Raw genomic sequence first — 1,153,433 nt, 5'->3', positions numbered from 1 at the left:
TTTAAAGTGTGGTAGACCTTTGCAAAATGATTTTCCATCATTTTGGGTTTCCTAAAGTGAAATAATTAAAAAAAGTTAATGGAAAGAAGAATTCTATTCCTGAAAGTTCCGTTATAAGTACTTTTAAATTGGAGTAATTTATTAATTTCTAAATGTCTTCCATCCTTCCCTTTAAAATTTGTATAACACTAATTTTTACAAGTTGTTTTTTGGTAAAATATCTGATGTGGACAACACATGACTTCCTTGTACACCTATTAAATTACATGCACACATTTAAAAAAAATGAAAGTACATAAAATTTTATTTCATTAATAACTTCTGATATTTTTAATATATATTTTTTTTTAATTGTTATTATTGAAAAATTTATTGTAATTTTTTTTATAATCAGAGGTTAATAATTATTAATAAAGCAATATATTTAAATTAAAAAAAAAAAATGTTAAAAAAAGAAAAAGGAAATGAGTCTGATTCGAACCAATGTGCCTTCCCCTTGTAAGATCCAAATATTTCATTAATTAAAATTTTATTTGGCTATAACACTGGAACCAATGAAAATAAGTACAGTTTATGATATATCGTTGAAAAGTTCTCAATGATGGCTTATTACTGCAGTTAAGAAAAAGTAAAATATCCAAATTTTTGGATTTTGGGCTTTTTTGAAACTTTTGGTCAAGTCGATTGCAATCAAAAAGGGAGGTGCCCAACTAGATTTTATAACAGTCCTAAATCCAAAATTTCAACATTCTACGGCTAATCGTTTTTGAGTTATGCGAAATATATACGTACATACATACAGAATTCACGGCGAAACTAGCCAAAATGGATTCAGGGGTAGTCAAAATAGATATTTCCGTTGAAATTTGGAATTTTGCGATCACAATACTTTACTTCGTACAAGGAAGTAATTAAAAAACTTCTCTCTCTCTTCCCTTCTCCCTCTTCTCTCTCTCTCTCTCTCTCTCTCTCTCTCTCTCTCTCTCTCTCTCTCTATATATATATATATATATATATATATATATATATGTATGTTTACAGAGTGATTCACGAGGAAAGAGAAATAATTTGGGAACTGATTCTTGAAATTGGAATAAGGAAAAGGTTTATACGAACATATGTCCGAAAACGCTCTGTTATTATGGTTTTTGATTTAAGAAATTGAATAAAAGTAGTCTCACACCTCTATATCACTTAGGTTTAAAAAAAAAACGGGGTAAAACAAGAAAACGTTTTGTCAGAAATACACTTTTTTAGGTTAGGAATAAAATAAATTTGTTAATTTAAAAGTAAACAAATAAAAATTTCTAGCTAATTTTGTAGAGAATTCGGTTCTCAGAAAAGTGATGTAAATGAAATTTATTAAAATTACACATAAATTTGAAAAATTCAATTTCAGTTAGAAACAAAACACGCAAACTGAATTAGAAAAGTGATACGATTTTAAACAGAACAATTTATATACATATGCTAAAAGTTATAAGAATAAATTTGAAAAACATCCTTTAACCGTTATACGGTACCGTTATCTAACCACCATTATAGATACAGATTTATGTAAAAGCAACTTGTCTTCTCCTTTTTTCTGTTTAGCCTCTGGAACCACCGGAAGGCAGTGTTTCTCAGCTTGTGGGGTCGCGCTCCCCTAGGGCTGCGTGATAACACTAAATTTGGGGCGCAAGAATATCGAAAAGAAAATATTATTAAAAAAAATTATTAATTTACTGAGTGGAAAACAAAACAAAATACATTCTGACATAATAAATAAAAAAATACACATTTACACTGATATAATACACTTATAAATATGACTATATCAGTACTGCACAAAGTATTTTATAATTAACTTACCAATACTAAATTAAAAACAAGTTTAGTAATTATTAGTGACTCCCTTGGGCTTGTCTGGCAAAGCAAAGTTTTTCGAATTAAGGTTTAATATTAGAAATAGACACTCTGAGTTATTTTTCTATATTCAGCTGAGATCTATATTTTGTCTTCAAAGCAGCCACCACAAAAAATCCGGTTTCACAAAGGTAGGATGTTGAAAATGGTAATAGTAAACGAAATGTTCTTAGTTTCAGTGCAGAAAACTCATCATTTACCCTTGCCCAATTTAGAGTGATTTATTACTAAATTGTCTTTTCATTTTGCCAACTGCCATGAAGTCTATGAAGATTTCTTCTTCGGCAGTTGAGTGCCCTTCGAGAGTACATTGAAATGGATCCCAAACCCACTCGTAACTTACTACCAAGTTGTCGTCAGCCGAAAATACTTTTTAAAATTCTTTGCCGGCATGGCTAAATGATTTTCAATGGTTATAAAAACAACTTCCACATGTTGTTCTTCAGCCTTGTAAATTTTAACACATTCATCCACATTTGTAAACATTTTAGGTTTTTCTGCTTTAAATTTCCGCTCCACAATTCCAATTTTCTACAAAAAGCATTAACTTTATCACTCGTATCCAACATATATGTATTTGCTCCTTGGAGTTGAAGATTGAAGGAATTTCTCGAATATGTCGACAAGTAGCTCAATTCCATCACAAATAAACCATCTCAAAACTTCTCGGCTTTCGGTCGGTTTTCTTCTTCTAGAAAAGGGCGATAATCTCTTAATTCATAAACATGTTGCAAAAATTTCCCCAATGATAACCATCTTGCCTCACAATAAAATAGTAACGCTGAATGTACTGCATCCATGTCTTTACGAAGTGCAGAAAAGATTCTCGATTTTAGGGTCTCATCTTTATGAAAGTTACTACGGTTACAACCGTAGTTAGAACAATATTCAGATCAGGACTCATTTCTTTGGAAGCCAGAGTTTATCTGTGGATCATGCAATGTGTCTAGGCACACTTTTGGGATTTTTGTTCCAAAAGTGCTTGTATACTTTGGAATCTTTTAGACATGAACAGTACTATCGGTGCATATTCCGACGAAATTTTTCCACTCTATGTTTGCCTCGTTTATAAAATCATTTAAGATAACAAATAATGTGAGTGCTGTTGGTTTGCTGAAAAGTAGTTCTTCTACTGCTGACATACCATCACAAAATCGAACATAGACAATGAAATGAGCATCTTTATTGCTATCTGTTGCCTCATCAAGCTGAATTGAAAACAAATTTTCACGCAGCTTCCCGAAAAAAATGATGCTGTACATCTTCAGTAAATCACTAATTGGACAGGCAACGGTATCATTTGATAGAAATATGGACTGCAATTGTTTGGCAAAATTATATCCGAACATGGTTTCTACAATCTCAATTGCAGCTGGCAAAATAAGCTCTTCACCAATGGTGCGAAGCTTTTTACATCTGACTATTTTAAGTGAAACTTTGTTAAGAGGCAAGTAAAGCTATTTCATTTACAGAAAAGTTTTAAAAAAAATAATGTTTGCTTTTCATATGACTAATTTTATTCGAAGAATTCTTGGGGTTTGTTAACGTACTTAGTATGAAACGTTTCCAAATTCGTTTAGGCTTATTAGGTTTTATGCTGTCTGATGCCAAATGATTTGAGCAAATGACATACAGAGGCCTTTCTTTTTCACTTACTTCATCACTGATAAACTCAAAATTTAAGTATTCTTGAGAATATTTTCTTGATTTTATTTTCGGAACCACGCTCGTCTGTGCACTTGTTGTCTAATGCTCGTAGTGCCAAACAATGTTGTCTTCATTATAGTCTATTGCTCGCTTTCGCCCACTTAAAAATCTATTCATGATTCTGTATAAATCTACTGCCGTGAATATTTAATACCGTGAATTGCAATTAACACGTAAATTACAACATACACATTCACGATAGATTCCATAGCGTTAGAAGGATGGACTGGACTGAGACTGGCTGGAATTGAACGAGGTGCAGTATTTATAGACGTTTGCGCAGACGTTCCAGAATGTTCAAGATAAATCGGAACTTTTCGCGAAGCCCGAGAATGTCCGATGTGGTGGATGTAAGACAGAGAGCAATAGAGAGGCATCGATTCTGGTTTTGTTAATGCAGCGGAACGGGGCTGCCGAATATCAATATATTTACTTTTCCTTGGTAATTTGAACGGTTTGTAATTAAGATCATAGTGTAGTTTTAGCGTCAAAATACATTATTATTATTATTATATGAGAGGGGGGCGCGATGAAAATTATTATTGAAAATCGGTCGCAAATACTGAAAGATTGAAAAACGCTGCTATAAGGTATTACTTCGGAGGATATATATGAATGTAAATGAAATGTAATCTTGTAAAAGTCTCAGGTCGACCATTTATGAGATGTGTGGTTAATTGAAACCCACCCACCAAAGAACACTGGTATCCACGATCTAGTATTCCGCTCCGTATAAAAGTAACTGCTTTTCTAGGATAAAGTAACTTATCCTAACTGATTGATTCATCAACCCAGCAATAACTACTGAATATAAATTGATGAAAATTTGTACGCACTTTTTTATTACGGTGTAAGCACAGACTTAGAAAGTATTTTTTGAAATTCTCAGTTTAAAGGGTTAATATGGAGTAATAATGGAATTTACTGTTTATTGAATTTCTCGATTACAAATGAAGATGTCTTGATTTTTGGTGTGTGTAATCTTCATATGAATATATAAAACCTACTTCTAGATGTTTTTATATTAGACCTTGAACGTGGTGAAGAAAGGTAAAAAAAATTTGAATAACGATTGCATATTTTTCCTATTTCCGACTACACTAAACGAGATATTTACTAGATTGGGGCTTCCAAATATTCTTCATATAAATATCTAAAAACCACATTTTTTTTTTAATTTCGATACTGTATGTACTAAGCGACTGACTGTAATTGCCTCCGGTTGAATAAAAAACATAAAAGTAATTAAAAAATTAAAAAAATGAGAAACGATGTACGGTCATGTCTTAGTGATGTTTGTCGGGTAACGGTAAGAGCCGGACAAAATACATTTTTATCAGTACGAAGAGATTAAAATACACCGATTTTTTTATAAATTGAACAGGCTTTAATTTTTATTTATCATTATTATTTTCACGAGAATGGGCTTAATGAACACAGTGGAGCCCAAGGAAGCACAGCTCTCTAGCTAGACAGGAAGGGCGAGCAAAGCGAGCCATGACGAAAGATGAGAAAGAAATAGAATATATGGTACGCAAGTTGATCGAAGAGTATGACAACAGGGATTATATATTAATTTGATAAAATTAAATTTATGGTGGTTGGGGATGAAGAAGTGACATATAACAAATAAGGGATCAATAATTAGTAAAAGATAACAAATATCTTAGTATTTTTTTAACAGTGGATGGTTTGAATGAACCTATTTCTTTTAAATAGAATGAAAATGGGAAGAACTGTACGAATATTGGTATGGATATTCTGTGGAACGATATCTAGAAAGGTGACGGGTCGATTGTTTGGTAGATTCGTTGAGAGTATTTTCATACATGCCCCAGAAGTTTGAATTTTGCCGTCTAAAATTAGTCGAAGGATCATGTCTAAGGGGATACGATTTTTGAGAATAGTGTGTGTATGAAATGAAGATATTCTAAATATAATTAGTATCACAAAGTCATTATTAGACTATTCAAGAACCATAGGTATTCTGGTATAGCCACTTGTAAAGAACATCCTATGAAAGAATTCCTAAGCAGTTTTGGATATGGATCTCAACTTGGCATAGAAAGCGTGGAAGACCTAGAAAGAAATCGGTGGATATTATTAATTTATTCATAGAAATGAGGATTTACCCATTGAAGATGTTTTTTTATAAATACAAATAGTGGTTTGGGAGGCGGTATATGACTAACGCTGTACTTTAACAACAACGATAATAGTAATAATAATAATTGTTTTTTTTTTTTTTACTTTTTGGCTGCGCCCATGATGCCGGAACGAAAGGAGCTCTATACGGCGTTGGAGTAAGTCTCTCCGAACAATATTGTCCAGTCAATGTTGACGGATAAGGAGGTTGGTGATTCGGCAATTGGCTTATTTCGAACGGGTCTTGAGACGTAAAAAGGAGAAGGGGTGCTTATCGGATCCCTACAGGGCTAGGAAGGTGGTATGAACAGGAGGATTACTCTAACTCAACAAAAAGCACGTCTCGTATAATCAGGAATAATCGGAACAATTCAGTTTATTTCAGGGACAAACGTTTTTGTCCCTGAAAAGTATAGAATCGAAGTTTGTTGAAATGTACGACTCGATCAAAATGCGAATATCATTTATCTGTTTTATTTAATTTTTTTATTTTAGATATTAATGTATTTTTTTCGATAATTAATGTTAATCTAATTTATCATTTCACTCATGAAGTAAATTTAACATGATATAATTCTGTTAATAAACATTTAAAAAAAAGAAAGATGTCCATCACATTAAACAGTTTAACTTTTGCAACTGACTAGTTTGTATCTCCTACGTAATACGAAAAGCTGCAGAATAACAATCAATGTATGCATAGACGCCTAAGGATTATATATTCTGACGCAAGCACAAACCTAATACATTTTTGAGTTTCTACCGATCTCTGTATTTTTTAGTTTGCTCAACTCCGCTTTTTTACTCAACTTTCAAACGAGGCAATAGTAATAATAATAATAATAATAATAATAATAATAATAATAATAATAATAATAATACACAAAAAGATCACATGACCATGAAGAAAATTTCTTTCAGCACAATTCTCTCAAATAATAATAATAATAAAATCGTTTTATATAAACTAATTTTTTCATAGCAAATGAGATGAAAATTTTTACGGCTTACATTTCATTTTTTACTTAAAAAATGAACGACTCAAGTATGTATTCAAACGAATTTATAAGATGTAAAATTACCATTAAGCAATAATAATAAATAAGACAATAAATAGGACGCGTATATTTTGATTCAAATAGTAAAATAATTGTACCATTTCTTTTTATGTGCTGGTCAAAAATCTGGATGTAAAAGTAGATTAAAATAATAATCATCTCATATTATTCGGAAAACAAAAATTGTGGTAAAACAGCTTTTATATTTTTATTACTTTACTGTTAATGATCATAAACGACTAGTTCACTTTTACGATTCATTAGCTGCACCATTAATTTAAAATTATAAAACCTTGTTTCTATCAATAAACGAGTTGGCAAGTTTTATGTGACATAACAGCACAATTTTTTCAACTCGAGTATTTCTTTTTTTGTAGTAGTAAATAATTATTCATTATTAACCAAGTTGTTATGAGGATCTATGTGATTCACGTTCTTCAATGGTATTCATAAAAAATTGTACCATTAGACTCATTTTTAACTCACATGAATTGCGTTTTAGTTTAATTCCTCTAATAAAAATGGTTATTAAAAATACTTATGTTATTAATTATCTTGGGTAATTAACTAAATTAATTAACTAAAATAAATATAATGAAAAAGGCTTATCCGTTCGTTAAAGGTGAAAGTAAATAAATAGAAACAAATAAAATTATTTTATTTACTTATACAGTTTCACATCTATAGGCTAGCATCCAAATTAATTTTCAGATAAGACGTACTGGATATCGTAACGTGTAAAAAATTACAAGTTCTGACCAGAATTCGAGCTCAGAATCTTTCATTATTAACGTAATATATTCACAGTGAAGAAAATTCACTTAACAACTTTGATTAGATGAATGATTACAATATTTTTTTATTTCTTTGATTTTTATCATGAATTTTTTATTTTATTATTTTCCAAATGTGTACGGTGCAAACTATTCAACTAGTGAATATTAAGCAACCCCCCCTCCCATGACCCAATGAGATGAGGATGATATGAATGACATGTAAATGAGGTGTAGTCTTGTACGTACTCAGGTCGACTATTTTTGATAAGTGTCGTTAACTGAATCCCTACCATCAAAGTACACCGGTATCCACTGTCTAGTATTCAAATCCGTATAAAAGCAACTAACCTTTACCAGGATTTGAACATCAGAACCTTCGACTTAGAAAATTAACTGTTAAACAACTGATTTGCAACGACAAATTAACCACAGACCAGCTTGCAATTCTTATCATGAATTTTGACAAGAATTCTTTTTTAAAGAATAGATTAATTGAACTGAATTTATATCTCAATATTAGGCTTTACAGAAGGTCTAATAAAAGATTAGTAAGGTATCCATTTTTATCTTATTTGAATAATACAATTCCAGTATACATTTTAACTTGTTCAATTTCATCAGTTCATTTAAACAATAAAACAAATTACAACAGTCTCCTTTTCCGATTTGGGAATAGATATAAATAACGGAAGAAAAGCATTGGGTAGAATATTGGAAGACGGACGATATAACATTGGATTATGATTTTAATAAATAAAGGTGATCATTATTCCTAAAATGTTAGAAAAACCCATGATGATGGGTTGGAGGTATCTCTCTTGGCGAAAAACTATCAATAACGGAAAAACCATCAATAATTTGTGATTTGCTGACAATACCAATATTATTACCGAGACTGGACATGAACTTACTGACTTATTAGCAAGAATCATGGATACTAGTCTGGCGTGTGGACTAGGTATCAGTATCAGGAAGACTAAACTTATGATAATTGATAGAACAAGTCCGACTCACAGATCGATTAGGGGAGCTAGAGGTAGTACACAATTTCATTTATCTTGGGTCAACTATCTGTGACAAGAGCTTCGGAAGAAGGGAGAAGGCAGATAAATCTAGGACAAAATGACACGAAGAAGCTCACGAGGATCTGGCAGAGCAATTACTTATAATACGAAGGTCCGTTTTGTTGAAACGTTTGTGTTTTCTGTCTTCTTTTATGGATGTGAAACTTGAATCCTCAAGGCCAGAGATTATCGATGGTTTTAGATATGGTGTTGGCGCAGAATGCCATGGATATCATGGATAGAAAAAGGAAATAATGCGTCAGTTGTTGAAGAACTTAACATCTCAAAAAGACTTTATTCCCGTGTCGATCAGAAAATCCTTCAGTTCTTTCCCCATATTATGAGAAGAGACGGGAAGAACATTGTAAAAGAAAAGATCAAAGGCGCCAGGCCACGAGGAAGAACAGAAAGCGCATGGATAGACAAAATCAAGAAAGTCATCGGTTTATCTTTCCAACAGGCTTTGAGGCGAGCTGAAAGTCGTGCAGGATAGTCAATGGGGGTCATGACGCTCAGTAATGACTAAAACGACTGATAGTTATACAAATACAGTATTACATTAGGTTCAAATTTATAAGATTTGATTTTAGTTTCTTTTAGTAAATATTAAAACTGTTGGAAGCTACTACAAACATAAGCTGATATCAATTCATTAACTTAATTGTCCGAATTGATTGTTTTTTATTAGGGTTTAAATCCGTTAACACCTACTGATGAATCAAAGTTGTAGTAAAAACTATTCTACGAGTTTTAGAAAAATATATTCTTGTCTGGATAAAAGCGACAGGGTTTTTCTTTAAACGAGACCTAAATTTCATGAAAATTCATCACAACATAGGGTTATTTTTTTTTTTTTTTAACTGAATTTTTACGGGCATCGACTGCTAAGGTCATTAGCCCTCGTCACATTCTTTAAAAGAAATTATTATCTCCATCAGGATCGTCATATGTAAGGGTGTAAAGGGCCCTTACATTTTATTTAAAAACACAAACTTCACAATAAACATTAAAACATGAAAGACAAGGACAATCACAAACACTTACGGGGTGTAAAGGGCCCCAATATTAAAATTTGAGATAGGTTCTCAAAAGACCATGAACTTAAAATTAAAATTAAACTAATCAATACCATATCTTTCTTTCTTCTACAAAGTCTCATTTATAGTTTGCTTAAGCACTCTCGGGGCGACCAGAACCGCCGTTGAGCAGTATATCAGTCGTGCCAGGGTGCCGTGGCAGTTGAATCCTTCTTATATCAGGCCATAGGCATGCACGGCGTACACCTATAGCCTCGCGCACTCAATCCACCCTTGAGGGTCCCCCATGCCATCATCGGACACACCCCGACTCACTGCTCTTGAATGCGCAGGTGAGCCAAAATGGCCTAGGCAAGAGGGCTACCTCCCGTCACTATACGTGCCACGCTTCGAGACTCCCTTATATGTATATATAAAACTACCGCTTAGAGTATCTCTTACCACAGCTTTAAACTTCCACTTTATAGACTTTTAAGAAGTCCACTGGCGTGTAAAAATGCAACTATATTTTCTTCATTTCCATTATCCAGATCAGCACTAATATTATTTGTAAGACGGAACCTCTTTCTGAGGCCCTCATATATGGTATACTCTTCTATTAGATGCTTGATTGTCAGTGTTTTATTACAAACACCGCACATGGTCTCACTTCGCCCGTTAACAAATATAAATTTATTATTCGCGTGTGACCGATTCTAAGTCTGGTCACCGCTACTTGTTCACGGCGAGTCAACTTAAAGTCGCTTTTCTATTTATAAGGAGAAGTTTTAACAGAGTTTAATTTTGTATTTAAACTCCTCCATTCAGCGTTCCACTTGTTTCTTACTATGTTTGTTAGACGGTTTTTAACATCTGCCATTCTTACAGGAAATGCATCCAAGTCATCGCAGACTATGGCGGTATTTCTCTAGTAGAAATTGCCAATGTATCTGGAATGGCAATTTCATATTTATTTCTTAATTCGTGGTACCTAATTCCGGCTGGTCTGGAATAGGTAGCACGACGTTCGTATAATGCAGCCATGGGATGATTCGTAAACAATTTATTATTTATATGAGCAGGGAAAGCCCATATATTTGCTGCATATCTTAACAAGAGGATCTCTCTTCTATAATGTAGTGGCATTATTCCGGCTTCAGACATCAGACTAGCCGCCGGACTTGTGCGGAAAGCACCTGTTGCATATCTTATTCCGCTATTATGAACTACGTCTAACTATCTTAAGTGCGACTTTCTAGCGGATGAATATACGATACATCCGTAGTCTAGTTTAGATTGAACCAATGCTTTATACAATCTCAATAATGTCTCTTTTTCTGAGCCCCAATTTAAGTTCGATAAACATTTTATAATGTTTAGGGCCCTTTTGCATCTATCACTCAAGTCCTGTATATGTAATCCCCATGTAAGGGATTTATCCAATACTAGTCCTAAATATCTTACGCTGTCTTTATATTGTATTGGATTATCATCAATTGTCAACGCAGGACTTTGATGAGGAATTCTCTTCCTACAAATGTGTACACAGCACGTTTTTTCTGGTGAGAATTGGAATCCATTATTCCTTGCAACTTCATTTAGAGCATTGATCGCTCGTTGCAATTTGTACCTCACCATAGCAGTCTTGTTGCTGGCATATACGATTGCCAGATCATCAACATAGACGCTTTTGCTGATTTCTACTGGAATGGCTAATATCAATTTATTAATGGCAATGGTAAACAAGGTACCGCTCAACGGCGAACCTTGCGGTATGCCATTTTCCAAAATTCTTTCACATGAATATTCATTGTTGACGCGTACTTGGAAGGTACGGTCATTCATGTAGTTGCTGAGCTGTATAGGCAGATTGCCACGAATGCCCCATTCATGTAACTGGAGCATTATACCATGACGCCAGGTCATATCGAAAGCCTTCTGAAGATCAAAGAAGACTCCGACACAATATTTCCTTGTAATAAAGCTGTTATATATAATGTCCTCTAAGCTGATCATTTGATCAGTGGTAGAATGGTATTGTCGAAAACCTGCTTGATCCGTCGTTTAAAATAATAAGTTCTGAATTCATCAGGAACCCTTCCAGTTTTCTTCCACGGGGATCTACTCGATCTGATCCCCAAAGAGAATTATGACCATTAAAGTCTCCCACCAGTAAAACAGGTGGGGGAAGCTCGGAAATTAGTCTTGCTATGTCATCCTTATTCCAATCTAAATACGGCAAGTATATGCTGCAGACAGTGACCTGGAGCGGACGCTTCATTCTAATGGCGACCGCTTGTAGGTTTGTGTTTAGAACAACCGCTTCGGTGGTAGCTCTAGTCGATGTTAATATAGCTACTCCACCTCTAACTCTTACATTTGGCGGTTGATCTCGCCGAAATATATCGAATCCTTTTAATTTAAAATTTTCATTTTGGCGGAAATGCGTTTCTTGCAGACATATACAAATGGGTTCTACGTCATGTACCAAGCGTTGGAGCTCATGGATGTTTGAAAAACATCCATTGATGTTCCATTGTACAATCGACTCGCTAATTTTTAATTAAATTATTGTCTGGGTTTTCCTTTCGGCCATCCCTTTTTCCTTTTCTTCTCCATCCTACGAACAGCATCGTGTTCGCGGAGAAGGTCGTCGCCTGTAAGGCTTCCGGTCTCCGTATCGGAGACCACCGAAGCCGCCGACGACGACGGGCATGGATCGGCGCCGGTTTCAGGCGCCGATTGAGAGGCGGCAACCTGGCCGCTCCCCAACACGGGGGTCGCACCGGTCACCGCCTGCGGGAGGGGGGACACTCGCCCCCCTGTGTGATTTTTTGTGGCCTCTGAGGCTTAGAGGCCACTTCAGTTACAGGAGGCTTGGGAGCCTCCATAACAGTCTCTGTAGGTATCACCTTTTTCTTTTCATCAAGAATCTCGCTGAGACGGACTTGACATTCTGGTTTGGTGTCCGTTTTCTTTTCTGGAGGAGCAACTTTCACTTTTATCGACTTATCTTCAGCAGGCTGTACCACTATCTTTGGCTTAAAAAATTCTTTATTGCCAAAAGGTTTCATCTTGTTTTCGATGATCCTCTCAATCATGTTAGCCAAAGTAGGCGCAAGTTTTTTTATAATTTGAGCCTCATCTACACAATCGGAGCAGGAGCAGGAACAGTAGTCGCAGCCTGAGCATAAGATGTTGTTGCTCTAGGTTTGCGGGCGTTAACAATCTTTTTGGCTTCGATGTAGCTGACTTTCTGCAGGGTTTTAACTTCCTGCACAGCTACTTCTTCTTTGTAGACAGGACAATTCCTGGATCTACATGAATGCTGTCCCTTGCAATTGATGCATGTAGGGGGCTCTTTACACGGCTCTCCCTCATGCACCTCTTCGCCGCACACGCATATTTGCGTTCTCTCACATTTGATAGCGGTGTTGCCAAAACGTTGGCACTTGAAGCATCGCATAGGTTGCGGGATAAATGCCCGCACATCCAATCGATGTATCCCCGCTCTAATCTTCTCCGGCAAGGTAGGCCGGTTAAATGTGAGAACATGAGAGGCTGAAGGTAGGACTTCGCCATTCCTCCTCATGTTCAATCGGCGACACTCAATTACTCCCTGTGATGACAACTTCTCAACAATTTCTTGCTCCGTGCAATTTAGAAGATCCCGACAGACGACCACACCTCTTGAGGTGTTGAGCGTACTGTGGGGATCGACATGTACAGCCAGTTCTCCAATCTTTTTAAGCCCCAAAATCTTTTGAGACTGGACTTCATTTACAGTCTCAACATGAAGTCCCATGAAGGTCTTCCTTATTTCTTTTACAGGTCTACCAGCGCATTTGGTTATCTCCCGAGCGATGAGAAAAGGACTCACCCTCGTGAAATTTCCATCCTCCTTTGTAATGACCAAATATTTGGGTTTCGGTACATTACTACTTTAAAAAAAAACTTTTTGTAAGCTTTTTCTAGCCTCAATCTCAATCCTTTTAGTTTCCGCACTTTTTCTCCGTTTTGCTTCGGGCGAAACGGCCGGTTCTAAACGAGGGTGTTTGCGTGAACCCTCTGCCACGTTTAGTTGTTCAGTTTCCATGAACAAATAATCCCTTCTGTAGTAAGGCTAGCCGCCGGGGTACACCCCCACTCCAGGGCTACCAACCCTGGAGGTCCGTTCCGGTACTCCGGTGGAACCGGCATATGTCCTGGCATTGAGCGGATGCGCAGTCTCTGCACTGACTCCAGGCCCCTACACACCGAAGCTTTCAGGGCTCCCATGCTCCGAACATGGGCACCTTAACTACATGCTTGCCATCGCGGGGGGCATGTGGACGACGAAAGGTCTCCGTTACACCTGCAAATAACTTTGACCGTGGCCGCCACATCGCCAGCTCTAAGTTTGGTATATGTCCACATCCTAATCAACAAATTGTTCATATCCTGCAGGTAGCCGAAAAATCCATTCCATGAGGGGACCTGAAGGTGGAAAACGGTCCAAAGAAAAGCATATCCGAGGAATTTACTCGGAGCCCCGTTAGCCAGCTATATGTATTGTACATAAGTACGGCTGTTACCGCCCTGGACGTGGAACGTAGATGTTGTGTTCCGGACGTGGGGATTACCTACCTCAGGGCATAGGGTTATTTCTGATATATATATATATATATATATATATATATATATATATATTCTGCCGGTACAATATAATTAGATTAAAATATATAGTAAAGCTGTTCAACCGTAATAAAGAGACGAGTAATTAGGGTTATATCAGTTCGACAGTATACTATTGTTAATTGTTAAGAGAAACAGTTTGAAATAATATATTCCGTTCTACTTGTCTAAGTCGAATCTAATCCACATTACATTCACCTCATTTACATAATATTCGATTTCAAGACCCCAAAGATTAGTGTTATAAATTTAAATGGAAATCGAGTGCAAGAGAAGAAGCTGAACATTTCTGCATACACAATTATATTTCCCTAACTACAGTTCATAAAATTTAATAAAGCAATAGCATTTGAGAAGTATACAGAGTTGCCAGCTCTCATACTGTTATTGTGCGATAGGGTGTAGAAGAAGAATAAATGTGTGTTAGTGAAAATAAGTACAGGAATCTACTGATATTTCTTTTATACTGATATAAAATTTCTTATACTGGAATAGATGAATGATAATCAGTCATGGACAACGAAAAAATCCTTAATTTACATGTTCTCCTGCAAGCCTGTGGATAGCGATAACCTTGGAAGTATCACCATGGTAACGACCTATGTATCTACGAACAATAACTTGAGCAGCATTCCCCTCCACTATGTTTAATCACAAAATTAGTTTTAAGTTAGGGAGAATATAAGGACCTGAAGGACCTGCCAGTGACTTATGCTTATAAATTACGTTGGGGGGGGGGGGGAGTAATGTACTGCCTTCTCTTAATATCTTTCATCGGTCTCGCTCACACTTTTCATTGTATCCCTGCCCCTCCTCTCGACAGAGATCCCTAGCTTTAATGGTTTCCAGCTCGCATGAAGTACGTCATTACAACATATTCGAGAGGGGGTTGGTCGAAAGCTGATACTCGACACTAAACATTCTCACGGCCCGAAGGGAAGATAAGGGGGATTTATTCTCCCCTGTACTTTTTCCACCATCTTCGTACGGATAATCTTCCCCATCTTCGCGGACGACGTGAGCCACGTTCGTTTGGTCGGCGTCATAGTCCCATGCTATTATATTTCTTGATGTTATCTGGAGAAAGCACGTTAAATTCCCTCCAGTATGGTTCCCTGTGCTGCAGGAACCGATTTAACACTTTGTGTTTTGCGATGTCCTCCTTCCCGCAATAGTTGCATTCCGCAGAGGGTTTCAAATTTTTGCGCGCGCAAGTATGCTTTGTAGCATCTATGACAAATAAGAATTGGATGAACTCGCATCCCAATTCCCTGTGCTTGCGGTCCAGCAGTATCTGGAGTTCCGGAAACTGCCTGTTGGTCCATCTACCCTTCGACGACTGATCCCAACTGCCCGTATATTAGGAAGCTCAAGTTTAAGGGTAATAAATTGCAATTATTTACCATATTCCCTGGTTCTTTGAATTATTCAAGATTTTTAAAATCATTGTGATTACCTAATGTTATATACCCATTTTTGATTTTTTCAAATTGAAATATCCATTATAAACCGGTATAAAATTATTTTTATTTGTAATTTCAAAGTTAGGAAAGATAACATAATTCAGTTTTCCTACTTTAACATTATGTACTTGTGTTACCTATAAATTCATTCAAATAAGTTTTCCACTCAACACCTGTGCAATTTTCTATTCTGTGTTTAGTCATCCTGACACAACAGCCCTTCTCAGGGCTACCTCGCAAAACCCACAAACGGCCGTTTACCGGATTATCACTCCACAAACCTCAAATAGCCCTTTTCAGGGCTACCACAAAGTTCTAAGATGACATGTGTTATCAAAGTCATTCGGCGACAATTTAAATAATCACGATTGGTGTATCGTTTTCTTGTAATTTCACTTTGTTTCTGAACGTAATAGACAACCAGCAAATTTCCAATAAAAATATGATAGTTGAAATGAGTGAAACCAATATTAAGATATGGAAGCAGATCGTACATCATAATGCTCTACTGAATAATTTCAAATGTTAAATTATATAAAGTGTGAAATTATTTGTCAATGATACTAAATAGGATTGATATGGCAAACATTTATAAACGATTCACTCTAAAATTAATGTAATGTTTTCAGCCTACGGACCTTTCATACTTAATCATAATTTTGTTCATTGGAGTTCCAGTAGCGTTGTTGGGAGAATTCCACTGCAATATGTGGTAATCATTAGCTCCAAACGGTCTTTGAAAGAAAACGACCCATTAATTTGAAAGTGAAATGTTTATATATTTTTTTTTAAATTTTCAAGTTGACATGCTGTTTGACGAATTATGATGAATTAATTACAAGGCTATTAATGGCTAATTATTGTAACAAAAATTTTTTATTTTTACTATCTCAAAATCTCTGTGTTACAATCTTCTTTTAATATGCTTAGAGGATTGTCCAATATATTTTGTGAATGCAAAAGTCTAATGAAATTATTTCTATGATGATTCCTTTTGCAATGAAAGTCTTCTTAGTGTATTATCATTGCGTCAATACTATATATAAAATTGAAAGTTTGGTTTGTTTGTTTATTTGCAACATCACGCGAGAATTAATGGACCGAACCTTTTCAAATTTGCAGGATACATACATATTATCCCAGGGAAGGTTTTAAACAATAGACCGAGGGCCTAGTATCTTGGGGTTGAAGTTGTAAACTAATGATATTCATTAAAGAAATAAAAGATTGTTATTTATCAGTATTATTTTTACAAACATGAGGGTAACTAATATTACAGGGGTCCAGAGGGCGGAGGCCTCTGGTTAGATGGGGATGGCGAGCCAAGCGAGCTCTGTGGCCCTAGGGTAGGCCTCCTGATCTCGGGGTCGGAGCCGACTTAGAAGCTCCTCGAGCCTTTAAGTCGGCTCCGGGGTTTGCCTTGGCCAATCTTGGCCGATCGTCAAGCTAGAAGGCTCTTCACCCTAGGCCCTCAACGCGTTCGTTATCCTCATATTAATGGAATATTAAATATTTTTAAAATATTCAATTAAGAAAAAAGATTTTATTCAATTACATTTCTGTTGCCATGGTGACAGAAATATAATGAAGTAGAAGGATTAAATTTTCTTTATTTTATGAATATTATTTCGAAAATTATTAAGTTTCGTGAGAAATATCAATTGGTGACATTTGGTCATTTTTGGTCTCCTGTTAGAATAGAGGACCAAAAATTACCTGAAATTGACTTATAATTCAATTTCATATTAGCGTTACGCGCGCGCGCGCGCGCACACACACACACACACTTTTTTAATAGTGCAGACTAAAAATTATAAAATAAGGTTATTTAAATTACATTCTAACATTAACCTTTCCAACTGAAATGAAGAAAAAATATTAAAAAACGTAGTATCTCTTTCAATTCTGAATAAAATATTAAAAAAAGTATTATCTTACATGAAAAGTAAAAAAAAGAAAACCCATGTTTTCTTTGAGAGGATATTTCACGATAAGTATTATCGATATACATTGAGTGTACGTAGGAGATAAAATATAGATACTGTATTATAAATTTAATATAAAAGTTTTAAAAGAACTTTGATCTCAAAGAGCACTACAACTGAAATGAAAAGAAAAAGAACGTTATATACTTAATACTCTGTACAGGTTTTATCACTGGTAAAGTAAAAACTAATTAGGTGATCGAAATGAAATAATGGAAAATAATTAAAAGCAATTAGAATGAGGCCTATTAAAAAATAAAATTAAAAGAAATTGTTGATTTTTGATGTTAAAAAAAAAATTAAAAGACATTGTTACATTTATACAAACGAATGAATACTCTGAACCCAACGATTTGGGTTCATTCTGTCAGTCTGTTGCCTGCAGGAAAAATTCGTAAAACTCATTTCATTTTAACAGAACGTTTGACTTTTTTTCCGGAATATCTCTTTTCATTAATAATATGATTTTAATATTTTTATTTAACTTTGATTTCATAAGAGAAGTATTCCATATTATTTATTTTTCAAAAAATTAATAGAAAATAATATATTTTGTCATAGTAAATGAACAGATCACCCTGGTGAAATATAGCATTCTATCCTATCATTCGGAAAGTCCCAGGTTTGATTCTGGACAGGCAATGTATTTTTTATAAACTAATAATTATCCACAGTACATTGTCATGAATCAAGCGCTGACCTTACGCGATAAATTGTTTACAAACAAAATAAAATAGATTTTGTATTGCAGTTTATTTATTTATTATTTTTTTTGTTTATTTTATTATCCATTTTTTTTTCTCTTTTCCGTCATAACTCATTGTAAAACAACGTTATTGTCAAAATTCTGATTTTTATTCCATTATTTCATACAAAATTAGAACAAGAGAAAAAATTAATATCATCTAACAGCATTAAATAATTTAAAAGGTAATCTAGTTTTCTTTGAAATTTGATGGATAATTTTATTTTAATAGAACCTCAAACTGAGTGTACATACTTCTACGTCAGTAGCAGATTCTTCTTCATAATTGCAAAAGTAAACAAAAATATGTTAGCGTTTCATCGGTTAACTTGACATATTTTTAATATTGATATATACTAATTTTCAAAACATATTTACATATATTTAATGAAATTATCCACAAGCTACGTATATAGAATTTGTTAATAACAAATATATTTAAAATTAATACCATATATATACTTGATGCGTTCATCATATTCTAAAATGTTATGTGTGTTTATAAATTAAAATACTGATATGTAAAGTTATTTTTAAAGAAAAAGCTCACCTTTGAATTCCAATGTTCCATTATGTCTTTCACAAAAACATGTTCCATATCATTTCATAAAAACATGAAATTCATGTTTTTGTGAATTGTTTTCCATAATTTTATAGGCAAGTAAAATAATAAAAACATTAAAACGTTGTTAAAAAATAAAGTCAACTATGCAAAAAAATTAAGAAATGTAACCCTGATACAGTAACCCTCTCGGTAACTCTCCACTAATTCATAGCCTGAGGCGGAAATACATTTCCCGTACTCCTTTTTTATCTCCAACGAACGAAACAGAAATTTTGAACGTTATTAAATATCTTCTGGCATTGATAAGATAAGCAATAAATGTTTGAAAATTATTTCCCCTTACAGTGCAATAATACTTTTGAAAAGTCTGATATGGAAACCATATAGTCTGAATACCATATAGTATCGATATAGTCTGGTATGGACAGTCTGATATGAAAATAATCTATTAATGTATTTATGTATTGCATAATAATATATTTATATATTAAATTATATATATACTTTTTTTAAATGAAAAGTACATAAAATGCTATTTCATTAATAACTTCTGATATTTTTTCATATTTTTTATTTTTATTTTTTATTGTTATTATTGAATTATTATTTATCGAAATTTTTTTTTACAATGAAGGGTTAATAATTATTAATAAATCAATATATTTACGACATATCGTTGAAAAGGTCTAAATGAGGGCTTATTACTGCAGTTAAGAAAAAGTGTTCTTTTTGGACACTTTTGGTTCAGTCGATTGCAATCAAAGGGGGAGGTGCACAACTAGATATTACAACAGTTCTAAATCCAAAATGTCAACATCCTACGGCTAATTGTTTTTGAGTTATGCGAGGTACATACGTACATACAGACGTCCCGCTGAATGGATTCAGGGGTGGTCAAAATGGATATTTCCGTTGAAATTTAAAATCCGAAATTTTTCACTGTCACAATAACTTTATTTCGTACAAGGAAGTAATAAAAAAATGTTTTGTCGAAAGATATTTTCCCGAACAATTCAAAATTGCAAAGTCTGTTAAGCTGTTTTTCTAAAGTTATAGAATAAATAATAAAACTTATTGAATATTTAAATAACAACAATAATATACATAGAAATCAGTACGGCTTTCAAGCAAATAAAAGTACCCACAAAATTATATCCAATAATTTCAACAATATTCTTTATCAGCTTCCCTGGAGCTAACTAAAACTTTCGATACCATCTCGCATTCCATACTTTTACAAAAATTGGAACGAGATTAATTAGTATTAATAAATCAATATATTTAAATTAAAAATTTAAAAAAAAGAGTGAAGTCGGATTAGGACAGATGTGCCTTCTCCTTGTAAGATCCAAATATTTCAAAAATTTAAAATATAAAAATTTTATTTGGCTATAACACTGGAACCAATGAAAATAAGTACCACTATGATATATCGTTGAAATAAGCCCTGAATGAGGGCTTATTACTGCAGTGCAAAAGTGGCCTGTTTTATATATTTCTTAAAGATTATGTGATAAAAGTGCATTTCCACACCACCCTGGAAGTAGCAACTATGGCACGTTGAGGTTTTTTTTTACGAGTGAAACCGCTTCCCCCATAGGCCTACATAAAACACTCAAATCTTTTTTTACATATTTATTCTTAAATCATCAGTGCCGTCGGTATTCCATGATATTATCCATGATATTAAATTGATCATTATTAATAATTTTTTTAATTTTTTTTTAATTTTTTTAATTTATTTATTTTTTAATTTTTTTTTATTTTTTTTTAATTTTTTAAATTTTTTGTTTATTTTTTATTTTTTTAATTTTTTTTTCATTTTTTATTTTTACAAAAATTGTTTAATTTTTATTTTTAAAATAATTTTTTTTCAATAATTTTTTTTTATTTCTCTATCTTCAAATCAATAATAACTTATCCAGTTTAGAATTTAATATATCCATTTTTATTTTTAAATCTTTAAAAATAAAGATCTTTTTAATCTTTTTAATATTTTAAATGTTTTAATGTTTTAAAAACATACTATCTTTGGATATATTTGACGTACAAAGATATTCCTAACAAATGTAAAATGTATATTTAGCAATACCTTTAATCAAATATCATATTGATCAATTTAAAATAATTATGAAGCTGTAAAATAATAATAAACCCTGTTCGTGTTTCCAGGTCATCTAGATTTAATGTTATACGGGTTTAGAAAGCAAATAACTTAAAAATGTTTAAAGAATACGATCTGAAATCTCATTAGTGATGATAAGGCAATAGATTCAACACTCTTAAACCCACCCTCTTAACAAATTAAAAAAAGATGATCAATATTCCTCACGTAGAAATATATGTTTTTTTCCTATTTAGCCTCCGGGAATCACCGTCAGGTATTACTTCAGGGGATGAATGAGGACGATATGTATGAATGTAAGTAAAATGTAGTCTTGTACATTCTCAGGTCGACTATTTCTGAGATGTGTGGTAAGTTTGAAACACAACTAATAAAGAAATATTTGAGCCAAATTTAAAAAAAAATTGTTGCGGTCAATTCTGAGCTATAAGGCCAAAAGCAGTGCGTCACACATGTGTACGCATATATACATATATATATATATATATATGCATATGGTTTTTGGTCTAGATGAACTGGAAACTAAAACGTAAGGATTTGCAAAAAACTCGATATCCCATTTTTAATATACTCACCATACTCTCCCGTTTAATACAGCTATTCTAGCTATATTCGATGGGAAATAATAATGAACATTTCAAACTTGGTACATCGTATCGTTAAAAATAAAAATAAAAAAAACAAATTGGAGAAATTTATTCACTACTATTTTGAACACAAAGCGTTCGGTGTACAATCTATAAATTACAACCATCCTCTAAAATCTTAAGGACTCCTTGATTTATAGATTTTATTTTTACAGATAAATAAATGATTCTGAGCTTATTGTAGTCTTTTTACAACGCCCAGAAAATGATATAAAACCATTAACAATGTACAGAAACCAATAGAATTTTAAAATAAATAATTAAATAAAAAGTTATTTTGGGCAACAAAAGAATTGAAGGAAACATTAGAGAAAAGAATTATATTTATGAAAAGAAAACAAAGATGTTAAGCTTTTTGTTTATATTATTCTTTTATCTGTACTTTAAAATCGGGTTGAGAAATTATTGAATGATATAAATTCATTGCCAGGAGAGAAATTCACTTTACAAATAAAGAAGAGAAAACAGAATTAATGAAATGTGAAAAATATCGATAAAGTTTCGATGTAGAAGTAGTATTCCATATGCTGGTATTTTCTCCGTAAATTACAAATGGTAAACGAAGTAAGGAAGACATGAAAAGCGAGTTTAGCACATTCAAAAGGAGCTTTCATGTAACAAATCTACTAGTATCAAACAAAAATGGAAGTAACATACAAATCTTACAAATATCTGTTAATTAGTCAAACAAATATTTTAAGTGAACAGTTTTTAAGAGGTATTTGAAAAAAGTTATAGCTTTGGCCAAAAATTAGTAGAATTATATAAGACGATCTATATCTTTACGGATGAGTTTGAAGGTTAATAAATCACTTCATATTAAAGATAAAAGTTATCGGTTGTATTACTTATCCAATTATTTTTTTTAGCAATTTTTCAATTTAATTCCATTAATATTTTTTTTTTAAATTGAAGAAAAAGTAAAGAAACTTAACCTTTCTTACTGATTTTTAACTTCTTAAATGGAATAAAAAAGCTGAAAAAATATCTTATAAAGATAATCTTTTCTTTACCTCCGGGACCACGGTTAGGTATTGCTTCAGAGGATGAGGTGAATGACAATTTTTGTAGCGTGTGAAAATGCTATGCCTGATCGGGATTCGAACCCGAGACATCCGGATGAAAGGCCGAGACGCCACCACTCGCGCCACTGAGGCCGGGGTTGTATACACTTTCTTATTACGCTGTAGTGCACACCAAGTAAGGATTGTTTGAAATTCTCAGCTTAAATTGTTATGATGGAGTAATAATGGAATTTATTGTTTATTGAATTACTTGATTCTTGGTGTGTGTATATTCTTCATGTGAATATATAAAAATTCATTTCTAGATTTTATGATATTCCGAATTTAAAGAGTTAAAATGGATTTTTGAATTTTTTTGAAACTAGAGTATTTTTTGAATTCTTCAGTAACAAATGGAGATAGTATCAACTTAGTTTTTGGTAAATGTAATCTTCATGCAAATATCCAAAAACAAATTACAAAATTTTTGGAAATTTGACCTTAAAAGGGGTGAAGATAGGTAAAACATATTTTGAACAATGATTGCAGATTTTCCTCCTATTTTCGGTTATATTAAAGAAAATATTCAGAGATTTGTACTTGCAAGTGATCTTCATATAAATATCTAAAAACAATTTTCGGGTTTTTTTGAATTTCGATTTTATAAGAGAGGGGGTGACGGTGTATAGCGCGGCGGCTCAACCAAAACATCTACTGCCACTGTCAATATATGTACGACGAGATTTGTAGCACCTTCCTCCCGATACTTGACTATATACTAATATTTTTAAGAAGATGGAAACCGACCGTTTTGAAACCCACATTCTTAGATCGCTCAAAGTTTTGGGTCCTGAACTGACCAAACTGTTGCTTTGAAGAAATTATTGTACGCTGATATATTTTTTAAAAATTGAACAGGCTTTAACTCTTATTCATGGCCAAAAATTCTTATTCATGGTTTTCCACGCCTGGTTTAGTAACTGCTGAGTTAGTAAATGATGTTAAAAAACTTAGTATTTTACTCTCCGTAGCAGTAAATTTTCAGTCATTTAAAAAAAATTATTTTCTTTAAATTCATCCCATCTTAGTAATAATAATAATGGTAGATTACTTTTAATTACTCTAAGCATCTGATTACTCATATTAATAAAACGAATACGTAAAACAATTCTTTGATTTTAATAATAACCATTTTAATTAATTTATATATTATTTGAAAAAAATGGATTAATTGAAAATTATTGGTTCAAAAGCTGGCAAACTGTGGGAGGACAAATAGGAATGATTGGTTATTATGAAGTTAATTGGCCATATTTTGAATTATTTTTGGCGTATTTTACAGTGGCGTAAAAACAAGCTAAAATAAATAGATATTTATTAGAGAAAAATTTCGGTAATAAAAATGGAATTTCAAAATTGAAATTGGTATGAAATTGGATAGGTTAGAAGACAAAGAATTGCAGAGAGAAATAAATTCAAATCCGATCACTTACAGTTATAAAATGTATTATTAAACAAAGTATTTTTGAACTTTTTATTTCATCAAAAATATAATGCATTAAATGCAAACCTCAGGAGATTAGAGAAGGTGTAGATTAGAAAACAGTAATCAGGGAGAGAGGTAAACAGTAAACGCTTTACTTTTCCTCCATCACAGCTATTTCGTCTTAACATACATTTTAAAAAGCATCGAGGTGTACGAAGAATAAAAAAATCCCTTTCGGTACCCCGGAAGACGGACGTAGATTTCAACGGTGCTAAGTAGGGGATAAAAAAGATTTCCACCTAAAAGTTAAGAAAAACTTACAATTTACTACGACAATGGTTGTATGTGAAAAAAAGTTTCACATGTTTAGCATACAAGCACCACCTTCTTACAATTCCAGCAAAATTTTGATCATCTCTTGCCGTAAGGGTTGGTCATATCAAAAATTGTTTCAGACAAACGTTTTAGGCAATGTTTAGAAGACTAACGACCACTTTAAACCGATTCGATATTGTGCATATTAAGGGAAGTATGATTTTTTTTTATGTCTTTTAAACCCCATTTTCTCCAACCCCCCCTGGGCCAATGGATGGTGATATCAAAAAACTTACTTAGGTAAGTTTTAGGCCCTTATCCAAAGAATAGTAGGAATTTTAATACTTAATAAGAAAGTTATAGCGATATTTTTTTTCGAAAAAGCCTTCCCATTTTCACCTCCATGATCCGATTTTGCCCATTAACGAACTTAACCAAGAGTTTGGGTCGTTATATTTTATGTAATTTGAAAGTGATTGGCGCCAAATTAACGGCAGTTATCGTCTCCACAAGAAGGTATATATATATATATATATATATATATAAAGATATATGTATAAATGTATATTTAAAATTTTGAGCTGACATTGGTTTTGGGGTCTGGGAGATGTGAAACGCGAAGATATATCGGAATTTTCCGGAAGTCGAATCATGGTACTTATTACAATAGTTAGCTCTTTTATGAAATCTACCTAAAAATAATACCGTAATGACAGCTCATATTTTGTAATAATCCTTCATTGATTAGGAGTGAACATGCGCAGAGGAAATGAGTAGATGCTCATAAGGCTTACTGATCTACACTTACTCTGCGTTAGATAAATTATTTGCACTCACTACGAAGAATAACCTATTTGTGTGTTCTTACACACTTCTGCTGAGAGCGCAACCTTGGAGTATCACCATGGTAACGGTCCTTAAACAGCCGCCAGTGTTTTCCATCTCCACTACGTTGTTACAAAAATAAATGTCGATCATCTTTTCCAGAATAAAGTACTCTTGAATTTTGCTTATAAATATTAATGACGTAAAGGGATGTAACATACCACCTTCTACCATTCTTTCTCTCTGATTTTCATTCATACGTATTGTTGTATAGTACTCGTACACGCTACCATTCCCTCAAAAGTACACGTCAAAGACTTCTGTTTACTTTCAGTGGGGAGGGACGTAATATACCGTCTTTTATAATTTTTTCTTTGATGTTCAATCATATGCATGTTAAAACGAAAAATAATAAATGCAGCATCCGTATAAAAAGAGCCTTAATTATGAAGTACACCACTGCGCTGACGTAACGAAAAAAACACCTAACTCTTATTGGCAGTCCTTCTTTTTTCTGTTTATCCTCCGGTAATTACCTCTTCGATAATACTTCAAAGGATGAATTAGGATATGAGTGTATCAGGATGATATGATATATGAAAATGTATAAGTGTAAATGAAGTGCAGTCTTGCACAGTCATAGTTCGACCATTCCTGAGATATGTCATTAATTGAAAAAACCCAACCACCAAAAAACACCGGTATCCACGATCTAGTATTCAAATCCGTGTAAAAATAACTGACTTTACTAGGACTTGAACGCTGGAACTCGCGAATTCCAGCTGTTACGCAGTCCGGTGGACTTCAACGCTGTGACGGGTTTTGTGTCGGGAATACTTCAAATGAAATATCGGGAAGCCAGGGGATGAGGGACAGCTTCGTACTGAACTGCCATTCCCCGTGTTTGCACGAGTAGGCGGTGGTGATGACGTGTGGGGACTCTCGAGCCCCTGAGTTAAAAGACTGAGCCCCGGCGGGGCCGAACCTTCGGGGATATCCTCGTTAGAGAAGAAGAACAAAGGACCGAGTCCTGGTTGCTGGATGATGGAAACCGGGAACGGCATAGTCGGGCCTGGCGTTTCCCTTAACTGGTGGGTAGAGGCAAAGGCACCTCTCGGAACCGTGTTTATGCTTAATTGAGGGTCTGGTTCCGGGAAGCAGGGTTAAAAAAAAACTGTTATTGCCTTAAAAAAACTGTTAATATATCTAAGTTTATTAACATGTTACAGGAAAACAATAAGAAAAGACTAAGTAAATAAAAGGTAATTGAAGATATTATTAAAAAATAAAGTAGTTTAAATAAAGACCAGTAGAAAATAAAAAAGAATAATGTGTATTTAACAAGCGCAGAGACAATACGATAATAATAATAAAAATAAAATATGACTATTTAAACGATAATAAAAGAAATTCAATTCTGTAACAATATTTCAGTTTTAAAGAAGTAATATAAGGTTGTTAAATGCATATAAATCAGGTTCAACAGATATTGTTTGTTTTTTCACAACAATATTGAAAGAGTGAATTTCAAATTTCCATATATATCACTAAAAGGAGAAAATATATAAGTTGAGAAAAGGAAAAAAACCATTGAATAGAGAAGTTATATTCACTTACAAAAAATAGTAAAAAAAACGTTTTCAAATTATTTCCCTCAGAACGTGCTCTTAGCTATGGTGATGGTAGTAATACGACTATATTTTTTTTGAAGTAGAAAGAAATAAGGAAAATATTTCTCTTGAGTATGCCGACAGTCTACTCCGTATATAAACCCTCTTTCATTTTACTGAACGTGTTATTCTGTTTTTCATCAACAGTTAGAATACTGTATAAGCGTAACATGTTGTCACCGTTGTCGTCGTCCTCGTCCTCACACAGGATTAAAATTTGATTTAATTTTCCATTTTCAAGTTCTTTTCTTAACTTGTACTTTTTCGGATAAAATATTTTACACACAAAAAAAATTATTAAAAAAGAAGGTAACAAATTCCTGAACCCAAAATTGTTTAAAATAATTTATTTTGTGTATGGGCTAATTATAATTAATAAAATTGAAAGAAATAAGTTAAGAAAATAATTAAAAATAGTTTAAAAATTGAAAATTAATTATAATTGAATTTTTAAGTAAATAAATATGATTTTAATTTAACTATGGTTATTTTATATAGGTAACATAAAAAGTTCTCAATGTGTATCAATATCTTTAAATATCACAGAAAGATGTTATCTAATAGACACATTGCATTTTGTTATAAATGATTACAATGTAAGAAGAAAAACAATACAATTTTGTAATAATTTATATTAAGGTTTTTACATTTTATTCATTCATATTGTTCTCCAATCAGGGCAGGCCTGTCAAGTCTGCTGCTCTCTAACATTCTATCCTTTGCTAACCTCTTTGATTCTGCATATTTTTCCTTTTCCATTCTCCCATCCGTCATTTGAAATTTCTTCCTTTCTTTTCCTTACCTTCCATTCACCAAACCTTCTAAGGTATCCACTAATAAACATCAACCAATGTTCTAGCCAGTTCCTTTTCCTTCATTCAGTCACTTTAGGATTTTCCTATTTTCTCCGATTCTTCTTAATACTGCCATTTGTTACGTAGTCTTGCTAAAGCCTCAATTCATTTTCTATCTGCCTTTCTGATTGACCATGTTTCAGATCCATAGAGCATCATACTCCAAATAAAACATTTCATTAATCTCAAGTTAAATAACGCTGTTTAACTTTCCAGATAGCAGTCTCCTCTTCTTATTAAATACCTGTTTACATCTTGATATTCTTGTTGTAATTTCTACTGTGCAAGTCAAGTTATCAGTTCTAAAACTCCCTAAGTACAGACATTTTTTCTCCTGCTCTAAAACTTCATTTTCTATCTTAATATTCTCTTCTTGTTCACCTAATGCCAAACATTTTGTCTTCTTTTTGTTTATCCTCATACCCTGATTTTCACACGTTTTTTTTTTTTTCATAAAGCATTCCATTTATTTTACTTGGACTCTCCGCCAGTACCGTCTTATCATCAGCATAATGTATACATTCTATTATTTTTCTCCCGATTTTTATTTCGGTTTTCCCATTTAGACAACATTTAATTATTTCTTTCAGATATATACTAAACAGTATTAGTGACACGCAGCATCCCTGCCTCACTCCCCTTCCAATCCCTATGTTTTCTGTATTTTGTTTCCTACCGTCACTTTTATTTTCTGGTTATACGAGTGTGCCTTCCCTTGTAAAATAACTCATTAATTAAAATTTTATTTGGCTATAAGTCTGGAACCAATGAAAATAAGTACCACTTATAATATATCGTTGAAAAGCTCTCAATGAGGGCTTATTACTGAAGTTATGAAAACGTCCAAAATCTATTTTTTCTGGGGATTTTTTTTTTGAGCTATTTTCGTTCATTCGATTGCAGTCAAAAGGAGAGGTGCACAATTAAATATTACAACGGTCCTAAATCCAAAATTTCAACATCATACGGTTCATCTTTTTTTAGTTATGAGAGATACATACGTACGTACGTACAGATGTCACGCCGAAACTAGTCAGAATGGATTCAGAGATGACCAAAATGTATATTTCCGTTGATATCTGAAAACCGGAATTTTTTGCGATCACAATACTTCCTTTATTTCGTACAAGGAAGTAAAAAGAAAGTCCAGTGAAATTAGGTACTGAAAATAGTGTATTTTTGAAAGTTGATTATTTTCTGAAAGGTTTGTTTCTTACTAATTTAATATTTAATTAGATTTATGATCTAAAAAACTTTTTTGTCAAATGTTTTCTAAATTTTAAATTGTTAATTGTTTTAATTGCTAATTTTAATTGCATGTTTTTTAACAAATTAATTTGATTTAAAAATATAATTTTTGTTTTTAGAAAAATTAATGATTTTTTAAAAAATTATTTATTATACGTATTTTTCATTTTACAAAATTTGTTAAACATACTGAATATAATAATAGTCTTCACAGAACAGTCTTAATAGTCTTTAGTCATAATCATTATGATAACTGGGACAACAGTAACGTTATCTTAATCTTTGCTGTCATTTTCACTCACAGTCACCAGATTGACTCTATTTGATCTCAGTAATTATATTCGATCATTACCATTGTATGAAATTACATTTATAGACGAGTGATAACATCACCAGCTGTAATAAAATCTTCCATTGATTTTTAAAATTAACAGAATTTTAAAAATCGTTCTTCTAAACTTTACTGATTGAAATTAATCGACAAAAAGAAAACGATGAAAAAATACAAAAAAAAAAAAATTACTCTAATATGTATGTCTAATAATCTATAATGATATTAAATATAAACTGCATTTGTTATTTATTTGTTTATTTCTCTATTGCCTTTGAATTTTACCATCAGTTTTGCGGTATGTAGAATTTTACGTTAAACTGAAAAATTTCATTTTTAAAAAATATAAAAACATTTGATAAAATCATAAATTTAACGTTACTGTTGAACATCTGGAAAAATGGTTTTTATCCACGGAAATACTAAAAATAAAACTATACCCATCAAAAAAATATATCTATTAATTTATTTATTGACATTAACTCCAATTTAAAATTCGTAAGACGAATTAATAGCAAATTAAAATTAAACTGAGAAATCAAATTATAAAAATTTTATGGAAGACCAGAGAAAAATAGCTGAAGTACAACAATTCTTAGAAATAAAATTAATTTATTAAAAACGATAATTTAAAAAATTTCGGCAAACGATTACAAAAATTTCCCGGCGCCGACCCTAATTTTCAATAAAAATTTAGAATGGAAAATAATAAAATTAATTTTATTTTAAATAAAAATTGTAAATATTATTCACCTTTGCACAAATGCAAAAACCAAACAATATTAAGCGTTATGAAGCCAAATAATTTGATTAAATCACAAAAGTGAAAACATGTGAATATTATTATTAAAAGTAACTTATTCAATATTCTTAATAATAGTGAAAATAGAGTTTCTATTAGTTTGGCCGACTGGGTACAGGAAGCACATTTAAGCCATAATTGCAAAAAAAGATCAAAATGTTCAGTAAAAAATTTAATTCCGATTCAATTCTCTTGATCAAATGTCATTTTTACCATAAAAATTAAACGATATTAAAAATTAAAATTAAAAAAAAAATTGGATTACATTTAATCTCACTGTTTGATAACTAGTTCATATTCGAGTAATATTTGTAAATAGTGTATTATTGTAAAAATTCAAACCAACTTTTAAATTCTTAAGTCGGGTTCCATGGGAACTCCTTAAAAAAAAAAAAAAAATTGACCATGTTGTCTACATTAATACTAAATACAGTTAGATTTTCAATCTTGAAAACTGAAGTTAAAAAAATTGATAGTGTAGTATAGAACCCATTTATTTCCCCGGTTTTTTGGAGTAATTTTATTCACTTAAATAAATCGTCCCAATTTGGTGTAATGTTATTCAACAAGGGTAAAAATTTATAGTTTACCAAAAATATGTGGGTACCGTGACGTACTTTTTAATCCGATGAGATCGAAATATATGAAGGGTAGAGCAGAGAAAACGCATATTTTTCACTACTGAATAAATTCGGTTGTTTTAATTATAGAAAAAAAAAAATTACGTTAAATAATAATATTTTTATTGCATCTTTGAAATCAATATACCTTAATTTGGTTTGGATAATGTCAGCTGACGACGTCCTTCTTGTCGGACACAAATTCGAAGCCTATCCTCAAAGCTCATCACGGCTTTCTCCAACATTTCATTCGACACAACTTCAATTTTTTGGCGAATGGAAATTTTCAGGTCTTCGATTGAGTGGCTTGTTCACGTACACTGTTTATTTCAGGTAGCCCCACAAGAAGAAATCACAAATCGATAGATCAGGAGAGCGTGGGGGACAAGAAACATCGCTGAATCGTGACAAGCCATGTCCAGGAGACATGTGTCGTACCACTTCAATCGATGCTCTCGTCGTGTGAGCTGCGGAACTATCCTGTTGGAACCCCAATTCTCTCATGTTCCCCAGATGTCTTTCCAGTTCTGGACGCAAGAAGTTGTTTAAAATGTCGATGTAGCTCGCTGATGTCACTTTAATTTCGGTTTCCTCCTATTCAAAAAAGTAAGGACTAACAATCCCTATCTTGGAGACAATGCACTACACTGTTACTTTGAGCTATGGAGAGGTTTTTGATGTAGTTCACATGGGTTCTCAGGCGGCCAGTACCGACAGTTCTGTCCATTAACTTGGCCATCTAGATGAAAATGTCATTCATCATTATTAGGGCGTTTACATCTTCCGTAAGAATAGCGTTCATTATACCACAAAATTCTTTGCGTTGCATAAAATCCCTTTCAGTTAGCTGCTGGACGATCATTATTTTATGTGGTGAAATTTGAGATCACCGTGTACGACGCGATGAAGCGAACAACGTGACATACCCAGCACTACAGTCTGTTGCCTAGCGGATCGTTTCGGACTAGCAAGAACTGCCCTTCTCGCTCTGTCTACGTTTTCCAGAATTTGGACTGAACGGGGAAGGCCAGGTGGTTTTATCTTCATCACAGATCCAGTACTTCTAAATGCCTCAACTGATCGGAATATGGTGTTTTGATCTTGAACTACACCTCGACGTTCGAAATCAAAATTTCGACACAAAATACGTGAAACTGTGACCACAGAATCATTGTTTCTAAAAAACTGCACACGATATTCTATGCTCCAACGCTCCATAGCAACAGAAACTGCGTAGTGTGCATTTTTACTGAGCATCTAGCATAAATGGTAAACAATTTTTACCGGTGTTTAACATTCAGTATTATACTCAGAAACTAAAGAAAATACTATGAATTTGTAGTTTGCGTTTAATTAAAATAATGGACAATTAATTTATAACGGTTTAAATTGGTGGTTTAGGTCTTTAACAAATTTTAAAACTAAATTTATATTTTTTTTTTTTGTCTTCAGTCATTTGACTTTTTCTTTTTCTTTTTCCTGTTTAGCCTCCGGCAACTACCGTTTAGATAATACTTCAGAGGATGAATGAGGATGATATGTATGAGTGTGAATGAAGTGTAGTCTTGTACATTCTCAGTTCGACCATACCTGAGATGTGTGGTTAATTGAAACCCAACCACCAAAGAACACCGGTATCCACGATCTAGTATTCAAGTCCGTGTAAAAATAGCTGGCTTTACTAGGACTTGAACGCTGTAACTCTCGACTTCCAAATAAGCCGATTTGGGAAGACGCGTTAACCACTAGACCAACCCGGTGGGTTCAGTCATTTGACTGGTTTGATGCAGCTCTCCAAGATTCCCTATCTAGTGCTAGTCGTTTCATTTCAGTATACCCTTTACATCCTACATCCCTAACAATTTGTTTTACATATTCCAAACGTGGCCTGCCTACACAATTTTTTCCTTCTACCTATGCTTCCAATATTAAAGCGACTATTTCAGGATGCCTTAGTATGTGGCCTATAAGTCTGTCTCTTCTTTTAACTATTTTTTACAAATGCTTCTTTCTTAATTTATTTGCCGCAATACCTCTTCATTTGTCACTTTATACGATGTATAAAATAACAATAGTTTGTATTATAATAGTTTTACCCCTAAATAATGTTTGTCAATTAATATTTTGTATTATTATTTTACTTTTTCATTTATTTATTTTTTTTTCTTTTCGTTCCGACCACTATCGATCGCGTTTGTCTAGTTTTGACTTCTTTTACTTTTCCCTAAAGGTTTTCATTCTTTTACTCTGTTGTCGCCTTTCTTCTGTCCATCTATTTAGGTTTATATACTTCTTTTCCTTTCTCTCTGATAACTTAGATTCTCGAATCACTTTCCTTAGAAATGTTTAATGTTTTTAAATCTGTTTTTATTTCTTTAAACCAGTTGGTCTTTGTGGCTCTGTTTATGCAGAAATTAAATATTTTGCTTTTATAAATTCAAATAATTTAACAAAAGAAACATTTGTTATATAATTTGGTTGTTTTGTTAAACCAAATCCTTTGGTTATTCAATCTGCATAAATGTCTATAAAACTGTAATATTTTTTCCCGGATTAAGTTCCCTATTTTTTCTGTATATTTGTAAATTTTTTTTCACTTTTCAGTTTGTAAATTCCATCTTTATATTTTGGTCCATCAATTTTTTTTAAATTTAAAAAAAATTATCAATATTATTATTGTAATTTTATTTTTCCGCAGTATCCACTGATGATGATTTTAAAAAATCGAAATAAATATCTAGATTTAAGCTTTTAAGTAAAACAAATTGTAAGTAGTATTACAAACTTTATAAATCAATATTTAATAAGAATCCTTTAAATACTTCCTTAATGTAACCGAACAAAATTTTCCTCGGATTTGGTTTATCATTACTTTTAACCACGTTATTAATCAATAATTATTTTGAAAACGGTAATAATAATGTATAAAAGTAAATTTTAATTAAAATATTTTCTCTTTTTTGAATAAAAAATTGAGAACTAACAGATAAATACACGTAATAAACAACTAAAATTCTAATTTCAAAATTCCAGTTAGAAGTTTTACATCATACCCGAGCAACATTTTTCCACGTTTACAATTTTGATGGTTAGATTATGCAGGAAAGTTTAATGAACCGCATTAAATTTTAATTCCTAAAAATAATAATAAAATTAAACTTTCACTAAGCTGATCTATTTAACTTAATAACACATTGTGGTACGCGTAATACACCTTTACACCTCAGGCGAATGTGTGTTTTCAAACTCGTGGCTCTCCGGGTGGAAGAAGTTAATTCAACTCTAATATCATGAAAATAAAGTAAGTTAGATGTAGCATGCAGAATGTAAACGGTTACCTTCAGGGAATAAAGTATTTTCAAATAAACGGGACGGATTCTCATGTGTGTGTGTGTGTGTGTATATATATATAAAACTATCAAAAACAGAAACATCAGAAACAAATGAATCTACCGTACATAAAATTTTATTTTATTTTCAGAAGTCAGGTATGTCTTAGTTGTAATTTATCTTCGTATATCACTAACACCTAACTCTTACAGAATATAAAATTATACATTTTTAAAAATAAATCAAATATGTAATATGTAATATATATATATAAATAAAAAGCTGATGTGGAACCACATGAATTCCTTGTACGTTTATTAAGTTACATACACACATTTTTGCTGCACTTCATTTAAACTTATTTCATTTGAAAATGAGATACGATCTTCCAATTCTTTAATAAAAGAAGACAGACAGTTGCTAAAATATTAGTTTTTATTAACATCAAATATTTATACAATTATTAATTCAACAATCTTACCTGAAATATTAGGTTACAGTAAAAGGTCCCTTGATTACTCTTTAAATAAACTGTTTACCAAATAATTCAATAAAAAACTGATTATTCTATACCGTAAGGTCAAGGAGTTCATTAAACTGAATAGCTTAATTATTATTAACTTTTATTTATACGACACACCAGAAATCCTGTGTATATTACGCACAAGTGAAAAAAAATTTCAACAGTCATTGTAGATTGAATACAATTCAAAAATGTATTTTATTTTTGTCAAATAATTAAATACAACGATATTTTTTAAATTAATATATACCATTTTTATAAGAATTTAAGAAAATTCAAAAATAATACGATTCTAAACTATAATTTTAAATAATATAAAATAATCAGATGTTTCACAAAATTTATTACATATATACATATGCAATGCCTATTAAATTACATTTACACATTTTTAAAAGTACGAAAAATTTTATTTTATTAATAATTTTTTCATTTTTTTTATTATCGTTGAAATATCCACGAGATATCCCTTGTTTATTTATAAATCAATTTGAGAAAAATCTTATAGAAAAAAATGTTCATCTTTTTAAAAGGCTTGCACGAGAAAAATTTTTATTACTTCCAATATAACCCGATATGTGAGCCCTAACTGTCTTAACTCCCGCCCTTTTGACACTTCATTCATTATATCATTGGTTCATGTACATAAGTCACCATGATATAAAAATTATAAGTAGAAAAAATTCAGTTATTAATTAACCCCAAGTAGAAGTCAATACACAGACATGCGCACCCACACGAGTCAAAGAATAGATTCACCACTTTTTTATATTTCTTAAAAAACAAAACAAAAAAAAATGGAAAGGTGTTTTTTATTTTTAAGATACCTTAACAGCCCTTATTGTAATAATTAAAGTGAAAATAAAAAGGCACGATTATAAAATATTATAACTGTATAAACAATGTAAAAAAGTAATCAAAATATTCTGTAGAATGATTTAAAAATAAATTCATCGTATAAATTTAACAATATTTTGTTCTTTTAAATTTACCATGAGAATTTTGTAGCTGATAAAAAATGCCGGGATTTGAATCCAGAACTTTACTAATGAAATGCAGTCTCTACCATTAAGCCACAGTGATGTATATCTCTCTTTTCATCCAAATTTAAGACAATATGAAATATTTTTCGGTTCATTTACCGGTAATCTACTATTTATTTATTTTTTCGTTTGTTAAACTCAAGCATATTTTATGTAACAGAAGATTCAAATTCCATTATTAGATAAATCTTTACCTACTTAATTAAATAAGGAATTACTTATGATAAAAATAGATAGGAACTGAAAAAAATAGATTCTGTTTTACTTAAATAAAAACCTTTTTTATTTATTAATTTTATTTTTATTTCAGAAACTTTGAATAATATAAGTACTCATTCAAATTAAAAATCTTTGAATTTCAATTTGTATATTTATATTTTGTTTATAAAAAAAATACACTCAAAATATTATTTTTACGCGTTTGTCCCTTATATGGATAAAAAAATAACTTTCACAGAAAACTAATCGCCTCGGTGGCACAAACGATAGCGTGTTTTCGTGCTAAACCAATGCACATTCGATTGATTCCATGTGGGTATGAAAAATTCTGTTCAAACAAAAAAATAAAAATAAAAATATTGACACTTTGTTCTTTCGTAAAAATAAAATAAAAAGCGGCTAATTGAAAATTACTTTTACAATTTATCATTAGGGAAAGATTAAATATTAAACTGTTGCCGGCCTCCGTGGCGCGAGTGGTAGCGTCTCGGCCTTTCATCCGGAGGTCTCGGGTTCGAATTCCGGTCAGGCATGTCATTTTTACACACGCTACAAATCATTCATCTTCATCCTCTGATGAATGCCTAACGGTGGATCCGGAGGTTAAAAAAAAACTCTTAGCAAATGTTAGTTAAAATCGTTACTAGCTCATTTTGTCTTTTAAAGAGTTAGGTCCGGTAAAGAGTTAAAATAAAAATACACCTACTTAGATCTCTACTTTAAATACACTACTGGATATTTAAATATTAATGATTTTATTATTTTTACTTATAATCAATCAAATAAATTATGAAATACAAATAGGAAACGATCTTGGAAACCGATTTTAGAAACCAATTTAGTAAACAACTTTAGAAATCGGTTTTTACAGCGTGTTCATTGAAGTTCTGGAGATATTTTACTAAATGGTACCGAAAAGGTATTTCAACCGCGAAGCTACTTCATGTCAAAGCTCGTTGTATAATTCCCTTAAAAGGAAATATTTTAATTAAATATTGCACGTTAATATAAATTCTGTTTAATGATATTAAAAGAAAGCTAAAATATGTGAAATCCTGTACCACCTTACTCATTTATCTATAGAGGTCCAAACTAGAAATTATGCACACTAAAATAATTATAAATGTTTTCTTGCATAATTTTTGCTTTCCGCTTTCAAAAATTTCGATTACATCGCACCTGTTTATCAAAGATTTGAATGAATTAGGTATCATTTTTTTTCACAATAATAGATTTAACAATTTATCTAATATAACATTATTGGATTAAACTAATATTTAGGAACTACTAATGATTAAAAATTTAAGTGGCCGGATACATGAAGTCCCGGATACATTCCGGGGTTTCCTGTCATGGAAAAATAAAACAAAAATAAAAAAAAAAATATATGAATAACGTGATGTCCCCTTGTTCGAGCCAAATGGCAATCTTGGTGGTTGACGATAGCTTAAAAAACGCCTCGAAGAAATTAAAATCTGCACTGGACACCATCAGCGTTTGGCTGTATAAATGGAGAATAAAGGTAAATTCGACAAAGTCCAGCCTCGTAAAGTTCACGATAGGAAGAGAAGATTAACCTGAAGAAGTTTATTTAAACGGTGTCAGAATACCTTATGCCAGTAAGGTAAGGTACAGGGGCTCCTATCTTGATTGCCGTTTAACTTGAAGATATCATGTAAGGGAGAAAAGGAAGTTGCTTGACATTGAGTTCAAAAATATGTACTGGATATTGGGTAAGGTATCTCAACTTTCTTTATCCAACAAGATTTTGCTTTACATGGCTTTCTTGAAGCCGGTATGGACTTACAGAATTGAATTCTGGGACACAACCAGTAACAGAAATGTGGAGATCATTCAACGGTTCCAGAATAAAATACTACGTAACATAACCCCAATCGCAGTGTTTCGCGAGGAATACTGAGATCCACAGTTACATAGGCATTCCATACATTGGTGAAGAGGTAGAATACCTAGTTTCGAGATAAGTATCTAGGTTTGAGAAGCATGTTAATCATCTAGCTTTGTATTTACGTGACAACAGTAAAGGATAGAGGACACATTGGGAGGCTGAAAAGACTCCTTGTTCTGGTTGATGGACGGTTATGAGCCGGTTTGTTGGAGATAACATTTCTTATAATTATTTTTGTTTTATTTTCGGTTATTCAAATTTATGGTTGCTTACCGTTTATTATTTATTTATGGTTATCTTCTACTTAAAGTTAATGTTTAATTTATTTTGTTCTCTTTACGTACCCGACTTGATTAATGGCGTGAAGACATTTAACTATATCCAAAGACATTAGAAAATATTACGTTATTTCATAGTTACTAGTGTTTATTAAAAATATTTATCTTGTATTTATTCATATTGATTGTTTTTATACTCGTTGAGGATTATCATTGGTAAAAAATAAAATTAACGTTTTTAGATAAAGCGTTTTTGAGATGAGGTGAAAATTGTTTAGAAATGATGCTGAACACCCCTCATTCCGATTGATTTAAAATTTTGGAATTTTAAATAACTTAGTATGTACGTTTAAATTAAACCTTAATTTTCTACTATCACTATACAAAAAGTCAAATATTGAAAATGACGAAAAATATTTGTCCCTTATTTTTTTTTTTCAAAATATAATGTATGTATTCTCCATGTATAGAATCTTTTGATTCATATCCTTGATTCATATCTTTTGATTCATATATAAGTATTTATATTGAACCATTCCGAAGATATTAATAAAAATAGAGCCCCGACACGCGTGTGCGTGAATGAACACATCCTCTGGAAATTTTAGTCTTTTTTTACATTTTTTGGATTTAAGGGATTGTGAACGTCGAAATTCGTCGTAAAACACCCGACATAAAATCTTTGTACTGATCTGTATACTTTCGCTTTACAGCTATATATAGAAATAGTAGAACTATAAACGGTAACAGATCTAAAATAACACCCGGAAAAGAGAATGCTAAAAAAAAAACAAAAATTCTTAAAAATTTATTTTTAAACTTTGACCTTTTTAAGTTAATATAATACTAAACGATCATATTATTTTGGTTAATTATAGAGATTAGCCAGTATATGCATGCATTCAGTATAGAGGCTATAATGAAAATTTGATTTAAAATTAAACGCAATCATGAATAATTTTTTTTATGATTTACTATTTATTATGACAAATAATTTTCACTTTTAGGATATAAAATAAACAATAATATCATATAAAATCAGCACAGAAGTTTCGTTAATTATCAATATCATCCGAGATACTAGTGTAACGTTTAATATAACCACGTAATAAATCTACTTTATTTTTACATAATTGAGCAGTAAATTTTAAACATTGTATTTCTGAAAATGGAGAAAAGCACAGCATATAGGGAACGTAGGCGCAGTTTTAGGGAGTAGAACAAAACGAAACGGACCGACTAATTTGTATAATAATGTTTCAGGACAAGGGAGGAACGGATATCGTGACATAAATTAAACGCTGGTTGTTTTTGCGTATCATAATTCAGTCGGGTATGTTGGCAGCAGTGAAGCTAGCCGCTAATTACTGCCCCTTGTTGTGGCACCACTGATCTGCTTCTCCCGGTTTTAATAAATTATATATTATAAATTATATTTTAATTCGTTATATCCACTTCAATTCGTCTACGTCACTTGAGAGTTAAAGAAATGTATTTACATTAAATACATATATGTTAATTAATTATACTTTAATTAGAATAATTATTAAACGATTCATTTAATAATTATATTTATGTAAGCTAATTAAATTGATAAATTTTTTTTGACAATGATCTACGAATTATCCAAGGATTAACATTTTTATTAAAATTAAATTAACTTTTTGCGAAATATGATTAAATAATCATTCCGGGACTCGGTCGTTTAAGTTGCCATGCCTCTATCCGGTGCCCCCTCCGTGAGGGAGGGCTCCAGCTGGGACTACGGTCTTTCATTTCCCCAGAGCAAGAGGAGTCCTAGGTCACTATGGCACCCAAAAATAACTTCTATGGCATTAAAAAATAACTTAATCAATCTTATTTATGATTATAAAAATTTAAAATTTATTATCGTCTATCACAAGTTGAACACACAAATTTACAGAATGCGTTACCAATTTACGAGCTTGCGTGATAACAGTAAGTATCCTACATAAAGGCATTCTCTCCGCGCTTGATAATTCCTGTTGTTAAATAAATAATTAAACATTTTAAAATTTAATTATGATTAATCGTAGAATCAAATGATAGTATTGCTTTTTAAAGATTAATTTAAAGGTTTATTTTAAAGGTAAGATGATTTTGTTTGCTGTTAATGTCCTTTACTTAACATTATCTCCCAACAAATAATGTATGACGTTAAAGGCTATAAAAAAAAAAATAAAAAAAAAATCTTTGAAAATACTGTAAAAATAATAAAAATAAATTACAGATAGAACTAAACGTAAAATGTAAATACATTATAAATAAACCTACCGGGTTGGTCTAATGGTTAACTCGTTGTCGCTAATCAGTTAACATTTTTGAAGTCGAAGGTTTTGAGTTTCTAATCCTAGTAAAAATTAGTTGCTTTTATAAGGATTTTGAATAGTAATCGTGGTATACAGGTGTGCAATGGAGATTTTTTTTTCTGCCTTTACCACTGAGGTTGGTAGTGTGCCAGAGTATTGCGCAGCCTGAGCGGATGCCATGGTTTCTAATTCTCTAGCCCCCGCCCGCAGGATGACCCCATGAGATCTGGCTATGTCATGATCTCAGTCGGGTTGATCCAGGGAGGATCACCCGTTGGTCGGAACTCGGTCCTTTAAGTTGCCATGGCTCTATCCGGTGCCCCCTCCGTGAGGGAGGGCTCCAGCCGGGACTACGGTCTTTCATTTCCCCAGAGCAAGAGGAGTCCTCGGTCACTCATCAAAAGCGACCCGATCAGTGAGCCGCCTTCTCCTGAGCAAGGCTGCCCTTAAAGTCCTTACCTATCATACGCCGTACCACTCCCTTGAATCTTGATCTTTAGTTTTGAGGATGCGTTTTGCTAAATTCACGACTGACTCCCACTCTCCTTCCCCTAAGCATATACTCACAAGTCAATTCAGGGGTAAGCCGACTCAACCACAGACTCTGTTGGACAACGTCCCACCTATTACACCGATAGATAGAATGTTCACATGTGTCTATATACTGCAGTTCCTGCACTCTGGGATTTTTGCATATCAAAGCGATGGAGGTAGACTAAAAAACCTCATGTTCAATCAAAAGCTTGGAAAGGTAAAACTCCCAAGGTACTTTGGAGGTTGGAATTCAGTTAACCACACGTCTCAAGAATAGTCGACCTGAATCTGTACAAGACTAGATTACGGCATACGTCATACATATCATCCTTATCTTAATGGATCGTGGGGGAGGGATTGATTATTCTTCACTAGTTGAACTGACTGCAAAGTGCTCATTATTCAAAGATTGATTATAAACATAAAATTTGTTACAGATTATGTAACTTTATAAACCGATAAATTTTTTACCTAAGAGGAAGAGAAATTATGGTAATAATTACGATTTTATAATATTTATAATTAAATTATAAATTTATAAAATTTTAAATAAATAATTTATAAATCTTTAAGAAGCCGGCAAAGAAATACGTAACTTTTCCGGCTAAATTCTGGCTACTAAGAGTTTTTTCCTTGACGGATTACTAAGTAGAAGGAAACATAAGTAGAACAAAAGAAAAGTAATGATACAAGCAAAGAATTATATAAAAAACTGACCAACAGGTAATGAAATTAAAATATTATAAAATATAATGTGTAATATATATTGTTAAATAATATAAAATATTTAATATTGAAATTAAAATATTAATTATTAAAATACTGCTTCTTGACCAATAGTAACAAATAAATGTTATATGACATCAATAACCCATATTCAGAAATCATCATACAAAATTTCATAAAAATCGTTTAATCTGAAGATATTAAACAAAACGATAACTGCTGAAAAAGTACACAAAATTAAGACTTATTATCCCCTACTTGTGACTGAAATTGACCAAATACATAACCAATACGCTGTACTAATTTAATAGCATCATTTAATTACGAGAAGTATGTGACTTTGAGTCTCAAAACGGTAAAAAATAAAAAATAATTTTTTGTCTGGAACCATTAATGAGCTTTAGAAAGATCAAGAAATAGCAGAAAGTATCTTAGCTACCTAAGGGCTTTAAACATTTAATGTCGTAAAAATTTAACTATTCTTATAAGTTCCGTATTTCCCTGCCCCTTGTTGATTTTAACTAGAATGAAATGGAATGAATGCGATATATACAGAAATCATCGTGCCGAATTTCATACAAATCGGTCCATCCAGTCTGGAGATATCAGGTAAAAGTAAGGCCTCATAATTTACAAACGTCAAGATCTTTTTCTTTATTTGAGCATTCTGACCCCATAGGTAAAGAAACCGACGATTCCAGTCGCCATCCCCCCTGTTCGTAGATTGAACCTTAAAGTTAAAGAAAAACTTCAAATTTACTCAATACGATAGTGGTTGCATGTGAAAAAAATGTTCACATGTTTAGCCTACTACAAGCCCCATCTTCTTACAATTCCAGCAATATTTTGGTCATCCCATCCCGTAGGGTTGGTTATATCAAAAATTGTTTTCGACAAAAGTTTTAGAGGATTAACGACCACTTTAAACCGATTCGATACTGTACCTATTAAGGGAGGTATGAATTTTTTATCTTCGAAACCCCATTTTTCCACCCCTCTGGGCCAATAAATGGATGATATAAAATACTTTATTTAGATAAGTTTTAAGTAAAAAGTTAAAACGATATTTTTTTTCAAAAAGCCCCAATTTCCACCCCTAAGGTGGAAATCGACCGAGATTTTGGGTCATTATATTTTATGCATCAATTTGAAAGTCACTGGCGCAAAATTACGGCAGTTATCGTGACCACAAAAAGTATATATATAAACCTTTAAACTGACGGTGGTTATGGGGTCTGGAGGTTGTGAAACGCTAAAATATGTCGAAATTTTCCGGAAGTCGAATCACAGTACCTATTACAATAGGCAGCTTTCTTATGAAATCTAACTAAAAGAGGAAATCAGCAATTTTACTTTTTGTATAACTAGGAAAAATAAAACAAATAGGAATTAATCGATATATCATTTTATTATATTTCTGATTATCGAAAAATAAACTTAAAAAAAGAAAAATGAGATATATTTGGAAGGACATATATAATTTTGGTCAACATTGTTCTTTCTTGATAATCATTCGTAAAAATAAAATTCATATGAAATAATACAATTTTTACTTTTTATTTAAATTTACTAAATCTATAAAAAAGTCCTTCCTTTAAAAAAAAACCCACGTAGCAATACCACTGTGATATTAAACAGATAAGAGTGACAAATGAAAATAATTAAAAATTCATATGAAAAATGAAAAGATCTTTTTCTCTTTTTTTTTTCATTAATGGCAGATTTCTTTACATAAATCTACAAAACAAATGCGGGTTGTTCTTTTGTTCCATATCGAGTTAACTGAATACAACTGCAGACGTTAAATTCATACGACGTAGCGTTAGCGTCACATGCACAAAGGATTCAACTATTGCGGAGTGACAGGATCGAATTGTGACGATGATATTACGTAGGAGTAAAGGATGGGAACACGTTCCATGCGTATAATGATCAACCGCATTCACCTACCTAAGCATTCACCCTACTTAGAATCGGATGTATATATGCGACGTGGTGAGCTTATGAATAGGCGCATACCCTTTTTGATAATGAATACTGGAGGTTTTGTGAATTTATAACAAAAATAATTCATTATAATGGTTAACGAATTTCTATTTTGTAATCTATTTACCATTTTTATATATAAAAAAAGAAAAATCCGTTTGTAAAACAAGTGAATTAATAATTATAATCTTTTTAGAATATACTCAATTATGTTGGATATACCGCTCTCGGCACCCTTTCAAATGAAGTTCAAAACACGCCTTCATCTACAACTACTATTATTATTATTACTTCTGCTAATAATCCATTTCCAAGATAAATAAATCTGCGCCGTAATAACACACCATTCATACATATATTTACAAAAGTCTTCTATCACACACATACACATACCCAAAATATTCTTTATATCATTTTATCATACATACAAAAATATACAAATAAAATTTTCATACGATGAAAATCCTTATGTCGAATCCTCATTAATATGACATTATTCCCTAATCTCTTTCATAAAATAGTTATCCAAAAATATGCGTATAAGGTTTTTATTATTATTATTATTCTGAATACAATAAACACTGAGATTATACATAGTAGAGGATGGAATTTTTTTGTACAGATCCTGAAATAAGGTAATATATAAAAGGAGATTTTACGATCGATATCAATCTTTGATATTCCTTAGAATGTTTAATTATACGTTTGAATAAATTGAAACAAGAATATAACAAAATATGATCTTTTTAAATAATAGTTATCCTGTTCCTTTCCTGGTATCATATCTCTAGATATATGGTGAAAAGTATGGTAATCAGTCAAAAAATGGGGTATGGATTTTTTAAAATTTCATAACGGTTCATGACCCAGACACTCCAGGGACTTGGATAGTTTGCACACATAACCTCACTTTATAATTAGGTTAAAATCCTAGTAACAATCCTACTAAACTTTTATAGGAATTTAAATACTCGTGGATACCGGTGTTTTTTGGTGGTTGGGTTTCAGTTAACCACACATCTCAGGAATGATCGACCTGAGACTGTATTGTAAAATACTGAACTTTCTTTTACATTCATATATATCATCCTCTGAAGTAACACCTTACGGTGGTTTCAGAGGCTGAACAGAAAAAGGGTATATACGCATATATATGCGTGTATGCTTATCTTACCATTTAAACATAAAATTCGTCCCCTTACCCAAAAATGGACAAAGCCTACCTTTTTATTTATTGGATCTTTTGTAACCGATTTAAAAAAAAAATAGACGTAGTAGAAGTGTAAGTAAACTATAAAAAAAAAAAAAATACTTTGGAAAAATACTGAGGGTGAAAGAGCCAAAAAGTTTTAAATTTTAATTTTTTCTTTAATTTTTAAAATTTCTTTTAGTTTATTTTCATGCATCATTATTTTTCGATTATATAAGAATAAATAACCAATGCTAGGAAAGTAAAAGAACTTTGTTACTGGTTTTTTTTTTAGAATATTTTTACACAGAAATATTTTTTATATTTATTTTTAGATCTATAAAGAAATATTATTTATAAATATTACAAACAAAATTATTTATGAAACAAGTTGGATATTAAAACCTGATAAAAAAAAACCCGTACAAAAAATTTAAGTTATACTGGAAGGATACTAATTTCTCAAGGGGGATTTTCTATTACTACATTGTTATAAAGAAAAAATTAAATAATTGCGACAATATCATTAGATATAACCCGAATTTTTCATAATTTTGTTTGATTTAATCTTCTTTAGATATATGGTTAGCGAAGTATTTAATTAAAACTGTATCATTGCATATAAAAATTGGGAAATAATGAAATTGTTCTTTCGTTTTTATTATAATCTCGTTGAAGCCCTTACTTCAATCAATTCTTTCTTTCTACCTTTTATGAATAAATTTTAAGTGTTTATGTGTCAACTATTGTATAAAAAACTTTTTCTCTACGTAGCTCAACGTTGTAAAGAAAATAAAATGTTCCAGGAAGAAAGATAACTAATTATAGTAATGATCAGCAAGTCGGCCTCCGTGGTGCGAGTGGTAACGTCTCGGTTTTTCACCCGGAGGTCCTGGGTTCGAATCCCGGTCAGGAATGGCATTTTTCACACACGTTACAAAACATTCATCTCTGCGGAAAGAATTGCTTGACTGCGGACCCGGATGTAAAAACGAATAAAACTTTATAATGGTTCATAAAAAAATAAACTTAATTTTCTTGGTAAATAACCCGAGATATTTGTTCTCATCACCATATTCTTTTGAGACGACATGAAACTTACATTTATCAATTTTCTATGTAGAGAAGTTGCTATCCGCCAAACTAAAGACTTTTGGTGTAACCAATATCGAATAATTAATCCAAATAGTCCTCAACTCAAATACACATTCGAAAAGAATATATTCACATAATTGCATTTCTCCTGAGTCTAAAAACTAAAAACGTTATTTTTGGCACGATTATCGTACTTCACTCTTTATAATAAATAGCTACTATAATTCAAATGCAAGAAAACTTGATGAAAATAAACGGACCCGCAATGGTTAGCTTCTTTCATGAAACCCAAACCTTTATAAATTGAGATAATAATTCTCCAAATCATTGACATAATCTTGATAATTACAAGTACTGTAATACTTTAGTTAGGATAAAAATATCCGTGATCTTTTCACTTAGCAGCCATTTGTAACTATAAGTAGTAAGAATATAGTAATGTATTAAGGAACTTTGAAATTGCACTACCACAAAGACACATAAAAAACGGTACGTAGTATATGCGTATTTAATATGCATAGTGAGTTGCCCACCTACGCAGTTAACGCAGGCAGAGAGCAAACAGAAAAACGTCCTTTGTATACTTTTGTCCTAAAATCCTATACACACCATCCCAAGAGTCCTTGTTCCCCTGTTCACTAACAAAGGAATTCCTAGTCGTGTGGAACTTATGGAAATAATGAGATCTTCGATCTCTACACTCCGCAACTAGGACTATCCGCCGTTCCGGATCACCCCCACACACTTTCCGTAAATAATAGACAGCCTGTTTCAGATCTATTAATTCCTTATTCTACTATGGTGCAAGCCTCTCTCGACCAGTACTTCGGGAATCGAATGCTCAAAACTGTCAATGAAAGCCAGTGACTACCTCTTTGTCAGGTCCTCTAAACTCAATGTTTCTAGACTCCGATCAAAATACGAAGCCTGGTCAACAGAAATTCAACAAAATTCCTCAAAAATTTACCTGCAGTCAACAATCTTCCAACAATATACGTGTGTGAGCAAAAGAAAAAGATACGCAGGTAACGTAGATGGGCGTGAGTTTGGTGGAACGAACATCGATGTCATTTTTGGAAGGTTTATTCCTGCCAGTGTTAGTGACTGGAAGGTGGTTGGTGGTTGATGATTGCTCAAGTGGTCATCGATTGATTGATTATGAGAGACTGTTGGTAGCTTGAGTGAGTGCTACCGATGTAACGTTCCAGTAAACAGGATCGTTTTCTGCACAGGTATGAAGACTGGAGAAAGTTTGTTAAAAAAACCCCTTAAAAGAAAGATTGTTAATCTTTGTTATTAAAAAAAACCCTTAATTTTATATTATTAAAAATATAAAGCATATGACAAAATTTGTGATAATATTTTCACTGTTATTCGGGTATTATAATGCATTCAGAAAGTGAGTAGTCTGAGAATTCTATGTACAAAATCATATAGTATGAAACTTGTTTTACATTCAAACGATTATGTTTTATTCTATTTTATATTCAAGATTCATACCTTTAAAATTTAAAAGCTAAAAATTACGACTGTAAGCTTGGAAATAAAAATATTTCTTACTCCGAATAAAAATCAGAGAAATATGAAAAACTGTAGTGGAAATAAAAAATTATTTTTTCCATTTTACAATAGAATTTTTTTTTAGTCAAATACAAAAAAAAATTCTGTATACAACGTGTACATCATAAAAATTATTATCATAGAATTTTAATAATGCTCAAATCAATTTTCAGTCAAAGCATTAATATTAACACTTACAATAAAGGAGGCTGCTTGCTTTTCTTGTGACTTGTATGGGAACTGGTAAAAGTTATTGTGAGTAAATTCAAAGAACCAAACTAATTAATTTTACAATATAATTAACATAGTAATAATTTTCATCGAAAACGTCTTACATTTTACCATGTTAATTATTTTACATCCGCCTAATAAAAATAAAGGTTAGCGTCTAAAAACAAACAAACTTATATGTACAGAAATTATTATTAGCTTATCATGATGTAATTAATTAATTTTATGCTTTAATGTCTTAATTTAAAGAGATATAGAAATAAATATTAAAAGCAGCTAAATTGTAAGAACTTAAAACAAGAAAAATACAAAAAAGCATATCAATAAAGAGAAAGTATTGCGATCAGGCTTATTGTGTATCACGGTTTCAAAATTTAGACGTTTCAAGAACCCCTTTTTTTTAAACGAACACAAAAAATTATTGTAATTCCCAGGAGATGTACGCACCTAGTGTACATGTGTGATCTGTATTTGGATTTAATATCTCCGAACTGTCCCAACATAAATTATTTAAAAACGGCTCAAAACGTTTCGATATATACAACATTAATGGCACTTAATTTTTGAGAAGGGGAAGATAGTTTTTTGCCATTTAGATTTTTTGTTTAGTAATTGTAAGTAATGAATATATTTAAATTCTTTAAAAATAGAAGGTTTTAAGTCGGTCGGATTTAGGGTTGAAAGATATAATACATTATTTTCAAACAGCCTTTGACTCGAAAACTCACTGAATAAAAAAATTTAAATTTTGCTATATAGATCTCAGTTTTGGTCTGGTTTTCGACTGCTATCGGAAAGGGGGCATTACGGTACTTACTTTTTTTTTCTATAAAGTATAATTTCTTTTAGCCTTGTTGAATAACACTGCATAAAATCGAGAGACTGACAACTAAATAATTACTCCAATAAATAAACTTTTAAGCCCCCCAAAAAACAAAACAAATGGGTTTAATGCGACCCATACTTATAATATAAATTTTTTAAACCTTAATTTTCAAGATCAAAAATCAAAGTGTATATATTATTAATGCAGACGACATGGACACTTTTGAAAATAAAGGAAATCTACAGAGGCTAGACTTAAAAATTAAACAAAAATATTTTTGAATCTTTTATAATATCTGATCCTTTATCGGCTTTTCTATTGTAACTTATTAAAAATGTACTATGAAGCAGCTGTCGATAAAGTAAGTGAAATGGGACCCAAATTTTTTTTGCTAAATGTTGGTTTTCTTTAAAAAACCTAAAAAGAAAAAATTAAAAGTAAGAATAATTTTAATGATAAAAACATAATTTGGTCAAGGGGGATCAACTGGGACTCAAAGTATTTTCCTAAAATTTTTAAGTTTTTCTTTTTATACTACATAATTTTTAAGGTAAAAAATATCATTTGATCAAGGGTTAAACGTCCCCAAATATCTTTTACTTATATAAAACATAAATTGAGGTAAAATTTTATTATAGTATAGTGTATTTTTATATCGCCGAAAATTACACAGAAAAATTATTTTTATCATATTTTGACCTCTGTTTAGTGTGATCTGTTCGTAGTATTCTATTTTATTGTTAATAGTTTTTCGTAGCATAGAGGCTATCCATTTATATACGTTTCACTATTATATTTAAGAATAAAAAAATAGTAGATCAGTTCTCTTTTAACTATATGATAATTAGTGAAAAGACACTGTAATTTAAATTAAGGTTTCTATAATGGAAGTTTTAAAATACAGATCTCTAATTTAAATTTTTTTTCTAGTAAACAATTTATTAAAATAAAAAAGTTAATATGTTAATTTTCCTCAATAAAACACTCTCTCATAACACACCCACACACCCAAACACACACACACACACACACGTGCACAAAATAATTATCAAAACAAAGTAATTTGGTCGCGTAAAATCATGTTATAGAAACCATGAAAGCATGCCAAAAAGAGAAATGAATAAAGCTGGAGTGGGTCATAGATGAGGATGTAATATAGTATTAGTAATGGGAGGAGGAATTTGGATTATACTCTTACTGCTCACCCGTATAGCTATGTGAAACGAAAGGGAGTGGTAGAAAAAGACAGAAAGCGAGTGAGAAAATCCTTGAGTAAAAGAGATAGAATGAGAGAACAAAAGTGGAAAATAGAAGGTAAAAGAGATCGAAAATGGAGTTTTAGACCTGTTAATTTCATGCAAGAGCAGAATAGATTCTAAACTATATAGAAAAGAGACATTCTCTCAAGCGATACAAGGATCTTTCTGTTTAATACTTAGCCTCTGTACGTTTCTTATTCAGATTTTTCCTATCCATGTTTTCTCCTTTATACCAACATTTCTAAGTAACACACACACACACACACACACACACACACACACACACACACACACACACACACACACACACACACACACACACACACACACAAACACACACACCGACACACACACACACAAACACACACACCGACACACACACACACACACACACACACACACACACACACACACACACACACACACACACTATCCGCTAATGCATTTATTATTAACAGAGTGAATCGAAGTCTTTGTAATTATATAGACTTGTCTCTAAATTCCGCGTTTATGTATATGACTTTTTGAATAGCTGTAAGGGTTTCATACTTGAAGCTTTTAAACACTTTTATTTAAACTCTGGAAGGAAATAAAGTTTAATGGGAAGGAAAGTGGTTAATTAATATGACTATATACAATAAATCATGATTTTCGGTTTGTTAATTTCAATTTAATACCTTTATTCCAGCTTACATAAAAATAATCGGTGTAAAACTGATAAATTATTATTAAATAAGCTACAAAATTTATATATATATATATATATATATATATATATATAATTTTTTTTGTCTTCAGCCATTTGACTGGTTTGATGGAGCTCTCCAAGATTCCCTATCAAGTGCGAGTTGTTTCATTTCAGTATACCCCCTAACAATTTCATCCTACATCCCTAACAATTTGTTTTACATATTCCAAACGTTGCCTGCCTGCACAATTTTTTCCTTCTACCTGACCCTCCAATATTAAAGCGCTATTCCAGGATGCCTTAATATGTGGCCTATAAGTCGATCTCTTATTTTAAATGTATTTTTCCAAATGGTTCTTTCTTCATCAATTTTCCGCAATACCTCTTTATTTGTCACTTTATCCACCCATCTGATTTTTAACATAATCTTTTCTTCTCAAAATAAAAAACCAATAAAATTGATTAATATAGAGCTGGGTTTTTTTAAACCGAATTTATATTTTCCAAACACGACATATTTTTACTTCGACAATTATTCGGACAAGAAGGTAGTTTTTTTTTTAAATCTTCGTCAAGCTAAATATTTTTCTTTTAAAGCCGTGTAATAAAATTGAATTTAAAATAAGAAATCAATAAAATTGATTAATATCAAGCTGGGTTTTTATAAACCGCATTTATATTTTCAAAACACGACATATTCTTACTAAGTCAATTATTCAGACAAGAACGTAGTTTTTTTTTTAAATCGTCGTCAAACTAAATCCTTTTCTCTTAAAGCTGTGTAATATAATGGAATTTAAAATAAAAAAAACTATAAAATTGATTAATATCAAGCTTGGTTTTTTAAAACCGCATTTATATTTTCAAAACACGACACATTCTTACTACGTCAATTATTCAGACAAGAACGTAGTTTTTTTTGTAAATCTTTGTCAAACTAAATATTTTTCACTTAACGCTGTGTTATATAATTGAACTAAATATTTTTCTCTTAACGCTGTGTTATATAATTGAATTGAAAATAAAAAATTAATAAAATTGATTAATATAAAGCTGGGTTTTTTAAACCGCATTTATATTTTCAAAACACGACATATTCTTACTACGTCAATTATTCAGACAAGAAGGTAGTTTTTTTTGTAAATCTTCGTCAAACTAAATATTTTTCTCTTAACGCTGTGTAATATATTTGAATTTAAAATAAAAAATCAATAAAATTGATTAATATCAAGCTGGGTTTTTTTAAACCGCATTTAAATTTCAAAACACGACATATTCTTACTACGTCAATTATTCGGACGAGAAGTTAGTTTTTTTTTAAATCTTCGTCAAACTAAATATTTTTCTCTTAAAGCTGTGTAATATAATTGAATTTAAAATAATAAACCAATAAAATCGATGAATATCAAGCTGGTTTTTTTAAAACCGCATTTATATTTTCAAAACACGACATATTCTTACTACGTCAATTATTCGGATCATCCAAGTTTTACTTCCGTATAAAGATACGCTCCAAATATATACTTTCAAAAATGCTTTCCTGACGTTTAAATTAATTTTTGATGTAAAATTATATTTCTGACTGAAGGCTCGTTTCGCCTGTGCTATTCGGCATTTTACTCCTGCTTCGTCCATCTTTAGTAATTTTACTTCCCAAATAACAAAATTCTTCTACCTCTATAATCTTTTCTCCTCCTATTTTTACATTCAGTGGTGGATCTTCGTTATTTCTACTACATTTCATTACTTTCGTGTTGATATATATATTTAATGAGTTGTTTTGATGTTATAATCAATAGTAATCAAAATTATGTGAAAAAAAAAAGCTTATCAGTGAAATACATTTAACTACTTTAGCTAAAAGAAAAAAAAATGTTATAAATTGTTTTAACACTATTGATACTTAACTCTACCAGGAAAAAGACAAAAAAGAGTTGACTGTATAAAAACTTTACTGGCTTAGTATACTAACAATTACCTAACACTGCATGCAGAAATCCACCGCCGTCTTCTAATAAAATCATGTTTTGTGTAATATGTATGCAATATGAATTTTAATACTCTGCTGTTATTACTAATAATCTATAATAATGTAAAAATATAACCTCACAAGATAATAGGGAATTATTTCTGAAACTTGTCTTTACACTAAGACAGATTTTTAAAACAAATTGACAAATAAAACAATTTTTAAAAAATTGACAAAAATTGTTAAATGATTTTATGTATTTAAAATGAAATTGTAGTAAAATTTTTCAAACATTTACCTTTAGATTAAGAAACGTAATTGAAAGAGATTACACTTTTAATATAACAATGATGAATTAATTACACTGTTCTACAAAAAAAAAGTCTGTTTCTGTTATTCATGTATGTATGTTTTGCACTGATTTCAAGTCTGCAAACAAACATTGTTACATCTCGATACGCTGGCTTAACGAAGGGTGTTCACATTGTATACTTGTACAGAAAAACTGTGAAAATGACTCTCATTTTATTTGTGATTCAATACGTGGCGTAAGTGGCAACAATGTTACTACTAAACATAAGATAATATGAACAACAGATTTATATTAGGTATTAATATTTTTAGTTTATTGTTGCCACGTTAGACGTAAACAAACTTTTCGTGAAACGAGTTTTTGTTGTACGTTACAAAAATATGATACTAATTACGAGCAACGTTGTGGAATCAAGTTCTGCATTAAAGTCGGTCTGAATGCTGCTGAAACTTCTTCAAAATTGAAAAGGGCGATGGAGATGAGCTCTGTCACGAATCTAAGTTTTTAGGTGGTTTAAAACATTTTCAGATGGCCTGGAATCAAGTGCGGATGATCAACGCTCTGGAAGATCGTTACTTCAAAATGTGACGACAGTTTTGAACGAATCAGAGACTTGATACGGTATAATCGGCGAGTAACTGTCAAAATGATTGAATTTGAACCGTACCACAGTCCATCAAATTTTGACAAACGAACTGAACATGAAAAAAATATGTTCAAAATTGATCCCAAAAAACTCGCTGTTGAACAAAAAAACAACAGGGTAGAAGTGTGACGCGATCTTCTAGGGCGAATTGAAACTGAAAGTGGTTTAGGTGCCTACTGGTTTGGAAACCAGGCAATAATTAGGGGCCTGTGCCCATAAACAATCAATTTTCTTATTATTATATATTAATCCCTTAAAAACGGATAATCTATATTAATCTGTGAAAAGGATTTTTTGTCCATGGTTGCGCTAAAAATTGAATATAGGAATCGTCTTTATCGCTTGAAAAAATTTGTTTTAGTGTGTTTCTAACAAATATTCACTTATGGAGAAACTTTTAAGTGAAAAACAAACGCAACGGCCTCATTAATTTATTTTCTTTACATGTATACTTATAAATTTATAAGTAAAATCTTTTCCTCGTAATATGATTGCATAATTGTTTACGTGTAAAGTTGTAGATTAATTTCGTGACCTCCCTTTTCATATCACCGCGACTCCCAGGTTGAGAAATGCTGAATATAACCCTTTTTAATGTTAGATAACGAATGAGTCATCTATACACTATTTCAATTAAGCAGGGAAACGTTACGCTAAAAATCACATGATAACTAATAATGAGGACAAATAAATTAGTTAAAGTAAACAATAATCAAAATTTATAAACCCTTGTTTTTCAGTTGTTAACAAAAAGTTTGAATTACAAAAAAAAAAATCGTATTAATTATTTATATATTTAGTGCGTTTTTGAAGATAGTTTTTTGTTTTTGGACATTTTTCTAGGTAGTAATAAAAAACTAATTTAATAAGCATTTGGCACCGTTGGTATTCATACAATTGTATAAAATAAAGTTCCACTCCAATGATTTTAAAAGTATATATCCGAGTACTTTCGGAGCCGTTACTTCTTAATCAGGGATTTCCCAAGAGATGTTAATTCAAATTCAAATGTATAATTGAATTGCTACGTCCATAATAGTCACAAACATGACGTTACGGTCTTATTGACGTACAATTTAATTTTATTTCTTGACGACCGACTATTATGAACATAAAAGTTTTAATTTAAATACAATTATACATTTGAATTTGAATTAACATCTTTTGGGAAATCCCTGATGATTGAGTAACGGCTTCAAAACTACTCGGATACATCTTTTAAAATCTTATACTACTCGGATAAGTGGATCTTTATTTTATACAATAGAACTATTTTTTTTTGTTTTGTTATAGATGAGTCTGAGAAATGCCATTTACGCACCCCCCTTAAATGGGGGAGTGTCGGACTCGCACGGGTTCGGCTAGATGTTATTAAGAGCCTATGTGTACCCGCACCCTACCGACTAAATCTCACCTTTTCTACTCCTCCGGGGTCGGTCCTGCAGTTTAAGCATTGCGCGGGCCCAGAAGGTGCCTTTAGGGTCCAGGGGTCTAGAGTCCCCGTGCTTCATCACTGTCGCCCATCCGCACAAGTGCAGACGCACGACGGGGCTGTCTTCTCCCCTTCACCTTCAAGTCACATTCTTCGCTTGAGTCTCAGGTCTTTTGTACGGAACTCTGATTCCTTGCTGGATAATCTTCAGTCCTCTTACTGATCTGGGTCCTAAATCAGGCTCTATCCCATTCTCTAGATTCTCTCGCTTTTTTCAGGATTCAAGTGTACTACCTTGTCCCATTCCGTTCTTCCTGTCAACATGTACGGAACTGTTTCCTCCGGAGAAAGCCAGCTTAGCCCGACATCTTGCCTTACCACATCCCACCGCTGGCATTGGTAGATGTTGTGCTCAACGGTATCCTCAAGATCACAGTTCTATACAATAGAACTAGTTTTTCAGAAAGAAATAATTACAAGTTTTTTTTTTTAATTCAAAAATTAATAAATAATATTCAAAATTTTTACTGAATAAATTAACGTTTTTAAAGGAAAAAAATAGTATTATGAATTTTTATCCAATAATTCTTATAAAAAAAATGATTCTCTCATTAAATATATCTCAATTCTGAATAGGCAGTTTTTAACATGTGGAAAAAATTCCAAAGAAAAAGCCGAATCGCAAAAATATAATTTTTAAGACTTATGAAAAAATGAACTGTTAATTTTAATGGTTGAGATAATAATACAATATTATCAACATTAAAAAAAATTACGATCAATTTTTTTATATTTTTTAATGAATTACGTTATAGTGTATCCTAATTGTTACTTTTCCTTTTTGGTTAGAAGATAAAATTTTAAATTTTAAATATCATTCATCAATTTAACTTAAAAGATATTTAAATTTCTGGTCACGTACTGGTTACGACACATTTGAATATAGTAATATCAGAACTCAGATTTAGTGTTTTCTACATATTCTCTAACTTAATATTGGCTTAAAATATCTCTTTTTTTCCCTTTTATTTAATTTTGTTTATACTTCATTCTTCGTTTTATAATTTATATAATTCATTTAGTTTAGATCGTATATGTTATGTATATTTAAATATGTATACATATGTGAAACGTACTATATTGTGAAGTTCGATGATAAATGCACAGATTAAAGTAAATTGAAAATATAAGTGGTGACGAGGAAAGCAAATTGAAAGAGGTTGGTGCTGAAGGTCACACTATCTCCCTCTTTTTATATCTTTCTCTTTTACTCACTCACATGTTCACTATTTACCTCTCTGTCTTTCACGTTGAGTCTCATTAATCTTTCCATAGAAATATTGTCGAGTAAGTTTACATTTGTGAGCAAAACAGAGAGAGGGTTTCCTCGACTGCTCGACATGTACATCAGCAACAGCATGCCAATTTGAATCCCAGTTCACGTTCCGCATGATCAACATTCTTCTTTTTCATGTCACATTTAAAATGAAATATAATGTAGCATAATGAAATGAGCTGAAATGAAATGACTCGCTAAATATTTTACTTTAAATTATTTAAATAAAATATTTTACCTTTTTTTATCTATTTTTCTTTAATGAAAAAATAAATAACGCAGTAAACAGTCATAATAAAAGTAATTTAAAAAAAATATATTATAGAATTTTCATACTAAAAGAAAACATATATATATATATATATATATATATATATATATATATATATATATCAAATAATTTATTTTTAAACTGCTAATTATTAAAAATTAATTATTCTATTTCAAAATATTAATTAAAAATAAAAATATAATAGTATCAGAAAATACATTTACGTAATGATCTAATTAATGATAAATGGATTTATTTTTGTGAATAAATCAACGACTATCCGATACATTTTGGCAAGGATCTTTTGTTAGACTTAGTTAGTTTGGATTCCATGATTATTTCGGTTGCAGATCTCAAATGAATATGGAAAATAAAAAAATAATTTTATTTCAAAATTTAACTATTTAGAAACGCTTTAGGCTTTTAAAAAAGCCGATAGTTTCTTATTCAAATAAATATGCAAAGGCTTTTTTATCAAATTTTTCAGGTATCCTGACCCCTATAGGGGAAGACACCCTCCACCACTCACTCCATTCCGAGCCCTGATGGGCTTTACCGGAGGTCATCTTTGAAACCTCGACTTTTGACATATTCCAGTCCACCTCGGCCAGCATGCTACCGATGCGAATGCCATGAGTGGCATTCTCATCGGTGTACTACTATTTAATAAACTTAAAAACACATCTCACAGAGTCTTAAGTAAGTCTGAAAGGACGTAACTAAATAAAGGAATTGAACTACCTACTCATAGAAGGTAAAAATGAGTTCAACACACAACACGAAACATAAAAATATTACACGACTGTAATATTGAAACAAAACAAAGGACAAAAACATAATTTAATAACAGAATACAAGGGAAATCTAAGCAGAGCTTTAGATCCGGCCTGGATCCCCCCCCTCACCCCCCCCCCCCCCAACAGTTTACACGGAGATCCGACGCCGACCTGATAAGATCACGCCGACAGATGGTCTCCGTACGCATTAACTAGTACTTCGAACACTCAAAGAACATTTTTCAGGTTTATAGAATCTCTTTCGATTAAAAATTATTATACACTTCTCTTTAATCATGAATAAATTGAATGTTGTAGCATGCGAGAACCTCGAGCCAATTCGGTGTTCGGCTGGAGAAGCTTCCAAGTGTAATTCAGAGGTGCTACTATTAGTCTTGTCACACATTTTATGTTAAATAAATTATTAAATTTCTTTAAAATTCATTAAGATAATTGTAAGTATGGACATTTTTTTTACGGATATATGTATGTAACATAATAGATAGAAAAAAACAGTATGAAATCAAGATCAGCTTATAAATAGATACAGGCTGTTGAAATATTTTTACTTTCTAGTGAAAATATTAGGGTTTTCTGGAAAGAAAAAATCTACTTTGTAATATAAGTTTCTCCTTAAGGTATATATCAAAGGTATATATCCTAAGGTATATATCTAAAGGTATATATCTTAAGGTATATATCCTTAAGGTATATTTCAAAGGGAGTTTCAAATTGGTAGATTTTAGAGAGAGAGAGAGAAAGTGACTGCAAGAATTACATCTGGTAACGCAGGTGTGACGTTAAGGTTAATCAACCGTACGTATTTATATACAAAAACTTCAGTTCTCCGTCCGTATCTACTGAAAAAAAAACTGATATCAAGGTTGTAGTAATTTTCTGGAATTGGTTGGTTATTGTTATATAGTGGAAAAATTATGATACATGAAAAAAGTTACCAAAGATTTATTTTTTGGGGTGGAGGTAATTTATGATGAAGTTTTATTGTAAAATTTTCATTGTATGTTTAAATAAACCAAAAAAAGTTTTAATAATCAATATAATTATGCCTTTTAAGCGGTTACCCAATCAATATATTTTTACAAGATAAGCAGTTACCCCATTCCCAATATTGCTCCCAAAATATTTTTATTAGGTCACTTTTACTACTACTATGTCTAGGAACATACAAAAAACGTTCATTAAAAAATATACAATAAATAAAAAGATAGCTTTTTATTTTATCTATTAGCGTGCATGTTTATCTTTTTAAAAGATAAACATGCACGCGTGTACTGAGTTTAATATAAAGTGAGGTTTGAAAAATTTTGAGAAATTTGATCCAAAAAACTATCTACTCACCCCTTGGCGATATTGACCCCATAATTTTACCAATTAACTGCCCCATTTACACGAGTTTCTGTACAAAATTTCATCAAAATTATATTATTTAGTCAAAATTTATTATCTTCAAACATGTACATACGTACATACAAACATCAACCCCACTTTTTTTTTGTTTTTTGGATTCCTGAGCCGTGAGACGTCGAGAAATACAAAAAAACCTTTATTCTTTGACTGATTACCATACTTTTCTTCTTGCAGCATTTGCTATACAGTTATGATACATTAATTTTAATTGATTTTTAATTTTTTTCTAATTACAAAAATTAAAAATTAAAGAAATCCCATTTCATTGGAATTTATCAACATTCACCTTTCATCCAAATTTAAATATTGCTGTAATTAAGGTTTAATCTAAATACTAATGATTATAATTGTGTATTCAAAATTTTAATAAATGTAGATAAAAAAAAATTGTTAAAAGTAAACCTCAACCAAAATTTCTCATTTAATACTTTAATTTTTTTTTTTAAATAGAAGAAAAACAACAGAGACAAATTAAGAAGTGTATTTTTTATCCTACACTGTATCTCTAATAAGAAGTCAACTCAGTTAATTCTAGATTTGGTCAATCAATTTAAAACACAGCAGTTAGTTTTTGATGAAATATCAAATTACAATGAAAATGTTCATATAAAATTCCAATTAAAAGTAATTACATCCTCAGCTTGATTTGAACCCAGATTATTTAGAATTACATAGGAGCTATGATTTCATAAATTAAATTGTATTACATATATGAATTTTAATTTTGTATATGTGCATACAATAAATACATACATACATACAAAATGCTGTAGCTTCCTTCCATTTTTCACGATCTCTCCAATCTCCCTCCTCCAGTTCATCCTTGATCCATATCCAAAGGTATTTGGATATTTCTTAGCCTTTTTCTACCTCTAGTTCTTGCTGGTTGCCATTTCCGGGCTCTCAGCGGTGTCCTATCTTTATTCATACATCGCATGTGTCCAAACCGGACTAATTTCTTATTGGAAATGGAGTCGATCAGGGAATCTTCTATACCTATTCTTCCCTTATTTCCTCTATGGATATGTTGATATCGACTCGCATTACAGTTCCTTCTCCACTAGACCATTTCTAAGCTCTGTAGACAACAATCTAAATCTTCTAATCTTCTAAATCAATCGTCTAAATCTTTTTATACAAGTCCCCATTTATGCAGCTCCCAAGAAAAGTCTTTTACATTTTTCTGTTCATTTTTATAATATTTTTTTCCTACATAACTGGATATAATGCTTCAATGATAGCTGTTCCCTTTCCTTTCTCTGCCGTCCGATGAAAGGATCACTCCCAAAAATATGGTCTGGAGATTTATAAGCCATATATCCTGTTTAATATAGTCTACCTCCAAATCTAAGTGTCTGTATTTAAAATATTTGTATTACATAACATTATTAATTCTCAAATTTGGAATGTTGTTTTGAAACAGCTGCGATAATCAGTTTTAATTTAAAATAAAAAATAAACTTGACAAAACTGGAAAATAATAAACAATTATAGGAAAACACAGCTAATTAAATTACGTTTGTCATGGATAAAAATTTTTAATTTAATATTTACATGTAAAACTGGCCAATAATTACCTTTTTGAGGTTAGAATAGAGTTCATGGTATTTAGGCGTGTTTCTTTCAACTCCGTGCTAGTGTTCGTTTTTACGTTATTTCGGTTTACTGTGCTTGTTTTTGTTTGTTTTATGATTTTGTTCCCGTTTTTATTGTTTTATTAATTTAATTAAACTTTATTTACATCTGAGTTGTTTACCATAGCAACGTAGGTTAACAGTGACTATTTCTGTTTCTGTTCTTTATATTTTGTTGTGTTGGGTGTTATTTATTTATATTTATATTTATTATAAATATTTACGTCTACTGTAGTTGGTAAAACTATATATTTACAAAGTTAGTTTACAACAACTGTTCGCTATTTCTTTACAGTTGGCGTTGGAAGATTATCCTGTTCGTTTCTTCTGAAGTCCGATTTCGAAGATCCGAAAAGTGAAGAGGACTGCCGTCCGGTTTTGAGGGGAGCGGGGAGGCCGTTGCGAGGTCTACAACCTCGCAAACGTTCGTCTGGTGACTCTGAGTCTGGTCTCTCAGTGAGAGGCACTGGTTTACCTTCTAGGAAGGGTCACCGCTCGAGCCCGTTGAAGGTGGTATCGGAGGATAACAGTCGGAAGACGCATTTTAAGCGGAAGGAAGATAGGGTTACTCAGTTGGAAACCCGCCGGATGGCCGTAGCGGAGTACGCTGGTTCAGACTTTTCTTCGGCGGATGACAGTCCCGATTTCATGGACCGTTGTATAGTTAAATGGAAGAGTGTTTTGTGGTGGAAGGCAAATCTTTAATGCTTTAAGCGACAGAAATCGCTGTCTCCGCCGGCAACGTCCTCGCCTGCCGTCAAGCAGAGATAGTGTCCAGATGATGGTAGTTCTATGACTTTGACTGCCGAGTCCGGTGGTGATTCTGGTCCTGATCTCCAGAACTTTGGGGCTCAGAAGGTGTGCTCGGAGCTTCTAACCACGGGATTTGCAGCTGTCCTGGAAGATCTATGTTCTCGAGCTGAGCTGTTAGATTCTCTCGTCAAACCGTGTTCCGAGGTTAAGCTCACCACGGAGTCGTCGCTCGTTGATCACCCCCTGGGGACGCCTTCCGGTCATACGGATTCGGATAGTAGAATCATGCAGGCGCTGTACATACCGGCCCCTGCATGAGAGGTGGGGGGAGGGTTTTTAGCGGGTGAGAGCCGCGCACTGCCGTCAGTGCGGGCCTGACGGCGGCTGGCAGAGCTTTTTCCTCTCCCTACGGAAAGAAAGGGGAGATTACCTTTTCTGCTATAAAAAAAATTCTTTAATAAATATCACGTTTAACAATATAAGTACTCGATATAGATGAAAGCGCCTGTTTAGTATGAAATACACTTACTATACGAATACCTTAGTTAAATTTCCAACCTACTGTACAATGTAATAAGTCAAACAGTTGCAAACCGATAGCTTCAAGCTGTTTGAAACCGACCTCGACTGTTTGAACGAAGTATGTAGTACACAAAATTATGTTACAATGAAAATCTTTAATAAATGATAATGAAAACCTTGTGCTTTACGTGACAAATAGATATGTATATTTTTTCCTAAAAGTTTATTTATGGTATGACTATATTTATTAAACAATTAATTCTGTTAAAATTACTATCCTAATTAATTTTATACTTCCTTGAAAATTGATATTAACTTTATTGGTATAGTTTTAGGCTTTAATGAAATGGACAAATTTCTGAGTTAATAACTGGAACTAATTGGCTCTGTTGTAGATAATGTAAATTTATTAATTAAACAATCGGATTTAATCGATACACACAATTTATATTATACAATAACAATTTATTAATTCAGACTAAATGATGAGAGAACCTGACGTGAATTATTTACATATTTTTTACAGTATGTTTTAAAATATCTGATTATAAAATAAAAGTTAAAAAAAAAAATACTGGAGTAAAGACTGAAGAAAGAAAAAAAATTGTCAAAATATTTATAAATTTCAATTTGTAAAAGTTGTGGAAATTTAAAAGGCAATTACTAGTAACCTACGAAGTCACTAAATTGGAAAAAAATATAAAAATATTAAAATTGGGTATTTTGGCTTTGGTTAAAAGCTTTAATCGATAAACGTTACACACAATTTATATTAATTTTCTTATCACATAGTTTTGTTATACAATAACAATTTATTAATTCAGACTAAATGATATTCAGAGAGGAACTGATTTCTGGTAGGTTCTACCATTAAATATCTACTTTTCCTTTCAAATGGGAAATAAAAATATATTGGATAGGTCAGCTTTGCCAACAAATCTTACTGCAAATCCTTGACTCGATCCCTAGGCAATGCATGACGCATGTGGCTTTGGAAGAGAGCTCCTGAGATTTCCTCAACCTTTTCAGCTAAAGGAACGAAATCCCTGACAGAATAACTCTGATCCTTTAGTTTGGTGGTTGGGAGTAGAGATAAAAGTCCCACCCTGTAAAAGAACGATTGTCATAGGAAAGATACTTTTAAAGAGAATATTTAAAATTAAGAAGTTAGTGAAATAAATGTTATTATGAGTTCAAATTGCAATGTAATTTCATATGAGTTATTATATCTCGTTTCATCAGAGGTAAACAATTCAAAACTACTACTTATAACAGAAAAAAAAAAGTTTTACAAATATTTTAAGTTATAATTTTTGTTTTTAGAGGATTATAAATAAGCAAAAAATGTGCTAGTTTTTATTTAAAACATAATATAATAATACAATAAAATATGATATAATAAAATAATATTGATTTTTATTTAAAAAAAAAAAAAACGACTGCGTCTTTGATGGTTCAAGATAACGTTTATGCAGTATACACAAATGATAATTTTTTTATTTTTATTAATAGGAAATATTTACTAGTAACCTAAAATATGAGAACAACCCAATAAGAATAAATAGAATTTAAAGATTAACCAGCAATTAAAATGAAATAAACAACAAACCCAACTATAAAAACAAAACAAAAAAAATGAAACAAAAACAAACAAACAATAAAAGGTTGGCTAGAAAATGTAGAAGAAGAATGGGAGAATGTTAAAAAGGAAATTCTTAAATCAGCAGAAGCGAACTTAACGGAACAAAGAGAACTGGTAGAAAACCTTGTATTTCAGAGGATATATTGCAGCTGATTGTAGAATTACTAAAGATGGACGAAGCAGGAGCGATATAAAATGCCGAATAGAACAGGTGAAATGAGCCTTCATTCAGAAATATAATTTGTTTATATTAATCAAAAATTAATTTAAACGTCAGGAAAAGTGTTTATAGTATAAAGTATATATTTAAGTATATTTTTTGAAAGTATATGTAAGGAGCGTTGCTTTATGTGGAAGTGAAACTTGGACGATAGGAGTACCTGAAAAGAAAAGATTAGAAGATTTTGAAATGTGGTGCTATAGGAGAATGTTAAAAATCAGATGGGTGGATAAAGTGACAAATGAAGAGGCGTTGCAGCAAATTGGTGAAGAAAGAAGCATTTGGAAAAATATAATTAAAAGAAGAAATAGACTTTTAGGCCACATATTAAGGCATCCTGGAATAGCGCTTTAATATTGGCGGGACAGATAGAAGGAAAATATTGTGGAGGCAGGCGGGTTTGGAATATGTAAAACAAATTGTTAGGGATATAGGATGTAGGGGGTACACTGAAATGAAACGAGTAGCATTAGATAGTGAATCTTGGAGAGTAGCATTAAACCAGTCAAATGACTGAAGACAAAAGAAGAAGAGAAGAAATATGAATTAACTATTAAGTACATATATTATAAAAAAATATTTATATATATATATTTATTTCACATTGTATAATACAAAGAATGTATCGGTTATTAAAATAAAAATAACAAGTACGGTGGTGATCAAAAACCGTTCACAAATAGTAACAGTATAATTCTTTGATCACGATTCTTGTATTAAGTGTGTGTTATAAGCTAGCGCGTGACGCTTTTTCGTGACGTTCTTAGTTGACACCCCATCCCGAAGTCTACGTTAAAAATCTTCACTTCAAAAATATTTTTCTTAGGAAAATATAAAACAAGATAATTGTAAAAATTTTAACCAGAAATGAAGATTACGGGAAATTCGATTGCATTTGCTCTTTTTAAATTATTAAATTTATCAATTTAAAAAAAATATGAAACAGAAAAAAATAAATACATTAATACAAAGTAACTCACGGAATAAGCTTTCAACTCCCTACCGGTCCTCTTCAAAAGCCACGTGTATCTAGAATGCGTTTGAAAATCGTGTAGGACTTCAATCGTATCTATTCCTTTAGTAAAACGTAGTTGTGTGTTATACACTTCGTATTGTTCGAGTATGTTAACGTTCATGTGGCCTTTTGTTGTGTTTGTTTAGAATACCCAAGTTGTTGCTTTGTGAAGGTAGATTTGTGATTTGGATCGATGAAATGGTTGGCAAATGTCGACTATATGTCACTATAGAGGGGGTTTTAATTGTTAATTGTATACTTTTTAGAAGCCGTGTCGCGTTTGACGTATGTTTATCATTGTGCAGATGAAGCAGTTCAGTTGATTTATTCTAGAAATTGTATTTATTGTTACGTTTAGTGTATAATGATTTGTTCTATTTATTATTCTGAGGGATATATACTGTATCAAGATTTTTTAAAGCTTTTTTAAATTTTGTAAAGCTATTTTTCAAGCCAATTTTTATTCCAAAATTTTTGTTTATATATGTTAATGTAATATATTTTTTGACTCGTTAATCTTTCGATTTGTTTTTATTTCGTATATAGGAGTGTTTGAATGATTTTAAATATACATATTTCTCTGGGCGGTAGATATTTTATATTGTTTTAAAATTTCCGTATTTTTTCTATAGAGGATTGGGGTTGAAAAGGACATCTAGTTGTAAAATTCCTATCAGATCCCTACCGTCAATAAAAGTACAAAAAAAAGGGTAAAATAAATAATTATTTCTTATAACTTCAATGGCATTTTTATTTCATTTTAAATTATTTATCACAGATTTGTTTAATGAACTTCATATTTTCTATTTAATAAAAATCAATTTCAAATAGATTTAAAATGTTTTTATTAATATTTAGTTAGACGATCTTTCCAGTAAATAAAGCATATATTTTTATACTATCTTTAAAACATAATATTAGTTTTTATGTTGCGATGAACTTTAAATATTTATTTCTTTGAAATTATTTTATTTTCCTTCTAAAAAATCTTTGATGTATTGACAATCGGATTGGTTTTCCCGTTTAATCCATCTGGCTTTCCCATTTAAGACTTATGAGCTGGCTAATAAATCCCCTGTTGCGATATAGGCGATGCATGTTAGTAATAAATGTTGCTTATAGCGTACTGAGCACATAAATATATCATAGAAAGAAAGAGAGAAGTAAAAGAAAGATAGAACCACAGAACTCTCTCTCCTTGTCCCTTTACTAAACAACTAGCTCTCTCTTTATTAAGTAACTTAGTACTAGTTGGATATTATTAAATGTAAAACTTGGATGAATGTTTTTTATTTGATTATTTGGAAATAAAATTAGGAATTAATAAAATTTAACTAAAATTTTAATAATATACTATAAAAATTAGCAGAGAAATTAAATTGAAAAATATCTCCTATATGTTATTTGTGTCTTCAAGGGAGATGACTTTTCAATTGAGTTTCCATGTCCTTTATGAGTGTCAAAAACATAAATAAAATCATTTGGATCGGATGACATAAATACTAAGATGCCACCAAATCAAACAGCACGTTTTATTACTTTAGATTTCTACAGTTAATAAAACTATGCTAGAAAATAGTGGTGTCAGGAAAAATCAAACGGTTTGAGTAAATTACTGTTTCTCAGAAAATAAACAAACTATTGTTTTACTTCGGTTCGAACTGTTTTTTTTTCCGCTTACAGTAGTAAAAAACACGATTAATAACGAGAGTTATCTGCTCATTCTAACGAAAGTTAAGTTAACATTAATGGTATTTGCTGGTTTCAAACGAAACATCCTGCAGCCAGCAGCCAATGTGTTGAGAAAAACGATAAAATGAAACTATAATTTTTAAACGCAAATAATAACGGGTTTAACAATGTAATGGAAAAATTATGCTTGAACATTAAGGATTAATAATTCAGCTTGTTTCTTCCCATCGATTAGTGCAAACGGATTTTTTTCAACAAAATGTTTGTTTTTAGAAAAAACAAACTGTCACCTTTACTGGAAAACCATTATAGTATCCTAGGAATGGAAAACTGAAAAAAAAAATTCACTTCTTAATCTAATTTATTTGCAGAGGAGTAGGCTGTTTTCTGTACGGGACGTCTGGTTTGGTTGATGAAAATCCTTTTTATAATAAAAAGGATTATTGAAATAAAAATAAATTTAAGTTTATGTCTAAATATTTATGTTTAAATTAAAATTTAATAAGTTTATGTCCGAGTAAATCAAGCTAAAATTTACAAACTAAGTGCTCAAAGGTATATCATTCATTTGATTGAAGGAATGTGTAAGAATTGATTATTAAACGATCGAAATATTTTTTGGTCTCTAGAAATATCTCTGTTAAACAATATTTATGAAACGGTTGCAGCTTGTCGCCAAAATTATTTTATACCTATTCAGTTGATTTGAGTGGAAAATCAAGTTGGTCTATGGAAATAATTTTATGAGGAAACATTTTAAAATGTATATATATATATATATATATATATATATATATATATATTTACTAGCAGACCCGGCATTTATATATATAGCGAAGCATTAATGTAATGTTCGTATATATATATATATATATATATATATATATATACGAACGTTTGGTTAAACATTAAAAAGATTAACATTACGGAACTTCATAAAATTTAACCTTTCACTTTATCTCTTTTTCCCTAGTTCCCTCCTTCCCTTCTTCCCTTTCAACTCTTCTGTTTTTACCTTTCCCTTTTACCTTCTTATCTTTTCCTTATTTCCCTGTTCTTTTTTTTTCCCCATTTCCCCGCTTTCCTTTTAAATCGGACCAGAAGCGTAAATCGGTCTAGTAGTTTTTTAGTCTATAGCAAACACACATACGAACAATGCCTTTTATATCTATAGAAGAAGAAAGTCAGTATATTTCTTTGTTTCGTAAATATCTCGACAGCGGCACCACCTAGCGGGTCTATTTTTTGCAGAGGTATTTCTTTCCATGTATTCTGAATATGAGCCAAATCGCTACTGCATATACTGTTATAGGACCTATTTTATTAGGTCCTATAACATTTTTGACCAGAAGGTCAAAAATCATAAGAAATCACTTATTCTATCCCTTAACGTTTAACAAATTTAATTTCACCGGGGTAGCTGAAATCCGAGCGAAATCTTTTACTAGCCATAACTCGCAAACAAAGCATTTTTGGATATATGTTTTTGAACTTTTTCCATTATTTTCAGGAATCGAATAAATTATGAAAGTTTCGGGAGAACTTCGTGATATATTTTGTACATATACGTATTTTCAGACGGTTATACAATAAAAAAACATTTGGTTAAATAGAAGACGTCTATTTATAAACATTTTTAACGAAGAATATATGATCGTTTTTTATATAAAAAATACAGCATATAACCTCTAAATAAAATAATCATGGATAAATCTTGAAACAGGTTAACTATATCTAGAGCGTATATATCTTAAGCTATATCTAGAGCGTGATTTCGCTTATGATTATGATAGATATCGAAATTAAATGTAACAGGTTTAGACTTATATATGGTAATATCTATCCTTCTCATACAATTTACAGTTTCAAATAAAACTATAAAAGATATGGAGGTAAGCTACATTTTCAGTTTGAGTTGAAAACTGATTGATGAAATAACGTTTATTACCTTGAGGGGAAGGTATACACCAAGTGTGGTATTCTGAAAAAAAAAACTTAAATGTGACTTAAACGTTATTTCTATTACTTAAATATTTGGTAAAAGAAAATATAAATAACAAATTAAAAAATAATAGTTTCCTAATGATAGGGGACAAGATAAGATAAAGATAAAGATAAATAAATAGGGTAAGATAAAGATAAAGATAGGGTAGATAGGAAAGGTATAGGGTAAGATATGATAGGGTACCATGACAAGATAAAGAAATTTTTCTGAAACAGCCTAAAGCACATCTAAGAAGTGCGGTAATAAGATACAATGTCAAACCAGATTTAAATGCTCAGTCTACTAGTTAGGCAACTTGAAAAATTACCTCATAACAACCCCACCCACTTACTCATTTTCTGTCTCTGTCCATTCTATCTTACTTCATAATATCAAAAATAAGTTTGTCCAATGGAAGTTGACGTTTAATAAGTTTTTAACAGCGAACAATTCATGAATGATAATATTGGAGAATAGATGTGATGGCGACAATTGTACTACGCATGCGTGAATTGACAGTCCAACAAAGCTCTACGGGAGAGGAATTTGAGGAGAAATAGGCAAAATTTTCCTTCTTTCATTAAAATATGTTGGTTTTTTAATCTCGGTTATTTTAATTATTTTTAAAAGGAGGAAAAAATGAAACAAATTCTTTTATTTTATGATTCGAATAATTTTGATTTATCATCATAATTTTTTTAATAATATCATTTAAAAAAAGATCATTAGATAATTGAGACGAGAAGTTTGATTGCAATTTCAAGAAAAGTAACTGTTCAATTATGTTTTGAGTTATCGGGGTACAAATTAAAAAATCATTAGCATGGAGTTACTCCTTGTGTATTTAGTTAGGATAAACATTATTTTTTTTTACTTAAAGAGAAATGCAACTACTTTAAGGAATCTTTATAAAATATCTGGAATAGTTTGGAATTAAGTCGGCTGATTTAAGCAAAAAAGTAAAAACAAGGAAAGAAGTGATATTTACATGATATATTTCGAATACTGATTTAACAAAGAGAAAACATTTTATTCAATTTAACTAAATTGGATTTATTTTGCGATATTAAAGAAAAATAGTAAAGTGTTTTATAGAGATAGTTTCTGTTAAAGTATGGAAATGATCAGTTGCTTTTCCATCCAATGTTTTAAAATCAGTAACATTATACACCAATAAATAAATTCAAAATTTATGTAGTGGAATTTAGACTTTATTTTACAAAATTCACATTAATCATAACAGTATTCCTTGATTAGATAAAAATATTTACATTAGGAAATCTATTTGGAATTTAAATTTAAAACACAGTCACCTATTTTTTATTTACTCTCCGAGTATTATTATTATTATAAAATAATATACTAAGTTCAGTGATCATGTATACCAACATTACACAGAAAATGTGCGCTAATGTTTTACAGAAAATCCGTTGTGAATTATACTTAAGGCGTTGTACTGAAAATCAATAATCTGACAACGTAAGTTCATTAGAGAATATAACTGTTCAATGGTATTTAGTACAATATAAAGCGAGAGTATAAAGCAGTGTAATCCCCTTCGGTAAGTATCTGTATTAAAAATTAACTCGAGCTGAAGCAACAAATATACTATGAAAACTATATGTATTTTCTATACCTGAATTAATGTTATTAAAAAAGTAACCCTTCAGAGGAAATGAAAAATTTCAGTTAATTAATCTGCCTGAGTGATAGAAATCTTCTTACATTGCTTGTTTTCCTTTTCAAATAGTCTAAAACAAGGTAGTTTCCAATAAATCATGCTAAGTAAAATCATTTGTAAATATAAAGGCACAGATTTTTTTGTCTTCCATGTGTATTTGCCCAAGTTTTTTATATCTCATTTTAAAATTCACATTTATTAGGTGTGAAGAAATCGAGATCTGCATCTGAGATTGACATTAAGCGAAAGAATAAAATTTTTATATTTTTATAAATAACCATAAACATGAACATTTTTATATTAAAATAGTCTGATTTTTACGCAGATTAATAAGTAGAAACTTTTAAATTTAATTTTAAAATTCACATTTATTAGGTGTGAAGAAGTCGAGATCGGCATGCGAGATCCATATTGAGCGAAACCATAAAAATATAATGTTTTTAATATCATTAAATTTCAACATTTTTCTTCGGAAAATACTTATTTCTATATAAATTAACATTAACCAATCGATAATAATTAGAAAATTTACATCAAGTTATAAAATCACACTTAATCGGTTTACGGAAATTGAGATCGGCATCCGAGAGCGACATTGCGAAACCATAAAAATGTTATGTTTTTAATATCATTAAATTTCAACATTTTTCTTCGGAAATTACTTATTTTTATATAAATTACATTAACCAATCGATAATAATTAGAAAATTTACATCAAATTATAAAATCACACTTAATCGGTTTAAGGAAATTGAGATAGGCATCCGAGACGGACTTTGAGCGAAACCATAAGAAACTTATATTGTTTTAAATAATTGTTAAATTTCAACAACTTTCTTCTAACACAATTGTTTTTTCTTAAATTACGTTAATCAAACGATACATTTCAGAAAATTTTCATAAAATTTTTATATTCACATTTTTTGGGGCAGAAGAAGTGATTAAGTGAAAAGTTGAATTGGCATCCACATCCCATTTTGAGCGAAAAAATAGAAATTTTGTATTTTTTAAAATAAACATTAATTTACAACATTCTCTTTTTAAAACAATTTTTTTTTACTTTAATTACATTAATCAATCGATAAACAGTTAGAAACCATTACATCAAATTTTAAAATTCACATTTATTGGTCTGATGAAGTCGAGATTGTCATATTACATCGTCATCGAATGAAACAAAAAAAAGGGTACAGTAAAATTTCCTTATTCGCGAGGGTTAGAGATCGTAAAAATTCCGCGAATACAGAAAACGGCGAAAATAGAACGGCACTAATACTCATTTATGAAAGAATGGTTAGGTTTTATGTAAAATGAAAAAATCATACGTACTTACTTAAGGCGGTGTTACTGATGAAATACAGACGGCAATATTAATAAGCATTGGTTTAGTATACTACATCGGTACAGTACACAAAAAATATTTAACAAAATACAGTACATTTAATAATTTACTCGTAAGCACTTACCGAACTGTTTGATTTAAACTCACTACAGTAACAGTACATTTCCTAATTTACTCTTAAGCACTTACCGAACTGTTTGATTTAAAAACTCATTACAGTATATACTGTATTAAAAAATGGTATTACATGTTCAAATCGTACTCGGTAATCGCCTTAAAAAGTTAAGAAAACAGCACTACATTACTACGTACACTAAAACTAAAATTACTGTAAAGGAAATTTACAAAACTAATCTACAATATTTTGAATTGCATTTACAAAAATTTGTAATTTTTCCTTTTCTCGCTCTTGTTTTTAAATCCGTGTGAAGTTTTGTGTATTCTTGCATGGTATCTTCAATTTCTCGCTTAAAGATTAAGGTTCTATTCAAAGATGGATCAGCATCTATAAAAACTGGATAAGATCATGGACTAGTTAAGTGCTTTCGAAAACATTAACTGTTTTCCAGGAATCGTATCTTCTACCTCTTCACGTTCATACTTTACATGCGCCACTAAATCTTTTTATTTTATTTTTTAATGTCACTACATAATGTAATGTACACGAATACGGAGAATTTTAGCCGTGGATATAGAAAAGACATCGATCGCAAAATACTGCACCGCGAATAATGAAATCGCGAATACTGGAAGCGCAAATAAGGAAATTTCAGAGTGTGTTTTTTACTTAAATTACGTTAATCAATCGATAATAATTAGACATTTTTTTCTTTCATTTAAATGAAAGACCTAATTCACATTTATTAGATCTGAAAATTCGAGATAGGCAGCCAAGATAAACACTGAGCAACTTTTATACTCTTGGAGTCTGGTAAGTGTCCTTTCGTCAACGGGTGTTGTAAGTAACGAAGCAATGTGTGTTTTTCTCATGCCGGTAGCAACGGCGATCTGAAGAAGTCGATATTGGCATCTAGTGTACTCACATTAATCATAAGTTGATTTTTTTTTTTTTAAGTAAGCGTTAAATGTCAACATTTTTCAAATTCAAATTCTTTGTCTTTCACTTTTACAAAATTAATAATTAATGGAGTAATCCTAATGCTAATTATAATTGTACTCTAAGGTTATCTACTCATAGTCTAGAACCAATATTAATTAACATTGTTTTATAATACAATTTAATATTCGTTACTTAATTTAATCATACTTAATTTAACACTTAATTCACATGATTTATAATCGGAAGTGAGGTTTGTAAAAGATGAAAGATTAGGTGTTTACAAGGGTCTTGCCCGTTTTGTGGTATCATCTCTTTTATATTAATCTGTTTAGTTAGAGTAAGGGGACAGTTTTATCTTATATAGGAGAATTAGGTTTGGTTTGTTTTTCTTGGAATATATTTTGTTTTTATATAAGTTACATTAATCAATAGATAACAATTTGAAACTTTTATATCTCAGTTTAAAATTTTCATTTATTAGGTCTTAAAGTCGAGACCGGCATCGTAGATCCGTATTGGGCGAATTCTTTGAATTTTTTTTTATAAATAACAGCTAAATTTCGATACTTTTCTTCTAATATAGTATGTTTTTATTTAAATTACGTGAATAAATTGATAATACATAGAACCTTTTACATCACATTTTATTATTCAAATATGTTTGAAGAATGCGAGATCGTCATTTATGTTCGACATTGAGCGAAAGCATAAAAATTTTATATTTTTCTAAGTAAACGTTATTTGAACATTATTTACTAAAACAATTTGTTTTTACATCACTTACGATAATCAATCGATAATAATTAGAAACGTTACATCATATTTTTAAATTCACTTTTATTTGGTCTGAAGTAGAGTTTGGTATCGGAGTTCGACATTATGCGTAATAACTGAAATTTTATATTTTTTAAATAGTCATTGAAATGTAAGTCCAGTGAAATGTAAATAGTCGTTTCGTATTTGTTCGTTATTGTCGGATATTGCTGTTTGTCGGTTATTTGATTTGGCCATGCCCAAGTCCTTGTCAGTTTCGATAGTTTGTCTATCTTTATTATTAGATTGTTGAATATTCCCTGAAATGTCGGTGAGGTGTCCATCTACTTCTGCGAGTTCTTCCTTGTATTCTCTATATAGTCCGTCTTTAAATTCGTCGTAGATTCTTGGTTGATTGAAAAACTCTTGTACGAAGTTTCTTTTGTATTCTATGTTTTTTTTCTTACCGGCGTAAACCGCCCGACGCCTATTGATCCTTATTACCACAATATACGCAATTACACAATATTTCACCGTGTTAGCAATCTTCGTGTATTATACAATCTGGCTTCTTTGTTGATCATGCTGTTCAAAACTGGTTTATCGGAACGGAACGCAAAAATGGCGGGAGTTTTATAAATTCTCCCTTTGAGTCGCAGAGCTTGGACAGTGTCCCTTGCTGCTGTATGATTCTGTTAATCGGGCGTGTTTCAAGGTTTATTTTAATGTCGGATCTAAGTTTCAAGTTTTGTTATAATTTATGGACGGATGGTTTATCGTGGTTCGTTTTGCCCTATTTATACTATTTCGGAGTGTCGGATAAGGAAAATAAGCGAATAGTTGTAGAGGGGTATCACCTGTTTGATATGTGGTTCTTCCGAAGAGTTATTGGCCTATTAATTTCCTATTCCTATCGTCCTATACAAAGTTGCTTATTGTCAGTAATCCGGAAAAAAAAATTATATATTGCTTAATCCCTCCTGTTTCTATTTTTTTTAGCTTCTTCGTAACTGTGTCTAATAGACACACGAAGAAGCCAAATATGGTTACTTAGTTACTTCACCCGTTCTATATGGTTACTTGTATTACCTGTCGCGGTCAATATTTTATTTTATTTTATGTTTTTTTATCAAGTAACCGGAGGCAGGTGAAACCAGTCGCGCCGCCAGCCGCAGTATCCCTTAAAAATCAAAATGAAAAAAAAAAAAAAAAATTGTGTTTTGATATTTACCTGAAGAGTATTTGCAAGCTAAATTTAATGAATACATCGTTTAGTATAGTCAGAATGAAATATTTTCAATTATTATTCAAAACATTTTATACATTTCTTCACCTCTTTCGAGGTCGAAAATCTAGAGATCGGTTTTTAAATATTCACATCAAAATTATACACACCAAAAATCAAAACTGATATCTTTATTTGTTACCAAGAAACCAAAAAAAAGTAAAATTAATTGTTACCCCATTTTAATCCTTTAAACTCAGAATTTCAAAATCTCCTTTTCTTAGAGTGCAATTACACCGTAAGAAGAATGTATATAAACATTTTCATAATTTATCTTCAATAGTTTTTGCTGGGCGTTGAATATCATTCAGTCAGAACTTTTTTTTATAGTAATAGATACGTTTACAGTATACGTAAATAACCGGGAACGTAAATATTTTTTCTTTGTTTTAGTTAATTTTTAATTTATCATTTTAATCAACTGGTTTACTTTTTGAACTGTAATTTTAAAAAAATCTCGAAATTAGTTTTCCACAACTCAAAAATCGCTATCTCGAAAACTCTTTAACATAAAATCAGTTTCTTTCTCCCTTATTTCGACATACGGTGTTTCGAATGTATTTACCGTTCATTTAAAGCAGATTTAACTTAATAGTACATTATTTATTTTTATTTAAGCTATGGAAACGAGTTGATGATATGAAGTTACATGGGATATGCAGGTGGCTGGTAGAATAGAAACGGTAGAAACCGGCGTTCGTTTATGTTTAACTTTCTATGTTTGCTCTTCTGCGCTACGGTGTGCTGATACCGTACTAGCTGGTATTTAGTTTTACATCACTACCAGCTACCCCCTACACTTTCCCTGCTGCTGAAACACACTGAACCTAAGTGCTGTTGTAAAGCACGACAACAGCGCGTTTGTTTACTTTACCACTATTTTAGCAACGGTTACAGTAAAGTGAGATTTTTCGTATTTATTATCATGATGAAATATTATTAAAACTAGATTTCTCTCTACCTCTGTATTTCATAATCACTGAATAATTTACAGAATATAATTTAAACAATTTTACTAACTGTATATGAAGATTATTATAATATTTGCTAATAAATCGCCTGAATAATCAAAAAGGAATTTTATTTTATCTAAAATAAATTTTATAGTAAATAAAAACATCTCACCATGTCAATTTATTCCGTTTTTTCTGCTGTAAAAAATACGTGCAAATATCTGCTAAAGTACGTGTATGTTTTTTTATTAAGGGTTTTAGGTGTATTCTAAAAAACTGAAAAAACTGCCCTTTCAATCTCAGTAGGCACACACTTAAACAAATATACATGCAAAAAAACTGATTTTACGCGTTTATTTCCTTTCTCCTTTGCTGTGCTTATCAAGTTGAAACTTAATACACATCATACTTTTTCATTACAGAAAAGTATAATCTGTTGTTTTATTTTGTCTCAGTATTTCATTTAGTTGTTACGTATTTAATGATTGTTTTAATTGTAATGATGAACAATACACATCCAGTCCCTATTGTGAACGGTATGAAGGTGTCACTTGTAGAGCTAAATTTCTTCGTATTTCGGCGTGTTTAAATTGTTGATGTGTTAAATTATATATATTCTTTAACACATCATCAATTAAACCCATCAACATCAATTTTTTTTTCTTGTTGAAGAATTCAACGGGAAATAACTTCCCCTAGAAAAAACTGACATGGGATGACGCCTATTCTTAGGAGTAGGCGTGATTATTTTTGTGAGGGACTTTTGGCTTGTGTCAAATCGTTTAGGATCGTTCTGATGTTAGAATTTACGTACATACACACATTTATTCTTTTTAGTACTTATAACTTATTTCTTAATAAATAAAGTTGCTTATTTAAATGACGGGAAATAAGACATGATATTTTAGCGAATGGAAAGATTCAACTCTGATGGGTTCTCAGAAAATAACAAAAATATTGTTTATATATCTTCGGCAAGAACTGATTCAACAGCTTTCTTTTCATTTTGTTTAATTTCATGAGTCTTTACTGCTGTTTGTGCTTGAGAAATTTTTCTACAAGATAAATTAATTGTGATGTTTGTTTGCTTCCGTTTTAAAAATACAGAAAAATTGAATGAATTCAGACAGACATTTTAAATGTAGACTATTTAGCTAATGTTCACAAATTATCCCAAAATTATCAATCCTATTCTGACAAAAATAATCTCTTGAAAAATAAAAAAAAAGTAATTAGTTTATTTTTACGAATTAAATATCCGTTCCGGACTTGGAAATTAGGGAATATGTATTATTTTATATCAAAATTTGTAAAGCTAATTTTCATAATTTTTTCTTTGCGAGAATATCAAAATAATCTAAACATTACGGTAAATATTCAAATATTAATTAAGTAATAATAATTAATAAAATCAATAAAAACTACAAATTAATTATAATAATAAAAAAGTGGAAAATATTATCAAATCGTCTATTTAAAAAATGTAACAATTCTCTTTTAAAGTGTTTTTCTACGTAAGTTATATTTTCCCAACTATAGCTCTATTGCTGTTACAACAGCATATCATACAAAGCATATAGGGAAAATATAGCTATCGATCGCAATTTTGGTATCGTGATTTTTGAAAATGTTGTCGTTTGATGATCTCTGATGGCCGTTACAAACATGGATTTTTCCCTGATGTGAGAAGTATGCTGGTAGTAGTTAGGTTGATTTCCATCAATCAGCGTATTACACAGTTTCTTTCTGGACATGGTGTTTTACGAGATATGTTGGCCAGATTTGGTTTGATTAATCAGGCTTGTGTCCGGAGTGTAGGGCCACTGATGATGGTCGTCATATTTTATATGTCTGTCCCAGGTACGAAACTGAACGTACCAAAGTCGCCAGAGAGATTGTGAGGATCAATTGTAGTTATTTAATAATAAAAAAAAAATATCCCATCCGGTTGTCAATTTAATGGCAAATTAATTGGAAAACCGAAAGGAAAGGGAAGATAGTTTCTTGCTTCCTTAGATTCTTAGCCTTACGGAGGATGACTGAGGGGGTCTGATGTTGTTATAGATGTATAGATAGAATAGCAACTCGGATGGCTAGGATATCCCGACTGGGTGCTTAGTTCGCCATGACAGGCGTTTTGGCATCGAGCCCCGGTTAGCTTAGATATTTGCTGTTAGAATGAAATAAATATATGGAGAACTTTATGATAGAGCTGAGGTTTGGGAGGCTGTATGCATTGACCTGGCTACTGAAAGCGCACCAGAGCAGAAATAGATAGGGTATGTTTTCGTTAGAAGCTTATTAAATTTGTGAATCTGTTTCTTGATTTTTAATTAAATCAAGAGGATTTTAAGTAACTGAATTGTAGGACAAAATTGTTCTTGTTGCGATCAAAAATTGTTTCGTTGGTTTGAGGATACTTTTTAGGTGTTTAAAGACGCAATCAAGTAATGGGAATGTTTTCATTAGCGGGTTATTAAATTTGTGAACTTGTTTTATGATTCTTAAGTGAGTCAATTGGACTTTGAATAAATTGAATTGTAGGATCAAATTGTCGTTGCGATCAATACATGTCTTGTTTATATGAGTATAGTATTTTTTATTTATAAAGATTCAGTCAATTAATGATCTGAGTTATAATTTATTCGAAAATGAACATATATGAATCATTGAGAGCATTAAAATTTGGAAAAATTAGAAAAAAGAGGAATAATATTTTTTTGCCATTTTTAATCTTTAACTTTTTTTATAATAGTCGTAGACTATTACGACGTACTTAACTTTAGTACTTTGTAAGTACATATTATGTTATTTAAAATTCCAAAGAGCATTAAGTTGGATTAAGAGATGGAAGGATATTTAAAATTATTTTTAAAAGTCTTTGCTTCATATCTCGAAAATCCATTGACCAAAAAGTTAAAATTTGGCACAAAAATATATCCCAGCTTTTACTTAGTTTTCGACTCTAACGTTCAAGAGGGTATAAAAAACCTATGTTTTTCTTTATTTTAAAAATAAATTATAATTTTTTAGCCTTGTTGAATATGCTTGCCCAAATCGGGCTAATTTATTGAAATAGAAAATTTTTCCAATAAATTAACTTTAAAGCCCCCAAAGACATGGGGCTGAACAGATGCCGTACTTAAAACATAGATTTTTTAAAATTTTAAATTTCAAGATAGAAAATCCAACTGTATCTAGCATTAATTTAATCGACACCGGAACATTTCTTAAAAAAGGGGTCCCATGGGACTTAAAATGTTTTAAAATGTTTTTTTTTTTTTGTAATTACTAATACTTAATAGAGTTTTCGTTATTAAAAATATTATATGAAATAGATGTGCAGCAAGGAGTCAAAAAAAATCCGAATTATTTTATTAATAATTTTGATTTTTTAGCAGTTGTACTTATTTTCCTAGTGTTTAAGTTGCAATTTGTTAAATTAGTGAATAACAAACCCCCCCCCCCCCCCAAGGCCGAATAATATGAGGATGATATGTATTACATGGAAATAAGGTGTACTTTTGTACAGACTCAGGTCGACCATTCCTGAGATGTTTAGTTAATTGAAACCCAACCACCAAAGAATATCGATATTCACGATCTAGTATTCAAATCCGAATAAAAGTAACTCCCTTACTAATATATTAACGTTGGAACCCTCGTCTTCGAAATCAGCTGACTTGCGAAGACGCGTTCACCACTGGACCAAACCGGTGAGTACATTATTATAACCTAACCAGACATAACCTATGCTCGCTAACCTCGTCTAATTAACACTAAATATACAAATTATATATGTTATTCTCCAAAATTGGAGGCTAACAGTAATGTTTTGATTATTTAAATAATAAATTCAGTAATTATTGCTGAAGAAGATAAGATCCATCTGTAATTACTGATGGAGAAATGACGGGTATATTTAATAAGTTGCTACATATTTATTAAATTCTCAAATATTGGAGGCGATTGATCAAATTTATCGGTAATTATGCATAATCACCTGATTAATCAGTCAAATTTACCGTAACACATATATGGTTCATTTTGTAATCCTAAATAAAAATCCATGGAAAAAACAAATTAAAAAGAAATTTCTTTAGTATATATTGTATCTTGTAATTTTATATTAATTTCACAAAGACAGCACACCACCAGTCTTTTTTTGAAAATAGTTGATTTAAAAATTCTTTTGTTGTACGAAATTCTTTTGTTATTCAATATTTATGGTAATTATATTTTTAAGTCACTTTAAAATAAAAATTAAAAAATCCCATTATTTCTTAATTCATAAAATAAAGGATAAAAAAGTATGTCTTTATTTCAAGTACGGATTATTAGTATACTTACTTATACTTATGAACATACTTTAAACTAAGAGTACGGAGATACTCTAAATATGCGTACAAAGTATACCTATAGTTATGAAATGTATTTGTATGTTTGTGCGTTCCCGTAATAAGAAGTTTATCCAGTATTAAACTGTTCAGGAACCACAACAGGAACTAAAGGATGGAGTGGATTATTCAGGAAGTAGGTGTGGAGTACTAATAGTAAACATTATATCTCATTTCCTTTAGTAGCCACTAACAATTTAGATGCATATGTGTGCGCGCGTGCACGAGTGCGTATGTGTGTGTGCGCGAGTGCGCGTTTGTATGTATATATATATATGTATATATATATATATATATATATATAAATAATACACAATTAAATTAAGCATTGGGGAATTTTTTTAAACCATATTACGAAAAAAGTTAGCAATAAACTTATAATTTATTTATTATTTACAAGATGAATTTTCAGTGTTCTGTCAAAAATTAACTGAAGTGGAAAATTATTCCTTTTCAACAAGTTTTAAGAATTCGAGTTTGTTTCATATTTAATTACATTTTTTATAATATTTCACAATAAAAACGAATCATTAAATTAAGCATTTTTATTACTTTTATTGATTTTATATATTTAGAAAGAGCACGGAACAAAAATCTTATTTTTTTACTATAATTAAAAGTAATCTGTAAACAATTTTTTTAAATTTTACTTGTAATATATTAGTTTTCATCTCTGAATAGTAATAAAACATCAAATTTGCAATATAAACGTTCTTTGTTTAATTTATTTCTCATTAATAAAATTAATTATGACCATGTATGTGTTTGCCTGAAGCATCAGTTTTGATAAATCCCAGTTATAATTAATATCAGCTTTGTTAATTTTACTTTAATTTCAGGAATATTTTGGTTGATGAATTATTTCAGCAGCTAAAATTTGCTATTGACCGTTTAACAGGTAATAATTAAATTGAGTGGGTTTTTTTGTTTTTCTGGGCGAATTAAAAATTATTTTAATTTATTTAAGTTGATTTTTTGAATTTTACCTATTCCTATTGAAACGGTTTAACAGAACAGTTTTTAAAAACGGTTCTTGTTCTAGTATAATTTACGCAAGGGACTGACCATATTTGGTCTTAACCTGTCCGCCGTTTGTTACTTCAATTTTACAGTTGACGTGTATATTTAATCTATAAGTAACATTAAAAATTTACTTAAGCATTCATTAAAAATGTGCGACTACCTACTTCCTAACTTTTAGATCTTTTTGATCAAACTGTCCCAACGAAATTTACATCATGTAAAATTTTAATTTCTACTCATATTTAAAACACATTCATTTAGCAATTAAATGAACGAGGTTGGACTGATGGGAAAGGATTTGTTGAAAATATTTGATGCGTTGCTGTACAATAACCGAGAAATTATTAGTTACTATTCATTCAATGTTAGTGTACGTCAATAAGCAGAATTTTTGGTATTGGTCAATCGAAAATCCGTGTCTGCTTAACCAAAATCCTCTTCATTGTGGTCTTATAACTATTAGTTATAATACTTATTTATTACTTTCATTCATGATTTCTACTTTGCTTGATGAAATAAGGGCGTTTAATGGTAAAAGTCGAGTGATATTTAATACTTACAATTTTCACTAATATCTTACAGTTGAATAAAATATAACACAAAAAAAAATTTTTAATAGCTTGAAATTTAGGGATTAATTTTTATAAGCAAATCGTGGTAATATATAAATAATTCATGGTGTTACAACCAACTGCTGCTTGATTTCCTAGTTCCAGAACCGACTAGATTTAGCATAGATGCAAGTACGGTACAGTTAAAAAAGAATGTTCGACCAAGCACAAAGAAATAACTGAATGAATATCTGTTATAAAGAAAAACTTTTCTGGGGGTATCAACTCTCAACGTAGTAATATTTCATAGCCTTTTGGGTCCCAAGATCTGATTTCTTTCCCTGGGGTTATCCTAGTAGTAAAATTGTCATTAAAAAGATTCTAGCACCGCTGATGGACTGAAAGCCAATACTCAAAACAAAATTCAAGAGAAAGATGAACAACATAAAATTATAATTCAGGATTTAAGACTTTGTTTTGCAAATCGTGTAGTTTTTCTTCTTAAGTTGTATACAAATTTTGTAACAATTCAAATTTGGCTTATCTTTTATAACAATTGCAATATCCCATTTAATATCGATAAATTAAAAACTGGAAATTTTTAAATTAAAAACCAATATATATTTTAATAAAATCCACCGGGATGGTCTAATAGTTAACTCGTTGTTGAAAATCAGTTGTTTAGGACTGATTTTCAAAGTCGAAGTTTCTGAGTTTCAAATTCTAGTAAAGGTTAATGCTTTTATACAGATTTGAATATTAGACAGTGAATACCGGTGTACTTTGGTGGTTGGGATTCAATTAATTACACATCTCAGGATGGTCGGCCTGAGTCTGTAAAAATTAAATAATTATTGGACGAAAATTGGACTCGATATACAACTAAATTTACCTTGCAAAATCAATTAACTGTAAAAAAAAAAAAACGGTTGTGGTCTTTAACTGTCAAATAAAATGCGAAATGAGAAAATTATAAAGTTCAGGAATAATCAGATGAGCTAAGAAATAGTCAGAAAAACTTTAAAATGCGAGATTCACTTAATTTTTAAAAAACAAAGAAAAAACCATTACATAAAGGATTAATTTTATAAAAAATCTTTTTTTTAAATTAAAAAAAAAATCTATAAATTCTGGAAGACAAATCTTAAAAAATGTAACTTTTAAAAATATTAAATATTTTACCATTATTAACTTTCTATCAAAAATTAAGCTTTCATAATCAAAAATTAAGTCTAGAATAAACATTAAATGATAAAAATAAAGTTAAATATTTTTCAAAGCACATATGTATTATGATAGGATTTAATTCGATTATCTTAAGCTTTTACCTGTCATGATTCAATCAAATGGAGATTGTGGCCCAAACAGTGTAATACTTCTTTAATAAAGATAAAATTAAAATCACAGTATTAAAACTAAATTAAAAATGTTAAATAAAACGGGCAAAATAGATATTTAAATTATGAAAATATTATTAATTATTATCACTAATAAATGTATAACTTATCTATAAATAACTGTAATAATTTGCATAATTAAAACAATATATATATATATATATATATATATAAACTATTAAACTTATTTTTAGTCTGACAAATAATTTTTAGATTTATATATAATATATAGAAAAAAATATATATATAAAATATTATATTTATTATATATAAAATATATATGTATATACATCTTTCCCCCGCATTTTATAAAATAAAGACTTGTTTCGATACTAATTTTTTCTTCGGCCTTCTCAAATCTCATTATCTTATGGCTATAGTTCAGGGTATAAAATCGATCTTCGGGGAATTCATTTAAGATGATTTTTATAAATAAAATAACCGATTTTCAAACAGGAAAAAATGGAACAAAAAAGAACTGATAAGTCCTTAAACGTAATAGAAATTACTAACTAATTATCTTTATTCATCTAGTATAAAAGAATAAATAAAAAATTTATTAGGAATGACATGAAAAAAATTGTAATATTTATAATAGAGAAATTAATATAGATGTGAAATAGCTGTTAGGGAGTCCAAAAATAAGATATATTTCAAGTTTTCTAAACGATAATTTTACATCCTTGTACGAGGTAAAGGAAGTATTGTGATCACGAAATTTTCGGTTTTCAGATTTCAATGGAACTATCCATTTTGACTAGTTTCGGCGTAACGTCTGTGCGTATGTACGTATGAATCTCATATAACTTAAGAACGATTAGCCATAGGATGTTGAAATTTTGGATTTAGAGATGTTGTAACATCTCAAATTTTTTTCACCTCTTTTTTTTATTGGAATCAACCGGACCAAAAGTATCCAAAAAATCCCAAAATCTGGATTTTGGACTTTTTCTGAATTGCAGTAATAGGACTTTATTGAAAGCTTTTCTTTTTTATTAGATTTATTTTTATTAATTTAAAATGTTGCTGAGCAACAAGATTTTAACTTTGAATTTATTTTTCATTATTATTTTACTACCTTCAGCCGCATTATATCCTACACGTATTTAACGATATATTCGTTTTTGTTTGATTATAATCATGTGGAAAAGATGTTTTCCTTGTATATTTTCGAAAAATACATCAGAAGAACCAAACGTCACATCTAACGAAGAAATTCCTGACGACCGCTCAGAAGACCTTGACATTGAATTAGATTTGATTGAATTAAAAAAAATTGAAGAACATTATAATAGCCATGCGAAAAACGAAGAAGATTATAAAGTAAAAATGGAAATATTACATTCTAAACTGGAGGAGTTATTATTGATTTAAAGAGAATATATCATCATTCATTTTAAAAAAATTAAAAATAAATATAAAAAAAAAATTATAAAAAAAAAAATTATAAAAAAAAATATAAAAAACAAAAATTATAAAAAAAAATTAAAAAAAATAAAAAATAAAAAAAAATTATAAAAAAAAAAAAATATATAAAAAAAATTAAAAAAAAAAAATTATAAAAAAAATAAATAAAAAAAATTATAAAAAAAAATTATTAAAAAAAAATAAAAAAAATATAAAAATAAAATAAAAAAAAATAAAAATAAAAATAATAAAATTTTTAACAATGATCTGTTCAATTAGGCATCGTTTCACTCACCAGAAACGTCGTAGTTACTGCTGTTCAAACGTTACTTTTACGGCACAAGCGATATTAAAGTATGGAAACGGCTACATATTTCAAAACTGAGGGATAATAAGAAGTTGAAAGAAGTTCGTATCTACACAGTTACAAGATTATTACTTTATGGTGTGTTTGAAATTTATATTTGCCCTCTTGGATCCGCCATATTGAATTAAAATTTTTTTAAACAGGAAGCGTTACTCTTACGGCACAAGCGATATTAAAGTATGGAAACGGCTACATATTTCAAAACTGAGGGATAATAAGAGGTTGAAAGAAGTTCGGATCTACACAGTTACAAGATTATTACTTTATGGTGTGTTTGAAATTTATATTTGCCCTCTTGGATCCGCCATATTGAATTAATTTTTTTTTTAAACAGGAAGCGGTACGTGAATAAATAATTTGAGTATAATATTTTACTAGAAAATCAAAACGTTAAAATAAAACTGTTTTCGTTGGCGGAAAAACCGTTTTTCGATAAACCTCTTCGTTTTCCAGTTATCAGGGGTCGAAGTTGCCAAAAAATCGCGGTAATAATACATCATGGTAAAACGTTCCTAATAACTTTTTTACTTTGTATTACCTTCAGAATTTCATTCAGTAACAAACTTCAAACAGTTAATGTTGTAATTAATGTATTAATAATAACATAATATTTGCTATAACATAGCACATTATTAATGAAATAATTATAAAATATAATGTAATATAATGAGGGACGCCTTGCACTTTTATATTCGTGATAAAAAATGTAAAATAATTTTGTTAATAAATTCATTCAATACTCGTATGCATTATTATAATTAAATGTAGCTGATAAATGTAATAAATGTTCACTTAAAATTACATTCACTACCGTGAATAGAAAACAGATATATAGAGCTTCATTTTCAATATAAAATGTTATTTGAATTTAATTTAATCAAAGAATTTATTTCATAAACATTTATTTTTGATATTTAATAAAAAAGTGAAATAAAATTTATTTTTTTGCTGCATGTTAAAATATATTTGTATTGGAAAGTTTTTCCCAAAGATTTATATTGTAATTCAGTAATTTCCAAGTAGTGAAATTTTGTTACTGTTTTGTAATTTTTTTCATTACTTAAAAGAGTATTTTATGTAAAAAAAAAAAAAATTATTTTTTTGTTAATTTATTAGGTCGACGATGACCTAACAGTGTTCTCAGATAAATTACAGTCTGAACTGAATCAAATCAAGAATGGTTAACTAATGGTTATGGTTAATTAAGAAAATTAAAGTAAATCCAACGAAGTCTAGTCATGCATTGGTTATTATAATAAGGTCTCAGTTATCGTTGTCAACCAAACAACTGTTGTACAAAATACTTCTGAAACTGAAATGGACGTACGGTATCCAGCTTTGGAGTAAAAGTAAAAGCAAGGTTGAAATTATCCAGTGGTTTCAGAATATATTAATTAGGATCAAAACGAGGCACCTGTTTGCAAGGAACAGCGAAGTCCATGAATATTTGGGTAGCTGTACGTTCTTGAAACAATTCAACGATTTAGTTCGGGATATAAATTATGTTTTAACAACCATGAAAACCATTTTGCTGTGAATTTGCTAAATAGTGAGGTTTATTAGACGCTTGAAAAATCTTTATGTCTTGGTTCTGGGAGATAATGTGTGGAGTCTGAGATGTAGAAGTTCTTCCGTCAAGTATTGTTGTCTTTCATTTCATCAATGTATTTTCAAAATTATTGAGTTTTGTTGTGTTCTTTTCATATATTATTATTTTTTTAGTTTATCTCCCTATACGATATATTTTTCACACATAACTTATATCATTGCTTACATGGATTCTTTTTTGAGAAGCTTCATTGGTAACTTTCTCATTCAAGGTATTTAATTTACGCATCTTATTTACTTATATATTTTATAAATAAAACTGATTGTAAATTTGTTGTAACTTTTCGTCGAAACTTTACACAAAAAATAAATTTTTATTAATTAGTTTTTTTAAAAATAATTTCCTTTGTCAATTTATTAATAAGTTTATAAAATAAAATAATTAAATAAACTTACAAATTGATGAAAAAGAAGATTTTTGTGTTGAGATATTACGTACATTATTATTCTTCAATTTTCAGTTAATTCCTTTTTTATTTTTTCCCAATCTGCAACATTTTTATATAAAAGTTAATTAAACAATCTAGTTTTATTGTTACTCAGTGAATTTTATACAATATTTTAGAAAGAAACTCATCAAAAAAATCTTTAATCTTTCTAATAAAAGTATTTTACATTTCTATTTATAATAACTAATCCCTAAAGCAAGTGTAATATCTAAAAGTATTATGTTCACATAACAACTTTAATATAAAACTACTAAAATGGTTTATTAAATCCTATTTCATAATATTATTAAAGTTTAAAACAATTTAAAAACTATTTAAAAAAAAATTAAGTTTAGTATACTAGCCCGTATACTATCCCCGTCGCTGCTTCTCCCGTTCAATACGTTTATTTGCGTTTTCCGTCGAGATCAATTTTTTACTCCCTTGTACAAAGTAAAGGAAGTATTGTGATCGCGAAAAATCTCGGTTTTCAGATTTCAATGGAAGTATCCATGTTGACCATCCCTGAATCCATTTTGACTAGTTTCGGCGTGACGTCTGTACATATATGTTATGTATCTCGCATAAAAACGATTTGCCATAAGATGTTGAAATGTTGGATTTAGGACTGTGGTAACATTTAATTGTGCACCTACCGTTTTGAATGAAATCGATTGGACAAAAAAAGCCCAAAATCCAAAACATTTGGATTTTGGACTTTTTCTAAACTGCAGTAATAATCCCTCACTGAGAGCTTTTCAATGATATATCTATCTATCGTAAATGGTACTTATTCTCATTGGCTTCAGAGTTATAGCCAAATAAAAGTTTAATTAATGAAATATTTGAATCTTACAAGGAAAGGTACATCGGTTCAAATTCGATTTCATCTCCTTTTTTTCTTTTTTGTTTCAACTTTTTTCTTTTTAATTTAAATATACTGATTTATTAATAATTATTAACCTCTGATTGTAAAATAAATGTTTACAATAAGCAATAATAACAATAAAACAAAATATATATAAAAAATATCAGAAGTTATTAATGAAATAAAATTTTACGTACTTTTCATTTAAAAAAAATGTGTATATGTAAAATTATGGGCGTATAGGGTGTCCACATCAAATTTTTTTCTTGAAAAGACAACATGTTACATGTTTTTTTAACTTAAAATTTTTTCCAAAATTATTTGTAAGTTACAAACCGGTGGTTAACCAGTAAGTCACTTGTTTTAACCGTACCGGTTGTAGGGGCTGACATGAGTAATCGTCAAAAAACAACGCAGCCATTATCAAGAATAACAAGCGTCATATCCCGTTAACATATTCACTTAACCGAAGATACTAATACATGTCAGGCCCGGCCCCCCGAAAGTCATGTTATATTCAGACTTACATGTGACAGTTTCATTCATCTTCTATTTTTAACTTTTTTTTTTTTAATTTAGGTATATTGATTTAATAATAATTATTAACCTCTGATTGTAAAAAACTTTTACAATAAGTAATTATTCAATAATAGGAATTATATATATATATAGATCAGAAGTTATTAATGAAATACAATTTTATGTACATTTCATTTAAAAAAAAAAAAAAAAAACGTGTATATGTGATTTAATAAGGCGTACAAGGAAATTATGTTGAGTACACATCAGATTTTTTTTTATGTATGTTTTTTATTCAAGTAACCGGAGGCAGGTGCAGACAGTCGTGTCCCACGTACGAAAACAGTAGTAGGACTATGTTGGTAGAGCCGCCGCACTATTCACCCTTGCACCTCATAAAAATCGAGATTCAAAAAAACCTGAAAATCTTCTTTTTTTATATATTTGGGTTTGCAGATACTCTGAAGATGATCTACAGTATCAAATTACCCAAATATCTCGTTTAATATAGTCGAAAATGGGAAAAATTGGCAATCATTTTTGGAAATTTTTTTACTTTCCTCCACACCATTCAAGGTCGAGTTAAAAAAAATTAGAAAATTGTTTTTGGATATACATGAAGATTACAAACATCAAAAATCAAGTTGATATTTTCATTTGTTACCGAGAGATTCAAAAAATAGTCGGGTTTAAAAAAAATTTCAAAATTCCATTTTAATCTTTTAAACTCGGAATTTCAAAAAATCTAGAAATTTGTTTTTAGATATTCAATGGAAATTACATTCACCAAAAATCAAGTTGATATCTGCATTTGTTACAGAGAAATTAAAAAAAATTGTGGTTTCTCTATTTTAACCTTTTTAAACTCGGCTTACTCAGTAAGAAAAACGTGTATACAATTTTCATCAATTTTTTACCTTTGCCAGTTTGTGCTGGGCAGTGATTTTGAATGAATCATGAGAAGTTATTTTATACATATATAATAATATTTTTATATAATTTAACTATTTAATTTTAAAAATCCTATCGTTTAATTAATTAAATGTTTTTATAACTTTTTTTTTTTTTAATATATCAATCTAATATTCCCTTAATATGAGAAGGAATATACAAAATTGAAAAGTGAAATGTCATATATTTATTTTTTTCGAGTTAACTAAATTTTGAGTTAAACAAAAAAGAGAAAGGAAATAATACAAAAGAAAATAAAATGAGAAAGAGGGCACATGAGAGAACATGAAAAAAATAAACTCTATTATAAGGAAAAATAATTCAATAAACAATTGGCTTATGTATTTAGTATGCATACGAGTATACTTTTATAAGACGGATTTATATCATCTTCTGGTTTTAATTTTTACGGTTAACGATCAGTTTTTTCTCTAGTTAACAATGTACTTTTTAATTTCACAAAGTTGTTTTATATTATAATTATACATAACAACGAAAGCCTATTGGTAGAGGCTGAAAACAAATTTCTGAAGTGATTATTTCTAATCTCAAGTACATCAGAACTTTCACAGTTAAAAACTTTGCACTGAATTTGGTTGTTAAGTTCTTGTTAAAAATCTCGTACTCAGTTTGAGCTGCTGAAACATTTTGTTCAACAGATAAGTAATTAAAAATTTCGATGAGTTTAATTTCATTTTAATTAATTTTAATTTTCTTCGGTAGTTGAACTCTTTCACTGCTGAGTTGAAGTCATGTATAAATATATATATATATATAAAACACATTGTTATAAAGCAATATTATAACGCATTGTTTCATTAAAGAAAATGGTAAATTATTATGTTCCTTTACACAGAGGAAAATTTCTGGATTTTTTTATTAGATGATACATTTTTATGGGATGATGAAATTGATATTGTTTGCAACAAAAACAAACCGTATTGTTTTCCTTTAAAGAAACTTATAAAACGAGAGCTTGTCATAATTATTACGTACTTATTATGCTTATGTAAATTTCCTTATTATGCTTAATATGCTTAACCCTAAAGTATAATATAATCTTTCTAAAAAAAAGTCATAAGGAGTTTGCAAGGTACAAAAATGGATTGTCAGGTAATTTCTTCGTGCCCTTAAGTGTAATCATGTAGCCCGATATTTATAAAAGTAAAATATGTAAACATATCCTGGTGTTTCCAATTATCAATGTTTGCTGATAATAATAATCCTTATTAAAAAAAAAAAATAATAAATAAAAATAGTATTCACATTTATTAAAAGATATTCTGTTACAGTAAGTGTGTCAGAAAGGCGGATTTCCAGTTTTATTTAAGAATAATAAGACATTGCACAGTTGAAAAGCTTTTTGAACATACTATTGCTATGTTTTTTTTGATTTCATGTTAAGTTAATAACATGAAATGTTATTAAGCAAAAAATATGATTTTGGTTTCAAACGTGATATTTTTTAATCATTACGAAACCAGCTCGCAAATGGTAGAGTTTGCAAAATCTGATTTGGGGTACAACTTGATATTTTGGAACTATCAGGAAACCAGTTTGCATCTGGTGGTGGTCGCAGAAATCTAATTTTGGGTTTTTAACGTGTTACTCTTCATGTTACATCATGAAAACCTTGAAAACTACCAAAAACTCAAGTTTGCCTCTAACTTCGATTCCTGTTAACCGATCCGCTTGAAACTCAGTACGGTTCTATTTTTACTACATTTACATCCAATTTATCAAGTTTTATCAAAGAAGGTTAAAGATAGAGTGTAGTACAAACGAAACGAAAATTTACTCCAAAACTCCTTTTTGTCTCTTCCTCTCGGTTCCTGTGAATTGATCCACTTGAAAATAGAAAGGGTTCTATTCCCAATAGGTTTACATCACCCCCAACAAGTTTCGGAAAAATCGGTTAAGATTTGCGTCCGTAGAACGGACGGAAAAAAATGTATATATATGTATGTAAACATTGCAGAATCATGTTCAAGAGGCTGTAAAACGTAAAGAAAAGTTGGTCGTCCTCCCAACGACATCCCCTTAGAAAATCTGACCGGATGCAGTAGCGATTTCTACAAAATTAACTGGAAATCTACTAAACACAACATGATTCTTTTCGTGAAACTCAACACATTATTTCGGCATACAATCTTTACACCAATTTCTTTAAAATGCAATTAAAAACTTTTCTTCACAGAATCAATATTACTCTCTAGATCACTTTTTAAATAATATTAATTATAAAATATGAAAAAAAGGCAGAATTTTCTACATTCTGTTCAATGTGTACACAAATATTTGCTTAAATAATTTTCATTAATTTCTTCTGAATTGTGAAATATTTTTTATATTTAGTATCTTCATATATTTTTACCTTAAAATTATTTTATACGTTTATACTTTATTAGTTAATATCTCAATTTTTAATTTTTTAATTGACTATCAATTTTAATAATAATTATTATCTAACGTAAAAATATTTACTCCACGCTCGAGAAACTCTGTTTCCAAATTTCGATGTAAAACTGTTTCTGTTTCGATGTAAAAAGAAAAAAAAAAGAAAGAAAGTCATATACGATTAGTATCACTTTGTAAACATTAGTTTTCAATGGTTATACTAATAATAAAGAGGACTGAACGTAATGTTAATGACCTTCAATAAAAGTTAACTTCAAAAAAATAAATAAAACGTTATTATAAAAAAAAATTAAATCAACTTAAAAAAAAAAATATTGTACAGAAAACGAAAAAATAATTTTTCCATTACGTCTTCAATACAATTTTTGAAATTTATTTCTTGAAGGTAGCGCCAAATTTTAAATAAATTACGAATGTACGAAATACAAATACAATATTTATTTGTACGATTTAATCTAATGCACAATCAAATACAGTTTTGGGACATATAAGTAACATATAACATATAAGTAGTAGTAAATCCAAACACACAGTGACATACACTAATTTAACGTCGTTATATGACCAGTACCTCATGGTGTGGATTAACTTGTACCGCATCCTCTCTCACATGTAACTTTACAAGGGATTCATTTTTAGAAGATGAATCAGAATATGAAGTATGCGCTAAAGTCTGATATGAGGAGCAAGATGATCCATGCATTTAAATCAGAATCCTCTTTTTGTGAATCTCATTTGATAAATCCACGTAAATTAAACAACCTTTTCAGAATTTGAACTGGTCGAAGAAACAAGCTGAACTTTTGGAATTTAGGTTGAAAGGCTGGAATCATCTTCATACTAACACAGAAGTGTGTTTCTTTTGTCGAGAAGAATTTCAGAATTAATATTCTGAAGAGAACAATATAGTGTACTGTAACGATATTTTCTTTTGGCATTGATGCATTTCATCATTTAGTGAATAGAATGAAAACTATTCATCGATTTTTCGAAAACTAGTTTAAAGGCTTTTCCACAATGGTAACAAATTACATTCTGTGCCGTTAGCTTATGAATCTACGACGGTTATTTTTTTCAAGGTCCGATCGGTCGCGAAATAAAAACCCGCGACAAAATCGGATGAACCTTTGCGTATATGTGTTGCGCAGCGTCTCTAGTATGGCCTTCAATCACGCCGCGTCACTTCGTTCAGTTCTGAACACGCAGATAGCACGTAAATATGTCCACAACAATAGCATCTCCTTAGCGGGAGATGCTATTGTGTGATGTGCGTGCGGTAATTCGATTTCTTTAGGCTGAGGGGTGTAATGCAGCTGAAATTCATCGACGAATAAGTAATGTGTACGGTGAAACTGCAATGAGTGACAGCAAAGTACGACAATGGTGCAGGAACTTTAAAGCAGGACGTACAGATGTTCATGATGCAGGCGGTCAGGGAAGGAAGTGAGTATCAACCGATGAACTCGTTGAGCGAGTGGATGAGGCAATTCGAGAAAATCGTCGGTTCACAATTTCTGTATTGAGTGATTCATTTCCTGAAATTTCAAGGTCAGCTCTCTACACCATTGCGAGTGAGAAACTTCAGTACCGCAAACTGTGTGCGAGATGGGTTCCCAAGATGCTGTCCGACCATCACAAAACAATGAGAATGGACGCCTTCCTAACGTTTATCCAGCGCTACCACAATGAAGGAGAAGATTTTTTAAAGAAAATTGTCACAGGGGACGAGACATGGGTCCATTTCGAAACTGAAGAAACAAAAGAACAATCCAAACAGTGATGCATTCTCATTCTTCCAGTAAACCAAAGAAGTTCAAGCGAACCTTCTCCAACAGGAAGTTATGGCTACTGTGTTCTGGGATCGGAATGGAGTTCTCTTGGTGGAATTCATGGAACGTGGCACGACCATCACTGCAACCTCATACTGCGTGACTATTCAACGTCTACGAAGGGTAATTCAGAATAAGTGGAGAGGAATGTGGTCATCAGGCATTGTCTTCCTCCATGTGAATGCTCGGCCGCACACTGCAGCTGTAACAAAGAAGCTCCTGCAGCGTTTTCGTTGAGAAGTGTTTGATCACCCACCATACAGCCCGGACTTGGCTCCATCCGATTTTCACCTCTTTGCTCACATGAAACGCTGGCTAGGAGGACAACATTTTGGCACAGACATCGAACTGCAGGCCAGCGTAGAAACATGGCTGAAAACACAGGCGGCTCCGTTCTATGACGAGGGTATTGGAAAGTTGGTACCACGCTACGAAAAATGTCTAAATCGGAGTGGCGACTATGTAGAGAAATAGCGTAACTATGTAAGTACTTGTTACAAATAAAAAAAATTTTTATTTTCACTGTGGTTTTAATTTCGTGACCGATCGGACCTTGAAAGAAAAATAACCCTCATAACATGAAAGAAACATGAAAATCCTATTAAAAAAAATTGAGTACAACGCGCACCGTTAGACATATAAGTTATAATTTGAAGGTTATTCCGTAATTAATGTTTTACAGGTTGGTTTCATCAAATTCTGTTGCTTTTTGTGCGAAAGAACAAGACAAATCATTATATCAGGAAAGAATCACCGAGGAATGAAACATTTATGCCTGGAAAGAAAAATATTGTTCGTCTCCTACTAGTTAACTCGGAAATGATCCTTCTACCTCTATTCCAAAAATTAGTGGTTTCAAAAACTTTGTTACAGCGATGAATAAAAATGGTGCTGGATTTCATTATTTGAAAGAAAAATTTCCTTGTGTCAGTGATATTAAAATCAAGAAAGAAATTTCTGTGGGTCCCCAAATAAGAACAAAAATCAGTGTGGAGGAAAATCAGTGTCTAGGTCATTAAAAAGTATTATGCAAACCTTTTTTAGGAAATCATAAATTCCCAATTACCATGATATTGTGGGTGAATTATTAGTCATTCAAACATATGAGTATGGAATATATCCATATTGGTACATAATATATATATATATACTTCAAAAATACGTTTCAAAGATTGTATTGAGGTCATAGTGGAAAAATAATTTTTTTCCTTATTGTTCCCTTTCAATTCTTTTTTTTTAAAAGTTTGTAATTTTATTCCTTTTAGTTTTATAATTTCGTCGAAGCGGAAATATGCGCAGGCCCACTAAAGAGGTTGCTCATAAGAGAAAAAAAAAAATGTACTTGAAACAAAATAAACAGGCTTATTGATCAGTGTATCGTAATGATCATACGTGACAAACTTAATAAATATTAATAAATGCTTAGATAGAAGTTTTTCGCTCAATACGGGTTTTTTTAACGTTCCAGTACCAATCGGTAGTCGTTAGGGATCTCCTTAGGATCATTCTGTATTGTTTGTTAAAGGTTCATCTACATTTCTGCATACGTAAAAACTTGTGTCCGAACAAACAAACAAAAAATTATATACGGGTTGAGTTAAGAAAATCTTCCTTTTTGAAGTAGGTTAAAAAACAAAACAAGACTTTAAAAATATTATAAATCTAGTACAAAGAATAGTAGAAGGAAGATTAAAGAAAAACAAACCAACATACTTGGCGTTTATAGACCTAGAAAAGGCTTTCGATAACGTAGACTGGAATAAAATGTTCAGCATTTAAAAAAAAATTAGGGTTCAAATACAGAGATAGAAGAACAATTGCTAACATGTACAGGAACCAAACAGCAACAATAACAATTGAAGAACATAAGAAAGAAGCCCTAATAAGAAAGGGAGTCCGACAAGGATGTTCCCTATCTCCGTTACTTTTTAATCTTTACATGGAACTAGCAGTTAATGATGTTAAAGAACAATTTAGATTCGGAGTAACAGTACAAGGTGAAAATATAAAGATGCTACGATTTGCTGATGATATAGTAATTCTAGCCGAGAGTAAAAAGGATTTAGAAGAAACAATGAACGGCATAGATGAAGTCCTACGCAAGAACTATCGCATGAAAATAAACAAGAACAAAACAAAAGTAATGAAATGTAGTAGAAATAACAAAGATGGACCGCCGAATGTGAAAATAGGAGGAGAAAAGATTATGGAGGTAGAAGAATTTTGTTATTTGGGAAGTAAAATTACTAAAGATGGACGAAGCAGGAGCGATATAAAATGCCGAATAGCACAAGCTAAACGAGCCTTCAGTAAGAAATATAATTTGTTTACATCAAAAATTAATTTAAATCTCAGGAAAAGATTTTTGAAAGTGTATGTTTGGAGTGTCGCTTTATATGGAAGTGAAACTTGGACGATCGGAGTATCTGAGAAGAAAAGATTAGAAGCTTTTGAAATGTGGTGCTATAGGAGAATGTTAAAAATGAGATGGGTGGATAAAGTGACAAATGAAGAGGTATTGCGGCAAATAGATGAAGAAAGAAGCATTTGGAAAAATATAGTTAAAAGAAGAGACAGACTTATAGGCCACATACTAAGGCATCCTGGAATAGTCGCTTTAATATTGGAAGGACAGGTAGAAGGGAAAAATTGTGTAGGCAGGCCACGTTTGGAGTATGTAAAACAAATTGTTGGGGATGTAGGATGTAGAGGGTATACTGAAATGAAACGACTAGCACTAGATAGGGAATCTTGGAGAGCTGCATCAAACCAGTCAAATGACTGAAGACAAAAAAAAAAAAAAAAAGTACAAAGAAATGATAAACAAAACTCTTCTTCTCTTTTTAATTACAGGGATTAGGTTGTCTAGACCTGTTCCGGTACTCATAGTTTCCTCGGTCTCCCCACATCTCTTCTTCCCACAGGTTGATAAGATAAGATCCTTTCTCGCGTCATCCTTCTGAAGTGGTTGCACCACTTTTGTCCGTTTTGTTTTATTCTATTGTATAAAATTTGTACTGTAAGCTTCCTTCACATATCTTCATTGTTGATCCTATCTCTCCGTGCGCAACACGGATGTGTGCAGACATAATAATGTTGGGTAAGTATCTTATAAACCGTCATATACATTTAACAATGATGAAGCAAAATGAAATTTGAGATTGACAATTTCGATTTCATAAAATTATATTTAGATTATAAATAATTTACGAATAATTAATTAATAGACCGACTATTGATAAATAATTAATTAAAATAATAATTAGCAATTAACATCAAAATTTCTGAGATTACCGGTATACTTGTATTACATTGATAAATAGGCTAATCTTCCAAACTTGTAAATTACTGGCGCAAACTGTAAGTAGTTATTCTTTTAAATTAATTAATGATTTTTATAAAATACAAAAAAAAAATAATTTTCATTAAAAGCCCTATAAATTTCTTTAAACATGACAGTGATATTAAAAAAAGGGATATTTTTCGTTCTATGTTCGGAGGATTGTTTATAGCCTCGCGTCAGGGTTCCACTTAATTGTGTAAACGATAGAGCTCACCTACGTCTTTCTATGTTTCCCATCAATTAACACTACTGGTCTCGCGCTGTACGCATTTACCATTAATAAACAATTAAATCTTATTGTTTATCACACCAAATGTATTTATAATATTTATTTAATATTAATAATAAGTATTAGATATTCACAATTTTATGATTATTAATGCAATTTACAATAGTGTTCTAAATTAAAATCCGAAGTTGCAGTAACATTACCGAATAACACAATATTAATAATATATGAGTACTCGAATAAAATAAGTGATTGGAGGAGTGCTTGGGAATACTTAAACCGAGTTTCCCGCCGAACCAAAACGAATGAACGGTAAATAATTTTTTTCACAGTTCTAACGATGTCAAATAGGAATGATTTGCAATATTATATCTTGTCCGTTGTCACAAACGGTAACGATTATGTCATCAGTTTTCTATTTTATAAAAATCTCACAGCATCTTCTTCGGTTTTGATAAATTCAGCTAACACAAGAAAATTTATATTCAATTAACGTATAACAAATAAAAAAAAAAGAACAAAAAAAAAAGGAGATGAACAGATTAATGCTCATATACGTGAATAAAAAATAAAAAGGAGTTTATCTTTTCGGTTTACGATTTGATGACACTATGGCAACGAAACAGTATGGTGAAAATAATTATACACAAAATTAATACTGTTCTTATAAAAACACAATAAATTTGGGCAAATGTGTAATCATTTATTTGGGTCAGTAAAGCGGTACCCTATTTTGAGGGTATAAATAAACATGTTAAACCGAAAAAAAAACAAAGTAACGTAATTACGCAATAAAAAATATTTTATGAGGGGAGAATTTTTTTGAATGGATAATATAATTCTTAGGTTTTTAGCAAGATGTTCTTAATTAGCGAACAATTTATTAACTAATTTATTAATATAATATAATTAATAATTTATTGGCTTATATTCCGTTATAGAAAGCTACATAACGGGTTAATAAACGTATATTTTTGTGTGTAGTTTATTTAACTGACCGCTTATACATGTATTTTTAAAACAGTTTGTATTTCATACCGTTGAAAATATAATGGGTAGGCTGTTTTAATGTTAATTCCTATAAAACAGCTACAAGAGTGATTATTTTATCGTGATATCCAGCATCATAATAGTTTCTGAAACGATGAATAATCAGGCGGGTCCAGTTTATTACATCCAGTTATGTACTCGGTGAATAATCAATTTTGATCAGTGAAAGTTAAAAAATATACAAAATTAAATTTTATTCGGCATTATTATTCTTTTAATGTTACTGTATGTCAGTATTTTCATATAAATATTTTACGTATAGTATACGTAAAAGTATGTCAGGAAAAGATTTTTGAAAGTGTATGTTTGGAGTGTAGCTTTATATGGAAGTGAAACTTGGACATTCCGAGTATCTGAGAAGAAAAGATTAGAAGCTTTTGAAATGTGGTGCTATAGGAGAATGTTAAAAATCGGATGGGTGGATAAAGTGACAAATGAAGAGGTATTGCGGCAAATAGATGAAGAAAGTAGCATTTGGAAAAATATAGTTAAAAGAAGAGACAGACTTATAGGCCACATACTAAGGCATCCTGGAATAGTCGCTTTAATATTGGAAGGACAGGTAGAAGGGAAAAACTGTGTAGGCAGGCCACGTTTGGAGTATGTAAAACAAATTGTTGGGGATGTAGGATGTAGAGGGTATACTGAAATGAAACAACTAGCACTAGATAGGGAATCTTGGAGAGCTGCATCAAACCAGTCAAATGACTGAAGACAAAAAAAAAAACGTAAAAGTGTGTATTTTATGAATAGTATTTATGTAGATAAAATCTTAAAGATTTGGAAACATCAGGATGACTCAGGGATTAGGCTTTATGATGGTACTTACTTAAATTCTTTATTGTGTGTAGAGGACACCGTAATTATTTCTGATAGCGAGGATAAGTTACAACTTGCAATTTATATCCTAAATCAAAAAGTAAGCAACTGGGTACGGAAATCTCTCCTGCGAAATCAAGTATTATAGATTTTAAAGGTAATTTAGCCAGTATGCTCGAAAATAATCTTTGAAGGGCAGATCTTGGAACAAATACGACTTTTTAATTATTTTGGTTGTGATCTATCATACGACAGGAATACAGATGTCGATAAGAAGCTGAGCCGATTTGGGGGAATCTGTGGTTTAATGCGCAGGACGTTAGGGAAACAGGCCAGACAGGAGACTCAGTTAAGATTTTACAAAATAATGGCTATGCCTATTCTTACTTATGGTAGTGAAGTTTGGGTTTTGCGGAGTTGGGATGAGTCACGTATTCAGGCTGCTGAGATGAGATTTTTGAGAGCGGTCAAAGGATGTACTCGAGTAGACCGAATAAGGAATGAGGAGATAAGAAGACAGCTAAGTGTGATGCCACTTTTGGGTACACTAAAGGAATATCGTAAAAGATGGAGTGATCATTTGATGCGCATGCCGCTTTGCATGCAGACTTCCTTCTCAAGTATGGAGATACAAACCGAGGGGGAGAAGAGATACAGAACACCCAAGAAAGCGATGATTTCGGAACAGGCAAATGAGCCTAATCCATGACGGATATTGATGATGATGTATAGTAAACGATAAAATCTCACTTTCAATGAGATGCGTTATGAACAGTGAACTCTCGTGTACTTTTAACTCACGCATAACAATGCATTTATGATGGTGTTTAACAGTCTATTAGATTCATTGCAGAAACAGTAGGAAAAAGCACTTAACGTCATTCATTTTCCTCAATGAACCTGGTATAGGATGGTTGTTATTACTGAGATTGATTAATGATGTTCTTGGGAATAACTAGTGTTACACATCATATTAACGATTATTATTCCATTAACCAAATTTTTGGTAGTCAACTCTACCATATATAAGTATAATTAAAATTTAACAATTTTTTATTATTCTCAAATCAGAATGTTCTCAAACATCTACTGGATACTTATGAAAAAATAATAAATTAAAAAGTAAACAAAAAAATCATATTACTCCGAATTACTAAAAACGATGAAAGAGTAGAAATTAAATGACAAGAAAAAACAAACGCACAGAGCTAACCCTTACAAAATCAACAGTTACATTGATACAATGTAGCTAACAGTTAGTTAGATACAATATCAACAGTTAAATTCAGAGGACGTCTAAGTATTCCCTTCGAAATTAAAACAGAATTAAGAAAATAAGACGGTTTATCTCCCCTGATCTTCAACCTCATCCTGGACAAACTAATATCGGAGAAGAACGAAAAATGATTAAAGAAAGGAGCAAAAATCAGTGGTACCCAAGTCAGATGTCAGGCCTTTGCGAATGACATAGATTTGCTAACAGAAACAGAGGAAGAATTGATTCAACAGAATCAAAAACAGGTGGCTAGAGAGCAGGCCTAAATATATCCTTTGAAAAATCAAGTCATAATTCTCACATCAAACACTTAAAATAAAAAAATTGGTACAAAATATGGAAATCGTAAAGTGATGTCTAGTTTCAAATATCTAGGGGAATAATTAAATACAACAGTACTGATAGAATAGCAAGAGAACGGAAAGAAAGAAATCAGATAAATTATGTTTTCTGATCAAAGTTATTTAGAATAAAAAGAACCTTTCAAAAAGGTCAAACTCAGACATTATGCTGTGAGACCAATGGTACTAAACAGAACTAAAAATTTACACCCAATCCACCTGAAACCTTTAAAGAAATGAAGGATGAACACAGAAAACATCCTAGACCCTAAGAAAAAAACAGAAGGATATATACTGAAATCCAAAGAAAAACTGTGTTAAGAAATACAGGATATCAAAACATCGACAAGAAGAAATAAATTTCGGGCCTTATCTACAGAATAGACGAACAAAATAAACAAATATTCATTAACAAAATTTGGGAACAAAATAGCAACCACGAAGAAAGAATTCCGAAGGATCAAATAAGAGGAAATAAAAGTTAGAAAGCTATTCAGGCAAAAGATACACAAAGTTGGGTTTGAAATAGTGAAGAAATCAAAGGATCATATCAAAATGGAATGGTCGGAAAAAATAAACACATAGAAAGAACGAAAGATTATTGAGAGAAAAGAAAAAGAAACTAAAAGAAATTATATTTGCTTGCCCCATAGTTAGCCTAACCGCAAAAAAGTAAATAATAAAAAGGTAAATATTTACTCAGTTTAAAGTTATCTTGAACAAAATTTAAATTCCAAAACCATACATATTTTTTGGATTTCATACTGTTTAATATATTACTCTAGGCCAACAGAAAATGTTTTCTTTAGAATTTAGAAACTAGACGCCACTTTAAGAATTTAATATTCTACGCTAATTTTTCTTTTTAGGGTAGCTTTTGATGCTGAGCATTATGTCGTTTTTTTAAAGGATATCTATAGGCCTGCTTTCTAGCCACGGGTTTTAAATCCTGTTGAATCGTTTCTTCTTTTGTTTCTACTAGCAAAGCCAGATAATCCGTAAAGGCCATCCGTCTGACTTGACTACTGCTATTCTTTTTCCCTATCTTTTTTCAGTTTTTGTTCTTTTCCCAGAAGGGCTTTATATCTCCTTGTTTTAATCCTGTTTTAATTTCGAAGGGAGCACTTAGATCTCCTTTGAATTTAACTTTTGAAACTCAAAAACAGTTTAACATTCGAAAATTATTTTCAAATCAACTGCTTAAGAAATATTTGATTGAGACGTCTACTTGCTGTTACTGAGAGAGTAGTTTAATATGAATAACTGCAGTTTTTTGATAAAATGAGAAGTATTAAAATTTTAAAAAAATATATATTTTTTAATTTAGATTTGAACCTATTCTGCAGCATGAATCATTTATCAATTCCTGATATCTCATGTGGTAAGCAGTTTCAAAATAAATGGATGGATTATTTTAAATTAATTAAAAATTATGTTTGTGGCAGTATTTCTAATTATTACTTAAAAAAAATAGTTTTTATTTCTAAAATCAATAAATAAATCTACACTCATAAAATAACTTAAGAAATTTCAATTATTTACGTAAATATTTTTAACAGTTTTATCGCTAAATAATAACACATTTTATAAAGTGCAGTATTCAAAATTGAATGTATTATACAATATCACAAAATTTTTCATATCTAGAAAACTGTTATAGCCAACAACCAGCGACAATAAAAAAACTTCCCATCCAAATTTAGCGCCGTTCTTCGTAAGTTACAATGCGAGTTGTTACGAACAAAAAAGAACTTTTGATACTGAAGTAAAATGTTACCATATTATTTTCTGGCAGATGACGTCTTTTTTTCGCATAAATATTATATGTCATCATTCAAAATCCCTTCTCTACTCCCAGAATATTTCACAAATAGCTTTTCTTTCTTTCATTTTTTAAATATATTTTTTTAATTCTATGATATTTTAACACACACATACACACACACACACACCCACACACACCACACACACAGAGAGAGGGCGAGAGCGAGAGAGAGAGAGAGCGCGAGAGAGATAGAGAGAGAGAGAGTGAGAGAGAGAGTGAGGAGGGAGTGAGTGAGTAAGCGAGTGAGAAAAAAAAATTGTATATAATTTTATACAAGTTTTTATTTATATATTTTTTTTTCATTAAAGTTCATAACTGGATACTGTTTTTTTGTATAAGTTAACTATTTATATTTTGGAGTGTTCAGAACTTTTTTAAAATAAATTTTTTTTTTTTACAATTCACTACTATTTTAAAATGTTATTGTTTACAAAAAAAAAAAAAAAATCATAAAAGGGATGATTCAAATATTGAAACAAACGAATATTAAAATCCTTCAATAAATTGTTTACACCTGTAAATTATTACATAAAAATAAAAATAGAAAATAATTTTTTGTATGAAGTTTTTTACAGAAATTACTGAATTTACGATACACATACATTTTAGTATCTAGCACCACTAAAAAAATAATGAATAAATAAAATAAATTTTTTAAATTTATAAATTAAAATAACGGGTTTCACAGATGGGACGTCCTTTATACAACTAAACAAATCCATATAGATCTCAATTATTGAAATAGGATTTTTGTCGTATTGTAAACAGTGAAACAAACAGCTGATTTCCATATTTACAATACTTTTTATTTCTATAGCGATTGAAACTTTTGTTACCAGCAGAGTGAGAATGATTTTAACATTTGAAACTTGCATTTTTTATTTAATTGAGAATATGTTTCATTATGGTGGTGAGTACACAGAATTCGTAAAGAAAATGTTTCATCAAAGGTTTCCAGCCGTCAATATTCCACATCGCAATGCAGTATGAAACTTGATCAAAAATTTCCAAGAAACTAGATCTATTAAAGACACGCCCAAACCCGGAAGACATCTATCCTGAAAAAATCAGCTTGTATTTCTGATCACACAAAAATGTCCAAAAAACAATTACAACAAAGTGGTTATATTTTTTTGGCATTGGTTATTTATTCTTGTTTACTTAACAAATAATGATAGGTGAAAAAGTTTAAATCATTCCAAAATTTTAATATTTTTTTCTTTTTTACTTTCTACTTCTTCCACCGGAAAATTACCTTCAAAGAAATTTTTTTGATTTTTCTAGGTTTATTATGTTAAATGGAAGAAACTAAAAAACTTCCACTGAAAGATATACAACAAATAAAACCTTACCTAAGATTTCTTTTTTGCGGATGGGAAGAATTATATTAAAATACTGAAATATTATTAAATTAAAAAAAAAATAATAAAAATAAAAAGTGTTTCTTTAATTCCAAAAATTAATATTGTTTAAACTTTGATTGGCTCCTCCACCCCTACATTACTTTTTTTTGCAACTATGTTGAAAAATAGTCAAAAGCTGTTATAGTTTTAAGTTGTACATAATAAAATATCTTTTATCTATGCAGGTTTTTTATTTATAGCCTAACGGAGGTTACTTTCCGAACCGCCCTTATATATAAAAATATATATTTTAGTTTTCTTTTGGTATTCATAATTTCCCGGTCCAAATTGTCCTTTGTATACTGATAATGACTGTTTAACAATCATAATGCGCATAGACATTTTTATTTTACAAAACAATTTGGTATTCTTTTCTTTTTTTCTTTTAGGTAATATTATTATACGTCAAAGAATGATGAAATTTTCTTTCCATAATGATCAAAAAGAAAGAGAGAGGAAAAACGAAAAATGACAAGTTAAAAACTAATCTATAAATTATATATATTTATTTTTATTTTACTTTGAGACGAAAAAAAAACACAAGATGAAAGTAAAACTTTATACATTAAAAAGTTTAATATTAAACTAAATGATGAAAAACTGGGTCGCAGAATAACAAGTTACAAGTATTAAAAATTCGATTAAAGTGCATTTATTCTTGATTCAATATCATCATTATTAAAATAAAATTAAAAGTTTTTATATATATAAAAATAGGAAAACTTTCACTAATCTACAATTAAAGTTATATAGAATTATAATTTTAATTTATAAAACCGCTCACAAACATTTATCAATAGTAATACACGTTCTTGCGCTTTCAGAAAATTATTTCCATCTTCAGGAACGTAAGGTAGTTATGTATGTAATAATATTTACTTAACATATTAATTAAGTTATATAAATAAAATAATACTTGTATAAATAAAACAATTGATCGTCAAAATTATTAAAATTAAGTCCTACGTAATTCATCTGGTCATTATGGTGGTCTTAATTGTTATCTATAACAATAGAGACCACCATATTGACAAAACGAATTACATATGACTTAATTTAAATAATTTTGACGATCAATTTTTATATTTATACTAATATTATTTTATTTATATAACTTAATTACTATGTGGGGTAAATATTATTAGATATGTAACTAACTACCGTGCGTTCCTTAAGATGGAAATAATTTTCTGAAAGCGCTAGAACTTACTGATAATTGTTGGTAAACGGTTTTATAAATTATAATTATATATATTATACATAGCAACGGACTATGTTAAACAAAATTAATTTAAGTTATATTTATTTATTAAAAAAATTAAATAAATAAACAACCAGCTTTATTTAGAGAGTTTTTTCTAATTCATTTATTAATCAGGTTTAACAATTTTTATGTTTCTCTAAACTTTTATGCTTTTACGATAGATCTAGCGGTAAATTTAATAGTGCCAAGCAATTCATTTTCAAGGCCTTAGTTTAGTAAGCGGGTGGTGTTGATTAATACATTTTTCTCTCGGTTTGGCAAGCTCAGTATTTCTTTAATCTCAAGTAAAAAAGATAAAAATACTGGCTTCGAGTGCTTGATTCTTGGATAATACTACTCAGAAGAAAAATTCAATTTAAAACTAAAAAAATAAATATGAAAATAATAAATTATATAAAAAAAAGTTGTTTTCCTCTGTAAGGAAAATTTTGAGATAAGAGATCCATGGTGATCGTATCTCCCTGCCTCTTTTGACCAATGCTATCCAAAATTACCATTAATTCCCTAATTCTTTAGCAGACTGTGACCAAAATAAATTATATAAATGATCAAAATACAGAAATTATCATGCAAACCTCTTCTCAGTCCATCCATTCGGTAAATATCACGCACAAAACAGGGTAACGTACACATTACGTATGTATGTGCATGTATCGTTTTGAAAATTTTCATTACTAAAAATATTTTTTTTTGGGGGTCATGAAACCAAAATTTTTGAAAAAATTCCTACATACAAAAAATTTGATCCTATTAGCATAATTTCCATTGTATAGATTAATGATGGGGTAATTTTTTACAAATTCCTCCTGCCTCTAAACTCTTTGATGGTGAGTTATTTTAAAAACACATAATATGCAAAACCTTAAAAGCTGTTTTTCAGAAGAAGATTTAGAATTATGTGTAGGAGGCTGTATATCTGGTTATTTTAGGTATGTTACTGTAGACTCAGAATTTTGTAAAGCTACCCTACTTCTTTCGCACAAGATAAACGAGCCTTCAGTAAGAAATATAATTTGTTTACATCAAAAATTAATTTAAATGTCAGGAAAAGATTTTTGAAAGTGTATGTTTGGAGTGTCGCTTTATATGGAAGTGAAACTTGGACAATCGGAGTATCTGATAAGAAAAGATTAGAAGCTTTTGAAATGTGGTGCTGTAGGAGAAATGTTAAAAATCAGATGGGTGGATAAAGTGACAAATGAAGAGGTATTGCGGCAAATAGATGAAGAAAGAAGCATTTGGAAAAATATAGTTAAAAGAAGAGACAGACTTATAGGCCACATACTAAGGCATCCTGGAATAGTCACTTTAATATTGGAAGGACAGGTAGAAGGGAAAAATTGTGTAGGCAGGCCACGTTTGGAATGTGTAAAACAAATTGTTAGGGATGTAGGATGTAGAGGGTATACTGAAATGAAACGACTAGCACTAGATAGGGAATCTTGGAGAGCTGCATCAAACCAGTCAAATGACTGAAGACAAAAAAAAAACCCTAATTCTTTGAACATAGGGCGTGGATTCGCGATTTATAATCGCATTGAGCCAGTGAAACGTGAATTCAACCAGATTGCCGACTAAATGGTGACCGAACATCACGTCTCATTCTTTCTATCTTTGCGCATGAGCTCCAGTGTTCCTTTAATAACGTTTACCGAATATTTAACTATTTCCTTGTTATAACTTTTGAATTGCAAACAATTATAACACCTCCATCAGTTACTAATGATGTAGTGTCGGGCATAATGTACTGTTTGATTACTGGTAAGAAAATTCTACTTCCTCTTGTTGGAGGTGGAACAAAAAATACTTTATACGCCATGGTCATTACCTCCGAATATCCAGTTATCTCTATTAGGTTATCTACCTCGGTTACAGCCGTAGTCTAGCTCTTTACATTTTATATAATCTATTTTTGTTTCGTTTATTTCTAGTTACGTCTACATCACCAATCACTGAATATTACTATGATACTGCGTAAACACAAATTTCACGAAGGTGTGAACTTCAGTCCAATACAATTACTAGAAGATATGCCGATCTCGTTACAAACGAAATTTTGATGCAGTAGTTTTACTGCAGTACAAATCGAGAACTGGGTTTTGGTAAAATTATGATAGAAAAACCAATTGTTTTTTTATTTTGAGAGACTGATTTGTCCCACTTTTTTGTAAATATTTTCTAGTGAGAATCTACTGTATTAATTCTTTTGTAACAACGAAACACTTCCTTTCTTTATTTATTTTCATTTGATTCCCGCAATTCGGACATTTAAACATTTTTGTAAAACACAGAGGTCATAAAAAACCTACGCAAGGATTCACTATCTTCTGATAAACAGTTCTCCCCTCAAATTTGATAATGTGAACTCGCATACTCGCTTCAACTGCACGAAATAGCCTGATCATATGAACATGATGAAACCATACGCAACTGAATTACACAATGCTCGAGCGTTGACCATCAGAAATGTGATAAGCGGGTTTACTACCCGAGAGCGATCATCATCTAATTAAAGCGTGGCCAGTAGTTTTTGCCTCCGGGCCGAATTGGAAAGAAAACTTTTTCCACGGGCCGAACGAAATATTAAAATTAAAAAAATATTAAAAACCAAAACGATTCATTTAAGTAAACATAATTCTATTATGGAATTTGTTTATGAATAAATGTAAGTAATTTAGTACAACAAATTAACAAAAAAAAAGACCTAAAAAAACTAATGTGACCTGTTAAGTTTTTAAATTTCCGTATTTTCCATTATTAAATCTCGTATAAAAAAGCTAATATTGGAAAAATTTTAACAAGTACAACATTGCGGTAAACCGCAATGTAGAACTTAATATTAGATTCGGTAATAACGTTCACTCTCTACTTATGATACGCTTCTCTGGTGGTTTATCTGACTGGTCATTTTGAAGTATACGAACTCTTACCGTTAACTGACAACCAACATTTGACAGCGTCATCTGTTACTAAAGCAACATCTAGAAAACGACGGACGAAATTACGTAGATGCTTCGTAAAAAAGCGGCTTATTCATTCTAGCACCACACAAAATAATGCCAATATAGTTTATAAGGAAGTCCTGAAATAAAAATACGTCAAACAGCACATTTCAGCACTACATTCTAAATAGGCTCTTATCAGGGCTGTATATATTTAAGCGTTGGGCAGCAATTCGTGGTTTATCGTTTATTCCTTCTACGTGTTTAATAAAAATATTTCATTTATCACTTTATCAGGATTTAATGAAAATCTAAAAAAAAATTATTCTTGATTAAATAATTTTTATCTGTACATAAATAAACAAGTTTGCTATTAAAAAAAAAAAAAAAATTAAAATGTTTGCTATTATTAAAATATAAAAAAAAATAACATTTTACCAGATAATTCTGAACTTTGATTTCGTAGAAATTTTACTACTGTATCCTCACTAAGGATTTCTCACCTTGCGTTAGATTTCTAGAGGGTGTCAGTTTTAACAACGTATTGACACACATAAAAAATTTAATTTTTTTTTATATAACATACTTAAAAAATTTCTCCTTTTAGTTATAATATCAGAAAATCTTTTTGTACCTACGTAGCAGATGTAATAGATTTTTTCAATTCTTGAAATAATAATGTACTTCTCATGTTTGTTTTTTATAAATAAAATATTTTTGTTTTATATATAAAAAAGAAAAAAAAAACAAAACTTTTTTATGGTTATGAAATACATTTATAAATCTAAATAGCTTTCTGTCAGTAAAATGTAGTATGCGATTTGAATTTCATGTCTAGCACAATTATACGTTTTGACAGTTTGGAACTGTTATGTTCTTACACTTTGATTCGGACTACATCTGCTACTTTGTGAGAGAAAAATACGCTATTTCTTATTCTAAATATTCCATATTTTGGGAGCAGGTATATATTTAACTCATATTGTTATTCAGCTAAGAAACCGTTTGAAAAAATTAAAAAAAGAAAATCGGTGATTTTACTAAATTCATCCGAAAATTATTTAATTATAATTATTTATTTTAAATTTTTAAAAAATTTGTCCAAATTTACCTATAAAACAATAATTTATCCTGAGATATTTTTAAAAAAGGTAAAAAGTCGTTTTTATTTTTTTATTATACTTTGTCTATTTGAACAGAATTTATTTTTTTTTGAAAATTAGTCAATTTAACTGCTACATATACGAAAAAGACTGAAAAATATGCTAACTTCAATATTGCCTTAAAAAAAAATAAAATTTTTTATTTAATCTGTAAAACATAACTGCGGTAGGTAAAAATTGCTTACAACTGTGAACATTTAAAAATAAAATACAGATGCTTTTACAGGAAAATGAAAATTAACTCAACTTCTATAATAAAGATTGAAAAATTTATTCACAGTGCATAACACCTAATATAAAGAAAAATAATTTAAAAAATCAAATCAAAGACTAGAAACAAAAAAATGTAGAAAATTTTAGGGACGGTGGCAAATTTCAACAACTGCTTTGAAAAAAAATAGAAAAATATTCCTATTCTAATAACACCTCGTTTATATAATTTGAAAATTATATAAAAATCAAACGTTATAAAGTTTAAAATATTAATCGTTTTATAACTAAAAAATCTGATGTGGACACCACATGACTTCCTTGCACGCCTATTAAATTACATATACACATTTTTTTTCTTAAATAAAATATAAAAAATAAATATATAAAATTTTATTTCATTAATAACTTCTGATATTTTTTCATATTTTTTATTTTTATTATTATTGAATTATTATTTATCGTAATTTTTTTTTTCCAAACAGAGGTTAATAATTATTAATAAATCGATACATCCAAATTAAAAAAAAAAAGTTAAAAAAAGAAGATAGTCTGACTCGAACCGATAAGCCTTATAAGATCCAAATATTTCATTAATTAAAATTTCATTTGGCTTTAATTCTGGAACCAATGAAAATAAGAACCACATATAATATATCGTTGAAAATCTGTCAATGAAATCTTATTACTGCAGTAAAGAAAAGTCTAAAAACCGAATTTTTTGGATTTTGGGCTTTTTTGGACACTATTTTCTAGTCGATTGCAATCAAAAAGGAAGGTACATAACTAGATGTTACAACAGTCCTAAATCCATTTCAACATCCTACGGCTAATCGTGTTTTAATTATGCGAAATACATACGTACGTACGTACAAACGTCACACCGAAACTAGTTAGAATGGATTCAGGAATGGTCAAAATGAATATTTCCACTGAAATCTGGAAACCGAAATTTTTCGCGATCACAATACTGCGTTCTAGGAAGTAAAAATACATGATTAAACGTTTAATTAAACCACCCACCTTTGAGATATAATATCCTTTCATCTAATAAAGAAAAAAATTGAATTGGAATAAACAAGCTCAAATATCAAATTTTATGAATGTAGTTTTATGAACTACTCCGAGAAATAAAAAAATAAAATAATCAACAATATAAATACTTATTAAAAGATAGAATTCTGTATGCCAGGTACGCGTATATAAATTTATAATCAAAATTTAAGTATTTTTATACTTACTGAACCATCAACTCAGTTCTCTATTTTTTGCTATTTTTCTAAATAATTTACATGAGGTGTTGGGGGGGGGGGAGGTTTACTGGTGGGAGGAAAAAGGATAACGGTAATATTATACGCGAATGACATATATTTTAGCAAATAACATAAATTTTGATAAAACTAATATTTATGAAGATGTAACGGATTGAAAAATAAACATGGCCGCCATTTTGTAATTTTCGAAGGTATTTAAGTCCTGATTTTTTTCTAATTTTAAAACTTTATTACCAAGACGCTTACCAAATATTAATGTGATTCGTCTATCGGAACTTGTGATATAAATTATTATATACGAATAACAAAATTACGGACAGTGTGAGAACGTAGGATAAATTGCAATTCTCTCTAAGGATATTTTTTGTTTAATTTTACAAGTAGAATCCAAAAAAGTATAGTCAGCGAACTACTTTAGAAACATTCTGTATATTATAATTATTTTTTGTAAATAATGTATTTTAAAAAAGAAATATTGGTATAGAACATTATTATTAATTATACAAAATTCAGGTAGGTAGCATTTTTATTTATAAAAATGTTATCAATATATTATGTACTAAAACATAAGAGGAAGTAAACATACAGAAGGTTAGAAGTACTGCATTTTTACTATAATCCGTAAGTTATACTTATTTTTTTATTTATATTTTAAACTGTTTATCAAATAGATGGATTTTTTTATCATTTTTACTTATCATTTTTCACTTTCTTGCGGACACGATAACTACCGTAATTTTGTGCCACCCACTTTCAAATTGAAACGTAAAATATAACGATCCAGAATCTCAGTCGAGTTCGTTAATGGGCAAAATCGAACCATGAGGGTGGAATAGGGGGCTTTTTCGAAAAAAAAAATTACTATAACTTTCTTATTAAGTAAAATATCGAATTCATTTAAAGTTCCTACTATTCTTTGGATAAGGGCCTAAAATTTATCTAAGTAAAGTTTTTTGATATCACCAAATATTGGCCCAGGAGGTGGAAAAAATGGGTTTTGAAGACAAAACAATCATACCTCCCTTAATAGGAACAGTATCGAATCGGTTTAAAGTGATCGTTAGTCCTCTAAAAGATTACCTAAAACTTTTGTCTGAAACAATTTTTGATGTGACTAACCCTTACGGCAAGGGATGACCAAAATATTGCTGGAATTGTAAGAAGATGGAGCTTGTCTTATGCTAAACATGTGAAACTTTTTTCGCATGCAACCATTGTCGTATTGAGTAAATTTGAAGTTTTTCTTTAATTTAAGGTGGAGGTCTTTTTATCCCCTACTTAGCACCGGTGAAAGCCACCTCTTATTTCCGGCCTGCAGAAAGGATTTTTTTAATTTAGCATCTATTTTTAAAAGTTAAAATTTAAAGAAAAATTGAGATAATACCATTTTTTTATTTTTGTGAATTTTGTCTTATTGTTAGTATTTTAACTTCCTGTAAAAAAAAAAAATATATAAATATCACGATTTTATAAATTTTATACGAGAGATTTATATTAAAGTTCAGTGATAGTGTAGTACTATTTTAAATTTTGAAAACTGGATATTAATATTTTGATCTGCATAATAAAATGTAGTGAAATTAAAAAAGGTAAATTTAAATTTGAGTAATTGTATACATTTGCCTAAAAATGTTCTTGAGAAAACGTGATTAATATTTATAAAGGAAAAAAAAATTTTAATTAACAAAAGGAAAAAGATTCGCGAAATATATATATATATATATATATATATATATATATATATATATATAATATTTTAGTTAATACATTTTTCTTTTATTTAAATTATACTGATGGTATTAAGTATTTGATAATTTCAATTTAACTAAATATCTTCAACTGTGCTTTAGAAAAAAATAAAAAATAAAAATAAACGAGCATTTTATTGTTTTTAGATGATAAGGTTCATACAGAGGTAAACGATATTAGAATGGTGTTTGAAAAGGGTTTTTGGTGGTACGTTTGTGGGGAGTATCAGTGTTTGATTGACCCCAGGGTTGAACAATAGATTACCTGCCATTACCAGAAGTGTTCTACACAGTACAACCCCTCTTTGTTTCTGCTAACACACTTTTCAAAGTTCACCGATAAAATGTTCCATAAGCACCTTCCACTCATAGTGAATTTTGAACAACGCAGTGTGTATGTATGCACAAGGATACGAGGAGGATGTCTCTCTATCTCTCTCTGTGTGTGTGTGTGTGCGCGCGCGCTTTATGAGTACATACAAACGTATTGGTTTAGGTAGTTCTAATGTGGATCTCTCATCCTATAACATACGAGAATACGTCTATATTGTCGATGAACCGGCATAGAAGCGAAAAGCCCAGCACTTTGTTTTTACTGCTTCAGTACTTTCAAAGCTCAATATATTCTAGGGCCAAAAATCGCAAAAACGATCAAGTTTTGAGGATAGAAAAATATAATAAATATTTACATTTTATTTTCGGTAGAACTACAATTTTTTTTTGTTTTTATTTTATTATACCTCTTACATAAAAAGAGATGAACTCTTTCATATAAAAGAATTGTTACGATTTCGCAAGGAAGAAATCGTAACAATTCTATATAATTTTTCTTTTATTTTCTAACAAAATAGATAATGGTATCAATAAGAAATTATTACTCAGTACAAAATCATGAGGCTGCTATTGAAAATATCCAATCCATTGTTTGGCTTTTATGTATCAGGGCAATGAAAATTTAAAAAAGTTTTAGATATATTAATAATTTTTCTTTCTTGAAACTTGAAAAGTTTACTAAAATAAAAATATAACATTACTGGCTAAAATAATTAAATATAGAGAGTTTAATACAAAAAAGAGCTTTTTACACTAAATTAAAATAAACTGGATAATAAGAAAGAGAGCAAAAATTATTTCAAAACACAAAAACTATCTAAAAGAAGATGGTTATTTTGATTATTTAACAATCATCATTATAATCTGACGAAATAATACATATATAAATAAAATTTATTACTTAAAGAAATTCAAAAAAATTAATAGATAAGTATTAATTAGTAAATAAATTATACTTTATAAATAAAAATTTTTTTGGACTTGGCATCTGCTGTAAAAGAAATCAGCCTTTATTTAATCTGTTATTTAACAATTTCTTTCAAATTTTTCTTTATTTATAGATTCATATAATCACTCTCTCATGTATACTCTGTCTTATGTACACATATCACACACACTCAAAACACGTTCGTGCACTTAATAATAATTCATTGTCAAATAAGTAAGACTTATGAATTACTGTACCTAATAATTATATTTAATGGCGCTCACAAGAAAGTAAGTTTAGTTTTCACAAATTTATAGTTTTATGTTTGTTTTGAAGGACTTCTGTCCTTCAAACATAAAGGATTGACAGAAGTCATTGTTATGACTTTTTTTATTTTGGGATTTGATAGTTGTCACTTTTAACAAATTTCAGAAGCAAATTGCGCGTTATTTCCAGCTGTTAGTATATGGTTAGTTTTTACATGGAGTGCAAAAGTGAACATGTTTGATGTATTTTATTTTTTTATTTTCATAAAGGTAAGAAAGTTGCTAAGGCTCATAAATAAATACGTAAAGTTTACGGTGTTGATTGCCTAAAAGAACGCGCGTGTGAGAATGGGTTTAAAAAATTCCGTTCCGGAAATTACTCATTCTAAGATGACCAACATTCTGGTCGACCTACTGAAGTCGATGAAGACCAACACAAAGCCCTAATTGTACTAGATCGTCATATGAGTGTGTGAGAGATTGAAGATTGGTTAAATACACACAAAAATGTTTTGAACTTTTTAAGAAGATCGATATTTGGGTTCCATTTTAATTGAAAGATTCATTTTACACAACGAATCGAAATTTGCGATATGCATCTCAAACGCAATGAAGTCGACGCTTTTTTGAAACAAATCTCACGTAATGAAAAATGAATTGTCTACAATGACATCGATCAAAAACCATCATAATCCTAGCGTGCTGAACCGGAATAAGCCACTTCGAAATCTGATTCGCAGTAAACATTATCCTGTCAATTTGGTGGGATTACAAAGATGTTGTGTATTTTGAGCTGCTTCCAAGGAACCAAACGATCGGTTCAGATGTTTACTGTCTACAAATAATGAAATTGGAGGAAGCAATCAAAGAAAAACGGCCAGTTAAGCAAGTTGGAAAGGAATTGTGTTCCACCAAGACAATGCAAGGCCTCACACATCTATGATAACTCATGGAAAATTTCTGGAGCTTGATTAGTTAGTGATGTCTCATCATCCCCTATATAGTTCTGATCCTGTACCACCAAATTGTCATTTATTTAGTAGTTTATAAAAATCACTGAGCGGTAAAGGTTTCATTAATGTTGATGACTTGAAATTGCAAATGGTTCAGTTTTTTTGCTGATAAGGACCAGAAATTCCATGAGCTTGGGATTATGAAGTTGCCAGAAAGATGGCAAAAAGTTATCGGAATAAATGGAAAATAAATAATTGATTAAAGTTCATTCTTTGTATAAAAAAAGTTTTATTTTTTATTAAAGAACCCAAATTTCTTGCCAACTCAGTATTATTACATTTACAATTTTCTCATTTTTTAATTAATCAATTTTTTATGAATTTACTTCCATTTTTTCTTAATAATACATCCATTTTTTATCTGATATAATCAGCTACTAAATAATTATCTACAGTATATAGTATTAGAGTGTATATATATACATATATATACTATAAAATTGGTATACGATATTGTATATAGTACAGGATATAGCATTTATAGTACTATACCTATACTAAATAATCTGACCCATTTGGTGGGCGATGTATTAAAGAATATCGATTAGATTTTTTCTACTAATCATATTAATGGCGTGGGAATATGGCGATTCAGTCACCCAGTATTTTGCCATTACAGTCGACCTGCCGAATAATTCCCTGATAAGAGGTCTACACAATGTCGATTCTTGACAGCTTCTATGGAGAGCAGCTGGGTGAATAAGAGTTAAGTTACTATCTTATCTTTCAGTCTGTAAAGGTTGTAAAATTCTACAACAAAAAAAAATCTTTTTTGTTATAAATAATTTTAATTAAGAATACTATTTTTCTTAAATTTTACCATTTTAATTTGTAAGGAATTTTATCTGTTCGATTATGTCATCTATTTATTAAATATGGATTTTTTATAACTTCTCTTATGTAGATAGAAGGCTATTCGTTTATATTTGAGTGAAACCTCGAATATATGGGTTTCTAATCTATACTTGTCATTTGTTTAATTTTAGTTTTATATATTTTTATAATAAAATGATAAAAAAATTAATGTTTATTAATAAACTAGCCTCCCCGTCGCGTCGCACATACAGTAAAACTGGCAATGGTTGTGTTCATTGAGCCGTCGCGGCGTACAAACTACCCCCTCTTAAAAAATAGAAATTTAAAAAATCCGAAAGTGGATGTTAAATATTTGTCTGAAGAGTTCGAGCCAAAATCTAATGAATATCTCTTTTAGTGCAGTAGGGAATGGGTAAAATTTGAAATATAAGTCCAAGATTGTTTTAACTTTCTTCCCTTTTAACGAAAATTTCAAAAGATTTAGAAATTGGTTTTTAGATATACTAAAAATCAAGCTATCTTCATTTTTTACCGAGGGATAAAAAAATAGTAAATTTCATTGATACTCCAGTTTAAACGTTTAAACCTTTTATCTAAAAAAAAATCGTTTCTTCATATGCTTTTATACCGAAATAAGAACGAGTATACAAATTTTCATCAATTTATCTTCAGTAGTTTTTGCTGAGCGTTGATTATGACGACATATATCACTGACGAAATGTTCTTTTATATGATATAGATTTAGATTTAATATAGATATAATCACATATAAATGCCGTACCATATCACATAGTTTAATACAAAAATAAGGTAAGTCATTTAAAGTGGTTTTAAATTTTAAATAGAATAAAATAACAATGAATCTTTAACTAAAATAAAGGTTTGACATTTTTCGTAGCTACGTTAGTACGTATCAACTATGCATAAAATAAGATGTATAATTTAAAAAAAGAACCAAATAAATGGAATGATTTATATATTCTTTCACCTTTAAAATGGAATAGAATAAAATATATGTAAGTTATAATAAGAAAGAAAAGAAGAAAAAAAGGGTAAGAATTTTGTGTGTGGAAAGATTATTTCCGTAGTCTATATATCAAGTATTGGTTAACGTAGCCTGTATTACACAGAAAATGTAGATACACTTTTTTCCCACTAAAGAAAGCAGTTTTTTTTAAACGTCTCAATATTCCATTGAGCTGAAGATTTGCCGGTTGGTTTGTTACTGTTATAAAAATATTCATATATATTAAATTATAAATCTATAGAAATATCATTCATGAATAATTTTAGATAAAAAAAGTTATTCTCATTTAATAAATATTTATTCAAAAAAAGAAAAAAAAATTATTTATTTTGCTCCTCAGTCATTGTGAATTCCAATCATTCTGGAAAAAACAACTGAAAATCTATTTTTTTAATAATTTAGACAAAATTATTTATGGTAAAAAAATACTATTTTTGTTTTTTTCGATCACTGACCTGCAAGACTTAGTGAGGTTTAAATATTTTAAATATATAAATGTTATGTTTTTTCTATATGTTATACGAAAAGAAATATTTTCTAGAATTAAATTTTGGAAAAGTACTAGTATTTTTATTTCTAATGTTAAGAAATCTCTAAATATTGCTAAAAGCTCATCTTTTGTTAAAATTAATGGCATTTATTATTAAAAAATAACTTTATCAAACCAGATAATGGAACTGTTTTTGGATAACTCAACACAATATTTTCGGCTTACGAGATAGATCCTTATCATGCTTTCGTTGCATATTTAATAAATTCACGAACCAGTTGAAAAAAATCTTTCCACCAATTTATTTAAAATATAAAAATTAAGGGTACTTACGTATTAACGCCACCGCAACTACAGCTTTATTTAAAAACAAAGTAGTCAATCGGATTTCGATGGAAAATGGGCCGAAACAGATTCAAAACAGAATATAAATGGTTATTTATATTTATTTATTTTATAAATATAATTTAACCAAACTTAACCTACGCTCGCTTCGCTCGCTAACCTTGACTAATTAACACCGTAATTTTTTGAGTATTTATTTAATAAATTCAGTAATTACAATTATTTATTATTTAAATAATCAAATTGCAATAATTACTGAATTTATTAAATAAATACTCAAAAAATTACGGTGTTAATTAGTCAAGGTTAGCGAACGAAGCGAGCGTAGGTTAAGTTTGGTTAAATTATATTTATAAAATAAATATTTATTTATTTATGTTAAACTCTATATCGGCCCATTTTCCACGAAATCCGATTGACTACTTTGTTTATAAATAAAGCTGTAGCTGCGGTGGCGTTAATACGTAAGTACCAAATTAAGATATTTTCTTTTACGGAAACGATATTATTCTATCGATGAATTTAAAAAAAAACAACCACCATTTATTGGCATACCATGCAACATTAATTTTCAACAGCAACTTGTGAATTATTTTGTAGTAATTTTTTATTTTTTAATGTACTTAAAATTAACATTATTTCATATATTTGTGTTTCAATGATCTAAACACATAATTTTTTTAACATTTTTTATCTGTTTTTATCTTCGTATTTGTAGTTTCTCTTATATTGCTGTGATTTATATAACGTATTTTTACCAGAATAAAGATATTTGTTTAATTTATTTATTTACTACCTAAGAAGTGATAACGAAAAACAGGTAGGACGGGTACCATGAGACCCCACATTTTTTTTTAAATTAGAAAAAAATAATTCGGTTTTCTAAATCAGCATTTCTCAACCTGGGGGTGCGATGTTTACGGTGGTCGCAATATATCTACGTGGGTCGCGGTGATATGAAAGGTGGATTGCGAAATTAGCTTATAACTTTACAAGTAAACAATAATGAAATCATTTTATGAGAAATATGATCATTTATTATAAATATTTTACTTACATTTTTTTATAAGTACAAATACATGTAAAGTAAAAAAAAAAAAAACAAATAATAAATTGGTTGCGTTTTTTTTTCATTTAAAAGTTACTTCATACATGAATCTATGTTAAAAAAACACACAAAAGTAGATTGTTGTTTTCAAGTGATAAAAAATAAATCCTATATTTAGATTTTAGCGAAACCATAGAAGAAAATCCATTTTCACTGAGATAAGACGTAGCTAACGGGATTATTATTGTTAATGCTTTTGTGATTAAATTTCCATATTCATTTCGACGAGCAAGCCAAAACGTATCTAAATCTTCAGATGTGAATTGTAGTTGTAATGTTTTATCTACAGATATTTCGATGAGCTGGTCGTGACTCTCAACTGGTATTCAGTAGTTGCAAAAACCTTTTCATTAAATGGATTTAATATTCATCTCTTCATCTCTACGATGAATTAGTTTTATCTTCCGGGAAATACTACGCCAACAAAATTTTTAGCTCACACAAATGGATCTTCATGCTATTCAAACTGTGGTGAATAATAGTGTCTTCATCCAACGTTTTCTCAATATAATCAGAAGGAAGAGTGGAAACACACCAAAATCTTTGCTTTGAAGGCGAATAATCTAGATATCAAGCTTTTTAATGAGAGTATGAACTTTGTCTATCATTAATAAAATCTCTTTTCATGTCCTTGTAAATTTACATTCAAGCCGTTCAAATGTCAAAATACATCAGCTTAGTTAACTAACAACAACATATACTGATTATTTGTAAAAAGAATTGAGAGTGGCGTTTGTTTAGCGTGGATAAATATTATTAATTCATCTCAAAATTCCAATTACCTGGTTAACACTTTCCCCTGTGATAATCATCTGACTTTTGTATATAAAAGAAGAGATTTGTCTTTTCACCTACTTCATGGCATAGTTTAGCAAATAGCCGCAACTAAATAGTTTTATCTAGGTTTCATTGGGTTGGTGTAGAGGGATCGCGAAATATTCATTATGTATTTTTTATTTATTTATTGAAGGTTGTGGAGCTAAATGTTTGAGAATCGCTGTTCTATACTAACACTAGATAGGTTAAACTAACTAGTTTTTTAATCATGATTTTTAATTAGGATTTAAAAAAATTGATATTCTAAATACGGATCCCATTTGTCTCCCATGGTTTTTTGGACTTAAAACTTAATTTAAGGAAGAAATTATTTACTTTAATAAATCGTTCTAATTCGGGTTAAACAAATTATACTTTACTAAAGAAAAAAACAATTTGTATTTTCACACACACACACACACACACACACACACACACACACACACACACACATACACACATATATATATATATATATATATATATATATATATACTCACACACACATATTTTTGTAAAATTTCATCTTATAAATATCTCTCTAAATCCGATCGACGTAAAAAATTTGACATTTTAAATAAATTAATCAGTAATTAAACCTCATTTTTCTACAACCATTTCAAAAATATTCAAAACAGCAAAAATATCCCATTTTACCTAAAATTTAATGTAATCAATGTCTGATGTATAGCCATTTTTGAAAAATTTATGTTGAGCAGGACTGGAGATGATAATCAAAATACAGGCCAGCATACATATATTTTCCGGAAGTTTGTATAATCTTTTTTTTGTGTTTTGAGGACTAAGAGAGACATGAAACGTCAACATTTTGTGCTCCCAAATTGTGTGTTCTGCCACACACCTTTTTTGAATGTGCACGTTGGGAGAATCTAAAAGCAAGATATATCATAGAAGAGATTATCCCGGAAACTACAACAAAGTATATGTTGAGAGGTAAAGAGAAATGGTTGACAATAAGAGAGATTCGTGGCAGAGGTTATACGACCAAAGAAAGTGGATTACAAGAAGTGGGGGAAAAAACAATACGACCGAGACCCGGCTGCTGAGGCAGGGCCCGGGAACGGCATAGCCGGCCCGGTGTTCCTGGCCTTAGCGATTAGAGGCAGAGGCAAGATAAAAATAAGTCAAAGTTCCGGAACCGGTGAGCCGACTTGCCATACCGGACGTACTGTCGGTAAGCGGGGAGGCTCATTAGAGTCGCAAGGACACTCCTCTGGGCTGAGTAATACATAATTGTTGATCCGGCCCAGGGGAGCAGGAAACAAACACCAAAAAAAATAAAATAAAAAAATAAACCGAGAAAGTGAAAACTGTTGCCTAAAAAACTTTAAAATTATACTGAAATACAGGTAAAATCTGCTTTAAATTATAAAGAAAAACAAACTCAAGTAAAAGTTTAGGGTATCCTTATTATACAAAACTTTATTTACTGTTGTAATACGATCGTAAAAGAAATATAACAAACGGTGTATACAGCAAACAGTATCATTTTTCAAACAAAAATGTTACAATAATATTTTTAAGAAATGTAAATCAAAGCTTTCAGCATCAAACGTATCATTATTAATATAAAATAACTATCAACCATATCTTATAGTAAAATGATAACAGTATCGATTATTTCTTTAATTTATTTTCTAGGTAAATTGAACTACCTTCAATTTCACTATATATTAATAAATTACTGTTCATAGTTGTATTCGGTTTCGATAGAGTAGCTACTTCAATTTGGATTTCCGTTCAATATTTTATATATTCTAATTTTAAACACATCTGAAAATATTACTTTTGTGAGCAACTTCATACTGGGATATAAAAACAAGGCATATAAAACGTTCTTTACGAAAAATGTTTTCTGATCTGGTACGGTTAAAACTTTAAGCTCAAACATATTTTTGGAAAATGTTTTTTAGTAATTTCAATAAATAACAAATAATTTAATTCTAGTCACTTGAAATCTTTACTATGAGTTTACCTAAACAGACGGTCGTATTGTAATTTTAAAATCCTCTTCGATGAAGGAAAAATTATTTTAATAAAATTATTTGAATTGACAAAATGTAATAGGAATCAATCGATTGATTGTATTAAAAAAGAATAATTTTCATATTTGAAATACAAAATCAGTGTAACTATTCTACTGGTATTTTAAATTTGATGCAAATTTTCTTAATCTAATCTTCTTCCTTTATATTTCTTACTCAAACCATTTATTTTATTCTGAAATATATATAATAATAATAATTCCATGGATAGTTTTTGTACTCTTTTCTAGTTTTGTACTCGGAAAAAAAGTTTGCTATTGCTATTGTTATTTAAACCACCACGTTTACCGTAAAATAACTTTCATGATTTGATATTATCAATAACGGAAAATTGGATACATTTTATTCAATAATTACGGAAGTTGGTTTTTATACTTTAAGAATAATAATTGACGTTTATTTGGTACTGATATATTGCAGCTGATGGATGAACGTAGAAAATATAAGAATGTTAGTGATGAAGAAAGTAAAAGGAACTATCGGAAATTAAGAAATGCTATAAACAAGAAGTGCAAACTGGTGAAAGAAGAGTGGATTAAAGAAAAGTGTTCAGAAGTGGAAAGAGAAATGAACATGGGTAAAATAGACGGAGCATACAGGAAAGTTAAGGAAAATTTTGGGGTACATAAATTAAAATCTAATAATGTGTTAAACAAAGATGGTACACCAATATATAATACGAAAGGTAAAGTCGATAGATGGGTGGAATATATTGAAGAGTTATACGGAGGAAATGAATTAGAAAATGGTGTTATAGAGGAAGAAGAGGAAGTTGAGGAGGATGAAATGGGAGAAACAATACTGAGATCTGAATTTAAGAGAGCATTAAAAGATTTAAATGGCAGAAAGGCTCCTGGAATAGACGGAATACCTGTAGAATTACTGCGCAGTGCAGGTGAGGAAGCGATCGATAGATTATACAAACTGGTGTGTAATATTTATGAAAATGGGGAATTTCCATCAGACTTCAAAAAAAGTGTTATAGTTATGATACCAAAGAAAGCAGGGGCAGATAAATGTGAAGAATACAGAACAATTAGTTTACCTAGTCATGCATCAAAAATCTTAACTAGAATTTTATACAGAAGAATTGAGAGGAGAGTGGAAGAAGTGTTAGGAGACGACCAATTTGGTTTCAGGAAAAGTATAGGGACAAGGGAAGCAATTTTAGGCCTCAGATTAATAGTAGAAGGAAGATTAAAGAAAAACAAACCAACATACTTGGCGTTTATAGACCTAGAAAAGGCTTTCGATAACGTAGATTGGAATAAAATGTTCAGCATTTTAAAAAAATTAGGGTTCAAATACAGAGATAGAAGAACAATTGCTAACATGTACAGGAACCAAACAGCAACAATAACAATTGAAGAACATAAGAAAGAAGCCCTAATAAGAAAGGGAGTCCGACAAGGATGTTCCCTATCTCCGTTACTTTTTAATCTTTACATGGAACTAGCAGTTAATGATGTCAAAGAACAATTTAGATTCGGAGTAACAGTACAAGGTGAAAAGATAAAGATGCTACGATTTGCTGATGATATAGTAATTCTAGCCGAGAGTAAAAAGGATTTAGAAGAAACAATGAACGGCATAGATGAAGTCCTACGCAAGAACTATCGCATGAAAATAAACAAGAACAAAACAAAAGTAATGAAATGTAGTAGAAATAACAAAGATGGACCGCTGAATGTGAAAATAGGAGGAGAAAAGATTATGGAGGTAGAAGAATTTTGTTATTTGGGAAGTAAAATTACTAAAGATGGACGAAGCAGGAGCGATATAAAATGCCGAATAGCACAAGCTAAACGAGCCTTCAGTAAGAAATATAATTTGTTTACATCAAAAATTAATTTAAATGTCAGGAAAAGATTTTTGAAAGTGTATGTTTGGAGTGTCGCTTTATATGGAAGTGAAACTTGGACAATCGGAGTATCTGATAAGAAAAGATTAGAAGCTTTTGAAATGTGGTGCTATAGGAGAATGTTAAAAATCAGATGGGTGGATAAAGTGACAAATGAAGAGGTATTGCGGCAAATTGATGAAGAAAGAAGCATTTGGAAAAATATAGTTAAAAGAAGAGACAGACTTCTAGGCCACATACTAAGGCATCCTGGAATAGTCACTTTAATATTGGAAGGACAGGTAGAAGGGAAAAATTGTGTAGGCAGGCCACGTTTGGAGTATGTAAAACAAATTGTTGGGGATGTAGGATGTAGAGGGTATACTGAAATGAAACGACTAGCACTAGATAGGGAATCTTGGAGAGCTGCATCAAACCAGTCAAATGACTGAAGACAAAAAAAAATTTGGTACTGAACCTGTGGGTTCAAGAATTAGATATGTGCTCCTAGGCATATACTATATTATACTACTGAAAAGTTAACGTTATTATATACTCATAAGATTTTTACAAAAGATCAGGAATAAATGAATAAAATTTTTTACCGAGCTAAAAAGTGCTGAGTGATGAAAATTCGTCGATGAACTGTACGTTGCTTTCGAATATATTATCCTTGCAAAATTTAAAACGAATCGGTTAATACTTAACCGAGATGCAATATGACACAGTGCCATCCCACATTGTTTTTTATTCTGCTATTTAACTGAGCTCATAAAAATTCGATATTCTGTGTGATATACTTCGATTTTGAAATCTAAAAAATTATACAAGTGACTGACCGCCTTATGTATGAAACCTGTCGCCTCCATTTCGTCGTGATTGTACTTATCAGAAGTCAAAGTAAATTTTAGAGCTATCTTTTATTCTATAAAAATTCTTAGTAAGTGAGTAGAATTTTGTAGATTTTAACCACCATTTTTCCTGGGTATTAACTTTTATGCCCACCTAAATAACAAAATTATTCTAAAAACCAAATTTATTCTGTAAAAATCAACTATTATTTTATAAAAATAATGTAAAACATATAATTTAAAAAAAATTACATAGTAACGTTAGAATGAGGCAATTCACAAAAAAATGTTATTATACCACTGGAATCGTAATTTGCTCTAATACAGTTTGACATTATGTTCTGATAAATGAAACTCAACAAATGATTTTCCTTAGCAGTTGCAAATTATTATTACAGTAAGACATCAAAACGGGTCACATACACCCATCTACGTATTTAACTTAAGACTTAGAATCAGAACTTGTAGCAGTCAACCTGTTAAAATAAAAAAAATAAAAATTATGTTTACTTTCAGAAGGGGTTAGTACGTAAATAACGACTAAGTAAAAAAAAAAACTTAAATATGACATTAAAAAAAGATTTTTTAATTTAAAAAAAAAAAATTTTAAATCGCAAGGAGACCGACTTTTCGTTTCCAACGACCTAAATATTTCGCAGTCAAAAACGTACTGATTTTCAGAGCACAATGGATTAGATACGTTCAATTAACGAGTAGACCCTACACACAAGCATAGAGTTTAAACTCGCTCACCTCTGTGTGTCACTACATAAGCGCTTATGAAAAATACACAACTATACAGTCAACATAATCTCAAATTGAGTTTAGGTTGTCTAATATTGGTCATAAATTGAGCGTGACTCCAGAAAAACTCAACCAATCTTCATAAAATTTCACATACACAGTTTCAGAAATATGCTATTACAGAATGTCTAAATTTCAATGAAATTCATCAAGTAGTTTTGGAGATTTTCGAGCCATAGAATTTATACATAGGCATATTTTACATAAAAATATTCTCTTTATTAACCAATCAACTATGAATTAGAATTCAATAAGAATTATCTAAGCTTCCTCAGATGACAATACACATTCATACACAGATACAAAATTCTCTTACATACTATATGTACGAGACTGTATTCTCTTACAGTTTGTAAGTGAAATATAGTGCATTTAATATAATTTAAGTTTGTATATTGATTGGTTAACCCAAGAGATTAATAAAGATAATATTTTAAAATAAAATATGTGTTATTATTATAATTAATTCTATCCAATCAAAAGGAAAATAAACTTAACTAAATTACAATTAAGTTAATATATATATTAACTACATTTTAACTCAAATGTACGAGTATTTTTGTACTTCTTATACCTCGAAACGTAAACAAAAATTCAATTTCACCCCTTAATCCCACCATGCGACCAAACGTAATATCATACCTTTCTTCGAAAAGTCGGCAAAAATTAATGAATGACGTATATAAATAATTAAAAAAAAAAAAATTTGACCGATTTTTTTTTTAAAGATTTCAGTACAAAAAATCAACCACTCAAAAAAATTTGCGTTTCATGAGCTGTTGGTAAATTTAAAGCCATTGATATAAGTTTAATAAATTATCACGAAGAGATGTGATGTGTAATCAGATAATGTCCCAACAGGCGTTTGCAATTGTAAGAAACATATTTATTTTTTAAAAATATTTTTTAAATCCTGTCACCCGTATCCCAAATCGAGAGATTAAATAATTCGACGTTTTGCAAATGAAATGGTAGAAATATGTTACTATTATTATTTAATAATAATAATAATAATAATTTTTTTTCGGAGGGAGGTGGAAATGTATTTACACACTGAGTGTCGGGCTCCCGCAGATAGTATTATCCAATCACTGTCAGCAGACTACCGACCACAGCCACCATCCTTTCTACCAGGACTCGACCCGGCACATTACTTCCGGTCGAGTTCTCTCTTTTTGGTCCTAAGAATGTTGCTGACGAATCGGGCTACACTTTCCCAGCTGCTCAGATTACGGGGCATCATCGCAACCACATTGTGGGGGCTCAGTGCTCCGATATCCGCTTCTAGTGTCCCTCGATCTAGCGCCCGCCGAGCACATTTGAAAAAGGTGTGCTCAGCGTCATCCCGTACACCGGGGTAGTAGAGACAGTCAGGGGACGGCGCTTTCCCTATGACATGGAGGTAAGCGCGGAAGTACCCGTGACCCGTTAAAAATTGTCTCGTGGTCCCAGGTCTCTTGCCATGTTAGGAACGTGCGAGTGCGTTCCTCGTTGACAATGATCTCCCGGTCTTCGCCTGCCCGTCGCCTCCTGTAGATGATCTGGCGCTCCCTTGCCAAAATAGCAATGGGTATGACGTCGGTGACCGCCAGTTATGCAGGCTTGGAGTCCGTCCTATACGCGGAAGCGATTCGCAAGGCTGCGGTGCGTTGCACCTGCAAGAGCCGCTTCCGGTTTCTTGCAGTTCTTAATGCCTGAGCCCACACTTCCGATGTATATCTATCTTAATATATCTATCTTAATAATAGATGTATGATATATATAATTTGGAGTTATTTTTGATCGGCAAAAGAAAAAAAAACCTTTTCAGAATTAAGAAAGTACCCGCGACTCCAATATACTTGCAAACCGATTTATCTCAAACATTTTGCCAAAATGAAATTCTTGTAAAAATTGTACGCAATGTTAAGAATTGATAAAAGTTCTAAAAAATAGAATTTTAACATAATTCATTTAGTAATTTAGTGTTACTAAGAAATTAAACTTACCAGTAAGCTGCTTTTAAGGATTTTGTCACTAGATAAACGTGGGAAAATAACTTTTTAATTTTTTAAAATTTTAATACTGTAATTTCAAATCAAAATGAAATCATCATTTCAGCTCAGGATAAAATTTAAATAGTAAGCAACCCAATAAAATTTTATTTTAATAATTCAGGGAGAGAATGTAAATATTTGTGTTCGGGTGTGCAAAATACTCTAACTACAGAACTTTTTAAGGTTAAACAATTTATCTTTCTTAATGTGTTTTCCTTATTACATAGATTGTTGAAGGGTGAACAGCAGCTTTCTCTAAAGAAAAAAAAGAATGTTTGTTTAATTTGATTCATTTCTGGTAAACCAAAATATATCAATCCATGTTTTTGAACTCGATTCAATAAATTGAACTACAGTGTAATATCCAACTCCGTGAAGGGGGGTGTTCAAGCGTTAGATAGATAAAGAGAGCATATAAACATAGTCATATATTATAAATACTATAAATATTTTCTGATAAATTGAGAGATGTTAGTGTATAGCAAAATAGAAACAAAATACAATAATTTCTTTTTACAAAGAACAGTCCGTTTAACAAATGTTTTAAGTAAGAAACTACTGTTACAGTTAAAATTTTAAATTGCCTAACATAAACAAGCGTTGTAATAAAAACTGGATTAAATAAGATATATGATGGATGAAGCACTCTCTCTTTTCTTATAATACAATTTTGGCACGTTTCTCATTTACATATTGTTTTATATTATGCAAATAAAGTGGAATCTGGTTAAATGCAGGAAAGTTTTCAAGTATATTTATTTAAATAATCAACGAAAAAATGTGTTATTCTGTCTTCTTAAAACAAATTGTGAATATAGATAATTTATTGTGCATACCTTATTGAAACATTGAAGTTCATGATAAACCCAATATATTTTTTAAATCTAATCATTAACGTTTTTATAAAAGTTATGTGTGTGTGTGTGTGTGTGTGCCCTTAAATAATGTGTAGTGTATGTTTAAGGTAACCCTTAAATAATTTTTCAAAAGTCAAACAGAAAATGAAATCAATCAAATTCTTTTACCTTGAAAAAAATTTAGTTTTTGATAAATAAATCATTTAATTCTAAAGTATGCCAAACAAAAATTTTAAATGCAAATGTTAGGGTTTTGAACATTTTAAAGGGTAATAAAAAAAAATTGTAAAAAACTTCGTACTGGAATATGCATAACATAACCAAAGTAGCAGTCGCCATTTAATATATTTCATAGTTTTTTCAAAAGTAGTCTACAGTATATCACAAGTAGTAATGATCTCTTAACAATAAATAAATGTTTTTAGGAAAGAACATTTGATATTTTAAAAATGTTTAATTGTTTCATTGTTTACAGCTATTTAAGCAAATGATACTGCAAACCAATTTTTAAATTAGGTGTGTAAAACATTAAATAGCCGGGATGTCATAGTCCGAACGTTTTACGTCAAATTTTTCGCCCCAATTTCCTTGAAAATGATTCATCATCAACCCTTTCCTTTTCTTTTAAAATATTTGAGTTTTCCTAACCAGTGTGCTTGGGATGTGATATTCTTATACTGAAAGAGAGAGAGAGAGAGAGAGAGAGAGAGAGAGAGAGAGAGAGAGAGAGAGAGAGAGAGAGAGAGAGAGAGATACAGATAGAGATAGAGATAGAGATACAGATAGAGAGAGAGAGAGAAAAGATACGAAATTTAAGAGCAAAATATTTCCGGGTTAGAATTTTTTTAAAAGTGAAAAATATTATATGTGACAGGCTCGAAATAACATAATATTTCATAGAACAATTAAAATAATGAAGATTTTTAAATATTAACAATAATAGATACCGCAGATAAATGTCAACGTTCCAACTCATAGCATTATAATGAAGCCACGCTTCTAATTTGCCCCGAAAAAATTCTTTCGACATTAAATTGAGCGTAACTTAAGAACGACTCAATCAATTTTCACCAAATTTTCACATACGGAACTTCAGATAAACTACTACAGCATATCTAAATTTCAGTGAAATTGATTTAGTAATTTTGGATATTTCATGCTACAAAATTTTATACATAGGCCTATAGTTTGTATACGAGTATATATATATATATATATATATATATATATACTGAATAAATGCATACAGAACCCCAATTTAAGTGAATGATATTTGTACTTCCTTGTGTGAAGTAAAGGAAGTATTGTGATCGCAAAAAATTTAGATTTTCAGATTTCAACGGAAATATCCATTTTGACCATCCCTGAATTCATTTTGATAAATTTCAGCGTGACGTCAGTACGTACGTATGTATCTCGCACAACTCAAAAACGATTAGCCGTAGAATGTTAAAATGTTGGATTTACGATTTTTGACATCTAGTTGCACACCTTCCCTTTTGTTTGCAATCGAGTAAACCAAAAGTGTCCAAAAAACCCAAAATCCAAAAAATTAGATTTTGGGATTTTTCTTAACTGCAGTAATAAGTCCCCATTGAGAGCTTTTAAACGATGTACCACAAGTAGTACTTATTTCTATTGGTTCCAGAGTTATAACCTTATAAAACTTTAATTAATGAAATATTTGGATCTTACAAGAAGGCACATCGGTTCAAATCCGACTTCATCTCCTTTTTTTTTTAACTTTCTTTTTTAAATTTAAATTTGATTTATTAATAATTATTAGCCTATGAAACCCAATTGTTAATTAAATAACAACCACTCAGAAAAGAGTTTAATTAAACCCTAATAAGATATAAATAAATAAATAGATAATTAAATGAAATTTATAATAATTTATATTAAATTATAAATTAAAACAACAGATTTTTACGATAAATAATAGTTCAATAACAATAAAAAAATAATGAAAAAAATATCAGAAGTTATTAATGAAATAAAATTTTACGTAGTTTTCATTTTAAAAATGTGATTATATGTATTATAATAGGCGTACAAGGACGTCATGTGGTGTCCACAGCATATTTTACGTAGATTTCATAAGAAAGCTACCTATTGTAATGGGTACCATGGTCCGACTTCCGGAAAATTTCGACATATCTTCGCGTTTCACATCCCTCAGACCCCAAAACCACCATCAGTTTAAACGTTTATATACACATTCATATGTATATATTTCACTTTCGTGTGGACACAATAACTAAGGTAATTTTGCACCAATCATTTTCAAATAGATACATAACATACTCGTAAACATAACTCGTATAATCTCGTATCTAAAATACTCGTAAAATCTCAGTTGAGTTCGTTAATGAGCAAACTCGGACAGTGGGGGGCTTTTTCGAAAATATAAAATATCGATACGACTTTCTTATTAGTAAAATATCGAATTCGTTTAAAGTTCCTACTATATTTTTTTTGGATAAGGGCCTTAAACTTATGTAAGTAATGGTTTTTGATATCACCAACCACTGGCTCAGGGAATGGAAAAATGGGGTTTCGAAGACAAAAACTATCAATACCTCCCTTAATAGGTACGGTATCGAATCGGTTTAAAGTGTTCGTTAGTACTCTAAACATTACCTAAAACTTTTGTGTGACACAATTTTGAATATGACCAACTCTTACGGCTAGAGATGACCAAAATATTGCTGGAATTGCAAGAAGGTGAGGCTTGTATGCTAAAAATATGAAAGTTTTTTTCATATGCAACCATTGTCGTATTGAGTAAATCTGAAGTTTTTCTTAACTTTATGGTCGAAATATTTTTTATTCTCTACTTAGCACCGGTGAAATCTACCTCTTTTAAAGAAGGGTTCGTCGAGTATTGTTAGTATATGTCCTTATACCACTAATAGCCTTATAGATAATAGCCTTAAAAGTTTGATAGCTGTGTTGGGGGCAGTGAGATATATCAACGTTCAACTAACGACAAACCCATAAACTTTGTGATACTTGGAGAAGGCCGCGAAATGTTTACTCGTACTGCACCGAGTTTTATTACTTTTAAACTTTCAATGGAATAACAATAAAAATAATAATCTTTATTATATTCTCGAGTTCCATTGGTTTCGTTGTAAAAATAATTATTTAATTATTTTTAATAAACAAAATTACTTTAAAAAATATATAAAAAAGATAAATAAATATCATTATATTACACGTAATTTTAAATATACGTAATTGAGAGATATATACTTTAAACTCGTCAAACTTTACTAATAGACATAACCTATAGCTCTTTAAATACCACGGGTACACTGTACTCTTAAACATAGTACAATATATTTTTACTTTAATATCGTTATGCTATCTTTTATTCAACTAATACCTTACCTAAACTACAAAGGTTTAAATTTAACATTACAGGGAACAAGAACTTACAAATAATCTCTTAAGTGAAAACAATTTAATTAATATCAACTGAAATAAAGCAGCATATCTTTCATTAGTTTATTTTGTTTATGTTGCGTGTTTGGTTTATCTCATGTGCTACTAGACGACTTATGTTAAATATATAAACTGTTTTATTCCATATTTAACGTTATTAATCATATTTTAATACAACTTACATTAAGTTAAATGAAATCGAAATTAATGAACTTTGTCATATAAATTTTCCTTAGTACTAGAGAGTTTTACAAAAGAAAAAAGAAACGGGGTTTTGTCCTTTCTTTGTCAACTAAGTTCTAATTATTAAGAGGTATAAATTATTTCGTTATAAATAAAGTGATGAATATAAATATTTTATCTTAATACAAACGATGAAGCAGATGTAAATAATAAAGATTAAAGAGGTAATACTCCGGCATCACATCTTTTGTTATTGGAAAAGCTCAAGTGTTAACTATTACGCACAAGCAAGCGAACACAACGTTAGTTTAAAAAAAAACCTACGATATATTGGCAGCATTGATTAGACAATATAGTTGATAAAATCACCATTTTATCATCAATTTGATAAAATTAATTTTTGATTGCGAATAATGAAAAGTTTTAGAAAGAATAATCAGTACATTTTTTTTTTTTTAATTTTAGAGATTAATTACATGCAATAATAATTTACAAAGTTTAAAAAATATATTATTTAGTAATAATTATTTATCATTATCTTCCTCTTTGAAAAATAAATCTAAATGGAAATTTAAGATAACTTTGTAACTGCATTTTGGGTATTCTATTTAATTGCTTTCAACAAATGAATAGTTCGTTATTGAATTCAAATTGTATGTATGTGTGAATACATTTTGTCTCGGATTTTGATTTTGATTTCATATTCGGATTAAGCATCATCGTTAAGCAACTTAGAGGATTACAAAAATACACGAATGATCGCGATCGGCCATCGGGTTCACCTCAAAATGGCCGCAAATATTAAAATTTTTGTAATAATCATTACGTAATAACGCTGTAAACTATCATGCTGCATCAAACTCAGTAATGTAAGGTTTACTAAAATTTATAAAATATATAAATATAAATTTTTTAAATCAAGTATAAGATCCCCAAACGGGAAATTAAAATTTTTAATAACTGAAAAAAAAGCCATAAAGCCGTTATAACACGAGATAAACAAATTATATTAATTTAGCGATTAATATTAATTAAAATAAAAATATTAATTTAGCGATTCTATAAGTAGAAGTTAGATATAAGATTATTAGAAATGAGTTAATTGAAAAAACAGTAATGATATTAATCATAATGTTCCTTTGGAGAAACCGGTTTTACTAGACTTTTCATTGATAACTGGTCTTAATAATTATCAAATTGACCCATTACATGATTTTTATGTACAGTAAATTCATCTGTTAAACGAACGTTTTCAAATTTTTCCAGGTAAGTTATATATTTCTTAAAAGAAAATTATATTCTGTATACATACGATTTGAAGTTATTTTTTTCATTTAGTTATAACCATCATTGCTTATCACAAAAAAGTCATAAAATATAAAAAAATTAAAAATTATTTTGCAATGAAAACTTTATATATAAGAAGAATAAATTAATATTTTCATACTCTAGAACAGCGTTTCTCAACTAGGGGAATCGCGGTGATATAAAAGAGGTCGCAAAATTAGCCTACAAATAGCCTACACTTAAACAATAATAAAATCTTTTTATGAAAAAAAAATTATTATAAACATTTTACATATAAGTAAACATGTAAAGAAAATAAATTAACGAGATAATTGCATTTTTAAAAAAAATTAAAAGCATCTTTATACTTGAACCTACGTTAGAAATACACAAAAGAAAATTGATTTCAAGTGATAAAAGACGATTCCTATATTTAGTTTTTAGCGCAACCATAGACAAAAATCCTTTTCACAGAGATAAGACGTGGCAAAAGGAATTAATATTTTTAATGTCTCTGTGACAAAATTTCCATATTCACTTCGACGAGGGAGCCGAAAATGTATCTAAATCTTCAGATTTTAATTGCAGTGGTAACGTTTTATCGGCAGATATTTCGATGAGCTGGTCGTGAATCTCAACTTGTAACTTAGTATCTACAGCAACGTTTTTACGAATTGGATTCAGTACACATCTCTTCGAGGAATCATTTTTATCTTCCGGGAAATATTCTGCCAACAGAATTTTTAGCTCACACAAATGTGTCTTCATGCTATTCAAACAGCGGTGAATAATAGTATCTTCTTTATTCAATTTTTTTTTTAATATAATCGGAAGTGAGTGGAAACATATCAAAATTTTTGCTTTATAGATGAATAATTCAGATATCAAGTTTACTAATGAAACTATTAACTTTGTGTGTCATTAATAAAATATTTTTATCACGTATTTATAAACTGATATTCAAGTCGTCTAAATGCGAAAAATACATCAGCTCAGTAAGCCAACAGCAACATATACTTATAATTTGTAAAATAACATTAAGAATGGCGTTTACTTATCGTGGAAAAATATTATTAATTCATCCCGAAATTCCAATAATCGGTTAATATTTCCCCCCGCGATAACAATCTGATTTCTGTACGGATAAGAAGAAATGTTTTGTTTTCGCTCATTTAATTGCATAGTTTAGTAAGAAGCCTATTTGATAATGGTCGATATTTAATCAAATTAACCATTTTTACAGCTTTACAAAGAATTTGTTTGAGATTTTCTGCCATATATTTTGCGGGAAGAGCATGTCTATGAAAGAAGCAGCGCATTTATTCCGCTCATTTAATGACCTTTTAATTTTTTTCAGAAATGCAGTATTCTTTCCTCTTATTGCCTTTGCATCATCACTACATACTGCAATACATTTTGCCCAATCTAAAGATTTTAGTAGCTTCATAAGAAATATAAAAAAAAAAAAACATTTTCCTGTTGCATGACCAGATATCGATTTGCAGAACAACATATTATCTTTGATTTATCTGTCACTATCGCATTCATATCTCACAAAATATAAGAACTGAGAAATGTTTGCCACATGTGTAGATTCATCAAACTGAATGCTATAAAATTCACTTGAACTCACTTGCTGAGTAATCTGATCACTAACATCGGCAGCTATGTCATAGTTTCGCCTTGATACTGTGTCAATAGAATGCGGATAATTTTCTATTTTTTTTTTTTTGCTTCTTTCACGCCTATCAAAACACTGACTATATCAATTGCAGCAAGCATTATAAGGTTTTCTGCGATTGTATGGGGTTTGGACATCTTGACAAATTTTTATTGATATGAGATAAGTAACTTCAAGTAAACTTTTATCAGTATGGCTTGATTTGTAAACGATTGTTTATTTCTCAAAGTAAATTTTCTTTCCAAAAATTCCAAGGGTTTGTTTTTATGATCCGGATGTTTAGTCCCCAAGGGTCGAATTAATTTTGATAAAGCATGAAACCAGAGATGACATGAAAAAGCAAACAACACACTGTGATTTTCTATCAAATGAGACAAAACCATAATTTAAATTAGTCATTGTACAATCTTGTATTTTAACCAATAGATTCACTGGATGAAGATGACTCGTTTCGATTTTCATAAATTTATCCATTTTGTATAAAAATGTAATTGTTAAAAAAAAAAAACATTTACACCGTTTGACCGCGCACTAAAAAACCGAAACCTAAATTATTATTATTTTCAATGAAACTTCGCTTTTAAAAACTTAACTAAGGTTTTGGACCCACACTTCACATTCGAAACTAAACTGACGTTCTGCAATCCATTTCGCCTCTTTTATACTGCTGAAAGTACGACGTGTTTAAACGTACCAGGTGCATGTGCGAACATGACGTTCTCATAGCGAATGTTATGCAAGCAGACTAAATTTCAAAGAGCACGTATACATCAAGTTTAAACCTGTAAATTACTCATTTTTGTACATTTCATATATGCATGTTCATATCTGTCGCTGTCAAGGAAGCTAAGTAGTTTTAACAAGGTTTCATTGGGTTATGTTTGACGGGTCGCGAAATATTCATTATATATATTTTTTTACTTTTGGGGGTCGTAGAGCTAAAAATGTTGATAATCAATGCTCTAGAGACATAGATTACACTTGGTTGAAAACTCGTTACGTCATCTTTTCATTTATATATTTTTTTATTCATATTTCCGGACTTTACTATATTTTGCAAACAGTTTTTTTTTCATACATGATTTTTTTACAGATCTATCTATTTAGAAAAAAACAAAAACCATTAAAATAAAAAATATTTAATAAAAAGATTAACAAACACAATCCAAACAAGGAAAATTTCTCTTACTTATTTCTTAAAATCTTCAATTTAGGTATATTTCATAAGAAAGCTATCTATTGTAATGGGTCCATAATTCGACTTCCGGAAAATTTCAACTTATCTTCGCGTTTTACATCTCCCCAAAACTACCGTCAGTTCAAAAGTTAATATATATATATATTAACTATAAATATATATAAATATTAACTAATATATAAATATATATATATATATATATATATATATATATATATATATATATATATATATATATATATATATATATATATTATATATTATCTTTCTCTCTCTACATATATATATATTTTTTTAATTAATTTTTTTTTTCACTTTCTTGTGGACACGATAACTACCGTAATTTTTCGCCAATCACTTTCAAATTGATCATAAAATATAACAAACCAAAATCTCAGTCGAGGTCGTTAATGAGCAAAAACTGGACTGGGGGATTGGAAATTGGGGGTGGCTTTTTCGAAAAAAAAATACCGCTATAACTTTATTATTAAGTAAAATATCGAATTCGTTTAAAATTCCTACTATTCTTTGAATAAGGTACTAAAACTTATTTCAGTAAATTTTTTTGATATCACTAACCGTTGGCTCAGAGGGGTGGAAAAAATGGGATTTTGAAGACAAAAGAAATCATACTTCCCTTAATAGGCACAGTATCGAATCGGTTTTATGTGGTCGACAGTCCTCTATACATTACCTAAAATTTTTATCGGAAACAATTTTTGTTTGACCAACCCTTATGGCAAGGGATGACCAAAGTGTTGTTGGAATTGTAAGAAGATGGAACTTCTCGTATGCTAAACATGTGAAACTTTTTTTCACATGCAACCATTGTATTGAGTGAATTTGAAATTTTTCTTAACTTTAAGGTGGAAATCTTTTTATTCCCTACCTAGCACCGGTAAAATCTACCTCCCCCTTCTGGCGTCCCGAAAGAGAATTTTTTTGTAGTCCAGGGCCAAATATATTAATTTTTAGATCGGGTTGTATTTAATTTCGTTTTTCTTTACTTAAAAACGTTTATTTTTCTGTTTTTAATAAATAAATTTTATATTTTATAATTTAGTTAGTTTTTATTTGATATTTAGTTTAATAAAATAAATATTTATAATTAATTTATTTATGAAATTTTTGAATTTATTACCTATCCAAGGTATATTGTAAGTTACTAGATTTTGATTGTTCACTACAAAATAAAAATAAAAGTTTTTTTAATAATATTTTTGTAATAACAAAAAGAATAAAATTATATTCCGTTTAAAGTGATGGTACCATAATTTTTAGAAAATTATATTTTAAAAGTCAATTATAATTAATTAGTTATTTTTTTGAACTAGAATTTACAAAACTCCATAAAATTTTATAAAAAATTGGTTACATAATGAAGTGAATTTTTAATTATTTTTTATTTAAAATAACACACACACACACACACACACACACACACACACACACACACACACACATATATATATATATATATATATATATATATATATATATATATATATATATATATATATACATACACATACACATACACATACACACACACACACACACACACACACAATACTCAGTTTTATAAAATCTGCTTGACCTTTCAAATCCCTCGTTTTTAGTAAGATTAAAACAAAAGTTGCGTTGAAGCTTTTAAAACGCATCAAAAAAAAAAAATCAATATACACACAAGCACATATTCAAACACATTAGTTATAAATATATTACTACTAAAATGCATACACCCACTTATATGAACATCATCGTGCTGAATTGAAACACTTTTGGTGTAATATTTTACTTTGAAGTGCTAATAAAATGAAAGAGGTACTCATTTTTCTTTTATGTACGTTTATACATATAGTACTTTATTTTTATATTCATTTTAAGTATCGTACAATTCAGAAAAAAAATAGTTAATTATAAATTATGTAAATATAAAAATTATTACATATGTTATTTGAGAATACACTTAACTTTTTTAAAAGCGATTTATTAAATTGGATTAAAGCATCACTATGTATTCAGCACTAATTATCATATATTATGTATTCTACATAATTTAAAAATATTTTCTTCACATATTCTAATATATTTAGTTTTAACCTTTTATAATCCCTTCTACCAAATAATTAATTAATTCTAGATTGGTAAAAAAACTTCTTCTATTTCACAATACCTTAAAATAATTTTATTCTCTTCGTTAAACTATTTAAAAAAAATCTTTTTCTTTTAAATTAAATCAATCCAACTTATTTTTCACATTTTTCTGTAATAAATATAAAAAAGGTGAAAAATAGTTTTGTTAAATATCAATATCAATAATCTTTAAAAAATTTTCTAAAATCGATACCAAATAGTAAAAAGCACTCTCAAGATAAACGTTGAGTCGTAGATATGTGATAACGGAAGACTCAAGGTAACTAATGTTTCATTTTAGTATTATATAAAATTATAAGATTTCGAAACACTAATTTTTTTAAATTTTTGTGATCTGGCGTCAAGTTAAAAAAAAAATTAATAAAGTTTCCGGATAACAAAATTTCTTAGTTTTTAGTATTTTTTTGAAAAGTTTATACTTTTCCATTTTTCAATTATCAGTCTATTCATTTTAATTAAAACTAACTAAAAGATTAATTAATAACAATTTAATTAAATATATTTAAAAAAAAAGAACTGGACTATCAAACACTCTTATCGTTTGGGAAAACAACGTGAAGAAGAAACGAAAAATGATAGGAAGACCAAAAATCTGAAAAAAATTTTAAATGTTTAATATAAATGTGTAATCTTTAAAAAATATTATAAAGTAGATACCTAATTTTAAATGTAAGAAAATGTTAAGCTGTTACTGCTGAACAATGGACTTACCAAAAATCTTAATAGCCTACCAAAGGAACTAGCTGTGTAAAAAAAAAGAAGAATCATTGAAATCAATCCTGCCGATCCTAAAATAAATGTGTCAGAAATATAATCTTTTACGTACAGTATGTACGTAGAAGAGAATTATGATACATATAATTTTTGACGGTACTGGCGATGACTGATTAAAAATACTGTGAGATTACCCCAGAGCCCATCTAATCAAAAAAAAAAACCATTAAAATTTGTCAAGTCGTTTCTGATAAATTGACACATATGTGGAAATTTAGGTAAACATATGAAAAACGTTTTCGTTGTTCATTCAATACTACCAGAATATTGACATGACACCAAATGTTATGTGTTCTATTTAAAATTAACCTATATTAAATTATAAAGATTGATCAAAAATATCCTTAAAAAATATGGGTTGAATTGTGAACCTCTTTATTTTTGGAAGAGGTTAAAAAATTAAAAAGAAAAACGTTGTTACGAAATTGATTGGTGCTTTTAAAAGAAAAAAAAAATATTTATTACACAATTGAGCGAATAGATGGTAAGTAATAAAATAAATAAAACAAATGAAAAGATGGAAATGTAATAAAAGCAAGTAAATACGACGGAAAGCTAACTACGTTTCATGATCACAAATTCAAATTAACATAATTCATTAGACTGGAAAATAATGACTCAATTAGGTTACGTTTATTGAATTTCAATTAAAAACAATGTAGTAATAATTATAATAATGATTTCAGTACAACATCTATGCGAACATAAACAAAATATTATATTCATGTTATTTCACATAATTACCTTACCTTAAATAGACAAGAAAATAATATTTTATTAAAAATAACTAATAATGTTTTTTTAATTATGGCAATAATTGGACTGAGTATGGAATATTAATTAATTATAAAAGAAATTTGACAACAAAGTTGTAGTAGTAATTTTCTGACATATAATTTAATAATGAACATGAAAATAAACCAATCAAGGTTTTAATAAATACAAAAAAATCGATATTTTTAAACTTTGATCGACTTCCTCTCCATCACCAATATTGATCTCAAAGTAATTTTTTGAGTCATTACTTATACTTCTTTTATGCTTAGGAAGACATAAATAAAAATTCTTTTAAAAAGTATGCAATAAATAAAAATATAAATTTTTATTTTTGGAAAGGGGGAAGTTTTGGGCAATTAAAAAAAAAAATGGTAAGATAAACATGCACACACGTGCTCAGCTTAATATAAAGTGGGGATGCGTTTGAAAAATATTGAAAAAATTGACTCCAAAAATTTATTTACCGCACCTAGAGATATTATTGATCCCAAACATTTACCAACAAATTTCCCCATATCGAGTTTCTATACAAAATATTATTAAAATCGGTTTACCCAGTACGTACGTACGAACATCACCCCCTTCCCACTTTTTTTTTGTTTTTTTGAGGTCCTTGGATCATGAAATGTCGAGAAATGAAAACAAACCATACCCCATTTTTTGACTGATTACCTACGTTCCTTCTTGAAGCATAGCTATAGAACTGTAAGGAAACTAATAATAAAAAATTACATAAAAAATGTAACTTAAAACATTACACACTCTACATATATGCCAATTAATTTGATGCTTAATAAACTCGTTTTAAAACTAACTTTAATTTATTATCCAATCATTTATACATGAAAATACATAAGAAATATACTGGTCGAGTTGAGAAATTCCTCCCTTTTGAACTTCGTTACATACTCAGTTCTTCATCTTCATTTGCTTTAGATTTATTGATGTTTCACTACGTTGTTATAAATAATATTTTTTTTGAGAGCTTCTAAATAATTTTTACTTAACTGCACAAAGAGATGGGTATTTTTTGGTAGTATGTTCTTTCTGCTCCTGTAATTTTAGAACGACTGAAAGACTATACAAAACTTATAGTGTAATGAAACTATACTACATACTTTTTGTTAAGGTTTTATAAAACATATCATACTCTTCCGTCCTTGACAGTGAATTACTTCATAAATCATACATTGACGTCCTTTTACTGATCTTCGTTTTCCATAAAATACTCATTCCATAATTTATTTTTTTGAGATAATTAATTCACCATATACATAATGTGGAAGCTTGTGCACAAAAATATTAAATAGAAATTCTGTAGCGTATGAAAAATGCCATGTCTGAACGGGATTCAAACCCGGGACTTCCAATAGGCCAAGACGCTACCACTCTGCCACGGAGATCGGCAGGAAATCGGAAACCAATAAGGTGATCCAATGGACCCACAATCTTCATTCATTCGTTACATATGCTTGGTTTTTTAATTTTTAACGATAAATTATTTTTAATTACAAAAATATTTTTTGAAAAGTTTTCAAGAATTCGAAAACTGTTATAAAAATACCCAAATTTGGCGAGGTGAATGAAAAAACGAATACTTATTAGTTTAGTTTTCGTGTTTCGCAAGGACTTAAAAGTAGTCAAAAAGGGTATTTTCTTAAGGAATTCTTTAATTTCTGAAAGAAAATTTTCGGTAATAAAATGAATAATATTAATCTTTAAAATCAAAGAAAAAGATATAACACAACATTTATAGGAAAAAACAAAGAAGTCTTAAGTTCTTAAGGATTCTTTTGATTATTATTAAAAAAAATCATCATTTATAAATATGAAGATATACTTTTAAAAAAAAAATATATATATATATATATATATATATATATATATATATTATTATTATATTATTATGCTTTTACGACCAACATGGGACCACTTAAGTCAATTTTAGTTGGATCTTTTCTGAGAAAAGCGTGTTATTTTACTCTTTCGAGCTGCCCAGTATTTCTTCATCCGTTCAGATCTTGCTTTCTTTTCTTCATCCGTAAACACCCTCTTCGTTGTATTTTGTCGTTTGTCTGTCTTTTGTTTAAATCTAATGCTTTTATCTTTTAGCTTTGTAATTTTTCCAGTTTTATTCTGTAGGTCAGTCAGGGAAATTCCCAATTCTTTCATATCTTCTCTAATTTCTTTGATCCATCCTACTTCTAGCTTTTGGAACCAGAGCTTTTCAATGATATTTCTTGACAGTCTTGTTTGCGGTGTCCTTATGAGATGACCGAAGAAAGAGATTCTTTTTTTCCGCATAGTATCAGTAACAGGCTCTATTTCTCGATACACCACCTCATTTGGCACAATTCACCATTGGCCTTCTTTTTGGTGTTTTTTATTGATACACGTTCTGACAATTCTCCTCTCTATTTTCAGAATTTTTTCAATTCGGTTTTTCTGAGTGATTTTGAAAAGTGTCTCGCTTCCGTAGGTGACTTCTGGCTGTACTACAGTTTTATAATGTTTAAGTTTTGTTTTAGCAGAAAAGCATTTTTTGTTATATGTTGACCAAGTTAATTTTTGGGATTTAATCATTTTATTTGTCCTGTTTTGCCATGTCACTTTTTCATTTAAATTATAAGTTATTATTTCCCCTAGATATTTAAATTGTTTTACTATTTTAATTTTCTGATTGTTTACCGTAATGTGCTCTATTACCAGAGGATCTATGGCCATTAGTTCAGTTTTTTCGAAAGAGATATGAAGCCCTATCTTTTGTGCTAGGTTTTGAAGGCTCATGATTTGTGTTTTGGCTTCTTGAATATTATTTGCTAAAAGAGCGAGGTCATCTGCAAATCCTAGGCAATTTAGTGTGATGGAGTTTTTCTTAGTACCCATTTTTATATTTTTGGGATTTATTTCATACCATTTTCTCATGACAAATTCAAGGGCGCAGTTAAAAAGGAGTGATGAGAGGCCGTCTCCTTGCCTCAATCCAGTTTTTATGTAGAAGGGTTGAGAGAGTTCGCCTCTGAATTTCACTCTGGACTGGGTATTGGTTAAAGTTAATTTTATCATGTTTACGAGTTTAGGGTGAAGGCCCAGGTTTCTCAGAATATTCAGCATGGATGGTCGGTGTATACAATCATAGGCCCTTTTAAAGTCGACGAAGGTGATTATTAGTTGTTTTTTCCGTCTTTTATATAAGTCCATCATAAGTTTTAAGGATATTATTTGCTCCGGGCAACCTCTCCATGGCCTAAATCCCCCTTGGTATTCCCCAAGTTCCAGTTCAAGTTGGTCTTTGCATATATATATATATATATATATATATATATATATAAAACTGTATCAGCAGATTATTACGAGAAATAGTCAGAAAATTGTAATGAAAAAAAAAAATAAGAACAGACGTTATAAATTAATAAATAGATTTGGAAAACCGATTTTAACTTAAAAATAATTTCATAACAAGGATAAAAATTACATTTGTCTACATTCGATGAATGATGTAGATACATAAAAAATCTGAAAAAAAGTTTTATTTTTTAAAGTTTGATATATTTAACGTTGAAAAAGGCTTGTTGATATTTAATTAATGGTTTAAATAAACGGAAAGGGAGAGAGAAAGTTTCATCTTAAAACCAGAATACAAAAATGACCAAGAAAAACTGATCAGGCAGCGACTCGGCATTTCGTGTGGAGGTCCCGGATTCGAATCCCGGTCAGGTATAGCATCTTTTCATAAGCTAACAATTTTCAACGAGCTAATGACCATAGTTGTTGATGTCGCTGTTTTTGAGGGCATATTATCCACTCCATTCTACCATTAGTACCTAAAACCCTACTTCAGTTACTCCTAATTTTGCGCATTTTTATGTTCTCGTTTTTTGAACTTCGAAAAGTAACAGTTATATTTTTCTATTACAACTTTTTGGGGATCTTTTTCGGAATTCCTCCCCCCAAAAAAAACCAGTTAAATTTTTAACCAATTGCCAAAAAATCGATGTATTTTTAATATCCAGTAAGAATTAGGTGGGAATATACACGATTCAAAATAGCAGGTAATAACTAAAAATGGCAGGAAATATTGATATTAATAATAATTAGGTTGGAAAAATAGCCCGATAACATACTAACATTTTGTTTTATCCGATCATTTTATACATTCTACATATTAACATATTTCACATATTTAAAATATAAGTATATGTTCTTATAATTATAGGTATAAATTATAAATATAATCAACGAAACTTAACCTACAATCGCTTTGATCGCTAACGTCGACTAATTAACAGGAATGTTTTGATTATTTAAGTAATAAATAATTTAAATAATTACTGAATTTATTAATCTAACCAAATTTAACCTACACACACTTCGCTCGCTAACCTCGATTAATTAATTAACAGTAATGTTTTGATTATTTAAATAATAAATAATTGGATTAATTATTGAATTTATTATTTAAATATTCAAAATATTACTGTTAATTAGTAAGGTTAGCGAGCGAAGCGAGCTTAGGTTAAGTTGGGTTAGAGTATATTTATAAAACCTACCCGGTTGGTCTAGTGGTGAACGCGTCTTCCCAAATCAGCTGATGTCGAAGTCGAGCGTTCCAGTTCAAGTCCTAGTAAAGGCAGTTACTTTTATACGGATTTGAATATTAGATCGTAGATACCGGTGTTCTTTGGTGGCTGGGTTTCAATTAACCACACATCTCAGGTATGGTCAAACTGAGACTGTACAGGACTACACTTCATTTACCCTCATACATATCATCCTCATTCATCCTCTGAAGTAATACCTGAACGGTAATTCCCGGAGGCTAAACAGGAAAAAGAAAGGAAGATTATATTTATAAAATAAGTAAATATAAATGGTTATAAGAATGGTAATGGAAATGGTTATATCTGATTGGATTATTTCTCCACTTGGTTAATGTTAATATCGATATTCCTTGCTATTTTCAGTTATCTCTAGGAAAAAAACTGGCAAACCTTTGGGGGGAAGAAACGAAAAACTACAAATTTGTATTTTTTATTTTGAAACATCCATATTACCACACAATTCTTATTGGATATTAAAAATACAACGATTTTTGGCAGATTGATGAAAAGTTGTGTTTTTTCTTGGAGGGGGAATTGGGAAAAAGATACTTTTCTGAAAAAGTAAACTTTTGATTCCCTAATTTTGCTAACGAAATAACCAAATATACAACTAAATTGCAATTTCTGAGGTTATATTTTATTTTTTTAAGGCATAGTTTTTCATCTTATAACGTTTTTAACCTCTAATTTAATTTTTAATTGAATTTTTCTTCTATGAATTTTATTAATACATTATTATAACAATTTTAATTATAAGTTAAGGTAAATTAAATATTTGTTTTAGAATTTTACTTTAATTAATTAAAATGGGTTAATTTATCATTATTTATATTAACACGTAACATAATAAAAAAAATTGAAAAAATTATTAAAAACATTTTGTAATCATTGAAGGAAGATGAAAAATCACTCTATCACGCTTACAATGAAAGTAACTTGAGATTGAACGGTATGACACTGTAAATTTAGTAATAAATGAAGTCTACACAATGACTGTGTTATTAACAAAGAGTTAATAACCCTCAAGAAATTTCATTACAATTCTCTCTTATTTGTTCATGTAAGTACGCTACGACAACTAAGTAGAATGTAAAGACAGTGTCCTAAGGAAGCTAGCATCTTTTACTTTTATAGTAGACTAAAAAGAGTTTAATTAACAAATTGATTCTTCTGTACTTATCAAACAATGGGGAATATATAAAGTAGATTAAACTATATTACACAAGTTACATTAAAATAAAATAATACTATAGTGAACATAATTATATTATTAATTGAATATTTTTATTTAAATGATTTAACAATGAAACGTTTTTCAAAGGTTAAACTGCTATTCAAGTAGTGATCTCATACCGAAATAAAGATCGTTTGGAGAAATGATTATTTGCTAAATTTCCTTTCTTTAATGGTTCACTGTTGTACAGTTATTTCAGAAGTATTTAGATCACTTCTGAATGAAAATATTGCATGACATTCAAAGTCAAGTCATACGATACCTTGCGCAGCTGATAGCAAAACCTTTTCGGCGTCACCGAAGGAAATCTTTTTTTTTCAAAGAATATTTTTGCACTTTAATTATTAAAAGTCTTGTTTTTATAATAAAATTAATATAAGTAACGAAAAGAAATTCGGAATTTTTTTTTTTTAATTCTGGGGCGCCCATAATGGTATTTTTAAACCGATTTTAATGATTCCAAAACAAAATCTAAGCAAAAATATTTCCAAATTTCAATTAAAAATTTTGATTTCCAAGGCTCCCTTAATCTGTGGGAACAATTTCTTAAAGATTCTTTTATAAAGAACTGATCCTTAACGAAAAAAAACGATAAAAAAAGAGTTGTTTAAATGTAATGAAAAAATAAAGTTAACTTTTATGACAGAAATGGAAAATATTATTTCTTATTTTGGATTTGGTGTGTATTATAAGGACCAAAACTACTTAAATTTAATTGCCCTTAAAGTAAAAAAGAAAAATAAATAATAAATTAAAGAGTTAGTTAAAAAAAAAGAAAGAATATTTTATTTTTTAGAAGGGAGAAATATATATAAAAAAAAACTTTTTCTAAAAATATTCATATGTAGGTTAAAATTAACAAATTTGCTTAAGTTATGTTTTACTTAAATCTATCACATCCTTCAATAAAGGCTGAAAGAAGAACGTAAACATTTTCGAAAGAAACTTTTCTGTGTTTAAGATCCAGGATTTATAGTTATGGAAAATTTTAGGTATTTTTGGATAGCTCTATATATGACAAATAAAATACAAAAAAACATCTAATCAAAGGGAGGGAGATAAAACAAAGGAACAAAAAAAAAATGAAAATTGTTTTTTCGCGATATTCCCACCCCTGAACGAATTTTGAAGAAAAATTAATATGAAAAATGCCTCAAACGAGGTGTGTTCAAAAAGTAAAGAGAATTATGAAATTTCGCTGGATGTATTAATCCGATTCTCGGGATTTTTTCGTTGTTATGTTGGTAATTATGTCTGAAAGGTAACTGTAAATTTTTAGTCATATTGGATGTTTAGTCTGTTGTCAGCTGTCAAAAGGATAACGCGTGTTTTGGAACGATCATCGAGTATTTATTTGTATAAATAATGGATCAGAGAATTTGTATTAAATTTTGCCTGGAATAAAGTGTAGCAATGTTTTAAAAATGTTAAATATTGCTTTTGGTGAGGATGCTATGAGTAAAGCAAGGTTTTACGAGTGGTATAAGCGTTTCCAAGAAGGTCGTGAAAACGTTGAAAATGACGAGCGCCCCGGACGTCCCAGCACATCAACAACCGATGAAAATGTGGAAAAAGTGAAAGAAATGATTATGAATGATCGTCGAATTACAATCAGAGAAGTCACTTATGATATTGGATCATGCCATGAAGTTTTTTGGATGTTTTGGGTATGAAACGTGTGACAGCAAAATTTGTTCCAAAATTGTTGAATTTCGAAAAACAGCGGCGAATGAAAGTTGCTCAGGAGTAGCTAAATGAAGTCAACAACGATGCAGAACTACTGAAACCGTGTCATAACAGGTGATAAAAAATGCGTTTACGGATATGATGTTGAAACTAAGGCTCAATCGTCCCAGCGGAAGCATTCTGAATCATTAAGACCGAGAAAAGCTCGACAAGTACAGTCGGATGTGAAGGTTATGCTCACTGTGTTCTTCGATTTTTACAGCATAGTGCATCATGAGTTCTTGCCAGAAAATCAAACGATCAATAAGAAGAATAACCTACTAGTTCAACGCCGTTTGCGTGAAGCAATCCGAAAAAAACGCTCGGATTTTTGGCGAACAATTCATGGCTTTTGCACCACGATAATGCGCCTGTTCACACTTCATTACTTTTTCGTCAATTTTAACGAAAATAATGATTCTCCAGCCGCTAGATTCGCCAGACATGGCCCCGTGTGACCTTTTACTACTTCCAAAAATAAAAACCTTTAAGGGCCGTCGTTTTACAAGCACAGATGGGATTAAAAGGGAATAGCTGAAAGAGCTAAACACTATTCCAAAGGTCGAGTTCCAGAAGTGTTTCGGGGATTGGAAAAAGCGCTGGCATAAGTGTATAATATGTAATGGGGACTACTTTGAAGGGAATAACATTAATGTAGACGAATAAATAAAATTTTTTCCAAAAAAAAAACCAAAAATTCTCATAACTTTTTGTGCACACCTCATATACAAAAACATCTGATGCATATTTGAAGGAAATCGGTTTGATCAATCCTGAGATATAAGACCAAAATGTGAGTGAAGTGAGATAAAAAGGAAATGGAAAAGTTTCAATCAGGGATTTCAGTTTTAATTTTCATGAACAAAAAGGTGTGGCAGTAATGGAGTAAGTATGCTGATAAATAAGAAACTGGTAGAAAAATTATTAAAGGTTAAGTATGTTGATGAAAGGGTGATGATGATGTGGATGAAGGAAGAAGATAAAGATATTAAAATAATTCAAGTGTACATGCCAACCACTCAGCACGCAGGTGAGGAAGCAGAATAGTGTTACAAAAAGAATTAATTAGGAAAGAAAAGAACGGGACACATGTAGTGATATTAGATGATTGGAATGCTGTAATAGGAGAGGGAAGGGAAGACAAGACAGTGAGAAAATATCATCTAAGAATTAAAAATCAAAGAGGAAAAAGACCAGTTAGAGTCTGTATGGAGAAAGAATTAGTGTTGGGAAATACCATGTTTGAAAATCATAAAAGAAGAATATGTATATGGGTATCGCAAATGAACAGATAATATATCAAATTGATTGTATTATGATACATCAAAGATTTAGAAATTTTTTAAAGAATTCTACGGCTTATACAGGTACAAATATAAATTCAGATCACAAGCTAGTTGTGGCAGAAGTGAACATTAGGCTCAAGAAAATTGGGAGTGGCAAGAGAAGAGATAAGTGTGATTTGGAGAAGCTACGGGATCAAAACAATACAGGAAATGGAAGAAGTGACGCTGGAAAAAATGAAAATGGGAAATAAACTGAATAATGCAGATGATAAGTTTAAAGGAAATAGCAAAAGAGATGAAAGGGATTAAAAACAGGAATAGATTATGAAAAGAGTGGGTTACAAGTGATGTGTTAGACAAGATGAATAAAAGGAAAAACTGGAAAAATGTACAAACAAAAGAAGGCAAAAGGAAATAAAGAAAATTGAATAATGAACTAAGAAGGGAAACAGAAAGCTAAGAAACTGACTTCAGGAAAAATATGCATTAATAGAAAATTTGGAAAAGAAGGAAAATATGAGCTGATATATAAAGAAGCTTCAGAAATAGTTTTTAAAAAGAAGTGAGTGGTTGATGTTCTGCCTGTCTTTGGGTTCAGCATGCTCTGTTGCGAGCGGCTGGCAAGTTACATACTCGGTAAGAGGAGGTCGATGTATATGTATCATATAGTGTTTGTGGTGTAGACTTACAAGGACTTCGGCTCAGCGCCTTTCCCTTTAACGGGTCATATCAAAATAGTCATTAATTCATTCTTATAATTAATTAGTTTTGTTATCATTAGTATGTTTTTATGTTTAATAGAGTATTGTTGTTGTAAATAAAATATCATTTGATTCACGCATCCAGTGATCATTTACCACTACCTATACAGTCCACTTAGACATTTAAGTTATGATCGTTCAGTGAGGAAAGAAAAAGTATCAGATAGGTGTAATGGATGAGGAAACACTAATGAAAAGGAGGAAACAGAAAGGAGATGGGAATAATACATTGTAGATTTATATGCTTTAGAAGAAAAGCCAAGAGAAATAGATATGTGAGTGGAAGAAGAGTACAAAGTACATGAAATCAAAAAAGGTACAGTATATTAAAAAGTGAATTAAATGAGGTAAAATGGTGGGAAAAGGAAAAGTCGAGGGATGTGATGAAATAACAATTGAACTGTTTATAGCATTAGGAGAGGAAGGAAAGTTATTATTATTATATCTACGCAATGGAATACTTGAAGAAAGAAAGTGGCCAAAGGAGTTCCAGGACAATAAGGGTACTAATAGAAAAAAAAATACAAACAAGTGTGAAGAACATAGAATGAGCATAATATCTCATGCAGACAAAGTACTAAATAATAATTATTAATATTAATACCCTTAATATTAATGTTAATTATTAATATTAATATATAGTATATTAATTATTAAGGGTACTACATAATAAGAGGCTATACAATAAATTGGATGGCAGTAGTGAGGAAGAACAGTATGGGTTTAATGAGGTGTTGGGACGCTATAGGACTGATAAGAGTAATAGATGACAGATACATAGAAATGAGGGGGAGAGTGTGTGTTGCACTTGTTGAACTAGAAAAGGCATTTGATCCCTAGATGGAATGCTTAATAATGAGCTGTACTATTACAAAAAAAAAAATTTAGAGTAGGAAATGAAATGACAGAAAGATTAGGTATTGGAATGGGAAGGAAACAGAGATGCTGCATGTCATCGACACTGTTCACTACATATCTGTCAGAAATAATTAAATGCTGTATGAATGAAAAAGAAGAATAAGATTGGGGGGGGATATATGTTTTTCTGATGATATGGCAGTAGGGGCAAAGCCAGTAAACTAAATGAAATGCTTGGTGACTTAAATAAAGCTTGCGAAAGTCGGGATATAAGGATCAACCAAAAGAAGGCAAAATGTACGGTATTAAGTGGAAAAGAGGAAAGAATTGGGATTAAAATAGGAAATGAAGTTTTAGAGCAGGTGAAGAAATTCCAGTACTTAGGAAGCTATATAACAAATAATCTGACTTGTACAGTAGAAATTAAAATAAGAATATCAAAAAGGCATTTAATAAGAAGGTAAGACTGCTGAATGGAAAGTTAAACTTAGTGTCATGGAATAAATAAATGAGATGTTTTATTTGAAGTGTAATGCTCTATGTAGCTGAAACAGGAATGATGAGAAAGGCAGACAGAAAACAAATGAGACATTTGAGGTGGGGTGTAGTGCAGAATGATAAACGTCAGGTGGTAAGATCATGTCACAAATGAGGAAGTATTAAGGAGAATCAGAGAGAATAGGAAAATGCTAAATGTGATTGAATATAGGAAAAGGAACTGGCTAAGGCAATGTATGAAAATGAATTTATTAGTGGATGCGATAGAAGGCTTGGTGAATGGAAGGAAAGGAAGATATTTCAAATGAAGAGAGGGATTACTGAAAAGGGAAAATATGCTGAGACAAAGAGGGTAGCAAAGGATAGAGTTAGGTGGATAGCAAAAGCCATGACAGGACCTGTCCTAACGACAGAAAACAATAAATGAATGAAAATATTAAAAAAAAGAATATGAGGTAATGTGATGTTCTACTCTGATGAGTAGAAAATCATCTTCCCAAATCAGCTGATTTGGAAGTCGAGAGTTCCAGCGTTCAAGTCCTAGTAAAGCCAGCTATTTTTACACGGAATTGAATACTAGATCGTGGATCGCGGTGTTCTTTGGTGGTTGGGTTTCAATTAACCACACATCTCAGGTATGGTCGAACTGAGAATGTACAAGACTACACTTCATTGACACTCATACATATCATCCTCATTCATCCTCTGAAGTATTATCTAAACGGCAGTTACCGGAGGCTAAACAGGAAAAAGAAAAGAAAGAGTAGAAAATCATGCTGAAGCTATGTATCAAAATTAGCTTTTTTGGTCAATGGCTTACGTAAATTTGATGCAAAAACGTTTTAGAAACAATATTGAATATTTCCCACTTCTATACCTGATCTACTTATATCTTTTAAATTGTAAATAACTTAAAAAGTATTTTCATTATACTAAAGCTCAATTTTTGACGATCACTATATAATAAGTAAAGAATTAAAAATTGCGAATACTACCCCTCTCTCTCTTTTTTTTAGTTTTGTTCATAATTTAATGCCATCAATTTACCCGAAAATGTTTTTGAGTCGTTTTGGAAGAATTTTGAGCCAATTTGGAAGTATTATTAAAAATACAGGCCAACACAATGCATATATTTTCTTTTTATCCATACTTAAATAACTTTTTTAATATTTTGTGGACTAGACAAGTTTTGTGAGGTCATGAATTGTTGACATTTGCAAAAAATCCAGATACTGAAAATTATGGCCGATCACTATACTTTCCCTATACAGCTAATCTACTGCAGCTGCAATAGCTGAAAAAATAAAAATTCAGCTCAGAAATTTTCTGTAAACTATACCTTTTAATGAACTTTCAATGAATTATAAATTTCTGTAATTTAAAAGTATACTTCTTGTGCTGGCTTAGACAAGTCAATTAATTTTTTAATCAGAGTTACTATTTAGTCTGTCCGGATTTGTTAAAAAGAAATCTTTTCGAATATTTGCATGATTCAATTAAGGACAGTTCAATGCAAAGAAGCAAGTCATACACGTGCGCACACGCGCACGCTAGCGCGAACACACACACACACACACACTTACAAAATCTTACATATGTAGTTTTATGACCACTTTATGTTTAAGATAAGTAGTACCTTTTATAAAGTTTATACCAAGTCAGTGATTCCCAAACTCTGCGGCGCGACGCCCCGCCTCTTCACAGGGGCGCCGCGAAGTATTAAAAGATTCATAATTAATTGAACCAACACATATATAATTATTAATTTAACGTTAATAAAGTAAAAAAAAAAAATATTGAAGATATACGAGTTTTATTTATTTTTATTTCTTATTTACGAGTAGTCATACTTTTACTTAGGATAGGGCGCCATGGAAAACTTTTTATTGAAAAAGGGCGCCGCGACTCAGAAAAGTTTGGGAACCGCTGTACTAAGTGATTTTATTTATTTATTTTTATTTGATATGTTTAGTTTATCTTAAAATGTATTTTAATACAAACAAATTTTGTTAGATCAGTTTTTTCGATCAATCGCATAAATATTCGAATCGAAAATCAAATATGTTCTTGATAATTAAGTAAAAAAATGATAATTTCAGTACATAAGGTTTAAGCATATTCAGAAGTGAGACATTTTTTGACTGTAATCTATCATTAAAATACGTAGAAAAAGTTATATGCGCGTAAAACAAATCTGAAATATATATATTTAACAAAAAATACAAGAAAACACACGTACATATACATTATATACGCATATATATTTGCGTACGTAAATACATTATTTGGAGATATCTATACTATTTTGTGTTTTTTGCACTTAGGGCGTCCTTGGAAATTAGACAATTGCAAAAACAGCGATAAACAAAAATTTGGCATCGCTATATTTTCTCTATCGCTATTTTTATATATATTCGACATCATTTCTTGTTATAATAAAGGGAGAGGCGTTGACTAACCTTATATAAAGGCTAACAAAAATTTAAAAGTACAAGTGCAATAAGTTTTAACAATGAAGTTATTCCGAAACACGTCAACGTATGATGAAAGAATGAAGCTAGGTTAATAATATTCATCAACATAGAAATCATAATGTTCTTAGCAGAAACGATAATAGTAATTATTATTATCATAATAACAAGAATAGTTTTTATACCTGTAAAGAACAAAGGACTATTACCGTTAAGAAATGTTTCACAGTTTCAAGATGATGGTCGTTTTAATGATAATTAAAACCGGATTATATAACCGGTAATAAAAACCGGATTATGTTCCTTGTCGATATTCAACATTACTATGGCCAAATGACCATACTGTTAATAAACAGAATTCAGAAATCATTTGCAGTATTTTAAATTAAATTTTATGCAAAAAAAAAGGTATTTGTCTTTTTCAATATATATTTCGGTTATTGATAGAACCTTTAAAGGTGCGACTGTGTATGGAGTAAATTCCTTTAGACTTTCTCTTCACTTTTAAGCGCTTCCAGTTTTCCCTTAAGGTTACTTTTTTTTGTTGACAATAAATAAGTCACAATGGTAGACGCTTCAAATGGCTGGTCTCCACTTGGAGAATCAATGATTCTCGCATGATTACTATATGGGGCTTGTTCCAGAGTCTATTTTTTTTCCTGTTTAGACTCCGGAAATCATTATCAGCTATTACTTCAAAGGATGATATATATGAGTGTTAGTGAAGTGTAGTCTTGTAAAGCCTCAGGTCATCCATTTCTGGATGTATGGTTAGTTGAAACCCAGCCACCAAAGAACACCGGTATCCACGATCTGGTATTCAAATCCGTATAAAAGTAGCTGCCTTTACTCGGATTTGAACACTCTCGACTTCGAAATCAGCTGATTTGCGAAGACGCGTTCACCACTAGATCAACCCGGTGGGGTGAACCTGAGTCTATTAAACACAGTCTACGAACAATCTGTATGTACATGCATGTATAAAAGACCATTATGCAGATAATGTTGTTCAGAAACTGTTCCACAAAAACAGAAAAAAAATTAAAATATAAATAAAATAAAAAAAAACCCAAAAAAAGATGAAACAAAGTATGATCAACTTCTCGTGGTGTTTGTCTAGTAAACGCTAAGAACTATGTAAAATACTTTTTTACCCAGTTGAAGGATGGGCAACCAGCTATAACTACTATTTTTAAGATGGGTTCCGACTATTCTGAGACCCGATTACTTCTGAAAGTTCTGTTTTGACAAAATTGATGTTCTGAGAAAATTAAAATACACTGATAGTTTTTAAGAATTGAAGAGGCTTTAAGTGTTATTTATCATTATTATTCTCTCAAGCATGAGCATAATGAACACAATGGGGTTCCTTTGTAGACGGGAAGGGCGAGAGAAGCGAGCTCTAACCGGCTAGTAATTAGCATAATTGTGAATTTTTGATAAGCATTTACATAACAGATTACTATAAACTCCTGAAACTAGGAAAATTATTCATCTAAATGAGTTTTAACCTCTATTAAATTTTGAATTTGATTCGACGGAGTACGGGATTTACCCAAAATAATGTTTTTATTTTTAGATGTTGCTTAATCTCTGAACCTAATTGAACATTAAGAACCAAATTAGGACAAAGTATTTCTATGAATGAGATCTTAATTGTAATAAGTTTTAGTAATATACAGACAAATAAGTAAGGAAAATGTAATTAAAGTGTTACCTTACAAAGCATTCATGAAATGAGATATTAATTTTTACATAAGGAAAACGTTACTACATTCGGCGTCCTCTATTACTTAGTGAAATATCGCTAAAATCTTTGGAAACATCCTTAGAACTCGATTTCCGAAATCGTTTTTCTTTCTTTTTTTTGTAATCGATCTTAAGTAATAGTAATAAAGTTATTAATAATTATTTTATCATTTTTACTTCCTTGTACGAAGTAAATACTTCCTTTACTTGTACGAAGTAAAGGAAGTATTGTGATCGCGTAAAATCTCGGTTTTCAGATTTCAAGAGAAAAATCCATTTCGACTAGTTTTAGCGCGATGTCCGTACGTACGTACGTACGTATGTGCATATTATCTCGCATTACTCAAAAATTATTTGCCGTAAGATGTTGAAATTTTGGATTTAGGACTACTGTAACATCTAATTCTGCACCTCCCCTTTTGAATGCAGTAGACTGAACCAAATGTATCCAAAAAAGCCCAAAATCCAAAACCTTTTAGATTTTAGAGTTTTTCTTAACTGTAGTAATAAGCCCTAATAGTTTTTCAACGATGTACCATAAGTGTTACTTATTTTCATTGGTTCCAGAGTTATAGCCAAATGACATTTTAATTACTGAAATACTTGGACTTATATTAAGAAGGCATATCGGTTCGAATCAGACTTCATTTCCTTTTTTTTTAATCTAAATATATTGATTTATTAATAATTATTAACCTCAGATTGTAAAAAAAAAAAATTACCATAAATAATAATTCAATAACAATAAAAAAAAGAAAAAATATCAGAAGTTATTAAGAAGTAAAAGTTTTTTATACTTTTCATTTAAAAAAAAAAAAACAAAAAAAAAATGTGTACATGTAATTTAATAGGCGTACAAGTATGTGATGTGGAATCCACATCAGATTTTGTGAAATATATTACGAGTATTTATTTGTTTTTGATTATTCGTTATTTGTTTATGCGTTTATTATTTCATTATTCTTTTTTGTTTTAATTTTGTAGATGGTTGCATCATAATAATTAAGGAAAACATAGTGTTAGATAGATATAAGACATATATTTATTTAAAGAGTAGTAAAGGAACTTTTACTTTGTCCTAATATTTCAGGTATGATTGTTGAATTAATAATTATATAAATATTTGATGCTAATAATTAATATTTTAGCAATTGTGTAAACTGTCCATTTTATTAAAAAATTGAAGGATTGTATCTCACTTGCAAATGAAATAAGTTTAAATGAAGTGCAGCAAAAAATATGTACATGTAATTTAATAGGCGTACAAGGAAGTCATTTAGTATCCACATCAGATCTTTTTGAATCCAAAGACATTAAAAACTCATAAATTTGGAAACTTAATTGGTTAATTACAAAATTAAAAGGGTTAGAAAATATGATATAAGTTACCCTTTTGGAGTAGAGAGGATATTGCTCAATTAAATTTAAATTTTCATAAAAATTTTTAAACGATAATATATTTGCTTATATCACTGTGTTAATAATTTAGAAATCATTAGTAAAATAATCACGATAGAAATTTGTTCTTATTGAATTTAAACAAACTTACCGAAAAAGTTGTAAAATTGTATAGAAGTGCAACTCAATAAGGAAATTTGATCGTAATAGAAAGTAAGATGGGTGAAAAGTAATTTCAGTTGCATTGGCAAAAAACCAAAAAGAGTGTTCCAGTGTTATTTTCTTTATTTTTTTTTCTTTTACTATTTAATATCAAAGAAGAAAATAGTCTTGTTATTAAGCAAGGACAATTGTTGTCGTCTTTCTAAAGAATCCACCTTAACAACTGCTTAGAATGCGCATAAATTTCACGGAAGAAATGTTTTTCGTATAAAACTTTAAACTGTACCATTCCGTGTAGTTTACAGTTAATTTAAATGAAATATATCTACCTTAATTTAAAACAATAAAATTAACGATAAATTTAATAATTAATACTATGTAATTTATTCAGTTAAAACATTACATTAAAAGATTTACTTCTTATACTATAAAGATATAACTGGCAACATTAAAAAGGCAACGAAATGACCATATTAATTATTAAAAAAATTTAAAAGCTTCTATTTGAGAAAATTTTTTTATCTATATATCTAAGTTTTTTGTACCTTAAAAATCACTTAATAGAAAAAATTGTTTAATACATTTTTCTTTTCGGCATTATCTCTAAAAGACTTTGTTCATTTAAAGAAAACTAGGGAAAAAAGGGATCAAGTTTTTTGATGATTTTGTTTCTATGTAAACTTTTTTTTACACTATTGTTAAAATAATATAGTTCTATAGTTCCGTTTAAATACTTAGTACATATTGTTCCGTAAAATAATTTACTTTTGTGTATGTAGTTCTAAGGAAATTTTCGAACCGGAATAACCGAAATAAAATTTTTGTTATATAAAATAAATGTTATACAGAAACCAAGTATAGTAGAAATTGATAAGCTTTTAAATAATATATTAAGCTTTCTCTTAATAAATATACTTAACTATTCTTTAGCATTATTTTTTATATAATTTTATAGGATTATAAAAGTAAAATTTTCACTACCTCAAAAATGGATGAAAAACAGAATACATTTTATACCTGATTTTTAGTACTCTTTTTCTAAATTTTAGTACTCTTTTCCCATCAAATAGATGGTAAGTGATAATAATATGATGATTTATACAGAAAATGTTTTAGAATATTTTATCAAAATTGGTACATAATACATTGGATATATATTGTCAGGCGTGGGTGACATGGTATTTCACGAATAAAATTAAAAAAAACTATCCAAGAATTTCTGAGGAAGGATTAAGGGAATTTCGCAGTAAAATTTTGATCAGAGTATGTTCACAAAATATACAATTAATTATGAAATAAAAAATAAAAGTGGTTAAGGAAAATATTAATAATTTAAAATACAAATACATTAAATAATATTAAAGTGATTACGTGAAAGTAAAATAATATACGGGTACGTATAAAATTCAAAATAAATAATAGTATAGAATTCGTTGGTGATAATTTATTTAAGTCTATATTTATTTAAATAGCCCACTGGGGTGGTCTAGTGGTTAACTCGTCGTCGCAAATCAATTGTTTAACAGCTTATTTTAAAGTCGAAGGTTCTGAGGTTTAAATTCTAGTAGGAAAATTGATGATATTAGGTTTATTATTGTGAGGAAATTACTTAATTTGATACTAATTTACAATACTAGAATTAACAATAAAGAAAAACAATATTTAATCGAATTGAACGTAAAGTGTAGGACATGAAAAATACGTAATTACAACATCAATTTTCTGCCATAATTCGGTTATTTGTCAACAGATTTTAAAAATTAAAATGTCATTTTGTTCAAAATAAAAGGCTTAATATTTTAGTAAAAACATATATTTTGATAGAATTAATATTTATGGAGATTAGCGGAATGAAAACTAAACATGGCCGCCATTTTTTCATTTGAGATGGTATTTAAGTCCTGAGGTTTTGCTAATTTAAAAATTTTATTACCAAGACGCTTACCAAATATTAACGTGATTCGTCTATCCGAACTTCAGATATAGATTATTATATAAAAATAACAAAATGGCGGACTATGAGAGACCGTAGGGTAAATTGCCATTTTTTCATAAGGATATTTTTTGTTTAGTTTTACAAGTAGAATCCGAAAAAAATGTGTATATATCCAATATACAATAGATATACAATATATCCAGCCCACCATTTTAGAAACACTCTGTATATATAATACTTATACAGTGATGGATTAGGAATTTTTGGTGACTATATTGTGTTACTTTCATGAGACGTAACACAGGTAAAAGGCTTTTCCGACAAATAATTTCAATTATAACGAATAACTTTGGCCCTAAATAAGGTATATTCAAAATTTCATCAAAATCAAAGGCGAATCTTAACTGTATATAATTACCTAAATATTTTATAATGGTGACAAGCTTACCGCTTAATTAAAACATATCAAAGAATACATTATAATCTAATTTTGTTGTAAATATTAATTATACTGTTTTAATGAATTTCACCGATATATCCTACATTAGAAGTTTATTACTACTGCTCGTGCTATCATGGTATCAGGTGTGGGTATCACAGAGATACTGTCGGTGGTAAACGTTTGCCTTTGACTGGTTCCATACAAAGCTTTTTTACATTTTTCTCTAAAATATTATAAAATAGAATTTCTTCGCTCACACACTTTTTTATAAGTATATACATTATTCAGATCAGATGCCAATATCCATCAAATAAATATCGACAGAACCGGTTCGTTTTGCTGAACAATGGATATCAAAACGGAACTGTTCCAGTATTATTGCCTCAAAATATTTTAAAGAAAACAACATGGATAAACTTTTAGCGTTTGTTACTTGTAATTACTTGTACAGAAATTAAAACTGGAATAATATAATATTTTGATATACTGTTTCATAATTCTTATATAAATATTTACAAAACAAAGCTTTTAAAAAGTAGGACTATTTTTGTAATCGTTTAAGTAAATGTTATAAATATTTCTTAACATATTTATATATCATCTGTTAAAGAAGTTTTAAAAACCCGATTCTCTTTTTCTATAAATATATCAATCAGAAAAATTTTAAATAGAAACGTTAAATATATTGTAATGTATAATAAAATTACTGTTTAATGCCGTTTGTGACATTTCATCATCTTTTTAGAAAATGTTTTGATTAATTTAACTTTATGAATTTATATGAAATAGTAGATAATAAAAATATAACTTACTGTAACAATTAAAACGCATTAAAGTAAAACAATTATTACTTATAGAATATTAAATCCGCTGTTACTAATTATACAACAAAACGGAAAATTTAATTTCTATTATGTTATATAAAATCTAAATGAGTTAATTTTTTCTAAACATCATAAAACACAAACTCACACAAGTTATAGAAATACTCCTCCTTGTTGTTTATCGATGCACACAACTGACCGGTTGATCACGTCTTATGATATAGCAAACAACTAACTGCGCGCGCCGATTCGTAAGACGCAAGAGCTTGACACACTGAACTGACACGATGTTTGCTTTCGTAGTAAACAGATGTCATTCTATTCTATTTTATTTTTATATTATAATAAAATTTTATATTTATTTTATTTCTACATTTTGCAAAAATTGTCACTAACTTTAAACAATAAATCATTAATCATAAATAACATTTGCATTTCTTCTGTTACATTTAATCTTGAAAATCTATCCTGTTGTTTATTTGCAATAGTTTGAATGAAAACGCGAGTAGTTAAAAAAATGAACATGTATTTTAAATTAACATACAGAATAGTAACTAATGCAACTATACAAATAATTAATTACAAATATACCATAGAAAGCAAATATTTGTAAAATATTAACAAATATATTTTTTAATAACTTTTACTATTTGTACTCATTCGGAATTTTTCCCAAAATTTTTTCTATATTTTTTATTCACTAAAAATTTGCATTTAATTTAATGATTAGATAAAATCATTTTGGAGAAACGAAAGAATAATTAAAAATTCATATAATATATTTTTAAATATAAAATTTATCATAATTACAATTACTTTTATAAACACAAAACAATATTTATTTTATTAACCGATAATTATACTACAGGATGAACCTCACTAATACAGTGGTTCCCAAATTTTTCCGAGTGGCGGCACCCTTTTTCATTTAAAATTTTTCCGTGGCACCCTACCTTAAGAAAAAGCATGACTACTCGTAAGTAAGAGATAAAAATAAATAAAACTCGTGTATCTTCATTATTTTTTTATTTTATTAACATTATATTTTAATTTTTATTATATTAATAATTAATCTCTTAGTTCAATTAATTATGAAGCTTCTACATAAATTCGCGGTGCCCCTGTGAAAAGGCCGTGGCTCACAGTTTGGGAATCACTGCACTAATATGTTGAAGTAACAAATTGAACAAATTTTCCTCACCCTTATGTCGGTGATGCTATAGAAAGAAATTTGCATAAATAATAATCCAACAAACTCTATTAGCCATCATTAAAGATTATATCATTGTTGTATATAATTTGTATATTTAACGTTAATTAGACGAGGTTAACGAGCGAAGCGGGCGTAATTTATTTTTGGTTAAGTTAAGTTAATATGTAGGTTTGTCATATAGCGTTAAAAAATATAGAAAAAATTTTGGGAAAAATTCCGAATGAGTACAAATAGTAAAAGTTATTAAAAAATATGTTTGTTAATATTTTACAAATATTTGCTTTCTATGGTATATTTGTAATTAATTATTTGTATAGTTGCATTAGTTACTATTCTGTATGTTAATTTAATATTCTTTCGTTTCTCCAAAATGATTTTATCTAATCATTAAATTAAATGCAAATTTTTAATGAATTATGATATTGTACAATATTAAAAATATATATCGTTAAAAAAAATTAAAAAAATGGGGGGAAATTCCAAAAGAGTGCCATTTATATAGTTTATAAATATGTACAATTTAATTTAATTTTAATAAAATAAAATTTAATAATCAGCGATTTGGTACCTTAATCCGCTTTGATTGAAGACGACAATCACTTTGGTCCTCAAATTCAGTCACTCGCAATGTGTTATCGTGTGTCCACATTTATTGAAGACAAGCGTTCAAGTTGATCGTCAGATTCAGCCGCCCGCAATGTTCTGGCCGATGAATCCCGATGAATCTGAAGCTGTTGTTGTTGATGATGATTTGTTTTGTCTGCTTGCAAAAGCTTTGCTTTCTTCGCGCTCGGTTGAATTTAACCAATGTCCCTATCATCAAATCACTATTCTAAAGTTTACACACTTGTCAATGATATAGTGTTCGATACTTTACTAAAGAGTATGGTCTAAATTCACTCACTATCATGAAACTAAGTTTTATACTCACACTTCAATCTTAACTTAAGCAATTTTAAGTTCAAACTAAAGTAACACGTCTCACACCTCTTTTGAGAACTTTTGAGATCTTATTTATTGCAGAAATGCTCTAGAATGTTCTATAAACATTACGAAAATTCCAAACTGGTCTAGAAGTTCCAGTTAAAAAATATTCTATAATGTTGCAGAATGCTCCAAAATGTTGCAGAAACTTTTAGGAAATTCTAGAAATTTCCAAAATGTAAGTGTTAAAAAAAAATAATAATAATGTTCTTACCACTCACCCTTCCCGCAGCGGTTAAGGAAGGGATGTGTAACACCCACAGTATTTTTTCTCAGTGAGTAAATAATAAATGTCCCAAGTTTGATTAAAATCGGTTCTGTGGTTTAAGAATAAATACGGGATAAACATACCCACACACACGCACACGCACGAGCGCACACATACACACATAATTATACATATACAATACATTTTATTTATATTAAAATGAATAGATAACTATTTCATATTAAAATACAAAAATATAAATTAAAACTAGACCTAAACTATATGACTCAGTGATATTCGAGATTTCAAATTATTTAAAATCGACCACGATGGAGGAATTTCAATGTCTTTTTTATTCCTGGGTTCGAATCCCGTTCAGAATTGGAATTTATTATAGGTTATTGTTTTACATCATATTTCAACCCATAATCTACATGCTCATGTGATGGTTTTATCACAGAAAAGTTTTATACTGATATATTGTTATTAAAATTATTACTTCCTTGTACAAAGTAAAGGAAGTAGTGTGATCGTGAAAAATTTCGGTTTTCAGATTACAACGGGAATATCCATTTTCATCATCCCTGAATTCATTTTGACTAGTTTCGGCGTGACGTCTGTACATATGTATGTATTTCGCATAACACAAAAACGATTTGCCGTAGGATGTTGAAATTTTGGATTTAGGATTGTTGTAACATCTAGTTGCACATCTTCCCTTTTGATTGCAATCGAGTAAACCAAAAGTGTCCAAAAAACCCAAAATCCCCAAAAATTAGATTTTGGACTGTTTCTTAACTGCAGTATTAAGCCTTCATTGAGAGATTTTCAACTATATATCGTAAGTGATATTTTTTTTCATTGGTTCTAGAGTTATAGCCAAATAAAATTCTAATTAATGGAATATTTGGATTTTACAAGGCACATCGGATCGAATCAAACTTCTACTTTTTTCTTTTAATTTAAATATATTGATTTATAAATAATTATTAATCTCTGATTGCAAAAAAATATTTACGATAATTCAATAATAACAATAAAAAAATATCAGAAGTTATTAATGAAAAAAAATTTTATGTATTTTTCAATTAAAAAGAATGTATATATGTAATTTAAAAGGCGTACAAGGAAGTTATGTGGTGTCCACATCAGATGTTTTTTATACCAGTCTAATAAGCAGTTGCATATATGTTTAGTCTTAATGTAAGATTAATAAAATTAAAAATATGTAAATGTAACTATGTATTTTATTATTTGACAAAATAAATGATTATTTAATATAAATTCCGATTAAGACAATGTAAAATAAGGTTTTTCACCTTTTCAGGAAGAGTAGGATTGCGTAACAAACTTTTAAAATAACTTTTTCAAATATAAAGAACCTTAACTAATAAAGTGAAAACAGATTTAATTAACTTAATAAAAGTTTCCCTCGTCTGACGACTAGAGGCAAAGGCACCTCCCGGAACCGTGTTCATGCTTAATTGGGGGGTCTGGTTCCGGGAGGTATGGAAAAAACTTAATAAAAGTTACTTAATTTGATTAATTAAAGTTAAATCAAATATCAATGCTGATTTATAAATCTAAAGAATTCTGGGATCTAACAGTAGAACTAGATAAAATTATTTAATGTTTCTGAGAGTCTAAATTTACGATTTTGAATAAATACATAAGATTTTAAATAAAATCTTACAAACGCGATCTCACACAATCAGATTTGTTTTGTTTGATCCTCTCAAAGAATTCTTTACGTGATATTAGGTTTGATAGCAATGAGCGGGTCAAAAATGTGGTCAAACACCAAGGTTAACAATTCTTTACTACTAGAATAAGAATGCTCACAAAAAGTTGAGACCAAGTGCTTAAATGTAGCTGTTTATTATGTTAAAAAGTAGCGAAAGTTTCATTGAAATTGAATAAAAAATAATTTTTCTAGTTATATGTCCCTTTAATTTTTAAACAATCCTCTCGTGTATATTAAATGTGTATTGTTTGGACTATGTCCAAATAGAAGTTGGTAATTAAAAATATCAGAAAAAGGATGTAAAAGTTATGTTCTTTGAAGTTATTAAAATCTAAACAAAATTACTGCTGTTGCATCTGTGTTTACACTTTGTAAAGTATAATATATATATATATATATGTATTTTGTTTTATAAAATAATAACAAATTCAGGAATTTATTTCGTTAATCCTTCAATTTTTAAATTTTAAATTTTATCTCGTTAACTGCTTCAAAATAAAATAATCAATGTTAAAAGACTTTTGGTTTCCAAATGTTAAAATTGATGTACAGAAAAGAGAAGGAGCATGTATATATTTTAATATCCGTATTTTACTTATTTTATTTATTATTATTGTAATACACTATTTAGATGTGTAATGATGATTAACAGAAATTCATTTTGAAGATCGATTAATTACAGATCGATTAATTACAGATCTATCATTATAAAACTAAGAATTTTTTAAAATCATTAAACCTTTAAGCCTAATTTAGGTAATTCATCGTACAAGGAATGCATTCTATAGTTATATAGAATAAACACTTATTATCAAAGCTATATCGGCGACAAAGCACGAATTCAAGAGATTCCGATGCTGTTCTATTCAATGCCTTTTGGTACCATCCAGAACAGTCAAAGCCTTTAACCCACTATAAGTCGGCTCAATTCTGATAAAACAGTCAATAGAGTACTAAAATATCCTTTGTATCATCAAAGGACTTACGTTATGTTATCTCTTGAGCCACCCTCATGTTATACACGCTATAAGGTCCCATTCAATTTACGTTAACAATCCGTGCAATATTGTATCAAACAACAAAAAAAAAAAATAATAATAATTCACTTTAAAATCCTGCTTGAGGTTAATTTTAAAGGAAGTACATTATCACATCTTAGCACATCATAATCGATTTGGTTGTTGAGATTTTACTTTTAATTGGTAAATTTGATTGGCACGTTGCAAACTCCACTCTTTTCTGATTTATGATAACAGGTATATAATATGATTTTTTTCTCTTATCACATCGGTTGCATCATAATCAGTAACTGATAAAGATAAAAATTAAAAAGAGAAAAAAAGTTTATCATAAAAAGTTTAACACATTCATATTCGCAGTATACCAAATTACGTAACGCAGAATTTTTTAAATTATTATCAATCGATTTATTTATCCATTCAGGTAATATATATAATTTTAATCATTAGTGATTTGACATGTTTGATGCTGCGAATGGGGTGTAGGGAGAAAAAAAAAGGTTATCTATTTTATATAAATTTAAATTTTTATCTTCCTCAATAGTTTTTACTTTTCCGTCTGTATAGTTATACTATATTGTTATACAATATACTATACAAGGGAAAAATTGCGTCAAACTTTGTATATCGGGGTTTCTACAGATTTTCACGTTTCATGACCTCCCTGATAACAAAAAAAAACTCAACAATTTTAGCATTAAAAAACCGGAAGTATGTACATACGAATGTATGTATGTCAACCAGTTTTCTGCGTGATATCACCAGGCTGGATGGACCAAATTGAATGAAATTTAGCACAAGAATTTCCGTTTGTAGAGAATGCCATTTAGTTTTGGTCATAATAGATCAAGGGGACACCGATTCCCGTATCTCAAAATTTTGTTTAAAGGTTAGATAAATATTTTCACAAAATCCAATGCTTCTTATATAGTTAATGTACTGATGTTTCCTTGATTTTATTCAAACATCCATCATGGGATCGGGGACCAAAAATCCTTTCATCTTTTTTTTTGTAATTTCTGGACTCAAGTAAATTCTGGATGTAAGTTACATTCTTATACTAATTAAATAACTCCATTAGATTAGTAGGTCAATTTGGTTATATATTCCGGGATTTCACTTATGGGTAGGGGTATAATAAGCCCAATGTTTTTTTTTGTTTTTTTTTGCTAGTTATCATTTCGCTTAATATCTTTAGACTGGAATAACGAATTTTTATGAAATTTTGTACAGTGATTTCTGAATATGTCTCATTAATGTCTTAGAGTTTTGGTTACAACTGGACAAGGGTTGGAGGAGATACGACTACCATTAGTGCGGTATCTCAATATTTTACTCAAAGAGTACAATAACATTTTTTACATAAATTTTAACTTGCCATATTTACATAATTTAAAGTTCTACTTAATTTTCATCGAAAGTACTAGTCTGTCAAAGTCGAAGCCCTTGGTAGTCTGAGCCAACGATCAACTTTGCCAGCGATCAGGGTTCACACTTTACAAATCACTCTTCTACTAAATTAACTAATTTGTATTGGATGGCCTGTATATATCCCATAACGAAAATATGGTTCTGCTACAAATTTATTTACTTTACTATTCACCTCACGACCTCTTTATGAGAATTTTGTCGACTCATCTGGTTTTCTAGATCTTTTGTAACAGTATATTTCAAAGGTCTTTTGCTTTATTTTTTCCCATTATCAGTCTTTTACAACCGTAAGGCATAAAAGTTTTTAAGACTTTTTTTCTTAATTCTTAAACAGACATTTGATACTAACAGACTTCTTTAAATTTACATAAATTTTCTTGGTCTGAGTCAGCGTACTTTTGATGTTTGCCTTACTTCGTTTATTCATCCTTCACATATTTATTACCTGAATAACATAATATTGTAACTTAAAATAGATCAAATTTCCCTGTTTTAATGTTTAATTTTTTATTACTCTATCAAATTTAATTAATTATTTTTATTATTAATTATTTTCAAATTGAATTAATCTTTTTTATTAAATCCCTGCTATTTGATTTTTAATCTAATTGCTAACAGTTGCTAAAAAAAAAAAAAAAAAATATTATTTTTAACTCCAGATCTTTTTCAGAATTCCCCCCAAAAATACTTAATTTTTTAACCAATGGGCCAGTTTTTCGTTTCTCACCTCCAAACGTTTACAAGTTTGTCACCTAAAAATAACTGAAAATAGCAAGCAATATTGATATTAACAATAACCAGGTTGGAGAAATAACCCAATAACGAGACGTAACCATTTATATTAACATTCTTATAACCATTTACATTTATTTATTTTATAAATATAATCTAACCAAACTTAGCCTACGCTCGCTTCGCTCGCTAACCTTAGTAATTAACAGTAATGTTTTCAATATTTAAATAATAAATTCAGTAATTATTGCAATTATTTATTATTTAAATAATAAAACATTACTGTTAATTAGTCGAGGTTTGCGATCGAAGCGAGCGTAGGTTAAGTTTGGTTAGATTAATACATTTTTAATAAATTCAGTAATTATTGTAATTATTTATTTAAATAATTAAAGCATTACTATAAATTAGTCGAGGTTAGCGATCGAAGCGAGTGTAGGTTAAGTTTAGTTGATTATATTTATAATTTATATCTATAATTATAAGAAATAATGCTTATGTTTTAAATATATTAATATGTAGAATGTTTAAAATGACCGGGCAAAAAGAGCATGTTAGTGTGTTATTTCTTCAACCTGGTTATTGTTAATATCAATATTTGCTGTTATTTTAAACATGCATATTCCCACTTAATTCTTATTGGATATTAAAAATTCATCGATTTTGGGGAAGCGGGAATTCCGAAAAATTCCTTAACTCCAACTAATAACTGAGATTTTCATAGAAGAGATGAGAAATTATTAACAATCTGAATTGATATTAACGGACGAACTTCTCTTTTGTTCAAAATAAACTGAAAAAAAATTTTGTTTGTTTTTTGCGACAAGCAAATTTTCTGTGCACTTTTATTTAATTCACTTCTCGTGTCTATCGTTCTATTGGCGGCGTGACAGTCAAAATGTTAGAGATATTTGAGCCATAAATGTTATACATAGGCTTAAATTATATATATATATATATAAGGAAATTACATTATATTTAAGTATCTGTTATTTTCATACTCCTCGTACCTAAAAACGTAAAGAGAATTTAACTTCAACCCCGCCAAACCAATCGTATGAATAAAAGTAATACCGTACGTTTCTTTGAAAATTCAATAAGAAATTGACTGTGGCGTAATGTTTTTTCTGATACTTTTATGTTAAAACTACTTATATTTATTTCATTATTGAAATTAAAAAAAAAAAAAAAACAATTGTTGCACAACTACCGGCTTTACAGATATAAATTTCTATCACTATTTTCAAAAATGGCTTACGTACTGTACCTAGCGTAGCACAAAATAACAAAGCATTGATATCAAGAAGAACTACCAAGAAATTCTTTTCTGTTAACTTGAAGCTGTCACCTGTCACACAAAGTATGTGTTCAGATAACAGCACAACATTCCTTTTCCCCCTCCTTCTCAATACCTCCTCGCCAATCACTCACTCACTCTCTCTCTCTTTCTCTCTCTCTCTCTCTCTCTATATATATATATATATATATATATATATAGAGAGAGAGAGAGAGAGAGAGAGTGAGAGAGAAAGTCTCTCTCAGCCAACTTTGAATATATATATATATATATATATATATATTTGAAATCGTATTTATTTAAAACAGCTGACTTTCTATTGAAAACAATTTACTCGTGAAAGATATTTATACTACTTTGCATTGGCGTCCATAATGAATCCATATTAAATATCCATAATGAATATGTATGCCAATTTTGATCTCGTTAGCTTTTCTGAAAATAGGTTAAAATTCTATTCCAAAATTTTTACTATCACGCCGCTGACAGAACGATTGAAACGAAGAGTGAATTAAATAAAAGCGTATAGAAAATCTGATTGTTGCAAAAAACATTAAATTTTTTTTCAGTTTATTTTGAAAAAAAAAACAATTCGTCCGTTAATATCAATTCAGATTACGTTAATAGTTTCTCATCTCTTGTATAAAAATCTCAATTATTGGTGGGAGTTAAGGATCTTTTTTGGAATTTCCCTCGCCCCCCCCAAAAAAAAACACTTAATATTTTAACCAATCTGTAAATATCGATGTATTTTTAATATTCAATAAGAATTAGGTGGGAATATTCATGTTTCAAAATAAAAGTTTTGAGTTTATCCTGCTACTTTGAAACATGCATATTCCCACCTAATTGTTACTGGATATTAGAAATACATCGATTTTTGGCCCATTGGTTAAAAAATTAAGTGTTTTTTTGGGGGGGGGGGGAGGAGAATTCCAAATAGAATCCGTAAGTTGAAACTTGATGCTTGTGATTTAGATCTGTTCGTTAATCGAACGTATGTACGAATAGTGCGTTGTAAGCTGAAAATCAGTCCGTTTCTGAGTGTTAATTAGTGAGTGGTTCAGAAACTAAAAGTCAGTCTTGCGCAGAACTGCAGAAGAATGTTTTTAATATTTATTATAAAAGAAGTTATTAAACTTCAAACTTATTGCCAAAAAAAACGATACTTGTATAATGTTTTTTTTTTTTTTTTTTGTTACAAAAAACAGAGTCTTATTCTATGATGCAGAAAATCAACAATAATGAATTATCGTTTAATAATATTTTATAATTTATAAGTAATAAAACTTAATCTTTATTTAATTATAAAACTTAATAACGTTTGCATATATAATTATGTTTAACGCATAAGATAAAAGATATTGTTTAAGTTTCAGGATATTATATTCACCATTAGAAGGAAATTATACTACTTATGTAATAGTATACTAATTTAATATCTACCTAACTTAAGTTAACTGTAATTTCATGGGATTTGACGACTTTAGTTACAGAAACAAAGGCTATGAACACGTGTAAGTTCATGAAGATATAAAGAGCTTGCTTAATTTTTACAGTCTGACAAAACTTTTATTAATTATTATTAATCTTAAACAGAGCCTGGTAAAGATTTCTATAAATAGATTTACATATCTGTCTAATTCATTATAATAATTTAACATGAGTTTCAGTTATAAGTTGAAAAATTTAACCATAAACCTATAAATTATATTTCATCATAAAAGCTTTATTAAAAAAAATTGATAGCTAAGTAAAGAAGCCGCAAAGAGGTGAATGATTCCTTTAGCCTGATTACACAACTTTGGTCACATACGGCTTCCCTTCGACAGATTACTATTTTGGAGGAAATTCCAAAATTATGTATATATGCAAGTAAAGAATTATGTAAAAAAAAAATCATTCTAGTCATTAGTAAAATTTTGAGTTACAGGAATAAGGATGACCTATCCTCTCACTCCTTTGATCAATTTCAGTTAAAATTAAACAAAGTTAAATTAAATTAAACAACATTTGCGACCCATATTTAGAAATCATTGTACACAATTTCAGAAAAATCAGTTTATCCAGTCTGAAGATACATAAAAAAAAAAAAAAAAAAATTGATGAAAAACATCTGATGTGGACACCACCTGATTTCCATGTACGCCTATTAAATTACATATACACATTTTTTTAAAAATCAAAGTACATAAAATTTTATTACATTAATAATTTCTGATCTCTTTTCATTTTTTTTTTTTGATTGTTATTATTGAATTATTATTTATTGTAAATTTTTTTACAATCAGAAGTTAACAAAATACAATAAATCAATATATTTAAATTTAAAAAAGAAAAGGTAAAAAAGAAAAAAATGAGATGAAATCTGATTCGAACCGACGTGCTCTCCCCTTGTAAGATCCAATTATTTTATTGATTAAAATTTAATTTGGCTATAACTGTGTAACCAATGAAAATAAGTACTTTTTATGATATATCGTTAAAAAAACTCTCTATGAGGGCTTATTACTTAGGTTAAGAAAAAGTCCAAAATCCAAACTGTTTTGGATATTGGGCTTTTTTAGACACTTTTGGTTCAGTCTATTGCAATCAAAAGTAAAGGTGCACAGCTAGATGTTACAACAGTCCTAAACTCAACATTTCAATATCCTACGACTAATCGTTTTTAGTTACGCAAGATACATACGAGCGTACGTACGTATGTTCAGACGTCATGCCAAAACTTGTCAAAATGGATATTTCCGTTGAAATGTGAAAACCGAAATTTTTCACGTTTATAATACTTCCTTTACTTAGTACAAGGAAGTTTAAAAAACAGAAATATTTGACTTATTATCTAGGAGGCGCTCGTAAAGCTAACTACGAAAGGTTAAACTAAAGGTAAAGCTCCATAAGAAATTTTTTGAAGGAGACTAAGGGCATTTTTAAAAAAGTCATTACGAAGTTTTCAAATACAAAAATAGACTCCGAGATCATTATCAGGCGCCTATAAGTGTCTATCGTATATACCTGTATTTAGGAAAATAGATATATAAATTTATTTTCGTGTTTAAATTTATGAATATGCAATCTTTGTTAAATAGAATGGTCACTATTGGATTATTATTATTATTATTATAATATAATTAATTATAATAATAATAGTGGGTATTATTATTGAAACAATAATAATACCCACCTTTACCAAAGCAGAAGTCTTTTCACAAACTCAACAGAATACTTCGGCTTATGAGAAAGAGCCTTATTATATTTCGGTTGGCATTTTCAATAAATTACCAAACCAATTAAAGGATTTTCCCACCACGTTACTTAAAATACAACTAACAGATTCTCTTTTACTGCTGACTGTACCATCGGAGTCGGTATCATCTGATGCCGGCAGCAGGAGATCATCCGTGGTTTAGCGCGGAACATCGGAAGAATCCATCTCCGAAGCCTCTGATACCCTGAAATTCGTTATCGAGGCCTTCATGAGATAGAAAAACGGAGAAAAAAAGAATGGCCTCAGGGAAAATCAATGCGATACAACAAATTATTGAGATAGGTTTTTTATGAATTCTTGAAGAATTTTAATCAATGAAAAGTATTTAATTTCTTTAGTTTGCCAGTGAATTTATTTTCATAGTATTGCCAACATTCGTTAGAAATGGAATGAGCTTTTTTTTAAGTGTTTTAATGTGGTTTTCAAGCGTTTTTGTATGTTATTTTTTATTTTTATTTTTTTGTTAAGTGGCAAGGGCCCTTTATACTCTTGTCATGTTGTGTTTCTTTTTTGGATTTTTTTTTTATATCCGTTGACAAGTCTATTTCTGGGTGATCTATTATTACAAGACTAGTCTACTGATTATGTCGCTAGTGTTTTTAACAGGGAGGGGAAAGAATTTTTTTTTGTTTTTGATGTGGAAAGGTCTAATAACCACAGCAGTCGGTGCCCCTGAAACTTAAAAAAATATATAAACTAATAATAGTAATAATAATAATGACTATAATTATGACATAAAAAATAATAATTTAAATAAGGACAAGATTTGTTTAAAGACAGTTAAATTATAAAAACCAGTATACAGTCCAAGTTATTAAAAACTTCATCCTTACATCCTTTTAATTTATATTAAATTATTACATTAATATTAATTTTATATTAATATTATTAATTTATAAGTATTTATATTATAATATTGATACGTAATATTGAATTAACAACAAGATAACACTAGAAAAGTCTTAAGTTCATACTATTCAATTTCTGCAAATATTATTACGTTTACTGTTTGCAATTGAATTAACCTACAATTTATGAATGAATACCGCCATTTATATACTGTCATTTTATTATCATTTATACTGTCACTTTTACTATTGCTTACCAATAACTCAACAAACAACTTTTTATATTCGCCCACTGTCAACAAAGGAATGCTTGTGACGTACTCTTCACTCGCTGTTACCACACGCTTACTAATGTCATCGTCACTGCTACCGCGTCGAACTCGGGCTCGTGGAACTACTCTGTCACTTGTTATCACAACTGCGCTGAACTACTGCCTCGCAGAACTACTGACTCTTTCCGGTGGTCCCTAGCAGTATTTATATTCCCTGGCCTGCAGAACCAGTACCCGCCTCATCCCTTTAATTGTTGAATAGTAATAACTTTCATTATCTGCGTCTTTACGATTTTCTATAAATTCTTATTCCGGTCCGGTAACCCTTCTAGTCGAACAACAGCTTTTGAAAGTTTGTTTTTTTTAAGGATTTTTGGATGGTGTATTTCTTTGTCTGTATATTCTTTGTCTGTTTTACAAAGAATAGATTGTTAAACGGATTTGTTAAGACTGAGAAAAAAATCCCTTTTAGTTCTATCTAGATTCTTCTTTTCATTATTATTTTCTCATTCTATCTTCTAATTGGAAGAACTCCGATACCCTGGCTTGTTATATTGGTCCTGTTACAAAACTTAAAATATTTAAAAAAAATCTAATTTAATTTTTGATTTTGTGGAACGTGAACTTTTATGTACCCAAAATAATTTTAAATAGCAGATTCTTAAGTACGAAATATTTTTTAGTAATTTTTTATTTTTAATGTATTTACCTTGACACATTATTTCATGTGTTTGTATTTATATAATTAATACTGAATTTAAACACATCTGCTATTTATCTTATAATTTGTTTTTATATTTATAAACTATAATATATTAACGTGGTCTATATAATGTATTATTATGTTCCGATCAGAATAAAGATTTTTTTTTATTTAATAAACAAAAAAATCATTTATATTTCAAGGAAATAATATTTGATATTTCTATTTTGGGACACGTATTAGACCTAAATTCTCGTAGGAGGTCACAGGTGTAAATTCGTTCACTTAAGCCGTTCCTAACAGTTATACATACCACAACTTATGAATTTCTAAATTAATTCATAACACTTTTGAGAGCAGGCTAGTGTTTTAATAAGGTAATTTTACTGTAACTTATTTCATTAAGAACAGCAGATACAAACAACGATGTTCGTAAATAAAAGAAAAAAGGCAGTTATTTAATTTAAATAATGACAATAACATATGAAAACAAAAATCGTTAAAATTAATAAATATTAGATATTAATTAATATTCGATATTTTTCATTGTGATACAAGAAACGATTTTTTATATTGGCTTTATTAGAAATACATCAAATTAAGGTGTTTCGTTTTCTTATTTAATTTAATTAGTCAAATTTTAATTTAAGATATGTTAATATAAATTATAGTAATAAAAACAGGTCTGAATAACTTACAACGTTTGTATAATTCACTTTTACTACATTATCAGAAATATTCAAATATTTGTAGAAAGACACTTCGTACTGGAATGTTAATACATTCAGAACAAAGACTAACTTTTGAAAGGAGACCAATATTTTCTTTTAAAATTGCTGAAAGATGGTAATTAAAAAGTACCTACAACAGAAAAGGAAAATAGCTAAAGACAAACATTAACGTAAGTTCTTTTGTTGAAATATTCTGGAGACAAAATTAACAAAAGCATCAGGTATTTCAGAATAATGTAGGGAAAATTTAGTTAATAACCAAGATATTTTTTTTTTTATACAAATAGTAAAAATCAGTTAAAAGATATTTAGATGTAACAATATTTAAATAAAAAATCAAAAAACTATGATCTAAGACTTTTATAATTACTGTGTGTGTGTGTATATATATATATATATATATATATATATATATATATATATATATATATATATATTTTTAATGAAAGAACGGGCATCAACAGCTGTCATAACAGCTATGGTCATTAACCCGGTTGAAATTGGTAGCGTATGAAAAGGTACTGTTCCTGACCTGGATTCAAACCCGGAACTTCCACATGAAATGCCGAGACGCTATCTACTCAGCCTTGACGCAAAACCTACTCAAAAAAAGATTACGAAAATTTTAAACCCACAAACTAAAAACTACCATCCATCACAGTAAGATATTAGTGAAATTTACTTAATAAGGGTGTAGTTTTATTATAAATAATTTTTTTCTTCTGAAATATCTAAAATCTGTCCCTTTGGAATTATGTATAAGGCTGTATTGAACGCTTACAATGGACTTAGAGGAGAGAAAGGCCAACTACTCCTCCTCTGTATTTCACTTTACTCCTCTGTATTTCATTTTATTCTTGCTGGCACACTGAAATAGCTTGCCATGGATGGATGATAATGCAATTTTTTTTATAGCCTGTAATTAATATATTAAAAATAATTTTATAATTTTAACTACAAGATTAATTTAAGATTAATCCTATAATTTATATTAAGATTAACATATTTTCTATTAAATTGAGATTAATTAAAAATAAAAATAAAAACTAAACACCAAATGATGTGTGCTAATAAATACCGATTTAAAAAAAGTAGCTTTATATATGATAATGAAAAATATAAATTATAAATTTAGAATTTAATATTACCTGACCACGATTCGTACCCATAACCTCTGGATGAAAAGCAGAGATTCTACCACTTCGCGACGGAAATCGGAATAAATAAATAAACAAACAAACGTTTTTGTAATTAATAAAAAAAAAAAAAAAAAAAAAATGAATCAATAAATGTAGTGAAATATTATTATTTTACATTTAAAAACTATAAAAACCTCGAACAAATTATTTTAAATGCCCTTAATATTCATTGTTAAACAATCAAAATCATGTGATACTATGAAATTACCATCAAAAGCAACTAATAACTGGAAATAAAAATAAAAATTAATTATAGCAATAATAATTATAAATAATAACGAAAAAACATTACATTTAAAAATGTAACAAAACATCGACTTAACAAAACATTTAAAAATAAGTATTTTTACCTTTGTTTATAAAAGTAAATAGGTTTGTAAACTGTATGTTACGTTCCACATTGCCGTCGGGTTCTGCTACCTAGCGAGAGCTGGAGTCCCCACGACAAGCTTGGTCAGGCGATCTGAACACGCCATGTCCTACGTCATAATGCCGCAGGGAGTGGTCATAATGAGGTAGCGACTTATTCATTCGGCGCTCGCCAAGGCGGTCACGTCATACTCTTAGTCCGGATGGACTCCATTCTTTGTTCGGATGAACGTTAGCTTCAATGTTGTATTTAATTTTATATTTTTTATTTTTATATGTCAAGTTATACGTTATGATACAATTCATTTCATTAACTGACAAGACGACAATTCATTAAATCATTATTCAACAAGCAACAAGGCGTTGTCTTCATTCATCACCTATGAACATACAGTCCAACCTCGCTCGAAAATCTACCACAACGTGTTAACGGTCTTCAGGCAAGATCGTTCGTAACATTGTATGGTAAGAGTCTCGCAGATAATATTTCTTCCGTTCAATTTGTAACACAGGCGGAGTACCCTTAGGGATACTAAAAATGAAACTAAATTTATATATTCACGATAATTTATGAAGGAATTGTGCTACTGCGTCTTCATTTTCTTATCCAGAATGATTAGCTTGAAATGATGTTTTAGCTTGATAAAGGATTTTACAGTGTTAAATTAATCATGTGAAAATAACTCGTGTAAATGTTTTGTAATCCAAATCATCTAAAAAAAGTTCTTATTCTTAACTTATAAATAAATGCATACATACATGTATATGTGTGTGTGTGTGAGCGCGCGGAGGGTGTAGGCGTTACACAAAACGTGCGCAGTGCATGCATATACCCACAGATGCCATCTCTTCTAAAATTGTACGATGTAGTGTTGTTTACTTAAATTTGTAAAACTTAAAACAGAATCATTAATATGTTAATACTAATTCTGATTTTAGTTTGAGAAATGAACATATAGGACATGTTAATTACTAAATTCTGATATTTTTATAACTCCTTGAAATAAAATAATTGAAACATTTCTCAACAATAAAAAAAAATTAATTTTGTTGCTACGGAAATATTATTAATAAATTTTCATTTTTGTAATAGGAGTCAGAGATATCACACGTAGAACTGCTTTTGTCTTTGGAAGGAATTTTAAGTTGATTTTACTGAGGGTACCTCCACTTCGATCCTGCTATTATGCCAGAAACATAACACAAACAATTAGTTTCACGAAGACGGGTGCGGTTTTTTCGCGCTTTATAAATATTATTTTTTTATGAAGTGTACATAGGCTCGTGTTAACTCACTTTTCTGTTGTAGGTAGACTCAATCACATTTTCATGTATACACCGTTATATGTTCGCGTCGATAGGTGGGTTTTTAATCACAGATCATGCGTGCACTTCGGTAGGGAAGGGAAGGAAAGAAAAAAGCTACGAAGTTTCTGTGGAACTTTGTACTACAAAGTAGGTTCGCGCCTGGCCCGTCTTATACATGCAGATTAACACATTTCACCATGAAAAAAAAATTCTGAGTTAAAATTACACTAAAGTACTACAGGGTTGTGAGACGGGAGAGTATCGACTATACTTTACACTTATATGGTGGGATACAATAACACACAAGTAGGGACTCACACGTAGGGGCTCTCCTGTCAAATTAAGGTAGATACCAAGTGTGTATTAGCAGGAAGAAGTGGACGTATCCCTCATAATAATAATAATAATAATAATTTATATTTTGTTTCTAGAAACAAAACCAATTAACAGAAAAATATTTAAAGAGAATAATAGAATTGCAGTAATGTGTAATTGCAATTATAACGGTTAAAACGATAAAATAAATCTTTTATTAAAATTATTCAAAATAAATCTATAAAAATAAATTTACCGTAAACATGAGAATTTTTTTTATTCACTATACAATAAAATAAAAAATAAAAAAATCTTCATTTTTCAAATATTTCTTTTTGTTACTAAAAACAATTACTCATGAAAAGCACACGCTTTACATATGAGTAAAATTTTACAGAAAGTGTATACTGTATTCATTTAACTTGTGTAGAATGAAGAATAACCAAGCGTAGCGTTTGTTTTAGAAAATTCGTCATGTTTCTACTGAGTTACGTCCCTTGTATCACTGCCGATTCACAACGCAGCCGTATCTATATACAATACAAAATCATTACTCCTATTAGTCACTGTATAATTAAATAGTCATACAGTACTCATGCAATCAAAAGTTTATAAATTTAAATTATGTCTTTCAGTTCTATTAAAACTCTTGACCTTTTCATATGATCACTCTTTTGTTCTCGTGTTCAATTTTGTGATGATTGTGAATCGACCGCCTGAACACTCGTACGCCCAGTTTATTCACTTCAACTCTATAAGCAAACTGAATTTGGTATAATATAAATGTGTATCGCAAGAAACGCCTTCCTCTCACAGCTAAGCCTGTACAATCGAACCTCTATATAACGAACCTCCATATTACGAAAACCACAATTTTACAAATTTTTTACTGCACCGTGACATTTTAATAAAACTACGTATAAATTTCCCTCTATTTGATATATTCATACCTCTACATAACGAAATTTTGACAATGTATATTAACATAATACACTATATAGTAACATGCAGTAATATATACGAAATGTTTTTTTTTTAAATTACGACATTAAATTTAGTATTTAGCACATCTCTGTGAGTTTAAAGATAGTTATTATTTTGATTTCCGTAACTAAATTGTACCTTTATACAAACACATTGTATTCTTGGAACAGTAAAGAGTGACAGATTATTTTTATTATACTGATAAAGCAAAAATTCCCAAGATTTTCTTATAACTCATTAACAATAAAAATCTATCAAAAGAATTAATCACGTGTTCTGCACTTACTTTCTGCCTGTACATTAAAGTAACGGAATTTCCCGAAATCCATTAACTAACGCAGAGCACTAAAATTATTGCACAAACTTTTATTCATTTATCTAAACGAGACATTTATCTACAGTACATAGATATAAGAAAAATAATTCTTAGAAAACATTTAACCATACTCCCTCTATTTTTCAGTATATACATACAGTTCAGCAATAATTTTTACTGGAATTAATTCGGTTGGTCTCTGTCTTTCGATTATGTTACACGAGTTATACAGTACTGAACTGCATTGTTCTTTAGTGTGCCGTACACAATTTTAAAACGGAAGTGCCTTAGTGTTTCGGAAAAAATAGAAGTTATACACGAAGTTGACAAAGGGGTAAAAAAAAAGATATTGTGCAAAAATTTGGAATCCCACCAAGTTTATTGCCAACAATTTAAAAAAAATGGTTTATTGAGGGGATTCTATGGGAAAATCCTTCATCCAGTTCTTATTTTAAATTTTATTTACTTATGATTCCTTCTTGGAACTGATTGTAAATAAATGAATTATGCTAAAAAAACTATAAAAAATTGGTGCATATCATTTTTTAACTATGCAGTTTTCCATTCATTATTTTTAAATTAAATTTTCTATCCAAGTCATCTTTTTATTTTAGACAACTTTTTTTAAATTTTAATTTAAAACCCATACTCAATTTTTCTGATCGATTTCCTTCTTGGAACATAGCACTAGAGTTATGATACCAGGAAAGTAAAAATTGTAACTATTTTTGAAAAGAAATATTTTTTTTTTTAATTTTAACTGAATGGTTCTTTTCGTTCTAAATTAGATAAATTAGAACTGATACCTCTTAGTAGTTTTAACAAACTAAAGAACGTTGATAAAATCGTTTAGTTTGCTATACATAAATTTTTAAAATGTTGAATGTAAATTTCTCCTCAGCAAAATGATATTCCAATTCGAGTATTTAATCATGATTGGGTAAAACTAATGATTTTTACTAATTATATTTACAAAATCTGAAATTTATATTTTTACCATAAAGAACTACATTCTTAAAAAAAAAAAAAAAAAAAACATTACCAAGAAAATGTCCCAGATGTTATTATCGAAGATAAAATGAGAGGACATCTGCATAGGAGCTTCTAACGCTATAAATTACGTGTCTGTGTAGAATATAAAAGCATTTTATGTTATATCTGTAATTTATTATGATAATAACTCATGTCTTTGTTAATTTTCTGCAATATTCTAGTTTTGACTTAATAATACCAAAAAAAAAAAATTATTTATGTTAAATGATTTGGAGGTCATAAGTTTGATTCGAAGTACAAATATTGCACATTTAAAATCTAAGATGCAGTAATTTTTGTTTAGATAATATTTGAAACAGCTATTTTTGTAACATTATTATTTTATATTATCAATTACTATCTGAAAGTAAATAGCCTAATAAAAAAAATTGATGTACTCTTTATGTATCATATGTACATTATTTAAGAAAATAATTGTTAAAGTGTGCTGCTAAGTGTCCTCTAAGAGCCTTGCAGCTAATAGGTTTGGCCGGCTACAGAGTAAAATTTCATTTATTAACAAGGTACTCTACCGAAAAATATGGTAAACATAGCGAAAATGTGTATCATCACTAGGTTTTAAGGAAAATATGCAATAATCGGTGAGAATGGGCTTAATATGCAAATGCATATAATCCGGTCTCTACATATTAATCTGAAGAGTATTTGCAAATCGAATGGATAATTTAGTATAGTCTGAAATGGAGAAAATTTACAAACATTGTTCAAAATTCTTCACCCCTTTCAAGGTTGAATTTCAAAAAATCTACAAATTTATTTTTAGATGTTCACATGATTATTACAAATACCAAAATTGAAGTTTATATCTTCATTTGTTACCGAGAAATTAAGAAAATAGTAAAATAATTTTAAAAAATTACTAAAATTTAATGTTTTCATTTTAACCCTTTAAACTCGGCGTATCAGAAATTGGTTTTTAGATATTGACATTAAAATTATACACACTAAAGATTAAGTTGACATCTTTCATCTTTCATTTGTTATTGAAAAATTCAGAAAATAATCAACTTTATTGTTACTCCATTTTAACCCTTTAAAATCGGATTTTAGTGTGCACTTACACCGTATAAACACGTATACAAATTTTAATTTATTTATATTCGGTAGTTTTGCTCGGCATTCATGATGAATCACTCATGATATGTTGTTTTACATATATATGTATATAATGGATGTTTTTTTAGAATGATACAACTTTGAATTGAAATGAAACACATAAAAAATTAAGTTTGAAGCCAAGTTTGTTTTTGTCTGAAAGATAACGTTCTGATATTTAATTTCTGAAATATATCCACCACGACTTGCTTTGATGGACCGGATTCGATCAGTCCAATTTTGATCCACTTTTTCAAGTAATTGGGGACGTATTTCGTTAATAACACTAGTTATGTTTGCTTTCAAAGCGTCAATTGTTGCTGGTTTATTAGCATAAACCAGAGACTTCACATTACCCCAAAAAAAATCCACTGGCATTAGGTCACAGTTGATGTCATGCAAATTTAGAAACAAATAATCACTGATCATTGATCTGTCATGATCACCATTGACAGTAACATGCGCTTCGGCCTAATTTTTAAAGAAATAAAGAAGGACGATGCCTCCAGCATGTAACCAACCTACACTATACAGTTCATTTTTCAAGATGCGATGGAGGTTCGTAAATTTCCCGAGGATTGATCTTACTTCATATACGGTAATTGGGATTGTTGAGATAATCATTTAACCAGAGAAGAGCTTCATCATAAAAATATCAATAAAAATGTGGATCAGTTTCTAATTGATTTAGGCAACATTCACCAAAGAAACGACGCTTATTATGGTCTTTCGGCTTTAGTTATTGCACCAATTACATCTTGTATGGATGTAGACTAAGTTCTTTAGGTAACATTTTCCATGTAGTGGATGGACAAAGTCTAAGTTGTTGAGAACGGCGACGAATAGACACATTCCGATCTTCTTCAACATTATCACTGATAGCACCGATATTTTCGTCTGTACCTACAGATCTTTTTGTCTTGTTATTGATTTTTCATTGAGTAGAGTAAATTTTTTTCGAAACTGTATCAATACTTCGACGAATAAGTTGTTTTGATGGACGATTATATGCACCATAAAAATTACGAAGTGATCTACGTTACGCGAACAGAACATTGATTTTGAAAATATATTTCCACAATTTGTAAACGTTGTTGCGGAGTCAGTTTTGCCATGATCATTTGCAAATGCTAACTGATTTGAAATGATAAAACAAAATGTTATCAAAACAGAACAAATGACAGCTACCTCAATCAAAAGTTCTATCGCTTTAAAAAAAAATACCCGGTACATAGAGGTATACCAAATATTTACAAAGTATGGCAACCCTTAAAAAACGTTTTAAACGTTAAATGTAAAAAAATAAAATTTTATAAATAATTCTACACCGAAATGAACTTTTTGGTATGAAATCACCACATCACGTATGCTGCCCTGGCGAAAATTGTAAACTTTTAAATGGAAAGGATAGAGTTATAACAAACACATCATACCCAACCTCGTAGGAGAAGTCACCCACCTTATGGCGATTTCGATCGCCACACCAACCCCTTCGTTCCGAGCCCTAAGGGCTTTTACCGGAGGATGTCTTCAGACCGTCTAACTGATTACATCTCACAGTCATCAGCCAGGCCTCAGTCGGGATGCCACCGATGAAAACGCCTCGGCAGACATTTACATCAATAAAAATTATTATCTCAGCCAACGCCTTCGCTTTAGGCTTCTTTCGGACATCTTCCCCCTTCTTTTCCTACAATATTACCCTCTGAACAAGCTAACCGAGTCTGTGGAAGCGCAAACCCCGCGCCTAGTCTAGTTTTAATACCATCGCTTGTGACTGCAAATGCCTCAACCATCGAATAAGTAACGAGTCAACACAGTGCTAAATTCATACCGTTCAAAATGTGTTATACGTAACAACGAAATTCAGTCCTACATCCCATCACCCAGTATGAACATCATACCTGAAGACCGTCTAGGCAAGATAGTGCCACACCTCACAGCTACCATGCCCTCAGTAGCAGTCGACCCCAGCGGACAGCGGCTCCTCCACCCAACTTTAGCAACTATTGCTCTAAATTAACCGCGTGACATTTACAGAGAACTGAGAAAAAAAGTGAAAATATAACTTTCAAGCTATAATTGAAAACTGAAAAAAGTTTTATGTTCTTAGCAAAATGGTGGCCGTTATACATTTTTAATAGCTAGTTACAGAAATGTCGTGTGATACACCCAAAAAATGAATTAGTTTCAATATATGTCATTTTAAGATAACAGAAATTATTACATTAAATTTATTTTAGTGTTTAATTGAACAGTTATATAAGAGGAATATATTCCAATTTTAAAATAAGCCGTGAAAAATTAAAAGGCAACAATTTTAGTTACGTGTTGTCGTACCCAGAAGTAATTTACGTCGAAATTATTATTTTTCAATTTCTTTTAAAATGATATCACTACTTTATTCTTTCTATTAAAGATAAGTTTTTGAATTACCCCAAGTGGAGGACCTCATTGGTGCTTGTAGTGTGGTGGTCTCATATGAAAACATGTATCATTTCTATGTAGTAGTATTTGCTAAATTTTAAATTATCTATGTTTAATTTTAGAAAAAAAATTTAAGTTTGCTATACTTTGTTAACACCCGGTATTATTATTATTATTATTATTATTATTATAAGGTTCAAACATTATGCTTGTAAGCCTTAGACAAGGAAACGTGCAAAAGAAGAAAACAAAATTTAACTCAATACACCAATGAGAATGACAACTAAATAACACAGCAATAAAGAAACACAAATATTACAGTCGATCGGTAGTGATATCCTACAATATCTTATCCAATCGACTCTTAAAACAGCACCAACAGATGAAGCACTACAAAGCCTTCAGGCAGTAGGTTCCAAAGATTAACCACTCTTATAAAAACGAAATGCGCTTTATTTTTGAATGAAATCTTTCCTTAATAAGCTGAAACATGTAACCACGAGCCCGACTGTCAAAATTTCTTATAAAGAATGGTATTTAAGCTGAATAGTATCCATTTAAAATCTTAAAAGTTTCAACGAGATCTCGAAGACAACGTCTATATGCCAATGTGGAAAAATCCATGGAACGAAGGCGATCCTCACATGGCATTTGTTTCAAAGTGGGAATAAGTATAGTTGCGTGCCAGCATATATATATATATATATATTTTCCTCAAGGTGAATTACTGCAATATTATGCTATTTTGCATGAAATTTGAAGGATCTAGTTTTTCATAAACAAATTTAAAGACTCTTTATGATAAAAGCTAAAGACAGTGTGTGTGTGTGTGTGTGTGTGTGTGTGTGTGTGTGTGTGTGTTATTTTTTCATAAGGTACATTTTTAACCCGTGAAGAATATCCTAAAGGTCATTTATTTTTATTTATTTTTTTTTTTACTTTAAAAATAATAAAACCATACATAAATTTCAAATAAAATGATTTACGCATAAGGATTCAAAATTTGATTAAAAATGCGTTTTAAACACGTAAAAATTATTCAGGCTATGGACTCTATCTTTAGAGTTTACTCATGTTTCTAGTTCATAAAAATCTTTTCGTTTTGTAATTTAAATATACAAACGACGGCAATAAAGTTAAGAGTTTTTTAAAATAAATTTGGAAAAATCGTTATTTTTATTATGTAGATTTTTTTCAGTAATATCATTTCGTAATATTATGCCTGGAATACTAAAAATATAAGGATGCAAAAATGAATATGAAAAAAAGGATTTTCCGTTTTTATAAAATAAACATTTCGGTTTTGATGCAGGTTATCAGAAACCTATCTTTTTTTTTTTTTTGTCTTCAGTCATTTGACTGGTTTGATGCAGCTCTCCAAGATTCCCTATCTAGTGCTAGTCGTTTCATTTCAGTATACCCTCTACATCCTACATCCCTAACAATTTGTTTTACATATTCCAAACGTGGCCTGCCTACACAATTTTTCCCTTCTACCTGTCCTTCCAAAATTAAAGCGACTATTCCAGGATGCCTTGCCTTAGTATGTGGCCTATAAGTCTGTCTCTTCTTTTAACTATATTTTTCCAAATGCTTCTTTCTTCATCTATTTGCCGCAATACCTCCTCATTTGTCACTTTATCCACCCATCTGATTTTTAACATTCTCCTATAGCACCACATTTCAAAAGCTTCTAATCTTTTCTTCTCAGATACTCCGATTGTCCAAGTTTCACTTCCATATAAAGCGACACTCCAAACATACACTTTCAAAAATCTTTTCCTGACATTTAAATTAATTTTTGATGTAAACAACTTATATTTCTTACTGAAGGCTCGTTTAGCTTGTGCTATTCGGCATTTTATATCGCTCCTGCTTCGTCCATCTTTAGTAATTCTACTTCCCAAATAACAAAAATCTTCTACCTCCATAATCTTTTCTCCTCCTATTTTCACATTCAGTGGTCCATCTTTGTTATTTCTACTACATTTCATTACTTTTGTTTTGTTCTTGTTTATTTTCATGCGATAGTTCTTGCGTAGGACTTCATCTATGCCGTTCATTGTTTCTTCTAAATCCTTTTTATTCTCGGCTAGAATTACTATATCATCAGCAAATCGTAGCATCTTTATCTTTTCACCTTGTACTGTTACTCCGAATCTAAATTGTTCTTTAACATCATTAACTGCTAGTTCCATGTAAAGATTAAAAAGTAACGGAGATAGAGAACATCCTTGTCGGACTCCCTTTCTTATTATGGCTTCTTTCTTATGTTCTTCAATTGCTACTGTTGCTGTTTGGTTCCTGTACATGTTAGCAATTGTTCTTCTATCTCTGTATTTGAACCCTAATTTTTTTAAAATGCTATCAAAAAAAAATGCTAATTTATTAAAATGCAGAAACCTATCTATTGGATAAATATTTGTACGTATGTGTGAATTATTTAAATAGTTAATTCGTATTATAAACTTGATTATTGTGCGTGGAAATACGATATCTAAAGTATGAAAAATATTAAGCGGGATCGTGATTCGAAACCAAAACCTCCGGACAGAAGGTGAGAGATTATATATTTTTAATTCATATTAACAAACTTAAACTTTATTTTGAATTCTTTTTTATTTTTTTACTTTTCATGGCAGTCCTTTAACAAAGTATTATTTTAAAATCTTAGTTTTTCTCTATCTCTGTCTCATTCTAACTCTATATCTATCTATCTTTGCTATGAAATGGATTAGAGAGTAATGGACTAGAGATTACACTAGAATCGATTTTAATGAAACGTGAAGGATTGGAATTTAAACTGCTATTTGAACTGCTATAGAATTTAATCTTGGAATATTCTTCTTAAGATTACACTTCAACTTATTTAGAATAGAACACGTATTTAGAACTACACGAGCACGTATATTTATTTTGTACCTTACTATAAAAAATATAATTTTTCACATAATTCGTTCGTTGTTTCTAAAGTGGAAAATTTGTTTCGTTCATTAAAACTCCTGTCATTAGTATATTTTAAGTTTACTATAATTTAAAAAAGAAATGTACTCGAATATCAACTACTATGGAAATTTGGTCAATAAATCGTTTAACCATTGACAATAATAATTTAGTTTTTTGGCATGATGTGTAGGTTTCGGTTCTTGAATATACATTACTTTGTAAGGGAAAGTTCCAGTTCTCTTTTTACAGCTTCATGCACGGTAGCATGTTCGATACTTTTTTGCTGTGCTAATTACGTATTGACTTTGATGGACTTTCGGCCATAGCATCTGAAATATCAAGCAGCTTCTCATCCTTTAGTTTAACTAAAGGTTTGATTGTAACTGTATTACAGTTACAATCGTACAATTGTAACTGTATTAGTGTGTCTATTAGACACACAATCAAACCAAAAATGTGGAGTGAGGAGGATTAAGGAGGAAGAGGAATAAGTATATATTTTCTTTTATTGGATTATTGACAATAAGTAACTCACTAAAGGATTATATATATTCAACATTACAAAGGATTACTCGGAACCGGATATTAACAGGATAAACATCTCGGACGTACCCACGTGAACATACCATGATACATCCACACCCGAGAACTTTAGTCCACTAATCTCCTACTCCATCCTCCAGATAGTATAAATAGAGAACACACTGACCAAATCAATCAGTACAGCAGCAATGATCAATGGTGAAGTATTGGATTGTATAATACACGAAGACTGCGAACAGGGTGAACGCCTCTGTAATTGTATATATTGTGGCAACAAAGACGAACAGTGTATAGGGTGGTTAACGAAATTATCCGAGGAAGACTACAAGAAAGACTACGTCGACAACTTCTGGAAAACAAACGAAAACAGTGCATACGACGAACATAACCACGACACCTACAAAAGATATAAAGAGGAACTGGAAGGACTGGACAGCGGAAGACTTCAAGAAGAAGATCGAACAAATTGCACAAACGATGGACAGACTGACACAACTGAACAAACCATGGGCGTAGCCAAACCAGATGACGGAAAAACAACAATACCCGACAATACAGAACAAATGGGGAACGTCAATCTACATTGCTCCATCGTTGTCACTTCGATCAACGTCTTCAACAGAAACTGTTGCCCGAACTTTTTATTTAAGAGTTCGAACTGCATTGCGGTGAGGAACAGGCGTATTTGGAAACTTTTCAAAAAACTTGTGCTATACTAAATCAGTATAGTTGTTACCTTCACGAAATACTTGTTCAACGAGAAAAATGCGTTCCTTTACCGAAAGAACCATTTCGTTTCTCGCAAATATCAATTCCGATAAACGAAAAAAAATGAAGCCGTTCTATCACAACTTAAAAAATAACGTTCTGGTTTATTACTGAGCAATGCCCAACGAACCCACAGGGCAACCAACCTAACGCCGAAAGAACAGAATGCACCACGTAATTCTAAAGATACTGCACGGCAACTTTTCGAACGCACTGTCGATTATACATACTAAATGGTAACTGATTTACTGGAATAATAGAGAAATAATTTATCTTTTTTACGAACTAATAAATATCGAAATAATTGTTATATATATTGTTCAAAGTTACATTGAGAGAAAACTTCGAAATAATCAGCTAGTTATATGAAATGACTAAATAATGTACATTATTGAATAATATCCAGTATCAAAGTTCACTGGAAAATAAAAAATACTTAGTCTAATAAAAACGAAAAATGTATTAATTTTTTAATTAAAATTTCCTTTAAACTAATATAATCCTCACAATTAATTTTTTATTTATTTATTTTTTAATAAAACATCTACAGTTATCTGTTATCATGATATGGCGACATAAGTGAATGACTGAATGTTTATAGTCTAAAATAATGCAGAGATAGTTCGTTTTTTATGGCGTCTTACTTCCTACCCGGAGACCATATATTCTCCTTTTGTACGTCTAAATTTTAACGTAACATTTCGCGTAGGGCATCCACCATCTCCTATAATTTCATACAGCACTGCGTATAATTTCATAATTAATTAGATTACTTTCATTCTGTCTAAAAAATATCAATTGTTATTTAATATAAACCAAAGGATTAAAAGTTTTACATATTATTTATATTATATATAATTTTTTATATTGTAAACTAGTAATGAGTTAATAAAAATATTATGAAATATAACACATTAAAAAAGGCAAGGAGGCACAGTAAAACCAATAAAATTGGGCAAGCTACTTCTTAAAACCGAAGCGCTACAGACTAAACACTGTTGCGACGCGTAAAATGTTATGACGGAAATGAAAAAAAAACGTAGATTAAAATAAATTCTGTATTTAAAAAAGCAAAAGTTTATATGTTTACCATACTTCTACAAAAGATGTTTGAAGTAAGCGCCCTGCACAACGATGTACTTTCGTACTCGAGTAATATATCACCTGACGCAAAAAAGTTGTCAATGGCGTCGATTTTTTAATGAGTTCTTGCTTTCAATTCATCCAGAGTACAGGGATTCGATTCATAACTTCTATCTTTCAAATAGTCCCGAAGGAAAAAATCACAACTAGAGAAATCAGGGGAACGCGGAAGCCACCCCTCTCTCCTTACATAATCAATAGAACGAACTGAAAGGCCGAGACGTTACCATTCTGCCGATTGTCGGAATTCTTATTTTCTCCATTTTATAATTTACTAATTTCTATTTTCCATTTCTTCATGGCAAAGTGTTAGCGTCTCAACTTTTCATTCGGAGACCCCGGGTTCGAATCCCGGTAAGGCATGGTATTTTTCATATGCTACAAAATTTCATTTCCGTATAACCACGTACAAGCTACTCTGTAAAATTTTGTGGTAAATTAATCATCAAGCACAAAAAAAGCCGCATGAATCCGCGCCAGTGTGAATTGTTTGATTTATGTAACATTGCTCGTATTATTTGAAGAAGTCCATACTCTTCTTTACGATTTGTTAACCGAACGTAAATTCGTCAAAAATTGTACAGTACACTTCTGTATTGACAGTCCGGTCAAAAAATATTTGTTACGCTATACGATTACTAGAAACAGCACATCAATTTTCTCAACATGAAGTGAGTACTCAAACATCAGGTGAGGATTTTTAGTCATTCGATATCTGGTTTTATGCGAATTAACATGCCCAGATGTACGTAATTATGCTCACATGGCTCATGTGACATGAAATACAGCACTGGGTTATCTGTCCATTGAAAATGTTTTTTAAAGGCTATTCGCTATAGAGACGTTTCAGTTGGTCTATTATTTTTAATTTTTGCAAAGTTGTCCTACGATACGTTTCGAAATTTGTATTATGAAGAATCTTACAAGATGTGTATTTTACATAGATTTGTTGTAATAACGAATAGATTTTTTCGGACCGACAGTAATTATTCTTTGAATATGCTTGTAGAGTTATAACCAAAGGTCACCTGTTTCGTTGTACATTTGAAACTTACTCCCTTATTGGCTGAATTTAACCAAATTGTGTATGCTACTCTTTGCTGGGATACTGGCATACGGGAAAATTTCCGCGAATATTTGACGCGTATTTTAAAAGGATCCAAAATGCATATAGGCTTCCACTATAACAACAGTGTATTTCCTCGATTGAATAAGGAATCTTAGATAAAAGCAATTGATAAAAACGAGAGTAGCAACATTTAAAACCAGTAGCGGAAGCGTTAAAGATGGATGATACGCAAGCAACTACGTTCGGTTTTAAGTAGTTCATTTGGTATTACATTAAATTATTTATATACGTATAAATTTTATGTATTGTTTAGAAGGTTTATAAAGTCTGGAATATATGTTTTTATCTCGACTTCTAATTGATGTAGGAAGGTCTTTGACAGCTGCTAGCAAGCTCCTCATTATTGCTGTATGTGGGGAAAATTAACAAATTTTAGTGTTTTTAAATGTCGGTATATAACTTGTTTCTTTTTTTTTTGTAATTTAAGGTAACCCTCATTACAACGGTAGTTTTGATTGACAATAGTAATATTATTAATTAAATTAATAATATTACTATTGTAATATTATTATATATTGTAATATTGTAATATTATATTAATTAATTATTATTATTATAATTAACTGTAATTACAAACTGATTTGTAAATAACTGAATTTTATGAATTCATAATGCTATTGCGTTGTCTTATTTGATCCTAGAAACTCCCTCGACCGAAAATTAAAAAGCTATTTACCAAATCTTGTATATAATTCCAAAAGTTTGTTTATTTGTTTACAACAGCATCGCACGAGAACCAACTAATCGCTTTCAAATTTGCAGTATACATTTGTGCTTTCCCAGTAAAGTTTTAAGCCATAGATCGAGACCATAGATCCCCTCGGTGGTGAAGTGTTAAATTAAAGATATTCATTAAAGGAAAAAATAATATCCTTCATTATTATATTTCTTTCACCATGGCAACAGAAATAGGTTATGGATTTTTTCTCGTCAAAGTTTTGTTTATTTTATTTACCATAACTCTTCTGTCTTTCGTAATTTAGTTTCTTGTTCAGGTTTCTGTAAAGCCTGAATGATTTATTTATTTATTTTTGTTTAACTTTCGGCACCTTAGGTATTGCTTCATAGGATGAAATGAATGACATGTAACGTGTGAAAATGCCATGCCTGACCGGGATTCGAACCCGGGATCTTCAGATGAAAGGTCGAGATGCTACCACACGCGCAAATTAATTGTTATTTATGAGTATTACTCTCACAACTATGATGGTAATGAACAATGCGGGGGTCTAGGGGGTGTAGCCCTCTGCTAATGTTTTAATAAGATTATATAAAACATAGATCTCATGTATAGTATTAAAGAAACATATATACAATCTAACAAATATTTTCAACATTTAGACGTTAAAATCCTTTACTTCAAAGTTGTTTCGAGGGTTAAGAGACAGGGTAAGAAGAATATGCAATAAAATTGAAAAAATTGAGTCTAAATTTTCTTTTTCTCTCTCTAAACTGTTACAGATCCAACTCTCTGGATTTGGAATACAAAATATTTTAATTGTTTATTAAAAATTTTGCACTTTTGATCCAGACAAAATGTTATCCTTTAATAAAAAAGTTTTATTTTTTAAATGAATTTTTTTCATTTACATAATTTTGTTAAGTTGGAACAAAAAGTGAGGTACGGGTTTTTTTTTCAATTTCTCGACGTTTAATAACCCAGGGAATGCATAAAACAAAAATAAAACATTTAGGGAAATGTTCATACGTACGATATACACACGTGTTGGCATTTTTGAAGCTTAATAACATTTGACTGAATAAATCGATTTTTATGAAGTTTGTACAGGTCTCGTGTACATGGGAAAATTAGTTCATAAAATTTTGGGGTTAGTTTTCTCAAAATTTTGTAAACATAACCCCCCACTTTATATTAAGCTCAATACATACGGGCATGTTTATCTTACCATTAAAAAAAAAACAATTTACCTTAAAATTTCCCCTTCCACAAAAAAACAAAAAAAATGGTTTTTATTTATTGCATACTTTTAACCGAATTTTTTTAATGTTTTCCTAGGCATAGTAGTAGTGCAAGTGACTCTGAAAAAAAATACCTTGGGACAACATTGGGGTTGGAGAAGCCGATCAAATTTTAAAAATATAAATTTTTTGCCTTTTTTTATATTCTTTTGCTTTATTTTCATGGATCATTATTTTTCCAAAATATAAGAAAAAAAACCAGTGTCTGGAAATTATTAAAACTTTGTTGTCAGTTTTTTTATACTGAACACGGCTTTCTTCAACACAGGGTCTAAGTTATATTTAATCCTACTAAAAGATCTGGTAAATAACTTTAATTAAATTTCTATCGATTGAGTATTTATGATGAAATATGATAACATATTAATAATATCATGAATTGAAAAAAATTCGCCTACTTATAAACTGTTTTTAACTCAAATAAAACATAATTATTTTAATCTAAACATTTGTTGTAATCTGGACTATTTGAAATAACAAATACAAATATGCTTAAATTAAAAAAAAAAAAAGTTGTATTTTGATAATTTTCTAAACATTTCGGTATTTTAATATACTTTCATTACACTTCTGATTATATTTCTAAAGAAAATCTTTCCAATGCCGCGTCAAACACCTCCCAATATCAATAGAAGCCGAGATAAAACGTATATTCCAGACTTTTTCCCAGCTCAATATATACGGCAATACAAAACGAATCATGATATATTAATTCAATTTGAACTGCTCTCAATAGCTATTTTATTTTTTGTAATATTCAATAAAATTTTGCATTATTTGGCTTAATATTACTTATATGGTTGTAAATTATTCTTTTTTTTTTAGAGTGGACTTTTTGATGTATATTAAGAGAAAAAACATATAACAGGGAGGAAACAGTAAAGAGAGCATAGTAAAGTGGACATCTGTATAAACAGTGAATATGTGTACGTAAATATAAATAGCTTATAAAAAATAGAGTGAGGTATCAATCAAAAAGAAAAAAGGATAGAAATGTGAACTTTGTTATTTACTTATTTATCTGTTTATAAATTCATTTTAGTATTTTAATTGAACTTTATTAAGTATTAATTTTTTTCCATTTTCAAAACGATAAGGGATTATATGTAACATTTTTCAATATGAATAAAGAAATATAAAAAAAAAGGTGAATATTTAGTCGATTATTTTAAAAATTTCAACCACTCCACAATAATTTAGTATTATTTTAAGATTGTAATTTAATTAATTTTTATTTTGTTTTAACAATATTCCCAATTATTTGCCAATAGTAATAGAGTAAATCTCTATAATTTTTTATAATATAATTGATAACAAAATATGTGGAGGAACAAAAGCAAATAGATAATTATTCAGTATTTAATAATTAACTTACAAATTAATACCTACACTAGGTTAATATTAGTAATTACATCATACATTATTAAAATTTAATTAATTCTTGATGAAATAATTTAAATTTAATTCCTCAACTAATAATATAACAAGTTATACATAAATTCGTAGTGTTTTACATAAAGTGATTCGGGAAGAAAAGGAAAAAATTTGGAAACTGATTCTAGAGCTTGAAATAACGAAAAAAGTTTATGAAAACAAATATATTCGAAAATGTTTTATTATTAAATTACGGCTAGCAAAAAATTTCGCCCAGATTTCAGTTCCCCGGTGAAATGAGATCATACTAAATTTTTTAAGGCGTAACATAAAGGAGTAAACTTGATGGTTTCTTATGTTTTTCCAAAAAATCGAATGAAATAGTTCCCAGAACTGTACCCCTCGTATTTTTCATGATATCCAATGTAAAACAGAAACATTCGTTGACGAAAAACAGGTTTTTTTTTAAGTTTGAACTACAATAACTTTGTTAAACGACTGTTCATTTTCGGTTGATGTTATTGTAGACGATCCATTTTTTATTTACCAGTGTTGATTCATTTCACAAAAAGGTCGACTTCGTTGCGTTTGGGATGTATATCACAAATATCAATTCGTTGTTTTAAGTAAATCTCTTTCAGTTCATTTGGAACCCAAATATCGAGCTTCTTAACGAGTCCAATACGTTTGGTGTAATATTTAATTGTTGTGCATGATAAAATTAACTTCTTTGCAATCTTTCGCGCAGTTATATGACGATTTGATTCAATTACGGCTTTAATTTGCTCTTCATCAACAACAACAAAAAATCTCCAGAATGTGATTTTTTAAAGAAATTCTGACACATGTATTTTGTTAAGCGATCAACACCTTTAACTTCACATATTTCTTTGTTAGCCTCAGCAGCTTTCTTCATTTCCGGAAATAAAAATTAAAATATGTCAAAAATGTTATTTTTTTGGAATCCATGAGAAACTAACAGGTGGGGACATAATTAAGCGCAATTTATTTCTAAATAATGCTAAAAGTACAGCTATCAAATGCCATAAGAAAAAAAATCATAACATTGACAGTAGTCCTTCAAAACAAACATAATGATATCTATTTGATAAAACCGAAACTATTTTCTTGTCAACCACAATATATACTTTATTTCGTAACTCTTATATTTTGTTCATGATAATTCTTTTATTTCATTAGTTAAATATAAATTATACAGAGGGAATAAAGCTGACAGCTACTTTGGATCAAGACATTTAAAGAAATTTTTATTTTTATTATAAAAAGTGTTAATAATTCTGGAAACCCTGAAATAAATTTTTAATGGTTAATCATACAAAGAATTAAATTAAGCAAATGCTCCTACCTCAAAAAAATCTATTTTTCAATGTAAGACAACTACATCCTAAACACCAATGGGCACCAGGGGCAACAAATAAAGGTTTTAAATAGAAAAGGTAATATTATGAAATCTCTTTAAAAGGAGATGAAAAAAAAAATGAATGTAAAATTTTCAGCACATTGTTTAGAATTTTCATTGCCAGAAATTTTTTAAGTCGAAGGTTTTTCTCAATTTTCTATAAAATGATGTGTCACAACTTATCATTAAAATTTTTCAGTTGCCTTCATTGTGGCAGGGGGTGTGTGGTGGTTTATATCTCAAAACAGATCGTTTTGAGATAGAAATATTTTCTAAATTAAGTATGTCTTTAAGTGTTGAAAATTAATTTAGGGCTTCTCATACTTTATTAAAACTGTATATATATATATATATATATATTTTTTTATTTATTTATTTATTTTATTAGATCAACCAAAGTACAAAATAAATAAAGTAGGATGACTTACTTTATTCCACTATATATGCAGGAACGCTTTTGCGATTTGCTTGCATCATCAGCTGCATTATATATTCATCTCAAATTACATTATAAACTTCGTAAAATATATATTATGAATTTTTTATTTTATTTAAAATTTAAAACCTTTAATCTTTTTATTTTATACTTTTATTCGGTTAAATTAAAAATTAAAACAATATCTAAAAGTATGAAAAATTAATTAAAAATAAAATTGATATTAAAAATTAAATTGTAAAAATTTTTAAATATGTAAAAATATGACGTCAAGGCATAAAATCAAATTAAAATTAAAAATTCGAATATTTAAAAATTTTTAATTTAACTGAATAAAAGTTTAAAATAAGAAAATAGAAAGATTAAAGGTATACTATTAAAGTCTTCGATTTGCTTCATTACAGATTATAAAAAAGTAGCAAAAACTAATGAAAAAAAAAAAGCATCAAAAGCATTATTAATGCAGTGCTTGAAGCAAGTTTGGACGATAAGGATTGAATTTCAAATACTTTAATATTCTTTTCACGTTTCTTAACTCTACATTTAATTCAAAAGATCCAGTATGAGATGACTTAGGATTTTTCTTCTTTTTTTTTAAATACTCGTACTGCTGAAATAAAATGTTACATAGTACAGAACGAGTCACACTGAATCATCCGTGGCCATCGTACATCAATCATTTGTACATGAAACTCAATGTTTAATTTTTCTCCATAAGCTGCCAAATTTGCTAATATGTGATTCAGAAATTTACAATTAAATTCACTGAAAAGTTTGAAAGTTCTTTAAAAAATAGATTACAAATCTAGAAAAATTATATTTAGGAAATCTCTTGAAAAAATGTATTTTTCAGTATGAACTACCAATAACTAAACACCCATAGAGAGAAATTCAAAAGTTTTATATAAAAAAGGTAGGGTTGTAGCATATTATTTTAAAGAACATTGGAAAAAAAATTGACGTTTTACATAATTAAGCTACGACAAGTTAACAAAATAAGGTAATTTACTCGTAATATTTTAAACAGCTGGTTTCAAACGTGTTCTACAGTACCTCTTAAATAATTGCTCACCAGTGAAACGTTAAAAACATTAATTTATCAATTAATCTTCATTTAAACAATTTATTTTTTCGGTGTGAGACCACATACTCATGCAAAGAAAGCATATTCATAAATCTACAAGATCCATATTTATGGTCGACAAATAGTTTGAGAACCCATTAATTTATTGTAGAACCCATTATATACAACCCATTATATTTTGTATATTTTAAACTTGTTCTGATCTTTTGAGGGAGTCCCAAGAGATGATATAAATTTGAAACGGGAATATAAATAAGTATAATAAATGATTAAAAAGGATGTAAAGCTAATAATTATTAAGGCGCTTCAAAACAAAAAAGGACGGTTTGATTTTGTTGCAAATGGAATCAATTTAATCATTTTAAAAAAAAATTTATCTAACAAAACACCCAAACGTTTCTTTTTATGGTCAGAAGATATATTTTTTCTATCATTAATGGGAAGGAAACAATCCATGCAATTTCGTTTAATTGAGAAGCATAGTGCGATGATTTTATTCATATTTAAATTTATATGATTGCAAACTATTTAATGAATAATTATTTGAACTGTTAAAAAAATAGAATTTTTAATAAGTATTTTTAAATAATTTTTTCTTCAGATGCAGATACAGTTGTGTGTTTGTAAAAACAGTAACAATGAGCGGTTCAAGATTTTGAAGGCAGATAATTAATAAAATATTACAACCATGTAATAATTTTTAAAAATTATTAAAGTTTTACCTTAACATTTTTATTCAAAGAGTTCTTTAATAAAATATCTATTAGAATAAAAAAAAAGTCGACAAATGATTGAAACATTTTCACGGCGCTGTGACTTAAATTCAACAAAATTTTTAAATGGAAATAAAACAAGAAAATTAAGTTGTAAAGTAAAATTAATTTGATTTTAAATAAAAAAACGTAAATAATATTAATACGAGTATTATTCAGCTTTTACGAATAAGAAACTCAAACAATATTTATTGCTATAAAGATAATAATTTTTTACATAAAATAAATGAAATTAAAATAGATAATTTCGAAAAATTCGACTTTCTAAAAATTAGGAGGCTCATGCATCAAGAGAATTTTTTTAATGATTAAAATATTATAATCGATTTCAAATAAATATAAATTTGAAAAACGTTTTTAGGTTTAAAAAAAAAATTATTAGCTCTCTATTAGGGGAGGGTTATTAATATACCTTAAGGACTAAAACAGGTTATTTTAAGGTTGAAATATGAAAGGTATATAAATAAAAAAAAACTAGGTAGTAGATAATATAGAGATAGATGATATTAATGAAAGTGTGACACTAGATAAACATTTTTAGGTAGACAAAATGAGAAGTCTGTCTCAAAAGGAATTTTTGGACAGAAACACAACTCCACTTGTTATGAATTTTATAATGAACTCTTGTTAATGAATTTTATAATGAAAATAAATAGGGGTATTTTAATGTTTAAAAAAATACGTTTTGAGTATTAAAAATTTGAAACCGAGAACATTTTTTTCATTTTCGGGCTTATATTCTCAAGAGGAAGTTCGGGTAAAATTAATTAAAAAAAAAAAAATCCGTAACTGGTAATGCTAAATTTAGAAAGGGAACTTTTTAAAATTGTATAGCCACAATTCTAAATAAAAAAGGATGTAATTTTTTACGTGAAAAAACTTAATTAATTTTTATTTCCTTGTACGAAGTAAAGGAAGGTATTGTGATCGCGAAAAAACTTGGTTTTTAGATTTCAACAGAAATATCCATTTTGACCATCCCTGAATCCAATTCGACTATTTTTGGCGTGATGTCTGTACGTACGTAGTACGTAGGTACACACATATGTGCGTATATATCTCGCATAATTCAAAAGCCATTAACCGTGGAATGTTGAAATTTTGGATTTAGGACTGTTGTAAGATCTTATTGTGCACAGCCCCTTTTGACTGAAATCGACTGGACCAAAAGTTTCCAAAAAAGCCCAAAATCTAAAAATTTGAGTTTTGGACTTTTTTTTAACTGCAGTTATTTTAGCCATCATTGAGAACTTTTCAACAATATATCATAAGTGGTACTTATTTTCATTGGTTTTAGAGTTATAGCCAAATAAAATTTTAATTAATGGAATATTTGGATCTTAAGAAGAGGAAGGCACATCGCTTTGAATCCGACTTCATTTCCTTTTTTTTTTTTTGAATTTAAATATATTGCTTTATTAATAATTATTAGCCTCTGATTACAAAAAAAATTACAATAAATAATTCAATAATTACAATTAAAAAAAATATGAAAAAATATCAGAAGTTAATAATGAAATAAAATTTTATGTACGAGGGTAAGTTAATTATTATCCGCAATGTAGTTATAACTTTTATTGCAGTACAAAGAGGAAACTTACATGTACATCATTTTTCAACATAGTCCCCTTGCATTTCAACGCACTTCGTCCATCGTTGTACAAGCATCCTGATGCCCTCATAAAAAAAGGTTTTCGGTTGAGCTCCTGCGAGCCAGGAATGCACCGCTTCTTTCACCGTTTCATCCGAGGAATCGACGGCCCCTTAATCCCTCTTTGAGTGAACCAAACAAGTGGTCAGAAGGAGTAAGATGAGAACCATACGGAGGATGAGCCAGTACTTCAAAGTTGAGTTTCTGGAGCGTTTCAGCAATGTGGTCAGCAGTATGTGGACGGGCATTGTCGTACAACAACGCAACACCTTTCGACAGCAGTCCTTGGCGTTTGCTTCGAATTGCAGGCTTCAGCTTGGCAATAAGTATCTCGCTCTTAACGCGCACTGTTTGTTGTCGTGCCCCTTTCCTCATAATGTCCAGTACTGGGCCTTGTTAGTCCCAAAAATCCATAAGCATCAGTTTTTCTGCAGACGGTTGGGGTCTTGAACTTTATTTTGCACGGCGAATTTGGATGTTTCCATTCCACACTCCGCCGTTTACTCTCCGGCTCGTAATGATGAATCCGTGTTTCGTCACCGGTGATGATTCTGTCTAAGATGATGTCCCGTTCGTTACCATAATGATCCAAATGTTTTTAGCAGATGTCCAAGCGCGTTTGTTTATGCAACTGTGTGAATTGTTTTGGGACCCATCTTGCACAGACTTTATGAAACCCAAGTCTGTTGTGGATGATTTCGTAGGCAGAACCGTGACTAATTTGCAGACGATGTGCCACTTCATCAATAGTTACTCGTCTGCCTAAAAAAACCATGTCACGTGCACGCTCAATGTTTTCCTCATTTGTGGTGGTAAACGGTCGTCCGGCTCCTTTGTAGTGCGTAACACTTGTGCGACCGTTTTAGAACTTTTCAATCCGTTCGTAGACACTCTGTTGCGGCAACACACTGTTCCCGTACTGTACCGAAAGTTTCGATGAATTTCGTCCCCTGATACACCTTCCGACCACAAAAAAAGGATCACTGAACAGAAAGCGGAGCAGCCATGGTTAACGGCAGGGCAGCGGTAATGGAACTAACCTAGCAGCATCAATCCTGTACAGACATAACAACAATTAAACCACGCATGCGTCATCTACGCAACACGACAGTACCAACATAAACAAAAATATAACTAAATTGCGGATAATAATTGATTTACCCTCGTATTTTTCATTTAAAATATATATGTAATTTAATTGACTTACAAGGTAGTCTTGAGTTATACACATCAAATTTTTTCAAGAAATCGTAAATACTCTGGGCCATCAAAAAATTAAGATTTTTACATTTTAAATCGAATGGGTAAATTTCAAGATGGGTTTAAATTTAAAAGAATATTATTAAAATTTAAAAAAATGATTTTAAATGTTATCACAGACCATTGGAATTATATGACCGCAACATTTTAAAAGTGATTTGAAGGTCTATTAATGAAGAAAATATAAATGAAAAAACCACATTAACTCCTTTTCTGAGGCAAGATACAGCTAAACACAAAAAGATATATAATTATTCTTGGGAACTTTTGGTAATTTGTGTTCTTATTAAAAAGATTCAACTTCTGTGAAACTTTTTTTTATAAAGATTTTAAACTTTATTTCGGCTAAAACACCCTGTGTTCTTTTTCCAATTTTTACAAAAAAAATCGTATATTCTTTTACATCAAACGTCCTGTCTACTAAGTTTGAAGAAAATCGATCAACGGATTCTAAAATTATAATCCCATAACCGGTAGGTAACAAGTTGTAATTAAATATATGTTGTAAGAACTAATTTACATTATCATTAAATTAATACAATTAATTATTCATTAAACTGATTACTGAAATTATATTGAATAAAATAAAAATAATGATTTTATTTCATCATTAATTTAGAAAATTATGAAGTGGTTTCTTTGAAATAATGATTAAGTACAAAAACCAATTAAAAAACACATAAATTGATATAAAACCTATGATCTTATGAATTATAAACCATTATAATAATAATGAACCCATTAAATAATAATTAATACAGCTAATTTGTATACAGTAATTTCGCTGGACGATATACTCTAGCTATTGATTATTTTTTATACATTCCTTTTTTTACTTCAGTAAAACCTAATTGTGTTACTTATAATTACAATTATAATTAATTTACAGTTAAAAACCTAACTATTTTTCAAATTTTGATATTATATTAATTAAATTTTTTAAGTTGAAAATGCTTTTCAGATAAGGTATGACAAATTAAAGAGATAATCTGAATTAAAAAGTAAAAAATAGGATAAGGTAGAGTAATAAACATTACATTGGATGAAATACAAAACAGAAAGAAAAACTGAGGTTGGTATTGAATTAGAAAAGATTGTTTACTCTTGAATTGCATTGAGTGCAACGTTGAAATGTTGAAATATAAAAGGTATACAAATAAAAATAAACTAAGAGGTATACAATATAAAAGTAGATGATATTAATGAAAGTGTGACAATGGATAAAGAGAAATGGATAGGCGACTAGGGAAGGCAAAATGAGAAATCTGTATCAAAAGGAATCTTTGGACAGAGACACTAATGATATTTAAAATCCACTTTATGGATTTTATTATAACAGTAATAATTATCATCTTTTTTTTGTAAAACAATTTTAATCTAGTATTTTTTAAATAACTTTATGGATAACTCTCTATATGAGTAACACAATGAAATTTGGCAAAGTTTTTCATTAAAAATCTTCTCAATAATAATAAAATATTACACTATTTATTATTACCTAATTTAAATTTAAATATCCCTTCATATTTATAAAGGAAGGAAAGCATACACTTTCCTCTCTTTATAAAGCTAGGAAAGGCTTATTTTTTTTTTTGTAACATAGTAAAATGTAATAAAATTAAAGATATGAATTAAATTTAAAATGTATTCTATTTGTAAAAAGCTTTTCATTCATAGACGGTGATAATTTGAATAAATTATTACTTTCTTATTATTAATGAATATTCATTTCATTAAAAGTATAACTTTTATAATTTCTGGTAGAAATGTAATGAGTTATCAGTACGAATAGATACTTTTTGCATAAAGATTCAATTATATTTTGAGAGACTTTTTACTGAATTCCTTTATTTACAATCAGTTTCTATATTGAAGCTTCTTTACATATAACTAGCAGTTAATGATGTTAAAGAACAATTTAGATTTGAAGTAACAGTACAAGGTGAATAAAGATGCTACGATTTGCTGATGTGATAGCAATTTTACCTGAGAGTAAAAAAAGATTTAGAAGAAACAATGAACGGTATGAGTGAAGTCCTACGCAAGAACTACCGCATAATAAACAAGAACAAAATAAACAAAAAACGAAAATAAACAAGAACAAAACGAAAGTAATGAAATTTAGTAGAAATAATGAAGATGGGCCACTGAATTTAAAAATAGGAAAAGAAAAGATTATGAAGGTAGAAGAATTTTGTTATTTGGGAAGTAGAATTACTAAAGATGGACGAAGCAGCAGTGATGTAAAATGCCGAATGGCACAGGCGAAACGAGCCTTCAATCAGAAATATAATTTAATTACATCAAAAATTAATTTAAACTTCAGGAAAAAATTTTTGAAAGTATATGTCTGGAGCGTACATTTATATGGAAGTGAAACTTGGACGATCGGAGTACCTGTGAAGAAAGGATTAGAAGCTTTTGAAATGTTGTGCTACAGGAGATTGTTAAAAATCAGATGGGTGGATAAATGAAAAATGAAGAGGTGTTGCGGCAAATTGATGAAGAAAGAAGTATTTGAAAGTATAATTAAAAGAAGAGACAGACTTATAGGCCACATATTAAGGCATCCTGGAATAGTCGCTTTAATATTGGAGGGACATGTAGAAGGAAATAATTGTGCATGCAGGCAACGTTTGGAATATGTAAAAAAAATTGTTAGGGATGTAGGATGTAGGGGGTATACCGAAATGAAACGACTGGCACTAATCTAATCTAATCTTGGAGAGCTGCATCAAACCAGTCAAATGACTGAAGACAAAAAAAAATATTGAAGCTATAAGTAAGTCGTATGATAGACTATCACTTGAAATAGAGTCATCCAATGATAATCCTCAACGAGTACAAAAACAATTAAAATGATAAATACAATAAATAAATACTATTTATTAAAGATTAAACAAATTAAAGATTTCACAATTATTAGCATTTCAAATTTTTTGCCGTTATTCTGAAGCCAAAAATTATAGAATTAAAAAATAAATTTTTTCCTTTCAATTTTTGATGTGTTTTTCTTATGAAGTAAGCTTAATAATTTATTCAAGTTTACATTATTACATTTTCATATCAACATTTTGCCTCCCTAAATTATATAATCAATTTGGTTAATTATTAATTTCGTACAACTCTATTCAGAAATATTAATGATTTTATCTTCCTCTATATAGAGATTTCATCTAAATCAAATTTCAAACTTTTTTGCTCACTTTATTTACCAGATTGTAAAATAATTTTTTATTTATTGTAAAAAAGTAAATAAATAAGAAATAATTATTTTTATTTATTGCCAACTTCCGTGGCGAAGTGAAAGCTTTTCAATTTTTGTGGGAAAGGTCCTGGTTTTGAATCCCGGTCGGGCATGACAATTTTTATACACTACTAAGTTTCCATTTCACACCGTCATACAAATTTCAAACTTTACTATTGAATTAATCATTAAAAATACCGGGATAAAAAATTTTTTAAGAAAACGTATAACATACAAACTTTACGTACGTAGAAAAAATTAATTTCAGTTACCGATAACTGAACGGCTGCTGTGAGTTGGTGACTGACTGGGTCCCTTACAGTTAAAACAATCGTAGACTGTATCAGGGGCAGAGAGGTGAAACGGATACTCCAGCGCAAAGCCAGGGAAGATGGGGGCAGCGAGTGGTTGAGGGACAGCCCCGTGCGGAGCTGCCGTTCGTTTGTGCTTGCACGGATGGGCGGCAGTGATGAGGTTCTGGGACCCCTCATCCCTTCACGAAAAAGACCGAGACCCGGTGTGAGTGCCTTACACAGAGTTCTCTCACTAGAGGCATTAGCGTCAAGAACGAACCCTGGCTTCTGTGGTGGAGTCCAGGAACGACATAGTCGGGCTTGGATACCCAGCCCTAGAGGTAAGAGGCAGGCAATGAAACGATGTAACCGGCGGGCTGACCTGTCGGACTAGACTTATGGGCGGCAGACGGAGAGGCTCATTTGAATAGACAACCCCCTGGGCTTGCTTTGCTTTGTTGTGAATCCGGTCCGCGGGGTAGGGTGAAAAAAAGTTATCGATGATTGTAATGTTCGATCACGTGATCTCACTTAAAAATCGATTTCAGTTAATAGAAAAATGTGAAAGAAGAACTAATACATGGAACTAATATTCCAATATGAAATTAAAGTATTAATAAAACGGTTAAATAAGGAGTGATGTTAGATGGTTTTTTTTTTTACTAGAAAAAAGAAGCTGATGATTTTAAAAATCTCACAGATATATTTAGAAAAGACTCATCCTTTTATAATTATCAGAATATAAATTATCAAATATAAATTTATTTCCAGGATGCTGGAAATAATTTAGATGGAATTAATGTTTTTCCTCATAAGAGGAATAAAACCTATTCATGAGCAAACCCCTGAAGCCTAAAATACTAAAAAAAATCCATCAACACCCAACGTAGTAAAATGTTTTTACTTTTAATATTTTCAATAAATTTTATATTTTATACTGTATAGTTATACAGATTAAGGATAAAACCCTTATTACATTACGTTTGATTAGTTTTAATCCTACTTAAATTACAAAATACACGGTACGACAACGCTAAGCCAAACTTCCTCATAGGTATTAACATAGTTTACTCTTAAACCACATCCTAAATACTTAATCTCATGAAAACAGCGTAGTTAAATTAATCTAAAAAAATTATTCTTATGAAAAAACTAAAACAAAAAAGTAACAAAAAAAGAATAAATTAAATAAATATTGAAGGTTTTTGTTTAAATATACAAACACAAAAATCCAGAATGAGATTTTATCAGGTATTCCACTTAACAAACTGTAAAATCGATAAATTAAAGAGGTACTGATACTTTGATGGGACGTTAAAAACGAAACGATATCAATTCAGTGCTTTAGCACCTAATTCAGCATGAATTTATTTTTACGATTTTTATTTTTACCTTGTTTTATTTTCACAGAAACAGAATTCGTCTATAAAAGGTAAAAAATGTTTTAATACCTTAAACGTTTAACAATAGTTAATATACAATAAGCACTCGTAGGATACTGAAAATAATAATCTAAGGCTGGATTTTTGAAAATACAAATGCTGGATTCAATTTTATTAAATTACGTCAATAAATTTGCTAATAAAATATTGAATGTATTATTTGTCACAGAAAGGGGAAGAAAAACTATATAATGTCTAACGTTAGAATCTCGTAAATAAAAATGACGGAGAGACTTCTAGCAAAATAATATCATTAGAAAATTTATTTCAAAAAACCTAAATCCGGACGTCATTCATAGGATTGAGTTAAAGAGTTTGTGGATCAGATACAGCAACCGAAATGGTTTTCAAGTACCGGACATTACATTTATGTTACTTTTGACACTGCTACAACCATTTTTAAGATACTCAGCATCTCGGTCTCACTAAACAGAGTGAGAAACAAAGTGGTTTCCGTTTGTCTACCTCACTGGGCCAAACATATTGTAGTACATATACATGAACTTGTACAGTTATACAAACTAATCGTTATTTAATTAAATATCAATGAAAATAAATTAAAAATGTGGCAACTTGAAAAATGTTTAAAAGTTTCCAATACTGATTTAGAAAAAAAAACATTGAAATTTTTCAATAAAAATAGATTCTTAAAAACGTTGTAGTAAATTTCCTGTTTATACCTCATGGCTGGTTTAACTAATAAAAATAATAGCCAAATCTAAAGGAGAGAGAATAGGATTTGATCTCATCTAGGACAAACCACAATTCAGTTGATGAAGACGGTAACTTCTGTTCGACGTGTGACCAAAAAGTATCTGACCTTAACTGATAAAAATAAAAATAATTGACTTATTTAGTTCAATGACATATCCCCTTCAGAATAGATCTCTTCTTATGCAATAAACATATCCAGCAATTTTTTCATCTTTGGAAGCAGTTTTCATAGATTTAATGAGTCTTTTTATATCTTCTATGCTTTTAAATATCTATCTCTTAAGCGGAATTTAATACTCAGGGAAGAAAAAATATAACCATGTCTGATGAGTAAGAATCTGCTAAAGTTATTCGTTCCTATGTTTTGTAAATAATCCACAAGTTGTGATACATGGACTGGAGCGTTGCCGTGATGAATTTTCCACTCGGCATTTTTCCAAAGCTATAGTCTTGCGTCGAACAGCATCTCTTAGCCGACAAAGAAGAGTTATGTTGTACTCTTTATTGAGAGCTTATCCTTGAGGAGCATACTTGTGATGAACCATTCCTTGATAATCAAAAGAATATCAGCATGACCTTCATGCTATCATAAAAATTACGAAAACGCATTAGTTCATTTATTACAGCTTATCCAGAAATTTTGGGAAAACAGGGATTGAAAAATTTGAGCAGGCTCCATACTCACCAGAGATGGCTTGCAGCAAATTTTGGTTCTTGCCTAAGCTTAAAATTTCGATTAGAGAAAGAGATTTGAAGACAGAAACGACATCAAAAGAAATGCGACAAGAGGAGTTATGGTGATCACTAAAACTTTGTAAAATGCTTCCAACAATGGAAAAATCGCTGGAATATTGGATATTGCATCAGAAGAGGCCTATTTTGAAGGGGACAAGGGATTGAATTAAATAACTTAATTGTTTTTGTTTTTATGAGCCATGGTCAAATACTTTTTGGTCATACCATGAATTCGTTAAATAGGATTTGAAAATCTTCACTCGCATTATCATAATGTCTGTTTTAATTAAATAAAATAATTAAAATGAAAAAAATATATACCAACTATCTTATTAATTTGTGATTAATAATAGTTTTATAAACAAATAAGATTTATTTGTTTAAAAAAAGATTTAAAGATAGTTAAAAAAAAGATATTCATTGCTGTTATCAATCAAGTAAATATATACCAATTATTACTAAAATAGTATTGTACAATTGTAATAGTATTGTAAAAAGGAAAAAGGCCAAATCCAAAGGCATAATCAATTAATTTTATAAAACGATAAAAATGATGTTTTAAAAATTAACAAGTTTTTAGAAAAATAAAAATTTGAAATTTTCCTTTCTTACATTCATTAACATAAAGTAAATGATAATGATCTGCTGAATGAAGCAGTGTATGAAGGGCTATAATTTCTCTAAATTATGAAAACCTACGTACAACGTAATAAAAAATGCGGTGTTGAATAAGTATTGTACTTGGTCATCATGTTTAATATTAATAAAAAGGAAAACTTATTTATCCATATTAGTTCAGTGATACGACATGAGAATTTCGTATATTAAATTAAAAAGAAAAAATAATAATAAAAATTCTAGCGCAGTTCTGCACAAGAAGGCCAACTTTTCGTAATTCTACTTCATTTTAAAGTTATCAACTCTTTCTAATCTAAAATTTTACAAAAAAATAAGAAAAATAAAAGGTACACATAATTTGTTTTTTATATTAGAATATATTTTCTGTTTATAACAAAATTAAATTATTATATCCGTAATTTAATGGAATAATAAAAACAAAATTTATTTTATTCTCTTATATAAAATAAATACGATATTTAAAATGATTTATTCAAATATTTATGTTTAAAATTGTGTTTTATTAATTAACAATCTTGTGCTACTATCTATTGGCAAATATATAAAACATTTACATAAAGAAACGTCAACGTTCAAACTTCCAGCATTAAAAAGCAAAAAAAATCACAATTCTAATTTATCCCGTTCAAATATTTTGACCTTAAATTGAGTGTTTTAAGCCTGTATAGCAGACTAGGCAGTCGACCATCTCGAATGCTTGTTGTATCTATAAAAAGGGAGCCGAACCGAACTTTTTCTCCTCCAAGTAGTTGGTGACAACACGAGTGATCGTAAGTGTCTGTTCCACCAAACTGGAGGTTAGGAAGAACTTGTCTCTCCTCTAATACATGCCACAATCTCTCAAGGAATACCAATCGAATACCTTAGACAGGTAGGCTAGGGCCTTAGACCTTAAGCTAGGGAAAGGTGAAGCTGACTAGCGGCTTTCACCTTTCCTTTCATTCTTGTCTCTAGGGGGTTGAGCGCCAGGTTGCTTCTTTTAATAAAGCAAGGTCCTTATAGGAGTTGCGCATAATTTATATCAGGCAAACATTTCAAATCAATGAATATGATCATTCTCGATACAACTCCTATAAGACTCTCAATCTGTCCTGTTTTTGTGTAGCATAGGGGGATTTTGTCTATGTAATTACCACAGTAACCCGGAGATAAATCCAGATGCAAGTTCATGATGCGTCCTTTAAAGCTTCATCTTAGTTGTTATAAGTTGTGTAACCCAATGAAGCAGTCAGTTTAATGTTTAGCAGTCCAGTTCCCATGCACGATGAAGCGCAGGCGTAATGTAAAATACTCACAGAATGATCCACTCGAGATCGTCTGGAGAGGAGGACAGTAAACTGCTGACAACATAAGAGGCCCGATCGCAAGTAACATTACTATCACAAATAACGGCTTAACTTATCCGCTGTTATTTGGACGGATGCTTCAAACCTGTCATTTGGACCTGATTAAATAAAAGGATGAGTTATCTGAATATTTTGATACTTCCTCGGGTGTTCTTCAGGGGTCAGTGTTGGGACCTATACTGCACTGGGGACCTATCAGTCACAGACAATTCCATTATTGTATCGTTAACCGACAACAAAATCGTGGCTGTCGATGACTATCCAACTCAAGCCTCGACTAAGTTGCAGTCTGGGTTAGATATTCTAGCCGATTGTTTGAAGAAATGAAAAATAATGTTCAATCAAGTGAAATAGACTTGCATGATACTCGCGATGAGAAAAGATGACCGCCCAGGTATCATTTAGATGGAGGTTACATTACGCGAGCTGAAAGTTTTCGCTATTTACGTACCTAGATCGCCGTCTAACATGGAAGAGTTCACATTAAAGTAAAAAGGAAACAGCTAAAACCGCTGCCCTGCCCATAGGGGTCCTTCCTTGTTCATTGAGACATCATGACAACTGTATCCACTTGTCCCGATGTCTCTCTTCAGAAGGGCTGCCCTTCCCGACCCTATATCCTAATCAGAGTTCGGGTATGCACCCCACGCATACCCTTTCGAATCGCGCGCTCCCCTCACATAGCTTGAGGGTTCATAGTGCGTCATCGGAGCGCCCCGCTTGCTACGACTTACTAAGTATAAACAGATTAACGTTAGTAAAAGAGAAGATAATATTTTTGAATTTTTATCATTCAGAGAAAGGACTTTCTCTTTAAATTATTTATATTTCAAAATAATTATGGTAATTGTAAATCAATTAGCAATTGCAGTAGAAAAGAGAGGCGCACAACTAAATCTTACAACAGTCCTAAATTCAAAATTTCAACAACCTACGGCTAATCGTTTTTGAGTTACGCGAGATGTACACGCACAATCATACGTACGTACGTACAGACGTCACGCCAAAACTATTCAAAATACATTCAGAGATGGTCAAAATGTATGTTTCCATTGAACTTTGAAAACCGAAATTTTTCACGATCACAATATTTCCTTTACTTCGTACAAGGAAGTAAAAAAAAAATTGTTTCCCATGATACCTGTCTTACATATTAGAATTTTTATTATTTCTGATACTCTATCAATTTTTCAAGTTGTGGTTTTTAATAAAAATGTTATATGAGGTAGCCCTTGCACGAGAAGATAAAATGGAATCCAAATATTTTATTAAATACTTTGGATTGTATTACCAGTTTTAATCAAAATAAAGTTCAATTTTAATGATATAAAAGATCATTTGGTCTAGGGTCAACAAGGACCACGGATTATTTTACTGACAATTTTCTCAAGTATAATAGCTGCAAAATTTTTGAATCGTAAATTCGCGTAATACTGTAAAACAGTAAGGTGGTCAAATCGGAACCTTATTTCTTGACTGAATATTTTGATTTTTTTCTGCAATTGTATTTTAAATATTTCATAATTTAAACACTAATATTTAAAAATTCTATGAGATATTTGAAATAAATTGGTGAAGGGCAAATTCAGAAAAATCATACAACCTGTAACAATTCTTTTTACTTCCTTGTACGAGCTAAAGGAAGTATTGTGATCGTGAAAAATTTCGGTTCTCAGATTTCAACGGAAATATCCATTATGATCATCCCTGAATGCATTTGACTAGTTCGGTGTGACGGCTGTACGTACGTACGTACATATGTATCCTTCATAACTCAAAAACAATTAGCCGAAGGATGTTGAAATGTTGGATTTAGTACTGTTGTAACATCTAGTTGTGGTCCACACCTTTTGATTGCAATCGACTGGACCAAAGGTGTCCAAAGAAGCCCAACATAAAAAAAACTTGGATTTTGGACTTTTTGTTTACTGCAGTAATAAGCCCTCATTGAGAGCTTTTCAACGATATATCATAAGTAGCACTTATTTTCAAAGGTTTCAGAGTTTGGACACATAAAAGTTTAATTAATGAAATATTGGGATCTTGGAAGGGGAGAAGGCATATCGGTTCAAATCCGACTTCATCTTCTTTTTTTAACTTTTTTTTTTTAATTTAAATATATTGCTTTATTAATAATTATTAAGTTATGATTGTAAAAAAATTTACAATTCATAATAATTCAATAATAACAATAAAAAAAATCAGAAGTTATTAATGAAATAAAATTTTAAGTACTTTTCATTTTAAAAACACGTGTATATGTAATTTAATAGGCGTGTAAGGAAGTCATGTAGTGTCCACATTAGATTTTTTATTATAATCTAATAACAAAATCATGGAATTTTTCATGTGTTATTATTCTCTAATTCCTATAAGACTTTTTCTTAATAAACCCTGAAGAATAAAGAAAGAAGAAAAATATAACATATTTTAGATTGTAAACGTATATCATTAAACTTAATCTTTATCAACTGGTAGCTCGTAAAGATATAAATTTAAGACAAGCTCTTTTGTGATGATGACGGCGATTAATATAATGAATTTACAGTGTTATAAACATAAACAGATAGAAAATGTCGATTATATTAGTCTCCTTCCGCATTCGAACAAAAAATATGTAAGTCTAAACATTCATTATTTGTTATTAATCTACCAAGAAGATATCAATTTTACATATATAAAAAAATATACATATAAAAATATCATTGAAGTTTTTCAATGATAAATAACTTGTTCTAGCCTGCCGGAAATGTAATCCAATTAAAAAAAAACTATGTATATACATATTTTACATTACATTTTTTCATTAACAACTCCTGTAAAAACAACAATAATAAAAAAATAAAGCAAACATTTATAAATTAGTCCGCAATTAAAAAATTGTTAAAATTTTTAAAAAAGTTATTAAAAGACAGAAATTTCTAATCTAATAAATTCATTCATAGTATTCTACCATTAGGGCAGGCCCTGTCATGTCTGCTGCTCTCCACCTTCTTCTATCCTTTACTAACCTCTTTGTTTCTGCATATTTTTCCTTTTCCATTCTCCCATCCGTCATTTGAAATTTCTTTCTTTTTTTCCTTTCCTTCAATTCAGCAAATCTTCTAAACTATCCACTAATAAACATCTTTTTCTCATACAATGTCCTACCCAGTTCCATTTCCTATATTAAATCACTTTAGGATTTCCTGTTCTCTCCGATTCTAATTAATACTTTTTCATTAGTTACGTGGTCTTGTCATCTGGCATTTATCATTTTGCGCCACACCCACATTTCAAAATTTTCTGTCTGCCTTTCTGATTGTCCATGTTTCAGCTCCATAGAACGTCACACTCAAAATAAAACATTTCATTAATCTCATTCTTAACGCTAAGTTTAACTTTCTACACAACAATCTCCCCTTCTTATTAAATGCCTGTTTACATCTTGATATTCGTGTTTTAATTTCTACTGTACAAGTCAGGATATCAATTATAAAGTTCCTTAAGTACTGAAATTTCTTCACCTGCTTTAAAACTTCATTTCCTATCTTAATCCTAATTCTCTCTTCTTTTCCAGTAATCCCATACATTTTGTCTTCTTTTTGTTTATCCTCATATCCTGAATTTTGCAAGCTTCTTTTATGTCATCAAACATTTGAACTCTCCAATATATATTCTATTATTTTCCCCCAATCTTTATTCCTGTTTTCCCATTTAGACAGCATTTAATTATTTCTTTCAAATACATACTAAACAGTATTGGTGATATGCAGCATCCCTGCCTCATCCCCCTTTCAATTCCTATTCTTCCTGCCATTTCGTCTTTTACTCTAACTTTTATTATCTGGTTATAGTACAGCTCTATTATTAGGCGCCTTTCTTTCCAGTCAACTCCCTTCTTTTCCAAAATCAGCAGTAATTTATCCCATCTACTTCTAACGAATACCTTTTTTAGGTCGACAAATGCAACAAACACTCTCCCCCTGCTTTCTATATATCTCATACATATTATTACTATTAGCAGCCCTACAGCATCCCTTCTTTCCCTCTTGTAAACCCATACTGTTCTTCCTCAATATTTCCAACCAATTTATTGTATATCCTCTGTAGTAGTACCGTAGTATTACCTTATTTAGAACCCTTAATCTAATTCCAACTATCAAGATATTAAAAATAAATAAAAAAATTAAAAACTGGCATAAAAAATAAAATTAATTACGTTGATAAAATAAATAATCAACAAAAAAATAATGAAAAAGCAAAAGTTTATATATTTATCTGAGATATTTCAAACATGTCAGTGACAAAAAATGCCTAAAAGAATTAAAAATAAAAATTTTTTCATTCTTTACAGAAAAATTCTCACTTAATTAGAACAATATTTTATTTTTGAAAAAATATCATAATCCAATATAAACAGATAATAAAATTCTGCAATACATTTTGCCTAGAATCTTTTATAGTTAAGATACCTACAATAAAATATTAAAATCAATAATACGAAATGCGTGCACACACAATATAAGACTAATATATATTAAAAAAAACAATCCTTATTATTCCAACTGCTTAACTAAAATATAATTTAAACAAAAAGGAGATTGTTGGAATCTTTCTTCAATATGTTAATATGGAATATATTTCCTAATATTTAAGTTTTATAAGAAGCTTAAATTCTGCAAAATAACAGCATTTTCTTTTAGTTATATAGTTAGATTATATTATACTTTCATAGCTAGCGTCTCTAAATGAATTAACAAGAGTAGATGATTAGCTGGTAGCTATAAAACTGACTGAAAGATATATCAAATAAATTTAGAAAATTAAATCCGTACGATTTTTTTTAATATTAAGAATTAAATAATACTACTAATAAAATTGAGTAGATTAAATTAATTAAAGAATTAATACCGATATAAGTGGAGTATTATTTTCATTAAAGTAATTTTACAACACGTTAAAAGTGTAACTAAAAGAAGCACTTGAGTTTCTCATTTACACTTTAAACGGAATAAATTCTATTCAACCGTATTTTAAGTATTGCTATATACTGAAAATGTAAACGGCAATTTAAATTTTATTTAAAATTTCTAGTTTCCTTTGTTCGTAATGTATAAATTATGTAGTATTATTCAATTTGATATTTATCTAATCAGAACAAATTATATTATATATAAATATATAAAAAATAAAACAAGAATAAATAATTTTATTAAAAAAAGAATTTCATATACAGTAAAAAAATAATTACAAAGGGTTTTTATCGTATGTTTTAAAAACATATTCGTTACAAATTATTTAAATTAAAAAATATTTTTTTTGGAAGATAATTAATTATACACGTTCAATAATTTAAAAAAATAATCCATATTTTAATTAACAACAGAAAACACCTTAGTTGGGAGATTAAATATTTAAAAAAAAACCTTTCAGAAAATTAGCATTTAAAATTAAACCCCTATTTTATAAAAAAAACTTCATTTACTTAATTAAAAATTTATCATTCATACTTTTTTAAAGGAAATCCGCAGAAGATTACATCTTTGAATCGTTTTTATTCGAATATATCAGAAACAAAGTATTGTCTTTATGGTGTGCTTATGGCTTTGTAACAACAGATCAGCTGACTTGTTTTCAAAAAGCAAGTATCAAAAAATACGCTTCAATTACGTAAATGGATCATCACTTAGGTATGAGATCACAAATCACAATCTTATTCCATTCAAGGTGACAATGAAAAGCCTATAGAACAGTGCTGGATGTTTTATATGAACATATGCAAAGAATTTCAGAAAAACATAACTTTCGAAATGCTACAAGATGATGTATTTCGATAAATCGCTGAATGATTTATTTGCAGCAGATAAATTCTTATAAACGCCATATTGAACGCTATTAACATAATCACCATCTGTAAATAAATAACTTTCGATTTTAATGGCTCCTAAAATGATTTCCTGACTTTTGGTCCATCCGTGTTATAGCATAATATTATGCAAAAATTACATTAGGTAAAATAGCTATAAAAATTGGAAGAAATAAATAATTTACTAAAAATAATGAAGTAGAAAATTATTCGCTCGAAGTTCAGAAAGTTCATCTGACTTGTAGGGTGGGGATGAATTATCAGACCGAATGATAGACGGGAGAAATATCAACATAAAAACATGAAACAAAGAAACTAATTCTTATTACCTACGGCAACCTGTCATAGACACTATATTAATAGCAGTGCCAACACTACTTTAGACAGCCCATGTAAATTAGGCCAGGCTAGATACTTTAGTGTACTAGTAAAGCCAGTTATTTTTACATGGATTTGAATAGTAGATCGTGGATACCGGTGTTCTTTGGTGGTTGGGTTTCAATTAACCACACATCTCAGTAGTGGTCGAACTGAGAATGTACAAGACTACACTTCATTTACACTCATACATATCATCCTCTGAAGAATTATCTAAACGGTAGTTACCGGAGGTTAAACAGGAAAAAGAAGAAGATACTTTAGTGTAAATATGTGTTTACGCTTTCAAAACTTTGATGAATAACAATTAATAATATAACAAATATAAAGAGCATTTAAATATATATGAACTGGTAATCCAATTTTTTTTTCTCTTTTGAGTTGACAATGCTTTGGTCATTTTGCTCAATGAAAATGGAAATTTTTAGCGTATGAAAAATGCTATGCCTGACCGGGATTCGAACCAAGGACCTCCGGATGAAAGGCTGAAACATTACTACTCCGCCTCGGAGATCAGCTAAAGAAATTTAAATCTAATCAATGGAAATATTTTAGAAAAGAAATAGGGTTAAAAATAATAAAAAAGTCTTAAATTAATGCAGGGTGGTATTTTCAAAAGTTAGCAGTGGATAAATTTCAAAATTACAAGTTAAAATGGAATTCTACGAAAAGTTATAAAATAACACTAGTTACAAACTTATCTTTTCAATTTAAAAAAAAAATTTACAAAATTAAACTCTTCTATATTTTATTATTTCAAAGTAACCTATACACAAATTCACCATCAAATCTATAAATTTCTATGAAGCATAATGAATTTTATATCAGTTGTGAAGAGGGCAACAAACAGAGTGCTTCTGATTAAAGACGACATTATTACACTTTTTTTTGAGAGAATTAATAAAATGATATAACTTTAGCATTTTTCTCAGCAGAACGTGTCAGTATCAAAGACTAGGAAATGTACTAGTCTTTGATATTCTCGAATAAATGTAAGAAAGATTTAATCAAGCAAGTAAGGACTACCCAAATATGCAACGTGTAAACATGACATAACCAAAATATTTGAAAAAGATGACAAGTGATTTATCAACTTTCATAAAAATTTCACCTCTTGAAGATGTCATAAAGATAATTCAGTGAAATTTAACGTACTAAAAATTAAAAATATAAACGAATGATTCACTAATAAAAATAATCTTAAAGAAAGTATTTTATTTATTATCCATCTAAAAAATATATTTTAAAGATTTTTTTATATTACAAGAGCAAGAGTGAAAAATCTTGTAAAAAATCTATTTAATCTACCGGGCGATTCAAAAAGGACTTCACAAGTTTAAACGCATATAAATATTTATTTAGCTAACTTTTTAGATTCCGTTGAGGTCTCATTTATAATAAAACATATCAAGTATTGATTCGCGTAGTTTGTTAGTAGCAAATTTGGTCACCAGCGCCAAATTTGCACTAGTTTTAACTAGTGCAAATAGATACAACTAGTGTTGTTAAAAATAGATACATTTACTGATGTGGAACGTGCTCGCTGTGTATTTTGGTTTCACGATTTGCAATCAGCAACTGTAGTTCAACAAAATTTTCGTAGAGAGTACAGTAGGGAGTCTCCTAGTAGGCATACAATTTACTTTTGGTACCAAAACTTTGTTAAGACTAGCTGTTCTGTTAAACATACAAAAGCAACAGGACGCCCACGCATCCCTGAACTTGCTGAGGAAAAACTAAGAGGAAGCTTTGCACGTAGTCGGAAGAAATCAATTCGACGTGAGTCACTTGAGACTAACATTCCTTAAACAATGGTTTGGCGCGTTACGTAAACGATTGCATTTCAATTCGTACAAACTAATAGTGATTCAACATATTGCAGATGACGAAAACGTTCCTCGGTTGCAGTTTTGTGTGGAAATGATGGGTAGTATTGCAGACAACGATACAATTAAAAAAAAATCTAATTTATAGTGATGAGTCAACATTTCACATCAGCGGCAAGGTGGATACACACATAACTGCCGAATATGGAGTAGCGAAAACCTTCATGAAAATTTGCAGCCCATTCTGTGACAACTATAAGGTTAGTTTTCTTATGGTCTAAGCAAATAAAGACTTTACGGTCCGTTCTGCTTCCAGGAGACAACCGTAAATGATATAGTTTATCTGAACATGTTTCAAAAACTTCTAATTCCTCAGTTAAACGTCGATGACCAAGTTGGACGCCATTACTATCAGAAAGAGGGGGCACCAACTCACTATCGCCTAGAAGTTCGAAATTTTCTTGATACTCGAGTCCCAGGTCGGTGGATTGGTCGTGAAGGTTCAACTGCATGGATATCTCGCTCCCCAAATTTGACTTCGCTAGATTTTTTCTTGTAAGATTTCATTAAAGATCAGGTTTATGTACTACTACCATTGCCTTCTGATCTTGTTAAGTTCAAATTAACGCCTCAGCTGCAACGGTAACGCTCGATTTGCTGGCTACAGTCTGGATCGAAACACAAACTGTACATAGACTGTACACAGTACAGTCTGGACTTCATGTGTATATCATATTACAAACAGAAGCCAATATCGAAACAAAGTGAAAAATGCATGACAAGCTTGAAGTATTTTTCTATGAAATCAAATCTCAACCGAATCTGTAAGTTATCTCAATAAATTTTTATATGCTTTTAAAATTACCCATATTTCATCTTTGTTTTGCGTGTAATTTCATGTAACCAGCATTAAAAATCTGTAACACTCAACGTCCGAAAATGGTAAAAGTAATCTTATTTTAGATAAATTTTTTTCTATAGATTTAATAATCAATTTCGTACTCTACGAATAGATATGAGTTTTACAAGTATTTCTTTAACTACAAAAAAGAAGGTAGATATGAAAATGAACTGAAGATGAAAAAAATCCTTATGGCAATAAAAAAGATTCATATGCATAAGTTTCACAATTTTAAGTATTGAGATATTGTGATCCAGAGTTACTTGTTACACTTTCAATTGATTTCGGAAACAGTTTTAGTATTGCGAAAACTACCATAAAAGCAAGTCTTATAGTAAACATTTTTATTTACAGAACTTTTAGATTGTACATGGAACATTAAAAACGTTTCTAATTGTTGAGAACCGTTTTCTAAAATGATTTAAACAGATTGTATAAAAAGCGTATCATTGTTTTCAAATTATAAATGACAGAATTCAGCTAAGTTACATTAGTATTCAGATGTGAGAAAAGTGACACAAAAATAGAGAACTACACGATTGTTTTGCAATCTTAAACGGCTCCAGTGTATGTAGACGTACTCAAATATTACTTTCATATTAAGAAGTGCAGGTCACTTCATAAATCTATTTCATATAAATTGTTTGGAAATTTAGAGAAGATTTCTAAGTGACATTAAATGATATGTAATCCTAATGAATATTTTGAAATAATTAAAAAAAAAATAATACATTAATCCAGAGAAAATTCCAAAAAGCTTACAAAAAATCTTTAAACTCTCTTGTAAGACATTTTAAACTGTCTACTTCAGAAAAAATAAATAAAATTTTACCAAAAAGACAATACACAAATTTTAATTAAAAGTGAAATGTTTTATAAATGTAAGAAAGTATATTGAAAATTTATTTTCAAGAAAAATTGTACAGTACATTTTATGTAAAGTAAACGGAGATAATAAATTAAAAAGTTAAAAAAATCTTCTGAAGACTACTATAAAAGAATATTGTGAAAAAATGACCTTGTGTAGGATTTTATTGCATTAGTTTCAGTAGAGTATAAGAGAAAAATCACAATGTGAACGTATGAAAAAATAAAATAGCTCTGTAAATTTAAGGTAACAAATTTTATTCATAATTCTGGTTTTTGTATGTATGCGTTGTGTTTATGTATTTTTTTTCAGTAAGATCTATTTGATGTGTGCATTATAAACAATCTGATGTGGACACCACATGTCTTCCTTGTACGCCAATTAAATTACATATACACATTTTTTTTTAAATGAAAAGTACGTAAACTTTTATTTCATTAATAACTTCTGCTTTTTTCATATTTTGTTTTTATGTTATTAATGAATTCTGTATTTATTGTAATTTTTTTTTTACAATCAAAGGTTAATAATTATTAATAAATCAAAATATTTAAATTTAAAAAAAAGGAGATGAAGTCGGATTTGAACCGATGTGTCTTACCTTGTAAGATATTTCTTTAATTAAAATTTTATTTGGCTATAACTCTGGAACCAGCGAAAATAAGTACCACTTAAGATATATCGTTGGAAAGCTCTCAATGAGGGCTTATTTCTGCAGTAAATAAAAAGCCCAAAATCCAATTTATTGGGAATTTTGGGCTTTTTTGGTTCAGTCAATTGCAATCATAAGGGGAGGTTTGGTTTGTCTGGCATTTGTCCCACCCCTACTCCATTCGGTTGCCCGAAAGCATAAGACCGAATGTCCGTATAACAAACGGCTACTGTTCCTCTAAACGATTTAGCGACCAATATTCTAATTAGCTCCTAGAGCTTACCTAACTGTGTGAGCGGAATAAGCGTGTTGCCCTACAGCACTCGCTTGCGTGTCCCATCGCTCACTTGTCATATATCACTAAAATGGGTAGGCGCACCCCCTATACATACTAAAATATATGATTTGTCAATAAATTAAAATTTATTCTGTCAAGGACAGCAATTTGTTGCCACGCCTTGGTCGCTGAATGCCAGCAAGTACCTGTCCACCATATAATAGCGCTTGGAACTATATTTGACCGATTGCCAGCCATTTCTCGAGGGTAGCTTCCTACGGCTAGCGGTAGGAGTCTTATATCCCTTAAATTACTGATGCCGGTTGAACAAAGCAACGGCATCAAGGACTCCCACACGGTCCGACAATGCAGTTCACGCCACATTGACTCGCCGCGTATGAGTGGCCAATTTTCTCCTTGACCTCTAAGTTACAGGGCGGTAATGTCATCAATAAATTCAAAATTTCAACATTCTACGGCTAATCATTTTTGAGTTGTGCGAGATACGTACTTAAGTGCAGAGTCACGCCGAAACTATTCAAAATGGATTCAGGGATGTTAAAATAGGATATTTCCGCAAACATTTTTCGTAGTCACAATACATCCTTTACTTCGTACAAGGAAGTAAAAAGTCGGTATTATTATTTTTTTTTAATATAAACACAGAATGTAAACAAAATTCATCCGATTTGAAAAGGCTTTACTTTTTAAACGATTGAAGAAATAACCTTGCGGGAGATTATAAAATATTTGTTTTGCAAAAGAAGTAAAATTTATTTTAGAGATCGTTTTGTAAATACTATATTTTAATTTATTTTACTTTCATTTATAATATTGCAAATGACATGCTTTTAGTGGAAAATAATTGAAAAAATTCTTATAAAACCGCTGAAAAGAACCTTATGAAAGAAAAATTCTATACGTCAAGGAAAAAAATGATGCCTTTGAAACTTCTTACATTCGATACCAATTTAAATAATTTCGCCATCAGACATTACATGGCGAGATCCATAAATAATGTTTAATTTTGCTCACTTCCTCTTTCAAATGCAAAAATTTAAATCTTTCATTTGATTATTAAAAAAATAAATAAATAAAATAGTTACACTAATAACAGGTTTTTAAATCACACATCTCTCGGTAAAAATTATTTCAATAACAGTTCCACTACTTTCATAAAACGACGTATAAAAATACGTCACTTAAAATATATGAAAATGGATTTTTATCTTTAATATCAGATGAAATCTTATATATTAAAAAATATAGGGTGAAAACCTATTTCTAGTCCGTATGGGCGTTTTACTCGTCGGATCTGGCCGATTACTTTATTCTGCTCAGAATGACCCACAGATATGTCATCAAGCGTCATCGGATTCCAAACTTGTCTCCTCTGAAAATTCCTCAAAAAAATTCTCTTTTATTATTTAACTGAGGAACTTTTGGTTATTATTCACAGAAAATTCACTATGAATGTCTATCGATGCTTGATGACATATCTGCGGACCATTACGAGCAAAATAAAAAAAATAAAAATTAGCCCGATCCGTCCAGTAGAATCTGAACGGTCTGGAAATGTATTTGGAGCACGCAACTTACATGTTGTAGGAAAGGAAAACGGAAAACATTAGGGTAGAAGATGTTGTAAATGTTGTGATCTAGACGGTACCCGTCTAGATCACGTGTAGATAGCGCTACAACAGAGCTATGGCACTAGAAGGGAAAGTATTGTAATCGGTCCAACTTAGGCATATGCGGTTTTCACCGGATCTTGATTTTTTGGCACCTAGGAAACCCAAAAAACCAGATGAAATCCGGTTACACGTACATTTTTAGGATGTTAATGTACGTGTGTGTGTGTGTGTTCGATGTTGCCTCTAGATCACCTTTTACACCTCCAGAACTACTGGACATATTTTGACCAAATTTAGTCAGATTAGATATAGATTGATGCCATTAAATTTTCAAATTAAAAGGTCAAGGGATGAGGCTGTAGAGCAAGGTCACCCTCAGTATCTCGATATTTATCCTAATTAAGATCACGTGTGTTAACAAATAAAAAATAACAATTTTTTCAAAAAAAAACTTTTGCAAAATCGTATCCCTGCCCCAAATAATGCTCTAACCTATTGCTACGTTGTGACACCATAGGTGACTGATAGAATTAAATAAATGAATAATATTTAAAGAGTAAAAAAAGTTACACGGTCTCGATCACCCGGTCGACTCGGTAACTAGTGGGTTAAGTACACCAGTCTGCTGACAGTACAAGCGAAATTTGTTCTATGTAATTTGTGAAATTACATTACTTTAGTTAGTGCTGAGCATCGCTGTTAGTACCGCCACACCTGCGCGAATTAAATACGGTATGCCCGCGCGTTTTAGTTAGAATAATTAAATTAAAGGAAAAAAATAATTATTTAAATAAAATGATAAATTAAGTTATGACTCTATGTAAGCCGTGCATCAGAAATAACCCGCAGTTTTGGAATTCCCCGGAACATGGCTTTATTCGCGTGACGGGAGAGTCCTACATCAGTGTTGTCAACTTTAAAAATAAAATAAAAGTCGTTTCAGAAAAAAGTAGTAAAATTTTAATAATAATACTTTATCATACTTGTTTTTTTTAAATTTAACCTATTTTAAGTCTTTACTATAATAAAAGCAAATACTTTTAAGAATTAAACACAAATTAATAGCGATTTTTTTTTTGAAGGAATATAGAAATTTTATTATAGCCGATTTTTAAATAAATTTTATTTTTATTTTGTAATTTTCATGTAAATTTTTATTGAAAGTAGGGATAAATTTATAAATATTCTTTGTATTGATAAAAATAAGAAAAATAATACAGGGGAATGATTTAAAGAGATGATTCAAAGGAACATGAATTAAAATAAATGTCTCTCAAATATTACAATATTATTATTACTCATCAAAGATTAGAAAGCTAATTTCACGCTTAGGATGGGAATGAATTACTGAACAGGCAACTGGCTTATTGCTTTCTACGACATCCACGGTTTACTATCCCCTTAACTGTACTATTAGCATTTTCAGATATCCTTAGTAGAACGCACAAATGTTTCTATGTTTTCTAAAATTTGTAATGTGATAAAAGTAATATTTTATCTAAATTTTCCTGCATTTTTTGTTGAATTTTCAACTGAAATTATTTTGAATATCAGATAAAGAAGTACACAAATAGGATTTTGAGTTTATTAGATAATCTTTTCAACAATTTTCGTTCTTAAAACAACTAATATGGACACCACATGACTTCCTTGTACGCCTAGTAAATTACATATATTTTTTTCCATATTTTTGAGGGTTATTATTGAATTATTATTTACTGTAATTTTTTTTTACAATCAAACGTTATTATTAATAAATTAATATATTTAAATTTAAAAAAAAGTTAAAAAAAAGGTAATGAAGTCGGATTCGAACCTATATGCCTTGCCTTTGCAAGGTCCAAATATTTCATTAATTGAAATTTTATTGAGCTGTAACTCTGAAACCAATGAAAATAAGTACCACTTATGATAAATCATTCAAAAGCTCTCGATGAGGGCTTATTTCTGCAATTAAAAAAAGTCCAAAATCCAAATGTTTTGGATTTTGAGCTTTTTTAGATACTCCATATGTATATTTTTGGTCCAGTCGATTGCAATCAAAAGGAGAGGTGATAGATTAGATGTTACAACATTCCTAAATCCAAAATTTCAACATTTTACGGCTAATCGTTTTTGAGTAATGCGAGATACGCACGTATGTACAGACGTCAAGCTGAAACTAGTCAAAATGGATTCAGAGATGATGAAAATTGATATTTCCTTTGAAATCTGAAAACCGAAATTTTTCGCGATTACAATACTTCCTTGCACGAAGTAAAAACGGTAAAAAACTTAATTCTCTGTTCTTAATTATCAAATCCGTATAAATTTTTTCATAAAATAAAAAAAAATTAAATAAAAATCGTTTTTAAAAACGTTTACAGGTTTTCTCTTATCCAATTAAAAATAATAATGATAAAATTATAATTGATAATTTCTAAAAATAAGTCAACATAGAAAGTTATTCAATTAATTTAGTTAGAAATATAAAGACAGCAATAGAATTTTCTCAAAACTGCCTGAATAGTCTAAATAGATAAGAAAAATAATGATTATATGTATGTATATATATTCATCAATTTATATAGTTATAACTAAAATTGAATTTAAGAAGTTAACGAATGTTTATAAAATCTAATTTTATCACAAGTAAAAGAATTTCACCGTATAAAAGCTTAAGAAAAATAAAATGAAGTCAAACAAGTTTTTTTTTTTTTTTAATATAAAGTTAATAGTAAAAATAATTCTATAAGATTATCTAAATTAAAATAATATAATGATAGCAAATAAAATATATTAAATTTGTTTACCTACAAACCGGTAGATTAAAAATAACAACAACAAAAAAAGTTACACCTTCCATAACGCCACTTTTCATTATAAAACATATAAAAATAAAAGATTAGAAGAAAAATGTTTCTATTTTTTTGTAAAAAAAAGTTTGACAAAATATAACGTAACACAGTTTCATTGGAAAATATATAAATACTTTTTTTTTTTTATTTCGCTCGTAAGTATATTGTTCGTTTTTACTGGTTTGGCCCTGAAGGTTCACTAACTAAGTTACATTGAGTTTTTTGTGTCTGAAACTTTTTATTGCTTTTGTATGTAGGTTTTACTTTTTTTATGTTCGATAAAAATTATTACTTACATCCCGTTGCTAATAATAATTATTTAAGTTTTGTAAGAATATCCATTAGATAAAAAATGAACGTCTATAGTTATCGTAAACATTTACGCATACCAGTTATAAAGAAAACCTGGTATAGTAGTTGTTGTTGAGCAAACAATTCTCAACAATGCTCAACAACAACTACTATGTTGTTGAGCAAACAATTCTTCCGTCATCTTAAAAATTCCATTTACATTAAACAGTGTCTAATTATTAAAGAATACTTAATAGATAAGTAATCTCTTTATAGAATAAATACTTAATTTTTTTTAAGTTAATAGAGAAGGAAGTGAATTCATTGGATCACGAGTTGAAGAGAGTAAAATCTCAGACGTTAACTTACAAGAGTATACAGAATTCCTACTGCGGTGGCACCAGGATAAGTTACACGGACTATTATCTACGGAGTGTAGGGAAATTGGTATGCATTGGTATACCAGTATTTTCATCAACCAGTTTTTGTTATTCTTTAAAACTTATGAAATTCAGTTGATGAATTGAGTGAGAACTGCTCGCTGGACCAGCGACTGGCTTGGATCTACGACTTCCTGTCACGGTATACTATCACATCCACTGTACTATTAGAGGTCAACACTATTTCAGTAACCCCGGGCATAATTACTACGTATCTACGTGTTAATGCTTTATAAAATTTGACGAGTAATATTTATTCTTAAAAATAACAACATCCAGTTTAAACAGAAATATTTTCGTGTAATTCAGCACAATAGTCAGTGTATGAGAAAATAAACCTTGTTATGAATCCATTATTTTTAATATTATCGCCTTTTTTTACAGAAGCTTCTCAAGTTTATATCTAAAATAGAATAAAAATATATTCTTTTATACAATCAATGTTATTCTATGGATGGTTTTTTAATTCAAAGAAATTGAAATTAATAAAAAAAATGTATCTAAATTTTTTTCATCCAAACATATACAAATATTATATATATATATATATATATATATATCTTCGCACGCTCGCGAAGATTTCTGAATAAGTTTGGACCAGCTAGGCGACGCTGGGGTCGAGATATTTCGAAAAATTGTATTTACGCTCCGATATGGATCATATTCAGAATATTCTTAGCTTACATGCAAAGAAATACCTCTGAAAATAATGGACCCGCTAGATGGCTCTGGGGTTGAGATGTTTGGAAAAATTGCACTTATGATCCCATTTGGCTCATATTCAAAACATATATTAGTTATGCAAAATAAAAAATTTTGGCAAAACTATACTCGCTAGGTGGCGCCGGTATCGAGATATTTACGAAACAAACAAACAAATATACAAACTTTCTTCTATATATATAAAAAGCAATGTTCGTATATGTGTGCCCGCTATAGACTAAAAGATTACTGGGCCGATTTAAGCGCGGGAAAAAGGGGAAAAATAATAAAGGCAAATAGGGAAAAAGGGAATAATAAAAAATGGGGAATAATGAAATAAAGGGAAATAACGAAAAGGGTAAAGGTCAAATAGGAAAAAGGGGAAAAAGATAGAAAGGAAAGGATGAAGTAATGGAAAAGAGAAAAAACGGAAATAGAGAAAAGGGGGAAAAGGGATAAAGTGAAAGGTTAAATTTTGTGAACTTCCGTAATATTTTATCAAACTATCAATTGTGTTCATTTAATCTATATATATATATATATATATATATATATATATATATATATACTCAAATTTAGCAATAACGAAGCACTGCCGGGTCTGCTAGAATACTTATATATGCATATATGCTCAAATAATTTTCATTATTGCCTTTTGAATTGTTATAGTTAATTATTAGACAAATTCGAAGTTTGAACGTGGGAATGTGAAAAGGAAATTTTCTTAACAAATGAAAAATGTTGTGCCCGACCGGTATTCGAACCTGCGACATTCCGGAGAAAGGTTGAGAGTTTACCACTCCGCTAAAGAGGTCGGAAAATATTTAAGTTTTATAGATGTATTATTAATATATCATATTGATCCACAACCCTATTATATTTCCATAGAATTTGTTACTAAGTTTTATTTGATAATTGGAATTTAACGAAGATTTTTTTGTCTTTGTGATTTTCTAAAAAAAAATAAAAAATAAAATTCTGAGAACCACTTAATAAAATAATTTTCAGGTCAAATAAAGTAAAAATGTATATTTTTTTATTATAACTGGTGTACAAATAATTTTTTTTAGTACTGCATTATATTAACTTCGGAGTAAAATGCAGGTAGAATGATTTCGGCAGTTATAACTGAAAAACAAAGTATTTACATCTGAGTTCATATGACATTTTCTTAATTTTAACTCTAGAATCATCTCCCGAAATAGTGTCGTTTTCTACTGGAACATAAGATGTTCTGATTGGTAGGATGTTCGTTATATATCTTTATGCATATACTGTATAATTAATTGTGTATTTTGTAACTTTGCTATATGATTAAGAGTTTCCCATATTTTTATTGAACCATACAGGGAAATTCTGGGAAATATCCTGAAAATAAAAATTTTTTGTCCACGGAATAGCACATCTACCCATTCATGATGTGGTGTTTAATGAATGACATATTATAACTGATCAAAATTAAATATTTATTTTTGTTTTTTAATTTGCATTAAAATCAGGATTAGCAGTCTATAGCTGACATAAAAATTAATTAGTGGATTTATTTTTTGTATCGTAATACAAATATTTAATTTGTATTTATGTTTATTTTATGAATTACAGTATATTTACATTAAATATACGATTAATGTAATTTTTGATAGTGAACAGTACAACTTTTCTCTAAGCGTACTCAAAATTAGAAATGTACGGCGGAAATTAAGCTATTCGTAACTATCACGTAACGTTAAAAAAAAAACGATTCATTCATGATAATCTCCTAAATGCAAAACAAGAGTTGTATGACTACTTTGTACCATGATGAATGTTAACTTCTTCAACCATATTGTTTCTCAAAATTAACATTTTTCAATATTAAATATAAAAAAATGTTTTTTATAATAGGGCTTACATTTTTCAAATACTTGTCTTATAGTACGAAAAGTTTGCCCCACAAACCACTTCAATTAGAGAAAGGATTAAAGATTTTGACCCTTAAATAATCCTTAATTTAATAATGTAATAATTTAACCTTTAATTTATAATGTAGAGTTCAGTACAGTGATAATTTTACAAAAATTATTTTTAACTGCAACATGATTAAAATTAGAACGAAATATCTGTGATAAAAACGGATTAGTGTTGCCACGGAACATGACCTATATTAATACGTAATTTTTTTAAATTAATCAGCTTTATTTTAAAACTAAATAAACAACTTTGTTAATATATTATTAAAAAAAATTACAATTAGTAAACCGTACTGTAAGAGTCACGCAGATATCATTTCTTCCGCTAAAAAAACAAACATTTTTCTAATATGAATAAAACTGTTTTTAACAAAACGATACGATATCAAAAAAGGTAAGATTATATTTCTGTTATCAAAATCTGTTACTAAGTTACAATTTTCTTTAAAAAAAAATACATTTTAAATGTATGTAATAGACAATAGATGTACATTAATAGATAATAAATAATGTTTACTCGTTGTAATCAACGAATAATCATAACAATTGTATTATTTCTGTAAATTTGATGTGTATTATTCGTTGTTTAATAAATGAAATCGGACTGGTAAGAGGTTTTTAACAAAATTTTCTTATTATATGGAACGCTTAAACATTGTTTATTATCTATTATTGTATATCTATTGTTTATTACATATATTTAACGTGTTTTTTTTTAAACAAAATTCTAAATTAATTACAGATTTTGATAACAAAATACTGTTGATATCAGTATCGTTTTGTTAAAAACAGTTTTATTTATATTATAGAATGTTTTGTTTTTTGAGCGGATGCGAGAATCTTACCGTACATTTTACAATTTCATTGTAATTTTTTTTTGGATATCACTGTTTTGTTAGATTATTCTTTTATTTTTTTATGAATTATTGATTTTTACCTTATGGATTTATTATTAAAATTTATGGCGTTTCTAGAACGAACAAAGTGAATTTCACGGCCATATATGATAGTCATATCATTCCCTTCATAGCATATTTTTCTTTTTTTTAATAAACTAATATAATGATCTTTACAAATTGAAGATCCGTGATGTAATATTGTACTTATTACTTTGTAAGTGTAACTCTCGATTTTTATCGTTAAATTCGATTTTAGCAATCTAATTTATTTCTGTTTTATTTATTCCTTTTTTAATAAAACTGGTATAAACTCTTGCAAACTAATACTTTTATTTTTTTTTTAAAGAAGTGATGGGAATTTAAAAAAATGTTTCATCTTTCATTTACATAAGAGCATTTACTATTAAAAAAAGCTGCAGTAAATTTTCTTTTAAATTTTATTATATCAAGTAGCTTATAAAGTTTATGTGCGCTACCTAGTACATCAAGTACTGCTATCTAGCGGCGCGATTCGTAAAGGTAGATTAAAAAAAAAAAAAAATTAATAAAATGACATATTCGCGTCCCGGAGTTCATCAAATGGAAAAATAACGTTATCAAACAAAATTCAAGGTATTTTTTGAAAATATTCTTTATTAAAAATCTAATTGAACTGAAATATATTTTCAAGCTTATTTTATTTTTTCTCCTTTTTACTTCACTGTTAGGTTAGGTCATGTTTAGAACTGTAAACGTAGTTCATTGACTTCGTCGCCTCTTATCGATGAAGTTCTAACGAACTCTGTGAATATAGTATTTCTAAAATTAACAAAAACCTACAGCGAGAAGCAGCTACATTTTATTGATCTGTCTGTACTTTTCTGAACAGAAAAACTAAATATTTAACTAAATTAAAAAAAATAATTAATCAACAGATTGCGAAATACTAATTAAAAATTTATCACAGAGTATAATTGAAAATATAAAAGGAGTAACGAATAAAGTACATGATAAAATTTAATCTAATATTATTTGTCAAAGTTTAAAAAGCGCAAACGTATGTAAATACGCATTAGTTATACCTGAAGTAGTATCGGTACTAATAATCAGTTTTGCTAAAAAGATATTACTTGTAACTAAAAAATAACAACATTCACTTTTGGTAAAAGCGGACAAGGAACGTTTTCTTATAACTAAACACAATTCTTCGGCTTAGAAGAAAGGGTCTTATTAAGCTACTGTTGCCACTTTTAATAAATTACCGAACCAGGTAATTTAATTTTTAAATCTTCTCACTAATTTATTTAAACTATGATTAGAAAATTTTCTTTAACAGAAAGAATATTATTATTTTATTGATGAAAAAATAAATTATATATTTACATCCCGTTCAACGTGTTTAAATGATTATAAATATATGCTGAAAATAATTCTAATTGCATTTTGTGATTTACTTTTTAGAATTTTTTTAAATATTTAATGTATTTGTCTAACAACGTTTCATGTGTTAATAATTAAATAATTAATTTTGTGTTTAAACACACATAATTTTTATGTTGTAATTATTTTTTCATATTTTTAATTTTTCTTAAATTGAGGTGATTTATGTTACGTAGATTTCATAAGAAGCTACGTACTGTAATGGGTACCATGATTTTACTTCCGGAAAATTTCGACAATCTTTGCGTTTCACATCCCCAGACCCCAAAACCAACGTTAAATCAAAAGTTTACGTATATATTTATTTCACCTTCTTGTGGACACGATAACTGCCGTAATTTTGCGCCAATCATTTTTAAATTGATACATAAAATATAAAGACAAAAAATCTTGGTTGAGTTCATTAATCGAAAAAATCGAATTATGGGGGTGGAAATGGGGAGAGGCTTTTTCGAAAAAAATTACTATAATTTTGTTATTAAGTAAAATATCGAATTCGTTTAAAGTTCCTACTATTCTTTGGATAAGGGCACCCTTATCCAAAGATAAGTTTTAGATCATTTTTAATAAGTTTTAGAATTTAAAGTCTTTGGATATCACCAACCATTGGCCCAAGGGGTGGAAAAAATGGGGTTTTGAAGACAAAAAAAAATTATACCTCTCTTAATAGGCACAGTATTGAATCGGTTTAAAATAGTCCTCTAAACAATACATAAAAATTTTTTCTGAAGGGATGACCAAAATACTGCTGGAATTGTAAGAAGATGGGGTTTGTTGTATGCTAAACATGTGAAATTTTTTCAAATGAAACCGTTGTTATTATTGAGTAACTTTGAAGTTTTTCTTAAATTAAAGGCGGAAATCGTTTTTATTCCCTACTTAACACCGGTGAAATTTACCTCCGCCTTCCAGCGTGCCGAAAGGGATTTTTTTGTATTTATATATACCCATTAATTTAAAAATGTATTTATTTAATAGTACAGTGATGCGGATTTTTTACTTTGACTATACAATTGTCAGTCCCAGAATCCGTCCAATCCTAAGCATCATCTGAACTTTCTAAATTTTGACAAGTAATAATTAAGCCTGTGGCAACACGTCAATACCTTTATCATAGTATCAAAATAATATTAGGATGTAAATATAAAAAAAAAGCTACGGTCGCTCTTTATAATTTTAAGTAGTTTACGGCTTTGTTAACAAAATGCGTCAGTTGGACAATAACTCAATGTCCCCAATGGTCGAGATTATTCTAAATTTGGTAAGACAATTTTATAGTTTAATGAATAACATAACAAAATTAAATAAGAAAATCTTTCGCTAAACAAGAAATAATAACACCTTATTACTTCTTTGTAGAAGTAAAGGAAGTACTGTGATAGCGAAAAATTTCGGTTTTCATATTCCAACGGAAATATTCATTTTGACCATTCTTGAATCCATTTTGACTTCGGCGTGACGTCTGTACGTACATACGTATGTATCTCGCATAACTGGTGTTAAAATCTTGGATTTAAGACTGTTGTAACGTGTAGTTGTGCACTTCCTCTTTTGATTGCAATTGACTGGACCAAATATGTCCAAAAAAGCCCAAATTACCAAAATATTTGGATTTTGTACTTTTTCTTAACTGCAGTAATAAGACCTCATTGAGATCTCTTCAACGGTATATCATAAGTGGTACTTATTTTCATTGGTTTCATAGTTATAGTCAAAAAAATTTTAATTAATGAAATATTTGGATGTTACAAGGGGAAGGCACATCGGTTTGAATCAGACATCTCCTTCTTTTTAACTTTTTTTCTTTTAATTTAAATGTATTGATTTATGAATAATATTAATATTAACCTCTCATTGTAAAAAGGTTTTTACGACAAATAATAATTCAATAATAATGATACAAAAAAATATTTAAAAAATAAGAAAAAACATCAGAAGTTATTTATCAAATAAAATTTTATGTACTTTTCATTTTAAAAAAATGTGTATTTGTCATTTAATAGGCGGACAAGGAAGTCACGTAGTGCCCACCTCAGATTTTATATTTATATATACACGTGTATATATAGAATAACATGTCGTGGGTCATTCAGAATCAAAAGAAGCAAAAAAATTACTAAGGATAAATTGATGACGATTTACATTCTTACGTTCACACGTTTTTCTTACGGTTAGGTGCCCATTAAGAAAAAACTTTTTGAAATTCTGATTTTAAAGGTGTAAAATAGACTAAAAATGAAATTTACCATTATTTTAATTTCTCAGTAATAGACGTAGATATAACAACTTGATTTTTGTGTATGTGATTATTTAAAAAGTAATTTTAGATTTTATGAAATTCTACCTTGAAAAGGATGAAACAAAGTGGTAAAAAAAATTTATTACAAATTTTCCTCCGAATATAATAAACGAGATATTCAGTAAATCTGGGTTTAAGAATACTCTTCAGATAAATATTTAAAAACATTTTTGAATTTTTCTGAAGGGGTGCAACAGTGTACAGGTTAGCGGCTCAACTAACACAGCCATTTTACTGTTAGTGTATGTTCAACGCGACTGGCTGCCCCTGCCTCCGGTTACATAACCAAAAAAAAAAAAAAAAAATTGACCTCGATGGGAAACGCAAGTAACAATATAGAGCAGGCAAAGCTGCGACGGGGATGCTAATATATATTCTAACAGGTGTTCTGCCCTGATCGTAACACCTAACATAGACAACCTATTAGTAAAATGTTAAAGAACACATTATTTTGAAATTTTGACTTCTTTATTTAAAAACTGATGAAATGACTGATAAAATGTTTATCAAATTATAAAGTACTTATAAATGTTTCTTAATTTAACTTTGCGATTTGAATTTTCAAAAAATAAAATAGTCATTTAATGTTTTCAATATATTAACGTAATTTAATTTTTTCCCATACCATCTTATTTAATAATCTATGAAAAAATCAAAATCAATTTGAACCAAGTTTTTAATTATTTATTTAAATACCATACGTATCATTTCAACTATTAATAGAACACAAAGTAACAGAATAAACTCGACAACAAAAAAAATTATTTTGTTAAAAACAGCTGGTTGTTTTAAAACTATTTGATTTTAGGTGATACGAATATAATAATTAATTTAAAATTCTGAAACCCTGAACTCAATTGTGAGAAGGATTTACTTTAATTTTTTATTTTTATTTCTGGATACTCAATGAAAAATCTATTGATAAGTTTATATTGTTGAATTTATTTTTGTAACGGTCAGTATTTTTTTTAATAAATTTAAAATTAACATGATATTGATAAGTTGCTTTTTGAGTAAAAAGAGGAAAAAAGTATAATGGGCAGAGTTAAAAGGTAAATGATCTTTTCAAAGACTGTCCAATATGAAGAAATGAATATTTTATAGAAACCTTTTTAAAAACTTGGTAAAATTAAAAAAAAAAAAAAAAAAAAAATATATAAATTTTTCATAATTAGTTGTTTTAAATAAATTAATATTTAAACAATTTAATATTAAATATGAAAATAAAAGAAAACAGAGATAAAACGTTTGATATTTTGGAATTTTAAAGCCGTAAATCATAAAAGGGAAGAAATGTACACAACAGGGAAATTTTGTTCTATGGTTCAGATAATAGATACATCACTGATTTTATTCAGTCTTCGCGGGTTCCTTTAACCGTATGTTTGTGCATACCATATACGTACAATCGACGTTTTATTTACCGCAGTGTTTCGTAACTTTTATATTTAATATAAAACAGTAATTAATAGTGATAAATTTATTTATATGAAACTTAAATATACCCCAAAATATAGAGAAAAAGTGTTTAAGTTAAGTGGATAATAATTTAATAATTGTGTTAATACTGACGTCGTATTACGGAAGAAAAAAGTAATTTGAAGTAAAGAAACTTTGAATATTTTTATTAAAACTAAACGTATACAACGAATGAACTTAGTTACATATTAATGTAAGCATATTTATGCAATTAAATTTAGCTGTATATGTATTAATGCCTAAAGTTGGGTGTAGTGAATTATTATTCTTTTAAATATATTTTACCGACATATACATTAAAAAAATTTAGCTGTATATGTATTAATGCCTAAAGTTGGGTGTAGTGAATTATTATTCTTTTAAATATATTTTACCGACATATACATTAAAAAATAAGCAATTTTTCTAGAGAAAAAAAAATCTATATAAAAACTGGACTCGACGGGATTCAAACCACATAATTATCTATTTATAAATAATTTTGTATACCACTACTTAGTTTTCTAAGAAAACGAGTTTCCATATAGTGAGTTGAATTTATTTATAGTGAAAATTCGTTTTGATTAGATTATTGGCTTAAATTTCTATTAAATCATCAATTAATTCAATGAAGATTTTTGTTCGGCTAGAAAATATAAAATTATTATTTTACTGTTTTATATATGTGTTTGGAAAATACGAAAAACGTAATAAATTAGCGTAAAAATTATACACAAAGAAGAAAAATTAAAGGTTAAATATAATAAAAAAAAGAAAATTATACAAAGTTTTTTTACCATATTAATTTGAAGTTTGTGCATAGGAAGAAGGAATAAGTTGTACAAATTTTTTATTGTATAAAAAATGAAGCTGATCAGGATTCGAACCCAGAACTTATTAATTTAAAAAAATAATTATCATGTACGTACTAGAAATCTATATAGATCTTATTAACTGAAATAAGTAGTTATTCGATTTCGTTATTAAAGTTGTCCTAAAATCTATCTAGTTTGAATATTTCAGATAATATATATAATTACATATAATTATTTTTCTACAATATTTTTTTTTCAGAAAAAAAATTATTATTTTTTGGATAAAATAATGCTTCAATAAAATGTTATGCTACGTTTGATGTATGCTTCCATCGATTTTTAAAAATATTATTTTTTATAAAATGAAAAAAAAAAAATTAAATTTTTAGTTAAATGTTTCTTACAAATTTTAGCAAGAGCGTTTATTTTTCAAAAGCAAAATAGTAATTTTTTTCCTATACAGTTACTAATTATATTTAATTTTTTAAACAACAATTTTCTTTATGTATATAAATTTATATATTTTTTTTTAGTTTTATTAAATTATATTCATTTTATATACTCTTCCTATAACAAAATTAAGTTTTGTTTAAATTTTTAGGACATGATAAAATTATTTTATTCTCATCCAAAAGAGTGAAATAACCGATTGAACGTTGTAGTTTAATTATTTCAGCGTAAGCGTAACAGTTTTTCCCCGTATTACATACATTCTTAGAATTAATTATTTAAAAAAAGCAGTTTTGATGAAATAAAAAATGAATTAAAATAATTTTACTTCAAAATTATGTAAATTATTAAGTATTTTAATTAGTTTTTATTATAATAAACATCAATTTTCGTTGAAAAGTCCAGTAAAGAATTGTTGAATCAAAACAGCTTATAAAAAATAAAAATAATTGATGAATATTTTTTTTTAATTATAATTTTTTGAAGTCATAAAGTTAAATTATAAAAATCTATTCTTTTTGAAATATTTAAAGTGGTGTCAAAAATCATATTTTGTGCTTTTTTAAATATATTGCAGTTATCCGCAACTTTAGGCTACCAGAACAAAAGATAAAAAATAAATAAATAAAATGAAAAAAAGATTTCCCATTTTATTTTCTCAATCAAAAGCCATAAAAAAGTATATATATATATATATGATTTCTTATATTACTATTAGTAATAATTTATACATAAATGTGATTTTTTTAAATTATTTAACCGCGAATTTTTTTTTTCATAATTCAAAACAATCTTTCTAGATATATATTTTTAACACAGAAATTCAAAATAATAAATTCAAATGAAATGAACCGTCTTTTTTATAATTTATAAAAATAATTCGGTTCAAATTGTGAAAAATAAAAAAAAAATTACATTTTTAAATTTTTGGAAGATTTTATGTTAATCAAATTAATTAAATTTTAATTTAACAGTAAAAACTTCACAAAAGATAAATAAAAATGTTATATTTTGAAAATAACTAATGATGAAAATAGTATATTAATTTAGTTATATTTATTAATTATATTTATATTTCATAATAAAAAACAAGAAATAGACGAATAAATTAAGCTTTATATTAAAAAAGTTTTATTGATTTACATTATGATAAACAAACGTATAAATGCCGACCTCCATGATTGAGTAGGTAACCAATACTAATTTACCGATACTTATTTTTTTTTAAAATTATTAATAAACTCTATTTTTAATGTATTAGTTTTTCTTTATATGAATATCGTATTTCCACCTTTAAATAAGTATTAGCTACCATGGTATTACTTCCATGGTTGAGTAGTTTTGAATCCCGGTCAGGGATGGCATCTTTTCATACGCTACCAATTTTCACCGAGCTAATAACCATAGCTATTATTGATGCCCACTCTCATAAAAAAAAAAAAAAAAAATGTATAAATGATCGACTTGAATATCTGTATAAATTATTCAAATTTAATAATGAAAAAAAAGAGAAAAAACATCCACCTTTAAAATTGAAATAAGCTCTTGATTTCTGCACCCCGAAATTATGAACCCATTTCATCTCATCCTCTGAAGCAATACCTAACGATAGTCCCGGAGGCTAAAATAAAAATAATAATAAATTATGAAAAATAAAAATATTTAAACAATTCTAAATTAAAAATTATAATAGGAGTTCCTCTTTTTAACACTAAAAAAAAACAAAAAACGTTATGGTACCCAGGCATATAAATCAATATTAAATTATTTTAATCATTTCTTAGAAGGTTTAATTTCCAGTAAAAAATTAAGCACTAAATATAAAAAACTAAAATTACTAATAAAAATTAAAAATACTTTTTATATAATTAAAAAAACTATAACGTAAATTGTCTTGTGCTATTTACTGTCGCTCAAAAATTTTTTTGTCCTTGGTGAAAGAATCTGTACTAAATTACTTTCAAATCATTTTGTTGATTTACAGCTACTACGAGGCCTCATTAAATTATATTTACACACACACGCGCGCGCGCATGAAAACTCGCATACATATCTAAGCCCGCATTCTATGTATAAAAAACGAAAAAAGAAACAAAATTCATTAAAATAAATTCAAAGGGTATTAATTAACGCATTTAAGAACCACAAATAATAATAAACTACCTTTTTTTTATTATTAATAAATTCTATTTTTAATGCACTATTTTATCTTTATATGAATATCGTATTTCCACCTTAAAATAAGTATTAGAATAATACTAGAATTGTTTACGTGAGATCCGTTTACGACTTACTGTGTGCACAGTGAAAAAAGTTTAGTGGTAATGTTTCAATATTCGTTATTCATGTACCAGTTCATTATCTAATATTTGACAAATGATTGTTATAGTTGATGCGATTTTAAACAAACGATGGGAGGAAAAATATATATAAAAAATAAATAAATAAAAAAGTAGTTTTTTAACAAAAAAATTACAAAATAATTTTATTAAAAATAAATTTAGTAGGCCCCATTTTTGATTTATTTATATTTTTATTTATAACCGCATCAACATTTAAAGTCATTAGCGACTTATTAGTGTAATATAACTGTACCGGTAACAAACACAGACTGATCATTCCCGAGACGTGTGGTTGAAACCTAACTATCAAACTATTGCCGGCCTCTATTGCGCAATTAGTAGCGTCTCGGCCTTTAATCCGGCGGCACCAGGTTCAAATACCGATCAGGCCTGGTATTTTCATACACGCTACAAATTATTCATATCATCCTCTGAAACAATACCTAACGGTGTTCTCGGAGGTTATACAAAAAAAAAATAAAAAATAACCACCAAGCACACCGGTATCCACGATCTAATATTCAAATCCGAATAAAAGCAACTACTTTATTTGCATTTAAATTTGAGAATTTTCATCTTCTAAATCAAGGCCTCATTTTTTTAATTCAATAATTATATTTAAATAACTCTTATGATTTTAAAATTTATTTTTTAATTACCGATCTTCCCGTTGGCAATTTAAAATTTGAATTAAAATAAATTTTCAATTAAAAAAACAAAAAAAAACATGAAAAATCTGTTAGTAGATTATAATAAAGTGATTAAAATTTACTTGGAAAAATGATTTATTTTTTTTCTTTTAAAAGAATTTATTTTGTTGTAAAAATAACAAAATATATTCTTTCCATCTCTTTTTAGATTAACCATCTCTCTTTTTCTAACCGATACCAAATCTAGAAATACTTTGACTAATGCATTCTCATGCATTCTGTTGACATGCTCATTCCACAGTTCTGTCCAATATCCGTTCGTTTATGTTAGCTACTTGGTATTTTACTCTTACGTTATTATTCCACATGATATATTACCTATTTTTCCTTCTTATACATCTTAAAACCCTTATTTCAATGAATTCCATTTGTCTTTTAGCTGTTGATAGACTTACTTCAGCGATATAATCCTTATAAATCTCACAACAGTTATGTAGATTATTTCCATCTCTTATGAAAATGTTTTTGTTGTATATCTAAATCTTCATATATATACTTCATTAGTTTTCAAAATATCTTCTTCTATTTTTCCTTCTACTTACTCAAAAATTATGATTGAATGACTCACATAGATGAAATAGGCAAGTTCCTGAGCAGTTCCCATTATCAACTTTTCAGTTTTATTCCAAACGTCAATAATTTGTATCATTTATAAAATTCATGAATAAGTGTTTGTAAATTATTTTTATTATTTTTTTTTTTTTTTTTTTTAGCACTTCATCTCTTCGTAACATATATCCTTTTCCTTTTCAAAAACATTGTCTCCTGCTTTAGCTTTATTAAAAATAAATATTTTGAATCACTCTTTTATTGATCTTTAATATCAGTATAATTGAAACATATCATATTCTTAATGGTTTTTATCTTCCTCTAAAGTGTTTAATCACTACATATCTCTCTATCATCAAATTAATTAAACTTGATTGTCTTAATATATGACCTATTAACTAATTTGTCACTTTTAAAAGATTCTGTTACAAATTTCTCTCCTTTCTTATTAATTATAAAACCTATCCATTTCTAATTTTATATACCCATCTAATTTTCATAATTCTCTTATAAAACCATATTTTCAAGTCTCTTATTATTTTTATTGTTTTCTGTACCGTCCAAGTCTCACTAATACAAGATTTTAACAGATATTTTGAATAAAATTTTTCCAGGGTTCAGGTATGTACGAGTATATATTACTAGCGACTTGTTTTCAGCTCAATAATTTTCTTGTCCCAGTCTGCTTTAATCTATACCTTACTTCATTTATCCTTTCTGATTTACTTCCTAATAAAAATAATTCTGTATCTTCGGGATATAGTATGTAAATCTATCTTAATATTTTATTTCTCTTTATTATCCTTTATTGTTATATTTTTATCCTCATTAAACATACCCTGGTACGTAAGCAATAGGCTCATATATAATGATCTTACGTTGCGAACAGTTAGGCAGGAAATCTCTCTGGTCAGCCTACAGTATCTTTTAGATCGGCACCCAATTATTTGGCGGTTAATTTATTGGATAACACGATCCGTGATTTTTCAAGATTGCTAAAGAACAATATTCTTGGTTAGCCTTTTCGTTTCACTTAGGTGACTTTATGGTCTGCCTGTACAGAATACTCTTCTATTTCATTTTTTTAACTTCGTTTTTATCGTTAAGTTACCAGCCGCTATGTCTGTGATTACTTAATGTTAGTTCAAATATAGATTTACTTATTGTTCAATTATCTTGCTGAACATAGTGAAACGTTGTTATGTCATTATAATAAAAAAAAACAAAAAAATATTATCCTTTCTGCCTTATTTTACTACTTTTAATTTTTATTCGTATATATTTCAAACTGAATTTCCCTCCTAGCAATAAATACAAATCTTTCAGAATTTCTTCTAACATACTAGTATTTTTGATTTCTAACAAAAGAACAATCTCATGGGTAAATCCTTAATATTTCTTCTTCCTTCTTGAAAAAAATTTTGCTATCTCTTAATAAACTTAATAACCTGACCCATAACTGTGATGGAGTTAAGGAGGAATAGAGTATCGCTAACATATTCCCTTAAGCACATCTATCTTCTGATAAATTTGACATTAAGTTTAGCTTTTACTGACATAAATGCTACGAAATTCAAATAAATTATAACATATTGATTTTTTTATTGAATATATAAAACAAATATCATATTTATCTAAATTTATGTAGTAGAAAGTGTAATAACTAATACGAGTGTAACATAAACAAATAAAAGATATAACCTCAATTCTAGATGACAAAAATAATATTTAAATTGAAGTAAAGGTAAACATGGATTAAAATACAAACAGATTATTAATCTTATTATGTTCAGATTTTAAGGATTTTAATTGAAACTATGTACATTAAAGATGCATATACGTACATTTGTAGTACATATGTTACGGTAAATTTGATTAATTCAATGATTATGCATAATTACCGGTTAATACGTATAATTTCCTCCAAGGTTTAGAGAATATATATATATATATATATAATTTATAAATGTAACGTTAATTAGACGAAGTTAGCGAGTGAAGCGGATGTAGATTATGTTGATATACTTACGATTCGTCAGTACTGAATCAACATAAGCTAACCAACCATAACAAACGCTCGCTTCGCTCGCTAATCTTGACTAATTAACAATAATATTTTGATTATTTAAATAATAAATTCAATAATTACTGCTTATAGTCAAGTTGTTATTTTAATATGGAGAATATGTAAGATGACCGGTACATTTAATTTTTTTTTGTCTTCAGTTATTTGACTGGTTTGATGCAGCTCTCCGAGATTCCCTATCTAGTGCTAGTTGTTCCATTTCAGTGTACCCCCTACATCCTACATCCCTAACAATTTGTTTTACTTATTCCAAACGTTGCCTGCCTGCACAATTTTTCCCAACTACGTGTCCCTCCAATATTAAAGCGACTATTCCAGGATGCCTTAATATGTGGCCTATGATTCTGTTTCTACTTTTAATTATATTTTTCCAAATGCTTCTTTCTTCTTCAATTTTCTGCAACACTTCTTCATTTGTTACTTTATTCACCCATCTGATTTTTAACATTCTCCTGTAGCATCACATTTCAAATGCTTCTAATCTTTTCTTCTCGGTTACTCCGATCGTCCAAGCTTCACTTCTATATAAAGCGACGCTCCAAACATATACTCTCAAAAATTTTCCTGACGATTAAATTAATTTTTGATGTAAATAAATTATATTTCTGACTGAAGACTCGTTTTGACGGTGTTATTCGGCATTTTATATCGCTTCTGCTTTTTCCATCTTTAGTAATTCTACTTCCCAAATAACTAAATTCTTCTACTTCCGTAAACTCTTCTCTTCCTATTTTTATATTCAGTGGTCCTTCTTCATTAGTTTTACGACATTTCATTCCTTTCATTTTATTTTAGTTTATTTTCATGAGGTTGTTTCTGCGTAGGACTTTATCTATGCCGATCATTGTTTCTTCTAAATCTTTTTTACTCTCGGCTAGAATTACTATATCATCAGCAAATCGTAGCATCTTTATCTTTTCACCTTGAACTGATACTCCGGATCTAAATTGTTCTTCAACATCATTAATTGCTAATTCTATGTAAAGTTTAAAAGTAACGGGGGATAGGGAACATCCTTGTCGGACTCCCTTTTTTATTACGACTTATTCTTATGTTCTTCAATTATTATTGTTGCTGTTTGGTTCCTGTAAATGTTAGCATTTAAATTGTTCTTCTATCTTTGTATTTGAACCCTAATTTTTTTTAAAATGCAGAAATTTTATTCCTGTCTACTATATCGAATGCCTTTTCTAGGTCTATAAATGCCAAGTATGATGGTTTGTTTTTCTTTAATCTTCCTTCTACTATTTATCTAAGCGCTAAACTTGCTTCCCTTGTCCCTTTACTTTCTTTGTACATTTAATAAATTGTTATATCTTTAATAAATTTTCCAATATCGGAGGCGATTATACATATTAACCGGTAGTTAAACATAAACACCGGAATAATCAAATTTACCGTAACATATATATATATATTTCTTTCCCGGTGAATACAAATAGAATAAATATATTAAAGGGAAAATTATGGAGATCATATCAAAAATGGGATATCAGATTTTCTGCAAATCTTACGTTTTAGGATCCAACTAGTTTATTTAGGCAAAAAATACTTGTATGTATGTGAATACACATGTGTGTCAAACTGCACAAACACTTATCATATCTGATTCATATCAAATATTATCATTTGATGTCATGAATTGTCCATCCTGAGATTTTCCTCAAATTTGACTAAAATCTCTATATATGGGACATTGATCACTTTCATTTTTACCAAAAAAAAAACAGTTTCGATTTTCTTCAGAAGCAATTGAGATAAAACTTTCTTTATTAGAGCAAATTTTATTTATTTATAAATAAATAAAAAATTAAATCAACCCGCCTGTTAAAATTAAAGTATATGTTTTTTGTTCTTTTGCTTCATCTCCCTTCGGTTAAAATGTTTTTCACGAATTTTTTAAAAGTTTATATTTCATATATATATACTTGATCAGTGTAGACTTGAACGTTACGCAATATTTTGCCAACTTTTATATATAAATAATTCTTTTGTAAGTAATATTAACACATAAGAATATAAATGACAATTTTTTTTATGGATTATTAAGATACTTTTTAATTAATAGAAAATAAAAAAACAATAAATCTACGACAAATACTAGTATATTTATCTTCCTTTTCGAAAAACAAACCAAACTTCCATCTAGTTAATGTTTACAGTTTACAATTTACAGTTTAAAGATAAATTTTTAACGGAGAAAAATCCTTTGTTTCTGATTAAGAAATTTTTTCTAAAATATTTCAACATAATTTTAATGGACGTCATTTATTATATATTACATTATTATTAAATAAATTAATATTTTTTTTGAAAATAATGGTCCGTGTATTTGAAAATTGTTTTTTAACTTTATTAATAAAATATTAGGACATCAGCTATGATGAGTATGATCTAGAAATCATATTAATGTAACCAAACACAGCAAATATTATTTTTTACCAGATTATAACAAGAGTCCTAGGGTTTATATATTTATCGGACTGTGTATAGATCTTTATATCTGTTAAACTCTCAAGCCGATATATAATTTTTATAAATACTGATTCGATTTAACTTTAAATATAGTTAAAATAGTTTTGTTGTACTTCCCATTAATAAATAACAAAAGTGCTAATACCATGGGTCTAATTCATATTAATGATAACGACAATATTTCTGTTTCCATAAAAAAAAAAATTCTGAGCGTTTTATTTGATAAGAAACTTTGCGCAGTGACCAATTTTTTTTGTTTTTTTTCTGCAAAAAATCAAACTGTTCTCTTTTACTTGGAAGTACCTTAATAAAACGCATGTAATAATAATTAAATTATTTATGAAATTAAATTAAATTTTTGTGAGAAGTATAAAATTAAAATTCCGGTTTTCTGAAAAAGTCACGACGAGATTTTAAAATACATTAATGGGCTATCAGATCATCGTTTGACGATTATAATTATTAATCATATAAGCCAATATTAAGAAAATTAATATTATTAACTTATTCTTGTGTTTAAATTTATTAATGTAAAATCATTGCTAAAACGAATACTCATTACTCTTTAAAAAAAAATAAAAACTACTTCTATCAAACCAGACAATAGAACTGTTTTCGTGTAACTCAACACAATACTCCAGATTAAGAGAAAGAGGCTTATGCTTCAATAGGCGTTTTTAATAGATAACAGAACCTTTTAAAAAATTCTCTTACTAATTAATTTAAAATAGAATTAAATGATTTTCTATTACATAAAAACAATATTTCTCAGTCGATGAATTTTTATATAGTACTAATTTAACAATTTAAAGAAAAACCCCTGAATTTTATGCATCCCACTTAATGTGTAGTGTGTATATTTTAAATACTTAATATTTGCTTTAATTACATTTATTACTTCCTTCTACTAGTAAAGGAAATATTATGATAGTGAAAATTTCGATTTTCAGATTTCAACGGAAATATCCATTTTGACCATTCCTGAATACATTTTGACAAGTTTCGGTACGATATCTGTACGTACGTATGTACGTACGTATCTCGCATAACTCCAGAACGATTAGTCGTAAGATGTTGAAATCTTGGATTTAGGACTGTTTTTTTGTTTTGTTTTTAGTTGTGCACCTCTCTTTTTGATTGCAAATAACCCAAACAAAAATGCCCAAAAAAGCCCAAAATCCAAACAATTTTGATTTTGGACTTTTTCTTAACTGCAGTAATAAGCCCTCATTGAGAGCTTTTCTCCAAAATTAATAAGTGGTGCTTATTTCTTTTGGTTCCAGAGTTATAATTAAATTTTAATTAATGAAATATTTGGGCCTTACAAGGGAAGGCACATCGGTTTATATCCGACTTCTTTTTTTATTTTTAACTTTTTTTTATAATTTAGATATATTGATTTATTAATAATTATTAACCTCTGACTGTAAAAAAAATTATAATAAATAATAATTCAATAATAATAAAAAAAATTTCAGAAGTTATTAATCAAATAAAATTTTATGTATTCTTCATTTAAAAAAAATGGGAATAGTAATTTAATAGGCGTAATAGGATGTCATCTGTTGTCCACACCAGATTTTTTTTTTTATTTCATAATAATTACTTGTGTATTTTATGATGATGTTTTGATCAAATATTATCACGTTTACCCTATATTTATTCTGAAAAATGCTACAGAAGTTAACGTTTTTTATCCATGAAGTAGCACACCTAACCATTCCAGACGTGATTTGTATAATGTAATATTACGTAATCATCAGAAAAAAAGTTTCATGTATTTTAATTTTATTTAAAAAAAAAATTCTTCTCAATCAAACAAGTAATAAAACGTATTTGTCGATTTAACATAAACAAAATGGCGGAAAGAAAGCACAGCGTTAAAGAAAAACAAAACTGTTTAATTAAAAAACACTAAAAAGTAATGAAATTATGTAAAATATTTGATTTAAAATATATGTAATACAAAAGCATATCATGTTTATTTTTATGACTAATTCTAATAATTAGTCATAAAAATAAACAAACATAATTCAGATAAGTCTGAAGATTATTAATTATTACATTAAAGAAATATTCAATTAATTCAAACTATTATCTTTTGCAATTTTATTATTTTTTATAAATTAATTATTTTTAAGTTATATTTTTCTAAAATTGAGCTTAAAACTTTTTTTTTGTTAGAAATTTTAGGGCTTTACGATTCCATTAGTTATTTATTATTATACTTTTAGGCTTTTTTAATTTAATTCCCCGTATAAGCACGGACTTTATGCGTGGGAATATGGAATGGAAAATTTGTAACAGATAAAAAGCTTCACGCTTGACTAAGAATCAAACCTGGTAGATCCCGTACGAAAAGCGAAAAGGTAAGACTCCACCATACTTTTTTTTCTACTTCCCACGCTTCGACCCCTTTTTAAATTATAATTTCGTCACACATACGTGAGTGCACCTCACCCTACTTCTGTAAAACAAAAAAAAAAAACTTAAAAAAAATAAATTAAAATCCCCTTGATCGCAGCGTCGTCAAGCATCGCATGGCTGTTACTTCCTTAAAACAAGAATTCCTCATCAAGTCCTGTTCCTAGCCTCGCACAGTCGCCTCCCCGAGTCTGCCCACTCTCTTCCTTCGTACCTAGAATTCTGCCGACCATTTACTCCACGGTGTTCCATTACCTTCTCCTGCCAAGGAGCATGTACCCCACGATGTTATCTGGGGTGAGCCACGCCAGTCTCATCTGTACCCTGACGTGATCCCACAGTTAATACTCCGCCGTAAAAAATAGCGAATCGATTCATTACTTCTAATACTTTTTTTTTGTAATATACACTGCTGCTAGTTTAATTTTGAAAAAAAAAGAACTTTAATCTATTGAGTGCCACGTTTTGGCAGTTGGAATTCATAACGGTTAAATTTTCAAGACGTTCTAAGAAAATTCAGTTTACTAAACTATTAAGTTAAATAATTTCATAGTTTTGATGTACGTATTGGATTTTAATATCCTGAACTAGTTCATCGAACTATATAGCTTTTTTATTAACTTACACTTTCATTCTTTTATAAAAGAAGCCTAGCAAAGTATTGAAAACTTTCCTACTAGTACTGTTAATAATGTTCAATAAATTTTTAGAATAGAAATAATACAATAAAATTAAGTTGGTAAATGAAATTATCATAATTTTAAATTAAAGTTTAAATATTATTATTGTTGGAATTTTAAGAATGTAAAAATTGAACAATGTTTAGTGCCAAGAAGTTAATAAATTTTATTGAATAAAGTTGTGAATATTATTAATAAATATAAGTTATTAATGATTTTTTTTGTGCGTTTTATGGGTATCGATCTCTAAGGTCATTAGCCCTCGTCATATTCTTTAAAAGGGGTGTAAATCACCATCAGGTTTGTCATATGTAAGGGTGTAAAGGGCCCTTAAATTTTATTTACAAACACCAAAAATAACACAAAACATTTAGATACTTACATATATTGACAACACTGTGAATACTTACAGGATGACTCCCGATATTAAAATGAAAAAAAAATAAGAATGGAAAAGAATGTCTTCCCAATACCAATTTTTCTTTTTTTAAGCACCCTCGGGGGAAGTGAACCGCCGTTAAGCATTACACTGGTCGCCCCAGGATGCTATGGCAGTTAACCATCCTACTTTAAATCGACCCGTAGGACTTAACCCATCGGGGTCCCCCACGCGGCATAGAAGCAATTCGATCATCTGTTCAGGACAGCCAAAGAAACACTCGGCGGGGAGGCTGCTCTTCGCGGTCCTAACCTATCTGGCTCCAGGCATGCCTTGCGCATACTCTTTGCTCCACGCTCTCAGTCCACCTACGAGGTTCTCCCATGCCATCATCGTATACGCGCCCACTCCCCCATTCTTGCATGCAGGCGAGCTCGGGCGTCCTAGGCTAGAGGACTAACTCCCGGTCCTATAAGTGCCACGCTTCAAGAGTCCCCTTTTATCACGGGATTAAATTACTTCATTTACAGGTTCCTTAACACAACTTGAATTTACTTACAAGTCTTGTTAGTAGTCTATTGTCGTGTAGATAAGCAACTATTTTTTCTTCTTTTCTACTTTCCGAACCAGCAGCAATATTGTTTATTAGCCCGAACCTCTTTTTGAGGTCCTCATATATGGTACTATTTCCCATTACATGTTTGACTGTATTAGGTGCTTGTTATTATTATTCATTAAAATAGCGAAAATAGGACTTTTATTTATTTTTCTGATCGGGAACAGGGAGAAAATTTCACCCACAATTTAGAAAAAGATCAAATTAATCCCCTTCACAAAATAATGTTTTCATCCTCAAAATTTTACAATATTTTTAGTACAACTGCTTAAAATGTTTGGATCTTATCTGTTTCCCCGTTGGTCAACGGCTTCCTCGTATAATATTTTTAATAACATACACAATAATAACATACACGGTCGAAGTATACTTTATTTGTAGACAAAGTTTTACATGCTTGTTTATTCTGTAAAATAAAAACAGACTGTTTCCGTTAGTTTTGCTGTATAGTTTCTATAATTAATATTTGGTTACTTCATAAAATTAATATCCATAAATATTCAGATACGAATTAAGAGCCTCACCGGCGGGGGTACCACCGGCATAGGCATTATTAAAAAATTATAATTAATTGCCCAAGCCGGAAGGCTGCATGGAAATAAAATAAGACCTAACAAATATAGCATTGCAAACGCATTTGTTCTTAAGTACAACTACTTCACTTTTGAGAAGTTTCAAATTAATGCACAATAATTAACGTAAATAATAAAATTCTTAAAAAAAACTGTCCTTAAAATATGAGTTAAAAAGTAATTTTTTTTTGTCTTCAGTCATTTGACTGGTTTGATGCAGCTCTCCCAAGATTCCCTATCTAGTGGTAGTCGTTTCATTTCGGTATACCCCCGACATCCCACATCCCTAACAATTTGTTTTACATATTCCAAACGTTGCCTGCCAGTAAAATTTTTTCCTTCTACCTGTCCCTCCAGTATTAAAGCGACTATTCCAGGATGCCTTAATATGTGGCCTATAAGTCTGTCTCTTCTTTTAACTATATTTTTCCAAATGCTTCTTTCTACATCGATTTGCCGCAACACCTCTCATTTGTCACTTTATTCACCCACCTGATTTTTAACATTCTCCTATTGCACCATATTTCAAAAACTTCTAATCTTTTCTTCTCAGGTACTCCGATCGTCCAAGCTCCACTTCCGTATAAAGCGACGCTCCAAACATATACTTTCAAAAATCTTTTCCTGACATTTAAATTAATTTTTGATGTAAACAAATTATATTTCTGACTGAAATCTCGTTTCGCCTGTGCTATTCGGCATTTTATGTCATTCCTGCTTCGTCCATCTTTAGTAATGCTACTTCCCAAATAACAAAATTCTTCTACCTCCATAATCTTTTCTCTTCCTATATTCACACATTCAGTAGTACATCTTCGTTATTTTTATTACATTTCATTATTTTCGTTTTGTTCTTGTTTATTTTCATGCGGTATTTCTTGCGAAGTACTTCACCCATGCCGTTCATTGTATCTTCTAAATCCTTTTTATTCTCAGTTAGAATTACTATATCAGCAAAATATAATAATAATTTCAATTTCTGAGCAGAAATGATTAAAAATTATTATTTAAATATTATTATTTAAATTAATTTTTTGTTACGTTTAATAACGATTAGTAATAGTCAAGTAACAATAAACTGTACTACTAATAGCCAGGATACAACTATGCGCAGTACTTGATTTGTAATAGAATTTTATTTTATTTTAATCCTTTTTTTTATATCACAATTAGAATAAAAATAATTATAAATTTTTTAAACAAAATAACACATTTCTTGTTTATACAGGAAAATAATTATTATATAATTTTATGGTTAATTATTTTTATTATTTATAATAAAATTAAGAATTAAATAATAAGTAATCCTTAGTTTAAGTATAAAATTATACATAATAACAACTTACAAAGTACACCTCTTTATATTCTACTTTAATTACAGATATATTGTAACAAACAAGCGGATTTAGTTGCTTTCAATGAAAAACATTTTTAAAAGAAACAAAAAAACAAAATTTTATTAAAGAGTTATTTTAATCATATAAAAGAGAACCTTCAGAGAGAGCCTGATGTAAACTCGATATTTTAAAATAAATTGTAACGTAATAGCTTTATAAGATATTATTTAAAAAAAAAATAAAGAAATAAAGAAAAAAGTGTTATTGATGCCTGAGGGTACTATTTCAAGTCTGTATCAGTATAGGGATATTGAGAGAAAATCAATATAAAAATACTTTTACCTAGAAGTAAAACATTTTACATAAATATAGTTTATATTTTATCATACGTCATTGTAATCATGCTGGGTTTAATATGACTGTTATATTTTTTAAATTAAATATAAAGTATATTATACATATATTAAAATAAATAAAAATGCTGGAATTCATATCGAATGTACCAAATTATTTTAATTTTCTTATAACACATTTCAAATTAACGTCATCATCAGGAATATTTTACCTTACTACTTTCCCATCTATATAGGGTTATAGCAGAGCTAGAAGGGGAAAGTATTGTAATAGGTCCGATTTGGTCATTTGCTGTTTTCACTGAATCATGATATTTTGACCCCTTAGAAACCCAAAAAAACCGTATGCAAATTTTCCAGATGTTTTTGTTCGAATGTACGTGATTGTGTTCGGTATCGGCCTCTAAATCACCTTATATTTCCATACCTACTGGACCGATTTTCACCAAACTTGGTCTGATTACTTCTATATATAAGGATTGATGTTATTAAATTTTCGACTTAAAAGGTGAAGGGGGTGAAGTTGTAGAGCAAGGTCAACCTCATTATCATGAGATTTCACTTAATTTAGGTCATATTTTTCTTAGGCACATTTGTTACCAATTAAAAAATAACAATATTTGCAAAATCCCACCGTACACCTCAAAAAATTGTCTAAACTATTGGCTAAGTAGGGATACTGCGTCAATAGTATCGCCTGTTACCACAAGGAGCGCTAGTGTCGCAGTCTGCTATGTTGGATTATCCCTTTTTTCCTGTGGGAAATTCTCTTTCCCTTCGTTTTCCTGGACCGGAAAATTTTATTTTCCTCAGGGTGCCAACAAATTTTTTTTTTACACTTTAAATATTAATTATTTATTTTATTTTTTAAAATTCATATTTCAAAGGTCGGTAGCACTGATCTAGACAGCTTTTGTAGTCGGTTGCTGTGCTGTGACGTCACAGGTGACCGGTAGAATTAAATAAATCAATAATATTTAAAGTTTAAAAAAGTAACACGGTTTGACTGGGTCTCGAACTCGATCGCTCGGTTAAATTGGTATTTGGTGCGTTAAACATTGCGGCTACACCAGTCTGCCGACCGTACAACCGAAATTTGTTCTATGTAAGTTGAAAAATTACATTATTTAGTTAGTGCTGACCGTCACCACTAATACCGCCACACGCGCGCGAATTAAATACGAATTCAATACGATATGGTATTTAGTACGCACGGTTTAGTAAGTAATTAACCGTTGAATTAAATTAACGAAATATTATATTTAAATAAAGTTATAAATATTTTAAATTAAGTTGTTTGTGGTAAGCCATGCATAAAAACAACCCACACTTGTAGGACTTTCTCAGAACGCGGCATTAGCCTCGTGACTGGAAAGTCCCACAATCCATTGTATTGTAAGCTTTTACTTTTATGGTTATAAGTTCACCGGATTATATTTTATTTCGTAATATATTACATTTTTAATAAACTTTTTTTTGTCTACCTGTTAGCATTTACAATCTGTACCACATAAGTGACCATAAGTAATTTGATTAATCATAACATCAAGAAGAGAGGTCACTGACAAAACACCCCCTTAAAGCATATAATGCCTCAAAGCATATAAAAAAAAGTACTTGTATAAGTGATCCAAGTAAAGTTTAATACTTAACATAGTACAAAAAAATAAATCCCTGGTAGAAAAAATAAAAACAGTGTCATCAATACCAATATACGAAAAGAAAACTATAGACCAAACAAATATTTGTCGGTAAATAGCAATAGCTGTAATTTGTAGACTATCAAAGTGATGTTCACTACGCTTTGACAGACTAATCCTGTGTTCCTACTCACAGGTTCCTTCTCCAGGTCACTACTCTGGTTAGATCGCCTAGGTCCAGCACATAGAAACGATTTAGTCACCTAATGTCATCGATATTATCCAATAGATTTACTGCCAGATAATTTACATGACTGTCTAACTTCTTTTTGTACCGCAAGCTAATTTTTTGCTGCTCTTTATAAACAGAAGATAATCTTAGATAGTTATGAATTCTTTTACCCTTAACAAACCACGGCGCCTCTGTTATGATTCTCACGAGTGTATTTTGGAATCGGTAAATTATATCAATGTTGCTGTTATTTTTCGTACCCATAGCTGGATGTTATGGTCCAGATAGGTTTAAAGCTAAGTCTGTAGATCAAAAGTTTTTTAGGTAACGATAACTATGAGTTTCTACCCAAGCAACCTGTTTAGTTTCTTACACTTGATGTTAAGCTGTTTCCTCTTTTCTACCACATGGCCCTTCCATGTCAGGCGACTTCAAGTATAAGCAAAGATATCGTACCCGATTCGTGTAAAAGTGTATTCTCCATTCTGATGGACGTGGACAACCAATTGTTCACATCGTAAATGTCACATGGTTCGATTTGTTCTGATTCACCCCATTTTCCATTTCATCAGTCACATGCCGATATCTTATAACTCAGAGTATAGTTTAGCAAAGGTTTAATTCAAGTTTAAAAATTTCTATTTATTAATTTTTTCATTTTTGAAGTCATAATATCTTATAAGGCTATTTACAATTCGGTTGTTAGTTTTTTCCAGCTAAGATAGATCATAATTTAAACATGTTATTCAAGATCAAATTAACAGTGCGTTGGGACCTGATCGGCACATGAGTGCAATTAACATCAATCTACAGCACAACCAACTTAGCTTTACATACGGAAAAATATAAACTGAAGTAAATGAAGTAGTTTATTTGTTAGTTTTCTTAATCAAATTATTTAATAACATTGCTGATAATATTTCTACCTTCGTTATAACAATACGGTTTTCTCATATTTGGGGACTTGTCTTTTTACGATCATAACCAATGCAAAAAATTAAGAAAATAATAAAAAAAATAAATAAAAATAAAATGAAAAAATAAAATAAACAATAAAAATAAATTAATAATAACTGAAAATCCAGTAAATAAAAAACAAAAAAATTAAATCATAATATTCTCATGGAATAAAAATGTTAATAATAACAAATTATTATACATTTATTGTAATTATAAAATAAAATAATAATTTTTAATAAATGTATTTACGGTCCATGAAAAGCTGAAGAAGACACGGAACCCTTCGGTACTTGAAACTAGATATGTCTGTTCAGTCAATTGGTCAATTGGTTCAGTCAACTAGACTTCTAAAAGTCTAGTTCGCATAATTTTCCAAATGCAATGGAAACTTAATCAAACAGTACTTATTTTAAATACAAATTAATACTTTTAAAAAACTGTCAGTGTGTTGCATAATTTGTATAAAAAAATTATCCTATTCTTTGAATAAAATTTTGAGATACGGAATCCAGGGTGACTCATCTTATCTCCCCATTCGTTGACCAATTTTAAGCAAAATTAAATGGCATCAATGGCCGATATCCAAAAGTAATAGTATGAAATTTTAGGAAACCAACGTTAATTGGTTGTGCTATTAATTGTTACTATTATCAACTGAATTGATTAATAAAAAAATGTATTATTAAAATTCTACAAGATATTAAAATGAATTGAAATTAATTTTCTGCAACGTATAATTATTGTTGACCTACATGTATTTATACTAAAAATATTTGATAACTATGGAATCGGTTAGTTGTTTATCTCCCCTAAATACATGGTAATTCTTAAAGTGTGTTTTTAATAACCTGATAGTTACTCAGCACCTGAGAAGCCTCTGAGAGTAGCATTCTGAAAGATGAATTGTTTGAAGTTAAGTGAAATGTAATCGGGCCAAATTTACGTTTAAATAACAGGTTTACCTCCATAACCTAAATTCAGAACTAAAACCTAATTACAGTTTTTTGAATGGTTTTTTTTTGCTACCTTTTAGTGGCTAAAGACTATATTAGTCAATAAGATAAAAAAAATAAAAAAAATGTTTTAAATACTATTATTTCATAAATATCACGTTCGTCTTCGAATATAACCTGAATAATTTTCCCAATTTTTATCATATTTACAATTATTTGTGTGCATATATATATATATATATATATGCATACAGAGTGTTTCATTTTAATCTCCAAAGGCGATTTTCTCGTAAACTACGCTCAATACAAAATAAAGACTGTTAGGGGACAGACACCTCAGGGTGACCTTGTATTTAACCTTGAGCCTGACCCTGATCTTATTTCATGGTTAACACAATTTTTTTTAAATAACCTATTTTTAACCCCGTCAATGAAAAGAGGAGAAAACTTTACATTAAAATATGTGGTCATACATACGATCTTGGATCTTTTTTGAAAGTCATGCGGCTAACCACATAGATAGTGTTATACGATAGTTTTTTTCATTTTTCTCCCAACACCCCTTGATAAGATCTGCAGTCCAGCATGACTCAGTCCAGGGGTGTGTCCATGCGACTCTAACGACTCTGCCGGCAGTAGGTCCTGCATGGCAGGTTGGCCCACCGACCCACAATATAAGCAAAATATATATGATAGTTTAAAATAATTTTTATGCTCTTTTTTATAGTTTGCGGGATGAATACCCTGGAATATAAATATTCCAGGAATATTACCTTTAAAAATTTGTAACTCGTATAACACTACCTCCTTATACTACTATCAACCGTATAACACTATCTCTGATAGTTACCCGTATGAAACACTCTCTAAATATATATATTTATATAAATATGAGAAGACAATACTCTATATGCAGTTAATGTAGTAAACGTTTACTCACGTACGTAAGGTAATTGGAATCAATTTGTATTTTCTTTCTTATACAGTTCTTTATAAAGTGTTCACGATTCAAGTTCATTAAAAAATTGATTTAAAAAGAAATATTTTTTCCAAATGTTATTTGTTATGGTTCATCTAATAATAATATCTTATTTTTTATTAATGATGAATGATACATATATAACCTTTTATAGTGAATATTTATCTTAGATTTACCAAATAAATTTACAATTTTCTCTTTTTTAAAGCAGTTTTCACAGCATGACTGGTTGTACAACCGTGATTTCTGCATTTATTTAAGTTTATTTATTTATAAATTATGCCATGGGGGAAAAATTAACCTACAATCAAAAAACTTAATGATCAATAAAAAATGAATTTATTTAATTACCTGTGCTACACTTTAAGTTGAGTTATGTTAAAAATAATCTATTAATAACTGGAAGTTTGAGAATCAAAGTATGAAGTAATAAATAATTAATCATTTTTCCGGGACTCAAAATTAGACATTATGATTATAGAATTTAAAGATTAAATCGTATTATTACTTCATATTTCTATTGCTACGTAGATCGATGGTAATATTGATACAATATAAATTCATTGTAGCTATGTAACAGCAACGATAAAGGGTCTGAAAATCCTTTATTTCAGTTTTTTTCATGATACACCACAGAAAATTGTGCGTGAGAATATGAAAATAGAAATTTGTAACTTATGAAAAATATTATTCCTAACCAGGATTCGAACACTGGACCCCCGAATAAAAGGGCGAACCACCACGGAGCTCGGAATAGCGGAGTTTTTATTAGCTAACATTTTAATTTTATATATATATATATATATATATATATATATATTATCTCGTCCTTTATCTAGCTATAGATCGGTCCAAAAGTTTTTTGTGAATGTGTCGTTTCACAACTGAATAAAAAAAAACAAAAAAAAGCGGGTAAATATTCCAACAAACGTACGGACAAGCGAGTGTTAGCCTGTATTTTGATTAATATTTCCCAACTGACGCAACATAAATTCTTCGAAAATGGCTGAAAAGATTTTTATTTATTGGGGATAAATGCTATTAAATTTTGGACAGAATTAAAAGTGAGCAAAGATTATTTTCAGTATTTTTTATTTATTTATTTTTTTTTAATTTTTAGTAATCCTCATAGAAAATTGAGCTTTAGTACAATAAAAGTATTTACTAACTTATTTAATACTCCGTAGTTTTAAACCAATCAGATTTAAAGGTGGGGGATATTCAACATTACTTTTAAACAATTATTTGTCCCATAACTTAACAACTCGTAGACCAAAAGTGTTGAAATTTGGTACAAATATTTGGCAATATATATTCAAAATTTAGCTTGGATTTCCACTTCATCGAACAAGGGGGCATCACGGAAACTATATTATTTTATCTGATTATTAGCAAATAAAATAAATTTTTTTTTATCATTTAATATTTTCTCTTCAAGTAAAGACTTCCGATCAAGATCAACAACACATAATTACATAAAAATAACTGTAATAAATTAAATATTAATTCAAATTAAACAAAACTAGATATTCCCCTCTTTAGCCACATAATTCATTATTAAAAATAATTTTACCTGCAAATAAAAAAAAAATAAATAAATCTTTTTTCTCGCATAGTAGAAAATTTAAAAGGTATTTTAATGCATCATGAACATAATATTTCTACAATTCTTTAAACGACTTGGTAAGCTGTTAAAAATCTTAGGTTTACGTAAAATAAAATCTTTTAAAACAACCCCCTCGGTTTACACAACATAAAATTCCCTTATATCTTAATACCTACTCAACTTGCATCACCAGTCCAAAGTTATAAAATACCAAGCACTTTATAAAAATACAAATGCCTTACAGGAAGCATGCTTTTTTAAGCTGCTTAAAAAGTGAATATGTTTGAATTTTAATCGGAATTTTCTAGACATCATAGTATAAGATGTTTTTGACTCAGCAAATGGGTTTGAATGCTGTTGTAGTATGTAGTATGCCTTAATATTTTAGTATGTAGTATTACCATGATGTAGTTTCAACCAATGCAGTATAAATCTTTTACAAAACATCAGTAGAACAAAACTTTTTTAAGTAATAAGATTTCCTTAGATTTCCCTAGATCAGATTAACCTCAGGTTTACATTTCATTCCGTAAAATATTATTAATTCAGAGATCAATATTAAATTGAATATTAAACATAAATGACTAATTTACGAATAATTAAATTTAAAGTTAATTGAGAATGACGGTAGATTTCTTTTATGTAAGCTTAAAATAATAAAAATTTTATAAAGTCGTTTATATTTGTAATATTTTAAATAATATTAAAAATTACGTAAAATGAAAAGCAAAAAATATTTTTTATTTTATATCAATATACATTTATTTATTTTCATACATTTTAAGAAAAACCGTTGATTTTATCTTTTTCAAAAAAAAAAAATACACAATAGATTCTTTGTTTTTAATGACGATTGATTTTTATTCTACATGTACTCAATTTTGAAAAATAAACTTCGTAAAAAAAAAAGTTTGATCATTTTTCAAAAAATACTATGAAATTTGTTCAAGTTAAATTGTAGATAATTAATTACACTTTTTTTTTGTTTATTTTGGCCTCTTTATGACAACGTTTAAATCCATTTTTTCCTTCTTCTTTGCTGTTTTCTCTTTACCACTTCATTATCTTTATACATTATACAGTTTCATTTTAGAATTCTCTTTCCGAGTCTATTCTTCTTGGAAACCTTCTAATATCATAATATTAATTTAATTATCTTTTAAAAGTTTTTAAATTTTAAATATTTTTAACCAATCTCAAAAAAGGAGATTACGTATTCGACCCATATATTTTTTTTATACTTGTTAGCGCATAACGTTTTTCCTATTAATCCGACTGAAATAAATCTTGCTGCAATCGATGCAGCTGCTTTTCGCAGTGGTAGCATGTACTTTAAAAACTTTTTCGACACAAAAAATCGTTCTGAAAATTGATAAAACTTTTTTTTCGCCGTCCGGCGGGTAGGTAGGTACAGTGGGAATACTGATATTCTATCTGTATTCGTCACGTTAGATGATATTATAGTCTTCTCTAGGGCAGGTAATGTGAGTTTCTGTACAAGATATGTAGCACCGTTATTAAAATCATCAAAAAAACGAGATAGCTCGTTATAAACCTTTCAGACTCAATATACATTATATAGAATATACAGCATCGGTAGGGACAATAGGAATCTTATAATTCTATGAATGTGCATCATATTACATGGTTTTGATGTCGGTTCTAAACTTTAATCCAGTTCATTTTTGTTTTGATATTATTAAATAAATTTATTTATTTAAAAAGGTTACTGATTATCGTAATGAATTTTGTGACATACAAAAAATTCTTTGCTTGACCGAGACTCAAATCCGAAAGTTCCCATTGAAAAGCAAACACACTAATTAAATCCACCTTGGAGTTAATATTAACAATCAAACGTACATTTAATTAATTATGTATCATAATTTTGTGAAATCACATTATTTGTATAAACATAAATTACCTTCAACCTTTTTTAATAATTGTAGCTATTTATTAAAGTTAATCCTTAACCAGAATAACTTAAAAACTTAACTTTTTATATACTCTATTCTGAAAAAACCTCCTGATATAAGAAGTTTTAATAGGCACAGAAATTCTCATAACTTTAGTATATGATGCAATTATGTGAAAACTAACAATCGCGGTTTAAGTAATAAATTTAATGTTTATGAATGTTAAAAATATTGAATTTACTTATCTGGTTAATATAGCGTGCTTCAAAATGAATGTAGGGGATTTAAAACAACGTAGTATTTCTCTACTTTCACGTACGTTGATTAAATTGTACATGAAATGAAACAGCAACTCCAAGGGTTTTAGCGTGCAAGCTCATAAACTGTTTCCTGTACCTTTCACTTGAAAGACCTAATAGCAAAGATGGCAAACCTCCCAACAGCAAGCGTTCTGTGTTTTGCAATTTGCAAAGTGTAAATCTATAATTACCGTTCAACATGCGTTTCTTTTGAAGTTCCGTTGTAATCCCCCGATTGACAATAACATTCGTAGATGATATTAAGAAACCAATATATTGGTAGTGGTAATTTGAAACCATTGGCTGTATTTATAAATGGAAGAGTAAAGGGTGACCGAATGTATGCAAAGACAATTTTAAACGGGTAAGGGATCTTTTGTGTGTAGTCCTAGAAAATCCATTAGGAAGGCTAGCCGTAAATTTACAACGCCTTTGTGGAGGGTTTTCAGGAAACATATCAAGTGCATCCATATCGTTTGCAGCTGTTACAAGCTCTAAAGCCTACAGATTATGATTTACGTGCAAGCTTCACAAATGAAATTATGAACCGTGACGATGAAATTTTTTTATCGTGTCGTATTCAGTAACGAATAAACATTTCATGTTGATGGAAAAGTAAACACTAAAAAACTCATAACATACGTATGTGGGAATCAGAAAATTCTCACGAAATATTGCAATGTGAATGAGGCTGCCTAAAACTGAATGTTTTTTGTGCCGTATCCCTACGGAAAGTTTACAGGCCATTCTTTTACGCAGAAGCAAGTGTGTCTGGCATGAACTATCTTGATTTGCTACAACTATTCCTCTTTCCTCAACTGTAATACGAACCGCAGAACCTTATTTTGCAATAAGGTGTTGCGTCTCCTCACTGGCATAACGCTGTATGTAATTGGTTGAATGAAATTCTCCCCGACCGCTGGATCTGTACCCGGAAATCGGATGACAGGGCTTATTGGCCGTAGCCTCCATGCTCATCCTCCGTGGGAGTTTTTTCTTTGGGGCTCTATATAGTATCAAGTGTATATGCCACCGTTACCAGCTGACCTACCCGACTTGAGACACAGGATTGAAGTAGTTGTCGCATCATTTACTCCAGACTTGTTTTTATGGTATGAATTCTATCGGCTATGCCGTATGACGAATGATGTTCGTATTGAACCCTTATAGGAAAATTTGTTTGACTTTCTCTTTCATTTCATGTATAATTTATTAATGTAAATAAAATTTAATAAATTTTACATAACTTTAAAATCCCGGTATTCATTTTAAAACACACATTAAAAAAAAATAATAATTTGTTTATATATAAATGTAAGGACGCATTGCAAAAATAAGAAAATTGATTGTACGCTTAGATTAATTTAATAATACATACTTCTAAACCATATTTATGTTAAGTATAATTAATAAGAAAAATATAAAATGATGGTCCAGTAACACGTTTTATTCTTATTAATTTTTTTTTCAAATTGTATTCCTTACTGGTGAATCAAATATTAGAAAATCTACTTTTGCCCCAGTAATTTTGAGTAAAAACTTTGGTAATATTATTCTGTTAAAAAACTTTGAAAAGAAAACCATTTTATTATTCAGAAATTGCAATTTTTTTTAATAATCTTTTTCCCTTTTATTAATAAATTTATAGATTTTAAAATTACAGATTATACTAATATTATAAATTAAAAGGAATAATATATATTTTCAAAATTTCATGATGATCTCTCCTTTATATAACTGAAGAGAAAAAGTACTGTTTAAAAAAAAAATTAACATTATTTGTAATGGAAAATGCCTAAGTGACCTTGTCCCTTTTTTTAGTCATACCACTTTTAAACATGTAAATTAAAACTAAAATCATGGTACTTTTTTTTAAATTTAGTACTCTATATTTTACCCTATATTATTACGACTCTTAAAAATAGCAAAGTTATATGTTTATATACATACATATATATATATATATATATATATATATATATATATATATATATATACAGATCCATTTAACAAAGCCTATCCGTGAATAAATGTAAAATATTACTATTTCCATAACACCAGAAAAATTCAACCGACTGTGAAACTGATAACCAGTTTTTATTCCTACTGAAAAAAAAAAAACTTACCGTAATTGCTTACATTGATGCTACCATCTATATGATATATTTTGAAGGAACGTTTTTTTTTATTATTTAAACATTTCCAAAAAATAAAAAAATATATAAATATTTATACATATACATATATGAATTTGGAAATACATATATAAAAAAAGAAACTTTTTATTTTCAAGTAATAAAAATTAGAAAAAATTGATATTAATTTAAAAAAAAGTTATTTAATTAACGAAAAAGGATGTAGAAAAATTGTAATGAAAAAACTTAATTAGCAACTAAAATAAAAATTAACATCACTTCATTTAAATACAAATACAATTAAGGTTTGATTTACACAAATATGTTGTCATAAATAATTTAAAACACACTTATTAACGAATATTTGTTCGTATTTTCGATGTAAATAATTGATTAACTGTAAATATAATTTCCATTCTATAAAATCTAAGTTAAATTAACAGTTAAACGTTTAAAAAATGATAAATTTAAATTATGTGTATGTATATACATGTAGTTAATGATTCTATTAATTCATTTTTTTAAGTGTAGAATGGGGAAGTCTTAAATGAAGGTTATATTATCTTGATAAGATTTGAATTTTAAAATAATATTACTACTGCAAGGTTTTAAGTCGATTGAAAAAAATATCAAGTTTGTTTTTAAATACTTTTTTACTGTTTCATCCAGTCGGGTGAAACGTCATACGTTGATTGAATGAAAACATAAAGGTTTTCGATATAATACAATTTGACGAATCCAATTTTTGATGAAAATTATGCGGCCATCGGAGTTAATATTTTTTTTTACATTTATATCATTAGTGGTTTTATTTTAATGAAAATAAAGTAACAGAAAAAAACAAGAAAAATAGTATACACTAATAATAGTATTAAGAAAAAAATACGTTATCCAAAATATTTTTAAAAATTAAAAAAAAGTAGTATATTTTTCTAAATGAACTGCTATCAAAATGGTTAAATTAAAAACAATTCCAGCTTCTAGCCCCTTTCAAGTCCTAGTAAAGCCAGATATTTTTACATGGATTTGAATACTAGATCGTGGATACCGGTGTTCTTTGGTGGTTGGGTTTCAATTAACCACACATCTCAGGAATGGTCGAACCGAGAATGTACAAGACTAACACTTCATTTACACTCATACATATCATCCTCATTCATCCTCTGAAGAATTATCTAAACGGTAGTTACCGGAGGCTAAACAGGAAAAAGAAGCAAGCTTCTAGCCCCTAGGTAGAAAATATTTTTTTTTTAATATTCATTTTTGTTTAAAATAATGAAGATTTTATTATTTTAAGTATTTTTTTTTTTACGTTTTATAATATCTTTAACGGTTATTTTAATACAGGAACAAATTTTAATTATTTTTTTGCGCTGGATTACCAAATCAATATAAAATTGTTTTTACTTTCATTTTCCCGTTTAGATAACGCTACAGCTTTAGAAGGAAAAGTACTGTAATCGGGTTAATTTGGACATATGCGGTTTCACCGGATCTTGATATTTTAACACCTAAGAACGCAAAAAACCGGAAGTGAAATTTTCCGAATGTTAATGTTCTTATGTACCTGTGTGTGCGGTGTTGGCCTCTAAATCACCTTATATCTCCAGAACTAAAGAACCGATTTTGACCAAATTTGGTCAGATTACTTCTATATATGGAACATTAATGCTATTAAATTTTTAAATTAAAAGCTCAAAGGAGTGAGACTATAGAGCGAGGTCACCCTCGGTATCTCAAGTATTTGCCTAATTAAGATCATATTTTTATTAATTATATGTTAACAATTAAAAAATAACAATATTTGCAAAAAAACGTTTTGCAAAATCGCATCCCAACCCCCAAAAATGCTCTAAAGTACTATGTTATGGCGTCACAGCTGACCGGTAGAATTAAATAAATGAATAATATATATATAGTGTAAAAAAGTAACCCGGTCTGGTTGGCTCTCGAACACGATCGCCAGTTGATTCAGTACCTGGTGCGTTAAGCTTTGCGACTGCACCAGTCTGCCGATCGTACAAGAGAAATTTGTTCTATGTAAATAGTAAAATTACATTAGTTTAATTAGTGCCGACCGTCGCCGCTAGTATCGCCACACCTGCCCGAATTAAATAATCATTGAATTAAATAAACGAATAAATATTATATTTAAATAAAATTGTAATATTTTTAATTAAGTTGTGTGTGTGCGCCTTGCATCAGAAACAACCCACTGTTGTAGTTATTAAAAACTAAAAATATATATATTTCTAAATGAACTGTTATCGAAAAGACAAAAGCATCAGAGGAGAATGGACTGAAGAAAACAGCAATACAGTCGTAAAGAATGAAGAACTTCTGGAAGAAAAAAGAAAGAAACTACATGAAATGATTTTTGCCTCATTCTTGAAGGCCTACCCGCGGAGAAAAATTGGGAGATTCTGCCGATCTCTATGGTGGAGTGGTAGCGTATCTGTTTTTCATCCGGATGTTATTGGTTCTAGTCCCGGTCCGGCTTACGATATTTTTTTTACATGCTACAAACTCATTCCCAACCAATTGCTGGTATAATTATAGCACATTGGTTGTTCAAAAAAACTCAGCAACATCATTGCCAGAATTCTTTCTTGCATTCCATAAAATTTTACCGAGTACAAATTAGGAATTTATATAAATAATACAAACATGTTTTATGATAAATTAAAAGGATATTTGACTGTTGTGAGATTTAATCCATTTATTATTTACTTTTTTTTATACGTAGATTACATAAACATATTACTAATTTTATACAAACATTTTTTATTTATAAAAAAATGAAGTTTTAAATTTGTAAAAAGTAAGAAACAAGTATATATTTTTTTCAATACTTTTTTTATATTCGCATCAAAATTTAGACATTAGAGACTTATCAGTATAATGTAACTGTACCGGTAAACGTGTAGTCTTGCACAAACTCAGGCTGACAATTCCTGAGACGTATGGTTAACTGAAACCCAACCACCAAACTACCTCCGAAAATTCGGAGGTCCCGTGTTCGAATCCCAGTCAAGCATGGCATTTTCACACGCTACAAAAATTGTCATTCATCTCATCCTCTGAAGCAATACCTAACGGTGGTCCCGCAGGGTACAAAAAAACAACAAAGAACCCCGGTATTCACGACCCAGTATTCAAAGTCGAATAAAAGCCTTTATTAGGATTTGAACCTGAAAACTTTGAAGTTTTTGATTTCGACTTTGACTTTTTTTGGTTTTGACGCTGATTAAGGACGACGAGTTTACCACTAGACTAATACGGTGGATTAATATAAATTTTAATTGTCCGGTTTTTTTTTAGTCTTCAGTCATTTGATTGGTTTGATGCAGCTCTCCAAGATTCCCTATCTAATTGTACAGTTAAGAAATGTATATAATTCAAAATAAAGTTTTATTAACGAAAGAAATACTGTCAAAATTTTACACGTTTCAATACGTTTATATTGTCAATCTCTCAAGTCGCTTAGTACTAGAAGTATTTTGTCTGTCCTGTTTAACTGTAAAGCGGAAATTGCTATGTCTTTTACAATTTTTATAATGATTAAGTTAAGGAATTCCTTGAAATTCATTCCCAGGAAATTAGAAAACAAAATTCCACCATTAATCCATAATCATTTCATCAAATTTGACCCATAGATTTCACAATTACTTTTTTTTAAATCTCCCACCGACACCTTTTCCCTTGTTGAGGCTGAACTTACAATAATTTATGTAGCACAGTGTACCGGAAGTGACCGGGTGACTAAGCTATTAATAATGCACCCGGTGTAACATGAAACATCAGTGTGCCTAGATACATGTTGCTGCGAAGCGGTTCCAAATTGTGGTTTATATGTTGCTAGCGATTGTTGTCCGATCTGTACTGACAGCGTTGTAGTAAATTATTACTTTATAACACTACTTATGCCATAAAAATAATTTTTCAAGAAAAAATTACATAAGACTGATATCCGAGCAGAAAAGTATTCAAAGCGATTAGTGATTAAAAATTAACAAAATTTTTTTTTACGGTTTTAAAATTAATTTTTTTTGTTTCGTTTTCAATTATCCCAAGTCATTAGTAGCTAAACTGAAATACTATATTAAGGGGTTGTATTGCAAATGTTTGTGAGAACTCTCAATTGATAATAAAGTTACAAAAAGTGGTATTATTTAATAAAATAAAAGTATTTACCAATAAATTAAAACAAAATATTTGTACTTTAAAAATCCATAAATTGAATCTAATGTAGATTTTACGATTAAGCTCATTTAAGACTATGAAAATTACTTGGAGGTGTTTCTTTGCCTTATTTTGTGCCCATATTCTTTCATTCTTCTGTTATGAGACTCTTTTCTCTCTTTAGACCACGTTGTTCTGGCATTCTTCTTTGGTCTATCCTCTTAGTCAAATCTCTTTGTAAACAAATAATAAAATAAAAATAATGTTTAAAATTTATTTCAGCATAAAAATAATTATACAGAACCTTATTTAAAACAATAACATCACAATTTACTAAATTATTTAAAACTTGTAATATATATTTTATTTAATCTAAAAAAGTTTATTAAATTTTTTTTACTTCGTTTTAAACTTATCTAGCCTGAACTTGTCTTATAAAAATATTGAGTCTGCTCCAAAAATATTGACTTTTTTCTTTTTACATTTGTATTTTCCCCGTACCCCGGAGCCGAATCTGCAACCAAGCATAAATTCAGTTCCGGAGGGTGTCATCGCCTCAAGCTACCTCGGTAGAAACAAAATCTCCCACCCAGTTAGTCGGACTTTATTTGTAAGCCACTCCATGATGGGGACCCCACCGGTCTTTACTCCCCGCCTTTAATGAGGAACCTCCAAAGGGATCCTCCACTGAAACTACGGTGTTGCATTCCCTCCCCAAAGGTGCTGCGAAGGAATCCCCGGCAAATCATTGATGGTGGGACGCCGGAGCCAACCACCCCCTCCTGGACGGGGCTTTCCTCCACACACCCAACAGCGCTAAGCACACGCCGCATCTTAAGGCGCAGATCCACATCTGCATCCACGTCTTACATCCACGTCCCCCGAGTGCATGCCCATGCAACCTGCAGGAAAAACACCGAGCCTCCCGACGGCAGTCCTTCCGCAGGTGACGGCCGTCCTTCCACAGGTGATGGCCTTGCCACAAGTAAAGGAGTGCCCACTACGGTCTGGCCCAGTACAGAAATTGGCTTTATGGCTCGACTTCCAGCAGCGGAAACAAAGGTCGTCAACTGAGCGCCTCATGATTCTGCAAGCCACCCAACCAATACGGATACATCCGTCAGCTAGTAATTTGTTCACCAGGATGGATGGCACGGCCACAGTGACCAACTGCATCTCACCAGAAGCCGATCGTATGGACAGAATGTCTATCGATACTGACTCCCCTGTAACCTTTCGAAGTTCCATCACGAACTCATCCTGAGTAGTTAGAACATCCACGTCCTCGACAAGGACGTGAACCCTCCTGACACCCCTCCCTGTCAGGGCCGTAGTGGTGCCCTCGACTCGCGGAAATATCCTTATTAATTCGTTCAGCTGCACCACTATCGGCCCGCACCCGGAAATGAAGGTCCTCTTCTTGACCCTTACGTGGGGAGAGGACCCCGACTTCCCCTGGCGACACAGCTCGTTTCCTTGAGTAGAGGCGATCGGCGTAAGTCTCCCATCCGCTTTAACTACCACTGTCGTCGTCGGCGGACCTACCAGTCGTTTCGTGACGTTTGCGTTGACACCAACAGGTGCGCAAGATAACTATTCCCAACCCGTCGACAGAAGTACTCCGCTGAGCGACGCAAAAGTTGACAAAAATATTGACTTAGGAACAAATTAATGTTATTTTTTAAGTTAAACACTCTTTCCTTAAAATAATATTGTACCTAATAACCAGTGTTAGGTGTCTTAAATTGCTTGCGATTGCTGCGCAACTCGTCCTAAGAAGACAGTCGAGGAGGTTATAAAATGTTTTCCCATCCATAGCTATTTTTTCTGATATCCTTATAAAACAAATTTTATATCTTCTGAAATATTTTTAGCACGTGATGTGTCATGGTCTTTCTCGAGCTATCATATCATCTTTGTTAAAACTTACTCCTTATATATGTTCCATGGATACCTGTCTTCATTTCAAACTACTCCGCAAATCTAGTGGAATGGTATTGCTCGAATAATATTATTCATTGTGAACGACGTAATTTAAATTGTAGTGGGAAGAAAAGAATGTAAACCTTGTTGCAATGACAACTATATGATTATCTTTGACGAGGACATTCCTCGGTCCAATTCAGTGTATAGAGCTTTGGTATTTGGAAATATCCGGAGATATAAATTTTTTAATCAACTCTTTACAGAAACTCATTTTTATAGGTAGCAGTCTATTCATTGCTTGAAATAAATCTTTAATTTACGGAACAATACTGATTTTCTTCTCTTGCTAAATTTAAATGTATTAATTAAAACTTTGATTTAACCAATTAACCTGTTATGTTAACTAAATTTCAAGAGTAAAAGCAACACACCAGTTATTTATTATTTCTACTTTAGATTTTAATAATTAAATTAATTTTGACAAAAAAAAAACAGATTTATATATTTTTTTAAAAATTTATTTATAATTTTAGTCGCATGGAAATTGTTATGTATACCACGTGGAATGATTCCGAGTACCACAGTTGGTAGTAATCGTATTACAATTTGGGTACTATTATTATTATTGTTATTATATATTAATTATGTTAAAACAAGGTACATGTTATCTATTTTGGTGTATTGGCTATTTGCATGTATAATCGTCATACAGACATGAATCCTATATTGTTTTAATACAAAGCAATATTACTTCAGATTCAATTGATATTGTTTGCAATAAATTAAACTGGTGTACGATGCTACGACATTATATTAAAGTTTTACCAAAGATAAATTGATATTTTTATTTAGGTGAAATAGTAACAAAAGAAAATCATGATATGTGAATATATACTTCCATACCTTCAGAGCGTACTTACTGGCCGAAGGTATTTATTAATAATTCCTTATTTTTTTAAAGATGCAAAATTTATTACAATTTAGTTCAGAAAGTAAAAACTATAAACTTAAACTAAAATTATAACTTTATGAATACATAACTCCAAGGACAACACTTAAAGAAAATTCATAAATTTGAATTTTCTTTAAGTGAAATAATAATAATACATTTCAGCTGATGTTCATATTTAGTTACATATTGGAATCATTAAAATACAATAATTTTTCTTTATATATGTTAACGTCACATCCTTTTTTAAAAATCAGACGAGACATTTTTTATAACAGATATATTTCATATCACGAAAATACAACTATTATATAACGTAATACATCTCATATTACGTACAACTTTTAAACTGGAATTATTATTATTATTTATATTACTCGTAGTTTTAACTTTTACGTGGACTTCATAAGAAAGCTACCTATTGTAATGGGTACGATGATTCGACTTCCAGAAAATTTCGACAAATCTTTGCGTTTCACATCCCCCAGACCCCAAAAGCACTGTCAGATCATAAGTTTATATATATATATATATATATATAAATGAATTTCACTTTCTTGTGGACAAGATAACTGTCGTAATTTTGCGCCAATCACTTTCAAATTGATAAATAAGATATAACGACCCAAAATCTCGGTCGAGTTAATGGGCAAAATCGGAATATTGGGGTGGAAATGGGGGGAGGGGCTTTATTGAAAAAATAAATCTTGCTATAATTCTCTTATTAAGTAAAATATCGAATTCGTTTAACGGACTGTGAGGGTGGAAATGGGTAGGCTTTTTCGAAAAAAACAAATTATGCAATAATTCTTTAATTAACGAATTTGTTTAAAGTTTATGCTATTGTTTGAATAAGGACCTAAAACTTATCTATGTAAAGTTTTTTGATATCACCAAGCATTGGCCCAAGGGATGAAAAAAATGGGTTTTTGAAGACAAAAAATCATACCGCTCTTAATAGGCATAGTATCGACTCGGTTTAAAGTGGTCGTTATTCCTCTAAACATTACCTAAAACCTTTGACTGAAACAATTTTTGGTATGACCAACCCTTACGGCAAGGGATGACCAAAGGTTTTCTGGAATTGTAAGAAAATGGGGCTTGTCGTATGCTAAACATGTGAAACTTTTATTCAATTGCAACCATTGTTGTATTGAGTAAATTTGAAGTTTTTCTTAACTTTAAGGTGGAAATCTTTTTTATTCCCTACTTAGTACCGGTAAAATCTACCTCCACCTTCCGGCGTAACGAAAGGGATTTTTATATAAATTTATTGATTTTTTTAAAAATATAAATGAATTCAGTATTAAATAAGCATAAATAAATAACAGGTTTTATTGTTTTATTTAAGTTACTAATTTTTTTACATTTTTAGTTTAAATACAAACAATTATGCTTCAGATCATTTTAGTTATATAATTAAATTATAATTTCGTAGTTATTGAAATAAGGTATAATTTAAGAACGTAGAAAGTTATTCTGTGAAGGAGGCAAGTATAGGAAGTAAAAAATTAATTATTACTACAGAGGAGGAGCACGGATTTTTCTAAAATATGTATTATTAATTCGAAAGTTTTTAACTTTAGTAAAAATATAAGAAAACAACAATTTTTAAAAAAGCACTTTGCTTCAAAAATTACAAAAACGGATTTTTCCCTAAGACCAAGGAGTCTAGAGAACGCGATGTGAGACACAAGAGAAAGAGAGAGAGAGAGAGAGAGAGAGAGAGAGAGAGAGAGAGAGAGCGAGAGCGCGCGCACACGCACACACACACACACACACACACACACACACACACTCTCACTCATTTACTTGTATAATAATAGCGTATGTACAATAAATGTCATCTTGTTTAAATACCATGCATGAACGATTTATCCGTTTTTTAATGATACTGAAGTGGTTGATTTAGCCTAGCTTCTGATTCAAAATCAGGTTAAATATTATTTTTAAATTATACAAAGAGATGGATACAATTCTAGTACTCTTGAATTTTATTAAAACAAAAACGTAATTTGAATACACAAGAATAAATTTCATAAAAAAAATAATTGTCTATACATTTCAATTGGTTTTCCAATTATTAATATTTTATTACAGCAGAGTGAACACATAGCTGTCTAATGTAATTGACTTTTAACAATTTGCTGAACATATCAACCTAATGGTTAAATAAAATGTTACGTTTTATTTGTAAGGAAATAGAAAATTGTTTGATTTATGAGAAATGAATACCACAGATCGGTAGTAGTAACAGGGGATTCACAATTTTATTGAAATTTTTTTTTTATGTTTTAAGAAAAAAGATGCTATATTTATGAACATGTTTAAAACGTTTTAACAATTTTATTTACATCAATAAGACTGTTATCTCAATTACTTTTCATGGTATTAGGAAATTCGGATTTACTCGAAAGCTTAATTAAATGCTCTACTGGACAAGCTCTTCAGTCCCAAGTTAGAAATTCTGTTCAGCCACGTACAAGACAAAATCTCTAAGTGGATTTATATAACTCAAAAGTTCTTTATACCCTTTACAGAAAACCATGTGGGGAAATGACAAAGAGGAGTGTACGAAGATAAGAGGGAGAATCCATTCATTAGTAATTACTAATGCAGAATAAAAAAATCATCTCCTAAAGAAATACCTAAACGTTCTCTAAGAAGTGTCAATTCCTAAAATTTAGATTCCTTCAATCTACAATTTCTAAGGTGTTCATAGATGCAACAGGTAAAACGTCTTTTTTCCAGTTACGAACAGAACATTACTGATAAATAATATTTAGTTGACAGCTGAAATGTATCATCACAACCTCAACGAATTATATCTGCAGATTAAATTTAAAAAAAATTATATCAGAATTAAATTGATAAATTTTTTTACCATTTTTTTGGATGACTGTTATTTTATCTGCTAACTGCTCTACGTTGCCACATTTACTTCGGTAGCTGATTCTGAATCATTCGATCTGCATGCTAGTTGTAATTGTCTCTGTATTCAAGAATAATTTAATGTATTCTCGAAATTTTAATTCTTCCCAAATAGATTCATTGCCCTGTTGCTCAAATATAGAATACCCAGACTCTATCTTTTGTTTGTGATTCGATGAACTATTTCAACATTCTGATCCTTAATTACTATGCTAAATGCATCGCTTTATGAAATGATTTTTTTTTCGACCTCGTTAGAATCATGTTTTTTCTTTTCCAAAATTCTTTCATTGTTTCCCTTAATTTTTCTCTCCTTTCTTAAGTCAATTCATTGTGTTTCCTTTTCTTTTTCTTTGGAAATTTAAATTCATCCATTAATTTTCAAAAAGATCGTCTACAAAAATTTATATGTTTGAAAATATTTAATAATTTTAGGTCTTTTTCTATTTCTATGAACCAGATTACTTTAGTTTTCCTTTTTTTTTAAATTACATTTGTTTTGTTAATCTAGTTTCATCCATTTTATAAAAGTGACTATAAAATTTGCGCCTTCTTTTTCATTCTATGGTTATTTTTTTTTTAATTTTGCTATTAATTTTATTTTCTAAATTTATAAATATAATTCTTTGAGTTTTGTGCCGTAGATTTAAAAAAAAAAAATATTTTTTACAGCTTTTACTAGATTTTCCCTGAGAAATTCTGTACGCTTTCCAAAAAATAACAATACAATAAAAAATACAATAAAAATAATACAATTTTTTATAGTAAAAATTATGGTTTTATAGTGTCTTAATTTAGGGGGTGTTTGGATAAGGATTTATTATTATTTTTGATATAATTAAATCTTTTCTGACCTTATTCTTCAAAACTCCTCTTATTTTACCAGTAAGCCTTTGAAATTTATGCAACTTTGGATTTACATTAATTTATTAGCAAATATAACACAAGAGGACCAAGTTAATTTAATTCCTTAATTTATTCAGGATGTGAATATCTATGATTGTTTTTGTTTTATCTACCCTAATCCGACAAACTCTATAATTTTGATTTTATCAACAGGTGTAAAAAACTTATACTCTAATAGAACTGTGTGTTTAGAAAGAAACTGCAATAACAACATCATCGAAAAACACCAATTCAAACATAAATTGCAACTAATAATAACGTAGCACAAAAATCAGGGTGAAATCTTACAGCAGCTGTAACTCGAGAACAAAGCACTTCCGAATTTATGTTTGTATTAAAAATTCTTTCATATTATTTTTAACTCTTGAGTCACCTTCCGTAAGAGAATCTATTCCTGATGGAACACAATGTATATGCTATACAACAAATTGATTTTTCACTAGATACAAAAAGAGCCACCTGAGCCTCGTTCAAGATTTCTTAAGGAAAAGATTCGCCCATCCCTAAAAATATGTAGCAAATGGACGATTCCAAATGAACTATAAATAATATTCCCTGATTCGTATTGCAGAAATATTGAACGATATTTAAAAAATAATTTTCCGTAATTCAGTTTATATTAATCTTTGTTTAATATTTTCCATCATAACATATTGATTTATATTTATATTTATATGTATTTGTTTTTTATTTTATATTTAATTTATAATTTTATATTCAAATATATTTCTATTTATTAAATATTTTAACATTATTTAATTCTAATTGGTTCACTATCAAATTAATGAAACCTTTTTCTTAAAAAAAGGCAATATTTTTTTCAAAAGACCTTTCTAAGCTAACAATATTGCTTATTCTTCAATTGTATAGCTGAGAGAATTATTCTAATGACGCTCATCGTAAAATAAGTTACGAGAAAGTTTAGGTTATTTAAGAAGAAGGTGATAATTAGCTCCGAGAGACTAAGAAAGAAAATGTTCCATTAATTACAAAGTATGTCGTTTAATATTTAATTAATCACATTTTGTAACGTTGTTCAAAGATATAAAAAACATATTTCTATAAAAATTTTCATGATTATTTTAACTGAATCTTATAGACTATATTAAAAAACAAATTATAAAAAAAAAAAACAGTAATTTTTAATAATCAATTTATAATTTATGAGTTTATAATAATTTGTCAATGAAAGGATAACGAAATAAAAAAAAAAAAAAAATTTTATAAGTATTCTGAATGCTACTTTCTAAATAATGAAAATTATTTGAAACTATAACTTTTGAAATAAAAATAACGAATTAAATTTTATAAACATTTTTGTGCGTAATTTGGGATCTTGTTGTGCTTAGAATTTGCTATGTTTTTGTCAATAATGCAAATTTAAAAAAAAATTGGTAAGGTTTGTTGTTTCTAATATTCATAACTATAAATAATAATCTTAACGCATTATTTTGTTACTCAACCGTATTATAAGTTGTATACTCTATATGAACAAGAATATAAATGTTCATTTGTTCAAAATCTTAAATCTCCGAAAGTTCTTCACCGATTACTTTGAAATTTTGAAACAACATTGCATTAGAATACGCGCGTGTTTTTATATACCTGCTATTTATATACCTTAGATGTCACACCAGTGACAGGTAAAAACATATTTTTTTAAAAACAGCGCTATCCATTGGACGTAAAAGCAGCACAAACTATACTAAATATTTTACGATTCTATTTCAGTGTTTCCGATATTTGTGTCCGCAAAAGCCTAAAAAACTACTACACCGATTTACGCGTGGGATAAAAAGAAGAAAAGGAAAAATCGGAAAAGGGAAATAGGGAAAATCGGGAAAGGGAAAAATCAAAAAGTTAAAAGGGAACAAGGTAAAAAGGGAAGAAGGGGAAAACGGGAAAAGGAAATGGAAAGCGGAAAGGAGAAAAATGATAATGGAAACGGGGGAAAGAAATGGAGGAACTGTGGAAAAGGAACTGGGAAATGTGGGGAGGGAAAGGGAATACTATAAAAATGAAAATGGGAAAAGGAAATGTGGAAAAGGGAAAGGGAAACATAAAATTTTGTGAAGTTCCGTAACATTCATTTTGTTAATGTTTCATCAAACTTTCAATTGTGTTCAACTCAAATCTAGCAATGGCGAAGCATTGGTGGGTCTAATAATATTTATATAAATTCACTTTCAAAATCTTTTACATAATATCCAAATATATAATTTCAAAACAACAGGAAAAAAGTAAGTAAAGTTAAAAAGATAATTCAATAATAATTACTATTGTGTTAATTTTTGATCAACACAAAATTTATTTTCTGAGGATCTGGCCGAAGCAGCATGTAATAATTAATGATAATATTTTTATACGAGCATATTTATTCGTATATGTTTTTTTGTCGTCAGTCATTTAACTGGTTTGATGCAGCTCTCCAAGATTCCCTATCTAGTGCCAGTCGTTTCATTTCGCTATACCCTTACATCCTACATCCCTAACAATTTGTTTTACAAATTCCAAACATTGCCTGCCCGCACAATTTTTTCATTCTACCTGTCCCTCCAATATTAAAGCAATATAATATCTTTATAATATTCTTTAATATTAAATTAAAGAATTCTTCTTTAACTATATTTTTCCAAATGCTTCTTCTTCATCAACTTTCCGCATTACCTCTTCATTTGTCACTTTATCCACCTATCTGATTTTTAAAATTTTTATATATAAGGTATTTTTATTATTATTATTATACATCCATATAGAATAATTAAAAATAAGGATGTTTTTACGTTAATTTGGCTCATAAATTAGGTAGCTTATTTTGAAGCAAAACTTTCATATAATATTTTCTGTTCGGAGTAGAGAATTAACGTGTGTAAAAACAAAGAAGTAAGTTACGTTAGTCGCCAAGTAAACTTCAAGTTACTAAGTTAAGTAAATACGCAACTAAGCACTAAAGTATCGAAAATTAAAGATTTTTCTTCAAATCACAGATGGTGCAGTGTGTAAATTTAACTTAGAAATAGAATACGAACTGCGTTTTCTCTTTCAATAAAAATTACCCGACATAGAAATGCTTTTATTGCCGATACTGAATTTACTGCAGTTTCTATTTTGGCACAAATCCAGTAAATAATGATAAAATCTATACTTACTGAAATATACTCGGTGAACGTTAAAAATAATAAAATTTATTATTTTTTATTCTTTTAATTCACTATCAACCAAAAAAAAAGGCAACGCATTTTTATAGTCAATGTATTAAAAACGAGGAAAACATTCATTATTTTTCTTTATCACCATAAAATAAATTCCAACCGTTGAATTTTTAAACTGAAAGACTGTCATTACTTGTGTGCGTACTGAGTTTAACTTAAATTACAATAATTTTTATCTATTACAAGCAGACATAAATAAACACGCACGCGCACACATATTAGACACACACATATAATTTAAAAAAACTAGTATGCAATAAAATACAAACTAAAATTTTTAGTTTTCTTATACGCTAAGAATGAATCCTTCATTTTTCAATGATTAAGTAACTAAAGAGAACAAAAGTAATAATATTAAAAACTTTCATATACTGATAGTTATGGTTGACTCATTGATAAAGTTCTTGTTTTTGGCAGAACTTGATGAACTTTTTAAGTTCTTATATTTTTCTTACCATTTCATCATATTGATGGAAACTTTAAACAGACGGTAATGTTCCTATTTTATATTTCAGTTATGATGAAAATTAATATTAAAAATAAAATACAAAACAAATTAGGAGATTTTAAATCTCATCTGCATTAGTTTTGGTCTAAATTAAAAAAAAAAAAAAAAAATTAAAAAATTGAGAAATTTTCTCCTTAAGTTTTTAAAAAAATCACATGAACGGATAAATTTTTAAACGAAAAATTATATAATATATTTAGAATATTTGAAGATAATTACTTTCCCGGCGAATATAGCTAGAATAGCTTGATTAAAGGGGAAATTATGGTGATCATATAAAATATGAGGTACTGGATTTTTTGTAAATCATTATATTTCAGGATCCAAAGAGTTCATCTAAACCAAAACAAAGCATACGCACATAGGTATGTGAGTCGCACTGATTTTGGCCTTATATTTCAAGATTAATCAAAAAGATTTACTTCAAATTTGGCCTAAATATTTTTATATATGGGATATTGATTATATTCATTTTTTCAAGATTCAGTAAGGGGTATCGGGAAAACCCCAATTTCGATATTCTTCAGAGGCATTTATGAGAAAACCTTTTGAGAGCAAATATGTATTTATAAATAATCAAAAAAGTTTCTATTATACAATAATTCTTAAATTTAAACTATTTTCACATGAATTTTAAATTAATTGGAAAACTAAAAAATAGGAATTTAAAGTTTTCCAGTTACTGCCGGGTCTGGGTTGTGTATGTGTGTGTGTGTGTGTGTGTGTGTGTGTGTGTGTGTGTGTGTGTGTGTGTGTGTGTGTATAGGTTAATGCAATTACTGCTCTCGGCTTGCCAGTAGAATCTTATTATGTTAAAAGTAGAGTAATGGAAACTAAGGAAACATCGAATAAAAACAGAATTTCCTTGCGTCAAAGAGAATTGCTTTGATAACAAGAAAATACCTGTTAAAAAGTTTAATCTGGAATATTTACCTCTGATACTGACCTCTAAGAAAAACGGAAAATGATAAATTTGAAACTTTTAAGATGTTATTTTGGAGAAGAAATTTGGGGAGATTTAGTGGAAAACGAGGAGATATTAACAAAGTTAGTGAACTTTAGCAAGAGACTTATATAGACGATAAATTTTTCTTTTCATGACTTAAAATCAAAAATAGTAAATGATTTCATGTCTATGTTGTGTTCATACTTGTTAAAAACAAATAAAATTAATAGTTTACTCTTAGTAACGTTTTTAAAATCGCTCGATTCACTATCGCACTTTGTAAAATCTAGCATAAAAATAATATCCTTTCTTTTAGCTATACTTAATCTATCAAAATATTATTATTATTATTAGCACTATTTTATATAATATAATATATAAAATATTTTAACATTTTAAGAGATGATTATTTTTTTAAATCCTCTTAGAAATATCTTTTATTACTCTTTTTTTATAAATGCTCTGTTAATCTACATTTTCCTTCCCTACTTTTTTCTTTTCTTTAATTTCTTTTTTCTTTAAAAAAGAGACCATTTAAGATTTATTATTGGTAAAAAGAAAAGAATCATTAGTTAACTAGGGATAAAAGAAAACTTAGAAAAAAGTAGAAGAATTTTTAAACTTTTTCTTATATAAATATATACTGTATGTATTAAAATGTCCAATCGTCTTAATCAGTTTTTATTTTTTAAATTTTATTTATTAAATTTATATTATTGGGTAGGTATTCACCCAACCAGCTACAACGGGGTCTCTAAAATCAAATCTTTTTTTATATACATGAAACTTAATTGAAATTTAAACTAAGGTTGCTTCTTTCAATAAGATTCGTAATATCAAAGAGATACCGATCAAATACAAAGGGCATACGAAGAGAGGCACATGAAGACTATTAACTAATAGAATCATTTCAAGGAAACATTCATTCTTATACACAAACATAAATATTCGTTAGGTGTGGCAACAATGGGGCCACGTCCTGATCTTTTAGTATGATTTATTTTTATCACACTTCTAAATAGGATAATGCATTAAACAATTTATTATGCATGAATTTATGTATGTAGCATCAGTTTTCTAAAGCTGGTGTACAAATTTTGAACCAACCATATGTCCATCTTAATTGCACGAATAAAATTATTTACATGGTAATTGTAAAATACGAAAGGCAATTAGTATAGCCCAATTTTCAAAACTTTAAAATCACTGTTTTTTTTTTTGTTGAATAAACAGTGCATTGAATTTGAAATGAAAAAGAAGATTTTGTGTTTGATCAGGAGTTTTTATTTAATTCTTATATTTAATCGAGCTATTCAAAACTGTAATTAATAATAATAATATTTATCTTATAAATTGGGAAAAATAATGTAAACGAATATATGTAAAACTGTGACATGTGATATATTAGAAATTAATTGTTTAATTAATAACGAATATGCTATCTCTGCTAAATAAAACATTATATTTATTCCAATAAAAAATATTTTCTGTTAAATAATAGAAGAGAAACTAAACTATTTTTACACGACTGCCCATAAAGGAGGGTAATGTATTTAGGGTGTATGTATGTATCTTCCACCGCTGCAGTACAACGACTGAACCGATTTAGATGTATGACATCGCATTGTTGTAATCCTTACGTTACCGGAAATGTCATAGGCTATATCGATGTGTGTATATAATATTTTATTTTTCTAAAATCGATCCTTTCGGGAATCATATTCCTCTGTACTATACAAATTATATTAATCCGATCAACCCAAGTACAGAATTAATAAAATAAAATAAAATAGATATACATTATATATAATATACAGCATCGGTAAGGACAGTGGAAATCTTATAATTCTATCCACGAATATTTCAATAAATGGTTTTGATGTCGGTTTCATTCACAACAAAAAATAATTATTCGGATTTTAATACTAAATCGTGGATATTGTTGTTCTTTGGTGTTTTTTTTTTAACCTCCGGGACCAATGTTAAGTATTGCTTCAGAGGATGAGATGAATGACAACAGCGTGTGAAAAAGTCGTCCATGACCGGGATTCAAACCCGGGACCTCTGGGTGAAAGGCAGAGACGCTACCACTCGCGTCACAGAAGCCGGTTTTCTTTGGTACTTGGATTTCAATAAACCAAACGTCTCAGGAAAGGACGGCCTGAGTCTGTTCAAGACTATACGTTTATCGGTATGTTCACACAGATATTGATAAGATGCTAATAACTTTAATTGTTGATGAATCTATAAAAAAATAACAAAAAACAAATGTAATACAACTTCAATTAGTGTGTTTTTGGAACATCAATTAACTTCTTTTTTTGGAATTTATTATGTCCCATGGGACTATAATCAAACGTTTACTTAGTTATTATTACATATATAGAGTGTCCTATAAGTTTCCATAGAAGAATACATAAAAAGGAATAATAATAGTAATAAATAGAAAATTATCTTCATAAAAAAAATGTTTATTTTTTCCTATTTCTGGAAACTTTGCGACACCAGAATTTATTACTGATATTTTTTATATAGACATTACTAGATTTTTCTTTTCCATTTTGGTCATTTAAAGGATACGTATCAACTTCCTTCACTAATTTCTTCATTATTCGTTTTGCTCTTCCCAAAAATTCTTTATTTTTTTAATATATTTTTTCAATTTTTAATATTGTAATCGTGTAAACCACTTTGCAATTAATCTATTCGATAACAGCAGAGACGTCCGACGGTTAAAACGAGCCCATGTACTCGACTTAGGGTCTGCGTAACAGTTTGGATTCTAACACCGTCAAGTTTAGTGCTGTCGTATCTATTTTCATGTTACTTCTCTTACTTTTTCTTTTTTATTTGTTATTAATGTTTGTTTTGTGGAATATATGGTGCTGAAATTAATGGTTTGTGATTTATGACTGAGCTTGAAATTTCATATTTGACTTTAAATTTGCTTACAATTGTTTATTGTGTATTATTTATTTTGAGGGTTCCTTAAGGGCCTTCTTATCACGTGCTTTTTTCAGGAAACTTCCTTATGGCTCCGCAGGCGAGCCGATTGTAATTATTTTTTAATATTTTTTAACTTCTTTAAACGAACAGATAATTTCTTTTTTCCTGTTATTAAAAAAACAATGATTTTTTAGTTAACATGTTTTTATTCATTCTGACAAAAGAAAAGAAAATTATTCTTTGCTTTTTTCATTATATCCATCATTCTTTTTTCTATTTTGGTATGAAAGTACTCATTTAAATGTATTTTTATCCAATACGAAACTTAATATTTTTCTATTTAATCCCCTTTCTTCTTTTCTATATTTTCCAGATTTGTGTTAATTTTTAGTCACTTACGCGCATATAAATCCTCTTGGTTTATTAATGTATTTTTAAAATTTTTGATAAACATTTTTTATTAACTTGTATGTATTTTGATTTAGTAATTTTTTTCAATTTTTGAAACTCTATTGCTGATTACTCTGCATACGTTCATGTAGATATCTGATTTCTTTCATTACTACTATGAGTACTTTTCCTACTTTTGTTTCATGTATTTTTGTGTGATTTAATGTTTATCATTTTTTCGTTCTGACTACTAAGGATAACGTTTACAGAGTTTGGTTTTTTTCTTTAATTTTTCCAAAAGGTTTTCATTCTTTCCCTCAATTATCATTTTCATTCTTCTATTCCGGTATGTACGTTTCTTTTTCACTCTGGAAAATTAGATTCTTGTATCAATTCTCTAAGTTCATCTCTGTCTTCAAACAAATCTTTAGAGATGTTCAAGTCTTTAAATCTTTTTTTATTTCTTTAAATCACGTGGTTTTTGTGGTACTGTTTTCGTAAAAATCAAATATTTGTTTTGTCAATCTGTTATTCATTCAATAAGATGATCATAAAATCTTAATTTTCTTTTTCCAATTAAATAACTAACTTTTTTCTCATCATTTTAAATTTCTTTTTCATTTTGTAAATTCCACCTTCATAATTATAATTATTTTACAAAAGTAGTATAAAATTATTTTTACAAATAATTTTGTATTTTTTAATGCTGCTCTGATCAAAGTTTTACCGTAGTTTCTCTTAATCTGACCGGGCAAATGCTAGGAAGGTTTTTTGTCTACTTATCATTCCTGATATTATTTATAAAATATGAATTCTATTATAAGAAAAATATTTATTTGTAATAATAATAAAATTAAACTACATCTATGTGTGTATATATATATATATATATATATATATAACTTTTAGTTTAAAAAAGAAAGTCTTGTTAGTGACCAGCAAAAAAGTGTTATTAATTTGTTACGTAAGACTATTGGCATAGTTTTCTTAGTGATAAAATGATTTAAAATATTCGAGATAAGGTCGACAAAAGTTTAACTTGCTTCTTCTTAAAGTAAAGATGTCTTTTAGACGGGTTAATTCCAGAGGTGAACAAAACGAATGGTCCCTTGTAAGACTGCCATATACCTAAATTTCTGTGGCCTTGAATCTTCTTCAAAATCAGCTATTAAATAACTGTTTTTGCCACGATGATTTAACCACAGATCAGCCCAGTGAGCTGATTGTCGAAGTCAAAAGTTCTACGGTTCAAACCCTTGTAAAAGTTAATAATTACTTTAATACGAATTTAAATACTAGACAGGTACAAGATACCGGTGTATTTACTGATTGGGGTTCAATTAACCGCAAGTCTCAGGAATGATCAGTCTGAGTCTATACAAGATTACACCTCATTTATATATCATGTCCATTTCACTGACCGTTGAGGGATTGCTTACTATTCACTAGTTAAACAGATTGCAACGTACACATTAAAAAAAAAAAAAAATTAATTTAATAATATAATTTGTAACCTGTAATTTTCATTAATATTAAATTAACCAACTGTTATCCTTGGAAATAATAAAAGTGCCTTGAAATAAAGAAACGATATTGTATAAAGAGTATATTTTTGTGATTTATCTGAAACCAATTCAAAATTTTTATTGAAAAATGAAGTATTAGATTAAAATTAATCTAATACTCTTTTCAGCTAGTTAACGTTTATGGAAATTGAAAAATATTATGTTATTAATTTATTACTATGGAGATGAATATCAATATTTCCTTAAGCATTTCCTTTTATTTAATTAAATTTCTTTTAAAAAAGGTAACATTAATAAAACCTACTTATATACGTACATTTAACTTTATTAAAAATACAGAGGAAAAAATAATGAAGAAAATCTTATCTTTTATGCGTATAAATTATTAATAAACACTGTTATAACATTTATAAATATATTTTTAAAAAAATTAGGAAGTAAAATTTTATATTACAAATTCATTTTTAATTTTATTTACTTTTTAACACATTTTTTAGATTATTACTTTTTTTCTTAGAAACTATGGAGTTATACCATAGTTTGGTATTTTAAACATGTTAGGTGCCACGCAAAAATTCTTTTATGTGTAACAATAAAAATTAAATAAATAAATAAACTGATAAAGTAAGATTACGATGAAAGATAGATGTGTCAAAATCTCTCGAATCAACATTTGAATAGCTTCTAATATCGTATGAAAACTAGAAGGCTGCCTCCTTACTGAAAGCTTAACTTATATTTTCTACCATACGTAATATTACTCACTATTTATTGTACATTATTCTCCAAAATAATTGAACTAAATTGGGCCTTTATATTCCCAAAACACCGTCAGCAGCACTTCACCGGCCTGCGAAGTTTTTTAATTTTTTTCCTTTTGGGCAAACTTGGATGGCTCCATTCCATAATCTGACTCCGGTTTAAAATTATGAATCTAAGATTCATATTATGCGATCTAAAAAACCATTAGTCTATTACCTTTTACTAAAAACAGTTGTTTAAGTTCCTTACGAATATGAATTGGATTCCTTTGTGATCTTGAGTCGACCGTCTCAAAACTCCCTTGGACATTTTTTGCCAGATCTATCTTTGCAGTAATCCAGCTTATCATGAATAATACGTTTTTAGAAAGCGTAATATGCAACTGTGCTACTATGAAAATCGGTGAATCGGCTTGTTTTATCCGATTAAAACTGTTCCATCTATTTACAAAAATTTACATGATCGATACACTTTTTACCGTATGCGTGAACTACGTCCGGTTTTACACTTCAGAAAATAAAAATCTTATCACATTATGTTTTCTATCATACCATTTGGTTTGATAGAAACCAAATTTGGTGGGAAGCCCCATTTGGTTTGAAACCAAAATGGTTTCAAGCGAAGCTGAAATTTTGAAAAAAAAAAATTATAATAATGAAAATTTTGTAGTTGAGTTTTTTGTCAGGTATCCAGCTTAGATGTCTCTATTAATTAGTTTTCCCAAGGTTACAGTTTTTCTCTTTAATAATTAAAAGGTTCTTCATATTGAAATGAGACTTCTATTCATTATTATAATATCTGTTCTTTATCTACTGATAACGATTGTTTACTAATCAAAACGGTCATATAATTTTAAATTTAAATCAATTTTTACAAAGGATCTTTCAGCAATTCTTGGTTTCAAATTTATTTCAGCAAGATCTATCTTTGCATAAACACAATATTTTTTTCTATCCATTTATCATTTACACAATGAAAACAAAATATACAAATAATTTTATTATAAAATAGAATTTCAGTTAATTTATACATAAAACAATATATATTAACTATTAAAGATTTTAAGAAAACATTGGACATTATATTTTATAATTTATCAATAAATAAAATGCATTTTTATATTTGAAAGAGAGAATTCTGCTTTTAATTCAATCAAATAAATTACAAAACAGTACTCTGTTGTGGTTACTGCAAGGGGAACTGTTCAATCATTTGGTCTAACAAATGGGATACCTCATAAACCTAATATAGGACAAGCGGTTAGTACTGAAATTCAATTTTAAATTGTTAAAATTTTAAGAGAAAATTATCGGTACCTTTTTATTTATTTTCTATTTTTCTTTATTTATTACATTATAAGACCTAAATAAAATTTAAGGTATAATTTATAATATTTTTATACTACTACAATCAACAATAAATAAGATTTAAAATGTTTTCCAGTCCAGAGGAACAACACAGTTGAGCATATGTCAACTTTTTAAGTCCTCTTCGTTTTTCAAATAATTAATTTATTCAAAAATTTACTAGCTATTTTCTAATTAAACAACAGTGATGAAAGAATATAAAGTAAAAAGCATTTAAAAAAATGAAATCAGAGTGATATATATTTAAATTGTTAATATCACCTTATAATATGTATTTGTAAAATAAATACCTTGTAAAATAAAACAATTTACTAATGAATTATACAGTGCATGGTTGCTGAATTTGGAATAATAGGGCCATATATTTTTGAGGAATAAAGGCAACTGTTAACAGTAATTTCTAAACTTTAGTTAAAATGGTACGCTACTTCTTGTTACAAAGACTTAATGAACTCGAAAATCGAGCTGAAAATTTATGGATTCAAAAAGAAGGGGGACCAATGATCACACAGCACGACAATCAATGAATTTCTTCAGAGAAATGTTTCCCGGATGTCTTATTTCACGAGAAGTATCCCTTGGCCTGCACGGTCACTTGATCTTGCAGCACTTCAGGGAAAAGTTAAAGACGTGGATAGATAGTAAAGATCGGCATATGAAGGACATAATTTTTAAAAATTAATAAAAGGTATGTGAAAATAAATAGCAAACATTGTTCTTTCAGAATATATTTATCTTTTGTATAATTTTGTTATAATGTCGATTTTAGAGTTATTTCTGCCGGATTTTATATTAAAAGTATGGTATGAACTAAAGAATAGAAAAGGATGTATATTAAAAAAAAAAAAAATTATATATAATAAAACACAAATTTTTCAAGTAATTTTAAAGAAAATATTTGCACACAATACAGTAACTTTGATAACTAAAATCTAAACGTAACGGCCTTTTCCATTTTCAAGTAATTATCAGTTGTAGAAACACTGCGGAAAAATTATTAAGCGAAAAAATTAGAAATATTTATTGAAAATTAAACAGTTTTAAAAAAACGTTATAATATAGCTTTTTTAATAAAACAAATTTTTCAGGTAATTCCAAAAAAAAAATAAAACTAGTTTTAACTTATAATTACCTACACCATTTAAATTTTCAGTTTAGACTGCGTATTATAGCGGGCAGAGTATTATTTTATTTTTATTTATTTATTTTTTTTATTATCCCTTTCGCCTGGGCCGGACTACAGCTAAATATATGTCAGTCCAGGGGAGTCTGACATATATTAGGTCTGTCCGCCGGTTGGATCTTTTATACCGTGTTAGCCTCTAACTCTCAGCGAGGAGACTCCGGATCCAGCAATGCTGCAACCTTTATCCCCCCCCCCCCACCGACACGCGGGCAGGGCCGGGTCTCGGTCTTGTCTGTGCCGTATTCCTCAAAGAGGGGTCTCCAACAGGATCCCCCACCGGGACTCTGGTCTTAACTCCCCTTATTGGATGTTGGATTCTGAAGATCGTCATCACGACAGAGAACTGTCATAGCAGTACACGGCATGTACAGAGTCCTCATCTGATCATCGGGGCTGGTCCTCACAGCTGAGGGTGTCCAACGCCTCCCGCTAGAAGCCCCTTCTCGGCGTTTTGCTGTGCACATTGGCTAACGGCTGGCTTACCGTGGTATTAACTATCCTGAACAACTCTGACAATGTACTGCATTCTTTGTAAGTATACGGTGCTATACAAGATGGTTTTGTAAAAGAATGACTATCAGCCTTTCCACCCACCCTGATGCTCTCTCGCTCGCACGCAATGTTCACAGCTGTACACCGCCCGCTATACGACTAAATACACTATCTTTAATAGGTTGAACAGACAAAACGTATCTCTTGAAAAATAAAGATTTACCATAATTCTTATCAGAATGGGTGGGTGAAATATACCCACCCATTCATGATGAAAATTTAAGGCAAAAATAACCGTTTCATTTTATTATGATCGAACATTTTTACAAAGGAATTAAATCAATTTAAAATTTAAAAAACCTTTTTAAATATTAGTGTCGCATAATTTTTCAAAAACGAAGTTTCTACACCACCACTAATAAAGTAAGTTTTCCAACTACCTTATTCCTGTTTCATACATACCTACTACAACCGGATATTTTGTAACAACTAAATTTTAATTTTGTGACCAATTTCCAGGTAATACTGACCTACAATCGATTTCTTTGGTTTTTTATATTTAAAATCAGCCAAACCCTCATTAATTCTAATTTTAATTTTTTTTCGCCTTACGTATCCTAATTTGCAATTATTGTCTCTTCAAATCAATTAATAAATACCCACTTTTTTACCGGATTTACTTTAATTTTTACCGTTTCATAAGCTAGAGGCCAGTCTTTTAGACATAGCCATGAAAAAGTTAAAGTTATAATATTTTTTTATCTAAGAACTACTAACAATTAACAAACGGTTAGAAAAACAATTTTACTTCAAAACTATAAAGAAGAGGAGAACAGACCTAGCTATTCTTTAATGTTAAAGATAACATTAATGGTAAGGAGTTGAATAATTAATATTTAATTGGTTATTATGTCGGTTTTACTGATTTAATTTGGCGGTACAGTTAATTAGGTTCAATAAATAATAATCGTTTTGAAAGAAAGTCATGTTATCCGTTGTTTTATTTTTCGATCAGAGCTACAGAGGAGGATCACGAAAATATTCACTTTCAATTTCTTCTATTCTGATTTTCCCTCTTTCTTCTCTAGAATTCTTTCATTATGAAATGTTTTTCGTTCTTCTGTCCACTACATGCGCGCTCTATTCTTTTTGGGAGTCACAAGAAGCTCTGCAGATTTTTTTCTCTAATTTTTTTTCTACTTTGACAATCTTTTATTTCTATTTTATTTTATTTAGGTCTTCCTTTACTTGTTTTATGTATGGGGGTGGAGTTTTATATTTCAAAAATTTATCAAAGAGTCTTTTGTTCAATCTATCTGAATCTGTTCCAATCATATGTTCCATAAAATGTAGTTCTCTTTTTGGATTATATATTCTAAATCTTCAAAATTCTTATTATTTTTTCTTATTTTTTTCTTTCATTTTATTATTTTGTGTATTTTATTTCATTCTATATACGACTTTCCTTTTTCTTGGGCTACGCATTGTTCTTAAAATTTTCCTTTTAGTTTTTAAAAGTGATTCTAGATTTGTTATATTGGAGGTTTCTGTCCCATAGAAGATTATTGGTTTCACTACTGTTATAGCAACTCATCTTAGTTTGATTATTCGTTTTTGAAATTTTGAAATATTCATTATTCGGTAACATGGCTCATTAAGGATAGATCCTACTTGACCGAACCTTATTCAATCAATGAAAAAGTGTATAATACAAATTATATACTGGTCTTTGCGGCGGATTGTTGGTGTCTCGACCTATCATCAGAAGGTCCCGGGTCCGGTCGGGTATGACATTTTTCATACGCTACAAAATTCCATCGACCTATCTCACACACAACCTTCAAGCTTATGCAGCGATATCATAATAAAAATATGTGAATGAAACATGGAAGATAATCATTATTGCGACACATTACACATTTTTATTAAGAATTAATATTGTAGAAAGTAATATAAGCAGCTATTATTGTTTTTTACAAATTTTAATTTTGTTATAAATAATATTAAATGACCCAATTCAAATAGAAATAATTAAAAAAAATTAAATAAAATTATTTTATATTAAATTATAATTATAAATTATATTATATTATAAGTATAATAAAATTATAATTAATTAAAAAGGAAAAATCTAAATCCTATTAGAAAACCACAATTCCGATTAAAACAATGATTCTTATGGCATACATTAATATTATTACGTTTTAGGTAAAATAGTTACAATAGCTGATAACCCGTGCTATATAATAGCTAGAATAACTGAATAAAGGGGTAAAGTATGGTAGTCATGTCAAAAATTGGGTATAAGGTTGTTTTGGAAATCTTTACGTCTTAGGGTCCAAATAGTTAATCTCGAGCAAAAAACATAAGTATGTGTAGCACTGCTTTTGACGTTATCTCAAAATTGTCCCGACTGATTTCTTAAAATTTGGCTCAAATATTTCAATATATGGGCATTTATCATATTTTTTTTTTAAATTGGTTTTAGGGTTGGGGGATATCACAAAAAAAAACAATTTCGATTTTCTTTAGAGGCATTTTAGAGACAACTTTATTAAAATAAAATTTGTTACCTAAAATGCGTATAAAAATAATCAAATTTTTTTTTCAAAAGAATCAATCCTCTTCTCTTGAAATTGAAATATATATTTTTTCTCTCTGTTCGGTTTTAATATTAATAAATATTTTGTTATTTTATGCAGCAGCTCGTATTTATGGCTATCCAAAAATGTCTATAATTTTCCAAAATTATAAACTCGGAAAAGTTTTTTGAAAATCTTTACATTCTTGTTTTAGCTTTTGTTGCAGGCGAGTATTAGATTTAGAGAAAACTTTACTTAAGAAAATTTGTTAAGAAAAGTTTCCCTTAAAATTTATTCCCCATCTCTAAAAAAAAAAACAAAAAAAAAACACTTTTTTTCTGTCTTTAACGCTTTTAATTTGAATTATTAAATTTTTTTCTTCATCACCTAAATGGATATTAAAATTAAAGTAGCTTTGGCACCATTACTATATCCGGATCCAAAATGAAAATACATTTTTTCCACAATTTTCATGAAAGTTATACTTTCAATATTTTTAAAAATATTCTCTTTTAAATTAACTTTTTTTTTGTTAGCGATTACTTCTTTATTAAATGTTTCCTAATTTTTTTCGATAGAATGAAACCGTTAAATCTAAAATTTTTTATTTGAAATTTGGGAACTTTGATGCTTAAATTTTTTTCTGGTAATCTTAATGATCAATAAAAAACCTCCTGTTAGTTAAATTACCAAATTTTAAAAAATCGGAAATTTTCTTAGGTTTCTGATCTCAACGGTTTATAAAACTAATTTTCGTGATTATTAGCGTTATTGAAAGAATCTTTTTAATGAGGTAAAGATGTGAAGAATATATAATTTTTAAGGCTATTTTACTTTAAAAATTCGTAGGATTTTTACGATTTTATTTTTTAATGATTTTAGAAATTTTTAGAATTTTTAAGTTATTACAATTCTTGATCGGTGAAACCAGAAAAATTATGATATATTTTGTTAGCTTTTATTTAAATCTCTTTGAAATAGATAATGACTTGAGTAGGAAGAATATACTGGCTAATCAAATAGAGATATTTAATTGCTGTGAGAATTAAAAAGGGAAATATCAGATTGCTCCTTTTCCCTTTTCAAGAGACAGATATAAAGTAGGTAATTAGGAGGGATTAATTTACACTACATCAATGACCTGTTATCATGAAAGCTTAACTACTTTCAACACAAAACCACGTCAAATAAGCAAATAAAAGTTTTATTTTGAACGGTATATAATAATATAATATATAATATAATATAAATCACGTCAATAATGGCTATTCTACAGATAAAAAATAGGAACTCCATTTGCCTGGAAGGATTAAGAGAAACCTTGATCTGAGCAGCACCACAGAAAACACAATTATAATATGAAAGATAAATATGATTAAAGTACATTTTAATTATTTAAAATATAAAAATATGAAATTATTAATGTAAATAATGGAAGACACTAAATATAAAATATACAAAAAAAAAAAAAAAATAAATATAGAAGTCTTAAAAATAAATCATGTTTACATAACTTTCGATTTCACTAACCACATTGTCCCACCTTTGAAAATTAATTACCACATGCATAACTATCAAGGATAAATTTCTCGATTTATAGAACGATATCTACTGTATTTGTAACAAACATTGTGTATTTTACAGTTGGAAATTATCTTTTGAGCTTTTTTTTTAAATAGCATTTTTAGATTTCGTTTTAGCACTTATTTGATTAATAAAACCTGAATTTAATTTATTATTACTAATGACAGAACAGCAGTTTAATTTTATGTTGTATAATAGAGGAAAATATAAAGGAGTTGATGGTTTTTTTCCCTCTCCAGTTAAGGACTGTTTCAGAGAAATAATAAAACACAGACAGATATGAAAAACGACAAACATTTTGTTAAATAATGCAGTATTTCATTGCAATTAGTAATGGATGTCAGTCATGACACTGAATTATTTAAAATACTATATTATATATGCTCTAAATTTATTTTTATTTCTTTCATCCTGTTTGTCTATGTTATTTATTTTTCTATTTTATGTAGTACTGTGTTTAAATCGCATATAGCAGTAAAATAAATCTACTTTAATGAATCATTACAATGCAGACATTAAAAAGAAGAAAGAATGAATATACAGCGATTTATTATTTTTTATAAAAAAATTTCTTTTCTCTACAATAATTTTTATGTTTATCTACAAATATAACAATTTATAAATATAAACTTTCTCTTGTTCTTTTTAACAAAAATTTAAATTTTAAAATTCTTTTAATACGTTAAATATAATTTTAAAATTTAAATAAGAAGAAAATTGTATTTGTACATTTTTTAAATTGTAAATACACTTTAAAGACTGAAATTTTTTTCTAAATAAATATTTATCAAAAAAAAGTAAAATAAGCAAAAGAATCATATGTGATATTATCTCTTGTGCAATAATATATCTTGTTATTGGAAGTGTAAAAGTAAAATACAGTGACCATTACTTTTAAACAATAAACTATATAATGTTAGTTGCCGAGAAATACGGTATCCTTCAAATTCCGAAAAATAAAAGAGCGGATATATTTTATTATAAATGTTAAAACCATTCTTGCGTGAAGATAAACGTTCGGTAATTGTTTTCGTTTTAAACATTAAATGGCTACTCTTAATAAAATAAGGGGTAAGACAATTTAGCCAAAAATAAAAGCATTTGTGACAAGAAAGATAAAAAAAAATTAAATATGATTTTATAAAAGAGAGAGAGAGAGAGAGAGAGAGAGAGAGAGAGAGAGAGAGAGAGAGAGAGAGAGAGAGAGAGAGAGAGAGAGAGAGAGAGAGAGAGAGAGAGAGAGAGAGAGAGAGAGAGAGAGAGAGAGAGAGAGAGAGAGAGAGAGAGAGAGAATGAAAATTAATGAACTAAGCTTAATCATGTTTTGTCAGTTTGACATGGCTTTCTTAGCTTTTGGCTTTTTCACCTCCCTAAATAAATGAATATAATATTTACATAAAAAAAATCTTAAGAAGAAATTGCCATTTTTTTAAGTTTTGTGCCTTAAGGAGAATTTATTTTATTTTTTTTTGCCTCTCTATTAGCAATACAATCGTTATCTCATAGTGGACCTAAATAAATTTTATTAATTATAATCACGTGAAGAGAGGGTTCCCACGAAACTTCTCATTAAAGCATACAAAGGTACAACACCTCATATGTAGTGTCCAAGTAAAGTTTAATCTTAACATAGCACTAGAAATAAATCACAGGTTGAAAAGAACAAAAATAAAAACAATGTTATCGATACCAATAAATGAAAACAATACCTTAGACAAAACAAATATTCGTTAGTAATAGAAATAGCTGTAATTTGTAGACTATCAAAATGACGTTCAATACACAACGATAAACTCCTCACGAGTTCCCACTCGTAGGTTCCTTCTCCCGGTCACTATGAGGAGTCATTTTAAAATGATTTAACAAAAAAAAGAAACATTTAAATAAATAAATTAAAGTTTATTTAAATAAATTTAAATTGTAAAATAAATATTTAAATAGTAAATTATAATATGCAGAGTGTATCAAGAAATTGTTCCGGAACTTTCATAACCTATTGTTCTCGTGAAAATAATGGATAAAGGTCACATAAACATACTAGTGTGTCTTAAAATGTTTCGTTTGCAAGTTACGACTAGTGAAAAATTTACTCGGATTTCACCTATATCGGTGAAATAAAATCGTACTGAAATTTTTAGAATTAATTAATTTTTAGGACTAATTCTGCTCCTTAATTAAGGAGCATAATTAGTGATTTCTTATGGTTTTTGATCTGAAAATTCTAATAAAATAATTTTCAGAACCACACCTGCAGTAGTTTTTGAGAAATCTGGGGTGAAAATCAATAAATTGGGATAATAACCCTTGTTTTTTATGTTTGACGTACAATAACTCTCTTAAACAGGTAATAAAAGACATAAAGCTTAGAAAGGAAGTAGTCAGGTTTAAGGTATACCTTCAACCCCTGACCTTTGAGGGGGGGGAGAGGAGAATGCATTAAAGTTTTACAGAAATTGGAGACAGGATTTAAGGGTGTATTGGCCGAAATAAAATTTCATATTTTTACGGGGAAACATCAGCAAAACATTTATTATACAAACGTTAAAGTTTCTTTTTATCATAAGTTAAGTTGTGATAAAAATAAGTTTATCAAGATCACAACTTACCAAATTTTTTCATGTAATATTCATCCTCTCCCCAAATGAAAAACATTCAATATTTTTCTTTTCTTAGCTATTTCTTGTTTTAGAAAAAAGAGTTAATCGAAGTTATTGCATATATACTTTTTTACATCAACAGGCCATTTATCAATTTTTTTTTATGGTTCAAATCACCATAAAAATGTTTACCCTTTCCACTCCAATAGTCTGTGGTAATAAAAAATATTTTTTTACTTAAAAAATAATTTTTAATTTATTTTAAATTTAAATCATCTTAGAAGTTATCCATTGGATTTAAAACTCAAAAATGTTAATTTCTTGATAGCCCTTACTCTTTCGTATTTCTTGAAAAAAAAATAAATAGCCAAAAACTTTCTCCCCCTTCCTAGAAAATATAACATTTTGTTTAAAATTAAGGCTGTTCCTTTGTATTTTTGAACACTTTTAAAGGGTTATTTTTTTACATTTATTATCATCACTTAAGAATTATTTTCTTAAAAATTAATTTTATCCAAATGCTTCCCCCTTGAGTATGGAAGCCGTCAAAATGTAAAAAGAATTGATTTTATTTTATTTTTTTAAAAATTATTTTGTTCAAAATGTATTTTGTTAAACAAAAAAGACACTATAAAAGTTAATACCCTCCCCTAATGGATGGTAAACAGTTAAAAAAAAAAATCGAATTTTTTTAAAAATTTATTTAAAATTAATTTTAGTATATATTTTAATCATTAAAAAATCTGATTTGGACACTACATGACTTCCTTGTACGCCAATTAAATTACATATACACATTTTTTAAAACATGAAAAGTACATAAAACTTTATTTCATTAATAACTTCTGATATGTTTTCTATTTTTTTTTAATTTTTTTTATTATTGAATTATTATTTATAGTAAAAATCAGAGGTTAATAATTAATTATTAATAAATCAATATAGTTAAATTAAAAAAAAAGTTAAAAAAAGGAAATGAAGTCGAATTCAAACCGATGTGCCTTCCCCTTGAAGAATCAAAACATTTCATTCTTTAAAATTTTGTTTGGCTATAACTCTGGAACCAATGAAAATAAGAACCACTTATGATATAAAAAGCTCTCGATGAGGGCTAATTACTGCACTTAAGAAAAAGTCCAAAATCCATAGTTTTAGGATTTAGAGCTATTTTGGATATTTTTGGTCAAGTCGATTACAATCTAAAGAAGATGTGTAAAACTAGATGTTACAATAGTCCTAAATCCATAATTTCAACATCCTACAGCTAATCGTTTTTGAGTAATGCGTGATATATTCGTACATACGTACGTATTTACTGACGTCACGCCGAAACTAGTCAAAAGGGATTCAGGGATGGTTAAAATGGATATTTCCGTTGAAATCTGAAATTCAACATTTTTCGCTATTACAATACTTCCTGTACTTCGTACGAAGAAGTAAAAATCGCAGTGAAAAATTGAAAAGCTTGTTTAATAATTTTTTTTCGTTTTTCACAATTATTCTCAATAGGTTTGTAAAATTATTAATGGGTTTTTTGTTTTTTAATAATATTTTCATATATGTTTTAGGTAATTTTAGGTAGATTTCTTAAGAAAGCTACTTATTGTAATGGGTACCATGATTCATTCGACTTCCGGAAAACCCCAAAACCACTGTCAGTTCAAATTTATATATATATTCATATATATTTCATTTTTTTGTGGACACGATAACGTAACTTTGCGCCAATCACTTTCAAATTGATACATAAAATATAACTACCCAAAATCTCGGTCGAGTTCGTTAATGGGCTAAGTCAAACTATGGAGATGAAAATGGAGGAGGATTTAAAAAAAAAAAAAATCTCTATAACATTCTTATTGATAAAATATCGAATTCGTTTAAAGTTCTTTCCGTTCTTGGATAAGGGCTTAAAACTTACCTACGTAAAGCTTTTTGATATCACCAACGATTGGCCCAAGGGGTGAAAAAAATGGGGTTTCAAAAACAAAAAATAAATCATACTTCCCTTAATAGGAACAGTATCGAATAGGTTTAAAGTGTTCGTTAGTCTTCTAAACATTACATAAAACCTTTGTCTGAAACAATTTTTGATACGACCAACCCTTACGGCAAGGGATGACCAAATTATTGCTGGAGTTGTAAGATGGGGTTTTTCGTATGCTAAACAGGTGAAGCTTTTATCACGTTTTGAGTAAACTTGGAAGTTTTTCTTAACTTTAAGTTGGAAATCTTTTTTGTCACGTTCTTAGCACCGGTGAAATCTACCTCCGCGTGCCGAAAGGGATTTTTTGAAATATTATAAAGTAAGTTATTTAATAAGAGAAGTAGTTCTGTTGTAATATTTAAATTGTTACCGACCGATCACCAAGTAAGATTATATATCTCGATCCTGATGGTCCTGTTTTATAAACGTACCGTGATTAGTGATCACTTGGTCGGGCTCTGTTAGCGGCCTTGTTGTAAAATCTCCCGGTAATATTTCGTACTTCTCACGATTCAATAGTAAAAACTAAATACTCTGTCGTATAATACTGTAAAATCTGCAAAGTTTACTTTTTTGTGATATGACCTCCTGTATCGATTAACTTTCCTTTCCGGTAAACCACACAAATTATATATGCCATTAGGTTTTTCGACTCAAAAAACAAGTAGGTGAAATGAAAAATAAATATGTAAATTTAATTTCCAATTCCGAGAAATTACATATTCTGTTCTCTGTTATTCTGTGCAAGTATTACTGTTGCGTTTAAAAGTACATAAAAATTAAACTGCTATAAGTTTATTTATCGCCCACAAACTTTCTTTGGTTTCTTTGGTTGGATCTTTTAAAAAGTACTACGTCTATAGAAATACATCTTTCAAATGTTAAATTGAAAGCTTACAATATATGTATAGAGTGGGTTTTATATTCATATTGAATAATAAATGGATTTGAATTGGTTAAAAAAAAAGAAAACAAAAGAAAAAAACTTATTTGATAAAATAATGGTGATAATTCTCTATCTTTTTTTTAGCGAAAATTAATTGTTGTCTGGATGGTTCTCAGTCTGTACGTCTGAAAAAATGAAAAGTTTTGTGAAAATATACGATGTAGCGTTAACTCTATTTAGGGACAGTACCTATTTTATCGGTCAAAATTCGTTGTATTCCAACTGATAAGTTTTATTTATGATGTATTAAAAAACAGATTTTTTTTAACCTCCGGATCCACCGTTAGGCATTCTTCAGAGGATGAAGATGAATGATTTGTAGCGTGTGTGAAAATGCCATGCCTGACCGGGATTCGAACCCGGGACCTCTGGGCGAAAGGCCGAGACGCTACCACTCGCGTCACGGAGGCCGGCAACGATAATGATTGGTTGGAATTTACTGCTTTATAATTGGTCAGTTCCTATTATAGTTTTGATTGGTGTAAATTAGTGACTTTTTTATTGGTCAACCGTTTACGTATTGTGATTGATTAGATAAATATTGTATTCTGATTAGTTAGTTCCTGAAGTAATCTTGGGAGTGAAAAAATTTAATTTTAATCTTCGATATGCAAATAATGTAGAATTGTGTTTAGGTCATATTTCATTTTTTTAATGCATGAAAAGTTGCTGTTATATTTTAAAGTAAATTTTAACCAAATTTCAATATTATTTAAAAAACTAGTGAGTGACTCCCGGTATCTTAATCGTTGACATTTCTTATATTACCGTCAACCACTAAAAGTTTCATACAAAATATTAACTTTGTACGATGCAATTTTACGATTAGACATTAAAATATACCTCCATTTTAACAGGATAATGATATAACCTATCTTGAAACGTTACTTGTTTGGACATTTTAAACGGATTGAATATTTACTGTGGAATTTTATTAATTTCTAAAAGTTTCATCAAATTTATTTCAGTTTATGACTTTCAGAACATACCGTGCAATTTATTTCACCTTTGTTTTGAAATAAATACCATAACATTTTCAAAGTGATTTGTGGTTTTTAAATAAAAATACATGAGGTAGTTTTACTGTATTTACAATGATGTCCATGTGGGTTAGTTATTAAAACAATAATATTAGACCTAGTAATTTATAATGCAAACAAATTTATATTCTTTTCTTCAATTGCATAACGATATCTTGCCTTAATTCTTCTGTGGTATGACTAATTCTTTCAAGAGAAACACTACCAAAACCTTGCTCATGCGTTTAGCTATTAAATTATTCAGATTTCTGGCAAAATTAGAATGCAGTAGAACAGTGATCCCAAACCTTTCCAAGTCACGCGGTCCTTTCCGATTCGCGACGCCCTTTTTCAATTAAAATTATTCCATGTCGCCTTACCCTAAGTAAAAAGAATGACTAAGTAAAAGTAAGTAAGAGATAAAAATAAATAAAACTCGTGTATCATCATTATTTTTTTACTTTATTAACCTTAAATTTATAATTATAAATGTCTTGGATCAATTAATTATGAAGCTTTTACAATATTTCGCGGCGCCTCTGTGAAGAGACCGCGGATCCCTGGGGCGCCGCGGCGCACAGTTTGAGTCACTGCAGTAGAAAATAAAAAGAGAACGAACGATATAGTACATCGTAATAATCTCGGTATAAAAAAAAATTAAAGATAAAAAAGGAGAAATTAAAGTCGAAAATCATAGATATTGATATTTAACAAAATCTTTTACCATGAAAATATATAAACATTTTTTACTATAATTTCGTCAATTTTAATGCCTAAAATACATTATAATAAACTATTATCCACTAGAAAAACTAAAAAAAAATTATACAATACCGATTAACATCCACATATTTTTATTCAGATTCATACATTAAAATCCAGAAATTGTCATACCAAAATTCAATTAAATCAGCTCATCAGCTCATATATATATATATATACAAAGACTTACAAAAACGTACGCACATACATCTTTTGAAATGACAAAATTATATTTTTTTGATAGAGGTGGATCATGAAACTCCAAGTTGGAAAAACAGACATGAAATTTTTGTTTTTGATTAGCATACATTTACATAATAATAATTATGCAAAAATACTATACAGCCGGAAAAGTAAAAAATAGCATTTCCAGAATATAATTAGCCACTGTAATTCCATAAAGATCGCCTAATAAGAGTCATTTTTAATATTATTACAAGTTTTGTCATGTTGTTCAATGAGATTAAAGAGTAACAGTTTTAGCTGGTAAGCAATGATAAAAAGTAATACAACTCTTTCTCCCATTACCCTAAATAGAAAAAAAAAATAATTTACTAGATTTATTTCAATTCTTGAAAACGCATCAGTTAAGAAACTTGATTTTGGAATTGTCCAATCAATTTATCATTGATAGTGTAAAATCTATGTTAATTGTAAAAAAAATATTAACCTCTTAAGACATAAATTAATTACTGTTTTAGTTGTTACAGACTCATCCGGAGAGTAAATTTTTCTTTATCGACATACACATTTAACATATATAATTAAAAAAATAATGAAAGTAGTTGTAGATAAATCAAGAAATCAATTATAAAAGATAATTCCTCAAAAAAGTACTTGATTTTATGTAACTAGATTTATACTCAATTTAATTATTTCATTTATAATATTTTTTTATTCTACAGGGTCGTGATATATATTAAAATTAAAAAAAGTAAATTTTTACTGCGGTACAAATACTTTAATTTTTATATAAAATAGGGAAATTTAATTAACAAGTCATTTTTATATTTAGATTGATAAATAGAGATAAAAAATATTAGTCATCAATGAACTCAAAAGTTTTTATTTTAAAATAACAAAACCACATTCCGTACGAAATATTCATTTAATTTTCTACCGCTGTTCAGATAAAAACAAAACAAGAAAATATTGGGTTCTTTTTAACATAAGATCTATAAAAATAAATAATATAATGAAATAAAAGTTAAATAAAAAGAAAGTTTTCAAAAGTTGTTGAAACGTGTTGCCTTTAGACATTATTCGACATGTAGTCTAAAAAAAAAAAAATAATCTGAAATATCTGGAAATCTATATCTTTCTATCTGTAATAAAAACAATCTGTTATTCTTTCATTTTATTGTTAAAGTTTGACAGAAAACATTCGCGCATATTTTCACCAAAATTCTTTTACCGAAAAACATACTAAGTTTTTTTTTTTTTATATAACATACACATGTAATATGACGATAGCTTTGTCATATAACTTCCTCTATTAAATATTTTTCTAAAAATGTGAAATATAATTGATACTTTTTATTTATTGAAATTATTATTTTATTGAAAAACCTTACAATTACAACCGATTTATATTTTTTTTTTGTTTGTTTCTTTTATTAATATAATAGTTAATTTATAATAAGTTAAATTAATTTGTTCATAATTAATGTTTAAATAAAATTCTTACTCTACTTTAAAATTTAAAATGTACCCTTTCATCTTTTCTTTGAATATGTAGGCTGCTACATTCCTCTGAGCAACATATAGTCCGTTTGTAATGAAATAAAACATTTTGTAAGGTAATGTTAAACCTAAAATTATTATATAATAATAATCTCATATTTAATAATGAGATGACAAAGTGCTAAAAGATTGTTCTGAAGCAGAAATACAAATTAAAGAATTATTGAAACAGTCTCAGCCAAAGTAGGGTTCTCCTACTTTGTAGAATTTTTTTCCTACAAGAAAATTAAGATATTATTAAAAACTCCCCCAAAAATTTGGAAGTTAATAATTAGAAAATCGAAGGAGTAGAACACTTTCAATATTTATATGAATGGATCAGTTGAAACACATTACAAAAGAAAAAATGGAACTACCATTTCTAATAACCAAAACCACATATAACAAGTCGCTAACATAGAACTCAAAGATTAGACACTATAAAACAGTAATAAAATCAGAGGCCCTATACGCAGCTGAAACCTTAATGCTAAGTAATAAAGACATTCTAAATAATCTATAAAAGAAAAATAATAAGGTAAATATTAGGCCCAACATTTTAAAATAACGATATAAAATTAATCCCCAATAAAAATATATAATTAAAAATTAAATAAGAGGAAAAAGATAAGATAAGATAAGAAGTATGATGTACCGGGTATACCGAAATGAAACGACTAGCACTAGATAGGGAATCTTGGAGAGCTGCATCAAACCAGTCAAATGACTGAAGACAAAAAAAAATGTTTAAATTGAAAATTTCTCAGTCATCATGAGAATAAGTTCTCTTTAGAATGATAATGACAGACTTACAAAAATATTTGAGCTCTTTTAAAATAGAAACACTAAGAGAAAATGGTTCAAATAAATTTAAGTAGACTTAATTAAATATTATGTATGAATTAATTGTAAATAGAACCTGTCTCAGAAATTCTAAAAGATAAACACAAATTATTCCTAGAAGAACCAAAATCCAAAAGAGAGGAAAAAGTTTTAGAAGAAAAGATAAAGCAACCTCAGAATGAATACTGGATGAAACGGAAAGCAGCCAAAAAAATAAAAGATTATTAGATCCAAGGTACCCCAAAGTGGGTATTTCTAAAGAAAACACTTTATCAATATCATAAAAAATCAGTTAAAATACGAAATAATTTTTTTCATACTTTTAAATATTAATTTCGTAATCATTGAGTCTAATTGGATGTCTGTTTTATCGAGTTGGATAACAAATAAAATATACATTATATTTCATTTATCAATCACTAGTGATTGGATATTTTACGCTCAGTGATGTACATTTCTATGTCAAGAAATTCGGCCGATAGGTAAAATTGTTCCTTTATGTAACCTATATCTTGTTTTCTAATCGATTTATAATTTCTTAACGAAAACCAACAATCTCGTTTCATATTAGATTTAAAGCTTTTCAATATAAAATCCTTTATTGATAGTGCTGCTCCTATTTTTGAAAAATAATTCCTCAATCTCCCTAAGAATTTTTGGCAGATTTAAGGCTTACTACCTGGAAAAGGTTTTTCCTAAGCGAGGTTGTTATCTCAGATGTATTTCCTTTCAATTACATTTATTTATTCTAGATCCTTTTTTCCGTTTTAGGTTTTATAAGTTTATGTCTGGATCTACCAATTTTTCGAATTTTTGGATATGTAGAGCTGGTGCATCATTAGTATGATTTGGCGTAGTGGGGTTCCATATGGACCAATTAGGGGAACTTATTTTCCGTTCGGATGTAATCAACCTATTGGTTGAATTCCTAATCTAGTAAAGTAGCTTTCTCCCAATCCTTCGTATGATGTAAATACAATAGGGAGCGAACCCAATAACGATTATTGTAAATTTATTATACAGATAAAAATGCAAGAAGTTTATGTTCATGTTCTTTACATTTCATATGTTACGTTTTATATCAGTCATGGCATTCGACACTATATTTTCGCTTACGAGAAAGGGCCTATCATACTTCTATTTCCATTTTAAATAAACTGCTGAACCATTTAAAATAAAAGTAAAAAAATGCCCTTTTACAGAAAAAATATTCTTTTTGACGAAATTTTAATACTAATAAAATTAAAAAAAAAAAACAAAATAAACAATTACTTTATAAATTTAGTACTTTCATATTCGAGTATATTTACCTTAATATTATTTCATGTTTTTAACAATTAATATGGACTTTCTTCGTATCTAATTTTCATTTTATAATTGTGTATTTTATGATGCTGCTTCGATCAAGGGTTTTATTGATCGATCCAAGAAATTGCTGAAACAGTTCTTTTTTTAATCAGTGGAGTAGTCTTCCTTATAAATTCCTGACGAAATTTTTATAATATGTTGTTATATTTGTTATATACTGATCAGAATATGTTGTTTAATTAATGATCTGAACATTATAATTTATTGGCTATTTTATAAGAGTTCTTTCTTTTATTATTTAAAATAATAGATTTTATAATTAAATCCATTAATAGAATATATTAATAATATTTATATTAATAGTTTCACTTTCTTCTATTTTTTGTCATATTTTATCATTCAGAATGAATTTTAAAAGAAAATTTAGAAAATAAAAAAAGTAAATAATAAGAATTCAATTTTAAAACATTTTTTCAAAAATAGTTTTGTCAAAATTAAATTTCCATATAAGTATTTAATATTATAACGAACAATATTTTATAAATAAATTGGTCTATCCTTGAAAGTAATTCTATTTGTCAAAGAATTTTTTCTTCAATCTGCACTTTATAACTACGGCATTATTATATAATAGAGGAGATTAAAGAACCAACAGAATATGTTAAACAGAGAGGAGGGATTATGCTTGTTTCTCCGTCAATTCTTCCCCCATCCAGCTCTGCGCTAAACTGCCAATTTAAGCGTCTGTAGTCGTTTGCGCTGTCTTCTCACTCTTACCACTATTCATCAATACTATCATTCATAATGAATTCAAGTCAAATGCTTATAAAGAACAGAATGACCACTTAGAATTATGGAGAAGAAAGGAAGAGAAGGAATGATTTAGTGGGTTGGGCAATTTTGTGATGATAGTATTCTCTTTGAGATGGCAAACGATGAGAATAAACTGACGCAGGAGTTTAATTGGTTTTGGCTTGGTTCTTTTATATCATACACTTAAGTTTAAAATAGTCAATATTTTTATTTAATATACTATAATTTCTGTTTGCTTATTATCGGATAAGGATTGGATTTTTAATAGTAATACTGCAAATAAGTAGTAAAACCGTGTAATGGTTCCCTTCATTGGATTTCTATAGTTCATAGATATGTAAGCGATATTAGTTATTTGCAGTTTTCATAATATATTATCCCCACCGGGTTTGTCTAGTGGTGAACGCGTCTTCCCTAATCAGCTGATTTGGAAGTCGAGAGTTCCAGCGTTCCAGTCCTAGCAAAGGCAGTTACTTTTATACGGATTTGAATACTAAATCGTGGATACCGGTGTTCTTTGGTGGTTTGGTTTTCAATTAACCACACATCTCAGAAATGATCGAACTGAGACTGTACAAAACTACACTTCATTTAAACTCATACATATCATCCTCTGAAATAATACCGGAACGGTAATTCCTAGAGACTAAACAGGAAAAATAAAAGTTTTCATAATATCAGAAACAAAACGAAACCTTACATCTCATCTGTTTCTACGTTCCCTACAAATCTATAAAAAGTTCACACAATTTCATTGAATAGTGTTTATATAACAGGAATTCTCAATAAGAAATGTCTTACAGTGAAATATTTTACTGTACTATTGACATAACTATGAAATTCATATTCACGATATAGGAATCTAATATTTTTATTAGTTTAGATTCACTTATCAAAATTTATGTAATAAATTGTTTTAATTTAAAATTTTTCCATGAAGAAAAATAGCGTAAGTAGAATTTTCTAGTTCAGAATGTATAAAAAAAGTATAATAAGAATAAGATGGATACACTCTGAATAAAACATTCCGAAAGGTTTAAATTGACTATGATTAAAAATTTAAAAAAATATGTACTGAGTGAACAAAAATACCAGGGGGTAACTTTAATTTACAGTTATGGATAAGAAAAAAATTAAATCGTAACTCTAAGTTTAGCAAGTTTCTTGACAAGTGTTAAAAGTGAGCTTTCTGTTCCCATAGGGGAGGTCATCCGCCTCGTGGCGATTCCGGGCGCTACAACATTCTTTTCGTTCCTAGCCCGATGGGCTTTAATGGAGGTCATCTGTCAGGCCCTATAAACTTGATAACAACAAGTCGGATAACACACAACGTCCGCCCACTACCTCATCGCATCCGGCCTGCCGCAAAGCATTGCCATGTTGTTCAATTTCCCAGACGTTAACTTACGTAACTTCTTGACAACATAATACTGTTTCCTCTGTGACGCAAGCGTATCTATCGGTTTCACGCCCGCAGTCAACAAGAAAAGTAACGTCGCTGTCAGGCGAAATTTCCAAAACAAGGTAACAAGGACACTTACGGAACGCCATGGCTCATACGGAAGATAATAGCAAATCAGCTGGTATCAAAGGTACAAGTTCTAAGGTTCAAATCTTAGTAAAGGCAGCTACTTTTGTACGGATTTGAATACTAGATCGTGGATACCGGTGTTCTTTGGCGATTGGGTTTCAATTAACCACACATCTCAGGAATGATCACCTGAGACTGTACAAGACTACTTTTCATACTTCATTCATGTATAATATCATCCTCTGAAGTAATGCCTTACCGTGGTTCCGGAAGCTTAACAGCTTTTATTATTATCCGTAATATTATTATTGTTTAGTTATTTATTCTTTTAATTGTTACGTGTTACTGTCTACAATGTAACGTGTCTATTGTTTCCCCAACGTGATTTTTTGAGTATACTATGTACGAGTGTACATAAGTATTTATTCTTTGTTTTTAATCGTTTATGTTTTTGATTATATTTTGTTTATTATTTATTTTTTTGAACATACACGAAGTGAATGCGGATATAGTCTTGTACTTAACAACTCGACTTATTGATAACTTTAGTTATTTTTTTTTTATTCTTAGATAATGGTTGAATTATTATCGAGTTCAATAAGAAATTCGTATCATGTGATTATTATTATACAATTTACTTATGGTTCCACTTTAGGAACCGATTGTAAATAAAACTATTTGTGGAACAAAATTTTGAGCAAAATAAATTTTATTTAAAAAATATATACAAATAAAAATTATATTATAAAACAGTTAATTAAATAAAAATTTAATTTTATAATATATTTATTTTAAAAGATAGTAAAAGACCGTTAAAAATAAAAATCTATTACAGGAAAAACTCAGAATTACGGGTGAATGAATTCTTATGCAATTTACTAAATAAGATAAAAATGGTAATTAGGAGTATCTGTTTATTTTATTATAAAACAAAAGAAAAATTAGATTAGATTATTTCTTTTATTTAATTTCCTTTTGAGTGCTAAACTATGATATACTCGTATACAGCTTTATTTAACTAAAGTACTAGCAGTACGGTATTTGTTTTACAAAGAGAAACGTTTTAAGTTAAGCTGTGAAGTTTTATTAAACAATACAATTACAAATATAAATAAAATGTAACTGTTGCCTCTTTCATACAAGTTACACAAGTAAAAAAATATAATAATAAATTTATATTGTCTCTTATATATCTCTTTCATTTCAAAAGTTTAATATACTAGTTATTTTAATTGAATTCCATCCACAATTTTATGTTTACTTATTAAGGTACTTGGATATATAGATAATTAACTTGGGAAATGTGAACATACGAATATAAATAAAAAAATATAGAAACTATTTAAATAAAACAATTAGGGAACGACCCACGTAAAGCAGTGTTGGTTCTTTAATGGAATAATTGAAAATCTTAGGAACTGAATCTATCATCTTTTCCTATACAGAAAAGCTGAGGTTAAGCCATCTGTATTACTGATTTAATTTGATTTTTTTAAAAATATTTTCGTGAACTATTTTAGGCAATTTTCAAATGAGAATTTAGAACAAAAAACTACATTTTTAAAGATACTCTTTCAGCAATGTAGTTGTGAGAAGTAAGATTATAAGGAAGTTTTTTTTTCTGTTTAGCATCTGGAACCACCGTAAAATATTAATTCAGAGAATGAATAAGGATGATATGTATGAATGTAAATGAAGTGTTGTCTTGTACAGTCTCAGGTCAATCATTCCTGAGATGTGTAGTTAATTGAAACCGAACCACCAAAGAACACGAGTATCCACGATCTAGTATTCAAATTCGTGTACTAGTAACTGACTTTACTAGGATTTGAATGGTGGAACTCTCGACTCCGAAATAAGCTGATTTGCGTTGACGAGTTCACCACTAGATCGAACCGAATAAGAAAGTCAGAAAGGATAAAGTCTAACGATGTGATTAAATAAAAATATTCTAAAAATAAAAAAAAAAAATAGATAAGCATGTAATAGTTTTAACTAAAAAAATAAACTAGAAAATAAAGTAATTTAGTAAAATCAACTAAATAAAAAATAAAGATATCAACAAAATAAACTAGGTTCGTATGTTACGTACAAATAGGCACCCGACACCTTCAAAAATTTTACTCTTAACAAAGTAACCCACCAGGTTGGTCTACTAGCAAACTTGTCATTGCAAATCAACTGATTTTGAAATCGAGAGTTTTAAGGTTCAAATCCTAGTAAAGGCAGTTATTTTTATACGAATTTGAATACTAAATCGTGGATACCCGTGTGCTTTGCTGATTAGGTTTCAATTAACATATTGGGTTTCAATTAACATACATCTCAGGAGTGGTCGACCTGAGAGTGTACAAGATTACAATTCATTTACTTTCATATGTGTCATCCTCTTTCATCCTCTGAAGTAATGCCTTACGACTTAAATGAAAGTGTAGTTCCGGAGGCTAAAACAGAAAAAAACGAGAGACAGTCTTAACAAATTAGAGACCACTAATGTCACAATCTCATATAGTCTACACAGGCACTAGACTACAACGTAAAATAAACTGATATGGACACCACATGATTTCCTTGTACACCTATAAAATTAATATACACATTTTTAAAGTACTTGAAATTTATTTCAATAATAATTCCTTTTTTTTTATTGTTATTATTGAATTATTATTTATTGTGTTTTTTTTTTTTAAATTACAGGTTAATAATTATTAATAAATCAATATTTAAATTTAAAAAAAGGAAATGAAGTCTAATTCGAACCAATGTGCCTTACCCTTGTAGGATCAAAATATTTCTTTATTTAAACTTTTAGTTGGCTATAATTCTGGAACCAATGAAACTAAGTACTACTTATGACACATCGTTGAAAAACTCTCAATGATAGCTTATTACTGCAGTAAAGAAAAAGTTAAAAATTCACATTTTTTTTTATTTAGGGCTTTATTAGATAGTTTTGGTCACTTCGATTGCAATCAAAAGAGGAGGTGTCAACTGGATGTTAAAATAGTCCTAAATCCAAAATTTCAACATCCTACGGCTAATAGTTTTTGAATTATGCGAGGTACGTTCGTACATGCGTACATACGTACAGACGTCACGCCGAAACTAGTCAAAATGGATTCAGGGATAGTCAAAATGGATATTTCTGTTGAAATCTGAAAATTAACATTTTTCCTATCACAATACTTTCTTTACTTCGTACAAGGAAGTAAAAATGCCAGTAAAAAAAATAAAAGCTATTTAACAATTTTTTATTCATTTTCATAATTTATTCTCAGTATATATGTAACATTATTAATCGGGTTTTTTGTGTGTTAATAATTATTTTATTTAACGCTTTCTTTTTGGTCATCTGTTCATTAAAATAATTATTATTTATCTACTCAAACGTTTTACACATTATAGATTGCTTCAATCAATATGGTACAGTATTATTAGATAAATGAAAGTGAATCATACGTACTAGATAACGGTAAATGAAGTTTGTTATTACAGTTACCATATTAATGATAAATGAATTCTGTAACGTGTGAAAAATGCCATATCTGACCGATATTCGAACCCGGGACCTCCGGATGAAAGATTGAGACGCTAGTACTCTGCTATGGTGATCGCAAATAATAATAATGACAATTCAATACAGTAATTACAGAATAAATAATTACAGCGTGAATAATCTCAAAATCTCAGTACAGGAAGAATAAAATAAAAACAGTGATTGAAGCTCGGAAATACACGCTACATTATTTTAATTAAATTCAATATTTAACGAAAGGTAGGGATATCGCACAAATTCTAACTTGTCGTATAGTGATAATAAGTAGAGATATCGCGCACAGGTTCTGACTTGTCATATTTCATCATTAAATGAGATGCAATGCAACGCAAACCCGGCAACATACAGCTCTCAAGCAGGTGTTAGCAGCAATGTATACCTGTTTCCTTTTGTTGAGCACATTTTTTACTTATATTTTAGAAAATAATGAATTTCTCGAAAAAAAAAAGAGCCAAGAAGTGTTTATTTTAACCTTTAATGGAATACTATCATTAAAATTTGAAAATAACTTAAATTTAAAATTTTGTCTCTCAGTGTAGCGTCCCCATTTCTAGATAAGACAATTTAAGATAGCTTATGATACTTCCAGACCGAAGACCTATTACTATCCAAAAGTTGGTTGTAATTAGTTGGATCTGGTCAACTACAGAAGGGAACAAAAAAATATAAATAGCAGTTAAATTATACATTACCACTCCTCCTATGTACAAAGTCGAGTAAAAAATGTGTATCTCTTATAAATATCGAAAAATATTTACCAGTTAAATAAAGCCAAATTTAAAAAATAAAAAAATAATAAATCTTCTAAATTAAAAATGTAAAATTGTATAACAGTATGTAAAATCTGTTTATAATGGTGGGTTATATATATATATATATATAACCCCATAATAAGGTTGAAAAATATTTTTATCCAATGATGTTTTATATACAAAATATATTTAAAAAAGAAAACTTCACATTATTAGATTTAAAATAAGCAATAGAATTTTAAAGTTTTTATCTTAAATAATTATTCTAAAAGTATTCTAAATAATTATTCTAAATTATTCTTAAATAGTTGTTCTAAAATAACTTTAATAAAACTAATCTTTATTCTTAGTTTATCATTAAAAACACAAATGGTACAATTCAGCCATGTTGCACTAGTTGTGAGCGTCAGAGCAATTATGTGGTCAGCCCATAGCTCTTCAACCACATAACCTAATGATCATTTCCACGTTATAGAATTACTTAATCAGAGTTTAAATGATTTTTCCATTAATTTCTTATGTAATAAAACTAATAGATATTATTAATTATATTTGTAATATATAACTTGTTTTAATATTATGGCATTAATTACATTTTTTATAAATACAGTTTTTAATACTGTTTTTCATTAAAAAAAGAGAAGGTTCTTAACTCAAACTGTTTTATACATTATTTTAACCTACGTTCAAACCTTAATGTTCACAAAATAGATTAATTTAAATAATTAACTTTTATTTTGTACTAAACGTTCCTTAAATGGCATTCAACATAGGTTTTTCCATAAAATTACCGAACTAAAAACGGATAAGTTAAATATCATAAAAACTTTTAAAAAAACATGATATTTTCTTTGTCATCATTTATTTCTTCCTGCTTAGCCTCCGGAAATCACCGTCAGGTATTACTTCAGAGATTTAATGAGGATGATATCTATGAATGTAAATGAAGTGTAGTCTTGTCCAGTCTCGACCATTTCTGAGATGTGTGGTTAAAACTCAACCACCAAAGATCACCGGTATCCACGATATAGTATTCAAATCTGTATAAAAGTAACTGCCTTTACTAGGATTTGAATGTTGGAACTCTCGACTTCGAAATCAGCTGATTTGCGAAGACGCGTTCACCACTAGACCAACCCGGTGGGTTCATCGTTTTAAATTGGGTTGTTTTAACGTAACATTGTATAGTCTAAGTCTTCTGATGCTGTACTCACATAAGGACACCGGACAAGGACATTCGAGGTATTTTCATGCAAAATTTCGAAAAATATTTTGGTAAATTACATAGAAAAAGTATATACTCTTATATTAACGCATTCCAAACAGACTTGGCTCACATTCAGTAGCAATCTCGTTACATTATTTATCTTCATCTTGATTCCACTTCTTAATTTCATTTAATGTAGATTCTTATTTTTGTGTTTTCTGAAAGGTCGAACTATTCTTCTGAGCTAAACCATATTTAAGAATTTAAAAAATCTACCATTCCGTCAATTTCCCTGGCGAAGTTATAGTGCCTCGCTTTTTCATCCGGATTGTTACGAGTTCGAATCCCGGGAATTTTTCATACGCTACAAAATTTCCATTTTGTATTTCCAAGCACAAGCTTTGAATTTACGTGGTGAATTAATCGTCAAAAAATATAATACACACGTTAAAGATAAAAAATAATATTTGAAAAGTCTTATTAAATTAAGAAAACTGACGCCTAGAAAATATTAGTAGGTTGCCCTTTAGTGATTTTTTTTTTCATTTGGCACGTAATTTTAAATTTAAATGGTGCTTAATATTGAAGCTGAAGCTTAATATTTGAAAAACTGTTACTTTTAATTTTTAGTGTTTTTTAACGGTATAACTTCTACAGTTAAAATTTCGTTTAAAATGTTTATTTTATTTTCAGTTTTTTTAACGACAAATCAAACCAATTTTTATAAATTCAACATTTTTATTAATCTATTTCAAAATTTTTTCATTATTCCTAGAGATAATCATCAATGATTGGGACTGTTGTTTTCATCCTGGTGTCAGTTAATATTGTTGTTAGGTTTATTTTTTTATTAGTGGACATGTATTTAAAATGAAATCGAAAAGTAAGTGTCATTTGAACTGAGTCTGTTCATATAGTATATCGTTCTTATGTGTTTTATATAAATATATATATGAAGTATATGTATATATATTTCATAAATTTCGTGCTGTTCTCAAAATATTTTACACATATGAATCGAAAGAAAATTTAAAACGGAACAAATCATTATATCCTTGAACATTACGAAAATTTTTCTATACGTTTAAAATAATTGGAGAGTTCCCCAACCATAATAACTGGACTGGACGGATTTCGCGAATTTTTTTTTTAAATGGAAACTTATGAGATTATGAAGTATGTTATTAATTGCCTATCTGCCCCCGTTATTTTTGAGAGATATCACAAAAAAAACTACTTCACTGTACATTTGCGTAAAACCAGAATACTGAAAATGTATCTGAACAGAAATACTAGAGTAATAAATTATATAAAAAATTAATCTGCTTAAAAAAAAATTTCTCCCTCCTCCCACCAGTCCTCACCTACAATCATTCTCCACCACTAAATATAGTATACCTCATGAAAGAAATAACAACGAAAAATCTCGCGAAACGAGATCTAGGGTGAGTGCTCGTTTGTACAAAAATATAACAGTATTTTAAATAAATAAAAACAAACGAAATCCGATACTTTTCTCGACCCTCTTTCTAAGTAATTGTCTATTTAATTAACCAAAAACACAACGTAACTAACCTTAGGTGATAATAGCAGCATTCTTCAATGAAGCTGTTTACAAGGATAATAAAAACGATTTTAAGCAATTAAAAAAACAATCGTATTTATAAAATCTGATTTCGATTGTTATTTTAAAGATTTATTTATATTTTTAAATAAATTTTTCACCGATCGTCATAGGTAAATAAAGCTTATTTTTTTAAAAATTGCTTTTAAAATTTGAAGGTCAAGTTATTTTTCTTTTTAAAAATTTTTATTAATTTTTAACGTCAAATGTTTGTTTTTTTTGAATTTCCTAGTTTATAATAAATTATTTTCATCATTTGCCTAGTATCTGCACTTTATGGTACACTAAACAAGCAGTTAAAACTTGAGAAATACCAAAGTACCGAATATCAAGAAATAATGAGAAACAACTAAGTTATTATTTAATACGATAAGTTAAATTATGGGCAATAGAAATTTATTGAGCGTCAACGCTATAATTTTATCCTATGAATTAGTACCTTGTTACTTCAGACTCTTGTTTATTATGTTAATAAGTTTAAATTAAAATTGTTCTTGTATTATGTTCACGCCAAAATTATATAACATAACCTATATAGTAATTTTGCTATTAATATTCCTATAAAGTGTAACATGTCTGTAATTTATTTGGTAAACAAACTTCATTTCACAATTGAGTAATTGGACATACGTTATTTTAGGGTTAATGTTCAAGGAGAAATTAGAAGTTAGGTAATTCAAAACTTCATGTTACTACTGAATTGTTGGGTATCGGTTTTAAGTCTGAACTGGAGGATAAGACTTTAGTATAAAGAGTAGAGTAACTTTTACGAACACTCATTCCTTTAAGTTAAAATAAGTAACGTTAAGCAAGTATTTTAAAGGAAAAAATATAAAGCTATTACAACAATATAAAAGTATATATAGTATTTATAGATTCGTTTTAAAGAAATTTAAATGACTTTGAAAGGAATAACTTATCGCTATTATTTCATCATTAATACCACATCAAGGTCCCCAATTAAACGAAAAAAAAGGATTATAAAACTACTTATCAAACAGTTAAATATATTTATATGTGTATAAAATAAAATATTCTGACTGACTCACTAACGCACAACTCAAACCTTAATTTAGGTGGGATTTTAATTCGTAATTTAATCTTAATTTAGAAGGTATTTTGTTTTTGCAACGTAGGTTCTCAATAACGAAAGATTTTACAATATTCTGTTTATAAGGGCGTGAAAAAAGGCCAAATATTCAAATAAGTAATCTACATATTACGAACAAAAGGTATTATACTATGAAAATTGGTGTTTAAACTCTTCGTTTTTTGACTTCTCAAATTTCAATACTTTTTAAAAGTCTAATTTATAGGAAAGCCATTGATTTAATCCCATTTTCGTATAAATAATTTTACTATGTAAATAAAAAAAATCTGTAAAGTTAATAAATTGTTTTCTTCCACCTGAATATTTAATTCAATTTTTTTTCCAATTCAATTATATAATTATTCTTGTATATTTTTAATTGGATTTTTAATAAGCAATTATATAAATTTTATTCGTATTAAAATTAAATTTTTATTCTATTTTCAAACCTAATAATTCAAAAATTAACGAGTTAAATTATTTTAAATTAGCTAATAAATGGTAAAATAGTTTATCTTATAAGATTATATCAGTTATTTAGAAACCATAATTTTACTTAGAAACAAATTTCCATTACATCTGCATTATTTCATGTTATATACCTACATTTAATTAGTACAAATGAATCAGCATCGCATTAGGATATTATATTATATTTACATTACTACACATTTGAATTTCATTAATTGAGATAAAATTATAGTGTATTATAGTACTAGATTACGTAATTACATTTGAATAGATGTAGCATACGTTCTCATATTATACTACTTAATCTAAATAAATATTTGAAATAATATTGAAGCTGTTTAAATTTTAAATGATTTAATTAAAAAATTATTATTTATACGAGTATGTATATATAAAATAATAAAATATATCATTTATTATCGTTTTAAACTCAAAACCTTTGCTTATCAGTAGATCATAACTTATGGAGAAGCTCTGTTACTATTTATTAAAAAAGAAAGAAAGAAAATAAATTAATGAAGGAGAAACAATTAAAATGGTTAAAAGCAAATTTTACAAAGTAATCTCTTTAAAAATTTAAAATATTTAACGTCGTTGTCCAGTTAAGAGTATGTATCGTATATTTAATTTGACATCAAATTCAAAAATACACAAGGATTGAATTTTTTTTAATATTTCAAATAAGAAAAAAATGCTGCCGATTTGTAAAGAAAAGAAAACGGCTTTATTAAAATTATTTGAGCACATGATTATGTGTACTATGGGATACAAAAAAAATCAGGTTTCTTATAAGAAAAAAATAATTTATCACATATTTTTGTCATGACTGAATATGCTCTACTGTTTAAAACGAATAAGTTATTTAAACAATACATGTAAAAGAATTTATTAATTGATAAAGATGAAGAATATTACTAGACCATAGGACTCTTGGAAAAATTTAAACCAATATCATGTCTCTACAAAAATGTTTCACTGCTTTTGGCGTGGTTAGGAGGTCTATAAACCTTTGTTCGTATAAACTTTACATAAGAATTTTTGTGAAATCTTTATTAAATATATTCTTATATATATATATGTTTGTTTTATTATGCGTAAATAAAAAACTTTTCTTACAGTGCTTTATCAAGAAAAAGTTTTATTCTTTTATATTAAATCTGTTCTTTCTTTTAGTTTTTTATGTATCAAAATTTTACTTAAAAAAAAATTAGTAAACTGAAGTAGATAAAAGATCATAATATTAAAAAGAAGCGAATTTGATTTATAATTAATATTTTAATTTATTATTATTATTAATATAACAGTATTTAAATTTGTTTAATCCGTAAAATCATGTTTTTTTTAAGGCTGATATAACTCCTATATTCCATAATTAAAAACAATTTAAAAATGTTCTTAAAAATTTACTTTGTTATACTTTCTTAAAATTTTTTATTTCTGAGTAACTACGCAAACACACACACACACGCGCGCGCACGCACATATATACACCGCGCACGCACGCTCTCTCTCTCTCTCTCTCTCTCTCTCCCCCTGTTTTTCTCTCTCACTCACATACGTGTAAGAAAAAAATTATACTTAAAGGGTTATGTAAAGTTTAAGAATGAGACAAAATGAAATTGTGCCACGGGTAACAAGTTTCAGATTTACTCAACTAAGGAACATAGAAAAAATGTCTATTTACAGAAAATAAAATCGTTTTCAAGTTATGATTGAAGGATTGGAAATAAATAAAAATTTTATTTACGTACGGTAACTGTTCTGATAGGATCTGATGGTCTGGATTGGGTAGTGATTACGAATTACGAATTATTGAAAATAAAAACTCAACAGCAGATCAACATTAACGTTAATTAAATTTATATTTGTAACAGAATAATTAAATTAGAATAAGCGAATATATAGTTCTTACTTCACAATAAAATAGAGGATAAGAATTCAAACATATAAACAAATCAATTACAACAATAAGCTCATTTTAATAGTTTACATTAAATCCAAAAATACGGAAACAACTGCTAGCAATAAGTAAATAATAAATATGATCTTTGTAAAATGTAAGTTTGTAAAGAGTTTCACACCACAATATATTGTCAATAACAAAAAACACAATTTTCACAACACCGAGACTACCACGCCCGACGCAAGACACAGCTGACTGGCTACATACGTACACAGCTCAGAACAATAATAATAAAAAAACTTGGGTTATGTTGTACACCATTCACTGTTTTTGTTGACAAACCCAGTCCGAAATCATCAAAACTGAACAGTAACAGTTGTATATATTAGAATTTATATATGCATATAAGTGTGTGTGCGCGCGCGCGCGAGTGTTTATGTATTGTATACGCAATTTATTTACAGAACATGTTTAAAAGAAAAAAAAATTAATAAATAACATATTTTTTTAAATATATATATTCACGATAATACAAAGCAATCAGGAAAGTTTAAATGCTGTTTTTCCAGCTAAGCGTTTATCTAAGTCTAATCGATTTTATTAAAAACAAATTCATTTTTGAAGTACATAAGAAAAAAAATATATATATTTAAAAATTATATTTTTATTGTGTCCGTTTCAAGCTGATAGTTGAATCTCACAAGTGGTAGTGTAATGTAGTCTTTTTTATTTAATATGAATTATTTTTTATAGGGTTGATGTATATATGTTTTCTATTCATATAATAATGTATTTTCGAAGTAAAAATTTATTTAATTTTGATATATTTAATATATTCTACATCCTCTCTCGCTAATAATTCATTTATCAGGATGATTTACAACATCGGGAAACATTAAAAAAGATTTAATTGTACAAAATTGAGACCAATAAAATTAAATGGTTGAGAAGACCTTTTTTTAACCTCCGGGACCACCGTTAGATATTACTCAGAGGATGAGATGAATGACAATTTTTGTAGCGTGTGAAAATGCCATACCTGACCGGGAATCGAACCCGGGATCTCCGGGTGAAAATACCTATGGTTGAGAATACACCTATCTTATGTTACCATTTAACTTCCCAACGGTTACTTTTCAAATTGTTTGTATCTTGTTAGGTTTATATTTTTATTCTTTGTATTTTATACTGTACTACACTGTACTTAGTCGTACTAATATAAACTGTATTTAATCGCATATTTGCGTATTTAATCGCGTATTTATCGCAACTGTAATTAATCGAAACAGAATATAATTGACAAAATTTTCGCAAAGAAAATTTCTTATTCTTAATCTTTCTACTCGTCTCTAGAAAAATAAACTTTTTTTATCAATTATACTTAAGAAATGGATGTAGCTGGAAAAAATTTGAGGGATAATAATATGATCACAGGGATTTTAATATACAAAGTTTTACTGAAGCACAGGAATTTTTAAAAAAATGTTATCCGTTAAAAATAGAAAAATTTAATTACTTACTAAATGCTTCTGTTTCAAAATAATCTAGTTTTTGGTATGAGACCATCAGTTTCCCAACCTCCCACGAAAGGTAACTCGAAGAAGACTGTCATGAAAAGGAAATACTGCTCTTCCTAAAACTGGAAGCACAGAAATATATCCGATCATTTTAAAGGTCATTAAATAACAAGTATTTTCATTCTACAAACTTTAGGCTACCACAATTCTAATCAAACAGGTGGCCATTGAATATTTTTCACAGTTACTTCCAAAAGTGACGAAGTACATCTCACCCAGTAGATGTTTCATACTGAAAACTAGATCACTGAACAAAAAAAAAAGTAAATAAAATAAAAACATATATATATATGTATATATATTAAGAATATTTAGAGTGTACCTATCAAACAAAAAAAAAAAAATCCCAATAAACCTCCAGAGACGATATATTCTAATCAATGAGGTACGATTTTATTTTTTATATATGACAGTCTAAGAGTAATTTAAATGTTCCCCTACTTTGTTAACACTTTATATGTATAGAGCAGCTCTAAGTTCTACTGGTTGAAAAATGTCAATATATTCGCTAGGAATGGTATATAATATTAAAAAGTATATATACGCGATAAGAAGTAAAACAAAATTTTAGACAATTTTTATGGAGGTTATTATTTGACTTTTTATTTATTACCAGAGAAGAAATGTTTCCGATATAACATGATAAAAAATGACGGTCAGATTATCACCGGATAATAGCTCACTCGTACATAAAAATAATTCTTAACTAATGCAATTATTGTTTTTATTAATTTCACGTTGTAAGAAATTAAAACGAATCGATACTTATAAATAAAAATATACATTTAAGTTTAATTTAATTAATTATAAAACAATACACAACTAGTAGTAATTTACTGAAAGTTTATAATAGTCAACTTCAAAAATAACAGATTATGAAGGATTACGAAATGAATAATATAACTCAACAAAACTAACCGTTTATCCAGACAAGGATGTAGCAGTGGTTTTGTTAACGGTATCTACAGAAAAAAAAGATTGTGTGATAGATAATGATACAGTAGTTTTTACTGTATGTATGTGATTATGTTATAATATACATCGTTGTAATATACCACGAGTTACCAAAATTGTAATAATAAATTAAAATCTTTATTCGTAATAAAAAAATCAACGACTTTGCTTTACTGAATGCATAATTTAATTTATTTGGTTGAATTTATGATTAATAAATTTTAAATTACACTAATTATTATACGTACGTAGTAAAATATACACCAATATATAATAACGAAAGGTAAAGTCGATAGATGGGTGGAATATATTGACGAGTTATACGGAGGAAATGAATTAGAAAATGGTGTTATAGAGGAAGAAGAAGAAGTTGAGGAGGATGAAATGGGAGAAACAATACTGAAATCTGAATTTAAGAGAGCATTAAACGATTTAATTGGCAGAAAGGCTCCTGGAATAGACGGAATACCTGTAGAATTACTGCGCAGTGCAGGTGAGGAAGCGATTGATAGATTATACAAACTGGTGTGTAATATTTATGAAAAAGGCGAATTTCCGTCAGACTTCAAAAAAAGTGTTATAGTCATGATACCAAAGAAAGGAGGGGCAGATAAATGTGAAGAATACAGAACAATTAGTTTAACTAGTCATGCATCAAAAATCTTAACTAGAATTCTATACAGAAGAATTGACAGGAGAGTGGAAGAAGTGTTAGGAGAAGATCAATTTGGTTTCAGGAAAAGTATAGGGACAAGGGAAGCAATTTTAGGCCTCAGATTAATAGTAGAAGGAAGATTAAAGGAAAACAAACCAACATATTTGGCGTTTATAGACCTAGAAAAGGCATTCGATAACGTAGACTGGATTAAAATGTTCAGCATTTTAAAAAAGTTGGGTTCAAATACAGAGATAGAAGTACAATTGCTAACATGTACAGGAACCAAACAGCAACAGTAATAATTGAAGAACATAAGAAAGAAGCCGTAATAAGAAAGGGAGTCCGACAAGGATGTTCCCTATCTCCGTTACTTTTTAATCTTTACATGGATCTAACAGTTAATGATGTTAAAGAACAATTTAGATTCGGAGTAACAGTACAAGGTGAAAAGATAAAGATGCTACGATTTGTTGATGATATAGTAATTCTAGCCGAGAATAAAAAGGATTTAGAAGAAACAATGAACGGCATAGATGAAGTCCTACGCAAGAACTATCGCATGAAAACAAACAAGAAGAATACAAAAGTAATGAAATGTAGTAGAAATAACAAAGATGATTATAACCACTGAATGTGAAAATAGGAGGAGAAAAGTTTATGGAGGTAGAAGAATTTTGTTATTTGGGAAGTAGAATTACTAAAGATGGACGAAGCAGGAGCGATATAAAATGCCGAATAGCACAAGCGAAACGAGCCTTCAGTCAGAAATATAATTTGTTTACATCAAAAATTAATTTAAACATTGGTTTGATGACTGGTTTGATGCAGCTCTCCAAGAGCTGCATCAAACCAGTCAAATGACTGAAGACAAAAAAAAAGAAAGTAAAATATACATTTTACGCTAAAAAAATAACGAAAAAAATAACGACATAAGGTATAGAATTGTTTTACAAAAAATACGGTAATAAATCCTATACACTCGTAAATTCAATAAATTAAATTATATGTAATTTAATTTTTATGAAGCGTTTATTTAAAGTAATAATTAATAACACATAATTAAATTTCTGAATATTAAATAAACATGAAAGAAATCACACATAAAAATACTTTGAAGTATACTAGAGTTCATTTTGAGAGTTTCTGTGATCTGAAAGCGTAATATGAAACTTTCTTAGTTATTACTTTGTATTTTTATTTCATTATTTTATAGAAACGGATATTAAAATAATTGGAATAGTTTATAAAAGGTGTTGAAAATGACCTCCAACAACAATACAACACTGAACACATTTCAATTTGCTTTGTAATACTTTAATCAGATGGTGTACTGGAATGTTTAATAACTGCTGTATTGCGGTTTTTAGTTCATGTATTGTCTGTTGTGATACACTGCTCGTTTCGCAGCTCCCATAGAAAGTAATCTCGAAATGATTCGTTCATCAAAGACATTTAGACATTTCGTAAAAAAATTCATTGACCTGTAAGCTGTGCGTTGTGAAGCTATCTTGTTCGAACCAACTGTGATTGATTTCCACTTCTGTTTACTGACTAATGACTTTTGTTAAAATAGCACAATAACGAACACTATTAACAGTATTTTCAGAAATGTTTGGATCCACAATCCGTGTTCTACTCACACCGACCAAGACTCCAATTTTTATAAAGATTGTTCTTGTAATTTATGAAAGTTACTTGTCAAACACAGTAGTATTTTGTGAATTAATTTACCCTTCCTTAAGAAACCACGCTTCATCTGTAAAAAAAAAGCAATGTCGAGAAAACTTACAGAATTTTAGCTAACAAATTATCCAAATCATTGAAAATAATTTAATATTTTGGCATGATCTGTAGGTAAAAGTTCTTGAACACACATTACTATGTAGGTGAAAAGTTTCAGTTCTTTTCTTACAGCGTTATGTGCGGTAGCAACTGCGATATCTTGCTGCTGTGCTAACTTACCTGTTGACTTTTATGGACTTCCGGCTATAGCATTCGAAATTTCAAGCATCTTCTGTTCGTTTAGTTTAGGTGTTTTACTTCGATAAGCGTCTTCAGCCGAGCCTTTTGCCTGAAATTATTCGATAAGAATTTGACCTGCATTACAGTGAGAAACAGGAGTATTTGGAAGCTTTTCAAAAATTTGATCTTAACTGAATCAGTATATTTGCCATCTTCACGAAAGACGTGTTCGACAATAAAAATTCGTTTCTCTACCGAATGAACCATTACGTTTCTTAAAATATTGATTCCTTTAAACAAAACGAATCACGTTCGATTACAACTCAATAACTGTCGTCTTGATTTATTACTGAGCAATGCCCAACGAACCTACAGTGCAATCAACCTAACGCCGATAAAATAGAATGCATCACGTAATTGTAAATAATATTGCACAGCAACTTTCTGAACGCACCGTTTTAACATGAAAATAGATTGTACTAGTACGGTCATATTAATGTAAATAAGACTAGTTTTTAAACAGCTAACATTTAAATATCATATAATTATTAATGTTATTATTATATTAATATTATGTTATACCATAATAAGCTAGCTTTTTCGATTGTATATAGATCTAAATTATAGAGCAGAATTTTGTCCTTGACTGGTCACTATATCTGCAATAAGATTTTTTAATTGTGTTGCTATGGGAACAAATAAAGGAAACACTACATGAAATACTCAAATACCATGTTTGAAATGAAAGATATAATAAAAGTAAAGAATACCTTTGATGAATAGACTACTGGTATAAACTAACAATCTCTGAACTAAAGATATCTTTCGTTATTATTGTTATTTTTTTATTTATTAATACTTAACTGTTAATGAACCTTCGTATCATTGTATAAAATATCATGTATAAGAAGTTGAAATAATAATAATAATACAATAAAGGATAAGAGTAAATAATGTCTACAATAGAAGAATATAACAAAAATAAAAAGAAATAAAAAAAGTAAAGCTGGGGGTAACTTGGACTAGTACGTCCTGACAGCAGAATGAGACTTAAGAGATAGAATAGTATACTGCAGTTCTTCAGCAACCTAGTTTATCATTTCTAATTCTTCTTCTTATCCTGCTTTAGTTTTCATTGTTCCATTTTCCATTCTTTTCTGACAAGTTTTACTCAACTCACCTTAATGTTACATCCAGTTGTCTTTCTTTTTTTTTTTAAAAAAATCTTCAAAACCTTTTACTTGTTCTGACTTAAGAAGTTTCTTTTGTAAGAATTATATGTATATATAAAATCTTCTTATTCTTTGTATTTTAAATACATTGTTGTTTACTACAACATAACATTATTTTTTATTTTACTTTAAATATATTTAAAACATTCATAAATCTTTTACTTTCAAATGGTTGAGTTTAATTCTTCTAACTTAGACTTATTCTTTTTTGGAATTATTAATAAGTATGTTAAAAAATGTTTTTTTTCTTCTTAGATAAAATAAACCTCCATTTTATATATTAAAGTTTTTATTATTATATATATGTTTTTAGAATGAAATTTCTAATTTAAAGATGCATTGTAATTATTTTAATTTGAAGATATATATTACAAATTGTTTTATAGATATAGACGTTTTAACTATATTTTTTATAAAAGGAAAATAATTTTATATAGAGTTTGGCAGTTAATATTTTCTAAGAGGAAAAAGCTACTCCTACAAAAATCTACTACTACCTTTAGAGTATTATATTAAAATTCATAAGCCATTGGAACAGCATATATGATTATAGAGGCATCAAAAATATTAGTTATAATGAAAATTAAACATTTTCGTGTGTGTATAAACGAGCGCGTGTGGGCGTGTGTGAGTTTAATTTTATATATATATATATATATATATATATATATATACTACAGAGTGTTGACAAAGTAAAAAGAAAGAGTTAAACCCTTAAAAAACTTCTCAATAATTATATTTAAAAAAAATGAAATTTATTAAATTTTACTATTTGAAACAATCTATTTTTCATTATTAGATCACGACATTAAAAGCCATCATAAGGGAACAACTCAAAAAAGTGTAATGACAGGATAGGGTTGTGACGTACTATTTCAAAGGAGGTCTACTTCTTCATTACAAGGATTAGGTTGTCTAAACCTGGTTTAGGTATCCATAGTTTCCATCCTTAAAAGGAGATTTGAAAATAAATATTTTGATTTAAACAAAAGGTCTTTTAATATATTTCATAGACATCGTGCATCTCAAAAAAATACTTTAGCTTACGAGAAAAGGGCTTTATAATAATTCCAGTTGTTATTACTAATAAATTACCGAACCATTTAAAATAAATAATCTTTCTACCAATTTATTTAAAATATAACTAAAAATTTTCTTTTTTACAAAAACACTTATTTTGTTGAATTTTTTATAACACTGATAAAACCAAGTTTACAAAAATTGAATTTTCTTCACCTCTGTTCATATTTACGTGTAAATATGATCTCAATTTTCATTAACACTTTCTAAATTTAAAATTACTAAATAGTAACTTTTTTATTTTTAGTATGTTTATGTAAATACATACTTAATGTTATTTCATGTATTTACATTTAAAATAATTACGATGGATTTAAATACACGTATATTTTATTTTATATATTTTAAGCCTCCGGTACCACCGTTAGGTATTGCTGCAGACGATGAGATGAACTGACAATTTTTTAGTGTGTGAAAATACCATGCCTGACCGGGATTCGAACCCGGCACCACCAGATGAAAGGCCAAGATGCTACGACTCACCACACGGAGACCAGCATATATACTCATTTTTACGTGACCTATAAGCATATTATTATTATGTATCGATAAAAATAAAATATTTATTATTTATAAATAAAAACCGGCACGAAATCATTTTATAATTTTGGGCCGACTCACAGTAACCTTTTACATTATAACTCGGCTGTTTTTAGCCCAATTTAAAAAAAATAATAATTCTTTCGTTGTGAAATGCTTAAAATTTTATTTAATATTAAAATCACATTATACTGTTGTTTTTTGTGATAACGAAGACAGAATAATTAACATGATAATTTTTAAATCTACGAGCATTTACAAAAAAAAATCATCTTTATCTATTTAACAAAAAATATTAGTTTAAAAAGATATGCTAAATTTCATTACAATAAGTCAAACCGTACTAAAGACATAAATTTCTATTTAATAAAACAAAATGGCCGACAAAATAATAAAAAAAGCCGGCCATAATGAATTTTATGGCCCAGTACTGAACTGTTTGCTAATAGCCCAATAAAGTTTTAAAATTTTATACTGCCTTAACGCCTCCAACCCTTTTTCAAAACTTGAAAAAAAAAATTTTTTTTCTCTCCGAGGGTAATACCTGTTTACTAAGTTTGAAGATAGTCGGTGATTGGATCCAAAGTAATAAGACCAAATACAGGCCATACATACAAACAACAGTCTAACAAAAATAGACTTTTTGAACTTTGAGCATTGGAATGAAAAAGTTGTTCACATTATTGTAAATTTATTTAATGTATTTATTTGTTAAAAAATAAATAAAAAAATCTCCTTAAGGCACAAAATTTAAAAAAGACTAATCTTTTTTTACCGATCTACAGTATATTATTTCCAGTTATTGTTATAACTATAAAAAAATGCACTTTTAAACTATAGTTTAGGAATTGGTCTTACATGATCTCAGGGGCAACTTTATCAGTATGGCTATATGTATTGGAAGTGTTTCAAATTATAATTTTCAGTTTAAATGAGTTATTTTATTATTTAATCAAATTATGTAAAAACTTTTGCATCCTTTGTTGAATTATTGTGACAAAACATAATTTTCATGTACAAATTTTTCAGTCGGGAATAAAAATATTCAGCTCTTAATGAATAATAGATTTAATAATTAACTGTAATAAATAATATAAATGGAATTTTTCTTTCAAATTTTTTTAAGAAAAGTTCTTGAAAAATTTACTGCGGTTTTAAAAGTTCACTGAACTTTTATCAGAAAACATTTTATCAAAACAGATTCAGTTTTTAAGAACCAGGATGAAGCCAGTTTTATACCTCAAAAGAAAAAAAAAACGTATACTATAAATGACAGTCAATAATTAAACACAACAGTACAATAAAAGCGGATATATGATATGGATCTGTGGGTTGTACAGTTCATTCTATTATCAGTCTACATTACAGTACACAAAATTTTATACAAAGGACATAATTTGTTTAATTAATTTACAGCCCAATTAAATTGCTCCGCGTAGTGCTGGTAATTGAGTCATGAAATAATAATTGATACGTTGTGATCTCCCAGTCGATATACTTTGTGGTCTCCCAGTCGATATACTTTGATGCTCGATTGATACATACAGTACACGGCTAATTATATTTAATTAAACGATAAAAATATCAACAGAATAACAACCTTCCCTTTGTCATTTCGATGCAATTAATCCAAAAATAGCTCCTGCAATCCTGCAGTTATTTGTATACTTCTATTTTCGGACAGTTAAAGTAATAAAATGAACGTAAAATATGTTTTTTATTATTTCGATCTTTTATACTATAATACAATATATTAGAAAGAGGTGGTTAACTGAAATGAGATCTTCCATAAATATATATATATATATATATATATAAGCCTATAATGGTGGACTGGGCATATATTTTCCGATTCTACATTTTAAAATGAACAAAATGTTTCTTATAAAAAAATGTCAATTTCCCCTTCGGTTTCCTTTCCTACATCACTTTGTGTTTATTAATGAAAACATAGTTTCGCAGTCATACTGAGAAATCAGAAAAATGTTTGGTACACTTTCTACACCAACGTCGTCCAATAAAAAAAAATATTGCAGTATAAACACGTTCACAAAATTGCGGTCATGTCAGCTTTTAAATTCTATATATCTCAGTAATCTTTAATTTTATCATATTACCTTATATCAATTTTATATAATTTATTGTGAACAAAATGATACCTTAGTTTTGAAAATTGGTTGAAAATTAACCAACTTATGATAGAAAACGTATGACATAATTTTCTACCAGACTTCATTTCCTTCTCTATTTGTCTGCAACTAGTTTAAAAGAAAGATTATTGAAGAACTTTTCTTTTACACCAGCATTTAATTCACAGATAAAGCTTGTTTCAGTAGGAATGTATAAACCTGCATAAAACAGGATATTTGGATCGAGAAGAATCCTCATATTTTTTTCCAAAGCAGCCATCAACAATCTTTCCAAAACATATCGGCAATCATTGTTAACGACTAATTTATCCATTGGTTTTACCAAACCGTCTAAATTTGAGAAATTATCTCAAATATTTAATAAAATATCTTCTAGATTTGTTGGAAGACTCTATCTCTGGAAATAAGAGTAAATAGAGTAAAAGAGTAAAAAAGCACTATAATGGTGCTTCGGTAAATTTCAGTCGGTAGGTAACAGATTTTTTTTTAACCTCCGGATCCATCCACCGTTAAGCGTTCTTCAGAGGATGAGATGATGATTTGTAGCGTGTGTGAAAATGCTATGCCTGACCGGGATTCAAACCCGGGATCTCGGGATGAAAGGCCGAGACGATATCACTCGCGCCATGGAGGCCGGTAATAGGTAACAGATTATCTGCATGAAACTTTTCCTGAAAAATGGATAAGTCGCGTAATGTCAGTGCTGTGGACTGTCAGATCACCCGACTTAAACGCTCTGACTTCTACCACTGGGGTAATTAAAAAGATATTTTTTTATTCTACTTTAGTTCTCAGTACTGAAGACTTAAACCTGAATATCCTGAATAATAAGAGATATTCCAGGAATTTTACAGCGAGTACGATTGTCTCTCGAAAGAAGAATACAAACTTGGGAAATTTCGATGATGATCACTTTGAAAATCTCATTTGATTGACTTTTGAAACAATCATAATAATTACTATTATTTTAAAAATAAAAGTTAATTATCTTGAAGTGATCTTAATTTTTGTTAATTTGATAGTAAAACTGTTGGATTATCTCAGGTGATTATTATTTTTTGTTTTACTTTTATCTTAAAAAAAGTTATTACGTAATTTAAAACTAATTAAAGAAATAATATTAACCGCATTAATAATAAGTAAAAATAATTAATAGTAAGTCAATTATTAGCATAATATATCAAATAGCTCTTTTATAGAGAAGATGATTATGATATAATTATATCATAATATTTTCTGCCAGAAATTGGTTATTAATCTACCAATTTTTAAAACTAAGGTCGCATTTTGTTCACAAAAAAATGCTTAAAATCTTTGCAATAAAATGTAAGATGATAAAACTAAGGATTCCCGAGATTAAATGATTGACAAATTGAATGGCCCCATTTTTAAATTTGAGAATATTTTTAAACTATAATTTTTTATTTATTTGACAACTTTGAATAAATGTATGTACCAAATATTATTGTGATTCCTAAATCTGATCTCGAGATATCAATTTTTATTAAGAAACATAAGATGATGGACAGAAGGAAAACGGAGGAGAAGTCGAATATTTTTTCGTAGGAAATATTTTTTTCATTTTGACACATAGAATCCGAAAATTTATAGTCTCTTAAATAAAATGTATACTGACTTAAACCGAGAGTTACGTCACTCCTGAAAATATCATAGCCCTCCCCAAGTTAACAAGTACCTCATGCTTTACGTTTTTTTTTTCTTTTTACCGAATTCAGTGCTTCGTATCCAGAAACGTTTCGTTCCTTGAGATGAAACGAATGTTTCATCCAAAGTTCATTGAATTATAAACGTTCAGCTACACAAATGATATCTTCAGTTTACAAATACCCTTAGTATCTGATTTTATAGTGAAAATCAATTGATTTAAAAATGAATAAAAATATTTAAACATAAAATATTTAAACTATATATATATATATTATAATATTGGAAGACCCAGTAAACATATAGAATTCATATTACATTATTATTCATATTGGCAGATTCTGCATATATATATATATATATATCTTATATAAAAGAGAATGTCTTGACTGATTCACTGACTCATAATCAACGTACAACCAAAACTATTACAATTAGAGACTTGACATTTTCAGGGTACCTTGGTATCTTTAAGAAGGCGTGGACTAAGAAAGGATTTTGCAAAATTTTGATTTAAAGGGGTTCAAATCAACAAAAAACTAAATTTCGTGTTAACAGCACTATCTGTTGAACGTAAAAGCAACATCCGCTATACTAAATATTTTACGATTCCATTGGAATGTTTCCGATATGTGTGTCCGCTATAGACTAAAAAACTACTGGACCGATTTACTCGCGGCAAAAAAGGGAGAAAGTGAAAAATCGGGAAAAAGAAATAGGGAAAGATCGAAAAGATAAAACGGAAGAAGGTAAAAAGGAAAGAAGGGGAAAATTTAAAAAAGAAAAAAGAGGAAAAGAAAATGGAAAGGGAAAAGGAAATGGTAAGGGAAAAAAGAGAAAAAAGAAAAGAGGAAAGAGGAAGGGGGAAAGGAAATTGGGGAAGAGGAAGGGGATTAAATAAATTTAATTAAAATTAAATAAAATAATATTAAATTGAATTTAAAATAAATAAATAATTAAATTAAAATGGAATTACAAAATTAGAATATGTGAAGCAAATAATTAAAGATGCAGATACAAAAAAATGGTTGAGATTAAAAGCGTAGGTAAAGCATGGAAATGAAGTAATTCATTACACCTGTCAAATAAGTTATATTAATACATCGTGTGCGCGAGCAAAGCGACAGAATGAATGTGTGAGTGCTCCAGTGCTTCCAGTGAAAGCCGTTATATTTTACAGCTGTATTTTCTGTACAAAATAATGAAAAAAGTTCATAATAAACTTGTGTTCCGAAAAGGCTTTGTTTTTAAATTAGGAATAACAAAGAATTTTACCATGATTTCTGCTTAGCGGCAAAACGAACCTAAATCGAAATTCATCGAAAACCAACTGGAATCAAAAACCGGAGATGAAGGGAGAAAGGGAAAATCGGAAAAGGGAAATAGGGAAAAATCGAAAAAGGAAAAAGGGTAAAAAAGGAAGGGGAAAATGAAAAAAGAAAAAAGGGGAAAACGGGGAAAAGGAAAAACGGGAAAAGGAAATGGAAAGGGAAACGAGAAAAAAGAAAATAGGAAAGAGGAAGAGTAAAAGAGGTATGGGTGAAAGGAAGGGGAAAGAGAAACGGGAGAAAATGGAAAGGGAAAGCGAAGCGAGCCACGACCCTCTGATCGTGAAGGGAAGCTCAAGTAACCATAGAGCACGGGCGAAGCCGCGATGCGGATTTTCGATTACAGATTGTAATAAATTTTTTGTTTATCTTTATTGAACTTTCATATTGAACTATTTTAATTCATTCATAAAATGGATTGGTCTAACAAATATTGTTCAATTTTCTTATCTTCCTCTTTTTGTTTCCTTTATTTAAGTTTTGCACATTAATTCATTGTTTATCGTATATTCCTTCCGTATTTTTCATAAAAATTATTATTTACCGTTTTATCAGGATTTAATGAAAATCTAAATATAATATTGTTGATTAAATATTTTTATTCATAAAAAAAATAAGTTTACTATTCAAAAAGTATTGCGAGTGAAGCTACATCTATATGGTGCGCGAAGTCGTGACGGGGTACGCTAGTATATATACATATATATGTATATAAAGGCCATTAATAATATTTGAAAATCTATAAGCTAACATTCAACCGTTAAATATAAGAAAATTAAATTTAGTAAATACTAATCGAAAAATTCTCAAAATTATCGGTATGGCACCATCATACCCTAAGCACTCAGAGGGCACCCATGGGAGGACAATTCAAGTATTATGGATGGACAGGATAGGAATTTGAAAAACACTTTAAATGACATGAAAAACAAAAATTTTGACATAAAAAACTTTCAGATTTTTGTTAAAAAAACCATTGGCCGGTGGCCATTTGATTGATATTTTTCACAGTTAGTTTCTGCAGTGGCTACAGTATATCCCAAATAGTGATTTCACGCCGGCCTCCGTGGTGCGAGTGGTAGCGTCTCGGCCTTTCATCCGGAGTTCCCGGGTTCAAATCCCGGTAAGGCATTGAATTTTCACACACGCTACAAATTGTTCATCTCGTCTTCTGAAGCAATACCTACCGGTGGTCCCGGAGGTTAAAAAAAAAAAAAGTAGTGATCTCATACCGAAAGACAACTTGTTTCAAGGAGGAGCATTTAGTAAATTTTATTTTTGTTTGTTCAACGGTTGAAAAGTTTTTCAAAGGTTCCAACACTTTGTTAACATCCTTTGTGTGTATGTATGTTTATGTTGTGTGTATTTATATATATATATATATATATATATATATATACATAAAATGAAAACTGTAAAATTAACCCATCGCGTTGGTCTAGTGGTAAACTCGTCGTCGTAAATCAGCTGATTTCGAAGTCGAAGTTATCAGGTTCAAATCCTAATAAAGGTAGTTATATATAATACCTTTATAACTACTTGTAGTTTTTTATAACTACAAGTAGTTATATAGTTAAAGGTAGTTCTTTATTCGGATTTAAATAATAGATCGTGGATATCGGTGTTCTTTGGTGGTTGGGTTTCAATTAACCACACATCTCAGGATTGGTCGACCTCAATTTGTTCAAGACTAAAAATTTTACCGTAGTTATATTACACTGATAAGTCGCTAATAAATAAGTCGCTAATAAATAAGTCGCTAATAAATAAAAGTATTAAAAAAAAAATTGTAAATTTAAATTTTCCCACAGTAACTTATATTTTTTATCTATTTCACATTGTCGCAGAATTTACTGCTTTCATATTCTGTACAAAATGAGAAAAAAGTGAAGAGAAAAAAACAAAAAACACTTGCTTAATTCTGAACAATAAGACCAACTTTTCTGAAACGAAAAGTTAATAATATAAATGTTAAAATATAGTTTGTCTTCTTGCTCAATTCTGAGAAAAAAGACAAAATTTTAGTTTTCGACACCCTTACCATATCGTAGTCAGAAAAGCACAGATTTTCAGAGTACAATGCACTACACTAAGTTCGATTAATGAATAGACCCTTAACTCAAGCACCAAGTTTCAACTCGCTCATCATTGTGACTCACTGCATAAGGACTATGAAAAATGCACCAATAGAAAGTCACCGTAACCTTAAATTGAGGTAATGTTGTCTGATGTCGATCTTAAATTGAGTGTAACTGAAGAATGACTTAACCAATCTTCATTAAATTTTCACAAAAAACAACAGATACACTACTATTACAGATCTAAATTTCAATGAAATTGATTCCGTAGTTGTAGAGATTTTCGAGCAACGAATGTTTATATATATATAAACATCAAATATTATAAACATATATATATATATATATATATATAAACATCAATTCTACTCGTAAAAATAATGAAAAAAGTTCATATAAACATATGTCCTAAAATGCTTCGTTTGCGAGTTTTGGTTAGTGAAATATTTTGCTCAGATTTCAGCTATCCCGGTAAATTGAGTTCATATTGAAATATATAGGACGTTAATTAAGGGGCAAAATTATTGATTTATTATGCTTTCTAATCTGAAAAATTTAATAAAATACCTCCGAGAACCGTATCTGCAGTAGGTTTTGAGAAATCTGGGATGAAATTCAATAAATTTGTTTAAAAACCTTGTTTTATACGTACCGGAATAAACGTTGTCATGACGATATATAACGGAATGCCATTTCAAATAAATTATATTTTTGTACTCCTCATAACTACAAACGTAAAGAAAATTAATTTTCACCCCCGTCCCCCCCAAATCCATCGTGTAATCGAAATTAATACCGTACGTTTTTTCGTAAAGTCGGTAAACATAAATAATTTAAAAAATAATATATTTATAAAAATTTTAATAAAATTGTTTATTTTCTAAACTGTATTTAGGTATACACACAAAAATAATCACATATATAAAAAACAAGGTTATTAAAGTAATATACTGAAATGAAAGACACATTTCTTTAACAAATTTTATTTTTTGTAGTTAAAGTATGCATAAGAATCGACATTTCAAAAGATATTGGATACTTTAAAACAATTACTTTTGTTGTTTTAGAATCTCATCCAAAGTCCAAAGTCAATATAGTTTTCTCAAATCTACTTTTATTATCCTACATTTAGGTTCTGTTTGTACATTCTATTACGTATTTTTTGCACGATATTATCTCTCATTGGGTTTCCATTTTGCTTTTATTTATTTCTTTTGGAAAAGCATTCCAGAAGAAATAATTTAGTAAAAATATCATTAAAAAAACTGAATTTCAAATTTATTAAATAGAGCAAAGATGTATGCTAAATAACTCTTAGGTTGAAAAAAATAAAATTATTTTTTTGATTAGAATAACATTACTTCTAAAAAGAAAAACGTATTTTTATACGACCGAAATTTATTCCGACATTTAAAAATTAAAAATGTGATCTTTTTTTCAGTTTGAATGTAATACAGAACTTTAAAAGGATTTTGCACGATTCTCGTTTATTTTTTATTTTATCAAATATGTTGTATTACTCCAACAAGTCTCCGAAGATTAAAATAATAATGAATATTAGGTTAATAAAAAATAAGTTAATAGATTTATAAAAGTAGATTCATCCATTGTATAAACAATATTGATTTTTTATTAACAAATTTATAACAAAATTAACTACGTACAACCTATGAAATCAAACAAGTATGGAAATATTGTTTTTTTCGAAAATATTAAATATGTTTTATTCACGTAAACATATTAAGCACAAAACATTCTTTTTAATAAGAATAATACAAGGGACTTGGCTAAAGTTCAATCATTTCAACATTATTATTGATACAATATTTTTAAATTATTATAATAATTAATTATTCTACATTAATTTTTTAAAGGAATTAATACGGCTCACTTTCTAATTGTTGGAAGTTTTGTTTTCAAATCTTTTAGAAGATTATTATTAAACACCTTCACCTTCACAGGTTGAGTCAAACAATGGTTCCTAAAGGGGAAATTATGAAAGCACAATGACAGAGAGAAAATAGATAAATACTTTAATAAAGCAATAATATATATATATATATATATATATATATATATATATATATATATATATAATGTATATACAATCATTAGTAATGAATTTGAAAACTAATTAAAAAAATATATATTCTGGTTAAAGTTGTGCATAAAATTCTGGTTTAATTTTTTTTATTCAAAAACTATCACAAAACTATCAACAGGTTAATATGATTTCAGATAAAAGGAATTTTTAAATTTTAAATATATTATTAGGAAGATCTTTTAAGCGATTAAAAGAAATAAAAACTAAAGTATAGGTATAAGTATTGTATAACTCGAAAAAATTTCTGCTGTTTTTCCTAAAAAAGAAACATAGATTACTGTAAGATAGTTTGTCCAAGAATTAATTACTAAGGATTTAAAATTTCTTAAACACTAAAGACGAGACTAGAAAATGTTTAACAAAATTATCGGTTTGAATAATCAGAAAAATTAAAAACAAAGGTTCATAATCTGAATTATTTACTCTCCTCAAATTAATTTGTTATATCTGTATTCTGTATTACATATCGACAGCCAGAATAGCGTGAACAAATGAAACAATGGTGATATGGTCCGCAGTCGGAAGTTCCGCCGGAAAGATTGATATAGCACAGGTTTCATAAGTGAGCGTTGGGGTATGCATGATTTAGTATCGAAGAACATAGACAGTTCCTGACCATACTTTATCTGGGAAAATCGTCCGTCCAGGTAGTTAAGCAGAACTAGGCAATAAGGATGAGGGAAATACCTGTACAGTAGGCCAGGCAGCTATGCCCTATCAAAGGCCTGCTGGACATCCAGAAAAGTAGCCGAACGGTATTTTTAGAAGGCGCTTGCTTATGATCTTAACAAGTCTATGCGTCTGCTCAACAGTGGAGTGGCCGCAACGAAAGCGAAATTGTGGACCAGGAATGGCAAGACCTTCTTCTTGATTAGGACATAGCCTCCGAAGAAACAATCTTTTAAATATCTTTGACAACATACGTAACAGACTTAATGACCTTATGATGTTACGTCACCGGCTATCCAGCTTTGGGACCATTTGCCGCAACTTCCATTCCATCGGAAAATACGTCAATCATAGTATTCCATTAAATAGAGACGTTGCGTACCGGATGGCTTTGGGAGCAAGCATCCTAAGAGGTAATGAAGACAATTTTTGAAATTAACTGTTAAAGCTGCCATTTTGGTTACCAATGTCATAGTCCAAAATTGTTTTTAAATGTTCTTTAAAATTATTTTCATAAGCTTTCCCTTCCCCTTTTCGTTTAAAATGAAGTTTCCTCCTCCTGTGGGAGTTCTTGGGGTGCATGAAATTCGAGGTCCAAACTGCAAAATAGATCATTTTAAGAAAGGAAAATATGATAAATTTCATTTTTCTATGTTTAACAGTTAACAATTTGTTTAAAAATTGCTTAACTTTTATGAAAATTCTATATACAGTAGTGCAAGTCGGATCATGTAATTTATTAACTGTACGTTCACTAAGATGTGCTACATTAAATATATTTTCTGAAAAGTGTTGGGAAAGCCCTTTTAAAAAATTTGAAAGCCCTTTTAAACTTTTTGAGTTTGACTTGCCAATTATCACAACAAATAAAAACATTTTCATAAATTTTCCAAAAATTGCAACTTTATTTTATATAAAATTAAATAGGTATTTCAGTTCCGATGGAATCAACTTCAGTAGTAACCATCAGTATTATTGAAATATCAAAAGGAGAGCATGTAGCTTCTGCGAGATCTGCATGTGGTCTGATTTAGATTGAAGATGGTTTCATTGGAACTGAAATTGCAATAAAGTCTTTTTACGTCTCAACAAAACCTGTTTTCTTACTAAAAATGTTTAATAATTTATTTTTAAATAAATGATTATATTACAACTATAAAAGAGAAAGAATATTAACTGGGTCAAATTATATAATTATATTCTTGAGTTTGTTTTGTTTTCTTATTTGATAATGATTGTTGAAAAATACAAATACGCTTTAAGTTCTTTAAGAAAAATAGACGAACATTTTTCTTCATATTAAATTTTATTTTATTAAAATATATATAATAAATCAGAAGAAAGAAAAAATTATAATATTAAAAATTTTAATTTAATTTAATATGTCTTTTATCCTACTTCCGTAAAGTGTTGCAAAATAATTAAAATACAATTTGTTAAATATTTTTTATAAAATAAATCAAACTGAAGCTCTGTTTAAACTAAATTAAATGGTCTAAGTTTATATCTAGTTAGAGGTAAACATTAATCAATCATGTAATAGTTGTGTATAAATCACATGGTGTAGAGTGGCGAAGGGGAAGTAGTTGTTTGAGAAGAGATAGAATGCAAGAGTTTACTTAGACCGAGATACTATTAAGGGGAACAGCTAAAGGACATTGACTGTATAAACTTTTCTAACTTGTAATAGATTTTGGATAGCCAAATAGCTTTTAACAATGAACATACTGATTGTTGATAGAGAATTAATATTTAATGACGTTAAAATCTTTAATATATTTTACGAATAAATAAACCTCCTACTCAATATCGATTACCTTCAGTATCGATTGTTACCGACTAATATACGAGTATATTAATTAAATTATATTTTTCATCATTATTATTACAAACCTGATCATTGCAGTTTGTTCGATAACACTGATCTACGATTAAATACAGTAATACCAGTGAAATTAGAATCCCCGGGATGTATAGTTTAAGATGATTGCAAGAAATAAGAATAATTAGTGCTATGAGTGCTCCAGCATAAGATTATCTCTTAACTGATGCTAAATTATATGTCGGAAGTACGATATTCTGTAATTGGATGTCGTTCATCAATTCACAGTTTTTGGAAACTTAGATGTAAATGCTTCTTGTTATAGCGTATATAATGTCTACTTCTTAGATAAATATCAATATGCACCTCAAGGTGCATGTATGTCTTTAAGGATATCGTAAATCTTTCTTGATAAATTATGTGTAAATGTAATAAAATGGCTTCGTTGACCTTCATTTTCTTTTATCCAATAATTTCTGCAGAATATTTAAAAAGATTTGAAGTCTTTCTGATGCAGTAACTGAACAATATCTATCAATATTAGTAATAAATGTTTTGTGGTCATACAATAACAAAGTTTGTACTATTATGTCGTGTTGAATAATGATTAATATAATTTATTTCAAACCAATCTTGTAGATTGATAACAACGGAGAGAATTTTTTTTTCGGTTGGAAACACGTCCAAGGCAACCAGTTCGGCAATTAAGCATCACTCAGTCACCTTAGGGTGTCGTGGCAGCAGCCTGCTCTCGCCGTTTTGCTCTCTGTAGGGGCATCCCACCGAGATCTCCCTAGCGTCATCAGGACACGCCGACTTCTTCTTCTGGATAGCCAGCTCATCCCTCAGCTGGAAAGCTACTCTTCTCCGTTCCTAACCTTTCTTTTTTCTTTTTCTATTTAGCCTCCGGAACCACCGTAAGGTGGACGACTGTAGAAAGAATACTGCAGAGGATGATGAATGTGTGAATATAAATGAAGTATAACCTTATACATCTCAGGTTGACTTTACAATATTGTGAGAACGAGACTGCTGTCTTTGGAGAGGCCGTTGACAATTGGGGTGGCGCGGTCGTACCGAACTGTTTCGGCGGAAGCAATTTTAGTAATAGCGGCCATGCCACCTTTACATCTGATAGCGGAGGAGATAGTGGTGAGATCGGCGAGTGTGCCATAAGGTCAAGCTAAGCGAGATACACTGATGAAGTGGCAGCACCGTTGGGAAAGGGCGCAGGTAGGAAGCTGGACGACAAGGCTGATCCCTCAGATCAAACCATGGTTGGGCAGAAGGTATGTCGAGTTAACCTATGAGATGACGCAGTTACTGTCCGGTCATGACTGCTTCAACAAATCGGGAGGTTAGAGGCAAAGACACCCTTGGGATTGAGTCGTGCTTTGCCGATCTAGGTCCAGTCCCAAGGGGAAGGGGATGAAAAAAAGAAAAAAAAGGTTGACTTTACAAATATTAGATCTTAGTTAAAAAATTTATGTTTGATGATTAGAAAAAATTGTTTAATTGGTTGGATTCAATACTTTAAAACCTAATTTTATTAATAGTATTTAAGTATTATTTTCCAAACATTTACAGTAAAAATAATTTAATAAACAGATTATCAGTGTGTGTACGCCAATCGTATGTTAAATTAAGCTTGACTGGTTGAAACCACTCGTTAGTTCCCGACTAGAAGTAAAAATGAGGGTGGAATATACGTAAAGATCTTATCAAGGTCACCTAATCGAGTTACCGACTAAATATGATTGGTGGATGCTAGCGCTGGAGGGAGATAAACCAATCACATTTTAATACAAATTTTTATTGTTATAACTAAATAAAATATACAATATACATGTAACATTGTAACCACTTACTTATGCCATAAATAGTTACGCTGTCACCGGGAATAATTCAACGGAGCGCAGCCTCAGGTGCTCCCTAAGCGCTACATGTCAAACCAAGTGAGGTTAATTCGAACAATGATGTCATAAATGCATTAACTTTAAGAGGAATTAAGGAATTTTATAAAAATGTCATTTTAAGAAAAAAATAATAATCCTTGTGATAAAATGTAAATTTAAAATTGTTTTTCGCGACGGTAAGCTTAAAAAGAAGTAGTTTCTCAGCTGGGAAAAATTATTGCCCATTCTGAAATTTCTTTCTCCTGAAAATATTTTTTCAATCCAACCACGGAACTTAGTTTTGCAACTTAAAATAATATTTTGATATTTATTAGATATATATAAATTAATATTTTTTATTTACTAATAAAAATTCAAGAAAAATTAATTTTTAATTTTTATTTTTACAGGTTTTACCGGAAATTTACTGTAGCATGATTGCCAATTAGTTTCAACATATAGCTGATGAACATGATTCATTATTAACAATGACTGACAAAACGTTATGTGTAAATAAATTTTGTAAAATATACATGTAGGATAAAATGAAGATGTGTGTAATTAACACAATATTAAAATGAATATTAGAGAATCATCCAATGTATGTATAATTTATAATATCTTATGCCAAAATTGTGTTAAAATTAAACGTAACTGTGATTCAATACAATAAAAAAGAAAAAATACTTCTGTGATTACAATGACAAAGTTGAATAATTTACAACAATGTTTTTGTTTAATACTCGTCTGCCTTCTAATTGTTGGAGACACAATTGTTGTTCATGGTAAGTGAATTTTTATTATTAATTTTTAATCTAATAAATATTTTAAAACAAATTTTTGTTCACTTTTATATTATCAGCAAAGGAATAATTTCAAAAATTATTAAAAAGAATAAAAATTTCAAAAAATATAAATGGATTTATGAATTTCCAAGATTAAATTACGTATAATAATAAGTGGCAAAGATAAAAAATTTATATAGCTTCTTCAAGCTAGAAATATATTATGTTTTCTCTCCTTCTTGAGATAAACTTTTACCTTACTTTATATAAGCGTACTAGAAAACAGTTGTAGTCAATTCAAGTGGAGAGTTAAAGTGGTTCAGACTGTAATTTAAGCTAACCCTTTTCGTTTAACGTGAAATTACGAAAGCGAGACAATTTTTATTACAATAAAAAAAGCAGCCTCATTAAAGTTCTAGGAATCTCCATTGACTCCTTACTTAGATGGAGCGACTAAATTTAATAAAAAAAATGGGAAAGGAGGTCCTATATCCAGAATCTGCATGTTATATATAATTAGAATAATTATATAGTTTATTTGCAATTAAAAATTTTAAGGATTGTTAATTTTGCCTGTGTCCCATCTACGAGTATTTACACCTACAATATAATCTTTTAGGTAATGCAGACAAATGGATCTCAACAAATATTTTAAATTCCAAAAATGGTCCCTGAAGATTATGTTGGGTTTGCATTATTTGCGTTGTCCGTTTTGTACTCTTACAAATTTTAATAATTTTTCTCTTTTTATCTACGAATATTGAAAATGATTTTTTTGATTTTATAAATAACTCTTTTCTTACGTAACCAAACGCAATATACAAGCAACATGATTCATATGAATTTATTTAAGAAAAAGCCCACATGTACTACTGTACGTGGGTTTTAACAGTTTTTGCCTCATATCTTAAAACCACGTTTACAAAAAAAAAAAATTATATATATATATATATATATATAATCAGCTTCATCCCAACGGATAAGGAGGTATTAGTTTATCCCTACTTTTTTTTAACAACCTTGTTGAAAACATTGCCTCTAAATGGAGAAAATTATTGAAATAAATAATTACTCCTATAAATAAACTTTAAAACTCCAAAAAACATGAGGACTGATGGAACCTGTATATAAAATATCAATTTCTATCTTTAATTTTGAATAATGAAAATCGAGCTGTGTCTAGTACTAAAGTAGCTGATATGGGGAACTTTACGAATAACGCGGATTTCTTGGTACCCTGTTTAAAAATTAAAAAAAATTATTTGAATTTTATAATTTACGATACCTTATTTGTTTTTCAAATTGTGATTTTATTAAAATTGTTAATGAGGTACTGACTAGCAAGCGGTCAAATCAGATCCAAATTTTCTTACGAAATATTTTGATATTTTTTTGCAGTTTTACTCTTGCATAATTAAGTATTCACATTTCAAACTCTTATAATAAATTTAAAACAAAAATTTGTCAAGACAATACCGGGAAAGTTATGCAACCAAATTTTAAATATAAATAAATATTTGTGTCAAATTTCAAATTTTTGTTGGTAAACGGGTTTTGGAGATATAAGGCGAAAACTGTTTAGAAATAATATTGAATATCCCAACCACTAAAGCCGATTGTTTTTAATCTTTTGTATTTTAAATAACTCATTGAATACTTTTAAAAACTATAGCTTACTTTTTTAAAACCACTATACAAAAATTGAAGATAATAAAAAAAATTTTTTTCATTTTTAAATTTTGTCCAAAAATTTAATGCCATCAATACCAGACATATATATATGTACATTATATTTACATTTGTAATTTATCTTATATTGACTGATCTTGAATGCCATATGATATATATATATATATAATTTTTTATATAATGATTCATGTTTTAAAAAATCTGATGTGGACACCGCACAATTTTTAAGGGATGTGAAGGTGTACAGCGCAGCGGCTCCTCAAGCAACACAGCTACTGCTACTGTTCTGTAAGTGCGACGAGATTTGCTTAACCTGCCTCCGGTTACTTGACTAAAAAATTTGATGTGAACACCACATGACTTCCTTGTACGCCTATTAAATTACATATAAACATTTTTTTTAAATGAAAAGAACATCAAATTTTATTTCATTAATAACTTCTGATATTTTTTCATATTTTTCTTTTTATGATTGAATTATTATTTATTGTAAAACAAATTTTAAATTCAGAGGTTAATTATTAATAAATCAATATATTTAAATTTAAAAAAATTAAAAAAAGGGGATAAAGCCGGATTCAAACCGATGTGCCTTTCCTTTGTAAGATCCAAATATTTCATTAATTAAAATTCTATTTGGCTATAACTCTGGAACCAATTTATGGTTTTATAACAAAGTACCAATTATGATATAAAAAACTCTCAATGAATGCATTCCATATTTACGTCAGATAAATGCTATGCACTAACATATATATATATAAATTTTGCTAGCAATATTTGAAGCATTTAATTTGAGCCAGTCCGGAGGTTTAGTACGAAAATACAGACCAACTAAAGGACATTCACCTTCTAGAATTTTCTATACTTTTTTGTGTATTTTTGACTTAGGGCCCTTCCCTTAATGTTATAAATAATTTTATAAAATTATTTATAGTTATGATGCTACAGGGCAATCGACACATACTCGGGAAAGTAAAAATTAATTGAAATTTATAAGTGCATATGTTAATCACAGTATTCCATTACCGGAGTAAAATTACAAAAAAAAAAAATAAAAAGATTCTATATATTAGATAATTCAAGCCCAGTTATTTAATATTAATTACATTATTGACGATTTAATTTTTTCTTAAATTTTGTTGAAATTGTTACTTTTTAACAGTGTAAAGAATTTAAATATATATATCATTTAGTATTTAAAATATTTGAAAAAAAAATTTCTAAAACATAATTATGTTCTACTCCATTCTAGTCCAAGACGTTTGAAGAAACGTCAAACGTGAAGTTTGAAGAAACGTCAAACGTGAAGTTTGAAGAAACTTCAAACGTGAAGTTTGAAGAAACTTCAAATAGCTATTTAATCAGCGTGCACCTTGGTCATAAAAAATCATTCCAGCTCTTCGGTATCACGAGTTTTCTAGGACATCACATGTTATGCAAAATACATTAGGCCAATGATTAAATTTGTTATATAGGTTGGATTTTAGACTAAACTATGCTATATAATCTACATAGCAAAAGGAAGGCCTGGCAAAGATTTTTGAATAAATAATTTTCCCAATAAAAAAAATATAAAAAATCGAAATTATTGACCAGCCGCTTTGAAATTTTATATATATGGAAAAACAGTTGACCATGTCTAATGGTATAAAACATTGGAAATAATATAAATCCGTTGGAATATTATTACAAAGTAGACTGGAAATACAGTAAAATTAATTAAATAATAAAAAAACATTTATGAATAAAGGCAAATACAAACCGAATGGTTTCATCTAGGAAGAGGAGGCAAGGGTATTACTTATTACCGTGTGATAAGCAATCGGGTTGTTATTTACATTATGATGAAAAATATTATAAAAGAGAATGAAGAAACAGTGTAGGATGAAGGTAAATACACTTATGAAACATGCAAAATGAAATGATATTTTAAATATTAGAGAAAATATCCCGTAAGATGATTTCAACCTCAGATGATATTAAACCAAAATATAGCATGAAAACGAGTAGTAAAAAAGATACGAAGATAAAAGAAAATAAATCATTGAATATCTATGCAGAAGAAAAATTGAACAAGTTAAACAAGTTAGGTAATAATTTGAAAAGAAAATTGTAAAACTGAAAACGAAACAAAAAAGAAGAACAGCAATGGTGAATAAGCAATTAACAGAAAGAAACAATTATTATTTATTAGATGGAGTTAAATGCGAAGAGGCTTGTGAGATGTTACGATTTGAACATACCTCATCAGGTTGTACATGAAATAAAGAAACTAAGAAATAAGGAAAAAGAAAGATAGGAGATATTTGAAATATGGACATGTAGAAGATTGAAAGAAGTGAATGTATTTAGGAAAATTTACAGAATAGAACTTTAATCACATTTAAGAATATAAATGGTAACTGGCAGAGATATAATACGATGAAGGATTAATTGCTAAAAAATTTTACAAATTTAGTTGAGTGTACAAAAAAGAGAGGCCAAAGGAGAGTAGCAATGATAAACGGTCAAAACAGGAGTTACCAACAAGTCAAAAGTTCACCGCCAAGTGTAAGGAATTTGCCTCAAGTTTTATAATTATATAAAAATATGAATAGTATACATGATAATGTAACCGTAATTTGGAGTGAGACTGCCCATACACACACTATATATATATATATATATATATATATATATATATAGAGAGAGAGAGGGGGGGGAAGAGGGAGAGAGAGAGAGGGGGAAGAGGGAGAGAGAGCGTGAGAGGAGAGAGAGAGAGTGAGCGTGTGAGGAGAGTGTGTGTGTGCGCGCGCGCGTGTGTGTATATGCAGGGTGTTCCGTAACGTATTCGCCAAACTTCAGGTATTGATTCAGGACACCAAAATGAATAAAAATGTACATATCGACAAAGTCGTACTTCGCTCTGTTTTTGTTCTAGACCAGAGGTTCCCATACTTACTTTTCTCATAGACCACTTTCAAAATTTTTCTGGTTCCAGTGGACCCCCTGCAACTACATTTCTACCAAATGTGAAGATTAGATCTAACTATGAAAATTTGCGTTACGGCTGAGTTCCACGAACTAACAGCTTCCGAAAAAAAAGTGAGAATTGATTAGTTAATTTTTGATTGACTGTGCTGTTAGTGGATGTCAAAAAGTAAAGTTGGCCAATCAAAAAACATTCTTCCATCCAACTTTACATTTTTGACATCTATCACAGCACAAGAAAGCAATCAATTCTCACTTATTTTATTTAGAAAACTTCCCATTCAGAGTGGTAAAAAGTAAAAAAAAATAGTATATTTTTTGTGTTGCATTTATTCAAATATGTAATCATTACACTATTATTATTGTTATCATATTGCAATGTAATATAATAAAATGTCGTAATATAATTAAAATTAAACATTAATAACGTAATGTAACTTCTACAATGACAATCACAAAATAGTTACAATTTTAATGGGAGGGATGTACTAGATTGATACGCAAAGTCAAACAAACATTTTAGTTCTTCACTATCGAAACCAGATGAATTTTCGTGGACCCCCGCTTACGAATTGTGAACCCCCATTTTTTTGTCACGCCAACGTAGACCCCCGTCGAGTCTCCCGTGGACCCCTGGGGGTCCACCTGGACCACTTTGGGAATCAATGTTCTAGACGAAATTTGGGATTTAAAAAAAAATATGTCAGGTACGTATAACCTACTTTAATTAAATTCGGGAAATCTATGACTACAAAATTTATTCTACAAAATAAAGAATTTTGAAGTCACCTTCAAAAATTTCAAAATGGCGGCCATCTTAATCATTTAATCTTCAATATCTTTGTAATTATTTGTATGATCAAGTTTTATTTATTAAAAAATCTATAAAGCATTTTATTTTGAAAAAAAATGACACCTGACTTGAAAAAATCCGTTGACAAACAATCGAGTTATTGCAAACAATTAACCTGGCTGTACGCTTGCACACCGTAATGCAAGCTGATAATTTTTTGCCTGTTTTTACTTCTTTCCCTAAATTATTAAAAATAAAATATCTTAGATTTGTTAAATTTAATTAATGTAGGTTACCCGTTCCTGAGAAAAATGTTTTCTTAGGAATTTTTATTTTTTTTGAAAATCACAAAATGGCGACCAGAAGGAAATAAAGGCAAAATAGGGCTTAAGTCGATATGAACTTTTTTCTCATTTTGGTGTCTTGAATCAGTACCTGAGGTTCGGCAAATTAATCCGGTGATTATGCATAATTACAATTGTGTTGGAAAATTTAATAAATATATAGCAATTCATTAAATATAGCGGTCATTTTGCATATTAAAATAACTCGACTATAAGCAGTAATATACTGAATATATTATTTAAATAATCAAGATATAACTGTTAATTAGTCGAGGTTAGCGAGCAAAGCGAGCGTAGGTTATGTTTGGTTTAAGTTATGTTGATATATATATATATATAACCTCCGGAGCACCGTAAGGTATTATTTCATAGGATGAATGAGAATTATATGCATGAATGTGAATGAAGTGTAGTCTTGTACAATCTCAGGTCGACCACTCCTGAGAAGTGTGCTTAATTGAAATCCAACTACCAACTAAGTGGTAAAGTACACAGAATCAACATAATCTAACCAAACATAAGTTACGCTCGCTAACCTTGTCTAATTAACATTAAAATTATATATGTTATTTTCCAACACTGGAGGATTATTTTCCAATAATAATCAAATTCACCGGAAACTTACTGTAACATATATATATAAGAAAAATATAATAATTTATTTTTATGTCGTAATAATTATAAATTATTACAAATCTACTCAATATATAGGTTATATGAACAACTTTTTTGTGCTGAATACTAATCTGTAATTAATGTTTGCATTTTTAGTTAACTCAATGCTGTGAAAATAATTAAGGAATACCAGAATCGATCTCTTCCAATTGATATTCATAGGAATAATATTAAATATATATCGATAATGAAATATTTTTTAGAAAAATATCTAATATATAAAATTATATTACCGATTTTGAGCGAATCTATATTATCAACTTTGATTATACAGAATGAAACAGTACTCTGATATTCCAATTGTTAAAAAATATTAATAATTAAACGATAAACTGTTGGTTAAATTTTAAGTTACATAGGCTATTTAATTTTCAATTAGGAACAAATAAAACATACTTTAACATGAAATTTCTATTCTTATATCAGAATTTTATAGATATATTATGAAATGGTACATCGAGAAATGGTATTAAATGAGTTGGGTTGGTTATATAAAAAGTTCTGGAGGGTATATTGTTTTGCGATATTGCCAGATGGTAACCTACGGATAGAATTCCATATTATATCCTTCACTTTGGTCAATTTTGTTTCATTTATCTCAACCTACCTACCTAGCTAACTTAAAAACAATATGAAGTTCCTTACCTAGAAGTATGGTAGTATTAATAATATTATTATAATATTACTTTCATGAAAAAGTAAAATAATTTAAGATATTTCAAATTTATTATAGGGTATAAATGATTTAATAAATTCACATTGTTTTTTATTATTTTATAAATAAGTGAATAATTATCATACATCACGATCTGTATTTATTTTTTTTTAAGAAATAGTAATATATTATTTTTGTATAAAAGTAAACTAATTAAGTTCAATAACTTCAGTATTATTTAAAACCACATTTATTACTGTTGCCATGAAATAAAAAAAATTAACTATAAAAAAATTCTAATAAAATAAAAATAAAGGAAAAGATAATTTGATACAACCATCCAGTATAGGAATTTCATTAAAAAGACACAAATTTTTTACTTAATACCATTATTTTGCTATAATATTATAATTTGTTTAAACCCAATATGAATAAAATGGCCATAACATTCATATTTTATAAGAATTCTAAACTGAATAAAATGCTGTGCAACGTATATAAAGAAAAATAATAGCGTGTAAATAAATAAAGTACGAAACTAAAATTCCTATAACTTAAATTATTGGGTATTTAAACTTTCATGTGTATTAGTTATTAAATGACAGAGCTAACTGATCAACTTGATGCTAGACAAATTAAATTTGTTTAAATTAATCAGATGACAATAACATCTTCTTGTGATGAACAAAACACTACAGGATTAGTGATATGTGATATATTTTAATAAATTCTAACATTTATAGTTAATTATTTTATGATATTTTCAGATGGGAGTTGTCTGATGGGGACAATAAAAGGCCTGATAAGACAAGAAATATACAATAAGAATATGATTCCTCTCTGCTTGGACCATATTAATAATATAAGACACCCCTTGAATAATTATGTTTAATTTGTGTTATTATGTTTTAATTGTGTTTGGTTGGAATGTTTCTGATCATTATATGATTGTATTATTCTTAATGGCAGGAATATAATAAAAATCAAATAAAACAAATAACAACAGAATTCATTATTACAAAAGAGTTTAATGAAGGCATTCAGGCTGAAAATAGGTGGCCTATTCTTGATATCACTAATCTAGAACATGTATATGAAGAAATGGTAAAAGAAATTAAAAATATATTTGATAAATCCAAAATAAGTAGGAAAATATAATTATATAATTATTATAACCCCTGGATAAATGATGAAATGCATACAACTAATTAAAGAGTTAATTTTGTGTAAACTTAAGAAAGATAAAAATAACATAAACCTTAAAAATAGTTTTAGAATAATAGATAATCAAATGACAAGTAAAACTGAACTTACCAAGAGGAATTTATTACTTTCCGATATTTTCTCAAAATGAAAATAACACAAAAAAATCCTGGGAAATAATTAATAAATTTCTTCATTTGAAGCAAAAACCTACAATTTTAAAGAGTATTATAAACAACATTCAACTGGAGAAGGAAGATGGGATTTGTGATGTAGTTGAGTTTTTTAGCGAAACATATAATAAAATACAATCAGAAATACAGTATCATAAAATTAAGTTGGCTGGAGATTTTCAAACAGAAAGAACTAACCAAGATAAATATATTAATATGTATTTTTATAAAATGAATGAAAAATCACTGTTAAATCTGATAAATAAACTTAACATTGTTTCATCTACTTGGCTTGATAGGATTAGGGGTAAAGAAATAAAGAATAATTTTTCATATCTAAAGCTGGTCCTGAAATATCTAATAAATAAAATTATAGAAAGAGTTGTTATTACTAAAACAATGAAAATAAGACATTTGAAGCCTGTTTACAAGAATGGGTTAATGTCCAATTATAATAATTATTGTCTCATAGGATCTAAATATAATTATAGAATTACTTGAACAGAATATATATATAATCAATTGAAAAGAGATATTATTAAGTTCAGATTAATAAATAACAATAATAATGGTTTTATTCCAGATAAAAGCTTGATAAATTTTGTTGAGAATATTACTGTTTCTGTATACACAGCTTTGAATGATAATAAATTTGTGGTGGAAGTCACCTTAAATTTAAGTAAAGATTTTGATCATATAAAATATGATGTGATGATAAATAAATTAAAAAACATGGGAATTCAAGATAAATTACTGAATTTAATGGTTGATCATTTTAAATATAGAATAATTAATGTTATTGTGTTAAACTTTATTAGCAGACTAGTACAATTTTTGGTCTTGTCCAAGGAAGTATTCTATCTCCAATGTTTTTTCAATATATATGTGAATTATTTTGCGGATTTAGCTGTTAATGGTAATATTTTACATGCTGATGATATTCAATTGTTTACTGTACATAAGGATATAAATACACTAATACATCAGACGTAGAGGATTCTTGATTTAAACATAGAGTACTTTTCAATGACTCAATAAAGATTAATAACAATTAAACTAAAATTCATCATATTTAAGAATCTTAATACAAATACTCACACAAATTATTACAATGCCACAGTTACAAACTATCTAAAAGAAATACTGACCTGTAAATTGTAAACCTAACCTTTCATAACTATATTAAACTTTTATGGATATACTTAGATGCAGATATAAAATACACATATTCTCACTTAACAAATATTCTCAGAATCATACTTACAAAAATCTATAAAGAAGAAGATTGTTTTCCAGTACATATAAAAAGGGTTATTTATTTTGCATTAGTTTAAAGTATTATAAATTACAGTATAACATGTATTATTTAGCCCCAGAATATATTCTGCAACAACTCAAAAGAGTTTTAAGGAAAATACTTAAAATAATGTTTAGTAATATCTCCATAGAATTGTTAGGAATAATGTCATTTAACACTTTGGCTAGATGCACTAATATAAAGATGAATTATCTTAACTGTAAATATTAAGTCATTCATCATGTTGAATATAATTTTAGACCATATAAATACCTAACTATGAGATGCAACAATAAATATGGTAAGTTGGTGCCAGAATATAGAAATTACAAAATTATTAAATGAAAAATACCAACACCAAAGTAAATAAGTATTTAAAAACATCATTTTTAAGAAATATTACTCAATAGCATTTATCAGCAATACAGCTTAAAACGGAAAACTATATAATTACATAATAGGATGAAATGTAGTACACTTTAATCACCAGGGGGAGGTTAACTGATCAGTGAACATCAGTTAAAATTTCTAAAATAACAAAATAATTGAACACATATAAAAGCTGCTATTATGACTACGTTGATTATCATATTCCACTTTCTCTACATTGTTTATCAGTATAATATATTTAAGTTTGCAATCAGATGTAATAGATTAATTACATTTTATAAAAGATTAATTGATAGAGATTTGTTTTTTACAATTAAAATTCAACAAATAAACCGATCAGTTTGATTGATGGATTGTCTATACAATCTATACAAATTAACTGGCATTTATGTAATAAATGCTTTATATAGTGATATTGTATTATATATAATGTAGGTACTTTTTATTTTTTATTATTTATAATAGTAGTTATGATTTTTTCTAATTATTGTAGGAATTTTTTATTTTTTTATTTAATGTTATCTACCTCGATTAGTTAAATATGGCGAGAGGTAGGAAAATATATATCAAATATTTAATAATGGCTATAATTATTATTATTGAATAACTTCATATGTATTTTTTTAGTTTTTTTTTTTTTTAGTATGTGGGCATTGACTACTTTGGTAATTGGCCCTTGTCACAAATTGAAACTTTCCAACATTCATTAAAATAAGTGACTAAGTCAAAAACCAAATTTATCAAGTAAATCATCTAGACAAACAGACATCATAAAACAATCAAACCTCAGAAAAACACAAGATGATAAGGGTATATAAGGCACTTGCCACTTAAAAACATATAATCCATTCCTTTAGAAATTTCATCAAAACTATATTGCAGGCTCTTTACTAAGTGTAAAGAGCCCACAATTATTAAAAAAACATATTTAAGAATTTAGTCTAAACACAAAAACACAGATAAACAAAACATTAACAAGTAATTATCCTAATATGAAAAGCATTAAATGTTAAAATATATGTCTCTTCTTTTATCATTATATGATAAATCAATCGCCAAATTCTGGTTAATTTTAGCCTCATTTTGAAGTCTCTGTATAACATGCACTCTTCTATTACACGTCCACTGTGAGGTATGAATCTTAGCTTTCACATATTGCTCTCTGTTCTCCTGCTAACATGTACAATGAACTAAGTCTAGTATGACCTACTCTAGTAAAGGCAGTTACTTTTATACAGATTTGAATGCTAGATCGTGGATACCCGGTGTTCTTTGGTGGTTGGATTTCAATTAACCACACATCGACCTGAGACTGTTCATGACTACACTTCATTTACTTCGATACATATCATCTTCATTCATGCTCTGAAGTAATACCTTACGGCAGTTCTGGAGGTTAATCAGAAAAAGATAGTATGACTTACTCAAAGTTTTTTTTCAGGGGAACTTGTTCTGAATATGGAAGAAATGTCTATTTGAATCAGTTTGTCAGTTATCAAAGTCAAGAAATTCTCTTATCATAATCAAAAAAATTAAATAAAGTAGTCAGTCACTTATAAAGGAAGCAATTTGTAAGAATTTGAAATTGTAAAGTAACAAGTAATCTTCATGTGCTGATTTGTTAATGCTACGCTTAAGATTGGATCAAAAGGATATCAGGAGATACTTGTCCCCTTCATTTTTAGTTTAATGAAAGATGGGATACTCTTAATAGAATTAAGGACTGTTGTATGCATTATTATATAAGGTGTCTATCTTATTAAAAGAGAAACATCTTAAAAGAAAGATTTTTTTAAATTAAAAGTACCTTCTTGACTAACTGTCAATGAACTTTTTAATTGTAAGTGATCAGATTTAACTGTCATTGTATCAGAATCATCTACCAATAGCAGTTGATTCCAATAAAATAAAGGCGGTTTACTTTTATATAGAGTTGAACACTAGATTGTAGATAGTGGTGTTCTTTGATGGTTAGGTTTCAATTAACCACACATCTCACAAATGGTCGACCTGAGACTGTACTAGACTACACATCAATTACATTCATATATACCATCCTCATTCATCCTCTGAATGACCACCTTACAGTGGTTTGGGAGGTTAAACAGAAAAAAAAGAAAGGTTACTACAATAACTGACAAACTGACTCAAACAAATAGTTTCATATCTTTACATATTTTAATTATGAAGATTATCTAATTATTGGAAATGATAGGCAAAATGAAAACTTTCATCTTTTCCATTACTTCCAGTAAATATTTTAGTATTAAATTTTATCAAACAGTAATGTTTTAAACAGGATTACTTTTAGTTTTTGAAAAAAAAATGTTTAGTCAGGACATAAAAGACTATAGTTGAATCTTAATCAAGAAATTAAATAAACTAGTCAATCACTTATAAAGGAAGCAATTTTGTAAGAATTTGGAAGTGTAAAGTAACAAGTAATTGTTGTGTGATGCTGTGCTTCAGATCGGATCACAGGGGTATCAGGGGATATTTATCGCCATACTAATCGCAGGGCCTGGACATCGGTCCCTTGCTGCAGGGTCTTTCTAATTATCAGGCGGGTTATTTAATGATGGTTATATATTTAATTTTAGTTTTTTAAGATCGATGGAGTTGGAGTTGGGGATTGCAAACTATTTCTTGTAGACTGGGGTTTGAATGGTATTTTTTCTTAGGTTATTCCTTGAAAAATTAGTAAGATATTTGCGTCCTTCTCCCGACAAGATTCTCCATCAGTCAATCCACTTATGGTGCTTCTTCTATCTAGTGGTGCTATATATATATGTATATGTATATGTGTATATGGTGCTATCTTCTGTCTAGCAGGTTTGCACCTGATGGGATCCCTAATTAGTGGAGGCTGCAATGCACTTCCTTTGCAGAGGGAGTTGCATATGCTGTCAGTTGCTGCACTTGGAAGAGCGGTAGTATGGCTATAATCAATCTAAATTGAGCATTTGTGACAGGTTGATCCACCACACAATATAAAAAAATGGATGCACCTCCATTTTTATATTATGAATATGGCAAAGAGTACATAAATACATACTAAGATTTTATAGAATGGACAAAAAGTGACCAATTAGTTTTTTATTTCTAAACATTTATATATATATAAATATCTGTAAATGAAGGCAATGATACCATCTAATTTTGGTCTATATTGGTTTAAGGACTGGTTGAATACAGGCCAATGGTCCCTATCACAAGATTTTACTCAAAAGGTAGGCAAATGTTTTGCGTAACTAAATGTCCTTAGGTAGCTAAGATAATTTGGTCATAATGAAACCTTCATAAAGGGGTGGCAGAAAAATCACTTTTTTTGTTGTAATTTCTGAACTCAAATTAATATTCTTGTGGTAATTAGATGATTCCATTACATTAGAATGACACTTTGATTATGTATTCAAACAATTTCATTCAAGAGGGAATAGTTTGAATAGGATTCTTGATTGAATTCACCTCCCATAGGATGAAAAAAAAGCATATATATATATATATATTTATATATATGTATCAGTGTGCACGCGCATGTTGTGTAGTAAGGGTGATGAATTGGAGCAATCACCTAAAATTTTTCTTAAAATTATTTTGACTTTGAATTCTCTTAAAATAATTTCCACTTTAAAATAATATTGACTTTAGTGTTCACATCTTTTTTATTCCACTTTAAATTATTTCAATGGACTGCAGAACATTAAAATCCTTTACCTGATAATTGTAACAAAACCATGCATATTCAATTTTAGTCTCTCCAAGGTAAGGTATCAATTATTCCCTCCCTATTTTTTAGTACCATCCTTTTATTGTAATCAAACTGAAACTTCTTCGTGATCTTTTTATTTGTAAGATATTTAATCTTGACTTCTCTTGTTATTTGATTATAAGTTACAGCTGTAGGTTCAGTTTCTCTTTCAATCATTTTATAAATAAAATTCAGATTTATAATATTTTCACACCTTAACGCTCCAACTACCAAGATTTCATATACCTTTCAGCTTTACTCATTGACATTCAATAACTCTAAGTTTTGCAGGATATACCTAACACCTTTTATCTTTGTAACTAACACTTACCTTTAAATTAAAAAAAAGAAGTACTATATAAAAATAAAAGTAGTTGGAAAATATAATTACATCTAGTGAAAAAAGTTACAAGAAAAAACTTTTCTCTAAGTGTATTATGCGGTAGAAAGAAATTAGAGGATTAATTAGAGAATTAATTTTATAAAATTTGAATACTCTATAAAGTAGCCTGTTAATAATGTTTTTAAACCATTAACTGGACCTGATTACAAAGACATATTTATATATAGAATTTTTTGAACTGTGAAAATGAATAATAACCTGGAAAATTTTTAGTTAAAAAAGATATTTGTAGCAGGCTAAACAGGTGTTTAAGAGGATAGTTTTCTAAATTTAAATAATCTGGAGCCGGAATAAATGTTAAGAGACTGATGTTGTTGGAGACCAAACTAGTACAAATTAAGAAGATGGCAGAATTAAAAGAGATTAATACAAGATTTAAAAAACCAGTTGTTTTAACTTTTAAAACAGAACTTGCAGATGATACTTTAAATGATTTACTTAAGGCGTTTCCAACAATTTTAAAAGATTTAAACAAGAATTTTGTTTTATTTGGCTGATTTAGATGTAACCAAAGTTTTTAAAGGATTTTTTTTATTAAAGGAAGGTGGAACAATATATGATTAACAATTTTTGATTCTTATTTTTCTGCAAAAGAAGATTGTAATATTATTGCGGGAAATGACCATACAGTTGTTATAAAATTTTTGAATTGGTTGTATAAAAATGTAAGAGCAAAAATTTACAAAATAATGTTCTTCTACTAATTAGATGAGATAATTACATTAGTATGATACTTTGATTGTATTCATTTAGGACGGAATAGCTTGAATAGGATTCTTGACTGACTGTTATCTCTCACAGGCTGAAAGAAAAAAAAAAATATATATACCAGTTAACTTTTGGGGGTGTAGTAAACATAGTTTACCATGTTACCATGTAATGGTAACTATCTTTACCATTGCATGATATTAAGTTTTAACATTTAAATAGAACTTACACGCTATAAATAATTCATCTCATCCTCTGAAGCAATACCTAACGGTGTTGGTTAAACAAAGACCCGGAGGTTTTTGTTAAAGGTTAAACAAAAAAAAAACTTGGAGAAAACGAGATATATTAAATCAAACGCACTTTCACCAGCCTCTGGTGTCTAATTCAAGTTTTAATAGGCGATTTGATTGTTAAAATGAAAGAAAAAACCTTGTTAAGCAAACAATTTTGTATGTTAAAAAATCAAGTTCGGAGATAGATTAAAAAAAATATTTTCCCATATGTTTGTTGTGTCAGACTGACACCGGATGGCTTTGGTCAAAGGATAATGCAGTTTAAAGATTATGTAGAGGTATCGTATCCGAATTTGCGATGTAGGTACGAAATAGTAAAAATGAATAATGACAATATAATGCTTTTGGTAAAATATTAATTTAACTGTAAATAAAATGAAGAATAGATAAGCACAGCAAAGATACAGTAAACAGAAATATCAATCATAATCAAAGATATACTGCTAAGTAAATAATTAAAATCAAAATTTAAAACAATAAAACAAAATTAACATAGGCAACGAGTTGGAAGAACTAAAAGGTTTAAGATCTTCCGTATTTCAATACTCATAAGAACTGAGTTTAAGTATACTTGCCTTATTTTAACAAATTATATTTTAAACTACCATTTAATAATAATAATTTTTTAATAATAATAATCAATAATACTTATCTCTCAACTATGATTGTAGTGTCCCCATTATTTAAGCTCTAAACCAGTAAAAATATTTTAACATAATACATCAGTAAACCATTAATATAGCAAAGACTAAAAATCAAATGTTAATTACTGATTTGAAAATCTAGTCTTTTAATGAGATCTGCAAAACAAGATTTAATATTAGAATTTCACAATTAACATTCGAACACTACTATCCGTTTTATTATTTAAACTTTAAAATCTTATCGTATTTTACCTTTAAACAACTTTCACGATAATTAAATTTAACTACAACGGTCCTACGAAGAACAGCGTACTTCAACGAAAGCGTTCTTAAGGATACCTCTGCAAACAGAAGAGAATCCTTCTTTGGCTGTTAGGTATAAATACCAGCACACTCGCCGTCAGTCAATTCTGTCTAATCTTGTGTCACAATGTTTCCGATAAGGGAAACTTTAGGCCATTCGCTTGAAATCACGTTAAGATGAATAAAACCGATAGAAGAATAAGTTTAATTAAAATTTCTGGAACTTTTAATGGTTCCCAACCAATCAGGAGTCGAAACGAATGATTTTCCTTTCCAAAAGAATTGTCATATTCACTTACGTAAGTAATTTTCAATATTTGCGTTACACTTTAGAATCTTCTAGAAACCGTTCGTGCAGTATCACCTCTCTTACGTCCGGCCAATATGGAACACTCATTCGTATAACTTTGATTGTTCTGCTAACGTTTTATAAAATTTTCACCTGTCGGACGTTCTTGGGGTAAGCAGGTGTTCTGTTTACTCGCATGGGAAACTCTAGTGATAAGAGTTTTCTTAATATTTGTATAATATTATAAATTATAATATTTGTATAATGCAATAAAAACAAATGTTTTTATTACATTTCATTTAGGTTAGTAATTTTTAGGCGTATGATTACACAATTAGTAATTTATATTTGTATAATCATACTTAAAAAAATTCTAAAATCATAAAAGCCCTTAAATTTTCCAAAAATCGTAAATATACCTAACAATTTTTACTTGTAGAGATTTATTTTCAAATATTGCGTTTCAATATTTGTTTTTACATGTCTTTAAATCAATCTAAGATGATAAAATTTGACAAAACGATTCCCGTAAAAACACAATATTGTTTTCACTTTGTAAATTGTTTAAGGTGCGTAATTAAATGATGATAATAAATATTGGTAATTTAAAAATTTAATGCAACAAACTATTACTCAAATATATATAATTCGTAAATTAAAAAATATATAGTCAAAATTCAAAATTATTCTAGTCTGTGACTATAAGTTAATACTCTATTAAAATAAAAAATTAATATCAGTTTATTTAAACTGCTGCCACATAGATGTTGTGCTGTGCTTCAAATCTGCAAGCGCGAGGCTAACCATTAAAATGTCAGCGGAAGTACAGTATACCTACCCGCCTACTGAAGCACTCCTCTACATCAAGCCAGCTATCTGCGCATCTCTCCCACAATAGTGGCGCAACGGCCCCACTACTTGCAGGCGAGTACATAACAAGCGAGTACAATAGGGCACGACACAGCGAGATGTTATTCCTCGTCGACCACCAGCTGGAGAACAAGTAGAAGAAGACAGAAGTCCCTGACCGACCCAACATGGGACCTCCCGGCGGATATCAACATGCCTGCCGGAGCAACAGGCCTGAGGGAGCTACTGAGCGCGAACACTACCTTCCCGGTCCAGCTTGACGGGCTTCAAGTACCCTGGCCTGTGGGCCTACCAGCAGGAGCCGGCCCATCGTCGGAGACCAGCTTCCAAGCCTAACAGCAGGGCAACCTCTCAAAAAAGGTCCTTTTCAGGACCAGCATAGGGAAAGCCTCAAACAACCCTTTTCAGGGCTACCATAAGGTTCTAAAGTGCCAGGTGCCGTCGAAGCCATTTGGTAACAAAACATACTTTTTTTCTTGGCGCTTGTTAAATTTTTTGTACTATTAGCGATGTACTATTTATTTATGTTGTCGCCAATTTAATTTTTTTTTCGAATAACCGTGGCCAACCCATTTTTTTTATTCGTCTTTTGAAATTCATTACACTGAAACAACCACCCAGAGCTACAAGATATTTTCAGCGATGTTCTTCAAGAATTTTACAATTGTTAATGATTTGTTCTATTACCTTTTATTGGACAGTTTTTCTTTTTTTTCATTGTTCACTATTTTGTTTCAACAGTTTCATTCTACAATAAATGAAATATCGTGTCTGTTTTCAAATTGTATATCTAGGCGCCTCATGACACCATCTACCTTTATTGCTATCTGATATTGACGTTTAATTTATGGATGAGTAATGAAAATAGATGACATTCGAAAGACTCTTCATTTTTGGATTACAGCTCAACCGAACAAGAATATTCTTGAAATTTGTAAAAATTGTTTCAAATACCTCATTATTATAATTTAATTTTGAAACATCATCAATAATATTCTTTATTAATCGACCATATTAGATTCCAATCTGAAGTGTCTTTACAAATTATTATATATCATCGACTTCATTTCATCTTTTATTTCGTTATTTGGCAATGTAAGTGTAACAATATCCTCAAAACGCGAGTCGGTTTTGTAAGTTATATAACCGAGTTTCAACAGAAGGTTAAGGACTAATCTACGTATATCAGTCGCAGTAGCATCAATTTTGTGGTGAATTTTGTTGCGTAGACCTAAAATATGTTCTCTTGACAAACTCTCATCGTACTTTACGATGATATTGCCGTTTTCCATTAGAATTATGATATCATTCACGACATTATCAGAATAAAGTAGAGGAATTAATGATGTAAAAAAATTCGGTTTGGCCCAGTAGGATTTTAGGGCTTTTGAACCAAGAGACTTCCTGTTTTTTAAATATTTCAACACGCTTAAAATGTTGTAATGGTTTGGCATTTCCCCAAGTACCACATATCCACCGTAGTAGGCTTTTACTTCAGTTTTTAGATTTTCAGTTTCCCTTTCGTCGGTCGTATATCTCTTGAGTAAGTTTACCAGTTCGCGTTCGTTAAGGCCGTAATAGTCTGTATACATATGGTTGTGTAAAAACGCGTAGACTGCTATGTCTCGATCAAAAGGAGAAAACCCAGTCCCAGTGATATGCATTATACCTGTCGCGAAAACTTTAGCTATGTAATCGGATCCGTACCTTAGAATGTCACAGTTTATTCCTTCGAAAATATTAATAATTTCGTCTACGTCGGTCACTGTGTTTTTGAAAATAATGTTGTTGACAAAAGCATCGTATTCGTCGATTAATACAATGACCTTTCTTTTGAAGTGCCTGTACAAGACTTCACTAAGAAAAAGTATACCATTCTTTATGTCATATTCACAAAGATATTTATTAAGATTTGGAATAGTAAAGTTTTTAAAGTAATTAACGTGTAGAACTTCAGTCCATATATCTTCAACACGTAACAAGTAACTATGTTGTTTAAAAGTATCTAAAAAAACAAGCCTTATTTGTTCTAGCATAGTTTGGTAGTTTTTTATGTTGGTGAGTTTTTCATAATTTAAGTAGATGATTGGATATTGTCCGAAAGTTTGGTTAAAAAAACTCTTGTTTTTATATATGTTTAATTTTCTGAATACATCGTAGTTTGAAGTTTTTGTTTTTTCCAATATTTCATTACCGTTTTCATCGACGTCAATTTCAAAGTAATGTTTCAACATTTGAATATTTAATGTCTTCCCAAAATTATGTGGAGCTGTGGTAAACACAACATACTCACTATCATCAAAAAATGTTTTCACTAGAAGAGTTTTGTCAATGTAGATCCCACTATATACAGTTTTTTTGAAATTTGGTAAACCGAACTTAAATTTTAAATTATCAGATCCCTGCAAGAAAAAGTTTTAATTAGCTATTTAACCGACTGAAAATCACAGAAAAAATAAATTATAGTTTCAATAATTACTTTGTACAAATCTGTACAAAATCTGTATAACGTTAAACGTTTAATAAATGGTAATAATAATGCCAAACGTTAGTTCTAAAGGCTCGATCAACGTCAAAAGTTAATTGTTTACCTAAGAATTATTTTTTAATTAGCATTTAACGTTACCTTAAAGATTAATTAACTTTTAAATTACATCAAACATTAATAATAATCGTTTAATTGGCGATAAGAATTCTATTTACGTGTAGCATGGATTAAGCTCTACGGCTCTTCAGATGAAAAGGTAGTGCCTAATTCCTGTTTGTTTATGACTTTATTAATACAGTAAAATCTCCTTATTTGGGGGGGGGGGGGGGTTAGAGACCGTAAAAGTGCCGCGAATTCAGAAAATCGCGAATATAAAACGAAACTAATACCCATTTAATGAAGAACGATTAGGTTCCTTGTAAAATGAAAAAAAATTCATGCTTACTTATTTTGGGCGATGTTATTGATGAAATACTGACGGCAACAATTATTATAAGCACTGGTTTAGTACAGTACATAGGTACACTACACAAATAATATTTAACAAAATATAGTAAATACCTAATTTACTCGTAAGCACTTACCAAACTTTGATTTAAAAACTAACTACAGAATGCACTGTATTAGAAAACAGTACTACATGTTCAAATCCTCAGTAATTGCCTTAAAAATTCAAGAAAACAGCACTACAGTACTTTGTACACTAAAACTAAAATTACTGTAAAGTAAATTTACAAAACTAACCTATAGTATTTCGGATTACATTTACAAAAATTTGTAATTTTTTCTTATGTCGCTCTTTTATTTTTAAATCCGTGAAGTTCTGTGTATTCTTGCATGGCATCTTAAATTTTCCGCTTAAGATTAAGCTTCAATTCAAAGATGGATCAGCATCTATAAAAACTAGATAAGATCATGGAATAGTTTAATGCCTTCGGTAAGCGATTTGATAATAAACTCTTTTCCATGGATCGTATCTTCTACCTCTTCTCATTCATATTCTATCAGCGCTATTAAATCTTTAAATATTTTTATTTATTTTCACTACATAATGTAATATACGCGAATACGGAAAATTTTAGCCGCAAATATAGAAAAGACATCGCAAAATATTGCACTGCGAATAAAAGAATCGCGAATACGGGAAGCGCGAATATGGAGATTTCATTGTACTTCTCGCGTATACTTAAGAAAACAGATGGTTTGAAATTACCTACAGTAGATCTTTATCAAACAGAAAAAAATTGATGATGTGCAAGTTTAATTTTAGGGTGATAAAGTATTTTTTGTTTAAAATGGTTTACCATAGAAAGGAATTATTATTATTATTATTATTATTTTATTCTTGGAGGAAAAATGGTAGGATTTTATATAAGATCATTAAAAAATGCGTACAATTTGGTATTTGCTCCACTACTCGATCAGAGCGTTAACTAAGTCCCAAGTCTACGCTTCGAGAACACTTCTCTTTATCACTTCAAAACAGTTTATACTGTTAATTAATATTTACCATTTTAACAAAGGATTTGAGTATCTTAAAAACTTCTTTGAAAGTTGCAGACAAAAACTTAAATTTTGGATACTCGTTGACCAATTTACTAAGTATTCTCAACTACCGGGCGTATCGTTCAATAATGCCAGAATTATTTTATATATGAGTTTTCTAAGATTCATATAATAATATTTAATTGCATTTCCACGGAATGGTCAAAAGCGGCATACATAAAAAGGTTTTTAGTTTAAAATTTTTCTGGTGCAATTAATCTTGCATAAAAATGAAAATATACTATTCGTAATTTTTTAACCGGGTTAAGTTGGTTCTCATTCTACCTAATACGGGATACCAAAAAATAACTAAATTTGACTTTATTTTTTCTGGAAAATATTTACTTATTTTTTTCTTTTTAATTTCGTATCAGCTTAGAGAAACCAAATTTTGGAGGTTGGGAAAAACAATACTGCTGTTTTAAAATTTTTTCTTTCACCGTTTCCCGTCGTCATTCACAATCATATTTAAAACATTTAAACGGTCTTTATAGAAGATTTTATGTCTATTTGATTTGTAATGAAAACTTTAGTGAAATTTTGATTTTAGTGAAAATTTTCGTCGAAGGCTAAGTGCAGAAATATTTCATATGTTTCACTTATACTGTATGAACCAGATTTGCTTCTAAAATTACCATCTGCTTACTGATAGTGTGTGCAGTGTACAATGCATACGCTATCAAACTGAAGGTGACGTAATTATTCTACGCCTGGTTTTCCTTGTATTTAATTATTAATCTACAATAATAACACTAATCTATTTACATAATCACGATGCAAGTTTAATTAATGTATTTTAAATGTTTGAACGTAAAAGTTGTTTAATTTCTTTTAAATTCTGTTTGTAAAAAAAAAAATGTGCATTTAAAACTGAAAATATATGATTTTTGTCGAGAAAACAAAGATCGACTGACTAAAAATTAAAAGTTTTATTACTTTTCAGTCGACTAGATTATTATAAAAACTTCATGTACATGCTAATTCACTTGGACTGGGCGTATGAATAAGTATTCTTTAAAATATTTTATCATCTCAATTTTTACAACTGCTGTATAAAAAACAAGTTAGCAAAAAGATCTTACCTGATGGCATATGACCCAAGAGAAGGAAGAAAAAATAATTAGTATAATTAAATTTAATTTCATCGTCTAAAAATCTTTTTCTTAAAAATGTTTATAACTATAATGTCTTGATTAATAAGTGTGTATATGTTTTTGTTGCTGTTTAATCTAGTTTAATTTAACAAATAACATAAATTTCAAAATTGTTGCAAAATTATCCGCAATAGAAATTTTAACTGTTATGAATCAGTTTTATAAAAATTCATTAGGCTACCAAATATGATATGATAATAGCTTATAAGGAAATAATGGATGGTGATATCTCATCTCACGTGTTTATTTGATTTTCTTATAAAAGATAAGAAATCTATAACTATTTTAATGTTTTTTTATTAGGCTATAAATTATAAATATATGTTTAGATAAGTATTTTTATGTGTGCTAAAATATTTAAAAATATATTTAATATCGTAAAAGTTTCATTTAGTACAGGCAATTTGTCATCAAAATAGGCTGTATTTGAAAATCCTTACCTACCGATTGATCTTTTGTCCATGCGTTAGTGGTGATGAGGGAAGCTTAACTCCAGATTTTTAACACCCCCTCCCATAGGTCTTCGAAAAACTCGAAAAACTCTAAAAGTTTTTGAAATGCGTTTTTCTCTGAATCTGTGCATTTTAGAGAAAAGTTTTAGAAATAAAAAATGTAGAGGACATTTTCCTCTACAATTAATGTTTAAGAAGTTATGACGTATAATTTGAAATTGAAATACTAGGTGGCGCTGAAGTTGTAAAAAACTTGTAAACGAGTAGACCGGTTTCAAACACGTGCCCAATTCACAACTTTCACACTTTCACAAGCTACAGCTCCGAAACTGTAAGTCGTATAAGAAAATTGTTAAAATAAAAGTTGTCTGTTTTTTAAGATTAACAACTTTTTCAAATGCAATACAGATGAAAACAATTTTTTTCCGGTGAAAAACCGAAAAAAAAATTTTGTATTTCAATACAAAAATAAATCAACAATTAAGAACAATAAAAGATCCGTTAAAAAAACGGTGTATGTTTATCTGCAGGATATAATCAAAACGAAAAGTTCAACATGTAATTTTAATACTTTATCTAGTTCATGAAAAAATATATATAAATTTAAAAAATATCCTGCACGTCTTCAACCAAATATTGAAGGTTAATAAAATACTAAATAAAGTAAATTAACTAGATAAAGATTCTATAGATACTTCTAAATTAAAAAATAATATGCATCTATGATTTAAATTTAATAGATAATATTAAAATGGGTGAAAAATATATGGTGACAGAAATGAAGCATAAGGTAAAATTTTAGGTAAATTATATTCTTTAATTATAAATTAATTGTCCAACTAATCGTGAAAAATTGAAACGTATGAAACAATGCATGTACTTAAGAAGAAAAAATATGTAGAGAATGGTCCAGAATGACAGATAAATTTTTAAATAATAATTTAAAAATAGAATTGCGCAATAAAAATTTATTCCCCGAAGATTGCAAATGTTTAAATAGAAAACATAAAAAAACAATTTAAAAACTCAGCAATAAAGTTCTATAATTATGACTTTTATTGCTGGTATCTTTCCGGTTCCAATTTTAATGATTATTACGTTTTGTGGCTGATTTACAATCAACGTCCAGAAAAAACTCCTGAAGATAAGTTGAGGTAAATTTGTAAATATCTTTTTCTTACTGTGTAAGAAACACATTAAAGAAAGGAGTTTTTGAAATTCCAACTTTAAAGCGTAAAACTGGAGTAACAATGAATTAACTCTTTTTTTTTGGGTAACAAATGAAAATATCAACTAGATTTTTGATGTCTGTAATCTTCATGTAAATATCTAAAAACAAATTTCTAAATTTTTTGAAATTCTGAGTTTAAAGGGTTAAAATGGATTCAAACAATAGACTTTTTTTAGCAATCCATGCACAAGCTTACTAAAAAGATAAGGAGTAAAGTGGTCTCTCATCACTCCTCATCATCATTCTATGCCTATCGGAATGTGATGTTCAGTTTTATAAATCACCACTGGAAACTGCAATCATCATTATTCTTAAGAAAAAGCAATCAGATAAATGTAATTTTTACCTAAGATAATTTACAATCATCTAAATCATATTAATAATTATGATTAGTAATTTAAGTATATATACCATATATATCAATAACATTTTCAAATAAATGTTAATATTTTTTTTTCATAGAAATAAAATTTATAAAATTATCTAATATACATTTTACGTGTTACGCAGAAATGTAACCTTTTGTAGAAAATTTAAAACTTCTTTAAAAATTTAATTTATATTATTAAAAAAAAAAAAAGGAAACAATGAATGGCATAGATGAAGTCCTACGCAAGAACTATCTCATGAAACAAGTACAAAACAAAAGTAATGAAATGTAGTAGAAATAACAAAGATGAACCACTGAATATGAAAATAGGAGGAGAAAAGATTATGAAGGTAGAAGAATTTTGTTATTTGGGAAGTAGAATTACTAAAGATGGACGAAGCAGGAGCGATATTAAATGCCGAATAGCACAAGCAAAACGAGCCTTCAGTCAGAAATATAATTTGTTTACTTCAAAAATTAATTTAAATGTCAGGAAAAGATTTTTGAAAGTACGAGTATATGTTTGGAGCGTCGCTTTATATGGAAGTGAAACTTGGACAATCGGAGTATCTGAGAAGAAAAGATTAGAAGCTTTTGAAATGTGGTGCTATAGGAGAATATTAAAAATCAGATGGGTGGATAGTGACAAATGAAGAGGTGTTGCGGCAAATAGATGAAGAAAATAAATAAATAATAAAAAAAAAAATAACGTTTGTTTTTTTTTCTGAGGTTAATTGTTTAAACTAAAATTGTTTAAACTAGGCCATTGTTTAAACTAAAATTAAATTTGATGTAAAAAAATTGATAATTACATATCCTATTTTTGTATTATCCGAGTATGTACAAGTAAAAATTAAATCATCAAAAAAAAAAAAATATCTTTCGTGGTAATCTAAACTTCTTGATATTTAAATCAATTTTTTTTTTAAATCTATCGAACAGAGATTGTAGAGCATTGATATATATATATATATATATATATATATTATATATATAATCAAAGAAAACAGTAAAGGTTTTAAACTAATGTTATGTAAAATATTATAATTTTTTCCTTATAAAAGCAAAACACAAAGCGATACAAAATTAAAAAAAATAATAAAAAATAAACATAGGTAAATGAAATATTTAAACATAACAGGTGGTCTGTAATCGTTATTCTTGTTTTTTTTTTTTTTTTAATATTTTATTTTCACAGCTGCTCTCATGTATTTTTTTTAATTATGTTCTTTTTTAAAATAGATTAATTAATTTTGTGATGTTGATTAATTTCATATTTTCAGTGAATTATAACTGTAACAACTATACGCTTTGTAACGAATTAACGTTACATAAAGGCCTGTGATTGTATATAAACGTATTGTAGGAGTATTACAGGTGGCTGTTACTACATAACACAGTTTTGCATACTGCATTGTCAATTAAGGACTTTTTTTTAATAATTGTTTTATCACAAACACTAGGTATTATGGTATCATTTTAACACCATATCGATACTGTTATAGTCTATCTTATTTAATTCAAACTTCAATGTTTTAATAATTTTCTTTTACTAAAGGGTTATTTGTCCATTGAGCACACAAAAAATAAAAAAAAAAAAATAAAATTGAGTGAACATTTATTAATTTAATTCATTCACTTCATATATATTTAATATTTATTATATTTTATTGTAAAAAGAATATGCAACCAAAGATATTTCGTACTTACAACATTTCCACATATCCATTTTCCCCAAACATTTATGGATTTATGTGCAAATATATGTTTAATATCAGAATGGAAATTGTAAACCTAGTTCTATATTTTTATGTAATATGAAGAGTATATTAACAAAATTAAATAACTTATCAGTTATTAAAAAAATAAATAAAAAAAAAATACATTGTTTAGTAAATTCTACCTGAAAACGATTTTTGCCGCACGAGATCACCGCACCCTAAAGTCCCATACTGAACAGCTCAAAGTACGAAGGGTTAGTAGTACAAAGGGTAAGTAAAAAGGGTTAACCCACCGGGTTGGTCTAGTAGTAAACGCGTCTTCCCAAATCAGCTGATTTGGAAGTGGAGAGTTCCAGCGTTCAAGTCCTAGTAAAGTCAGTTATTTTTACACGGATTTGAATACCAGATCGTGGATACTGGTGTTCTTTGGTGGGGTTGGGTTTTCAATTAACCACACATCTCAGGAATGGTCGAACTGAGACCTCTGAAGTATTATCTGAAAGGTAATTACTTAAACAGGAAAAAGAAAGTACAAAGGGTTGAGTTGGTAACATCATTTAATGAAGGGAATTAAAAAATACGAATTTTGACTCAAAAATATTCTAATTCCTACGACTGTAACGAAAATGGTAATCTTAATACTTTTTACAGCTAGTTTCAAAAATGGTTTACGGTAACTATTAAATAATTTCTCAAATAATGAAACACAAAAAAAAAAAAATAGCAAATGCTCTTACCTTAAAACTATAATTTTTTAGTAATTGGAATAAATTGTTGTCCTCTTTTGAAACTATCAGTAAAAAATCTTAAATGACCATAATTTTGATTATCATCATAATTTGAAGATTTTTACATTCAAATTTTTTCCCTCACTGCCCTTTAAAATGACTGGAACATAATAATACCTTATATTGATCATTTAATGTTGTATATACCATTATTATAGCATATCCATCTATTCCGTCTATTCCATCTAAATCAGGAATGGATAGATATGCTAAACTATAGATAGAAAAAAGAACTACTTCATATTTGAACAGATGGATCTAAAAACATCGTGATAAAACCTAATTCGCAAACTATACAATTATAAAATAAAAAACGCTGACAAAAAAGTTGTTGTACTTTCCTAGCATTGTTTATTTATTCTTACGTATTGGAAAAATATTGGTACATAAAAGTTAAAAAAAAAAAAATTCAAGCAATCGATACTTTTTAAAATAGTATCAGTTCCCCATCCCGCAAAATTGCCCCAAAGTATTTTTGATTGGTCATTTGCATTACTATTATGCATAGGAAGACATAAAAAATATTCTGGTAAAAATGTACAATAAATAAGATTTTTTGATTTTTCGGGAAAGGGAAAAATTATGTGAAAAAACCTTTTTAAATGTTAAGATAAGCATGTACATGAGCACTGTGCTTAATATAAAGTAAGATTATATTGCCAAATTTTTGAGAAAATTGACTCCAGAGATACAATCTACCTCATGTCCTGGAAATATTGACCCCAAACTTTTACCAACAAATTGTTCCATACTCGCAGGTTTATGTGCCACATTTCATCAAAATCGATTTATCCAGTCAAACGTTATTAAGCATCAGACACGCTAACATAAATATATTCATACTTATGAACATTACTCCCTACTTTTTTTGGATCTCTGTGTTATAAAACGTCGAAAAATAAAAAATAAAAACCATACCTCTTACTATCCTTTTCTTCTTGTAGCATATCTCTAGAGTTATGATGCCTGAAAACTAAAATAGATACGATTAAAATCTACATCAGTTATTTAAAATACAAACACGTGAAATAATATTAAAGTTATATATGAAAATACTAAATTTATTAAATAATTCACAATTCATAAAATTCACAAATTCATAGAATTCACATTTATATTTTTATTTGAAGTAGATTGGTGAAGAGACCTTTTAAATTGTTCGGCAATTTATTAAAAAAGGCAAAAAGAGTATAAAAAGGTCCTATCTTAAACCGATGTATTATACTGAATTACACAAAATAGATAACTGGTTTGATAGAAGTAAATATTATTATTATCTTTAAGTGACTTTTATTTTTGCTAAGATATGGTACAATCATGTAAACGTATTGTAGAGAAATTCTAAAACTGTATATAAAAATTTATACTATATTGTCGTAGCCGAATATATTTAGGTAAAAACGTTTATTTTCAATGTATTTTAAAATAATGTCTCAACCCTACTCCTTCCATTTATGTGTTGCTTGCCATGAGTTAATCGAGGACTGGTGGCCTCCTACGAAAAATGGGTCGTTTTGTCATAGGAAAATTTGATAATTTAATTTCATACGTTCTGTGGAAACATAGATCTCTGCGAGTTTGCTTAATTTAGAGTAAAGAAAAAGAAAACCCGCGCGCATGCACACAACACATACACATTCTCATGTTATGTAACTGAAGCAATCTTTTCAAATACTTCAAAAAGGAAGTCAGAGCACGAAAATATAAAAAAAATTATAAAAAATATATAAAATTAATAATATAAATATATAAAAAATAAATAATATTAATTCTTAAATAAATAAAAACAGTATACACTCATAAATAAATCCAACCATTAAAAAATAAAATAATAAGTACAATTTACCTTTACAAATTAACTTTACTTATTATTAAAGAATATTTAACGTTTTAACAACGTTAAATATTTAATGTTAGTCAGTCAACATGAATCTCTCTTAATATTATCACTAAATTTAAAAAAAATGAATTTATAGATTTTCTTCTGTCATGCAAAACGTTTCACAGCAGGTATTTAGTTACTCCAGTTACAACTCATTGTATTATGATCTACCTTTTTGTAATACATAATAATGTTAATTTTACACGATCTTCATCGAAAGAGAATTTATCTAACCAGCCTAAATCATTTATGAGTACATTTATAACAAAACTTAAGTATTACTTTTGGACCTGAGATTTCATTTTTTCAACATTTTTTTTAAGAGTGCTGTAAAGGGCTTCGGTTAAAATAGATCTTTTAATTCGTTTATTGGAAGCCTTTATCTCTTCTAGATCATCTAGAGTTACGTTATTAATTTCTAATCTTGAAAGATGACATCAAAGATTTTCTGAATCACTTTCTTTCCATTTTCTTTAAGCGTGTTCATAAAACTTTACTGTTGAATCTTTATATTAGGGAGAGACTTTCTTTGTTCTAAACTTTAATTGCACGTGCTATAAAGAACATTAAATTAAAAGTGTCGTCGATTTAAAGTTAACCACAAGTTAAAGTGACGTCGTTGATAGTTAACAGCCAAGAATCAATATTAATAGATTTTTGTAATTACGTGAAATAAATTACTGCATACAGGTATATAAACGAGGTATTTTATATTTATAATACATACGCATAAAGAACATTCATAAATACTGCCATCGTTAAATAACCTTTCAATCATTAGATATAAAAAAATTAAATTTAGCAAATTCTCCACGAGGGGACTCCCAAGAGGGGGAAAAAATAAAAATATTAAAAGTAAAGATTTAGTGCTATGGCACATCATTTTAAAGGACACTGAAAAAAACTGACGTAAAAGAATTTAGATTAGCGACCACTTAATACATTTCACAACTAGTTTCGTAAGTAATCTGCAGTTTGCTCATCAATCCAAAAATGAACTTTTTCCTACCTCAAAACGATCTGTTGATTGGTATCAGACATCGCGCCATAAAGTTAACGTACAGGAGGAACTCAAAAATTTGAATTACAAGGGTAGCTGGATAATAATAGATCACTTAAAGGGCGATGAAAAAGCAAATAAGTGACGAAAAAGATATCCGGGCTATGCATAATCTAACCAAAATGGTGGACGTTTAATATTTTTCACGGCTAGTTTTCATGGTGTCCTACAGTTCATCTCAAGTAGTGGTCGCATACCAAAAAATAAATCATTTCGAGTTAGGAAAATTTAAAAAACTTTTTTTATGATTTTTATTGTTGAAAAATTATTTAAGGCTTGTCTATTCTCTAAGTATATATACATATAATGAGGTTGGGAGAATATATATTAGTTTGTTTAAAAATTTTTGCGTCTTGAAAATGAATAAAAATAAAAAAATAAATTCAGTGAATTTTGAAATTTTGTTACAAAAACAGGCATGAATGCAATTCACGCTGTTAAAAAAAAATTGTTTATTGATATGATGTGGTTGTTAGTATGTGTGGCCAAAGATGGTTCAGATCTAATCAATCTGGATGTCAATTAGACACCTCACTCTGGTCGGCCAATGGTTGAAAAAACTAATGAAATCGTGGAAAAAATTGAGCAAGACCAATACATTAGCGATTGTAATATCATTGACGAACTAAACATTTTTTTTTGACATGCGAAATAGTTTTAAACCGTTTGAAAAAGGCTAGATACAAGAAAAACCACCATTTTATGTTGCCACATGATTTAACAATAAATAATTTAACGAATCTAATTTCCATCTGCAAATTTTTGTTAAAAGGAACCAAAATTGAACCATTTTTGAAAAGGCTCATTAAGATAGATGAAAACTGGATCATGTACGACAATAAAGGACCGATAACGGGCAGAAAATATAGTAATTGAAGCAAGATGAAGCTCCACAAAGGTTGCAAAGCCAGAGGATTGACGCTAAGAAAAGTGATGTTTTGTATGTGGGATGATTCTTCACTATGAGTGGCAGCCAACATGTACTGTAAAAAATTAGAAAGATCACGCCATGCGAATGAGGTAAAACGACTAGAATTTATCAATAGAAAAGGTTATCCACACACCTTCGGTAGCTGTCGTATAGTCCATACCTGGATCGTCAGACTAAATTTTTCTTTGGATCTCTACAGATCTCTCTGTTAATGGAATAAAGTTGGCTTCAAAAGAAACCTGTGAAAAATACTTATCAAAGTTTTCCGTTCAGAAAACACAGACGTTTTATAGTGATGGGATTGAGATTTTACCCCAAAAATTGTAAACGTTGGTCGATCAAAAAGGCGCATATAATTACGTATTTGGTTTAATACTTAAACCAATTTGGTTTAATACACGTCATTTGAAATATAAAAAAAAAATTATTTTTGCATTAGAATACAAAGAAAGTTTTTCCCCAACCCAAATATACAATGACTGAGAAGGGAGAATTTATATAAATGGATTTACAATAAAATTTTAATAAAACATGTTCTTTAAAAAACCTTTGTAAGGAATATATTATTTAACAAATCGGTGATCTTAACGTACACCTTATACTGTATCAATTTCTTTAATATTTTATCCTGTTTAAATATGTAGAAATATAAATAACTAAAATTAAATTTTTACATTTTTTTGTATGGAAATAATAAATTCTTAATATTATGTAATCCGTGTTACCATCTATTATTCCATTTAAACACACCTACAACACAAACAAAATAACAAATATTAAAATTTTAATCTAAATTTTAATTTAAATTTTATATCTTTATTTCCTTTCCTTGGTTTTTTCATAAAGATCTATTTAATATTATTCTTATATGTTTTTAATAAATATTTCAATTATATATACATATAATAATATTGGTTAATGAAAATCAGGTTTGTTAAACTGATCATTCATTCCGCAGTACAACAATGGTTACAAAAAAATTTGTTGAATTACTTTTAAAAATAGAAAATTCATTATTTAAAAATACTGTTTTTTATTAGTCTTGTCTTTTATTTGTTATTGTATAAAAATATAACTTATTCTTTATATTAAAGAAGATAAAAATGCAGGCGAACTAAAAGAATTTATATGAAAATGAGAAGAAATAAATCAACATAAAATCACTAGTTTGAATTACTATTGTCTTTTAACAACAATTGTTCAGCCTAAAGTCTAAATTTAACTTCGTATAACCAAAAGAACTTTAAAAGCTTTTTAGAAATAGTTCTATTTTTTCTCTAATGTCAAAGATAAGAAGAAGTACTTGATCAATTTGTTTTATAACATAATTTAGTTCTGTTAAAATTGCTTAAAGTTAAAAAAAAACACTTTTTTAGTAAAACTACAATGTTTTCATCATTTAAAACAATTTTAAAGAATAGAAAGAAATAAAAAGATTGTAATTAATATTATATTCGTGCCTATTGTACGATATCCGTTTCGTAATTTTGTAGTTGTGTTATTGCATTATATAATTGAAAACTTTAGCAAGATGCTCTGCGAAATGGTGTTTCCGTTTAATTCAAGGTTGTCTCAACCGGATTTCGTTCCGTAACTTCTCAATAGTCTATTTGTGAGCACCGATCTCTTGTTCTATGAAGTTATTTGTGATTGACAGATGAACAAAACCCTGCACATTTGTACACGTATACGAACGCCAATATTCACTAATTATTATGTTGACGTCAATATTTTTCTTATTAATGATAAATAATATCTCGGTACCTCGATTTGGTAAAAAGACATTAAAAAATTTCATATTCCATGAATTTCATATTTCATAACCGGAATTATTATTCCTAGATTAAATATTTTTTGTCGAATTTTGCCTCATCTATTTGAACTATCTTACTGAGATCAATTATACACTCTTTTGCATGACGCTGTGGATACAAACTTTATATAGGTAAGAACTCCTATTTACACAAACCGACTAGTGTATTTTTAATTCACGTACAAAAATTATCCTGTGAGGTGTTCGCAAGAGAATCTAAACTGGTAAAATCTGACATTTTTTTTGCTTGATAAATTGTGATTTTCAAGCTGCGAACGTATGAAATAACAATGTATCGAAAAGTTTTTCGTTTTTAATTTATAATTGTTACGAGTTTCTTACAGTGAAACTTGCAATTTACTGCTTCAATTTGGTTACTGCATTTCACGCCGTTCTACTTAGAAGATGTAATTTGATGTATCTTTAGTTTCAATTCATCTGGAAAAATGCTATAAAATTACTTATAATAAAATCAAAAACAGGGTCATAGCTACACAAAGCCATCTCTCGATACAGAATGAAAATTGTACCAGGTGTAAAAGTAATTAGAATGAATTTGTCGATAAAGCTAATTAATTATTAGCTAACTTGTCGATAAAAAACTAATTTATCTTTCTGATTTTTTAAATGTTAAATACATTTAATTTTAAAGAGATTTATAACATATATTTGATTTATAAATGAATCAGAAACGAGTACATAATAGCAGACGATAAGCATTGTTTCCTATTTTAATGATTATAATTTTTATGTTAAAAATAATAATACTTTATCATGTTTAAAAAAAAAATAGCAAGGAGCTTAGTACAAAACAACATTAATTTATCAATATTTAATATTTGAAATGAAATAAATAAAAAAAAAAATTAATAATAATAATAAGCAAACCCATGAGTTGCACATTTGTAGATTTCAAAAAACCTACGACTCCGTAGACAGACAATCTTTTTTCCAAAGTCTAACAGAGAGAGGACTAGATCAGAAAACTCGAAGATTAATAGAACAAACATTAACTGGGACTAAATCTTAAATAAAATTTATGGGCGAAATCTCAGAACCCTTTGAAATTAAGACGGGAGTGAGACAAGGAGATGGACTCTCCCCCCTGCTTTTAACATCACATTGGACAAAGTGATGAAAGAGTGGGAAGATACACTCAAACAACAAAAATACTGGAAACCGATTTCATTGGGATTCGCGAAATTAAATTTAAGTATCCCTTACCTGGCATTTGCAGACGATATGTCAATCCTTGCAAAAGACGAACGAGCTGCGATAAAACAAATAGAAACACTCAAGGAATATGCAGAAAAAGTGGGACTAAAAATTTGGTTTGAAAATACAGTGTTCATCTGCTCCAGAATATAAATCCCAAATTTAAACACAAAATATGTAGTAATAAATAAAGTCCTTCACTTTAAGTACCATGGAGAATTTATTACGCCGAACAGCTCTGAGAAACCAAGTCGACTGTTTGCATGTCACGAAAGCTGTAGGTTTAGTGCAAAATCTCTACAACAAGAAATCTCTCTCGCACCAAACGAAAATCCGGCATTACAAAACAGTTATTAAACCCACAGCATTATATGCCAGTGAATCATTGAACTCAAATAGGAAAAACCGAAATAGAAGAAATAAAGGTACAGGAAAGGAAGATTATAAGGAAAATATTGGTACCGAGACTGAAGAAGGATACAAATTACAACCGAACGAAATTGTTGACATACTATAATATCGAAACTGACATAAGGAAAAGACGAATGAAATTCTTCGGGCACCTTTGCAGGCTGCCGGAAAACCGACTGACCAAAAGAATAATCGCATACTTAAAATCATTAAAAGTTGCAATCCCCTGGCTCGCAGAAACACGAAAAGATTTAGAACACGCCGGAATTACACTGGAGGGAATCATAGACAGAAACACAAAAATAAAATAGATAAATGGGAAGTTAAAACAGAAGCGCTGAAGCCTAAACAACATCGTCCGAAATGGTCTGAAGAACGGAAGAAGGGCTTTTCTGAAAGAATGAAAGAATTTTGTAGGAAAAAGTAGAATGCCAAGCGAAAGAAATATGAATCATGAATACTTAACGTTTTCTATTGGGAAGCTCTCGACTTAATAATAATAATAATAATTAAATAATATTATAATTTTTTTCTAAATTATTAAAAAAATATTAATTATTTTGCTAAAAAAAAGGGAATATAATTTTATTAAAATCATACATTATTTAATGAGAGTTTGATTCCATTACGGTCATTATACCCTGACGAAAGATTTAGACAGATAGCGTAGACGGCATTGTAATTCATGGAAATTGAATAACCTTGATTTGCTTACTACACATGCCACAAATGATAGAGCATCCTGGTATTTTTTTCAAAACTTCTACTACACTAATTATAATATTGCATCATATTAATTTAATTTTAATTTTGACTGTTGTATCACATAATTTAATTTATGATACATAATACCTAAACGGTCTTACATAAGATCTACAAGGTTAGAATTAGCCTAATCTCTCAGCTTATATGATAAGTTGTGTTTATCGGAAATTTAATACCTAAAATAATTTGAAATTACACAGCTAATTATAAAAGATAATAGCAATTTTAAACCATAACTAAATATTAAACAATCAATTCTCTCAGAATAATGAATTGATGTGGGGAAGCAGAGAAAGACCAACCGCAATTAACTAATTAACTCCTTTATATTCCATTTATTCTGGCTGGCACACTGTAATAGTAACCGAATCAACTATTTGTAGCAGGTGCCATGCTTGACCGGTAATCGAACACAGAAGCACCAGAAGGAAAGAAAATACGCTATTACACCGTTAGAGAAATCAACAGGATTAATAATAATAATTATATATATATTGTAATAAGACCGGTATAACGGACCTGAGTCACGATTCCTACCAATTAATAACAAAGTAGTAGAAAATATAGTAACATGAAGATTCCAGAAAGGGATTAAAATAACCCTTTTAGTAAAGGCAACAGGTCCGTTTAACAATGTCCTTTGTAATCAGTTTAACAAGGTCCTTTGTAATTACTGCCTACTGAAACACTAAACACAATCGTTTTGTGAGAAGAGTTATCAGACTAAGGCTTGGAATTTCATGGTAAAATATAAGGGCGGTAGGTCATTCCCATGCTTCGAGTTGGGTCCAGTCCGGCAGGTAAAGAGAATAGGAGTATAAATACTCCGGGGAAGACAGTTAAAAATCAGTTCCGCGAGGAGAGCGCGATGCCAGTCTGCGAGATGTGTAATCTGCGAGGAGGTCAGTGAAAGAGCGAATTTCGAGTGCAGGTTCGATGAAACTAAGGTGACGCCACGAGTAACTCCTGTACGTGAAAACGGTCGGTTAGTTACTATAAGACTATACCAGAAAGAGATAATGCACTAAATTTCATTCATAAACTGTTAGGGTAGTTTTATTTGTGAACATCAAAGTTATTTGCAGTAAAAGAACTTTATACTTGTCTTATTTATTGTACTAGCCCTTGTATTAACAACAGTTAATACAAGGGAATAATAAGGGAATAACAAGGGAATAATAGGGCTTTTAACCACTAGCCCTTGTATTAACAACAGTTAATACAAGGGCTAGTGGTTAAAAGTGTTATAACTAGCGGTCATGCTAATGTCTTTTGTCAATGGAACTGAATTCTACTTTTCCATTCCATTTATCTACCTGTGAATAAATCCTGAAGAATACTTTAAATTCTGTTTTTTATGTAATCTCTGTTTATTATTATTATTATTGACATTTATGATTGTTTGTTATTGAAGTTTAATATTATTATTGTTTACTGTTGCCATTATTGTCATTTCGCAAAATACTATTGTGAGGTTTTTTTTATTTGAATTTTTACGGGCATCGACTGCTAAGGTCATTAGCCCTCGTCACATTCTTTAAAAGAAAATACTATCACCATCTGGATCGTCATATGTAAGGGTGTAAAGGGCCCTTACATTTTATTTAAAAACACAAATTTCACAATAAACATTAAGACATAAAAGACAAGGACAATCACAAATACTTACGGGGTGTAAAAGGCCCCAATATTAAAATTTGAGATGAGGTTCTCAAAAGACCATGAAATTAAAATTAAAATTAAACTTAAGATTAGAGATTCTTTAGTCACAGCTTTAAACTTTCATTTTATAGACTTTTAAGAAGTCGACTGGCGTCTAAAAATGCAACTATATTTTCTTCATTTCCATTATCCAGATCAGCTCTAATATTATTTATAAGACGGAACCTCTTTCTGAGGTCCTCATATATGGTACACTCTTCTATTAGATGCTTGATTTTCAGTGTTTTATTACAAACACCGCACATTGGTCTCACTTCGCCGGTTAACATTATGTTAACCGGAAAAACGTTATGTATATTTACAAATAAGTATTTCTGATCGAGGTTTAAAATGCGTAAAAACACAATATACCAATCAATAGAGCTCAAAAAGGTCTGAGTTAGTGACAAAATTGTTACCCGGAAACCGATTGTTGGATATTTTGAAGTACGTTTCGTAGATTAGAATGTCTTTGTGCAAAAAAAAAATTAATACTAACAATTTTGGTGGTGTGATGAGAAAGGGGATGAAAATGTGTTCAGAAAATTTCAAAGTGATTTAGATAGACCTATTTTAGGTATTGTTTGTTCAGCCCACATTGTACACAGTTCAGTACAAATGGCATATGATTCTCTACCCCTGGACATAGAGGTTATTGTAATAAACATGTATACTGAAAGATTAAACTTAAAGAGTTCTGTGAATTTATGGAAACATATTACAAAAATGTATTACTTTATAGCAGCACAATGTCCTTAGTTTGTTGTTACCTTCTATAGAAAGAATTATTTTCTTTTTTATGGTCTAAAATTATACTTCTCTTGTGACAAATGCACAAAATTGTTTGATTTTTTGAAAATCTGAAAAATGAACTATTTTTGAAATTTTTCTATAGTACTCTACAGTTATTTAATAATGTAGTTCAGAAATTGGAAGCTAATTCTATCACAGCAACAGAAGCATTTCAAACATATTCTTAATTTATCAACTTCAGGAAAGAAAAAGCCACAAATTTATACCATCTTTTGTCAAACAATTGCTATGGACTCTAAAAGAAAATGTTCAGGAACAAAAATTCTTCTCAAGCGTAGAAAATTTTTATAATTCTAGTATCCAATACTAAGAGTTGAGAAGAACCAGTTTTGATAAAGTTAGTAAATTTCAGTGGATAAAATCTACGAAATGAAATTGCCTGGTCTGATCTAGAAGAAAGTGCACAAGTTGTTAATGAAATTATAAAAGATTCCATAAATATTAATGACCTATTTGATGAACGTACATTGTTGAACCGGGTAATTCAAAACCAAAGGGTAGGTTGTGGTTCAAGTTCTGAAAAAGTACAAGATACTATTGAAGAGAAGTGGAATGCATATTTTAAGGCGTTTCAAGACTTATTTCATGTTGCAATATTTCTAAAATGGTTGAGTTTGCAATGTCTTTGCCTGGGACATCTGCTCTAGTTGAGAGTTTTTTCAATTATGGGGAACATTTGGTCTGCAGAAAGGGGTCAACTTTCAGTCTACTGTTAAACATCTGCTAAATGTTAAAATTAATTCAGAACTTACTTGTGAATTTTATGTTGTAATTAAAACAAACAAACCATTTCTGAAAAAAGTCATATCTAATGAAAAATGCAACTGAATAAATAGTTTAATGTTTCACTAAACTGTTAAGACTTTAAAGTAATTTTAAAAATATATCCCGAGTTGGACCCAGAAAAATACGATAAGCCTATTTAAGTTTATTTAAATTATCAGATTTAGTTTAAATAAGTTTTAATTTTTCCATTTTCTCTAATATAATGTACATACCACAACTTGACCGTACATACCACAACCAGACTGTTCTTCACAATCATAATTAGCTATTCTTCAGAAAGGATCTACGATTCTTCAGGAAAATTCTTCAGAAAAAAGCTTCTTTTTCTGTATTCACTAAGCTCAGGAATCTACATTCTTTACCATTTGTTTGGATACATTTCCACACCACAATAGAAAGAAAATTTCATGTTGTAGCATCCATGGCGCGTTGAGATTTTTTTTTGTTGAGTGGAAATCTCTCCCCTGGAGGCCTACAAAACACTCAAAACTGTTGTGATAATGACGACCGTGATCGACATTATCACAACAGTAAGGGATCAACATTATGGGAATTTACTAAGAAATTCCCATAGGGAGTGGAAAAGGGTAGTTTTTCAACCAATCTGCAATTCGATCCCTTACACAGTCGTTTTAATTATACATGGCAACAGTATTATTTTATTATTTAATATTCAAGTACACGAAACCTTGAGTCCTATTTTATTAAAAAACCTTTGAGACCGAAAATAAATCTCCAAGTACATGAACAACTCAATGTTGCTCTTTCAAGACCGATCAGTTGTTCAATTGAGACTTATCCTTCGCCAATATTCGTCGACGACGACCTATTAGAAAACGCACATCGAAATCGTACGTGGATCGATTCACCGCACTCTCTGCGAGTGGTCAGTGTTACACCAGCCCTTACACCCACTACCATAACGGGTACCGACTCAATATTTAGGTTACCCATAAAAAGTGCCCGATCCATTCTACCTACACCTGATGAAGCATTATCATAACAAACCCATTTCATTAGTAGATCTGATTTTACCTAACCATTTACTGTCCTGTCCTTTCAATGCCCAACATTTACTTGCCTAGTATTTTGTGGCCTAGTATTTCCTCACAAGATTATGACATCGTAGTCATTGAATTGAACATTTGATCAGCATAAGGATTCATACGTTTCTATGTGGTTTCGCTGATAGGTAGTTGTTGAAGAATAAAGGTGAAGGAATACGTCTCACTCAAAGGTCTTATTATTAAGTCTTTCTCGAACTTTGTAAACCGTACAATCCATAGATTGTTCAATCAATAGTAGCAAATTGTATTTTTTCTCCAACATTTTCTGTTGGAGAATTGTAATGTCATATTACAATTACTTATAAATTACAATAAGTTACGCAATATGTTTTTTAGTTAATAACAAATTCGGCTTATAACAAATAGTAGAGACGGGGTATTTAATCTGCGTAAGCATTTTTAAATACCCTCCTTTATATGGTTTCACAGCTTCCTCGATAATAGAGAGGATTTTAAATGCAACTTTTTCGTTGCCACAACTTGGACAACCTATAATTAAGTACTAACTAATAGTACTAAAGTATAAGAAAAAATTAATATTAAAGTATAAACTTATAAAATAATAATAATAATAAAAGTCGAACAATTAGAACAATAGGCTCATGAAACTGGATAGAAGACTGGAAATGGAATGAGAACAAACATGTGCGGGAATCCTATCGAAAGCTTTTAGAAATGCACAAAAATTTAGTAGATCACTGGAAGAGTGAAATTGAAGGCCGCTCGAAGGTAGCTTGGTGAAAAATGAAGTGAAGAAAATATTCCAGAAACGTTTGAAAAAAGAAAAAAGTGAGAAAATTTTGGCCATCGGAGTGGACACACCAGGCGCACAGAATATTGATGGCTTCTTAGAGGACAACTGAAGGCTGAAACCCAAGTCCGGATTGAAACGGTGTAGGATAAGGTAATCAAGAAAATCAAGAAATTTTGAAAACCTGCAGAGGCGTAATAAAATGTGGTTAAATTTACTGGGCCATATGAAGAGAACTCCAAATATTGTTGAATGCGGACAAGGGTAACAATATATGCCGGAGCAAGTAGCAGTAACGAACAAGTATAATTTATGAATTTTGACGGTAGTTGTCAATGTTAAGTGTACTGTATTTGAATGTTAATTTTGTAAATGTAATTGTATTGTGGGATTAAATAATAATAATAAAAGTTGAACAATTAGGACGGGAGTTGAACAAAGGTGTGCGGGAATCTTATCGAAAGTTTTTAGAAATGCACAAAAATTTAGACGATCACTGGAAGAGTGAAATTGAAAGCCGCTCGAAGGTATCTTGGTGAAGAATGACGAAGAAAATATTCCAGAAAGGTTTGAAAAACCTTATTTTTAGTTAAAAATAGGCGCACAGAATATTGATGGGTTCTTAGAGGACAACTAAAGGCTGAAACCCAAGTCCGGATTGAAAATTTTGGCCATCAGAATGGAGACACGAGGCGCACAGAATATTGATGGGTTCTTAGAGGACAACTAAAGGCTGAAATCCAAGTCCGGATTGAAACGGTGTAGGATAAGGTAATCAAGAAAATCAAGAAATTTTGAAAACCTGCAGAGGCGTAATAAAATGTGGTTAAATTTACTGGGCCATATGAAGAGAACTCCAAATATTGTTGAATGCGGACAAGGGTAACAATATATGCCGGAGCAAGTAGCAGTAACGAACAAGTATAATTTATGAATTTTGACGGTAGTTGTCAATGTTAAGTGTACTGTATTTGAATGTTAATTTTGTAAATGTAATTGTATTGTGGGATTAAATAATAATAATAAAAGTTGAACAATTAGGACGGGAGTTGAACAAAGGTGTGCGGGAATCTTATCGAAAGTTTTTAGAAATGCACAAAAATTTAGACGATCACTGGAAGAGTGAAATTGAAAGCCGCTCGAAGGTATCTTGGTGAAGAATGACGAAGAAAATATTCCAGAAAGGTTTGAAAAACCTTATTTTTAGTTAAAAATAGGCGCACAGAATATTGATGGGTTCTTAGAGGACAACTAAAGGCTGAAACCCAAGTCCGGATTGAAAATTTTGGCCATCAGAATGGAGACACGAGGCGCACAGAATATTGAAGGGTTCTTAGAGGACAACTAAAGGCTGAAACCCAAGTCCGGATTGAAAATTTTGGCCATCAGAATGGAGACACGAGACGCACAGAATATTGATGGGTTCTTAGAGGACAACTAAAGGCTGAAATCCAAGTCCGGATTGAAAATTTTGGCCATCAGAATGGAGACACGAGGCGCACAGAATATTGATGGGTTCTTAGAGGACAACTAAAGGCTGAAACCCAAGTCCGGATTGAAACTCTGTAGGATAAGGTAATCAAGAAAATCAAGAAATTTTGAAAACCTGCAGAGGCGTAATAAAATGTGGTTAAATTTACTGGGCCATATGAAGAGAACTCCAAATATTGTTGAATGCGGACAAGGGTAACAATATATGCCGGAGCAAGTAGCAGTAACGAACAAGTATAATTTATGAATTTTGACGGTAGTTGTCAATGTTAAGTGTACTGTATTTGAATGTTAATTTTGTAAATGTAATTGTATTGTGGGATTAAATAATAATAATAAAAGTTGAACAATTAGGACGGGAGTTGAACAAAGGTGTGCGGGAATCTTATCGAAAGTTTTTAGAAATGCACAAAAATTTAGAAGATCACTGGAAGAGTGAAATTGAAAGCCGCTCGAAGGTATCTTGGTGAAGAATGACGAAGAAAATATTCCAGAAAGGTTTGAAAAACCTTATTTTTAGTTAAAAATAGGCGCACAGAATATTGATGGGTTCTTAGAGGACAACTAAAGGCTGAAACCCAAGTCCGGATTGAAAATTTTGGCCATCAGAATGGAGACACGAGGCGCACAGAATATTGATGGGTTCTTAGAGGACAACTGAAGGCTGAAACCCAAGTCCGGATTGAAAATTTTGGCCATCAGAATGGAGACACGAGGCGCACAGAATATTGATGGGTTCTTAGAGGACAACTAAAGGCTGAAATCCAAGTCCGGATTGAAACGGTGTAGGATAAGGTAATCAAGAAAATCAAGAAAATCAAGAAATTTTGAAAACCTGCAGAGGCGTAATAAAATGTGGTTAAATTTACTGGGCCATATGAAGAGAACTCCAAATATTGTTGAATGCGGACAAGGGTAACAATATATGCCGGAGCAAGTAGCAGTAACGAACAAGTATAATTTATGAATTTTGACGGTAGTTGTCAATGTTAAGTGTACTGTATTTGAATGTTAATTTTGTAAATGTAATTGTATTGTGGGATTAAATAATAATAATAAAAGTTGAACAATTAGGACGGGAGTTGAACAAAGGTGTGCGGGAATCTTATCGAAAGTTTTTAGAAATGCACAAAAATTTAGACGATCACTGGAAGAGTGAAATTGAAAGCCGCTCGAAGGTATCTTGGTGAAGAATGACGAAGAAAATATTCCAGAAAGGTTTGAAAAACCTTATTTTTAGTTAAAAATAGGCGCACAGAATATTGATGGGTTCTTAGAGGACAACTAAAGGCTGAAACCCAAGTCCGGATTGAAAATTTTGGCCATCAGAATGGAGACACGAGGCGCACAGAATATTGAAGGGTTCTTAGAGGACAACTAAAGGCTGAAACCCAAGTCCGGATTGAAAATTTTGGCCATCAGAATGGAGACACGAGACGCACAGAATATTGATGGGTTCTTAGAGGACAACTAAAGGCTGAAATCCAAGTCCGGATTGAAAATTTTGGCCATCAGAATGGAGACACGAGGCGCACAGAATATTGATGGGTTCTTAGAGGACAACTAAAGGCTGAAACCCAAGTCCGGATTGAAACTCTGTAGGATAAGGTAATCAAGAAAATCAAGAAATTTTGAAAACCTGCAGAGGCGTAATAAAATGTGGTTAAATTTACTGGGCCATATGAAGAGAACTCCAAATATTGTTGAATGCGGACAAGGGTAACAATATATGCCGGAGCAAGTAGCAGTAACGAACAAGTATAATTTATGAATTTTGACGGTAGTTGTCAATGTTAAGTGTACTGTATTTGAATGTTAATTTTGTAAATGTAATTGTATTGTGGGATTAAATAATAATAATAAAAGTTGAACAATTAGGACGGGAGTTGAACAAAGGTGTGCGGGAATCTTATCGAAAGTTTTTAGAAATGCACAAAAATTTAGAAGATCACTGGAAGAGTGAAATTGAAAGCCGCTCGAAGGTATCTTGGTGAAGAATGACGAAGAAAATATTCCAGAAAGGTTTGAAAAACCTTATTTTTAGTTAAAAATAGGCGCACAGAATATTGATGGGTTCTTAGAGGACAACTAAAGGCTGAAACCCAAGTCCGGATTGAAAATTTTGGCCATCAGAATGGAGACACGAGGCGCACAGAATATTGATGGGTTCTTAGAGGACAACTAAAGGCTGAAACCCAAGTCCGGATTGAAAATTTTGGCCATCAGAATGGAGACACGAGGCGCACAGAATATTGATGGGTTCTTAGAGGACAACTAAAGGCTGAAACCCAAGTCCGGATTGAAACTGTGTAGGATAAGGTAATCAAGAAAAATCAAGAAATTTTGAAAACCTGCAGAGGCGTAATAAAATGTGGTTAAATTTACTGGGCCATATGAAGAGAACTCCGAATATTGTTGAATGCGGACAAGGGTAACAATATATGCCGGAGCAAGTAGCAGTAACGAACAAGTATAATTTATGAATTTTGACGGTAGTTGTCAATGTTAAGTGTACTGTATTTGAATGTTAATTTTGTAAATGTAATTGTACTGTGGGATTATATAATAATAATAATAATAATAATAATAATAATAATAATAATAATAATAATAATAATAATAATAATGTGTCACAGTGCACCCCAGTAGGAAGTTTGAAAATACCTCATTCATGACATGCTCTTCCTGTCATTTAAAGAAAATAAATTCCTGATGATTGTGTTCAGGTGAACACAATGATTGTGTTATCATCACCTGGATGATAACATTCAGATGTCTATCAGTTTCATATAGAGCAGGTCTTGAATGAAAGTATTAACTTTGCTGCCATTTAAAAACAAACATTTTTCGAAAAAAAAAATTAAGAGGGAGTTGGCGCTTTAATAAAACAATATTTCATCGTGCCGTGGCTACGAGGAAGTAATTGATTTTCACGACTTCCCCGATAATAGTCCACAATTAATATAGTAAAAGCTATAGTGGCGTCGTTACTTCGTTACAGTGTTTTTCTTCCGACTACCTTATGCGAAATTTAACCTCAATATCCGAATTGCAGATAGGTTGAAAAACGTTTGAGGTATCGGAATCCACTCCCCTAAAACTGATTTCACAATGACATCTGTCCTCTCTACAAAGGGTGCACTGTAGTTAAAGAATAATATATATCTTAATTTTAAAAAACACACTTACAATAAAATTTTATATGTAATTAATATTAGACGGTGAAAAATAGGTACAATTAAATTTTGTATATAGTTAGTATAAGACAGTGATTCTCAACCCCTGTGCCGCGGCACTTTTGTGTGCCGCCAAATTTTAAAAGTGTGCCGCCAAATTTTGTAAATATATAATAATGTTAATATTAAAAAATTATTTGACCCAAGATTTGGATTGATACATTTTACCTGCCCCCAAACCCCCCCACCAAATTTTTGTTTGGAGGGCACCTTATCTTGTGGGTACTCTATGGATGCGGAATTGTCTCAGTAGTCCATTTCTGCTAATATGAGACGCAGAGGATCTCTCCCAACTGAGGAAGACATGAGAAAAGCCTCAAGTTCGCAGAAGATGGTGTTACCCAAGAAGACTGAAGGAAAGAGCAAAAAGAGACCTCGTCAAGGATCTTCTGAAGAGGAAGAAGTGTTACCGGAAACCCTAGGCAGCCTGATCTATCAGTTGGGCCTCACAATGGTGGCTCTTAAACAGCACATGGGTCCGGGACTTTCCAGGTACATTAGTGTACATGAGCAAGAGCTCAAATCTATTTATGAGGGTCTGAATGCGTTGACAGAGACATCTAAGCCGATTACATAGATAACATAGGCCACGCAGACGGATCCTATAGCTAAAGAGGACGATATGGAGCAGATTCTGAACAGGGAACTGAAAGACGAACAATTGCTTGATCTGCTACCGAAAAGGTGGCCAAATCATCTGAGGAGTAAATTAAATGCTGTAAATGAATTATCGGCTGATGAGGGAGATGTTTGTAGCATAAACGATATAAATAAAGTTAGAGGAAATGAGAATCTGGAGGCCTGCAAGATAAGATATAAGGCTGGTGATATACGTAGGGACGAGCAGACGATACTAGGAGATAACGAAGAGATTAAAAAACGTAAATATAAAGTATACTATGACTCCAACGCCACAGAAAAAGAAATAATGGAGGTCATATTGAAGGCTCTTCGAAAGGTGATAGCTCAGACTAGGAAAGTGGCTTTTATTGTGCCAAATAATAATATTGGTAATTTTATGAAAAAGTTAATTTCTTACTTGTTTAGAGAAGAGGACGGGACGGTTAAAGTTTTAACACTTCCCGCGGTGGGTAGAACGTTGCAGGGCAGGTCAGGGCTGACGCATATTAAAAAAGATACGCCTCCGGCTGTGGACAGCAGAACTGTGGTCGTTAAAGCGCCTGGTAAGTCCTACGCAGACCTCCTTCGTGCTGTCAAGGATAGAGTGTCCAAGGAGGAAGTCGGCGATGTCCTCTCCATCAGGAAGGGGAGGAATCAAGAAATGGAGGTCCGAATCCAAGGGTCAGAGAAGGCAGGACAATTTACTAATTTGCTCCGTGGTAGTACGGGTCATCAAATCCGGGAATGTCGGGAGGCGACCAAGTGCTTGAACTGCAGTAGTTTAGAGCACAGAACCGGGAGTCCTAATTGCAAGAAATGATCAGGTTCTTACTGGTAAATAATAACAGGAGCCTCCTTTCTAGCGACCTGGTTAAGGAAATCGCTGTTAGAGGAGACTACGATTTTGTGGTTGCAACGGAACCTAATGTACACGCTGTGGCTAGGAGGCAGTGGGTGTCGGATATGGCTGGAGACGTGGCTATCCGTAGGATTACTGGCAGTAGGGGGTACTGCCTTTATTACAGAGCTGAAGGAGTGGTGGCCGTCGAACTTGACAAATACATAGTCTTTGGAGTGTACATCAGCCCAAATATTACATTAGCTAATTATAACAACAAGATAATTCAACTTCAGCGAATTGCGATACAGTCTCCCAAGAAGGTCATTATATTGGGTGACTTTAACTGTAGAACGGTCGCTGCTGGTGTGGGGTCCTCTAACGCTCGAGGGGAGGTGCTGGAGGACTTTCTGGCGGCCACTGGAACAGTATGCCTCAATGACGGTACCCCCACATACAGTGCTAGGAGTCATGAATCCGTTCTTGATTTGGTGATCGTGGATGGTGAAATGGCCCATGATTCGGTTACGGCTCAAGTTTTGGATGCAGAGTCTGGGAGCGATCATCTGGTAGTCTCCCTGGCTATTGAGGACGCTGTTGAAGTCTCTACTGTGCCTCAACCTGCGCGTAGACTGACAGAATGGCAGGTTAACAGAGTAGTCGAAAGAGCGGCGCAAAGGATCCGAGGGGAAAGAAGACCTAACCCGGAGGCGCTACAAGAGATAATTATGGATGAGATTAAACAATTGCCTGGCACTATTTCCAGACACCACCCAGTCTACTGGTGGAACTCCGAAATTGCAGAGCAAAGGATGGCTCTCCAAAGATGTAGAAGGACGACTCAAAGGTACAGAATAAGGATGGGTCTTACTGCTGAAAGCGAACGGGCGTTGAATGATTATAGAGCGGCACGAAGGAAATTAAACTTCATCATTAAGAAAGCCAAAAAAGAAAAATGGAGGGATCTGTGCGGGGAGCTGGATGCCGACCCCTGGGAACGCGCCTTCCAGGTTGTCACTAAACGTCTGGGAAGACGTCTGCCAACGCTTAATAAAGAGAAAGCGACCCAGCAGATGATGGTGCTCTTCCCACGGGAAGAGGAAGCGAGGACTGGGGTGGTCCTGTGTGGAGGTGGCAGATTCACACAGGACGAAGTGACTGTTGCCATTAATAAACTCAAGAAAAGAGCCCATAACTCATAAAAAGAGCCCTGGTCCAGATGGAATCCCGTCTGCGATTATCAAGGGCCTGATGAAACGTATCCCGTGGGAAATTACCGATATTGCTAGTTACGGACTACAGCACCGTTTGTTTCCCGACTGCTGGAAGGCGTCTAGGACCGTCTTTTTGACAAAACCGGGTGCAGAGATGGGCACCGAAACATTTCGTCCTATTAGTCTCATTAATAACATGGGCAAGGTTGCCGAAAGGCTAGTTGCGGACAGATTGATTAAGGAACTAGAAGACCGAGACGGCCTGCATCAGGAACAATACTTCTGGTACGCCATGTGCCCCGCCGAACCCCTGCCGCCCAGTCCACCACTCTCCTGATCGCCTGGACCGTGGAACGGCCCCTCCGGAAACCATATTGTTCCTGATGCAGGCCGTCTCGGTCTTCTAGTTCCTTAATCAATCTGTCAATCCTTAATCAATCCGGAGGGGCCGTTCCACGGTCCAGGCGATCAGGAGAGTGGTGGACTCGGCGGGGCACATGGCGTACCAGAAGGAGTCATCTTGTGATACAATTGGACATCAGGAACGCATTTGGTTCCGTACCTTGGTCAGCAATCATGTGTGCGCTTACCAAGTTAAACATCAGCGACTACCTCCTAAATCAGGTAAACTGCTACTTGAATAATAGAGTGACAGAAGTGTCCACGTTGGAAGGTGTCGAGAGATATCGGATCTTCGGGGGTGTCCCGCAGGGATCTGTTCTGGGTCCCTTATTATGGAACATATTCTACGATGAAATACTTAGATTGGATTACCCAGATGGAGTCAAAGTTACTGCGTACGGTGATGACGTGGCGGTGTTGGTCGAGGACAGGGAATTGGATGATGTAGAGGTTAAGGCCAATCGCTCCTTACAACTAATTGATGACTGGCTGACAAGCAACAATATGGAGGTGTCCCCCGGCAAGAGCAAGTGTATCCTGTTCACGGGGAGACGGAGACTTCGTGGAGTCAATGTCAGAATCCGGGGTGAGGTTATTGCTGAGGTCAATAGTACTAAATACTTAGGCGTGATAATTGATAAACACCTGAAGTATGGTGGACATATTGAGTCGGTGTGTAAACGCGTGGTGCCCACCATTAAAGCCATTAGGGGCTTGTTCGCTGGACGCTCCATACCCAGGACCTCGATAAGAAGATTGATCATGTCGGTAATGGTATCTTCTGCATTATATGCGGCATCAGTATGGGCTGAGGCTATGAATATTCAACGCAATAGACGAAGGTTGCAGAGTATGCACAGGATGGCTCTTCTGGGGGTGGTATCGGGATATCGCACCATGTCGTACGATGCTTTGTATCGTCGGTGCGGGGTAGGGCGGACAGCCTCGTTCTGGAGGGCCAGCATGCTGAGGTGTGCTGGTTTCGATGATGGGGCGGGGACTCCAGGGAGTCTTTGTCAATTGTGGGGAAAATAAAAAGACCTAGTCCCGGCTGGTGGTGCTGGTCCCTTGGGGTCGGCTCCGTTAGTTATAGGCAATTAAGACCGAGACCCGGTCCCTGTTGGGGGGGGGGGCGTGGAACGGCATAGTCGGGCCATGCTGCCTCATGGCAGGGATTAGAGGCAGGCACGTTAAGATCCGACACCGGGGGGGTTGACCTGCCGTGCCGGACATACAGCCGGCGGGTGGGGAGACCCCCTTAGAGTTTATGGACGTATACTTAACTGGATGTCCTGCCCAGGGATGTAGGAAAAAAAAAAAAAAAAAAAAAAAAAAGGTTGAGAATCACTGGTATTTAGATAATGAAAAAATATGTACACAAAAATTTTATATTTAATTAGTATTAGATTAGATTAGGAAACGAACTTTTTTAGTAGTAGTAGTTTTTGTTTTGCCGAAATTTTTGTTTGATGCTAATATGTTTAGATTTTGAAATAAGGAGAGGACTTGGATTTTAGGTGGTGTTAATGTGTCAAGTTTTTTTGTAGTTTCAGTTTTGTCACGGGAATAATTTGAACGGGAATGGCCTGCAGGCGCCTGGTGTTTCTGGCTGGATTCTTTTTTAAGCCTATCCCTGCGAAGTTCTTTTATTTCTTGGTCTATTTGTTGAGAAAAAATATTTACTTGTTCAGAAAAAAGATTGACTTCTTCACGAAGAAGTCGGATTTCATTTAGAAGAGGGTCTATCGGTTCTAATTGTTCTGCCCTAACTTTTTTTCTAAACATAGTTGTCGTGTTTATCTTATTTCTATATATAATGTAAGTTTGCTTTTTTTACCTTTATGAGAAGAGTTTTTCGTATAGTTGCTGTTTTATATACTAGTTTACAGTAAATTGTTTTATAGTAATATTTTATTTACGAAAACTACGTTGCTATAGAATCCACAAGTTAACAATTTGAACACAATAATATACAAATTTAATAAAATTACGTTGCTCGGTGACCTAACTATAATTTAATAAATATAAAAAATAAAAAATATTTTTTTTTATTAAAAAAATAAAGTACAATAAAGTACAATAAAAATAAAGCGACAATAAAGTATGAGACTGATTTTGCATTGCAAGATGTGGCAACCCTGCAGCTTGCGTAGGCACACCATCTTTGACCTTGGTCTATAAGCTACTTCTAGTCCAAGCGGCACATTGATTCAACTGCTCAGTCGTGACTTGTGCTGTAATAAGTGAACACGTGTTTGTGTCTCTCGTCACAGAAATGAAACCGCAAAATATTGCGCAACGGTATGCCATTTCTTTTTGCGTTAAATCGGGTGAAAACGCGACGACAACTTACGGTAAGCTTCAGAAGGCTTTTGGAGAGGAGGTTATGTCAAGAGCTCAAGTTTTTCGGTGGCATAAAATTTTTAGTGAAGGCAGAACGAATGTTGAAGATGAAGACCGCAGTGGACGACCATCAACCACGGACAGTTGTCAACTTCACCAGGGTACGTGAAATCGTACGATCTGATCGAAGATTATCCGTGAAAATGATTGTAGAAGAACTCAACATCAATCGAGAAACGGTTCGTCTAATATTAACTGAAGATCTTCGTATGAGAAAGATTTGTGCAAAAATGTCCCCAAAAATCTCACACAACAACAGCGAGAAACACGGAAAAATGTGGCAAGAGATCTGTTAGAGCAAACGGAAATCAATCCAGATTTGTTGAGCCGTGTTATCACTGGTGATGAAGGTTGGTTTTTTCAATACGATCCGGAGACAAAACGCCAAAGTTCGTAATGGTGCTCAAAGGGACCACCCAGACCAAAAAAAGCTCGCATGTCAAAATCAAAAGTGAAACGCATGCTTGTGTGGTTCTTCGATTCCAAGGGAATTGTTCGTAAAGAGTGGGTGCCTCCTGGACAAACAGTTAACCGATATTTCTACAAAGAAATTTTAGAAAGACTTCGTAAACAAGTTCTTCGTGTCCGTGCCAACATTGCTGATAATTGGATTCTGCACAACGATAATGCGCCATCCCATACTGCTCTGTCAGTACAGGAATTTTTAACCTCAAAACAAATTTCAGTACTACTACAGCCACCTTATTCACCAGATATCGCTCCGTGCGACTTTTTTCTATTTTCAAGAGTCAAAATGGCGGTCAAGGGACACCATTTTCAAACACACAAGATGTCCAAAAAGCTGTGACGAGGGTCTTGGAGGATATTACAGAAGATGAGTTCCAGAAATGTTACCATCACTGGCAGAAGCGCTGGAATTAGTGTGTGCAATCAGAGTGGAACTACTTTGAAGGAGACAACACTAAACATGACTAAAACGGTAAGCAACATTTTTTTTCACATCAGTCTCATTACTTTATTGTCGCACCTCGTATGTGTTTTATTAGAGTATAGAAAAGCTTTATAAATCTATAGATATTATAAAATTCAGAGATTAATAGAATCAAAATTGATAAAAAAAAAAAAAAAAAAAAAAATGGTTGTAGGGAGAATAAGGGTCACTATTTTTTTGTTTGAAATGTTTAGTTTTTCTCATGAAAATTCAGAAAAATACTAAAGATTAAAATAATCATTATTCTTTAAGATTCCTTTTTTCAACACAAGGGAGAATGAAACAGGGGTAAACATTTTTTCCAAAGCAAAAAATAATTATACCAACTTATTTAAACCTTTCTAAATAATTTGGAATTTGATATTTAAAAATTAATTTTTTTATCAAATTTTTAATTAAAAATTTTGATATTTTTTTCATAGATGAGTACTTAATTTTTATCGTATTGTTAAATTTAAATTGTATAATATTATACCAGTTTGTCCTTTGCTTCTTCTTGTTAAACGAAATTTCATCATAAGATTATTGTCACTAAAAATTATTATTTTTTTCAATGAAATCACTAATTTTAAGTATACTTTCTATAACTCAGATCAGTTCTGTAGGTATAATAAATTTAAAAAAATCAAGTGGATAAACCCTATATTTCATTCGTTTGGATTAGCATTTTCACGTTTACTGCCAATAAGAAAAACGGAAGATCAGTGGTAGAATGGTATTGCCGAAAACCTGCTTGATACGGTGATATCAGGTTTTCTTTTTCCAAAACCGAATCGATTATTAATCATTTTTTCCAGTATTTTTCCCATAGCACACGTCAAAGAAATAGGACGATAGCTATTGGGGTCTGTTAAATTTTTATTTTTCTTTGGTACTGGAACAACATGAGCTTTTTTCCACTGCAGCGGGTACGTTCCATCCCGCCATTTCATCCGGACCAGCAGCTGTGTTACCTGCTTTTTCCAACGCTTTCGCGAATTCTTCCATTTTAAAAGGTACATTATATGAGTAATTATACTCAGTTCTGAAGTTTAGTAGACCTTCAAGTTGTTCTTTTTTAGTACGAAAATCTTCTTCGTAGTTGGCCGTTCTGCTGGCCTTTTCGAAGTGATTGGATAACAGCTCTGCAATTTCATATGGAGTGTCTTTTATTTCATCTTCATCTTGAAGGCTAGTTATGGGAGCTAAATCATTACGCCCACAAATCGCCTTCACTTTCCTCCAAACATCTGATGCAGTAGTAGTTTTGTCGATGGATGACACGTATTGCTGCCAGGATCGTTTTTTCGAGTCTATCATAAGACGTTTTGCATACGTTTTGTATTTCTTAAAGGCAACAAGATTTTCTATGCTAGGACGCTTCTTAAAGGCGTTATACGCCCTTACTGTTCTTTTTATAGCTTCACTTATTTCATCGTTCCACCATGGAACGGGTTTCTTCGTAAGTTTCCCAGATGTTTTGGGAATATATCGATGCCGACTCAATTATTGCATTTGTTATGGCGCCGACATCGTCTCCGATAACTCCAGTTGTTTCTGGGAGTATCGTTCTAGCTGTGAAGCTCGTCCAGTCTGCCTTATCAAATAACCATCTTTTAGAGATGGGATATGTTTTTCTTGTAACATCAGTTACAATTTGCACCGGGAAATGATCGCTTCCATGCAGATCGTCTATGACATGGAAGCTGTACCTCGGTGATATCGATCCGCTTATAAGTGCAAGATCTATACAGGACGTCCATCCATCTCTGGCATTGAAAAAGGTTCCTGATCCGTCGTTTAAAATAATAAATTCTGAATTCATCAGGAACCCTTCCAGTTCTCTACCACGGGGATCTACTCGATCCGATCCCCAAAGAGAATTATGAGCGTTAAAGTCACCCACCAGTAAAACAGGTGAGGGAAGCTCAGAAATTAATCTTGCTATGTCATCCTTATTCCAATCAAAATTCGGCAAGTATATGCTGCAGACAGTGATCTGAAGCGGACGTTTCATTCTAACGGCGACCGCTTGTAGGTTTGTGATTAGAACAACCGCTTCGGTGGTAGCTCTAGTCGATGTTAATATAGCTACTCCACCTCTAATTCTTACATTTGGCGGTTGATATCGCCGAAACATATCGAATCCTTTTAATTTAAAATTTTCATTTCGGCGGAAATGCGTTTCTTGCAGACATATACAAATCGGGTCTACATCATGTACCAAGCGTTGGAGCTCATGGATGTTTGAAAAACATCCATTGATGTTCCATTGTAAAATCGACTCGCTAATTTTTAATAAAATTAGTGTCTGGGTTTGCCTTTCGGCCATCCTTTTTTTCTCTTCTTCTCCATTATGCGAACGGCATCAAGTTCGCGGAGATCATCGTCGCCGGTGTAGCTTCCGGTCTCCGAATCTGAGACCACCGAAGCCGCCGACGACGACGGGCATGGATCGGCGCCGATTGAGAGGCGGCAACCTGGCCGCTCCCCGACACGGGGGTCGCACCGGTCACCGCCTATGGAAGGGGGAACACTCGTCCCCCCTGTGAAATTTTTTGTGGCCGCTGAGGCTTAGAGGCCACTTCAGTTACAGGAGGCTTGGGAGCCTCCATAACAGACTCTGTAGTTGTCACTTTTTTATCATCAACTAAAATCTCACTAAAACGGACTTGGATTTCAGGTCTAGTGTCCGTTTTCTTCTGTACTGGAGCGACTTTCTGTTTTGGAGATGTTCCTTCAGGAGACTATACAATTATTTTTGGCTTGACAGGTTCTTTAGTGGTGAGAGGCTTCATTTTATTTTCAATTATCCTCTCAATTAAGCCAGCCAAGGTAGGTGCAAGTTTGTTGATGATTGCACTCTCATCAACAGCAACTGGAGCAGGAGCAGGAACAGCAGCCGCAGCCTGAGCATAGGTTGTTGTTGCTCTAGGTCTGCGGGCGTTTACGATATTTTTTGTTTCAAAGTAGCTGACCTTTTGCAGGGTTTTTACTTCCTGCACAGCTACTTCGTCTTTGTAAACAGGACAGTTCCTGGATCTACAGGAATGCTGTTCTCTGCCGTTTATACAGGTAGGAGGCTCCTTACACGGCTCTCCTTCATGAACCTCATCACCGCACACGCATATTTGCGGCCTTTTACACCTAACAGCGGTGTGTACAAAGCGTTGGCATTTAAAGCATCGCATTGGTTGCGGGACAAATGCCCGCACATCCAACCGATGTATGCCCGCTCTTATCTTCTCCGGCAAAGTAGGCCGGTTAAATGTAAGAACATGGGATGCTGAAGGTAGGACTTCGCCATTCCTTCTCATGTTCAACCTCTGACATTCTAATACTCCTTGCGGCGCTAATTCTTCTACAATTTCCTGCTCTGTACAGTTAAGATCCCGACAGACCACAACACCGCTTGAGGTGTTGAGCGTGCCGTGGGGATCAACACGAACAGCTAGTTCTCCAATTTTTTTAAGACCTAGGATCTTCTGTGACTGTATATCATTTACAGTCTCTACATGAAGTCCCGTGAAAGTTTTCCTAATTTACTTAACAGGGCCTCCAGCACATTTTGTTATCTCTCGAGCGATGAGGAATGGACTCACCTTCGAGAAATTACCGTCTTCTTTTGTAACAACTAAGTATTTTGGCTTTGCAACGTTGCTTTTGAAGAAAGCTTTTTGCAAGCTTTTCCTAGCCCCAACTTCAATTTTACGAGATTCCGCGCTCTTTCTCCGTTTTGCCACAGGCGGTTCTAGACGAGGGTGTTTACGTGAACCCTCTGCCACGTTTGGTTGTTCAGTTTGCATGAACAGTTGATCCCTGCTGTAGTAAGGCTGGCCGCCGGGGTACACCCCCACTCCAGGGCTACCAACCCTGGAGGTCCGTTCCGGTACTCCGGTGGAACTGGCATATGTCCTGGCAGAGAGCGGATGCGCAGTCTCTGCACTGACTCCAGGCCTTTACACACCAAGGCTTTCAGGGCTCCCATGCCCCGAAAAACATGGGCACCTTAACTACATGCTTGCCATCGCGGGGGGCATGTGGACAACGAAAGGTCTCCGTTACATCTGCAAATAACTTCGACCGTGGCCGCCACATCGCCAGATCTAAAGGTGGTATCATTCCATTTCCATAATCAAAAAGAATTTCGTATCTGCAGTTGGCCGCGGACTCCAGTCCTCTAATTCGGCCTGCAGATGAAAATCGGCCGAAAAAAGTATATCCGAGAAACAATACTCGGAACCCCGTTAGCCAGCTATATGTAGTGTACGTGAGTACAGCTGTTGCCGCCCTGGACGTGGAACATAGATGTTGTGTTCCGGACGTGGGGATTATCTACCTCAGGGCAAAGATGTTTTAATTGTCTGTTATTATTATCATTACTATTATTCTGATTATTGTGGTTGTGATTACTATACAAGTTTTATCTAGGTTTTATGATTGTCATTTACTATTATTATTACTATTGTCATTATTATTGATTTGTCTTGTTTTACTTATGTCTTTAAACCAATAAATTGTAATTATATAAAAATTTCATTTGTCAATCTCTCAATATCCTGATCGAGCAGCGAAAAGTTGACATATATATATAGTTAACTTCATTATTTTTTCATTTCTAATAAATAATTAAATTTCCCTATAAATTTTAAAAAGAAAAACTTAACTAAATGACTGTAACAAAAAAAAAAATAAGTATTTATGCCGTACTTGAATGTTGCCAAGAATTTTCAGTACTACAAGATTGAGGTTGAGTTTAATTAACAATATCCAGAATAGAAGTTGGGATGAGAGAGTCGTCTGTCATCCTGATCGATACGCTTTTCCTTAGGTCTACAACGTTATCAATTAAATTGAAGCCGCTGAAGTCATGAATTTTCTTTCAACTTGTTCGGTTTCGTTACTGTCTGTACCAACAGTTAAATCGTATCCATTAAAGGCTAATACGATTTTATATCTTTGTCTTGTTATTTAATATTAAACAATAAAGATGATTAATATAATCTGCAACAAACAATGATTTATTTTGTACAATGTAATAGTATATATGTTTGAAATAGGGTTAGACCGATATTTGCTCAAACTAAAATTATGTTCCTTATTCCGCATCAATTTAGCATATCCCGATTTATTATGTAGACTGATTGGGAAGGCGGTAAACGAGTAAAATCTTCCTCTTCTTGAACGTATAAAATTATTATTTTGTTTAATTTTCATTTTTAACTTCGACAGTTCTGTTAACTTTATTTTAACACATTTTTGAAGAAAATATTGTTCAATAAAAAACATAAATTTTCCGTTTTCTTTTAAGTTCACAGATTTCTAGCATCTCATGAGTAAAGTGACCATCTTTACACCTATTGTGTGAATTAAATCTCTTACTGTATCGTTTATAATCATTCCTCCTTTCTATACAATTTCTTTCATGTTCTTTGTTTGTTTATATGTTCTTACTTTTAGTTACCGGAACACCATCGTTTGCTGTAAACATTATAAATTATATACCACTTAATTCCTTGTGTACCATATCTTTTACAACCGAAAATAACTCTCATCTGTAGAAAAAAAGTATATTAAATGCATTTAGTACCGTATATTTTATAGTATTTTTCGTTGATTATAAATACAGAATCCAAATATACAGAGCAGGACTTTAATACACTTTAGGACTTTAATACAGAGCAGGGCATTTAGTAGCATGAATTTAAAGAAAACCTGATTTTTTTTTAAAGGAATTATGTAGTTTATAATATGATATTATCTTATAATTATCTTAGCTTGTAATCTTGTAGCCTATGAAAATGTCAAGCCTTTCCAGGATTTGAACCTGGGACCTTCGGATGAAAAGTCGTGTCGCTACCACTCCGCCACTGAGATCGGCAATTTGTTTTCCTGATGAAAGCGTTTACCTTAATGATTACATACGAGAGATCTTAAAGATCGCCAAGGTAAGATGGAAAAAATTTCATGTGTGAATGCAAAATATGCATTTTTAGATACATTTTGCATCCCAGTTTTTAAAGTTTTCAAGAAGTACATTCACCAATACTACGTACATAATTCTCAGCTTCTTTTTACCAATGAATGAAAAGAATATTTTGAGATGATATCCATGCTGCTTTCTCAGATTTATTGTAATTCCTCTTAAAATCCAATTCCTTCATTAGCTTTCACGTCTGTGGTCCAACAAATATTCCTTATTATACTCGTAACTCTTATAACAGAGTTATAACTCTTGTTGTCTGGTTTAATAAAGAGTATTGAGGTTGAACGTTATCAGACTGTAGAACTTATCGTCGGAAGTTACTTTAATACACACGTACATTGGAAAAAAAAATACAAACGAAAAGTTTCATAAGTCACGTATTAGGGATCATTTTAGACAAAAATAATAAATCTTTTCTTCTTTCGAAATACAACCAAAAATAAAAGTATTGACCAAAAATAAAAAAAATAAATTTCTTTTCTATTTTGACGTAGAGATTAACGAACGTTAATATATAATGAATTTTAATCATTTCGTTAATATCTGGAAATCAATATATATATAATGTTTTATATATATATATATCAATCTTTAAATAACTTTTCAATCATTCATTATAGCAAAATTAAATTCATAAAATTCTACTCGGTTTCATACCACTACACCATAACCACTCCTGCCACGTAAATATATTTTACTTTCCTGTCCGCATAGTTCTAGAGGCTGAAAGAAGGAAAATATGGTAATTAGTCAAAAAAATGGGGTATATGATTTTGCAATTTCTCAACATTTCATGACCCAGGGACAACAAAAAAAAGGGGGGGGGGGTTAATATTTGTACATAGTATACGTGTATATGTATTATACATATAAGTATTAGCATGTCTGAATCTTAATAACTTTTGACTCTATAAATCAAGTTTGAATGACATTTTGTACAGAAACTGGAGTATAATTATATGTAATTTGTCGGTATGTTTGCGATTAATATCTCTACGAGGTGGAGAAGATACATTCTTGGTTGTAAATTTTCTTACAATTTTGCAAACAACCTTACTTTTAAGCTTACTTGAGTGCATGCTTATCCTGAAAAAAAAGATTTGCCTCAAAATTCTTCCCTTCCACAATAAAAGTAAAAGAAAACTGACCATTTTATTTATTGCATATTTTTTAACCGATTTAAAAAAAAAATCTTTCTAGGCATAGTAGTACTACAAGAGAATCAAAACAAGTAATTTCGGGGTAATAGTGAGGGTGGGAGAGCCGGTCAAAATTAAACAAATTTTTGGTTTATTTAGACTTTTCATAACAATATTACAATAAAAGAATTTCATCATATTTCACCTCCACCGCCAAAAAATAAATTTTAGGTGACTTTTTGTTGGTTGTAAACTTTTTTAGTGAAATTTTTTTAGTTGTTTCCATTTAACATAGCAAACGTAGAAAACTCCAAAAACTTTCTTGGAAGAGATGATTTTGGAAGTGGAGGATAATAAAAAAATAAGGATTCTTTGACATTTTTACCCTTTTTTTTTGGTTTTCTTAAACATATAATGATAATTTTTCAATATAACTTCATCATAAATTACTCTCCACAAAAAAAAAAAAAAAAAAAAAAAAAAAAATTGAAATTTTTGGTAAATTTATTCATGTATAATTATTTTTTCTAATATATAAGAATAAATAACCAATGACATATGACTTTGTTTTCACCTTTTTTTTTGTATAAGAACACAATAGCCAAAGCATAAATTCAGGGAGTTCCGATGGAGTGCAATTCAAAAACTTTAAAGGGTATGATTAAGAGTCGCTTTAAAAATCCATTAAAAAAGATAAAAGTGCTGTAGAAACATCGGGCTACGATAATTGTAAACAAAGTAGTATTTTTCACATCTGGTTTAAAAATTTCCTGTGATACGTCACAAGGAGTAGTCTCATACCAAAAATTAGATTGTTTTGGAGTAAGAGCGCTTGCTAAATTTGTTAAATGTTATTCTATTTAGCTCTTTAAGAGGTAAAAATAGACTACTTTTAAAATTATGAATAACATAAAATGAAGCCATTTTCGTTTCGGATGACGACAAAGTCTAAAGATTTTTACGACAAAATTATTGTTTTTCAATGCATTTTAAAATGACTTATCATAATCTTACCTTTACTATTAGCAACTCAAATAAATATTGAGTTGCTCCCCAAACAGGTTAACTGTGGTGGTTTCATACCGAATTAAGGTAAGAGAATTTGCTAAATTAAATATTTAAAAATTTTTTTCTACGTTCATCATTCAAAAAACTTTTTATCGATTACCGTACTTGAATAATCTCTATATATGCAATTTAACTAAGTTTTAGCTTAGTAATAATATATCATAAATAATTTTTTTTACGTAAGGTTTTAATATAGTAAGTAAATAATTAACCCACCGGGTTGGTCTAGTTGGTTAACGCGTCTTCCCAAATCAGCTGATTTGGAAGTCGAGAGTTACAGCGTTCAAGTCCTAGTAAAGCCAGTTACTTTTATACGAATTTGAATGCTAGATCGTGAATACCGGTGTTCTTTGGTGGTTGGGTTTTCAATTAACCACACATCTCAGGAATGGTCGAACTGAGAATGTACAAGACCTACACTTCATTTACACTCATACATATCATCCTCATTCATCCTCTTAAGAATTATCTAAACGGTAGTTACCGGATGATAAACAGGAAAAAGAAAAAAAAAGAAAGTAAAAAATTAGAGTAGTTAGTAAAGTTATTAAAAAATGTTTTTTTTTTTTTTTTTTGTATTTTAAGGGCTTTATTAGCTCGTTGTTGTAAATAGGTTAAGTTTTACCCCATCCGCTAAGAAACTCTGTAAAGAATGTTCATATATATTCTAGTTTTCTTTGTAAATGTATCTGTGTTTTTAGCTTCAAATTAAAGTATATTTTCAACAGAAAAATAACTTCAGACGTTTACTGTACTTTTAAGTACACGTTCCTGATTCTTTCTTGTGAAGCTTTTTGTACTTAAATCCTTTAGTTAGTTCATAAATGTATTCTGTTCATAAATATATTTTGGTAAAATTTATTTCCTTTAATATCTTTCCTTCGCCTTAACAACAGTCACGTGTTAAATTCTTCGGTTGTATGTATTTCGTAAGTAATTTATATTTAATAAGTAAAAAAAAAATATTAGGCTAAAAAAAAAAACATTTTAGTAAAATAAGATCAAATAATTTTATGAATTCACTCGAAATACGTTCATCGTTTGAAACTAATCTCTATAAAATGCTAACTATCTGGAAAGTAATAAAGCAATTCCAGAACGAGTATACTTTTTATTAAAAGGCAAATCCAGTTACAAAGGTTCACTCTATTTCAATGTTAGGTAAAATTTCTTTTATAAAGAAGTATTCTTATAGAAACATGATCACAAAAATTTAGGGTTGAAAAACAAAACAACACATAACAATTTTGAACCATTGTTTTTTATTCCATTTTTACTTCCTTTTACGAAGTAAAGGAAGTATTTTGATCGGAAAAATTTCGGTTTTCAAATTTTAACAGATATATATTTTGACCATCCCTGCATTTTGACTAGTTTCGTATGACATTGGTACGTACGTACGATTGTATCTCGCATAACTAAAAAACGATTAGCCGTAGGATGTTGAAATCTTTCATTTAGAAATGCTGTAACTTGTATGGGGTGCACCTCCCCGTTTGATTAAAATTAACTAAACCAAACGTGTCCAAAAAAGCCCATAATCCCCTAAAAAATTGGATTTTGGACTTATTCTTAACTGCAGTAATAAGCCTTCAATGAGAGCTATTCAACGATATTATAAATGGTACTTATTTTTATTGGTTACAGAGTTATAGCAAAGTAAAATTTTAATTAATGAAATATTTGGATCTTACAAGGGAAGGCACAGGCACATAGGTTCGAATCCGACTTCATATACATTTATTTTTTTACCTATTTAAATTTAAATATATTGATTTATTATTAATTAATAACCTCTGTAAAAACAAATAGAATAAATAATATAATTCAATAATAATAAAAAAAATATGAAAAAAAATCAGAAGTTACTAGTGAAATAAAATTTTATGTACTTTTCATTTTAATTCAAAAATATTTATAGAGGTTGATAATTATGAATAAATCAATATATTTAAATTTAAAAAATTTAAAATTATGTATATGTATATGAAGTCGAATTCGAAGCGATGTGTGCATGGTTACGGATCCTACACGTTCTCACTTACACCATATAACTACTTGAACAACGTGAACAAAAATATATATAAACTGTTATAAAATGCTGATACGGAAATCACAAAAAAATGTGATGCAACGTGGTGTCCACCACAATGCAATTGTGTATGTTTCCTTTATTAAAGAACTGGAGGATCGTATCTCACTTTCAAATGAAATAAATTTAAATAAAGTTCTGCAAAAATGTTTATATGTAATTTAATAGGCGTACAAGAACGTCATGTGGTGTTCACATCAGACTTTTTTATGAAAGTCCAAATCTTGATCTTACGATGTTAAATATTCTATATAATTGTAAAATTTCACCGTCCTAAAACTTAATACCTTAACACTGGTTTTTAAAATATATTACCATATCATATTTATCAGTATGCACAATTCATACAGAAAGATAAATACAGAGTATTTCAGAAATAATATTTTTGTAATTAAAAAAAAAATTGGCTTCTGTTAGATAGAATTAACATCAGTTTAATTTTAACGCTTCATAGCATACTTATACATATTTTCTAAACGATTTATAAATTATCGATATTAGTTAACTTTTCCATTAGAAACTTTCGTTTCTCAGTTTTAAAAATTAATTTTAAATAAGTTAGGTAACAAAACGAGATCTATTTTCAATTTTTTTCTAATCTTAATCATTGAAGAAAAATTAAGCTGGGACAAAAATTTCATTAACGAGTTCGATTTAGTTTCAGATTATTTACTGTAAAAAAATTTTTATTAAAAACTATTGTAACTATGTATCACATAAGCTGTTTGTAATTAATTAAAATCATCATACCTTACCGACGGTAAACAGGTTATTCAAATTTCATTTTTTGTTAAAAATATACACGTAAAATTTAGGTTCTTGAAGATTTAGAACGTGGAATGCCAAAGGGAACTATATTTGGTCAATTGCTTTTCTGATTTTTTGTTTATGATCTTCAAAATTTTGAGGATCAAAATTTTGAACCAGTCATTGTTACTCTCATTACAGATGACAAAATATATCTATACCTAAAGAAAATTATATGAAAATCTATGTAAACATCAAATAATTATTCAGTTAATGAAATGTTACAATCTACCTTTAAGTATTCATAAACCGTTTTTCCGGTTTTTTATTTCATAACCAATTCAAAAGTTGAGATGAACTAATTGATTTGTTTCTCAGCAAAATCATACGCACTATTTAAATTTGAAGCATTAATATAAGGTAAGCTTGTCCTAATCATTAAATATTTATTTATTACTATACGTATTTCCTCCTCAAATATAATTTTTTAAACCCCTCTCAGAAAAATCACTATGAATTTTCAAGATAAGAAAAAATAGACTGGCAGATTATTGTTTTGAAATCATAAACTAATATTTATAAAATTACAAATATTAACAAATCTTTGTTTGTATATCAATGAATCTTTACAAAGTAACACGTACTTTTTCTTACAAATAAAATAATAAACGGGAGTCTACCGCCCACCTTATTTTCTAAAGATTCATTAGTTCAAACGATTTATATTTCTTGATTTTTTTTTGTCTTCAGTCATTTGACTGGTTTGATGCAGCTCTCCAAGATTCCCTATCTAGTGCTAGTCGTTTCATTTCAGTATACCCTCTACATCCTACATCCCTAACAATTTGTTTTACATATTCCAAACGTGGCCTGCCTACACAATTTTTCCCTTCCACCTGTCCTTCCAAAATTAAAGCGACTATTCCAGGATGCCTTAGTATGTGGCCTATAAGTCTGTCTCTTCTTTTAACTATATTTTTCCAAATGCTTCTTTCTTCATCTATTTGCCGCAATACCTCCTCATTTGTCACTTTATCCACCCATCTGATTTTTAACATTCTCCTATAGCACCACATTTCAAAAGCTTCTAACCTTTTCTTCTCAGATACTCCGATTGTCCAAGTTTCACTTCCATATAAAGCGACACTCCAAACACACACTTTCAAAAATCTTTTCCTGACATTTAAATTAATTTTTGATGTAAACAACTTATATTTCTTACTGAAGGCTCGTTTAGCTTGTGCTATTCGGCATTTTATATCGCTCCTGCTTCGTCCATCTTTAGTAATTCTACTTCCCAAATAACAAAATTCTTCTACCTCCATAATCTTTTCTCCTCCTATTTTCACATTCAGTGGTCCATCTTTGTTATTTCTACTACATTTCATTACTTTTGTTTTGTTCTTGTTTATTTTCATGCGATAGTTCTTGCGTAGGACTTCATCTATGCCGTTCATTGTTTCTTCTAAATCCTTTTTATTCTCGGCTAGAATTACTATATCATCAGCAAATCGTAGCATCTTTATCTTTTCACCTTGTACTGTTACTCCGAATCTAAATTGTTCTTTAACATCATTAACTGCTAGTTCCATGTAAAGATTAAAAAGTAACGGAGATAGAGAACATCCTTGTCGGACTCCCTTTCTTATTATGGCTTCTTTCTTATGTTCTTCAATTGCTACTGTTGCTGTTTGGTTCCTGTACATGTTAGCAATTGTTCTTCTATCTCTGTATTTGAACCCTAATTTTTTTAAAATGCTGAACATATTTCTTGATAGAAACAATTTATCTAAAATTATATTTGTGTTTTGGGGATGAAAAAGAAAAATACTGGGGTTAGAACTGTGATAAAAAATCACAACTCATGAAACAGCTAAACATGTTCAGGATTTTAAAGCTTCTCGTTGTAAGTTTTTGTTGTTAGTACGCTAAATTCATGAAAATTATTTAGTTACAATTGACAAAAATATTTAACAAAAAATACAATATCCTCAACATTTTTAGCTGTTTTTTTTTTTTTTAATTGTGACCGTTTTAACACAGCTCAAACCCCAATATTTTCCTTTTTTATCTTAAAAACACTGATATAATTTTAGATAAAAAATGTTCTAAAAGAAAAAAATGTTAGATAAATCATTCATGTCCTGCGCGCAGCTGTCCGGCGCACCACGTGGTCCGCTCTGCTCCAATAGCAGTTAAAATAAAAATGTGAGCACATACATCAAACAAACAATTCCACGAACTATCCGATTTATGAGAGAGATAAAAAATAAAAAATATAATTAAAAAATTTTCTTTTACGGAAACAATATTACTGGATGATTTTTTTTGATAATGCTAATTAAAAAAATCAATTAAAATTAAAAAAAAAAGAATTTTCTGCACCTCCATGTAATATATACATAAAGATGTTCTTAATTGACTTTATTAATTAATTAATCCTTCCTGAATTGTGATTATTTCGTAGTTTTTTTCAATATTTAGTATCGTTACGTATTTACTTTAATGTTCTTTATTATGTTTATATATTAAATAATTAACTTAGGCTAAATAATTATTATGTACCCATCAGAATTAAAGATTTATTTATTTATATGCAGCAAAATTCTCAGTATAAAGAATATTTCTCATACATCTTTCAATCTAATAAAGTTTTGAAAAACGATATATTAAACTAAAACAGGTCATTCAACCACTATCAGAGATTAATAATTCATTTATTAAAATAAAGTAAAAATGAGAATGTATCATGGATAAACAAACATAAAATATTCAAATTATAAATAATATTCTTAACTTACATCAAAATTAGGTGGTAATGAACCTATGAAAGTAAATTTTGATTTAATAAAAAAAATTCAAAGAGAAACGTACGATTTTTAGAAAATTGTTTTTTTAAAGTTTTTTTTTGGATTGTGTTACAGAAAATCCGAATAAATCAACTTTTGGTTTAAAAAACGATAGATGGTGTGTAATCGATTATACATAATAGTATTAACTTAGGTCTATAATGTCATTAATAATAAACACGTAGTGAAATGTTTAAAAGAATATAACATCTGCAGTTTTGACGATGAACTGTAACATAAACCAGATTTATAACATAAAAAAAGGGAAAGTAGATTTATAAAGTAGACTAAAACATTTTATTTAATCTTCTTTTGAGATTTTTTTAGATTCAGAACATATTACACAGTTAATTAAAGGTTGGTTCATTTTTTGTAACAGAAAATTAGAGGAAAGTTGAACTTGATCTGATATTTAGTAAAGCTACACTTTAGTGTAATCACTTCCAACAAAAGTACTTATACCCTCCCCCATAACCAATTTCTCTCTCACACCTTTCGTTTTTATCACTTTAAAACTGAACTTCAAGCTTCTCTCATAAATTGAAAATTTAATCCTGAAACAGTAATTATATTGTATAGGTTTTATACCATTTAAATGTTTTTACCTTGGCTTTGGAAATAACGTTTTTGTCATAAATAGTATTTATCATTCACTCATCCCTCTATTTTTTGTTAAAATAGAGAGAGACAAAAAGTCAATGAGAGAAAGAGATAGAGTGAGAGAGAGAAAGAGAGTAAGGGATATTTTCTATTTATAAATTAATATTTGATATGTCTGTTTTGTTTTTCTTAGTTTTCTGCTTTTAAATTATATGTTTTGTAATTTTAATGATTTTTTTATTTTAATTTTATATTTTTGTCTAGCTTATTATTATTTTTTGTTTGTTTTAGATTAATTATATAATGTTTCGATTAAGTTTTAATACATTTTTGAATCTTTTCTTTTTTATTATCATTATGAGGATCTTTTTTTTATTTATACGAACATAATTTTCAAAATTATGTATTTTGAAGTATTAAAAATTAAACTATTTGTCTAATATTTACGACCAATATATCGTTGTGATCTCATTTATTTAAATAAAAAAATAAAATAGATTTTAAATTTTATAAATTAAAAAAATTGCAAAAAATTACGGCATATTTAAAACAAATATGGATATTAGTACAAACAACTAGGATATTAGTGCCTGATGGCCTTGCTAATAAAAATATATTAGTAAGAGTAAAATATAGAAAGGTTTTTTAGTATAAAAAAAAGCTGACAACTTAAGTCCTACAGTTGTAGGACTTTCCCGTCACATGGCTTAACTTGCATTCCAGGAAAGTCTTACAGCTGTGGTTATTTATGATGTACGGCTTACACACACAACTTAATTTCAATTTTCACAGTTTTTTAAAATTTAATATTTTTTTCGTTTATTTAATCCAGTGATTCTAACTAAAGCACGCGTGTGGCAGTACGAGCAGCGACAGTCGGCACTTACTAATGTAATTTCACACTTACATAGAACAAATTTCGTTGTACGGTCGGCAGACTGGTGTAGCCGAGAGACTTAACGCAACTGGTACCGAGTCAACCAGGCGATCATCAAGTTCGAGACCCAGCCCGGATTGAGTTACTTTTTTAACTTTAAATATTATTAATTTATTTAATTATACCGCTTACCTGTGACGTCATAACATAGCAGATAACAGCATTTTTTGGGGTGGGGTTGCGATTTTTCAAATATTACTATTTTTTAATTGTTAACAAATTTATTTAACAAAAATATGAGCGTAATCAGGCGAAATCTCAAGATACTGAGGGTAACCTTGTTCTACTGCCTTAGCCCCCTTGACCTTTTAAATTGAAAATATAGAACTAATCTGACCAAATTTGGTCAAAATCGGTCCAATAGTTCTGAAAAGTTAACTGATAATCATTTATAAATCGTTTAGACAATATGTACTTTTATATACGAATAGTGCATAGTGCATAGTGCATAGTGCATAGTGATAAATGTGCGATGGTAAAATATTTTAAAAACCAATGTTAAGATACAAAATTTTAGGATGGTGAATTTTTACACGTATTTAGAATGTTTAACACCGTAAGATCAAGATTTGAACTTTCATAAAAATATCTGGTGTGGACAGCACATGACTTTCTTGTACGCTTATTAAATTACATATACATATTTTTTTGCTGCACTTAATTTAGACTTATTTCATTTGAAAGTGAGGTACGATCCTCCAATTTTTTAATAAAGTGGACTCTTATACAATTGCATTATGCTGGACACCACATGAATCACATTTTTATGTGCTGCCCGTATCAGCATTTTATATTAGTTTGTATATATTTTGGTTCAAGTCGCTCAAGTGGTTATGTGGTGTAAGTGAGAACGTGCAGGATTCGTAACCGTGCAGACATCGCGGTTCGAATTCGACTTCATATACATATACATAATTAAATTTTTTTTTTAAATTTAAATATATTGATTTATTCGTAATTATTAACCTTTGTAAAAATTTCAGAATTAAAATGAAAAGTACATAAAATTCTATTTTACTAGTAACTTCTGACTTTTTTTCATATTTTTTTATTGTTATTATTGAATTATTATTTATTGTAATTTTTTTATAATCAGAGGTTAATAAGTAATAATAAATCAGTATATTTAAATTTAAAAAAATGGTAATAAGAATATATATGAATTCGGATTCGAATCGATGTCACTTTCCTTGTAAGATCCAAATATTTCATTAATTAAAATTTTATTTTGCTAAAACTCTGAAACCGATGAAAATAAGTACCACTTATATCGTTGAAAATCTCTTAATAAGTGCTTATTACTCCATTTAACAAAAAGTTCAAAATCCAAATATTTTGGGATTTTGGCTTTTTTTGGGTTTTTGTCCAGTCGATTCCAATCAAAAGGGGAGGTGCACAACTAGATGTTACAACAGTCCAAGTCCAAAATTTCAACATCCTTAAGGCTAACTGATTTTGAGTTATGCGAGATCATACGTACAGATGTCACGCCGGAACTAGTCAAAACCGATTCAGAGATGGTCAATCTGGATATTGTTGTTGAAATCTGAAAACCATAATTTTTCGCAATCTCAATACTTTCTTTATTTAGCACAAGGAAGTAAAAATAGGAGGAAATTCAGTACAATCTGTGACCGACTCTCATTGATATAATTTAACTGAAAATTACCGTTTTACTATATAATTTTTATTTGACGTATAGCGCGATGAGACAATTGGAACATATAAAAATATAATTAAATCCAATGATTTTTTATTTTTGGTAATGAACAGGTAGAAAACGTTCTTACGTCTTTTATGCCAAGAAATAGATTATAACGTTGATGAAATTAAAATAGTAAAACTCCAGCTTGTCTGAAAATAAATTAATTTTGTAAAAGTTAATCTTTGAAGAATAAATGGATATTAAAAAGTTAGACATTATTGAAAACAGTAAAATTCAAGAAGTTATTTTTTTATTTTATTTATTTTCTCCGTAGATTTCTCTGCCCCTTGGAAACGGATTCGCGACTAAGCATAAGTTAAGCTCTAAGGGGTGTCATCGCTTCAAACTAGCTTGGAAGGGCACAAGGCCCAGCTCAGCCAGACGGAACTCAGTCTTCCTTGTTTTCCATGCCTCAAATGACGGGTTTGCAAAGGGTTACCCTCACCAGAACTCCGTTTTTAAACGACTCGTTTCTAACGAGGAACCCCAAAAAGTTATCCCCCAACGAGACTACAGTCTTACTTTCGCCCCAACGGCACTTAAGTCCTAAAATTATGGTACTTTTCCCCCACAAAAGTCCAAGAATTGTAGTACCTTAACTGCACTGTTAAGAGTTATCAGTAAGTAATCTACACAATCATACGATTTTGATAATTCATTTTCTATTTTGAAATCTTCATTTTCATCAAGTAAATGAATGATAGACAGGGCGTCCAAAACAAATAACTGGGTTTTAAAGCTGTTTAATATAATTTAAATTTGACGCACAATAGAGCACTCTTCGTCACTCGGTACGCATCCACCCGATAGAGAGTTCATCATATCCTTTTACCATCATGTCTGAATTAATGGAAGCAACAGATGCGTCAATTCTGTGCCTCAAATCGGGAAGATTAGTAGGTAGCGGAGGAATCTTCATAAACTCCAAAGGAAAGAATCATAGGTGGTCAGATCGGATGACCTTGAAACACCGTAAATAAGCTTAGTCATCATGTTCATTCCTATCAATCAAGCGGTAGGGGGAAATGTAGTTCAACTGATTTCGTAAAAAAATTATGACGGTGAGGTAGAACACCATTTAGTTGCCGAATAAAATGATATGTCCGTCTTGTAATTGACGAAATAACCAATAATTCAGGGTTGGATGCTTTAGTACGTAGCACATCCGTATAAGCAACTCACGTTAGGCTTGATTCAGCGGGAAAGTACGGGTCGTAAACTTGGAGTTTACGCTAAGAATACATTTAATTTTGAGGAGTTCCTTTCGCATTGCTTAACTTTTCCACTAAGGTAAAATGTTGACTCATCACCAAATACAGTACGATCAAGAAAGTGGTCGTCTTCATGATGCAACACTTCAGTTGCAAAGTCAGAACGCAGAGAGTAGAAGGTAGACTTTACAGTATGTAAATGATAGATATATTTGTAAGAGTTTCCATAAGTTCCTTAAAAACATTGCACACTGTAATCACTAGCATTGCCGGTTCGCCTAGTTCGCAGTCGTCTTTCTATCAGATTTTAGGTAGATTTCATAAGAAAGCTACCAATTGTAATGGCTACCATGATTCGATTTCCGGAAAATTTCTTCATATCTTCGCGTTTCACATCCTCCAGATCCCAAAACCACCGTCAGTCATAAAGTTTATATATATTTCACTTCTTTGTGGACACGATAAATGTCGTAATTTTGCGCCAATCACTTTCAAATTGATACATAAAATATAACGATCAAAAATGTCGATCGAGTTTGTTAATGGGTAAATCGGTAAAATCGGACCATGGGGTAAAATTATTTTCCACCATGGGGTGGAAATGGGGAGGCTTTTTCGAAAACAAATATCATAATATATCATAATATCATAATAAGATTATGTAAAATATCGAATTCTTTTAATGTTTGTTCTATTCTTTGGATAAGGACCTAAAACTTATCTAAGTAAAGTTTTTTGATTTCGTCAACCATTAGCCCAGGGGGTGGAAAAATGGGGTTTCGAAGACAAAAAAAAAAATCTTACCTCCCTTAGACACAGTATCGAATAGATTTAAAATGGTTGTTGTCCTCTAAACATTACCTAAAACTTTTGTCTGAAACAATTTTTGATATGATAAACCCTTACGTCAAGGGATGAAAAAATGCAAAAAAATCAGTAAAAACAAAATATCGATATACATTTCTTATTAAGTAAAATATCGAATTCGTTTAAAGTCCCTACTACTCTTTGGGTAAGAGCCAAGCGGTGAAGTACACATAGTACACATTATAATGAGAATATAACAAATTAAAACTCTAATATTTTTTTTTGTACACCCGATATATTTAGGTATTAAAAAGTAAAAACAATAAGATATTTAATTCAGTTAAACGTGTGTTACGTGTTCATAATAAAAACGCTTAGAAATTACTGAATAAAAGTTATCAATGAAGAGAAGTATAATGAACAGAATGGATTCAATGATAGGATAGGTATTTAATTTTAAAATATATACCAGTAAAACCAATTTAATAAAATTTGATGAAAAGGAAGAGAGTGCTAATTTAAACAAATATACGATTTTGTTACGTAGTCGGTAAAATTAAAATTGCAGATGATAGAAGGAATATATTAAACGGATGTTAACTCACGAAAAAAAAAGAATTAAGAAGAAATATTAACGTTATAAAACATTAGAAATAAGAATGAAATTTGTTTTAAATATTTATATTACGGCAGAGCTATAAAAGAGTAAAAAATAAACTGTGGGAAAAATGGAATTATAAAACAATATCAAGTTTGATATTTTGTCTTATAAAAGAATTATACAAATTAAATGGGGGTTAACATTTAAAAATTAAATGTCAGAAATTAAGAGGAAAATCGGAAAAGAGAAATTTTTGAATCAATATTTTTTTTAAAAAAAAGGACAAGACGTGTAGGCCATATATTAAGATTCCGATTTAATTAATTTGGTTTAAGGAAGAAGTATGAAGAGAAATAATAGAAAAGGAAGGTATGTAAGCAATCTTCTTTTGTTTACTCCTTGTTTACTTTGTTCATCTTTTGTAATTTTCCAGTCTACAAAACAAAGTTATGAAACTTTTAGTATATTATCTCTGTGTAACTTAATATTTAACTGTTCATTGTTCTCCTTCTAACGCATTTCATTACATTTGTTTATACATATTTACTCTAAAATTGACTTTCACCCAGAGCAATATATTTAACTATTTCTTCTAACTCATTTCTATTTTCACCTGAAACAATAATTTTCAGCGAATTGTAAAGTATTTATTTTTGTTTCAAGACTGTTGTTATATGTAATCAAAATATTTTTATCCCTTTATTGCTGCTTCCAAAATAAGGGGTAAATGGAATAGAAAACAACACTGTCTCATACGTTTCTACATTGCAGCTTGCCTTCCCTTATATTATAATTTAAATAAACCTAAATACGTAATTCTTAGTGAGATAACTACAAATAAAATTTAAAATATATAAATATCTTAGTTAAAAATACATTAAAAAAATAACTGTATCATAAAGAGGATAAAAGTATCAGTGAAGGAGGAAGAAAAAAATTCTCTAAGAATCACGGATGATATGATGTTTCTAGATAAACACAGAAAAACTAAAACGAGAGAAATTTCAAGTTCAGAAGACATTTTATGGAAGAACACAGAAGAGAGATGAATATTAAGAAAATAAAACCAATAAGAATACACGATAGAAGCGGATTAAAAGGTTAAAACAAACAAAAAACTGATTAAGAGTTGCATAGCCTCCTTAAGCAATTCTGACCACTCCAGAAACAATTTTTCCAAATACGTAATACAAATTACACTAATGTATTGTAAGCATCTAATTAGTACAAGAATGTTATTTTGAGTTCAGAAATTAGAAATTTTTGTACCAACTCCTTATAGGGGTTTGAATAATACCAAAGACCATGAGAATTATCCTAGCCTACGTAAAAGTAAGATGAAAAAACTTCATGAAAAAATTTACCTGACATTTGAATAAAATTTTGAGATAAGAAACCCATAAATTTTGTTTTCTTGTAACTTGACCGATTGTAACCTAAGTGAAATTATATCAGTACTGAAATACAGACCATCTTGCCAAATTTCATCGTCAACCGGAAGATATCAATCGAAAAACAGACCAATATACATATATAAATAAAGAGTGTCCCAAAATTAATGGTATTTTAAATTTGTCGACATTTTTTTTCGTTGTTAAACCGGAGTAGAAATTTTTATATACTGTTATAAGTAAACAATGAGGTTAATTTATGGAAAAGTGCACAATAGGATAACGCGTAGATGTATGTTAATTAATAACAAAACTTGTAATCAAGTAGTTCTATTGTTATTAATTAACAAGTTTTTGAAAAAAAAAATCTTTAGCGGTGAAGTACATTTTCTTCTTACCGGTTTTGACAACAAACAAAACTGTCGAATTTAGGAAATAGAAAATTTAAAAAAGATTGAAGAAATTTCTGTGCATTCTCGACGGGTCACAATCTAGTGCGGATTTTTGGTTAGGGAATTGATTAATCCTTATTTCTTCAAAAATGAAATTAAAATGCCGTTACCGTCGATGAAGTTCGATATTTTAAGACGATTTCAAACTTTTTATGGCCTAAAATTAATGATACGGATTTGGAAAGATATGTGGTTTCTGCAAGACGGTGCAAAATGCCACTTTTGCAGTTACTGCAAGAAAAAAATTAATGATCGTGTTTTCTCACCGTGATGTAAATTGACTGCAAAGATCATGTGACTTCTTGACAAAGTTGGATTTTTTCTTTTGAGGATATGTAGACAGAATTGTGTTTTAATAAAGTGTACATCAATAAACCATAAACAATTGAGGCCTTCAATATCCAATATAACACTGTCGATATTTCTTAGCAATTATGTCAACGTGTTTTAGAAGATATTGTCAAAAGGTTGAATATATGCAACTAAGGCCGGGGCGCTAATTTGTTAGATGTTTTATACCACGTAATCTCCACGTTACTACTTTCTAATAAAGTAAAAATATTGTCAATTATCAAACAAAATACATGTTATATAAAAAAAAATTAAAATGTCAGTTCATTTTGAAATACCTTTGCGGAATTTGTTTTAGTGTTAAATTGTGTTTTGGTAAAGGGGATCATGAAAAAATCTAGATTGAAAAAGAGCCTAACGTACAGAATGTAGCTCGATTAACAATACAAACATTCAGCGATATAACTTTATGACTGAGAAATAATAAAATCTACGAAAGAATTTACATAAAGTAGTTATACTCGTATGTAGTAAAAAAATATTAAAACTTGAATTAGTATCTTGTGAAGTGTTATCAGTGTACAAAGAACGATTGTAAAATAATAAAATTAAACAAAACGTAAAAAGAATGACTGGTGAATTTGAAATTTTGATTTGGAAGAGATTGGAGAAACTAACTGATTATAAAATTACAAAAATGTACGAAAATAATTCTTAATTAAAATAATTAAAAATAGAAAAGCTAATCAGCTGGGTCAAAAAAGGATAGGATACGAATTGGTTAAATCATGAATAGAAAGTTTAAAAAGGATATACAAAAAAAAAAATTATCGAAGACATCAAATAACAGAACACATACGTTACAAAGAAATAAAGAAAATTATGACTTACATTATACAAAAAAAATCCATTTCTCACGCCGGAAGGCGGAGATAGATTTTACCGCTGCTAAGTAGGGGATAAAAAATATTTCCTCCTTAAAATTAAGAAAAACTTCAGATTTACTCAATACTACAATGGTTGCATGTGAAAAAGATTCACATATTTAGCATACACGCCCATCTTCTTACAATTCCAGGAAATGTTTGCTCATGTCTTGCCGTAAAGGTTGGTCATATCAAAAATTGTTTCAGACAAAGGTTTTAGGTAATGTTTAGAGAACTAACGACCACTTTAAAAAGTTTCGATACTATACCTATTAAGAAAGGTGTGAATGTTTTGTCTTCAAAACCCAATTTTTTCCACTCCTTGGACTAATAGTGGTGATATCAAAAACTTTGCTGAAATAAGTTGTAGGCCCTTTTCGAAAGAATAGTAGGAACTTTAAACAAATTCGATATTTTATTTCATAAAAATGTTATAGGAGATATTTTGTTTTTACTTTTTTTTGTTTTGGTCATTCCTTGGCGTAAGGGTTGATCATATAAAAAATTATTTCAGACCAAAAATTAGTTAATGTTTAGACGATTAACGACCACTTTAAACCGATTCGATACTGTGCCTATTAGGGAGGTATGATATTTTTTGTCTTCGAAACCCCATTTTATCCACCCTCTGGGTCAATAGTTGGTGATATCAAAAAACTTACTTGTATAACTTTTAGGCCTTTATGCAAAGAATAGTAGGAACTTTAAACGAATTCGATATTTTACTTAATAAGAAAGTTACAGCAATATTTTGTTTTTTCGAAAAGCCCCCCCCCCCCACCATTTCCATTCACATGGTCCGATTTTGGCTGTTAACGAACTGAACCGAGATTTTCTGACGAGTTATTTTTAAGGAACAATTTGAAGGTGATTGGCACAAAATTACAGCAGTTATCGTGTCTACAAGAAAGTGAAATATATATATATATATATATAACATTTTGAGCTGACAGTGGTTTTGGGGTCTGGGGGATGTGAAACGCGAAGATATATCGAAAGTTTTCGGAAGTCGAATCATGGTACCCATTGCAAAAGGTAGCTTTCTTATGAAATCTACCTAAAACATTAGATTGTCCAAAAATATAACGAAATTAACTATTTTGTAACTAGTTTTGTTTTTTGAAATTTTGTAGCTATTTTGAAATACACATGATGTGAAAAACCTTTTTAACGATAGAATATAGTAGTGAACTTCTAATGGTATACCAGTTTACCAACTTTACTTTGAAGTTGTTATTTAAATAACAAAAAAAAACCAACCTGTAAGGACAATTTATCAAATGTGCGTAAAAGATGACATATATATATATATATACGCAGTAAAGGGTACATACGCAATAGTACGTAGTACAGTATACTTACTATACTATACTTCAATAGTACATACAATATACTACAATACTATACAGTGTGTATATATATATATAATGTATAAATTAATTATTGTGCGAGGGGGTTTGCCCATTTGATACCCCTTAAAATTGTATAAATCATTAGGTTTGAAAAATAGATGTTTTACATAGAAATAAAAACAATAATTTATTTTTAATTATTAAAGAAGACCCTTTACTGATTTGAATAAAAGTCTATTTAAAACCATGACCTGGTTTGTATTAAATATCGGACCTTTAATTATTAAATATCACGTCATTATTTTCATCTCATTTAAATACCAAGGGATGCAGATCATTTAAATACGAAGTTATTCTTTTTTGTAAGATAGATATTTTTAATATTATTACATTATATTAAATGAAATGTTTTATCTCTTTAATTTTTAAATAGGCGGATTTAATTTTTAAATAGGTGATTTAATTTTTAAACAGCAAATGTAATACTTTTTCATTACTTTAGACCGGAACACTCGTTTATAATTTTATTTTAATATTATTTTGTAATTTTTATTTTATTATTTTAATTTTGTTTTTAAATTTATTTTGTAATATGTCAACATTAGAATATAAACAACAACATATATATATATATATATATATATAAATCTCGTGTCACGATGTATATTCAGGATACATCCGAAACTACTGAACCGATTTTGATAAAATTTCGTAACTATCTGTAATTTGGTCCAACTTAAAAGATAGGATAGTTTTTATCTCAAACTCCGAAACTACTGAACCGATTTTGATCAAATTTCCTAACTATCTGTAATTTGGTCCAACTTAAAAGATGGATAGTTTTTATATCAATTTTTGACCTCAATATTTGTTATTGCAAATTAAATGTTTATTATACGACAATAGTGTGTATTTATTAGTTAGTTCTATGAATTCCTTATAGAAGGCGGTGTAAGTTAATTCATCGACACACCTAACATTGTTTGACATCTAGGTTGCGTATTAAATCAAAGATACAACTCTATAACATCGTTTGATATTTAGGTTGCGTAGACATCCGGTAGATGGCGTTGTTTCGATTTCTAGATAATACATTCTATTTTACGTCATATTTGTTTATGTTCACGACATAACCGTACTGTTTTAATTTTTCGCGAATGATTATTATTATACTGTGTATTGTGTTATAATTGTGCAGTGTATCGATTAGATATTATTATAATTTTTAATAGAAAAATAATAATAGCATAACACTTTATAGATAACTTTTTTGTCAATTAATCTCATACCACCTCAAAAACGTGTAAGTATTTCTTGCTTGCTTTTTATTTTATTTTTTTTTGTATTTTATTTTAATTTTTTAATCTGTTAATTGTTAATTAATATTTTTTTCAATTTCAGTATAATGCCGCGGAAAAAATCTAACCTTAACAATGTGTGTAGCGAAGATGCACGACGCATGCGTGTTAAGAGAGCTCATGAATCGGAATAACAAATTGCAGCAAGAAACGCACCTCAACGAATCAGAACAGCAGAAATTCGTAGATAAGAATCTCGAGAACAGCGTGATGAACGTCTGCGACAAAATATCTAAAAACCGTGTTCGGGTTTTACTGGGTTTTAATTTTATAAGAAGTCCGACAATGACTCTACCAACACAGCCCCTGCCATTATTACTGTATATGTGACACGACTGGCTGCACCAACCTCTGGGTTACTTAACTAAAAAACTAAAACATTAACTAAAACATAAAATTGACTGCGACGTGAAAGGCAAGCAAACATATTTAGCGAGCGAAGCCGCGACGGAGATGCTAGTATATATATATATATGTAACCTTTACCTTCTGGGTGATCTTTTTTCTGTTTAGTTTCCGGAAATAACGTAAGGAATTACTTTAGAGGATAAATGAGGATGATATGTATGAATGTAAATGAAGTGTAATCTAGTACAGTCTCAGGTCGACCATTCCTGAGATGTGTGATTAATTGAACCGCAATCACCAAAGAACAATGGTATTCACTATCTAGTATTCAAATTCGTAAAAAAGTTATTCTTCCCTTTGTTAGGATTTGAACCTTAGAACCAAATCAGCTGATTTGCGATGACGAGTTAACCGCTATACCAACGTAGTGGGTTTACCAATTAAGCCTACTACACTTCAAGATCTACGAAATCGAATTGTTACAGACGTGAATTCAATAACCAGGGACCAGTTAGCAATAAAAATAATTTGGCACCAATTACAATCAAATCAAATCATTTTTATTCTTTCAACCATTACAATGTATACATGTACATTGTATACACTGTACATAACATTTTTATACAAACAGTAAACTTTATTAGGCACTTAATATTTAAATAAAAAAATAAAAACAATAAAAAAGCAAAAATTAAAATTAAATATGTACATTGAAAAAATTAAATTTAATTTTAAATGAACTTTAAAAGAACTAGGTACCTTATTTAGTCATTACCTGAGCCAAGATTACCATGACACTTAAAAATTAGTAATTGAGTTGGGGAATTAAAACTAAAGTTATTAAATTAAAGCTAGAGTTAAAAAAATTAATAATTTACAGCAGAGCCGACAAATTAACAAATATTTAAAAAAAATATTAAATAATGGATTTACGAGATTGAATTCTATAATTTGAGAAAACCTACAGTACAAAAACTAGCAATAATAAAGATAAAAGCTTCTTTAAAACAAATAAAATAAAAAATTAAATACATAACATTACAATACAAATAATACTGATAAACAGTGTAAACACTCTTTAACTGTAAAGTGTTGATACAGTTTTTCAAATTTCTTTTAAATAATTTAATATTTAGAGAGTTTTTTATAAATACAAGTAATTTATTAAAGATTCTTGGGGAAAAATACATGTAGTAAATATATGTAGTAAATTTGGTTTGGCATAATTAACTGTTATTTATAAATCTCGATTTTTACGTCCTTGTACGAAGTAAAGGAAGTATTGTGATGACGAAAAATGTCAGTTTTCAGATTTCAACGGAAATTGATATTTAACCATCTTTGAATCCATTTTGACTATGTTTGGCGTGACGTCTGTATGTACGTATGCGCGTATGAATCTAGCGTAACTCAAAAAAAATAAGGCGTAGAATGTTGAAATTTTGTATTTACGATTTTTGTAACATCAAATTGTGCACCTTCCCTTTTGACTGCAGTCGACTTGACCAAAAGTGTCCAAAAACAAGTTTTTCTTAACTTCCATAATAAGCTCTCATTGAGAGCTTTTCAACGATATTGTCATAAGTGATACTTATTTTCATTGATTTAAGAGTTTTAGCCAAATAAAATTTTAATTAATCTACATCGGTTTGAATCCGACTTCATTACCTTTATTTTTGTTTTTAAATGAAAAGTATTTAAAATTTTATTTCACTAAAAAATTATGATTTTTTTTCATATTTTTTTTATTATTATTGAATTTTATTAATTGTAAAACTTTTTTACAATCAGAGTTTAATAATTATTAATAAATCAATATAATTAAATAAAAAAAAGTTAAAAAAATATTTTACCGGTGCTAAGGAGGGGATAACAAAATTTCCACCTTAATGTTAAGAAATACTTCAAATTTACTCAATGATTGCACGTGAAAAAAAGTTTCATATATTTAACATACGACAAGCACCATTTTAAAATTCCAGCAACATTTTGTTCATCTCTTGCCGTAAGAGTTATATCTAAAATTGTTTCAGACAAAAGTTTTACGTAATGTTTAGAGGACTAACGACCACTTCAAACAGATTCGACACTGTGCATATTAAGGTCGGTATGGTTCCTTTTGTCTTAAAAAAAATAAAAAAAACCCATTTTTCCACCCCCTGGGCCAAAGGTTGTTTATATCAAAAAACTTTACTTAGATAAGTTTTAGACCCTTATCCAAAGGTAGTCAGAACTTAGAATTAAATTAGATAGATATTTTATTTCAAAAGAAAGTTCTAACAATTTTTTTGTTTTTTGGTTTTTGTCATCCCTTGCCGTAAGAATTGGTCATATCAAAAATTGCTTTAGACAAAAGTTTTAGGTAATGTTTAGAGAACTAACAACCACTTTAAACTGATGCAATACTGTACTTGTTAAGAAGGGAGGCATGATTTTTTATCTCCAAAACCTCATTTTTCCCACCCCCTGAGCCAATGGTTATTGATATCAAAAAACTTTCCTTACATAAGTTTTAGGCCTTTATCTTAAGAATCATAGGAACTTTAAACAAATTCAATATTTTAATTAATAAAAACGTTATAGCGTTATAAAAACTTTTTTTTGCGAAAAAGCCACTCCAAAGTCCCCTCAAAGTCCGATTTCGGAGTTAATTAACACGATCGAGATTTTGGGTCGAGTTTTTTTTTAGGGAACAATTTAAAAGTGATTGCCGCAAAATTACGGCAGTTATCGTGTCCACAAGAAAGTGAAATATATGTATATATAAACATTTGAACTGACTGTGGTTTTGAAGTCTGGGGATGTCGAAAGATATCGAAATCTTTCGGAAGTCGAATCATGGTACCCATTAAAATAGGTAGCTTTCTTATGAAATCTACCTAATACCTCCTTGGGGCAAATTCTCCTAATACCTTCTTTTGGGGCAATTTATTAAAATAAAAATATAATTAGGAAAAATACTTTTTTTTTATGAATTTTAATAAAGATTCTCATGTTAAATCTTACAATTTATTAATCACATTATAGAATTATAATAGTCTGTAAATAATATTAACTGAAAATTTGTTAATTTTTAACATTTCTTATAACTAGGGTATTAAAGTAAATATATAACAACTTATTATAACAATTAGGAGAAAGTTGATGAAGTATAAACATAAAATAAGAAAGTGGGAGAGATAAAAATAAATATATTGAGCGATAAGGGAGAAAATTTTTAAAAGAAAAAGATGAAAAAAGTAAAATCAGCTTATTAAGGATTTTCATAAGTAAAAGGTAAAATTGTTACATAGGTAGCCGTTGGGTAGTATAAAAATAGACTACAACGGAAAGCTTGAGTGAGTTCAAATATAAAGTTTAAGACCTTTAATTAAAAGACTTAAGGCAATAATGGACGAAAAAGCTATTATAGATTTTTACTTTAATTTTTCGTTTTTAACGCAATTCTCTTTAGCTTTTTTTTCTTTTTATTACTTTTTTTAATACATTCATCATATATTAGAATTTAATTAAAGAGAATTTCGTTTTTTTAGCGTACTAAGTTCAACAAATAAGATATGTCTATTATAATATCTGCAGAGCGTATATTTCTCCCTTCAGAAATATACACGAATATATTTTTATCCGGTGATAAATTTATTAGTAAAGAGAAAATTTAATAAAATTATATACTACTTACTAATTTATTTTATACTATTAACAGATTATGACTATTTAAAAGGACCCCTCAGGGGGTTGTTATTATTGAACGTGTGGGAACTGTTACTACGGGCCACAGCCGGTTACTACCGGCTGAAAGAGAACTCTACAATATTTCATTCTATTCACTTATATACAGCCTACAAGCTATACCTATGTAATACAATTCTCTACATGTACCTAATTATGTGAAAGTACTGAAATACACTCAATTTTATTTCAGTATTAAAATTTAACTCCAAAAATATTGAATGAAAATGAGAAAGATTTTCGAAAAATAATTTCCCGTTGATCCAAAGAATTTTCTGTAGTTCCTTCACTAGACTTGCCCATAATAATAATTGTTATAAATTATTTTAATTTCCTTATGCCTTGTAATAAAAAGGAAGATGGAAGTATATATTTTAATTAAAAAAATTAAACCACTTCTTTAATTAAAAAATCATTCAAGTTTAAATTTAATGATTTGTTCAAAAATAATTATGAACAATTTGTTATAGAAATAAACTTTAATCAAATCAATGTTGGTAAAGTGTCAATTTAAAACGATGAAATTGAAATCATAAATCAAATTCATGAAATTGCTGTTTTTGAAAAGCCCGCCAAACCTGCTTGACATGAGACTATATTCCATTGCACGACGGTTAGGCGGTTCAACTTGTCATTAAAACTTCTAAATATTTTGAAAACTCGTGTTAAGTAAATCGAAATTCTGAATAAAAAACATTAATATTCAATTTTTAAATATTATTTATAGTTTTTGCAAGTTTAACTTAAATAATTTGTTTAAATATAATCATGAATAATTAATTATAGAAATAAACTGAAATCAAATCAATGACAATAAATCGAGGGGAGAGATAGATGCGGCACAAACCGAACGTTTAAGGCCGATCGTGTCTTTCTCTTGCCCGTGCTGCGCTCTCGCTCGTATGCTCGGCTCAGGCGGAACGGGACAATAAGTCATGCCTTTTTGGTGCATGCTGCCGGCGTTCATCGATTTATAAGACCTTGTCACGTCAAAAATTGTTTTTTGACAATTATCGGTACTTGAAAAATATTTTAAGTTTAAATTAATATTCATGAACAGTGAAAAACAAACAATAAATAAAGAATATAATAGAAAATAATTTTACGTAGAAATTTATTTGGTAAATTGTATCCAGGAGTTAAATTAAATTTTGTCATTAACTAGTGAAAAGAGAATTTTTATTAATTTATTTTTAATTTAAAGGCCTTTGTTGATTTTTTACGCACAACAAACCGTAATATTGAGATACAAATTCATTAAAAAAGAAAATTACACTTTTAACACATCAAAACGATAAACTAATGCCAATTAAAGGTTTACGTCTAAATTCAAAATCTATTATGCAATACCAAGTACGCTGTTTATTTAATATTAGGATGCCATCTTACGTTATTAGAAAAACGTTAAATAAATAATAATTATGTTGGCAATCCTGTGGAATTTCAAATATCCCGGACCAAGAGGACGAGGAAAAAGGGAATTTACCACAGAAATACAGGGAATTTCTAAGATGGCAGACTACAGCGCATAACTAAAATACTGCTACGATATTGGTTGTTGACGCAATACGTCCACTTAACCACTACAAATAAATATACCTCTTCCAGTATAGATAAATATTGGAATGAGGAAATAATATGTTCCTTTCTTTTGATTGTGTACCATTATCGGCATTTATACAAACTTATTACATTATTATTATTTTATACATATACTAGTAGACCCGGAAATGCTTCCCTATTGCTACTTTTCAGTAATATATATATATATATATATATATATATACTGATTAAATGAACAGAACGCAGATTAAATGAACACAATTGTAAGTTTTAAAAACATTAACAAAATGAACATTACGGAATTTCACAAAATTTAACTTCCCCCTTTCCCCTATTCCTTTTCCCCATTTCCTTTGCCTATTTCCTTCTCACCCTTTCCTCTTTTCCATTCATTTTCCCATTTTAATTTTTACCATATTCTTTTCCTCTTTCCAGATTTCCCGCTTCCCCTCTTTTCACTTTCCTCCCCCATTTCGCTTTCCCTTATTTCCCTTTCCCCTTTCCATTTTCTTTTCCCGTTTCTCCTTTCCCCAGTTTTCCCATTTTTCCTTTTTCCATTTTCCCCTTCCTTTTTACCTTCTTCCCTTTTCTTTTTTTCGATTTTTCCCTTATGCGATTTTTCCCTCTTTGCCTTTTCCGAATTTCCCTTTCTCCCTTTTTCCCCGCGCGTAAATCGGTCCAGTAGTTTTTTAGTTGAAATTACACTGAAATAAGTAATTTTTTAGTTACACTGAAATGGAATAGTAAAATATTTAGTATAGCTTGTGTTCTTTTACGTCCAACAGATAGCGCTGTTTTTCAAAACAATCATGTTTTTACCTGTCACAGTTGTGACATTTTAAGTATATAAAGACAAGCGTGTATTCGAATGCAACGTTGTGTCAAAATTCCAAAGCACTCTGTGAAGAACTTTCGGAGATTTAAGATTCTGAACAAACGAACATTTACATTACACTGTTCCCCACGAAAAAGTATACGCTTTTGACTTAGCATCACTTACCCATTCCCTCACTGATTCCATTGAACTTTGCAACGAAATTTCCTACAACGAAGGCGGTAACAAAGTTAAGTTAAAACACCGATGGAAATGTCTACAGAGGCATTTACATCGGTGGTATCCTGAGGGAGGCAAACCTGTTAACTGTGATATATAATCATTGGAGAGGGTAAAAAAGAAGACCTCCGGTAAAGATCCTTCAGGGCTAGAAACGGAAGGGATGATGTGGTGATCGAAATCGTCACAAGGTTGGTGTCTTCCGCTACGGTGGTTAGAATGAACCGATACGTGGCACTAATATTTCGCTATTAATTAACAAAGGAACACACACACCCAGGCCCAACAATAATCAGTGACTGGTAGTGCTCATACAACTGCCTTAATACAGAAAGGTACTTTATTGTAAACTATAAATACAATTTTTTAGATTCGGACCCAAACGCGTACAAATAATATAGAATTGTGAGGCAGGAGGTACGCTCAAAAACGACCATTTTCGGATATCGTAAACAACATTTCATAGGAAATTTTACCGAATTTATGATTAAAATTATCTACAACGAACATGCGTATTCATATCATTTTTATAGATGTCTATAATCACAGTAACTCGATAGTACAGTAAATTACACAACATAATCCTCTATAAGGTCGACTTTTCTTCGATTGAATAATAGGGAACAAAATAATGATTTCCAGAGTTTTAAAAGTGTTAAAACTGTAGTATACTGATTTGACGGAACTGTTTTGGATATTAACAAAATTAGATATATATATATATATAAATGAATGTTTGTTAGTCCCAAATGCGTACCTATACCATTCATCCGATTGCAATGAAACTTTGGTGAGTTTTGCGCACGCCCACGAAGGTTTCTAAATTATTCTGGACCGCTAGGTGGCATTGGGGTCGAGATATTTCGAAAAATTTATTTATGGTCCGATTTGGCTCATATTCAGAATATGTCCCGTACATGGAAAGAACTTCTGCAAAAAATTGACCCGCTAGATGGCTCTGGGGTTGAAATATTTATGGACCGATTTGGCTCATATTCAGCATATATATTAGTTACGTGAAAAGAAATATTTTTGCGAAAAATAAAAACAAATGGAAACAGTGAGAAGGCAAAAAGGGGAATGGGAAGATGAAGGAAAAAATAAAAAAACGGAAAAAGGTAAGAAGGCAAAGAAGATGCTAAAAAAAGGAAAATGGGAAAGGTTAAATTTTGTGAAATTCCTTCAGTTATTTTATGTTTTATCAAACTTTCATTTGTGTCCATTTAATCTGTATCTATATATAAATATATATATACATACTCAAATCTAGCAATGGCAAAGTATTGCCGGGCAACAAGTTACTAATAAATATAGTGCAAATTAAAAAAAGTATTAATATCAAATCATCCCTACTCCATCCTATTTCTCCACGTTTTTTTTCATAAATCCTCCTGTGATATTTTTCTCTTGAGATAGGTATTAAGTTTCATCCATACATATATATTTATCTTTTTGTAATTGCATGCAATGAAACGGGTTGATGGTATCATTTTGGTTAAGGGAATAGGTTTTAACAGCCCAAACCCGTTTCCTAAACCACGACAATACAGAATAACTGTGTGCACACCTTTATTGATAGGTGATTATATAAACACGTTAAATTCTCTTTATTTTTGTGTTCATTGCAGTGATATTTGTAAGGAGTAATACTGTGATTAAATCTCATATTGAACACCTTATTCAAATTTTCAAAATGTAATAAAATCACTCTCTCCAAACAATCTGCAATAAAAATTCTACAAAAAAATTCATAATTTTTCGTCAGTTTCTATTTGTAAACAACAAATTAAATTTATACTTATGAGGATATTCACAAACTGAAATCTTTTTCATCAATTTATTTTATAGTTATTTACTCTTTTTACTAATATGCCCAGTCTGGTGTAAGATTCAAATTTTTTCCTATAAGTATATCGAAAAAAATATTTTCGCAAAATATTTTTAATATTTTTTAATATTAAAAAATTTAATAAAACTCTTTAACAATACTTTTTTACCTCTTTAATAATGGAAGTAAAGTGGTAACGGAACTAGTAAGGAGAGTAAATATTTAAGCACGTTTAAAGCAACAATGTGGTCACACGTTGTGGGCAACAAGACCGCCTAGTTCACAGCCATTACCCACTTAAACCCACTTACTGGGTTCATTAATAATATTCCGGATTAAATCATCTCTTTACTTAACGTACCTAATATTATTGATACAATAAAATTAAATAAAACGTATAATTAATAAGAAAAAAAATGTTTATAATAAAATTAGCAATTTTTAAAATTTTGATAATATAGTTTATTTTTTTTCGAATAAGCCCTTAAGAGGTAAACTTTAACCAACATATAACATTCAGTTCTTTAATTTCTTCTTTTTGGATGTTTCAATTTATGTTTGGCCTAGTATTCTTTCATTTTCTGTGACTAGTTGTTTACATTCTTCAGACCACTTCCTCCCAATTCTACTGGTGATCAAAAAGTCGCATAAAGTCATTGTCATAATGCCCATTGATTTATACATATTTTTTTCCGGCTACCCAAATTCCGTTTACCTCCAATTAATTTTTTATAAAAAAAAAATTTGGTACATTTACCATTTGGCAAAAGATCGCAACATTTTTAATATGTTTTTTTTTTGTTTTTTTACACGCTAGTCGTATAATTAGTTTTTGATATTAGTTAATTATAAACATCCTCATCTACTGCTTTGTTTGATTTTAACTAAGGATTATAGATGTATTCGTCTGAAAAACATCACAACACAAATCTGATTACTCATTTTGTTCTGTTTAGTTGTGACTCAATATCGCTAATCATAGATACATTCTGTAAAACTGTAACCAATACTTATCCATATTATTAAGTATTATTAATACTTATCCATAATAGATTTTTTTTTTTATAAAGGTAATTATCACAATTTTTATTTAAGTTAATGATATTTTTGTACGTTTGGTACTGCTTATATTCAATGAAGCATTGCGTTTACCTTTTAAAAGGTAAAATTTTACATTATGCAACAGTCATGGTATTAAGAGATTTAAATGCAATGCAACATACACTGGACAAACGGAAGAAAATTAAAATTGAGGTATACGAACACATGAGATCTTTCAAAAAAAAAAAAAAAGTTCTATTTATGAAACGGATTTACAGGACATACCCCAATGAAAATGGAAGAATCAACGAAATTAATTCTCAAATGTGTTAAAGAAAGAAGAAGAATGAACGTTTTGGGAAATTTTTGATATTAAAAAGTAACAATCAAACGTTCATAAATGAACAGATCAATAATCAAGCGGATATCCTTTTCAAGAATTGCATTTTATTGAAAGCGGGTTATAGATAACTAAATTTAAAAGAAAAGTGTATTCATTAATAACAAATAACTAAGAAGAAGGTCAGATAAGGCATGATGTCAAATGTAGAGAGGGGCACTGAAAAGTTAAATGAAGATTAACAGAAGTATGAAGTATTAGTACAATAAATTTTGAAAATGGAGTGGTTCCCAAACTTGTCAAAAGAATGAAGCTAAGAAAGGTAAACGGTACTAAACACAGAAACTACAGTGATCTAAGCAGAAAAGATAACGGAAATTAACAATTTTAAACGATATTATTCAATATTATATTGTATCCAAAACGTAAATGGAAATTAAGTACACTTTAATATTACGCCGAATAATTGCATAATCTTGACAGGTTTTTATTTTAATATCCAATATAAATAAAATTCAGCTCTTTTTATTTTCTTCATTACTAGGAAAAATATTTAAAAAATTAGATTTCCTCGAAATGTTTGCTTGATATTTCTATATTATTTACATAGCTTTAAAATTACTTATAATTATATTAATATATATTCAATTACATAGAAAACTAGTTCCTTCTATAAAATCATAACAGTTCACGGATGTAATACTTAACGGGTAAATTTTTTATAAAACTAAAATGAAGTTCATAAAAATTTAGTCACTGTCTTATTTATCAGAAATAAGATAAAAGGTTTTAGGAAAGGCCGATCGATTGTTTCTGAACTTTCTGACCAGCTTCAGGAAACTTAAATTTAACTCTTCTCCTTCTTATAAAAAAAAAAAAAATAAATAATTAAATATAGAAATTTTTTACTCTTGCGAATCTGTAATTTGAAGAAAAAATAATTTAAAAAAATATCTTCTAAATAGATTATTAAAAAAAATTACATAAATTCATACAAACTCAACACCAGAAGAAAACGTTTTATCTTAATATCAATAATTAAAAAAACCATCTGGTCACCACATTACTCCCTAGTACGCCTATTAAATTACATATACACATTTTTTGCTGCACTTCATTTAAACTTCTTTCATTTGAAAGTAAGATACTATCCTCCAATTCTTTAATAAATTGGACAGTTATACAATCGCTAAAATATTAGTGTTTATTAACAACAAATATTTATACAATTATTTATTCAACAATCTTACATGAATTTTTTTTTAAACACCCCCAAATCAAACGGTCTTCGCCGTTAAGCAAAAAACAGTCACCTCAGAGTGTCGTGACAGCAGTCTCTGCTCACCCTAGCTAGCCCTTTACGGGCTTTCCAACCTAGTTCTCCCCGACTTTACTAGGACACACCGATTTCCTCTTCCGGATAGCTGATATGCCCTTCCGCTAAGGAGCTACCCATCCCGTTCCTATTCTAATAGTTCCAGGTGCGCGTTTTGCAAATCCTTCACTTCGCCTTAAACCCACTCATACCTTAAGGGTTCTTTATGCCATTATCGGGTAGTCCCGACCTCTCTCCACTCTTGAATGTAGGAGGACCCGAACACCATAGAGCAAAAAGACTACCTTCCTGGCCCTGCACGTCGCCACGCTTCCACCCTTTTTTAAATTATAACATTCCGTCGCACACATACATGGGTGCACCACCTTAACATACTTCTCCTTTAGAATAGAGTAAAAGTCCCTTTATTACTCTTTAAATAAATGTAGTCGATTAGTACCCAGTCGATTACAATCAAAAAGGAAGTGAACAATTAGATGTTATAACTGTCGTAAATATAAAATTTTCAATATTCTACGCCTAATCATTTTTGAGAATGTGTAAAATGTAAAACAGGATAGATCGGAAATAAAATTATTCTAATAACTAAGATCATGTTTAATGTTTTAAAACCCTGTTTTTCGTAAGAAAATTATTTCTATCTCTGAAAAAAATAACTATAGTACCTGTTTCTATAAAAATTTAAATTTGTATAAGGCACCTAATATCCACATTACTGTAGCTAACAAGGGGAAGGCACGGGCTTCGGGACACTAAGTTGAATCATATTGCGTGTGTGAGTAGCACGCTATTTACGTGTCATCACAAAATACTAACTAGAAATATTCAATTATAAACAAGAAAATTTCTCTAAAAATTTCCTTAACATTTAATATTAGTATATCATTTTTTTCATTCCACTCAAGTACTTATAATATGTAGTGTGAATGAGAACGTGTCGGATCCGTAACCATGCACACATTGGTTCGAATCCAACTTCTTATACATATATTTTTTAAACTTTTTTTTATAATTTAAATGTATTGATTTATTAATAAATATTAACCTCTGATTGTAAAAATTTCTGAATTAAAATAAAGAGTACATAAAATTTTATTTCATTAATAACTTGTGATTTTTTCATACTTTTTCTATTGTTATTATTGAATTATTATTTATTGTTAAAAGATTTTTTACAATCGGAGATTAATAATTATTAATAAATCAGTATATTTAAATTATAAAAAAAGTTAAAAAATATATATTTATGTGGATTTGAACATATATCTGTTATACATATATCTTTTGATAGTTTTGAATTCTACATCCTGGACCGGTCAGTGTTCTTTGGTGGTTGGGTTTCAATTAACACATTCCAGGTATGTCGACCTGAGATTGTACGAGACTACAGTTTTTTTACATTCAAACATGTCATCCTCGTTTATCCTCTAAAATAATATCTTACGGTGGTTTCGGAGGCTAAACAGAAAAAAAAATTATATTTACCAAATTATTAAGCCACCGGTATAAAAAATGGAGTAACAAGAATGGATAATCACCACAGCCAATAACCATCTTTTCCCCTCCTTAATGGTGAATTACTTCTTAACTGGTTGAAGAAGGAGAAAATAAAAGGACAAGCAAAAACGTACGGTTTTTATTTTCAAAATATTTAAGATTTAATCTTCGGTACAGTTTGATAAGAACAAAATTTCACTGAGAGGAGATTCACAAAAGAGGAGAAAGGAATGGACACAGGAATGTAGGGAGAAGATCTCACTATATCTACATACTTTACTCATAGTTCTACTATGCAACAGTAGGAAATGAAATAACACGTGTACATACGAATAATACAACAACATAGCTTATGTAAACTGTTAAAGATTAAACAAACGACTCTATCAATTTTAATTTCCCGCTCATTTGCTTAATGCAATTTAAAGATAAATTTGTTCATGAAAATTCGCCCTTACAACGTACATAAATATATGTTCCAATATATTTGTAATATTTTTGTATTTGGAATGGAAATGAAAGGAGATCGATAACCTTTTATAATACAATAAACACATAATTTAAATAACAATATTATATAAAATTTAACTAATAAAAGTTCTAAGCGCTAATTAAAATTATACTGTAATTAATTAGCACACAGCTAATCATAAATTATATTTCGTATTCAATGTTAATTAACATAAAACCCTGATTGATTCTATTAACAGAACTAAACAAACATTTTATCTCCGGAAAGCAATTCAATAACTAATTAAAAATATAATCAAAGTTTTTGATTAACGTAATGATTTTAATGCGTATCTTTTGGTGAAATTAATTAATTTGAATTAGTAAATTAATTCAGGATTGTGTAGAATATAATCAATCAATAAATTAAAATAATTTCTTTCAAATGAATTTACGCATTGTTGTTTTAATGAATTAATCAGACTTATTTCTATAGCGAATGAAAAGTTTATCTGTTTGTGCTTTTTCGTAAAGTTACATATTTAAATAGAACTTTTTTTATCGTTAACAAATTCGTATAGATAATATTTTTCTGCTTTAACACTACATCTATTTCATTAGTTAACAAAAAGTATTTACACCAGTAATTATCACAAAAATTACATTTACGCAAAGATTATATTTATAAAATATGTGATTATGGATATTGTTTAGATTCAAATCAATCTTTTATTGTAAAACAGTGCCGTTTACTTACTCCAACTATTAAAAAAAACTGGGAATAAATAGCACAACTTTTCCGGTTAACTCATTTTTTATTTTTTTTTTCTATCCAATTCTTATTGAAAAACAATAAACAAAATTATGAATTCTTTTTAGATCGCACGAATATTTTAAAATGTTAACCAAAAATGTTCATTTAGTTAACTTCAGTTATTTCAAAATCGATATATTAAAAAAAGCATGCATCGTAATAAATTTTAATATTATTGATTAAAAATTTGTTTTTATTTAATACAAAAATGATTTGTTTGTTTATAAATCTTTGTTTTTATTTGAAATGTCTATTTACAATTGGTAACATATTTTTCTTTGAATCTCAAGTATATTATATCATATAATTTCAAATTAAAAAGGAATCCCCAATGAAATTTCTCAAAAGTTACACACTAGTGCTATAAACTTCTGAGGGTAGAGTTCTTAGTAACTGTAAGAAATTCTGAATTACTGAGATCCAGATCATGTAGCCGGTTAAATCTTCTGGCATCCTCACTGTTGTTCAGAAATGGTTAACGTGGTGATTTAACTAAAGTTCATATTTTAAACGCTGTGTTTTTTCCTTGACGTACCGTAGACCCGAATATTTGTGAATTTCACTGTTTTTAGCAAACAACAACGCCTCAGCTAATACTACTCGCTAGTTTATTCTGAAACCGCTGTACGATTTCAACATTTGTCTTGCTTGACGTGCCCCCATAGTTGGATGTCATATTTCCATACTGGTTTTAAAATTTGCTGAGTTTATAAGTAGCTTATTAGGCAAAGATAACTCAAATCTCCTGCCCAGCAACCAGTAAATTTCCTTGAACTTTCTTTCTTCACTCACATGAACTTTCCAGGTAGAATGACGATCCAAGTGAAGATCCAGGTACCTTACACTTTCAGTATGCGAGATTAAAATGCCATCAAGGTGGAACCGTGGGTAGTCTCCTCTCCTCATTTTGAATGTCACATGGCTCGAGTTAGCGTGACACCGATAAGAAACTTTTTTCCATCTCCAAAAATATTTAAATGCAATCGGGAGGATCGTTAATATAGAATAATTACTATATATAGGCCACTTATTATTCAGAGTTCCTCAACTGCATTTAAATATTTTTGTGAAAAATAAAATTTTCGTATCTATGAAAGAAACTGTTATTAGATAACCTTAAGTGCCTGCTATTTCTCCAATATGATAAATATTTAAACAAATTAAAACTACCTGAAAGTTGACTGGCCAATTTTTTATTTATTTAATTAAATACTGCATAACGAAGTTTAGTCCTTTATTTCCATATCTTGTTTTAATTTTTTTTAGTTCGACTAATTTACTTTTTTGGCAGACTTTTTTTTTTTTTTTACAATTGTTTTTGTTATTTAATACTTTTTGGTGATGATCGAGAAAAAATCACGATTAGAAAACTTTTAGATATAACGTATTTAACGTACTGAGCCAAATGAGGAAAATATACAAATTTCAATGTAATTATTTAATTGGCGTATAACAATCTATACTTAAGACTTTTAAAACGATTTAGTTCCTTGAAAGATTATCCTCCAATTATCTCACGCGACTCAGTGCTACTTAGGCCTGGCCCTTGGCAACGATGTTAGTGCTCAGATCTACGACACCTTTGTTTGGGGTAGTCCCTTGTAGTTTATACACCGTCACAGTCCAGCACAAAACAAGTGGAAGCGTAAGCCGTTCTACTTTGCCCTATCATCCCCCAATAAAGCATCACATTCGACAATAATGGGCTCGATCCTTAATCCGATGCCGTTATCATTACCACTAATCGTAGTGTAATCAAACTCTACAAAGACCGTTTATGAGAGTTTGCCGGCTCAAGCTGGTCTCAGCGTAGCCCAGGCTACTTGATTTTTCTGAATATATCAGGAAATTTTTGTTGCGGTTTGGTTCCATCGTGATTTTTTATTATATTAGCAAATATCCCGTTTGAATTTTGAAAATAGAAAAAATTGGTTGCGAAGATATAACAACATTTCCGAATAACCGTGATCTGTTAGATCAAGAGTGTATCTGGAGCATGAAAAAAGTTAGCCTTCATTGTATTTTAAAATACTCCGTTTGGGTTTTGAAAATCGGACGATTGTTTGCAGAGATATAAGAGAATCATATTGCACCTCTGAAAACAGCGCTCTTGGGGTACCCTGTTTGTTACCAATTGATGATGATTGGTTTAACCTTGCATGATGTGTTCGCATCACCTCAATATTCTAGCCTCACATGCAGTCCCCTCGAGATGCCCACTATTATTAAAAATAAAATTTTATTTAATCTGTTTAAATACATTTAATCCTGTTATTTTTATAATAATATTTATTCAATTGATTTGTAGTATTCAGTTAAAACCTAGCTAACAGTGATAGTGGTTCGCAGGTTACAATTCATTAAAGTTTTTACTTCAACTGCAAAATCTCCGCTACTACATATATAAAAGGTAATTTTGTTTCCGTAAAGGAAATCTTTTAATTATATAAAAATATAAAATCTTAAAATTATAAATCTTTTAACCTTTTAATCCTTTAATCTTTTATTAAGAATGTTGGGAAGATTTTTCAAATTGTTCATCATGAATTTATTAAAAACTGTTAACAAAAGCATAATATGGCTCTTTCTCATAAACCGAAGTATCTTGTTCAACTATAAGAAAAACTATCCGTTATTTGGTAAATAAACACAAGAGAAATTTATAATTTTTATTTTTATAAATATTTTTCTACACAATTCATAATTAAGGGGCACCAAATAACGATCTGACAGTCAATTTTTGTATTTTTAAAACTTGTTGCAATTTTTTGAGAGGCCCCTAAATATTTATAGATATATTTCGAGTTTTACCTTCAGACGGTATATACGAAAGCATAATAAATAATTAATAATGATGACAAGTTTAGTGTTTTATTAAGACGCTTTTAAGTAAAATATTACGGTTTTATGTTGTAATAAACGAAATCAGTTTGATAGTGCAAAGAAAACTTGACATTTAATAAAATACTTATAAACTTAACAAAATACTATCGATATCATTAAGGGGGGAACTGGTTAAATACGATCAGCAACGTTACACATACTTGAGAAACACAAAGGAACGGGTTTACAATGTTCAAAGTCGGATGGTTACAATTCAGCTGGGGAATAATTTTTTGAACTGCTAACGTAGAATTTTCCTTATAAAAATATCTTAAAATTTAGATAGAGTTATGACATCGGCGAAAAGGCTTATAATAAAGAGCTTTAGGTTTAAAGTCTGTGTTTTGAAGTGAAGATAAAACGTTTTTAAAAGGTGAAGGAATTCCAATATGAAACACCGTATATAAAAAAGATAATAATCCAAGTGATACAAAAAAAAATTGGTTTTTGTCTAAAACGAAAGATATTATTCACCATATTATTGTAAAATTTAAATTTAAAATTTATAATTACTTTATTACACGTATAACAAGGATTATGAAGTCGATGTTATTAACTGACTTTATAATTTCATACATTTTATTTAAGTTATATTTTTTAATTGTATACGTAAAAAGAAATAAAATTATTAAAAATTGAATTTATTACAACTTTCTTTTTAAACGCCTCGGCTATATTGATCCGACACGAGTACTTTTCTACTGTCTCATTATAGGAGACAGGAGACACAAGAGATTACAGGGAGTAATAAAAGTTAAGACACTAATCCATTATGCAAGTTGGACGAGTTGTAATTTATAAAATTAGGCAATGTAATAATTTTATTTTAAAGTCCTTATTTCAATATAATAAAATTTTAAAGGAATTAAAAAAGTTTTATTTGTACATCTATGTTCAGCAAAAGAAGTAAAAAATTGATAAAAAGATTAAAAAATTTAAGTTAGACTAATTACCACCATGTTTAATAAGTTACACTTTTTATGCATATTGAATAAGGAGATTTAAAGTTCAGTACCAAAATAATAAACTTTCATATTGCTGGAATTAAATTAAGGACGTTATCTCAGGATTTTGAAGAAGAATATTTTATTAAAATTTAGTCAACACCCTGTTGTGTAGAAGTAATAAAAAATAAAATAACTGAAGTAAATACTATGAAATTGATAAAATATTTTAATTTTAATTCCGTATTACTTTTTCCTAAACTAAAAGCTGAACTTTTCTAACTAAAAGCATATTTTGGAAATAGATTCCCATCAACAGATGTATTTATATAGTGTCTGAAACTGAAACTTAAGAGACGTGTTACGCAAATTATAACAAAGAAAATTTATGTAAAATCTTGGGAGTCCAGAAGCTCTTTTTACCAAGCAATAGACTAAAAAAAAATTTGCCTTGATTTCTGCTAAAAAAAATTTGCTAATAATATTTATAAAAAATGCTAAAAACTTTAAAAAGTTTTCCAATAAATAAATAGAGAGATATATTTTTTTCTATTTTTGGGAAAGGGGGAGAATTTGGGTGCAAAACATTTATTTAAATAGCAAGATAAAATCATGATAAAGATAGAAGCATACAGGCATGTACTGAGCTTAATATAAAGTATGTTTGCAAAATTTTAAGAAAATTAATCCCAAAGGAAATTTTCTCTCAATCTTATGAAGATACTGACCCTAAAATTTTACCAAAAACTTACCCCATATGCACGAGTCTTGGTGCCAAATTTCATTAAATTTGGTTTATCCAGTAAAATGTTATGAAGCTTCAAACAGGACAATACACATACATACGTACGTCAAAACACTCCCCCGCCTATGTTTTTTGTTTTTCTGGGTCATGAAACGTGAAATACAAAAATTTCATCAAATTTTGCGAAATGCAAAAGTCTTATATCTAATTTTTTGGCAAAATACCGTACTTCTTGCAGTATAGATCTAGAGATAAGATACCAGGAATAAAGGAGCTATATCAGTTATAATTTTGATTTTGATAATTGGGAAGAAAATTTCCTTATAATTCTGATATCTAGAATTTTTCTTTTCTATTATATGATATGAAATTAGTAATTTTTCAGTTCAAATAATTAGCTTTATTTTACTTTTAAAATTTTTATTAAACATAAAAATATTTATTTAATTTTAGTTCAAGGAAGAATAATTTATAGAGCTACATCATTTTTTGTTATAAAATAAGGTAATTTTCATACGCACAAAAAAAAGCTACTATTTTTTATTTTTAATACAAGTTTAACCTTAATTTCATAAATTAGAGTAAATAAAAAAAATTCTTATCTACATAAAAGTTTAATTATTATTATTATTATAAATGGAAATAAGAATTTTATATATTTCTTGGAAAATATAAAAGCTGTTACAGAGAAATTTTTGAAGAGAAACTTGACAGTGGTTATCATTGAGATATGAGATACGTAGGCAAGGTATACAAGCAAGAGTCATTAATTTGACCAGCTGCTAAATGACAGCGCATAAAAACTAATCTCGGTCTAAATTTCTTCGCACTAATAAATCATGCGTCCTTCTTCAAGTGAGTAAAAAAAATAAAAAAAAAAAAAATATGACAGATATCGCTATGTAACTTTTTTCCACTTTTCTTATTTACTTAGTTAAACTAACAACTCAGCTAAATACTTTATTTGTGTGGTCATATTTATTATAATTTATCAAAAAAGATATCAGATGTTAGTAAAATGTTTCTTAAGTTGAAATATTGCTAATTAAAAACAGAATTAACTATGCTTTTTAATACTTAGATAGCATAGTTAGTTAAAATACTTATAAATTATGGTAATAATATTTTGAAAGAAAGTTTATATCTTGTCTCATTTTATGAAAAAAAGTTTTCGTAAAAACTGACAAAATTTCAAAACGTGTATTCTTTTGATACTTATCAATAAAAGAATTTAAATAATACATAAACACTGGATTTTGTTTCTATATATTTTGAGGAATAGCGGATAAATGATTTTATAAATTACGAATTTTTATAAATGATTTTATGAATAATTAAGCATTTTTCTAAAAAAAGATTATCTTTTAGAATATGATTTGTAACATTTTCAGTGTATTTATTCTTAACTAGTTGCGACATAAAGTGACTACATTATTATTTTCATTTATTACTAGTAATATAAGGATAGATAGCATCATTAGTAAAGAAATTAAACAACCGATGATCGCCAGGATACAAAAACGAGAAAACAATAGCATTAAAATTAACCTTTAACTTGGTAAATATTGAATAACTTTCCTAGCTTTACCGTTCATAGATTTTTGTTTTGAATATATCATATCATAGGGTTTTTAAACATTAAAAAGAAATTAATTATGGAATATTAAGTGTGCAATTGCAAAAAAAAAATCTAACTACAAATATTATATTTCAATAATCTTAATATAAGAGAATTCATTCATTGAGTATATAATATTGAATTTTTTTCGTCTCGCAAATCGTGCTTTTAAAATCAAATCGACTCCGGTTGAGAAAAGACAAGGAAATTGCATTATAAAAAGAATGTAAAGATGAGTTTCCAGCAGATACCTTCAATAAAGCGTACATATATAAATAAAATAAACATACATAAAGATCTACATAAATAAACACACTTGCATTAATTGGGATTACAAAGATTTAAGCGATAAAAACATTCTAGTGAAAAAACAAACAAAAAATACACAAATATTAAAAAATAAATAGAGATAAGAAAAACGGTAGCATAAAAAGTTCACGTAAAGAAACAGAAGGTTGCTAGGCTTCTCATTAAGGCACAATAAAGACGTTTATCAGATATCTGATAACAAACCTGTTCAAGTGTCACTCAGATACCCTAAGTCGAGCAAGTGTTGGCATTTCCGACACCAAACATCTTCACTGTTATCTAGATTTCTTTTTGTTTAACCTTCGGGTACACGGTAGGCATTGCTTCAGAGGATGAGATGAATGATTTGTAGCTTGTGTGAATATGCCAAGCCTGACCGGGATTCGAACCCGGGATCACCGGATGAAACTTATCTAGAAGATTACTTGCTACAAAGTTTACATAACAAATATCGAATCAAATTTTTTTTTTAGTTATATTTTTCTAAATATAATTAGAACAAGGTGAAAAGATAAAGATGCTACGATTTGCTGATGATATAGTAATTCTAGCTGAGAGTAAAAAGGATTTAGAAGAAACAATGAATGGCATAGATGAAGTCCTACGCAAGAACTATCGCATGATAATAAACAAGAACCAAACAAAAGTAATGAAATGTAGTACAAATAACAAAGATGGACCACTGAATGTGAAAATAGGAGAAGAAAATATTATGGACGTAGAAGAATTCTGTTATTTGGGAAGTAGAATTACTAAAGATGGACGAAGCAGGAGCGATATAAAATGCCGAATAGCACAAGCGAAACCAGCCTTCAGTCACAAATATAATTTGTTTACATCAAAAATTAATTTAAATATCAGGAAAGATTTTTGAAAGTATATGTTTGGAGTGTCGCTTTATATGGAAGTGAAACTTGGACAATCGGAGTATCTGAGAAGAAAAGATTAGAAGCTTTTGAAATGTGGTGCTACAGGAGAATGTTAAAAATCAGATGGGTGGATAAAGTGAAAAATGAAGAGATGTTGCGGCAAATAGATGAAGAAAGAAGCATTTGGAAAAATATAGCTAAAAGAAGAGACAGACTTATGGGCCACATACTAAGGCATCCTGGAATAGTCGCTTTAGTATTGGAAGGACAGGTAGTAGGAAAAAATTGTGTAGGTAGGCCACGTTTGGAATATGTAAAACAAATTGTTAGGGATGTAGGATGTAGGGGGTATACCGAAATGAAGTGACTAGCACTAGATAGGGAATCTTGGAGAGCTGCATCAAACCAGTCAAATGACTGAAACAAAAAAAAAAAAAATTATGATTGGTAGTTAAATTTCTTCTTTCGTTTTTAAGAAAATATTTTTCCAAAAATCAACAAATTATTTAAACTATATTTTTATTCAATATTTTGGAAGAATTTTTTCAGATTTTTATAACAGTGTATTATTTTAAAAAATGTAAAATTCTAAATCTGTTAGTAGTAATATGATTAGAAAAAAACTAGATATAATTTGAAAGAAGTTACATAAGGACGAAGACTGTCACCATTCAATGTAAATTTGTACATAGAAGAAGTAATATAAAAGAATTTAAGGCAAATAAGCGTGGAATAGCTGTGAAAGAATAAAATATATTAAAAATAATAAAAATGAATTTTTGAGATAAATTGGAATACCTGTATTTAATGGTAAGGAAAGAAATTTAGTTTTAGTTTAAAAAAGAGTAAAACGAATATAATTACATTTCATAGAATACAGTGTAAAGAAGAATATAATATTAAAATAATAGGAACAAGATAAATATTAAAAAAACTCAGCAGAAAAAAAAATTGTTTACAAACGCTGCTGTTTAATACAGGATGATTTCTAATATTGGATAATGAAACAGCGTACGAGTGAAAGTTTTGTATATAGAATTTGTACATGGAATTCCAACGCGTGGTCATAAATCTAAATCGGTTCAGCCGTTGTGTTGCTACGGTGAAACAAATATAAAAACATATATGCAGAAACCCTAAAACTCCTTTTAGGGCAGTCGTGTAAAAACAAAATATTACAGAAATAGAAATAGAAGAATTACAAACGATGAATAAATAATTACAAATAATACTTTACACATTAACTTGTGTTTATAAAAAGTGTTTAATACAAGAAAACAAAGAATGGGATAAATAAAACAGATAACTGGGAATGCAGGATTTAAAAGATTAGCGTAAAGTATATAGTAGTGGCTAAAAATATCAGACCAGTAGTCAAAAGATATATAAAAATACATACACATTATATAAGGGCTGTTAATTAAAAAAAAAAAAAACAACATAGTAGTAATGGTTAACTACTTATTTGTTATGGTTAATATTAAAAAATGAAATTTAATCTTCGCGTCTTGAAGCAATCCGTTTTTCCGTAAGACACCACCTTACATATCCATGACCCGCCAATGAAAGGTAACTTAAAAATTTTAAATGAAAAGAACAGATTTATTTTTTAAGACATTAAAAGGAAATAATGTTTAACGTAAAAAAATCAGTTCATAACATTACTAACCAAAATGGTAGCCATTTAATATATTTTTACAACTAAATTTCAAAAGTGGTTTACAATACCTCTTACATAACTGCTCAACAATGAAACGGTAAAAAGTATTAAATTTAGCATATACTTCTCAAAAGATCTGTTTCAGTAAGAAACAAATAATTTCGGTGTACGGTACAATAATTTTGAAATCGCTGTGAAAAAAGCTTCCATTAGTTGGGTTGTCGTAGCTCTTCTTTTTTTTATATAAAACTTTTTATTTTTCAATGAACTTTAAAATCATATTTTATAACCCTACCCTTTCCATTTAACATTTTTGATCTGCTCCGCATTGGTTCTTGAGGGTTAGATGATGTTATATCGAAACAAAAGATCGTTTCGATGCAGAAAAGTTACTAAATTTCATGTTTTTATACTTAAAAGTTTGTAAGTTATTTAACGATGTCATACTTTAACACTCGGTATATAAATACACTGTTTTCTTTTATTGTATAAGAAAACCTTTACTCTTGCAAATTGCATAAATACCTTCTCCAGAATAACAAACTTTCTTCGTTTCAGTCTTAATAAGGAAACTTACAAGTGTTTTTTTCTCTTTCTTCCTTAAGCCGAATTGACTACTGCAATGACAAGTTTAACAATATTCAGATGTATGAAGTTCACACTGTTCACATTAATTGTAGTATATGAAAATTATTACTCTCAGAGAAAGTAAACCCAGTTAATAATGCTTGTTCCTCAAATCTGTTTTCAGGCTTAAATAAGAAGACTGGCACTAAATAATGCAAAAAAAGAAGTAATACGTAACGTATTTATTTGGAAAACAATGAATTATAAACAATTTTCCATTCATTATGGATTGGAATGAAATATGTATATATTTATATTTGCAATTAATGATTATTGAATTTGGCACATTACCAAAAATTCAAACAGTAAAATGTGTACGGTATAGACAGATCACTCTTTTATAATACTACATACATAGAATTCCACACTGAGGAATCGATACGCATTTATGAAATAAATCCCAAAGGATTAATGTAACTGTCTGATTGTATAATGCAGTTGTTTTATTAAAGATAATTTATTATGGCACTCACAAACACGCGTGCGCGTGCGCGTACACATAAATATGCGCGAGCGCGCGCACACACACACACACACACACACATAAATACAACGTATTTAAATTATACAAATACCATCGTGCACAAACAAAATATCAAACGTGACAGCTCATCATAAGTGTTAAATATATAATACAATATTGATATAAATATATATATATATATATATATATATATATATATTTATATATATATATATATATATATATATATATATATATATATATATTCCTTTAACTAGTTAATTCAATAACATTTTTTTATACTTAACGTTAAATTATTTTTTATAAAAACTTAACTTTTTTATTTTAATATTAACGTATTCAGATAATAAAAAAAGAATGAAAACAAAAATGAATTTAATAGATGTAGACTATTTGTTTTTTATAATTTCAAACAAAAAAATCCCATTTTTCAGAGAAATTCATTCTGAAAATTTATTTGATAATAATTTGAACCCTTTTTTCCTGTTTAGCCTCCGGTAATTACCGTTCAGATAATACATCAGATTATGAATGAGTTTAAATGAAGTGTAGTGTTGTACAGTCTCAGTTCGACTATTCCTGAGATGTGTGGTTAATTTGAAACCTAACCACCAAAGAACACCGGTATCCACGATCTAGTATTCAAATCTGTGTAAAAAATAACTGACTTTACTAGACCTTGAACGCTGGAGCTCTCGACTTTCAAATCAGCTCATGTGGGAAGACACGTTCACCACTAGACCAACCTGGTGAGCTGATAATTTGAGCCATCAAGAAAGAAATGTAAGTAACATACATGTAAGAAAATTTTATTTACTTTGCCAGTTATAATATTTGGCTTCTATGTTTCTAATATTATTCAAATATAAAAATTTTATATTATGGAATAAAAAAGACCCCTTACTTAGGTCTGAGCAAGAAAGCAGATGTATCGTTATTTTATTTGGTTTCGTTTTGCTCCGCTCTAATACATACCCAATCATCATGATCCTCAAAGTAGTTAACGCTACCTGAATACGCCGAACAATATTGTTAACAGCAGATACCAAACATAAAGAAACTTCACCGTTCCAAATTACATCGTCATAACCATCTGTGCTTCTAACTTGCCCCGCTGAAATTTTTTCGACCTTAAATTGACCGTAACTCAAGAAACCCTCAACCAATCTTTATCAAATTTTCACGTGCATAACTTCAAATATATTATTACAACATATATAAATTTCAATTAAATTTATTTAGTACTTTTGGAGACTTTTGAGCCACAAAATTTTATACGTAGGCCTACATATATATAACAAAACCCCATTTTAAATAAATGGTATTTTCGTACTCCTCATATCTCAAAACTTAAAGAAAATTCAAATTCACCTCAACCAACACTACGCAACCGAAAGCAATACCGTAATTTTTTCGAAAAGTCTGTAAAAAAATTATAAATAAAAGTTTTTTAAATAATTAATTTTTCTTTACATAATATTATTTCTTTTTATTGTAAATCTGAAAATTATAATTTTAATTGTTAAAACAATTGACAATAATTAAAAAAATCTTTTTCTTAAATAAGTTTAAAAGTCTAATATATACGATTAAATAAAATAAAAGGTATTAAAAGAAAAAAAAAAAGATAAAACGATGTATTGTACAACGTTAAGGGGAGTTTCAACAGATGTGCCCAACGATGTGGAACTTCAACGGCGAGTATACAGCTTTTACGGAAAGTGAACGCAAACTGTGATAATCTTTGAATATCATGCGTTTACTTTGTATCATCCCATTTTATGTACTTAATCTAAATCACATACTTTAATATACATGTTTTTATTTTGGAAAACTCATGAAATTATAATAAGAGTTCTAAGAGTAAAATAATAACGCAGTAAAAACAAAAAAATAAAAAATAATAATGAAGTGTTTAAAAAACGTTTTACACTTCACGAAACTCAACATTTTTTTTAATGTAATTTCAGAATGGTTTTTAGAATTGTAATGAAAATTGCAGTATTATAATAATGGAGTTGGTACATCATCCGGTTAAATCAGCAGAATTATAATGCATTAGTGTAGTATATTTGTTAATGTCCGTGTAGAGCTAACGGTTACACAGATTTAATGAAATTACTACGAGATAAATCGTTGCAAAAAGGAAAACAACAATGGGTATCAAACTGAAAAAAAAAAAAAAACACAAATTGCGGACACGAACGTCATTTTTATACATTTTTTTTTAAAATTAACATCACAAAACAAAAATTTTAATTGTAACTGAAAGCTTTATCAAATAATTGCTAGAAAAGTAGATTTAAAAATTACTTGAGATCTAGTGTAAGCCATTTTTGAAGCTAGCTATGAAAAAATAGTTCCTCAATTTCGGTAAGACCGAAGTTTTTTATGTCGAGATTTTTTGTTTTTCAATTCCCTTTAAAATAATTACGTATCACAACCCTATATTTTTTTTTTGAATACACTATTTTTGCTCCTCCAACCTTTGCATATGCTCATATATAAAACTATCGTTTTGAGTTAGGACCTTTTAATAACTTTATTATTTTTTCTTCATTGTTAACGGTTGAAAAATTATTTATACGTTGTCATACTTTATTAATATATTGGTATATTATTATTTAGAAATAATTATAAAATTGCATAAATTAATGTTCCACTTATTAACAATTTTAAAAGTATACATCCGAGTTTTTTCATAGCCGTTATTCCATCATCAAGGATTTCCCAAAATATGCTAATCAAATTCAAATGTATAACTGAATTTAAATTAAAATTGTTACCTTCATAATAGTCGATCGTCAAGAAATAATATTAAATTGTACGTCAATAAGACCGTAACGTCATGTTTGTTAGACGTTTGCGGACTATTATGAACGTAACAATTTTAATTTAAATACAATTATACATTTGAATTTGAAATAACATCGTTTGGAAAATCCTTGATGATGGAGTAACGGCTATGAATGTACTTGGATGTATACTTTTAAAATTGTTGATAAGTGGAATTTTAATTTATACAATTCTATTAATACCAACGGTGCCAAAGTAATTATAAAATTATTTAGCAAAATACTTAATATAAAATTTAAAAATTAATTAATCAGCAAAAATTATAAAGACTTGTCATAATAAAAACGTTTTAAAATAAATAAAGAGACTTCAAAAAATCAGATCCACATTAAAAAAAAAAAACTGGAAATTTAGAAAATAAAAAATTACGTACACGTAATTAATGTATAATAAAAACTATTATACACGATTTAATTAATGAACGTTAATAAATTATGATGATAATCACATTCCACAATGCTGATTGTTTTATGTTACAGTTTAATTCAAAATTACTTTTTAAGACCTCTGCATATTTTCAGCTGCAACCTAATAAAAATATTTTAAGAATTCCTGAACATTTATAAATTTTGTATATGAATAACTGTATTCCATACCCCAAACCCAATGATTTCAACAGGTTGACATCCAAATACAGTTTTTAATGTAACAAAAACTGTTAAAAGTATCACACAAATGTCTGATTGGGGATCAAACTCAATATCTTCCCAATGAAATGTCGAGATTGTACCATTCCACCACTTACCGGGTAGGTCAAAACAGTTATATTGTTGAATATTATTCTGTCAATATACATTTTGAAAAATTAAAATATCATTACATTTTTACTTTCCCATCTACAACTTGCGGGCCATAATTTTGGGTATCGGAACATTTTTGAATGCTGACGTTTCAATATTCCATAAATCCATAAAACAAAAAAAAAAATTACAGAAATTTTCCTAAAATGTACATATTAAGGTATGTACGTATTATTAGGATTCATATCCCAACTTTAACCACATCGGACAAGGAGCATGACGGTACAAATATTTTTTTTTTGTTTACTAAATTATAATTGTTTTAGCACTATCATTTCACCAAATCAGGTCAATTTATTAAAATGTTATTTATTGGAGTAATTATTTACATTAATGACCAAAACGAAGGGAGCTAAATGGAAAATGGGGTACATAGTTTTTTTTGTTTAATTTTTAATTTCAAGATTGAAAACCTTACTGTATCTAGTATTAATGTAGAATACATGGAATCCATATTCAAAAAAGAATCCGTGGAACCAAATTTGAGAATTATACATTTTTTTGAAATTTGTATAAATAATTTCTAATGTGTTTTCTAAGTTGTGATGGTTATTAAAATGTTATATGAGGTAGGTATCAGGCAAGCAGGTGAAATGAGACCAAAACATTTTATAAAAAATTTTAGTTTATAGTGTTTTCTGAAACTATATTCTAAAACAGTATAATTTTAATGATAAAACCGTCATTGGATCAAAGTAATCAAGGCATTCAGTATTTCTACTTCCTTGTTCGAAATAAAGGAAGTATTGTGATCGCGAAAAATTTAGTTTTCCAGATTTTAACGAAAATATCCACTTCGACTAGCCCTGAATCCATTTTTACTAGTTCGGCGTGATTTATGTATGTATGTACGTAGGTATATATCCCGCATAACTCAAAAACGATTAGAATGTTGAACTTTTGGATTTAGGACTGTTGTAACATCTAGTTGTGCATCTCCCCTTTTGATTGTAATTGACTGGAATAAAAGTGTCCAAAAAAATCTCAAAATCCAAAACAAAATTTGTTTTATACTTTTTTTTAACTGCAGTAATAAGCCATCAATGAGAGCTTTGCAACGATAAGTGGTACTTATTTTCATTCGTTTCAGAGTTATAGCCAAATAAAACTTCAATTAATGAAATATTTGGATCTTACAAGAGGAAGGCACATCGGTTCGAATCAGACTACATATCCTTTTATTTTTAACTTTTTCTTTATTTAAATATATTGATTAAAGAAATTATTAACCTCTGATTGTAAAAAAAAAACTACAATAAATAATAATTCAATAATAACGATAAAGAAAATATCAGAAGTTATTAATGAAATAAACTTTTATGCACTTTTCAATTAAAAAATATGCGTATATTAATTTAATAGGTATCCAAGGATGTGTCCACATCAGATTTTTTATAAAGAATTTTGATTTTTTTTTCTCAAATATACTTATAATCCCGCATAATTTTTTGTGGTAATTACGTCATTGGATACCTATAATCGGACTCAAATTTATTTTACTATACATTTTGGTATTTTCGCAGTTGCAGTCCCAAATCTGAATCCTTACCCAGCCAACCAAACTAAAAATAGTATTTTCACATCATTATAAACATTAAAATAAAAATTGTAAATATTATTATATTCACAACATGAACTTCGTACGGGTAGACCCCCTTTTGATGATTACGGTCACCACAATACCTTCTCCGTTTCTAACCCTGATAGGTTTAACTGGAAGTTGTCTTTTAGACCCTCTAAGGGTCTCTAACGGTCATCAGTCTGTCCTCTCCAGGATGTCACCGATGCAATTACCTCGGCAAAATTTCCATCAGTGTAATTACTCAACTTACTATCGCATTCGTATGGCTTCATCAATCACGACCACTACCATAAACCACGACTACCAACACCAACACCACCTACTACAGATTACAACCATTAACTATCAAATTAGCCTATTCTCGGAACTGCGATCCGCGCGCCTTCCTCTAACACTGAAAAATTTCACACAAAATCTATTCCCATATCGATTAGACTATGCACTTTAGATAATTACTTGATTGAACCTTTTAAACACCAAAAATACTGCTATTACGTAAAAATAATACTTAGTGTATTTTTAAATACTTTTTATCACAACAACAAAAATATTGACATAACAACTAAATTTGGTCAAAGTCCTCCTGATTTACTCAAAAATCAAGAAATGAATTCACAAATTTAAGAAGCTTCTAATGAAAATAATACTCTATCTGAAAACATTCATATTTTTTTTCAATTATTTTATTTAAGAAGATTATTACCTTAACGGCACTAAATAAATATTGTTTAATTTTAAAATTTATAAAGACGAATAAAAAAAAAATAATTATGATGTTTACAGAATTTATTTGAAATTAAATAAATACTACATGCATTTAACTAAAAATAATGTTGAATAAAATTTTAAAACTGTATTGTTTCCTTTAAAATTATTGTTGAAAATAAATGGCAGCGCAGGAAAAGTTTTGCAATCTTTTGTAGGCTTTTTTTATTTATATTACAGTAAAAAAAAAAAAAATTAAAAAAAAATCATTTAATAGTTTAGTTTTAATAATTATCTATTACTTTCTCATTCTCTCCCATTCCCACTGCCTTTCATACTGTTTTTCTCACTCATTCAATCTCTCTCTCTCTGGCATTTTTTCATGTGTGAAAAAATGCCAAACATGATCAGGATTCGAACCCAGAAAATACCGGATTAAAGACAAAGTTGTCGGCGGAGTGGCAAAGGTATTCCAAAATATTTGTTGCATTCATTTAAAATACTACGTTGAATTAAAAAGTCCTAAATGACATGAAACTCGAGATTATTTAGTGTCTAAATTAAGCAAAGTTTGTAGAATTATTTTTTTAATTTTAAATTTAAAATCACTTTTAGAAAATTTAATATGCAGATTTACAGTATTTAAAAATATTAGTTTGAAAATGTATGGGATCAATTAGGTAAATCTACGCAAGCCCACACCAGTTAGGAAAATTGATCAGAAACAGATAGATGCTACCAGTAACAAATTCCAGACACAACATGGAAGAAACAGATTTTTATTTTGTATACAAATCTGCTGAGCTACGTGAGAAAAATAATAACGTATACTGATATAACTGATTTGACATTTCTGTAATTTTATGCGTGTCCTATTGATTTATTCTGAATGAAATCCAAATTTATATTTTTCAGTGTAAGAATTTTCCACACAAAAAAACTCATAGAAAAAAAGCCTTTTTAAACTGCAGCTGTAAAATATAATTTTTTTAATAAGTTAGATTTTTTTTACATTCCTTTCCCACTTAATGGAAAAATGAAATCTTTTTTTTTTACTAATATTTGTACTCTAAAACTTCTTTATATATATATATATATATATATATATATATATATATATATATATATATATATATATAACATATAGAACGATTTGATTAAGTAATCTAATCTAATTACGAGTATTTATTTAAAAAAAACAAGCTCGGACAAAAATACATGACTTTCCCGGTTATGCCGTTCAAGCACACCTTTGTTATATTACTAGCAACATCTTTTTCATTGGAAAATATATATTTTTTTAATTCAGACAATAAGGTTTTGACTTTTAGTTAAAAGTTAAAAAAATATATTTTCAACACTGAAATTACTAATAATGACTTTATACTACTAATGTAGACTCATGGGAACTACCAAAAATTCATTTTTTTGTCTCCGGTTTTTTTGAACCGACTTACTTGAAAATAAATAAGATCCTGACCCTATATCTAATAGGTTTACATCATTCTACCAAATTACATCAAAATCGGTTAAAAATTACGCCCGGTAGAAGAAAAAACACTGAAAATTTATACAAAATCCATGGTTTTTAGCTCTAATTTGATCCCTGTGAACCGATTCGCTTAAAAATCAATAAGGCTCTATTAAAAATAGATGTACATCCCATCAAGTTTCGTCAAAATCGGTTAAGATTTGCGTCCGATAGAGTGGACGCAAAATGTCTTATACATTCATACATATGTATATGGACATGAACGGGCGCAACAACGATTTCCAAACTCTTTGGAAATCCGTTAAAAAAATATTGCACTGGAACTTTAGATAAATATCCCCAGCTAAAACTAATTAAATAAAACCGTAAAGGATATTCTGGAATTATCTAAAATAATTTACTAATTATAATACCACTAATATGTTCGTAAATATTCTTGTGGGAACTTAACGTAATTTTAATAAACAATTTATTCTAATTTCATAACATCAGACTAATGGTAATGCAGATTAATTAAGAGAGAAAGAGCTTTTCATCAGATTTTTATTTTATATTTTAATTTTTAAATTGCAATTCGTAGTATAATTTTTGTTTTTTAAATAATATATTTAACCCATATGAAAACTTAAATAAAGGAATGCTGTAGAATCTCACGTTCATATCTTTGAATAAATAATAAACTAAATATTCTCAGAGTTGAGAAGTGACTTCAGTATATCCAGTTTACATAGCTTTACAAATATTTGAATGGATTTCAACGTCCTATCCTCGTACTATACACAGTATCTCGCTCAATTATCAATTCTGGTTCAAAGTAACAAGTGGAATAGAACATGATTTTATTATAAAGTAACTTAAAATAATAACTTTCTCTCTTTCTATTTACTTTGTTAGTTTTGTAAACGAAAAACTAATTGTTGGTTAAAAAATGAGAAAATTTAAATTAAATTTTATTATTAACACTTTTACTTTTATAAATTTAAATTAATTTTTTAATTTAAAAAGATATTTTATTAAATCTCAGTAAAACTGTTTTTTAAAGTTTAACGTAAAATTTCTTGTGTCTTTTTTTATTTCAATTACCAGGTAACCAAACGAAGGATTTTTATTCCAAACACAAATTAAATTATTAATGGATTTATTTTTATTTTACGCTGTCAAATACAACTGTACCTTATAATTGTAAGATAATAGAAAAAGATTAAAGATAATAGAAAAGAATTCTGGAAATCGATTTTATTTTAAGATGGCCAAGATCTACTTGTAAAGAACAGTTCTGCAGATACTGGCAATATTTCGCAAAATGACAGAAGCTCCCAAATATAAAAATATTTTCCTGATAAAATTTTTGTTTCGGCTTTGACTTCAACAAATACTTATTTCTTTGAGTTTCAATATTTGGAGCACAATCTCATAAAATCTGATGCGGACACCACATGACGACTTCCTTGTACGCCTATTAAATTGCATATAAAATTTTTTTTTTAAATGAAAAATATATAAAATTTTGATTCATTAATGACTTCTGATATTTTTTTATTTTTTTATTGGTATTATTGAATTATGATTTATCGTAGAAATTTTTTTTTACAGAGGTAAATAATTATTAATAAATCAATATATTTAAATTAAAAAAGGAAAAGGAGCCTTCCCCTTATCAGATCCAAATATTTCAATAATTAAAATTTCATTTGGCTATAACTTTTGAACCAATGAAAATAAGTACCACTTTATTATATCGTTGAAAAGTTCTCAATGAGGGGCTTACTACTGCAATTAAAAAAAACGTCCAAAATCCAAATATTTGGATTTTGGGCTTTTTTGAACACTTTTGGTTTAGTTGATTGCAATCCAAAAAGGAGGTGCACAACTAGATATTACAACAGTCCTAAATAAAAAATTTCAACATCCTACGGCTAATCGTTTTTGAGTTAAATTAGTAACAATAAATTATAAATAAAGAGAAGGGATGCATATAATTAGGAACCTATGAGTAAATAAATAAATATAATCCTTTAATTAAAATACATTTTCAGATATTTATTCTAAATTTTGTAGTAAATAAATGGGTATTATGCATATCAATTAAACAAGGGTGAGGAAATCGGTATAAAGTTTTGATACATCATAAAAAAAGCAAATACGATAAAATTAAAAAAAAATCCCTTAAATTAATTAAATATTTAATTAATATTATTTACATAATATATCCTAAATGAAGCACTGTATTTTCAGTTTTATATTAACACCTGAATTTAAATATTTATTAACATTAATTTATTATTTCATTGATAAATGGAATATTTTAGATATTAAGAAAACAAAATTTTTATATAATGAAAAGGTTCATTGAATAATGTTTAGTATTTTTTTTAACTATAAATAAAAGTATTAGTGTTGGACAACCATAACATTTTTATTAATGAATAAATTAAGTTCTTTTCATGGCTGATACGTTTTAATATAACAATTATTAAAAAAAAAAAGATTTAACTTGCAGAATCTTCATTCGTCACATGATCCGACCACAGAATCTGTAAGTCAAATTTAAAAACCTGAAGTTTTAATAACGGCATCTCAATCGTAGATCATGACTGTACTTTTTATAAGTTTTAACTGAGAAATCATAAATATTTTATAACTGAAATTTAGACATTTTCAAAATATTAATAAAGAAAAAGAAAAAAAATTATATTTTAAATACTATAACTTTTGATTCTGTGTATATAAAAGTTTTACTTTAAAAGAAAAAAATATATAACATCAAAAAATTTATTGTTTTAAGTATTTTGAAAACAAATTGTTAAAATTTTATTATTGGATTATATTTAAACTAATATTAAAGTAAAAGAAAATATTATTTATTAGAAAAAATTGTTTGCGCTTAAGACCGAATGGACGGAGTATTATTATATATATCGGATGACATTACTTGACCAAAACAGGAACAAGGCATAAATTAATATTATTTACATATATATATATATATAAATAAAATTAGTTTAATGAAACGCTTTTCTTCTTACTTATTTTTTAAGGCATATAAATATTTTAATCTAATTGAGTTCAACAGCTGTTTTATTACATATATTTTTACTTTTATAATACTATTGTTAATTAATTCAGTTCAGTATAAAATCAATTAATCAGAATAGATTTTATTATATAATTTATTATTATTATTATATAATAATAATTGATTTATTATTGAACTTAATAATATCAATTATTAAGTTCAGTTAATAATTGATATTAACTGAACTTAATATCAATTTAGTTCAGTTACAGATGGCAGTTAAAGTTAAATCAGTTTAATAAAAGATGTATTTAAAGTCAATTAGTTCTGTTAAATATTTAACTTAAATGTGAATCTAAATAAAATACTTTAACTTTAATCTAATACTTCTTAAAATATAAATATTGTACATGCATATCATAATTAACCTCAACAATGTGAAATAAGTTAGTAATATTACAATATTAAAATAAAGGAAATATATTTAAATCTGTTATAAATTACTTATAATAGAAATATAATTGATCACACCAACAAGGTATTTATTGAAATACATTAATGATCCAGCAACAAAGTTCTGCATACTGGGGAGGTGCCTTTTGTCATAGTTATTCGAGCAATAATCATTAGTTAATTTGTGTGCATTTATCAATTATTCGGTTGAATCTTGCTGAGGTTGATCTTGTAAATTTATTTACAAATTTTATTTAATATTATCATAATCTAATGTGTAGTAACTAAAATATGAGATAAATACTTTTGATTGAAATTTGTCTATCTACAAAAATACTCCCGTAAATTGTACTTCCATATTTAGTAGTAATTTTATTTGGGTCATTCGACTTATTTAAATTTGTTGATTTAAGTAAACGATTTAAGGTTACGATATTTTTTTGAGAAATCCATATACAATCGTCACATACTGTTGTATAAATGAAAAAGTTTCAAGGATGAATTTCATGATTCTATTTACACTTTAATTAGGAAATGTAAATAGCAACTATTATGACTATAAGTCCATTTTTCCTCGATGAGTGTTTCACCTCGGAGTCTGTCAGAATAGACTTATTTTCTACCCACAGACTACCGTGGCACGAGTGGTAGCGTCTTAGCCTTTCATCCAGAGATCCCGGGTTTGAATCTCAGCCAAGCATGTTATTTTCACACGCTACAAAAATTGTCATTCATCTCATCCTCTGAAGGAATACCTAACGGTGGTCCCGGAGGTTAAAAAAATAAAAATAAAAAATCCGACTATTTTTTGCGCTCGGCTAAACTGCCGAATTAAAATTTTATTTAAATTAAAAACATTATTTAAGTTAAAAAAAAAGAAAGGAAATGAAGTCTGATTCGAATAGATGTGCTTTTTCCTGAGATCCAATATTTGTCTAGTACTCTGGAACCAATAAAAATAAGTACCATTTATGATATATCAACTACTCTTAAAAATGTCTCTATGAGAACTTATTACTGAAGAAAAAGTCTAAAATCCATTTTTTTGTTTTTTGGATTTCGGGCTTTTTTGTACACTTTTGGTTCAGTTGATTGCAATCAAAATGGGGGTTACACAACTAAATGTTACAACAGTCCTAAATGCAAAATCTCAACATCCTATGACTAATCGTTTTCAAGTTATGCGAGATACATACGTACGTACTGAGGTTACGTCGAAACTAGTCAAAATGGATTCAGGGATGGTCAAAATATATATAATATATATATCCTTTGAAATTTGGAAACCAAAATTTTTCGCAATCACAATATCTTTACTTTGTACAAAGAAGTAAAAAGAAAAAAAAAGAGGGAAACGACGAAGAACGAGAATACTGACTTCACAAATTGTTGAAAAAAACGAATTATAATAGATGGAATATTAAATATTTTATGTTGGCAGAAATATATATAATGGAGTAAAAGTATTAATTTTTGTACTTTAATTCATAGCTTCACCCCCAAGGGTCTAAGGTCTCGATTTATGGCTTGAAACCTTACCTGAGACAACACGAATATAGCCTGAAAATTTGAAAGCAATCGATCGGTTGGTTCTCAAGACATGATGTTGCAAAAAACCAATGGACAAACTTTCGCATTTATACATAAGATTTATTTTAAATCTTATCCATTTTTCTTTTTATATTATACAAATAAAAATAAATGGAAAAATATTAATCTACCTTTTAGTGGAAGTTAGTCTACTCTGAAACCAAACAATAATAAAAATTATGAAATATCTGTATCAAACTTATCTTTACGTACTTATTATATAAATACACTGGAAAATTGTATATTTATAAAGTCTGTTGCAACTACTATAATACTGTTTTCAAGAAATGTAGTACTAAGGTAAAGTAGAAGAAATGGGAAAGAAAATGAGGAAAAAGGAAAAAAAGAATGAAAAGAGTAAACATTTTCTTCTATCTTCTTACGTACTAACCATCCTTGAGTTTCAACTTTATACGATATAGACCACATACAGTATTACATAGATACAAAAGGAAAACTAGTAAAACTACACGCATACAAAAACACACAAATATATTTATCTCCAAATAACTTTATACACATATAATATTTCAGGAAAAAATAGCATTACCTTATTATATTCTTACTTGAATTGTCTATATACATAACCTTATAATATACAAATAAATTTTGATGTTTAAAAAATAAAATTAATTTATAATACACTTTGTACCGACTTTTCGAAGAAAAGTATGGTAATAATTTCGGTCGCTTCGTGTTGGTGGGGAGGTAAAATTCTTTACGTTTTGAGATATGAGGAATACGAAAAAATATTATTCCTTTAAATCGCAGTTTCTTATTTACTTTATTTATAGGCCTATGTATAAAATTTTGTGGCTCGAAAATCGTCAAAATTACAAGAACAATTTCATTGAAATTAGTATATGCTGTAAATAGTTTATCTAACGTTTTGAATGTGAAACTTTTATACAGATTGTTTTTTTTTACCTTCTCCCCGGGTCGGATTCTGCAGTTACACAGGTATTACACAGCCCAGGGGAGTGTCCTTTACTCTAACGGGCCTCCACGCCGGTCGGATCTTACTTTGCGCCCGCCTTAAACCACCAGAATAGGATCCACCAGGCTCAGCTATGCCGTCCCTGGTTCTTCACTCCGGGAGCCGGGACTCGGTCTTTATGCCAATGCCTCTAACGGTGACACCCCGAATGGGGAATTCCCGCTTTCTTTTTCCCGTTTTTCTTTCGCTTTTCCCGTTTTCTTCGCTCGGGTGCAAGAGACCCCGTGCCTCCGCAGAGGTCTGCCTCCCATTCCCGAGCCCCCCCGATCCATCTCCTGAAGAACCCTCGCCACGAACTCTGCGATGGTATAAAACTTCTTGGAGCTACGCAACATGGTATCGATGATGTTCTCCATGCTGAGCGGTCCGGTAATCGCCGAGCAAGCTAGGCAGTATTCATCCCACTTCGGGCATCAGAACACCACGTGTTCTGGGATATCCGGGTCGCCACAGTAAGAGCAGTAGGATGTAGATTGTTGAGTCGATCTTGAATTACACTCAATTTAAGGTCGCAAACATTTGAGCGGGGCAAGTTAGAAGCGTGGTTCATTATGATGCTGCAAATTGAAATGTTGTCGTTTATTTTTCTGCGATATCAATTAACAATAGTTATTCGATGTTTTTAGGTAGCGTTAACTACTATGAGGGTCATGATGAGTGAGTATGTGTTTTTTATATAAGGATTGGTGGTGTATTTTTCATACGTCCTTATACAGTAGGTCACAGTGATGAGCGAGTTGAAACTTGATACTTGTATATAGGGTCTACTGGTAAATCGAACGTATGTAGTGCGTTGTACTCTGAAAATCAGTGCATTTCTGACTGCTAAATAGTGAAGGCGTCGGAATAATTACTTTATTACCGATTTTATTGTTACATAACAGTATTATATATATTTTTTTTTTATTTAAATTTATGTATAGTTTTATTTTATTTTAATTTGCTTCTTAATTGTTTACTTATTTCTGTTTCTTATTTATTAATTCGTTTTCTTTGTATAATTTTATATTATTTTAAATTAATTAATACATTTTTGAAAGAAAACAAAATAAAACAACGAAAAGTTCGTCTTGCGCAGAATTCCGCAAGGGTTTTTTTTTAAGTTTCTGAATCAAACTCAGACACTTATACTTAATTAGATGAATCTATAACAATTAATATATCATCTTGGTAACTAATTTGGGCAATTTAATAAAGGGGTGAAGGATAATAAACCTAATTATTTTCTTGAAATCTTTAGAATGCGTAACCGTTTTTTATGGAATTTTCTAACATGACGTCTGAATACAAGTCATTGATGTCATCAAATTTTGATTACAATTTGTAAAAAGTGGGTGGGAGATTCGATCATCATTCTTTCCGCATCTCAAAATTTTACTCAAACATTAGAATATATTTTCTATCATAAAATAAAATTACGTAGTTACATAATTTTCTCTAAAATCTGTCAAGGGTGAAAAAATCCTCGGTAACCAGAATTGCCGGATTTTTTTTTCTTGATAAAGAAATGCGCTTTTATTGTATGTAATGATATTTTCTAGTTCCGTTGATGATTTTTAACGTGATTTTAATTTCATGTTTGTATTCTGAGAGCATCTTTTCAAAATATTGTGCAAATTGAAACGTTGAAGTTTCTTTTTCTGCGATATCTATTGTTAACAATAATTGTTCGATGTTATTAGGTAGCGTTAACTACTTTGAGAGTCGTGATGAAGGAGTATGTGTTTTTTATCTAATGATTTCTGGCATATACGCGGTTATTCAGCGGGTTACAGTGAGGAGCGAGTTTTCAAAATATAAGTATAAAATATTATAAAAGCCGAAAAAAATACTCAAAAAAAATTCAGAGACATTATCGATTTTAAACAAAATTTTACATCTTTCAGAACAGAAATTTCTTTTCAACATACGATACAAAAACAAATGAAAATAAAACAATAATTAATGTAGTGGTTTGGTTGAAAATGAAACTCACAGAAGATAAATATAAAATACGAAGTTGCAATACAAATACTGAGCAAGATTAAAAAAAATAATAGGTTTTATTTGATCATACGTGACAAAAGCAAAATTTATTTTAATAGCTATATTGTACGGTTCCCTTAATAGAAAAAACTGAGTACTAGATTAACCCTTTTCTTTTTTCCGTTATCTAGAAGAATTTAATTTTTATTTAAAAAAAAAGTAAAAAGTACCTTTTTTTATTTATTTTATAATAACATTTTATGCTTACTGTAAAAGTGGTAGTAAGAACATTTGCATAGAAATTTGGAAAATAATGCGTAAAAATATTTCCATTTTTTTTTCTCTTTCTGCGTAAGCTTAATAACAGGGGTTTCACTGATATTTAGTTTTATGTTTTGTTTTTTTTTGTAAACCGAAAAATGTCGATTAAAATTGGTCAAGCACAATCTTTTCAGTTAGTTTTAGCGGAAATTACTGTGAAGATAAGTACAGTAAGATAGTAACAGTAGAATAGTACAGTAAGATACACAGAAAATTTATTAACGAAGTTATGATGGTTATTATTTTGGTACCTAAATATAAAATGAAATAAGAAAAATAAAAGCAGTCTACATTTTAAATGCTAAATTACTCTGCTACTTAAAAAAGAGTAAAAGAACAAGTTTTAACTCAATATAAACTTAATATTTTTCATCATTAAGATTTCGTAAGTTAGATAATTCTTCAGATATAAATAATACTTATCTTTGAAAAGACCAAAGTTTTATAAAAGTTTTGATCCGGAATACCTGACCATTCTTCACCCATTTTTGATCGGGAAACTACTGCTCAACCAAGGAGGTCAATATGGATGTATCTGCACCGAATTTGTAGGAAGAAACCGGAAAATATTAAGCAAAACTAAAACAGTATTTAATTTTACGTATTTATTTAAATTTTTATATTTTTGCTTGATGAAGTAATTTACAATCCATTGTGAATTAATTTAGCTTGTATATGGAAACATAAAAAATGTTATTTTCACCAGGATTCGAACCCGAGGTCTCTGGAATAAGGCCGAGTCGCTACCACTTCACCACGGAGGTTGAACATTAGTCATAATTTTTTCTCATTTATCATTTTTCTTTATTTTTTATTTGCCATTTATTACATTTTTTAATATCCTTTTTTTTATTAATTTTATTATTTTTTTGGCAAAGAACCAAAATTTGACTAAGTTTTTGTCAGATCCTTTGAGTTTGGTTTGATTACTTCAAATTATTAAGTTTTGATGCGCTAAAACATTATCCAAGTTATAGATTTCCTGACGAGTACTACATACAATATTTTCTTCAGTTGTATATACAGAATTATTCAGATGAAATAATTTGGGACCTAATGTAAAACAGAAAAATTCGGTGCTGAAAAATTTAGGTTTGCAGTACTATAACATTTTTATATAACTCATAAACATTTTACAATTTTACATACAATTCGCAAAAATTTGTAGAGAATTTAATTTTGAGAAAATTGGTGTAATAAAGTATATAAAAACAAAAAAAAAGTATAGTTTTATTAAAAACGAAGCAGAACAAAACTTAACAGAAAAATATTGTGAATTTATTAAAAATTATAAACAGGTGTTTTCTCAAAATTAAATTTTCCACAAGTTTTGATAATAAAAATTACGCATTTATTAGTCATTTAACAAATTCGTTTATTCAAACCTAAAATAACCTGGTTTTTGTTACCGAAGTTTTCTGTTTTACCTCATTTCACAGAGGGATTGAAATTCGGGCGAAACTTTTCGCTAGCCGTAACTCGATAACAAAGCGTTTTTGGAAATTTGAGATTTGTTTGTATGAATGTTTTCCTTATTTGAAGCTCTAAAATCAGTTCCCTATATATAAATATAGTGCACGCGTGTGTGTGTGCACGCGCGCGTGTGCTACATGTATTTGAAAGGAATTTTTGATTTATTCAAATCGCATAATAATTTTTATCAAATTTCAATAAAATGATGTTTTGTTATCAGTTAAACTACAAATAAAAAATCGTATTAACACATAATTAAAAAAAGTATTTATAATACAGAATCAAGAGGTTTTTATTCTTTTAGGGAAAAATAGGATGAAAGTTTTGTTGTAGCATAATGACAAATACCATGCCTTTACGAAATTCAAACCTGGAACATTACGGATGATACAGAACGAAACGTTACAAATCCGTTTTGGAGGTAGGCCTGGAAAAATTCGTACTTATTTTGTTATAGTTGGCTACATAATTATAGTTAACAAAATATTTAAACTATGAATTTCAACATTTATTACTAAACTACCATTTCTAACTTGCCCTATCATACTTCTATAAAGTAGATTGTATGGGGGGGGGGCGAAAAACGCCTGTGCGTTATCATCGCCCGGAATTTTTTTTAATAAGAAAGTAAAAGAAAATAAAGCTAATATAAAAGATGAATAAAATTTACAACTAGTATCACAGATAAAATCTAAAATAAAACCAAAAGTGAATAGAATTTAACAAAGTCCGTGATGGGTGTAAAGGGCCCATTCTCGGAAAACAAAAGGATTAAAAAGAAAACTGAAAACTTATCTGGAATAAGTTTTGGGAAATAAATCGTTAAAAATACATTTAAAATTTAAATTATAATGGTTTTAATTGTGAAGAGAAAAAATTATAATCATATTTAATCTATATATATATATATATATATATATATATATATAATGTTAAGTTCGTTTGTGTACGGCTTCAAAAACTCAAAATTTTCTGCACCGATTGAACTCAAATTTTAGCACGATATATAACCCCCATCAAAGATTGTTTTCATCTATTTTTAATAAATCTATCTATCTATTTTTAATTTTTACATTTTTAATTTGGAAATGTAAATAAAGGAAAACCAATCAGATCAATGCAAGATAGCCGCTGTCAAACACAACGACCAAATTTCTTTGAAATATATTTAACAGCAAAACATCTGTATTTTATTTTGAAAAAAACACGGTAAAAAAAATTTTAGCAAGATACATAATCCGCATCAAAGATTGTTTTCATCTATTTTTAATAAATCTATCTATCTATTTTTAATTTGTACAGTTTTTTAATAAATAAGAGGCTAATAAATCAGATGGAAATGTAAACAAAGGGAAACTAATCAGATCAATGCAAGATGGCCGCTGTCAAACACAACGACCAATCACAAAGAGCCCGTATCGCCGTTGCCAATGTAAACAAAATCGCAACTGATTAAGTAACAAATTTCTTTGAATTATATTTAACAGCTAAAACATCTGTATTTTAGAAAAAAAAAACAAAAAAAAACACCAAAACAAAAAGAAAAGCCACCAAGAAGGATGACTTACAGTAAATAAATTAAAACACCCAACTTTCTTATAGCACAGATAGACCTATGACTATGCAAACAAAAAAATTCGAAATAACCAAATGCACAGAAAATAATATCCCTACATAATGGCCAAAAAATCCTTTGTTAGGTTATTTTTTTTACATATATATGACCAAACAATCGTTTTTTGGTCATTTAGCGTTCTTTGCTATGTAAAAGCAAAGAACAAAATTCACAAATAGTAACACTGAAACCACACAACTATGTATTCGTTTTTTTTTTCTAACCTCCGAAACCACCGTTATGCATTGCTTCAGCTGATGATATGAATGATTTATAGCGTATAAAAATGCCATGCCTGACCGGGATTCCAACTCGGAACCACCGGATTAAAGTCCGAGACGTTACCACTCGCGCCACGGAGGCCGGGAAACATATTCGTTAGGAGCCGAATAAAAACACGACTTACCAATATGGCGTTGTGTGTCAAACCAATTTTATACGGACTATAATTACTTTTAATACGCTTTGCAATGATTGAACATTAACTTAAACCTCTTCAAAAATTATTCCTTTTGAACTGAGCCACATTTTGATATCATTGTTTTTCTATAACACGGCTGGAATTCTTTTCGTTTAATGATAAGAAGCGTTGTCGAAGACAATAACTGAATTATCTTCCAAAGAACATAATACACCGCTAAACTATTTCTAAATCATTCAAATTCGTGTAATTTTTTTACGAATCGCGTTTTTATCAAAATTTCACTTTTCTCAATTGACCTGCGGGGTTTTGTTATCTTTGGAGACCGTAATTCATTAGTAGATTTTCATACTCGAGAATCACGTTGTACACTGAAGCAGCACAACTTCTACTTACGTTAGCAACATCTGAAATCAACGCCCTTTGATTATTCTGTAATTTGTAAGCATTACTCTGCTTTTGTAAGCATTTAAAATGACGTATTTTTTCGAACGACTTAAGGGCGTTTTTTCGTAGCCCACAAATCTTTATATATAAAAATGTTAGGTTCGTTTGTGTACGCTTCAAAAACTCAAAATGTTCTGCACCGATTCAGCTCAAATTTTAGTAAGATATATAACCCGCATCAAAGATTGTTTTTATTTATTTTTCGCATCAGTCACATACCCGCGACTGCGAGAAAACAGTTTTTTTAACGGTCAGCTGTGTACCAGTGACCGCGCCAATTCCCAATTACATTGTTCATTAACAAAAAAAAAAAAAACGTATCCACTTGCATCTGATTCAGATTATTATACAATCTGAATTAAATATTCACTTTAATCGGGGTACTTTTGTGTGAATGTATCGTGATTGAGCTGCGCCTTTCACCAAGCTCTGAATTTATTAGAAAACGACCAACAGTGGGATATATGTTTTAATGAGGCGTGCAACACTGCACATCCAAACCAAATTCGCGCATTATTCGCAATTATATTGACCGCTTGCTTCCCTTCATCTCCCACAGTGTTATGGGAAAGATATCGATCGCATATGGCTGAGGATATTTTGCATAGAGTACGCCTAGAAAATACCACTATGACCAAGGAATTTACAGAAGGCATTTACAAAGAAGCATTGATAAATATTGAAGACAAGTGCTTAGCTATTGCAAATAAAGTTCTTAGTCAATTGGGAATGCCAGCACCGACCCGAGCTGCGATTGCTTCATTTGATGTGGATTTACGCCGTGAACAGAGTTACAACATTGGTGATCCTCAGTCATATGTCCAATCAAACATTCCCAAATTAACGGGTGAACAGAAAGGCAATTATGATCGCATAATGCAAATGATAAATAACGGAGTTGGGGGGACCTTCTTCTTGGATGCGCCAGGAGGAACTGGGAAAACATTCCTCATTAGATTGATTCTAGCAACGGTTCGATCAAAAAATGACAATTATCCTGTTGCGGAATATTAATCAGCCAAAACTCTGCAACGGCACGCGACTTGCAGTTAAGAAATTGATGAATAACGTAGTGGAAGCAACGAATACCCATAATCCCGACCGATACACCATTTTAATTTAAAAGATTGCAATTCCCAATTCGATTGGCATTGCAATCACAATCAATAAAACTCATGGTCAATCTTTAGAATTGTGTGGTTTAGATTTAGATGCAGATTGCTTCTCACACGGGCAACTGTATGTTGCGTGTTCCCGAGTCGGAAAACCAGATAGCCTTTATATCTACGCAGACAGCGGAAAAACAAAAAAAAATATTGTATATCCACAAGTATTGCAAAATTAAACTTCTATGAAACGTATGCTTTGTTTTGTTTCTCATTTCTCATCCATGCAACTACAATGTGCCACAGCTTCGCTGTGGCACATTGGATCCGAATAAGCTTTCGGATAAATTGCGCTGGCATTAATGGCGATATCATGTACTGATTTGATTAAAAAAGCAAAAATTTTGTACAGTTAAAATATTTAAAAAATGGATCAATGAAAATAAATCAATAAAGATATGACATTATGTTTCAATAAAAAAAAAATGCAATTAAATAGTAAGTGTTTGTAATAAACTTTGTTAGTATTTGACTAAAACATGTATATACATATACATGCATATATTGGCTATATATATGTACGAATATATTTTGTAGAGGTTTTTACTGTCAAAAGGAATTCTCGATTTATTCACATTGGTTTTACGTCATGTCATCACCACATCTATCTGTACTCATATATATCTTTGTGTCTGTCTCGCAAAGTTGCGTACCTCTCTCTACCAACCTACCTAACTACCGATCTATCTCTGTTCCCAGCAACGAATTATTCAAAGTTTTTTTTTTGAATTTATGAACATGCATTCATTATTTGTCAAAGTGTCACTTCCAATATGAATTGTTACATTATACTTATTGATAACGTTGACTATATATATATATTCTATGTTTTAATTTCAGTCTTGTATCATAAAAACATCACGTCAGAAATAATGTATAACGGGTCAGTTTCTTTTTCTTTTTTTAAAATTATGTCCTTGTTTTTATACAATTCATATTTAATCATACTGTATTTATTTAACGACACAAGTGATTTATGGAGTAATAGAATTCGATCCCAAACAGGAATATTTGTTATTTATTTGAAAAATGCATTAACCTAAATATATATTTTTAAATTATTAATCTTTTAATATATTATACTACTTCAAAAAATGTTACCAATTCAGCATGAAACGTTTTAGGTGAATTTATTGTTACATATTAGAAATAATAAAAAATAAAAACTATATAACCCATGTCTTGGCTGACTCATATCAACGCCAAACAAAAACTACCGAAGATAAAATTACGGTTACGGTGTGCATACTAAGAAAGGATAATTTTAAATTCTGAGGGTTAAAATGGAGTAACAATTAAGTTTTTTACTTTCATTTTTAATTTTTCGTTAAAAACTGAAGATACAAACGTAATTTTTGGTGTGCATATCACACACCAAATGAATATCTGAAAGGCAATTTTTAGATTTCTCGCAATTCGATCTTGAAACGTTGAAGAAAGGAAAAAATCTCTTTTTCTTGACGATATCGTCAAGCATTTTTGTTCACAACTCACAACAACTTTAGTTAGTTGTACCCAACAACTTTGGTGCACACAACAACTCACCAAAATTTCATCGCAATCGGATGACTGGTATAGAAACGCATAGGAGACAAAGAAACAAACAAACAAACATTCGTTCTTATATACTCGTATACATACAATTTTTAATCGATACTTTCTTTTATCTTTTCCTAAGCATAATCACCAAAAAAATACATTGGAACAAAATTTGGGATGGAAGAGCCGATCAAAGTTTTAAAATATCGATTTGATTTTTTTAAATATCTTTTGATTTATTAAAAAATTTAGTAATATTGCTAATATTACGTAAAAATATTTTTATTACGTAATAATGTTACGGATTTGAATATTAGATCGTGGATACCGATGTTCTTTGGTGGTTGGGTTTCAATTAACCACACATCTGAGAAAAGGTCGACCGTTTCCATTCTTTTTCCTGTTTAGAGTCCGGTAACTACCGTTTAGATAATTCTTCAGAGGATGAATGAGGATGATATGTATGAGTGTAAATGAAGTGTAGTCTTGTACATTCTCAGTTCAACCATTCATGAGATGTGTGGTTAATTGGAGAAACCCAACCACCAAAGAACACCGGTATCCACGATCTAGTATTCAAATCCGTGTAAAAATAACTGGCTTTACTAGGACTTGAACGCTGTAACTCTCGACTTCCAAATCAGCTGATTTGGGAAGACGCGTTAACCACTAGACCAACCCGGTGGGTAGAAATGGTCGACCTGAGACTGTACAAGACTACACTTTGCTTACACTCATAAATATCATCCTCATTCATCCTTTGATGTAATACCTCACGGTGATTCCCGGAGAGGGGGAAAAAAATAATATTACAAAAAACTTTTCATGAAGATTCACCCTCCTCACTCCTAAAGAAGAAATCTTAGGTAAGTTTTTATTGGTTGTACATTTTTCAGTGGAATGTGTTTTTAGTTTTTACCCCATCTGACATAGTAAATTTGGAAATATCAAAGAGATTTTTTGGAAGGTGATTTTGGAGGAGATGGGAGAAGAAAAAATACCGATTAATTTTTTTTTTTAGTTTATTTAAACATTAGTATTAAATTTAAAATAAAATATATATATATATATATATATATATATAATCTAAAATATTTATATATCATGAATTACTCTCCTTCCCCAAAGAAAGAAAACTTTGTAACTATTTTCATGTATTATTATTTTCCTGCTACTCATAATTCATCGGTAAGAATAAAAAATCAGTACCAAGATAATGTTACAACATTTGTTGTAACATTATTTTTTGCCAGATTTTTTTATTATGAAAAACATAAAGTTTAATATTACCTAAAGCAATTCGATTATCACGTTATAACTGTAGAAAATAAGTTTTAAACGTAAAAAAGATTTAAAAAAATCTAATGTACTATTTAACGGTAAAATATAAGGTTAAGGTACGAACTGTGAAAATGTTTTATTGGATGCGATCATCGAGATTTACTTAGGTTCATTAAGTAAATCGTGGTAGAGGTTCACAATTTTGTAACAATGTTTTTCGTGTAACGTTTTATACATAGGTACGTGTAATTGAAGTGTAAAAAGGTGATTGATGGAAGGTGGTTTGTTACTACCTTTCCCGCTTGTAAAAGCTCTCGGGATTGATGCATTACTAGCACCTTAAGGAGTAGTTGGGTATTGAGAAAAGGTATTTTTCTTCAAGTACTGTTTATTTTCGTTTAAGATCAGAACACCATATTATCATTTCATTTGGTTTTGTAAACGCACTACACTAAGCTTTTTAACTGGACGTTGGTATTATTATCATCTAGTTTTCATTTAATTAATTTTAAATATTGCTTACTTTTTTATTTACTTTATAACTCAAATTCTTTATAACTCAAATCCAAAGAAGTATAAGAATAGTTTTAAAAATTTATTAATAATATGCAATGTTACTACCGCTGTATGATGTAATTTTAGTTCTCTTAGGCTTTTAATTACAATTGGTTTTTATATATGGTGGGGGAGTACTCCCTCTGATTCTCTCAGTTGTATTTGGTCAAAATTAATTGTTATATGGACGGTTGTCAGTCTGTGTAACTTTTTTTTTTTTTTGTTGGATGAGGTGAGTATTTTGTAACGTGTGTGAAAAATTCCATGCATTTTTTTCGGGATTCGAACACAGGACCACCGGGTGAAAGGCCGAGACGCTACCACTTGCGCCACGGAGGCCAGGCCAGTCTGTGTATCTGATGAAATGTAAAGAATTGCGATTCTATTTGACACATTGTTAACCGCGGCACCTATTTTATCGGTTAAGATTTACTGTATTCAGTTGATAAAGTTTTATTCACACCTTATGATTGGTTAAAAAACAATGATTACGATTGGCGTGAATTTACTGACTTATAATTGGTCAGTTCGTTTTACAGTTGTAATTGGAGTAATCCAGAAATGTTTTGATTTGTCTTCCATTTTTGTATATGTGATTGGTTAGGAAAATACTAGTGGGTGGGAATGATTAAGTCTAATCAACGATATCCAACGTATATTATCACCGGGTCGTTTTATCGGCTTTGTTTGAGGATGCAGTGACCGTGCTTCGGTCATTTATTTCATCCTTTTTACGAATGTTAAGTGACAGTTATAAAAGGTCAAATTTTAAAATTAACACCAAATTTCATTACTCTTTAAAAAAATTAGTGAATCCTGATATCTTAATCGTTTACATATGTTTACATTAGCCACTGTCATTAAAAGTTTCATAAAAATATTACTAACTTTGTAAACATGCATGTAATTTAATGTTTACCTGTAAAATTATAAAAATAATGCACCGTACAGTGAAATGTTACATACTTCAAAATTTTAAAGGACTGAATATTTACCGTGGAATTTCATTAAATTTAAAACTCTTATCTAATTTATTTAACGCTATGACTTTCAGAACATACCATCAATCAACTCATTATCGCCTTTGTTTTGAATAATAAAAAATATAATATTTGCAAAGTGATTTATGGATTTTATACAGAAATATACTAGTGCTGTATTTACCATATTATAGCTGTATTTACAATGATGCCCATGAGTGATAATTAATAAAAGATTAATATTTTTATGAAATCAAACATTTATATTCTTCACTATAACTGCATGCCTAGATCAATTGACTAATTCATTCAAGAAAAAAACACTAAATAACTTTCTAATGCATTTAGTTATTAACTTATTCAGATATCTGGTATAAATAGGATGCAGTAAAAAATAAAGAAGATGTTGTGTATTACACCGTGATATATTCGGTTAAAATAAAGAAATTACTACTGAAAATAACGATAGTATTAAATTCGACAATCGTGGAAACCGATATTCAACATAAAAAATTTACCGTGAAAGAATATCAGAAATAAATATTTAATTAATATAATTTAATCAACTTACTTACGAAATCCACTTCATAATTAACTATTAGCTATTTTGAATACGTAAAAAATTTTCTAATTCTGATTGACATACAAATATTTGAAGTATAATTAATATGTTAAAGTTCTTGTCCTCGAAAAACTCCAAATTTTCATAATATTCTAAAGGAAGTTACCTAAATAAGACATTTAATTTCTTTATTATATTTGGATTTTTACCGATCGATCACAAAGTGAGATTACATAACCCCCATCCATCTCTTTTGTAAACGTAACACTTAGCAAAATTTCCCTACATATTTTGTACCTCTAAAGATTTATTATACAAACTAAATAGTTAGGCATTTAACTGTGTAAAATCTGCATCATTTACTTTTTGTTATGACATGACCTCGTGTATCCACCGCCTTTCCTTACCTGTGAGCATTACAAATTCAAACAATGATGTAAGCCATTACGTTTTTTTTTTCGAAAAACAAATAGGTGAAATGCTAGACACCAAGCTGAAATGCTAGCGTCACAATAGGTGATGCTAGACACCAATAAATATGTAAATGAGTATATGTAAATCAATTTCGAGAAAGTATATATCCTATTCTCTCCAGTGATAGAGATATTGCTCTGGCTTTAAAAAGTACATAAAATTTTAACTGAAAATACGTTTTTTAATGCCTACAAACTATTTATTTTGCCAGATATTTTAAAAAGTACTACATCTACAGAAGTACATCTTTCACATCTTAAATTGAAATCTTACAGTGTATGTATATACTGAATTGTATATTCACTGACCATATAATTATAATATTAGACCGTATTAAATTATAATGAAAACACTTATATTCCATTCTTTATGTGCATACTGAAATCTTGCCCTAATTCTTCTGCGGTGTAACTAAATTTTTCAAGAGAAACACCACTACAACCTCTTTTATGCGTTTAGCCATTAAATTATTCAAATTTCTGGTATAATTTCCATCCAATAGACTATAACAGGATAATGAATGTTGTATTATACCGTCATTTTCTCGGCTTAAAAAAAAGAAGAGATTACGAATCAAAATTGCGAGAAAAATAAATTCTAAAATCATAGCAATTAGAAAATCATGAATTTTTTTGACATCCATTCAAGATAATAATTGCTCAGGATGCCCAAAAGACTCTACAATCGACGTAATATTCACAAAAGTCCACAATTCCGATCTTTTTAACATTTTAAACACCTCGATACGTCGTGATTACTGTACTTTACATGATGTTTTGGGTATGTAAAAGTTTTCGGCTTAATTGGCTCCTCATTTTTTAATAGTCAACCAAAAACGCATTTGAATGAATACACCTCAAGACATTTATACTAAATTAAACACGATTCAAGCTTCTTTGACTTTTGTTGCGTTAGATGATATATGAATTCAATATTCCACGCTAGAAACCAAACAGCGCGATTGGATACCTGAAAGCTGCGCCAAAAAAAGCGAGAATTGTTTGATATTGATAGTGATCATGTCCTTGTGATAGCAAAGTGTGATATTAATTTCGGAAATGAAAAAGAACTACCCAGCCTAAATGGTGCGTAGGAAAATTCAAGGAAGAGGGAATAGTTAAGGAGCTAAAAATAATGACACAGCAGACAATATGCAGAAAATAGCAGCAGAAAATAATGATATCAACAGAGAAGAAGGATGGAAGGGAATGAAAGAAACCAAGACAGTAACGGCTAAGGAAATAACAGGGGTAAACAAGTGAGAACCAAGGAAACAATGGATGACCAAAGAAATACTGGACCTCACTGAAGAGCAAAACAAGTTAAGAATAAAGACCTGGAGAAGTACAAAAGGATAAAGAATATGATTAATGAAAAATGCAAACTGGAAAAAGAAAGGTGGATGCAAGACATAAATGAGGAGATTCAGAAAGACATAGAAAAAGGAAAAACTGAGAGAGCATACTCGAATATTAAGTCAATGATGATAAAATCGAGAAGGAAAAAGAATATGGTAACGAATAAAAATGGGGATGTTATCTTTGATTTAGATGATGTAGGTGACAGATGAAAAAAATATATTGAGGAGCTATATGAAGGAAATGATATCGTTATCAGTAGGGAATATCTGGAAGATGAAAATAGGGTGGATAAAAACATGATGGGACCACCTATATCTAAATAAAAATTTGTCTTGAATAACCTGAATAATGGCAAAGCGACAAGCATAGATAACATCCCGGCAGGAATAATAAAAGAATTAGGAGAGACAACAAAGGTGTGTTAAGTTTATAAAACGTTTCTATGAAGTGGGAACGATACCGCCGCTAGATTTTATAAATAGCAAAACAGTAATAATTCATAAGAAGGGAAATGCAATGGATTGCACCAATTACGGAACAATCTCTTTGTTATTCTCATATTTCAAAGAAGATGCTAAACATTGTTAAAAGCCAAATAAAAGGAAAAATTGAGGCAAATTTGGGAGATGATCACTTCGGTTTCAGATCTGGGAAGGGAACTAGAGAGGCGATACTAGCGCTGAGAGTATTATTTGGGAGAAGAATTGTTGTTAATAGGAAGACCTTTTTGCCTTTTGTAGACTTAGAAAAAGCCTTTGACAAGGTGGATTTGGAATTGCTGTTTCAAACAATGAGGAAAATAAAGCTTCTGGAGGGGTAGAAGATTAATTCCAAATGTGTATAAAATGCAGAAAACGGGATTGAAATCAACGGCTTAAAGATAGAGGCCAAAATAAGAAGGGGAGTCAGGCAAGGTTGCCCCCTGTCACCGTTTATGTTTAATTTGTTTATTGAAAAAGCTATTGTAGAAATGAAAGAAAAAACAAAGGTAATCAGAATCAATGGAAATTAATCTCCATACATTGCATCCGCTTTGCAAATGATTGTGTTACTGGCGGAATCAGCAAGAGGAGTGGAGATTATGTTAGAAACACTGTCTAAAGTAACAAAACTTAAACTGAAAATTAATAAGAAGACAAAGATTTTGATTGTAGGAAAAACAAAGGACGGTACAAAGGTTGATATTAAATTAGACGGTACTGTTGTAGAGAAGGTTGACAGACTTTTTTTTTTATTTGGGAAGCATCCCAAAGCGATAACAAATATGCCATAGAAGTAAAAAGAAGAACAGCGTTGGCAAAAAGAGCTTTCCAGAATAAAAAGAATATAATGACTGATAATCAAATGAGTAGGCAAATAAGGAAACAGTTCGCTAAAACTTATGTCTGGAGTGTTCTAACTTGGGTGTTAAACATGAACGCTTGGGTAAGCAGAGAGAAGAAAACTGGAAACAAGGAAATGTGGATTTGGAGGAGAATAACAAGAACAAGCTGGGTGGATAGGAAAAGAAATGATCAAGTGTTTTAGCAGAAGTGAGTGAGAGGAGGTCCTTGCTAAATATTATACGAAGAAGAGTGAAATTGGTAGGACATCTAATACGACATGACCAGTTCTTGACGAATATATTTGAGGGCAAGGTTTTGGGTAATAAACCTAGAGGTAGACTGAGAGAAAGCATCATCAATAATGTTAAAGAAGAGTCTTGGTTCATATAATGGAGAGAGAAGAGGCGCTGAGACTGACGTCGCTAAATCGACGAGGCGTAGCCTTTAGTGAATGATGATGAAGACTTCATCAAGGACAAATATCATTTTATGGAACAACAGTAATTTAATTTATATCCTTATACAAGTAAAAAATCCTCTAAAGAAGGTTTTGCAGTATAAACTCAAATTTATATTAACATTTTATTTTAATATTTATTTAAAAATTCATAATTATAACTTATCAGATCTTACTCTACGGAATATAATGATATAACCTGATTGAATTCCCTACAAGATATGTTATTATCATTTCCTTTTTCACCTAAATTAGTATTCAAAACATGAATTGTTTGTAATCCTAGAGGTTATCCGTCATCATCTTAGGGAATTACGTCACGTAACACTCTGTTAATGATCACTGAAATTACCACTTTAAAGAAAGGTCATTTATACATAAAAATTATAACAATTAGCCGGTAAAATTTTCTAATCATAATTTTGATCGGGAAAATAATGTTTCGTAATTAAAAAAAATTCATAAATAGATTTTACGGATATAATTTTACGTCATTTTATTATTGGTTATAATAATTAACAGTCCGTAATTTTTAGATAATAATCTATAAATTGTAATTTAAATTAAATTATTAACTTCAATATTAATTTGTGTTTACTGTTGTTATAAATTTTCTGTTTAATTTCCTACAGGATGATAATCGATTTTCAATTTAAATAGATTAAATCTCTTTTTCATTTACACTAATTACCTAAAACTAATTTCCAACTTGACATATGTAGGAAACGAAGACTAAATGAAATGTTTGTAATAGGTCATGTTCAACAAATAAACGAACTAATCAATCCGTTTAACACACGGAATAGTATTTAACTAAACATTGTGTTAGATGAACCTAAAAGATATAAGTGCGCATCATTCCGACTTCACTTGTAATATATCTATGTATCTATTTGTCTGTCCGACTGAGTTTAGTGATAACGTTAACATACAAATTTTAAACATCCAACATTCGAGTATTTGCAGCAGAGAGAGAAATGATATAGTTATAGAAATGATATAGTTTATAAATTCAGAATTAACACAGTTGTACGCAGGTATTTGTGAGTAAAGTTAATTGGGGTTGTTCCGTTTATATCAATGAGGGATCAACGATTCATCCATGCGGTAATTATTCATAATCCCTTTCTATAATTACTTTAAAGACACTAATCACTATTATTTCATATCTCACTTGAGATTTCTAATAACATCTATCATGAATTCTATTTGCTTTCAAGATTTACCCCTTTCTATTTGAACAATAAATTTATATCAAATTTTGGGATTCTAATAATATTTATTAATAATCTATAAATAAAAGGAGCACTGAGGGCTTCGCTCTAGGCAGACTACTACTTTAGGAGGTTACGTTATAAATAACTTAAAAATTTAACTTTGTACGACATAACGTAGTTGGGATACACAATTTATATATATATATATATATATATATATATATATATATATATATATATATATATATATATATATTATATTTATTATGATTAAAAACCAACTTGAACAACCCAAGTACAGAATTACTAAGTAAATGAAATGACACTTATTTTTTTATTCCAAAAGCACTTTCGCGGAATCCCGCATCATCAGTTGTATATAAAAGATATATATACAAAATTACGAATCAAACATAACTGTATTTTTAAATGAATGTAACATTGGCTGGCCAGGTTACATAATATAAATTTCTATCTATTTATTTTATATTAAATTTAATTTCTAAAATTTTTAATTATGACGTCATATTTATACATATATGTAGTTATTATATTTAATTGACTTCATATGTTTTTGTTCATATTTTAATCTTAATTTTAATTTAAAAAAAAAGAAAAATGGGTATTATAAATATTGACAAAAAAATTTATATATGTATTATATATATATACGTATTCGTTCCAGGACAGATAACGTAATTTATTTCATTAAATAAATAAATACTTAAAACAGAAGTTATATTGAAATCATGCGTCAACTTACACTGCTACTTACAGCATTTAATAGGGACTGAAAGTAATAAAAAAAAAACAATAATTGAAAACTAAGATTTTTTACACTCCCAACATTGGTTATCCATTTTTATACAGTAGAAATCAATGAAATTTGTAAAAAGTTTAGACAATTAAAAAAAGACCAGAGTTTTTACTTTTTTCTGCTCCCCCAAGATCACTTCCCAATGTTTTTACTTCCTTGTACGAGGTAACGGACGTATTGTAATCGCGAAGTTTCGGTTTTCAGATTTCAACGGAAATACTCATTTTAACCATCCCTGAATTCCTTTTGACTAGTTTTGGCGTGACATCTGTACCCACGTATGTATCTCGCATAATTAAAAAACGATTAGCCGTAGGATGTTGAAATTTTGGATTTAGGGGTTTTGTAACATCTGTTTGTGCACCTTCCTTTTTGATTGCAATCGACTTGACCAAAAGTATCCAAAACAAAAAATATTTGGAGAACTTTTAAACGATATATCATAAGTAGTACTTATTTTCATTGGTTCCAGAGTTGTAGCTAAATAAAATTTTAATTAATGAAATATTTGGATTTTACAAGGGGAAGGCACATCGGTTCAAATCCCATTTCATTTCCGTTTAATTAAATTTTTTTAATTTATATATATTGATTTATTAATAATTATCAACGTCTGATTCTAAAAATAAAATTACGGTAAATAATAATTCTATAATAACAATAACAAAGACATATGAAAAAATATTAGAAAATTTATGTACTTTTCATTTATAAAGAAAGTGTATATGTAATTTAATAGGCGTACAAGGAAATCATGTGGTGTCCACACCAATTTTTTTTTTAATTTGTCTGCCTTTACTATGTTAAATAGAAGAAAAAAAAAACAAAAAAAAAAAAAAAAACAGAAAAAGAATATTTTCTCTGAAGATTATGCAACCAATAAAAAGTTACCTAAGATCTCTTTTTCTGTTGGAGGGAGGTGAATTGTGATGAAATTTTATTTTATTTCATATTATTACCAAAAGTCTATTTGTTTTAAGGTTTTAGTAATATTAATGTTTAAATAACCTCAAAAAATCTTTTGATAAATTCAAAAAAAATTATTAATTTAAAAATTTCAATGCCTTTTCACCCCCAAAAATGCTTCTAGTTTATTTTTCTTCTATGCCTAGGAAGGCATTAAAAAAAATTCGGTTAAGAAAGATCTTAGATCATTTTTTATTGGTTGTATATTTTTTTATTCGAATTCCTTTGAGTTTCTTTTATTTAATATAGGAAACATAGAAAATACAAAAAAATTCTTGGATGGTAATTTTCTGGTGATGAAAAAAATTATCAATTTTTTGAAATTTTAAAACTTCTCTTGGCGTATTTGAACATATAAAAATAATTTTACAATAAAGCTTTATCATAAATTACTCCCTACAAACAAATTTTTTTGTAATATTTTTACGTATTATAATTTTCCTATTATTTAAGTACAAATAATTAATGCCAGAAAGTATATAAACTTTTTTGTTAGCTTTTTAAAAGTTTGTTTAATATTTCTAAATCATTAAATACCAGATTAGAGCAATATATTTTTGTGCGCGAGATCTTAACTGTATTAAGTATTAGATCCTTACAGACGAATGCCTAAGGCAACCCTTAATTTCACATCAGGATTATTTTTCTTGGCATATCATTAAAGAGATTTTAAAGATAAAATTTTAATTAAAATATTTCTTTCTAAAGAAATCATACAACGATTAATCTTGAAGTTTCTGTTCTGGAGCCCCGTCCGGCAAAACGATTAAAATGAAAATTTGTTTTATTTATTTGGTATAGAAGACTAAAAAAATTTTTTAATAGCTTCTTTTGTTCTACTTGAGTACTACTATTCTACTATAAAAAAATAAAAAATTTGCTGGTAAAATACTTGTAAAATAAAAAATTTACTTGTAATAAAAAAAATTTACGCAGGCCAATTTCTCTGTGATCAAATTTTTAAAATTTATTACAATACCAATGATTAAATTCGTGATAGTGAAGGAATTAGTTAGAATTTGTTGTTGAAATTTGCTTTCTGTAAGATTTTATAAATTTGCAAATTTAGAATATTTTTTTTAATAATATATATTTTTTGTGCTTAAATAAATCACAAATTATGTCGTATTAGGTTATAATGTTGGTTAAGGCCCTCCACAACTAACCATAAAAAAAACAACTTTCTCCAAGTCATAATTCACTACTATCCAGGATTAATAAAATAATAACATTTCATCATGTTACGATAAATGAAATAAATGAATTCAAGATTATTTTGTCCTTCTTGAGATATATTCTTATATATCTAATTATATATGTAATTTGTATATTTCGCACAAGAAAAACTTTTGCCCTCATTTTCAAGTCAAGGGGAAAACAAACATTATACGAGATTAACATTGCTATATTTGACGCGGTCTATCACCTAACGAAATATCATCACAACCTTTTAATACGTCTCGTAGAAATAAAATTTTAAGGGGTTTTCTAAAATTGTTCACTAAATTCGTCATTTAAAAATCAACTTTCAAAATGATTTTCTATATCATATTTTATAACTGATTAAATTAATTTAAATAATAATAATAATAATAGTTATTTACTTATTAATATTTATCAGTATTATGGCGTATTTTAAATTAAAAAAAAAACTATCAAGGACATAGTTAAGAAAACTATTGTGGTTTTTTTTTATCTAATCTAAATTGTTTGTTATTATAAAACTAACCCATAAAATTGCCCCATATGCTGCCATTTTTATTAAATAATCGCGACTATTGGATTTCCGTTTTTAAAAGCTGAATTTAAACAAAAAAGTAAAGAAATTCCAAATTAAAAAAAAATAGTTGAACATCATGACCTTCAAAGTATGTAACTCTACTTATATACCCTCAACAATATTACTAACAATAGCAGATACCGCAGGTAAAAACACGTTAAAGTTCCAACTTGCAGCATCATAACGAACCACGCTTTTAACTTTCCTCGCTTAAATTTGTTCGAACTTAAATTGAGCGTATCTCAAGAATATAACTCAACTAATCTTCATCATTTTCTTTCATCAATTTTCACATACACAACTTTATATATATTACAACAGAATATCTAAATTTCAGTGAAATAAATCTAGTAGTTTTGAGCTACAAAATGTTATACATATATATAATATTACTATAATTAACATAATATATATATATATATATATAATGTAATTTTCTCCACCAATATTGTTCTAGTAGCTAATTCGTTGTCGCAAATCAGTTGGTTAATAGCTGATTTTCGAATCGAAAGTTCTGATATTCAAATCTTAGTAAAAGTTAATTGCTTTTGTATGGATTTGAATATTAGACAGTGTATATCGGTGTACTTTAGTGGTAGGGGTTCAATCAACCACAAGTCTCAGATATGGTTGGCTTGAATTTGTAAAAGATTACACCTAATTTACATATCATCCACATCTCATTGGTTCTTGCGGGGGTTGCTTACAGACAGCTTCTTTTTCCTGTTTAACCTCCGGTAATTACCTTTCAGATAATACTTCAGAGGATGAATAAGGATGATATGTATGAGTGTAAATGAAGTGCAGTCTTGTACAGTCTCAGTTCGACTATTCCTGAGATGTGTGGTTAATTAAAACCCAACCATCAAAGAACACCGGTATCCATGATCTAGTATTCAAATCCGTGTAAAAATAACTGACTACTAGGACTTGAACGCTGTGCTTACTGACAGTTAGTTGAAAATATTGCAACATAAACCTTAGGAAAATAAATGATATTTTTGTACTCCTCGTATCTCAAAACGAAAAGAAAATTCATTTTCTTACCCCCCCCCCCCGAAAGTAATACCTTACTTTTCTTCGAAATCTAAAAAATTATTAACCTTACCAATGGTTGTAAACAAAACGACCTTCTAAGTTGGTAAATTATCGATTGCAGATCTGCATATATCAAAAAAGTTGGACTTAAAAAATGTTCACTTTCATGAAGAATTTTATTAAAAATTAAACAAATTATAAAGAAACTAGAAATAATCGGTAAACCAAAATTTATTTTACAAGAAATAAATAATATAATTAGTCTGATTATTTTAAGAGTGTTTACCCAAATATAATTTTATTATTAACTACATTTTAGCAACCGTTAAACGTAATTCTCGTATTTCATAAGAACAATAACCTTATTAAAGAATCGCAAACGTTTTGGAATTATGCCAGATGACCTGCTACTCCGTAAATCTCAATTTTCTCTCTACCTTTCTTGTCCCATTAGGAAACTTCTTACATCATAACGCTTTCTCTGCAGTTTACGAATTCCCCAGAATAACAACCCTTTAGCTCCACCTCTATAGTTTAATAGAAAATGTACGACTACTAAAGACTAACTAGCTAACTAGCTTTATAAAGTACGGTACAAACTCGTAACGTAGAATATTGTTATACTGAACTCACAAACCGTGGAGACAAACGTTTTAATCTTTAAAGGATGACATCATGGTACGTTAAATTCATGAGAAATTAAGAGATACTCTTGTATTAAAGTTAAGATAAAATAGTCGAGGATATAAAAGACTTGTTTACACTTGGTTTAATTTTTCAAAAGGCTATAAAAAATTTATAAAATTATCTTGTTTTATAAATTAAGAAATAATACTCATAAGATTTCAATCTTGTTTTCTACATTATGTAAAAGGATTAACCGAACTGAAATGAATAACTCGTATATAAGTTTTATTCATCTAGGTCCGTTTTGTTAAACTTTACCTTTAAAATGTTTTTAAATTTCTAACCGACTTTAAAAAACAAATCACTAATCTACCTTTAAGTTAATTTAAATGAAAAATATTTGCCATAAATAAAAAATATTTTTAATTATTACTTTAGAGCAGTATTAACCCGTTATATTAAAGTATCGACAAAATCATACAATTTTGTTATTAAAAAAAAAAAAAGCTGTAAATGTATAAATCACATTTTTCATGTTTCCCCATGATTTACGGATCTAAAAAAAAATAAGTATGAAACATTATTATTGTACGTAATAATTTCTTTAAATGTTAAAATAAGTTTTATCAATTCTGTAACTTAATCACGTAATAAAATAATAATTAAAATTATAAAAGTATTCATTAATTTTATTTTGGGGGGGGGGGGGGTTAGAATCGTCTATTATAGAAATTTTTTAACGTGCTTTAAAAATTTAAAAAAAGAAGTTGAAGGACACACACAACTTAATTTACAATATTTATCATTTTATTTAAATACTATCAAACACGGCAATGCTTCGCTATTACTAGATTTGAGTATATAAATAGATTAAACACAATTGAAAATTTGATGAAACATGAATAAAATGGACATTACGGAACTTCACAAAATTTAACCTTTCCCTTTTTCCCTGTTTACACTTTCACCATTCTCCCCTTTCTCAATTTTCCCTTTCCCGTTTTAATTTTCCACATTCTCTTTCCCAATTCCTCATTTCCGTTTCATTCCCCCATTTCTCTATCCCTTGCTTCCCTTTCCCCCTTTCTCTTCTACACCTTTCCCTTTTTTTTTTACTTTTTCCAATTTCCATTTCCTTTCCCCGTTTTCCCGTTTTTCTGTTTTCAATTTTCCCCTTCTTCCCTTTTACCTTTTTCGATTTTTCCATTTTCCCTATTTATTTTTTTCAGATTTTTCCCTTTCTCCCCGCGCATAAATCGGTCCAGTAGTTTTTTACTCTATAGTGGATACACATAGGGAAACATTGAAATGGAATTGTAAAATATTTAGCATAGCGCGTGTGTAGCTTTTACGTCCAACATATACAGCTGTTTTTAAAAAAAAAGCATGCTTTTACCTGTCACAGGTGTAACGTCTTAGGTATATAAATAGCAGGCATATAAAACACGCGCGTATTCGAATGCAGCGTTGTGTCAAAATTTCAAAGCAATCTGTGAAGAACTTTCGGAAATTTACGATTTTGAACAAACATATAAATTTTTATTTACATTGATAGTATTTTTCTACAACAGCTGTACGTCAGTGCTACACTAGCGCTCCATGTGGTGATAGGTAGTATTGTCGCAGTATACCCACTTAGCCATTAGTTTAGAGCATTTTTGGGGAGTGCAATTTAAAAAAAATCTTTTTGCAAATATTATTTTTAATTGTTAACAAATGTGCCTAAGGAAAATAAGATCTTAATTAGTTGAAATATCGAGATACTGAGGGTGACCTTGCTTTACAGCCTCACCCCGTTGACCTTTTAAGTTGGAATTTTAATGGTATCAATGTGCCATATACAGAAGTAATTGACCAAGTTTGGTCAAAATCAGTCCAATAGTTCTGGAGATATATGGTGTGAGTGCCAAATACACACACGTGCATACGAACATCCGTAAAATTTTCATCCGGTTTTTTGGGTTCCTCAGGTGTTCAAACGTCAAGATCAGGTGTAAACCTCATATGCCCAAATTGGACCGATTACAATTCTTTCCTTTTTACAGCTATAGCACTACACAGAATAGCACAGTAAAAAATAATAATATTTGTTACTAGATAATATGTAAATATACATTTTTCGGGATGTGTTTACTTTCATATTACGAGTAAAAACCGTCTATTAAAGGAAGAATTGTTAAATATGTTCTTGTACAAAAACTAATTTCCTATGTTAATTAGATCTAAATTATGTATTTTATACTACACACCCACACGTGAACACACTCACCTTTGTGTATTTTTATCATTCTATTTTACCGATTTTCTATTATTATCTTAATTCAACTATCTGACTTATTTTTTTTAAGCTTCTACTTTTTTTTTAAAAGTATTTTGAAGTTCGGTTATAAGAAAGGTCTCTATGGTTTTCATCTTGCTTTTGTTCTTACAAAATGATACTTATAAATAAATATATGTATATAAATAAATAAATCTAAATACATGAAATTAATTTATATTTTTTAAGTTAGCAATTACCGGTCAGAATAGGAAGGGGCAGAAAAATCCCTTCATTTTAAATTTAATATTCATTAACACCAGATTTTAACTATCAGAAGTGCAGACCAATTGTGTACACTTCGTTTACGCACGCGCCGCCCACATATATAATAGTTAGAGTTATTAAGCCCGACTACTCCAGGGAATAGAAAAGCATTCTTTGCCTTTATTAAAATAAAAATTAGAAACAATGAGTTTTTTATCTGTAATTTTAAAACGAACTATTGTACTCATTCCAAACTGTAAAAAATATGAACTGAGCCGTCATAAAAAAAAAGTGTTAAAATTAACAAAACTGTCAATTTAATAATTTTATATGCCACTAAATTTTCATTACAAAATTTGTATATGATTTGATTAAACTTCCTCGGGTCGAATTTGATAGAATTTTAAAAATATTTTATTTTTCTGATTTGAAATACCGGTACGCCAAAAAAATTTGGAGGCTATTCAACATTATTTCTAAACAATTTTTGCATCATGTTGAATAACCGTTGAACGAGAGTTGATATTTGGCACAAATATTTGTCTTTGACCTGACCCCATAGGACAAGAGGGTATTACGGATCCTAAAATTTAAAAAAAAAAATTAAAGTATATTTCTTTTGCCTGTTGTATAACATTTTAACAAAATTGAGCAAATTTACTGAAGTAAATAAAGTCTAATAAATAAGTCCGAAAAAAACGAATCCTGAATAGGAACTGTTCTTAAATATAATTTTATTTTCAGTTTAATTTTCAAAATTGAAAATTCAACTGTTGTCTAGTATTAATGTAGAAAATATTGGAATTTTTTTTTAAAAACAGAATACAAGATCCGTTTAACAATTTAAATTATTTTTGTAATTTCTTCAGGTTTGTATGTTTTTTAAACTATTTTTATAAATTGGGACTGTTATTAAAAATGTTATAGCTACCGATAAAAGAGATCAAATAGGATCAAAATGTTTTTACAAAAAGTTCTGAATTTTTTGTTTTATCAAAAATATTATAAATAAATATATTTTTGATGATAAAAATGAAATTTGGTAAGAGGTCAACTGGGATCCAACATTTCTTTTTGTAAAAATTTTATTTTTCCGTTATATTTTTAATACTGTAGAATCTTTATAAGATAAAAACATAATTTTATCAAGGTTCTAAAATTAGATCAAATTTTTTAACTGAAAATTTTTATTCTTTTTTCGCAACTGTATTTTAAATATTGCATAAAACCCAATCGCGTTTATGTAAAATAAAAATCTTCCTTCGGAAAAGCGGGGTAAGTCAAGTAACCCTTTCCCTGCTCTTTCAATATTTTAAAACTCTTTATAAAGTAACTAGTACCAAATAAATTCACTATCATTATTAGTAAAGCTGTATTAGAAAAAAAATTGTTTCAATTTTTACAGTGCTTATTACCATATTGTTAAAAAGTAATATGCATTCCGAACACCAGTAATTTAATTTATAAATTAAATTATAAAAAAAATGAAAAAAAAATTGAAAAATAAATAAAAAATGAAATAATGTAGTGAGAAGTATAATTTGCCCATTTTACTTTGCAAGAGAAATTAAAACATTTAAAGTGAAGTTTTCTCAGAACTGACTTAGATCTACGTTAAAATTGCTATCCTTCATAGCGTCAGTAAAAACTTTTTTCAAAGAGAAATTAAAGACCAGTAAGTGAGATGTATTTATAGAATAAAGGCTATATATTTATTATTTAATTCGGTAGCAGTATTATTATTTATTTTTTTTTTTTGTATATCAATACATAAACTATTTAGAATATTTAAAGTGTCTAATATTAAAAGCGTTTAGATGTAGTTAAATAAGATTTGTACATCGATCAATTAATATGTTATTTAAAGCTATCTTTACATTCTGTAATTTAATATTAATTACTAGTTTGCATCAACTTTTAAAGAATAATGTGTAGAGATGTAAAATACATTTTCGGAGAACAAAATTACATCTTTAATTGAGGGAATTGAGGGTATTAGGGAATATTATTATTAATATCAAATTAAGGATATTTGTCATAATTCAACTTATATAAAATAAAAAGCTAACAACAAAGTTGCAATTCTCCTGTCATTGAATATTTATTTTTATATAGTGGAAAAATAGTGATACATGAAAAAAGTTACGTAAGATTTCGTTTTTGGGGTGGGAGTAATTTATGATAAAATTTATCATTATATGTTGAAATAAACCATACAAATTTTTAAAAATTTCTAAGAATCAATATTTTTAAACTTTGATCGGCTCCCCCCCCCCGCATCTATTATATATATATTTTTTTGATGGGTTACTTGCACTACTATTATACCTAGGAAGACAAAAAAAGTTTGGTTAAAAAATATGCAGTCAATAAAAAGATTACCTTTGGAGAAAGGGTGTAAAATTTTGGGGCAAATTTAAAAACAAGATGGTAAGATAAGAATGTACGCATGTACTGAGCTTAATATAAAGTGGAATTATCTTTGCAAACTTTGTGAAAATTTACGCTAAAAACCTACCAACCCAACCCCGTGCAGATATTTACTTCAAAATTTTACCAAAAAATTGCTTTATACACATGAGTAAAGGCGGTACAGTTACAAAACACTACATACACGATGCAAAATTTCATTAAAATCGGTTTATCCAGTCAAAAATGATTAAGCTTCACCCCAACGTACATACATACATACGTATATTTTTATTTATTTTTGATAATTTTTTTTATTTTTTAGGGTTCCTTGGTCATGAAACGTCGAGAAACGCAAAACAACCTATACCATATACAAACTTTTAACTGATCAAACGGATATGAAATAACCTGAAATAATTGTTGCTTTACATTCTTGTCATCATAGATATATGATGCGTAGAGCTATGCTATAAGAAGAAAAGTATAGTAATCAGTCAAAAAATAAGGCTAACTTACGTTTGGACGCATAAAAGAAACGACCTAGTTTTCCATTTATGGCAGGTCAGGTGGGCTGAACCATCAGATGGCCGTTACACGCATGGTATTTCTCCTGACGCGAATATTATACAGGTTGTTGGGTGGATTTTCCCCGATCGGCATTTAAACTGTTTCTTTCTGGATATGGTGATTTTCTTGACGTGGACAAATTTGTTTTATTAATTCAGGTTTGTATTCGGAATGTAGGACCATTGATGATTAGCTGCACGTCTTATCTGTCTGCACCATGTACGAATTTAATACGAAGCTGAACGTTCCAAAGTAGATCGAGAACGTGCAAGGATCTATTCTGGTTCTGATTTGTAAACTAATTGGAAAACTGAAAGTGAAGATAATACAGTTTCCTGAGATTCTTAGCCATTCATAGGATGGCTAAGGTGGTCTGATATTGTTATGGATGTACATATAGTAGACCAGTCCAGGTGGCTAGAGGCCTGCCTACGTACGTACTTTGCTAAGATAGGCGTTCTGACATCAAACCCCGATTAGTTGAGGTATTTTTCTTTCTTTTCTTTGTGGGCGAAAAACGCCTGGGCGTTATCATCGCCCGGAATTTTATTAATAACAGGGTAAAATAACTCCAAAACAATAAAACTTAGAAGGTGTAAAATCAATATTAATCATATAATAAAAGTTTATTAAAACAAGTGTCAAGAAAATAAAATAAAACTCAAAACTAATACCGCAAACGAAGTCTTTAAAATATAAATGTTAAAATAATCTAATAAAGAAACCATAAAAAACTTACCTAATTCCGATGGGTTGTGCAAAAGGCTCCCTTCTCGGATAATAAAATAAAAGACATAGAGCCCAAAAAATCAAAATTGAGAGTAAAGGTTAAAAATTACCAAAAACTCTTCTAGCATAAAAATATATATGATAATATTAATTTTTTTGCAGTAACCTGGTACTATGCAAAGAACAGAAACATCCGGTCCAAAATTTCGTTATTATTGTACAAGATATCACGGATGTTTCTAGGTAGATTAAACTTACGACGCAACGCCGCATAACATATGCAGTCCACGAGAATGTGGTGCAGTCATGCGGCAGTTGCATCATGTGCATAGGGGTGGGAGTTCTCTTGATATTAGGAATTCATGTGCGATCCTCGTACATCTTATCCATAACCAGCAGAGGACCACATCCTCACGACGAGATTTTCTGCAAGAGGAGCACCATGGCAACACTGAATCTTTAATCCGTCGGAGTTTATTATCGACGGTAGTCGCCCAGTCACTTTGCCACTTTGCTCTCAGTGATTGTTTTACACGATTAATAAAATCAAAGGTAGTAACTCGGGTGGTGAAAAAAGGTTAAATACACGCTTCTTTGGCAGTATAATCTGCTCTTTCGTTACCTAGAATCCCTACGTGGCTAGGGACCCAGCAAAACCTTACTTCTGTGTTGCGTTTACATAATTCAGCGAGTGCACCGTAACCCACCGGGTTGGTCTAGTAGTGAACGCGTCTTCCCAAATCAGCTGATTTGGAAGTCGAGAGTTCCAGCGTTCAAGTCCTAGTAAAGCCAGCTATTTTTACACGGAACTTGAATACTAGATCGTGGATACCGGTGTTCTTTGGTGGTTGGGTTTCAATTAACCACACATCTCAGGTATGGTCGAACTGAGAATGTACAAGACTACACTTCATTCACACTCATACACATCATCCTCATTCATCCTCTGAAGTATTATCTAAACGGTAGTTTCCGGAGACTAAACAGGAAAAAGAAAGAAGCGAGTGCACCGTAAATTTCATAGTAAGGACTCTGATGATCGTTATAGGTTTAGATACTATAAAAGACGATCTCCGGTAAAGCCCATCAGTGATATGAGAGGAGTGGGTGATGTGGCAACCGAGATCGTCAAAAGGTGGGTGTTTTTCCCTACCTGGGTCAGGATGTATCCTGAAAATTGCCTATAAGGAAAGAGAAAAATCTTCTACTATTTTTTATTCGTTTTTCGTAAGTATTTTAAAGTATAAAATTGTGTTTAGCCGATTAAAACTGAAATTTTTTCTCTCTTTAGAAGCAAATATGAAGAAAAAATACAAAGTTTTGATAAAAAGATTCTTTGAAAGAAAATCTGTGAAAATTGTCACTTTCAGTTCTTTTTGATTTTCTATTTTATATTTTTTGTTTGATGTTTAAAGAAAAAGATAAAATAAATATTTAAATCTATAACAGAAACTGAAGTATATTATAAATAATAATGTAAAAGTAGACGTAATATGAGAAACCGTGCTACATGAACAAAGTAACTGAACAGAACACGTTTTACTCGACGTAAACAATCTCTTTTGGGATTTTATATAATGTTAATTATTTATTTAAACCTAGATAGGCTAAATTTTATAATAGTTAAAACTTCAGTTAAAAAATGTGTTCTCTCTACCAGTTACTATTAAATAAGTTGTAAGGTGAGCTTACCTGTCGAGAAAATGAAGAATTTTTATGATCTTATACTACAAAAGAAATTTATACTATAAAATATTATGAAATTCTATACAATTTATACAAAACTAAAGGAAAATTTAATTAAGGTTATTTTAATCCCAGCAATTAATTTAATTTTTAACTTTTACTAATATTTTTTTTACAAAAAATATTACTATTTCGTTTTATTATTATTTTCATTTTACCGGTTATAGTCATATATGCTGCTATAGCTGTAACGGGAAAGTACATTTATCAGTGAAAAAACCTAAAATAAAAATTGGACTTTTTTAAGTTTTTGCCTTAAGGAATTGTTTTTTTTTTAACCTCTGGGACCACCGTTAGATATTGCTTCAGAGGAAGAGATGATTGATTTGTAGCGTGTATGAAAATGCCGTGCCTGAACGGTATTCAAACCCGGGACCTCCGGATGAAAGGCCGACTGGTAGCGTCTCGGTAGTGGTTCCGGAGGTTAAAAAAAAAATTCCTGTAAAGAGTTTACTTAGATCGGTAGTCATTTAAGATATCAAGGTTTAGTTTTAATCTGCTAATATTGTATGTTTACAACTAAATAATAAAAAAAAGGTACTTACGTATTAACGCCACCGCGGCTACAGCTTTATTTAAAAACAAAGTAATCAATTGGATTTCGGTGGAAAATGGACCGATGTAGAGTTTAATATAATAAATAAATATTTATTTTATAAATATAATTTAACCATTTATATTCTGTTTTGAATCTGTTTCGGCCCATTTTCCACCGAAATCCGATTGACTACTTCGTTTTTAAATAAATCTGTAACTGCGGTGGCGTTAATACGTAAGTACTAAAAAAAAAACTAAATAATAAAAAAAAAAGATCACTGAGGACATGAAATGTAATAAATTATGTTGAGATTAAAAGACTTTGTAAGAACAGAAAGGAATGAACTGGAGGTAGTATCACAGCAACCTAACTCAAATTAAAAAAAATTATTTAAAGTTTTAACAATTTTCTTTAATCGAAAAGGTCACGAAACATTTTTTAAGATGTCAAAATCACATTATGTGTTATTGTGATGAACATTTTTTTCAAATACAAAAAAGAAGGTAGAGATTAGCTTCCGTATAGTAAGCCTCCGTTTCAATTCCCCGTTCGAATTCGTCTTTTTCCCGTTTTTGATGAACGGGAACTTCATATTACCCATCGGAAACTTCTATAGAACTTTGGGGATCCAACCCCTAGTACAAATAAATGACTAATTTTACACTAATAATTAAAGTTAAACCAACTGTATTATATAAAAGCAAAATTATTATACGTTATCTCGGCATCCTCTAAGATCCAAGACATTTAGGAAGTCATACGCAAATATAAAATCATAGAAATCCATTATGTACTTATTTTTTAGCCTATTTAAATTTAAAAATAAAAGAATTATAATTTATTGTGTATTAATAAAGTGACCAAAATTATTTTTTGAAAAATTACCACTGGGGTTTAAATACATTCTTAGTATTGCGTTTTAATCATATCTGCTTATTGGGTACTTACGTATTAACGCCACCGCAGCTACAGCTTTATTTAAAAACAAAGTAGTCAATCGGAATGATAATTAACAGGAGTGTTGATTATTTAAATAATAAATAATTGCAATAATTACTGAATTTATTAAATAAATACTCAAAAAATTACGGTGTTAATTAGTCAAGGTTGGCGAGCGAAGCGAGCGTAGGTTAAGTTTGGTTAAATTATATTTATAAAATAAATAAATATAAATAACCATTTATTAAAATTAATAGAGACTGTTTTGAATCTATATTAAATTCTATATCGGCCCATTTTCCACCGAAATCCGATCGACTACTTTGTTTTTAAAGCTGTAGCTGCGGTGGCGTTAATACGTAAGTACCGCTTATTGTTTAAAGTTGTTGAATAAATTGCAATATTGCACTATTATTATTATTTTTGTGATTCATTCAAGAAATATGAAATTAAAATTTTTTAGCGCACAAAAAATGCCACCTCATAAAGATTCGAACCCGAGACCGGATTAAAGATTGAAACGCCAACACTTCGCTATCCAGATCGGTAATAATAATATAATTGATGTTTATATGAAATTAAATCCGAAAGACTTTAAGTTGAATTCTACAATATTTAAGGAGGATTTTGTAGATTATTTCCAGATTTACTTTCCGAATCAGTGACAACTTTGTACTAATAAACATTTTTATTGTATATTTAAGAGTTGAAAAGCAGTTGTACTGTGTAGAAAAAAGCAGTAACATCAACATAACTGATAAATATGAACACTATTCTTTCTTAAGAGTTTACATAATAATTATTATTGAATTTTCTGAACTAATAGTATATTGTTTTTAATAATGTTATGATTCATCAAGTATAATTATTTCATATTTATTTTTAAGTAGATGTTCGTCAAATATTTTCAACGTATGAAATTTTAATCTTAAAGCTACACATTATGAATTCACTTTATGATATATATATATAATTGTGATACGATATTAATTCACGGTACTACTGAAAGAGATTTGTAATTTACAAAATAATAAAAAAAGAAAGAAATCGAAAATTTTCCATTCTTAGTAGTACACACTAACGTATATACAACGTAGTAGTAATACACAACATGAAACAGATTGTTCACAAAAATTATTTATCAACAAAAATAATTACTATCTTTACTCACATTTACAATTACAAACAAACAAATATTCTAATTGAGATACAACATCGTGATGAAAATGAGCGATGAATTATTTATTAAATAAAATATAAAAAACAATGGTAAAGTAATTAACATTATTATTTTTTTTTTAAATAAAAATTTAATTTATCCTATCTATCTTTTTTTATATTTCCGTTGTTATGTTTATTTGTAAAACTCGATGTTGAACAAAATATTGAACTATGAGGACGGTCTTAGATAAAGATTTATATTGTACAGATAACTCCATTACTGGATAAGCAACAGAAAAGCTTAAGCGTGTGTGATATATTTATAGCATCATTTTTCATATATTAATTTATCGAACGAGTTGCTGACTAAATCACCTTGTATAAGAGATAGGAACATAGTTCTACAAATAAAATTAATGAAATCAACAGCATTTTATTGATTATTACTTCATAAATCAAAATCGGGTAAATTGTTATTTTTTGTTTTTGATAACAGAGATTTATTTATTATGAAATTTCAAAGTTTTGATAGGTAATGAAATATTATTTAATCTTTGCTAATAAAATCAACGAAAAACAAAAATTTTTTATATTTCAAACTGATCATTTTGATCCATTTTCAATTTTCCAAACAGAAAATTGGTAATATCCAAATATTCATATATGCAATACTACATATATATAATGTTATGTATGGGAGGTGTGCACGAAATATCAGAGTGTATAATGAAATGTTTGAAATATTGTAGTATCATACTCATATGAGAAATACATATATTTACTTACATACACAATGACTAAATTATTCTTCAATAATATTTTTCATTGTTATAACAATGATGCACTAACGTATACACATATAGTTATAATAACAAGAATTATATTACACGTACACTGAACAACAATTATGAACGCATATAACGTACAACCAAACGCAGGCCAAGCACCGTAACTACGCACAACTGACCGTTTCACTCTCAGTCGGACGCAGGCCAAGCACCGTAACTACGCACAACTGACCGTTTCACTCTCAGTCGGACAAACTCGGCTCCCCCGAACTTACACGAATGAGCGGATCACAAAATAGCCTTACGGATCATACATATTCCCTCTCCAGCTGACTGCTCCTTTGCTCGCCTAACTTCGGCTCACCCGAATTTAAACGAATGATCGTTTACTTCACAATCAGACATTTTCAATTCTATCTAATAGCGCGGTGCGTCTATAAAAGTCTAAAGTACATTGAAGAATCCAAAATAAAACCATAGGAATTTAATAAAAATATCTTACTTACAGAAGTCAGGGATGCATTATAATTTTAATTTAATAATTAAATTTCATTAAGATCTAAATTATTTAAATTAGTTGAGAATGTACTCAACTATACACTTCATTAATTAATAAAACATAAAAAGCACCACAACAAAATCAAATTTCCGTTAGTCTAAGTGGCATGGTACCAAGCAGAAAATATATTAGGACAATTATTTTCCTTAAGTAAAAAGAATTTTAAATACTGTTGACCGAATCCCGGCTACCTGGGTGGGTCCTTGAGTTCCGAGGTGCTTTGAGGCGATAGCACCCTTCGGAGCTGTAGTTATGCTTAACTACGGGTCCAAATCTAGGGGGCGGGGTAAAAATAAAAATTTTGAGAATAATAAAAATATATACTTGTTTTTAATTCTCACTTAAAATTAAACAAATACACAAATGAATATTAAATAAATAACGAAACAATTGTACACCCTACGGAGAGTCCAATTGTGAGAATACCCATGTTTGTGTGATGATATATATACCCATTTGCTTTAAGAAAAAAGAAACTGCCATTGAATCAATACGTTCTTTCCAATAAAAAACTCTAGAATGACAGACAATAAAGGTATACAAGTAGAAAAAATTGACTTTTTCAATACATAAAAAAATTGCTTATAAATACCAAACGTACTAGCTAATATTTAATATTTTACAATAAACTATTCATATTAAAACTTTACCAGAACTTTTTATAAATTAAGCTTCAAAAATTATGTAAACGTTTGATTCTTTGGGTTTATTGCATTCGTAGCGTTTTATTCTACTATTTCATCATACGTATCTTTTCTGGCGGTGAACAGTGAAATATAAATTTTACCCAATAATATCTCGTTGAACTCACCCAAATTACGAAATTTTAACTGTGAATCGTCACAAAAGATTTACACAAATAACTGTTTAGCATTCCAAGATGAGAGCTTTACATTTTATGATTTTCGTCTTCGTCGAACGTTACATCCATTCCCCGCCATAAGTATGTTTTTACGCTAACGGATCGACAACGTTCTTACTGAATAAAACTGAACATAGGTGATTAAATGTTCGGTAATCTCCGACTATATTATACGGTCCACAAATTTGAGGTAACAATGAAATACGGTTGCAAATACTGTTATAATAACGGTAATAAAATGTATAGCGACTAGGAAAATTATCTTTACTTGTCTACAAATTCCAATGAACTGCATTGTTGAAGAATATACACTTAATTGTTTTTCCTACTGGTAAACAGGACTTTTTTTAAATTCCACTGTCATCCCAGGTCTTCTGATGAAGGCCAGATTTTCTAGCAACGAACTGGTTCAAGCTTCTCCAAATTAACAACTGTGATCGGCGGTAATACCGAAATCCATTTTGTAACCGTGAATTAGTAAATACTAATTCACGGTTATAAAACGGAGGTATAGTCGCAACTTCTCTGGTAAATGAATTTCACATCCTTCAAAAATATAGTCTACTGTTAAAAAATTATGCGTCTAACTGAACATCGCAACCTATTTCTCTTACTTCATCACTATAAAATTGTTACCATACAACTTCATATCATCATCATCGTGGCACCTCTTTTATGATATAAATGAGTCTCGTTTGTTGGAAAAATTCAATAATATTTTTTATATTAAAATGCGTAGAAAACAATCGATTTTAAAGTCAGGTACAGTAATTCAACCGACCGATATGTAAAAATAAATTAACAGCATTCTAAGAAATATACATTTAACATTCTATTGTACTATGTTGTCCAATGTTTTTTAATTAATTCTTACCTATTGTTTAGTATTATTTAGAAATCTCCTGAATACAACATAAATGTGTAAAAAATAACCAGAAGCCATTAAATCTTCTAAACGATTCAAATCAAAGTCACTAAAAATTAAAAAAAATATTTACTATGTAAAAATATAACATTTTAATGGTAAGCATTACTATCAGTAATGATGAGTGATTGTTACTGAAACATTTACAATTAGTTAAAAGTTAATTCATTATTAATCTATAAATAATTTTATCAGATTCTATGTAATAACAAAACTATTATACCAAAGACTTTTCATTTAAATTTTTGTACAATTTCCATTCATTATATTTAAATTTAATGTTATAATTTACATAAAGTTAACAACATTAAAAGCCGAAAGTTTAGCGTACAAAGTAATAAATCAGCTTTATAGCTCTGTAAGGACTTAAACTGGCTATTCAACAATTATCACAATGTAACCTCTCCATAAGTAACTGTATATTTTGGTACAAAACTTGTTTGTTTTAAAATTAATACCTTTGTAATAAATGACATAAATTAATTAATTTTTGTAAAAGACACTAAGATTTTTAAAAATATTTTACATATTAAAAAAAATATTACTTTTCTCTTAAAACGTTCCTAAAATTCAAAAAAAATTTCTTTCCTTTTTATTTATAAGTTTACTTTCTTCAATGCTTACATCCAATTTAATTTTTTTTTTTTTTAATCAGGATAATTAATTCCTGTTTCTTCTATCTTCTACAATTACCAAAATGTTTGGTACACACACAAAAACAGGATACATATAGATATTTTAATTTCAAAATATAACTCAAAAAAAAAAAATGTATCGCTTTCTACGCAACAAATACGGGATAAGACCAAAAAGCAACAAGAATTCAGAAGCTGTGAAAAGTTTTGACAACACTAAAGAACATAAAGATTGAAGTGAATGGATTCTACAGTTACATCAACTGTGATATATGAACATAAGAGGATAACATACCAATCAAAACATGAAAAATTCAACGTACCTAATTACTGTTGTATTGCAAACAGTTTGTAGATAGATATACGTAGATTTACAGTCACTCAACCCAGTTGTAACACAAACTATATTTTTTAATGACAACAATTATTTAATAATATGATTTAAAAAACGAAGATTACAATATTAAACAATTAATCTCTCTCTGTAAAAATATATAATGGTTCCGATTATTTTTTGTCGCGAAATCGCACATAAAACATCAACATTTTGGTGATGCCATTACATTCTCAAATTTGTAATAAATAACACTATAAAAAACACTAAATAAATAACACTATTTCTCATAATACTATACTTTCTGTCTCTTTTTCTGTTAGCCTCTAGAACCATCGTACAATATTACTTCAGAGGATGAATTTGGATGATATTTATAAATGTAAATGATGCGCATTTACATTTTACATTATGTGCAGAAATATAAAATTCATTTTTTTTGTTCAATTTTTGGTTGGGTCTTGTAAAGTCCCAGGCCGACCATTCCTGAGATGTGTGGTTAATTGAAACCCAACCACCAAAGAAAACCGGTATCCACGATTTAGTATACAAATACATATAAAAGTAACTGCCTTTAGAACACTATACTGTACTGTATTACGTTTGCTTTTAGTATATCCAGAAAGATGAAATTCCGCTTTATGAAAATAAAAAAAAAAAAAACATTGTTCATAATAAACACATCTCATTTCATGAAAGCTTTCAATCATTTACAGTAATGGATTCGTCTGTTAGCCAGATTTTTCGAGTTCTATACAACTCTTAATTCAATAAGATAGTATGTTTGATTATTTATTGCCTTGTTAACAACCTCGAAAGTCCAGTCTGTTGAAAAATTTCCCGAGTGATTTTCCTAAAGAAGATAAAAGTGACTGATTGCAAAGTATCATCACGTAATACTCAAAGAAATAACCCAGTATCATGAAATCTTAAGACACTAAACGAAACATCGTAGATTTATTTATTGCTGCATTATAAAAAAGATAATCCGTAAACTATTTCGGCATTTAGCATAAGACCAATGGATAATGTTCAACGATAAATACAAGCTGAGCTGTAAAACGAAATACGGCATACTTTGTAATATTTCGACACTACGACACAAATGGAAGGATTACGAGTCACATAATCTGAGTTTTGTCTATAGAAAAAATATCATAGAAAAATATCTGTCCCAACAGAAACCCTCTAATAAGAAACTTACAAGTGTAGGATATTTCGACACTACGACACAAATGGAAGGATTACGAGTCACATACTTACAAGTGTAGGATATTTCGACACTACGACACAAATGGAAGGATTACGAGTCACATAATCTGAGTTTTGTCTATAGAAAAAATATCATAGAAAAATATCTGTCCCAACAGAAACCCTCTAATAAGAAACTTACAAGTGTAGGATCAACATTCGTTTTGAGTTGTATGACTTTATGAACGCAATATATTGAAAAAGGTGGGTCAAAAAGTAAGTTACACCCTTACCGTGTTCTTGAATTGAAAAGGATATATTAGTGTACCGTGGTGACTGTACTGGTTGCGTTCTTGTCTTCACGCTCCCCCAGTAGCAACGTGTGTAGTTTCGTTGACAATATGGCGTGTCCTCTAGAGGTTTCGTCCAGCATAGAATTGCGTTCAGTAGTCCGATATTTGTGGGAAAAAAATTACAATTTTTGTGAAATTCATCGCCAAATTGTTGAGGTATACGGTGAGAATGCAATGTTACGCCTGATAATCACAAAATGGTGCCAAAGTTCAGAAACGGAAGAACAAATGTGAGTGATGAACTGCGGGCTAGACGTCCTTCAGCTACAAATTTGAGGGTAACGCGGAACGCGTGAATGAAATGATCTTAATTAACCGGCTTATTAAAATTAAAGAGATTGTAAGTGAACTTAACATCAGTTATGATACTGTGTTTGAGATTATTCACCATCAGCTTGATTACGTAAGATGTGTGCACGATGAGTGCCACATCTGTTGACCGACAATTATAAACATCAATATTTGTGCCTGCTCTTTCTTTTCTTCAACGTCAGTCCAGGACTGGTTCACAGTTTTTGAAACAAATCATCACAGGGGATGAGAGCTGGGTGCTTCATTACACTCCTGAGATTAAACGAGCATCATATGAATGGAGACATAAAAATTCACCACAGCTAAAGCAGGTGTAAACATCACCAAATATTCCAAAATTTATGCTGACAGTCTTTTTCAATTCTGAGGGAGTTGTTTGCAGTGAATTTATGCCCCGAGGAGCAACAATCAATGCCGAATCTTACTGTGAGACTTTAAAAAAATTGTGTAAAGCCATCAAAGATAGAAGACCCGGAAGATTGAGCGATGGGGTCGTTTTTCTTCACGACAACGTTACTCCTTATCAGCCTCATGTGATAAAGGAGTTACTACAAAAATTCAAGTAGTAAGTGTGATCTTATCCGCCTTACAGCCCTGACCTAGCACCCTACGACTACCACCTGTTTGGTCCTCTAAAGTGACCTGGGAGAGAAGCGTTTCGCTAATGAAATTGAACTTAAGGAAGCGGTCCTTAAATGCTTGAAGGAAATTGGACGAAATTTTTATGAGAGAGGAATTGAAAAACTTGTCTCAGGATATGAAAAGTGTTTAGTAAAACTCGGTGATTATGTCGAAAAATAGATAAAAATACGCAGTTAAAAAAAAACAAAAAAATAGTTTTATAAATATGTGTTTGTTTCATAGAGGGGGTGAAATTTTCTGTTCGTCCCTCATATATGTAAAATGAAACCGGATAATTGAAATGCAAATAAAGATATTATGCTTATAGAAGAAGTATACATCTTGAGTTATCCAATAATATTAAATTATTACAAAATTAAATTATTAAATTATTACAAATAATATTAAAGTATATTAAATATTTTTTTTTATGCCTATGTAAGGTTTTTATTATTTAATTTATTTAAAAAAAAAATATTTTCTTGTTTTATAATCTGATATCAGTTTAAATGATTATCTAATAAACACTGTTATTAAACAAAGTATTCGAATTACTACAAATTATCAGAGTTACAGAATAATCATTAAAACCATCACAATTTTAGTAACACTACTATTTTTGTAAATGATTCACTACATATTATTCACATTTTCTCATAATTTAATACAGTTAACTTTAGTTTTCGTTAGGGAAAATTAATGAAAAGGTAAATAAAAAAAATTAAGGACAAACAGAAAATACAATGAATAGTTTTTAATCATTCGTTTGATTGTTTCATTTATTTATGATTTATAACAGTAGAACAAATCGTCATGAACGATATCATAATATACTCGTATATTAAAACAAACTTGATTTAATACTTTAGTTTAATTTATATTTGTATCTTAAACGTACATAAAGAAAAACAGTGGGAGAGAAAGAGAAAGATTGAGATTGAGAGAGAGAGAGAGTGAGAGAGAATTTTTAATGTATAGAGAAAATCATTGATTTTTAATTTTATAAGATATCAGAGGTGCAAAATATTCCAAGAAACCTCCTACTGCGTATAAATTTATAGATAACTGGATTACAAATTAAATTGATAAAGGAAAAAACCATAAAAATTACACACTCCAAATAAGTTTACAGCATTTTACGACCGATTAAAATAAATTTTAAAAGTCGTAAATGTAAAAAGATAATGAAAGAAAATGAAAATATTTTATGTGATTACAACAAATTTTATTTTATAGTTTACTAAGATTATACTCTTATATTTATAGAGCACTCTCAAATAAACAACAACATAAAATAGGTAATAACAAAACAAGATTTAAGTTAAATTTATTGTAAATAAAAAATATTGAATATAAAATAATAATTTATATCTAATAACAGAATGAATACATTGAAATGATGCATTTAGCACCAAACAAATAACGTTATAACAAATCTTTGTGATTTGTCCATCAGTTGGACAAATATTCCTCTGAACGGATAAAAAATAAAAATGATTCCATCTTTTGAACTTTGAAAAAGAGGAAGAGAAATTGGGGGTAATTTTTTTTATTAAACTGGTATGATAAGCATGTAAGCGTGTACTGAACCTAATATAAAGTGAGCTATGTCTGCAAAATATTGAAAAATTTGACCCCAAACAAACTATCCACCCTACTCTCTGGAGATATTGACCCCAATTTTTTCCCAACAAATTGGCCCAAATACACTACTTTCTAAGCCAAATTTTACCAAAATTGATTTATCCAATCAAAAGTTATTACGGTTCAAACACGCCAATACACGTACGAACAAAACCCCCTTTTTTGTCTTTTTGGGATCCCTGGGTCATTATCAAGAAATGGAAAAAAGCCCGTACCCATTCTTTGAATGATTACTGTACTTTCCACATGAAGCATAGCTCTAGATCTATGATGCTAGGAAATTAAAAAAATAATACGAGTACGACAAAGAAACCAGTTTAGTTTTCATTGACTTCGAAAAGGTTTTTTGATAAAATTTCTAAGTCAAAGTTTTGGTAAAAAATGAGGAAAAAGGGATTCCCAAATCACCTCCGAGAAGTAGTGTGAAGTATCTATAAAAATAGTTATAGAGATCAAGGAGTAATTTGGATTAAGAACGGTGAATTAGAGAATGGAACAAGGATGTGGTGTATGCACTACAATTTTTAATAATTATACGGAAGATAACATACGACAGTAATCGCTTGTGGCAGTCAACTCACTGACTAGTGGGTTGGTTTGCTTATTAACTTGTAAGTAAGCAAGTTATTGACAGCCATTTTCATACTATCGGTACAGAAATATTGTAAAACATAGTACGAGTATACTCATAGCATTCATATGAATACGAGCATGAGAACATAATCCGAAATATACCAATTAATTCTTCGATCTTAATCGGTTAAAATGGCCAATCGGAACATTCCTTAATGTTTTATTTTTTATAGTAATTAATTTTGATCGATACAGTTTCGTAAGATTATTTTACAAAGTAATATTTTGTTTTAATCAGTTATACGAGTAAATAATTAATTTTTAGACGTGTTATTCTTGCCACGGTTCATATCTAACCTCTGAAATGAAGTAACTTTAAAAAAAATCTCTAACGTGAAAATAATCTCGTGATGATTTTTTCCCCCTGCAACGGAAAATGTTTGATCTATTACCTGATTCGGACTTGACCTAATTCTACAACACTTTTTTTTAATAAAATTATGTGTAACACAAATTTCTAAAGCTATTTTATCCATATTTAACGGTTTACATTGAATTCGGCGGTCGTAAATTCTGAATTTTTACATTAGTATTCAGAAAACATTTTCAACGATTCTTCTTAGACGACATAAACACTAATTAAATGTGTGCTTCTCATTGTAGTCTGGTCAGGGTAGGTTGTCATCAAATATATTCTGAATGAGCAATCATGGGGCAATCTGGTTTAATACTTCAGTACAGATATACTGATGTGTGCATATAGTTGACTGTCATGGCATGTAAATTATTAGAGGCATGGCATGTAACACAAGACCGTGTTCCGGCTACCTGAGTGAGGCCCTACCGAGGTAGTTTGAGGCGAAGGCACCCCTTGAATCTGAGTTTATACATAATTACGGATCCAGCTTCGGGGTACGGGGAGATAAGAGATGAAAAAAAATTTATCACGGCACGAGTACTGCAAAAGGCACGGGCAACGTGAAGACATTGTTGTGTTTGAATATATCTTTAGGCTTCCTTCCCAGTATGATAAACCATAATAATTCTTTAAAAATCATTTTAGCTAATTTAAGAATCATTCGATTCGAGTTGCAGCTATTTTGAACTCCGGGAAACAAAGCCCAAACGGTTTTTTTCAGAGGTAACATATTATGTTGGATAACGATCTTTTCTTCACCATCATTGCTAACCACTCTGACAAAAAGCTAATTAAAAGGCATTTTCAAGGAACAGAATATTTAATTAATATTTATTTCCTCTCCGGATAAGTTATGTTTCAAGATAAAGTGATATATGATATTTGTTTCAATTTCATCACGTAAATTTGGATTTTTTCTGATTTTTTAGTGTGTTTACTAGAGTTTAATAGCAGTTTGTATTATGTTTTATATTTTAAGAACAAATATAGCTAAATATTTAATTAATATGATAAAGAAAGGAAAATCGTATAAGATTATCAAATATGTACATATAATTAAATTTTTTTTCCGTTATGACCACTAAGGATCCTGTTTACATAATTTGGACTTCTTTTTATTTTCCCAAAAGATCTTTGTTCTTTTGCTCAATTGTTTTCATTCTTCTGTTATCATAATGAAGTGTATATCGTTCTTTTTCTCTATCAAAACGTAGATTCTTGTATCAATTTTCTAAATATATCTTGTTGCCTTCCATAAAAAATTTAAAGATCTTCAATGTTTTTAAGTTTTTTTTAAATATTCTAAATCATGTGATCTTCGCGGTTCTGTTGCAAAATTCAAATAATTGTTTTGTCAATCTGATGCTCTTTATTGTCCAAAAAATTTTAATTTACCCTTTCTGATTAAATCCCAAATTTTTTTTGTATCTTTGTAAATTTATTTTTCATTTTAAAACTTTTAAATTCCATTTTCATATTTTGGTTAGTATATTTTCCTTAAAATCCTTTTCTCTACTTTTGTTTTTTATTGTTCTGAAAGGTAGTGTAAACATTCTGCTTCATAAAATGCTTGTGGTTTGACCAAAGTTTTATAATGGCTTAATTTATGTTATATGAGAGGAAATTCTTCTTGTTATTGTTCTTCGTGATATGATAGTCGATTTACATTCTTTATATTCTGTTATTCGTGCCATTTTTTTTCTATAACATTTTATATTGTGATTTTTCCAATATTTAAATTTCTTGACTGTATTTTTTTAGTTGGTTTTTTTGAAATTTTAACAGCTTGAATTTTTTTCTGTTTGTCATTGGAAACCATTCTTCATTGGAAACTTTTAGACCAATTTTTAGTACATATTCATCTAGTTTTTTAGTTTTAAGTTTCAGTCCGGCTATATTTTTTGAAGAAAAAAAAAATTGCAACATTGTGTATGAAGTAAATAAGTTTATATTTATAAACTCATGTTTCGTGTTTTTATGTTTTCAAAAATATTAAGTTCTTATTCCCATTCTCTTATAACTATTTCTAGGGTGAATTTAAAAAAGATTGATGACAATTCATTACCTGTATATTTTATTAAAGTCCTTTATATAAAAAATAAAAATTATTTATTAATAATGTTTTTAAAAAAGGTCAACGGAAAAAGGTAAAAAACCTTGTTAAAAAGATTATAGAAATAAATTGAAAAAATTACTTTTAATGTATATAAAAATAATAACGTTTATACTTTAATATCAATAAAAAAAATCCTTATTGCAGTTTATAAATCACCTCGTTCAATTCATCGTTTTTTTTTTTATTACATCTCGTAAATTAATTTCATTTATTTATAGTATTGAAAATAAATTAGCGTGAAAAGCTACGAATGATGTATTGTAAGCAGAATAACACTATTTTATTTTACTGTAACGTTGTTAAGGATAGTAGTAGTTACAGCAAAATTATTTTAAAGATTGAAATCGTTACTTTGATATTAAATTTACTAACTTTATTAAAAAGAAAACACAAACTACTCGTTTCCGTAAGGAATTTATCGAGTGCACTTTATTGTATTAACAATCTGTAAGAAATTATTGGTCGGACGAGTGGGGGTGTATTCCGAAGTCCTTAATCACACCAAACCATAGAAGTGAGTCCGACATAGTCCTCTTTCATCTTCTTTTTTCCTCTACACTTGAATGTTTCTCCTTCAACCTATTTTTTACCTTTTTCTTACTCTTTGCGAAGTATTTTTTTTTGTTACTCAGGCATGCTTGACTTATTTCATTTATCTAAGTCGAAAACTATCACATTCAATTGTCTGTATTCATCAATTTTAGATAATGTTAGTAAAACCACACTCACTTTTTTTCCACTTATTTTTTTCCGTTGTCTCTTTCCTTTTCTGAAGAAAGCATCACGCTACGTTTGTTTTATTAATGAGTGTTCTTTCCAAAACCTTTAAATGTAATCTGTTAAAAGCAATCTTATCCAACAAAGTATAAAACTTTATAATCATTTTAAATAATTGAGGTAATTAAATCTTAAAAGTATAACCTCGATTTAAATTATTTAGTTAGCAATTATATTAACATAACTCAACATGAAATATAAGCGAAATAACAACACCAATAATAAAATGCACATTTTAGTTATTTTCAATTACTACATTTTACATTAAATTCTAGTTAATGCTTCATATCACTAATATTTTCATTTTCGCAGAATATTTAATAAAGCGTTTTAGGTAATTATAATGAAAAACAGAAAAATCAATCAAATCAAAAATAAATTGAAAACAATTTTTTTTCTTTAGTTTACTAAGTGTATGTTGCAATCTACACAAATAGTTAATTAGCTTCTCTAATTCCACGGCTCAATGAGATGAGGATGATATTTATGACATGTAAATGCGATGTACTCTTGTATAGACTCAGACCGACCATTCCTGAGAAATGTGGTAAACTGAACCCCAACCACCAAAGTACACCTGTATCCACTGTTTAATAATAAACTCCGTATAAAAGCAGAACTTTTAACTTTGAAAATCAGCTGTTAAAGAACTGATTTGTGAAGAAAACTTAACCACCAGACCAGTCCGGTGGGTAAAATTATAATAAATAGAATGAAAAAAAATAGATTAAAACATGTCATACAATAAAATATTATTGTCTTCTTCTGTAAGGAATCTTATTAAATAATATAAAGTATGTACATTTAAAAAAATAAATAGTTTTTACTTCCTTGTACGAAGTAAAGGAAGTACTGTGATCGCAAAAAATTTTGGTTTTCAGATTTCAACGGAAATATCCATTTTGATCATCCCTGAATCCATTTTGACTAGTTTCGGCGTGATGTATGTATGAATAAATGTATCTCGTATAACTCAAAAACGATTAACCGTAGGATGTTGAAATTTTGGATTTATAACTGCTGTAACATCTAGTTGTGTATACCTCTCTTTTTGATTTCAATCGACTAAACCAAAAGTGTCCAAAAAGCCTAGGAATTTTTTCTTAACTGCAGTAATATAAGCCTTATTTGAGAGCTTCTCAACGATATATATATATCATAAGTGGTATTTATTTTCATTTGTTCCAGAGTTATAGCGAAATAAAATTTTAATTAATCTATTTATATCTTAGGGGAAGGCACATCGGTTCGAATCAGACTTTATCACCTTTTTTAATTTAAACATTTTAATTTATTAATAATTATTAACCTCTCATTGAAAAAAAAATTACGATGAATAATAATTCAATTATAACAAAAAAAAGAAACTGAAGAAATATGAGAAGCTTTCATGAAATAGAATTTTATGTACTTTTCATTTTAAAAAAAATTAATTTAATAGGTATGCAAGGAAGTCATGAGTTATCCGCATCAGATTTTTTATTTTATGCATCAATCTGTAAGTTTTTGTTTGTAGGTTAACACCTACAAACAACTTTGTTTTTTCTGCCACGACATAATTTATATATAATCCACCTTAAATAAATGCAGAAATTACAGATTTACATCATCAGAGTCATGCTGTGTAAACTACTTTACAAAAAAAAATTGTAAATTTCTTTGGTAAATCTAAGATAAATATTCACTATAAAAGACTATATATCGTTCATCATTAATAAAAACTAAGATATTATTATTAGATGAAGCATAACAAATAATATTTGAAAAAAAAATTTAAAAGTTTTATAATGAACTTGAATCGTGAACAATTTATAAAGTACTGTATACGAAAGAAAATACCAATTGGCTTCCATTACATTGGGGTACGTGAGTAAGAGTTTATATTAACTTGTAGATAGAGTATTGTCTTCTCATATATAGTGTTTCACAGGCTAACCATCAGAGATACGGGTGATAATATTATACAAGTTACAAATTTCTGAAGGTCATACAATATTCCTGGATTTATATTCCAGGCTTTCTATGTCGCAAACTATGGAAAAGAGCATAAAAATGATTTTACACTATCGTGTAACACTATCTCTGATAACCGTATGACCTTAAAAAAAAATCCAAGGTGATCACATATTTTAATGTAAAGTTTTTCCTCTTTTCATAGTGGTGTCAAAAGTAGGTCATTCCGTTTGATAAAATTGTGTTAAACTTGAAATAAGGTTAAGGTCAAAGTTAAATTCAAGGTCACCATGAGGTGTCTCCATGAAATCTGAGTAACTGTTATTTAGTTTATTTTTTTGTATTGAGCGTAGTTTACGAGCAAATCACATGGGGAGATTAAAATGAAACACTCTAAATTTAAGTTTATTTTCCTCTTGATTGTATAAAATTAAATGTAATAAAACGACATATTTTACTTAAAACTATTACCTTTATTAATCTCTTGGGTTAACCAATCAACTACACAAACATATAAATTAATTACACTACGTTTCATTTAGAATTCTCTAAGCTTCCTCAGGTGACAATACAGATTCATACACACATCATAGAAAATTCTCTTACATACTCTGGAGTACGTATACACACACACACATATAATAATAATAAAATTGGGGAAAAAATGGGAAAATTCAGGTTATATACGAAGACCAACGTTATTAATGATTTAGTAATATTTAAAATATTTTTAATGACTTTTTTATTTTATTGACTAATAAGCAGTACTTATTTTAAATATAAATTAATGCTTTTAAAATACTGTCAAAGAATTGCAGAATTTGTAAAGAATTGAATACAAATTATCCTATTCTTTGAATAAAATTTTGAGATACGTAACCGACTCTGATTGCATCGTATTGTGCATCTCACATAACTCCAAAACGATTAGCCGTAGGATGTTGAATGTTTGGATTCAGGATTGTTATAACATGTATTGCAACACCTTCCCTTCTGATTGCAATCGAATAACCCAAAATTATCCAAAAAAGCCCAAAATCCAAAAAGAAAAATTGGATTTTGGACTTTTTCTTACTGCAGTAATATGCACACATTGAGAGCTTTTTAACGATACATCATAAGTGATCCTTATTATTTTCATTATTATTTTAAGTGGTTATTATTTTTCATTGGTTCCAGAGTTATAGCCAAATAAAATGTTAATTAATGAAATGTTAGGATATTACAAGGAGAAGGCACATTGGTTTGAATCTGACATCATTTACTTTTTTTTTAATTTAAATATACTGATTTGTTAATAATTATTAACCTACGATTGTAGAAAAAGTTTTACAATAAATAATAATTCAATGATAACAATAAAAAAATATATATATGAAAAAGTTAAACGTTATTAGTGAAATAAAATTTTATGTACGTTTTAAATGTGTATATGTAATTTAATAGGCGTACAAGGAAGTGATGTGGTGTCACATTAGATTTTTTACTCTTATTTACTCAGATGTTACGCCAAACTTAACATAACATCAGGACCAAAAATTGATATAAGGCCACGCTGACGAGACCAGTGATACTATGGGGAAGTGAAACGATCTTACTAACCTCTCTCTTATTCTGTTTACCCACCAAAACCACCGTAAGGTATTACTTTAGAGGATACACCTTCAATGAAAACAGAAAAAAACTGAGAGCAGGTCCTTAGTGCCAAGAAAACAGCAGAAGGAAACAGACTGAAATCAAATCAAGAGTTGTATGAAGAAATGTTGGTTATCGAAAAAAACGATAAAAAGAAGCCTGAGATTCCTGGGGCATGTGTATAGAAAAATGAACAGATACTAAATAAATACAATTAAACTCAGGGAACAAAACAGCAAACATGGCTACGTACATCAAATGAAGAAAAAATTACGGAACCTAAGGATCCAAGAACAGGAAATGAAAAATAGATAGCTATTCATACAAAAGAATACACGAAGTTGAGTTTAAAAAGAAAAGGAAAAGTAAGCAAATCGGATCAAATTTTGGATATCGGGGTTTGTGTATTTCATGACATTCTTTAAGCAGAAAATACAATTTTAACGTTGAAAAATTCTGAAACGATCTATGCATGTTAGAATGTTTTTTACTTCATATCTACAGACTATATGGACTGATTCAGATGACATTTAGTGTCTAGTGGTGAACGCGTCTTCCCAAATCAGCTGATTTGGTAGCCGAGAGTTCCAGCGTTCAAGTCCTTGTAAAGCCAGTTATTTTTACACGGATTTGAATACTAGATCATGGATACCGGTGTTCTTTGGTGGTTGGGTTTCAATTAACCACACATCTCAGGAATGGTCGAACTGAGAATGTAGAAGACTACACTTCATTTACACTCATATATATCATCCTCATTCATCCTCTGAAGTATTGTCTAAACGGTAGTTACCGGAGGCTAAACAGAAAAAAAGAGAAAGATGACATTTAGCAATATGATTCCTGTTTAAGGGATGCCATTTAATATTTTGTTCACCACTGGTGAAATGGGCAGGAAGATACGGACTTATTGATACCCTATAACATAATTTTACTCAAAGGACTAGTAAATGTTTTCACGAAATTTAATTCCCCTTAGGAATATAAGATATTTTTTTATGGTGTTCGTATTTATTATTGAAACCCCTAAATGTGTGGAGGTAAATAATTTATTTTTTTCTTTTCTTATGTGTTTTAGATTGTCAGATTCTTGTATTAATAAGATTATTCCATTACATTTGTATGTCGCGTTGAACGGTTTCATTCAAGACTGAATTAACCGATTTTTATAAGATTTTTTACCACAATTTCTGAATATGGATCATCAATGCAATTAAATTTTCGTTATAATTGGACAAGGAGATAAAGGGATTAAAATTTTATTTAAAGAATAATACAATTTTTTTTACATATTTCTTTAATAGCACACTACATACTTGAATGTTTCACTTAATTTTCTTCCTTTGGAGTTTTAAATAAAGAGCGAAACCCTCGATAATCATATTTTCAATTCTTTGCTTTTTAAAAAATATGTTATTCAATTATTTTTGGAAATATCCTCGGTTCAAATCAGACTTTTTTTTTTAAATATTTTTTTATTTAAATTATTGATTTATTAATAGTTATTAACTAAAGTTTTATGATAAACAATAATTAAAAAAAAACAAAACATAAAAAATAAAATATTTTTAATGAAATTAAATTTTATGTACTTTCATTTAAAAAAAGTTTTTGAGTAAAGGTTTTTGATAAGAGACCTAGGATGACCACTTCTGTCTACCCTCCTCTAAAATCGATTATAATTAAATGGCATCAATGATTAATTATTCAGAAGTCATCGTATTAAATTTCACAAACATCTGTTGTAATTCAGTTTAAAGAAATCAAGCAAATAATATCTATAACGGTGGAGACATTCATAATGACAGAACGATGAACGATTAATTCAACATAATTGTAAACACATGACAACCACTGTTATATATTTTACACACTTTACATAACAATTCTACTTATGGCGAAAACGTTTTAGTATTTTTAAGAATAATATAAAAAAATTTAAGATAGAATTAGTTTCCGAAAGCGCTTGAACGCATAAAAAGATTTGTTTGGTAAATGGGTTTTATATTTTAATTAATTATTGTATAATAATTAGGCTTATTATTCCCTTTTTTTGAATTTTTAATATTATTACAATAATATATAAACAAAGTGACATAATATGTGTTGGAATCATGTATTAGAAAAAAAAGTGACAAAGAGAAAAGTGTCTTTAATGACTTATCGAAGAAAAGTCTGTATACATATTACTTTCGTTGTACGTTGGGATTGAGGGGTGAACAACACATGACTTCCTTGTACGCGTATTAAATTACATGTACACATTTTTTTTAAAATGAAATGTACATAAAATTTAATTTCATTAAAAACTTCTGATATTTTTTTTGTTTTTTTGTTGAATTATTGTTCATCATGAAACTTTTTTAAAATGAGAAGTTAATAATTATTAATAAATCAATACATTAAAATAAAAAATATTTAAAAAAAAGAAGTCTGATTTGAACCGATGTGTCTTCCCCTAAGATCCAAATATTTCATTAATTAACATTTTATTTGGCTATAACTCTGGAACCGATGAGAATACTACTACTTATGATATTTCGTTAAAAAGCTTTCAATGAGGGCTTATTACTGCAGTTAAGAAAAAGCCCAAAATCCAACAAAAAAATTTGGATTTTCGGCTTTTTTTGATACTTTTGGTCGAGTCGATTGCAATCAAAAGAGGTGCACAACTAGACGTTACAACAGTCCTAAATTCAAATTTTCAACATCCTACAGCTAATCGTTTTTGAGTTATGCGAGATACATACGTTCGTACGTACAGCCTTCACGCCAAAACTAGTCAAAATGGATGCAGGGATGGTTGAAATGGATATTTCCATTGAAACCTGGAAACCGAAATTTTTTCGAAATCTTTTGAGGTACCTTTTGAGATATCAGATAAGGAGCATGAAAATACCATTCACTGGTAATGTAATTTCTTTACATATATATACTAGATCAATTTCAATATGATATTTCGACAGACTGGAATTTCGATATGATCATATATCATCGATATGATGATGTACCTGAGGTTGTGCATGTAAAACTTTTTATGAAAACTGCCGGAGTCGTTACGGAGTTACCCTCAATTTAAGGTTCACAACAGAAAACATAACCTCAAATTAAGGTATTTTTTTCGGTCGCATGGTGGGATTGGGGTGGTGAAAATAGATTTCTTCACGTTTTTGGTTTATAAGTATTACAAAAATACCATTTTTGTTTAAAATTTTGTGGCTCGAATATCACAAAAATAACATTTATATTATAAAATTTTGTTTTGTGCTCGAAAATTTCCAAAACTACTGTTTTGGACATTCACATTTAAATATGCTGAAGTAGTGTACCTGGTGTTATACATGTGAAATATTTTTTTCCTAATATTGGAGATTTGAATAAGATAATCGAAATCATAAAGTATGTTATCTTCTAAAGGGTACAAATTATAACAGAAAATTTACCTACCATTTGAACAAAATTTTCAGAATCTATGAGATCCGTATTTTCTTTTTACAAAAATTAAGTGGTTTTAATGTCCCTATTACGGAAATCATTCTATTAATTTTTACTCAAATCAGTCCATGCAGTCTATAGGTAACAAGCAAAAAACAGGCCAACATACATACGTAATTACAAAAAAAATTCTGAAAAGTTCCTTCTGAAATTTTTCAAAACAAAAATTGATTATTTTTTTCTGGTTAGAGATGATCATGAAATGTAAGATCTGAAAAAACCCGGCATCCAGAATTTGTCCCGTTAAGATAATTTCTCTATACAGTAAAACTATATACCTAGGAAAGGAAAAATGTAGAAATATAAATTTCATTAACACATCTTTCCTTACATTTATTTCTTACTCAAAATAAACATATATAAATTTTTCTTTTATTTTACATTCACATCGCTATAAATAAATATAATAAATTTAACATTATTTTTACGTATGGAAATACAATTTGTTTCACGTTATATTTATAATAAAGTATAAATAAAAAAAATACAGTTTTCATCTGCTACTGTTCAAAATAATATATATCAATTTTTACAAAATTGAATATGTACTCTGTTACTTCATATATAATACAATATATATATATATATATATATATATATATAATGAATTTATATATATATATATATAAATTTTATTTTTAAAATGAAATTTTACATTATTTATAACATGTCATCAGGAAATTAATTTCCGATTCGTGACATAGTGATATATCATCACGATTTATTTAATATAAAATTATTTAATATATAAGTAATATAAAAATTAATAGTAAATTTATTTAAATGACAAATTGAATATAAATGAATGATTATCCTCAATGCAACCATAATTTATTTATCTGTCTCTACTTATATAAAAACATTAATTTATCATAAACAATTTTAATAAAATTTTGAATATAAAAGAGTAAGGCTTTCTAAAAAAGAAAACTTATGACTATACTACTTCGTATGACTAATACGTCACGAATAAGATATATATATATATATAAAATTAAATATATATATATTATATATATATTTTATATATATTATATATAAAATTAAAGTATTTAAAAATTTCTGGTTTTCCTAGAAATAAGCAATTTTTTAGATACTACTATACTTTGCATACTATTGTCTACGCGAGGAATATCTGTCTATACACATAATATAATGATCACTAGGGTCGTCCGTGTACGCACATCATATAAAGACTAATAAAGAAATTTTAAAAAGCTTGCAGATCTATACCTTCGAGGCTTGGTCATTATTTCCAGTTAGAATTATCGCGATATTCCTAATGGGGGTTAAGATATTAATTAAAGAAACAAAAAATTAATCATTTCATTCATTATATTTAATTTATTATGGTAAAATAAAAATATCTATGTAAAATAAATTTTTATTTTATTATTGTAAATAGATTAAATTAGCACATTTAAAGCATGACAATATGACATGAAGAACCTTCTTTCTTTTTCCTGTTCAGTCTCCAGGAATTACCGTTTTGTATTACTTAATAGGATGAATGAGGATGAGTGTAAATGAAGTGTAGCTTTGTAAACAAAGTCTCAGTTTGACCATTCCTGAGATGTGTGGTTAACTGAAACCCAACCACCAAAGAACACCGGTATCCACGATCTAGTATTCAAATCCGTATAAAAGTACCTTTACTAGGACTTGAACGCTGGAACTCTCTACTTCCAAATCAGCTGATTTGGGAAGACGCGTTCAACACTAGACCAACCCGGTGGATGAGATATTAATCTACCCTTTGAATAAAATTTTCAGGACCCATGAAATCTGTATTTCCCTTCATCCTTAACTTATTTTGACCAAAATTAAGTGGCATTAATGTCGTACATACAGAAATCATTGTGTTAATTTTTATTCAAAATAGTCCGTGTAGAAGTATCATTTAGCGAACTTTTATTGGTTCTGATAATATATTTTGTAAAATAATGTTCCTTCAAGAAAGAGAAGTTACCTTTCTTATTATTCAAATTATGCTAAAGGAATGAGAGTAAGAATAGAGAGGACTCGATCTGTCCTCTGAAACAGCTAAAGTGCGTGATTCTCGGTTATCTTTTTTCTTTTTTTTTTCCTCTCAGCTCCCCTGGGCCTAGACTTGTTGGTAATACGCCGCCCAGGGGGAGTGTCTTTAAACTCAAATAGGCCTCCCCACCTACCGGTTATATACTGGCATGGCAGGTCGGCCTACCGGTTAGCTCTTTTTGAGAGTTCTTTAGTAATATTGCCCTTTTGGACACCATGCCAGACCCAGTTCGCCGCGACGCGGCGCCGGGTCCCTTCAGTATTCAGTGTGCTGTTACCTGACTGTTACCCGTGGAGTCCTTGGTGGCTCATAAGTGCCAACACACCGCAGCATGCTGGACCTTACCAGCAAGGCTGTCCACCCAGTCCTATTCTAGGCAACACCTTGTCTTCTCTCATCGGATTATTTCTGTAGAACAACTTGTCTAACAAAACTAGCAAAATTATTCCAGTTTCACTCGCTTCTTAGCATGTAGTCTATTGTTGTCTCTGGAGTTATACCTGTGAGTGCCTTACTATGTCTAAGTGCGTCCCACCTATTGCACTCAAAAAAGGTGGGCTCAGCATCATCTATCTCGTTGCAAATTGGCTCTTCTCTCTTGCCTATTTTGTGCAGGTGAATTGAAGGAACCATGTCCTGTAAAAAATTGCGATAGGTGATGATCAACCTCACCAAATCTTCTCGACAACCATGGCTTGATGTTGGGGATGAGGGTTCTCGTCCATCGACCCACAGCTTCCTGCGACCATCTTTCCTGCCAGATATTATAAACGGCATCCCTGACCTCTTGTTCTGGCTTGCCTTGTGCCCTCTCCACCCTCTTTTTTGCGATTAGGTCAATAGGAGGTGTACCCGATAACACGCACAGGGCGGCATAAGACATTGTCCTGTATGCGGACACAACACCTAGGAGCACACACCTGTGCGTCCTCGCCAGTCTCTCTTTGTTGCGCCTGATGGCGATAGAGCGCCACCAGGCCGGAGTCGAACTGTAGCTTTTTCTACAGCAGCAGCGAATAAAAGCTTCTAGTCGAGTACTTCGTACTCGATTAGACACTTCGAGTGAAGTGTTCTATTTTGTTTTCAAAATAGAACACGTCACTTTCAAGAGTAGTAAATTAGTTAATTTTTAAATTAAATTAGTTAAATCTAGTTAATTAATTAATCTAGTTAAATTATTTAAAATTATATGAGTCATGCTTGACTCATATAATTTACCCCAGTCAAGGGGTGTAGGGGAAAAAAGTTAAAAATTAAAATTTCAGCCTACCGTCTATTACTACTTCGATTACTACTACCGATTACATTAATTTAAACACACACTGGAAGGTGGGAAGATCACTGGACTGCTACAGGAGAAAATAAACTCCGAAATATCAAGGATGCTGTGCTGCAATGGAGCTTTTCAATCCGGAATAACCGTCGAGAAGAGGTTATTAAACGCCGTTTACCATTAACGGCTGTTAAGGGGATACAAATGTTAGACATGGACACCTAATGAATCAGACCGATGCACCCGTTTGTGTTTGCTGCGGCTAACCAATGATACACCTCATCCTTGTGGACTACGTGTATTATGTAGCATTGGGTCGGAAATTAAAAATTGGGGTTAACATCAGAAATATTTTAGGAAATGATACGGCTATGTTTTCCAAAGTCTTACTATTTCTTTAGGCCGTTCATATGTATTCGAATATTTGATTATAATATCATTCATCCAGTTTTGTTGTTTTCAGTTAAATTTGTTTTTTTATATGGTTCTATTTTACTTTTAGTAAACGGAATATGCGTTTAACATGAGTATAATTTTTAGTTGCTTACGATAGCAATGTTTTGTCTGGGCACTGAATACGATATTAGTTGTGCGTCCAGTTAAAGTTAATTATTAATTTTAAATTGGAACGAAAATATGTCTTGCTGTTTATTAATTAATTACTACTGTATACAAATTAAATAAAAGAAATTTAACAATATTTTATATCAAAAAAGTTAACTTTTTGATAGCTGAATGTTTAAGAATTTTTTTAAAATTCTTTTAAGGTTTAATAACGAAATTTGATGCTTTTCTAGTTCAAAATTTCCTACACTTTATTTTGAAAATTCTAAAATAATTTGTAATAAATACTAATGTGAAAATGGTAGAAAATTTTAAGTTGTTTTAGTGAATACTGATATTTAAAGTACCACTACCATTTGTTAAAAATTATTATAATTTTGTTAAAACTAGTAATTAAAATTATGAATAACTCTATATTGCGAATTCTTATTGAAAATATACTAATTCCTATTAAAAGCATCAATAAGAGAGACTTTCTGTTTCTCTAAGTGATTTAGTGCTTCCAAATTTTAACAAATTAAACAAAATAAAATATGTTCTCCAAAGTTCATAATTATTTTTAAAATTTCAATAAATTTTAAACTTCAATTCTTTTTTTAGATTAATAAAAAAAGTATGGGAAAATGTATAAGGTATTGTCTTAGCTTAGGCTAACTAAAATAGGGTCAATTCTGAAATTTTTTTCTGGAACTCATTTTTTCAGGCTTGATGGGAAATTTCAGTTTTATTCTTTTAACATTAATGTTTTACTAAATAATAATTGTGACTGCGGTGAATAAAAAATTTACTTTTCCATCTTTAATGTATTTAATTTACCAATAAAAGAAGGTATTTTTATTCTAATACAATGAGGAAATTACTCGTATGAGCGATAACTTACATCAATAAAATATTCAGATAATGTATCGTAATAAGGAAAAAACGCAATGTAATTGTAACAAAAAATAGATGTGATTAAAGAAATAATTTTTTTTTGGGTAGGATATCATAAATACTTCAATTATTTAAAAAAAAGGAAATTAAAATAATGATGAAAAGAATAAGTTCAGGATAAAAGTCTTAAGGGATTAGGGAGTAACATTGATAAATGCCGTTTATCTATAATGGTCAAAGAATAGGGAAACGATATGTGGGAGAAAGACTAACAGAAAGTATTAAGGTTATGCCTGTAGACACCCACGTTTAACTATAAACTGGAAAAACCCAACCCACAATTATTTAAACTCCCACGGGTCAACAAAAAGAGATAAAAAAAGGTTACCTTTATCTAAAAGTTATTTCCCTTTTTTTATTTATGGATACAAATATAGATTCATTTTAAAGTCATTTTTTTAAGAAATACGATAAAGCAGATTTAAGATCAATAAAATTTAAATTGGCTATCCGTTAACATAAAGAGTTCCTTGAAAATATTCCGCTAGAAACTGATTTATGATACTTCTTTGACATCTCTTTATCTATTGTCTGCTATACATTTATATTATACACCAAAAAATATGATTCCAATCATATATTATCAACAGGTATCTTTATTAAAAAAAAAAAAAATTAGCAAAGAAAAATTCTAAAAGGATGAACATGGATTATTTTTTGCTCGATACCTCTTAACTGACGGATTGATCCCCCCCCCAAAAAAAAAAATAATTTGGATGATGATATATATATCGGGTTTTGATGGATTCATCAAAATGGGACAACGTTACATAAAGCTAAGGGCGTTATATGTTCAATATCTCAAAATATTACCAAAGGGTAGGTAAAAGGTTTACATAATCTAATAACCACGTTTATCATCAGTTCGCTTTTCGTGATAGACACGACGATTTTGAATACGACAGTTTTTGCTATTTTTGAATAGTTTACATTTATATTTAAATGAATTAACTGAATTATTAAAGATGGACGAAACAGGAGCGATATAAAATGGCGAATAGCACAGGCAAAACGAGCCTTTAGTCAGAAATATAATTTGTTTACATCAAAAATTAATTTAAACGGCAGGAAAACATCTTTGAAAGTATATATTTGGAGCGTAGCTTTATATGGAAGTGAAAACTTGGACGATTGGAGTATCTGAAAAGAAAAGATTAGGAGCTTTTAAAATGTGGTGCTACAGGAGAATGTTAAAAATCAGACGGGTGGATAAAGTGAGAAATGAAGAGGTGTTGCGGTAAATTGATGAAGAAAGAAGCATTTGGAAAAATATTGGTAAAAGAAGAAACAGATTTATAGGTCACATATTAAGGCATCCTGAAATAGTCGCTTTAATATTGGAGGGACAGATGGAAGAGAATAACTGTGCAGGTAGGCAACGTTTGGAATAAGTAATATATGGATGTAGGATGTACGGGTATACCGAAATTAAACGACTTGCACTAGATCGAGAATCTTGGAGAGCTGCATCAAACCAGTCAAATGTCTAAAGATAAAAAGAAAATGAATTAACTAATACTATGTTCAAAAGAACTCTAAATATAAAAAACTCATACATTTTACGTGTCACAGATTCTACTTAGAACATAATACAAAGGCTTTACTCATTTTACTTTATTTCAACTATGCCCTAGTGATAGAAAAACTTGGTGTAAGATAATAAAGCAAAAATACAGGCTGTAAATTACTCTCATAACAAACCCGTGGTGCCACCTCCCATTGCTGTTGTTAAACCAGAGTTTAAAGAATTGACAGATCCTTTGTTTTTACTTAGCGTTGACACTAAACCCCAAACGAATTTTTTAACAATATTATTTGTAGTAAGGTCCCAAAAATGTTTTTGGTAGTTTAGAAAATCATATAGTAAGTGCTTACGACAGTGCTGTTACTTTTAATGAGGATGTTGTTGGGTGAGTTAAAGATTTCAAATCTCTTTGTGTTGAATTGGGGATGAATACTTTAATCAATTTAGTCAAAATTAATTAAATTTGAGTAAAACAGCTGAAAAACAATTAAATTTGAGTAATTAAATTTGAGTAAACAGCGTTTACATACATGTATGTAAACGCCAATAGGAAATTAAAGAAGAGAAGGGTTGCTGAAAATGAAAAGGAAAATCCAGATGACTAGTCATATGGTGCAGGGATGTACTAAAACAAGATAGATTGCTTTTAATGCACGTTTATCGTAAATTAGATTTTTTTAAGTTTATGTACTCTTTTCGTGAGAATCACTACACTTGGAGGGATGAAATTTTCTGAGGATCTATGTAGTGTATTTTTTTTTTTAACTGAATTTTTAGGGCATCTACTGCTAAGGTCATTAGCCCGCGTCACATTCTTTAAAAGAAATTATTATCTCCATCAGGATCGTCATATGTAAGGGTGTAAAGGGGCCTTACATTTTATTTAAAAACACAAATTTCACAATAAACATTAAGACATAAAAGACAAGGACAATCACAAACACTTACGGGGTGTAAAAAACCCCAATATTAAAATTTGAGATGAGGTTCTCAAAAGACCATGAAATTAAAATTAAAATTAAACTTATCAATACCATTTCTATTATATATGTATATGTATATGTATATGTATATATGTATATGTATATATATATATGTATATGTATATGTATATGTATATGTATATGTATATGTATATGTATATATATATATATATATATATATGTATATGTATATATATATATATATATATATATATATAAACTACCGCTTAGAGATTCTTTAGTCACAGCTTTAAACTTTCATTTTAGTCCACTGGCGTCTAAAAATGCAACTATATTTTCTTCATTTCCATTATCCAGATCAGCTCTAATATTATTTATAAGACGGAACCTCTTTCTGAGGCCCTCATATATGGTACACTCTTCTATTAGATGCTTGATTTTCAGTGTTTTATTAGAAACACCGCATATTGGTCTCACTTCGCCGGTTAACATATATAAATTTGTTAATCGCGTGTGACCGATTCTAAGTCTGGTCACCGCTACTTGTTCACGGCGAGTCAACTTAAGTCGCTTTTCCATTTTTAAGGGGAAGTTTTAACTAAGTTTAAATTTGTATTTAAACTCCTCCATTCAGCGTTCCACTTGTTTCTTACTATGTTTGTTAGACGGTTTTTAACATCTGCCACTCTTACAGGAAATGCATCCAAATCATCGCAGACTGTTGCCTTTCTGGCAGCTTCGTCTGCGATTTCGTTACCTGTAATACCAGCATGCCCCGGAGACCATACAAATACGCATCGCTGTCCTCGTTGTTTTAGAACGTATAAAATGGACAGGATGTTTGCAATTAGGACATCCTTAATGTTCTTGTTCCGAATTGCAACAAGTGCACTTAATGAATCGGAAAATATTAGCACTCTCTCTTCGCAATAGTGTTCAGTGTAGTGAAGAGCTTGCTGAATTGCAGTGAGTTCTGCCGTGTAGCCACTGGCCACATCTGGCAGTTTCCAAAAGTGGGCTTCTTCATTTACATATATTGAGCATCCAACACCATGTACGGTTTTAGAACCGTCAGTATAAATTCTAATATGTTCTTCGTAGCTACTGACGTTTGCCAAAAATTCCTGCTGGATGATCACTGCTGGTTTCTTTTTTATTTCTCCTTAAGAGAGATCCAAACTTGTATTTACCGCTGGCAAGAGCCATGGCGGTATTTCTCTAGTAGAAATTGCTAATGTATCTGGAATGGCAATTTCATATTTACTTCTTAATTCGTGGTACCTAATTCCGGCTGGTCTGGAATAGGTAGCACGACGTTCGTATAATGCAGCCATAGGATGGTTGTTGAAAAGTTTATTATTTATATGGGCAGGGAAAGCCCATATATTTGCTGCATATCTTAACAAGAGGATCTCTCTTCTATAATGTAGTGGCATTATTCCGGCTTCAGACATCAGACTAGCCGCCGGACTTGTGCGGAAAGCGCCTGTTGCATATCTTATTCCGCTATTATGAACTACGTCTAACTTTTTTAAATGCGACTTTCTAGCGGATGAATATACGATACATCCGTAGTCTAGTTTAGATTGAACCAATGCTTTATACAATCTCAATAATGTCTCTTTTTCTGAGCCCCAATTTAAGTTCGATAAACATTTTACAATGTTTAGGGCTCTTTTGCATCTATCACTCAAGTCCTGTATATGTAATCCCCATGTAAGGGATTTATCCAATACTAATCCTAAATATCTTTATATTGTATTGGATTATCATCAATTGTCAACGCAGGACTTTGATGAGGAATTCTCTTCCTACAAAAGTGTACACAGCACGTTTTTTTCTAATGAGAATTGGAATCCGTTGTTCTTTGCAACTTCATTTAGAGCATTGATCGCTCGTTGCAATTTTTACCTCACCATAGCAGTCTTGTTGCTGGCATACACAATTGCCAGATCATCAACATAGACGCTTTTGCTGATTTCTGCTGGAATGGCTAATATCAATTTATTAATGGCAATGGTAAACAAGGTACCGCTCAACGGCGAACCTTGTGGTATGCCACTTTCCAAGATTTTTACAGATGAATATTCGCTGTTGACACGTACTTGGAAAGTACGGTCATTCATATAGTTGCTCAATAAGATTGGCAGTTTGCCACGAATGCCCCATTCATGTTTCTGGAGCATTATACCATGACGCCAGGTCATATCGAAAGCCTTCTGAAGATCAAAGAAGACTCCGACACTGTGTTTTCTTGTAATAAAGCTGTTGTATATAATGTTCTCTAAGTTGATCATTTGATCGGAGGTAGAATGGTATTGCCGAAAACCTGCTTGATAAGGTGATATCAGGTTTTCCCTTTTCTATAATCCCATCCATCCATCATTTGAATCCCATCTCTTCATTTCCTTTCATTCACCAAACTTTCTATCGCATCCACTAATATAAACCCTTCTCATACAATGTTCTAGCCATTTTCTTTTTTATATTCAATCGCATTTAGCATTCTTCTGTTCTCTCCGATTCTGCTTATTTCTTGATATTGTTTTAATTTCTACTATCCAACTCAGGTCATCAGTTATAAAAGCTCCCTAAGAACTGAAATTTCTTCACCTGCTCCTTTCTTAAATTTCTTATCTCCTATCTTAATCTCAGTCTTCTACCCTTTTTTCAACTATTTTTTTCAAAAATTCTACTGTAAACGTATTGATATGTTACTACTATTAACGAACAAGCCTCGATAAATAATGCTGCAGTAAAAACAGTTGTTCGCGTAATTGAACTGATTCACTGCAAATTTTTCGATTATATTAATTGAAATTTATGTGATTCACAAAAATCTTTGGATGGGACTCATCAGTGGATTACAATACAAAGTTTGGGAATCAGTGGTCTAAATCATTTGAAGAGATTGTATGCATGTACTCATTTGCATTTTTTAATATTCAATAACACTTTTTAATATACTTTCATTCAAGATTTTGTTTTCAAAACCTTATGTATATTTACAAATAAGTATTTCTGATCGAGGTTTAAAATGCGTAAAAACACAATATACCAATCAATAGAGCTCAAAAAGGTCTGAGTTAGTGACAAAATTGTTACCCGGAAACCGATTGTTGGATATTTTGAAGTACGTTTCGTAGATTAAAATGTCTTTGTGCAAAAAAAAAATTAATACTAACAATTTTGGTGATGTGATGAGAAAGGGGATGAAAATGTGTTCAGAAAATTTCAAAGTGATTTAGATAGACCTTTTTAGGTATTGTTTGTTCAGCCCACATTGTACACAGTTCAGTACAAATGGCATGTGATTCTCTACCCCTGGACATAGAGGTTATTGTAATAAACATGTATACTGAAAGATTAAACTTAAAGAGTTCTGTGAATTTATGGAAACATATTACAAAAATGTATTACTTTATAGCAGCACAATGTCCTTAGTTTGTTGTTACCTTCTATAGAAAGAATTATTTTCTTTTTTATGGTCTAAAATTATACTTCTCTTGTGACAAATGCACAAAATTGTTTGATTTTTTGAAAATCTGAAAAATGAACTATTTTTGAAATTTTTCTATAGTACTCTACAGTTATTTAATAATGTAGTTCAGAAATTGGAAGCTAATTCTATCACAGCAACAGAAGCATTTCAAACATATTCTTAATTTATCAACTTCAGGAAAGAAAAAGCCACAAATTTATACCATCTTTTGTCAAACAATTGCTATGGACTCTAAAAGAAAATGTTCAGGAACAAAAATTCTTCTCAAGCGTAGACAATTTTTATAATTCTAGTATCCAATACTAAGAGTTGAGAAGAACCAGTTTTGATAAAGTTAGTAAATTTCAGTGGATAAAATCTACGAAATGAAATTGCCTGGTCTGATCTAGAAGAAAGTGCACAAGTTGTTAATGAAATTATAAAAGATTCCATAAATATTAATGACCTATTTGATGAACGTACATTGTTGAACCGGGTAATTCAAAACCAAAGGGTAGGTTGTGGTTCAAGTTCTGAAAAAGTACCAGATACTATTGAAGAGAAGTGGAATGCATATTTTAAGACGTTTCAAGACTTATTTCATGTTGCAATATTTCTAAAATGGTTGAGTTTGCAATGTCTTTGCCTGGGACATCTGCTCTAGTTGAGAGTTTTTTCAATTATGGGGATCATTTGGTCTGCAGAAAGGGGTCAACTTTCAGTCTACTGTTAAACATCTGCTAAATGTTAAAATTAATTCAGAACTTACTTGTGAATTTTATGTTGTAATTAAAACAAACAAACCATTTCTGAAAAAAGTCATATCTAATGAAAAATGCAACTGAATAAATAGTTTAATGTTTCACTAAACTGTTAAGACTTTAAAGTAATTTTAAAAATATATCCCGAGTTGGACCCAGAAAAATACGATAAGCCTATTTAAGTTTATTTAAATTATCAGATTTAGTTTAAATAAGTTTTAATTTTTCCATTTTCTCTAATATAATGTACATACCACAACTTGACCGTACATACCACAACCAGACTGTTCTTCACAATCATAATTAGCTATTCTTCAGAAAGGATCTACGATTCTTCAGGAAAATTCTTCAGAAAAAAGCTTCTTTTTCTGTATTCACTAAGCTCAGGAATCTACATTCTTTACCATTTGTTTGGATACATTTCCACACCACAATAGAAAGAAAATTTCATGTTGTAGCATCCATGGCGCGTTGAGATTTTTTTTTGTTGAGTGGAAATCTCTCCCCTGGAGGCCTACAAAACACTCAAAACTGTTGTGATAATGACGACCGTGATCGACATTATCACAACAGTAAGGGATCAACATTATGGGAATTTACTAAGAAATTCCCATAGGGAGTGGAAAAGGGTAGTTTTTCAACCAATCTGCAATTCGATCCCTTACACAGTCGTTTTAATTATACATGGCAACAGTATTATTTTATTATTTAATATTCAAGTACACGAAACCTTGAGTCCTATTTTATTAAAAAACCTTTGAGACCGAAAATAAATCTCCAAGTACATGAACAACTCAATGTTGCTCTTTAAAGACCGATCAGTTGTTCAATTGAGACTTATCCTTCGCCAATATTCGTCGACGACGACCTATTAGAAAACGCACATCGAAATCGTACGTGGATCGATTCACCGCACTCTCTGCGAGTGGTCAGTGTTACACCAGCCCTTACACCCACTACCATAACGGGTACCGACTCAATATTTAGGTTACCCATAAAAAGTGCCCGATCCATTCTACCTACACCTGATATAGCGTTACCATAACAAACCCATTTCATTAGTAGATCTGATTTTACCTAACCATTTACTGTCCTGTCCTTTCAATGCCCAACATTTACTTGCCTAGTATTTTGGGCCTAGTATTTCCTCACATGATTATGACATCGTAGTCATTGAATTGAACATTTGATCAGCATAAGGATTCATACGTTTCTACGTGGTTTCGCTGATAGGTAGTTGTTGAAGAATAAAGGTGAAGGAATACGTCTCACTCAAAGGTCTTATTATTAAGTCTTTCTCGAACTTTGTAAACCGTACAATCCATAGATTGTTCAATCAATAGTAGCAAATTGTATTATTTCTCCAACATTTTCTGTTGGAGAATTGTAATGTCATATTACAATTACTTATAAATTACAATAAGTTACGCAATATGTTTTTTAGTTAATAACAAATTCGGCTTATAACAAATAGTAGAGACGGGGTATTTAATCTGCGTAAGCATTTTTAAATACCCTCCTTTATATGGTTTCACAGCTTCCTCGATAATAGACAGGATTTTAAATGCAACTTTTTCGTTGCCACAACTTGGACAACCTATAATTAAGTACTAACTAATAGTACTAAAGTATAAGAAAAAATTAATATTAAAGTATTAACTTATAAAATAATAATAATAATAAAAGTCGAACAATTAGAACGATAGGCTCATGAAACTGGATAGAAGACTGGAAATGGAATGAGAACAAAGATGTGCGGGAATCCTATCGAACGCTTTTAGAAATGCACAAAAATTTAGTAGATCACTGGAAGAGTGAAATTGAAGGCCGCTCGAAGGTAGCTTGGTGAAAAATGAAGTGAAGAAAATATTCCAGAAAGGTTTGAAAAAAGAAAAAAGTGAGAAAATTTTGGCCATCGGAGTGGAGACACCAGGCGCACAGAATATTGATGGCTTCTTAGAGGACAACTGAAGGCTGAAACCCAAGTCCGGATTGAAAATTTTGGCCATCAGAATGGAGACACGAGGCGCACAGAATATTGATGGGTTCTTAGAGGACAACTAAAGGCTGAAACCCAAGTCCGGATTGAAACGGTGTAGGATAAGGTAATCAAGAAAATCAAGAAATTTTGAAAACCTGCAGAGGCGTAATAAAATGTGGTTAAATTTACTGGGCCATATGAAGAGAACTCCGAATATTGTTGAATGCGGACAAGGGTAACAATATATGCCGGAGCAAGTAGCAGTAACGAACAAGTATAATTTATGAATTTTGACGGTAGTTGTCAATGTTAAGTGTACTGTATTTGAATGTTAATTTTGTAAATGTAATTGTATTGTGGGATTAAATAATAATAATAATAAAAGTTGAACAATTAGGACGGGAGTTGAACAAAGGTGTGCGGAAATCTTATCGAAAGTTTTTAGAAATGCACAAAAATTTAGAAGATCACTGGAAGAGTGAAATTGAAAGCCGCTCGAAGGTATCTTGGTGAAGAATGACGAAGAAAATATTCCAGAAAGGTTTGAAAAACCTTATTTTTAGTTAAAAATAGGCGCACAGAATATTGATGGGTTCTTAGAGGACAACTAAAGGCTGAAACCCAAGTCCGGATTGAAAATTTTGGCCATCAGAATGGAGACACGAGGCGCACAGAATATTGATGGGTTCTTAGAGGACAACTAAAGGCTGAAACCCAAGTCCGGATTGAAAATTTTGGCCATCAGAATGGAGACACGAGGCGCACAGAATATTGATGGGTTCTTAGAGGACAACTAAAGGCTGAAACCCAAGTCCGGATTGAAAATTTTGGCCATCAGAATGGAGACACGAGGCGCACAGAATATTGATGGGTTCTTAGAGGACAACTAAAGGCTGAAATCCAAGTCCGGATTGAAACGGTGTAGGATAAGGTAATCAAGAAAATCAAGAAATTTTGAAAACCTGCAGAGGCATAATAAAATATGGTTAAATTTACTGGGCCATATGAAGAGAACTCCGAATATTGTTGAATGCGGACAAGGGTAACAATATATGCCGGAGCAAGTAGCAGTAACGAACAAGTATAATTTATGAATTTTGACGGTAGTTGTCAATGTTAAGTGTACTGTATTTGAATGTTAATTTTGTAAATGTAATTGTATTGTGGGATTAAATAATAATAATAATAAAAGTTGAACAATTAGGACGGGAGTTGAACAAAGGTGTGCGGAAATCTTATCGAAAGTTTTTAGAAATGCACAAAAATTTAGAAGATCACAGGACGGGAGTTGAACAAAGGTGTGCGGAAATCTTATCGAAAGTTTTTAGAAATGCACAAAAATTTAGAAGATCACTGGAAGAGTGAAATTGAAAGCCGCTCGAAGGTATCTTGGTGAAGAATGACGAAGAAAATATTCCAGAAAGGTTTGAAAAACCTTATTTTTAGTTAAAAATAGGCGCACAGAATATTGATGGGTTCTTAGAGGACAACTAAAGGCTGAAACCCAAGTCCGGATTGAAAATTTTGGCCATCAGAATGGAGACACGAGGCGCACAGAATATTGATGGGTTCTTAGAGGACAACTAAAGGCTGAAACCCAAGTCCGGATTGAAAATTTTGGCCATCAGAATGGAGACACGAGGCGCACAGAATATTGATGGGTTCTTAGAGGACAACTAAAGGCTGAAACCCAAGTCCGGATTGAAAATTTTGGCCATCAGAATGGAGACACGAGGCGCACAGAATATTGATGGGTTCTTAGAGGACAACTAAAGGCTGAAATCCAAGTCCGGATTGAAACGGTGTAGGATAAGGTAATCAAGAAAATCAAGAAATTTTGAAAACCTGCAGAGGCGTAATAAAATGTGGTTAAATTTACTGGGCCATATGAAGAAACTCCGAATATTGTTGAATGCGGACAAGGGTAACAATATATGCCGGAGCAAGTAGCAGTAACGAACAAGTATAATTTATGAATTTTGACGGTAGTTGTCAATGTTAAGTGTACTGTATTTGAATGTTAATTTTGTAAATGTAATTGTACTGTGGGATTAAATAATAATAAAAATAATAATAATAATAATAATAATAATGTGTCACAGTGCACCCCAGTAGGAAGTTTGAAAATACCTCATTCATGATATGCTCTTCCTGTCATTTAAAGAAAATAAATTCCTGATGATTGTGTTCAGGTGAACACAATGATTGTGTTATCATCACCTGGATGATAACATTCAGATGTCTATCAGTTTCATATAGAGCAGGTCTTGAATGAAAGTATTAACTTTGCTGCCATTTAAAAACAAACATTTTTCGAAAAAAAAAAATTAAGAGGGAGTTGGCGCTTTAATAAAACAATATTTCATCGTGCCGAGGCTACGAGGAAGTAATTGATTTTCACGACTTCCCCGATAATAGTCCACAATTAATATAGTATAAGCTATAGTGGCGTCGTTACTTCGTTACAGTGTTTTTCTTCCGATTACCTTATGCGAAATTTAACCTCAATATCCGAATTGCAGATAGGTTGAAAAACGTTTGAGGTATCGGAATCCACTCCCCTAAAACTGATTTCACAATGACATCTGTCCTCTCTACAAAGGGTGCACTGTAGTTAAAGAATAATATATATCTTAATTTTAAAAAACACACTTACAATAAAATTTTATATGTAATTAATATTAGAAGAATATTAGTATTAATATTAGAAGATGGTGTTACCCAAGAAGGCTGAAGGAAAGAGCAAAAAGAGACCTCGTCAAGGATCTTCTGAAGAGGAAGAAGTGTTACCGGAAACCCTAGGCAGCCTGATCTATCAGTTGGGCCTCACAATGGTGGCTCTTAAACAGCACATGGGTCCGGGACTTTCCAGGTACATTAGTGTACATGAGCAAGAGCTCAAATCTATTTATGAGGGTCTGAATGCGTTGACAGAGACATCTAAGCCGATTACATTGATAACACAGGCCACGCAGACGGATCCTATAGCTAAAGAGGACGATATGGAGCAGATTCTGAACAGGGAACTGAACGACGAACAATTGCTTGATCTGCTACCGAAAAGGTGGCCAAATCATCTGAGGAGTAAATTAAATGCTGTAAATGAATTATCGGCTGATGAGGGAGATGTTTGTAGCATAAACGATATAAATAAAATTGAAGAAATGAGGATCTGGAGGCCTGCAAGATAAGATATAAAACTGGTGATATACGTAGGGACGAGCAGACGATACTAGGAGATAACGAAGAGATTAAAAAACGTAAATATAAAGTATACTATGACTCCAACGCCACAGAAAAAGAAACAATGGACGTCATATTGAAGGCTCTTCGAAAGGTGATAGCTCAGACTAGGAAAGTGGCTTTTATTGTGCCAAATAATAATATTGGTAATTTTATGAAAAAGTTAATTTCTTACTTGTTTAGAGAAGAGGACGGGATGTTTAAAGTTTTAACAATTCCCGCGGTGGGTAGAACGTTGCAGGGCAGGTCAGGGCTGACGCATATTAAAAAAGATACGCCTCCGGCTGTGGGCAGCAGAACTGTGGTCGTTAAAGCGCCTGGTAAGTCCTACGCAGACCTCCTTCGTGCTGTCAAGGATAGAGTGTCCAAGGAGGAAGTCGGCGATGTCCTCTCCATCAGGAAGGGGAGGAATCAAGAAATGGAGGTCCGAATCCAAGGGTCAGAGAAGGCAGGACAATTTACTAATTTGCTGCGTGACCGAGCTGCTGACCTGCAGGTGGATCTGAGGACCAGAGGTGACCGGAGGACTGTGGTGCACATCAAAGATCTTGATTGTGACACCACTGAAAAAGATATCAGTGAGGCACTTAATCGAGTTCTCGGGACTTCGGAAGGCTACCGCATTTCCTCGCTAAGGGGTGCTTACGGCGATACCAAGAACGCAACAGTTATCACAACATATAGAGGTGCGAATAAACTTGTTGCAACGAGACTCAGGGTTGGGTGGGTAAATTGCCGCACCTATATAAGGACCGAAAATGAGCGCTGCCACCGTTGCTGGGAGTCTGGGCACGGTAGTAGAGACTGCAAGGGTCCCGATAGACGAAACCTGTGTTATAAATGTGGTAATACGGGTCATCAAATCCGAGAATGTCGGGAGGCGACCAAGTGCTTGAACTGCAGTAGTTTAGAACACAGAACCGGGAGTCCTGATTGCAAGAAATGATCAGGTTCTTACTGGTAAATAATAACAGGAGCCTCTTTTCTAGCGACCTGGTTAAGGAAATCGCTGTTAGAGGAGACTACGATTTTGTGGTTGCAACGGAACCTAATGTACACGCTGTGGCTAGGAGGCAGTGGGTGTCGGATATGGCTGGAGACGTGGCTATCCGTAGGATTACTGGCAGTAGGGGGTACTGCCTTTATTACAGAGCTGAAGGAGTGGTGGCCGTCGAACTTGACAAATACATAGTCTTTGGAGTGTACATCAGCCCAAATATTACATTAGCTAATTAAAACAACAAGATAATTCAGCTTCAGCGAATTGCGATACAGTCGCGGCGCAAAGGATCCGAGGGGAAAGAAGACCTAACCCGGAGGCGCTACAAGAGATAATTATGGATGAGATTAAACAATTGCCTGGCACTATTTCCAGACACCACCCAGTCTACTGGTGGAACTCCGAAATTGCAGAGCAAAGGATGGCTCTCCAAAGATGTAGAAGGACGACTCAAAGGTACAGAATAAGGATGGGTCTTACTGCTGAAAGCGAACGGGCGTTGAATGATTATAGAGCGGCACGAAGGAAATTAAACTTCATGATTAAGAAAGCAAAAAAAGAAAAATGGAGGGATCTGTGCGGGGAGCTGGATGCCGACCCCTGGGGACGCGCCTTCCAGGTTGTCACTAAACGTCTGGGAAGACGTTTGCCAACGCTTAATAAAGAGAAAGCGACCCAGCAGATGATGGTGCTCTTCCCACGGGAAGAGGAAGCGAGGACTGGGGTGGTCCTGTGTGGAGGTGGCAGATTCACACAGGACGAAGTGACTGTTGCCATTAATAAACTCAAGAAAAGAGCCCATAACTCAACTCATAAAAAGAGCCCTGGTCCAGATGGAATCCCGTCTGCGATTATCAAGGGCCTGATGAAACGTATCCCGTGGGAAATGACCGATATTGCTAGTTACGGACTACAGCACCGTTTGTTTCCCGACTGCTGGAAGGCGTCTAGGACGGTCTTTTTGACAAAACCGGGTGCAGAGATGGGCACCGAAACATTTCGTCCTATTAGTCTCATTAATAACATGGGCAAGGTTGCCGAAAGGCTGGTGGCGGACAGATTGATTAAGGAACTAGAAGACCGAGACGGCCTGCATCAGGAACAATACTTCTGGTACGCCATGTGCCCCGCCGAACCCCTGCCGCCCAGTCCACCACTCTCCTGATCGCCTGGACCGTGGAACGGCCCCTCCGGAAACCATATTGTTCCTGATGCAGGCCGTCTCGGTCTTCTAGTTCCTTAATCAATCTGTCAATCCTTAATCAATCCGGAGGGGCCGTTCCACGGTCCAGGCGATCAGGAGAGTGGTGGACTCGGCGGGGCACATGGCGTACCAGAAGGAGCATCTTTTGATACAATTGGACATCAGGAACGCATTTGGTTCCGTACCTTGGTCAGCAATCATGTGTGCGCTTACCAAGTTAAACATCAGCGACTACCTCCTAAATCAGGTAAACTGCTACTTGAATAATAGAGTGACAGAAGTGTCCACGTTGGAAGGTGTCGAGAGATATCGGATCTTCGGGGGTGTCCCGCAGGGATCTGTTCTGGGTCCCTTATTATGAAACATATTCTACGATGAAATACTTAGATTGGATTACCCAGATGGAGTCAAAGTTACTGCGTACGGTGATGACGTGGCGGTGTTGGTCGAGGACAGGGAATTGGATGATGTAGAGGTTAAGGCCAATCGCTCCTTACAACTAATTGATGACTGGCTGACAAGCAACAATATGGAGGTGTCCCCCGGCAAGAGCAAGTGTATCCTGTTCACGGGGAGACGGAGACTTCGTGGAGTCAATGTCAGGATCCGGGGTGAGGTTATTGCTGAGGTCAATAGTACTAAATACTTAGGCGTGATAATTGATAAACACCTGAAGTATGGTGGACATATTGAGTCGGTGTGTAAACGCGTGGTGCCCACCATTAAAGCCATTAGGGGCTTGTTCGCTGGACGCTCCATACCCAGGACCTCGATAAGAAGATTGATCATGTCGGTAATGGTATCTTCTGCATTATATGCGGCATCAGTATGGGCTGAGGCTATGAATATTCAACGCAATAGACGAAGGTTGCAGAGTATGCACAGGATGGCTCTTCTGGGGGTGGTATCGGGATATCGCACCATGTCGTACGATGCTTTGTGTGATGCTTTGCGGGCACTATTCTCCGTATTAAAGAGAGGGAATCAAGGGGACGCAAAAGATAGTATCGTCGGTGCGGGGTAGGGCGGACAGCCTCGTTCTGGAGGGCCAGCATGCTGAGGTGTGCTGGTTTCGATGATGGGGCGGGGACTCCAGGGAGTCTTTGTCAATTGTGGGGAAAATAAAAAGACCTAGTCCCGGCTGGTGGTGCTGGTCCCTTGGGGTCGGCTCCGTTAGTTATAGGCAATTAAGACCGAGACCCGGTCCCTGTTGGGGGGGGGGGGCGTGGATCGGCATAGTCGGGCCATGCTGCCTCATGGCAGGGATTAGAGGCAGGGACGTATACTTAACTGGATGTCCTGCCCAGGGATGTAAGGAAAAAAAAAAAAAAAAAAAAAAAAAAAAAGGTTGAGAATCACTGGTATTTAGATAATGAAAAAATATGTACACAAAAATTTTATATTTAATTAGTATTAGATTATATTAGGAAACGAACTTTTTTAGTAGTAGTAGTTTTTGTTTTTTTGAAATTTTTGTTTGATGCTAAAATGTTTAGATTTTGAAATAAGGAGAGGACTTGGATTTTAGGTGGTGTTAAGGTGTCAAGTTTTTTTGTAGTTTTGTCAGTTTTGTCACGGGAATAATTTGAACGGGAATGGCCTGCAGGCGCCTGGTGTTTCTGGCTGGATTCTTTTTTAAGCCTATCCCTGCGAAGTTCTTTTATTTCTTGGTCTATTTGTTGAGAAAAAATATTTACTTGTTCAGAAAAAAGATTGACTTCTTCACGAAGAAGTCGGATTTCATTTAGAAGAGGGTCTATCGGTTCTAATTGTTCTGCCCTAACTTTTTTTCTAAACATAGTTGTCGTGTTTATCTTATTTCTATATATAATGTAAGTTTGCTTTTTTTACCTTTATGAGAAGAGTTTTTCTTATAGTTGCTGTTTTATATACTAGTTTACAGTAAATTGTTTTATAGTAATATTTTATTTACGAAAACTACGTTGCTATAGAATCCACAAGTTAACAATTTGAACACAATAATATACAAATTTAATAAAATTACGTTGCTCGGTGACCTAACTATAATTTAATAAATATAAAAAATAAAAAATAATATTAGTAATAGTAAATTAAAATCAGAAATAATTAGAAAATATTCATTTTTTTTAGTCAATATACAAAAAAATCGCTTACCAGCAAGTGAATTTGATGCGTTGAAGGGTTTTCGGAAATAATTTCCATCCTAAGGTGAGCATATTTGTAACAATAATTAAAACTTCACATATTAATTATGAAAGTTGTAATATTTGCTTAATTATAACAGTTGGTCGTCGTATGTTTTAAAAATATGTCAACGTGTACGTCATGTGAACTTATTATAACAAAATTATTATAAATTCCTGTTTTTATTTGCGAAGTCAAAATCAGAATAACATCTTTCTTTTCCGCTCATTTTTTTAAAGATATTATTTTTAAGCTGCAGAATTCAGAATTTTATTTTAATTTTTAACTGATACTTATCTTTTACGGTATGTGAATAGTAGTAGAAAATAAAGTAACATGAAGAATCCAGAAAGGGATTAAAATAAACCTTTTAGTAAAGGCAACAGGTCCGTTTAACAATCCCCTTTGTAATCAGTTTAACAAGGTCCTTTGTAATTACTGCCTACTGAAACACTAAACACAATCGTTTTGTGAGAAGAGTTATCAGACTAAGGCTTGGAATTTCATGGTAAAATATAAGGGCGGTAGGTCATTCCCATGCTTCGAGTTGGGTCCAGTCCGGCAGGTAAAGAGAATAGGAGTATAAATACTCCGGGGAAGACAGTTAAAAATCAGTTCGAGCAGAGCGCGATGCCAGTCTGCGAGATGTGTAATCTGCGAGGAGGTCAGTGAAAGAGCGAATTTCGAGTGCAGGTTCGATGAAACTAAGGTGACGCCACGAGTAACTCCTGTACGTGAAAACGGTCGGTTAGTTACTATGAGACTATACCAGAAAGAGATAATGCACTAAATTTCATTCATAAACTGTTAGGGTAGTTTTATTTGTGAACATCAAAGGTATTTGCAGTAAAAGAACTTTATACTTGTCTTATCTATTGTACTACTCGTATTGTTGTTAATACAAGGGCTAGTGGTTAAAAGTGTTATAACTAGCGGTCATGCTAATGTCTTTTGTCAATGGAACTGAATTCGACTTTTCCATTCCATTTATCTACCTGTGAATAAATCCTGAAGAATACTTTAAATTCTGTTTTTTATGTAATCTCTGTTTATTATTATTATTGACATTTATGATTGTTTGTTATTGAAGTTTAATATTATTATTGTTTACTGTTGCCGTTATTGTCATTTCGCTAAATACTATTGTGAGGTTTTTTTTTTTATTGAATTTTTACGGGCATCGACTGCTAAGGTCATTAGCCCTCGTCACATTCTTTAAAAGAAAATACTATCACCATCTGGATCGTCATATGTAAGGGTGTAAAGGGCCCTTACATTTTATTTAAAAACACAAACTTCACAATAAACATTAAAACATGAAAGACAAGGACAATCACAAACACTTACGGGGTGTAAAGGGCCCCAATATTAAAATTTGAGATAGGTTCTCAAAAGACAATGAACTTAAAATTAAAATTAAACTAATCAATACCATACCTTTCTTTCTTCTACGAAGTCTCATTTATAGGTTGCTTAAGCACCCTCGGGGCGACCAGAACCGCCGTTGAGCAGTATATCAGTCGTGCCAGGGTGCCGTGGCAGTTGAATCCTTCTTATATCAGGCCATAGGCATGCACGGTGTACACCCATAGCCTCGCGCCCTCAATCCACCCTTGAGGGTCCCCCATGCCATCATCGGACACACCCCGACTCACTGCTCTTGAATGCAGGTGAGCCAAAATGGCCTAGGCAAGAGGGCTACCTCCCGTCACTATACGTGCCACGCTTCGAGACTCCCTTATATGTATATATAAAACTACCGCTTAGAGTATCTCTTACCACAGCTTTAAACTTCCATTTTATAGACTTTTAAGAAGTCAACTGGCGTGTAAAAATGCAACTATATTTTCATTTCCATTATCCAGATCAGCACTAATATTATTTGTAAGACGGAACCTCTTTCTGAGGTCCTCATATATGATACACTCTTCTATTAGATGCTTGATTGTCAGTGTTTTATTACAAACACCGCACATGGTCTCACTTCGCCCGTTAACAAATATAAATTTGTTAATCGCGTGTGACCGATTCTAAGTCTGGTCACCGCTACTTGTTCACGGCGAGTCAACTTAAAGTCGCTTTTCCATTTATAAGGAGAAGTTTTAACCGAGTTTAATTTTGTATTTAAACTCCTCCATTCAGCGTTCCACTTGTTTCTTACTATGTTTGTTAGATGGTTTTTAACATCTGCCACTATTACAGGAAATGCATCCAAGTCATCGCAGACTGTTGCCTTTCTGGCAGTTTCGTCTGCGATTTCATTATCTGTAATACCAGCATGCCCCGGAGTCCATACAAATACGCATCGCTGTCCTCTTTGTTTTAGTACGTATAAAATGGACAGGATGTTTGCAATTAGGACATCCTTAATGTTCTTGTTCCGAATTGCGACGAGTGCACTTAATGAATCGGAACATATTAGCACTCTCTCTTCGCAATAGTGTTCAGTGTAGCGAAGAGCTTGCTGAATTGCAGTGAGTTCTGCCGTGTAGACACTGGCCACATCTGGCAGTCTCCAAAAGTGGGCTTCTTCAATTACATATATCGAGCATCCAACACCATGTTCGGTTTTAGAACCGTCAGTATAAATTCTAATATGTTCTTCGTAACTACTGACGGTTGCCAAAAATTCCTGTTGGATGATCACTGCTGGTTTCTTTTTTATTTCTCCTTGATAGAGATCCAAACTTGTATTAACCGCTGGCAAGAGCCATGGCGGTATTTCTCTAGTAGAAATTGCCAATGTATCTGGAATGGCAATTTCATATTTATTTCTTGATTCGTGGTACATAATTCCGGCTGGTCTGGAATAGGTAGCACGACGTTCGTATAATGCAGCCATGGGATGATTCGTAAACAATTTATTATTTATATGAGCAGGGAAAGCCCATATATTTGCTGCATATCTTAACAAGAGGATCTCTTTTCTATAATGTAGTGGCATTATTCCGGCTTCAGACATCAGACTAGCCGCCGGACTTGTGCGGAAAGCACCTGTTGCATATCTTATTCCGCTATTATGAACTACGTCTAACTATCTTAAGTGCGACTTTCTAGCGGATGAATATACGATACATCCGTAGTCTAGTTCAGATTGAACCAATGCTTTATACAATCTCAATAATGTCTCTTTTTCTGAGCCCCAATTTAAGTTCGATAAACATTTTACAATGTTTAGGGCTCTTTTGCATCTATCACTCAAGTCCTGTATATGTAATCCCCATGTAAGGGATTTATCCAATACTAGTCCTAAATATCTTACGCTGTCTTTATATTGTATTGGATTATCATCAATTGTCAACGCAGGACTTTGATGAGGAATTCTCTTCCTACAAAAGTGTACACAGCACGTTTTGTTTTTGTGAGAATTGGAATCCATTATTCCTTGCAACTTCATTTAGAGCATTGATCGCTCGTTGCAATTTGTACCTCACCATAGCAGTCTTGTTGCTGGCATATACGATTGCCAGATCATCAACATAGACGCTTTTGCTGATTTCTACTGGAATGGCTAATATCAATTTATTAATGGCAATGGTAAACAAGGTACCGCTCAACGGCGAACCTTGCGGTATGCCATTTTCCAAAATTCTTTCACATGAATATTCATTGTTGACGCGTACTTGGAAGGTACGGTCATTCATGTAGTTGCTGAGCAATATAGGCAGATTGCCACGAATGCCCCATTCATGTAACTGGAGCATTATACCATGACGCCAGGTCATATCGAAAGCCTTCTGAAGATCAAAGAAGACTCCGACACAATGTTTCCTTGTAATAAAGCTGTTATATATAATGTACTCTAAGCTGATCATTTGATCAGTGGTAGAATGGTATTGTCGAAAACCTGCTTGATACGGTGATATCAGGTTTTCTTTTTCCAAAACCCAGACGAGTCGATTAATAATCATTTTTTCCAATATTTTCCCCATAGCACACGTCAAAGAAATAGGACGGTAGCTATTGGGGTCTGTTAAATTTTTATTTTTTTTTGGTACTGGAACAACATGAGCTTTTTTCCACTGCTGCGGGTACGTTCCATCCCGCCATATTTTCTTATAAAGTTCTAATAATCTACACTTTGCAGTGGTATTCAGCTGCCTGATCATATTATAGTGGATTTCATCCGGACCAGCAGCTGTGTTACCTACTTTTTCCAACGCTTTCGCGAATTCTTCCATTTTAAATGGTACATTATATGAGTAATTATACTCAGTTCTAAAATTTAGTAGACCTTCGAGTTCTTCTTTTTTGCTTCGAAAACCTTCCTCGTAGTTGGCCGTTTTGCTGGCCTTTTCGAAGTGATTGGATAACAGCTCTGCAATTTCATATGGAGTATCTTTTATTTCATCTTCATCTTGAAGGCTAGTTATGGGAGCAAAATCATTACGCCCACAAATCGCCTTCACTTTCCTCCAAACATCTGATGCAGTAGTAGTTTTGTCGATGGATGACACGTATTGCTGCCAGGATCGTTTTTTCGAATCTATCATAAGACGTTTTGCATACGCCCTGTATTTCTTAAAGGCAACAAGATTTTCTATACTAGGACGCTTCTTAAAGGCGTTATACGCCCTTTTCTTTCTTTTTATAGCTTCACTTATTTCATCGTTCCACCATGGAACGGGTTTCTTTGTAAGTTTTCCAGATGTTTTGGGAATATATCTCAATGCCGACTCAATTATTGCATTTGTTATGGCGTCGACATCGTCTCCGATAACTCCAGTTGTTTCCGGGAGTATCGTTCTAGCTGTGAAGGTCGTCCAGTCTGCCTTTTCAAATAACCATCTTTTAGGGATGGGATATATTGTTCTTGTAACATCAGTTACAATTTCCACCGGGAAATGATCGCTTCCATGCAGATCGTCTATAACATGGAAGCTGTACCTCGGTGCTATCGATCCGCTTATAAGTGCAAGATCTATACAGGACGTTGATCCATCTCTGGCATTGAAAAAGGTTCCTGATCCGTCGTTTAAAATAATAAGTTCTGAATTCATCACGAACCCTTCCAGTTCTCTTACACGGGGATCTACTCGATCTGATCCCCAAAGAGAATTATGAGCATTAAAGTCACCCACCAGTAAAACAGGTGGGGGAAGCTCGAAAATTAGTCTTGCTATGTCATCCTTATTCCAATCAAAATACGGCAAGTATATGCTGCAGACAGTGACCTGGAGCGGCCGCTTCATTCTAACGGCGACCGCTTGTAGGTTTGTGTTTAAAACAACCGCTTCGGTGGTAGCTCTAGTCGATGTTAATATAGCTACTCCACCTCTAACTTTTATATTTGGCAGTTGATCTCGCCGAAATATATTGAATCCTTTTAATTTAAAATTTTCATTTCGGCGGAAATGTGTTTCTTGCAGACATATACAGATGGGGGTCTACATCATGTACCAAGCGTTGGAGCTCATGGATGTTTGAAAAACATTCATTGATGTTCCACTGTACTATCGATTCACTAATTTTTAATTAAATTATTGTCTGGGTTTTCCTTTCGGCCATCCTTTTTTTCGCTTCTTCTCCATGTTGCGAACAGCAGCATGTTCGCGGAGAAGGTCGTCGCCTGTAAGGCTTCCGGTCTCCGTGTCGGAGACCACCGAAGCCGCCGACGACGACGGACATGGATCGGCGCCGATTGAGAGGCGGCAATCTGGCCACTCCCCGACACGGGGATAGCACCGGTCACCGCCTGTGGGAGGGGGTGACACTCGCCCCCCCTGTGTGATTTTTTGTGGCCTTTGGGTTTTAGAGGCCAACTCAGTTGCTGGTGGCTTTGGAGCCTCCATAACAGTCTCTGTAGGAGTCACCTTTTTCTTTTCATCAAGAATCTCACTGAGGCAGACTTGACTTTCTGCTTTGGCGTCCGTTTTCTTGAGAGTAAGAGCAACTTTCTGTGTTTTATCTTCAGGAGGCTGTACTAATATCTTTAATTGTCTATAATTCTTTCAATCATATTAGCCAAGGTCGGAGCAAGTTTACTTATGAGTTGACCCTCATCGACATCAACTGGAGCAGTGACAGGAGCGGCAGCCGCAGCCTGAGCGTAAGTTGTTGCTCTAGGCTTACGGGCGTTAACTATCTTCTTTGCATCGAAGTAGCTGACTTTTTGCAGGGTTACTTTCTGCACAGATACTTCATCTTTGTAGAGAGGACAATTCCTTGATCTACAAGAATGCGCTCCTTTGCAATTAATACATGTAGGAGGCTCTTTACACGGCTCTCCCTCATGCACCTCTTCACCGCACACGCATATTTGCGGTCTTACGCATCTAAGAGCGGTGTGGCCAAAGCGTTGGCACTTGAAGCACATCATTGGCTGTGGGACAAATCCCCGCACATCCAAACGGTGAATCTCCGCTCTTATCTTTTCTGGCAAAGTAGGCTGGTTGAAAGTGAGGACATGAGAAGCTGAGGGTAAGACCTCACCGTTCCTTCTCATGTTCAATCGACGGCACTCTATTACTCCTTGTGCTGCCAATTCCTCTACAATCTCTTGCTCCGAACAATTTAAAAGATCCCGACAGACCACAACACCCCTTGAGGTGTTGAGCGTGCCGTGGGGATCAACACGTACTGCTAGCTCTCCAATTTTCTTCAGTCCTAGAATCTTCTGAGACACTGATATCATTAACAGTCTCTACATGAAGTCCCGTAAAAGTTTTTCTTATTTCTTTAACAGGGCCTCCAGCACATTTGTTTATTTCTCGAGCGATGAGGAAAGGACTCACCCTCGAGAAATTACCTTCTTCCTTCGTAATAACCAAATACTTAGGTTTTGGGATGCTGCTCTTGAAAAAAGCTTTCTGCAAGCTTTTCCTAGCCTCAATCTCACTCCTCTTAATCTCCGTACTCTTTCGGCGTTTCGCTTCAGGCGAAACAGCCGGCTCTAAACGAGGGTGTTTACGTGAACCCTCTGCCACGTTTAATTGTTCAGTTTCCATGAACAAATAATCCCTTTTGTAGTAAGGCTAGCCGCCGGGGTACACCCCCACTCCAGGGCTACCAACCCTGGAGGTCCGTTCCGGTACTCCGGTGGAACCGGCATATGTCCTGGCAGAGAGCGGATGCGCAGTCTCTGCACTGACTCCAAGCCCCTACACACCGAAGATTTCAGGGCTCCCATGATCCGAACATGGGCACCTTAACTACATGCTTGCCATCGCGGGGGGCATGTGGACGACGAAAGGTCTCCGGTACACCTGCAAATAACTTTGACCGTGGCCGCCACATCGCCAGCTCTAACGGCGGTATTAATCCATTTCCGTAATCGTTAATAATGTCGTATCTGCAGGTGGCCGTAAAGTCCAGTCCTGTATTTCGGCCTATATTTGTAAATCGATCGAAAAAAGTATATCCGAGAAACAACACTCGGAACCCCGTTAGCCAGCTATATGTAATGTACTTGAGTACAGCTGTTGCCGCCCTGGACGTGGAACGTAGATGTTGTGTTCCGGACGTGGGGAATATCTACTTCAGGGCAAAGTGTATTATTACAGCAACTGCAAATTTTTTGGACACGTAAATCCTTTTCAGTCTTAAGATAATGAGGCTGACACTTTAAAAAAAATTGTCAGCAGGTGTAATAAAGTTGTATTTAAATGTGAGTAAAATTTCAAAGCTCTAGTGCTTCTGCAAGGTGAGGAAAAAGGAACTTGAAATTGAAAAATTTAACATTATTAAGATACAAGGTGCCTGCTCCCCTTTGCTCCCCTTCACCAATCGTTATAAAATTTTAACCAAACCAGAAATTATAAATGTGGATCACTGATGTAATTTGATTTTGGTTAAAATTTGTCAGGTGTATAGTGAAGACAGTCACCACGAGTTCTCAATCAAGATTTTTCTCAAAGTAGAAAAACTTTTTTATGTAATTCTTTACTTGCCGATTATTTATATAATCCACATAATATTATCCCTAATGACACTAAACCCCCAACGAATTTTTTAACAATATTATTTTGAGTAGGTTCCCAGAAATGTTTTTGAAAGTTTATAAAATCTTTACTAGGGAACAGAATAGAAATAAAATAAACTCTTTTTCAGTTTATATTTTTACTTTATGAAATTAAAACAGAAAGCAATTTTTTTTCTTATTTAACTTTTTTGAAATGTTCTCTTAAAAATTATATATAAAGCATTTGTATATATTTTTTAATGATTTACAAATTGTGGAGAAACTCTGCTGTAAGTGCAACAAATATGTGTTCAGTATTATTGTTCTATATACCAGTAAGTGTATTAAAATCGTATGAATCATTTTTATCAGAACTTATTATAGGAAAAAGTTCGTCATACAACCCATAATTTTTTTAATAATCCGTGTGCAGGTTTCAAAACGTATATTCATGTCATATCCTTCATCGATCAACTTATTTTGATGATTTAAAAAAAAAATATTTGAGGAAGTTACCATTCCAGAGTTAGTCTTTTTCCAGAAAAAACGTTACAATAATCAAAAGTGAAATTTTTTTCTGGATAAATTAAAAGAATATTGTTTTAGATAAAAAAATAAAATTGTCATTACTTTTATTAATGGCTGCTTAATACTGAATTATTATAGTATAACAATAGATAAATTGATATTAAAATTATTTTTATAAAAGATTTAAGAAAATTATTGGTGAAATTTATAACAAAATAAAATATATATTTCTTCTTATCAAGACTGATTATAATCAATATCAGTCATTTTACGTCGTTTCTGAACATCAATTTTGCTACTTTTATCAAATTTACGTCTCTTTGTTCCTGATTTTTTAAAAATATCTTTTTATCGTTACTTAGCGTTTATAAAGGCCCAAATTAAAAAAAAAATGTTAAAAGTTTTAACATGAAAATAAATAAAATAAATTTTTAAATAAAATTTAAAACTTAAATAAACCCTGCAATCACTTCAAAAAAAATATTATAAATGAGTAATAAAATTATTTATTAAACCCACAGGGTTGGCCATATACTCAATCATCCTCTGAAGTTTTATTAGGATTTAAATAGTAGAAAAGTATACCAGTGTTAATGGTGATAGAGATTCAATAAACCAAACGTCTTAGGAATGGTCAGCCTGTGTTTCCTAAAGACTACAAACTTATCGGAACAGTTATATTACACTAAAATTTGCAAACGACTTTAATTGTTGATGCGACTCAAAAAAAAAGTGATTTAATTTTTATTAAATTTAGAATTTTTGAAGTCAATGCCGAAAATTATGGACTTCAAATTTACTGGTAGTTGATCCAATATAGTATCGACTTTAAAAATTATAATTGTAAAAAGAATTGAATACGAACTACTTTTTTTTTCATAGTTTTATCTTTTAAATGATTTTTATTGAAAAATAGTTTTGTTAAGATTGCATTAATAGTATAAAAATTAAAAAAAAATTCATACAGTAATCAGGCTATCAGAATCACATTTGAGCCGTTTATCAGAAATTTTTTATTTCTTTTTAAATTTTTGTGAAAACATTTGCATATGCAGAACAAGCCTTTACAGTCGGTTTAGTTTGAATTACGTTAATTGTATTTGAATTTAAAATAGGTCTAATGCAAATTATGCCACGACCTTCCTGTCATTAACTAACCCGTTGAGTTTTCTGGTGTCTCCAAGGGAGGAACAATATTCCCGTTTATGAAATAAATTAAGCATACCTAATTAATGAATTAATTAATCGGGATAAACATAACGATCACACAACGTTGACACCGTAACGGTTTACAATATAAGGGCGCACGGCTTCTTCATAGAGGGTGTTGGACGTTCTTGAATGAATATTCCTATGAAAGTTTGAAGTGATTCTCCATGGGCATTTCATTTTTTAATTCATAATATGGATAAATATTGAGAATTTTACGTAATTTATACCTAAAATAAATATAAAGACTAAGTATGATAAAATTCAAATCGGGGTATAGTCTGACTAGCAGTAATTAGACAAACAAAATATAGATACATATATGTATGTACATACACTAAATTATTATTATACAATATATATTTTAGCAAAATCATAAATTTTGATAAAACTAACATTTATGGAGAGATAAGAGATTGAAAAATAAACATGACCGCCATTTTGTATTTTGCGTTGGTATATAAGTCCTGATTTTTTGCTAATTTAAATACAAAGACGCTAAACAAATATTAATCTGATTCCTCTATCTGAATAGAGGAATCTAAAGTTCTGATAGAGTCTATCAGAACTTCAGATATAAATTTTTACATTAAAATAACAAAATGGTGGACAGCGGGAAAGCGAAGGAAAAATTGCCATTTCTCCTAAGGATAATTTTTGTTTAGTTTTACAAGTAGAATCCGAAAAAGTAAAGCCAGCCCACCATTTTAGAAACATCTTTATATATATACATATAAAACATCTTGTGAGTGAATCATAATCAACACCCAGTAATAACAACTACTGAAAATAAATTAATGAAAATTTGTATACTACACCTTCTTCTTAGTGTGCATAAGTGCACACTGAGAAAGGATTTTTCGAAATTCAGAGTTTAAAGGATTAAAACTGAGTAACAATGAAATTTAATATTTTTTTTTAATTTCTTGGTGACAAATGAAGATATCAACTTGATTTTTTGTATGTGTAATCTTCATCTGAATGTCTAAAAAAAAATTTTAGAATTTTTTTAAAAATTCAACCTTGAAAGAGGTGAAGAAAGATAAAAATAATTTTAAGAATTATTTCACATTTTCTGTATTTCCGACTATACTAACCGAAGTAATCAGAAGATTTGGGCTTGGAAATATTCTTCAGATTTCGGATATTTTAATGGGTGCGTTGGTGTACAGCGCGGCGGCTCAAGCAGCACAGCCCCTGCCACAGTTACTGCATATGCGGTGCGACAACGTTTGCTGCACCTGCCTCCGGTTACTTGACTAAAACATCTGATGTGGACACTACATAACTTCCTTGAACGCATATTAAATTACATATACATATATTTTTTAAAATGAGAATTAAATAAAATTTTCTTTCACAAATACGCATAACTTTTGTTCTTTTTTCATATTCTTTTTTTTATTGTTATTATTGAATTATTATTTATGTAAAACGTTTTTACTATCAGAGGTTAATAATTATAAATGATCAATATATTTAAATTAAAAAAAAAAGGAAATGAAGTCGGATTCAAACCGATGTGCCTTCTCCTTGTAAGATGCAAATACTTCATTAATTAACATTTTATTTGGCTACAACTCTGGAACCAATGAAAATAATAAGCAACACTTATGATATAACGTTGAAAAGCTCTCAATAAGGGCTTATTACTGCAGTTAAAAAACATTAAAAAATTCAATTTTTGGATTTTGAGCTGCAATCAAAAGGGGAGGTGCACAACTAGATATTACAACAGCCTAAATCCAAAATTTCAAAATCCTGCGTCTAATCATTTTTGAGTTATACTAGACAGACGTCACGCCGAAACTAGTCAAAATGGATTTAGGGATGGTCAAAATGAATATATCCGATGAAATCTGAAAACTGAAATTTTTCGCAATCACAATACTTCCTTTACTTCATACAAGGAAGTAAAATTTAGGATTTAGGGATGGTCAAAATGAATATATCCGATGAAATCTGAAAACTGAAATTTTTCGCAATCACAATACTTCCTTTACTTCATACAAGGAAGTAAAATTTAGGATTTAGGGATGGTCAAAATGAATATATCCGATGAAATCTGAAAACTGAAATTTTTCGCAATCACAATACTTCCTTTACTTCATACAAGGAAGTAAAATTTAGGATTTAGGGATGGTCAAAATGAATATATCCGATGAAATCTGAAAACTGAAATTTTTCGCAATCACAATACTTCCTTTACTTCATACAAGGAAGTAAAATTTAGGATTTAGGGATGGTCAAAATGAATATATCCGATGAAATCTGAAAACTGAAATTTTTCGCAATCACAATACTTCCTTTACTTCATACAAGGAAGTAAAATTTAGGATTTAGGGATAGTCAAAATGAATATATCCGATGAAATCTGAAAACTGAAATTTTTCGCAATCACAATACTTCCTTTACTTCATACAAGGAAGTAAAATTTAGGATTTAGGGATAGTCAAAATGAATATATCCGATGAAATCTGAAAACTGAAATTTTTCGCAATCACAATACTTCCTTTACTTCATACAAGGAAGTAAAATTTAGGATTTAGGGATGGTCAAAATGAATATATCCGATGAAATCTGAAAACTGAAATTTTTCGCAATCACAATACTTCCTTTACTTCATACAAGGAAGTAAAAACATACGATAAAAAATATTAAAATAAAGGAATGAGAAACGAAGTACGATCACCTCCTACTGGTGTCTATCGGGCTAACGCTAAGAACCACGCAAAATATTTTTTTTCCGATACGAAGGACAATTTACCAGCTATAACTGATATTTTTAAGATAGAAGTCTACTATTTTGAGACCCGCATTCTTCATTTCACTCAAAGTGTCGGATCCTGTACTGATAAAACCGTTGCTCTGAAGAAATTACAATACACTGATATCCTTAATAATTAATAGGCTTTAATTTTTATCTATCATTACTATTCTAACAAGCATGAGTTTGATGAACACAGGGGGTCTAGGGGGTAGAGCCCGCTGGCTAGAAGGGAAGGAAGAGCGAAATGAACCCTGACCTACTTAACATCCCCTGACCCCGACGGGAAACGTAAGTAACCATGTAGCGGGCACGCGCGCGCGCGCACACACACACACACACACACATATATATATATATATATATAAAACAGTTCATTTAAAAAATATAACTGGGTGTTAGCTAATACAACTCTAGTAATTACTTTTTTATATTTAGTAGTTTAGTCACACTTCACTAGGAAAATAAATCTCCTTAAAAAACATTACATAAAAATAAAACGCTATTATATTAAGTGTAATCTAAAAAAATTAAAACTATAAACAAGTTTAAAAAAATACTCTAACAATCTTATTTTAATTAAACAGAAGTACCTCATGCTTTATATAGATTAAGTAGTATGTATAAATACGAGGATTAAAATTCATTTAACCATAAAGTTTTATATTTAAAACTCTAATTTACTCTATTAAAATAAAAATATTACAATATTATTTTATATTTAATATTATTATTAATATTATGGTATAAATTTGAATAAAATTTTGTTATTTTCATAACTAGATTTTACCACGAAAATCGTTTCCTTTTTACTTATATTTTGCACAAAGTACTTCTTATTTTAACGTATGTGATATAAAAAACTCTTGCATAGTTTTGCGCAAGACTGACTTTTTGTTAATTCAATTTGGTTTTACAATAATACGTTTTTAATATGGATTAATATTACTAACAATAAATACCGCATATAAAGAAACGTTCCAACTTGCAGGTTCGTAATGAACCACGCTTCTAACTTGCCCCACTAAAATTTTTTCGATCTTAAATTAAGCGTAACTCAAGAACGACTAAACTGATCTTCATAAACTTCTCCCATGCACAATTTCGAATACACTATTGTAGCATATTTAATTTTCAGTGAATTAATAAAGTAGTTTTGGAGATTTTCGGGCAGAAAATTTAAATATAGGCCTATTAGGTAGCTTTCACCTGTTGTAATGAGTACCGTGATTCAACTTCTGGAAAATTTCGATATATCTTCGCGTTTCATATTCCCCAGACCCCAAAACAGTCAGTTCAAAAGTTCATATATACATTTATATATATTTCACATTTTTGTGGACTGCCGTAATTTTGCGCCAATCATTTTTAAATTGATACATAAAATATAATGACCCAAAATCTCGGTCGAGTTCATTAATGGGCAAAATCAGACCATGGGGGTGGAAATGGTCGAAGGGGCTTTTGGAAAAAAAATATCGATATAACTTTTTTTATCACCAACCATTCGCCCATGAGGTGGAAAAAATGGGGTTTCGAAGACATAAAAATCATACCTCGCTTAATAGGCACAATATCGAATCGGTTTAAAATGGTCATTAGTCCTCTAAACATTACTTAAAACTTTTGTCTGAAACAACTTTTGATATGAGCAACCCTTACGGCAGGGATGAACAAAAAAATTGTAAAAGATGGGACTTGTCGTACATATAAATTTAAAAACATAAATTTATACAAAATAAATTTTTTTTCACATACAACCATTATCGTATTGACTAAATTTGTTTTTCCTAACTTTAAGATGGAAATTTTTTTATTCTCTACTTAGCACCGGTGAAATCTACCTCCGACTCATGGCGTGCTGAAAGGGATTTTTTTTTCATATAAGGAGATCTCAATTTAATTGAATAGTATTTTCGTAGTCCTCTTATCTCCAAACGTAAAAAAATAATTTTCACTCTTCACCCTCACGATGCGACCGAAAGTCATACCGTATTTTACTTCGAAAAATCGGCAAAAATAAAAATTTATTAATGAAATGATTATTTTTATTTTGTTCTATTCAATTTAAAATAATATAAAATAAAAGTTTTATTACCTCCTCTAATTTTTTTTATGTCAATTTATGTTTACATTATAAATTTATTGTACATTAAATAAATAAAAAAATGAAAATTATACCATTGTACAGCACACTACTAAAATTTCTACATGTTTTGAATAAATTTTGAAGATTAATTCTGTTTCGAAATTAAGCTAATCATATTAAAAGTTGTATCAGAGCACACAGAGTCCGTTTTATATCGGAATTGGACATTTGCCATTACTTTGCTTGAATTTAGTTTTATCAAAACCTCGACAAAAAAAATTAATATAAAATTGTGATATATTTTAAAAGAATTTTTTTATGAACGAGAGATTTTTCCGGTTATTGGTATTTTGTTAATAACAAAGGTTAGGTTAGGTCAAAAAAGCTGATTGCTAAAATTATTTCAATCTATTTAAAATTATATCTATCAAAAGAGTAAATAAGATGTTTAAGAAACATCAGCCAATAGGAAACCATTTTCTTATTTCATAATGTTCTAACAATAATAGACATAGATAGAAAATGTTTAGGGTAAAAAAAAATATTTTGTGTGGTTTTTATTAATTTTGAAGTTTTTAATATTATTTTAAAATCAAAAAACAGTAATTTTTCAAAAGAAATGGATTAAGGGACCTGATGGGCGTTTTTAATAAATTTATTATTGTTGGAAAAGTCAGTGCTAAACGAATTTTACAATAGTAATTTGAAATAAGATGATGAAGGTTCATGATAATGTAGATTTGAAAATATTTAATGATTTAAAAAGGTGCGTGTGGAACGGCAAATTTCTTGTTTAATTCTAACTAGATAAAAGGTAGGCCTTAGGCCCGCCGCGAAAATGTTACATAGTTTTTGTTTCATTACACATAATTTTGTTAAATGTTAATTAATTCGTAAATAACTCTATTTAGTTACCTCCAGATTAAAAAAAATCAAACATAAATAAGAATCATAAATCAAACTTAAAACATCAAAATATATAATTGGTACGTGTAACCTTCGAGACAGTCTATTACAACGTCATACGGTTTGTTTACAACAGGATAGCTCTTATAGTTTGGATTTAGTATTCTGAAATATATGTGAGGCCCAAGCCTTTGTTTTGTCCCCGACTTTACATCCAAAATAAAGTTTATAACACTTTTTTACTAATGGAATAAGGTTTTGTCTTTGGGACTTGAGCGTCACTTCACACACACATAACAATAATTAAAAGAAATAAAGTTGTAAAATGTAATCCACAATAATTCAGACACACAAAGCACTCACAATGGCGTGTTTATTACTATCTCACTACTGGCATCGTTCTGATGAATGTTTGCTACACTAGATCACAATTGTATATGTCTATACACGTCAGAACCTGCACAACAGTAGCAACGCTACACTTTGAGTTAGCTCATTTGGTTCCATCATATTTACAATGGTCTAGATGCTTTTACTTGACAATGGACAAATAAACGAACAAACGTTTCAAAATATTTAACAAAATTGAAATAACAGAGAGCTGTGGGTGATACAGAAATTCCGAATACATATTCAAAAACAGGATAATTAACTACTTAAGTACACCTACTGGTTTTCGTGAGATATAAATCATATTGACCAGTGTTATACAGAGTATAAACCATAGCGACTATTTTTAAAAGTAAATTAAAAATATCTTAATTTTCAAAGGTCTAAATTTATTTTACTAAAAACAGTTGTTTTTATTTTATACAAATTCATACAATTTTTTTTTGTTAAGTTTGTTAACAAAACCTGATTTTTTGTTTTGTTTTTCATAGACTTCATTAAATTACTTTTCTCAGAATAAAATTTTCTACCCATTTTAATAATAAAATTTACGGATTTATTAGCCATTTAACAAAGTTATTATACTTCAAACTTAAAAAAATGTTTTTCATCACCAAATTTTTCTGTTTTACCCTTGGATAACATGAACGGGAAATACAGTTCTGGAACCGGCTTTATTCAATATCTCAGTTCAAGAAACATAAGAAACAGTCAAGTTTTCACTCCTAATAAACTGAAATCCGCGTAAAATTTTTCGCTAGCCCTAACTCTATAATAAACGTCCTCAGATTTATGTTTGCATGAACTTTTTATCTTATTTCAAGCTCTAGAATCAGTTTACAGATTATTTCCCTTTTCTTATACATATATATATATATATATATATATATACATTTTTTTTTGCTTGATGAAATTCACAATAAATCTCAAAGCCTATGCGTATGAATATGAAATATAATTTCAGTAGCGTATGAAAAATGTTATGCCTGACCGGGATTGGAACCCAGGACCTCCGGATAAAAGACCATTACATATATATAAACTAAATAAGCTAGAAAATAATCCACATTAATAATAGAAAATTTTCTAATGCAATTCATTAGGTCAACACAGAAAACCTCGACGTTTCGTCCAAGATGTAGGTAGATGTAGATGTATCTATGAAAATGATAACAATTTTAGTAGTGGGGGTTTTGGTTTTTATTGGATTGGTTGGTGGAGGGTTTATAAGTGTTTGCTGGTGTTGTTTTTTGTCATTTGTGGTTTGTCTTGATAAAGTCCTACGTATTAGAAAATTTTCTAATTATTTGGATAATTTTCTCACTTTAGTTTTTTATATTTATCTAACCAAAGAATAGAGTTTAGTTATTATTTTACACAAACACATATTTGTGTAGCCTATGACACTCCCAGTAACGTAAGGATTCACGTGAGGTCATACATCTAAATCGGTTCAACCGTTGAGCTACTTCGGTAGAACATACATACAAATACCCTAAATACATATCATTCCTTTTTGTAAAGTTGTGTAAAAATTGATTAAAGTATATTAAAGAACTGTATTTCTAATAAATACATTTTAGAAAATTCTGTTAAAAACAAAAATTATGATATAAGTAAAAATGATTTTTTTAGATTTAACTTGATAAAACTTTATTAAATTATTTTTAAACAAATAAAACTTTCCAATAAACGTTTTGTAGTAAATATACATTTGAAAAAATTTATATATGTAACGTAAACTGAGAATAAAGACATTTAACTTGTAAACTTTAAAAACTTTTAACATTTAAACTTGAAAAGAATCATTTAATATAACACAATGAAATTTTTAATAATGCTATTCAACTATCATCTTTTATAATTTTTACTTTTTTTTATTTATTTATTACAATTGATTTTTTCCTAAATTTTTGCAATATTGAAATAATTGAAAAAATAGAAATAACACGAAATTCTTCACAAGCTGTAATACGAAACAAAGCTTTCCCAGACTTATCTTCATATAACATTTTTTTTTTTTTTTTTGTAAAACATGTCTAAAAAATGTTTTCTTAATGAAATACGATATATTTGAAACGACCTGAATATATGTTTTCATAGTTATGTCAATAAAAAAGCCAATATATACACAGGTAATTTTTTATAACTATTTTGATATATTCACAATATAGCTATTGAATTCAAATCTATTACCCACATACGAAAAAGGTATTGTATCATGTACTGTTTGTTCCTATCGTGTGGTGAATCGTTTGATACTTGCTTCATAAAATCAGGAAATCCAATCTAAGTTACAGTGCCATAAAAATACATAATATAGTTCAAACGTACACTAAATTGTCAAAGATTGCCCTACTTCTGCAGTTACATAAAAATACATTCTTACGAGTAAGTTAGAAAGTGACTGGATTTAGTATAGTCCCGTACATATATACATACATATGATGACAAAAAATATATTTCATGTTACTACTAAATTGTGAGGGTAATATAGCTTATAATAAACATTTTATCTAATATATCGTATAAGACTTTATTTTTTATAAATATTCTGTTAATATTTTTACAATAGGTAATTATTACAACAATTTACATTACTTATTATCATCATCAGGTTATCGGGAAAAAAGGTCCGTTCAAATTCATATTGAGTACTATAAACAACATTGCACTCTTAAATACATATGCGATTTGACTAATAAGTTTGATATTTTCATTTTGATTAGGTTATATTTTACTTTTAACCGATTTTTAATTTCCTGACTAGATAGCGCTGTAGCAGATCTATAGTTATAGAAGGAAAGGTATTGTTGTAATTGGTCCAATTTGGGCATGTGTGGTTTTCACCGGATATTGATGTTTTGACATCCAAAAAAAACAGATGGAAATTTTCAGGATGTTAATGTTGCTATGTACGTGTGTGTTTTGAGTTTTGACCTCTAAATCACCTTATATCTCCAGAACTAGAAGACCGATTTTTACCAAAGTTGGTCAGATCTGTTCTACCCATGGGTTATTGATGCGCTTAAATTTTCAACTTAAAAGGTCAAGGAGGTGAGGCTGTAAAGTAAGGTCACTCAGTATCTCGAGATTTCGCCTAATTAAGGCCATATTTTTCTTAGACATATTTGTTAACACTTAATAACAATATTTGCAACAAAAAAAAGGTTTTGCTTAATCGCACTCCCCCCCCCCCCCCCATAAAAGAAGCTCTATGTTTTCAAAACATAGAGCTTTTTTTACGTCACAGGTGAGCTATAGAATTAAATAAGTAAATATTAATTAAATTGTAAAAAAGCAAATCGGTTTGGCGGGTCTTGAACTCGATCGCCCGGTTGACTTGGTACCTGGTGCGTTAAGCCTTGTAGCTAGACAAGTTGCCGACCGTAGAAGCGAAATTTGTTCTTGTACAAATTTGAAATTATAATAGTTCAGTTAGTGCCGACGTCGCCGTTAGTACCACCACATCCGCGCTTATTAAATACGGTATGCGCACGCGCTTTTAATATCTTTTAATTATTTTCCACGGTCGTTTTATCTCATTCTTTTTTTCATCTAATAAAATTATGAATTTCTCATCTGATTGACCTTTCTAATTTGGAATTTTATCAGTCTGTGGCTACGTAAAGATTAATCTGTTCATAACAATTATATGTTAAACATATCCATAAAAAAAAAGCCTCTGACGGTGCAAATTTTATATGCACTCGAGTTTAAAACCTTCAATCAGATTTCAAAATAATTCACGTTAAAATTTACATAGTTTTATTCTGTTTTGGTGATGTTGAACTTTTTTCCGACTTTCGAATATAATTTAACGAAGTTAGATTTAAATATCGCATATTTCTTTTACAAATTTTTCTTTTAGCCGTACAATTAACTACTATCTAGAAAAAATAGAGTAAATAATTTGCTAAAAGACACGGAAATAGGATAAAATGAAAGGTCCATGTCAATATCTATTATTGTATGAAATTTTGTTAATACAAGAGACAGTTTGGAAAACATATATCCTTAGATAAGTACCCAATTAAGAACAGAGCAACATTTACTAATATTCCCTATTTTAGTAGCTCAATTAAAAACATTATTTTTCCTATATAATAATCACAAAAAAAAATTATATTGGAGAAGACGTTTATAAAGTATGATATTCATCTAATTAAAATATAACTGAAGATACATAACACTGACCTGTGTTTCTATGGTATATGTATAATAGCAAAAATAAAATTTTACATCTTTCTTTTTATAAACGAATCTTTTTTTTTGGAACTGTTTATATGATTTTTTTCCTTTATTTTCGTTTGTTGAAAATGTTCTGAAATTTTTTCGTTTCTTCGTGTTAACACTTAGAATATAAAAAAATGAAGATTATATATTATCGTATTAATGGAACGAAAAGACCATAAACTTAAAGGAACTGATTTGTAATCTAAGAGATGATAAACTAATAAAATTGGTTACCGTGCTTAAAAATTTGAGTAGGATTGGTGAAATAATTCTTTAAAGATAAGCGATTAAATTCAACCTATGAATTAGAAGAAAAAATTGTGTACTTCTCCGTTCTCACAGAAAAAAACATACCTATAAAACCATACTTTAAAAATTAATAAAAAGGAAAAATTTAACATAAAAACAAGGAATAAAGTTTTTGAAATTTTGATGTGATTTGTATTGAAACCAAAATGATTGTTTTTTATAATGGCTCAAACTCGAGTGCATATAAATTTTTGCGTGGACAGTAACACTGTTAATAATCATGTAATGAATCGCAAAGTTCCGTTCATATGTCAATTACTTATACAATTAATAGAGTAGTTTATAAATAAATAAACATTAAAAACATAACTTTAATTGAGATTTTATAAAATCTTTCAAATATCAGGATATATAGTTGATTAAAATACAAATAATAAATCTTCTCATTAAAAAAAAATTGTTTAAATGGTAATTCTGTGCACCTGGTGGAATTATTCATTAGAAAACCCTAAATTATAAAAATATTTAACAATCATTAATAAGAAAAAAACTGCTATAATTGCTATAATTCCATTGGTTACTGTATTCAGTATATCAGAAATAAGGTACTATTATTAATTATGAACAAAACAATGACTGTAATTGTTTAAAATTTCAATTAGATTCTCAATAATTGTCTTATGATATGCCTAATGACGTATTAAAATGATTGTCTTTTGTCATATGATGTGATCATATTCAAAACGGATGATTGAATGATGTATAACGAAGAATTCTGTGTAACGTTATGTAAATAGCCCCACCTACACAACCAATTTCAATAAAACATGAACGTTATTCATTCAACTAGTGTAGGAGGTCATAAATGTTTATTTACCACTACTCGTACATTTCTGAGCAAATATAAGAACGAGCACACCCAAACACACACGCGCGCGCCCGCGAATACAAAGATCTGCTTTGATTGAAACGTTACAATTAAAACATTATACATTGATAATTGATAAATAATTCAATTGTTCTACAATCAAACTGTTTCATTTGCCAAAACATATACAACGATGAGTGTCACCTAGTGAGGTTTTCTGATCAATTAAGTGGATGGATGACTGCTCGTGACGTTCTCGGTACTTCAAACGATTCGTATTTAGAATGGTTTTGGTTTGCCCCGTCACACGTGTTGGTCTTTTAAAATTTTTTTTATTATTTTTATTTATTTTGTTGTTTTATATTTTTCTATATTTTACTATTTTTGATCATAAAAACAGTTACTCTGAATTTTTGTTTATATTTTTTAACTAAATTAAAGCACACTTTTTCTTTCCCCGCTATAATTCTGTTGTTACTGCAGCAGCATAGTTGTAAAGAGAATGAATAGGTATGGATCAACAATTCTGTACCAGTGTTTGAAAAATAATAACGTTTCTAGACCACCAAGTTAGTTCAAAAACAAAACAAAAATTATAGAAATCTCTAGAAGATGTATTTACGTGTATTGGCTTGTATTTTTATTAATACATTCCAGACTAGTTCAAAATAAATGCTTCGAAAACGGATAAAAAAATTCTATATATGGAGAATTGGTGGCATTATGCTTTTGAAAGTTTTAAAAGAGGGAAGGGTAATTTTTGCATTTTGAATTTTTTGACTTTTTGTAGAATGGTAATGGAAAATTGTACTTTACAATGAAGGTTATTTAAATTGATTTATTAATTTAAATTTGGCCTTATTAAGTTCTTATAATTTCAAAGTTATAAATCGATCGAATTTAAGGGTAATTTTCAACATTCTAAACAGATTTTCTCTTACGTCTGAAAAACTCCTCAACAAAAGGGAAACAAAACACACAGAAATTTGGCATAAATATGGGCTATACACAGGATATGTATCTCAGCTTCGGTCTGATTTTCAATACCATCGCACAAGCGGCATCACGGTACCCATATATATTTCAGTAAACTAATTTTAGCCTTTTTTAACCGTAATTATGTTTATTATTAGCCTTAGCCTTGTTGACTAACATTACGCCAAGCTGTGCCAACTTGTTGAAGCAAATAATTATTATAATGAATAAGCTTTTAAGCCACAAAAGTACAATTCAGCTAAGTAAATATAAATCTTTTTTAAACTTTTTCAGATTGATTAATTTTTAAGATTTGAAAAATTAATCAAGATTGGTGGAAAAAGATAAGATCGGAAAATTTCAAAAATTGTTATAATTCTATATAATTTCTGAAAATGTTTTTCAAGAGTAGCTGTTTTTTTGTAATGGTAGCCGTCGAATAGTGGGTCATCAAATGAAACAAAATTTATTCGATTTATTGAAATTGTGATTTTGTGTTTTTAGCATTCCATTCTGAATACGGTATAATTTTTTTAAATCAAAATATCATTTATTTAAGAGGGTCATCGGAGACCACTTTTTTTTTTAAATTTAGTTTTTATTTTCCTAGCATCATATATCTAGAGATATGCTACAAAAAAGAAAAAAAATATAATCAATAAAAAAAAAACGGGGTATGGGTTTGTTTGAATTTTTCGATGTTTCATGACCCAGAAACTCCGAAAAACAAAAAAATAAGTGAGGGTAATATTTGTACATATGTACAAGTATGTTGGCGAGTTTGAAGCTTTTCAAACTTTTGAATAAATTAACCGATTTTGATTAAATTATGTACAAAACCCAATTTGCAAATTCTTTGACAAAATATTTAAGTTAATATCGAGGCAGTGGGAGTAGACATTTTTTGAGGGGTCAATTTTCTCAAAATTTTGCAAACGTAACACCATTTTATAAGTCCAGTATATGCATGGGTGCTTATCTAATCATTTCCTTTAAATTTAAAAATCCATCAACTGTAATAAGCCAAACATCGTAGTAGTTGACAATCTGTAAAACGTAACTTGTCACTTAGATGTGGCCATTCCATCAAGTAACAACATTAACATTAAGTACAATGAATAGTTTCAGAAATATACACATATTTTTTTTTTGAAGTTAAGGAAGTTGGAAGTTAAGGTTTTTATAATCTCAATAATTAAGCCTGCGGAGAGAATATTATCATCTACTTTGCGTAACAGTCTTGAAAAACTGCAGATCCAGTGAAAGATCCACACACTAATGCAAAGGAGTGTGGTAATTGACACCTGCCATTATGCCTGGAAGGCACATAGTCAACAATAGCAAGCCTAATCTCGTCGGTATCAATTAATCCAAATTTAGAGAATGTCACCGGAAAAACGCTGTGAAAATGTGGAATAATAATAAAAAAAATAAAATTTCATCCGATTGCGAGTTGGTGGAGTTGTTGTGCGCACGCACAACAACTCCACCACGCGAAGGTTTCTGAACTATTTTGGACCCGCTAGGTGGCGCTGGAGTCGATATATTTGGAAAAATTGAATTTATGGTCCGATTTGGCTCATATTCAGAAAATGTGTTATTTCTTACATGGGAAGTAATACTTCTGCAAAAAATGGACCCGCTAGATGGCGCTGGGGTTGAGATATTTGGAAAAATTGCATTTATGGTCTGATTTGGCTAATATTCAGAATATATATTAGTGAAAACAAAACTTTTTACAAAAATTATACCCGCTAGGTGACACCGGTGTCGAGATATTTAAGAAACAAACATACAAACAAACAAATATACAAACAGACTTTCTTCTTCTATATATATAAAAGGCAATGTTCGTATGTGTCCGCTATAAACTAAAAAACTACTGGACCGATTTAAGCGCGGGGAAAAAGTAAAATAAAAGGGAAAACGGGAGAAAGGAAGAAATTCGAAAAGGGTAAAGGGGGATAAGAGAGAAAGGTAAAAGGGAAATAGGTAAAACAGGGGAAACCCACCGGGTTGGTCTAGTGGTTCCCAAATCAGCTGATTTGGAAGTCGAGAGTTACAGCGTTCAAGTCCTAGTAAAGCCAATTATTTTTACACGGATTTGAATACTAGATCATGGATACCGGTGTTCTTTGGTGGTTGGGTTTCAATTAACCACACATCTCAGGAATGGTCGAACTGAGAATGTACAAGACTACACTTCATTTACACTCGTACATATCTTCCTCATTCATCCTCTGAACAATTATCTAAACGGTAGTTACCGGAGGATAAACAGGAAAAAAAAGGTAAAACAGGGAAAAAGGGAAATATGGGAAAAGGGAAAGGGTAACAGGGAAAGGGTAACAGGGAAAGGAGGACAATGAAAAGAGGAAAGGGGAAATCCAGGAAAAGGGGAAATATGAGAAGGAAAACAGGGAAAAAGGATAAAGTGAATGGTTAGATTTTTTGAAGTTCGTGCGTGATGTTTGGTTTTTTAATGTTTTAGCAACTTTCAATTATGTTCATTTAATATATATATATATATATATATATATATATATATATATATATATATATATATATATATATACTTAGATATAGCAATAGCGAAGCATTGCCGGGTCTGCTAGTACTTAAAATTCATAATAATTAAATAAAATATATAATATGATTATATAACAACACACTTTGTGAAGTGATATGAAGAGAACAAGTCCACTAGAAGCAATGAAATTCGTTTTAGGCTAATTGTTAAATGTTCAATTGAGTTTCATGTTTAATGATAACTGTAACAATATAACATGCAACAAGTGGATTACTATTCTAATTAATAATGTTTCTTGATTAAATACACAACAGTTTAATCCATAATATCTCAGTCCATGAATTAATAACTGGGTTGTTCAATTGACGTGGATATGAACTAGTTTAATACTCATATATTGAATATTTAACTAGTAACATTAAACAAATCAAAGTGAAATATGGTAAATTACTTTATTACTAAATGAAAATAAAGAGCTTTGTGTAGGTTGGATAAGCTTTAACATAAACATAATACTTTATACTATGTAATTTATAATGAATTTATTTTAAAAACAATATTACATATGTCTTACTAAGTAAAATAAAAAAAAAATTTAGAAATTTTATTTAAAATTTGTAATAACTAGAATAAGAGACTTTTGATAATAAAAATTATTATAATGAAAAAGTTGCATAAACTCATTAAAAATTTTATTTTATTTTTTTTTTAATTTATCCTGAGCAAAAATTAAAAGCACATTATATTTAATAGAAATGTAAAAATCCATTTAAAAAGGATTCTGAATAAAATTCTGAATAAATTTTGGAAAAGGATTCTGAATAATTAACCTCTCTGTTAACGCTCTTTGAGGCAGGTATGTCTGTCCGACCGAAGTGAAACCGCTCGGCTCGTGATCGCGGGCTTTTGGACTTTAGTAATGAGTCTATACAGTATTACAAAATTTGTTTCTAGGAAACAAAAAAAAATTTGCCAAATGCTTCGTCTAAATAAGAGTAATATGTAAAGTCAAAGACGCAAGATGTGAGGAGCTAGAAGGGCTACTCGAATCTAGTTATAAATTTTATTTTCATTATTATAAGACTGCCCGAAAAGAAGTGTAATGTACTTAGGGTGTATGTATATATGCATGAATGTATGTTTTTTTTACTGTAGCAGCTCAACGGCTGAACCGATTTAGATGTATAACCCCGTGTAGGAATTCTTACGTTACCGGAAGTGTCATAGACTGTACAAATATGTATATATATAATACATGTATGTGTACTATAATTACAAATATTAATTATATATATATATATTATATAGTCTCTGTCACTTCGGGTAACGTAAGAATTCCAACGCAAGGTCAACATTTAAATCGGTTCAGCCGTTGAGCTGCTACGGTGGCAAAAACATACTTTTTTTTTGTCTTCAGTCATTTGACTGGTTTGATGCAGCTTTCCAAGATTCCCTATCTAGTGCTAGTCGTATTTCAGTATACCCTCTACATCCTACATCCCTAACAATTTGTTTTACAGATTACAAACGTGGCCTGCCTACACAATTTTTCCCTTCTACCTGTCCTTCCAATATTAAAGCGACTATTCCAGGATGCCTTAGTATGTGGCCTATAAGTCTGTCTGTTCTTTTAACTATATTTTTCCAAATGCTTCTTTCTTCATCTATTTGCCGCAGTACCTCTTCATTTGTCACTTTATCCACCCATCTGATTTTTAACATTCTCCTATAGCACCACATTTCAAAAGCTTCTAATCTTTTCTTCTCAGATACTCCGATCGTCCAAGTTTCACTTCCATATAAAGCGACACTCCAAACATACACTTTCAAAAGTCTTTTCCTGACATTTAAATTAATTTTTGATGTAAATAAATTATATTTCTTACTGAAGGCTCGTTTAGCTTGTGCTATTCGGCATTTTATATCGCTCCTGCTTCGTCCATCTTTAGTAATTCTACTTCCCAAATAACAAAATTCTTCTACCTCCATAATCTTTTCTCCTCCTATTTTCACATTCAGTGGTCCATCTTTATTATTTCTACTACATTTCATTACTTTTGTTTTGTTCTTGTTTATTTTCATGCGATAGTTCTTGCGTAGGACTTCATCTATGCCATTCATTGTTTCTTCTAAATCCTAACGCAAGGTCAACATTTAAATCGGTTCAGCCGTTGAGCTGCTATGGTGGCAAAAACATACACACACCTTAGTAAAACATACACACCACAGTAAGTGAGTATACTTTAAAAGCAGATTAAAAATATTTACAAATTAAAGTATTTTAAATTATACGAATAAATAATTTTTCGAAGATCTAATAACTTTTTTGTACTAAAAACAGCTGTTTTTAATTTTTTTTAAATTCATAAGATTTTTTGTTAAGTTGTTATAAATAAAAGTTGATCTTTTTTTCATTATTTTTATTAAATCAATTTTCTTAGAATAAAATTTTCTGCATGTTTTGATAATAAAATTTACGCATTTATTAGTCACATTTAGTAAAGTCACTGTACCTCGAACTTAAAAAAAAAATGTTTTTCATCACCGAAGTTTTTTGTTTTACGTTAGATATCATTAAAACTACGGAAAATACAGTTCTGGGAACGACTTTATTCAATCAATATTTCAGGTCAAGAAACAATCAAGTTTACAAATGTACTGAAATTTCACTGGGGGTACTAAAATCCGCGCAAAATTTTTCACTAGCACTAACTCGCTAACAAAGCGTTTTCGGACATATGTTGGTATGAATCTTTTTTTATTTCCTTTATTCCTTTTGTATCATCAGAAAATATATATAATTAAATAAATTTGAAAAATTAAAAAAAAAAAGTTATACTATATACAAAATTGTCACCCGCAAGCTCTTTAATTGTCTTATATTAGTAATTATCCTATTAGTGCAATGTTTTTTTGGCAACGGTGATTTTAAATTTTTTATATTTATTATTTTGTCATTATACTGATTATATACCGTAAATTTCATACCAAGTGAATTTATTATAATAAAAAAACATTCTTCGAGGACACTTCCATTTACGTAAACATGCAAAGATGGTTAAGTTCACAAAATCTTTCTTGATCTTTTAAACGGGTGATAAATAATATATTCTAAGTAAAATTCATGGTAGAAATTTATAGATTAACCATCTCTTTTATTTAAATAATAAAATCGAACTACAATGCGATCATAAAGAAACGCAAATCAGAACAGATCAATCCTAGACTTGTAAATTTATTGTATCAAGGTACCTGGCGAGGCAAATATTTCGTTGGCAAATATCTCATCGTCCTTCAGTCACTGTTAGTAATTTTGCAACAGTATATGTATGCACTGCTGCATAATTACTGCTACTTTTTTACAAGTCTAGAGTACGTTTATTATCGAATATTATAACCATTCGGTCATATTTTAAATAAGCAAATGGTGTGTTATGTTTAATTTTTCAGACAGATCATTAGAAAATCGAATATTTTTTTATAAGGTTTACATTTAGGAAAATATTAAATTTAGCTGATAATAAATGTAGTGACTATTCATCATGGGTTACATAGAATTTTATTAAATCTACATTCATCAGTCGTTTTTTTTTTTCTAGAAAAACCAGTAGAGAAGCCTTTCAACTGATTTAACTTTCAGTGGGGGTTCACAAGGCACCAAGTTACGATATTTAATTACAGTACTGCAAAAACTCAGAGAACCTAAATTTAATATAATTCAATACAGTAGATGATTGAAAAGTCTCATTCGAGGTGGTGTGCGTGTTTTTGTCTAAATTAAGCATGATTTTATCGTTCTGGTTTTATTAATAGCCAAACAAATAAAATATGGATTCTGAAATTCCAAAAATTTTTCATGAATTTAATAATGTAGAAGCATTCTAATTAAAATGGTATTTCATGCGTGAGTTTACGATGAAGTATCGAACCCATTAACTATAAAACGATATTGAAAAATCATTTCAAGTTTTTTAACCTCATTTGAAACTGAAGACGAATAGCTGGTTACAAAAAAATGTCCTTCATTTCGTATTGCCGATTCGAAAGTAATATTTCGCAGATTGTGGGCTCTCAATCACTTAATACCAAATAATTTTTTATGCGGCTATCTAAAAAGTACTATTCTCAATTACAACCCTCCCATTCTGGATGAAATGACAGGAAATACCAAGACAGCATTTCCAATATCAGTTCAACAAATCCGAGGAAAGGTATACTGAACATGAAGAAACGAGTTGATGCCTACATTAACGCTGAAGGTAGAAGTTTTGAACATTTATTGTGAAAAATAAGTATAAAAAAAAATTAAAAATATAGTCTGGTTAATATCCCGGGTAATGACTTATATTTAATTTTTTAAGAAATTACTTCTTTTAAAAAGAGAAAAAAGGTCAAATTAAATTAATTTAAAATAGTTTCCTTTGTTTTAATTGTTATACATTGTCGCTTAATGGCTTCGGATCCCAGCAGCTCCCTCAGCGGTCCGACCAGCTGCTCCATCGGGGATGATGACATCCATCGGGAGGTCCCACATTGGGCCGACCAGGGAACTTCTTTTTCTTCTTCTCCAAGCGGGAGTCGGCAACGGATTGAAAATTACTTCTGCCGTTCGTTCTTTTACAAGCGCCTGCATGTGGTGGGGTCGTAGCGCTGCTGTGGTAGGAGAGTTGTGCGGTCAGCTAGGTGGGGAGCGGTGCTTCTGCAGGCCCGTAGGTATTTTGTACTCCCACTGACATCTGAACGGCTAGCGTTGCGCTCGTCAGTATGAAGCTTGGCAACAATGTAAAAAGTGAATAAAACGTTCTTTTTTTTATTACCATGTTTATACCAAGAATGTATTATCGTGGATAGTTAAAAATATAGATCACATATTTAATTAAGAATTTCCAATTTTAATGGTTTAAAATTAAAAAAGGTACGCATATTAATGTGGAATGCGTGTTATTTTTTGGAAAAAAATTACTTTATTAAAATAAAATTGCTGTAAATACGTTAGCACATAACTTAATTTACTTTTTTATAAAATATTTTTTAATTACATATTTATTTCTATATAAAAAGGTTGTAATGTAATACGTATACAAAATAATGAAACAGCTATTTAATTGTTATTAAATCGTTAATATTGGATTGCCCATGTTTATAATTAAGAAATATTTTCATAAAAATAATTAAGAAATATTTTCATAAAAGTCTGTATCAATCTCTCTCTTTCTCTCTCTCCGGTAAATATAAAACAATGCCTAATTTTAGCATCCTAACTCCTTTTTTATTGATGTGAAGAAATGAGTTCTGAAGGCTACGTAAACAAAAAAGCAAATCTTATCAGAATTAATGTTATTAGATTAATAACAAGTATGTATTCTTTTTTAAAATTGAAACAATTTTATACACCGCAATATTCTATCTTTATTACGCTTCCAAATGTAAAAAAGAAATCAACAAAATCCATGAATTATTACGTAAATTAAAAAAATTAATTTGTGCAACTCAGTTACCAGTTTATGAAAAACTGAAAATATCTATATAATTTTTATCAAAAATTGAAGAAGAGATCGTAATCACTAGCTTAAATATGATCCTGTGATACTAGAACGAATTAAAAAATAATTGGCCAAGAATTGGATAATTTTCTTATTTTATCAGGACAGTTTCTCTGAACTATCAGAAGGGATACTACTGGGTTGTTGTCGGAAGCCATAAGCTCTGGGGCTTCCGACAAATAGCAAAGTATGTACAAAAAAAAAGAGGAATGTAACTAGCAAAGAGTTGGTTAATTTTCCGGTTTTATACAAAAAGTAATGAAACTCTGACCTCGACAGAGTAATACATGGGAGAAAAAATTAAGTGGAACATTAAACTATGTAAGTAAAGAATTATATAAAAAAATTTATATTACCCAAGTGAAATTTTTGAAAACGGGATCCATAGTGACTGTACCTCTCCCTCCACCAAAATTACCAGCTGTAACAAAAATTAAATGGTACTAATGACTCACAAAAAAATTTCATTCCTCTTAACTGACAAATAAATGTAAAAAAAAAATTTGGTTTTATTGTTCCCCCACCTATGAATGAAATTGTCCAAATATTACAAACTAAATGTCATAATAATATAAAGGAATCATCTAATTGGTTTGAGAATGAGGTGGTCATATATCATTTATTATTGTTACATGTACAATTTTTTTATGGAAGGGGTTTTTACAATATCTAAAAAAAAACCTTACACAACATTTCACCTGATTAGTATATATATATATATAGTGTGTATATATATATATATATATATAGTGTGTATATATATATATATATATATATATATATATATATAATTAATTATGTTGCTGTAAATAATGTTGCTGTAATAATCAAACAATCATGAAAGTATAAGTACAACAAACTGTAATCTTAAATGAAAGCTGAAAAATAGCATTAAATCAAGGAAATTTCAAATTATTATTTTTTAATTAGTTATATATTTATTTTTTTATTTACCAATTTACCGATCATGACTGTTCAATTATAGAAATGGGTATCTAATTTTAGATTTTAAATAACTTTATTACGATCGTTTTCCTAATTTTCTAATTTATAATTTCAATTAAATAATTAAACTTTATAAAACGAAATCAGAATGAAACACACCACCACCAATATTAGGTTATTATAGAAATGTAAGTTGAATGCAATCATATCTCTTACAAATTTACACTTAAATACATGCTCTACTCTGAACCATCTGCCCGCCACCTATGATCCCATAGGAATAACAGGTGGGTTATATCCTAAAACAATCTAAGACAGCTATCCATAAGAGCATTAGCTTTAATCTATTTTACAAACAGAATACATTTTTGTTAGTTACGATGACTGGACCTCAGATTATTGAGTATTAAACATACAATATTTTATTTTATTTCTATTTGTTCTGTGTTATGTCAATTTACTTTATCTCTCAGTTACTTAACCGAATAAATTTCTATTAAGTTTCTTATCATGATCTTCTACAATGAAGAAGTTTTCATAAAAACTGTTTTTATTATCTTTGAACTTTAGCAGCATTATTAAATTAAATTATGTCGTCACTAATAAACTATTAATAATAAACTATTATTAATAACTAATAAACTGGTTAAAATCCTTTCAAAATTAAGAATTTAAAGAAAATTTAATAATTTTAAAAAAATATTCATTATGTCGACATCAGAAAAAACGAATCGTGTATCGTTTAATGTCATTAATATTTCGGGACGTATTTAAAACAACGGCGTATAAAAGTAAATCCTGTGAAATTTGTGTTCTCAGCCTAAAGTTTCATACGTTAAAAATTTCTGTTCCATATTCCCATGCACAAGCTTTTAGCTTATGTGGTGAATTATTCGACAACTAAGAATTCATCATAATAATGAATTAAATATCTGTAAAAAGCATATTTGGATGTACGAATTGTTTTATCCGGGTCAAGATGAAATGTCACCAATTTAAACTAAGATTAAAACATCTATGCTGTTTTTTAATAAAATTTATAAGTTCTCCATTTTAAACAAACTGATCCGTATTAAAAAAAATCGTCTTAAACTTATGTAAATTTACGCCAGACAAATTAACAGTTCTACAATAAGTTTCCATCTCAAAAAATTCTTACAATCCGGTCTATGAAATTACTAAGAAAGTAAGTCATATTACGTAATAAATAGATCATTTCATAATTATCTTAATACCTTAACTGTAAAAAAATTTTAAAGTCACTTGTATTCATAATTTGTTTCGGTATCAAAGTCGAGACATTTATAATTATCACACTTATATGTAGACGAAAAAAAATATATTTCCATTTAAAAATTTATTTTTCATTTCAAATCTTGTAAATTTGTAATAATAATAACAATATAATAGTAAATAGTTAACAAAAATTCAAATGATACATTATCCAACAAAGTTAAATTAAAATTATTCACTTTTAGACGGTACACTTATTAGTACTTAATAATTCAACACTCATACGATAATAGTTTCAAACAATATAATTTATTGTTAAAAAAGTTTCAGAATGAAAGTGTAAAACTTTTTCTGCAGTTAAATACATAATTTGTTTCATCAATCACACCAAATGATATAAAAATTACATTAAAGAATTTAATAAAAAAAGGAATTTTTAGATTTGTGAAAATAAATATAAACAAAAATAGTTTTAAAAAGACGGCTATGCCTTACATAACGTTCTCGGCTTTGCCCTTAACAGATCTGTTTTTCAAATACGCAATACGGTTTTAAAATATTAAGACGTAATACTGATATATTTCACTAATATTTAGAGTATGATTTTTTAAAAAAACCAAATATTCAGTAAAGAAATTTGTCTTAATTGAATCCAAATAAGGGATTTATCATAAAAATTATACTATAGTTAGAGAATAATAGCTAAAATATTCAAGTCTTTTTTATTTTCCAAGATGTACTTCAAAAGAAGTACATCTTGGAAAGTACATGATTTGGTTTCATTTGATCCCCTTGCTCTAGAGCAACCTATGATAACATTTTTAATAATACCAATATATTGAAAAACAGTCAAATTATCATAAATTAAAAAAAAAAAAATAACCTTTTCCCTGAAAGAAGACACAATATAATTTTAAATTTTCAATCTTAAAAATAAAATTAAAAAAAAGTATATATATATATATATATATATATATATATATTTTAAGAACGGGTAAGTACGGGTAAACACTCATGCATTTGTAGAGATAAAAGCTTTTTTATTTGAATAATTACTTACTTCAATAAGTTGGTACAGTTTGGTGCGATGTTATTCAACAAGGCTAGAGATACGAAGGTATCATTTCCAATTTGCATCAAAACCTTTGTCATATTTAAATAATTTATGTAGACATTGAATTTGAAAGCGCGCCCCATGCTTTTTATTGCGGTCTTGCGAAAATAGACAACTTTATACATATTATTTTGTTGAAAAAAAAATGTTTAAAAGAATGTTTTACTTTTTTTCATGATATCTTTGACATCTTTTCGGTAAATTAACTTCATGCTGCTTTAGTATTTTGTTCGCCGTGGGTTTAAAATAGGGCTGGCGTTTGCATGAATTTACGAATAACGCTGATGTCTAAGCGCCAAACGAAGCTCTCGCTCTTTTAGTGTTTCGTTTTAAGCTTTGAATAGTGCTGGTTTTCACTTTCAAATCGACCCTTGCACTCAAAAGGATTTAAAAAAATGGGAAAGAATTAAAAGCTTTTTTTATTATCCCCAAAACACAAACATAATTTTAGATCAATCATTTGTGTAAAGAAGTAGAAATCGTTCGAACAATGTCTAGCACACATACTGCGCATGTGTGCTAGACCATGGAAAGAAAACATTAACCATGGAAACATTAACCATTAAAGCAAAACATGTAAAATAAGGGTACTCTGAAACCTCCTTCTCTGCTCCGGTCGAAATCATACTAGAGTTAGAATATATATATATATATATATATATATATATATATATATATATATACAGCAAATATTTAATGCCAAATTTCAACTTTTCTGATCATATGAGATAAAAACTGTTAAATATTACTGAATATAATGAAGATTAAAGATAAGCAAACCAACATACATGACACTTACAGACTTAGGCGTCTGATAATGTAGACTGGAATAAAATCTTCAGGATTTTAAAAATCTCTACACTTGAACACTACAAGAATAAAAATAGAAGAACAATTACTAATATTTATAGGAACCAAACTGCAACAGCAATAATCGCAGAATATAAGAAAGAAGCATTAATAAAAAAGGAAGTCTGAAAAGGATGTTTCCTATACCTGCTACTTTTTAATCTTTGCATAGATCCAGCAGTTAATGATGTTAAAGAACAGTTTAAATCCGGAGTAACAGTGCACGGTGAAAAAAAAAGATGCTACGATTTGCTGATGATATAGTACTTCTAACCGTAGGTAGAAAAAGATTGAAGTCGTTTTGATATTGGAGGGACAGTAGAAGGGACAAATTGTGAAGGCAGGCAACGTTGGAATATGTAAAACAAATTGTTAGGGATGTAGGATGTATGGGGTATACCGAAATAGGGAATCTTGGAGGGATGCATCATTCCAGTCAAACGACTGAAGACAAAAAAAAAGTTTCCTAGAAATTTTACCAGTTTTACGTTTCTATGAAGATTTTCCATAATTGTTCTTCAAATCTTTTACTAATAGGATTACTCTTTATTGAAATTTAGAGGAATAAGAGATCAATGATTTTTTTAAAAGATGTTAATCTAATGTGAAATTTAAATGTGTATGGGAAAAGTTTTTTTTTTGGAAATGTCGATTAAATAAAAGTATTAAAGGGAAATAATTTGCCACGGTTTATGAACTATGTGCTGTCACATATAAAATGGAGATAATTCTTGATAAATTAATTTAATTATTACGATTTTTATATATAAAAAAGCAGCGTTAATTTGTGTTTTATTTCTATTTTATTATCTTTTTTCTCCTTTCAGTTGTTTTTGTCAATTGGTAGTTGGCAAAAATCTGACAGATGGCCCTGGGGTCATGACATAAAAACAGTTATAATTTATGTGTTGTAAAATTTAATTTTAATTTTTTATAAGTTTTTGTTTTGTTATTAATTTACAAAGTGTTGTATTTATATTCTGTAATAATTTGTAATATACTTATTATTATTATTATATTCTCAAATAAGTAATTTTTAACGTAATCCCCAACAATTTTCTTAGTGTTTGATTTTATTTGATTACAGATCGTGAATTCTGGTATGAAGAAGCGCGGTCAGCAATTAGAAAAAGACTGGCAGATGCGGATGCTATGAGAAGATCTCGACCATCGGCTCGTAATGTCGTATTTCTTGTCGGTGATGGTCTCGGTATTTCAACTTTAACAGCAGCTAGGATACTCAAGGGACAAAGATTAGGTCAAACCGGAGAAGAGACCTACCTCGCTTGGGACGAATTTCCGGCACTAGCACTAGCAAAGGTAACCTTAATATATATTTTATTTTTATATGATTGATTTCCCGTGCGTATTCGTATAACAATGTTAAATGTATACCGTAATAATTTGATATTGTGGTCTGGCACATTTCTAGCTATCATTATGAAATATAAGCTTAGAAAAAATGTTTTCAATTATCGATTGATAAAAAAAAAAATAATGTATATAAAAACAATTTTAATCATGAAGCATTCGTATTTTCGTTTTTAATCTAATTAAAAAAAAAAAGAAAAAGGTTCAAAATTCCAAACATGTATTTTTATTTTACTTCTGTATTGTATTTACAATACAGAAGTAAAATACAATAAGCCTTATCATTCGTCAAATGGGATGACTTCTACGATCCATTTTTATTTTGTGGTAGAAATTTTCTCGAGTAGTCCAGTTTTAATTTACATTGTAATCGAAAATTTAAAAAATAATTTATTTGGAAAATTTAAATTAAAAATACAAGTATATAGTTCGCCTGACTTAACACCTCAGAAAATTTGACCGCGTAGGAGAAGACACCCTCCGTCGCCCCCTCCGTTACGTTATGGGCTTTACCGGAGGTCATCTTCGAAACCTTGGTTTTGACATATTACAATCCGCCTCGGCCAGGATGCCACCAGTGCAAACGCCATGAGTGACATTCTCATCGGTGTACTACTAATTAATGAACTCAAAACAAAACACATATCACCGAGTCTTAAGCAAGACTGAAAATACCAAACTAACAAAGGAATTGAACTACCTACCAGTATAAGGTAAAAGGTAACTAAGGTAACACCTCTGAACTACTAAATGCGGCAATTTGAAGTCTTTAGTATATGAACATCCTGACCCCCAAATGGAAGACACCCATCTCGTGACGGATTCAATCGCCACACTAATCTCTGCATACCTAGCTATTAGGGGCTTTACCAGAGGTCATCTTTAAGGCTTTGTGACAAATTTCATTTGTCAGTTAGGATGGATGCCACCAATTCGAATGCCTCATGTGACATTCCCATTGGTGTACTACTCTTAAACGGATCCTACAGACATTATATAAGTCTTAAACAAGACCATCCGATTGAATTATTTCCAATGAATAACTCTTAAAATTATCTACGGAGGTAATGATTTTTTTTTTTTCGTTTAAAACGTATTCCACTTAACTTAAAAGTAGTAATACGTTAGTATTTTGATAAATAAATAGGCTTGCCGGCCTCGTGGCGGCAAGCCACGATTTATTTGCTACCTCCACGACCTCCGGGTGAAAGGCCTCCGGAGGTCCTGGGTTCGAATCCTGGTCAGGCATGGCATTTTTCACACACGCTACAAAGCATTTATCTCATCTTCTGCGGAAAAAATTGCTTAACTGCGGCGGACCCGGAGGTTAAAAAAAAAATGATCAAGGAAATAATCACCACCTTCTGTATAGTCGTTTAATAAAAATATTAAAAGTTAAACAAATAAAATATTCCTTAAGCATTGTAATAAAAATTTCATCATATCAGATTTAAAGTAAAATACCTATAATATACAGAAGTCGTTTCCTTTTAAAAAGAAATCGCCTAAATATATATATATATATATATATATATATATATATATATATATATAGAAAAAACGTAAATATAAAAAAAAAATAATAATTATAATACATTATTTTAATGTTTTATACGTTTTTCGGGGAACAAATTAATGTTTAATGATATTTTTCAATTAAAAATATTATGTTTACAGACTTTATGAAAAAAAGTACGGTATTACTTTCAGTCGCATGGAGGGGGATTGAGGGTGAAAATAGATTCTTTTCATTTTGACGTGTGAGGAGTACGAAAATACCATTCAGTAGAATGGGGATTCCTTATATGTATATGCCTTATATATATAGGTCTATGTTTTAAAATTTGTGTCTCAAAAATCTCCAAAACTATTCAATAAATTTTTTGGAAATTTACTATCCTTTAGAGCGTATCTGAAGTTGTGCATGCAAAAATTTGATGAAGATTGGTTGAATGGTTATTGAGTTACGCTCAATTCGAAGTTGAAAAAATTTGACGAGGCAAGTTAGAAGCATGATTCATTGTAATGCTTCAAGTTGTAACTTACGTTTCTTTATCTCTGTATCTTTTTTCTGTTTAGCTTCCGAAACCACTGTAAGATATTATATCAGAGGATGAATGGGACTGATATGTATAAATGTAAATGAAGTGTAGTCTTGTACAATCTTAGGTCGACCATTCCTGAGATGTGTGCTTAATTGAAACCCAACCACTAAAGAACCATTGGTATCCACGATCCAGTATTCGCATCCCCATAAATGTAAATGCCTGTGGAGGTATCTATTGTTAGCAGTATTAGACCACATTTAAAAAATATTAAAACCAAACTAAATTAATGATGACTAGTCGGTCTCTTTCGCAGAAGTGCGAAAATTTTTTATTTTATACCAACTCACCTGCACAAATTGCAATATTTTGTATGTATATATATACATATAAACGAAGTGTGTTCATAAAGTATGACAACACTTAAATAATTTTTCAATCGTTTAAACATAGCAAAATTAAATTTAGAAAATTTATTGGGATGAACCATAGGCCACTTTCAAAACTAGTTATGAAACATATTTAACAGCAACTAATGTGGTTAGAGTTGCCAAAGCCGGATTTTATTAGAGTAAATTATTTGTTTTTCAGTGTATTATAAATGATGTGTCACTTCTAACCCTTTACATTTAAACATTTTTAAGTTACTCCCTGCGGGCGCTTGGGTGTTTGTCCTATATCGATAATGAAAGGTCATTTTAGCGTTGAAATAATCTATTAACACTTAACGTATATATAACTATACATATAAAACAATATGTCGCGAGTGCCTCATAATCAACCGTCCAGCAAAAACTAATGAAGATAATTTGATAAAAATTTGTACATACTTTTTTTTTTTTACGGTATAAGTACACGTTAAGAAAGGATTTTTTGAAATTCCGAGTTTAAAGGGTAAAAACGAGAAAAAAATTTTTTTTAAATTATTTTACTTTTTTTTTAATTTCTCGTTAATAAATGAAGATATCACCTTGATTTTGGTGTGTAATCTTCATGTTAATATCTAAAAACCAAGTTCTGGATTTTTTAAATTCAACCTTGAAAGAAGTGAAGGAAGGTAAAAAATTTCAAAAAATGATTCCAAATTTTTCCCATTCCTGAATGCAGTAAACGAGATATTCACTAAATTTGAGCTAGCAAATATTCTTCAGATAAATATCAAAAACAATTTTTGCTTTTTTTTTAATTTCACTATTTTAAGGGGTAAAATTTTTTTTTTTTTTTTACATTTTTGATGTTTTATGCTACCGCTTTTGAATCAATCTTTATGAGATTTGATAACATTGTGATGGTAATTTATATTTGTATTTTTTTTATGTATTTCGCGAACGAAGCCTCAACGGGAAATCTAGAAATCAATTTATGAGTCCTGTACTGACTAAACTTTTGATCTGTAGAAATTACAACACAGTGACGGATTTTTAAAAATTGAACAGGTTTTAATTTTTTTTTATTATTATTATTCTAGCAAGCATGTGTTTAATGAACACAGGGAGGTCTAGAGATTAAACAACACACGGAGGTTCCCTGGCTAGAGAGAAAGTGTTCGCTTCGCTCGTCCTGACCAGCTAAAAATCTGTCTACTGACGGCGACGGGAAACAGTAGTAACCATAAAGCACGAGAGAAGCGATGATGTGTGTTTATTATATACATATGTATATCTTAAAGCTTATCCTTTTATTTAAAAGCGTATAGTTTTTAAATTTTGTTATGAGTTTCTATGAAGTCGACGTAAAAATACCATGGACTTGGAAAAATTTCTTACCCAATAATTCAGCTAGCAAATACATTTTTTTAAAAATTCATCATCGAAAATGACATTCTAATGAGAAGTATTTGAAATTACAAAAATAGCGATATGCTTACATTTAAAACGAAAAAAAAAATAATTTTCCTACTTTTCGGAACACTGAGTATTTTTAATGCATTTTCTGCACATTTGAGTATTACTGTAAGAGCTTTTTTACGCCTTCCAAAAAATTCTTTTTCAATGGGTGCTTACATCCCTATAGAAAGCTACACGCGAAATTTGAGGGCAAATTGTTTTTTTATAGAAATATGCAATAAAATTCAAAGTTAAAATAATTAAGTTGCACGGCAACGTTTTATGTTAATGTTCTCTGAATATTATCGTGGAAACTTTTGTCTACGATTTATTGATAACGTAATCTTTCAATGATAAAAACTTCTAGAAAGTGGAGTTGAGTTCACCATTTGAACCCATTGGCCGCATGCCTGATAGTTCATAGTAATATAAATATAAATTATGAAATTTTAAATATACATATATATATAAATTATAATCTTTACAAAATGATGGAATACCTAGGTACAGTTCAGTAATCGTTTTTTACGAGTACCAACCGATTAATTAAAAAGTAAATTCGAGCGTGATAATCCTGTTAATTTAAACCAAAATACTCCAGTAACAGTGATTCAAATTAATTTTAAGGTGAATAAATGTAATCACAAAGTATTTAAGAATTTTTTTAACAAAATACCTATTGGTATGTGCGTGTGCGTGTTTCTGTAACACATTTTCATGTAGCAAGATAAATTTATAAAATTTTGAATTTACAAATTTAATTTTCAAATAAAACTTGAAAATTCTTGAGGTGTAAATTGAAAAAAATATTCTGATCGTATGATTAGAAGAAAATTATAAATAATTTTTCTTTACAGTTGTGTATTATAACGTTTGAATTATACGGCTGGAACCTGTAATGAGGGTTATTATGAAACAAATTTTCAATATGATACAGGAGTTCAACTAATCAAAAGCGTACTCTTTTCAACTACTGACCAATCAGATATAAGTATTCTTTTGATTTTAATCCGAATTAGTAGTTAAATAGTAGATGTTAACTAGGAAGTACACCAATAAGAACTTTATTTTTATATAGAGATGGAGGAACCCCATTTACGGGCACCTAGGCAGTTTCGGGCTCACTAACAGGTTCCCCAAGATATTATTAGGTGCGTATGTGTTCCAGCGCACTACCGATTAAACCTCCACCCCTCCTGGAAATCGCTTATGCAACATTACTTCAAGAAGGGGGGAAACGCCCGCTCACACAATCGGACACCGCAATCAAGGAAAACCAATAAAATAGCACACTTAACACAAGGATACAATACACAAGCAACAGTAAGACACAGCAAAGAAAAATTACGCCCTCACACACGGTTTCCCCTCACAGTCAAACACTAAACGCACACAATAGTCAAACAACATCAGTAGGTACTAATATAAGTTTCTATATTACAATGTTTATGTTTTTGTTAATTATGTCGGATTCTGATGAAAAATCTCTTTAACATCGATTGATATTTAAGAAATGGCAGAACTTATGACTAATAACCTATTGCCACTGAAATTTATTGTTAAATGTATTTTTTTAAATATTCCGTAAAAATGTATTCTATCAATGATTTAAATTACTTACTTTGCATTCGCGCATTCATGGCTATCATTATAGACTCGTTGAATAATATACTATTAAGAATAAGGTAATTAAATTTAACGATAACAATCAATGGTGGGGAGGGGGAATTTTATATATTACGGGAAAAATGTTTAAAAAAATTTTAAAATTTTGCATATTTAAAAAATAAGAATGGAACAATAAATAACAGATAAAAAAACTTTTATGTTAATAAATTATGAAATATGATACATATCATATATAAAATACGCATGCTACAGAATTTTCTGCTTAACTATCTGTAAAAATGATAAATTGATTTCACTTACTATGTTAAATGATATATAGTTCAATATCAATTGTTTTTTTAAACGTGCAAAAAAGAAGCATTTATCATTAATGTAAATTCAAAATGAAGTAACGTCATCATAACTTTTCACATATTAGTTCCATTATTATATAAATAAAAAATATTTTTTTTAAATTTACAATAAAGGAGAACCCTTATTCTATAATAGAATAATATATTTATTCTAGCAAGTACAGGCTAACAGATCAATTATACTAACTTTAGCAAATAGTAGTGTACGAAAAAAGTCAAACCTAACCGAGATTCGAAACAAGAACTTTCCGGATGAGCAGCACCTGACGCTGGTAGAGTGCTTAGCTTCGTCTCTTGATTATTATTAATTACTTGTAAATAATTAATTAATAATTATGTTATGATTATTTAATTTCAACTTTTCAAGTGTAAACTTGAAATATAATAGTATACTATACTATTAATTTGGAGATATTTCATCAAAGGGTTGGACAGACCTCGATCCTGTGACCCCACCTTATCAGAAATCATGCATTTCGTCTTGTTCTGACATTAGGCTCGCCTGTGGCCCGGCTTCCAGCAGTTAAAACACAACCCGGATCGATCGGGTCCTGTACAGGTGACCGACATGTGCCCCAAGGCCCCTACACCTAAGTAGCGATCCTCAGGGTCCCTGATTCGAGCCCTACAGTGGATCCAACCGATCTTAATCTTCTGGTCTGTGAGTTTCCTTGCTATACCATACGAGGTGATAGTTATGACATTTTACGTATCTCCGTACGCTGGACGAATTGAGATCACTTTAAACTCTCCACCTTCTCCCAGCACACTTTTGTTTACAGGCATTGAAGTCTACCTACTTTTTTGATGATTCAAAAATATAAAAATGTAGTTAGTATTAATCCCCGACTGAAAAAAATTAATTTAATTTTATACTTTGTAGAAATTATACGGTTTTGTATACGGTTTTATTTGAAGAAAATTCGTCTGATTTATTAAAACTGCGAATGAAATGTTTTCATTTGTTTTACAATTACAGCAGTTTTATGTTTTATTATTTTTTTATGAGTTAAAATTAAGTTTTAATAAATTTAAAAGTTGAATTTTATCTATAATTTAAGTACTTTGGAGATTTTTTAAATTACTGGTTCTAGTTTAACAATAGCATATGTTATTTCGGTTTTCAATAAACGTTAAATAATAATAATACAGTTTTTTAATGGTGAATTCACTGTTCATTAATTTTACCATAAAGTAGGACGGAAAATGGATTATGAACAAAAGAATATTATCTTTTCAATTTAATGGGAATTTCTACCGTCTATTTGTAAACATATTTAGATACATTTGTAAACATGTATAGGAGAATGTTAAAAATCAGATGGCAGGATAAAGTGACAGATGAAGAGGTATTGCGGCAAATAGATGAAGAAAGAAGCATTCGGAAAAATATAGTTAAAAGAAGAGATACACTTATAGGCCACATACTAAGGCATCCTGAAATAGTCGCTTTAATATTGGAAGGACATATAGAAGGGAAAAATTGTGTAGGCAGGCCACGTTTGGAATATGTAAAACAAATTGTTAGGGATGTAGGATGTAGAGGGTATACTGAAATGAAACGACTAGCACTAGATAGGGAACCTTGGAGAGCTGCATCAAACCAGTCAAATGACTGAAGACAAAAAAAGACAAAAAAAAGACAAAACAAAATTTGTAAACAACGCAGAAGTTAAATCATTTAATTGACCTACATGACAAAATAATTGCACACGTAGATACAAGATTAGATTCAACGTTTTGATGAAGGGAATATAAATTTTTCTAACAAAAGTTACAGATATATCATAAGAATAATAAGAAGAAGAAAATTAACTTTTGCATAATCAAAATAATCTCTGAAAACTAATTTTCATTTCAAATATCAGACATATCCTTTTTAGGAATAACTATTTCAGAAAATTTCTGGATACGGTAAACAAAAAAAGGAATGTTATGGAGAACCTATTCATAAGCACCTTCACTAAGTAAATAAACATTTTTTTCTTCTTTCACCAAGAAAGAAGAAGTGTTTATAATCCAAACAAATTTTAAACGTCTCAATTTAAAAATGACAAATGGATTTTTAAAAATTATTAATAATTGCAAATCCATTTATCACTAAAGAATAAACAACAAAACTAATTTTGTATTATTCCATTAAAACATATTATGCAAATATACAAATGCTACATTTTCTACATATTTTCATGAGAATAATTTAAATGGCATACTATCTTCATATTTACATTCAATTCAGTAATTTAACTATGTTTACTTAATTCTTTTATTCGTTTAGAATTAAATTAATTACTGCTATATGTATTTACTCACTACTATTTATATGAAATTCTCTGTTCATTTAATTATATATATATATATATTTTTTTTTAAATATAGAATGTATTTCTATATTATGTGGGTGGTATGGATGTTAAACTGATATAATAGTCAATATTCTCTTATAGAATTTAACTAGTTCTAAGTTTGATTCATAATAAAAACTAAGCATTTAAATTAAGGGAAAATATTATTATTATTGTTATATTTTTATTAATATATATGTTTATTGTTAGCTTTTAGAAACATGTAATAAGTCAAATTGATGAAGATTATTAAACATAATAATTAATACAATTTTAAAAAAATTTTAATTAATTATAAACATAGAAAAAATCGTACATAGCTTTTCAATCCTTACACTAGATAAATTTTCTTAAATTCGGGTACGTGTAGCAAAAAAATTTATTGATATTACCACGAAGAAATAGAAAATAACGGTTTCCTAAAATCTTACGTTTTTAAAACTTAAGATGCAATAAAAAAATTATTCTTACGGACAGAAAAATATTTAAAGTGGAAAATTTATAAGAAATTAAATTTATTAAACTGAATACATAAACATCCCATTTACTTAGCAATTAAATATTTGAATCGTACAATTTTGTTTTTTTTTTCAGAAAATACTTTTTGTAATTATTATACCTAATAACCAAATCAACCCTAAAACTTGCTCTTAAAATCTATCAGGATTTTTCTCTAATAGATAATTAGTTTGTAATGAGTGAATATATTCCTGTAATAATATAATAAAATTTGCTATAACCCAACAGTTGTCAGCATCTAAATAAGAGTAGAATTTTATTTTATCCTTAAAATTTATTAAAATTATTTTATTGTTATTATTTTAAATTATTTTAATGTTTCAGGAATAACATTTTAATTTAAAAATTTTATTTATCATCAGTTAAGTCGTCAATATATTAATTGAATCACTGTAAAATGTTACAATAATTCAATTAATATTACAAGAATTTAATTGATTCTTGTTGTAATAATTTAAAAAAAAACTCAACTAAAAATGTAAATAATTTTTATATTTTGTTAAGCCACAACTTAAACTTGTAATTACAAAAGTAGTACTGCATGTACTTTTCTTTTTTTTGTTTAAAATCCGGGACTACCATTATGTATTGCTTCAGAGGATGAGACGAATGATTTTTAGCGTGTGAAAATTCCATTCTTGACCAGGATTTGAACCTGGGACCTCCGGATGAAAGGTCATGACGCTATAACTCGCGCCACGGAGGCCGGCAAGTAGTTTATATTTGGAAAGTTTACTATAATAATATAAATATATAAATTGGAGGGATTGAAGTCCCGACTTCGCCTAATAAGCATCCCAAACCCATGATCTAATTATTTTCACACCCTTCCCGTAGTTTATATATACAGCCTACACAGTTTCTTAAATAGGTTTATATAAAGATCTACCCTCCTCAAACTACCGAATGCAAAGGACACAGAAGTAAAATAGGTCTGTTTAAACCCCTCATGGTACCATTCAGTTTTTAATAAAATTTCCATAAAAATCACCAAGAGGAGCAATGAAGAAGAAAAGAGAGCTATTATCACAATCCCCACTTCATCCAAGTAACTGACGCAATTTTACATACGACCCACGCAAAATATATCCAAAATGAAAACTGATATTAATAACCTGAAATTTTTACAACCATAAGACTCGTATCTTGAAGCGAATTGATTTTTTTCCAAATTCTAAAAAGCTAACCGAGAACAGGTTCAGGATTTCTTTAAAAAATACGCACGTTAATTCCAGATTTGGTACAGCCTGTAGAAACGCCCAACTATAATGAAATTGTGGTATCAGGAGAAATAATTGACATTAAATGTTTATCCCTTGATAACAGTTTCATTCATAGGCATTGTCCTTTTTTTCTGTTTAAATGGGCATCGACTTCTATGGCATCACATACTTTAAAATAAGGTTTAAATTACCACCAGGTTCGTCATTCATATATATTAGTACTCTGATAACACTTACAGGGTGTAAAGGGCCCTGATATTAAAATAGAACAATAAATAAGCACAAAAAAGAATGAAAAACCAAAGTTTTGACAATACCAACTTTATTAAAAAATAATATTCGTAGAAAAACTACTTCACTTAGAGAATCCTTAAACACAACAACGTTAACTGACTTATAGACTTGTCAATAGTCCACTGTGGTGCAGATAAGCTATTTTTTTTCTTCTTTTCCATTCTCCAAATCAGCAGCAATATTATTTATTTGATCGAATCTCTTTCTGTTCTCACTTATGGTACACTCTTCCTATAGATGTTTGATTGATAGATAGAATAGATGTAAGCAGTTTATTTCAATCACCGCACATTGGTCTTCCTTCGCCGGTTAACAAATATGAATTTGTTATTCGTGTAAGACCAATTCTGAGTCTGTTCACCGCCACTTGTTCTCGGCGAGTCAGTTTAACGTCGCTCTTCCATTTATATGTACAAGTTTTAATTGCGTTTAGTTTCGTATTTAACCTTCTCTATTCATGACTCAACCTGCTTCTTATTGTATTGATCTGACAATTTTTAACATTTTCCACTCAAATAGGAATTATATCCAAATTATCGCGCCGTTCCGGCAGCTTTGTCTGCGATTTCATTTCCTGCGGTACCAGCGTGCCCGGGAATTCATATAAATACACATCGCTGTCCTCGTCGATTTAAACGTAAAAAATGGACAGAATGTTTGCAACAAGGACGTTCTTATTGTTCTTGTTCCAAATAGCACATAGTGCGCTTAATATTGTCCTTATTGTCCACATTTTCCTTATTTCTACTTATCTTTTATTATTAATTTTTAACAATTTATTATTTTTCTATACTTTAATATTTCAAATTATGAGAAAAATAATATATTTAATTATATTAAAATGAATAAATTGAGTTTTAAAGTATTATTTATATAATCTATCAGTGACAGATAAAATTTTATTTTTCATATTTTTAAATAACCTAATCGAATTTGCGCAATCTTAAGTAATATGACCTTCACCGTACACCCTTAATGAGATTCATTATTTAACGTAAGTAAACGATTAAATATTTTAAGTACAAAATTGAAAATAAGGAAATCTAATTATTTTGGAAGTGACATTCAGCTCCTTAAAATTTTAATTCTATTTAAATGTAAAAGGAGCACGTACAAACAATATAAAAATTAGACAAATTAAATTCCTCCCAAAATAAAATTATATATAAATATATATATGAGGAAAACATTTCTTCGTATTTACCCGGTATGTATGCTTACATATAATCTTTTTTTTTTAAGTGAATCACCTCTTCCCGTCATCTCAAAATGTCACAATGATGCACCTCCATGTGATCTGCCAATGATTGAAAACATTCATGTATTCATAGAAATAATTGTGCAAGACCAGCACGTCAGAAGCTATGATATCAGTAACAAATATAATGTCGGCCATAAAACGTGTTTTAATCTGTTTGAAGAAGGTTGGATACAAAAGCTATTTGATGTTTAAATGCCTCATGATTTAACAATGGAAAATTTAACGGATAGAATTTTCAGATGTGAATCGTTCCAAAGAAGTAACGAAATCGAACCATATTCAAAAGACTCATTACGTCGATGAAAATGGATCAAGCACAGTATCCCAACCCTGTAGGGGAAGATACCTTGTAACGTTACCGGTAGCCAACCACCGCCTCCGTTCCGAGCCCCTCAGGGCTTGGAACTGAGGTGGTCTTTAGATCCTTTACCTGATTACATCTCACAGTCATCAGCCAGGTCTCGGTCGGGCTGCCACCGATGTAAATGCCTTGGTAGACAGTTGCATCAGTAAAATACAATTCAAATTTTGCCTTCACGTAGACCTGAAATGGACAACTTTACATCCAATACATGATTCAAAATAACTAACGGAGACCGCAGAAGCGCGGACCCCGCGCAGAAAACCTCAGAAAACGAACAAGTCAAATCAGTGCTACACTCATACTAATCAAAATTATGTTTTACGCAACATAAAAAGTACAGCAATCATGTTCCGAAAAAATCATAGTCGAAGGAAGATGAAGTTCCATAAAGGGTGGCTTAGCCAGGATTGACACCAAGAAAAGTAATGCTTTGCGCACGTGCGTCTATTTGTGTGTGTGTGTGTGTGTGTGTTATTAAATCTGAAAAAAAATTGTTTACTATGAGCTGCTTTCACGCGGTCAAACGATTGATTCTAACAACTACCGTAAAAAGTTGGTCAAATCGAGATGGATGGTAAATCCTTTGGAATAGTCTTTATAGAAATGTTTAGGAAAAAAAATTATTATGTTTAGCCATCATGTTCAGCATTTTATAAAAATTAGGGTTCAAATACAGAGATAGAAGAACAATTGCTTACATGTACAGGAACCAAACAGCAACAGTAACAATTGAAGACCATAAGAAAGAAGCGGTAATAAGAAAGGGAGTCCGACAAGGATGATCCCTATCTCCGTTACTTTTTAATCTTTACATGGAACTAGCTGTTAATGATGTTAAAGAAAAATTTAGATTCGGAGTAACAGTACAAGGTGAAAAGATAAAGATGCTACGATTTGCTGGTGATACAGTAATTCTAGCCGAGAGTAAAAAGGATTTAGAAGAAACAATGAACGGCATAGATGAAGTCCTACGCAAGCACTATAGCATGAAAATAAACAAGAACAAAACAAAAGTAATGAAATGTAGTAGAAATAACAAAGATGGACCACTGAATGTGAAAATAGGAGGAGAAGGAGGTAGAAGAATTTTTTTATTTGGGAAGTAGAATTACTAAAGATGGACGAAGCAGGAGCGATATAAAATGCCGAATAGCACAAGCTAAACGAGCCTTCAGTAAGAAATAATATTTGTTTACATCAAAAATTAATTTAAATGTCAGGAAAAGATTTTTGAAAGTGTATGTTTGGAGTGTCGCTTTATATGGAAGTGAAACTTGGACGATCGGAGTATCTGAGAAGAAAAGATTAGAAGCTTTTGAAATGCGGTGCTATAGGAGAATGTTAAAAATCAGATGGGTGGATAAAGTGACAAATGAAGAGGTGTTGCGGCAAATAGACGAAGAAAGAAGCATTTGGAAAAATATAGTTAAAAGAAGAGACAGACTTATAGGCCACATACTAAGGCATCCTGGAATAGTCGCTTTAATATTGGAAGGACAGGTAGAAGGAATTGTGTAGGCAGGCCACGTTTGGAATATGTAAAAGAAATTGTTAGGGATGTAGGATGTAGAGCGTATACTGAAATGAAACGACTAGCACTAGATAGGGAATCTTGGAGAGCTGCATCAAACCAGTCAAATGACTGAAGACAAAAAAAAAGCAATCAATGCAAAAAATAAAAGGTGTGGACAAAAACAGACAAAATAGGAATAGTAGAAATACTAATCGATATATATATAATTTGATTTAGAAAAATATTAGATAAAATATTAAAATAAATTTTAAGACATATTTTTCACAGAAAAATGTTTTGAATTAAAAAACAAAAGTTCTTTGAAAAGAAATAACATTATCTCCCTATTAAAAAAATAAAAATTATAAAAAAATTATCTGTGTTAAAAAACGTTAAACTTAAACCTCCACCACTTAATATATAAAAAAAAAATACGTAAAACTAAACATAAATAGTATAAAATGAATTGACTTAAGAGCTTGATGTGAAATAAATTTAAAATATTGAGGTCATATCTACTTCTAGTAAAGCTTTTTCTGAAGTATAAAAGTAAGTGCAGTGTTGTGTTCTTTCGTACTGTTTTTTGTTTCAGTATTTTATAGTACAGCATTGTACGAGTATATATGATCCGTATACTTTCACAATAAAATCCGATAAAAAATATGTTTATTTCATCAACTGAATAAGAAAAATAAATTGAAGCGTATAATATAATGAAAATTTTAATAAAATGCAGTGATAAAATATAAATCAATTGATAAATGATAAAATATTATCAGAGTTTGATTATAATTTGTATTTAATTGAAACTGTATTTTTCGTATTCATGAATTATATATACGAATTAGATATTGAGAAAAAATATCTGATGTGAACACCAAATGATTTCCTTATACGCCTATTAAATTACACGCACACATTTTTTTAAAATGATATGTACATTCTCTTGTTTTTTTTTATTATTTTGTTATATATTGTCAAACTTTTTTTATGATCAGAGGTTAATAATTATTAATAAATCAATATTTTTTTTTTTTTTAAATGTTAAAAAAGTAATGAAGTAGAATTCAAACCGATGTGCCTTCCCTTTGTAAGATTCAAATATTTCATTAATAAAAATTTTATTTGTTTATAACTCTGGAACCAATTATTATCTTTATATATATATATATATATATACAAATCGTAGTTTTGGGAAAACTTAGTACTACATTTTAACCGGACCTGAATTTTCGAACAAATATCTCAAAAACGGTCGGACCTAGCGCTCTGAAAATTTTTTTCGACCCCTCAATGATACTTTATCCGCTCCCAGTGGTACCCGCCGGATGATTATATTTTCAAGTGCCCCCCGGGCGCCGTTCGGAAATTGTGGAGGGGATGTGATGTGCTATGTTAACTGTTGAATTTTACTTCGATCAACTGAGCGTGTTTTCTTATATATAAGGTATTAAATCTTGTATACTTTAATGAGGGGTTTCGAAGGAGGGACATCTCTTCACGTGATTATCATGACTGAAATTTACTTATACGCTCTTAAGACATATTGATTGTAAATACAAACAACAAAAATACAATACATATCATTTTCATCTCATTGGGCGTGGAGGGGTTGTTTATTTTTAACTAGTTGAACAGATTGCAACATACACGTTAGGAATAATCACATTAAAATCTATTAATGTACACGATGAACTGAAATTCAACGATATTTTTTTTCTATTTTTAATTAGTAATATTTAAAATTTCAACGATAAAAATAGTATTGCTTCAGTAAAAGAAAATATTTTAATCGTAAGATTTTTTTCATGGTTCCGTAATTTATTAAAAATGCAGTGTAAGTATAAGAAGGACCTTTCTTGTAACCCAATGTTTTGTGGTGAGTTACACAGAGTATTTGAGTTGGTAAAGGTGGTTGTTTTTAACTTTTAAAAATAAATTATTATCTTTTTTACTAAAGATTTTATATTCATAAATATAATATTTTTAATTTTTAAAAATTAGTCTATATTATCCACATTTACAAGCGTTAACCAGTGATCTGATTTTTGTGTCTTGAAAACTGATTTAGAGGGAGCCCCAAGAAATGACATTATACTTCAGATTGGAATATACGTAAATATAATAAATATTTAATAATGATGACAAACTGAACGTTTTATTTAGATACTTCAGAGAAAAAGAGAACGATTTTTATTTTTAATCAATTCTCAAATTAATTTCATTTATAACTTTATCATCCTTAGAAAATTTGTCATTAAATATAAACAAGAAGAATGATGTTTAATGGTTATTTAAATAAAATATGAAAGCAAAATGTTTAACAGTCTTTTAAAAAATGAAAATCTATATTTATAATAATCATTATTAAAGAAATAAGGATTTCATTTTGGTGAAATATATATTACAAACAACCATAAACAATCATGCTTTATTCTGTACTACTTATTGTACTTTTATGGATTACCATTATGAGTTAAAATTTAAGTAAAAGAAACCCTACAGAACTTTAATAAAAGGTAACTAATAGAAGGTACCGTAGTTTTTACCTGCTTTATTGAAGATGGAAATCGTTTAACAAAAGGGATTATAATATTATTTATTATTTAAATACATGATCATAAATTCCATCAGTTTGAATGAAATCCTTTTTTTCATGAACTTTTTCCCACTGTTCTGTATTTAATAAGTTATTTTTTTACTTTTTTTACTTAATTTAATAAAATCCATTTTGAAGTAATAATAATCTTTTTCTTTAATTTTTATTCAGCCTTATTTTAATTTTCTTCATTTGTTCCGATAAACAAATCATTTATTATTGAAATCAGTAATCAAAACTCGTAAATAAAATTCGTAAACGCAATAATTTGAAAATTCGATAACACAATAAGTGAGACGCTGTTTATGAATAATTTTCAGCAAATCCTGCAAGATTTTTTATTTTAAAAAACTATGATGTAGAAAAGAACAAATTTAATACAAAATACAACTTTTTCCATCAACATTTTCTTACTATGTAATTATTTAAACACTAATTTTTGTTTCATAATGAAAGCGCATTTCGATCGTCAACAATCAACTTCAGTAGATATTAAGGGATTAATTAAAATAAACATAACTCCAAAAGGAAAAAAACAAACATCCTTTATAATATGAAAACAAATCTTATATATATTTTTTTAAAAACATCTCTTTAATTTTCTAGGTATTTTTTCGTTTTCCCCTCAAAATGTTTGCATGTTTTTAATCTGGAAATAATTCAGAATAGCAGAAAATATTGATATTAACAATAACCAAGTTGGAGAAATAACCAGATTATACACTAAAATGTAGTTTTATACCGGTTATTTTAAACATTTTCCATATTAACATATTTAAATAATAAAAAATAATAATATAATATAATGTGATCTAACCAAACTTAACCTACGCGCTAATCTCGATTAATTAACAGTAATGTATTGATTATTAAAATAATAAATAATTTCAATTATTATTGAATTTATTATTGAAATACTTAAAGCATTACTGTTAATTAGTAAAGGTTAGCGAGCGAAGCGTGCCTAGGTTAAGTTTGGTTAGATTACATTTATAAAATAAATAAATATGGTTATAAAAATGGTAACATAAATGGTTATATCGGGTTATTGGGTTATTTCTACAACCTGGTTTTTGTTAATATCAATATTTTCTACTATTTTGAGTTATTTCAAGATTAAAAACTTGCAAACTTTTGGCGAGGGCGAAACGAAAACGTACCATTTTCTAATTTGTTCTTATAGATTTTAAGCATGTAAAGGTTGCATCCATCGATTACAAAAAAAATGAAACAAAAATTCCACGCTATTAGAGCACTGAAATGAAATTCTGATTATATTTACAAAATAAATTGTTGGCTGAGTAGGTAGCGTCTCGGCATTTCGTGCGGATGTTCCGGGATCGAACCCCAGTCAGGCATAGCATCTATTCATATGCTACTAGTTTCTACCAGGCTAACGACCAAAGCCGTTCATCGTCACTCTATCGTAAAAAAAAATTAAAATACAGTAAAATTTAGCTTTATGTAGTTTAACAGGAAATGTAACTGTTAAACGTGAAAGAATAAATTACAAAATTAGTTAATATATTGATCTAACTTGTAACGCTGGAATTATACTTCTCATTTACATTAAGAAATTCACAACTTCAACTAGACTTCAAATGTAATTTAGTTATTGAGAGGTGAACGTTAACATTTAATTTAAGTAATAAATTCATGATTAACCCGTTTGGTATATTAGGCTGTTATAATTCAGCCACCAATTTCGTAAAATAACAAATATCAATAAATATTTTCTCTCTATTTATTTAAGAAAAATAACTGAACTTAACAAGAAAGTTTTTCCAGTATAATTTTAATATAATGATAATTATCTTCACATTTAAAACTGATATTTTTTTTTTCAAAATGAATTCCCAAGAAAATAATTTACATATTACTGTCTTCTATTTCAACCTTTATAAATCAAAAATATTAATAAAAACAATAAATAAATTTAAAAATACTTGAAAATTTTATCAACCGATTATAAATTTAATTTTATCCTGTTCATTATTACTCGTGTTTGAAAAAAGGTCCACACAGAATAAAGATTAATAACGATTAATATTGTTATACTTTCTTACCGTTCAGTAATTTTCCACAGATGAACGGTTAAATGTTTTACAATGACGTTTTAGCTGAGAAAGCATTCTGTCACTTTCAACAACGCTATCACGGAAGCAACATTCGGTAGATGTACTACCAAATCCAAATTTTCACAATTTACAATTTTCTAGATTGTGAAAATTTTGTAGAGAAATTTATTATGCATTTTAATAGTATTTGTAAAAGTAAAACATGTTTTATTATTACAGTTCCAACATATATATATTTTTGTTTATATTTTGTCGTAATTTTTATGTAGTAATAATTTCAGTATATTTATGTATAATGTTAATTCAATCCTTAATACTAATTTTTTATTTTCATTTTTTCATAGTTATATATATATATATAACAATTTTGTGTAAAAGTACTTTTAAACTTGCCCGTTGCGTACCATGAAAGCAAATTAATAACTGCTTATTAAAGGATAGGATCAATAACTACTCTCAAGAGCAATAATCACTCATTTCCAATCTTATGAATGCAAATGAAAGTAATTGTCAGATTACTCTTCTGCCGAGTTAAATATGTGGTTGTTAAAAATAATAAAAATTTCGCTAAATGATTAGGCGATATTCTGCTCTACAAATGACATCTGTCTGTACATCACAGGGGGTAATTTAATAACAAAAACCATTACTCCAAATAAAATTGACTATCGAACTTTATGATATGTAAAACGAAAAATTATTAAATAAAATAATTTTATTTTTTATTAATACCTCAGCTTTTTTTTAAACAAATAAATTGATATTTTATCGATTTTCAGTACCAGACTGGAATAAAACAATATTTTTATATTCATTTTTTAACTACAATAATTTATTAAATGTTGAAACTATTGTAATGTTAACATAATTTTTTTATGATAATTCATCACGTAAGCTTCAATAGAAATTACAAGAAAAATTTCTAAACACAAGCTCGTTCGTGGAAATAAGGAATTGAAATTTTAAAGTTAAGAAAAAAATTAGATGTCTGAGATTCGAACCCAACACCTTCCGTATGAAAAACTGTGATGCTATCTTTCCACCATGGAGATTATTAGTGAAGCAGAGAACCCTCTTTATTTTAGAAACAACTCGTGTTAAACGAAATTCATTTTTTTTAACAATAATATAGAAAGCAACATCTAAAAAAAATACTACCTAAGTAAAAGAAATTACTATAACTACGAATAAAGTTCAATTTCCCCAACGCTTTCGCCTTGATAAATCTAATTTAACAGTTTAATTTTTATAACACACACACAAAAATCTACTTTAATTCTTAGTAATGGAGTATGTTTTTCAAACAGATTCATTATAATGTTGTAAAAGAAAAACCTAATCCTCTTTTACCTATAATTTATTTTACAAACAAAATAAAATAGATTAGATTAAACCATCATCATAGTGATGTAAAGAATTTGTAAAAGATTGCATTTGAAAATAAAAAGTATAATCTGTAAATATATAAAATATATATACAAAGTCTTAGAAGAGATGGAAAGAATTTTAGAATATGGTCTACTAAAGAAAATACTACTAACTAAAGAAAAAAGGTACTTTGTTGTCTGTTCTCAACCCTACATTAAGCTTAACTGAAGAGTGAATAAACTAATTTTCTTGAAATTCTCACATGCACAACTTCAGAAACACTTCCACAGCATATCTAAATTTAAATGAAATTGATCTACAGTTTTGCAGATTTTCGAGCCACAAAATTTTATAAATAAAATGTTATTTTAATAAATGCTATTTTTGAGATTTTCGAACCACAAAATTTTATAAATAAAATGTTATTTTAATAAATGCTATTTTTGAGATTTTCAAACCACAAAATTTTATACATGATGATATTTTAGTAATCCTTACACCTCAATACTCATTCATTTTCAACCCCCCGAAATCTACCATGCGACCGAAAAAAATACCTAAAAATAAGGTTTTGATATCTGTTATTGACCATATATTTGGTATAATTCAAATCAACCAATCTTCATAAAATTTTCAAAATTTCAGATCATTATTACAACGTATTTAAATTTCAATGAAATTCATTTATTAATTTTGGAGATTTTCTAGCCACAAATTTTATTCATAGGACAATATATATACTCGTATATAAGGAAATTACGTTTAAAAAAAACGTTTAAAATACGATTTTCGTATTTCTCATTCCACAAAACGTGAAGAAAATTCAATTTAATCTCCCCGTCACCGATTTACTGCGCAACCGAAAGTAATACCGTATTTTTCTGCAAAAATTTGGCAAAAAGTTCATATAAATATGGATTCGATAACGGTTCATTTTCGAGTTTCAACTTGGAAAAAATTTTCGCTTGATTTCCGCTCCAAGTATAAAATAGTCATACTGAAATTCTTTCAACTTAAATTAAGAAGTAAATTTGATGGTTTCATATACTTTTTGCTTGAAAGTTAAATAATTAGGTCTGAGATCTGTATTTTTAATAAGTTTTAAAATCATTATTTCCAAACACCAAAATTAGGGGTCATAAAACGCATTTTTTTTTAAAGTTTAACATACGATATAACTTGCTTAAAAATTCAGTAAACAGATAAAAAGTTTTGCAAAAAAAAATTGTAGAAAATTTATTTCTAAGAAAATCTATGTTATTAATTGTTTACTGAACATGAAAAATCGGTTAATAAATTTTACATTCATTAAACACAAAACAGACTAAAATTATTATAATTATATAATTATTATAATCCAAAAAGTATCATTTCAATATTGAAAAATATTTTTAAAAATGAAATATTAAAAAAAAAAAAATAAGTATTAAAAAATGTAATATTACAATAATTATTCAAAATATCAACCTTCTTCCTGTTTTCAAAACGTAGGTTGCTTTACACTTACTGATAGCATTTCTCATGATTATGACGCACTTAAATTATGAATATTAGCGATATTAATCAGATTTTTTATTACTCGTAACGATATTAATTATAATTCTACTCTCGTGATGAAAGTAAAGATATTATTTGTATAATTGATTATATGTAGCCTTAGGGTGGTTCTGACATACAGATACGAACCAATATAAAATTCGATTAAGAAGATGAACAGGAAACAACATAGCTCTTTACTTATGCTAATAAAGTTAGTACCACTCAAAAGACACTTATAGCATAACAAATCCCATTTATTCTAAGAAAAAAATAATTATTGATTTAAATATCATGGCTTTAAGAGTGACAAAACTCGTACGGCAGTAATTAATGTATCGCGGCTTTAATTTCGTATAACTGCTGAATAGACAAAGACTAATTTCTCTTATGAAATTTATCGTTTAGTATCCTGCCATAGGAGCGATTAAAAATCGCTTGGCAATCCTCTACAGCTGACACAATTATTATAAATGTATTTGCTTGCTTGTATGCAATAATTTTATTAATTTTTTTTTTCTATTTTTTAAGTATTTAAATATCACTTGTTACATAGAATGTATCTATATTGAGAATTTTATCGACATTATTGAGCGAATTACCTTATAAATTACATACAAACTTTCTCTTGTTTGTGGAATTAAAGTTACAAAGTTATAAAGACAAACATTCAAAAGTTTAAATGAATGCTTTGATCTAACGAAATTTATAATTGGAGAAGAAATACGTGACACTTTGTAAGTGAAAGAGAAAAATTTAATTGGCAAGTTAAAATCAGTGTGTTTATTTTGAAACTAATAATTTATTAATAATTACCATTATAAATATTGATACTTGAAAGAGATATAGGAACATTTCTTGGTGGTTAGAAGAAAGTTGTGAATTGTAATTTATGTACACACATATTAAATTTTCCTTTGAGTTTAAATAATAATTTTTATGGAATTTATTATTTTTGTTTAGCAATTGAGATTTGGAAATGTTACTTCGTCGAATACATATAAAAAGAGTGATTACAGTCTGCACATCAATTTCTCGCGAGATGATTCTGTAGCCAAAAAAAAGACAACGACTCACATATAAACCTAGGTCAGAAAACGGTTCATTAGAGATTTTCGGCTCGTGAAACATTCAGCCCTGCTTTCTGCTCCCTCTGTGAAATTAAACTGAATAAAATTCTCGGGGTATAAATCAAGGAATAAATTTAGTTCTTGTAGGTTTTGATGTAAACAAATTAATATAAGTGGTCCTAGACCTCTACCTCATATTTTTTTTTTTTGGTCGGGCTTGCTAAAGGTGCCGCCAACATGTTATTAATATGGGTATATAAACCTGCGCACTACCGACTAAACCGCCAACTGGCTACCACCCTTCCTAGAACCGCTAACGAAGCATTCCTTCTGTAAGGGGGGTTACACGCCCACTCACACACTCATACGTCATAGTGCAATCGCATCATAATAGGACTACCAAAAAATAAAAACACATCAGACGCAGGAGAACAGCAGCAAACAAGATACATCACCATACATTAAGATAAAGAAAACAGATTATGAAACTACATACAAAGAAAAAAGCCACACAATATATACACATGCATGAGAAGAAAAAATCAAGAAAACAAGTCTCACAACAATATAAAAAAAAATGCATACATCGGACAGCAGTAGAAATCTGCCAAACAGTAAAATCTCACACGAAATGCAGTAAATAAAAAATACTACATACTAAAATGAGGCACACATACATACCCCCGTGATACTTACTACCTGCGGATGCCATCAGATACGGGAATGGAGTGTCCACAGCCTTTTCACGTCAAAGCGACCTCCTAATGCACGGGGGACCCCATAGTCGCTCACTTGCGAATCTGTCCGCCCCCGCCCCCCGCCTATTCGACGCCGCCTATTTTTTTCGTGACTCCTCCCATGCTTGGAGGTCTCTCATCATGATTTTCACATACGAAATACCTTAGAGTTTTCTTTCTTTTTTGTCATTATGTCCATCGGCTCCTCAGGCTAGGACAGAGCTCCTCAGTAGCTCTTCTAGGTCCTTCGTATCTCGGACAGTGGAAGAACGCGTGGTACGGCGTTTTCGCTTCCTCACATACCGAGCAGTTCTGTTTATCGTCGAGGCCGTACTTATGAAAGTATGCTGTGTACCCCCATGGCCCGTCTCTATCTTAGGTTTTAAGGAAAAAAGGGTAAAACCCGAAAAGATGTCGGAAAATACACTTTTTTAGATGTGGAATAAAATAACTTTGTTAATTTACCAATAAATAAAACTTTCGGGTTAATTTTTTAGATTTATTTCTCAGAAAATTGATGTAAGAATTTCTATTAAAGTTAAACATAAATTTGAGAAGTTCGACTTTAATTAGAAACAAAACACACAATCTGGATCGGAAATGTGATACGATTTTAAATAGAATAATTTTCATTAATGATTGGACAACATAATGTAAATGAAAACAAATAGAAAACTTACCAATAACAGAGAAAAATGAATATAAAATAGATTTAAAAAAATAAAAACATTCCCGGGAATCCCTGGGACCTAATTAACACCCTGTGATACCCGTATATCTGTTCGCAAATACAACACACAAAAATCAAGTGTAAGAATTAAAAAAAAAATACTATTCTATGTATTCTAAAAATCCAAAACTTTCAAGCAAATCACTGCATGAACTAAAGTACTATTGTAGTTTTTGAGATAATATTACAAATTATAAATCTTACAAATAATAAATTTTGTTACTCCTTTGGCAATTTTGTTACTCCTTTTATGCAAGGTTAACAACCTTTGCATAAATCGCTTTTAGTCTTGTATCCTTCTAATAACGTTTGCTATTGCAATACGAGTATTCTTCAGTTCAGATCGCAGCAGCAAAAGTCGTTTGTGAGGCTCTAAAACTAGCACATCGTGGTTGTTCTAAAAAAAAAAAAAAATCACAGAATGTGTCATTTATTCGGATGACCAATGTCTCATGCCATATCTACTACAACCGTTCGATTATACATAAAATTTATCTAGTAAGAATGATTAAATTTTATTGTAAAATTAAATCAGTGTAATGGAAAAAAGTTTTATTAGTGTCATCATCTAGTTACATTAAAATACTTATGTTTAACTAAAGAGTTTAAAAAGAAAATGTATATTTTTCTGTTGTTAATACATATAATTATTTAACGGTGAAACATTAAATGTAACCCGTCAACAAATTTAAAATAAATGAAATTACAAAAATAGATTGAAGAACAAACAAGTAAATAGCACCTCCAATAAATATTATTCTTCTATCTTTCATGAATTCGCATTACAATATTATGACAGCCACAAAAATAGGTTTCTTGATTCAGGAAGCATGTAGCTGCATTCTTTGAGTTTTTTTGTAAGTACAACAATGCTTTTTACATTTATAGATCGGCAGAAAAGTAGTTTTTCAATATAACTCAATAAAAATAGTATATAGAAAACGATATCCAAAGGAACCGTTAAATTTTTACGATTAATTTTAAATTATATAAATCCTCAAATTTATTTTAATTCAATATAACTCAATAAAAATAGTATATAGAAAACGATATCCAAAGGAACCGTTAAATTTTTACGATTAATTTTAAATTATATAAATCCTCAAATTTATTTTAACAATACAAGAAGGTTTTAACCCTAGGAGATTCTAAGATTGCTAACGCTACCCCGAAACAAATTACTACTTAAACGTTTATTTCATTTGATTTAAATTAATGAGATCAGTTTTAAATAAATGATAACTTATTAATCGAGGCGTAATAATGATTGACTGAATACTTTTTGTAATTTAGAAAACTTTCACATTATTAAAGTTAACTAATTTAAAATTATAAAAGTAAGCATTTTTTCACACAAATATAATCTAAATATCAATTAACATTTTTACTTCTTTGTACGAAGTAAAGGAAGTATTGTGATCGGGAAAAATTTCGGTTTTCATATTTCAACGAAAATATCCACGTACGTACGTACATACGTATTTATCTCGTATAACTCAAAAATGATTAGCCGTAAGATGTTGAATTTTGAATTTAGGACTGTTTAACATCAGTTGTGCACTTCCCCTTTTGATTACAATCAACTGAAACAAAATGTCCAAAAAAGCCCAAAATCCAAAAGAATTTGAATTTTGGACTTTTTGTTAACTACAGTGATAAGCACTCATTGAGAGCTTTTCAACAATGCATCATAAGTGTTACTTATTTTCATTGGTTCCAGAGTTATAGCCAAATGAAATTTTAATCAAAAACATCGGTTCGAATCAGACTGATCTTTTGTGTAATTTTTTTTATTGTACTTTTCACTTTAAAAAATGTGTATATATAATTTAATAGGCGTACAAGGAGGTCATGTAGTGTCCACATCAGATTTTTTTCATAATGTATAAGAATTATTACTACTATATATTAATGAATTTTTTTTAAAATAATTTAATGAGACATAACATACATTTATCAAATATTAGTTCGACAAAATTAATTATTCTTCATAATTAAACATAATATTAAATTAATCATTTTAATATTGCTGTACTGCTATAATTATTAGTAATTACTTATTTATGGTATTTAAATTTTGTTAAGTTAAATCGATTTCACAACAATATACGGGAGCTATTTAATAAAGTAATGGCGTGTAATTAAACTATGCATTTTTTAATTATATAACTTAATAATTAAATCGATAAACTTCAGTGTAACTAATGTAAATATTTAGGTCAATAATTTTATTATTAATTTACATATATATTATAATTATGATGAACATTTGATATCGTTATAAACAATTTTTAATTGATTGTATTTCAATCAATCGGTTAGAGATTCTCAAAATGGGCAATTTTTATGTATTATTTTTATCATACTCAACCCTCATTAAAATACATAATTGTAGCGTGTTCGATGTTGTAATATTAAAAATAGGAGTTGTGAAAATATAAAAGTACGTCTGTATATCAAATAGGATAAATTATTGTACTATATTTGAAAATCGTAATAATATTATTACGGAAGGTTTGAACTATAGAATTATGCATGATCGAGTTACATCTGATATTTTTTTTTTATTTATATAATCAATATTCGGTTTGTTTACCATAAACTGATGAAAATTCAGATTTATATGTAAAGAAAGTTAAATATTAAATATGGAAATTCCTCTTATATAATATTTAATATTTTTTTAATTAAAGAAAAAAATGTGTTATAAAATTGAAGAAGACAGTTGAAGAAGAAAATTTTATAATAGTTATTAATTTAAAAAAACATTTCCGTAAGATTAATTTAAGTAATTTTTATATAAGATGAATTTTATTAAGCATATTTTCTAGAAAAATTTATGGCATTACAACATTTTCTCACTTAAATTCTTTAATAGTAAATTTATATGAAAACTGTTATTCTTCAGATTATTTAATATTGTAATTATATGAAAAATTTTATATTAAAAATTATATTTTTAACAAAAATAAAACTAAATTAAAACAACAATTTTATGAATATTAACCATTCAATTAAAGACAAATATTTTGTTTTCTTCAAAAAATTGTAAAATTGGTTTAACAATTTATAGATGAGCTCGTCGCAATTGAAAATCTACATCAAAGATACGAGTAAAATATTTGCTTAGATTAACTTAATGTTATCAAGATTCTAGACAAAGTTTCATCCATTGGAATGTTTGTTTTAAAATAATTCATTTTTATATTATTGTATTATATTATATTAACCAAAGATATTTATTGAAATTTTCTTTAATGGTCACCATTAGGCGTTGAAGAATGAATAAATTTATTTTAAAATTATTACTTATTATTCAACCTTATAAACACAAATTTTTAATAAATCAAAAAATTAATTTTAAAGTTGATAAAACTGTTTTTCACAAATACATTTATCTTCAAAGAAAAAATAAAAAGGAGGATATCCAATTGAAATTAGAAATTTATGTAATAAATTTAAATTTTAAGACAAGTAAGTATATAATCAGTACCTAGTGTATTATAATTTTTACATGGCTGCCCAAAAAGGGGTGTAATGTATTTAGGGTGTATGCATGTATATTTGTTCCACCGTAGCAGCTCAATTGCCGAACCGAGTTAGATGTTTGACTCTACGTTGGAATCCTTACGTTCCGAAAGTATTATAGGCTATATAAATGTATATTATATATATATATATATACTAGCCGCTCATCCCGGCTTCGCAGGACCTCCCAGCTTGGCCTCGCTTCGCTCGGCGCTTTGGTTTTCCAGGTTTCCAAAGTCTTTGGAAAATTTTTGACGTTATCAACTTTACTCGAAGTTAAGAGCTTAATGTTTTTAGAAAAAATTAACATATTAATCATATTAACAAATTAACATATTAATCAAATTAAAATTAATCATATTAACATATGTTATCTGATAACCGAAAATCCAGTTTATTTCAGTCGAGCGGGATTGATCTGTGCATATTCGGTCGCTTTCTAAACGTATTTCCCGTTACTCAGTTGTTTCAGTCGAATGGGATTGGACTGTGTGTATTCGGTCGCTTTCCAATCCTGACCGTCTTTCGTCTTCAGTCTCTGCCGCACGAACAGTTTTCATCATATGTGCTTTTTTTGTATTTCTCCCAATTAAAGAATGTCTTTTAGGCATGGTATGATGTTTTGAAAAAATCACAGAATTTAAAAGAATGCTTAAATACTTTACACACTTTAAATTAGTAACACACACATGTTAAACAAAAGCAGCTATATATTTATGTTTTTAAACAGCTGTAAAAAATTGTAAATGAATGAATTGTAAAAATTACATATGCGTGTGCGCTAAATCAATTGAAACTTAGGAATACGTTAAAACTTCAGCCCTTTTCAAAATTAATCAATTCAATGTTGAAAAAAAAGTTAGCTAAAAATTAAATTTTTCTTGTAAATCAAAGTCATTTTGAAAATTAAATAAGCTTTAAGGAAGAAATAAAGTGTTTTAAATTTCGTTATGTCGGAGGTCCAAAAAAAATAGCCTATGTTCACCGCAGGGCTTCAAAGTGAAGGTGTGCAACATTTTAGACAAATCTGTCTGGTAGATCTCGAATTAAGTTGGAACAGACAGACAAACAAACATTGATTTATATATATATATATATATATATATATATATATATATATATATATATATATATATATATATATATATATATATATATATATATATATATATAGATAGACATAAACATAAACTTTAATAAATTGAATTAATGAACTGTGAGCTGTATCACAGTGTTTGAATGAATGATTCGAATCAATCGAATAAATAATATTACAAAAATAATAGAATTAAATTTACGTTAAATAAAATAAAATAATATTAAATAAATTAAAAACAATTCTGTTTAATAATAATAGCCTTCTCGTGGGGACTGCGTAGGAGGCTAAAGTGGTGAGGTAATGTGAGCACCTCGTGCGAGGCTAGACCAATCATCACCATCAACTGGTAACAAACGAGGTTCCCTAGGAGCGCTGGAGAGTGCTCTTATACCACCTCTATAAACAATCGTCCTATTTTAAAAATTCAAACTGGGTATTTACTACTATAATACAAAATCACTATGGAACCAAACCAGAACAAAAATTAACTGATATAATCAGAACTCGACCTTATTTAACGTCGCATAGCATACGAATGTGTTGTTTACAAAGCTACATCTGTTACTATAAATCAATATGAAAGCATATTCTTTGATAAAACTAATTCTGTAGATTTAGTGACAAATTATAATAATAATTATACTGATTTAAATGATGTTCTTCGATCGTGTCGCTCGGAATTCTCATTAATAGAAATTCTTACAAATATAAAACTCAATTATAAAATATAAATTTACGAAATATTATTATTATTAATAATTATTACACAACTGGCCATATTGGTAGTTAGGGTGTATATATGTATGTATATTTGTTTGTTCCACCGTAGTATCTTAACGGCTGAACCGATTTAGATGTATCATTCTGTGTTGGAATTCTTACTTAAATCATGCCGTTGTAAAACAATTTCCATTAGTAAAATACATTAAATGTTAGTATGTATAATGATCTGGTAAGTAAATGAAGATTTTACAACAGATAGGACAAAATTATGAAATTATTATAACAAATTATTCTAACATAAATGTAAGTAAATTTAATTATAAGATTTGTTTCACTTGGTTGATGTAATTATAAAAGGAATTATGATCTTATATGTGTTAATGGTACTGTGAAAGTGATTGTACATATATGTGTAATATGTATTACTTTTAAAAAATTTAAAAACTACATCTGAATTCTGAAATACATGTGTTTGCCTGTAAGGATTTCTGTAAATTGATGGCATTAAATTTTGAATAAAAGTAAAAAAAAAGACGTAGTTTTCATCTTTTTTAATTCTTGTATTGCAAAATTGTAACTATGTACGATTAAGATAACTAATAAGTTATTTAATTCCAAAGTTTTACGTCAACCGGATTTACAAGTGATGAAATATTCAACATTATTTCTAAACAGGTTTTGTTTCATATTTTATTTCTCGAAATAACTGTCGGCCAAAAAATTTGAAATATGGCTATCTCCTAGTATTGACCTGATTTTCGACCCCGTTGGACTTTAAATAATTATTCCATTAAAATAAAGTTTAATCCGCATAAACCATAAAGAGGGCTGAGTGGATCTCGTACTTAAAATATAAATTTTTTTAACTTTAATTTTCAGGTTTAAAAATGCAACTGTATCTTATATTAATGCAAAAAATAATTGAACATTTTAAAATAAGTTGTCCCACGTGACCCGACTTACCAATTTGAAGCATTTTTTATACATTATCTGTTTTCAAGAAGTTGATATTATATGAAGAACTGTGGTCAAATAGGATATATAAATGTCTTTAATTAAAATAGAAATTAAAAAAAAAAAACATTTTTCAATTAAGTAATTAATAATTAAAAGACTATTCGTGAATTTAAATTAAAAATCTGTCAAGAGCAAAACCGTTATATTATGTAAATCTTTGTCGGATTTTTTTAATACACATTAAATAAAAGTATACGTTGGTACATATTTTCAATTAAACGAGAGACGTGAACTGTATATATTACCTTTGTTCATAATTTACGCTTTTGAATGTAAATATATATATATATGTACTGAAAACGGGTGGTTGGAAGAGAATGGAAAGGCTTTTGTAGAGGAAATTACAGCGTACTGTCTGTTGAGTAGACATCTTTCTGAAATTACTTAGGTGAAAATAACCCCCTTTCACAATGGAAATAACAATTAGTGATACTACAGAATATGTGATGTGTAAGGGTTTATTTCATACTCATGATTAATATTTTTTTTAAAAATTTTGATAACTTAATAATAATTTTGGTGTTTTGAAGAAAATTATTTCCTTTGACTTTCATTATGTAAATTATGTGAAAAAAATTATTGAATAAAGACTTCAAAAAAAAGAAATGAAAACAACTACCCAATTATAAAAAAAAATATTATTTATAAATAATTATTTATTCATCGTAGTAAAAAAAAAAAATTATTGAATAAAGACTTCAAAAAAAAGAAATGAAAACAACTACCCAATTATAAAAAAAAATATTATTTATAAATAATTATTTATTCATCGTAGTAAAAAAAAAAAAAAATTAAATGGTTCTTAAGAAACGTTTCAGAAGATTGAGTACTGTATTTATATAATTTTACCACGTAAAAATGTTCAATACATTTTTTTACCAACTTTTTGAAGAAAAAGTACGGTATTACTTTTGGTCATATGATGGTAATTGGAAGGTGAAAATAAATTTTTTTCACGTTTTGAGTATGAGATATACATATATATGTAAAAACTATGTAAAAACGTTTGTGGCTCAAAAATTACTTCATTAATTTTACTTAAAATTAGTATGAGATATACATATATATGTAAAAACTATGTAAAAACGTTTGTGGCTCAAAAATTACTTCATTAATTTTACTTAAAATTAGATATGCTGTAGTAGTCTATCCAAAGTTGTGCATGTAAAAATTTGATTAAGATTGGAGTTGATTCTTTTTTGAATTACGCTAAATTTTGGTAGAAAATATTTGAGGTTATGATGGATGTATATTTTTCATACGCACTTACGTAGTAATGAGTCGCAGTAGCGAGTAAGTTAAAAGTTGATTGTTGTGTATAGGATCTACTGGTTAATCGAACGTACGTAGTACGTTGTACTCTGGAAATCAGTCCGTTTCTGATGTGTTTTACGAGGTAGCCTTGAGAGAGGCTGTTGGGTCCAAAAGCTGGTCTCCGTTGTTGTCGGCTCGGGTTCTTTTGAAAACAGGTCTGATAGATAGTTCATTCTGTTGGCCAGGACAGTGCTGTTGTGTAAACTTGAGACTTTGAACCAATAAGCCACAACGAATGAATTTTATTCTCTACTCAGTGGTCTACCTTAGCCAAGTCAAAGTCTACTTTTCTGTTCTGAGGATGAAAGATCGGTGTTCAAAGTAGAATCGATAGCGCTTGATTGCCCACACCATGGCGAGGTATTCAAGCTCATCGGAATAATATTTCTTCTCTGCCTCAGACAGCTTCGTGCTGACTAACTAGATAACTCTTCGCTCCCCATTCTTGGCTGGCTGGTAAAGCACGGCTGGGCTGGCTGGTAAAGCACGGCTTCTAGTCCTTGTTGGCTGGCGTTGGTTTTCAATATTGTAGGAAGCTTTGGATCCGACCGAGATAATTTCGGTCGGTGGAAGGTCTCCGAACAGCTTCGAAGGTTTACTGTGCAGTGACTGTTTCCTGTGTTTCCCCAGTAGCAGCAGGAAAGTCAATGGCGCGGAGAGTTAAGAGAATCTTGGAATAGATTCTTGCAGCCATACGTGCTGAGGAACTTCTGCAGCGCTTTTCTTTACAGGAGTCTTGTACTCAATGATTGAGCGTAGGTATTGATGCTGCGGGATATTTACCATGGGTGTGATTTATGGCCCAAGAATGATACCTCGTCTTGGTCAAATTGGCACCTCTCAAAGTGCACGTAAATTGTTGAAATTGTTGGCGTTGTAGAACGAAGTCTAGATGACATAAATGTTCTTCCCAACTACTGCTGTCCTCCAGGTATACCAGGCAGCACTGGCGGAGGAAGCCGGTGAGAACGTCTTGCATAAGATGCTGGAATGCTCTTTGTGTCACCGCAGGGGAACTCTGTTTTTGCTACTCCTGTGGTACGGCACGAAGTAGAATACAATGACACACTTATCTGGATGTCTGTGTTGGAACTAGCTTGCGACGATAGCAACCCAACTCTTAGAAAGCTGAAGTTGACAGCAAAATCTATGGCCTTAGTAAGTCATCCTGCTTTAATTTTGACTTTGATTCTAGGGATATTATCCGAGCCTAGTTGATTGAGGGCCCCGGTTGAAAGCATGTATGTGGCAACAATATATGTATAAAAATAAGACCCAATTTAAAAAAAAAGATTTGTAGTTAATTAACTCATTAATTATTGTAATATCAGTACATAAATATTATCAGAATTTCATCAAAAAAAAAAAAATTTCCATCTGGACAATAAAAATTTTCCAAAAAAGATTTTGGAAAAAGATACTCAAATTTTATAAAACGATATTAAGACATTTTCCATAAAAAATGAAATTTATTACATAAACCTAATTTTTTTTAATTTATAAGATAACATATTTTATTAATAAAAAATAAAAGAGAAGGAAGGAAAAAGAGCACCTGATGAAAATGGATAGAAAAAGAAAACCAGATGCACTTAGAGAAAATAAAAGAAATATAGAAAGAAGAAAAAAGAAATTACATTGGGGTGGTCCACAGTAGGTCGCTTCTTAATAAAAAAGTAAATAAATGAAGCACTGTTTTGTATTATTCTAATAAAAATTTGCAATGTATAACTGTGTATACTGATTGTTAATGGAAAAAAATTTCTGTAAATATTTATTTTTGTAATGTGTACATTGCAGTCTGTTCAACTAATGAACAACAAGCAACACCCTCACACACCATTAAGATGATGAAGATAAGTATGACATGTAAATGAGATGTATGAGAAATGTGGTTAATTGAACCCCATCCACCAAAGTGCATCGTCCTCTGAATATATCCATAATACAATTAAAACGTTAACAAATAATGTACCTAAAACTAAAATAAATTGAAAAGTGATGTAATATTAGGTATACTAACTTGACAAAGTTTCTAAATGTTACCACATGTGAAATGAACAGAATAACTTATAAAGAAAAACAAAATAGAGACGTTGTAGGATCAACTAACCGATTAGTAAGAAAGGACATAATCAAATCAATTCTCATTCATCTAATTTATACATTTTTATATTAAATTAGTAGTAAAAATTATGTTTTCACCCATTTTAAACAACAAAAGTAATAAATAACTCCAATTAGAAATATACAAGTGGATCAGTGAATTTAATAAAATAATTATGAACTATAATATTACATAATAAAAATATTAGCAAGGAACCAAACCAAAAGAAAAAATTAAACTCTTTAATAACTAAATTTAAAAACAAGATGTATGAAAAAGAAAATGAAAAATTAGAAAATTAAAAAAAAAGAGAGAAGAGAAAATTTCTGGAATAGATGAAAGTAATTATTAATTTATAATTTATAACGACTCTCTTTTCTAAGTTAGAAAGCTGTCTAACTAAAGATTACGTACGTTATTCTCAGGTACATAATACAGCAAAAATCTTATTAAAAATCATTATTTTCATATAAAAAAAGAGAGAAAATAAGACATAAATAAGAGATAAATTAATTTGATACAATTTATAAAGTAAATCATAACTGTTTTGTAACGAAAATTTTGAGAAATCCTATGAACTAAATACAAAATAATTGTAAGATAAAAAATTAATTGAAAAATAATTTTTGTAAGATTTTCGTTAGTAGAGGTTGTGAAATTGTAGAGATATAAAATATAAAACTCAAAAAATTAATCTACATAAAGCGGTAAAATTTTATTTTGTATACATTGTAAGAAAAAGCTTTCTATTATTTCACTTTTCAAATAATAAATTAAATATGACTTTTCGATTGTACCTTAAGAGAAAGTTGTTAATAATGGAAAAAGAATGTAGTGTTAATAAATATATATAAAACTTGAAAGAAGTAAAGAATTTATAGGCTGTCTAATTTTTACATGACTTATTTATAACAGATCTAGTAATACACAGGCTAAAATGGGATTAGATGTTGTTAAAGAAACAGCAGAAAAAGAATGTCTACAGATTAAATAGTAAAAAAAATGTATATCCAATCACAAAAATGTATCAGAAGTACTAAAAATGAAAATTACGGAATAACATGAAAACTGATAACATTAAATACATTGTAGAAAACATTAACCTTAAAAGTAAAAAAATCTCACACAGTTCTCTGCCAAAAGACCGTTTTTTTCGTTATTTTCTTTTGTTCCCAAGCACCAACTAGCAGCAACAGCCTTTCTCAGAGCTACCTCACAAAAAACACAATCACCACTTTTCAGGGCCACAATTCCAAAAACCTCAGCCTTTTTCAGGGCTACCTTTTCAAGTTCTAAGGTGCCAAGTGCCATTGAAGCCCTTCGACGACAACATATATATATATACATATATATATATATACATATATATATATATATATATATATATATATATGTTGTATATATATATATTAAACCTCTTTGATATAAACAAAAAAACCTTGCGCAGTTCTGTGCATGAAGACTGACATTTCTAACGCCCTAACTATTTCGCATTCAGCGTACTAAGTATTTCATAAGTTTCATTAAACAAAAATGTAAGGAAACCCCAATTTTAGTTTCATTTTCGTATGTTGTATACCGCAAAATGTAAAGAAGATTTTTCTTCATTCCCCAATCACGCCATGGACCAAAATTAAAACCGTACTTTTCTTTGAAAAGTTGGTAAAAAGAGGTAGGTAAGGTAATAGGAAAAGAAATGTAAACAATTTTTTAAGAAAATGAGAAGTTTACATAACAAAAAATGTTTAATTAAAAACATTAAAATAAGATACTATAACCCAGTAGTAAAATTATAAGTCCTTTATAGGTCAGAAACATTATTTTTAATGGGATACAGAGAGAGACAATAATAGATTATACAAAACAGAAAGAAGAATTCAAAGGAAATAACGAGGTCAAGTCTTTACAGATGATGGGAATAATTGGATAAGTTCAATTTTTAAATTATACAATTTTTGTCCATAAGTAATAAATAGAACTAGGAAAAGAAGAGTTACTCTTTAAGGACACTCAGAGAACGGATAAAGAAAGATTAACTAAAGAATTAAAAACCTTTTTGAATTTAGGAAAACTGATTAAGATAAAGTTTTGGGGAAGATATTGTAGAAAAAAAACAGAAGAAATATTAATTAAACAAGGCTTAATATGTGACAAAAATATCTTCAAAATGAAAATTAAACAATTTAAAAATTTCCAATAAATATTCCTCTAAAAAACATCTAAAGACTATAAATATTAGAAGAGAGGAAAAAGGAATTTTCTGTAAATATGAAAGAACGCTGGAGAAAAATTAAAGAGAACAGAAATTAAAAGAGATTGTTCTCTTTTCGCGGTCAATAGATGACCAACAACGAAAAAAACATTTGTCTATAATTATATTTTAGTAATAACGCAAAAAAAACTTCATTGTAAAACTGTTAATGAATTGCTTAATTATAAAAACGTAATGAAGTAAAAAAAAAAAAAAAAAAAAAAATGGTGATTAATATTATACCCCCCAAAAATATTCATAGTGTGAAGGTATACCTCAAAACATTGTTTGTCCCGATTTCCAAAAAAAGAGATTGGGACAACAAATGTGTTTTTTTTTAGGTATACCTTCACACTATTAAGCGTTTTTTGGAGATTTGTATCATTTTGTATCATTCTCCATTTTTTTTTTTTTTTTTATTTTATAATATTTGTATCATAAGGATAACACAATTACAATAAAATTATTTCTTTTATAGTTGTGATATCACTTATTTTGGTTATAATAAACTGGTATTAAAATTTATTGTGTATAATGACATAAAAGAAATAAAAACCAAATGGACCGTTTCAAAGTTAGATTGTAATTCTCAATTTTCCCGGAAAAACACTTGTATATAATTTATACACAAGTTATACAGATATCATACTTGTGTATAATTTATTATTTACTATTAATAAATATTAATAGTTTTCTTTATAATTTTTCCTACTATTTTCTAAACCCTGGTAGTTTGTGCCATCTGACAGGATATATATGGAGGTTTCAGTTTTTCTTGATTAGAAAAAAAAATAAAACATGTGATTGCAGCTTGCGCCATCTAATTATGCATAGAAACATTATTTATTTTTACTTAGTACGAAGTAAAGGAAGTATTGTAAAAAATTTTAGTTTTCCGATTTCAACGGAAATATCCATTTTGACCATCCTTGAACTTTAACCAGTTTTGGCATGACGTCAGTACGTACGTCCGTATGTACGTATATACGTACTTATTTTACTTACGATTAGCCGTAAGATGATGAAATTTTGAATAATATAGGTTATCCATTCATATACAGTAGAATCAATAATATATGTAAAAAGTTTACAAAATTAAAAAAAGACCAGTGTTTTTACTTTTTTCTGCTCCCCCAAGATCACTTCCCAATTTTTTTAATTCCTTGTACGAGGTAACGGAAGTATTGTAATCGCGAAAAGTTTCGGTTTTCAGATTTCAACGGAAATACTCATTTTGACCATACCTGAATTCCTTTTGACTAGTTTTGGCGTGACATCTGTACCCACGTATGTATCTCGCATAACTAAAAAACGATTAGCCGTAGGATGATGAAATTTTGAATATCAATGATATATGTAAAAAGTTTACGAAATTAAAAAAAGGCCAGAGTTTTTACTTTTTTCTGCTCCCGCAAGATCACTTCCCAATTTTTTTAATTCCTTGTACGAGGTAACGGAAGTATTGTAATCGCGAAAAGTTTCGGTTTTCAGATTTCAACGGAAATACTCATTTTGACCATCCCTGAATTCCTTTTGACTAGTTTTGGCGTGACATCTGTACGTATGTATCTCGCATAACTAAAAACGATTAGCCGTAGGATGATGAAATTTTGAATTTAGGACTGCTGTATCATCTAGTTGTGCACCTTCCCTTTTTATTGCAATCGACTGGATCAAAAGTGTCCAGAAAAACCCAAAATCCAAAAAATTTGGATATTGGACTTTTTCTTAACTGTACTAATAAGCCCTCATTGAGAATTTGTCAACGATACATCATAACTGGTACTTATTTTCATTGTTTCCAAATTTATAACCAAATAAAATTTTAATTAATGAAATTTTTGGATCTTAAAAGGGGAAGGTACATCGGTTAAATCCAACTTCATCTCCTTTTTTTACTTTTTTTTTTTTAATTTAAATATATTGATTTATTAATAAATATTAACCTCCGATTGTTAAAAAAATGTTTACAATAAATAATAATTCAATAATAACAATAAAAAAAAAATATGAAGAAATATCAGGAGTTAATGAAGTAAAATTTTATGTACTTTTCATTTTCAAAAATGTGTATAAGTACTTTAGTAGGCGTACAATTTAATAGGAAGTCGTGTGGTGTTTACATCAGACTTTATTTATAAAACCGTAAGTTGTCTTGCTTTCGAAGAAAAAAAATGGCGGTTTCATTTTGAATGATGAATAAAGAGTTAAAACCACGTGAACGTGTCAATTAATGAATATTTTAAAAGTAAGCTTTTACATAAAGAAAAATGCATAAAAAAGTGGTATTAGCGGTTATCATTTTAACGTATGTTTTTTTTTAGAGAACGGAGAGTTGCGACCTTTCATAAGAAGCTGTATCGTTAACGTGTATAAAACCACCATTTATCATTTTCTTGTTGTTTTTTCACCCAATTTTTTTGGCAAAATTCACTCGACTTCCAAAAAAAAAATTCAAATAGGTTTTGGCATTAAAAAACAACATTTGCTGTTCATAATTTTTTTTATTTATTCCAGAAAAAACTGATATGAGTAAAATCATTTATAAGCCTATTCTATCTAAACATTTTTTTCTTACCAGAAATGCTAATATACTGAGTTATTTTCTCTTTATATACTCACAATATAATACTTAATAATAATTGAAATTTTATATTTTCAAGCTAATATAAACTGATATAATGTTAATATTCGAATTGTTATAAGGTTTTATTTAATGTAGTAGAAAATTTTCAATAGACTCAGGAAAATTTTTCAAGTCAAATAAATTGGAAACAATAAATTACTGCCAACGTAATGTAATATTGTTATTATTGCAAAATATTATTAATGATATATACTGAAAAATAACAATAAATAATATTTTTTCATAGTAGAGTAATACAGACATTTTCTTAAAATGAATATTTTCGTTTTTTGTTTGAATTTGAGAAATTACTTACTTTTAATCAACAACTACTATAAATCGATTATATGCATATGAATGAAATAAGATTGATTACTTTCTAAATAAAAGAGAAAAATAAAAAATAAAATCCAATGTTATATAATTTTTTTTTACAATTCCGATTTAAACATGATTACCAAATTTGATTTAAATACCTCATAACGTTACTGATATATCTACGTAAAAATGAAATACACATTTAGATAGGAAGAAAATAAAGCGTTTCCGAGCATATTTTTTTGAAAAATAATTTTCTGATTTCATTATAAGGAACATTAATGAGATAAATATTAACCGTAGATACAATAGTTTACATTACTAAAGAATATTTACATTAATTAAAAAATTACAGTAGAATTTGTAAAATCCAGCATTCAATGAAGTTTATACGTTGTAAATGTTTGAAGAAGAAATGGTTTTAATATATATATATTAATGTAAAAAAATAAATAAAAAAAAAAATTATTCGTCGAACACTTTCATCTAGATCTGCCACCTTCTACCTTCCCGTTTAACGCATTTAAAAAAAAAAATTAGTAGAATCAATATCCCATATGTATAAATAATCTTACAAATTCTAAGATATATGTTCCTAAGATATTAAAGGAAACAAAGGCCAAAACACATATTTCTATAACCGCTTTTATTGTAAGATTTATGTCGTTAAACAGGTCCCTTGCATCACAAAAAAGCCGGTAATGAATTGCATAAGTTTCCCGGCTACATTGGTCAAGTTGTACAATTCAGTTGCTCTATTTGGATCTTCATGAAAAATAAATTGTTTTTATTGAAATCCAATAAACAAAATTATGACAGTCTTTTATCACTTTTTTTATGTAAAAATATTTATTTTATATATAGTTAAAAATACAACAACAAAACAATCTGATGTGAACATCACATTACTTTCTTGTACGCTTATTAAATTACATATACACATTTTTAAAAGTATATGAAATTTTATTTCACTAATAACTTCAATTTTTTTTTTATTGTTATTATTGAATTATTATTTATTGTAATTTTTTTTACAATCAAAGGTTAATAATAATTAAAAAATCAATATTTTAAATTAAAAAAAAAGTTAAAAAAAGAAAGAAGATAAAGACTAATTCGAACCGATGTGTCTTCCTCTTGTAAGATCCAAATATTTCATTAATTAAAATTTTATTTAGCTATAACTCTGTAACCAATGAAAGTAAGTTCCACTATCTATGACATGTCCTTGAAAAGCTCTCAATGAGGACTTATTTCTGGAGTTAAGAAAAAGTCCAAAATTCAAATATTTTAGTTTTTGGGCTTTTTTGGACACTATTTGTCTAGTCGATTGCAATAAAAAGGGAAGTTGCACAACTAGATGTTACAACAGTCCTAAATCCAAAATTTTAACATCTTACGGCTAATCGTTTTTGAGTTATGCGAGATACATACGTACAGACATCACGCCGAAAGTAGACAAAATGGATTCAGAGATGGTCAAAATGGATATTTCCAGTAAAATCTGAAACCGAAATTTTTCGCGAAAAATTTCGCGAGTTTTCTTGCGAGTAATTGCTTGTAGTTCGTAGAAGGAAGTACAACAAAGGACTAATTATCTCTATACTTACCGAAGACTTAATGAACGTTGAAAGGGTGAGACTATCGTTCTGTATTCTTGCAAAATGAAAAAAAGATTTTCATTTTGGAGCCACAAGGGGAAGCATTCGGGTAAACTAGTTTTTAAGAAAATATTCCGTAAGTGGTAATAGTAAATTTAAAAAAAAAACTTTTTAAAACTGTTTAAAATGTACAAAGATACAGTAGTCATAATTCTAAGTTGTAATTTCCTAGGAAGAGGTGAAATTTTTTTCATTTTTTTTTATACTGAAGAGTAATCGAACAATCAAGATTTTTACATTTTAAATGCAACGGATAACTTAACGAGGTGGATTTAAATTTAAATGCCCCGTTAAGGTATAAAACAAAAAATACCTATTTTTTATTTATTTATTTTTTTTTACCGATCTATATTATTTCCCGTTATTGCTAAAGCAGCGATATCGCTATACGCGGGAAAGTAACATATTTGGTCATTTTTGACCCAATATTCTAAATACCCGCGAAAATATTTACCCTACCAATATCATTATGTCTATTTAAATTCAGTACTTATTAAATAATTACACAAATTTATTTTATGTGATAAATATAAACGCCACTGAATCTCAGTTAACCTGAATGTAGCAATGTAAGTAACTAGATATATAAAGTTTAATTACATAGAAAGCTGTTTGTTAAATGCACGCAATGTGATAAAGGGCTGTTTTACTCCAATAAGAAATACTAGTAACAATTCTGTACAAGATATTTCCTCTTTTTCTACTTTAAAGAGAAAAATAAAACAAAAGGTGCAATGCCGTTAGACAATTACCTCGTGTCTCATCGCAACCTGATCCAACAAGCCGGGCAGCCGAATCCAAAGAAAGAAAGACGAAGAACTCTTCTTTTCTGTGTGTGTATGTATACATATATTTGTTCAGCAACATTCTCCTCTGGAATTCGAATCACGTTTCTTCACGTTTTCTCTCTTCTAGATGTACGACTGACTCAATCGAGTAGAAATACAAGACGTGTACAAGAGATTAATCCCTGTCCTCAATCCCGCCCTAGTGCAATTCCTCTTCACCATAACCCCTTTATACGGTGCTTCTTACACTACGTACAAGTAGTAATTCACACGACAACATATGAAGTGACAGATAATGTTAAAAGTATCTTCCAACGCATTTGCTTACATTTATCAAAGGTTTTAAATTTCTATAAAAAAAATAATTAACGATGATTTAATATTTTATTTGATCAAAATATGCTATTAATTAATTAATAATATTTTTTTATTTTTTATATTAGAAAAGATTTAAATTAATAATTATGTTGCTAAATGTCATAATTTTTACAGACAGATTTTAATGTAACTCTTTCAACAGTGATCAAATTAAAATGAGTTACTGCATTGAAACCTTACTTATTTTATTAAATTTTTATTATTTATGTGATAGTGATGCTGTTATTTGAGACAGGGGTGAATACAACTACTTTTGATTAATATTTATATTTATTTTTTAAGAAAATGTATAAATATTATAATTTGTTTGTGAATGATTGCGTTTGATATGGAATGGTATTATGTTAAGATTAATTTTGATTAGTAATTAGGCCTTATCTCAATATAAACAAGGACGATTTTACCAACAGATCGAGTTCTGTCAGCTGATCGATTTGACACCAATGAAATTACGATTAGTGGAATTAACTGGTTATCTGGTAGAAAACATGGATCTTTAACAACTTTAAACGTAGACCCTAGGAAGTTATCCCACCGTACACCCATTCGAGACAACAGTTTGGTAACAGTAGCTACCAATCTGGACTACCAGCTGACTACCAGTTAAGTCGCAAGTAACCTTTGTCGAACATATATGAGGACTTGCCGATGGAAGAAACCAATGAACCGGAAAGGAGACCATCAATCCACCTCCAATTGTCCTCTATGTGATGACAGATGTATTGCATGTCTATGAACTGATAAAATCAATCGTGTCAAAAAGGGAATACTATATAAAAATTGTCACTACTTGTGATGTCGAAAAGCGTAGACATCTACGCACATTGCATAATGCACATGTGCATTGGACGCACATTTCCACGAAAGAACAAGAATGCGAATGAAATTAAATAACAAGGACATAGGATACAAGTGTCTATTGATACAAGAACCATTGTCTAAATTCTTCGTCAATCTTGAGCCTAATGAGAACAGCAAGAAGATATTCAATATGCAAGACATCGCGAATTGTAGCGTCAAATTTGAAACATCCAGAAGAACTCAGAGTATAGTTCAGCGCATGCGATTTCAACAATACGGATATACAAAGAGTAACTTCTTGCTGCCTTTCCGGTGTGTGAAGTTTGCGGAAGGACACAGGACTGCGGACTGTCCTAGAAAATACCAAACTACTCCTGCTGTTTGCGCACTTGGTCATTTAGACCATCCGGTTATTATAGAGGTTGTAGGGTCTATATGTTGATACTATAGAAGAAGCAAACGCAGAAAGTCCTGCGCTTCTAGGAAAGTATTAGTCTGCACAGACCTAGAGAGAAACAGTAGAACTTCATTTAATCTAAGGAACATAAATTTATCTTTTTGGGTCGAGAGAGATCTAGGCATCTAATCAAATAATAATCTTGGATCTTATGCCGCAATTGTGAGACAGAAAGTCCTGCGCTTCTAGGAAAGTATTAGTCTGCACAGACCTAGAGAGAAACAGTAGAACTTCATTTAATCTAAGGAACATAAATTTATCTTTTTGGGTCGAGAGAGATCTAGGCATCTAATCAAATAATAATCTTGGATCTTATGCCGCAATTGTGAGACAGAATGCCTGTAAGAACCCCGAGGACAGTTTACTGAAATTGATTTCCAACATAGAGTTTCTATTATGACAGATTGGAAGCCTGATAAGGATTTTAGACATTGACAGAATTAGACAAAATCGTTAGACATTGTCTTACTGTGTGAAACTCACTTCACTGATCAAAACTTTCTTTGCCTTAGGTGTTACTATATATATAGACTAACCATCCGTACGAGAAGGAGCATGGAGGCACTGCGCTGCTTATAAGGAGTACATTTAGCCATAATCATTTGCTGAATTTCAGCAGAATCATATCCATACAACCTCAATTAAAATTTTAAGAATGGATTGGGTCTCTCAGACTATTGGCGTTCTGCTGTCTTCCTAGGCATACATTCTTGGGTGAATTATTCTCTGAGCTTCTTTGTAAAAATGTACCCGCGTTTCATTGCGGATTGTAGATGGTGAATGAAATGCTAGACATTGTCATTAAGGATCACCACTTATAACTCTAAATCAAGCTTTACGGGATTGCACTTTGAACATGAGGCTAGATGTGATCTCCGAATTACAGACAAAATTACCCAACCGATCTGAATAAAATAATAGGTTTATTGGACTTTTATGTGACTTTCGGTGTATCCTCTGAATACACTCTGTGAAGATTAGCTATGACACAACGTCTGATCAATCGCCAGTCCTGCTCACTATAAGCACTGGTATCTAAGAAGAAGAAAACTCCAGTCCTATACAACAACAGGAGAGACTAGGAGTCATAAAGAAAATGAATCGAGGGATGAATGGGTACTGGTCGTACCCAGTAAATTGAAATGTTCGGCTGATGTAAACTATGAAACCGATTACTGACCTCAGTGTTGCAGGAGGCAGCCTAGTGCTCAACCCTGGAGACAAGTATGAGTGGTAAAGTGAGGCGGACTATCTACGGGAGGTACTGGATCTCAACTCAATGAAGAGACGCATCAGGAGGAAAGGAAGTGTTTGGAGACCAGAAGAAGGACGTTGTTAAACAGGTTTGCTCGGAGGTTAAAATAAGCACTTAAGTCTTTCAAGGGATATTTAAAAATTACTTCAGTAATCTTTCACATTCAAAAAGGGATGACTACACTTTTTCGAAGGCCTTGAGAAAATCTCAACGATCGTCGCCTCACTTCCCTCCGCTTAAAAAATCAAATAAATCGTTGGCTAGAAATGACTATGAGAAGGCCAAATTTCTCAACTGATCGGTATTTCAATCAATTAACATCCACAGCGTCGGTGATATTATGAACTTTATCGAGACCCTGATTCTCTCCGATAAGTCTTCCAATTAAGCCCTTCTCATCTAGGGAAGTGCTAAAGATGATTGACAAGGAGCAAAACTCGCAAAAAGCGCGTGGTTTTGACTTGATTACCAACAAAATGCTCGCTAGGCTCCCGTCTAAAGCCGTAATTTATATGACCCATCTTTTTAATGTTCTTTGTACGACATTGCTACTCGTCAGAATTGAAGGTGTCTCAAATAGTGATGGACCGTAAGCCGGGCAAGTCAGTTAATGGTCAGTTAATTGTCCTCGTACAGGCTAATAACCCTATTACTTATTATGACAAAAGTGTTCAAAAGATTTTTCCTTCTGAGATTGTTATATAGTACTAGGATTACCGTATGTTCGGGAAGAAGTCATTTAATTGGCAACCATGTGGGAAATAAAGCTTAGTGACCACGTCAACCATCTACCTGTTTATATTTACTTTTTTCCTTATCCTTTTTTCTAACTGCAGTTTTTGCGAGTTTTTCACAAAAAAAGCTACCGTCTTTAGCCAGGTGAAAATTTGAAATACAATTTTTTTTGGATTTAGGACTTTTTTTGGACATTTTTGGTCCAGTTGATTGCAATCAAAAGGGAAGATGTACAACGGTCCTAAATCTAAAATTTCAACATCCTACGGCTAATCATTTTTGAGCTATGCAAGATATATATGTACGTACAGACGTAACGCCAAAACTAGTCAAAACGGATTCAGGGATGGTTAAAATGGATATTCCCGTTGAAATCTGAAAACTGAAATTTTCGCGACAACAATACTTCCTTTACTTCGTACATGGAAGTAAAAATAGGCGTTTATATAAACTTTATTAAAAGTGTTTTAAAATTTAAAATTTAATTTTAAGCTTAAAACAATTCAGTAACACATTTTTTTATAATAAATATTCATTTCAAGAGATTTAAATAATAAATCTAAAAAAATATGAAAAATACGTTGTGAGCATAATAATATTATTTATTTTTATCTGCAAGAAAGAGATTAATTTTTAAGCTCTAAATAAATTCAGGGAAAGTTTTTAAAAACATTCTTACTAAAATTTAAACTCTAAACATTTAATCCCTCTCTAATAAAAAAAATATTTTTTTTGTAGTTAGATTTCTTTCATAATATTAAGGGTATAAAAAAAAATATAATAATAGCATTTTTAATCGATCTAGTTTATAAATATCTTTTGCCGGAAAATATTTACAATTGCACTCCATCTCCTGAGCTATATAAAACCATACATAAGTAAATTCTACAGAATAAAATAGTACATCCGTACGTGGTATGAGGTTTCAAGCGTCTGCTATCCACAATGTTTTCAATCCCATTTGTTTAACATAAAAAAGGTTTTAAAGTAGTTGAATATTTTATCGTATACTTACAAAATCTAAAAAAAAGACAATTTAAAAAAAAATTTTTATGAAAGACAGGGCATCAACAGCAACAGCTATGGTCAGGCCATTGGGCGATGATAACGCGAAAGCGTTTTTCGCAAAAAAATAGGTACAGTCTTTAGCCAGGTGGAAATTGGTAGCGTATGAAAAATTGCCATACCTGACCGAGATTCGAACCCAGAACTTTTGCCGAGACGCAAACTACTCAGCCATATGGTTGAAAAAATTAATTTTTTAATAATACATATATTTTGTAACAGTATTTAGAATTATGATTCTTTCACATTGTTTTACTATTGCAGGCAATTTTCACAAAACGGTTAAATAAAAAAAATAAAATTAAAACACAATTTAATGTGCTTTCACATTATTAGATGGTGTAATTGATTTATTGATAACTGAATGTTTTTATTAGTTAATTGTTTTAATTTTTACTTAAAATAAAAGAACTTCACTGAGAAGTAAAAATATTAGATAATTTATTAGTAAAAATATTAGGCAATTTTTAAGAATATTAAAACTTAAAATATTAAAACTCTTTTATTTATCATTGTTAATCTAACCAGAATAAGTTTAATGAACACAGCGGGACCAAAAGGACAGAGCCCTCTGGCTATGCATTGGAGGCACCATTGTTTACACGGAACAATGAGATTCACTAGTACTTAGAGATTCCGTTTGTTTGTGAGGTTGTTAAACAGTATAGTATTAAATAAATACCAACGGTGCTAAGAAAACGACGAGAAGGGCGAGCGAAGCGACCTATGACCGGCTAAATATCCCCTGACTATGACAGAAAGCGCAAGTAACCATACAGCGCCGTTAAACCTGCAATGGGGTATACTACCACTCATATACTGTGAAATAAATAAGTTTGCTATTAAAAAAATATTGCGAGTGAAGCAGCGACGGGAATATGCTAGTACACACGCGCGCGCGCACATACACAGAGAGAGAGAGAGAGAGAGATACATGCATATATATATGTATGTATCTTTTAATTTTAAAAGAGAATAGAAAAAGGTAAAAAGCAATGAGAGAGAAAAAGGATAATAAATTTATTAACATAAATCTTGTTGCTAATGTACACCGTTTAATATAGCATATTCAACTGATTAATTGGTATTCTATACTCTGCCGAACATTCTTTACATCACAACCCTCTAATAAAAATCCAACAAATTCGCAAATTACATTTACTATTATTATAAAGAAATAAAATTAGTTTCATTAAAGATTCATCGCATTAAATGAAATAAAATGCATGTATTCAACACTGAAGTAAAATATATGTATAAAAATAAAAATTATTTTAACAGTAACAGCAATAATTTACAACTACTCGTAAATAAAATATTACTTGATTTACTTGAACTCAAGTAAAATAACCCTTTTACCTAATTTATTTATAATTTAATTTAATTTAATTCATCTTTTGAACAAGAAATAATGCCGATTACTATTCAGTTGATTCAAAGAAGATAGTACAGACAAATATAACAGAATTCCTTCGGTATAATAATAAAACTGAGGGAAATTGAAAAGCATTGATGCTTGCTACATTCTGCATCATTAGAGAAATTGTTGTTGAAAAGAAGAGTGAAGATTTCAATATTCAAAATAGAAAAGAGTATAAAATATCTTGGATAAGCTTGAAAAATAAAATATATAAAAAAAATTGATATAAAACAGGAAGGAGAGATAAAAAAAGAGGAAATGAAAATAACAAAGAAAACGGCTTGAAAAAGCACTTTTATTTTTACAGTGTAAAAGAAAATGGAATACAAAATTTTAGTACAACTGAACCTTACTGTTATAGTAGTACTATAAAAATTTAAAGATTCTACAAAAGAAATATCCTTTCAATATTAATCGAAATAAGCTTAATTTTTGTTTTGTTTTTATTTATTATAACAGGAGAACAATAAATAATTAATTTATTAATGTAAATTTTATACTAATAATTAAACTTTCTTGTGACAAGTAATATTTCCTCAAGTGAATATGTCATAAATTATTTTTTAATAGCTCACATGAAATTACAGCCAAATACGAAAAATAAATTGTGTAATGTATTAAAAAAAAAGCCTAATCTGAATTTGAATCTAGAATCTTTCAAATAAAGACTATACCACAACAAAACCGTAATCGAAAAAATATATTTTATTCGTACAACAATATATTCAAACATAAATATACGTCTTGTTTATTTTTTTTATTAAACTGACAGACATATATATATATTCTCACTGTTTATATTTACATAAAACATAGGAGAAAGAGTTTTTAACAAAATTTAAAAGGTTATATATAAATTCTCCCGAGTGGTGATGGAAAAAAATTAAGGGACTGATTCTCATTGGGCCGTGGAAGGGAGGAGTACTTATTGTTCACTAGTTGAACAGATTTAAAAGTGTGGGTGTGTGGGTGTGTGGGTGTGTGGGTGTGTGGGTCTGTGGGTGTGGGTGTGTGGGTCTGTGGGTGTGGGTGTGTGGGTGTGTGTGGGTGTGGGTGTGTGTGGGTGTGTGGGTGTGGATGTGGGTGTGGGTGTGTGTGTGTGTGTGCTTACTTTTAAGTGTTTTTTTTAAACCATAAAATGACGGACAGAGGGAAAATAAATCGAAGAAAGATTTATCTACATGAAGATTTTTTTTATTTCGGTGTCCTGAATCAGTCCCTTAATTTTTTTCCATCACCACTCGGGAGAATTTTCATGTAGAAAAATCTTCATGTAGATAAATCTTTCTTCGATTTATTTTCCCTCTGTCCGTCATTTTATGGTTTAAAAAAAACACTTAAAAGTAAGCACACACACACCCACACACCCACACACCCCCACACCCACACCCACACTTTTAAATCTGTTCAACTAGTGAACAATAAGTACTCCTCCCTCCCACGGCCCAATGAGATGAGGATAATATATATGTATAACAAGTAAATTAGGTGTAATATTGTACAGACTCAGATCGACCATTTGTAAACTACCGGGTTGGTCTAGAAGTGAACGCGTCTACCCATATCAGCTGATTTGGGAGTCGAAGAACCAGTGTTCAAGTCCTAGTAAAGTCAGTTATTTTTACACGGATTTGAATACTAGATCGTGGATACCGGTGTTCTTCGGTGGTTGTGTTTCAATAATTAACCATACGTTTCAGGTGTTTTCGACCTGAGTTTGTTCAAGACAACAAATTTACCGGTACAGTACATTTTATACTCATAAATCGCTAATGAGACTTTAATTGTTGATGCAACTATTAATTAAAATTGTTAAAAAAATAAAAATAAAGTATTTTTATTGCATGAATTTTTAATTAAAGAGTGAATTTTTATTTTACAAAAATAAAGTTTTAAAGTACAGAATTTTTTTTCTTTTATTGTTAAAAAAAAGTTAAAAGACAACGAAGCCAAAAATTTTTCGTATATGGGACGCCAATTATAAAAATACAGCAATTAAATTAAAAAAATTCATACATTACAATGATAATATACGGACAACAGTACGTGTATTTTTAGTAGAGGAGAACATACATAAATATAAATTCTCGGTCATACCTGAACAACAAAATAAATATTAGATTGAAATAGCAGTAATTGCCTTAAAATGTGGGGAAATTCTCCTTTAAAATAAATTATTAAATTAATAATTTTTTTAAAATAAAACACGCGTTGTTTCTGTTTTAACGAGGAGCCACTTGATTTTTAGAATATTTACTATTTAATTACTTCTAAAGAAGAAGTGTTATATAATTATTGTATTTAGTTAAAATATCACTTTTATTAGTAATAAGCTGTATATAATTAATGTTTGATGAATGGAACGAAAGGAAGAGGAAAGAAGAGATTTCACATAATGGATGGGATTACGGTAAAAGGAAAATATGCGGAATCAAAGAGGTCAGCAAAGGATAGAACAAGGTGCAGATCTGTAGCCGTTACAGAATCTACCTTAATTGTAGAACACAATTAATTAATATAATTTGTATATTTAATGTTAATTTGACGAGATTAGCGAGCGAAGCTAGCGTAGATTAAATAATGTGACTAACGATTCCGTGTACTGAACTTCGTTTGATAAAACCTAACGCTCCTTAATCTAGTCTGATTAACATTATATGTACATATTATATACAACTTATTAATAACAAAAGTGATATTTAAACAGAATACAATAATTAATTTACAAAATACCACCAGAAAACAACGAAAATCTACTGTCTCCTCTCGTTAATACAGAAGTACCAAACACGCCAATTTAGAAATGTACTAAGATGCTCTGTCCTAATTTTTCGCAAGTTTTGTTAAAAACTAAAATAAAGTCATTTAGAGAAATTTTCTAAAGTATTTTTTTTTCCTCTAATATTTAATATTTAATATTTCACATTCCAATAATAAAAAAAAGAATAAATAAAATATAGAAATCAATGTAATAAAGCACGACAGACGAACGAAACTTCACGTATACTGTGATCTTAGTGGTGGTTTTCATATAAAAAGATTATAGTAGGTAATACTGCCAAGATAGAATCACTACAAGCGCTTTATTAACCGCCATATTTATTATTATTGTTGTTGTTGTTGTTACTGAGTAAACTTTACTGCTAAAATTATTCAACATTTATAGCGAAGTAAGGAGATTAATTTATGACAAGTTTAGCTTTAACAACATTTTAAAGATAATTAGACCGAAAATAATACCAAATTAAATTTCCTAGTTCTACATTAAAATATCGAATGGGAAAATAGTTATGAGGTTAGCAATGTTGCCAATAAATAGCAGGGTTGCTATCTATTACACTTGAGTTGGTCAGAACTCTATAGGTGGGTAACAGAATTTGTTGCTTTTATGATGTATTATAAGAAAACAGATAGTGAAAGTTACTGAAGGTCAATTTCTACTATAGTTGATTCGTAAAAAGATCGTAAAAACTGTTCTATCACTTTCGAATGTTGTTATTATAAACAAAGTATAGGAGTTATGGATATATGCAGCACAATCTAAATATAATCTTCAAAAATATTTTTTTAAATAAAAGAAAAACATAGTTAAATAAAACCTAATAAAAAATAAAAAAAAATTAACTCGCCTTTCAATTTCAACATTTTCATTTTCCTTAAATTAAAAAATCGAATAATTTTTTATCCTTAACTTTATTCGATTTATATTTTTTAATTCAATTTGAATTAAAAATATAGAAAGACTTAATAGAAATCACTGACTGTATGACCTAAATTATTAAAAAGAAATTTAAAAACGAGAAACGTGTATCATGATAAAAATAAAAAAAATGGACTGCAGATAAGGGGCAAATGTAACAACTAACAATTGAAGTAAAGCCTTTTTGATGAAGGAATATATATTACTATTTTCACAAAATATTCCAATGAATTTTCTACGATTTTCCAATAATATATCAGAATAAGAAAAGCCATATATATATAATTACACTGCAACAATCAATGCTAAGAAACAGTGACAAAAAAATTACAAAATGTCTTATTGTTTACGTAGTTAATGAAATATTTTGTTTAAAAAATCGTCTACTTTAATTTCCCCTCTTTTTTTAATTTATTTCCATTTAATGGGGCTTTGGGGCTTCTTGGAGCCGGATATTATTACAGCTGCAACGAAAAATCTAAAAATTAGGTGTAATTAATCCTGCACTTCTTCTCCCAACATTTTTCAGATAATTGACACCAACAATCTCAACACAGCGTACCATGACCGTTTGTTCTGCAGCATTATCTGCTCCATTATCAAGAGCATTGAAAATTCTCTCAGGCATGCTTCTCTGTGTTGCAGAAACCTATTACATTCGAGCACGATATGTTCTACAGTGTCCTCCTTGCTGCAGTAATCGCATTCTGCAGAGGGGGCTCAATGTTCGACCATTGAAACAACCGTGACCGGATAGGAACTGGTTAGACCCGTATCCTAGTTTATCATGCTTGCGGTTCATTCATCTGGTGATCCAAGATCAATCAACGGTTGCATCTACTCTTCGTAGACTAATCCTATGTCTCCTACCATCCCCGAAGAAGCTATGCTTCTATCGTTGCCTTACTTTCCCACTGATACAACGCCTTCCTCTTCCAAAGAAGGAGATCCAGGTCCACTTGAATTATCTGAAAAACCTGAAATTATTACCGGTATTACTATGAATTACCTGAAATTATTAGAGGAAGTTCCTCTAAAAAATAAATAACAATGGGTGTTTGTTTATCTCCTGAGTATTTAGCGTAACTGATATAAATATATAATTGAGGAATTATTATATTATAATTATTCGTACTTAAAGATACTTCTGCAACTTGAGTGTTAAAAAAATAATATTTTTCGTAGAATATTAAAAACAACACACGAACTGGCAATGCAAAAATTTAAAATATTTTTAATATATCAAAAATATCTTTCTGAAATAGATTAATATCATACAAAAAAATATTATTTATATTTCGTTTCAAGTAGTAAATCGTCATTTAATTAAACTGATGCAGTTTTCCATTTATTTATGGGAATAAAACAGAGAGAATATTTATTTGACTGCTTTATCGTTAGCACTTGTTAAATGTAATTTTTTTTTTTGCGTTATATAAATTTAAATAAAATAACTATGATTTATTTTATTGATACTAAACTTTAAAGAAAGATTTTTTTAAAGATTTTTTTAAATTCGTTCGTTACTATTAAACTTTAAATACCATTTTGAGAATTATCTTTTCTAAATGTAAAATCTCTTACAGGTTTTACCCTATAAAATCCTTTGAATTGACTAATTCTTTTCATGAGACCCCCATTTTCTGAACTAAATTTATTACCTAATTTTCAATATTTTAAAGAATATATATATCAAGATATTATATTCTTTGTTTTTACGGTTATCTTCGCTATATAAATGGCTGTAATAAAGGGTTTATTGTGAAAAAATATTTTGTAGATATATTTTTATAATTTCTAAATCTATTTACAACATTCTCTTCTGCATGAATTCTTCTTGTGCTTGCAATAGTCTTCTTTTAATATCTTCCTCAGATCTTCTATCCTTTGTAATTTTACAAGAAAAATAAAAAAAATAAAAATTCCTAGGGTATTGTATATTAGGCTCTTTTATGTTAATATTTAACTTATAAATATCTTCTTCTCAGATATCCTTCAGTATTTTTGTTTTGCAATTATTATCCTTTCAAATATAATAATTATTAACTTGAAATTATTTTTTTAAATCTTAAAAACATAAAATAATGCTGACAGATTGTAATACAAATAACTCGATTAAAACATTATTAAAATTAGAATTAATTATATTTTATTTAAGTTTTCCTAATAAATATGCAAGCATTTCTTTAATACATAATTTATTTAATTAATTAAAACTACTAAAGTTTTAACAAATTTAAATTTAAAACTTTAACGTTTTTAAATTTTAAATGGAATTCTGATAAAATATTTAAATGTAATAATAGTATAAAAAATATATATATTTTTAAATTAATCATTTAATAAAATGTTCACTTTTAATTTTTAAATAGATGTCCATTATATTTCATATAAAATTTAATTATTCTATTTATTAATATTAAATTTTCATTTAAAATTTATGTATTAAGTATGAAAAATGTGATACAATAAATAATAAATAAAAATAAATAATACTTTAAAAAAACTCTCACAGACGTTTAGTGTTAATAAAGCATATCATAGTTACATTATTTCAATTTGAAATACATAAAAAAAAATTTGCATTTAACAAGTGCTAACGATAAATCAGTCAGTGCAGTCAAATAAATAAAATCCAACAAAAGATTGATGAAACTGAATGCCAATTTTATGAATGCTTGCTCTAAAAAAGAAATGAAAAATGATTTTGACACTTACATTAATCATGAATAAAAAATAAATAACAAATGAATACTATTTGTTAACGAATATTACGTAAAATATATAATTATACAACTCAAGCAGAAACATAGAAACTAGTTATTAAATTTTTATTCATGCGAGAAAAATAATGTATCATTAAATTGTAATATAGTGAAATATTTTAATTTTAAATTAACAGATACAGTAACTTAATAACTCCCACAAAATGTAGAAAAAAAATTATATTAAATTAGCAAAATTAAAATTCCAATAAAATAAATTTTTTACGTAAAACGGTAAAGAAGAAAAGTAAAAATAAGAAATATTCCGAATAACCTGTTGATTAAAAATGTTTTTATAGTAAAAATATAATTTCGTCAATGAATTTGTAAATAAAATCCATTAAAAAACTGCCACAGTGTGCGTCAGAAGGGTGGATTTCCATTTTCAATTAAGAAGAAAGGATGTTCCACTACTGTAAATATATTTTTAAATAATAATGATTACGTTGTTTTAGCTAGCTATCGATGATTTTTTTTTTTAATTGCATGTTGTATTGGTACTCGCAAAAATATGATTTATGCTACAAACTTCATGTTTTAGGACCATGAAAAAACCAGCTCGCACCTGATTCTGCTCACAAAAATTTAATTTTGGTTTTCTAACACGACTCTCTTCAAGGTATAACATAAAAACCTTGAAAAAGTATCCAAAACCCAGTTTTTGGCTTTCTAACTACGGTTCCTATGAACCCACTTACTTGAAATTAAATAGTTCTATTTTTCTTAGGTTTACATCATCCTGAAAGTTACATAAAAATCGGTTAAATATTACGCGCAGTAGCAAGAAAAAGCTGACAACACAATTGTAGAACTTTCCCGTTACGCGGCGTTTTTTTTTTTCACGGCTTACACACACATACACACCATTTAATTTAAAATATTTATAATTTTATTTAAATGTAATATTTTTTTAAAATTTAATTCAATCATTCTAACTAAAGCGCGCGCGCAAACCGTATTTCATTCGCTCGGGTGTGTGGCGGTACAAGCGGGCACTTGAATACTTTGGTGGTATACTTTATAATTTATTTATTTAATTCCACCGCTCACCTGTGACGTCACAACGTCACAGACGATACAACAGCTGTACGTCAATGCTACAGTATTGCTTCTTGTGGTGAGAGCGGATAATACCCACTTAGTTGGTAGCTTATTTAAAGCATTTTTTGAGGTGGGGGTGCGATTTTGCAAATTTTTTTTGCAGATATTTTTTAATTAACAACTGTGCCTAAGAAAAATAAGACCTTAATTAACCGAAATCTCTGAATGATGTCCTTGCTCTACAGGTGATCTTGCTGTACAGCCTCACCAACTTGAGCTTTTAAGAGTAAAATTTAATGGCAACAATGCCCCATATATAGAAGTAATCTGACGAAGTTTAGTTAAAATCGGTCCAGTAGTTTTGGAGATATAAGGACTGCGATACCGAACACACAAACGTACATACAAACATCCGAAGATTTTCATCTGGATTTTTAGTTTTTTGAGTTCTTTAGGTGTCAAAACGCCAAGATCCAGTAAAAACCACATATGCCCAAACTGGACCGATTACAATACTTTCTCCGTGTTCAGGAGACTCCAAAACGTAAAGAATAGTTGGTCCTCCCATCGACACTCATTTAGTGAATCTAACAGGGTGCAAGAGCGATTTATAAAACTTTTTTGGAAATCCCCTAAAAACCTGAATTTTCTGCATCCGTTCAATATGTACAAAAAATACATACTCATTACGTTTTATAAATTATTTACTACGTACATTTTTATATGTAGTATCTTCACACATTTAACTTAATATCACGTGTTTATGTTTTAAATTAATAATATAATCTTTAATCATTATTATTTAATCTTTAATCATTATTATTTTTATTTCCTTGTACGAGGTAAAGGATGTACTGTGATTGCAAAAAATTTCGGTTTTCAGATTTCAACGAAATATCCATTTTAACCATCCCTGAATCCATTTTCGGCGTGAAATTTGTACGTACGTATGTATCTCGGCATAACTCAAAAACGATTAGCACAATGTTGAAATTTTGGATTTAGGACTGTTGTAAAATCTAGTTGTGCACCTCTCCTTTTGATTGCAATCGACTGAACCAAAAGTGCCCAAAAAGCTCAAAATCCAAAAAAAATTATGAATTAATTAATTAATTCATAGAATAGAGCTTTTCAACGAAATATACGTAAGTGGTAGTTATTTTAATTGGTTCCAAAGTTATAGCAAAATATAATTTCAAATAATGAAATATTTCGATTTCACAAGGGGAAAACACATCGGTTTGCATCCCACATCATCTTCATTTTTTTTACCTTTTTATTTTTTAATTTAAATTGATTGATTTATTAATATTTATTAACCTCTCGCTTAAAAAAACCTTTTACAATAAAATTCAATAATAACATTAAAAAATATATTTATATAAAAATACCAGAAGTCATTAATGAAATAAAATTTGATGTACTTTTCACTAAAAAAAAGGAAAATTTATATATATAATTTAATACGCGTACAAGGAAGACAAGTGGTGTCCACATCATACTTTTTATTTTATAATTGTGTATTTAGTTATTCATGCTCTGATCAAGATTTTACCTAGATTTCCCTTGTTTCATCCATGTAAATACTGGAGCATTTCTTTTCTTTTATGTCCTGATGTGAGCTATACGCTATACTTTTTATAGATTAACTGGAATATTTGCAATATTTACTACTCATATTTTGATTAACTTCAAAAACAAATTTTTTTCATTATTTTATAAAATTATGACTAGAATTGTGGTCCAGAACATAAATGCCGAATAATTAGGATATTTTTAAGCCTATTTTGATATTTTAAGAAAAATTATGTAAACTGTAATAAGATAAATATTTTATTTTGTAATTAATTTTATATTACGTAATGCTCCTTTGCTTAAAATTTTATCAAGGTTTCCCTTATCCGAGAAAAAATTGTAGGGCAGTTTTAATCTGTGCAGTTGCATATTTACTAGTTTCTAAGATGATGTTTAAAATATATAATGTGCCAATCGGAAGAATATTATTGTAATGTTTGAGATGAGATGGGAATGATAAAGAGATGAGGATGATGAGATGACTGAAATTATGAATGTATATAAAAATAAATAACCCGTACCGGGATTTACAACTGAAACCGGTAGATTTTTATATCAGCATGCTATTATTATAAGCATAATACATATTTCTTCTAAATAAGTAATTAATAAAATGAAATATGCAATAAATTTCATTAATATATGAACTATACATAATTTCACAGCTTGTTAATTTTTTTTAAGTATGTTTTTTTACATTAATAAATAGTTAGATTTGTCTTTTTTCACCAAAAATCTTTATATAACCTACCAAAAATGACTGAGAATAAAAAGAAAATATTTATTAGGTAATTAAAATTTGTTACAAGTGTTACCTATCTAAAATTTAAAATATATCACGAAAGGATATTTTTATTGCCTTGAAAAGTGGATGTAGCACATTTTAGAGTAATACTCGTAATAAAAGGAAAAAAAAAATAACTGATAAAAAAGTTGCTGAACATTTATAGTATTTGCTTAGAACTTAAATGTTCTGAAGAGTTATTACCTTTTTACAATTTCAGAGACTGAAAATTACTTTTATTCTAACAACTTCTTATTCAATAAATGAAAAACGATAAAAAATATATTCTAAATTGATTTGGTAAAACGTTATTTAATTCTGAAAATATTACAATAACAGTTACAATTTTGTAACATTTTGAAAATACTGTTTAAAACCAACTCAAATAATAAAATTTTGATATTGCTTATACTAAAAGTTAAGTACTCCAATAATTATATAATGTCTTGTAGAAAAAATTATATATTTTTATTACTTTTTTTAAAAATCGCATCAACAAAGTCATTAGCTGCTCATCAATATCCGTGTGAATGTAGCGACAAACATGTATCTTAAACAGATTCAGGCGGACCATTCCAAAACGTTTGATTAATTGAAACTCAACCATCAAAAGAACACCAATATCCACGATCTAGTATTCAAATTCGAATAAAAGCAACACTATTTTTAGGATATGAATTAGAACTCTTGACCTCGAAATCAGCTGATATATGACGACGAATTTTACCCTTTCACCAACCCGATGAGTTATAAAATATTTAAAATTAAAATTTATTAATTCATTAAAAAAGTAGTTATTCCTTATTACTTTCAAAACATAAATCCAAATATAACTCAGCAAATCACGGTAGATTTTAAATAAAAATTAATACTAGAAGAGAAAAAGTATGGTAGACACTGATCTATTTTTTATGATTATTCCTTTACCACCGCAACAAGCATTACATTGTATCTGAATATGTTATTAAAGTGTAAGTACTGTGTACATCTTTCTTAACCATAATGTTTAATTCATGATTATTTGCCTTTTTGTATATTTCAGTGATTCCTAAACTGTGCGCCGCGCCGCCCCGGGGAGCTTCGGCCTCTTCACAGGGGCGCCACGAAATATTGTAAAAGCTTCATAATTAATTGAACAAAGACATTTATAATAATTAATTTAATAATAATCAAGTAAAAAGATAATGAAAATACACGAATTTTATATATTTTTATCTCTTACTTACGAGTAATCATATTCTTACTTAGGGTAAGGCGCCATGGAAAAATTTTAGTTGGAAAAGGACGCCGCGACACGGAAAAGTTTGGGAACCACTGCAGTATACCTAATTTATGTGAAGAAAAAAATTAAAGTAGTAAAAACTTTTAAATCTCTTAAACTATTAGTTTTAAATATTAACAAATATCAACATCATTAAAATATTTTAAATAATTCATTTTTATTAAAATACTGATTAATTAAATTGATAAAAAACACAAAAATCTGCAAATAACGAAATAATGCAACTGCAAAAAAGTTAAACTCAATTATATATAAATAACATATAATTGAAGTAATTGAAAAATGTATAATATTGTTCGGTAGCCATTTGAAATGTACAGAAGGCCTTCGGCAAGTTCTGGTTGCCTTGTCTACTTTATAAGGTGAAAATGATCTTTCCTCAAGCTTTTTAATTTATCTGCATAGTTACCTGGATGGTTATCATTTTTCCTACGTTAGGTATAATTAGAAGAAATTTTGCGAGTTTTTGACAGTCAGATGTTCCTTAAGGCACAGTTTTGGGACCAATTTGTACTCTTCACTGATCTTCAATGAACTTCACTGTAGATCATCCAATTCCAGACCATCTCACTGTTGCTTCGTTTGCTGCTGATGCGGCAATCTTGGTGGTCGACAATGATCCAAAGGAAAATTTGGCTAAATTGCAATCTGTGTTGGATCTATTAAACGCGTGGCTAACTAAACGGAAAGTAAACGTTATTCTGGAGAAATCAAATCATATGACGTTTGCTTTGAGAAGACGAAACTGTCCATGAATTCATCTAAGTGGCATTTTCATCTCGCAACCTGACTTTTATGGTATCTAGGTCTACATCTGGACCGTCGTCAAACATGGAAACCTCAAGTTAGAGAGACAAGAAACAGCCTAAGAACAGCCTAAGTTTACATTTAAAGAGATATGGATCTAGGTAGGTATACATCTTTGGGATCGATATCTATACAAAAATATCGATAACAGCAACAATGAAATAATCCACTGGTTTTAAAATAAATTAATCAGTAAGATAAGAGAAGAAATGTCGTTTGTGAAGAACATTGAGATTTTTTTTCATGATTATCTGGGATTATCATACGTTCATGAGGAGGTTCAAAGATTCAGTTTAAAATTTAAATTAAGACTAATTAACCATGAAAATTTTCTAGTTATGAACCTACTAGACAATAGCGAGGATATTAGACGGCTGAAAAAATTCCATGAACTGGAGCTGGGATTTATTGCATGACATTTGTAATCAAATTTCTCCCCTCAATAGTTACTGTGTTTCTTCTCATTATTTCATTTTGATGTTAGTATTTATTTTTAGTTTTGTTGTTTCATTATTTTATTCCTTTCTATTATTTATTATTATATTATTCATAGTTCTGTTTATAATTTAATCGCTATATATTACTTTTATATACGTAATGTATACTGTTTACACTAACTGTATTTCTACTAACATGTAAACTCTTTAAGGAGTTTCTTTACTGGAAACTTCTCTTTAAGTCACTGAACACATTAATTTACTGTACTTATTGTTTCTACGTACGTGGAACTGATAGTAAATAAAATTTGAGGCAAAATAATTATTTAAAAATAATTATTGTTTTACAATTCACTTCCACTACCATATCTATTGAACTCCTTACCAACATAGATGGAGAAAAATAAAATTCCCAGGCAGCTTGGTTAATCACTATGGGTTATAAGTGTAGGTTTTTTTTGATTTTACAATTCACTAATTAATGATATCATGCAGCGCTTAATAAACTCTTTCTCTTCATATCGCCAGAAATTTATGTCTGAAAATTTATGTCTACTAGTGACTGAAAGATTTCATGAGATCATCTACAATACCGTTATTAAGTATTAGGAGAAAAATAGAAGCAGTTCCAGGAAGTCTACTATGAAGTAAACGAAAAAATTACACAAGTCGAATAACTGTTTTTCTTTATGTCGAAGATATTAAAACTGTAACGATAATTAAAACGTTTTTATAAGATGAACACTGGTTAATAATAAAAAAGTTTAAAATTCGTTATATAGATATGCTAAGGGTGAAAACGGCCTAGATGTAGGAAAATAATAAAGCAGAAAATGAAGAAATGCAACTGAGTTTTAGTGAAAAATAGTAGAAGCATCTTCAACAGGAATACAGATGGATATAATTATAAAAGATATTAAAATGGCCTAAGTTTCAAACAATTCTCTTCTTAAGAAGTTACTGGTAGTGATACCAATAAGTGAGAAAAGAAAAAAGATTAGAAGAAAAGTGTACTAGAAGAAAAAGAAAAAGTCTAATACAACCTAAATATTATAGTATCTTATTACTGAAATATATTAATATTTAATAATTATAAACATAGATATAAGTTTTTAAGCCGATTTCCGTTGCAGAGTGGTAGTATCTTGGCCTTTAATTGGGGGCGTCCCGAGTTCAAATCCCGGTTAAGCATGGCATTTCTCATACGCTCTATAAAAAATTACATTCCTAAATTTCTACGTACAAACTTTTCAAAGCTTCATACTGAATAAAATCATAAGCAAAATAATCTTAGGATTAAAAAAAAACTAGAACTTTTTGAATATGTAAATTGAACAATGCGTTGTGTTAAATAGTAATTTTTTTTACGTTAAGGTGTGTAGTTTAATTGTATTTTTGTGATTTTAATCTTGGAATACGTGAAAAAGTTCATATTAACTGAGCCAAGGAGTTTTTTTTTTACATTTTCCTTTGGTGAGATCGAATATAATTTTATTTGGTTTATTTTCTCTTTTGTAGAGCTATTTGAGGGAAGTATTTCTTTTCCTTTGGAATGCAGAATAACAAAAAAAAATTAACTGTTAAATTACTCTATGCTTATTTTTTCATATAATATATTTAAATTAATTTAATCGTGATTTTTTTTCTTTTATTTAAAACTAATATTGAATATTATGAGTAATAAAAAAGAAATATCATGATATAATTAAATAACTGAAACAAAGTACGAAAATTGATAGTTACATGGTAAAATATGTTAATTAAATTAGAATTTTCATCCACATTGATGTACAAAAACCTAAATTATACCAATTTAAAAGAAAATTTATTTCAGTTATTATTGTTATTATAATAATTACAAAATGAATAATTCATAATAAATTTACATAATATTTTTCCACAACAAATTCTACGTTTTATTGTTTAACCTTAAATGTTTTATTTATTTACTTATTTTAAAAATGTTGAATATTAAAAATATAAATGATAAAAACATTCTTGTACTAGAAATATTTTAGTCAATTTATAGCCAACCACGGACATTCAATAAAATGAATAAAAAATAATGATTAATTATTACGTTTCAACCTTCTTAATTTAAGCTATTAAATAAAAATTATTGTTTATATATTTATAATAATAAAACCAAAAGAAAAAAGTTAAATTACAATCTGTTATTTTAGCTTTAACTCTATTAAGATAAAATTAGTTTATCGTAACTATTTCCCATGGCTTCGCTCGCGTAGATTTTGAATTTGTACCTTGAATAAATTTTCATAAAAAATATTACATTTCTTTTTTAAATTATACCATAATTTGAAGTTGATGTTTTAATAGGCGTATTGGAAAATTGGTCTATTTCCTTTGGACAGGATTTTGGTCTTATGAAACTATTTCTAGTGATTGGCTTTATCAAAGGAATGTTCGTGTACTATAGATATTAGGCAATTATTAGATTACACGGACGATATGTGTGTATTTTAAGGCTGTTTTAGACAATATGTTCATGCTAAAGCATGAGCTTTTAAGTTCCTTTCTATTCAAAAGTAATTGTTCTTTGAGAAAGTAATTGAATTTCTGAAAAAAATGGTAATTGAAATTGAAAAATGAGACTTTTCGTTTTTAAATAAAATTTTAAATAGCAATTTTCACAACTGTAACATCCTTCGACTTCGTATAAACTCCTGAAAAATTTGGCCCTCCTCTTTGCCACAAACAGATTGGATTTTTGAAAAATTATGAAACTCGTATCATTTTATTTTCAAGAGTGTCTGAATATCTACTAGCCTCCCCTTCTTTCATCATTAAAAACCTTCAGTAAAACCTTCGGTTCATGCATACAGAATTCTTTTATGAAAATTTTGACTCTTTTACTATCCCCAAATTTTATAATTCAAAAATGGTAAAACACAATTCAATTTCTTTTTAAATCAGAGTCTAAATATCAATTTTCACAACTATAACATATTCGATTCCTGAGATATAAAATTTTTATAAAAACAATTTTTCCCCCCATAAAAACTGATATTTCCAAAATTACTATATCCAAAAATATTTCTTATTAGGTTCCTGTGTTATTAAAAATAATGAAATTTTTAAAATTCAATTACCTGGATTTACCTATTTGAGTTGTGTGTTGATGAGTCAGTCGAGGCTTTGTTTTATATAATAGACTGCAATTTCAAAGTTCAATAATTTGTAATGTTATAATTTTAGTACGAAAATCATTTATTACGTTCGTTATTAAAATGAAATCTGACGATATAAAAGCAGGTCAAGTATGTTTTAAATTTTGAGAAATTAATATTCAACAGATTCTATATTAGTAAAAGTAGCTAATAATATATATCTATCAATTATATATCAAGTAGCTAATAATATATATCTATCAATTATATATCAATTATATATATCTATCTATACGCGTTTACGTAAGCATGAGCAACCGAATTGTAACCATGGAAACGATTTTACAGCAATTGCAGTAGAAAGCTAGAAAAACAAATTTTTAATAATTGAGTTTAACGTCAATTTATAACACTTAATATTAATAATAATTTTCCTACGATCTGGAAGTATATACATTTTGTTATACTTAAGGAGTAAGTAAAGGAGTTACGGAGTCCGTTAATATATTAATGGACTCCGTAACTTTCTCCGTATCGTAACGGACTACAAACGGACTTGTAAAGGAGTCCGTTAATTTATTTTATTAAAATACCAGTACTCTTCATCATTATTACGTATTCCAGGCAAGAGGTGCTAATCCAAAGTTACTGTCACTTAGAATAAAATATTACTTGTAGATTTGAAAAGCTACGCCCTGTTTGTCCTATGTAGAATGGATTACCAGTAGAACACTCAAATTTGTACAATGAAGTTAAATTAAATTTGGTTCTTCCTTTGTCTTATACTTTTTTTAATTTTAAAAATGTTCTTTTTTATTAACATTTCTGCATGCAATATTGTAGCCTTTTAAATTTTCACGGTTTTTTCAGTAGTTTTTATGATATAGTATTCTGAGTTTTTAATACCCAGAATATCAATAGATTAGACATGTAAGAAGCAACCATTTTGACAAATCAGGACACGCCAGGAATAATTGGATATTTAGCTAATGCCAATTGTTACAAATGACCATTAATAAATTAATACCCTTCAAAAATTTCGGAAAAAAAGAGTAAAATAATAAATTCAGTAAACTCAATTATATCGTAAAAAAATACTAATGAACTTTTTAAAATTAAAAACGGCTACAAAATTTTATACCGTTTTATAAATAAAAAAAAAACTTCTATTACATAAAAAAAAATGTAATAACTCACACGTAATCAAAAATACTGCAACGCAACAATTTATAGATAACAGTGCAGTGTGTACATTACTGGCGTGAACATGAATAACACAGGTTTGCCAAACTTAAGGAATGAAATTACCCAGCGGTCTTTACTTTAGAGATATCCCTTGTGTACATATATATATAAGAAATAAGGAAAAGTACACAGAATAGGGTAGGTATTTAAAAAGCAATCTAGAAACATATTTCTTACAAATAAATATTAAAAGTATCTAAAATCTCTAGTAAGTATCGGGCAAGATTGTTTGTAGTTCACTTGTATAATTCCTTCCAGCACGTAATTTTGGGGATAAGTGAGTTATTCTTAAGGAAACCTGAGCCAGTTCTAAGGTGGCTCTTTATATCTATCAGAAAAGTTTCTTCAGACATATATTTTAACAATCTATTACAAAGTGATTATTCAGTAACATGCTGCTTCTATTTTGTATAAAGATCTCCTGGAGAATTGTGTGGTGGCGATATGGACTATTTGGAGAAAGCAATGAAACACTTTTTAGATGGTTTGTTTGTCTTGTTATTTTTGTTACGGATAATTTATTTTCTACTATCCACTCTTTTTTTACTTGTAACTCCTTCAAACCTGGTTGGTATTTTTTTTTTCTATCTGATGTTTGTCAACGAAAAAGAAGCTCGAGGTGTATGTAATGTAAAATTTGATCTCTTTTTGAAATTTTCGCATTTAAATACAACTCACTCAAAAAAATCCACAATCAAAATAAAGTTTAATTAATGTATAAAATATTAAAATTTTGAAATATTTTTATTAAATTTCTGTATAAAGAGCAGCATGTGTTTGTTATAACATAGAAACTAATATAAATATCGAAAAAGGAAAAATTTATCATAAAATTATTACAAATAATGGTACACCAGATTTTCCATACTGACATATTCTTAGGTTGAATAAGTTTAAACAAACCAAGTTGAAAGCAGAATATTAGGTTAAAAACATTTTAGTTTGACTATTTTAAGCTGTAGCTTTTATTTTAACTAGTTTTTATGTAGGATTATCTAAAATAGAACTCACTATTTCAGATTTCTCCAGACATCTGGCATAATTTTCTTAATTCAGGGTTCATACGCTTTCACGTATCTTCGTTTGATGAATGAATTTGTACGTTTTTACATATATGAATCATCAGCCCAGGATTTATAGTTAATTGTATCCTACACTAAATGGGGACTGAGGCAGTATCAAAAAATCATTAGCGTTAAAATGTAATTGGGAAAATAATTGGGCCTCTGCTGACCGTTGAAAACCTCTATTGAAACCATTTCTAATGATCTTAAATATTGTATACACAATAAGATTCATAATTCAAGGCAAAAACAAATTCTAAATTGTAAAAATACAATTAAGTCACTTATTCTCTTCAAATATACTACAGAAAAAAAATCCTTCAAAAAACTAATTCATATTTCATTGACTGTGACTACTACACAGATATACTTCTAGTCGCAGTCTCTAAAAATGTATGATTTAAAAAAACATGAAAAATTAGTTAAAACTTATGGTTTTTTATAATTTTTATTTTTTAATACTGTAGTCGGTTCGTGAATTTTTAAAGAGTCAATTATATTTAATACAAAAAATAAATAATTTTACAAGGATAAAATAATGCTTACTTTGAAGGAAATTTTGTTAGAGATCTCCCAAGATAGTACTGCTAAATGAATAACGTGCAGCTATTTATCTTTGAAAATCAACATAGTTTAACCTCGAAATAGTTTTGCTGAAGTTCATAAACGCCAAGTTATATTTTGTAATTACCACGACAAAGATGAATTAACATTTACACTCAAGTCAGAACTGGTCGATGCTTTTAGCCCAAACGGCGTTAGACATAAAATATTTATTAAGTATTTTTGTACACTTCAAACCTTCTGATTCTTCCAGCTATGCACAGTGGCTGTTATAAAATTAAGATCCTCGCTTACTAAATCAGTAGTTTTACTTGGAAGAAACGATTAAGAAGCAATTAAAATTTTGGAGTTATATCGGCATAAATGAATTTTTAATATAACCTAAAATTAGATCTTTTCAGTAGCGAGTCAAAACTTTTAAATAATTCCTGAAAACAAAAAACATGTACCATGAAGAAATGTTTATAGATCTTCTTAGGTCGAAATCTTGATATATTTTATTAAGGACGTTATGTAATTCTTCAATGAAAAAATTAAAAAGAAATGCATTACTTGACTATGAGAAAAATTATAATGCTACGTATTTTTTATTATATTACAAAGCTTGTTATTAGTTTTATCCTGTAGCATATGTGTACCATGTATTGGTGTAAAGAGGATTACAGTTTGTATTTATTCTAATTTTGGATTACAACTGCCTTTGGTTCCTAGATAATTTCTCTGTATATACTCAAAATTCTTGGAAAGATAAATCTGATATTGAAAAATCTGTATCTTAACCCGCATGAAAGGAATGCTAATTTTTTCCTACAAATTACGTTTAAACCTGAGAAAACAGACAATCATCAAAATTTGTGCAGTATATAGCAGACACCAAGAATTAAATGATTAAAAAATTTTACATATTTCTTTCTATCATAATGTTCAGTCTTGATCCGTAATAATCCTTAACTATTGAACCAAATTTTAGGAACCATCTGTTTTTTTTTTCTAACGGAAAGTACGAGTTTGTATTAAATATCCAAAAAAATTAAAATAAAATTATAAACCGCATGGTAAGAATCTCGCTATATCATTCTTCTGCTCAAAAAAAAAATTTCTGTAATAAATAAACATTTTTTTTAACAAAACGATATTGATATAAAAAAAGGTAAGACAATACATTTCTATTATCAAAATCTGTTATTAATATAGAATTTTCTTTAAAAATAAAAACAAGTTAAATATATGTAATAAACAACGTGTATACAATAATAAATAATAAACAATGTTTAAGTGTCCCGTATAATAAGCAAAAACAGAAAAAATTATTACAAAATTCATACCGGCCCGATTTCATTCATATCACATTTACAGGAATAATACAATTCTTAAGATTATTCATTCTTTAATAAATGAAATCGGGGCCGGTAAGAGTAATACTAATACTGTAAACTAATACTTTTATTTTTTTAATGAAGTGATGGGAATTAAAAAATTGTTTCATCTTCAGTACTTTCATTTACATAAGAGCATTTACTATCAAAACAAGCTGTAGTATATTTTCTTTTACATTTTATTATTTCAAGTTCATTATCAAGTTTTTGTAGGATATCATTTGTAAATTCAAAGGCGGCGTTAAGTAGTGCTACCTAGCAGCGAGATTTGTAAACCCATCTTTTTGAGGAATAATTACTGCTATCTAGCGGCGCGATTCGTAAACCTACCTTTTTTTAGGAAACAGTGACATATTCCAGTTCCACGGTTCGTCTAATGAAAGAAAAAAACGTTTTCTAAGAAAATTCGAGGTATTTTTTGAAAGTATTCTTTATTACAAACCTAATTGAACTGAAATATAGTGTTTTCATGCTTATTTTTTATAATTATTTTCCTTTTTTATTTTTTATTTTTTTTCAACATAATTCGTTGACTTTCCCCGTGCCGTCCAGTTCTGCGGATTCTTACCGGCGAAATTGGAACAGACTTCCTGATTAACATTTCTTTTAAAATATGAAATGACAAATTTTTTATTTGTTATGTGGAAGAGCGATCATCAACATCTATGGTTATTAACCCGTTGGAAATTGGTATCGTATGAAGATGGCATGCCTGACCGGTATTCGAACCCGGGATCTTTGCATAAAATGCCGAGACGGTATCTACTCGGCCACAGAACTCAGCAAAAAATGTTTTGTTTTTCAGTGATCCTTGAATAAAATTTTAATATATCTTAGTGATTCTAACATTATAATTTCTTAAAGTTATACTTAGGATAACATCTCATTGGAAGAGATTAAAAATATTTATACACCAAAGGATTTAAGATTAGTAAAGTTTATAATGAAAATTAGAGTAAAAATGATAAAATGAAACAAAGATAAAAAGGTACAAAATTAATTAATTGTAGAAGAGGTAATACATTGTAAAAAAGAGTAAGACTAAAATATTGATTTCTAATATTGCGAAATAAAGAAATCTATTAATGTTCAGCGATTACAAAATGAATTAATACATAAATGAGAAAAAATTATATATATGAAATTCATTCATAAATAAGAGATAAATAAATGTTTACATTTTAAGCTTTAGTTTTATATATGATAAAACATTATACAACTCCAAAGTACAACTGGTTTAAATTTAAAGAAAACATTACTATCTCACACATAATAATAAAAGTAAAAAAATAACTTTAAATAATCATCAAAAAGCAGAGTTGTGAAATATGTCTTAATAATCTGGATGTTCAGATACATATACAGATATACATTATATATATATAAAATATATTTCCGTATAAATTTAAATTTAAGTGTGTTTTAGATATCTAAAGGTTTGAGATTTGTAATTTTTTAGGGTTGGGAAAAAGAAGTAAACCTGTTGGGAATTTCATGTTATGAAATGTTTATTACATCACTGAATCGTTGATCTAGACGGAAACCGTACTGTATATTTTATTATTACGTTTTTATTTTTAAATCTACACTTTAGTAATGCACATAATTTACGGAACCTACTTAAAAGCCTAACCAAATTCGTTAGATACAACTTTTTATTAAATGAACGAAAATTTGAACTAACAATAAATTTTCAACAAAAAATAAAGTGGTATATTAAACATTTATTTTTTTACCTTTATTTTAAAAAGTATTATTTTTGAAAATAATCTTTCAATTTTTATATTTGATTATATTTTATTAATATTTCACGTTAAATATGAATAACTAACCCTGATTGCAAAGATTGTCGATTTGAATACGTAAGCAAAAATTCCCAAATGATTTATTCAGAAAAGTACTTACAATACAGTTTAATTCAATGGGTTTTATTTATACATTTAGTAATAGTTTGTTATAAACACAAAGAATAACCTTTACATGTAAATACTAATAAAAATATTAACATTAATTTGAATTAAAATTCTATATATATAATAAAAATAATCCCATATTGCGCTGTGGTAGATATTCCCCACGTCCGGAACACAACATCTACGTTCCACGTCCAGGGCGGCAACAGCTGTACTCAAGTACATTACATATAGCTGGCTAACGGGGTTCCGAGTGTTGTTTCTCGGATATGCTTTTTTCGGTCGATTTACATCTATAGGCCGAATTACAGGACTGGACTTTACGGCCACCTGCAGATACGACATTCTTAACGATTACGGAAATGGATTAATACCGCCTTTAGAGCTGGCGATGTGGCGGCCACGGTCAAAGTTATTTGCAGGTGTAACGGAGGAGACCTTTCGTCGTCTACATGCCCCCCCGCGATGGCAAGCATGTAGTTAAGGTGCCCATGTTCGGAGCATGGGAGCCCTAAAAAAGCTTCGGTGTGCAGGGGCCTGGAGGCAGTGCAGAGACTGCGCATCCGCTCTCTGCCAGGACATATGCCGGTTCCACCGGAGTACCAAAACGGACCTCCAGGGTTGGTAGCCCTGGAGTGGGGGTGTACCCCGGCGGCTAGCCTTACTACAGAAGGGATTATTTGTTCATGGAAACTGAACAATTAAACGTGGCAGAGGGTTCACGCAAACACCCTCGTTTAGAACCGGCTGTTTCGCCTGAAGCGATACGTCGAAAGAGTACGGAGATTAAGAGGATTGAGATTGAGGCTAGGAAAAGCTTGCAGAAAGCTTTTTTCAAGAGCAGCATCCCAAAACCTAAGTATTTTGTTATTACGAAGGAAGAAGGTAATTTCTCGAGGGTGAGTCCTTTCCTCATCGCTCGAGAAATAAACAAATGTGCTGGAGGCCCTGTTAAAGAAATAAGAAAAACTTTCACGGGACTTCATGTAGAGACTGTTAATGATATACAGTCTCAGAAGATTCTAGGACTGAAGAAAATTGGAGAATTAGCTGTACGTGTTGATCCCCACGGCACGCTCAACATCTCAAGGGGTGTTGTGGTCTGTCGGGATCTTTTAAATTGTTCGGAGCAAGAGATTGTAGAGGAACTGGCAGCACAAGGAGTAATAGAGTGCCGTCGATTGAACATGAGAAGGAACGGTGAGGTCTTACCCTCAGCTTCTCATGTCCTCACTTTCAACCGTTCTACTTTGCCAGAAAAGATAAGAGCGGGGATTCACCGTTTGGATGTGCGGGCATTTGTCCCACAGCCAATGAGGTGCTTCAAGTGCCAACGCTTTGGCCACACCGCTCTTAGATGCGAAAGACCGCAAATATGCGTGTGCGGTGAAGAGGTGCATGAGGGAGAGCCGTGTAAAGAGCCTCCTACATGTATTAATTGCAAAGGAGCGCATTCTTGTAGATCAAGGAATTGTCCTGTCTACAAAGATGAAGTAGCTGTGCAGGAAGTAAAAACCCTGCAAAAGGTCAGCTACTTCGATGCAAAGAAGATAGTTAACGCCCATAAGCCTAGAGCAACAACAACTTACGCTCAGGCAGCGGCTGCCGCTCCTGTCACTGCTCCAGTTGTTGTCGATGAGGGTCAACTCATAAGTAAACTTGCTCCGACCTTGGCTAATATGATTGAAAGAATTATAGACAATAAAATGAAACCTTTCAATAGTAAAGAGCCAATAAAGCCAAAGATATTAGTACAGCCTCCTGAAGATAAAACACAGAAAGTTGCTCTTACTCTCAAGAAAACGGACGCCAAAGCAGAATGTCAAGTCTATCTCAGTGAGATTCTTGATGAAAAGAAAAAGGTGACTCCTACAGAGACTGTTATGGGCTCCAAAGCCTACAGCAACTGAGTTGGCCTCTAAACCCCAGAGGCAACAAAAAATCACACAGGGGGGGCGAGTGTCCCCCCCTCCCACAGGCGGTGACCGGTGCTATCCCCGTGTCGGGGAGTGGCCAGGTTGCCGCCTCTCAATCAGCGCCTGAAACCGGCGTCGATCCATGTCCGTCGTCGTCGGCGGCTTCGGTGGTCCGGAGACCGGAAGCCTTACAGGCGACGACCTTCTCCGCGAACATGCTGCTGTTCGCAACATGGAGAAGAAGCGAAAAAAAGGATGGCCGAAAGAAAAACCCAGACAATAATTTAATTAAAAATTAGTGAGTCGATAGTACAGTGGAACATAAATAGATGTTTTTCAAACATCCACGAGCTCCAACGCTTGGTACATGATGTAGACCCGATCTGTATATGTCTGCAAGAAACACATTTCCGCCGAAATGAAAATTTTAAATTAAAAGGATTCAATATATTTCGGCGAGATCAACCGCCAAATATAAGAGTTAGAGGTGGAGTAGCTATATTAACATCGACTAGAGCTACCACCGAAGCGGTTGTTCTAAACACAAACCTACAAGCGGTCGCCGTTAGAATGAAGCGTCCGCTCCAGGTCACTGTCTGCAGCATATACTTGCCGTATTTTGATTGGAATAAGGATGACATAGCGACTAATTTCCGAGCTTCCCCCACCTGTTTTACTTGTGGGTGTCTTTAATGCTCATAATTCTCTTTGGGGATCAGATCGAGTAGATCCCCGTGTAAGAGAACTGGAAGGGTTCGTGATGAATTCAGAACTTATTATTTTAAACGACGGATCAGGAACCTTTTTCAATGCCAGAGATGGATCGACGTCCTGTATAGATCTTGCACTTATAAGCGGATCGATAGCACCAAGGTACAGCTTCCATGTCATAGACGATCTGCATGGAAGCGATTATTTCCCGGTGGAAATTGTAACTGATGTTACAAGAACAATATATCCCATCCCTAAAAGATGGTTATTTGAAAAGGCAGACTGGACGAGCTTCACAGCTAAAACGATACTCCCGGAAACAACTGGAGTTATCGGAGACGATATCGACGCCATAACAAATGCAATAATTGAGTCGGCATCGAGATATATTCCCAAACATCTGGGAAACTTACGAAAAAACCCGTTCCATGGTGGAACGATGAAATAAGTGAAGCTATTAAAAGAAAGAAAAGGACGTATAACGCCTTTAAGAAGCGTCCTAGCATAGAAAATCATGTTGCCTTTAAGAAATACAGGGCGTATGCAAAACGTCTTATGATAGACTCGAAAAAACGATCCTGGCAACAATACGTGTAATCCATCGACAAAACTACTACTGCATCAGATGTTTGGAGGAAAGTGAAGGTGATTTGTGGGCGTAATGATTTTGCTTCCATAACAAGCCTTCAAGATGAAGATGAAATAAAAGACACTCCATATGAAATTGCAGAGCTGTTATCCAATCACTTCGAAAAGGCCAGCAGAACGGCCAACTACGAGGAAGGTTTTCGAACCAAAAAAGAAGAACTCGAAGGTCTACTAAATTTTAGAACCGAGTATAATTACTCATAATAATGTACCACTTAAAATGGAAGAATTCGCGAAAGCGTTGGAAAAAGCAGGTAACACAGTTGCTGGTCCGGATGAAATCCATTATAATATGATCAGGCAGCTGCCTGATCATATTATATATATATGCGTTTTGCAGTGGTATTCAGCTGAATACCACTGCAAAACGCAGATTATTAGAACTTTATAATAAAATATGGCGGGATGGAACGTACCCGCGGCAGTGGAAAAAACCTCATGTTGTTCCAGTACCAAAGAAAAAGAAAAATTTAACAGACCCCAATAGCTATCGTCCTATTTCTTTGACGTGTGCTATGGGAAAAATACTGGAAAAAATTATTGATAATCGACTCGTCTGGGTTTTGGAAAAAGAAAACCTGATATCACCGTATCAAGCAGGTTTTCGGCAATACCATTCTACCACTGATCAAATGATCAGCTTAGAGGACATTATATATAACAGCTTTATTAAAAGGAAACATTGTGTCGGAGTCTTCTTTTATCTTCAGAAGGCTTTCGATGTGACCTGGCATCATGCTCCAGATACATGAATGGGGCATTCGTGGCAATCTGCCTATACTGCTCAGCAACTACATGAATGACCGTACCTTCCAAGTACGTGTCAACAATGAATATTCATCTTGGAAAATGGCATACCGCAGGGTTCGCCGTTGAGCGGTACCTTGTTTACCATTGCCATTAATAAATTGATACTTGCCATTCCAGTAGAAATCAGCAAAAGCGTCTATGTTGATGATCTGGCAATTGTGTATGCCAGCAACAAGACTGCTATGGTGAGGTACAAATTGCAACGAGCGATCAATGCTCTAAATGAAGTTGCAAGGAATAACGGATTCCAATTCTCACCAGAGAAAACGTGCTGTGTACACTTTTGTAGGAAGAGAATTCCTCATCAAAGTCCTGCGTTGACAATTGACGATAATCCAATACAATATAAAGATAGCGTAAGATATTTAGGACTAGTATTGGATAAATCCCTTACATGGGGATTACATACACAGGACTTGAGTGATAGATGCAAAAGAGCCCTAAACATTATAAAATGTTTATCGAATTTCAATTGGGGCTCAGACAAAGAGACATTATTGAGATTGTATAAAGCATTGGTTCAATCTAAACTAGACTACGGATGTATCGTATATTCATCCGCTAGAAAGTCGCACTTAAGAAAGTTAGACGTAGTTCATAATAGTGGAATAAGATATGCAACAGGCGCTTTCCGCACAAGTCCGGCGGCTAGTCTGATGTCTGAAGCCGGAATAATACCACTACATTATAGAAGAGAGATCCTTTTGTTGAGATATGCAGCAAATGTATGAGGTTTCCCTGCTCATATAAATAATAAATTGTTTACGAATCATCCTATGGCTGCAGTATATGAACATCGTGCTACCTATTCCAGACCAACCGGAAAAATAGAGAAATACCGCCATGGCTCTTGCCAGCGGTAAATACAAATTTGGATCTCTCTCAAGGAGAAATAAAAAAGAAACCAGCAGTGATCACCCAGCAGGAATTTTTAGCAACCGTCAGTAGTTACGAAGAACATATTAGAATTTATACTGACGGTTCTAAAACCGAACATGGTGTTGGATGCTCGATATATGTAATTGAAGAAGCCCACTTTTGGAGACTGCCAGATGTGGCCAGTGTCTACACGGCAGAACTCACCGCAATTCAGCAAGCTTTTAGCTACACTGAACACTATTGCGAAGAGAGAGTGCTAATATGTTTCGATTCATTAAGTGCACTCGTCGCAATTAGGAACAAGAACATTAAGGATGTCTTAATTGCAAACATCCTGTCCATTTTATACGTACTAAAACAACGAGGACAGCGATGCGTATTTGTATGGACTCCAGGGCATGCTGGTATTACAGGTAATGAAATCGCAGACGAAGCTGCCAGAAAGGCAACAGTCTGCGATGATTTAGATACATTTCCTGTAAGAGTGGCAGATGTTAAAAACCGTCTAACAAACATAGTAAAAAACAAGTGAAACGCTGAATGGAGGAGTTTAAATAGAAAATTAAACTCAGTTAAAACTTCTCCTTATAAATGGAAAAGCGACTTTAAGTTGACTCGCCGAGAACAAGTAGCGGTGACCAGACTTAGAATCGGTCACACGCGATTAACAAATTTATATATGTTAACCGGCGAAGTGAGACCAATGTGCGGTGTTTGTAATAAAACACTGACAATCAAGCATCTAATAGAAGAGTGTACCATATATGAGGACCTCAGAAAGAGGTTCCGTCTTACAAATAATATTAGTGCTGATCTGGATAATGGAAATGAAGAAAATATAGTTGCATTTTTACACGCCACTGGACTTCTTAAAAGTCTATAAAATGGAAGTTTAAAGCTGTGGTAAAAGATACTCTAAGCATATAAGGGAGTCTCGAAGCGTGGCACGTATAGTGACGGGAGGTAGCCCTCTTGCCTAGGCCATTTTGGCTCACCCGCATTCAAGAGCAGTGAGTCGGGGTGTGTCCGATGATGGCATGGGGGACCCTCAAGGTTGGATTGAGGGCGCGAGGCTATTGGTGTACGCCGGGCATGCCTATGGCCTGATATAAGAAGGATTCAACTGCCACGGCACCCTGGCACGACTGATATACTGCTCAACGGCGGTTCTGGTAGCCCCGATGGTGCTTAAACAAACTATAAATGAGACTTCGTAGAAGAAAGAAAGAAAGATATGGTATTGATAAGTTTAATTTTAATTTTAATTTTAATTTTAATTTCATGGTCTTTTGAGAACCTATCTCAAATTTTAATATTGGGGCCCTTTACACCCCGTAAGTGTTTGTGATTGTCCTTGTCTTTTATGTTTTAATGTTTATTGTGAAGTTTGTGTTTTTAAATAAAATGTAAGGGCCCTTTACACCCTTACATATGACGATCCTGATGGAGATAATAATTTCTTTTAAAGAATGTGACGAGGGCTAATGACCTTAGCAGTCGATGCCCGTAAAATTTCAGTTAAAAAAAAAAAATAATAATAATAATCCCATAAAAATATTATTTTGAAAAAATAGAATTAAAATCTTAATAGATATTTTTTTATTAACAGAAATGTGTTTAGCATATACGTATTACTTTACTACATTCATTTTCTAATTAGGTAAAATTTGGAACTACTTACTGCTTTCCCTAGTAGAAAATTATTACCAGGAAGAGATCACTGTTAAAATTCTTAAAAAAATATCGTATAGAAAAATAATTACAAAATTAAATTACTTTTATTCTTTTACCCTATGATTTTTAAAAAAATTTACCCACTGAATGCAGATAAAAAAAAACTCTATTACGAACTTCTGCGCAAAAAGACCGATATTTAGTTAATTTGATTTTAATATTATAACATACTCAAATATTTTATAATTTTTTAAATTTTGTTTAATATTGCTAACAATAGATACCGCAGATAAAAAACCGTTAACGTTCCAAATTGCAGTATTATAACGAACCACACTTCTAACTTGTACCACTCAAATGTTTCAACCTTAAATTGAGCGTAACTCTAGAATGACTCAACCATTCGTTTCAAATTTTCCACATGCACAACTTCAGATACACTCCAATAGTATATATAAAATTCAATGAAACTGATATAATAGTTTGGGAAATTTTCGAGCCACAAGATTTTATACATAGTCCTGTAATATTTAATAAGAAAATCCCAATGTAAATAAATGGTATTTTCGTACTCCTCGTACTTCAAAATGTAAAGAAAATCAATTTTCATCCCCTACTCACACCATACGACCGAAAGTAATACAATACTTTCCTTTGAAAAGTCGGTAAAAAATATAGTGTCATACAGGATGAGGAATAAAACTTACACAATACAACCCAATGGGAACAAATTGAAGGTGTCACTTATGGAGCTGAATTCTCATTATATTTATGGAGCTCATTTTCTCCTCCGTAGTAAACCTGGTTAACTTATTATTTATTATATACTTAGATATTTTATTTTATACTACTTTATAATTCTATTATGTACTTATTATTTATTACGGATTACTTATTATTTTTTTGAAAAAAGCTATCAAGAATGTCTATCTTATTTAGTGGTTGTTTTATGAACTAGGTCACCTACAAACGTACGGTTACGAAAGCCTATAATACTTTCAAATTTATTTTTGTTAATAAGTTTTTTATTATCTGTAGGAAAAGCTTTACCGAAATTTTTTTATCAATACTAATCCCCCGGGTTGGTCTAGTGGTAAACATGTCGTAAATCAGCTGATTTCGAAGTCTAAGTTCTCAGGTTCAAATCCTAATAAAGGTAGTTATTTTTATTTAGATTTGAATATTAGATAGTGGATACCGGTGTTCTTTGGTGGTTGTGTTTTAATTAACCACCACACGTCTCAGGAGTAGCCGACCTGAGTTTGTTCAAGACTAAAAATTTTCCGGTACAGTAAAATTACACAGATAAGTCGTCGCTAATGACTTAACTGTTGATGCGACTATAAATAAAATTTTCTTAAAAATAAATTTTTTTTTGGATATCTTATTTAAACTTCATTTTTTTTCAAAAGAATTATAAATAAAAAATTAAAGTTATTTTTTACAATATCAAAATTTACGTCTACCACCGGAAAATTTTTTTTAACCGTTAAATACTGAATGTCATCTACGTAAAACGTTTCAATATTTATTTCATAAGATGTGATGACGTAACAAGGTTCAAACGAATGTAACATTTAAACATATATAACACTCTAGCAAATTTAGTCAGGCAATAAATGTTAACTATATTTCTGAGTAATATATTAATTAACTATAAATAGAATTAAAATAATAAAACGATTAAATAAGCCTTCTAAACAACAATAAACCATTTCTCCAAATAATTTATATTGAGTATAACTAGAATTATTTAATAATACTATGGTACATAAAACTAATCTCGCAACGAAGTAGCTAAATATTTTACAGAGCTAAATGAAAAAACAGTCTGAAGTAAATAAAAAAGATAAAGAAGTAGCAGATAAGGAAAATAAATCCAAGAATGAAATTTTAAATTAAAATTTCCATGTTATTTCTCAAAGGAATAAACTATGTCTTCTCTTAATTTATTCACAAAAATTCTTTCTAAGGATATTACTTTTGGTTTATTAAATTGTAAATAAAAATAAAAATATCGTCAGTATTAAACATTTGTGGAATAAAAGTCTATTTCCTCAATTACTACAATGAAAAGTATTTAAATAAAAACAGTTGTCATTATTACACGTTTAATATACGTCAAAGTGTTTTAAAAGTTACGTCCTTTTAGCCTTAAGCATTCGCAGCAGTGTTTTATAAGTAAATTACACATTTTTCAATAAAGTTTTGCTCCTATTTTTAAAGGCGATTCAAGTTTAAATCAAAATAACGTCGTATTCATTTAATAATTTCTTGGCGCCAATCTATTAAGGAAAAAGTTGATTGAAATACTCTCTTTGAAGAGTACCGTTTAAGAAAATGATACATTCAGTTGAAAATATAGGGACATTTCAACGTCAATTATAGATTTGTGTAAAATTTTGGGATAACATCTCAAGATATGAATCGACTTTTATAATTCCATCCTAGTAATGTTACTATTATTCCTTTTATTTGTAATTCCATACCACACATAGACTTTAAGTACATCAAGTTCCTTCCCCGTAAGTATACGAGAACGAAAACCATTCATTGTGAAACATGTTTTATGAGACAGTATTCTATTTTATAAAGATTTATTATTGTTTGTAAAATGGAATACTTCTCAAAAAATGCTTCTCTTAAAAATATTTTCAGGAAGGGGCTTGATGTAATTTTTAGCTTACAACATTTAATCATCAATTCCTTTGGAATTTCTATAAACCAATTCTGTTTATTTTCAGTCTAACGGAAACCTTTCTAGTTGACCTTCCTTTCTTTCTGTTTAGCCTACGGGAATCACCGTCAGGTATTACTTCAGAGGATGAAGGAGGATGATGTGTTTGAATGTAGTGCAGTCTTGTTCAGTCTCAGGTCGACCATTTCTGAGATGTGTTATTGAAACCCAACCACCAAAGAACACCGGTATCCACGATCTATTATTCAAATTCGTATAAAAGTAGCTGCCTTTATTAGATTTGAACGCTAGAACTGTCCACTTTGAAATCAGCTTATCTACGAAGACACGTTCACCACTAAACCAAGACCTTGGGTTCTTTCTAGGTGACTTGTAAAGGGTATTTACTAACGTTTCCCCAACAAATTATTTTATAAAATACCACTAGTTTGTGGATTAATTGACTATGAATCATCTCAAACAGAATTTAAAATTTTTGTTTTAAATTTTGATTTACGTAAATATTTATGGGTCCGTATTAATGGAGAATTAGCATGGAATTCTTGACGGATGTGAGCGGTACACTTATTATTTTTCGAACAGTGCTGAAGAATATCATTTAATCTTTTTGTTACTGAAGCGCTATTATTCTCACACAGACAGTTAATTTTTAATTTCGTTTAGAATTGGCAATTTTTATACGTAATAAAACTCTACTCTTGATCATAAGTTTAATTGAATCAAGTATCTGTTGTTAATTAAAGAACAAAGAATATTAAATAATTACCAGCGACTCCTCCTCTATGAATCATGAGACCTTGCTGTTGGTGAGGGGGCTTGAGTGCTCAGGGATACAGAGTAGCTGGACCGAAGGTGCAACCATATCGGAGAGGTATCTGTTGAGAGCCAGACTAAGGAATGATTCCTGAAAGAGGGCAGCAGCTCTTTCAGTAGTTGTTAGGGGCGTGAGTCAGGACGACTTAAACGGCCGTATCAACATCACTCAGTCCTCTGAGTACTGCGCAGCTGAAAGCAATGGAAAACTACAGCTGCTTTTTTTCCAAGAAAATGTGGCTCTCTGCATTTTCACATAGCATTAATGGAGGCGCCTTCCTTGGTAAAATATTCCGGAGGTAAAATAGTCCCCCGTTCGGATCTCCGGGTGGGGACTACTAAGGAAAGGGTCACCAGAAAATTAAAAAATTACATTCTACGAGTCGGAGCGTGGAATGTTAGAAGCTTGAAAAAGGTTGGTAGGCTAGAAAATTTAAAAAGGGAAATGGGTAGGACAAATGTGGATATAGTAGGAATTAGTGAGGTTCGGTGGGAAGAGGAAGGCGACTTTTGGTCAGGTGATTTTAGAGTAATTAACTCAGCGTCAAATAATGGGCAGGCAGGAGTAGGTTTCGTGATGAACAAGAAGATAGGGAGGAGAGTGGAGTATTTCAAAACGCATAGCGATAGAATCATTGTAATAAGGATAAAATCAAAACCTAAACCGACAACGATTGTTAACGTCTATATGCCTACAAGCGCCCATGATGATGATGAGGTAGAGTGTGTATACGAAGAGATTGATGAAGCAATTAAACACGTAAAAGGAGATGAAAATTTAATAATAGTTGGAGATTGGAATGCAAGCATTGGAAAAGGCAAGGAAGGAAATATAGTGGGTGAATACGGGCTGGGCAAAAGGAATGAAAGAGGGGACCGACTTATAGAATTTTGCACGAAGTATAATTTAGTAATTGCCAACACCCAATTTAAAAATCATAATAGAAGAATATACACTTGGAAAAAGCCAGGCGATACTGCAAGGTATCAGATAGATTATATCATGGTTAAGCAAAGATTTAGAAATCAACTCGTTGACTGCAAAACTTACCCTGGAGCAGACATTGATAGCGACCATAATTTGGTGATAATGAAATGTAGATTGGGGTTTAAAAACCTGAAGAAAAGGTGTCAGATGAATCGGTGGAATTTAGAGAAGCTTGAGGAAGAGGAGGTAAAGACGTTTTTTGAGGAGGACATCGCAAGAGGTCTGAGTAAAAAAGATAAGGTAGAAAATGTAGAAGAAGAATGGGAGAATGTTAAAAAGGAAATTCTTAAATCAGCAGAAGCAAACTTAGGCGGAATAAAGAGAACCGGTAGAAAACCTTGGGTTTCAGACGATATATTGCAGCTGATGGATGAACGTAGAAAATATAAGAATGCTAGTGATGAAGAAAGTAAAAGGAACTATCGGAAATTAAGAAATGCTATAAACAGGAAGTGCAAACTGGTGAAAGAAGAGTGGATTAAAGAAAAGTGTTCAGAAGTGGAAAGAGAAATGAACATTGGTAAAATAGACGGAGCATACAGGAAAGTTAAGGAAAATTTTGGGGTACATAAATTAAAATCTAATAATGTGTTAAACAAAGATGGTACACCAATATATAATACGAAACGTAAAGTCGATAGATGGGTGGAATATATTGAAGAGTTATACGGAGGAAATGAATTAGAAAATGGTGTTATAGAGGAAGAAGAGGAAGTTGAGGAGGATGAAATGGGAGAAACAATACTGAGATCTGAATTTATGAGAGCATTAAAAGATTTAAATGGCAGAAAGGCTCCTGGAATAGACGGAATACCTGTAGAATTACTGCGCAGTGCAGGTGAGGAAGCGATTGATAGATTATACAAACTGGTGTGTAATATTTATGAAAATGGGGAATTTCCATCAGACTTCAAAAAAAGTGTTATAGTTATGATACCAAAGAAAGCAGGGGCAGATAAATGTGAAGAATACAGAACAATTAGTTTAACTAGTCATGCATCAAAAATCTTAACTAGAATTTTATACAGAAGAATTGAGAGGAGAGTGGAAGAAGTGTTAGGAGAAGACCAATTTGGTTTCAGGAAAAGTATAGGGACAAGGGAAGCAATTTTAGGCCTCAGATTAATAGTAGAAGGAAGATTAAAGAAAAACAAACCAACATACTTGGCGTTTATAGACCTAGAAAAGGCTTTCGATAACGTAGACTGGAATAAAATGTTCAGCATTTTAAAAAAATTAGGGTTCAAATACAAAGATAGAAGAACAATTGCTAACATGTACAGGAACCAAACAGCAACAATAACAATTGAAGAACATAAGAAAGAAGCCCTAATAAGAAAGGGAGTCCGACAAGGATGTTCCCTATCTCCGTTACTTTTTAATCTTTACATGGAACTAGCAGTTAATGATGTTAAAGAACAATTTAGATTCGGAGTAACAGTACAAGGTGAAAAGATAAAGATGCTACGATTTGCTGATGATATAGTAATTCTAGCCGAGAGTAAAAAGGATTTAGAAGAAACAATGAACGGCATAGATGAAGTCCTACGCAAGAACTATCGCATGAAAATAAACAAGAACAAAACAAAAGTAATGAAATGTAGTAGAAATAACAAAGATGGACCGCTGAATGTGAAAATAGGAGGAGAAAAGATTATGGAGGTAGAAGAATTTTGTTATTTGGGAAGTAAAATTACTAAAGATGGACGAAGCAGGAGCGATATAAAATGCCGAATAGCACAAGCTAAACGAGCCTTCAGTAAGAAATATAATTTGTTTACATCAAAAATTAATTTAAATGTCAGGAAAAGATTTTTGAAAGTGTATGTTTGGAGTGTCGCTTTATATGGAAGTGAAACTTGGACGATCGGAGTATCTGAGAAGAAAAGATTAGAAGCTTTTGAAATGTGGTGCTATAGGAGAATGTTAAAAATCAGATGGGTGGATAAAGTGACAAATGAAGAGGTATTGCGGCAAATAGATGAAGAAAGAAGCATTTGGAAAAATATAGTTAAATGAAGAGACAGACTTATAGGCCACATACTAAGGCATCCTGGAATAGTCGCTTTAATATTGGAAGGACAGGTAGAAGGGAAAAATTGTGTAGGCAGGCCACGTTTGGAGTATGTAAAACAAATTGTTAGGGATGTAGGATGTAGAGGGTATACTGATATGAAACGACTAGCACTAGATAGGGAATCTTGGAGAGCTGCATCAAACCAGTCAAATGACTGAAGACAAAAAAAAAAAAAAAAAACCAGCGACTGTGTAAAACCTACCTGTTAAAAGAGTTTAAATACGCAAACGGTTATATTAATTCTTCTTGGCTGTAGACAGATAGTAATTTCATAATTGCATCTATGAATTACCTACTGTGTTTTTTCCACCACATCACCAACATTTTTAACCACTTTTCGAAGAAAAGTAACGTATTACTTTCAGTCTCATGGTGGTGTGGGGGAGCAAATATGAATTTACTTTACGTTTTTTGTATTAGGAAAATACGAATACCATTCATTTAAAATAGGTTTCCATATTACATATATGTTACGGTAAATTAGGTAAAACCGGTGATTATGCATAATTACCGGTTAATATGTATATAAACGCCTCCACTGTAGGAGAGGAGAATGCCATAAATATATAGCAGTTTATTAAATATACCGGTTATTTACATATTCTCCATATTAACATATTTTACTCATTAAAGTAACAACTCGACTATAAGCAGGAATTACTGAATTTATTATTTTTTCCCCCTTCCCTGGACCGGATTCCACAACAAAGCACGACACAGTCTATGGGGTACACTTACTCTCCCAAGCCTCCCCGTCTACCGGCTGAATTTATTTATTTTTTCCTGTCTAGCATCCGGGAATCCGTCAGGTATTACTTCAGAGGACGAATGAGGATGATTTGTATGAGTGTAAGTGAAGTGTAGTCTTATACAGTCTCAGGTCGACCATTTCTGAAATGTGTGGTTAATTGAAACCTAACCACCAAAGAACACCAGTATCCACGATCTAGTATTTAAATCCACATAAAAAAAAACTGCCTTTACTAGAATTACAACACTGGAATTCTCGACTTTGAAATCATCTAATTTGCGAAGACGCGTTAACCACTAGACCAACCCGGTGGATTGAATTTATTATTTAAGTAATCAAAACGTTACTGTTAATTAGTCAGTTTAGCGACCGATTGAGAGTAGGTTATGTTTTGTTAGATTATGCTGTTGATTCCGTGTACTGACAAATCGTACTTATATCAACATAACCTATCCAGACATAACCCACGCTCGCTTCGCTCATTAACCTACTCTAATTAACGTTAAATAAACAAACTGTATATGTTTATCTATATATTTATTAATTATAAGGGTAAACTCAAATTGCTCAAATTGGAGGGGATTATTCATATTAACATAATTAATATGTTAATATGTGCGGTAATTATGCATAATCACCGGATTAATAGAATTTATCGTCACACGCACACACGCCCCCGTGTATATATATATATATATATATATACACACACACACTCTAAATTTAAGCCGGCCTCCGTGGTGCGAGTGGTAGGGTCTCGGCCTGTAATCTGGAGATCCCGGGTTCGAATCTCGGCCAGGCATGGCATTTTCACACGCTAAAAAAATTATCATTCATCTCATCCTCTAAAGCAATACCTAACGGTGGTCCCGGAGGTAAAAAAAAGATGAGGTTATATTGATTGTGGAGTGGTGTAATTTTCATACGCGCTTATGCAGTCGCAACGGTGAGTTTGTTGAAACTTGATTTTTAAATTTTTTTATCTTAGGGCTTTCTTACATGTAATAATATTTTGGACCAAAGATTTTTTCGATTAGAATGATTCTTTTTCAAAAGGAAACAAAATAAAATACGTTTTTTTTTTATTAAGGTATTTTGTTTAAATTAACTAAACTTATTTCAGTTATGTATTTCGGAATCGATCGTAATTACGGAACAACAATAACGCATTTCATGGAGTAGTGAGGGTATGCTGTTGTGATATGTACATTCGTGTAATATTACATTGACTGTTTTCCAATTAGTATTCTACCTCAATTTATACATGTTGTATTATAACTGTCTGAAGGAACATGAGCGGCACAACGCCTCATTTGTTCCTGACTTCTCCTTGTTTAATATTCAAAATTCTGCTTTGATAAGATAACATATATATATATATATATATATAGTCATATTCTATTAGTAAAACCTAACAATTTTGATAAAACTAAATGGTGAATTCATTCAAACTACGTTACAAGACGTATTTTGTTAAATTGATTTTCTTTTTCCAATAATTATATGAAAATTATTTTTAAATAAATAAATTATAATAAAAACTTCAAATGATCTTAATGCACAAAATATTTTTTTCAAAAAAAAAATAATTACTGAATATTACTTTTTTTTTCTTTTTTTTACAAATAATAGCATATTTATATTAAGTGAATATATTAAATAGCATATATTATATTATATCATTTTAGTAGCGTATATTATACTATATTATAGTATTTTCATATTAAATAGCTCTTACATAAAGTAATAGCAAAATGAAAGGAGGTAATCTATATTTTCGGTTTGATAGGAATACTAATGCAACGAATATTTAAAGATAATTCGACAAAAAAATTACTTTTGTGATTGTAGTAATTATTACAAAATTAAATAAACAAAACAAAAATCAAATTTTTGTTTCTAAAAAACGATTGTTTTAATAATTTCAAACATTTTTGGTTATAAAAGAAATTAATACACAAAAATCGAAAATTAGTTACATTTATTAATAAATACTTTATAATTGTTAAAAGTAAACGACATTTTATTTTCAGAAATGTAGTGAAATCAATAAAAATATCTGACGTGAACACCACATGAATTCCTTGTACGCCTATTAATTTATATATACACTTTTTTTTAAATTAAAAATACATAAATTTTTAATTCATTAATAAATTCTGATATTTTTTCAACTTTTTTTCTTTATTAAATTATTTATTGTAAACATTTTTTTACAATCGGAGGTTAATAAATGAATATATTTGAATTAAAAAAAAAGTTCAAAAAAAGAAAGGAGATGAAGTCTGATTCGAACCGATGTAAGATCCTTCCCCTCGTAAGATCCAAATATTTCATTAATTAAAATTTTATTTGGCTACAATTCTGGAACCAAGGAAAATAAGTTACGATATATAATAAGGAAGTTTATAGGTTATGAATACTCAAGCTAAATACTTATGAAATATCGTCAGAAACCTGTCAATGAGGGCTTATTAAAAAAAGTTAAACTTTATTAAAAGTTAAAGTTTAAGTTAAAATAAAGTACAAAAAAAAAATTTGGATTTTATCCTTTTTTGGGGAATTTTTAGTCTAGTTGATTGGAATCAAAAGGAGGGGTGCACAACTAGATGATACAACAGTAATAACTCTAAAATTTCAACATCCTGCGGCTAATAGTTTTTGAGTTATGCGAGATAAATACGTACATATGTCACGCCGAGACTAGTCAAAATGGATTAAGGGATGGTTAAAATGGACATTGAAATCTGAAATCCAAAATTTCTCGCAATCATAATACTTCCGTTATTTTGTACAAGGAAGTAAAAATCCTGCACTTCTGTAACGTTTCCTGGGTTGTTATGTAACACGCTACAAAAAGCTTCTGCCTGGACGGACTGCTACTTAGGAAGAAAATTTTGTGAAACATTAAGTATGTACGTATGAAAATAATATTATATATATATATATATATATATACACGTTATATTCCCGCTCCTCGATCAATTGTAACCAAACTTGGATTATATTAACCATATTCAAGAGCATGAAACAAAATTTAGTAATAATTGATTAATCAACTCTGAAAATATCAGGGAAAATGATAACCGACGAAAAAAAATCGGTTAGTTATCTCCTCCGGAATAAAATTTTGAGATACAATCCCAAAAGGAAGATAAATCTTCCTTACTAAAGAAACGTATATAATTTTTTTGACAGGTTTTATACAAATTGGTCTATCAAATTTCAAGGTATCAAGCAAAAAACGTCCATAGGAGCAGTGGTAAATGTATTTAACGGTTAGGTATGTTTGCTTTCTTTTGTAGCTTTACTGATTCAACCAATTACAACTAAATTTTGGAAAGTACACGGCTTCGGCCTGAAAGTAACACAAGCAATCATAAATTAAATTGTGCAGAAAGGGAACGCTACATTGGGGGACGAAATTTATAAATTATTGTATTTTTAACATTTGAATGATGGTATTCTATAAAATTATAAAAACCACAATACAGTTTGCCTTGTGATTTTTTGGAAAAATCTGGTGTGGACACCACATGATTTCCTTATTTTATTTTTTCATTTTTTTATTGTTCTTATTTAATTATTATTTATTGAAAAAATTTATTTACAATCAGAGGTTAATAATTGTTAATATCAATACATTTGAATTTAAAAAAAAGTTAAAAAAAAAAAGATGAAGAATGATTCAAACTGATGTATCTTTCCCTTGTAAGATCCAAATATTTCATTAATTAAAATTTTATTTGGCTATAACTCTGGAATCAATAAAAATAAGTACTACTTACATCGTTGAAAAACTCAATAACGGCTTACTGCTGCAGTTAAAAAAAAATCCAAGATATTACAACAGTCCTGAATCAAAAATTTCAACATCCTATACCTAATCGTTTTTGAGTTATGCGAGATACGTACATACATCCTGCCGAAATTACTCAAAATGGATTCAGGAATGGTCAAAATGGATATTTCCGTTGAAATCTGAAAACCAAAATTTTACATGTTCGCAGTACTTCCTTTACTTCGTACAAGGAAGTAAAAATTCATCGATTTCAAGATAAAATTGAAAGATTTTTTGCTTCGTGATTTTTTCGAAAATTTCATCGTTCTCAAGATATAAGTGAAAAATTTGCTTAGAAAAAAGAAGCAGGAATGCATCTCGATTAGCGCCTGCCTGCGCCCAGTATTTTGCTGGTATTCGTTGCACTTCTTTTTCCTGTTTAGCCTCCGGAAATTACCTTTCAGGTATTACTTCAGAGGATGAATGAGGATGATATGTTTGAGTGTAAGTTAAGTGTAGTCTTGTACAGTCTCAGTTCAACCAATCCTGAGATGTGTGGTTAATTGAAACCCAACCACCAAACACCGGTACTCGTTGCACTGCATTCCTCTTAATGATCAAGTTCAGGTAAGAACCTTTTTGCAATATCTCTCCCTATTATCATTATACGACAATTAAGAACCTGTGCGATATCTCTACTCTCGTCAAATATGGAATTTAATTAAAAATAATAATTTTAATGAACTGATACTCATACACGTTAAAAGAACTTAACTAACATTCAAATTTCAATTTAAATAGTATGAAATCTAACTGGAGAAATTATGATGGTACCAATATAGAACGGTAAACTGGAAACAACAACAAAAATGTTAAATAAATAAATTATTAAAGAAACAAAAAAACCCCGACTACTAATTGAACGTAAAACTTGCACACAATAATTATGAAAATGAATAATTAATTTAATTTTTTTATTTGTCTCTAAAAAAACCTTTTGAATCTTATTTTACAATTTTTTTCATTATTCTTTTTTCAGATGGGATCTGATTTCTAAAATCAATAAATTTTGATTTTTTTTTTAAATTTTACATTTCTAGAAACTACTTGGCAAATAAACTAACATTTTCCTTAAAATAATAATTTAGAAAAATGGTCAATCTTTTGATTTATTTTGTCGTCAAATAAGATTCCATGTACGAGTAAAATAGATAATTGAGAACGTTTGGTGTAGTAAGTGGAGGACATTAAGAGATTAGTAGTGAATTAAAGTTGTGAGAATTAAAAACATAAATTCAAATTTTCTTTTACAATGCTTAATCAGTAACTTAGCAACTGTAATGATATTTTAAAATTAGTTCTGTTGGAAAAGTCAAAAAGAGTAGATCTTTTATATTTTTCTGCAGAACTAAAACTTAACACAGGCTTAATATAACTAAGAAAAAGCGTTAACAGATAAAGTAAAACAAAAAGACCGTTCAAAACATCTTTGAAGGAAGCAGCTAAAATGTAAAAGAGACAAGAACCTAAGAAAGAAAGAAGCAGTACATACTGAAAAACCACCAGAAAGAATTATAACATAAAGAGGTATTTATAGCAAAACGAAAGTTAAACAAATTTAAGTAAAAGAAAAAGAACAACAGAAATGGTAGAACCATAACATTAATGGTGGGGTTCGATTAAGCGAGGTGGGGTGGTGTCCCCATCCTGCACTACTAATGAGAATGAATGTATATTTTTAAATCCTGTGTAAAACTATTTGTAGTAAATCTAAACCATCTGATAATTTTTTCAAAATCTATGAATTTTATTTTTATTGTAGTTATTTACACATAATGTTTCAGTGAATCAGATAATTATCAGATAATCAGATAAAGTTTTAAAGTTTTAAAATACGATAAAAGATTTTATTTATAAAAACACTTCAACTACATTGATAAAATCTTTTTCTTTAGGCATTTGTAACAAATTTAATTGTAAATGTAAATCTGCTGTGTTCTCTTGTCCCGTGTTACTCTTTTACAGCATTTCCATAAAATTCGGGTAATTTCTAGTTGTATTCAATGTTCCAAAAGGATTGTTAATTCATTAAATACACGAGTTTTCAAATACTTAGAGAAGAAAAATAGGTAATTCTGATACTATTGATATCATCAAAACTTTCTTATAAATGACTTCGTGAGTGTTTACGTAGAAGAGGAGGTCACCTGCAAGGTCATCTTTAAAAAATAAACAAACTTTTTGAATCACCCAGTATAAGTGGACTTTATTCGTACCATTTTAATCAAAATCAAATTCTCTACAAGTTTTGTTTAAAAATAACATTTTTATTATCAGTTTAACAAATAAATTAATGTTTTTTTTCGATTCCAATCTTTTGTTTTACCCCAAATTACTTCTGGAACTTATTTTTTTCAGTTTTACAGATCAGATTTCATATAAAAATCAATAAATTTATGGTTCCCTTCATTTGGTTCCCAAGAATAACAGTTAGTTTCAATTTTATCGTAGGCGCAGAATCAGGGCGAAATCTTCGCTAGTCGACTGACGAAGCGTTTCCGAACATAGGTTTATATGATTTTTTTTCTTTATTTTCAGTAGTAGGAAGTTAATTACATTCTTCGTGAATTACCTGCTTATATATAAATATATTATCATCTGCGTCTCATATGGTTACTAGCGTTTTCCTTCGCGGTCAGGTGATATTTAACAGGTCAGGGCTCACTTCATTCAACTTTCTTGTCTAGCCAGGACCCCTCTGAGTTCATTAAACTCACGCTATTGAAAAATAATGACAAATAAAAATGAAAGATTATTCAATTTATAAAAAATATCATTGTATTGTAATTTATTCAGAGCAGCAGTTTTGCCAGTACAGACCCAAAACTCTGAGTGTTCTGAAGAATGCAGCTTTCAAAACAGTAACCCTCTATCTCAAAAATATTAGTTATAACTGAGTACCCATCCTTGTACGAGTAAAAAAGTATTTTGCGCGGTTCTTAGCGTTATCCGACAAGCATCACTAGGAGGTGACCGTACTTCGTTTCTTATATTTAAAAAAAATTTTAACTGCAAAATTATCAGTTTAATAATTAGTAACTGAATAACATAAAGATTGATTCACAGTAGATAACAAAGAATTTTGTTTAACAATAACGTAATATAAGAGAGAAGTAAGAAATATGCAATCAGAAACATGTGTCAATAATTCATGGGTGCTTCAACCATAAGTCAGTAACTTCATGATGTTGTGCCACCCCCATCAGTAAGTAAGTGTTGGTCAAAATACCTGCAATTATTGTTCTTAAACCTACTTTTTAAAATTTGCTAATGAAGTTTTTTTTATTACTACTATTTTCTTTTTTTTTACAAAATTATAATTAATTTGAAATGTTTTAAAATAACTGAAGAGAACCAAGACAATGTGCTACGGGATCATACTCTTTCACACAAACAGAATATCACCAAGATTACAAACAGAAAATAAAATATTGAGATCAGTGCACTAACATGAAGTATTTTTGAAGGTATATAAGCTAAAATAATATTTAAATTACCAAATAAATCAAATCTTTTTTTAAAAATATTTCGTTATATCCAACCCTTAGAGATCAAAATCTATCGTTGAAGACAAAGACTGCAGTATATATACGAGTATATATTATTGATATATGAAAAAAAAAATAATGGTGTTTGTTTATAATCTACTTTGTCTTGGTCATATCTTCATACATAAAATAAAATGTGAGTCATTTATAATTAACGCCCAGAAAAAAACTACTGAAGATAAATTAATGAAAAGTTGTATACTTGTTCTTACGGTGTAAGTACAAAAAATAAAGTAATTTTTAAAATTCTGAATTTAGATGAACTTTGAAATTTGAATTTTGAACTTTGAATTTTCTGAAATTTGATCTTGAAAGAAATGAAGAAAGATAATAAAATGTTGATATTGATTTCAAATTTTCTCCATTTCCGACTATACTAAACGAGATATGCAGTAGATTTGAGCTTTCTGATACTATTCAAATAAATATCTAAAAATTATTTTTGTTTTTTAAGGGTTGCGACGATGTACAGCGTGGCAGTTCAACCAACACAACAATATATATAAAATCGTAAAACTTGTTGAATCACTAGAAAAAAATTGTTTTGTATTTAAAGAAATGCACATGATTTTTTTATTCTACGTATTTATATTACATAATCCATACAAATTACTTTTAAGTTAAAGACTTATGTTCATTTCAAATATCCTTGTTAATTATATGTTTTTATTATACTGAAGCCGCTTGGATCGGTCCGAGCGTTAGACCTTTGAATCATTCATGGAATAAAGTCCTATTCAAATAAGTCAATTTATTCCACTTCGAAGTCTAGTTTCCCAAGTAGAAGATCGACCAATAGGAAAGCGAATTGAAAAAATAAAGCTTTAAGAAAGAGTTCTTTTCAAATTTACAGTTAATTGTATTCAAGTAAATAAGATAAAAAGAATTAAATATTTACAAAAGAAATTAAAAGTTTAGTTCCTTTACAATCTAAAAAAAACAAATTAGAAAAGGACAGAGAAATTTCTATTACATTAAAAACATAAAACGTTTAATTAAAATTGAAAAAAACATTAAAACGTTTATTTCTATTATACCTTAAAGAGTCAACATAAATTATTCCTCTGAATTATTCAGTATTTCGATCTTTAAACTAGGAAAAGCTGTAAACTAACATAAAGATAATCAAACTAACATTATTTGTCATCTATCTTAGAATAATGACAAATAATGATTTTACTATATTACTATTATCGGTCTATAAAAAGGTAGTTAATATTATTAGTAAAAAAAAAAATAATTCCCGACCTACGTAACGCGAGTGGTAGCGTCTCCGTCTTTAACCCGAAGTCCTGGGTTCGAATCCAGGTCAGGCATGGTATTTTACATAAACTGAAAATTTCCATTCGGGTTGATTGATCGTAGCAGTTGATGCCCATCATAAAGAAAAATATCAAATTTTCTACAGTTTCAATTTTTTTTTAATTTAACAGAAACCGTAATTTTAATTTCCTATGTATGCCATTATTTTTGTTTTTTTTCCCAAAGATTTATATCATAGGAACATTTAAAAATATAATAACATGCGGTAGTTTCTATAATTAAATTACTAAGTTATTTTTTTTAATGAAATTTTATACAGAACGTACTTAACTCGAAGCCGGTTGAGTTTTATGAAATATTTCTCTCGTATATATTTTTATTATTTATCCTATTACATAGAATAACATCATGCAACAGATTACCTCTAAATACTGGAATTCTGGTACATTTTTCTAACAGTTTTCCTTTTCAATATATTTAAATTAAAATGGTTTTCTTTTTTTAATATTGTGTCAATAAAGTAGGAATAATTTTAAATAATTATTAGAGGAATAGGCAAAATTTTTTTATTTTGTTTTTAAAAGTAATATTTCTTTTAATATTCGAAAAATTTATCATATGAAGTTTTATAATTTACTATAAAAGAAATTTCATAAACTTCAATTTATTACAAACGAACACCTTTTGCAAAAAATTGAATTTTCGGTAGTATCTGAAATGTTTTATTCGTTTGTAGTTAGAATGATTTTGTCGCTGAAACACAGACAATTTTATAAAATATAGTATTTTTATTTATTTTTCAAATTGTATAAATTCAATAGATTATTATGTAATATCTGTAACTGGTAATTAGTAATTACATAAATCTTTTATTCTGATACATACATAAAAATCTAATGGTTTCTGCGAGTACTCCTTCACACAAAAACTACTTGAAACGATTGAGTTAAAATTTTGCATTGGTATAGTTTTTATATTGAAAAGAACACTGGACTATTACAGTTTGGAATTGGGGTAAGAAACCTAAATTTAAAGAAGACTTAAAAAGTATTTTTTATGGGTTTTTTATAGTTGCCTGTAAAGTAGGAGCAGATAAATGTGAAGAATATAGAACAATTAGCTTTACTAGTCATAAATCAAAAATCTTAACTAGAATTCTGTACAGAAGAATTGAGAGGAGAGTGGAAGAAGTGTTAGGATTAGACCAATTTGGTTTTAGGAAAAGTATAGGGACAAGGGAAGCAATTTTAGACCTCAGATTAATAGTAGAAGGAAGATTAAAGAAAAACAAACCAACATACTTGGCGTTTATAGACCTAGAAAAGGCAAAAAAATTAGGGTTCAAATACAGAGATAGAAGAACAATTGCTAACATGTACAGGAACCAAACAGCAACAGTAATAATTGAAGAACATAAGAAAGAAGCCGTAATAAGAAAGAGTCCAACAAGGATGTTCCCTTTTTCCGTTTCTTTTTAATCTTTACATAGAACTAGCAGTTAATGATGTTAAAGAACAATTTAGACTCGGAGTAACAGTACAAGGTGAAAAGATAAAGATCCTACGATTTGTTGATGATATAGTAATTCTAGCCGAGAGTAAAAAGGATGTAGAAGAAACAATGAACGGCATCGATGAAGTCCTACGCAAGAACTATCGCATGAAAATAAACAAGAACAAAGCAAAAGTAATGAAATGTAGTAGAAATAACAAAGATGGACCACTGAATGTGAAAATAGGAGAAGAAAAGATTATGGAGTTAGAAGAATTTTGTTATTTGGGAAGTAGAATTACGAATGGACGAAGCAGGAGCGATATAAAATGCCGAATAGTACAAGCGAAACGAGCCTTCAGTCCGAAATATAATTTGTTTTTATCAAAAATTAATTTAAACGTCAGGAAAATATTTTTAAAAGTATATTTTTGGTGCGTAGCTTTATATGGAAATGAAACTTGGACGATCGAAGTATCTCAGAAGAAAAGATTAGAAGCTTTTAAAATGTAGATAAAGTGACGAAGAGGTATTGCACCTCTTGAAGAGGTATGAAGAAAGAAGAATTTGGAAAAATATAGTTAAAAGAAGAGACAGACTTATAGGTCACATATTAAGGCATCATGGAATAGTCGCTTTAATCTTGGAGGGACAGGAAGAAGGAAAAATTTGTGCAGGCAGGCAACGTTTAGAATATGTAAAACAAATTTTTAGGGATGTAGGATGTAAGAGTTATACCGAAATGAAATGACTAGCACTAGATAGGGAATCTTGAAGAGTTCCATCAAACCATGACTGAAGAAGAGTTGCCTTATTCAAAGTTCAAAGGATGATACAAGTATAATTTAAACTAATGAATAAAAGAAAATTCTAATAAATCCTCTTATATAAAAATTTTGCCAATATTTATTAAAATATTCTAATTAACAACAAAAAATTAACATTTAGAGCTGTTTTTCTTTTTTTTCTTAAATATGTTTAATTAATCAATTTTCAATTTAACTGTGGTTATTTTACAATAAAATAAATCCGTGTCAGTATTACAGAAATAAATGGTTTCTTTCGGAATAAAATATGGGAGTAGCTTTTTAATTCACGAAATTGTAAGAATTACTATTATAATATTTATACGTAATATTTTCTCCATCAAAAAAAAAAAAAAATGGAAACACGAAGAAAACTAAGACTAAGCGTATCATTGTACACTTATTTTATAATTTATAACAATGTCGAGAAACCTTATGAAATACTATCACTAAGAAAATTTTAATTTTCCTTACAATTTTAAAGTTAATTTTCAGGTAATTTAATCGATCATGTAATTCTTTTTAACTTGTTTTTCATTCAAAACGTTATTTTATTATGTTTACGTATTATGAATAATTTATTAAATTATAAAACGTTTAATTTTTTATTATTTATCTATGGAGAAAAACATAAACTTTAAATGACTTAAAAATTTGTATTTTTTTTATAAAAACAAAATATTTTTAATAAAATAAAAAATAAATAAATTGTAATAATAATAATAATAATAAATAATAACAAAAATAATTAATAATAACAATAATTAATTTCTACTTGATTAAGTATTACACACCTGCGTTACATTATAGCGTTCGGAAAGTTCTTTAGCACTGGAATTATGAAAGTGTAATGACGAAACTTTCTTAATTATTACTTTCTACTTTTTTTTTTGTTTATAGAAACTGATATTATATTAACTGGAATAATTCATAAAAGGTGTTGAAAATTATTTACTCCAACATCAATCCAACATTGCGCACGTTTCAATATATTTTTTTAACACTACCCAGCTGATGTACTGGAATGTCTCGTACTTATGCCGTTATTGCAGTTTTTAATTCGTCAATCATGCGAGGTCTGTTGCGATACACTGCTTGTTTTTCTCCCCCATAGGAAGTAATCTGGAAGAATCGGATCGGACGATCGTGAAGACCAGAAACCCCTCGAAATGATTAGTTTCGAAACCAAAGACGTATCGCAAACCTGTTAGCTGTGCATGCTATGGTGTTATCTTGTTGAAACCAACCATGATTGATTGGTTGGGCTACTCTCCGACCCTGTGGAGAGTGTAGTCGTGGAACGACGGGATCTCTACTCTAAGAGCGGAAGCGCAAGCGGCCCGGCGAAGATTGCAGCGCATAAGAAGAAGGTACCCCAATCGTAGGGTACCTTCTTCGAAGGTACCAAAAGGTACCAAAGGTACCAAACAGGATTTGTATCGAGTTCTCCCAGGAGGACCTACCAAATTATCACTAAAAAATTTGGTAGGCGCCTTCCACATTGTCCAGAAGCCAGACGTTATGGGCGGTACGGAGGCTTTTCCCCTTTCGTGAATTCGAATGGGTGGAATGCGATATGCACATCATAACCGCTTTACCGTAGAGAAGCTCCAGAGGGTGGCCTCGCGAATCAATATCACCAAGAGTCCAGGACCGGACAAAGTACCGGGTGTCTTCGTAAACAATATGGTGGAAAGACACCCATGGCTGGTCCTGGATGCGATTAACAGTGCCTTGGGAGAATGCAGGTTCCCACGGGAATGGACGGAGGTCAGGCTGGTTCTACTACCCAAACATGGAGCATAACACCGTGAGGCAGAGTATAGGCCTCTCTGCCTGTTAAGCACAGTAGGAAAGATGTATGAACGGCTGATATCGGAGAGAATAACAATGGAACTGTTGGCCTACAGTGGTTTTTCACAACGCCAATACGGATTCACGAAAGGAAAGTCACGGAGAGAATAACAATGGAACTGTTGGCCTACAGTGGTTTTTCACAACGCCAATACGGATTCACGAAAGGAAAGTCAACGATCGATACAGTCAAATATGTGGTAGACTGGGAACGGAACACGGTGAGAGGTACGCAGTGAACAAGGAGGATATCTCCGGTCATCCTCCTTGACATACCAAATGCATTCAATAGCATTCCGTGAGCGGTGGTAATGGATTCGCTGAGAGCTAAGGGACCCAGTAAGTACATTATCGCCGTTCTCAGTGACTACCTCCATGAATGATGAGTAAGAACTGATACGGTGGAGGGACAGGAAGAATTTGGAATGTATGGGGGTGTACCACAGGGTTCCGTGTTTGACCCACAATTGTAGAACATTGTATACGACGGCCGTATCCCAGGGGATACCCAGACGGTCGCCTACGCTACCGATCTGGCGCTCCTGGTACCAGAAAAATAGGTTGAAGGTACAGCAAATGATGCGGTCGACATGTTAAGCGGCTGAATGGAGGAGCGAGGACTGAGTCTGGCCTCTCAGAAAACAACTATGGTTGGCTTGGCCGCAGGCCGCAGACGAATCAGGAAATTGGAAATATCGGTCAACGATACTAGAGTTCGCACGTCGAGGAACGTTAAGTACCTCGGCGTGTGGTTGGACAAGTCAGGCCTCTTTACTCACCTTCTTATGGAAGCATCTGAAAAAGCAGGAAGGACCGTTGATGCTCTTACAAGACTAATGAGTAACAAACAGGAACTCGGAAAGAGACGGCTCATCCTCTCGTTGGCCACCTCGGTTCTGCTATATGCGATGCCGGTCTTTTTTCTCAGTTTCCAAGAGAACAGTGATAAAATTTATTAGTTCCTCAAACTCATGTTCTAGGCCTAATATGTTTCAGCATTCAAAACTTTTTTTTTTCATTTTTGTCAACTTTTTTATCATTGAATGAGAAGAAGAACCATCGTTAAAACAGACAACTGGTTTATTATCTTTTATGAAACGGAATAAAAGTGTCAAAAATGACACAAAAAAACTGGATATATTGGACCATTTTTGATGGTACAGTAAATTATGGGTTAAAAAAACAACTGAAAGAAATATTAAGCATTGGTGTAGAGGAGGTGACAAAAATGAATAAAAAATAAATAAATAAATATTTAAAAAAAAAAATGTCTTGACTGATTAAGAAAATGGTAAAAAATTTATAAAAATCAATATAAATATTACACAAAATACTGAATTGCAAAAAAAATCATAAAATTTTACATAACAATTTCTTCTTATAAAAATCTTTATAATATATTATTATTCAGAAGAAGACTTAATCAGAGTAAACTAATTTTTATATTTTATAAAGAAAGGAATTATTTCTAAAAAGTGATTGCATTATTTAAATAGTATAAAATATTATCGATTCAATCACTTTTTAGAAATAATTCCTTTCTTTATAAAATATAAAAATTAGTTTACTCTGATTAAGTCTTCTTCTGAATAATAATATATTATAAAGATTTTTATAAGAAGAAATTGTTAAGCAAATGATCAAGTTATAGTTTCTTGTGAAGAATTACTTTTGCATGCATCAAAAAACGTGATCGCTAATTAAAATGAATAAAAAAAGTTAGAAGTACTTGAAATTTTAACATGGAAGTGATTACATAAAATGATGCGAAAGATAGGATGAAAAAAATTAATAAGGAATATGAAAAAAGTTGAAGTTTAACCAAATCGATTCATAAAGAACCGACTTGTAGGATATGCTATAAGAGGAAAGGGTAATTAAAAAAAAAAATTCTAAAAGGATCAGTAGAAAGTTCTAAGAAGAGTGAACAGGAAAATGATAAATAATCTAAAAAAAGAACTCAAATATTAGAGGTAACTAAAATATAACCTGAGATTAGTAGAGAAAGGAACATTTTATGATATGCTTATATATGGTATCAGCTTCGTTGCAAATAATCATGTGGTAATAAGAAATTGTCCATACCCATCAGGTAACAGTTGGAAAAGTTTCGTAAAATTGTAATAATTATTAGTTAATCGTTTAAAAAATTATTTACTGGTAATTAATAAATAGGTTTTTCAAACGTAGTAATAAGAAACTTTGTTTCTCCAAAAAAATTATAGTAATTTATTATTATATAAATATAAATGTATGAAAAATAAAAATAAAAATAATCTTTATTTATTTTATATTAATATGACGAAAATATAAAAAATCATATTCTTTTATAGGTCGTTTTACTCTTTGTTGAGCGTCGAGACAAAATTGAACTCTTATTTTTTCCTGTTTAGCCTCCGGTATTTACCGCTCAGAAGATGAATGAGGATGGTATCAATGAGTATAAATGAAGTGTAGTCTTGTACAGTGTCAGTTTGACCATTTCTGAGATGTGTGATTAATTGAAACCCAACCACCAAAGAACACCGGTATCCACGATCTAGTATTCATATCCGTGTAAAAATAACTGACTTTACTAGAATTACAACACTGGAACTCTCGACTTCCAAATCAGCTAGTTTGGGAAGACGCGTTCACCACTAGACCAACCCGGTGGGTGACAAAATTGACCTAGCGTCACCATCCTGCACGGCTTTCAGCTCTGTTTTGGATCTACGAGTCAACTGGAGGACTCGTAGAGAGTGGACAATAGTTGCTGGCTTCCTTCGCTTCCTCGCCCTGAGCAGGACTGCCGAAGGGATTTGGTAGATGATAGGAACCTGGGTGGCTAGGGACCGCCTGGGCAGTTGACTGGCCGAAGGTAGGCGCTTAAGGCAGCGTGCCTCGGTTAGAATAATTGGTGTTATCTTGTTCGAATAAAGCTGTCGGCGGAGTTGCGGCCGCTGCCAACGGGCATGGTTATCCTTGTCCCGGGGGGTGCAGTCGCGCTTCGACGAGGGCATTTTGTGAGCTAACGACACTGTCTCTGGGTGCCGCTTCGGTGGTATGCAGCGGCGTTTCGGCGGCGGTTACGAAAAATGGTGAATGTCACGTGGGACTCGGCGGGAACTCGGCGATGGAGCTGTGTGGGGAGTAGGCGTTAATTTTCCTCTCCCGGGCAGACCGGAGCGGAGTCAGTAGGGAAACTCATTTCGAGTAATTAGCGGGGTTCTTAAGGGAACAAGGTCTAAATTTCGGGGTCTTCATTCCGCGGTTAGGCTTTCGGGGTCTTCATTCCGCGGTTAGGCTTCTAGCTTAGTTTCTGAGGGCGACGTGGTAGCTGCAGGTGTCCGTTGTCTTCTTTCTGAAGGCATAAACACATAAAACTATCTCGGGGTGAACGTTACCGATGCAGATGTCCTCGGGGCATCTGCATCGGTGGCATCTCCGCGGGGCCTGGACTGAAAGAAGATGTCTTCCGTTAAAGCTAGGAATGGAGGGGGTGGTGTAGCGACCGGACACGGTACGAGGTGGGATCTTCTCCCCTCGGGGAGGAATCGAGATGGCCTCAAAATTGTTGGTGAGGTAAACCAATGACTAACTTGATTTGATCTAACCATCTGTTTTCTGTCCTTCCCCGTGGCCAGGCCACGTGATTGACATGGGAAAAAAATCGTTTTGAGATAAATTCTTCAGCAATTGATTCATTGGTTCGATTTTCAATCTAGAGAATCCGTAGTATTTTACGCCAACACCACACCTCCAAACCTTCGGTACGTTGTTTATCTCTGGCCTTGAGATAAATCCAAGCGTAACTTCATATTCGTGTAATTGCAAGATTACTTTGTAAGATTCTCGTGAACTTCATGACAACTCATTCTAGGTCTATTTGCTTTCGTATCTCCTCTTCCGAACGTCTCGTGTCACCAGATAGTTGACCCAAGATAAATGAAATCGTGTATCACCTAAAGCTTCCCTCACAGACCTGTGACTCGGAGTTGTTTTCTTCTATCAATAATCATACATTTAGACTTGCTGATATTGTACATTTTTACACCCTAAAATTAATGCTATACTGAGAAAAAATTTTTTTTATAAATAAGTTATTGTTGAAATTATTTTAATTTGATTAATAATTAATAATATACACAAAGTAAATAATTAAAAATCCAATAATTACTATGAAATTAAATACCGTTCTAAAACCAAATTGCCGATCGAGTGGTAGCGACTCGGCTTTTCATGTGCAGGTCCAGGGTTCGAATTCTGGTCAGACATGGCATTTTTCATACGTTACAAAATTTTAAATTTCAAATATAAAAAGGAAGAACCTTCGGGCCTATGAAGTGATTTAATTCATTCAGCAAAAATTATTTATTTAAAAAAATTTACACCAGGCATTGCGTTGAAGATTATTCTCTTAAAATGTTTTAGTGAAATATCTATTATTTTGATTTAAAGTATTGTTAAATTTTTTTGTTCAATTAAAACCACCTCGAAAGGTGGTTAGATTAATAGGAATAAATTGCAAAATTTTATTTTAAACGAAAAAAAAATTATTGAACAATATTTACGTTCAATTGGTAACACCACCTAGTTTTATTTGTAACAAAAGGCAATAAAAGAAATCTTTTAGTACGTAAGGGGAAATGAGCAAAACGTGAGAGAAATAACCTTTATTTTATCTGTACGCTTATTTCAGTCTACTATTTTGTAATACTTTTTTTTGATTTGAATGTTAGTGACATAAATATTTGTAGTAAGCAAAATTATAAAAAGAAATGAAGGGTATCTTTTAAAATTATTAATAAAAATAATAAAGTAAAAATTAATTTTATATTATTATTAATATATGTTTTTTTTCTTTTTAAATCAAGTGACCTAAATGAAACTCTCCTCCAATTTTTACCAAAATTTAATATATTTTATTAAAATAATGACAAAAATACGAAAAATACTTACTATTTAATTTTATAATTTTTATAATTACTATTTATAATTTTTTTTTAAAGTTAATCTGGCCTCCATTTGCTTATAGGCTTGCCTGAACTTGTTTTAAAAGAATTTAAAGTACAAACTGAAGCAACACAGATTTGATCACACTTAAAAATTAAGTTACGTCATTTTTTCACTTCACGTCGGATATGAGGATTGTTATAAAAAAAATTTTTCATTGCTCCTTGTAAATAAAATCTCTAATAAAAGGTGAAGATCCTGGTGATCTCGGCGGCCAGATGTACTTTGAAATGAATTTGGCAAATTATTCGATACATTGGTTGTGTGACCGTTTCTCTATCACGTTGGAAGTTTACTCCAGTTTCTTAGTTTAACAGTCTGTATAGAAGATAAAGGACTTCATTGGACAATGAAATTCTGAGTACATTGTGTTCTAGAAAAACTGAATTATTATCTGTTAACGTGATATACTACACTAACGTCCAATTTTTTCGTCATGTCTTTTCATCGTCTTTTTAAGTTGTCATGAGTTTTATACACGGATCAAACTTGACTGTTCTGGATATTAAGTAAGACCGCGTTTCATCAGAAAAAAAGTTACATCGAGAACATCTTTTACATTTATAAAATCCAAAAACTACTTGAAATAATTATCACGCTCAGGATAATCAGCGTATTGTATAACATGTGTTATTCTGTACGGGTATAATTTGAAATATTTGGTCGGTAACTTGTGCTTTCTAATTGAAATTTCTGCATCTGGTGATAATTTTCTGATATATTTTTTTCGAATTTAAAATATTCAATCAGAAATATTATCCAACTTTTCTTCTTGTCAAAATAGATGGTCTTTCTCACTTGGGCTCGTCTTTAACGGATCCAATAACTCTGAACTTTTCGATAAAATTTCACACAGCACTAGCGGAAAATTTATACCCGGAAAACTTTGATGAAACATTTCCTTCACGTATACTATTTACTCACCATCATAAGAGAACAGATTATCAACTAAAATAAATGTGTGTTCCAAGTTTTGTTAAACACTGGAAGCGTTGGTAATCAAGGATTACCAATATAAAAAGTATTGTCAACAGCGAAAGATTGAAATCAGCTCTGAACAAAGTTGGTTGCAAGTTTTACTGCTGACTACATAAAAAAAAGCAAATAGTGTTTTATTGATTGAAATAAAGAAGCTTTTGTTTAAGAGCACAGTTGAATCTGGGACATCCAGAATTTGTTAAATTGACATTTTTTCTTATTCAGAGCACAAAACAAAGTGACTCACTTTCTGCACCTGTTTGTTGGTTTGTTAAGAATTCGGCAAATAAATATTGTTATTTTTTCTTTTTATTTAAGTAATTACATGGTAATCGCAAAATTACAACCATTTATTACAGATAAATCTTTTTAGAATGTAAAAAATATCAAGTCGGACTGGGATTCGAACACAGGACCTTGTCAATTCTTCGTGGTGGTTGACATATTATAGTTTTAAAATTAAATAATCGTATCGAAATGAGAGTAAAATTATGTTCATCGAATTTAATCTTCACCAGTTTTTTTTCTAATGTTTCATTATCAAAAGCAATGTGTTTTTTTTTATTTATTTATTCTTATAACATGGAAGGTTCTATGACTATTTTAAAACTGTACATGTATAGTTGTTGATCACTTTCAAAAATTAGAAATAATTCCTGATCCGCTCCCTCATATAAGTCCTATAAACCCTACATTTAAATATGAAGTTTTAATATACGATATGAATAAATGAAGTCATTGTAAGAGAATTTTATTGTTGACTCAAGTGTACCTCAAAATGTTGAGATACAAAAATAATAAGAAAATAAAATAATGATAATAATAATAATAAATCTTCATAATTAATCTTCATATTAATCTTCATCTAATAATAAATCCGATAATAGTAAATCTTCAAACGTCAGAAAAGTAGATAATAATTTTATTGCCTACTTATTTAATAAATTTAAATGGTGTAATAGATATTTATTTATATTATAGGATAATTTGGTAAAGAATATATCTATATACAGAGCAGGAAGTTTCCACCATATTTAATAGATGTATTCCTCTCATCAAAGTAATGAATCGTACTCAAAAATATATATTTGGAAATGCTTTGTTTTCGAGTTATGATTAACGAAAGATTTCGCTCGGGTTTCAAATGTAAAGTATATATATGTAATGCTATTCTATAACTCAACAGATACAAAAAATTAATAAGTAAAATTCGTGGTGTTATATGAAAAATTGAAAAAAGTTAGTAAAAATCAATAAAATTAATTGTAAAAGCACGTTTTATAAGTTTGGCGAATATTTATTCAGTTAAATAACCAATAATCTAACAAAATTTGTAGAAAATCTAATTCTGGATAAATTAATATAATTAGTGTCAATAAAAATCTAAAAAAGAAAGATTATATATATATATTTATATATAGAAAGAGAGAGGGAAAGAAGGTGTTAAAAAATAAAAAATAAAAAACAAATTTTAAACGGAAAGAGTAGAGTTGGGTCACGCTATTTTAAAGAGTAATAAAAGCAAACAAATTTACATAAAAAATACGTCAAGAAAACAACTTTAACCAAAATAGTAGCAATTTAATGTTCTTCACAACTAGTTTCAAAAGGGGCTTATAAACAGCCCAATCACTGATTTCATACCGAAAAATTGATCGTTTTGACAAAGAATGCAATTGCACCCTAGCTTACATCCATTTGCATATATATATTTCTAGTGTTTAACAACTGAACAGTTATTTTAAGAGGTACTTTAAGTTACTTCAGAAACTAGCTTTAGAAAAAGCTATAATATGCCGCCATTTTAATTAATATTATCTTAGCTCAAAGTTTCTTACTTCATTTAATTCCCTTTTTTTAATATTCTCTAGCACACCCTAGTATTTAATGTTTTTTAACGTGTTTCACTGTTCACCATCCTGTTCTCCGTCAGGATGGTGAACATGGGTTATCAAGTTTAGAGTGTCTAAAACACGAGCTGCGATAAAACCGATCACGGCTAGGAACGGAGATGGTGGTGTGGTGACTGGGATCTTCACCATGTGGGTGACGATCACCTACGGAGGTCAGGATGATAAACAGTGAAACACGTTAAAAAACATTAAATACTAGGGTGTGCTAGAGAATATTAAAAAAGAGAATTAAATGAAGTAACCCACATGGTGAAGATCCCAGTCACCACACCACCATCTCCGTTCCTAGCCGTGATCGGTTTTATCGCAGGTCGTGTTTTAGACATTTTAAACTTGATAACCCAATACAGTCATCAGTTTGGCTTCTGTCAGAATGCTACCGATGCAAATGCTTCGGCAGTGTATTTACACAACTTACCATCGCTTTTGTATGGACTCTTCCAACCACTACCACTTATCATAATGTCCAACCCTTAACTATCAAATTAACCGATTCGCGGCAGTGTGATCACCGCGCGTTCCTCTAACACCGAAGGTATCATACAAAAACTCTTCCAATATATAACTTGAATTATACTGTGCACTCAAATCATTGAGTCTTTAAACACCAGAAATATTATCCTCGTACCAAGAAAATAAATTTTGATCGCAACATCAACAATTGTATTCACAATTCAATTTACTCACTGTTGACAATATTGACACCGAAGGGAAGACGCTTGTCATGCCGGCCGTCACTTCATCCCCGTTAGGCCGTACCTAGCCCTTAGGGGAATTACCGTAGATCATCTTCAAAAGCCTGAAGACATATTCCAGTCCTGGCCACTACCAAGAAGCCACCGATGCGAATACAAGCCAGTTATTTAATTGTTACTGTAAATTACTTCATGAAACAAGCTGTGAAACATATTAAATGATTGGCATTTTGATTAGTTTTGTAGTAGCCAGATGACTTTTACACGAAAAAGTTTGTTTTTTTAATGTCAAATAAAATTATATATGAGAGGCGAATCTTTTTATATAAATTCTTTTACTTACTACCATAATGGCTTAGGATATATAGGGGACTTAATACTGCAAAATAGATTGTCTTGAGGAGAGAGCGTTTGCTAAATTCCTTTTTTTTCTTACTCAAATTTTGGGTTTCCTCCCGTTACGACTACACAAGCTGATCTTTAAATTTTTTCCTTGGACGTCTTAAATCTCTGCGTCTATTGGCTTCTACTTTGTATAGTAGCTTAGGTATTCTCTCTTTGCCATTCTTTCAACATAGCCCAATTTAGTCTGTACATTTTGATTAAGGTTATAGATATTTCTTAAAAATGTCATTTGTGTAGCCTAAATTATTTTCTCTCCACTTGTTTCGAAAGATACCAGGTTTCTGCTACATAGACAAATTCTGTGATTGATGATGTTTTATAGAATTTTAGTAGGGTTTCTATCTGAACCTTATTTTTCAAAATTTTTTTATTGGTACCATTATAATAATTAAATTTTTCAATTTTACTTGGAACATCTGATTCACCACAGACTTAAACTTTACATTTTAAATAATTTACCTGTGACAGTTATCCTATGATTTCCCTGCTGTGTGTGATATTTGATCAGATGATATCTTTACCACAGAAAGCCATTACTTTCGTTTTTCCTGAGGAAAAACGAAATTTTTCATGCTATGATTTTTTATTCTTTCTTCAATTTAACGTAGGTCTTCTGTAGTTGATCTTTGGGGTTGGCAATCATTAATAAATTTCATTTTAAATAACTGCTAAATTAAAATTTTCGTTATCAACTACTGAAAAGTTATTTACTAGTTATTATACTTTGTTAACATTTTATATACGCGTATTCAAACATACGTTACTTTAATGATAAAATAAATAATATATACAGAGTGATTCAAAGAAACGGGAAATTTTGAAAGTTGTGTTGGTAGCCGTGGGCGATTGATACCATTTGATAAGTGGCGCCAGCCTCTCTAACCTAACCTGCCATTTAGTTGTCATGGATCCTTGGAGTGGTGCGCAACGTGCATTTGCTATCAAAGCGTTTTACAAAAACAATAACAGTGTGGAGGGAGCGCGTAGAGAATTTTGCCGTCATTTTAATCTGGGACGGCACGACCGTGTTCCATCAGCACATGCAATTAAAACATGGATATCTAATTTTGAGGAAACTGGTTCGGCAATGAAAAAGAAACCTCCAGGCCTTGAGTGAACCGTCCGTACACCACAGAATGTTCAACCTTTACAAGATGCTGAAACACGAAGTCCACATCGATCAATCCGTCGTCTATCAGCATCTTTACAATTGTATAGTTCAAGTGTTTGAAGAATGTTAGTGAAGGACTTGCAATACCATCCATACAAGTTGCAGATCGTCCAGGAACTGAAACCGAATGATGCAGTTATGCAAGCACAATTCTGTAATGTAATGCTCCAGAAGATAAATGATAATGAAGAGTTTGTTCACGAACTGTGGATGTCACGAAGCGCATTTCCACCTCAGTGGATTTGTTAACAAGCAAAATTTCAGATACTGGGCACAAGAAAATCGTACGCAGCTACAGCAGCGTCCGTTGCACAGCCAGAAAGTGACCGTGCGGTGTGCTATGTCATCTTACGGTGTTATAGGCCTTTATTTTTTTGAGGATGACAACGGTCTTGCGATTACAGTGACGTCGGCTCGTTATGTAGCCATGCTTGAAACCTTTGTTGTGAAACAACAAAAGAGATTTCCACCAATTCTTAACACAGCCTGGTTTCAACAAGAAGGAGCAACGTCACATACTGCACGAATATCGATGGCAGCTGTACGCCGATTGTTTGGACAACGTGTCATTTCACGAAATGGTGACATTAGATGGCCTCCCAGAACGCCTGATCTCTCAGCTTGAGATTACTTTTTGTGGGGTCACCTTAAAAGAAAGTGTTCCACAGTAGACCTGCAATAACGGAAGAACTGAAGGCAAAGATCCGAGGTGCAATTGCGGAAATTCCAGTTGAGATGTTACGTCAAACCATGAACAATTTAACGAAGAGACTTCGTGAGTGTTTACGTAGAAGAGGAGGTCACCTGCAATAATTTTTCATAACCGTTATTTAATTTTCAAAATTCCCGTTTCTTTGGATCACTCTGTATATATATATACACATTGAAATAATATGTCTCTAACAATGATCTCAAAATCAGAAATTGAACTAACTATATAATATTTTTACAATAACTAAAGTGAAACAATTATTTTACTTCATAATTCTAAGTGTTAATAAATTTTATAACATCAATAAATTATGGAAGAAAAAATGTAATTTCTATGTAGCCAACGTAGTCATTTTGTATTCCAATATATATTGTAATTAATTATGAAAATTAATACATGATGTCTATTCAAATATTTAAATTATTTGATAATTTATATTTTTAACGAAAGGAAAGCGTAAAATTAAATTACTTTGAATTCTTGGAAAAATAAAACAATTTCAATTTTTCGCTTTTAATTGGGAAAATAAAAAGTTTAATCTACATAAAAGAACTTTATTATTTAATTGGACGTATACAATTTTATTATACCTGATATGATATTATACGTATATTTTTAATAATACCCTATGAAAAATATATATATATATATATATATATATATATATTTGAAGTACGTTTTCCTCGAATTAAATTATAAATGTTAAATTATAACACCATTATTACAGCAACAGTTTTTTAATGATCTGATTTTCTCTTACTCTTGGAATTATTTATAGCTTTTTAAATTATAACAAATAATTTTTTTTTAGTTGGTAATACACATATCACATCTATTTTACACACCCTAAATAAATTAATATAGACGGTAATGAAATTTTAACGGTATACATTATAATACTGCTTGAAAATGCAGTATGTAGACCTATTGTAACAGGTCAACTTATGTAAATATTTTATTTGTGTTCAACAAAACATTATTATTAATTAATTATCAAATTCAATAAACATAAAACATTAATTGAAAACTTATGTTGTAAGTTAAGTACTTACAACATCTATATATGATTAATATAATTAAGGTCCTAAATATATTTTAAGTATTTTTTTTTTTTAATTATTCATTCATTACTTGACCGGTGAAGCAATGGAGTTTCTGTTTCTTTCTGTTCTATATTAAAGTTTAACCTTAAGAAATTGAATTATGTCGGCTGGAGAAATAAAAATTTTTAGCTCTTCAATTTAAATTAAATTAGACCTAAAATAATTCTTATCCTGAATGTATTAACATACAGATAATATTTTACGAATAATATAAATTAAAACATTATAAAAATAACTGAAAGTATAATTTATTTTTAAATGATAAAAGATTATGTTAGTTCGAATAATTCGTTTAGAATTACAGATTTATCTTGTATTGTTGAGAAAATTTTATCTTGATTTCGGTTCCAAAGACAAAATTAAGACGTTACGAAATTCATTCAACTTGGTTTGATGGTTTCATTGGGTATACAGAAAAATTGAATAAAATAATCCTGCAACTCTATCTTTAATAAGTTTTGAAAAAATTATTGTAAAACAAATAAAAAAAAATAAAAAATAATAGTTTAACTTTGATTTACGATAAATTCGTTAAATCGTTATTAGAAAAAATAAATTTTTAGAGAAAAATCCTCGGTGCCAAATTTAATCCAAATTTTTCGAACCTCTTTGGAGATACAAAAAAAACTGCTCAACATACATACATCCTTCTGAATTTTTTAGTGCTAAAATCGTGTTTATCTTTCTTTTTTTAAAGTCATGACATGTCCAGAACTTCAAAACATTTCATCATGTAAATTTGACTCGATTAGCATACTTTCCCTTACACTAATATAGCTTTAGAGTGTAACAATATAGCCGGTAAAGTAAAAACAAAGTAAGCTATTATGAAAATTAGCTGAATCCCTGTTAAGAAAGTAAAATGAATAATTTTAGACTTAGAGCTATATATATATATATATATATATATATAAAGCCATTCGGTGCTAGCTTCGCTCACCCAGCTGTCTAGCCAGAAGCCCATTCGAGCCAGGCGAGTCTCGGGAGCGATCCAAATCTGGACCTTTTCCACCATAGGACCGCACGGCTTATATTTTTTCCAATAATGAGATAAACGAGTTAAAATAGTAAAATAATATCTTTTGTTCCTTCAAAGCTGTCGGGCCATTCGGTAGTAGTGTTGCCCTTATCATTATTATTAAGGTCGTAATTTTATCAGTGACTAATACAATAGTGTAATATAGCATAATATATAATATACGTAATATATTTCATATATATGTAATATAGTGCAGTATAATATATAGTGTAATAACATTTCCTTATGTTAGCCTTCCAGGTCAGTTTTAGTACCGTGTTTAACGTAAACCACTCTAAACTTGAATTTTGTGTGGTTAGTACAGAAAATATATAGTGATGAAAAAGTGGTGAAGTTTTTACAGGAGAAAAACATGCTTCACATTTCAAGAATATGTGCCAATGGCCACGATATGACAGTCACTTTCAATGGTAATTAAGCAGCGTTTGGTTTGTATTAAAAAAGGAATGCCGTGAGGTTCAATATATAAGTACAGATAATTATTTAAGTGGATCAAATTTTTTGTTGGTCAAAGAAACGAAGTAGAAGAATTAGAAGTACGGTTTTTCAACTGGTTGAGCAAACTATATGCGTGAAGTTTGTGCAGATATCATTTTAAGAAAACCAATAAAAATTAGTGGCTCACGGCTTCCTGTAGAGGTAGACAAAAATCTATTTTCTCGGCGTAAAAATCAAGTTGAACGTAATCTAACTCAACAGTGGGTTATACAGTGACGATTGTCGTGAGAAAAAAAATGTACTCCGTGGAAGACAGATCAGCAACACAATTACGACCTATATTTTAGGAAAATATTTTTCCCCTACACCCCTGGACCGGATCTGCAATCAAGCATGATTCAGTTCAGAGGCCTGTCCTTGCGGTTCTAACGGGCTACCCCGCCTCCCACCAGTAGGTCCGGTATGGCAGGTCGGCCCACCGGTTCTGGATTTTCTTATATTTGCTTTTCTGTAACTTCAAAGGCAGGGGTAATCGGACCCGGCTATGCAGTTCCCGAGACCCCACCCCATCCGAAGAGACTCGGCCTTTTTTCCAATTTTTTTTTTTTTGAATCAGGCGTTTGGGAGTCTCCGTGCCTCCTCACTACCGCCGACCGGTGCAAGCACGGACGAACAGCAGCTCAGCAGGAGCTGAGTATTTTAGCTGGATCAATTACATTTTTCAGATTGCTGCAAAGCTTATAATGACATTCAAAAGTTACCAGAGTACTATCAGCACAACACTGTCAACCATAATAATTTCGTTGGTCATGAGACTGGTTCTCACGCACAAGGAATTGAAAGTAACTGGTGTTTAGCAAAATACAGAAATAAAATCCAGTGTGGCACAAATCGTAATCTATGCGACTCTCATCTCTGCGAGTTCATTTGGTGGCGGCGTAATCAATATAAGAACCTGATTGAATAGATACTTTCAGATATTGGCTATTGGCTACCTGAATAATAAAGGCAGTAATGTTTAGATTATTTAAATAATAAATTCAGAAATTACTGCTTACTTAATCGAGTTGCTATTTTAATCGATGATTTCTACAGAAAAATGTTTAAACCGTGTAGTTATGTAGTGAAAAATATCCCCAGGACTACTCGGAATCACAAGGGGTCACGGGGGCGAACCCAGGGCTTCGTTCGACATTCCTGTCTAGCTCGGACCCCTGTGTTCCATCTGGATCCCCGCACTGTTCGTTACCATTACGGTTGTAAAAATAATTCTGACAACTAACAATTAAGGTTTTCTAACCTTATAGAAACCTTAAAAGAAACTAAACTACAAAATATAGAACAGTAGTAGTAGCCATGCTAATTAAACTACGCAGAAATTTGATGAAAAAACTCCACAACCAACTTCATCTGCTATGGTTACAGAAATATAATAATGTATTAAATGGATTTTTTTTAATTTAATGGATGTCTTTAATTCACAACTTCACCACCAAAGGCGCTAGGGCTAAAATTTATGGCTTAAAACCTTCCCTGGGGATAACAGGAATGTATCAGCAAATTTGAAAGCAATCGATCGGTTGTTTCTCGCGTGATGCGAGAAAAAATAAACAAACTTTCTGCTTTATATATAACGTAACATATATATATATACAGAATCCCAGAAATTGATACATATTATTCAATATTTGCTCAATTTTTGTGTAATCTATAATTAAATTCATATAATAAATAACTATCCCTGATTCAATTGAATTTTTCTGCTAACAAAACTGCATATGTATCTTCCGTGCCAGATTATAATAATTAATAAATTAGGTATAGATTGCAATAATAAAATTAAATATACGTTCTTATTAAAAAAAAGGTATATTACTACTTTTCAGTAGTCTTTTAAATTAGGTAAGAGTTTTCGAGAAAAACTTCAGAATAACATTAATGAATAATTCATTCTGAATAAAACTAAAAAGAAGAATTAAAGAAAGATATAGCTATAGTTTAAAATTTAAAACCCAGTAGTCTGAGATCATTTGTGCGCGAATAGATTAGTTTTAATAATCTATTATTGGTTGACGATTTTAACTTTATATTAACAGATACAGTTAATGTAAATTTCATTAAACTCGTAACACCAAATTTTATTATTAAAAAAAAAAAAAAAACTATATTAATTTTAAGCAAACTAATTAATTATCCCATCGCTCAAATGCTAAACTATAAAAGTTAACACTTATTGTTGTGACATAAACTTGGTACCTACCTCTGTAGCTAAACTTCACTATTAATTGATAATAAAAGCAACAGAGCTATAAACTGTTTTACTATTTCATGAACAAACTTCAGACGCATGAACTGTAACATTTTATACAATGTATATTTTCGTTTATTTACGTTTCTATTATTGTTAATAATTTCCAATTTATATAAACATTTAATGAATAACTACTAATTTTGTTAAATATTCATAAATAAGTTAAAAACTGATAATTTTATATAAATACTCACAATATAACTTGAAGTTGTAGTTTTGAATTTTTAAGAGTTATGCAGTACTTCTCGTAGGTAACTTTCACATTGCTGGTTTACCAAATTTTCATCTAAAAAAAAAAGAAAAATTGGAAAATTAGGGATAAATATATATAACAAACAATAATACCTTAAAAATAGCCTACGTCCTTTTATATTTATAATTTTTTATTTATAAATTACTAAGGGAAATGTTTTAAGTGCTATTTGATAAATCTATATTTTAATAATGTATTTTAATAAAAGCTTCAAATTATAAGTTTGTAAATGAATTCAATAGTTTCCAAAGTGTGGGCCTCGGCACCCTGGAAAACTCCGACTTTCTTACAAGGGCATCGCGAAATAATTTTCATAATTTTATTATCATTCAGTTCAATGATACAGAACGAGAAATCTATCGGTGATGGTAAAAAACACTTTTTTATTATTTCCAGAAGCTTCTGTAAATGGTTACGAGATGACGCGACACTAATTTTTCTCTTTTTTTGTATTTTCTCGAAAATTTTGTTACTTTGTGTTCGTAGAAAAATAAATGTCGGTTTTGCACGGTTTTACTGTTAAATTAGTTTTCGTAAATTGTCTCGAATAAATATTTTTGTGATCAAGTCAAGTGAAATTTTTTAGAATTTTTTCTCGTACCATTTTATAAAATGGATAGCTTTTTATTAAACAGCAATAATAAACGTTGTGAAAGTGAAAATTAAGAGCGAACATCGCCAACCATTTGCAAGAAAGTGAAGAGAAAAAATCGAAACTGTTACGACAGCTATTTGGAGTATTTATAAGCAGGCGTCAATACCAAACAATGTCATTCTAACATCTTATTTATAAGGTAGCATACAGAATCGCAAAATGTAAGAAATCCTATAAAATTCTGTAAGAACGCATTCACCAAATTACCTCCGTACCACACCAATCATCACCTTCCAACCCCTGATGGGCTTTACCGTAGGTCGTATTTTAGACACTCTAAACCTGGTAATACATCACAGTCATCAGTTTGGTTTCTAACAGAATGACACCGATGCAAACGCCCCGGCAGACATTTCCATCAGTGTATTTATACAACTTACTATCGCCTTTGCATGGCTTCTTCTAACCACGACCACCTAGCATAACTTACAACTTTCAACTATCAAATTAATCGATTCATGCAAGAGAAATTCCCGCGCCTTCCTCTAACACCGAAGGTTTCACACAAAATTCTTCCTTCAACTACACTGTTCCCTATGATCGAGTCTTCAACACCAAAAATATTATCATACCATCAAAACAATTGTTTATCCCAAAGTCAATTTTTTCGTACAATTTAATTTACTCAAAATTTTTTTATTTACTTAAAAATCAAGAAAAAAATTCACAAATTTAATCAGACTCTAATCAAAAGATACCCTCTATCTCTCTATGTTCCAGTCGGCTTTCGAGATCGAGGTCAATGCCTACACCCTTTCACACTAAAGTTCCATCACAGAACTCTTCACATATCCATTCTCATTCCAACAGCGAATATATCAGCTAACCAGGGCTCAATGCCAAAATCACCTAGCCGGGCCCTTAGCCACCCAGGTTGCTATTCTATCTATACATCTATAACAACATTCTACTCCCTCCTCCATCCACCGCAAAGGCTAAGTATATTCGATTCCCCTTCTGTTTCCCAATTAACTTATGGATCAAAGCCATAATTGATCCTTGCAAACTCTTTAACTACTTTAGTAGTTCAACTTCGTACCTGAGGCAGTTATAGAAGACATGGCGCACATTATCTATGCTCCAACACATACCCTAATTAATCAAATCAAATCTGGTCAACCTATCTCGAAAAGTACCATGTCCAAAAAGAAAAAAAGTATAATAGGCCGATTGTAGTAATTCCATCAACCTGCATACATCTCATATCAGAAAATATACCATGCGTTTAACGGTCATCGGACCACCTGACCTGTCATAAATGGAAACCTTGGTCATCTATTTCTTTTATGCGTCCAGGGGTAAGTTGGCCTACCTTTCTAGTATCATAACGTAATTGGTGCTGTCACAAGGATAAAAATGAGCTTAATACCAAAAATAACAAGGATCACCTCTCGAGAGGCAGTCCTAATTTGTTCCGATTCCCTAAGTGGAATTGTTGCAATTCAGAACAAAAACATTAAGGATATCCTAATTTCAAACATCCTGTCTATTTTATACGTTTTAAATCAACGAGGACAGCGATGCGTATTTGTATGGACTCCAGGGCATGCTGGTATTACAGGTAATGAGAGCGCAGACGAAGATGCCAGAAAGGCAACAGTCTGCGATGATTTGGACGCATTTCCTGTAAGAGTGGCAGATGTTAAAAACTGTCTAACTAACGTAGTTAAAAACAAATGGAATACTGAATGGAGGAGTTTAAATACAAAATTAAACTCTGTTAAAACTTCGCCATATAAATGGAAAATTTTCCATATAAATGGAAAAGCGAATGTAAGTTGACTCGCCGAGAACAAGTAGCTGGGACCAGACTTAGAATCGGTCACACGCGATATGCATATTTGTTAACTGGCGAAGAGAGACCAATGTGCGGTGTTTGTAATAAAACACTGACAGTCAAGCATCTAATAGAAGAGTGTACCATATATGAGGACCTCAGAAAGAGGTTCCGTCTTAGAAAATATATTACTGCTGATCTGGATAATAGAAATGAAGAAAAGATAATTGCATTTTTACACGCCAGTGGACTCCTTAAAAGTCTATAAAAATGAAAATAAAGCTGTGTTAAAAGAAACTCTAAGCGGTAGTTTTATATAGATTTATATATAAGAGAGTCTCGAAGCGTGGCACGTATAATAACGGGAGGTAGCCCTCTTGCCTAGGCTATCCTGGCTCATCTGCATTCAAGAGCAGTGAGTCGGGGTGTGCCCAATGATGGCATGGGGGACCCTCAAGGGTAAACTGAGGACGCGAGGCTATGGGTAAGTGCAATGGATGCCTGTAGCCTGTTTATAAGGAGGAGTCAACTGCCACGGCACCCTGGTGCGACAGATATACTGCTCAACGGCGGTTCTGGTCGCCCCGAGGGTGCTTAAACAAACTATAAACGAGACACGTAGAAAAACGGAAATGGTATTGATATCTTGGATTTTTAATTTCATGGTCTTTTGAGAACCTTATCTCAAATTTTAATATCGGGGCCCTTTACACTCCGTAAGTGTTGTGTTTGTCCTTGTCTTTTGTGTCTTAATATTTCGTGTGTTTGTGCTTTTAAATAAAATGTAAGGGCCCTTTACACCCTTACATATGACGATCCTGATGGTGATACTAAAACACTAACGTAGACCATTTTATTTTTCCGAAAATGATATAAAACGGCTTATTCAACGATTGAGTAGAGATTGTTTGAAATAAAAATTATAAGATTTCTAACTTATTTACAAACGAATCTTCCTGATCGATAGAGTTCTTTAAAACTCCGCCGGGTTGAGGCTAAACAGAAAAAGTGAGTTCTCTATAACCTTTTCTACATTTAAATATCATTTGTGTTCATTTTATTAATTATTAAAAGAAATAGAAAATAGAAATTAAAAAAATCCACTTTATTTTTTAAATATGTTTTTTTTTTTAAAGTATAAAGCAGTGTTTGCATTACAAAGAGAAAAATAATGTTATTTAAATCCAATGGTATCGAAAAATTAAATTATTTTCTTTGTGAATTTCATCTACGCTATTAAAAATATATATAAAATGACTTTTTTTGTTTTTTTATGAGAATCAAATTGGTTTATAAAAACAAGCGATTAAATAATTTTCTATACAAAATTATTCTATGTTAATAGAAAGAAGGTTTTGAATATATTTTTTGCAATATTCATCTCTAATTTCATTTCACAAATAATAAAAGGGTAGGGGTACCCAAATAACCAAATAGCAATGCCTAAGGTACGTTCATAAATTGGTGTGTGTTTAAAATTACAGTAGTAATTTATTTAAATTACATCTGCTTAAGTTAGTTCATCTTTCATGAACTAACTGCTTTCAACAGAAATATATTTCTTTCAAATACTTTAAATTTCAAATGTATATACTTGATGTTGGCTGTCTCTCTCGCTCACTCTCTATGCGCATGCGTGTGGTGTGCGCTTGATAGATTGATAGAGAGATAGTGAGAGAGAGAATCAGAGATAGTGTGAGTGAGAGAGAAAGAGGGAGTTGTCTGCAAAATGTTTCGTGTACTACCAAGTTGATTTGCTTGATTCCTGGACAGTGATCATTCAATTCGGCTTCAGGTCAGTGGTAAAGCTCCGTGGTATTCTTGGTATTAGTGATAATATTTGGTGGTGTTATGCTACTATGTAACCAACGTAACTGACACTAAGTTCTTTCTTGTGTTGAAAAGTTCTTCACCAATCTTTCTGAATTGAATGTTATAAGATGTTATAATATACATCGTTTACATCGACAAAATAACGTGAGTCTTGATTGCAAGTCATACTTGTGAATAATGATACAAACAGTCATATTCTAGTCTAATTTTTTGTTGTTTCACATTATAAATTTATAAATTTGCACCGCATTCCATCGTTATCCACAGTAAATGTGTACGTAAATTTCGATCCGACTAAATTATTAGTAATTAGGTTAAAAATCGATTGCAAAGTTTTGACCATCCCGCTGTCGATAACGACAATTATAAAAAACATGAATTTATTCAAATCATATTAAATCTAAATTAATATATAAGCGTAATAATATTTTTTAAATAATCCTTACGATATTAAATACTAATAATTTTTCTTTTTATATATTTGAATAGAAGTTATTTTTCAACGATTTAATGATAGTGCTGATTATATCAAAAATGTAAATAATAATAACGGCATTAAAATGATATATTCTGTAAAATTTACTACACAAAGAGATTAGATAGAAAGAACGAGTGAGAAAATTCGATGACAAAGTACATGAATCCATTTAACAGAAACCGCTGGCAACATCAGCACCTAATGCGCACAACCACGAATATGTATTTATACATAAATCATTAGGATCATTCTGTTAATCTTGAATAATATCAGCAAAGTAACCTTTGATTTTTTTTTATACATATACCACATACACATATTAGTTACAGTATTTCATTTTTTAGCACTTACGAATTTCTAATAATAAAATCGATCGCATTGGATCAAAAGGGATATTTATTTTTTCAATGGCTTTTATAATATTATCGATACCGTCTAGCCAGGGGCGGAGCCCATTGCATCCTCATGGCCCAGGTCGGTGCAGATGAGCTCCGGGGTTGCGAGCTCTCTTCGCTCGCCATTATCGTTTAACCAGGACCTCTGCAGTGCTCATTACCTTAATGTTTGTGAGAAAAATACTGACAAAATAACAATTAAAAGTATTCAGGCTTTATAAAAACCCGAAAACCTAAATTACAGAAGAGAGAATAGTAGTCACTATGGTAATTTAGGTACACAGACCTTTGACGAGGAAAGATTCACAACTTATTTCTGTTGCCATGGTGATAGAAATTAATTTTTTCTTCTTTAATTAATTTCTTTAATCGATAGGTTCGTCCCCTTGGAGGTTAGAAACATCGATCTATAGCTTCAATCTTTTCCTGGGATAACATTGTATTCTGCAAATTTGAAAGCGGTTGGTCGGTTATTTCTCTCGTGCTTCGAAAACAAAAGAGAGAAATACAAACAAACTTTTGGCTTTATAAATACAAAAGATATAAATTTACTAGTTTATATTAATTAGTTTATTTATTAGTTTACAATGTTAAATTATTAAGACCTATTAACCTATATATATATACTTTCCCAATTATAGTCCTTTTGCCGGTGCAGCAGCAGGATATACATAAAGGAAAAGTAGAACGGTCGGCGAAATTTAAGATATCGAGATTTTTACAAATGTTTTCAGAATCACTTAATCTAAACAAAAAAAAAAAAAGGTATTAAAACTAGTAGAACATGATTATGAACATACGAGTATATATTTCTTCGTAAGTATGTACGTACGTAACATAATATCATAAATCATTTTGTAAACAAATTCATAAAGGATTCATTTCTTACTGTTCATTTTGGTTAATCGTATTAACAATTTTTTTGTATTGTATTTTATTTATGCATTGTATTAACAACTTTCCAATTTCATATAACACTACTAATTTAGCCCTTAATTTAAATCTTAAGGATTACAGTCGCTAAATTTTACCGAATGAGCAGAAATCGTTCGTCAGCCGATACTCTCTAAGCGTTTCTGAATCTATGTCTACATGAAGTTTCATTTTCACTAGTAGAACATGTTCTGTAAGTTTGTTACGTTCTTTGTAAACAACTGTATAAAATATAAATATTAAAAACAAAATAATAAATAATATAAAAAATAGGAGTACTTACGAAACACTTAAAAGCGAGTACTTTTTAAAAGTATATTTATTTTTTTAATTTATCTTTGTCATTCCGATTTTTTAAAATTTATTTAGCTTAAAAAAATCTAATCAATAGAATCTTCACTTCAAATTATCCATTATAACTATTATATGGGGTTGGATAAAATTAAAATTTATCAAAAAAAAAAATGGAGGTAGTATATCAAATAAAAATTTTAATGTAAATAACCTTCTCCTACGAAACGAAGGGAATGAATAACAGTTTAGTGTTATTAAAATTATTTTATTCTATTTTTTTATTTCCCTAATCTGCCCGTTGAAATCTATTCATATAGATATATATATATATATATATATATTTTGTTGATAAAACTAGTTTTATCGTTAGTAAAAGTATTCGTTTATTTTGTTTTGAAAGCACTGTTTATTTTTTCTTTCGTTTTAACCAAATATAAACAGGTATTTTTACCCCAATTTTTTGGTTTTCACCGCAGATTTCTCAAGGATTACTGCAGATAGGGTTTTGAGACCTATTTTATTCCATTTTTCAGGTGAAACCCCATAAAAAATTATTAATTTTGCCTCTTACTTAACGACCAAAACATTTCAATACGACCACATTTCACCGGAGTAGCTGAAACCTGAACGAAGCACAGTAGCCGGAACTTGCAAACCAAGAATTCTAGTATATACGTTTATATGAACTTTTTCCATTATTTTCATGAGTAGACTATATTAAATTCCCGGGAGAACTTCGTGATACATTCTACATACCATATTAAATATTTTTTATATATTTCCTAATTTTATACATTATTCTATGTTTATACATTTTTCATAGCATCCTTCTTTTCATGCCAGTTTTTCACATAAGTCATTCCCAATGGACTTTTTACTTGAATTCTCCTTTTACATTCTTTTTTTTTGTTTTGGATTATCTTCTTCTTCTTCTTTCTCAAGATCTCTAGTTTCCGAGATTGTTTTAAATTTTTATTGATTTATTTCCTAGTTTATAATTCCGGAATTTCTATTTCTGCTTTGTTTCAAGCCTTTCTTAGTATTATAATAATAATATAACTTATCTATTCTTCCTAGATAACAAAAGATTTTGTAAGGAATTAATTATCACTCATCCTTAAAATGTAATTTAGGCATCCTTTCATGCATTATTTCATTTAATCTTTTTTTCATAGATGAGTACTCAATTTTTATCGTATTGTTAAATTTAAATTGTATAATATTATACCAGTTTGTCCTTTGTGTCTTCTTCTTAAACGAAATTTCATCATAAGATTATTGTCCCTAAAAATTATTTTTTTCAATGAAATCACTAATTTTAAGTATACTTTCTATAACTCAGATCAGTTCTGTAGGTATAATAAATTAAGAAAAATCAAGTGGATAAACCCTATATTTCATTCGTTTGTATTAGCATTTTCACGTTTACTGCCAAAAAGAAAAACAAGCATTCTTCTGAGGAATCTAAAATTGAAATATTTACAAACGTCATAACTAAATTATTTTTCATCGTAAATAATAAATTTACGGATCGTATTGAAAAAGCCAACCTTCATCACCAGTGAAAACGGCTCAACAAATCTGGATTGATTTCCGTTTGCTCTAACAGATCGGCTGCCACATTTTCCCGTGTTTCTCGCTGTTGTTGTGTGAGATTTTTGGGGACCATTTTTGCACAAATCTCTCTCATACCAAGACCTTCAGTTAATATTAGACGAACCGTTTTCTCGATTGATGTTGAGTTCTTCAGCAATCATTTTCACGGATAATCTTCGATCAGATCGTACGATTTCGCGTACCCTGGTGAAGTTGACAACTGTCCGTGGTTGATGGTCGTCCACTGCGGTCTTCATCTTCAACATTCGTTCTGCCTTCACTAAAAATTTTATGCCACCGAAAAACTTGAGCTCTTGACATAACCTCCTCTCCAAAAGGCTTCTGAAGCTTACCGTAAGTTGTCGTCGCGTTTTCACCCGATTTAAGGCAAAAAGAAATGGCATACCGTTGCGCAATATTTTGCGGTTTCATTTCTGTGACGAGAGACACAAACACGTGTTCACTTATTACAGCACAAGTCCCGACTGAGCAGTTGAATCAATGTGCCGCTTGGACTAGAAGTAGCTTATAGACCAAGGTAAAAGATGGTGTGCCTACGCAAGCTGCAGGGTTGCCACATCTTGCAAAGAAAAATCAGTCTCATACTTTATTGTCGCACCTCGTATAAACGTAGTTTTCAGTTATTAAAAAGTAAATAACAATTCTACACGCTTTTTTTTGTTTATTTTATTTGATGGTATTCAAAGAATTTTCAATCCCATTATTCATTTCGAACATTTTTATTTTATTTGAATTCCATTTATAATTTGAATATAAAACAATCTTCTTCGATTTTCAATCAGAATAAAATTATAATTATAAACTTAACTATTCACATACGTAAAAGATAAGTATCAGTTAAAAATTAAAGATAAGTATCAGTTAAAAATTAAAATAAAATTCTGAATTCTGCAGCTTAAAAATAATATCTTTAAAAAAATGAGCGGAAAAGAAAGATGTTATTCTGATTTTGACTTCGCAAATAAAAACAGGAATTTATAATAATTTTGTTATAATAAGTTCACATGACGTACACGTTGACATATTTTTAAAACATACGACGACCAACTGTTATAATTAAGCAAATATTACAACTTTCATAATTAATATGTGAAGTTTTAATTATTGTTACAAATATGCTCACCTTAGGATGGAAATTAATTCCGAAAACCCTTCAACGCATCAAATTCACTTGCTGGTAAGCGATTTTTTTGTATATTGACTAAAAAAAATGAATATTTTCTAATTATTTCTGATTTTAATTTACTATTACTAATATTATTTTTTATTTTTTATATTTATTAAATTATAGTTAGGTCACCGAGCAACGTAATTTTATTAAATTTGTATATTATTGTGTTCAAATTGTTAACTTGTGGATTCTATAGCAACGTAGTTTTCGTAAATAAAATATTACTATAAAACAATTTACTGTAAACTAGTATATAAAACAGCAACTATAAGAAAAACTCTTCTCATAAAGGTAAAAAAAGCAAACTTACATTATATATAGAAATAAGAAATAAGAAATAAACACGACAACTATGTTTAGAAAAAAAGTTAGGGCAGAACAATTAGAACCGATAGACCCTCTTCTAAATGAAATCCGACTTCTTCGTGAAGAAGTCAATCTTTTTTCTGAACAAGTAAATATTTTTTCTCTAGAAATAGACCAAGAAATAAAAGAACTTCGCAGGGATAGGCTTAAAAAAGAATCCAGCCAGAAACACCAGGCGCCTGCAGGCCATTCCCGTTCAAATTATTCCCGTGACAAAACTGAAACTACAAAAAAACTTTTAACACCACCTAAAATCCAAGTCCTCTCCTTATTTCAAAATCTAAACATTTTAGCATCAAACAAAAATTTCAAAAAAACAAAAACTACTACTACTAAAAAAGTTCGTTTCCTAATCTAATCTAATACTAATTAAATATAAAATTTTTGTGTACATATTTTTTCATTATCTAAATACCAGTGATTCTCAACCTTTTTTTTTTTTTTTTTTTTTTTTTTTTCCCTACATCCCTGGGCAGGACATCCAGTTAAGTATACGTCCCTGCCTCTAATCCCTGCCATGAGGCAGCATGGCCCGACTATGCCGTTCCACGCCCCCCCCCCCAACAGGGACCGGGTCTCGGTCTTAATTGCCTATAACTAACGGAGCCGACCCCAAGGGACCAGCACCACCAGCCGGGACTAGGTCTTTTTATTTTCCCCACAATTGACAAAGACTCCCTGGAGTCCCCGCCCCATCATCGAAACCAGCACACCTCAGCATGCTGGCCCTCCAGAACGAGGCTGTCCGCCCTACCCCGCACCGACGATACTATCTTTTGCGTCCCCTTGATTCCCTCTCTTTAATACGGAGAATAGTGCCCGCAAAGCATCACACAAAGCATCGTACGACATGGTGCGATATCCCGATACCACCCCCAGAAGAGCCATCCTGTGCATACTCTGCAACCTTCGTCTATTGCGTTGAATATTCATAGCCTCAGCCCATACTGATGCCGCATATAATGCAGAAGATACCATTACCGACATGATCAATCTTCTTATCGAGGTCCTGGGTATGGAGCGTCCAGCGAACAAGCCCCTAATGGCTTTAATGGTGGGCACCACGCGTTTACACACCGACTCAATATGTCCACCATACTTCAGGTGTTTATCAATTATCACGCCTAAGTATTTAGTACTATTGACCTCAGCAATAACCTCACCCCGGATCCTGACATTGACTCCACGAAGTCTCCGTCTCCCCGTGAACAGGATACACTTGCTCTTGCCGGGGAACACCTCCATATTGTTGCTTGTCAGCCAGTCATCAATTAGTTGTAAGGAGCGATTGGCCTTAACCTCTACATCATCCAATTCCCTGTCCTCGACCAACACCGCCACGTCATCACCGTACGCAGTAACTTTGACTCCATCTGGGTAATCCAATGTAAGTATTTCATCGTAGAATATGTTTCATAATAAGGGACCCAGAACAGATCCCTGCGGGACACCCCCGAAGATCCGATATCTCTCGACACCTTCCAACGTGGACACTTCTGTCACTCTATTATTCAAGTAGCAGTTTACCTGATTTAGGAGGTAGTCGCTGATGTTTAACTTGGTAAGCGCACACATGATTGCTGACCAAGGTACGGAACCAAATGCGTTCCTGATGTCCAATTGTATCAAAAGATGACTCCTTCTGGTACGCCATGTGCCCCGCCGAGTCCACCACTCTCCTGATCGCCTGGACCGTGGAACGGCCCCTCCGGATTGATTAAGGATTGACAGATTGATTAAGGAACTAGAAGACCGAGACGGCCTGCATCAGGAACAATATGGTTTCCGGAGGGGCCGTTCCACGGTCCAGGCGATCAGGAGAGTGGTGGACTGGGCGGCAGGGGTTCGGCGGGGCACATGGCGTACCAGAAGTATTGTTCCTGATGCAGGCCGTCTCGGTCTTCTAGTTCCTTAATCAATCTGTCCGCCACCAGCCTTTCGGCAACCTTGCCCATGTTATTAATGAGACTAATAGGACGAAATGTTTCGGTGCCCATCTCTGCACCCGGTTTTGTCAAAAAGACCGTCCTAGACGCCTTCCAGCAGTCGGGAAACAAACGGTGCTGTAGTCCGTAACTAGCAATATCGGTCATTTCCCACGGGATACGTTTCATCAATCGCAGACGGGATTCCATCTGGACCAGGGCTCTTTTTATGAGTTGAGTTATGGGCTCTTTTCTTGAGTTTATTAATGGCAACAGTCACTTCGTCCTGTGTGAATCTGCCACCTCCACACAGGACCACCCCAGTCCTCGCTTCCTCTTCCCGTGGGAAGAGCACCATCATCTGCTGGGTCGCTTTCTCTTTATTAAGCGTTGGCAGACGTCTTCCCAGACGTTTAGTGACAACCTGGAAGGCGCGTCCCCAGGGGTCGGTATCCAGCTCCCCGCACAGATCCCTCCATTTTTCTTTTTTGGCTTTCTTAATCATGAAGTTTAATTTCCTTCGTGCCGCTCTATAATCATTCAACGCCCGTTCGCTTTCAGCAGTAAGACCCATCCTTATTCTGTACCTTTGAGTCGTCCTTCTACATCTTTGGAGAGCCATCCTTTGCTCTGCAATTTCGGAGTTCCACCAGTAGACTGGGTGGTGTCTGGAAATAGTGCCAGGCAATTGTTTAATCTCATCCATAATTATCTCTTGTAGCGCCTCCGGGTTAGGTCTTCTTTCCCCTCGGATCCTTTGCGCCGCTCTTTCGACTACTCTGTTAACCTGCCATTCTGTCAGTCTACGCGCAGGTTGAGGCACAGTAGAGACTTCAACAGCGTCCTCAATAGCCAGGGAGACTACCAGATGATCGCTCCCAGACTCTGCATCCAAAACTTGACCCTTGGATTCGGACCTCCATTTCTTGATTCCTCCCCTTCCTGATGGAGAGGACATCGCCGCCTTCCTCCTTGGACACTCTATCCTTGACAGCATGAGGGAGGTCTGCGTAGGACTTACCAGGCGCTTTAACGACCACAGTTCTGCTGTCCACAGCCGGAGGCGTAGCTCTTTTAATATGCGTCAGCCCTGACCTGCCCTGCAACGTTCTACCCACCGCGGGAAGTGTTAAAACTTTAACCGTCCCGTCCTCTTCTCTAAACAAGTAAGAAATTAACTTTTTCATAAAATTACCAATATTATTATTTGGCACAATAAAAGCCACTTTCCTAGTCTGAGCTATCACCTTTCGAAGAGCCTTCAATATGACCTCCATTATTTCTTTTTCTGTGGCGTTGGAGTCATAGTATACTTTATATTTACGTTTTTTAATCTCTTCGTTATCTCCTAGTATCGTCTGCTCCTCCCTACGTATATCACCAGCCTTATATCTTATCTTGCAGGCCTCCAGATCCTCATTTCCTCTAATTTTATTTATATCGTTTATGCTACAAACATCTCCCTCATCAGCCGATAATTCATTTACAGCATTTAATTTACTCCTCAGATGATTTGGCCACCTTTTCGGTAGGAGATCAAGCAATTGTTCGTCGTTCAGTTCCCTGTTCAAAATCTGCTCCATATCGTCCTCTTTAGTTATATGATCCGTCTGCGTGGCCTATGTTATCAATGTAATCGGCTTAGATGTCTCTGTCAACGCATTCAGACCCTCATAAATAGATTTGAGCTATTGCTCATGTACACTAATGTACCTGGAAAGTCCCGGTCCCATGTGCTGTTTAAGAGCCACCATTGTGAGGCCCAACTGATAGATCGGGCTGCCTAGGGTTTCCGGTAACACTTCTTCCTCTTCAGAAGATCCTTGACGAGGTCTCTTTTTGCTCTTTCCTTCAGCCTTCTTGGGTAACACCATCTTCTGCGAACTTGAGGCTTTTCTCATGTCTTCCTCAGTTGGGAGAGATCCTCTGCGTCTCATATTAGCAGAAATGGACTACTGAGACAATTCCGCATCCATAGAGTACCCACAAGATAGGGTGCCCCCCAAACAAAAATTTGGTGGGGGGGTTTGGGGGCAGGTAAAATGTATCAATCCAAATCTTGGGTCAAATAATTTTTTAATATTAACATTATTATATATTTACAAAATTTGGCGGCACACTTTTAAAATTTGGCGGCACACAAAAGTGCCGCGGCACAGGGGTTGAGAATCACTGTCTTCTACTAACTATATACAAAATTTAATTGTACCTATTTTTCACCATCTAATATTAATTACATATAAAATTTTATTGTAAGTGTGTTTTTTAAAATTAAGATATATATTATTCTTTAACTACAGTGCACCCTTTGTAGAGAGGACAGATGTCATTGTGAAATCAGTTTTAGGGGAGTGGATTCCGATACCTCAAACGTTTTTCAACCTATCTGCAATTCGGATATTGAGGTTAAATTTCGCATAAGGTAATCGGAAGAAAAACACTGTAACGAAGTAACGACGCCACTATAGTTTTTACTATATTAATTGTGGACTATTATCGGGGAAGTCGTGAAAATCAATTACTTCCTCGGCAATCGTAGCCTCGGCACGATGAAATATTGTTTTATTAAAGCGCCAACTCCCTCTTAATTTTTTTTTTCAAAAAATGTTTGTTATATCCATTCGTTTTTAAATAGCAGCAAAGTTAATACTTTCATTCAAGACCTGCTCTATATGAAACTGATAGAACACAATCATTCAGGTGAACACAATCATTGTGTTCACCTGAACACAATCATCAGGAATTTATTTTCTTTAAATGACAGGAAGAGCATGTCATGAATGAGGTATTTTCAAACTTCCTACTGGGGTGCACTGTGACACATTATTATTATTATTTAATCCCACAGCACAATTACATTTACAAATTAACATTCAAATACAGTACACTTAACATTGACAACTACCGTCAAAATTCATAAATTATACTTGTTCGTTACTGCTACTTGCTCCGGCATATATTGTTACCCTTGTCCGCATTCAACAATATTCGGAGTTCTCTTCATATGGCCCAGTAAATTTAACCACATTTTATTACGCCTCTGCAGGTTTTGAAAATTTCTTGATTTTCTTGATTACCTTATCCTACACCGTTTCAATCCGGACTTGGGTTTCAGCCTTTAGTTGTCCTCTAAGAACCCATCAATATTCTGTGCGCCTCGTGTCTCCATTCTGATGGCCAAAATTTTCAATCCGGACTTGGGTTTCAGCCTTTAGTTGTCCTCTAAGAACCCATCAATATTCTGTGCGTCTCGTGTCTCCATTCTGATGGCCAAAATTTTCAATCCGGACTTGGGTTTCAGCCTTTAGTTGTCCTCTAAGAACCCATCAATATTCTGTGCGCCTCGTGTCTCCATTCTGATGGACAAAATTTTCAATCCGGACTTGGGTTTCAGCCTTTAGTTGTCCTCTAAGAACCCATCAATATTCTGTGCGCCTCGTGTCTCCATTCTGATTGCCAAAATTTTCAATCCGGACTTGGGTTTCAGCCTGTAGTTGTCCTCTAAGAACCCATCAATATTCTGTGCGCCTCGTGTCTCCATTCTTCTGATGGCCAAAATTTTCTCATGTTATGCTTTTTTCAAAACTTTCTGGAATATTTTCACGTCATTCTTCACCAACCTACCTTCGAGCGGCTTTCAATTTCACTCTTCCAGTGATCTTCTAAATTTTTGTGCATTTCTAAAAGCTTTCGATAAGATTCCCGCACACCTTTGTACAACTCCCGTCCTAATTGTTCAACTTTTATTATTATTATTTAATCCCACAACACAATTAACATTCAAATACAGTACACTTACCATTCACAACTACCGTCAAAATTCTTAAATTATACTTGTTCGTTACTGCTACTTGCTCCGGCACATATTGTTACCCTTTGTCCGCATTCAACAATATTCGGAGTTCTCTTCATATGGCCCAGTAAATTTAACCACATTTTATTACGCCTCTGCAGGTTTTCAAAATTTCTTGATTTCAATACCTGATCCTACACCGTTTCAATCAGGACCTGGGTTTCAGCCTTCAGTTGTCCTCTAAGAAGCCATCAATATTCTGTGCGCCTGGTGTCTCCACTCTGATGGCCAAAATTTTCTAATTTTTTTCTTTTTTCAAACCTTTCTGGAATATTTTCTTCACTTCATTTTTCACTAAGCTACCTTCGAGCGGCCTTCAATTTCACTCTTCCAGTGATCTACTAAATTTTTGTGCATTACTAAAAGCTTTCGATAGGATTCCCGCACATCTTTGTTCTCATTCCATTTCCAGTCTTCTATCCAGTTTCATGAGCCTATCGTTCTAATTGTTCGACTTTTATTATTATTATTATTTTATAAGTTAATACTTTAATATTATTATTTTTTTATACTTTAGTACTATTAGTTAGTACTTAATTATAGGTTGTACAAGATGTGGCAACGAAAAAGTTGCATTTAAAATCCTCTCTATTATCGAGGATGCTGTGAAACCATATAAAGGAGGGTATTTAAAAATGCTTACGCAGATTAAATACCCCGTCTCTACTATTTGTTATAAGCCGAATTTGTTATTAACTAAAAAACATATTGCGTAACTTATTGTAATTTATAAGTAATTGTAATATGACATTTTATGTGTTGGAGAAAAAATACAATTTGCTACTATTGATTGTACAATCTATGGATTGTACGGTTTACAAAGTTCGAGAAAGACTTAATAATAAGACCTTTGAGTGAGACGTATTCCTTCACCTTTATTCTTCAACAACTACCTATCAGCGAAACCACGTAGAAACGCATGAATCCTTATGCTGATCAAATGTTCAATTCAATGACTACGATGTCATAATCATGTGAGGAAATACTAGGCCACAAAATACTAGGCAAGTAAATGTTGGGCATTGAAAGGACAGGACAGTAAATGGTTAGATAAAATCAGATCTACTAATGAAATGGGTTTATGATAATGCTTCATCAGGTGTAGGTAGAATGGATCGGGCACTTTTTATGGGTAACCTAAATATTGAGTCGGTACCCGTTATGGTAGTGGGTGTAAGGGCTGGTGTAACACTGACCACTCGCAGAGAGTGCGGTGAATCGATCCACGTACGATTTCGATGTGCGTTTTCTAATAGGTCGTCGTCGACGAATATTGGCGAAGGATAAGTCTCAATTGAACAACTGATCGGTCTTTAAAGAGCAACATTGAGTTGTTCATGTACTTGGAGATTTATTTTCGGTCTCAAAGGTTTTTTAATAAAATAGGACTCAAGGTTTCGTGTACTTGAATATTAAATAATAAAATAATACTGTTGCCATGTATAATTAAAACGACTGTGTAAGGGATCGAATTGCAGATTGGTTGAAAAACTACCCTTTTCCACTCCCTAAGGGAATTTCTTAGTAAATTCCCATAATGTCGATCCCTTACTGTTGTGATAATGTCGATCCCGGTCGTCATTATCACAACAGTTTTGAGTGTTTTGTAGGCCTCCAGGGGAGAGATTTCCACTCAACAAAAAAAAATCTCAACGCGCCATGGATGCTACAACATGAAATTTTCTTTCTATTGTGGTGTGGAAATGTATCCAAACAAATGGTAAAGAATGTAGATTCCTGAGCTTAGTGAATACAGAAAAAGAAGCTTTTTTCTGAAGAATTTTCCTGAACAATCGTAGATCCTTTCTGAAGAATAGCTAATTATGATTGTGAAGAACAGGCTGGTTGTGGTATGTACGGTCAAGTTGTGGTATGTACATTATATTAGAGAAAATGGAAAAATTAAAACTTATTTAAACTAAATCTGATAATTTAAATAAACTTAAATAGGCTTATCGTATTTTTCTGGGTCCAACTCGGGATATATTTTTAAAATTACTTTAAAGTCTTAACAGTATAGTGAAACATTAAACTATTTATTCAGTTGCATTTTTCATTAGATATGACTTTTTTCAGAAATGGTTTGTTTGTTTTAATTACAACATAAAATTCACAAGTAAGTTCTGAATTAATTTTAACATTTAGCAGATGTTTAACAGTAGATTGAAAGTTGACCCCTTTCTGCAGACCAAATGTTCCCCATAATTGAAAAAACTCTCAACTAGAGCAGATGTCCCAGGCAAAGACATTGCAAACTCAACCATTTTAGAAATATTGCAACATGAAGTAAGTCTTGAAACGCCTTAAAATATGCATTCCACTTCTCTTCAATAGTATCTGGTACTTTTTCAGAACTTGAACCACAACCTACCCTTTGGTTTTGAATTACCCGGTTCAACAATGTACGTTCATCAAATAGGTCATTAATATTTATGGAATCTTTTATAATTTCATTAACAACTTGTGCACTTTCTTCTAGAACAGACCAGGCAATTTCATTTCGTAGATTTTATCCACTGAAACTTACTAACTTTATCAAAACTGGTTCTTCACAACTCTTAGTATTGGATACTAGAATTATAAAAATTGTCTACGCTTGAGAAGAATTTTTGTTCCTGAACATTTTCTTTTAGAGTCCATAGCAATTGTTTGACAAAAGATGGTATAAATTTGTGGCTTTTTCTTTCCTGAAGTTGATAAATTAAGAATGTTTGAAATGCTTCTGTTGCTGTGATAGAATTACCTTCCATTTTCTGAACTACATTATTAAATAACTGTAGAGTACCATAGAAAAATTTAAAAAATAGTTCATTTTTCAGATTTTCAAAAAATCAAGCAATTTTGTGCATTTGTCACAAGATAAGTATGATTTTAGACCATAAAAAAGAAAATAATTCTTTCTATAGAAGGTAACAACAATTTAAGGACATTGTGCTGCTATAAAGTAATACATTTTTGTAATGTGTTTCCATAAATTCACAGAACTCTTTAAGTTTAATCTTTCAGTATACATGTGAAAATATTTATAAATTTTTATTACAATAACCTCTATGTCCAGGGATAGAGAATCACATGCCATTTGTACTGAACTGTGTACAATTTGAGCTGAACAAACAATACCTAAAATAGGTCTATCTAAATCACTTTGAAATTTTCTGAACACATTTTCATTCCCCTTTCTCATCACACCACCAAAATTATTGTTAGTATTAATTTTTTTTTTGCAAAAAGACATTTTAATCTACGAAACGTACTTCAAAATATCCAACAATCGGTTTCCGGGTAACAATTTTGTCACTAACTCAGACCTTTTTGAGCTCTATTGATTGGTATATTGTGTTTTTACGCATTTTAAACCTCGATCAGAAATACTTATTTGTAAATACACATAACGTTTTGAAAAGAAAATCTTGAATGAAAGTATATTAAAAAGTGTTATTGAATATTAAAAAATGCAAATGAGTACATGCATACAATCTCTTCAAATGATTTAGACCACTGATTCCCAAACTTTGTATTGTAATCCACTGAAGAGTCCCATCCAAAGATTTTTGTGAATCACATAAATTTCAATTAATATAATCGAAAAATTTGCAGTGAATCAGTTCAATTACGCGAACAGCTGTTTTTACTGCAGCATTATTTATCGATACTTGTTCGTTAATAGTAGTAACATCAATACGTTTACAGTAGAAGTTTTGAAAAAAAATGTATGGTATTAGTTGAAAAAAGGGTAGAAGACTGAGATTAAGATAGGAGATAAGAAATTTAAGAGATTTAAGAAATGGGCAGGTGAAGAAATTTCAGTTCTTAGGGAGCTTTTATAACTGATGACCTGAGTTGCATAGTAGAAATTAAAACAATATCAAGAAATAAGCAGAATCGGAGAGAACAGAAGAATGCTAAATGCGATTGAATGTAAAAAAAAAACTGGCTAGAACATTGTATGAGAAGGGTTTATATTAGTGGATGCGATAGAAAGTTTGGTGAATGAAAGGAAATGAAGAGATGGGATCAAATGATGGATGGATGGGATTAAAGAAAAGGGAAAACCTGATATCACCATATCAAGCAGGTTTTCGGCAATACCATTCTACCTTCGATCAAATGATCAACTTAGAGAACATTATATACAACAGCTTTATTACAAGGAAACTGTGTCAGAGTCTTCTTTGATCTTCAGAAGGCTTTCGATATGACTTGGCGTCATGTTATAATGCTCCAGATACATGAATGGGGCATTCGTGGCAAACTGCCAATCTTATTGAGCAACTATATGAATGACCGTACTTTCCAAGTACGTGTCAACACCGAATATTCATCTACAAAAATCTTGGAAAATGGCACACCACAAGGTTCGCCGTTGAGCGGTACCTTGTTAATGATCGCCATTAATAAATCGATATTAGCCATTCCAGTAGAAATCAGCAAAAGCGTTGATGTTGAGGATTTGGCAATTGTGTATGCCAGCAACAAGACTGCTATGGTGAAATACAAATTGCAACGAGCGATCAACGCTCTAAATGAAGTTGCGAGGAATAATGGATTCCAATTTTCACCAGAATAAACGTGCTGTGTACACTTCTGTAGGAAGAGAATTCCTCATCAAAGTCCTACGTTGACAATCGGCAATGATCCAATACAATATAAAGACAGTGAGATTTTTAGGACTAGTATTGGATAAATCCCTTAGATGGGGATTACACATACAGGACTTGAGTGTTAGATCCAAAAAAGCCCTAAACATTATCAAATGTTTATCGAATATTAATTGGGGCTCAGATAGAGATATTGTTGAGACTGTATAAGGCATTGGTTCAATCGAAACTAGACTACGGATGTATTTGTATATTTATCCGCTAGGAAGTCGCATTTAAGAAAAATTAGACGTAATTCATAATAGCGAAATTAGATATGCGACAGGCGCATTCCGCACAAGTCCGGCGACAAGTCTAATGTCCGAAGCCGGAATAATGCCACTACATTATAGAAGAGAGATTCTTTTGTTAAGATATGGAGCAAACGTATGACCTTTTCCTGCCCATATAAATAATAAACTTTTCATGAATCATCCAATGGCTGCAGTATATGAACGTCGTGCTACCTATTCCTACCAGCCGGAATTAGGTACCACAAATTAAGAAGAAAATACGAAATTGCTATTCCAGATACAATAGCAATTTCCACAAGAGAAATACCGCCATGGCTTTTGCCAGCGGTAAATACAAGGTTGGATCTCTCTCAGGGAGAAATAAAAAAGAACCAAGCAGTGATTATCCAACAGGAGTTTTTGGCAACCGTCAGTTGTTACGAAGAACATAGTAGAATTTATACTGACGGTTCTAAAACCCAATATGGTGTTGGATGTTCCATATATGTAAATGGAGAAGCCCATTGTTGGAAACTGCAAGATATGGCCAGGGTTTATACGGCAGATCTTACTGCCATTCAGCAAGCTCTTCGCTTCACAGAACACTATTGTGAAGAGAGAGTGCTAATTTATTCCGATTCCCTAAGTGCACTTGTTGCAATTCGGAAAAAAAAAAAACATTAAGGATGTCCTAATTTCAAACATCCTGTCTATTTTATACGTTTTAAATCGAGGACAGCGACGCGTATTTTTATGGACTCCAGGGCATGCTGGTATTACAGGTAATGAGAGCGCAGACGAAGCTGCCAGAAAGACAACAGTCTGCGATGATTTGGATGCATTTCCTGTAAGAGTGGCAGATGTTAAAAACTGTCTAACTAACGTAATTAAAAACAAATGGAATACTGAATGGAGGAGTTTAAATACAAAATTAAACTCTGTTAAAACTTCTCCATATAAATGGAAAAGTGACTTTTCCATATAAATGGAAAAGCGAATGTAAGTTGACTCGCCGAGAATAAGTAGCTGTGACCAGACTTAGAATCGGTCACACGCGATTAACAAATGCATATTTGTTAACCGGCGAAGAGAGACCAATGTGCAGTGTTTGTAATAAAACAATGACAGTCAAGCATCTAATAGAAGAGTGTACCATTTATGAGGACCTCAGAAAGAGGTTCCGTCTTGGAAAAGATATTACTGCTGATCTACATAATGGAAATGAAGAAAAGATAGTTGCATTTTTACACGCCAGTGGATTCCTTAAAAATGAAAGTTTAAAGCTGTGATAAAAGAATCTCTAAGCGGTAGTTTTATATAGATTTATATATAAGAAAGTCGCGAAGCGTGGCACGTATAGTAATGGGAGGTAGCCCTCTTACCTAGTTAAAAAAATTGTTTTATCTTCAGTAATATCATTTACATAACATCATGTTGCTATTAAAACAAGCTGTAGTATATTTTCTTTTTAATTTTATTACTTCAAGTACATTATCAATTTTTTGTTGCTACCTAGTACTATCAAGTATTGTTATCTAGCGGCGCGATTATTAAAGGTATATTAAAAAATGAATAAAATGACATATTCGAGTCCTGCGTTTCATCAAATGAAAAAAAAGTTCTCTAACAAAATACGAGCTATTATTTGAAAATATTCTTTATCACTAATCTAATTGAACTGAAATATAATGTTTTCACGCTTATTTCCCTCCCGCCCTCAATTTTAGTTTCACTGTTAGGTTAAATCATGTTTAAAAATGTAAACATAGTTTGTTGTTTTCATCGCCTCTTACGAAGTTCTAACGAATTCCGTGATAATAAGGCTGTTCATTGCGTAAGATAAAAATAATGTTACGAATGCATAGATTAATGCCGATGCTTAAATATACTACCCGATAACTTTAGTAAAAGTTTCATCTTGAAATTAGACGGGACAAACCTCAATGAATTCATGGTACATATACATAACTGATCACTATTTTATAAACCAGTGATTTTGAGAAACACATAATAGAATTACCAATATTCAAAATTGTGCCTCAACTATAATTGAAATTTATTTTGTTAGAAGAAAGAAGAAAACGAGGTCCCTCATACGAAGTCAAAATGGTATTGTTTGTAAAATGTTATAACCAGAAAGAGAATATAAAATATATTTCTTCTAGTTACATAATTTTGACTAAAAATTTTAATTTTGTTAGGACTGAGAATAAAATAACTCATGAAATTGCTGTTTTTTTTTAATATTAAATCCTTCTTAACACACACAAAGCCAAATTCTCGCAGAAGATTTTAAGATTATCATCACTGTACATATACTAGAATTGAATATATTATAAATAAATAAGGTTACTCAAGAGAAGAGTTAGGCAAGGTCTACGGCTTCGCAGTGAGGTCCCACCAAAGGAAGACAGGCGGACACGCTACCAAATTCCGCTCCCACTTCCATACCCTTCCGGCAGCACGACTGCCTTAACCCGTCACCTCCACATACCACGGTGATGAAAGAGCAATCTTTCTCACCCCTTCAACAGTTCAATCCGCTGTGCGCTTGGGCATTTTCTTTTTCATGTGAAAATCCAAGTACTCCAAGGACAGAAGAAAGCGTGTTTGGCCACACACCACGAGACCCCCCCAAACCCTCCGCGGACCATTATATTTTGTAGGGCTAGACCAGCATCTGCATCAAGCCCAAATTTATATATAATAGGGGGGCGTCTTATTCAAAATTGTCATCATCCCGGTGCACGGGCGCTCGAAAACAACCTGCGTTATGTATCTCTCCTGCCTGCCCTGACGGCGGGCAGACATCTAACCCTTAATAGAGGTATATCGCGCTCAGACTAGTAAATCCCAATCTATTTTCTACTGACTGAGATAGCTCCGGGACGCAACGCTCCAGAGCAATCCATCCAACCACATTTCTTTAATTCAAATCAAGTTAAATTGAAGTGAATTAAGTAAATGACAAAGTGTAAGCCCAAAAATCGCCTCCGACGTACTCTCCTAAAGAGAGGACGCCCACCTAAATAAAGGATTTCAGCCCACTCTAGGCTGAAATGGAGTGCATCATGGAAGACAAGCTTATTAGCACATCGTTCCATCGGGCCCCTACCGACAAACCCTCCACTGGATCGGAACGCAATCCAAACTTCACAAAACGAATAAACGCCAACCATTATTAATAACCGCCAGTCCATTAGAATCACCCAGCAACAAAGGAACATAAGTCCGTATACTGCGAAAAGTAGGACCCTCCGACAAAAGTATTGCACCCTCCGACATCCTTGCGTTCCGTTCCTTATAAATAAATAACCACCGGTTATTTCGTAGTATCACTAGACTAGATACTAAGAATGCATTAAATTAGTGTCCATCTATTAGTTAATTATTGATTTATTTGGTGTATTGTTACATGGCAAAACTGATTGTTTATTTGACTACTTTATGAATTTTATTCTCAATTTCTATTCTGCATTTTTCTACTATTCATAACGTGTAATATAAACGGAAAGTAGAATATTTAACTAAATTAATCGATAATCTATAGTGTGTAATATATATTACTATCCATTAACAATTACTTCCTTTTTATTGTATTAAAGTTTACAATATTTTGGTAATTCTTGTACTGATAACAGGATTATCTAGAGGAAGAACTTTAAGAATTAAATTTAGATTACTTATTTTAAATTTTAGTTAAACGTTTTTCTAATCAATTAGTTCTTCCTTTTCTATGGAAATTATAAAATTCAGGTTTTATATATGAAATTTGTTTAATATAAAAAAGTATAACAAAAAACATACAGTTATAAATGGTTGCTATTAAATTAAATAAATGTGTTCTTAAAAGTTATGAAAGTATAAAATGTAATAAAACATGCAATTGCATATTGCGTGAGAAAGAAATCACGCACGTAAAATGTGGCAATACATTCTTACAGAATAACTCTGTTATTTTCTCCCTTTTCCATCCAAGAAAAGTTCAATTCTTTCGCTGGAATGTACATGTACATCATAAAAAGAATTATTAGAAATTTATTCTCTTTTTTTTATTATTATTAATTTTCTTTTTCTTATGTTAATTGTTAAGATTTTATTTACCAAAAGTTATATTACCTAATATTTACTTTTTAAAGTTTTATTTCATGTTACTTCCGTTATTAAAATCACAACGAAAAAATAAAAAGTATTCATCTGGATACGTCGATTTACATAACGGTTAACATTTATAGCAGTAGAAATGAATGTAAATAAAGTAATACAGAATTTATCAACAATAATTTTATAAAAAAATTAAAGCACGCGTGCACACTTACTGACAAGTACGACATTTATTTATTCAAGTTTATGATCACAAATTAATCGTACGATCATACATTGATTGATATGATATAATAATTAAAATAAACGCAAAAAAAACTTATTTTAAATGTTTTAAACAAATTAATTTTAATCATTCATCATAAAAAAAGTATACAACAAAATTTTTTTATAATAAAAAAAAGAGCTAAACAACTAAAAGGTTTTTTAAAACAAATTAATATTTTTATACTAGTTTTTCAGTATCTACTGAAGTGTAATTGATTAATAATCGAAATAGTCATCCAGTTATTCATATTTCTATAATCATTTAATTTTTGTAATGCTAGAAAGTAATATATATTTTTAAATCACAACAAAGAAGGTGATTTGTAAAGTCATAGAATAAATCATAAAACGTATATTACTTAACCAATTTTAATTTTAATTATATTTTACATATATATTACATCATATATGTAATAGATTTTGTGAAACCTTTGATTATTTAATATTAAATGAGAATTGTAATTTAGAATCGTACTATTTTTGAATTTTCTAGTTTAATTTTACTAATTTATTCTAGAATTTCTGTTTAATTTAATCTATATTAAAGTTAACTACAGAGTGACTGAAAAATACCCTCACAAGAACAAAATATACACTGAGGCATACATGCACGATCTTTAATAAATTGCAAAAAAATTCTTATCTTGTAGTTAATTACTCCTCTGATATTGTCAGACAATATTGTTTCTAAGTCGAAGTTGATCATTTCGTTTATTTGTTTTTTGTTGCCAATAATTTAAAAATAATTTAAAAAATGTGAATATGTAATTTATAATAGGCGTTCAAGGAACTCATGTGGTGTCCATATCAGATTTTTTTAATTATTAAATATCTCATTTTAAAACTTCGACACTCTTCTTTTTACATCATATATATATATTTTTTTATAGCAGGAATTTTACAATTATTTTCATATGAAATAATTACTTTAATAGTTAAAGAAAAAAAAGAAAAGTTTATATTGTACAGAAAACGTTAAAATTTTATAATTGAATAAAGAAGCATGATAAAGATAAAAAATGAATGAATTCACGTCAGATAATTTTCAGTATTAAATTAATATACAGCAAAATAGTAATTCAATTTGGGTATTTAGATTTATCTTTATTTTAAAATTAATCCCTAGATCGGTATTAAATTCCATTTAACCATCCTTTTTAATAAATCTTAGTTATGTGATCCGAAAAATAATATACAATTCGAACATTGCAGGAATGGTAGTTTCTAATAAAACAAGCTGTAATAATCTTTGTTACAAGAGATATTCTAGAGCATATCAGTTAAAGTTAAATGTTAGATAAAATAAAATGAATTAGGTCAACAGTTTAGTGCAATGTACAGTAGTAGTATCCTGTCCGAATCATCGTTACTACATTAAAACACGCCACCGCATTCACTTGTTTCGACTCGATTGTTAATTACAAGTTGAATTCGTACCGTGTTTCTACCATTAATTAAATCCTATTGGGTAAGCATATTTTACATATTCTCACTTGTCCTACTCAATTTTGTACGTTTAGAATGAAATAATTTCTAACCCATCGTTTAATCGTGTTATACGATTTATTATACTAAAATGTATGTATTATAAATTCTACGGATTATTACCGTGATGTTACATAATGGATTATTTAGAAAGAATTTTGGTTACGTCATCCCACTCCTACGTACATAAATAAACGTTGGTATTATAAAATAATCATGATGTTTCGAACTTTCATAATAAAACAAAGCAAATAGTTCTATTTAACCTTTACTATTATTATTTGTATCGATCATATTTTTCATTAAAAAAAAATCAATCAGAATTGTAAATTTCTCAACTAAGGTATGTTGTAATAAATAATTTATTTTAATGTAGATACAGCATCAAATCCAATTTTATGTAATTTATCTTCCTTTTCCATATTAAATCAATTTTGAATGGTAGTAGAGGTCAACAAAACCTTTTTTCATACAACTACATAGTATTATCAAAACCTTACTTAATTGCAGGGGATTTACAAAGAATCTGAAAATAACTACAGCGCGCAGTAATGTTTATGTACATAAACCAAAACATTTCATCCGCTCTACCGGAATCAAAAGTCAACTGATTTTGACGAAACTTGGTGGGGGTAATGTAAAGCTATTGGAAATAGAATCTATTGATTTTAAAACGAATCGGTTCATAGGAACCGAAGTTAAAAACTGTTTTTTGGTTTTTTTATTCATTTTCGGCTTTTTTTCGTTCGATTGGACGCAATTTTAAACGGATTTTTATGAAACTTGGTAGGATAATTTAGACCCAGTAGAAATAAAATCTTATTGATTTTCAACCGAAGCGTAAAACCGGAATCCGCTCTTCTGATCCACTTACTACGAAAGAGTTTTTTTTCTGTTAATAAACCTATAATATTTTATTTTTCCATCTTTTTAATATATTTTTACATTCATGAAAAGGTTACATTAAACGCATTATATATACGTAGCATCTATCCCTGAATCAGATGTTTACTTTATTAATTATTACAGTTACTGAAATGAGACAGGTACATAATTCCATCGACAATGATACAAAAAAGGGTTGCGTCCACAATATGGAATACTAAAATTTTTAATTTCCTAATTTAATAATAATGAATTGTCGGTGATTTTAATATACCGGTTTCCATGTAAGTAAATAACAATAAAACAACAGAAAGAACTTATTGCAGAAGGAGAGAGATGGCTCATTTATATTATATGCAATTGGAATCCTTTACTAGGTTGGTGTCAACAATGTTATCATGGCAAAATCCTCAAATGTAACTCCACAAAAACTTGAAAAAACAAAATAAAAAAATAAAATAAGAAGATAAAGATGGGAAGTAAAGGAGAGAGTAACGGATGATACGTGAACCTAGATATTGATCTACGCCCGGTTACTTTAAAAAAAAATTGATTTAACACAGATTTCCGTTTGAAAGCCATCATCGATTTCTGGGATCTTTTGAATCACTGTAAATCAAATAATTCAATATTAAAAAAAAAATGTATAATTCATTAAAAATATTTAGTTTTAAATTAATAATACTGGTCTATCAGTTAAAAATCCATCCATTAAATACTGATTACTTGATTTCATCGATCATATGTGTGACTGTAACTTGCTTGTGATTTGGTAATAATTAGAAGAACAAATAAATGTACTTGCCAATTAAATAAAAATCTTAATATCCTTTTAAGAAATATTTACATTGACTTAGATATATTGTCTTGATATATTTAAAAGAAAATTCTTCCAAAAAACATAAGATCCACATAATTTGTAACTATTCTTAACTAATTTTTTGAGAATATTAATGTGTTTTTCATCGTTTTAGGGATGTATATTTTTAATAGATCGTTCTCCCTCTCTTCCTTTTTTTATTTCTTGAAGTATCTATACTTGCAAATTATACTTTCAAGAAGTATTATACTTTCAATATGTAATTTTATTTTCCCTGCAAATACAGCTATAATAGCTGATTAAAGGGGAAAGTATGGCGATTACGTCAACAAATGGGCAGGTTTTTTTACAAATTTTACATATTAAAGATTTAAAAAATAAATTTTCTAGGTTCAGTTACTTTATCTAGACCAAAAAATTAAAAAACAGATATTTATTGTATGCACTGTATGTGTGTCGCACTGCTTTTGGCTTTATATCTCAGAACTGACCAAACCGATTTTCTTCAAATTTGACCCAAATGTTTTTAATATGGGGCATTGAACTTATTAATGTTTGTTCAAAATACGTTAGAGGGTGGGGAATATCATGAGAAAACAAATTTTGATTTACTTTAGAGGCATTTAATGAGTTGTCCTCCGTAGCGCGAGTGTTAACGTCGGACCTTCAATCAGTAGGCCCTGCGTTTGAATACCGCTCAGGCATAGCGTTTTTACCCGTATCTAAATTGCCATCCCATGTAATCCTCTGAAGCAATACATAACGGTGGACTCGGAGGCTAATATATATAACTCGACCTAACGTGCAGAAAACGTTTTTTGAAAATTTTCTTATTTTAGTCTTTATTGAAGGGGCTGCTAGATTTAGAGGAAACATTATTTAAACTAAGTTTTTAAGATTAAGCTATGTATAAATATTTTTAGAATTTTTTAAAATTTATTCCCCACCTCTAAAAAATATATAATCTGTTTTTTGTTTGTTTTACTTTTTTATTTTTATTATTAATAGCCGGGAAAGCCATGAGTATTTTTCCAGATTTTTTTCATAGGAACATATGATACCTGTCCAACAATGCGTGATACCGTGGTAAAGCAGAATGGAGAAAATAATAATAAAACAAACAAAAATTTATTATTTTTCTAAGTATAAAATTTACAAATATTTTATTAAACGATAAGAACAACTTTATACTCTGATGCCTGCATATGACATTCTACCTTTTTTATCTTTAAAGAAAATACAAAAATGGTTAGTAAAATAAAAGTAAATAAAGTATTAAGATTAGGTATATATATATATATATATAACAGAATCAAAATTGGGGTTACGTTAAAAGATTGTGGGTGAATAGAAAAATATATACGTTGAATGGACTTTGTTAGGCTGTGCTGTACTTGACGGAAATATATAGGATAAACGACGAGAAATAGTGATCTGAAGAATGGTTGTATATTGAGAGATTTGTGAACACAGAACAGCAGTTGAACAAGATATGAGGTGTAGAGATCACACAAGGAACTTAGAATAAAGAGAAACGGTAAACTTTGAACACACGTACAAATGCACGTGTACACACGCACGCAAAACACACACACACACATAAAATATCAAAAAGTAAGAAGAGAAAATGGTATAGAAAAGAAAGAGAAACGGATAGAAAGAGAGGGTTTCTTGTAGAACACTGAATGCGTGTGTGAAACGAAAACACGCGTGCAGAAAATAACAACCATGTAACCCTTTCTCCTTAATACAGATATAAAGATCAGATAGCCTGTATAAAAGATATAAGTCTCAAAAGTATATAAGAATTTCTTTAAAAGCAAAAATAATGGCATTGCTGCAGTGTTAGTTATAAAATCCTTTAAGTCTGCTACTACAATCACGCTTTTTTTAAATTCATAGAAAATATAAAATACATCTATATCAATAAAAATATATATATATATATATTAGAATATGTATAATAATTATCGTAAATTATCATGTATATATCATGTTTAGTGTCATACGTAGTGGTATGAAATATGTATATCATATTTTAGATAAATAGTAGTTATCTAGGTGTACAATCTATGCTATATTTCTAATTTAGTTCAACTGTAATTTCATTTAATCTACTTATATGATATGTACTTATACTACAACTATAAAAATTTTAAATCTTATTTATAAAACTCTGATATTTTTTACATTTAGTTTTTAGCGAAAGTAAGATTATTTATAATCCAAAAGTACAAAAAGAGATAAAAAAATAAATAAAAGACGAACTAAATATAAAAAAGTATAACCAAAAAAATAATTCATAAATTTATAAGGCGTTAATGAAATTTATATTAGCATATAACTATTTCCCCAGATAATTTTGAGCAGTGTGGATAATTATCAACACATTGAATGAAAACAAAAAAAGATTAAGTTTTTTAGAAAATTTTTTATTGGAATTTTTTTAATTCATCGAAAAGGTAATACTTTATCTGTAAAAGAGAAATAATATTTTAATTTTATTTTAAATAAATTAGTGGGTAGACTTTTTAAATGATTCAGTAATTTATAGAAAAACTGATAACAAAAACATAATTAATCCATTTCTTGTATGTTGTAGTATTATGTTGATTTATACGAAAACTGTTTATTCTTTTTGGAAAATATTGTACATTAATAAAATATAAACACAAAAAACAATTTCAAATTAGAATCCAAATAATGAAAATTTCAGAAGAATAATCAATCAAAAGAAAACAAAATTTAATTATTTAGTTGAAATAATTTCCGCAAATATTGAAAAAAACCCACAATAAAAAATAATTCCTTTCGGCACGCCGAAAGACGGAGATAGATTTCACCGATGCTAAGTATGGAATAAAAAACATTTCCACCTTAACAAAATTTAAGAAAGAAAAACTTAATTCAAAAAAATTTCAAATTTATTCAATACGACAAAGATTGCATGTGAAGAAAGTTTCACATGTTTAGCAAAAGACAAGCCCCATCTTAAAATTCCAGCAACATTTTGGTCATCCCTTGCCGTATGTGGTGGTCGTACCAAAAATTGTTTCACACAAAAGTTTTAGGTAATGCTTAGAGGATTAACAACCATTTTAAATCGATTCAATGCTGTGCCTATTAAGGGAGGTATGATATTTTTTTGTTTCGAAACTCCAATTTTTCCTCCTCCTGGGCCAATATTTGGTGATATCAAAAAACTTTACTTATACAAGTTTTAAGCCTTTATCCAAAGAATAGTAGGAACTTTAAACAAATTCGTTATTTTACCTAATAAGAAAGTTATAGCATTTTTTTTTTGAAAAAGCTCCCCATTTCCACCCCAATGTTCCGATTTTTCCCATTAACAAATTCGACTTAGATTTTGGGTCATTATATTTTATCAATTTGAAAGTGATTGCCGCAAAATTACGGCAATTATCGTATCCACAAGAAAGTGAAATGTATATATATATATACATTTTTGAACTGACGGTGGTTTTGGTGTCTGGAGGATGTGAAACGCGAAGATATATCGAAATTTACCGGACGTCAAATCATGGTATCCATTACAATAGTTAGCTTTCTTATGAAATGTACCTAAAAAATCAAAGTGGCTTGTTGTCGAAACATTTAAAATAAAAAATTCTTATCCAACACCGAAAAATCAAGCTACCATGAAATCGTAGTTTAACCGTAAACAACACGTACAAAGTTATTTTTGTCGGAAAATAATACCGTACTTTTCATCGAAAACTCGGTAAATAAATATGATTTTATTAGTAGCTATCCACTATGGCACCGAAAATGTTATGAAAATACTTTTGATTCCATTATAGCATATTGATTTTTATGTACATTAGATAAGTAAACAATGGGGATAATAATTTTAAACGAGTTAAATGTAAAGTCTAAATAATTAAATAGCAAACCATTAATTATAATCTGTGAGTTGTACATAAATTTTTAATTAAAATAAATTACAATTGTTCTCATAAGTTTGAAGTTGTTTATTGAATTTATGTTAAATGTAATGTTAACCATGTAAAAGGGTAGTAACATCGCAAACATCACATTACAACATCAAAAACACTTGTATTATTGCTATTACTGTTGTTATCAGGTTATTATTGTTTGTGATGATGTTTTGTGGTTGCTATTTCAATTATTTTGTTGGCATAATGTTCATTATCTTTCACTCGTTCTCTCATTCTATTTTGTCACTATTCTCTCCCTACGATTCAACACGTATATATCCAAATTTCTCTCTCTTTCAATGTTTCGGTGACATAATACACCGCAAAATGCTCTCGAGCACAAATACTACTATTATCAATTTTCTGAAAGCAAACTGTATCTACTTTGGTTCAGAGGTTATAGATTTGTTGCATCTATGCAAGCGTTGATAAATTTCTATAGCATCTCTCAGTTATACTGCATTCACATAACTTTATCCACATAACTTTTCATAATCAAAAAGTTGTTAAAATATTATACAGTATTTATGAAATATTTAATTTCGCAATTTCATTTAATTAAAATAGATTAATTTATGATTTACAATTTATGAAGAGCATATATTGTTTTATAAACCAATAGTATAAAATGTTTTTTAATATAATTACAACAAAAAAGAGTTTATTTTTATTTACACCGCCGGCCGATTTTAAGATTTTTTTATCGCTCAACAAGACATTATTTTAGGATACTCTTCCCTATGTTATTAAAATAAATCTGTTGTAAATAAACCTACTAATTCCTTAACCACTTCAGATATCGAATTGGGATCTTCTTTAATAGATTCCCAGAAGAAATGCTAAACATAAATTCAATTCAAATATAATCAAAATAAATAATGAAATGTGATCAATGAAATGCTTGAAAGACATTCTCAAATTCACAATTTAGTAATATAATTATTAAAAGAACTACCAAAATTATATTAATAACCATCTCATTTTCAATTAAAATTATAATCTAATTAATAGTATTTAAAAAATGAAATTTTAAATATCAACAGTATATGCGGAATAATGAAATGCACTTTAAAAGTTAAGCATCAAGACCAAGTAAATTAAATAAGATAATGGCTGAATTTACACTACTATATGTCAGTAAAACAGTTGTAAACCGAAAGCAGGAATAACGAATAGATGATGTAAAAATGCGATACATGAGAGCAGTTAAAAGATGTTTCATGATAGTCAATATTAACAATGAAGATATTCGGAATGAACCGCAGATTTAAAGCATCACTGAGATTCGTATACGTCATCACCTCACGTTGGTTAGACAATTTACAGAGAATAGGTGGTGGATGACTAGCAGAGAACTTGGAAATATCGACTCAAAGGAAGAAAAAACCCAGGTAGATCATGTACCAGATGGAAATATGTTTTGATGTTAGAATAGATTTTACGAAGAACCTAATTCATGCAGCGAAGAAAAAAGTTTATAATTATCAATTTTTTTAAAATTTATTACTAGTTTTTATTAATTAATCTGCTCTCTTACGTTTCCAATCAGGGAAATAATGAAGGTTTTGAAGGACTGGTTGATTGCCTGATCTGTTGATTTTTCTGAAATACAGGTAGAACAGTATAACATTTTAATAGGTTTATGTATGAAAAAAAAAATCCTTTCCAATTTAATTACAGTTTTTATTAAAGAGAAAGCAATGAGTAATCGCTGTGTATAAATCTATTTTTTTCACGGGTAATCTAAAAATTAAATTTAAAAATAATTTCAATGCATTCCGCGAGTTTGATTGAGATACATGGATTCCGTTTTTGATATTTCACGTCATGTAAAAATTTAAAAAATAAAAATAAAAACAATGTCATCAATACCAGCATACGCAAACAACACTATAGATAAAACAAATATCGGTAATAGAAATAACTGTAATTTGTAGAATATTGAAGTGACATTCACTACGCAGTAACAGAATCATGCTGTGTTCCCATTCCTAGATTCTTCTACCGGTCACACCTCTGGTTGCATCTCTCTGGTCCAGCATACGGAAAAAGCATTTTAGTCACCTGATGTTATCGCTGTTGTCCAATAGAGTTACTGTGAGATGATTTACATATTTTCTAAGCCCTGCTTGCACTGCGAGCTGGATCTCATTCTTCCAGCTAGGTTAAAGGATAAATCTGCAGATCAACAGTTTATTAGATAACGACAAATGTAAGTTTCTCCACAGCAACCATATACTCACAGCAACAAGTTTCCATATACTCTATGTTAAGCTAATTGTTCTCTTCTACCATGTAGCCCTTCCATGTCAGGCAACGCTTAATCCGTGTAAGGAATGTAGACGCCATTCAGGTGAATTCATAGACAATTACCCCTTCTAATCGTAAATATCTCTTGGCTCGATTTGTTCTGTTTCGTTCTCATTTTCCATTTCGTCAGCCACACGCCGACCACGCCTAACTTAGATTGTAGTTTAGCAGAGAGTAGTTAAGTTTGATTCAGATCTATATATCAACTAGGATTTCCATGTCGTCTGTAAACAAACGATGCAACACTGACGTAATTCGGAGCAGAAAGTTCTGATGTGAAAATTGAATACAGCACAGGCCCCAGAACAAAGCTCTGAGGAACTCCCAACTTGTATCGAAGGATAATTCCTAGTTGAACTTGATCTGGGAAAATCGCCAACCAAGATAACTCGACAGAACTAAGTAAAATGACTGAGGGAGGCTCTGTTCTAGAAACTACGCTGTGCAGTTTCTATATTTCTCGGTTGGCCAGCTAAAAAATCGGCTGTGTTTTAGAAATTACAACCAGCTATCTGGTTGTACAAAACAGACCAGATAGCTAGACCTTATCAAAGGTCTCCTGAACATCCATAAACACTGCTGAGCAGTACTTCTTCTCTTCCAAGCATCTGGTTATTATGTTAACAACTATACGGGTCCGTTCAGTGGAAGATTGCCCACTCCTGAAGCCAAATTGATGATCTGATATAATCTCCTCTTGTTCCAAGATAGGCCACAGCCTCCGGAGAAATAGGTTTCCAATCAACTTAGATGTATCGGTAGAAGACGTATAGGTCTGTAGAAAGTAACGTCATGAGGAAGTTTACCTAGCTTCCTTCGGAACCAATAATGTATGGGAGACCTTCTGTTTAGTTGGAAAACACGTTGTTCTGAGGATTCCATAGAAAATGTCTGTTACTTTCCAGATGGCCTTGTACGGCAGCATTACTAACACCTTATGAGTAATCAAACCAAAGCCTGGACCCTTTTTTAATGTCTTCAATGATTACTCCTAGCACCACCAACGTTGAAAAAGGGCTTAATTAGTAGAGATAGAGGGTAGATTTATAATATACATCGAAAAAAATACACTAACTGAGAGATAAAATTCAATAATTTTTTTTCTTCGTATTCAATATAAGGTGGTAGCTTATAATGAGTGATAAATTTCCAGAATAAACCGGATGCCATTTTATATGAAGGTTTATGTTTGGCATTTATAGATCTAGAAAAGGCATTCGATAACGTAGACTGGAATAAAATGTTCAACATTTTAAAAAAATTAGGGTTCAAATACAGAGATAGAAGAACAATTGCTAACATTTACAGGAACCAAACAGCAACAGTAATAGTGGAAGAACATAAGAAGCCGTAATAAGAAAGGGAGTCCGACAAAGGATGTTCCCTATCCCCGCTGCTTTTTAATCTTTACATGGAATTAGCAGTTAATGATGTTAAAGAACAATTTAGATTCGGAGTAACAGTACAAGGTGAAAAGATAAAGATACTACGATTTGCCGAGAGTAGAAAGGATTTAGAAGAAACAATAAACGGCATAGATGAAGTCCTACGCAAGAAATGGACGAAGCAGGAGCGATATAAAATGCCGAATAGCTCAAGCGAAACGAGCCTTCAGCCAGAAATATAGTTTGTTTACATCAAAAATTAATTTAAATGTCAGGAAAAGATTTTTGAAAGTATATGTTTGGAGTGTCGCTTTATATGGAAGTGAAACTTGGGACGATAGGAATATCTGAGAAGAAAAGATTAGAAGCTTTCGAAATGTGGTGCTACAGAATGTTAAAAATCAGATGAGTGGATAAAGTGACAAATGAAGAAGTATTGCGGCAAATAGATGAAGTAAGAAGCATTTGGAAAAATATAGTTAAAAGAAGAGACAGACTGATGGGCCACATACTAAGGCATCCTGGAATAGTCGCTTTAATATTGGAAGGACAGGTAGAAGGAAAAAATTGTGTAGGCAGGCCACGTTTGGAATATGTAATACAAATTGTTAGGGATGTAGGATGTAGGGGGTATACCGAAATGAAATGACTAGCACTACATAGGGAATCTTGGAGAGCTCCATCAAACCAGTTAAATGACTGAAGACAAAAAAAAAATGGTACAAGTAAAGATTTTATTAAACAAACTTCTAAGTAAAATGATTTTTATTATAATGACAGTTGACATCAAAGAAAAGAATCTGTAACAAATTTAACAAATGAAGCAAATAAGTTGCTTCATAAAAGTATGGAAGGTTTAGAGAAATTAAAATAAATCTGAATTTCCCTCCTAATAACGAAAAAGTAAAAAATATTTAAAAATATTATAACTTTAAAATTAAAATAGCTAAATCTAAGAAATTGGCATCTATCTTTGAAAACGCAAAAAATAAAAATAAACTTGTCGAATGAGTAAGCAATTTAATTATGAAATAAACTGATTTATAACGACAATAATTGGAAAGTAATAAGATAAGTAAAAAATAATAAGAGTATGTAGGCAAAGTACAATAAAGATTAAAATAAAAAATAAAGGATAATTTGGCTCATTATAAAAGTATAAGACCAGAAAAATCGATAGTAATCCATCACTACCTGAAAACTGTTCACAAAATTTATTTATTATAAATTATGGGTTTTTTTTTTAAAAAGAATGTACATAATAAATACGAGTTGGAGAGCTGGAAACTTTCTTTATACTATATGGGAGAAATACGTAATAGACATTATGAATTTAAAAAAAAAATCGTTTTGTGAAACCTTTCAGTCGTATAAATGATTAAACTGTTATCTTCTCCCTTAAAACATTTTTCATGAACGGTGACATCTGTTTGATTGGTTTAAGGATCATGCTGTCTCTATCTTTCCGTAGTGTTATCTGACCAACCTATAAAAGAGGAAGGGATTAAGTTGTATTAGGCAGTTTTAATTGACGGTTCAAACGGTTTAGATGTTATTAAACTAAATTTATGTTTCGTTTCGAGATTGCCCAGAACGACAACAGTAAATTGTATTTGGTTTACTTTTTTTGTATTCTAAATCCCGACTAAAATATACTTGCTTTATAGGGTTTTGTGAGTAATGTTTAGATTTTTATTTTATTAATTCCTAGTTTTTCTTTTTTTAATTTACTTTTATACAGATTTTTTATACATACTATTTCCGTTGCGTCTAATGAAGTTTAGATTTTAGGTTAATCGATTTTTGGAACATAATCTTATTTTCTATTTTATTTTCAAAATCGTTCATCTGAATATTCTAAATTGTTATTTATTCAGTCTTCACAAATTTAATTTACTATTATTTCGTGTATTTCTTATTTAAAAGTTTTAATGTGGATTTAAAATTGTCATTTTCTGAACAACGTAATAGCTAAATGTATAGATCAAGAATAAAATATACTGTAAAAGGAACTTTTGAAACTTTCTGATTATTATAGTTACATCCGATTAATTATTAACGTATTAAAATCGTTAATCTTCAAATTTTTTGTAAGTCTATTTTATCTTTTTTTCATAACAATATAAATTATAACAGATTTCAAGGAATTATTTATTTACAGTTATTAAAATAAAATAATAAAACAGAGTAAACTAAACTAAAAGACACATACATAGTTTTGGTAGGAAAAACCGAAAACAGTTCACATGAATAATTGTATTTACTAAACCTACAATTGATGTAATGATATACTATTTCTTTTTTTTTTCTTTAAATGTATCATTGTGAGCACGGAAACCTGTTTGAACTCTTGTAAGCCGGAAGTGTAACGTCTCGGCCTTTCATCCGAAGGTCCTGGGTTCGAATTTCGGTCGGACATGGCATTTTTCATACACTACAAAATTCTATTTTCATATCCCACGCACAAGCTTCAAGCTTATGTGGTGATATCAAACAACAAAAGAATTAATCAAATGCTATGAAAAATTTTTCTAGTTTAAATTTAGATTGTTTATTGCTTTATCAACTTGACGGGAAAGTGAGGAAGAACTCATACATTAAAAGTGTATTAAATTGAAATTATGAAATACTGTAATTTTATGGTGGATATATAATGGTGGGGTGTCTTGAACCGAAGGGGGTAATCTATTAAATACAGTCAGTTTAACTACAGACCGCGTCAAGATGGACGAACCACTGATACCTTACTCACAACTGCACCCAGGTGAGATTTCGTTACAAACGTTATCTTAGAGTGAGAAGACGAGTATCCAACGCCTTAAAATTGAACCTTTCGGCAAAGGGAACCTGCTAGAAAATCCTCGTAGAAGGCAACGAAAAACGATCATGAGTAACTTTTCAAAAAAAAAACCCATCTTGGGTCACTAGCTCTCAGATATGAGAGGAGAGATGACTGATGATGATAATGATCATTCAAATTTTACTTAGCCATTATTAATAGCAAATTTGTGCAGAAATTTTTCAGTTGGTGTTAAACACAATTGCAAAGTACTGGATAAAAAAAAAAATTGAGCAAATGTAAATGGGTTGACTGATCCTTAAATCGGATTATAAATTCAACAATAATATCATAAAATGAGAAATAAGGGCGGTCCTCAGACGGGTAAGAGGAAACTGTTGGCCAGTGTGTACTCTTCTGTGGTGTTATATGGAGTTCCTCTATGGCTGGGAGCGTTGTCGAGGGCAAGGAACGTGAGACGATTTTGGTTATGCAACAACGTAGGCTGAACATACGTGTCATCGCAGAGTATCGAACGATCAGCGCCGAGGCGGCTTCGGTTATAGCTGGAGTACCGCCCATAGGCTTACAAGAGCAAATGAGAGCTGTAATAGTGAATGGAGGGGACAGAAAGGAGGCAATTGACGGTCTCTACATGGCTTGGCGTGACAGATGGCGAGATTCAGACAAAGGAAGGTGGACCAATGGGCTCATACGAGTCGTCAGGAACTGGGTGAAGCGAAAGCATGGTAATACAGGCTACGAATTCACCCAGTTCCTGTCTGGATATGGATATTTTCGAGACTACCTGTACAGGATGGGCAGATGCCATACAAGTCGCTGTCACGATTGCGGCGTACTGGATACAGCAGAGCATGTAGTATTTTTTTGCCCTAGATGGCGCAACTTCCGCGTAGTGCTCGAGGGTCAGGGTGTGGAGGGGCCCAACAATATAATCGAGGTAATGCTCAGTAATGGCAACAAGTGGGAGTGTGTCTCGACTACGATCGCATCACTGATACCAAAGAAGGCCAATGAAGAGAGGCGACAGCAGGCTGAGTTGATACGAATCTATGGAGGCTTGGAGTTCGATGACGGGTGATCAAGGGAGGCCAGCTCTTGGGGGTTGGGCGGCGGGGTCTCCTCGGAGTCGTTGCTCGTCGATCGCCCCCTGGGGACGCCTTCCGGTCACACGGATTCGGATAGTGGAGTGCCTGGGTGATCATGCAGGGGCTACCATATGGCTTAGATCCGCCCCCTGGATGGTAGAAAGGGAGGTTTTTTGGCGAACAAAAAACCTCTAACAACAAAACCTCAAACAACAAATTTCAATAGTAGCATTACAATGTGCATTACAATATAGATACAATCAGAAATGAAGATTCATCCCAATTAAGAAATGGTAACAATAATAAACGAAATACTTAACAAAATAATAATAAACCAAATTAATTTCTTAAATTATATTTAAAAAAAATATTTAATTAAAATAAAACTTAAATATATAATAAGAAAAATATTAATATTTTTCTTATTATATATTTTTGTCGTAACATAGACCTTAAATATTTATTAGTTATTAGACCTTAAATATTTTTACAAAAGTTTGTAATTAACGATTTTAACGAAATTAAACCGACTATCTATCGACTGTTTGTAACGTTCTTGTAACATCTTTTTCGCGTTTCATACGAGCGTCGATCAATATTTGATCCTTTTTTCTTCTTTGTACGAAATAAAGGAATCAGTGTGATCGTGAAAAATTTGGGTTTTCAGATTTCAACGGAAATATCCATTTTTTTCATCCTTGAATCCATTTTGACTAGTTTTGGCGTGACGTCTGTACGTATGTATCTCGCGTTAACTCAAAAACGATTATCCGTAAGATGTTGAAATTTTGGATTTAGGACTACGGTAACATCTAGTTGTACACCTTCCCTTTTGATTGCAATCGACTGGACCAAAAGTGTCCAAAAAAGCCCAAAATCCCAAAAAATTTGGATTTTTGACTTCTTCTTAACTGAAGTAATAAGCCCTCATTGAGAGCTTTTCAGCGATATGTCATAAGTGGTACTTATTTTCATTGGTTCCCGAGTTATAGCCGAATAAAATTTTAATTCGTGAAGTTAATTGGATCTTACAAGGGAAAAGCACATCTGTTTAAATCCGACTTCATCTCGTTTTTCTTTTTTTTAACTCTTTTTTTTTTTTATTTAAACGCATTGATTTATTAATAATTATTAACCTCTGATTGTAGTAGATTTTACAGTAAATAATAATTTAAAAATAACACAATATCAAAATGAAAAAATATCAGAAGTTATTAATGAAATAAAATTTTATGTACTTTTCATTTTAAAAAAAATATGTATATGTAATTTAATAGGCGTACAAGGAAGTCATGTGGGGTTCACATCAGATTTTTTTTTACTAATGTTTTTTTAAGGCTTTTGACACTATTTATTTCAATTTAAATGTTTGTTTGGATTCCTTTAAACTATCTGAAGAAAGTAAATTCGCTGTAAAATATGCAACTAATAAAGTTACCTAAGATTTCTTTTTTGGGGAAGTGGTGAATTATGATGAATTTTAAGTTATTAGAGTTTTAATAAACCAAAAAAAGTTCTAAATAGTTAAAAAAATCTACATTTTGTAAATTTTGATCGTTTCCCTACCCCTAATATTGCTCTCAAAGTATTTTTGAGTTATTTTCTCTACTATATGCCTAGAAAGAAAACAAAAAATCGATTAAAAACATATACAATCATTAAAAGGATACCTTTTTTCGATTTTTGGGAAGGGGAGAATTTGGAGGTCAAAGTTTTTTTTTTTAAACGGTAATATAAGCATGAACGCATCTAGTGAGTTTAATAAAGAATGAGGTTATGTTTAAAAAATTTTGAGAAAATTGACCCCCAGTCCTTATCTACCGCACTCCTTGTAGAATAGCCCCCAATTTTTTACCAAATAATTTCCCCACATACATGAGTTTCTATGCCAAATTTAATCAAACTCGGTTTATCCAGTCAAAAGTTATTTAGTTTAAAACACAGAAACCCACATACATACATACAACCGAACATTATTCTCATTTTATTTTTTTTTAGTTTTTCGGGATCCCTTGGTCATGAAACGTCGAAAAATGAAAAAAAATCTAACCATACGCCATTTTTTGACTGATTGTAATTCTTTCCTTTCTGCAGCATAACTCTATATTTATGATGCCAGAAGAGTAAAAGTGGAAGAAAATGGGAAAGTTTAGATCATAAAAGGCTACGTAGTAGAATAACCGTTTTTAAAAAATATCCGTTAATGAATTGCACCTACTGGAAAGAAAATACAAGACAACGGGGATGAAAGACGTTGGAAGACAAAAGAAAGGATGAGTGCCGGAATAGGGATAATGTATTCAGTAATACTTCTAATGGCATTTAAAATAATTCAAGTGCTAAAAAGCGATGAAATTTACAACAGCCTAGTAACAAATCTAAGTTCGAATCTTTGAAAATGCGTAATCAATCATTCATTTTTAAAAATTTATTTCTATCTGAATTCTTTTTTTCCTCCTACCGCCTCCAATAATAAATTCTGTAATTTAAAAAATAAAGAAAAACCAAAAATGTGTAGAAAAAAAGGAATTCAAAAAAAAAGTAATAATTTACGCCATATATAATAAAAACACCTATATATGTGATTATTTTAAATAACAATCTATAATAAAAACAAGCTTAACTCTTGATTAGATCATCGTGAGTAGAAGTGACACAATAGAAACACCCTTGTGTACGTATGACTCCCATTAACTTTCATAACACCCACGATTTGGTTCTTGCTTTATTATATACATATACTGTTACAGTTCACTGTAACATTGTATGTAAATGAATGTTTATGCACATTTGTGCGAATGCGTTTTAGTGAGAATTCAAATGTGTTTGAGTTAGAACTAGTAACTAATCTCAGTAGAGTACAGTGGCTGATGAATGTCTTATGTCTTTACAAGCAACTCCTCTTGTCATTTCACCCCCATATTCCTAACTTGGGATTGTTGAAATTACTAAGGGCCGTAAATCAAAGTGACATTTTGCGGTGTACTGTTAGAATTAAACAACAAACCCCCCTCACTAACATTTCAAGGTCAATTAGGAATTACATTAACTTAGGTTAGGTTAATTTTCGTCGATTAGACATTAATCAAATCTTTGTAAGTATAAGTAAAATCTATCATAGAAACTACTTAAACCACTAGTTCACATGGCAAATCATTTGGTGCTGCGGTTAGAATAATGGACTCGATATCATTTGATGTAGAGTTAGATTCTTGTTGTAGACCTGTTAATTTTTCATGTATCTTTTAATTCAGTTTAATTATTATATATAATATATATATGTGTGTGTCTTTTTTTGCTGAAACTTTCATTTACTTACAATCAGCTTCTACAATGAAGTTGTAAGAAAGTCGTATGGCTGAAAATTAGTTGAAAGAGAACCACCCAACCGTAATCCTAAAGTAATACAAAAACAATAATCAGAAACAGATGTTTGTATAAGTCGACTTTACGGTCGTATGCAACGCGAAAAAATTTTCAAGAATATGACTGTAATAACCTATAATTGCTTAATTACTAATATTTTCTCATTTTACATGGCCAACATGCGTATTATTTGACCAGAATGAACAAGAAAAAATTTAAAAAAAATTTAAATCAAGAAAGGAAGTTTTAAGAAATTAAAAATACGAAGAAATAAAAATATGAAGGAGTTACGAAAAAATATTCATTAAAAGAGAGGCGCATCCATGAGCGGGAGTTAAAGAATTAATCTTGATTGTTTTCTTTTGTAAATTTGTTCGCAGAAAATGAAACATGTTGAAAAATAACAAAACCATTTTTAATTATAAAGTGGACACTGCCCTAAGACTCATTTTTTAACGTACATAATTTAAGATCTCTTTATAAAATGTTTTAACTGCGAATGTTTTATTTAAATATAAAAAAAAAAAAATTAGAAAATTTCTATTTCATTTTAATTTTATATTTATATTAGACTGACTGCAAATAAATGAAATTCAACTGAATCAACATTATATATTATTTAAAAATAACAACTGCTATTTTTCTTCCGCGTAACTAATGTCCCATGTATAATGATCCCATTTTGGTAATTGTCCCTCGACCACGTTCCTCATATCCACGTTTTACACATCACTTTTTAATTATATGAATTTTTAGTTCATGCCTGTGATAAAATACAAATTAAGAACTATAAAGGTATTACAGAAGATCTGAAGGATATAATTGTATATTTAAATATGATAATGAAAAATGAAGAAAAAAATATTTAAATTTTAACGAATGTTGATTTTAAATATAATAAAAGTAAAAGATGAAGAAAGGTAAACCGTGTTTTAAAAAGTAGGTGGGAAATGGGAATTCTGAAACAAATGGTCTCCTGCAATACTTTTAACATTTTTCAAGTTGAAAACAAAATTTAAGAATGCAGTAATTATATAGGGATAAAATAAAAATATATTCGGACGATATATTTCGATTTTAATTTGAGGATAACACTTTTTTCAGTAGAAACCAGAAATAGATTAGAAGAAATATGACCACTATGAACTTATGTCTAGAAGAAAAATAGAATTTTAAGATAAAAAACTAAAGAAAAGATAAGAAAATGGGATGAAAAGGAGGGCAATGAAGAATAAAATATTCTCTTAATGTTCCAGTTAGAGGGAGTCAATTTTGTATTTAAATCCCTATTGACCAATACTCCATTATAAAGTTTTGTTTTAGTGAAGGAATACTAGAATAACTAGAGATAACTATTTATCGACATATCTGTTACATTAATAAACGTACTGAACTACTAGGTATTCCTCCAGAAACAAATATTATTTATTTCCTAAAAGGAACCCTTAGTTAAATCATTTTTTTAAAATTGTACAACTTTCAAATTTTTGAAATTATTGCCTCCTAAAACTTTTCACAAAAGTCTTCCCCAAGCATGAAAAAAAATTCAAGGAGATTCAGTAGATGAACAGACTGAATCAGACGTTTAAGAATTTAACCTACCCAGATAATGTGCAGAAGATTAATATTTCTATCAAAGTTTAATATATAATTAAGTTTATCGCAAGAGAGATTATTTATTCGTCCGATTGTTATTAACACTAAAACTAATGCAATTTTTATATGTAATTAATTACAAACGTCACTACTATATCTCAAACCATAAATTATGTCTTAGTTATAAAAAAAAAATGATTTGCGCTTTAATCATACATCTACTGTTGAATAATGAATGTTTTTTTTTTGGATTTGCTTTTTTTATTGTGATAAAAGCCGATAAAAATTAGACCAATGATCAAGACATTCCCTCTTCCGTATCTCAGATTAAGTTATCATTTAACACCCTCGCCCGTTACTACGGTAACAATATAATCTAAATAGATGAGCCGATAAAAATTAGACCAATGAACAAGACTTGTGCTCTTCCGTATCTCAGATTACAATCATTTAACGCCCTCGCCGATTACTACGGTAACAATAAAATCACAATACAAAAACCAATTAAAAATAGGATTTCATAATAAACTGTTTCAAAAAACATTTAGTAAATTTCATTAGAGGAGTCATTTATTTGGTGGTCCTGTAGATAAAATATATTTTACAATCCAAATTTTACGCGTAAAACTTTCCCATTTTACCTGGTTAATCAATAAACCCAAAAATTTAATATGCATGATATCCTATCCTTTTACTCCGAATAATAGCACAATACAAACAAAAAAATGGAAACAAAATAAAAAAGAATGTTCGTTTCTGATCGTTTATCAAGTCGATCAGAATTTGTCTGCATCTTAATCTAAAAAAAATGGTTATTTTAAATAGTTAAATATTTATGCTTTATTAATTTATTTAAAACACTTATTACTTATTCACTTTTGTTGTATTTATTTATAAAACTACTGTTAAACAGTTAATTCAAAACGATCAGCTAGATTTCTAGATTAATTTGATTTGAATTTCATGAAGAGAAGTGCAGCGGTAGTGGTTCTCAATATTATTCTGTTCAAGAAATACTTAGACTGTTTGAATTGCTCGGGTCCAGTTGGTTCCAATCAAATGCGCTTGGCGTCGTCAAGTTCGACAAGATCAGCTGATTACAATGCGGTTTTTCGATGGCAAAAACTATTGCTCCTCTTCACTAGTTGGGGGGGGGGGGGAGCCGCCGCCATCTTTTGAATGTTTTTCCCACCGGTAGACCTTCTCGATAGTAGAAACAGCCAGGAGAGGAGGAAAGTCAATCTCATACTCATTCAGGGCATCATCATCATCACTCACTCTGTTCCACGTATTAGGCCGAAGCTCCTTGCTGGCGACGTCCAGACACATACATCCACCTGCAACGTTTTCCTTCTAGCAGCCTCTAGGTGTCTAGCTACTTACCGCCGATGAACTTCATGGTCTCTGCTAGCCGAACGGCCATTATCGCTATCCACCATTGAGTGAGGGGGGGTTTGGGGCGTATTTCGGACCGATCGGGATTGGTCATAGTTCAAAACAACAAAATAACAAATAACTCAACCTATAAAAAATAATTTAACTTCAAAATAATCAAGATAGTTAAACTTCATAACTTCTATACCGCGAATGTAAACAACAAAATGAACAGTATTTTAATAAACGCCTAATTTATTAAAATAGTAGTATTTATTAGGTAGGTTAATTTATTAAAAAATCAGAAATAAACATTTTTATTAGCGTAAACAATATCAAAACATTAGTAACAAAAGCAGACCGCAACAGAAACTAACCTAAACGGAACTAAGTTAAACAAACAAACTAGAACGAAAAACACAAAAAAACTAAACAAAACACGAACGAAACTGCTCTAAACAATAAACGAACAACTAACTTGTACTACTACAACAAAACTTAAAATATGGACTCAATGAAAATGTGAAAACGGAGAAAGTTATCAACATGTCTAAACTCGCTCAGATCTCGACCTCACACAACCCGGTATACATTACAATTGGTTTAAATTAAAAACACAATTTTTTTTTTACAAATCAAAACTTCATGTTTTTATTTTATTTTTTTGGTTTTTATATTATGTTTAGATATAATATTTTAACTTTTTTATAATTTTATCATAAATTTTTGTTTACTGGTCATTTAAAAAAATTTACTTTTAACTTTCTCAGAAAACTATTAGGTTACTATAATTCTTTTTGTCTTAAAAATTTAATTATACAAAACGCTACTCAACATTTTTGTGATTTCTTACAAATAACTCGTAGGAGAATAAAAAGAGATAAACTTTGATAAATCTTCCACAATCACATACACGCGCGTGAGCACGCGCATGCGCGAGCGCAAAGACACACACACACACATCCGTATAAATTTTTTAATATCTCCTAATTTTTTTCAAATTATAAAAGTTGCTCTATTTTATATAATGTATGAATTAAATTTGAGTTTTAACAATGCTTATTAATTTAGGTTAGTTAAAGTTCTTAATTTAAGTTTAATACCAGTACTTAACCCAAATCATACTTTAAATGGAGTGGTAGTGAGGTCCTACCACTATAATATAGAGGTGTACTTGATTAATCATTTGGCAGATAACTTTTATAATGTTCTTATTTTATTTATTGTTTTTGATGATGTAAATACGATTTCACCAATTTTAATGAAGTTACCACAATTAATTTATCCTAATTAGGAACATTTTTTTACTTCTTATTACTTTTTTTTGTATTTACACGCTCAGAATGTATTTAAAAAAATAAAATCAGGTTTTGTAGAATATTCTTCATGGCAGCAATGTGAACGATTATATTCTGGCAATCAGATTATTATTTACATATTAAAAATACAATATACAAAATATTTTGTAACGGGTACAGAATTTATATCGACAAACAAATTTAAAAAGAAAAATCCAATAAAACGGCAAAGAAAAAGCAATTTAAAGAATTATTAGGTATAAATAATGCTGATAAAAAAAAATAATAAATGGATTACCTAGTAAACATAAAGATAATTTTTTTTTCAATAAAATAATATACATAAAGTTGTCTTTTTTTGCAAGACCTCAATGAAATGTATGAGGGCGACCTCAGTTCTATTTTGCACCTTAACTTTAGTTCATCCAAAGAGATTTATTAGATATTGTATACTAAAGCTATCATATGCAATTTTCATCAATACGTTATACATATTTTTATGTAGATGTTGAATATGAAAGCGCGGCCTATGTTTTTCACTGTAGTGTTGCGAAAATATTAAACTTTATACATATTATATTGTTGAAAATTATCTACTGTTTATCTTTACTGGGTAAACAATTTTTTTAAAAGCATGTTTTTAATTTTTTTTATTTTTATTTTATACTTTTTATTAGTACGATCTTTAAACATTTAAATATTATCACAAATGCTCCCTAGATCGACGTAATATGCAGGTATTGTGAATTTTACAGAACATCTTGAAAACTTGAATATAATATAGGAGTTTTCGATCTCGTGCAAGGGTGTTCGAAGCGTTACGTTCGTTGATCGATAATACCAATGTAGATACATCCCAAAAACCTTCTGCGCATGAACAAGTGGTAACCGTGAAAGGAAACCGTTATCAAACTCATGATCTAAAAAAAAGGATAGAAACGCAATCTTAAACTTCGTCATCTTCAAAACAACTGCAGTATAATATAAAATAAAATAAAAATAAGTATCTATCAGTTAAATAGAAAGATTCAGCATCGAGGTATAGATTTCCATGTTCTACAGTAAATAGGAGAATAAACATCACCTGACGTTCTGCTGTTCCGTTCCAAACATTAGGATAGTGTTTAGCAATATTAGAAGTAAGTGTGCGGTAACAGTCGAGCGTAGGTGCAAATAGTATTTGACGAGAATTTTCCATTTGGAGACAGTGTTCTTTCCTGTGATTAAGTAGGAAAAGCTGTTCCATGAGTTGTGAACAGGGAAGAGGGGATATTATTAAATGATAAAAGAATTAACCAGTATTCTTTTGTGAATATTAAAAATATATAGATCATGAATAACATTAATTATTGATTTTTTAATTTTAATCTCATTTTTATAATCACTTGTTAATTCTATATTAATTCTTAATAGCTATTGTAAAGTTAGTTCATAGGAAAACCAGAATTGTATTTCTGACTTATTTACTTATTTTAAACTCTCAATATTTTTAACAAATTGGTAACGCGACAGTACTAAAAAATAAATCTGAACTATAAATGAAAAATAAACAATTTTTTTTTTCAATTTTTATTTTTTATTTATTTTTTTTAAATAAAAATATTCGTGAAGTAAGAGGAATAAAATTTTCAATATTAATGAGCACATAAATACTTAATACCGATACATTAATGTATCAGTATTAAATATTATGTATTTAATGTGATGACCTATTCGATGTCATGTGATATCCTACAGCTATTGTATTAAATATGTATTAAGTAAAAAGATTAGGTTTATGTAAATTATAAAATGATTTTAATAATAAACACAAGCAAACGTTTACGTATAGTGAGCCCGGAATGATATTCATGTAGAATTATTATACTTAACCGTTACGGAAAATATTATCTTCGTTGTGCAGACATCAGGAAAAGCAAACGAAAAAAAGTTAAACAAAGAGAATAGAATTTGTTTTATGCCTGAACCCATTTTTAACTATTGGTTTGTCTGTATTATATAATAGATCGATATTCATGTAAATTAAAATACATATTTATTTTTATTTCAATTTTTAAAATAAATTAAAAAATAAATCATTCTGACAAAGTATTGAAAATATTAAGTAAACAAGTACATACCTCTAAGATGTAGAACTAAAATAATTTTTTTAGAAAAATTGGAACATAAAAAGATTTGTTAGGTGAACAAGAAAGTACAGAATATACCATAAATGAAAAAAAAAAAATGATAAAAATATAAAACTTTATTTTTTATTAAAAACCAAACTACAGGGAAGGTATAAAACAATATCTTAAAAAAATAATAATTTTAATATTGAAAATGAGGAATATTTTCCACAAAAGTATTCTATGACAAATGGAAAGATTTTTTTTGGGGGATTTTAGTAAATTTTTGGCTAATTACAATGTTGCCAAACAATTTACTGCTTTTTCATTCCGTTATATGAACGCTGAGAAACAATGATGAAGTAACATTTTGAAATACATCTGAGGGAAAGAATATTGGTTTTCACCTATATTGGGGCTTAAAAGAGATAAGAAAGATGGAGCTTCGTATGTTGGGAAAGCTATGTAACTCTGGCTCAGAGAGCATAGTTATCCATAGACTACTGCTTGAAAGAAAAATTAAGTGGAACGTTGATATGTAATTATGTAATTAAAGAAATATGTTAAGTAGTAGTTGTATTCTTTGAAAAAAAAATTTGTGATAATTTAACAAACTTTTTGCGATACAAATCCATGGTTACCACATCTCTCCACCCATATTTCAATGACGGAAATTCAGACGTCATTGTACAAAATTTCATAAAAATTGCCGTATTCAGTAAGAAAATAACAAGAAAGAAAGAGGTGACCAAAAAGCAAAAACAACAAGGTTATTATTATTATTCACTATCCACGAATGAAATCCCCCAAATATATAACCAAAGTAAAATACTAATGTAATAGAATCGTTTAATTAGTACAATAATATGATTTTTAGTCTAGACACAAAGAAAAGGAATTTTTTGGTTCTATCTTTAATTTGAATAAGGCTTAACACATAAGGAAGAATTTTAGCTACATAAGGACATATTATTTGAAAAGATTTGTCTAAACTTTGAGTAAAAGTTTTAGATGCGAAATTCATAATAACCCGTTTGATCGATTCTCACCAAAATGAAACTTAATCAATGCCCAATATACAGCAATCATCGTGCTAATTTCATCCGAATTGGACCATACAGTCTGCAGATATGAAGTTAAAATAATACGTTTATCCTTTTGCAATTTTTCAAATTGTTTTTTTAGAAATAAGGTCTGGCATATTAACTGTTATTTACTACCATAATGTCTGCCACTAAAATATTCAGCCCCCTCTAATTAAATCAAGCTTTTTTATAATACATAACACATATTCTTATTATATATTCAGATTTATTCAATGTCTTGATAGCTATTTTAAACTACTCTAATGTAGTTTGTGTTAGGCTACATTGAATCTTTATTTAGTTGTTGAACAAACTTTTAGCATAAGCTTTGTTAACAATTCGATATTAAAGGAGTACATAACATATTGCGTAATTATACAACCTTGTATTCTAATTATCCTACAACTACTTCCCTTAATAATTTTACGTACAATAGTACGTATATAAGTGAAATATTTATCTTAAACAAGTTTATAATGGGTAAGTTTTAATCAGGAAAATTAACACCTATAGGCCAAACTTTAACGTATATTATCAAATCTAAAAGACGGAATAAACCAATAATTATTATAACTTCAGAAACTGATTTGAAATTATTGTATATAAAATATATATATTCGAGTTTTAATAAAATAAGATAACTCTTTAACTTTTCTATTAAATATACAAAAGTAAATGCTTCTATCAATAAACGATCTATTTTTCGGTGGGAAACCATCCTACACAAGCATCAAAGTAGCTCCAAGAAGGAGGGATTACTTCAAAATTTTACATTGAAAGGGACATATCATTTAATATGTCTAAAGTTGTATTAAGTGACTAAGTGACTGTAGATGTGACTCAGTAGTGGTCTCATACCGAAAAACAAATCAAATCAAAAACAAAACAAATTTTTTTTCAAATTCTCCTGCCTCAAATCGTTTGAGGCAGGAGAATTTGGTAAAAAATATTTAACATTAACTGTAAACCATTTTTGGAACTAATTTTGAAAAGTATTAAATGGTTGCAATTTTTATTAGTTTTGTCGTAATCTGATTTTTTACCAATAATTAATATCCTCTAAAATCATATGTTACAATCCTATACATTCTATTTAAAGAATTTTGAGTTATCCCTACAGAAGGATTGAGTGTCATCACATTTAAACCTCTTGTAGGTACAAGATCACCATCTTACGCAGAAAATAGATTTTTTGTTATAGGATCGTTTGCTAAATTAATCTTTTCCTATTTAATTGATAAAAAGTTATTTAAGGATTATCGTACCTTCATAACACTGGGTACATAAAGAATAGCAAACGAAACACTCTATTTTACACGGATTCTTTCCATAAAATTTTCTTTGTTTTTCTTTTCTTTTTTTGAATTTGTTGTTAAATAATTAACAAAAATATTATTCATAAAATTATTAAGATATATAATATATATATATCTATATCATCTGAAGCAATACCTAACGGTGGTCACGGAAAATAAACAAAAAAAATATATATATACAAAATATATTTTGTAATACATATTTCTAACATTCTATCGGAAGGACACGCCACAAGTTTTTATAACAAAATAAAAAAAAAATTATATATATATATATATATATATACAAATAGTCACGTTTATAAGTTGAATGAATTTTAAACAGTTAATTAAAAATCAGGTTTGTTTAGAAAGTTGCATTTTTTTTTTTTTTTTTTTTTTTTAAAGAAACGTATATTGCTAGTGCAATTTGCAATAAATATTGTACGAAACTCTTTTTTTATTTTATTTTTGAATCATCATTCTTCTGGCTTTCTGAATTAAAGAGTTTTTTTTTTTAATTAAACGACTAAGAATAGAATTTATTAAAATTGAAAGTTTATAATACATTTTACGTGACGTACTTTTAATGTTGATGTTTTTAAGCGCATTCTTTTCCTAGAAATAAAAATAAACTGAAAATTAAAAAAAAAAATTAAATTATTAAAACAGAAATTGTCTAGCTTTCGCCGATGACCTGGCTCGTTTGGCTGAATCGAAGAAGATACATTAGCACAAATAGAACAATAACCAGAGATAGCCCAGAAAGCAGGCTATCAGGTATCCTTCATTAAAACTGAAATCATGATAAACATAAAATCATTGACACTTAAAACAACAGAGATTGAGTACGGAAAGATAAAAGTCACCAACCATTAAACACTTAGGAGATATTATAACAGGACAAAAATAGATAAAAAATCAATTGAAGATAGAACATCAAAACCGGAGAAGCTTAGATTTATAGACATCTACAATAAGAAGAATCTCTCCAAGGCGGCGAAACTGAGAAATTATGTAACTGTAGTAAGACCAGTGACCTGTACGGGACTGAAACTTTATTTCTAACCAATCTCGAAAAATTGCTCAGAATCGAAAGAAACATATTAAGACGCAACCATGGACCAAGAGTAACAGAGAAAGGATACAGACTAAAATCTAACAAGATCTACAAAATCAAGAAGACCTAGAAACAGCGGTAAATAAGAGAAGGTTAAATTTCTTGGGACATGTGATCAGGAAGAATCCAGACAGGCTAAATAAATAAATTTTTGACAAGCTGTGACACATGAAAAGTAAGTCAAACTAACTTAAACAGATGGAAAAAAACCTCCTAAGGAATAGCTTGAAAGAAGACGACTTTTACAATAGAAATAACTTCTGAAGAATAATTTACAATGCAAAGGTTCTTCTAACAGAAAAGAGGTAACAAAAGAAAGTGGACAGATGAGGAAAAGCGAAGCCATACTGAAAAATGAGAAACGTGGTAAAAAGAAAAAAAAGATAAAAAGAACTGATATTTGCGTGGTTCTAACTTGGTCTATTCGCATAAAATAAAAATAAAAAAATTGAAATTGTAAAAAAATTAAACAGGTAAATAGGAAATACATACAAAGTATTAACAAACAATGGTAATCCTTTACAATGAAAAATGAAATTTAGTTGATGTTCCTGCTAAAAAAAAATCTGTTTTCGTTTAACTATCACACTCAAACCAAAATGAGTGGGGCAACTCTAAAATACTAAGTGGAAAGAGTAGGGTTGTGACATAAGTTTGAAGGTCACATAATAAAATTTGACGTAAACAAACGTCGGGCTAGGATTATCTTAACCAACCCACCGGGTTGATCTAGTGGTGAACGCGTCTTTCCAAACCAGGTAATTGGGAAGTCGAGAGTTCCATCGTTCAAGTCCTAGTAAAGTCAGTTATTTTTAAACGGATTTGAATACTAGATCGTGGAAACCGGTGTTCTTTGGTGGTTGGGTTTCAATTAATCACACATCTCAGGAATGGTCGAACTATGACTGTACAAGACAACATTTCATTTACACTCATACATATTATCCTCATTCATCCACTGAAGTATTATCTGAACGGTAATTACCGGAGACTAAACAGGGAAAAAGAAGGACTATCCCAACCACAATAGCGGACATTTAATGTTTTCGCAATTACAATGAAAAACTAAAATGAAAAAACTAAAAAAACTAAAAAAAAAAAAAAAAACTGAAAAACTAAAAAAAACTTAAATTTAATTAATGCTTCTACCACAAAACTATACTCTTGTCCTTATGAGACTACTACTTGAGGTGTACTCTAAGCCAGTTATAAACTATTCGTAAAATATATTACATGACCACCATTTTTTTACGAAGCAGGAGCGATATAAAATGCCTAATAGCACAGGCGAAACGAGCCTTCTTCAGTCATAAATATAATTTTTTTACATCAAAAATTAATTTAAATGCCAGGAAAAGATTTTTGAAAGTATACGTTCGGAGTGTCGCTTTATATGGAAGTGAAACTTGGGACGATCAGAGTATGTGAGAAGAAATGATTAGAAACTTTTGAAATGCGGTGGTATAGGAGAACGTTAAAAATCAGATGGGTGGATAAAGTGACAAATGAAGAGATGTTGCGGCAAATAGATGAGGAAAGAAGCATTTAGAAATATATAGCTAAAAGAAGAGACAGACTTTTAGGCCACATATTAAGGCATCCTGGAATAGTCGCTTTAATATTGGAGGGCCAGGTAGAAGGAAAAATTGTGTAGGCAGGCAACGTTTGGAATACGTAAAACAAATTGTTAGGGATGTAGGATGTGGGGGTATACCGAAATGAAACGACTAGCACTAGATAGGGAATCTTGGAAAGCTGCATCAAACCAGTCAAATGACTGAAGACAAAAAAAAAGAAAAGAAAAGACCACCATTTTGGTTAGGGTAGAATTCAAAAGTTCTATTTTCAAAGCTTTTTAAAATGATTTTTCACAACCTAACACTTTCAATTTAAAATATTTGGGTTACACCCCCATTGTAGCTTGTGGAGTATGATGACACACATCAAATATAGATCGTTCTGAGGTTGGAGCATTTGGTAAATTATTTTTTTTTATGTTTAAGGTATGAATAAAAGTTATTTAAAGGTTACCATACTTTGTTACAGTATATATATATATATATATATATATGAGAAATTAAATGAAATACTTAAACGCTTTCTTTTTCTTTAGTTTTATAAATCAGTATTATTAATAAATACAGTTATAAATGATGAAATGAAATATGGTAAAAATAACAAAAAGATTTTTTAAATCACGTAAAAAAAGTAGTCATTTATTTTAATGAAATAACTTTTTTATTAATAAAAAAAAAAATAATAAAATAAATTTTTTAAAGAGCGTTACTGTAAATGTACCGGTAAACGTACAGTCTTAAACAGACTAGGCCAATCATTCCTGAGACGTGTAGGTAATTGAACCCCAACCACCAAAATTATCAGAGATTCACAATCTAGTATTCAAATCTGAATAAAACCAATTACGTTTAATACCTTTAACTACCTTTAATAGGATTTGAACCTCAGACATTATTTTAATAATTATTTTCCATTCATTAAACTTCAATTAAAATCAATGACCATAAAAAAATATAAAGATTTATTAAAAATTAAAATAAAAACTAAAACAATTTAAACGAACTAATCTTTTATAATGAAATTTTTTAAATTATATCTATAATAATAATAATAATAATAATAGAAAAAATTTAATTATTTCATTACATAAAAGTTTTTAGAATTAATTATCTTTATAAAAAAATAAAATTTATATTATAAACAAAGAAAAGGTTATATCAAAAAAGGTGTATATGGCTCATGTGGAATAAAATTTTATATTCTGTATGAACTTAAAAAATCCTGAATTAGGGACTCAGTTAAAAATACGAATGCATATTTTAATAAGTTTATCAGACAGTGGTATATATAAGTTTGTGATCTTGATAAAATAAAAATATCTTTTTACTCAGATACTTAGTAAGAAGGAAAGTGAAAAGTAATAAATAAAGGTAGACCTTAACGGATAGGAAAAGAAAAAATACAGGAAGAATAAAGGAAAAAAACTGTTGAGAAAAATGAGTCAGAAAAAGGTAGGAAGATTTATGAAAGGAAACATATATTGATTTGTATAAAACAGGAAGAAATCTTTCAGAATGGAAAAAATTTCAAAATGGAAAAGAACATATATATATATATATATATATATATATATATTTTATGTATATAGATTGTTATACAAAGGAAGAATTTTAAGTAACTTATCGTGCAGGAAAAAAAATTATAATATTGCTAAAAAGAATGTTTAAAAATAATATTTAACATTTCTCAAAATAAGTTTTCTTTAGTAATAAATTAAAATAAAAACCATAAAATTTTTAATTTTTTGTTACACAAAAATAAAACAAATAAAAATAAAAAGTTTGTCCCTTAATAAATGATGGATGTCATTAAATCTTAAGATAGGTTATTTATTTTTATTTTTTTAGGCTTATTGTAATAGAATGTTATTTAAAATTAATTGATATAGTAGTTTTACAACGAAAATATTTTAATATGAATTATAGAAACTTAGTTTTTGAAAAAATCATTTAGAATAAAACTACGTAAGTAATAAAAAAAATCTTGCGCAGAAATGCACAAGAAGACCGATTTTCGTTATCTAAAAATATGTAACATGGACTTACATGTTTTGTAATTTTCCCCTCTCAAATCTTTTTGACATTAAACAAAGCGTAACTCAAAAACTATTCAACCAATCTTCGTCGGAGGCACCGTCTTGTCGCGGATATAAGGCCGATCAGAAGTTTTGGGAGCTGAACTACTGGCTCACGCTATTCCTGACCGGCCATGGGGACTTCCGCGCCTACCTGTGTAGTAGGAAGAGGACGGATGAATACCGCCCAGCTTGTTAGGCGATTACCGGATCGCTCAGCGTGGAAACCATCACTGCCACCACGTTTCGGAGCTCCAAGGATTTTGATACCATTGCAGGACTCGTGACGAGGGTTCTTCAGGGAAAAGATCGGGGTACTCGATGATGTAGGACAGCCTTATGAGGAGCTGCCGTTTGCTCATGCTTGTACACGTGGGTGGTAGCGATGAGGCTACCGTTAGAGGCGTTGCATTAAAGACCGAGCTCCGGCTGACAAAGTGGGGACCCAGGAACGGCATAGCGGACCTAGTGGATCTTACTCTGGCGGTTCGAGGTGAGCGCAAAGTAAGATCCGACAAATGGGCCGAGACGGGGAGGCCCGTTAAGAGTATAGGACGCTCCCCTGAGCTGTGTTTTACTTAACTGCAGGATCCGGTTCAGGGGAGAAGTTGAAAAATAAAAAAATAAAACCAATCGTCATCAAATTTTCACAATAACACCTTTTGATACACTATTACAACATATTTAAATTTCAACAAAATGATTTAGTAGTTATGGAGATTTTTGAGTCACAGAATTTTATTAATAGGATTATAAATAATAAGGAAATCGCAACCTAAATGAATGGTATTTTCGTACTCCTCATACCTTAAAATGTAAAGAAAATTCATTTTCATTCCTACTCCCACCATGCTACCAAAGTAATACCATACATTTCTTTTAAAGTCTGTAAAAAAAAGCGGCAAAGAATTGCGTGACTTTTCAAGTAAAGTGGATTATACTCGTATATTTTTTTCACTTAATTTTAATTTAGGGTACGATGAAAAACAAAAAAAGCCAAAATCTATATGCAAAATAAAAAATATTGATAGTAAAAAAATTATTCCTTTATACCTTTTTATTATTACCTTTTAATGGTTATTATACCTTTCAGAAAATTTTGAGATACAGGACCCATGATCTTTTCCGCCCCTTGACATATTGTAATCAAAATTAAATCACATCATTATTCCATGTGTTCAAGAGAATGCTATAAAACTTTAAGAAGATTGGTTTATCAAGTCTGAAGATATGTAAAATAAAGAGAAAAATAGGCTTACTACATCCTTCGTCCCTGAATTAAATTGCCCAAATTTATTACCAAAGTAATACACTAATGTAATTCTATCAGATGATTCCATTACGTTACTACTAATTAGATTAATTAATAGATAATTTAATATAAGAACATCATTCATTCCAGAAAAGAAAAAAGATTTTTTTCTTCCACCCCTTTATGGGGGTTTAAGTATGACAAAAAAACACCACCAAAAAATAACTTGGCCATGTAGGGAGGTTTAAATTAAGGGAAAAAATATGTTCCCATTCCATTGACAAATTGTGACCAAAATTAAATTCACCAGTGGTTTCAAATACAGACATTATCGTGCAAAATTTGATCAAAATTGGTTCATCTACACTGGAGATATCAAGTAAAAAACAGGCCAACGTACATATAAACATGCGGAATTTTTTAATATGTGTGTTTCATTCGGTATGAGTTGGTCATTAAACGTTAAGATCTACAATAACCTAGAGATGCAATATATTTTCTCTTATATAGTAATTCTTAAATATTGTATCACTATACGACTGCAGTTAAACTGTGCGGACGGGAATTGAAAATGGCTATATTAACTGGTATAGGTAAAACTTGGGAAGAAAAATGAATCAGCAAGGAACATATAATTCAGAATATCAGGTAAAATAAAAATGTTTAAAAATTAAAAATTATAGTGAGAATTTTTAGCACTGACTGATCTGAAAGAATATTTTATTTATATAATTTTTCTTTGTTTATACGCAGGAGTTGAATGATGCTAAAAGGTTATTTTGTGAAGAGACTGAGTTCTAAATACTTTAAAAGAGAAATTTTAGTGTTAATTGGACTGAAAGAATTCGTTAACTGAAATGATGAATTGTATGGTATATAGCATTTCTACCAACATGCGTGGATGTATATATAGCGTACTAAAAAAGTTTAAAATTTTAAAATCTGCGTTAAAATTAGCAGTGATATTTGATCTGTTTTATTCCTATATTTTTTTATTCCTTATGCAGCAGGGTTTTATCGCGATTTTCTCCCGGGACTTTCATAACCTATTCTACTTGTGGAAATAACCGAAAAAATACATATTAAACATAAGTCTTAAAATGCTTCGTTTGCAAGTTACGGCTAGTGAAATATTTCGCTTGGATTTCAACTACCCCGTTGAAATGAAGCCATACTAAAATTTGTAGGGCGTTAATTAAAGAGCCAAATAAGTAATTTCTGATGATGTAAAAAAATTTTTGATTTCCAAATTGAATGAAATAGATTCCAGAACCGTATCTGCCCCAGCTTGTGAGAAATCTGGGGTAAAAATCCATAAATTTGGGTAAAAACCCCTGTTTTTTTTATGTTTGACGTATAATAACTTTGTTAAGTAGGTAATACACGCATAAAAATTAAGAAAAAAACTTGTAGAGAATTTAATTCTGAACAAAATGATTTAAGATAAGATGAACAAACGAAAAAGTAACAAGAATTCGAATTTTAGTAAGAGACAGTACATTACTACATTTGTCATTATTTAATGTAGACAAAAACCAAATTATTTTTAATTGATAAGAAGAATTTGTAAAAATCAAATTTACTGTTTAAATTTGCTATTAAAAAAGTAAAAAAGAACTGGAAATTATCCAACAATTGTAAAATAAAAATTACTTAGAAGATATTTTTTTTATTAATGAGAAAAATACAATAAATTATTTCTAAAATTATTATTTCAAAGTTGGCAGTAAAATAACAGCACATTAATGCACAATACTGTATTAGTGTTTAAAATCATTCTGTAAGTTACGTTAAGTACAACTGTTACTATGAACTGTGCTGTCATTAACGAAGATTTTCTATGAATTTTAGTTTGAACGTAATCGGTTTACCATTAACTAATCGGTTTACGCAGGTAGTGCATTCATGTCTCTGTTACCATTTAAAAATCTTTCCCGGCAAATTCTCTCCTTCCATCATAATCAATAAAAGCTATCTTACCTTTTATTGCATAAATATTAACCGAATTTTTCTAAGTCTTTCTAAGCACAGTAGAATACATACGATTAAAAAAAAAATAATTTGGGGGACAATATTTTGATGGCTGGGAAGCCAATGAAAGTTTAAAAATATCGATTTTTGTAATTACAACTTTTTTGTTTATTACATTTTAATTGTAATATAATTACTTTTAATTGTAATTAATATGTAATATTAATAGACAACCCGCCGGGTTAGTCTAGTGGTTAAACTCTTCACCGCAAAATCATCTGGTTTTCGAAGTCGAGAGTTTTAAAGTTCGAGTCCTTGTAAAGGCAGTTGCTTTTATATGGATTTAAATGCTAGATTTTGGATACCGGTGTTCTTTAGTGATTGGGTTTCAATTAACCACACGGCTTGAATCTCTTCAAAACTACGCATTTACCAGTACATTTACACTTACGCGCCAGACTACGCACAGATGACTTGGCATCTTTGTAGAGTACGGTTAACATCTTGTCACTGTGCTGTTACTCTGTAACCTGGTATACATAAATAAATATTACAATAAAATTTCAGTATAACTCACCCCACCTCAAAAAAAGAAACATAGGTAATTTTTTGTTGGTTGTACTTTTACAGTTGGATTTTTTAAAGTTTTTTTCCATTTAACAGAATAAACGTAGAAAAATCAAAGAAATTTCTTGGAAAGTGATTTTGGGGGTGGTGGAGCAGACAAAAGTAAAAAAATATCGATTTTGAATTTTTTTAAAGTTTTGCATGCATCATTTACTTTTCCACTAGTATATAAGAATAAATAACCAATGACAGGAAAGTATAACAACTTTGTTGAGTTCGTAATTCTAAATTTAATGAAAAAGTTTTAATTGACTGTTTTAATTTTCTTTTTTACGTGCAGCTTATGTTTCTTTTCTGAATCCCTCTAGAAGGTCACTTGATCATGGATCGTACAACGGAATAACATACGGTTCATGTAAATATATATATTTTTTTAATAGTTATTTTGTTTTATACGAGTAATATAAATTATTAAGTCAACCTCCATGGCAGAGTGGTAACGTATTTATCCATAAGGTTCCAATTTGAATCCTTGTTAGGGATGCCATTTTTCAAACACCACTAAATTTATCAATCAAAGTGAAACTACCTGAACAAAAGTTTATTATCAATTTGAGAATAAATCAACTAATACAGCTTTTCTTTTTCCTGTTTAGCCTCCGGTAATTACCGTTCAGATAATACTTCAGCGGATGAATGAGGGTGATATGTATGAGTGTAAATGAAGTGTGGTCTTGTACAGTATCAGTTCGACCACTCCTGAGATGTGTAGTTAATTGAAACCCAACCACCAAAGAACACCGGTATCCACGATCTAGTAATCCGTGTAAAAATAACTGATTTTACTAGGACTTGACCGCTGGAACTCTCTTCTCGATTTGGGAAGACGCGTTCACCACTAGACCAAGTCGATGGGTTTAACAAATACAGCTGCGGCAAAAAATCTTTACATATTCTAAGATTAATTAGGGTTTACTTTCTTAAAAAAAAGCATTAAAAATTAATTTAATTTCGTTATAAACTATACTATAAAAAATAATCTTATATGTAGTAAGTCAATAGATAATAAGTAGGTTTGGTTTGATAATTATCTTTATATGGTTCCAATATTTAAGTGAAACTATAAAATCCTAAGAGATTATTATTCTACCTGTTTCTATAACGACTTAATCTTTCATCTGGATGGTCCAGGGTTTGAAAACCAGTCAGAATTGGTATTTTCCATTGCATTACAAAGTTTCCATGCACAAGATTTTAAATTACTTTCTGTTATAAAAATAAGTTTGTATTAATTTTCATTGTGTATATTAATAAAATTAATACTTGCATGTATTTATATTGATAATAATTACTTGCATGTAATTTCTGTGAATTTTCATTTGGAAGAAAAAATAAATAAGTTTATATTTTGAAAAACTTTGAAGAGTTACTTTGTCAATAAGCCTCTCGGTCACGTACCGCACATATAATAGCCGTCTACAGACAAAGCATTCAAAGAGATGTAATATTTTGTTTTAATTAATTACTACTGTTTATTATATATTTTATACAAGAAAAAAAAATCCTTTTGTTCGTTGTTTGAAGCTTTCCGCAGAGGGAGGTTTAACTGTAAAGTGGAATGGCTTAGATAGAAGGAAATCATCACCTCGTAAAGAAAATATATGATGCTCTACTGTTGTGCAGAGAGTGGTACACCCACTCTGTTTTCACTCGCAGTTCAAATAATACTTTTCAACTTGTTTCGTTTTCATGTATTTGTTTATCTTTTTATCTTTTTTTTTTGTTCATATATATTCCTGTTTGCTAGTGCATGTAAGTGAGTGCATATTGTTTTATACAAATCTACAGTTTATTTATTGTTAATGCATCACTATAGCGACTTGTAGACGTAAAGCTTTCCTTATAAACTTACTGAGAAAAAAGATATTTTTCCAATTTCCCAATTTATCGTCACTACCTTATACACTGAATATTTCTTTGATACTTAAACTGTGTAATTAATATTGGATAGCCATATGAATTTCGTTGACTTTTAAATAAATATTGAAATTTTCTACATATATATATATATATATATATATATATATATATATATGTAGAAGTGTGTGTGTGTGTGTGTGTATAAAGAAAATTTCAATATTTATTTAAAAGCAAACGAAATTCATGTGGATATCCAATATTAATTTCAGTTTAACTATCAAAGAAAAGCTTTATTGTAGAAAAAGAATAGTTAACTTTATTTATTTAGGTTTGTAAAACACTTTTTCTTTGCTTTTAACACAAACTTATTACATGACCTAACAAAAATATTGTAGGTAAATATAAAATAACACATGAAACTTATAATTGTTTTTAGCGAGCAAATTATCAACTTGTATTTTTAATTTTGATTTTGATTTTTTTTAATTCCAGACTTACAATCTGGATGGACAAATAGGTGAATCATCAGCATGTGCCACGGCATTGGTCTGCGGTGTAAAAGCTCGTTTAGAAACTGTTGGACTGGATACAAGAGGTCAATTTCAAAACTGTTCATCAAGCTTATTGGCTAGAGTTGATTCGTTGGTTGACTGGGCTCAAAGTCAAGGTAAATAAATCAAAGTAAAGTTTTTTATACTCGTGTGTGCGTGTGTGTGTGTTCGTGCGTGCGCGAGTGTATAAATATATATATATAAGGAGTCACAGGAAGTGTTGGCCAAAGGAACTACTGTATAAATATTTTATTTCGCTTCACTTTCCCTATAAATTTTTTCAATAAAAATTTGTATCAATTTGTGTGAAAGTTTTTATTTGAAAATTTCAAAATGGTGGCAATTAAAATAATTTTAAAAACGTAAATATTAGTTTTATTGAATTATGTTTCTTAAACTAATATGTTAAGCCTTTTATTTTTAACAAAATGACACATTATTTGCCCAAATACGTTGATAAACACCCGAGATATGTATGAGATTATTATAAAGGATACAAAATGTTACTCAGTGTGACAATTTTGTATCTGTTCTATTATTATTATTATTATTATTATTATTAATTCATTTAGTGAAGCAAGCACAAAATTATTAGACTACGTAACTATTGTGTTCCGCTTTAAAATTTCAGTCATATCTCAGCTGTCTATCAACCGATTTTTTTTGGGTTTGTTCTGCTGCTTCCCTGGACTGGCTCAACGATTAAGTACTATTCTGTCCAGGGGATGTCCTTGCTACTCTAAAGAGCCTCCCCACCTACCGACAATACGTCTGGCACGGCAGGTCGGCTCACCGGTTCCGGATCTTTTTCTTATCTTACCTCTGCCTCCAACCGCTAAAGCCAGGAACACCGGGACCGGCTATGCCGTTCCCGGGCCCTGCCCCAGTAGCTGGGTATTGCCCCGGCTACTGGGGCAATATAACTGGTATTATAAACAAATGTTTATATTACCTATTTTGTTTATAATACCCCAGTATTGCCCCTAAAGTTGTTTTTTTGATCACTTGATTACTATAATGCCTAGGAAGGCATAAACAAATTTGGTTACAATTAACCACACATCTCAGAAATGGTCGACCTGAGAATGTAGAAGACTACACTTCATTTACACTCATACATATCATCCTCATTCATCCTCTGAAGAATTATCTAAACGGTAGTTACCGGAAGCTAAACAGGAAACAGAAAGAAGAATATTACTGATTCATGTGTACCACTTACAGTTGTTTCTATTTATCTTTATGTATTTTATCTCTTTTGGTTTTATGTATTCACACTTTTCTTTGTATTTTAATTTTAAGTTTTTGTTTTCTGTACCTAACATCTGAGGAATGTACTGTGTACCAAAACTACTGTCATTTTTAAATAAATTTTGTGAAAATCAATAAATATATTCTGTTTTAATTTTATTTATTTATGATGGATTTTCATTAAGTAAAGGCTTCGACCCAACTACAAAATGACGATTTCGCTTCGTTTTCCTTGTTACTGCTATATTGTTTTGTTTTTGTATGTTACGAATTAATATATGAATTATGAAATAAATTTTCTTCTTACTAAATCTAGAATTATGAAAAAAAGTGTTTTTTTATGGGAAATATTACTTTTTATGGAAAATTACAAAAAAGTTATAACTCAATTGAAGAAAATGGTAAAAAAATTTAAATAAGTATATGGAATTTTGTATTTTTTTCTCTCTTTCACTTTTTGGTGTCCGTATAGATACCATTTAGTGAAGTAACACATCATTATTTGGCAAAAAGTGTACAAAATTAGAATTAAATAACTCTTTTCTGTCAATAAAATTTGTATATATATATATATATATATATATATATACTGCTAATGTCCGTGGCAGAATATTAGCGTCACGGTCTTCAATCCGAAGGTCCCGGTTTTAAATCTTGGTTAGGCATGGCATTTTTCATGTGCTAAAATTTCGATTTTCATATTCCTTCTACAAGCTCTTCTATAAGCTGTTACGGTGAATTAATTCATTAAATCAAGAATAAATGTATTTATATATAAAAGTTCAATATGTATATGTTATAATATGAACCTTTTATAAATGCATATAAAAATGATACAATACTATAGCTATAAATAAAGAACAAAAATAAATCATTAATCAAAATCTCTATATACAAATTTTTGGTTCTTCCGCAGTGAATCGGTTCGCAAAAAAAAAAAAAAAAAAAAACATTACTGCTAATAACTGAAATTCAATAATAAAATATGCATAAATTATTGCTGTTCGTACGTCCAATTTGGCATTTTCACACGGTCCCATATGCCTAAACACGCTTAATAAATTTAAAAATGAATTAATTGGTTGGTTACATATATAACCTGGTTAAAATCGAAGTTTAAATTTATTTCCAAAATATTTTATTATTTATTTTAAATAGGAAAAGATCTGTTGTCGTGTAATATAATATTTAAATAAATCCTTTAATTTTAGAAAATATTTTAATTATTTCAATAACAACAGCGTATTAATAACAGGTTCAAAAATAATTATAGTTACTATCATAGTTACTACTTTGATGCCAATGGAATTATATCAGAAAAATGTGATATGACGCGATGTAATGCAGAGACTAGAATTCTATCAAGGAAATCACTAAGAGATTGATTTAATGAATGCTGCCTCGAGGAGCTATTTGAAAAGCTAAAATGGGAAGAAGAAGGCATATGAATACATTTTGCATATCTAAACAACCTGAGATTCGCAGAAGATACACGTTTCTACAAAGACACATACAGGAACTGCAGGTGGCTGGCGAACCCTATGGTCTAAGGATGAGCCTTAAAAAGAGCCAGATCATGTTGAACAAGTTCGCCGAAAAAAAGAAAGATTTTTGTCCACGCAGAAGAACTTGAACAGGTAGATCATCACTAACCACACATCTCAGGAATGGTCGAACTGAGAATGTACAAGACTACACTTCATCTACACTCATACATATCATCCTCATTCATCCTCTGAAGAATTATCTAAACGGTAGTTACCGGAGGCTAAACAGGAAAAAGAAAGAAGGTAGATCATCACTACATGCATATTAGCCAACGGTTGTCAAGTGAGGGTGATACAATCAAAGAAGTCGAACGAGGAGTTAAGCTTTGGTGGCAAGCATTCAGGAGACTTAACATCGTTTTCAAGAACAAATCTTCTTTTGCCTTAAAAAGTTTTTCGATCAATGCAGTCCTAACCTATGGAAGCGAAATTTTGATATTAACTGTTCAGTCATTACAGAAGCTGCGGGTAGCATAGAGATAAAGGGAACGATGTAGGCTTGAAGTTATCAAACGGAATAGGAAGTACAGGTCTTCCTATTAGATCATTCCTAAAGGATCAAAAACAGATGAAAATACATGACATCATCATGTTAGAGAAATAAAATTGCGGTGAGCAGATGGAATAAATTAGCATTTGAATTAGATTGCCACGAAAACGACCAAAGGGTCGTTGGATTGATGATATCATCAAGTCAATTGGCAGAATATTGCAAAGATGTATTAGTTGTAAACATACTGAAGAAGCCTTCATCCTGCAGCGGATCGATAATAAATAAAATGATGATGATGGTATATGATGATGATATATATATATATATATACAAGAATTAGGAATCGATAGAAATACCAGAGCCGTTATCCAGGAAACTGTATCAGGAATCGCCTCAAAAGTCAAATTCATGGGAGAAATCTCAAACCCGTTCAAAGTTCACACAGGAATCCGACAAAGAAATAGCTTATCACCATTTTGTTCAGCATCGTCTTGGAGAAGGTAATGAGAGAATGGGAGAAGAAAGTCAAAGACATCCAAATCGGAAAACAGAAAAAGGAAATAGGATAATCGTGAAAATGGCCTTTGCAGATGACCTAGCTATATTAAAAAAAAATAAAGATGAATTTAGAATAACTTTATTTATACGAAATAATTTGGATATGAATATTAATAAAAATTTTAATAATAATAATTTTGATATTGACATATACAGGAAAAATACCAAACAAGACAATATAATTCATCATAACTCATTTCATCCTTGGAATCATAAAATGGCAACATTTCACGCATTAATCTATAGAACGATAAAATACTTAAAACATAATAACAAGAATGTTTGAAGTTTGAATTGTCCCATACACGTGCCACATGAGTGCTTGTGGTGTGGTAGAGTTATAACAAAAAATAGATCATATATAAAGAAAGGTACATTATCAAAATTTAATTTCTTTTTTTATTAATTGTTAAAAAGATATTTAAGAGTTTTTCAGTCTGTGGCTCAAATTACTCAATAACCATTATTTCTGCACACTCTCCCGGAATTTGCCTTACCATAGAAAATAACATTTCGATTCTTTTGGGTCCACCTATTAACACGCACGACATTTTTCAAAATCCTCTTCTATGTAATTGTTCCAGTTAATTACAATTCAACACGAATACCAAGGCGCCATTTACAATATGTTAATTCGGAAGCCCAGTAATTAATAAATTGTATATTAGAAACAGAAAAAGGAACTTGCCACTATCGACTAAACACAATTACAATACTAATATTTTATAAATGAAAATAACATAAATTAAATTAAATTTCGAATTTACACCAGTAAAAGTTTACAAATTTACCATAGTTTTACAAAAGATGACCGAAGTAGGACCGTGTGCAACAATGCAATCTTGTGCTCGAGTGATCATACTGCGAGTCACCTGACGCAAAACATTGAGGCCAAAATTTTTCGTTTAATGTTCGCCTTTTATTTATCAACAGGGTGGGCATTTCATGACAATATGAAAGAAAGGTAGGCAGTATTGTGAAATAACAAGAACATGATATTTTGTTTGTGTTCGCTTCGGTGTTGTATTGAATTCATTATTATAATTATTACTATTTCTGTTTCTCATTAAAATTCAACAAACTTCCTCAATTCCATCAGTATTTTCCAGTTTAATGAATGATTTTAATTTGAATTTGTGTTCATGAAACATGTTAGCTTTGAATATTTACTTATTTTTATTTGTATTCTCCTTTTTGTTTGTTCCGTTTTTTTTATTTTTTTAATTACTATTTACTCGATTGTTTATTAAATAATTATTATTTTTTTTTAAAGCACCAAACAATTTTGTAAATACGTTTTTTAGTCATTTTTAAACAGACTTCTAAAAGTAGAGGTTCTCAATTCAAACCATATTTTTTACGGTTTTTGTTTGATCAATCTTAATGATTCTGGTATCATTTAATAACAGATAATAGTCTATCTACAATCCAGATAACATTTTATCTATCTATTCGAAGCAGAATACATAATATTTTGGTAAGTCTCAGACAGTACTGGACGAACAACGAAAAAATTATTTTTTATGCTTACTTACGTTTCTACATTACGTAACTTAATTTCTGGAACACGATTTGACAATTTTTTTATGATTTATAAATCATAAAAAAATTTTATTTTTAATTTCCCAGAGAATGTAGCTAAAAATTAATATTAAAGGGGTAAGTATGATGATAATTTCAAATTGGGATCGGTTTTTTGCAAAATCTTTTTTTGTAGGGCCCAAGTAGTTCATCCATACCAAATAAACATATGTATGTGTGTGTATATGTACATACGTATTATTTCGCCTTCTATCTCAAACCGATTTTTTTCAAATTTAGTGAAATATTTATGTATATGGAACATTGATCGTATTAATTTTTTCAAAATTTTTTAAGTGAGTGGGGTATATCGCGAAAAAACCAAGTTTGATTTTCTTCAAATTTACTTTAGAGAAAACCTTATTAAATCAAATCTTACCAAAAATGGATATATAAATAATCATAAAAAAATAATAAATTTAAAAAATCAACTCCCTTCTCTTAAAATTGAAATAAATTCTCTGTCACTCTATCTCCCTTTGGTTTGGAGATTTTTTTTTTAATTTTTGAGTTTTCAAATACAGAGCTGTCAAGAAATGTCTACATTTTTTTTTAAAATTAGTCTTCGGATCTAAAATGTAGAAATTTATTTTGGAAATTTTCTTATTCTTATTGAAACTTTACTGAAAGGGCTGCTAGATAGATTTAGAAAGTTTTTATTTCAAATTTGTTACGGTTAAGAATTTATTTAGAAAAAATTTTCTTAAAATTTATTCCCCACCACTAAAATATATACGACTATATTCTGTTTTTATCGCTCAAACTCTTTTAATTTTATTTTGTTCATAAATTTTCATTACTTTCAAAACCATAATTTTCATTAATGTAAATGAAAATTGTTTCAAAATTTTTAAACAATTCTTTTTTAACTTTATTATTATTTTTTTTTTAATAAAAGTCAGACCCTTAATGTTTTAATTGCAAAAAAATTCTGGCTATGTATGATTTTTTAATGACAAATCTATGGAGGGTGTTGTATTACTTAGCTGGGAAAATTATGTAATACTTTGCCAGCGTTTCTTCAGTGGGTGGTTTTATGTGACATAACTTTTTTTTTTAAATGTAATTATCCATTTACAGCAACGCTGTACTGAAAATTATCATACTTATAAATTTCTTCCGCATATGTACACTTTTTTTCAGAACGGACGCACCAATTCCATAACGTTTTTTTTTATTTGTTTTAATATATATTGGTCGTAAACATGATGGTCATCCATCATAAACGAATAAAAACTGAAAAGAATAAATGTAAACGAAAACAGAAAAAACTACAAATTTCAATTTCGACAGATATAAAAATATTTAATAATTATTTTAAAATAAGTAATTTAATATCAATAAATTTATAAATTTTTAAACCTCCGTCTTAAATTTGGCGCCGTCTTAAAAAGGTTTTACTTAAAGGTTCTGCATTGATCTTTAACCAGTTTTCAAAATAGGATTTATTTTTAAAAACTCTTACACATTTTTTAAAAATTTAACCTGGATCACCAAAAACTTTTAGATGCTCCTTAAAGATTACAACCATGCTAAGCCACAATCCCTCTTTAAAAAGATAGTTTTCTTCCAAGAAGATCAAGATGTTGCTAAGATTCATTGTACATGTAGGAAATTTTACTATATATACACTACAAAAAATCTAAAAATCAAAATGAAATCCTGCTCATTTTATTATCCGATTATTATTTTATATTCCATAATTTTGTAAATAACTAGTATCGAATAAATTTTAAATACTACATTCCTGAAGAAGGAATATATTATAACAAAAAGTTGTAAGTTCTTATACATTACATATTGTTTATGATACTATTAACATTAAAATAAAGTTAATATTATCAAATACATAAGCTTAATTTATATCTCTAAAAATATCTACACACAAATATATGGCTTGAAATTCAACAGATAATTTTTATAATACTTACAAAGTTTTAAAAATAATAATTCTTCAATATTCAACGATTAATTAAAATAACATTCTTTATATGATCTTTCCTATTCTTTTATGTAGAAACTAGTATATCAAGTATTTAAGTACAGTCATAAATTACAGTAACTATTTTTCAGGATGTAGTAGCCGTCATATCCAAAAAGTCAAAACAAAATTAAGTAATCATTAAAATAATTCTAATGGTAAATATTTTTTACTACCTCCATTGATTTTTAATATAAAACAAACAACCATAAATTTCACAATGATTAAAAAAAAATATTAATAAAAAGTAACTAAACTGGAGATGTTATGAGATATAAAACAATCAAAAGCTATCATTAATGTTTCGTTTTTTTTTTTTTGGCAGCGTTTATAATGGTACAACAGATGGAAGTAACTTCAAATGAGTGCTTTTAACATAATGGTTTTTCTTTTATAAAATGCTTTTCAACGGTAGAAAGTCTTTTAAAACCAAACAAAAGTAACATTAACGATTACTCGTATGAATAAAAACATAATATTTAAAAGGAAATATAGAAAAGAAGAATAAATTTTTAAGTGTTCATTCATTCACTTTTTTATGTTAATTCGGATGAAATTTAAATTAGATATATAACTTGGATGAAAAAACAAACTATAATTCCATTTAATATGGAATAATTAAATAAAAGACTTTTATTTTAATGTTCCATTTAAAATATGGATATCAAGTTGAAAAACTAATCGTACAGATTACTCACAAACAATATACCACCATTAGAAAAGATTTCTTTTTATCCCTCCCACACTATTTGTAACATTTTATTCATGATCTCATTCTCATCTAATGTAAAGTGAAAAACCTATTGTATTAAATGGCTCACAAAGGATATAAATAAAAATAAATTGTTGAATAGACGCATAAAGATATTAATTTTAATGATTTAATTAATTTTCCCCCTACATTTTTGGATTAAATTCAAAATAATAGGAAAAATAATTTACTATAAGTAGATTATTATTCCTTCTACAGAATTTTCTTCTTTAAAAAATCAAATAAAAAGTGTCCAGTTACAATACTAAAATAAAGGTAAATAATATCAAAATAAACGGCGTTTAAAATTTCGATCTAATAAAAAGACATCACGTAAAATAGGCTTCCATGAAAAATTATTCTTAAAATCTATATCATTCTTATCTCCCTGGGCCAAGTGTGTTTGCTTATTGTTTACTAGTTGAACAGATTTCAACACACACATTATAAAAATAAATTTTTAAAAATGTATAAGGCTCTCAGTTCGATATATATATTTTACCGTGAAAGATCGAAATTAGAGACTGTCAATATTCTCTTATGAAGGTGGACACATACCAAATACGTCGCTGAAAGACCGAAATATTTGCTTATATTATTATACATTCAGAACATGGCCGGTATATGTTGATAAACACAGATAAGCTCTGGTGGCGGTCGATACGATAACTAGAAACAAAAACAAAAAACCCACCAATATCATTTTCGAAGGTAAATAGATTACAATAAACCCTTGTAAAAAAAAAGTTTAAATTTTGGCCAAGCGTAACCTACCCTCGCTAACCTCGTTTAATTATCGTTAAATATACAAATTATATACATTCTCCAACATTGGAGGCGATTAATCAAATTCACGGCATTTATAAAAAAATTTCATCAAATTTCTAGCATTTTATAAATTGAAAGGACCACTCAGAATATAAAACATATATCAGCTGCATGGATCAACGATAACGATACAAACAAATGATCACATGGTATGCCCTTGATCCAATTTTTTTATAAAAATATTTTTATTTAACTTTCACCATCATTGCATGATGAATGCGGTGAATTTGATTAATCGCCTCCAATATAAATTGTATATTTAACGTTAATTAGGCGAGGTCAGTGAGCGAAGCGAGTGTAGGTTATGTTTGGCTTAAATTTAAACTTTTTTTTTACAAGTGTTTTTCTATTTAGCTTAGAGATTGGTATTGGATGACTTTTTAAATTTCTAGTTACCTTTTTGACACCCACCGAGCTTAACTTTGTTATTTGTGAAATTAATGAAATCTCGTAAATAACGCTACACGAAACTATCGAATTTTCAGTATGAGACTACTGCACTCCTAAGCTTCCACGAAGGGAGTAAAGTTTTAAATGGAAAAATTATGAGATTTATTAATTGATATTGCTCAATTTAAGGTCGACAACAGACAACATAACCTCAATTTGATGATATGTTGACTTGTAGTTTTCAAACGCGCTTTTACCGTTAAGTTTCCACTTGATGCTTACGTCTAGGGTCTACTCGTTAATCGAACGGAAGTATTGCCTTTTTGATAAAAAAATTGAGGACATGGTCTTCTTGCGCAGAAAATGTAGGTGTGTTTTATTAACATTCTAAGTGTGTTTTATCAAAATATTTTTATCGGAGAAAGCAAAATTTGAAAAAAAATTCCTAATTCCTTTCCTTTGCATTTTGTACAGGAAATGACGGAATTCAATCGTTATATTTCCACTAAATAACAATGAAAAAAAAATAGATTCACAATAATATTCGGAGAAATCTGTTGAAATTACAAATTGGGGACAGATTTAATAAGATTAGATTCCATTTTAAGGGAACAATTTGTGATATACTTTCTTCAGATGAAATATAAGATTTCTATGGAACAAGAATTAAAACAAAAATCTTTTACAATAAAATTATTTATGAAAAGTTATTTATAATTTTTATTAAAATACACTTTCAGGGGATAGATAAAATTATCGGGAAAACGCTTGTTAGTTCAGTTTGTGAGACACAAAGATATCAGACTTCAACACGTGCTTATACATTTAAAAATATATAAAGAATTTTGTAACAGAGAATATTCTTTTTAATCAAAGGAACTATAAATACTATACAATATAAAATTCTGGGAAGGATTTATTTATTTTAACCTATATTAATTTTTTTATCTGTTATACTTAGTAACAAACGGAAAAGTAAAAAATACATTTAAACTTTTAATTTTTTTTGAATGTTAAGAAAAAGAAAAACCAATCCCATATATAATACAACTTTATTTTATTTATATTTATTTCATCTGTACTTTTTACAGTAAATGAAAGAAAAATAAAAGATCGTTTTTTAAGTAAATACAAAAAATATTCATAATACCATACATAATTTTTAGAATGACAGTTTGTACTTGAAAAATATAAAACCAAAAATTACTAAAATGAAAAAAAAAACTTACAACCTTAGCGTTTCAGTAGCAAACAGACTGTAAGGAAGAAGTATACTAGTGTTTTACTGCAAAGATGGATCGATTTTCTATTTTGGCCAGAGGCCAAACTTCTTGAGACGGATATAAATTACTTTGTTTTAAAAGTTTAAAGGTAGAAAACGTACAATTTATGCAAAATGTAAAAAAAAAAATTAGATTTTTTTTATTGGTATTATTAATGTATTTTTCTGTTAACATGTAAACAGTAAAATTAATTTTAATTTAAACAAATTCTAAAAATTAAATTAGGAAAACAATAGTTTTTATATAATAATTATTCATGATCTGATATAACATATTTCATTTTTGAATAATTTAAAAATTTAATCTAGTAATAAATGTATGATTTATTTTTCATACTTACAGCCCATAGAAGAAAAGAAAATATTTCTATCCCATTCTTTATCCTTTATCCTGTGACAAGAGCTACTTGTCACAAACAAGTAGCTCTTCTTGTTATAAGCGTAGCAAATAAAAAATAAAGATCATCAAAGAATTCTTTTTCGATTTCTAACTGCCAGTAATTTTTAAACGAGAACACATTTCTTCTAATTATACCTTTTACTCAGATAATGAACCGTAAACTATAACATTGTATTATAACTGTTAGACTTGAGAACAAAAGAAAACGGGATGTTTTTAAATTGATATTAATCTTTGTTTCAACAACTATATTCTAAATCCTGATTCTCAGTGTTCATTAAATTGCAATGATTTTAAATGACTTACTATAAAAATTTGGAACAGTTTTCAATGTTTCTTTTTAAACTAGAAAACAACAATAATTTCTTGATTCTTTTAAAATGGATTTTTTCATCAATCTAATCTAACTTTTTAAATCATTTTTTTGTCGACTATTAAATAAAATAAATAATTCAGTATATTAATATATTACCTTTAAATAATGAACCAAATTCAGAAAGATTCTTGGGTCTTCCTGTCCAAGAAGATCGACTGTTCGTCATTTTATTTAGTATAATTTTTTTATTTAATATTAAAGTATACTTTTTGTTTATAAGAAAATTAAATTATTATAACAATCGTTTGATGAATAATTAAAAATAACGAGTATATCCTACAAACAAGCATTAAATTTTAACTCGCTCACTCAAATAAGCTTAAGTAGTGACCTGTGGCTCACTACACAAACCCGTATGAAGATACACCAACTAATACAAAGTCAACATAACCTAATATTGATTTTAAAAAATTTTATTGTCGACCCAAATTTGAGCGTAACTGAAGAACGACTCAAGCAATCTTCATCACATTTTTACAAGCACAATTTCAGATAACCTACTACAGTCTACCTAAATTTCAGTTAAATTTATTTGATAGTTATAGAGATTTTTGAACCACAAAGTTTATAAATAGATCTACACACACACACACACACACACACACACACACACACACTCATGTATATAAGGAAATCACATTTTAAGGGAATGAAATTTTCATATTTCTCATACGTCAAAACGTAAATTAAACTGAAATTCACCCCCCTATCACACCGTGAGACCGAAAGTAATATCGTACTTTCCTTCGAAATTGTTAAAACAATGACTAAAATTAGGGTGGTAATTAAGAAATTTTTCAATATAATTTCAAATCATTTAATACTAATATAAAATCTTTCTAGGCTTCACCGATCAAATGTGTAGATATACCATTGCAAAAAAACAAAACAAAAAAATTAAATATATATTTTTTGGTGGTGGGGAAACATATTTTAAAAGAAAATTTTCTGAAAATATTCAAATATAGTTAAGCCTAAAACATTTGTTTTAGTAAGGATTTTTTTAAAAATTTAACAGCCCAGTCAAGAAAGCTTAAATAAGGAAAAGAAAATTAAAAAAAAGTTTCTGAATTTTAGGAACGGTCTATAATTAAAAAAAAAATTTTATAGATTTTTGTTGATAGCTCTATTATATATGAAATAGAAACTTTCATAATACAATTTTAAAATGATTTAAACTGAAGAAAGATAGAAAAAACATATATTTCAATTGAAAGAGGAGTGGATTGATTTTTTGGGAAAAATTTTGTTTGATTATTTATAAGTGCATTAGGTAGATAACAAATTTGCTTTAATAATTTCTCTAAAATGCACCTGAAGAAAATAGAAATTGTTTTTCACGATACTCCCATCCACTTAATGAATTATAAAAAAACAAATTTATATGATTAATGCCCCGTGTATAAAACTATTTAAGCCAAATTTAAAGAAAATCGTTTTGTTTAATCCTGAGTTATAAGGCCAAAAGCAGTACGACACAAATATGTACGCACATACATGGCCTCCATCGTGTGAATGGTAGCGTCTTGGCCTTTCATCCGGATGTCCCGGGTTCTAATACAGGTAAGGCTTGGCATTTTTACACTCGTTACATATCATTCATCTCATCCTCTGAAGCAATACCTAACGGTGGTAAAACACAAAAAAAAAGAAAAAGATGACATAGTTGACACTAAAACGTAAATATTTGCAAAAACTCCGACACCCCATTATCCCTTTTAACAAAACTATATTATTCCTTTTAACTAATCCCTAATTAAACTATATTATCCTTTTTAACATTCCTCTTTAAGAGCAATTTTAGCTATATTCTCCCAGAATGAAAAAATACATAGGTGGATAATATATATCCACCTCTATCAAACCATATAATACAAATATTTTCGTGTAACTCATTGCAATAGAAAGTGCAATTCATTGAGACAGAGCCTTATTTTGCATCGGTTATCATTTTAATAAATTATTGAACCATTTAAAACATCTTCCTACAGAATTATTTAAGACACAATTAAAAACTGTTCTTTTAAACAAATAATATTAATCTGCTGATACATTTTTCAATAATTACAATGACAAATTAAAAATAAATAACCGGAATTTTTGGATCACGTTCAACCTGCACATAAATTCGTGAAGAAATAATTAATCATCTCGTGTTGAATCGGCTAGACAACAGCGAGGACGTTAGGAGGCTAAAAGGCTCCATGTACTGGATCTTTTTGATGACCCGTTATGATGATCCGGTTTGGCGGCTTTGCTTGGTGCACACATTATTGTTTCTTGGCTGTTTCAAAGTTAATGTTTTGTTTACTGTTCTATTAAAAGTATTTTATTTTATTGTTTTATTGTTAATGTTGATTGGACATTGGAATGGACATTCAAAGGCACTATCAAATGCTATATTATCTACGTTATACTATTGTAGTATTGCTATATTATATTATTGTTTTTTTATTACTTGAGGATAATCACTGGGTGGTACTCTTTCAAATGATGGTCAGTCATACGATTAACTTATAGCTTCATTGTAGAAGCTGATTAGAAAATAAAGAAATTCAGCCAAACAAATAATAATTTAAAAATAATGCTTTCCAAATTGTGATTTATTTTGTAGTTATTTTTTATATTTAGTGACTTCATGTACATAAATGACTACCATAACATTATTTCATATGTTCTTATTTTAACTAAATAATACGGTTTTTAAACATAACTTTCTTTCTTTTTCCTGTTTAGCCTCCGGTAATTACCTTTCAGATAATACTTCAGAGATGATATGTATGAGTGTAAATGAAGTGTAGTATTGTACATTCTCAGTTCGACCATTCCTGAGATGTGTGGTTAATTGAAAACCCAACCACCAAAGAACACCGGTATCCACGATCTACTATTCAAATTCATTTAAAAATAACTGACTTTATATAAGATATAAACTCTGGAACTCTCGACTTCCAAATCAGTTGATTTGGGAAGACGCGTTCACATAAACATAACTATTTTTATTTCCTTGTACGAAGTAAAGGATGTATTGTGATTGCGAAAAATTTCGGTTTTCAGATTTCAAGGAAAATATCCATTTTGACCATCCCTAAATCCATATTGACTAGTTTCGTCGTGACGTCTGTACGTAAGTTTGTAACTCGCATAAATCAAAACCGATCAAACGTAGGATGGTGAAATTTCGGATTTAGGACTGTTGTAACATCTAAATGTGTAACTTTTTTTTTTTAAATAAAAAAAAAAATAAAATAATAAGTTATAAATAATTAATAATAAATAAGTTATTAATAAAATAAAATTGTATGTAGTTTTCAATTTAATAAAAATGTTATGTAATTTAATAGGGGTACAAGGAAGTCAGTTGGTGTCCACATCAGATTTATATTTTATAATTTGTTACGTGTATTGTTTTGGTAATTTGGAATAAGGTTTTATTACTTTTTTTCAGAATCCAGACGAATGTTAAAAGTAATTATTTTTTTATTCTTGGAGTTAGTTATGACTAACTATTGCTGACGTAATCTACATAATGTATCGATAAGAAAAATAGATTAATTAATTTATTTCTTTAACAAATGGTAGTATTTTTATCGTGGTTCTCTATGTATAAGTACGAAAAGAGAGAATTAATGGCAATACCTAAACGATTAATGGTATAATGAAGTAAAGCGGAATAAATAACACGCAACAAGATGGTAAAAAAACAAAATAATGGAGTGAAAAAACGCAACTTATTTATAACAGAAACTAGTATTATGTATGCTTGCATGTATAATTATAAATTTACGTGTTACGATTAAAGCGTGAAATCCGTTATTTTGTAAAATTATTTAAAACGGCTCTGGTAATGTAAAATAGATTCAATTATTTTACGTTTATCTATAATTTACTACTGCAAAAAATCTTTATTTAAAAGTTCAAGTGGCAATAAATAGGTAATTTTATTTATATATTTATATTCCCCATTAGCTAAAGTAAATAAAAACAAAATTAAAAAAAATTAATTGTATATCTGGACAGGAATCTAACGACAATTCGCATAATAAAAAAATTGAACTTTGAAAAATTTGTATCTTATGAAACAGTTTTTGGAAAAAATGTTAAAAAATACAAATTTTATACCATCTTAAAACTTTTTATTTATAAATGCTGTAAATTAAAAATTGTTTAAATAACGCTAGCAGGAACTACGAAAAATTAAACACAAATAATAGAGTGTTTCGTATTTTTTCTTCCTTCTACGAAGTAAAGGAAAGTATTGTGATCCAAAAATTTCGGTTTTCAGATTTCACAGAAATATCTTTTTTGATCCTTGAATCCATGTTGACTAGTTTCGGCGTGACGTTTGTTCGTACTTATGTATCACGCGTAACTCAAAAACGATTAGCGGTAGGATGTTAACATTTCGGATTTAGGACTGTTGTAACATCTAGTTGTGTATTTCCCATTTTGATTACAATCGACTGGACCAGAAGTATCCAAAAAAGCCCAAAATTCAAAACAAATCTGATTTTTCACTCTTTCTTAACTGCAATAGTAAGCCATCATTGAGGCTTTTCAACGATATATCGTAAGTGGCACTTATTTTCATTGGTTCCAGAGTTACAGCTAAATAAAATTTTAATTAATTAAATCTTTGGATCTTACAAGGGGAAGGAACATCAGTTCGAATCTGACTTCAGCTCATTTTTTTAAACTTTTTTTTAAATTAAATATATTGATTTTATAATAATTAATAACCTCTGATAAAAAAAAAAAAAACAGACGTTATTAATGAAATAAACTTATGTACTTTTCATTTAAAAAAAAAAAATGTATATGTAATTTAATAAGCGTACGAATCATGTACGCTTGAAATGTGGTGCTATAGGAGAATGTTAAAAATCAGATGGGTGGATAAAGTGACAAATGAAGAGGTATTGCGACAAATCGATGAAGAAAAAAGCATTTCGAAAAATATAGTTAAAAGAAGAGACAGACTTATAGGCCACATACTAAGGCATCCTGGAATAGTCGCTTTAATATTGGAAGGACAGGTAGAAGGGAAAAATTGTGTAGGCAGGCCACGTTTGGAATATGTAAAACAAATTGTTAGGGATGTAGGATGTAGAGGGTATACTGAAATGAAACAACTAGCACTAGATAGGGAATCTTGGAGAGCTGCATCAAACCAGTCAAACGACTGAAGACAAAAAAAAGAAAACGAGTCATGTGGTGTCCACACCAGACTTTTTTTATTTATCCCTTTGTATTAGTCTACTAGAAAATAAATATCGCTTTAAAATTTTGTAATCTTCTCCTGTTTTTGTTTTTGTTTTCATTTTGTTGATGGTTACATCATAATAATTTAAAAACTATGACATTAGATACATATAAGACTTAAATTTATTTAAAGAGTAATAAAGGGACTTTTACTCTAGCCTAATATTTCAGGTAAGATTGTTGAATTAAAAATTGTATATATATTTGATATTAATAAAAACTAATATTTTAGCAATTGTGTAACTTCTTTGGGTTTGTAGATTTCTCTGATGTTTTATGAATAATAATCTTTTGTAACGATTTTATATACCAGGAGTAAATAAAGAAGAGCAATTCAAATTAACGTTTGTGCTCACACTAACTTGACTGGAATGTGAACCTCAGCTTATGTGATTGGGAATTGATTGATAAGGGAAGGAGTAGGTCTATGCAACATACGAAGAACTTTGTTATTTTATAAATGCATTAACGTATTTCATATAAATATGTAGAACATAAAAGCGTCGCCAATTATCAACTAATTCAAAATATATTTAAATAAAATCTGTTATAAAAATTTGGAATTTTTCGTTTTGACATAAAAAAAAATTAGTTTTCATTAGACCGAGATAGATTTTGTAAAAAAATCCACCTCCTAATTCAATATAAAAGCATCTAAGGAAAAATTATGTAGGTTTTCCGAGAAAAAAAAAACTATAAAACTTATTGAAAAATATATTTAAGAAATAAGTTTCAGACAATATAAAAGTCCTTAATTTTTGCCCCGTAGAAATCATGATATTGTGATGTATTTTTATAAAATCTTAGCTTGTTATATACCCGTAATAAAATGAGTTTTGTATAATTAGCAACTGTTTTTTTTTTTTTCATATAATTTATTTGTTAAAAGTATTTTGATATTCAATTTCTACACAATGACCGTAAATATGTATATTTTACTCTCGATGAAGATGGAAATTTTTTCCATTGTAATTCTGTTTTAACAACACTATAGCCACCCTCCATGGCGCGCATGGAACGTCTCGGCCTTACATCCGGAGGTCCCGGATTCGAATCCCGGTGAGGCATGGCATTTTCACACATACTAAAAATCATTCATCACATCTTCTGAAGCAATACTTAACGGTGATCTCGGAGGTTAAAAATTAAAAAAACTATTGGAACAATATAATTTTCCATTTTCAGTAAAAACCTTGAAGGAGTGGTTGTAAATCAATAAAAATAAACTTTTCTTTAAAACTGTTGAGATACTCGACCTTCTTTAGGGAAAAATTGTAGTACCTTCATTTAAATATATAGAAGAGACACAATATAGAATTTCCTAAAGGAATTTGCACTAATTTTGTTGAAATATTAAGTGATTTTACTTTATTAATTGAAAAAAGTCAAGATTTAATACTATATAGAACTCAATTTTTCCATCGATGTTCATAAGATATAATTATTCAAAAAAAAAGTTCTGTCTTTTGTGAAAGACCTTACAATGAAATACACTAATTTAATAACAATCCCTTTCGGCACGCCAGAAGGCGGTGGTAGATTTCACCGGTGCTAAGTAGGAGATAAAAAAGATTTCAGCCTTAAGGTTAAGAAAAACTTCAAATTTACTCAATACGACAATGGTTTTATGTGAAAAAAAGTTTCAAATATTTAGCATACGACAAGCCTTATATTTAACAAGCCTATATTTTTTGTTGTTTAAGTATTTAGATTTTTATTATCTGTTTACTTACATTATTATTTAGATTTTTTGTCTAGGGTTTATCTTTTCTGTTTTCACTTTTTGTTGTTTTTTTTATTTTTTATTTTTTTGAGTGTAGATTAATTCCTTTATTTTTATTAATTTTTGGACGAGGGTATCAACCTGAGCAGTTAAGAGCCGGATTTTTTTTAATTGTTTATACTCTTTTTCTTTTTTATTTAGAATTTTTTATTTAACAAGTTTTTATGGTTATTTTAATTATTTATTTTTTGATTTTTTATCAAATAATTATTTGATGTTTATTATTTTATTTTCTTACAATTCCACCAAAAATCTTTTTTCATCCCTTGCCGTAAGAGTTGATCATATCAAAAGTTGTTTCAGACAAAAGTTTTAGGTAATGTTTAAAGAACTAATGTCCACTTTAAACCGATTAAATACTGTATCTATTAAGAGAGGTATGATATTTTTTGTTTACACGATTAACCGAAATAATTTTCCGTCAATCACTTTCAAATTTAACGACCAATAATTTGATCTTCGAAACCCCATTTTTTCCACCTCCTGAGCCAATGGTTGTTGATATAAAAAAACTTTATTTAGATAAGTTTTAGGCCCTTATCCAAAGAATAGAAGGAACTTTTAAGGAATTCGATATTTTACTTAATAGGATTGTTAGAGCGATATTTTGTTTTTTCGACAAAGCCCTCCTATTTCCACCCCTATCGTCCGATTTTGCCCATTAACGTACTCGACCGAAATTATTGGTCGTTAAATTTGAAAGTGATTGACGGAAAATTATTTCGGTTAATCGTGTAAACAAAAAATTAAAATATATATATAAATGTATAAATAAAATTTTGAACTGACGATGGTTTTGGTATCTGGGGGTTGTGAAACGCAAAGATATGTCGAAATTTTCCGGAAGTCAAATCATAGTACCCATTACAAGAAGTATGTTTCTTATGAAATCTATCTAAAAGTACATCAGTAATATGTCAGTTACATGTTTACTATAAAATTAATTTTTTTTTAATTTCTAGCTTTTAAGGGGTGTAACTGTACAGCGCGGTGGCTCAACGAACACAGCCTTAGCCACTGTCACTGTATCTACGACGCGAGTTTCTGCACTTGTCTCCTCGTTCACTAAAAAAACATGTAAAAAATCACTTCCTAAGATGAAGGCGATTATTTTAAAATCTGCATTTTTTAGATCATTCAAAGTTTCGCACAAAACTGTTATCATTATCATTTTCACAAGCATGAGTTTAATGAATACAGATGGGTCCAGGAAGCCAAGGAGTCCAAGGAGTCTCCTGACCTGCTACATATACCCTGACCGCGACGGGAAACGGAAGTATCCATATAGCTAGGCCGAAACCAAAAAGATAAGGAGATGCTAATATATATTTATCTATATTTAATTAAAATGTAATTTTAATTGAGTAATCTGTTTTGATTTTAATCTCATAAGGTACAAATTTACTTCATCGCTATTTTTACAAAATATTAATATTATTACAACATTTTTAACTATAAAAAATGATTCCTAAAGGAAATATATAAATATAAAAAATAAAACCTTTTAATTTAGAATAAAAATGTGTTACCATAAAATTTTATGGCATATTTTAATAAAATAATAATAACGATAAAAAAGGAAAAGAAAGAAATAAGGTACTGTTATTTTTAAGGGATTTACGATATTTTTTGTATATAATGAAAGCAGATAAAAGTATACGTGATGTGACTGAGATTTCAGTGTCAAAAGGATTATCTTAAAGTAAAATGGATAAGTAATCAATAGTTAGCAGGCATTTTGTTTGATGAGCTAAAACCCAAAAAGTCAATGAAAACGAACCACTGAAATCCGATAAACAGAGAAAAAAGGCTGATAAGAAATATTTTAAAAAAATAAAAAATAAAAAAACTATGCTAATGGATTGAAAGAAAAAAAGATGAAATAGAATTGGGAGAGATAAGGAAAGTAAATTAATGCATTTGAAAAATGTATATGTAAATAAGAAAGTGTGTGTGCGAGCGTGTGTAAGTATAAATATTTTTTTTTATGAGCTGGCGCAGCATCAAATCTGACTTTCCTTTTTTCATAATTAAACTTATAGAGATAATTAACTCAAAATCATTAAATATTTTATCATGGGAGTATTAAAAAGTTGAAAATTCGTTAATGTATTGTAATGCAAAATAAAAAATCTTATCTGGACACCACATCACTTTCTTGTACACCTTCTAAATTACACATACACATTATTGTAAAATGAAAAGTACATAAAATTTTATTTCATGTATAACTTCTGATATTTTTAATTTTTTTTTTTTTTTATTGTTATTGAATTATTATTGCTTGTAATTTTTTTTTACAATCAGAGATTAATAATTATTAATAAATCAATATAGTTAAATTAAAAACAAAAAACATTAAACAAAAAAATCGATGTGCCTTACCCTAGTAAGACCCAAATATTTCATTAATTAAACTTTTATTTGGTTATAACTTTGGAACGAATGAAAATAAGTACCACTTATTAATTTCAATAAGAAATTATTTCTGCAGTTAACAAAAAATTCAAAATTTTTTGGATTTTTGGCTTTTTTCGACATTTTGTTCCAGTCGATTGCAATCAAAAAAGGAGGTGTGCATAACTAAATGTTACAACAGTCCATAATCCAAAATTTCAAAATCCTACGACTAATCGTGTTTGAATTATACGAAATACATACGTATGTACAGATTACTATACCAAAACTAGTTAAAATGGATTCAGGGATGATCAAAATGGATATTTCCATTGGAATCTGAAAACCAAAATGTTTCGCGATCACAATAATTCCTTATACTACGAGAAAGTACAAAACTTATTTTTTCAAATCACATTTCTATTTATCAAACCAAGACTTTTCTAAGATCCATGAGTAATTAGAAGAAAATAAATTTTATGAAAATTAATTACATTTTTTTTGAGTTAAAAGTAATATCGGTATACCTTTTCAAGTTCATCTGATTGAGGAAAGCTAGAGTCATTATTAAATTTTTACATTTCAAGATAATAGACACTGTAACAATGAGAAAAGCTGATAATGTTATACTTTCTTGGGATTAGCTGTTTATTCTTTTATAGGTTAAAAATATTGATACATGAAAAAAATTTTTAAATATTCAAAGAAAGATATGTTTTACTTTTTTCTTCCCACTTCCCACCCACAAAATCATCTCTCCAGAAATTTTTTTTTGATATTTTTACGTTTACTATGTTAAATAGAAGGAACTAAAAACAATTTCACTGAAAAATCTACAACCAATAAAAATTTATCTATTTTTTTTTTTTTTTTTGGTGGGGGGGGTTAATTATGATAAAATTTGTAGTGTAATATTATTAAGAAAAATTTAAAAGCAAAAGTTTTAATGACTTTCAAAAATCGATATTTTTAAAACTTGATCGGTTCTCATACTCCCTATATTGTCCCAAAAGTTTTCTTTATTGGTCGTTTGTACTACTACTAACACTATGTATAGAAAGTATATAAAAAAACAAAAAAAAACGGTTAATAGATATTCAATAAATAAAAAGATAGCTTTTTTCAATTTTTTGTTGAAGGGGAGCGATTGGGGGCAAATTTAAGCATGCAACATCATGTACTGAGCTTAATATAATGAAATTATCTTTACAGAGTTTTAAGAAAATTAACCCCCTCCCAAAGAAACTAAACCCTCATAAAGAAACTATCTACCACACCCCTTGGGGTCATATAACCTAAAAGTTTACGAACAAATTCCCCCATATGCACAACTCACTGTATAAAGTTTCATCAAAATCAGTTCATCCATCAAAGTTTATTACGCTTCAAACACATTAAAACGTATTTTGAGCACGTACAATAATTATCCGCCATTTTTTTTTTTAAGTCCCAGGGTGATGAAACGTCGAGAAACGCAATAAAATTCCATATCCGATTTTTATTTTTACTTAAGGTTTTCTTTTTGCAGTGTAGCTCTAGAACTATGAGAAACTTTATTTTAAATATTCTAATGTGTTTTTTCACAAATTTCACATCGATATTTTATTTATTTCCTTACAATCAATCTACACATCAAAATTACCGGCTTAAAACAAAAATCTGAGTCGCAATTTTTATATCATAATTCTGTTTAGACATTTTTAGTAAAACTTTGTCATTATTATTCTTTTCTATAAATTACAATTTGAATTTTATTAAAATTTTTATAACAATCTGATTTTAAGAAGAAATTTCTACATATTTAGCTAAGTACTTTTGCTCTTATATTAAACATAATGTTGATTAGTTGAAAAATATTTAGGGATATTAATAACATTATATCAATAGAATTTATCATAAATGTACATAAACCAATCGGTTGGTTTACTGTTAAACTAGACGAAATCAGCTGATTTCGTAGTCGAGAGTTCTTAGGTTCAAATCCTATTAAAGGTAGTTGATATTATTCGGATTTGAGTACTAGATCATGGATACCTGTGTTCTTTAGTGTTTTTTTTCCGTAGTGGGAGTAAAAAGCTCTGCCAGCCGCCGCCATGCTCGCTCTGACGGTAATTGTGAGGCTCTTACCTTCTAAAATACCTCCTCCTCTAGTCACGCCAGGAGCCAGACCTAATCCACATGGTATGAACGCAGTCCCTGCGCAAACACCCGGGCGCTCTTATCACCGAATTAGAATAGCCAGAGTGACGTCCGCAGGAGATTATCGGTGAACGACGACTCCGAGGAGCTCCCGCCGCCCACAGCCATCCTGCATCAGTCGCTCGATCTCAGGTCAACTACAGACTTGTAGACTGCCTGCCCCTCTCCATCACCGCCTTGTTTCGTTATAGCTGACATCGCAGTCGTTACTCTCGTCCAAGCATCTCTGTCATCCAACATTACACTTATGACATTATCCACACTTACTGCGTCGTAGTCCATCCTGACGGCCCTCAAGTCTCATCACCTCATGCACAAAAAAAAACACTACGTGTTTCGCCATATCCTGCTCCCTATAATCATAACAGCATCTCGTGGTACTCGTAATCATATGGTACAGGTTTTTTTGGTGGTTCGGTTTCAATTAACCACACGTCTCAAGAACAGTGGACTTGAAATTGTTCAAGACTATACATTCACCGATACAGTTATATTGCACTGATACTTCGCTAATGACTTTAACTGTCGATGGGACTTAAAATAAAAATATTTTTTGTTAAATGTACATAAATCATTATAACAAAAATTCAATTAATTATTAATATAAAACTCTCTAATTATACATGAAATTTGTAGATTTATTTAATACAAGATTTTTAACTGATACACATGAAATTAGAAACGTAAACAATGAACGAAAAATGTAAATTTAAAAATTCCTCTACCATAATACTGAGACATATGTCACTCACTTACTTGTGTCCAACAGTGGCGAACAACAGCGAGATAAATTTTACTTTGTATTTGTTGTCAGAATAACACTGATCTCCTTCTCTCTCATAACCAACAGTAACATTATAATCCTAATCTGTCTAGTTATATCAAAGTAATCTATCTTTATCGTGGTAAAACATTTTTCAGTATTGCCTATAAAAGCTAACTTTTATATTTGTATTTTTATATACAGTTGTAAATAATGAGATTAAATCTCATATATGAAAATGTGATAAGAAAACAAGTAAATGAAATAATACTAGATAATCTAGATGATATTCCTACTCGAAGACAAAGAAAGGTCATGATTAATAAAAAAAGGTTGATTACAATGAGAACCACAGAAAAATAAGTTTTTCTTTCATTTTAACAAGAAAACTACTTTTTAAATGAAACATCTTCTCCTTTCTCAGCCATCACGGATCGTATTACGCTAATATTAACATTTCTATTTCTTATTATCCAGATAAAAATATACATTCACGTTAATAATAATAATAATAAAAAGTTTTCTGCATGAGATAGATAATTTTATCCGATTACAACATTCTATACTTTCAGCAAAACTTTGTTGTTTTTTAATATCTTCCATTTCTTTTGAGATATTTTTTCCAAACATTCTTTTTTATACCATTAATTGATCTTTCTAGGATTTATTTCAATTAATTTTTCATCTCTCACAATGAGATTTTTGAACATATTATCTTTCCTATTCTGAATTTTTCTGATTAGAGCTAGTATTTTATTTCACTATTATCTCTACCTGAACATTTATTTAACTTTTTCTGTTCATTTTATCCTCTCCGACCTCCTCTAGACTTTTGGTTTTGATTTTTTTTTTTTACAGTTCATATTTTATATTCATATTTAAGATGTGTCTATTAAATAACGAGACTGTGTTTCTACTTCTTAAAAGAAAACAATGAGAAATGATTGTAAGCCCTTTTGGACCTGTATTATAAACATCTCTTCACAATTCAGATGATTGCGAATCATTTTATAGTGAAGCTGTGTTTTCTGTAGAATATTGCTAAGCTTAAATACTTTTAAGCTTAAATTTTTACTTTTAGTAAAATTGGACAAAACCCCAAATAAATGGTGTTTTAAATGATTACTGAGAGTAACCGAGAAGACTGCTGATCTTATTCACTGATGTTTGAATAGTTAAAAAAATTAGTGATAGATGTCAAAACATGAAGGAGGATGAACATTATGAACGATCTTTCACTTCAAAAACGAAAGAAATATAGAAAAAACAAGCTATATTGTTGTAAAAGACCTCCTATTCAGTTTCAGAATGATGTCTGAAGCCGTGATCATTTAAATATACGTGGTAAATTTCCTTGAGGATTTGAAATAAGGAAAAGAGTTTGTGCCAAGATGATACTTAGGAGTTTTATACCAGAGAAAAAAGATGCAGCAACTTGAAGCCGACCCCAACGTTGTTTTTTTTAAAAAAAAACCATAATTTTTAATCAAAATCTGTATCTTTTTGTTTAATCTTGATACTAAACGGCAGTCAAAAACTGCTAAATGACATTGCAGAATATCGTCATTATCAAAAATGAAACAAAATCGTCAAAGCTAGTTCAAATTCAAAACCATGAAACCATTACAAATTCAAAACCATTAAGTTTGTTTTATATCAAAAGCGTAATTTTTGTCAAAACTGAGAGCATTAGTTAGAAAAAAATCTGACGTGGACTATACATGACTTCTTTGTACGCCTACTAAATTACATTTACACATTTTCTTAAAATGAAAAGTATAAAAAAAATTTATTTCATAAAAAACTTCTGATATTTTTCCATATATTTTTATTTATTTATTTGTTTTTTATTATTATTAAATTGTTATTCATCGTAATTTTTTTTACAATCAGAGGTTATTAATTATTAATAAATCAATATATTTAAATTTAAGAAAAAGTTAAAAAAAAGGAAATTAAGTCTGATACGAACCGATGTGCCATCCCTTAAAATCCAAATAATTCATTAATTAAAATTTTATTTGGGTATATCTCTTGAATGAAATTAATAAAACTTAAGATATAACGTTGAAAAGTTCTCAATAAGGACTTATTACTGCAGTTAAGAAAAATTCGAAAATCCAAATGTTTTGGATTTTGGGCTTTTTCGGACATTTTTGTCCAGTCAATTGCAATCAAAAGGGGAGGTGCACTACTAGATGTTACAACAGTCCTAAACCCAAAATTTCAATATACTAAGGTTAATCGTTTTTGACTTAAGCGAAATAATTAGATAAATACGTAAGTACAGACGTCACGCCGAAACTAGTCAAAATGGATTTAAGCATGGTTAAAATGGATATTTCCGTTGAAACCTGAAAATCGAAATTCATCGCTGTTACAATACTTTCTTTACTTAGTACAAGCAAGTAAAAAATTTAAATCAGAACAGACAAATTTTTTTTATTCTTTATTAGGAAAATGCGTCTTTTCATACGCATTTTGTGAAGCAGAATCTGTCTGACGAACAAATTACTACACTGGAACGTCCTCCATACTCCCAATATTGGTCACCATAATACTTCTATCTTTTCCCTAAAGTGAAATCTGTGTTTTTTTTTTAGCTAGCTGATGCAGTAAACAAGAAAACGACAGAATAGTTAATAGAAACTGCTTCACGCCTTCGAACATGGATTGTATCGGTGTATAAGTTTAACGAGGAATATGCTGATGGGAACAAACATTAAAATTTTAATATACATAAAGAGATATGAATTATGTATCAATCTTTATTTAATAGATACATCTCATATAACTCTGCATTATACATTTAAGACTTTACAAGGCTCTTCTTCGAGTTTAACTCCGTCTTACTACATAATAAAATTAATTATTAATAATATATTATTGTTATTTAGGCAAAAGAAAAAAAAATGGATTCTATTCGTTTCACTGATGAGTATAAAAAAATTTATTCATAATAACAAAAACCAGTTTTCACATTAAAGTTTATATAAAACTGACATTTATAATCATCAAAATTAACTACTGGTGAAAAAAAGTGAAGTATAAGTATGAAAATATAATATGGCTTCCGCGGAATAAACTTAACATTGAATCAAATAATATGCTACCTTCTGAACTAATACGATAAAAATTGAAGAACGAGGAGGGGAATAACCAGACAACGTGGCTTAGATTTCTTTTCCCCTTTTTATACCGCAGGAATGGGAGTAAGGGGAAAGCCTTTATCACTCCTTTTTGCAAAGAGTTGAAACACTTTTTACATCTTCATCATCCTTTGTACATTGTCGAGTATTATTGGATGAAACTCTACTAGCCGATCTCTCAATAGATAATGAATCACGTTCTCCCCATAAAATATGTCAAGCTGCTTCCTTTCTCTTCCCCAACACTCCACGACACCGGTATCTCTTCAGAAGATTACACCTGTAAAATTATTCTTGTTTTCTTTTCATTTTCTGATGATTAGTACGCTTACTTCATTTATCCTATTAAAAAAAAACCTTCTATATCATGGTTACATGAATTTAGAAAGGAGGAAAAGATTTATTAAAAAAATATGTAAGTTTTGTTTACATCATAATGAGGATATAAATAGAAAAGATTAAACTATTAAAATTTGTTTGTGGATGAGGACAGGACGAATGCGGTAGATAAATTCAAGTAAAAAGAAATAATACTTGGATTTTCACCTGGTTCATCGTTTGATGTGAAAGGCTCATGCAAAGGAAAAGAGAAAGCAACTTAACATGAAGTTCAAGGAAATGTACTGGTTGTGGGCAGGAGGTCTTTTTTTTAAGAGGTGGAGAAACCCTATTTACGGGCGCTTAGGCAGTTTCAGGCTCGCTAACAGGTTCCGCAAGATGTCATTAAATGCGTATGTGTTCCTGCATACTACCGATTAAACCTCCATCCCTGGCTACCCACCCTTCCTGGTAAAGCTGGTGTGCATTATTTCAGGAAGGAAAGGAGGAGTTATCTTCCCCTTTCATGAAGGGAGGAAGAGTTATGACAGGAGATCTGAGTTATTCTGGTGTCCATCTACGGGGTACGGCAAGCATGTCAAATACTGAAATCTAACTTCAAAACAAACTATCGAGGTATATAGCTGAGGCGCCATGGTTTGCTAAAAACAGTGATATTTACGAATATTTGGGTCTCCGGTATAAGAAAGAAGTACAAAATTTCAGTTTGATATATGCTTCGGCTAAATGACCAAGTTAACCACTTAGCCGTAAACTTGCTAGACAACGGTGAGGATGTTAGAACACAGCGGTTACACGTTCTGGACCTTAGTAACTTCATACCCGCTGAGTGTTGTGAATTAATAAATCCTTCAATCCCTTCATTTTTGTTTGTTTTCACTTTAATTTTTAATTTTTTTTCTTTTTTGTTTTTTTTTCTGTTTCATCGATCTGCTACTTTTATGATTATATTTTTATTTTTGATATTGTTATTTTTTTCTTCTATAATATTCATAGAAATGTACTTCAAAACTACATTTTACCCACAGAAGTTCTATAGAGTAATAGTGCTTAATGAGTAATATTTGTTTATGTGTGTGCACGCGCGCGCGTGCGTGTGTTTGAAATAATTTACATAAGGTTCATTACATTACATAACATATATGTTGTAAATAAAAATTTTAAAAAAGAAAAAAAACATAATGAAAGGATTTTCACGTATAAAACTTTTTTTTGATAGAAAAATAAATACTGAATTTAAGAAAGGGTTCTTAGTGTAACGATGATATGGAAAATATGATAGAATGAAAAAATTATAGAAAATGAAGAAGGATTAATATCATTAAAGCCATTTCTCCTTTATTTCCGTGCGTTATAACAGAATATTATGAAAAGGTTTTTTAAGAACTTTAAGCTGAGTTGTTACTCAGCTTTACGGAAAACGGTAAATGTAAGAAACAATTTAGTTTCTAAATTGTTTCACTATTTGGTGGTGATTGTATACGTTTTTTTAAGTCGAATTTTTTTTAAGGCTGTGGAAACCCCGTAGTAAAATGGTGTTAAAAATAAAATGATTAAAAATAATTTATAAATGGAAAATCATCAGAAATTAAGAAATTAATCCAACAAATGATAACATAACTGCCGTCATAAAACCAAGCAAGATTATTTTACCTAAGTGTTTTTAACGAAAACCAACCTTCTTGATTTTCATTTCTGAGAACATTTGTTACTGAAACCAATTAGCAAAGTAATCCTCTCTTTTGTGGTAGGAAGGATATTTAGTTAGTTTAATATCCGTAAAGTATTACAAACTGCTGAAGATTCTTCAGTATCATTGATTTTAACGAGATTAATTACACAACGTCGAAGAAAAAGAGGAAGCATTCCATTCCTTGATTGGATTTACAAAAATTTACATAAAAGATATGATCCTGATAATCTAAGAAATTTACGTTAATGAGCTAAAATCCACTTAAAAAAGTACATTTTAAAATAAAAGTTGGGATAAAATTGGAATAAGCTGTATGATCACAAGGTTAAGACCATTCACAGAATGTAATATAAATACATTTATATTACTTTATATTATGGTTTAAAATATATGAAGATTCTTTGCTCAAATAAAATATTATACTTTCTTATTTACTTATAAAGCAATAATATATTATTGCATTCATTTACCGTAATCCGATCTCCATTTTCGTTTGTCAAAAACGTTTTCATCATTGAATTGTTTCCTTTATATTGCTTCATCCATTCCTTCTTCCAACCTACTTCTGAAATTCCTGGCTTCTACTTCTGAAATTCCTGGTCCGCTCCGAAATCTTTTGTGTCAATCAATCATCATGCATTCTGTGCATGTCTCCATATTATGCAATCGTTTTATTTCAAATATAAGCTGTAGCGATGAGTCCATTTCCATTGTTTTCCTAATAGTATGGTTATTAATGCGATACATCAGAGTTCTTTGAGAACGTACCTTCCAAAACATCATATCTATCGTTGCGAATCTTGTTTTCAGGTTTTTGTTCAATGTCTAAATCTCTACTCTGTACATAACATCACTCTCTATGAATGAAACAAACATCAGGTTTTCCCTTTTTTATAAAAATGTATAACGTAGTTGCCGAATAACAGATCTTCCCTTCTTGAATATATTCAAGATATCATTTTCTAGTTCTCTACTCTTCCATCTGATGTTAGCGTGATGTCCGGATACTTTTATTATTATTGTAATTTATATAATTGCAATTTATATGTAATTCATTTACAAATTTCCTTTCCCAATTCGAAATTCTTTGTTTGCCCAACCAACAATTATTTTATTTTATCTATATTTATTTTTAAACGTCATTTTCTTTGTATGATCCTTTCGGGTTGTTACCGTAAGCGAATAAAAAACAATGCTCTATTCTACCACCCAGATCTCTAGCTATTGCTTTACACTTCTATCTGGAATCATTTAAAATGTATTTATAAAAATCTAAAAAGAATCAATCAGGGATAACCAACAAATCTTTAATTACTTTAAAACCTTCTGGAGAATATTGACCTGTTTTTTATGCACTTTGTGCTTTTATAAAAATATATTTTTACCTGAATGTTTTGTGATACCAAGTGAAGTCAATGATAATTATTTTTTTTTTTTTTGATGAAATATTTTTTATATTATACAACTTTCTTTTATTCAGTGAAATATATTGGAATTATTTTTTCAGGGAAAGCAACAGGAATTGTTACAAATGCACGGATAACGCATGCAACTCCAGCTGCATTATATGCGCATGCAGCTTCAAGATACTGGGAAGATGATGGCAAAGTTCCACCTGGATCACGGAAATCGTGTAAAGATATCGCTCGTCAACTTGTAGAAGACGATCCAGGACGACATATTAATGTAAGTAATCAAAATTAGGACTTATTACTTAGATTAAAAAAAAAATTCAATTTTGACATTTTTATATCTTTATCCTAAAAATATAGAGGTGTTAATTTTAAAAATGTTCTTTCTTTAAATGTTTAGCTATATTAGATCTGTTTTTTTCGAAAAAATGCATTTCGGCAGATTGCTCAAGAAAGAAGCATTTGGGAAAATATAGCTAAAAAATGAGACAGCCTTATAGGCCATATCTTAAAGCATCCTGGAATAGTCGCTTTGAAATTGGAGAAATAAGTAGATGGGAAAAATTGTGCAGACAAGCAACGTTTGGAATATGTAAAACAATTGTAGGATGAGGGGGTACACCGAAATGAACAGTGGCTCTAGATAGGGAATCTTGGAGAGCTGCATCAAACCAGTCAAATGACTGAAGACAAAAAAAAAGGTTTTTCGAAATATTATATCAAAAAAAGTCCATATTTATATGACAAAATGTACAAAATTACCTACAATAAATGCTTCTACTTTATTATTTTCTTTAAAACAAAACAGAAGAAAAAATAAAAAATTTCTAACCTATTGATTTAAATTTGAATGAATAAATATTTAAATTGTTACTAAGCTCCCGGTATTGATATTCTCTTCTTTTATTTCAGTTAGATGAGACGCTTGGTTAACTACGTATAAACTCGATCTATATTTATTCTGAACTCTCAATGGAAATTGTTTTACTCACTAACATAATCTATTTAAAAACTTACCAAAGAGAAAATGAATTAGGAAAATTCAATTTAATTCCCTGGTAAATTATTTACAAATATATTACATTTTTAATTATAGACCGATCGATATAACTTAATTAGAGGGAAAAAAATGTTACCTGGACTTTTATAAGTGGAAATGGTAAAGGGGCTTATAATAAACGTAATAAAATAAATGCGTGAGCTGTGGTGGTGGATGGTTGATTTGGGGATTGAAAAGAGGTTAAAAATGGTATTATTGCGATTTCCGGCGAAAGTTGACGTAAAAAAAATTTTGGTTATTTAAGACACAGAAAGGTATACTTTCACCAAGTTTCTTCAATATTTACACAATTTTTGAGGAAATGAAAAGTAAAAAACGACAAAAAAGATTTTTAGAATTTTTCTCAGAAATATTGAGGTTATGTTAAAAAATAACCTCAACAAAATATGTAGATTTTTGTATGATCTACAACTTTTGTTGCGGAACATTTTTTTATCAACCCCTCAAATCGCCCCTCCATCACCACCGCTCACGCATTTATTATTTTTTTTTACGTTTATTGAATCCCGTTTGCCATTTCCCCTTATAAAAGTCCAGGTAACAATTTCTTTTTCTCTAAGTGTAATTTGGTTGAACTATTAACCATAATCGTAATGAAATTTTTAAATAAAATTATTTTTTTTGTATTATTTGAAATACATAAGAAATTATTATTTATGCAATAACAAAATATATTTTTCATTTAATAAATGATTTTATTATTTTAATTTTTTCTTATCTTTATTTGTTTAAACGTAGGACTTAAAAACATTTTATTAAAAAATAAATGAGTTCATTATTTTACGCTTTTAATTTCTAGAAAATAAAAGATTACATTGCTCTTTATTTAATTCTCAGAAAAGATCTTCATTAGCAATCAGCATCAAGTCAGTGTACGTAAATATATCTACTTAATTTCTATCACATTTTTATATTAAATCAATCTAAAACGAATTTAAAAGTTAATACATTTTCTTGATATACATGATCAGTATTTACAAAACTATACTTTTGTAAAAGGTACTACGCTAATAGTTTTTAATAATAACAGCAATAAAAAATAAAATCTTTGATAAAAATTGAAGATATACATTGTAACAATACTAATAATAAAATAAATTACCATAGCTAATTTAATAAACGTTATTTCAGTTATAACAGAACTTTATTCATCGTTACATCTCTTATTGAATTATGATTTTTTATTATATCCTAATTGAATTTCAAGCTGGATTCCATATAGATGATTTTTCCTTGTTTTCGTTCTACTTAAAGATGAAAGATACGACTGGGCATTTATATTTATAGACAAATTTCACTAAATTTAATAAAGGAAAATAGTTTAAATAAAGGAAAATAGAAACTAAAAAAAGAAACTAAAAAAATTTGTTAAATATGAACTCGTACAATTAGTTTACATACTCAAGCATCTTATTAAATTCTTACTTTAATTCAATTTTAAAACAAAATATTTAACGAATAGTAAAAATTTTCCATCCGATATTTACTTACAAGCACATCAAAAGGAATATGTAGACGATGAATTAATTCTAGACCGGGTTAAATGCGTATGGGAGCGTCAACCAAAGATGCTTTATTACGAAACCCTTCATAATTTTAACGGAGAGTTTTAAGGCGAAGACTTAAGACGAAAACTGATTGCTGAAAAGTATGATCAGGTTTTTATTCCTGGTGAAATGAAATCTATTCTTCATCTTTTACACATATGCTTAAATTGACTATTTAAAATCAAACTGCGTGAACACTACACAAACGGAATGGTCAATACAACACAATGATAGGACCACATTCTCATCTGGTTAAATTTAAAAACCATCATTTATACATATTTGCGAATGGATTTTTGTAACTCGGTCAGAAATATTGGATGATTCGATTAAAAAATTGTTCACGATATCTTGTATTTCGAATGATCTCGATAGAAGTTTGAATTATTATTTGTGGTTAAATAATAACGACCATAATTGCTATTATACGGATGACAGTAATTCTACAACTGATAAGAGTAATTAACGTAAACATCTATTTTATTTTCTATGCCTTTAATTAAATATTTACATTATAGAATGTTTTAGAAAAATTATGCAAATAACAAATACTGTTATTAGCTCAATCTTCTATAGTAATTTTGTTAATAAAATATAAAAATCGATGTAGACACCACATGACTTCCTTTTACACCTATTAAATTACATATACACATTTTTTTTTAATGAAAAGTCCAAAAATTTTATTTCACTATTAACTACTGATTTTTTTTCATATTTTATTATTATTATTATTATTATTCTCTTGGGCAAGTCCAGTAAAAAGCATCCTGACCGGCCCAAAGGCAAGGAGCAGGAGCTATAACTATTGTTCTGACATGCATTGTATATGGTAACATGAACTATTGAATACTATGGGTGAAATATATGAATGAAAGACAAAATACCAGACATAAAAATTTATGAACTGCCAGATGTTAACGGCCATTGTCCTCCGTCTGCAGCTCCATCTGATGACGATTAGGTGGCCCTTAAAGAACAGGCGTTATCTTGTCGCTCAAGCTTGTGATGTGCCGACGGACCAAGCGGCATGTATCCAGCAACACAGCCTTCTGCATTGGTCGGAACAGATTTGCTGGTGCTCCAACGGATCTTAATGAACCACGCAGAGAACGTGGAATCTCTCCCATCGCGCCCAAAACCACCGGGACCACCATTACGCTCTCCTGGTCCCAAATCTCCCTGACTTGTTCTGCAAGATCCCTATACTTCATTAGTTTTTCCGTGTACTTCTTCACTATGTTGGTGGACAATGGGATTGTGACATCAATCAGGAAGGTGATCTTTTCCTGCTTCTTGGTCAGAACGATGTCTGGCCTATTATTCTCCACTGTCCTGTCCGTCAGAACAGTACGATCGTAGTACAGTTTATACTGATCGTCGTCTAATACAGGCTGAGGAGCATACTTAAAATTCGGGACTGAAACGGCAAGGAGATCCAGGTCCAAAGCGAGTCTCTGATGAAGAATCTTCGCCACGTTGTTATGTCGGACTGTATATTCCCTTGGAGCTAAAAACTGAGGCGCAGTGGGGTTAGACTACTGTCACTTTTTACTATAACCCCGTGAAGCAAGCTGGATTGGCTCTTCTCTAGGAAGTATTTCCGGAGATTCAGCAGTTGTTTTGCATGAACCTCCCGCAAATCCACAACGCCTCTTTCGCCTCTATTCCTGGACAGGTGAAACCACTCGACGGAGCTGAGGGGGTTATGGGAGCGGTGTCGCGTGAAGGATACACGCATCATTCTATTAAGCCCTTTAAGGTCTGTCCGCGTCCAATTTATCGCCAAAGCTATAGGAAATCAACGGAACGGCAAATATGTTAATGGCCTTTACCTTATTAGAACAACTCAACTGGGAACTCATGACGGCTCTTACTCTACTCTTGAAGCCAGATGTAAGTGCCTCTTTCGCTCGACTATGGCTAATTCCAGTATCCTGCAGGAAACCAAGGTACTTATATGTCTCACCACGCTGCATTCCATTAATGAGTGCAGGAGCATCCATCTGCGGCACTTCACACGCCTCAATCTGCGACCATTTTCCTCTCTTCATAGCATTGACCCTACACTTGTCAAGACCAAAACTCATGCATATGTCGACACTGAACCTCTCGACTAATTTGACAAGTTGCCGGATCCCTTTTACAGTGTCAGAAATAAGCTTAATATCATCCATATAGATGAGGTGGCTAAAACTGTACTGCCCAAGAGCAAAACCCTTCTTGGACTTCTGTAAGATGGAAGACAGAGGGTTCAACGCTAAGCAAAACCATAGAGCGCTCAAGGAATCGCCCTGAAAAATGCCTCGGTTGATCTGTGTTACTCCGACCTTAACAGGGTTTCTATCTGGAATAGTCAGCAAAAGATTTGTGCACCACTTACCCATAACGACACTTAGGCACTCAACGACAACGGGATCGACTTTGTAGAGACGTAAGACCTCAACCAGGAGTGCGGAACCGAGTCAAAGGCCTTCCTGTAGTTTATATAACCAGTATATAGGCTGCCCCGACTCTTCTGTTTTTTCTTTTTTTTTCTTTTTCTTTTTTCTTTTTATTATTATTAATAATAATAATAATATTATTATTATTTACAAAAGTATTTTATAATTTTTAACAAATATTTAAATTTATTATTCATGAATAATAATAAATAAATCAATACATTTAAATTAAAAAAAAGAAATGAAATTCGATTCGAACCACTGTGCCTTCCCCTTGTAAGATTCAAATACATCATTAATTAAAACCGTATTTGGATATAACTCTGGAACCAAAGAAGATAAGTACCACTTATATGATATATCTTGAAAAGCTCTGAATGATGGCTTATTACTGCAGTTAAGAAAAAGTCCAAAATTCAAATTTTTTGAATTTTGGATTTTTTTGGTTCAGTCGATTACAATCAAATGGGGAGATGGACAACTAGATGTTACAACAGTCCCAAATCCAAAATTTAAACATTCTAGGGCTAATTGTTTTTGAGTTACGCGACATTCACACATATGTACGTACAGACGTCAGGACGAAACTAGTCAAAATGGATTCAGGGATGGACAAAATGGATATTTCCGTTGAAATCTGAAAACCGAAATTTTTCGCGATCACAATACTTCCTTAACTTCGTACAAGGAAGTAAAAAACATATTAGGTAAATGATATCTTACAGAGGACCTTACTTCAAACCTTACTTTTTTATATGATACCTTACTTCAGAGGATGAATGAAGATGATGTAAATCAAATGTAGTCTTGTACAGTCTCAGGTCAACCATTTCTGAGATGTGTGGTTAATTGAAACCCAACCACCAAAGAAAAACGGTGTCCACGATCTAATATAAAAATCCGTATAAAAGTAACTGTCTTTACTACAATTTGAACCATAGAACTCTCGACTTTTCAAACCTAAAACTCTTCAAACATTGATGCGTCTTTATACGTACGTTATTATCATGCTATACCGACATCAACGTCGTATTGGAATAATATTCAGTAAAACTAACCTCAAATACCCCATTAAAAATAATATATATAAATATGTTTATATATAGTTGTTTAAATATACATGTTTAAATATGTTTTTATATATTTAAAATATGTTTATAATCAATAAAAATATTTGATAATATTTATGTAATGTTGAATATAGTGAAAGTTTTGTGAAATAAAGAAAAAAAAAAGCATTTTTAAATAATAATAAATAACACATCACATTTTTATAATTAACAATATTCACGACTTGAATACAATGTAATATTTATGGCAACTTCTATTAAGACAAAAAATAATTAAAAAAAAATTACCAAAGACAATTATTAGACTGATAAATGGTTTTCAGTTATTTAGTTTTATTGGCAAAATAAATAAAGAGTTGAAATAGTTTTTTATCTTTTGTTAAAGTGATAATTCTTTCTAAATTCCGATTAAGCAACGTGTATATATATAGACTATTGTTGGGCAACGTTTCAACTTTCAATTTTATTAATGAAATATAGTTTATTATTTTATTTTTATTTAATTCCTCAACTGCGTTTGTGTTTATTATTTGCAACTCATATTTCTCCAGTTTATAAAGTCCACCAATGATAATACGGCTACAAAAGAGTTATTAAGAAAGCAGTAAATGTAAAAATCTGAAAGTAACCATCAGGTTACAATTTTTGGGAATAACATCCTAGTTATACAATTAATCCAAGCCTTATTTAGATATACAAAAGTTATGGAACAAACATTGTGTAATGAATAAATGTAATGTACTACTATTAGTAGTAATACTCATGTTGAAAACATCACTCGACTTTTGAATAATACTATTTATACTAACGTGTTTCAGTTATTATTCTGGTTAATAGAACCAGTAATTACTATTACAAAGAAAGACATAGTAAAACGTTACTATTACACATACACCTGATCACATTTTAATAAATTCATTGCCGTTCTTCGAACTATTCAGACATTTAAATAGACCATAACTAAGAGATGAATGGTGTAATAAAACACTAAATGTTTCCTTCTTCTGCCATATCGTAGAACTCTTGAATGTTAATATATTTTTGAAATACACGGTTTTTTTAAGGTTTATAAGCGTATATATATCAAAAAAATGGTTCATAATTGTGATAGCTCTTAGCAATACTGATAAGTTTGAGGTATTTATTACTATACAAAAATTATAATTACTTTTAATTTACTAATAATTTCGTTTTGAAGCGATCGTTTTTTTTTATATTTTTTTTATTTTGTTATGAATCTTCTATATATAAATATGGGTGGAAACTTACATAACATGAAAAATAACTTTGAAATTTTAGCCAAATATTTCAATACACTCCTCAACTGCAAAGCCCCCTCTAAACAACTTAGACTTGTAAAACCTACACCGAATCCTGACTTACTTCCACCCACACACAAAGAAATTTGAACATAATCAACTCATTGAAAAACAACAAGGCTCATGGCGAAAACGAAATTATCGCGGAATTCTGAAAATTTGGCCACAAAAAAATAACGCCTAAAATTCACAGAATAATATTAGAAGTCTGGAAAACAGAAAATATCCCGAAAGAATGGGATAATTCCTTGATACACCGAATCCACAAGAAAGGAGACAAGACAGATCCGAACATTTCCAGAGGGATTTCACTTTTCCATGTCACCTATTAAGATCCTCTCTAGAGCCTTGCTGAACCAACTCAAACCCCAAGCGAACTGGCAGACTGGTGAATATCAGGCAAGAATCAGAAAAGGAAGGTCCTGTATCGAACAAATCTGGAATATCAAGACCATAATACACATCAGACGATCTCGGAACACCACAGTCACATCTACTTTAAAAAAGCCTAGCAATTTTAAAAATTTTAAATTAGCAGGAAGGTGTTCTAAATTTCATTAAAATGAGTATTAGTATGATATTATCAGTTTGTGATTGATGTATTATTGTAATGGGTTTATTGATTAATTATGTGTAGTATGGTTAATATTTATTTTCACTTAATATTGAGATGTCCGATGAAAATTGAATTAAAAAATCGAACGTCGTAAAATTAATAATTAGTGTAATTAATAAATTTTCATCCACATTACTACTAATTTTCACTTAACATTATTCTAAAAAAATACCTCTTACATTTATTTATTTTTTATTTAATAATTTTGATGTTTCATAACCATGCAACAGCTTAAATAATCAATTAATAAAAAAATTAAAGCACTTTAAAAAAGAAATGTAGTTAAAATTTTAGTAGAAATTTTTATCATTTTTCTCATTCTTTATTTTAACATCTATTTTACCAAATTTTAGATAATTGTAAATTAAAAATAATTTTAGAAAACTTTTTATAAAATTAATCAGCTAAAACATACTTTAAACTATATTATAAGTAACTTATATATTAATTTTATAAATGTTATAATTTATTTTACAAACTTACATTTTTATTTTCAAAGAGCCGTTTAATACTTCATAAGTTGCATAGAATCAAATGAGAACTGACAATTTAAATTTGTAGGTTAAGTTGATTGTTATTGAATGCACGTGTATACATCATTAAAATTCATGAAAAATAATGTAAAATACTCACTTCAATACTGCACCTTACAAATTTCCACAATGTACATTTTTTAATTAAACTTTAAAACGTTATTTCAATAAATAATAATATAATATTTCTCAATACGCGCACAATTCTAAACGCGATCGCAGTGCTGCCTACTTGTTACTTCATTAGTTGTGATTTCGTTTAAATTGGCAACGGCTATACGGGCTCTTTGTGATTGGCCGTTGTGTTTGACAGCGGCCATCTTGCAATAATCTGATTGGTTTTCCTTTGTTTACATTTCCATCTGATTTATTAGCATCTTATTTAATAAAAAACTGTTTTCTCGCGATTTTTTGTAACACAATAATAACACAAAATTACGAAATATTTTTCTCAATTTGATTGCAGCACCAACTGTCGGGACAAACTAAAATTAAAATAGAATATTATTGAATATTCTATACTGCGGTGGTAGTGCAGTCTGCCGGATCCAATGTAAAACATTCCAAAATCAACTACTACTTATAAATAAAAAATTAATTAAAAAAAACAATTTCCAGTGGACCAAATTGTGAATCCAAATCATCGGATCCCCTTGAAAACACACAAAAAAATTCATCAAAATCAGTCCAGCCGTTTAGGAGGAGTTCACTTTCATACATACGCACACAAGAAATATATATTTATAAAGATAATGCAGTACTGTATAGCTATTTAAACCATAAACTATAGGAACAGAAGAACGAAGAAGGTTAGAAACATTCGAGATGTGATGCTACCAAAAAATTATGAAAATACTATAATTAATGAGGATCATCAATGAAAAAGTTCTTACCTGAATATATGAAAAAAGTAGCATTTGGAAATCATTAGAACGCGGAGAAATACCTTTTTCACTTTAGTACCCATATTATATGCCAAGAAGGAACCGCAAAACCTGTAATAAACAAAATTTAAAACCAATATTTTACAGTATTTAAGAAAAATAGATATATATAACAAAATTTATATTTTTTTGTTTTTTTTTTACATTGAGAAAACCAAGACTTCAGTGTACACAGAAAATAATAATCTAATCTTTGGATTGATGACAGAAGAGGAAAAATACAAAAAATTCTTCAGTTTAAAACTAAGAATACATCTCTTGTTTACAGATATATTTTCAAGTGTTTAATTATATGAATAAACCACATAAAAGAAAATTAACAATATATATATCGCAGGGAAATGATGAAAACGGAGATTTGATCAAATCCCTAAGGTTTTGATCAATAGGATTTTTTGATCAATTCACGGTAGATGTTAAAATTACAACTCTGTGGGTGATTTCCCTAAAGAAAAGAAGTGATTTGATGAAATCCCGTAACCTTTTTTAGTGAAAAGATGAAATAAATAATTAATTTTGTAAAATTTAATTTTCTTTAAAATTTAAAATTAAGTTTAGTTAGGTTAAGTTAAGTTAGTTTTGTTTCCGGTGTTCTTTGGTGGTTGGGTTTCAATTAACCACACATCTCAGGAATGGTCGAACTGAGAATGTACAAGACTACACTTCATTTACACTCATACATATCATCCTCATTCATCCTCTGAAGAATTATCTAAACGGTAGTTACCGGAGGCTAAACAGGAAAGAAAGAAAGAAAGAAAGAAAGAAGTTAGTTTTGTTTAAAGTTAATTTTGTAATTAATTCTGATTTTTTTCTATATCTGAACCCATTTTTCTACGGTAGGTACTTGATAAAATTCGAAATATAGAAAACAATAATAAAAATGCGCACAACCTTCCTCGTGTAATGAGATGTAAGAGTCCTGACTTGTTTATTTCATTTCTTGACTAAAACAGTTAAGGGATTTGATCAAATCACTTACTTTCTTTAGGGAAATCACCCCACAGACTTGTAATTTTAACATCTTCCGTGAATTGATCGTCTAACTTAGGGATTTGATAAAATCTCCGTTTTTAACATCTCCCGACGACATATATATTAACTCTACGTAAAAAAGTATTGGAAATTTTGATAGTAAATTCTACCTGCTAAATAATTCATTTCAAGCAGTAACAACTGAATTCATGTTTACATATCTTCGATATTTAATTAAACTGCTTTTATCAGTTGAAATAATAATAATAATAAAGTCCCTCACTTTAAATACCTTGGAGAATTTACTACGCCGAACAGCTCTGAGAAACCAAGTCAATTGGACCGTCTACAGAAGGTTAGGAAAGCTCTAGGTTTAGTGCAAAATCTCTATAACAAGAAATCCCTTTCGCGTCAAACGAAAATCCGGCATTACCCACAGCATTTATGCCAGTGAAACATTGACTTTAAATAGGAAAACCGAAATAGAAGAAATAAAGAAACAGGAAAGGAAGATTATAAGGAAAATATTGGGACCGAGATAAACTGAAGAACGATACAGATTAAAACCGAACGAAAATGTTAAGATATACTCTAACATCGAAACTGACACAAGGAAAAGACGAATGAAATTCTTCGGACACCTTTGCAGGCTGCCGGAAAACCAACTGACCAAAAGAATAATCGCGTACTTAACATCATTAAAAGTTGCAATCCCCTGTGCTCGCGGAAACACGAGAAAATTTAGAACACGCCGGGATTACGCTTGAGGGGATCATAGACAGAAACACATACAGAAACAAAATAGATAGATAAGAAGTTAAACCAGAAGCGCCGAAACCTAAACAACATCGTCCGAAATGGTCTGAAGAACGGAAGACCTTTTCTGAAAAAATTTTGGAGCGAAAAAAGAAATGCCAAGCGAAAGAAATATGAATCATGAATGCTTAACGTCTTCCATTGGGATGTTCTCGATTTATAATAATAATAATAATAGATAATATCAATTGTTATCAGTTAATAAAAATAATTTTATTAGTTACTTAAGTTTTAATGATATTAAACAATTTTCTATATATTTGGAGGATAAAAATTTAATTATTGTAAATAAGTTGATAAATTAAGCAAACTGTCTGGAAAACGTTTAATTTGAATTGTTAATAGATTTTTATTATTTTTTTACAACGTAACATTCTCTTTATTTTACTATAAAAATTAGTCACAAAGCATAATTAGGTTATTTAAAAGTGAAAAATGGTTTTACATTTATTTATTTATTTTTTTGTAAAAAAGGATAATTTATTGGAATGAAATCAAAAATAAATTGTTGTTATGACTACTATAATACATTTTTTAATCCTACGCCAAGTTTTTTTTATTAGTAATTTACCCACAGATTTCTATTTAATTTATAAATGATGGTAAGAAAAAACTTATAAATATTTCCACGAAATACAAATTCTGTTTTTATTCTTTTTTCTTCAAACTTTAGGAAAATTTTGGTTTAAGAAATAAACTTTTTAAGACTTTAAATGTTTTATTCATAACTATTAGTATTAAAGGAAAAAAAACAGAAGAAACTAATTGATGAAACTTTCTGAGGTCAGTGATTCCAAACACGACACTTCTTTTAACATTTAAAAGAAGTTTTGTAATTTGTTGGCGTAAAGATTCTAAAGGAGAATGAAAAAAAGTGTGTAGAGTTCAAGAAGCGTAATTTCTGGCGTCTCTTGGATCCGGCAATTGTTTTATGTTGGCAACTCTTTCACCAATAGAAACTAATGTCAACAAAAGTAATTTAATTACGTTTACACATTTCATTTTGTTAAAGAAAAAATTCAATTTTCGTTTTCAGTTAAAATAAATTTCTTTTTATCAATTTTCAAAAGTTATATTTATTACATTGTTATTATTTGTTAATTTTATTTGTAATTATGAAAAAATACCAAAGAATTAAAAAATATCTTTGTATACGATTGAAATTTGTTAAACACAGTCTTTTAAAATGTTAAGTAATAATACTTTCAGTCATGGTGCAATCGAGATAAAAATATTATGGAAAGAGTTTTCCAGTACAATCAGTTACAGACTGATTGAGCGTGTATTTAGAAAGCAAATAATAAACAACAATTAATACAAATTTATATAAAATTTACAAATTTTTACACAAAATTTATGCAATTACAGATAAATAAACAGATTTATTTATTTTAATCCAATTTTTTTTTTTCTTAAAATAAAGAATCGTAAGCTAAAAAATTCATTATTTGCCCAGGTATACGTATATATATACTCGTATAATAACTTGAATGGAATACAAATGAACAATGTATGTAAAAAAATTAAAAATATAAATTTCAGTTTAAAAAAAAAGGAAAACATTCATTACATATTTAAAAATTCATTCGGAAAATTTATATATGAAAAATATATTTTGTGAAAGTTAGGAATGTTATAAAACGCAAAGTAAAACTGGTCAGTTATGGAGGGAGAAAAACGTTAATTTTTAGTTGAATTTTTAAATATAATCAGGAAAAAATTAATTATTTTATTGAAAAAAAATTTTTGCGTTTAATATTCTGAGGAAAAAAGTAAAAGTGTTCTCTGGAAGGCATAAAATAAACAGTATTTAATAGTGACTGACAAGCTATGTAACGATACATATGTAACTTTTTACTGCTGGATATAAATTTTCATAAATTAAACGTTTTTTTACAGATGTACATATATTTTTACTAACTGTGAGCGGTATAAAAAAGGCATTTTTTATAAACAACAGATTCAGTAGTATAGTTTTATCTCCATGGGAAATTAATTCACCAACCCAAAAAAAAAATCTACAATTTCTTAAATAAATTAATTAAAAATTAATCAGAAAAAAGATAACTGAGAAACTCAAGAAGCAGAATATAATGTAAATATATAAAATTACATAAATAATAAAATTAATCCTACTGGATTTTGAACGGTATGAAAATGTGTATATCTTAATACATAATTAACTTTGCTATAACTCCGTATTTACCATTATTATAATTTACAGATTTTTTCTTTCGCAATTTCGAAGTACTAATTTTTTGTGCATATGAAAAAAAAAATTGTTGTTGACTAAGTAATGCTTTTATTCAGGTAATTAAACCATTTAAATATGGTTTCAAACCCCTATAAATATGGGGAGGTTGAAAGTAAGTTAAAGTAAATCCTTCTTTAGTTTTTCGTTTTTGAACTCAGCCGTATTGTTGTACTTACATTATTTATTTATTTATTAACATGTCGTTTTGATTGTGTGTTTGGGCGATTTCATTCAGAATAATATTTTGCTTATGTTTTGATTTTTGTTAGTTATAGTTAACAATTGAAATCTTCAGATTGGAGTAACTGATTACGAAAAGATAATATGTACGATGGCTTCTGACTATAACTGATTAATGAAATTTAAATCTGATTACAGTTGTTCAAGGGATAAGAAGAAACGGTTGCCATAAGTCCCGAGTTTCAAAATTTTATAAGAAAGATTTAAAAAAAAGAGTATAGTTAATATCTTAATAATTCTTTACTTTCATACAAAAATACTTAAGTACTTTTATTATTCCAATTAATCTTTCTTCTAAGTCAAAGGCAGAGGTCTCGGTAACAAAAGCATAACTTATAGTAAATAAATCTGGCAAAGTAAAGCGAGTAATGAGTGCTTTGTCGCCTATGCTGATCAATTCATACAATACTTACACAGCTTTTTCATTATAAAATCTGAAAATATTTACAATTCAAACAGTAAGGGACTGATTTTTATTTTTTTTTTTTATAAAATAATTTAATCTTTTATAAAACAATTAGCCGGTCAAGGCTAGTTGTTTGTTAGACTCCCCAACGTGGTTTTTATCTTCATAGTAGTGAGAAATTAAATATTTTACATACATTAATTAAAGAAAAAAAGAAAAAGTAATTTACTTTGTTATACAGAATTCGGCATAATTAACTTCAAAATTTCCCACCGTTGCTGGTGGAGCGCTAATAGTAGAGTGGTGTCGGCACCCCATTTTGTATCGGATTTCTAGCCATTTCAGTAACAACCTTGACGTGGATTGGTGAGCATTGTACTTTCGTTATTGAAACGTATATTAAAAATGGTGATTCTGTTATCAACTCGCAGCAAGTATTTCGTTCACACTTTCGGCTAGAATGAACACGCCGCGATACCCTACACAAAGACACTTCAGTTATAAGTCTTCAATTTTAGAGGTACTGGTTCAGCTTTGAAGAAGAAACCACCAGGAAGGCCATATTCAAAAATCCGAAAATATTGAAGCAGTGAAACAAGCAGTTACAAAATCTCCATGTTACTCAGCTGTTAAACACGATGCTGCGTTACAAATTTCTGATCGGATTGGAATGAGAATTTTAAATGCCGACTTACGGTTTCATCTCAACAGAATAATGGTCGTGCATCAGATAAATGAAGCTGAATGGATTAGCCGTATTGCTTCTTGCCAGAATATTCTGGAAAGTGTTCCGTTGAACTCGATTGTTCTGTCAAGTGACGAAACCCATTTTCATTTATCGGGTTGTGTTAATAATAAACAAATCGATACCGGGCAGAAAATAGTTACCTACAACTTTATGAGCGCCTTCTGAACTCTGAACGTGTTACAGGTGCGCGGCTGCTGATTTTGGAATAACAGGGCCCTACATTTTTTTAGGAAGAAAGGCAGTCGGTTACAGTAACTTCCGAATGTTATGTAAAAATGTTACGCGAATTCTTGCAACCAATGAACTCGGAAATCAAGCCGAAAATTTGTGGTTTCAACAAGATGGGACTGCTGCTCACACAGCAAGCCAATCAATGAATTTCCCCAGAAAAATGTTTCCCGACGTCTTACTTCTCAACGAGGAGACGTGGCCTGCACGGTCACACGATTTTATAGGATGTATCTTTTTTCTCTGACATCTAAAGGCTAAAATTGTTAAGTAAGCCAAGAACTCTCGATAGTTTAAAAGCTGCTATCCGTCAAAAAAATCGCTGCAATACCATTGGAGATGACAAGAAAAGTAATGCGAAATTTCAGGGAGAGGTTAAAAACCTGTAGATAGTGAAGGTCGGCATATGAACCACATAAGTTTTAAAATTAATAAAGGTATTTGATAATAAGTGGCAAACACTTTCCTTTCAGAATATATTTAATTTTTTTGTAATTTTGTTTTAATTTCTATTTTATTTACATTTCAAATCAGGCAGTTATTTCTACCGGACTCTTTATTTCTGTTGCCATGTAACAAAAATATAATGACCTAGAAAGATTAACTTTTGTCTGTTTAATTAATATCTTAACTTAAAGAGGGTAGGATCTCGATGTTTAGCTTAAAATCTTTTCTGGAATAACATGAATGTATCGAGAAAATTTTAAAGCAAACGATCGGTTGGTTCTCGCATAATGCTCTTACAAACAAAAGGACAGATTCTCAAACTTTCGCATTCAATAGAGGATAAAAAAAAAAAAAAGAATTTCAAAGCAGTTAGGTCCCAGGTTTAAAATTTGAAAAATTTTTAGACGTTTCTTGATAGCTCCACATGTGAAGAATAAACTTTCAAGAAAATTTTGAAATGAAGAGAGATAGAGCAAAAAAAAATCTATATTTTTATCTTAAGAGGTGGAGATTGATTTAAAAAAAAAAAAAACTTTTTGAGTTACTTATACTCGTATATGCATTGTAGGTAGAAAAGTTTCTTGAATAAGTTTTATCTAAAATTCCTCAGAAGAAAATCGAAATTAGTTTTTTCACGATATCCCCCCACCCTTTATTAAAAAGGGTTTTAATAAAGGCGAATTAAAAAGTAATATGATGAATGCGTTATAAATAGAAATATTTGAGCCAAATTTGAAGAAAATCAATTAGGATAATCGTGATATAGATAGCCAAAAGTAGCGTAACACACACATAAACGTTCACCGTAAGCATGTGCATGCATGGTTTTTTGGTCTAGATGAACTAGTTCGAACATAAAATAAAAATTTACAAAAAACCTCCGTTACGTTGTTTATTTGATCCCCTTTTATCACAATTTTTCCCACTTTAATGTGCTTATTCTAGTTACAATCAACCAGCCGGCCTCCATGACGTGAGTGGTAGCGTCTAGGGCTTTCATCCGGAGGTCTCGGGTTCGAATCCCGGTCAAGCATGTCATTTTCACACACTACAAAATTGTCATTCTATCTGAACTACTGAAGCAATAACTTCGTGGTCTCGGAGGCTAAAAAAACGTTATAATCGCCGAGAAATTATGAGGCATTCTTTGCCGGTTTTTTTTTACATGACTGTCCAAAAAGGAATACAAAATTTTTAGGATGTATGTTTGTTTGTTCTACTTTGTTTGTTTGTTCAACGGACGAATCGATTTAGATGAATTACCCTGCATTGGAATCTTTACCTTTCTGGGAGTGTCTATATGAATATGTATATATTATATAAATATATATATATATATCTGTAAGTATACTTATAAATATATATGTAGTAGTTGAAATTTGCCGGTTGAAGTACAAACTTTAATTAATTTGAATTAATGAACTGTGAACTGTGAACCCTCACTGTGTTAGCTGGGTTTGAATTGAATGTTTCAAATCAATCGAACGAATAAAATTACAATTTTTTTTTTTAAATAGAATTAAATTTACGTTAAATGAAATAAAATATTATTAAATAAATTTAAAATATATAAATATTTTTAAAAAAATTTTTAATTTTTATTAAATAGATTAAAAATATTTCTATTTAATAATAATGTGCTTTCCGATGAAGATGAGGTGATGCGAACATCACAAGTGCGAAGCTAGACCAATCATCGCCATCAATTGGAATCAAATGGGGTACCCCTGAGGCGCTGTTTTGGAAGATGCAATGGGATGCTGTTATATTATTTCTGTCCGATTTTCAAAATTCAAACGGGATATATTTTAGTAGATTAAAGGCTAATTTTTGCATGCATCAGGTATACTCTTGATATAACAGATCACGGTTATTCAAAAATGCTGTTATATCTTCACAAATAATCTTCCGATTTTCAAAATTCATACTGGGTATTTGAATCCAGGGGTATACCATATCATGATGGAACCAAATCAGAACAAAAGAGCAGTTTTTGTGAGCAATATTTTTTTCGGCAGTCGAGTTTTTTAATTTTCAATATTTATCTCTTGTTCGAAATTTACGTAGTAATTTAATAGTGCATTATTATTATAAAATGGGTCGTATAATTGTGGATTTATATTTATATTTTTAGGATGATATATTGATGAACATTTTTAAATAAGCGAGATGGTAACTAATTTTATTATTTATTAATACCTCCAAAATAAGTAAACTTATGTTAATACATTTTTTTTAATAACCGTAATGGGGGACTTAGATCTCAAAAATAATGTATAAAAATATATTTTTTACTGCTTTTTCAAGCAAATTTTTTTTACTCAAAAGACTATCCTTCAACCAAAAATGTCAATACATGAATTTACTAACATCCATTTTTTCTAATTCTATTTTGATTTAATAGTTAATTATAATATATAAGCCGGAATGTTATGCAATTCGTTGCCAACAAAAGAAATAAAAAAATATTTTATTCTTTTCAGACAAATTGATCGCATACAATTAGACTATATATTTGATATCATTGTAAGTTACAACCTCTAACTTTATTTATTTTTGCAAGCGTAAGTTATAAATGTAATAAATTTAAACAGAACTCAAGTGTAAACAACGTAACACTAAAATTGATCAAAATAGGCACAAGGACATATGAGCAAAACAATACATGACCTTTCTAAATTAATTCAATTAATATGAATAGCTATATATTTTTAACATATAAATACTAATTTAGTCATTTTTTTTATTAATTCAGTTAATTTGCATTACATAACTTCCCCATAACGTTCATTTTCACGATTGATTATGCGGAGTTTTTATTAAAATAACTGGAGAAAAAAAATGTAATTGTATATATCCGAAATATTATTACAATCAAATATATATTACATATAAATGATTTTTAAAGTTATGTAATTGATTAAAAACTTTCAGTGGTAGTTACAAAATTAAAATACTGATGCCACCTCTAATTTTTGTTATATAAGTAAACGATTTACGAATTATAATGTAATCTATAGATTATTATACTTAAATTGGATGTCATACAAGGCAATGTTTTTACGGATGAGTTGGAAACTTAAACTTGTTTTAGATAAAGGTAAAAAAGTGAGGATGTTCTTGATTTATCCACAAATAACTTTTTTTTAGAATAATGTTATTTAGCACGGCTCTTGGATATATATAATATAAAAATACATAAATTATAATTCCGCTTCCCAACCAGTGTAATTAATTATTATATTCTAGCGCTTTCCGAAGTTATTTTTCCATCTTCAGGAACATCTGATAAACTTGTATATATGTATTGAAGAATATTGACCAAGTAAGAAGACTAACTAGTGTTATCATACAGATCATCCAGAAAACTGACTTGTCATACATAGAACATTATAACCCTGTAAGAAACTCGAGATTATAAGAGAGCGCAGAAAAACATATAATCCATTTCTAAACAAATATTGTCAGATTTATCAGAAACGGATGTAAAGTCCTGAAATTATTAAAGACTCCTTTTTAAAGTAAATTCATCAACAAAATTATAAAACTAACTTTCATAATATCTATTGCCTAGGTTTTCTCCTAGGCCAACATTTTTTCTGTCTTTTTTCCATCCTCCTGACTGCCTTCACCTCTGATGAAGGGTAATATGAGGGGTATGTTATCCATAACTCTACATGACTCTTTCATTTTTTTTTTTCTAAAAATAGAGTTAATAGTTTATACCGAATATTCAATCAGTAATAGTATACTATCTCGAGAGGTGATTCTCTATAAGAAGAAGATCATAGGCTATATTTACGTTATATGTTTTCCAAGACTGTTTTTTTTACTTTCTCGTATGAAGTAAAGGAAGTATTGTGATTGCGAAAAATTTCGGTTTTCAGATTTCAACGGAAATATTTACTTTCAGTACCCCTGTATCCATTTTGACTAGTTTCGGCTATGACGTCTGTACGTACGTATGTATCTCGGATAATTCAGAAACTAATAGATGTAGAATGTTAAAATTTTGGATTTAGGACTGCTGTAACATCAAGTTACGCACTTCCCCTTTTGATTGCAATCGACTGAACAAAAATTGCCCAAAATGAAAAAAAATCTGGATTTTGGAGTTTTTCTTAAATGTAGTAATAAGCCCTCATTCAGAGCTTTTCAAAGATATATCATATAAGTGGTACTTTTTTCATTGACTCCAGAGTTAAGCCAAATAAAATTTTAGTTAATTAAATATTTGGATTTTACTAGGGGAAGGTACATCGGTTCGAATCAGACTTCATTCATGGTTTTTTATTAAAACTTTTTTGTAATTTAATATTTTTCAACTTTTTAATTTAAATATTTTGATTTAATAATTAAATTAACCCGTGATTGTAAAAGAAAATTCAAAAAATAGTAATTCAATAATAAAAAAATATATGAAAAAAATTTGAAGTTATTAGTGAAATAAAATTTTATGTACCTTTAAAAATGTGTACATTAATTTAATAGACATTATTACGTATGTGTATATGGAATAAGTTTGGGGAAACATCTGATTATTTAAGATTAATTGAAAATTAAATTTTAGAATCGTATTATTTTTTTAATTTTCTTGTTCAATTTCTGTTTAATTTTATTTAATTATTCCTGAATTTCCGTTTAATTTTATCTACATTAAAGTTAACTACAGAGTGACTGAAAAGTAGACCTTCACTAGAACAATATATACACTGAGACGTACATGCCCGATCTTTAATAAATTGCAAAAAAAATTTATTTTATACTTCATTACTCCTCTGATATCGCAAAAAAGTATATATACGATTGTAATTGTATGTAATTTAATAGGCGTTCAAGAAAGTCATGTGATGTTCACATCAGATATTTTTTCTAATATTCTTTCATCTATTTTTAGTTAAAAACCGTACAAAAAAGTACTTTTAAAAAGTTTACTCTAATTACTTTCCTAAAGTTATAATTTTTCAATATCCTCAACCAATTTGCTCGGTATTATATCAATGATTTTTCATTTATTGACTACTTCCCTTGTAATAACTATTTCACCAGGCATTTTTAAAAATAAAAAAAATTATTATACTTTTGTTATGAATAGGAAAATGTATATAATATCTAAATCATTTATTATTCTCTAATGAAGTAATATAAAAAAAATATTTTGCATCATTACAGAGACTTGAACCTTCATAGTAAAATGACCAATTAGTGCTTGTCTTCTGAGAAGCAATATATGATAAACAGCCTTGTTTACTCCGTGATCTTACTATAATTTTCTCACTGTCTAGTATTTAATGTAGAGGTTACTTTTAAAATTTTTATTCTGCTTTATATAACGTTCGTGACAGTTTCATCGAACATATAAAATTACAGAAAAAAATAATTTACAATTTAATTAATTTATTAAAAATAGTATGGGATGGAATATCGAATGAAACAACAACAAAAAAAATTTCAAGTTAATATTTACAAAAATAAATATGGCATCGGTATTTGAAATAAAATTGACTATGTAAGTGATCCTAACGTTTTATTAAATTTACTGGGATTAAGGTTAAAAAATTTTTATATTTTATACTCGGTCTTCTAAAAGAAGCGTCACCTTCGGTGATGCTGAATAATGTAGGGTTGCCGCAGTCAGAAGATGACAAGAACTTGGGTATCCACCTGAATCGTTATCTCACGTGGGAGAAGCACATAAAAGAAAGTAACTCGATTTGTCAGTGAAACGTATGAACTAACCGATTGAAAAACGATCTCGATTCTAAGTTATCGAATATAAGTTAGCTTTATATAAGTCAGTTTTAAATCCGTTCTGGACACATGACTCATCTTTGTAATACATCAGAAAGTACTGATAAATACAAAATATTTACAAACGAATTATACAAGGACAGTTCTAATAAAAGTAATATCAAAGATTAAAAATAAATTTATATTTAACGATATTCAGTTTAAAGCACGAAGCAAGGAATTAAATAATTAACTAAAACTAAATACGAACAACGATTTAATGATCAACAAATCATTTGGCAATAAGTCTTTGGAAAGTAGTGACAAAATATTGAAAACGCTGTTATCTCTTTAAACTTGAAGATTACATTGAATCCGCGTTAGCAGATCAGTAATGTTTTCATTTTGTCAAACTTGTTTTAATAGATTACTTGTTCTTCACATAATATTTATGAAGTAAATTTTTCATATACTTACTTATGTTCGTAAAAGACTAACTAATTATGTTGCTTTTTAAAAAAAAAAAAAACGTTGATCTATACGCGAAATGAACACTGGATTTAACATCAAAATAATACAAGATTTCAAAAAAAAGTTAAAAAGAAAAGAGTAATAGAAACATTCTTTCTGACCAAACAAATTACTGAAAATAAAATTTCATAGTAAATAATGTGTAACCTAACTTAACTTAATCGAAAGAATAGCAGAAAAGTTATGACGGATGAGTAATCACTCACTAGAAGTCCATTACGAAAACTTTTAGCAGACAATTTCAGTTGAAAATATAGGAAGCTAGAAGTTATCTCCTGTCAAAGTAACTTTAACGCCAAATAAATTGTGTGCTGATTAATTTGTGTATGATGATATTTTTTTATTTTAAATTATAATTAATTAGTTATTAGTCTAAAATCACGTAAATGAAAAATACTATAAAAAATTATTTGTAAGTGAAATTAAGTAATTTTTAGGTTAAATTACATTATTAAAATTAAATTTAAATTAATTTACTGAGTAATTTAGGAGGAAAGGGAAATAATCGGGGAACTGATTTTAGAGCTTGAAATAAGGAAAAAAATCTCAAACAAACAAATGTTCAAAAACGCTTTGTTATCGAGTTACGGTTAGAGAAAATTTTTTTCCGGATTTCATTTCCCCCAGTGAAATGCGGTCATACTGAAATTTTTAAAGCGTTACATAAGGGATAAAACCTTGAGGGTTTATTGTTTTATTGACCTGAAAAATCGAATAAAACAGATCCCAGAAGTGTATCTCTGGTAGTTATCGCAACATTCAACATAAAACAGAAAATTCAGTAACAAAAAACTCGTTTTTTTTTTAATTTTGATATACAATAACTTAGTTAAATGAATGCATAAATTTTATTATCAACACGTATAGAAAATTTAATTATATGAAAACTAATGTATTAAAGTCTATGAAAATCAAAACGTAAGAAAATAAAAGCTTTAGAATAGAATATAAGCTTTTAGAATAGAATCAAACACGTAGTTGTATGAAGTCAGATTTTATTATAAACTCCTATTATTATATTCAGCTATTATTATAAACTCTATTATTCAGCTATTATTATAAACTCCTACAGCTGTGAGTTGTTTCTGGTAAACCGTATACACACGCAACTATATATAAAATATTTATCATTTTATTTAAATAAAATATTTTTTCGTTTATTTATTCTAGATTCCTACTAAAGTGCGCGTTCATACCATATTCAATTCGTGGTGGTACTAGCGGCGACAGTCGGCACTAACTAAACTAATGCAATTTCACAATATACATAAAAGAAATTTCACTTGTACGCTTGGCAGACCGGTGTAGCCAGGAGGATTAACGCACCAGGAATCCAGTCAACCGGGGGACTGAAGTTCGAGACATCACCTGTGCCGTTCATCACAACACAGCAGACAACTGTAAACGCATTTTTGGGGTGGGGATGCGATTTTTTAAAAGTTTGTTTTGATAATATTGTTATTTTTTGATTGTTACAACCGTGTCTGAAAAATCTGATCTTATTAGGCGAAATTACGAACTTATACTACAGCCTCACTCCCTTGACCTTTAAAGTTGAAAATTTAATGGCATCAATGTCCAATATATAGAAGTAATCTGACCACGTTTGATCAAAATCGGTCTTGTGGTTCAGGATGTATAAGGTGATTTAAAAATCAACACCGAACATACACACGTACATATGAACATTAACATCAGGAAAATTTCTATCACGTTTTTTTGTTTATTGGGTTCTTTAGACGTCAAGATCCGGTGAAAACCACATATTCCCAAACTGGACTGATTATAATACTTTCCTATCTAGAGTTATAGTTCTTCTATAGCGCTAGCTAGACGGGAAAGTAAAAATATTATCAATTTGTAAAAATTAAGAAAAGCTGTTTTTAGAAATAAATTCAATTTAAAAAAAATTAAAGTAGGCAACACTTTTTTTTTTTCTCCGGGACCACAGTTATGTATTGCTTCAGAGGATGAGATGAATGATAAGTAGCACGTGAAAATGCCATGCATGACTGAGATTCGAATTCGGGACCTCCGGATGAAAGGCCGAGACACTACCACTCACGCCACGGAGGCTAACAACATTAACTTAAGCTTCGAAATTAAATAAATTATATTAACACATTGCTACATTAATTCATATTACGTTGTTACATTTTGACATTTTTAACCAATTTTCAAGTTATTGTAATAAAATATTTGTTTTTAGTTTTTTCAAAGATTTTAGAAATATTAAAAATGATTTTATTTTTCTCGCGACATCAGGTTTAATTTGATGTGTTATTTTAGAGAAAAATTAATGTTTTTATTTATTTCACAAATTATTACGATGGTTTTTTTTCAATTTACATTTAATATGTTTATTATATAACATTCAATGACGTCGTTTAATAAATCTATTTGTTACCGACAATAAAAATTTAAGATTATTATTAACAGTAATATAACTTTAGTTTTCCGTACCTAAATAATTAATCAGAGGAATTTTATTAGAAATTCCGACATGGGTAAGCTCATCACTACATATAAATTTATTCAATTTATATATATACAATTTTATAACAAGTACATTTTTTTATAAAGTAGCCGGTACAAAATTGGCTTTCCTGATGGAATTCATGAAAGATGTTTAGTTGAATTTATGGAAATTATTTAGAAACTTATCGGATTCAACACCACCCATTAACCGCCCTGAAGCAGTCCTTTGCTCATGTTTGTTTCATCGTAATCAATTTCATTTAAACATTTGTGTAGCCAGTATTTCCCATCTCCTTTATAGTATATCATTTTTTAAATGTACAGCATTTCTTCTTTACGTCTTCTAGTGATCCTTCTAGCATTGTTGTAATTATTCCTTCTCTTTTTTTTGATACGAGAAAGTCCCAGCCAATTATTTTCCTATTATCAATTTGCATTGATTAAGATACTACTGTAGTTCACTCTCCTCATTATTTTATCATTTTTCACTTTTTCTCTCAATTTATACTTCTCCGACCTCCTTCATGTTCACATTTCATATGTTTACAGCCTTTTCTTTTTTCTTTATCTGAGTGTTCATATTCACATCACACAAAAGTAAATTTCAAACTTAATATTTCCGAAACTGCTTCTTGTGAAATCTGATTCCACCTTTTTCCGATATAATAAACTTTTTTTGGTACTTACATATTAACCGATCGACCATAACCATAATGATCCCCTAACTTTGAAAATCCTTCAAAGTTACGGGATCATTAACATATTTATCATAATAAAAGTATAAGAATTATTGCTCATGATTATAGATATAAATTATGAATAATTAACCAAACTTGATCTACGTTCGCTAACGTCGACTTATTAACAGTAATATTTTGATTATTAAAATAATAATAATTGAAATATTTAAATAATAATAATAATCATCCGGAGGTCCCAGGTTCGAATCCCGGTCAGGCATGGCATTTTCATACACGCTACAAATCATTCATCTTATCCTCTGAAGCAATTCCTAATGGTGGTCCCGAAGGTTCAACAAAAAAAAAAATTATTAATTGCAATAATTATTGAATTTATTATTTTTTTTTTTGTCTTCAGTCATTTTACTGATTTGATGCAGCTCTCCAAGATTCCCTATCTAGTGCTAGTCGTTTCATTTCAGTATACCCTCTACATCCTACATCCCTAACAATTTGTTTTACATATTCAAAACGTGGCCTGCCTACACAATTTTTCCCTTCTACCTGTCCTTCCAATATTAAAGCGACTATTCCAGGATGCCTTAGCATGTGGCCTATAAGTCTGTCTCTTCTTTTAACTATATTTTTCCATATGCTTCTTTCTTCATTTGTCACTTTATCCACCCATCTGATTTTTAACATTCTCCTATAGCACCACATTTCAAAAGCTTCTAATCTTTTCTTCTCAGATACTCCGATTGTCCAAGTTTCACTTCCATATAAAGCGACACTCCAAACATACACTTTCAAAAATCTTTTCCTGACATTTAAATTAATTTATGATGTAAACAAATTATATTTCTTACTGAAGGCTCGTTTAGCTTGTGCTATTCGGCATTTTATATCGCTCCTGCTTCGTCCATCTTTAGTAATTTTACTTCCCAAATAACAAAATTCTTCTACCTCCATAATCTTTTCTCCTCCTATTTTCACATTCAGCTAACATTTCACATCTTTGTTATTTCTACTACATTTCATTACTTTTGTTTTGTTCTTGTTTATTTTCATGCGATAGTTCTTTCGTAGGACTTCATCTATGCCGTTCATTGTTTCTTCTAAATCCTTTTTACTCTCGGCTAGAATTACTATATCATCAGCAAATCGTAGCATCTTTATCTTTTCACCTTGTACTAATACTCCGAATCTAAATTGTTCTTTAACATCATTAACTGCTAGTTCCATGTAAAGATTAAAAAGTATCGGAGATAGGGAACATCCTTGTCGGACTCCCTTTCTTATTACGGCTTCTTTCTTATGTTCTTCAATTGTTACTGTTGCTGTTTGGTTCCTGTACTTGTTAGCAATTGTTCTTCTATCTCTGTATTTCAACCCTAATTTTTTTAAAATGCTGAACATTTTATTCCAGTCTACGTTATCGAATGCCTTTTCTAGGTCTATAAACGCCAAGTATGTTGGTTTGTTTTTCTTTAATCTTCCTTCTACTATTAATCTGAGGCCTAAAATTGCTTCCCTTGTCCCTATACTTTTCCTGAAACCAAATTGGTCTTCTTCTAACACTTCCTCCACTCACCTCTCAATTCTTCTGTATAGAATTCTAGTTAAGATTTTTGATGCATGACTAGTTAAACTAATTGTTCTATATTCTTCACATTTATCTGCCCCTGTTTTCTTTGGTATCATTACTATAACACTTTTTTTGAAATCTGACGGAAATTCCCCTTTTTCATAAATATTACACACCAGTTTGTATAATCTATCAATCGCTTCCTCACCTGCACTGCGCAGTAATTCTACAGGTATTCCGTCTATTCCAGGAGCCTTTCTGCCATTTAAAACTTTTAATGCCCTCTTAAATTCAGATCTCAGTATTGTTTCTCCCATTTCATCCTCCTCAACTTCCTCTTCTTCCTCTATAACACCATTTTCTAATTCATTTCCTCCGTATAACTCTTCAATATATTCCACCCATCTATCGACTTTACCTTTCGTATTATATATTGGTGTACCATCTTTGTTTAACACATTATAAGATTTTAATTTATGTACCCCAAAATTTTCCTTAACTTTCCTGTATGCTCCGTCTATTTTACCAATGTTCATTTCTCTCCACTTCTGAACAGTTTTCTTTAATCCACTCTTCTTTCGCCAGTTTGCACTTCCTGTTTATAGCATTTCTTAATTGCCAATAGTTCCTTTTAATTTCTTCATCACTAGCATTCTTATATTTTCTACGTTCATCCATCAGCTGCAATATATCGTCTGAAACCCAAGGTTTTCTACCAGTTCTCTTTATTCCGCCTAAATTTGCTTCTGCTGATTTAAGAATTTCCTTTTTAACATTCTCCCATTCTTCTTCTACATTTTCTACCTTATCTTTTTTACTCAGACCTCTTGCGATGTCCTCCTCAAAAATCTTCTTTACCTCCATTTATTATTTAAATACTCAAAACATTACTGAGTTAATTAGTCAAGGTTAGCGAGCATAGGTTAACTTTGGTTAAATTATATTTATAAAATAAATAAATATAAATGGTTATAAAAATGGTAATATCGGCCGATATTAACAATAACCCAAAAGTTTGCAATTTATTGGTCGAGGGCTAATACGTAATTACCTTTTATTTTAACAATGATTTATTAATGGTATTCTAAAATTTATTTCATTTTCACTTTTAAATTTATTGTTAACATCACATTACATTTTCATTAATTTAGAAACTTAATATCAATTACTACCGTTTGTACCATGGGAAGGAAAATTTTGTCAAATCTATAATTACTTCATCATCTCATTTCATAAAAGTTTTAATTCGACTCCGGGGACTATTATTATTACTGTTAGCTTGGATTTTGGAATCAAGTGGGAATAATAGGAAAAGAGACTGAATTATAAATGATTTTTTCTCGTATGTTAAATATAATTAATTCATTACACGAGAATCATTCAATAATTGAAAACCACAAATCTTACTGAAGCTAAAACTGTTTTATTTAATTGATGTATTATTTTTTTAATTTTAAAAATACTCTTCAGCGATATCAATACACTTGACCCAACCAGCTTATTTATTTCTGTTACAAAGAAATCTTTGTCTTGATGTCGGAGCCAAAGAAAATAGTACATTTTATTTGACGTCGTTATTACCATTAGACTTCTTACCACGTAGCAACGTTTTTGTTTATTATCATTATTTAATATAAAATTGATAAGTTTTCTTTCGTTTAAATATAGGTATTTCAAACAATTTATTCGGACCAATAACAATTTCACGCAGATCTGTGCTGTAACTCTACCTTGATTTAGCAATTATTTCTGTCTAATAAATATACCATTAATATTTTGAGTGAAGACGTGATTTAACATTTGTTTGTAGCGATTGTCATTGATTATCACCGTATTTCCATTCTAAACATTAAAAAAATAGTTTCTATCAACCAAGACGGCAAAAAAAGGTTAGCTCAAACAGTTAGTTAACTTCAAATAATACAAACTAATTTCTGATGAATCCCTTCGGTGATTAAAACTCCTAAATAATGAAAAACTGCCTCTTAATCGATTCTTAAAAATAAATGTATGTTTTATCAAAACTTAACCTAATTAAAACATATTAAGATATTTTTACAAAAGAAATAATTTAGATGTTCAATTTTTTAGTTAAATCTATTTGTATAAATGAATTTTGTAGCAAATTTAACTTCGTTTAAATATCCCTAAATACTTCAGCGAAATTAAAGCCGTAGCTTGTTTCAAAACTTAACTTTGGATGGCTGCATTTTAACACTTAACTGGTAGACCACTTGAATTAAAATATCTAGGTAAAATTAGTGGGGTTTGTATCTACGAGAGAAAGTTGTCAAAACTTTTATTATAGTATAAATATAGTGTTAACGAGACAACATGTTAATTGAAATACCAACGAAATTTCCGACAAACAGAAACTAAATAACAAAACAACCGAGTAAAAATTTTTGGTAAAAAAAAACTCTAACAGAACTGAAGACCTATCTTTCAAAAATTAAAAAAAATCTGTAAATTACACTACAAGTAGTTTTCCATAACCTCAGTTCAATGAGTCAATATACTCGTATAATTTTCCATTAAATTTGTCTGATCGTTTAAAATAAGAACCTATTTTAGCAACACCTTCAATCTGTTAATTTCAAGGAATTATTACATGCTAAACATCATTTTTCACAGAGAAAACAACCCTCAGGGAAAGCAAGGTTTCGTAAACTGGGAAGGATAGTGTTAATTAACACATTTTCCTCTATAATGAAGCAATATGTTTTTTATATCACCTCTATTCAAAGGGGGAATTGAATAGTATGTACATATACTATAGTTTATACTATATATAGTATGTATTTAAAAAAAAAAACTTAAAAATTTAACGAATTTTACGACTTAAGGTAGTTATATGAGTACTACAGCCTGGATATTGAAAAGTTATTTAATTTGAGAAAATTTGACAAAATGTAACACAGTTGGTATTTATTTCTTAAAGGATTGAAAAGTTACCTTATACAAAAGTCGTGACGAAAGTAACTTGATTTTTTGACCCTTAAAAGCGAAAAAGTAGTTCAAAAGCGAGAAAAACAGAAAGTACGAATAGATTTACTTCACTCTGTAAACTTAAAAGAAAAAAAAAGAAAGAAAAAAATTGGGATTAAAAGTTGTAAAAAGTAAAACAAGTCACGTTAAACTCTTTCAAAGTAAAAACATAGAACTGAAAGTTGTTGGAAAAGTTTAAAGAGAAGTTGAAAAAAAAAACAATATGTTTAGGATAAATTCCCTATAAAAATGTAAAGTTTAAACAAACCTTGCTGTTGTATTAATGTGTGTTTTACAGTTCAATTCGTACAGTTTTGTTTTTCAAACGAGTTTAATTTGATAAATCTGACTAAAACAAATTAAACGGGGTTAATTTGACGGATGGATCTGAAAATTGGTTTATGTATTAAAAAAATTTGCATAAATCCTTATCAATTCATCTGTAAATTTCTTCTATCCGATTTTCATAATTTTATAAAAAAAATTTTCGATTCAAAATCATTACACTGATGTACACGATAAAAATCTTACTCAAATTCGTGTCGATATCAGAATATTGGAGAAAAATTTCTTACCATTTAAAAAAAATAAAAACAAAATAAATATTAAATTTAAAAGAATACCTTTTAGTTCAATTTTTTAAAGTTTTATGGTAAAAATAATATACGTACAACTCAACAAAATTATGCAAATTGTATAAGAATCAAGTAAATATAATAAGAGTAGAAAATGGATAAACACAGGCTAAGGTACAAAAAAGAGTGAAGTCGAAATTTCCCTTTTTCACAGAATTTTCGAAGAAAAGTACGGTATTACTTTCAGTCGCATAGTGTGATTAGGAAGGGGGGTAAATTGAATTTTTTTACGTTTTGAGTTTGAGGAGTACGAAAATATTATTCAAATAAATGTATTTTTTTTACATATACTCCCGGGTGGTACAAAAAGAACTTCAGAAATTTAAAAGCATATAAAAATTTATTGAGATAACTTACAGATTCGTCTGGGATCTCATTTCCCAGAAAAATACATCTTGTTGTTGCTCAATATTCACTTTGGTTAGATATGGCTTTCATTTGTAATGAGACGTACATCTTACCTGAAATCTATTTTATTCCAGACTGCAGCCAGAAAGTCTGGGTTATCTTTGCAATTTCGGCGTTAATTCGAAGTCTTAGTTCAACAAGATCAGTAGGCATAGGTCGTACAAAAACCCGATCTTTAATGAAACCCCTCAAGAAAACAGTGGGGTCAAATCTGAGGATTGAGAAGGCCATGCAGTTGGACCTTCTCGGCCAATCCACCGAACTGGGAATCGAGTATCAAGAAAATGTTGGAATTCTAGGAAGTAGTAAGGTGATGCTCGTCTTTCTGATAGTAATGTATATCTTGGTCATCATCGTTTAACTGAAGAATTAGAAAATTTTGAAACACGTCCAGATAAACGGTACCATATACGGTTGCCTCTAGAAAGAAGAACGAGCCGTTCTGTCTGGAAGAAAAACAACCTATTTCAACGAAGGTCTACTGCCAAGAGTAAATTGTATGCCTACTAGTAGGCTCCCTACCGTACTCTCTACGAAAATTGCGTTGAACTGCAGTTGCTGACTGCAAATCCTGAAACCAAAACACACAGCTAACACTTTCTGCACCAGTAAATGTATCCATTTTTAACAATACTGGTAGCAGCGTGAGTCAAAACTTAATGTGTTTTTCTATGATATGAGCTCTCAGCCGAATCATGTGAATTTCTTTATGAATCACTCTTTATATATATTATATATTGGCCTATGTAGAACATTTTTGACCCAAAAATCTCCTAAACTAATTGATCAATTTCATTGAAATTGAGATATGCTACAATAGTGTATCTGAATTAGTAAATGTGAACATTTTATGAAGATTGGTTGAGTCGTTCTTCAGTTACACTCAATTTAAGGACGTCAATATACAAAATCTCAATCTGAGGTTACGTTTACATTTTTGGTGTATTATTCAAATGCGCTTATGAAATGAATTGCAGTGGTGAACGAGTTCAAACACGGGTTCGCCCGCGCTATTAGGTAATTGCGTTTCCCGCTTGAGGTCAGAGGTTGTCTTGCTCGTCAGAGGGCTCTATTCCCTGGACCGTCTTTGTTCATTATACTCATGCTTGTGAGAATAATAATGATAAAAAAAATTAAAACATATTCAATTTATAAAAACTATCATTGTTTTGTAATTTTTTCAGAGCAACAATTTGATCGGTACAGAACCTACACCAATTAGTTTTTAGATTTCACAACGCGGCTTCGTTCGCGAAATACATAAAGTAATTTTTAAAAAAATTATCATCACAATGTTATCAAATTACATAAAAATTGATTCAATAGCGTCGGCATAAAACGGAAAAAATGTAAAAAAAAAAAAAAAATGTATTTTTTACCCCTTAAAATATTTAAATTCAAGAAACCCGAAAATGGTTTTTAAATATTTATTTAAAGAGTACATCCAAGCCCAAATCGATAAAATAACTTGTTTAGGATAGTTGATAATGGGGATAATTTACAATCGTTATTTTAAATTTTTACTTTTCCACACACTTTTCAAGGTCAAATTTCAAAAAATTCTCGAAATTGGTTTTATGATATTATCATGAAGATTACACACACATAAAATCAAGTTGATATCTTCATTTGTTACACAAAAATTAAAAAAAAATTATAATAAATTTTCATTGTTACTCCATTTTAACACATTTATATACAACTGCCCAAAAAGAAGTGTATTTAGGGTGTATGTGTGTGTGTATATATATATATATATATATATATATATATATATATATATATATATACGTTAAGGATGTTTGTTCCAAACAGTAGCTCTACAGCTGAAATCTGAGCAGCTCATTAACTGAACCAATTTAGATGTATGATCCTGCGTTGGAATTCTTAAGTTATCGGGAGTGTAATAGGCTATATATATAATTTTAAATAAATTTAAAAAATTTGAAAAAAAAAATGATACTATATACACAACTGCCCAAATAGGAGTGTAATGTATTTAGGTGTGTGTGTGTGTGTGTTTGTTTCTTCCATTGTAGTAGCTCAACGGCTGAACTGATTTGGATGTACGACTCCTACGTTGGACTCCTTACGTTACCGAGATTGTCGTAGTCTATATATATATATGTTTAAATAAATTTAAAAATTGTCACCTGCACACTCTTTCATTACCCTATATTAATAATTATCCTATGTAGAAGTGCAATGTTTTTTTTTTTTGGGAGTCATATTTTTTAATTTTTAATATTTATCTCTTGTAAACTAGGAATAATATAGATATCCTTAGTGTGCATTTACACGTAAGAAAATGGTATATACAAATTTTCATCAATTTATCGGCAATGTTTATGGCAGTCAGGGCATGTTCTTTTATATATATAGATATAGCAGATCTTACAACTAATCTATTTAAATTTGAATTTACTGTACATATTTTACAAAACAATATGACTAGTGTAAAAAAAAATTAGATATTTTGTTAAACGTATTTTAAAATGCGAATTCCAATATTTTCCAATTATTTCTATTCTTTAAAAATATTAATTTACTCTTTAGTAATTTTATTTATATATTATTTTATCACATATAATAATTAATTTTTATAGATCAATAAAAAATAACCACTTATTTCTTTTACTAATTAATTTCGTTTTACTTTTTATCTATGTTCTTATTCTATTTGATACTTCCAAGGTGATGCTTCAACAGTTTTATTTTATAATCCGTGAAATAGGACACGTAGTAACACTGACGTGATGTGTTTATACATATGTGTGTGTGTATATATATATATATATATGTTCTGATCAAATCTAAGTATTTACTTAGTAAAAAATAATAAAATCAATATTAAAACTGACTGTATAAAAACAGGTTTTAGTGTAATATACGTTGTTTATTACAAAAAAATTATGAAATTTGTTGAGTAGTTTACTTATGAAAAAAAATTAACAGTAATGAATTTTTTTTAAACTGTTTAAGAAGAGAAAGATAATATAGAAAGATATAAATTTGATTAGGTTTGGATTTAATAAGAATGTTACTCGTTGCAAAACATTACAAAGTGCTAAGAGGGTAATTTTTTCTTCTAATAATTTTTTTTTATACCAAAAATATTGATTATTTAAAGGATTTTAAACGTTTTCCTTATTATACTTTTAAAAGAAAATAAGACTGAATAAATTCATAATAGTCTATTTTAATCTTTCATTTTTTAACAAATTTTATTACCTTGTTTAAAATTCTTTTATTTATTTTATACTGCCCTTCTATTTCATTTATTTCGTTTCGTTATTATCGTTAAGTCACCAGCTGCTGACCTGTGACAGCTTAATGTTAGTTCAAATAAATCTTATTTACTTACTATTCAATTATCTGTTGAACAAATTGTAAAATTGCTGTGTCGTTATAATAAAAATAACATAATTTTGAAATTAAAATTTCTTTTTGTCTTCAGTCATTTGACTGGTTTGATGCAGCCCTCCAAGATTCTGTCTAGTGCTAATCGTTTATTTCGGTATACCCCCTACATGCTACATCCCCAAATATTTGTTTTACGTATTCCAAACGTTGCCTGCCTGCACAATTTGTCCCTTCTCTGTCCCTTCATATTAAAGCGACTATTTCAGGATGCCTTGATATGTGACCTATAAGTCTCTTTCTTCTTTTAACTATATTTTTTCAAATGCTTCTTTCTTCATCAATTTGCCGCAATACCTCTTCATTTGTCACTTTATCCACCCATCTGATTTTTAACATTCTCCTATAGCACCACATTTCAAAAGCTTCTAATCTTTTCTTCTCAGGTATTCCGATTGTCCAAGTTTCACTTCCATATAAAGCTAAACAAATACTTTCATATAAAGCCAAAATATTCCATATAAAGCCAAACATATACTTTCAAAAATCTTTTCCTGACATTTAAATTAATTTTTTATGTAGAAATTAAAATAAGCAAATGATATAATACTATAAGTAAAGTCATAATAATTATGATCTTTCCCTAATAAAGGTAATAGAAACTAGAAGGTATTAGAATAAAGGTAGAAGTTAGACTTCCAGCTCAAATGAACGAACCGTTAATAAAATATCACAAATTAGACCTAAACCTAAACCTGAATATTTATTTGTGACCTAGCTATTGAACACCACTGTGGCTGGAAGAAGCTAAAATTACAATTTTCGCTAGATTGGCGTGCCGTTTCAGAGACATGCATACAATTATACTATAGTCAAAGTTGTAGAACTTTCATAAAGAAAGTATTTTCCACTTGAAAATTGAGGTTAAAATGTAAACTTCTACATTTTCATTTTATTTTTTGCGGGAATATAATACCAAATTCAATTGTCTGAAAAGTTTAACAAAATATATTTTTTTTTTGTTTTTTTGCAGTAAGGTTACTTTTATTTACAATCAAGTCCATAACAAAAAGAAAATACCAAGAAGTATATCACACAGTTACACAAATAATCACAATAACGAACCAAATGAACAAATTTCAGGGAGAGGCAAAATTAAAAAATAAATAAATAAAAAAATGAGGAAAACAAAAGCCAACAGCATAACAAAGTGAAATATTTTGAAGAAGAAATAATGTCCCAATGTAGTGGATTGACCCAAATCTCAAAGTACCTCACAAATCTAATACGTGTAGCCCCTTTAGACGCCGAACGTCCTCGTAATTACCAAGAGGTTCACTACGAGTCAGCTCACATGACTACCGAGTTGTATCTCCTACCTAATCCTCGACACATAACGATAATTGTTTTCTTGTTATTTTTCCCGTCACCAACCCATTCGGTCGCCCTAAAGCACAAGACCGAATGTCTGTGCCACAAACGGTTACTGAGCCACGAAACAGTTTAGCGACCAGTCGACAGTTAGTCTACTAACTACTCTCCATTGTAGTACTCCATCCCGTAGGTCCAAATAAGTTTCAGGATTGTTGTATAATGTTAATTACGACCCCCTGTCTAGCAACCGGTATATCTTGCTGAACTTAACGTAAAGATGATTTATCATTATAGTTTTCAGTTTTTATTTTTTTATTTTTTGGAAAAAAACATGATATAAAATATTTTATGTTACATTGTTCCCTTGTTTAATCGTTATATTCCATTAATTTTTAAACAAAAAACAATTCTATAATTAATGTACTCGATATCATGTTTTAATAATTAATATTAGTGAATAAGTTTAACGCTAAGAATTATGTGCATAACATCGCTATCCTTTAGGCGTAGAGAAACTTCAGTTTTTCTATTCTCAGCGGGATTATAATACCAAAGTTGAGTAAGAAATTTGAATTCTAAGTTAGAAGTTTAAGTTAAAGTTTTGTATAAGCATCTTCGTACATATATTTGGAATTCATGAGTAAGGCTAATGTAGTCAACAAGATAACAATATAACAATCAAGGTAGATATGTCGACTCGGATCACTTAAGCGCAGTTCTTGTTCAACAATTTAGATTAAATTTATCTAACATTAAATTTTATTAATGGTTTGCTTCAACATTAGATTTACTGTTATATAACCCACTACTGGTTTTCAGCCTGGATTAACGATAATTGTAATTCAGAACATTATAAAACGTATGAATCTGCAATTTAAAATTTATTAATAATAAATAATTTTTATACGTACATATCTTTTTGAGATAGGAAGTTTGAATCGGCCTATAATTCTAGCTGTATAAACTTCTGCATTAATATTTCGATGTTTTATAAAATAATTTATGTTAACATTGAAAATCAAACCAAACGTTACAAAAAAATAATATAAAACAATTTGATCGAAGAGAGTTCACTATACTGTCTTCACGTGACATAAGATGAATTAGCGTTCTGTTACTATTAATAGTAAATAAATAAAAAGAAAGAAAATTGAAAATGGATACTATTATTAAATATGTTAATATTATTAATAAAAAAAAATAATAAAAACAATAATAGCAAACAATTTTTTTTTTTAATAACAAACAATAAACTCTATAAATCATGAATCGCTTTGTCATACATTGATAATTTGTATTATATACGATTCACAGAACTCTATAATAATTGAGAAATTAAAACACATAAAAATTATAAAAAAGTTTAGGAAACATTTTATGAAATATTGATTTCAGTTTAACCAATTTTTGGCAATGATATTTTTGTATTTAAATCTTGAAATTAATTATTTTAAAACATTAAAATGAAAACAAAAAAAATTCAAATCGGTATTCCTAGGAAAATATTATTTGTAAATTGAAAAAACCATTTTAATATAGACATAAAAATTAAGAAGCGTACTTTCCGATTTGGATAATTACTTGTAATTGTAAAAGATGGTTGCATTAATGAATAAGTGATATGTTGATAGACTGATGTGACAACCTTTACATAATTTTTACTAAAACGTAATTTTTCATATTATATGAATTACATTATTTTTCCCACCCATTCAAAACAAATTTTTGATTTTATTTTATTTTGTCGGAAAAAACAGAGATATTTTTTGAAAGGTTTAACGACTTAAATTATTGAACTGTGTAAAATTCAATAATATTTTATAACAAGGAAATTCGTTACGTGTTATTTTTTTATATTTGGTGAGTTCAAATGTGGTCGTAGAAGCAAACAAAACGAACTGATAATTTGGACGTATAAACGAGGTAACAAAGTCAGAAATCGTTGAAAAAATCATGATATCATTTTACAAAATCTGAAGATTTACCATAAGTATAACTGATACTTCATTAACGCAATAGATCAAAAACGCAGTTGTATGACAAATTAGAAACATTCTTTAAAGCTCTGTAAATGTAATCCAAATAAATCTCTACATCGTTTCATTAATTTTTATGAAACATGAATACATCATTAGACGTTAGAAACGAAATAACAATCAAAATAATGAGTAGAAGATAGAGTTTTTGACAAATCATATTAAAATGAGATTATGAAGAAAAAATTATTTGTTCATTTATACTTCAAAATTTTATCAAAAGCGCCTCATAAAATATTATATTTCACAATTCTTTATATAAAACCCACCGGGTTAGTCTAATAGTTACATCGCAAAATCAGCTGATTTTCGAAGACGAGAGTTCGAGTCCTTGTAAAGACAGATGCTTTTATAATGATTTTAATGCTAGACTGTGTATACCGGTATTCTTTAGTGGTTGGGTTTCAATTTACCACACGTCTCAGGAGTGGTTGGCCTGAACCTGTTTAAGATTACACATTTATCGGTTCATTTACAATTACACGCCAGACTGCGCAGAGATCCCTTGGTATCTCTGCATAGTACTGTGCTGTTATTCTTAACCTGGTTAAGAATAAATATATAATAAAACAGAAAGCTACTTTCTCCTTTAATGAAAAATAACAATATAATCACCAAAGATGAACTTTTTAAAAAGGATTTTTTTTTTAAATAAGGAAATATACAGAGTATTAAATAAATTATGGAATTATATAACTTATCAACAGTTAAACATAGAAAATTTAAATTTAGCAAATGTTACCACCATACCCAAGAATCCAGGGAGACCAATTCAGATTTTACAAATTCGGAAAGTGTAATATTATTAAACATTATTTTAAATAGCCCTGGGAATCAAAGAAATATTAAACTATCTATGCCAACCCTAATAATAATGATGGCCATTTATATTTTACAGCTAATTTCAAGCTATGCAAGCTATTTGTGGCTGTACCCGAAATATTGGTCTTATATCTAAAAATAAATCTTTTTTGATGTGAAAGCTAAATTATAATTTTCTTTTTTAAATTATTGAAAAGATTTTTAAGTGTCCGTACGTATACTATATATAAACTCGCTAAAGCGGGAAGTACATACTTTGATATGGAAACAACCCATATATATGTTTTTATTTTTAAAAATAGGTTTATAAATATTAAATAATATGATTGTTCTTTATATATTTATGAATAAAAGTAAAATTTTGTGGTACAGAATTATAAATTCATAAATAAATGTAAAGAAATAAGTATATTCCCATTTTATGAATATAAATGTTCAAAAGAAGTTGAAATTAAATCACGATTCCATCTTTCTTTTTGTTTTTGTTTCTTGGAAATACCTTTAAAATTTTTTTGAAAGAGAAATTATTAGAAGCAAATTCTAATAGGTTCCTAGTAGATAAATAATAATTTTTTTTTTGAAGTTCATAAACATTTCATAGGAAATCAGCCTCACTACCTGTTAAGGGTAAGTAAATAATAATAATAAATACATGTAATTTTATATAATTACTAGCTCTACCCGCCACGCTTCGCTGTGGCACATTGTGGTTGCATGGATGAACAATGAGAAACAAAACAAAGCATACGTTTCATAGAAGTTTCATTTGCAATACTTGTGGATACACAATATTTTTTTGTTTTTCCACTCTCTGCGTAGATATAAAGGCTATCTGGTTTGCCGACTCGGGAACACGCAACATACAGTTGCTCATGGGAGAAGCAATCCGCATCTAAATCTAAACCACACAATTCTAAAGATCGACTTTGAGCTTTATTGATTGTGATTGCAAATGCCAATCGAATTGGGAATTGCAATCTTTTAAATTGAAATGGTGTATCGGTCGGGATTATGGGTATTCGAGGAATGAGGACATCTTCACCTTTGTAAGGCCCCGTTAAAATCGTTGCTTCCACTACGTTATTCATCAATTTCTTAACTGCAAGTCGCGTGCCGTTGCAGAGTTTTGGCTGATTAATATTCCGCAACAGGATAATTGTCATTTTTTGATCGAACCGTTGCTAGAATCAATCTAATGAGGAATGTTTTCCCAGTTCCTCCTGGCGCATCCAAGAAGAAGGTCCCCCCCAGGTCATTTATCATTTGCATTTTGCGATCATAAATGCCTTTCTGTTCACGCGTTAATTTGGGAATGTTTGATTGGACATACGACTGAAGATCACCAATGTTGTAACTCTGTTCACGGCGTAAATCCACATAAAATGAAGCAATCGCAGCTCGGGTGTGTGCTGGCATTCCCAATTGACTAAGAACTTTATTTGCAATAGCTAAGCACTTGATAAATATCTTCAGTATTTATCAATGCTTCGTTGTAAATGCCTTCTGTAAATTCCATGGTCATATTGGTATTTTCTAGGCGTACTCTATGCAAAATATCCTCAGCCATATGCGATCGATATGTTTCCCATAACTCTGTGAGAGATGAAGGGAAGCAAGCGGTCAATACAATTGCGAATAATGCGCGAATTTGGTTTGGATGTGCAGTGTTGCACGCGTCATTAATACAAATATCCCACTGTTGGTCGTTTTCTAATAATTTCAGAGCTTGGTGAAAGGCGCAGCTCAATCACGACACGATCACACAAAAGTACCTCGATTAAAGTGAATATTTAATTCAGATTGTATACTAATCTGAATCAGATGCAAGTGGATACGTTTTTTTTTTTTTGTTAATAAACAATGTATTTGGGAACAGGTATTGTTTCACGTGTGACTGCGGTTGTCGTTTGCTAGTATCGCGAGTGTTCCCCTCGCTTCCGGCAGATGGCGTGGTAACTGGTACACAGCTGACCGTTAAAAAAACTGTTTTCTCGCGGTCGCGGGTATGTGACTGATGCGAAAAATAGATAAAAACAATCTTTGATGCGGGTTATAAATCGTGCTAAAATTTGAGCTCAATCGGTGCAGAACATTTTGAGTTTTTGAAGCGTACACAAACGAACTTAACATTTTTATATATAAAATTTGTGGGCTGCGAAAAAAAGCCCTTAGGTCGTGCGAAAAAACACATCATTTTAAATGCTTACAAAAGCAGAGTAATACTTACAAATTACAGAATAATTAAACGGCGTTGATTTCAGATGTTAATAAACTGCTAACGTAAGGAGAAGTTGTGCTGCTTCAGTGTACAACGTGATTCTCGAGTATGAATCTACCAATGAATTACGGTCTCCAAAGAAAACAAAACCCCGCAGGTGTATTGAGAAAGAGGTGAGATTTTGATAAAAACGCGATTCATAAAAAAATTACACGAATTTGAATTATTTAGAAATAGTTTAGCGGTGTATTATATCCTTTGCAAGAGAATTCGGTTACTGTCTTCGACAACGCTTCTTATCATTAAACGAAAAGAATTCCAGCCGTGTTATAGAAAAACAATGATATCAAAATGTGGCTTAGTTCAAAAAAAAGGAATAATTTTTGAAGACGTTTAAGTTAATGTTCAATCATTGCAAAGGGTTTCGCATATTAAAAGTAATTATAGTCCGTATAAAATTGGTTTGAAACACCATATTGGTAAGTCGTGTTTTTATTCGGCTCCTAACAAATATTTTGCCGGCCTCCGTGGCGCGAGTGGTAACGTCTCGGACTTTAATCCGGTGGTTCCGAGTTGGAATCCCGGTTAAACATGGCATTTTCATACGCTATAAATCATTCATGTCATCATCTGAAGCAATGCATAACGGTGGTTTCGGAGGTAAGAAAAAAAAAACGAATACTTAGTTGTGTGGTTTCAGTGTTACTAATTGTGATTTTTGTTCTTTGCTTTTACATAGCAAAGAATGCTAAATGACCAAAAAACGATTGTTGGGTCATATATATATATATATATATATATATATAAAAAATAACCTAACAAAGGATTTTTTGGTCATTATGTAGGGATATTATTTTCTGTGTATTTGGTTATTTCGACTTTTTTTGTCTGTATAGTCTTAAGTCTATCTGGTCAATAAGAAAGTTGGGTGTTTTAATTTATTTACTGTAAGTCATCCTTCTTGGTGGCTTTTCTTTTTGTTTTGGTGTTTTTTTTATGTTTTTTTTTTTTTAATAAAATACAGATGTGTTAGCTGTTAAATATAATTCAAAGAAATTTGTTACTTAATCAGTTGTGATTTTGTTTACATTGGCAACGGCCAGACGGGCTCTTTGTGATTGGTCATTGTGTTTGACAGCGGCCATCTTGCATTGATCTGATTGGTTTTCCTTTGTTTACATTTCCAAATTAAAAATAGATAGATAGATTTATTAAAAATAGATAAAAACAATTTTTATGCGGGTTATATATCGTGCTAAAATTTGAGCTCAATCGGTGCAGAACATTTTGAGTTTTTAAAGCCGTAGACAAACGAACTTAACATTTATATATATATATATATATATATATATATATATATAGATTGTTTTTTTTTTGTTTTTTTTGGTAAAACTCTTTTTATTGGTTGAAGTTGAGATTTTTTGGAGTAGTGCAAGAACACTTTCTTTAGGAAATACAAGGTTAATGAAAAGAAATTCTATGTTTTATTAACAGCTACAAATCACCCGAAATAATTCTTGTAATCGATATTTTACACCTTTAACCTGAGTTTGTAGATATCATTAAACCGGGATTTTATCAAAATTTTATGATTTACATCGATAATATAGCTCAATCTAATATCTAGTTCTATCATGAATTCTACATAGAATAACATGTCAATCTCGTACAACAAATGATAATCAAATATCGCCTACGTTTTCCAAAATTTCTCACTATACAGTTTATGATAAATAGGATGCATACAAAATTTACAAAAGATCAATTATACTAGTAATTTTTGGGTTTCCTTTTTATCGACTTTTCGAAAAAAAATGGTATTAATTCACGGTTGAGTATTGAACTATAGTTATGCAGTAGTAGCGTAACTGAAATTGTGCATGTGAAAATTTGATGAAGATTGGTTGAGTCGTTCTTGAGTTACGCTCAATTTAAGGTCGAAAAAATTTGAGCAGAGCAATTTAGAAGCATGGTTTGTTATGTTGGAAAGGGTGAAAATGATTTTATTTTGCGTTTTAAGGTATGAGAAATTCGAAAATACCACTTAAATCACTTAAATTGGAGTTGCCTTATATATGCCTATGTATAAAATCTTGTGGCTCTAAAATCTCCAAAACTACTTGATCAGTTTCATTCAACTAAAGTTATGCAGTAGTAACGTAACTGAAATTGTGCATGTGAAAATTTGATGAAGATTGGTTGAGTCGTTCTTGAGTTACGCTCAATTTAAGGTCGAAAAAATTTGAGCAGAGCAATTTAGAAGCATGGTTTGTTATGTTGCTGCAAGTTCGAACGTTGACGTTTGTAGTCTCTGTTGTTAGCAATATTAAACCAATTAAAAAAAATACTAATGCCAAATTAAATTAACGAACAGTGGTCTTCTGAAAAAGACCGCTGTCTTTTTCAGAAAACTTTGCAAATATTTTTTAACATTTAGTATTAATTATTATATTTTCTTTTATTTGTATTTTACATATTATTTTTAATGAAGTTTGTAGAAATATATAATGTAAGAAAATCAACAATCTAAAAATAAAGATAATAAAATAAATAAAACACCTTCTTCCAAGCAATCAAAAGGATATCTTTTGGCAAAATTACGTTGTTGAAAAATGATACCAATAAGGGAGGGTATATTTTTAAAAAACAATTTCAATGTATATAAAATAATTATTGTACTAATGAATATTTAACGAGTAAAATGACTTAAAAATTAAAAATACCTTATTTTCAAAATGAAAATATGAATAATAATTATTGCATTCCCATTAATTTTTGTAACATCAAACGATATGAATTAGAAATATATTATATTATATCACTTCACTGTCTCATTAAATTTGTAAGCATCGTTCATACAAAGTGACATTGTTAAAAACATCATCGCAATTTAAACAAAATTAAACGACTAATTTTATATAATATTTCTTTTTAATAATTTTAAGAAAGAAATAATTAATTATAAACTGAAAAATACATGTATTTTGACGGGCTTTACTACTAATTAAAATTTCTCGTTTTTTTCTTGTTGCAATAAACTATTTTTATTTCGAAGAATACATTTTTTTTTAAAAGTATTTTCTATTATATAATTAATGTTATTTATTGTTAAAAATGATGCAATTAATATCTTCCATTACAGTAACATAAACAATAATATAATTATCGTTTATATAAAGCCGAAAAATTTATTTGATGTTTGTTCTTGCACTATGCAAGAGCCATCCAACCGATCCCTTTCAAATTTGCAGGATACATTTGTGTTATCCCAGGGAAGGTTTTAAATCAAAGATTGAGGCTTTAGCCCTCTTGGGGAAGATGTTGTGAGTTAAAGGTATAAATTAAAGAAGAAAAAATTAATAATTAAAATTAACATAATTTGTGACACTATGGCAACAAAAAAAAAGCTGTGAAATTTTCCTCGTCAAAGGTGTGTGTACTTTAGTTACCATAGTTACTACTATTCTTCTTTTATAATTTAGTTTCTTTTTCAACTTTCTATAAAGTCTGAATTCTTTAACTGTTATTTACCAGGATTATTCTCACAAACAATTAGGGTAATAACCACTCCGGGGGTCCTTTTGCTAAACAAGAATGACGAACGAAGCGATCTCTGAGGTCGGTCCCGGAAGACACCCAAAAGCCTAGGCACCGGACTTGGATGCAGTTGGGTCAGGCCCGGGTCTCATCTGCACTGACTTGGGCAATGTCCTGGCTAGATAAATAAATCAATTACTATAGTTTTTTACAAATCAGAACTTTAAAAATAAAAAAAAATTGTTTATAAAATCTCCTTTACTTGAAATAGTAAGTTCAAGTGAATCTTTATATTGTATTACTGTCACGTTCCCTTAACATTCCATACATTAGATATGGTGATTTGATGAAAATATTTACTGAGAACATGAATTTATATAACGTAAAAATGTCAGTGCGATTATCTAATTTAATATTGTGTTCAATAATTCCCAAAAAAATTTACACAAACAATTTTGTTAAAACCTTCAATGTGTTAAATTCGATTATATTAAGCTATTTCCGCCCCTTTTCATCCATTTACGGGCAATAGAACTATTATATCTACCATGTGTCCATTCACAAAAATTAAATTTACAAAAAATATGGTAGAATATTAATATCTCTCAAAAGAATTTCAAGGAGAGGAATAACTAAAAACCTGAATTACTTTTTTGAACAAATTTTATTTTAAGTTATATAAAAACTTGCACATTTGTTTCTAATAAAATTTATCTTAAATATAACTTAAAATTTTTTTAATAAAAATATTAAAAATCCAGTTTCCAAAAAGAAGGAAAAATAATTTTTCGTTTTAACTGCAATTCCTACTTCACGTCCCCACATAAAGCAGTAAAATTTATTAATTTTAACCTAATAACAGGACAGATAATAATAAATTAACAAATATATTTTTTAATTGTTTTAAACAAAAAAAAATTTTTTTGCAATATTAATAATATTATGACTGCTAAAAATGTTCTATTTGCTAGAAATTTATTAGTCGTAATAATTTCTATAAAATCACTAAATATGAAATTTTATTTTTTAAAAAAACAAAAAAATTGCGTTTTTTTTGCTAAAGATAATAAAAATCTGCTCATCCGGACTCCAATGAAGTAATTCAAACAGAACGTGGGTGCTGAAAATATATAAAACGGAATTCCGGAGGATATTCTAAAACTGTTTATTACAGGATTAACTTTTTCTTATTTTTTTTAAAAAAAAGGTTAGATATAATAAGTAATTAAAAAAAATTAAAATATGTAAATTTGTATTTTTACAGTTATTTGACGGAATTCTTGGATTTTTCCTTTTAATTACGTAGGTGAATACTAAATAAATAATATATTTTAAAGAAAGTCAAGTGTAAAATCAGTGTCTATATTTAATTTCATAATCTTCTAAGTGTCTTACGCCTCAGACCATATTTTAATATTTATTGTATGGTTGAGAAGAAATGTAAAGAAAATATAAATCTTATTTTCTAGAACTTGTAACTAAATCCAGTCCCAGTTAATTATGTATTCAATTAGCAACTGAATAATGGTACAATCCCATGATGTTTTTTTAAAAATGTTTAAATAAATTTTATTAAAATTAAATAGTTTTTATTTCTTTGTACGAAGTAAAGGAAGTATTGTGATCGCGAAAAATTTCGGTTTTCAAATTTCAACGGAAATATCCATTTTGAACATCCCTGAATTTATTTTGTCTAGTTTTGGCGTGATATCTGTATGTTCGAATGTATTACATATAACTCAAAAACGATTAGCCGTAGGATGTTGAAATTTTGAATTTAGGACTGTTGTAATATCTAGTTATGCACGTCCCCCTTTTTGATTGCAATTGATTTTTGAACCAAAAGTAGCCCAAAATTTAAATTCTTGGGGGTTTTGAATTTTTTCTTAACTGCATGCAATAATAAGCCCTTATTGAAAGCTTTTCAACGATATAATAAGTGGAACTTATTTTCATTGGTTCCAGAGTTATAACCAAATGAGATTTTAATTAATGAAATATTTGAATCTTATAAAAGGAACGTTCATCGGTCGAATCAGACTTCATCTCTTTTCTTTTTAACTTTTTTTTTATTTTAAATATATTGATTTATTAATAATTATTAACCACTGATTGTAAAAAAAAATTACAGTAAATAATAATTCAGTGATAACAATAAAATAATTAAAAAATATGAAAAAATATCAGAAGTTATTAATGAAATAAAGTTTTATGTACTTTCAGTTTAAAAAAAGATGTATATTAATTTAATAGGCGTACAAGGAGGCATACTATTTAATTATTATTTAGGAGGCGTACTATTTAATAGGCATACAGTGTCCACATCAGATTTGGTGAAACATCTGATTACTCGATTTGTTTTCATTTTGTTGATGTAACCATCATAAAATTTTAAAACAGCATTAGATAGACATAACACTTATATTTATTTACAAAGTAATAAAGGGATTTTACTTTATCCTAATATTTCAGGTAAAATTGTTGAATTAAAAGTTGTATCAATATTTTATGTCAATAAAAACCAATATTTTAGCAATTGTGTAACTCTCCACTTTTATTAAAAAATTGGAGGATCGTATCTCACTTTCAAATGAAATAAGTTTAAATGAAGTGCAGCAAAAAATATGTATATGTAATTTAAGAGGCGTAAAAGGAAGTCATGTGACTTCCTTAGTTTTCCTAGGATAGTTTGTGTTATTGTTATTAACTTATATTCATAAACTAACATAAATTATTCAACAAGGTAGGATATCGCAGTTGATTAGATATGGATTCTATCGAGACAAAAACTAAATTTATTAGTTTCATTCGTTTTCCGACATTTTATATAAACTTATTTATTAAATATTTTAAAAGAATTTTTTTTAAATTGCCTGATATAATAATTATTTTGTTTATATTTTATTTTTATTCGCTAGTAAATGTCTAAATATTTATGTTGATTTCTACAAATGAATTAACAAATAGATAGAAATATAGATTTGCAATAAAATGAATATATAATAATATCTGATGTTACAGTTTGTTGGTTAAAACAATAAAACTTTTTTTAAATCCTACTTTGCTACGATATTTAATCCACGAATATTCGTGAATATTTTATTTATTTATTTATCATTCACATATTGTTTTATCTTATTAAAAAATACATTATTGATAGAAAATATTGAGTTGCTAATAAAATTTCACCATTTATTCAAGAATAAAATTTCAGGAAATTAAAAATTTAATTCCAAAAAAAGAAAAAGATAATTTTCAAAACATATAAAATATTCTAATCTTAAAAAAAAATAATAATAAATTCTTAGTAAGCCTTTGTATTTTGAATCAAAGAATTATTTTTAAATGAATTTTATATTTATTTCATTTGAATGCTTAAGTATAAAAGTAATGAATTCATTTTTAAAAGAAATGGTACTTCTCATTTTGTCTCAAAATAGATTATTAAACAATATACATCCCCTTTCAAAAGTGCTTCTTTTAAAAAAAAAGTCACTTCTTTTATTAATAGAAAAAAAGAAAGTCAAAAGAAGCTGATTTCTAAATATTATAAATTAGGAACTTTTAATAAATAAGAAATAACTTACAACATTATAATATCTAATTGAAAATTTAAAAATACAATATATATTTTATTTAAAAAAAGAGACGATCTTCTTGGGAAAGCGTAGAATGAAAGTTGATCACGGACTTTCATTCTGAGGTCCCGGGTTAAAATCCCGGTCAGGCATGGCATTTTTCATACGCTACATAATTCTGTTTCCATATTCCTTCAAACAAGGTTCGCTGTAAGCTTTTGTGGTGAATTAATTTATTAAAAGAAAAATTCTGTTATCAGTTTTTCCTTTACCACGATCAACTTTGTAAAATCGGTATTAAGATGAAATAGAGTACTGGTTAAAGAAACTATAAATCAACTTGATTAGGGTTAACTAGATTTAAGTATTCATATTAATGATAGGTTCAATTAACAATATTCATATGAATAACCACCGTTGATACTGGTAAAGAATGATGCTTAAATTTTAGTGGCTCTTTTTTTTTGCAATTCAAACATAAGCATAAGTTTACTTGTTCATAAATGCCTTTAACTTTAACCTTATGTTTAAAATAAATATGTTATAGACATTTAAATGAATAAAATTAAGCTTACTTTAAAAATTAGAAATTCGTGCTACAACATACATAACAGATTCTGTCATGCAAACTGATAAATGTATTAATGAAGTCGATTGATTCACTTAATCATTATATTTTACAACTTTAAATTCTACGTTAATTTGTTTTGGAAGTTTAAATTTAACATTAAATATTACAAAAAAAATTTTCAAATTTTTTAAAAATTTGCTTAATACTTTAATCAAATTAGTATCATATATTGTATGAGTTTAATTAGTAGATTAATTTGGATTTCTAAAGATAACATAATATATTGAAATTTCTAATATATCTATAAAATATCAAACAAATTTTCAAAAAAACATTTACTAGACAAAGTAACGAAATAGTGAAATTTTATAAAGAATTTTTTTATTTCATTTACTTAATTAACTATCACAATTATCGGCAAACGTTTTTATGAGTTTTTATACAAGATTTCTCATTCAATCCATCTCTGATAATGCATCATTATTGCAAGGTTTTCTTCCAGTTAATTTGGAATTGTCCAATTCTTCGATCCTAAGTCCACCGAGAGATCTAACTTGGCCTGAAGGTGACATACACTTGACCTTCAAGTTAATTTTTTTTCATTTTTCAGATTTATCTTTTTTTTTGTTCCATTCCAAGTTTTTGTCATTTGTTATCGAATTTGTTTATCACATTCCAAGTTTGTCACTTTTCTCAAGTTTTGTAGATTTTGTAATTTTTTACACCCGCACTCTTAATTTACCTCCCGTATGAGCAAAAATAATAGTGGAATATTGTATTGTCACCAGATCGTAGTAACTGTGCAAAATCTCATCAATCAGCAATGCCAGGAAGTATGTTAAATTAAGGATGCAAGATTTTGAAAATTTTGGAAAACGATTTTGAAAAAACGCGGAAAAAAACATTGTAAGTTAAAGAAAAGCTAGTAAAAAATATACTCTCTTCGACATACCCGAAACTCTTATAAACTACGTTTTTAAATATTAAATAACTCAGTAACTGATATTTGTTTGGTGTGTTTCAAAAACACAGCAATAAATATTAAATGCTTCTGTTTCAATTTATATGTAATGATTGATATATAAGAATTACGTTAAATTATAATTAGTAACTTTTTTAAGAACTTTCGCAATGGTTTTTCTTTTTTATGTCGTGTCAGATTAACTATAAACGTTTATCGTACATAACATGTATATGATGTGTTTTTGTTTGCAATAAAACGTCTTCTAGGGTGTGTTAAACTGTTTGGAATGTTGAAAAAATCAACCTTTACTATTATTATTATATTTTAGTACCGTACTACAGTACTTACAGTACTACATTATTAGTACCTTATTATAATACTTTTAATGTAGCATTAAGTTTGAAATCTTTTATTATAATAATGTCTTATATCACCGAAAAAAATCGTCGTGAAGAAATTCTCGTTTTCCCATTGATCAGAAATCAATGTAGATTTAGATTTTCTTTGACAAACATTATAATTTTCTAATGGCAGTTACAATATTTTATTATTTTTGTTTAAAGTAAGTTTGTAGAAGATTGTAAAAAGGAAGGAAATGTTTTAAAGCTAAAATATCACAAAAGAATGAAAATGGATAGATAAAAGCATCAAAGCAGTTAAACGACTGAAGATAACAAAAAAAAAGTGTAACTTTTACCTTCTTTTTAGTTAATAGTTTTTATTTTTACATGTATGGTAGATAAAACAGTGTAAACATGCTCCAGACTATAATTAATTACCTCTTCGGATTTTTGTATTTCTCAAACTCCTGATTCTAAAATTTCCAAAATATTTATATTAAGGCACATTCCGTTTTAAAAAAAAACAAAGCAATTTAATCTTACAAAATAACAATACTTGTTTGTATCAAATCATATTCAAGTAAAAATTATACTATTTTCCACTATCAATTACAAAATTTTACCAGTTTTGCTCAAAAGATCGGTTAACTAAAAGAATTATTAACTGAAATTTTTATTTAAATTTTGGGACCTTCGTGGTAGAGTTTCATCCTTTCATCCGTAAGGTCCCGAGTACAAATCTCGATCAAGTTTGTCATTTTTCATACACTAAACAATTTCCATTTCACAATCTTTATTCTTAAAATTTATTTTATTAGTTTATTTTCTCAAATTATATTATTTTCTTATATATAGAAATGAGTTTACGTTCAAAGAAGTAATGTCAATTGATACATGAAATGGACTAGAAAAGATGTTACTCCTAATTTTTTAAAAATTAGGGGTAATAGCCACAAAAAATAATAATTAAAAATTATTATTGATTTTAAAAATATATATAATTCTGTTTATGTTAGGAGATTATGAAAAAGATATATATATATATATATATATATATGATACATTAAACTAGAGACCATAATCGGGAATCGAACTTTGAATTACATTTGACTGTAACTAGCAATAATAATCCATTTTAAAAAGAGGATATGATAAGAAGTATTTTGTTAAATTACACTTTCAAAAACATACCTATTTTTTATGATAATTTGGTCAAAAAGACCAAGTAAATTTTGTCAATGTCTGTGACTGAAAAAGTTTTTAAATTTTTCATCTATCAACATAAAATTAGTTTCTTTTACATTTATGGTCTAGAAGTGAGTTCAATAATTATTTTTATTAATAATTTACAAGATATATAAAAAATCATTATAAAACATCAATTTTTTAAAAAATATTATCTAGTTAATAAAAATTTGAAGTTAATGTGTTAGTAAATTTTAACAATTTTTTTTTTTTGTTAATTGTTTTATAAAGCTAATTTTAGTAATCTTCCAGTTTATCAAAATCATTGAAAAGATAAAAGTATATCTTTAATTTTTTAATTATATATATATATATATATATATATATATATATATATATATATATATAATTAAAAGAAATATATTTATATATTTCTTTTAACTGATAAATTAGTTTAACCCAGAAGCTTGTGGTAAATTAATTTAACAAAGAAACTTGTTTGTAGGAATATGAAAATGGAGATTATTAGCGTATGACAAATATCATGCCTGATCAGGATTCGAAACGGATCTCCAGATGAAAGGCGGAGACGCTACCACTCCGTCACGGACATTGGCAATACTCAGTTTCTAAGGAAGCTGAGATATTTGCGTAATGCTAAACATAGACAAAAATGATAAGAGTAGTTAAACGGAAAACCTTTTTTAATAAAAAACTATCTTGCTGCTAGAATACAATTTTTTATTCTGCTTGTTACCTTTATCTAGATACGTATTTACGAAAGGGCTGACTTTTATTCTTTTCAAATGTATTTCCTAGTACTGTCGTTTAGAAACTTTATTTAAATTTTGAGTGAAATCAGAAGAATAAAACATAAATAATTCATTCAGAATTTTTTTTTCCAAGAAAAATTAATAAAATCTGTATACCAAAAATATACGTATGTTGATGCGCACTGATTTAAATACAGATTTTTTACTAAAGATAATATTTCATACAAGAATAAACAGTTATCTTAAAAATAAAATCATATATGCTGTGTAATAAAATAGGAGACACATTTGTAATAAAATTGATGAAAACGAGAGCGTGTGTAATATATTAGATGACTCAGCAAATTCTACGTAAATCGTTCTTGACACTTCATTAATATACATTAAACTTTGTTTAATAAAAGCCTTGTTCATTTCCAATCAAGTCATATCCGATCTAAGCCAATATAACTTCAAATTTTGTAAAAAAGAAAAGGAGGTCACAAACAAATATTTTTACAAAAATTTACATTGTTAAAATTGTTTCTATACTGTAATAATAAAAAATAAATTTAAAAGTAAGGTATATCATTGTTCATCAGGAACAAAAAATTTTGACTTCGTAAAACGTAAAGTTACCTGTAATATTAATACCTGAACCTATAATTCAATGAACCTGTTTATCATCAATAAAAAAGAATTCATCTTAAACGTTTTGTAACATTTAGAATATATTTATTAAATAGTAAAATTAAAAAGGAAAAAAAATTATCTAAGCAAAAAACATTCTAGCATTAGTATGATAATGTTAAAAAATCTAAGAAAATATAATTACTTATATCATTAAAAAAAAAATTAAAATTAACACAAATGAAATTTTCCTGAAAATTCATTTGGATTAATGATCATACCTATTTGGGAAGAAAATTTAATCAAAAGCTTGAGAATAAGATTAATTCTAAAATATCTTCAACATTTATTAATACACACACACACACACACACCCGTTGTTTTTACGCAAATTTTACCCGCTGTATAGTCTATATTTAGCTATATGGTGCAGTTCGGAGGGGAAAAAATTCCAGTCGAATTAGTACATCATTTATTCTAATCAACTTTATGTCGACGTAACAATAAAAAAACTATTCTTCTGGGTACAGTAAGGTTTAGTAAAGCTGAAACGACTTCACTGTTGTAGTTATCACATTGGAAAATAGTGTACTGCAAATAAATTGTACATTTTTAATTTGTCTCTTGCATATGAAATATAATGTAACCCATATCAATATATTATTGAGTTGAATTAACAAGCATATATTATTATAATCCACATTTAAAATGATAATTAATTAGAAAAAAATGTATACTAATTACTATCTACTAAAATATATATATATATATATATATATAGGCATAAAATTGAAATAGTAAATAAACAGAATTCAAAGTTCATATTACGTATGAAGTATACTTAAATAATTAGGTCATCATTCACATAAACATTTTGGAATAACAGTACTTCTCTATGTAAAGATTAATATTTCTGCATTAAAATTAATAACTACATTTTGTATATATATCTACAAAATCGTATTATATATCAACTAGATACAGATTAGATGTAATTTAGCGAATAAAATATTATGTATTTCACATTATTTATTTTTTCTTGTCGTATTACTGATTTTTTTAAAAGTTATTATAACTATATTCATTTTCCAATATAATACACTTGGTGATTATTAAAATATGCTCAAAAACTAAATCAAGCTCGAAAACCAATCACAAAAAGTTTTACTTAAAACCTAAACACAGAATATTATTTTGATTGTTGAATAAGCAACAGTATAAAGAAAATATCTAAGAAGATAAATCATAATGAACTTGAACACACCATTAGATATAATAGGATCGGAAACTAAAAGGATTAGAATTAATTGCATAGCCTTTGCTGACGATATTACAATTACATCAAGAATCTCAAAACGGCAAAATAACAAATAAACTGACGAATAAAAAAATGACAGTGAAAGGTAAGGGCAAAATTACAGAATTCATGACCGTCATCATAGGTTCCCCATTGTCCTTAAATACTAAATAAGGAAAAATCAACAAAGTTAATATATTTAAATATCTGAGAGAAATAACATAAATTAATGGTTATTGATGAAGAAGCCGACCAAACAAGAACGAAAAAATAATTGGATTAACAACTAACAAAAGATATTTACAACAAAAAGAACATCTCAATAAAAGCCAAAATAAGGTAATGCAATATGATAATCAGGCCGGTAGGCCTGTACGCACCAGAATGCACATCCATGTTTGAAATCAGGTGAAAGAAATGGAACAGAAAAAAAACTTGACAAGAAAATTCCTATTCTTTTCTGGCATTGGTTATTTATTCTTATATAGTGGAAAAATAATGATACATGAAAAAAGTTTAAAAATTTAAATGAAATATTAATTAAACGTAGATGAAATATTTCAAAGAGTTTTCAGTTGGACTTTAATAGAATTTAAAAATTAAAATAATAAAACCGTTTTTGTGGTTGTTAAGAAATGAAATTCTAATGAGATATTAACCGTCGTAAACCTGTCAATTGCATTATTTTTGAAAATAGTTGGTCCAGTTCATATTTATTCCTCAATATAATTAATTATTGGGCATAATAAAATAAAGATACAATGTAATGAAAATTAATACGATAAACTGGAAATAACAATAAAATATTTTAATTTATATTACTAAAATAATTATTAGTTTTATTCTGTTTCTGTAAGAAAACTGTACTTACCATTCCCATTAATATATCGCAATGCCATAAATGATTCTAATTGTACAACAATTTAAAAATAAACGTTGATAATCTATAATGTTAAATTATTAAACAAACATAATTATTAAATTTGTTCAAAATAACGAAATTTTGGTTAGGTGTAGATCCGTACCTTAAATATACTACTCAAAAATAACATATCCTAGTAGAAATAATTTGTTGATGATATAAATCACAAAACTATTTGTGATAGAACTTCGTTTTGTTGTTATTTAAAAAGAAGAATATTCGTTTTTTGTATTTTTTTAATAAAAAATGTATATATTAAAAAATCCGGAGTTAGCATTTCTCATTAAAATGATATAATTATATATGAAGAATCATGCATAAAAAAAATCTCAAGAATAATTAATCACTTTGATTTACGTATCCGAACATATACCGGGTGTTAACGATGTCTGGTAATTCTTAAATAATTTGAATATTAAAAAAATTAAACTTTTTAATGCTTCTTCCTTAAAACACTTCTACCTCAAAACGAACTATTTTTCGGTATAAGACATTCGAAGCACTCAGAGGAACTACAAACAATTTTAAATGAAAAGGGTACACATATGACAAATCATTTTGAAGGACACTGAAGAACAATATTTTTAAAGTAAGAGACTTCAGTTTAAGATAAACCTAACCAAAATTTTTAAACCTGTAAATTTCTAAAAGATGAAAATAAAACTATTATTAGCCTACCCTACTAATCTGTGTGTGTGTGTGTGTGTGTGTGTGTGTGTGTGTGTGTGTGTGTGTGTGTGTGTGTATGTGTATGTGTGTATCCGTCCTTCTTAGCTTAGCTCCGAAATGTACCGATCATTAGCGGAAAATCGCGATTCCTTAGTACATGTATTGGTGATAAGATGTATAGTTGTTGGATTTGAATACTAGTTCGCGGATACCGGTGTTCTTTGGTGGTTGGGTTTCAATTAACTACACATCTCAGGTGTGTTCGACCTGAGAATGTACAAGACTACATTTTAATGAACGATAATGAACCATAACAAAAAAATAGGCACCGGAATGTACCGATCATTAGCGGAAAATCCCGATTCGTTAGTATCAATTTCTAGAGTTAAATTTTTTAATTTAATTTTTGTTATATCAGTTTTCATCATTCAAAAAAAAAATATTTTACTCAAGAGGTAATCAGGTTTGGACACCTAATAATCCCATTCCGAGACGCCGCCCACTCGAAGGGCCTAGCTGCAGAGGGTGTCTCTAAGAATAAAAAAAATAATGATATTTTTCAAACGTTCTTATCACAAAACGATCTTTTTTTTAAGAGATTACTATTCGTGTTTTCTGGATGCCTCTTCAGAAAAATATTAAATGGCCCCTTTTGATTAAATTTGTATTAGACTGATCATGTTTATATCAAGAATATTGTATTTCAATAAAATACAAAACTTTTTGGTTCAGGAAATTATGAAATACGTACCCTTTGTGTTATAATGTTTGAATTGTTTTCCAATGAAGAGGCTAGAAATTGAAGGTTTCATACATAAAAATTGTTAGTTTCAAAATAGTAGTAGCATTTGATCTATTACATTTTTCAGTAAAATTCTAGTAAATTTTTCAGGACTTATTTCGCTCGCCTTTTCCATCTATCCAGGGAGTTTTGTCCCCTGAACCCCCGTTGTGTTTGCTATCTACATGGTTGTGATAAATAAGCGTTAAAACCAGAAAAGTACTCTTTCCTCCAACATATTCCTCGTTCTTGACATAGAAATACTAATATTATTTCATACTCCCAAGGGGACTAGGTCCTCGAGCTATGACATATATCTAATATATCTCCTCCTAGGATATAAATCCTGACATATATCTCCTCTGAGATAATATAAAAGTATCTTAAAAATTTGAAGCAACCGGTCTGTTGGTTATCGCTTGGTATTTTGATACTCCACTCATACCCGCCTCGATTAATTAGAAAACTTTCAAGTTTGGTGCTAAATGACAACGGGTATCATCAGCTCATTTTTGGTCTTCTATTAGAATATAACATTTGTTTTGCTTGATTTAGCGTTAACGTTACACGTACACAATCTTTTTAATAGTGTAGATTTTTATATGTACTTTATATATAAAAAAATTACTCTAGTCAAGAAATTCAACTATTTTTCACCATTTTCAACAAAAAGTTTTCAAAGATTTACAAAGATTAAAAGAATATTGTATATAATAATTTCTATGAGATTAATGTATTAATAATTTTTAAAAATATTGTATCAGATACGAGTGATAATAAAAACATGGAAATTAGAAAAAAAAGATGTTACAACTTTATGATTTCCGTCATGATTTTCATCACAATAATTTATATTTTAAATGAAACAACGATCTTTATTTTATAAAATAATATTATTTCTATTAAGATTATATAAAAACAATTTTATCCTCAATCTAGTGTTAACCATTTAAATAATTCAAAGTTTATAATATCGAAATTGTTTCGATAAATAAATAAATAAAAAGAGAAAAACGTGTAAAATCTTTGTCAGTCAGGCTTTGTCAGTTATAGAAGGATGACAAATAACATTGTGTACGCATTTTTTTTTATAAACAGAAGTAAATCTAATTCAAAATAAATAAAAAATTACATCTATTTTATAAGATGCAGCTATATATTCATGACCGCTTCTTTTTTATGATTTCAATTTTGAATCGTTCCAATATAAAAAAGAAAAAGATGATTTAATAAATTCGTAATAAATTTACTACTAGATTACATGAAATATAATATTATTGCACATAAATATAGCACCTGTAGCAAATTTAATACCTTTATATTATTGGCTATTATTTATTTTTTAAATTACCGTCGGAAGGAATTCATATTGAGCTTTTACCACATAAATCAAAACGACAATAAAATTATTGGTATGCACAGAGAGTCTTCGTATACCAAGATATTCTAGTTCCCATCTAACAACTACTTTTAAAAGAAATTAATTTATAACATTGTAAACGTTTTTAGTGATTAATGATCCATGATAAGAAGTTATAATTACGTAGTCGTACTAAAAAAAAATAAATCTAAAATATATTAGCTTCCATTTTATACTGAATACAAAATAATATAAAATCATAATAGTATATAAGTTACCGTGAAAGTTCAATATCTGGCAAATGTTGATTTTCTCCGGTGACTTCGACACATACCAAACAAGTCGGTAAAAGAGCAAAATATTTGGTTGTATTATTATACAATTCCCAGTATTTGTTGACAAACCAGATAAGCTCAGTGGGAGTCGAAAATATTACTAGAAATTAAAAAAAAAAATCACCTAATCTCCAATGTAAATAGATACAAAATCCATCGCAAAAAAAGGGAAATTTTAATTTAAATCAAACATAACCGATGCTCGTTTCCGTCGCTCGTCTAATTATCGTTAAATATAAAAATCAGATATCTTATTTACTAACATTGGAAGCGATTAATCAAATTCACGACATTTATAAAAAAATTAATTAAATTTTCAGCATTTTATAAATTGAAAAGACCAGTCAGGAAATACAATATATATTAACTGCAGGGATCAAGGATAACGATATAAATAAATAATCAGATGGTTTTCTCTTGGTCCAATTTTTTTATAAAAATATTTTTATTCATCTTTCACCATCATATTTTTATTCATTTTTCACCATCATGTTTATTATATATTCTATCCATTAGGTTTCCTAATTTACAATATGTGGGTATTCTACAAACTTGAGCTTCACTTTTTTTTTACATTGAGATAGTATTTGAAGTTTTTTTTTTTTTGTCATCAGTCATTTGACTGGTTTGATGCAGCTCTCCAAGATTCCCTATCTAGTGCTAGTCGTTTCATTTCAGTATACCCTCTACATCCTACATCCCCAACAATTTGTTTTACATACTCCAAACGTGGCCTGCCTACACAATTTTTCCCTTCTACCTGTCCTTCCAATATTAAAGCGACTATTCCAGGATGCCTTAGTATGTGGCCTATAAGTCTGTCTCTTCTTTTAACTATATTTTTCCAAATGCTACTTTCTTCATCTATTTGCCGCAATACCTCTTCATTTGTCACTTTATCCACCCATCTGATTTTTAACATTCTCCTATAGCACCACATTTCAAAAGCTTCTAATCTTTTCTTCTCAAATACTCCGATCGTCCAAGTTTCACTTCCATATAAAGCGACACTCCAAACATACACTTTCAAAAATCTTTTCCTGACATTTAAATTAATTTTTGATGTAAACAAATTATATTTCTTACTGAAGGCTCGTTTAGCTTGTGCTATTCGGCATTTTATATCGCTCCTGCTTCGTCCATCTTTAGTAATTTTACTTCCCAAATAACAAAATTCTTCTACCTCCATAATCTTTTCTCCTCCTATTTTCACATTCAGTGGTTCATCTTTGTTATTTCTACTACATTTCATTACTTTTGTTTTGTTCTTGTTTATTTTCATGCGATAGTTTTTGCGTAGGACTTCATCTATGCCGTTCATTGTTTCTTCTAAATCCTTTTTACTCTCGGCTAGAATTACTATATCATCAGCAAATCTTAGCATCTTTATCTTTTCACCTTGTACTGTTACTCCGAATCTAAATTGTTCTTTAACATCATTAACTGCTAGTTCCATGTAAAGATTAAAAAGTAACGGCGATAGGGAACATCCTTGTCGGTCTCCCTTTCTTATTAGGGCTTCTTTCTTATGTTCTTCAATTGTTATTGTTGCTGTTTGGTTCCTGTACATGTTAGCAATTGTTCTTCTATCTCTTTATTTGAACCCTAATTTTTTTTAAATGCTGAACATTTTATTCCAGTCTACGTTATCGAAAGCCTTTTCTAGGTCTATAAACGCCAAGTATGTTGGTTTGTTTTTCTTTAATCTTCCTTCTACTATTAATCTGAGGCCTAAAATTGCTTCCCTTGTCCCTATACTTTTCCTGAAACCAAATTGGTCTTCTCCTAACACTTCTTCCACTCTCCTCTCAATATTTGAAGTTAGGGGTAGCTTTTTTACTAATGAGGATGTTTTGCATGCTAAATGCTGTGAATTTGATTAATTGTTTCCAATACTGGAGAATAACATATATAATTTGTATATTTGACGTTAGACTAATTAGACGAGGTTAGCGAGCTAAGCGAGAGAAGGTTTTGTTTGGCTTAAATTTAAACTTCCAGTTTTTTACGAGAATTATTCGTAATCTATTTACCTTCGAGATCAGGGGATTTTTTATAATCTCTAGTTAATATATTTTTGACCCCCACCCGAGCTTATCTGTGTTTGTCGACATATACCGGCGAATGCATAATAATTTAACCCTAGAATGCTGCCAATACGTCTTTGAAACGTAAACGCAATTTTACTTTTGTTCCCTCACTCAACCTGATTGTTGTATCTCTCTCCCGCCACAAATTATTTTTTCCTTACTTTGTTTTGTATGAGTTAATGGAAAACGGAGTTCATAATTCAGATGTAAAGGTGAGTAAACTAAATATTTTATAAAAACCTTACGTCTTTTAGTCGTCAGTCTGGTTTTTTTACGTTTTATAGGCGTTTTTTTAGGTTTTATTGGTCAGTTATTTCCGTTGTTAATAATGTACGTCTTATAAATTTGATAACAATAATTAATGAGCAAAGATTAAGTTTATTCTTTTTTAACATAAAACTACAGTACAAGTTCGTCCTGATTTAAAAATAATTCAGAGGTATGCTGTATCTTTTAATAATCATTACTAATATAATAGTTAACTCTTTCGTTTATTTTATCAGGGTAAAAAAGGAAAACGTCCTCAGGTTCAGCAACGATCGAGCAAGAGATTCTTACAGTTTTAGAAGAACAACTGGATGAAGTACATTGGCCTGATGACGAAGTGCATTTTACACAAGACGAATTTTTTTCGGGTGATTCTGATCTTTATCCAAATTTCGATCCAGATAAAGAACCTATGTAATGTGATATTGATAGTGAAGCAGAAAATGTTATTCATGAAAATATAGAAAAAGTATCAAATCTTCCTAACATAAATGAAAAACGTAAAAGAAAATAACCAACGCAGTAAAGGAAGAAATCAAAATAACATCTACGCATTGTAAACCAAGGTGAAATTTTAAAAATTGACTGTGTTAAGATCAAGGGAAAAATTGGATATGGAAATGGGCTATAAAACCTCTAAAAGAACAGAAAAAAAGAAAAAACTAAAAAACAAATTATGTTCACATTGGGCCTCGTATTAAAAATATTGCAAAAGATGTCAGTAATCCTTTTAGAATGCTTCAAACTATCCTTTCATCGAAATAAGCAAATTATTTTATTACATACAAATGAAGAAATAAACCGCCAGTAAGCAAATTATTCGGATCGAGTCGTTCTGCTTCGCAAAATCTTACTATGGAAGAACTTGAAGCGATTTTTGGATTCATAATTTTAGCTGGTACCATGAAAAATAATCACTTGCCAACAAAAATATTCTTCTCGAAGTTTTTACGCGATGGGGTGATTAATATCGAAGTATCATGTCATTGTTTCGGTTTAATTTTTTAATAAATTCTTTAAGGTTTGATGATCGGGAAACTAGAGATCAAAACTAGTATGGTCAAAACTTGGTCCTGTCAAAGATATATGCGATCCATTCATACAAAATTACAAATCATGTTTCGAACCGAGCATCAATTTGACAAATGTTGAACAGCAAGTTGAATTCAGAGGAAAGTTTCCCTTTCGAATGTATCTTCCAAGCAAACCGAATAAATATAACATAAAAATTGTAATGATCTGTGATGAATAAACTAAATATATGATGGACGCTATTTTAACATTTATAACATCATTTGATAATAAGTTTGGTTATTTTCGCATTTTGGCTTTACTGATTGCATAGAATATTTTTAAACGTAATGCAGTGTCTCTTTCAATAAATTTTATGGTTGTAATTAGTAAAAAGCACCTTTTGAACATTTAAGTTTCTCAGATGTATAGGCAGCAGTCATGCAAAATAAAAACAGGGTAGTATTCTAGGGTTAAGAAAAAATTTCGTCGGTTTTTGACCGACGTATTTGGTATATGTCGACATTCACCGAAGAGTATCGATATTTGCAAGATATCGGGTTTTCACTGTAACAAATACACTAAATAAGAGAATACACCAAAATTAACAAATAAAAAATATTTTTGTAGCTATTTATTAATTTTTATTTTCCTGTGTATTGGTTATTTATTTTTATATAGGGAGAAAAATAATGATACATGAATATAAACTAAAAAAGGTTTTAAAAGATTTATATTTTTAAACCTTTATCGCCCTCCAATTCCTTACACTGCCCCTAAAGTATTTTTTGGGGATCATTTGCATTACTACAATGCCGAGAAAGACAAAAAAAAATTCGGTAAAAATATCCAATGAATTAATAGATACCTTTTTCCAATTTCTCGGGAAGGAGAGAATTCGGGGGTAAATTTGTTTTTTTTTTAAATAAGAATAAACGAACCTACTAATCTTCATATAAAGTGAAGTTAAGGTTGCAAAATGTTAAGTAAATTTCTCAAAATTATCCTAATTTTCATTCCAAACACCAATTAGTAAAAAAATGTCATCTTGTTTTTATGTATTTGATAAGACTATCTATTTCTACATACGCTCTAAATTTCTTCAATTATCCTAAAAACTACCCCAAAACTACCCCATCCCCTGGAGATATTTATCTCATAATTTTAACAAAAAATTTCCATCTACACGAGTATGAGGCAACTCTTGTACTCGAGTCTCTACGCTAAATTTCATCAAAATCGGTTTATCCAGTCAAATTTATTAAGCTTCAAACGTACCAACACACCTAAATGCATATACGTACATACGAATATTACAACTACATTTTCTTTTGTTTTTTAGGTTCCTTGGTTATGAAATATCGAGAAATGCATAAAACTCATACCCCTTTCTGACCGATTACTATATTTCGCTTCTTGCATCATAGCTCTCTAGAGCTATGATACCAAGAAAATAAAGATAAATAAATAAAGAAAAAATATAATAAAGAAAAAAAGATTTTATCTGAGCATGCGCGTATAATTTAACAAGGTACAAGAAAATCGAATTTCAAACCACCACCTCTCTAAAGTTACAAAATTTATATACCTTAGAGCATTTGCTGCATCAAAGGAATAGAGTAAGATGTAAGAACGGCCAACCGACCGCATCTGGCTTCGTTTACGTAGAATTTTCCATTGACCCTCTGCACCGACTAGTACTTGGTTTTACCACGACGATTTAATACTTGGAACATAATTTTGCAATACTAACAAAGCCATAAACAACATTGTACAATATTGCTTTGTATTATCAAGGGATTGCCCTACGTATAACATTTTCATGCGTAGATACTACTAATGTTTATTGTGTATATAGACTTGAGTAATTCTGACCAAATGCTAAGTTAAATACATCAAGAGAAATTGATCAATAATTTAAAAATGTAATTAATGAATAAGATTAAATAAATTTATTTAACTATGTATTTAATTAAATTTTAACTATGTAATTTTATTTCTTTCTGTAAAGAAATAAATAAGTTAAATTTCAAGTTGGTAATAATAATAATTATAAAATATTTATATTTATTATATTAATTGTAAATATTTATTATACGGTTCGTTAAAATAAATTAAGTAACTATAAAATAAGTACAAAACTATTAGTTAAATCGACAAGCTGGAATGGAGAAAAGAGATGAAACAGTTCCAGCTTATCTCAATTATTTAAAACTATTGTTTGAAAATTGGAATATTTAAATTTATTTAAATTGTTTGAAACTAGGAATAAAGAAAGAATTATAAATGTGATGAAAAAAACTTTGATTAATTTATTCAAATGAAATCTGAAATCTGCCAATATATTTTGTATCTTTATTGGGTCGCGACCCATAAATAGTTGAATTCTTTGTTTACGAATTTCAAGTGTATTTTTATCTTGTTAAAACCTTGGATTGCCAGTCTAGGTTGTATTGCTTATTATAATTCAGCAACAAAATAGCAGTCGGTGGGATCGAGTTTAAAAGTAGTTAGCGGGTTGAATATAATTGGTCCGGGAAATTTAAATAAATGTAATGAACAGTAAATATGATAGAAAAAATTATCATCATGATTTAAATATAATAGAACAATTTTACAAGAATATTTTTAAAAGTAAGGATCAACAAAGCAAGCTATACATCAAAAACGTATCGACTTAAGATTTCTTTAAGAAAATAATTATCAAATTTAGAAAGAATAATTGAAATGGAATGCTTAAAAACGTATTTCATATGGAATACAGCACATTAACGAACGTAGAAAATAAGAAAATCAGATATAAGAATAATATGCTTTTGAAATATGGTATCGTAAAAAATAGAAAAGTAAATTACTCAAAACTTACAAAATGAAAAGTTGTAGAACGAAATGGATGAGGTGATATTTTTGGATGAATCCTGTAAAAAGAGAAAAACATTGATAAGTCATTTATTTATACATAAATCATTATGTAAAATAACAGTCATAAAATAAATAATGATAAAATCATTATTATTTTATAAATTATTATTATTATTATTATAAATCATTATCATTGTTATTTTATAAAATCATTATAAAATAACAATCATTAGCAAATATTAACAAAAGAAAATGGTGCTTTGGTATGCAACATGGACTGGAAAGCGTCTTACCTTTTCAACGACGATATCTATTACTACAAACTTTTGCGTAGAGCACAGATTAGTCGATACTTTTCAGTAATATTCCAGTAATTATGTCGATCGTCAATCCTACCGATTTCGAATTGTAATAGGTGAATTTTTTTTTTAATGCAAAACATTTACCCAACTCAAATTTATTGACAGCGTGTTAGTAATATAATAAAATAGATAAATGTGGGGAAATGATGTTGATTACTCAAAAAGGGTAAATAAACATAAATAACTAATCAAAAACTGGACGGTTATTTATTGTGATCATTAAAGAATTGAAAGTTGCTGTTATACTCATTCAGTAAAACAAGAAATTCATAATAGTGTTATACAGAATATTTGGTGTGATTTTTTAACTGAAGAGCGATATCTGCTTCATGATAACGCGCCTCCTCACGTTATTAAAAAACTATTAGAATCGTTGAAAAAGTTTCTATGGATAAACAATATACCATATTACATTCAATTAAAATTTTGAGATTTCTGTCTAACGTTTCGGTTTTGGTTTGAAGCTTTAGTGATTTTTTAAGAAGAAAAGATAAGCAAACGAATTTAAATGTCAACTATCATTGAACGTACCATAATACAGACGGCAGAATTCTTCAACGGGGGATCCTCACGCTTGATTATTAGCACTTAATATGTTGACAATTAATTTAAAATGAATATATATATTTTTTTTCCTTTAAGGACTTACTGATAATAAAAAATTATTATCAGTTTATAAGAAAATGATTCTTACTTAAATATCGACTTTCTTGTAAATAAAAATGTATCAAAATCAACAGAGGATTTAATTTTAGAAGGAAGTAAAAGAAAAAGACCAGTAAAGGAAACTAAAGACTATAATATATGAAAATATTTAAGGGAGTAGTATGCAAACGGCTAACGTTAAAAAAAAGGAAAACAGTTTCATCAAACCAGTAAAACGAGTATTGAAAAAAAATATTAAAAATGTATTAGATGCTTCAAAGAAATGATACATAAAACATGTACGGTATTTCAGGAAAAAGGAATTAAAACAAATTTCTAGTCAGGTAAAAAAAAAATACTGTTTAAGCAAATATGTTTAAAAATATTTCAAGTTTTGTCAATATTATAACTTTAAAATTTTCTCAATAATTTTTCCAGTAACTTGAAATTCCCTCAAAAAAATTCATAATGATATCAATTTTTAATAATATCTAAAATTTTAATAGCTCCAATAAGGTTGATTTAAAAACCCGATAATTTATTTCCTCTTTTTTGGATCATTTCCGATTTCTGGTATTAAAAACTATTTATTTTTTTATCGAGTAAAATTTCAGTTAAACAATTCAATTTTGAGTCATTTTTAGATATGGAAATGAACTGAAAATAAAATCAAAAAAGATTGAAATGAAATTATTAACAAGTGATGAAGAGACAACGTAAACGTTGAAGAATTCAAGTGATGAAGAGTTCCAGTATTCAAATCCAATGTTTCAAATTGTTCAATGTCCAATGTTCAAAGGTACTTGTATACGGATTTGAAAACTACATCGTGGATACCGGCGTTTTTTGGTGGTTGGGTTTCAATTAACCACATATTTCAGCAACGGTCGAATTGAAACTGTACAAGACTACACGTCGTTTACACTCATACATATCATCCTCATTCATCCTCTGAAGTAATACCTGATGGCGATTCGCGGAGGCTAAACAGGAAAAAAGTGATGAAGAGCCACAATATGTAAATTGCAATCCATACGTTTTATTGGGAATATTCAACATAGTTTAATAGTAATAACTTATGTTGGATTCAATATAATATTCAGATAATCACCCAGAAAATTCTACATAAAAATTAGACATAAAACTTAAGCTTCCCTGGTGGTGTTTTATACTTTCATTTTAATTAAATTTTGATCTAAAATCAGAAATATAATTGCTCAATTTGCATAATAGCCGATTTGTTTGTTTTGAAAAATATATATATATAGGATTTTAAGATAAAAGTAGTTATTAATACCTTATAGAATTAACAAATCTTATATTTAATAAATGCACTGAAATTATTTAATAAAAAAATTAATTATATATCTTGTGAAATTAATTTTTGTTTTACTGGATTAATGTTATATTTGTTTAATTTAAAGATGGGACCCTGCATCCTATACATAATGGTACTCAATCAGAGAATACCTTTTCTCACCATGATATTTTGATTGTTTTTTTTCCATAAAAATAAGACTTTTTTATCTTATAAGCTATGCTTTTCTATTTTTATCAACATTTCCTCTAGTACTACTTTTTTTTACTGCAATTCACATTTTGCTAAAGACCAAATAAAATATTTTTTATCTAACATACTAATCTTATTATTTTCAAACCGATATTTCAAAACATTTATTTGTATCTAATAAATTCATCTTGATAAATAGTAAAACAATAAATGTAATTAAGGAAATATTTAAAAAAAATTAAATTTCAAGGCGAATTATCAGATCCATTTGAAATAAAAAGTGGTGTAAAACAAGGTGATAGACTTTTCCCAATACTATTGAATTGCACTTTTGAAAAATTTATAACGAGAAGAAATTAAATGTCTAAACACTTCAAAAACAATAAAAGTAGGAACAAGATCTCAAGGGCTTGGAATTGACATTTTGGGTTTTACAAATGATTTAGTACTTTTAGCAAAAACAGAAGAAGAAACCGCATAACGAAAACTCCATTTTTTAGAAAAATACACAAATAAAGTAGATTAACAAATTCCATACAAAAACGGCTGACTGTCCAAAACTCAAATTAAAAACAAATAAATTAAAGTATAGAAATAAAATAATCAGATGGATAAATAATTTCAAATATTTAGAAGTAATAACCCAAACAGGACTAGAAAAAGAAGGTATGAAAGCAAGAGTACAAAAAATATTCTTGCTATTCAACGAGAAAGCTTCCTAAAAAACTTACCATATTTTTAATTTTTACTTTTCCCGCGATAGATATATATGTTACTATAGTAGTTATAACTACAACGGGAAGGTATATAGATCGGTAAGAAAACCTAAAAAAATTTTTTTTTAAGTTTTGTGCTTTAAAGTGATAAAAATTAACAAAAAAGATAGAATTAAATAAACAGTAAATAATCTGCACAAAAAAATCTATTTTAATGCTCTTAAGTTCAAAAAAACATCAGACGGACGTTTGTGCGTGCACGTAAGCAAGTATGTTGGCTTGTATTTGATCTTATATCTCTTGACCCCATTGACCTACTTTCTTCAAGCTTCTTAGACAGGTACTATCTTCGGGGGAAAAGAATGTATTACATTTTTAGAAAAATTGGTGTGTACCACTTTCGTATCATTTGAGTTCCAAGGCTTCTCTAGAAGTGAATTCTAGTATGGCGCATTATCAATAATAACCATGGACTGGTGTGAGGGAGAAGATCAGGAATTAATTTTTAAAATGCCCACTTCATAAAATTGTTGTTGTTGATGATGTTATATTAATCTTTGCTTTTTGAACTCGTTTTCCAAGTTAATATCACGTTCAGAATGAACCTCGCTTCATCTCCAACGTGAATTATGATTATCCTAACCACTTTATTAATCGAAACTTTTACTCTTGCATCAATGTAATCCGACTAAGACTTTGTTGTTGAATGGGACGATCAAACATACGGTTCGTCCAAATAGACAATCGTATTTTATAATTGGAAACCTGTACAATAAAAATACATATCATGAAAAATCAAATTAAGGCACTATAAAGCAATAATCTTTTCAGAACCGTAGAAACATTACCAAAATCACCAGCAGAGTTGATAAAATAATCCTCAGGAAAATGGTCCGAAATATAAGAATGGAATATACGACCAAAAAAATTTATATCAGTTATAAAGTTATAACAAGAAATCGAAAATATTGAAATAATAAAGGATAAAATTCTACGGTCGTATATATAAAATGAAAAATAACAGCTTTTAATTTTTGTTTTACGGAATTAATCAAATTACACCTGTTTAATTTATTGATGGGTCATTGTATCCTATACATATTGGTATTCAATATTATTTCGTATATCAATTGAGGACTTTCCCATATACTATTCAATTACTCCCTTGAAAAAGTAACGAGAGAATGGATAAAAAAATTAAAAATTAAAGATTTAAAAAAACCGTAAAAACTAGGGACAAAATCTAATATACTTGGAACTGATATTTTAGCTTTTGCAGATGATTTACTCCTATTAGCAGAAACAGAAGAAGACGACGCAGGAAAAATAATCTCCAAATTTTATAACGCCCAAATAAAATAGGTTTACAGATTCCATATGAAAAAAAAACAGTTAACAATTCCACTTTTTCAGTAATTTTTTTTTTACCTCCAGGTCCACCGTTAGGTACTGCTTCAGAGGATGAGATTAATGATTTGTAACGTCTGTGAAAATGATAAGGATGACCGGGATTCGAACCAGAGACCTCTGAATGAAAGGCCGAGACGCTACCACTCGCGCCATGGAGGCCGTTTAGTAAAAAAAATAAAAACAAAGAAAAACGGGAAAGTAGTATCAAGAAATAGAATATATTGAAACAACAATGAGAAAATGAAGGATAAAATTCTACGGCAATCCATGTATAATGAACAATAAGAGACTGACTAAGAATGTTTTTAATTTTATTAATGAATGTAATAGCAATACCGACATAATGCAAAGGTTTCAGAACAAAGTGGTAAGGAGCATTTTGGAGGCCCCATGGTATGCGAAGAATAACCAGATCCACGATTCCCTAGGGATCTCATCTATTCGTGAAGAAATCCACCGGGTAAGTTCAAAGTATGTATTTAAGCTTAACGCGTACGTAAACTATCTGGCTGTTAACCTTAAGGATATATCATCCTGTTTTTACTGAAATTTTGCTTGTCATATTTATGAGTTATTTTTATTAATTTAGTAATAAGAATTCTTTAGTTTTTGTTATTTTTCAAATTATTTCAGTATTTTGGTATTGGATTTTGTTTCTTATATGAGACAAATTTTTATATGTCTCTTTTTTTCATGTATGATTTATGTCAAATTTTCTCTATATTGCTTGTTCTGTTTTGTTAACAATTTAACTATACTGCTCTCAATAGCTGCGTTATTTATGTTACCATTTAACTTTCTTTTTCTTTCTTAACAGTTAATGGTCGAATTTTTTGTACTTTGTTATATTTTTATTCGTTAAACCTTTTTAATGTGCTATATTGTGTTTAAATCTTTATGTTGTCTTGGAAGGTATCACTGGATGCCTCCCTATTACGTCATTATTACTGCGTACAATTTCCTTATAGTTTCATTGTTCAGGAAACTGATTGTAAATAAAGCAATACACACATGAAAAAAATACCAAGGAAACTTAACAATACCAAGGTACAAACAGATTGAAAAAGATCTCGAGTAAATAAAGATAAAACTTTTTTTATATGAAAGAGATACATTTAGGAAATTAGTTGATGAATGTAAGTTTTCAAGAAAAAATAAAAGCTAAAAGAAATTTCAAGTGAAGCAAAGAAAGAAGAAAAACTCCAAATTAAGTAAACGTGGTCGAAAAATGGCCTGAACGAACAATAAAAAAAGTAACCAAGGGAAACGATGAAATCTGAGGTTAGTGTGCTCAACAATTTAGATCATCTTTACATTATCAAATTTATTTCATCAACTAATATAACAAATCTACAATCTAGTGTTTGTTACACTTTTTTCCATAAAAAATATTCTTTTAAACGATAATAATTTCTTTATTTAAACCTTCCCTAACCCCACGCACAACATTTTAAAATAACTTATATTTTTAAATTATATTATCATAATAGCTCATAAATTATTATCATAAATAAATAATATAGTAATTATTACTAATTTGGCTCAAAGTATGATAAATTTTCAAATTATGGACATAACTTTAATTTGTGCATAACCCATAAGTTAACACAAGAATTATTAACTACTATTAATTTCAGTTTATGCAAAACAAAACGGTAAATAATTTTAAGCGGTAAATATATATATATTTCTTTTAATTTAGTCGATTTTTACGTTAGGAATCTATGAGCGGAAACACAGGATGATACTCTATAGTGAACGTCACTTTGATAGTCTATGAATTACAACTATTTCTATTTGCCGATAAATATTTGTTTTATCTATATTTTATCTGCTTTCATATACTGGTATTTATAATATTGTTTTTATTTTTTTTTCTTATTTCTTTCTGCGATTTATTTCTAGTGTTATATTAAATATTGAACTTCTCAAGGATCATTTGGACCAAGTGCTTTTCCTGTATATGTGATGTTGAACCATTGTATGCTTTAATTAGGGATTTTTTCGGGACCTCTATTCACGTGATTATAATGAATAAAATTTACTTATCGTCCCCTAGGAGGTATTGATTGTAAATGCTAACAGATAGAGAGAAAAAATTTGTTGTAATTATATTCAAATATTATATTATTTTCTTATAGAAAAAAAAATACTAAAAATGCTTTATTTAACAAAACATGTTTGTATCATTTCGTATTGTATTGGTTTTGTTTTACATTCATTAAATAAAAGTAATCAAATTAAATTCAAATCTAGCATCAAAATTATAATTATAATTAAAAATGAGTAAAAAGAGATAAAAAAATTGTGTGGGAATAAAACAATTGTCATTTGTTTTTTTTGTTTTTTAATAATATACAATATACAGCTATTTTGACGAAGTATGGTTTTATTTTAATATCAAATCAATTTGATGGGAACTAATATCCAGTGGGAACTAATAATGTATTCATATGATGTCATCAGAGGAAAATAAATAAATATTTAAGCAAATTTAATATTATACTGGTAAAATTAAAAATTTAAATTTCATTTGAATCACTCTGGTACATTGTACATTGTAGAAAAACAATGATGTTCATAAAATATAAAAAAATAGAGAATAAAAAAGTATTTTTAATAATAAATTTGACATTTATTATAAAATATAAATTAGTACAAATGAAAATTAAATCATTTTATTTGAAATTTTAATAACATTAATATAAATAAACTGTATCTATACATTATGTGGTTATGTGAGTATGTTCTGTTCTATATCTCCTAAGCCACAGGATCAATTTCAACTAAACTTGGGACAATTATTACTTACCAACTGGGGATAAAAAAATTTGGGTGTTGACAACCCTACCACAACCGTTGCGGGGGGGGGGGGTGTAAACTTAAATCATTGTATGTAATTATAGAATGGTTACAATGTTACAGTCGACTTAAGTCTTTATAAGTGGTTGCATTCTCGAACTCTGTTGCGTTGTAGTTAGAACGCTGAGTTTATTTGATTGTAAATATGCATTAGTTATTATTTTACATTTGTATGTGTATATATTACAGTAGATTTGATTAATTACCGGTGAATTTGATTAATCGCCTTTATAGTGTATTTATATAGTTGCATTATTTACTGTTATGTATATTTCAGATTACATGTTTCTTCTTCAAACTCCTCGCGTTTTCATTCAAAATATACTAACGTAGTGTAATAAATTATACATGAAAGAATTCAAAGGTTATTTATGTTTGTTGTTGGAAAATTAGTGATGATTTTTGTACAAAAAAATGGATGGACCTATGAATAAAATATGACCCCGAGCTATGAAATGTATAAGCTAGTACGTAAAATAATGCTAATCCTGAATTGATTGAAATACAGAATTAACATTTTTATTTTATTTTTATTTTTAACTATTTGTAGTTTTACAGTTAACATTAATTGTCAATTTTTAATCAATAACCTTATTTGGATTTATATGAATTAAGATTTCCTTTTTAGAAACACTTAATCTATATAAATAAAAGACAATCTTTGTTTTCTATACGCCCTAATAACTCAAAAATTACCCGTCTTTAATGATTTCGCTGAAAATTTAAATTTTATTATTATTTATCCTGGAAGTGTTAACACTTATTAGTTCCATAATATTTGCCGGCCTCCGTGGCGCGAGTGACAGCGTTCTCGGCCTTTGGTCCGGATGTCCGGGAATGGAATCCTGGTCAGGCATGGCATTTTCACATACGCTAAAAATTATTCATCTCATTCTCTGAAGCAATACCTAACGGTGGTCCCGGAGGTTAAAAAAAAGTTCCATAATATTATAACAATTTAATCACATAATAACTTTTGAGGAGTTGACACTGATATAGACAAAGATCGATACAGATAATTACAATCGATATAGTAGTGAGATTAGCGAGGTTTGAAATATGATAAACAATCCAGGGGTCATAAGAAGAAAGAAAAAAAATTAATAGTGAATTAATATTTTACAATTATTGTTTTCGTAATACTGTCCGTTTCATTGTTTTCGTAGGTAATAAATGTACGTAAATAGTAATATTTATATTTTTACAGAAGACAAACAATGCTTCCAAAAAGAACAAAAAATTGGTCGACACACAATTCAAGACGAGAAAATGAGATAATACAGAATAAATGAAAAAGTACAACGAAATGAACGAAATAGATTACATTTTTCACAATTACGTGCTACAGGATGATTACATAAACGTGAAAAAGATCGGTTGCATCAATTTTTAACACTTTGAATTTGAAATATCCATGTTGTTGTTCTCATTTTCAATTATACGTTGCATATTAGCAAATCCTAGAGATTTGTTTACACAAGGATATCTCTAAAGTAAAGACCACTGGAAAATGTCTATCCTTAAGGTTGGCAAACCTGTGCTGTTCATGGCCACGATAGTAATGTACACACTGCATTGTTGTATCTAAGTTGTCGCGTTGTAGTATTTTTGTTACGTGTGAGTTATTAAATAATAAAACGAGTAGGAAAATCGATGTTGCCGCCGACTGTGAGATACGCGGAGTGATACGATTTTTAAATTATCAAAACGTTAAACCAGGTGAAATTCAAAGGAAGTCGGTTTTTGTGTTCGGTGATAATGTAATGAATGAAAGAAACATCTGAAAATGGTGTGAAAGGTTTAGAAATAACACAATTAATGTACATGATGAACTTTCGGGGAGGCCCTCGATAATCACCGAGGATTTGTTAAATGTGTTGATGATGAAATGAGAAAAGATAGTCGCTCAACGATTTCCGACCAGGCTCACCTTTTTCCTGATGTTTCAAGAGCTGATATCGGTTGAATTGTTCATGACTATTTAGGATTCAGAAAGGTTTGTGCACGTTGTGTGCCGCACGTCTTAACGGAACGTCACAAAAAAAATTCCGAGTGGGATGTGCTTTGGAATTTTTAATGTGTTACACATAAAAAGGTAATGAGTTCCTTAATTTGATTGTTAAAGGGGATGAAACATGGATTTCGTATTACTCGCCAAAGAAAAAAATGGCAGTCAAGTGAATGGCGTCATCCTCAATTATCAATCAGACCGACAAAGGTCAAGCTGCAGCCATTTGACGCAAACTGATAGCCACAGTCTTTTGGGATCAGTTTGGCACACTTCTGATTGATTTGACGCCCCGTGGAACGTCTATAAATGCAGAAGCCTACTGCGAAACTCTACGTAAGCTATGGCGCGCCATTCAAAATCGGCGACGTGGGCGGCTTACCGACGGCGTCATCCTGCTGCACGATAATGCACGTCTACAAGTTGCGGGTTTGACATGTAATTTACTGAGAACATTTGGACGGGAAATTTACGATCACACATCGTATAGTCCAGACTTAGCTCCTTCTTATTACCATTTGTTTGGAAAAATAAAAAGAATTTTTGAGTGGTAAGCAACTCGCGGATGACGATGAACTTAAAAATGCTGTTAATCAGTGCCTAAATGGGCTGGCGGCAGAATAATATAACGAGGGTTTATTGAAGCTGGTATACGATAATTGTTTTAATTCATGTGGCGATTATGTAGAGAAGATAAGGTATATAGTTTAAGGTAAATAAAAAATATTTTTAAAGTTTATAGAATAAATGGTTTTACAATAAAACGGTCTTTACTTTAGAGATAACCTCTCGTACATGCGCCAAAGAGAATCGCCAAAAATGCCGTTAACTCAGACCATTGCAATCATTTTGATTTATTTAATTGAAGAAAAATTAATATTGATTTGATATTGCACATTTTAATATAAATGTATTTTTTTTATTATGTATTTATTTTTTATTTGACATATAATTGTCAAATATAATTTAAAATTTATTCAATTTAAACACTCAAATTTAGCAACAGCTAAGCATTGCCGGGTCATCTAGTAATAATTAATAAAATACTAATTCAAATATTATTAAGGCGCAAACCCCCACCCTAAAAAATTCGGTTCAATAATACTTATTCAACTTTCTATGCTGAAATAATTGAATTATCTGGTTCATTGAGGAAAAATTTATAATTTTTTTAAAAAACATTATAAATTAAGAAAAAAAAATTAATCTCTGTAAAAAATAAGAATAAATAATAAAACTAGATGCACATATCCACTGGTAAACAATTACACAAGTTTATTTAATTTAAGTTTAATATATCGTATAATTATCTGCCCGGAGGTAGATCTCTCGCACTGTATTTATCTCTATTCTCGTAAATTTCTAGCTTGCTTCTATTTCCTTTTAGAATATCTATAATTTTCACCCTATTCCGACCTCTCTTATTTGCATCTTTCATTAATTCTAACACTGATTTAAACAATCCATCTCCTCCCTTGATATGTTTCAGCTAATTAGCAATCCTAATATAAATTGTTTTTATTATGCTTCTACACTTTATTATTTCTTCATTTTTTTATATTTTGTGTCTATTTAGTATTTTTCACTCTTCTCCATTTTACAATGACTCTTCCTCCTTCTCCTTAGTATTATAGTTTTACATCAATATAAAAGTACAATAAACATATATCATTAGCCAGATCATCTAATTACAAAATAATTGTTTAACGCTTTCTTCGCCATCGCTTTTCTAGTTTTTATTTCACATCTGCTTTAGTAATTTTGTTTTAACATAATTATCTAATTACGTACACCATTTTACTAGTAAATTCTTCCTTTTTATGTATAGAAAATCATCGATTTATTGTATTGTATCTTCATTAATTTGGATTTCGTAATATTTTATTTTCATTTCATCAAATTTGTTTTCTGATTTTGATAATAACTTATGATTAATAGTCCCCTACCTCTAAATCGTACCTTAAAGGAAATTCTTATGTCAATTTCTATGAAACATTCCTTAACAGACTTAACACAGGATAAACTGGAATGTTCTGGAGCTAGAAGAGTTAAAGTAGAATCAAATGGAAATCAGTAGCTTACAAAAATTATAATAAACGGCTTAAACATGGTAATTTTTATAAGAAAGATTTCGTTATCATTATTTTACAAACTATAAAATTTTAACGAAATATTTTCTTTGAAAAAATTAATTTTACTCGCAGATATTTTTATCCTAGTAAAATATAAGAAACGTAATAATTTGATTAAAAATAAAGTTACTTTTATTCATATAATGCCCACAAATAATCTGAGATCTCAGGTAACTATCATTTGGCATATATTATACCAATCTGTTTATTTGCCGCAAGTAAATTCGATACCTCAATTATAAATTATTGAATTTAGTAGATAATAATTTTTATTATCAGTAAATTGAATGGTATAAAGCTTCAAGTAATCAATGAATAGGTTTTAAAAATGTTTTATTTTAATCTGTCATGGCTTCACTAAGAGTTTATTTTTTCCCAATGTGTACATTGCAATCTGTTCAAGTAATGAACCGTAAGCAAAACCCACCGGGTTGTTCTAGTAGTGAACGTGTCTTCCCAAATCAGCTAATTTGGAAGTCGAGAGTTCCAGCGTTCAAGTCCTACTAAAGTCAATTATTTTTACACGGATTTGGATACTAAATCGTGGATACCGGTGTTCTTTGGTGATAAGGTTTCAATTAACCACACATCTCAGGAATGGTCGAACTGAGAATGTACAAGACTACACTTCATTCACACTCATACATATCATCCTCATTCATCCTCTAAAGTACTATCTGAAAGGTAATTACCGGAGGCTAAACAGGAAAAAGAAAATAGAAATTAAGCAATAAGCAAACCCCCTGACCCAATGAGATGACAGTGATGTGTATGACATGTAAGTGAAGTGTAACCTTGTACAAGCTCAGGTCGACCATTCGTGAGATGTGTGATTAATTAAACCCCAACCACCAAAGTACTGTCTAGTAATCAAGTCCACATAAAAATAACCAACTTTTACTAGGATTTGAACCTGAGGACCTTTGACTTCGAAAATCAACTGATAAACAAGTGATCTGTGATGACGAGATCACCACTAGACCGGATTGATGGGCAAATTTAAAGGTTGATGCAGAATGTTTTAGGATGCTGAAGTCCAATAATTATTCAAGTGTGTGGGTTTTGAATCGTTTATAACTTCGATCCTGGATATATTTTATAGTATTTTTTTAAATAATAATTAATAAATACTAATTAATTATCTATCTTTTGATGCCTTAATTTTTATAATTTGTACTGTTTATATGATGTTACGTTACGTTTTGACCGATGATTTAAACTGTTCCATCTATGTTCAAGTTAAGAATTTTCAAAAAAGAAAAAAAACGTTATAAATACAATATGATGAAATATTTATAATTATTAATATTTTTATGATTATATTTTACTTTCGTTATTTTTGTATATAAGTGGTAATAAATAAATTTAAATTCAAAATTTTCAATATTAAAAATGATTACTTTATGTAATGATTTTTTTAATATATTTTTCAGAACTGTTTTTCTTAATTCAAATTGAAAACCAAAATTAATTAAATTAGGTATTTAAAAAATGAAAAAACGAATAAAGAAACTTTTTTACAAAGAGTAATTAGCAAATGGTAAGATGGTAAATAATTAGAAATGTATTATTTTTTTTTTTCATTTTACTTTTTTAATATTAGAAAACGAAATACTGAATTTAATTTAGAAGATGACAGATTAGCAAGATGAATTATTACATTAAGAGCAGACAGGGCTACACTGGCAAGAATAGCGAGCGATCGGTTGTGCCTTGTGCGCCACATGTTCTCGTAATTTAAAGATGATGGGCTTGAAACGTATAAACGAGTGACAACTGTCTGCAATACGCAACCTAACTTTAAATACTATTAATCTTGTTTAACTAAAGCAGGAGAAAAACTACATAAATATTAAAATTTCGAGGCTTACATCTATAAAAACGACTTCTTTCTTTTTATAATAATTAACATTTATCTCCCAACCGATTGATACGTTTTAAAAATTGATAAATATAAAAATATAATTTAAACTATTTTTATAAGCCTTACATGAATAATATTTGATCGACTGAATATATATATATATATATATTATATTATATATATTATATATATATATATATATATATTATATTATATATATTATATATATTATTAATACAAATTTCCCCTGTTTTTCGTATAGCAGCGTGTTTTAACAATTTTTTACAGAAACATATAAAATAGTTTGTTTTCGATAAATGGAATCATCATCAGTTTAGAAGTATTCAAATTATATAAATAAACAATCAAAAATTTTATATATTTTCACATTATATATCTAACAATAAAATGATTAAAATTTACTTAATAATAAATTGGTTTATTCAGGACATTCCGATTATAAAGTTTATTCTATAAGAACATTTTTAAATTGTTCCTTGATCACATTAATATAAAAATCTGAAAGTTGATTTGTTAATCACGCAAATACTATTGCACGGATTTCACTTAATTTTTTTTATATTTTCTTTCGTTTTTATAAAGAAACATATAGGCTAGAAAAAACCACGGAAGCTGAATTTCAAGAAAAATTAAGAATTGCCGAGACCGAAGATGCAAAAATGAGCTTAGAGGGCTCAAAGTACACGTCAATTACGCGTACTTGAAGTCGTAGGTAGCCGCAGGTAATATTTAAATACTCAATTAAAAAATCAATAATTATCAAATGATATTTATTAATTTGGTGGTATAATTTTTTTTTTAAATATAAACTATTATTCCCAACGCCTCCTACCTTGTTTATGTGTTTTGTACTTCTTTTTAATTAATGGATTTTTAATTATTTGATTCATTTTTTAAAATTTTATTTAATATTTTTTATCTAATTATTACCTTCATAATTAATTTTATTTCAGTACGAATGATAACCTATACTTTTCCTATACTTTTCAATAAGTAAACATGGAAAAAAAATTTAATAGATATACCTAGTTCAAAATCGAGTATTTTTTTAGAAAGAAATCACTCCCAAGCATCAAGAATATCCTCACGGTGGATGAGCAAATCAAAAAATTTTAAATAAAAAGGGTATTATTCTGGTATATTATTTTAAAGGGGAATTAAAAAACAAAATGTGTTATGTAAAACGTTTTGCAAATTTATGACAAACCTAAGTAAAATATGGTAGGCAATTAATATTATTCACAACTAGTTTCAAAACTTGCCTGTAAGAGATGTAGTACATCATAAATAATGGTATAAAACCTCAAAAGAGATTGTTTTAGTTCTGATTAAGAAGCATTTGTTGAATTTTATTTTTAATATTTAATAATACACGAGTATTTGGTGGTATTGATACTCCGCATTCCTCCAAATAAACTTTTCATATCGTAGAGATGCGAGGAGAGGAAAGTGTAAGGTTGAGATGCTCCTCCACGTAGTGCCTCTGGATAGGTAAAAATGGAAATCCTGAAACGACTAAACGGGAGTCCTTCGGACGAACGGGGGGTGTTCGTCCGAAGGACGAAAAGTATTTACTGCGCCGTCCAGAGTAATCCAATTCGCACTTATTAATTTAAAAATTAATTAATTTATTTAAAAATTAAACTAACTGTGAAAAACAGTAAATGCTATCTATAATCTATGTTGATCAGGGTAAAGTATATTTTTGCAGCCTAGAACCGTTAATGTTAAATTTTTTTTTCAATCACTTTTAAAATGACGTATCACAACTCTACCTATTTCTGTATTGCACTCCATGAGAGATTATGGTGTGGTAGTTTTATACCGAAAAATAAATCGCATTTGGTAAATTTTATTTTTTCTATGTTCAGCTGTTAAAACGTTATTTGAGGGTTTCCATACTCCTTTAACACTCTGGTTATGAAAATTAAACCAATGATTTGATTTTTTGAAGGCAATGTTACCGTTAAGAGTAAATCCATTAGGTTACAACGTAATTTATTATAAAATTATATATATATAAATTCATCATAATCAATTTTTATAGATCATCAACAATGCTTAACTGTATACGTTAAAAAAATAGACTTCTTTCATACTTTACTTAAACTATGTTACATCAAGAAATCTTGTAGAATTCACTTAGGCGATTTTTTTTTCTCTTTGAGGGGGAGTGCTTTGAGATATAGTTAAACTCTTACATAACAGTAGAGCATGGCTAATAAAAAATATTACCTATTATAAACGCATGTTGTGCAAGAAAATAAATGACTATATATAATAAAAAAAAACTCATTATTCATCCAAAAGATCAATAGTAACACTTTAAGGGTAATAGTTAAATTATTCACCCTAACACCTTTATTTTTCATACAAAAAAAAAATTGCCTCACGGGAATTTTTCATAAGTTATAATAATAAATATTTTTCATTTAAAAACATCAGCATAACATTTTTACACATATTTAATCAAATTATTGAATGTTCAATACAACCCCCCTCACAATTTAATTGTTCATCAAATCAAAAAAAAGAGATGTGAACATATTTTTAATGAGTTGTAATGCTCACTTTTCTACACCGAACATCTCTTTGCAGAAAACACTATTTTCTTTATTTTAACACGTTTATTTTCTCTGTCTTTAAAAAAATAGAATTATGTATTTCTGTAATAAAACTCAACGACTTAAATGTAGTATATATATATATAACTTAAATGCATATTCGTATTTATTTATAAATCAGCTTCTTAAATGTAAAAAAACTGATGTGGGCACCACATGACTTCATTGTACGCCTAATACATTACATATACACATTTATTAAAATGAAAAGTACATAATAAAATTTAAATATAACATTTTATTTCAATAATAACTTCTGATATTTTTTTTATACATATATATTTTTTTTATTGAATTATAATTTAAAGTAAAGAGTCTTTTACAATCAGATGTTATAATTATTAATAAATCAATATATTTAAATTAAAAAAAAGGAAATGAAGTCTGATTTGAATTTATATGACTTCCTCTTCTAAAAATATTTCATTAATTAAAATTTCATTTGTCTATAACTCTGAAATCATTGAATATAAGTACCACTTATGATACATCGTTGAAAATATTTTAATGAGACCTTATCACAAGAAAAAGTCCAAAATCCAAATTTGTTTGTTTTTGGACTTTTTTGGTCACTTTTGGTTCAGTCGATTGCAATCAAAAAGGAAGTTGCACAACTAGATGTTACAACAGTCCTAAATACAAAATTTCAACATTCTATAGCTAATTGTTTTGGAGTTATGCAAGATACATACGTACATACATACATACATACGTACGTACAGACGTCACGAAGAAACTAGTCAAAATGGATTCAAGGATGGTCAAAAGGAATATTTCCGTTGAAATCTGAAAACCGAAATTTTTCGCGATCACAATACTTCCTTTACTTCGTACAAGAAAGAAAAAAGAAATTTTCAACGGTTCAATTTTTGATTTTTTTGAAATCGACACCGATTAAGAACAGGAGATTACAAATAACTTATAATTTTGACATGGATTTCAAAAATCTGAATTTAAATAAGAATTGAAAAATGTATTATATTCACTTTCCCGGCTGTTGTTACTGTAGTAGTATAGCTAACATGAAAGTATAACCAAAATTTTTGGTATCGGGGTTTTTGTATAAGCAAACGTTTCAAAAACCTCTTACTTGGAAAAACTCAAAAAAGCTATAGAAATTTAGTACAAGATACGTATAAGTAAGTACGCGTGTAGGACTGCACTGGATTAATATCTTCAGAGTGGCTCAATATAAATTCTTCCAAAATGGCATTAGAAATTGCTATACATAGCGGCATTGACGGCATAAAATTTTGGATTAAATTAAAAAAGGAGGAGTCGGTTTCACTATTTTTAATATTTGTCATTTTGTAGAGCGATCATAGAAAATTAATCTTTAATACTTATTAAGTAATTCAAAATTCCAAAGTTTTAAGTCAGTTAAATTCAGGTGTTCCTGGATATTCAAAATTTTTCTGAACAGTATTTTCCTCAATATCTCAAAAACCCCTTCACCAAAAAGGTGAAATTTGATATAAATTTGGCTTTATATCAAATATTTGGTTTGATTTTCGATCCTACTGAACATGATCGTATCACAACATCTATTTTTTACTCTCTGCAATAATTACACAGAATGACCCGGAAGATGTTGGTCAAATTTAAGGGACATATAAATAAACAAAAAAATCCATGTAAACATATGCTACTATCATAAGTCTTTTCCTCTATTCTTCATTTTTTGTTTTTTCAATGAAAATATACACCTTAAAAACGGATTGAAATATTTTAATATAATTTATGTACATATACTAAATAATAACTTCTACAAAATAAATAATTATGAAAATTTTGCCTTAAAAAATTTCAAAATGGTTACAATTAAAATTTTCTTATCATTATTAGTTTCACCGCATTATGGAAAAAATTAGTTTTAAAAGTTTTCAAAACCCCTTGTATACTTTCTTCGAGCCTGTATTCCTTCTTCGCCATTTCCCTTTCTTTTCTTTTCTTTTCTTTTTACCTAACGTCTTTCATTATCAATTTTTCTTTTTTTTTCATGTTTTTTTAAATCTTCTTCCCAAGAGTTTTTCAACCTTTCTCATTGCAGCCCTTATTATCATAAACATATGGTATATATGTGTAAATAAATATATATATATTTATAATCCTATTCAAAAGAACAGGATAGAGAAATATTTATAGAAAAATTGTCCAAAGAGATAAACTAGGTTCGTAAGTACACAGGTTTAGCCAGTCTGGTAATAAACTTTAAAGTCGTTGAAGATAAAAGCTGTTGTTAAAGTGAAAGTTCAAAGTTATGAAACTGATATGAAACTGAAGAATGTAGGATGGAATATATAAGTTGAAGTTATGAAATTAGCACAAAAGGAAAAAGATTCCAGAAATAAATTAAACTGTCTAAATAAAAAACCACTCCGAAAGAAGGTTAACTTATTTAAAAAATGTTTAAGATTAGTTTATGAATTATGTTTATTTATTAGTTTATGAATTGTCGGGCTTCCATGAGGGATCCTGATGATAGGTATTATCGCTAGGCCATATGTCCTCGGCTTTTCGCGGGATTAATTGCTCGGCGTTGTGTTACAATTGTGAACAGCCTGGGTGCCAGTGGGCCAATTGTGGGAACCCGCGGGTATGCCTTATTTGTGGGAAAGTCGATCATCGGAAAGATGAGTGCACTGCTCGCGGATGAGTAAGAGGATGTGTTGCTCCAGGATCTCTGTGTGTCGTAACGATGAAGTAGGGGGGGGGGGTGCGAGGGAGAGATGGACAGCCCTCTGTGGAGCCACTGTTTATCCGTAGTTGCACGAGTGGGCGGTGGTGATGAGGAACGGGAACTCCACAACCCCCGGGATGAAAAAGATCGAGTCCCGGCGAGGCTACCCCTTCCGAGGTTTTTCCGTTAAAGGCACTGGTGTGAAGATGGGCGAATCTACATGTCATGCCGGATATAGCCGATAGGCGGGAAGTCCTGTTTGAGTATATGGACACTCTCCTGAGTAGTGTTATGCTTAACCGTGGATTTGGCTCAGGGAGAGGAGAAAAAGAAAATATGGTTAACAAAAAAGCATTTCCTTTACAAAAAGGGAAAGTTTATAAAAAATTTTAAAATGTAATCTCTACGTTTTAATAAAAATAGTAGGACAATGAATAAAATTAGAAATCAATAAAAATACCACGTAATTATAAAAAGTATTTACCAAGCATTAAATAAGGTTCTACGAATGTAGAATATTTATGTGTTTTATTAACTAATTTATTATATTTTGTTAATTTGGTCCCCTTTTTTGGGTGTTAGACCATAGACATAATAGCTGTCGCCCACCGAAAATTGTAAAACCATTCTCATTTCCACAAATAACCACTGCCAGACTTAGTATCGAAACCCACCGGGTTGATCTAGTGGTGAACGCGTCTTATAAAATCAGCTGATTTGGAAAGCGAGAGTTCCAGCGTCGTAGTAAAGTCAGTGATTTTTATACGGATTTGAATAATAGATCGTGGATACCGGTGTTCTTTGGTGGTTGGGTTTTAATTAAACCACAGATTTCAGGAATGGTCGGAACTGAGACTATGCATCTCTTTTAATGGAAAGCAATGCATGACAAACGGCCTCCGTGGCGCGAGTGGTAGCGTCTCGGCCTTTCATCTGGAGGTCCCGGGTTCGGTCAGGCATCGCATTATTACACGCTACAAAAATTGTCATTCATCTCATTTTCTGAAGTAATACCTAACGGTGGTCTCGAAGGTAAAAAAAAATAAAAGTTCTTTATCATAATTTTTTACCTTAACTTTACAATAAATTTTATGAGGTTTAATGTGAAAATTCTTTGAATATCAGAAACGACATAAGGAAACAAAATATTACGTTAAAACAATTTAATCTTCGATAAAAAATGAATATTATTTTATTTATTCTCTTCAATCCTTTATGAACACGATGTAACTTTTTGTTAAAGAATCTAAAAGGAATTTATACAATTTCATTAGACGAAATCTTTCAACAAAGTAAAAATATTAATAAAATATATGCGTTTAGAAAAATATAACGCTGGAACATAAATAAAAAAGCCTGCAAGGGTTTGTATAACGTTCCCGCTTTACCCTTGAGAGATTTTTATTTGTAAAAGTCATACGAAACAATAAGCCATAAAAATTTGGGTCTTATTTGACCCCCTTGAACGATAGAAGGTTTCTACAGTTCATGGAAAGAAGCGGGTTAGACGCTTCTATGGAATTGTAGATAATTCATAATAGTAATATTAATTTTAATCTAACATTAACTTTAGTGTTTTTAGCGATATAAAAATTATTAAAAAAATTTTATTGAAATCTGAATTCCATTTTAATCCTTTTCCCTGATAAAAATCCTTAAAATTAATATTACATTGTAAGGCGATCCTAATAAGGAAACATTGCAATTATATTTCGATCTTTAATATAAATAAGATCTATTTAATGATATTAAATGAAAATTAATAAAACCTGAAGACTTATATATAGAACCTTAAAATTTAATACGATTAAGATCTCATGCACAAAAATACTTTGACTTAATTTTATGTTTAATGTTTCAACTAATTTAGAAATATTAAGCAGAATCTAAAAATAATTATTTTGGGTACGAACATACCCTTTTGTTAGATTGAAGCCGAGATTTAACAGCCGTCTGAACTTATATGTTGGCGGAATATTTTTTCCGAGTTTCATGAGTTTTTAATAGTCAGTTATGGTGGAGAGAGAGAGAGAGAGAGAGAGAGAGAGTTTAAATGAGCACAATTGAAAATTAGATAAAAAAATTAAAAACTGAACTTCACAAATTTTACTCTTCACTTATTCTCCTTCCCCTTTTCCTTTCCAACTTCTCCCTCTCCCCTCTACAAGTTTCCGTTTTACCCTTTTTTTCCTTTTCTCTTTCCACCTTTTCCCCGTTTTCCATTTTCTCCTTTTTCCCTTTTACCCGCGCGTAAATTGGTCCATTAGTTTTTTTGGTTTTTACCGGACACACATACGAACATGCCATTTATATATATATATATATGTATATATAACAAAAAAGTCTGTTTGTATAGTTTGTTTCGTAAATATCTCGACATCGGCCTCACCTAAGCGGGTATAGTTTTTGCAAAAATATTTCTTTTCATGTAACTAATATTCATATTCTGAATATGAACCAAATCGGTCCATAAATATAATTTTTTCTATATATCTCAACCTCAGCGCCATCTAGCGGGTTCATTTTTTGCAGAGATAATTCTTTCCATGTAAGTAACATGTATTCTAAATATGAGGCAAATCGGACCATAAATATAATTTTTCGAAATATCTCGACGCCAGCGCCACCTAGCGGGTCTAAATTAACTCAGAAACCTTCCCTATCATGCGTCCAACCATTCCCCAAAGTTTCATCGCTATCGGATGAACGGTTTAGGATGGCATAAGAGACATACAGACAGACACACATTTATTTATTTATATATATATATATATATATATATATATATATATATAATGCATTTTGAACATTATATATATACTTAAATACGGATGTTTTTTCGTGTATTTGTCTGTTTGCAACAGCTTTACGCGAGAACCAACAGATTAATTTCAAATTTTCAGGTAAGTTCATATTATCCCAAGGAAGATTTTAATCCACAGATCGAGGCCCTAGGCACTTTCGGGGTGACGTTGTGAATTAAACATCTTCATTAAAGAAAAAATGTAATCCTTTCATTATATTTCTATAGCAACAGAAATATAAACTATATGAAGTAAAGTAATCAATTTCTCTTTAATGGATATTTGTAAAATGTTAAATATTCACACTACTATAGTTCTAATTATTTTGTTTTTGTAATTTAGTTTTATTCTCAAATATTTTTTAAAATCTGTATACTTCCTTCTTCGCAGTTTCCTGTTTCTTTTGTTTTATTACATAACGTCCCCTTTCAATATTAATTTTTCTTCTTCTTTTTTCACGTTTTTTTTAATTCTCTTCCCTAGAATTTTTCAATCTTTCTCATTGCAGCCCTTTAATTGTTATCATAAACATATGGTATATATGAGTAAATAAATATATATTTATAAAATCTATAAATGCCAAAATTTCTTACAAAAAATCTGATATGGATTCCACATGACTTTTTTGTACGCCTATTAAATTATGTATACATATTTTTCTAAAATGAAAAGTAGATAAAATGTTATTTCATTAATAACTTCTGATATTTTTTCATATATTTTCTTTGTTATTTTTATTATTAAAGTATTATTTATTGTAAAAATATGTTTACAATCGGATAGTAATAATTATTAATAAATCAATATATTTAAATTAAAAAAAGGAGATGAAGTTGGATTTGAACAGATTTACCTTCCCCTTGTAAGATCCAAATATTTCATAATTAAAATGTTATTTGGCTATAACTCTGAAACCAATTAAAATAAGTACCACTTATGATACATCGTTGAAAAGCTCTCAATGAGGGTTTATTACTGCAGTTAAACAAAGGCTTTTTTGGACACTTTTGGTCCAGTCGATTGTAATCAAAATGGTAGATGTACAACTAGTTGTTAGAACAGTCCTAAATCCAAAATTTCAACATCCTATGTTTAAAAGTTTTTGAATTATGCGAAATACAAACGTACGTAGGTACAGACGTAACGCTGAAACTAATCAAATTGGATTCAGGGATGGTCAAAATGGATATTTACGTTGAAATCTGAGGACCAAAATTTTTTGCGATTACAATACTTCCTTTACTTTGAACAAGGAAGTAAAAATAGTAAAACAATTATAATAATTTTATCTCCACTCCTAAATCTGATCGAATTAGAATTTTAGACTAAAAAACTCATATTCGAATATACCAAATTTCAAGTTTCTACGAATATCCCCATCATCATCATCACCATTCACTAAAGGTTACGCTTTGTCGATTTAGCCACTCCACTCTCATCACCGCTTCTCTCTTCAAGTCATTATATGAACCAAGGCCTATCTCTTCTTTAACATTATTGATGATGGTTACTCTCAGTCTACTTCTAGGTTTTTTACCCAAAACCTTGCCCTCAAATATATTCGTCAAGAACTGGTCATGTCGTATTACAAGTTCTATCAATTTCCCTCATCTTCGTCTAACATTTAGTAAGGATCTCCTCTCACTCACTTCTGCTAACACATGATCATTTCTTCTCTTATTCACCAGGCTTGCTCTTGTTATTCTCCTCCAAATCCACATTTGCATTGCTTCCAATCTTTTTCTTTCTGCTTTCGCAAGCATCCATGTTTCACACCCATAAGTTAAGAACACTCCAGACATAAGTTTTAGCGAACTGTTTCCTTATTTGCATACTCATATGATTATCATTCTTTTTATCCTGGAAAGCTCATTTCGCCAGCGTTATTCTTCTTTTTACTTCTGTGGTACACTTATTATCACTGGTGATGGTGTTTCCCAAATAACAAAAACTGACAACCTTCTCTACAACAGTACCGCCTAATTTAATGTCAACCTTTGTACCTTCCTTTGTTTTTCTTATAATCATAATCTTTGTCTTATTAATTTTTAGTTTAAGTTTTTTAGTTCTTTAGATGTGTTTCTAACATAATTTTCATTCTTCTTGCTGATTCCGCCAGTAACACAATATCATCTGCAAAGCGGATACAATGTATGGATTTTCCATTAATTCTGATTCCCTTTCTTTTTTTTTAATTTATACAACAGCTTTTTCAATAAATAAATTAAACATAAACGGTGACAGTGGGCAACCTTTCTTGGCCTCCCTTCTTATTTGGGCCTCTTTCTTTAAGCCTTTGATTTCAAACTCCGTTTTCTGCATTTTATACAGATTCAGAATTAATCTTCTATCCCTCCAATCGACCTTTATTTTCCTCATTGTTTGAAATAGCAATTCCCAATCCATCTTGTCAAAGGCTTTTTCTAAGTCTACAAAAGTCAAAAAGGTCTTCTTATTAACCCCAATTCTTCTCTCTAATAACACTCTCAGCGCTAGTATCGTCTCTATATTTCCCTTCCCAGATTTGAAGCCGAAGTGGTTCCGTCTCAAATTTGCCTCATCCTTTTTATTCGACTTTTAACAACGTTTAGTGTGGGATAACAAAGAGATGGTTCTGTAATTGGTGCAATCTATTGCATTTCCCTTCATAGGAATTATTACAATTTTGCTATTTATAAAATCTAGCGGCGGTATTGTTCCCTCTTCATAGCACGTTTGATAAGCCTATACAAACACTCCTTTGTTGACCCTCCTAATTCTTTTACTATTTTATCACTGGAGAAGGATTAAATTTTAAGCGTTATGTAAACATCAGGATAGTTCATTAACATCGTCAAAAAATTGTTTTTTTTTTTTCATATTTAACCATTTTATACGAAGTTGCCTAAATAGTATAATAGTAGTTTACTTATTAAATATATAATATTTGCTAATATATACAATAGTAATGTACAATTGTATAATTAGATATAGTCGTAAGTCATAAACCCTTACATAAGTGCGCGCGTGCCCACCACATATATATATGTAATAATACATAATAGGTTCTATGTTAAATTATAAACAGTCAATTATTGAACACAGTATGAACAATCTCTGTAACTAGTCACCCATGTCAATGTTAAGCAGGCAGACAACTAATCACTAATCTATTATGTATTATCAATATTCATTGAAATATCACGTCATTCGTGTTAATACTACCTGTACAGACGCAGGCGAATTCGTAAACTCGTACACTCACGCACATATAGATTATACAGAGTCTACCTAAAAGATATTATATCTTCAGTTTTAGGATGATAAATTCTCTAAGTTCTGGCTCCTATCCAAATTAGATAGTAAAACTTGTATTTTTATTTCATCAGAGTAATTAACTAGTACTGAAATACTTATTCTACGCAATTTATGTACAACAATAATTTGTATTGTATAAAGAAAACCGGTTTGCGTTTTTTATTTTTCGTTATTGTTTTTAGTAACAACCCAAAATAAAAATTTTCGGAGATTTCGGTTACCGACAATACCACTCTACTGCATCATTTTCCGATGACACGGCAATCATCGCTGTAGGTAATGATCCAACTCAAGTCTCAGCTTACCCACCGGGTTGGTCTAGTTGTGATCGCGTCTTCGCAAATCAGCTGATTTCGAAGTCAAGAGTTCTATCGTTTAAATCATAGTAAAGGCCGTTACTTTTATACGGATTTGAATACTAAATCGTGGATAACGATTTTCTTTGGTGGTTGAGTTTCAATTAACCTCGCATCTAAGATATGGTCGACCTGAGATTGTACAATAATACACTTCACTAACACTCATACATATCATCCTTATTCATCTTCTGAAATAATACCTGGCGGTGATTCCTGGAATCTAAACAGAAAAAATAGTCTCAGAATTGGAATCGGAATTGGACCTTCTAACCGGGTGATTGAGGAAGTGGAAAATACAGGTAAATCAAACAGTCAACTCCTATGACATATTCAATGAGGAGTGCATCCATATAGATGAGAGTTACATCCCGCGAGCTGTGAATGCACGGTATTTAAGTATTTCGTCTAGGTAGTTGTCTAACGTGGAAGTTTCATATTAAAGAAAAAGGCAGCTAGACATCAAATTTAAGGATCATAACGGTTAACAGGCAGAGATCGGAATTATACGCATCTAACAAGTTACTATTGTACAAAGCGAACCTAATGCCGTTTTGGACACATGGAATTCAACTCTCGGGTATGGCAAGTACCAACAATATAGAGACTATTCAACACTTCCGGAATAAATTTGTGAGATGTACAACGTAGGCGCCATGGTTCGTTCGGAAACCGAAATTGATGAGTTCTTAGGATTGCCGTATGTTCGGGAAGAGATTAATCGATCAGCAATCAAGTATAAGATAAAACCTTACGACCATCTAGTTGTGAATCTCTTGGGCAATGGCGAAGATTTTAAGGGATTAAAGCGGCTACATGTATTAAAAATTTATGAACTTAATAGTGATACTCGAGACGAGGTTTCTATTCTTGAGGTGCGCGTCATCTAAGTATTTATGTTTATGATTTTTTATGTTTCTGGTGTGATTTTTTTTATTTCATTTACCTTTGATTTCATTAAAACTACTGGACTTTTTATGAATTCTAGTATCTAGTTATCTAGACTTCATCACTGCATATGTTATCTTTGGTTTACTATTAATGTGTTTTTAGAATGTATTTAAATAATTACGTAAGGAAATTTAATTATGAATTCTATTTAACAAACCGACTGTTAATATAATTTGAGATAAAAAGAAATAAATAAAATTAAACTTCCAGAAAACAACAACGTAATTAAAAAAAAGGATTTAATTCTCCTTGAAATTTGATGCATTTTCCGGCATATGACTTCTAACTCTCCTTTATTTTATTTCCCCTTTTATTCTCAGGTTCCAAACTTTAACATAATCAATTCTTCATATATAGAAAAAAAAAAATTAAATTTGAATATTTTTTTGTACAGCCAATCATGAGTTTATTAACCCAAACAGACGTCGTCAATACACGCACACAAAACTTTCTCCCTTCTTTTGCGTTTCTTGATCTTTCGTGACTCCCTGAGTATAACAAAAGGAGAAAGGTGGTTGAAATCATTATCTTTTTTTTCTTTGTTTTTATGAATAGTTTACTATAAAAAAAGGAAAGAAAATATAAAATATAACAAAACATTATCATGAACTCCTTACCTCTAATATCTTGGTGTAGTTCATTCATACTTTGTTTTTGTTTTCTAGTAAATTTTCATAGAAGAATAAACATAAAAAATACTTATGTATACTTACATCATATACATAACGAAACTATTTTTCAATATTATAATCCTGAATGTATATTAATTTAATCTACTTAAAAATGTTTATAGAATTAAAAATAAAAAAAAAATCCTTATTAAATAGAAAAATTTACAACAAAACCAGCCGATTTAATCAGAATATAAACCATTTACTGTACAATTATACGGTATAGTACTACTCAGAACATTGGAAAACGTTTTTAAGTTACCAAAATAGCTGAGATCTCATTGTTTTCGCCACCATAAATATTATTTTTTATAAAAAATAAGTATAATAATCTTTTATTTTTTATTACATACGCATTTTGCAACTCTTTAATATTATTAATGTATATGCTAAATTTTTAGCAATATTAAGAAATAATTAGCAATTGCTAAAAAAAAAGAAAATGTAAAATAGTGCTAACTTCTTAAAATATATTCATAAATATCCAGCTCTATCAGACTAGGTCCACCTGGCTGGTCTAATGATTAACTCGTCATCGCAAATCAGCTGATTTTGAAGTCCAGAGTTCTAAGGTTCAAATCGTAGTAAAGGACTTATTAAAGGACATTTATATGAATTTGAATACTAGATCGTGGATATCGGTGTTTTTTGGTGTTGGGTTTCAATTAACTACACATCGCAGGAATGGTCGACCTGAGACTGTACAAGACTACACTTCATTTACATTTATATATGTCATCCTAATTCATCCTCTGAAGTAATATCTTACGGTGTTTCCGGAGGCTAAACGGAGAAAAAGAGATAGTCTATCAGAATAAGTAACAAAACTGATTTCCTTTAACTCAATAAAACACTTCGTCCAGCGTACAAGAAAACAATCTTATTGTTACTTATTATTACTGAAGTTTTTGTAATAAATCAAGGAACGATTTGAAAGAATTCCAATTAATGTTTTTAAAATTAAAAGGTTTGTTTAAAATGAAACAAAATTACTCTGCGGATAGTAAAATATTTTTAAATAAACCGAATTTTCTCTGTTTAACATGTACGATAATGTATTCAAATCATTTTTATTAGTTCCTCTTAAATAACATATTTATTTTCTAGAAATATTACTTATTTATTTTCTTTACATATTTAATTTAATATGTTCATGTTATTAATATTTTCTTATGGTTTTATTGTTTTGCGATTGTGAATTTTGAAGTACTACTATCTTCAAGGTTTTACTGCAGTTTACTTTGATCCATCCAGTCACAAATGCTGGGCAGATCATTTTTATATTCATGAAGTAGCGCACCTGCTCATTCCTAATGAGTAGAGACCGGATTATATGCAACATAAGCTTGAAATATGCATGAAAAGTGTCAAAATTTGCAACTTTAAATAAAAAAATAGTAATTTTTAGTTTTTTTTTCATTTCAAAATCAGCATACAATTAGTAATTACTTAATAACATATCGATAAATTCGATAAATAACAATTATTTAACATTTTGTTACTTTTGTAAACGTAAACAATCAGGTACTGTTCCGCGGCTGTTAAGTGCGCTCTAAGAGCTGTGCAGCTAATAGGTTTGGCCAACTGCAATGTAAGGTTTCATTTATTAACAAAGTACCTTACTGAAAAATATAGTAAATATAGCAAAAATTTGCATCATCACTAGATTTTAAGGAAAATATGCAGTAACCGGAGGAAATGGGCTTAATATGCAAATATATATAATCCGGTCTCTACTAATAAGAACTATGAATATATATATATGAACTCTATATAAACACCTTGTTAAAGACCAGATAACTATATATATATTATTTCATGCCGAGCAGCATAAAATTATTTATTTATAAACTATTTTAATTGACGTTTGGAACTGATGATAATAAACTATTTCTGTGCAAAGTTGGGACAATAAATCCATTTCTGGTAGTAGACTTAAGTATGTTTCGTCTATCTCCCAGTACGACCAGCCGCCTACAACGATAAAAATATAAAAAGAACCAATATATTAATACACAATTTAATAATTTACGTTTTGTTAATTTACAAGGACAAACGAAGCAAATTCCTTCTTGTATCATGTGTTTGCCAAAAAATATCATGAATAATGAAATGCACGGTTATACAGAACTAGAGTTATATACAGTTATAGAGATAGGGTTATATAGAGTTTAGAGCTTCCGTCGGTTCGTGAGGTTTCACGGTAGTGCAATGTTAAATACCAGCAAAGAGTTGAAAATCACGTCAACCACTTTGCAGTTAATCTGCTCGATAAAGCAGGGACGTCCGACGATTTTAACGTCTCCATGTACTCGACTTAGGGACCACTGCGTAATTTGACAACGGCAAATCTATTAGTATTTTTTTCCTTGTTTTTTTTTTTAATTTATTTTTATTCTTTATTATTAATGTTTGGTTTCTATGGACTGAAGTTGAGTTAAATATTTTTAAGACTTAAGGCTGAACTTGAAATTCAATATTGAACTTTAAGATTAGTTGTAACTACTTTTGTGAATTACTTATTTTGGGAGTAATCACATGTTTTTGTCAGGATACTTATTTATAGCTCTACTTGGGGAGCCGATTGTATTTATAGCCGTTGTTGAAAAAAAAAAGAAAAACATTTTCCAGAAATTATAAACTCAGGTTCCTTATTTTAAGGTGTAACGTTTTGTTTTGAAATATTCCTTTATTCCGTTTCAAATTGGCAGATGGTATATTTCTTGAACAAGAGCTTGGAGAGGTGTAATGTAGGAAAATTTCTTCGCCGTGTTATCCACACGTGATCCTTCCTTCTCATGCGACCTACTTCTGACGTCACCCAAAATTTTCAGTCAATATCTTTACGACATGATCTTAGATAAATTACTTTAAGATTTTCCTACTGCATCGTCTCATTTTTACTTACCATATAAGCTTACTTTAGTTTACGATATACGTATTTTTTATCGTTTATCCATCGGGTAACTTCTGCAACCGTTTTTCTAGATGTGGCTAAAGCCTTTGACAAAGTTTGGCATAGCGGCTTGCTAAATAAACTCCCGCATACTACGATTCCCTGTCGTATGTCAATGTCAATATCAATGTCAGATTATACGGTCTAATTTACTAGACTGATAATTTGTTTTACGCGTAGGTGGAACAATCTTCTCCACCAGAGACATAGCCGCTGGAGTCCCCCAAGGAGCAGTGCTTTCTTTTACCCGGCCTTCGCCAACGATATGCAGCTGTCGGAAGGAGTTAAAACAGCTCTATACGCAGACGACACGGGATATTATTGTATATTATTATAAATCCAGAACTGTAATCATGAATATTACGCGATCAAGAAACTCCAAAGCCATTGTATCTAGTAGAGCCGTGGCACGATATGTGGGAAATCAAGGTCAAGGGTGAAAAATCGGTGGCCGTGATGTTCACATACAAGACGTGCTCCAGCCAGGCAGCTGGAGCACGTCTTGTATGTCAGGAGAGAAAATCCTCTTTGGGAAAACAGTTAAGTACCATGAGTAGTCCTGGGTAAACGGCTTACCTTAGTAGAAAATGGTAAATATGTGACCCAAAGGGCAAAGGCCGTCAGGGCCTCAGTATACCCAGTACTGAACAGTGCCAGCCCATATCCACTGGCGAACAAACTGCTCATTTTTCGGCTATACGTCCTACTGATTCTAACATATGCTTACCCAGCGTGGAGAGCTTTGTTGAACTCCACGCTTCAAAATAAAATTAGAAGCCGTCCAAAACATAGCGTTGCGGACGATATTTGGAGCACCGTGGTTCGTCAGAAACGTCACTCTTCGCTACGATGCGGCTCCCTCTGGAGAAGGGGGCACATTCCTCCCTTCAAATAACTAGGGCCCCGGTAGGAGTATTCCTGCTAACCTATAAAGTGCTAGTACAGAAAGGACTTCAGCGGATGGACTGAAGAAGAATCACGCCGGGAGTACTAGACTCAAATGCTTAGTCTCCCACGGTCAGACCCAGTAAATAAATTTTACGCCGGTCCATACGGATAGGAACGAAAATTACCAAATCCGTCCATAAATGAAACTTAAAATTTATAAACGCCACTAAATAACCGATGAAACCCGCCCGATAATAGAAAGATACAACAGCAAGGGACATTATCTAGACCCTGCGATTTGTAGGGAGAAATATTGAAATTCCCGCCATTCTTGCGTTCCGTTCGGGTAACATATTTATAAGAAATATCTGAAAATACAAAAATATATATATGTTATATCCTGATATAGAAGTAGATTTCTCTCAGCAGTAACCTGTCAGTGATATCCAACGGAAATTTTTCTTACAATGTTGTTAATTACTAAAATTATTTTTAATTCGCCAAAGCTTCAAAAATCACTGGCAACTGGTACCTTCGTTTTGTATTCTATTTTAATCTTCATTTTATTAATTAAATTTCATTTTACAGTAGACCTTAGTTTGGTAAATTAGAAGAAGATGAAGTAGCTTTACTGTTCACCGACCAGCTAGTTTTATTAATAAAACTGATATTTTATATTTAATTTAATAATACATAGTGAGTGCGTCGCACTAAGCACATGTGCTAATCTCAAGGACCTAAAGCCAGGACAACCGATTGCAACGGTTATTTACTTTTTTATAATCATAAATGGAATGAGCTTTACAAATCATCGCCTTCTAGAAATTACAAAAAAAAGTAAAAAATAAAAAAAAAGAAGTAAAGAAATAAAGTGCATCTGGAACTTATCGGTTTAAAGTTTCCATCTCTTTTTATTTATTATATTTCTATCAAACAAAACCACCATAGAAATAATATTCTAAAAGTATTTTCTTATATTCCAAATCTTCTACGCAGATGTGTGTGTACGTATATTTACTATGTCTGTATCTATGCAGACAAACAGACAGTAGAAAAATACACAAAAGTAATGCTGTTTCATTCGCAAAGTCAACACAATCTCACTTTAATCTACATATATATCACTGTAATGCAAAATTATTTCCTATATTTTACATCATACAAAGCTTTTAAATTTAAATTAAAATCTAAGAAAACAACAGAATAATTTTACAGTGTGTATGTCAAAAGTAATTTTATAATAAAATAAATATGCTTTGTAGTTTAATTCTAATTTCTATTCAAGTATTGTACCTAGAGTAGAAGAGTAGAAACATTAACGGTAAATATTGAACGTGAAGTACGCTAATATGAAACAACTGTTACGAAAGTATAAACTTTTATAACACTGAAGAAAGTTTCGCGTACTATTTGTTCCATTAGTAAATGTAATACGGTTTGAAATACATGTTAATGATTGTATAATAAAGAAAGATAATAACTCCTTCGTAAAGCTTCCTGTATAATAGTTTCTACTTTCTACACTCATTAATTTCGCTTCCTTTAATGGCAATTAAAATGAATAAAGTACAATTAAATGGAAAAATTCGATTTATAAATAAATATGTTTTATACAGAAAATTGTTCGTAACAGTTTTTAAGAAAACGAAAAAAATTAACTAAATTAAAATATTCTTTCAGAAATTATTAAAATACAGTCTTATAAAAAAGGATAAAAGAAAATTAAAAAAAAAATTTACCACATTCTTCCTATTTCAGTTATAAACAGCATAATTCTACCATATAGTAGTAGTAAAGAGATGAAATAAAAAAAAAAATTAAAAACTTATGAATAATAAGACATTTGGAAAAAATTATTCTATTATGGCTGATTTTTAAAAAATGCTTTGAAAAATTAGTCGAAAAATTATGGGAAATTTAAAAAGTCCTAGATGAATGGAGACTTTGATTCACCCTCTCTCTCTATCAAAGAAAATAAAAAAAACAAATCAGATGTAAAATTCTACTTTGGAATATCCAGGTAACCTGTTTCATACAAAATATCTACACCACCTAGAATGGAATCGAACCCAAAAATAAAAATTAGGAGAATATCAAGATGGATTTAGAAAGTATCAAGATGGATTTAGAAAGTGTTTTTTTGGTTATCTTGTACGAAACAAATTAATTTTGTTAAACTTCTTAGCTGCCAAACCTTATAATTACGTAGATATCTTTTATTACTCGTACTTTAAAAAAAAAAAACCATACGATTCTATAAAATCGACAATCACTTTTTGAAGTCCTAAAAGAATTCGGTGAGGGTATTAAAAAGAGAAATAATAAAAAATATAATATTTAAAGTTAAATTATTACAAAATTTCTAGCTCTTTCCTCATTAAAACAGATGTAAGACAAGATGACGTCAATGCTTTTCAACTATGTCTTTGAAAATATATCCGTGAGTAAAGAAAAAAAAAAAAAAAAATACTCCGTTCAAAATTGGTATAGCATGATTCAAATGACCTTCACGCCTTGGTAGATGATTTTTTTATCTTTTCGGACATTTTAATTGATTCGTAATTTTATAAGGAATTGGAAGAAATAAATTTTGTCGTAATAAACTTTACACTACAACAACCATAGTCAAATAGTCATTAATTTTTCATAACTAGTTTCAAAAGTTGTCTATAGTACCTCTTAAATAACTGTTCAAAATTTGAACGTAGAAAAATAAAATTAATGAAATATTCCTAACCTGAAACGAAATTTTTATCTGCATGTATAAAATTTTGATTTAGTAACATTTGCCCATTCCCACACCGAATCTATTGAGACTTTAAGACCTTTTAACAAAGATTGGAAAAATGTTCTGTGAAAATTTCAACCTTCTAGAATTTATAGAAACAAAATGGCGGTTTCCAAATAAAATTAAAAATGTTAAATAAACCAAATTTTTTATTAATCACAAAATAACTGGTAAAAATGATTATAAATAAGTGATATATTGTTAAACAGCTGTTCAAATTGAAATAAAACAAGGTAATAATTACTCTCTATATATATATATATATATATATATATATGTGTGTGTGTGTGTGTAAAAAATATATATGTATAAACAGAGAGAGAGAGAGAGAGCGAGAGAGAGAGAGAGAGAGAGAGAGATAGAGTGAGAGAGAGGGAGGGAGAGAGAGAGAGAGAGAGAGAGTGTGTGTGTGTGTGTGAGTGAAAGAGAGAGAGAATTTAAAAAAAATACGTTTTTAGAATTCGAATAAATTGAAGTAAATTTTAGTTTCGTCTAAAATGTTAAAAAGAGTACCTTATTATTTTTTTACATAGAAATACCACTTTATTCTGGCTCTAAAATTGATTAATGAAATATATTTACAACTTGAAAGTTTTATTTATGAATTGCATTACACAAATTATTATAAAAAATTTATTTTAACATAAACGCGTAGAATTTTTTTGAACATTTCAATAATCAAATATCTATAAAATTTATCTATAACATTTCAGGAAACGTGTAACATGTTTTGTTATTAAATATTTATTAATAACATGCTTTTATCAATATTAGGGTGTCTTTTATTTTGCATATACAATTGAGCAGCTTCTCCCACGCATGTTATAAGCAAAATATTTGAATGACGTATTAATATCAAAATTTTTAACAGCACGTTTAATCTCTTTGAGTCAGTCAGCAGTGAGTTTCTTTTATCGAGAATTTTCCTAATTTTTCTATAATTAACAACATAAAACTTAATTTTCTTATTCAAAGTAGGCTTGCTAACATTTTCCACGATTGTGAAGATCAACTGATTTTTTTTGATCTTATAACTTTGAGCTATATATCGAGCAAAGAAAATTTTGTAAACCAGATAAGAAAATTTTTATTACATAATAAAATAGAACAAAACATCTTGTTTTCTAATGATAGTCAGAATGACCTATCAAGATACCAATCAAACTATTTAACATTAGTTTAAATCACAAATTATTTATTTATTACGTATACTGGCAAATATATGTGGTATGCTATTTATATATATATATATATATATATATATATATATATATATATATATATATATATAAATTGTTCTCTTTATTTTTTTATGGTAATATTGCAATTTAACTGTTAAAAGAAAAGCTATACCACCGTAAAAGTAACTTTATTTTATGTATCATTTGTTGTAGGTTTGGAATGAATATTAAAAACAACTTATAAACTTAAAAGGCTATAAATTATAAACTTCAAAGGCTATTTGAGGGGCATCAAAATTTATTAGCTGTAATAAATATATGTAATAAAGTTTAATTAAGAAGAATCCAGATTAAAGAATAAAAATATTTAAAGAATTTAAAAAAAATTGAATCAACTCCAAAAAAAATATATATTTTTTTTTTAATATTGTACTGAAAAGGAAAAAAAAACATTTTTTTCAACATGCCCTCAATACAAACTTTGATCGTTATTTTTTGAAATCATTTCCAACTTTCAAATGAATTACAAGTGCAAGAGAAACAAATTTCGTAATATATTTGAATTAAAGCTTCAGGCTAATTCTCTTGAAATTAGCGTCGACTTAAAAAAATAAGTTTCAAACATTATATTGAAGACTTAATGGAATTTTTTTTCATTTTCACAGTAATAGTTATTTTTTTTTTATCGGTTCAGTTTAAAAAAGATAATATTCTATTTTTTTTTTTTTTTATTGCTTTTGTAACTTATTCCAAGCGGAAAATGAGCGGGATTATATAATATTGCTCGTAAGAGGAAAAAACCATTTCCTTCAAACAAAAAAAAAACTACTTCAAGAGTAGGGTCACGACATCCTTCCCTATTAAAATTCGGTGTCAAAGTCTAATAATGCAATTAGCTAGCAAAGGCTGTGAAAATGCGGGAATACATGAAACGCACTGAAAAAATATGCACTCAGTACAATACATTGAGAAGATTTTACTCGCTAGTGTTTTTCAGATGATATTCGAGAACAAAGATCACACCATTTTTCGTCGATTTATAAAAGTATTTGTAATGTTCTCCACCTCTGAAGAACGTTCACATCGATTGACTGTATTAAGAATACGGGAACCTAAAAAATTTTTTAAACGAAAAAAATACTCGTTTACAAAGAATGCGTCAAGTATCAAGTAATCTAAGGCAAATATTCCACGCAGAACGTACAGTTTACGATAAGTAATAAATAAATTCTACTGCCTATATCGGAGCTTTCGCCCATTTTTTTTTTTTTTTTTTTTTTTTTAAACATTAGAATCATCCTTACTGTTAAAAAAGAGAAGTTTTCCAAATTGCACCACTTGGTGAAAAGTTATGCCCGAACAAAAAAAAAATATATATATATATATATATGAAAAAAAGATTTTCATTCATGAAAATCGAGTGCTTTATTTGATGAGAATTTTGAAGTTGTATCTCCACAAAGCTGTGACTTTGTAGGCCATTTAAAATTGACCCAAAATTTCAACATTCTACGCCTAATTGTTTTATGCAAGATACAATTAAAAAAATGAGTATACTTGAAAAATATTATATTTATAAATTTAAAAAAGTGTTATACATATATATATATATATATATATATATATACATATATACTAGCTGCAGGACGTGCCTACGGCACACCTCCGCAGGTAGGCCTCTCCGAGCGGGTTGACATGGTGAGTAGCGTCTCGGAATGCTATTATTAGGTATCCAAACTTTGTTACCTCTTGTGTAAAAATGTTTTTTTTTTTTTTTTTGTTAATGATAAAAACTGATCATGAAAAAGCGAATAAAGATTTCATCATCATTTAGTTAAGTACCCTTCTTCATTAGGAAATAAGTTTTAGGGTGGGTTACCAACATCGCGTTTTTTAAAACCACAATAATTTCAAAACAAAATATCTGCTTCCACTTTTAAACTCTTCACTTCAATAAACAAATGTCACTGTTCCACTTCATCCAAATTTAGACTCTCAACATTTTCATTAAGATCCGTATGTAAATCTCTCACTGTAAGAGCTGGAAGCTTAAATATAAATTAAATTAATCACTTTATTATTTATGTATTATATTCAATTCACGAAAGAAATTATCGTAATAGAAAACTAACCTTCCGATAAAATATCAATGGATTCTAAATGAATAATCGATAGTATTTTCAGTATTGATTTGTTTTTACTGAAAATAATTATGTATTAAGATCTTCTACTATACTGAACGGATGAATTACGAAAAATTATTATACAGTAAAATTTATTAATTTATTTTATAATTATTATTACTGTTGTAATTTATTGTTTATAAACATTTAAGAAAATCTTATTTTTTGACGAGCAGTCCGTTCAATAATGTAAGTATGTACTTTCTTTTGCTATTATTTGTTGGAATTCCTCTTCTTCTTACTTAGTGCTTAAAACATTTAACAACAAAGGATCATATATTTTTTGACGGGTAGTATTTTCAATCATGTAAGCATGTTCTCAGTTAGGGGAGATGCACACACAGTCAGACACATATATAAATGCCCTTTAGTAGGGTAGGATAATACATATATACGGGTTGAATTAAGAAACTATCTTTTTTTTTTTAAACTTATTAAATCACAAAAATTGTAAATATTTTTACATTAAAATTCTTTATTGTTTTTTTGTTGACTGGTTTAACACATTTCATTCATTTTTCTGTCGTTGAATTATTTGAATTTCAACGTATTCAACTCTTGTACTAAAAATAATCATTTAAGCACTAATTGGTCTGGAAATTACATATACAGTGAATCTGTCAGTTCTAACAAAACATTTTTTTCTACAATGAATGTGTTATGTAATTAAAAAAAAAAAATAATGCCTGTCATTTAGGATGTATAACGATAACCACAGTAAAATATGGATTGATTTCTAACTTAATTGACATATTTTAACCGTGTATAAAACCAACGGTTCTGTTCTGAAATTGTTCAAAGTATCAAAAGATTAAATAAATGCCGTTACATGTACGCAAATAATAAACTGTGTGAATGAAGTTTAATTTGGTTGCAGTTGGGGACGTTCTGCATGAAATGTTCTTGATAACAATTATGTGTATAGGTAATTTAATGATCGATACCAAGGGCTATTTAGTAGGTGGTCGCTTAACTGCATAACCATCACCGACATACACCGGTTAATAAAATTAAATGTGACTCAATTTAAAAAAAAAAAAAAACATTTATCTTTTGGCTTACCGAATTAAAAACCACATCTGTGCCGTTGAAAAATAAATAAATCACATAATTTACCAAAGAATTTTTGCTGGTAAAAAAATTACACCTTCGGGGTTTTATTTATTTCACATTTTTAAGATCAGTTATGATAAAAAATAACTTATAAAATTTTTTTATAAAACGAAAATATAATTTGTCATACATTAGGCTTTATTTTAAAATAATTAAAATTTACAAGAAAGAATAATAAAGAAATCGAATCTATTAAATTTATAAAAAATCTAATGTTGACGCCGCATGACTACCTCCTTGTACGCCTATTAAATTACATTAAAAAAAATAGAATTTTATTTCATTAATAACTTCTGATATTTTTTTAATTGTTATTATTGAATTATTAAAAAAATTAAAAAGGAGATTAAGTCGGATTCGAACCAATGTACTTTCACCTTGTAAGATCTAAATATTTCATTAATTAAAACTTCATTTGGCTATAACTCTGGAACCAATGAAAATAAGTACAATTTATGATATATCGTTGAAAAGCTCTCAATGAGAGCTTCTTACTGCAGTTAAATAAAAGTTTAAAATCTTTCTCTTTTGGATTTTAAGCTTTTTGGACACTTTTGGTTCAGTCGATTGCAATCAAAACAGAAGGTGCACAATTAGATATTACAACAGCCCTAAATCGAAAATTTCAACATCCTACGGCTAATTGTTTTTGTCTTATGCGAGATGCATACAAACATACGTACGGACATCACGCCAAAACTAGTCAAAATGGATTCAGGGATGATAAAAATTCAGGGATGACCACTGAAATCTGAAAACTGAAATTTTTCGCCATCACAATACTTTGTTAACGTCGTACAAGTAAAAATTCTTAAGGACAGACAGGGAATAATTAAATGTCTGTATAGTTATATATTTTATAAAAAGGTGAACTTTATATTTTTTTATAATAAAGTTAAAGTTTTGTTTTTAATATTTAAAACTAAATCCGAGATTTGACGTTAAATAAAACCAATAAAATCGTTGGGAATATAACCTAAAAATGATAGGCAACCTGATACAAGAAACAAAAGATGAAAACTTGTACTTATACTTTCCTAGCATTGGTTCGGCAGCTAGTCTCTGTCGAAGCCAACTCTGGGCGAGGGGTGGCAGTCGAAGAGTTGCAGCTCGGACAATGAAATCATACCGAGCTTCCCCTCAAAGGCAGTTGGGTCCCCAATATTGCGTTCATTATAGTGATGATCCCCAGAGCCCTAAAGTGTCGGGTTCCACCAACGCGAGGCGGTTCTTCCCGAGCGGTGCTGTTCTTCTCCATCTTCACCGCTAAGTTTACTTGCGCTAGCGGCCTTCGTGCCTGGCCGGCCAGGCCAGCTGCTCCAGCTGGGATGTCGGCATTCGCCATGAGATCCCACACTGGGCCGGCAAGGAAACTTCTTCCTTCTTCTCCTTCTTTTGAACATGACCTTTTTTTTGTTTATTCTGTTATCATGAATCAGTCTTTTAAGTTCAACCAAAACCTGCTAGAACTCCTGTATGTTTATACATAACGAAATGTTCGGTACAAATTAAAAATAAAAAATAATAATAAAATTCTACTAATATTTATTTAATGTTTTTAAGTAAAATTTTAAATTTCAAACAGATTATTACCTGAGTTTACAATAATTTGTTAATTTATAAAACATTAAAGATCTGTATAAAAATTTTTATACTTAAAAATGGCAACAGAAAACTAAACGCATTTTAGTATTTATACTGAATAATTAAGAAAGACTTATTAATTGTTAATTGCAGGTGAACGTAATATCATTGTCCTAACTATTCGGAACAACAGATAAAATAAGCTTGAAGTACACATTGTAATTTCTGGTATGCTTGATAAGTTTTATCAAACCAAAGGCTAATCAATTTGATAAGGTTTATGAAATTATATATATGTGTAAAATTTACCTATTTTATACAAAAATATTTTTTTACATATATTAATCTTTACACAGAACTAGCAGTTAATGATGTTAAATAACAATTAAATCCGAAGTAACAGTACAAGGAGAAAAGATAAAGATACTACGATTTCCTGATGATATAGTAATTCTAACTGGGTGTAGAAAAGATTTAGAAGGAACAATGAACGGCATGGATGAAGTCCTACGTAAGAACTACCGCATGAAAATAAACAAGAACAAAAAGAAAGTAATAAAATGTGGTGGAAATAACGAAGATGGACCACTGAATGTAAAAATAGGAAGAGTAAAAATTATGGAGGTAGAAGAATTTTGTTATTTGGGAAGTAGAATTACTAAAGATGGACGAAACAGGAACGATATAAAATTCCGAATAGCACAGGCGAAACGAGCCTTCAGTCAGAAATATAATTTTTTTATATCAAAAATTAATTTAAACTCCAGGAAAACATTTTTGAAAGTATATATTTGGAGCGTAGCTTTATATGGAAGTGAAACTTGACGGATCATAGTACCTGAGAAGAGAAGATTAGAAGTTTTTGAAATGTGGTGCTATAGGAGAATGTTAAAAATCAGATGGGTGGTTAAAGTGACAAATGCGGAAAATCGATGAAGAAAGAATCATTTGGAAAAATGAGGTTAAAAGAAGAGACAGAATTATAGGCCATATATTAAGGAGGCAATCTGGAAGAGGCACATTAATATTGAAGGGATAGATAGAAGGAAAAAATTGTGCAGGCAGGCATCGTTTGGAATATGTAAAACAAATTGTTAGGGATGGTGGATGAGGGGTATACCGAAATGAAACGATTAGCACTAGATAGGGAATCTTGGAGAGATTCAAACTAGTCAAATATGACTGAAGACAAAAAATTTTTTTTTACATTTTTAGTAATTTATTACATTAGTAATAAAAAAGGTTTTACGCACAATAAAATTTATGTTGGGTGTGAATAAATTTAAATTATGGATATTAATCTCCATTTTAATTTCACAGCATCATAACTCTAGAACTTATACTGCAAGAACAGAAGTATGGTAATCAGTCGAAAAATGTAATATGGGTTTTTTCTCGATGTTTCATGACCCAGGGACCCCAAAAAAGAAAACAAATTGTTTTCCCAGTCGCAATACTTACATTCCAATGTACGAATTTCTGCGAATTGGCGTGTTTGAAGATTAATAACTTTCGAGTGGATAAACCCATTTTGATGGAATTTGGCACAAAGACTCGTGTATATGGATTAATTCATAGTTTGTAATAGTTTGGAGTCAGTATCTCCAGGGGGATGGGTAAATAAATATTTTAGTGTGAATTTTCTCAAAATTTTGCAAATGTAACCCCATTTTATATTAAGCTAAGCACATGCGAACATATTTAAATTACAAATGTTTTTTTTTATTTTCCCCCCACAAAAATAAAAAAAAATAAAAATTTTATTTATTGCATATTTTTTAACCGATTTTTTTTTTAGTCTTCTTAAGCATAGTAGTAGAGGAAGTGTACAAAAAAAAATTCTTTGGAGGCAATATTGAGAGTGGAAGAGCCAATGAAAGTTTAAATAGTTGATTTTTTTTATTTTTAACATGCTAAACGTAGAAAATTCAAAACATTTTTTTGGAGGTAATTTTGAGAATAGGGAGAAGAAAAAAGTAAAAGAAATAGTTTTCTTTTTATTTTAAAATTTTTTTTTTAATATTTAATTATTTTTCTACTTTATAAGAATAAATAAATAAATAAGTAATACCAATGCCAAGAAAATATAACAACTTTGTTGTCAGCTTTTTTTTTTTACTTTATAAAATACTTAAGCATTATTATTGTTTAAATTTTGTTTTTTTTTTGCAAAAGTTTTTGTAATAAAATTTACACATTTATTCGTCTTTTAACATAATTATTGTACTTAAAAAAACGTGTGTTTAATCACCGAATCTTTCTTTTTTTATGTTGGGCATCATGAAAACTACGGTAAGTACAATTCTAATACCTGTTTTATTTGATTTTATAGATCAAAATCATATGAAATAATCCAGTTTACCTCATTTTTAACGCCTTAAAAATTTTAGTATTACCTCATTTCACCGGGAGAACTGAAACCTGTGCGAAATCTTTCGCTAGCCATAACTGTATATCAAAGCATTTTTGGACATGATTTTCAATTTACTTCTTCCTTATTCAAGCTCTAGAATTCGTTCCAAAATTATTTCCTTTTCCTCCTGAATCACTTTTACGCTATACAATTTTACATTAAATTTGAAAAAAAAGGATATGTTCAAATTTAGATTTTTTGTTCAAATTTAGATTTAGATTTTTGATTAATACTGTTTCAAAGAGTGAAATAAAACCTCACATTTTTTAGATATGACTGAAAGTATGTGAATTTCAATATGAATTGTTGGGGGGGGGGGGTATCCAGGCTCATAGGCAAGATAGAATTAAATACATCATTTATGAGGTACTGATCCTACCCTATCTTATATAGTCAGTAAAAAAAAACAAGTAAACGCGTTACTAAATGAATCAAGTAAACATTCTTACAATTATTTTTAATACTAGAAATAGTAATAATAGGTAAAAATATGCAACCAAGCGAGGCAACTTAAATTAACAAAAAAGGATTGTAAATAGCTCAAAGATACAATACGGTAATATGTACAAAAATTTTGTTGTTAAAATAATTGTCAGTTTATTTTAACATTTCCTAACTCAAACGGGTAGGAAATGTGTTATCAAAACAGATAACACATCTGCTTCTTTCGAAATACATTAAAAAAATAAATATGTTTTACTATAAAATCTACCCTTTTTATAAAGAACGTTGCAAATCATAACACTAGCAAAAATAATTACTAATAATAAAAGAAAAAAAATGGAAAGTAATTTACAATCGGCGTAAATAAATGTCATAAATCTACTAAAACAACAAAAGGATTCATACAAAGGGTTTTTATAATCTCCGATCTGCTGTAAAACTTTTGCAGTACACTCCCTTCATATTTTTATCGTGTCCAGTTCCACTTTGTTTATTTGTAATATACATGTTTAAAAAAATACGAATAGTAATACTAAAATCCTATTTTTATTTACATATTTGTTGGAATTTAATAAATAAATTCTACCCCTCCCCCCATCATACACACACACACACACACACACACACACACACACACACACACACACACACACACACACACACACTATCAGATCGCTAATAAAATTCTTGTAAAAACTTACCTAAGAATTCACATGTAACATACATATAATTGAATTTTAATTAGAAGCACAAGGACCTTTGTAGTGGACTGATTATGGAGCCGAAAAGGACCTATTTAGTTTGATTAGTATCAATTTAATTAAATATCCTAACTTCAAAATTTTTTTGAAGTTGGACAGAGAGAGATCGATGGTGGAAGCGATAATTATCGAAAGAATTAAGTGAAATTAAAACTCAATGTTGTAGCCACTAAACATCAGCGCTTAAACTAAAGCAAAATAAAATTAAAAAAAAAATAATTTTTGCCTGAGTTGCAGCTACTTAAAACTATTGTTTTTCTAAAATTTTTGGTCTTTTTATTATTTGTTTTTTTCAGTAATATGGGGACGACATTTTTGAATATTTTTAGCTAAGAACCATGCCAGTCAGATAATTTGGTAGGTATTGAGTACTTCTATCAGTTCAGAAAAAGCGGTTTCGAGTAAAACGGCTGTAAATTTCACATATCACACAATCACAAATAACAATGATGTTAAATCCCAAAGGCTAGATCTACTTTTGTATAAAAATTAACTTCACTATAACATTTCAGTAATAAGTAGTTACTTCTACAGTAAGCCGAACGGAAATACAATCAAACCTCTATATAACGAAATCGAGAATCCCGAAGACATTCGTTAAATAGTGGTTTTCGTTATATAGATGTATCAATAATTCCCAGTCTAATTTTTTTTACAAATATTTTATCCCGTTTTATGATGAATTAAAATTAAATACAACTATTTTTTTTTTAATAGCTCTACAGAAAAAAAAATGCAAATGTATTTTTTTATGTCATGCGTTACATATTAATCTAATACGTAATACGTTCTGTATAAAACGTACGTACCTCAGGTAAGGGCTTTTCTCGTACGTAGAATGTATGTAGGCTATACTTAAAAGCTTGTTGTACTAAGTTGTAGGTTAATACACTGTACTTTTATTTCTAGCACATATTTTTTCACAACTCAAAAAATTAATATACTAACTTTTTTAAATTGATTAAAGAAATACTAATCCTAATGCATTTTTAGTTTTAGATAGATACTGATAGGTAATATTTACAGTATATAATTTTTAATACATTATTAATGTATTACTTGAAAAAGTAAATAAATTTCTGTTGTTTTCTGTCTGAATAAGGTACTACGTTCAAAAAAATTGTCATACTTATTTAAATACTCAAAAATACTGTAAGGTACTTCCTACTTGAACTGTAGTCCAAGCCTAATTATTTTAAACGACTGTAAAACCTCGTCGTCGGTAGGTTTTCTTCCTGCTGGTATTCCAAATTTTCATCATTATTTTGTTCTTCTCCTACCGGTTTTGAAAACTTACTAACATTCTAAGTACGTCGTCATCGTCCGGAAAATCTTAAACGGTAACCTGTTTACCAGCAATGATGAAATTTTCCAGTGTAACATCGTTACTGACATTTCCAGTTGTTTGGTGGTAATTCCAGTGATTTTTTAACTGTATTAGTGTCATATTATCTTCTTCATTCCATTCTGTCCTGATGGTACTGAAACCAGACTTTTTACAAACAATGGATTATTGTTTCATGTCTAATATCATTGGTTAGAAACAATCATTGGTTTACTTTTGACAATTCAGAAATTCACTATCGGAGTTAAATAATATTAATTATAATAGAACAGTCTCGTTGTTCTCTACAATGGTTGGAATTTTTATCAGGATTCTTTTTCGGTAGTGCAATTTATGATTTTTTAATTATTCCCTGATCCATTGGTTGTAAAACTGACGTTAAGTTTGGTGAGAAAAATACGATTTATGTTATTTAATACAAAATTAATGTCTTGAGGATGTGCCGTAAAGATGTGAAAAAGTACAATTTTCTTTTTTGTTTGGTAGTATGTTTGTCCAGCTTTTTTTACCCAATCTGTAAAAAGGTCCATAATCACGACTTTTTGTTAAAACGTGTAGTCTACCTCTAGAGATTTAAAAACGCGCAGTTTTACTTTTCCCGATAACCAAAATTTTAAGTTTTTCAGTCCATAGCATGTTTGCAGCCACTAATCCCGTAATTATTAGTTTACTTTTGTTTACCACCAATACACGGATCATTTTTAATGTTAAAATTTTGTTAATTTTACGTTTTCTTGGGTAAAAATTTGAAAAATCGATCCGTGTCGTCCGCATTGAAAACGCTTTTTCGCGGATATTCTGTTAAAATCGGTTTCAACACAGTGTGCTTCCAAATTTCACAATCACTTACGCTGACACTTGCACTTTGTTTAGAAATTACTTTATGAATAACAAAATGTCTTTTTTTAAACTTCTCTAATCACCTATTGCTGGCCTGGAAATCTTTGTGTCCTAATGGGACTCCAAATTCCAGGGCTTTTTCCTTAATTAATGTCCTGCATAACGGTAGCTTTTTTTGCGCATCACTGTTATCCATTATAAAATGGTTTCGTCGATATTATCATACATGCTACCTTTTAATTTTTTCTCACTAGATTTTCTTTACGTTGGTCTAGTTCTTGTAATATCATGTCCCGATTTTTTAAAATTGTTTTCAATAAACTTGGTGGGATTCCAAATCTCTGCGCAAAATCATATTTTTTTAACCTTTGTTCATCTTTTTTTTATCTTTTGTTATAAATTTATTTTTAATGGGTTATAGGAGAATCTTTGAAGCTACGACCAGTTCAATACAATAACCTGTTATTCTTGACTGTTTCCAATAATAATTTGTGTTTATGTACAGGTTCAATTTAGGTACAGAAATCAAAGGAATAACTACGTTAAACTCACAGAAACGTCCGAAATACGAAATCTGATGTCATTATTTTAAAAAAATATTTCGTAAAAATTACTTTATGTTACTACACACTGTATTGTGTTGTTATTTATTATGCAGTATGTCACCAATTCATTATATAGAGGTATGAAAACAATAAATGGTGTTAAATTTATACGTACATTTACTAAAATTTCGCGGTGCAGTAAAAAATTTGTAAAATCGAGGTTTTCGTAATATCGAAGTTCTTATGTAGAAGTTCGATTGTACAAGCTTAGCTGTAAGAGGAAGACGCTTCTTGCGGTACACATTTATACTAAACCAAATCCGTTTGCTTAAAGTAAAATAGAGTTAAAGTAAATAAACTGGGCGTACGAGTTTTCAGGCGGTCGATTCACAAGAATCACAAAATTTGAACACGAGAACAAAAGAGAGATCATATGAAAAGATGATCAAGGAATTTATTAGAACTGAAAGGCATAATATAAATTTGGAAACGTTTAATTACATGGTGCTCATGTAAAATGAGTACCATGTAATGAATGATTAACAAACAAGTCATGTAATATTTACATGACTAATTAATTATACCGTGACTAATATGAGAAAATAATAGTGTGTTTATAGATACGGCCACTTGTGAATTGGTACCGATACACTGGACGTGACTCAGCGAAAACACAACGAATCACTAACACAAACGCAACGCTTGTTTATTCTTCACTCAACAAGCAAATTGAATACAGTATACAATTACTGTAAAATTTTATTCCTACGTCGACCATGTGCTTTTAAGAGTCATTGGTTTTAGTAATAAAAAGAAATATTTGAATAAATTAAGATCTTTCTTTGTTGAATAAAAAAATTTATCTCATGTTTACTAGATTTATTTTAAAAGTTATCGTTATAAATGTAGTTAGTACATTAGTGCAATTCTATTAATCTCTTAATATTTTTTTTTGTTTTTACTGATTAATTTTTCTAGAAACGAAACATAAATTATTATTATTGTGAGGGATACGTCCATTCCTTCCTGCTAATACACACTTTGTATCTACATTCATTTGACAGGAGAGCCCCTACGTGTGATTTCCACTTGAGTTAAGTGTTACTGTATTTTACCATGTGTAAGGTATATACGATACTCTCCCGTCTCGCGACCCTGTAGTACTTTAATGTATTTTAACTCAGAATGGTGAATTGTGTTAATCTACATTATATGACGAGCGAGGCGCAAACCTACCTTTTGGTACAAAATCCTACAGAGACTTCGTACCTTTTTTCTTTCCTTCCCTTCCCTACCGAAGTGCACGCATGATCTGTGATTAAAAACCCACCATCGACGCGAACATATATCGGTGTATACTTGGAAATGTAAGTGAGTCTATTTACAACAGAAATGTGAGTTAACACGAGCCTGTATGTGCACTTCGCAAAAAAATAATTTACAAAGCGTGAAAAATCCCCACCCGTCTTCATGAACCTAACTTGTTCGTGTTATGTTTCTGGCATAATAACAGGATAGAAATGGAGGTACCCTCTGTAAAATCAACTTAAAATACATTCCAAAGACAAAAACAGTTTTACGTGTAACATCTGTAATTTCTATTAGAGAAATGAAAATTTATTTATTAACGATATTTCCGTAGCAACAAAATTAATCTATTTTTATTTTAATTTTTTATTGTTGAGAAATTGTTTAATTATTTTATATCAACGAGTTATATAATAATTAGCATTTAGTAATTAATCAGTCCTACATGTTACTTTTTCAAACCAACATCAGAATTAGTATTAACATATTAATAATTTTTTTTTTAAGTTATATATATTTAAATAAAGTAAACAAACACTACATCGTTTAATTTTAGAAGAGATGGCATCTGTGGGTACGTGCATGCATATGTTTGTGTGTATTCGCCTACACCTTTCCGCGTGCACATACACACACACACACACACACACACACACACAATTTAAACACAATTTTTTTTTACACTTACTAATAACCAAAACGAATTGGTTTTTGTTGAATTACCATTTTAAAGAAAAAAAACTGTGCCAGTTTTATGAATTGTAACTCCACACAGTTAAATATATAAAAAATAATTTAATATTTTTTTTTTTATAAATTTATTGTTCACAAGTACGGATTATATTAATTATAAAAAAAGAAATACTATATAATTTTTTTTAAGTGGAAAAACAATTTGATAAACAATTTTTTTCAGGCAAAGTTTTTCCAAAAAAATTCTTAGAAAAAAGATAAATTTAAAGTTCTATACAAATTTTGATAAATATTCGAAAAAAGTTTTTTAAAATTTTATGAAGTTGTTTTTGTTTGTTTGATTTTTTTATTATAAGCAATTTGAGCTAATAAATCTCAACAAAAAAAATGTTCAAAAAGGGGTAGAAAATTTTAAAAGTTTTATAACATTAGGTTTTTTGTTTTTTAGTTTGTATTTTAATTTATTAAAATTTTGTTAGCCAAAAGAAATATGAATAGCCGGTCGAGGACTTCGGTAGCCAAAACTATTTAATATGCATTTTTTTTAAATGTATTTTTACTTTTTCATTTCATTTAATCTATTTCCCCCGCAATTAATTTTTATTTATTTAATAGTGGAAAGTATACCAAAAAAGTATTACTGCTTGTAAAGGATTATTTAGTAATTAAAAAAAAAAAAACCGTTACAAGGAAAAACCAGTACAGTACAAGCTATTTTAGATAGCAGTCTTTTTTTTAAACACTTTAGTTATATTACAATGAATACAAGTACGACCATTTAAATGTATAAGGTTGAAATAAACAGTTGACTCGCCTGCAGCTTAGTGTAGAATAGAGTAACAAGAGAGCTTATTAATCTAGCTACCTCTTTCCCCACGGAATTAGTTTATCCATTAGAAACAGTAACAACAAGCAAAATGTACGGGGAGATATAGAAACAAATAAGCAGGTTTTTGGGTCACTGATGACTTGAATGTAAAATACCAAATGAACTGAAAATTATAATTAGGATTATTATTAATTTAATCACAATTATTATTAATTAAACATGGCCGTAGATATTTTCTGTGCTTCAATATATTTACAAATTAATGTTTTCTTCTTATAAATATTTTTCCAGGTTTTTTTTTGAAAACGGTAAATTAGAAGAATGTATCAGAGTTTATGCATTCATACAACATGCCTGATAGCAACCTAATAAAGAGAATAGGACTTAGTTGCATATTGTATGCTGTTGTTGTTTCTACCGGATTTGAGTTCCGGCAACTCAAACTCGGCAGAAAAATTAGAAAAGATGTAATATTAAAAGATGGAAAATGTTATTGTTCTAACATGAAGATCATTTAACTTTATTAAAACGTTTTAATTTCAACCTGATGATGATTCAATTGAATTTTCTATGGGTATTTAAAATATTTTTCATATAAGAATTTTACAGTTCACTAATTTTATTTTATTCAACGAATTAGTTGTAGTAAACTTTTAATATGATAAATATATAGTAAGGAAAAATATTAAATATCTATTTAAAAAGAAATACATTAAAAAAACTATACAAAGTGCACCAGGAAGTTCTCCTGAGACTTTCGTAACCTATTCGTAACCTTTCGTAACTTCTACTCGTGAAAATTATTGTTTTCACGAGTAGAAGTTCATAAAAAATCCCTTTCGGCACGCCGGAAGGCGGAGGCAGATTTCACCGGTGCTAAGTAGGCGATAAAAAAAAGTCCACCTTAAAATTAAGAAAAACTTCAAATTTACTCAATTCGACAATGATTGCATGTGAAAAAATTTCACATGTTTAGTACAACCCTTGCCATAAGGGTTCGTCATATTAAAAATTGTTTCAGATAAAAGTTTTAGATAATGTTTAGAGGACTAATGACCACTTTAAACCGATTCGATACTGTGCCTGTTTAAATTTTTAAATTAATAATTATTAATTAATGCACAAACCTCCATGTGTACTTCATCGGTTTTGCATAAGTCTAAGAGTTCAGATCGTTTTCTTTTATAATATTTCCGCTTGTTTCTGTCAGTAGTTCTTTTTGTTTTTTTTTTTACATCTAAAGACCCGATATTCCCAATTCCGTATTTTCTCTGCAAGTACATAAATCGTAACTCAAGGGGAGGAATTTTTTTTTTTCACATATGCAGTTAATACTTATTGGACATGTGCATGCATCTGGAGTTCTTTTGCAAGTACAGTTGTCAGCAATAATTACACATTTACATGCAGCGATGTGATGAAAAAGAGAGAAATCCTTGTATTTACATTCGTCAAGTCTCAGTTTGAATGCTGATTTTCTCACGACAGTTTGATTTTTAAGCTTACAATACAATTCACAGTAAGCGTTAATAAGCTGGAACACTCTGTATTCTGTCACAGTTGGAATGGAAGCTTTATCATACAAACGATTAATTTTGTGTGTAAGTGTTGCAGCTACTTTTTAAAAGGACACTCTCTTGTTGTTTGTTTCAACAATTAAGTTAAATATCTCTTGAAAGCAGCATCGGAGAACATCTTCATGTGTTGGTAGCTTGTTATTTAACAAGTCTCGCGTGTGGGCAAATGTAGTTCATTCGAAATCCATTCTAGTTATTACATCTACGCCTAACATCCTTGGCACATTCATCACAGCAGTAATGCACTTGCACTTGTAATCAGAAACATTTGACAAAAAAAACACACGTTGACGACTAAACTGTCAAGAAAACAATCACGTATTAACACAGAAACAACACCACCCCAGTACTGACTGAGGTATACAGCAGAGTGATAGTTGACAATAAAATACAAAATGGAGGACAGCTAGCAGATGCGCGCACACGTGCGTCTCGTCATACCAGGGCCAAGGTCACTGCGGCGTTAGTCACTGTTTGATGCAGCTGCGTTACCAGTTAGCATTAAATTATTAGAATTATTCTAAAAAAGGTTATTTTCTAATAATTTTTAGGTACTTGAATATCATAATAGCGTCTCAACTTTATTAGTTATAAGAACGTAATAGAATGTATAACTTTAAAATTTCTATAAAATCGCTAATTTAACACATTTTAGACGGCGATATGCGACCATACCATTTCATGTAAATATAATTCATATATATTTAAGTTATTTTAATATACTTGGAGAAACATTTACGCGATATAGGACTGTAGTCATACCATCCTTACACAATTACAAAAAAATAATGGAAATTTATGGTTTTTACCGGTTTCTTTTCGAACTTTAACGGCAATGCGCAACCGGAAGATATGTAAAAAAAATTTTTTATTTCTTTGCTTTTTTCTTGTCTATACCAACGGCAATGTTTGTGTTCTGTAGCATTCCGAAATAATTTTTTTTTTTCGAATCACCCTAATATACTCGTATTACTAAAAACATCACAATGTTATGAAATCTTATGAAGACTGATTCAAAACCTGCGCGCGCGCGCACACACACACACACACACACATAGAATATCAATTTTTTTCTGTGTGGAGTTTTACAAATTAAATTTTACACAATTTATAAACTAAATAATTTTTTTCTTAATTATGAAAACGTAAGTCAGTAACGTTTTCTGACGAATTAAAAACTAAGTTTTTAATTTTGAAAACGTATAAACAGTTTACATAAATGGTATAAATTTTAATGTAATTTTAAAATATGAATAATTCAAATGTAAATAAAAAAAAAAAAAAAAAGATTAATTGCAGTAATAATTGTCAAATCAGAATGATTTCCCATGATAAATTAATGAAAAGTAAAATTCTAATGGAGAAAATCAGATTATAAAACAACAGACATGTCTAATTTTAATTGAACATAAAGCAAATATAAATCAGTGGATTAAAACTGAAGCACATGATAAAAATGAGTACAAGGTATATAATATTAAAGTGCAAAGTGTCACATTTATTTGAATTAAATATAATTTGTCGAATATAAACATTACTAAGTTAGAATATAATATTGTGTTTAATAAATTTTACTACGCCATAAACAAAGTTAATAATAAAATGAAAACAACAATAATTATAAATGTGCAAAAATTTTACATTTTGCAAACACTTCCTTTTAATATAAATAAAACCAACAAATAATGTATTAATTAACGTTAAGTATATTAGGTTATAAGAAAAAAACAAACAAAAATATCGAAGTAAACTTACGTATCATTCAAAATTATTCATTTCACTTAATTAGGAAACTTCTAAAATTAACGCTTGTTTGACTGTTTTTAATCATTTAATCATTCATTTAGTGTATTATTAAAATCAATTTAACTCTCCACTCTTTTCTACGCAGATAATATTTGGTAATTATCACTTCCCGATTTCGATTCCCGATAAAAATTTGGAATATTTTAATATTTAGCTTCCCGGTTATACCTCAAATGCTGCTTCATCAACATAGGTATAAAGAGAAAGTATATAGACCAGTCCCAAAATTTGGTAATCGGTTTTTTTTTAAAATGTCGACGTTTTAAATCCCCCCACCCTCCCCATTGTCCGTAAAACAAAATCGAAAATTATAGAAATTTTCGAAAGATATGGTATGTACGTAAGTCTGCCTGTATGCCCGTTTTGCTTGTAAAAAATCCCATTTATAAGGTATTGATGAAATTAAATTTTAAAGGAAAACGGGTGCCAATTGTTGACTGATTTCACTAACAAGACGCTTCCATGCAAGGCAATCCATTGCCGTTATCCTGGCTTCATTAAGGTTTAACCTGTAGTTTTTTATATCATCATCGATCTGCTTGATCTACGTTTTCTTTGGAGCTGTTCGTTGGACTCTCCAATGGGTGGGTCGTTTAAAGAAAATTAAAACCTTTAACCTTTCAAAGAGGTAGTTAATTAGGGGTTCGGAATAATTTTTTATTTTTTGTATATTTTGTCGTAGAAAATTGAGATTTAGTATAAGATAAAGTACTTAGTATAAATCTTAAAATTTCAAAGTTTTAAGTCTATTAAATTTAAAGGTAAACTGATATTCAAAATTATTTCTAAATATTTTTTGTCTCATATCTCGAAAACGCATCACCAAAAAGTTAAAATTTGGCTTTATATATCTCGGCTTTGGCGTAATTTTCGACAATATCAATCAAAAGCAAAGGAACATCAAGGAAAAATTATTTATTTTTTTTTAATAATCTGTCACTTCTAATAATAGCCTTATTAAATAACATTCCATTAAATAATGATTCCAATAATTAGACTTGTAAGCCTTAAAAGAACAAGCGGACTTAATGTGACCCGTTTATAAAATATCGATATTTTTTAAACTTTAATTTTCAAGGTAGAAAATCCAACTGTATCTAATATTAAAATTTTAGTAAAAGAGTGTCCTATGAAATCCTACTTAAGAATTTTAAAATAATTTTTTAATTTTTTTGTTTTTCAAGTTATGGCTGTTGTAAAAAATATTATATGAGTTAGGTCTTCGTTCAAGGGTGTTAAAAGGGAGCGATTTTTTTTTTATTTTACAAATCTTATTTTTTTTAATACAATATTTTCGTAATTTTGATGAATGAGAATAATCGTGATTTTGTCAATCGACTCACAATTTTTTTTTTACGTGTAATACTGCATAATTTTTAAGATAAATATTTCATTTCATCGAAAGAGGAAAAAGAATCAAAATATTTTTACTGAACATTTTATTCTTAAATCCTACATTTTATATAATTCTAATATTATTCTAAATTGTATATTCTAAATATTTCGTAATTATATGATTAATAATAAAAAAAAACTTAAGACTTATTTTAAATAAAATTCTGTCAAAAGCAAAGCTGAGAAAGTTACGTAACCCAATAATACCATTTCATTTTTATTATTTCTAATTAGATTTAATAAATTCTTGTGTAAATATTATAAAATTTTCATCTCTTTGTTTTTCTAGGAAAAATAAATTTACCAATATGAACAAAAAACATTATCAAAATATTTTCGTAAAACCGGCTAATATTTCTACTGAAAAATTATTTATTCATTTTTTTCATTAATATTTTTATACTTTAATCTAGACTTTATCTAAAGTAACAATTAAAATAGTAGCATATCTACGAAATTATCTAGCTCATAAGCCTGTTCTAAAGCTAGAATTGCCGTATCACATCTCAATAATCTAATTTTTAAAAAGAGTTCATACTGTTACCTAGGTTACGTGAAATTACGTTTAAATTTTAGTGATAAAATCAGAGTAATTCTGAAATGTGACACAGCATCAAGAAATATACTAAACGAGATGAAGGACACGATATGAGGTGTTAAAAGATAATTTCACACCGATTAAACATAACACTTGATCAAATATCAATACTATTCAATAACTCCGGAAAGCCGCCAAAAAATTTTGATACTGTAGGTTGAGTAGTCATCAGCGTGTGGTTATAAGGACAAGAAGAATTTTCAGAACGTTTGAGAAAACAGGATAAATTGCTCAGGGAAAAAATATAAATATATATATATACATATATTATAACTATCAACTATTTTACTGGTTAAATTTTATCCCTCATTTCTTATTTGTTTTTGTTCTGTGCTAATGTAATTATTTTTTCTTCTTTTTAACCTCCGGGACCACCGTTTGGTATTGATTAAGAGAATGAGGTGAATGACAATTTTTTAGTGTGTGAAAATACCACGCCTGACTGGGATTAGAACCCGGGAACCCTTCGGATGAATGGCAATGTAGTTGATACGTTGTGAGACCATTAAAACTCTATACTATACTATTTACCAAGCTTAGAGTTTTAAAACCACACTGAATTCTCAGAAATTAATTTAAATTATTTCAAACATTATTTACTGTTTAAGATTTGAATCCATAACACATTCCTCTACTACAAAATTGACAAAACCTTGATATCTTCGTATACATATCATCAACCAGATACGTTTCTACAAGATTGTCACAAATTCTTCATCTCTCATTTTGTGTTAGGAATTTTTCATTAGTACTTAATCAACCAATTTAATTTTCAACACTGTTTTTACACCACACTTTAAAGAAAATTTTCTAAATATTTTTTCTTTCTGCATTTTTCGTCCGTTTTTCACTAAAAAAATTGTTTTAGTTCGAAAACTTATTTTGACACCAGCAAATTTCTTTATGTTTGACATTTTTCCTAAATTATAAGAATTTTTAAACTAATCCTCATAATTTTGTAACCTTCTTTTCTCTCTTATTTATAGTTTCAAACTGAATTTCTCTCTTCAAACCAAATATCTGCCATTTAAAAAACCCATTACAGGACTCTATTAAAGTAATAAGTCTTTAGAGAAGAATCTTTGGTAATTGTGAGCCTGAACGTCCTCAAACCTAATCTTTTTCAAATTAAAGTATGTTGAAAAATATGTTATATAATTAATAAAAAATACAAGTTTCAAGGAAGAGTTTCAGTAGGAAGAGTGAAATTACCTTAGTATTCTTCCTCAGAATCTGTAATGGCAGCAGCGTTATTATCAGCTGTTTATATATATATATATATATATATATAAGTATTATATTATATATATTATTATTATACGAACATATATATATATATATATATATGTGTGTATATATAATTACGTGTAAGCGTAAGTTATTCTTTTAAACAACAATAATTCAGATTATTTCGAATAAAATGCGTCTTTTGTCAGTCAAAACAAGAAATAATAATAGTAATTAGTAATTAATTATCTACTGTGTTATCTTCTAAATTAATTGTTGAGAGATGATTAAACATCATACAGATTGAGGTGTTTGAGGTATCAGCTTCCACCAATTAGCTAAAATCAATTTCTCCAACTGAATAACTGTAATATGTTAGTAGTACCCAATTGCATTCTAATATAGAAAATATTCTAACCACGAAAATTCAAGAAAATTAATTTTAAAAAAATGTAGAAAAAAAAATTCAAAAAAATTGCTTAATTTCCGAGAATTTTAACCATACTCGATAAATAATCTCTTTCTATCTTTCTCTTTTTTTCATTAAGATCCCCTTTACCTTTCCAAAAATAGGGTTTTATTTTTAATACCGGCAACAACTTTTTGTAGCTCTACATATTTTTCAGACCGATTGTTCATTAGTTTATTTTGTTTCCTTTTGAAAACGTATCAACTCATCTTAATCTAAAATTTTACTAAGAAAACCAGTTAAGAAATAAATAAAAAACAGAAATAAGTAAAAAGTCGAGAAGCAACTAAAAAAAAAAACTATACACACATATAAATAATTTAACATCCGGGTCCACCATTAAGTATTGCTTCAGAGGACGAGATGAATGATTTGTAGCGTGTGTGAAAATCCCATGTCTGACCGGGGGATTCGAACACAGGACCTCCGGATGAAAGGCCAAGACGCTACCACTCGGAGACCACTTAAATAATATTAAAAAAAAAAAAATTCAGTAATTCCAACACCCTCACTATTTCGCAGTCAGAAACGCACTGATTTTCAGACTACAACGAGATCAAATATATGTTCGATTAACCAGTAGATTAACTACATACAAGAATCAAGTTTCAACTCACTCAATACGTGTCTCACTGTATAAGCGCGTATAAAAAATTCACCATCACACCCTTAGATAAAAAACATACCCACTCATCGTAACCCTCAAAGTAGATAACTTAAAACACCCGAACAATATTGCTAACAATAAATACAGCAGGTAAAGAAACGTCAACGTTCGAACTTGCAGCATCATAACGAACCACGATTTTAATTGTTCTCACCCAAATTTTTCAACCTTAAATTGAGCGTAACTCAAAAACATCTCAACCAATCTTCAGAAAATTTTCACTGGCACAACTTCAGTTACATTTCTACGGCATATTTGTACTTCAATGAATTTTATTGAACAGTTTTGAAGATTTCTGAGCGACGTTTTACATAGACCTATAAATAAATATATAAGGAAACTACTATTTAAATTAATGCTATTTTCGTACCCCTCATACCTCAAAACGTAAAGAAAGTTCTTTTTCACCACTCCAGTAACCGATTAATTTTTCTTTGAAAAATCGGTAAAAAATTCAATATCAATAATAAAGCTACGGCATTAAAAAAAAATAATAAAATACAAATGGGACTGAAATCTAATACACAGTCACTCACCCTTGCAAATGAAATAAGATCGTAAAATGAAAAAAAATTTGGCATAATAAGTACTTTTTATTTTCTAAAAAAAAACGTAATTTATTTTTTTCCACATAGTCACCAAATTTCAGTCACATATTTGTTCGAACGGTGAACCAGTTTTCTCATTCCGCTCAATGCGTATTTACTTCACCATGGTGAAATTAATATCCTTAATATCATTAATTGTGGAAAGAAGCGAAAATCGCAAAGTGCCAAATCTGATATATACAGTCGAAAATTAATATGCTGCAAAATTATCGGTTCCGTGGATTGTTGTACACAATATATACAAGTGTACTTAGGTCTCAGATGTAATGCATAATTCTTTTGTATCAAATAGAATTTACAATCGATCCCGTTTCCAGGTAGTCAGTAACGTACACATGTTTGGAATCCCAGAGCACTGTCAAGAGAACATTTTTTGCAGGTTATGTTTTTTTATTTGTTTGATTGTGGCGAACCGTAAGACGAATATTCAATCCTCTAAAGTTTTCCTTCTGGGACGTAATGATGCATCCGAGTTTTGTCTTCCATCACAATATTGAAAACAAAATCATATCCCTGTTTGTTTTTTGTTGTTTTTTTTTCTGTGAGTTTCCGTGGTACCCACCACGAATAGTTTTTACGGTAGCCCAGTCATGCAAGAATATATCCTACTCGTTCTTTCAATTTGCCTGTCTGGGTGACGATGAATTGTGTAATGCGACGGTCATTCTAAATAAATTAATCCACTTCCTTTTCCTACTTCTCATCAGTCACAAAAACCGGTCAACCACTGCGCGGTTCATCCTCGATTTTTACTTTACCAGCTTCTGTTGCATAAAATTTTATTGCCTAAATACTAAGAGTACTTCGTTCAACAAATTCATCACCGTAATAGGCTTTTAGGTGATAATGAACTAGCGTTCACTTTCCGCTCTTAAAAATTCATCACTGAACATTGTTTTAGACAATTTAATATAACAGGCGTATTCGACTTCATAACAATAACGACTGACATAAAATGAAAGGGCGGGTGCCAACGCGTTAGTAATAGGGGAATGAGATTACATTTTGTTCTTCCGATACGTTCCAGTGTGCATTACATTTTAGCCGCCCCATATTGTTTCAATTTTTCTTTAAGTTTTTGTTTTTCTAAAGCAGAACTTCGAAATTAAGGATTATTTAATTATTTTCAGTTGTTTTAATTTTTTTAGGCTTACAAAAATTGGAATTCAAAATAAAGATATTTAAATTCAAATAAATTATTTTTATCTTATTTTAGTTACTTTTATCATTATTTTTTAAATTTATTAATTTTTATATTCCTTAATGGATTATTTATTTAGTTATTTGTGTAGTGTATAGATGTATTTTCCTTAATAACTTAAGAAAATTATTGTTTTAAGAACGAAATTAATTTAATTTTTAATTAATTTAGTGGCCTTAGATTCTTATTTATTTTAAATAGTAATATATACAAATTTTGAAAATAAGAATAATATTTTTCTAATTTTATGATAAGTATTTTGAGGCATCCGTAAACCAAAGTAGAACGAAAATGCTGAATCCATACACTAAGAAATTTATATATATTTAATCATGAGTATTATATAATACAAAAATTAACAGTGTATTTCTTGCAACTTATTACATTAATACTAAAAAAAAAATTATTTTCGACACGCCAGCAGGTGGAGGTAGATTTCACCGGGGCAAAACAGGGGTAGGCGAACTCGGATTGTACGAGCTCGTATCAAACATTACTTTCGATGTTTTACGGATACTACGTTTTCTTATTAGACTACAAGCTATTGCTAAATTTATCAAGATTTCCTTATGATTCCTGTGCCAATTAAGGAAGCTATGATTTTTTTTGTCCTTGAAACCCCATTTTTTCCAGCCCTTGGCTCTTATCTAAAGAATTTTTTTCCAGCCCATGGCTCTTATCTAAAGAATAGTAGGTACTTTAAACGAATCCAATATTTTACTTAATAAGAAAGTTATAGCGATATTTTTTTTTTTTTTTTTTTTAAAGCCTGCCCATTTCCACCCCCATGTCAGATTTTGCCCATTAACAAACTCAACAGAGATTTTTGTTGTTATATTTTATGTATCAATTTGAAAGTGATTGACGCAAAATTACGGCAGTCATCGTATCCACAAGAAAGTGAAATATATATATATATATATATATATATAGATACAAATTTTTGAACTGACGGTGTTTTGGGGGTTTGGGGGATGTGAAACGCATACATATGTCGAAATTTTTCGGAAGTCGAATAATGATACCCATTACAATAATTAGCTTTCTTATGAAATCTACCTAAAAGATAATAAATAATATAGCTGTTTTTTATTTAATATTTTTAACCTAAATAATTTTTTTTTAAATATTACATTTAATTACCACTACATTTTGAAATGTCCATAATAACTTAAAACATTTAATTGTTTGATATACCGTAGAAAAAAAACCATTTCCCATCATCTAACTAACGAGATATTCTTCTGCAATAGACCGATGGAAAAAAATAACGAGAAAGTTATTTTTTATAAGATTTTTACAATAAATGGTATTTATGAAAAGTTAGTGACCGATTAACTTATACTTCTTTTTTTTAATATAAATTATATAATATATTTCACCAACTTTAACAATTACCTTTAGGGCTTGAGAAAGAATAAAAATTGTGGAAGGAGGTAAGTTAAAATAGAAGTGATGTGAAAGTTTTTGTTTTATTGTCATCTCCACTTATCTTCTAAGTCACATTAATTTTTCACAAAATGGTTAATATACCAAGATTTATATCACATGTCATATATTTTTATGTCGAATAATATATCAAATATTAAAATACTATTATTATTGTAACTCTCAAATAAATATATAATTTCCCTCTATAATAATTAATGAGTTATAAGAGATAAAATAAAACTAGTAGAATATATGAAATCGTAAACAATAATCGAGCTTACATAAATAAACGAACTGCAATATCAGCATGTATTTTTCTTTTAAAAAATTAATAACTAGAAATTATAAAATGGAACAGTATTTATTCTTTGTTTTTTTAAAACCGGTATTTAATTAATAAAGGTAATTAACTGTATCAGAACTATTAGACGAACAAATTGAAGAAATAATTTTAAATTGAACATACCAACACACAAATAAAAAAAAAAAATCTTTTTAATTAAAAAAAAGAAATTTTTTTCTGTGTAAAATATTCTAATTTTTGTATTATTAATTTTCATTAAAGTTTAAATCTAATTAAAGGTAAATTATGTTAAATCCTATTAATTAAACAAATAAGTTTTCTGAAATTTAGACCTCTTGATATTGTGTAAAGAAATAAACTTATCTACACCAGAAATCAATTTTACTTTTTTCGGCTGTAACAGCTGTAGATCTAACAGGAGATTAAATAAATCGGTAAAAAAATAGATATAAAAAAATTGGTATTTTTTTATGTTTTGTGTTTTAAGGAGAAATTAAAAAAATCTTATTAACAAAAAAAAAATTTTTGAAGTAAGAAATAAATAATCTGAGAAAAAATTTTTAATTCCAACACTCCCAAATCTATTTTTGCAAGCCGGACGTTTGTATGTATATACAATCTGTACGTATTGGTTTGTATTGGTTCTTATAACTATAGACCCCGTTGACCGGTTTTTTCAAGTTTAGTGGACAGGGCCTTACCACCTTCGGAGGGGGGAAGTACGTATTACATTTTTGCAAAAAATTTGAAACAGGTGTGGGAGTGTTTTGGCCGAAATAAAATTTGAAATTTTATTTTGGCCAAAACACTCCCAAATTTTATTTCGGGGTACTTTACCAAACGTTTTGTTTAATATTCATCCCATCCCCAAAAAATGCCTTTGTACATCAAAAAAAAATTATTTTAACGACCTAGTAACTTTACAACCTGTTTAGCAAGATAATTGAACAATAAGTAATTAAGATCTATTTGAATTGACATTTAGTAGTCACAGACCCAACGGCTGATGACTTAACGATAACAACGAAACGAAAGAAATGAAATACAAGAGCACTCCGTACAGCCAGACCATAAAGGCACCTAATTGAAACGATAAGGCAAACCAAATATATTGTTCCTTAACGATCTTGAAAAATCACTGATGAGTTATCCAATAAATTGACAGCCAAATAATTAGGATGCCGATCCAAACGATTTTGATAACGTAGACTGAACAGAGAGATTTCCTACCGAACGGTTCGCAACTTAAGATCATAATACATAAGGCTATTACATATGTACCAGGATATAAGTAGCATTTTTCGCAATGATTTTGTCTGGTAGCGTTCAAGTATATCAATACTGGAATTATACGCCGTACCCCAAAATTCAAGCCCGTAAGTCCAAACAGGCTTCAAAACTGATTTATAAATCAATAATTTCCTTTCCAGTGAAAACCGAGATGTATGTCCTATCAGTCAGTACATGTTTATAAACTTGATTCAACTGTTTCCGCTTAGATTTGATTTGTTTCTTCCAAGTAAGTCATCGGTGAAGATGAAAACCCAAATATTTACAGTCCTGAGATCTCGGAATCGAAACATTGAAGATAGAAACAGGAGATCAGTGGTCCCTACAAAGGGTGAACGTGACGTCCTTTGATTTTGTTTTGTTTATTTTTATCTTCCAACATATAAGCTACGATTCGAGGAGTGATATAATCTTGAATTAACGAGACGAGTTGGCCGGATCTTCGTGGACAGAAAGAATTGCAGTATCGTCAGCAAACGTTTCAACTGTGGTATCTGCCGTAATTGGCAAGTAAAGAAAAAAAATTAAAACAATTTTTTTTTCTTTTCACAAAATTTAATTAAAACATGACAGCTGTTTCGGTAACAGCTTTATGAACTATATAAAAGTAGATCATAGATATCGTTTGTACCCAAGTTCGTTTGCAAATTATAGATGCTTTGACTCGTCAATAATATGAGAAATTTTTAACATTTTACTTATTATATTTAAAGGAGAATTCTTACCCCATTGTAGAATTTAAAATGTTTATCCAACTACAAGAAATACTTTTAAAATTCTGTAAACAATTGTGTTAAGAAAGCTAATATTTTATTTGAATAGTATGGAAGAAATACTTCATAACAACAAAAACATAATGAACATAAATGGTCTTTTTGTCAGTCAACTGTAACCAAAAATAAAAGAAACTAATTATTTTTTTGATCTAATCCGTAATACTTGTTATTAGTAGTGCTTAAAGAAACTATTTATTTAGTTACAATTTTTATCGGGTCAAATTTAACATATTTAGGTTTTTGTACATAAAGACTTTTCATGACTTCCTCTAAGTGAGAAAATATAATTTTTGCATTGTAAAATTACGGAAGGATTATAAACCCATAGTATGATTATGTGATAGACCGTTTACGCATGACTTGTGTCTGGATAGAGTAATTCAGATGAAATTTGACACGATATTTTATGTACACGGGACACTAAAGTTATTTAAATTTGTCATAATAGGTCAAGGGAAAAAGGAGATATATAGACTTTACTAGTCGTATCTTAAAATTTTCCTCAAAGCGTAGGTAAATCTTTTCACTTAATTTAATCCCTTTTTAGCTAAAGTACTTTCTGATTGTGTTTTATTTTATTCAGACCTCATTAAGAAATTAAAAAGTAGAGGCATAAATCGTTTTTCTGAATTTAAAATCACATTCTTGTATACAAGGATGATTCAATTATATTACATACAATCTGTAGCAAAACGTTCTCCCGGAACATTCATAACCTATTTTAATCGTGAAAATAATGGAAAAAGTTCATATAAACATATGTTCTAAATGCTTCGTTAGCGAATTACGGTTAGTGAAAGATTTCGCTCGGATTTCAGCTACCCGGTGAAGTGAGGTCATACTGAAAATTTTAGGTTGTTAACTAAACAGTAAAATTAGTGAGTTCATGTGATTTTAAACTTGAGAAATAAAATAAAATAGGTCCCAGAACCGGTATCTGCAGTAGTTTTTGAGAAATCTGAGGTTAAAACTAATAAATTGAGATAAAAAATGTAGTTTTTTATGATTAACATATAATAACATACTTATATAGTCAATAAACATATAAAACGTTTAAAGAAACTCGTACAAAATTTAATTCTGTTGAATAAAACTAAGAAAAGTTAGAAAAATTCGAATTTTATTTAAAACCAATATATTTATTTTAACACATTTTCAATTAATAAAAATTCTTTATTATCCATCGTGGCATTAGAATTTTCTGTCAAATTCTACCTAGAAGTGTCTTTTTAATCCCCGTACGTAAAATAAAGCCAATATTAGCAATCCGACACGAAAATAAAATTAAGAACTCCAGACCAGTTTTAAAAAAAAATATTCATCTCACTCCAGGCTATTGTTAATCTCATGCTCTCTATATGTTATAAAATAAAGCAATTTTCATTAGCACAACATTTGCGGTAATTTTATAATAAAAAAACGTGTATTGCAAGTAAAATAAAATAGTATCCCTATAAAAAAGTTGAAGAAGGTAATATGAAGCAGAATTCATAAATATCTTTCATCCCTGAGTTTGATACCTCTTGTTTATGTTTGATAATGATAATAAAAAAAAACAAGATATAAAGAAGTCGTTTCCATGTGAATAATTAAAAATTCAGCAAAAAACAAACTGAAATGCAAGAACCGGCATTTTGATTTAGGTAGGCACTCTCTTTCCCTCTTTAACATTGTGTATTTGTATATATATATATATATATATATTTATTTATTTATTTACGCACATAACAGTGGGAAAAAAAAATTTTTCTATTAGATAGCTCCCCAAATTCGCAATATCTAAATACGTCTTTTTTAGGTATAAAAACTGTAGATTATGTAAATATTAAAAGAATAATATATTTCCCATATTGAAATATAGTTTTGTAAAGAAGATTTTAATAATAAATATAACATGTATTATTATTTCTCTTTCCATTTTGTTATTATAACACAAATTCGTTTTTACAATACTTACCATTTAAGTTTTTAAGTTACCTGTTAAGTCTTGCCATTTAACAGATTACAATTAAATTCGTAATGGATTATAAAAGAATCAGTGAAAAACAAGTATAAACTAATCAATGGTAAGAAGCTTTTACTATAATAGCTTTTTACTATATTCGTACGAACGTAAATGTAAATACAAGTTATTTTATAAATGGTGCAGTATTAAGTCATTACCAAGATTCCTAGAAAATTAGATGCTAGGCCTCTAGATATATGTATGTTTTCTATCCTCTTACTTCTCTTAAACAAAAAGGGCATCTCACAGTGACGTAGGAAAAAAACGAACTTTTCATAAACGTTGGACAAATGGGTAAAAACATTTATAGACTTTTTTTAATGAAATGCGAAAAAAATTTAATTTTCTGAAATTTTTTCTTATATTAAAATCGTTTTTGGAAAATGCGCTTCTCCAAAATGCTTTTTAATTATATTAAAATTACAATGGAAAAGTAATACAGCCCAATGGATAGATAAAAAACCAGAACCACAAAAGTTTATGTAATGACTAAAATTAAAAAAAACTAGAAACAAATTTCAAGGACGGGAAAATCGAGGCATTACACAATAGTGGTACGACCTGAGGTACGATACGTGGCTCAAAGCAAAACCTTAGACCAGACAGAAATAAAAAGACTCGAAAACATAGATAGGAAGATACTAGGACACAACAAAGTAAATGGTTGGTAACTACGAAAAAAAAGAAGAGTTTTAACGGAACGTAAACAAGCCCTACGGGCATTCGATGAGAATGAACAAAAATGGAATAACCAAAGAAATCTTCGACCAAAAAAACAACTACCAAGTAATTTAAACAGATCAAAGAAGATCTAAAAGAAGCAAACATATAAACACATGAAATCACAGACAGAGAAATGGTCAGACAAAAATTCAAAACATATAAAGGATTCCAGAAGAAAAGATCTAGAACAGAATGTCGAGAACACTCACACAAAATGAAAATTCACTGGAGAAAATAGAAAAGAGATACCAATAAGTGGTATTTATTTTAGTCCTTGCGAAAATTTTAAAAATTCAAAGAATAAGAAAAACTCGTACGGATATTAGCAAAATTAAATTAGAAAAGTTGAAAGAAAAAACTCATATCTATTGTATGTGCTACATTTTCATTAAAAAAAAACGAGAGAAAAAATTATATGTATATTTATTTACATATATAGTCAAAACAATTAAAGTTTTCTTCTTGACGAAAGTTCTTGTAGCACTGTTACACTAAGGCCTTACAAACTCCCTTAGAAAAAAATTCTACCAAAAAATGACGACGTCTCCTTATAATGTGACCATCTCGCATCGGAAACTGATATATTTAATGTGTACTTGAAAGATATAAGATTCTCAAAAATAAATGTTTTAAATTTCTGGGAAAAGTAAGGCTACAATTTGAAAAATAACTGTACTTTCTGGTCAAACTAAATATTCCAAAAAGTGTTCAAAATGGTGGTCTTCACATGTCTACGAGACAAATTCTAGGTGTATGGAACAGTGTATGATGTGCACAAAGACCGATCAGGGCGACCTCATAAAGCTACAAGTGATTAAACCTCAGAAGCGCTGCTGGGATTTTTCAGCGTTTATCACAAAATCTATAATGCAAGGGTTACGTGAGAATGTGTAAGTGCTACTAGTGTGCGACACATTCTGAAGAAAGGCAAATTGCATGTGTACATTCTAAAACTAGTGCAACAGTTAAATGACGACGATCTAGACTGCAGGTTACAATTTTGTGAATGAGTTCAGGGGATGGTTACCCGTGAACCGGGATTTATGGGTAGCATTGTTTGGATGGATGAAGTACAATTCAGACTTAATGGAACGGTCAGTAGGCGTAATTATGTCTACTGGACTGAAGATAATTCCCACAATACTGTTGAAAAAGCTGCGAGTTTGCCTGGCGTGATTGAGTGGCGCATTTTTTCTCCTAGGGCCTCATTGGGCCTTTCCGTTTTGAAGGTACTGTAACTATAGAAAAGTGCCTAAAAATGCTTGCTGATTTCATTTTCCCTCGCATTCGTACAATGTACGATAATGACAGGTATTATTACCTGTCACAGATGGCGCCTCGCTGCACTAACTCAGGAATGTGCGATTATGCCTGGATCAAAATGTACCAGGCCAGTTGATAGGACTCAGGGAACCAATCGAGTTTTCTGCACGCCCTGCAGACCTCACGCTGCTTGATTTGGGGCACAGTAACATATGAAGTGTACCGTCGTAAACCACATAATCTTTTCTCTTTTGTTCTCCGGAAGCACCGTAAGGTATTAGTTCAGAGGACGAATGAGGATGATATATATGACTGTAAATGAGGTTAATTTTGTACAATCTTAGGTCGAATTTTTTCCTGAGATTTAATTGAAACCCAACCAACAAAAAAAACCCGGTATCCACGATCTAGTTTTCAAATTCGTACAAAACTATTTTCTTTTATACCTGCCTTTACTAGGATTTGAAATTTAGAACTTTCGACTCAGCTGATTTTCAGCCGAAATCAGCTGATTTTCAGCCGAAATCAGCTGATTTGGGATGACGAATTCACCACTAAACCAAGCCGATGAGTCAAACCTCGTAATCTGGGCACACTTTGGGATAAGATTCAATAGATGTGTGTAGAAATCCCATTGGAAACTTTGATGCGACATGTGGAATCAATCATGACTCGTACTCAGAAATGTATCGATGCTGAAGGCCACCATTTTGAACATTTACTTTTACCGAAATATAAAACACTCAGTTTTACCTGAAAGTACACATATTTTTCAAATTGGTCTGTAGACTTACTTTTCCCTGAAATTTAACTATGTAGGCAAGAAAATATATTTTCCATGTCAGTTCAAAATGTGTATACATTTTTTTTTAATCACCCTTATATATATCCCAGGGGGAAGAATTAATGGTAACATAAGTATGTACACATGTGAACTTAATATAAAGTAGGGTTACGTTTGCAAAATTTTGAGAAAATTGATCCCAAAGAAACTTTACTACATCCCGTTGAGAAATTAACCCCAAAATTTTACTAACAAATTGCCCATTATACACCACTCTTTGTGCCAAATTTTATCAAAATCGGTTTATACAGGATCATTCACGGGAACCGGATGCTTTTGAAGTGGGTTGTACTCGGGCGTTCGTGGTGGAAGGGGCACGTGGCTGGTGTCTGACGTTTACTTTGTTCATAGCATTTACATTTTAGTCGTTGAGATGGAGTCGTGGACGCTAGACCAACGCCTGTACGCGTATGACAGTTTTGTGCGAAATGACGAATCCGTAACTGCTGTTCAGCGAGATTTCCGCCGTCAGTTTAATATCCATCGTAATGCAAGTGTCCCTTCTCGTAACACAATATTGCGATGGGTAAACAACCTTCGAACAAGCGGTTCAATATTGAAGAAAAAACCACCGGGTCCCCGACGAACTGCTAGCACTCTGGAGAACATCGAACGAGTAAGGGAAGCCATTGTCAGAAGCCCACGCCACTCTATTCAGAGGCATTCAGCAGCGCTTCAAATGGGCACAAGTACGGTAAGACGAATTCTGCATACAGACCTGCATTTCCATCCTTACAAGATAGCCGTCATACAGCAGTTAAACAAGCAAGATTTCACGCAGCGATTACAATTTTGTCGACAAATGCTTACCATTTTTGAAGAAAATGAAAATTTGTTATTGTTAATGAGTGACGAAGCCCATTTTCATCTAAACGGCTTCGTCAACAAACAGAATTGCCGGTATCGGGCAGAAAGAAACCCACATCAGCTCACGAGAGACCACTTCATAGCCCAAAGGTGACTGTCTGGTGTGCAATAGGAAAGGTAGGTGTTATTGGACACCTACCTTTTTGAAGGTAGGTGTCCAATATTTTTTTAACGCTGCCGTAACTGTAACAGCTGATCGTTACATTGCGATGTTGAATACGTTTATCATCCCTGAGTTACGAATCCGGGGAATCGATTTTCAAAATGTGTTATTCCAGCGGATAGAGCTACAGCGCACACAGCGAGGACAAGATGGCTGTTCACCGTAACTTGTTTCCGGGACGAATCGTTCCAGATTCGGCGACATTCCTTGGCCCCCTCGGTCCCCCGACTTGAGTAGTTGTGATTTTTTTTCTGTGAGGATTTATGAAATCGCGTGAGTACGGCAATAAACCGCGTACATTGGAGGACCTAAAGATTCGTCATCTCGTCACCCAGATTGACGTAGACATGCTGCAAAGAATTGAGGCCAGTTACCGTGAAAGGCTACAACAATGTATTGCCCAAAATGGACATCACTTGCCGGACATAATTTTTCGTTCACGAGTAAGTAAAAAATGCTTTGATTTAACAAGTGTTTCAGTACCAATAAAACTTTTTTTAAAGTAAATATTCAATTTTTTATGATTATTTTAAAAACATCCGGTGCCTGTGAATGACTCTGTACATACAAAAGTTATTGAACCTCAAACACACCAATACAAATACATATGTACTTACTAATATTATCCCCCCATTTTTTTGTTCTTTGACGTCCCTGGGTCATGAAACTTCGAAAAATGTAAATTAACAAAACCATACTCGGTTTTTTGACTAATTTCCATAATTTCCTTTATCCAGCATAGCTCTAGAGCTATGATCCCAGGAAAGTAATAATTCAAGAATAAAGACGGGAAAGTTATACAAGCCTCCATCATTTTTTTTTTATCTTATCAGCTTCGGAATAAAGCTTGGAAAAAGGTTTTAAAAAAAAAAACAACTCATGTATTAAAGAGAATGATCTGCGTGTGAAAAAGTATCGTATGATAATGCTTCGTCCTGTTTTATTCAACAAATAAATATAAACTACAAAAAAAAAGTTTATATAAATATCATGCATTTTTCAAATATCTCACGTTAGGAACTAAACATCACTATACAAACATAACTATTTTTATAAATGTCTCAAATTAAAAATATAACCAACCAAATATGAATAAATAGATTTCATTTAATTAAAAACACACACACACACACACATATATATATATATATATATATATATATATATATATATATATATATATATATATATATAATTTAAATTTAAAATAAAAAGGGAATTTAAATGATAAATCAGAAGAACAAGAGATAAATATTAAAAATAAAAAAAAAACACGACTTCCAAAAAAACATTGCTGATACATACTGCTGTTTAATATAGGATAATTAAACAGCGTGCGGGTGACAATTTATATGTATTATTTATATATATAGTATAATTTGTTTCAAGTTTTTAAATTTATTTTAAACATATGTATAATGTTTAAATAAATCAATACCTTTATACCTAATAATGATTACCTGTATATATATATATATATATATATATAGCCTATGACGCTTCCGGTAACGTAACGATTCCAATGTAGTATCATATATCTTAATCGGTTCAGCCGCTGCAGTCGGATGTGCTGCTACGGTAGAACATACATGCATACATACATACCCAAATACACTACAGCCCTTTTTGGGCAGTCGTGCAAAAACACTAGTAAGACTTCACACTAATAACACTAGTAACTTCACACGTTTGAGATACGAGGTTTCCAAATCGTTCAGAAAAAGCGTTGAGATGCGATTTATTCTCTGATAAGATTTTTTCAAATCTTTTAAATTTATTTAAACATATACCTATCACACTCCCAATAACGTAAGGATTCTAATACGAAGTCATATATCTAAATCGGTTCAGTCATGGTAGAACAAACATCTAAAATACTTACATTTTGTTTTCAGCAGTCTTGAAAAAATATGTATTATTGTTTTTATGCTTAAATTATTTTATTGGGATATTTATTTTCGAAGTCGAGAGTTGTATGATTCGAGGCCTTGTAAAGGCAGTTGCTTTTAAATAGATTTAAATGCTAGATTGTGGTTACCAGATACCGGTATTCTTAGGTGGTTGGGTTTCAATTAACCACACATCTCAGGAATGGTCGACCTGAGTCTGTTCTAGTTTACATTTTTACCGGTACATTTACACTTACATCGCACTACATCTGCAATTATGTCAGGCCTGGCAACCCGGAAGCAGTAATTGCACTTACGTATAAACACAAACTCAGACCCGGCAGTAGCTGAAAAACTGGTTGGAGAAATTAATTTATTTATTCTAGTATTTCATGTATTCCCTATGATTAATTAATTAATATCTAATCAATTCCTGTAAGCACCATTTGAAGCAATTAAGCCAACAGGATAAAATTCATAATAGCATAAACCACATCCTGTAATTCAAATTAAATTTACTGTTATTGATGATGATACTGGGAATGATTATAAATAGATTCTGAAAAGTAAAGGAAATTACTAGCTTAAATTCCTAGAAAATTAAATATATTATTACGATATATAATATTTAAGATAAAGTAAATGAATATGAAATTTTAATCTTTCTATTACCCAATTAATTAAAGTAAATGCTTCCATAATTAATTAATAATATATAATATATATTAATAATATATACTTATTAATAATTAATTATTATTATTAATTATTTGTGTATACTTAGTAACTTTGTGAGTACACAAAGTTACTAAGTATACACAAATAATAAGATGTTTTATTTGTTCTTGTACTATAGGTTTCGTAACATAAAAACTGAGTGTTAAAATATCGGGAAAACAAATGACTAATTAGTGTAACATAATAAATTTTTTAAGAAGTATTAGATATTTAATCCTACGTTTATATTATAATTAAAGTACCGAATGTATAAAAAAAAGAATACCAGGGTTTTAATTTGTTATAATATCTCTTAGATGAGGCGTCAGTATTAGTAGTACGGTTAAAATTAAATAACAAAAAGAGAGATAGTAGCGTGCATGGCCGTAGAGTGATTTCTTATCTTTCCGCTTGTCTCTAGCAAAGATGGATATCTGAAAAATAATTCTCCTGTATTTTGCAAGCTGCTAAATCTTAATTGTTTAAATAATATACGTAATAAATAGTAACTGAGTAGTTGGAAAACTTATCAATAATGAAGCAACTCCATTGTTGAACAAATATAGAGAGAGATCAATATCCAACGTCAGTTTGAATTTTAAATTTGCTAATAATCTGTTATTGGAAATGTTTAATCCCAAGAATAATAAATTGTTATCCCCACGCTTAATATTTTACTCATGGGCGAAGCTAACGCTATGACTTAAGGTCTTATCATTCATGAGATAAGTGTTATCTATCCACCGTTAAAAGATGCGTGCAAAAGTCATAAAGAGAAGTTTGAATTATATGTTTAAAAGGTTAAGAAATTTAAAAATCAAATGTGTACTACTTTCTATCTGGATTGAATTAAACACGGGTATCTTTGATCTCACATTCGGGTTAATATTTTTAATCTGTATTCAATCGAGAGCCGTAATCCATTAAAAAAAATATTTTAATGGAATATATAACAATTTATGTTGTTTTTCCTGTAATGGTGTCCTAAACCAAAAGGATGTAATTCAATATAAATTTCCTTTTCTATAAATCGGATTTTGATTTTTTTTTTCGTAATAATTTATTCATTTAAATTTTTAATATGTAATTAAAAAGTTCAGTTATTAAAAGTTTTATTTGAGAATAAATCTAAAAACGCCCTAATAGACTTAGGAAGTTGTGAAACTGTTACGAATTAAGTAAAATTCTGTAGTTTTTTCTATTTTCGTTGTGTTTTTGTTTTCTTTTTTTTATTACAAACTCGACAAATAATGAATGTAATTAAATAAAGCGAAATACTGATATCCAGTGTTTTATGTTTTAATTCTTAAGAATTTTCGGATTTTTAAGGATTTGGCCTACAAAGACAGTGTTGTTTGTATAGTTTTTTTTTTTACTTTGAATCTAAAATTTCTATTAAAAATATTTATTTATAATGTTTAGTAAGTTATATTTACTTGTCAATGAGTATTTTTCTCCGTGGAGAAGGACCGTGCAGATTCATTTCATGTAGTTTCTTTGTTTTTCTTCCAGAAGTTCTTCATTCGTTCAGAACAATTATTTCTTCTTTCTTATTCCAATTTCCTCTTTTGAGTTTTTCTTTTCTCCTACAGGAACGTTTAATTAAAAAAATTTCTTTCTGTTTTTTTTTTCGATCTAGACAGTCTTTTCCTATAATAAATTTATTATCATTTATTTATTTTTATTATAACTTTATTATTATTTTTTTTTTATATAACTTTTACAGCTCTTCTTTCAGCTATTTAAAATAGCCACCTTGACCTTTATAATTTCAGAGTTTATTGAAAATCGAATTTCTTTAGCCTAGTTCATTCGGATTTGATATGTTCATTTTAGATGTCGTTTTCTTATTGTTACTTCCAGGTCTTCAATTTTATCGTATGTTATCAGTCTGTGACCATCTTCTGCTCCTTCTTGGGCCATAAATCCTTCTTAAAAATTCTTCTTTTTATTTTGAGTAGATTTTCTATTCGGGTTATATTTTTAGTTTCCATACCGTAAAAGATGATAGGTCTTAGAACTGCTGTAATGCCTTAATTTTGTATTTACAGAAAGGTTCTTTTTATTGTAAATATTTTTTGTACAAAAGTTTAGTTATTCTATTTTTTTGTTTTTTGGTCTCAATCGTTAGTTTATCTGTTCCTTTCTACTAATTATTTCTTAGATAATTAAAATGATCTGCGATCCTGAATTGCCATTTTTTTTATTTCTATTGTCTCTTTGGATTTTTTTTAAACCTCCGGGACTGCCGTTAGGTATTGCTTCAGAGGATGAGATGAATGAAAATTTTTGTAGCGTGTGAAAAATACCACGCCTAACCGGGATTTGAACCCGGAACCTTTTGTGGAATATTTACTAGCACTTGTCATCACTTCTGTCCTAGAAAAGGAGACGTTTTTCAGCGGTTTGTTTCAACTGGTTAATTTGGTTGATTTCTTCTTGTTCTAATGCTGCAAAGATTGCTAAATCGCCGGAAAAAGCAAAATAAATAACATTAGCTTCAAATAAAAACATATGTTATTATTTGAATATATTTCAATATCTCTTTGCTTTAATTTTATTACGTTCTTTCCTTTTTTTCTTTTTTCTTTATATATACGCTATCGCTACTGTACCCTTATTATGATTATTTAACAATCGAAATGCTATCAATGTTCAAAATCTGATGGGGACACATGATTTCCTTGTACGCCTATTAAATTACACATTTTTAAATGTAAAAAAAAAACGGTATTTCACTAATAACTTCTGATTTTTTTATTGTTATTATTGAGTTATTTATTGTAAAAATGTTTTAACAATCAGAGGTTAATAATTATTAATAAATCAACATATTTAAATTTAAAAAAAAGATAAAAAAACGAAAATGAAAAAAAAAGTAAAAAAGAAAGAATATGTTGAAAACAAAGAAAGAATAAAAATATAAAGAGAAGGTGACAGATATAAAGAGGAAGAAAATGTTACGACCAAGGAAAGAATAAAAAAAATTAAGAGAGGATGATGAATATAAAGAAAGAGAAATTTTGAAAACTAAAGAACGAGAACACAGGTTTAGATGAGAAGAATTAAATGAAACCAAAGAGCGATTAAATGACTGGTAACGAAAAAAAAACAAATAAATTAAATGATGATCAACTCAGACTTAGGGAGAATATTGTCTGACAATATCAGAGAAGTAATGAACTAAAAGATAAGAATCTTTTGCAATTTATCAAAGATTTGGCATGTGTGCCTCAGTATATATGTTGTTCTTGTGAGAGTGTCTACTTTTCAGTCATTTTTTAGTTAACATTAACATTATTTTTTTAGAAAAAATTAAACAGATTTTCCAGAATAATTAAATAAAATTAAACTAGAAAGTCAAAAAACAAAAAACAAAAACCAATACCATTCTAAATTATAATCTTCAATTAATATTAAATAATCAATGTTTCACCAAATCTGTTACATATACACATATGCCTATTAAATTATATAAAATTTTATTTCACTAATAACTTTTGATTTTTTCATATTTTTTATTATTATTATTATTATTATTATTATTATTATTGAACAATTATTTATTATAATATTTTTTTTACAATCACAGGTTAATAATTTATAATAAATCAACATATTTAAGTTAAAAAAAAAGAGTTAAAAAAGAGATGAAGTCGAACCTATGCCTTGGTAAGATCCAAATATTCCATTAATTTAAATTTTATTTGGCTATAACTGGAACCAATGAATATAAGTAATACTTATGATATATCGTTGAAAAGCTCTCAATGAGGGCTTATTACTGCAGTTACGTAAAAGTCCAATATCCACATATTTGGGATTTTGGTCTTTTTTGGATACTGTTGGTTCAGCCGATTGCAATCAAAAGGGAAGATGCACAACTAGATGTTAAAACAGTGCTAAATCCAAACTTTCAACATACGACGGCTAATCGTTTTAGTGTCATGCAAGACACAAACGTACGTACAGACGTCAAGCCTGAACTAGTCAAAATGGATTCAGGAATAGTCAAAATGGATATTTCCGTTGAAATTTGAAAACCGAAATTTTTCGCGATTAGAATACTTCCTTTACTTGGTACAAGGAAATAAAAAGAATATTTATGTGAATCATCTAATTTATTTGTAATCAATTTAGTTATATACAAGCCCGGTATAAAACTGGCTTTTACTTTTTAATAGCGTAGCTTACCTTTTTTTATTGCTTTTTTCTTTTATAAAATCCGTAATATAATCGGGACACAAAATTTATTTATAGCCTTTTTTACGTAGAATTGTTTACCATTATTTATAATAGTGGTTTTTTGAAAGAGAAATTGACGTAAAGTTGTTATTTTGGTGTATTATCAACATATTTCTCCAGCGAAACAATCACCTTATCGATGCAAAACCTTTTATTATCAATATTTTTTTTTATAAATATTAATAAATTTTCACATAATATTTATTTTTAATCGAGATGTTTTTGCTAATTTGATATATGTGACATTTATTTATTAATAATAGAACGACAGAATGACTCTCAATTAAAATTTTTTTGTATTAACTAAATTTTAATGTACAGAAAAATTAGATGCGTAACTAAAATCCCAACTCCACATTTTTCAGATAAAGACAGAAATATTAAGTAGTAAGATACAAAAGTGGGCGAACATTGTTACATAAAGCATGTAAACTAAGAAAATGGTACACTCAAAACTCGGGGAAAGGTTACAATATAAATTACACAACAGAGCAAAAAACAATTAAATTAATGTACTATTTGCATATGTTATTTATAATAACTGTAATATTATATAGCTGTATTTTGCTATACTCAGTAAGTCCATTTAATGCATGTGTTTTCGGTAAATCGTTCTAATTCGGTTTAATTAAATGAGCTTTTACAATAAAATTAATTATTGTTGTTACTGGTATAGAAACAACCATTCTAGCACTGTTATATTAATTTTAGAAATACAGTTCTCCATATATATATATATATTATTATAAAATAACGAAATATAAGATTCATTTTTTAAAAACTAATGTTTGTTTTTTTAATATTGTTTGAATTTTAAAATACGCATCAAAATAAAGTATTATATATATAAATAATTTTTATGAATATAATTAAATTGATGTGTATTATATTAATAAGATCGAAAACTAGGTGAATTATTTTTAAAAGAAAGAGCATTATATTTTTCATGTGTTGTATGAGTGCTTGGTCAGTGAAATGATGAAGGTATGTGGTATATGAATTTTTGCCTTTATACGGTGAATTCTAACCTCATACATCAACCATGTCATAGACAGTGGCTAGCCGAAGCAAAACTATTTGGGTCTCGGAATATCGTTCATAAATTATATTTAAACCTAACAACCGAAACCAAAAAATTATATATTTATAAATATATGTATGGAAAGAAAGAAAGAAAAAAAAGAGAGAGAGAGAGAGAGAGAGAGAGAATGAGAATATTTTAGTTAAAAGAAAATGCAGTGCTGAACATTTTTTCTTCAATTTTTTATTCTAGAAACCTCTGAAAATTTTAAATCACTGACGCTATCTAAGTTTTACTTTGACCTTCAGGTATATGCACAGACACACATGAATGAATACTATACACACGCAAACTAAACTCTCCCTTTCTCACTCACTCGCTCTCTCAATCTTTCTCTTTCTCTCTTACTCTTTTTACTTTACTACTCACTACAAAGAAAGTTAACATATTCTAATTTACAATTATTGATTTTTAAAATAAAAAATTAAAACTTCTATTTAAACAAGAATATTCTGTAGTAAATTCTGTGTAATAAATAGGACTCCAATTTCTCTAAAAGAATTTTTTTTTGTCTTGGTAAGTAGTATTTCCTTTTCTAACACCTCTTTATTATTTTATTATTTAAAACAGAAAACTGCAAATAACTAAATATAGCATCTTTTATTTGGTAGTAAAATTTATCTATTATTATTATTATTATTTTTTATTTTTTATTTTTTTTATACTTTTACAAACACTTTTTTTCTGAAAAGTATCAAATCCATTTTGATGTACTTTATTTCAAGTAGCAAGGCATTAAATTGAATATTGAAAGAACTTAATTCGATGAGAAAGAATAATGATAAGAATGGAAATAATAAAGGACATTAATCTTAATGGAATCAAAACAGATAAAAAGGAATGTTGAAACTGGCGATTGATTGCGTAACAGATGAAGAGATAAGGACCACACACAAAAAACAACAAAGAGAAACTAAAGATGTGGTCTGGTCAAGAGGAATTACACCTCTGTAACGAAAAAGGTACAGTAGGATTCTAGACGATCAGGGTGACCAAATAAGGCTTTTAAGTTTTAAAATATAAAAATTTACAAGAATACACATCATTAGTAAATCATGAAATAGGTAAAAAAACTGAAATTACCAACTACAAAACGAAATTCGAAGTAAACTTTCCTAAAATAGATTTGTCATGCGAAATAACTTTATCGAAAACAAATTAAAATTAATTCTGGGCAGGTATTGATTCTTGTGTTAATGAAAATACAAAATGTCTTATGTAGTAATTAAATAAGAAAGTACATAAAGGATTGACACATCGTTGCCTTCAATTCAGCTCTATATTCGGTTTTGTACTCTAGAATGAAGATGCAAATTACAAGATTCAAAATTTCAGGATGAAGCAAATTCTGAGATAAAGCGATTTTAATGAGATTTTGTATACGTAAGGCAACTACCGGTGTAGTATTGAAAACTAAGGTACTAAAGCTTATCGTCTAAGCAATATAAGCTTCAAAGATTTTACGAGATACGAAGTCAAAATTCAATATTTACAGAACAACACACAATTTCATATTCGTCTAGCAATTCCTAGTTGTAAATCTCTTATGAAAATATTCCAAATATACTAAATATTAAGTATTTATCATATATGGGTAACATAGTAATTTTAAAACGTAGATTTTAGGATCCTAGCTATATAATAAAAATTAATAATTTATATATAAAGAGTAAAGTAATAAAATAATTATGTTATATAAAAATCATAAATAATAAAGTAATTTTGTAAAATTAATTCCAAATAACAAATTTTATACTAATACTGAAAAACTGTCAAACACGATAAGGAAAACACGAATTGCATTCATTTTAATCCCATTTATATAAAATGATTTAAAAATTTTTGATTTCTTCCAAAGTAGAAATACTAAAGGCAAATGGTTCACATAAGTCCAAGAAGACCTTTTTTCCTGTTTTAGCCTCCGGGAATCACCGGTAGGTATTACTTCAAAGGATGAATGAGGATGATATGTATGAATGTAAGTGAAGTGTAGTCTTGTACAGTCTCAGGCCGACCATTACTGAGATGTGTGATTAATTGAAACCCAACCACCAAAGAACACCGGGTATCCACGATCTAATATTCAAATCCTAACCCACCGGGTTGGTCTAGTGGTAAACTCCAAATCAGTAAATCAGGTGATTTCGAAGTCGAGAGTTCTAAGGTTCAAATCCTTTTTACTTTTTTATGAATTTATTTTATATGGAGCTAGTATTCAAATCCGTATGAAAGTAATTGCCTTTACTAGGATTACTAGGATTTGAACCTGGGAACTCTCGACTTCGAAATCAGCTGGGTTAAGTCCATGAGGACCTAAAACAACTAAAGGTAACTGAAGAAATTATAAGAAAAAGAGAAATTTCAAAGAGAATATTAAAAGATGAAAATAAAAGGTTCCAAAAACGCCAAAAAATAAGAACGTTAGAGCTGAACTTTCTAAACAATGAAGGAAAGAGATATCAAAAATAATGAAACGACACTGGGTAGATAGAAAAATAGAAAAAAAACAACCGCAAAAACTGAATGATCTAATTCTTCCAAGGTGAACAATTTGGAAAGAAAGAAAAAGTAATACATTTTAAATGACTCCATTTAATTTTTTTTTCTTTTCGAATACAGGTTCCTTGTACAGAACCTTGTAAAATTCCATTAATTTTGGAGGTAAATTAATGAAATTTTTTTGTTTATTAGTTTTTCTGTTTATTAGAATTGAAGTCTAATTATTCTACGTGACCGTTTAATTTTACATATAAATACGAAAGTTTGTCCGTTTGCAACAACCCGTGAGATCCGACCGACAAATTGTTTTTCAAATTTTCAGGATACATTCTTGTTACCCCAGAAAAGGTTTTATGCCATAGAACGAGGCCGTAGGCCCATTGTAGTGAAGTTTTGAATTTTACCTGTTGGACAACAATCTAGTTTTTGATGTTTTATTCAACATCTAGTCTTTGTATCTTTGTTGTATATTTCTGTCTTTGTATCTTTGTTACATCTAGTCTTTGATGTTTTATTCGATTTAAAAATAATAGACTATGCGTTTTATAACATATCCAATTTTCAGGTTTTTTTCTTAATCCCTTTCCGAGATGTAAGTTATTGTAGTGTAATGGAAAGGGAAACAAACGGAGAGAAGTTCGTCCACAATAGGAGCGACTATATTCAGATGAGGGAAACGGTAAAGGAAAGAGAGTTTTTCATGCTTTAATTGTTATTTATTAATATTATTTTCAGTAATGTGGATAACGGTTTTATGCCATAGACCGAGGTCCTAGCCCCCTTGTGGGTAAAGTTATAAAGATATTCATTAAAAAAAAAGTATTCCTTTCACTTACTTTATTATTATATTTCTGTCATCAACCTATCAGAAATATAATGAAGTAAAATGACTATTCTTTTTTTTTTTTTAATGAACATCTGTAAAATATTTAATGTTCTCACAACCATGAGAATAAAACGCGTCGGGGATCAAGGGGGGCTGAGCCTCCTGGCTTGACAGTCTGGCAAGCGAAGTAAGCCCTGACCGGCTAGTTACCATTACATAAAACTTATTAGGCTTTAATTAAAATTCCGATTTTTTTTCTACTTCAAACAAGTAAATATAATCCACAACGCGAACAATTTACCACTAATTTAAATGAATTTATAAATTGAAAGAGAAACCAACGTTTGTTTTACTTTCCCGGCCTATTCTATTCTATGGGATATTGCAGCAGCACAGCCATAAATGCAAAGTACAGTTTTGCAATCGGCCAAAATGTGGGGTATCAAGTTATTTTGCAAATGTTGATGTTAATCAAATAAAACAAATAAAAAAAAATATATATATATGTATATGTATATGTATATGTATATGTATAAATTACCGGCAAATACGTACGTGTTTTGATCTGTATTTTGATTAATTGTTTAATAATATCTTCGAAAATGGGTCAAACATTTTTATATCTTTTCTTAAACGAAATTAAGAAAACATTTCTTAAAAGAATATTAAAATAGAAAAGCGAAATATATTTTTTATTAAGTAGTAAAATTACAAACACTCAGACGATATAATGCAGTTATAAAAATTAGACTGTCACAAGAAAGGAAAGCTTATATGCAAAAAGAAATCTGTCAGTATCAAATAAAAATTGAAGTATTTCACAAGAAAATTCTTTCAGATATTTATATGGAAAGTTGCGCTGTAGGGCAGTGAAATGGGAACAGTAGGAAGAACAGACTGTAAAAGAAGAGACGAGGGGATATATTTCAGAGAGACCTTTGATATATAGTATTATCAGAGGAGACAGAAATTAGGTCAATCGATAATATTGAAAATGAAGAGATACAAAGACGAATAGGAGTGAAATCTTAGAAGAATCCTGTGAAGTGATTTACTAGTTTGGTGGTTGGTGCGTGAGTCCTTGTAATAAGGTCTCACGATTTAGTTAATTTTATAATAAAGTAAATGTGCAAAGGGTAAAAAATTGTATAAAAAAAGATATTTGGAAAATAAAAAAATATATATGTACACAGATGTATCCAAAAGTTCTCCCTAGACTTTCATAAAACTTAGTCTACTTGTGAAAACAATGGAATAAGTTCATAAAAACGTATAGTCTAAAATGATTCTTTGCTAGTTACGGCTAGTAAAAGTTTCGCTCGGATTTCAGCTAACCCAGTGAAATGAGGTCGTACTAAAAATTTTAGGATGTTAGTTAAAGGATAGAATTAAATTAAAAGATTTCTTATTATTTTTGACCTGAAAATCATATAAAATAGGTTCGTATATAAAATACGGTTCCAAAACGTATTTGCAGTAGTTTTTGAGAAATTTGGTATGATTACGTGAACTTCTTCTATTATATTCATGAGCAGAATAAGATATGAAAGTCCTGGGAGAACTTAGTGATACATCTTTATGATATATAAAGATGTAACATATATATATATATATATATATATATGTTACGGTAAATCCCCGAATACCGATAAATCTTAAGTTTTACCGGTAAATTCTAACATTTACAAAGTTACTTGGTAAAAGTCCGAAAAAATCTTGAAAACACATTTAATTCGGACTTTTACCAAATCGTTTTGGGCATTGTTGACAATAACCATATTTTGTTGGTAAAAGTTGACAATTCTGTAACAAAATCACTTCTAAAAAGGAAAGAGCATGAATTTAAAAATAATGCTCTTTTCAATTTCGGGATTTCAGTTCAAAAATTGCATTAAAATTAATAATTTTCAAACGTTAGAATAATCAATTAATAGTTAATTCTTAAATACGCAGTCTGGGTCTAACACCCGGATTGTTTTTTAACCCAATTTATTTTAAATTTTTTCTGCGGGTAAAAAGTTTCGAATCCCAACTGAACGTTTTTCATTAAATACAGTCATTTTGTTCGTTCAAACCATTCTAAAATTCAAGGAAAGATATAAAAAAAACCAAAAAAATATAACTAAAATTTCTGTTTTTTTTTTTAAATATAGCCTTCCAGTTTTCTGTTTATCGTAAAATTCGTCTTTCCTTTTACAAAACACCATGATTAAAAAACATGCTGCTAAGAAAATGTGATTAAATTTTATTTAATATTATTAAGAATAATTTTTACACAAAAAAGTAAATCGATATTCTCAATAGTAATTGTAATCTACAGGCTTTATCCTTTGAAAAGGATTTACTCTTTCAAAATCATTATTTCATATTTATTCTTCATTTTATACGTTCATTTTATAATATTTTGAATCTTTTGTTGTAATCTTTTGAAAAAAACCTGTTTCGTTTTTCACCCGCAGTGCACTGAAATTCCGAAATTGAGAAGAGAATTTTTAAATTCATACTTTTGAGTGATTTCATTACAGAATTGTCAACTTTTTACCAACAGTCTATAGTAAATGTCAATAATGACCAAAACTATTTGGTAAAAGTCCGAAATAAATGTGTTTTCAAGATTTTTTCGGACTTTTACAAAGTGACTTGGTAAATGTTGCAATTTACTGGTAAAACTTAAGATTTACCGGTATTCGGGGTTTTTCCGTAACATATACACATTATAAATATACATATATATGTATGTTTATGTATATGTGTATATATAAGATACAGGTAAGGAAGAGTGGAACGTTGTAAATATAATAAAAAAAAATGACAGTAAACAGAAAACTAAACTTGTACAATAAATCAGTCAACTGACGTATAACTTTTAAAATAATTTTTTTTTTTAAATAATTTTTGTTTATATTTTTATACTAACTTTAATTTACAAACTTAATAAAGTATTGGAACCCTTAAACAACTTTTCAGGCATTAAACATAGAAAAATGAAATTTAGCAACTACCTCTCAAACGATCTTTGGATTGTAGACCACCATACTCTCAAGAACTCAAGAAGCAATTCAAAATTTCTAAATAGCAATTTAAAATTTCTAAATTTCTAACATTAAGACTGCGACACATTATTGTAAAGGATTGAAAGACAAAAATTTAGATTTGCTAAATTTAATTTTTATTTGTTTAACTGTTTAAAAGTTATTTACGGAATGTCAGACTTTTTTAACACCATATATTTTAACAATTATTGAAGGTTAATACAGTTACGGAACCCGTACAATTCGTGTATGTTTTTCATTCATTTCTCGTTTTTATAAAAGTTTACTTAAAATTTGGTTAGTTGATACAATTTTATATCGGGAAAAAAGGTTTACACACCAAAATCATTTAATACCGATTTTGTAAAACTCGGTATTAAATGATTTATTAAATGATTTAAATGTAGTTATTCTGTAGTTAAAAAAAAATCTACGTCACTGTTGTTTTGGCATATTAAGGTAAAAAAAAAATAACTATTTAAATTAATTTGTTTTTTCTTGTACATATTAAATTAAATTTAAACACGGATGAAAACGGGCGTTTCAAAGATTCTCTAACATAAAGTATATTTTGTGTTCTAAATTGCTTTAAATTAAACACTTAAACTAAGATTATTTTATTCCATAAATTAAAAAAAGGATAATCCAGATACGAGTCCTCGAAAATTAAGAACAAAATTTTGAAAATGGAGGAATTTTTAAAATTATATATTTACAATTAAAATTATTTTAAGTTTCAAACTGTCCATACTTGGAAAAAAGGAATACGTCACTGCTAAAATTCTTATACAGTTTAATCAATCATAACAAAGGAAGCAGTAATAAGAATAAGAAATTTAGGTTAAAAATAAAATAGGATTAGAAAATTTAAAATTAAAAAAATACCGCTTTACGTTAGTCGATTTTATAAAGTAAGAAACTTAGAGAATTATAGTTTTCTATAAAGTAAGGAATGTTAAAAATTAGCTGGGTGGATAAAGTGACAAATGAAGAGGTATTGTGGCAAATTGGTGAAGAGAGAAGTATTTGGAAAAATATAGTTAAAAGAACAGACAGACTTGTAGGCCACATATTAAGGCATCCTAGAATAGTCGCTTTAATATTGGAGGGACACGGAGTTGGGAAAAATTGTGCAGGTAGGCAACGTTTGAAATATGTAAAAGAAATTGTTAGGGATGTAGGATGTAAAGGGTATACCGAAATGAAAAGACTGGTACTAACTAGTTAGGGATTCTTGGAGAGTTGCATCAAACCAGTCAAGTGACTGAAGACAAAAAAAATTAAAGTAAGGAATGATATTAAAATTGAATAAATTAATATTAAGAATTAATATTTAAGTAATGTAAAAGTAATATAAAACATTAAAAGTTTACTTTTAATAAAATTTTCAAAATATGCTCTCTAACTAAAGGGCATTTGTGTGTGTGTGTGTGTGTGTGTGTGTGTGTGTGTTGTGTGTGTGTGTGTGTGTGTGTGTGTGTGTCCTTAGCTTAGCACCGGAATGTACCGATCACTAGCGGAAAATCCCGATTCGTAAGTACATGTCTCGTGGTGTTATATTATTATACATCGGTATATCGCATATATATCGATAAATATGCCAAATGTATATAAAATAATAATATTTTTATTTATTTATGCGATTGTTTTTCTTCATAAAATAATGAACTGTAACCAAAAAGTAGGCACTGGAATGTACCGATCACTAGCGGAAAATTCCAATTCGTTAGTATCAATTTCTAGAGCTAAATTTCTAATTTAACTTTCGTTATATCAATTTTCATCATTAAAAAAAAAATCTTTTTATACAAGCTGTAATCGTTTTTTGACATCTAATAATCCCATTCCGAGACGTCGCCCTCCCGGAGGACATAGCCTACCGCACGCCTCTGCAGTTAGTTTTAACAAAAAAATACTAATCGAATATTAATCCTTATTTTATATTTTATACGTTATAATTAACTTTCTATACCCTGAAACATTGCAGTTGTTTTGCAACTTTAAATTTTTTAAGATATAAAGATTATCACTTTATGTAAGATTCTACTGGTTTAGGTTCTTTCTTTCTATTTCCTGTTTAGCATCCGGTAACTACCGTTCAGTTAATACTGAATGAGAATGATATGTATGAGTGTGAATGAAGTGTAGTCTTGTACATTCTCAGTTCGACCATACCTGAGATGTGTGGTTAATTGAAACCCAACCACCAAAGAACACCGGTATCCACGATCTAGTATTCAAATCCGTGTAAAAATAGCTGGTTTTACTAGGACTTGAACGCTGGAACTCTTGAATTCCAAATCAGCTGATTTGGGAAGACGCGTTCACCACTAGACCAACCCGATGGATTACTGGTTTACGTTAGGTAAATGAAACCCAACGGGTTGGTCTAATGGTGAACACGTCTTTGCAAATCAGCTGAGTCGAGAGTTGCAACGTTCAAATCTTAGTAAAGGCAATTACTTTTATACGGATTTGAATACTAGATCGTGGATACAGGTGTTCTTCGGTTGTTGGATTTCAATTAACCACACATCTCAGAAATGATCGACCTGAGACTGTACAAGACTACAGTTCACTTACACTCATAAATATCATCCTCATTCATTCTCTGAAGTAATACCTGACGGTGATTCGTGGAGGCTAAACAGGAAAGAAAAGAAAATTTAGGGTAAATTTTCATTTACCCTAAAAAGGTTAGGTAAATGAAAATGAGACATAAAAAGCGCATGCATAATAAAGAGATAGAACAGTCTACTCCCACCAATAGCAGTGTTGTAATGCAAGAGTGTTTACGTCCATCCATTTGTGATAGCTGCAATTGACTAGCCAGATAATGAACGGTTTTTATTTCTACTTGTCCTCCAATCGCCTTGAACCTATAAACTCCGTATACAGGCTTCACTCTTGCTTTATTTAATTACAGTGTTTAACTGTTAAATATTATACTATTTTACTATTACTCTGTAGTATTTAACTAATATATATCTCCTAATATAATTTAACTATTTATTTGATAAGATACTTTAAACTGTGTTACAATATTTTAATATTAAAACTACAAATATTTCAAGATTATCTATCCTTCTATAACGTCTGATTAAACGATAAGAATAAATAAAACAATTTCTGCCATTAATCAACCGTTAAAACCCCTAATACTTGCTTATATTATGCTATTAATTAAATATAATTACGCTGGGGTTTAATCCTATTGTAACATTATAAAATTAATTTTATTAACGAACTATGATACGTTAATAAAAATTATAAAATCGGCTTAACGACGTCTAGTGGAGTTATTAGTGGTTTAATCTAAAGCAATTTTCCTTTAATGTTTATGTTAAACATAATATATACAATGAATAATTGTTTTAGTAGATTATGTAATTAAACAAGTACGGTAGTTTCAAGTTCAGTATACTGCATGCTATAAAGGAATACCGGATATATATATATATATATATATATATATAACTATACATACTAGTAACATCATATTAAGTACACTATAACATTATAATAACGTTCCCTTTGTGACGTAATTTACGAGCCTCCAACACGCCTATACTCCTTAATCCCTATTTTTAAATCATTTGCATTTCTTCTTTTTTTATATCAGTTTTATTCTTTATGACTTACTACTTTACGCTTACTTTTCCGAGTCTACCGATATACATTATATACAGAAACCTTTGACACAACTCACTGTGTAACGTAGCCGTAACCGATTTTGATGTAAAGGAGCACGGAATGTGTATATAAGCATACTAAAGGAGTAACATGGCATTTATATCGTGTCTCTTATATATTAAATATGTAGTTATAAGATACTCACAAGGGAAATTTTCCCTTTGTGCATTTAAAATATAACAAAACAATGTGAATATCACAAACATATAACGCATACACGTACATTTTGTGTTATTTTAAGTCATACTACATGTACATGCACCGAATTATTCATGATGTTAGTTCGAATATGTAATGTTGCGAGACAGTACTACTACTTCATTGTTAAGGATAAAATATTTCAATTATTACTTTTTTTTTATGGAACTTGATTACTTTATAACAGACTTTAAAGTATATAAAATACAACAGTTATCGTCTTTTACAAACTTGACATACAATTAAGACTTTTCCCTAAAATAAATTTCAAAATTGTAAGTTTATGACCAACACTTTTTTTTTATGAAAACTTACCTTCCATTTAATAAAAAAAGAAATTGATATGAAAATCACGTGACTTCCTTGTACGCCTATTAAATTACATATACACATTTTTTTTAAAATGAGAAGTAGATAAAATGTTATTTTGTTAATAACTTCTGATATTTTTTTTCTATTTTCTTTATTGAATTATTATTTATTGTAATTTTTTTATAATCAGAGGTTAATCATTAAGAAATCAATATATTTAAATTAAAGAAAAAATTTAAAAGAAAAAAAGGAAATGATGTCGGATTCGAACCAATGTGCCTTTCCCTTTGTAAGATTCAAATATTTCATTAATAAAATTTTATTTGGCTATAACTTTGGAACCAATGAAAATTAGTACCGCTTATGATATATCGTTGAACATCTCTCAATGACGGCTTATTACTGCAGTTAAGAAAAAGTCCAAAATCCATATGTATTTGGTTTTTGGGCCTATTGGACACTTTTAGTCCGGTCGATTGCAATCAAAAGAGAAGGTGCACAACTAGATGTTACCACAGTCCTAAATCCAAAATTTCATCATCCTACGGCTAATCGTTTTTGAATTATTCGAGATACGTTCATACATACTTACGTACGTACAGACAGCATGCCGAAACTATTCAAAACGGATTTAGGGTTGGTCAAAATATTTTCGTTGAAATCTGAAACCCGAAATTCTTAACGATCACCATACTTTCTTTATTTCGTACAAGAAAGTAAAAAATATATATTCTGGACTAATTTGTTTGAATCGATAAAAAAGTGAATTAATTAATATAAATTTAATAAATTGTCTGTCAAAAATGTTATAAAATATACTTTAAATTTACTATTGACCTGATTTTGGAGTTCAAGTAAAAAAATATATATTAAAAAAGATTATCCTTATCGATTTGATAATACTATTCCTTCTTTGATGACATTTCATGAAAAAATAAATAAATTTTGAAATCTGTGGTTGATGTCAATCTGTAGCTTTCATTTTTTTGGAACATAGATCCTTTTTAAAATTCTCTTTTCTATATTCAGTAGATTTTTTATTCCAGATTAATTTGTAATTCTCATACTGAATAAGATTACTGGTCTTAGAATTATATTTTAGTGTCATAATTTTGCGTTTTTAGAAACTTTTTTTTATTAAATATTTTTTTGCATTAAATTTTAGTTGTTCTAATGTGAGTTTTTTGAACTCAATGAGTAGTTTATCGTATCGTTTCTACTGAATATTTCTCAAAAATATTTGAAATAGTTTATGATCTTAATTTTGTCATTGTCTTTCTAGAATAATTATTCGTACTTCAAAAAGAGATCTGCAAGCTTTTTTTTTTACCTAGTTTTATTAATTGATAAATTTGATTGATTGCTTTTTATTCTGTAAAAAGCGCTAATAAATTGTCGGCTAAAACTTAGTAGTGAAAAACCATCCCCTTATCTTAGTTCTTTCTTTGCTTAGAATGGTTCGTTGATATCACCTACAAATTTTATTTTAGATATAGTGTCGATTAAAATGAATCTAATCAAATGTATAGCTTTCTGATCAACTTGGATTCCTTAGTGTATCAAATAAGATTTCTCTTTTGACTGAATTGTAAGCTTTGAAAAGAAAAACAACTTTTGGCTTTGTGTTATAATATTTTAATATCATCTTTAGCCTGACGATTTGTTCTGCACAAGATCTATTTCTTATGAACATACCTTGATATTAACCAAGTCTCGAATCGATCTCTGGTTCAAGTCTGTTAAAACTTAAGCTGTTAAGCTTGGAAAATATTTTTTATGTGACAAGTAGTAATGAGTTTCCTCTTAATATTAATTGATAATTAATATTTTTTGACAGTAATTTTTCTTTATTATGTGTAAAGATACAATTATAGTAGTAAAAAACTGGCCAATTAAAAATTAAAAGACAATTCAAACAGATTTAAAAAAGTACATGGTATATAAAATTAATTATAATAAACCACATAACGGAAACTATGTTAATTAGGTAACATTTACAGGAAGTATATGGCGTTTGAAACTAACAGTTAACTTTTCGTTATTATACTGCTGAATATCTAACCAACAAAATCATTTAAAAAACGCTCAAACTTTCCGGATATTGCTTTTGCGATGTATATTCAGTAAACGATTTAATTTGTAAACTTAGTAGTTTTATCTATGAAACTTTTCCATGAATAAAACTATTTAAAATATTGTATTAAGTGGTTTACCACAAATTAGTATAAAATTTCCGTTCCTAATTTCCTTTGGTTTATATACGTAAATTAATTTTAACTTAAGGGTTGATTAATTTTATGAGAAACTTCGCAAACCAAACTAATTCTGATTTCCTTTAATTTATAAAATAAAAAATCATTTTTAGTATGAAATCATTGCTTTTGATTACAAAGGACGTCTTTAATCAAAACTAAATTTTGAGATTTTCAGAATAAAATTTACAGATTATAGTAGTTTTATTTCCTATGATTATATTCTGAAACCAACAAGCCTTATTACTGTATATAATATTTAAATCTTTTAATGCACTTAATGTTTTTTGGGGAAACAAATAAATAAAAGATAGGAATGAGACTTAGAACAGTAGGTCAATGAAGATTTTCATGGAAGAATAAAGACGTGAACAAATAACACAGAAAAGGTGCAGTGTAAACAATAATTTCAAACAAGAGATAATTATTAAAAAATACGACTGTCAAAAGATCACAATGCTCTTTAATATAGGATAATTAAATAGCGTGCAGGTGAGAATTTTGTACATAGTATTTATTTGTATGTAGCATAATTTATTTCGAATTTTTTTTTAGATTTATTTAAACATATATATAGCCTCCTGTAACATAAGGATTCGAACACGGGATCAAATATCAAAATCGGGTACAATTTTGATGAGCTGCTACGGTATGAAAAATAATAAATAAATAAACTTCTTTTGTGGGCAGTAATTATTAGAATTTAAATCGCAGTAAGTATTTTTTAAAAGTAAATTAAAGATATTTTAATTTTCCAAAGATTTAAATTTATTGTACTAAAAACAGTTGTTTTTAATTTGTTTAAATTCAGAAGATTTTTTTTTTAATTTTGTAATAGATATAAGCAGATTTATTATTTTTTTTATAGGGTTTATTGAATCAGTTCTCTCAGAATAAAAATTTCTACACGTTTTGATAAGAAAATTCGCGCATTTATTAGTCATTAAACAAAGTTATATTACTTCATACTTAAAAAAAAATTTACAGTCACCGAATTTTTCTGTTTTATTATGGATATCATAAAAGCTATGGAAACTACAGATTTTTTCAGATCAAATATATAAGAAACCATCAAAAGTTTACCCCTAATATAATGAAATTTCAACGGAGGACTGAAATCCATGCGAAATTTTTCGCTAGTCGTAACTTCATAACAAAGCGTTTTCGAACATAAGTTTGTACGGACCTTTTTTCCTTACTTCACGCCTAAATCAGTTTCCAAAATATATCTCATTCTTTTTGAATTACATATATTACATATATTATATATATATATATATATATATATATATATATATATATATATATAACTATGACACTCCCGGCAATAACGTAAGGATTCCAACGCTAGGTTATTCGTCTAAATCGGTTCAGCCTTTGAACTGCTACGGAGGAACAAACAAACATGCATACACCCTACATTACACTCCTTTTTGGGCACTCGTGTAAAAAGTGAAACTGTAATAATAATTAGAATAGTTAAACCAGGCATAAAATATTCATCTTGTGGCAAGATTCGTCATGAATTAAGTTTGAAACCACATCGTGCAATAACTTAAGAAAACAGGTGAACCGAAACTTCTTAATTGTAGCTAATAAAAAACATTATCGATGGACAGATAGACTCGAATTTCGTATTTCACATCAGACGAGGCACGTCAGACATTGTTTCATCTATCTGAGAGTGTTAATTAGCACAGATCAGGTATTTTAGATTGAAAATCCTCACCGTATGTTTTAACGTCCATTTTAAGATGAGAGAATCGGTGTATGGTATGCTGTTTCTGGTATAATAGGGCCAATATTTCTTGACCGGACTCTCAATACAGAAATGTACTGTAAATTTTCAAAAACTCCAATGCTCAGTTAACAGATTGTGAAAAAAGATACAGCGTGAAACATGGCGGCATAATGTTATACAAATTCAAATATTTACTAGCATCCGTTCAGAAGGCTTTCAGAGAAGACCGAACTATCAACTGAGGACTATGGCCTATGCGTTTCCCAAATTCGTCTATTACAATTCTTCCTTTGTGTTATTTAAAGGATAAAATTTATGAATTGTATCACCATATTATTATTGATAAATGTTCTTGTTAAATGTTATCGTCGAGGATTATCTAACGAAAACAATGTTTTTCATAAGGTAACACCCAATTTTGAGATCACTTGAACTCAAATGTGCATCGCTTTTGAGGTCCCTCACTTCGAACATCTGTTGTAAACTTTAGTTAATGTAAATATATTATTTACATTCCAGATGCCTGGAATAAGTCCTCCAAGGCTGAGGTGAAAAAATCTACCGGTTATCGAAGTGGTGGAGGACAGCTCCCTGCGGAGCCGTCGTTGGTCCGCGTTTGCGTCGATTGGACGCAATTGATCGATTGGCGACGTTGATGAGGCACGGAGACTCTGAAACCCCTGAGCCTGATGGGACCTCCAGGGGCTGACTATGCTTAATGCGGGTCCGGCCTTGGGAGGGGAGAATCGGTGAGATAGAAGATTTAATCGGTAGGGCTCAGACACACATACGCACTCTTCATACCATCTTGAGCAACATATAAGCGAGTCCGACACTTCGCTCGTAAATGTGGTTCCTCTGATCATCGAGAAGAAAAAACCCATTATATTAGTTTATTTACATTTTAGTTTTTTTATCACATTCTTAATATTACATATCTCAAAGATATTTAGTGTTTACCGGTTCGGTTTTAAGTTGCTTATCCGACATAATAAACACAGCTGTAAAAATTGGAAAGAAATTCATAATTATATTTTTATATAAAGTGTGAAGCTACATGGGAATTAAACACAACTAAACAAATAAAAACAAAAGATTTTTTAAATGAAATTTTTTTAATTAAATTATTAATTAATGAAAAAACTGGTTGTTACTTGAATACTAACACAGTAGATTCGAATTAAAGAAGTTCAAGATCGAACAAGACAAAATATGTAAGTGGCATGCAAACAATTCGGCAATATAATTTTAATAGAGAGTGCAAAATTATAAAAATTAAAAGAAAATTAAGACCAGCATGATGTATTAAAATGCTTAGCGTAAAAAACCAAATTAAGAATGTAAGAGTTACATGTAACTGAATTCAAAATTCAAGTAATTCTATTAATTTCCTAAAAATATTAATATATGATGATTTCTATTTCAGTCAACATCAAATATTATAATGAATTATTAATAACATTAAAAGCAAGTAGACAAATAAATCAAATAAACAACTTACACTCAGCGATAACATTCATCCGTACCCAGCCGAGAAGACGGATCGAACCAGCTCCATCGAGACCCCAGCTGGAAACGAATAATCAGTAAGCGTACCTCGCTCAATCCAGCGAAGACGGCTCCAGAAGACATAAATCGTATACATCAAATATACTCTTGTCATTTTGAAGCACTTCAGAGACTGAATTGTGGAGTTATAACCGCAATTCAAAGTTCACTTTTATTGGTAATTTGAGTTGGAAAATCACTCTCGCTACGCAAACAGGGCAGCTCCGAAGCCCACACTTATGCAGGTCACTTAAAATAACTGCAATTCACACCCAGAAAAGGCATTTCATTATTATTATTGTAATTCTTTTTATTATGATTAAGAATTTATTTTAAAAATTATTAATAGAAAGCTGATTTTTAAATATTTCTCTTTTTTATAAAGTGAGTGGTGCGGATGGTTAAGTAAGGGATACCTTCCTCTTCGTAGCATCGACTGATGCTACGAGATCCGACCAAACCAGATATATTTTAACAGTAAACGGTTTCTTGATACTGCCTCCGGTTGCAATGCTCTTGTTGAGTTCTAATTAAAAAAAAAAACCTTACTGGTTGGCGATCAATAATTTCAGCATGTTACAAGTACAGCCAATTTTATGAAAAAGGGTCATATTTGCGTATGGGTCCTGAGTTAAGAAAGCTACAATAGATATTTAAATACTTCCAGAACACCATGTGAATCAAATTAAAATAATTTTAAATAAAATATTACATTCTAAATATAGAATATTAAACAATATGTAAAATATTATTCAAATCATAATTTAGATTTACATGATACTTTATGTCCGTTGTATTTTAACTAAGTTTATTTAAAAAAAAAGTACATTAATAGAAAAAATAGAATCTTAATGTAATCATAATGAATCTTAATATAATAGAGAGCATAATTCATTCACTTGATGTAAAACGCCCAAGTATATTAATGAATAACAACTAATTCGAAAATTTCCAGTTTCTGGTAAGATAGAAGATTTGAATATTAGGATAGCACTTCAATGAAAATACAACTTGAATGAAATGTAATAATAAATTAATAAATACAATTTGAGGCGAATACAGTTCTGATTAGAAATCATATGATATGATTAGGATTATAAAGTGTTATTAATCATACTAATAGACTACTTCCCTGTTTATTTAATATTCTCCGTCGTATTAACTGATAGAATCAATAATCTGATTCTCATACAACCGTACACTCATATAGATTACTGAATAACCAAATCAGTAATTTAATGCTCGAAATATAATGTAATCCTGATTTGGTATTATTTAATCATAAAATAATTTTAAAAAAAAGGATTATTCAGCTTAATCATTCATTGCATTATTTCCTAAAACACACATACCGTAGACAAAAAAAGGGCAAAATTTGTAGATAATAAGAAAGGAATTGAGATACTAAAACATTAAAAAAAAAAATTATAGAAACTACTAGAAGAAAAACGTTCAGTAATTCTTCATAAATTCTCAAAAAAAATTTCTATACATGAGTCACTCATTGCATTAATTTCTGGACAAAAAGAAAAGAAGAAATTTTCCCCAGTATTAATTTTTTATTTTTTATATAGAGGTTGTGGAAATTGCGCTTTATTACATTGAACATACTATATAATTAAGTTTTCTAAAACATCAAATTTCAATTCGATCAGATTTAAAGTTGAGGATCTATATATATATATATATAAAATCTAAAAAAAATAAAAATAAAAATAAAAATTATAATATACCTACATAATTATTTTCTCATATTACATAGGTTAACTAAAAAACTTGAAATTTAGTAAAAATATTTAACTATAATTATATCCCAGTTTTAGCCTGCTTTTCGATCTTATCGGACGAAGGAGCATCAAAATATCCATCCGTTTTACTTTTAATTTCTTGGCATTAAAACTCTCGACGTTTCATGACCCAGGGACCCTAAAAAACAAAAAAAAAGTAGGGGATAATGTTCGTATGTACGTCTGTTGGCGTGTAAACTTAATAACTTTTGACTGGATGATCCAATTTTAACGAAATCTAATGCAGAGACTCGAGTGTATGGTGCAACTTGTTGGTAAAACTTACGGATCTATATCTCCAGTGGGTAGGCGTAGACAGTTTTTTGGAAATGAATTTTCTCAAAATTTACAGCGTTCATGTTTAACTTACCATTTTTTAAAAATTTTTCTCAAAATTCTCTAGTTCCTCAAAAATCTAAAAAAAACTCTAACTTCTTATTTATTGCTTATTTTTAACCAATTTTTTTTTTTTATATCTTTTTAGTCATAATATAAATGCAAGTAATAAAAAATAATACATTAGAGGCAATATTGGGTGGGGAAATCGATCAAAGTTTAAAAATATCAATTTTTTTAAACTTTTATTTGGTTTATTTAAATTATTAATAATAATATTACAAAGAAATTTCACCATAATTAACCCCCACCCACTCAAAAATGAATCTTTAACTTTATCGGTAATTTTTAATTGGTTGTATATTTTTCAGTAAATTTCTTTTTCTTTTATTTAACATAGCAAAAGCAGAAAAAAAACTTTCTTAGAAGGAGATTTTGGAATTGAGGGAACAGAAAAAATAGCGATTTTTAAAATTTTGTAAACTTTTTGGTTTATTTAAAAATATGATGATAATTTTACAATAAGACTTCATCATAAATTACCCGTCCCCACAAAAAAAAGTAACCTTAGGTAGCATTTTTTATGTCAATATTTTCCTTTATATAAGAATAAATATAACCAATGCCAGAAAGTTTAACAACTTTGTTGTCAGTTTTTTTATTTTATTTTTTTTATTAAATTATTATTTTTTTAACGATTTTGAATAAACTCTGCGACAAATTGGACAGACTTATAAAAATGTAAAATTTTTAATCCAATAAATAAACTTTTAAACCCCAAAAAATAAGAAGCTGAACGTCTTAAAATACTAATTTTGTTTAACCTACATTTTCAAGATTGAAAATCCATCCATCCTTATGTTAATGTAGAGCATGTGGGATTTTTTTTAAAGCAGGGGGTCCAATGGGACCCGACTTGGGATTTTTAAAAAAAATTTTGGATTTTTTATAATTTCTGATACTTATCTATTTTTCAAGTTGTGGCTGTTATCGAAAATGTTATTTGTTGCTAATATGTCCATACTGAACAATATATCTATGCCTAACTCATTCAATAAGGAGACCAACTGAGACTCAAACTTGTAGACTAAATTTTTTTTCTGACATATACTTTTAATAATGCATCATTTTTAAACTAAAATTTTTATTTGATCTGGAGGGTTCATTCGGGTTAACTGTTCAAAATGTTGATTATTTTTCCTATTGTGCTCTAAATACTGCATAATAAAATCAATAATATTTTAGAAATCCTATCACGTATTTGAAATAAATATCTCTCAAGGCCACAGCCGGAAAAATTATGTAATCATTTGCCGGCCTTTTTTTCAATAATAGTTATTATGAAAAATTATATTATGAATTATGAAAATTCTTTACGATTGCAGAAACAAATATATCTCTCACTGTCGTAAAAGTTATTTGTGATATGATTTAAATAAAAAAATATTCAAAATATAAGGTAAGCCATCTTTATTGCAAGTTTACGTTATCAAGCTTAGGAAGAAAAAACAGGAATTAGGTGTTTTTAGGTTCTTTGAAATACTTTTTTTCTTTTTTTCCTGATTAGCCTCAGGAAATTACCGTTAGGTATTACTTCACAAGATGAATGATGATGACATGTTTGAGTGTAAATGTTACAGTGTAGTCTTGTACAGTCTAAGGTCGACTGTTCCTGAGATGTGTAGATAATTGAAACTCAACCACCAAAGAACACAGGTATCAACGATTTAGTATTCAAATCCATATAAAAGTTTAATAAGATTTGATCGTTGAAACTCTCCACTTCTATCAGCTGACTTCGATCAGCTGATTTGAGAAGACGCGTTCACCAGTAGATCAACCCTGTTGACTTCTTTTAAACACTGAACGTAATATATTGTAGAGGGTATCATACCGATCCTACAGGAAGCTATTTTCTTCACGAAAAGTGATACTTTCGATATATGCACCACAAGGACGTATCAAAATCATTTGAACCGTTTTCAACTATTTTAATCAACTTCAAAAACAAAGTTATAATACTTTCCTGTCATTGCTTGTTTATTCTTATATAGTGGAAAAAAGGAGAGGAATTCGTTATGGTCTTCATAATTGGTCAGAAGACCAATATGGACCTCCTGGAGTTTGATTCCAGTCAGATTCCTGACTGGAATCTAAAATTCCAATTTTAATTATATAATTACAACTGGTAACCGTCAGTTTCTAGTTGCGAAGAATAAATAAATAGGTTGATCTACCATTTTATACAGTCATGCGGCAATTTTTTTCTGCTGTAAATAAATGTATTCAGATATAGCAGTTTTTATTTAAAAGACTTTAAACGTAATATTTTCTTGTATATCATTATGTAAAAATTTTCATAGATAAATACGGTACTATGAATTTTAAAGAGATGTTTGATTCGATTATGCAATTCCAATGTAAAATGTAGCAGCTCTTTAATAATACGAAATGTATGTATTCAAAATATAGTTAACAAATAAAAATATATTTGCATTTGTATTTTTGTTTAGACAGAACATGCTCAGTATTCAAATAAGGTTACTCTAGCCTACGTGCATTTTAATGAAGTTGAATACCAGCATCCTAAAATAGTATGTTCACAGACTAAATTGTGCTATTTTTTTTCGTCACAAAAATAACACGATTTTCCAATATATAAAACTGTACTAATCTAATATAACCTAAAAAAACTTTCATAATAAATTTTGATCCCTGAGGAAATTTAATAAAAACTACCATTGGAAAGATTAATTACATTTTATACGTAATATGTTATTTGCTAAATTAAAAACTTTTGAAAAAAAATCTAGTCTGGGGTATGAAATGATGCTGAGTTCACTAAGGGAACTACAACTAAATTTCGTTGTTGCGAACAACATTTCTGATGGTATGTTTTTGTTAAATTGCCTCGTATTTCGAGACATTTACTAGAAATTGGCTGAAATTAAAGGTAGAACTAGGCGCGGGGTTCGTGGTTCCGCGAACTCGGTTAGCTAGTTTAGAGGGCAACGATGTAGGACATTCAAGATGTTCGGACGAGGCCTACAGCGAAGGCAAAAGCTGAGTTTGAAAATCACCGATGTAAATGTCTACCGAGGCATTTACATTGGTGGCATCCCAACGAGGCCTGGCTTATTACTATGAGATGCAAAAAGTGAAAGACGACTCCCGTTAAAGCCCATCAGGGCTTTGAAATAAAAGCCGGAAAATTTGTTATTTTTAAGGGAAAAAGCAACGTTTCCTATCAATCACCTGATTACCAGTTCAAATGACGGGTATTAGATTTGGAATACATAACTAAATTTTTTTTTGTTTTTTTAACAGAAATTAAGAAATCATAAATTACAGGTAAATTAAAGTAAGCTGAAGAAAAAGAAGCATTATTTCATCTGGATAAAACTCTAGGGGATTCTGGTTCAATGTTTAAAGACGAGTTGAATATATCAACATGCCATATATTTACAGGAGGTTGTTACTTAAGGAAATCTGTTTTCAATGGAAAACTGGAATAGCCCGAGTCAGCTTGTAAATCAGGTCCGTGCAGAAGAAGAAATTCTAAGAAAATAGCAGGGCTGTACCATTTTCTATAAACCTGAGTGCGTTAATTGACCAGAGTTTCTAGTACAAAGAGCAATTATTAGCCTCAAGTAAGATTGAGGTTACGTCAAAATGTTTTTCAATCGGTTGAAGTTTGGACTCTTGGAAGTAATGGTGGGCTTTATCGTTCAAACGATATAGAAAAGCTGAACATTCAATCACTTGGTAGGCTCCCCTCTATTCGGGTATTATGTTTTGTTCTCACGTTTTGGATGATGATAACCACCACATTTTTACAAGCCAGGCAGACCTTAATACCAAGCCACGTTGCGGATAGTTCGGGGCTACTTTGGTCACTATGAAAAATTGCTCATCAACGGAATGGTTCAATTTGCGCACTGAGTCGACTACCACTGGGGTAGTCAACTTATACTTATCAGTATAAGTTGTAATCGAGCTACTATCACTGACGAACCAGATCTGCCCAAAATAAAATTCTGTTCTTCTCGGCATTGAGACTTTAACTGGTTTAGGCATCCTTCGGGCAGGCACACTGAGTACATTCATGATATTCGATTTATCAATAGAAGATGCGGGTGAGTGAACAGCAATAAATCTTGTTCCCCAATGACAGATGAGGATGTGAAGAAAATAGCCTTTTGATCTACAATGTTGATACCTGCCACTTTATTCATCAGATTGATAATTTATTTACAAGTAGGCGGTGATTCCAGTGGTGCAAGAAGTGTGAATCGGATAACACACACGTTTAAGAGAGTCAAGTACACGTTAGATTTGTCATTTTTCTGACGTACAATCGTCTGCGGGGATTTACCGAGGGTGTGCATCTGTTTTCTTTTGGTTTTCGGCTTTTCTGAGAAAACTTTTCTTTTTCATATGTTCAAATTGATAAAAATAACATCTATCATTAGTCATGTAATGCTCACATCGGAGAAAATGTGATCTCTCGAGAGATTATGACAGGATGAGCACACTTGGGTTGGGCTATTTATCTCATAATATGGTTCCTTTGAAGGATGATCTTCTTGTAGGAATAATGATGACCTTTATCGTTTAAATGATACATGAAAGCTGAACTTTCAATCCCGGGGTAGGGTCTGCTCTGTCCTCGTCCTTTATTTTCCTCTGACTTTGTGGGTGAACATAATCACCGTATATTTACAAGACACGCGTTAAATCACGTAGCAGATGGAACCGGGGCTACTTGGGTCATCTGGTGGCATTCATCAGCGGAATGGTTCTTATTTGCACAGTGAGTCGGCTGGAGTCGAATGACTACCAATGATGAACCAGATCCGAGTGTATATTTCAATACCTTCTCTTTCCCCATATTTATACTTTTTCACCCAGTTTTCGATTCTGTGGATGTAAGTCTAACCCTTCTAAATTCATGCTAAGGATCAGAAAACTAAGATTAAGGATCATGCTAAGAATCAGTAAAAATTGCTTCCTCGAACCAATCCTTTATTTTCTGTTCGGTGGCTACAAAAACTGTTAAATGTCTGAAGTTTTAATCACGTTAAGGGTTCTTCTAAATTCTTTTATAATACAAATCCATCATCGTATGACTTTACTCAATTTCTGTATTTCTGGATTTTCCAAAATCCTATCGTTTTAAACTGAATGTAAAAATTCCTTTCTAATTACTAAAAATAAAAACAGAAATATAATACGTATAAATACTACAGAGAAAAAATATGATACTGTATCTTATGTTCAGAACAACCATGTGTTTTTTTATATCCATGTGTATACATATGAGTTACATTTTTTTATTTATTTTACACAAAACCATTTAAAATACTTCTTTTTATAAATAGAGGAATTTTAAGTTAACACTTAAAATTTGAATATATATAGCAACATTAATGTTATACGTACATCTACAGTAACCGTTGTTAAAGAATTCTGTATCTCATTTAAAATAATATAATGTTTTAAATAATGTTAATATTACGTTTAATTCATTATAAGTTACTTAAAACCAACAGTAAAATTCGATTAATAAAATAAAAACAAACAGAAAAGTAGAAAAATCAGAATAATCTGATTAACTAAATTTTAAGTCATGCTATGTAGCGTGCACACGGTATAAAGTATATATTATGAATTATTTTTGTAGAATAATGTCGCTACATGTATGAGAATGATAGCACATTAATATAGAGCCAGATAAAACTGTCTAAGTATAATTTCTCACATACACGGCATTCATACGAATGCAGTAACTTTATGTAATTAATTTTTTCTTATTAATACTACATACAAATAGAACTTAGTTGATAATCTAATAAAAAATGACCAAAGCAAATACATAGATTTAATATTGAAATTAAAATTTAATTTATAAAAATGGATTATAAATTGAGAGATTTAACGTATAAAGTATATTATATGTTAGATCTTTCAATTTATAATCAATTTTTATATTTTTGGACGGTTTTGGTCAAAGAAAAAAAAAATATATATATTAATTGAAATGCACTATCTCTCTTTATTTGCCGATAATTTTATTACTTTGTTTAACTACATAAAGTGGTATTGCGCCACAAACATGAAGTTAAACAAATTTAACGTAAATAACTTTCCAATATAATAATGAACTTTAACTTGTTAGTAGTGCACCCTTATGCAATAAATAATATAGGATACAGTGCTTCATTCGGTATACTTTTTTTTCAACTGCCAACTCGAAAAACTATATTAAAAATTTTATTAAAATTACCTTTTAAATCATTCACTCTTTCAAAACATTTTTTTTTTATACTAAAAAAATGAGAATACAACAATACATTTTCTATTAAAAAAATAATAATATCAGAGTTTTTAATGTATTCATAGGTTTCATTAAAAGTGGTAATCGAAATAAAATTGCACTTCGTCAACCATCAAATTACTCTGCAGTTTTAAATATTTGATGAAAAATATACATTATTTAAGGTTAATTGATTAAAAAATTATGAGATTTTTTGTTTTGCATAAATAAGATATTTTAGAGTATTTCCAATTGACAAGATAATTATATTTGTTTTTATAAGGCAATTATATACAGTATTATACTGTATAATTTCCTTATAAAAACAAATATATATATATAGTATATATATATATATATATACTAGCAGGTTACCCGTCGCGGCCTCGCTCACGCGATACTTGAATTTTAAATATATTTATTGAATGTTTTGGAGTGATGCTTATGCTTATTAAGTTGCTATGTTCAAAGATGATGTCAGAAATAGATAATAGAACTCCTGTCCTTATCACTTATAATCATCAATCATCGTAGTTACCTGCGAGCTCCCAAAAAAAAAAAAGTCTACCATTTTTTCCAACCGACCCTTCACAGGCCCAGTGCTTTTAAAAATCTACTAATAAATACTAAAAACTTCTTAATCGCATGTTAATTATGCAGAATTTATTTTAATGAATATTTAAATAACAAACAACATAAATAATAATAAAAAAAAAAAAAAATGAATATAAATATTTTAAGTATAATATAAAAATAAAATTATTCTAGGACTTCTTTGTAAACTAAATTAGATGTTTTTCGTTCTGGCGCCAAAATAAATAAACCTGAAGTGTTACTGTTTCTAGAACAGGCTACATAAAATTACCCATGTGAAAAACAGTCTTTTCTAACATCAATCTTAGCAACTTGTAAAGTTTTTAATAAATTTTACTACTGTAATCCATTCATTCAATATCGATTGATTTTGAAACAAATATTTTCGACACAATAAATCCAAACTGAAAATACTATCGATTATTCATTTGAACTCCTTAAAATCAAAATTTCGTAAAATCCTTTCTTAGTGCACGCCTACTTAAAGATACCAAGGTACCCTGAAAATTTCAAGTCTCTACCTAATAATAGTTTTGGCTGTACGTTGATTATGAGTCAGTCAGTCAGGACATTCTCTTTTATATATAGAGAAGATATATAAAATACTAGCATCCCCATGCGGCTTAATCTGCGCTGTATAATTTCATGCGTTTGCCCATCACGGTCAATTTTTTTTTATTTTATGTTTTGTAGTAAGTAAGCAGAGTTAGATGCAACCAGTGACGTCGCACATACAGCAACTGTGTTCGTTGAGCAGCCGCGTTGTACACCGTTGCATCCCTTTAAAATATAGAAATTAAAAAGAAACTCAGAATGGTTTTGAGATATTTATATGAATAATATTTGCTAGCCCAAATCTAATGAACATCTAGTTTATTATAATCGTAAATAGGGACAATTTTCAATCCCTGTTCAGATTTTTTGATACCTTTCTTCGCCGCTTTCAAGTCAAATTTCGAAAAATCTAGAAATTTGTTTTTAGATATTGACATGAGGATTAGATGCACTAAAAACTTCAGTTGATATCTTCACTTTTTACCAAGAAATTAAAAAAAAACTAGTTAAAAAAAACAAAAATCGATTTTAACTCGGAATTTTTAAAAAAATACTTTCTTTGTGTTCATTTAAACCGTAAGAAAAACGTGGATACAAATTTTCATTAATTTATCTTCAATAGTTTTTGCTAAGTGTTTATTATGAATCAGTCTACAAGTTTTATATATATATATACGTAATAGAGATGAACGAAAAATTATGTAACCCTGAATTCATTAATCTACTGAAGAGGGAAATTAGCTTTTAGGTTGGCATTAATCGGTGATTGGTTATATTTGACCTTGTAGAAATAACGTAAACAAAACACTCGAATAATCTCTCCCTATTTTGTCTTTCAGTGACAGGTGTGTTATAAAAGATAATACGTTACGCACAGTACACTTCATTTACACTCATACATATCATCCTCATTCATCCTCTGAAGTATTATCTGAAAAGTAATTACCGGAGGCCAAACAGGAAAAAGAAAAGGTATTTTTAAAATTTAATTGTTTTTTGATATATTGGTTTTTTCCATTTGTGTTTTTTATATGTGGGTTGTGTACCTTTATAGATAAAATTGTATATTTACTTTTGCATATATATATATATATATATATATATATATATATATATATATGTGATGTATACTAAATAATATAAAAACATAAACTAATAATATATATAATAATTAATACATTAATTATATATATATATATATTTCATACAGAATACTTTAATTTAAAATGAAAGTTATAAAAGATTTAGTTTTTATCAAGCTTATCTGAGAAAAACTTTAAATCCATTTTGTTAGGATTACAACTTTGCCTGGATTACACGTGTGTATTGTCTAGTTATATCAAACCTCTTTATTGTTCATGAGTTGTTAGATTACGATTTAATGCATTTGTTCATTTAGAATGTTGTTTTATGTGTAACATATTTCATGTCGCTGGAGTATTGCTAAATCTCGACTTTCATTACGTCCTGTAAGATTTTAATGTTGATATTTGTAAAATTTGTTTCAATAAAATGGTTTGCACATTTAAAAGGGAATTTAAGTTTGTACATTTAAATTTGCACGTTTAAAGTGAATTTAAATGCGTAATAAAGTGTTTTGATATATTCAATGTGTAAAATTTTAATTTTGGCGGGACAAAATAATTCAAATTACACTTCTACACGTTACGAAAATATAAAGGATAACAAATACCTTAAAAAACGTTCTGAAGCAGTGTATGATATAATTACTGGAATTATTTTATCGTACTAAATCTACATTTTCTACTACAGATCAATGATTCAAAATGGCAAATCGACCAGGCTCCTCTTTTTTATTTTTTTCCAAAATTTATTGGCATAAACCCACCATTTATAGAAATAGATCCAGTTCGGCGATATTAATCAAAATTCTTGCAAACACATTTAATCTTCCGGAAATTTCTATAAAGGGTCTTGAAATGTCGTCATTATTTAAAATCCGGTACCCAGATTTTTTTCCGATCTCTTCATTCCATTGAGATTAAAAAACATTGTGATATGCGGTACGGCACAAATGACCGAAAATCCAAGGTCAAACAGTTTAGCATACAGAGTAAATCCGTACAAAAATTACACGCACAGTACAAACTTCAGGACGAACCAATATGCGCCGTAACACATTGTAGATAATTTTTTTTTTCTGTGTAGTTCCGGTAACTACCTTTCACATAATACTTCAGAGGATGAATGTTTATGAGTTTAAATGAAGTACAGTCTTGTACAGTCTCAGTTCGACCATTCCTAAGATGTGTGGTTAATTGAAACCCAACCACCAAAGAACACCGGTATCCAAGATCTAGTATTCAAATCCATGTAAAAATAACTGACTTTACTAGAACTTGAACGCTGGAACTATCGACTTCCAAATCAGCGGATTTGGGAAGACGCGTTCACCACTAAACCAACCCGGTGGTTGTAGATAATTACTTTACGGCATCACAGATGCCGTACAGCAAGATGGTTAGTACCCTATTTTATCTGCCGCAGTGAACGTATTAAATAATGACGATTAAAATTTATATACTAAATTTTACTAAACAACAATATGTTTTTGTACATCATATTAACAAAATAATTCTGTTACAAAAATAAAAATCACTAAAAATTTGGTGCAAAACAAGGCGTTTTACGATAGGAAGTCAAATAGGTACAGTAGTTGCGTTTTAATAAATCTAAAATTGGTTGAACCTTTTTTTTTATCATAACAAACAAATAAAACTGATTTTAAATTGTACATACAATTAATATTAATTAATTTCTAAAATCAAAAATCGTAATGAGGTTTTCTATGTATCCATATATAAACAACGTTTTCTATTTATTAGTTAATAAAACTATTTTATGGCTATTTTTTTTTTTTTTTATTATTACTGACTCCCTCCTATCCCGTGCAATCATCTTAGCAGGTCTGCCGTTTTCAAACATAAAATTAGTTTTTTCTTCTCTAACTTTAGAACAAATTATTATTATTATTTTGGCAAAGGAGCGCCAGGTGATCTACGGGAGGCGACGGACAGGCGAAGACCGGGAGACCATTGCCAACGAGGACATTCCTCGCATGGCAAGAGACCTGGAACCACGAGACCAGAGGACGATGGACCGCAAGGCTGATCCATCTGGTCAGAGCGGCGGCTTGGAGAGGTGGAGTACATGACCCAATTTTTAACGGGTCACGTGTACTTCCGCGTTTACCTCCATGTCATAGGGAAAGCGCCGTCCCCCGACTGCCTCTATTGCCCCAGTGTACGGGACGACGCTGAGCACACCTTTTTCAAATGTGATCGGTGGGCGGCATATCGAAGGACACTAGTCTCGGAGCACTGAGCCCCCACAATGTGGATGCGATGATGCTCTTTAATCTGGGCAGCTGGGAAAGTGTAGCCCGATTCGTCGGCAACATTCTCAGGACTAAAAAGGTTGACCTGGATAGTCCTGAAAATTAGGTAGCATCTAATCAGGCTAGTATAGGAGGATTCGACCGGAAGTAATGTGTTAAACGGTTCCGGGCGAGTACTGGAAGAGAGAGGATTGGTTTTAGTCGGTAGTCTGCTGATACAGATTGGATAATACCATCAGGGGGAGCCCGACACTCCGTGCGTAAATGCATTTCCACCTCGCTCCGCAAAAAATAAAAAAATATTATTATATTGAATAAGAGTTTTTTTAATTTAAATATTCAAAACTTTGAATTGCTTCTGAAACTTTTATAAGATGTTCCCGTGCGAAAATGATAGTTTGCCTTACCGTCAAGAGTAACCATTCTTTAGCGAACACGTGAAAAAATTTAAAGCACTACGATTCGTCAGTTTTTTGTTAACTTTTAATGTTTCCTAGTTATTATTAATTGAAATAAAATAATTAAGAAGATACATACATTATTTTAGAAAGTAGAAATACTGTTTACATTTTAAATATTATAAAAATTGTTTCATTATCATGAGAATTTAAGCTAAATAAAAAGTTGTTTTTTAGTAAATATTATCCGGTAAGCTGTTGGAAAATATTTTAACTATCATCTTTTTTTTTAATAATACAAGTAAATATAATATGTATTTATTGCATACGCTAAAATTATTAATTTTTTATCGTTAACGGTAAACCAGACTAACTTATTAAATATTAAGTTAAATTTTAACATTAAGAATTTTATTAAAGAAAAATGTTACGCAGTCTTAATTCCTTATTTATAAATTTGAGACAACATGAAAATCTGTAGTGAAGGGAAGGAAAAACTTAAGTAGTTAAGGAATTCGGGATCTTAACAAAATCCCTCAAGGGGTGCAAATGAAGATGCTCACAAGAAGAAGTGGGGTGAAATACTGAATATTCAGTTTTTAGTTAAACATGCTACACTCGACCGAATTTCTTGTGAGGTTCAAAATGAAAAGTGACTGTTCTGTATCTAACCAAAAACTTACAGCCGAGCGATTTATCAAACGCAGGGATTAATATTATGCTATAAAATAAATTAAGTAGTAATACTTTCCTACGTGAATAATTAAAATTTAATCAACACAATCTTGTAACTCAAATTATGAACCGCTGCTTCTAATCTGAAATTACTAGCGAAAATAATTCTATCTTACCTTTACAGTCGACAATATCTACACATAATTATAATTAATTTGGATAACCGTAACTTGAAGACATATTTGCATGTTTGCGCAATATATGTATGTGTGTGTGTGTGTGTGTGTGTGTGTGTGTGTGTGTGTGTGTGTGTGTGTGTGTGTGTGTGTGTGTGTGTGTGTGTGTGTGTGTGTGTGTGTGTGTGTGTGTGTGTGTGTGTGTGTGTGTATGTGTATGTGTATGTGGGTGTGTGCATGAAAACGAAGACACAGAAATCAAATGAAGACTTAAATCTAACAGAAGTAAAACAAATAAATTACATTAATAAAGAAGCAAAATATTATAAGTTCCGGATTGCTAAACCTGTTCGTCACCGTTTACCATTTAATTACCGACCAATCATTTACCCCAAGAGTATATGTATCATACTAACATTCTACAATTGTAATTTTACTCAAAAAGAAAAATCAATAAAAATGATAAGCTGTGTTTAAATGTAAAAACATGAACAGTAGCAACGTCACAGAATTACTATACAACAATTTACAAATTATATGACTATTCTAAGCAATTGGGAAACGTGCTCAATGGAATGAAAATGATAGTTTAAATTCCCTCTATTGATATATATTATTTTATATATTACTTTTATGCAAAATTTCCAAATCATAACATAAAAGTGGAAATAATTTTTTTTTTTATTATTTTTGTCGGAAGTTGGGTTTAATAATAAAATTATAGAACCGTGTCGTACAAAATGCATCTGATCAACTATTATGAATTTTAGTCTATAAATCAATCTGTAAAATTTTATATAATACTTTATAAAACAGTAGTATATAATATTTTATTACATTCTATATTTAGAATGAAAAATGTGTATGTTTAATTACGTGAAAATACAAATTACTTTGTATTTTCATGTTATATAGACCAAAGAATTTCATTCGTCTTTTCTTAATGTCTATTATTATTATTATTTCCAAATATCCCCTTCAGCAAAGCGCGTGAACTTGAACCAATCATGGTTTTATCTCTTTCTTCAATTTTCTTTTCTTCCAAAACCTCTTCATCCGTTCACTATGTTTCTTCTTCCTCCCCTAGGTCCGTCTTCTAACAATCGTTTCTCTTTTTTGCTCTTGTTCAATTTTCATATTTTTAATTTCATCCCTAAATTTCCTTTTATACCTTGTTTTCTTACTCTGAGATGTTCAGCCGTTCCAGGTAGTCTTGTGTTTCTTTCAACCAAATGGACTTGAATTTATTTGCCTTGACGATGTCGAAAATGTTGAAACTTTTCTTAGTGAGTCTATCTTTACCCATCCTGCATAAGTATCCGTAGAATTGTAGACGTCTTTTCCTAAACTTGTCGGCGACGAAATCTGGTTTTCATAAAATTCCTTTGTGAGTCGTCTGATCCAGATTCTATCTCTGAGGACCGCACCGTGAATTTTCCTGAGAATTTTCCGTTCTTGCTTCTAGATTTCAAGAATTTTGGTCATTCCTTTGATTACTGTGATTTCTGCTGCATACAAGGCCTCCGGCAACACAACTGTGTTGTAATGTTGTAGATTCGCATTCAGAGACACTGCCCTTTAGTTATAATGATTCCATGTAAAAGTATACGTCTTTTGCAGTTTGAATATTCTTTCTAGGTTGTATATTGCATTCAGTCTCGTGTTTTGGATGGTTTCTGCCAGGTACTTGTGAGATTAAGTAGAGTGTTTGTGAGATTTTGTCGTACTGTGTTTGCAGCGGGAATCTTCCAGTTGATTTGGTGTCTTTTCATAAGAAATTTGCCATCCGGTTTTACAGTATTTTTCATGCAATTTCTCCAATGCGAAAATGGCTTCATCTTTGTTATTTATTAATACAGCCAGGTCATCTGTAAAGACTAAGCATTTAACGGTAATTTTATTTCCTTTCTGTTTTCCGACTTGGATGTCTTTGATTTGCTTCTCCGATTCTCTGATCGCCTACTCCAAGACGATGCTGAACAAAAGTAGTTATAAGCCATCCCCTTGGTCGGACTCCTGTATGAACCTCAGATGGTTTTGAAATTTTCCCCATGAATTTGATTTTGACGGTGGTTTCTGATAATGCTTTCATCAATTTCTCCATGATGTGGAAGAGTTCCATCTTGTAGGAAGATTAGCCTTCCATATTTTTATTCTGCAGGAACAAAAAATTCTCTAAATGGTATGAGTATATTATAAACGTAATGGTTTGCTCATGGAAACAAAAATGTCCCATAAATTCGATTACATAAAATATTACACCACTCATTCACTTTCGAACAGTTGCAGGCAAATTCCACCAATTGTTTTTTGGATTTCTAGTTTTGGGTATAAGTAAAAGATATACCTAGAAAAAATCAATTTACTTAACCACCTGCTCCGAAGAATAATAGTGGGGTAACGATTATACAGAAACGCATACCACAGAAAAGACGAAAATCTATAGTTAGATTTTTATTTTGGGCATTTTATTAGATGTATAGAGTTCTTGTGTATGAAATTATTTTCGTTTCTAACAAAGTCAAACATACTGTTTTTCTCTGAACTGCGATAACAGAACGGCTAAGCTTGTCATCATAATTAAATATTTATTAGCTTACACATATTCTGATACAAAGTATAATTAGGGGTCCTCAAAAAGTCAGTAAGAGTTTTAAGAATCAAAAATGGGCTGTCAGATCATTATCTAGCTCCCATAAGTATGAATACTGTAGAAATATATTTAGAAAATTAATATATTAAATCCTATTATATCCTTGTATTTATATTTTTGAATTAGACATTTTTTAAAAAGAATGGTCACTTATTCTTTAAAAAATAACAATATTACTTTCAAAATCAGTTTACGGAAAACTTTTCGTACAACTCAACACGATACTTCAGCTTAGAAGAAAGAGCATTATTCAGTTTCGGTTGCAATGTTTTATAAACTGTCGAACCATTTGAAAAATCTTCCAGCCAATTTACGTATTTAAAATACATTTAAAAGATTTATTTTTCTGGGAACAATATTATTTTATTAATCAATTTTTAAATAATACAATTTTAAAAAAATATATAGAGGATTTCTCTGGCTCTCGTATATAAATATGAGTTCAAAGTAATTTTCAGTAGCGGCTTCTGAATTGGGAATTATTTTTTAATAATTTTTATTATATTTAATATACTTAATTTAGCATTATTTCATGTGTTTGAATTTAGATCATTATTACGGAATTTAAAAACACATCTAACTTTTTAACTTAAAATTTGTTTTTATAATTATAATTTATCTTATAATGACGTTATCTATTTAATGAATTATAATTATGTTCCGATTAAAATATTTTTTTTTTTATTGTTTCAAACTTATTTTCAATTCGTTACAGTTACATAAACCTTTACCAAAATGGATCAAATCCGAAATCAGATGATAAGAAATCCTCAATGAAACACCTAAAAAATTACACACAAGTATAATAAAACCTTTTACGCGAAGCACATACAATTAGCAATTTAAATAACACTTAGCAATCCGAGAACAAATGATGAACCAATGAAAAAAAAGAAATACATATGTAAAAATTTGAAATTTTTACATAAGTCGAATACGTAAGCACAAAACGCACATGTGAGTATGGACAAAGTAAGACACTATAGGGAATCCACCGGATTGTTCTAGTGGTGAACGTGTCTTCGTTAATCAGCTGATTTGGAAGTCGAGAGTTCCAAGTTTAAATCCTAGTAAAGGCAGTTACTTTGATATGAATTTGAATACCAGATCGTGGATACCGGTTTTCTTTGGTGGTTGGGTTTCAATTAAACATACATTTCATAAATGGTCAACAAGAGACTGTACAAGACTATACTTCACTTACATTCATACATATCACTACACTCATACACTTACACTCATACATCCTCTGAAGGAATAACTGACGGTGATTCCCGCAGGCTAATCATGAAAAAAGACCCTATAGGTACACTTAATTCTAAAACTAGCAGTCGAGTCAACCTTCTAATATCAACCCCATTATTTAGTAGGTTTACTGCCATGTGACTTGTGTAATAGTTAAGTCAAAGCCGGATAATAAACTAAAAGGTTCAAAAAGGTCTGGTTATTAATATTTATTTATTAATATTTAGTTATTAGTATTTAAAAGGTCTGGTTATTTGATATTAATATTTACGGTCATGCTTTAATTGCCGATTAAATAAACTATTATCTGATTATAAATTATCTGTAGTGATTGAAAATTGAAAATCACATAGATTAAATTATTAGATATAAATTTTCAATCAGAATATTTGAATATAAACAAAGCAAATAAACTTAAGAGATGAATAATCTATTGTATAATAAACAGGAGCCTATTATTTAGTAAAATATTACGCATAATATGGCAAAGAGGTGCTTAAAAAACAAAAGAAATATAATCCAACTGAAATCGATTATGTAAATAGCTCGATAACAATAGCTAGATTTCTATTAACTTCAAAAATAAATTTAAGTTAATTAATGCATCAACTTTAATCAGGAAATAAGAATTAATAAAATAAATTACTAAAATTTTAATGATATTTCTTACAATATTCTTCTTAGGTTATTGAGGTAAACTATTTGCAATAATTTCTGCTTTCATAGCAATTACATAAGTAGTAATGATGAAAGATAAGATAGCTTATTTTACAACTAATTTTTCTGTCCTTTATTGTTATTATTCTAACACTATAAAATTATCATTTGAACTATAGAAAATAGTTTCTAAAACAATATTTCAATGATAACAGGACATTAAAAAAGAAATTCACAACTTTATAGCATATACAAATTTAATTAGTTAACTTATAGATTCAGTTGAGGTCTCACATTTCATACCAAAATATATCAAGTTTAGACTCGCTTAGTTCATTAGCACCGAATTCGGTCACTAGTGCTGTCATCAGTATTGTTAAAAATGGATACATTTACTAGTGTGGATCGTGCTCGCTGTGTATTTTGGTTTTACGATTTGCAGTCAACAACTGCACTTCAACGTAATTTTCGTAGAATTCGATAGGGAGTTTCCTTTTTTCTTTTTCTGTTTAGCCTCCGGAACCGCCGTCAGGATTACTTCGTAGGATGATATGTATGAGTGTAGATGAAGTGTAGTCTTGTGCAGTCTCTGATCGACTATTTCTGAGATGTGTGATTAATTGAAACCCAACCACCAAACAACACTGGTATCCACGACCTAGTATTCAAATCCGTATAAAAGTAACTGCATTTAGGATGTACTAGGAATTTGAACTTTATAAATCGGGACTTCAAAATCAGTAGATTTGCGATAACAAATTTAACCACACTACACCAATGTGGTGTGTTGGTAGGAACCCTCCTAGTAGGCATACAATTCACTCTTGGAACCAAGCCTTCGTTGAGACACGTTGTTCTGTTAAATATACAAAATCACCAGCACGCCTACGCCTCCTTCAAGCTGCTGTGAAACATTCAGAGGAAGCTTTGCACGTAGCCCGAAGAAATCAACTAGACGTGCGTCATGTGAAACTGGCATTCCGCAAACGACTGTTTGACGTGTATTATGTAAATGATTGCACAACGCTACACAAACTAATCCTGGTTCAACACATTACAGATGACGACAAAGTTGCTTGACTGCGGTTTTGTGTGGAAGCGATGGATAGAATTGCAGACATTTCAACACAGTGCAATTTTTAGTGTTGAGCCAACGTTTTGCATCAGCGACAAGGTGAACATCCATATCTACTGAATAAGGGGTAGTGAAAACCCACATGAAACTTTGCAGCACATTCTTGATAACCCTAAGATCAATGTTTTTTGTGCCCTATACAAACAAAGACTGTACGGTTCGTTCTTCTTTAAGAACGCAACCGTAAATGGTTTCGTTTATCTGGGCATGCATTAAAATTTACTAATTACTCAGTTAGACGATGATGACCTCTTAGTCAAAATTACTATACCTTGAACGCCATTACTATCAAAAGAGAGGGCACCACCTCAATACCTGCTAAAAGTACGATATTTTATTAATACTCGATTCCCAGGTCGGTGGATCGATCGTAAATCCTCAATTGCATGGTCACCTCCTTCCCCAGATTTGACCACGCTAGTTAATTTATTGTGGGTTTCATTAAAGATCGGGTTAAATGTACAATTTTTGCCTGCTGATCTTGTTGTACTAAGACTTTGAATTAACACCGCAGCTGCAGAGGTAACGACCAGCAGCATGAGGTTACGACCAACATGCTGGCTACAGTCTAGAATGAAATTGACTTCTGGTGGGATGTATGTTGCATTAAAAATGGAAGCCATATCGAACCAAACTGAAAGCTGTACAACAAACTTGATGTGTTTTTCCATGAAATGAGACCTCAACAAAATTTGTAAATTATCTCTATATAATTTTATACGCTTTAATTTTTTTTTTTTTGCAGTCCTTTTAGAATCACCCGCAATTAATATTTATTTAATTCATTTTCACCAAAAATGGAAAAAGTTTTTGATATATGATATTTTTTTATTAAATTAATTAAATTATCTGTTTAACAGCTGATTTTCTAAGAATATTCTGAGGTGTAAATACTTTTTTTTTTACCTCAGAGAATGATATGTATGAATGTTAGAGTGTAGTCTTGTACAGTCTCAGGTCAACCAATTCTGAGATGCGAAGTAACTGCCTTTATTAGGATTTGAACGTTTCAAATCTCGACTTTGAAATCAGGTGATTTACGAAGACACGTTCACCACTAGACCGACCCTGTGGGTTGAAGTGTAAATCCTAGTAAAATTTAGTTGCTTTTATACAGATTTAAATACTACAGAGTGGGTACAGATATATTTTAGTGGTTGCGGTTCAATTAACCACACGTCTCAAGAATATACGGCCTGAGTCTGTACAAGACTAAACCTCATTTGCGTGCTATACATACCATCCTCATCTCATTGGGCCGTGGGATGTTGCTTATTGTTCAATAGTTAAACAGATTGTAAAGTACATATTAAGAAAAATATTTAAAAAAAAGTTAATTGTATATTAATTAATTTAAAGTTAAGATATTTTATGAAATCAGTAAGTGAGGTGAGAGAGAAGTAGGGCTACAACTAATTTTGTATGTAGGCATAATTTCGGGGTTATTCCACTCTGAATCTTTAGATAACAAAGAACTGTTGAATTGGGAACGGGATTAAAATTAATTAATCAGTTAACCACAACACGTGACACGTGAAATTCTATCTACCATGCAAAATCCTGAAAATAGTTTTAAATAAATATATAACTAAAACTTTATGGTTACACTTACCTCGAATTTATTACATCAAGATCCAAACCAAAATTGTTGAAATCCCAGACAGAAAGATTTATTTTCGTTTTTACCACAGTGGATGATAATTCGAGAGTGAAAGTCACGATATAGAAATTAAAAAAAAAAAAATTGCTTACGAAATTGCGTGTAATTAAGTCTAATTAAGAAATTCTATCTACCATGCAAAATCCTGAAAATAGTTTTAAATAAATAAATAAATTAAAACTTTATGGTTACACTTACCTCGAATTTATTACATCAAGATCCAAACCAAAATTGTTGAAATCCCAGACAGAAAAATTTATTTTCGTTTTTACCACAGTGGATGATAATTCGAGAGTGAAAGTCTCGATATAGAAATTAAAAAAAAAAAATTGCTTACGAAATTGCGTGTAATTAAGTATCAACTTTTGGATCCTTCAATTTGGAATTTGGCCACACCTGAAAAAAATTTTAATACGTTACTAACTAATGTTGAGTAAGGAAAAATGAACAAACATTTGTAGCGAAGTAATACGATTAATAAGAAAAACTATTGAAACATTCATAAAGTAAACAAAAATTTAAATACAAAACTGTGCTTTTAAATTAAAAACATTTTTTTTTAAATAAAATTTTGTTTTTTAATTTTTTAATATCTACTGATGTTAATTTAGAGTAGAATGATTTATATATTTCCTTAAATAAAGAAGTAGACTATTTTTTTGTAAAAGCATCGCTGCAGACACAGAAAGAAAAATCTTTCAAAAAATTATTTTTGATTTTATTGCTTTCCTGACATCATGACAGTAGAGCTTTGTTGCAAAAAGGAAACTATGGTACTCGGTCAAAAAGTGGGTTATGGGTATTTTTGCATTTCTCGACTTACATGTACCAAGGAACATAGAAAAACAAAATGAAATAAGGAGTAATATTCGTACGTACGTATAAACCATGTGTTGGCATGTTTAAACCTTAATAAACTTTGAATGGATAAACCGATTTTGATGAAATTTGGCAGAGACTCGTATATATAGGGACAAATTTTTGGTAAAAATTAGAGATCCAAATTTTCAAGGAGTGATGTAGATAGTTATTTTGTTGTAAATTTTCTTAAAATTTTGCAAAGAATACTCCACTTTATATTAAGTACAAATACAATACATGTGTACGTGCTTGTCTTATCATTTTTTAAAACTTTTGCCTCTAAATTCTCTCTCCCTTTCCAAAAAGATGACAAAGACTATATTTTTTTTTTATTGAACATTTTAAACAGAGTTTTCTATTTCTTCCTAGCTGTAATAGTAGTGCAAGTAACCCCAGAAAAATATATTGGGGGAGAAGAGCCAATCAAATTTTGGAAAATATCGATTTTTTTAAAACTTTTTTTAGTTTATTTAAAGTTTAAATAATATTATATTCAATAATATTAAATATAATTTCATCTTACACGCTAACCCTAAAAAAGAAAGCGTAGGTAACTTTTTATTAGTTGTAAATCTTTCGGATAATTTTTTTTAGTTTCTTCTATTTAACATAGTAAACATAGACAAATAGAAGAATTTTCTTCAATTTTGGAAGTTTTGGAATTTTAGAATCTGGAAGTGGGAGAGCAGAAAATAGAACAATATTTCGATTTTGGTAATTTTTAAACTTTTTTTTAATGTATAATTATTTTTCCGTTGTATAAGAATAAATAACCAATGCCAGGAAAATATAATTAAAAAAGTAAGTTTATTTTTTTTTAATGTATCATAAAAGAAACACAAAGAGAAATCTTTCAAAAATATTAGTTTTGATTTTATTTTTTTATGAATATTATCAAGTGAACAGTTGAAACAAATTTGTTGTACTATTTTAAGGAAAGACCACCACCTGCCTCTTTGTATTCGTTCTAAAAAATTGTAATTGCGAAAAAATTTCATTCGACTTTGTTTTTATTATTATAAGCTAATTTCTTTATCTTATTTATGTACTAGTTGGAATTTTTGTAAAGGTTTTTTACATATTTTCAAGCACTGATAATTAGTTTAAAATAATAAAAATCAAGAGCATTAATATATTTTCGCGTGTTCTCGGCTTAATCGGAATACTGAGAGATAAAAATTTACAATGTTTATACAACTACAGTTTATCGGTTTGCAAATGTAATTAAAGCAATACCAAGCATTGATAATGTCAATGATCATACAATTAATATATAACATAATACAAAAAGAGAACATAACATATAACATAACCAAAACAATAAACAATCACAATGTTACACATCAAACAGGCATTAATGTCAATTGTAATAATAAAAACAAACAATAAACAAAACGTCTCACATTAATAATTAAAATAATTATGGAATTACAAAATCCATTAGGTAATAATAGTTTACATATCAATAACAAGCAAATAATCATAAATGTCAATCATAATAAGAAACTAATATTATATACAAAACAGAATTTAAAATACTCGTCAGGATTTATTCCAGATAGATAAACAGAAAACCAGAATTGAAATCCACAAACAAAAGATATAGCATACCCTCTAGTCTTAACTCTTTTAACTACTAGTCTTGTATTAATAAACAATAGTATACTAGATAGACAAGTAAAACGTTCTAACACTGGCAAATACCTTCTCAATAAAACTACCCTAACAGTTTACGAATGAAGGTTAGTACATTGTTTCTTTCACTTATAGTTACGGCAAAACATCTTAACAGTATTTCTTGTTTACTGGAATTACTCGTGGCATCACCTTAATCGTATCAAATTTAATTCACACTGGAGATTCGTTCCTTTACTGTCCTCCCCGCAGAACGCTCTCGCTAACTGACGTCTCGCACTCTCGTCTTTCCGACCCACACAGCAGACTCTCCTCGCTGGACTGACGTCGTAAAGTGTCGGTGGAATAGTTAGCAGAACTCTGCCGAACTCACACAACTGCCATCTCGCAGCCTGTCCTCGCAGAATTGACGTCTAACGTTTCGCTGGAATCCGCACAACTTACATCGCAGAACTCTCCTTGCTGGACGGACGTCGCATTGTCTCGCAGATTCACATCTCGCACAACTCCTCGCTGGAATGACGTCGTAACGTCCTCGTCTCGCAGCTTCTACCCGCTGAACCCATTTCTAAATGGTTTACTCCGTAATATTTATAATTCTAGCCTCTTTACTTACCGGACCGGACCCAACTCGAAGCGTGAGTACAGTCGACCGAGGCTTTAGTTCCCATGAATTCCAAACCTTTTTTCTTTCTTTTCCTGTTTAGCCTCCGGTAACTACCGTTTAGATAATAATTCAGAGGATGAATGAGGATGATATGTATGAGTGTGAATTAAGTGTAGTCTTGTACATTCTCAGTTCGACCATACCTGAGATGTGTGGTTAATTGAAACTCAACCACCAAACACCGGTATCCACGATCTAGTTTTCAAGTCCGTGTAAAAATAGCTGGCTTTACTAGGACTTGAACGCTGGAATTCTCGACTTCCAAATCAGCTGATTTGGGAAGACGCGTTCACCACTAGACCAACCCGGTGGGTTATGAATTCCAAACCTGATTTCTTCTTATCGTACGACAGGTGTTCCTTGTGTTTCAGCGGGCAATATATAAAAAGACATTTTTAAACGTACCTGTACCTTTTAATAAAAAGAGTAGCTTTTTTCCCTTTCTGGATTCCTCCAATTATTATATTTTCTACATTCATAATAATTGGTAAAAATCCGTTACTCAGGCCCGCTATACCGGTCTTGTTACAATATTAATAAAGTAAGGTGAAAATTAGTGTATAATCTACAGAAAAGAACTAATAACCTATATTTTACCGTAACGCAACGCAAAAAAAAAATATATGATAGATTTTCCATAATCTTTATCTCAAAAATCATGTACTTTTAATTTCCCTTGGTTGTATGCAACCACTCAAAAACAAATTACGTAATCAAGGATGCATGGAAAGAAAATTTGTTCCCCGTAGCGCATGTATGTTCCTCAAGATTATGACCATTTTTATTTTCGTTTAATATTTTTGTGTATTTTCGAAACCGATAATTTGAATGGCAAGGAATCATTGGTATGATTTAATTAAAAAATAAAGAAATGTGACATATAGGAGAAAAATTAGGAATTAAATATAAAGTGAAGACACCATGATCTGCCAGAAGTTCCAGAGTTTTATTAATTAGGTAATAAAATTATGAAGGAAGAGAAAATTAACGTAGATGATCAAAGCAAGAAGATCTTTAATGCAATACTAAATCAGTATCGGTATGGATTTAAGAATTAAATGTATCTGTGCAGTTTATTTACTAAATTATACTGACATACGGGCAACAGGAAAAGTGGAAGGAAAAGAATGGAAAATTTTGAAATCTTGTGCTAGAAGAAGAAGTTATTGTGTAGTAAAAGAAAAGTCTGGACTTGGAGTTAAGGAAGAGTGGAGCCAAATGCTGTGTATGGAGTGTTTTGTTGTATGGAAGTGAAGTAAGAATTACAAGGAAGAAGGGAGAGGAGACTGGATTAAGACTTTGAGATGTGGATATGGAGAAAGTAAGATGGGTGGATAAAAAGAGAAACGAGAAAGTAATGAATAGGATTAAAGAAGAAAGAGCACTTAGGCCAAGTACAAAAAAGAAAGAAAAGAAAATTAGTTAGGAGATGTGATTAAAAGAAGTGGCAAAAGAAGCCTTTAGTAAGAAAAGGGAATTACCATGAAGTAATAATCTGGACTGATATTTAAGGAAGAGGTTAGGCAAATGCTATGTCACGAGTAATTAATGTCTTATATGGATGTGAAGCAAGAACAATGAGAAAGAAAGAGAGAGTGAGAGAGGGATGGATAAGGTTTTTGAGATGTGGATATAGAAAAGAATGGGGAAAGTAAGATGGATGGATAAAGTAAGGAATGAGGTACTAATGAAAGCAAGATTAAAGAAAAGAGAACATTTATGCGGAAAGTACACAAAAGTAAAGCAAACCAGTTAGGACATGTGGTTAGAAGAAGTTGAATCTTGAAAACTGAATTAAGAATCAGTAAATGGAGAAAAAAAGCAAGGAAGAAAAATGATAATAATAATAGTTTAAGTGAAGACTGGAAACTTCAAGGAGACGAAGGAGAAAGCGTAAGGTAGAAATGGATGGAGACAGTTTTGAGGCAAAGGTCTTGCTTTCAGGCAAAACACCAGATGATGATGGAAATATGAAATGAAGAGTTCTGAAGATGAATAGGTGAGGAAAATATTTGTGGGAGAATCTGATAAAGTAAAGAACTATAATGGTAGAACATACTGTACAGGAAGACAATAATTACGGTATGTAAAAGAGATTACTTACTACATTGAGGTTAAAATATTAATACAGAATAAATAGTAATGAAGGTAGCATAAAACTAGTCAAATTATCGATGAGTCAAACAAAAAAATGTACCTAAAACATAACTTATGCAAAATGATTAAGACTATAAATACAGATTATTGATGCTATAATAAAACGATTTTTCGTTGTAGAAGTTCAGTTGACAAGGATAATAAGTTATACCAGTGTCAAATTTTGAAATTTTAAAACGAAAAAATGAGCTAATAATTGAAAAAAAATTAACAAAATATGTTAACATGAATAATTATTTTTATTTTTGTGAATTAATATTATTTTTGTTAATCTGTTCAACAAAATAGAAAAATAAATAATACCTACTCTAAAATTGATTTTTTTGAAATATACGAGTATATTACATTTATAGTGTGTAATATTTTATCAGAATGCTTCTTGTAAATGGTACAACATAATTCTTAATGAATACAATTCATTAATTCTTCTGAGCTACAATTCTATAAACATTTTCTTGTGAATTCAGTATTATTTGTTTTCTATTAAAAGAGCACGTTTACTGTACCTTTATTTTACAATAATGTTTATCTTATTACACAAAAAACAGTAGTTATTTACTTTTAATTTATTTTGAAATAAGTTATTTGTTAATATTAAATGTTTATTTTATTTTACCAATTGATATTGTCTTTCTCTTGGAAAAAGAAAATTTAAGGTAGAATATCTATGAATAAAAAAATATAAGAAAAGAACGGAAAATCCTAACACAGAATTTCCTAAATATTTTTAATTTTAGCAGCAATAAGAAAAAAAAATAGAATTTCATTTAAAAAATTATATTTATGTATAAAAATCAGTTTAACACCCTGATCTTTTAGTTTACAAATAGGAAATTGGTATATATATATTACTACCAAAGTATAGGTTAAAAAAGTAAAAAAACCCTTAAATTACTTTTCAGCAGTTAAACATAGTAAAAATTAAATTCAGCTCCCACTTCTAATCGATTTATTTTCAGTATGAGACCACTGAACCCCAAGCATCCAGGTTATCTTCCTGAGTAAACTCAAATAATTTAAATGGAAAGGAAAGGATTATGATAAAAAAAAAATCACGTAAAAATCATCACGGTATGACATACAACCCTAATCGCAATTGCAGCAATTTAATACTTTTTCCTCACAGTTAGTTTCAAAAGGTACTGTGCAATATTTCTTAACTACTCAACTGCATTTATTGTCGGGGAGGGGTGTACTTTGCCCGTCTTTGAAACAAATTGTGAAAAATATTAAATGGCCGCCATTTAATTAGCGTTGTTGCACTAAGACGTTTAACGAGAGATTTTTGCAATGCTTTTTAAAATTACGTCTCCATACCTTAGTACCCTTTTTATTTAAAATGTTTGATTTGCTTCCCTGGATGATTGGTGCACGGGTGTTTGGATGATAGCGTGGTTACCATGCACCAATAATCTTTCTCCGCCGGCCTCCGTGACGCGAGTGGTAGCGCCTCGGCCTTTCATCCGGAGGTCCCGGGTTCGAATCCCGGTCAGGCATGGCATTTTCACACACGCTACAAATCAATTCATCTCATCCTCTGAAGAATGCCTAACGGTGGATCCGGAGGTTAAAAAAAAATAATAAATAAATAAAATAATAATCTTTCTCCAAAAATCGGATCGTTTTGAGGAAGAAGCATGTGTTAAATTTCATTATTCATTTTTAACTTTTGAAAATTAAGGCTATGTAAAATCATACACAGAGTATATCACGAAGTTTTCCCGGGACTTTCATAACCTATTCTACTCGTAAAAATAATAGAAAATGTTTATATAAATGTGTGTCCTAAAATGCTATGTTTGTGAGTTACGGCTAGAGAAAGATTTCGCTGAAATCTAAGCAAAATCTTTCTCTGGCCGTAACTCGCAAACGAAATATTTTAGGACCTATGTTTGTATGAACTTATTTCATTATTTTAACAAGCAGAATATGTTATGAAAGTCCCGGGGGAACTTTGTGATACACTGTAAACTAGTTTATATATTCACACCACCCACCAAAGCTATTCACATACACCACCAAACTACTATTAGTTCATGTACTACTAATTATTTTTACAACAGCCTATTTAAACATTTATATTTTTTATTTTAGGCTACAAATAAACCGTTTGAAAAAATTTGTTTATCTTGCGAGACTAGAGTTCAAAATAATCTAACAAACATTTAAAACGTACGTAACTAAATGGATTCAAATATTTATATAAATATATATTTCGTTAGTATAACAGTAATGTTTTTGTCAATAAACCACAAACAATACCTTAGTTTAAGACCGATATTCGACTTGTTACTAACGAAACACAGCCGCATGTTTGTACATCGAACATATTGTCAAAAGAGGAAGAATGTTTCTACAGACACAAAGGATTATTGTTTGATATTATTTTCTAAAATTACCATAGTAAGGGAACCTTGAACTGAAATTTTAATATTTTTTTTTTTATTACATCATGATTTCATAAAGTATAATTTAAAAAATCAATTATTGGTAACCATTTTTAGTTAATAGCCATAATAATTCTAAATAAACTGCATTCATTTTATATTATATTATACTCGAAATTAGGTTAATAAAATCGATACGTATTAGAAAAAAAATTCTTAAGTAGGTCATCAAATACAATATGGCAGACTTTAAATTAAAAAAAAATAAAATATTAAGAAAGGTTTCTTTCAAAAATAAAAGAAATAACGTAAAAGCTAATCAATTACACAAATTTAAAAAGATAAAAATAAAGAAGCAAGGAATCGTTAGATTGTTTCAATGTGATCATAAAAAAGGAGAAAAAAATAAATAAATAGGAATAATTCAATGGTTACTTAAAGTTATTTATTACAGAAAAATATCGTAAATTCTTTTTTAAAAGTATTTTAATACTTGAATTATTTGACTTAGTAAGAAGTTCATAAAAGCACTTTTAAAATTCTGTATTTTCCGTTCTATTTAAAAATATAGCTAATGCTGTTAATGGATATTCTTCAAGTAACTAAAGAGGCCAAACTAGTATTTAATATAAACCTTCAAAAACCACATATAATACTCTACAGTTATATGTTTTAAATAAATATAAACATTTTCTCTCAGAATAGTTTTTTTTTTTTTTTTTTATTATCTTTACGTTACGTTAAAAAATGATTGTTTCTCTTTCATATAACAATGACCGAATCGATTTCACTTAACTTACAGTTCATTAAAATTCTTTCATTAAAATAATGTTCCGATTCGACGAAGGAACGTTGAACAGGATGGCAGCCAATAACTGGAAAGGACTTAAAGCATTCTAGAATGATTTCTTTATCTATTTTCCCAATACATTTATGGATACATCTTACTATTGATTCCATTATCGTTCATCCCTTCTTCCTTGGATATTTATTTGGATTTTGACTTTACACACTGTATTTTTTGTTTGTTTAACCTTCGAGACCACCGTTAGGTATTGCTTCAGTGGATGAAATGAATGATTTGTAGCGTGTGTGAAAATCCCATGACTGACCGGGATTCAAACCCGGATAAAAAGCCGAGATGCTACCGCTCACGTGTATTGATGCTACACGTGTATTCTACGCTGAATTCAACAGATTGAATTTTGCAATAAAATATAATTGTAATATAAATTACAATTGTATATAAAAGTATTATAAATTTTGCAGTGCAAAGATAATTGAAAAATTTTTATTAAGGAGAAAAAAGAATTGTTGATCGAATTTTATTTAGTAAATTTTGGCCAATATCAAAAATAGTTTTAGCATTTTTAAGAGCATTTTTTTATTATATAATTTTTTATTCAGTTACTGAATAAAATTCAGTGACTCCACTGAATAATGACTTTCGATAAGGTACGTATAATATAACCCATTTATTTTGTGTTTTAAAAAAATTTTCAAAAGTATCTCAAAATTAAGGTATACTAAAGATAAATAATTTTATTAAAAATAAACGTTTAATTTATTTTTTTATACTGTAATAAGAAATATTGTGCAATAGACTGAGAACGATCTCGGGAAAGATATCTTTTAAATTAGAGTAACACGTAAAAAAAAGAGTGAAATATCTAATGCGCAGTCGCAGAATATTAAACTGGTGATTGTGGATAAGGAACTACGTTGGTAATGGAGAGTACATAAGGAGACGTTGCGGCTTGGCAATAGAAACTTCCTCACTCCCACAACTCAGTAGCAATCTTATTATTTAATATTTTATTTATATTTAAAAGATGATAAAAATATACTGCCATATTAAAAATGAAAATTTTACTTAAAAGACGGTTTACTTAAGTCATTCCGGCCAATATTAAGGAACCTTACTGAACAATTTTTTATACATAGGAAAATGAGGTTCAATGAAATTCCATCCAAAGCATACAGTTAAAAGAATTAAAACAACCTTGCTTTGTTGATCAACGAGGATTATTAGTACTAGTAGAGTTACTGCGATCTTTGTATTTGTCCACTGTCTCATCCAGGAAATCTACAAATCTATCTATGGAAGTAAAACAGTTAAGTAGAGTTATAATCTTTTTCAAAATAACCTCATCCGAAGAGTTATTTGTTTATAATAAAACTTAATTTCATTATCATATATTTACTTAATAGTTATATTACTTATTTTGTTACTTATATTACTTAATAGTTTATATTAGTAGTAGTTATATTACTAGTAGTAATTAACTTTTAGCGTTTTATAACCAGTCTAGATATTGAAAGAGGTGCAAAATAAATCGATCTCCAAAGAAAAATAGAAAGTACTATCTTCGCTTTCCTGCCTGAAAATCTTAGATTTCATCAGGATCAGATTTGGAGATTCTTCGTAGCTATAAAATGTCTACACAATATTTCCATCTACAAGTTCTGAATTTACTTATTGAAATATTCTACTAAAAAGAAATCAAAATTTAATACGGTATAATTATTAAGAAAACTCAACACTTAATAAAAAACAAAATTACATAGATATCTACGTACTAATGTTTAAGAAAAACAAAAAGAAGTAATAAAGAAAAGAAAGTGTGTGTACACACACACACACACATATATATATATATATATATATATATATATATATATATATATATATATAATAAAGCTGAACCATTCGAAGCCGTTACTTTTTTGTGCCGATCGTTTCTTTTTAAATATTCAGCCATTTCTTAAGATGAATATAAGGAATTTTTAGTAAACCTTTTTCCTAAGGTCATAACTAAGATCTATTTCAACTTCACGTATATCAAGAAGTATAAAATATATACTGAAATAATATAGTATTATAAAATACTATCACTTGTAAAACCGATTTATTCATAATCATACGTACGCGTAATTAAAACAATGATACAGTTCTTGTTTTATTGTACGAAACTGAAATCTGAAACGCTTAACACTGAAATACGTAGAGCACTCTCCCACTGTTAAATTACTGACGATAATACAATTTGTGAAAAAATTTAAACAACTCATATCATGCAATCACAATAGTATACAATTCATGTATTTGAAAAAAAAAATTAATTAAAAATTCCTGTACCTGAATTTTTTTCACTTTGTCAAACTTTCTACTATTCCAACCGATATTTAAAAATCTCTTACGCATTTCTGCACAAGACCTACTTTTCCTTGTATTATTTTGTTTCCTTTTGAAAAAAGTATCAAGTAATTTTAATAAAAAATTTAAAAACCGAGTTCCATGGCTGAATTGGTAGCGTCTCGGCATTTCGTGCGGAGGTCCCAAGTTCGAATCCCGGTCAGGCATGGCATCTTTTCATACTCTACCAATTTCTACCGGGCTAATGACCGACCTGCTCTTCCATAACAAAAAATATAAAATAAAAAATATATAAAAAGATTTGATGTGGACACCACATGACTACCTTTTACGCCTATTAAATTTCATACACACTTTTTTTTTTTAAATTTAAAATACATAAAATTTTATTTTACTAACAACTTCTGATTTTTTCATATTTTTTATTGTTATTATTGAATTAGTATTTTTTGTAAATTTTTTTTTTAGTAATTTTAATAAATATTTAAGTGAATTATTAATAATTATTATAAAATCAATATATTTAAATTAAAAAAAAGGTAAAAAAAAGAAAAAGGAGATGAAGTCTGATTTGAACCGATTTGTCTTCCTCTTGTAAGATCCAAATATTTCATTAATTAAAAGCTTATTTGGTTATAACTCTGGAACCAATGAAAATATGTACCATTTATGATATATCGTTGAAAAGATGTCAATAAGGACTTATTACTGCATTTGGAAAAATTCCAAAATCCAAATTTTTGGGGATTTTGGGCTTTTTTGGACATTTTTGGTCAAGTCGATTGCAATCAAAAGGGGGAGTGCACAAATTGATGTTACAGCAGTCCTAAATAAAAAATTTCAACATTCTACGGGTAATCGTTTTTGATTTATACGAGATTAATACGTACGTTCAGATGTCACGCCGAAACTATTCAAAATAGATTCAGGGATAGTCAAAATGTATATTTCCGTTGAAATCTGAAAAGCGAAATTTTTCGCGATTATAATACTTTCTTTACTTCGTACAAGGAAGTAAAAACAATTATAAAATTTCAATTCACTCACCATTGTGACTCATTTCATAAGCGCTATGAAAAATACACCACTAAAGATTTTTTTTAAAGATTTTTGAGCCACGTTTTACAAATAAAACTATAATAAATAATTATGTAAGAAAACCATAATTTAAATGAATGGTATTATCGAACTCCTTAAAACGTAAAGAAAATTTATTACCCCCTCACCACTATTACAACAAGCGACCGAAAGTAATACCGTACCTTTTATTTCGAAAAGTCGATAAAAATCAATAATAATTTTTCTCATGTGTAGTCACTGAGAATATTTTTTTTTTTTTTTAAATCAAGAATAAAAATATTACCCTTGATCAAAGATCTTTCTCTTAGTTACAGAAGATTCATAAAATGCACAATTAACTGTAAATTAAAAATACGTATAATTAAAATCTAGATTAATTTTTTACAATATAAACAAATGAAGTAAAAATAGTGAGGTAATAATTCAGGAAAGTACTAAATATAAAAAAAAAATAATAATGTTAAAATAAAACACAATTCAAAATGCGTTAATGAAAACTATTTGAATATTATTATGAGAAAAATATGTAGAAAATTAATGGTTCTTTTATAATTAAAATCTAAAATAAAAATTTAATAGTTTAATAGAAAATCTTTTTTACTTGCATTCTAAATAAATTGATGAAAATATTTTATAAACTGTTCGGTAATTTATTTTAGAAAAAAAAAACTAATAATTTTTATTGTAAATAATATTTACAATAATAATAAGAAATAATATTTTACTTTTTTTTTCTAAAATAAATTAGAAATAGCATACTATCCCACCTAGTGGTTAACTCATCGTCGCAAATCAGTTAACAGCTGATTTTCGAAGTTGAAGGTTCTGAAGTTTTAATCCTAGTAAAAGTTAAATTATACGGATTTCAATACTGGACGGTGGATACCAGTTTAATGGTTGGAGTTCAATTAACCAAACGTCTTAGGAATGGTCGGCCTGAGTTTGTACAGGATTACACTTCATTTAAATGTCATACATATTATCCTCACCTCATTGGGCGATGGGAGTAGTAGGGTTGCGTACTATTCACTAGTTGAATAGATTAAAAAGTATTAATTAGGAAAACGAGAATAGCGTAATCAATGTTTACTTTTCATGATTTAAATTTCAATTTTTTTATCTATAGTAAACGATTTATTCGTTATACAGGTCTGAATCGTAATTTAAAGTTAAATTTTTAAATTATTTTCTCATAAAAAATTTCGTTAATAAAAGATTTTAATAATAAAAATATTACTAATTTTATAATAAATTTTTTGAGAAGGTGTTTAATTCTAATTTCCAATTAAAATATTACAAATTTTTTCCGATTGATTTTCTTTCTTTACAAATATCTCTTGCTTTATTCATAGATATTAATTTTGTAGAGTTTGTGATGGCCGTGTTACATTTTATAGGAAGCTATGAAAATTATGTCGTTAGCTTGAATTAAGAATTTTAATTATTTATTTTTAAGGATAAAAAACTATACGGGTTATAATAGATTAAAAGCCAATTTGTTTCACGAATAATAAAGTGCCCCACACCCAAAACAATTGGAGAGAGAGAGAGAGAAAGAGACAGCAGAGGAATATTTAAAGTACAATCTTGTAAAGAGATAAACAAGGGCGATAGTCTATGTTGGTATATTTTAGTAATTTAAGGATGTGTAGAATAAAAACTATAAAGGAAATAAAGATACGAATACATGCACAAAGATAACTGAGAATATAGGATCTAGTAAATATTTTGAAGTAAAAATTAGCCCACAAAGGAATAGAAAATTGGATCAAACCAGCTAACTGACTCTGCAAAAAAAAAGTACGTATGTGTACATATAACGTTTTTCCTTTTTGAAAATTCCTCCAACAAGATGAATCACATGTTATTTTTTCTCTTCGTGTTTACATAAAAAAAAAAAAACTATAAATAATTTTATTACGTTAGCGTACTCTTTCGAATACTTGCATTTTATCGTTGCTGCTATTTATTGTATTATTCCAAGCTCCGAGTAATTGGAAGGAATTTTATTTATATATACTTCATGAATGATAAAACACTTTTATTATAGTAAAAAAAAAGCTTTTGCTTTTACAAAAAACTTTTAAATGAAATCATATTTTATTTTATTTTTTTGTTTACAATATATATTTTTTTTTTTTATTTTTACAGTTTAATAATAATGAAAAAATGTATTATATGAGGTTTTCTAGTTTCGTAATGTATTGTTTAGGAATAAGCATGCGATAACAGTGGTGAAAAACACATGATATATACGTATAGTTAATAAAATCTGTAGAAAAAACAAACAAAAATACTAAGTATATGGTACAGCGGGAAGGGGAGGTGAAAGTCGAAGAATCAAATTAGGAAATGAACTTTTGAAAGTCTCAAGCGAACATAAATGCATTGATATCAAAATTGTGATTGAAGAATGGTAGATAAGTGGAATACTAATTAGAAAAAAAAGGAAATTTATCACTTCAAAATTCAGTGACAAAGGCATATATAAGGAATGTGAACAGTTTTTGGAAACAGGGATCGTTTTGAAAGGATTCTCACCGGGTACGGCCTAAACTATGTGCCGAAGACAGAAAAAATTCAACTGTCTTTTCAACAACGTCCGGAACGTTCAATTCATAGTGTTAGCGTCAACTAAATATTCCTAAAAGCACTGTCCATGATATTATTCGCAAGCTATTGAAACTGTTTATAAACTATAGCTAATCCAAACCTAACGATAAGCCAGAAATAATTCAATCTAACGACCTTGTTAGACTTAATTAATGCCGATGAAAACTTCTTGAAGTGCATTTTATTTGCTAATCAAGAAATATGCCATGTTCATGGAATGGTGTGTAACCATAATTGTCGAGTATGGAGGCCGAAAATATTCACACAAATTAGACCAAATTTATCCTCAATTATCCGAGAGTGGATGTCTGGTGTGGTATTATGCAAGGTGGAATTTTTGGACCATTTTTTCCTTGCATATACTATGACGGGCTTAGTATACTCTACCATGATTGAAATTTGTGTTTCTGCGGATTGAAAATATGGAAAACCTAATTTTCCAATAGAATGAAGCTCCTACATATCAAGCAGAAGTTGTGTGGACTGCGTTCAAGGACAGTTACCAGAAGACCGGATAGGCAGAGAAGACCGGACCGTCACTTGGCCTACACAAAGTCTCGTTTTGACGCCGATGAATTTCTTCTTTTTGGGCTAGGTATACCAAAGAAAACCAAAATTTTGATAAAATTATAGTAAACACGTTTAAAATTTGATTCGTTTCTTTCCTGGTTATTGAATATATTATTTTTATTTATATTAGAGGCCCTTTGCTGCTCTACAGCATTATTATTACAAAGTAATTTTATATTATTAAAAATATAGGTTAAAAGCCTATTCCGGCTATAAACCCATTAACCCGTGCTGCTCCACAGCATAATTATTACAAAGTTACATATTTAAATAATCGGCTAAAAAGCTATTCCATTTACTACCTGCCTCACCACCAATGCCTTTGTTTTTTTCTTTCCTTTCCTACCAAAGGGGAGTTCAAAACCCCAAAGGGGTGAAATATAAGGGGAAGACATCTTATATTTCATCAAATAAAATGTAATTTGGTTATAACTCTGGAACCAGTGAAAATAAGTACTACTTACGATATATGGTTGAAAAGCTCTCAATGACTGCTTATTACTACAGTTTAAAAAAGTTCAAAATCCAAATTGTTTTGGATTTTGGGCTTTTTTGACACTTTTGGTTCAATAGATTGCATTGAAAAAAGAAGGTGCACAACTAGATGTTACAACAGTCCTAAACCCAAAATTTCAACATCCTGCGGCTAATCGTTTTTGAGATGCGAGATACATATGTACATACAAACGTCACGCCGAAATTAGTGAAAATGGATTCAGGGATGGTCAAAATGGATACTTCCGTTCAGATCTGAAAACCGAAATTTTTCGTAATAACAATAATTTCTTTATTTTGTACAAGGAAATAAAAATATACACATATGGAAAACATAAATCAGCTGAATAATTTATTTGTACTAAGACGATTATTTTACATGAAAATAAAAATTAATAAATAAAATTATAAGACTGCTCAATAGTAACCGCTTGAAAATTAGTTTAAAAAATCTTCTTTTGTTTTAAATACAATAATCCAAAAAAGGGCACAATGAAATTATAAATAAAAATGTGTTTCTCATATTTACTTTTTTTTTTTTTTTAATAAACTTTCGTAATACTTCATTTTAATTATATTTTTATAAAATCTAAACAAAAAATAAATAAGTTAATTAACCTATATATATATTTTTTGAGATTACGCTTCCTTCATATTTTTATTAAACAGTTACTAATAATGCAGGTAATTAATTTTTAGTTAAAAAAAGTATTTTACTTTTAATTAAGAAGGTTAGTTATTTCTGCTATAATTTTTTATCTTAAATAATAGTAATAAAAAATAATAAATACAAGCTGTACATGGAAATAAAAAGAAAAACGATAAAATATGTATAAAGAATAATGAGAAGACAAGTAGTACTTAACTTTTATATTTTAGAAAAGTTTATTTTTCTTTAAAATTTTAAACGGATGAAAATTTAAAAATAACAGTGTTTAAATGATACAAAGTTAATTTAAACTAACATTATAACTTTATCGAAAACAGTTTTTATAAAAGAAGTAAAAATATATATTATTAAAATTTATAAACAGAAATATAATTTTTCCATCACTTTATACTTTTATAAAAAGATTTATTTTTATTTCTATAAAAGTAAAAAAAAATCTAAATAAAATTAAGAACTGGAGTAATGTTATGCATAATTAAAAGTAAACCACGCAACATGCAAGAAAAATTTGTGTAGCTTGAAATCTTAAGACTGAATTCATTATAAATCCCATTATAAAGTGGAATACACTTCTATATTCCCTTATAAAACTGAACATGAATAGATTAATAAATTATCTTAGCGTAAAAATAACAAATAATACTTTTATTGCTACTCTAACTTTTAAAAACATAGTCATTTTTAAAACAACATATCAGTTTATTTTTATTATTCTGACTGTTTTAATATATTACAAAAAAAAATGTATTTCTATAGGTAAGAAAAAAAAACACCTCGGATCTTTTATATTTTATTAACGTGAATACGTCTTATAAATTGTTACAATGTTAGAGGAGGATGCATGAAATTTTCAATGAAATGAAATCATGATGGATTTGAAATCCATCTAACCAAAAAATTAAACTATATCAAAAAAGGTTATATATAGCTTTAAAGATGAAGAATGTAAGATTTATTTGAAACCAGTTTTGTACCTCCCACTTTCCTTTAACGCTTACCACGCGCTTTGAAATATATATTTCATCATATAGCCGTTTTCAATCAAGCTTTATGAGCTAATGCATGGTACGACTGTAATAAATTCAGTATAAAACGATAGGAAAACTCTGAACTGTTCTAAAATCGAACAATTAATTAGTGAAAATAAAATATATTTTAAAAGACCTATCTACAATTTTTTTGTTTGTTGTTTTATTTTATACTGACATTTATGTAGTAAATAACGTCAGAAATCAAGGATAAGGACACAGGAAAATAGATCATAACAATATAATAGAGAAAGATGCCACTTTATCAACTGAACAAGTTAAGAGAGTTTCGACAGCGAAAGAAACTTCGCGCCGCCGAGCATGTCTCGCATCGTTATCAGTTTAAAACAGTAATTCTCAACCACTCTGCCACCAAACCTTTGATGGTGTACCGCGATAAATGTAGATGGCGGCGACAAAGACGGCTTCAAACCGGCTACGGTAGAGTTTATCATCTGTTTATCATAGAGTTTATCATCTGAGTTTATTATCGGTAGAGTACGCATTAGATATTGAAAGAGGCCGCCAGTTGGCGATGTGCACACTACTTTATTTCTATAAATATATCTTTCTTTCTTTTTCCTGTTTAGCCTCCGGGAACTACCATTCCTTTATTACTTCAGACGATGAATGAGGATGATATGTATAAGTGAAAATGAAGTGTAATTTTGTACAGTCTCAGGTCGACCAGTTACAAACGTACATAAATACGTACGGACAAACGTCACGCCGTAACTAATCAGAATGGATTCAGGGATGGTCAAAATGGATATTTCCGTTGAAATCTAAAAACCGAAATTTTTCGTGATCACAATACTTCCTTTACTTCGTACAAGGAATTAAAAAAAACAAGAAAACGGAATTAAAAAAATTTTGAATGGCGTCAGATTTTATGATTTATTCTGTTTTTGATTTGTTTATTAATAAAATTACTTTTTTTTCCTTGTACGAAGTAAAAGTACTGTGAACGCCAAAAAAATTGGTTTTCAGATTTCAAAGGAAATATCCATTTTGACCATCCCTGAATCCATTTTGATTAGTTTCCGTGAGACATCTGTACGTATGTATGTATTGTATCTCGCATAACTTAAAAAAACTAATAGCAGTAGGATGTTAAAATTTTGGATTTCGGAATGTTGTAACATCTAGTTGTGCACCTCTCCTTTTTTTTGCAATCGACTGAACCAAAAGTGTTCAAAAAAACCTAAAATCCAAAAAAAATTGAATACTGAACTTTTCGTTAACTGCAGTAATAAGCCCATTGAAAGCTTTTTAACGATATATCATAAGTGGTACTTATTTTAAATTTTAATTGGTTGCAGAGTTATAACCAAATAAAATTTTAATTAATGATTTATTTTGATCTTCGGGGTAGATAAATCGGTTCGAATGACTTCATCTCCTCTTTTTTAATTTTTTTTTAAATTTACATATATTGTTTTATTATCTAACTTATCATTGTAAAAAAATTTACGATGAATAATAATTTAACAAAAAAAAGGAGAAACATCGGAAGTTTTTAATGAAATAAACTACTTTACATTTTTTTTTGCCCATGAAAAATCATATCTACCCATTTCTGATATAATGTGATCTGTTACATAATGTAATATTATGTATGATAAGAGTAAAAAAATTATTGACTATATTAATTTTTCCGACTGTTGATAACAAATTTTTACTTTATACGTTAAATATATAATAAAAAAAAAGAAGCCTAACAAACTTTTAATTATAAAGTATTAAATATAAAAAATTAATTTTTTTATATCTAAACTAAGCATAGTTTACAAACTGTAAAAAGAGATTAATTTTAATATATTAAAATGAAAGTGAAATATTTTTTTATACATTTGCGTCAATCATCATATGTAACGTTTTAATGCACGATCATGTACGATAGCAGTATTACGAATTAATAGAATTATTTCAGAAATATAACACTGTTTGGTGACAATGTGATCGGGAAAATGCAATACGCGTAGATTAAATGTGTTTAAATAAATCATTAGCATTTGAAATGTTTTAACAGCAACGTTTTACTATTTAATTTTAAAATAACTTTAATAGATTTTAACAACTAGTATTTTTTGCTGCTTTAGCAAATCATTCCCTTTTAATATCTGTATCATTATATCTTTTTTTTTTTATTATTTATATTTCCATTGATAAAATAATTTAAAAAAAAAATAAAATAATAAAACAAATTATTTTCAACTTTATAAGTGAAGGAAGAATTAATTGAATTTTAAACTTTGTGTAAATTTATCGAGGGCTCAATAATATTCTTGCCAGACGTTTTTCAAGTAAAATATTGTTGTACGTAACCCAAACTACCACAATTACGGTTAGTCATTTAATGTTGATGCTCATCTGCTCAATCCGATACAGACATTATCGAAACTCTTTCGTCATAATAATACCTATACTATTATTATGTGGCTACAAGTAAGTTCGCCTTCATTGAAAGGTATAATTTTAAGTTGATTATTGTACTCAGATTTTCAGGGAATTTAAGTGACTTTACTGTGGCTTAAAAAAATAATTATCATAATTTATTTTCTCGTAATTTTAATCTCTTCTGTTATTTGGGGAAAAAAAAACAATTTGATACGTTTTTCTAAGTTTTTGATTAATTCCTAAAGGTTTTTATTAAGTAAATGAAAATCGTGAGAGTAGGAGACGTCATACAACGGTAAAGAATAGTGAGCTAGTACGTATGTATGTATCGCGCATAACTCAAAAACGATTAGCTGTAATACGTTGAAATTTTTGATTTAGGACGGTTGTACATCTTGTTGTGCACCTCCAATTTTGATTGCAATCGACTGAACAAAAAGTATCCATAAAAACTCAAAATTAAAAAAATTGGATTTTGGGCTTTTTCTTAATTGCAATAATAAGTCCTCAATGAGATCTTTTGAACGATATATGATAAGTGGTACTTATTTTCATTGGTTCCAGAGTTATAGCCAAATGAAATTTTATTTAATGAAATATTTGGATCTTAGAACGGGAAGGGAAATCAAACTTCATCTCCTTTTTTTTAACAAGTTAAAAATTATATATATATATATATACTAGCGGAACCGACAGCCGTTGTCCTGACGTGGCGTTGTTCTGTAATAAATGCACAACATATAAATATAAGTAACTTATTTAAGTTAAAATTAGCAAGAATGTGAACGAAATTTCATTAATATGAATATTAGTATGAATATTATAAGTTTGTGATTGTTGTATTATTTTAATGGGTTTATTGATTAATTATGTGTAATATGGTTAATATTTATTTTCACTAAATATTGAGATGTCTGATGAAAATTGAATTAAAAAATTGAAACGTCGTAAAATTAATAATTAATGTAATTAATAAATTTTCATCCACATTACTGATAATTTTCACTTAAGATCATTCTAAAATAGTACCTCCTACATTTTTTTTTTTTTTGTTTAATAATTTTGAGTTCGATAATCATGCTTAATTAATTAATATAAAAATTAAATCACTGTAAAAAAAGCAAAGTAGTTAAAATTTCAGTAGAAATTTTTATCATTTTTCTCATTCCTTATTTTAACATCTATTTTACCAAATTTTAGATAATTGTAAATTAAAAACAATTTTAGAAAATTTTTTATAAAATTAATCAGCTACAAAAATTATAATTTCAATTTTTTAAATATACTTTAAAGTATAATTATTATAAGTAACTTTTATTTTAATTTTATAAATGTTATAATTTATTTTACGAACCGTTCAATATTCATAAGTTGCATAGAATCAAATGAGAACTGACAATTTAAATTTGTAGGTAAAGTTGATTGTTATTGAACGCACGTTTATACATCATTAAAATTCATGAAAAATCATGTAAAATACTCACTTCAATACTGCACCTTACAAATTAGCACAATGTAAACTTTTTAATTAAACTTTAAAACGTTATTTCAATAAATAATAATATAATATAATATTCTCACTAAGCGCGCAATTCTAGCAGACTCGGCAATGCTTCGCTATTGCTAGATTTGAGTATACATACAGATTAAATGAACACAATTGAAAGTTTCATAAAACCTTAAAAAACTGAACATTGGCAATTTAACAAAATTTAACCTTTCACTTTATAAAAGTCAGAATGTAAATAAATCCAAATGGCAAAACAACAGCACTACCTATCGGATTTAATTCACACCAATCTCCAATCACAGTATTCGGTGAAAAATAATTTTTTAACGAAAAGAGTTGTGACTGCAAAATCATTACAATTAATACTGAACATTAAGAAACTTACAAACATTACAGAAGATCATAAAATTTAACCTTTCACTTTATAAAAGTCAGAATGTAAATAAATCCAATTGTCAGAACAGCACTACCAATTGAATTTAATTCAAACTACTCTCTAAACACAGTAGTCCGTTAAAAATACGAATTTTAATGTAATAACAACACTAAGCTACGACGCAAGCAACTGATATGAGAAAAAGCAAATAATAAAAATATTTCCTAGAATCTGATGGCAGCACCAACTACTGGGTCTGACTGATATGCCAAAAATTTAAAAAAATTCTAAAACGCATCCCAAGATCAACAACACATGGATAAATAAATTAATTTAAAAAACATTTTCTATCGTATCAAATTGTGAATCTAAACCATTCTCGAATCCCCTTGAACACACACAAAAAATTTAATTAAAATCGGTCCAGCCGTTTAGGAGGAGTTCAGTGACATACACACGCACACAAGAAATATATATATATATATATATATATAAAGATTTTTTTTTTATTTAACCTCTGGGTCTACCGTTAGGCATGCTTCAGAGGATGAAATGAATGAGCGTATGAAAATGCCATGTCTGACCGGGATTCGAACCCGGGACCACCGGATGAAAGGCCGATACGCTACCACTCGTGCCACGAAGGCCGGCAATTTAAATATATTGATTTGTTAATAATTATTAATCTCTGGTTGTAAAAAAATCTTTACGATAAGTAATAATTTAATAATAATAAAAACAGTATTAAAAAATATCAGAAGTTATTTACGAAATAAAATGTTGTGTACTTTTAGTTTAAAAAAAAATGTGTATATATAATTTAATAGGCATACCAGGAAGTCATGTGCTCTCCATATCAGATTTTTTGAAATCATAAAGAAAGAGATAAAAATATCACAAAATATACCTGTTTAAAAATAAAACCCCTCAATTTTTTAATAAAATTTAAATAAGTCAGGTGTTTTACAAGATAATTCTAGTTCCAATGTTGTTAGTAGAAAAATCATCTTATATCTATATATAAAAAAACGATGATAAATAAATAAAAAAATAAGGAATCCTAGTTATTCCTCAATATTCCTGCATTTTTCTTCTACATGTTTTTTAGTTAATTTAAAACTTGTAATATTTACGTTAAAGTAAACAATTTATTTTCTTACTGAAAAAGAAAAAAATTGTTTATCTAATGTATTTTTTATCGATTTTATTTAACATTAGTCTACGGTAATTCAGTGTTTCTTTTCATGTTTTATGAAACAGGAAAAACTAAAAAGGAGTATTTTAGTTAAATGTGTTTGATAACGAGTTTCTGGGATCGATAGAATACAGTATTAAGAGAATTTTAGAAGTGAATTCAGAAGAAGAAAAAGAAATGTGATGGCACTTTAGTAGAGAATGGGTGTTGTGTAAGCGTGTATTAGTGAGTGAGGTTTTGCGTGTGAACATGTACCGGTGTACCGGATTGGGTTGTTGAGATAAGCATTCATATTAGGGGTTGTAGAAGGAGGGACGGTCTATTCCTACCAGCTTCCTCACATCTCCGTTTACTCACATATATAACACATTCTCTATCTTTCGCATACATTCTCTTTCTGTGTGTGTTCGTTGTAAGGGTAATCCATCACACGGTTGTCCAGCAAAAAAAAAGAAGAGGAATGAAAAATCTGTCACGAAGTGTTCAGGAATAGTATTTTCATGTGAAAAGCAGAGCACACACAATGTGAGGATATATATTACATTGTATGATAAAAACTAATTAACTGCTTGCAGGCAAACCGCTTACTTACAAAGCTTTTCACATTCTCATATACAACCCACTCACTTTTCATTAAAAGTAGATTCTGTTCTCACGAAAACTTTCTAAGTTATTATTTTTATTACAAAAGACAAGTTTCGTTAAGAGTTAATAAGAAAAAAAATTAATTAACATATTTCCATAAAATAAACATAACTTTTTTTTTACAAGAAAAAACCTTATTTACAAACATGAATTTTTCCAAAATTGGTATACTTAATTTAATTTAGTTTTATATGCAATTAAATAAATTTTCCGATAGTTGCATGTACCTTTCCGTGCTTTACACGTAAAATACTATGTCAAAAAAATTTGTAATCTTTTTCCATTAAAAATTATTACAATTTTTATTTCCTTTAATTTGTGATTTTTATTATGTATAACATATACGCAATGAGTAAAAAAGCATAAACAAGGAATAAATATTAAAAATTAAAAAAAACATACTGCCAAAAAAAGCATTGCTCTTTACATAGGATAATTAAAGGGCATGCGAATGACAATTTTGTATATAAAATAATTTGTTTTAAAATTATTTAAACATTTTATATATATATAGCATATGACACTTCCGGTAACGTAAGGATTCCAACGCGGGGTTATACATTTTTTTTCTTTTTTAGCCTCCGGGAATCGCCGTCAGGTATTACTTCTGATGATGAATAATGTAAATGAAGTGTAGTCTTATAGAGTTTTAGGTCGACTATTTCTGATATGTGTGGTTAATTGAAACCCAACCACCAAAGAACACCGGTATCCACGATCTAATATTCAAATCTGTATAAAAGTAACAGCCTTAGCTAGCATTTGAACTCTCGACTTCGAAACTAGCTGATTTGCAAAGCTGATTGGGGTGTTATACATCTAAATCGGTTCAGCCGTTGAGCTGCTACGGTGAAACAAACATATCTACATATACTCTAAATACATTACGCTCATTAGGCAGTATTGTAATAAAATATTTCTCTAATAGTAAATAGACCTTAATTGAAAATTTGGGAAACAAATTACACTTTAAAATTCTATTAATCGTTTTTTATATCGACTTTTTTTAACTGTATCAGTAAGGAAATAATAAAAAAAATTACCAGAAAGGGATAAGTGGATCCACCTTTAAAATTAAAAAAAAAAAAATCCTCAAAAAATATATTAGTTATATAATCTTGCTTCAATGTATTGACCAAAATATTGTAGTAAGTTCTGTGAAAATGAGCATATTTATTGAAAATTAATCTTCCATATTAAAAATTTTGGGCTGAAAACTTATTTCCAGTCCTCTGGACATTCTACTGAACGGATAGGACTGATGTCCTTGTATTATTTTTTAATTCTGCTCGGTATGACCAACAAGTATGTTATCAAGCGTCATCGGACTTCAAACATGAGAAATCCTCAAAAAATAATAATAAAATCTTTATTCCACAAAATAAACAGATTACAAATAAAAATATTATTATTTACACTTATAAATTCTTAAAACATAAGCTTACTAGACATACAACCAGACAATATAAAAAAAATAAAAGTAAACAATTATTACATAATCTTGTGGATCTAAATCCTCATTTATTTCTTAAATGAGGTACTTTCCGAGGTTATTGCTCACAGGAAAATCACTTTTAAAGATCCGTCGTTGCTTGATGCTTTACGGGCCATTCAGAGCAGAAAAGCAAAAATCTCTCATTAAAAGTGATCAGAGAAATTATTTTACCGTAAAATAAATAATTCTATCAGAACATTGTTGTCTTTACTGGTAAAAAATCTCCAGAATGTTTTCGGTTAGGTCTCTTGTGGGATAACAAATGCGATAAAATGGTTAAGAGTAAGACTCCTGTAATAAAAAAAAACATAGCAAATATTCAATTAGGGTTAATATAGTATCACCCTAAAAGTTTCCTTAATATCAGTTTTTCCCATAAAAATGTATCTTTATTACATTGAAGTAATCTAATTCCTGGATTATTACTTAAGTTATTTTTTTTAATGACTTCTTTTTTCTGTTTAATCTCCGGGAATTATCGTGCAAGTAATACTTCAGAGGATGAATGAGGATGATATGTATGAGTATAATTGAAGTGTAGTCTTTTACAGTTTCAGTTCGACTATTCCTGAGATGTGTGGTTAATTGTAACCCAACTACCAAAGAACACCGGTATCCTCGATCTAGTATTCAAATATTTTTTTAGTGAATAAATATATATATATATAACCTTACCATAAAGAATGACATTAAAAATATTCCTTTCTCCGTGTTAATCTTTAGTTTTGTCTCTTAACGTTTTTATTAAAACTGGTTACCTAAATACTTTAATAAAGAAAAAAAAATTATATTCTTAAAAGTAACATTTTCTGAAATTCGAATCCTAAACAACATGTCATAAAATTACTAAACGAAAAATTATTCGAATTAATATAATTTATTAAAATTTAAGATAAAAGCTTTTTTTCTCCATTATTTATTTTTTTTTTTAACCTTCGAGACCACCGTTAGGCATTGCTTCAGAGGATGAGATGAATGATCTGTAGAGTGTGAAAATGCCATGCCTGACCGGGATTCAAACCCGGGACCTCCGGATGAAAAGCCACTTGCATCACGGAGGTCGACTTCTTCATTATGTTAATGAAATTTACCTTTACACTGTTCAGATTCGGCTGCTGGATTTCATAATCCAATCGATAAAATACTGTTTCTGCATCGGTACTCTTTCGCCATTGGTTGTAATATTCATAACAACAAGAAACCAACTCTAGGCGTTCAAAATCTAGGGTTATCGAATCATCAAATGATGTGACTTACAAATGTATGTGACTTTTATTCATTAATCGGCAGGAAATAGTACTTTTTCATAATTTTAAAATACGTTTAGTTTACGATTTAACAATATTTTTCAATAGTAATTTTATAATATCAAAAGTGCTTTGCAGAACTACCAAATCTTTTTTACGCGTATATCAGGATTGAAATAATTCATACATTAAAATTTAAATTATAGTAAGCATTATTTCCTTTCAGCAATAAAAATAAAATACTCAAACATATTCGACAAAAATTAAATGCTAAAGAAATAGTAGTTCAATATTACCGAAACACAAATTTTACAAAATAGTTAGTTTGGAGAATATTACGTGCTCACCGACTGTCTCCTTGTCATGTTCAGAAAGTTCAACACCTCCAGTTTGGTGACCGTGCAGTTTCAAGCGTGGTGACGACTGAAGTTTTGTCAACGGATTAACACCACTTAATTCCGCTCATATTATTTTCGAACGCTACTTTTACCCGTAATGGTATAAACACACGGAATTCACATCTATAATCTGAAGAAACCCCACATGCTGAATCACATTTCCGGCAAATATTTTCGGAGAACGTTTGATGTTCGCCAGTTAATAAGTTCTTTCATACTAGAACAACGTGTCACGGAGATAAAGCTGATAGCTTTAAAGTAGCTTTAAATCAGCTACTTCTTTTTGTGTAATTAATTCAACAAAAATTGATTTTCATTTTTATATCTAATTTAGTAAATTTTTATTTCTTTCATTCATATAACAAACATAATTTATCAAAGTAATATTAAAAAAAAAATTATTTTTAAGTTTAATTTTAATTTTTTTCTAAGAAATATATTTTTTTATACAACTTATCTTTTTTATAACTAAAAAAACCATGTCTAAATATCCCTTGGTTTGAAAAAAAAGGAATGGTATATAAGATGAAGACTTAACAAACTGAATGAACGAGGGAACACATACACACACACACACTCCACAATGTTAACACTGGGTATGAAATTTTAAGTAAAAAGAAATCCCTGCTTAAGGTTAAAGTAAAGAGAAGAAACATATTGAAAGTGCGAGTTTTTATCTGAAAAATGTTTTAACGTAAAGGAAAGTAAATAAAACGCTCCCAAAATACGTAGAACAGTAAGAGCTACAAAAAAAAAATAAATTAATGAAATTTTAAGAAAAATTCACTACTTTACCACGGAAAAGTGAAAAAATATTATAAGTATTAAAAAGAATAACTGACTTATTTTTTTTTTTTTAATTATAAAAAATATTAAGAAGAACAAATTATTATTAAATTTATAAACTTTTCTCTTCCTCTCCTTTTGTTATAATATTAGTTTCACTTGTTACGAGTATTTTAACTTCTTTACAACAAACATTGTATAATAGTTTACATATTTTATATGTAAACTTAAATTACGAGTGTTACAACTAAACTCTTACTTATTGTAGGCGATCTGGGATAACCATTTTTATTATATCAAGCATCTCATGCCAAGTTTACTAAGGAAAGTAAAAATTTAAATAGTTGTTAAAATTTAAATTTTATAGTTTTATTTAAATAGTTTTTAACCTTCTTCACTGAATTAAGAATCCTCTTATCTACTAAAATGCAGCAGAAATTGAGTTCTTCAAACGATACCTTTTATTTCTTCACGCTGTAGAGTAAATGTTATCACTTTAGGAGAAATCGATTCTGACTAGTGTCTCTTGTATTTTAACTGTTTCATTAGAGTCACAGCCATAATAATAACAGGATCAGGAGTGTAACGAAAAAATTTACCCTCACCTCTTTTGTGAAACAATTTAGTTTATGTTTTGTAATGAATAGGGATAACAATTTACATAACATAATTTTTTCCTGGAAAATTGAATTTTAAAACACACACAACTCATACATACATTTTAAATCTTCCTTTATTGATGGAATAAACTACAAACTGAAATTATAAATATTACTTTTTTATTTATTTGTACATCGATTTAAGAAATTCTGATCTTAGATGTAAAAAGGATCTAAAACTTCAGCAATTAAAACTTTCATGTTGAAAGAAGCTTATAAACTTTGTTACTTTAAAAGGAACATGGAATAGAACAAGAAAAGATTAAAAAGAAAAAAATAATAACTTCTATAAAAATTCTAGATATCCAGCATGATTACATTGGATAATCGAATTTTATTTTATTTTTCCTGCACGCGATGCAATCAGTTAAAAATAAATTACTAATATATTAAAATATTTCCTTTATATATCATGGATAAATCAAAATTAGAAAAAAATAAACATGAGTTATTTGATTTTTAATGGTTGATCATAGCTTAAGTGTGACATTATTCACACAAAAGATAATTTCTCCCATTTTTAAGTAAACAATTTTTTTTTTTACGAAAAAGCGGCCATCAACAGCTATGATTGATTATTAACCTGGTGAAAAATGGTAGTGTCATACCCGACCGGGATTCAAATTCGGGACCTCTGCGTGAAATATCGAGACGCTACTTACTCAGCCAAGAATATTGGCAAAAAAAATTGATTTTTAATTACAATTTTGTATTATTAAATATTATTAATCATTTAACCTTACAAACAAAATACTGTAAGTTGGATTTTATTGAAATTTAAATAGTGAAAAACTATTTTTTAAGTCCTGGAAGTTAATCATTATATAATTATTTTTGTTATAATTATTAGCAAAAATAAAATATTTTATTTCTCACAACGAATAAACAGATCAGTCAAAAAAAAAGCTTGTGTGTACTTATGTAAGGGCATAAGAATTTATACTTCTTTGCCATTATTTTCTTACGCATTCAAACAAATTTAAACTGAGTCAAACGATCGATAGACGACATTAAATGCCATGAATAAAAGTTTCAAAAAATAACACTTAAATTAAATTAATTAGTATTTAATTTATAGAGGTTTTTTATTCAGTTTAAAAAGTATTGAAGTATTAAATAGTTTTATTTAATAATAGTATATTTTATCAAAAGTTTTTTTGTTAAAAAATATAAAATTATTTATGCAAAATCAAGAATTTATCAGATGTGTTCTATTTTCTGTCATTAAAAAATATAATTTTAATCATAAAAAATAATACTTACATAAATATAAACTCAAATCTTGATATACAATTTTCACAAAAAAATAAAAATAAATACACGCTGCAACATAAATACCTTTTTATGAATATGAACAACTATAATCACAGTTTTAAAATATCCGTCATCAGAAATCCGTGTATATAAATATGCATTTATTACGACTCAATATCTGTTATGTTTACAACACGTGTTAATCACTTAATTTGAACAACTGACTGAATTAGACACTACACGCAGTGCGTGCATACTGTTCCACTTGAGCCTGCACAAATCTTTATGGTGTGTTACATCGGCGCGCGCAACTTCCGTAACTTGCTGAAAATACAATCTCCTAACGTGCCAAAAGAAGTATAACTTCAAAAATGACCTATTCTTTCGCGTAGGCCAGAAACAGTAAGGTCAAGTAATAAGGTTTAAGGTTGGTCAGTCAGATTTATGAAGTAGTGGGTGACGAAAACACAGAATTGGGATTTTTTTATACGTAGTTGTATGTACGCGTAATCATCAACCACCGAAATGGAATGCTGTAATAAAAAAAAAAATCGTGTCGTTTATATCGAATATTTATATAAAAAGTAAATCGATTACAATAACATAGACATTTTACTACGCTTTTAATAATCATTGTGCAAATAATCTAACTCAATTCTTTTATAAGCAAAATAATTTCGTTCTTCTGGGTCAATTTGGGATTACAATCTGGGATTACTCCCAGAGTATCATAAATCGACAAAACTCCTCTAACCACCTTTCATGTTGAGAAATAAGTCCATCGGAGTCCTAAACGCTCAGTTAAGTAGAAGAGTTAAAGTCTTAAGGTTATCACAGCCTAATGTTAGACGTATCGTGATCCCGTAGAGAAGACACCCACCCGCCTTGTAACGATCACAATCACCCCCACCATTCATGTGATCGGCTTTACCAGCGGTCGTCTTTTAAACCCTCTAAACTTGACAACACAACGCAATCATCAGTTTGGCCTCTTGTCAGGATGCCACCGATGCAAATTCCTCGGAAAAAATTTCCATCAATGTATTTAAACAACCTCCTCTCGCCATCGTATGACTCTTGCAATCACGACCACCAACCTACTACACTCACGGAAGCGCCTTCTTCTAACACCGAAGGTTTCACACCATAACACTTCCTATATCTAACAACTTCAATTAAACTGTGCACTCAGAGCAATATTTGATTGAGTCTTTAAACACCAAAAGTACTATCCTTTTACTTAAAAATCAAGAAACACATTCATACATTTAATTCGCCTCTAATGAAATCATACCATTCTCTCTTTGCTCTGGTCCGCTTTCGCTAGCGAGATCAATGCCTACACCCTCCCACAACGCAGCATCATCACAGAGTTCTTGACACATCCATCTCATCGTGACAGCGAATATCTCAGGTAACCGAGGCTTGATGCCAAAACGCCTATCTTGGTGAATTAAGCACCCAGACCCCTAGCCACCCAGGTTACTATTCTATCTATACATATATAACGGCTTCAAATCCCCTTCAGTTATCCTTCGCAGGGCTTAGAATTTAACGAATACAGCAACTCTGTTCCATTTCGGTTTTCTAATTAACTTGTAGATCAAATTGTAGACGTATGTTACACCATTTGAAATTGCACCCTTTAAAAACAGCAATCCCACAAAACAAATCTTGAGAGTCCTTGATAAGAATTAAATAACCGCTCAGATTTTTCCAGACAATTTTTTGAACTGAAAGGCGTTATTTCGGATATTATAAAAAACTTTTCATAAATGATGAAGCTGATTTTTATGTAGAGATGTTAATAAACAAAACTATCGATAGTGGACTACAACAACCCTCAGAAAATCCATAAAAAAGCAGCACTAGCTCAAAGTCACATTATGGTGCACGGTTTCAACATTTACATCTGCAGGCAGATTCATATTTCTTTGAAGATGATGGACTACCAATAAATATTACAGATCATCCTTATTTTGAGATCTTGGAGAATTCACAATATCAGTTTGAAGACTGGGTTGAAGAATTGCCAATAGTAATTTTTCCAGCTAGATGACACTATGAACTACACTATTCAACATAACATGTTTATTCCAGGTCGTCTTACCTACCGTTTTAAAATATTTTGCGGACTTTTTTCTACTGTGATACTTAGAAATCGAATTTTTTCACCAAATCTTTCAACGTAAATATACTGAAAGAAAAAATCCACCACAATATTAACAATATGTAACAAGATATTCTTGATACTGTTATGAACAATTTTACGCATCATCTGCACAAATACATCACTATGGAAGGAAGTTATGTACAGCTTTGAAATTAAAGGTGACAAAGCCTACCAAATTTAATCTTTAGATTTATGTTTTACAATAAAAATAAAGCACTACATTTTAAAATTTTCAATTCTTTTTGACTGAAACTTATAACTTAAACATTTTAAACTAAATAAAATTTAAACGGTAATACTGAAATTTAAAAATATAATCAAATATGTATTAATAAAAAAACAATATTTTGCTTCTATTTAAAAGTAAATAACAGAATTAATTTTGAAATTATAACTTTGGTTTTATTTTTTACACTAATAATTAAATATATTTTTTTCACGTCATAACGTTTGGGTAATTTCTAAATCCGTTTTATTTTTAAATCCTGATGGATGTTTTTTGTTCGTGGTTTTGTAACATGATAACGGATTGACCTATTTATGTCTACTTTCTTTTAAACGAATTGGTATAATCTACCAATAAGGAAATTGGCTCTGAAATTTCCAAAACAACTGAGTGGGAAATATAATTTTTAGGAAGAAGGAATAAATATTATATAATATAAGTGGTTCCTTAATTGAACTATATGCTTGAAATATTACATACTGAGACACGCTAAACTTTATTATTCCGTCCACTGGTATTTCTTTTTTCTATTTCCATTAACAATGCAAATATAAATTCGTTCTTATTATTAATTTTACTACTCTGATTATTTATTTAAAGGAAAACAAAATAACCCGTCAAATTTAATAAAATATTTTTCACGCATCATTTATCATTTGCAAATTTTTCAATAGAATGGAAATTTTCAAGATTTCTACGAGCTAATAGGTGGTTTAAGACATGGCATAAGATTAATATTCTATACCTGCTAGCATACACATTCGCACACACACACACACACTCGCTCTCATTCACACACTCTCACTTATACTCACTCACTCGCTCTCTCTCACACTAACTTTTGTCTTCCTCCCTCCCATACTCTCTTTCACAATCTCTATTTTTCTCTCTCCCCAAATTCTTTCTCTATTAACAGCTTGTTTAATACCATTTCTACATCATTTTATAAAAATTCGCTGCGTGGCATAGTTAATTCCTGATGCAAACTACAATCTAAATATGAACCTAAAATAAATGCTCAAAATGAAAGATTTAATACTATACTATATTTATTTTGATTTACAGGTATTATTAGGCGGTGGAAGAAGGCACTGGCTTCCTAAAGTGGCTAAAGACCCGGAGGCTAATGAAGAAGGTAGAAGATTGGATGGTAGAAATCTCATTGATGATTGGGTACGTGATAAGAAAAAAAGATCACTTCGCGGAGAATACGTATGGAATAAAGAACAAATGGATGAAGTCGATCCAGCTAAAGTGGACCATTTATTAGGTAAGTTGAATTTAAATCAAAACATATATGTATATACATTTACTCACACACACACACACACACACACACAAAGTTATTTTTTATAGAGATCAGCATTATCGAAATAATATGAGAAGGAAGAAACTACTTGAAATTTTATGAGGCTGTAAATAAAACAGTATTTAAAAAAGTTTTTATTTAAAAAAAAATGTGTTAATGGTTATTAATTAAATTTGAAACAATAAATCAAAAATTAACGAAAAATTAACTATAATTTAGCTAACAAGTTAATAATTGGCGATTTAAACACTCAAAAGCACTTTACATTTAAAAAACTGAAATCACAAATTTTATATTTCACTATACGATTTCCATGCTCCGTAATTTCAATAAAAATTTTCTAAAGATAAGTTAATAAAATATGGACCATCATATTTACCCTTAAATTATAAAATTCCAAATACGTTTGTTCATTATTTTTTAACAATAACCATTAAAAAAATTATATCTCCGTATTAGAATACAGATACAATCAAAAAATATATTTTCATTATAGTGAATCTGCAAAATCTGATAATTGAAAAGTAAGAGAAATAATTTTAAAAAAATATTCAAACCTCTTCTACTCACTTCACTGCAACAATTTGTTCATTGACGTGAACAAATTGTTCAATTTGTTCACACCAATGAATTGTTCTAAGTATAGTGAATATAGATGGTAGGGGATGGCTTTTAAACGAACTAGTCGACTAGTTTGTAACTAATAAACAAACAACTAGTTTATCTACATTTTTACGAAATTCTAATACCCACATAATATACATATTTTAATATGCATATAATCAAACCACAGAATTTGTAAAAAAATTGTTAAGTTATTTTTCTTTTTCACAAAAAAATATATGATTCTAAATTTTACGGGTGATAAAATTTTTAATTTTTTTCTACTGCGAAAAAATCTTTTTTAAACGATATGAATGTTTCAAGGGGTATGTTATCATCATACTTTAAATTGTAAATTATTTTTTTATTAAAATAATATTTTAATATAATAATATTAAACAATATTTTTTTCGTTAAAAAAAATAAATTTTTAATATAAATATTTTTAATATTTTTGTAAGCAAGAGTTCTAATTCCGTACCACATTAATTACTATCATAATCTTCGTATAATCACAATACTGCTTATACATAAACTGTATATATACATGTTTGTGTGTAAGCGCGCGCAACACTTTCCCGACGAATATAGCTACAGGGGAAAGTATGGTGATCATGTCAAAATGAGATTTCGACTTTTTTAGAAATCTTACGTTTTACGGTCCGAATGTGTGTGCGGATATATATACAAACGAGTGTTGCTCTGTTTTTGGCCTTATATTCAGATTTGACCAAACAGATTTTTGAAACAGATTTTTTTTGTCCAGATTTCGCTGAAATATTTCTATATACATATATACATCTATATCATTGATCATATTAATTTTTTTTCAAAATTCGTTAAGGGGTATGGAATATAGCGAAAAAACAAATTTCAATTTTCTTCACGGGCAGAAGAGAAAAAAACTTTATTAAAGCAAAATTTTTATTTACAATTTCATTCATGCATTCATACTGTTCTGCCATTAGGGCAGGTTCTGTCACGGTTGCTGCTCTTCATCTTGTTCTATCCTTTCCTAACCTCTTTGTTTCCGTATATTTTCCCTCTTTCATAATCCCAAATATTATCTGAAATTTCTTCTTTTTCTACCATTCACGAAACCTTCTATTTTTTTTTAATCAACTCCCACCTCAAAAAATTAACATATATGTTTTTTATCATTAGTTCCCTTCAGTTTAGATATTTTTCAAAAACCTTTTTACGTTTATACCTCATAATATATAGAGAAACCAATAAATGTCTATAATTTAAAAAAATTATAAATCGTGGCCCTAATGCAGAAAACCACTTTGAAATTTTTATTTTTCTTGTTTTAGCCTGTATTGAAAGTGGTGGTAGATTTAGAAAAAAATTTATTTAAGCAAAGCTGTTACAATAACCCCTTCGTATGAATATTTTTAGAAAAATATTTGTTAAGATTTAATTCCCCGTCTCTAAATAATATATATTCTGTTATTTGTTTCAACTCTTAATTTTTATTACAAACCCTTATTTTTTTTGTTCTGTTTAAATTAAAGAAGCATTGAGTTTTATATTACATTCCGGACCCAACAAAATGAGAAAAAATTTTATTTTATTAATTTCTTAAATTATAGAAATTTTTTAATATTTTAAATCTTAAATTATTTTTTTCTTCTTTGTACGAAATAAAGGAAGTATTGTGATCGCGAGAAATTTCCGTTTTCAGATTTCAACCGAAATATCCATTTTGGTCATTCCTGAATCCATTTTGACTAGTTTTGGCGTAACGTCTGTACGCACGTATGTACTTATCTGACTGGATCAAAATTGTCCAAAAAAAGGCCAAAATTCAAATAAATTTGAATTTTGTACTTTTTCTTAACTACAGTAATAACATTGAGAGATTTTCAAGATATATCATAAGTGGTACTTATTTTCATTGGTTCAAGAGTTATAGCCAAATAAAATTTTAATTATTGAAATAATTGGATCTTACAAGGGGAAGGCACATCGGTTCGAATCTGACTTTATCTCCTTTTTTTATTTATTAATTAATAATTATTAACCGCTGATTGTAAAGATTGTTTACAATAAATAATAATTCAATAATAACAATAAAAAAAGACATTTGAAGAAATAGTAAGTAATTAGTGAAATAAAATTTTGTAGAGTTTTAAAAATCTGTGTGTGTAATTTATTAGACGTACAAGGAAGTCCTGTAGTGCCCACATCAGATTTTTTTGTTTAGGTTTATTTCTTTACAAAAATTTTTTCATAAATTTTCTCTACAGAGTAAGAAAGACCCTAAAGTCAAAAACGTTTTGTTTGAAATTTGGGAATTTTTATGCCTCAATCTTATTTTAGTAATCATGATATGACCAGGGTACCGATAAAGTCGCATACTTTGCCAGCTGTTTTATGCATGTATATATATATATATATATATATATATATATATGTGTGTGTGTGTGTGTGTGTGTGTGTGTGTGTGTGTGTGTGCAATACAGAGATACTATAAATATATTTATACGACGTATCTTAAATATTTTTTTAAAAAGAGGTAAGCAAATGTTGGATATACTAAAATAATTTATCAGATTTTAAAATATTTAATTTTGTGAATGACAGCTTACAAAAAATAAAGTTGGAATCAATCAATCTTTCTGACTTTTTCAGAATTAGTACACTTAAAAATTAATTTGTTTTATTTATTTATTTTTTCACTTAAGGAAAAATATTAATTTTTTAAAGCATTAAAATGTTATAAAAATACGTTGTTGTATATAAAACACACATCTACGTAAAACGAAAAAGTCCACTCAAAAGAATAATATTTAAGTTTCTTTGTATAAGAAAAGTCGTAAATGTAACATTTTTGCTTTTAAATTTTAGTTTACTTTAAACACAGGATTTAATATTGAAAAAATACATAACAATACTGAACAGTAACATATTAATTTGACCTTCATTTTTTTAAATGTGTGAATGATTTCCTACCATTCTAGTAACGGTTAGAATCTGTTTCCAAAGAAAAAATTTGTAATTTTAATGAAATAATTAAAAAAATTGATGATTTCTTAAACAAAACAGAAAATTTAGAATATTTCACAAAATTCCAATTGTTATAGCTGCAGGAATTTTATCTTTCAAAATTTTTTTAAAGATTACTTTTCTATCTATGGTGTTATTTTTATATGAGCTATTTATACAAGTAGAAGTTTGATTAACAAGTTCAATTTAACAATTCTTATGAAAGGTCAAACCTCCCTTTCTTTTTTCATATTAAACATGATGTTTCACCATTACATCGTGGCTTCATGTCTAGACTTTCCATCAATTCTAATTTGTTAACAATAATCTCCACTATGTTTCATTTAATTAAATATACTTGTTGATATTGGGATTTAGACTTAAGAAATATACATTTTATTTTATAAACTTTAAAGTTCTATTACCTTAACTATGTTTTACTTGGAAAATTAATTAATTACTTAATTTCATTCTTTAACTTCTGTTTAGGTAAAAAAATATCATTTGCAAGATGAAATAAACTGGGGTTTTTACAAACTGACTTGGTGTGCCTCAAGGCTCAAATCTTGGACCTCTCTTATTCTTTCTACTTATCTATGATCTACTAACTTTATTAAATACTCCTGAAAGCTTTCCATTATTTGCCGATTTAAAACTCCTTAAATCAATTCATTATTACGAATTAATTATTATGAAATAAACTGGGGTTTTTACAAACAGTAGTGTGCCTCAAGGCTCAAATCTTGGACCTCTCTTATTCTTTCTACTTATCTATGATCTACTAACTTTATTAAATACTCCTGAAAGCTTTCCATTATTTGCCGATTTAAAACTCCTTAAATCAATTCATTATTACGACATAATTATTATGAAATAAACTGGGGTTTTTACAAACAGATCTGGTGTGCCTCAAGGCTCAAATCTTGGCCTCTCTTATTCTTTCTACTTATCTATGATCTACTAACTTTATTAAATACTCCTGAAAGCTTTCCATTATTTGCAGATTTCAAACTCCTTAAATCAATTCATTATTACGAGGGCTTTGATCTTTTATGAGAGGGTGAGTTAAGAATATCCTACAATTTGATATTTTGAAAATTAAATTCATGGTCTTTACTAGAAAAAAAAAAACAATCAGTTTTTATAGTTACATCATAAGTTCAAAATTACTCGATAAAGGAACAGATACTACCAATGATATTGGTCTTAAATATTGAATTCATGTTAAAAAATTTATTTACATTTTACATATGACGTAAGCATTGTTAACAAACCGCTTGTAGTTTTATTTCGTAATTGTAAACAATTTAATAATATCTCAGGGATTATATTATGCGAATATTAAAATTAAATTTACTTGTTAATCTGGTAATGTTTCATCAAAAAATGCGGTATAAATTTCGAAAAACTTTAAGATGATTTTACAGTTTATGTATAATTATTGCTCCTTTTTCCGACAAATAGATTTAATAGTATGTGTGAAATATCACGTCCCTTGTAAGAAAATAATGTTATTATCTATCTATCTATATATATATATATATATATATATAATAATAATAAAAACAATTATAAAAAATTAAAAAACACGACTGCCAAAAAAATAAATAAATTGAACCAAAAAAAAAAAAGACAATAAATCGATCTAAAAAAAGACAAGGTTCAGAACTAAAGGACTAAACATCGTTGTGCAGTTTTTAATGGGTGACCAGTCAACTTTCAAACAATTTTAATTTGTTTAAATATATTTTTCATGTTGTAGAAATAGCAGGAATTTAAGGTTGTCTATTGATTAAGTTCTCACCAGGTCTTACAAAAGGAGATATTTTCCTTCAACGAAAATATATAAATGTAGTCAGCAGGGCTCAGAATAGTAATTGTTCTATATTAAAGAGCTCTTCCCATATCAGCTGATTTGGAAGTCGAGAGTTCCAGCGTTCAAGACCTAGTGAAGTCAGTTATTTTTACACGTATTTTAATATTAGATCGTGGATACCGGTGTTCTTTGGTGGTTGGGTTTCAATTAACCACAAATCTCAGAAATGGTCGAACTGAGACTGTACAAGACTACCCTTCATTTACACTCATATATATCATCCTCTGAAGTATTATCTGAACGGTAATTACCGGAGGCTAAACAGGAAAAATAGCTCTGATTAGTAATTATCCTATTTTAAAGACCCCCAACATATATATATATATATATATATATATAACACATCCAAATAGAATAAAATATTGAAACCGAGATTTTTATAATTTTTAAACTGAAAGGTTTTAAATTCATATATGTGTAAAGGGGGGGAATTTTTTTAAGGATTCAAATCCCTCTTTTATGTAATATAAATGTCAAGAAAAAACATAATAATAAAATTTTTATATAATTTAAACTAATTTCTGTAATTAATTTAACTTTTTTTTATGGCGTAAAATGGTAATAAATCAAATAATAAATTTAAAACCTTTTTTTCCATTACATCATATCTGAGTAAAAGAAAGGCGACTAGCAAAAACAAAATTATATTTCCAATAAAATAGGTTTTATTGTTATATGACTACCTAAGGATTATTCTTTATCTTTGTGATAGGTAGGTAATACTGATTTCTTACCTATTTGCTATCTGACGACAGTTCATATATAGATAAATACTGAAACGAACCGACCGACCAACCTTTTTTTTCTCTCTTTTAAATACACTTTCTCGTACTTACTTTTCCTCTTTTACCCTTGTAATCATTGTATATAGAGATTTATTTAATACTGAATAACTCGACCTCAGATATGAAGATAGTAAATTTTTTTCTACTAAATCAGTATAACTACGGTCCTGAATATACTCGTATTATATGGTAAAGGATGGAAAAGCGGTATTACAGTTCGTATACTTTCCACCATATGAAAAAAAATTGGGGAGAGAAAGACATTCTTAAATTTTATTGCGTAAAACCCCTATAGAAATGCGTGTTATTTAAATGCGTAAAAAATCTATTTAAATTGAAAATAATCGTTGAATTTATACCAAATACGAAAATATTTTTCACGTTTAAGAAAAAATCAATGGAATTTTTCAAGTGGTAAAACTAGTCTTAAATCAGCTCTGAAGTCAAAAATTCTCATGTTGAAATCGTAATAATGGCTTTTATTGAGGTTTGAATATTAAATACGAGTACAAATAGTTTTAATTGAGATGTGAATACTAGATCGTAGATATAAGTTTTCTTTGGGTTCAATTTATCACACTTCTGAGGTATGATCGGCTTTAGTCTGAACAAAACTACATCTCGATCACACGTCAGAAACAGGAAATGCGGCTACCGACGGGTCCCGAATCCAGAAACCTACAAAAGATATCTGGAGACTTCCGGATTCTATATATATAAAAATGTTAAGTTCGTTTGTGTACGGCTTCAAAAACTCAAAATTTTCTGCACCGATTGAGCTCAAATTTTAGCACGATATATAACCCGTATCAAAGATTGTTTTCATCTATTTTTAATAAATCGATCTATCTATTTTTAATTTGTACAGTTTTTTAATAAATAAGAGGCTAATAAATCATATGGAAATGTAAACAAAGGAAAACCAATCAGATCAATGCAAGATGGCCTCTATCAAACACAACGACCAATCACAAAGAGCCCATATGGCCGTTGCCAATGTAAACAAAATCACAATTGATTAAGTAACAAATTTCTTTGAATTATATTTAACAGCGCTAAAACATCTGTATTTTATAGCTAAAACATCTTATAGCCCAGGCAGACTTAAGACTATGCAAACAAAAAAAGTCGAAATAACCAAAAACACAGAAAATAATATCCCTACATAATGACCAAAAAATCCTTTGTTAGGTTTAAATATTCACTTTTGTCTGAATTAAATATTCATTTTAATCGAGGTACTTTTGTGTGATCGTGTCGTGATTGAGCTGCGCCTTTCACCAAATCGTAAGTAGAGGTTATGTTTTATATGAGAGATGGTTATAAAACATAATAATTTTTTATAATTATTATTTAACTATTTTATTTAACTAATATTTTACTTATTTATTTAAATTCATGTATTTAGTTAATATTATTAATTTTTAGCCACTTTTCAATACTGTCTGTCCTATGTCTCATTGTTGTCGAGCTGAAGCTGTGAGACCCATGAGAGATAGGTGAAAAAAGTTTAAATAAATTTTTCTGGCCTTTTCAAAATGAAAATTTTCGTTATAAAACTTTTTGTCCTTTCTGTCATGGTTTTCTGCCTAGAGCTGTGAGAGCTATACGAGGTTATAATCTTATACCTTCCTTCTATTCCAGTGAAAACCGAAATAATGCCTCGCAGAATATCGAATTTGAGCCGTCGCACTCGCCGCACAGAAGGATCAAGAAGACGGCTTTCGAATATGACTGAGGAAGAGAGAGCATCCGTACGAGAGAGGAACAGACTAAGCACCATCCAGATACGTAACGTGGAACCAGCAGAAAGACGAGCAGCCAGGCTTGAGGATGCACGATTGCGAGCACGTCAGTCGCGTTCTGCAGCAACAGATTTGGTTCGTTCTCAACGGAATGAGCGCGACAGGGTAAGGATAGCTGAAACACGAACCCAAAGAAGAACTGATCTGAATCTGCAATACAATCGTCTTGCGTTCCGGTACAATCCAGCTGTTGATTATAGTTCAAGTCGGCATGTTGTCATTGGCCAGATGAGTCATGTCTGTACCTACTGCCAGGCTCTAAAATTTAATAATGAAATGAAAGGGATGTGTTGCGCTGGCGGAAAAATCAAATTGCCTCAACTTTATGAAATGCCATTGAAAACTCTCTTTGCTGGATCTACCGCTGAATCGAAGCATTTCCTATCGAACATCAGGAAATATAACTCCTGCTTCCAAATGACGTCATTTGGTGCGGAAATCATGACTACTCAATTCATGCCAACTTTTAAAATCAAAGGACAAATATATCACAAAGCTCCCGTTCCCGTTCACAGATAGTCACCATAAATTCCTTCAAATTTACTTCGTTTGTGATGATACAGATGAAGTCGATGCACGTTGTGGAATACATACCTCGCTAAGAAGATCCATTATTTCGCAGCTACAGAGGCTCCTTCACGAAAGGAACAATTTGGTGCGTTTGTTCAAAACGGCAATTGATATGATGCCATCAGATACCACAAGATGGTCATTCACGCAGACAAAACGCCCGCTGGAGAACATGTCCGGAGATATAATGCTCCAACTATAGACGAAGTAGCAATTGTCATAGTCGGAGATCAGTTCCAACCTAGAAATATTGTTCTCCATCGAAGAAACGATCAATTGATAAACGTCGCAGAAACTTCGCTGTGCCACAGCAAAGCGTGGCAAGGCAGCTAGTTTATATATAAAAAAATAAATATATACTTTTGAGAACCCAGAAAAAGGCCAAAAAATGATCAAAACTAATAACAATAAATATGCCGGTCTCGTCCCTTCATCTGGAGGTCCCGGGTTCGAATCTCGGTCAGGAATGGCATTACCGCACGCTACATTCATCATTCATCTCATCCACTGAAACAATACATAACGGTGGTCACGGAGGTAATAAAAAAAAAAAAAAAAATAATAACAATAAATACACAAAATTCTCAATACGAAATTGAAAGAATTTCAGGACATGTTCTACAGGTAAATTAAAAATAAAATTTCATATAAACATGGATCCAGAAACGCCTCGTTTTCGAGTTGTAGCTTGTGAAAAATTTCTACCCGATTTCTGTTCCAAAAATAAAATGAAACCGTACAAAAATTCTTGTAATTTAAATTAGCAGCTATATTTAATTTTATCAGATCGTTTTTGACTTGAAAAATGGAATAAAATAAGTCCTAAAACTATTTCTAATTAAAGTTAAAGAAAACTATTGTAAAAAAAAAAATTGAGTCGGAAAACACTGATTTTTAGGTTTCCATACAATAAATTTGTTAAATTGCCAATAAATAAACAAAATTTTGAAAGGAAAAAATTATAGAGTTTAATTCCGAGAAAATCTGTGTTGGTAACGTCAACAGAACGTGAAAAAGAGTTTAATAGATTTGAATATTATTAAGAACAAAACTATAATATTTTGAAATGTATCATTAAATTAGTCCATCTTTAAGATTTTTTTATTAAAAAAAAAGAAAAAAAAATATATATTGCTTTAATATTTTTATTTACAGTTACATTAAAAATGAAAGTCATTATTGACTCATCAATATCTTTGTAAACATGTAGTCTTGAATAATAGATTTAGGCCAACCATTCCTGAGGCCTGTGATTAACTGAAACCCAACTACTAAAGAACAATGGTATCCAAAATCTAGTATGCAAATCCGAATTAAAGGAACTACCTTTATTAGGATTTAAACTCACGACTTCGAAATCAGCTGATTTACGACAAAAAGTTTCACCGTTAGATCAAATCGGGTGAATTGTGTACCTATTTTTAAAAATATATTATATATAAATTTTAAAAATCATAATACTAGGGTTTTTAATAATTTATTTTATTTTACGCACTTTAAATTTGGGTAAATATTTTAGAGATATGGAGGAAATACAAAATAATCTTCAGAAGTTTAGTTGTTCCATTAAAGTAGTAAATCATTTCTTTAACTTCCATGAAGTTTTAATTCATCCACTGGGAGCTGTATAAACCTACATCAGTCGTTTTGAAGGAAGGGTTTTAAACTTTGTGACAAAGTAAGGAGATATTTTAAAAATTTTAACGATTTGCCTATCATTCTACAGAAAAAAATGCTAGCAATTCAAGAAGAAAAAAATTATACATAAATATTAATAATTAAGATTTCTTTTCTTTTTTATATTAATTTTTAAAGAAATTAATATAAAATATTTAATACAATTTAATATAAAATTTTAGCACAGACGTGCTGCAATTTCCGTTTTATTTTTATTTTAATAAAACCAGAAAAGGAATAGAAACGATATCAAATTAAAAATTGAAAACGTCCTTTGATTTAGATTATATAACTTCTTGATTAAATTTATGAAACTTTTGATTTTGGAGACAAGTTTTTTGCATTAACAATTTCTAAATATGTTTACATAACAAAAGCTAAAACCATTTGAAATGAATTTAATTTTTTTTTGTTGTCGCAAAATATTAATGTTAAACTCGGCTTATTTTGAAGACAAAGAATTGTGTCTGATTAAATTATGCCGTGTTAATGAATTATGCACAACTGTAATTTGTTGCCAAGCCATATGATTGAATATGATGTGGATAATATGTCATTCGTCTTTTATAAAAACCAAATAAACTTTGAATAAATGAATATGATACTGGACTGCCAGATGCATCATATAAAATACAGCGATACTTTTAGATTGGCTATGTGCGTCACCCTATATCACAGGTTGCTTAAAGTCTAATATTGTTTTTTTTTTTTTTTTTTAGTTCCTGAACTCAAAATATTTTATTGATTAAAAAATATTTTATACGGTTACGAACAACAAAATAATTTCAACCAGTAATAAAAAAACAAACTGAAAAAGAAAAATATAAAAAATAATTATTGTAAACTAAAAAAAAATGATAAAGGTATCAAAAATACAGATAATTCAACATAAAAAATTATCGTTTGGAAAATTTTTCGGCCTGACAGAGAGCTGGGGGAAGTATGACCAAATAACTTTAATATTTGTCCGTTATAAAACTTTAGATGGCAGTTGCGAAGTGTTGACGCGTAAATTTACTTGCTTTGTGGAGATCGAATAAAGCAAACATGTTTTTGAATTTTCACAAAAATGTCCATTACCCATCGTATTCGCCAGATTTGGATTGTTCTATTCTCTGGGGCCGACAAATCTTTTATCGCATACATTGCAGCTAGTCTCAATATTGTGTCAAAATACACACTTACGAGCGCACGCACACACACTCACACGAGTAGTGCAATATTATACCGGGCTTCAATATTCAAAACGGACTTCACGAATTTAAAAGCATATAAAAATTTAATGAGGTAACTTACAAATTCCGTTGTATATGATCTCATCTGTTGTATGTGATATGATATCATCTCATACAAAAACAGATCTACTTTGTCACCCAACATTCACTTTGGTTCGATATGGCTTCCATTTGTAATGCGACATACCACCTGAAGTCGATTTCATTCCAGACTGTAGTCAACGAGTCGGGCGTTACCTGTACAGCTGCGGTGTTAATTCAAAGTCTTCTCACCAAGATCAGCAGCCAAAGGTTGTACATTTAACCCACTCTTTAATGAAATCACACAAGAAAAAATCTAGTGGGTTCATAAATGGGAAGCGAGGAATCATGCAATTGTAACTTCACGACCAATCCACCGACCTGGGCATCGAGTATCAAGAAAACCTCGTATTTCTAGGCGGTGGTGCCCCGTCTTGCTGGTAGTAATGGCGTCCGTATTCGTCATCATCGTCTAACTGACGAATTAGAAAATTTTGAAGTATGTCCAGATAAACGATACCATTTACTGTTGCTTCCTGGAAGAAGAACGGGCCGTAGTGTTTGTTTACTTAGGGCACAAAAAACACTGACCTTAGGGCTATCATGAAAGTCCAGTAAAGTTTCATGAGGGTTTTTGCTACCCCATATTCGGCACTATGGATGTTTAGCTAGCCAATGATGTGAAAATTAAGTTGAACTGCAATTGCTGACAGCAAATCGTGAAACCAAAACACACACACCGAGCACGTTCCTCTCTAGTAAAAGTATCCATTTTTAACAACATTGCTGATAGCGCTGCTGGCCGAATTCGGTACTTATGAACTATATAAATCAAAATTTGAAGTGTTTTGTGATGAAATAAGGCCTCAACCAAATCTGTAAGTTATGTAAACAGATTTTTAATGCATTTAAAAACTTATGAAATTCTTCTTTTTGAATTAAATTGTACATATTCAAAATATATGTGTATAATAAAAATAATCATAAAAATATTGTATTTTCAAATTTTCTTTACGACGTATAAACGTAAGATTAATTAACTTTAAAGTTGTAATAAAATGATATGAAAAAATAAATTTTTACTGGAAATTTTTAACTGTTTACGCGATTTAAATTTGTAAACTAACAAACTTTTCCTCGATTATTCGAAAAATTATTTTTAATTTATAATATACAAAGCTACCCAGTGTTATTTAAAACATGTACTCAAATTTATTTTTTACTTCTTTATTTGAAATTTAATCATATTGTTATACATTTTTATACGTTTTTACAAACTTATTTTAACTATAATCAATCAGTATATTGTATACTCTTTTGGAAATCAGTAAAATTTTGTTCATTATAAATCATTGTAATTTTTTTTTTAAATCTACAACAACATTTATAAATAAACAAAAACCGGTTATTTGATCAAAATATAATTAATTATTAGGAATTATTTCTTTTAAAAATGACATTGAAGTAATCTGAATGTGTCAAGTTCATGGGTAAAAGTAATTGCAAATATTCGTTTTTTGAAAATTTCTTTTGATGGAAATCAATAGGATTCCTTTATTTGTCTTAATTTTGGACGTCTTCCGACATTTTTCGTAACTTCTTCCGTTATTAACATATTTTACATTCTTTACATCTTACTTTCCTGAGATCATACCTTTATAGCTATGTTTGCAAGGAGAAAAGTATGGTAATCAGTCAAAAAACGGGGTATTGGCGTTTTTTGCATCTCTGTACGTTTCATGACCCAGGTACCCCAAAAAACAAAAACGCCAAAACGTGGGGGGGGGGGGATTGTTCGTAGTACGCAGTATACATGTACAAGTACATACCTACTTCAAATATACTGGCATGTTTGAAGATTAATAGCATATGACTAGATAAACCGTTTCTAATTAAATTTGACACAGGAATTCGTGTGTATGGGCAACTTGATGGTAATCAAGTTAATTGACGATCAGTTTCAACTGACTAAATGGATATTGGGGATGAGTGGTTTCAGCAGGTTGGAGATGCGGCACATCCGGTGCGAACTGCAATGCGTGTTTGCGGGAAAACCTCCCTGGGCGCCTGATGTCTTTTATGGGTGATTCAGTAGCCCGCGCTCTCACCCGATTTAGTCCCTTTTGAGTATTTTTTATGGGGAGATCTGAAATCCATCGTGTACAACGATCGTCCAAGGACCCTGGCTGAACTGAAGGAGAATATTCGCCATGGAATAGCAAGTATACCCCTTGTTATGCTGGAAAGAGTCGACCGACGCTTCCGAATTATTGTAAATAAGTGTATCGCCAATAGGGGGCGTCACTTACTGGATACAACTTTCAAAACAGTGTAAAACTAAATTTCCAATGTAGAAGTATATGGTGAAAAATAATTACAACGATACCTATAACATCTTTGTTTTTATTGACCCTTCAATTCAGCAAATTATGCCGCCGCATTCTATTATTTTTTTCTCTGAACGAAAGTCTACTATAAAGAAAAAAAAAATTGTATTTTTGCAATTATTAATTATTAAAAAAATCACGAAGCATGTAGTAGAAAAAATGTATAAATATATATATATATATATTGTGTACAACAAAACTTAAAAAATATAATGTCACGAATTTTTGGGCTTAATATTAAGAATATTATGGCAAGAGAATTTGCCACGTTGACAAATTGTAGTAAGAATAGACCACACACCGCACCTCACATTCATCTACGGATCTACGTGCTCGCAGTTTCCAACGTTAAGTTATATAAAACCATATATCTATCTACCTGCTTTTACCCATGTCATACATTTGCTCTCACAATAAATAATAATATATATATGTATATATATTATATATATCACACGCACGAAGTTTATATATGTATCTCAGCAGCATGCAAAATAACCTTAAAGTGGCTATACAAATTTTAAGTGCGCCAACACACACACACACACAAAAACGCCTGTATGTACGCACGCACTTATTCACTTATTATTGCAAACCGCACTTTACATATACTACATTTTAAATCCATTTTTTATTTGTTTCATACATATAGATGTACGTTTTTAACAGTATTCTTGCTGATTTCAATATAATAAAAACAATTAATAATATTTTATAAATTCAAAGCTGTTGTTTTCAAACAAATGGGTTTTTAATGAAAAAATATATACAGTTGCCATTTTACAATTTCCACATTCTATCGGTTAATACTGATTTGCAGAAAAATGATATCTGCAAAATTTGCTTCACTTATTATTTTTTTCCTAACCTGTATTTTGCAACCTGTTCAACTATTGAAGAATAAGCACCCCCCTTCCCCTAAGCGCAATGAGATGAGGATGATATATATATGACATGTAAATAACGTTTATTCTTGTATAGATTCAGGCCGAACATTCCTGAGTCATGTGGTTAATTGAAACCCATCATTAAAGTACACCGATATCCACTTTATAATATTCAAATCCATATAAAAGCAATTAATTATTACTACGATTTGAACCTTAGAATCTTTCACTTCAAAAATCAGCTGTTAAACAAATGATTTGCCACGACGAGTTAACCAATAGACCATCACGGTAAGTTATTTATAAATTTTAATTTTCACTGTCGATCAACGTAGGAAATAATTAAAATGCTAAATTTAAATCTTTTCCTCTTTTTTGCTTGTATAAAAACATGAAATCGATTTTAGATACGTGTAACTGGGTAATTATTTACAATTAAGGACTCACCTCTGATTTTGAGGTAATTTAGAATATAACTTTTTTAGGACTTAATTTTTCGTTACAACTGAAATTATTCGTAGGAAACGCCTTTCACCCGAGTTACGTCTTTTGTAAATTACACAGGACACTCGCAAAAAATTTCGCCAAAATGTAAATTATTTTCGGAATAAGTAATTGGTTATTGTATACATTTATGCACTCAGTTTAACAGTTATCAAATTTAATATTTTAGTTTAATAATTAGTTGTGGTTAGGGAGGGAAGCGAGGGTTAGTTTACTGATATCGTACGAAGTTCGGTACATGGAATTGTTAATTACAGCTTATAAATGGCGTAATGAAGTAATGACCTAACCTAATTTAACGTAAATCTAAACCTAACGTATAAATTACTTGTAAACCTAACCAACCTAATTAACATAAATCTTGACCTAAATCTAACTAAATTCTATTAAATTTCACTAATACAGAGTTTTGTACTCCGTAAATAATGTATTGTAAAGGAAGCTTACAGAATGAAGAAAGAGAGAGCAAATGAAAAAAGAAGAATCTAAAAGAAAGATAAAGGAATTCTTTCTAGGAAAGGACTTACAGAAAACCATAGAAGGTGATGACAATGGAAATTAATACGCTTGAATAATTAAAAGAACAGATCGGGTACTGGAACTGGCGGTCAGGAGATATAAATACTGCCATAGGCAAGCAGAGTGGACATTTTCAATTTTTTTTTTTTTTTTTTCAGTGTACGATTAATGCGATCACAGTGTTACGGAACATTTGAAGTAAATTATTGGTAACCAACAAGTGAAGAGTGTATCGCGAGTATTCCATTTTGGATTCAGGTTGTAAACAAAAAGCTTCTCGACCAGTTATTTGTGAAAAGAAGTGAAAGTGATATCATTCTATACATTCCTAAATTGTAGAGTAGTTGTTTTGTAAACAATACAGTAAATAATACTTTATAAAGTGAATCTATGATTTGTAGATTTTTCTACTGTTAATTCAATATTAGTTTCTAATAATCAATATAAATCTTTTAATAAATCGGAATTATAATTTAGCTGTTATTAAATTAATTTTGTATTTAATTTGAATTGTCATTTCATGTACATTATTGAAGAGTTATAAATTTGATTTATGATTAGAAATCGTTTTTGTGTTATATCTCAATATTCTTGTCGAACTGCGAACATGTGACAGTATACTGCACATTTACCAAAACCCACACCTTTAGCTTAACGTAATTAATCATATTAGTCTTAAGCTGATATAGTCTTAAGTAAATCTATTTTCATTCTTTACATAATTTCATTGAAACCAAATTATTTAGTACGCTAATAATATATATTATACTTGTACAGTGCTGAATTATGACATCTTTCATAATGGTACTGAGCAGCTTAGAAGGGGCGTAACTTAGATGAAAGGCGTTTCCGACGAATAATTTCATTTGTAAAGAATAACTTAGGTCCTGAATGAAGTATAATCCATATTTTATCAAAATCAGAGATGATTCATAGTTGTATACAATTACCTGTAATTGTAATCAACTGATTTCCTTGATGATGATTTAATGATTTATCATTATAAAGTAAAAACAAAAAATATTTCTATAATTTAAAATTTTTAAAACTTTTGTCACAGCCAAAAATTCTAGGACGATATTTAATAAAATCTGATGTGGACACCACATGACTTCCTTGTACGCCTACTAAATTACATATGCACATTTTTAAAAGTAAATAAAAAGTTTTATTTCACTTCTGATTTTTTTTTCATATTGTTTTATTGAATTATTATTTATTGAAAAAAAATGTTATAATCATAGGTTAATAATTATTAATAAATCAATACATTTAAATTAAAAAAGAAAGAAGGAAATGAAGTCTGATTCGAACCAATGTGCCTTCCTATTGTGAGATCCAAATATTTCTTCAATTAAAATTTGATTTCCCTATAACTCTAAAACCAATGATAAAAATACCACTTATAATATATCGTTAAAAATCTCTCAATTAGGGCTTATTAAAGCTGTTATGGAAAAGTCTAAAATCTATTTTTTTTTTTTATTTTGGGCCTTTTTGGACACTTTTGGTCGAGTCGATTGCAATCAAAAGGGGAGGTGCACAACTAGATGTTATAAGAGCCCTAAATTAAAATTTTCAACATTCTACGGCTAATTTTTTTTTAGTTATGCGAGATATATACGTACGTACGTACCGACGTCACGCCGAAACTCATCAAAATGGATTCAGGTATGGTCATAATAGATATTTCCGTTGAAATTTAAAAACCGAAATTTTTCGCGATTACAATACTTTCTTGTTCGTCAAGGAAGTAAAAACAATATTTATATTCTTCAGTGTGGTACAACTAATACAAAACAAACTTTGTTGAAATTACGGAAAGCCATCAAAAAAGTTCTTCGTTAGACAGAGTGCCGCGTATCCACTGTGGCGGAAGACATTTCCACCATTTTATTTGATTGTTTGTTAGCTGATTTTATTGTTAATGTTTGTATTTGTAATTTTTCTAAAATATTTAAATCATTTGTTTTATAATACTGATTTTTTTTTGGGTAAATTCTAGTTAAAATCAGTACATTTAGATGTGTTTCGATTTTAATAAATTTCAATATTCTTATTTTTGTATTTAATTTTTGTAAAATTTATTTACACCACTTTATTCAGAATCTAAAAATTTACAAGTTTTGTTTAAAACTTTTATTTGTTTATTTCCGATTTAACAAAGTTATTTTACCCCAAACATAAAATATTAGAGGGGATGACGGACAGACTCCTGAAGAGTTGTAGATCCAGGCTTGCCTGGATGATCGACGATGATGAGGCACGGGGACTCACCCTCACCCTCCTGCTGTGCTGTTAAAATCGAGACCCGGTTGGGTCTCTCAGGGGTCCTGATTAGAAGTGGGCAGTTAAGACCGAGTCCCGGCTTCTGGGATGGGCGGAACAGGGACGCCGTTGCTGGGCCTGGCAACTTCGCTCTAGAGGTTAGAGACAGGGTATAAAAGCAAGATTCGACTGATGAGCAGCTGTCATACCGAAGCTACATGCTTGAAGGCACCTCTCCGGACTGTGTTTGCTTAATTGCAGGTCCGGTCCCGGGAGGGGATTTGGTGAGGGGAGGTTTAGTTTGTAGGGCGCAGGTAGACATACGCATCCACCGGATTGGTCTAGTGATAAACGCATCTTTGCAAATCAGCTGATTTCGAAGTCGAGAGTTCCAACGTTCAAATCCTAGTAAAGGCTTTTTTACGGATCTGAATATTAGATCGTGGATACCGGTGTTCTTTGGAAGTTGGGAATGAGTCTACACACATCTCAGAAATGGTCGACCTGAGACTGTACAAGACTACACTTCACTTACATTCATACATATCATCCTCTGAAGTAATACCTAACGGTGATTCCCGGAGGCGAAACAAGAAAAAAAAGGTATACATACGCACATTAACAAGATCTTGCAAAACCTGTTAGCGAGTCCACCTCTCTGTAAATGGGATTCCTCCCTTTACCAGGAAAAAAAAACGAAAAAAAAATGTTTTTTTTTTGTCTTTTATCTTTTGTCTTTTATCCCAGAATTTAACGAAAACTACTAAATATAGTTCTTGGACCTATTTTTATTTTTTAAATCTTTACAGGTCGTTTTTATGTAAAACCACTAAATTTACCCATTAATTATGGCCACAAGAATTACAGTATGACTTAATTTTATCTAAGGCGCTGAAATCAGGGTAAAATCTTCCGCCAGCCGACACTGGTTAATAAAGCATTTCCAAACCAATGTATATGTGAACATTCATCAATAATAGAACCTGTGCTGAAATTTTATTAATTCTTCGTGAATCACACAATATTTTACTATTTTAAAAAACGAAACGAAAAGTAAATTTTATCAGTTATGAATAGTTTAACAATTTAAAATAAAAACTGTATACTTAAACGCATAACAATTTTTATTGTAATTTAATGAAGAGGAATTCATTTCATTAAATTTTATTAAATAAAGTAAAAATAGTATTCCGTTGTTATACAGCGATTATAAAAATAAATTAATTAAAACTGGAAGAAAAACCACAAAATAGCAAGTAGTATACGACCTAGTTTAACGTTTTACCAATTTTATTTTATCCAGTCGTAAACACCTTTTTTTTTATTTCATTTCATCTATTTATCTTTTATTCTTGTTTTTAAAAGTGTCCAACAAATTTTCTATTCTTAGTCAATGAAAAAAGCCTTTATTTTATTCACAGCAATAAACTACAATACAAAAGAACTAAAAAAAATTTGACGCTCACAAAATACAACGGCGTGAATTAAAAAGTATAAAAATTCCACTTGTAATGTTAAATAATGATTAACAAATCTCTCATATATTTTATACCAATATAAAAAAAGTATATATATTTTTTTATTTTATTTTATTTATCCTGGTAGTCGAGTTGTATTTTTCTGTTTATTTTAAAAGCTTAATAACTCATTTCACAATAACTATAAAAAGTCGAGGATAATATTACTCAAATAATTTTCTTTTTAACCTACACGATTTCATTTCATTGTTAATTTTTTTTTTTTTGAAAAATTAGTAATAAATCCTCTCCGATTCTTTAATCTTACGTGATTTTATACCATAAAGAAACAAGTAAAAAACTTTTATTGTGCTATTTTCATATTTTTATTTTTTTTCAATTATTTTTAGCTGCTATTTCAGCTTAAACTTCTAGTGATTAACTCGTCGTCGCAAAACAGTAGTTTTCTGGCCCCCGTGGCACGAGTGGTAGCGTTTCGGCCTTTTCTCCGGAGGTCCCAGATTCGAATCCCAGTCAGGCATGGCATTTTCACACACGCTACAAATCATTCATCTCATCCTCTGAAGTAATACTTAACGGTGGTCCCGAAGGTTAAACAAGAAAAAAAAACACAGTTTAACAGCATTGTACTTTGGTGGTTGGGATTCAATTAATCACACGTCTCAGGAGTGGGTCATGAGTCTCTACAAGACTACATCCCATTTACATCTCTTTGGCCGTGGGGGAGGGTTGCTTATTTTTCATAGTTGAACAAATTACAACGAATAGATTAGGCGGAAAAAACAATTTGCATATTTTCTCTATGTCCTTGAAAAAATCTGGAATTTTTGAGCCAATAGTTTACAGATTATAATGATTACACTTTTAAAAGTTATTGCAAATCCGTAACGATTAGTGTTTTATAACAATGTAATTAAATAAATCTTTTATTCTGGTCAATTTGTACATTAATTAAATCACGTCAGAAATGGGTAAATATGTTAAATGAAGGGAAAACTGCCCCAGTATTTGGATTTGTATGGAAAGTATAATGAAACAATGATCAGAGTACATCACAAAATTAGTCATAAAATAATAAATAAATGGGTTTAAAATTCATATTACTCATTTAAATTATAAACACATGAAATAATATTAAGGTAAATACATGACGTTACTAGACTTAGAAAATAAATATAGAATAAATCAGAATACAGAATGGATTAATAAAAACAATAATCCTTCGACCAGCCCCACGTCATTGCTCCCCTTGCCCTTTCAGGGCTCGGGCCAACATCCCAGAATTCATTTACGCATTCGCACATAAAAATCTAAGGCAGCAACTCAAACCTCTGCACCGAACAGCTAAATGCTTCGCGCTTCCTTCATACAACTTTGATCTAAATAAAGCCAAACGTAATAATTTCTTCTCGACATTAAACTATATACTCATGGTCGAAAACAACTTTATCCTGATTAATATAAACTAATACAAAAAATTAATCAACCCCAAAAACTCTCAGATTTCTGAGATCTCAACTCTAACGAAAAACTCAGGAGTTTTACTCTCGTATAACGCAGATTTTGAAAGGGATGCAGAAAATAGTTTTAATTAGTATTATTTAAATATTTATTGCAAGTATAAAATTGTTTAATTTAAAAGAAAATCGTTTAATTTTACTTTAAAAAATTCTTGAGAAGATTTTTTAAATGTTTCGGTAATCTATTAAAGATGAGGATTTAACCTTAATAAGGCCGTATTTTTTAAGCAAAATATTATGCTGAGTTAAGAAAATATTATCTGATTTAATAGAAATGGATATTGTTATTTAAAAAGAGTTAAGAATTACGGCATTGCAAATGCCTCGACAGACATTTCTATCAGTGTATTTATACAATTTACTATTGCCTTAGTTTAACGTCTTCCAACCACGACCACCTACTATAAATTAGAACCCTCAACTCTCAAATAAACCGATTCACGAAAGTGCGATCCCTGTACCTTCCTCTAACACAGAAAATTCAATAGTAAAGCGTAATACTCATTGGGGAGTGACTTCTCTTTTTTCAGGTAGTTCAGGAACAAACCTGAAAATCTCAAAAAACCGTAGCCATTACTTTTCCCGCAGATGGAACCGTTCTTTCTTTCTTTGTGGCAATTCCACCTGCTCTCACTCACTATTTGGAATGTTTTTAGTATTAGCGGGTAATGTTGAATCCGCATTTTATCTACTATAAAACGTTGACAAACTCAACGTAATTGCGTTTGAATAACTTTAAACAAACTCGAGAAGCGTTCAGTCGACTGTAAATAAACGCGGCACCTATCAAACGGAATGCATAGAAAAAACCCAAAATAATGAGTAAAATATAGTGAACACGGTATATGATGACTGCGATCAGCAAGCACTAGTGCCTTCAATCGGTGATCATTTAATTAGGCACAGTGGATTTTTATGACACTCGTTAATATGTTTTTTAGTATATTGAACGTTCATCATTTTGAATGGATGTACGTTAACGGTTAAAACAGTTGTCCACTTTTTTAACTTCCAAAATGAAGGAGAAGAAATGTTTAAAGTGGAATCTAGTCTTTTTTTGTGTCCATAGAGGTTAACCCTTTTAAAACAAAACGTTTTTATAACAACTGGAAATTCCTTTTTATTTATTTTTCAGAAAATGTCAAAACTACTTTGCTTTACTCCTTTATCATAAACTAAGTAATAGACGCATGTATCTGAAACTTTACAGCACGCCATATAATAGATCATACTTGATAAATATTGGTCGTTTCTCTTTGTAAGACCGACAACTATCTAGATGTGAATAGTAAAATCATGTTTTCCTTTGTGTTCCTAAATATTTGAACAACTTTTATTTCATGCTGTTTAAACAAAATTTTGATAAATTAATATGAAACGAATGGACTCGTGCGAAAATTTAACAGATCTCCTCTGTTTAGTTTATGTAATTTCGAGTTTACTGGGTTAAAAATTTTATAAAATAAATCACGTTAACTGCAATAGTAATTTAATTCTAAACAGAAGTAAAGTAAGTACAATGATTGAAATGTTACAGTAAAAAAATTAACAGTCATTAGAAGACATAAAAAATACAGCTGCTACAAAACAGCTAATTCTCTAGTTGTAACACAAATGGCGATTAGACGCATCAATGGGTCAGTCAAACAAATTTTAATTTTAACTAATTTTTTTGCAGTTACAACGCTTTTTCATTTCCTTTTTTCTTCTTACCTCTGTTTGATACACACCTGGGGGGGGGGGGGGTAATTCCCTAGCCAACAATACAATATTTATGGGAGTTTGTGCTGATGACGTCCAATAAATGGTACATAACGGTCGGCTTTCCTTAGCGTATTATGTGTAAATATAAGATCGTAATATTTAATCACTGTGTAAAAATTATTAAAGTTCATATTCGGATAATTTTTTTCCATATGTAATTGAAACTATCCTACCGTAATGGTACTACTCTTTCTTGAAACAAAACATCATTTCCGTGTTACATTTTTTTTTTTTTTACTTCCTTGTACGAAGTAAAGGAAGTATTGTAATCGCGAAAAATTTCGGTTTTCAAATTCCAAAGGAAATAAACATTTTGACTTCCCTGAATCCATTTTGACTAGTTTCAGCGTGACGTCTGTACATACGTACTTATGTGCGAATGTATCTTGCATAACTCAAAAACGATTAGCCGTAGAATATTGAAATTTTGGATTTACGACTGTTGTAATATCTTGTTGTGCACTTCCCCTTTTGATTGCAATCGACTACACAAAAGTGTCAAAAAACCTCAAAATCCAAAAAAAAATTCGGATTTTGGTCTTTTCTTAAGTGCAGTCATAAGTCTTCATTGAAAGCTTTTCAACACCATAGATGGTACTTATTTTCATTGGTTCTAGAGTTATAGCCAAATAAAATTTTAATTAATGAAGTATTTGAATCTTAGAAGGGAAAGGCACACAAAGGGTTTGCATCAGGCTTCATCTCCTTTTTTTTAACTCTATTTTTTATTTTAAATGTATATTGATTTATTAATAATTATTAACCTACGATTGTAAAAAGATTTTTACGATAAATAATAATTCAATAATAAGAATAAAAAAAAATAACGAAATATCAGAAATTATTAATGAAATAAAATTTTACGTACTTTTCATTTTCAAATAAAGTCATGTGGTATCCATATCAGATTTTTTAAATTTACTTTTGTAGCTGAATATTTTTTTTTTTTAAATAACACCCGTTATTTATATCTTAATATATATTGTTTTATACCGGAATAATTTATTTGTTTTAAAAGAATTTTTAAAATAACATTCATGAACCTACATAAAATCAAAAAAATATATATTATGAAAATTTTAAATCAAATCTGTTAATTATGTACCAAATTATATAGTTGAAATAACTTTTTACAGGTTATTTGTTAATTTCGTATATAGTTTTTGATCAGTAACAACAAAGGAATGAATTACTGGATGGAAACATAACAAAATGAAATGTAGTGAAATTTTATACAGCCTAGCGAAATGTGTGGTTTTAGATATATATTAATGTTTAATTAGGCGAAAGGAGTAGAGATTAGTAATAGAACGAGGCATTTTGTTGGAGATGATGGAAAGGGTTTTGAAGGAGAAGGGGTAAAATGTGTTTGGCCGAAACCCCCCGAATCATCTATGAATGTCCTGACGATCATTTGCATTACATTGGCGCCCGGGTCATCAATCTACACCCCACTCCGTTTTACTCACGGTCCGACCAACAAACACGACCCGTTAACCCTGCATATACACCATTCCGTTCTGGATCCAGTTCCGCTATATTCCGTTCTATTCTCTGTGTAGATACTATTATCACACAAATAGAGCGGGCAACCGTGTGCATCCGCTCGTCTTTTAGACACAATACCAAATCGCTGTGATATGCCCTAATGTAACGTAGGTAACCTTACCGCACATATATATATATATATATATATATATACTACTAAACCGCATCGTCTTCCATTTGGAATCATTTGCGGTTGTAGTACAACTCATCTTCCTTCTCTTTTCTTATACTTCAAAATTCAGATTGAATTGAACAATAAAATAATCAAATTTAATAATCATTAATAATAAAATTTAATATAATAATACAGGAATAACCAAACTAAATCACTTTCTTACCAGATTAATATTCTAAAATTAAAACTGTGGTATACAAAAACAATGCTTTGTTAATGGAGGGTAGCATCCGCATTGTTAAAGCACTGTACAGACATTCAGGTAAACTGGAAAATTGATCACACCATTTTCCATTAATTTTAACGATTACATCCTAAACTATTTTATACGTAAAATATAAGAAAAACCTGTATTCGTAAAATTTCTCATTATTATCTGTTACTGAAACGATGTTACGTAGTCTATTGGACTTTATCAAAGTGACGGGTTTTGTGTCGGGAATACTTCAAATGAAATATCGAAAAGCGAGGGAGTGAGGAATAGCTTCGTACAGATCTGCCGTTCTCTCGTGCTTGCACAGGTGGGAGGTGGTGATGAAGTGCGAGGTCTCTCCGAGCCCCTGATTTAAAATGAGTCCCGGCGGGGCTGTGTCTTCAGGGGTGTCTCCGTTAGAGGCGAAGCAGAAAGGACGGAATCCCTGTTGATGGGTGATGGTGGCCGGGAACGGCATAGCCGGACATGACGTTTCCCTCAAAAAAAATTGAACAAAAACTTTGGGAGCAGTGCAGTCAAGCATTGTTGTTTTTGAATGTAAAAGTCAACCCGTTAGAAACCCTTCGCAAAAAAGCGCATTGGTATTGATATCATCATCAATAGTTAAAAAATATATACTAATAGCAAATAAAAATACAGAAAAAATAGTTTGTTTCTGTATTTTTATTGTAAAAATTCTGAATACTAAAGAACCTGAATTTATAAAGTAAAACAAAATGTAAAAACTAAAAATAAAAAAATATATACATCACAATGGACAGTTTAAGTTAAAGCAAAAGGTTTGCGTACGATATATATATATATATATATATATCATGCACGGCTATGCCGTTCCCGACCACCATAACCTAGCAACCGGGACCCAATCCTTTGTGCTTCGCCTCTAACGGAGACACCCCGAAAGGGATGGTCCCGCCGGGACTCAGTCTTTTAACTCAGGGGCTCGAGAGTCCCCGCACTTCATCATCATCGCCCACCCGTGCAAGCACGGGAGAATGGCAGCTCCGTATGAAGCTGTCCCTCACCCCCCTCGCTTTTCGATATTTCATTTGAAGTATTCCCGACACAAAACCAGTCAAATTGATATTATATTACTATTATTATATTAGGTGTGTGTGTGTATATATATATATATATATATATATATACACCTAAACACTCTAATAGGGTTGAATAAACAAAAAGAGTACATATACAAACAATCTCCGCGCGGCCTCTTGTACAGGATGAGCAACACTAAACCGAACCCATAACGTAACCACTGCACAATTGGTAGGTTATGTTGGAATGAAATTTTATGAACGGTACGGATAAATTAAATAAGAAAAACATAAAACGTAATTTTAATGTTGCATTTATTTACCTTATTGTTATAAAAGATGTTCAAAACGACCATCCTGGGCATCGATGCACTTTTGTGTTCGACTGATCATATCAGTCAGGTTCGGTTTTACGTTGCTCACTCTGTACATTTGGAATATGTGCTGGGTTCGAAGCACCCAGTTTGGTACTTTTGATGTGTTGAATACAAATGTTTTTTTAAAAAAGCTTTCCGCTTGACGGGTGCCGTGTTCATTAAGAGCGAAAACTCATTCAATAGAATTTTTCTCGAGGGTGTGTAAACTTATTTAAACGCGATTTCTCTGAGTTTCTTCCACGATTTTTAACGCTAGATGAACCATGAATTCACCATCACATCAGAGAATAAACAGCAGTTCATACTGTGGGTGGGAGCAGGTGGAATTGCCCACAGAAGGTGAAAATGATTCCATTGGTATGAAAATCATGGTACGGTTTTTGGATTCTCACAGACTATCTGAAAAAAGGCAGGATTATGATTCGGGAGTAATACACTTTACTACTGCAGCGATTGAAGCGTGCTATTTTAGGCTTATCTTCCAAATCTGGCTCTTTTTTCCAAAGAAAGTGCTCCATTAGCACGACAGGTGCCTAAACATATGTCTTGTGTTGTTGCTAAAAACTCAATAATTTACGCTTCGAAGTGCTTTCACATGCGCTGTTTTCGACGGATTTTGCTTCCAGACACTAATTTCTCCTTCTGAACATGATGAAGATTTACTTCATCATGAAAACAAATTCTGAAATAGCCGCTTATTTTACTGAGTTATACAAATCGCATTATACTAAGTGTATTAAGATGGAAAGTCCTTGGACTAAATTTAACGAATTGCAAGGTAATAACGTTTAAAATAAAAATTTGTTAAATCTTGTATTTTCTTTGTCAGTCCAAGAAATTTCCGAACGGTCCTCTACCCAAGACTTGTAAATTTAGTAAAAATGAAAGAAAGTATAATATATAACAATTCAAAGGTCAAAATTAAAGTTCATAGAGGAGAAAATTAAAAATTTACCTTAGCATAGAAAAAAAATGGATTAAATAGAGTCGCGTAATGACAAAAAAAAAAGGTCTAATTAAATAACACAAATTTTTTAATTATAGAAATATATACAAAAAATCTAAGCAAATTTATAATTAATAAACAATACAACACAAAAATAAAGAGTGACACCCAATTAGAATTTTATAAGAGATAAATAAAAAGGTGAAAGACAAGGAACAATAGAATTTATACAGAAAGTAATACTAACTCGGACAAAAGGTTGGCAACATCTGTAGAAATTCTTTCTTTTTTTTAAAGGAAAAAAATACCGACTTGTTAAGGATAAAGAGTAATAAGTTACAAAAGAAAAAAGCCTCTAGAGAGATTGCGAAGAAATGTTGAAAAGAACCAAGTATTTTTCTGCAAAAAGATGTCTTCAACCGTAAAGAAAAATTGTAAGGATTAAAAAACAATGGGAACTAACAGAAGGGACTGTTTCATCAATAAAAATATATATATATATATATATATATATATATATATATATATATATTAAAAATGTTAACGCCGAAGAATACTTTTTAGCAAACTTATTTCATTGTTACCTTTTTATCGAATAATACGGTCAATATTTTAGAAGTTTATTTTATTACTGCTTGATCCCTTTCCATGTTGTTTTTTTTTCGTCTAACAACTTAAGTAAATATTTATACTAAATTTATCTATTATATTCCATCTAAAAGAAAGAAACTTAATATTAATATTACGATTTTTTTTTTTTTTTGATTTAACAATTGTAGGAACGTTTAAGTTAATCAGTGTATTTTACATTTTGTAAAATTAGCAGAAGAATGAAACCAGCACGCCAAAACTATCTAACTCAACTATTTTTAAGAAAAAAAAAATTAGTACAGTTTTCAATTCCTGTTATATTTAAACAGAAATGCTTTAATGCTGAAGCATTGATTTAAAACAAAAAATTACAAGTTTCCATCCAATTTGACTCATTGCTCAAAGAAACTTTCTTCATATAACATTTTTATTAACATTCGCAACTTACAAAAAAAAAACCCATCAGAAATTTGAATAAATTCAACAAAAAAATTATATAGGTCGGCTCTCATAGAACCCCCTTTTAAAAGAGGTTTCCATTTCATCTACTTTTATAGAGTTAAATTTTCTTTCTTGAAATATTGACTAAATTGAAACATTAATTACGTGTTACATTCAACCCTGACGATTTTTGGGGCTTAAATTTTATTTGTTGGAATAATTATTTACTTTCAATAACTTAGTCCAATCTGGTGCAAGGTTATTCAACAAGGCTAAAATAAAATCACGGTAGGGTTGAAAACCAGACCAAAGTTAGGATATATATATACATATTTGTGCCAAATTTCAACTGTTTTGGTAAACCGGTTTTCAAGATATGAGACAAAAATATTTAGAAATAATGTCGAATAACTCCCCGTTTCTAAATCCGATTGACTTCAAATTTAAAATACCTGAAGGTATATCGTACAAAAGCTCAATTTTCTATGACCATACAAAAAAAAAAAATCCAAAAACTACCCCCTTCTCTTTTTTAATATTGTCCAAAAGACGAGTATAATATCATCAAAGCCTTCTACATATGAATTTTTTTAACTACTTTTGAAAAGTTTATGTTGAGCCAATTCGGAAATATTCTCTTAATCATAATCATGCCAGAACACTGGTGCACATGCAAACATCTTCCGAAATTTCTCTCTCGATCTCTCTCTCTCTCTCTTTCTCTCTCGCTTGGAGTATCAAAAGTTCGATTGAGAAACGGAAGAGAAGCCTGGTTTTGGAAAGGCGACTCTGACATTCTTGTCAGAGTCAGTGGCGGTTAAGAGGGCAGCATTCAGGGCGTGGTCGAAATGTGATCCACTACTAACAATAGAAAAAGAGCGGCTTCGACAACAAAAAGTTGAAACAGAGAAAGCCGTGGCAAAAGAAATAGCTAAAGCCAAAGCTGCTGCGTGTCAAAAGTTCTATGAAGATCTCGAATCTCCGGACGGCGGTGGGATGATCTTTAAAGTGGCGGCACAGCGTCGAAACAATGCAAAAGCAATAACTTCACCTAAGTTTATTGAGGATGCAAATGGCAGGCTGCTTACTGACGACCAGGACATAACGCAGGGATGGAGAGACTACTTTGATAATCTGTTGAACGAGGAGTTCCCACGAACCGAATACCCATCCTGTGAACCCGTCTTAGGCGAAGAAGTGGAAGACATAACCGAATTGGAGGTCGAAGCTGCACTGAAAGAAATGAAAAGAGGTAAAGCAGTTGGACCGGACGAAGTGCCCATTTAGCTGTGGAAGTCTGTTGGAGCGATCGGCATCCTCTTTCTCCGTATTTTGTTTAACAAAATTAAAAACGGAAGCTCGATGTCTGTGGTTTTTCATCGAAGCTTCCTCTTGCCGTTCTTCAAGGGCAAAGGAGACTCCAGAAAATGCGGAAATTACAGAGGTATAAAACTACTGTCGCACACTATGAAGCATTCGGAAAGAGTCATTAACAACCGCCTGATGAAAATTGTACTGTCAAAAATTCACGTTAATCAATGTGGTTTCGTGCCTGGCAGATCAACAGTGGATGCAATTCAAGCTATGCGTATACTGGTGGAAAAGTTTAGAGACGCTGCTAGGAATTTGCATATGATATTCATGGACCTTGAGAAAGCTTTCGATCGAGTGCCGCGAGATTTGATACGGACGGCATTGAGAAATCACGGTGTTCCAGAAAGATATGTTGAAATCATTGTGAACATGTATCGCGATGCGACTACAAGGGTGAGATGCATGGCAGGAACATCAACGGCTTTTCATGTGAACATGGGGGTACACCAAGGCAGTGTGCTGAGCCCACTGCTCTTTAACATTGTTATTAATTATCTGACAACGCACATCATGGATGAATTGCTGTTGAGCGTACTTTTTGCTGACGATGTGGGTCTCGCGAGTGAAAGTGTTGCGGTGCTGCAGGATGTTTTCAATCGCTGGAAATGTGCCCTTGAAAGTCACGGTCTGAAGATCAGTGAATCCAAAACGGAATATATGTTCTTGCCATTCAGCGACGCACAAGCACCATCGCCTGACCTTATGATCAATGGTCGAGTTATGCCGAAGTGTACAAGGTTTAAGTATCTTGGATCTATATTGAATGAAAGAGGCGGCTGTGAGCAAGATGGGAATCATCGAATCACCGTGGCATGGTTGAAGTGGCAGCACATTTCGGCTGTTCTTTGTGACAAGCGTATGCCTCCAAAACTTAAGGGCCAAATGCATACTACAGTGGTTAGACCCGCACTTACATATGGAGCAAGGTGTTGGACACGATACGAGCAGTTTGATCGAGATCTCACGACCGCAGAGATGAAAATGTGTCGAATATCTCTTGGTGTGAATAAGTTGGACCACATCAAAAGCGAACGAATACGAGGCTCCCTTCAAATAAAAGAGTCAGTGGCGGAGAAAATCTCTCGAGAGCGAAACGATTGGTTCGAAAAGGTTGATTTTCAGCACCATTCATGTGTTACAAAAAAGATAATATTCCACCGGTCAAGAAACGAGGAAGACCGAAGAACAGTTGGTGTAGGCAGTTGGAAGATCGACGATTGAAGCATGGCTTGACCCAGCAAGAGAAGGACGATAGAATGAACTCCAGAATGACACTTCGTTCAATGAGACCAAATTGAATTGAAATTTTACTGTTTTACTGCTTACTCTGGAGACTTTTGTCTCACAACAGGAATTATATATGTAATATTAGTCATTATGTATATTAATAAAGCAAGGAAGAAAAAAAAAATTTTATTTAAGTACTTCTGATATTTTTTCTTGATATTATTGAATTATTATTTATTGTATTTTTTTTTACAATCACAGGTTAATAATTATTAATAAATCAATATATTTAAATAAAAAAAGAGATGAAGATGGATTCGAACCGATGTGCCTTCGCCTTGTAACAACCAAATATTTCATCAATAAAAGTTTTATTTGGCTATAACTCTTGAAGTAATGAAAATAAGTACCACTTATGATATATCGTTGAAAATCTCTCAATAAGGATTACTGTGGTTAAGAAAAAGTTCAAAATTCAAATTTGTTTGGGCTTTTTTGGTCAGTTCTGGTCCAGCGGATTGCAATCAATCGGGAGGTGCATAACTAATGTTACCAATATCGGCCGAAAAATTGTCTATATGGTCCCAACTTAGCGATAAAAATTTTCCTTAAAAGACTTTATTAAAAGCAAAACTAGTTCTATTTGTTGCCGCGATTCTGTCCCCTGCTTATACAACAACAATTCTTTACCCTTTAGAAGGAATTAGCCTTCGAATTTAAGGTTTTTTTACCGCTTTTGCTTTAAGTTAAAAGATATTCTGCCTTTTTCTGGTTGATATTTAGCCCACTTTACTTTGCATTATCTTCAAGGGACTCCACTATCTCAGTAAACTCCTTCACGGTTTCAAATACCAGCACCACCAGATCATCTGCATTTGCCAAATCGGGTAAACATTTCTCCCTTCTTTATTTTCTGAATTCCCAGATAACCTTCTACAGAGACATAATTAACAAAATTTGCTAAATCCCTTTTCCCTGTCTCAATACTAACATAATTAGGAATTTTTCAGTTAATTCTACTATTAATTTAGATTTTTGACGTTGTGTTTAGTCAAGAATTCTTCCACCAGAAACACTAATATTAATAATTTGTATTATTTATTTCATGTTTAATTTTTTTTTCATGTATATTATCGTAAAAGTCATGTTTTAACTCCTACCCATTTCAGTAAAACATAGGAAAATATGATTAAGAAATAAAGTTTATATTATGTAGAATTTATAAACATCAACGTATTTCCTTAAACTTTAAAATGTTCATCCTACTTAAGTATACAATTTAAAATAATAAAAATTATATAATTAAAATAAATTTAATTGAAGGAAAATAGGATATTCAATAATTAATAAAAAAAGTCATAATAAAAATGACGGATCATGAAAGGCATAAATAATTGTGTTACGTAAATAAACTGCAGATAATCGTTTACGAATAATCTTTCAACAAATTTATTTTACTATGCGCGGTATAAAAGGTTATTGAATATTGTAGGATGGGTTGAAGTTACATCGAATTTTTGAATCCATTTATAATAACAGAATAGAGAGGAATGTAGATATGATCTCTAACAAGGTTGAAAAAAAAGGCAATTACAGAACACAAATAACACGCTATTTTAGCTGATGAAATTGTGATTACAAATATGGGTCGGTTTGTATAGGACAGCTCTGGTTTGTCTCACCATTGAAAAGTAATGCTTTTGAATATTGGTACATGTTTGTTTGTGTTGTTTAAACTTATTTCTTTATTTATATTAGAATTACCGAGTTAAAACAATAAATAAAAAATAAAAAAACAGATCAATCAAATTGTATTTTTCAGATTTTATAACTTAATGGAGACAAAAAAAATGATTTTGTACAAAATATGTGTGCAGGACAATGTTATTCTAAGTTAATTCTTTGCACAAATAATATAAACCTATACTCCCGCGGTTATTCTAACAATGTTAATTTTCATTAACCGAATGGAATTTTTAGTTTTTTTTTTTTTCTAGTAATGTACGAGGGCTATTCAGGAAGTAAGGAACGTTTTGAAATTTAACTAAAAACTTTTTATTATATACATGTGAAAGAGGGACTAAAATACTACTTTTCAACATAATCACCATACAAATTCAGGCACTTATCATAGCGGTGGACAAGCTTTGAAATTCCTGTGTCATAGAATTCTGCCGCCTGTGATCTCAACCACTCAGTGACGCCAAAATTTGTGGCTCATCTTGCACAAAATTTGTGGTAGCCCAGCTTCTGTGAAACAATCTCAAACAATAAAGACCGTGAAACTTGTGAGAAACATAGAGAAAGCTCAGTTATTGTGAAACGGAGGTTTTCACGAATCTTTTCGTGAACTTTGGAGACCAGATAGTCAGTCACAATGCTCGGACGGCCACTCTTCTCTTTATCGTGAACGTTTGTTCGGCCATTTTTAAACTGAATTAACCACTTCCTGACAGACTTTCACACATTACATTGTTCCCGTAACTTCACACAGTTCCCGATGAATTTCTATTGGCTTTATGTTTTTTGCCAACAAAAAACGAATCACAGACCGCACCTCACAACTGGCGGGATTTTCGATTGCAGCACACATTTCATATTTGTATATTAAATAAACGGGCAGTGCGGAGATGTTCCCGTTGTTACGGCTGGACGCTGACTGAGGTGCCGAGCACGAGCACACCAATATATACGCGATTGGCGTGCGTCAGGTGGAAACGTTCCTTACTTTCTGAATAGCCCTCGTATTTATGAATATGAACATAATTTTATAGGAAATACTTTTGGACAATACTTTTCAGATATATTTAAAACTAAAAGGATTAAGGCGTATTAGTGTCACTGGTGAAGGAATTTTTGACCAACACATTGTCAAAATCAAAGTAAAAGGAGAAATAACTGAAGAATTCATAATTATGTTAAGACTGAGTCAGAGAGATGAAACAAGCTTATCAAGGGAATTCCGAAAAGAACGCAGAGGTGGAATTAATGTAGGCGGGAATGTTTATCCAGATGTTGGTTGTGTGTGGATAGATGTTGGTGCTGGTAACTGAAACTATGAAGGAGCTATCTCCGGTTATTCTGGTATAGTACTCTTCCGGAATTTCCCTTCCAAAATTTTTCTATATTTTTTTCTTAACATGTACTGCAATATTGTGTAATATTATACTTCATTAAAAAAACCTAAATTAACTTATTTAAAATAATCAATTAACATAATAACGTTTAAAACTATTTTTTTGAACGATATATGACCAGTTGTATGTATATCAACATAACCTACGTTTGCTTCGCTCGCTAACCTCATCTAATTAGTGTTAAATATAAAATTATATATAACGATGAGGTTAGCAAGCGAAGCGAGAGTAGGTTATGTTGATATACGCACGATTCGTCATATATCGTTAAAAATAAATTGAAAATTTTGGGGGAAAATTCCAAAAGAGCCTCCCGATAATTATTGTCGAAAACAACTCAACAAAGATTAGAAAGCGTAAACAGATATATTTTCAGTAGTTTTACCTAAGGTATCTGAAGTAATACTGACACTTCCAATAGTAAAAGAAGAGAATACTATTTTCTGATAGTAAGAAGTCAAGTTACCCATCCAGTCCGTCAAACATTGACTAGTAAGTAATACGGTTATTTATTTAGAATACCTTCTTACAATACTTTCTATAATCTACGTAGATCTACGTACGTCTTATCATCCGCTATTGTTAAAAGTAATTGAAGAAATCGTTTAGCAAATTGCTGTACTTGTGTTTAGGCAGATAATTATTCATTTTTTTCTTGTGTAGTAACCACTGGAATATGAAATTTGATATTTGTTTCAATATAAATAAATGCCTGTTAGTTTCCTAAAAACTTTTCATCATCTAGCCGAAGAATTTAATGACATATATTTAATGAAATTATTCGCATTTCTAATTCGTTTTTAATAGTGTAAAAAATGTATGAATGAATTTTATTCCGTCAAGTTAACAAATCTTATATGACCCAGTGATTTTTAATAGAAGTATCAAATTTCTCAATAGTGAATTTGTTACAGGAAATTAAAAATTATGTTACGGAATTTGCAAGTTCGTATTCTGAAAACTATCAATTAAAAATAAAAGTAAACTACCACAATGAAAGTACAAATGTTTCATAAGTACAGAGTATTTTAATTGTATATATTTAATTATGTGCATTATTATAAGTGTGAATAGTTATTGATAAACTAATTTTAATTAGAAAATTAATGGTTTATTAAACTTTAAATGGTAATTTTAATTAATAAATGAAAAACTACACAGATTAAGGTGCAAATTTTTCTTTAAGTACGTCAATCATGTAGTTGACCATATAATTCACAACAAATATTAATTATTTAAACAGAGTTTTCGTAATATTTGGGGTTTCAGTTTGATTTTAGTATACAGTCCTTGCAAATTATTAAAATTGAAATGCACCCTAAAGATAATATTTCTTCAGTCCAGTTTGCAATGTAAATTATCTACTATTTATATCGTTTTAATACAATCTAGTATCCACCATGTATGATAAATAAATGAGATTGGATATTCTCAACCAAATACAAAATGTTCTGAGAATTGTTGGAAAAATATAAGGGAAAGATTCACATAAAAATAAATATAATAAAGTTCATATGAACGATTGCTTTACCTCACTTAATTTTCCGTTGCTTATCATTTTCTGCTTTTTTTTTGTCAATAAAAAAATTTTTATACTTTCCTAGCATGGGTTGTTTATTTTTCCAGAATATAAATTCTGGAAAACTGATCAATATTTTTAAATATTTATCGCTCCACCACCAATAATTCCTCAAAATATTTTACTGACCATCTTACACAACTACTATGCTGAGAAAGAAATTAAAAAAATTCTGTTAAAAAATATTCAATAAATATAAAGATTATATTTATATTTTTCGACTTTTGGGGCAGGGGAAAATTTGGAAGCAAAATTTTCTTTAAAATGGTAAGATAAGCATGTACGCATGTACTAACCTTAATATAAAAAGGGGTTATGTTTTCAAAATATTGAAAAAGTTGATCCCAAAGAGAATATCTGTACATCCTCTGCAGATATTGACCCCAAAATTTTACCAAGAAATTGCTGCACGTATGAGAGTCTCTGTGCCAAATTTCATCAAAATCGGTTCATTCAGTCAAACGTTATTACACGTCAACACACGTACGGAACGTTCATTACACCCCACGTTTTCGTTTTTGAGGTCCTGGGTCATGAACGTTTTGGCGTTTTTTGACACTTTGGTTCTGTCGATTGCAATCAAAAGGGGAGGTGCACAACTAGATGATATAACAGTCCTAAATCCAAAATTTCAACATCCTACGGCTAATCAGTTTTGAGTTACGCGAGATATACATGTACGTAATTACAGACGTCAAGCCGAAACTAGTCAAAATGGATTCAGGGTTGGTAAAAATGGATATTTCCGTTGGAATCTGGAAACCGAAGTTTTTCGCGATCACAATTCTTCCTTTTCTTCGTACAAGGAAGTAAAAAATTTAGATCTAAAGAACAGAGTGAGATATATTAATGAAATCTTTTATATAGAATAAAAAAATAATCTTCCATAAAATAAATACATTAGAATGTTTTAGCTTCAAAAATTAAAAAATGGCGACGATTTAAATTTTTAATCACAAATAATTCCACAAATATATCTTTTATTAGATAAAATAAACTTTTTATTTTTGAAAAAATAAAACTTTATACACTCAAATCTATGAATAAACAGTTGAGACTGAAATTGATTAAATGGTTCGCAAGATTCATTAAAGCGTCTTAGAATTTTCTTGGTGCTCTATTATTAGTAATATTATAAATTATTTTAAATTCAGTTAGTGAAGGAAGTGAAGTCCTGTATACATTTATATAATATGTAATAATAATAATATAATTCAATAATGTTTGCTTTTACGCACTCAAGAACGCACACAAAAACACACACACACTCTCTCTCTCATTCTCTCTCCCTTCACCCCTCTCAGTCAGAACTCTCTCCCACACTCTCTCTTTCTTACCCCTTCCCCTATCTCTCTCATGTATTTATACAAATTATATTCAAAACAAAAGTTTTCAGTATTTATTTTATCTTAATTCTACAAATTAGCAACCCAATAAAATAAAAAAATAAATTTTATTCAAGAAAAATTATTCATATTATCAATTATACTCAGTAAATCTACACGATTAAAACAAGATTAATATTAAAAATAATAAGTAACATGCATCGCAATCTGTTATTAATAAATGACGTCAATATACCTGTATAAGAAAACTTCGAAAAATTATGGTGCAAGAAGTCGTCAAAAGAAAATCATACGATTTCTTATATGAGATTCACGTTAACAGAAATGGCTACAGAGTATGAATAATACATAGTATTTTCAAAAGTTTTTTTTTTGAAATGGTTTTTCAAATCCTAATGAACCCAGTGCCACCTGCAGGATTGAAATGTTGACTTTTATACAATATTCATGAAAATCTCTGCAGTCGTTTTGGAGTTACGAATCCACTATTCATTCATACATACAAATATATAAGTTAATAAAAATTCACTATTATTCTTTTGCTTCAATATCACATTAAAATATATAAATACAAATATATTACAAAAAATAAGCCTATAAATCAAATTATTATTTTATTTAATAGAAATAACATGCGGGTAAATTTACAAAAAAAATTTATCTACAATAATAAAAATATTTTAAAAATTATGGTAAAATAAATATTTTTATTTCTCTATTCTTAATGCATACTTTGCTATCTGTTCAACTTCTAACCAATTAGCAACTGTCAACAGCCCAATGAAATGAAGATGATATAAATGACATCTAAAGAGGTGTAGTCTTGTACAATTTCAGCCGACCATTCCTGTTACATGTCGTTAATTGAATCCAAAACACCAACGTTTACCGATATCCACTATCTAGTATTCAAATCTGTATAAAAGTAAATTTCCTTTAGTAGGATTTTAACTATTAAACGGCTTATTTGAGACTACGATGTTATCCGGAAACTACTAGACCAACCCGGTTAGTATGTAGATCGATTTATTTTATAAAAATTTTATTTTATAACTAAAATTAAGTTTTTTTAAGCAATTTATTTATTTACATAACAAATCCATAAAAGCTTTTACATTGAAAATATCTAATTCTTTGAGAATATTTTATACTTTTATTCAAACAACAAAAGTACTGTTGAATTAATATAAACTTGAATAATTTATATCATTTTCAAAGCCGGTTGTTATAAAAGTATAAAGCTTTTGTGAATATAAATAAGTGCGTTGCATATATGTCGATAAATATGTATGATAACGCTATAATCATAAAATCAATATATTACATATGAGCATTTTTATAACCGGTCAAGATATAAGAAATCAATTATCATTGAGATTTTTATTAAAAAAATAAAATTAGGAAAAACAATATCACTGTATGTTATTTTATCTGGTAAGGATGCTGTACAACATATTTTAAAACCTCTATTTACAAATATGCTTATTTTTTTAGTTTATTTCCTTAAATTAGTTAGTTTATGCTATTTTGTGTGCGGGGTAATAAAAGATACTCAACAAAATGAATTATAATTTAAAAAATATGAATTACAATTGAAAAAAAATTAAATAAGTAATAATACACTTGCTTACTACGTTAAAAACCAACGAGTTGTTAGAAAATTATGAAACATTTTTTTTTTAAATTATGAAATTAAAAAAAAAAAATTTTTGTTGCCACAGTTCTTTGGAGAGGAAAGGGCAATAATACTGAATTGGGAATAATACTGATCTAATAATACGAGTAATAAAGGGACTTTTACTCTACCCTAATATTTCATATAACATTATTAAATTAATAATTGTATAAATATTTGATGTTAATAAAAACTAAAATTTCAGCAATTGTGTAACTGTCCACTTTCTTAAAGAATTGAAGGATCGTATCTCACTTTCAATTAAAAGTTAACTGAAGTTCAAAAAAAATGTATATATGTAATTTAATAAGCGTACAAGGAAGTTATGCGGTATCCACACAGATTTTTTTATTAAAATCTGCCTACTCTTTTATTAATTTTTGAAAAACTCTTGAAAAAACTTCATTAATAAATTTAATTATGTTATCATTTTAAAGGGCTTTAAGTAAATATTTTTTTCTTCCTATTTTAAAGATTCCTGCCGTTGTGATCGTATATTTCTATCCGTGTTAAAATACTCATTCTTTACAAATATGTAAATAAAACACCATTTATTTATCGATACTCTCAAATAGAAGTTTTATAAGAAAAAAATAGTTACATCATAAAAAATTGAAAATTTTATATTCCCAATAAAATTACGTATTATAAATAGCTTATCTCACTTTACTAAACGACAAAGGCAGATCCTTTCCCGACTTTATAACGTTAAATTTAATCTTTGCATCGATAGCTTGATAGGCTATACCCAATTTCTTATTTTGTTATAGATCTGCGAAGAGACTTGTCGAATTCACCCATTCTTGGAAATCAAATAGGCTTATAAATAAATATTCAAATAGGTCCTTATGTCAGACTCCCGTCAAAAACATGTATGCGTTCTTTAGAATCTATGTAGATGAAAAAGCAGTAGACCATTTTATATTATATTTTTCCAAGAATTTTTTTTAATGTACAAATAAACGTTCTAATAAAAAAACAATGGGAGGTGATCTTTATCATTTTTGATTATAAATATATTTTTTTTTATTGTCATCCATAAATAAATATACAAGCATAATACACAGAATGTTATATTTAATAAGGTAGTAAGTAAGTATCCCTTTTAAAATTTTGAAATAACTACGTTTTTAAACCAAAATGTATATCATTTTATATTCCGACGAACAGAGATCTTTACAAAAGCGCTAAATATAAAGAAAAAAGTGAGAAAATAAAAATATCAAGGAGTAAATAAATTATATCGTTTTCGTACACAACAGAAAAATTGTTCTCATTGAAAGTATTAAATGAGAAAAAAAAGTATAGATACCCATCGTTAAGAATTTCCGTTCTAATTAAAAATTTAATAAAACTTATTAACATAAGTATACAAATTAATAAAGAGAAGTTAATTAAAATAAATAAAGTAAATCATGAGGATTTTTTTTAGAGTAACTATTTATTAAAAGCAAACGAAATATATTCCATTATACAAAATAAATAAATACAAATTATAGAGTTACAAGCCGCGGGAAGATAAAGGAACTACCCAACTATTTTAAACAAAATATAAATACTTTTATCTAAAGATCAGAAGTTTCAATTCAAGATTAAAATTTTCAATTATTTTTGTTATCGATATAACAAAAAATGGTTTAAATAATATGAAATTTACAACGGCAAAACAGCCAATACCGTACTACCAATTACGAAATAATATGTTTAATCATGCTCTGAATTTCTAAAACTGTTATTAGATTATACTTCTATAAGCTAAGCGTTAAAAAATGATTTTTTTTTTTAAATCTTTTTCATACTTCCACAATATTCATAATCGTAATTGTATTGCAGGGATGTTATGAATATCAGCCAATAAAAACTCTCTCAGCGTACCCAGAGATTGAACTGCGTCCAGATACAAGCAATGTTTATATTTTACGTGTTATTTAACTTTGAATTTGTATTATTTCTTATTTAAATTTTATACTTATTTGTTATTCTACACGTATAAACTTTAATTGATACTAAATTAAGCTCGCTTATTCTAGTAGAAAACAGAAGATTTAAAAAGAAAGACACGAGTAAAGGCAGTTACTTTTAAACGGATTTGAATACCAGATCGTGGGTACCGGTATTCTTTGGTGGTTGGGTTTCAATTAACCACACATCTCAGAAATGGTCGAACTGAGATTGTACAAGACTACACTTCACTTATACTCATACATATCGTTCTCATTCAACTTCTGAAGTGATAAGTGACGGTGAAGCCCGGAGGCTAAACAGGAAAAAGGAAACGAGGAATATATTCATTTTGTTTAAATGTGTTTCTATGTGCATATGCATAATGTGTTTCTAGAGCACTCTATGCTCCATCAATTTTAATATTATTTTATAATTTTTAATTATTATCATTTTCCACTTACAATTGGTTTCCTAATTATTTAGCTTCATAAATATGTAAAATAATATTGTTTGATAAAAAACATTACTGCAGGATATTTAATATATCATTTTATTTTAAATTAATTTTACGTAACGTTTTTCTTTGCATAAAAATACATAAATTTAAATGTGTTATTTATGTTACAAATTTAAATTATAAATGTTTCCGCTTTACAGAATTCAAATAAAACCTCCCTGACAGTTTATTGAAATAATACTAAAATTACCAGAATAAAAATATATATATATATATTAATAAAATACAAGCTATCTGCTACTACTTTACATTTCTGCTGCGATAGACCAATGTACTGTTATAAAGTACATTTTTATTTGACTGTGATTATTTACTATTTATCTGTTAGAACAAAAAGCGTAATTTTATTAATTTGTTTTTAAAAACTGAATAACCAAAACAGTTTTTGTTTAAAATATTTAAAAGATATTTACATAATACTCATCCAGGATGTAGAATATAATACAATAACCAGATATAATTATAAATTAAACTCACATATAAATGAACCGTTTATTTGCAACATAATATGAACACAAAAATATTGTTTTTAAAGATACAAACAAATTAAAAAAATGTAATTCGTTTGAAAAGGATAGATAAATAGAAAATCCCTGTTATTATAAACCGGTAATTTATGTTTACTTTTATTTTATGTATACCTGTATATTTAAAAAATTATACGCATTTTTCTATTGCATATGTTTTCTTTCCAGTAATAAGTAAATTTTATTCTTTTACTCATTTAACTTTTATATTATGACCATGAAAATGTACAAATTTTTTTAATACATCCATTTTATTATAATTAAAAAAATTAGTATACATAAAATAAATCATAATAAATTTGTACCGTCAGCTTATCTTAAATACAATAGTATTATTATATTCTTGTGTGAAGAGAAGATATTTTGTAAAGGTAATGTTCATGAAGAATTACGTACCATTTAATTATTGCTGATAATTTGTAATCTGTTATTTGAATATCGACAAGCAGACCCGACTGTATGTGGGTGGATTAAAACTAAACATAGAATGAAGGTTATGCGTTTAAAAATGACAAATAAAATATATAGTACAGTCAATTTGTATTTTTATTTGAAAATCCTTACCTACCGATTGATGTTTTTTCCATATGTAACGGGTGATGAGGGAAGCTTAACTCCAGATTTTTAACATCCCTCTCCAATAGATTTTTGAAAAACTCAAAAAGTTTATGAATGCGTTTTTCTCTAAATCTATGAATTTTATAGAAAAGTTTTCAAACAAAAAATGTAGAGGACATTCTCCTCTACAATTAATGTCTTTGAAGTTATGCCGTATAATTTGAAATTGAAATACTAGATGGGGCTGAAGTTGTAAAAACGTGTTTTTTAATTTTTTTCACCGAAAAAATTCTTTTTCATCTGTATTGCATTTGGAAAATTTATTAATTTTTAAAAAAACAGACAACTTTTATTTAAACAATTTTCTTGTACGACTTACTGTTTTGGAGCTGTAGCTTGTGAAAGTGTGAAAATGTTGTGAATTGGGCACGTGTTCGAAACCGGTCTATTCGTTTACAACGTTTTTTAGAAATTCAGCGCCACTTATTATTTCAATTTCAAATCATACGGCATAACTTCAAAGACATTAATTGTAGAGGAGAATGTCCTCTACATTTTTTGTTTGAAAACTTTTCTCTAAAATGCATAGATTCAGAGAAAAACGCATTCATAAACTTTTCGAGTTTTTCAAAAATCAATTGGAGCGGGGGATGTTAAAAATCTGGAGTTAAGCTTCCCTCATCACCCCTAACGTATGGACAAAAGATCAATCGGCAGGTAAGGATTTTCAAATACAGCCTATTTTGATCACAAATTGCCTGTACTAATACAGTTTTTGGTGTTCTGATGAAATCAATATATTAAACAAAAACAAAAAGAAAAAGCAAATTAAGTGAGAAAAAGAGAAAGAAAGTGAAGAACGAGCAGCAGAAATATAAAAAGGAAACGAAAAAACCTTTCCAAGAAGATATACTGCTCATCAATAAATTAAACCTACACATTTACGAGGGTCAGTCGGAAAGTTCTTGCCTCGCACAGTGATGCGCTAGTTTACCAAATGGTGATATTTATGAACCATGATCCCTTAGATCGCGTCCTGCGAAATTTTAGACATGTGAATTAAAGACCCAGTAAATAATTTTCACGATGGTTCATAAGGATAGGAACGCAAATCACCAAATCCGTCCATAAATAAAACTTTAAAATTTATAACCGCCACTAAACAACGATGTAATCCGCCCGATAATAGAAAGATACAGCAGCAAGGGACATTGGATATTGTCCAGGCTCTGCGATGTGTAGGGAGAAATATTGAAACTCCCGCCATTTTTACGTTCCGTTTTACGTTACGTTCCGTTTTTTACGTTCAGTGAGTTTAGCTTCTTATTTTTGGCGATCGAGTAAAGAAATTTTTACATTTTCTAAAAAAAAAAATGGATAATATTGAAGTTCGAGCTGTTGCAAACTGGTGAGAGCTAGAAACAAAAGGAGGTTGTGGTGATCGGAAGCATCACAAGGCAGATGTCTTCCTCTACGGAGTTGGGATGTTGTAAAGTGGTTTGTTTTAAAAGTGTTAATCCCAAAGAACATACAAAATGAATTAGAATTAATGATTCTTCACCATCGTTTTCGACGATAAAAAAATTGGGCTGCAGAATTTGAACGTGGTACATCCATTCAAGTTGATGAGAATATTTGGGACAATCAGAATCCATTACAACCGACAAATTCTCACAAAAATCCAATATTCTATATATAGTGATCACCGACTAAAGATACACGAGCTTGCTGAGATTGCAAACATCTTGATAAACTGTACATCTACATTATGATGATTTAGGTACGATAAAGCTTCTCGCTTAATGAGTGCCGGGTTTATAAACAGTCCGCAGAGAAGACATTAGATTATTCACTACTGAAGGGTGTTTAGAATTATTTATCGCTATTCTGCTGGCTTTCTTCAATGTTTTATAACAGTAAATGAAATTTGGATTCACCATTACACGCTAGAGAACAAACAGCAATCCAAATAATGGTAGCAGCTGGTACATTGGGGGCAGCAGGTGAAAGTTGCCCCCACAGATAGTAAAAACGGTTCCATCTGCAGGAAAAAGTCATCAGATTTTTTACATTACCTAAGTATGTAAAATGTTATTTAGTTAACAGTAATACTTCTCTTTATATTTTCTTTAATTTTTCATGTAAATACGTCTTCTGAATTATCACTCAAAGGTAAAGGAACATGTATGAAATTTCGATGAAACGAAGTCATGATAGATTTGATACACAATATTAACATGAAGATTATACGGAACTAAACATATTGTACATTGTTTTAGAGATGATTGATGTAATATTTGTATGAAACCAGTTTCTTACCTCCTACTTACTAATATAATCCGTTTCAATCAAGAGCGAATGCGTGACCAATTGAAATGCATTTTGTGTCAAACGATAGAAAAACTCTAAAATATTTTAAATAGAAAAATTAGTGACAATAAGTTTCATGAAATTTACGTAGAAAAAACTTTGTAAACAATTTCAGAATGTCGTGAAATGATCAATAAATATTATCTGAGTTCAAGGAAACGGGGGTTGGATAATAGATCAAACAAGACAAATCGACAAAAAGGTGGCACTCACATCAAATGAATAAGTTAGAGCATTTAGACAGTGAAAGAAACTGCACGTCTCCAAGTATCCGGGTACATCTAACGACGGTATTGCATTGTTGTCACCGATGATAGTAAATGATGTAGAAATGATAGATTTGTCTCCGCAAGGTGGTGAAATAATAATTGATCAAGAACATGAATTTAATATTAAATGGTCGCAAAATATTTCAGAAATTTTTATTTCTGAAAGAACCTTTATTCTATTTTATTAAACATTCACGCATCCAAACATTGATTGTTCAAGACGTATTCATGTGTATAGTTGCAGGTGTACCTTTTTATATGTCTTACCTCAATAGGTGTTTTGTAGAAAAAAAAATTAGAAGTAAAATAATTTTTTTATAGATTAATATAAAAAGTTTTGAGAAATGAAGTAATATCAGTAATATACATATTTTTTTATTGTATTTTGATTACAGCTTAATAAGCTACAAAAAAATTAGAAAAATTATACTGGTAATATCACTAAAGTGTTATTTTTATTTAAAGCATTCCGGTTTGTAAATCTAGTTTTTATTTATTAGTGAAAATGTCCACAAATGAAAGCCCCTATTAAATTAGGGGAATTAATTTTAAATTTTTTACTTCCTTGCACCCCTGAATCCATTTTGAGTATGTTCGGCTTGACGTCTGTACATTTAGTACATACATATATATGTATGTATGCACGTATGTATCTCGCATATTCCAAAAACGCATTAGCCTTAGCACGTTGAAATTTTGGATTTAGGAAGGTTATAACATCTAGTTGTCCACCTTCCCTTTTGATTCCAATCTACTGAACCAAAAGTGTCCTAAAAAGCCCAAAATCCAAAAACTTTTGGATTTTGGACTTTTTTTTAACTTCAGTATTAAGCACTCATTGAGATCTTTTCAAAAATATATATATCATAACTGGTACTTATTTTCATTGCTTCCAAAGTTATAAACAAATAAAAGTTTAATCAGTGAAATATTTGGATCTTACGGGAACACACATCGGTACAAATCAAGACTTCATCTCCTTTTTTTAATTTTTTTTTTAAATTATAAATTTATATATATTGATTTATTAATAATTATTAACATCTCATTATAAATATAATTTTACGATGAATTCAATAATAACAAAAAAAATAAATAAATATTAGACATTTTTAATGAAACAAAATATTATGTACTTTCCATTTTAATAAATGTGGTAATGTAATTTAATAGGCGTACAATTAATTAGCCCACAGGGTTGGTCTAGTGGTGAACGTGTCTTTCCAAATCAGCTAATTTGGAAATTCAAGTACTAGTAAAGGCAGCTGCTTTTATACGGATTTGAATACTACCTTGGATACTAGTGATCTTTGGTGGCTGGGTTTCAATTAACTACACACCTCAGGAATGGTCGAACTGAGACTGTACAAGACTACATTTCATTTACACTCGTATATTATCATCCTGATTCATCCTCTGAAGTAATAACTGAACGGTAATTACCGGAGGCTAAAGAGGAAAAGAAAGAAAGGCGTACAAGGAAGTCAGGTGCTGTCCACGTCAAATTTTTTTTAATTACAAAAATTAATTATTATTACTAAAGCAATAATTATTAACACCAACTAACCAATAATATCTAATCACACTAATTAATATTTCACACCTGAACTAATTTTAATTAATTTTGCCGGAAGAAAACCAATCAATATTTTGTTATCAATAGACCCTATTCGGAAGATTTCTTTATTATCATGCTATACTCTGTCCATATTACTTTTATGAATGAACCATTATAACCATTATTACAATGAATGAAAAGTAGTGCTTTTAGTTTGTTTTTTTTTTTTTTTTTACAGAAATACAAGTCATTTAAATTAAATTTACATAACTTATATATTTTACGTACGTAGTATAAATATTAATAAAATTAAAAACCCATTTGTAATATTAAACAAATTAATAATTTTATATCTATAAGTAATGTATATATGTATATTTTTCTTTCAGGTCTGTTCGCTTATTCACATATGGAGTTTGAGGCAGACAGGGTAGAAAAAACAGATCCATCACTGGCAGAAATGACAAGTAAAGCCCTTAGTTTTCTACTAAAAAATCCAAGGGGATTTTTCTTGTTCATTGAAAGTAAGTTAAATGTAAATTTTTCTTTAGATGTAATTTCGATATAAGAATCCTTTTATGTACTTTCATAAATAAACCGATATGAAACAAACATAAATAAATAAAAGAACTAAGGAAGGAAATATAATTAAAAAAAGAAAGCAAAACAGAATAGAATATAATTTTAAATTTTACTTCAAGAAATCATGTTCAATCATTAATTTTTAAATCTAGGACTAGTGTGAGCAATCAACCTGTTGTAATTGGTCTACAGAGTGGTTTAAAATTGCTTATCTGCTTTAATCTTCAAGTTTGTCATTTATTTCAGTTTTAAAGTCAACTATAATTAGCTTAAAACTCTACCTGAACGTTCCTGTTTTTTTTCCTTCAAGTCTTCCTTACATTATTAATCCCTTGTTGTACGGAATGTATTCAACAAATTTTATCCTTCATTTAAGTACACTTTTCCGTAAACAAATTCCATCTCCCATGCTCAGCACTTCAATGTTTTTAATTTTATTTTTAAATTCTACGACAGTATCTCATTTCAAGATTCCTTCTAAATTTAAGACCTCCTGTCCATGATTAACATTCATATACAGTAATACTCCACGTGGAATTTATATTAACATTAATTATTAATGAACAATACTAGGAAGCGAGTAAAATGTATAGGTGGTAAGTTTGTTTGTGCTTCAGTAGAACAAGAACGGCGGAATTGATTTTCATTCTAAACGTATTAAACAAATAATAATAGTGAGTAGAAGCAGATTTAAAAATAAATGGTAGATCGTGTTCCCCATTAGCTCATTTCCTTAAAGGAAAGGAAATAGCCCAATTGGTTAAAAAATCAATCAGTGATTTAATAAATGTTTCTTGAAAAGGATTATTTATACCGAGAGAGAGAGAGAGAGAGATAAAAAAGAGAGAGAAGACTCGTCCAAGATGAAGAAACATTAAATTTTATTAGAAAAAAGGAAATTTACTATATGTTGTAAATTAAATAAATAACTATGAGTGGAATCCTCCCGATTCTTCAGGAATTTGTGGTTAAATAAATATTATAAAACATATATAGCTTATCCAAAACTTTAGAAGTTTAAATATTTCATTGTACCAAAAAAGATCTACACATAAATGGGAAAGTTTGTTTATCTGTCTTGTTTATTTGAAATAGCATCACACGAGAACCAACTAACTGTTTACTTTCAAAGTTTCAGGATATATTCATGTTATTCCAGAGAAGGTTTTAAATCATAGATCAAGGCTCTAACTCCACATTAATCCTTTTACTTCATCATGTTTCTGTTACCATGGCAAAAGAAATACAATGAAGTAAAAAGACTAATTCTTTTTTCATTAATGAATATCTGAAAAATATTTAATATTTTCATAACCATGAAAATAACGAACACGACTGGAGTTTAGGAGGTTCATCCCCCCCTGCCGAACATTATATATAGAATGTCCCTGAAGGTGTTTTTCAAACTTAAAGGGTTGATTTTGGACACCAAAATAAATAAAAGTTCACGTGGACAAATGCTCTACCTCTATTTTTCCTCTCTCCGCCATTATATGTTTGTGAAAAGTTACTCTTCACTAGAATTATGGAAGTGTATTAGGAAATTTTTTTAATATTACTCTGTATTTTTATTTCATTATTTTACAGAAACAAGTATTACAGTAACTGTAACTGGAATAGTTTATAAAAGATGTTGAAGATTACCTCCTTCTACATCAATATAACATTGCACACGTTTCAATTTGTTTTCAAACAAATTAACCAGCTGATGTACTGTTATATCTCGTACGTATGGCTTTATTGCGGTATTTATTCGTAAATCGTGCGTGATCTGTTACGATACACTGATTATTTTGCTGCACCCCATAGAAAATAATCTGGAAGAGTCAGATCGCGCAGGCTACATCCCTAAAAATGATTCAGTTCATCACACACATTTCTTAAAAAACTTTATTGACCTGTTTGCTCTTTGGCGCCATCTTGTAGGAACCAACCGTGATTGATTTCCACTTTTATTAACCGACTAATGAAGTTAGTTTAAAATAGCACAATAATGATCACCATTAACTGTATTTTCAATAAAAAATTGGACCCACAATCCGCGATTTACTCACAACCGATTATCCCCAATTTTTGCTTTGCGTAATGATTGATCTTGAAAATTCATGGGGGGTTAGTAGTGGACCACAGTCATGTATTTTGTTAATCAACATACTCTCCCAGATGAAACCACGCGTCGTCTGTAAAATACTATGATTAGGATATCTTCGAAATTTTGGTCAATAAAACATTTAAAACATAGAGAAAATTTAGGCTTTTGGCATGATCTGGAGGTTTCCTTTCTTGAACATACATTACATTGCGGTAACACACATTCCTTATCTAGTGCTAGTCGTTTCATTTCAGTATACCCTCTACATCCTACATCCCTAACAATTTGTTTTACATATTCCAAACGTGGCCTGCCTACACAATTTTTTCCTTCTACCTGTCCTTCCAATATTAAAGCGACTATTCCAGGATGCCTTAGTATGTGGCCTATAAGTCTGTCTTTTCTTTTAACTATATTTTTCCAAATGCTTCTTTCTTCATCTATTTGTCGCAATACCTCTTCATTTGTCACTTTATCCATCCATCTGATTTTTAACATTCTCCTATAGCACCACATTTCAAAAGCTTCTAATATTTTCTTCTCAGATACTCCGATCGTCCAAGTTTCACTTCCATATAAAGCGACACTGCAAACATACACTTTCAAAAATCTTTTCCTGACATTTAAATTAATTTTTGATGTAAACAAATTATATTTCTTACTGAAGGCTCGTTTAGCTTGTGCTATTCGGTATTTTATATCGCTCCTGCTTCGTCCATCTTTAGTAATTCTCCTTCCCAAATAACAAAATTCTTCTACCTCCATAATCTTTTCTCCTCCTATTTTCACATTCAGTGGTCCATCTTTGTTATTTCTACTACATTTCATTACTTTTGTTTTGTTCTTGTTTATTTTCATGTGATAGTTCTTGAGTAGGACTTCATCTATGCCGTTCATTGTTTCTTCTAAATCCTTTTTACTCACGGCTAGAATTACTATATCATCAGCAAACCGTAGCATCTTTATCTTTTCACCTTGTACTGTTACTCCGAATCTAAATTGTTCTTTAACATCATTAACTGCTAGTTCCATGTAAAGATTAAAAATTAACGGAGATAGGGAACATCCTTGTCGGACTCCCTTTCTTATTACGGCTTCTTTCTTATGTTCTTCAATTATGACTGTTGCTGTTTGGTTCCTGTACATGTTAGCAATTGTTCTTCTATCTCTGTATTTGAATCCTAATTTTTTTTAAATGCTGAACATTTTATTCCAGTCTACGTTATCGAATGCCTTTTCTAGGTCTATAAATGCCAAGTATGTTGGTTTGTTTTTCTTTAATCTTCCTTCTACTATTAATCTGAGACCTAAAATTGCTTCCCTTGTCCCTATACTTTTCCTGAAACCAAATTGGTCTTCTCCTAACACTTCTTCCACTCTCCTCTCAATTCTTCTGTATAGAATTCTAGTTAAGATTTTTGATGCATTCATAAGACTATTGACCCGAAAAATTGAATAGAATATGTCTGAACTACATCTCTAATAATTTACGAGAAAATAATTGTAAAACACAAAAGGAAGTTTCATCTTTAAAAACTATTAGTGAATGGAGGGTTTTTTTATAATAATTAATTATTATTTGAATATTTAAAGGTATTTTTAATGGTCATTTAATTTTTAATTATACTCTACTGTTAAATTTTAAAAACTAAAATGTATTCTACATTTTTAAAACTTTAATAATTTTGTATTTAATAATATAAATGATTATTAGTTTTTTTTATTTTTATTTTTAACTAATAGATTTTAATATTCACGTAATAAAAAAAAAAAAAATAATAATAATTAAACAACGGAGATAAAAAAATAGCCGTTATAAAACAATCAAATAAATGTTATTATAAAATTCTAATATATCGATTGCGTTAGTGGACATATGTTCTACTAAACTAGTTTAAGAGAAACTCCCGAACTAACGAAAATTTAATTGCTAACGTTAAGAGGAGAACAAAAGGTTGAAAGGATCCACATACCACTTAAATTCAATTTCATTTCGTTAAAAGTACTTGTCCCAATTTTCTTCGTTTACTGTTTTCATTCACCTTTAACCTTTAATTTAATTGACCTATACTGCGAATTTAATCCAGTATTTTTATACTTATATATAATATTGATACTTCTCAGTAAAAAAGATGAATTACAATAAAAGTAAAAAGGTTTTTTTTTAATTTTTACGTTTAAAAAAGTAATTATTATTGTTATAAACCATATTTACCGGTAAATTAAATAATAATCCTTTTAAAAGTTATATTTATTTGTATTAAATATTATATTTAAATAAATCCGACAATTTCTTAATTATCTTCTGCAATTTTGCCGTTCACGACATAAAGTGATGTAATTAGCCCCTATTTAATTTATTTAAGTAAAATATCATATTACATTTACTCATAGTGATATAGTAATGAGAGGTCAATTTTACGTTTTATGGAAAAAATCAAGCTCTATTGAGAATCGAACCCAGAGCCTTCCGAATAAAAATCAGGTAGATAATATATAAAGAGATTTTCGGCAAAGGTAAAGAATTTATAACTATAACATTGTTTAATAGTATGGTGAGAAGAGAAAAATAACAAAATAACTCTTGCGCATAGATACTGTAGATAAGGAAACATCAAGTTCCAACTTGCAGCGTAATAATGTACAACGCTTCTAACTTGCCCCGCTCAAATTTGTTCAATCTTAATTTGAGCGTAACTCAAGGACTTTATTTCTTCTTTTTTTTAACCTCCGGGTCTACCGTTAGGTATTGCATCAGAGAATGAGATGAATGATTTGTAGCGTATGTGAAAATGCCATGCCTGACCGGGATTCGAATCCTGGACCACCGGATGAAAGGCCGAGACGCTACCACTCGCGCCACAGAGACCAGCAGAAAGGACAACCAGTCTTCATCAAACTTTCATGTGCACTACTTCAGATAAAACTACTACAAAAATCTAAATTCAATGAAACTGTTCTAATTATTTTTGGAGATTTTGAGCCACAAAATTGTATACACAGACTAATTTACATACGCGTGTGCGCGCGCGCACACACACAAACAAGGAAATTTCAATATAAGTGAATGGTGTTTTCGTACTCTCCATACCTCAAAACATAAAGAAAATTCATTTTCAAACCCTTCATCACAACATGGGATCGAGAGTAACATCTTAATTTTCAAAAAGACAGAAAAGACTCATGCAAGACAAACTTAGGTTTACGCAACTAGTCCTGCATTCCTTATTTTCTTGAATTTCATATAGATAATTTTTCTTGACAAACTGATAAAAGCTACGTTTCATTACAGTATAAAATCTGGCTAATATTAGTTCTAAATTTGTTGACCGCATCCAGTTTTATATTCCTTTAAATTTTGTCATACTTCTCAATAAGTTGTTTTCTGCTATTTTCAAAGTATTTTCATTCAAAACCTTTAAATTCCATGGCGCCACATATACTGAAAGGAGTGTACATTGGTGTTAAGTTCCATCCCTAGACGTTGAGATCAGGTATAATGTTAACTCGGTCGACCAGTACGTTTCAGGCAAGCGTAGCTCTTTTGCTTGTACAAAGGAATCGAAATGAAAAAGTAAAAATAAAATACTGATACTTTTAGCTTGCGACTGCTTAGTGTTTTAGATGTAAAGGAAATTGTAAGTTTTCTTATCAATACAACAGTTACAAAATTTAAACTCAATTTTCACGGCGGATCAATACACAATCCTGTTAAACGTCAATCGACATGAAATTCAATCTATTTCTTCATGTTTATAGAATACTATCAAAGTAATCGATAAAGATAAGAAAATATAAACTTTATATTACTAGCACAACGTACGTCAAGTACTAAAAGATTTTAAAGATTGTTTTCGTTCAGTAGAAACAATACATAACATAGATATAAGTTCTCTGTTTTAATGTCTTAATGAATAAATTTTTCTTTTTTTTACATAAACTTATACATTTTATACTTTCAATCCCTCGATAACGAGAAAGTTCAGCATAAAAGTTCTTGAATGATATAAATTTTATATTATACATTTTGAAAAGTTTTAACGATCGCTAAAAATTATTGTAGTCTCTATAAAATGACATTTATTTTACTTTTTTACGTTTTAAATTATGATTATATCTTCAGCTAAAATTAAAGAAAAATTGCTTTTTAGATCATATTTTTACAGTCGCTATAGTAAAGAAATGATTTATGTAGCTAATCATGAACTGTTATAATCTGGAAGACTAATTTTATTCTATGTTTAATTACAATTGAAAAATTTATTAAATTTTTACATCTGCTTCAACATAAAAAGATTTTTCCTGTTATTTTTAAAACTTTTTTAAATTTATAGAAGATTCATGTAGAAATCCAGCATCAAACATTCAACACACTGTATATATATATATATATATACAGGGGGTCCCATATAAAACGCAACCCAACCTTATATTGGTAGGTATTGAAATAATAAAAAGGCATGTGTAAATGTAAATGTAATTTTTATTATTACCATCCATTATCTTACATTTAAAGTAAATGTTGGAAGTGGCCACCATCTTCTTGAATACAAGCTTCAATTCTTTTTACAGTGTTTCTTGCAACTTTTTTCAAAATTTGTGGCTGGATATTTAATACAGCTTGTTCAATATTGACTTTCAATTGTTCAAGTGTTCGTGGTTTGTTGCTGTAGGATTTTTCATTGAGGTAACCCCGTAGAAAAAAATCCGCCGCAGTCAAATCTGGAGATCTTGGTGGCTACAAGCCTCGATCGATAACACGATTACCAAAGAATTCCTCAACGAAATCAGAAGTTGAACCTGCCTAGTGCGATGTCGCACCGTCATGTTGTAGCCAGCAGTGTCTGTCTTCCTCTTCCAAGAGTGCGATGAACTGAAATAAAATATCCTGATATCGTTCTGCATTAATTGTGTACTCGAAAAAAATAGGACCGATTATTTTCTTCCGCGATATCGCGCACCACAAGCCCAACTTCTGCGGGTGTAATTGTTTTTTGTGATAAATGTGGGGATTTTCAGCACTCCAAATTCTACTGTTTTGGCTGTTTATGTAGCCATCTAAATGAAACCGTGCTTCATCTGTGAAAAATAACGAATCCATAACATTAATTCCCTCACGCAGAAATCGACGGAACCGTTGACAATATTATAGCCGTTTTTCATTGTCGGGCTCAAGAAGTTGATGAACCGTTTGAATGCGATAAGGTCGTAATTGTAATCGTTTGGTCGCCCGATGAACAGTTGATTTAGACAAATTAATTTCAGCAGACTAACGTCTGATCGATTTATTTGGCGAGGCGAGTAATCGGTCTTTGATTTCAGTGACTGTATCTGTATTCAACACTGACGCAGATCTTTTGTGTTCCTTGTTATTAACAGAACCAGTCTCTCTAATTTTTGCAGTTAACCTTAATACTGATGTTTTGTTAGGGGCCGGTTTATCTGGGTACTTATGGAGAAACAAATCTTGCACTGCAACTACTGATTTCGTACAGAAGTACGACTCAACAATGAAAACGCGTTCATCTAGCGAAAACACCATCGTGTCTCTAGCAATACACTGAACGTTATGATTGCATTGTTGTTACTATCGGTAGTGTTCTACTGCGTCGCCGCGATGTTCAGATGTTGGACGAGTCCATTTCAGTAACGAGTAGGGGAGTAAGCTTGACATTTGAAATGTCATGGATGAGTGATTGATGGGTTGCGTTTTATATGGGACACTCTGTATATATACATACATTACTTTTTTTTATAATAACAATTAATATAGAGGTATAATTTTAATTTATTTCTTTAAACAGTTACAATAATCTAATTATCCAAATAACAACTACTTTTGGACGATAATGAATGATAATATGTGATAATGAATGATGATAATACTGTAATTCCTGATCGGGGGACTTGAATTTAGAAACTAAGGATGAAAGGCAAACTGTCACTTTGCCACAGTAATAATTTCTAATAATTGTTTATAAACATGTAATCATTTGGTTACAGTGCAATTTTTTGTATAAACTATACAAAATTACAAATAAAATATATGAATTTTTTGTACAAGATGAATTGTGAAGAATAATCGAATAGTAAAGAAATAGTGAAGAAAAAGATTGTAAAAATCGTAGCTCTGATCTATTTCTCATTTTTGTTCAAATTATTATTTTTTTTTTTTTTTTTAGAATTTTACTGCTGTAGTGTTTGCTAAACACCGAATCTCTGTACAAGCCAAATTAATGATATGATTAATATTAATAAATTTTGAAGAATTTTTAAAAAAGCATTTATTCTTTGGAATTCAATTAACGGCAACTACCTCAATAATCACTTCATATATTAAGCTTTCATACATAAAAATTTTGTTCTATTTTTTTTATTGAATTCTTAAAATAGAAATTATGATAGATCCTATGTATCAGAAATATAAATGAAGATTATATGAATTTGAAGGAAAATGAATAATATGATTTACAAATTAACACAATAAAAGAATTTTTTTAATTGAATGAAATTTTTTTTTAAATGAAAAGTACACACAATTTTATTTCATTAATAACTTCTGATATTTTTTCCTTTTTTTTATTGTCATTATTTAATTATTATTTATCGTAAATTTTTTTTACAATCAGATTTTTTATAATTATTAATAAATCAATATATTTAAATTGAAAAAAAAATTAAGGAAAAAGGAAATGAAGTCTAATTCGAACAGATGTGCCTTCCCCTTACATGATCCAAATATTTCATTAATTAAAATTTCATTTTGCTCTGCAACTAATGAAAATAAGAACCACTTATGTTATATCGTTGAAAAGCTCTTAATGAGGACTTATTACTGCAGTTTAAGGCCAAAATCTAATTCTTTTGGATTTTGGCCTTTTTCTTAAAAGGTAGGTAAAGGAAAAATGTAGGTAAAGAAACACTATTATTCACCACAGTTTGGATAGCACAAAGATGCAACTGCGTAAATTAAAAATTCAGTTGGCGGAGTGTTTGTCGAAAAATAAAATTGATTTCTAGAAGAGTGAAAACCTCGTTGCAGCTGCTAAATTATCAGTTGAGATTCAGAGCCAACTCATCGAAATGCGTGCTGATAAAATTTTACTACTACAATTCATATCTGAAGATTTAGATACGAATTGGCTTGCTCGTCGAAGTGATTATGAAAATATTTCTTACTCTATAGGAACCTGAAATTACTATTCCTAATATCTCCAAGAAAAACTGTTCAATCAAAGACTATTCCTCAAGAAAAACTGTCAAAGTCTTGATAACAAGAAGAAACGCTTGCAGTTATGTTTGGATGTTCAAGGGGACCATTTCAAACAACTACTATACGGTAAGACGGTGTTATTTTTTATTTTTTTTTTTATAGATGAGTCTGAGAAATGCCATTTATGCACCTCCCATAATTGGGGGAGTGTCGGACCCGCACGGTTTCGGCTAGATGTTATTAAGAGCTTATGTGTACCCGCACCCTACCGACTAAAACACCTATCTTACCGTTTCTCCCCCTCCGGGGCCGGTCCTACAGTTTAAGCATTGCGCGTGCCCAGAGTCCATTTGCTTCATCACTGTCGCCACGACGGCTCCACAGGGAGCTGTCCTTCGCCGCTTCACCCTCAGGTCATTTTCTTCGTCTGAGTCTCAGGTCTTTTATATGCAACTCAGATTCCTTGCTGGTTGATCTTCAGTCCTCTTACTGATCTGGGTTCTAAATCAGGGTCTACCCCATTCTCTAGTTTCTTTCGCTTTAGTTTTCAGGATACTTGTTACTAGATGTACTACCTTTCCCGTTTCTTCTCTTCCTATCGACATGTATGGAACTGCTTCTTCCGGAGGAAGCCAGCTTAACCCGACATCTTGTCTGACCACATCCCACCGCTGCTATTAGTAGATGATATACTAGTAGATGATGCTCAACGGTATCTTCAATATCGCAGTACCTGCATAGAGGAGACGTTTTCCTGCCAAATCGATGAAGATAGGCTTCAAACTCGACATGTACAGAAAGGAGCTGCGCTATATAAGAACCTTCCTCACCCAGTCCTCTCTCAACCCACAAATGTATTCTCGGAATTAATTTACGTTTACATCCATCAGTAGGTGAGGTTCCAGGTCTTCTGCCACTCGGCCAGATGTAAGTCCTTAGCCTCGGTTTTAGTCATACCAAGATAAACCGGCCGGAGCATCAATGCACGCAGCCGCACTGGTGGAATCCCGGAGATGACCTTAATAGCATTTAGCGAAACCGTACGGTATGCAGCCGCAATGTTCAACGCAGCTCGTCTTTGAAGCGATGATATTTTAGACGGTGTTATTTGTTATTCTTCTACTGAATGATAGTTGTGTAGTAACTTTTCGAACCTACTGTACATTTCTATGAAAGTAGCTGAATTTTAAAGATAATAATTGGTAATTACGTTAGAAGGTTATACATTCACCGTTAACCGATTTTGTAATATATGTATGGTGATTTTGAAGAACTGATAAATAAATACAGCTAACTATTTGTACTCAAAATTTACATATTACTACTCTACATTAGATCTCTGACCTAAAAGTTAAATTCACGGTTTTACAAGTAAGGCTACAAAAGACATATTGGAACTGAAATTAGGTTTAATACCAATTTAAACCTTTTTTTCTTATGATGTACGAAAACATCGAAAGAATTGTTTTTTGCTGAACTGACAATCTGGGAATAGCCTTTTTCTTGGGTACAGCCCGCGACCTTTTATTTGGAAGTAAAGTTTAAAACACACCATTGTTTATGTATACTATAAATACTTACACAATTGCTTCTGTAAAGATAAAAAGAAATAAACAATATATTTGCATAATATATACTCTACATAAATAAAATTCATGAGATCCTTTTAAGACTGGAGCAACATGAAATGGTAACGGGAGTTAGGTGAACTTTATCAACAAAGATATTTCTTCTTTAATGTTTTGTTTTTGAGCAGTCATACGTAATATTTTCTTAACTGGTACTAAAATTGGAATTGTTTTCATTCAATAAATTATTATTGTAATTTCAATATTTAGCTTTGTAAAAATATAAAAATTTCTTTTTTCAATAAATTTTTATTTAATCTTAATGATCCAATATAGGTACGTTAATGAATAATTATAAAAAAACTTTCACTTTATCGAAAATTCGGTAAAATAAAATCATACCGTACGAACTTAAACCGCGTTTACATAACGTACCAGTGGAAAATATTATTTTACGAACTCTAATAAAATATCCTTCACCCATAAAAGTGTCTTTTACTTTTAAAAACAAAACTATGCTAATAAGAGACAGATTTAGATAATTTTTAATATTAAAATAATCGTTCCTATTAAATAAATTAAAATTATTAATTTTTCAAAATTAAACTGGTGTATGAAGAGAAGTAAAATCAATGAACAATTTTATATTAACTTTTTGACGTCACATAATTTCACTCTGAATAATCGCTCGTTTTCTTCTTTTAACAGTATAATTTGAATGGAAATTTTTCTAATCAAATTTTTAATCCACCTTTCAAAATAATTCCAATCACTTTAGGATTAAGGTTATGACGTACATATTAAAATACAAAGTGACTAATATTTAGAAAAAAAAAATAGGCTACACAAAAATGATATGTCAATATATAATCAGTTTTTGACTTTATCTTAAAATAAAGGCTAAATTTAAATAATTGACACTTCATGACAAGTTAAACTTATTTATTATATTTAGCCACAAAACCAATTTCAATATACTGACAAGAGATCACGATATCTTATGATATGTATCATGATAAAATAACTAACGTCACGCTATAAATGTCACGTTTTAAAATATTTACTTTGATATATTTTATGATATATTACTAGGATTTTTGCAATGATAGGAGGCATTATTTATTTAAAAATTTTGACCTTTCTTGTATATTTATATAAAAATGATTGATTAAAATTCATAAATATAAAATAAGTATATCCTCAACTATATTTTTGTAAATAGAAATTTTTAAACCTAAGAAAAAAAATTATACAAAAACGATAGTAGACGTTTAAAAATCCTATTATACTGATAATAAATTTATGACTGGATATCAGGGTAACTACAAAAACAGATTTCCATATACATTTAAAAAACGTACAAATTTATAAAATTAAGTAAGGATCAGAAGAAAATTTTGGGTTAATGTAATATTGTAAGACAACCTACTAATATATACATATATATATACATAAAATCATAAATCTTCTTCGTCCATCACGGTATAGGCGATTCCCCTATTCCGGTTACCTGTGCTTTCTTGGCCGTCCATTCTTCTTTAGCCCTTCGATCGAAAGTGTATTATTTCCTTGGGGAACCTTTCGTCTATCATCCTATTAACATGGTTCTTCCACCTCACTCTACTCACTACTATTGTGTGGCATAAGGGTAGAACATCTGATATCCTCATTCCTAAAACGATCTTGCCTAGTGCACCCCTTTATTGAATGCAGGTATCTCATTTCCGCTGCCTGAATTTTACTGAGTTATCTGTTTGGTAAGACCCAACTCTCAGAGCCAAACAACAGACTAGAAACAGCAATCACTTTATAAAACTTCATTTGAGCTCATTCAGCACCTCTTTGTGCAGTTTACTCCTTATTGTTTCCGCAAATGGCTTGAAATCTAGAGATCTTCTTATCGCAATCTCTATCGTTCTCGTAAGTAACATCACAGACTAGGTAATTAAAATGAGACACCTGTTCAAGAATCTTACCTCCTAGAATAATTTTTCATCAAACAGGAAACTTTCCCAGAAATGCCATGATTTTTGTCTTTGTTAGGGATATCCTCATATTATACTGAGAGCTTAAACCATTCAAAGTTAATTCATTCCAATGTTAAAGAACAATTTAGATCCGGAGTAACAGTACAACGTGAAAAGATGAAGATGCTATGATTTGCTGATGATATAGTAATTCTAGCTGAGAGTAAAAAGGATTTAGAAGAAACGATGAACGGCATGGATGAATTCCTACGCAAGAAATACGGATGAAAGTAAACAAGAACAAAACGAAAGTAATGACACATAGTAGAAATAATGAAGATGGACCACTGAATATGAAAATAGGAAGAGAAAAGATTGTGGAGGTAGAAGAATTTTGTTATTTGGGAAGTAGAATTACTAAAGATGGACGAAGCAGGAGCGACATAAAATGCCGAATAGCACAGGTGAAACGAGCTTTCAGTCAGAAATATAATTTGTTTACATCAAAAATTAATTTAAATGTCAGGAAAAGATTTTTGAAAGTGTATGTTTGGAGTGTCGCTTTATATGGAAGTGAAACTTGGACGATCGGAGTATCTGAGAAGAAAAGATTAGAAGCTTTTGAAATGTGGTGCTATAGGAGAATGTTAAAAATCAGATGGGTGGATAAAGTGACAAATGAAGAGGTATTGCGGCAAATCGATGAAGAAAGAAGCATTTGGAAAAATATAGTTGAAAGTAGAGACAGACTTATAGGCCACATATAAGGCATCCTGGAATAGTCGCTTTAATGTTAGAGGGTCAGGCAGAAGGATAAAATTGTGCAGGCAGGCAACGTTTGGAATATGTAAAACAAATTGTTAGGAATGTATGATGTAGGGAGTATACCGAAACGAAACGACTAGCACTAGATAAGAAATCTTGGAGAACTGCATCAAACCAGTCAAATCACTGAAGACAAAAAAAAACCATTCAGATAGAACACAGCCCTCTGTGTTCTCACGCTCAGTTTTTCACACTGACATGTGAAAATTCTAGCAACAAACTGATACAATGATGAATCGGCCGTAACAAGTCTGCCGATTTAGTACTTCCATATTAGCCACTAAAATCACCGGTTCTTACTGTACGTGATTTTTTTTTTCTTGTGAGGGGTATATAAAAGACACTCTTTTTATTTCCCAGCAACTCTGGACGAACTGCGAAACCACATAACAGGAGTGACTCATTAACACCAGACATGATCGTTCGAGTATGGAACGAGTTTAACTATCGTGTAGATATAAGTCGTGCATCCGCAAGAGATTATATTCAGCATTTGAGAAAATTGTAAGCAATTTTTTTATATTTAAGCAGATATTTTATAATTCACTGCAAGGTTATATTCTCATCTGTTTAAAAAATAAAGCCTTTGAAATCGGATAATTTTTTTTTATACACTTGTATATATTTATGATAATCAGCTCAAAAAAAAAAAAAAAATACAGCAATAATCACACATCTATCACCTCTTCAATTATTCAAGGAAAATAATCTTTATTTGTAACATAAAACAATAAATAATTCAGGTATGAAATACCTTAACATACAGGTTTTCATTCATAAATTAATGAAACATTTTTTCCTTAAATTTTACTTCAACATTTGAAAATATTTTAATATTAAAAACTATTAAATTAATTATAAATATAATACATACGCTTAATCAAACAGAAGTAATAAAAAAATGTCCAACATACACGACTGGAAATCAACAAAAATTATTTACAAGCAACAAATGTATACAACCTAATCTGTATCAAATGAATAAAATATTAACTTTTAGCTCCAAAGTTGTAAAATAGTTGCAGTTTTATTACCGAACAGATTCCGTTACTGAACTTCTTCAAACAGAAATTGAATAAGCAAATCCTTTACTCAAACTAACAGTACCACCATAACACTTGTTACTATAAAACAGTTGGCCACAACAATCGTACAGCGGTTGTCAAAAGTAAGAGAAATGGGAGTTTCTGCCTTAAGGAATTTACAAGAATGAGAGAAAACCGCACCCTTTCCTGAGCCCTGACCGAAGTATTCTTCAAAGGACAATTGTTAGTTCCACAAATAAGGGATCAAAATGCTTTGTATTCTGACTTCGTTACAACAAAACATAAATCTAAATTTTGTAGTTAACTAATCCTGATGATTTTTTGTTTAAGTATTTTTATTTCGTCATGAATTATTAAAAAACTATTTTCAAACGATTAAGTAATATTTTTGTTTAATTTTTAAATGGTATTTGATTATTAATTAAATTAAAATTATATGTTATTTTAACTGTATGGATTTAATTAACAAAATTGTCACAGGAATGTTAATCGTTAATTAAGAATTAATAACTAGCAATCACAAAAGCATGTTTTGAAGACACATTAGTGCAATAAAGCAAAAAAAAATCAAAATTTCCAAAATGAAGAAAGAAAAACGTCCTTATCTTTATAATTTTCCGATCTCCTAGTGATGGAGTGGTAGCTTTTCTATATTTCATTCGGAAGGTTCTCGAATTTAATCTCGGTCAAGCTTAGCATTTTCTACACGCTACAAAATTATTTCTAATTATCCCCCACTCTACAGGAAAAAGGAACTGTAATTGGGAGTAAGTCTTTTGTTACCGGAGGCAGAGAGAGAGTATATATCAATCAGATTGATCATGTGTTAGTTTTATGTCGATGTTCATTACAATTCTGAACTCCTAGACCGATTAAAATGATTTTTTTAACAATTAAGCTTTGAGGATTGTTTGGACTGTAAATCCATTGTTCGATGTACACCAAGTTTTATATTGGAAGTTACACATAATATGCAGCATAATTTTTCCTGAAGTAGTAATATTTTAAATCACTGACCGATTTAAGTTGTATAAATAAATTATATATATAATAAGACATATTTTACTTAAAAATATTAACTTTATTAATTTCTTGGATTAACCATTCCAATTATAGAAACTTATAAATTAAATACACTACGTTTCACTTAGAATTCTCTAAGCTTTCTTAGCTGACAATACACATTTATACACAATAAAAATAATAACAGTGAGAATTACGTTGCATTACCATAAATTGCAGATCTGTTAGAAAAGATTAAAAATTACTATAAAAAATTTCGCAATAGCCCATAAAAATTACAATCTGAATAGTACGTTTTCTTAATTAAAAATCGCCGATAAAAAAAGATCACCAAACCAACGTAATATACAGCATTCCGTATAAATATTGTACCGCTTTGTACATCGGACAAACATCTCAATACCTTAAAAAAAAAGAATAGAAGCCCATAAATATAGCAAAAAGGAAGTGACAGCACTCACGAAATATACAATAGAACATGACAGTCGTTCGATTTCAATAGCACCAAAATATTAGACAAATAACAAAATACATATAAAAGGACCACTCTAGAAATAATATACATCAAGAAAAATACAAACGCTGTCAACAATAGAACGACATAGTCGGATTAAGCAAAATATAAATTAATTTAATTTAAAAAGTCATATTTATACTGTAAATTAATTTTAAGGAAGATGTTTAATGTTTGTCATTTTTTTAGAAAATTATGTGCACTGTAAAGATTTCAATACACAGGAAATAGCAATCAAGTTATAAAAAGAGATAATTATCTAAAGGATAAGATGTATCAGGTATGAGTAGGGGGACCTATTATAACAAGGGTAGAGATAATATATTGTTATCTAGGATAGGTAGACCAGTTAATTTCTTAGTGTGTAAGAGAATTTTGCATGATGTGTGTATGAATGTGAATTGTCACCTAAGGAAGCTTAGAGAATTCTAAGCAAAACGTAGTGTTTATTTAGTTTATAAGTTTGTATAGTTGATTGGTTACCCAAAAGATAATTAAAGGTAATATTTTTAAGTAAAATATGTCGTTTTATTATATTTAATTCTATCCAATCAAGAAGAAAATAAACTTAAATAAATTACATTTGAGATAAAATATATATATATATATAACTTAAATGGCACCATTTAATGATTTTCGAAATTAGTCTACAGTACTTTAACAGTGCTTGGCAGTGTAAACCATTTACTCCGACTTCTAAACGATTTTTTTTATTTTTGTATGAGAGCACTCAGTACAAAACTGTGACATATTTTTAAAACTAAAAAAATATTAAATGGTTTCAATTTTGGTTAGGGATGTCCGAAGCCTGAAGTTTTTTATTTATTTTTTTCCAATATCCTTAAAAATTAGGGTGTTGGAATTTAATAAAAACGCATCACAACCCCATCGATTTTTAAAAAATATTTACGCCCTTGTAGGAGTTTAAGGGTATAGTGGCTGCGTATTGAAAAATACATAGTTATGAAGTAGAAGCATTTAATTTAAATGAAATTTATTTTTTACTTTTACCTATTGAAAAGTTATTTAAGGGTTTTATACATTATTAACATTCTAAATTAAGTGGTTGAATACATTCAGATTACATTAGTTCATCAGTAGTTAATTGTGTATTCCGGGCAATTTTATTTAATGGTAAGGAATAATAATTTATCGAATTTTTTTTTCAATAATGCAAAAAGATAGTATAAAGACTTGGCTTTTAATGTAAAAAAATATATTATAAAACAGAAATTGATAAAATTAATTATGTTATTGAGAAAAAAAAAATTAACTGATAAATTTCTTAAATCAAAGCTAAAAAATAAATATTAATTTAGTAAATAATTTCAACGTCATTTTCGATAAATAAAACTTTAAAATCAAATAGCCTTACGTTTATAAATTACAAATTCTATTAAAAAACCTATTACAGAAATTAAGAATCTTTAACGTTGATTTAATATATACTAAATACTATAAATTGGGGTAAAGTAAAAGTGAATTTTTACTTCATTATAGAGAATTAAATTTCCATCTTATAGATTTTAATAAATTAGTTTTACAAAAATAATACTTATAAAATTTCTATTAGCAAATACGAATACAAAGTAATGAATAAAAAAAAAAGTAATTAACATAATTAACCCAACCATAAGCAATTACACAAACAAACTAAAGTAATGGCAATATATTGATAACCTATTCAATACAAAAGATCAATTCAATTATACTTTCAATTTTCGGAGTTTGGGAAGTAGTTTACGAAACAGGTAATAAGGTACCAGTATCTTTGTCTAATATTCAATTAATATTTTTAATTAAGTTGGAAATACAAAACTTGATAGATATAACAACACCGAGAGACTAACCTTTGATTATATTTATTGGTATGAAATTATTTTACAATTGAACATATACTTATACAAAATTTTCCGCTGTAACTCAATTGTTTGACATCTGAATTCGTTTTTAAAAAAACGATCTAATTTTGTTTGCAATGAAACATATAAAATTCTAGCCAAGTTAAAATTATTTCCTAAAATTAAAATTCTTAAATTATCATGGAATAAAAAATTAAAATGACAGCTGGTATAATAATTTCGAATGAACATAAAATTTTGATAATTATTTTTTTCTTAGAGAATATTAAATCAACGTCACGTGTTATTTAAAATAGATCAATTCATTTTAGAGATTACTAATTTTAATTTTAAATACACAAAGAGGGATAAAGACAGATAAAAAGTTGTTTTCGGATATTATACGAACCTTTTTTCTAGTACTAGAGTTAGGAATACAGTACAGAAATATCAGCTGATTTTTTTGATACATCCTGTTTAACTTATTGTTTTTACTTTCCCGATAAAACGGGAAGCTATACCGGGAAGAAAAATATCTAAATACTCTTTGTTTAGGTTTTGTGTCTTAAGGAAACTTTATTTAACACAAAAGAAAAAAATATAGATTTAAATAAATTATAAATATACTGGGAAAAACATTTTCTATTCTAATGCTTGTAGTCCAAAGATTTATTTCTGTCAGATGGAGGTTTCTATATACATACAGTTGTTAATTACATACAAATAATTTATGCGCATGTACGCATTTGTGTTGACCTGTATTTGGTCTTCTAACTCTGGACTCCGTAGACCGATTTTCTTCAAACTTGGTACTGCCTTTGAAGGGAAAGAATGTAATATGTTTCTGAAAAATTGTAAAAAAGGGTGGGGATAAAATATTCAAACTAAAATCTCAAATCTTTATTGGGACAGATAAGCATAAAGACGTTTCTTATAAAAGTTAAAATATTTTTTTCAAGATTGCAAATTACAAAAAAAAAAATTATTTGATATTCACTCCCTCCCGAAAAATTGACAATATATTTTTCTATTTTTAGCTATATCTTGCTTCAGAAAAGGCGTTAATAGAAGTTTTTTCATCTATATTTTCTACAGTAATAGGTCTTCAAACCACTGTACAAGGGTTTTCCCTATTCCACTCCAATGGTCTACGATAAAACAAATATTTTTTTTTAAATAAAAAAAAAAATTAACTTTTAATCCTTCTCTCAAGTTGCCCATTGTACTTAAATTTTTGATAGCCCTTCTTCTTTAATATACCTTAAAAATAAATAGCCAAAAGTTTTCACCCCCTTTCTAGAAAATTACAACTTAATTTATTTCTAATGATGGATGTTTATTTTAAATAATTTTAAAAAGTTATCTTTTAGAATTTACTATCACCACTTAGGGATTATTTACTTAAAAATTAATTTCAAATATTAATACTCAAAACGTATTCATTGAAAAATGAAATACTTCTTCTCTGATGGGGGAGCTCCCAAATTCTAAAAATATTTTTACATAGAAATCTAAAAAAAAATTCTAATGTTGGATATCGTTTTTCAATAAAAACGAGTTAGTTCATTATAAAGATACAAATAAAGCTTAAAAGAATTGAAATGGAAAAAAAATAACCGTAAAATTTGAGTGGCATAACCGGGAAATTTATAAAATTCATTGCCGGATTTTTATAATTATTTATGTTATATGTCCATGAAGTTAAAGAGAAATTGTTTATAAAATTGTGATTTGAGTAGAGATCTTATATTAAACCATAAATATTTAATTCAACTCAAGATTCATTATATTTAGCCAAAGTTTTGAAAAGCAGTTAACATTTGTTTACAAACACAGTAAAATTTCCAATAGTTATTCATTCAGGTAAATGATTACCACTAATGATATATCATTTTAAATTCTAATAGCAAGTTATTCCTTTTTCCCAGAATAATAAAATTAAAATCACCACTTATTTCACTCTTTTTACTAAACTCCAACCTCAATCTTGTCTAATACTTTTAAGTGGGATCCACTAACAAGGCAACCCCTGTACTATATATGTAAGTTCTAGTTAAATATATTCTTATTTATTTTATATAAATAGAAATATATAGTCATGTGTGCTATTTGTATTGGTAGAAAAAATAGCAAATGAATTTGATCACATCATTTAGACTGGTATTTAAGAAACTAGATGGGATCTTTAAAATGGTTCCATTTAAGTGGACATTTTCAAAAATATCAAGCTCAAAATATTTACAAATATAACTAAATTCTGAAGTTACAAAAATTCATAATATTTTTTTTTTAAATATAACGTTTTTAGTGAATAATTCATGGAAAAATTTCTAAGTTAAATAATTATTTTTTTCTGAACAGTAGACAGATAAATATCAGGATTTCATTGAAACCTAAAAATCAAGGACAGATTATTCAGCAGAGTAATTTCGTGACAGAATTTCAAGCTTTTAATCATTTATAAAATAGGTCTTGTAAAATATATATTAAAAATATTAAAACAAATAATAGATAATAGAAGTAGGTTTTATAAAATGGATCCTCTTCAAACAAAAATATGATTTTATTTAAATATATTTTTAAACGAATAGATTTATTTTTATCATCGAAATTTGTTTAATGATTATAAAATATTTAACATTTTATAAAGTACCCAAATAATAAAATTACATATATGTAAACATATTTAAATTTTTTCAATTTTAAATTAATTGAGCTTATTTTTTAAATATATATTTCTTTATTTTTGGGAACAATAACTTCCAGAAAAAGGGCACTCGGAATTTTGATTATTCGGGAATTTGGGCGTTCGGAAAATATCAATCGGGAAGATGTCCGGGAATCTGTACACATTAGGGGAAAATGTGTACGTTACAAACTGTTCAACTTGTGGACAATAAGCAACCCGCCACGGCCCAATGGGATGATCATATGTAAATGAGGTACAACTTTGTACAGATTCAGGCCTCCGACTATTCCTGAGACGTGTGGTTAAATGAATCCCATCCATCAAAGTACACTGAAATCCACTGTCTACTATTCAAATCCGAATAAAAGTAATTAGCTTTTACTAGGATTCGAACCACAGAACCTTTGACTAAAATCAGCTTTTTTTGAAAAATGAAATAACTTAATATACTCCCGTGATAGGGAAACTCCCAAATTCTACAGATATTTTTACATAGGAATCTAAAAACAAAGATACAAATAAACCTTAAAATGACTGAACTGGAAAAAAATAATTGTAAAACTTCAGTTAACCACTACTGGACTAGGTGTTCAAGTACAAAATATAAAGTTCTTTTCTTATATTATGATTTATTTGTAAGAATGTTTCTAGAAGAAATATTATCTAGTTAAAACATAAATAATTTCTGAGAATCAAACCCGGAACGTTTAATTAGGCAGTAAACTACACTAATAGCTGAATCACTATTAATCGGATTAAAGGATACGGTACTTTAAAAGTGATAACGTAAAAAAAATTCATTCTTTAATAATTAAATAAAAATAAATAGATAAGAAAAAGTCTGTCAAAATAAAAACTTTTCACGACTTTTTTTTAAGTATCTTTTATTTATTTAATCTACTGCCGTCATGAAATAAAAAATTTTCTTTTACTTCAAAAAAATACTCCTTTATAAATTTATAAGCATTTCAAGCATTCAACAGAGGCTTAAGTTTTATCTCCACCCAGTTTAATCGATTTAGTGAAAAAAAGAAAGGGAAGTTTAAAATCGAGGAATAGGTCGGGCATGTAATGTTTTTATATGGTTAGAAAATTTTTCCCTCTTTAAACAAAAAGAGAAAAAAAGCAGAAAAGAAAAAATGCCTGTGGGAAAATACATAAATCAACTGTAGTCGTTCAACTGGAATTCTAAGCGGGAATCAAACTGTTGAATCTGATTTTCCCCCCCTCTGAAATAATTTTTCTCATAATTTAATCGAAATGTTCTGAATTCCGTAAACAACTTTCATCATTCGGCTATTTTAAATTCGAAAAGTAAACATACTCATCAATCACGAATTATAAATTACAAATTGTAAATAATTCATAAAATATTAATGATAATAATTACAGCATTTATTACTATTATTAGAAAATAATTCATCGTAAAAGAACCAGTAATATTGGAAAGGAAGAATATTTCATATTTTTGCTATAAATACATAATAAATACATTATTAGTTAAAACGAATAAATTGATAAAAAGTAACATGTTATGTGATAATAGATTAACTTTCTTGTACGAAATAAAGGAAGTATATTGTAAACGCGAAAAATTTCAGTTTTGAGATTTCAACGGAAATATCCATTTTTATCAACCCTGAATCCATTTTCACTATTTTCGACGTGACGTCCGTATGTACGTACGTATGTATCTCGCATAACTCAAAAACGAATAGCCGTAGAATGTTGACATTTTGGATTGTTCTAAGATCTAGTTGTGCACCTCCCCTCCCTTTTGATTGCAATCGACTTGACCAAAAATGTCCAAAAAAGCCCAAAATCCAAAGAAATTGGATTTTGGACTTTTTCTTAAATGCAATAATAAGCTCTTTATATTTTCAACAATATATCATAAGTCGTACTTATTTTCATTGGAGTTATAGCCAAATAATATTTTAATTAATGAAATTTAGAAAGATTGAAATTTAGAATGAAATTAGGTTTGGGATCTAGGGGAAGGCACATCAGTTTGACTGCTTTCTTTTTTTTGTAGATTTTTTTAAATCTAAATATATTGATTTATTAATAATTATTAACTTCTGATTGTATAAAATGTTTTACAATAAATAATAATTTAATAATAACAATAAAAAAAAGTATGTAAAAAAATTAAAAGTTATTAGTGAAATAAAATTTTATGTACTTTTAAAGATATGTGTATGTAATTTAATAAGCGTACAAGAAAGTCATGTGTTGTCCACATTATATTTTGTTTATGATAAACTAGGTTTATTAATCATTATACTAATATAAAAAAATGATAATGCTTTAAGGAAACGTATTATCTGTAATAATTAACGAATCGATTGTAAGCCGCTTGTCGTATGAAACAAGAAAAATACAGTAAGAATTTTACTTGTATTAAAATTTTCAAGAACGACAAAATTTCACATAAACTTAGTTGGAAAACTGAGAAGAGAATCATTCTGTTCTTAGAAATGACAGACCAATTATTGGGATTGGCGTTGTCTCGTGTCGTGTTATTTCTGTATTGCTTTGAAGTACTTAGTTAAACGTTGATATTCTTTACAATACTCGGTATTGTTTTGCTTTGAAGCGCTTTATTAGAACGCTAAGCTTGTCATTAGTAAAGATTTGTTATGCTTACGTATATAACCTCTAAAGTACAATATCATCTTCTGGTATTCGCTCAAAAAGTCAAAACAGATACATAATACTCGTGTATAAACATGGTCTGAAAAATCATTCTTAGGCATCCATATGTATGAATCATGTAGATAACACATTTACAAAATTAAATATATTGAAATTTGTACATTAAAATTTTATATATACAGTAGGGCCTCTTTTAACAGAGCCCCCCCCCCCCTCTTAACCGAGATGACCGGCCGCCTTGATCGACCTACGCCCGCATTAAAGGCATTCATCGTAAAACATACAATTTACATGTTGGCAGAATAATAGATTTCAATCGATCAAACAACAATCAATAAATTATTTACAAAAACATGGCCAGAATTTTGACAGGTTAACAATCAGAAAGTTTTGTGTACTATACCATCAAATTAGGAGTTTTGTGCTTCATTAGAAAATATACCGGGATGTGAAAATGTAAAGGAAAGTGAAGTGTGAGACTGCTACAATCGGATTCAAAAGAATCAACATTTAAAATTTATGATGATGACGAGATAATGAAAGTATGTGACAGATGAATCTTAAAATTTGGAGATTTTAATGAAATCTCCAGTGACAAAGACGAACCGATTGATAAAAATGAAAAAAAAAAATAGCCACAACGAAGAGACTGTATTTTTTACAAACGGTAGTAGAAAACTGACGTGTGATCCGAGCTGCTATGTTGCTCGAGAGTCCAGCGTTCAAGTCCTAGAAAAGTCAGTTATTTTTATACGGATTTGAATACTAGATCGTGGATACCGGTGTTCTTTTGGTGGTTGAGTCTCAATCAACCAACCCACCGGGTTGGTCTAGTGGTTAACGCGTCTTCCCAAATCAGCTGATTTGGAAGTCGAGAGTTACAGCGTTCAAGTCCTTTACAGCATTCAAGTCTTAGTAAAGCTAGATATTTTTACGTGGATTTGAATACTAGATCGTGGATACCGGTGTTCTTTGGTGGTTGGGTTTCAATTAACCACACATCTCAGGAATGGTCGAACTGAGAATATACAAGACTACACTTCATTTACACTCATACATATCATCCTCATTCATCCTCTGAAGAATTATCTAAACGGTAGTTGCCGGAGGCTAAACAGGCAAAAAGAAGGGTCTCAATCAACCACACATCTCAGGAATGGTCAAACTGAGACTGTACAAGACTACACTTCATTTACACTCATACATATCATCCTCAATCATCCTTTAAAATAATACCTGAACGGGTAATCCCCGAAGGTTAAACAGAAAAAAGAAAAAGGAACTGCGTTAGCCAGTTCAGAAAAATACAAAAGAAAATGACAGACGTTTCCGTTAAAAAATCAAATTAAGTTTTTGCGATTTGATTTGAGGTGAATAGAGACATTTTATTTTAATAAATACAGTAAAATAAAATATTAATATTGTTATAATTTTTAATTCGTGGCCGTCTGAATTCAAGAACGAAACTTAAGGTTAACTGCAGATTTTGTCATTCGAGCCGGCAACACCCCTAATTACCTAAGTTAAGAATGACCATACTGTATATATTAATTTTATTATATATAATTATAAATATATTTAGAAAATAAATATGTTAACGTTTTCTTGCGCTAATATTTATGAATGTGCAATCATTTTTAAAAAGAATAGTTAGTCACTTATTTTTTTAAGAAAAAAAAAACATTTCACTTTTAACAAACCAGACAACGGAACGTGTTTTCTTATAATCAACACAATAACTCGGGTTACGAGAAAAGGCCTTTCTTTACTTCCTTTTCCATTTTCAACAAATTGCAGTTCATTTTAAATATGTTCCCAATGATTTATTTAAAGTTCAATCAACACATTTTCTTTTATAGAAACAATGTTACCGATGGGAATGAATTTTTATATAACACTAATTAAAAATTAAATCTTTTGCTCCTGTTCAACGTGTACGATATTCAAAATAATTTGCATAACGTCTTTTGAATTGTCAATTATTTTGTAGTAAATTTTTATATTAATATTTTTAAAATATTATATTAATAATTTATCTTAGAATGATGTGATATATGAAATGTATTACAACATGCTCACCAGAATAAAAGATCTATTTAGTTTTTATTTAATACGCTACCATTACATTAATGACACCTTACATGCACAAATATTCTGGTTTCATATATTTCGATATTTTTTTATGACACACCAGCATAGTTCGTCTGTTTAAAACTGTCATAAATTTCTGTCCCATCATAAGACGAATAGGATAAAATTCGAATTTTATCACCCATACTGACTTTTATCATTATATTTTAAAGGCATTTTTATCCTATTTTTTTTTTTTTTCATTACCGAAACGGTCTTCACTCTACACAAATATTTTCAATAATTTTTTTTACTTATCTTTAGATCTATATTCGGTAATATTCGATTTATTTTATCCATGGAAAACTCTCCTTGCTTGGCTAGTCTATTTTCAATACACATTTATTTCTTCTTCCATACTTTTTATACACAATTGCTTAAAAAGGAGTGTAATGTATTTAGAATGTATATATGTATGTGTTTTCCACCATAGCAGCATTCCACCGGTTTAGATGTATGTCCCCGCGTTGGAATCCATACGTTACCGGGAGTGGCGTAGGCTACATAAATATGTATATGTAATTATGTCGTAGTAGAGGTTTACCGGTTGAAGCGCTAATAAATTGAATTTTATTTTTCTTTGTTCAATAACAATTATAATTATAATCGGTTCTTCTGCAGAGCCATAAGTAAGTTTCCTGACAAAAGCACGTGATAAGAAGGTTAGCTGTTTCCTCTTCATCCTCACGTGACACTTCCAGGTCAAACGCCGAAATTGAATTAATGAACCCCCAAAATAAATAATACACAATAAACAGTTGGAAGCAAACTTAAAGTCAAATATGAAATTTCAAGCTCAGTCATAAATCACAAACCATTAATTTCAGCACCATATAGTCTACAAAACAAACATTAATAACAAAAAAAAAGAAAAAGAAAGAGAAGTTACAAGAAATTAGATACGACACCACTAAACTTGACGGTGTTAGATTACAAACTGTTTCGTAGACCCTAAGTCGAGTACATGGGCTCGTTTGAACCGGACGTCTCTGCTGTTATTGAGTAGGTTAAATGCAAAGTGGTTTACATGATTCTCAAACCTCTGCAGTTATTTAACATTGCGCTGTTGTGCAATCTCACGAAACGATGGGAGCTCCAGATAATCTGAATCTCATCATTCCGCGTGAACCACGGAGCTTCGGCAATTATCCTTGCTACTTTGTTCTGAAATCGCTGTATAATTTCCACGTTACTAGTACTAGCCTCAGTTCCTTCTACTGAGTTCCTCCGTAGCAGCTAATGAAGTTCCCTGTACCTTGCGTTTACCTGTTTCCTCACGTTACACTTCCAGGTCAAACACCGAAACTGAATTAAAGAACTGTGAATTGTAAACCTCTATCACTCTGTGAGCGGGGTTTGAACTTAATGATTCGAATCAATCGAATGAATAATATCATAAAAATAATAGAATTAAATTTACGTTAAATAAAATAATATTAAATAAATTTACAAAATTTCTGTTTAACAAAGATCTCTGTTTAATAATAATGGATTTCCCGTGGAGGACTGCTTATGAGGCGAGAATGGTGAAGTGATACAGCACCTTGTGCGAAGCTAAACCAATCATCACATCAACTGGTAACAAATGAGGTGCTCCTGTGGCGCTTTTTTTGGAAGGTACAATTGGGTGGTCTTATAATATTTCTGCAAACAATCGTCCAATTTAAAAATTCAAATGAGTTATTTTTTAGTTGTACTATATACAAATACTATATAAAAAACTGACAACCGCTCGCGTCCTTTACGTATATTAAAGAACAATGTTTGTCAGCAATATTTTTTTTTCTTTACAGTTGTGTTTTTAATTTTTAATATTTATCTCTTGTTTCTAAACATCAAGCAATTTTTTTTTCTTATTTTAATATACAGGAAATGCCAAGGGTGTATATATCTTTAATGTTGAAAAACACTCTTTTTTGTAATTATCTCGTTTAAATATTATTTCATGATAAATAAAATCAATAAGACTAAAATTTTTGTTTGAAAAATTATTTTCTTGTTTTTTTTTCACCATTTATTGTTACTATCGTTATAATTTAAAGTATTTTTTTTTTTAAACTTTAATTATTTTTATTGATTTTAAATTACATTTAAAACTAATCAATCATTCTTAAAATGTTTCTAGTGAACTAGTAATTTAATGTTAACAACAGGAGTATAAAACTTGCTTAATGAAATCACAGCAGACTGATAAAATCAGTTTATCCAAGACCGTTTCTGATTAAATCAGAAACAGCTTAATCAGTTTAAACTTCGATTAAATTTTATTAAAAGAATCGATAGTGTTTTCTCTTTTAGGGAGAGCATTGATCTGATGAAGCCCTTATAAGCTATGGCTAATTCTAAATAAATATATACCATATGATATCGGACAAAGCAAAATATTTATAAATTAATTTAAATTTGTATTATTTTATTATTTATAATAATTTTACCAAACATGGACCATTATTATGATTATAAAATTAATAATTAAAAAACCCACTTACTAAACGTTTTCTATATATACGTTTAAGCGCTTTCAAAACAAAATTCCATTAGGAACTTAAAAAATGTATATTATAATTTTAATAAAACTAAATCTTCTTACATGACGAAGAAGTTTTATTTTATTAATATTATAACATATATTTTTTAAGTTCCTGATAATGGAATTTTATTTAAAAACGCTTGAATGTGTATATAAAAAGAATTGTTGGCAAGTGGGTTTTTTAATTACTAATTATTATTTATATCTTACTCTTTTTTTAAATGTGGTTTTTTGTATTTTTCTGTTTAGGTGGAAGAATTGATCACGCTCATCACTACAATAATCCGTACAGAGCTCTTGACGAGACGTTAGTACTTGAATCAGCTCTATTAGTTGTTTTGTCATTGGTTAACCTATCGGAAACTTTGATCGTCGTTACATCAGATCACAGCAATATGATGACATTAGGAGGATTGTTAACACCACGTGGAAATCCGATTCTAGGTTTGTATACTTATTTTTGTTTTATATTTTTATTTTTAAAACAAAAAAAAGAAAATCTATACAATCTTTTTGTTTAAAATGAGATAAATTTTGTTTTTATTAATATTTTTCTTCTTTTTTTTTTAAGAAGTGCTGTTTTTTAAAGTGGGAAATTTGTTATGGAATGTGTAGGAATTAAATTAATAGTTCTTCTGGGATATTTTCTATTACCATTTTTGTTTAATATGCCCTCTGGAAAAAATGTATGAACGCGTTTGGAGAAGTACAGGAAGGTATTGTAATAAGCAAATTAAAAAATTTTAAATAATTGCATGCTTTTCATTAGCTCACTTTTGTTGAACGGTTAACAATTTCATTCCACGGTTACAACTTCTTTTCTTTTTTTAAACCTCCTGGACCCCGTTAGGTATTGCTTCAGAGGATGAGATGAATGATTTGTAGCGTATGTGAAAATGCCATGCCTGACCTGGATTCCAACCCGGGACCTACGAATGAAAGGCCGAGACGCTACCACTCGTGCCACGGAGGCGGGAACAGTTACCACTTGCTGAATTGTAATTAATGCGCAGAAGGTGGAGAGAGTAGAACACATTGCAGTAGGTTTTTGTGATGAACATCGATGTAGTCGATCAATCAACGTTATGCTTCGAACATCCTTGTACTAGTTATCGAAAACTGTCGTAAATGTTTAAACATCGTACTAATAAAAGGTTTAAAATAAACATGCTTTAAAAAAAAAAAATAAAAAATGAATTACCGAGTAAACATAAATAGAAGATAATTCTTTTTTCAACGAAATAATATGTATAAAGTTGTCTATTTTCGCAAGACCGCAATGAAAAGTATGGGCTGCGCTGTAATATTCAATATTTTCATAAATTCATTAAATTTCCCTTTAAATGACAAAGGTTTTCATGCAAAATGGAAATGATAGCTTCAATATACACTACACTACACACACACACACACACACACACACACACACACACACACACACACGACACACTATTTTTAAGATTTTTTAAAAGTATTTATAAATTTGTTTTTTATATACGATAGGCTGACAAAATGGTGTAACTTGCGGCTTCTTAAAAATACTGGTTGTAAACAGTGTTGAATAGCTGCTTGTAAGTAGGATATGATGAGAAAACGGCTTAAGAATGAATTCAGGAAAAAAGAGCAAGGATATTAAGAAATAATGTTATATTCGTGAGAAATAATGTATTGAAGCGACAGGAAAAGTATTTTGTTCGTTTAATAAATAAAAAAACGAACCGTATACTAAAAATTCATTATAGGAGAGAAAGAACGAAAACAGCATTTATTTAAATGTAAAATATTCTTTGAAATTTAGATCTTAAATTAGGATTAAGAATTAAATTAGTAAAAGATCTCATTTTCTATACTTTGGATTGAATTTTGGACTTGTGCAACGATGAAGGGATTAGAAGTTTCTAACATGTTTATTGAAAAAAAAACTTGAAGATCTACCGATTAGATCTGGTAACAAATTACAGTATTCTTGGAAATAATGGATAAGAAAAAGGAATAGTTGGATAAAGAGAAAGATCGTGTTATTTTACGGAGGTTATGAGTAACGAAAGTAAAACATCAGATTATATTTTATATAATTCAGAATAAAATTAAAGATAAAAGATTTCCTGGAAGAAAAAACACGATATGATTAAGTGATTTGAGGGAACGGGTATGATCAAACATCAATTGCTCCGAGCGGCGTTTAACAAGGTTAAAATTGCTAAAATGATTTACCAGGCTACGTCGATCAAATTATACAATACCTTGAACAACTTTTTCATTGAAAAACCTTTCCGAAGTAGAAAGTCTTTGCAATTCAATTATTTTTTTTTTTGGAATAAAGTAAGAAAAACTTACGATTTGTTTAAAATTTTGGGGTTTCCCTTATCAACGGAGCTTTTTTTATTGATAATAATGATTTCAAAAAATAAAATTTAAGAATTAAAATTACCAAATTTCAAATAAAATACTTTTTTGATTTTAGGGGCTCCGTTATTCTGTAGGGATAATTTAGTAAAAAGATTTTTTCTTAAGTAATGGTCCTAAACAAACAAATAAATAAAAAATTAGATAAGGATTTTTTTTTAAATATCGAAAAAATTAAGTTTAACTTTTATGATACTAATGAAAAATGTTGCTTCTGATTCTGGGTCCGGGGTATATTATAAGAGCCAAAACTACTAAAGTTTTAATTTCCCTTAAAGAGACAAAGAAAAATAAAAGATAATTTTTAATAAAAAAAATTAAATTAGTTAAAACCAAAAAAAAAAAAAAACAATATTATTCTTTTTAGAGGTGGGAATAAATCTTTAAAAAATCTAAAAATTTCGTATATAGGTTAAGCTTTACAAATTTAAATAGAGTTTTCTCTAAATCCAACACCCCCTCCAGTAGATGCTAAAACAAGAATGTAAAATCCTTCAAAAAAAATTTTCTAAGGCCCGGAGTTTTCTCTAAATCCAACACCCCCTCCAGTAGATGCTAAAACAAGAATGTAAAATCCTTCAAAAAAATTTTTCTAAGGCCCGGAGTTAAATTAAATAAATTTGGAAAAGAGTCAAAATTGTTTTTATAACCCTATACAATATCATAACAATTTTTAAAAAATTTAAAACCGAAAGGAGGTAGAAGAAAAAAATATATATTTCTATTTTAAGAGAAGGGTTGTTCTATTAACGTTTTTTGGATTATATATATATTTATATGCAATGTAGGTACCAAATTTGCAAAAGTAAAGTTTTTTCTAATGTGCCTCTGAAGAAATTCGAAATTGATTTTTTCGCGATACTCACCACCCCCTTAAACAATTTTTTTAAAATTAACATTATTTATTTTCCTTATATAGAAATATTTCAGCCAGATTTGAAGAAAATCGGCTTGTACATATATACATTCTTTTTTTTCGTACTTATATACATCGTTCATATATACATTATTTTTTTTTTTTTTTGTTTTAGATTAACTGGTTTGAATCTAAAACGTAAAAAATTGCAAAACTTTAATTGTTGACCCATTACCATACTTTCCCCTTTAATGTAGCAATTATATTCGTCGGAAAAAAATTAATTTTTCCGACGAATATAATTGCTACATTTAATATAATTGAATAGTTATGTAAAATAATTAAATTTTACATAACTTGTTATTTAAAATGATTTTATTTAATTAAAACAAACATGCTTAAAAATATTTTCGTAAGTGATATTATAATAAACTTATTATATCTTCAACTCTGACAAATTAACCGAGTAAAAATAAAATAATATAAGAGTTCACTGAATTTTCATTTAATCTTCGTAACGCTGGGACTATTATATATATATATGATAAGGTAACTTTTAAATCTGTACTATTATAGAAAAAGGAAAAGAGTTTTTGTTTTATAAACAAACAAAAAACTAACCGATCTATCGCAACATAATTTTTATCCATGATATCACTGAGAAGATATTTAGATACATTACATCTGGAAAAAAAAAAATATAAGTTGTAGTTGAGATTTGCCGTTTAAAGCACAAACTTTAATGAACTGTGAGCTGTGAGTCTCTATCACTTGTGAGCTGGGTTTGAAATGAATAATTCAAATCAATCGAATGAATAACATTACAAAAACAATGTAATTAAATTTACGTTAAACAAAATAATATTAAAAAAATTCTTTTTAGCAATAATGGGAGTGGTATGCAAGCACCTTGTTGGAGACTAGACCAATCATCACCATCAATTGGTAAAAAAAGGGATGCCCCTATTATTCCAGGGAAGATTTTAAGCCATCGAACAAGGCTGTAGCTCCATTGAAGGTTAAGATATTAAAAATATTCATTATTTCTTCGCCCGCAAGAAGGGTAAAGTTGTGAATTAAAGATATTTATTAAGGAAAAAATAGATTAATCGTTTGCTTCATTATTACGTTTCTCCCACCATGGTAAAGAAATTAGTTATGAATTTTTTACCATTAGTTATGAATAGTTACATAGTTACTATTATTCTATCCTTTGCAATTCAGTTACTTTTTCAAGTTTCTATAAAGCTTTAATCCTACAATTATTATTTATCACTATTATTCTCACAACTGTGGGAATAACGTACAGTGGGAGGGTCCATGGAGTGAGGCCCTCTGGGTAGATAGGAATGGCAACCGAAATAAGCTCTGCGGATGTCCAGGGCGCCGGTCCCCTTGTCAAATTGGGAACGGCGAGCTCTGTGGCCATGCGGTAGACCCCTGAGTTGGCTCTGGGATTCCCTGACCTGACGTGAGCCCAGAGGGTCCAGATTCTGGTCAGACGGGAAAGCTAGTACATAATCAATCTTTCTCAGTCCCGTTTATTGTTTTCGATAGAATATTCTCTTTTCAATGAAATATCACTTCCCGAGATTTTATATGTATATATATATATATATATATATATATATATATATATATATATATATAAACAAATATATTTTGCACAAGACCTAAATTTATGTATCAGTAAAAATATTTAACTGGGCCAGTATAACGGACCACGGTAAAGGGTTTCTTCCAGTTAAGAAAAAAAGAAAGAGGAAATATTAATTAAAATAAGACTCCAGAAGAAACTAAAAGGGATCATTTTCTTAGAGTAAAATGTCCATTTAACAATCTGTTCTTTGTCATACAGACAAAGACACCTCCAAAACCTGTTGTTCAACCAGAAGGGTTACCGGACCGGAATAAGAATTTATAGAAAAAAGTAAGACTGCCAACGATGAAAATGATTAAGCTTCAATAATGAAAGAGACGAGTCAGGTACTGGTTCTGCAAGACAGGTAATATAAATACTGCCAGGGACCAGCGGAAATTTAGAAGTTCAGCGCAGTTGTGATAACTTTGCGATAACAGGAGTAATTTTGCAAGCCCGAGTTCAACGCGGGCTAACAGATCACGGTTATTTGGAAATGTATATAAACGTACAGTGCGTGAGTCAGAGGGTGGAACTCTCTGAGTAGAAGGGAATGGCGACTGAAGCAATGTCTGCGGGTTTTCAGGGCGCCGTCCCCTGGAAAATTGGGAATGGCGAGTGAAGTGAGCTCTGAGACCATGGGTTAGGGTCTTTGGCCCCGGGAGATACCGAAGAACCTCCGAGTTAGCTGACGTGAAACCTGAAGGTTGAGGTTTGAGCTAGATGGGCCGGCATAGTTTTATATATATATATATGTCAGAAATCATAATAATAAAAATAATTTTAAAAGATATGTAATTCTCCTCCCATAAATCATGCAATAATATAATACAATAAATAAATTATTTTTAATCAGAAAATTATTCTTACCATTAAATCCATGTAAATTTGTCGAAAATAAGGCTCTTTCAAAGTTACATTAAAAAAACAAAAACGAAGTAAATTTATTTTGTCAAAGTATAATATGATAGTAAAAATAAAATGGATGAAAACTTTCAACGACGGCTTTCCTGAAATAAACATGAACCTGAGTTACGTAATAGCTGATGCGGCAACGTTGTAAGCCTAGGGCCGACAGTGTTGTTATACTCTAAAGGAGTTTAGGATTGGTAATAGAGATATTAAAGAATATGTCCAGTGTTCTTTCTAACATATAATACAGATGTTCCTGTAACAAAAATTCGAACTTCAGATGTTTATGAAAAAATGTAACAGCAATAAAGTGACGAAAAATTATCATAAAATTGGAAATTAAATCATAAATCTCTGAGATCGAAATTAATAATCAAATAATATCTTTTAAACTTTAAAACCAGGAATTAAAATCGTTATATTTTAATTAGAAATAATTATAAATTTAATTTTTTTATTTTAAATCTGACAAAGTCTTGGATAAAAATATTATATTAATTTTTTTTTTTTTTTAGACAATTAAACCCTCGTTTATTTTAGGCTTAAATATGAAATTATGAATTCATATTATCACACTGAGAGAATGGTTTAACTTTAACCGGCTGCAGACTAATCGATAACGGTAACAGCGTGAACTTTATGGTTCGGAAACTATTTGATAAGAAATTATTTTAAATTAAAAACTGGAAAATAATTTATTTTTGTTAACTTTTCATTTAATGAAATAAAATAAATTTCATGAATAATGATAGCCTTATAAAAAGGACATAATATCCTAAAAAAAAATGAAATCTTCAGAAAGGAATTATTTTACACCACTTCTACGCAAACATGTTATAAAATGAATGATTTTACCGTAACTCTGTTATAATTATTATTTATTTATATTTTTTACTCCGAATGTTCTTTGTCATTATATTATTTATAAATTATAATAAAAATCTTTTTTAACAATATTTCAATGAATTAGTACATCTCTGCAAAAGGTTTTAACTTGGTTAAAAAGTGAAAAAAAATTCATCAGTTAAGTTAAACGTATATTATGTTTAGATGATCGATAGAAAGTTAGTTATTGAGCGTTTAGGAAAAATAAACACGTATTTATTAAAATATTATTATTAGAAAATAATTTAACAATTAGCAAAGTAAAATTAAATAATAAACGAATATAATAGGAAACACTTTAATATTTTATCTTCTAAAAATAGGCTACAGTTTCTTTCGAAATAATTTTTAATTATTTTGCTCAGAACATAATTAGAGTCTTAATACAAAAGAACAAAAGAAAACTTATATAAATTTATGAACAAAAAAGTAGTCTCTCAAACAAAACCATTTCAGCGTGAAAGGAAAAAGTAACGGTACGTTTCTACATTTATTTTCACTGTCATCAAATGCCGCGAAATTTAATTGTAGATTGTAGGAATCAAAGCTTGCCTAGTAATATCTAATTAAACTAAACATAAGTTTGAAAACTTTTTACATTGAATTTAATTTTATTGATACCATTACTTTTTTTTATTTTTAAAGATGAATTTCTGAACAAGAGTTGTACAATTTTGTTAAATTTTAATGTTTTTTTAATTTATTTATATTTTATTTTGTATTTCATTTTGATATTTTTATCACTTCTAAACGGTGAGATATTACTGTAAGAAAAGTAGCAAGAAAATAACAAAAATTATATGTACAAAATTAATATATATATATTATATGTATAAAATAAATTTGTATGTTATCCAACCAGAAATACTTTACGGATGCGAAACCATATTTGGACCGTACCAGACAAGGTTTACCGACAAACTGGAAAAGATTGAAAGACAGATTCTACGACGATGCATCGGGAAAAAACAGTAAAAAAGACGGGATTTGGAGAATTATTCCAAACGAAGAGATTTACAAAACGATCATCCCGATAACTAATAAATTTAGAAAGAAGAGAATTTCCTTTTTAGGACATATTTTCAGAATGGAAGAGACCAGACTTATCAGACGGATTTTCGAACTTTTCTAGAACAAGAAAAGCAGACCGAACTGGTTATACGAAGTACAGAAAGACGTGGAGGAATTAGACATAACCCGTGAAAACCTAAAAACGAAAACCGGAAACTATGAGAAATTAAAAAATAGAGAAACAAGATTCCTATCAAAACCCAAGAAAACAATAAGCCGGGTGTACTATGAACAAGAAAGGGCAAGAAGATCTGAAACCCTTAGAAATTACTGGCAAAAAAAAAAGCTGAAAAACAACAAAACAGTAAGAAAAGAAGAACTTGCCAAAAAAAATGAACTACAGTGATCCATTATGGTCTTAAAAGTAAAAAAAAAAAAAAGAAAGCAAAATGTATATGTTTTTAAGTGAAAAACACTAAAACTTAATGGTAATACTATCGAAGATATAAAAAAAAAATACAATTTCATCCTCATCATTAAAAATAAAGTAAATTGGTTCATGGTGTGAAGTAATATAATGAAAATTAAACCATATTTCTCGAAATGAAACTTATTAAAACTTATAAATATTGTTATAAACTTAAGAATAAGTTTTGTTTGCTTATCGTAGATTTTAGGAATGAAACATCCGTAATAATAAATATTGGAATTCATTAAATCTTTACTTTTTCCATCTTCCGATGGAATTTTTTATTTTAAAGAATTCTTACGAAAATAGAAACAATATTCAACTTCAAAGATGTATGTTTGAAAAGATTATACGGGACCTGTCATAAAACAAAAGTTATTCCCATAACATAAAAATAATTGTACAACGATTTGGAATACGATTTGGAATTTTAAAACGAAGGATAAAAATTTTCCGGCGTACCACTCCCACTAATTTTAGCTACGAGCCGCCCCAGAAAAGAGTTTTTTAAGAGTTTGAATACTTTTTTAAAAAAATAGTATAAACAACAAAGATTCAATAGCAGGTTTAATGATGAAAATGAAAAGTAGATATACGATAAAAAAATTAGATCAGAGAAAATCCTGACTCCGGGGGAAAAACAAACTTGTGAGGATTTCGGTTCCCCCACTACCCTTTCCTTACCAAACCCTGATGGGTTTTACCGGAGGTTGTTTTATTAATCCTCAGACATTGATTACATATCACAATCATCAGCTAGACCTCTATCAGGATGCCACCGATGCAAATCCCTCGGTAGACAATTCCATCAGTGATTTTATCCTTCGTTTCAGCTTTTTTCTTCGGATATTTTTGGACTTCTATTCTACGTCATAGCCACCACAACTATTTTACCGACTTCGCAGAAGCGTAATCCTCGCGTTTCACTCTAACACCGAAGAAGACTAATCACAGTTAAACAAATTTTAAGAAGCTAGTCTGTGATAATCAACTTATAATTAAATTGAATCAAACAAATGTTTAATTTGAATCAAAGTTCCTTTGAGCATCAAGAGAAGTTTCTTATTCCATAGAAAATTGTTGACTGCAATAGCGATAATTTTGAACCGAAACACACAGGTGTTTCGGCCTCCGTGGCAAATACTCAGTCCCCGGGCCGGAAGTGGTAGCATCTCAACCTTTCATCCGGAGGTCCTGGATTCGAATCCCGGTCAGGCACGGCATTTTTCATGAGCTATACTTCCATATCCCACGCACAACCTTCAAGCTTATGTGACGATATCATCAAGCAAAAAAAAAAAAACAAACCCGAAGCAACATAAAGTTATATTAAATATAGTAAGTTTATATTAAGTTATAATTTTAATTTTTTATTAAATATAATATATTAAGTTTAAAAAATCCTTTCTAAAAACCTCCAGTTATTCCAAGGAGATTGCACCAAGTTCAATTAACTACACCTCCAATGATCAAAGAACACTTACTCTCAGACAAAATAACTTCGAATAGTAGTTGTTTTACGTCATATTATTTGCTTATCATACAAGAATAGGAAAAACTATATCAATTAATTGTTAAATTAATGTAAAGCATTAATTTATTTCTTTCATTTAAAAATCATTGCTTTATTCGAATGGAAATCTCAAAACATGTTTTTTGGAGTGTTTTTTAATCACGGTTTAAGACACATAAAACGAGTTAGCTTAGAAGATTGAATATTGGTTGATTTTTTTTAATGTTTTGCTGACTGATAGATAATTATAATAATATATATTTTAATAAACTATTCCAATACTTAAAAAATCTTTCAAAATGCTAAACGTAAATTTTTTTACGTTCCCATTTCGAAATGATCGATTTATACCGTTAAATAGATCATTTTGGGTCCGCAACGCACTCAAGCCTACGCGGTGAAACAGTTCAATGATATTAAAATAGAAAGGTTAGGGTTGTGACACATTACTTTAAAGGTCACTGAAAAATAAAAAGGCTTGATTTAATAAAATATCAGACTATGACAAGCCTCACTAGAATGGAGGCAATTTAATATTTTTAATAACTAGTTTCAAATATAGCACATATTCCCTACAGCTGTTCTAAACGATTTGTACTGAGGTAAGAACATTTGCTAAATTTAATTTTTTAAGTGTTTCACTGATGAGTAGTTACATAAAAGATCATTTAAACTAGCTTAAACTTTAACTTACATTTAACCATTAAATTTCACTACGTTTAATTGTTGAAAGGTTCAGTGGCGGCTCGCGTACACACAGTGTGGACTGCATTCGTCCTCCCCCTATTTCCACTTGATATTATCGATAATATCGATATCCTTTTTTCTTTAATTCTTTATACTTGTAAAATATATAATCCTTAAGCTTAATGTAAGTAACCATTCCCCAGTTTATGAAAAACATACAAAAAGTTTTGTAAGGAACTGCGCGCTTCACAGTTCCAGCGGCGTGGTGTTTGGCTGACGTGTGCATGCACATATAGGTAGCTGCACGCAAGGCTACAAGGGAGAGTAAACACTGCCGTTCCTGCGGTGCCGACCCTGGCGGATGGTGGAAGGTTTTTTGGTTTATTTTTCTCCGGGTGTTGTGCTTAAAAACCGTGTACCATATTCATGAATGTGATAAAGTGTAGAATTTGATTATTTTCCTGCTTCCAGATATTGTATTTGATTCATTTTTTTTCAAAACAACACGATGGTATTTCATTATTAAATAAATAGTTCAAGCTTGACCTCTAGAAAATTAGGTTAAAGTAAGTAAAAAACGTTTGATTCTGTTCTTTTAGGATTTTATCAAGTTTCTGAATAGATTTTCGTTTTATACATGATTTTTTCCGTTTACCCAATTTTAAAACAAAGGCTACAGGTTTTCTGGCGCAGCACTTCCAATAATTTTAGCTTCGAGCCTCTGGAAAGGTTATTATGTAAGAGTTTCAATACCTTTTTAGATACTGGTATTAATATTGAAATGGGTAGAGAGTCTCCTTATAATAGAAAATGTTAGAATAGAAAGCGAGAGAAAAATGAAGAACGTCAATCGACAGATTGAAAAATAAAAATCCAGAAAGAAATTTTTTATAGAAAGAATTTCTAGAATACTGTACAACGATATTTGACGATTCAGACAAGAGAATTCATTACGCTTGAACAAAAAAAATGGCTTAGCTGCTGTTACTATAGGTCAAGCCCTAGGACCGAACGTATAAATACAGCCAAGAACTAGCGAACATCGTTTTCAATGTACGATAAATGCTATGCTAGATACGAGAGCATTCCTAATGAGTGTGCGGTAACAGTCGATCCGTACGAACGAAGAGTGCGTCACTAGAGTATTCCGTTTTGGGATTGGGTTCTTGTTTGTGGTTAAACACGGGAAGCTCGGTGAGTTCATTTGTGAACATGGGAAAAGGTGACATAATTTATTGATATAACTGTGAGTTGCTTTATATTTCTAAATATAAGAAACAAATAATTCTTGTATAAAATTTATCGATTTTGTTATCTTATTTGTTATTGTAACGTAATCACTGTTAATTTTTTATTAATTTCTTTCTATTAGCTATTAAAATGTTTACAGTAAAACCAAAATTGTGTTTTACCATTGTAATTAACTTTTTGTACATAAAATTTAAAAAAAAAAAGTTAATAAATTGTAAATAAAGAGTAAATAAATTGTGTTTGTAAAAAATTTTTACGTTTGCCATCTCTTAATACCCTTTTCGACCCGCTAAACCGTGATGATATATATTTTATTTTACAATTGATAATAAAAACAAAATATCTACAGGAGTTGAAGGAATACAACACATTGTTTTTAACATAAATTATTTTACTAATTTGTACCGAAGAATCTGATTTTGATTCTGAGCAGACTTTCTAATAACATAACTAAAACAAATGAAGTATATGAATCCCTACTCAGAATAATTCTTTCCAGCCAGTCTCTGTGGTGAGAAAATGAAGGCATGTCACTTTAAAGATGCTTCACATGTTGATATATTGAGCTCATGACACAACATATATTTTTTAATAAGCCTGGCACGAGGTGGTTGATAATCATTATAATAGAGATATATCGTTTTTTGAAGCGATTTTCTCCCCAGGGATTTACAACCTAGCGGCCTCCGTGGAGCGAGTGGTAGGGTCTTGGCCCTTTCATCCAGAGGTCCCGGGTTCGAATCCCGGTCAGGCATGGCATTTTCGTAGGCTACAAAAAAACTGTCATTCATCTCATCCTCTGAAGGAATACCTAACGGTGGTCCCGGAGGTTAAAAAAAGAAGAGGTTTGCAACTTATTCCGTTTGCCGTACTTAACATACATGATAAAGAATAGACATACAAATAATTAATACTGTTACAAAAATTTCAAATTTATAACAGGAAGAAAAAACCTTTTACGTTTACCTTTTACATTTTTTTTTTTTTTTTTTGGAAAAGCTAAATATTAATCTGCTCTAGGCTTTTTATTATTATTATTTTTACAGGACTAAATTTTTTTTTAGCAAGCTTGTATTTAAGAAAGTTATATTAACCTTGTGATCCAGTATAACATAAAATTGTGACTTAAACAGTTTAAACATAAACCAGTCTGTAATCTAAAACCGAATAATATTCTTTTTTAGTGTAAAAAAGGCAAAAATGGATTATAATGGATTATTTGTATATTTATGATTAAATAATACCTTTTTATAGATGAACAATTACCAAAATTATGAATTTTCTTTTACAATGTAAGAATGGGTTACAAAATATCAACAAAACATTTTTGTTGACAGGGACAAGGTATTAATAAATTTTAGTGACTATTGATTAAAAAATATATTTTAACCATTAAAGATCTAAAATAGTGGAATTTTTTTTTTCATTTTGGAGGCTTCTATACTCAGTAGGAAGCATTAGGATAAAATAACGTTTAAGAAAATAATCCCTAAGGAGTGATGATAAATTTAAAAAAAAAATTTTAATTACTTAAAAAATACTAAAACATACGAAAATTATAAATAAGTTGTATTTTTCTCGGAAGGCAGTGAAAAGTTATGGCTTATTCTTTTTCAAGAAATATTACGGGGTAAGAGCTACCAAAAAAATAGCATTTTTACATTTTAAATGCAATGAGTAAAATTGCGAGATGAATTTAATCTTAATTTTTTTTTTTTTGTTACTACAGACCATTGGAATTGGATGGGCAAAACTTTTTATAGTGGTTTGAAGGTCTATTATTCTAAAAAAATGCAGATAAAAAATTTCCATAACTCCTTTTCTGAAGTAAGATGTAGCTGCTAAAATACTACTGTATAAAATCGTTTTTTTTTTAAGAAGGGGTGAATATTAAATCAAACGTTTTGGTAATTTGTGAACTTAAAAAAACTTCATATTTTGTAAGAAAAACTGTTTTGCTGAAGTGCTGCAGTAAAGATTTTATTTCGGCCAAAAGTACCCAACAGCTTTTTCAAATATTTTCAAAAATTTCTAATATTTAATTTAGATTGTAGTAACTGACTTTTACAAGTCAACGTGCACAAAGAAATAAGAACAAATCCAGACCAACATACAGACGCACAAACGTCCGTCTAACAAAAAACGTTTTTGTTGTTAGGAGCATTGGAATACTTTTTTCGCAGATTATTTGCAGCTTATTTAAATCTCCTTATCTGTTAAACAATTTTTATTAATTTCTCCTTCAAACACAAAACTTAAAAAATTACCATTTTTACCTGTTCTATTATTTTAGTGAGGTTTTTGATCCACTCAAACTGTTTGTAGTGGTTAACTGTCCATGAATGTTCGTACCTTATTTACCAGCAATGTTTTGCGTTATTCCCATAGAATTAAATATCGCTGTAGCAAAAAAAAATTAATAAATTTTTCTTTCACTGAAAGAGATGCGAATCAATTTATCTCTCTGTATTAACTTTCTAGCAAATTACGACACACCACAAACAGGATGGGTTAATCTATCGACTTGGCACAACTACAGTTGTGTTAAACTATCTGCTCGCACGGCCAGGCCAACCGACTGATTGGTGGGTGGTGTTGAGGGGTCTTTCTTCAATAAACATCGTGTTGACTGTCTGTCAGCACGAAACTCTCACAGTAGTGTCTCATTCGAATCATATAAGCAATGACTCACCACAGTTAAAACATTATTATTATTTTTATCGCATTATTGTTATTACGTCATCGCATTTAGACTAATCTAAGTATTTACTGATGCGATGATTATGTCAACAAGCAGGAGCAGCGACCAATTATTCTGTAGTTTGGTGACTATATTATAAGTAATTTTTAAACAAATCTCCCCCAAATATCTATATGTATAAAAGAATGATTTGATTTCTTTGAAAGGCAAGATTAAGGAACCCATAGATACAAAAAAAAAAAAAAATCAGCAAAAGGTTTCGATTTATGGCAAGGGTGATTTTTATGTTTTTGTTTTATGGATGCGACTGCTGGTTATGCGGCAGTAAACCGCACATTTCTATTGGACAAATCCCACTATATAACTTTTTCTGAAATTGCCAAAAGATTAATTTTTTAATCTTTATCGATATGCCAAATAAAAGTCATATGTTGTCGAACGTTATTTAAAGTTATCGACTATCAAAGATTTTAAAATTTCTGTTGTTTTTTAAATAAGTTTTAAATTCTAACCCAGAATTTTTAGAGAAACTGTGTCTGAAAACCATTCAAGGTTGACAATGAGCAAATATTAGTATCTGAATCAGTAATGTTGGCAATTGAAAGCAGGACAGGTGAAATTTTTCGTTTTAGATGCACCTAGAGGAACAGGAAAAACATATTTAAAAAAAACTTGATGCTTGCTTTCGTTCGTAAATAATCAGGCATTATTTTAGCAGTAGCTTTTACCGGCTTAGCAGCCACTTTATTACATGAAGGTAGAATAGCGCATTTAAATTGTCACTTGACATTTGGAGAACTGAAGCAATAGCATGTGATATAACTCAAAATTCAGCAAAAGGAAAACTTCAAGCAGACTCCAAGTTTATCGTATGCGACAAATACACAATAGCTCATAGAAAATCAATTGAAGCTCTCAATTTAACGCTTCATGATTTTAAAAAGTAACAAGGTAACGGGTGGAACAGTAGATTTGCTGGCAGGTGATTTTAGATAAACTCTGCCTATTTTCTCAAAAGGTAGCTGATGAAAATGAGGCAGGTATTAAAAAAATCATCATTGTGGAACATTTTTGAAGTGTTTTCGTTTGTCCAAAAACATGTGATGACTTCTTACAAACGATCCTAACGTGCAAGAATTTTCACAGATTTTGCTTCAAATTGGATCAGCCTTGCACCCTTTAATGTAAATCTTGTTATATTAACCATCAATTTGGCAACTTTTATATCAAATCTAAATTTATTAATAGTCTATTTGTACTTCGAATTAAAATTTCGAGAGAAAACTGGCTTTGAAAACGCTGTATTTTGGCGTCTACAAACGCAGCCGAAGATTTAATTAATGAAAAAGTTTATATTTACTTCCTGGAAATCTTTCAGTGAAAAAGCCCATAGACACTGTGTTTAGCGATGAAAATGCAGTTAGCTACCCAACAGAAGTGTTAAACAGCCTCTCATCTACTGGAATGCCAACCCATAATTTATTATTGAAAAAATTTGCGGTTGTTATGCTTTTGTGTTATTTGCATCCACCAATGATATGTAACAGAACATGTCTCATGATTGAAAGTAAGTCTTTCAACATATTAGAAGCAATTATCCTTACAGGATGTGGAAAAGGAGAAGACGTATTTATATCCAGAATACTATTACTTCCAATAAACTCAATCTTCAATTTGAATTTAAAATAACTTACCCTATTCGATTATCATATACGATGACAATAAACAAAACCCAAGGACAAACTGTGGAAGTTGTGGGTTTGGATTTAGAAGAAACGTGCTTTTCTCATGGACAACTATACATTGGATGCTCTAGAGTAGGAAGTTCTAGAGGATTGTATATTTTTACCAAAGAAGACAGAAAAATAACAAATATTATCCATCGCGAAGCTTTACAGTAAAATTATGAAATAGAAATAAGAAATCGAAATGAAAAATTAAATAACCGGAAAGACAAATAGTAAATATTTTTTAATTACAGTAATTTTTCGTAATACGCATTTAATGTGAGGCCACCCAAATTAAATCGTGTTTTGAAATAATTTTCTATAAAAAAATACACATTTGTCTGTACCTCATGGGTTGTGTAGAATACGGCTACAATTATTTAGTAAAATTTTATTAAATTTTACAACTAAAGTAAAAATTATATATTTTTACACGATTACGATAAATAAATCAGTCAGTTTTCAAAAATTGAATTTCCTTTTACGCCTCAAAGAGCACAGTGAAGCGATGTCTTGCTGTGAAGCCAGGTTGAGCAGCTAGATGGAGCGATATATGCGGAGCGTAAGTTGTGGATAGATAAATAAATGGAGCTGTAGCTAAAAAAATCACTACAATAAGTTCATCGCCGCGAAATGATAATATTTATTTTCTTAAAATATTTCAGTGAAAAATTTAAAAATTCTCACATACATGAGGATACGAACGTGTCGTGGGTCGGTCTAGAAGACAGAACCTTCTGGCTAGACGGTCGGACGAGAGAAGTGAGCCCAGACCGGCTAGTCCCTTTATAAAACTACAAACAGATTGTTTAAATTAACAGTTTTCAATCAAGCATTGAAAAGTTGTTTAGGATCGTAAGATTTTTATATAGTAATCGTCCCGTAATAAATGAAATACGTACACCGCTCTTTCCTCAACTGGAAGGTAGGTAAGAAAATTTATTTGGAAAAGAGTTGGTGGGTCTGTTCACGGCATAACTCTGTACGGGATCGATTGAATGACGTTTTGTCCGACCGCTGGATCGGTCAGCATAAATTCGATAATGATAGAGTTAGTTTACGATGACCTCTAAGGTCATCCGATCTGATCCCATGGGATTATTCCTTTGGGGTTTGATAAAAGATCTTGTATATGTGTTTTTCCTACCTTCTGATCTACCTGATTTGAGGTTCAGGATTGAAGTAGATATTTTTTTCATTACTTCAGACAGGCAGGTTAAATAAAGTAAGGGATGCTTTCATATCGATTGGATGTGTGCCGCATAATTAAAGAGATCTTACATTATACTCTTGTAGGGAAAATCTCAAAGAAATAATTTTTTATTCTGGTTGTGATTCTTTACTGTAAATGATCGTTAAGAAATATTAAATAGGTTTAAAACCCCGACATTATTTTTTGTACACCCCATTTTTTTTTTCGTGATGAAATTCACCTAATCACTCCACAATGGAGATCGGCATATTTAAATCCCAGGATTCGAATAATACCAATCTACGGAGATATTTATTTGGAATAAACATATTTAAAACAAATAAACATACTTTATATTGTGTAAACACGACTTTGATTTTAAAAAAATTCTTTCTTAAATTTACGATTTAAATAATTTTTAATATTATTCATATTACATACTATAAAGCCTGTATAAATAATAAAAATTAAATAAAACATAAAAATGTGAAAAAAGTACAACGTTTCTGCCTTTTATTCAAGTAGTAATTAGGTTTATTACAAACTAAACATGCAAGTCACGAAAAATTTAACACAAACATGCATATAACCCACAGGATAGTTTTTTTTTTTTTTTTTTTTTTATTAATAACATTGTGACTAGTAAAAATAAAATAAGAAAGGCTACTTGTAATTAAAATTTATAACTTTATTTTATATTATTATTATTAAATAAATATTATTTTTATTGAAATTGTATTCATTAATAAATTAAATTATAATATCTCCTACAACTCTTTATTTAATTACGTGTATACAATTTTATCTGTTTATTAGCACCATGTTTATTAAATAAAAAATTGTAAAACAACTGAAAAATAAATGTAAAACAAACGATTCATTTAAATATATCGTTAAAAAATGTTCAGCATGTCTGTATTTTTGGAACACCCCAAAACGTTTCATTATTTTATTAATTTAAAATTTCATGTAAATCACAAAAAGATCAATTTTTATGTTATAATAAATAAATATATTTTAATCTTTCATTCCTTGACGATTCTTTGAAATGAGATCCATTAACCGGTTAATAGTAAAACCTTTTTTACTTCCTTGTACGAAGATAAGGAAGTACTGTGATCGCGAAAAATTTCGGTATTCAGATTTAACGGAAATATCAATTTTCCTCACCATCCCTGAATCCATTTTGACTAGTTTCGGCGTGACGTCAGTACGTATGTATGTATCTCACATAACATAAAAACGATTAGTTGGATGTTAACATTTTTAGAACCGTTGCTACATCTAGTTGTGTATTTCCCTTTTTTATTGCCATTGAAATTAAAATTTTATTTAATGAAATATTTGGATCTTAAAGGGAATGCATATCGTTTCGAATCTTTACATTTAACCTTTAGTTTTATTTTTCGTCTTTTTTTTACTTTTATTTATTTTTTTAATTTAAATATACTCGGTTAATAATATTAACCCATGATTGTAAAAAAAAATTCTACAATAAATAATAATTCATTGATGATAAAAAAAAAATTCATAGTGAAATAACATTAGAAGTAAAATAAAATACCTAGATTATATATCTATAAAATATATAGATTTGGTAAAATATCTGATTATATACTAATTGAAAATAGTATTTTAGAATCGTATTATTTTTGGATTTTCTTAGCAAATTCTTATAAAAATTGTATATTATTTTTTTTTTTAAATCATTTTGTTTAATTATTTGACAGAAAAAGAAAATAAATTTTTGAATTGTGTTCAATTGAAAGGAATTGTTGAGATTTTTTTCACTTGTGCGTAATATGTACAAAGAGTTCTGCTGTGTATTTCACATTCTGGTGTATCGTATAAATAAAAGTTAATAATAATTAAACTATTACGTTTAGTGAACTCCTGTAAACTGGTTACAAATATTAATTTTGACCTAACAGTGTAGAATAATCAATTTTTATTATTGAATTATTTGGTAAACAATTTATTTAAAGAATATCAAGGGACTTGTACTATAACTTATATTTTAGGTTAGATTGTTGAATTAATATTTGTATAGATATTTGATGTTAATAAAAACTAATATTTTAGCAATTGTGTAACTATCTATTTTAATAAAGAACTGGATGATCGTATCTCACTTTCAAATAAAATAAGTTTAAATGAAGTGCAGCAAATATACGTAATTTAATAGACGTATAAAGAAATCATGTGGTACCCACAACGTTTTTTTTTTACATAACGGATATCGACTGCTTTGGTCATTTTGTCCTATGAGTTTGAAGTTTATTGCGTATTGAAAATGCCATGCCTGACTGGTATTTGAACCCAGTACCTCCGGATGAAAAGCTGAGACACTATTACTCCGTTTCGGAGATCGACACGATATTTTTTATCTTTGTTTTAATCTCATAACTGAATATAAGCAACATATATATATTATACCGTATATAATATCGCTGCATACAAATGTCGGGATTCAATAAAATTTTATGATTTTTTTCATCAGAATTTGACTGATTTCAAGCAGTTCAATATACATAATATTTCATAAACAACTGTAACCAAAAGATCTTTTTACTCCCAAATTTTCCCATCGTTTTTCTCAATAACAAAATAAAATAAAATTAGATTTTTTTTTGAAAACGGATAAGGGGAAAAATAAACTAAACTATCTGTACTAGTTCTGAATAAATTTTACAGCTCTGTGTATCATTTTATAAGAAAAAAAAAAATATATATATATCAAATGACAGAAAAATGTGCCTTAAATAATACATACAATCTACGGTTTTCCTATACGTTCAAATAATCAAAAAAATTATTTAAAAAATTTATATTAATTCATAAAGGGAAAGCAATAGCATCTATAATTTAAAAAAAAAAAATAAAGCTAGCAGGAGTACCATTAACACCACGGAATATTTACTATTTATAATTAAAATACAAGTTTTAACTTTCTAAATATCAATAGGAAATAAGAATACTGATTTATCAACAAAATAATTCAAGATGACTGTTTGAAATGAATCAATATTATTGTTTAACACAGGAAAAAATTCCTCTGCTACTTGAATAGATAAGGCAAGAAGTTTTTTTGGTCTTTTCCCATTTTAATTTTTCCGTCCGTCCGAAAAGGAATGTAAATTGTATATATGTTTTTTCCACTGTAGCAGCTCAACGGCTGAACCGATTTAGATTATGACCCCGCGTTGGAATCCTTACGATACCGGAAATGTTATAGATTATTTAAATATGTATATATGTAGGTTTACTTGTAACTAAAAAGCCATAAAAAATCATACATACGATTCTAAATCGATAGTATTTTCAGTACTGGTTAATTTGTATCGAAGATAGTTGTGTTTTAAGATCTGCTTCGATATTGATTGAATGAATTACGGTGGTAAATTTTATGATATTAATTTAATATAATTATATTACATAATACTGTATTATAATATATAATATAATAATAATAATAATATTATAATTATTATTATATAATTTATATTAATTTATTGCGGTGGCAGGGTTACGGTTTCATAATAACCTATTAATTTATCGTGACACAAAAATACCCAGATTTCTGTAAAAATTATTATTATTATTACCCGATTTTCCAAAAAAGGAGTGTAATGTATTTAGGGTATATGTATACATGTATGTTTGTTCCATCCTAGAAGGTCAACGGCTGAACCGATTTAGATGTCGGATTCCGCGTTGGAACTCCTACGTTAAAGGGAGTGTCATAGGCTATAAGAAAAAAAAAAGTATATATATATATATATATATGTTTAAATAGTTTTAAAAAAATAGAAAAAAATTATACTAAATACAAAATTGTCACCCGCACCTCTTTACTTATCCTGTATTAGTAATTATCCTTTATTAAAGAGCAGTGTTTGTCACCCACATGCCTAACGCGCTCAGAATGTATTCATTTGAAAATCAAATGCGAATTTCAGAAACCGTGCCCAGAAGACATCGTATACATATATATTCTGAGATAGTTTTTTTTCTTTTTATATATTCTGGATATATAAATCTATATATCCGCCGATCTCCGTGGTGGAGTGGTAGCGTCTTGCCCTTTCACCCAAACGTCACGCGTTCGAATATCGGTTAAGCAAGGCACTTTTCATGCCTAAAACAGTTCTATTTCAACATATAACGCACATGCTTCATTCAAGCTTATGTGGCGATATCATAAAGTACAGGAACAATTTTTTTTAATTTTTTTTTTTATCAGATAAGTAAAATATGTAATGTTGTACGGGTTAAATAATTTTCCAGATTATTAATAGTGTAAGGAGGTGTGGTAAATTTAAACCGCAGTGCTATTACAAAAATATTTTAGCATATAGTATAAGTTTTTTTATCATGCATTCAAAGCGGTACAAATGTATTAATTAGCTAAAAACTTAAATTTGTATAAATTTCTCCTAAGTTCCTATTTATTTATTTATTTTTACTTCCTTGTATGAAGTAAAGGAAGTTTTGTGATCGCGAAAAATTTCGGTTTACAGATTTCAACGGAATCATCCATCCATTTTGACCATCCCCGAATCCATATTGACTAGTTTCAGCGTGACGTCTGTACGTTATGTATGTATGTATGCGTGTATATACGTAAATATCTCGCGTAACTCAAAAACGATTATACGTAGTATATTAAAATTTTGGAATTGGACTGTTGTAACAACCAGTTTGGCACCTCCCGTTTTGATTGCAATCTACTGAGCCAAAATTGCACAAAAATCCCCAAAATCCAAAAACAAATTTGATTTTGGTATTTTTATTAACTGCAGTAATAAGCCCTTATTGAGATCTTTTCAATGATATATCATACGTGGTACTTATTAGTAGTATAGAAAAGGCGGTTTAAGACCAATTTCAAGGTCATTCGACGCTGCCGGGTGAGGTGTGGCATGTGTGAACCCCTGGTGCGAGGCTAGATGAGGCGAGGTGAGCACCTCGTGCGAGGCTATAACAAGGCGAGGTGAGCACCTCGTGCGAGGCTATAACAAGGCGAGGTGAGCACCTCGTGCGAGGCTATAACAAGGCGAGGTGAGCACCTCGTGCGAGGCTATAACATTGAGCTACTGACAGCTCCGTGGCGTGAGTGGTAGAGTTTCAGCCTTTCATCCGGAGATCCCGGGTTCGAATCCCGGTAAAATAATAAAACCTTTTAAAATATAAATATACAAATTTAATAAAAACTATAACAATTACGTCAACGAACAAGTAGATATAAATCGTTATTATTTTCCTTATGAAAAACGCTAAATAACTGCACAATCATGTTATGTGAACCCTGGTGCGAGGCTAGATGAGGCGAGGTGAGCACCACGTGCGAGGCTATAACAAGGCGAGGTGAGCACCTCGTGCGAGGCTATAACATTGAGCTACTGACAGCTCCGTGGCGCGAGTGGTAGAGTTTCTTCAGCCTTTCATCCGGAGGTCCCGGGTTCGAATCCCGGTAAAATAATAAAACCTTTTAAAATATAAATATACAAATTTAATAAAAACTATAACAATTACGTCAACGAACAAGTAGATATAAATCGTTATTATTTTCCTTATGAAAACGCAAAATAACCGCACAATCATGTTTAGACCTGCTTATCTATTGCACACACATCTGCTCAAGTTTTAACAACTATTTTTTCCTTATAAACAGGAAACGCTTATCAACCGCTTGTTTCGACATCCTTATCACCAATCACATCCGCTCGACTCCGATTAAAACAAAAAATTAATCTTTTCCTTATAAAACAGGAAAACAGTCAACCCCCCGCATCCTACCAACTGGTATAAATAGTGAAGTTCAAACAGTGCACTACCATTTCAAAAGTGGATTTGACTGCAGACGAAGAGTTTATAGTGTACGTTGTTGAAGGTGATATATTTGAAAATTTTTATCCGAATATTGGTGAAGTATATGTTTATATTGAATCAATTCGGAATATATATTTGAACCAAAGAAGAAGAAGCATCATATTAAATAATCAGGTAAGTGTTTTGATTCTTAATAAGATAAGTTTATGTAGAAAGCCTTAATGGTGTTCTCACCTAACTTTTAGTTCAAACACCATTTAAAAACTTCCTAAGATAAATCAGTGTCTTAGAAATTAGAAATAATAACAGTAAAATCTGTTAAAATATAAATTTAATAAAAAAGTAGAATAATAAATTTTAAAAATTAAAAGAGAACTATTAACAATGTCCTCTTTTATGTTATGTCATATAGATATAATTAAAATTAAATTTTGATATATATCTGAAAAATTCAACATATTTATTTAATTAAACAAAATTGAAAATGTATGACTAGTTTACGAGCCCAAAATGCCACAACCATATCGTTTATATCGTATCGATTATAATTCGATATATCGTCCTAACCTAAAGTATTCGTTATATTGGCATAACGTATTTTAGTCGATGTTAATTTACGCGCGCAATTTTCCACACCTAATATCGTTTATATCGGATCATCCTAACTTAATTAGTCAGTGTTAATATTAAGCGTGCAAAGTGATACATTCAGTATAATTAAAATATAAATTATCCATATCTATCATTATTCAAAAACTAGAAAAAGTATTTTTTCTTATTTGTTTAAGATATGCACAATAAGCCGACATATAATATCGTATTACAACTTTACATAACTCTTCAAGTTTTTCGGCGACAAATAAAAAAATTATTATAAAAATTATATCATGCTTCATGTGAATAACAAAAAAAAAAATATATGAAAGATACATAAAAACGATGAATATAAAATGAAGATAAAAGATCATGAAAGGAACATAATCGAACGTGATACACACATAAACGAACATGAACCATACCTGAACAGAATACGAAACGAACATGAAAGAAACTTGCATGGTAAAAACATGAATTCAACATAAACGAACATGAAACAACTTAAACAATCATAAAATGAAAATGAAAGAGTCATAATTCGAATATTAAAGATCATAACACAAACGTAAAAACGTCAAACAAAATGAAAATGAAAATTATTATAAACAAATATGAAATGAGCATAAAAACAATGACAACTTTGGACGACTTCTTCATGCTTACATTGGAATTCGTAAGTGTAAATCGTACTAGTGCCTTTATCTTCTGATAACCAGCATTAGAGTTACTTAAACAGTAAAATTTAACTGTAACTCAGATGAGTTTGGTTTGATTTACGACTACATTAAAACTTAAGTAAATGTACAAGATAACTAAATTAAATTATCAAATGGACTTTACTCGTTTAACTCTGATCCGATTTCAAATGTTATTAGAGTTGCATCATATTAGTGGTAATATGTTGTATACGTGACTGGATACACATAGACGAGGTAACGCACAGGCTTTTAATAAACGTTTTTTCCTGTTCGAGGTCAAGACGTCGCTATCGATCACGTGGCTTGGGTGTGGTACTTTGTGCGCGTGTGATAATTGTCGTGTTTCTATTGGTCAAGATGACGTAATGGTTTTTTCCTGTTCAAACATGTTCGAGCTCACGCGGCTTGGGTGTGGTACTTTGGGCGCGTGTAATAACTGCCGTGTTTCTATTGGTCGAGATGACGGCATTGTGTGAGTGGTGGGAAGAAGAGGTATATAATGCGTTATTATAAATACTGTTTAACTCAGACGCTTCTTGTATCTCGTTGTGTTCACTTGTATCTCATGTTTATATTGATTCAATACGGAATATATAATTGAACCAAAGAAGAAGAAGCATCATATTAAATAACAAGGTAAGTGTTTTGATTCTTAATAAGATATGTTTATGTAGAAAGCCTCTAAGCATTAATGATGTTCTCTCCTAACTTTTAGTACAAACACTAATTAAAACCTTCCTAAGATAAGTCAGTGTCTTAGAAATTAGAAATAATAACAGTAAAATCTCTTAAAATATAAATTTAATAAAATATTAGAATAATAAATTTAAAAAATTAAAAGAGAACTATTAAAAATGACCTCTTTTATGTTATGTCACATAGATATAATTAAAATTAAATTTTGATATATATCTGAAAAATTAAACATTAATTTAATTAAACAAAATCTAAAATGTTGTTTCCATTATACAAACATCTAATTAAAAAAGTAAATATAATTACATTATGTGTGCATATAATCTTCGCTCAGATTATATAACGAATCATGTTTTTTTTTAAATTGCAAATTGTATTGAAATCTGTACAACCTAAGTTATAGAAAAAAAAACATGAAAGGTACATAAAAACGATGAATATAAAATATAAAATGAACATAAAAGATCATGAAAGGATCATAATCGAACGTGATACACACATAAACGAACATGATCCATACCTGAACAGTATACGAAACGAACATAAAAGTTCATGAAACTAACATGAAAAAAACATGAATTCAATATAAACGAACATAAAATAACTTAATCAATCATAAAATGAAAATGAAAGTCATAATTCGAATATTAAAGATCAGAACACAAACGTAAAAGCATCCTAAATTATTATAAACAAATATGAAATGAGCATAAAAACAATGACAACTTTGGACGACTTCTTCATGCTTACATTGGAATTCTTAAGTGTAAATCGTACTAGTGCCTTTATCTTCTGATAACCAGCATTAGAGTTACTTAAACAGTTAAATTTATCTGTAACTCACACGAGTTTGGTTTAATTTACGACTAAGTTAAAACTTAAGTATACAAGACAACTAAATTAAATTATCAAATGGACTTTACTCGTTTGATTAACTCTGATCCGATTTCAAATGTAATCGATTCGTTCTTACGAATCGATACTGTGTACACACATCCGGTTGAAAATGAAAACTCAAGTAGCTGCTCCCTTTAAAGTCCGCCAACTAGGTACTTAAGCTGTCTCCTCTGGCCGATTTCTTCAGTCCTGCATTGGATTTCGTGAGAGTAAGTCGTACTAGTGCTTATATTCGGATAAACAGCCTTAGATTTACTTAAACAGTCAAATTGTAAGTTACCCGAGTTTGGTTTGATCTACGCCTACAACAACATAATTGTTAGCTTAATACAGCAATTAGACCGACTACGATAAACCTAATGTAAGTATACAAGACTACATAAATATTATTAAAATTATTCGCATTATTAATTCTCACCCGATATATATATAGGCTCATATTCGACCACAATCTAATTCGTGATTGTTGCTGTTTTTGTTGCAGGAACATGTCTGGAGTAAACCGTTACAAGAAGATCAGACTCTCTGCGATCGATCAAGTTAGCCGGTTCATCCTTGTTGAAAATGCATTCAATTGCAACCTGGTCACATATTACTACAAGAATGACAATCAAACAAACAAGGACATCGGACCACTTTTAAATTCTATGAAGCTTGAAATCGGAACGATGCTGACCGAAACGGTTGATCGCTATGGATCTATAAAATACAACATCTTAATCGAGCTGTCGTACGAAAAGCCAATGATCGATGAGTATAGAGACATTTGCTTCAAAACAAAAAACTTTGCGGTCATCAACGTGAACGATATCGAACACTCGATAGAAGCCGCGTTCGAGTCATTGCTTCGCGAAGAGGCCAATTTTGAAGGAAAGCAGAGCGGCTGGACGCTTCTGAGTATCGATGGGGTCTTAGTTCGCATAAATCGTTACCGTCCACTCAAAGGGTCATCTTTCATTCCTCTACCTAAATCCATCCTACACAAACATGCCGTCGTCAACGTGAAGAATAACGACGATCTTTGTTTCGTATGGTCGATCCTGTGCAAGTACGTGCAAGGTCGTCATCGTAATCGTATAGATAAGAGATACGACGCCCTATTAAACAAGTATAATTTTGGTTCCCTTAACTTTCCAACACCTTTGAGTGATGTCTGCAAATTCGAAAAAATGAACGACGGGGTATCTGTAAACGTTTACTCGGTAGATGAAAACGAAAACATCATTCCGATCAAGGTTTGTTCTGCTGAAAATTATGACCATTTCGATCTTTTGTTGCTAGTCGAAGGTGATCGTCGTCATTTCTGTTTCATTTCCGATTTCGAAAGGCTGATACGATCCCAGCTGACGAAACACGAGCATGGAATTAAGATTTGTAAAAGGTGTTTCACCTACTACAAAACTGATAAAGATTGTGCAAGAAAAATGACAGATCATCTCGAAAGATGCAGCAGTAATCCTCCTGCAAGAGTAGTTCTCCCCGAAGTGCAGGAAGACGGCTCTCAACCCGTATTGCAATTCAAGAATTACCATCATGTGTTTCCAGTTCCTATAGTATGTTATGCCGATTTTGAATGTATCTTAAAACCGATCGCAAAGTGCTATCCTAACCCCCAAAGTTCATACACCGTTTCTACGGAGCAGCACATCCCCATGAGCTATTGTGTGTATTTCGTAGTTCATCCTTCCACGCCGGAGGCCGTTCGAAACGTGATTCCAACAGACCCTATCCTCTACAGGGGAAAAGAGGCGTCCTGTTCGTTTATGCAACTCCTCCATGACGTAGCTGCTCGTGTTGGTGAAGTCCTAAAAGTGTACAAAGTAATGAAATTTTCCGAAGAAGACAGATATTCCTTCGACTCAGCCACAAAGTGTCAGATGTGTAATGCGAAATTCACCCCTGAGGTCCAACCGGTGAGAGACCACTGTCACATCACAGGAAACTACCGCGCAGCACTATGCTCCATATGCAACCTGAAAAGGGTTAGTCGGACCTTCATCCCCGTTTTCATACATAACAGTTCAAACTATGATTCTCATTTCATCGTCAGAGAACTAGGCTATGACGAAAAACAAATCACTGTGATCCCGAACTCTACCGAAAAATACATCTCCTTTTCGAAGAGAATCAACGACCGTATTTCCGTTCGCTTTATCGACACCTACCGATTCATGGCCTCCAGCCTAGATTACCTTGTAAAAACCATACCTACCGATAAATTCAACCATACCAAAAGGTTTTTCAACGAATCGGATATGCCCCTTGTTACCAGAAAAGGAGTCTACCCATACGAGTACACCACCTCTTGGGAAACCCTAGAAGAGACCTCTCTTCCTCCGATAGAGGAATTCTACAGCAGTCTCACGGGATCGGGTATATCCGAAGATGACTATGAACATGCGATAAAAGTATGGGACCATTTCAAAATAAACACACTAGGTCAATATAGCGATCTTTACCTGAAATGCGACGTGCTGCTCCTGTCGGACGTTTTCGAAAATTTCAGATCCCTTTGCCTTAGGGAATATAGTCTAGACTGTGCGCATTACTTCACCCTACCTGGTTTCTCGTTCGATGCGATGTTGTTCAAAACGAATATCCAACTTGAACTGATCACAGATTACGACATCTACATGTTCTTTGAAAAAGGTATCCGCGGTGGTATTTCGGTTTGTGTTAAAAAACATGGGGAAGCAAATAACCCCTACATCCCAGATGGATATAATCCCCATCAACCGCCCAAATACCTCATCTACCTTGACGCCAACAACTTATACGGCTGGGCCTTGAGCCAATGTCTTCCGTACAAGGATATACGGTGGGTAACGACTGAAGAAAAAGATTCTGTGATGGCAAATTTCATGGCCATACCAGACGCTGGTCCAACCGGATATATACTCGAAGTAGATGTCGAATATCCCTCACACCTCCACAATGCGCACAGTGACTTTCCCTTTCTGCCTACGAACGAAACTCCTCCTATCTCTAATTACCCCAAACTCATCCCATCGTTACGGAACAAGTCGAAATATATCTGTCACTTCTCCACCCTAAAACAGGCGATTAGAAACGGACTTCGGGTTACCAAAGTTCACAAAATGTTGCAGTTCGCACAGTCCGCATGGTTGAAGGGCTACATTGAGCTCAACACGCTGAATCGCCAAACAGCTCGAAACGAATTTGAAAAAGACCTCTTTAAACTGATGAACAATGCAGTTTTCGGAAAATGTATGGAGAACGTCAGAAAGAGGGTCAACATTGAATTGGTTTCCTCTGAAAAAAGGCTGATGAAGCTCATCAGTAAACCTACCTTTCAGGATAGGATCATATATAATGAAACTCTATGCGCCGTTCAGTGCGCTAAGGAAAAGATATATTTCGACAAACCTATATACGTGGGCCTGTCCGTGCTCGAGTTGAGCAAGACTCTTATGTATGACTTTCACTATGATGTTATGAAAAAAAAGTACGGATCGAAAATATCTCTACTGTACATGGATACGGACAGTTTTTTCTACGAAGTGAAAACTGACGACTTTTACCAAGACCTACAAGAAAGTACGTTCGCAGATTACTTCGACACGTCCGACTACCCGGTAGCTCATCCCTGTCACTCGCTGAAGAATAAGAAAGTGATAGGAAAATTCAAGGATGAGTGCAGCGGAATACCGATCCGAGAGTTCATCGGCTTGAGAGCAAAACTATATACGTTCAAAACTGGTCCTGGAAAAATTATCAAAAAAGCTAAAGGAATAAAAAAGAATGTAGTTAAAAACGAAATTGAATTTGAAGATTACAAAAAGTGTTTGCTCGACAGTAATACTGTTGTGTACAGGACGATGAAGATGTTTAGATCTAAAAAACACATAATCGAAACTATCCAACAGAACAAATTGGCTCTAAGTTATTTTGACGATAAACGTGTCGCTATAGACAGACTAAATACTCTGCCGTGGGGCCATGTCAGTATCCCGCTGGAATTGAATCAAGTATTTAACGATAGGACCGAGACGACCACATCGGAGGATGTGGAGTAATTCGTGGCTAACATGGTATACATATTAAAACATGGTCTGGAAGTGGGGTTGGAAGGCCAGCTTCTGGAGGTTGGCGGCGGGGGTCCAACAGGATCGCCGTCGCTGGAAGCCCCAGGAGACGCTGGAAACCCTCACGGAAGGGCAGCACATGAAGAGCCACTAGCACGCGCGGAGACGATGCTATACCATAGTGTGTTCCATACCGTTTTTGTGAGAGGGAGAGGTTTTTAGTAGGTCCCTGTGTCCGCAGGATACCCCACATACCCCACACCCTACTGAACATCTGGTTGCAGATTAAAAAATATATATAAAAAAGGAAAACAGGTATTTTAACGTTACGTTATACATATTAAAACAAAAAAAAATTAAAAAAAAAAAAAATAAAAAAAAAAAAAAAAGATAAAAAAATTCGAGTGTTTTATAGTAGGCCTCTCGGGGAGAGATTTCACTCATGTAAAAAAAAAAATCTCAACGCGCCGCTGTTGCTACCTCCAGGGTGGTGTGGAAACGCAACAATCGTTTTTACTTATTTGTGTAAAAACAATAAGTGAGAAATGAACCCGTGAACTACGGATGAAAGGCCGAGACAATAAAAACTACAACAGCGAGCGACTGAAAGCTATGATCTTCCGTTCCACAGTAATCAAGCGAGAAATAACGTTATCACATCCTGTTTTTTTTAAAATTATCGGTCACGCGCATTCCGTAAACACTCACACATATACCGTTTCTAAGAATTGATACATCGTTTCCCCTCGTACAGTTACATCCCGTTATATTATTCAAAGACTACTAGTCATATCATTTATACTCCAGCATTGTGTTTGTATTTTTAAATAATTGTTAAAAGGTGTAGTTAAATATTTTCTAAAAGTGACTGATTGGAACTGGATTTTATTAAACATCATCATCATCATCTTAATAAGACAAATGTTTTAAATATTTTTCTCTTTGAAAAACATAAGTGTAGAAGGTCTGTAAGCACTAATGATATTCTCACCTAAATTTTAGTTCAAACGTTATTTAAAACCTCCTTAGATAAGAAGGTATCTCACGTCTCGAAGAGGCAGTAGAGACGACATTCACTAATCTATATATGCACGGAAAGACTATAACGATGATAAATTTGGACGATAACACCGACATTGTTGAAGAATCTTGGATAGAATCCGTGGAAAAGATCATAGAGACGGCACTGACAAAATTCATCAACAACGGCAGCGGGTGGGTAATGAGTAAAAAAATAATTTATAAAGATTTAAACATTATTCGTTACCGTCCGCTGCACGGGGCCTCTAGCACATTCATTGATACACCGAAAAACTTGTAAGAAGAGAGGCAATAATTAATGTAAAAAATCCGCATGATGAAAAATGTTTCCTATGGTCTGTGTTAGCATACTTACATGACCAACCAGGGCGTAACTATCGTCAGAGTTGGTATACAAAGTGCGAACATGAAATTAACACGACCGGGACATCATATCCAGTAAAAGTAAAAGACATTGGTCGCTTCGAGGTGTTGAACCCACAATAAGCATCAATGTCTACGGCTATGAGGAAGATAACGATCGCGTGTATCCGGTACGTGTTACCGAAAACCGCGATCGTACCCATTGCATACACCTATTGCTGCTTGCAGGGACGAGAGATACATTCTACTATTGCCTTATAAATACCAAATCAAGTAAAAATGGACTATCTCGTCTCCTTTCAGGTCTTACGAACCATCGGTGTAGCAACCAATATTGGAAAGAGAGGCAATAGTTAATGTAAAAAAAATCCGCATGATGAAAAATGTTTCCTATGGTTCGTACTAGCATACCTGCATGACCAACCAGGTCGTAACTAACGTCAGAGTTGGTATGCACGCTTTGAACATGAAATTACCATGAACGGGATATCATATCCAGTAAAGGTAAAAGACATTGATCGCTTCGAGGTGTTGAACCCCACAATAAGCATCAATGTCTACGGCTATGAGGAAGATAACGATCGCGTGTACCCGGTACGTGTTACCGAAAACCGCGATCGTACCCACTGCATACACCTATTGCTGCTTGCAGGGGAGACGAGAGATAAATTTCACTACTGCCTTATAAGTACTAAACCAGGTAAAAATGGTCTATCTCATATCCTTTCAGGTCTTACAAAACATCGCGGTACCAGTCAATATTGCCCTTACTGTTTGCACCGTTTCAGTTCATCAGACCCACTTGTCGCTACACAAAACCTAAACCCAACATTTGTTCGAGTGTAAGCGACACGGTGCACAAAGGATAAGAGTACCCGATCCTGCTAAAGAGAAGGAATGCGTGATGAAGTTCAGGGACTACTCGTCCACGCTACGCGTTCCGTATACGGGGTATGCAGACTTTGAATCATTTGTACATCCGATGGACACTGCCACCCCTAAACCCAACACTAGTTTACATTCCTGAATAATGTGCAATTCATTATCCAGTAATTGCGATGACGGTGGTTGGTCATCATTGTTGTCATCGTCGTCGGTGTTGGGATTGAAATCGGTCGCGGACCCATCGGATTCTGCAACCTCTTGTTGATGATAGTGAGATGGTGATGACGGTGGAGGCGGTGCATCAAAACGAGCGGCTAAAATAATTGGAAAATAAAATGGAAAATAAAATTTATACAAAGAGTTGACTTTATAACCGCGATTAAATAATCGTTTGCAATTTATTTTATTTTCCAATTATTTTTTATCTGATTGCAACTTCCGCTGATAAGTTATATAAAATTTAATTTATTTAATAATTATTTCTTTAAATTTAGTTTATTTTCATAATTTTATTTATTGTTATGTGCAATAATTATTTCTTTATTATGAAATGCATTCCGTCTCTCTCTTGATGATAATAATTATATTTATTTGTTTTAAGAAGTTTTATCAAAACCGCATAAATGTTATCGCTCACACTGCAGTTAAAATTGTATTTAGATAAAATTAATTGGTAACTGCGTACTTGTTATCGCTAACACTGCAATTAAAAACAGTACATAAACTAAATTGATAAGATTGCAGTTTACTTAATATTTCTTTTTTTGTATAAAATTAATTGGTAACCGCGTACTTGTTATCGCTGACACTGCAATTAAAAAACAGTACATAAACTAAATTGATAAGATTGCAGTTTACTTTTTGTATATATATATATATATATAAGTTTCATTCTGCATTCAACGTTCCAAATGTCATCATTACATATTGAGAGTGTGTTCACAATGACATCTTATACAGTTCAACATGAGATTGATGAATTAATGATCGCTTTTCGGGACCTTATGGAAATAAAGGACCGAATACTCAGAAATATATATGACCACTCGAGGGTCGAACACGCGGCGACTGATTTATCAAATGCTATATTGAGGGCAAGAAGACGGGCAATGCTTTTAGCCGCTCGTTTTTATGCACCGCCTCCACCGTCATCACCATCTCACCATCATCAACAAGAGGTTGCAGAATCCGATGGGTCCGCGACCGATTTCAATCCCAACACCGACGACGATGACAACAATGATGACCAACCACCGTCATCGCAATTACTGGATAATGAATTGCACATTATTCAGGAATGTAAACTAGTGTTGGGTTTAGGGGTGGCAGTGTCCATCGGATGTACAAATGATTCAAAGTCTGCATACCCCGTATACGGAACGCGTAGCGTGGACGAGTAGTCCCTGAACTTCATCACGCATTCCTTCTCTTTAGCAGGATCGGGTACTCTTATCCTTTGTGCACCGTGTCGCTTACACTCGAACAAATGTTGGGTTTAGGTTTTGTGTAGCGACAAGTGGGTCTGATGAACTGAAACGGTGCAAACAGTAAGGGCAATATTGACTGGTACCGCGATGTTTTGTAAGACCTGAAAGGATATGAGATAGACCATTTTTACCTGGTTTAGTACTTATAAGGCAGTAGTGAAATTTATCTCTCGTCTCCCCTGCAAGCAGCAATAGGTGTATGCAGTGGGTACGATCGCGGTTTTCGGTAACACGTACCGGGTACACGCGATCGTTATCTTCCTCATAGCCGTAGACATTGATGCTTATTGTGGGGTTCAACACCTCGAAGCGATCAATGTCTTTTACCTTTACTGGATATGATATCCCGTTCATGGTAATTTCATGTTCAAAGCGTGCATACCAACTCTGACGTTAGTTACGACCTGGTTGGTCATGCAGGTATGCTAGTACGAACCATAGGAAACATTTTTCATCATGCGGATTTTTTTTACATTAACTATTGCCTCTCTTTCCAATATTGGTTGCTACACCGATGGTTCGTAAGACCTGAAAGGAGACGAGATAGTCCATTTTTACTTGATTTGGTATTTATAAGGCAATAGTAGAATGTATCTCTCGTCCCTGCAAGCAGCAATAGGTGTATGCAATGGGTACGATCGCGGTTTTCGGTAACACGTACCGGATACACGCGATCGTTATCTTCCTCATAGCCGTAGACATTGATGCTTATTGTAGGGTTCAACACCTCGAAGCGATCAATGTCTTTACCTTTACTGGATATGATATCCCGTTCATGTTAATTTCATGTTCAAAGCGTGCATACCAACTCTAACGATAGTTACGCCCTGGTTGGTCATGCAGGTATGCTAGTACGGACCATAGGAAACATTTTTCATCATGAGGATTTTTTTTACATTAACTATTGCCTCTCTTTCCAATATTGGCTGCTACACCGATGGTTCGTAAGACCTGAAAGGAGACGAGATACTCCATTTTTACTTGATTTGGTATTTATAAGGCAATAGTAGAATGTATCTCTCGTCCCTGCAAGCAGCAATAGGTGTATGCAGTGGGTACGATCGCGGTTTTCGGTAACACGTACCGGGTACATACGATCGTTATCTTCCTCATAGCCGTAGACATTGATGCTTATTGTGGGTTCAACACCTCGAAGCGACCAATGTCTTTTACTTTTACTGGATATGATGTCCCGGTCGTGTTAATTTCATGTTCGCACTTTGTATACCAACTCTGACGATAGTTACGCCCTGGTTGGTCATGTAAGTATGCTAACACAGACCATAGGAAACATTTTTCATCATGCGGATTTTTTACATTAATTATTGCCTCTCTTCTTACAAGTTTTTCGGTGTATCAATGAATGTGCTAGAGGCCCCGTGCAGCGGACGGTAACGAATAATGTTTAAATCTTTATAAATTATTTTTTTACTCATTACCCACCCGCTGCCGTTGTTGATGAATTTTGTCAGTGCCGTCTCTATGATCTTTTCCACGGATTCTATCCAAGATTCTTCAACAATGTCGGTGTTATCGTCCAAATTTATCATCGTTATAGTCTTTCCGTGCATATATAGATTAGTGAATGTCGTCTCTACTGCCTCTTCGAGACGTGAGATACCTTCTTATCTAAGGAGGTTTTAAATAACGTTTGAACTAAAATTTAGGTGAGAATATCATTAGTGCTTACAGACCTTCTACACTTATGTTTTTCAAAGAGAAAAATATTTAAAACATTTGTCTTATTAAGATGATGATGATGATGTTTAATAAAATCCAGTTCCAATCAGTCACTTTTAGAAAATATTTAACTACACCTTTTAACAATTATTTAAAAATACAAACACAATGCTGGAGTATAAATGATATGACTAGTAGTCTTTGAATAATATAACGGGATGTAACTGTACGAGGGGAAACGATGTATCAATTCTTAGAAACGGTATATGTGTGAGTGTTTACGGAATGCGCGTGACCGATAATTTTAAAAAAAACAGGATGTGATAACGTTATTTCTCGCTTGATTACTGTGGAACGGAAGATCATAGCTTTCAGTCGCTCGCTGTTGTAGTTTTTATTGTCTCGGCCTTTCATCCGTAGTTCACGGGTTCATTTCTCACTTATTGTTTTTACACAAATAAGTAAAAACGATTGTTGCGTTTCCACACCACCCTGGAGGTAGCAACAGCGGCGCGTTGAGATTTTTTTTTTTACATGAGTGAAATCTCTCCCCGAGAGGCCTACTATAAAACACTCGAATTTTTTTATCTTTTTTTTTTTTTTTTATTTTTTTTTTTTTTTAATTTTTTTTTGTTTTAATATGTATAACGTAACGTTAAAATACCTGTTTTCCTTTTTTATATATATTTTTTAATCTGCAACCAGATGTTCAGTAGGGTGTGGGGTATGTGGGGTATCCTGCGGACACAGGGACCTACTAAAAACCTCTCCCTCTCACAAAAACGGTATGGAACACACTATGGTATAGCATCGTCTCCGCGCGTGCTAGTGGCTCTTCATGTGCTGCCCTTCCGTGAGGGTTTCCAGCGTCTCCTGGGGCTTCCAGCGACGGCGATCCTGTTGGACCCCCGCCGCCAACCTCCAGAAGCTGGCCTTCCAACCCCACTTCCAGACCATGTTTTAATATGTATACCATGTTAGCCACGAATTACTCCACATCCTCCGATGTGGTCGTCTCGGTCCTATCGTTAAATACTTGATTCAATTCCAGCGGGATACTGACATGGCCCCACGGCAGAGTATTTAGTCTGTCTATAGCGACACGTTTATCGTCAAAATAACTTAGAGCCAATTTGTTCTGTTGGATAGTTTCGATTATGTGTTTTTTAGATCTAAACATCTTCATCGTCCTGTACACAACAGTATTACTGTCGAGCAAACACTTTTTGTAATCTTCAAATTCAATTTCGTTTTTAACTACATTCTTTTTTATTCCTTTAGCTTTTTTGATAATTTTTCCAGGACCAGTTTTGAACGTATATAGTTTTGCTCTCAAGCCGATGAACTCTCGGATCGGTATTCCGCTGCACTCATCCTTGAATTTTCCTATCACTTTCTTATTCTTCAGCGAGTGACAGGGATGAGCTACCGGGTAGTCGGACGTGTCGAAGTAATCTGCGAACGTACTTTCTTGTAGGTCTTGGTAAAAGTCGTCAGTTTTCACTTCGTAGAAAAAACTGTCCGTATCCATGTACAGTAGAGATATTTTCGATCCGTACTTTTTTTTCATAACATCATAGTGAAAGTCATACATAAGAGTCTTGCTCAACTCGAGCACGGACAGGCCCACGTATATAGGTTTGTCGAAATATATCTTTTCCTTAGCGCACTGAACGGCGCATAGAGTTTCATTATATATGATCCTATCCTGAAAGGTAGGTTTACTGATGAGCTTCATCAGCCTTTTTTCAGAGGAAACCAATTCAATGTTGACCCTCTTTCTGACGTTCTCCATACATTTTCCGAAAACTGCATTGTTCATCAGTTTAAAGAGGTCTTTTTCAAATTCGTTTCGAGCTGTTTGGCGATTCAGCGTGTTGAGCTCAATGTAGCCCTTCAACCATGCGGACTGTGCGAACTGCAACATTTTGTGTACTTTGGTAACCCGAAGTCCGTTTCTAATCGCCTGTTTTAGGGTGGAGAAGTGGCAGATATATTTCGACTTGTTCCGTAACGATGGGATGAGTTTGGGGTAATTAGAGATAGGAGGAGTTTCGTTCGTAGGCAGAAAGGGAAAGTCACTGTGCGCATTGTGGAGGTGTGAGGGATATTCGACATCTACTTCGAGTATATATCCGGTTGGACCATCGTCTGGTATGGCCATGAAATTTGCCATCACAGAATCTTTTTCTTCAGTCGTTACCCACCGTATATCCTTGTACGGAAGACATTGGCTCAAGGCCCAGCCGTATAACTTGTTGGCGTCAAGGTAGATGAGGTATTTGGGCGGTTGATGGGGATTATATCCATCTGGGATGTAGGGGTTATTTGCTTCCCCATGTTTTTTAACACAAACCGAAATACCACCGCGGATACCTTTTTCAAAGAACATGTAGATGTCGTAATCTGTGATCAGTTCAAGTTGGATATTCGTTTTGAACAACATCGCATCGAACGAGAAACCAGGTAGGGTGAAGTAATGCGCACAGTCTAGACTATATTCCCTAAGGCAAAGGGATCTGAAATTTTCGAAAACGTCCGACAGGAGCAGCACGTCGCATTTCAGGTAAAGATCGCTATATTGACCTAGTGTGTTTATTTTGAAATGGTCCCATACTTTTATCGCATGTTCATAGTCATCTTCGGATATACCCGATCCCGTGAGACTGCTGTAGAATTCCTCTATCGGAGGAAGAGAGGTCTCTTCTAGGGTTTCCCAAGAGGTGGTGTACTCGTATGGGTAGACTCCTTTTCTGGTAACAAGGGGCATATCCGTTTCGTTGAAAACCCTTTTGGTATGGTTGAATTTATCGGTAGGTATGGTTTTTACAAGGTAATCTAGGCTGGAGGCCATGAATCGGTAGGTGTCGATAAAGCGAACGGAAATACGGTCGTTGATTCTCTTCAAAAAGGAGATGTATTTTTCGGTAGAGTTCGGGATCACAGTGATTTGTTTTTCGTCATAGCCTAGTTCTCTGACGATGAAATGAGAATCATAGTTTGAACTGTTATGTATGAAAACGGGGATGAAGGTCCGACTAACCCTTTTCAGGTTGCATATGGAGCATAGTGCTGCGCGGTAGTTTCCTGTGATGTGACAGTGGTCTCTCACCGGTTGGACCTCAGGGGTGAATTTCGCATTACACATCTGACACTTTGTGGCTGAGTCGAAGGAATATCTGTCTTCTTCGGAAAATTTCATTACTTTGTACACTTTTAGGACTTCACCAACACGAGCAGCTACGTCATGGAGGAGTTGCATAAACGAACAGGACGCCTCTTTTCCCCTGTAGAGGATAGGGTCTGTTGGAATCACGTTTCGAACGGCCTCCGGCGTGGAAGGATGAACTACGAAATACACACAATAGCTCATGGGGATGTGCTGCTCCGTAGAAACGGTGTATGAACTTTGGGGGTTAGGATAGCACTTTGCGATCGGTTTTAAGATACATTCAAAATCGGCATAACATACTATAGGAACTGGAAACACATGATGGTAATTCTTGAATTGCAATACGGGTTGAGAGCCGTCTTCCTGCACTTCGGGGAGAACTACTCTTGCAGGAGGATTACTGCTGCATCTTTCGAGATGATCTGCCATTTTTCTTGCACAATCTTTATCAGTTTTGTAGTAGGTGAAACACCTTTTACAAATCTTAATTCCATGCTCGTGTTTCGTCAGCTGGGATCGTATCAGCCTTTCGAAATCGGAAATGAAACAGAAATGACGACGATCACCTTCGACTAGCAACAAAAGATCGAAATGGTCATAATTTTCAGCAGAACAAACCTTGATCGGAATGATGTTTTCGTTTTCATCTACCGAGTAAACGTTTACAGATACCCCGTCGTTCATTTTTTCGAATTTGCAGACATCACTCAAAGGTGTTGGAAAGTTAAGGGAACCAAAATTATACTTGTTTAATAGGGCGTCGTATCTCTTATCTATACGATTACGATGACGACCTTGCACGTACTTGCACAGGATCGACCATACGAAACAAAGATCGTCGTTATTCTTCACGTTGACGACGGCATGTTTGTGTAGGATGGATTTAGGTAGAGGAATGAAAGATGACCCTTTGAGTGGACGGTAACGATTTATGCGAACTAAGACCCCATCGATACTCAGAAGCGTCCAGCCGCTCTGCTTTCCTTCAAAATTGGCCTCTTCGCGAAGCAATGACTCGAACGCGGCTTCTATCGAGTGTTCGATATCGTTCACGTTGATGACCGCAAAGTTTTTTGTTTTGAAGCAAATGTCTCTATACTCATCGATCATTGGCTTTTCGTACGACAGCTCGATTAAGATGTTGTATTTTATAGATCCATAGCGATCAACCGTTTCGGTCAGCATCGTTCCGATTTCAAGCTTCATAGAATTTAAAAGTGGTCCGATGTCCTTGTTTGTTTGATTGTCATTCTTGTAGTAATATGTGACCAGGTTGCAATTGAATGCATTTTCAACAAGGATGAACCGGCCAACTTGATCGATCGCAGAGAGTCTGATCTTCTTGTAACGGTTTACTCCAGACATGTTCCTGCAACAAAAACAGCAACAATCACGAATTAGATTGTGGTCGAATATGAGCCTATATATATATCGGGTGAGAATTAATAATGCGAATAATTTTAATAATATTTATGTAGTCTTGTATACTTACATTAGGTTTATCGTAGTCGGTCTAATTGCTGTATTAAGCTAACAATTATGTTGTTGTAGGCGTAGATCAAACCAAACTCGGGTAACTTACAATTTGACTGTTTAAGTAAATCTAAGGCTGTTTATCCGAATATAAGCACTAGTACGACTTACTCTCACGAAATCCAATGCAGGACTGAAGAAATCGGCCAGAGGAGACAGCTTAAGTACCTAGTTGGCGGACTTTAAAGGGAGCAGCTACTTGAGTTTTCATTTTCAACCGGATGTGTGTACACAGTATCGATTCGTAAGAACGAATCGATTACATTTGAAATCGGATCAGAGTTAATCAAACGAGTAAAGTCCATTTGATAATTTAATTTAGTTGTCTTGTATACTTAAGTTTTAACTTAGTCGTAAATTAAACCAAACTCGTGTGAGTTACAGATAAATTTAACTGTTTAAGTAACTCTAATGCTGGTTATCAGAAGATAAAGGCACTAGTACGATTTACACTTAAGAATTCCAATGTAAGCATGAAGAAGTCGTCCAAAGTTGTCATTGTTTTTATGCTCATTTCATATTTGTTTATAATAATTTAGGATGCTTTTACGTTTGTGTTCTGATCTTTAATATTCGAATTATGACTTTCATTTTCATTTTATGATTGATTAAGTTATTTTATGTTCGTTTATATTGAATTCATGTTTTTTTCATGTTAGTTTCATGAACTTTTATGTTCGTTTCGTATACTGTTCAGGTATGGATCATGTTCGTTTATGTGTGTATCACGTTCGATTATGATCCTTTCATGATCTTTTATGTTCATTTTATATTTTATATTCATCGTTTTTATGTACCTTTCATGTTTTTTTTTCTATAACTTAGGTTGTACAGATTTCAATACAATTTGCAATTTAAAAAAAAACATGATTCGTTATATAATCTGAGCGAAGATTATATGCACACATAATGTAATTATATTTACTTTTTTAATTAGATGTTTGTATAATGGAAACAACATTTTAGATTTTGTTTAATTAAATTAATGTTTAATTTTTCAGATATATATCAAAATTTAATTTTAATTATATCTATGTGACATAACATAAAAGAGGTCATTTTTAATAGTTCTCTTTTAATTTTTTAAATTTATTATTCTAATATTTTATTAAATTTATATTTTAAGAGATTTTACTGTTATTATTTCTAATTTCTAAGACACTGACTTATCTTAGGAAGGTTTTAATTAGTGTTTGTACTAAAAGTTAGGAGAGAACATCATTAATGCTTAGAGGCTTTCTACATAAACATATCTTATTAAGAATCAAAACACTTACCTTGTTATTTAATATGATGCTTCTTCTTCTTTGGTTCAATTATATATTCCGTATTGAATCAATATAAACATGAGATACAAGTGAACACAACGAGATACAAGAAGCGTCTGAGTTAAACAGTATTTATAATAACGCATTATATACCTCTTCTTCCCACCACTCACACAATGCCGTCATCTCGACCAATAGAAACACGGCAGTTATTACACGCGCCCAAAGTACCACACCCAAGCCGCGTGAGCTCGAACATGTTTGAACAGGAAAAAACCATTACGTCATCTTGACCAATAGAAACACGACAATTATCACACGCGCACAAAGTACCACACCCAAGCCACGTGATCGATAGCGACGTCTTGACCTCGAACAGGAAAAAACGTTTATTAAAAGCCTGTGCGTTACCTCGTCTATGTGTATCCAGTCACGTATACAACATATTACCACTAATATGATGCAACTCTAATAACATTTGAAATCGGATCAGAGTTAAACGAGTAAAGTCCATTTGATAATTTAATTTAGTTATCTTGTACATTTACTTAAGTTTTAATGTAGTCGTAAATCAAACCAAACTCATCTGAGTTACAGTTAAATTTTACTGTTTAAGTAACTCTAATGCTGGTTATCAGAAGATAAAGGCACTAGTACGATTTACACTTACGAATTCCAATGTAAGCATGAAGAAGTCGTCCAAAGTTGTCATTGTTTTTATGCTCATTTCATATTTGTTTATAATAATTTTCATTTTCATTTTGTTTGACGTTTTTACGTTTGTGTTATGATCTTTAATATTCGAATTATGACTCTTTCATTTTCATTTTATGATTGTTTAAGTTGTTTCATGTTCGTTTATGTTGAATTCATGTTTTTACCATGCAAGTTTCTTTCATGTTCGTTTCGTATTCTGTTCAGGTATGGTTCATGTTCGTTTATGTGTGTATCACGTTCGATTATGTTCCTTTCATGATCTTTTATCTTCATTTTATATTCATCGTTTTTATGTATCTTTCATATATTTTTTTTTTGTTATTCACATGAAGCATGATATAATTTTTATAATAATTTTTTTATTTGTCGCCGAAAAACTTGAAGAGTTATGTAAAGTTGTAATACGATATTATATGTCGGCTTATTGTGCATATCTTAAACAAATAAGAAAAAATACTTTTTCTAGTTTTTGAATAATGATAGATATGGATAATTTATATTTTAATTATACTGAATGTATCACTTTGCACGCTTAATATTAACACTGACTAATTAAGTTAGGATGATCCGATATAAACGATATTAGGTGTGGAAAATTGCGCGCGTAAATTAACATCGACTAAAATACGTTATGCCAATATAACGAATACTTTAGGTTAGGACGATATATCGAATTATAATCGATACGATATAAACGATATGGTTGTGGCATTTTGGGCTCGTAAACTAGTCATACATTTTCAATTTTGTTTAATTAAATAAATATGTTGAATTTTTCAGATATATATCAAAATTTAATTTTAATTATATCTATATGACATAACATAAAAGAGGACATTGTTAATAGTTCTCTTTTAATTTTTAAAATTTATTATTCTACTTTTTTATTAAATTTATATTTTAACAGATTTTACTGTTATTATTTCTAATTTCTAAGACACTGATTTATCTTAGGAAGTTTTTAAATGGTGTTTGAACTAAAAGTTAGGTGAGAACACCATTAAGGCTTTCTACATAAACTTATCTTATTAAGAATCAAAACACTTACCTGATTATTTAATATGATGCTTCTTCTTCTTTGGTTCAAATATATATTCCGAATTGATTCAATATAAACATATACTTCACCAATATTCGGATAAAAATTTTCAAATATATCACCTTCAACAACGTACACTATAAACTCTTCGTCTGCAGTCAAATCCACTTTTGAAATGGTAGTGCACTGTTTGAACTTCACTATTTATACCAGTTGGTAGGATGCGGGGGGTTGACTGTTTTCCTGTTTTATAAGGAAAAGATTAATTTTTTGTTTTAATCGGAGTCGAGCGGATGTGATTGGTGATAAGGATGTCGAAACAAGCGGTTGATAAGCGTTTCCTGTTTATAAGGAAAAAATAGTTGTTAAAACTTGAGCAGATGTGTGTGCAATAGATAAGCAGGTCTAAACATGATTGTGCGGTTATTTTGCGTTTTCATAAGGAAAATAATAACGATTTATATCTACTTGTTCGTTGACGTAATTGTTATAGTTTTTATTAAATTTGTATATTTATATTTTAAAAGGTTTTATTATTTTACCGGGATTCGAACCCGGGACCTCCGGATGAAAGGCTGAAGAAACTCTACCACTCGCGCCACGGAGCTGTCAGTAGCTCAATGTTATAGCCTCGCACGAGGTGCTCACCTCGCCTTGTTATAGCCTCGCACGTGGTGCTCACCTCGCCTCATCTAGCCTCGCACCAGGGTTCACATAACATGATTGTGCAGTTATTTAGCGTTTTTCATAAGGAAAATAATAACGATTTATATCTACTTGTTCGTTGACGTAATTGTTATAGTTTTTATTAAATTTGTATATTTATATTTTAAAAGGTTTTATTATTTTACCGGGATTCGAACCCGGGATCTCCGGATGAAAGGCTGAAACTCTACCACTCACGCCACGGAGCTGTCAGTAGCTCAATGTTATAGCCTCGCACGAGGTGCTCACCTCGCCTTGTTATAGCCTCGCACGAGGTGCTCACCTCGCCTTGTTATAGCCTCGCACGAGGTGCTCACCTCGCCTTGTTATAGCCTCGCACGAGGTGCTCACCTCGCCTCATCTAGCCTCGCACCAGGGGTTCACACATGCCACACCTCACCCGGCAGCGTCGAATGACCTTGAAATTGGTCTTAAACCGCCTTTTCTATACTACTCTTATTTTCATTGGTTCAAGAGTTATAGCTAAATGAAATTTTAATTAATGAAATATTTGGATCTTTTAAGGGGAAGGAACATCGGTTCGAATCAGACTTCTTCATCTCTTTATTTTTTAACTTTTTTTTTCATTTAAATATATTGATTTAATAATAATTAACCTCTGATAGTAAAGATTTTTTACAAAAATTAATACTTCAAGAACAACAATAAAAAAATATGAAAACACATCAGAAGTTATTAATGAAATAAAATTTTATGTACTTTTCATTTAAAAATATGTATATATAATTTAATAGGGATAGAAAAGTGATGTGGTGCCCACATCAATATGGTGAAAAATCTGATTATTCGTTTTTGTTTTCATTTTGTTGATGGTTACATCATAATAATTTAGTATAGATATAAGACTTACATTTATTTAAAGAGTAATAAAGGGTATTTTTTTTTCATTCTAATATTTCAGGCAAGATTATTGAATTAATAATTGTATAAATATTTGGTGTTAATAAAATCTAATATTTTAGCAACTGTGTAACTGCCCACTTTATTATTGAACTGGAGGATCGTATCTCACTTTCAAATGAAATAAGTTTAAATGAAGGGCAGAAAAAAATGTGTATATGTAATTTAATAGGCGTAGAGAAAGTCATGTGGTGTCCACATCAGTTTTTTTTTTTTTTTTTAGGTAACGGATATCGACTGCTTTGGTAATTTTGACCTATTTTATGCAGCGTATGAAAAATTACCGGGATTCGAACCCAGGACCTCCGGATGAAAGCCTACTACGCTGCTACTCCGCTACGGAGATCGATTCAATATTTTTTATATTTGTTTTAATTTCATAACTGAATATAAGCAACGTATATATTATAACATAAATAATATCGCTGCATAAAATTCTGAATGAAATCCTTGAATTACTGTTAGGTTAGAAAATTTTAACAAGATTCTACTTCTAATTTAAATAAAATTTTATTATAAATATAAGTACGTATTTTATTTTATTTATTCCAGGGATGGATACCAAATTATCTGACATTGATGGTAACGCATATTCAACAATATTATACGGGAACGGACCAGGATATAGCGCACCACGAGCGGTACCAAATAATATGACTACTGAAAAGAACGCGGTTCACGGATCAGCAGTTCCGAGACAATGGGCAACACACGGTGGAGAAGATGTACCAGTATATGCGAAAGGGCCATTAGCTACTACTTTATTTTCAGGAACCATTGACCAAAGCTATATACCGCATGCTATCGCTTATATTGCGTGTCTGGGTGAATTCGCACACAGATGTAAAGAAAATCATACTCAACCAGTACAGGTAAATATGTTTATTTCTTATGAATTAAAAAAATAATAAAGTAAATAAAATACACTGATATTATACAATGGTATTATATAAAATGATATTCAATAAATTTTATTGCTGCAAATATACCAAAAAACTATAACAAAAAAATTCAAAATTCAATTTTTATGCAGTTTTCAAAATGGCAATTAGTATTTTTCTTTCGAGAAAAAAATAAAACTTTTTCCAGTAAGCGAAAAAGAAAAGTTAAAATGGAATTAATAATATTAAAGACAAAAATCATTAAAAACTAAAAAATAGAAACACCCTTTCAGTCATTAGCACAGTCATAAAGAAATTTGCTAAAACTTAAACAAATCACCAATGATACATCATTATTATACATTGTTAGTAATAAAGATAACTTAATATTCTGATACTATTGAATACATAGAAATTTCATATATTCATATTAATATACATGAAGACTATTGAGTCCTACGGGCAAACGAAAATTAGAAAAAAGTTTCTAAATACTTTTGTAAGTAACAATATATATGAATAAGATAATTAATTATAACTACCCGACTATGTAATAAAAGTGGGTAAATGAATTTGTACTACCCGGTCAAGGATCGTTTCTTTCGCCCTTCACGTCCAGGCATACAAGAACCCCGCTTTGTTTGTTATCCTTACGGTGGTGAGAATAATACTGATAAACAACAATTAAAGCATGGAAAGCTCTCTTTTCTGCAGTGTTTCCTTCGTTATTTACGTAGAAGCTAATATCTATTCCATACCACAATCGAAGGAGGCTAGTCTCAATCTACGGCTTAAAATCTTTCCTGTAATAACACCAATATATCCTGAAATTTGAAAGTAATCGGTTGTTTGGTTCTCGCGTTATGCACTGATACCTCTCTCATACACCACCAAGGGAGCTAGGGTGTCGATCTACAACTTAAAACCTTCCCTGAGATAACACGAATGTATCCTGAAAGTTTTAAAGCAATCGGTCGGTTGGTATTCACGTGATACTTTGATAGTCCACTCATACTCTCTCGAAATTTTTCAAAACTATTAATTTTGGACCAAAGGTCCTCCTGACGAGGCGGCATCTGGGAATGGGATTATTAGGTGTCCAAAATTGATTGCCTCTAGTATAAAGAATTTTTTTAATGATAAAAATTGATACAACGAAAGTTATTAGGAATTGATATAACGAATCGGGATTTTCCGTTTATGATCGTTACATTCCGGTGCTTACGTTTTGGTTATAGTTCATTATTTTATGAAGAAAATCACATAAATAGACAAAAAAAAATATGTAAAACTTTGTTAAAACACTATTCTTAAATTAAACCCACCAAAAAGTAAAAAAATAATTTTAGAACGATGTATCAGAAAGGATTTGTCAACAAGTTTTTATGGTGATATGTAAGATAATGTGCTTTAAATTAAAATTAAAAATTAGATGTTTTTGCCATTTTTTTCATTTGCTTGACGAATGGTGTAATGAGTGGGTTGTTACAGCACCCTACTTATACTTATTACTTTACTTATACTTTCCTTTACTTTTATACGCTCAGCGTACAAAAGCGTATTCAGTGAAAGATCGGATCGGTACGTTTTACAGTGGGTGAGCAATCAAAAAATAGTGCTAAACGATATAATTTCTGGATAACCAAGCTCTGATCGATCAAGAGTGTACTCTATGCGTTAAAAAATTAAACGCTCGACCTACTGACATATACGCCATTTGAATCGTGAAAATCCGATGAGCGGTTGCCGAGATGTTGTGGTGGCACCCCATCGCACCCCCTCCACAATTTCCAAACGGGGCGCCCCGGGGGCACTTGAAAATATTATAATTCGACGGGTATCCCTGGGAGCGGATGGGGTTATTATGAGTGTGGTCGAAAAAATTTTTCACAGCGTTAGAACCGACCGTTTTCGAGATATTTACAATTATCTTCTTAAAATTCGGATCCAGATAAAATGTAGTAAATTTTCCCAAAACTTAAATATATATATATAATAATATAACAAGTATACACCTGACCACCACGAAACATGCACTAATGAATCGGGACTTTCCGCTAGTGAACGGTACGTTTCGGTGCTAAGCTAAGGGGGACGCACACACAGACACACATACAAATGACGTTAAGTAGGGTAGGATAACATTTGCTTTGCTTCGTAATATCGTAACACGCACGCGAGCGTGCACAGACACACACACACACACACCGTCAATTATATTTTATATTTGTAATAGTAAAAATTTGGTAACTATTATATATTTCTTAAATTAATTAATTTTTACAATTTACGATAAATAATTTACTGGAGAAAAAACAAAAATTTTCTGAAATGAAATCGTAAGACCACATGTAGGTTTTTCAGAGATGTTTGACCGTATAGAAAATTTTTCAGTTTACGTTTACTTAGGAACGTTACGTGCTTTAATTTTGTATGGGTCTAAGAAACACCTAATGTTAGGTTACTTATTATTGTTAACATGCTACACGCAACACGAGCAGTAAATAGAAATATTAAAAAACGTAACCTGTTAAAATTCCTTCATTATTTTACTTAAAACTGACGAAGTCCAGTACTGCATGATAATTAACATATAAATAAACCGGCATAGAGCATTTTTTTAAAATCTATTATTTACTAACTTTTGAAATTACTATTTGAGTTACTAATAACAATAAAAATCTGTAATTGCTGCAGTTTAAAATATGATAAAATATTTTTTTTTTAATTTAGTGAATTAAACCTTGTTATTTTCTCTTTTGATTTTAAGTTAAAATCTATTTAATATTAACTTATTACGAAACATTATACATCAAAAGAGCTCCCGTTTTTAGCTTATTCTTGTCTTTGAGCAAACTCAAATTTCAGCAATTTTCTTTACAGAGTAATTAAATATCAGAGATCTTTTACGCTATTAAAGTGCAGTATAAAGTAGTAATTAAAATTGTTCAATATGGTGATAGTTAAAAGAAAAAAAAAACAATTTTCTTCTAATAAAGAAGGAAATATACATTTTTAACTAAACTTACGTATTTTAACAACGCTATTATGGACGTAGAATTTCAGTTTGAATAAATAACAAAATGGAAATGGGGTTGAGAAGGAAAATAAGAAATTTATTAAAACCTAATAGAATCTGAGAGGAACACAGTCCATTGTTTACGTAGTGAAAGTACAGTCAGTATACAGTGAAAATGTAGCGTGTATCCTTAAGATTTTCTATTCTTGTTATTTTATAACTACTGCATTCTCTCCTATCAGATGGGCGAGAATGCTTATCATTTTAATAAAAATTATTTTTAAACCTTGACCTCATTTTAATCTCGTTTTTTTTTAATACACTAATCGTTCTCGATGGCAATATTAACAAAAATTTACTTACTTGAAAAATAATATCCAGTTCCCTTTACTGAGAGTAGAAAAATCATATCTTTTTGTAAACGGCGAATAGAAACTGATGTCCAAATATTATTAATTTAAGAAAAATAAAATTACATTTTGTTTTACACGACTGCCCAAAAATAAGTGTAATATACATTGTATATATGAACTGTACATATGTATTAAGGGTGTATCTTTGTTTGTTTGTTTATTTGTTATACTGTAGCACCTCAACGGCTGAACCGATATAGATGTATGACCCCGCGTTGGTATCCTTACGTTATCGGGAGTGCCGATAACTATATAAAAATACAAATATATATATATATATATATATATATATATATATATATATATATATATGAGAGAGAGAGAGAGAGAATGAGAGAGAGACGGAGAGAGCAGTGAGGTTTGCCGGTTGAAGCACAAATATTAATGAACCGTGAACTGTGAGCTTCTATCACTGTTTCAGCTGAGCTTAAACTCTGAATGATTCGTATCAATCGAAATAATAATAATAATATAGACATAATAAAATTAAATTTATGTTAAAAAATATTAAATAAATTTACAAAATTTCTGTTTAACAATGATATCTGTTTCGTAATAATGGGATCCCCCTGGCGGACTGAGTCTGAGGCTAGAGTGGTGAGAAGAACGCACGAACATCTCGTGCGAGGCTAGCTAGACCAATCATCAGCTGGTAACAAACGGTGTCCTTGTGAGGTGCTGTTATGAGAGGTGCAATAGGGTTATGGGGGAAGTGTTATGGGAGCAGGTGCTCTTATAATATCTCTGCAAACAATCGTCCGATTTTCAAAATTCAAACGGGGTATTTGTTAGTAGGTTGAAGGCTAACTTTTGCATGCATCAGGTACACTCTCGATGTGATAGATCAAGGTTATTCACAAATGTTATATATCTTTGCAACCAATCTTCCGATTTTAAAAATTTAAACGAGGTATTTCCATGTATAATACAAAATCATGATGGAAGCAAACCAGAATAAAAAGGTCAATGTTTGTCGGGAATTTTTTTTAATTCTTTTAATTTATTAAAAAATATTTTGTAAATTTTACAGTACTTCTGTTACTCGTAACATCATTTACTTTATGTTAATAAAACCTAATTGTTGTGAACATTATTAAACCATAGTTATTGTATATCGTTATAAATTACTGTTACAGGCGTAACGTACATGAAAAACAAATCCTCAGCGTAAAAATAATATAAAAATATTACAATAGAAGGCCAAAAGACATCTTTACTTCATTCATTGATTTTCCTTTTCCAAAAGCTTACGATTATTTAGTTAGAGAATATTTGACACATTAAAAGAATACAAAGTTGACTAAATAACCAAAAATTTAATTAAACTCACCTTAACTAGTGCTGTATCTAATGTCAACTTTCAATGTAAGTAAGCGAACCATTCCAAATGAAAACATGACCAAGAAAATGCGATGGTCATTCACCAATGTCTTTCAATGTATTTATTTAGTTAAATTCATAAAAACCTTCTGGAAAAATGACTGAAATGAAAAAAAAAATACAAAAAAAATTACAAAAATATATTTGATTACATATAAAAAATTACTTTTTAAAAAAGCGTTTAATTAACTAATATTAATATTAACATTAAAGAAAAAAATTAGAAAAACCCTCTAAAAAGTAAAAAATAAGAATTAAATCAAATTGAGAATTTTAAACAAAAAAAATATAATATATTAACAAATATAAAAATGCACTGAAAATTAAAAAATATCTAATAAATAACCAATAAATAAATGTAATAATTATTAAATTTTAAAATTAAAAGTAATAAAAATATTTAGTTAAATAAAAGCGTGGCGCAGTTTTTAAAATTTATTTACAGCACAACATTTATTTTTACAACAATAATACTTATTCGAAAACATTGTTATAAAAATATTTTATATTTTTAATAATAAAGAGTTTCATAAAGAAGTTTCGATGAAAATAAACAATAACGTTCAATTATAACATAAACGCTTAATTTTCGAATTATAGCTTGAGAAAATCTTCACCCCGATTTTTGTTCCAAAGATAAAAAATGAAGCCATACTGAAATCCATAGAAATTAAATTAAGGGCTAAATTTTACGGTGTAAAATTTATTCTGTGTAATTTATAATTTGTAGCAATTCTTAAATTCAGAAAATATAAATTTAGACATTGGAACATTCTCTACAATACAAGGTATTACTTGGCCATTCATTACTCCCTCTTCACCCCATTTTATTGGTTCATGGGAAAGCGCAATAAAAAGGGTTAAATATCATATGCGTTGTGTAATAGGACAAACCATTCATAATTTTGAAGAATTGTTTACAATTTTGACACAAATTAAAGCCTGTCTCAATTCTCGTCCAATCTTCCTAATAATATATTTTCAGCAGATTCACCAATGAACAACGTCATCTTTAACAACTCAATTTTTAACCAAACTTTCTAATTTAAATCCTAATACATTATGTTAAATATATTTAAATACATAATGTTAGTTATTATACAAAATCCAATTTTCTTCAATGTTTATTTTTTAATTTGTCCATTGATGATCGTAAATTTTTTTGGCATAAAAAATGTTTGTTTTAATTGTTTATGTAAGGGCCATTCTATTAATCAATCTTATACAAAAGGTTTGTGTATGATTTTTGGAAAGAAACACCATACAAATTATTCATATGGGCAAAATTAATCAGTCTAAGGTAAATGGTAATAAATCAAAGTATAACTTATTGTTCATCTAAAAATCAATCAATTGAAAATATAATTCTGTCAACTGCTGTATGTAATACTATTGACATATATGGTAATATTCATTCATGTAAAATATTTTAGATTCTGGTAGCCAGGGAAATTTTTGCACGTATAAATTTTACCGTAAATTAGGTATGGTTTTTGAACTGAAAAAAAATTGAAAAACAGGTCCTAGAGTTCTAGGAGTTCTGTATCTCAATAATTTTTGACAAAAATTACGTAAAAACAAAAAATTTTGTTCAAAACACAATTTTTTTGGTTTAACGTACAAATAACTTGGTGAAATTACCAGTAAACAAGTAATATTTCTGAAGAATTTAATTCTGAAAAAATATGAAATTATGAATGAGTGTAATGTCAACTGAACTTAAAGAAGGGTTTAAGAAATTTGATTTTTATTAAAAACAAGGCAGACCGAAACGTGGTATGAAAATACTGCATTATAATTTTAAATCAAAGCACAAGTATAGATTCAATATGGGAAAATACAATATTAAAAAAAATATTGTTTTTTAACAATATTAAAACAAATTTAATCATATAAGACTACAGTTTAATAACATTATTAAGTGGCAAAAACGAATATATATATATATTCGTAAATAAAACTTATGTTTGGCTATTCTTCATCTGATAACTGAAATTTATATTTACACTCGAGTAATGATATTTTCTTCAACTATGAAAGTATACGGAACAATTCAAATACACAATACACTAATTTCAATTGTTTAGTAGTTGATACTCTCAACTTACAAAATGAAAAGTTTTGTCCATTTATTTTTCAATACTATTTCCAGATAATGAATCTTCATCTCACTTACTGTATAAAAGACTAACGCAACGAAAACGTTAGTCTTCGTTAGTTATCCGATAACACCGAAAACTATTACGAAATTTTACCTACAGCCGTCTTTGAACGCCAAAATTTTAACAATTCATAGCTCAATCCTATATAAATCATAAAGTTAAAAATCCCCTATAATAAATAACCGAAAACTTATTTTACTAAATTTAATGTCATTGTCTTTATCGACATTTATCTACATAAAAAATTCGACTTCTTCAGACAGTTTACTAAATTTATATCAATACCTATAAAATATGAATCTATATTATTATCGTAGTACAGGTAAAAACAAATAAATTTTTATAATAAAATTAAAGGGAATTACGACTATTTACATTATTTTTTCGAACATGGTACCGCTGATATATAAAATGAATAATAATAACAATTAATGAAATTCACCTAACCAGCACATTGATATGAACTCAAGATCTATCGGATTGTTTGAAAATCATCATCAGGAGATAACATTCAATTTTTAACTTTAATGCAATAATTTTATCTCCTGACGATGGCTTTCAAGTAAGTCGAAAGATCATGAGTTCATATCAATGTGTAAGGTGGATTTCATTAACTGTTAAGACTATATACAAATTTAACAAAGTTTTCATGGTTTGAGAAATATTGAATTTTAATATCAATATCGACTTTCTTCAAAACATTATTATGTTTTTTATTAAATTTAATTTCATTGATCATTGTCTAATCTGCCCATCGAGCTAGAATAGTTGCTAACTCGTTGTCGAAAATTAGTTGTTTAACAGCTGATTTTCGAAGTCAAAGGTTCTGAGGTTCAAATCCTAGTAAAAGTTGCTTTTATACGGATTTGACAACTAGATAATCGATACTGTTGTAATTTTATGGTTGGGATTCAATTAACCACCGTTTCAGGAACGCTCGGCATGAGTCTGCACAAGACTTATTTACATGTCATCCTCAACTTATTGGGCCGTGGGGAAGGGTGGCTTATTGTTCTCTTGTTAATGAGATTACAACGTGCACACTACGAATATAAAGTAACAAAGATTTTTGAGTAATCTGGTGAAGACCCAAGAAAACTCATCCTCACCCGAACAATGCAGTGTTCTGTATATTTTTATATCCTGAACTAAGAAGTTCCATCAGGGTAAGTTATACACGTAATAGATTATCAATTTGGTATTAATATTTTCATCACGTCTAGGTCGGTGTGGTCATAAATAGGAAGAAGAACTTTTAGGGTTACTAGAATTTACGATCGTAGACAACGTGAATCTACGCCAGAGTGTTCTCAAAGATCTGAAGAGCAACGTATACGCTAGGATTCAATTTTCGAGAAATGCTTTACGTCTCAAATACGCTTTTGATTATCAATCTGAAATCTATTTGAAAGATATTCAAATAGGTAACATGATTAAAAAAATGTTTCCATTGCAATGCCAGAAAATGGAATGATAGAAGTCCTGAACTTTACTGTGCTTTACTGTACAAGGTTTTTGAAAACTTCAATATCATGCTGATTTACCCAAAAATTTGGAAACACATCATTTATCTAAATATGTTATATTATTCAATAAGGGGTGAATAACCCGGAGTTCAAAATCAAAATTTTTAATTTCCCTACGTAGATAACGCAAGCGAAGCCACGACGAAGAATGCTGGTTTTTTAATATTTTTAACATAACATAATGGAACTTAAATAATGGTATAAAAATATCGTCTTATTCTACTTTTCTTTTTATGTATGTATTTTTAATAATTTATTTTATTTCTAAATATTTTCCAATATTGAAATGATTCTTGTTTCGGTTTGAAAATATTAATAATATATATATAAATAATACGTCATAAACTAATCATAACTAACGACCTGAAAAACTGCTGAAGATAAATTGATGAAAATTTGAAGGTAAGATCTCCTTACGGTTTAAATGCAAACTAAGAAAGGATTTTTTTGAAATTCTTTGTTTAAAGGTTAAAATGGAGTAAGAATGAAATTTCTATTTTTTTAATTTCTCGGAAATAAATGAAGATATCAACTTGATTTTTGGTGTGTGTAATCTTACTGTGAAGAAGATTACTAATTATTTTCAAAATTCGACCTTGAAAGAGGTGCAGAAACGTAAAAATATCTTAAAGAATGATTGGAAATTTTCTCCATTTCTGACTAAACTAAATTAGATTTTCACTAGAGTTGGACTTGTAAATACTGAAAAGATAAATATCTTCTATTTTTTTTCTTTTTTTTTAACCTCCGGGACCCCTGTTATGTATTGCTTAAGAGGATGAGATGGGTAACAATGTCGTGTATGAAAATTCCATGCCTGTCTGGGATTCGAACCTGGTTCCACCGGATGAATGGCCAAGACGCTACCACTCGCGTCAGGGAGGTCGGCAAAGATAAAATATCTGAAAACCATTTTCAGTTTTTTCAATTTTTAAAGGATACGATGGTGTACCTTGTTGGTGTACCAACGATACGATTGGTGTACCATGTACGATTGCAGCTCAACCAACACAGCAGCTACTGTCACTGTTGCTGTTGCCTCCGGTTACTTGAATAAAAACATTAAAAAAAAGAAAAAATTAAAAATAATCAGAAACGATGTACGGTCACCTTCTAGTGTGTTTGTCAAGTAACGCTATTGCTGATCGGGGAAAATAATTGTTATCCGTACGAAGGACGGGTAACCATCTAAGGATCAAGGAAACCGAATTCTTCAGATCACTCAGAGTTTCAGGTCCTGTGCTAACTAAACTGTTGCTATTAAGAAAATGCAATACATTGATATGTTTTTATAAATTGAACAAACTTTAATTTTTATTTATCATTATTATTCTCATAAGCATGAGTTTAACGAACACGAGGTATCCATGGGGGGAGATCCCCTTCTGGCTAGACGGGAACCTTATAAATATCCCCGTTCCTGACGGGAAACGCAAGAAACCGTATAGCGCGGGCAAAACCGCGATGGAGTTGCTAGTAAAAATATAATACACTATTAATTTTGGTTCGTTTTGTTTTTAATAAAAATCAAATTTCCTACATCTTTTTCAAAATCAGTTGACGTTTTATTTACATAGATTTTCTCAGAATTAAATTAACAACATAGTTCAGTTTTCATAAAAATGTTTTTTATTTTTAACATGGCAAATAGAAATTTTAAAAAATACTGCAAATATTTAATAAAAAATAAAAAAATGAAGTAATATTTCTGCCATCATAATTGCAAAATAATAAACAGATCATTAGGTTAATACTCTGAAAACAAATAATACCATACGAAAATAGATATGTTCAAATTATGCTGAAGAAATACTATGAACCAGTGAGCTTATAATCATATTTATCTACTAGAAAAGATCTCCTGCAAAAGAAATAGTGTACTTAGAAGTTTTATTTATTTATCTTTTGTCTCCGGTATTCCGAGTAAGCCACATTATCGGTTCAATTTGGAAATAAGAGAAGAAGAAATGTGATTTGAATTCAGAAATAGTACATAATTTTTTTTTTTTTCAAGTAATACGTTAACTCTTTGAAGCGACAAGTGAAAATCTACATAAGCGTATATCAGGTTTAAAGAAACTTGAGATATAGAAAGGTTGTAAAAGACATCCATTAATCATTCAATCATTTAAGAAACAGCAGTCGCATTGAAATAAAACAAAAAAAAATTGACATTTGCTTTCTCTCATACATTACGTGAAATATTTTAGAAGAGGATAAATCTGTCATATTTTTTACAGTAATGTTCTGTTTGAAAAGTGAGCATTTTTTTAGCCTCCGGGACCGTCGTTAGGTATAGTTTCAGAAGATGAGATGAAATGGCAATTTTGTAGCCTGTGAAGATGAGAAGTGAGAGCCGAGGATCGTGAACTTTTGACATTATGAAAAAAAGACGATTTAGTATATTTTATTCTTTTTTCATTATTTACATGGATTATTAAAAGAGAAAATTTAACAAAAAATAAATAATAATCATTCCTTTCAAAACACTTATCTTTTTTCGTCATTTGTGTTTAATAACGAACAGTGTTTACCTGTTTTAAATACAAGCAAAAGGATCCGGGCGAAAATAATTTCGCTAATTGCCTCTTTAGTTTATGTAATTTCGAGTTTGATGCAAGAGATGGTTAAAAGTTAAAAAAAAAAAAAGGTAGTCTGGGGACTGGCCGACAGAAGTAAAAACTTCGAATAATTGAATATTACTATTTCAAACTTGTGCTAATTTTATCAAAACACATATTTAAATGATTGTATAATGAATTGGAAAATATTAACAATTAAATTTAAATTAATTTTATTTATTAATTATTGGTAACAATAACAAAAAAAAAAATGATGTGTATTATATATTTCTGAGATGTTTGCATTATTTGTATTATCATCATGTTCTAAAAATGAAACAAATGGTTTGTGGTAACTGAAGTATGAAATAAATACTCTCGAATGAAATTTATCCAAAAATCTTGTAAATACTGCGTCTACTGTTGTGCCGTATCTTGTAGCACTTATATTTTTATCGTTTGACATTGTAATATAATTAAACAAACACACACACATATATATATATATATATATATAATAAATATACATTCGTAATACATAATATTATGTCGTATATGCTTTTTGAATGTGTCACGTGCATACACATTATAATAAAAAAAATATAAAATATAAACATGAAATACATGTTTGATGTACTCACTTTTTTATACAGTATTCTTCACAACTATTATAATATGTTACACTTACACTGAATTTTAAGAATTTTTTTTTTTTTTTATTATGATTACGTTCAGAAATATTTCATATAAACAAACACTTAGACATATAATAAACAAACATTTCAATATATATATACAAGCACAACCGAGAAGCAACGTGGTACGGCTAACTATAATTCAGTCTATTTTTACCGTATACTAATCTATACGTATACGTGGGAATGGGTATGTATATTGAAAGACAGAAAGAGAGGGATAGAGACGAAAAATTATTGTGAATCACCGGCAGTTTTTCTCCCACCTCCCATCCACTGCTACTATATTATTATACTACACTCATATATGCGTATATATAATCTCGTTCTATGCTTTTTTCCGTTTCATATATGTATATATATATATATATATATATATGCTTAGCGTCTTGCGTTACGTTTCAGATTTGGATTACGAGTCAGTGATTTTTTCCCATGTTCCAATGTAATTCGTAGGTACAAAAATTCTGATACAACTCGCCTAAAGAATTTTTCACTTCAAAAATAATTGTATTATGTATGTATATGTATAATATAAGTATAATCAGTAATGTGCGTTTTGTGTCCGTGTATGTGTATACATGTAATACATTATACTTTAGTGGCGGTTTTTTTCTCTTTCTCCTTTTTTCTTACACATTATTATAAATGAGTTAGTTCTCACAAAATACAACAGATGGCGCTGATATGTGACCGCGTACTTTAAAATAGTTTAATATAGGTTTTTTAAAAATTGTTGGTTTTTAGCTAATTTAGAGATGAAATAATTTTTAACAATTAAAAATTAGTAATACTCCGAGTATTTTTAAATTTAACATATTAATGAGTATATATATATATTCATTCTCGCTCTATGACGTTTTCTTTATCATACATATGCATATGAATAGCGTCTTGCGTTACGTTACAGATTTTGATTACGAGTCAGCGATTTTTTTCCCATGTTCCCAAGTAATTCGTAAACAAAAAATTCTGACATAACGCGTCTAAAGAAGTTTTCACTTCAATAAAAACAAATCAAGTTACAAAGTATTTAATAATTTATTTCTAAAAGAGGAAAAGTAAAGAGGTAAAGTAAAAAGTAAAAAGTAACTGAAATGTTACAGTAAAATAATGTGCAGAACATTAGAAGGCATACAAAATACAGTTGTTACAAAACACCCGATTCTGATTGTATGACAGCGACCAGACGGTGGTGATTGGACGCATCAATGGGCCAGTGAAACAAATTTGAATTTTACTAACTTTTTTGCACTTTCAATACTTTTTCACTTTCTTTTTCGCCTTAAATCTGTTTGATGATCTTCCTACCCAGCAATACCACAATTATGGGGGTTTATATTGACCGTTTTATAGATGGTCAAAAATCAACGTCTTTCCTTACATATTACATTTATATATAGTGGAGATACGAAGAAATTTATTTAATTGTTATTAACGATTTTTAAACTTATGTTATTTAAAATGTAATATTATAATATGATATAGATTTGCTGACGTCTGTCTATCATATAATTAGTAAATACATACTACTCTTACACAACAATACTCGGCCTCACTATTCTGTGAATGCGTTATTAAATTGCAGCCCTACTCTTTCAAAATCTGGTTTGTTAACGCACGGATAAATACTATAGATTTACAGCGAACTGAAAATATTTCCTCTGCTACCTTAATTAGTGAATCGGAAAATTGTAACTGTAGTTTTCAAAAAAATTTAAATACCGTTTTAGTACGCAATTTTTATTTTTTCAAATCTTAATATTATAAAATGAGATATTACGAAGGATTTTATAATGAAGTATTTAAATCGGGAGTAATCTCACCCCTTTAGATAGACAATCTGTAAACATTTTTATTCAAAATAGTTTTTATTTAAAATTATAAATACTTTTCAATATAAATTTTGAGTTTGTGGGATTGTTTGATAATGGATTTATTAATTTATTTGTTTTGTTTTTTGTAAAAATGGGATTGTTTTGTTCATAAAATGAATTATATTTACTATTAATGATGAATGATCGTTGAGTAAATAACTAAATGTTATGATTATCAATAGAAAAAATAAAATTTAAACTATTTCTATTGTACGTATCGTTTAGGAATTATATTCCCGAAGGAGACAAGTGTGAATAATAAAAAGTGATCTGAATATGTCAGAATTTTAGTCAGAAATAGCATGATAACATTTACATTAGTGAGTTCATGTAACATGACCCAGAGAGGTTTAAAACACTCTTTTATGTACACATATGGTGTAATAAAATTTTTTAATCGTGGTATCGGGAACAATAGAGCGAATTCATGAAAATATATTGCGTATTTTTTCATGAACAATTTGTTAAATTTTTAACATAAAGGAGATGGAATAATACCGTTTGAAATATTACATATGATATATTTGACATATTTAAAATATATATACATATTACATATTGCTGCATTATCCAGTTATACGAATTTTGTTTCTTTGGTTATAATTAATCACATAATAAGCTGAAAGCTTTTTTTTTTTGAGGGGAATATGAAATGACAAATTTTGTATTGTGTTTGAAATGGCGTGCCTGTCCGAGGATCGAATCAGAGACTTTTCTGATCAACTGTTGAGAAGATACAACTCCGCCACGGAGTAGTTGAAAAGGAAGTTGATACAGGTATGCGGTAAACGTTCAAAGGCTCACGTTCCTTTGAAAACATTCACTGCTACGCTGTTTTTAGTATATATACCTTTTTCCCTTCATGTGATGAAACTTTTATCCATTTTGCGTTTAGATAAAATACACGTATAGTTTTGTGAAGAAAATTTCTTTGTGACCAAGAAAATATATTACCACGTCTTACATAGTTGACAAACTACGCATAAAATTATAACATATAATTTATCCTTCAAAGTTACTTTTTGGTATCCGCCCCGTACATGTTCTCCTGACACAGAAGTTAGGTAGGTATTATCATATATATATATATATATATATACATAGCATACACATGTAAGCCTATATGAGGTAATTTTTCCTGTCAGTTATAAAAACTGTATACAACTAATAAATATTTACATAATAAAGAAACTATTATTAAATCTTGTATTTTATTACACTATCTTTTTTTAATACTGTTTATTTTAATTTTTAGTACTGTTTTTACTTTCTTGTACAAAGTAAAGGAAGTATTGAGATGGCGAAAAATTTCGGTTTTTAGATTTCAACGGAAATATCCATTTTGACCATCCCTGAATCCATTTTGACTAGCTTCTGCGTAACGTTTGTACGTACGTATGTACTTTTCTCGCATAACTTAAAAACGACTAGTCGTAGGATGTTGAAATGTTGGATTTAGGACTATCGTAACATCTAGTTGTACACCTCCCCTTTTGATTTAGACAATCGACTGGAGCAAAAGTGTCAAAAAGGCCCAAAATCCCCCCCAAAAATTTTTTTTTTTTTTTTTTGCTTAACTGCAATAATAAGCCCTCATTGAGAGTTTTTCAACGATATATTATAAGTGGTACTTAATTATTTGGTTCCAGAGTTATATCCAAATAAAATTTTAATTAATGAAATATTTCGATCTTCGGGGAAGGCACATCGGTTCAAATCAGGCTTAATCTCCTTTTTTTGTAATTTAAAAATATTGCTTTATTAATAATTATTAACCTCTTATTTTAAAAATAAGAGGTTAATAATTTTAACCTCATACCCTAATATTGGTTAATATTTTAAACCAACATACTTGGCGTTTATAGACCTAGAAAAGGCACTCGATAACGTAGACTGGAATAAAATGTTCAGCATTTAAAAAAAATTAGGGTTCAAATACAGAGATAGAAGAACAATTGCTAACATGTACAGGAACCAAACAGCAACAGTAATAATTGAAGAACATAAGAAAGAAGCCGTAATAAGAAAGGGTGTCCGACAAGGATGTTCCCTATCTCCGTTGCTTTTTAATCTTTACGTGGAACTAGCAGTTAATGATGTTAAAGAACAATTTAGATTCGGAGTAACAGTACAAGGTGAAAAGATAAAGATGCTACGATTTGCTGATGATATAGTAATTCTAGCCGAGAGTAAAAAGGATTTAGAAGAAACAATGAACGGCATAGATGGAAGTCCTACGCAAGAACTATCGCATGAAAATAAACAAGAACAAAACAAAAGTAATGAAATGTAGTAGAAATAACAAAGATGGACCACTGAATGTGAAAATAGGAGGAGAAAAGATTATGGAGGTAGAAGAATTTTGTTATTTGGGAAGTAGAATTACTAAAGATGGACGAAGCAGGAGCGATATAAAATACCGAATAGCACAAGCTAAACGAGCCTTCAGTAAGAAATATAATTTGTTTACATCAAAAATTAATTTAAATGTCAGGAAAAGATTTTTGAAAGTGTATGTTTGGAGTGTCGCTTTATATGGAAGTGAAACTTGGACGATCGGAGTATCCGAGAGGAAAAGATTAGAAGCTTTTGAATTGTGGTGCTATAGGAGAATGTTAAAAATCAGATGGGTGGATAAAGTGACTAATGAAGAGGTATTGCGGCAAATAGATGAAGAAAGAACCATTTGGAAAAATATAGTTAAAAGAAGAGACAGACTTATAGGGACTTTTGGAGAGCTGAATCAAACCAGTCAAATGACTGAAGACAAAAAAAAATTTTAAATACTTTTAGGATAAATTATAATGCAATAACAAATAAAAAAGTCTGAAAAAATATCAGAAGTTTTTAACGAAATAAAATTTTATGTGCTTTTCATTTTAAAAAAATGTGTAAATGTAATTTAATATTGTACAAGGAAGTCATGTGTTGTCCACATCAGATTTTTTAAACTAAATAAGTTAGAAAATTTTCTAATGCAATTCATTAGGTCAACAACCAGACAAACAAAATAACAAAAACAAAAGCAGAAAGCCTCCGTCCAAGATGTAGGACTTTATCAAGACAAACGACGATGACAAAAACACCAGCAAACACTTATATACCCCCCCACCAACTAATCTAACAAAAACCAAAACTCCCACTACTAACATTGTTATCATTTTCATAGATACTCCCTACACCACTCCATGATAACATTATGTTACAACCCAAACAAAAAATACTAATCCTAAATTAATAAACCTAAACTACAAAAAAATAAAAAATAAATAAAAACAAATAACCACAACCCAGCAAATACACAACCCATTATAACTGCATTACCCTTTAATTTAAAACACATTAGCATATATAATACTTAAATTAGTTATGTCCGTTCTATTATTTATAGAATTTTTAAGTGTTTGTTGGTGTTGTGTTTCGTCATTTATGGTGTTTGTCTTGAAAAAATCCTACATCTTGGAGGAAACGTCGAGGTTTTCCGCTTTTGTTTTTTTTTTGTTTGTTTGGTTGTTGACCTAATGAATTGCGTTAGAAAATTTTCTATTATCTATTGATCTGGGTAATTTTCTAATTTATTTAGTTTTTTTATTATATTTGTCTAACCAAGAACAGAATTTAGTTATCACTTTATATATATATATATATATATAATTAAGGATATTTTATGCAGTATATTTCTTGGAGTTAAAAATTAATTCACATCAGATGATAGGAGAATAGCATTAAACCAGATTAAATGAAATGCAACCAAAAAAAAACTGTGAAAATAACAAAGAAAAATTATAATTTTTATTATTCAGTTAATCTGATTCATAAGAGTTTGAGGTTAACTACGTAAATGAACGTAAAGATACGTGACGAGAATCAATAATTAAAGAAACAAATGATGTCGAATTTATTTCAATTTCATTGAATAAGTGATTATTTATTAAATTAAATTGAAACTAACAGTACTATTCAACGCAATTTTTTCGTACGAAAATACGCTACTTTCCATACATAAATTGTACATTTAAATCAATTGTCCCATCTTTCTGTGAGTTTTTTTATTCCAGTAGTAAAAGATTGTTCACCTTGATAACCGAGCCGTTCTTGATGTCGTTATTTCTTAATCTTCTATTGATCTATTGATTGTTACCGTACTTCGTGTCACGTATGTGAGGACCAAATAAAAAATGTCTGGTAGTGTTAGTTCGGGATTGTAAGTTGGATGTAGCAATACCTCCCAACCCGACTTTTGAACATACTGTGTCTTGATCAGTATGGAACCTGGAATTTATCATGCAGAAGAATTACACCTTTTCAGAGAGATCCGGGACGTTTCCTTCATATTGTGGGTTTCATTTTATTTTATAACACATTCAACATTAATTGTACGTTGTTCTTTTAAATAATTGCAATAAATTGGGATTTTATTATCTCAAAAATATCCTTAGTAACACTTTACTGTCTGGTAGACTTGAATTTTTTCCTACAGGTTTAACTCGGGGTTTTCTAATATTTGGATTCCGGTTCAAAATGATAAATTTAAGTTTCATCAGACGTTATTATGCGATTTAAAAAGTCAATCCTTCTCGCTAAAAACCGTTGTATATGTTTAACAAATATAAATTCCCATATTTTTATGATAATTAGTCAACTTCTCGGAACCAACCTTCTTTCTTTTTCGTGTTTAGCCTCCGTTTACCGTTCAGATAATACTTCAGAGGATGAATGAGGATGATATGTATGAGCGTAAATGAAATGTAGTCATGAACACATTGAACTTCTGAAGCCATATTGGAATTTCAAGCAATGAGCGCGCTGGTAATTCGGCAAAAGAGGCTTGTTTCCAGCCTCCATTCACCAATCCCGTTATCTCGAACGATTTATCTCTTTTCTGAAGAGCGTAGTTTAGGAAGAGTGGCTAAGTGAATGGTTTGCTACCATCAACAATAAACTTCGTCCAGTTAAGATGACTGTATTACTGTAGAGCTCCTAATGAAAAAATAACCGTCACTTTATTTCATTAAAACTTTCATTAAAAGAAAGTTCTTTTTGGTGAATCTAAGGAAGAAGGAAGATTTTTGGAGATAAATTGTATAAGTGTTCCAAATTCAGGGTTTCATAATGCCGGAGTTAAAGACATGTTAATTTGTTCAGATTAATTTTCTTTTTCTTTTCTTTTTATTGTTTAGCCTCCGGAAATCACAGTCAGGTATTACTTCAGAGGATGAAAGAGTATATGTATGAGTGTAAATAAAGCGTAGTCTTGTACAGTCTCAGGTCGACCATTCCTGAGATGTGTGGTTAATTGAAACCCAACCACCAAAGAACACCGGTATCCACAATCTAGTATTCAAATAAGTGTAAAACTAGGACTTGAACGCTGGAACTCTCGACTTCCAAATAAGCTGATTTTGGAGGACGCGTTCACCAGTAGAGCAACCCTGTGCGGAACTAACCTTGAACTCGTCTTGCGGTAATTCAGCTTTTCATGATTCATGAATAATGGAACGAACAATGTTGATATTCGTACTACTTACTGATTTCAGCTATTTTCCAATTTTTTTATGCGTCTATTTTTGAGAATAAGATCATTAAAATTATTTTTGCAAAGGATCAGTCGAAATTTTCACCGGTTATTTTCTACCATGTAAATTGTTGATATTTCTGCCAAAATTAAACTATTCGATCTACTCGTAAAACTTTTCACTTTTACCGTTTTAACTCCTCGATTGGATTTCGGCTGGTTTTACACCTTCATAAAACAAAAATTTTAACACAGCACGCTGTGATTTTCATTTTTGTTCACAGCACGCTGTTCTTCCACGATATAAGTTTTAATCAGAACCGAAATTTTGAAATAAACAAAAGAGGTTATACTATAATGGAAACTCTATGTGAAAGGTACTAACTTGAACGTCAGATGGTTTCAGTTAATTATAATAAATAGTGTTTCCTCTGTTGCCATTTGTCTCTTTAATTACTTAACGACCCTTGTATATTGTACGGTGAAATATTTGGCAATATAATGCACAAATCATTACGATTAAACTTCATGTACTCTACAATACTGACATGCTTGTTATGGAAGGCTTAATATAAGTATTAACGTTAAAAACCGATATAAAATATTTTATTAACTATAATTAATCAATAATATATCAGCAGTTATAATATTTAAAAACATACATCTATTGTAAGTTTTGATACGAGTATGTTTCTTAGATTTCGCTCCAAAAATAAAACTAATTTAATCTCAAGCTACCAAAGTAAAACTTTTTTTAAAGGTGAAGTAAAAAAAATAAAGAGATATCGTTAAAGGCACCTTTGAAGAAAACATCAAAAGGTTTTATGTGTTAAAAAAAAACTAGGTCCAAAGAAAGAAACCATAAAAGAAGTTATTCTCTAACAAAACTAAGCAGAACAGAAATATATTTACTACCGCAGACATTAAGAAGTAGCTAAACCAAAAGAAAATAATTTCAAAAATCTTAGTAACCTAAAAGAAAATTATTAATATAAAGAGATATTTATAAATTAATCGGTGCCTAAAAGAATTTAAGTATAAGTAAAGAAAAATATAAATTGTAGAACCATAACATTATCGCGTGGGTTATGTGTGGTGGGGTGGAGAATCCCCACTTCAAATAAGGTATTTTTTATTATAATTTTTCAAAAAATTAGACAGAAATTTATGTAGTATATAAATATATTATAAATCTACTCTTCCGTGAATTTCAATTCATAATAATACGAAAATTCTGACTAAGATTTCAACAATACAAACCGTTATAATTTATAATATTGATAAAAATAAATTCAAGGTTAATTAATTATCTACAAAATGTAAGTAATTTAATATATAATTGTAGAATGCGTTTAATAAATTAAATCTACGTAAGATCTTTTAAATATAATTTCTGAATTAAAGTCCTGAAAGTTGATATAAAACGCCTACAAAAATTTGTTAATAGTATTTTATTATTTCTAGTAATTTTTATTATTTCTATTTTAGTATTTATATAGAACAGATAAATACCAAATATATAACAGATAATGAACCAAAAACAGATAAATACTTCAGTTTTTAGAATAACTAGTATTATACAAATAATTCCAGTAAACTCTTTTTTTAATTTCATCAATGATACAACCTTTTTAAAAAAAAATAATTGGGCAGATCTGGGCAGGAAGGCCGACTTTTCATTAATTTAATTTGGTTTAATATTTTAAATAAGTTTTTAATTTGCTTTAATATTGCTAACAATAGATTCCGCAAATAAAGAAATCCAATTTACAACATCATAACGAACTACGCTTCTAATTTGCGTCTATCAAATTTTTACGAGATTAAATTGAGCATAAATTAGGAATAACTGAACCTTCATAAAATTTTACTTACACAACTTCCGATACATTACTAAAGCAAATCTAAATTTCAATGAAATCAATTTGGAGATTTTCGAGCTACAAAATTTTATGCATAGGCATATATATATATAGGAAATAGGATAAAATAGGTACCAGAACTCCAGTACTCCAGCAGAAGTACTAAAGTTCTGCTGGAGTACTGTAGTTTTTATATCTAACGTAAAACTGTTTTGCTTCATTAAAAAACTGACTTTAAATTTTTTTTATTTACTTCTTATTGGCTGTATTTACATTAATTTCTCTACAATTTTTGTTATTAAATTTTATGCATTTATTAGTCATTAACAAAACTACTGCATTATAAAACTTAAAAAACTTGTTTTTCGACACCGAATTCTGATTTTTACTTCGAATATCTAAAAAACCTACTGGAGTTAGAGTTCTGGGATCTATTCTATCCTATTTCCCAGCTAAAATTATATAAGAAAGTACCAACTTAATCCTTAATTTGGGTCCCAAAGATTACAGTTCGTCTTCTTTTTATTAAAGAGCTGAAATTCGGGTCAAATCTTTGCAAGCCGTAACTCGAATATAAAGCGTTTCTAGACCTACATTTATGAACTTTTTCATTATTTTCATCAGTAGAACATGTCCTGAAAGTTTCTCTATTTCTTGGTGGTACACACTGTTTAAGGAAACCCCAATTTAAGTCAATGGTATTTTAGAATCCTTTATCCTATTTAATTTTGGTCAAGGGTCAGAAATTCAAAATTATATTCAAAGGGTTGATATACTTTTTTCATATAATTTAATTCCCCTTAGAAAGTTATGACGTTTTCTGTTGATGTTTGATTTTATTCAAACTCCAAGAAAGTGATCGGAGGAAAAAATTCTTTTTCGTCTCTGGACTCAAAGGTCATCTTCAAAGATCTTATACAATTTTTTACTTATTAAATGACTCCATTACATTATTATGTCACCTTGCTTACGAATTTGGAATAATTTCATTCAGGAGCCGGGGTTAATAAGTCTAATAATTATTGTATCAGGTAAGGTATCGTTTTGTTTGATATCATAAGACGGGATAAACCAATATTTATGAAATATAATATATTGGTTTCTATATATGAGTCATTGATATTTTTTTAAAAAAAGAACGGGATCTCATGGAAACAGATTATGGAATTTAAAAAAAAATGTTTGAATTTGTCATAATTTATGATACATTATCTGTTTTTCAAGTTGTGCTGTTATTGAAAATGTCATATGAGATAGCTGTGGAGGAATGGGTAGATCAATCAAATGGGTTACAAATTTGTTTGCTAAAAATTTTTTTTTTTAGAATTTAATATCTTCATTCTACATAATTTTTATGGTAAAAACTTCATGATAAGGAGTGTTTAATTCAGACCTACATTTCTTTATTGAAATTTTCATAACTTTACTTTAAATATTTGCATAATTAAGTATTTAATATTTATAAACCCTATGGCATATTTGAAATAAAAGTCTGTCAAGGGCAAAGCTGGGAAAATTATTGCAATCCTTAGCCAGCATTTTATTTGATCATTGTTAATGAATTTTATTATTCTCGTATGACTACGATTATTAATCAAGTACATTATTCATTTTATTATTCTCCAATGAAGGAAGTAGAGTAAAACAATACTAGTATTCATTCATTTCCGATCTGTATCTATAAGATTCATCACATATAATTGCCATTTTAAAACTTCATATATTTAATAATTTGTAGTATGAAAAATATGATCAAGTAAATACAATCATTCAAAGTGATTTTAATGTTGGTAGACTGGTTAGTAATGCACATCGAAGCATGTAAATGGATTGGGCGCTGTTACGTTAAGTGGGTCGTTTTCGATCTGTCAGGGTGGTGGTCCTCCTCACTTCCTTACTTCAACTTAGCTGTAAGGCACAGGCTGTTCAATATACAGAGCTAACTAAGATTGTCCAAATAACACTTTAACTGATGAGTGATTGCTGCATTTCTTACCCCTGAAATTTATCCACGTTAATGAAACAGCATTCGCTGATAAATTCTTGTCATGGTTGTAGCATGTGCAACATATAATTGTATGAACAGATAGAAGAAGAGGAGAGAAATAAATTATTCCTGTAAATACATAATATATTTACAGTTATTTCTTGATTGTTTGTTTCATTTTACTGTACTGTAAATAGACGTGTCAGTTGTAGTTCCAGGAATGGTGTGAAATTCCCCCACCTAGTTTTCATTGAAAAGAAAATTCAATAAAGTTGAGTACAAAAGATATCATTGAAATTTGATCTCCTTAGAATAGATTATGCAGCATTTATGAATATTTAATCTAAACAGATAGTTTATAATTTAAAAACCGAAGTTATCAGAAAATACGGATTTAACTTGATTAAGCATGAAGTTGGCTAATCTTTGGGTAATATTTATTCGTTTGATAAACAAAAATATGTGTATGAGACGTCATGAATTGATTGAATTGTGTTCATGAAAAACTAAATTATTTAAGCTCTCTGCTAAAGAAGGTATGCGCCTGTTTGTGTGGGTCTATGAAATTTACTTGCACTCCCCACATGTGAGCTCACCCTATATTTTTCTTCTCTAATGTATTAGAATTATTTAAAAAATTGAAATATTTGCTTACCAAATCTTTTTTATAATAAAAAAGATAAATTTTATCTGTTCAGTTCTCCAGCTTCTTTAGAAGAAGTATTTTTATTCTTAATTAATTTTGTTAATGGAGTAGTTTTTCAAATGGCATCATCGAAGGAAAATTATAAATGTGTCATTTTATTTATAAATGAAGTAACATCAATAACTTATCACAGAAAATGAGAATGTCAATTTTAAAATTTCATAAAGTAGAATTCACAGTTCTAAATGTACATTTCGATGGAACTATTCCAAATTCACAAATAATTTATTTCATGTGCTTTGTAAAAAAGCTGACAACACAGTTGTACGACTTTCCCGTTACGCGGCTATTTATAAATAAAATATAATTAATATTTTAATGAAAAATTGAAAAAAATCCCACGTTATAATTACAATATAAATATTGGCTTAAGGTTAAAACCGCAAAAAAAGCTTTCATTTCAACAAATTTATTAAAATCTTTTTCAGCGGCCTTGAAAATGTATAAATTGATACCTCGCACGACCATGTTTGTTACTTCTTGCGCGAACCCCAAAATGGGAGTCAAAGTTCAAATTTATAATTTTTTTTTTAAAGCAGTCTTAATTACAATAAAAAAGAGAAAAAAGAAGAATCTTAAAAAATCATGACCTTTGTTTGGGTTCCGCCGTTTGGTGGGTTTTAGGGCTCCCAATTAATTAAAGAATAATGTATATGCTAATTAGACGACAATTGAAGAAACAACAAAGAAAAACAGCCATCATAGCGATCACAACAATGCTTCAAAGTTTAGACCATTGTTTTGGGGTGAGGGTGTGATTTTGCAAAATACCTTTTATAAATATTGTTATTTTCTAATTAAAAAATGTGCATAAAAAAAACATATGACTTAAATTAGGCGAAATCTCGAGATACTGAGGGTGAACTTGTTCTACAGCTTCACCCCCTTACCTTTTTATCTTTTACTCTTTTTTTATCTTTTAAGTTTAAAATTTAATGCTATCAATGCCCCATATAAATAGTAGTCTGACCAAGTTTGGGCAAAATCGTTCCAGCAGGTCTGGAAATAAAAGACGATTTAGAGGCCAATACCGAACACACACGCGCGGGCGCTTACATACGAAAATTAACATCCGGAAAATTTCCATCCGGTTTTTTGGCTCCCTTAGGGGTCAAAACGTCAAGATCCGTTAAAAATCGCATATTCCCAAATTAGGCCGATTAGAATACTTTCCCTTCTAAAGCTATTTAGACATAAATATAACTAGGCTACATATTTACTGAGAAACCCTATTTCTGAATCAATGGAATAAACCACAATATTTGTAAAATTTATTAAATTTCTTGAGTTTGATTTGCCAGTTATTAAAAGAAATAAAATCATTTTTATAAATTTTCTAAAAATTGACACTTTATTTTATATAAAACTATATAGCCATTTCAGTTTCAATGGAACCATCTTCAGTAGTAACAATCAGTATTATTGAAATACGAAAAGAACATGTAGCTTTTGTGGCGATCTATATGTAACATGTTGATTACCGTATTTATTGATTGTTACTACTGAAGGTGGTTCTACTGGAACTGAAATGGCTATATAGTTTTAAATAAAATAAAGTGCCAAGTTTTGAAAAATTTATAAAAGTGTTTTTATTCACAATATTTTGGCTATATCAGACCCTCCTAGCAAATTAAAATTAAGCTGTAATGCTCTATCAGATATATCTGTTATTGAATCAAAAAACGGGACTGTTGATTTTTAAAATATAGAAACGTTTAATGAATTCCAAAAGAAACAAGAATAAACCTAATAAGTTATCCGACAAACATTTTATAGTAATCCTGAAACGAAAATTAGTGATACTGATACTAAGGTCTAACGTAGCCGACGCATTGGAATTATTGAGTTCCAAAAAGCACCTTCAATTTGCCAGTTTAGTACTGCTGTAAAATTTATCAGAATGATAAACAAAATGATTATTTAAATAGTAGAGGTCCTTTTGGGAAAAGGTTTAAAGTTCCAATAAACTTAATAGATATTCAAGGATGAAGAAATGCTATTTGAGGTTTACTTTCTACACTTAAAATAATGGCATACAAATTTTGGACTACCCTAGAAAAGAGTCTTCGAATTTTAAAGGTCAGATTACTAGCATTGGATTTTAATTATTTTTTAATCTAAAAGTGAATATAATCATTTACCTAAAGGGGAAAAAATTATTGCTGTATAAAACTTAAATGTTGTGACAATAATTTACAAAACTAATTTTATTCAGCAACATGTATTATGAAATAAACAAAAATATATATATATGCACTATACTAAGCATACAAAAGATTAAATGATCTGTACATAATAAATACTTATTTAGACAAATAACTCATTCAATTATAAAGCTAATGGATAATTAATTTAATGGTATACTGAATACTTTAAACATATAGTAGACAAAATTACCGCATAATTACATTCCATGAACGGATGTCTAATCACAACACGCACAGTTCAGAAAAGTGGCTAAAACCCAGTGGGATTATTCTAATGAACTGGATTGAATTAGTCTGGCTAAGTTAGGAGAGTGACTTAAGAGTGGGAGATACTCTGTACAGGATAGGACAGCGTTTAGTACCCTAGTAACAATCCATTTATATACTACATCGTTGGTAATCCCTCATCCATATTCTTTTTTTCGTTGTCAAACTGAAGTTATTACAAATAGAAAATATAAAACAACGTTTTTCGGTTGTTTATTCAGAAAAATAATCAACTATAAATTTATTATTATTATAAATAAAAAATGAGATTATAAATATTCATAATTATTAAAATTTTATACCTTATCTTTTTCAGACATGTGTAACACCGGAAGTAAGTGGGGTGACATCATCAAGTGGAAGAAGTCGCGATGGACCAGCTGTTGTATTGGCAAGCAGTGAAATGAATGATAATAGTGCACCGAGCCCGTCGAATGTATATTATTATAATATTATACTAATGATAACATCAACAACATGGTTACATTTTGCGATTACTTGATTCTTAAAATAATTATAAACAAAATCTGCATATTTTTTTTGTATATAAAGTGTACAGATATAAACTTAAATATTAAAATAATGATAATGTAATAATAAAAATTAATTTAATATATACATAGATATATAAAAAGAACTGCCTTTAGTTGTTCGTGCTATCAATTAAATATTATAATGTTATTAAGATTTTGCAGTAAAAATACAGTGATATTACAAGTTAAAAGACTTCAAAAGACAAACAAGATAAAAATTACACGTAAAAAATTATTTATGTACACAGATGAATGATAAATACATATTATATAAATGTGTGTAAATAAATAGTTTTCATGGAATTATGATTTTCTTTTATGTTAAATTATTTTAAATAATTTAAGGAAACATCATCATCATCCGTCATGGATTAGACTCATTGGCTTGTTCCGGCATCATCGCTTTCTTGGGCGTCCTATATCTCTTCTTCCCCTCCGTTTGTACCTCAGCCTTGAGAAGGAATTCTACAAACCGGCATACGCATTAAATGGTCACTCCATCTTTTACGATATTCCTTTAATGTAACCATTAGTGGGATCACACTTAGCTGTCTTATTATCTCCTCATTCCTTATTCGGTCTATTTGAATATATCCTTTGACCGTACTCAAAAACTTCATTTCAGCAGCCTGAATACGTGACTCGTCCCAACTCCGCAAAACCCACACTGCACTACCATAAATAAGAATAGGCATGACCATTGTTTTGTAGAATCTTTATTGAGTGTTCTGTTCGGCCTGTTTTCCTAATGTCCTGCTTATTAAACCACAGACTCCCCCAAATCGGCTCAGCTTCTTATCGACATCTGTATTTCTGTCGTATGATAGATCACAACCGATAATTAAAAAGGTCTACTTTTATGATAAATTATGGTAAATGATTGTGAATAAATGATTGTGGTAAATCTAATTAATCTTTAATAGAGATTATCATATATTACAGTTAAAATAATTAGAATAAATTTGTTATAAAACCAAAACTATTTTTACTTTCTGGACAACCCTAGTACATATTTTCCTAAACAAAAATCACACAAAAAATGTCGGGGAGAGGGGCGATCAAGTGATGTAGAGAATTTATTTTCTTATTCTGAAAAAAACATTAAAATTTTTTATTTATTCTAACATTATGAATCAGTCCTCGAAATTGGCCAGCAGCACTTGAGGCATTGTGTATGTATTATGGAATTATTAAATTTAAACGTAAAGGGAAAATGAAAAATAAAAATTATATATTATTATTATTATTATTATTATTATTATTATTATTACGATCTCAGACATACTATCTCTTAATTTTTTTTCTCTCTCTCTCTCTCTCACACTCTCTCGCTCTCTCTGTGTGTTTGTGTGTGTGTGTGTTACTGTTGTTATCAATCAGTAGATTGTTTGCAATAAGTTTCCGGAGCCTTTTCTCTTGAGTTGTTCTCTTTAGTTGTTCGTAGCTCAAGCAATTAATGTCATCCATACCCTGTCTTATGTATTTCAGAAAATTCCTTTTTCTGTGGTTTTCTCTTTAGTCAACCCCTAAGTAATCCTCTGCAGGACCCTCCTCATGTCTCAGTATATGTCTAATTAGTATCACCACTTTTTTTTATAGTCTTCCAGAGTTCTATTCTTGTACCTCTTCATTAGTGAGTTTGTCCACCATCTGATTTATGACATTATCCTATAGCACCAAATATGAAATGCTTTTAAATAATTTTTCTTTGAAGTTCCAACAGTCCAGTCCAATTCTCATTACTATAAGGGCTATATTTCAGAGGTATGCTTTAAGCAACTGTTTCCGTTTTTCTAAACTAATGCTGTTGGCATTTAGTAGCTCCTTCTTTTAGTAGAAAGTCTTCTTTTCTGTTTAGCCTTCGGAAACACCGTACGGTATTATTTCAGAGGATGATATGTATGAATGTAAATGAAGTGTAGTCTTGTACAGTCTCAGGTTGACAGTTCCTACGATGTGTGGCTAATTGAAACCAAACCACCAAAGAACATCGGTACCCACGATCTAGTATTCAAATCCGTCTTTAGTTGAAGGTTATATTTGCTAGACTGATTCTTCTTTTATATCTCTTTTTCTTCTACCGTTTGGTGTTATGACGCTTTCTAAGTATTTAAATACCTTGATCTGCTATAAAGTTTATTTTTTTAAACTAAATTTTTACTTTTCCATTATCTCTTTCACCATTTCTGTTATTTTAATTATATTTATTTAACAGTTAACATAGTACAAAGCTAAAAAACTGAAACCAAAAAGAAAAAATAAACGGATTAAGTAATAGGTAAAAGTATGAAACCCTTGTCTTTCTTTAAGCCAACTTTACATGGCTTAAGATTTACTTTACGTAAATAGATTGGTGAAAAATGTCATAGATACAATTTATTGTGTACGTGCGCATGTACGCACACGTATGCATACCAATAAATATTTTAATGCTTTACTCCCTACTTTTACCCTTGGTTTTATGATTAAGTAAAATCAGTGTGAATCACACAAGATAGCAGCATAAAATATATCATGTCGTGTATTGTATATTAGTTTAGGTAAAAAAAAAAAAATGACGTAATATATTTAAAAAGAACAAAAATGCCATTGTTAAATTTGTTTCTTCCATATAAAATAAATAAAAGTAAGAAGATAAATGAGACAAAGTAATTAGAAAGTTCTTTTTTTTAATAAAGTAAGATAAATAAATATTCAAGATTCCCAAGTGTGTAATTAAGTAGTAATTGGAAAAAAAATAAAAAATAAAAACAAGGAAGCTTTGAAGTCACTGATTACCACACAAATAAAGAAATTTAGTATATTTTTTTATAAGTAAAAATTTTGTTTCAAGATTAATTTCTTTGTTTCCGAAATGCTATTCCCTTACTGTTTTCGGTACGATTTTTTACGAAGCATAGAATCTTATTACCTAAGGTATTTTTAAATTAGTATGACACACTATGACTTCTGTGATTTATTAAATAAATTAATTACAATTAAAGAAGTACAAAGAGTTTTTATTTAGATTCGATTGATATGATGACCTTATGTACCATCTGATAACATTCAAGATTCATCTGGTTGTATTCATATAAACACAAATGAATCCAATTATATGCCATCAAGTGTTTAGTTGAAATTTAGAAGAGAATGTATTTTAATAGAAATGAACAGACGGATCTCTCATTATCTTCAAAAAGCTGCTATATCACAAATGGGCTTCATCGCAAAACAAATTGTTAGAAAAGGGTTACGGTATAAAAGTATCAGTTTTTTTTTTTAAATACGACATATCAACATTAAATAGGAAGGATAATTCGGGATATTACGAATGAAAAAAATAAAATATAACAATTTATCGTTAAATTAAAAATAAGGAAAACAAATTTGTTAATAATACACATGCATATCTAACACATAAGGTCTCGCATATTCCTGAGAACCGTCACTTGTACATGCGAAATATCAATTTAAACACCATTACTCGTTCACCGTTTAACATGTATTGCAGTGATTTCCAAACTGCGTGCGGCGGCGGCGGCGGCCCGGGAAGCCGCGACCTCTTCACAGGAGCGCCGCAAATATTGTAATAGCTTCATAATTAATTGAACCAAGACATTTATAATTATTAAATTAGTGTAAATAAAGTAAAAAAAAGTAATGAAGATACACAAATTTTATCTCTTACTTACGAGTAGTCGTACTTTTATTTAGGGTAGGGCGTCATGGAAAAAGTTTAATTGAAAAAGAGCGCCGCGACTTGGAAAAGTTTGGGAACCACTGATGTATTGTACAATCTGCGCTCTACTAAACGAGCAACATTCGACATAAACCTTTTTTTCTTTTTTTTTTTTTTAAAGTGTAAAATGTTGTACATACTATTAATAAACACGCATTGGTTTCTTCTAAATGGTAAACATTTTTATATAAATTGTTCGTTGGTTTATATAATAAAATTACTAAATGTTTAAGCTGAACTTAATATTTCTACAACGTATTATCAGTAGTAAAATGATAATTACTTTTAATTTATCCTGCTGTCAGTAGTTTAAACTTTTCCTTCTACCCACTTATATTACAATCGTTAATTAGCTTGTAAGTGAATAATTTTCGAGCTCATGTAGTCCAAGAATCACGATACAAATTTTGTATAATTTTTAGAATTTATAGTCGGTAAAAAGATTTAGTATTACCGTTTAGTATCTACCTTTTTCGTGTTAGTTAATTCTGAATTATTAGTTTTTTCTTTTACCTCAAAACTTGGAAGTAAAATATTGCTCAGCCAAACACGAGAAGTTTCATGTAACATATTAAAATCTATTTACTAATGAAACTGAAGCCAATCGAGTAACACAGAAAAAATAATAGAAAGATCATAGTCATCGGATTTGTTGGATACTTTTTTTTTGAGATGACGGGCATCGACTGCATAGGTCATTTTACCCAGTGTGAATGGAAATTTTTAGCGTATGAAAAATTCCACGGTCGACCGGGATTCGAACCCAGGACCTCCGGATGAAAGGTTGGGACGCTACCATTTATCCACGGATATCGGCAGACATTAGGTACTATTAAAATAAAAATTGAAGAAATTTTAGAAAATTAAAAACGTTGAACAGTAATTCATTATTGCTTTAAAGAAAATCTTAATTAAACCTGTCACTATGTTAGACAGTTTTAATAAACGTCCAATTTGTTATGTAGTTGACAGACAATTTGCCTGCTTCAGGGAAAAGTAAAGAGAAAGCGTGAAGAGAACTTAATTTTTAAAGAGGAGAAAAGATAAGCCTATTCTTTACGAGTTTTCGGTGAAAAAGAAAAAAAAAGAATTAGATTAATCTTAATTGAACAACCACAAATTCAATATCAGATTTAATCATTTAAAATTTCGGTTAAAATATATAACAATAATTATAGGAAAACTGTATATATATATATATATATATATATATATATATATATATATTACATACACACACGCGCGCACACGCACACACACGCACACACACACACACACACACACACACACACACACACTCACACACACTGGTATTACAGTGTAGAAATGGGTTCATATTTCATAATTGAAAGACATTAGGAGGTAGAAACAAGTGCGGATCTAGGCTACATAGTTACAAAATTACTACTTCATGGTTTGCTTGGAATTTTTGTCCACCATCACAATCCATCACAATAGAACTTCTTTTTAAAATAAAACGGTGAAGATTTTATACATATTTTAATGTAAAATTTAGAGAAAAACTATGGAGAAAACTTTCTCCATAAATACCTTTGTTTTTTAATTATAAGCAATTAAAGAAACAAAAACGGAAAAAAAATGAGCTAAAACGCCTAATAGTAACTTTATTTTCTCTTCGTATTGTATTAGGTAAACCATATACTACATCTATACTATATTAATAGATAAACCACATATACAATAAATAAACCGTGGTTTATCTATATATTGACGTTGTTCCGGTAAAAACAGTGGGACTATATAGATGTATCAAGGCATTTTTTGAGTAGTATGATATAGATTGTCCTAGTATAATAGAATTGGTTTATTTTTTGTGTTAAAATAATTGAAGTCATGGATCTCGATGTTGCGACTGTACTGTAAAATTTTATAAATGTTATTAACACAACCATGACAATATTAATAATGAATGCATTATTAACAATCGGAAATATTATCCTTTTACCACATCCTGACCTCCGGTAGGAGAAAACAACTGCCTTGTGACGATCTCGGTCGCCCCACCTCCTCTATTCCTAAGGATGATCCTTTTAGCACATCCTGACTCCATAGGGAAAGACACCCTTTACCACCCCTTCCGAGGCTAGCGCTTATGGGCTTTACCAAAGGTCGTCTTCGAATCCTCGGCATATGTCATATTTCAGTCCAACTTATCCAGGATGCAACCGATCCGAATGCCACGAGCGACATTCCCACCGATATACTACGGGGAACTCAAACAAAAAACATCAACCATGTCTTAAACAAGACTAAATGGACTACAATATAACGAAAACGAAGGAACTGAACTACCTACCCGAATAGGTGTGAGTTCACCACTCAACGCCAAACAAAAACACGAATACTGCAACAACATTAACACAAAACAAAACGTAACTGAAAACAGAACAATAACAAAAGTAAAAGTATGGGAAAAATCAAATCGTGGCTGTATATACCATCAGTAATCCTTTCTTTTGATAAATAGAAAATGAAATTCTACATAATTTCCCTTTCGGCCCGGCTTCTCCAGTTTACGCGGAGATCCAACGCCGACCTGAAAAGATCAAGCCGAATGATGGTCTCCGTGCGCATCAACTCATACATTGAGCATTCATAAAGGATTATGGTAAGCATCATCCAGTTGTCTACACATTCCAGAATCAATTTCCGTAGTCTGTCCCTGAAAGCGCCATGGCCGGTTAAGAAGTTGCGTGACATAATTATTAGGGTGTACCCAAGAGGCGTCCCGTAAACCAACAACATTTGTAAAGAGATCATCAGTATAACGCCCACCCTCTGTCTAATTCCACATAACCTGGCACTGTCTGTTGTTTAATCTCGAATTTTATCTGAAGTCAGCTCACCGGGACTTCTTAGTAACATAACGCTGTTGTTTCTCAGACGCAATCAAATCTATCGTTCACGCCTGCAATCACCAAGACTGTCTCCCGTGATACAGAACGGTAACCACCCGTTACCGTAAAAATATAAGGCGTTGAGCCCTAAATAATATGTCCCGATAGCTTTTATATTTTAGCCTATTCGCCCAAACTGGCGCTGCATACAGCGTAATAGCCTCGCACACGCCCTTATATAGGATGCTCATGGTCTTAAAGTTATGACCCCAATCAGGATTGACCACATGTCGAATACCAAAGAAGGCCCTACAGGCCTTCTCTGCAACGTATTGAAGGTGCTTCTTAAATTACAGTTTCTCATCAAGAAACACCCCGAGGTACTTTTTAACTTGAACATGCTTGGTACGCTGGCCTGACATCCAAACTCGAACTTGCCGACTTACTGCCAAACGGTTTTTTAGTAGCATCATCGTGGTCTTCTCCGGTCTGAACGTCATCACATGTTGATGACCCCACAACCCAAGCATCCTGCAAACTTGAGTGGTAAGGAGTTCTACCTCCTTCCACGAGCATCCATCGACTAGCAGAAGCATTCTTTTAGCACAAGTAACAATTCTGTAAATGATATGAACAGTCCTTACATACACATATTTATTGTTTTTCAACACATCACGAAATTTTTAGAGGTGCCATATCATAACCCTTCCCCGAATCCATGAACACTAGCATACGAGTACGAGTAGCATATGAGTGAAAAAGATGAATCTTGACTCATCTTCTTCATATGTTTCTCAATGTGTTAAAAAATCAATTTCTTATTTCCTCGGGTATGGTTTACAAAAACGAATGTTTTTGTAAACCCTTTTTTTACAAGAGTAATTAAACTTTATATTACAAATATATGAGAAAAAATCCGAAATTTGAAAGGATAGGAAATCGCGGAAGCTATAAAGTTTTACAACTGAATTACAAAAGAAAACTTTGGTAAAAATTAGGTACTTTTTTTTGTTTATTAATAACTGGAAAATAGTCTCATAGTTTAAATTACGGGTATTAAACATTAATTAATTTAAAAAAAGAAAAACAGGCTTAAAATGAGCTATGAATAAAATTTTCTTTATGCTTAGCGATGAAATACCACATACGTAAATATATCTTAATAGATAAATTCATTAATTTTACGCCCTATAATTTGTTTTTTTGTTAGTCGCAGTAGGTAAATGAAAAAACAGACAGAATAAAAAAACTGTGCATAATTTAAAGCAATATATATATAAACTAATAATAAAACAAACAAAATGTGGGTTGCTATACTTATACATTTAAAATTTATAAGTAGGAAGCCGGTATATTAATAAAAAAAAAAAAAAAAAAAGATAAAATGTTTCGTTACTAAAATAATCAACGTTAGAATAGAGAAATAAATGAACATAACTAACAACTGATAAAATTAATGATGCTTTTTCGGCCGTATTGTAGAAAATGTATGGAACGCGCTAAAGATAAGTGGTAGTGAATTATACTTGATAGATTATAAAAGGGACTAGCTCTGTTGTATTTTGATTCAGCATAAACGGAATAATTTAACCATAAATCAGATATGTCAGTATAACTTATACAAATAATTGATTGCCGGATGAGATACGTTGCATGAAGGTTTAACTGCCACTTTTCATTTTAGTCAAGACCGAAATGCTTCTTTTTTTTGGGGGGGTTATGTTCGGTGTAATTTTTACTTCCTAAATATATGGCAATGTACACACGATTATGAACGATAATAAATGAAAAACTTTTTCGTACACGAATGTTATCATAAAATGTTTGGCAAGAGTATTCTCGGATCGTTACTTTTTGCACGCATCTCATACATTTGAAACGCAAAAAAATAACTTTGTATTTTATAAACGGTTATTCTGTGCTTAACGTTAGGAAAAAGATTGAATATATTTTTAATTGGTCGTTAGATAATCGATAATGTAATACAGAAAACAAAATACGAAGGTCTTTTCTTTTAATTGTGATAATTGTGATAAATTTGTAATAGATCAATTTTTTTTTTTTTTTTTTTTTTTTTTTCTTTTAATGGATAGAAAGTTTAAAACCATAACATGACCACACTTTGAACACACCCATCCGGAGGTCGGAAGTTCGAATCCCGGTAAGGTAAGGCATTTTCACACGCTAAAAATTTCCATTTCATTTCAATCTGAAAAAAACAACTTATTTATTGCTTATTCTTATTTACATTAAACACTACGTACAATATAATTTAAGTGAATATTTCATTACATAACAACCATAATTTTAAAGGATTTATAGCTAATAAACAGAGGAAAATGTGTGCAATAATTTTTTATAAAATGATTAAACAAAATTATTTCCATAATTCAATGAGAACGTTGTAGTGGAGAGGTTGCAATACAGGATGGTTTAGTCTTTATGAATGGCGCTAGCTCGGACGGGACACTTGCTAAACACATACCCACGGTCTGCGTCATAGTTTTAAAAATAATGTTCTTTAACAGAAAAGATACATTTTTTTTTAATGTAAGTATAATTTATTATTTATAATGTATTACAATGACGTCACTATGACAAAGATTTATAGTTGGGTATGGATGCTATTTTATATTGTTTCTATATTATTCATGTCTATGCATGCTAGTGGTTATAATTACTATTAATCACTACTGAACAATATGTTTTAACTACGTAGGTTCAAAATAACATTCGTTTAACACTTCTTTTGTTTTTAACAGACTGTATTGTTGTTTTCCGATAAGTTCGACAAATTCATTCTAAGGACAAAACGATTTAATTCGTGCAATCGAAAAAAGAAATTCTATATAATTTTCATTTTTATAGTAATGTGAGTGAAATGATTTTATATTGTTGAATAAAACTGATGGTTGAGAACGACAAAAAGCATAAAAGGGCTGTAAAGGATTTATAGCCCAGCTTTCGAAATAGCTACCCGTAAACGATAGCTATATTCGTTTACTGCTAATGAAAAATTTAAACGAGACAAAATTTGTTAAAATATGTTAACAAGACTGGAAAAACAATATATGGACGTTTCTCCAAACGCAAAACTCCGAAAATCATTTTATCCGAAAAATTATTATCCAAATACTGTTTGTCCGAAGCCAACAGTATATTTAATCGGAAGAAATGAATAATATAATTTTCAGTAGTAATATTTCCATGACAATGAAATATTATTTGAAATCAAATTTTGCTGACCACGTAGATCGTATTAGTTTTACCAAAATTAATTAGCTTTATTCAAAATTTTAATTTACTCAAAAATAATTGTATTGCAGCTTCCTGCTTGATTTAATAGTTTGAATATAATATAAATCTAACAACTATACCAGCTGAAATTGTCAGTAATAAACCTTTGCTGGACAGTTATGCATATTATAAGGGTAATCCATACAAAGATAAAATTCATTAGAAATGCTATCGGCTATGCCTTTATAAGGAATGCACCGCATGAGCAATCACGATCATTTTCGAGCCTGGCCAGGAGGTTCATGTTTTGAAAAGTCCCGCACAATCAAAGCAATTACATCCACCAAATTACGACCAATGCGATGCGAAACGGATTAAGACAACCTTGAAAAGAAACGCCGAAGAGCCTCTGAAACATCCGCCAACACTACTATTACATACCCAATTCGTTAACGGTGCAGTTAGCCAACTAATAGGACGGATTAAATATATTTGAAGTTTTGTTTTCGAAGAAAGGATTGTGAATCGGAAAAATTATCTGTATTAAGGTTAATGCTGCACGTCTTTTGAAAAATTTGTCAGTCTAATTTCTGTGTAAAAATAGATGAGATTTGTCTCTTGCAGGATAAATATAATGCCGATAAGAGGATAACTCTAGCAATGAGTTTTCAAAGGTATATGTAGGGTATTCCCGAACGTAGTGTAGAAACCCTTCTACGAGTTATTAGTGAATATATTACGCTAAATATAATTATTATTTCGATTAGTGACTATCATATTACGGTCAACTGGTATGAATTTCAAACATATTACAATAAAAAATTGGTAAAGGAAATTCGTAAATCCACAAATGGGTGCACTTACCCATATAATGGATTGTATGGGTAATTATTTGGACGGTTGCAAAACGTCGGAACAGAAAAAAATTGTTCCTAACCAGGCAAGTACTTGAGTCGGCATCGAAACGAAATCCAATTAACGATTCATTACAATAGAAGTAAAATACTTCGATGTAAAAGTTTTATGATCAGTTCTGACCATAAAATTACTTGTTGAAGTATAATTTTATACTGAACAAAACAAGTTATTGATTTTTTTTTTGAAGTGAAAACTTTTTAGGTGCGTTGTGTCAGAATTTTTTATACATACGAATTACATGGGAACATGGGAAAAAAATCGCTGACTCGTAATCAAAACCTGTAATGTAACGCAAGACGCTAAGCATATATATATTTATATATGAAAGGGAAAAAGGCATCGAGCGAGAATATATATACGCATGTATGAGTGTATGATATAATATGTAGTAGCAGATGATGGGAGGTGGGAAAAAAAACTGCCGGTGATTCACAATAATTCACCCTCTCTATCGTTCATAATAATAAAAAAATAATAATTGTTTAAATTCAGTGTAAGTGTGACGTAATATATGTGAAGCTTTTCAACACCTAATTTATATGCATTAAAAAATCATTAACCTTAAAAATATTATCGGTAAAGATTGCTATTTATTGTTAAAAAATTATTTTATATAAAATATTCTGGTCCTGCAATTCTGTGAGGGCGAATTTCGCTCGCGCTAGTATCCCGAGAACAGTGGCCGCTAAAACACATGAGACTAAAACCTATCATCCAGGTTATGGCAAAGCACCTTTTTCGGTTAAGCCTTTCAAAATCGCGTTAAAAATGTCCTAGGACGCACCGTTTTCGAGATAAGCTCTTTCTTTAATTAACGAAAAATATGTCTGAGAAATCCCGTTTCATATGTAAAATATAAATAAAATAACATCAGCTGTCAATAATTAGCTATCACAACTGTAAAAAATTAAAAATCCACAACACCCGCTTTCGCTGAAAGTAATGATGACTGGTTGATGCAGAATATCATTATAAATTTAGAACGTTAAGTGAGTAGCTGTTAGATTATAAAAACCAACAATAATTTTGAAGTTTGAATCGTAAATAATAATAATTGTATAGATTAAATAATGGTCAATGATATACACATATATCGCTGACAGAAATGATGATGTAGGTCATCATACATTTAAAATTAATCATGCTGTTTGCAGTTAAAATATATATTTTACTATGCATTTTTCAGTAAATCAACTGTTTCAATATGTGAACACATATTCATCATTGAAAGTAGCCGTTCTTTAATGTATTCGAATAAACCCGTGAAAAGAGACATGGAGGTTCAATAACCAATTTCTTCGTTGGTTCTTTGTTGTAATTTTGGAGGCATCACATACTCGTGTTTACAACGTAATTTAGAAGTAAATCCACTCTTTCAGTATGAAAATTTAACTACAAACAGGAGATAATCGTGGAAAACACACGTTCAAATTGTGCGTCAAATTGGTTTTAGGGGTCAAAGGTAAAAGTGACTATTGAATGTAAATATTATATGCTACTTTTAATATATATTAATTCGAAACGATAGCGATTCCATACAAGTTTTCACTTCGGCCGTGCGGTCTTAAGCACACGTATTTTTTTTTTTTTTTAATTATGGTTTTTAGTATATCATTTATTCAGCAAAAAATCATCAAGTTTCTATTACATTTAAGTTAAATGATTCTAAAAAAATAAATGTTTTAACTAAAAATCAGGAACTGGTTATTTCAAAAAGTAATGTTATGTCGAAAGTTTGTTTATAGTAAATACAACTGGCTACTAAACATATAAATTTATTTATAAAATGCAATACAAATCAACGGAGATGGACTAACGTAAACCCAAAGAACAAAAGATTAATTTATTGTTCCATTCAGCATAATATGTCTTGATTAATAAATATTTTTAACGTTGACCACAAAAAAGTTAAATATTTGGATAACGTATACATATTCAACAGTTAAAAGGCACTACAGTTATGCTCGATGGAAAACTTTAAAAATGGTAACATTATTTGTTATTCAAAATATTTCGAAAAAATATTTTCTTTCTATCATTGAAAAGTTCTTCCACTTCTCTAACCTTTTCTTTCAGCCTCACTAATGCCATGTGAAATTTTATAAAAGGCAGAGTCTTTAAGAAAATAACATCCCTATCTCGCTTGTCTTATCTCGTTTATATTTAATATTAGAGTAACTTTATTCGTTGATGGTTTTCTGATCGCTTATTTATTTCATTTTAAATTTCATACTAAAATATATCTATATATAGACTGTTTCAACCATGTAGAAGTTCTATAAAATTTAATAAAGTTATTTCCTTTATAACAGTAGTAATATTATTTCTCTTATTCAATATAATTTGTACGCTAAACTAGCATATAATTGTGACGATTACTGAATTCAATAAATAAAAATAATAATATATTTCGTTATTATAATTTGTTTGAGGTAAGTTAATGGAGATAAAAATCATTTGTTTATTTTTATTTTTTTGGTGATTAATTCACTATATAAGTTCGAAGCTTGTGATGAGAGTATAAAATTAAAATTTTTGTAGCGTTTGAAAAATGCCATACCTAACCGGGATTTCGAGATGCTACCACGCGACCACAGAGATCGGCAGTATTTTTTATAATAATTCTTATAAAAAAACCAGAAAATCCATAATACTGAATTTTAAAAAGTAAATCCTTTTTTCAAGAAACAGTGGAGGTAAAAACTTTATTTTTTTTAATTTATTGAATAATATACAAAAATTACATTAGTATAAAAAAGAAATTACCAAAGAGTGCATAACTTCCCCGGCAGCCAAAAAGTTACGCAAATTTTACTATCAAGGACTGCGCCGTCAAAAAATTCTACTTCAAAGGAAAATGAAATGGAATATTTAATTATTTAGGTATGCTAGTAAACCCACCGGGTTGGTCTAGTGGTGAACGCGTCTTCGCAAATCAGCTGATTTCGAAGTCGAGAGTTCCAACATTTAAATCGCCGAATTGCTCCATTGATATGTGGCAACTTAGAAAATTGTAGTAGACTGAATAATGTTGTTAGGAATTTTTTAGTAGTGGCCATAAAAAGGGTCATTTTTGCCTTGATGAGGCCCTGAGAAGGACAATTTTATCAATGGCTGAATACAGCCACTGGGATATGCTCGGCTTGACCATGGTTGTAGTCTGAGAATTGTGGCACGTTCACTGGAGTTGGACCGAGCTTTCCCTCTGCGGTAATTAAGTCGCTACTATTGTAATAGTGGCCTCCAGAGCTCTGCAGAGTTGGATCGCGGCGTCGGTCGTCTTCCGGTGTAGCCGATGTCGTTCTCCCTGAGCGGTTATCGTACGGCTTCGTCTTCACCGCTAGCGGGTTTTGTGTCGGGCCAACCAAGTTGCTGCTCTGGCCTCTTCTTCTTTTAGTGGTGATTGGAGAGTCGGGAGCAAAAGTTCTTGCTGTACAGTTTATAAAGCTGCCAGCGGGTTGAGGGTGCGGCCCGCTGTGGTGGGGAAGTTGCGCAATCAGTTGCTTTGGTGGGAGGAACGCGTGCCCAGGCGCATAGATCGACCGCTAATTCCCTCGAAATCTACCGGCTACCATTGCGCTCGGGGATAGCAAGCACAATATATGGTAACAAGCTATATAGTATAACTCCATAGCCAAGAAAGTCAAAATTATAATAGGTGTAGTTAATCAATTTTTATTTTAGAAAATGATTAACTTCTTTAATGAATTCAAAATAAACATAACCAATTTTACTTTAGATATGATGACAATATGTTTTGTTTACTTAATAACGAAAAAATATGTTCTCATGGCCTAATAATGGACGGGCTTTTATTTTAATTTAACGTCTTCGTTTTTTTGATACATTACTTTAGTTTCACGAAAAATTTATTTCTTCATTATTTTGATTCAGAGGGATTATTTTGTTTTTAATTACTCTATTTTTAAAATAATTAATTTTCATTTAAATCCGGCTTTAACAGAATGCTTAAATCGTTATACTAATACCAGAATAGAGTGATCAAATTTTGGTAATTGTATATTTAGATTCGTAAATTATTTACGTAATAGAATTCTTAAAAAAAAAAATAATTTTACTGTTACAACTACTAAGACTGATTTTAAGTACTTAAATATCTCAGGATGGAATTCATCTCAGTGTGTTAAATTTACAGATAAGACAAGAATTCTTTCAGACTGGCTAATGGATTATAAAAAACCATAAATGAACATTTTATTCTGATCGATATACAATAAACAAATTACATCAGTAATGATGAAATATGTTACTATATACATCTAAAAATCGAGTGCTCCTGCACTTGCCAGGATGGATCAAGGGAAACCATGACATAACCTTGATCAGAGCAGTATCAAATAATATACTATTAATTATAGAATAAAAATACAGACGTGATTAAATTTATAATTATTTAAATAAAAACATCAATAACTGTTAAGGTAAATACATGAAGGTAATATAAAAAGTCAATTCAAACAGAGTTAATGAAGATTATTTAATGGAATATTTATGTACACGTTGAACGGAGTACAGAGAATTCAGCGTTTTTTAAATTGTTTAATTACTGCTAATTAAAAATAATCGACAGGGCAATATTGTGTATGGAAAAAAAATTGTTTTATTAAGTTGGTGGGGAGACTTTATATTTCTGGCACCATAGATCTAGAGCTAACAACCATATGATAATCACTACAAAAATGGGTTTTTTTTTTTTATTTCTCTACGTTTCATGATCCAGGAACCTCAAAAAACAATCAAGCTGGAGGGGAGGAATTTCACTACGTACGTACATGTTAGTACGTATATATGTATGTATGTATGTTGTAACGTATGTATGTATATATATGTTGGCGTGTTTGAAGCATAATTTTTGAACTGGATAAACTGATTCTGATGAAATTTGGCGCAGAGACTCGTGTATATGGGGCAATTTGTTCACAAAACTTGGAGTGACGTAGATAACGTTTTTTAAATTTATTTTTCAAAATTTTGCAAAAATAACCCCATTTTATATTAAAATCAGTTCAATCGAACATCTTACCATTTTTAAAAATAATATTCCCCCAAATTCTAACCCCTCACACCAAAATTTAAAAAGCTATCTATTAATTTATTGCATATTTTTTAAAGGAATCCATTTTACGTCTTATTATTCATAGTAGTAATGCAAGTGGCCCAATAAAAATACATTGCGGATATAATGTTGGGAGTAGAGAAGCCGATCAAAGATTAAAAATATCGATTTATGAAATTTATTAAACTTTTTGGTTTATTTAAATTTTCAAAAACAATATTAAAATAAGATTTTATTATAATCACCCCATGCAAAAAAATAAATCTAAGATAAATTTTTATTTGTTTTTCATTTTTCAGTGGAATTTTTTTTCAGTTTTCCTTTTAACATGGTAAACGTGGAAAAATAAAAATAAAAAATTCTTTGGAAGAGATTTTCGGGGTGGGAGCACAGAAAGTAAAAAGCATCGAATTTGTACGAAGTAAAGGAAGTATCGTAATCGAGAAAGTATTGTATTTCGGTTTTCAGATGTCAACGGAAATACCCATATTGATCAGTTCGACGTGACGTCTGTACGTAAGTATCTTACATAACTCAAAAACGATTGGCTGTAGAATGTTGAAATTTTGGATTTAGGGCTGTTGTAACATCTAGTTTTGAACATCTCCTTTTGATTGCAATCGACTGGACAAAAAATGTCCAACAAAGCCCAAAACCCAAAAAATTTTGATTTTGGACTTTTTCATAACTGCAGTAACAAGCCCTCATGCAGAGCTTTTCAACAATATTCGTAAGTGGTAGTTAGTTTCATTTTTTTCAGAGTTATAGTCAAATAAAATTTTAATTAATGAAATATTTGGTTTTTACAAAGGGAAGGCAAATCGGGTCGAATCCGACTTCATATACATATATATTTTTTTATTTTAATTGAAATATATTGATTTATTAATAATTATTAACCTCTGATTGTGTAAAAAAAGTATAATTAATAATAATTCACAATAACAATAAAAATAAATATGAAAAGATATCAAAACTTATTTGTGAAATAAAATTTTATGTACTTATCATTTTAATTGAAAAATTTTTACAGAGGTTAATAATTATTAATAAATCAATATATTTAAATTAAAAAAAATATATATATATGTATATGAAGTTAGAATCGAACCAACGTGTGCATGGTTACGGATCCGACACGTTCTCACTTACATCACAAACCTACTTGAGCGACGTGAAACAAAATTAATGTATAAACTAATATAAAATGCTGATACGGACGCCACAAAAAATGTGATGCAATGTGGTGTCCACCACAATGCATTTGTGTAACTGTCTACTTAAGGAGGATCGTATCTCACTTTAAAATGAAATATATTTAAATGAAGTGCAGCAAAAATTGTGTATATGTGTACTGTGTATTTAATAGGCGTACAAGGAAGTTACGTGTTGTTCACAACAGATCTTTTGAAATAGTAAAACTTTTTCCATGCATCATTATTTTTCCACTATATAAGATAAAATAATCAATGCCAGGAAAGTATAACAACTTTGTAGTCAGCTTATTTAAATAATTCAGTAGTTTATTAAAAATAGCTTTGGAAGCATAACACCCCACTTTCTCATAAGGCTAAGAGTTGATTTGAGTTACATTAAAATTAGTGTCGTTTTCCAGCTTGGTAGATGGGAAATATAATTACTTTTTAACAATAAATGTCTACTTTTTTTTTGCAGATTGTACATTCGTAAACATGAACGCAAGAATAATTTAAAATTTTTAATTTTTTAAACCCTGATCTACACTTTTATGTAACAAATAATGGATCTGACAGCCCATTTTTGTATTTTAAAAACTCTTTCTAACTCTTAAAACTTTTAAAAGTTTCTAATTTTAAAAATTCCTAAAACAGTTTATTTTATTTCTGTCTGAAACACTTATGCTCACTTGTTTAAATATTTCTATAAATATTTACATCTACAAATCTACAATATCTACAAATATTTCTATAATGCGTAAGCGTAATAAATATTTATTAAATAATGCTAAAAAACTTAGCGTTTAATTATTGCAAAAATCAAGCAAATGCTATAATTTTGTTGTAAACGTAATCAATTTGATCATCATAAGAAAATTTGTTTTTTAATGATGTACTCAGGAATTTCGCTTTAAGAAAAAATATGTTTAAACAGGATAAAATTTTAAAACCGTTAAAACGAACACATATACAGAAGAATTGAGAGGAGAGTGGAAGAAGTGTTAGGAGAAGACCAATTTGGTTTCAGGAAAAGTATAGGGACAAGGGAAGCTATTTTAGGCCTCAGATTAATAGTAGAAGGAAGATTAAAGAAAAACAAAACCAACATACTTGACATTTATAGACCAAGAAAAGGCATTCGATAACGTAGACTGGAAAAAAAAGTTCAGCATTTAAAAAAAATTAGGGTTCAAATACAGAGATAGAAGAACAATTGCTAACATGTACAGGAACCAAACAGCAACAATAACAATTGCAGAACATAAGAAAGAAGCCCTAATAAGAAAGGGAGTCCGACAAGGATGTTCCCTATCTCCGTTACTTTTTAATCTTTACATGGAACTAGCAGTTAATGATGTTAAAGAACAATTTAGATTCGGAGTAACAGTACAAGGTGAAAAGATAAAGATGCTACGATTTGCTGATGATATAGTAATTCTAGCCGAGAGTAAAAAGGATTTAGAAGAAACAATAAACGGCATAGATGAAGTCCTACGCAAGAACTATCGCATGAAAATAAACAAGAACAAAACAAAAGTAATGAAATGTTTGAGAAATAACAAAGATGGACCGCTGAATGTGAAAATAGGAGGAGAAAAGATTATGGAGGTAGAAGAATTTTGTTATTTGGGAAGTAAAATTACTAAAGATGGACGAAGCAGGAGCGATATAAAATGCCGAATAGCACAAGCTAAACGAGCCTTCAGTAAGAAATATAATTTGTTTACATCAAAAATTAATTTAAATGTCAGGAAAAGATTTTTGAAAGTGTATGTTTGGAGTGCCGCTTTATATGGAAGTGAAACTTGGACAATCGGAGTATCTGAGAAGAAAAGATTAGAAGCTTTTGAAATGTGGTGCTATAGGAGAACGTTAAAAATCAGATGGGTGGATAAAGTGACAAATGAAGAGGTATTGCGGCAAATAGATGAAGAAAGAAGCATTTGGAAAAAATATAGTTAAAAGAAGAGACAGACTTATAGGCCACATACTAAGGCATCCTGGAATAGTCGCTTTAATATTGGAAGGACAGGTAGAAGGGAAAAATTGTGTAGGCAGGCCACGTTTGGAGTATGTAAAACAAATTGTTGGGGATGTAGGATGTAGAGGGTATACTGAAATGAAACGACTAGCACTAGATAGGGAATCTTGGAGAGCTGCATCAAACAAGTCAAATGACTGAAGACAAAAAAAAAAAAAAAAAAAAAAAAAAAAAACGAATACGGTAAAATAAAATTATTGTAACAATTGTGTGGAAAAAAATATTAAAATTTGTCGTAGAAATATAAATATTTCCAAATTTGATGGATTGAAATATTTAAATCATTGTAATTAATGGAAACATACATAATAAGGCGATTTATCGTAAGTCTAAATAATATTTGATTTACATTAAAATAGTTCTGCTGTTTAGCTCAGTAGAACAGGAAATAGTTATAGTTAAACTTAATAGATTAATATTAATATAAATTAAATTTAATTAATATTAAGTAAGATATTTAATATTAATATTTAATAAAAACATACAATATATATATATATATATATATATATATATATTTTTAATAATAAAAAAGGCAACTGTTAGTACGAGTTGCTTTCAGTTAAGTTGATAAAGCACTTAATCCAATTATAAGAACAAATAGGTCAACATCCAGTAAGTACTATGGAGACAGTTAAAAGTAACTACGTCACAAATAAGTTCTTTTAAAAATATTTAGTAATATGAAGCTAACAAGGAATCCTGCATTGCATATTATATTTTAAGCAGCTAAACAAGAACTAATGCCAACTTTTTCGAGTTATAAAGTATTGTATTAAATATTGACTTTTTTGAATTTATTTTCCCAGTTATTTATTACTAATACGGATTAGGTAATGGCAATTCTTATTTTAAATTTTAAATAAGGATTTGTTCAAAACTAATGCTCGAGAGCAATCTAACATTTTGGATAGTTATCAAACGTTTTTCTTACAAATACAGAGTCCGGCAGAAATAACTCCCAGATTTGAAATGTAAATAAAATATACATTACAAAAAAATTAATAAAAAATAAATATATTCTGAAAGAACAGTGTTTTCCATTTATTTTCACATATCTTTCATTAATTTTTTTAAAAATATATGTGGTTCATATACCAACCTTCACTATTTATACAAATCTTAACCTGTTCATCAAATTCTGCAGTAATTTTCTTGTCATTTCCAATGATATTACAGTGATTTGTTGATGAACGATTTGGCTTTTAAACGATCTTGGGTTCTTGGGTTCTGTTTAAAGATTTCAACCTTTGTAGATCCTCAGAGAAAAAAATCATGATGCCGGATCGAATTACCGTACAGGCCACAGGATATCTCCTCGTTGTTAAATAAGAGACATCCGGGAAAACATTTCTAAGGAAATTCATTGTCTGGTGAGCAGTGGTCCCATCTTGTTTTAAAACCATACATTTTTGGCTTGATTTCCAAGCATTAAATTTTGGTAGGAAGAAATCGCGTAACATTTTTACATAAGATTTGGAAGTCACTGTAACCGACCTCCTCAAAAAAGTATGGCCTTCTTCCTCAAAATAGTATGGTGGTCCTACTATTCAAAATTCAGTAACTGAGCACTTAACTGTAACACGTGCAAAAAGCGCTCATGAAGTTGTACGGAATTATTTTCTGCACGTTGACAATAGTTATATTTGTTTAACACAAACGGATAAATAAAAATGGGCTTCGTCACTTGACAGCAGAATCGAATTCATTGGAACATTTTCCAGAATAGCTCGGCATGAAGCAATACGGCTAATCCTGTCAGGTTCATTTATCTAATGCACGACCATCATTTTGTAATGATGAAACTGTAAGTCGGCGTGTAAAATTGTACTTACAATCCGATTAGAGATTTGTAACGCAGCAGCGAGTTTAAGAGCTGAGCGACGTGGAGCGACTTGTCTCACTGTCACAATATTTTCGGTTATACGAACGGCTTCGTGAACTACCTGGTGGTTTCTTCTTCAAAGCTGAAACGGTAGCTCTAAAACTGGAAAAAATTGTCTTTTTATCGAGTACTACGGCGTGACAATCAAGCAGAAAGTGTGAACGAAATAATCTCTGCGTATTGATAACAGAATCACTATTTTTAAAACACGTTTCAACAACGAAAGCACGATATTCACCGTTCCACATAATGGTTGGAACTGAAAAGGCGAGACATGCGATACAAAATGGCGTGCCGACATCACCCTCTAAACTATTAGCGCTCCTCCAGCAGCGGTGGGAAATCGGGGAGTTATTTCTGTTATATTTAATGTTAAAAAGTAATTTTGTTTTTACATTTCAACAAACTTTCTTTTAATAGTAAAATAAAACGAGAAAACGTTAAGCCGTTTATTATTTTCTAACTAAAATATTATATTTGTCTCTTTTTATGTTTATTAAAAATTAAATAGATGATATTTAATTTAGATGATATTTAAGTGTTAATGAATAAAAATTAAAAAAACAACCATATACAAAAATTATGAAATCGATCCTAAATGATGACATAAATAAAACTTGACATTTTACCATAAAGCATGCTTGACATTTGACTAAAAATTAATCCCTTAGGAATTTTCATATTATATTAAAGCAATCAAAAATTACAAAGAAATTTAATTTAAAAATATTAATAAATACATCATTTTTAAATGATACAAATCAAAAATATTTTTTATAGATGCAGATACTTTTTAATTAATTTATAGTTAAGTTAAAATTAAAATGGCGTCAACTACTTCAATTAATATTTAATATTTATTGAATATTTAATATTAATTTCTATATTCCTAGAAAATTAGAATAAAATGTTATGTATTATACGAAATATATTACATACAGGTAAATTTAATTCAAATTGACCGGAACTCAACTAAATACTACAACAATATAAAAAACCTAAAAAATCGTAGTTCTGCGCAAGAAGACCGACATTTCGTTTCCGACGCCATTACAGAGTAAAAAGCACAACATAGTTTTAACAAGTAGACCCTTCATACAAACATCAATCTCTTTTTTTCCTGTTTAGCCTCCGAGAATTACCACCCAGGTATTACTTCAGAGGATGAATGAGGATGATATGTATGATTGTAAATGAAGTGTAGTCTTGTACAGTCTCAGTTTGACCAATCCTGAGATGTGCGGTTAACTGAAACCTAACCATCAAAGAATACCGGTATCCACGATCTAATATTCAAATCCGTATAAAATTAACTTTCTTTTTTTTTTGTCTTCAGTCATTTGACTGGTTTGATGCAGCTCTCCAAGATTCCCTATCTAGTGCTAGTCGTTTCATTTCAGTATACCCTCTACATCCTACATCCCTAACAATTTGTTTTACATATTCCAAACGTGGCCTGCCTACACAATTTTTTCCTTCTACCTGTCCTTCCTATATTAAAGTAACTATTCCAGGATGCCTTAGCATGTGGCCTATAAGTCTATAAAAGTAACTGCCTTTACTATAAGCATCAAGTTTCAATTATCTCACCATTGGGACTCACTACATAAGCGCATATGAAAGATACACAAGTCAACATAACCTCAGATCCAGTTATGTTGTCTGTCAACTTTAAATTGAGTAAAACAGAAGAACCAATTTTCATACAAACAATTTCAAACACATTATTACAGCATGTCTAAATGTCAGTGAAATTTATTTGGTAGTATTGGAAATTCTCGAGCCACAAATTTTATGCATAGACCTATATATATATATATATATATATTATAATTAATAGACGTATATATGTAAAAGAAATCACATTTTCAGTAAAATATATTTTCGTATTCCTTATACCTCAAAACGTAAAGAAAATTCAATTTCACAACTCAATCCCATCGTGCGACCGAAAGTATTACCGAACTCTTCGAAAACCACTAAAAACTAAATCTGTAATTTAATAAAATTACAAATTGTATGAATAAATACTCGCACTCTTACAAATTTTTTATATTTAAACTAAATATTCTGTCTACAAAATCGAGAAATTTTTATTCCATTTTTTTTTTTTAAATTACAGTAATTCATTATGAATAATAATTATTTTTTGCTATTATATTCCACTCATAATATTTTCACGTCGTAAAAATACTAATTTTTTTTTATTCCGGGTGTTAATAAAGCATGCAAACCCCCAAAAAAAATCTTTTCTACCGGTAAATATAATAAAATAAACCGTAATAATTGCTCCAACCTCGAAACGATCTATTTTTCAGTATGAGTCCCGCAATAATATCTCCCGCAATCTGAAGTATCCTTTGGGAACAAAAATGTTGAATGGAAAATTTCCAGTTGTGACCCATCATTTTTATGAGCATTGAACAAAAAACAAAATGCACTTTAAAAAATATCGGAATAATTCTAGAACAACTTAAACCTCATAACAGATCATTTTGAGGTAAGAAGATTTGATAAATTTTATTTTTTAGTGTTCTTTTGTTGAGAATTTATTAGGTCCATTTATTAGACCATTTTTTATAGCTATAATTTTAAAGAAGCACCATTTTTGTTCGGTCGATATTTTTTAGGTTAAAATCTTTTGTTTTTTGCCATTTAAATGCATTTTCAGAATGGTATTCCTTCCAACTAAAATTTTTGTGTTGCACCTCAGTGCTTCGAATCGTGGTAATTTCACAACGTACTCCTGTGTTTGCTACAATTCAATTTTCTATGTTTAACGGTCGAAAGGTTATTTAATGTTTTCATACTTTATTAACAGTGTATATTTACTCGTAATTAACTCTGAAAATCATTAAATAGCTGTCATTTTAGTTAAGGTTGTGGTACATTTCCATTTAAAATGTTTAAGTTTCCCCCTATGGCGTCATGTTCCTCCCCTTGTGTAGTGTTGTGTTCTCATTTTCAAAAATAAATTGTTATTTAAGGGTCCCTCTGATTACTAACACGATATTGTAATTTTTTTTTATGACATCACAATAAGCTTGAACCCTATGCGTGGGATATGGAAAATGTAGCGTATGAAAAAATGCCATGCCTGACCGGGATTCGAACCCAGGATCTCCGGGTGAAAGGCCGAGACGTTACCACTCGCGCCGGCCTCCGTGGCGCGAGTGGTAACTATTTAATAGTATAATTTTTTTTTTAGTTTTATCTATACAGAAGAGATTGGATATTGTGTGGAAATTTTATAATTTTATGTTAACTCGTTCTTAATTTGTAGGGTTCAGAAGATTCTACGCATGTAAAGGCAATTTATTTTTTAAATATGGATTTGAATGCTAGACTGTGGATATCTGTGTTATTTGGTGGTTGGGTTTCAATTAACCAAACGTCTAAGGAGTGGTCGACCTGAGTCTGTTCCAGTCTAGATGTTTACTGTAAACGTAACGGGTTTACACTTACATTACAGCTACGTAAGGTCTGGCATGCCGGTAACTATAATTGCATTTGCCTTTGCAACCAAACCCGGTAATAGCTGGAAAACTGGCCATTAGGTTAAATGTTTCATGTTTGTACTTATGAATACATCATAACTAATGAATAAATTATAAATTTCATCATGAATAGAATTTTGCAAGAAATTAAATACATTTAAATATTGATTTTCTCGTTTAAATGATTTTAATTCAGGAAATATTATTTTGATTAGTTATCATTACAAAGATAAATAATAGTATATTTAAAAATGGGAAACTCAAAAAAAAATTTCGAAAAATTTATTTAAAATTTAAAACTGGATTTATTATTAAAACAATCGAGTAGATTAAATTTTTTTTACAGACTTTTTGAAGAAAAATTGCTGTTACGTTCGGCCTGTTGTGTATATTTTAACGGGCTTTATTGTTAATCTAAAATGAAATATTAAACTTATAATTTATAATTTTTATTTACGAAAAGGTTTTATTATAATTACCGTAAATATAAAATGAGATGATAAACTATATATGGGTTATCAACTTAAAAGTTTTCAATTGGCGCTAGAATATATAGTATGTAATATTTCTCCCATATCCTATAAAATACATACTGTATTCTTTGACAGAAAATATATTTCTCCAACACGCTATTTCCCTTGATAGAAAATGCATAAGTTGCAAGTAATTTTCCTAAAACCCTATTCTTGTTTCAGTTTTAAAATAGTTCTTCCAGATTCTGAAGATTTTCTACGTACTGTTATTTCTTAATTTAAATTACTTACATTACTCATTAACTTAAATTTCAAATTGTATCTGCACTGTACGATGTTGTAATTTACTTACACTGGAAAATTTATTTATAAACAATAATTATTTGTAAATATGTTCTCTTAATCCGAAAGTGACTTGGCTTCCTGTGACCCTGGACGATTTTAAATTTTACGTATCGAATCTTCGCACACTTGACAACGCAACATAAAGTTTTCTATGGCCAAACACAGTTTCAGGAAGGTAAATACTTTTTTCATTGCTTTACCTAGCGATTTATTGATTGTCGTAGCAAATGTAACGTTTTACAGGAAACAATCGTTCTCTTTAGTATATGGGAAGGTTGGTAACGGTAGTAAAAGATCGATTCGAGGAATAAAACCATTTCACCTGACGACGAAGAGGTTATTACTTTTGTAATAAAAGATCTTTGACTCTTGACCTTGTTCCAATGTACAGACATTATTCTGTATTTTCAAGAAATTTACGTTTTGGCATTATCTATAGTTTTCCATGTCATGGAATCTATTGAAAAATGTCCCACATCGATATCTCTTACGATTAATAAGACAGGAAGTTTTCCAAGTTTTCTTAGAAATTTTACCAATTTTCTTAGGAAATTTTCATAGAATTTCCTATGGAAATTTCTTAGAAATTTTCAGGCTGTTTTGTAACTCTAATCAAGTAGAGCTTTCAAATTACACCAAAACCTTTAAAATCGGTCCTGTAGAACTAGAAATAGAATTAACCTTGGACAATTATTATAATTTATTTTGGTTGGTAATTTTTTATTTCTACTTGGATAGTTCAAGAATTTTTCAGATTGATTTCACATTTTTTTGTTAATGAAATATTGGAAACTATTTTTAATAGAAAATGAATTAACAAACATTTATCACTAGTTAAAAGTAAAAAAAAAAAAATAAAGGAATACAAAACTTAAAATACTTCAAACCAAAACTTCGAATAGATCTCAATAAAATATATGGATTATTAGTTTATAATTTCTAAAATAATTTCAATACTTTTGAAATTCTTTCAGTTCATTAAACTCACAAGCAATTGTACTGATTATTATCAATCATTCCTTTACGTTTAATGAAAAAAGTCGACACGATAAATCATGTTTCGTTTTTTTCTCTTCTCCTGTGCCATTTTACTACTTTCATTAATCACAAGGACTGTTATATAAGAAGTAAAGAAAGAAAGAAAGAAAGAAAATATCTCACACATGTACACGAACGCACATATATTCATAAAAATTAAGGTAAAGAAAACAAAGTTGAAAGAAGTAATAATAATACTATTAAGACAGATTACTCTATGAAATCTTTTAAGACTTTTTTAGGATTTATATATATTATTATTTGTTGCACATTAGTAATACATTTAAATCAAAATAATATAAGCTGACAAATTAATTTAATGCTAAGGCAAATTGAACTTTTCAAAATCAAGGCATTTTAAATCAATTAGATATTTTCATTGGAATATAAAAAAGAGGGAGAATTAACAAATAAATCACATAAAAGAATTAGAATAAATTGGAACAATTATAAAGTTCAATTTACATTTACCAAATCAGAATTTCAAAGACAATTTTTAGTAATATTGAAATAATTAACAAATAATAAGATGCAAAATACATAACATATAGTTAATATAATTCAAAATCATACATAGGTAACAGGATTCATAAAGGAAGTAACTTTAAAACAATATAAAAATTTATTGAGATCTTGCAGATATGTTTGAGATCTCATGTCATAGAAAAACCCATCACGTCTGTCACCCAACTTTCACTTTGGTTCGATATGACTTCAATTTGTAATGCGACATACATCCCAACTGAAGTGAATTTCATTCCAGACTGTAGCCAACTAAAAGTACGTTATCTCTACAGCTACGACGTTTATTCAAAGTAAATCAGAAACCAATGTCGATATATAAACCCGATCCCAAATGAAATCCCACAAGAAAAAATTCTAGCGGAGTCAAATGGAGGAAGCGAAGTGGCCATGCATTTGGACCTTGAAAATCAATCCACCGACGTCGGAATCAAAAAGAAAATCTCGGACTTTTAGGCGGTAGTGAGGTGGTGCCTCGTCTTGCTGATAGTAATGGCGTCCATCTAGGTTGTCGTCGACTAACCGAGGAAGAAATAGTTTTTTCTCCTAAAGAAATATTTGTTTAATTTTACAATGTCTGAAATGACAACTATGAAGTCATGAATTACTACCGTAGAAAGGACAGTTAATTTAAAATATCCCTTTGATGGTGACATTTGTCCTGTATTGTTATAAACTAGTTAATTAATATTATTTCTACAATACTTGAAAAACACAAAAAATTTACTCCGCCATCACCAACCAATACCATTTTTTTTTTCTTTCTCTGATGAGGAAAAAAGAAGATATTTGTCTTTTATCGAATCAGTTTTGATTTTGACAGTTAGGAATTGTACCTTTACTTATTTCAAAATTAAATTAAAGTTAATGAAAGTACCTCTCTGTATAGCAATTGCTCTTTGATGATAATATTAATAAAGATAAATTAAATATGAATAAATTGTAATGATATAATATAAAATTGTTGCGAACCCAATTCCAATGTTGAATAATATCTGAATCTCCAATAATTCCTTTCTCTGATATTAATAATATATTGAAATATTGAATTTTAGAACGTTCAATTGCGGATATTGAACGTCGGAGAACCGAAAAATATATATTGTCGCTGAATAATATATAGTTCTAGTTCATAACATTAAATAAATATACACAATGTTATCTTGTATGTAAGATGCTTTATTGTTTTAATGAACATAAATGACTAATTTGTCTATACATTTTTGAATAATATAAGTAATTTTCTGTATGTGTATATGTGTATGTTAACTGTTGAAAAGGTAAATTTTGACTATACGATATAATAAGTAGTAATATTAATTAAATGTCAGCTGGTCACTTAGGCCAACTGAGTTGCAACAATTTATATACTTTAATGAATCAGAGGAAGGAATTTAGTTACTTTGATTATAAATAATGAGGAAATGATATACGAGTCTGAACACAAGTCTATACGAATGTACGAGACAAGATAGATGGAATATAAAATTGTTGAATATAAAAAAAATCAGCTTTTTCCACTGAAATATGTGTGTGTGTATATATATATATATAAATATATATATATATATATAGAGAGAGAGAGAGAGAGAGAGAGAGAGAGAAAGACAGAGTGATTCTAAATGAATGTAACAAACTTTCAAAACCATTTATTTATACAATTTTACTTAGAATCAAATTTTCTTCAAGTCTTGTTTAAAACTGTTATGTGATTGTTACGCACTTAACAAAGTTATTTTATACTAAACATAAAATAGTGGTGAAAACTCCTAAGATTGGGTAGAAAACACTCCAATCATTTGTATTTTACCCACGATTTCTAGGAAACTACAAAAATTATAGTTCGACTTACTTTTTTCAATTTTTCAAATTATATTTCATACAAAATAACTAAGTTTACTCCTTAATTTTGTTTCCAAGAATTACAATCTGGTTTAATTTTATTGAAGGTGCAAAAATCAGCGAGAAATTTTTCGCCAGCAGATTTTCGCAAACAAAGCTTTCCAAACTTGTGTTTATACGAACTTTCTTCTTTATTTTTACCAGTAGAATATATTCTGAAAATCTGTTATATTCTTCATGAAGTACATAGAAAAAGTATTTAAAATTTTCGTACGATTGTATAATATAAATAAATAAATAAACATTTTATGGTATTAAATGTTACCATATAATTTATTCCAAAGTAATTATTTATTTCTAAGTAAATATATATATATTATTTATTAGAAATATATTATTTATTTGAATGTATAAATACATTTAATTGAATAAAGCTGTTAGAACACGTATAAAGAATTACGGTATAAAAACTTAGCTCTTCGTTATTTTGAAAATGATTTACATAACCCAGACTAAGAATAAATTAAAGAATTATCGTTGAAATTCTATCTCAAAATATTAAATTAAAAGATCTATTCGTTATACTGATATAATATTTATATAGTATTATGAAAAATTAAAAGCTAAGCTGTATTAATTAAAAATTAATTAGAAATAAGTAAAATGCAAGATGTAATTTCAGACTGAATTTTGCTTATTAAATTAAACAAAAAATATTGTAATATATACTTTAAACAAATTAAAAAAAATAATTTATTTATAGTTTTTAATATACGAGTAATTTTGATGTAATAAAATAAAAATTATAATGTACGTAAGAAAGATCTTTATATGAAAATAAATCCATCCTTCTTGGAAGTTTACACACTGTAAATACGAAAAACTTGCGCCATTTATTTTTAACATACATCCTTTCTCTGTAACGTATTACACTGTTCTATATGAATCTGTAAGCTCAAATAATTTTGACAGTTGCTTTAAAATTCTCATACTTATAATTACCGAAAAGTACTGGTAATTGAATTTCAAGATAAAACCAAATAGATTTATCATTATTTGGATCAGGAGATAAGTCCAACAGCATTACCGAAAACGGGTGTCATAAAAGGTGGTGATTAGTAATCATGTCATCTCTAATCCACGATAGGTTTAAACTACGTCATCATTAATGGCTACAACTCACATCAACACTTCGGAATTTATAGTAGTGTTTACGCCTGTTAACAAAATCATTTAGTAATTACCAGAGTAATTATTTAATCAATATTAATTAATCATTCTGACTTCCATGGCAGAGTGATAACCGTATCTGCCTTTCATCCAATTCGAATCCCAGTCAAACTAGAAATTTTTCTTTTCTACAAATTTCTTTCCATAAAGACTATGTGAATTGATAACAAAGTAAATTAAATACGAAATTAATCAAATGATATTACATAGATGATGAGACACTGTAAACTAACTGTAATAATAAATTAAAAATATATTACATAAATCATGTAGAAAGATTTCTGCGAGGTCTTTCATTGTAGTAATTTGCTGAACACACCTTTATCAATGGGTATATCAGCAGCAATTGATTGTGAATCAGATTCTTGTCATATATTCTCTGATAAAGGATTCTAAACTAAAGTTAGGAAGAAACCTGTTGATAATTAAAATAAAAAAGCTATTAAATCTGATAAAGAAGATGATGACGCAGATGAAGCTAATATAGGTGAAAAGGCAAAGCGTGAAATTTTTCTTTCTCCTCCGATGAAAACAAGAAGAATGTGAATACAAAATTCTCTGATCATGATTCATCAAGTATTACTTCTTTAAATATTCATTCTGATTTAGAGACTCCTGAACTTGACAAAAGAAAATAATTGAAGAAGAAATATTCCAATAAGAGCTGCTCTGCTAAAAAAATGAAGGCAGAACCTGAAGGTACAGATGAGGAGATAGGATGGCTTTTGAGAAATTTTAATTGTTCAAAAAGGAAAAGACTTTTGAGTGAAGATGAAAGGACATGGCTGAGGAAAACAAAGATAAGATTGTATTTAATCGCTAAAAAAATTTAGACTGAGAAAAATGAAAAGAAGAAAGAAAATGATATTCCACGATTTTTTGTACCTTTTTTTTCTTGTATATCTCTGTCGTTGAGTGTAATGAAAATTTATTTTCTTTTTCTTTTCAAAGATTTGTGTTAGGTCAAGATGCAGTTATAAGAAGGTTACTATGGATTACATTAATTTTTGTTTTTTGATTTTTTAATTTGATTAAATTTGAATTTTGGATTTAATAGTAATTTTTTTAAATTAATTTTTTTTAATTTTGCTCTTAATTATGTACATATCGCCCGTCACTCTCATAAACTGAGATAAGTCGTAACAAAGTAGATGTTAATCACTAAAAAAATTTAGGCTGAGAAAAATGAAAAGAAGAAAGAAAATGTTTTGGACTTATTAAAAGCAGTTGACAGTAAGAAGATTAAAGTTATGATTTGTAGGCCAAAGCCGTCTAAATTTTCATCTGAAAAACACAGCGATAAGTCTGATAATGAATGAGTCGCCTCAAACTAAAAACAACAGTAGGATAATTCGTGTTCCAGGAGAAACACTGCAGATATTTTTCTCCGTTAAAGAAGTGAATTATCGGAAGAAATATTTTCAGATCCTGAAAAAATAAAAGATTTCACGCTAAACTGTACAGATTGTGACAAGAATGTAAGACCAACTATTTTTCGTGGTAAATTATGTTATATGTATTCAGCCTTAGGAATGTTAATTTGTGAAGAGTGCCAAAATTTCTATAGAAATGGCAACTTTTCAACTGATAGTGATGGAAATGGAAAGTATTCCCGGTGTTGTGCACAAGGAGTAAAACTGTTTATCTGTGATAAATAGAATTGTCCATTCTGTAGGAAATGTGTTAAGAAAATTTTAAGTAGAAATGTTTTATAAGAAATGGATGATAAAGATAATTGGAATTGTTTTATTTGTAGACCTGAGCCGTTATTGTAACTTAGAGCTCAAACACGGGCCGCTCATGAGATATATTTAATTGAAGCAAATAAAGAAATCTGAAAAAGCATTGATTCGTGTGATAACCCTTTACCGAGTGTAAATTCAATAAAAATAAAAAGCGAAAAGCATCCCCACCAAAAGAAACTAAGAAAATAGTTCTCGATAAACTTAGGTTTAGAAAGAATAACACTTGTTCCGATGATGTTAGTAGTACTAGCAAAAATAATAGTTTGAGTAAAAGTAGCTAAGGAAACAATTTTTTTTTTTTAAAGAAGTTATTAAACTTCTACATGTTTTAATGAAAAATATGATTGATTTTTCTAGACTTTTTGATTCGTGGACCTTAACAATCCATAAATCCATTATGTTAAGACTCAAGTTTCATTTCCTCTTTTAAATTTTATTAAACTGAGGAACTTAATATTTTAATAAAAAAAGGACTCTTAAATTTTAAAAATAAAAATTTTCATTTATTTTTTTGCTTTTTATAGATTGTTCCTTTTTTTGTTTCTTTTATTATATAAATTTGTTTAATGCTTTACTTTTAGTCAGTTTTCTTCCATCCTTCAAAGATTCAACTTGTATTTAATACAAATATAAAATCAATATATTAATAATTTTATATTATGAATTTCAAATTAAAAAATTATAATAAAAATAATTTCTACTATAAACGAAACAAAGACTTTTATTTATTTGAATAAACCGAATAATAAAATATTTAGAATAATTTAACCTATCCGAGGAATTCAACTAGAATTTCGAATAATTGTACGCCTTGTTTTAAATTATTAGTTGGGTTTAAATTATTCTAAGTATTTTTTAATTCGGTGGTTAATTGAAATAAATAAATGTCTTGTAAACCTGAGCCGTTATTGTAACTTAGAGCTCAAACACGGGCCGCTCATGAGATATATTTAATTGAAGAAAATAACAAAGAAATCTCAAAAAGCATTGATTCGTGTGATAACCCTTTACCGAGTGTAAATTCAATAAAAATAAAAAGCGAAAAGCATCCCCACCAAAAAAACTAAGAAAATAGTTCTCGATAAACATAGGTTTAGAAAGAGTAACACTTGTTCCGATTATATCCCAAATTATTTTTATTATAATATTTAAACTTATGCTTCATACACATATGTAACGTTGTTATAAATCAATTTATAAGAATTTTATCATAAATAATGCCACACGAAACATTAATGCAAATTTAATGTTGAAATTAGTTTCCACAGTACCATGTGGATTGTCTTCGTTTCCTGTATATTATATAACTGAAACGGACTTACAATTACTTTTTTTTTTCATATTAGTTGTGTATTTTGTGATGTTAATTTTATCAAGATTTTACTGTTCCATGATTTAATCAGGTTTATCTGGAGCAGTTTCATCTTTCTTATCCGTGAAAAAGCACATCTACCCATTTTTGATGTTATCTAAATCAAGTAACTTATTATTTACCAATCTGAATAATATATTTATTTATTTAAAGGGTTGTTTACAAACCATACGTAATATTTGTACAAATCCAACCACAATTTTTCCATTATTTCTTCAAGTAAATCCTGCATTATTTTTACTTCGAATTTTATAATTAAAGTTTAATAAATTAGATATGATGTTAAAAAAAAAACAAGCATTTTACACATTAATAATACTTATATTTTTAATAGAAGGTGCACTATTTTTCAACATGTTCTCTTTAAAAGTCCCAATAAGCCTATTAATCAAAGATAAACTACATGTACTTACTGCAGCAGAATTTATGTATCAAGATATATATTACAACGTTAAAATGTTATACCACTAATAGATCACATTAAGTTCATTGCCCTTAAGCTTTCGATATACGTGGTCAATAAATCCTTAGTCACAGATTTATGTAGAGCTGTATTAAATTGTTGACAAGTAATTTTCAAATTTATATCTTTATAAAAAAGGGGCAAAAATTTAATAAATTGAGTAGCTCATTTTGTTTATGATCAGTAAGAAATAAATTTCAGTTTTGTTTTTTTGTCAATAAATTTCATGGTAGTTGAACTTATAATTTTCTTTTTATGATTAAACATGGAAAATCTTTCATGGAAAAAAAAAATTCGTCTTTTATCATAAATTTTTAAAATATAAGATAAACATTAAAAAGTTTTTTTATAAGATTACTTAAAAAAAAACTTGATTTTAAAATTGTATATTAGGTTTGTAGGGTTGAAAATCTATAAACTTTATGATGAATCTTATACATTTTCAGATTAGTCTGTAGAAAACTAAAACACGAGTTCAAAATATTTATTTATTAACCAAATTGTTTAATTTA

The 1,153,433-nt window shown here is 30.0% G+C and overlaps 4 protein-coding genes across 4 annotated transcripts; 2 read left to right on the top strand and 2 right to left on the bottom strand.

The window, feature by feature from the left end:
• Positions 1 to 99,034: 99,034 nt before the first annotated feature.
• On the top strand, positions 99,035 to 99,376 carry LOC142330650 (uncharacterized). The gene has a single exon (XM_075376094.1). The coding sequence runs from the start codon at positions 99,035 to 99,037 to the stop codon at positions 99,374 to 99,376; it is 342 nt and encodes a 113-aa protein (XP_075232209.1).
• Positions 99,377 to 232,190: 132,814 nt separating this feature from the next.
• Positions 232,191 to 1,119,702, top strand: LOC142330199 (alkaline phosphatase-like). The gene is made up of 10 exons (XM_075375322.1): positions 232,191 to 232,489; positions 333,434 to 333,808; positions 557,212 to 557,444; positions 731,357 to 731,531; positions 761,946 to 762,124; positions 971,820 to 972,024; positions 1,018,756 to 1,018,890; positions 1,047,294 to 1,047,488; positions 1,092,423 to 1,092,742; positions 1,119,245 to 1,119,702. Exons 2-10 carry the CDS (start codon positions 333,724 to 333,726, stop codon positions 1,119,428 to 1,119,430), a joined length of 1,713 nt encoding a protein of 570 aa, XP_075231437.1. The 5' UTR covers positions 232,191 to 232,489; positions 333,434 to 333,723; the 3' UTR covers positions 1,119,431 to 1,119,702.
• Positions 349,941 to 361,960, bottom strand: LOC142330355 (uncharacterized). The gene is made up of 4 exons (XM_075375582.1): positions 361,932 to 361,960; positions 353,208 to 353,556; positions 353,031 to 353,141; positions 349,941 to 349,958 (listed from the first exon to the last, which is right to left on the bottom strand). Exons 1-4 carry the CDS (start codon positions 361,958 to 361,960, stop codon positions 349,941 to 349,943), a joined length of 507 nt encoding a protein of 168 aa, XP_075231697.1.
• Positions 1,083,080 to 1,084,442, bottom strand: LOC142330354 (uncharacterized). The gene has a single exon (XM_075375581.1). The coding sequence runs from the start codon at positions 1,084,440 to 1,084,442 to the stop codon at positions 1,083,504 to 1,083,506; it is 939 nt and encodes a 312-aa protein (XP_075231696.1). The 3' UTR covers positions 1,083,080 to 1,083,503.
• Positions 1,119,703 to 1,153,433: the final 33,731 nt, after the last annotated feature.

The sequence above is a fragment of the Lycorma delicatula genome, chromosome 9, assembly GCF_047948215.1.
Source record: "Lycorma delicatula isolate Av1 chromosome 9, ASM4794821v1, whole genome shotgun sequence".
NCBI lineage: Eukaryota > Metazoa > Arthropoda > Insecta > Hemiptera > Fulgoridae > Lycorma > Lycorma delicatula.
The sequence above is the reverse complement of the archived record's forward strand: the minus strand, read 5'-3'. Positions and strand labels throughout refer to the sequence as shown.

Bases quoted from the DNA above. Each gene is read 5' to 3' on its own strand.
- LOC142330355 (XM_075375582.1), bottom strand. From the start codon at position 361,960: ATGCTACAAGAAGAAAAGGATAGTAAGAG. The intron at 353,557-361,931 runs GTATGGTTTTTA...TTTTGATGATAG, and splicing joins GAAGAAAAGGATAGTAAGAG to TGAGTATGTTGTGTTTACCA. The intron at 353,142-353,207 runs GTTAATTACTTT...TATGACATAAAG, and splicing joins TATGGACTGAAGTTCTACAC to AATGGTATACTTTTTCTTAG.
- LOC142330650 (XM_075376094.1), top strand. From the start codon at position 99,035: ATGGCTATGCCTATTCTTACTTATGGTAGTGAAGTTTGGGTTTTGCGG.
- LOC142330354 (XM_075375581.1), bottom strand. From the start codon at position 1,084,442: ATGTTGCAGTTCGCACAGTCCGCATGGTTGAAGGGCTACATTGAGCTC.
- LOC142330199 (XM_075375322.1), top strand. From the start codon at position 333,724: ATGACAAAGTTGAATAATTTACAACAATGTTTTTGTTTAATACTCGTC. The intron at 557,445-731,356 runs GTAACCTTAATA...TTTTAATTCCAG, and splicing joins CGGCACTAGCACTAGCAAAG to ACTTACAATCTGGATGGACA. The intron at 1,092,743-1,119,244 runs GTAAATATGTTT...TATCTTTTTCAG, and splicing joins ATCATACTCAACCAGTACAG to ACATGTGTAACACCGGAAGT.